At 37.9% G+C, this 1,153,433-nt stretch overlaps 4 protein-coding genes, 2 long non-coding RNA genes and 3 pseudogenes across 16 annotated transcripts; 6 read left to right on the top strand and 3 right to left on the bottom strand.

The window, feature by feature from the left end:
* Positions 1-79,151: 79,151 nt before the first annotated feature.
* On the top strand, positions 79,152-99,003 carry RAB32 (RAB32, member RAS oncogene family). Its single transcript, XM_019951891.3, has 3 exons — positions 79,152-79,654; positions 94,069-94,346; positions 98,500-99,003. Exons 1-3 carry the CDS (start codon positions 79,405-79,407, stop codon positions 98,644-98,646), a joined length of 675 nt encoding a protein of 224 aa, XP_019807450.1. The 5' UTR covers positions 79,152-79,404; the 3' UTR covers positions 98,647-99,003.
* An 8,002-nt stretch (positions 99,004-107,005) lies between these two features.
* On the bottom strand, positions 107,006-111,643 carry LOC141276039 (uncharacterized). Its single transcript, XR_012324903.1, has 3 exons — positions 110,756-111,643; positions 107,873-107,942; positions 107,006-107,105 (listed from the first exon to the last, which is right to left on the bottom strand). It is a non-coding gene; the product is annotated as an uncharacterized lncRNA (long non-coding RNA).
* Positions 111,644-112,449: 806 nt separating this feature from the next.
* Positions 112,450-300,614, top strand: ADGB (androglobin). The gene is made up of 37 exons (XM_073789314.1): positions 112,450-112,488; positions 113,253-113,365; positions 161,574-161,730; positions 166,377-166,469; positions 170,055-170,126; positions 172,078-172,287; positions 182,972-183,111; positions 185,977-186,063; positions 197,513-197,760; positions 201,825-201,959; positions 205,768-205,862; positions 211,382-211,556; positions 214,434-214,524; positions 219,211-219,340; positions 226,065-226,098; positions 226,971-227,154; positions 228,348-228,411; positions 232,096-232,198; positions 234,577-234,718; positions 236,058-236,172; positions 238,280-238,447; positions 245,512-245,647; positions 246,266-246,403; positions 248,126-248,219; positions 252,732-252,866; positions 253,417-253,570; positions 259,386-259,573; positions 265,953-266,137; positions 273,936-274,132; positions 276,203-276,314; positions 285,212-285,384; positions 289,875-290,051; positions 290,785-290,887; positions 292,755-292,889; positions 298,367-298,457; positions 299,150-299,333; positions 300,221-300,614. Exons 1-37 carry the CDS (start codon positions 112,450-112,452, stop codon positions 300,404-300,406), a joined length of 4,983 nt encoding a protein of 1,660 aa, XP_073645415.1. The 3' UTR covers positions 300,407-300,614.
* Positions 148,920-153,662, top strand: LOC101323840 (copine-4 pseudogene; annotated as a pseudogene).
* Positions 286,270-287,994, top strand: LOC109552778 (calcium-independent phospholipase A2-gamma-like; annotated as a pseudogene).
* Positions 300,615-338,990: 38,376 nt separating the features above from the next.
* On the bottom strand, positions 338,991-696,462 carry LOC117314511 (uncharacterized). The gene is made up of 10 exons (XR_012324902.1): positions 696,323-696,462; positions 669,201-669,318; positions 663,335-663,388; positions 608,905-608,967; positions 469,857-469,959; positions 456,176-456,456; positions 438,040-438,149; positions 378,672-378,866; positions 357,440-357,533; positions 338,991-339,105 (listed from the first exon to the last, which is right to left on the bottom strand). It is a non-coding gene; the product is annotated as an uncharacterized lncRNA (long non-coding RNA).
* STXBP5 (syntaxin binding protein 5) lies at positions 696,212-861,978 on the top strand. 11 transcript variants are annotated; one of them, XR_002179675.3, is made up of 29 exons: positions 696,212-696,514; positions 697,721-697,818; positions 723,141-723,222; positions 726,354-726,454; positions 745,355-745,489; positions 747,293-747,356; positions 751,306-751,389; positions 758,956-759,079; positions 768,925-769,003; positions 784,673-784,827; positions 786,025-786,097; positions 787,429-787,576; positions 787,747-787,814; positions 788,079-788,119; positions 788,945-789,165; positions 789,654-789,832; positions 794,848-794,973; positions 797,342-797,493; positions 798,576-798,659; positions 807,182-807,247; positions 811,705-811,764; positions 811,867-811,914; positions 828,253-828,303; positions 833,639-833,878; positions 836,787-837,156; positions 837,464-837,629; positions 848,531-848,642; positions 851,123-851,218; positions 856,582-856,717. XR_002179675.3 is itself a non-coding variant. In XM_019951508.3 (29 exons), the coding sequence occupies exons 1-29, from the start codon at positions 696,359-696,361 to the stop codon at positions 858,613-858,615; spliced, it is 3,546 nt and encodes a 1,181-aa protein (XP_019807067.1). In that variant the 5' UTR covers positions 696,212-696,358; the 3' UTR covers positions 858,616-861,978. The 11 variants fall into 11 exon arrangements, 10 of the variants coding, with proteins under 10 accessions (XP_019807067.1, XP_019807068.1, XP_019807069.1 ...); XM_019951508.3 differs by lacking the exon at positions 851,123-851,218 and adding an exon at positions 858,574-861,978 and having other exon boundaries at positions 856,582-856,802; XM_019951509.3 differs by lacking the exons at positions 811,867-811,914; positions 851,123-851,218 and adding an exon at positions 858,574-861,978 and having other exon boundaries at positions 856,582-856,802.
* A 53,300-nt stretch (positions 861,979-915,278) lies between these two features.
* SAMD5 (sterile alpha motif domain containing 5) lies at positions 915,279-916,120 on the top strand. Its single transcript, XM_004317669.3, has one exon. It carries the CDS (start codon positions 915,437-915,439, stop codon positions 916,118-916,120), a length of 684 nt encoding a protein of 227 aa, XP_004317717.2. The 5' UTR covers positions 915,279-915,436.
* A 201,582-nt stretch (positions 916,121-1,117,702) lies between these two features.
* On the bottom strand, positions 1,117,703-1,119,138 carry LOC117314450 (anaphase-promoting complex subunit 13 pseudogene; annotated as a pseudogene).
* Between the last annotated feature and the right edge of the window lie 34,295 nt (positions 1,119,139-1,153,433).

Genomic DNA, 1,153,433 nt, shown 5'->3' on the forward strand with positions numbered 1-1,153,433 from the left:
CATGCCGCGGAGTGGCTGGGCCCGTGAGCCATGGCCGCTGAGCCTGCGCATCCGGAGCCTGTGCTCTGCAACGCGAGAGGCCACAACAGTGAGAGGCCCGCGTACCACAAAAAAAAAAAAAAAAAAAGAAGTGCATCTGATATTCTAGAAAAGGAGATAAAATGGAATCATATAAAATACTCAAAAGACAAAAGGCAGAAAAAGAGTAGAGGACAAAAATAAAAGCAAAGAACAAGAGCAACAAATAGAAAACTGTAACAAATATGGTAGATATTAATCCAACTATATTAATAACCACTTTGAATGTCAATTGTCTAAATGCACCAATTAAAAGAGAGATTGTCAGCATGGATCAAGAAACATGACCCAACTGTAACCGAAAGTGGGGTCTGGCTGCTCACTGCTCAAAAGCCAGTAAAGAGGCAAAGTTGGTGAAAAGGAAAGTTTGCTTTGCTTTGGATGCCGGCAACCAGTAGTACTACTCCTCCCACCACCGCAACAATCAGGGGGCAAGAGCTTTTACAGACCGAGGGCAGGGGCTACATACAGAAACAGCACAGTCAGCTCTGACAGTCATCTTGAAATTGGTCATCTTGATTGTTTTAAGTACATTTAATCTTCAGTTCCAGGGTTGGTTTGTTCCCATTTATTTAAGGCCAATTCTCGGAATTGTGGCAGCTTATGTGATGGCTACAGTCTGGTCATCATATAGTTAACTTCTTCCACCTGGCGGGGGTTTCAGTATTTAAAAAACAGCTCACAGGATATAGCTCAGAATATTACCTATAGCTTAATCTCCAAAATATACAAGCAGCTCATGCAGCTCAATATCAAAAAAAACAAACAACCCAATCCAAAAATGGGCAGAAAACCTGAATAGACATTTCTCCAAAGAAGATATACAGATTGCAGACAAACACATGAAAGGCTGTTCAGCATCACTTATTATTAGAGAAATGAAAATCAAAACTACAATGAGGTATCACCTCACACTGGTCAGAATGGCCATCACCAAAAAGTCTACAAACAATAAATGCTGGAGAGAATGTAGAGAAAAGGGAACCCTCTTGCACTGTTGGTGGGAATGTAAATTGATACAGCCACTATGGAGAACAGTATGGAGGTTCCTTAAGAAATTAAAAATAGAACTACCATACGACCCAGCAATCCCACTACTGGGCATATGCCCTGAGAAAACCATAACTCAAAAAGAGTCATGTACCACAATGTTCATTGCAGCTCTATTTACAATAGCCAGGACACGGAAGCAACATAAATGTCCATCGGCAGATGCATGGATAAAGAAGATGTGGCACATACATACAATGGAATATTACTCAGCCATAAAAAGAAATGAAATTGAGTTATTTGTAGCCAGGTGGATGGACCTAGAGAGCTGGGACGAAGTGAGAGAGTGGCATGGACATATACACACTACCAAACGTAAAATAGATCGCTAGTGGAAAGCAGCTGCATAGCACAGGGAGATCAGCTCGGTGCTTTGTGACCACCTAGAGGGGTGGGATAGGGAGGGTGGGAGGGAGACGCAAGAGGGAGGAGATATGGGGATATATGTATATGTATAGCTGATTCACTTTGTTATACAGCAGAAACTAACACACCAGTGTAAAGCAATTATACTCCAATAAAGATGTTAAAACAAAAAGAAAAAATATTATCTATAGCCCTTGAGAAGGAACTAAAGGTCCTTGACTATGTTTAATGACTAAACTATTAATATTTGGTCTCCTTTGAATGTTTTCCTTTGTTTCTGCATTTTCTTACTTCTCTAATTAAACTTATCCTTTGGCTAAAGTTTGTCCACAGACAAAAGGCAGGCAAAGGACATGGAAGACAAGGACCATAGGATCCTGCTCCGTTTCACAACTGTACGTTATCTATAAGAAAACTACTTTAAATATAAAGACACATGTAGATTAAAAGTAGATGGATGGAGAAAAATATACCATGCTTGAACAGTAACCAAAGGAAATCAGGAGTAGCTATATTAATTTCAGACAGAGCAGACCTCAAGGGCAGGAGAGTTGTCAGGGCTAAAAAAGGGCATTATATAATTGTAAGAAGGTCAGTTATCCAAGAAGACATGACAATCTTTAATGTGGATGCACCTAACAACAGATCATCACACTACATGAATAAAAAACTGATAAAACTTTAAAGAGAAACAGATGAATCCATTATCATAGTTGGAGACTTCAATACCCATCTATCAGAAATGGACAGATCCGGTAGGCAGAAAATCATTAAGAAATTAACGAATTCAACAACACCATCAATCAACTGGATATAATTGACATCTATAGACAACCTCATCCAACAAAAGCAGAATACACATTCTTTGCCAGCTCACATAGAACATTCATCAAGATGGACCAAATTCTGAGCCATAAAGCAAACCTTAAATTTTTTAAAAGAATAGAAACCATACAGTTCCTGCTGTCAGACCACAATGGAATTAAACTAGAAATCAACAGAAAAATAACTGGAAAAATACCAAAACATATGGAAGTTAAACAACACAATTCTAAATAACACACAGGTCAAAGGAGAAATCTCAAGAGAAATTAAAAATATTTTGAACTATATGAAAATGAAAGCAACAAATTACCAAAGTGTGTGGGATGAAGAAAAACAGTCCTTAGAGGGAAATTTATAGCACTGAATGCATATATCAGAAAAGAAGAAAGATCCAAAATCCCCCTTAGGAAGCTAAAAATATGAAGAGCAAATAAATCCCAAAGTAAGTAGAAGAAAATAAATAATAAGAATTAGAGCAGAAATCAATGAAATAAAACAGAAAATTAACAGAGAAAATCAGCAAAACCAAAAGCTTGTTCTTTAAAAAGATCAATCAAATTGATAAGCCTCTACTCAGGCCAACTAAGAAAAAAAAAAGAGAGAGGAAACAAATTACAAATATCATAAATAAAAGAGGGGACATCATTACAGATCACATGGAAATTAAAAAGACTAATAACAGAATTCTATGAACAACTCTATGCCCACAAACTCGGTAATTTAGGTGAAATGGACCAATTCCTTCAAAGGCACAATCTACCAAAACTCACACAGGAAGGAATAGATAAAATACTCTCAGTGAAATCAGAATAGAGGGAAACTTTCTTAACTTGATTTTTGAAAAATCTACAAAAAACCTACAGCTCATATACTTAATAGTGGGAAACTTGAAGTTTTGCCACTAAAATCAGGTACAGGGCAAGGAGATCTTTTCTCACCAATCCTTTTCAACAGTGTACTGGAAATCCTTGCTAATACAATATGGCAAGAACAGGAAATGAAAGGTATACAAATTGGTAAGGAAGATACAAAACTGTCTTTGCAGATGAAGTGATCAGCGGTTTCTGGGTCACAGAGGAAGGATGAACAGGTGGAGCACAGAGGATTTTTCAGGAGAGTGGAAGCGCTCTGTATCATAATATAATGATGGATACATGTCATTATACATTCGTCCAAACCCAAAGAATGTAAAATATAACAACAAGAGTGAACACTAAGGTAAACTACGAGTTTTAGGTCATTGTATGTTGATGTAGGTTGTAACAAATGTCCCAGTCTGGTGAGGATATTGGTAACGGGAGAGGCCGTGCATGGGTGGCGGCAGGGAGTATGTGGGAAATCTCTGTACTTTCATCTCAATTTTGCTGTGAACCTAAAACTGCTCTAAAACCTCAAATCTTAAGAAAAAGTTATTGTTAATTGTGTAAGGAGAGATAATGGTATTGTGAATACGAAAGTTAAAAATATCTGTATTAGAGATGTACATTGAAATACCAACAAAATGACATAATATTTAGAACATACATTTAAAATAATTCAAAAATAAAATAGAAAAAAGAAATGATAAGATGCAAGTACAGAAAATTCTGATAACTATTGAATATGAATGATGAGTAATGGGCGATTATTATACCACTCTCCATACTTCCATGTTACATTTTATCTAATGTTACATTTTTAACCACAAGATAATGGTATACAATAAAAACAGAGCCCAGAGTTACAGATCTCCCTGAAGGTTACCAATTTCATCCAGATCTATTTATCTTTTAAGAATTATTCTACATATCAATTATACTGATATATTACTATATATTCTACGTATGAGACCATGCCATCTACCCTGTTTTGTACTCTGCTTTTTCAGCTATCTTGGGAACTTGCTTAACATTACATATAGAGCTATATATCATGCTTCTTAATGTCTGCCTATGATTTTATCTCACAATTTTAAGGAATGTTGTTTTATCCATTCATATGCATAATAGAGAAAATGACTTCGGGGTTAAAAAAAAATCAGTGGAAACATTTTATTCCCACTCTCTCATGGTGCATGCCTGACCGAGACAGCAGAAAAGAGGGCTTTTAGCCAGAAGGCCATCACTAATGGGAAAGCTGGCACATTTTCATCCCTTCCTGGTCTTTGCTCACCCATACAGAACATCGAATGCCACATGTATATGGGTATGCCTGGGTATCTGATAAAACATGATTTTTCTTCTAAAAATGAATGAAACAACATTACCCAGTAAGAAGATGGGAAAAATATTTTCAGAGGAGAAAATATGTTTTTTCTGAGGTGAAAAGGATATAACTCTAAATTAAAGATTCGTTTAAAAGAATTTGTATTATTCAGAAAATTGTAGATATGAAATAACTTTCAGAATGAAATGCAAATTTTTCAGAGGTTTGAAGCCAAAATAAGAAAGATAAAGCTATTATTCTAGTTTAACTTCCTCTTTCCTTCTATGTTCTTCTAAGGTAACAATAATCATTGCTTAAATATTTTTAAATACTAAATTATGAAATATGAGACATTGTAATTGTTAAGATTATTTTCTAGAAAGAAGGCTAAACATTTAACTGTAAGGGCAATTTGTATTCTATAGTTTGAATATATTTACATTCAAATAGTTTGAATATATTTACATTCAATCAGGAAAATGATTAAATGACACCCAGGAATTCAACCAGAAATAATACATTATGAAAAATTTTGTTTTACTATTTCCTAGCAGACTGTTATATGGGGTAATAAAATTGACCTCACTATAAAGCAAAGAAAAGGAAATTTTACTTTTTCTATTAAGAGCCATATATAATGTTCCTTGTGATCCCATACCCACACACATAAAAATCAGAAAAAAATTCTATATATCTCATATTTTTCTACTATTTACATAGCAATTTAACAAGAATTATGTGAAGTAGAAAAATATAAAAATTTAATATTTGTATAACTCTTAACCATTTTCTCTTCCCAATAAATCTCACTCCCCCAAAGAATAAAAAGTGCTTTGTGATCTTTATAGTGACATAATAATCACAGCTGAATCCATAACAGAATTTAACATTAGTATTGCCTTTTTTTTATCATTTAAATACTTCCTGACTTGCTTCTGGAAGCCCTTGCCACTCCAGGGCACAGGTCCTTAGGGCATTATTTCTGTTTTTGTTTATTGTCTCTATCTGATTTTATTACTCAAACACCTAAAATAGAATAATGAAATTGTTTAGACAGGAGGCACCTCAAGATGTCCAAAATAAACTCTTTCATCATGGTACTACTACTAATTACCATTTATTGAACAACTATTTAGTACCAGGCACTGTGCTGAGAACTTTTCCTATATTGCATCATTTAATGTGATAGGTACACTGTAATTATCTCCAATTAATGGTAAGGAGAGAGTGGTTCATAAATGTTAATTATTCTGTTTAAGCTCACTGTAGGAACTAGTTAATTTTGTCTGCTCAGTATCCATTTGCATTTCTTCTCATACCTCAGTTTTCCTTTAGGGAACCTACATGTCATCTGTCATCCCTGCTCTCAGTCAATGTAATTGAGTTGAGGCTGATTCTGACCCCTGCCTCCAGGGACAGAAATCTGCCCAAGGCTAGGCAAACTAGAAAGATTTATTAATTCAAGAGTTGACTCCTGTCCTAAATTGGACCAGTTGAGTAAATCCCAGGGCGCATGATGGTGCTTTGGGAAAAGAGGTGCCCTCACTCTGGGGAGGTTGCTGAACTAGTAAGGTGTAAACCTGGAGCTCATGGTGACCCTCTTGCCACAATACAGGGAAAAGTCAAAAGCAGTAAGACAAATTCCTAATGAGATGGATCATGCCTGAAGTCTGAGTTACTCCTGGATTTGGGGTTATATAAATGAACAAATTCTACCCTCAGAATGGGAGAAAATATTTGCAAATGAAGCAACAGATAAGGGATTAATCCCCCAAATATACAAACAGCTCATGCAACTCAATACCAAAAAAACAAACAACCCAATCAAAAAATGGGCAGAACACCTAAACAGACATTTCTCCAAAGAAGATATACAGATGGCCAACAAACACATGAAAGGATGCTCAACATCACTAATCATTAGAGAGATGCAAATCAAAACTACAGTGAGGTATCACCTCACACTGGTCAGAATGGCCATTATCAAAAAGTCTACAAATAATAAATGCTGGAGAGGATGTGGAGAAAAGGGAACCCTCTTGCACTGTTGGTGGGAATGTAAACTGATACAGCCACTATGGAGAACAGTATGGAGGTTCCTTAAGAAACTAAAAATAGAATTACCATATGATCCAGCAAACCCACTACTGGGCATATGCCCTGAGAAAACCATAATTCAAAAAGATACATGCACCCCAATGTTCACTGCAGCACGGTTTACAATAGCCAGATCATGGAAGCAACCTAAATGTCCATAGACAGATGAATGGATAAAGAAGATGTGGTACATATATACAATGGAATATTACTCAGCCATAAAAAGGCATGAAATTGGGTCATTTGTAGAGACATGGATGGACATAGAGACTGTCATACAGAGTGAAGTAAGTCAGAAAGAGAAAAACAAACCTTGTACATTAACGCATATATGTGGAATCTAGAAAAAATGGTACAGATGAACCAGTTTACAAGGCAGAAATAGAGACACAGATGTAGAGAACAAACATATGGACACCAAGTGGGGGCAGTGAGTAGAATTGGGAGATTGGGGCTGACATATATACACTACTATATATAAAATAGGTAACTAATGAGAACCTACTGTATAGCACTGGGAACTCTACTCAGTGCTCTATAGTGACCAAAATGGGAAGGAAATCCAAAAAAGAGGGGATATATGTATACATATAGCTGATTCACTTCACTGTACAGCAGAAACTAACACAACATTTTAAAGCAACTATACCCCAATAAAAAATAATAATTAATAATAATAAATTAATGAACACTTTTTTTTAAGTGTGTTTGTGTGGTTCTGTCCTTTGGAATTAGTGATGAATGATGCAATCACTAAGCTGATACATGGCAGAGCCAGAAATTGAACCCAGGTTTCCCATTCTAAACCCTTCACAACACAGTACTGGGATTTGATTTAATCTGTCATTACCTCTAAAGAACTGGAACAAACTGGAACGTGATTTAGCCACAGAAGGTGACCTAGAATCAGACCTGAAGTCAAAGATTTAGACGGAATTAATTTAGTAAGGACATGCCACCAAGGGAAACTAATAAGGGAAGGGGACGCCAGAGCAGAAAAGGAGAAGAAGCCAAGAAAGGGTGACGTTTCTGGCAAAGCCCCAGCCTCAAACCTGATTTCTGAGAGGCTCTGAAGTGTCAATTACACTGTGTTTTGTCCTACCTTGGGCAGGGGACTGGGCTTCTGGATTAGGTTCCAGTCGGCCACTGACAAATAGGTTACCCTGGGTGGAGGGAACACATATTCCCAGGTACTTCCCCTCTCTGAACATATTGGAGACAGAGCTCCAGGAACCCAAGGGCCATTCTCTGAAGGACTACTATAGGAAGTAACTCCGAATTAGAGGACTCTTTCCCGGTTCTCTGCAATGATCAGCTTCTCTGGAGTAGGATCCTAGTTAAGTCAAAACTACAGGAAGGTCTCAGTAAGGCAGTGTGAAATTGAGGTACGACTTGTTTCCTTGTCTTCTTGTAACATTCCCTAATCCATGGACAGAAACATCTCCAAGTCTATGACTTTCTCATATTTATTTTGGTGCCAGAGACCACTTCCCCATCCACAAAGCTGCAACCCCACCAAATACCCTTAACTTTACTCAGCATGAATTTTCTCACATTTACAGTGGGGAAAACAATAGAGCCCATAACAATATATTGCATTAAAATTACATGATGAAATGCATTGTTACAAAACCTAGTACTGAGCTATTTGCATGTTGTAGAAAATACAGGCTGAATTGAGTCCTTGCAAAATTCCTATATAGAAGCCCTAATCCCCAGCATTTCAGAATGTGACTTTACTTGGAGATAGAACTTTTAAAGAGGTAATTTAGTTAAAATGAAGCCCTTAAGGTGAGCCTTAATCGAATCCAACTCGTGTCCTTATAAGAGAGGAAATTTGGACACAAAAAAAGACACCAGAAATGCTGGTGCACAGAAGAAAGACCATGTGAGGACACAGTACAAAGGCAGCCATCTGCAAGCCAAGAAGAGAGACCTCAGAAGAAACCTAACCTGCCAACACCCTGACCTTGGACTTCTAGCTTCCAATAAGGTGAGAAAATAAATTTCTGTTGTTTAAGCCATCCAGTCTATGCTATTTTCTCATGGAAGCCCTGGCAAACTAATATACATGCATATAAAGACTGTCCCTTCCTTAGTTTCTCATTCCAGTAATCCATCATTCCTGTGTATGCATGAGTAGAAGGCGGTATCAGGAAAAAAAAGTGTGTCCTCCTCACAGTGTTTGGGCCTACCAAGTTGAGCATTTCAAAAACAAACCCTAGAAGAGAATGGAATAGGTTTTCCAGAAAGAAATATTAAATAGACTCATATTCCATATTCTTTGACACTGTAATATCAGCATGAAGGAAATTATTCTCAAGGCTACAGCCCAGAGACCACAGTAATGTAAGCATGAGGATCAGATGGAATAAAACCAGGGCCCAACAGGGAGGTCAGCTCGGTGCTTTGTGACCACCTAGAGGGGTAGGATAGGGAGGGTGGGAGGGAGACGCCAAGGGAGGAGATATGGGGATATATGTATATGTACAGCTGATTCACTTTGTTATACAGCAGCAACTAACACACCATTGTAAAGCAATTATACTCCAATAAAGATGTTAAAAAAAAAAAACCAGGGCCCAGAGTCCAAGTGCATTTATGTTTTCAGAGCCTTAGTAAATGATGGGATGGAGTAAAGGTGAGATCTCCCTTTGGTCTCTTGGGTCTAATTTTGGTTCACCAGCTCTACAAAAGCAACTCAGGAACACTAGGTACTTAATAGAAGCTAAACAATCTCTCCACATCTTGTCTATGATTCTGAAAAATGAATCTAGAAAATCAAAGCCATAAATCTCTTTATAGCTGCCTTCCAAAGGAAACAATTTCTGAAATGATTTTGATTGGAATAGTAAGTCCAACAAATAAATCCAGAGATGCAATAAAGCCTTTCAAGATGGAAATAAAAAATGAGTTAAAATACTAGAGCAGAGGAAGCAGAAATATACGCTCCTCTTTTTGAAATCCTGCTCAATGTTCCTGCAGTGAAGAGAACGCCTGGTAGTATACAAAAAGCCTCTTTATGTACATGATCCCATTTGAACCTCACAGTAACACAGGATAAATAGAAAAAATAACTTAAGATCAGAGAACTCACCAAGTATTTTGCCTGAGATCAAAACAAAAAGTGAAGAGGAAAAAAATCAAATTTTATAGAATTTCTTATATTTAGGAATTTGATGCAACATTTAGAAAGATAAAGGTAAATTAGGTTCAGGTCAATAAAGAAGACGATTTAATGCACTCTTCTATCAAAAATATTGTCATTGTTCAATGGAACTTTAAGTTATATTCTTCATAATTCATGGACAATAATTAAATACAAGAAGCCAAAAGCAGGAATGGAATCAGGTTTCCTAAATATTGGTCACTCTATATAATAGTCCGAGATAAAGAGCTGGAGCCAGTGTTTTAGATCCACAAGTGATCTAGTTTTGTACTCTCTTAGGAGACATAGAAAGATAAATTCTCCCAGCAGTTCTTTCTTGCCATCGTTCAGCCAGGAAAATCCAGCTATCTACACGTAGATGAGGGTCTATGTGAGTTGGAGACTAGTGAGGAGACAGAAGCCATATCAACTGTGAGGTCTTTGGCTGTGTCAACTTGGCTGGGCTACAATCACCAGTTATTCAATCAAATACTAACCTAGGTGTGGCTGTGAATATATTTTGGAGATGTGATTAAAGTCTATAATCAGTTGACTTTGAGTAACAGAGAATAAATCTGGGTAGACCTGTTTCAATATGTAGAAAGGCTTTAAGAGCAGAGCTGAGGCTTCCTTGGCAAAGAAGAAATCCTGCCTGTGGATAGCACTTTCAGCCCATGGAAAAGTGTTCCTGCCTGCCATTACAACATGCCCTGTGGATTTCAAATTTGCCCAGTCAGCATCCACATTCATGTAAACCAATTCCTTGTTTTATATATATATATATATATATATATATATATATATATATATAGTATCTCCTACTATTTCTTCTTTTTTGGTTGAACCTTGAGTCATATACCAGTTATTTGAACAGTAAAAAGTTAAAACAAATAATTAACTAGATTAAAAGTTATTAAATAGGAAACTGAAAGGGTAAAAAGAGAACTCTGAAATATGAACTTGCAAACGAAGGAACAGTTACCGCCTCTCGTGCTCAGGGCACAAAGGACAGAGAGAAGCTGGAATTATGACACTTTAGCAACTTAGAGGAGAGAGCCTGTGGCCTGGCTCTGAGGAGGTGAGGCTACCTGACGTGCTTGTGTCTTTGAGTAGACACGGTAAGGTGGGTCCAGAGAATGGAGGAAAACTACACTGGTACAGCTGCTCCTTTAGGACGGCACTGCTACTGCCAGAATGAAGAATCAACGTGAGGGTGATGCTCAGGGGAAGCACCTGCAGACAAGTAGGAAGCAAGCGAGAGGGGTGCGTCTGTTCTTTCTCCTGCAGCTTTCCAGGCTCATTCAAGTGCCTTCTAGCGTTGGAAACTAACAAGGATTGAGTTGGCAGAGCAAATTTGTGGTTTGCAGCTAATGCAAACTTTCAGAAAGATAAAGATGAATTAGATTCAGGTTGATTACAGTCCTATCAATCAAGAAGACCTGATTTAATACACTACTCTGTCCCAGAGGGAGGTTTGGCACTGAGAGAAAATGGCTTAATAACTGGAACAGGGTTTTCATATTGCTCAGAATATATATATATATGAAAAGGTGTATTCTCCCAAAGAAGAACGAGCCAAGCATATGGGTGGGCATACCTGTAGCATACCACTTTTTAAGTCTTCTATTCTATTAAATACAGCTAAATCGAAATTAACTTGTTGAGGAGGGGAATATTCCCCCCTACTCTTCTTGAGTTCTTGTGACTGGAAATAAAATCAACACAAGACATTAACAGGAGAAAGAGAAACAAATTTTAATTCATATACACAGAGGCCTCATGGAAATGGGACCTAAAAAGCAGCCAAAGGAGTCAGCTTTTATACTTTTTAGACAAAGAAACAGTACATTTGTAAGAAATTGACAGGATAAAGAAACTTAGGCTTTGGGTGCTTAACTAGTGAAAAAACTGAACAGAGTTTGGGCTTGGGGTAGTAAATTAAAGAAGTAATAAGTTTAAATTCTAAATCTTCTTCACCCCCAATTCCCTATTTCTGGCAAAAAGGATGTCCTTCTACCTCTAGATGCAGGGAGTGTACCTTTCATACAGGAGATTTATTTCCTGCTTTCAGAGAGACAGAGGGGAAGGTCAAAATGTCCCTCTCACATTGGCCATTTATTAGTACCTTTAAATTCAAAACCATCCATATGCCATTGAGGCATACTTTGTGGCGGCCTCCCCTGGGCCCCAACAATCTACTGCCATATTTCATTCTTTAAAAAACCAGCCATTTAAATCATGTTCTACTTAAAACCTCACTTCATATACAAGACTTGGTAAACTGATTTTCACCCTATCAGACCACTTAAAAGTCAACAATAATCACACTGATTGCCAGAACACTTTTAAAAATACTCAACCAAACTAATTATACTCTTTAAATTAGGTCAGAAGTGGGGACAGAGTAGGAGTAAAAACTATCTACTTACGAGTTATGCAAAATCCCTACTGTGAGTAAAAGAGTGCTAGTAGGAATTGAAAGTAACATGATAAAGTGGTGGATATTAGAAAGTAAGAAGTGATAAGACTTGGAGACCAGCTCGCATAGAGAACGAGGTAAAGAGGAAAATCTGGATCACCCTGATGTTGTTTTGTTTTGTTTTGAGCAAAACTAGGCAAAAAGCAGTAACAAAAAATCAACAGGTCATTGAGTCTGGTTCACAGATGATCGTGCAGAAAAGCTCCCACATGCCTTCTGCTCTCACCTTAGAAAACAGCCTGATTTCTTGAAAATGCCTCATGGTTTCATGTACCTATGACTTTTCACAAGTTCTGACTTCTTTCTAGAATGCCTTTCTTTCCTTATCTTTCCATGAACAACTTATTTAAACTTCCAGTCTTATTCAAACTTCTTCTTCTCAGTAACATCTCCTCTGTCTCAGGGCTGCAACACTGCACAGCTCCAGGGAGATAATTCACAAGTGCTTCATATAAATAATGTCCCTTGGAGTTGTGTAAATTGACAGCCTTCCTCTGACATTCCCAGGCAAAGTCTGGGTAGGACGTGCTGCCTGTCTCTCTATCTATATATCATCTATCTAACATCTAATCTATCTATCTATCTATCTATTGATATCTATCTTCTATCTATCATTATTAGTTCCCTAGGGCTGCTATAACAAAATACCACAAACTGAGTGACCTAAACAACAGAAATTTATTTTCTCACAGTCTTGGAGGTTAGAAGACAAAGATCAAGGTCCTGTCAGGGTTGGTTTCTAGTGAGTCCTCTCTTCCTAGCTAGTAGATGGCCACCTTCTTCCTCTATTCTCACAAGCCCTCTTTTCTGTGCACTCATGGGGAGAGAGAGAGATCTCTGGTGTTCCTTCCTCTTCTTATAAGAACACAAGCCCTATTGGATTAGGTCTCTGCCCTTGTGACCTCATTGAACCTTAATTGTCTCCCTGAAGAAACTATCTCCAAATACAGAAACATCAGAAGTTGGGGCTTCAATATATGGATTTTGGAGGAACACCAATCATTTCATAACGCTATCTATATTGGAGCCCTTACTACTTCACATTTATATTCTCATGTCTGTATGTCTTATGTCTCATTCTCATACCCACTGAGCCTGATTTCCTTAAGGTAAAAGATCATATCCTATATATCCTTGTTGTCCATTAAAAACGGCCACAAATACTTTGACATTTCTATTGGGAGATGGGATTTATTTTCCCTCTTTTTGAATTTTGACAGGATCTGCAACTATTTGGACCAATATGTTAGAGAAGAAGCAGCATTGTTTCAGTTTCCAGATCTAGGCCTTAAGAAACTAGCAGCTTCCACTTCCTATCTTTTATAACAATTGCTTTTAGATCCAAGCCCCCATAATGCAAGAAATCCCAAGTAATACCACGAAGGAAACTACATGGTGAGAAGTCAAGGCTGACTACAGTCTCAGCTGACAGCCAGCACCAACTTGCCAGCCATGTAAGTGCATCAACTTGTAAGTGACTCCTCCAGCTCTAATGATACTATGTAGAAGAGAGACATATTGCCCTAGAATATCCTGGTCAAATTACACATTTGTTAGTAAAATATATGATCACCGTTTTAAGCCACTAAGTTTCTGGCTGGCTTGCTACCAATAGATTACCCTCTGCCCTTTGTGCTCCTGTTCTCTGCGCTTAGCACAGGGTCTGAAGCATTCTTAAGTTAACACTTAATATATAAAGAAATAATGGAGGGCTTCCCTGGTGGCGCAGTGGTTAAGAATCCTCCTGCCGGGCTTCCGGGAACACGGCGGAAGAGTAAGACGCGGAGATCACCTTCCGCCCCACAGATACACCAGAAATACATCTACACGTGGAACAACTCCTACAGAACACCTACTGAACGCTGGCAGAAGACCTCAGACCTCCCAAAAGGTAAGAAATCCCCCACGTACCTGGGTAGGGCAAAAGAAAAAAGGAAAAACAGAGACAAAAGAATAGGGACGGGACCTGCACCAGTGGGACGGAGCTGTGAAGGAGGAAAGGTGTCCACACACTAGGAAGGCCTTTCACGGGCGGAGACTGCTGGTGACAGAGGGGGAAAGCTTCGGAGCCGTGTAGGAGAGCACAGAAACAGGGGTGCGGAGGGCAAAGCGGAGAGATTCCCGCACAGAGGATCTGGGCTGACCGGCACTCACCAGCCCGAGAGGCTTGTCTGCTCACCCGCCGGGGGCGGGCGGGGCTGCGAGCCGAGGCTTGGGCTTCGGAGCGCCGGGAGAGGACTAGGGTTGGTGGCGTGAACACGTCCTGCAGGGGGTTAGTGCGCCACGGCTGGCCGGGAGGGAGTCCGGGGAAAAGTCTGGACCTGCCGAAGAGGCAAGAGACTTTTTCTTCCCTCTTTGTTTCCTGGTGCGCGAGGAGAGGGGATTAAGAGCGCTGCTTAAAGGAGCTCCAGAGACGGGCGTGAGCCGCGGCTAAAAGCGCAGACCCCAGAGACGGGCGGGAGACGCTAAGGCTGCTGCTGCCGCCACCAAGAAGCCTGTGTGCGAGCACAGGTTACTATCCACACCCCCCTTCTGGGGAGCATGTGCAGCCCGCCACTGCCAGGGTCCCGGGATCCAGGGACAACTCACCCGGGAGAACGCATGGCGCCTCAGGCTGGTGCAATGTCACGCCGGCCTCTGCCGCCGCAGGCCCGCCCCGCACTCCGCGCCCCTCCCTCCCCCCCCCCCCCCCCCCGGCCTGAGTGAGCCAGAGCCCCCGAAGCAGCGGCTCCTTTAACTCCGTCCTGTCTGCGCGAAGAACAGACGCCCTCCGGCGACCTACACGGAGAGGCGGGGCCAAATCCAAAGCTGAGCCCCGGGAGCTCTGAGAACAAAGAGAAAGGGAAATCTCTCCCAGCAGCCTCAGAAGCAGCGAATTAAAGCTCCACAATCAACTTGATGTACCTGCATCTGTGGAATACCTGAATAGACAACCAATCATCCCAAATTGAGGAGGTGGACTTTGAGAGCAAGATTTATGATTTTTTCCCGTTTTCCTCTTTTTGTGAGTGTGTATGTCTATGCTTCTGTGTGAGATTTTGTCTGTATAGCTTTGCTTCCACCATTTGTCCTAGGGTTCTATCCGCCCGTTTTCTTTTTTTTTTAATTTTTTTTGCTTTTTTCTCTTAATAATTACTTTTTTATTTTAATAACTTTATTATATTTTATCTTACTTTATTTTACTTTATCTTCTTTCCTTTTTTTCCTTCCTTCCCTCCTTCCTTCCTCCCTCCCTCCTTCCCTCCTTCCTTCCTTCTTTTCTTTCTTCCTTCCTTCCTTTCTTTCTTTCTTTCTACTTCTAGTAATTCTTTCTACTTTTTCTCCCTTTTATTCTGAGCCATGTGGATGACAGGCTCTTGGTGCTGCAGCCAGGAGTCAGTGCTGTGCCTCTGAGGTGGGAGAGCCAACTTCAGGACACTTGTCCACAAGAGACCTCCCAGCTCCACATAATATCAAACGGTGAAAATCTCCCAGAGATCTCCATCTCAACACCAGCACCCAGCTTCACTCAACGACCAGCAAGCTACAGTGCTGGACATCCTATGCCAAACAACTAGCAAGACAGGAACACAACCCCACCCATTAGCAGAGAGGCTGCCTAAAATAATAATAAGTCCACAGACACCCCAAAATACACCACCAGACGTGGACCTGCCCACCAGAAAGACAAGATCCAGCCTCATCCACCAGAACACAGGCACTAGTCCCCTCGACCAGGAAGCCTACACAGCACACTGAAACAACCTTAGCCACTAGGGACAGACACCAAAAACAACGGGCACTACGAACCTGCAGCCTGCAAAAAGGAGACCCCAAACACAGTAAGATAAGCAAAAATGAGAATACAGAAAAACACACAGCAGATGAAGGAGCAAGATAAAAACCCACCAGACCTAACAAATGAAGAGGAAATAGGCAGTCTACCAGAAAAAGAATTCAGATTAATGATAGTAAAGATGATCCAAAATCTTGGAAATAGAATAGAGAAAATGCAAGAAACATTTAACAAGGACCTGGAAGAACTAAAGATGAAACAAACAACGATGGACAACACAATAAATGAAATTAAAAATACTCTAGATGGGATCAATAGCAGAGTAACAGAGGCAGAAGAACAGATAAGTGACCTGGAAGATAAACTAGTGGAAATAACTACTACAGAGCAGAGTAAAGAAAAAAGAATGAAAAGAACTGAGGACAGTCTCAGAGACCTCTGGGACAACATTAAATGCACCAACGTTCGAATTATGGGGGTTCCAGAAGAAGAAGAGAAAAAGAAAGGGACTGAGAAAATATTTGAAGAGATTATAGTTGAAAACTTCCCTAATATGGGAAAGGAAATAGTTAATCAAGTCCAGGAAGCACAGAGAGTCCCATACAGGATAAATCCAAAGAGAAATACTCCAAGCCACATATTAATCAAACTGTCAAAAATTAAATACAAAGAAAACATATTAAAAGCAGCAAGGGAAAAACAACAAATAACACACAAGGGAATCCCCATAAGGTTAACTGCTGATCTTTCAGCAGAAACTCTGCAAGCCAGAAGGGACTGGCAGGACATACTTAAAGTGATGCAGGAGAAAAACCTACAACCAACAACCAAGATTACTCTACCCAACAGAGATCTCATTCAGATTTGATGGAGAAATTAAAACCTTTACAGACAAGCAAAAGCTGAGAGAGTTCAGCACCACCAAACCAGCTTTACAACAACTGCTAAAGGAACTTCTCTAGGCAAGAAACACAAGAGAAGGAAAAGACAATAACGAACCCAAAACAATTATGAAAATGGGAAGAGGAACATACATATCGATAATTACCTTAAATGTAAATGGACTAAATGCTCCCACCAAAAGACACAGATTGGCTGAATGGATACAAAAACAAGACACATATATTTGCTGTCTACAAGAGACCCACGTCAGAACTAGAGACACATACAGACTGAAAGTAAGGGGAAGGAAACAGATATTACATGCAAATGGAAACCAAAAGAAAGCTGGAGTAGCAATTTTCATATCAAACAAAATAGACTTTAAAATAAAGACTATTAGAAGAGACAAAGAAGGAAACTACATACTGATCAAGGGATCGATCCAAGAAGATATAAGAATTGTAAATATTTATGCACCCAACATAAGAGCACCTCAATACATAAGGCAAATACTAACAGCCATAAAAGGGGAAATCGACAGTAACACATTCATGGTAGGGGACTTTAACACCCCACTTTCACCAATGGACAGATCATCCAAAATGAAAATAAATAAGGAAACACAAGCTTTAAATGATACATTAAACAAGATGGACTTAATTGATATTTATAGGACTTTCCATCCAAAAACAACAGAATATACTTTCTTCTCAAGTGCTCCTGGAACATTCTCCAGGATAGATCATATCTTGAGTCACAAATCAAGCCTTGGTAAATTTAAGAAAATTGAAATTGTATCAAGTATCTTTTCTGACCACAACACTATGAGACTAGGTATCAATTACAAGAAAATATCTGTAAAAAATACAAACACATGGAGGGTAAACAATACACTACTTAATAACAAAGCGATCACTGAAGAAATCAAAGAGGAAATTAAAAAATACCTAGATAAATGACAATGGAGACACGAGGACCCAAAATCTATGGGATGCAGCAAAAGCAGTTCTAAGAGGGAAGTTTATAGCAATACAATCCTACCTTAAGAAACAGGAAACATCTCGAATAAACAACCTAACCTTGCACCTAAAGCAATTAGAAAAAGAAGAACAAAAGAACCCCAAAGTTAGGAGAAGGAAAGAAATCATAAGAATCAGATCAGAAATAAATGAAAAAGAAATGAAGGAAACAATAGCAAAGATCAATAAAACTAAAAGCTGGTTCTTTGAGAAGAAAAACAAAATTGATAAAACATTAGCCAGACTCATCAAGAAAAAAAGGGAGAAGACTCAATTCAATAGAATTAGAAATGAAAAAGGAGATGTAACAACTGACACTGCAGAAATACAAAAGATCATGAGAGATTACTACAAGCAACTCTATGCCAATAAAATGGACAACCTGAAAGAAATGGACAAATTCTTAGAAATGCACAACCTGCCAAGACTGAATCAGGAAGAAATAGAAAGTATGAACAGACCAATCACAAGCACTGAAATTGAAACTGTGATTAAAAATCTTCCAACAGGGGCTTCCCTGGTGGCACAGTGGTTGAGAGTCCGCCTGCCGATGCAGGGGACGCGGGTTCGTGCCCCGGTCTGGGAGGATCCCACGTGCCGCGGAGCCTGCGCATCCGGAGCCTGTGCTCCGCAGCGGGAGAGGCCACAGCAGTGAGAGGCCCGTGTACCGCAAAAAAAAAAAAAAAAAAAAAATCTTCCAACAAACAAAAGCCCAGGACCAAATGGCTTCACAGGCGAATTCTATCAAACATTTAGAGAAGAGCTAACACCTATCCTTCTCAAACTCTTCTAAAATATAGCAGAGGGAGGAACACTCCCAAACTCATTCTACGAGGCCACCATCACCCTGACACCAAAACCAGACAAGGATGTCACAAAGAAAGAAAACTACAGGCCAATATCACTGATGAACATAGATGCAGAAATCCTCAACAAAATACTAGCAAACAGAATCCAACAGCACATTAAATGGATCATACACCATGATCAAGTGGGGTTTATTCCAGGAATGCAAGGATTCTTCAATATACGCAAATCAATCAACGTGATACACCATATTAACAAATTGAAGGAGAAAAACCATATGATCATCTCTATAGATGCAGAGAAAGCTTTTGACAAAATTCAACACCCATTTATGATAAAAACCCTGCAGAAAGTAGGCATAGAGGGAACTTTCCTCAACATAATAAAGGCCATATATGACAAACATCATCCTCAATGGTAAAAAACTGAAAGCATTTCCACTAAGATCAGGAACAAGACAAGGTTGCCCACTCTCACCACTCTTATTCAACATAGTTTTGGAAGTTTTAGCCACAGCAATCAGAGAAGAAAAGGAAATAAAAGGAATCCAAATCAGAAAGGAAGAAGTAAAGATGTCACTGTTTGCAGATGACATGATACTATACATAGAGAATCCTAAAGATGCTACCAGAAAACTACTAGAGCTAATCAATGAATTTGGTAAAGTAGCAGGATATAAAATTAATGCACAGAAATCTCTGGCATTCCTATACACTAATGATGAAAAATCTGAAAGTGAAATCAAGAAAACACTCCCATTTACCATTGCAACAAAAAGGATAAAATACCTAGGAATAAACCTACCTAAGAAGACAAAAGGCCTGTATGCAGAAAATTATAAGACACTGATGAAAGAAATTAAGGATGATATAAATAGATGGAGAGACATACCATGTTCTTGGATTGGAAGAATCAACATTGTGAAAATGAGTCTACTACCCAAAGCAATCTACAGATTCAATGCAATCCCTATCAAACTACCACTGGCATTTTTCACAGAAATAGAACAAAAAATTTCACAATTTGTATGGAAACACAAAAGACCCCAAATAGCCAAAGCAATCTTGAGAACGAAAAACGGAGCTGGAGGAATCAGGCTCCCGGACTTCAGACTATACTGCAAAGCTACAGTAATCAAGACAGTATGATACTGGCACATAAACAGAAAGATCAATGGAACAGGATAGAAAGCCCAGAGATAAACCTGCACACATATGGTCACCTTATCTTTGATAAAGGAGGCAGGAATGTACAGTGGAGAAAGGAGAGCCTCTTCAATAAGTGGTGCTGGGAAAACTGGACAGGTACATGTAAATGTATGAGATTAAATCACTCCCTAACACCATACACAAAAATAAGCTCAAAATGGATTAAAGACCTAAATGTAAGGCCAGACACTATCCAACTCTTAGAGGAAAACATAGGCAGAACACTCTATGACATACATCACAGCACTATCCTTTTTGACCCACCTCCTAGAGAAATGGAAATAAAAACAAAAATAAACAAATGGGACCTAATGAAACTTCAAAGCTTTTGCACAGCAAAGGAAACCATAAACAAGACCAAAAGACAACCCTCAGAATGGGAGAAAATATTTGCAAATGAAGCAACTGACAAAGGGTTAATCTCCAAAATTTATAAGCAGCTCATGCAGCTCAATAACAAAAAAACAAACAACCCAATCCAAAAATGGGCAGAAGACCTAAATAGACATTTCTCCAAAGAAGATATACAGACTGCCAACAAACACATGAAAGAGTGCTCAACATCATTAATCATTAGAGAAATGCAAATCAAAACTACAATGAGATATCATCTCACACCAGTCAGAATGGCCATCATCAAAAAATCTAGAAGTGATAAATGCTGGAGAGGGTGTGGAGAAAAGGGAACCCTCTTGCACTGTTGGTGGGAATGTAAATTGATACAGCCATTGTGGAGAACAGTATGGAGTTTCCTTAAAAAACTACAAATAGAACTACCATATGACCCAGCAATCCCACTACTGGGCATATACCCTGAGAAAACCATAATTCAAAAAGAGTCATGTACCAAAATGTTCATTGCAGCTCTATTTACAATAGCCCAGAGATGGAAACAACCTAAGTGTCCATCATCGGATGAATGGATAAAGAAGATGTGGCACATATATACAATGGAATATTACTCAGCCATAAAAAGAAACGAAATTGAGCTATTTGTAATGAGGTGGATAGACCTAGAGTCTGTCATACAGAGTGAATTAAGTCAGAAAGAGAAAGACAAATCCCGTATGTTAACACATATATATGGAATTTAAGAAAAAAAAATGTCATGAAGAACCTAGGGATAAGACAGGAATAAAGACACAGACGTAGTAGAGAATGGACTTGAGGATATGGGGAGGGGGAAGGGTAAGCTGTGACAAAGCGAGAGAGAGGCATGGAAATATATACACTACCAAACATAAGGAAGATAGCTAGTGGGAAGGAGCCGCATAGCACAGGGAGGTCAGCTCGGTGCTTTGTGACCGCCTGAAGGGGTGGGATAGGGTGGGTGGGAGAGAGGGAGATGCAAGAGGGAGGAGATATGGGAACATATGTATATGTATAACTGATTCACTTCTATAAAGCAATAAGTTACACACCATTTTAAAGCAATTATACTCCAATAAAGATGTAAAAAAAAAAAAAAAAAAAGAATCCTCCTGCCAATGCAGGGGACAGGGGTTCGAACCCTGTTCCAGGAAGATCCCACATGCCATGGAGCACCTAAGCCCATGCGCCACAACTACTGATCCTGCACTCTAGAGCCCTCAAGCCACTACTACTGAGCTGGTGTGCCACATCTATTGAAGCCTGTGCACCTAGAGCCCGTGCTCCACAACAAGAGAAGCCACCACAGTGAGGAGCCTGTGCACTGCAACAAAGAGTAGCCACCGCTCGCCGCAACTACAGAAAGCCCACGCACAGCAACGAAGACGCAACGCAGCCAGAAGTAAAAATAAATAAATTTAAAAAAAGAAAAAGAAAGAAAGAATGGATATGCAGGGTCCCAGGCAAGATGAAATGAATGTTAAAGACATGCTTGATGTATAGTTTTGCAGGCCTGAACTTCTTTCCAGGTGGGAAATAAGACACATATATCATTACACATAGATAAGAACAAGTGACACAAAAATTAAACCAACAAAGTGTCACAGTGTACTAAAAAAGAAAAACAAGATGTTTGAGAAGTGTATCCTATAGGAATCTTTATTTTGCAAGCAATAGAATACCTGACTCAAACTAGCTCAAATGATATAGAAAATTTATTGAATAATATTGATGTAAAATCTTGGAAAAGGGTAGGCTTCTAGTCAGTCATGGTCTAGTGGCTCAACAATGTCACTCAAGACCTAGTTTCTCCCCAAGTTTCTCTTGACTTCTTCTGGTGTGTCTGTTTAAGCCTAAGTCTGCATTCCTTGTAGTTATAAAATGGCAGCATCAGAATGTGGAGGAATTATATGCTTTCTTTCTATTTTCCAAGAGAAAAAGAGATCTCTACCAAAGAGTAATGAAGCTACTTTCCCAGAAACCCCCAACAAGCATCTGCTAGCATCGCAGACATATACCTATTCATCAGTCAATCTCTATGGCCAAAGGGATTGAGTGTGCTGGTTGGTTTAAGTCAGTCAGGAGGCACTCCTGGCGGAGGACTATGAACTCCGTGAGGGAGGAGTGAGTATTTCAGCAAAATAAGGATACTATTGCCAATATAAGAGAGGATGGGTGCTGGATAGTCAAAATCCCCAAGTACCTATTTATGGATGTGATATTTGAGACAGACTTTGAAGAATAGGTGTGTATGCAGGAGGGGGTTTGCTGGTGAGGGGGCAACATAACCAGAGCTCAGTATCAGGAAGATACAATGAATATGAAGGAAACATCAAATGGTCTAGATTTATAGGAAGAACAAAGGGATGTTTAACTTGGGCAGCATGACTCATAGGAGGTTTATTTGTGGCTTTTTTAGATATCCTTGAGCTCCTTACAATGATGTAAAAAATACTGGGTTTATAGATACATGGGTATCCTCCTGGGAAAAAGTCCACAGATTGTTAAAGGTGTTAGTAACAAAGAACAAAACAAAACAAAAAGCAGCAGTGACTAGAACAGAGTATGGAAAAAAAATGTGGGGTGCTAATGTTGAAGTTCTTAATTGCCTGGCAGGGTACAGTGTTTATACTTAATTGAAAGGCTAGCACAGGTCCTTTAGAAAGCAGATTAGGAGAATACACTGATTTGGATGGAAGATAATAAATTCAACATTAGGTATATTGATTTTAAGATAATGGTAGGACAGTGTCTAAACAGGAAATTGGAATGTGGAACTGAAGCCCAGGATAACCATTGAGGTTGAAGACACACTTGTGGAACTTTAGAAACAGAAAACAACATAACTATTGACATGTAGCTACTATCAAAACAACAGATTCCACCACATTCTTTTATTGTAGCTCATGTTATTTTTCCAGTGTGCAATTCTCGAGCTCTCGGCTAAACTTAAGTTCTTTCATCTAATGAGGGCAGTGTGCAGAGAAATGAAATTGGCTTAGCAGAATTCATTTTGCATTAGCAGTGTTTCCTTCATAAAAATTCAAGTTTAATTCCATGCTGCTTTAAAAAATGATACAGTGTCAGTGAGGCAATGTTTCTCCCATGGGATTCTTAGCTCCCCAACATGCAAACTGTGTCCTGATAATACCTATTAATTTTATGAGATGTATGGTTTAGTAAATGCCTTTTTAAACCTATTAGGAAAAAGTAGATTTTATTTTGGGAAAAAAACCCTGCAGATTTGGCATTCCGTGTTTTCTTTCTAATTTGTGGTTAAATAAGATTTAAATTCTATTCAATCATTGCTAAGTAGTTTTGTGCAGTAATAAATCCTTCAACTGGATAGGCCATGATGCAGAGAAACCACTAGCACAGGTTAGAGTTGGAGGAAAAAGGAGTAGTATCATATACTATTCGGTGATATTTAATTGCAGTCATTCAGGTGAAACTGGATATAATTGGTAGGTAATAAGCAGACTTGTTATTAGGCATTTAGGATTTGTCTTTCAATAGTAATGAGCCTAAGTAAGTAATTTCAGAGTATTCACTAATGAATACTTATGTATTATTGAGTATTTGCAGAATGACATATGACTTGGAAGGAAAAGGAGAAGTAGCAGTGTACTGAATAAATAAAATACGCTAAATAGAACAAATAAAAAACAAAAATTGTAAAAGTTATCTTCATTAAGCACTATTTGAATATTATCCCAATGCCCAAATTTCATTAGCCCCATTCTTCACTTTTATATATCCTTATAATATTATATTTTATCCTTACAATAGAAAAAGGACTTAAAAAGCTGTGGTGCATATAAGATATTATAATCCTAATATGCATTGCCTTCCAGGAATGTCTGTGAAACCCCATTTACTTTTTTGCAGAGTCCAGATTAGCTCCCATTCTGTTGATATTCTAAATTATAGTATTTAAGATTCATCTTTACCTTTACTAGCATCTACCTTCTAATGAAAATCTTTTTATAGAAGGATTCTTTAGTGGTTTTATAAAGCTATTATCTCTCAATTCTTTCTTTCTCTCATGTTGTTTTTCATTTAGACAGTCATAGAAGGGCAGCAGTGCTTTGAACCATGGCTTGCAATATGTGTCTTTTGTATAGCAATCTTACAACAAGAAGACTATAGCAAGCAAAATGACATCAAGAACATTTATCAAATTGCGGTATTATTCACTTGGACTTAGGGAGACAGCTGCCCAAATAAGTATAGTAGAATATTTAGGGTGTTGTATGAGGCTGTGGCTAGCCTCGTAAGAATTGACTGCATCTTACACAAGAGATTCTGTGTCTCCAGGAAAGCTACATTAGTTTAGAGCACACTTGGCTTCAGTCAATATTGGTTTAAACACTGGTTTTTTGCATCTCTAGACACAGCCACAAATGTGGAAGCTAGCTTAAGCTGCATTTCTAGAGTTTTAGAAAACCAAGTCTACCACTATTAGCCACAGATGGCATGTGCCAAGATCAGATAATGACAAAAGAAAGAGGTTTTATACAGAATAAATAAACAGACTTTCAAAAATCCGTTTATAACTAAGCTTAAAAACTACTGACAGGGATTTCCATCAGTAAGCTAGCTTTTGTTTTGTGATGTGTAGGTTCCTTAGAATAATGATTTCTAAATGTCTACCTACAGACCCATTTTTTTTCCCACAGCATTTCCATTAGTCTGTAGTAAAATAAATCAAATACAGGCAGATGTAGGGGTTTTTGTTTATGTTTTTTATCATGTTTTTTAATGACAAAAATTGGCAACCAGACACCCTCTTCTATTTTATTTGAAATTGTACATTTTATTTGAAATTGTATCCTCTTCTATTTTATTATAGAATCTTAGTGTCTGGAACCTGCTTAGTGTAGAGATCCCTACTAAGCCTTTTTTTCTTTTGGCCGCACCATGTGGCTTGTGGGATCTTAGTTCCCCGACCAAGGATCAGAACCCGTGCCCCTGCAGTGGAAGCGCGGAGTCTTAATCACAGGACCGCCAGGGAAGTCCCGCTGCCAAGCCTTTTGAGATCAGCTGGTCTCCTTGCTCCTTGCTGAAGGGCAGCCCCTTTTCAGTGTGTGTTCTCATGCAAACACCCTGTGATCTTACAGAATCTTGCAAACAATGGGAGCGACCCTCCCTCTAGGCATTACACCCGAAATTCTAGCATGGGCCATCAGAAGGGTGGCTTGACATCAAGGGTAGCAGACCAAGGTGGAAGTTAACCTTGGCCAGAAAGATGGGTAAGAGAAGAAATCTACCTCTGTCCTCACGCAAGGACAAAATTATCTTCTTATCACTTAATCCTTACATCCCATTTACAGAAAAACATAATAATAAGATTCAGAAGGCTCCTGTGGTTTGTTTATGGTCTCATAGCTAGTGGCAGACCCGGAATTCACAAATCAAAAATCTCTGACTTTTCTGAGTTCCAAATGACTTCAGTTTTTAAGAAAAGGAACTGTTTGGGGAAGGTTTGGGGTTTATCTGCCAAGGCATACAGATTGCAAAGAATTCAAGTGTATTTTATGGGGATTACAAGGACAAGGTACCTGACAATATAAATATTGTTTGTGAAATATGATCCTAACATGTAATTTCATGAAACGATCCTTGGTTTACCTACGCCCTGAAATGTTTTGCATTTATTTGCAGCTTGTTATTCTGCTAGAGATAAACACAGTCTAGTTTCTCTACTTAGTTCCACATGATTAACTGACTCCTCCACTTCACAGCCATTTTTTAATTAAAGGATATGCCTGCTCCCTTTGGGCTATGCTTCTCAACACTGAGAAAAGTCATCTAAGTGAATCAAGGCCAGATTATACTGCATAACCAAGAGCTCTGTGATAGCACATTTTTCTAAGGATATTGTGTTTGGCAATTTTGTAGCCAGCAGACCTGTGCTGACTTTTCTAAAAGAGAGGAGGCAGACAGCTTGTAAATTTATATGAAAAAGAAAACGGTTGGGAACACAGGGATTAGGTGGAATATCTTAAAGACATCCCTTCACCCTTCAAAATAACATCAGCGCCGTGAAACAGAGTATTGTGTGAACCATACCTGTCAAGAGGCTTAAACCTGAAAACTGATTTAGAATAAGATTTTGATCTATTCATTTGATTTCCCATTGTTTTCTTCAATACCTTTGGCTTTCTTTCTCTTGCAAAACATTCCAGGCATTATTAATTCATGTTTTTAAGGTCTCTAGATTGTTATTACACTGTGGGCCATTACACCTCAAATCCGAATAGGCCTTTGCAGACACCATTGTTATTCTCAACAAAACTTGTCTGTCTAGATTTTATATTGGCTGCAGATACCTACAAAGATTAGCTTTAAGAATAAGCCCTTTTATTTAGATTTATACCTCTGTCTTGTGCACTTCTTTTATTTCATCTTCCCTAGGAGAACTTTTAAAGAGGAACAAGTACAATATATATGCTACTGAGCCCCAGTGAGTTCACCCATCCGGAGATTGTAGATTTGACGTTTTCTTTTGATTTTGAATCTGGAAGCTAGAAAGAGGGTAGTCATGTGGATGGTGTGGGAAGCAGTGTGGGGAAGTGGCTGTTACAGGGGCCAATGCTGACCTCAGTTAGGATTAGTTCATTTATCTCAATGGAAAAACGTTGAATATTTGGAGAAATAAGAACCTTGAATACAGAGCTCTTAATACTGTCTAACTGCGCAAATTATTCTTTCTGGGGATAAAAAAAATAATGACACATTCTAAGGAGAGTTGATGATTGTGATGCAAAATCCTAAATAACCAAAATGCTCTACAGTTTCATTGCTATGTCCCCAGAGGGTCCTAAGAGCACGAGGGCTTCAGAAGGACCAAGCGGAAAAAGAGCTGTATATTTGAGGAAAATTGGGGATCCCAGCTGCCCTCACTTGGGAAGTAAATATTGTAATAAGATAACTATAAGCTATTTTGTGATTCAGGCTCAGCTACCCTGGTCCCTGCTTTCCACAGCTCCTTGCTTCTAGACCCAGCCTCAGGCCTCCTGATTCCTGGGCCAGTCCTAGAAGAGGAAGGGCAGGAACAAGAACTCCCATCGTCCCTGTTTACTGGGATGAGAAATTGAGTCAGTCTTCAGTGTTGAGCTCTGAGGTCCTGACACAACTGTTGAAGTCCCATGTCTTCCTGAGTTTCTATGGCTGCCTCTCAATCAAAACAAAGATCTGGACTCCTGGGAGGAATGCAGTGTTCCTGTCTTCGCATCTGGTCCAGGGTCTGGGTCTATTGCCTTGAGGTCTACTCTGTACATTGCCCAGCTATCCTGCCTGATGATCTAGTGTCTGTGGCATTAATAAATATTTTGTATGGAGACACTTCGGGCCATGCAAATGTCTCATTCTTCAGCCCGATTTAGCATTTAGCCCACAAGAGATTCAGTATTTATTGAATTAATTATTACTATAATAGGTACAAGTGGTGGTTTTTCAAGTTATATCACCTTTTTCTGTATTTATTATTTGGTATTCCTTTGTAAAGAATACTTTTTCTTATCCCTATTTATGTATATATTCATTTACATTCATTCAACAGTTTATTACCCATCAGTATGGTTATTTATTTTGATGCTCAAATTTTCCCAAATTTGGACAATGGGAGCTCCTTCAGGAATACATGAGACCAATAAGGAAGCTGGTGTTAGGTATTGTCATTTTTTTTCTTTTACAAGTGAGTTTCTACCATTGATTATTTTGGGGCAAGGTTCAGGAGTCTGTACTTTTAACAAGAGTCCTAAGTGATTTTATTCAGGTCACACTTTAAGAAAAACTGATATATGTTTCCATGTCCTTGATTTCAAGTTTAAAGAGAGAATTTCATTCTCCAATGTCACTGTTAGAGTACTTTTTTGCGCGTTAGAAACACTAAATGAATTATGTGTTTTAAAAGGAGCTGAGATGCAATCTTAATTACCTAGTCACCTTCCTGGGATGCAAATTAACACAGCATTATTTTTTTTTTTACTCTATAATGTATGCCACTTAAATACTTTTTTACATTCTCCCAGAGAGCACTTTATTGTCTATGCACTTCGCATCTGAATCTAAAATGAAAATTCCTGTCTCTAAGAAATATGAACATACTGATACTCTTGATTTATAAGAAGTAATAGGCAACCTTCTAGGACTGCAGGATTGTTAAAGCCTGACCACAAATCCAATGGGCTCTACAACTATTGATACCTAGAAAACAATTATAAATAACCTACGCTCATGTCCTATGTACAGGACTAGAAAAATGGCAAACATGTTCTTGCTATAATGGCACATTTTTCTTTTCCAAGTGCTCAGAGTCATATGAATAGATTATATTCTTTTCTGCACAGCTGGATTTCTTTATATCCTCTGTAACTGAATAATCCTATGAAGAAAGTAAAGAATTCTTTCCATTTCTCAGATCATTTGTTGAATTAAAAACTGACAGAATTGTGAAGGTTACATATAAATTCCATATTCTTTTTGTCCATGAAGATGTGCAGTGGTTGCATCTGAAGAGAAATAATAAGAAAACAAAATGACCTGTTTATTGTCTGTGATCTCTACAAGTATGAGCACATCAGCTGAGATGATGAATCTGAACTCCGTCCCGGGGAGGAGGGGCGGGGGGGTGCCTTCACTTTGGATAGAGAGTAGGGTCTTCAGTCACGTGGTCCACCCTGGGCCTGATCAGCCAGGCACTCATATTATTGCCATGCTACTTAAGTGGCTGACGTAAGTGAGGTCAAGGGTTTAACCCACGACTTTAAAACCCAATTTCTCTCCTTCACACATAGCCAGACTCACTGAATCCATCACATTTCTTTCACATCTGATGCCAGCGGTTGTCTGCTCTACTTAACTTCTAGGCCTTTGTATCTTGTCATTATATTTAACACCCTCTAGTCTTTTCTCGAGCCTCCTCTTTCCTGCATTCTGGCATTTGCACATTGAAGTTTATAACAGAACCCCACCAGGGCTCTGAATAAATGGGCCATACTTTTAAAGTATGATGCACATTTGGTAGGAAGCGTCTGAACCACACTTCTCCTACACTGACTTACAAAAATGAAAGAAAGGACATTGTCACAGATGAAATCTGTGAATCAATCTCTCTCTCTCTCTCTCTCCTACTTAGAAAGAAAAAAAGGGGTGGGGTGAGGGAGACCAATATAGTGAGAGGAAGAATTTTCTTAAGTATATCACAATAGAAAAAGTGGAAATGAACCATTTATACCCCAGTAACAGCTGCTCCAAAAGAGTTGGTATATCTATATCATTTCCCGAATAATAACAAAAATATTGACTACTTGCACAATATTGATAGGATTTTTTTTTTTTTTTTTTTTTTTTTGTAGTACGCGGGGCTCTCACCGTTGTGGCCTCTCCCATTGCGGAGCACAGGTTCCGGACGCGTAGGCTCAGCGGCCATGGCTTACGGGCCCAGCCGCTCCGCAGCACGTGGGATCTTCCCGGACCGGCGCACGAACCCGCGTCCCCTGCGTCGGCAGGCGGACTCTCAACCACTGCGCCACCAGGGAAGCCCTTGATAGGATTTTTAATGTCAAGCAACACCAGTGCAGAGTGAAATCCAGAGGTAAGCAGCTATTGGTCAACCAAGATTACCCTCTGGGTGGTCCATTCTCCCAAAGACTCCTCTTCATTAGTAGCTATGGTTTCAGAGTACAGTTATTCCTGAAATTCTCTGCCTGTGCAAATACATGTTTATCCTCAACCATAGGTTTATTCAGTAAAGTGTTGTGTATGTTGCCGAAACTCGGCCTCTGTTCACCGGTGCTAAATAGAAATGCGGAGATAGAGTTTTGGGTGAAGTAGCGAAGAGAAGCTTTTATTGCTCAGGCAAAGGGGGCCACAGTGGGTAATGCCCTCAAGACTGTGTGACCCACGCTGGAAGGGGGAAGTGAAGAGTCTTATAGTGTTCAAGGAGCAGCGCATGATCAGCTCGTGGACATTCTTCTGATTGGTTGGTTGTGAGGTGATTGGGAGTCAGCATCACCAACCTTCTGGTTCCAACCGGTCTGGGGTCTACATGCTTGTGGGCAGCATGCAGTTAACTTCTTCCACCTAGAGGGGGTTTCAGGATCTGCAGAACAGCTCAAAGGACATGGCTCAGAATATTATCTACAGTCCTTGAGGAAGAACTAAAAGTCCTTGACTTTGTTTAATGACTAAAGTATTATTACTTTGTCTTGCTTGACTGTTTTCCTCTCTTTCTGCATGTTCTCACTTCTCTGATAAAATTTATTCTTTGACTACAGCTTTTCTAGAGACGAAAGGCAGGTGGAGGACATGGGTGGAGGTCTGTTCTGGGAAGGCCTTATAGGGTCCTGCTCGGTGACATGTACACATGATTACTGTGTTTAATCAATGTTCACAAAAGTAGCAGAATTTGGCTCCAAGTAGCAGTATTGTTCTCAAGAGAGGAATGTGCTCTTAAGACAGTTCATTAAGAACAATGCAGTCCAAGTACTCTTTCAGACTTGAGTCCACCTATTCACCCATGACAACCAGCTAAGCTGGTAGTCAAGGAAGAAAAGAGAAAGAGTCTAGGCTATAAGAGTCTTAACTCTGCTAACTTGTTTTTCACAGCCTGGGCTATGCCACTGGCATTCCTCAGAGGAATTAGCAATGTAATTGCCACTTAATTACAGGGCTCTATCATAGATCAATTTTTACTTTAGAGAATTATGCTGGGAAATGTGCCTTTGGAGTCTTATTTCACTCTACACATCTAGGAAGTTTCTCTCTGCTATCTCAAAGTAAATACTTCATAGGAAAGATAGACTCAGGCTGTTTGACAACATCAGAAAAGCCAGAGCTGTCTAGATGCCCTTAAAATGATGTCTCTAGAAATGGAAACATTCACAGAACAATGGGGCTGGGAGAAATTTATAGGAAGCTGCTCACCATGAAAGGGAGGAGAGGAAAGTCTTAATGCCCGAATTCTATGAACAAGGAAGGAAAGACAGGCATGTTTTCTTGGGGAAAGGGAGGAGAGGTGTCAGTTCCTTACCTCCTCCCACTTCAGATCCCAGATTGTACTATTATCCAGAATGCATCTGAATCAACTCAGGGACAATGTCTCATAGTAGATTTGGACAAGATTTCCTTAATGAAAGGAAGTGTAGTTAAAGCCAGCCTCACCACATACTTGTTCTGTAACCTTGGGCAAATTTCAGAACATTCCTCATCTGTAAAATGGGAATAATACTAGTATTCAGTTACAACATAAAAGTTTGTTGTAAGAATGAAAGGAAAGAATGTGCATGAAGCTTAGAGTCTCCCTCAGGCTCTTACCTTTTTGGCTGATATTGTTTAGTAGAAATAAACATAAATTAACTTGTCTTAATGACCTGTTTTGGCTTAGTATTATAACTATCAATTATATTACTGAACTATAATTGTCATTCTTTTGCTCCTTTTCAACAGTAATTTCTGCTAGCAGTTTGACTTTTTTTTAATTAGTCCTCTTTCTGCTGATTTGTTTAGGAAATCAGAATTGTGAATTGATAAAATTTGATTTTAACTTGACAATTCACCTTACAGAGCAAAGCCAGGCTTCTGGTACATGTGTGGAAGGACAATTAACATTAACATTGAGGAAATTAACATTTATTGAATGCCCTCAACAACCACTACATGTCTACATGGTAGATGGTAAAATTTTCATTCATAGAGAAAAAATCGTAGACTCAGGGAGGAAAGATAACATTTTTAATATATTGATGATTGTCTAAACTTTTCAAAGATATAAAAATGTCACAGATCACCTCATAAAAATAGTCGTAAGTATTGTATTTGTTGACTGAGAAAATAACTGAGAATAAATGCGTAGCATATAAATTACAATTGGAACAAAATTAAAATGAAAGCAGGTTGTTTATTTTTATTCAGCTTATAAATTATCATATGTAGATTAGTCCACATCTTGGCTTTTGCAGCAACTCTACGGACCTCTAGGATTTCTTAACAGTTTAAAGAACCACACACTGTATAACCCCTTTTGATTATGTAATATGCTGCACAGCAGTTTTGCAGGCAGAAGAACTCAGATTTCCCAAAAGGCAAGAAACCCCCCTCGTACCTGGATAGGGCAAAAGAAAAACCAGAGACAAAAGAATAGGGACGAGACCTGCACCTCTGGGAGGGATCTGGAGGAAAAGTTTCCACACACTAGGGAGGACACTTCACTGGCGGAGAAAGGGGGGTGGGTGGGGGAGGGAAGCTTCGGAGCCACGGAGGAGAGCACAGCAACTGGGGTGCAGAGGGCAAAGCGGAGAGATTCCTGCAGAGAGGATCGGTGCCGACCAGCACTCACCAGCCCGAGAGGCTTGTCTGCTCACCCGCCGGGGCGGGCGGGGCTGGGAGCTGAGGCTCGGGCTTCGGAGGTCAGATCCCAGGGAGAGGACTGGGGTTGGCTGCGTGAGCACAGCCTGAAGGGGGCTAGTGCGCCACAGCTAGCCTAGAGGGAGTCTGGAAAAAAGTCTGGACCTGCTGAAGAGGCAAGAGACCATTGTTTCGGGGTGCACGAGGAGAGGCGATTCAGAGCACCTCCTAAACGAGCTCCACAGACAGGCGTGAGCTGTGGTTATCAGCGCGGACCCCAGAGACGGGCATGAGACGCTAAGGCCGCTGCTGCCGCCACCAAGAAGCCTGTGTGCGAGCACAGGTCACTATCCACACCTCCCCTCCCGGGAGTCTGTGCAGCCTGCCACTGCCAGGGTCCCGGGATCCAGGGACAACTTCCCCGGGAGAACGCACGGCGCGCCTCAGGCTGGTGCAACGTCACGCTGCCTCTGCCGCCGCAGGCTCGCCCCACATCCGTGCCCCTCCCTCCCCCCCCCCCCCCCCCCCCCCCCCCCCCCCCCCCCCCCCCCCCCGCCTGAGTGAGCCGGAGCCTCCGAAGCAGCTGCTTCTTTAACCCCGTCCTGTCTGAGCGAAGAACAGATGCCCTCCGGCGACCTACACGCAGAGGTGGGGCCAAATCCAAAGCTGAACCCTGGGAGCTGTGCGAACAAAGAAGAGAAAGGGAAATCTCTCCCAGCAGCCTCAGAAGCAGCGGATTAAGTCTCCACAATCAACCTGATGTACCCTGCATCTGCGGAATACATGAATAGACAATGAATCATCCCAAAATCGAGGGGGTGGACTTTGGGAGCAACTGTAGACTTGGGAGTGGATTTCTGTAACTAATTTGTTTCTGCTTTTAAGTTTATCTTAGTTTAGTATTTAGAGTTTATTATCATTGGTAGATTTGTTTATTGATTTGGTTGCTCTCTTCCTCCTTTTTTTTAATATATAGATATATACATTTTTTTTCCTTTTTCTCTTTTTGTGAGTGTGTATGTGTATGCTTCTTTGTGTGATTTTCTCTGTATAGCTTTGCTTTTACCATTTGTCCTAGGGTTATGTCTGTCCGCTTTTTGTTTTCTGTTTTTTTTAAGTATAGTTTCTAGCGCTTGTTATCATTGGTGGATTTGTTTTTTGGTTCGGTTGCACCCTTCTTTCTTTCTCTTATTATTACTTTTTAATTTTTTATTTTAATAATTTTTTTATTTTAATAACTTTTATATATTTATTTTCTTTCTTTCTTTCTTTCTTTCTTTCTTTCTTTCTTTCTTTCTTTCTTTCTTTCTTTCTTTCTTCTTTTCCTCCCTTTTCTTCTGAGCTGTGTGGCTGACAGCATCTTGGTGCTCCAGCTGACTGTGAGGCCTGTGCCTCTGAGGTGGGGGAGCCAAGTTCAGGACATGGGTCCACCAGAGACCTCCCAGCTCCACATAATATCAAATGGCAAAAGCTCTCCTAGAGACCTCCATCTCACTGCTAAGACCAAGTTCCACTCAACGACCAGCAAGCTACAGAGCTGGACACCCTATGCCAAACAACTAACAAGACAGGAACACAACCCCACCCATTAGCAGAGAGGCTACCTAAAATCATAATAAAGCCACAGACACCCCAAAACATGCCACCAGACACAGTCCTGCCCACCAGAAAGACAAGATCCAGCCTCGTCCACCAGAACACAGACACTAGTCCCCTCTACCAGGAAGCTACACAACCCACTGAAGCAACCCTAGCCACTGGGGGCAGACACCAAAAACAACGGGAACTATGAACCTGCAGCCAGTGAAAAAGAGACCCTCAAACACAGTAAGTTAAGCAAAATGAGAAGACACAGAAACACACAGCAGATGAAGGAGCAAGGTAAAAACCCACCAGACCAAAGAAATGAAGAAGGAATAGGCAGTCTAGCTGAAAAAGAATTCAGAGTAATGGTAGTAAAGATGATCCAAAATCCTGGAAATAGAATGGACAAAATATAAGAAATGTTTAACAAGGACTTAGAAGAACTAAAGAGCAAACAAACAATGATGAACAACACAATAAATGAAATTAAAAATTCTCTACAAGGAATCAATAGCAGAATAACTGAGGCAGAAGAACAGATAAGTGACCTGGAAGATAAAATAGTGGAAATAACTACTGCAGAGCATAATAAAGAAAAAAGAATGAAAAGAATTGAGGACAGTCTTAGAAACCTCTGGGACAACATTAAACACACCAACATTCTAATTATAAGGGTTCCAAAAGAAGAAGAGAATAAGAAAGGGACTGAGAAAATATTTGAAGAGATTATAGTTGAAAACTTCCCTAATATGGGAAAAGAAATAGTCAGTTAAGTCCAGGAAGCACAGAGAGTCCCATACAGGATAAATCCAAGGAGAAATACTCCAAGCCACATATTAATCAAACTATCAAAAATTAAATACAAAAAAAAATATTAAAAGCAGAAAGGGAAAAACAACAAATAACACACAAGGGAATCCCCATAAGGTTAAGAGCTGATCTTTCAGCAGAAACTCTGCAAGCCAGAAGGGACTGGCAGGACATATTTAAAGTGATGAAAAAGAAAAACCTGCAACCAAGATTACTCTGCCCAGCAAGGACCTCATTCAGATTCAACAGAGAAATTAAAAACTTTACAGACAAGGAAAAGCTAAGAGAATTCAGCACCACCAAACCAGCTTTACAACAACTGCTAAAGGAACTTCTCTAGGCAGGAAATACAAGGGAAGGAAAACACCTACAATAACAAACCCAAAACAACTAAGACAAAGGTAATAGGAACACACATATCAATAACTACCTTAACTGTAAATGAATTAAATGCTACAACCAAAAGACATAGACTGGCTGAATGGATACAAAAACAAGACCAGTATATATGCTGTCTACAAGAGACCCACTTCAGACTTACAGACACATACAGACTGAAAGTGAGAGGATGGAAAAAGATATTCCATACAAATGGAAACCAAAAGAAAGCTGGAGTAGCAATACTCATATCAGACAAAATGGACTTTAAAATAAAGACTATTACAAGAGACAAAGAAGGACACTACATAATGATCAAGGGATCAATCCAAGAAGAAGATATAACAATCGTAAATATTTATGCACCCAACATAGGAGCACCTCAATATATAAGCCAATGCTAACAGCCATAAAAGGGAAAATTGACAGTAACACAATCACAGTAGGGAACTTTAACACCCCACTTTCACCAATGGACACATCAACAAAAATGAAAATACATAAGGAAACACAAGCTTTAAATGATACATTAAACAAGATGGACTTAATTGATATTTATAAGACATTCCATCCAAAAACAACACAATACACTTTCTTCTCAAGTGTTCATGGAACATTCTCCAGGATAGATCATACCTTGGGTCACAAATCAAGCCTTGGTAAATTTAAGAAAATTGAAATCATATCAAGTATATTTTCTACCTGCAATGCTATGAGACTAGGTATGAATTATAGGAAAAAATCTGTAAAAAATACAAACATATGGAGGGTAAACAATACACTACTTAATAACCAAGAGATCACTGAAGAAATCAAAGAGGGAATAAAAAAATACCTAGAAAGAAAGGACAATGAAAACACGATGAACCAAAACCTATGGGATTCAGCGAAAGAAGTTATAAGAGGGAAGTTTATAGCAATACAATCCTACCTCAGGAAACAAGAAACATCTCAAATAAACAACCTAACCTTACACCTAAAGCAATTAGAGAAAGAAGAACAAAAACACCCCAAAGTTAGCAGAAGGAAAGTAATCATAAAGATCAAATCAGAAATAAAAGAAATGAAGGATATGATAGCAAAGATCAGTAAAGCTAAAAGCTGGTTCTTTGAGAAGATAACTAAAATTGATAAACTATTAGCCAGGCTCATCAAGAAAAAAAAGAAGACTCAAATCAATAGAATTGAACTGAAAAAGGTGTAGTAACAACTGACACCACAGAAATACAAAGGATAATGAGAGATTACTACAAGCAACTATATGCCAATAAAATGGGACAACCTGGAAGAAATGGACAAATTCTTAGAAAAGCACAAACTTTCGAGACTGAACCAGGAAGAAATAAAAAATATGAACAGACCAATCACAAGCACTGAAATTGATACTGATTAAAAATCTTCCAACAAACAAAAGCCCAGGACCAGATGGCTTCACAGGCAAATTCTATCAAACATTTAGAGAAGAGTTAACACTTATCCTTTTCAAACTCTTCCAAAATATAGCAGAGGGAGGAACACTCCCAAACTCATTCTATGAGGCTACCATCACCCTGACACCAAAACCAGACAAAGATGTCACAAAGAAAGAAAACTATAGGCCAATATCACTGATGAACATAGACGCAAAAATCTTCAACAAAATGCTAGCAAACAGAATCCAGCAGCACATTAAAAGGATTGTACACCATGATCAAGTGGGGTTTATCCCAGGAATGCAAGGAGTCTTCAATATATGCAAATCAATCAATGTGATACACCATATTAACAAATTGAAGGAGAAAAACCATATGATCATTTCAATAGATGCAGAGAAAGCTTTGGACAAAATTCAACACCCATTTATGATAAAAACCCTCTAGAAAGTAGGCATAGAGGGAACTTATCTCAACATAGTAAAGACCATATATGACAAACCCACAGCCAACATCATTCTCAATTGTGAAAAACTGAAACCATTTCCACTAAGATCAGGAATAAGACAAGGTTGCCTACTTTCACCACTATTATTCAACATAGTTTTGGAAGATTTAGCCACAGCAATCAGAGAAGAAAAGGAAATAAAAGGAATCCAAGTCAGAAAAGAAGAAGTAAAACTGTCACTGTTTGAAGATGACATGATAATATACATAGAGAATCTTAAAGATGCTACCAGAAAACTACTAGAGCTAATCAGTGCATTTGGTAAAGTAGCAGGATACAAAATTAATGCACAGAAATCTCTGGAATTCCTATACACTAGTGATGAAAAATCTGAAAGAGAAATTAAGGATACACTCCCATTTACCATAGCAACAAAAAGAATATAATACCTAGGAATGAACCTACCTAAGGAGACAAAAGACCTGTATGCAGAAAACTATAAGACACTGATGAAAGAAATTAAAGATGATACAAACAGATGGAGAGATATACCATGTTCTTGGATTGAAAGAATCAACATTGTGAAAATGACTGTACTACCCAAAGCAATCTACAGATTCAATGCAATCCCTATCAAACTACCACTGGCATTTTTCACAGAAATAGAACAAAAAATTTCACAATTTGTATGGAAACACAAAAGACTCCGAATAGCCAAAGCAATCTTGAGAAAGAAAAATGGAGCTGGAGGAATCAGGCTCCTGGACTTCAGACTATACTACAAATTTATAGTAATCAAGGCAGTATGGTACTGGCACAAAAACAGAAATATAGATCAATGGAACAGGAGAGAAAGCCCAGAGATAAGCTCATGCACATATTACCTTTTCTTTGATAAAGGAGGCAAGAATATATAATGGAGAAAAGACAGCCCCTTCAATAAGTGGTGCTGGGAAAACTGGACAGCTACATGTAAAAGGATGAAGTTAGAGCACTCTCTAACACCATAAACAAAAATAAACTCAAAATGGATTAAAGACCTAAATGTAAAGCCAGACACTATAAAACTCTTAGAGGAAAACATAGGCAGAATAGTCTATGACATAAATCGCAGCAAGATCCTTTTGACCCACCTCTTAGAGGAATGGAAATAAAAACAAAAATAAACAAATGGGACCTAATGAAACTTAAAGCTTTTGCACAGCAATGGAAACCATAAGCAAGACGAAAAGACAGCCCTCAGAATGGGAGAAAATATTTGCAAATGAAGCAACTGACAAAGGATTAATCTCCAAAATTTACAATCAGTACATGCAGCTCAATACCAAAAAAACAAACAACCCAATCCAAAAATGGGCAGAAGACCTAAACAGACATTTCTCTAAAGAAGGCATACAGATTGCCAACACACACATGAAAGGATGCTCAACGTCACTAATCATTAGAGAAATGTAAGTCAAAACTGTAATGAGGTATCACCTCATACCAGTAAGAATGGTCATCATCAAAAATTCTAGAAACAATAAATGCTGGAGAGGGTGTGGAGAAAAGGGAACCCTCTTACCCTGTTGGTGGGAATGTAAATTGATACAGCCACTACGGAGAACAGTATGGAGGTTCCTTAAAAAACTAAAAATAGAACTAACATACGACACAGCAATCCCACTACTGGGCATATACCCTGAGAAAACCATAATTCAAAGAGTCATGTACCACAATGTTCATTGCAGTTCTATTTACAACAGCCAGGACATGGAAGCAACCTAAGTGTCCATCAACAGATGAATGGATATAGAAGATGTGGCACTTATATATAATGGAGTATTACTCAGCCATAAGAAGAAATGAAATTGAGTTATCTGTAGTGAGGTGGATGGACATAGATTCTGTCATACAGAGTGAAATAAGTCAGAAAGAGAAAAACAAATACCGTATGCTAACATATATATATGGAATCTAAAAAAAAAAAAATGGTTCTGAAAAACCTAGGGGAACGACAGGAATAAAAACGTAGATGTAGAGAATGGACTTGAGGACACAGGGAGGAGGAAGGGTAAGCTGGGATGAAGTGAGAGACATATATACTACCAAATGTACAATAGATAGCTAGTGAGAAGCAGCTGCATAGCACAGGGAGATCAGCTCGGTGCTTTGTGACCATGTAGAGGATTGGGATAAGGAGAGTGGGAGGGAGATGCAAGAGGGAGGAGATATGGGGATATATGTATATGTATAGCTGATTCACTTAGTTATAAAGCAGAAACTAACACACCATTGTAAAACAATTATACTCCAATAAAAATGTTTTTAAAAATAGACTATTTTTAGAACAGTTTTAGACTCACTGAAAAATTGGGAAGATTGTACACAAAGTTCTCATGTACCTCATACCCAGTTTTCTCTATTTTTAACATCTTACATTTGTATGGAACATTTATTACAATTAATGAACCAATATTCACACATAATTATTAACTAAAGTCCGTACTTTATTCAGATTTCCTTATTTTTTACCTAATGTCCTTTTTCTGTTCCAGGATACTACGTTACTTTTAGTCATCCTGTCTCTACTTAATTTTTTTAATACACAGAATATATTTGTAGTAATTTATTTTAGTGTCCTTGTCTGCTAATTCTATCATATGCTTCAGCTCTTGGTAGATTTTTATTAATTTGTTAAATGCATACATTACCCTATGAAACAGGTTACTATTATTATTCCCATAGGCATAGGGACATCAAGTAACTTGCCCAAAGGCATACCACAATAAGTGATGGAGCCATGACATGAACCCAGGCAGTCTGGCTCCATAGAAGTGAATACAGACCAAAAATCTGTTAGTTCAAATCATCTTAAATTTCTTAATGAGTCTCTGAGATTTCAGTTCTCATCATTCAGAGCTTCAGAATTCTTGGGCCTCTATAAAGAAATGGAGAAAAATGAGCCCTTGGCCATGGTATCTGACATTTAAAGCAGTCTGGGGTCTTGTATGAGCCTGACATTCTGCTGTGTGATTTCTGCCTCTGGTCTTACCTGTCAAGTGAGAGGAATGGACTAGTTTGTGAAAAATGTTACATCCAGCTATAACCTTTGGTAGCCAATGGTAAGATGAAATGCAATTCTCTTGTTTTGGGCACTTTCAGGCAAGATCAGCTCAGGCTACTTAGAGACTTGTGTTGGTCTTCGTCCCTAAAGAATTTTGAACAAATTGTTGAATTTATCTTAGCTCAGTTTGTTTGTTTATAACATGAGGTAACCATAGGACCTACTTTACTTGGTTGTTGTAAGAACGAAAGCAAATACAGATAAAATGGCTAACATGCTAGTTTCCTTTTGTCCATCATCTTTATACATGGAGTAGTCAAAAGACAGACCTCTTCTAATCCTCCACATCCTAAGACTTCATCAAAACAAGATCCAAACTGGTAGAAATTTCTCTAAAAAAAAGTGTCATAATAAAACCATAGGAAGTTCAGTGCTGCAGTCTTCAGGAACCACAGGTCTACAAGTGGCTCATTAATTTATATGCCAAGGACCTTCTACAGTATCCAGAGTCAAAATAAAGTACTAACAGAAATATCCCATTTAAATACATTAGTCTCCTTGGCCTTCATTCTGTTTATTGGAAATCCCTTCAGGTGTGCTTCCTTCCAGGGCTATCCCTGAAAACTCCTTTAGGTTATAGGAGCTACCCTATAACTATGGTGCAAACGGTCCTAGGCAAGGTTAAATTTTTGATTAGTTACATATTAGTACAACCGTGTCAATATATTACTACCCACCATAGGGAAGTGGTTTTGACAGATGCAGGAAGTAGAGTAGGGAGGGAATTTAGGGCATTTGAGGACACCAGCAGAGGTCAGGCTCCTCAGTCTCTGGGGACTCCAGATGTTACATCCCCAAAGTCCTCCCCACATCTTTATTATAGGTGTGGGAGGAGTCTGCATCTTTGGAAATTTCTTCAGAATTCTTGACCATGAATTCTGAAGGTTGCTGCCTTGATACATCTGCTTCATATGAAAAACATGGATTCTGTTATAACTTAAGTTATCTGATATTCATCATTTGAAATAAAACTATTGCTTTTGTTTTAATATCTGGCTGATAGAGGTAGGATTTTCTTCAAAGGCTTGTAACAGAAGAATAGATCTTTTTGACTTTGCCCTGATGCTGAGATGGCAGCCCTACCCCCATCTTCTCTGGAAACCGATTTGAACGCATACAGATGAGTTGGCTGAGCACTACAGAAAGTTAGGTCATACCTGATACATTTCTTTCCCTCTGGGATGTCAAAAGAAAGGAATTTCAAAAGATGAATCCGTTGTAAACAAAACTACTCCCCAAGAATTTGAGAGAAGAAAAATCTTGCTTTTTACTATCAAAGAACGCTGATGTTACTTTAAGAACATATATGTGAACTTACTATACAAAGGTTAGTGATTGTAATTTTGCAGTATAAATTGTTTAATTTTGTTCAATAATCAGGATTAGGAGAGGAGAAAAAGAAGAATGTGGGGACCAAGGGAAGTCCATATAATGAAACTAGGTATTCACTTCCATTCAGAATCAAAATTGTTAAAGTTACTACTGTGTCATTTCTTCACCCTACATAAAGCAGCAATAGAATAGCCCATCTTCTTGAAATAATCAGGCTCTGCATGCATTAGTACATATAGATTTCAAATAGCAATCAGATTTATTGAAGTTATAATTATGTTCCAGCAGCGATTGTATAACATTTGAAGAAGAGCTACTGGTTTAAATGACAGGCAGAATGTGGAAGGGAAAGAATCAATCTAACACTGGAATTTTGCACCTAATTCATCAGAAGTAACATTTTCATAAGAAAAGGTAATGAAAATTGTAGCAGAGAAAATAGGTAGCATGAAACATTATCATTTTAAAGCCTTTTCACAGTTGCACATAAAAAAAGAAAAAGAAAAAAATTGGGGGGCAGAGCAGATGGCTTGATGCACACTACCAATGATTTGTGTACACACAGTTTAAAATGACAGTCTTTATTGTCCCCTGAACATTGCTTCTGATGACAGAAGCAAAGTCAGCAGGCTTAAAAATATGCAGACGTGTTAATATAATTTTATAAATGGAGATTGCACTTCATCTGTTAGAAAAAACTCAAGGTCATTCCTTACCATATGTCATAAAGATACTGGCTTTACTGATAGATGAAAAATACAATCTGGAAAGAGCTATGAGACATCAGCCACCGACTTCTAAAATAGATGTATAAAAGAAGGAAGTACTGAGGGACATTTATCTTTAAAAAAAATATTCCGGCTACCATTAGAATGAATCAGCCCCAGCAAACTCCTTTCAATTTGGAATGACAAAAACAGAAAAATAAAATAAAATACAGTTTAAAAACTTAGAAAACAAAACCAAAAAAGCATATAGCACAAGATAGCTTGCAGAGTAAGTGCCTGATTTCTTTAAAGAAATAATTCAATAGAAGATTTTGAGAGTACTTAGAGGGAAATCCAGGTATAAAACTGAAGTAAGAACTTTTTTTTAAATTAATAAGACTGAAACTATGCTGAAAAAAAGTTAATCCAAGTCTGCCTATAAATTGGAAGCACTCTTTTGGCAGGGGTGTTGAGTGGGGAAGAGGGGTCAAAGTGAAGGATATAAAGGTGTGAGTATGTAAAATTCCAAATAGGGAATATAAAACGTATTCCGTAAAGATATGAGTAACCCCAAATTACATTTTTCTTCCATATTGTGTTCAGTTAAAAGAAAGAACCAGAGAATTCTAGAATAAAAGGGAAAAAGAGAAAAGAAAGCTGGGGAGAGAAAGAAAAACAGGGAAGAGAAAAGACAGTAGATTTTCACATGTGGATGAATAGTGGACTGCTGTTGGACACCGAAGAAGCTGAAGTCATATCATAGATGGTGCTGGAATATCAAAACACAGTATGTCCTTTACCTGGTTACCAAATGGGGCAATTGGAAAATAAATGACAGAACTTTTTCACACCTTGCCTATTCTCATTCCCATCCAGTATATGTCCACAGCTAACAAGAGCACCTAGGTGTTTTAAGTGTAAGAGCTAAGAACTCCTGGGCTGTGCTGCAACCTGCAAAGCTGGAATGGATTTAGGCTTGGGGCCCCAGAACCCAAGCGAAAAATAACGCATATGCAATCTGGATGTCTCCCTCCTTCAGATAATGCTGCAGAGATAGAGTCAGGGATGGGCTCTGGGAATCCATGAGCCTCTTAAAATTGCGTGCAAATTTTTGCTTTGCATTCTTCATATGCATTTTTCTAAAAAGGGAGAGCATGCTTGCATCAGTTTTTCACAAAGCTCAATCAAAACAAAAATGTTAAGAACGACTGTGGTGTAAAACAAACTGAACTTTGTACACAGAGCAGGGGAGAAGGTAAGGCGATGGCTGTGCACAGACTATAATGCTAAATTTATTAACTGCCTACCTATGTCAGGTGCTGTTACAATCCTATATTTATTCCTCAATTTGTAAATGATAAAAGTGAGGTGTGAGATAAATAAAAAGAAGGAAAAAAAAGAAAAAAAAAAGCTATGTCAAATGTCACACAACTGGTTGATTCTCCAGATTCTCAATTTAGCCTCCATTGTAATTGTTGATGTCCCACAGGGCTTTTCCCTAAAGCCTGTCTTATTTCCCAACTTCTTTGAGCATTCTCTTCCTCCAATTGCTATGGGTATGTTAATACTTACCAAATCTATATGTTGAGGATACAACTTCCTCTGAAGCTCCAGGCCAGTAAATACAACTGCATGTGAGACTTCTTCTCTTGTCAGAGAACCTCAAAGTCTGTCTGCTTTTCATCCATAATGAGATCATTTTCCTCTAATCTTCCCTTTCAAAGCATCTGGAATCATCATTATCAACTATCTAATGGCACAGACAGAAAAATTTTAAATAGAACTAAAAAATAGAACTATTAAAATTAGAACTACCTTTGATTCCTTATTGTATCTTAACACACAATCCATACACTTATCCTGTTTCTTTGGCTTCCTATATGTTTTTCTAGTTCTGTAAAAGTGCCATTGGAATCTTGATAGGGATTACATTGAAACTATAGATGGCTTTGGGTAGTATGGACATTTTAACAATATTAATTTTTCTGATCCATGAACAGAGTATTTCTTTACACTTATTTGTGTCTTCTTTAATTTCTTTCATTAATTTCTTATAGTTTTCAGCATACAGTTCTTTCACCTCCTTGGTTAAATTTATTGCTAAGTATTTTATTGTTTTTGATACTATCATAAAAGGGGTCATTATTTCTTTTCCAGACAGTTCTTTGTTAGTGTATAGAAACACTACTAATTTTTGTATATTGATTTTTGTATCCTGCGACTTTACTGAACTAGTTGATTAGATCCAACAGTGTTTTGGTGGAGTCTTTTGGGGTTTCTATATATAAGATCACGTCATCTGAAAATACAGACAGAATGCCTTTAATTTTTTTCTTACCTAATTGCTCTGACTAGAATTTCTACTACTATGTTGAGTAGGACTGGGGAGGGTACCCCCTTGTCTTGTTTCTGATCTGAAAGAAAATCTTTCAGCCTTTCACCACCGAGTACAATGTTAGCTGTGTGTTGTCATATATGGCCTTAATTACGTTGAAGTACGTTCCTTCTTATATCCAATTTGTTGACAATATGTATCATGAATGATGTTGAATTTTGTCAAATGCCATTTCTGCATCTATTGAGGTGATAATAAGATTTTTATCTCTCATACTAGTAATGTGATTTATCACATGTATTGATTTGCTTATGTCGAAACATCATTGAATCCCAGGGATAAATCCCACTTGATCATGATGTAAGATCCTTTTAATGTGCTGTTTAATTTGGTTTACTAGTATTTTGTTGAGAATTTTTGCATCTATATTCTTCAGGGATATTGGCCTATAGCTTTCTTTCCTTGTAGTGCTTTTTTTGTGGCTTTTATATCAGGATAATGCTGGCCTTGTAAAATGTATTTGGGGGGTATTTCCTCTTCTTTAACATTTGGAACAGTTTGAGAAAGAAAGGCATTAATTAATCTTTAAATGTTTGGTAAAATTCATCAGTGAAACCATTTGGTCCTGGGTTTTCCTTTGTTGGGAACTTTCGATTAGTCATTAAATCTTCTTATTCATTATTAGTCTGTTCAGATGTTCTACTTCTTCATGATTCTGTCTTGGTAGGCTGTGTGTTTCTAGTTATTTACCCATTTTTTTCTAGGTTTTCCAATTTGTTGTTGTATAATTCTTCATAGTAGTCTCCTCTAATCCTTCAAATTTCTGTGGTATCAGTTATAATGTCTCTTCTTTCATTTAAAATTATATTTATTTAGGTTCTTTCCCTTTTTTTTTCTTGGTGAGTCTAGCTAAAGGTTTGTCATTTTTGTGTTTGGGCTATGCAGCTCCCTGGGTGCTCTGGTTAGGCTACCTCATTGAGCTGGACTGGTGGCTGTGCTCAACAGTAGACAAGACTTCAAATTTGCTTCCCTGCCAAACACAGAGCCAAAGAACAGGCTCTACAAGTCAGTACAGCTCAGAATCAGGCAGAACTACCCACTGGACTCCTTGGTCAGACAGGGCCACAAGCTTGGCTCTGCAGAGCCACTGGCTGGGACCTCTACTAGGGCACAACTGAGAGGAGGAATGTAGCCTGCCAAGATCTGAGTGTTGGTTGCTGTAACCCACTCCCCCACTTCTGCAGCTGAATCTAATCACCAGTGGTCAAGTCCCACCAATTCCTCCTGTGATCCCTGTGAGACAAGACTCCAGTGGACCTCCCATGTAGTGTTCCTCAATACTGGGCGATCTGGATGTACACCTTGGGCTCTCATTTTCCCACTAGAGAAACCTTAGGCCCAAGGAGGCCCTCTTGGTACAGCTCTTGCTGGCCTGGAGGGAGCGGCAATCTGGTTAGAGCGTAGCCATTCCTCTTACCCTTCTAATGCAGTCCTTCTAAGTCTCTGTGATCCAGGGGGTTGCTTCAGCCACACTCCCATGTTCTGGGATTTTTACATGGTGTCTTGCTCTATGAATAGTTGCTAGTTGGTCTTCTTGTGAAAGGGAACTGAAGTCAGAGGTGCCTATGTCACCATTCTAATGACCTACTTATATCTCTTATTCAAATTTGATCACATGATCTCTTCCATATGTATCCTTGGCCTGATGAGCCTTCTGGAGATTACCATTTCCCATAGGATAGCATCCAAATTTTCTGTTTCCAAGGTCCTTCATAATCTAGTTCTTGCTCCAGACTTATCTTATATAACTCTCCAAATTGCAATTTAAACTCTAGTCTCAGTGAAGTATTTGCATTTTCTTGAATGATCCATGCTCAATCTCATACTTTTGCTGTTTCCTCCACCAGTAACCCTTACACTGCTCTTTCCTCTGACTAACTCCTACAAATGCTTCAGATATGGGCTTTAGTCATATGTTCAAGGATGATTTTCTGGCCCCTCTGGAATGAGTTGGATGTTTCTATTGTGTGCTCACATAATACCCTGTGCTTCCTCCATCACAGCACTTATATAATGGTCTTATTCTCCCACTAGGCAGTAACATCATTGAGCAGCAAAGCTATGTCTGTCTTGGTCATTCTTGTATTCTCAATGCTAACAAAGTATCTAGCAAATATTAGGTACCCCATTAATCCTGTTGAATGAATAAATCTAAATTGACCCTGCAAATGGATCCCCTTTACACCATCCTGACTGATGCTAATCTGGTTAGGGTTGCCAGATAAAACACAGTTTACCCAGTTAACATTGAATTTCAGATAAACAATAAAAAACTTTAGTATAAATGTGTCCTATGCAATATTTGGGACATGCTTATACTAAAAAATATTTGGTGTTTTATTTGAAATTCAAAGTTAACTGGGTGACCAGTACTTATATTTGCTAAATATGGCTACCCCATTAACTTTGGCATCTCTCTGGTCCTTTGTTAGGGACTTTGAAGGTCTTTTATTTCATACTAATAAGGCATTTCTTACAGGCTTCAAAGGTACCTGTGTTTGTCAATAAACCTCATCATGAACTTCCTGTACTGGCTGAGGTTCTTCCCCTGACTCATCTTTACCTTTATTACTGACCCAACTTCTGGGTTTCCTCTTAGCTCACAGGGCCCACTTGCTTTTCCACTACTGGCCATGGCCTGATGTCTGCACCCTGATGATGTTTGGTCATTCACTCGTGTCTAGTATTAAACAGTTAGTAAGTCCATTGTCCTAGACTCTGCTTCTACTATACCCATCCTGGAGAATTATGGCTAAACATAGAGATGAGAGCTCACAGAACTCCTTGTTACATTTGAGGATAGTTCTAATTGTTAGGGAATCAGTCTTTGTATTGAACTGAAACTGTCTTCCTTGAAGATTTCACCTATTTGAGTTTCAGTAGAAGTTTGCTTCTTGAGTGTAGAAAATGTCTTATTCACTTTGGTATCTCCAGCATCTATGACAGTGACTGACACATAGAAGTTTCTCATAAATGTCTGCTGAATAAAAATGAATATTATTGCTTTTGGAGCTACACTGTGTAAAGTGAATCTCTTATCTACAGTCAGTTTTTCAAATATGTGAACAATGTTATAGAGGTCTACATCAATCTTGTCTGTTATAGACTAGGCAATCCCAGTTTCTTAAATCATTTTTCATTTGAGAAGCAGTGTACCTGGCATAGAAAAAGCACATGATAAATGTTTGTCTATTAAGAATTTATCCATATTTAATTTACAAGGGCAAATACTGATGATGTGAGAATTTAATGTTAGATATAGCTTTACATGATGTAAACAATACTATTGGGTTTACATTAAAAAAATAATGGTCAAAGTGATCATTGTATCCCCTAAAAATGAATACTATGCCAACCTTTCAGTGAAAAGGGGACTTAACAGAATATATATTGCCTAGACCTTTTGAAAATGTATGTGTGTGTACATATGGCCAAGTATGCACATAATTTGAGATTTTTAAATTTTGAAATACCGTACTGTAATTTTTGTGCTATATTTTGTAAAAACCTTTAACAATTCTCCAATCTTATTACTTGTCAATTCCTATGCTTACATAAATTGTCTAAATATAATTGACATCAACTTTTAATATGTTATAGGATAGAGTAACCCAGGATTTTTTCAATGAAACACATTTTTCCATTTTTATTGCAATAATTAGCAAAGGGAATGATTGTTCCATCCATTGCAAAGAGATATAGAGAGAACAAAATAAAGGAGGAGAAACCAATAATTCAATCTAGAAGAAAAATCATACTAGAAAATGGTAAGGGACATATTTAGGTGCTAGTTACACCTTAATTATGTTATTAAAAGGGGGTAATTTTCAACGTTTCTTCAAAGTTGCATATCGTCCTTCAGCTCGCCTACTAAACTGAAAGCTACATTTGATCATTTTAAGCAAGGATAAAAACTAAGATTTTTTTTATTATTAAAAAAATATTTTTAAAATCAAAACTATTGCAACTTGTGCACAAATACGTGCAACTTAACCTGCCTTTACTTAGACCCTGCACTAGCTTCTAAGATGGCATTTTGACTCTACTTTCTCTATTTACATTTGAATTAGGTTGTGTAATAGCCTGTCATCTCTATGGTCTAAGCACTATGAGTGGGGTAGGAGTTGGAAGAATCTTACTCTACATTAAAATTTGCACGTGGCCACACTTCCAAATCATGGCTAGATTAGTTGCTGCAGAAAGTTTGCACATAATTAAATGGATGGGAAATAAAGGGGATTCCTCTCAGCAAGATTCCCTAAAGGAGGTGTGTCTTAAACATTAAAACAGGGAAAAGTGATGAAGAAAGTCAGTTGTATCTTGTCCTTAATCAAGGGGTTCTCCATTAAAAACAACAGCTGCTGAGTCTTGTTTCAGAAAGTATATATACGTGTGTGTGTGTGTGTGTGTGTGTGTGTATTTATACAGAAAGAGAGAAGGAGAGGGAGGTTTTATAAGCTACCATGTTGGTTTCAACCCATATGATAGAGTAACACTGAGATTCTGCAGTACATAAAATTGTTTTTGTTTTTGTTTTTGTCTGTCCAGGATGCTATAACAAAGTGCCATAGACTGGGTGGCTTATAAACAACAGAAATCTACTTCTCACAGTTTAGTTCTGGAGGCTGGGAAGTCCAAGACCAAGGGGTTGGCAGATTCAGTGTCTGTTGAGATCCTTCTTCCTGGTTCTGAGATGTCCATCTTTTCCACGTGTCCTCACACAGTAGACATGGATGAGAGAGCTCTCTGGGGTCTCTTTTATGAGGGCACTAATCCCATCCGTGGAGGTTCTGCCCTCATGACCTAATGGCTTCCCAAAGCCCTCTCCTACCAATACATCACATTGGGGGCAAGGATTTCAATATATGAATTGTGGTGAGGGGCACAAATATTCAGCTCATAACAGTTTTATCCCCAACAAACACCACGACAGCCACTGTGTGTCAGAATGTTGGGATTCCCTGTGTTCTAACTGCAGATCACGTGTTTATCTTCCCTAAGGAAGTAAGCAGTGGTCTTCCCCTCTCCATCACCCTCACATCACCTCTTCTCCACTTGCTATCCATTTTCCTAAATAGCAGATTTGAAGGGAATCCCTGGAGTAGGTTAAAATACGTTGCCAGAGGAAATAATGTCTCTGTTTTAAAAGAAAAAGCAAGAAAAAGAAGATTCTGCTGGCTCCATGATACGCCTTCTGCCAAGCTGCTGTTTAGAAGACAGATCTATTGCCACCTCCAAGCTTTTCTGGGAGACTGCTGTGGAAGAAAACCCTCTGTACTGAAGCTTTTTCTCTTCTAGAGATACATCATGTGAAGAGTGGTCACTCTCCCGTAAGACAAAAAGATGAGGGCCCACGCCAGAACACTCATGAGGAGAGACATTCAGAGGCCAGTAAGATAGAAGGCCTGTGCCATTTGTCACAAATGATGGTGAGATTTAAATTGCCTTCCTTCTTACCTGCCTCTCTGCTGTCAGAAGCCAGGGAGCCTGAAATACTTGAGGTTTTCTTTATTTGAATTGTAACATTTGTTCAAACTGTATCCCTAAACCCCTGACTGAGCTACTAAAAATAACGACTCCTAAGACAAATAATGAGTAATACTCTGAACAGAGCTATGGGAGAGGGAGGAGAACGTTTGCAGCTGAGATCTGAAGAAGAATCAGTGAGGGTTAGAGAGCACAAACGACTTCAGAGCCGATGTAAGAAACACTCTGCTGTCCAACTGTCTCCCATTTTGTCTATTCCCACCGACAAAATGAACAAGCTTCAAACATTTGAAGATATTGAAGCGATTCTCTGAGAGTTGCCCTTGGATGGCTTAAAATTAAGAAAGAGTCATGTGAAATGATTCTTAAAGTAGAAGAATAATATCCAGGGGAATTGTACGAGACCACATAGATTAAACCACAGTTGATCTTGTAAACAGGAAAAACGTGTTAATTGCAAAAGGTTTAGTTCCCATTTGAACAGTTTGATGAGGTCAGTACCTTAGCAAACAAAGAAAAAAGTTTGCCCTGGGACTTCGTTTCACACCTTCTGAGAAGCAGGAGCCGTCTAAATATTCCCCAGCCTAGGTTCTCCCGAGCACAAAGCTGTGAAACGAAGCCCTCAGCTTTTCGTCACATTGGGACAGTTGAAAAACTATCGTATCTCCCTTATGTTCATTGTGGGTAATTCTAAATTAAACTCTAAACAAAGAACGCTAACCATCACTAATCAGGCATAACCCAAATCAATTAAAATAGACGGGATTATTTTGGCAGTTGGCATGATTTATGAAGAGCCTGAAGCTGGAGGTGCTTTGGTGTCAACTGGTAAAATCTAGGGGAACTAATTCAGATGATATTGTATTAAATGATGTTTGGAGTTAATGTACTTCAGATGATTTTGCAAATTAAACTCATAAAGTTAATTCTCATAAAGCTAATTTAATTTTCATAGTTCAGGAAAAAAACAGCCATTTTCATCAAAGTGAATAACATTTACTTTGAGGGCAGTTGTCTTTGGATTTTAAAACAGAAAAATACCTCCAGCCCTCACTCCATAAATCCATTGAGATCTATCCTTAACACCTTCCAACAAAAAATCTACTCCAATGATTGTGGCAGCCATCCCAGAACATTCCTCAAGGATTTATTATTTATCTTTAAATTGTATTAAGATTTAAATTTGATAAAATTGTAGGAACTTTTCTCTGCCCTCCACTTCAAATGATACTACATGAAAAACCTGTCCAACATTGTTGTTATTACTATTCTTAGACAGGGAGAGACCCAGATTTCCCCAAACACTAAAGATTGATTTTTAAATCAACGATCTGCTGGTAAGGGGTGGATGGGATGCTCTTTTCTCAAAACATCAAGTGAGGATTTCAAAGAACATCACAGAATAATAAATCACTGACAGAATTTGATAACCTCATCCAAGTCTAATCACCTTTACAGCCTCATTTCAACAGTAGAATTAGGGTCACAAATAGGTTCAGGAAGCATTATGTAAAAAGTTAAGTTTGGGGAAATGACTATTTTCTACCCAGTCCACATTGACCTTCTCAGGAATTCTGGTAAATAGAGAGGGAAGGGGTTAACTCTGACCCCATCTAGTACACTTGTCCAAAGCAATGATATTAAATCCTGTTTAATGGTGAATCAGTGAGAATTTTCCCCCCTAAAGCTCTCCCTAGATTATAGCCCATGAGGTAAAAGTTGTCTTGTTTCACCCGATCTCCAGACCACATTGAGATTTAGAGTCTGCTCCAAACAGAGTTAGATCTGTGGTGGGAGACAAGGACAAATTTAAAAGGTCAAGAGGTTATCAAAATATATCCAGATATTCTGGCAAGAAAATGCGGATCTCCAGGGCAGATCTCAGGGAGTAGGAACCCTGAGACATGCCATTGGCTTCTTAGAGAACTGGATCTTCAGGGGAAAGAATAGGTTAGTTTTTTACAAATTACAATAAAGTCAGAATCTATGATCCATTGTGCCAAAATGGATCAGGTCAAAAAAAAAAAAAAATCAGGTGGAGAGAAATGGAAATTCCAGTCTCTAATTTCAGCAGCTCTTTAGAAGTGGCTAACAAATTTATTTTACTTAACAAACATCTTTAAGCACCTGAGTTGTGTACTGTGGTAAAATCAGTTCTACAGTTAGGCAGAGAAGCAGAGGGAGAGAGGGCATGAAATAATAATTTAATTCTATCAATCTATATCAAGTGCCTTCTTAGGGAGATGCTGGGATAAATACTCTACTTGTGACCTGAGCCCCCTGGGTATGAAATGATTTCCCTACTCATAGAAACACAGGAAGTGAACAGGTCCTGTCCTCGTGTCCTTCCTATCTGCAGTGAGGGAAGAAAAAGGAGTGTCTGCAAAGCTGTAGAAAGATTTTTTGTTGAGAAATCATGCTTGCTGGTGTTTTATACTTCTACAGATATGAGGGAAAAGCTTGTGCCTTTGTAGCTCAAATAAGGCAATCGGAAATTATAATTGGATGCTACCATGGAAGCCCAGATCCTACCGCGGGGGCTATAAATAGAAGTGACGAGAACACCCTCTCCCTGCTGGAACTACTAGTGGGCTTCCCTGTGAGGTTTGGCTAGAGACTGGGAACATAGCAACAGCTTTATCCAAGGCAGCTCCACCCACCCTGAGGTGTCGAAGCACATGTGCGCTTTGAAGAATCTCCCCCGTGGCAGGGGGCTGACAGCATTGCCAGGGCCTGCTGTGGAGTATTTAGCATCATAGTTAGTGGGAAATAAAGAGAATGTATAGGTCTTTGGTTTTTCTTTTAATGTCCTGCCATTCCTGTCTCATCGAGATCCTAAAGAACCTAAGAACGTCTCACACAGGCAGCTTACAAGATTGAAGCACCTTCTTGGATTAGAGGTTTACAAAAAATGAACGACAGTCCTTGTCCTTAAAGCACTCTCTGCTGGGACAAGACTCATAAACGTCTAAAAATGAGGCCAGGTACACATGAGTTGAAAAGCTAGTAATAATAATAATAATACAAAGCCAAATCTGGTCATTGTTGCAAAAACAAAAAAGGAAAAAAGAAAAAGAAACACACTATTTGGAAAAAGAGAGAAGGGAGAGATTACTTCTAAGACATTCGAGGAACAATTAATGATCACTGTTTTGAAATTAAAAGTTTCTTCAATATCCAGATATTACCAAGAGATGCACAAAAACTAGGGATGAAGTTCTAAGAGGGAAATAAAAGCAAGTAAAATAGATAGGTAATTATAGCATACCGAATAACTGAGTAAGCCAGTCTACCAGTCAATGCTTTAGTTCTGTCATCTATAAACCCAACATAAGATGAAAATCAATCTGGGAATAATCGCTTCCTTCCTAGTTAATGGAGAATCTTATGAGGATGACTGAAGTGATCCCAATATGATGTTTTATGCTCTTCAACAGAAAAAGCAATGAAAAGGCATTATATTATTGTAAACAGGTGCTTAGCAACATAAAAAATTATGGTCTACTACCTAGTCTGTGTTTCTGAGATAGGAAAAGAGGTTATTCTGATGTATCATGTTTCATATGAACAGGTTTGCATTATGTGATATTCTAGGATCTTTAGAAGTTTAAAACACACTTTATAGAAGACATCGTATTTAAGGCTATTGTCTTAATTTCAACAAAGTTATGAGAAGATATTTCACTATCAGAGGACATTAGGTTGGGTGCTGGAGGCACAACAATAATGAAAATATTTCTTATCCTCAAGAAGCCAAGAGAGATGAGGTAAAGTCACAAGCCAGTTAATGCCCTGAGTTTCTGTAATAGACACACGTACAAACGAATATGATGACAGAGGAGAAAAAGCAACTACATGGATCATAGGATTCAGAAAAGAGTTTACCAAGAAGACTGTCTTGGAACTGGATCTTACAGACAGAGTTTGGGATAGACAGGTTATGGGGCAAGGGCAGACCAAGCGTATAAAAGTACATGTAAAAGTTCAGAGCTATCAAAGACACAGAAAGGTAAAACAGTCCATGTGGCTGGCGCTTAGGTGGAGGTCAGTCGGGTAGTAGTGGCTAAATAAGAGACCAGTGGTCTAAAGGTGGAACATTTGACAGGACAAATGGCCCTGGCTTTTCAATACATCAGGGTCAAGAAAAGAAAGGACTGGCCTGCATCTAAAAAAAAAATCAAGGGACAAAACACCAGATCTTGGAATGGATTTGGCTTTGAAAAAACAATTGTATAAACTCTTGAAGGACAATTGAGCAAATTTGATTATGAACTGGGTATTAGATGCAAAGAATCTACTTTTGGTTATGTTTAAAGATATTCTTTTTTTTTTAAAAGGTTTATCCTGAAATATTTGGGGGTGGAACATCATGCTGCCTGTAGTTCACTTGAAAATACTTAAGCATGTAAAAATAAAGTAACATGTCAAAAAAAAAAAAAGATACCAGTGGTCTGACTGCATGAATACTCTTTTTATTTAAATTAGTCCTTTCAGGGCACCCAAGTTATTTATTTATTTTCTGAGAGTATCTGCATATGGAGCCTTTTTATCCAGGATTTCTCAACTGCTCTTGCCTTTATGATAGACTGAAACGGTCCTACATATTTCACTCTCTAAGAATCAAAATGCACGCATTTATCCCCCTTGTACGTAGTTCACCTGCCTGCATAGTGTATCCACATGCCTAATTTCGAGGTGATTAATTTAAGTCAAGGGTTAGAAATCACTGACTCCTAATTACCTGTACCACTTCCCAGGGACTTTGTAACTCATATCACAACAGGCTCTTTGTTTAACAGTTTAGCTAATATGAGAAACTAGTCACAGCAAAGAGATGGGATACTTCATCTTTAGATTTGAATGTTTACACTTAATTTTGATAGAACAGAATGTTACTGAGGTCACAGGGCATCTGAGTCTCTCTGCTCCTGAGCTGTCAATGGCACCCTTATCTGGTATTCGCTGGCTCGCAAATGCAGTCCCCAAAGGGACTTTATGTCAACATACTTGTAAATTAACAAATTATAGAATTCCAGGACTGAAGATAATTCGGTAAATATTTATTGAGTGCACACTATTTTCCAGGCACTGCTCTGGGAGATGCAGATACAGCAGTGAGCCAAACGAAGTCCTAGCTTTCAAAGGCTCACATTCTAGATAGAAGAGGCTGCCAAGATGTACAGACAGACATAAAACAGGGAGGGGGAATACCGAGTGATGAAGGTATACGCTCTTTTGTATTAAAGATAAGGGAAGGCCTGCTCAGTAAGATGATGCTTTAGGGACCATCTGAAGTGTGGGAATATGCCGAGCAGCAAGAACTAAGGTCATGTGCTATGGGTTGTTTAAAGGCTTGAGAGGAGGAGCAAGGAGGCTGACTCGACTGGAGCAACGTCAGAGAGGGGGCGGGTGCTGGAGGGGATATCGGAGCTACAGCAGGACCCAGGTCATAGAGAGCCTTGTGGGTTTCGTTAAGGACTTTGGATTTTGCACTAAGTGAGACGAGGGGCCACTGGAGAGTCCTGAGCAGAGAAAAGGCATGATCTGATTTATGTTTCCAAATGATTGCCCTGGCTAGTATGGTAAGTAAAGACTATGGGGCTGCCGCACTATTTCAGGGACATTTGGGTGGCTTTGTCTAGGGTGGTTGTGGTTGTGACGTGAAGGAGAGGAAAGATGGCTGGATCGTGGATCTTTGTTAAAGTCACCAGAACTTGAAGGCAGGGCTCTCGTCTGCTTTATTCTCTTCTGTATCTGCAGCTTCCAGAACAGTAACGGATACATGGCAGGTAAATGTTAGTAAATATTTTTAAAACATTGAGTGAAGGTAATGACTGGAGGATCATATGCGGGGAGTGAGAGAGGAAGGGAGTCGAGGATGGCTCCAGGATTTGGGGCCTGAACAACAGAAAAATGGGGATGACACTTGCTGAGACGGTCAAACATTTTGGAAGAACAAATTGTGGTGGGAATTGAGAGTTTGGTTTTGGCCATGGCAGTAGGTGGGTGGATATAAAAGAGTGGAGTTCAGAGCACATGTCAGGCGTGAACATTTGAGAGTCAACAAAATACAGACAATATATAAAACCATAAGACTGGATGATGTTACCTAGGGGGTCGTGTAGGTAAAGAAGAAAACCGGGATCCCTGAGGAACACCACCATATCATGGTTATTGAGGGTGATGGAGAATCATAAAAGTCTGAGAGAATGACTGAAGAGAGAGGAGGGGAACAAGAGAGAGATGCCCCAGTAGGAAGAGATGAGAGTGTGTCAGTGAGGAAAGCTCTTTTGCTGTGCAAACGCAGAGAGAGGGCCAATGAGATGAGAACGCAGAGCTTCCCAGTAGACTAATTACGGGAAGATCACTGTTATCCTTACAACAGAGAATAAGAGAAGTACAAGTGGAAGAACTAAGGATAGACTGCTTTTGTAATTTTTTTTCTAAAATTGGGGGAACAAAAGGAAAGAAAGAAGGTGGTAGCTGGAGGAGGGTGTGGGGTGGAAGGAATGGTCCAGTAGTAAGGAAAAACCTGATGATCGAAGGACGCGCTAGATAAAATTCAAGGTCAGCTAAGGTAATATATCATGAGTAATACAAATTAAACATTGAAGTAATAATCTTTTGAATCTCATAATCTTTTTCTACTTACTTATGTTCTTACTCAGCAAAATTGACTTCAAATACATTTGAAGATTTGTTGCCTCCAGCAATACCCCTAATTCGAAAGTGTGTTCTTTATTCCTGTCCTGCCCCTAGAGAATGGACTTGAGGACACAGGGAGGGGAAAGCTGGGACAAAGTGAGAGAGTGGCATGGACATATATATACTACCAAATGTAAAATAGATAGCTAGTGGGAAGCAGCCACATAGCACAGGGAAATCAGCTCGGTGCTTTGTGACCGCCTAGAGGGGTGGGATAGGGAGGGTGGAAGGGAGACGTAAGAGGGAGGGGATATGGGGATATATATATATGTATGGCTGATTCACTTTGTTATACAGCAGCAACTAACACACCATTGTAAAGCAATTATACTCCAATAAAGATGTGAAAAAAACAGTGTGTTCTTGCCTGTGTGACATAAAACAAACAGCATTATCATGTCCTTCTTCTCCTTCTTCTCTCTCTTTCCTCCCTCTTCCTCTTCATTCATAGGTAGGGCAGGTCAAAAGTGAGTAATCCAGCTGAGTTCATTTAATGAGGATATTGCTCACCAATCTTTTGCTCATTCCTGTTTCAGCGCTTGTGCATTTCTGGATAAGCTGCCCCCTTGGCTGGGGAAATGACCTCTTCTCTTGACCTCCGCCTCCAGGTCCTTTCACTCCAAGAGGCAGAGGAGGCTCTCCTTTGTTACTACTCCTTGACAGGAAGAAACCTCATAATTATCAGCCAGAATCGAAAGCTGGGGTGGTGTCTAAACTGTTACAGAGTTTTACAGAAGTTAGTATGAAGGATGAATTATTTAAAGCCAAGTAAATTGCTAGAAAAATTTTAAAATTCATGCTATTATTATTTATGAAACATGGTCAGCAGAGATACCTAAGCATATTAATTGGGATGGCTCTATAAAATAAACTTATCATGCAAAAAAGGCAATAAACCTTAGCATATTTGGGAAATTAAAATCTAATGAGAAAGCATCTTCAATTTAATTCATTTCATTGAACTTTACTTTGCACAAGACACCATGAGGGGTTGTGTGAAATATATAATTGAATAAGAAATAGTTCCCACCATTGAAAAAGAATTAAAAAAACAAAACAAGTATATAATTATCTACAGCAACCTGCAACACACACACACACAGACACAAACGGACCACAAATTAGTTATTCTCTTAAACATATCAAGCGTTTTCATATCTAGTATTTCTGCACAGTCATCACAACTCCCTAGTCACCCTTTCTCCAACTCTCTGTCTTTGGAACGCTACTCATCCTTCCAAACTCAGCTTCCTGGAGACCTTTGGATCTCTACATTAAGAATTAACATTTTCTCCCCCCTTTTTGCAACTGTTTATCATTTTCCTGCTAATAAGTACATGTCTGTTCACCCCATCAGACTGTGAATACCTTGAAGACAGTCATGATGTTTTATTCTTCTGTGATTCCCCTCAGTGTCTAGCCCAGTGCCTTGCTCATAATTAGAATGCAATATATTTTGGTGAACTAAATTATTTCATTGATCATCAGCCTGAGAAAGCTTAATCAAGACAAGAAGCCTAAATAATTGCTGGAGTCCTGATAACATTGGCTAGAATTTATTAGACTTAGTCTATACCAGCAACTATGTTAAGAGCTACATATACAGTATGTCTAATCCTTACTTTAATCCTTTTAAGACCCCTTGGAGATGTATTTTATTAAGCTTCTTCTAAAGATGGGAAAAATGAGGGTAGTAAAAATTACCTAACATGATCAAGATCCCACATATGCAAGGGGAAGATCTGAATATGACCTAGGTCTAAATCAATCTGGACTTGAATCTAGTTTTATCTGACTCGAAGTCTGCTTTACCCACGATTCAAGTTGCCTGTCATTGTGAGAGACAGCAGGAGCTCGTCATCTATTGAGCACCTACACTGTCAGGCATTGAGCAATGGCTCAATCTCTTTTACTTCATTAGATGTTCACAAAACTTCTAGAGGATAAACTCAAAGAAGTTTAAAGAGTGTAAGTAAAGTGTTCAAGATTGCTAGAAGTGGCAGAGCTGAGGCTTCTATCCTAGGCTAACTAGGGCACTTTAATGATAAACCTTTAGACATTAAGGCTGAGGCCTTTCCCACCTCCCTTCCCATAATAGCTCAAGGCTTCCCTTCTCTGGATGTGAAACAGGAGGAATGGGGGCAGGGCACAACCTTTAAAAGAATGACAGCGCGATAGAACCTGACAAAAACTTGTTAGAACCAACTAGGTCCAAGATAGCAGAAGATTCGACTTCCGGTAGACCTTGAGCCTCATCATATGCTCATTGTAATACATTAGCATATGCTAAACGACACACCCACCAGCGCCATGACAGCTCTGAGGCCAACCACAAAAGGTCAAAAAGTGGGCAGTGGCCCAGTTCCTGGAAATCCCCCCACTTCCCAAAATAGTTGGAATAATCCTCTCACTCACTGGCCTGTGAAGTTACCCAGCCCACAAAAACTAACCACCCCATATTTCAGGGCCTCTCGCCTTCTGAAATGGCCCACACTCTGTCTGTGGAGTGTGTTTCTCTCTAAATAAATCCACTTCTTGCCTATCACTTTGTCTCTCACTGAACTCTGTGAGGAGATATCAAGAACCTGAGCTTCATCAAGTCCTGAGACCAGGTGTGTGATCTCAGTTAAAAGACCATGGGTTCAAGTCCCAATCTGCGTTGCACGGTTTCAGATGCAGGGGAAGAAAGGGTTTTGTCAATAACAATGTGTTTTGGAGGGTTTTCCCCTCATGACGAATCAATTTTCTGACACCAGCTGGGTGCCCTATAATTTAACTCAATCCTGACACTATCCACCAGGAGATAGCATCAAATCCCACAGGTTAAGGGCTCAGTCCCACAAGACTGCCCCAAAACCCAACTTCAGATGCCAATCAAAAGCCCAGATTGTCACCTGGGCTTCTGACTGATTGTCTAGTTCCAACAACTCCCTCCTCGGCTTCAATTAATTTGTGAGAGCAGCTCACAGAACCCAGCGAAACATTTTACCTACTAGATTACTGGTTTATTATAAAAAGATACAACTCGGGAACAGCCAGATGGAAGAGATGCATAGGGCAAGGCATGGGGGAAAAGGCAGGGCTTCTGTGCTCTCTCTGGGCTCAACACTCTCCCCAAGTGTCCACATGTTCACCAACCCCGAAGGTCTCCCAACCCTGTGCTTTTGGGTATTTATGGAGGCTTCATTACATAGACATAATTGATTAAATCATTGGCCATTGGTGATTGAGCTCAGTCTCCAGCATCTCTCTCTCCCAAGAGGCCAGAGCTGGAACGGAAAGTTCCAACCCTCTAATCCCCTGGTTGGCTCCCCTGGCAACCAGCCTTCAACCTTAGGCATTTTTTTTTTTTTTTTTTTTTTGCGGTACGCGGGCCTGTCACTGTTGTGGCCTCTCCCGTTGCGGAGCACAGGCTCCGGACGCGCAGGCTCAGCGGCCATGGCTCACGGGCCCAGCCTTTCCATGGCATGTGGGATCCTCCTGGACTGCGGCACGAACCCGCGTCCCCTGCACTGGCAGGCGGACTCTCAACCACTGCGCCACCAGGGAAGCCCAACCTTAGGCATTTTTAAAAGCCACCTCACTAATATAACAATGGACACTTTTACTGCTCTTATCACTTAAGAAATTCCAAACGTTTTGGGATCTCTGTGCCGGAAACTGGGGAGAAGAACAAATGTACATTTCTTATTATAAATCTCAATATCACAGGAAGCCTGTCTCCCGGGGACTTCCAGGCACTCAGTGGGGGAGCTTTTGGTGAATTCAACCTAGAGGATGTTTTCCCTCTTGAGTTACACAACTCTACTTCCTCCCTACCCCAAGTCATAAAGAAACTGAAACTTTCTCCCCTCTGTTCTTTCCCCAAAATTTCCACCTCTCTCTAAACTGGTCTCCTGCTCATAGATATTTTTTCCTTTTTGCTGGTTTTTCAAATTGTACTCTTGCAAGATTTTTCCAGTCAAGTTTCCAGATTCTGCCCTACCCATTGTATGTTTTTCTTTACAGGGGACAAGTGGGGAAACTGGCGTGCGCAGGGGGCATGAGTCAGAGTGAGGAATCATTGCCTTCAATCGACACAGGGAATGCTGTAATTTCCAATAGTGACCCTAAGAGTAGAATGTGGGGACTGATTTTGACCCCTCAGATCAGGAAAAGTTGCATGGAGGAGTAAAAATTTGATCAGGACAATAAAAAAGGAGTGTGATTTCAAACTGGGTGACAGGCAGAACATGCCTAAAGGGTAGAGCGAGCCTGAAGTGGTGAGATTATACAGGGAGAGGAATAGGGATGAGTCACTATTTGCTAGTTGTGAAGGCTGATGGCAGAAGGAACATGAGTAAAGGCTAAGAGAGAAGTGAGCTGATTGATACTGAAGAGGAAAGAGCACTGAGAGCCTAAATGCTCCTGTTTGAGAAGATAATATTTGCACTCTCTCTGCTTTCCAAACAAGGAATTAAACACGTGTTTCACTCCATAACAATCCCTAGCATTGCAAGTGGGTGTTTAAAGAACATGAATACTTATGTAGCTTATAGTCATTTACTGGGCCAAATTATGAAGTCATACATTGACAGAGAATCACACTCAGGCTAAGGAAGCTCCACATTTTAAAAATAATTCTTAAGCTGAAAAATAATTGAGATATTTAAATATTAAGACACAGTCAAATCAGAAGTTTAGAACAAGTTCATTCCAGGAGTCCACAGCTCAAACCTTGAATAAATGAGCTGCCCAGTGACCTTCCAGCCGGCTACATTTTCAGAAATCCTATTGCTTGTCATTTATATGAAAGATGCCCTTCTTTAAACCTATTCTTTATCATTCACTTTGTTTCTGCTTCAGAAACAGTTCGCGCTTATTTGTTTTTTAATTTTTAATGATTTTCTTCTTCAAGTTCGATAGGATTCACTTGAATCAACATTGCAGAAAACCCATAAAGTGAGGGTGTTTCTGTATCTTGCAACCATTCAGACAACACTTGTCTGCATTGAAGGCTTAGCAGCATTTTTCACAAGTTTTGCCTCACACAAAGAATATTATCTTTTCTTTCCTCTTGATCTGCTCTGTAGTTCTCTATATTTTAGTTCATTTTTTTTCCCATGGTGACTCAGAAATAATATTCGACACTCTCTGTTCCATGGCTTCCTATCATTCCTTCCTTTCTATTGCAGGATTTCTATCACTTTTCTGATAGTTCTGTGGGTGAAGTACCTCCCTCTGAAGAACTACAAGCCCTTCTATCAGAGTACTTGGTTTAATTACCTCCTATGTAATTTTATGGTGAAATGTCTCTTTGATTCACTAGGCTGTGAGTCTCCTGAGAGCAGGAACTGATCTTTTATTTTTATGTCCTCTAGAACAATGGCTGTCACATAAGAGGTGTTCAATAAACACTAATTAATATTCATGAATCTGGAGTGAAAGGACTTCGATTGAGTTGTCTCCCTGACATTTACTCCCCTTGTGATATGGACGAAGCATTTCCCTTTTTCAACTTGTTTCCTCACAGTCTCTTGTAGTTGTTTTAATTGAGATGAAGCCATGTAAAGTGCTTTACATAACTGTAAAGTATGTATGCATGCATGTCACTGTGTTAACTCTAGGTTTAGTATTGAAATAGTACACGGAATAGTGCAAACCAGTGGTTCTCAACCCAGGGTGAATTTGCCTTCATGGGGACACTTGGCAACGTCTGGAGGGATATTTGGTTCTCACATCTGGGTGAGGGAGGGGTATTGCCTACTGGCATCTAGTGATTAGGGACCAGGGTTGCTGCTAAATATCATATAATGCACTGAAAATCCCCACAATAAAGAATTATCAGGTATAAATTGTCAATAGGGCCAAATTTGAGAAACCCTGGTTCAAACTTGAAAACATATCATAGGTAAAACACTTTTCTTAATATATCTGTCGCTAGACAATTGTCTGAGTTTTAGCTTTTGTATACATAAATAGGGCTCATCAAATTAATGTATTTATAACTATTGGTATAACTCCCTACCTTTTATAATACAAATGTGTTTGCTTACTCTCTGTTTAGTCTTCTAGAAACAGTAATCTACACATGGGAGAAACTTCTGATTTCCTCTTTTTTTAGGCACACAGTGGGCTTATACTTTCCTAACCCCCTTATGTGTAGACAGGCCTTCCTGACTAGTTTTAAACAAAGCCTTGTGAATAGAAGTTACATGTGCCCCTTCAGAGCCGAAGCATTTAATAGCTGATGCAAGACTACCCTGTTCTCTTCTGCTCTGATTTGATGAAGATGGAAGCAGCCTGGATTCCAGAGCCTCACATGGTAGACAGCTGCCTAGAAACTCACCCAGATCCATAGCAGGTTTTATATGAGCAAAAATAAACCTTTTCTATGTTAAGCCACCACCATTTGAGGCTTGTTTGTTAAAGAAATTTAACTTAGAGTCACTTGACCACTACACTAATGAAAATGAGAACAATGTTGGTTGCTTCGAGCACTTTATACTCAACTGGAACAATTACTGGAATAGAAGTTGACCTCAATAAATATTTTAATGCATAATTGTTGGAAGAAAGGAAAAGAAAATCATTGACCCAGTATCTTGCTTTTCAGAGTACCTTTGTCCAATTATGACAACTGTGCTGGTTCTGGACTCATGGTTTTGTTTTCAAAGGTCAGAGTCTAGAAATTTTGACTAAGGTATTTTGTGATATGTAATCCTTCAACCACTAACACATATTTTAATAATGTGTAGCAAATCTTGAAAGCCCCTTGATATCCTCACTGACTCAAAATGCCATAAATGCAGACACTGGACAACACACTGCTGAGACTTCATGGTCTTTTGCTGCAAGGAAACTCCTAGGTTAATTAGTTATGAGTGCCAGGATGGTTTTCTGTCACTGTTCAGCCGGACTGAATTTGCAAAGCTTGCCCTCTTGCGGCCAAGCAGTTCCAATTGTTATGGATGACAGAGGATTGTTTACTTGCCCCTTTAAGCTGCTAACTGATGAGGGCAGGAGTCTGCAGTACTGCATAGTGAGGAGTAGGGACTCTGGAATCAGATGTCTGGGACCTACCACCTCTTACCTGTGTCGTTTAGGGCCCATACTCTCATCTGTAAAATGTGGACAGTAAAAGTACCAATATTACAGAGCTATCCAGCTCAACAGGTGTTACAGGTTTTAAAATAATATTTGCCAGAGAACGAATGTTCAAGTAAAGTGAACTTACGTTATCTACAGTGACTTTGAACTAGTATTTGCAGTTTCCTCAAAGTGCTATGTACATTAACTAGACAAGCAATTGCTACCTAGTGCAATTGCAAAGGGGCACCATGCTTTACCAACTGAATATTTCAAAAAGTATTCGAAACAGTTAAAATAGTTTACAAACATGACATAACCTGTGTTGAAATGTGCCTTTCAAGCCATATCTTTGTTACAAAATTCTCTGTCAAACCATGAAGACATTCCCATGAAGACATGAGAATGCAAGATTTGTATATTCACATCTTCTCAAATGAATTGTTCAGAGAAAAGAGGCATTTGTTAAATTTTTTTTCTCCTCTCTTTTCCATTTCCTTTTAAAATTTCCAGGCAATTGAATAAACATTGGAATGACTAATTTGGACATGAAAATCATAGTGCAGATAAAAAAAGCAGATAAATTGGTTCAAAAATGGCCTTTGGTGGATTCCAAGAGGATATTCAATTCAATATAAGAATCAGTCATAAAGTTGATGACTGTGCATTTCCTGGCGATCATGTCAACTAACTTTCTTAAGAAATAGTTAAAAGTGCATCCTGGCCCCAAAGAACTGTAGGGCTCTCAAAGAGTCTGGAATGTAAAATACCATCTCCTACAAACTGAGAAGAGATTATAATTGCATTTGGCTCTATGATCTCATGAATATTAGATTATCCTGCACGATGTAGAAACAGAAGGCAATAAAGAGAATTGTCCAAACTGGCTAGAATTTCATTTATATTTTGCCAAGCTGTTCTACGTTAGCCATTGAAAATTATATGAAATGAACATGGAATTAAAATTATAATTGTTACATAGTAATACATAACCTATGGAAAAATATTGCAAAATTTGATTGCCTGATACACCTAAAATATTTAACACATTTATAATTACTTAAAATTATATTAATAATAAGGGCACCTTGTGCTTTTGTTCTTAATCATATTATATTACTATAGACATTTAAGAAAAATGAGAGGTTGCTAATCTAAACAGAAGTGCACACAAAAAACACACTTACACATGCAAAGCAAAGAACTTGGCAAGCAGGGAACACAGTACTAGGTATTCAATAGCTTCTTAAAGTAAGATTTATTTTTAGCATACTTTGTACATTTATAAAATGTACTGCATATTTATGAATATTATCTATATATCACTTTGTGCAGAAAGCAAGACATATATTTTTAACTCCATTTAAAACTGAGAAAATGGAGATTTAGAGGTTGTGATCTTTTGAGATCACATAAGAAATGGTGGAGCCAAAAATTCCTCTAAATCCTATGCTCTTTATTTATTAAAAGATCACAAATTTTGTCAATGGATAAAGCTAGAATGTGAGCCCAGGTCTTGGAATAGGGTCTGGTGGTCATTCAATATTCACTCATCAAATTTTTTTTATTGAAGTATAGTTGATTTACAATGTTCTGTTTCTTGTGTACAGCAAATATATTGTTATATAAATATATTCCTTTTCATATCCTTTTCCATTATGGTTTATCACAGGATATTGAATACAGTTCCCCATGCTGTACAGTGGGATCTTGTTGTTTATCTATTTTATGTATAGTAGTTTGATTCTGTTAATTCCAAACTCTTAATTTATCACTCCTCTACCCCCTTTTCCCTTTGGAAAGCATAACTTTGTTCTCTATGTTTGTGAGTCTGTTTCTGCTTTGTAAATAAGTTCATTTGTACCATATTTTAGATTCCACATATAACTGATATCATATGGTGCTTGTCTTTCTCTTTCTGACTTAATTCACTTAGTATGATAATCTCAGGGTCCATCCATGTTGCTGCAAATGGCATTATTTCATTCTTTTTTATGGCTGAGTAGTATTCCATTGTGTGTGTATATATATATATATATATATATATATATCACATCTTGTTTATCCATTCATCTGTCAATGGACATTTAGGTTGCTTCCATGTCTTGGCTATTGTAAATTGTGCTGCTATGAACATTGGGGTGTATGTATCTTTTCAAATTAGAGTTTTCTCCAGATTTATGCCCAGGAGAGGGATTGATGAATCATATGGCAACTCTATGTTTAGATTTTTAAGGAACTGTTTTCCATAGTGGCTGGACCAATTTACATTCCCACCAACAGTGCAGGAGGGTTCCCTTTCCTCCACACCCTCTTCAGTGTTTATTATTTGTAGACTTTTTGATGATGGCCATTCTGACTGGTGTGAAGTGATACCTCATTGTAGTTTTGATCTGCATTTCTCTCATAATTATCGATATTGAACATCTTTTCACGTGCCTATTGGCCATCTGTATGTCTTCTTTGGAGAAATGTCCATTTAGGTATTCTGCCCATTTCTTGATTGTATTGTTTTTGTTGTTGTTATTTTATTTATTTATTTTTTTTGCGGTACGCGGGCCTCTCACTGTTGTGGCCTCTCCTGTTGCGGGGGACAGGCTCCGGAAGCGCAGGGTCAGCGGCCATGGCTCACGGGCCTAGCCGCTCCGCGGCATGTGGGATCTTCCCGGACCACGGCATGAACCCGTGTCCCCTGCATCAGCAGGCGGACTCTGAACCACTGCGCCACCAGGGAAGCCCCTGTTGTTGTTATTATTGAGTTGTATGAGCTGTTTGTATATGTTGGAAATTAAGCCCTTGTGGGTCACATCATTTGCAAATATTTTCTCCCATTCCGTAGGTCGTCTTTTCGTTTTGCTTGTGGTTTCCTTTACTGTGCAAAATCTTGCAAGTTGGATTAGATCCTATTTATTTATTTTTGCCTTTATTTCTATTGCCTTGGGAGATGGACCCAAAGAAAACATTTCTATGATTTATGTCAGAGAATGTTTGCTTACATTTTCTTCTAGGAGTTTTATCTTATGTCTTATATTTAACTCTTTAAGCCTGTTTTGAGTTTATTTTTGTGCATGATGTGAGGGAGTGTTCTAACTTCATTGATTTACATGTGGCTGTTCAGATTTCCCAACAACACTTGCAGAAGAGACTTTTTCTCTATTGTATATTCCTGCCTCCTTTATTGAAGATTAATTGACCATAGGTGTGTGGGTTTATTTCTGGGCACTTTATTCTGTCCCATTGACCCATATCACTCATCAATTTTTTAATGAGTACCTGCTACATAGATACTGAGTGTTGATGCTCTTATAGTGAAGAAGACCAAGACCCGGCTTAGCCTTCATAATGCAGAGTGAGACACAGAGTTCTTAATGTACATGTAATGCAGACTAGCATAGTACAGGGTGCTATAGCAAGGAAAAAATGGGCATCCATCCTAAGAAGTAGAAAGAGCAGATGATAAGCTGAGAACTGAAGACTTTTAGGTCCTAGAAAAGGAATAGAGGGGAAAGGGGAAATTCAGAGCAAATGCCCCGAGATAAAAGAAAGCATGGCATCGTAGGAAACAGAATGAATTTCAGTAATGAGTGATAGTGATAGTATGAGTGGGAGTAGGGTTGTTGACAAGCAAGAAGTGCCATCTTACAAAGTTTATGCTTCAAATTGAGTTTTATGTGGAGCCATTGATGGTTTTTAAACAGGGTTGAGACATGACTGACTTGATTTGAATTTTAGAAGTATCATTCTGTTCTGATTAAACATGGCAAATTAAAACACATGTGTTTCTCTCTATTTCCTCCTAAAATCCCAGTAACATGACAACAGATGAATTTTAAAAGCTTAAAAACCCAAAAGATCAAATAGATGGAGAAAGGAGACAACAGGAAATGAGAAATGACTACAAAGATTTCGGAGGTGGAAAGCATACAAAGAGTGGTAACTGACATAACACAGATGAGAACGCAGAAATCTAGGCACTTGCAAGGGAAGGGCCTATAAGGAACAACATAATTCATAGTGCAAACCTGGAAAAACTCAGGAACTGGAGATAAAGATTTCCTTGAGGACAATGGTAGAACTCTAAGGTAGACTCTGAACAGTTAAAGTTAGCTTGATGTCACTTAAGTTCAATTCTTTAGTACAGGATGCTATTTCTCTAATAGCTCCTTTAATGGGATGATCTCTGCAATCCTGTACAGCAGGTTATTACCCATCCCCATGCCTATAGAATGCATAAGGCTTATAATCAGGAGAAATTATACTGGAAAGGATACTATGCATGATGTAATAAATGAGGGGTGTCATCCTGAAAAGAGGGAGAGTGGGTGCATATCTCCAGGCTGAACATGGAGACTTCCTTTCTCTCTAACTAGCAACCAGGCTTATATTTCCCAGAAAGGAGACTGGAAAATTAACCTCTGGAAAGCTTGAGCAGACAAAGAGAGAGGCTCTACAGATACTGACATGGAAAGAGGCAATAAAATAGCTGGGCCTCCCATCAAATAATCCTACAGTGAACCCCACCAGTCAATAATCCCTACTCACGTTCACAGAATTCCATTTAATGACAGTGTCTCACTCTTAAATCAATGAAGTATTATTAGACATTTAAATATTGCCTCCAATATGTAAGACAGAGACATAATAAAGAGGAAAAAGAACTCCAAGAGAAATTTAGAAAGCAGAACAAAAATTTTTAAAAGAGAGGGAGAGAAAGAGAAAGAAAACAAGCCAGTCAAAAAGAGGGGATATATGCATACGTGTTGCTGATTCACTTTGCTATACAGTAGAAACTAACACAATACTGTAAAGCGACTATACTCCAATAAAAATTGTTTTAAAAAGCCAATCAATTTTTCAGGTAGTTATGAGAATTTTATCTGTTTGTTTAAAAAGAAAATAGTACTTTTATAAAATGGAACAAAAAGCAAAGAAGAGTTCTTGGAAATAAAATATATGATTGCAAAAATAAGAGAAATCAAGAGAAAATCATTCAGAAAAAAGAGCCTTCCCCAAAAATGAAATATAGTGTTAAGTGTGATAAATTAGATTATATTTTCAGAAAATATTTCTTCCTTTTCCCCCATAGAGTAGAGCATATTTTCCCACTCCACTGATGTTGGGCTAGGACTACAAGACCAAAAGAGTGTGTATAGAAGTGAGTGTGTTGTTTCCAAACCACAGTCTTAAGAGGCACATGAGTTTCTCTTTGCTTTATTGAACATCTGTCATTTGAGAAGTCACTGGTCTAAGGAAGATATGAAGTACATGGAGCAGATGACCCTGATCTGCCAAGTCCAGCTGACTCTGGTCAAACCTTATGGAGCCCCAGCCAACTATGGACTAATGAACAAGAAAATGAATGCTTGTTTTTGCATAACACTGAGCTCTAGAGAAGTTTGTTATGCAACATTATTGTAGTAATAACTAATGTAAAATAAAAATCAAAAGAAACAAAAAACATTCCATCCCAGATTTTAAATGACCAGATAATAGAAGTTTCACAATGAGAGAAAAAGAAGTTAAAGAGGGAGAATTTAGAAAAGAAATAATACAAGAAAATTTCCCAGAACTGAGTGACAAAAATTTGCATATTGAAAGGGTCCAGTGATTACAAAAGGATCTACCCCAAGGCAAATCTTATGAAATTTCAGAATATCGAGAATAAAGAGGAGAATAAAACTTTCCATACAAAATAAATAGGTTACATATGAAAACATGTTGATCAGAATGGCATTGGACTTGATAAAGCAATGCCAAAATTAAGAATTCAATAAGCAAATGCCTTTGAAATTAAAATTGAGAGAGTAAAAATTCTAATATAGACTCATATAACTATTCAAACATTAAATCAAATGTAAGGGTACAGTAATAGCATTTTTAGGCATGTAAGGGCTTAAATATTTATTTTCAAAGCAACTTTTCTCAGAAAGTTATTAAAGAATATGCTCCAGTTAAGATGAGGTAGACTTGGGATCCAAGATGTCAGAGCTCCAACATATAGGAGAAGTGAAGAAAAAAATCCAGAATAACAGCAAAGGAAAGTTCCAGAACAGCTGTGCAGCCAGTCTAAAAACTCTCAGTCCAAGTTAGAGTAAAGCTCCAGGATGAATATCTTCATGGAAAATCATGGAGCTAATAGTTTACCTGATACTATTGTATGAGAGATTTTACAGGTCTTTTTGAGAGTTTGGAGGAGATATCAAAATAAGGACATAGAACATAAAGAAAAAAAATTAAATGAGACATTATAAGTCACAGGAAGAAACCAAGATCCTTTTGAAAGGACTGGGGTTTCCTTGAGTATATTTGCACACATAATATTTTTTACTTCATATTTGAATTATGCACAACACATGACTTAGTTTGAATTTCTTCAAAGCTAACCTAAAGATAATGTTTCAAGTGTGAGTAGTTTATTCGGAAAGTAAAGGAGACACTGGCAAGGGAAAGGGGAGGTGAGAGGAAAGGAAAGAAAGTAAAGGAGACACTGGCAAGGGAAAGGGGAGGTGAGAGGAAAGGAAAGAAAGTAAAGGAGACACTGGCAAGGGAAAGAGGAGGTGAGAGGAAAGGAAAGAAAGTAAAGGAGACACTGGCAAGGGAAAGGGGAGGTGAGAGGAAAGGAAAGAAGCTCACAAAACAAGGGAAACCAAAAAGTAACTGCAAACTGTCTTCTGCACCCCATAAGGCTTCATACCATCAAAATAACTTTAAAACCTACTTTTTTCACTCAACATTATACTTTTGAAGATTCCTCCATGTATTCATGTTTCATTTATTTTATCTCTTGTGAGTTATCCCACTATGTAAATACATGAATCATAGCTTATTTATGTATTCTTTTTGTTGCTTCTATTTTTTCCATATTACAATAATGCATTGTACATGACTTCTTGTGAACATTTATAAAAGGTCGAGTTTTGTTTTGTTTTCCGTTTTTGTTTTTAGCATAGATATTGAATTATTAGGTGTGATGGTTAATTTTATGAGTCAACTTGCCTAGGCTACAGTACCCAGATATTCGTCAAACATGTCTGGATGCTGCTTTGAAGGTATTTTTTAGATGAGATAAGCATTTAAATCAGTAGCCTTTGAGTAAAGCAGGTTACCCTCCATAATGTAGTTGGGCCTCATTTAAACAGTTAAAAGCCTTAAGAAAAAGACTGACCTCCCCTGAGGAAGAGGGAATTCCATCAGCAGACTGCCTTCAGACTTAAGCTGCAGCGTCACCTCTTCCCTAGGTCTCCATCCTGCCAGCCTTCCTTACACATTTTGGACTTGCCAACCTCTATAAACGCGAAGTAAGGCAATTTCTTAAAATTAAAGAATCCCTCTCTCTCTCTCTTTATATTTATAGTGTATATGAGTCATAATTGCTCCACATCTTTGCCAACAATTGGTATTGTAAGCACTTTTTAATTTTAGTCAATCTAGAAAGTGTGAAAAGATTTCACATTGATTTATGGTTTAAATTATCATTTCCCTGGTGACTAATGAGGCTGGTCATATTTGCATATGTTTGTTGGCTATTTGAATCCTCTTTTGTGAAATATCTTTTCAAGTCTTTTTCTCTCTTTCCTCTGTTTTGTCATATGTGTTTTCATAATAAGTTTTATAAATTATATGTTTCAAAATTGAGCTTTTTAAAATTTTATAGCACATATATTTCCCTATTCTGTTAACTTACCTTGTACTCTCCTATTGGCTTTTTTTTAAAATAAATTTATTTATTTATTTTTATTTTTGGCTGCGTTGGGTCTTTTTTGCTGCACGCGGGCTTTTCTCTAGTTGCAGTGAGCAGGGGCTGCTCTTTGTTGCGGTGTGTGGGCTTCTCATTGGGTGGCTTCTCTTGTTGCAGAGCACGGGCTCTAGGCATGCAGGCTTCAGTAGTTGTGGCACGCGGGCTCAGTAGTTGTGGGTTGCGGGCTCTAGAGCGCAGGCTTAGCAGTTGTGGCCCACGGGCTTAGTTGCTCCGCGACATGTGGGATCTTCCCAGACCAGGGCTCAAACCCTTGTCCCCTGCATTGGCAGGCGGATTCTTAACCACTGTGCCACCAGGGAAGCCCTCCTATTGGCTTTTTTAAGGACAATTTTCTAAGTTTTATGTAGTTTTAGCATATTTTCCTTTGTCATGACAGTTTTTGTGACTGCTTTAAAAATCCTAACTTATTCTAAAATCATAAAGATATTTTCCTATGTCATGTTCTATAACAGTGCTGTCTGAAATAGAACTTCCATATGATCCAGAAATCCCACTTCTGGGTATATTTCCAAAGGAAATGAAAACAGGATATCACAGAGATACCTGCATTCCCATATTTAGCGCAGTGTTATTCAAATAGCCACAATGTGAAAACAACCTAAGTGTCCATCAGGGGATGAATGGATAAAGAAGATGTGGCATATATATACAACAGAATATTATTCAGCCATGAGAAAGAAGGAAATCCTATCATTTGTGACAACATGGATGGACCTTGAGGGCATTATGCTAAGTGAAATGAGTCAGAGACCAAGAAAGACTGCGTGGTGTTACCTATATGTGGAATCTAAAAAGGCCAAACTCATAAAAACAGAATATAATGATGCTTGCCAGGGGCTGAGGGTGGAGGAAATGGGGAGATGTCAAGATGGACAAGTTCTGGGGATCTAATTGTAAGGTCGGATCTTAACAAACGGCACCACGAAACAGAGGAAAGCTTCAAGTGAGCTTTATTAGGGAGCGCTCCCGGGCGAGGTTCACTGGTCCGAGAGAAAGGGGCCAGAGAAGTCGCGCCCGGGCGAGGGTTGGGCAAGATTTTATAGGGGAAGAAGGGAAAGGGGTGTGGTGAATCTGGGAGGGCGCAGGGTATTCCTTATTTGGTGGTCTTTTCGGGTATCCTGGGGGACCGTTAGTCCCGCCCCTCGAAAGGCGGGAAGGCTGGGCCGGGTTCAAAGTCCCCAGGTCAGTTCCTGGAACTGGGTGGTCCAGATTGTCTCCAGGGCAGTTTCTGGAACTGGGTGGTCCGGAGAATTTCGGTCTGATGCAACCTGTGAATCTGATTGTGTTCCCCTGCCTCGGGCCAGTTGGCCTTACACTAATGTACAGCATGGTGACTATAATTAACAATACTGTATTATATATTTGCAAGTTGCTGAGAGTAAATCAGATGTTCTCACCACAAAAAAGAAATGGTAATTAAGGGATGTGATGGAGGTGTTAGTTAAGGCAATGGTGGTAATCATTATGCAGTGTATATAAGGGTATCAAATCAGCTCAGTATACACCTTAAACTTACACAATGTTATATGTCAATTTTATCTCAATAAAGCTGGAAGAAAATAAAGAAATTTCTGCAATGATAGAATGTGCGTTAACCAATACAGTAGCCACTAGGCCACATGTGGCTATTAAGCACTTAAAATATAGCTGGTGAGACTAAGGAAATACTTGTAATTTTTTATTTAATTTTATTTAATTTAAATTGAAATTTACATGTGGCCAGTGGCTGCCATACTGGATAGAAATCATTCAGTTATGTTCTCAGACTATAATAGGATTAAACTAGAAATCAGTAACAGAAAAATAGTTGGGAAATCCCAAAATATTTGGAAATTAATATACTTCTAAATAATACATGGGTCAAAGAAGAAATATCAAGATACATTTTTAAATATTTTGAACTAAATAAAAGAAAAACACAATTTATCAAACTGTAGGATGCAGTGAAAGCAGTGCTTAGAGGTAAATGTACAGGATTAAATTCATATGTTTGAATAGAAGGAAGATCTAAAACCTAATCTACCTTAGCAAACTAGATACAGTAAATTAAGCCTAAAGCTAGAAGAAAAATAATAAAAACTAGAGCAGAAATCAATGAAATTAAAAATAGGAAGTCAATAGAGAAAAATGAATAAAACCAAAAGCTAGTTCCTTGGGGAAAAAAAATCAGCAAAATCCATACATCTATCCTCACTAACCAAGGAAAAAATAAACAAACGACTGATACAATAAGTGAAAGAGGAATCATTGCTACAGAACCCATAAAAAGAACAATAAAGGAATACTATGAACAATTCTATGGCCACGGATTTGCTGATTTAGGTGAAATGTTCCTTAACAGACCCAAACTAGCAAAACTCACATAAGGTGAATTAGATAACCTGACTATCCACGTATCTATTAGGGAAATGAATCGATAGTTAATAAACTTCCAAAAGGTAAAGCACTAGATCCATAGTTTCACTGGTAAATTCTACTAAATATTTAAGGAAGAAATAATACCAAGCCTCCACAATCTCCTACAGAAAATTGAAGCAGAGGGACAGTTTCTATCCCATTCTATAAGTCCAGAATTATCCTAATATGCATTCCTGATAAACTGATATAAATAATTGAACAGATAAATAAATGGGAGAAAAGACAAATCTACCATGCAGAAGAATTCCAAATAATTTATGTCGTGATTCTGCCCTCAGGGAGGTGGAGCACATCTCCCCACTCCTTAAGTGCTGGTTATTCACAGCAATTTCATTCCAAAGAGAACAATATGGAAAGGGAGGTGAGTGGCTGGGGGCAAGCCTTTGCAGAGAAGAAATCTGAAAAACATTACCTCAGCCAAGTGATCAAGATTAACATCAACAGTGGTAAGTCGTGATACAATGTACCCTTGACCTATGAGATTGGCAGTGGACCTTTGTGGTCTTCCTATCCCCAAAACACATAACTCAAAATTTAGTCATGAAGAACACATCAGATGGTGCCAATTAAGGCACATTCTACAAAATATAGCTGACACTTAACATCAGTGGGGGTGGGCCGCCAACCCTCCTCACAGTGGAAAGTCCAAGTATAACTTATGGTCGGCCTTCTGCATCCACCATTCCAATTAACTGCAAATCATGTAGTGCTGCAGTATTTGCCACTGAAAAAAAATCTGCGTGTAAGTGGACCTGCACAGTTCAAACCCCTGTTGTTCGAAGGTCAACTGTACCTAGCCAGTTCTCCTCAAAATCGTTAAGGCCATCAGAAACACGGAAAGTCTAAGAAGCTGTCACAGCCAAAAGGAGCCTAAGGAGACATGTTCACTAAATGTAATGTGGTATCCTAATGAGATCCTGGAACAGAAAAAGGCATTAAGTCAAAACGAAGGGTATCTGAATAAAATATAGACTTTAGTTAATTGTATCAATATCAGTTCATTAATTGTGACAAATGTACCATAATAATGTAAGATATTAGCAACAGGGGAAAGCAGGTGAGGTATATAGGAACTCTCTGTACTATCTTTGAACTTTTCTATAAATCTAATACTATTCTGAAATGAAAAGTTTATTAAAAAAAACTTAATGGGGGGACTTCCCTGGTGGTGCAGTGGTTAAGAATCCTCCTGCCAATGCAGGGGATAAGGGTTCCATCCCTGGTCTGGGAAGATCCCACATGCTGCGGAGCAACTAAGCAGGTGCGCCACAACTACTGAGCCCATGTGCTGCAACTACTGAAGCCCACGCGCCTAGAGCCCATGCTCCACAAGAGAAGTCACTGCAATAAGAAGCCTGCACACTGCAACGAAGACCCAACGCAGCAAACACACACACACAAAAAAACTTAATGCGGATATGTTGAAAACTTCCCCTCAAAAGCTGGGTTGCCTACTCTCTCCAATTTTATTCAAAATTTTATTGGCAGTCCTAGCCAGTGAAATAAAATACGAAAAACAAGATGTATAAGGGTTGAAAAGTAAGAAAAAAACAATATGTTTCTACACATAGAAAATGCAATTCTATAAAATTTTAGAATGATCAGGGTCATTGAATCTAAACTCATTCTACACAAATCAACTTTATTTTTATTTTTATAAACCAACTACACACAATTCAAGACCTCGTCATATGATGGAAAGGTGTTAAGACTTACATAAATGATAGCTATACCATGTCAATATTTTTGAAGGCTCGATGTTTTCAATTTTCCTCAAATTGATCTACAGACTCAATGCAACTCCAACACAAGTACCAGCAGGTGTGTTTGTGAACATTGAGATGCTGATTCTAAGATGTATATGGAAATGCAAAGAAACAAGAATGGCTATAACAAATTTGAAAAAGAATTACAGAATGAGAGGTTTGATTTGCCAGAAAAGAAGGCTTATAATAAAGCTACAGTAATTAAGGCAGTTAAGAATTGGTGAAAGCACAGACACATAGACTAATGGAAGAGAAGAGAGCGTAGAAACAAACCCAATCTTATATAAGCGCTCAAACTAAGACTAAGGTGGCACTGCAGAGGAATGAGAAAGGGTGGTCTTTTCAATAAACAGTCCTGGGACCATTGGTTATCCACATGGTAAACAAATGCAACTTGGCACCTACTTTCAATATTTCCTTTAGGGTAGGCCTGCTGATTGGTGTAGCTTTTATTCTTCATTCAATGATTACTCATTAAATGGCATTTTCCTATTTTACTCATAAAATTTATAACTATCTGAAATAATTTTATTCATTTAATTGCTCTTTAATTACCTATCTTGTTTCCAGTACAGTATAAGGCCCTTGAGAGGAAGAATCTTCTCTATTCTGCTCATATCATTGTACTTGGAGTATCTAGAACATTTCCTGGCACCATCAGAAGCTTTTTAATAAATAAATGAATGTGTAAGTCTGCCAGGGAAATTCAGAGTGAAAAGAGCAGGTAATCCCTTGATCCGGCACTTGAATGAAGAGGAGTTTAGTTGGGAGAGCCTGGGGCGGGGTCAAGGGTTGAAATATATTCCAGATGGAGAGTATAGCATGCACAGAATGTGAATAAATGTGAGAGGGTATCACAGGGTGACTTTCTAAATGGGCCATCCCTATAGGCAGTAAATGGACATGTTTGTTTAGAACAGTTTTATTTATTCAGTCACAAGTCTCAGATTACTTGTATTATTTTCCCTTCATTTTATGTATGAAAAACAACTTGTTTCCCCACGAAAATAGCTCAGGATCCTAAGACTTATTCATTCTACCCACCCAACCCTCAACTTTTTCCAATCTAGGGCTGCACAAGCAGACGCTGCTCTGCTTACTTACATTACTTGGCATTATTTAAATCAATAGTTCTTTAAGTCAAGTGTGTGTGCCATGCTCACCTAGGTTTTTTGTTTTTTTGTTTTTGTTTTTTGTCGTTGTTGTCTAATACAGCTTTCCAGGCTCTCCTTTTGATAAAAGATTAAAAGAGAATGTCTGGGTAGGTTAGATAGCTAGCTCCCCAGGTGTCTTAGCTCTGGCTGATATAACAAAGTACCATCAGCTGAGCGGCTTAAACAACAATTTATTTCTCACAGTTCTGAAATTGGAGAAGTCCAAGATCAAGCAGCCAGCTTCAGTGTCTGGTGAGACCCACTTCCTGGTTCATAGGCCACTGTCTTCTTGCTGTGTCCTCTTTTCCAAGGGCACTAATCTCATTCATGAGAGCTCTACCTTCATGACCTCTGAAAGGCCCACTTCTTAATCCTGTCATATTGGGGGCTGGGATTTAAACATTCAAATTTGGGGGACAGAAACATTCAGTCCATAACATCAAGTGAGTCAGATACAAAGCAAATGTGGGAACTACTGAATTCTAATCTAAACCCTTACTGATCAAAGTGTGGTCCACTCACAGCATTCACATCACCTGGGAACTTATCTGAAATTCTAAATCTCAGCCTCCAGGCCCCATACACTTAATCTGCACTTTTACAAGATCCTAGATGATTCATATGAACTTTTAATTTTGAGAAGTAAGTACTGATCCAAACCACTGTGCACCTAAACCTGCAGCATTAGCATCACCTAGGAACTTGTTTGAAATGCAAATTATCTGGCTCCACCCCAGATCTACTGAATCAGAACCTCTCTGGATATGGGCCTACTGTGCAATCTGTTGTAACAAACCCTTAACACTCAAGTTTGAGAACCACCAGATCCAAGCCGTTATCCTTCCTTTAGCTGGGACCATTTCTACTTTTAAATCATTTACCACATGTGATTTTTAGCACCACAATTCTATTTTTAATGCCAGTGGAAACCTAGGAGGGTTAAAGAAAAAAAATAAAAGCCATAAAAATTTATGGTAATACGTATGTATGGGACAATATGCTGCACTTTTGGCAGTAATTGGAAGATTTCCTCTTTCCCCAAGCTGGAGATGTACTGGATGGGCTCTAGCTGAGTGAGCATAAAAGCCATAAGCTATTTGGCCATAAAACGTCCTTAGAGACATATCCAGGATTTTTCAGTAGCTATTCTATTGAAGGTTTTCCTCCCACATTGACTTCTAAATTTTAAAACTTCTTCACTTCTGAAAAAACATTTTTCAATGATTGTCAGAGTGAGGACAGGGTGAGCAGCCACCTGAGTTTATTTAAGGAAGCTACCAGAGGCTATCAACTCCAGGTGTTTCTAAACCTTATGCAGGGCAGCCCTCCATTTTATAAACACGGCAGGAAACGTAAGCCTTCCTATCTTTCTTCTTTTAAATAAAAGTCCTCAATACTGTATTTCAGTCCATTCCTAGGATCTGTCTCAGAGTCTCTACCACCGGAACACTTAAAAAGGCTCTTGTGGTTTGCTGAGGAAGTAAAACAAGATCGTTTCGGAGACCTTGTGTCTTCTTCCTCAGACTCACTCGTTCGTTTATACAAAAGCGTTTTCAGTCCTTTGTCGAGTTCAGAGTCATCCGTCCACTCTTTTTACTTCTAAAGTGGGCCGCTGGAGATCAAAGACAATGATCTCCAGGTGTTAAACGCCCTCATGGCCGAACCAGGGAAGGAGGCTGATTCCCAGGCCCGCGCCTTCCAGGCTGGGGTCGGCCCCCTGGACAACCACCTACCACCCATCCGCGCTCTGCCCCGGGGGCGTTCACCGCCGGCCTCGGAGGCCTGACCTTGAACCGCCTGGGCTCACCGCGGCTCTGGGAACGCTAGCCGTCGGCCCCGGGTTCTCGGCTCCCCCGCGGCCAGCAGGGGGCGGCCGAGCTCAGCGCCGTCCCGAGCAGGGGACGCCCGGGGAGAGGAAGTGCCCCGAGTTCTGGGCCGGCCCGCCGGGAGCGCAGGCAGCAGCGTGCAGAGGCCTCCTCACCCCGGTCTCTCTAGCCACGCCAGCCCCCGGCCCTTCCCCCGCCCCGCGCGGGCTGCGAGCGGCGGCGGGTTCCGGGTCCTGTGACCTGTCAGGCGCTGCGGCAGCGCGGCGGGGAGAGCAGCCGGCCTCGGGGAAGTTTCGACGGCCGGCGGGGGCTCCCAGGGCGTCGCGGGGAGGGCGCGGCCGGGCGGGGGCCCCGGCGCGTAGCCCTAGCTTGCCGAGAGCGGCCGGCCGGCTGAGCGAGACCTGGGCGCTCATGGCGGGCGGCGGAGCTGGGGACCCGGGCCGGGGGGCGGCCGCCGCCACGGTGCCCGAGACCCGCGAGCACCTCTTCAAGGTGCTGGTCATCGGCGAACTTGGCGTGGGCAAGACCAGCATCATCAAGCGCTACGTCCACCAGCTCTTCTCCCAGCACTACCGGGCCACCATCGGGGTGGACTTCGCTCTCAAGGTCCTCAACTGGGACAGCAGGACGCTGGTGCGCCTGCAGCTGTGGGACATCGCGGGTAAGTGTGTGGCCCGAGCCGCGGACGCGCGGGGACCCCACGGCGGGCAAGAGGCGCCCGCCGGGTTTCCAGCCGTCGGGAGCTTGGGGCCGCTAGCCTGCTTTCGGTCTCCTTTCTTCTTTCTCTGTCCTCTGCCCGAACTCGCCTGCCCGTGTCAGTTTAGAAGAAAGGTACCAAACTACTTAGAAAGATGGAAAGGGATGTGGTCGGGTGGACTCCAGGGGAATCAGGACAGTGGAACAGGCAGTAGTAGTCGAAGAATTTAAAAGCAGGACAAGGTAAATAAATGCATAAATGAGTAACCCTGGTTAGATGCCTCAGCTCAGTGTGTGGAGAGCTGTCTTATTTTTAAGAGGTGGAGGAGAGGCCCTGTGCTCTGGCGCTCTCACCTGACCAGAGGTGAGAAAGCCATGGGGGCTTTTCCCGAAGTTTTAACTCTGAATCTTTTTTTTTAAGTTTATTTTTTAAAATTTTTTTAACATCTTTATTGGAGTATAATTGCTTTACAATGGTGTGTTAGTTTCTGCTGTAGAACAAAGTGAATCAGCTATACATATACATATGTCCCCATATCTCTTCCCTCTTGCGTCTCCCTCCCACCCTCCCTATCCCACCCCTCTAGGTGGTCACAAAGCACTGAGCTGATCTCCCTGTGCTATGCGGCTGCTTCCCACTAGCTATCTATTTTACGTTTGGTAGTGTATATATGTCCATGCCACTCTCTTACTTTGTCTCAGCTTACCCTTCCCCCTCCCCGTGTCCTCAAGTCCATTCTCTAGTAGGTCTGTGTCTTTATTCCCGTCTTATCCCCAGGTTTAACTCTGAATCTTGACAAGGAAGAGCGAAGGGAGGGGGCTGGCTCCTCTCATTTGCTTTAACGTCTCACAGGTGAGAACTGAGGTTCAGCGTGGTTGAACGACTTACCCAAAGTGATGCTCCTGGTTAGTGACACAACCAAGACTAGAAACCAGGTTCCTTTTCGGAAGGTTTTTCACCACCCACCTTGGGTCTGAGACACTTCCTTGTGAGCGAAACCCCATTCTTCATATAACGTGCTCTCATCCCTGGGGCAGGCCACCCAGGCGAAGATTTGGGAAAGTTTCTCTTGAAAGATATGTTCCTCTTCCCTCCCTAAACCAGCACCTAGCCCCACGCCTACCTCCCCAACCGCAATATATTATTTCCCTGGCATTTGCTCTCAGTTGTCATTTGGGAGCGTAATATCCCTGCTTGAGGGGTACATACCCTCCTTGCTCTAATGTATGAAAACTTGAACTCTGACTGGTGTGGTGGGTGGGATGTGCACATTGAAAAAGACGTTAACTTTGGGAAAATTTAAATATGGAAGTGGTACCAAGAGTTACCCTGTTCAGTCATCATCCATGTTAAGGTCAGTCTGCATTAGAGCATTCGGATGGGAGCATATGTTCAGGGCTGGAGAGACAGTCCTTCATCCTCCGCTTGCATAACAGAAGCCTGTAGGTGTGGGCACCCAACTGGTAGCAGAGTCAGGGACACAGGTCTGTCTGCTGGGTAGTGCTCTTGTCATCAACAGCTTATTACATACGAGAAGGTATTGAAGAATTATAACTTACATACTCATTTATTTAAGAACAGGCTTCTCTACTTCGGATATGAGAATAAATAGATGTATGTCACCTCAGAGAAAGGGGCATAATCAGCCTTGGGCTCAGCTCTTTGTTGTTATTTTTGTTGGTTACAGAAAACCAAAAGTTCGTTTGAAAAGTCATCTTTTGAAGCCAGAGGCTTCTTTCGAAACACTTCCTGCTTTTTCATAGAGCACTTATGAATAATAGTATTGCTTCTCGGCAAAGTCATGGATTCTAAAGGTTGCCTTACCATGTGATAGTCATTCTGTAGGAATCTTCAGTGTAGCCGTGAATTTCCATGAAGATGATTTTAAATCCCTGCCTCGGAGGATTGTTGACTTTGCCTTATTCTTCATGTAAAATAATGTGGTATTTAGCGATTAAATTATGCTTGGGTCCTACTGCAGGTAAATAAAAGATTTTTACGGCACAGTTGTGTTTTTAAGCTTCGAGGAAAAAAGCTTATATTTGGAGACTTGGGAAAGCAAAAGCATGAGTAGGAGTTTTCTTCCTGGGTATCGTCTCTTTTTTCATCCTTCTTGAAGAGATCTATTTTGCCAGAAAGGGGACATAGTCAGTCTTTACCAGACTCTGGTATATAGAGGCCTAGATGGAATATCCTTGCACGTTTGCCTAAATCCAAAGCTTGAGCTTTTCCAGGAAGGAAAGCAGACCTTTAAGATCTCCAAAAGGGATTCCATCCAGCAAGTACACACCAGCAATTATCAAGATTAGAGGTAAACTTATGAGATAGTTGGAAATTATTAGGCTCATCTTTTAAATAAGGTTTTCAGTGTTAATATGTAAGGAAACTAAGAGCAGAAATATTGTGGCTTTAACTTAAGGTTTAGGGAGCTACATCATTAACTAGGTTTGGTTTGAATATTTGAGCTACTAGTGAATCCTAGCTCATACCATTTGAATTAAGTAGTAATGGTGTAATGAAGGCAAATTGAAGGTCACTCCAAAAAGTTCCCCATGGCTAAACATATTTGCCTTATGTAGTAACAAAGTTGAATCATATTTAATTCTCAAAGGAGGGAAATAGTCCTTGATGGCAAAATAGTAGGTGGAGCTGGCCACTTGATATGACTAACTTGAGGTGTGGTGTTATTACTATGTAGCTTTTTTGCTGTTGCTTTAGAGATGGGAAAGGTGCTAAAGAAATTATGTCAAGTCTCTATACTTGAAAGCTTTGGCAAGTGTGAGAGGCAGGAGTTATCCAAATGTTTTCTGTAAATGTGGCCAGTTTAAGCTAAACTCTTCAAATTGAGAATCGTAGTGACTCTTGGGTACAGGCCTTACAAATCCTTATTACATCAAATGAATGTAGCTTTAAAATATAGATGCAATTTAATATAAGTTTTGTGTTAGGCAATTGCTGTCTTTTACTTCGTATCTGCTTTAAGACTGCTGCTCAATACATACTGAAATAAACTAAAATAGTGAAGTCTTTGATAAGATTTTAAAGAGAGGTTACCTAATACATACTGAATTAGGATGCAGCATCTGACCTTCCTTTTAACATGTATTATAGATGAATTAGTATTTGGCCCACTACTTATTATAAGCCTATTAGCAACTGTAGAATTTTCCAGGTAGGTTGAATGGCTGGTCTAGGCTAAATCTCTCTTTTTTCTTAAGTTTGTCCATTTAGATCTAATCTAATATAATTCACTCTTCATGTATTCACTGTTTTTGTAGAGGAGGCAGAATTTTATCTCTGTCCTCCTAGAGCTTTCAGCTGGGCCTGAGAATTAATGTAAGACAGATTAATAGCAGAAATTTATTTAATATAAGCTTTACATGACACAGGAGCCTTTATAAGGAAAGGAACACCCCAAAAAGTTCAACCTAGTATAAATGCTTTTATACTAGGTTGAACAAAGAGAGGCAATTGTAGGAAAATAACCAAACTCTATGGGAGGCTAAAGGAAGATAAGAGTTATTTTAACAAGATCTGTTTCTATAGAATTCTCTCAGCTTGACTCCCCATCTCTGGTGATGAGAACGTTTTCTTCCTTCTGGTATAGGGAGGACATCATTCACATGGGAGTTTTATCTCCCCATTTAAGGAAGAAGAAGGGGAGATTAGAGCACCCTTCGTGCACTTGCTGTTTTTCAAGTGCCTTTAGTTCAAATAATTCTTATGCCAAAGTGGCATTTTGGGGGGTGGGCTATTCTGCCACCCTTCACTTTTAAGGATCAAAATTTCTTTATAAATATCTGAGTAATACACCTTTGGGCCAATGAACAAATCAGGAACAACGTATTCTGAATTCATGTAAATATTGTTTACCAAAGCGTAAAATGCATGCTTGGGAGACGTTATAAATTATATAAAGCATAGTTAGATTCACTTCTGTTTTTTGATTCACATCTGAAAATAGAATGTTGATCGTGTCTTTCTTGTTCTCTCTTGCATATCGCCAATTACTATATCTAGTGATCTCTTCTTGTCTTCTTTGATAACCCTCCAACTCTTCATGAGCAAGAGTCTGGAATATTATCTCTGATGCTTTCTTGACCTTCAGAGTATCTGTCAGTCAGGGAGTATTAATATTCAATTTTTTTTTCCTAAATACGAAGAAGTGGTGCTTTGAGGAATTAGTCTCTGTTATTTGTAGTCTCTGTCTTAGTACTACAGTAACTGTCTTAGGGCTTATTGGGGGCCGATTGCTTAATGACTCATTTAAAGGAATTAAAGAAAATCTTTATTACATCTGACCCGTACAATCTTGCCATCTTCAGCCTTATTCTGGCTCAATTTCTGTGCTGAATTACAAGCAAAGCCTACTGTCCCATTTTACATCTTCAAATCTTCCTCAGTTCGTGAGTCCTGACACAACTTTGGGTGCCCCAGTATGGACTGTGCTTTCACAATTGCCCAGGCAGCAGGAGTTTCAACATAACAACATATTTGTGTTATCGCACATGAAAATTCCCCTGATAATGATATGCCTGTTGCCTTTCCTCCTTTTGAGTATGTTACCATTCTTAGTTGCCTCAATTAGTCCAAGTAAGCTAAAAGGTGCTGAGGTTAGAGGTAGAGACAGCCAAGTGCTGATAAGAAGTACTTGGCTCCCAGCCATTTGCCTAATCATTCTATTGTTTGAGCTGGATTATAGGCTTTCAGAGACCCCATGGTGTAAATGCAGGGAGGTTTGGTAAATTGACCAAGAAAACACAGGTAATCCACGGCACGGCACCGTACAGAGACAGGACTCATGTCTCTGTCAAATAGCACAGTGGATTTTTGGTTCACTGGATTCAAAACAGTAGCATTAACTGTTCTCTAAATTTGCAAATGTTCTGGTCATCCCTATTTTAGAGCATATGACTCATATTTGAATAATTACCATCTCTTTATGTCATCAACCCAGAATTTCCAGTTCTTATACTTAATTATGAAGCATACTGCTTCCAAAGCAGACACTTTTTGATTGGCTGCATCACTTTTTTTTGTACATTTTGAAAGACTGTTTCCAAACTGTGGACTTCTCTGAAGTTAACAAAGCTCTTTTATTGGTATATGGTTGCAGAGCACACCCTGGAAAAGCAAGGTAACAATTACAGATATTTGTCAGGTCTACTCTGATCTCATGGATTGAGCCTGAATGCCATGCGTTATTCCAGGGCTGCAATGTTATTTTCAGATATATTTTAGGAGAAATTTGATCCATCATGTATATGTTATCCTGACCTTCCAACTTTCTTAAACTTTTGATATATAAATTTTAATGATTTTTATTCCCTTTAAAATTGTACTCAAGATTTTGTTTTTATCAAAATAAAAAAGTGTGATGAGACCAACACATCAGGAGACAATTGCCATTGAAAGAAATAGTTTGTTACTCATAGTTTCCAAGAGGAGGGACCATGCCACACTATGCAGGACCGTGTAGGGAAGCACCAGCGTTATTCAGGAGGCAGAAGGAGCTCGGAGAAAGCAAAGCAAGGGCTGGAACCTTTACTGTGGTTTTTGCAGGAAGGAAAGGACAAGGCAGTGTAGGCAGGCTGAGCAAGCTTAGGATTGGATAGTTTGAGAGACTGAGTTTGTTCTGGGCTATAGGGATGGTCCCTAGTTGTCTAGTACCTGGTCGTGGGGTGATTCAGGGCAGGAGGATAATGTCCTGGACTGCAGGAGCCTGGAAAAAGAAAGCAGGTAGAGGATAAGGACTCAGGATTGGTTGGTTTGCATATCGAAGACATGCTCTCAGCAAGTTGTTTGCTCTCTCTAAGAACTAGCTAACCCTAAGAGGGGCAGTCCCTCCGCTGGTCCGCAAGGCCCCAAGATGTCAAAGCATCCTAAAATGTAGAAAATAAAAAACCTGATTAATACATATTTCTAAGCACTTATTAAAATAGATTGAGAGATGAGAGAAAGTATTCTTCCAAAGAAGAAAACTTTGAAGGCCTTTGACTTGGAGGCCAAGAATAGCGTATCCTCAAAATAGTGAGGATTTCACATTTAATCAACACTTAAGTAATAGAGAGTGGGCTAAGTTGACAAGTTTAAGTTGTATTATGGTTGTAGAGATCTTCTCTTGGACAGTGAAAAAAGTGCTGACATATGTGGGGAGATTTCTGAAGGGTGAGACAAAAGATCAAGAAAAAGTTGCTTTAGAATTCTACTCAATTATATTTTCAAAAGAGCGTTTTGCACTTTTTGCAGTCGATGCTAGAAACATATGATTTCTTCACTCTTATTCTGAGAGAGACAAACCACATAAAAATAAATGGATGGCAGGGCTTTAGTTTAAGCCTCTCTGTTGGTCTTTCTCATTGACAGATGGTCTTACATTCTCTTCTTCCCCATTCTTTTCACTCACTTCTACCCAGATATTTTCCTTAAGCATCTCCCGTAGTGATTTTTGATTGCTTTGAAGTTAAGCTAAATATATTGGGGTTTTTAGTGTGATTATATGGGACCTCCTCCGTCAGACTCATCTGAGGTGCTTAAAATGCAGATTCCCTAGCATCAGCTGTAAGCAGAATTGCCTTCGTCTGTCAAACATCCCCAAACATCATGGTTTAACAAGAGAGAAGTCTCTCACCTACTTAGTCTGTAGTTGAGCAGTCCATGGCTGGTGAACAGAACCATTCATTCTTCCTGGACCAAAGCTGACATTTCACCACTCAGCTATTCCCTGGCCATATTCGTTGTCTTTGTGGTCCAGTCAAACGCACATGCCTTGCTGCAAGGGCAGCTAGAAAACCAGGGCTTTTTCTGTTTGTTTTTAAATTGGACACATTGCTTTCCCAAATAAAATTCTGTGAAGGGATATTGGAGAGGCAACTAGCAATCCTCCATGCTTACCAAGTCAGAATTCCTAGAGGTAGGGCCTGGAAATGTGTAATTTGCCAAGCACCATGGGTAGTCTGATTTATACCGAAGTTGAGAACAGTTGTTCTGTCTTGGCTCTGCTGCATGCTGCCAACAGACTTACCCTCCCACTGCGCTCCACGGAGCAAGCCTGCTGTTCCCCGGGCTCCTTCACACTCACCTTCCCTGACCCTTAAGTTCCTGTCTGTTTCATGTCACCTGCTCCTTATTTGTGTGGCTCTCAAGAGGTGATGTAAGGAGACAAGAGAAATTACAGGACAGAGGTGGTACATGTCTTGCTCTCATTTAATGCTTAAGAAAGGAAAAAGCCAATACCTCAAACTTCTAAAACTATTATGACTTTGGATACAAACCAAAAAGATATTTTGATTTTTTTTCCTTCCTTTAAATTGATTAAAGTCAGGTGTTATTTTCATAGTCACCACAGAAGATGTAACTAGTTGAATAAAAACAGACCTTACACTGTGACCTAAATACCACAGAAGGCTGCTCATTTCAAATTAGCAAAAAGAAAAATCCAGACTCTGAACTGGCGTGTATTTGGGAATAGGTAATTTTGAAGACTACTTAGTGATACTGCTACCATCTCAAAAGGAGTTTGTGTTCCTTTTAGTTTAGGTATTTAAAAATGTTTTCTTTATTCAGTTTTGTTACTCTTTTGCTTGACAGAATGTGGTATGAGCAAAAATGGTGCTTTGTACATGATTTAAATGGCAGCTTTGCCTCTTCCCCTGTAAAGCTTATTTTTCCAAGTGGAAATATATTTCCAAACGTAAGGATAGAATCCCAGAGTTAGGAAATTTTGGTATTTGATCCTCTCACATAATAACAGTTAACATTTATTAAAAGCTGTTTTATAGCCACTGTCATTCGGTTTACTTTTATTCTCATTGATACTTATGATAATCTGGAGAAATGAGAATGATTCTCAGTTTACAGTTGAGTAAACTGAGACTCAGGAAGATTAAGGGCTTTTTCTGAGGTCTGTACACCTGTAACTTGCAGAGTTAGGGCAAGGATCCAGAGATTTTTCGTTCCAAAGGTTTCATGGTCATGTTATATTATCTCCCTCTCATCTACACATGATAAAAAGGAAAACCAGACAAATGAATGGAATTGTGTAAAATCATGTGACTCCCTTTACCTTCTTCGTGGTACAATATTAAAATATGAAATTCAGTACATATCAAATCCAAACTCATATGGTGCTAATTTGATGCATTAGCTTTTAGACTTGTTCTATCTGTGGAGAATACAGCCACTTGTTGTATGGAAAATTGCATAAGCCAGTGGGGGGGAAATGGGCAACTAGCAATATGGTCTCTTTTTAGTTACATTGTTTCATTGGTCAGTATTATGGTAGTTCTTTAATGTAAGAAAGTGTTTTTTTTCCTAACAATACCTATAGTTTTAGCATGTTAACTATTTAAGTGTAATGCTGGGGCACGTTTATAAGGGCTTTATAAAGTAGTAGTATAATGAGTCATTAACTAGGTGCCCTAAAAAATAACAAAAACCTGTGTGACTACAAATTGTAACCTCTTACATATAAAACCCGAGACCCATTATGACATCACATTATTACCTGTATCAAGCTGTAAACATTTTTAGTGGATAGATAATTATCCTTCTAGAACCAATGACTGGACTTAAATTAAATTTTGACTGGGTCTTGATCTATTACCCACCACCCACACAAGCTTGTTAGAAGCGCTTCATCTCTGAAATGCACGCTGAATTTTAAGGAGTTGTTTTTAAAGGACTTTATATGCACTGACTAGAAACTATGCATTTTCTCCCAATCACCTTGAGCAAGAATATGTAGCTCAATAATTCTTAGTGGGTGGGAAAACATAAGCATTTGTACTTGAAAAGCTAAGCACTAATTGTCCTGTTGCTCAGATTTATTTTTCATTGTGTAATTTATATTTTGAGTTTCAAATAACATTAAGAGACATTTAGATTATTTATCAAATGGGGGCATGAACATAAAATATTGAGACAAACGTTTAAAAAAATAAAACCAGGGATTAAAATCATAAGAGAAAGCATCTCTGGCATGTGTTTCTGATAGTTCAAAACGCAGTACTTTCCTTTTCAAATCAGAGAGGAAATATTTCCCTTTTGAAAATTTGCATGCGCTATAAAGAGATAAGGTACACTGTTTTGTGGGTTTTTTTCCCTTGATTGGAATATGTATTCCTGGAAATGTATTAAATTATCTCAACTGCTTTTCAAAGCCATTAGTGTTGGATACTCCAAATACTAGATAAGCATTTTAATCCTTTTGCCAGCATATATACCTTACAGGTCATCCATTTCAGTATGTACAAAGTCGTGCATTTTTAAATGTCTTCGAGCCTAGATGACTAGCACTGTGCTCTTTTTTTCCCTTTCTCATTGCCAAGATATCTAGCTATAGTCAGGGTTCCTTCTTCTAGAGAAGGAAGTAACACATCCTTTTAAAGGATAACGCATTTCAGAGCCATTTGGAATATTCAGGCAATGTGTCCACAGCAGTATGGATGAAAAACCCTGTCCCTAGAATCAGCATAACTAATGCAGTCAGCAGTGGGGCACTTCCTTATCTGCTGTGGTAAAGCACTAGGGGACATAGAGCAAGGCTGTAACTTTTGTAGCAGGGCTGTGCTGTCCTTAAGGAAGGTCACTCCCAGGCTTATCGTACCTTGAATCTATTTGGAAACACAGGGCCAGGTGGAGCAATATATACTCCAGAAAATACTTGGGTAACAGATCAGACAGTACACTTGATAACAAGTCAACCTAAGAAATTTGAGTAATGTCATCTCCCTGGGATTTTATTTTCTCATCTATAAAATAAGAGAGGTTGGACTAGATGATCTGGAGTGTCATCGTCCAGTTACAATATTGTCCGTTACAGTGTTTTGTCGGGAAAGCGTAACCCGTTCCTGTAAGAGAAGATTACAGCTCTGGTCACAGAAGGTGGTGTTGCTTAGCATTCTCCCCACCCTGTCTGAACTACTTCTGCAGACCTAGTGAGAGGGAGGTCTCCCACGTTCTGCTGAGTTTCCATATTGCTATACGCTTTAACTCTATACACACACGCCATGAAACAAGACACGTACAGCTGTCTTTACATTTAATAACTCTAGACTTTCCCTTCTACCCAGTCCGCTCCCGTCACAGGGCACAATCCAGGAGCATTCAGCATGGCAGAAATCTCCTGCTTTTATATATGTATTTCCGGAAAGTAGAATCCTAGAATAATAAAGATTTCTCAGGCTAAACTTAAAATGGTTGATTGGCTGCCCCCTCAGAGTATTTTTTTATTTTCTTTTCTAAAATTAGAAAAAAAAATCTAAGAGTCTATGGAATTCTAATGCAATTCTAGTTTGGATGTGAAAGTCTTTCCCATTAGTTTGATCCTTAGCTCTTCTTTGAACCTAGGAAGGGCTGACTTCTGATGTGCTGTGAAAGGGGAAGTAGGAGAATTCACGTTTCTCCTGGGGATGACTCAGAGCTACTGGGAAACTGCCTCGAGCAGTTAACATGGCTTTGACTAGGCTGGCCACCCCCATGGGCGTGCAACCTGAAAGTCACAGCATGGAAATAAAGTTTATGAAGATACTGTATTTCCATGATGAGTTAGCATTTGAATGGCATTTCTTGATAATGTATCTTTCAAGAAAGACTCACTTACCTCAATGAATAACATCCCCTTGTTTGATACCATAATATGCTCTTTGTATCCCTGATTATACCCAACACATCATGGTATCATTTTGTCTGTTTCCTCAAATAGACTGTGAGATCCTGAAGGTCATATTCACTGTTTCATTATTTTCATCAGTGTCTAGCACAGTGCCTGGTACGTAGGAGGAACCTAATACATACTTTTTAGTTGAGATCAGATCTAGATAGAAGAGAGAAAAATATATTTGGGAGTTGTACCAGCCAAGATAGACTAGGTTATGTTGGGGGGTCAACAACATTAAAATGATGATTTCTCGTGCTTTTTACTTGTCCACAGTGGGGAACAGAGGTGGGAGGGGTGGTGAGGAACGTGAGGAGGATTTTTCATTGGAGCCACTTGAAGACCCAGGCTAACAGAGGCCCTACCATCTCAAAATTGGGGTTCAGCCTTGCTGCTGCAGGACAAGTGATTCTGCTGGAAAGGAACACTTCTGTTCACATTTCATCGGCCAGGATTAGCCCACGGACACAACTGATTTAGTGGGGGCAGAACAGTGTGCTCCTCCGTGTGTTTAGAAGTGGAGGAGGATGGAATATTCATGAACAGCAGTTTTGTTTTCCACTGGAATCCTTTGTTTTAGACAATAATACAGGAATAGCTAAAATTACCCAAAGATACAGGATGCAACTCATACTCTAGTAGCAAAGTTTACTTTGCTTCCCAGTTTAACAACTGAAAGAGCTTAGCAAATCTGTGCATTTAAACCTTTAAAACAGCATAGTTAAGTCTAGGTTTCACCTTGTTAGGTTTCTGGAGAAAAACCTTTAATTTTATGTTAAGATTATTATTTTAAATGAATTCATCTTATCTTCTCCACTCCCTACTTAATTTTTTACTTGTTTTTACCAGTTCGAGAATATTTCGGAAGCATTAATGGATTACTGTTGAATTTTAAAAAAGAGATTATGAACTCAGTAGAATAGGAAATATATTTTATTATTCTTTTGGAGAATAAGCTAAGTGCATGGACTTGGCCTTGTGATGCTAGGTCATGATCCCCATTGCTTTCTAGATTTGGTGATTGCAGAATCTTTAGAAAATCATTTTAGCATTAAATTTATAATATAGAAACCTAAAACATCAGAAGTGAGAGCTGGGTGGGACTTTGATGACCCCTAAAGATCTCTAAAGACAATTGGCTGATTTAGGCAGAGAAAGTTATTTCCTGGGGTAACTTGACTGTTGGGTGCTTGCTATTCGATTCTCTAGTACAGTTGTGCTTTCCTCAAGTTCATTTTCCTCTGCAAGCTGTTTTCACCACTACAAGGCACAACACATAACTAGCTAATAGTTTAAGGCTTTGCTGTGTGTAATCAGCACGATTTACAAAAGGATACTCAGGCTTTCATCGTGCAATACATTTATTGAGCACTTAATGATAATTCTTAGCTAATAGTTATTCAGTGTTTACTATGACGTGGCTTTTTACACTCTGAACTTGAAGTATAACCTACATGCAGATACCTTAAGTGTATACCTTCATGAATTTTTATATACCACTTCCAGTTCAAGGTATAGACTGTTCCGAACCCCCTAGAACAGAAATCATTAAATTTTTTCTGTAAACTTCCTGATAGCAATTGTTCTAGGTTTTGTGAGCCATTTAGTCTCTGTTGCAACTATGCAACTCTGCCATTATAGAGTGAAAACAGGCATATAATACATGAACGGATGAGGATGGCTATTCTCTAGAATTTTATTTAGCTGGATTTGGCATGAGCTATAGTTTGCCTAAATATATCCAGGCAGGCATTTTACATTTAACCCTTCCTGTAACCAGATGAGGTAGGTATTATTTTTTATAACTTTATGGTTGTATAGTTAACATACAATACACTGTACAATTTTATAAGTTTTGACATATGTATACCCTTTTGAAACATCACTGTAATCAAGATTGCAAATATTTTCATCACCTGAAAGCTATTTGCTCTAATAGGCCTTTTGTAATCCATCCTCCTGCCTTGCCCAAGGCAATCATTGATCTGCTTTCTCTTACTGCATCACTATAGTTTCTGATTTTTTAGCATTTGATATAAAGGGACTGATAGTATTAGCTATTCTCTCCTTGGTCTGGCTTTTTTGACTCAGCATAATTGTTTTGAGATTCATCCATGCTGTTACTTGTATCCATAGTTCCTTTCCTTTCTATTGTTGAGTTGTATTCCATTGTATGGATATACCATAGTCTATTCATTAGCATGTAAATAGACATTTGGGTTGCTTCCAGTTTGGGGCTATTAAAAATACAGCTGCTGTGAGCATTCATGAACATGCCTTTTTATAGACGTGTGTTTTCATTTTGTTTGCGAATACCTGGGAATGGAATGGGTTTGTTGTATGGTAGGTATATGTTTACATTTTTAAGAAAGTATCAAATTGTTTCCCAACGTGGTTGTACTATTTTAAAGTATTAGTCTTACCAGCAGTATATGAGAGCTCCAGTTGTTCCACATCTTCACCAACACTTGGTATAGTCAGACTTTTTAATTATAGCCATTGTTGTGGGAATAAAGGATCAGCTCATTGTGGTTTAAATTTGCGTTTCCCCAATGGTTAATAATTTTGAGCATAATTTCTTATGCTTATTTATCATCATATAAATTCTTCAGTAAACTGTTCCAATCTTTTGCTTACTTTATTAAATTTTTTTAATCTTACTTTGGAGTTTTGAGAGCTCTTTATATTCTGAGTACAAATTTTTTTAATCAGATATAGGATCTGTATTTTTTTTTTCTCCCAGTTTGTGCCTTTACTTTTCATTTGCTTAACAGTGTAATTGGCACTGTTTTGATTTGTCACATATGGTGATGTTAGAAAGCACACCCTCTGCTGCTGAGGGAGCTTCGAATCCTGGCTCTGAAACCTAAGGAAATGGATATTCTAAGCCACAAGGTCCTCCTCAAAAATGCCTTACCACATACATTTCTGGTTTTCTTATGTTTTAATAAGAAAGTTAATATGAATACAGACTTGAATATGCTTTAACATGGTTGGTAAAAAGAAATATTTGAAGGGATTTATAGGTGATTCTATGAACAAAACAAAAACAAAAGCCACTAGAGCTTAATAGCTCTTTATAACTTCTGGATTTCTGTACGTTTACTAGTTTGGCACCCCACCCTCTATTCTAAATTAAAGGGGAAAACCGTAAGATAGTGGGTTTGCATGTCTGCCTTCTTAGAGGAGAGCAGTCTTGCATTTTGAATCGAAAGCGGGTTTGGCTGGAGATGTGAAGGAAAGAGGAGTTAAGAACATGAGTTCCTTTATCTCATGTTCAGTCCTAATCTTTTTGACTAGCATTTTACCCACCACACTTATCTCCTTCCTGCAAGTCTTATTTTCTTCTATTCTTGTCTCTTCCCTCCACTCCCAACTTTCTTTTTTCCTTTAGTACCTCTCTTCTCTTAGACCAAGAAGAGTGGAGGGGGAAATGATGGACTCTGTAGCTTTACGAACTGTCATCTCGGTGTTTATGGAGAATGTGGGGTACATGCACAGAACATAAAACTGGGTAACTGTGTACTCGGACCACATGATCAGCCGCTTCTGCTTTGTGGTTCGTGGTTCTGTGTGTATGTCCTCAATCCTACCAGTTTATGGTGCTGTGGAATGACAGATATGTGTTTATAGCATTATTCTTAGGGTCAAAAGGATTATAACTAAATATCGCCTCTGTCCGAAGTATAAGTTTTTAATCTCTTATTATACTTATTTCTAGGACAGGAACGGTTTGGCAACATGACCCGAGTATATTACAAAGAAGCTGTTGGTGCTTTCGTTGTCTTTGATATATCGAGAGGTTCCACGTTTGAAGCCGTTTTAAAATGGAAAAGTGATCTGGATAGTAAAGTCCATCTTCCAAACGGCAACCCTATTCCTGCTGTCCTCTTAGCTAACAAATGTGACCAGAAAAAAGACAGTGGCCAGAATACTCCCGAGATGGACCAGTTTTGCAAAGAACATGGCTTCACTGGATGGTTTGAAACCTCTGCAAAGGTGAGGTCTGCTGTGCGTTTGTTATCTGCTCTGCTGTGCGTTTGTTATCTGCTCTGCTGTTAATTCGTAAATCTGACCTGTAACTTGCAAGTATTTAGATGGATTTACCTGAGTGGTTTTTGGAAACCTAGTAAAAGGTGCAGCGTAGCATGGATATGTTATAGCTTCTTTCACTCAGCAGCAGGAATGCTTTCAGAATTGGCTAGTGGAGAGGTGAACAGAAGGGCAGATTTTACATTAAAATAAAAATGACTATTATTAGAGCAAAGAACAAATGACATTTTCTATGAGTTTGAGTCCTTAAATGAAGTACTTTTCATGTACCTGGAATTTGTGGGGTATGAGGTATATTGTCAAGCACAACTATTTTTGAGTTTTATAGAAGGCTTAGTAAAACTTAGGGACATAGTTGTTCCTAGTGAAGATGTAAGTCATGTGCAGGACTAACAGACATTGAAAAGGTCAGAGAGAAGATGTATTCAGATGATGTTTGAAGAGTTTTAGATCAAATGTGTAGGAAAATTTGAACAAGAGGAAATTATCAACATTTGTGACATACTTCTTCATGAATAGTAGAGTGAGAATTTTTTCTTTCAGCCATTATGGGAAGCTGGATAAAATGTTTTTTGAAGAAAAACAAAAACACGTTGGCTGTTGAAAATCTTAACAGTCTAAATATACACGAAAGCAAAGGTGACAATACCAAGCACAAAATATTGTGCTGGAGCGGGCTTATGTGCACTGGAAGTTTCACTTTAGAGGTCCAATAACAATCAGACACGAGAGGGTGATGAATTATTAGCAAAATTCTGTGATGGCAAACTCAAAACCATGAATTTGATATAATCTTAACACAGTTCCAGCTTTTAGTATGCCTTCTGTGAATTTCTTGTATATATCAAAAAACGTGCATTGTTTTTTCAAATGACCTACTTACTTATTACCAGGTTACTTTTAGCTTTACCAGAAACCCATCCTAAAAGTGGAAGATTATTTGCTGCCACTGGTGATCAGAATAATGAAAGCAAAGCTATGGGAGACTACACAAAAAGTGCTCTGAAAATATTGTGATGGTGGGGTCATTGGAAAAAATAGTGTCTGCTGAAGACAGAAGTGTTTACTCCTAAGCTAAAGGCTATTTGTTTAAACAAATATATTCTAGTATCTTAAAATTTAGTTTCATAAATAAAAAGTAGTAGTGGAAGAGAGATGAAGACCAGAGTTGCTGCATGAGCACTTAGCCAAACAGGAAGGAAGAGATTGCAGAAGGCAAGGCTTTTTATAGAGACACTTGTTTTGGAAGCCATGCCCTCTGTCTGCTCTCTGCACCTGTGGGGATTTGCTTTACTTCCCAGCTTTGTTAGAAAAAAATTAGTGGTATGCGTAAGTGTTTATTAGAGCGTGAGATTTGGTGGAGAAGATGAATATATTACAGATAAAATTTCCTCTTCTGGTTTTATTTGAATTAATCATTCAGGTAATAAATCTAAATTTCTCCCCAGAGTCTAGAAGGAAGATTCATAAACAATAGTATCATGTGGCCTGTCACCTGAGACTGTATAAGTCATCAGCTTCATGATATCTATGGACAGGGTTACATGTGGAGGTGAAAAGAAAAACATTCATATGTTCTGTGCCTTCCTACGAATATATTAGAACCAGCTACTGCAAAATTTCCTTAGTGGTAAACCAGGAGTATTTCAAGAGAGTAACAGTAATATAAAATTTTTGTTAAAAATTTTAGTCAAGGCTTAAAGTACTGCCCAAGTGTCACTAATACCTATGCTTCTGAGCTGGCCAGCAGCTAACTTCAAATCTGATTTCTGCTAGAATACCAGTGATCTGAATTCTGATACAAACACAGCCAAAAGGCAAGTTTGAATTCATGAGCTTCACCTTTTCACCTTTATGGAAAATAATGGATTTCCAATATGAGAATGTGTGACTAATTACAATGTGGGACTTTCTGTTCCTCATCAATAACCATTAAATGCAGTAAGAGAAGATTATAATTATTTGGTATAATGGGGATGGTGGGGACTGAGGGACATTTGGGCATTTAAAGATCAATACTTTAATTAAAGTTAATGCTTATCTTGGGAGTGGAGGTAAAAAAAAGTTTGTGTTGGTGCTAGAAAAGATACCTGAATAAATAGCAGAGGTCTTGCAGAGTTCTCACTGTCTGAGAAATAAGGGAGAAGGCTAGAATGAACCTCGTGGTATCGGATTGGAATTGGAAAAGTCCATATATATGTATATATATACACACACACATATGTAAATTCTGTATTGTGTATATGTGTGTGCATACACACACATGTACACATACGTATATGTGTAAACAGCTAAACACAGAAGCAGATACCAATATGTGTATGGATACATACATATTTACTAGGTGTGTCTGCTGAAGAGGATTAGAAGCAATGACAGCACAGAACCAGTGAGCTTTGCAAGTCCTTAGAATTTGGTTTTTAAATACTGTTATCCAATAAAAAGGACTGAGTCTCCCTGGAGAAATGACTGATTTCAGGACTATTAGGACAAGGACAGTAAAGATGTGCCTGAGATATTTTGTCGTGCCGGAAGCTAAGGAAACGCTCACCAAGTGACGGAGATGCGTCAAAAAGACCCAGGAGCCTGCTTATAGGAGCTCCAAAACCTAAGACAATTGGAGCAACAAAATAAATAATTATTGTAATGGACTTAATACACAGAATAAAATAATAATCCATGATATGAAAAAAACAAATGAATAAATGGGAGAGAAGAGAAAGCTCTTCCTAACAGTAGAATTCCAAATCATAAATGGAGAAGGAATGATGGAAATAGACAGTCACCATTAAACACAACAGTAATAATTGTTCTAGGGAAAAATTAATTGATACCAAAATGAGTAAGGAAAGGTATGGTGAAAAACAGGATATTTACATATTTGTACTGAGGACAAAGTGAAAAATAGTAGCTCTTCAGTGGAGAAGCCTGGCAGACATGACTTCAAGCAAGTATGCCTCCTCATACACTGAAGAGGGCACATCATGTATGTCTTATTCCTGCCAACAATGTGTGACTTGAATTTAATGATAAGGAAACATCAGACAGATCCAAACTGAGGGATAGTCTCTGGCCAGGACTCTCCAAGAGTGTCAAGGTCATGAAAGGCAAGGAGACTGAGGACCTGTTCCAGATTCAAGGAGACCAAGGGGACAGATCGCGAAATACAGCTGCTCACCTGCATCAGAAACAGGACAGTGAGACAGCTGATGAAATTCGAACAAGGTTGATAGAGTAATGCTGGCACAGTACTGTCATCTAATTTCTTGATTTTGATATACTCTGGTTACCTAAGATGTTAATGTCTGAGGAATATGGGTGAAGAATATATAGGAATTTTTACTACTTTTACAACGTTTCTGTAAATCTGAAATTATTTTAAAAGGAAAAGTTAAATACTTTTAAAAAGAAGCACAGTTTTTGCTATATGTCACATATCATATATTGAATGACAGCTTATGAATCAGTCACACAAATGTTGTGATAGCTGGTGATTCCTTAGAGCATCCTTAACGGGCATCACACCCACAACATTGTTTTTATCTCTGTGCTTTCACTTATGTGGCTGGCAACTTGCAGCAGGATGAAGACTCATTTACCTTGGAGATAGTTCATTGGACCTCAGTGGCAAAAGTTTAAAACATTAAAAAACAGAACATAAGGGCTTCCCTGGTGGCGCAGTGGTTGAGAGTCCGCCTGCCGATGCAGGGGACACGGGTTCGTGCCCCGGTCCGGGAAGATCCCACATGCCGTGTAGCGGCTAGGCCCGTGAGCCATGGCCGCTGAGCCTGCGCGTCCGGAGCCTGTGCTCCGCAACGGGAGAGGCCACAGCAGTGAGAGGCCCGCGTACCACACACACACACACACAAAAACAGAACATCAGAAAGAGTGTGATCCTTTGTAAAAAGAAGAGTGTCTCAGTCACATTACTCAGTAACATTGAACTCTTAGCAAACACTTCAGTATTGGAGCAGGAGATGGAGCTGGCGTACTTATAATGCCCCCTCTGACCAACTTTCCTAGTTCCTGGTAATACTCTAATGCTTTCCTCTAAGAATATTGATCGTGAGAATTGATCCTGGTTGTTTCTGCACTACAGGATAACATAAACATAGATGAAGCATCCCGGTTCCTAGTGGAGAACATTCTTGCCAACCACCAAAGCTTCCCTAATGAAGAAAACGACGGCAGAATTAAACTGGATGAGGAGACCGTGAAAAAAGAGAACAAATCCCAGTGTTGCTGACTCAGCGTCTGCTTCTCTCCTGCGGATGCTCGGTTGGAAGCAAATTCCTGAGACGGGATCATGGATGGTGGATATGCTGCTCTGTGAATCTTCAGGGCTGTGCCTTAAAATAACAAGGATGGCACCCCTGGGAGCCTGTGATGAAAGGGGACACTGGTGAAGGAGTCCCGCCAGTGGCTCTGCCCCTTCACTTGTGAACACTTAGGCTTCTGTTGTTGTTGCCATCATATTCAGGATAATGTTTATGTTCTTTTTAACATCTTTTAAAATGACAGTTCTTCAGGATTTGTTAAGACTTGGAAGTTGTGGCTTTCAGTGTGAACACTGGGCTGGTAATAAACTTTCCCTGCCGCCTCACTGTAGTTTCATGCGTCTGTATTTTTGTCTCCTGTATCCTATCCTCAAGTTCGAGGGAGGCTTTTAGACCCTTTTAGCCACAGAAAGCTGGAAGTTTCTGTTTAGCAATTTATTTTTCTAGTCAAAACTTTGGTACTTCATGTAAAATTGTTATCCTTAAATATTGTGATTTAACTAGTCCTGGCTAGTGTGACGTGGTTATTCCCCTTAAATACATTAAAATCCCCTTCCTAATGACTCAGGAAGCACTCACACCACAGTGGTACTCTGATCTGGTTGGTACCAGTTGGAAACAATATAAATGAACATCTCTTCTTTTCTCTCCCTAGTCCCTTCTCTCCTTTCTTCTTCCTGTGTGTTTGTTTATAACTAAGAGCCTGATAGATATTACTGTTGCAGTTGTAACCAGCCTTTTCAAATCTGTAATAATAATGGTTAAGGAGAGAATTTATTTCAAAACATATACAATTAAATCGAAGTTTCTATAGTAGGCATTGTGAAAGAAATTAGGTCATGTGTGGTTTTATACAAAGTTTTGAACATTTAAAGTATAGTACGTGAGAAACAAAGCAGGCTCACAATATTTGTATTGTCATTTAACCCAATTAAGGAAAAGAATAAATATTTTGACTGCAACTTTTGTTTTGAATTCATGTAGTTCTAGAAAGGTAATATGGGCATACTTTTCTGCCTTAGAAAAATATGTGTCTGTTCACTTTTGCCTTTTATTTTTAAGGGGGTTAATGATATCATGTGAAAGGTCCAACTTATCCCTTTCAAAGGAAATTTAAAAGTATCTGTGACATACCAAAGACAATGCAAAATGAGGTCTTGTACATTAAGTATGAACTTGGATAGGAAACATCTGTACATTTATTGAGCAGGGGAAAAAAAGACTAGAAATCCTATTTAAAAAAAAAAGACTAGCAAATTGCATTTGCTCTCACAGGTGAACTCTGAGAATAAGTAGTAACTATCATGGGCTATAAAATGTAGCTTGCCCTTCTCATGTTAAACCTGAGCCTTGGCTAGGAATCAGATGTGTTTGTGTTTATATATTTAAGTAAATCAACTCTTTAACCTCTTTGGACACGTATTCTCTGTAGAATCAGATTTTCCTGAGGCCAAGGAATAGAAAGCAGACCCTGATTTAAGTAATACTAATTTAATTAATACAACCCTCTTAAGTTTTTAAAAATCATGCATTAAATCTTGCTTTCTAGGAAACATATGTGTCATACTTTAAATTTTTTTCTAGTCTAGGTACAAAGTAGGTACAACTTTTTAACCTTTTTTAAATTCCAGAGTCCAATAGTGTAAGTATTATGAAATATCTGTGCCAAAACCAAAATGTTAGAAATATAAAGCTTATTCTAGGTAGTCATTGAAAGATAGAATGTTCTTTTTTCATACACTGAGTTTTATTTTTTACAGGAAATTCATCATGTTTACATTGATTGAGCAGTGGATTCAGAATCAGTAGTATTGCACTTTCTTTGCCCATCTTTACCATATTTGTTCTCTTCTCTTAGAATAATTTTAAGGATTGACAGCACCTTAAATAATTTTTTTCTATAAACACTCAGGGTTCTGTATGTCAGTGTGAGGTAGTGTATTCTATTTATTATTTCCTACACTTTAGAAGTAAAACTGAGTAACTGTTTTGCTTTACTCCTAAATTCTCACTATAATTTATTTTTGCAACTTGAACATGAAACTTGAAGTGAGGGTGTTGGGGAAGGACAAGTTCTTCTCTACCCTTTCTAGGTTCTTCTGGCTGGACTAAGAATTAAGTTGACATGAAACAGATTAACAGGAGAAAATCAAATTTAATTGCATACATACAGGGCCGCAAAAGAAAAATGAGACCCAAGGACAGGTTGGGCAATTGAGGCTTATCTACCATCTGAGAGAAAGAGAAGGGGGTAGGGGTTTGTGACTTCAAAGGGGAGGAAAGCAATTCACTCGAAGATGGAAAATGTTTGGTAAACAAGTATTTGCTCTGCCATGCAGGGACAGTGGGACACAAAGAGGAATCTGGTCTTCAGGCTCTGCTGAGTGCCCCACCACACCTGGCCCATGTTCTTTGTAGCTATCTCGGGTGCAGAAATAAGCAGCAGGCCCTTTGTCTAAATTCTTTTAGTCAGTTAAGGGGGAGGTAAAAAAGACTTCCTGAGTCTCGGGTTTCTTAAAAATAATCAGCCTAACGTCATCCTCATGCCAAAGAGATATATTTTGGGGGTCGCAAATTTTGCTCCCCTACAAGGGTAAGCTACATAAATGATTAAAGGAAAGAAGAGAATACTTTGATATTCCTTATTCACTTAATTGCTGAATAAAAACTCCTCAGCCTCACTTCACACTTAAATAGTTTTCTGGGAATGGAGCTTAGAAATCTGCTTTAAAAAAAATCTGGTGATGTCCATTTTGAAAACCCTGTGGAGTGGGTAGCAATAGTTAAAGTGTTATTTAGTTTGAAATCTATGTTTTTACATAAATCATGAACATGCTTAAAATAGAGCATTTTCATTTCCATTTATAAATCAGTGTTGTTCAAAAGTCTGAACTCCTTAAACAGTGGACCCACAGAATAAACTCACTTTCGTCCACTGCAGAAAATGGAGACCTAAGGGTTCTGACAGGCTGGACTAACCTACAGGTAGTGAAGCCATTTGGAAAAAGGAAGTCATAATCTCTGTGTCATATCTTTATTACACTGTTCTCCAAAATGATACAATCTGTAAATTAATAAGTGTGAAAACAAGAAATAAAACTACAAAAACTTTAGTATGTATGAAAAAATTTTGGTGTTGGGCTAAGAAAATCTTTAAATCCTCAAATGCTTAAAGCCAAAGAGGAAAACATAGATACATTTGGTTATATCAGTATATCTTGTATAGCAAGATGATATAAGTAAAATTATTACAAATTACAGCAAAGAAAATATTTGTAATTCATTCAGTTGGGGGAGGATTAATAAGTCAAATAATAAAAATAAGCACTCTATAAGACAATGAGTAAAAATGAGCAAATAATGTAAAACCAGCACTTACAGAAGAGGCAATTCATGTGTCAAATCTTAGTATCCAGGAAAATTCACCAAAAATGTATGAGTTTGATTATATCTCTGATTTGGATGAACATATAGGAAAATAGATATTCATAATCTGCTGTTAACTAGATCTGTCTTGATAAATACCTCTGAGTTTTCCCTCACGAGTTGCTGTTCACTTTACACTTTTAGTCCACATCTTGCCTAGAAGTGGAACTGCTGTTGATGGGGAAATAGAATTAAGAACACAACCTCCTCCCAACCCAGAAAACCTCCCCACAAAGTTAGACCAGAATGAAAGCACTTATTATTGAATAAGCATGAAACCAGAACGTGATCGTCACAGGCAATATGCTAAGAGATTGTAAAAACAGGAAGAAGTCTTACCCTTTCATATAGCCCAGCAGATCCGACCCGTTCCATGCGTGTTCTCAAGGTACACAATAACTAGTCCTCAGATAAGAGGGCTTATCAGCCCCATTTTTCACACATAGGGAATCTTCAATTCACTTAATAACTGGGGTGACCATTTGCATTAGCTAACTGAGTTTATCCAAAGGAAAAATAAACCTCTTATGTCTTTATGGCAGGAGGAAGTTTTACAAGTTGGCATGAGGCTTCCACCAAAGTTAGGCTTCCCCCTCCCACAGAAACTGGGAGACAGGACCCTGTCTTCCTTGACGATCACATTTCAAAGAGATTGCTCCTAGGCCCTTGAGCAAGCTGATGAGAGACATTTAGCTTTAAAAATGATTTACATACATTCCAAAGAGACAGAGAAAGAACTTACAAGTTTTCAAGTGTAAATACTCTCAGAAAAAAGGTAGAGCACAGGCAGGGAGAGTCTCTTCCCTTATTTTCCACAGGGAGAATCAAGCCTCTTAATACTTTTAATTTGCATTTGCCCTTAATTTGCATTTGCCCTTACTATCAACTCTGGGTAAACATTTGCTTCTGTGTACAAAGGAGAATATGGAGGAGCTTGTTCACTGCAGCATTGATTGGATAGACATGCAAAAACGTTAATCTGAATGTTTATCTGTAGTGGAAAAATGAAATGGACGATTGAATATCCATTCTAGGAGATACTGTGCAGCAGTATAGCAACAGTTATATAAAAATATGTATTAAGAATTTAAAGACTTTGTACAGCTAAATACCAAGTTCCTGATTATAATTGCCTCAGGGAAAAGCTAGACCTGTGGATATTGGTCAAGGCTGACTTGAGCTGTTTAGATAATGTTTACAGTTTTACGGTACAGTTCATTTTACATTGGTCAGTATGTTCCCTACACTACCACTGAAATGAAGAGGAACATTTCCATTTAAAACGTAATACTTAAAAAAATAAAAGCTGCTTTGAATGATCTTTAATGTTTACTACATTTAATAACATCACTTATAATTTGGCTCTTCTTGGATCTTGCATATATTAGTTTACTTGCTAAGTCAGTTAACTTTCCTAAGATTAATAGCTGGACTTATTCAGCTCAGAGTTTAAAATGTACATCTCCATTCGCATGGGGTGAATTTTTGCTGCTCACTCTTGCCAGTCTTCAAGAATAAACAATTGTGCAATTTAAAGAACAGGATTTATCCACATGTGAAATCATATGAACTACCCATTTCTTTTCCAAAACTGGATTTTGTTTTGAAATTTGAGTATAGAAAACCACTATTCTTTTTATTTCTGATTCTCCAAGTTTTGTGTGTATGGTGGGATGAGGAGGTAGGAATGTAGATGATATAGGTTAGAGTTACATATAAAATACTGCTAGAGGGCTTCCCTGGTGGCGCAGTGGTTGAGAGTCCGCCTGCCGATTCAGGGGACACGGGTTCGTGCCCGGCCCGGGAAGATCCCACATGCCGTGGAGCGGCTAGGCCTGTGAGCCATGGCCGCTGAGCCTGCGCATCCGGAGCCTGTGCTCCGCAACGGGAGAGGCCACAACAGTGAGAGGCCCGTGTACTGCAAAAAAAAAAAAAAAAATACTGCTAGAACTACATACATATTAGTAAATCAATCTATTGCCTCTGAAAAGTCATCTGAGTACCATCTGGCATTGTCCTACTAGTCCATTAGCATTTCCCAAATCAAACTAATTATCTTTCAATCTTCTTCCCACTGCCAAACCTGCTCTAGAGGTTGAAGTGTTTATATATTACGAATTTTATGTTCACTCTAAGTTAACATGTGATGCTGTCTTTTAGTAGTATGATTATTTTGTTGATCTTTGTGAACCATGCTAAATTTATACCTGCCATTTCCCTCCCTTTAAGAAAACTTTGCTTTTGAGTATTTAGTATAGCTTTAGTCATACTGTTAAATTGTGATTTGAGAGCCTACAGAACTTTAAAGAAATACAGTAATTGCTTTAAGTGAAGTCATAATAACATGGGTTGAACCTGGCTTCAATTTCAATTCAATGAAATGCTTTGCTGTCTGTGGTTTAGAGATGAAATTCTGAGGATTTCTTTTATTCATTACAAACTGAGATACTCTCCAAATTTTTTTCTCTTATGGAAATTTAGTACTGTAAAGTACTGTAGTACTTTCGAGCCAGTTTGCCTCAGAATGATTATAATAGCTGGGAGTAGAATCTAATTTTTGTAGTATAACACCTTTAAAAATTGAATATATACTCTAGGTATTTTTTGTTGTACTACTTGAGCATATTTCTATTCAATTCTGTTTAACAAGGTGATTAATGATAAATTCATTGCCTGTTGCAATTGATGTGTAATATGTATAATAGTTGTCTCTTCAAAGAAAGGAATTATGATTAAAATAGGAACTGATGACAGGATAGATAAATGAGCCCTTCCTTAAATACATATAAAGCTAAGCATATTATATTCTAAAATAATGGTCACTGTTAACCAAAAATCAACTTATATTCAAAAATTTAAAGACCCATCTCAGTATAACATGAAGACTGATTGGTAAATCAATGTTAACTTGAAAATATTATGTTCCTATGATTTTACTTTATATATTATAATATTTCAATGTTTTGTCACCATACACTTTAATTTACCTATAAAGGGAACATGAAATGAACACTTCACTCTGTAGCAGACTTTCACATGACTCAATGAAGGACCCCAAAGAAGAATTTACTTCCTGTAAATTTTAAGATAGTTCTAGGATGAACCAACCTAAGCTGAATCAAGAGTATATGAAACCCACTCCTGTACCCAGCTCTTTAACTCATTGTTATTTAAGACTATCCTGAATTGTGGGTGCCAGACAGAATCTGATGTGATAACTAAGACTTTACTCAAATCAATGGTCATGCGCAGGCATGTGCTACCATTGGAATGTCAGCACCAAAATCCTTACTTACAGTTCAAAGGAGACAACTAAAAGTTTTCTGCTCTCTTTAATTCCCCATGTAATATATTAAATCAACAGGTAAAGAAGGGGAGCGATATTTATTTTCTTCTTAAGGATCTGGACAAGCTTCCAAATGGCTACTTCAAGTAGTGATATTTTTGGAACTGCATATTATGAAAGAGTTTGTCTTTTAACCTTTACTAAATGACATATTTGTAAGTACATTTTTGAAGCCTTCTTGTTCCTTTAAAACCAAGGTTAATGGTGAACTTGAAAGAGAAAATGAAATAGGTCTGTCACATGGAATTACCTACGAGCTTCTGCACCCACTCAGTCTGCTTATATAGAGAAGAAATTTAGCCAAATCCTGCTAGGTCCTTAAATGTAATTTTTCTTTCTGTTCCCAGGCCCCATGTTTTAAATAAAATATCCAATATGCCATAGTTTGTTAACTCTGTTCTAACATTAGTTTTATAAGTCACTTTAAAAAGTTGTAGTTCATTATTTCTAAAGCAGCATTAGTTTACAGGAAATTAATGTTAACTCTTTAAAGAATAAGTCTGAAATAAAAATGAGGCATTATACGTTGAATTCAAAATCATTGTCCTATTTAATAACCATGATCGCTTGCTTCTGAAAAAGCATTTTGATGTATACCAAGATAATTTGGCATTTTTAAGAAAAATCACATTGTTAACTATGTCAGAACTTTATAACCAGATCAGAATTTATACAAAGATATCAGAAAAAAAAAAAGATAGGAAGGAAACAGCAGTGAAAATTTTACCAAGGAACAGCTATATAACCAACCATATTTCCAAGATTTATTTTTTAAACCAGAGATGCATCAGAATTAGGAACTTAGGGCAGATGCACCCTGTTATTAATTGAATTAGGTCCCCCACAAAAGAAATGTTGAAGTCCTAACCCCCAGCACCTCAGAATGTGACCTTATTTGGAAATAGTATGGTTACAGATGTAATTAGTTCAGATGAGGTGCTGGCATAGGGTGGCCTCCCAATACAATATAACTGGTATCCTCATAAGAAGATGGCCACATAAAGACATAGACAGGGAGAATGCCATGTGAAGACAGAGAATTGGAGTTCCTTGACAGCTACAAGTAAAGGAACACCACAGATTGCCAGCAAACCACCAGAAACTAGAAAGAATCAGGGAAGGATTCTTCTACAGGTTTTGGAGGGAGCATGGCACTGCTGAAACTTTGATTTTGGACTTCCAGCCTCCAGAACTATAGACAATAAATTTCTGTTGTTTAAAGCTACCCAACTTGGGATACTTTGTTACAGTAGCCCTAGGAAATGAATACACACTCCAATACCACATCTACTTACATTATTGGTCAGAGAAAGCTCAGAATATTTTTTGAACCCAAGAACGTTGCTGTTAGTAGCAGAAGGGCTTCTCAGTTGCAGACTTCTGATCATTGTAGGGTTGTTTAATCTACTACTTAGTATTCATAACAATAAGTTATTCTTTAAGAGCTTCATTTAAGTTTTATTTGTTTGATTCCATTTAGAACAAGCTTCCTTCAAGAAAAAGTTCATTTTGAGAAATCTTCAAATCTTCTTAAGATAAAATTTAAAAAAAAAGATGTTAATTTTGCTCCATGTAGAATTGAGATGACAAAAACTCCAAAATCATGTACAATGACATCTTTGATAGATAATCTTGAAGCCAGATATAATAAAGAATCTAAATAATAATAAGAAAAATAAGTCTTAGAGAAAAACCAAGTGTTCAAAACATGTTTTTTCCATTAATCAAATTTCAAAACAAAAGACTTGGCTAGAATGTTGTAATGAGGCAATTTTCTAGTTTTGAGTGTGTAGAAACTAAGAATTTAAATAACAATGTCATTGAAAAGAGTGCTGTGGTCTTCCAACCATTTTCAATAATTGAAGAGGAGAATTTTTTAGATTTTCACAAATTATGAATTGTAGTAAAAATTCCTTTTAGAAGACATTAGTGTAAAAGGTTTTTTTCCTGAATTACATTCTGGTGTGCAAAAAACAAATTTTTTTTTAATGTTAGTGGTATTAAGTGTTCTCCTGAATCTTATTCTGAAAGTATCTTATTTCATGATATAGCGTCAATGAAATATCATCACCACCATAAGTCAAGTCTTCAAGTCCAGAAATTGTGGGGGAAATAAATGCATATTTTAGTTTTTGTTTGAAAGGAAAAAAAGCAACATCACCATCATCGGTAACCTATACTGGAAGAGCAGACCAAAAAAGAAAAAAGAAAGTTCAGTTTGTTTAGTTGAAGTGAACATCAATTTTGTATGATGGATTACATATAGTAGAGTAGACAGGAACTATCTAGCTGCTGGTGATACTGACAAACTATTTCTCTACATTATAATGTTAAACTTCTAAAATTTGATTACTAAAACATTTTTAATAATAAAATTGTGACCATTAAATTTTTGATGCAATTTTATATTTAATTCTACATACCAACATTTCCTTCTGTGATGATAAAGACTTGGGTTATTCAATATTCTGCTGAAGTAAGTATACTGTATACCTTGAAATTTTAAAAAAAAATGATATTAGCATGAGAATAGCCAGATAGATCACAGGGTTAGAAAGTCCAAAACTGGGTCTAAAAGCATTTGGAAATGTAGTATATGAAGGGATGTTATTTCATATCAGCAAAGATAATTTGATTATTGATAAAATGTGTTGAGATAACTGAGTGGTCATTTAGGGGAAATGTTGGCTGCCTAGCTCTAATTTTTTATCCAAATTAATTTCAGATAGATTAATAATTTAAATGAAAAAAATTACTAAGATAAAACATGAGATTTTTTTAAAGTCTTGAAATTGGGGAAGTCTTTTTAAGTATGACTCAAAATCTGATACTTTCAACCACACAAAAATAAATAAATACATTGCCAAAACTCATCATAAATAAACTCAAAAGATGATCCTGGAAAAGTATTTTATGTTATAGTTAAACTGCTATTATCCTTGATTTTTAAAGAACTCCTCCTACAAGTCAAAAAGACCAGAAAAGGAGCAATGAATAAGCAGAAACAACTAATTGAAGAGGAAATACAAATGACCATTAAACAGATGAAACGATGCTGAAACACACTCGCAAAGATGCAAATCCAAAACTACACTAAGATACCATTTTTCATCTATTAGATTGGCCAAAGAAATATTTACTAAAATTACTAGGGTGTGACAAAACAGCATCTCATATTGCTGAAGAGAATGAAAGGTGGCAAAATGTATATAAAGGACAAATGGACAATACCTATCAAAATTACAAATGCCATTTTACGTTGAATTTCCCATAGCCATTTATCCTACAGATATTCTTGGAAATTTGTAAATTTAGTTCATGTTGCAAGGATATTCATTGCAGCAATGTTAATAAAAGCAAAAAACTGGAAATCGTGGATTAGAAAAAGAATGCTGTGGTGGTATTGCTTTCACAATCAGATAAAAACATTGATATACAAAAGGTATGAGTCCTTTATATGGGAACATAACAATTTCATAAGTTATTCAAAAGTACTTTGAAAATTAAGTGCTAAAGCAACTCCAGTCTATTCTGAATGGTAGAAATAAAACCTTTCTTAGGCACTGTACATCCTTGATTTAGCAGTGAGGGATCAGTTATTGTCATGGTGGTTGTTATGTGCCAGCTCTTAACTCTGGCTCTTAAGGCTCTGTGGAAGCAGAAGATAAAAGCTAAGGTAGAGTTTTAAACTTCGTGGTTTAGTATTGAAGGCAAACCTCTTGGCAAAGACTGGGCTATTTTGTGGCTCCAGGACTTTAAGGAAATCTCTGTCCAGTCATTAGCTAACTACTAACCTAACGGAATAGATATTTCAGCGGTCACACATGACAAAAGATACATACTTTCCAAAATTAGTTCAGAAAAATCATTAAACAAACAACAACGACAATAATCAGCAACATCAACAAACCTAGCTGGGGGACTGGAAGGGAGAGAAATTGATTTCCAGAGTTTCCCCATCATAAGATTCACAGTGCTCAGTTTTCAACGAAAAAATTACAATGCATGCAAAGAAACAAAAAAAGTATCTCAGAGAAAACTCAGACATTGGACTATCTAAACAAAACCTCTAAATTAGCTATTTTAAACATGTTCAAAGAGCTGAAGGAAACCATGAATAAAGAACTAAAGGAAAGGATGAGACTGATGGCTCATGAAATAGAGAATATAAATAAAGAAGTTACAAAAAGGAACCAAATAGAAATTCTGGAATTGAAAAGTACAATAAGTGATATGAAAAATTCATTAGAAGGTCTCAACAGCAGGTCAGATTTGAGCAAGCAGAAGAAAGAATCAGTGAACTTCACAATTGAAATTACCAAGTCCCAGAAAAAGAAAGAAAAAAGAATGAAGAAAAGTGAACAGAACCTCAGAGACCTGTGGAACATCATAAAATGTACTGACAATCATAAGAGAGGTCCCAGAAGGAGACTAGACAGAAAAGGGCAAAAAAGAATATTTGAAGAAATAATGGTCCAAACTTCCCAAATTTGTTGACAAACATTTATCTGTAGAGCTCAATGAACTCTAAGTAGAATAAACTCAAACTCCATACCTAGACACATCATAATCAAACTGTCCAAAGCCAAAAACAAAGAGAATCTTGAAAGCAGCAAGAGAGAAATGATACATCATGTGTAAGAGATGCTCAATAAGATAAACAGTGGTTTCTTATTAGAAACTATGGAGACCAGAAGGCAATGGGATGACATGTTCAAACTTTCAACTGAGAAATCTATATCTGACCAAACTATCCTTTGAAAATGAAGGTGACGTTAACACTTTCCCAGATCAACAAAAACTATGAGAGTTTGTCACTAGCAGACCTCTCCCGGAACAACTGCTAAAGTTATGTTTGTTGGAGTCATTCAGGCTGAAATAAAAAGACATTACACAGTAATTCAAATCCACATGAAGAAATAAAGAACACCGATAGAGATAACTAACTACCTAGGTAAATATAAAAGACAGTATAAATGTGTTTTTGTTTGTAATTCATTTTTTCTACCTGACTTAAAAGACAATTGCATAAATCAATAATTATAAATCTGTGATAACAGGCACACAATGGATAAAGATGTGATTTCTGATAACAGCATGAAGGTGGAGGATGGAGATACACAGGAACAATGTTTTTATATATTATTGAAATTAAGTTGACATTGTTCTAAACTAAAGGAGAAATACAAAATCTTACTACAAGAGACTGATTTAGTAATCAAACAAATGCCAAAAAAGAAAAGTGTAGGACCAGAGGGCTTTACTGATAAATTCTACCAAGTACATAAAGAAGAATTAATGCCTACCTTTCACTAACTCTTTCAAAAAACAGAAAGAGGGGACTTCCCTGGCGGTCCAGTGTTTAGACCTGTCGGTCCAGGGTTAAGACTCTGCGCTCCCAATGCAGGGGGCTCGGGTTCGATTCCTGGTCAGGGAACTAAGATCCTTCATGATGCACAGTACAGCCAAAAAAAAAAAAAAAAAAAGGCATACACGTCTCAGCCAATAAATAAATAAATAAAACATCATGATATTAAAAAAAAAAAAAACAGAGAAAGACAGAACACTTCCTAACTCATTCTATGAGACCAGTATTACCCCAATGCCAATGGCAGGAAAAAGCATCACAGGAAGTGAAAACTACAGACCAATCTCCCTTGTGAGTATAGATGCAAAAATCTTCAAAAAATTCTAGCAAACTAATTCCAGCAGCATTAAAAATAATTATATACCATTACAAGTGGAATTTTTCTCAGGAATGCAAGATTGGTCCAACCTGCAAAAATAATCAAAGTAACATCATATTAATAGAATAAAGGAAAGAAAACACATGACCATTTCAATATATGCAGAAAAAGCATATGACAAAATCCAATACTATTTCTTGATGAAAACACACAACAAACTAGGAATAGAAGGGAACTTTCTCAAAATGATAAAAGCCAACTATTGAAAACCCACAGCAAACATCATGATTAATGATGAAAAACTAAAAGCTTTCAGGAACAAGATAAGTATGTCTGCTTTTGCCACTTCATTCAACATTGTACTGGAGGTTCTAGCCAGGGAAATTAGTCAAAAAAAAAAAAAAAGAATTAAAAGACATCTAGATTGGAAAGTAAGAGATAAAATTATCTCTATTTGGAGAAAACATGATATTATATACAGAAAACCCTAAAGAATTCACTAAAACAATAGTAGCTTTAGTTTTAAATAAACTAGCTCTGCAAAGTGTCAGTGTTCAAGATCAGTGTACAATATACAAAAATTAGTTATATTTCTATACCACAGCAATGAGCAATCTGAAAATGAAATTAACAAAGCAGTTCCCTTCACAATACATCAAAAAGAATAAAATACTTAGGAATAAATTTAATCAAGGAAATATAAGATTTGTACACTAAAAACCACAAAATATTATTTTAAAAAATGAAAGATCTAAATAAATAGAAAGACATCCTGTGTTCATGGACTGAAAGACTTAATATTGTTAAAATGACAGTAACCCCCCAAAATTATCTACGGATTAAATGCAAGCCCTGTGAAATGTCCAATTGCCTTTTTTGCAGAAAAGGATAAGCTGATCCTAAAATTCATATGGAAGTGCAAGAGACATCTGATCCTAAAATTCATATGGAAATGCAAAAGACATCAAATAGCCAAAACAATCTTGAAGGAGAAAAAAGTGGGAGGGCTTACACCTTCTGATTTCAAAACTCACTCCACAGCTACAGCAATCAAGACAGTCATAGGGTCAGTACAGAGTCATAGAGTAGGTGCTGTGTCATATAATAAGTTCCTCTACACTACACACATAACAGTTCGGTGGACTTTTTAAAATTGAATTTCCCAATAAGAGGTAAATGTTAATGAAAGGGAAGACACTAAATCTTTAATTTAGATTTATCATTTATAACTTTGTTTATTGAGTTTGCTCATACATGAACATACCTGCTCTGACACTTGAACTGCTCATCTTTGTGAAAAAGAAAAGGAAATTATGTTTGTGCAATTTGCAGAGCCCAGTATTAAGCTGCAAGTATGACATTGTAGCTTCTCTCTGTTGCTATGGGCAAGTTACTTGAATGACTTCAACAGATTCTTAAACTGAACAGAAATTGCTTCCCACTCAGTTATAATTTTACCATGCAGAGGCTAGAAATCGGGAATAAATAATGAAGGAGGTCATCCAGGTTCACATTTAATGCTCTGTGTGGGATGTAGCTGTTGGAGAGGGGAAACATAGCCTAGTGGTAGAGAGATCTTTCTTTACGATCTGAAAGAAATTCTGGCAGCTCTGACTTTACTTTCATGAAAGTAAATGGGAAAGGAAAACCTGTATGAAGGAACAAATATGGTTGCTAAAATTGTGCTTTTAAGGTTGTACCTTACAGAAAGAAGTAAACAATCTCCAATTTTAAAAAAAGCATAGAATGTGGACTATAGGTTGATTAGGAATGTGGCATTATTTGCCATATAACATTATTGAGATAAAGATTGAAGAAATGGAAGGCATAAGAAATGTTCTTCCTCAAAACACTGTTTATGTAATCCATAGCTTGATTTATTGACAAGAGGTTTGGTGGATTAAAGATGGCCACCATTTCTTTGTAATGCTTTCCTTTGAGAAGTAGAGTTTATTTTCCCTCATCCTGAATCTAGTCTCATCCTGTGACTGCTTAAGTAATAGATAATGGCAGAAGTGACACTGTGCCAGTTCTAGGCTTAGCCTTTTAGAGCACTGACCGGCAGATTTTGCTTCTGTCCTCTGGGAACACTCACTCTTCAAACTCTGCCTTCTAGAGCCCAGCTGCCATCGGTGAAAAGCCCAAGCCACCTGAGGGTCCATGTGAGGTGCTGCGGTCAACATGCCCAGCTGAGCTCCCAGCCTTCAGCCAGCATCAACCAACAGCCATGTGAGTGCGTCATCTTAGATGTTCCAGCCCAATAGAGCCACCCAGTAGCTGTGGCCCCAATAGTGACAGCTCTGGCCTAGAACTACCTGGGCGATCCCAATTAACATGCAGAACGGTGAGGAGTAATCAAAATGGTTGTTTTAAGCTGTGAAATTTTGGCTGGTTTGTTATGTAGCCAAACATCAAAACAATCATCTTGCATAATGATGTGTGTTAAAAGTTAGGTGTCACAGATGGCAGAATGAACAGAAAATTAGTAAATTTGACCTGTATCAACGATTATGTCTACAATCTCTCCTCAGAACTTCTCCAGGGGAGTTTTAGCAACTCAAAAGACTGCTTTCAGACCTGATCCCTTTTCTAGAACTAAATTTACCTCCCACTGGGTTCTAGGCAAAAAGTGTGTGAAAAATCTGTAAGTACCTATAATTTATTGAAAGTGCTATCTTTTCTTTAAACTTCAAGCATGGAGACAAAGCTTTTACTTAGAATGTCCTTAGTAAGAGTGTTCGTTTGTTTGTTTTGAATAAGATGAAAACATAAGAATGTTCAAAAGTTTTTACATTGAACCTTTATGATGTCACTGATATATTTTTAAAATTAGATTAAAACAAAACAAAACAAAAGAAAACCACCCCAAAAGACAATAAACCCAGCAGCCCTAAAAGAAAAATTTAGGTTCGGTACACTATGAATAGAAATTCCTATATGTTGAATTAATTTTTGAATTTGGTTTCTGAGTCTTTTGTAAATAATAGGTCAGAATGAATTAGTGGAATAAAATCGCATTGGCGATTTCCTTTTAGATTAATGGATTTTACCTCAGATCCCAGTGTTGAGTTAAATGTAAACATGTGTTTCTGCGGATTGACAGCACACATTTTTCAATACATACAGTCCACTGAGAAACACAGTGCTCTCAGAGTTCAACCTGTCTTCTGGGAATGGTTTTGAGGAAACACCTAATTTTGAGCAAGTTACCAACGCACTCTCCCCTCAATATCTGAATCAGTAAAAAAAAAAAAAAAAAGAATGATAACCATCCCTGCCCAATTTATCTGGAAGGACTGTTCTTCAAAATCAAGTGATAATATATGATGAACATACTTAAGGAGAAGGCTTTTTTTTAAACTAAAATCATTTTGTTGTTGTTCTTGATCATTTTGCTTCCAGTAATTTCATTTTTTTTCTTTCAATTCTGGAAACTATTTTAATACACTTTTCTGAGGTCCAAAGCTGTTCATGTTTTAGATTGTGGTGTTTTTGCCTGCTTTGCTTATATGGGTCTCTGAAGTTAACTGATATTTAACTGGAACATAAACTGTGGCAGAAATATTGGGGAGAGAAGAGAAAAACAATCATATTTAGAGAAAATAAAAACTAAGGTGACAAATTCAAGCATTCAAACTTCTAACAAAATCTCCTTTCTTTCTATCTCATTTCAACCCACCGAGGACCTGTACACACCTTTACTCCGCTGTCTCCATTTCCTTGTATGTTTCTCCGGGAACTTTACACATAGGGGATTCCATGGTAAATACTGTTGTATCTTGCTTCATTCACTAAACCTAAAGTTTTTATTATTTATTTATTATTATTATATAATTATTATATAATAATTATATATTTATTTATCTATTTATCTATTTATTTATATATTTGTCGTTCATTCCTTTTTACTCCTGAATGGCATTACCGAATACATCACATTTCGTTTATTCTCCTGTTGATGGACATTTAGCTTATTTCCAATTTTTGCTGTCATGAGTAGAGCTGCTATGAACTTTCTTGTAAAAATCTTTGTGTGACTATGTGTTTTCATTTCTCTTAGGTAAACATCTAAGACTGGAATTTCTGGATATCCCGGTAGGTGTGTGTTTAACTTCATAAGGAACTGCCAAACAGTTTTCCAGAGTCATTTCCCATCATTAGTGACTAAGAGTTGGAGTTGCTTGGCATCGTCTCAACATTTAATATTTGTACTGAGTAGTTTTTGCTTCATAACAAATCTCTACATAACTCATAAAATAACACCAATCTGAGCCAACTCACTGGAACTTGACGGCTTAGGACAGCCTCACTTGTGTGTTTGGTGATTACCTCATCATCAGCTGGGATGACAGGCATGACTTGGCTTTGTGTGTTTCAGAGGCTAGCCAGAACTCATCCACATGGCTTGCTGGTTAAAGTCAGCAGATTAAAGCAAGCTCCATTCCACTTCCACTTTCTGATCCTCTGCTTGGTTCATGTTTGTTAATGTCCTAGTAGCCAAAGACAGTCATGTGGCCAAGAACACATTTAAGGCATGGGGAAATGGATTCCACCTTTAATAGAAAGAACTGAAAAATCACATTGGAAAGGAGTACTACTGCAGGGATAGGAAGTATTTGAGGCCTTTTAGCAATCTACCTTTTAGCAGTCTTTGATCACAAAGAATTTATAGTCTTTTCACATGAAAAAATATAATCCTGTCATTCCAGAACCCCCAAAGTTTCATTTCAATGATGGCATCAGTCTCAGAATCAAGAATATAGTTATCTAAATCAGATCCAAATGCAGATGAGGTTCCAAGAACTATAGTCATCAAGCGTTCGTCTGGGAAACAGAGCTAGCATGAGTGTTAGTGGAATAAGGGATTCATTGTAGGAATTAGATCTTACACAAAAGTGAAAATATGGAGTAAATGGAAGGGTTGGGATCAGAAAAAGAGTCATTCATGAGTCTACCTAGAGTACTGGTGCAGGTAGACAAGTTAGAGCTTGCAGGGAAGTCTGAGAAACTAAACATCCACTGCAGTAGGACCAAGAAAAGGAAGTTCATGGCAAGCTCTATGGGAACTTGTTGTCTTCGTGTAGCTACCAATTTTGTGGGTCCAGAGCCAAGCATGGTAGACCTGGGGTTGCTGTTGATCACCCTGGAAGTTGAGTTGGACAACCTTGTAAAATGAGGTCATGCCATAACTCAGTGAATACATCTGCACCAGTCTGGCACTAAATCTGACACCAGCAAACTTTTGAGAGTAATGTCTACTGCTTTATTTATATAAATTATACAAAAGTTTCTCTTTGGGCCAAATCTAAAACAGAAAAGGAAATTCTAGGAAATATAGTCTTCAGCTTAACCAGGTTGACATAGAAAAATACAGTATACTGTTATTGGTTTTATTTTTTTTATTTTAGCATTGTACTAGGTATGTGTATACTCATTATATCTCATTGGGTTTCAATTTACACAACCCTAATGACTGTGCTTATTGGCCATTAATATTCCTTATTTTGTGGTCGTCTATGTTTTGTGTGAATTTTTATTAAGTTTTTTGTCTTTTTATTATTGAATTTTAGCAAATCTTTATATAGTCTAAATACAAATCCTTTGTTGTATAAATACATTGCAATGCTTTGATCCCATCGAGGTTTGCCTTCTAATTTTCTTAGTAATGACTATTTTTGAAAAGAAGTTTTTACTTTTAAGGAAGTTCAGTTTATTAAACTTTTTATTACGTTTAATGATTTCTGTGTTCTAAGAAATCATTGAACACCTGAAGTTTGCAAAGATATTATCCAGTATTTTCTTTAAGGAGACTTTTAGATTGAATTTTTATGTTTAGATCTATATCCCATCTTGAGTTAATTTCTGTATATGGAGTGAGGTATTGGTCAAGCTTCTTTTTTTTTTTCATGTAGACAGCCAGTTCTTCTGGTACTATATATTGAAAACCATATATAATTTCTTTGTCCACATTAAATTTCATTGGTGCCTTTATAAAAATAAAATTACCACACTTCATTGTGTATCTATTTCTGGACTTCCTGTTTTTACTAATCCATTCTTCTATTCCATATCAATAATTATTATGACTTTATAGTAATTCTTAAAATAATACAAATCTTGCAAATTTTTTCTATTTAAATATTTTAAAAAATTATTCTGGGTCGTTGGCAATTCTTTATAAATAGTACCAGACTGTCAATTTATGCCAAAAAATAACCTGCTTGAATTTTGGTTGGAAATGTGTTGAATCTATAGAATTGGGGGGAAATTGACATTTTTACAATATTGAGTCTTCTAATATGTGAACATGATGTACTTTTTTTTTTTTGATTCACATTTAAAAAGAATTTTTATTGGAGTATAATTGCTTTACAATGTTGTGTTAGTTTCTGCTGTATAACGAAGTGAATCAGCTCTTTGTATACATATATCCCCTCCCTCTTGGACCTCTCTCCCACATCCCCCATCCCACTCATCTAGGTCATCCCAGAGCACCTCATTTATTTAGTCTTCCTTAATTTTAGCAATAAGATTTTCCGGTAGAAGCCTTATACAGCTTTTCTTATATTTATTACCAAGAATTTTTCTTGCTGGCATGATAAGTGACATTGTTTTTAAATTCTCACCCCCATCCCAGACTATTGTCAATAGGACAGCCAAATTATTATTATTAAAAATAAAATTAGATGTCACTCTTCATATCATAACCAACAAATGCCTTCTTCTATTAAGCATAACAGACACCACAATCATTTTAATAGCCTAAAAGTTCAGCTTGTCTCACCTCCTACCATTATTCCCCTGTTCCCTCTCCAGCAACCACACTGTTTCTCCACATGCCGCCCTCGTCAGAGGCTTCATTGTTGCTTCCTTTGTCTGCGGCAGCCGACCCCAAATATATGCATGGCTTCTTCCTTCACTGTCTTCAGGCCTCTCCTCACATGTCACCATGTCTTCTGACTCCTGACCACTTTATGTGGAATAAACCTGACTCAGCCCCTCAGTACCACCCCATCCAACTTACCTGGGCAACCTTACATTTTCATTTGTCCAAGCTGGATGCCCCAGCTTATGCCTGCTGACCTGACTTCCCATCTAGTTTTCAACTCCTTTTATTCTAAAAAGCGTCCCAATTTGAAAAATAAATGACTTATCACCCTATCCTTATCTTGATTCACTTTTCTTCATAGCACTTATCAATTATGTGCCATATTGTACATTTGCATGTTTGTTTTCTAGCTCCCCCAAAGGGACTGTAAATTCCATGTGACAGAGTCTTTATTTTTATTGTTGACTGTTTTATCACCAACACGTAGAATATCACCCAACTTAATTTGTTGTGTTAAGTAAATGATTAATAAGTATACTAGCTGAATGACTTTGGGAGCTGTTTGAACTTCCGTTTTTTCCTCTTTCTGTAAAATGAAGTCCTAGATTAAATGAGGCCGTTAAGGCCATTCCAGCTCTAAAATACAATAATTGCTTGTGAAACCTCATTCCTTTTTGATACAAGTTTCATTTAAGTCAACAGTGTAGAGGAAGAACACTAGAGCAATAATTTTCATAAGCTAGAGTAATCCTCCAAAGCAATAAAAGACATCGTCCTAAAGTAGAATTTCATTTAAGCAGCATGGATTGATTTCAAAATATTTACCTGGGTGACAACTTGCAGGAAGACTCAAGCATAAATCCTTATTAATTATTTTCTGACCTAATTGAGTTTTTCCATACGTTCCTGTAATATTTAAAAATATTTTTATGGGATAGATAAAGTTATTTATGGAATTCATCTTATGATAAAGACCCCCCCCCCCCGCAATTTCTATCTCCAGCCCAGACCTGTCACCTGAATTCCAGACTCATTTATCCAAATGCCTGTGAACTCTCTACTTGCATTTCTAATAGGCATCTCGAACTGAACACATTCAAACCTGAACTCCTAATTTTCTCCCTGAACTTTCTGCTCTCAAAGTCTTTCTCACTTCAGTGGATGGCAGTTCTGTCTTTACAATTGCTCAGGCTAAAATCCTTGCTGTCACCCTTGATTCCTCTTTTATCTTACACTCTATCAGAAGATCTTTTAGCTATTCCTTCAAATGCACCAAGGATCAGACCGGTTCTCACCCTCCTATACTTTTGCCCTAGTGTAGCCAATACTGCATTTCTCTGAATTACTGCAGTAGCATTTTAACTAGTTTTCCCTAGCTTCTGCCCTACTCATCCCTCGATACCCACCCATGTGTATTTTCAATAAAGCACCCTGAAAGATCATTTTAAAGCCTAAACCAGATTATGTCACTTCTCTGCCCCAAATCCTCTAATTGCTTCCACCTGACTCAGAATAAATGCCATGTTCCTAATAGGAGCCAGTAGGATCTGCCACCCTGCTGCCTCTCTGACTTCATCTTCTCTACTTTTCTTCTTGTTCTATTGGTTCTAGTCACAGAGGCAGAGAACACACCACATAACCTCCTACCTCAAAAAATTACTTGCTATTGACCTTGCTTAGAATACGCATCCCCTCAGAGGTCTGCATGGCCTGATGTCTTATACACTTTAGGTCTCTCCTCAAATGTCACATTACCAGAGTGGTCATTCCTGTGCCCTCAATATAATATAGCAACTTCCTCCCTAGTTCACACATTTCCTATTTCTCTTACCCTACTTCCTTTTTTCTGCTTAATAGTTAGCCCCACTTGACATACTGGAACAACATGATATATTTTGTGTCTGTTTGTTTTCTCTCCCTGTCTCCTAGAATGTAAGTTCATGAGGTATACAGCATTGTTTCAGTAAAGCTAACTTACTTTAAATGAGTTATCTTTAAATTAATGCACATTAACCACTTCCCTGGTGGTCCGGTGGTTAAGACTCTGTACTTTCACTGCAGGGAAAGTGGGTTTGATCCCTGGTTAGGGAACGAAGATTCCATATGCCATGCAGCATATGGGATCTTATTATGGGATCATACTTAAATTAAAAAAAAATTTTTTTTAAACTTGTTTATGAAGCTGAGAATATGCACAAATGCAAACAGTGTAAAATGCCCAGTCACACTTGTAAGCATCATCCTCCAATTGAGCAACACACGCTTGAAGTCTAGGGGGACGGCAAGGTTGGATGTCAATCCTTCTGAGCTCTCAGAGGAGAGGAAAGGGGTGGCAGAATCAAAGGTGTTTTGATGCTTTCCCACTTTTTCCAGTGCACTGATCACTTTTGCTGTTTTAGCTCTGCAAACAACCCAGAAAGTGTAGACCTTACATTACCTTCTAGCTGTTTAGAGTTCTCCAGTGCAGCATCCTACTCAAGACCTTCCCCACCAAAGTGTTCATTACTCCTGGAAGTGCTGGTGTCTATGTTAGCACAGAAGAGGATCTGGAACTTCATCTAGTTCAGCCTACAATTTTCTAGGTGAGGAAACTGGAGCTCAGGGAGGTGAAATGACTTATCGGAAAGCACTCAGAGGTGGCCTCAGAGTCCAAGCCTCCAGTTCCCCATTCCTGTTCATCTATACTGCACTGTATTTTATCAGCCTGTTATTCACACTGATTAAATATAGGAAATTACCTAAAAGTTCAACAGTAGGACAATGGTTACGTATATTCATATGATGCCTTACTACACAGCTATTAAAAATCATCATGTAGAAAATCATTAAATGACATGGGAAGTACTGGCAGCATAGCTAAGTGCAAAAAAGTTAAATAACATAAGCTCAATTATATAAAATAGTTGTGTAAATGATGAGAAGGCTCTACACATCAAAAAATTATCAGTGGTTACTTCTGGAAGATGGGACTAGAGATTTTTTAAACTTGTTTTTACACTTTCATAACTCCAAAATCAAAACATTTAAGAGTCCATTTTGAACTTTTCCCCTGCATTTCACTTCCAATGAACTTTAAGGTCTACATTTTTAAGCACTGGAATATATTTATATGTGCTAACTTTTTTTGTATAAATAGCATGTGTAAGATATATGTGAGGTATATATGTGTGGAAAATTCAACAAGCTTCATGGATGTATAGAATTACTAGCAATTAAGTCAAAAGAGAGAATGGCTTGTAACTATCTTAACCAGGTTTATAAGGTAAAGGTTTTGGGGGGAGAATAATATACCTTATTATAATCATGAAGCCTTACTATTTTCTTTTTAATTCTCATGTTTAAAAATTATACTTCATTATTATACAAAATTATTTTCTTACCCTCCAAAATGTTTTTAAAATTATTTAAAGCCCTTATAAATCATCATAACACAAAATTCTGTTAGTCTCTTCTTCGCAACTGCAGCTTTTGCCAAGTCATTTGAGAACTTTTATGTAGACAAATAGTGCTGCTTCTTAGGAGAAGGACCATACTTAGTTTTGTTTTGCTTTGTTTTTGTTTTTCAAAACATATGCATCTCAACCAATCTTGACAACAATCAGTTTATAACCATTGTTCAGATAAGTAAAATGACTTCAGAGTCTAAATAGCTTGCCAAACATCATACCTCTAGCATGGGATGGAGCTAAGTCGGAGCCCAAGTCTACATGTCTATAAACTCATGTAATGCTGTTTATACAGAATATTTTATTTTTATTAAAGTATAGTTGATTTATAATATTACATTAGCTTCAGGTGTACAGCATAGTGATCGCTATTTTTGCAGATTATACTCCATTATAAATTATTGCAAGATAATAGCTATAATTCCCTGTGCTCTACAATGTATCCTTGTTGCTTATCTGTTTCATACATAGTAGTTTGTATCTGTTAATCTCATACCTCTAATTTGTCCCTTCTCCCTTCCCTCTCCACTTTGGTAACCACAAGTTTGATTTCTATATCTGTGAGTCTGTTTCTGTTTTGCATATACATTCATTCATATTATTTTTTAGATTCCACATATAAGTGATATCATACAGTATTTGTCTTTCTCTGACTTATTTCACTAAGCATAAGTGAAATAAGGTTCATCCTCATTGCTGCAAATGGCAGAATTTCATTGTTTTTCATGGATGAGTTTTATATATATATATATATATATATATATATATATATATATATATATGTCACATCTTCTTAATCCAGTTGTCTATACAGAATATTTTACATTAATGTGGTGGCATTTCTTCACACAAGTGATCAAATGGGGAAGTTTATCCTAATCTTTCACTCTTCTTAGGCCCCTCAAAATGCCGTCTCCCACTCTCCAGAACTTCTTACTGTAGTATGTCACCAGGGGCTGCTCCATGATGCAGATCTGAATCGTCACCCCACCCCCATCACCTCAGCTAGATACTTGTTTCCAATAAAACATCCCCTTGGATAACCTTACTCAGGGCTGCCTTAGTGCTTGATTCACATATTTTCTATAGAATTCATTGCATTGTCTTATAAATATCAGTACTAGTTTTTGTTTGCCCCACAAGATTATGAGCTCTTCAGGGGCAGAAACCAAATCTTATTCATCTATTTAGAAATCCCCAGTGCAGAAAATGAAACCTCCAGGTAAACTAAACCTCCAAATAAACACAATTAGTTTCAAGTTACAAAAGAGACAAATCATTATTACCCAAAGTGTATGATCCAGCATAAGACAAGGAAAAATTCACAATGTCTTGTGCTGATAAGAAACATAGCAAATAAAAGAATAAATATATCCCATTAGGAGCAAAAACAAAATTAAATCAACTGAAATCATCCTAGATATGACATAGATGATAAATTTAATAGATAACATCATTAAAACAGTTGTTATAACTATATTTAATATTCTTAAGGTGGCAATAGCCATCCAGTTTCTCAGTCTTTCTAATTACTCTTTCCTGACCCTCCCATAGGCCTGAGATACATCTGTTTGTGCATTCTCTTCTGCTAATATCCTGTCCTAGTTTACCACGGGTCAGTGTTGAGCAGTTGCACTTCAGTTCCACATCAGGGCTGCCAGTGTGCTCCACCTCTCGCCAGCAAGGGGCTTCTCAACACCTGTTGGTCAGCCGTGAAGTTCCCTTTCAAGATCTTCCTTTAAACCGTGATTTTAATCAATTTTGTTATGATGTCCCTGGGTGTAGATGTCTCCATGTTTTTTGCGCTTGGTTAGGGTTTATTGAATTTCTGAGATTTATAGCTTTAACAAAATTTGGAAAAATTTCAATCATTATTTTTGCATCTGTTTTCTTGTGGATCTTCTCCTAATCCCCAGGCCTGTCCTCCTTGCCCATTTATTCAGGGACTCCAGCTACATGTGTATTAGTCTATTTAAAGTTGTTCCACAGCTCCCTGATGTCCTATTCTTTTTTGGTTTTTTCCTCTGTGTTTCACGTTGGATTGTTTCTGTTGCTGTGTCTTCAAATTAACTAATCTGTTCTTCTGCAATGCCTAATCTGCCATTCATCCCATCCAGTGTATCTTTTCGACATAGACATCATATGTGTAGTTTTAGGTGTTCTTAAGAGGAACTTAACATATTTAATCTTTCTTCCAGCTTCTTGAACATATGGCATGCTGTGATAACAGCTATTTTAACGTCCTGTCTGCTAATTCTATCATCCATGTTTTATTCTGAGTCATTTTCAATTGGTTCATTTCTTTTCTCCTTTTAATGGGACATATTTTCCTGCTTCTTTTTTTTATGCTTGGTAAGTTTTATTGGATACCAGTCTTTTTGAATTGTACCTGTTGGATACTAGTTATTTTTGTACTCCTATAAATATTCTTAAATTTGTTCAGGGAAGCTGTTAACCTACTTGGAAACAGTTTGATCACTTCAGGTCCTGCTTTTAAGTTTCGTTAGATGGGAACAATGAGGAGTTTTGTTTAGGGTGAAATTTTCACCACTACGGACGGGGCAAAACTCCATATTCTGTCTCCTGTGAATTCTGAGGTTTTTCCCGTCATGCTGGTGAGAACAGGCCCCATGTGAGCTTATGCCCCTTCTAACCCTTTCACGTGGTTCTTTCCATGGCCTCAGGGCATTACCACCTGTGCTTGTGCAGATCAGTGCTCTGACAAACGCTGAGGGCCTACCCTCTGAGTATCTCCTCTTTGTGCTTCTCTCTCCTCCACATACTCTGCTCTGAGAACTTCAGCCTCCTAGCCCCCCTGGATTCCACTTCCATTTCCCTAAACCGGGGACACCATCAGGCTCTGCCTGGGCTCACTTGCCCTGTGTCAAGCCCTCATAGGAGGCTGAGACAATTATAAAGTCCATCAGTTTTTTTGGTTTGTTTAATTGAAGTATAGTTTATTTACAATATTATATAAATTACAGGTATGCAATATAATGATTCACAATTTTTAAAGTTTATACTCCATTTATAGCTATTATAAAATATTGGCTATATTCCCTGTGTTGCACAATATATCCATGTAGCTTATTTTATACATAGTAGTTTGTACCTGTTAATCCTCTACCTCTATATGGCCCCTCCCCACTTCCCTCTCCCCACTGGTAACCACTAATTTGTTCTCTATATCTGTGAGTCTGTTTCTTTTTAGTTATATTCACTAATTTGTTGTATATTTTAGATTCCACATATGAGTGATATCAGAGTATCTTTCTTTCTCTGACTGACTTATCTCATGTAGCATAATACACTCCAAGTCGATTCATGTTGCTGCAAATGGCAAAATTTCATCCTTTTTATGGCTGAATAGTATTCCAGACACACACACACACACACACACACACACACACACACACTCTAAATATTCTTTATCCATTCATCTGTTGATGGACACTTAGGTTGTTTCCATATCTTGGCAATTGTAAATAATGCTGCTATGAACATTGGAGTGCATGTATCTTTTTGAATTAATGTTTTTGTTTTTTTCAGATATATACCCAGGAGTGGAATTGCTGGGTTATATGGTAGTTCTATTTTTAGTTTTCTGAGAACATTCCATACTGTTTTGCACAGTGGCTGCAACAATTTACATTCCCACCAACAGTGTAGGAGGGTTCCCTTTTCTCCACATCGTCACCAACCCTTGTTATTTCTGTTCTTTTTGATTGTAACCATTCTGACAGGTGTGAGGTGATATCTCATTGTGATTTTTATTTGCATTTCCCTGATGACTAGCAATGTTGAGCATCTTTTCAGGTGCCTGCTGGCCATCTGCATGTCCTCTTTAGAAAATGTCTATTTTATTTTATTTTATTTATCTTGCCGCATCACATGGCTTGCAGGATCTTAGTTCCCCGACCAGGGATCGAAACTGCACCTTCAGCAGTGAAAGCGTGGAATCCTAACCACTGGACCACCAGGGAATTCCCTATTCATATTTAATTGGGTTGTTTGTTTTTTGATATTGAGTTTTGTGAGCTGTTTATATATTTTGGGTATTAACCCCTTATTGATCATGTCATTTCCAAGTATTTTCTGCCATTCAGTAGGTTGTCTTTTCATTTTGTTGATGGTTTCCTTTGCTGTGCAAAAGCTTTTAAGTTTAATTAGGTCCCATTTGTTTATTTTTGCTTTTATTTCCTTTGCTGTAGAATAAACATCCAAAAAATATTGCTATGATTTATGTCGAAGAGTGTTCTGCCTATGTTTTCCTCTAGAAATTTTATGGTTTCCACTCTTATGTTTAGGTCTTTATACATTTTGAGTTTATTTTTGTATATGGTGTTAGAGAATGTCCTAATTTCATTCTTTTACATGTAGCTGTCCAGTTTTCCCAACACCACTTATTGAAGAGACTGTCTTTTCTCCATTGTATATTTTTGCCTCCTTTGTCCGTAAGTGCATGAGTTTATTTCTGAAAAGCTCACCTTTGTTTGTTTTTCATCTCTGGGATCACTGATTTCATTGCCTGAAAGCCAATGTCTTCATATATTTTATTCATTTTATCAGCTATTGTGCGTGAGAAGGTAAATTCACTCCCTGTTGTTTCATTTTGTTTGGAAGCTGAAGGCTTACCAAGTCTCATTTTAGAGTCTGCTTCCTGCAGTCAAACCTGCTATTAACTGTTCTAGGCTAGTTCCCAGGAAACAGACTCTCACACTCTGAGATTTGTGTACACGATGTTTATTAGTGAGTGTTCTCAGTGGTATCTCTAAGAGGCTAAGGCAAGAGGGACTGGGCAGCAGAAGTTAAACTGCAATGCTGTTGTGAAAGAGGTCTCTGCCAATAATGAGGGAGCTCAAAAGGCAAAAGGATCTTTCAGAGTTGTCCCAATTATATCCCTTTCCTTACATATACACCACCGAGGTGCAGGAAGCTCTCAGGGAGAAGACATAACCTTGTGTTGAGTGAGGAGCTTTCTCTGGTAGGGAAGTGAGTATCTCTGTCCAGGCTGAGTACCACCACATCCAGTGCCTTGGTGACTGCAACCTTGCACAAATGCACATCAGTTTGTGTCCTGATGAAGTGTTTTATTACAGTCAGGCAAACTTGTTTCTTATTTAAACAGCTTATCGAAATGGAAAGTATTTTTCAGCTAGTATCAGGAAAATATCTTTTCCTTATTTTCCCACTTTTTATGCATCTCTCTTCAGAATTTCCTTTCAAAGACAATTAAGACTGTAAGTTAAGGTCTGCCCAGCATAACGAGGCTTTCTCTGGCAGGGACAGGGAGGTTTCATATCTGCCGGATCCAAATCCTCGATAACTAGAGGGCTCTGAAGAGACTGAACATTAAGGGACAAAACTGAATCTAAGTTGCAATTTATAATAAATTTTTCTAGGACCGATAGGAAACATTTTTCTGTACTCCTTCTGTTTGAAGGAGGCAATGTAGCATAGAACTTGAGAGCGTACACAGGTAGAAAGTTTCAGTGATGCAAGATGAATAAGCTCTCGAGATCTACTGTACAACATTGTGCTTACAATTACCAACACTATATTGTGCTCTTAAAAATGTATTAGAAGGGTAGGTCCTGTATTAAGTGTTCTTACCACAATAAATAAAATAAAAATCATAAAATAAAATAAAATAAGTGTGCACTCTGAAGCCAGATGGCTGACACTTACGTTCTGGCTCTACCCCCTCTGTGCTTTGGACTTTGGGCAAGGTGCTATGCTTTGTAAAGCTCATGTTCCTTCTCTACAAAATGGGCTAATTATAACCCCGGACAGGGTTGCCACCACTGAGGCAGTCAGAAGCAGAATAATGTGGTTATAAAGAGTGTGGATCTGCCACCAGACCACATGGGCCTGAATGCTGCCTGATACTTACTAATTTAATTTAACCTCTGTTTTCTTATTTAAAAAAGAGCGATTGTAATCATAGCACATTCCTAGGGTGTTTATGGGGATTAAGTGAGTTATTACAGAAAAAGCATTTAGTAGTGCCAAGCAGATAGTAAGTGCTCAATAAATGTCAGTTCTGATTACAAGATGTTGAGGAGGTTTGCAAAGGTTGATGTGAATTTGGTGAAGAAAAGTAGAACAGGTCCTGCTTTAAGTGCCCTTACAGTTTAGTAAATGGGAAGGTCCAGGGTCTAAGTAATGATAAAAATAAGGTGGAACATTATCAGAATTTTTAAAAATGAACAAATAAAGCTCTGTGGAAAAAAAAGGAGAAGGATATTAATTTCTAGTGAAAAGTGGCAATTGAAAGACGGAACTTGTAAAGGCAGTTAACCTGAACCATAAGCAGAGCAGGCAGAATTTACGCTTCCTCATTTATTTGGTTAAAAGTAGGCAACTTCATAATTGACCTAACTGCAAAAAGGGGGCTGGGCAGCACCATCCGTGTAATTTCCCGAGGCTGTGGGACCAAGTGTCTAAAGCTGCCCAGAGCTATGGCTTTAAGAATCTGAAACACTGCCCCTCTCCCTGCCCTACCTCCTACTCAACTCCAGTCATCTAGGGCTCCCAAGGTGGGTAGAGAAGTGGTTACCAAAACTCACTTCCCCATGCAGTCCAAAGAGAGAGCCCCTGGCGATTCTGTTTCTGCTGGCATGAGGAAGTAAGTATTTCTCACCACTTCCCTATGGAGCCGGGGTTACTGTTGTCTGAAGTCATAACTCTTCGTCAAAACGTTAAGTACAGACTAAAGAAAGGCTCCACTCTGTGTAGCGCTAATGAAATACAAGCCCTGTTTCTCAGCCTTTGAAAGTGGTTAAACAGCAAGAGAACTTGGACATCCCTAAGGTGAGCGGCAGGGCAGTCATCTGAATTTGCTGTGCTCAGGAGCATCTCCGTAAGATTACAGCCTGGATGTTAGTCTGGAGGATTGCAGAGGCAAAGGCCGTGGAGGCAGGCTACTCTTGCCGTGCCACTGGCCCTGTGTCAGACAAGTCCCTTTACCCCGCTGCACTTCAGTTTTTTTACCTGTGAAATAAGGAAAGTATTAGCTGTCGTTATTTGAGTGCTGATAATGTTCTAGACACAACATTTCAGGTAAGCAGTAGTATTCTTTCCTTTTCGCAAATGAAGAAAATGGAATTCAGAGAGTTTAAATGACTTACCCAGGGTTACTCAATAAGAGTCAGTATTTAATTTTCAGGTCTGTCTCTAAAGCATGTGCTCTAAGGAGCTAGCAGCCCTCCCTAAGCCTGGCATGTCATAGGAACTCAATAAATCACAGCTATTATTAACATTTCAAAATGACATTGACCATAATTACCACCTGCACATAAGAATATGGATTTAAAAAAAGATATAGGGCCTATTTCCCTTTTTGCACTGGCACGTACAAATGCAATCTTATGGTTTATAGAGGAATATATTTGCCTCTTAGAATCGTGACCAGAGTTTGGCTTCAGAAAAAAAGAGAAATTCCATTTCTGCATGCTGCATGCATAATGTAATAATGGAGAAAAACACTGGACGAGGAATTAATAAGCACTTCATACTTTAAAAACAAATTTTTATTATCTCATTATATGCTGATACCAACTCCCTTAATTTATTTTTATCCTAATTTAACAGATAAGAAAACAGTCTCTGAGTGGAGTAGTAATATGTCTGGTTGAAACCTGTGCTTCTGTTTTTAATGCCTCTTGTCCAAACTCTACCACTAAGTAGCCAAGCAGCTTCTGGCAAGGCGTTTCTCTTCTCTTTGTCTGGGGTTCTTTGTCTGTAAAATACGTGTGGGCTGTAGATCACCTGATTTCCAAGACATTTCTTCTCTAATGGCCTTGGCACCTTTCAACCATTAACTGTGGCTTCAGGGATGGCCTCTTGTTCAAGAGGAAACTCACCCGTCCATGGGTTGGTTGCTTAAAATTGTGCTATGTTTACCCAATAGTCTTTGTGTATGCAACGCTTATGGCATTGCATTGATGACTCTGATTAGATTTAGTATTAAATAATGTTTTCTTGAAGTTTGATCCTTTACTTTCATTCAGGAGAGCTCTCTGGAAATCTCAATCCTGGGATAAATGAGGCAGAGTTCTCAAGGTGTCTTTACTTTCTTCACACTTACAGCTATTTGTAGGGCATTTCTTCAGTCATAACATTAACACTGCTGATTTACAAGTTATTTATCTTGCATATAGAATACAGAGAAGTTGCTCTCTGATTGTCATCTATGTAACACCCAATAATAAGATTGGGATAGTCTGACAAGGGAAAAGCTACGCTGAGCAGAGTGGTCTAGGCATTCATTCCTCAGGGCAGTTGAAAGATTTGCTTTGCAGGAAGCTGCTTCTCCCTTGTAGAGTTGGGCCACTGAACAGTTCCAAGAACAGAGGGAATGTCTTTATTTAAAGATGGTTAATTATCTCTAGGCTAATGGAAGAGACCACCTGGTGATAGGGGTTCTAAACCTCAGGCCTGTGCACGGTTAAATCTCTCTGAAGTGAGGTTGTATTGGGCCGGAGCAATATTTGGTTTTATTTTAATGCACTTAAAATTCTTCCCAGTCTAAGCATTTCTCAGCTTCATTTATTCATGTTATCTGCCTGCTCCTCAAAGTCATTTTGAAATAGAGGCCCCTACTTTCTGTGCTTTCATTATGTTCTAAATATTTTACATACATCTTATTTATCCTCAAGATAGAATTGTGTTAGCTATTAGCATCTCCTGTTTACAAATGAGTAAACTGAGGCTCAAAAGGAAGGACTTGCCCAAGGCAAGATAACTTATAGATACCATCAGGATTGGCTGACCATTAAGCTAGAGGCTTAATGGGTCTTGTTTTGCTTGGATTCGTGTCATCTGGCTCCAGTGCCTTCTCAAGTGAGCTTATCAAGGGCCGCTCCATTCCATGACCTGGATTTATTCTTTCATGTGAACAACCTAAACCCACAACTTATTTAAACACAGACACCATGATTAGCGATACTTAAGCCACTGAGGGTGTCATGGTCTTGCCTTTGCTACAGGGATCCCCCTGCACCCACCGTATTCACTACTGAACCCACGATTTTCAAGCCATTGGCAAATTACTGTGTCTATAATAGTCTCTTTAATTATTACTAAAGGAACTCGTTCAGCAGAGAGAAGACCTGGGGAAAGGGGACTTGCATAGTACACGTCTTCAAATCCAAAAGAGAGTCGATATATGTCCATGGTTCCGAAGGGCAAAGCCTGGCAGTCAACCTGATAGAAAAACTCCAGTTTATCAGAACTGCCCATCAATCGTACGGACAAATCCATGCCAGGGGAGCCTTCCTCCCCGGACACTCAACCCCTAGGTTACCACCCGCCTGTGGAGCGCCCGAGCTCGCATCCCCACTGCGACCTAAAGCCACCTCCCCGAGAGCCTCCCCTGCTAAAGCCCTGCCAGCACCTGCCCCACGGCTGCAGGAAGCTCACGGCCGTCTCCTGGCAACCGCAGACGCGGAGCCAGGGTCGCAGAGCCGGCTCCTAGCTCAGAGCTCAGCCGCTGCCTGGGTCCGCCTCTGCCATGAGCACCAAACAAACCAGAAAGAAAGAGGTGCATCCTATCAGCTCGGCGCACGGATCGGATAAATCTAAAGAGTAAGGGACCTCTGCCTGCCCATCCCACCCCTGGCCTGACCCCTGGCCTGACCCCTCGTCCTGGCGCTGCTTCCTGTAGCGAACCATGCCAGGACGCGAGTTCAGATGGCCTCTTGGGAGCTTCTTTCCCTTCTGTGGTAACCCAGACTCGGGAGGTTCTTGCCCTCATTCTTCCTCCATGCCTGCCTCGATCCACCTCCTCCCAGGTTTCCCTATTTCAGCTGCTCGGCAGCTGCACTCTGGCTGCCATCCATGAACCTCCCACCCCTTCCTGCCCCTCCTCTCCTTCAGAGTCCACCCAGGCACTTGGAAAGGCTGCTGCTTCCTTGCCAAAGAGGCGAGGCTCAAAGTCAGGACCACATCTGCATGGCCCCAGTACTAGCAAAAAGAGACAGAGACAGAGAGAACTTTCAGCTCAGTGATGATTGCCTAGTTTGTATCTGCCCCAGTCCAACAACTAAAGACTTTTAGTCAGATTATATCAGACATAAAATGGTTTTTAAAAGTTAAAACTATATAAATATGTAATTCACGTTACTAATGTTTACTCCAAGAAAGTGTACAGACTTTAGCTCATGGAATCTACATGATGCCTCTCTACCTGGGGTGGGGTTTGTCGTGTCTGTGTATGTACCTCTTTATTACTTTTTTCCCCCTCTAAAAATACCTAGTTATTAATAACACAGATTTGGGGCTATTATTTGAACTTACAGATTTCTAAAATGTATCCCAGCTATTAGAGAGTGCCAGCTGCTAAACCTAACTTCGTGGGGTCGTTCGCGTTTTCCCACTGTGCCTGTGAGGGGTGGACAGGCAATGCTATTTAGTTGGGTTTTTCGATTTCGGTACTCCGTGGGGTCGTTCGCGTTTTCCCACTGTGCCTGTGAGGGGTGGACAGGCAATGCTATTTAGTTGGGTTTTTCGATTTCGGTACTCCGTGGGGTCGTTCGTGTTTTCCCACTGTGCCTGTGAGGGGTGGACAGGAAATGCTATTTAGTTGGGTTTTTCGATTTCGCTGGCCTAATTCTTCATCTCCTTCTTTACCTCGAGAACCCCACATTGAACTTCTGTTCACCGATGCCTAGTATTTAAACTCTTTCCCTCCCTGAACTCCTCTCCCGCACTTATTCCTATGTCTGTGAGTCTCTCTTCCTAGTTCTGTTTTCTCTCATAAGCAGGCTTCCAGCTTCCTGGCAGATAATCCATTCATTTTTATTAGTAACTTAAATTGCAGATACTATATTACCTACGTAAGTGATTTTTAACAGAATTGCTCTCCTGCTACGTACCAGTGTGGGGCAGGTCATTTCAGTATTTTCTAGTTGCTTCCATTCTTATAGGTCCAAGTTCTACAAGACCCTACAGGATCAAGGTCTTTCCCCTTTTCCCCTATTCCTTTTCTGACTTTACCTCCCCCTTGTTCATGTACTGTCCTCCTTTTCACATCCTGGAGCACCCCAGGCTTGTTCCTACCTCAGGGCCTTTGCTTTGCTATTTCCTCTGCTAGAAAGTCATTTCCATATGGTTTTCTCCCTCATCTCCTTTAGGTATTTAGCTCAATGCCATTTTCTCATGTCAGCTTCTTTGGCCAACTGGTTTAAAATTGCTATCCCCACTTTCCTGCCAAAACCAGAAACTCCCCATTTTTCTTTTGCTGCTTTATTTTTTGTCATTAATTGCTTTGCTCATTAACATACTATATATTTTGCTTTAAAAATTATGTTTATGCATATGTCACCTTAATAAAATGTAAGTTCCATGAAGGCAAGAATTTTTCCTTTTCTATTTTATACACTGTTGAGTCCTTAGTCATGTTTGGGTCATATGTAGTAGGCACTCAAAAATGTTTATGTAATGAATAAGTGAATGACAGTGATGAAATAAAAGACTATAACAGGGTTGCAATACACCAAAAAAAGAAAAGCAAACTTAGTAATGGTTATAATTAATGTACATCAAAGGCTCACAACTCTTAAGGAGCTTTGATTTTAAAGAGTTTATATCCTGAAAGAGATGAGATTGTTAACGCTCATTTAAAAAAAAAACAAAAAAAACTGATCAAACCAGATACCATAAAACACAGTACCTGGCCTGGTTTTGTGGTGATTTTATCACATGATAGAGATAAGATCCCTGCTGATAAGATGTTAACCCTTTCCTTACTGGGACGTCCCATTTCTTTTTGAGATGATGTTATTTCTAACAGGTTTTTTTTCCCAGAAAATGTCTGAATTGAATTATATCAATAAAAGTACATGTATATATTTATGAAAATACAAGAGTAAGGGCAAATAGTTATACAATATCTAGGCTTTGCTAGAAACTAGCTATTGAGTATTAAACATCAAATCATTAGGTTCTGCTGTAGCATTATATGATAGAATGTGAAGTCCACTGTAAATCATGTTTATCCTCTAAGTTTTACTGAAGAACTAATTATAGATATCAGGCTAAGTCATAGATTTAGGTGTCACCTAGCCTGGGGCCCAGGGATCAAAGTCTAGCAAGGCTCCAGTGTAATTGTCATTTGAAATATACTGGGGACATTTAGAGTAAGTTTTTATATGTCATTATTTTACCACACCTTGTGGTTATACATCCAATAAATGCAACTAACCCTACATAGTCCTGAGTACAGAAATGAGAGAAAAAGTATTCGGAGCCTTGAAAATGGCTGTCCCATAAAACCTTATTCTCCTACAGCTGCCATCTGTAGCATATCTCTTGTATTCCCTAAACTTATGTGTCAAATTGGGTACAGGACCCGGTCTGGCTTTTGCCTAGTCTGGTGGCTGGCACATAATAGCCACTCACGATTTGTTTATTAAATGAGTTCATAGTTTAGTTACCTAGCTTGGTTTTCATTCCTTCTAAATTTGATTGAAGCCTGGTTCTCCCCCCTTTTCTGATTTGATCCACTGTTGGCAAAATTCAAAAACTGAGATGTTTCAACTGAGAAAGCAGAACCATCTATGTCCAGCTGTGACCAAATTCATAAGTAAATATGAATTCTAAGTAAATACTTAGAATAAGTATGCCAGGTAACTGAGCTGACAGTTTTTACATTAGATTAAGGTATTTCTATTTTATGTATTCTGTATTTCTCTGTATCAGCAAGAATGAAATCTCTGATATAGGGTTCACCCTTGCACCATTTTTTGTGACATTAGATATGTCATTTTTTAATTTTGACATTCAGTTTTTTCTTCTTTGAATGAAGGACCATCTACTTAAAATTGTTGCCATTCCAACATTCCCTGTCCTCCCTTCTCTACTTTATTTTTTCCTCCAGCTCCAAACTATCATGATTCTTTCAGCATTTTTTTTAACTCTGCTAGATCCATAAGTGAGAGAATTTTGTTACAGTAAAGTGTTCAAAACTTAGATTTAACTTATTGTTCTAATTGGGGGTGTCATCTTTTTAAAATTTCATCTTTGAGAACAATATTTTTTATTGTCATAGCAACTGTCACAAATTATATCTTTCATTATTAGTACCTAATGATAATTAGAAATTACAAACCAATTTAAATTAATCAATTTGAAAACTAATGTGTACTGCAAAGATACCATGGAAGGATTTGTAGTGACAGCAAGACAAAAATTTGATCTTCTTTGACGTACTGAATATAAGTCTTGGTGTAGATGATAGACAACTTAAAAGAGGGAAGAGAAGGCATGCAATTTAAGTATTAAGAGTTATTAGTAGTGTTAATGCTTACACTTGAAATGCTAAAATATTTGAAACTTGAATGGGAAGTTTGAGATAGGAATACAATTTGGTGTTTATAGTCACAAAGTTTTGTTCCACTTCCAATAGCACATTAAAATCAAGATCAAACAGATAATTTGAACTAATAAGAATTATGCAACCTTCTAGATTCTTAGAGATGATGAAATATCATTAGACCTCTTTTTAAAAAATATATTTTATTGAAGTATAGTTGATTTACAATGTTGTGTTACTTTCTGCTGTACAGCATAGTGATTCAGTTATACGTGTATATATATATATATATATATATATATATATATACGTTCTATTTCATATTCTTTTTCATTATGATTTATCACAGGATATTGAATATAGTTAGACCACTTTTCAAAACAGAATGAAATATATTTCATAAAGCTCAAGTTAATCTATACTTACTGAAGTGTACATTTAAATTTCATAGAATTCTCAAAAAACATCAACATATTTGTCTATACAAAACTTTGAAAACAAGACTATTACAAGAGTGGAATCATGATTAATACTATGAAAGCAACATAAAATAGAATATATATCTTACTGAGGATTAAATTAAGTGAATTCTTGGTTATACCAGGTCAAAGAAAGAGCTGCTTCAATGAAACCATGCAACAGTGGTTAATAGAAAATAGATAATCTATTCCTCTACCAACAGAAATCAAAAAGGAAAAAAATGTGTGTGCGCACGAGAGAGAGAGAGAGAGAGAGAGAGAGAGAGAGAGAAGGGAGATGCCTTTTGTAGCTCTAGGTATAGTCCTTATAGCTCCATAGAAAAAGGCAGAGAGGGAAGAGGAGAAGCGGGGCAGGATACAACCCAGGGTTCACACAGAGTTTTGTGATTTACGCAGGTCACCTCTGAGAACCTCAACAACTAAGGTCATAAGTACTCACAATTTAAAAGGTGATCTCTGGTGACAAAAACTTCCCTAGAGGAAAGCCAAGTCTTTATGTTCATTTCCCAATGATTCACTGAGCGCTTCTCATGCCCAAGTCACTGGTTGGCTTGGGAGAATAAGGAATTGCAAAACGGGGTACAAGTCCAGGGATTTGTAATCTAGGGGAGAAAAACTAAGATTCAAATAGAAATAACTAGGAAATATACAGTAATGTCAAATTTGTCAGGGAGAACTTGTTGGAAATAATGGAAGGAACCATGTATTGGCATAGGGTTAGATTAGAGAAATCATGACATTTCTAAAATGATGGTTATGTGAGTTAGAGGATAAGAGGGTCACTTCCAACTGGAGCTGGTCTTTCATCATCCCCCTCTAACAGCCACTCTCCAACGTCGAAAGGCACAGCTAGTGAGATGGCTAGGGCAGGTGATGGAGGTGTTTGAGGCACAGAAAGTCATCCAGGTTGGCTGGAGAAGAGGGATTTCATATGAATGTACTGGCACAAAGAGCATCAGAGGTGAGTTCGCAGCACGTGAGAAGGACAGATTAAGGAATTTGAACTCTGTGTGATGGGGAAACATAGACTGTTTTCAATGTCAAAATGATGATATATGAGTTACAATTTAACAATTGTCTGAATGGAATTCATGCTGAATTAAGAATCAGGGTAGCAAGAAATGAGTGATGATAATGGGAGATAATGGGGGGATGCTTGCTTCTGGGAGCTCTCCATGAGAGTGAGGAACTTTTTTAAAGAAGGGTGAGTGGGTACAGAGCAGACCTGTAAGATGATTGTGGTCAAAGACCACAAAGCCAAGTTACTGACCTTCAGTGGCAGTGGTGATGGTGTCCAGGTGATGCTGCCACCATGTCTGAAAAGGGAAGGGAAAAAAGTGTAAATGAAATTCAATGACAAATTTCTGAGGGCCTTCCCTTGCTTATTTTTGCCTTTTCTTCAGGGCTTGGCACGATGTGTGTTTAATAAGGGTGTGTGTACTTTGAGTTAAAATAGAAACCTGGTGTGGCAGCTTGGCCATAAAACCCTCTGTCTCAGAACCAGAGAGAGACTATGAGACCCAGAGGGAAGAGGCCCTGTCAATCATCCCCAGGACACCAGGCAACACTCAGCACGGATTAGGGCATCATATAAATGTCTATTGCATATTTCTTAAATATAAAAATCTCAGCCAAAAAGCCCTGCTCAATGAGGCTAGGAATAACCTGTTAGTCTTAGTGGGATCTGTCACTAGTTCTTCCTTTGAAATAATCTTAATCTGAACATTTGTTTAATAATTTGTTAAAACTTGACATGGGTTAACAATTATTTCTGGCAATGAAAAAAATTTTTTTAATCAACCAATTTTTATTTTGTTTCCTTTTGGAGGAGAAATGGTTCCTCCTCAGTTTACTCTGTAGCATTATTAGAGGAGTAGAAGATGTTAGATTAAAAAGATTTAAATTTACAAACTCACAGAATTCGTACTTCAGCGTTACCTAAAAATAAAATCAAACTTATACTTTGAAACTCACAGCATTGTTGCTAGTGCTTCAAATGAGCAAAGTAATATTGCCTCAATCAAAAGTGGTTATTTAAAAATATTTTAGTTGGCTTTACTATTATTTTGACATTTCCAGGTCACAGATTATTGAAATTAAGGGATTAAATAATCTATAAACTGATTAGGCTACTTAATGTGAAATAAAAATGACTAAAATGACTAAATCCAAGATGTTAAAAATATACCTTTGATATGATTTGTATAATTTGATATAATTTGTATAATATGAAGTATTGGATAGAAATATTCCTAATCTTTCTTACTTTGACCCTTGACAAAGAAGACATGCATATGTTGTCAGAAGAAGTATTCAACTAGGTGCTTTGAAATTTTATTACATTCTTTCGTAGGGTAGGTTCAGGCTAATTAATTCCAAGGTCTAGGGCTATAGGCATGCTGATTTGTATGGCTGAATTAACATATGGTACATTTTAAAAGTAGACTTTATATATAAAGTATATATATATACACACACATATATATATATATACACACACACACACATATGTATAAAGTATATATATAAATATATAAAGTATATATAATATATATATTTATATTTTTGCTGGTGCCAAATGAATACCATAGTCTAAAGATTTTGTGATTATTTTTATTCCATCCTCTGACATGATGGGCATCAGAATTACATATATTACTTCAGTTGAAGTCCTCAAAATGTCAATGTGCCCTTTCTGCTCCCATTTCTTCACCTTTCAGTCTTCAATTCAGGGAAGAAATATGTCTAGTTTAGTTATAAATTAATAAAAAAGGCTACTACAGGTCATCAAACCTTGTGGATACACAGGCAAAAGGAGAGGAAGCAGGAAGAACTGTGGCCTGTTTGGCCTGCTTTCATCCCAGGTATGAGCCAGAAACACCGTGAGAGTTTAACCAGGTGAGGTCATGGTCAAAGGTGAAGCCTGTGCTGTACAATCTGCTAACAGAGCTCTTTCCACATACTATTGTAACGAATTAATTAGAAATTAGAGACAAAGCCACATGTTTGCTCCACCTTGGATCAAAGTCTAGGAGGGATTTGTGATCAGTTTGCTCCATAGACAAAGAACAAGTTTAGGAAGAAAATAGTTGGAGTTGTATAAAAAGAAGAAAAAAAAAGTTTAATTGGAGCTTGTGCATGTACTCACCCAGGGTGCTGAGGACCTGTTGTTTCTTTCATGGATTTTGGTTAAAGTCATTAAGGACATTATCTCATGTATTTGCACATCATGTTTTGTCCTTGCTCTTTAAAATATCAGCTTTGCTGCTGGACAGTGTTACATCCCGGTAAAAGGCAGAAGCTTCAGATACTAGGGGCCTGTGTTCATTGGGATCAGAACAGCAGAAGAAGCCCCCTCCTATTCTGCTCTCTCCCTTTGTTCCTCCATCTCTCAAGAGGGCTCAGGGGAACATGTGTCACTCCAGCTAAATCTATCCTCTCTTATCCTTTCCTGGAGTTCTCCTTTCCTTCTGACCTGCCCCTGCTTTGTTTTCTTTCTTCTACCCCCCAAATTAAGTCATTCTCTGATGGTCTTGCTTCACTCCCCTCTCCTTTATCCCTTTTGATTCTCTAAAACAATGATGATTAAAGATGACTGAATTAGCACCCGTGGTCCTTACCATGTAATTGAGCTCAAGTTCAAGGGGACAAATCCACTTGGATGTACTCTCCTACTCCAAGTTAAATATGTCCAAGATGGAGGTCATCATTTTCTCTTCCAAATGTGTAGATTTCCCATGTTTATTTTAGAGAATCTTACTACCATCTTCCCTGCCACGTTGAGTGTCAAGCAGTTATCTTTGACCTTCACCCTCCTTTGTCTGTTATGTCCAGTTGGTTTCCATGTTCTTTTGCTTTTCCCTTCAAATTGCTTCTCTACCCTGGCTCAGTGTTCATTTCATAATGATTTGACTTACATACGTCATGAAATGATTACCATAATAAATTTAGTGAACATCTGTCACCTCATGTAGATAAGACATTAAAGAATTAGAAAAAAAAATTTCTTCCTTGTGATAAGAACTCTTAGGATTTAATCTTTTAACAACTTTCATATACCGAGTTGACCAAAAAGTTTGTTCAGGTTTTTCCGTAACATCTTATAGAAAACCCTGAATGAACTTTCTGGTCAACCCAATATAATGTACAGCAGCGTTAATCATATTTATTATGCTGTACCTTACATCTCTAGTACTTATTTATCTTATAACTGGAAGTTTGTAACTTTTGGCTACCTTCATCCAGTTCCACCTCTCCACCCCCACCTATGGTAATAACAAATCTGATCTCTTTTTCTGTGTGTTTGGTTTGTTTGATTTTGAAGTATAATTAACCTGCAACATGCTGTTAGTTGCTGGTACACAGAGTAGTGATTCGATATTTCTATACACTTCAAAATGATCACCATGATGAAGATGTTACATAATTATTGACTATACTCCCCACACTGTACATTTCATACCTGTGACTCATTTATTTTGTAATTGAAAGTTTGTACCTCTTAATCTCCCTCACCTATTTATGTTCGTATTCACACAAGCACAGTATATTAAAAAAATAGATAAATGTTGAACTTTTAAAGTTAAATGCCTAATTAAATAATTTTCATCAAACCAAGAGAGTAAAGGTTGGCATAACAATCTGACTTTAACTATTTTTAATTTTTACATTTTTTAGAGGTTGCAATTTATTTCTTCACGTATTTAATATTTCTGAAGAATATGGCTCAGAATGCCCCTAATGCAAATTAAGTCAATTGTGTATTCTGATTCCTTCAGGGTATTAGCTGATGCTACTTCATAAGGCATGCTGATTACACACTGCATAAATAAACTACCTCCCACTATGAATAGATCATGTCTTTACCCTGAGCAGCATGCTCAAAGAGAATAATAGCAAAATTCCAGACCCTCACTTTATTGAAATTTTAACATCCTCGCAGGGGAAGTAATCTAATTAAAGCATATATAGGAGTGTGTATGGCCTGTGTGTAAATAAGATTCTGCTTCTTTTAAAACTTTTTCTTAGAAGTGTCTAATGATTTTGTGCCAGCTAAAGTTTTCTTTGGTTTTCAGCTCTTATATATATTTTTCTGTTGTATTATATAATCTTGTTAACTGACCTAAGAATTTTTAAAAAATCATTCTGTCATCTTTGCTAGGTATGTGATTAACAAGTGCTTTTAAGTTTTAAAAAGTTATTTCATTAGTGTTTTATTAATAACCAGATTATAAAATATATAGTAATGCAAATATGAACTACTTTTATTACATATAAAGACAATTTTGACTTTTTCCCAAGTCCAAATTATACACGGTTTAATTTACCAGGAATAGGTACACATGAAAGACAGACAAAATACATTTTGTTGAATATGACTTGGCGGTCAAATATATCACAGAATCTAGATTTAATTTAACTATGTATTATGACTCTAGGAACAGATAATACTGCTATCACAATGTGATGTTTGGATTTTCCTAAATTTGCCTTTTAAAATCCCCAGCTTTTCTTTTTCTTTCTTTCTTTTTTAATTTTTTAAACTTTTTATTTTTTTTGCGGTACGCGGGCCTCTTACTGCTGTGGCCTCTCCCGTTGTGGAGCACAGGCTCAGGACGCACAGGCTCAGCGGCCATGGCTCATGGGCCCAGCTGCTCCGTGGCACGTGGGATCCTCCCGGACTGGGGCACGAACCCGCGTCCCCTGCATTAGCAGGCGGACTCTCAACCACTGCACCACCAGGGAAGCCTTCTTTTTCTTTCTTTTTAAAAAACAGGTTTATTGATGTACATTTGACATACAATAAATTGCACATATTTAAAGAATGCATTCTGATAAGTTTTGATGTACATCCACACACATGAAAGCATCAACACAATCAAGATAATGAACAGATCTACCGTTCAAAAAAGTTTCCTTGCCTTCCTTCTGTCTTTCCCTGACCCCAGTTCCCAGGCAATCACTGTTTTATTTTCTGTCACTATAGATTAGTTTACATTTACTAGAGTTTTATATAAATGGAATAATAAACTTCCTTTTGTATGGCTTCTTTCACTCATAATTATTTTGATATTCATCCATGTTGTTGCCAATAATTAGTGTAGAATTAGTATTATTTCTTCCTTAAATAGTTAGTAGACTTTACCAGTGAAGCCATTTGGGTCTGGAGTTTTCTTTGTAGGAAAATATTTAATGCTAAGTTCACTTTATTAATAGACACAGACAAGGGTATTCAATATCTCTAGTCCAATCTACCTCCTCTTTACCAAGGATTCTTAGTTTGTATTCTTCAGGGAACTGATCCATTTCATCTGAGTTATCAAATATATGGACATAGAGTTGTTTGTAATATTTCTTTATTATCTTTTTAATGTCTATGGGATCAGTAGTGATGTCTCTTTTTCCATTCTGATTGGTAGTTTGTATCTTCTCTCACACATTCCTGATCAATCTGACTATAGTTTGATCAGTCAAAGAACTGGCTTTTTGATTTATTGATTTTTCTCTATCATTTTTATGTTTTCTATTTCTATTAACCTGCTCTAATTTTTTATTAATTTACATTAGAGTTAACTTGCTCTCTTCTTCCTAGTTACTTAGGATGGAAACTGAGTACATTGTTCTGAGACTTTGATTCTTTTCTAATGTAGACATTTTGTGCTATAAACTTCCCCTATCTATTGCTTTAGTGGCATCCTATACATTTTAATGTGTTATATTATCATTTTTATTCAATTCAGATACGTTTATAACTTCTTTTTTTAATTTCTTCTTTGACACATTGGTTAATCATAAATATTTTATCTAGATTCCAATTATCTTCAAATTCTCCAGGTGTTTTGGTTAGAGATTTCTAGTGTAATTTCCATTGGTCAGGTAACATATCTTGTATGACTTGAATTCTTTCAAATTTATTGAGACTTGTTTGATGTCTCAGATTATAGTATGACTTGGCAAATAAAATGTATGTTCTGGAAAAGAATGTTCATCTGGAGCATGAGGGGCAGAGCCTCAGGTGCTCCAGCATCATCACAAGTTGTGGCAGAGATAGGGGAGGATGGGGGAAACGGCTGCTTCTCCTGGGCACTAGGGAATGCAGCTAGACCTGGATCCAAAGCAGGCTCTCCATATCGACCAGGCTCAGAAGACAACGTCTGGCAAGAGGACCGAGCAGATGCAGAAGGCCAGCCACCCTGTACCTTTGGATTGGAGAATTTATTTAACACATTTACATCTAAGCCGTGTGGCTGACAGGGTCTTGGTGCTCCGGCTGGGTGTCAGGCCTTAGCCTCTGAGCTGGGAGAGCCGAGTTCAGGACACTGGACCACCAGAGACCTCGCAGCCCCACGTAATAACAACTGGGGAGAACTCTCCCAGAGATCTCCGTCTCAACGCTAAGACCCAGCTCCACTCAATGACCAGCAAGCTACAGTGCTGGACACCCCATTCCAAAAAACTAGTAACACAGGAACACAACACCACCCATGAGCAGAGAGGCTGCCTAAAATCATAATGAGTTCACAGACACCCCCAAACACACCACCAGACGTAGTCCTGCCCACCAGAAAGACAAGATCCAGCTTCATCAACCAAAACACAGGAACCAGTGCCCTCCACCAGGAAGCCTGCACAACCCACTGAACCAACCTTACCCAGGGGGGGCAGACACCAAATACAATGGGAACTAGCCTGTGAAAAGGAGACCCCAAACACAGTAAGTAAAGCAAAATGAGAAGACAGAGAAATACACAGCAGATGAAGGAGCAAGGTAAAAACCCACCACACCAAACAAATGAAGAGGAAATAGGCAGTCTACCTGAAAAAGAATACAGACTAATGATAGTAAAGATGATCATTCTAAATCTTGGAAATAGAATGGAGAAAATACAAGAAACATTTGACAAGGACCTAGAAGAACTGAAGAGCAAACAAATAATGATGAACAAAACAATAAATGAAATTAAAAATTCTCTGAAAGGAATCAATAGCAGAATAATAGAGGCAGAAGAATGGATACCTGACCTGGAACATAAAATAGTGAAAATAACTACAGCAGAGCAGAATAAAGAAAAAAGAATGAAAAGAATTGAGGACAGTCTCAGAGATGTGTCTGGGACAACATTAAACGCACCAACATTCTAATTATAGGGGTCCCAAAAGAAGAAGAGAAAAAGAAAGAGACTGAGAAAATATTTGAAGAGATTATAGTTGAAAACGTCCATAATATGGGAAAGGAAATAGTCAATCAAATCTAGGAAGTGCAGAGAGTCCCATACAGGATAAATCCAAGGAGAAACACACCAAGACATATATTAATCAAACTATCAAAAATTAAATACAAAGAAAAAATATTAACAGCAGCAAGGGAAAAGCAACAAATAACATACAAGGAAATCCCATAAGGTTAACAGCTGATCTTTCAGCAGAAACTCTGCAAGCCAGTAGGGACTGGCAGGCCATATTTAAAGTGATGAAGGAGAAAAACCTACAACCAAGATTACTCTACCCAGCAAGGATCGCATTCAGATTTGATGGAGAAATTAAAACCTTTACAGACAAGCAAAAGCTGAGAGAGTTCAGCACCACCAAACCAGCTTTACAACAAATGCTAAAGGAACTTCTCTAGGCAAGAAACACAAGAGAAGGAAAAGACCTACAATAACAAACCCAAAACAATTAAGAAAATGGTACTAGGAACATACATATAATAATTACCTTAAATGTAAATGGATTAAATGCTTCAACCAAAAGACATAGACTGGCTGAATGGATACAAAAACAAGACCAGTATATATGCTGCCTACAAGAGACCCACTTCGGACCTAGGGACACATACAGACTGAAAGTGAGGGGATGGAAAAAGATATTCCATGCAAATGGAAACCAAAAGAAAGCTGGAGTAGCAATTCTCATATCAGATAAAATAGACTTTAAAATAAAGACAATTACAAGAGACAAAGAAGGACACTACATAATGATCAAGGGATAAATCCAAGGAGAAGATAGAACCATTGTAAATATTTATGCACCCAACATAGGAGCACCTCAATACATAAGGCAAATGCTAACAACCATAAAAGGGGAAATCAACAGTAACACAATCACAGTAGGGGGCTTTAACACCCCACTTTCACCAATAAAAAAGAAAACACAAGCTTTAAATGACACATTAAACAAGATAGACTTAATTGATATTTATAGGACATTCCATCCAAAAACAATGGAATACAGTTTCTTCTCAAGTGGTCATGGAACATTCTCCAGGATAGATCATATTTTGGGTCACAAGTCAAGTCTTGGTAAACTTAAGAAAATTGAAATCGTATCAAGTATTTTTTCTGACCACAACGCTATGAGACTAGATATCAATTACAGGAAAAAAATCTGTGAAAAATACAAACACATGGTGGTTAAACAATACACTACTAAATAAGCAAGAGATCACTGAAGAAATCAAAGAGGAAATCAGAAAATACCTAGAAACAAATGACAATGAAAACACAGAGACCCAAAACCTGTGGGACACAGCAAAAGCAGTTCTGAGAGGGAAGTTTATAGCAATTCAATCTTACCTCAAGCAACAAGAAACATCTCAAATAAACAACCTAACCTTATACCTAAAGCAATTAGAGAAAGAAGAACAAAAAAAAAACCCCAAAGTTAGCAGAAGGAAAGAAATCATAAAGATCAGATCAGAAATAAATGAAAATGAAATGAAGGAAATGATAGCAAAGATCAGTAAAACTAAAAGCTGTTTCTTTGAGAAGATAAACACAATTGATAAACCATTAGCCAGACTCATCAAGAAAAAAGGGAGAAGACAAATCAGCAGAATTAGAAATGAAAACAGAGAAGTAATAACTGACACTGCAGAAATACAAAGAGTCATGAGAGATTACTACAAGCAGCTATAAGCCAATACAATGGACAACCTGGAAGAAATGGACAAATTCTTAGAAAAGCACAACCTTCTGAGACTGAACCAGGAAGAAATAGAAAATATAAACAGACCAATTACAAGCACTGAAATTGAAACTGTGATTAAAAATCTTCCAACAGAAACCCAGGACCAGATGGCTTCACAGGTGAACTCTATCAAACATTTAGAGAAGAGTTAACACTTATCCTTCTCAAAGTCTTCCAAAATATAGCAGAGGGAGGACACTCCCAAACTCATTCTACGAGGCCACCATTACCCTGATACCAAAACCAGACAAAGATGTCACAAAAAAAGAAAACCACATGCCAATATCACTGATGAATATAGATGCAAAAATCTACAACAAAATACTAGCAAACAAAATCCAACAGGACATTAAAAGGATCAGACACTGTGATCAACTGGGGTTTATCCCAGGAATGCAAGGATTCTTCAATATACACAAATCAATCAATGTGATACACCATATTAACAAGTGGAAGGATAAAAACCATATGATAACCTCAATAGATGCAGGAAAGCTTTTGACAAAATTCAACACCCATTTATGATAAAAACCCTCCAGAAATTAGGCATAGCAGGAACTTAACCTCAACATAATAAAGGCCATATATGACAAGCTCACAGCCAGCGTCATTCTCAATGGTGATAAACTGAAACCATTTCCACTAAGATCAGGAACAAGACAAGGTTGCCCACTCTCACCACTATTATTCAACATAGTTTTGGAAGTTTTAGGCACAGCTATCAGAGAAGAAAAAGAAATAAAAGGAATCCAAATCGGAAAAGAAGTAGTAAAGCTGTCACTATTTGCAGATGACATGATACTATACATAGAGAGTTCTAAAGATGCTACCAGAAAACTACTAGAGCTAATCAATGTATTTGGTAAAGTAGCAGGATACAAAATTAATGCACAGAAATCTCTGGCATTCCTATACACCAATGATGAAAAATCTGAAAGAGAAATTAAGGATACACTCCCAGTTACCATTGTAACAAAAAGGATAAAATACCTAGGAATAAACCTACCTAAGGAGACAAAAGACCTGTATGCAGAAAACTATAAGACACTGATGAAAGAAATTAAAGCTGATACAAACAGATGGAGAGATATACCATATTCTTGGATTGGAAGAATCAATGTTGCGAAAATGACTCTACTACCCAAAGCAATCTACAGATTCAATGCAATCCGTATCAAACTACCAATGCATTTTTCACAGAACTAGAACAAAAAAATTCACAATTTCTATGGAAATACAAGACCGCGAATAGTCAAAGCAATCTTGAGAAAGAAAAACGGAGTTGGAGGAATCAGACTCCCTGACTTCAGACTATACTACAAAGCTACAGTAATCAAGACAGTATGGTACTGGCACAAAAACAGGAAGATAGATCAATGGAACAGGATAGGAAGCCCAGAGATAAACCCACGCACATATGGTCACCTTATCTTTGATAAAGGAGGCAAGAATATACAATGGAAAAAGAAAGCTTCTTCAATAATTGGTGCTGGGAAGACTGGACAGCTACATGTAAAAGAATGATATTAGAACACTTCCTAACACCATACACAAAAATAAACTCAAAATGGATTAAGGAGCTAAATGTAAAGCCAGTCACTATAGAACTCTTAGAGGAAAGCCTAGGCAGAACACTCTATCACAGCAAGATCCTTTTTGACCCACCTCCTAGCGAAATGGAAATAAAAACTAAAATAAACAAATGGGACCTAGTGAAACTTAAAATCTTTTGCACAGCAAAGGAAACCATAAAGAAGACAAAATACAACCCTCAGAATGGGAGAAAATATTTGTCAGTGAAGCAAATGACAAAGGATTAATTCCAAAGTATATAAACAGCTCATGCAGCTCAATATCAGAAAAACAAACAACCCAATCCAAAAATGGGCAGAAGACCTAAATAGATATTTCTCCAAAGAAGATATACAGATTGCCAACAAACACATGAAAGGATGCTCAACATCACTAATCATTAGAGAATGATTGCAAATCAAATGCAGTCATTTTATGCAAATCAAAACTACTATGATGTATCACCTCACACCAGTAAGAATGGCCATCATCAAAAAATTTAGAAACAATTATTGCTGGAGAGAGTGTGGAGAAAAGGGAACCCTCTTGCCCTGTTGATGGGAATGTAAATTGATACAGCCACTATGGAGAACAGTATGGAGGTTCCTTAAAAAACTAAAAATAGAACTACCATATGACCCAGCAATCCCACTACTGGGCATATACCATAATTCAAAAAGAGTCATGTACCTCAGTGTTCATTGCAGCACTATTTACAATAGTCAGGACATGGAAGCAAGCTAAGTGTCCATCGACAGATGAATGGATAAAGAAGATGTGGCACATATCTACAGTGGAATATTACTCAGCCATAAAAAGAAACAAAATTGAGTTATTTGTCGTGAGGTCGATGGACCTTGAATCTCATACAGAGTGAAGTAAGTCAGAAAGAGAAAAACAAATACTGTATGCTAATACATATATATGGAATCTAAAAAAAGAAAAAAAAATAGTTCTGAAAAACGTAGAGCCAGCACAGGAATAAAGAGGCAGATGTAGAGAATGGACCTGTGGACACGGGAAGTGGGATGGGTAAGCTGGGATGAAGTGAGAGAGTGGCATTGACATATATACACTACCAAATATAAAATAGATAGCTAGTGAGAAGCAGCTGCATAGCACAAGATCAGCTTGGTGCTTTGTTACCACCTAGAAGGTTGGGATATGGAGGGTGGGAGGGAGACACAATAGGGAGGGGATATGGGGATATATGTATACATATAGCTGATTCACTTTGTTATACAGCACAACCAAACACAGCATTGTAAAGCACTTATACTCCAATAAAGATGTTAAAAGAAAAAAAAAAGAATGTTCATCTGTTGTGATGAAGTGTTCTGTAAATGTCAATTAAAGCAATTTTGATGGACAGTATTCAATATTTTATATCTTCTACAGCCCTGATTGATTCTACAAGCTGACTTATTTTTGGTCAGCTTGTTCTATCAGGTATTATGAATGCTATCTGTATCTTCTATTATATTTATGAATTTACCTATTGATTCTTATAGGTCTGTTTTTGATTCATGTATTAACAGAAGTTTAGAATTGTTATTTCATCTCAATGGATTTTCTTTTTTATCATTATGAAATTTAAAATTTTAATCCCTGATAGTATTGTTTGTTCTGGAATCTACTTTTCAAAACATTTGTTTTTGTTAATGTTAACATGATAAACATTTTTACATCTTTTTATTATTTGTTTATATATATAAAATATTTCTTATAGATAGCATATAGTTGGATTTGCTTTTTATCTAATCTTACAACCTGTCCCTTTTAATTCGGGTATTTAGACTACTCACATTTAATGTGATTACTAATATTGCTAAATTGAAATCTGTTATCTTGCTATTTGTTTTCTCTTTGCTCTATCCTTTGTGTTCCTTTTTTTTCTTCTTCCACAATATTTTGGATATTTTTAAAATTTCTATTTATCTCCTTTGTTGGCTTCTTTTGGTGGTCACTATAAACTCTTTACTGTTTATAGTACACATTTTTAACTTATCCTCTACCTTCTTTTGATATTGTATCAATCAAGTCACATTTAATATAAAAAATTGTAATAATGTATGCATTCACCTCCAAACTTTAAGCCTTTGTTTTCATACATTTCACTTTTATATATGTTATAAACCTTATACTGCATTATTTGTGTAAGTAATTTCATTACAAAAATATTTAAATAGTAGGATAACTTGTATATTTAGCCATGTAGTCACTACTACTGATTTTCTTTTTTCTTTGTATAGATCCATATTTCTATCTAGTATCATTTTTCTTCTGCTTAAAGGCCTTCTTTTATTTTTTATTGTGGTGAATTTTTCTGCTGATGAATGCTTTTAGTTTTTTTATGTCAGAAAAAAATAGTGTTTATATCACTTTCATTTAAAAGAATATTTTCACTAGGTGTAGAATTCTAACTTGGCAGATTTTTTTTTTTTTAGTCTTTTAAAGATGTTGCCTATTCACTTACATTGTTTTTAAATGAGAAATTTGCTGGTTTCCTTTTCTTTGTTCCTCTGCATGTAATATGTCTTTTTTTTCCTCTGGCTCTTAAGGTTTCTTTTATTACCACTACTTTTGAGCCATTTGCTTATGTTGTACCTTGGCATGATTTTCTTTATGTTTCTTGAGTTTAGGGTTAATTGAAATTCTTGAATTTGTGGGTTTATAGTTTGCATCAAAAATTTAAAAATTTTGATCATAGCTTCTTCAAATATTTTTTCCTGTCTCCCATCCTTCCTTTAATAAGAACAATAATTATTAGACTGTTAAAAGTTTTCCCAGAGTTCACTGATACCTTGCTCATTTTCCATTTGTGTGTGTGTGTGTGTGTTTCATTTTGGATCACTTCTATTGCTGTCTCTTCAAGTTCACTAATCTTATTCAATCTCTAATTTACCACTAAAACCCTTCTTATGTATTTTTTGTCAGACATTTTAGTTTTCATTTAAGGTATTTCAATCATTTTTTAAAATCTCATGTGCATGAGATTTATAAGACCAAAGAAAAAAGTACCCAAAAGAATTGGAAGACTTACATAGGGCCAGGACTAGTCCTATTTTTATCAGCTTGAAAAGCCAAAGCTAGCAGAAAAAAAGAAATAATAAAGATTACAGCCAAGATAAACATAACAGAGAATAGAAAAATAATAGATAAAATAAAAACTCAAAAGTTGGTTCTTTGAAGAGGTCAACAAAATTGACAAACCTTTAGCTACATGGACTAAGAAACAAAAGAGAGAAGACTTAAAATCAGAAATGAAAATGGGGACATTATGACCAATTCTACACAAATAAAAAGAATTATAAGAGTTCTATGAACAAGTGTATGCCAACAAATTAGATAATTTAGATGAAGTGGACAAATTTCTAGAAACACAAAATTTACTAGACTAAGTCACGAAGAAATAGAAAATCTGAATAGGCTATAACTAGTAAGGAAATTGAATCAGTAATCAAGTATCTCTCAACAACAAAAAATGTCTGGACCTGATGGCTGCATTGGTGAATTCTATCAAACATTTAAAGAGCTAATACCAATACTTCTCAAACTTTTACCAAAAATTGAAGAGGAGGGAATATTTTCTAGCTCACTCTATGAGGCCAGCATTACCCTGATTCTAAAGCCAGATAAAATTACTACAAGAAAAGAAAACTACAGATCAATATCTCTTAAAAACGCTGATACAAAATCATCAACAAAATCGTATCAAACAAAATTCAGCTACATAGTAAAACAATTATACACTATGGCCAAGTGGGATTTATTCCTGGAAATCAAGGATGGCTCAATCCGTAAAAATCAATAAATGTAATACACCATATAAACAGAATGAAGGAAAAAAACCACATAATTATCTCAACTGATACAGAAAAAGATTTTGACAAAATTTAACATCCTTTCATGATAAAAAAAAATACTCAACAAACAGGGATAGAAGGAAACTACCTCAACATAATAAAGCCATATATGAAAAATCCACAGAGGGGCTTCCCTGGTGGTGCAGTGGTTGAGAGTCTGGCTGCCGATGCAGGGGACACGGGTTCATGCCCTGGTCCGGGAAAAACCCACATGCCGTGGAGTGGCTGGGCCCATGAGCCATGGCTGTTGAGCCTGCACGTCCGGAGCCTGTGCTCCGCAACGGGAGAGGCCACAACAGTGAGAGGCCCGCGTACCGAAAAAAAAAAAAAAAAAAAAAAAAACCCACAGAGAATATCATACTCAATGGTGAAAGACAAAGTATTTGTTCTAAGATTAGAAACAAAACAAGAATGCTCGCTTTTATTATTTCTATTCAACACAGTACTGGGAAATCTAGCCAGAGCAACTAGGGAAGAAACAGAGATAAAAGGCATACAAATTTTGAAGGAAGGAGTAAAAGTATCTGTTTGCAGATGATATGATTTTATATGTAGAAAAATCTAAGTATTGGAGCCGGCAGCGCGCGGGCGGCAGGGCGCGTGGGTTTCGACAGACGGTGGAAGCTCTCAGCGAAGCCGCGGTCCCCGGCTGCCTGGGTAGCGATCCGCTTCCTCCCTCCCGCTCCGCCCCTCTCTCCGGCATCCCCACGTCTCTCCCCAAGTGACTGAGGGCCAAGCGGCCCTGCCCTCGCCGCCCGGGTTGGGGTCCGTGTCCCCGCACAGCGTCTCTCCCCTCCGCGGTCGCTGAGCTGCCCCCGGAGCCCAAGAAGAGGGCGGCACGACCCCCTAGGCCGACCGCGGGCCTGCCCACCACCGCGTCGTTCTGGTTGGACCCCGCCGGCTGAAGGCCAGTCTGCCCTCAGGTCCCTGCGCCAGAATGAAGAAGATGAGCAACATTTATGAGTCAGCTGCCAATACACTGGGAATCTTTAACAGCCACCAAAGTTGAGCTGCATGTGGCACGCAAAGGCACTTCCGACAGAGATGCCCTTTCCAAACCAGACGCCTGTGTCATCCTCAAGATGCAGTCCCATGGGCAGTGGTTCGAGGTTGACAGAACAGAGGTGATTCGCACCTGCATCAACCCAGTGTATTCAAAACTGTTTATGGTGGACGTTTATTTTGAGGAGGTGCAGCACCTGTGGTCTGAGGTCCACGACATCAGCAGCAACCACGATGGGCCGAAGAAGGCTGACTTCCTGGGTGGCATGGAATGCACCCTTGGCCAGATTGTTTCCCAGAGAAAGCTGTCCAAATGCTTGTTGAAGCACGGGAACATGGCAGGGAAATCCTCCATCATGATGATTGCTGAGGAATTATCTGGTAATCATGACTACATTGAACTTGCCTTCAACTCACGGAAATTGGATGACCAGGATTTTTTCAGTAAGTCTGACCCATTTCTGGAAAATTTTCGAATGAATGATGATTCAACTCCACAGCTTGTGCACCGAACTGAGGTTGTGATGAATAACTTAAGCCCAGCCTGGAAATCATTCAAAGTATCAGTAAATTGTCCATGCAGTGGAGATCCCGACCGCCGACTGACATGCATAGTATGGGACTGGGACTCCCATGGCAGACATGACTTCATTGGAGAATTCACCTCAACATTCAAGTAGATGAGAAGAGTGATGGAAGGAAAACAGGTGCAGTAGGAGTGCATCAACCCCAAGTACAAAGCCAAGAAGAAGAATTATAAGAACTCAGGCATTGTGATTTTGAATCAGTGCAAGACCCACAAGATGCATTCTTTCTTGGACTACATCATGGGTGGCTGCCTAATCCAGTTTACAGTAGCTATAGATTTCACAGCCTCGAATGGGTACCCCAGGAACAGCTGTTCCCTGCCCTACATCCACCCCTGCCAGCCCAATGAGTACCTGAAGGCCTTGGAGGCTGTGGGAGAGATTTGCCAAGACTATGATAGCAACAAAATGTTCCCAGCCTTTGGGTTTGGTGCCAGGATACTGCCAGAGTACAGGGTATCTCATGACTTCGCAATCAACTTTAATGAAGACAACCCAGAATGGGCAGGGATTCAAGGAGTTGTGGAAGCCTACCAGAGCTGCCTTCCCAAACTCTAGCTCTAGGGCCCCACCAACAGTGCTCCCATCATGCAGAAGGTCGCCAAGTCAGCATCAGAGGAGACCAGCACCAAGGAGGCATCACAATACTTCATCCTGCTGATCCCGACCGACGGGGTCATCACAGACATGGCCGACACGCGGGAGGACATTGTCCACGCCTCCCACCTCTCCATGTCGGTCATCATCGTGGGAGTGGGCAATGCAGACTTCAGCGACATGCAGATGCTGGACAGAGACGACGGGATTCTGAGGTCACCCAAGGGAGAGCCCGTCCTTCGTGACATCGTCCAGTTCGTGCCCTTCAGGAACTTCAAACACACATCTCCAGCTGCCCTGGCAAAGAGCGTGTTGGCTGAAGTCCCAAACCAAGTCGTGGGCTATTACAATGGCAAAGGGATGAAGCCAAAATGTTCATCAGAAATGTATGACTCTTCCCGGACACTGGCTCCATGAACTCTACACACTTTTACAGAGTCCTCAAATACTATTCCTGCTGATATTTAATACTTCTATTATCCTGTACTTAAAAAAAAAACACAGGTACACACTTAAAAATAGCACATTTTGGTGATTTTTAACTAACAATTTTTTTTGCATGTGTAGCCCTGAGGCCTGGATCTGCTAAGCCCTTGTATTGTTAAAGACGTTTTACAAAGAAACACAGATAATTATAACTTACTCTTTAAATTACAGCATGTCACCTTGAAATAAAGTGTTATCTGTATCTGTTTTTTATACAGGTTTGTTGAAATTTTGCTAAATTTCTTATTATCTTTACACTGTAAAGCATTTTGAAACATTTCTTGAACGTTGATCGCCAAAGCATATTTGGTTTTATCTGCTACAGGATGAGAGACTTTTTAAAATGGCAGATGCATGGACTGTATTTTACATGTTTTAAAGAAAAAGAAACTCCAAAAATCTAAATATTCTGTAAAAAACTGTTAGAACTAATAAATGAATTCATCAAAGCAGGATACAAAGTCAACACACAAAAAATCAATTGTATTTCTATACACAAACAATGAACAATCTGAAAAGTAAATTACAAAAACAATTCCATTTACATTAGCATCAAGAAAAATAAAATACTTATGAACTAACTTAATCAAGGAGGTGAAAGACTTGTAAAGTGAAAACTACAAAACATTGCTGAAAGAAATTAAAGACATAAATGGAAACACATCCCATGTTCATGGATTGGAAGACCATTTTAATGTCATTACTACCCAAAGCAGTCTACAGATTCAATGCAATCTTTATCAAAATCTCAATGAATTTTTTACAGAAATAGAAAAACACATCCTAAAACTTATAGGTTTTTATTATTTTATTATTATTTAAAAATTATTGATTTTTAAAATTCTACCTTCTAAATCATTAGTCCTCTTCAGGTTTATTCAGTCTACTCTTTCAACATTTGAAGTTTCCATTACTAAAATTTTCCAATGTCTCTTTTTTATATTGGTCTTATTTTTTTGTTTTCTTGTTTGACATCTTCCTGTTCTCATTGCAAAGAAGAAATTTTATTCCTTTATCTTTTTGGTAATTCTAAATATACTCATTTTAAACACCTTTTAAGTTTGCTACATTATTTCTCTTTCCTTGGGTGTGATTTCTTTCTTTTGCTATATTTACTGACTGTCCTTTCAGTTTTAAGTTTCTTTTTTTGCTTTGTAATGTTAGTTCTTTAGTTCATATTTTAAACTCATGCATGCCATTTTCTGCCATGAGGTTTGGATGGCTTTTAGGATGATTCCCTCCCTACCCATTCTGACATCCAGTAGGGATGCTCTAGTGAAAAGGACAGGATAGTTGTTACATTATTGAAATACTTCCTATCAGTTGGCAAGTAGCTGCTTTTCCGAACTCCCTGAAGAATATTTCTCTCCCATTGAACGCTGACTCCTTTTTGAGAACCCCAGGACCTATCCACAATTCAGTTACTAAATGGTTAAAAACCAGCTCAGGCGTCTAGCACTCTGTTCCAATACAAGAGCAAAGTCCTTTCTGATTGGTGGGTGCATTTTTATATCACCCCTGCTTCCACTCAAGTCTTAACATGGGGAGGTTGGAGGCTTTTCTCCCATGCAGGAAGTGCTATCCCTGATACCACATCCATGGTGGTAGAGGGCCACCCCCATCCCCATTTTTTCCCATTTGGCCAGCCGATTTCCTCATGGAATCATAGGAAAGTGGCATATTGCCTCTGACACCATAAACTATAAGGGGAGTTATTCCAGCCTTAGTTCAGTGCTAGGAGTTCATGAATACTCTAGCCACTTGCTCACTCATAAAGCCTATTTCTGGTCTCCTGACATTTGCAGGGTGAATTCAGCTTCTTTTCCAAAATAGACTTTTAAGCTTGCTCAATTCCAATTCCCAGTACCTGCTTGTGGGTTACACTATTCCAGCCCCCAATCCACCACTACAGGTTTAGTCTATTGACTTTTTTAAACTGAGATATAATTGACATATTGTTTCAGGAATGTACCATTATGATTTGATATTTGTATATGTTTTGAACGATCACCACAATAAGTCTAGTTAACATCTGTCACCATATGTAGTTGCACATTTTTTTCTTTGTGATGTGAATTTTAGCAACTTTACTCTTTTAACAACTTTCAAAGATACAAGTGTATTATTAACTACAGTCACTATGCTGTATTTTACATCCTCGTGACATTTATTTTTTAACTGGAAGTTGGTACCTTTTGACCATTGTCACCCATTTTGCCCAGCCCTCACCTCCTGCCTTTGGTAACCACCCACTTACATTTTTCAGTGGCTTCCAATCATGATCAATTCGTTTTAGTAATGAAAAGTGTATATATATAATTATTTTAACACCTGTGTATCTGTTGCTTACATTATGCATCATTTTCACGTCAGACTATTCTGTTTGACTTTGCCCGCTGTTATAAATTTGCTTCTTTTACGCTTCCTCTCTTTTCCCCTGGAGTACCTTTATATTTTATATTTCTACTCTGGAAATCAGCCCCTTGCCTGGCTTTCTGGAATTTTTCTTCCCTCTAAACATCGGTTTCCTCTGGAATATAATTTGGCATTTGGAATATACATATTTTATATTTTCAACATTCCTCACTGATTTTATTAAATTTTTTTGAAATAACTTTCCACAAATATGTTTTGTTTATAAATTGCTAGCCTCTCCTAAATGCATCAGCGACACTTCACTTATCTCAATAGCATATTTAGACCTACTATGTGGAAGAGAGCATTTAGCCATGTAGCAGAGAATATACTTATCTTCAAAATCTTTTATACAACTTGTAATTTTAATGAATTAAATCATTTACTAGTACTTGGGTATATTGCTATACAAATAGAGTAACTCTGTATACTCCTGAGTTTTTTCAGGGGATGGTTTGATTTCTTTGCATGTTTGAATTTTCTAAATGTTCAGCATTTATTTCCCAATATTACCAGTTCCTAAATCTTCAAAAGTCCTGGGTTACCTTTGTGTTTAAAGATCATCTTGTTTTCAGAATTGATGAAATCAGGAATAATGTGATATGAATATTTTAAAGGATCCTGACTATGCTAGAAGAGTAGGTACATTCTGGCAATGAAATTCAAAGAGATACTGTGCTGAGAGCTTCAAAAGCAGCAGTTGTACATGGTCATTTGAAGTTTACAGTATATTTGACATTGGACTGTATTTGACTCTTGCTTGTACTGTGTGTGTAGCACAATAGGGGAGCTACTGAGCTGGTGTAAGATACCTCTAATGAGATTCTTTTTAAGTGATCTTCAGTATAGATGGAAACAAATTTGACATGTTACAAGGAAAGTAGACCAATTAGTAATAAGGCTTAACAGTTTGAGGGAGTCAGAATATACTTACACTTGACAGAATGAAGAGGAAAGCAAAACAGTCTCAACAGAGCCCTTATTTTTTAAGAAATTAAATCTTCCTTTTACAAAACAGCCTTTAAGATTTTTGAGCTTCCTGAATGAGGTAATTTTATCATGGTTTTGATGGATACAAAATCACTAATTTCTTTTTATCTGTAAGGTTGTACCAACACTCAATAAAACAGAGGTACTATAATACACTAAGTTATGCCTTGATTTTTAAAATTAATACTATGAAAAATTGCCCTTTTTCCCTGAAAACTGTTCTAGTCTTCCTTCGCTTACATGTTACTTAGGACCACCCCTTTACGATGTATATATTATCAGACTTTCTTTTCCAGCAAGATGGTGGATCACAATTTTTAAAAATAACAATAATACCTAGAAACACCTACATAAAGAAATAAAAATGTTCAGGATCCAGAAATAAGGATGGAACTGAAAGTCAGAATGGCATGGCTCTGAGGTGAAGCTGCTGCATTGCCTTATCAGTTGATGAAAGTGGACTCTTGTTTTATCACATATAAGGCAAGATCTTGAGCCCAAATGAGTAAATGGATTGCTCCCACATTAGATGAAGGCATGGCTTTTCACGAGTTTAATTCTCGGTAAAAAGGTGAATGAGAAAAATCCACCCAAGCACAGAGAGATTGATAAGAAAGCTAGCGTTTCTCTGGCTGGTGTCTGGCTGAAAAAAAAAGATTTTTCCCTTGAGAAATGGAAACCCTTGGACTGAGACTTACATTAGTTTGACGTCTGATTTTAAAGTACCTGTAAGTTTCTGGATGGCTTATTCATTTGGGGTCTGTGAAAGAAGAAAACTCAATACTGCATGCAAAGAACATTCTTTCAACACAGGATTGTCTTGGAGGAAGGGGATTGGAGGGAAAGAAAACCCTTATCCTAATGAGGATAAATTCATTATAAATGTGTCCTAAAACACAAGAATATAGAAAAGATAGGCAGAAGTTACAACAAACAAGAGAATCAGGTGTCACAAATTTGATAATAGAAAAATGATCTTTATGTAATTTACCATGTATATGTTTATAATAATTAGAGATATAAAGGAAGAAATCCAAACCCTAAGAAAAGAATTACACTCTATGTTAGTCAATGTTAGTAATCAATGCTAGCTGCAATAACAAAGTAGCAAATAGGAAGTACTCAATGCTAGCTTCAGTATCAAACAATCCCCAAATCTCAGTGACCTTACACAACAAAAGATATTTCTCATTCATACCAGAGTGTGATCAGGAGTTTAGTGGTGCCTTTGCATGTGCTACATAAGGATGCTTGGCACCTTCCATCTTGTGGTATTACCATTTTCTAAGTCTTCTCATAAGGACTGAGCCATACATCAAGCAGGAAGAGAGTAAGAAGTATCTCAGGAAATGTTTTAGGAGCATAAAGGTGGGATACAACACACTCCCCACATGCTATTTTCCAAAACACCATCACAAAATACCAGCCAACCTGCAAAGGAGTATGGGAAACATAGGAAATGGAAAACAGGACTGGTGAACATCTGGTCAATCTCTACCTAAATATAAAAATTTGAAACAGTTCTAATTAGAAATTGTAGAAATATAAAGACATATATTCTTCTATTTCATGTAAATAGGTAGATGACAGAGAAATATATAGATTGCCCATGTTGTCCAGGCACTGTTCTAGTTGGTGGAGATAGAGGGAGTGAAGAAAAACCCAGTGTTCCTGTCACTGGAGAACTTACAAACCCTATGTTTGGAAACATACAATAAGCACATAAATGATTAGTGAGAGAATTGTCAAGTGCTATTAAAGATGAAAAGATGCACAGAGGTGAGGGTTGCTATATTAGGTAGGGTGTTCAGGAAAGTCCCTCCCAAACTTGACCTTAGAAGATGAAATTTGCAGAGACCTTAACCTTCTTGTTGCTAAGTTCAATATTTATTTGTTAATAATTCATCTTGTTTGATCTGTTAGGAGCATTTGGATCTGTTGCTCATTCTCTCATTTTTTAAAAACTCGCTTTACTTGGCTTCCAGGGCGTCACCCTCTACTGTGTTTTTCCTACCTCACTGTTTCTTATTGCTGCTGTAAGAAAACACCACAAACTCAGTTATTTAAAACAGTACAAGTGTATTATTTTGCAAGTCTGGAGGTCAGAAATCCAAAGTGGGTCTCACTGAGCTAACAAGTGTCAGCAGGGCTGCATTCCTTTCTGGAGGTTCAAGGAGAGAATCCCATTTCTTTGCCCTTTCCAACCTCTTGAAGCTGCCCACCTTCCTCAGCTTGTGGTCTCCTTCCTCTGTCTTCAGAATCAGAAGTTTTGCATTTTTCTGTCTAGTCTTCAGGAGTCACATCTCCCTCAGACATCTTCTGTCTCCTTCTTCCAGTTTTGAGGACCCTTATGATTCCACTGAACCTACCCAGATAATCTGGGATAATCTCCCCACCTCAAGGTACTTAACTTAAGGATATCTACAAACTCTCTTTTACCATGGAAGGTAACATATCCACTGGTTCTGGGGATAAGGATATGGACATATGGACATATTTGAGGGACCATTATTCTATCTACCACACTCACTGACTGCTTTTCTCAGTTTTTTGGGTTTTTTCTTCTCTTTTAATATGGAGTACTAGGGCAGATATGTAGCTGTACTGATTAATAGAATATTGAAATGTTTTTATATTGATTTGTGAGTAGCCTTAACAATAACCTCACCAATAACCCTGATCCCCAGTCTTTTCTGATTCTTGCCCTGGGTCCCTGACCCACCCTGAGGACCTTACATCCCCGACCCTACTACTTAGTAAAGAATAAATGTCTGGTGGAGCTGGTGGCTTTGAAGACCCTGATCCAGGATCATGGACAGCATCTATTTAGACCAGTCAATGCTTATTCCTTCCCCGTTGTTAGGCATTTTGAATAGCACCCGTGGGACTGCCTCTTCTTTATGTATGATCATTTTCTTGGTGATTTCACCAAATCTTAAGAGTTTAGATATCATTGAAATGCTAACGACTCTCAAATTTTCACTTTCAGTCTATTTCTTTCTTCCAAACGTCAGAATTCTATATCTAACTACCTATTTAATATCTCCATGAATGTATGATAAACATCTAAAGCAACTCATTCAAAAGTGAAATGTTGCTTTATTGCCTACCTCAGTTTTGTCCCATGCCATAATCTTCTGTCTTTCAGGCAATATCAACTCAATATCTACTTGTTCTGCCTTTAAAATATACACAAGGGACTATTTCTTGCCTCCTCTACTGTTACCAACCTGGTCCAAACCACCGCCAGCTCTCACCTATTGTATCAATGCCTTCTGAGTTGTCGCCCTTGTCTTTTCTGACCATAGCAACAAAAGTGATTATAAAATTTCAGTTATGTCATGTTATATCCCTGCTCAAAACCCTCCTTTGGTTTCCTGTCTTACTCAGACTAAAGACCCATGTGCTTCCCTTTTTCAGATCACCTTTATTATCTTTTCCCCTCCTGTTACCTCTCTGAAATCATCTCTTTTTAACCCCCTCTTCAGCCTCACTGATCTCATTATTATTCTTCAAATAAGTTAGGATGCTCTTTGCATCTGGAATACTATTCCTTGTTTGTGGAACATTCTTCCCACATGTATCCACATAGCTTGATCCTTTATTTTCTTTCACTATTTACTTAAATAGAACCCTATTATAGACACTTTCCATTAACTACTGTATTAAAAATTGTGCAACTTAACTCTTCAGGTCCCCTTTCCTCTTTTATATTTCCCTTTAGCATTTTTCACTTTATAATATACCATTTATTTTACTCAATTTATGCTGTTTATTTTGTGTCTCCACTGCTAGAGTATGAACTCAATAAGGGTAGAGATTTTAGTCTGGTTTGTTCACTGCTTATCCCGGGGTCTAGAGCAGGCTTCCAGCCTCACAAGTAGCTAAAAACTTGAATAATTAAGAAGATGCCTTTTTTAGATTTTACAATTCATAAAAATGTAGAAAAAGCAAAAGAGGTTTAGAGATAGGAAAACACCAATATACTCACAGTGAGAGTATAAAGTAAGTCCAGCTTTTCTGCAGAAAATTACTCAAAATATATCACAGACTTTAAACCTGCATATATTTTGATTCAGTAAGTCTCCTTATTAAAATCTATCCTAAGGAAATAATAATGTATGCAAAGATTTGGCAACAAGGATAGCCATCACAGTCTTGTTTATAATTGTGAAAATTTTTTTAAATCAAACCCCTCAAATTTCCAAATATAGAAACTTAGTTAAATGAAAGACAATATATCATACAATGGAAGATTATGCAATCATTCAATTAGTATTTAAACACTTATTGGCATGGGAACTATCAACTATCAATGTACTGATAAGTGGGAAAAAGCAATCTGTAAAAGAGAATATGATGAATGATGTCATTTTTGAGGAAAGATGTATATCCTTGTACAGTGATCTGAGAGGATGGATAATTTTTAACAGTGTGGTTTCTAGAATGAGGTGAGTATGCCTTTCTTATTTATCTCACTTGTATTTTTTAATTTTCTTTTAAAATGATGATCATGTAGCACTTTTATATTTGGGAACATCCAAATTATATTTTCACTGATCTTCAAAAAGCAATCACTATTATACATGTAAAGGATTTTCATTGGGTATGGTTTGTATATAAATATTCCCCTTCGTGGCATCTTCTGTGTTTATGATGAATGTCCTGCCTTAATAAGTAGGGGCTAATGCTCAAAATTTGCTTACAGAATAATCTCTGGGGTATTTCTGTCTTTAGAACCTTAACATGTGGAAGGTGTCCATCCACTGTATTGAAAAATATGTTTAACATGATTGCTAACCAGATAATTAAATTTACATCATGAAATTAATCCAGTATTTTACCTCAGAGATCTGAATGAAAACCACCTCCCCGCTCTGTCTCTAGTCAGTTCCCTTTTGGCAGTAATGTGCAACCCAGTGAACAGAAGAAGGGGAAGTTTCCAATCTGGCCAGAATGGAGCGAGGCAGACATAAATGCTGAGAAGTGGGATGCAGGCAAAGGTGCAAAAGAAAAGGACAAAACAGGGAAAGGCCCTGTACTTGTAAGTAGACTTGACTATGACTAGATTTCATTTTGGTGTTTAATCGTATAATGGAATAGGATTTGTTAACGTGTGCACGTGCTCCCTCTTCTCCACAGCCTCCACTCAAAAGATAAATTTTGTCTTTGTCCGCCATGCCTCCCCCCATCCTACCTTGTCTTTCCAAGCCTTAGTCCTGAGCTTTGGTGAATCACATTTGAGTAAATGGGAGGAGAGAAATGACCAAAGAGTCATAATGAAAGAAAGGGAAAACTGATAGAACAGGCTAGCAAGTGGATTTTGAACAGAATTGGGAACCAGACATTTAGAGATAGTGGTTTAGAAAATGAGAACCCCCCACAAAACTGTGAGCTGTTATTTGGAGATTACAGGCAAGATAAATCTTTAAGAGATGTTACTATAAGAATTGAATCCTTCTTAATATCTGCACCCCAAGATATTTGGGTAAAAATCTAGGTTACTCTTCATTTACCTGTAGCTTTTAAACATGTTGTGTCCCTGAGATTGGAGCTGAGAATGGGGTTCCTACATTTTCCAGTTATATTATTTTAGGTTCTTTTGCTTACTTAAAAATGTCTTTCTTCTAAAAACTTCTTTATAGAAGGTACCGGTCTAGGTTGCATTTTAAATATAACCCATTTATTTGGTACAGTAATTCATTCAACAAAAGTACTTTTAAAACACAATACACGCAGAGGGAGGGGATATGGAGATATAGGTATACGTATAGCTGATTCACTCTGTTATACAGCAGAAACTAACACACCATTGTAAAGTAATTATACTTCAAAAAAGATATTAAAAAAGAAAACGCAATACAATTTTCAAAACACAAACAAAATTACCATAATGGCTAGGTTGAACTCTAGTGTTTTTATTTGCATAAAGCACTCTGAAATGGTACTTATTAGCATTTACATTTTGTTCACAAAATGCAGTCACCAACTGCATGATTCATATCAGTAATTTGTTTACAAAAGATGCTCAATAATTATAACTAATTGCTGACACTGTTACTATTTGAACAATTTCAAATAACAATATGTGAGGGAATGCATTCTTTGTACCATGCCTAAGGTGATTATGAACTTTTAGATGCAAAGGACTTTTGAACTCTCTGGGTTCAAAATAAAATGGTCATATTCTACATATTTTATAGAAATTCAGATCTTATGGGGATTGTCTGTGAATTTTCATCAGCAAGATAGATTGTGTAGATCCTCAGTTGAGCAGCTGAGCTCTGGAAAAGATCCAGAGATGAGTCACTCCAAATTGTGAAGGATCAACAGGGAAGGGAAAAGCAGAAGTACCTGAAAACTTTGAAATAAGAAATAGCATATAAAACAACATTTTAAGGACCTTAGAATACAAACGTATCTTTATTAGATGACTATGAAAAATTCTTACAGATCTCTGGAAGGTCAGGTATCAAATTCTTGAACTTAATGTTATTGAAACAAGGGCAAGTCTGTTGGAAGAACATTTATTGGAGGAAAACCATTGAGACTGGAGCAGTAATAAGTGTGCTGGTCAAATGGACAGTTGATGTCCATTTCATTTGGGGTCAACATATAGGACTATTGCTGGCTGCTGTATAAAACTGCATGATTTGGGAAGCACTAGCCCTACTCCTGCTGTGAACAGGGGCTAGTCCAATAAGGGGTGACACTTCAGAGCCTTAACTAACACCCCATTCTGCCACCACAGCTTTCACAAGGTAGGAGAGCACAGCTCAAGTCCTGGTTGTTACGACGGTGCAGAGTGATGCCATCTGGGATAGAACCTTGCTGTCCACCCCCGGTTCTGTTCCACAACCTCAGCATTCATGGCTCAGGAAGCAATAGTTTCCCCACTGGAGTGAGTCATGGACCCTCCAAGCACTGTGACTGCATTTCTATGATATGGTGGCACATTAGCTCTGAGCCATGATTTGCAGCATCCATATTTTACCAGGATAAATTGCCTTAAGCATGTAACCATGGCAGTTATCCTTGGAATTTTACAAAGGCCACTTCTTTAGATGTGGGGCTAGTGATCAGGAAATCAGCCGCAGATGCCCAACCCTCCCCTATAAGTCCAGCATTATGTCTCACTTCCTCAGCAAGAAAAGGATATGATGGGTGAACCAAATTAAGAAGTATACGATAAAGTACTGTAAGGTGGATGTAAGAAATATACCTAAAGCAAAATGACATGGAAAGATTAGCATTCACAATATGAGGGGCTCAAATCCTGGAGAAAAGGGAATCACAATGGGATGAGCCCCACTATTTTTTTTCCTCAAAGACATTTATTAATTCAAGGCATGGAAATTAGAAAGCAAGCACAGAGTAGTGGCCTGGGGCTTATGTCAGTTTTTCTGAGCTGAAGGGAAGGAGGATATTGTCTGGGACTGCGAAAGCAGCCAGAACTTGAACCCAAATCTCAGAGGTAACTACAGAGAAGTGATCTGTAAATTTTGCATACAATTTTATTTTGAGACATTTGTCTACCTCCTAAGCTGTGAGTGTGAAGCTTTTGCTGCTGAGCAAATGAGTAAAAAGCAGCAGCCTGGAAGCTTAATAATTGAGAAAAGATTTCAAGATGATAGGAAGAGAATGGGATTCAATGTACACCAAGTGAAGGGACCTTGCTAAACACTCCAGACTTTTAGTTAGTGCCTCAACATGGCTACAGAATTCCACATTGAGTAAGAACAAACCAAAATCACACCAGTCCTGCCAAATCCTAAGACCCAGTGTTGATTAGGTCAAATTCATCTTGTGCTCTACCTGTCAAAAGGCAATAAAATCCTCCTCTCTGGATGAAGACATCATCATTTAGAACGTGTATAAATTTTTATATCCAGCATATATCATACAATCAAAATTTACCAGACATGAGGAGAAACAGAACCAAGTGACTAAAAATCAAGAGGAAAAATCAGATAATAGAAACAGATCCAAAGGAGACTCTTTTGGAATTGTCAGATAGGGGACTTTAAAATTACTAAATTAATATTTGCAGGGATAAAAGCAATGTGAGAGAAACCCAGAAGTCTAGTACAGCTCCTGAAAAAACATCAGTTTGTCTTTTAAGGACTCATTCTTCTATCATTTTGACTAGATGTTAGGGTGCCTTTATCGTCATTTGAATTATTCCAGTATCTTAAATTTGACAATAAACCACATGCTCCAGACATACATAGACACTTGTTATGTTTAAAGCTCAGACAATGCCCTAAACATGTAACCTATTTCTCAAGCCACACCAGCATTAGGGTAAACATATAATTATGATGAAAATCACAAAACAGTGTATTTTCCCCTGTGCCTATTAACTGAGGTGAAATTTGATTACGTTTCTTTTTCCCATACAGATAGTTTATGTTCCTTTAGCATTTCGTTTGTAATCCTAGAAATTGTCATGTTATTTCTTGTAAAGATCCTCCCATCCCCTACCATTTTATGAGCTATGAGAATTTTTACATAGCAGCTACCTGAAGTCTCTCTGACTTGCTAGACTGCTTGCATATGGATATCATTCTTTCTCCAGAACTCACTAATTGACCCATAGTTGGGGCTCAAACATTAAAGAATGAATTGCATTCTTGAGCATTTATCCCAGAAAAATGGAAATTCACATTCACGCAAAAACCGGTAACCTATACACAAATGTTCATAGCAGCTTTATTAGTAATAGCCTCAAACTGGAAACAGCCCAGATGGAATTCGATGGGCAGGTGGTAAACAAACAAATATCCATAGCATGAAATATTACTCAGCAATAAACAACAAACCATTGATACATGCAACAACTTGAATGGATTGAATCTCCAGGGAATTAGGCAGAGAGAGAAATAAAGCCAATCCAAAGGGTTATAGACTATATGGTGGGTTCCATTCATAAAGCATTACTGAAATGACAAAATTATAAACGTCAAGACTAGCGACTGCCAAGTGGTAGGGATTAAGCACAGACTGGGGAGTTGGAAGGTGGGTGTGGCTATAAAAGGGCATAAGAAGGATCCTTGTGCTGATGGAAATGTTCTGTATATCTTGGCTGTGTCAGTGTCAATATCCTGGTTGTGTTCTATAGTTTTGCAAGATGGTACTGCTGAAGAAATTGGGTAGAGAACATAGGAACTCTCTGTATTATTTCATGCAATGGCTTATGAATCATGATTATCTCAAAATAACAAGTTTAATTAAAAGAATAAATGAAAGTCAGATCAAAGGTACAGATTTCATTTACATATCATCTTTTTTATGATTCTAACTGAAAAATAAGTAAATACTTTTCAATCTTCTCTGCTCAGATTAAAAAAAAACATTTTCAGTGGAAAATATGGCCGTATCTGGCCCATCCAAAATTGTTTCCCCATCATACCTAATTCACATTCCCAAGCCACTCATGCTTGTTTGGATTGCTTCCTCTGCAATCAAACTGCTACTCATAATCAAGGTTTCATTAATTAAATACAGTATTGCTAACTTCAGTATTCTCCAAGTACTGCATGAACTCGCTCTGAGAACAAACACACAAATTACTCTAAAAATGCTTATTTATTGATCAGATCAATGCACGTATTCATTTTTATTAGATAGAGTTGTTTTTGTTTTAATAAAACTATATGGAGAAAATACTTAATACATTTTTTTATATAGCATTTTTTTGAAGACCCTGAAGGAAAGATTGAATTACCACCATCATTGAAAATTTATTCCTGGAAACGTCCACAGGATTTTTTAATTAATCAGGTAAGAGATATTTTTACTATTATAATATGTATTAACTATGAGATATAATATCCTAGTTATGAAAATTTGCATTTTAAAAGCTGTTTAGGGTAATTTTTTCTTGGTATTTAGTAAGAAAAAGTAATTACTTTTTGGACTTTAAATTAGAAATAAATATTTATCGATATAGTTTATACTGGTTTCCAAGAGAATAATGAAATTTTGTTCAGGGTCTCAAGTTTCCTTCTTCTCTTCATGATGTCAAATTTTAACCTAAAATGTTGCAAAAAGTTATTCCTTAATTTCTGACAGACTTTCTCCTTTCTGCTTCTTACATGGTGTAGGTCTGTTTACTCTAGTGTTAATAAGCATTTATTTTCAAGCCCAAGAGATCTGCACTTGAATCTCTCTATTCCAGGAATTCTTGAATCATTTTCCAAGCGCCACTTTGATTTCTGAACCCCATGTGAATCACACTGACATGGACATCACCCAAGAAAACTTCATTTTAAATAGCACTTACGTACATTAAACTTTAGACCTACTGGTCTATCTTCCTAATTAATAGCTATGTTAGTTTGAATACATTTGGTATTTATAAGGGTTTAATTATCACTAATGCCTTTTTTCCCTTCTTGAATCTCCCATTTTCATTTAATGCATAGAAAGCCAGTAGACTAAATTAGTTATTTAATGCTAGTCAAAAGGTTATAAAGAAGCTGATTCTTCTGTAATCATGGAATTCACTGCATCTCTGTTTCTATGCCTAGTGATTTTATTCCTAAGAGTTTTAGCTTTTAGAAGCATTGTTACTAATGCAGAAAATACAATTTATCTGTCATGCTTTTCAATTATTATTAGTTAAGAAAGTCAGAAATCCTAAATCCTAAATATTTATTAAAATTAGAAAATAAAAAGGTACATCTTTGTCCATCAGAGTATTTATTCAATGCCTATCTGAAAGACATTTTAAATAAAATAAATCAAATTTACAAAAACCATACCTTTAAATTACTTATAACGTTAGGTAACATTGAAATGAAGAATGCAAATTCTGTGAGGTTAATATAATGGACTTAATATTTATGTATTATTAATAACACTCAGGTTCTACTCAGTATAAGTGCAGAGTTTATATTCCATGCAAATGAAGGATATGAATTCCATGAAGTGAGTGTTGTAAGTTTGAATAAGTAGGAAAGTTTTATACCTTTTACTCTTTTAGCATACCTTAGTTCTGGAAGATACACTTATACTAAAAATAAATTGATTCATTGTTGTTAATGACACTTGCACCTGTATTTATCGAAATGCTGCCATTCATCTCCTTACCTCTCCTCTCCCTCTGCACTGACTCCTTCTCTTGATCCATCATGCTGAAGTGTGAACCAGAACAGCCCAAACTGAAAGTCTAGCTAAGCAGGAAAGTTTAGGAATAGTGCTTGTCAAGTTTTAGTGTATGAGACCACAGTGATAAATACATTTTACATTGAGATTCATTAAATATGGACATATATAGGGCTTCCCTGGTGGTGCAGTGGTTGAGAGTTCACCTGCCGATGTAGGGGACGCGGGTTCGTGCCCCAGTCCGGGAGGATCCCGCATGCTGCGGAGCGGCTGGGCCCGTGGGCCATGGCCGCTGGCCTGCGCGTCCGGAGCCTGTGCTCTGCAACGGGAGAGGCCACAACAGTGAGAGGCCCGTGTACCACAAAAAAAAAAAATATATATATATATATGGACATATATAAAGTTTAGACAAAAATGTTACAAAACAATAATGACCTTTCTATATGAAATTTACTCTATTTCATTATAGTCCATATATATAAAGATATATATATATATATATATATATTCCTGACACATCTTATAGATATATCTATGTGTGTATATATATATAGTCCTGACCCATTAAATGATTTCATGATTCACTAAATACTTGCAACCCACAATTTAAAGAGCACTAGAAACATACCTCAGAACACTAAGTAAAATATGAAGTCAAAGGACATGATTTAAGTCAAAGAGAAGCTAACTTACTAAAAAACTTAAAAACCTAAATTTAAGATATCAGAGTCAACATGGACCATTCCAACCAAGGGGGTTCACAAGCCCTAAGAGCAGAGTGAATAATCAGATTGGTTTATTTCTGAGAACCAGATATTGGTGGCCTAGGTCCTTCAATATTGATTATATTAAACAGATGTAAGATGTCTAAAACTTTGTCTTGCCCCAGGTATAGGTGTAGGGGATAAAGATGCTAAAATACCATTGCAGAGACCTCTGTCTTAATATTTGTTGTCTTTTAGAAACTTTCAGTTCCTCCTTTTCATTTGTCAGCAGATGACTATTGTCTAACCCGTCAAACCTTAGACATCTAATACATATTTAATCTATAGTCAATTTTAATGCATTTGGTACATACTGAAAGGTATAGGCATTTTAGAAGTGTTGCATCACAATCAGACAAACCAGAATAATATATATATATAAACATAAAGTTATATATATGTAATTTTATAAATTATATAAATTATGAACATAAGAGTCAATTCAGGACTTCAAGGTAGTTTTAGGTAAATTTTTCTCAGACATATAAAAATATTTTATTGAGTTTTCAAGATGCTAGTAATACAGATGATTGAGAGTAATTGATGGCGTTAGTTTCTACAAAAATCTAGTTTGGGGGCTTCCCTGGTGGCGCAGTGGTTGAGAGTCCGCCTGCCCATTCAGGGGACACGGGTTCGTGCCCCGGTCTGGAAGGATCCCACTTGCCGCGGAGCGGCTGGGCACGTGAGCCATGGCCGCTGAGCCTGCGCATCCGGAGCCTGTGCTCCGCAACGGGAGAGGCCACAACAGTGACAGGCCCGCGTACCACAAAAGAAAAAAAAAAATCTAGTTTGCTAATCAAAGCAACTTTCATTTTATTTTGATATGTTAAATATATAAGGTTGTTATTAATTGTAACTAATTTTAAAAACTGTTACAAGTCATATTTTGGTCTAAATATAAAAGGTGGTCTAAATATAAAAGCAAACTTAGATATATACCAATTAATTAATGACCACCATATTAACTTTAAAAGACATAGCAATATTTAAAGTTGAGCAAGATTTTAATAAGCTGTTTCAGCTAATATTTTTTATCCAAGATGAAGACATTTTTCTAGCTACCAGATGTTAACTAAACTTCAGGTTTAACTTGAGTGGTTAATTTAAATTTCAAATCAAGTTTTAAACTTTCAGTTTGTGAGTTTATGCATGCTAAATTTATCTGCATATATCTTACAACATTTTATTATATTTTAAAATACTGTATTTTATAGGTATTACATTATTAAATTAATGTCACCTACAGCTCTAACAGGGTTATCTTACGGAATAATATGCTTATTTTTTTATTTCTTCTAATTCCTCCGGTTGTGAGAAATGAAATCGAGTTTGGCCTGTTTGCAGCACATGAAACTATTTCATTAAGCTACATTTCCTTTACTTTTCCTAAATAGTAATCTCTCTCTCTCTCTCTCTCTCTCTCTCTCTCTCTCTCTCTCTCTCTCTCTCTCTCTCTCTCTCTCTCTATATATATATATATATATATATATTTCAGGCTCCAGTGGTTGTGAAAAACGAAATCCTGTTTGACTTGTTTTCAGCAAATGAGCATTTACTCTGCAGTGAGGTAAGTAGGGGAGTATCAACCTAAGAAAAGCCTGGCTGCAGAATGCCTTTGGGACCCGCCCTTAAGCAATTCCCAGTCAGTCAGTTTCATTGCTGTCTTGCTCACCTTTAAGTTCTGGTATAACTGAATATTTCATAAGCCAGACACTCAAAGAGGAAGAGAAGGCTCTTTAATTGAGTAGAGAGAGAACAGGTGGGGAAGATGTTAATATTAGCACTGCTTATGCCCCTGTTCTCCCGCCCATGGACCAGGGTAGCCCAGTACACACCATCTAGGCATTTCTCCTCCGGATCCATGTGCCTAGCAATTGACATAAAGTTGTTGCCAGTCTGGCCCTACATCATGTCCAAGAGTAAGGTGTTCGGTGTTGTTTGGCTTGCTAATGTGGAGAAATCAGGGGGTGCAGCTCAAATGCAACACCTCATTGAAACAAACCAGATTTTCAGTGCAGCAGTCTTACAGCACGTGGGAACACACCTCCCCACTCTCCACCCGGGGTTCTATCCATCAGAAGCAGACCTGTTCCACTCCCCTAAGGTAGTTACATCAGAAACAGGCTTTTTGATTATTTTCTCCTAAGGTCCAGTCAGAGGAGTGGGGCATAGTCATTATCCATTTAAACATTTTGTCTTTCTGATCTTTAACATCTTGACCAATATTAAAATCAAAATATGTTTTCTTCAGCCAGGTTGTACTGATTAGTATAAAATTATCTCTGAATTGTTTTATGTTTTATGGTTTAGTCTAAAATACGCTTATTTTATGAATTCTAAACCTACATAGACTTTAGCATATCATTTTTCAAGGGAAGTGTAAAATATTTATGTATTGAAATATAGTTGATTTACAATGTTGTCTTAATTTCTGTGGTACAGCAAAGTGATTCAGATGTATATATATATATATATATATATTCTTTTTTATCTTCTTTTCCATTATGGTTTATCCCAGGATATTGAATATAGCTCCCTGTGCTCTACAGTAGGACCTTGTTGTTCATCCATTCTGTATATAATAGTTTGCATCTGCTAAGCCCAAACTCCTACTCCATCCTTCCCACATCCCCCTCCCCCTTGGCAACCACAAGTCTGTTCTCCATGCCTGTGAGCCTGTTTCTGTTTCGCAGATAGGTTCGTTTGGGTCATATTTTGGATTCCACAAAGGAAGTATAAAATAATTCGGTAGTAAAATCTCCAGGTATACAGGAGGATATCTGATTTGTCTTTTTCAACTTCACCAAACTTTAAGAAATTTTCTAGATAACCAAATTAAGGAAAACATAAATCTTATGATGTTAGTCTCAAGTATTTAATCTCCTTACAAACCAGGCAGTAAAACATACTCTGAAGTTCAACTCTCCACTGTTCCTTGCTGCCTGTTGAAAACCCTGCAGTTGGGAGCTTTACTTGGAGCACTTCTGCACCTGCAGATCAACACATGAATATGAGACTCAGAGTAAAGTGTGTGTGTAATTTTAATTCTTTCCCATGTCTCGTTGCTTGTCTAATTGGTTTTATAGACTTAAAGGGATCATTTCCTTCTCAAACTTCTCAACATTTACAGAAGAGTAGCTCAATCCTTTATATAATGTTAATTCCAAAATAAAATCATCATTGCTCTCAGAAACATTGTCTCCCTCTCTCCTCCCTCCTTTTCTGTCACACACATGCACGCAACTAATATGGAGGTCAATGTCAAATCACTGACGTTTACTCTGGAAGACAGCTCTTAGCTAAGACTTTTTAGTTTGTATTATGACTATATTTTTTGAAAATAAAAGCAAGATCTAGGACTGTTCTGTAGGTCAGAAATCAAAATGTGGGATATACTACATGTAGAATCTAACATTACCACTGAAAGTAGATTTTCAGCTGTTCTCCCCACCCCCTTTCAAATTACAGTGCCAACAACTGAAAAATAACTAATGAACTCTACTGGCTTTTATCTCTAGCTGATGAGATGGATTATCAGCGAAATCTACGCCATGTGGAAGATATTCAATGGGGGTGCTTTGAACAATTATATTAAAGGGACTGCAGGGGAACCTCCTCTTCTGGTCTGGAAGCCCTGGGAACACATTTACTCTCTGTGCAAGGCTGTGAAGGGTCACATTCCCTTGTTCAATAGCTATGGAAAGTATGTTGTGAAACTTTACTGGATGGTAAGTTTGTGTTCACATGCATTAAAAATTTGTGTGTCTCTCATATTGAAATATAGTTTTCTTACATGCCGATAATGAAGCTAGTGGAAGATGAGGCAGTTCACGAAGGCTATCCGCTGAGTACCTACTGGGGGGATGTCCTGCATATGTAATTTGAGATTAAAAACAACACAGTTGTATCCCCTGTGATGCCAGTCCCCTGTGCTTTTTAAACTGATGCTGCGAGGACCATGGAGGGGTGGCCCTCTGCTGCCTCACCCGTCCCAGGTAGGCGGGCTGGGTAGGCAGGTGGACGCACAGGGCTCTCCCCTCTTTGATGTGGCATCGGGGTCATGGACAGGAGAGAGAGCTTGAGCTTGAGCGTGGTCCAGTCCTCTCTTGGTATATGCTACTGACAGGCCTGATCCGATCCGTTTTTTGTCCTGAACTTGAGATGTGTTTTAGTGTTAGCAAATCTCACTCTGACACAGGAAGTATTTTACCTCTGCCTGAAAAGAAGCAAATGGGATAGTAAGAAGCACAAATAGAAAATTCAAAACCTCTTAGTTAATACGGCAAAGTAGACCCGCACCACATTTAGCAATGCTAGGTTACATGAAACACCTTTGGGTTCTTAATGGTGGAATGAATGTTCTTTTCTAAAGGCCCAGAGTCACAGGCAGACCCAGCCACATGATTTGCAGAGCGTTTTGTTCAAAAATTGTTAAGGATTTCAAGACAGTGATATCAGCACTTTAAACAAAGCATGAGGTCCTTCTGAGTGTGGGCCTCCATGTGACTGCACAGGTCACATACCCATGAAGTTGGTCCTGGTCACGGAGAAAGAATCTTTGAACATTTGAGGGCATGAGGAAAGGGGATCGTTCCATTCTGTATTTCTAAGAACATGACTTTTTCCTTAATGAGCCGGAGCCATCTGTCTTCCTGGGATGGGGACTGTTGAAAGGCCAATGCTTAGGAATTAATAGGATCACCTCAGTGGGAAGGTAAAGAAGGTAATCTTAGCCTCTGATACCCAAAATAGGAGTTTTGTTGTTTTTGATAGTCACAGAAAGACCTTGAAAGTCAAAACGTTGTTAGGAGAGAACATAACTTCCAAATTTCCTTTATCTTCTCTGTTTACCAGTCAGGAGGCAGGTTTGGCCGAGTAGACTTTAGAGTATTAAGTGTGTTCGGAGGAGTGACAGGGAGGATATGGCATTAAGAGCGTGGGTACACAGAGGACAGTGTCAGGTTGCAGAAGGAAAGTAAACGCGGGAGGAGTGACGAGGTCGGATGCCTGGGTGTTTGGCTCCACTTCTGCACATTTGCCTAAACTTGAGGTGGGACGAAGTTCAAAATTATTAAGACTTTTAAAACAGCATAAGCAGAACATTAAACCAACCCTGTTAGTTTCTCCCCCATCACCCTCCTCTCTCTCTGCTTCCTGACATCCTTCCTTCTTTTCCAATTTCCTCCTGGATAGGGGTCGACGTTTATTAACACTCTATTCCATTTTACAAAGAATATGTGATTTATTTCTCTTTAACTGTACTGCTTCCTCGGAAACCCAAACCTACCTAGATTCAGATTTTTTTTTTAATGTATTTAGTCTAATTTGGAAATGTCAGTCTGCTGCCGTCATTTAACCTGTGATAGTGTAGTCCTTGAGCGAAGAGGTCTGGGAGTCAGAAAGACTGAACCTCATGTCCAGTGGCTTCTTCTGGTTCCTCTTTGGTCTCACCTGAGGAATGGCCTGTGAGGGATGCTGCTAGACTGCTGAGCACTGAGTGATTCAACTGATTCCGTATGAATTATTTTGCAGGCCACTTGCTGGCACTCATCACTGAAGTGCATGGTCGTATTCATGCTCACTGAGACTTGACAGAAAGCTTTGCTGGCCCTCTGAATTTCTAGAGCCACTCGTAGGGCCACATGGGCCTCTCAGGGTTCCTTGCACGCAAAGGCAAAGGGACCTCCTCTCTCAAGAGAACAGGCATGTAATATATCATGGTACAAATACAGGTGACAATAAAATGTGGTAATTACGTAAAAGAACGTAGCAAAGGTCCTGACAAATAGTAGACTCTCAGCACTATTAGTTTCCTTCCCTCTTTTCCTGTGTTCTTTCCTTCCTTCTCTCTCTCCCCACTGCTGCCTCCAGTTGTGGAAGCCAAAGAGATGGGTTGTTCTTCCTCCTGCCCCTTGGTAGAGCCAGGGGAAAAGCACATGATCGGCTTCCCAGACGCTCTCTTGCCCAATAGTGGTTCTTAAGTCAAGATGCAAAAATAGAGGGGATGCACAGTGATCATAGGCAACGCTCTGCCTGATTCTCCTGAAATACGACTTTGCTGTGGTTCCTTTGCCCAAACTTGCTTAGTTCTTCTGGTATCCCATCAAACGTGTACATCCTTTATATACTTCTTAAATTGCCTATATCTTGCCTACTTATAAAACAGGTTATTTAAAGTTTTGTTATGGGATTGTAAGTGTTCTTTTATATGTTGTAGGTAATAATATATGTGAATATAAAGGAAGCATTTTTTAAATTGGTCTTTTAGCTATGTGTCTTCCACCCAACTGAGACTTGTAATTTTTATGTAGTCAATTATGTCATTGTTTTTCTTTACAGAGTCTAGGAATTTTTATCATTTAAAGTAAGATACTGTTTCAAGAAAACAAAAAATATTTCCCCTTAGTTTTATTTTAATGTCTGGATCTTTTGTTTTATCTACTGTGAGAAATGAAGAACTGGTTTATTTTTTATTCCAAAACCTCAGCCAGTTGCCCCAGCATTACATAGTGAATCTTCTACCTTTTACCCACTGATTTTAAAAACCATTTTTATCATAAACTAATTTCCAATTTGACTGTGTTTGGTTTTGGATTCTATTTTCTTTCACTATCTTCCTTATCCTATTCAGATACCATATTGCTTTAATTATTATGAATTTATAGTTTGTTTTGGTTTTTTAGAATAAAATCCACCTAATACTCTTATTTCAATGTTTTCTTGGTATATATGTTTTTTGAGTAAACATTTTTTCTAATATTTATCTTTGAACACATAATTATTTATCCCTTATTCTATATATAAAAGGTATGTTTTGTGAGTAAACATTTTTTCTAGTATTTATCTTTGAACACATATTTATAATTATCCCTTATTCTATATATAAAAGGTATGTTTTTTGAGTAAACATTTTTTCTAGTATTTATCTTTGAACACATATTTATAATTATTTATCCCTTATTCTCTATATAAAAGGGTTAGTCCTCATCATTGTTTGTTTGTTTTTTTTAATACAGTTTCCCCTCTCTTGAGTATTTTATTTTGATTCATCTTTCATTCAGATGGAGTATGCATTCCAAAGTTTTATTCACTTAGAATATACATGTGATTTATTTGGGGTAACTTAATATTGAGGTCTATTTTCCTTTATGTATGATTCTTATGTGAATGATACTTTGGTTACATATGGAATACATAGATAACAACCTTTCTGTTTTAGAATGCCCGAGTATCTCCTGGGTTTAGTGTTTCAGACACTCATTCTGAGCCTTTACTCTCCACCCTATCTGAAACCGTGACACTCTCTCCCCTGTCTCTGCTTCATTTTTCTCTATAGCACTGAGTATGAAGCATCCAGCATCCCATCCGCTTAGTGTATTCATTAGTATATGGAAATATATATAAGAAGCTATTACCTTATAGATGTTTTCTTTTTCCAGGTCTTTTGTCCAAATATATATTTCTTGTTTTCACAGTTGGTCCAATCTGCAGTTCTTTTTGTAAAGTAAATACACACAAGCCAAATTACAACACTGTCCTGCTGCTCCTCCTCTCCTTTGATCCATTCTTCAAAATTGGGACTGTAGTCCTAGAAGGCTATAGAAGAGCACTGATAGCAATGATAATAAATAGATAGACAGATGCAATTGTTAAATGGACCAAAACAAGAACTTTGCTGTTTCAGAGGCTGTGTTCATGTGATAGATATGGCTACCTGGTTTTCTGGCTGGTAGAAATCTGTTCTCTCTGGGCTAGGAGCAGACATTTCTGCCTCTCTCTCCCTAATTCCCAGATGGTGGGGCTGAGTCAACACCTCTTTGCAGATGAGGTGTAATAAAGTATTAGAGTAAATTATTTCCGACAAGATAAAATATATTGCTACTTTCTTTTCTTGTCCCTTTCCAGACACACAATTTAATTTTTGATTTTTTTCCTCTTCCAATTCTAATTCACTATTTACATGTATATCCTTTGGTTTTCACTGCAAATATTTAAGAAAGGTGTTCATAAGAATATTCTTTGTTACCCTCTACTGCTTGATTCAGGATAATGTACTGGAGGTACATCCTGTACCCTACATCTATTTTCCTTCCACTGTCCCATCTTGTACACCTTAAGGCATACACCTCACTGTTTGTTTTCTTCCATTTATTGATACCGTCTCATTTGTTTCTTATTGGACATTGATTTTTTCCTTCTCTGCCTTATTACATATATTCTCCTCCTTTCCTGTTGTCTCTTGAAGCAATCACCTTAGTCATTTCTTCAAAGTAAACCAACCAATGAGAGCCTCTAGGCATGACATTTAAAGTTCAGATTTTTACACCAGCATACTGTTTCTTCTGTAAAAGTTTTTCCATTTTTTCCAGTTTGGATTGTAAGTAAATAGCCTCAAGTTTCTTGGACATCAATCAAAAATTTATTGGGTAGCATAAAAAACAGTATTATAAAACAGAGAAGTTTTCTCTCTTCCTTCACCTGGCAGTGATAACACTGCTACTGGGCCACATGTGGTCTCCTCAGGTGCTTTTCAGTGTCAGCATTCCTTGGGATCCTTGAAAGAAGCAGTTAAGTTATTGCTCTCCACCTCAGATACGTACTGCTCTTGGCAGCCTTTCTCTGAGTGCTTTCATGTATCTCTGAATAAACAGAGAAACTCACACGTTGAGACCAATACTTTTCCCCTGTTGCCCTCTGTCTATCCATATAAAAAACATATTATCTTTTATTTCTGATTAACCTTTGTTAATTAACTTATTAAGTGCTTAACCCTTTAAGCACTATATTATCGTAGAATTCAGAGTTCTCAAACTGTGGGGTGCAGAACACACCAGCATCAACATCACCTATCATGTTTCCCATATACCCCCCACCCCACGGTCTCTGGGCAGAGCCTGCAGTCAGCATTTGAAACAAACTCTCTCCCACCCAGTGACCTGCCATGACAAATTATTTTTCCATCCTTCAATTACATTTTTCCAAAATGGAAATATTTTTGTTCTCAGTTCATTATTATTAACATTATATATGCTTTTATTAAAAAAAACAAACATTATTAAAATGTTTAAATTAGCCAGTGGAAGTTCCCTATGACTCTACCTACCCAATCATAGTAAATGATTTCTGTATATCCTCCTAAACTTTTTTTTACAAATATATTTAAACCTACTATATATAATCTATACCGACAGTAAGATCATATAGTACTCATCATTCTGTATTTTTTTTCCTAACCACGGACATTTTTATGCTAATATTGATTGATCTACCTTGCACTCCATTGTTTAAAGATGACAATAACTATAGTTGACCTTTGAATAACATAGGTTTGAACTGCTCAGGTCGACTTATAAGTGTATTTTTTTCAATAAATACAGCACTATGGTTATGATCTGCCCTTGGTTCAATCCTCAGATAAGGAGGGTCAACTATGGGACCTGAGTATCCCCAGATTTTGGTATATGTGGCTGATTCTGGAACCAGTCCCCCACAGATACCAAGAGATGACTCAATACGTATTTTGCTAATTTCATATTGACAGACATTTAAGTTATGACCAGTGTTTTACCAATACAAACAATGCTCTAAAATAGCGTCTTCATGTATATGTTTTTTCCCATTTGTGTGACTTTTCTCAGCTTTCTACATGTGTAATTTTTCTGTCAATATATATGCAAATTCTTAATTTTGATAAGTATATCCAAGTTACTTGTGTATTTTGTGTGTAATTTATATTTGATACAATTGGGTCTTGTCCGCAATTTTGTCTACTCTGTTACTTCTGTTACATTTTATACATTTCCTTTTTCTGTCCTCTTATTCATTTCCTGAACATTCTGTAGGATTCCATTTTGTTTATCTCTGGTGTTTTTTTTTTTTTAACTATAGTTATTTACAATATTGTATTAGTTTCAGGTGTATAGCAAAGTGATTCAGTTATATATGTATATATATATTTTTTTCAGATTCTTTTCCATTATAGGTATGGAAGATGTTGAATATAGTTCCCTGTGCTACACAGTAAATCATTGTTTTTTATCTATTTTATATATAGTAGTGTGTATCTGTTAATCTCATCCTCCTAATTTATCCCTCCCCCTGTTCCTCTTTGATAACCATAAATTTGTTTTCTATGTCTGTATGTTTCTGTTTTGTAAATAGATTCATTTGTATTATTTTTGAGATTCCACATATAAGTGATCTCATATAATATTGGTCTTTCTCTGTCTGACTTACTTCATGTAGTATGATAATCTCTAGGTCTATCCATGTTGCTGCAAATGGCATTATTTCATTTTTTATGGCTGATTAATATTCCATGTATATATGTACCACATTTTCTTTATCCATTCATCTGTTGATGGACATTTAGGTTGCTTCCCTGTCTTGGCTATTGTAAATAATGCTGCTATGAACATTGGAGTGCATGTATTATATCTTTTAGAATTAGTATCCCTAGTGTTTTTGAGTATATCTCTTTGTATAAATTTTTTTGTAGTGGTGGCTCTAGGGATTAAAATATACATGCATAGCTTATCACAGTCCACTAATATCAACATTTTACCTCTTAAATTGGAATATAACTGCTACCTTTTAGGCCCCTTTACACCCCTCCCTCTTTAGTATCATTGTCTTAAATGTTTCTTGAACACATATTGAGAGCCTCATGAAAAATTTTGCTTTTAAATGTCAAAAATAATTTTAAAAGCTCAAGAGGAAGCTAATACTCTATCATTTAACAATGTGCTTACTCTTTCCTTTGCTCTTTCTTTATTCCTAATGTTCCATTTTTTTTTCTTTTTTTGCCTTTGAAGAATTTCCTTATGCCTCTCTTTTTGAGCCAGTCTCCTGGTGACAAATTATTTTATCTTTCCTTTACCTAAAAATATTTTTGTTTCACTTTTATTCCTAAAGAATATTTTCACTCAGTACAGAATTCAGGGTTGACAGTTTATTTCTTTCCGCATCATGTGCTACTTTCTTCTGGCCTCTGTGGTTTCTGGGGAGCAATCTGCTGTTCTCCTATAGGTAATGTGTCTTTTCTCATTGGCTGCTTTTAGGCTTTTTTCTTTGTCTTGTTTTTTAGGATTTTGAATTTAACATGTGTAGATTTCTGGGTGTAGATTTCTTTGGAATTATCCTGTTTTGGGTATTCTGAGCTCCATAAATCTGTAAGATTATGTTTTATGATAAATTTGGGAAGTTTTCAGCCATTATTCCTTCAAACCTACTTCAGCCTTACATTCTTTGTCCCTCTTTTTTTTTTGGACTCCAATGACATGAATATATATATATTTGCATTGTCTTACAGGCCCCTGAGGCTCATATTATTTTTTCAATCTATATCTCCCTTATTGCTCATAATTTCTATTGATATAACTTGCAGTTCACTAATTTCTGTCATTTGCATTCTGCTATTAAGGGGTTTGTTTGTTTATTGTTTAATTTTAAATTCAAAATTACTATTTTTTCCTCTTTCATATTTTCTATTTCTTTGCCGAGATTTTCTATTTTTCATTTGTTTCAAGAGTGTCCATAATTACTTGTTGGAGCATTTTTATAATAGCATATTTACAGTTCCTACCTAAAAATTACAACCTCTCTGTTATCTTGATTTTGTGGTCTGTAGATTGTATTTTCTCATTGAAGTTGAGATGTTCCTGGGTTTTGGTATGATGAGAAATTTTGGACAGTTTCCTGGACATTATTTGTGTTATGTCTTATGACTGTGGTTTCTAATTAAAATTTCTATTTTAGCAAGTAGTCAGCCTGTTTAGTTTTGGAATGCACACCCTGGATCACTTTTGTGGGCTTTGTTTCAAATCTCAATTTAGTTTGTAACACCTGTATAGTGCTATTCTGTTACCCAGAGGATAGGACTCCATCCCACAATCTCCTTATCACCACCTGAGGAGGGGGAAGTGTGCTTCATTACTGCCTGGGTAGGGTGTGGAAATAAGAGTTCCTCCAATAGGTTCTACCAGGCCAGGCACCTCCTCTTTACTGCAGGAGGAGGATGGAAGTCAGTTCTTCCCACTGACTCTTCTGGGGAGAGAAACTGCTTTGTTTACTTCAGAGCAAGTGCAGAAGTCAGAGCTCTACCCTGAGTGGGAAGGTACCACCTATTACTGCAGTAGAAGTAGGGAAGCGAAGTCAGAATTCCATAGCATTCATATAATTATGACCATTCAGGTTTTTGCTGAAATCTCTGTCCACTGATTGCTCTTTTCTTGATCTTTTGTAATTGTGATTTGAAATTGTGATTTATATTATTTATAAAACAATTTTTTTGTTTTCCTTTCAGGGTGGTCATAGGAGGAAGAGGGTATAAATATATGTAGCCATTTAGTTATTGTGACCTGGAATTGAAGTACGGAAAATAATAAAATTTGAACATGACTGTATTCTAAAGTATCTTTTATTAACCTATGTTTATCTTAACAAAAAGGTATCTTTCTTTACAAGCATTCTATAATTAAACATTGTGATGGTCTTTTAAAATTATGTGGCACTAACACAGTAAACTCAGTAAAAATGTCCAATATACATCATTTACATGCAGTGACAAAAAAATACCAAATGCAATAATAATTCAATGCCCTATGATGAGGTTTCAAAAATTATTTGTGTTTATATATACATAACATTTCATTTACTCATAAATTTAAAGGAGACAACTAACCAATGTATTAATATCAGTGAAAATTATTATAACCTTAGTCAAATTATGTTTTAGATATGTAATGTTGAACATTCATCCTTGTGTATTTTTATGTAACAGCTTTATTGAGATACAATCCACGTACCATACAATTCACCCATGTAAAGTATACAGTTCAACAGTGTTTAGCAATCAAAGCATTCTGTATTGAAATATGTAATCACTGATCAGCTGGAAGCAGATGATACTTGTTAAACTGGTATAACAAAGTTCTTATGGCTACTTAAAACTTTTCCTTTGTAGGAATCCAGATAGCCCCTTTGAAATTTTTTTTCTGAAAATCAAAGTGTAAGAAGGGAGCTACTATTGCTATTTTTTACTGTGGTAAATTATACATAACATTTTAAGCATTATAAATGTACAATTTAGAGACAGTACGTATTTTTACAATGCTGTGCAATCATCACCACTATTTATTTCCACATTTTCATCATCCCAAATAGAAATTCTGCATCCATTAAACAATATTTTCTCATTCCCCTCTCCTCCAGGCTCTGGTGGCCTCTGTTATACTTTCTGTCTCTATAAATTAGATATTTCCTGGTACTTCATGTAAGAGGAATCATACAATATTTGTCTTTTTGTATCTGGCTTATTTCACTGTGTATTCTTTTGGGTCGTTTCACTTAAAATTAGAAGAGAGAGTAGCTAAACACCTGTGACTTTAAACCTGTCTTGCCCTACATCATCCATAAGGAAATAAAGAAAAAGTCATATAACCACTAAATAAGGCAGTATGAGTTCAGTTACAGGTGTCATAAAAAGAAAGCATTTTTCACCCTATTGTTCCTATCTACCTGGGAAAATTATACTGTTCCTTGAATCTTGAGTTCAAATGTCACCTTCTTGTGAGGACATCCCCCAAGCAAAACTAGTCACACTTTCCTTTCTGGTCCTAGAGCATTTTAAACATATTACATTTTATATTTGCCTATATGCCTTCCCTCACTAGTCTGTAAGCAATTCAATGGTATAGATATAAGCCATGTGTTACAGATCTTTGGGTTCACAATGCTTGCGTCACTGCTGAAATATTTCTTGGGGGAAGAAATGAATTCAAACTAAAATTTCACATGTAAAACCAAAGTTTAAAAAAATATTTGAGTTCACAATCATTAATTTTATCATTTACCTCAAGCTTTTAATAATGAAATAATATGTATACAGGTAAGTATATAATGATTTTATTAAATAAATTATTAATTAGCTTTATGTTAAAAAATAGATCTTTAAACAGGAGTAGGAGTAATATGGTAATTGGAAGTATAAGATCATTGAGGATATAAGGATAAAAAATAATTACTAAAGTTACATTTGCAGAATTTGCATTATGACTGTATTAAGTTATTTAATCATGTCCAAACTTTCCATGATTGTGTGGTATTTTGGTTTTGCTATTTGAAACGCTTCAATTTACTGCATTATGTAGGATGGGGCACCCTAGAATGTGCTAAAAGACCTCATAAATAATCATACTATTGATATAGATATAGGCATGCTATAATTACATTAAACAAAATAATAAGGTAAAACGCTCAGAGTAGTATTGAATACCAGTATGTCAGTCATTAGATGTAAAATGCTAAAATAAAATTATAAAACAGTAAATAATAATGTCAGCAGTGTACAATAATGTATGAGAAAAAATAGTGTTAATCACTGATAATATATTCCTTTCTTCTCATCTTTAGGGTTGCTGGAGAAAGATAACTATTGATGACTTTCTGCCTTTTGATGAAGAAAACAATCTATTGCTTCCAGCTACAACCTATGAATTTGAACTTTGGCCAATGCTTTTGTCTAAAGCTATCATTAAGCTGGCAAATGTGGAGTAAGTAGAATAAAAAATTATCGCTCACTTGTATAAAAACGAACAGGCAAACAACAGCAATGACAACTATACTTCTGTATCGCATAGCTTTATTTTTCAAAAACTCAATTTTAAGAAGCCTTTTCTCCAAACAATGTAAACTTCCTAATATAGAAATAAATATGCCAAAGCCACTGATTTGAAATATTGCATTAGCCCACAATAAGACAAAATTCCTCCAAGAAAAATACTAAAAACTTATTCTACATCCAGTGTTTCCTTATAATGAACGGAAAGTCAGTCATGGAAAATTAATCTTCAGCTTAATGAGAGAAAGAAGTTGTTTTGTAGGGGAAACTATTGGTTCATGTAAATACTGAATAATGTACACTGGAATCCAGTTAAAGTTTTAGGCTCTGTACATGCAGCAATCATTTACTAATCTTGAAGCCCTGAACTCTTCTGAAGGATGTCAGTGTGCTCCTCATACTTTTGGTAACATTGTTCCTTTTTATACATTCAGGATGAAAACTACTCATGTTTCCTTCAATATTCTTGTGAAATCTGCTTGTGTCTTATATACCTGCATGACTTGTAAACTGCAGACATGTATGGGACATGTCTGCTATGTTTATTCTCTTAGCTTCCACTTGTAGAGACCTGTGGTCCTTCCGTTCTGGCCTGAATGATGCAAAAAATCTTTGATGCCTGACTTGCAAATGCATGGCAGCTGTGTGTCTCTGCTCAGTGGGAGAATTCTCACACACAGTGCACCAGCTTGAATTTGACACCCTTCCCCCTCCTGCAGTGTGTCACCGCTGCTCCTTTAAGAGGCCACTCCAGCCATTTGCTCAAAGCTCAGCCCCCTCCCCTTCTATTATTACACATAGCACTGTCAGTCAGTAGCCTGGTCTGATTTTTTGTGGATTTTCATTTAGCTCAGCTTCCTTTTTCTCTCCCAAAGCCACACAACGAAAACAACCCCTCCTACTGCCATCCTTTTCATCTCTCTTTTCTCTTACCAACCCTCAATTTTCTATTGGAAATTTGTTTTACCCAGCTTGCAACACTTAATTGCAATCATTTTTAAAAGCTCAGCTCAGATCATTTTAGGTAGCTGAATACTACCAAGTGTTCAAAATAGTGACAACTATGTTTGTTTATTTTTGAAAGAAAATAATGTTCCTAATTCTCAGACCTAACTTGAAGTTCTGAGAATTAGAGCCGCAAGGCCAGTGAAGCAGTAAATGTGTGACCTGGATAATTGGAGTAGCATTTTATCTTTCTTAAAGCTACAGTTCAGTAGAATTTTGTAGCAACTTGAGTAATAGAATTATTGTTATTTTTGAAAAATAAACAAATCCAACTTGAAAATAAAGGACCAGACTTAATGTAAGACATTTCTTAGGCTTACCAGTGGAAATCACTACATGGTCCAATTTATATTCGTCCAAAAGTTTTTCTCAGATTTTATAGTAGATAGTAAATATTTTATGGGAGTTTTAGCTTTCTACATTAAAAAATTAATATTTAGTAGTTATTTAAATACCACTAGGAAATATGCAAAGGAAAAAGAGTTACTTTTATGGGGTTTGCACCGTCACATCCTGAATATTAATATGATTATTCAAAGAGGAGTTTAGACTGTGAATTATCCCACTAGATATTAGTTATCTTTGAGATATATAGACATATCACAATTTATAATCTGTAAACTAGAAGCCAGTGTAAATTTTTAAATGATGGAGCATGTGACTAAGATAGTAAGATTTCTTTCTGAAGAAAAAGACATGTATGCCGGTCAATACCATCAGTCATCACCGTTGGCATAAGGTGGACTGAAGCTCTGATTCCTGAGCAAAACATAGATATGGCATTTGTGTGTGTTAATGAAAATAGACTAATCACTTCAGAAAAAAAATTTTTAACAAAAGGATTAAAATGAGAAGAGCAATATTTGATCAATCACGGCCTCATTTGACTTTATGCTATGGTGGCAGATCCACTCTTTTGTACAGGATAGAATGGATGTTTCTGGTTCTCTGAAATTATCTAAGGATTTTATTAAAGATGTCTGATGCCCATCTTGTCCTGCCATGTGTGAGACTGACTTAATACACAGCCTCATAGGAATCTTAGAATAATTACCGAAACTAGAAAGATGAAGGACACTGCCCTATTTTTAAAAGACCATGATAATATATTGAATATATAGAATAGATTATATATCATCTATATATATTTCCCGATATATAATATGTATGGATATGTTTATGACGTTATGCTTTATATATATGACATTTTAAAATAAAGCTTATGGGCTTCCCTGGAGGCGCAAAGGTTAAGAATCCGCCTGCCAATGCAGGGAACATGGGTTCGAGCCCTGGTCCGGGAAGATCCCACATGCCGCAGAGCAATTAAGCCCGTGCCACAGCTACTGAGCCTGCACTCCAGAACCAGCGAGCCACAACTACTGAAGCCCGCGCACCTAGAGCCCGAGCTCCGCAACAAAAGAAGCCACCGCATTGAGAAGCCCGAGCACCGCAACGAAGAGTAGCCCCCACTCGCCTCAACTAGAGAAAGCCCGCTCGCAGCAACGAAGACCCAACACAGACATAAATAAAATAAAAGAAATACATTTATAAAATAAAGTTTGTAAGCATGTTTTGTAATAGATATGAAATTTTATCTTTGGATCTATTTAAGTGCCTTATCAAAACAAGTCATCTGACTGTTGGAAAAGTATATTCTTGTGCTCTAATGTATAACCAGTAGGACCCCTACATTTATTATTATATCACTGCTTATTAGAGATTCCTGTTTTTTATAGACCTCTCTCTGTTTTCAAATGTTATTGACCATACTATTGTGTATTTGCTTTTTTAGCATCCATGTAGCGGAGAGGAGAGAACTGGGAGAGTTCACAGTGATTCACGCACTCACAGGATGGTTACCAGAAGTCATTTCTCTCCAGTACGTTTGACCATTAAGTACTCATATATTTTTTTCTCTCTTCCCCAGTAAGGTTTCTTTAACTAAAATATTCTTAGTCTTTAAGAAAATTTTAAAAATTGTCACATTTTACAAAATGTTTGGAGAATAACATGTTATAGTATTATAAAAAATTCCTTGAGAATACCAGGATAAATTCTGTTTCCTTATATATAGTAAATTTAATCCTTAAATATCTGAATTACAAATATTAAAACAATGTTAATTATTTATTATGATAAAATATTTACAGGTGTCCCTTTCTACTTATACACTTATTCAATACAGAAAAGTACAAGCGACTTTTAATTAGCTACCCATACTAGGGAATGAATAATATTAAAATGCCTATTAGGCCTTAAGCACTTTAATATATTATTCTAATTAACACCCACAGTCCTGAAAAGATTATCTTATTTAATTATCCATATGACCCTATCAGCTAGGTGTTATATGTCATTAGAAATGAGAAAACTGAAGCTCAGAGTGGTTGAATTCCCTAAAGCTGTGTACATTGTACCTGGAGGTAATATTTGAATGTAAATCTTTCTGGGTCCAAAGCCCACAGTCTTTCTCTCATATGATTCTAGATATATAGATATTGTTTGTCTATGTTCAAAGAGAGAGGATTTAATTTAATACTTACTTAAAATTTCACAAATATTTTTTGTTTCATGAATAAATGTTATAGCCACATAATTTGATCATATTACCATTGATACTGGAAATTAATCAGGTTAAGTACATAAAAAAATAATTAGATCAATAGATCTGAACATGCCATCAATCCAGATGCTGAGTTTTATAAGATCAAATCCACAGTACAGTTATCAATTTGGATCATCTCTGATCTTTGGTGTTAGAAAGCTACCATTCCCAGTGTCCAGGTTAAAGGAGACTGAAGACAAGTCCTAGTGACTTGGATTCTACCACCTAAAGCGTCCTTTCAGCAGGATAAACTAGCCATTGTTTAGTTCAAAGAAAATATATTTGCAGGGAAAAAAATGGGAGGGTAGACAAACTCCTCTAAGGACCACTTTCCTGAAAGAGAGCTGATTTTGCTTTTTACCTTTGGGAAAGGTCCAGATAGCACCCTTTTAGATCGTCTCATGGAAAATCCTTTTCTGATATCTAAGAGAAGAGGATATTTATTGACATGATATGGTCAATGTTAGTGGAGAGAAATAAAGAGAGAATGGGGTTTATAAGTATGGACTTTTCTAAATTTTTATCTTCAGTGTTGATGGAATGCTTAAAATTTTGCCTTAATTTTCCCTGCAATAAATATACCAGAGACATGAAAACATCAGAAGTCTATCAGAGGGTGGTAAAGAAACAGGAGATCAAAATGATTTGTGACTAGAAAAGTAGTAAATTAAAAATTGGGAATTGTCTCTTGCTAGAATCATACAGTGAAATCATACATGAAAACTGAAAACACTATTCATATACTTTCATGATTATAAGACCAGTTTATTTCTTTTGTTTTAAAGACTTTTTTTTTTTTTTTTGATATAGACCATTTTTTAAAGTCTTTAGTGAATTTGTTACAATATTGCTTCTGTTTTGGTTTTCTGGCCATGAGGCATGTGGGATCTTAGCTCCCCAATCCCGCACCCCCTGCATTGGAAGGTGAAGTCTTAACCACTGGACCACCAGAGAAGTCCCAAGACCAGTTTAATAATTAAATTAAATGAAAATTTTGAAGGATTTTAGATGCTCAATTTGCATCAATTTATGGTTGCTTATAAAATGTCTATGAAAATGATATAAGGGGAAAAAGCTTGAGCTTTGGTGTCAGAACTATATAGCTAAACTTACATTCTTATAATTCCAATTTCAAGCTGTGTGAATTTTGCAAGTAATATAACATTTTGGGGCCCTAGTTTTTTCATATGTAAAATGCAGGTAAAAACGACCTGTCTTATAGGGTTGTTCTCAGGATTGAGTAGGTCAGAGTGTCAGAAAAAATAACTGATGTATGGTAGAGACATAATTAGTGCAAGTTTCTTTCCCTCTAATGAGTATCACTGTATTATTTAATATTATATAGATATATGTATGGTAGTTAATAATCAACCTTTGGAAACAGAGAAAAGTCTAAAAAAATGAGACTGACTCAGATGTTCAAGTTTATCATTTTACTTCTAAATGTACCCAGAAAGTAAAAGATATATACTCTCTTTGATTTATGTCATGATTTGTAGGATTTTTTGTTATGAACATTCTGCTACACTATGCATGTAATTTAAAATTACAATTACACTATAAAATCACAGTGTTAACTCATGTGTATATAAGTGTATAATTTTAAATGAAAAGAATGTCATGGAACAGTATAATAGTGATTGTCAAGAAATGTTTAATTTGAAATCACCATCTGCCAAGGATGCAGGTGGAGGTCACGTATGGCATCATGGAGAAAGTTCTGACTTGATCTGAGCCTTTACCATTGACTGGGTTTGATTTGAGGGGACAGAAGGAAAGGGACAGGGAAAGCAGGAGAACAACATGATCAAAGCCATGGCATGTTCAGAAGTGGGATGTCTCTCTTCCTACAAAGGATTCGATTGTGCAGAGACAGCCCCTGAGGGGCTTCGCCTGTCATGGTCATGGTTTTACAGAGGTCCAGGAGAATTAGAGTACTCAAGTTTCATACTTGTGTTCACTACTGACTTTTTCCATATGAAAATCAATTAGGGTGAAAAGTGTTTTGTGGCATCTTCAACAGACAGCCTTTCCCTTCCCTCTCCCATAGAAGTACCAAAGGGAGACATTGCTCTATTTGCAACTGTTGACCTGCCTCTTATGTTTTCCTACAGTTAGCACTGTTTTATCATTTGGAAAAAAAAAAACCACCTTCTAACTCTCCGTATTATACTAGAAATACAGAGTGGCTATTAGAAGTCTGACAATTTCAAATGAAGAGATGATGCTTTTCTCCACAAATTTCTCTGATCTTGGTGTAATTCATTTGTGAATAGAGCACTCCACCACCCCATATTTAAGCCTAACTGTCCAACATGTTGTATAGTCTCATCCTTTGGTGTATGAATATTTCTTTTTCACAGCATAACATTTTTTACATTGTAGGTGGGAAAAAACACAGGGGTTTTGGATTCAGAAAGATCTATTTTAATCCTGATTCTGTCATTTGGTAGTCTATCATTTGTGACTGCATAAAATTTATAACCTCTTAAACTTCAATTAGGATTGTACTACCTATGTTGCAGAGCTGTTATGGGATTAAATGCAAAAATGAAAACTGTCTTGGCAACCACTAGCTGGCCACCCACATCTTCATTCTGTTTCTCAAATGTGCTAAACTCATTTCCCTTAGGGTCTTTACATGAACTGTTCTTTGTTTATGCCTGGAATGATCGTCCATCAGATATTTACTTGGTTGGATATGTCATAACATTTAGATATCACCAAGCTTAACTATCAGCTCCTCAGATAGGCCTTCTCAACTATCCCATCTAAATTATTTCTTTCCCGAATGACTCCATATCCCATTGTTTATTATTTTGTTTTCATCTTGAAAGTTATAGCTGCCTGTTATCTTCTCTCTCTCTCTCTCTCTCTCTCTCTCTCTCTCTCTCTCTCTCAGTTGTATCCATCCACTGGGATGGTAAGATGCATGAGAATAGGGACCCTTTTTGTCTTTCTCAATGTTGAGACTTCTGTGCTTAGAGAAATGACACTGAATGGCCATTACACAGTATGTTCTCAATAAATGTTCGTTGATAGAGTAATTTCAAAAATATTTTAAAAGGCTAAACTAGAAGTTTGTAAAAGATTCTTTGGGAATCCAGGACAGGAATGTATAGCTTAATTTCCCTAGAAAGTAATGCTTAAACTGACCTCAAAGGATTAGTTGAAATTAGTGCAGCTTATTGAGGTAGGAAAGCCAACTCAGAGAAGAAGGAATAGCCTGAAACTACAAGGGAGCAGGGTGTAGTCCCAGAAAGGCACATTGTCCTGCAGGACTAGATTATGTGCTGGGTTCTGGAGGATGGATGGGTATGGGGTGGAGAGGTATGCTGGAACCAAATAGAGAAAGTTAAGAAATCTTCACAACAGAATGTCACTGAGGGATTTTAGACAGGAGGATGATCTTATCAGACTTGTGATTTTGGAGGATGGCTCAGGACTGGAGCAGGGGAACTGGTTTGTGCAGTACTGCAGAAGTCTTTGCCAAGGGCTTCTACAGAGAAAGTGGTGATAGGAATGGAGAAAGGAGATTAATCCTTTGTCAGTTGCTTTGTTTGCAAATATTTTCTCCCATTCTGAGGGTTATCTTTTTGTCTTGTTTATGGTTTCCTTTGCTGTGCAAATCTTTTAAGTTTCATTAGGTCCCATTTGCTTATTTTTGTTTTTATTTCCATTACTCTAGGAGGTGGGTCAAAAAGGATCTTGCTGTGAATTATGTCATAGAGTGTTCTGCCTACGTTTTCCTCTAAGAGTTTTACAGTGTCTGGCCTTATATTTAGGTCTTTAATCCATTTTGAGTTTATTTTTGTATATGGCGTTAGGAAGGGTTATAATTTCATTCTTTTACATGTAGCTGTCCAGTTTCCCCAGCACCACTTATTGAAGAGGCTGTCTTTTCTCCACTGTACATTCTTGCCTCCTTTGTCAAAGATATGGTGACCATATGTGCGTGGGTTTATCTCTGGGCTTTCTATACTGTTCCACTGATCTGTATTTCTGTTGTTGTGCCAGTACAACACTGTCTTGATTACTGTAGCTTTATAGTATAGTCTGATGTCAGGGAGCCTGATTCCTCCAGCTGCATTTTTCTTTCTCAAGATTGCTTTGGCTATTCGGGGTCTTTTCTCCAAAACATACAAGCAGTTCATGCGGCTTAATATCAAAAAAACAAACAAATCCAAAAATGTGTGGAAGACCTACATGGACATTTCTCCAAAGTAGACATACAGATTGCCAACAAACACATGAAAAGATGCTCAACATCACTAAACATTAGAGAAATGCAAATCAAAACCACAATGAGGTATCACCTCACACCAGGCAGAATGGCCATCATCAAAAAATCTACAAACAGTTAATGCTGGAGAGGGTGTGGAGAAAAGGGAACCCTCTTGCACTGTTGGCGGGAATGTAAATTGATACAGCCACTATGGAAAACAGTATGGAGGTTCCTTAAAAAACTAAAAATAGAACTATCATATGACCCAGCAATCCCACTACTGGGCATATACCCTGAGAAAACCATAATCCAAAAAGATACGTGTACCACAATATTCATTGCAGCACTATTTACAATAGTCAGGATTGGAAGCAACCTAAATGTCCATCAACAGATGAATGGATAAAGATGTAGCACATATATACAATGGAATATTACTCAGCCATAAAAAGGAATGAAATTGAGTTATTGTAATAAAGTGGATGGACCTGCAGTCTGTCATACAGAGTGAAGTAAGTCAGAGAGAGAATAACAAATACTGTATGCCAACACATATATATGGAATCTAAAAAAAAACCGGTACTGATGAACCTAGTGGCAGGGCAGGACTAATGATACAGATCTAGAGAACGGACTTGAGGATGTGGGGGGGAAGGGGAAGCTAGGGAGAAGTGAGAGTAGCATCGACATATATACACTACCAAATGTAAAATAGATAGCCAGTGGGAAGCTGCCCCATAGCACAGGGAGATAAGCCCTGTGCTTTGTGACCACCTAGAGGGGTGGGTTAGGGAAGGTGGGAGGGAGGCTTAAGAGGGAGGGGATATGGGGATATATGCACATGTATAGCTGATTCACTTTGTTATACAGCAGAAACTAACACAACATTGTAAAGCAATTATACTCCAATAAAGATATTTTAAAAAAACAAAAGAATGGAGAAAGTGTTGTCAATTGCAGTAGGAGGAGGTAGGATCTAAGGGACGTACTTTTTATTTGATGAGAGTTTCATGGAGAGAGACTTGGTCATTCTCAGTTTTCTAACTTGATTGAAAACTAGAAGATGGTGGCAGGATATTTTAATTGATTGATTTGTTTGTTTTTGATTTCTTTTCTATAAATTTATTTTATTTTTGGCTGCATTGGGTCTTCCTTGCGCTGCGCAGGCCTCTCATTGCAGTGGCTTCTCTTGTTGTGGAGCACAGGCTCTAGGCACGTGGGCTTCAGTAGTTGTGGCAGGGGGGCTCAGTAGTTGTGGCTTGCAGGCTCTAGAGCGCAGGCTCAGGAGTTGTGGTGCATGGGCTTAGTTGCTCCATGGCATGTGGGTCTTCCTGCACTAGGGCTTGAACCCATGTCCCCTGCATTGGCAGGCGGATTCTTAACCACTGCACCACCAGAGAAGTCCGAGTTGTTTGTTTTTGGATAGATGTCTATTAGGTGGTTGTACACAACCTCTTCTCTTCTGGAGAGAGGTTTGAGCTGGAGCTAATGATTTGAGGGTTACATAAAAGTACAGGTGAACCTAAAATATGGTTGTGCTTATTAACTCACTGAGGAAAGGCTATAGGCTATCAAGAGCATATTGAGGAGAACTCTGGGGAAGCAGCCCTAATTGGTCAGCAGTGAGCAGAGGAAAGGGAGTGTTCAAAGGAGTCTGCAAGTGATTTCTATAATAATAGAAACTAGAAAAGAATGATGTTGTAGAAGCCTCAGGAAAGAGTTTAGAGAATGTAAAAATATTGTTAAATTCCACAGAGAAGTAACATAGAGATCATTTATCTAAATGATAATATATAGGAAAGTGCCTGGCACTTAACAGATGCTCAAATACATATTCTTTCCGTGTCATGTGTGTGACATGCCTCTCTCCCCTCCCAGACTGAGTGAGCCTTGAGACTAGGGCCATATGTTTGGTCTCTTTGTTTATTTTGGTTTCTTTGTTTCTTTGCTTGTTTATTTATTTTTATTGAGATGTAATTGACATATAACAATATATTAGTTTCAGGTGTACAACATAATAATTCAATATTTGTATATATTGAGAAATGGTCAACACAAATCTAGTTAACACCCAGCACCACACATGGCTATCATTTTCTTTCTTGTGATGAGAACTTTTAAGACCTACTCTCTTAGCAACTTTCAAATATACAGTACAGTATTGTTAACTACAGTCACCATGCTGTGCATTACCACCCCATGACTCATTTATTGTATAACTGGAAATTTGTACCTTTTGAACACCTTCACCATTTTGCCCAAATCCTACCCCTTGCCTCTGGCAACCACTAATCTGTTCTCTATATCAGTGAGTTCATTTTTGTTTGTTTTGCTGTTTGTTTTTAGATTCTGTATATAAGTGAGATCATACAATATGTGTCTTTCTCTGTCTGACTTATTTCACTTAGTATAATGTCCTCAAAGTCCATCCACATTGTTGCAAATGGCAAGATTTCCTTCATTTTTTTTATGTCTGAACAATATTTCATTGTGTATATGAATACCACACTTTCTTTATTCATTCATCCATCCGTAGATACATATGTTGATTCTATGTCTTAGCTATTGTAAATAATACTGCAGTGAACATGGGAGTGCATCTGTTTTTTTGAGTTAGTGTTTTCATTTCCTATGGATAAATACCCAGAAGTGGAATTGTGGGATTATACAATAGTTTTATTTTTAATTTTTTGAAGAAACTTCATACTGGCTGCACCAATTTACATTCCCACCAACAGTGAATGAAAGTGCCCTTTTCTCCACATCCTTGCCAACACTTGTCATTTCTTGTCTTTCTGATGATAGCCATTACAACAGGTGTGAGGTGATAACTCATTGTGGTTTTGATTTACATTTACCTGATGATTAGTGATGTTTAGCACGTTTCATTGTACCTGTTGGCCATCTGTATATGTTCTTTGGAAATATGTCTATTCAGATCCTCTGCCCATTTATTAATTGGATAGTCATTTTATTGGGTTAAATTAGTTCTTTTTATATTTTGATATTAACCCTTTATTAGCTATATAATTTGCAAATATTTTCTTCCATTCAGTAGGATGTCTCTTCATTTTGTTGTAGGTTTGTTTTGTTTTTTTGCAGAAGCTTTTTAGTTTGATATAGTCCACCTGTTTATTTTTACTTTTGTTGTCTTTGCTTTTGGTGTCAAGTCCAAAAAATTATCACCAAGACTGATGTCAAGGAGCTTAACATCTATGCTTTCTTCTAGGAGTTTTATGGTTTCAGGTCTCACTTGTAAGCCTTTAATCCATTTGGAGTTAATTTTTGTGTATAGTATAACATAACGGTCAAGTTTTATTCTTTTGCATGTGACTGTCCAGTTTTCTCAGCACCATTTATTGAAGAGAATGTACTTTTCCCCATTATATTCTTGGCTCCTTTGTCATAAATTAATTGACCATATATGCATGGGTTTATTTCTGGCTTCTCTATTCTATTCCATTGATCTATGTGTCTGCTTTTATGCCAATATCATCCTCTTTTGACTACTATGGCTTTGTATTACAGTTTGAAATCAGGAAGTGTGATGCCTCCAGCTTTGTTCTTCTTTCTCAAGATTACTTTGGCTAATCAGGATATTTTGTGGTTCCATACAAATTTTAGGATTGTTTATTCTACTTCTGTGAAAAATGTCATTGGAATTTTGATAGGGATTGCATTGAATATGTAGATTGCTTTTGGTAGTATGGACATCTTAACAATATTAATTCTTCCAATCCATAAGCCATGTATATCTTTCATTTATTTATGTCTTCTTTAATTTCTCTCATTAATATCATAGTTTTCAGTGTACAGGTCTTTCACCTCCTTGGTTAAGTTTATTCCTAGGTCTTTTTGCTGCACTTATATATGAGATTGTTTTCCTAATTTCTCTTTTAGATCATTATTAGTGTATAGAATGCAAAAGATTTTTGTATATTGATTTTGTATCCTACAACTGTACTGAATTTGTTTATTCTAACAGCTTTTGGGTGGAGTTTCTTAAGGTTTTCTATATATATAATATTATGTCATCTGTAAATATGACTCTTTTACTTCTTCCTTTCTGATTTAAAAGCCTTTTATTACCTTTTCTTGCCTTATTGCTCTGGCTAGACTTCCAATACTGTGCTGAATAAAAGTGGTGAGAGTGGCTATCCTTATCTTGTTCCTGATCTTAGAGAAAAGCTTTCAGCTTTTCACCATTAAGTATGATGTTAGCTGTGGGCATGTCATATATGTCTTTTATTATATTGAGGTGTGTTCCCTCTAACCCCATTTTGTTGAGCATTTTTTATCATAAATGGATGTTGAATTTGTCAAATGGTTTTCTGCATCTATTGAGATGACCGTATGATTTTTATCCTTCATTTTTTTTACTGTGATGTATTACACTGATTGATTTATGCATGTTGAATCATTCTTGCACCCCAGGAATAAATCTCACTTGATCATGGTGTATGATCCTTTTAATGTATTGTTGAATTGTTTGCTAACATTCTGTTGTGAATTTTTTGTGTCTATGTTCATCAAGGATTTTGATCTGTAGTTCTCTTTTCTTGTGATATCCTTGTCTGATTTTGATATCAGGGTAATGCTGGCCTCGTTAAATGAGTTTAGACATTTTCCCCTGTCTTCTATTTTTTGAAAGAATTTGAGAAGTATTGGTATTAATTCTTCTTTAAATGTTTGGTAGAATTCACCAGTGAAGCTCTCTGATTCTGGACTTTTCATTGTTGGGAAGTTTTTGATTACTAGTAATCAGTCCATTCAGATTTTCTATTTCTTTGTCTTGGTAAATCATATGTTTCTAGGAATTTATCCATTTCTTTTAGGTTGTCCAGTTTGTTTTGTATATTTGTTTATAGTAGTCTCTTATGATCCTTTGTATTTTGTAGTATTAATTACAATGTGTCTGTTTCATTTCTGATTTTCTTTATTTGAGTATTCTCTCTTTTTTTTGTTGGTGAGTCTAAAGGTTTGTCAATTTTGTTTATCTTTTCAAAAAACCAGTTCTTAATTTCTTTGATCTTTTCTACTGTCTTTTTAGTCTCATTTATTTCCACTCTGATATTTGTTATTACCTTCCTTCTACTAACTTTAGGCTTCATTTGTTCTTTTTTTTCTATTTCTTTTAGGTGTAAAGTTAGGTAGTTTATTTGAGATCATATTTCTTAATGTAGACATGTATTGCTACGAACTCTCACAGAACTACTTCTTAGAACTATCTTTGCTTTGTTGTATTTGTTGTCGTTGTATCTGTTGTATTTTTGTTGTGTTGTACTTCCATTTTTATTTATCGCAAAGCATTTTTTAAATTTCTTCTTTGACCCATTGGTTGGTCACTAGCATATAGTTTAATCTACACATAGCTGTGAATTTCCCAGTTTTCTTCTTGTAATTAATTTCTAGTTTCATACAGTTGTGGTTGGAAAAGATGCATGGTATGATTTCAGTCTTCTTGAACTCATTAAGAGTTGTTTTGTGACTTAACACATGATCTGTCCTGGAGAATGTTCCATGTACATTTGAGAAAAATGTTGCTATTGGGTGGAATGTTCTATATGTTCTAAGTCCATCCTATTTGATGTGTCATTCAAGGCCAATGTTTTCTTTTTTTTTTTTTTTGGCCATGCCACGTGACATGTGGGATCTTAGTTCCCTGACCAGGGATCAAACTCACTCCCCCCGCAGTGGAAGCACGAAGTATTAACCACTGGGCTGCCAGGGAAGTCCCAAGGCCAATGTTTTCTCATTGATTTTCTGTCTGGATGATCTATTCATTGGTGAAAGTGGGATATTAAAGTCTCCTACTGGGTGCTCTTCGATGGGTGAGTCCTGGGATGGGTGAGTCCGTGACAGCCCTTTATGAACTCTTTCTGAGTTTGCTATAGTCTTGTGGGCCTCATGGATGCAAGCCCTGCTGGCTTTCAAAACTAAATGTTTTGGGAGCTTGTCTCTGATCTGCAGGTCTTAAAAGTTGGGGTGCCATTATGTGGGGTTCAAACCCTTCACTCTTCAGGGAAAAGCTTAGGGATGTGAGCTCCCTCCAAACTGTGTGTGCCCACACTGTGTGAGGTTTATGGCAAGACTGTGTCTCAGCCTCTCCTAGCCATTTCACTATGTTTTTTTTTCTCATTTGCCAGATATGAAGGAATTCCTCACCTAATTTTTTTTATTATTTTCAGAGGAAATTGTTCTGTATGTAGCTGTAGATTTGTTGTGTCCATAGGAAGAGGTGAGTTCAGAATCTTCCTACATCACCATCTTTAATTGGAACTCTGTGTTTGGTCTCCTTGCATCAGCAAAGCCCACCACAGAGGAGGCACTCAATCAAAGCTTGTTGAATAAATAAGCACATAATGGTGTTTTTAACTAACATGTGAAGAAACTATTGTAATTGGTTTTTTGAAGTAGCAAGTTAATTTTTTTCTGTCAGCAATTCTTGATGTGGAATAAAAAGCTTAATTTGGAAATTAATGTTGTTTTTTACCTAAGCCCAGGATATACGGACAAAGTTTGGGAGCTCTTGAGAGAAATATTGCCCGAGTTTAAGCTGTCAGATGAGTCCAGCTCTGAAAGCAAAATAACAGACACAGATGCCAAATTAAAAGAACAAGGAAAAGACATGAAGGATGGGAAAGAAGTGAAAGATGGCAAAGAAATGAAAGATGGCAAGGAATTCAAACCTGAAGTTTCAGCAACAACACTAAAATTACCTGAGAAAAGTGACAGAGTTTTAAAGGGTAAGACATTCTATATCATGATGTTATTCAATATGGGTATTATATATAAACACTTTATAGTTTAGTCATTGCTTAATTTAATGATTATTTATTGTCATTATATTTATATAAGTGTTGTGAAAACAGTCATGTAATTAAGGTCCTTTCTAAGATATTAGAACTTGCAATGGTGTTTACCATATGTTAATTATTCTACTATATTTTGCTCTCCTTAAAAATCAAAGGCAATTATATATTTTGATGATACTCAATTAATATATTTATTAATATAGAAAAACACATTAAGTTTTCAATTTCCCTTAAACACATCTTTCTTATATGTTATATGTAGAGTGGAAAGGACCAGAACACCAAAGGAGAAAAGTTGTCCTGTTTTCCTTTTCAGGAAGTGTGAAATAGACACAGCTTAGATTATGATTTGCAGGTTATCGTAAGGTGAAAGGTAAAATCTGGAAAAAAATTTTTTGAGTTATTTTACAGAGTGTAGGAGCATTTCTTCTTAAGTGGGAAATATATTTAATCATTATTTTATGTTTTCTAAAATATTTCATATAGTCATACATATGAACAATAATGCTTGTATAGTAGAGTTAAATATACTAGAAGATACTCAGCTTTTTTATGTACTGTGATAGCATCTATAATGATCTTTCAAATGTTTATGTTTTATAAGATATTGATATTTTGTCCTTAACTAGATCTTATCAACCAGCATTTCTAACCATATACTGCCCAGAAATAATTACTGTAAATGTTCCTCAAAAATATACAAAAAAATTGTGTGTGTGATATCTGCCTATCATCAGTGCCATTTAAAATGATCTAATGTGCATTAGTTTATAAAAGAAAGCAAAAAAAAAGCCAGTTTAAATTCGTTTTACCCAGTGTATCCTAAATTAATTTGAACCTGGAATCCCTTTCTCATGTATCACAAGTTAACTTCTGTCTATCCATCCCTCCATTTAACAATCCATTCAATATACTACTTGCTGAGAATATCGGTAAGTGTTCCAGGAATTAGTGATAACTTGATGAACAAAATCAGGTGTGGAACTCACTTCCTAGAACTAAGGTTTAGTGAGTGGGACTAACATTAATTTTAAAAATCATAAATACATACCAATACATGAGTCTTGAAGGGAAATACAGGAAACTTTAGGAGTTCATATGAAAGACCTAGTCTGGGGCATCAAAGAAGAATTCCCTAAGGAATTTTGAGCTGTGTTTGCAAAGATGATAGGGATATCTGGAGGAAGATTAAGGACTGAGAAGGGAAGAGCATTCTAGGTAGAGGAGACAGCAGATATAAATATTATGAAGAAGTAGCAGGAATGACAATGATTTGGAAGACCTGGTAGAAGATATGTTTAGCTGGAGGAGAGGATGTGTGGAATAAAGTGGCTTAAGAAGAGCCTGGAGAAGTAGATAGGAGACAATCATGTCAAATCCTCCAGGTCATGTTAAGATGATTGATCTTTACCAAGGAGCAATTGACGGCTAATGAAGAGTTTAGGGTTGAGTCATGATCTATTTCACATTTTCAAAAGGATATTCTCGTTCTCTGAGAAGAAAATAACTTGGTGTGCACATGGGGGTGGAGAGTCAGTGACATGAGTGGACATAGAAAAAACAATTTGGAGACCTTTGCATCAGCTCAGAAAAAACAATTTGGAGACCTTTGCATCAGCTCAGTTCAGAGACAATAGTAGCTTGGCGTAGGGTAATAGGACAGTCATAGTGGAGAGGCAGATAAAGTAAATGATTGAGAGATATTTAAAACGTAAAAAATGGCAGAATGTGGCAAAGATGATGTGTAAAATTCTGACTTCCAAAACTGGATAGATGGTAGTACCTTTTATTGAGAGGGGTAATGCCAAAAGAGGAACGGCTTTATGAGGAGAGATCACAGAATGACTCAGAACATACTGAATTTGACGTGCCTTTAAGAAATCAAGTGTACTTTCATGTCAGGAGTTCCAGGCTGGTGATATACTTTTGGGAATCATTGACAAATGCGTGCCAAATTAAACAATGAATGATATTCCCAAGGAGATGGCGTAAAGTGAGAAGACTAAGAAGCTTAAGACTCAGCCTTAAAGAAGCTAAATATCTGAGAACTGGGTACCAAATAATGAGCTGGCAAAAGAGGTTAAAGGATGACCAGAGAAACAGGAAGACCAGCAGAGCATGTTGCTACTGAAGTCAAAGGAAAAGAGTGTTTTAAGAATCAGGGAGATTGTGTCAAGTAGTGTTGAGAGTTGAAATATGAGGAGAATTCAAGTTTCTCTGCTGGATTTTGTGATATGGAGGTCACTGGGCACTGGTAAGTGATGAGAGTGGAAGACATGTTGGAGAGGTTAAGAAATAAGTGGGAAGTAAGATAATTTATAAACACCCCTGTTAGGAGTTTGTCTGTGAAGAACAGGAGAGCGACAAAGTGGAAGCTGACAGGGAATGTAGGGGACCCGTGAAAGATATTTAAATTTTTACCTGATGAAGAAGTATTTTTAAGTGATTGGGAAGATGCAGTTGAGATGACAGCCATAGTGTAAGTTTCCAGAGAGCCCAGGTGAAGGGATTGGACCAAACCAGGGAGCAAAGTCTCCTCCATCCTAATGGGTGGGCACAGGGCATGGGAGAGGACAGATGCACATTCAGTGGATGAATGGGTTTGATAGGGAGAAGCTGAGGGTTTCTGACAAAAGGCTTCTATTCTCTACAAGCTAAGAGTGAAGTGGAGGTGGAGATGAAGGTTCTCGTTGTTATTTAAAATAGATGTGGCAGAAGCTTGCAGAACTAGAGGAAGGCCATGTCCAGTAGGACTCAGCTGCTACTTTTATTCAGAGGGGTTGGCCAGATGGTTGAAATGACGTGACAGAGGAGCAACAGATTTACTCATGGTATTGGCAAAACCACATTTTGGTAAACACTTTTGCATACTTTCCAAATTTCTATGTGAAAAGTGTGCTTTTCTATTTATAATTTTTATTATATATATATATTATATTTTTTAAATTATGAATTCTGAATAGGCATTTAAAGGCTTTTAAAAGCCCATTTTAAAATCATATATGAAGTCATATATTATTACCTATAATTAGTTTTAAGGCAAATATTTATAGAAAAGCCACAAAATAAAATTCTGATGTTTTTTGTACTTGTTTCCCAATAAAATATCTCATCCTACACTTAAAGTTATAGTTATCTTTGCCTTTGTATCTAACATAGATGTTAAATCTACTATAAAAGCTATGAGATAGATTTACTTTAGAAGCTAAGGAGCAGTACAAGTTGTTAATGTTATAGTTTTCATTTATGCAAATTTTAAAAAAAACAAACAACCTGATCAATGGTGATTACAAGTTTAGCAAATGATGAAAGAATGAATGGCAGAAATTTGAAATTTCTGTTTTAGAATTGGAAGGGATTTATTAGGAAATAAAAAAGCTTAGGGGTAAGTTGAAGGAGAACATGTTTCATAGAAATGTAAATGTGAATGGAAATTCAAATGATGGACGGTTCTGGGTACTGGGTTTTACTACACACAACATGTGGACAATCAGATGTTGGTTTGTGGACGTTGGTTCGTAGCCAGTTTCCACCAGAAGATATTCTGGAGGCAGAAAGCTATGTTTCTTGAAATGCAAGCCCCAAGTAAAGAAGATCTAAGAGGGCTCCACATTTAGGACTCAACTTTAAGCACTTTGCTGGTTTTTCTTTTTTCTTTTTTAAATGAGAAAATCAGCCTGACATCATGATTTTATATGAATAAATTATATTCAACTGATCATCTACATTTAACATAAAATTATGTGTAGTCAATAATAAATAGTGCTGCATGTCTTTCACAATACATGTCAATTTTCAACGTTTTGCTTTATTTTGATGTTACTAATTTGAGGTGAGTAGTACTTGGGGAAATTTATGGCTATTGTTTTACATTTAAATAAGTTAAATACTACTACTATTTAACTTTCTTTTCAACACAATGACTTAATAAGCGACATACACTGAGGTTTTGTAGTTAAAAGATTTATTACCTTTTTTTAATATGTTGGAGAAAGCCGATGCAAAAGACCTTGGAAAGAAGAGGAGTAAAGATGGAGAGAAGGAAAAAGAAAAGGAAAAATCCAAATGGTCTCTTCATGGTTCAAGGCCCTCATCAGACGTACAATATTCTCTACAGTCTCTGTCAGATTGTAAGTTCTCAGTCTCCTAGAATAGTAATTATTGCACTTATTTCCTAAAATGCTGGAAAACACTGGAGCATAGAAATGTCTTTCCTGTTTAGACATGTCTAAATAAGCTTTTCAAGGTTGCCCATAATTGTTAGGCCCTCAGGATGGTTATGCATAACAGAGCAAGATCCTACATATGAGACAGTGTTATCCAAGTTCTTATGGTACAACAGTCACAGAAGTGTTTACATGAAGGAGGATACATAATACTAATAAAAATATATAGTATATGTTAGTACACATATTTTTATTATAAAATATATAAATATAATAAATATATATTAATATGTATTAATATATGTCCTCTGTGTAAATTTTATATATATGTTGATATATAAAATATATATTTTAAACTTTATAGTCCTAACATTGGATCATCTGTCTTGGTGCTTCCAGAGTGTATATCATAATTCTCAGTTCATCCTTCTTTACATGAAAACATGTCCATTTACCTCCAGCACTATGCTTTATCTAGTTGTTTTTCTTTTTTTGTTTTGTCTTCTTTCTTAATACATTACTGTGTTTTTTCGTGAGAGCATTTTCATAGTTCTGGCTTTGTATTTTTACAGAAACATGTCTGGTGGTTTGGTAGAGAAAATACAAACACTAGTCATTATATTTTTAATTTTATACAAAAACTTGTTTTCTTATAGTGATGCCTTAAGCAATCTTTGTTGATACTGGATGACATAACAGTCCCAAAGTTACTGATAATTATTCATGTTTGTGAAAATGGCTAAACCTTTCTTTGAGTTTCTTTCTTTGTGAAAATGATGGTAACAATGCCTCTTTTTCTACCAAACTCATAGTTAAGTCAACCTCTAGATACAGAATGTGGTTCAAAGTTTGGGCTGTGGAGTAAAATTGCCTGGGTTCAGATCTCTGCTGCATGAAAAATATGTTAGAGAAGGAAAAAATTTCGCTCTACTCTCTCCAGGTTCTTCTAGCTGGTGTAAGAATTAAATTGACATGAGACAGATTAACAGAAGAAAAAGAATAATAATTATGTATGTATGAGGCCTCATAAGAAAAATGAAACCCAAGGACAAGTTAGGCAATTGAGGCTTATCTACCATCTGAGAGAAAGAAAAGGGGGTCGGGGGTTTGTGACTTCAAAAGGGAGGAAGGCAATTCACCTGGAGATTGAAAAGCAAATGTTTGGTAAACACATGTTGGCTCTACCATGCAGAGGCAGTGGGACACAGAGAGGACTCTTGTCTCTAGGCCCTGCCCTACCACACTTAGCCCATATTCTTTGTAGGTGTCTCTGGTGGTAGTGCTCTTCCTGGACCAGGCCCTTTATCTGAATTCTTTTAGGCAGTTAAGGGGGAGGTAAAAAGAAAGAATTCCTGAGTACTCTGTTCTTAAAAAAAAAAAAAAAAAAGCCCAAAATAATCCTCATGACAGAGAGACACATTTTAAGGTGACAAATTTTGCTCCCCTACATATACAAAATTTACTTTTTAAATGTAAAAACATATTTTTACAAGTTGGGCATAGTTCACATCTTAATCCATTTTAGAGTGATCCAGGGTTAACATCTAATTTATATATTGCGGTTCTAAAGATATTATTCTTCAATAAACATATTATCTAGTGCAGTGAAATGTAAGTGCGTGAATTTTTTTTTAACATCTTTATTGGAGTATAATTGCTTTACAATGGTGCGTTAGTTTCTGCTTTATAACAAAGTGAATCAGGTATACATATACATATGTTCCCATATCTCTTCCCTCTTGCGTCTCCCTCCCTCCCACCCTCCCTATCCCACCCCTCTAGGTGGTCACAAAGCACCGAGCCGACCTCCCTGTGCTATGTGGCTGCTTCCCACTAGCTATCTATTTTACGTTTGGTAGTGTATATATGTCCATGCCACTCTCTCACTTTGTCACAGCTTACCCTTCCCCCTCCCCGTGTCCTCAAGTCCATTCTCTAGTAGGTCTGTGTCTTTATTCCCGTCTTGCCCCTAGGTTCTTCATGACCTTTATTTTTTTTTTCCTTAGATTCCATATATATGTGTTAGCAAACGGTATTTGTCTTTCTCTTTCTGACTTACTTCACTCTGTATGACAGACTCTAGGTCCATCCACCTCATTACAAATAACTCAATTTTATTTCTTTTTATGGCTGAGTAATATTCCATAGTATATATGTGCCACATCTTCTTTATCCATTCATCTGTCGATGGACACTTAGGTTGCTTCCATGTCCTGGCTATTGTAAATAGAGCTGCAATGAACATATTGGTACATGACTCTTTTTGAATTATGGTTTTCTCAGGGTATATGCCCAGTAGTGGGATTGCTGGGTCGGATGGTAGTTCTATTTTTAGTTTTTTAAGGAAACTCCATACTGTTCTCCACGGTGGCTGTATCAATTTACATTCCCATCAACAGTGCAAAGGGTTCCCTTTTCTCCACACCCTCTCCAGCATTTATTGTTTGTAGATTTTTTGATGATGGCCATTCTGACCAGTGTGAGATGATATCTCATTGTAGTTTTGATTTGCATTTCTCTACTGATTAATGATGTTGAGCATTCTTTCATGTGTTTGTTGGCAATCTGTATATCTTCTTTGGAGAAATGTCTATTGAGGTCTTCTGCCCATTTTTGGATTGGGTTGTTTGTTTTTTTCATATTGAGCTGCATGAGCTGCTTGTAAATTCTGGAGATTAATCCTTTGTCAGTTGCTTCATTTGCAAATATCTTCTCCCATTCTGAGGGTTGTCTTTTGGTCTTGTTTATGGTTTCCTTTGCTGTGCAAAAGCTTTGAAGTTTCATTAGGTCCCATTTGTTTATTTTTGTTTTTATTTCCATTTCTCTGGGAGGTGGGTCAAAAAGGTTCTTGCTGTGATTTATGTCATAGAGTGTTCTGCCTATGTTTTCCTCTGAGAGTTTGATAGTGTCTGCCCTTATATTTAGGTCTTTAATCCATTTTGAGCTTATTTTTGTGTATGGTGTTAGGGAGTGTTCTAATTTCATACTTTTACATGTACCTGTCCAGTTTTCCCAGCACCACTTATTGAAGAGGCTGTCTTTTCTCCACTGTATATTCTTGCCTCCTTTGTCAAAGATAAGGTGACCATATGTGCGTGGGTTTATCTCTGGGCTTTCTATCCTGTTCCATTGATCTATATTTCTGCTTTTGTTAAGTGTGTGAATTTTAAAGGAATAAATCAAAACCTTTTAATTAAAAATAAAAACAATAGAGGAAAATAAATTCTATTATTTTGGCCAGAATCTTTAAAGAACAAAAGCATCATGAATCAAATGGGGTAATTTCAGGGGTATTAAGGAACACATGAATAAATATTGATGTTCAGGAGCAAATCTACAGGCATTAAACATTCCAAACTAAGTTACCTTCTTAGTTTCCATTCTTCATGGGAGGATTAATTTATTTATGTTTTCTTTCTACTTGAAATGACACAGAAACTCTCAGAATTCCTTAAATTCAAAATAAAGATTCTATGAAAGCTAAGTTACATTGACAGATAGCTAGAGTGAGTTTATGTAATAAGTGTTTTACAATGAAGTAAAATGATTTCTTAATGAATTATATGGTACTATTGTGAAGGTAAAACTGATAAGACATTCTATAAAATAGATGTACATTTGAGATTTAACATTTATTATATGCATGCAGAGTTATTTACCTATATTTCATCAGCAAAGATAAGTTCATTAAGGAATTTGAACAGTCTACTAAGACCTGCCAGTTCCATTTTGTCTAGAATTTCCATGACGCAGTATGTGTTTGGTTTTACAGGTTCTTCAGCAATACAGTCCCCTCAGGTAGTTGTATATGCTACCTTTACACCTCTCTATTTGTTTGAAAAGAATATCTTTTTATTAGAGAAGATGGTAAGTACTCAAGGCCAAGAAATTCAGTATAATTTATGGTGTGTGTGTGTGTGTGTGTGTGTGTGTGTTGTAGTAAAAGGTATATCAGAATTTAATCAAAATTTCATTCCTGAATTTCAGTCCTGTTATCTCTATAATTAGGCACTTAGGTACAGGGACCTGGAACATCCAAAATTTTCTTAGATGACTGCAATAGTTTTAACTACAAAAAAAAAAAAAACAAGGATGTAGTCTCATAGATTTTTATCAATTCCTTTCATTGTAAACAAAAGGCATCAAATTATGTATTTCAGTGAGAAGTGTGTAAGCCATTCCTAAGTAATAAATCATCTTTCTATAAACAGGTCATACATATTTTCTTAACCTAAGACAACTTAAATAAATGCATATTGAGGGCTAGAAAACCACTGCTATGAGCTCCTTGTATCTTAAAGTAATACACACAAAAATGTTAACTGCTTTTTTCTTATAAATCTAACAACTTATAGAAAACTTAGAAAATATGGACAAAGATAATAAAATTAAGCTATTCATAGTATAAACACCTAGTCATAGACACTATTAACATTTTGGCGTATACACTTTGACTGTTTTTCTTGTCTGCATATTTTCTATGTGTACATGTGTATAAACGTTTTTACTCAGGGGAATTCTATTTTACTTTCTGTTTAGAAACCAGCTTTTTCACTTGACACTGTATCATTAACATTTTCCCATGATGTGAAATATTTGACAACATAATATTTAACAGTTACATGGGATGCATTGGTTTGCCATAATTTTTTAAGTTATCTTTGGTTCTGGGACATAAAAATTATTTTTCTCCTTCCCTTTTAAAGAGTAAAGCCAGATTACTCTTCAGTCTACTTAGAAAACAGCCTATTGTATTTGTATTGATTCCTAACACTTTGGGGAACTTTTAGACATCCAACACTTTATTGCTAGAATTTTATATGTTCTGAAATCACTACATCAAAGTATGAGAAGACATACTTCCTCCCTCCCTTTCTTCCTCCCTCCCTTCCTCCCTCCCTCCCTCCCTTCCTTCCTCCCTCCCTCCCTTCCTTCCCTGCTTCCTCCCTCCCTCATTTCCTTCCTTCCTTCCTCCCTCCGTTTCACCCTCTCTCTCTCCCGCCCTCCCTCCCTCCCTTCCTACCTCCCACCCTTGCTCCCTTCCTCCATCCCTCCCTTCCTTCCCTCCTCCTTCCCTCCCTTCCTTCCTTCCCTCCTTCCTCCCTTCATCCCTCCGTGCCTTCCTTCCCTCCTTCCTCCCTCACTTCCTCCCTCCCTCCCTCCCTCCCTCCCATCCTCCCTCCCTCCCTCTCTTCCTCCGTCCCTCCTTCCCTCCTTTCCTCCCTCCCTTCCTCCCTTCCTCCCTCCCTTCCTTCCCTCCTTTCTCCCTCCCGTCCTTCCTCCCTCCCTCCCTCCCTTCCTTCCTCCCTCCCTTCCTTCCCTCCTTCCTCCCTTCCTTCCCCCTTCCTCCCTCCCTGCCTTCCACCATCCCTCCCTTCCTTCCTCCCTTCCTTCCTTCCTCCATTCCTCCCTCCCTTCCTTCCTTCCCTCCTTCCTCCCTCCCTTCCTTCCTTCCCTCCTTCCTCCCTCCCTTCCTTCCTTCCCTCCTTCCTCCCTCCCTTCCTTCCTCCCTCCCTCCCTCCCTTCCCTCCTCCCTCCCTCCCTCCCTCCCTTCCTTCCTCCCTCCTTTCCTCCCTCCCTTCCTTTGTCCCTCCCTTCCTTCCTCCCTCCCTCCCTCCTTCCTCTTCCTCCTTTTCCTCCTCCTTCTTTCTTTTTAGATAGGAAGCATTCCTTCCTGTGAAAATCTGTAATATAACAAGGGTAATATTGTCAAGACAACAGAACATAATGTGCCATTATGAATGTAGAGAAAGGGGCAGTGTCTCTGTTTTTATTTCAAAGTTATTTACCTTTAGCCATGGTTAAATCCTAGTGTGCTTCCCAGGCTTCTGAGTCTTCCGAGTTAGGATTTCAGCTGCCTGTGTCAGCCCTGATTTTTTTTTAATCTCCTTACCCAGCCTTGGCCTAGGTGTTGTCTTAGATATTCCAGTAGTCTAACACCATAGACTACAAAAGAACATGAGCCATGCTTTATGGAGTGTCCTGGCCTCACGTATGGGAAGTACTTAAACACTTCTTAAAACTGAAAAATATAAAGATAGAATTTACATCTTCATTACACAAAGAAGGTGCAAAATAATCCACTTGAACTTTTTGCTGTGCTACTGAAAAATTAACCTGTAAACACAAAATTTTTAATTGAAAAAACAAAGAAACTCTCATGTTTATTCATTAATTCAACAGATGTTTATTGTTTATTAATTGAATTACCCCACATGTCCTAAACAATGAGCTGGGATCTGAGGACACCATGATGAACATGATTAATAAGGACGCTCCCCACAAAGTTTAGAGTCAATGAGAAAGGCAGATGAGCAACAGCAGTAATAAAGTTAGAAGACTCTCATGATAGAGAGTGCCTGGAACATGGTAGATGTAGCATTAAAATAAAAGTTGAATGAGTGACCAAATAAATGAATTAATGAAGGAGTGGATAAATGAGTATTGGACACATAGCAGAAACACATCTTTCTCTCCAGTGGGTGACTAGGGAAGTCTTCCTAAAGGGGGAAAAAAAATGTTTAAGCAGTGGCTTTAAGATGTTAGCCTGGAAAATAGGAAAAAGTGTGCTTGAAGCAGAGGGAAGCTTATGTGGGAAAGTCTGAAGGTGAAGGAGAACCCACTGGGTTCGAGGGACTACTAGAGGTTGAACAGATTGCAAAGGGAGAAGTGTTAGAGGCAGCTTGAGATGTGGGAGGGAGCCAGGATGTGCAGAGTGTTATAAATCCTCCTTTTGGGGGTTGAAATGACTTAAAGGGCCCAGAGTTTCAGAAATGAGCCCAGTGTCTATAACAGTAATGAAATGAACTTCAAGGCTGTAATGAATTGACTACAGCGTTACAGTCTCCTGCTGATTCTTTTACATTATTTATCAGGATGAACACATTCTCCTGGTAAAAATCAGAATGTAAAGATGATATAATATTTTCAAGCTGAATCTACAGAAAACAAGTTCTGTTCTCGTGGAATTTTGTTAAATGGAGTACATTGCAAAAAATTCTAACCCCAAAGACAATGAGACCAGGCTGTAAAAATAAAGTCAATACTTTTATTTAAAGAATTGCTAAAGAATGCAAGAATAAAAGAAAAAAAAACTTGGGAAGAAACAAAGTGTTAAGAATTACCCCACATTTTCCCCATCCTCTTTCTCCTGGATCTTCTAAGTGGTTTTAGTTTTATTTAAATGGGTGAGCTGGGAGTTCTAAAAAAGCCTCTCCTATCTACTCAAAATCCTACTTTTAGAATGTCTGAGGTGGGATGGGGTAAGGGAGTGAAAGGGTTTTATGGACAAGGAAACTTCTAGTTTGTCGTACATAATGAATTATTCAAAAATATTTCTTGAAGGCCTATTCAGTATTTCACTAGAATGTTTCACTATTCTAAATTTCTCTCTGTCCCTAATTCTAATCTAAGGAAATTTGTGCCCCTTGAACAAAGTTTCTCAATATCAAACTATAACTATTATTAATAGCATTACTTTATGTCATTCAGAAGTATTGTGTAGTATGTTGGAAATAAAACGAAGTAAGAGAAACTGGCTTACATACCTTACATCAAGCTAGTACTTTTGTGGATTATTCAAACAATACAATAGGTGAAAATACCATACTTAATTATTTGACACAATATCTTACATTTTCTAAATGCCTTAAATAGTTTTATTTTCTGATGCTCTGCAGCTCAAAAAAGAAAGCAAACAGACTACAATTGTGATTGCAATTGTAAGAAGGAGTTGAGATGTGTAGACCAAATTTTTGAACGGTAAACTATCTGGGAATTATTCAACTTATAAATACTACTTTGGATATTATTTAAATGTAAATTTTACAGTAATGTATTTTTATTACTATACCGAGACATTAACCTATTGAATAACAGCAGTGTATTCTTCCATAAATTCTTATTGGAAAGGGTTCCTTTCAGGTGTTGGGAAACTTCTAAAATTTGACAGAGTTAAAGTTTAGCCTTTATAGCATCTATACAAAAAAGGTTTAGCCTTTATAGCATCTATGAAAAAAAATTTTAAGCCACTCTAAGGCATAATTCCAGGGGTTTCTGAATTTTTCAGTGAATTGTTAACATTCACAGATGGGATAAAGGGGATGTGGCATTTTCCTCTCCTTTAAATTAGGCCTTTTTTTAAAAAAAAACACAAAAACATTGAAGTGCTTTCCTCTTTATTTCACATACTTATAATGCTTTTAAGTGGCTCTACTGGACTTAATAATGCACTGATTAACTCTTTCTTACAATTATTAATTATTACCATCATAATTAATCTCTGGATTCAGGAAGAACTATTCTAGCTCAGGGATACCCCTGCCTATTTTGTGCCTCAACTATAGATTGAGCTACAGTTTGAGCTACAGAAAAACAGCCCCAACAGCAAGGCATGTTGTAGCTGAGGCAATAATTTCGAATAGGCTAAAAGGTGGGTTTCTGATCCCAATTTAAATGACTGCTTTATAAATTTACATTTTCAAACATTGGTATTTGCATAGAAATCAATGATGCAAAATCACTAGGAAGAAAAATAGTTACTGGCAAAACTGACTTTAAGGTAGTTAATATTTTATTTTACTTTAAATGTTTCAACATTTAGACCGTGAACATGAGAATCCGACTACAGTGTACATTACTTTAACTTTCACATACTTTTTGATTACTTATGGCATATTTCAGCCATCAGTCAGTAACTGAATTTCTACTTAAATCTTATCCTGAATTGTTCCAAAGCCAAGTGGCTTCAGGAGATCTGAACCGTCAAATATGGAAAGCATCTGCCTGGGAAACGACTTGATCTGGCAGGACATAGGGCAGCCTCTACCCTCTGTCCTTCTGTGAATGCCTCCATTGTCAGGCGTGATCATGAGGATTTCGTGTGGGCGGAGCCTGAGGACACTGTAGACAAGGCAACCGCTTACCCTCATGGACCTGACGCCTAAAGGCAGTGGGTTTTTTTGAACACTATGTAGCAATTGCTGGTGCTTAAAAAACAAACTAACAAAGACTTTACATGTTAAGGACTGCATCAAAGCTTTAACCTATAAAAATAGTAGTTGATTAATTTTGGACCAAAACTGATATACTAAGACTTCTGCAATCTCATAGAATCTTAAACTCTTAGAACTGAGAAGTGGCTTCTGGTTCTAGTCTCTCATTTTGTAAATAAGGAAAGGGGGCCCCAGATAACTTAAAAGATGGAAAGAAATACAAAGAGTAATAGTGCTTATGTTAAGGGATGTAGAAATACGGGTGGTTATTTTTTTTCTTATTATCACTATGTCTCTCTAGTGGTGATAGTATTTTTATAATGACAAAAAGTATTATCTTAAGTGCATGAAGCAAATACAAGAATCCTTTTAAATCTGCCTTCTACCTTTTAGGCTGATTCTGCTGAGAAGCTTAGGGAATATGGGCTTTCCCATACCTGTAGCCATCCTGTGCTGGTGACAAGAACTAGGTCTTGCCCCCTTATAGCACCACCAAAACTACCTCCTATACCTCCGTGGAAACTCCTTCGTCAAAAAAAGGAAACTGTTATAACAGATGAAGCTCAAGGTATGAATAAATCTTATTAACATTTCTCTCTGTGAAGTTCTAATAGTTTCATTTGTAATGAGATACACATCAAGGCAAACAACTCAACGTTACAGTTAAAACCTTCATTTAATTTTATGTCCGAATTTTATGTCTTTAAAGGATTAATTCTGCACATCTCAGACGCCAAGCAGTTTGGTTTTCATGTCTAAACTGGCCAGATATATAAAGGCCATTCTTTGGGTGATGGCATTGTGATTATAACTGTGATAAAAAAGTGGTTTGTAGTAAATAACATAGAAGGTTAAATAGCATATACGTTAGACCACTGGTGTGAATTTCTGACATGGGCATCATTCTATAGTGCCCTGTAGGACATAATCTTTGAATTGACTGATTTCTGTTTGAAACTCCTATAGGAATAGGACTTTTACCCTGGGCTGGTTCCTGTGTCAGTGTTGTCATGTAGCCACAGTGAATGGCAGTAGTGCTCAGAAATACACAGGTTCACACAGGTTGAGAATGGGGCAGGGAGACTGTTCCCACCTTGTTCTTATTCTCACCTTTTATTTCTAAATTCCTCATAATCCATGTCTAATTCTTCGCTCCTTCAATCATTTTCTTGACAAGTCTTCATTTTTACTCCTTTTTCCATGAGCACCACGTTTGAATGGAAGAGAGACCAAGATGGCGAGAGAAGAAATGAGCGAGACCATAAATGAAAAATCAGAAGGAGAGGGGATTAGAAAAGAAAAATAATTAAAAAATTATGGCTTAGAGGAATAATTTAATTTGTTTATATTAATTCAACATAAACATATGGCCTTTCCGTAGCTAGTTTATACTTGCGATTTTTAATGAAGGGTGATAGAGAATTGTGGTGCTATGGTCTACATATGTGTATGTGTGTATATATATTTCCCATTCCGAAAAGTTTAAATTATCTTTGTTCAAAAACAGCTTTTTTTGTTATCTTTTTTGTGTTCATTTCCTTGCTTTCGCATTTTCTTCCTTTGTCTTTTCCAATACCTCAGTATCTTCTAATTGTATCCATCCAGTAACAGGTCATCCCATTCTAGAAGTTATTGCATTAGGGTTCACAGGCCTGTCCTTGAATGAACAATGAAGACAAAGCCATGATGAACATACCTAGTGCCAGTTTACTAAAGGCATCCCCGAGAAGCATATAAATAAGCTTTAAGTGGCTGGGCTCATGAACCACGGCTTGTACCCTTATTGATGGTGCTTGCTGTGGCTTCTGCTACCAATTCAAGTGTTGCTGATCCTTCAGTGCAGGGGAGAGGAACCATATCTCAGTCACAGGGTAATACGTAAGTCTCGTTGGTACTCAGGATCCTAAAACCGCATTAGCCACAGAGATTGGAGTATTCACCTGTTCCTTGCCTCCTACTTCCAACCATAATTTACACGTTTTTAAGATATAAATAACAACTGTTAACCATGTAATTTTCCTCACATTTGCTTTCTGCCTACGTTTAAACAACCAGTACAGCTGGTGGCAAAGATTTTCTAGCACAACATGTTTTATCCTGGCCAGAAAAGAACAAAGATTAAAGAAATACCTGGTTTAGATACACAGGAGAAATGGTCAGTTCATCTTTTTTTTTTTATTAGGCTTGTCTGCCTCTCTCCCTCCTGCTTGATTATTTCAGTTACTTCCTTACATTCCTTGAGTTTCTGCAACAGGCTGCTTGTGCCACCAAAGTGCCAACTGTTGCTTTGGATTCTAAGAACTTTCCAGTTTCCTCCCTCCCTCCTTCCCTTCCCTCCTTCCTTCCTATCTTCTTCTGTCTTTCCAACCAAAGATCAGCATTCACATGATGCTTGAAAGAAAATCTTTTACTACTGAATGCTATATTTTAGTTAAATGCATAGAGCCACACAACCGTTCTTCATTCAGAACATCAGGAATAGCTGAATGAAAGGAAAAATATTGAACATTCAGCTACTTCCTGATTTTGATATTGACTGTTGTGTAATTCTGTGTAATTTGATAGCTCCATTGTAAGCTGGGAAAGAAAACCTACGGATTGATGGGATTCCATAACCGCAGTGTCCTGCTTTGAGGCTCACCACATCATTGTCTTTCTTCTCTCTATTGGATTTAATATTTAAAGTGAAATTAAGAGGAAACACAGAGAGAGAGAGAGAGAGATCAATATAGAGGTTATCACAGAACAAGCACAGAGAAGTCATGTGCACTGTGTCATAGTCTCACTTCTCTTCGTCCTGTGGTCATCCTTTCTACTGCTATAGGAGCTTATTTAAAATAATTATACCTAATGTTTAATTTCAATGTTCACCGTGTTAGTGCATGGGTTGTGTGCTATATCCATTGAGAATTTACATCTGTGTCAGCTTCAGATGTCTTTAGGAATACCCACAACATTTTTCTTGACTACTGCTTTCTTTTCTACTCATGACCTTTACTTTGTTACATTTTCTGTTCTTCCACTATCTCCATGTATTAGTCCACATTTTTTTCATGTCTTGAGCAATTGTGTTGTAGAGGTTAACTAAAAGAACACATTTTTAGCAAAAGACTTTTATAGAAAGTCTTTTGTGTATGTGAAATAGCAGCAAATGCCAAGTAATAACTCTAGAAGACATTGCTGACTTTCTCCCTTGAGACTTCATTGTTTCACGTTGTAAATCTGGAAAGCAACTGAGAAGTAGACTAAAGAAATCTCATATTGGTAGGATCTATAAAGTCCTTTTTAATACAAAACTTTATGTATCGTAGTACATTTCTATTTAACTCTATTGAAGTTTGCTGGGTAAATAGTTAATCTAATCAGTACTGCATTAAATGTCAAATTTTACATATAATCTTGGAAAATTTTAAAAAAGTACATCACACTACCTTTTTCTTTTTAGAATTAGTAGTAAAGAAGCCTGACCAGTTTCTTGAGATTTCAAGTCCGTTTCTGAATTATAGAATGACTCCATTTACAATCCCAACAGAAACGTAAGTATAGAACATTCTTTCCCATGAATTCATCTTGTTAACAGATGAAGCATTTTGTGATTTGTGCAGTTAAAAATGTATCCCTTGGTGACAAATGTATGAAAGTTTGTGTCAATGCACTGATCATAGGAAAATAAAATTTTTAGGTACTATTTCACAGTAATAAACAGTTAAGATACATTTTGAATTGGTCGAAATGAGGCCTAAATATGTCTGGCTTTACAGTTTTGGCTTCTGTTTCAGGACAACACAGTATTTTGTTATACTTTAAAAATTAGCACTGGGGAATGTTTCTGGTTATTACCTGATAATTAAATCACAAGATCAAATGATTGTCATAAAAACCTGGGAGATGAAGTCTGTCACTCTTAGAGGAGAAAAAAAGAGCTAACTAAATACAACAGCAAAGACAATGAAGAAGAAAAAGGAGGAAGGGGAGGAAGAATCCAAATTTACTAATATTTGAATGTGACAATAGGGGTAGAAATAAAAATTATCATCCTGGGTCTAACATTTTTAATGAGTTCACAGTGGTGAAAAGGAAGTCCACAGATAGCAATAATGAGAAGGAATAGTGGGTGATACGATTATTACCACTAAAAGTGTGGTGATTTGTTATGAAGCAATTGACAACTAACACATGAATATATACATAATCAAGGATTATCAAAACTATTCTTTAAATTTGTGCAGTTAAATGTACTTCAATAATCCCTCAAAGTTGTAAAATATAAAAATAAATACTAGTATTTAAAATGGTTAAAAAAAAATAGGGATTCTAGAACCAAGGAATGTAATGACTGAAATTTTAGAATTCAGTGGATGTGTTTAATCACAGATAAGATACAGCAAAAAAAAGACAATTAGCAAAGTGGAAAATAGGTCAAAAGATAATATCCAGACTGAAGTATGGTGACCAAAAAAAAAAAAATGAGGAAAAGTATAATAAAAGACATGTAAGAAAAGTTGAAAAAGACCAACATACTTGCAAGTGGGTCTCAGAAGTAGAGGAGAGTTTGGGGATAATCATGAAATAAAAATATAATGGCCAAAATTATCCCAAAAGTTAAGAAAAATCAAGTCAAGATTCAGCAAGTTCTGAAAAAAAGTCAAGTAATGTAAAAGCGGAGAAAACTGCAGCTAGATAATCATAGTAAAACCATAGACAAACATAATACAATAATATATAGATATAAAGCAAAAGAAATACTGCAAAAAAATCAGCATGGATAAATGTCACACACAAACATATTAGACCAAAGAAATCTGGTATAAAAAGTATATAGTTTAATTATTCTATTAATATAGATTTTAAAAAGAAAAGAAAAAGCAACATATGGTGTTGGAAGTCTTGATAGTGGTTACCTGTGGCGAGGAGTGCTAGCTGTGATTGGGAAGCACGTCTGGCAGGGTTTGTGGAGTGCTGGTAATATTAGTATCTCTTGATCTGAATCTGAATATCTCTTGATCTGATATGGCCATATTTACTTGGTGATTTTTCAGCAAGTTTTACATTTATGATGTGTGTACTTTTTTGAATTTTTTTTAAACTTTACTAGAACATCATTAAAATTTTTGAATGGCTTATAGGTCACAAATATAATGACAATTAGATGTGTTTCATCCTCCTCTTGGATATATTAAAATCCACGATAAGAATATAAGCTGATGGGGCTTCCCTGGTGGTGCAGTGGTTGAGAATCTGCCTGCTAATGCAGGGGACACGGGTTCGAGCCCTGGTCTGGGAGGATCCCACATGCCGTGGAGCAACTAGGCCCGTGAGCCACAACTGCTTAGCCTGCGCGTCTGGAGCCTGTGCTTCGCAGCAAGAAAGGCTGCAATAGTGAGAGGCCCACGCACCACGATGTAGAGTGGCCCCCGCTTGCCACAACTAGAGAAAGCCCTCGCACAGAAACGAAGACCCAACACAGCAAAAATAAATAAATTAATTAATAAACTCCTACCCACAACATCTTAAAAAAAAAAAAAGAATATAAGCTGATGAATAAAAGCAATCAAAATTTAGATCAGAATTCTGTTCATTGTACTGTCCTACTTTTAGAGCTTCTTTACATCATATCCTGTTAATTTAAATTTTATGGACTCTAGTTAAGTTGAAAATATTAGAAACATTATTCAAATGTTTTAACTTAAGGCTCCTGCAGTTCTATGCATCAACGATTAAACACTGAAAAGTGGGTGAAGAGGGACCCCCTAGGCAGCACTGGTAGACAAACACGGCATTTAGCCATGTCAAGCTTTACAAACAGAAGAAACAATTTGCTGCTTCTTTGGTTTTAAAAATTTGTTCTGTTATGTATTTGCAAATCTAGTTTTCCTCAAACTTTCATTTTAACTTATAAAAAATCTTATTTTATACATAAATTATTAATTTCTATAAAAGTTTTAAATAAATTTAGTTAGCTGAATTTAAACATTTTAAATTGCATTTACAACCGTACTATATATTATTTTTGCTTTAAGTAATTCTTGAAAAGCCAAAAATCATCATAAATAAAATCTTGCCAATTATATAAATCATCATTAAAAGTTCAAATAATCAAAATGTTTTTTGGTAACCTTGGTTTTTCCTATGTACACTACTGGTTTTTACAAACCAAAATTTTCTTATACCTATAACTTAATTATAAACCTAAAATTAAATATAAAGCTACACATTGTATAGCCTAATTTGTTGGATTATGTAACATGCTACACTTCTTTCACCTGTTACAAATACAAAATACCACATGAAGACAGAATTTTCTTAAACTTAACATAAAAATACTAATGCTTTATACTTTTTCCAATTAATTTTATAGTTAGTGTTATCCACTAAGATGATGATTTTACCATATTCCAAATAACTTCTGATTATCTCTTAGCTTACTGAGATTGCATATTACTCAAATATTTTGCGGATTGTATGAACCAGAGCTGCATACCACCAGGACAAATTTTCTCAGGATTCAAACTGTCACACGCAGGCTTCTAGAATCCCTATGCCAAGAGAGACCACAAATGCGTTGGTTTCATAACCTGAACTTCCGACATTGACTCTCTTACTTAATTTTCGTATGCTTTCTTTCAGCGTTTTTACCTAATTAAGTTGCATGAAATTCTTTAACCCAGGTCTAGGTGACTTCAACACTTGATTGGATTCAATCAAGTGATTGGATTCAGTGAACTAATCTATCCACTGCTTGAACCTGTTATGAATTCCCTAGTATATCCATTTTATCTGGCAGAGCCCAAAGCAAAAATATGTGAATGGCATTTCCTTGCACCTGACTGCTGGACAGAGTTCTCAGGTCAGCATAAGAGCAAGCCGGTTTTTTGGCCAGCCTTGGAGAATGAGTGCTACACAATTGCCTTTCCTTGGAACACTATCACTGTAGTAACAACATGCCCGGTTTGCCCAGTCCTGGCTCCTGGCCTTGTTTTAGAGAATCAGAGCCTCACAGATATGTTTGTGCTACCCTCTAGTGGCAGTTTCAGAGACACTTAGCTTGAGGTGAACCAAGTTTTACAGAACACGAGCAAGGAAAAATCCAAAAGTATGGGAAGTTCTGTATACATGAAATTTAATACTATCTTTGAAAGACCTAATATATTTGTACTATAACAAATATCTTTTTATTGTACCCATAAACTTCTAGCTGTGGCAACACTGATTTGGGGTCATGTCAGCAATAACTTGAAAGAAAATACTGTACGCTTGGGTAGCTAGTATAAATATCACAGTTGTAAACGTAAGGGCTCAACATGCATCATTAAATTTTTGACTCTAAGCCCTATTTCACTGCTACATTACTCTGATACTTAATTAAATCACTTCTAAATGCCAGGTTCCTATGTGTTCTGATCATCAACATTCAAAGATGGCCACCATAGCTTTAAAATAAATAGCGTTCCAGAAAAGTTTTACACCATTGCAGTGACTGATAGAGAATATTGCTCCAGTAGTATATATAGCAATTAAATATTTTTTAACATGAAGCAAAAGAAATTACTGGTTGTAAAGTAATGAGAATGATAAAATGAAAAAAATCAGAACTTCCTATTGTTGACCAAACATCACTATGCAACGGAATATTATTCAGTCATTCAAAAAGAAGGAAATCTTGCCATTTTGTGACAACATAGATGGACCCTGAGGACATCTCAAGTGAAATAAGTCATACAGAGAAAGACAAATACCATATGATCCCACTTATACTTGGAATCTAAAAAAGACAGACAAGCAAACATACTCACAGATACAGAGTACAGGAGAACAGACTGATGACTGCCAGAGGCAAGGCATGGGGGTGGATGAAATGGGTGATGGGGGTCAAAAAGTACAAACTTCCAGTGGTAAAATAAGTAAGTCCTGGGGCTATAATGTGTAGCATGGTGACTATAGTTAATAATACTGGGTTGTATATTTGAAAGTTACTAAGAGAGTGGACATTAAACGTTCTCATCACAAGGAAAAAAAATTGTAACTGTGTGTGGTGACCTACGTTAACTAGAATAGTGGTGATCATTTTGCCATATATACAAATATTGACTCATTATGTTGTATACCTGAAACTAATATAATTTTATATGTCAAGTATATCTCAGTAAAAGCTGCAGTTATTTATTAGTAGCTTTAAACAAGAGATTAAGATAACAGAAGTTTTTTTCTTTTTTTTCCATTAGTCATTTTGTACGAACTTTGATTAAGAAAGGGGTGCTTCCAGGATCTGGTTTATCTTCCCTTACTGAAAATGATGAAACTACAACCGTTAGCCAGACAGACTTAAGTCAATTGACAAGAACTATGTCTCAGGTAACTATGTTACTCTTATTATTAGCCTGATTCTTAACTATAAAAAAATTTTTTCTTAAATTGTGAAATATATTATACATAAATGCATTTGAGCAGAATAAAGAATACTGAAACTAAACTTCTTACGTACCCATCTTCTAGATTAGAAAGTGGAATATTCACCTCTCATAGATGTCTCCTGTGTTCTCTTTTTTTGGGGAGTGTGCACTGCATGGCATGTGGGATCTTAGTTCCCCAACCAGGGATTGAACCCGTGCCCCCTGCAGTGGAAGCACAGTCTTAAACACTGGACCACCAGGGAAGTTCCACATGTGTCTCTTCTGAATTGTATCTCCTATCTGCCATACAAGGTCTGGTATTTGTCAACTGCACGCTCTTCTAATTTTGTCAGTTATGTACACGTTTATGAACAATATATAGCTTGGTTTCATTGTCATCCTCATTTTATTTTTGTGGGCTCTTGTATTAATTCTTCTGGGATTTCTTAATGTTGCTTATGAGATTTGTCTCTTTTGCCACATGTTACAGTTCATTTATTTCACTGGTCAAAGGTATTTAATACATAACTAGTCTACCATTTAAAAACATCTTTCACAGTGTTAATGGCTACATTCATTGCTTTTTGTTTCTTGCTATTGCAAGCAGTGGTACCATGACTCATCTTGACTGTCCCTGTACAAACACGCAAGAGTTTCTGTAGTTCCAGGGTTTGTGAACTTTTATGTGTTATGTCTCCCTTTGTCAATTTTCTAAAACACATGATGAATACAATTTATCTCTTTCTGCATATGAGCTGAGTATTGGCAACAGGGAACAGTGGAAAGCAGAACAGCTGTCTGGGTTAGCACCGTGTGAACATACAACTTCACGATTTGGTGGTTGAAGGTATACTAAAGGATAGCTCCCAGATAGTTGGGCAGTTCAGGTTACAAGAGTGTCTGTAGACAGGAAGATGTGACCACATGGAATCTGACAATGGGCCTAATAACTGCTGTAACTTCAAGCATATGTGACATTTTGGATTTTGCAACAACTCTAATATAACGTAAAATATTGTGATTTTTTTCATGGATAAAGTCACAGTTATTGCCAATAACACTGTAGCTACTCACCTGCATTGATAAATTGAAAACTGAAGAAAACTGAATGCTGAACTTCAGCTAAAGATGAAAATAATCTTTCAAGCAGCCATGTTCATGGATTCCTAAAATCTAAACATGGGCCCCAGTGGATACTAGCCTAGGAAGCTCTGTTCTAGGATATGAATCTGGGAGCATCACTGATGGGTAATAGGACATTCACCTTTTAACCTTACAATAAAATGCACTGGATGAGAATTTTCTCTGCACCACATTCTGGCCAACCCGTATATTGTCTGATGTTTCAACTTCTGTCAGTGTGGTAGGTGGGAAAGGGTTTTAATGCATAATATATTTGCATGTTCAAAAATAAAATTATAAGGCACACATCAAGAATTCTTGTTTCCATGTAAGTACTTCTCCCACTTTCACTGCTTTGCCCTCTGTAGGACACTTTCAGGGTGTCTTTATGTAAATATAAAGAAACACACAATATTCCACCTTTTTCTACTCAAAACTTAATGAAATTTTTTAAAGTTTTTACTTAGTAAATACTGGAGATAATTTCACTATGCCTAAAGAGCGTCTTTATTCTTAAAGTCACATACTCTTTCATTATGTGAATGAACCAGAGTTGATTTCTACCAACCTCTATAAATGGTATAAGATACATTGGAGGGCAGAGAATCACATGCAGGTAAACACATTTTTTAGAATTAGTTGAAAAGGAGAGACTAACAGATGAGAAATCTTGCAAGAAGAATGAATAGACTTAAACATTGTTAAACTTTTTTTCTTAATTTCAAAGTATTGTATGCAATAGTATTAAAGAGTCAAAAGTTACCAAAAAGATAATCATAAAATAACCAACCTGTATTACCCCTCCTCATTCTTTAGCCTTCCTCCCCAGAGTCAGTCACTTTTATTTAAGCGTTTCTTCTGCTATGTGTCTCCATATTTCTAAGTAGCAGAGGCTTTATGAAGGCAGAGATCTTGATCTTTTATCATATACTGTTTCTCCCTCAGCACCTGCAAAGATGCCTAGCACATTACAGACACTGTTACGTATTTGTTGAATGGCTGAATTCCGTTCTTTCTCCATCTATCAATGAAACATTATCTCTCGACCTCTTGCTATAGAAGATAAGGATTTAGCACTCCTGTATTCGCTTACCATCCCATACCTCCACTTTCCTCTGTCTTCAAGATTTTTTCATTTCACAAGTTTTTGTCCAATCAGTACTCTAGCTGTGAGGCTGGATACCAGAGCAGACCCCGTTGAGATTTCGTGAGCTGTTACGTAATGCTTCTCACCTAATAGGGATGAAACTGTTGGGGAAGCTAAGAGTTCTACGAGCCGTAAGAGCTGGAGCCCTAACGGTGGAAATGAAGGGCTCTGCATTGTGGCTTGATTGGCAGGATCTCTGACTGAGATGCCACTGCCTCCTGGGAGTCTCAATGCCCCCTGTATATTTCCCAGGCCTCTCACAGGTCTGGCTCCTGGCTCGTAACTGGGACTGGCTGCATAACTTGTGGAATGAAAATGCAGGGCCCCTTGTTCAACAGTTATTAAGAATGTCAAGAGAGTGACAGCAGAGCATTAAAACAAACACAGGGCCCTTCTGAGCCCAGCGCCCTGAGTGATCACACACTCATGAAGCCGGCCCTGCTCTTGATCTTGCCTTCGACACACAATCTGGCTGATAGACCGCAGGCATTAGTGACGTGTGCCATTTCAGGCCGAAGCACTTAATGAGTCTGCACGTGGCTTTGCAGCTCTCTGCTTCTCCCACAACCATCAGGAAACTGCGTATCCCAGTGGCAAGGCTACATGGTACAAGTTTCTAGATCCCTACATCACAACTGGGAAAGGAATCCCTTGAAAAGGAGCCCCCCAAAATAGGCTGAATATGAGGGAGAAGTTAACCCTATGTGTTAAGCCATTGAAATTTCAGGATTGGTTTGTTATCTCAGACTAGCCCAGCCTAATATAGTTCATGTTTTTAAACAGCAAAATTACCCTACCTTTGCCCTTAAGATAGATACAAATATTAGGGACAATAGGCCTGTTTTTAGACCTTCCTTAGGAATTAATATTTAGTGCAAGTCAGGCATTAATTATTTACCTGTTTCCTTTTCCACCTTCATCATTACTTCAAGCTGTAATAGAAGGATGGTAATAAAGAAAAGTATTCTTCCGTTAAAAAATATTCTAGCTGTGGAAGGATTTTTATTGGAGAGACAAATTTCTTTTCTTACACAACTTTTTGTACAAACCAATTACTTCATTTTTTTTCTATGACACATTAGGAAGCCTTCCCAAACACTCTTTTTTAAGAAAAAGGAACACCATTGAACAAATACCTTTAAACCCCATTTACCACACAAACACATCAGATTACCAATGCCACCTGTTTTCCTGGAGATATCACCCTCTGGAATCCTTTGCTCTCTTGCGCTTGTTCCAGCTGATGGAAACTTGCACCTGTCATCATTGGACTTTCTTTTCTCTCTCTCCTCTGATGGATTTTCTGATTCTTGGAAACGATGCTCTCCTGCTACTTGATACCCTCATTTAGGTGGTGCACATCTTCTAGTACTCCCTGAGAAAAACTGCGTGGGAAGTGAAAATGATGAGGGGTTCGTATGCCTGCAGATGTCTGTATTCCACCCCCTCCCCTGGTTTATATTTTGGCGTGTTGTAGGATTACAGTGTAGATGTTCTTTCTTTCAGAATTTTAACTCTGTTCCTTAACTTTTGTCTTTTACCTTCAACCATTGCTCTTAAGAATACAGATAACATTTTGATTCTTGATCTGTTCTGTATGACTCTTGTTTTTCCCCTCTGGGAATGTTTTAAGACATTCCTTCCATTCTTGAAATAAGAAAAATTTACAGTGATTGGCCACGTAAATGAGTCTGTTTACATGAACTGTGCTAGGTACTCCATGAGCCCGTTCAACCTGGATACTCAAGTTTTTCAGTTCTGCAGAATTTTCTTATACTTCTTCCACAAGAATTTCCTTTTCTGAGAACAGTAATATTGAATACATTCACATTGCTGTGCCACTAACCTCCAGAAATCATTTCATCTTACAAAACTAAAACTTTATACCCATTAAATCATTCTGCATTGCTGCCCCTTTTCAGCCCCTTAAAACCACCATTCTACTTTTTGTCTCTAGGATTCTGATTACTCTAGGTACTTCATATAAGTGAAATCATACAGTATTTGTATTTTTGTGGCTGGCTTACTTCACTTAGTAAAATGTCCTCATCCATGTTCATGTGTCCATGTTCATCCATGTTGTACCATGTGTCATAATTTCTTTCCTTTAAGGCTGAATAATATTCCATTGTGCATATACATATACCACCTTTTGTTTATCCATACATCCATCAATGGATACTTGGTGAATAATGCTGCTATGAACATGCGTGTATAAATGTTTCTTTGAGATGCTGCCTTCAGTTCTTTTGGGTATATACTCAGATGTGGAATTGTTGGATCATACGTTAATTCTATTTTTAGCTTTTTCAGGAACCACCATACTGTTTTCCATAGCAACTGCACCATTTTATATTCCCACAGAAAGTACAAAAAGGTTCCAATTTCTCTACATCCTCACCACATAACAGTAACAATAACACTTGTCATTTTCTGTTTTTTTTTCTTTTTTCTTTAACAGTAGTCATCCCAGTGGCTGTGAGAGGGTGGTATCTCATTGCAGTTTTGATCTGTATTCCCCTAAGGATGAGTGATGTGGAGGACGTTTTCCATGTGCTTGTTGGCCATTTGTATATTTTCTTTGGACAAATGTCTATTCAAGTCCTTTACCCATTTTTAAATTGGGTTTGTTTATTTTATATTGTTTTTGTAGAAGTTCTTCATATATTCTTGATGTTAACCCTTTACTAGACATATGAGTTGCAAATAATTTCTCTCATTCCATAGGTTGCATTTTCACTCTGTTGATTATGTCCTTTGAATGACAGAAGATTATTTATGTAGCCCTATTTATTTTTACTTTTGCGGTCTGTGTTTTTATTGTCATATCTAAGAAACCAATGTCAAATCCAATGTCGAGAAGATTTTTACCTATGTTTTCTCTGAAAAGTTTTTTAGTTTTCGTCTCTGAGTCTTTTGTATCAACTTTACATCCAAACTTTCTATTGAATTTATTTCACTTTCCTATTTTTAGTTTCCAAGAACTGTCTCTTGTTCTTTATTGTATTTTTATAGTTTATTTGATAAATGAATATCTTAACTTTCTGATATTACTAACTTAAAAATTTCTCCCTATATTATCATTTCTGATTCCTATGACTCTCCCTACCCACACCCATTAGTTTCTTTCTTTTGTATGAGACTCTTTCCTCAATTATCTAGCAATTCTTTGTTGTACACATATATTTAAGGAAGTTATGAAATTAAAGAGCTGCTGATTAGAAGAAGCTTTATGGCATGGATAGAGCTTGTCAACTGGAAGCTTTAATTTGAGATAATTGGGGGTAAATGAGCTTCATTTGGGGTGGGACTAGCTCCAAATATCAGATTCCCTGAGGATTTTCCCTGGCTCTGTTCAGTGTCTCAGGTTAAGGGTCCTCTAATCTCCCTGCTGGGGTGGAATGTGGTCATAAGGATTGTTATATCCTTATCCACCAGAGTTATTAAAGCTGAGCAGCACAGGGTTCCTGAGAGTCTCAAAGTTCAGCATGTGGATGTTCACTTAATTCCTCTCCTCTCTGTGTAGTAAACTTTCTTGCTTCCCACAGTATCTGTGAACCCAGATCTGGAGACTTTTCATTTAATTTCTCTACTTGAAGCAACTTCCAGTGTCCTATTTAAGCAGAAGAAGGATAGATGCTAAACCAGAAGGGATTAGGGAGAAGTGGGGATTTGTCTGTTCCTTATATAGACATTCAACCCATCCCTGTATTTCAACCTGTATCTCATTCTGTCCTTCCCAGATGCCCGCTAATTGTTTCTGGGGTCCTAAGGTGTGGAAGGGCTTGCTTCTCACCAGCACTTAGTGTTCAGTTTTGTCTACTCTGTTGTCTTCTCCATACACTTTACATCATCCAAAATATCACCCATCAGTCTGTATAAATTTATACCATTTTATCTTTTATACTTATTTTAATTGTGTCCCAGAGATAACAGAGTTATACATGTGAAGCTTATTTTCCCTGTTAAAAATTTGAGAAAACATTTTTATAATTTGAAATAATCCTTAGGTTCCATACACTAATTATCAATCATAATCTCATTTTACTCAATTTGTATTAATTGTAGGTGCCTCATACCAACTAGTATATCTACTCGGGGATATTACTGTTTTTATTTAACTTTTATTATAAGATTCAAAGGTTTAATACACTCATGTCACTAACTTAAACTCTCAGCCAAATTCTGTATTTTAATGTCACAAACTTAAACTCTCAGCCAAATTCATATCTTTTGAATTTTAAGGTTAAAAACAAATTTCATTTTCCTGTAGGTTTTAGTAAGTATTTGTAGAAATCTATTTCTTCAGTGTTTAAAAGACTGTATTAACTCTTTTAAAAACTGTGGTGCTTTAGAGAGCTGTAATGTTTTGTCGAATTTATAAATGGTTTCTTAGCGTGTTCCTTTCATCTCACAGGGTAATGCTGCTTCACAAGCTATACTCAGAAAAGGTAAATTAATAATCTTCTCGTGACTTTTTTTCACAGACATCAAAGCACAAAGGGGTCTCTGCTTCTTGACAGCTTTTTGCTCTCCCTCCTCCTGGCTCTCAACAGCCTCCCTCCAGTGCTTCCTCTGATGTGTTGAGTCTAATCTGCTCTGGGCTAGAAAAATCAGATAATCTCACTTGTTAAATTCAAGCTTAAAGTCAAAATAAAAGACTGTCTGATTAAAGTCCCATGAGTAAAGTTCTTGTGTCTTAATGCATGCATGTTATGATCAAAGCACTGAAACCACTGCAAATTCCTCAGATCCTAAATAAAGACTTGACCAAGGCTAAAATCCAAAAAAGTGTTATGTGGCGTGTGTGTCTATAACATTTTGGTTCAAGAAAAGTGTATGAGAACTTCATGCCATTTCTTGATAAAACATAAAATAAGATTACGGAATCACTGACTGCAGGGCTTACAGAAATACATCAATCACAATAGATCTTTCAAGTTTTTGCTTCTCCTTCTGTTGTCTGCGTCAGCCCCTCTTACATGAATATGTCTGTTTACAGCAGATTTTAAATACATAAACCAGCTAACTTCTGTTATAACTTTAATCTCTAAAGAATGTGTGCACAAATTTATGAAAGTGATTTCAAAATTTCTGGACACCCTGCATGTAAGTTCTGATTAAATTCTCCTGAGGGTATGAAAATGGGTCTTTGTATGGACCTCTACAAATTTGAGGCCTGCATGTGAATCATTATCTCAGTAAATATTTTCTCAAAAATAGATTTTGATATGTGAGCTCTCCTCTACAATTTTTCATATCTTAATAATTTAATATTTAACAATTAGGTATGTTTGACATGGCTGTCTTCTGCTGTACACAGATGAACTACCAGACTATGGATTGAATGATGCAGCCCATCCAGCTGAAGGAATCAGTCTGGAAAGAGATTTGGTCAGCCAGACAACAGCAACACAGGAAAAATCGAAGGAGGAACTTGCAACAGTAAATAATGGTGTTTCTAAAGAAATATGGTTAGATTTTGAAGACTTCTGTGTGTGCTTTCAGTAAGTATACATTTTTGTGTGCATTTACTACAGTGGGTATATAAGCTATTCATTTTTAGCTTTCATTTAAAAGAGTTAAGCCAATATTAGTCTGGTGTTGATATAATATCAAACAAAACTATTAGAAGGATATTTACAATAGCCAGGTCATGGAAGCAACCTAAATGCCCATCGACAGACAAATGGATAAAGAAGATGTGGTACATATATACAATGGAGTATTACTCAGCCATAAAAAGGAACAAAATTGGGTCATTTGTAGAGACGTGGATGGACCTAGAGACTGTCATACAGAGTGAAGTAAGTCAGAAAGAGAAAAACAAATATCATATATTAATGCATATATGTGGAACCTAGAAAAATGGTACAGATGAACTGGTTTGCAAGACAGAAATAGAGACACAGATGTAGAGAACAAACGTGTGGACACCAAGGGGGGATAGTGGGGGGGTGGGGGGATGAATTGGGAGATTGGGATTGACATGTATACACTAATATGTATAAAATAGATAACTAATAAGAAAAAACAATATTAGAAGCAAATATGGATGAGTTGATTGTCCACATGAAACATGAATAGCCAAACCAGTCTCAGGCCAGTTTCAGCTTATCCTCAAAGACTTACTTGTTTATTAAGATGAAGGCAGTTTATCCACTGAAGGAGATCATTTTTGTCCCTTTCAGACAACTAATTCAATACAGTTATTATTTTTTCTCAGCTTTATTGAGATGCAATTGACAAATTAAATTGTAAGTATTTAAAGTGTACATGGTGATGAATTGATACACATATATATTGTGAAAGATCCCCCCCATCAAGTTAACTAACATATCTATCACCTCATATATTTATTTTTTTATTGTGTGTGAGAACATTTACGTTCTATTCTCTTAGCAAATTTTAATTATACAATATAGTGTTATCAATGATAGTTTCCATGTTATACATTAGATCTTCAGACCTTATTCATCTTATAACTGAAAGTTTGTGCCCTTTTTACCAATCTCTCCCTATTTTCCTCACCTCCAGCCCCTGGCAACCACTTTTTTCCTTTCTGAGTTGTTATTATTTTTTTAACTTTCATCTGTCTTTACCTGTTTTGCCTATAATTATTTGCTTCTGAGAAACTTAGCATGTAGTACTGTTTTGTTGCATATGATGACAATAACCTGTTATAAATAATGTTTTTCAGGAATATATATATTTTCCACAAGCCAAGTTCATATTGCCTTAACTTTCAAAAATCAGAATTCAAGGTAAATAGATAATGATCTCTTTTCTTTCCCTTCTTAAATTTTTAATGGAATCATGCTAGTGAAAAACACTTTCAAATTTATCAAGCATTTCTAAACTTCTAACATAATTATATTTAAAAATTTAAGGGACTTCCCTGGTGGTCCAGTGGTTAAGACTTCGCTTTCCAATGCAGGGGGTGCGGGTTTGATCCCTGGTTGGGGAGCTAAGATCCCACATACCTTGCGGCCAAAAAAACAAAACATAAAACAGAAGCAATATTGTAACAAATTCAATAAAGACTTTAAAAAATGGTCCACATCAAAAAAAAAATCTTAAATAAAAAATATTTAATTCTTAGGGTCTTCTACTAATCTCTGATATAGACAATAAGCAAAATTCTTCTACCTCATATCCCCAGGTGTGATCCATCTGATTGTGTTGCACTGGTTCAATGCTGAGCCGCATTATTATATAAATTCACATAAAGGAAGTTTTGACTTATGAATAAATGAAGGAAAAGCACAAGTAAATTCACTACATTTGATTTCAATTAGTGTTTACTGACTTGCGTGCAATTCCTAAAATATAAGCACATTTTCACTAACATTTCTGTTATTTTTGTCCACGTTCTTCCCTCTGTCTGGAGTTCATTCTTCTTCATCCTTATTGCCTTCATCTGGCTAACACCTAGAAGTCCTTCAGAACAGCATGGATGTCCTTGACCCTGTGAGACCTCCTTCCCTGCCTGTAGAGTCTGGGTCAAGTACCCTGACTCCATGCACTCTGTATGACTGTCCCCACCCAGACACTTCCCTCCCTCCATCCTAACTGCATGGTCACTTCTCTGTGCCCCTCTACCTACCCACCCACTTTCTGTCAGCATCTTAAGGACAACTCTGTCCTTTTCTTTACTTTTGAAGTACAGGTCCTGGTATGAAGTAGGAAATTGGTAAAAAAAAAAAAAAAATTGTTGAATGAATTAACGAACAAATGTCACATTGAGTGGAATTTTGTGGAAAACTATGAAACATATCCTGGGAAACTAAATTGCGCTGAAACTTGCATGTCTCTTGTATGGGGCCCTGCAAGCCCCCAGCGATACTTCCCCAACATCTCCATGAGCTGCATGCAGAGCTGGAGGGGGAAGTAGGAGGCTTGGTGATGACTTCTCCCTTTGCACTTGTACTAAATGAAAATGCAGGCAGAGAAAACCGTTTGTGCATCCCTCAAGAGGTGCTCTGTAGCTGGTTGCCTGCTCTGAAAGTAAGAATCAGGTCTGTAGTAGTGACTGGGGTGGGGTTTGCAGGGGTGGCAGAATGGGTGACCAGGTTCTGAAGTCTATCTATAAAATCACCCAGAGGAATGCTTTGATTTTACGAATTTTACAAAAAACAAAACAAAACAAAACAAGCCTGTTAATTGGGAATAGCAGAACCCAGAGTACAGTATGAGAATAATATACCGTTTACAGTTAACTTAGGAATGTTGTCATATTCAAAATATTGGCAATATTTAAATGATAGTCATTTATAGGTGCTGACTCTGTTCCTAGCCCTGACCTAGGTTCTTTATTACATCAACTCCTCATAGCAAACTCAATGAAAGGACAATTATTATTATCAATTTTCAGGTTAGGAAACTGAGGCAGACCAAGTTTGGGTAAAATGCCCAAGATCACCAAATTAGTAAGTGGCGCAAGCATCACGAGAACTGCGTTTATCCGATGTAAAACCTGCGCCTTTCTCACTAGCACACCTTTGGAGGAAGCAGATGAGTGGCTCTGGAGCTAGACTGCCGGGTTTTGAATCTAGATTGCATCTGAGGTGGGACTCTGAGCAAGCTATTTAAGTTCTCTTTGCCTCAGTTTTCTTATTTATTCAATGGCAGTGACAGACCAACATCATAGAGTTGAGAAATAAATGAGAGAACATGTGTAAAACACTTAGAAGAATGCCTAATACTTAGTAAGTGAAAATAAATGCTGGCTGTCGTTGTTATTACTAAGAGCAGTTAGCATATGAGTTTGTTATACATCACCACCCTAACATATATGTGCATGTGTGTTCGGAAAATGGCCAACTGTTCTTTGTTCCGATCCTATTTTTATGAAGTGATGGTAAAAGGAGAATTTTATTTTCCTTTTAAAGTCCCAGCTTAGCAAAATAAAATGACGGCATCCATTATGAGTCCCTTCATTCCCCTGAATTTTTTTTTTAACATCAGTGGTCTGAGAAAATGATGACTTTTTCTTAGAGGATGTTTTTGGTACCCAAACTTAATGGCCTTTAATCTGGATTGTTCGTGGTCTGAGGCCGGACAGTCCTGATGTTAGTGGCCACAGGCGCTACCAGCTGAGCTGGAGACACAGAGCCTGAGGCCTGTCTGCCGCACATCCCTTAGCTGTCCCCTGGGAGATGTCATGGGGGTTGGCAAGGGGCTCACAAAGGTGTCTGGTCCCTGCACCAGAGCAGAGCCCCTGAATGTGGCCTCGGGGGCCATCTCACCCTCAAATTCTCAGGCTCTTTAAAATGACAACAAATGATCTCTAGGCAGAATCCCCTCCTCAGCCACACAGGCTGCGCTGGCAAATGCAGGGCCCTTCATAGTTTTAGATAGTGTTTGAAACAACTGCCTCTATCACCAACATGTGGCAGCCAAAAGAAAACAAATGAAATAAAGTCTAATGCTAACTATTGGAAGACATTGAGCGAAGCGATCATCTTAATTAGTTACATTGTACCAAGCATTTCTAGAAATCTTGTTATATTTGATTAATAAGGATTTCTTTTTTCACAGTATTGCTAGAGATTTTTCTTTTGTATTGCAACTTGTGATTTAAATATTATTGTTCAATAGTATAGAAAGCTTTTAAAGTATAATGACAAATTAACACATTTACAATATACCATCAGTCAAAATTATGCTGAAGCACTGGGAAACTGCAATGCAGTAATAGCCCAATAATTGTGATCAGTATTGGAGTCAGGTAGATAGACAGACCTACTTTTGAATCTCAGCTTTTCTACTTGCAAGTACTGTGACCTTCGGCAATTTACTTACCCTCTCTGTGTTTCAGTTTCTCCGTCCATAATTATGGATATTAACGGTACCCACATAAGATGGATTAAAATCATATTCATGTAATCCTTATGTGGCTGTCCACTAAAGGACATTCCAGTTGTGCTCAGTGCTTTCTTGCATGCCCAAAACAAAAATCCAGTTTGGTTCATTAGCGTACAATGGGTATATTTCTGAAGATCTTGTAGAAAGAAGGAATAGAGGGTTTATATCAAAAACCACCAAGTAGCATACATTTCCATTCTCTGCCAAAGTTACTCCATGGACTGTTTGCTTATTAAGGACCTATCCTCTGAGTACTGCTCAGCTCTGGGCTCAATCTCTTCGTCTATTTGTCATTTCTGGAATAAGCATATCCCTTTTCTTTACTCACGGGGAAGAGCTTTGGCTCTCTCTGATATGGTGGCCAGTCTCACACAGGCCCTGCAGACCCAGCTTCCGTGGACTGCTGCCAACATTCACCAGTGTGATTTTCTCCCTATCATTAAACCTGTAAAGTACTTATCATGGTGTCTAGAACACAGTAAATTCTCTATAAATGTTAGATATTGTACTTTTAATAGAAGTGGAAAATACAGCATTAACAGGCTGATATGAAATACAATGATTGGTCTCATTTCTTGCAGTTCTCAGATGAACGTGTGTCCTACTATCTATTTGTGGACAGTCTAAAGCCCATTGAACTACTGATTTGCTTTTCTGCATTGGTACGCTGGGGAGAATCTGGAGGTAAGAAGGCTATGAGAAAATTACTGTCTGAGATCCCAACTCACTTTCTGTTCAGGGAAAATGTATAATGTGTGAAGGAACTTATTCCCTCTCCAGACCTCCTAAGATCTTCCTACTCCTCTGACATCAAGGATTATACTCACTCTTGCCACCTGTCCCTCTCTGTGTTGTGGTCTTATGGTCACCTCTTGAGCACACCTGGTCCCTCTGTTTTGCTTTCTACCTATACAAGTCATCATTCTTTTTTTTTTTTTTTAAGATTTTTTGATATGGACCATTTTTAAAGTCTGTATTGAATTTGTTACAATATTGCTTCTGTTTTATGTTTTGAGTTTTTGGCTGCAAGGCATGTGGGATCTTAGCTCCCCGACCAGGGGTGAAACCTGTATCCCCTGCACTGGAAGGCAGAGTCTTAACCACTGGACTGCCAGGGAAGTCCCACATGTTATCATTCTTGATTCTTTCAAAATCTATTGAAAATCATGAACTCTTTCTTCTTTGATTTGACAATTCCAAAGATCTTTTCCTCCATCCCACCTTGGCCCCCTAATTTCATGGTTATATTTTAGACGTTATTATACCAATAACTGTATTATCCTAATCAAATTTCAAGTCCTCTGACCCCCACCCCTGAATCTCCAGTTCGCTCTCTCTAGAACTCCCACCCCTACAGGTCTTGGACTGAACTGGGATCTCCATCCCTCAACCTTACCACTTCTTCTGTGTCCACTCTCCCCACATCTTTATTTCTCTTATTCCCAACGTAGTTTCCATGGTCCATGATTGTATTTATATCCTCACATGTGCCCTCAACACAAGTGCTCTTCTTACCCTCTCATCTCACACTCCTGGCAAAATCCTAATATTGGTTGAAGGTATCTCTGGGCCTAACCTGGGGTTTCATCAGAACAGCTGAGTGTAACTGGAGAAAATAAAAATCCTACTACCTAGCCCCACTTTAAATTGAGGACCACAAATCTCAAAGCAAAGCCCCTAAGCACTGCCAACATTTCCTGAGTTCATTCATTCTCCCAGCTCTCATTCTCATGAGTGACTATTTCAAACCTTCAAATCTCTCTCTCTCTCTCTGCCTTCAAATCTCCAACTCCCACTCTCATCCTTCCTCATTTTCAGCTGATGACCTTGCTGCTGTCTTCACTGAAGAGATAGAAGAAATTGGAAATGACCCACTCATCTTCTCATAATGAACTCTCCCAAGCTCTTGTCACCCTTCCCTCCTGTTCTAACAGATGGACTGTTCCTTCTCTTCTCTAAGGCTAGCTTCCTGCAAACACATGCACATATGCACAAAACAGCAGTCTTTGTTTGGCTTATTTTACTAAAGCATTTATATTTAACTCAAGTTAGCAGTACCTCACACTGTACAGGTACAAATATTTGCTGAATGCTTAGTATTGAATTTTTTGCCCACTCTGAGGGCACAGACTATGATTTTCCATCAGGATGTACCCAATGTTTTGAATGGTGTCAGATGTGCAGCAAGTGGACAATAAATACTTGTTGAATAAACTTTCCAGACTTCAGTGGCGTGAGCTTAGTATGTCCACTTCACCAGCAGCTCCTAAGCCACACCACGTCCTAGAACATTGAAGCTCTAAATGCGTAGAGGTATCTCAGGCCACGGGTGGCCTTGCGTCCCTAGCTGGAGTGTTATCTGGAAACAGGGTAAGTCTTCTGCTCTCAGCTGCTGATGAAGAGGAGTCATTATTTTCTATCAATTTCAAGATAAAAAAATTATTAATTAAAGTTTAATTAGATAAAATTTTAAATTTATAAAAATTAAATAAAATTTTTAATTAATTTAAAATTTTGGTAATTATTTTTCTACACAAAGCTAAGGATCAAAGCTCAAAACTTAAATAAACAGTGGCATCTTTTGCCCTTGCTTTGCCACTATCTTAGGAAAATCTCTCATTTTCCCAGATGTGGTATTTTTCCTCCTTTAAAATTGTATCTAGTGGGATATTGTTATTACTGCCCTACATAAGAAAAGCAGTGGTACACTACAGTGAAATACCCCTATCTGTCCTCTCTTTCCTAACTTTGTCATTCTTGGTTTCTTCAGCTGAGGGGATGGCTATGAGGAGAAAAGTAGGCTAGGGAGGGAAGAAGGTCTTGATTCCTCTTGAGTATTATTTCCAGTAATTATTTACTCAGGTAGTTTCTAATGTTTTATGAACGTCTTCAGAATAGATCTAATTCTTGGTTGTTGTTGTTAATATTATTGTTATTATCATATTATTAATGTCATTATTGGTAAAAAGCAATACCAGTGAAAGCCAACTATACTCTCACAGTCAAATTTCTGTATATATATATATATATATGTTTTTTTCTTCTTTTAAATTTTCCTAAAGCTTTAACAAAGAACAGCCCTCCCATACAGCCTGGACTACTTACAGTTGAGAGAGTTTCTTGGAAATCTCTGAGGCCACGTGATCTTGTTGTGACAATTCACACGTATGCTACCAAGGCTACAGTGGTTCGCCTGCCTGTTGGGTATGGAGTGACTTCATTTTTCCCATACTAAGAATTATTTGAAGACTTGTAAACTTTTGACTACTAAATAATGAAACAATATGGAATCTAATATGTTGCTTCCTGAAGCAATTTCATAAAGCAGAGGTCTATCATCATGACTCTTGAGAAAAATAATTCTGTGAACAAATAAAGTGAAGAAATGCTGTACCTTTTGGAAGATTCATAATTGTTAAAGAATCTGGTGGTTTCTTTAGTAAAGAATACAGTTTAAACTTGTTTAACTCAGCATTTCCTAAAATTAATTTATTAAAAGATTTTTTTGTTTTATTGTAAAATTTATTAAATTCCTTAATAAGAACCATGATTTTATTTAAAAACAGATTGAGAAACAGCATTTTCCCCTACAAATCTGTAGTTTTACCTGTAGTTTGTTTTTAATTTTACCTGTAGTTCTATTTTGAGTTAAGATAAAATTGGTTAAGCACATCACATTTTTCATTTTAAAGAAAATATGTATAATTGAAAAGTTTTCATGATTTTGATAAATAAAATTCAAAATATTACCTCATATTTCAGATGAAATAAATAATTTTGCTGAATTTCCCAAGATCAATCATGATAATTCTATGTGATCAACGAAAAGCTATGGCTCTTGTACAAAAGCAAAGCCCAAGCAACAAAATGAAGTGCTAGGATAATCTGTGGCAAGCATCCAATATTTCTAGAAAAATAATGAATTTTAAAACTTCTATATTTTCACATCTTCCCTAAAAACTCTGGTATGGAGAGATTCTCCCAGAAATCATTATTCTGTCTGAGTGTTCATCCATCAGGACAACCAAGGATGGGGAACTGATAAAGAATCTAGTATTTTTATCTGCTTTTCCCCCGACAGAGCCTAAGCTATAGACAGGTGGGTTTTGGACATGCTCTCAGTATTCTCCCTGATGCCGCAACCTTGGTAGGAGAGACACAATTAACACACATGAAATTATGCATTTGTGAGAAACTGACTATGAAAGCTACAGAGCACTAGGCCAACATGAATTATTACTGTTGTTAGGGGGAAAATCCAGACGAGTGTTTCGCAATGTGTCCGCAGCTTATGGGAGATGTCTCCAACACGTGCAAGTTTGTCATTTACTGTAATCGTTTTTTGTCCAGCATAATCAGTGAGATATAGATTCCATGATCTCAGAGGGTTCTTTCAAAGTGAAAAATTCATCAGTCTTTACCTCATCTGTGTTACAAAATTCAGCCCTTAATAATGTTTGACTTATTTGAGCACAAAGTATCATCAAGAAGCTAACAGAGGCAAGGACTACAACAAAGGAAACCCTCGGTCCTCTCTCTTTAGGAGACACATGCTGCTCTTCACCGCGTACTCCCCCGTGGGGCACTCCATACACATCTGCAGCATGGTGACCTTTGTCGTCGGGGATGAAGATGTCGTGCTACCCAACTTTGAACTGGTAAATCTTTGAGCAACTGTGATTTTTTTTGTGCCTTATTTTCAAAGATTTTGAACTAAATCATATCACTATTTTGTTTTCAACTTACCGATTTTTTACTTTTTTTTTTTACATCTTTATTGGAGTATAATTGCTTTACAATGGTGTGTTAGTTTCTGCTTTATAACAAAGTGAATCAGTTATACATATACATATGTCCCCATATCTCTTCCCTCTTGCGTCTCCCTCCCTCCCACCCTCCCTATCCCACACCTCTAGGTGGTCACAAAGCACCGAGTTGATCTCCCTGTGCTATGCGGCTGCTTCCCACTAGCTATATCACACCTTCTTTATCCATTCATCTGTTGATGGACACTGAGGTTGCTTGGCTATGGTAAATAGTGCTGCTATGAACCTTGGGGTGCATGTATCAAACTTAAATGCTTTTGCACAGCAAAGGAAACGATCAACAAAATGAAAAGACAACCTATGGACTGGGAGATAATATCTGCAAATGATACGACTGCCAAGGGGTTAATTTCCAAAATATACAAACAGCTCATACAACTCAATGTCAAAAAAACAAACAACCCAATCAAAAAATGGGCAGAAGACCTAAATAGACATTTCTCTAAAGAAGACATACAGATGGCCAACAGGCACATAAAAAGATGCTCAACACTGCTAATTATTAGAGAAATGGAAGGCAAAACCACAATGAGGTATCACCTCACACCAGTCAGAATGGGCATCATCAAAAAGCTTACAAATAATAAATGCTGGAGAGGGTGTGGAGAAAAGGGAACCCTCCTACACTGTTGGTGGGAATGTAAATTGGTGCAGCCACTATGGAGAACAGTACGGAGGTTCCATAAAAAACTAAAAATAGAGCTACCATATGACCCAGCAATCCCACTCCTGGATATATACCCTGCACATTTATTCAAAAAGGCACGAAAAGACACGTGCACCCTGATGTTCATAGCAACACCATTTACAATAGCCAAGACATGGAAGCAGTTTGTTTCCTTCTTCAGGTGATTTAACTCCCTAGGTGTTTAGTTATTTTAGTCTGTGAACTCATATTTCCCTGGCGTTACCAACTCCTCCATCTTATAAAAATTACTGGGGCTTACATCCAGGCCCCAGTATTCTTCAGTTCTAATGAAGAAGCAAAGGGGATATAGACTGGCCCAAGAACAGAGAGACTCAAGCTCCTCAAAGCCATACATGATCATTCCCAAAACTACCATTTAACCAGACAAGTTTTCTGGTCATGGTTTTATCTCAGGGAGAAACACCGTTAAGAAGAGAATTTCCCTAGGCTTCGGGGAGGTTGGGAGAAGGTCAGCAAGAAGTAAATGTGTTAAGGTGGCAAGTCAGTTTCATCTGTTCTCAACAGTTTCTCACCCCATTTTCATACCATTCCTCAAAATTTCTGCAGGGAACCGTGGAGCAATGATTGCACCATGGTGCCCCTAGGAAAGAGGCAAAAACAGACTTTACAACGTTTTCCTCCTACTTGACCCTCGTCGTGCTTCCTTCAAGCACCCTCTGCTGTGAGTAAGTTCTCCACCAGCCACCAACTACCCACCACACACAAGTCAAGATAATCTGCAAACACCTCAGTGTTTTCTCCATTTAAAAGAATAAGTTCCTTCCTGACATCCCTATCTCCTTGTTTTTATCGCTTCTTCAGAGTTTATAGCAGAAGGGAGCCAGCAGCCCACGCTAGTTTACCCTCTTGTATTTTTTATTTTATTGCTCTCTCCCTGAACACTTCTCTGCCCTTCAGTCGTCGAACTCCACACAGCTGTCAGACTAATTCCTAGACACTCTTCAGAACAAAGGCTGGATATTCATACTGTGGGGAAATTTCCCCTGGCCCCCAAAGTGAGGTAGGTGTTGTTTCCATGCGTTCCTACTAGAGCAGGAATCATGTTCCTTGTTTTATATCCCTCAGACCATAGCACCTAGCAAAATGCTTTGATCAAGTAAGTCCTCCATATAACTATTGAGTTAGTCATATAACAGATGTTTAATATATTAACAGAAATTAAATTGTTGTAAACCTAGTTACACCTAAATAAGCAAAAGGGAGGCTGACCGCTATGCTTTGTCTTCACAGGAGAGCTACCGATTTACAGAGCGGGCTTTAACAATTTTGAAAGCTGTTGGACATGGCATCGCTAATTTCGAAGATAAGGCTAAACTTTCTGCAGCCCTGAAGGATCTACAAACAGCTCACTACCCTATTCCCCTCCAGGATAAAAAACTAACTGCACAGCACTTCCGGGTAAGCGTGTTCAGGCTGTAATGTTCCTAGAAGAGTATGTTCTGTTTGTAATAATGTTTCACATATTCGATGACCCCCAAAATCAGCCGAGAAAATGTTCTGGATGAAGACAGTTTATTTGGGAAGTGACGTCAGCAAGCAGAATCGAGAGAGTAGGAAGAATGAAATGAGAAAGAGGAGAATATTCATGAAAGGACGTGGTAATTATTGCTGTGGGCTACTGGGGCTCAATGCTCCACAGGGAATCCTGATAAACTGTGTAGGACATCCCTTAGAAAGGTCCCCCTAGAGGATGAGGCGATTGTAACGTTTATCCACTGATAGATGGGTGCTCTCAGGGGTATGTATTTCCTCACACTTTCTTGGGGTTGAGTAGCATCCTGGCTTTACTGAAAGCCTTGAGGGAGTGAAGCAAAACGCCTTTGTGGTACCCCCTGTACACTACTGACATTTTGAGCCAGATGATTTTTGCTGTGGTCCTGACCTGTCAGTGGCAGCATGGCTTGCCTGCATCCTCTAAATACCAGTTGTCACAACTAAAAATGATTTCAGACATTGTCAAGGGTCCCCTGGGGAGCAGTGTTGCTAGAGTTGGAAATTAAAATACAGGACACCCCGTTAAAATTTGTTTTACTAAAGACTTAATTTTTAGAGTAGTTTCAGGTTCATTGCAAAATTGGGCAGAAGGTATGGAGAGTTCCCACTTATCCCCTGACGCCACACGTGCCTTCCCCATTATTTATCAACACCCCCCATGAGTGGTACGTTTGTTACAATTGATGAACCTACATTGATACATCAGTCACTCAAAGTCCACAGTTTACACTAGAGTTTACTCTTGGTGTACATTCTGTGGGTCTGGACAAATGTATAATAACATGTATCCATCATTGTAGTATCATATATAATAGTTTCACTGCCCTAAAAATCCTGTGTGTTCTGCCTAGTCATCTCTCCCCTCCCCCAAGCCCTGGCACCCATTGATCTTTTTTATTGTCTCCATAGTTTTGCCTTTTCCAGAATGTCATAAAGTATGTAGTCTTTCCAAATTAGCTTCTTTGACTTAGAAATACACATTTAAGTTCCCTCCATGTCTTTTCATGACTTCATAGGTCACTTCATTTTCATGCTGAATAATATTCCATTGTCTGGATGTACCACGGTTTATTTATTTATTCACTTACTGAAAGACATCTTAGTTGCTTCCAAGTTTTGGCAATTATGAATGAAGTGGCTATAAACATCTGTGTGCAAGTTTTTGTGAAGGCATATGTTTTCAGCTCATTTGGGTAAATACAAACGAGTGTAATTGCTGGATCATGTGATACGAGTATGTTTAGTTTTATAAAAATTATCAAACTGTCTTCGAAAGTGGCTGTACCATTTTCATTCCCACCAAAATGAATGAGAATTTCTGTTGCTCTATATCCTAGTCAGGATTTGATGTTGTCCTTGTTCCAGATTTGGGCCTTTCTAATAGGTGTGTAGTGGTATCTCATTTTAATTTGCATTTCCCTGATGACATACGATATGGAACATCTTTTGATATGCTTATTTGCCACCTGGATATCTTCTTTGGTGAGGTGTCTGTTAAAGTCTTTGGCCCATTTTTAATCAGGTTGTTTGTTTCCTTATCATTGAGTTTTAAGTATTCCTTTGCAAATATTTTCTCCCAGTCTATGACTTGTTTTCTCATTCTCTTGACATTTTCCTTACAGAGCAGAAGTTTTTAATTTTAGTGAAGTCGGCTTATCGATTCTTTCTCTCATGGGTCCTGGCTTTAGTGTTATATCCATAAAGCCATTGCCATACCCCGGTCATCTAGATTTTCTCCTATGTTATCTTCTAGGAATTTTATACTTTTGCATTTTGCATTTCAGTCTACTGTCCGTTTTGAGTTAATGTTTGTGAAGGGTGCAAGGTCTCTGTCTAGAGTCATTTCACCCAATTAAATTTTAGTTTCATATAAACAAACAGTATGTGCAATATATAGCACATACTTATGTTAAAAATTACACTAAAAATTTATTTTCCCTGTTATTCCACTTTAACTGGGTATAAGGTGTTGTTGGGGATAGATAATTAAAAACAGAATCTCCTTCAAACCAGGAAGACCTCCACGAAGGTAGAAGAAACAGAAGATTGTTGAATAAGCGTTAAACCAGAATGTGATACCCGTCAAGGGCAATCTGCTAAAGAGATAGCAAAGAGCCAAAGAAACCTTACCCTTTTGTATAGCCCAGCAGATATTGCCCACTACCTACATGTTCTCAAGATAAATGATAATTACTCCCTTAAGTAAAGGGATTTGATAGCACCATTTGTTACACACAGTGAATCCTAAATTCACCTGCTATTTGGAGTGACCATTTGCATTACCTAACTGGGTTTATCCAAAAGAAACATAAACTTCTCATGCCTTTATGGCAGGAGGTATTTTTCCAAGTTGGTGGGAGCCTCCCACCAAGGTTAGGTTCCTCCCCTTCCACAGAAACTGGGGGATTGGGGTGCTATCTTCCTTGATGATTGCATTTCAAAGAGATGACTTCCAGGTCCTTGAGAAAGATATTCCTGGATCTTAAAGCTGGCAAGATAGCTATTTAGCCTTTAAAAATATTTACATATATTTCAAAGAAGGAGAGAGAGAGAGAACTTAAAATTATAAGTTTTCTAAAGTGAATGCTCTAAGAAAAGAGAGGGGAAGAGTCTCTTCCCTTATTTTCCATAAGGAGAATTGTCTTGTTTTGTTTAAACTGGTATTTGCCCTTACAGTTTCTTGTATCTTATCTGTCAACCCTACCTGGGACACAAATCACTCCCAGTTGAAAATCACTCACCTCGGGCATGAGCAATCTCCAAAAATCTGCCATGACTTACCTCTTTAACTAGTCTGATTGGTCCTTAAGTTAATTCTGTCCATCCAGTCCTCAAGGTGGTGGCTCTAGATGGCTCTTGGTGGTAGTCATAAGCTCTAAAAATAAATAAATAATCAAATTATCATATAACAAGAAAGCTGTAGTATCCACTGCTACAGCTGGCCCTAAGGCCAGAATTGGTAGTCAACATCTCTCCTCTACCACCTATTCTAGATTTCCCTTTCTTCCAGCCGCTCTAGTTGCTTGCCTGGTTGGTGCCCCAGACCTTCAATCTTGATGGGTACAGACCTTGATTGCCATATTCTCATCAGGCTGAGATTGTTGTAATTAAGCATTCACTGTGGAAGCACCAAGAAGTGTCCCAGCAAATCCAGACATAATTCTTCTTGTCCCCATTATGTAGCAGAAACCTAGCCCCTCATGACAATGAGGATGAATTCTCCCACCACTCCATTATATTAGTTTCTTTTTTCCTGCTTGTCCACCAGGATGAGGATCTCAAAGCAACTAGGAATATATCAGAGTTTAGGTTTATTGTAAATCATACTGTGTTCCCTGGTGAAAATATTTCCTGCTATCCACCCCCAGGAATTAGGTCCTCCAGTACAGAAAGTCCCTGTTGTGGGGACAGAGAACACTAATTATTGAAAGTGGATCACTGGAAATGATGGTGAGAGAGGCCACTCCTACTTCTAATTTTTGAACCTCAGGCCAGTATATTATAGCTATTACAGTCATAGTACTGTGTATTGATCTTTGGTTTTATACAAATATTCTGTATTCTGGAGGATACTGCCTCAGTTTTGCAGGATGTCATCACCAGGCTGGCTTCTTAGCTGAGCCTTTTATATGCCTTTCCAATCTGCCAGGAATTTTATCAATCCTTTCTATGGTATATGTTAGGACCAGTGAGTCTCAAACATTCCCCAGTGATTAAATGTTCACTGTATTACTTGATCCTTGGTCCAAGGGGAATGTTAGGCTGGATCCATGTCTCTGTAACCCCTAAGATAACAATGCTGGCAGAGGCACCAAATACAGGGAAAACAAACTCATATTTTAGGTAAGTCTCAATTCTAGTAAGGATGAATCACCGCCCACCCCTCCTTGACAGAAGTCCACTGATATCAACTTGTCATGAAGTAACTGTACACCCCGGAGGATGATACCATATTAAATAATGAGTCAGTTTTTGCGACCGACAGTTGAGACAGCTAAGCCTGGGTGAAAGAGAGCCCATACTGTTGGGCCCATTCGTCATCACCATCTCTGCTATGAAGATTACTTTTGTATAGGCCTTTTGATGCTAGCCCAGATCTAATATGTAAGGGGTCTTTGTGCATGTATCACTTACACAAAAGGGAGCTATTTTGGTAATGAAACGTCTCCATTTTATACTTGTATATTACACAGTTACGTGACATTTTCCAGAGAGCCATGCTCCATAAATCGATTCCAAATTTGTCTACTGTAAACAATTCTAGACAGATGAGGTGCATCATACTATAAAGATCCCATAGATGAGGACTCTCTCAGTAGTAAATAACATTTGTGCATTTGCTGGGAGGTGTTTCAGTGGCATGTTTACAACAGAATTGGACCAGGTGATCTTTCTTTCTTGGGATGCTCAAGTTTCCTGCAGATGCCGCTCTTGCATTGGATCCCACTCAAAGCTGATGGTCTTCAGAGTCACTCAATGAATGCACTGAAATAATACTCCCCAAAGCAGAATATTCTACTGCCCAAATGCAGAGAGGACCAGCAAGCACTGGCCTCTTTCTTAGTTATGTCTTAGCCTTTACCTTAGAGAGGATGTCCCAGCATGCCTAGCCTTCTGGACTCCTAAAATCTCCACCGATGTGGTAAGTCCATGAATCTCTGTAAGATTTATTCCCCACTCTCTAGCATGCATGTGTCTTAATGAAGGATTAAGAGTACTGGCCGCTTACTGCCCACGGTTCTGAGTTCACCGTTGTCACCCATATTCACGTGTAGACCAGACTCAAGCACTACCAAATGTCAGTATCACCAAAGACTCTGAACACTAATTTGTAACAGAGGGTATGAGGATTAACATTATCATGATTTTTTCAAAAAAATTTTACCTTAGGTGTTGAACTATTTAGGGCATTTTATTAGGCATGTCACGAGGACACATCTAGCTTATTTAAGCCACAACGAGAAGCTGGATGTGCTGATTTGTTATAACAATACAGGGACATCTTCTGGACACATAAGAACAGGAATGACTCAGTGAGGAACTTTGAAGAGGGAAAAGAAGGCCCTCAGAACTTGTCTTCTCCATTTTTTCTCTTTATAAACATGTTTTCTCTCCTCTTAAGTTCACATCATGGAAAACACGGCTCCTGAATTTTATATTGTTTTCTCATACAAGGCCAGTTTAGAATATCTTGATCCTGGTGTCAAATTACTGGCCAAAGCACAGGGAACTCAATACTCTGTAATGACTTATATGGGAAAAGAATCTAAAACAGAGTGGCCATATGTATATGTATAACTGATTCACTTTGCTGTACACCTGAAACTAATACAACATTGTAAATCAACTATACTCCAATAAAAATTAAAAAAAAAAAATATTGGCCGAAGTGACGAAGATTTGCTCAGCTTGGGTTAGATGCTTGCTCGCAGGCTTGTCCACCATTGCTAGCTGATGGGGCAGGTACAGATACAGACTGTGGGACTAGGTCCCTGTTTCTATACATATGAAGAGAGGTGAGGAGTTGTCAGAAAATGTAGACTAAGCAGGAAATGCAATAGTCATATGCCTTTGCAGAGCACTGTATTTCACCAATTCTAAGACGAACATTGCTTTTCCCCTTTAATATCAGAATGAAATCAGAGTGTCTTATCATTGGTGGTTCCTTACAATCATTGCTGGCCAGGTGACCTCCAGAATTCTCTGCACACACATGGACATGGACTTGTTCATAAGAATTCATATCGTCTCCGTTTCAAAAGAAATATGTTTGACAAAAGCCTAATCCTTAGGGGAAGAGAATTAAATGGCATGGTAGAGCCTCTCGAAGAAATGTGAAGGGAAAGGGGTTCTCCTCACACCAGAATGACTCCCCCATGGCTCAGGAAAAGAGAGAGAGGGAGAGGTATGACTGGCTGAAAGTCACCACAAACAGTGCCCCAGGAGCGCTACCTAATTCACCAAGCACTTTACTCCCTGTGAACATGTAAATAGCTACAAGTAAGCAAGCAGAAATGTGCAGTGGCTGGTTGTTATTCCCAGTGGTATGACTGGATATATGGAATCCATCAGCATTTCAGGATAAAAGCCATGAAAAAAAAACTTGGAAGAAGGGATATGTGTTCTGGATGCGGTCTAAAAACCTTCCAGGGGTCCTCTTTGGTGAGATCAAGAACAACTCAGCATCAGCACTTCCTGAATGAGGGTTGGTGGCTTGAGAAAAACCCCAGGAAGAAAAGGAGAACACTCTTCAGGCAGCGGTGCATTTTCAAAGCCTTTGACAACACGAAGGACAAAACTGCACAGAAAAACACACGTTTAAAAAAACAAACAAACAAACAAAACACACGTTTAGGGTTTACAAAAAGTGATTTACAAGAGTAGGAGTTTGAGTATGAATAAGTTTTCAGAATACTTAACCAATTTATGTAGTTTATTTTTTCATGTACGTTTAAGTGTGATACATGATGAAAAAGTTATGCCTAAATAAATTTAAAAGAGCTTTTTCAATAGGAAGTAAATACTCGTAAGTGACACGAAAGTGATTAAAAACTTTGAGTGGCATATTTTCTTTCTTGAAGCACAGGAACTAATAGTGTGTCTTATAATGGGTGGCATCTTGGGATAAAAGAAATCTGGTATTTAACTTGCTTAGGCATAAGAACCTTATTTTTTATCTTACACTATATCTCCTCAATCCATTTAATGTTATATTTTAATTGAATGTACATTATAAACATTGTTGTGGTGATTAAAGCTTATTAAGTTAAAATTAGTCAAATGATAAATAATTTTCATCTTTTACCAGATGAGGGAGTCTGCAAAGAGTCTTCTGCTAGATGGTGTGTATATCTGAGAAATACATAGTTTTTATTTTTAGAGTATCTCTAGTTTTTTAGAGCCTCTCTGGCCAGGTAAGGGTATTTTCTTGATTTAAAAAATATACTAGTGCATTTTATCTTTTTCAGGTTTTTCATATTTCTTTATGGCATTTAATGAAAAAAGCTCAAATAGCAAAACCTCTTCCCAACCTCAAATTTGCATTCCGTGCTATGGTTTTGGACTTGGACTTACTTGATTCTTCTTTGGAAGAGGCTTCTTTAGGTACTGATTAATTTTAGATATTTTTGGAATTCCTAGCCTTATATGGGCTAAATAATTTGAGAAAAGTATACTCAAAATTTTTGTGGAGTAGGTAGAATGGGTCTATATTAACAGTTGTAGAGTTCAGGCTATGCCCTGAGAAGCTCAAAAGGTTCCAAAGATCTGACGTGTGTCCCCTGTCCCACATACATCCAGGGCAGCCCAGAATTTCCCAGTTTTATTTGTTCCTGACCTTAAAGAGCATGACAATCACTATATATACAGTAGCACTGGAGTAATTCAGGGAAGATTCTCTGATCTAAGTAACCCTCATTTCCTCCTCTTCCGATGTTCTATTCCCACCATTTTAACATTTTCTTTCAATTTTAAAGAACCTTCATGCTACTTTCACATAGGAATCAACACTAGTTCACTAAAGTGTCAATATTTAGTGTTTCCCTTCTCCAGAATGTTTATATTCTAAAAAAGAACCACCTGCAGAAGGCAATGTTAAATATAACAACAAATCTATCGTTGTGGCACTTTATACATTAGAGGGCTTTAATAGTTAAAGGCAGTGAAAATTGGGGTAGAGATTAGACATAACTTTCAGTCCAAAGTTTGTTTTTCTCTTTCCAGCGGAATGCTTAGATGTTAAATGTAATGTGCCAAAAAGTGACAAAGAGTATTCTCCTGAGGAAGTAGCAGCAGCAATTAAAATTCAAGCCATGTGGAGAGGGACGTACGTCAGATTACTTATGAAAGCTAGAACACCAGGTATACTCTTTCAATCATTTATAAAATGAACTTGCATAAATAAGGATGAATATTTGTTTACGTGCTAACAAAAAGCATTTTAGAGTCATTCTACTTTACGGCTCAGCTAATTCTTTTTAATTCTATCAATATTGAATTTCCTTGAGTTCAGGATGCATGTCAGTACACTCATGCTTTTTTGTTCCTGGCACAGACTGAGCACACAACAAATACTGGCTGAAAGAACGAATGAATGAATGAATGATCAGCTGTATTTTCCCAATCTATCATGCGTTCTTTAAAAAACAGGAAACTGGCCTTTTTCTCCATCCATCCCCTTTGCCTAGCAGAATGCTTTAGCAGTCAATTTCAGCTAAGTCATAGACAGTTTTTACATTTCTAGACCATTTTTCAAAGAATCGAATGAATGAATGAGTGAATGAATGAATGAATTTAATGAAGAAGCTTCCACATATGCCTGTGGTGACATACATTTAGAAGGCATAAAATGCTTTTAAAGTATATTATTATATTTATTAAATCAAATATATTTATGCATATGAAGTAAACTTTCGTGAGGTCTATTTTAACAGCTCAAAATAATACATGCAGAGGCAAAAAAATTATATTCAATTATTTTCATTCTGCAATTTTTGTTAACGCTTTTAGAGAAAAAGCCTTGCCTCCAATAGAATTCTTTGAGTATTTTGAGACATTTTGTTGTAAACATATCTCTGAAACATTTAATGAGAAATATCAAAATGTTCATCTAAGCAGTAAAAACTATAGATACACAAGTGTAAAAAGAAACAAACTATATTGCATAGTTTTGTGGTAGAAAAATATTGCTGTCGCTTGATTTTTATATTTTTTTCTATCAGAAAAAAACTAATTATAAATTCATCCAATTAAATATGTGGTAACATACACATGTTGTCCATATATGCTGTAAAAGTTATATTCACACAATGATTGTTTTCTCTTTATAAAGACAAAAATGAGCAGCTTAATAATATTTCAACAGCATTTGCATTCTTTCACTCAACACATTTATTGAATAATTTTTGTGTGCACAGAACTGTTCTAGATTCTGGCCTTATAGAAAGAAATCAGTAAAACTGACAAGGTTTCTGCTCTGATGAATCTTGTGTTGTAGTGGTCACAGGCATATAGCAGAAAGTAAATATATTAAGATACTGATTTCAGATATGAGTAAGTACTGTGAAGAAATTAGGATAATTAGAAAAAAAGTCAGTTTCTGACATGTTAAATTCGAGGCACTTATTATGGATTTGCATTTTTCTTGCCAAATCACCTCTTAAGCCATTCGTGGATTATGCTTTAGATTAAGCTTCAGTGAGATCCTATTAGCCATTGTTTTTTAGAAAAATTGGATGGATTATTTTTTCTGACACAAGAGCTTTCATAAGGTTTTTTTTGGTGTGATAAATGATCTCTCATTGTAAATGCTTTGATGAGTATCTTCAATTAGATCAAAGAGCATTTTATAATTTTTAAACTAAAGATGAAGGGAAACAGTATATAATTGTGAGCAGAGCTCTTGACTAGAGGTTCATAGCTTTATGTTTTAAACATGGTTTACTGCTAGTAAAGCTTCAGACTTTGGATATTACCTTACTGGTGAGTTTCAACTCCCTCACCTGTAAATGGAGGGCTTAGAACAAAATGATTTTTCAGGCACCTTACAGCCTTGATATTGCTATTTTTTATTGTTATTTTTAGGCACAAAGGAAAATACCAGTGTTGCAGATACTCTTCAGAAAGTTTGGGCTGTACTGGAACAAAATATAGAACAGTATGCGATTTCTCTCTTAAGGTAAAGCAGTGTAATGATGTTTCTTATTGTAACCTTTCTTATTGTTTCTTACAGTGACCTAATGATGTACCTTTCTTAAGGTAAAGCAGTGTAATGATCTTACTATAAGTTCCAGTTCAAATGCTACTATATTTGTTGAGTTTTTCCTAATCATCGCAGCTAGAAACATACCATTGCTTCTGAACTTCCACACTTCCTACTTTTTGTTTGTCTTCATTGCACTTATCTAATACCCTAAGCATAAAACCTCTGAGAAGCAAAACAGAGTTTTTTTGAAGTCTTTTGGTGCTAAAGAGATAAAAGTTAGAGTTTAGTACCTGCTAGGGGAGAGGATTCCAGTAAACAATGAAAGTTGTCAGCTGAAATCCCTGGAGGACAACATTCTAGAAACAGGGACAAGTGTGAAGTAGATTGAGCCTTAGGAAAACTGCATTTTAACCACAAACCATGTTCAAAGCAGGATAATCTGAAAAAACTGAGAGAAAATCATATATATATATATATATAAAAGAAGCAGACCACTTGGTGATGTAGGAGCTAGCAGTCCAAATCTCTAAAGGTAAGTATTATGGAAATGGCCAAGAAAATAAAGGTTAAAGAAAGAGAAAATAAATTAAAAGTCTAGATTAATAAAACACAGTTAAATGGAAATTACATAAATAAGATTTTTAACAACTGAAATTTAAAACTTTTTAATTAGTTAACAGCAGATCAGGAAGAATAGAGGAAGAGATTAGTGAAATGGGAGATAGGTCAATAGAAAAATAGTGGAAAATAAGGAAAGAGCTAAGGGACATGGGGAACATGCTTAGAAAGTCTAATATTTGTATCATTATAGTCCCAGAATGTAAAAAGATAATAGCTGATAAATTTCCAGAACTGATAAAATACATCAACCCATATTTTCAAGAGACTCTGCATGCACACTCCATGCAGGAAGGACACGAAGAGAACCAGACTCATCGTAGTCAAATTGCTGAAAACCAAAGGCCAAAAGAAAAACCTTCAAAGTAACCAGAGAAATAAGACACACTATTTTCAAAGGACAATCACACTAAGAGCCATATGTACGAGTAAATTCTTAACCTTAGCAATGCAAAATGCAGAAGTTGGGTAATAAGCTTTAAAGAGTTCTAAGGTTCTAGCATTATTGCAGAAATGGTAAAAGTAATAATCTAGATGAAACACTGGTAGGGCAAGGATACATAATACATTCGCTAGCAATATGCTAATGGATCCACAAGTGAATTTAAGAAATAAGATTAATCTTATACATTCCAGAGAACAGAAAAAAAGAGGAGACATTTACCAACCATAACCTTGATTTAAAAAACTCAACAAGGACAGTAAAAAAAAAGTGAAATTGCAAACCAAATGCCCTCGTGAAATCAGATGAAAAAATGTAATAAAATATTAGCAAATCAAACTCAGAATTATATTAAAAGAATAATACCTTATAACCAAGTGGCTCTCCCAATCTAAGACGTGTAATAGTGGTTTAACATTAGGAAATTCATCAATTTGGCACATTAACAGGGAAAAGGCACAAATCACTCGGTTCTCTGGCTAGGTTCAGAAAAAAACATTTGAAAAAATTTAACAAAAATTCAAAAATTTAAAATTTTTTAGCAAACTAGGATTAGAGAAGACTTTCCTTAATATGTTATGGTATCTACTATTTTTAAGCAATTACTACAAACATGATTAGTGGTGAAATTTTGAAAGCTTTCTCTTGAGTTTGAGAATGAGACAAAGACACCTGACCAAACACTTCTATTCAAGATAGTCCTGGAATTTTGTGAAGGGTAAAAAGGCAATAAAGCAAAATAAAAGTCACTAGAGTTTGAAGGGAAGAAATAAAACTACTGTTTACAGGCAACATGGTTATATATGTAGAAAATGCCAGAAAACCTACATGAATTTATTAGAATTAATGAGAAAATTAAAGAAAAGTTTCTGGATACAAGGTCAAAATGAAATAACGATTGGACTTATATCTATAAGCAAGAGACAAACAGAAAATTATGCATGTAAACATATAAACCTAAAGTTAATGAAAAGAATTTCATGATGAGCCAAATGTCAAAATTTTTAATTTGGAAAAAATCCAGATTTGTATTTTCCCAACCCTGAGAGTGAGTACCTCACTCACCTCACCCAAGTCCTGACCTGTGGATACTGCTACCACCTGATAATTCAGCTTGATAAAACTTTTGCTCCAGAAGCCTCTTTTCTAAAACGGGTACTCTTCTGCCTAAGACCCCAATTGTTTGGACAGACACAGAGAGCACGAAGAACCTCCTTCTCCAAACTGCTTCAACATTGTGAGGAAGATTTCTGTCCCAGAAATTACACCTAATTTTCATGCAGATGGAGTGCTATAATCATGTGTTGCCCTATTAGGGACTCAGGTCAGTTCACTATGGAGGTGTATTTGAAACACAGGCATAACTCCTTCAGGGAGCTGGCGTTCCTCTCCATGTGTTCCTTCTACCATAGCCAAGAGCATTTCCCAGAAAGAAACTCAGCGAATATCCAATGCAGATATTGGCCATGCTCTTTCAATAGTTTGAGTTGCACACCCCAATCTATTGAATGGATGAAACTCACAAGTCTCACCCATCTTTAAACTTAAATGTCAGGAGCATCCAAAGCTACCTCCTCATCCTAGAAGGCATTAATTACACGGTCAAAAGCACATCTTTTAGTATAAGACCTAATGCTAACCCCACTTCTACTAATTATCAGATGTGTGACCTGGGGTAAGTTTCTTATCCTCTCTGAACATAAAATTAAGTTTTTTTCACCTGTAATATAAAGATAATAATATCTACTTCATTCCTTTATAAAGCTGAAAAGATAAATTAAGGTAATCCTGGAAAATTATTTAGCACAATGCTACAGATTGAGCCATTACACAACATTAGCTATTATAAATATTGCTATTATTAGTAGTAGTACATGAGTAACTTTGAGGTCCTTGAGCCTAGCCTTGCATTCTCAGACCTGTAGGGGCACAACTTCAACAGCTGACTTTGGGCAAGGCTCAGTTTTCCAATATAACTTTCTCTCTGTCTTAGGATGCAAAGTTAAAACTAAATCTTTTGATTATGTCAGGGATATCTCTCTATGGGTCATTTAAGATATTCCACATGGTACATCAGGATTTTGATGGTCCTATACTCATTAGAATTTCCTGAGGTATATGAAAAATAGTAGAACGTGTAATGGAAACAGTGACAGTCTGGAAAGCCTTTAAATTGCACCCTTCTCTTAGAATTGTGGTGGGACCCACGATTGCACTCAGTTCCCTATGTGGCCTGCTCAGTTCCTGTACTGGCTCAGCCAGCTCCTGCATTTAGACTCAGACAGCCCCCATATGATTGACAGGGGTGCTCTGCATTGACTGACCATCACCTCATACTTCCTAGTGAGGGTGATCAGGTTATTTATCAACCAAACTGGGACACTTTGACAGGGAACGAGGGAGCACTATTAATAATTATGCCAGGGATATGAGCCTAAACCAGGACTGCCCCAGAAGAATCAGAATATATAATTGCCCTGGTCTTTGTTCTTGTCATTATTTTGAAAAGCTTTTAAAAATCCTTCCGAATATAAACCTGTCATTTTCCTCCCACCACCAAAGACCAGTGATCAAATGGAGCATGTGAATCCTATCCTCTGTGAGGATCTCTATGGCTCTGCTTCCCCGTGACAGTACAGTTGAGCCATCCACCTTCTGGAAGCCAAGAGCACCTCTAGCTCTGTCTAGACCTCTAACAGAGAACCATTCCTATGGCCTTTATAGCTTCTGTCCCAGCTAATACCCAAGACATTGTATAAAAGACCTGAGATTCCTGGTGCTACTGAGGCTGGGTCCGGTTCCTGGCAGAGTGGGAGGTACAGGACCTGGAGGATCTCTCTCATCACTTCCATCGTGTTCTGGAATATGCCACAGGCTTCCAGGGGTCAAAAATGGAGAAACCTCAGTTGCACCAGGAATCATGTAGAAGGAAAACTCTGGCACTCTCCCCTTGTTTGTGGCCTCTATTTTCAGGGGTTTTTTTAGTCTTTTTTTCCAAATCCATTCCTCACTTTAAACTCCATTCTAGTATTGAGTCTCCAGTCAACCCCAGACCTTCAGTGGCTTCCACCCAGTTTTATTGCTAGTTTGCCTGCTGCTAGTTTCATCACCCTTATAGGTTGAACTTTCGTGCTGATTTCCCATCTATAAATTTCAGTTACTCTTTAGATCATGAATTAGGTTCTCTCTTGACTAAGAACTTCAAATAACTTCGGGCACCTTTGATAGACATCATGGTTAATCTGGAATGGGCTCTCCTGCTTTGGTGCCGTGCACCACGAGCCCCCATTTGATGAAGGACTCAATCTAGCCAACAATGTCCTACGATATTTTATGCTGTTTTTTTGCCTATTTCTTTTTTGTAAATAGAATTTATTTTAAAAGTTGTTTTGCCATTGGTACTTAAATTATTTTTACATTTTTAGACTAATGTTTAAAAGTAAGTGCAAGTCTATGGAATCTTATCCATGCTATCAAGATGAAGAAACTAAGACTGCTTTTGCTGACTACACTGTGACTTACGCAGACCAGCCACCAAATACTTGGTTTATAGTATTCAGGTGAGGCTATCATATTGGCAAGTAATATCACTCTTAAGTGGCGTGAAATATTCATATATACAGAGCTTTCTTTATGAATCTTTATGCTAGTAGTAAAAGTATTAATATGAACGTTTAAGTTGCTTTCAGAAGTTAGTTAAAATTTCTTCCATATCTGCTACGCATAAATGAGATATTACAGAAATTTTTATTCATGTTTCTTTAAACAAAATATGAAGACTATGAAGTGTTAATTGTTAGATCTTTTTATGAGTATGGTAAACATAATAAAATAAATTGAGACGCTTTCCGTATATAAATAAATTTACTCATTTCGAAGCAACAGCCTATTAGGTAAGAGTCACAAACTACTTATAAATGGGATTTCTTAAAAGGTGTGCATTTGCATGACAAAATAGTGTATCAATAAGAATTTTAAAGGAAAACAGTATGCATGCTTTTAAGTTATTTGCAACTTTAAACTTATGATTTTATTTCTTAGCATCAAACCTAATTTCAAACTTTCTTTATGATTCATGTCAAGGGAAAGTTCATGCTTTTGTAATTACAGAGAAACATTTTTGGTTCCTCAAGATATGACTTTGGTTCCCAAAGTATATACTACACTTCCAGTCTGTATGCTCCACGTTGTTAATAATGACACAATGGAACAAGTGCCAAAGGTATTCCAAAAAGTGGTGCCTTATCTTTATACTAAGAATAAGGTAGGTGTAAAATTTATTCTCCTCATATGATAGAATAGCAGTGAGAAGTCAGCACCCTGAGAGGTTCCAACAGAAGGTAGAACAGATGTGTTTTCAATCTACATAACAGAGGAATAGGGTCCTGGTCTTTCTCCATGGAAGTCCCATGTATTTGACAGCAAAAGGTAATTAATGCGAGTGCTAGAACATTCACCTTTTAGCCCTCCTTCTTATCTTTTATCCAAAGAAAATATGACAAAAGGAAAAGTTAGAAATTCTCATTATTAAAATCATAAAATCATACAAACCCTTAAAATGAAAATGGAGGTAAAGAGCACATTTATTCCTATCCCTAAACCAAACCAAACCAAAGCAGCAGGTTTTCTCAGTTTCCCAGTGGGTTTTTTATTCTATTCCTAAACATGTCAGAAGATTGTGATTACACAGCCACTCACCATCCCAGCAGCCCCAGTCTTTTCCAGGGCTACCCAGATTCCTTCAAGAATAGACACTCTTGGCACATTACTCCTGCTGAATACAGACCCTGATGGTTGATGTCCACGCAAATCATGTTACTTCTCTATTTACCTGAACCTCATTTTTGTGTTTCCAGTCATTCCTTCTAAGAGGGAAGCACGATAAAAGCTAGTGTATACCTGCACTGTAAATCAGATCTCCTGTAGCTCTGATGTTCCATTCTCTAGCTGTATGGCTTTGAACCTCTTTATTTTTCTCTTCGAGCTGTGGTTGTGACTGACTTCTATGGTTCTATGCATTATTTTGTATAAATTTAGACATATCTACCTGATGAATACTGGTTTATAGGAATAAAAGATATAGAATATCATTCCTTAAAAGAACTCGATAATTCTTTTGAGTTAAGAATTTTTAAAAATAAGACTTTATTTTTTAGAGTCAGCAAAATTGAGAGGAAAGTACAGAGATAGCCCTTATACCCTCTTCTCCCCCACATGCACAGCCTTCCTCATTATCAACATCCCCTACCAGAGTGGTGCATTTGTTACAGTTGCTCATTTTACATTGACACATCATCATCACACAAAGTCCATAGTTTACATTATGGTTCGCTGTTTGTACCTGTGTTGTACCTTCTATGGGTTTAGACAAATGTAAAATGACATGCATCCATTATTATGAGATCATGCAGAGTATTTTTACTGCTCTAATAATCCTCTGTGTTCCACTTATTTATCCACCCACCCCAAGCCCTGCCAACCACTGATCCTCTTACTATCTCCATAGTTTGTTTTTTTGTCTTTTCCAAAATGTCATAAAGTTGGAATCATATAGTACATAAGAAAACTTTTCAGATTGGCTTCCTTCACTTTAAAACTTGCATTTAAGCTTTCTTCGTGTCTTTTAATGGCTAATAGCTCATTTATTTTTAACGCTGAATAATATTTCATGTCTGGATATACCACCGTTTATTTATCCATTCACCTACTGTAGAACACCTTGGCTGCTTCCAAGTTTTGGCAATCATGAACAAAGTGTGCATGTTTTTGTATGGACATAAGTTTTTAACTCCTTTGGGTAAATAACAAGAAGCATAATTTCTGGATCATATATAGTGAGAAACCGCCAAACTGTTTAGTTTTGTAAGAAACCACCAAACTGGCCTCCAAAATGTCTGTAACGTTTTTCATTCCTGCAGCAATATATGAGAGCTCCCATTGCTCCATACCCTCCTCAGCATCTGGTGTTGTCAGTGTTCTGGATTTTGGCCATTTTAATACCTGTGTAGTGTTATTTCATTGTTGTTTTAGTTTCTCTGATGTCATATGATGTGGAGCATCTTTTCGTATGCTTATTTGCCATCTATATTTCTTCTTTGATGAGGTGTCTGTTAAAATATTTGGCCCATTTTTAAATCAGGTTGTTAGTTTTCTTATTATTGAGTTTTAAAAGTTTTCGTACATTTTGGAAACAGTCCTTTATCATATGTGTCTTTTGCAAATATTTTTTCCCAGTCTATGGCTTGTCTTCTCATTTTCTTGACATGTTCTTTGACAGAGCAAAAGTTTTTAATTTTAATAAAGTCCAGCTTCATTAAAATTCATGGATCCAGTTTCGTGGACCATGCCTTTTTTGTTGGATCTGGAAAGTCATTGCCATACCCAAGAGATTCCTAGGCTTTCTCTTATGTTACCCTCTAAGAGTTTTATAGTTTTGTATTTTACATTTTGGTCTGTAATCCGTTTGGAGTTAATTTTTGTGAAGGGTGAGGGTCTGTGTCTAGATTCTCTTTTTTGCTTTGGGTGTCCAGTTTTTCCAGTACCATTTGTTGAAAAGACTGTTTTTGATCCATTGTATTGCCTTTGCTCTTTTGTCAAAGATCCGTTCACTATATTTATGTGGGTCTATTTCTGGGTCTATTCTATTCCACTGATCTGTGTCTGTTACTTTGTCAAAATGACACTGTCTTAATGATGGCAGCTTTATAGCGAGTCTTAAAGTCGATTAGTTTCAGTTCTCCAACTTTGTTTTTCTCTTTCAGTATTGTGTTGGTTATTCTTGGTCTTCTCCATATAAACCTTACAACCAGTTTGTTGGTATCCGTAAAATAGCATGCTGAGATTTTGATTGAGATTGCATTAAATCTATAGATCAAGTTGGAAATAACTGAAATATTCACAGTGTTGATTCTTCCTATCCATGAACATAGAATATCTCTTCATTTTTTTAGTTCTCCTTTGACTTTGTTCATCAGAGTTTTATAATTTTTTTCATACACATTTTGTACATATTTTGTTAGATTTATATCTAAGTATTTCAGTTTTGTGGATGCTAATGTAATTTGTTTTTAATTTCAAATTCTACTTGTTCACTGTTAAACTAGTTTAGAGATTTTAGGATTTTAGGAAACTTTTTAAAAACCAGGGCAATTAAATTTTTCATGAAATCATTTAATCCATTTATATCTATACATAGAGGTGTGTGGCTGTGTATAACTATTGTTAAAACTTTATATTTTACTAATGAGTTTTTATACTATTTCATTATAATTTAAAAACTCATCTTTTATTAAAAGCTTATCATTTTTTTCTATTTTGCATGAGATACAAATTTTCTCAATAATGCAGTCTGATTTTACTAAATTTGAAGATATTATCAAATTGTAAACTGGACTTAAATCATTTTTAGTTTGTATTAAATTTTGCACATTTACTTCACATTTACATTTTATTAGAAAATCTGATAGACAATATTTTTGTGTGCAGTTATGTATATTTGGAGTTATATACTTAAATGTAATTTTTAAAAACTCAAAGCCTGTGCACCAATATGTTATTTTTCTAATTGCTTTGAAAGAGTATTTATATTTCAATTAAAAATAGAAGAATTTGCCAATAAAAGACAATTTCTGTACATCAAACAGGTACTCAAAAACTGAATTTATTTGACCCTAATATAATTTGACCCTCCATACAACTCCCTTCTGCACTATATTTATTCTCCCTTATGTCCTAGTAAATAGCAATTTATTAAAAATTATAGCTTGGGAAATTTATTGATAAACCTTTCCTCTCTCCAGCAGAATATCTTGGGTTAAACCAAACACTATAAGAGATAACTAGTTCTTTGTTAACAAACTTGTCTTCAGACCAGGAACAATTGATGGGTTATTTTTATAATGTCTGTTTGTCAAGTTTGGCCTAGATTTCCTTTTGAATATAAAAATTTATTTCATCTGTGATTGGAAATCAAAAGTCCCAAAGATCCATATGAAAAAGATGATATCATTCAAAGGGAGACTCTATCAAGATCATAGATGTCATTAAATTCTAGAGATGAGCTCTTTACTTCACTAGATAAGTATACTAATATTAATATATTAGCCACTGATACTTAATTTTTGTAGCGATCTTTAAGGATATTTAGTTGAACCACATAAGAATCTGATTCTTGTTTATATCTAGCATATAAACAAGAATCTGATTCTTGTTTATATCTAGCATATAAATTTTGGGTTTGGTTTGGGTTTTGTTTAGTAACCCCAGTGAAGACTTCCCTTTCTAGACTAAACTTGAATTTGGAGGGTAGCTTTAAATGACACATTTTGAGTCAGTATGCAGAAAAACACTCTATCTCCATTTAACTATTATTTCTAAACTGTAAATTTAGGATTGCAACAAGCATAGCCATTCCCTCTGTCAAATACCTCCTTCTTCTAACCTCTCACTGTGGGTCTTTTTAGAATAAAATAGAATGAGGAGGAGAATATAGAGCTGTATGAATACAAGAATAGCTTCAGTCATCCTTCTTGTGGTATGGTTTTCCTTTCGTCACAATTCTTGATCTTTGAACATTTCTCCAAATTATCTAAGTCTCCTCTAAAATGTAGTTCCCAGAACTAAATGCAGCCTCTAAAGGGAATTCCAACCCATCTGAAGGAGGATCATTACTCCATTGTTTTGTAGCCCATGACTGCATTCGCATTTTGGCACTTGCCAGGCATTTGACACATATGTAGCCTATTTTAGGTCAACTTTTTCTAACATATGTCCACAGAACTAGTGTCTAAGGTTAAAAAAAAATAAAAACACCTGGTTACACAGTTAATCCTTTAGAATTGTTTGACATATATTTTTTCATAATTTTTCAAAGACCATAACCTGTGATTTGAAATACTTATCTATGAGGTTTCTCAGTACTCAGTACTCGATTATGTTACTCTTCTATTACAGAGTCTTGAGGTCGGTTTAGAGTCACCAGGTCCTCTCAAAATCCTATCACTGGTTTAGCTTTAGACTTTCACTTACCAATATCTATCCTACCATTTTATAAACTTTTATTCCTCTCAAAACTGTTCTCTGAGTCTAGACAAACACAAAATCAGAGTCATGTAATTTTATTTTGCTTCTTTAATAGATTACTACCACAAGCCCAAATAATAACAAAAACAGCAATAAATCTGCACTTTCCTGATAAAAACACTTTAGCATACATGATTTATCTTCCTTTTCTTCTTGCCCCAAACGTAATGTCAAAGGTCCTTATGGGTGTTGCAATTCTGATCTTATTACAGGTTTTGGAATTTTGGTTAACATTCCTAGGTGTTTTTTGCAATGTTATGAATTCATTCTGTCTTGTGTATTTCTAATTTTTGTTCCTAAAAATCTAGACACATTGGAGAGCTTCCTCTGCATCAGAGAGCAACTGGAATACAAATCTATATTCTTCTGTCTTGTTAGAAATGTATGGAATTATAAACTCAGAATTACTTTGAACTTTTGTCTGTTAGCACTTTCCCAGGTTCCTTAACTGCTTCTTTTCTCCAACCTAAAGAGCTCATCTCCAGGCTCACATCTGGGTTCCATGGAACCAGATCTGCTGCTAATTTGATAGCTTTACCTGCTAATGGTCATCCTAAGGGCACTACATTTCCATAAACTCTTCTGCCTTTTTCATCTCATATTTAGAAAGATGATACTGAGAAGACAGGGAAATCAAGTAGGAAGCTATTGGGCTAATCCAGGATGATATAATGATAAAAATCTGCCTTAGGAAGCATTAGGAGAATTAGCAGGAAATGTAGTAATCATCTACCACAGTTAAGCACTTTTTTTTTTATAGCTAGGGAACCATACAAACAAAAGTGTTGGAGTTTTCCATTTTCTCCAAAAACATGTAAGATAGCAATTTTTGAGAGGGATTTCAAAACATGCTAGTGATTTGTTGATTATCAATAGATTTTAGGATCTTTATGTATATTAAGATAATAAAGACTTTTAATACTGTGAAATCATCTATTGTACCTTTCAGAGACTAGTGACAATGTCACTTACTTCTGTGTAATTCTTTTTTCCTGTAGAAAGGATATACATTCGTGGCTGAAGCATATACTGGTGATGTGTATGTAACATCCTCACGATGGAAAATGCGCCTCATTGGTTCTTATCATCCACTCCCATGTCTGTCTCGAGATCCTCCATGTAATACCTTTACCATAAAGGAAATCAGAGATTACTACATACCCAATGATAAGAAAATTGTATTCAGGTATGTGACAGAAAGGAAATGCATTCCTTTGAAAATATTAATAATTTTTGTATTAAAAATTGACTTTAAATTTAAATATTTTATTTTAAATATTAATATTACCAAAATCAATAAATTTTCTGTAAAATCCTGGGTGAATTTTGAACTTCACTTTTATACTCTTTTGGAAACAACATAGAGAGTAATGTGATTATATAAATGTTATATAAAATCAAGCCTATGTTGCACATAATGGTTTCTTAGTCCTCATCGTATTTGACTTTCATTGAACATCCTAACACTCTTTCCTCTTTTTACTCTCTCCTCGTTCTGTTCCATCTCTAACTCTTCTCTTGTGTAGGTTTCTCCTTATCTGCCAACTCATCCTTCTTTTCATACATATTTATATATTCTCCATAAATAGTCTCATCATGGACTCCACTCTCTTTCATTAATCAGCCCTTCTGATTCTCATTCCCTCATACCTCTCATCTCTATGCCCTCCTCTTTATTCTCAATGTCCTCCACTACTTCAGGGCCTCATTATATTTTGTCTATAAAAATGCTGTGTCCATGTCTCCATTATATTCACTCTTCATTTTTAACTATTTCTCTGTCTCTCTCACCTTATTCATTTACATATCCATCCTTTACTACCAGAGTAGTTATCTAACAAACACATTTAAAGATGTGATTTCCCGTCTTTAAAATTTTGGACAAATTTCCATTGGCTGTAAAGTAAAATCCAAACCACAAACACTCCTGCCCAGCCTCCCAACACACTGTGCACTCTCTTGATGGAGCTATGGACCAACTCCTGACATATTTGTGATGTGATTTTATCTTGCCCATGCCTTTCCTCTTATCTTGTTATATTCTGTCTCCATTTTTCCACCTAGCAAAATTTATCACTTTTAAGGATCAGTTTCAAGAGTCAAATCTTTTATACCCAAACCTCCAAATATAACTAGTTAGTCCTGGTCGTGTTTCTATAGTCTTTGGTTCTTTCTAAGAATGTGACATATCAAATTTTATCTGGTTAATTTCACATCCGCCTCCATGAGAATTAACATTTATTGGAGGCAGGAACCATGTCTTATCAATACAGGACGTATTGATATATGCCTGACACGTAGTTGGCCTTCATTAAATATTGTTAAATGTTCATTAAATGAGTTGTTAGAATACTTGTCTTCTCTTTTCATATATTTTTTCTATGCAGAAAGTTTGGCAAATATGTTATTAAGGAAATAAAAATCACACATAACCTAGAAACTATCATTGTTAGTATTCTATTGTATTTTCTTAGAATGTTTTTTCTATTCACAGTTTAACATTATTAAAATCATAACATAATTAAAGTTTTATAATCTGACTTTTTACTTAACATTATAGTGTTAACATTTCCCAGTACCATTAAGACATTTTGTGAACTCTTTTTCATGATTATCTAATAATTATTCATATGAATATACAAGTTTTTTGGTTATTGGTTATTCCCTGTTGTTACAAATTTCCTTTTCTACTTTTTCTATACTATTAATAGAGATATGATGGGCATATTTTATTGTAAATATTAAAGAAAATTTCTGATTATTGTCTAAAGATTTATTGTTTTAAGGAGATTAAATATTTTAAAGAAACCATACATATTGGTAAATTGGTTTTCAAAAGTAAAACCCAAGTCTTTTTGACAGTATAGGCACAAATAATAATTCATTGTATTCTGGCTGATTTTTCTCTATAATTAATATTTATTTGCTCCTTAAAACCTTTTTCCCTTTAACAAACATGCTCACATTTTTTGCAAAGAAAGATAATCAACAACAAAACTAAATTACAGAACAATATATACAGTATATCCCAAGTATATTTTCTTTTTTTTTCCTAATATCTTTATTGGAGTATAATTGCTTTACAATGGTGTGTTAGTTTCTGCTTTATAACAAAGTGAATCAGTTACATATATATGTTCCCATATCTCTTCCCTCTTGCGTCTCCCTCCCTCCCACCCTCCTTATGCCACCCCTCTAGGTGGTCACAAAGCACTGAGCAGACCTCCCTGTGCTATGCGGCTGCTTCCCACTAGCTATTTTACATTTGGTAGTGTATATATGTCCATGCCATTCTCTCACTTTGTCACAGCTTACCCTTCCCCCTCCCCATATCCTCAAGTCCATTCTCTAGTAGGTCTGTGTCTTTATTCCCGTCTTGCCCCTAGGTTCTTCATGACATTTTTTTTCTTAGATTCCATATATATGTGTTAGTATACGGTATTTGTTTTTTTCTTTCTGACTTACTTCACTCTGTATGACAGACTCTACGTCCATCTACTGCACTACAAATAACTCAATTTCATTTCTTTTTATGGCTGAGTAATATTCCATTGTATATATGTGCCACATCTTCTTTATCCACTCATCTGTTGATGGACACTTAGGTTGCTTCCATGTCTGGCTATTGTAAATAGAGCTGCAATGAACATTTTGGTACATGACTATTTTTGAATTATGGTTTTCTCAGGGTATATGCCCAGTAGTGGGATTGCTGGGTCATATGGTAGTTCTATTTTTAGTTTTTTAAGGAAACTCCATACTGTTCTCCATAGTGGCTGTATCAATTTACATTCCCACCAACAGTGCAAGAGGGTTCCCTTTTTTCCACACCCTCTCCAGCATTTATTGTTTCTAGATTTTTTGATGATGGCCATTCTGAGCGGTGTGAGATGATATCTCATTGTAGTTTTGATTTGCATTTCTCTAATGATTAATGATGTTGAGCATTCTTTCATGTGTTTGTTGGCAATCTGTATATCTTCTTTGGAGAAGTGTCTATTGAGGTCTTCTGCCCATTTTTGGATTGGGTTGTTTGTTTTTTTTGATATTGAGCTGCATGAGCTGCTTGTAAATTTTGGAGATTAATCCTTTGTCAGTTGCTTCATTTGCAAATATTTTCTCCCATTCTGAGGGTTGTCTTTTGGTCTTGTTTATGGTTTCCTTTGCTGTGCAAAAGCTTTGAAGTTTCATTAGGTCCCATTTGTTTATTTTTGTTTTTATTTCCATTTCTCTAGGAGGTGGGTCAAAAAGGATCTTGCTGTGATTTATGTCATAGCGTGTTCTGCCTATGTTTTCCTCTAAGAGTTTGATAGTGTCTGGCCTTACATTTAGGTCTTTAATCCATTTTGAGTTTATCTTTGTGTATGGTGTTCCAAGTATATTTTCTTATGTTTATAGTTGTTTATATATTTTATATACAGGTAAAATTTTAGAGAAAATACTAAACAAAAGCACATAAACTGAGGGCAATAAAAGGGTTGAAGAATTCTCTTTTTAATCTATCTGCTTCTTGTAATATATTTGCATACTGCCTATTAGAAGAAAGCAAAAAAAAAGGAGAGAAGGAAGGAAATGTGCCAGTAACTAAAAATAACAATTGTGATAAAGTATTTTAACTACTATGATAGGAAACCATTGTATCACACAGCAGGGCCAGTATTAGACTCAGTGATATTGAACCCAATACCTAAGTTAGTCACAGCAGCTGGTCCTAAATCTGTCAGGATGAGTTGAGAGGAAGGTGAGGAGAGAACTGCTTGACTAGCACATGTAAAAATTCAGAAATTAGAGAGAATATGACCTTTTCAGTATGATCTTTGTTTTGTTTGCAAAATGGGGTTCTAGGGTGCTAGAGCAAGAAGTAAGATCCAGAGGTTGGCAGGGCCCTTTCCTGAAGGGCCTCAAGGCAAGAAGAGATTCAGATTTTACCATAGAGGCACTGAGATGCTTTGGAGGATTTTAAGCAAAATGGCATTAATAGACTGTGTTAAAACATTATGTCTGCAACTATGAATTGAAAAAGTACTCTAAATATAATTTCTAAGAACAGAAAAAATGTTAGAACCTTATTGTTATGAAATTATATGTAATCATAAAAGGTACAAAACATGAAAAAAAAGGAAAAAAAGCTCACTCGGAAGACTGCAGTGTGTTGTATGGATGAAGGGAAACATAACTGGAGACAGGGAAACCAGCCATGCAGAAGTTGCAGAATAACCCAGGTGTGTGATCATGGCAAGTGAAATAAGTCAGTGTATTTGTTTACCAAGGCTGCCATAACAAAGGCCCACAAACTGGCAACGTAGGTAGCTTACGCAACAGAAATCCTGACTGCCACAAGTCTGAGATCAAAGTGCCAGCTGGACTGATTCCTACTGAGGGCTGAGAGGGAGAAGATACTCCATGCTTTCTGCTAGCTTCTAGGGGGTTCTAGTCATTGGCATTCTTTGACTCATAGATTTATCACCCTGGTCTTTCTGTTCCTCTTCACGCACCATTCTCCCTGTGTCTCTCTGTCTCCAAACTTCCCCTTTTCATAAGGACCTCATTTTAACTTGATTATCTCTGGGAGATAATCTCTCTAAGAATGGTGACATTGTGAGGGGCCGGGGGTTAGGACTCCAGCATGTTTTTGAGGGGGACACAATTTAACCCATAACAGGCAGTGACAATGAATCTAGAGGAACGAGAAAGGATTTTAAGGTAACAAGGAAGTAAAATTGAGAGCGTTGGTTGATTGGGGTTTGACTTGGGGAACTGTTGGACAGTAAGTGTCATTTACTTAGAGGTTACAGGAAGAGAACCCCATTGGCTGGTTGGGCAACAGAAAGACAATAAATTCTTTTTTTCTTTTTCTTTTTTTAAAATTTTTTTGGCTGCACTGAGCCTTCCTTGCTGCGTGCGGGCTTTCTCTATTTGCGGTGAGCGGGGGCTACTCTTCGTTCCAGTGTGCGGGCTTCTCATTGAGGTGGCTTCTCTTGTTGCAGAGCACAGGCTCTAGGCACACAGGCTTCAGTAGTTGCAGCACATAAGCTCAGTAGTTGCAGCAAGAGGACCCTAGAGTGCGCAGGCTTCAGTAGTTGTGGCTCACGGGCGCTAGAGCGCAGGCTCAGTAGTTGTGGTGCACGGGCTTAGCTGCTCTGTGGCATGTGGGATCTTCCCGGACCAGGGATCGAACCCGTGTCCCCTGCATTGGCAGGCGGATTCTTAACCACTGTGCCACCAAGGAAGTCCTAAGTCATTTTTAGGTGTTAAACATGGTAGGCCAGTGAAATGTCCAAGGGATACTGCATAGGGGAGTCGGGCTGGAGACACAGATTTGGAACTCATTATGCTGTTTCTGCCCATGAAGTGCCCAGGAAAGTTTGTACAAAGAGAGTCAGATCCAGGACAGAATATTAAGATTCTCTGATATGTATCAGTGAATGTCAGTGTGAGAGAAGTCTAAAAGTAGCACCTCTGAAATAGGAGGTACAAAAGTTATTATGCTCATGGAGAAAAGTTTTTGAAGAAAGAGAAAATGAGGGTTGATTCGACTTTGTCAGATTCTCCTAACAGTTCAGGAAGATGAGAACTGAGGTTTCTATAGGGTGGTGACAAGGTGCTTGACACCATGGCAAGAGCAAGTTTAGCACCTTGGTTGGGGGCAGAGTGGAGCGCTGTGAGCGAGTGGGAGGTGATGAGCCAAGGACAGTGGAAGTTGACAACTCTCCTTAGATTGTTAGCTGGGGAATAAAATAGAGCCGAGACTGGTCAACAGGGTTGATGGAAGATTTTTTTTTTTGGTTTGTTTTTTGTTTTGTTTTGATCTGTCTTTCAGTGGGTGAGAACTGCACAGGTACAAAAGCCAATATCAAGGAGAAATAAAGTGGGGAAATTTAAGATAAGGAAGAGAGAAGATAGAAAAGCAAGTTTCTAGAGAAATTGAAAGTTTTTATAGGGTCCTGAACATTTGCAAAGATTCACCTAAAGTAGGAAAGAACCTCAACAAAACAAGAAACCTCTTAGACTGCATTAAGGGAGGAGTTGGGAAGGAATTAGACTGCACATTTCCAGTCTTTTTTGTAAGAGGTTCCCAACCGGCTTGGTTAAAGGGTGAGAGCACAAGCGACAGGTACTACTTCTGACTTCTCTGTATTTTTGTGAAAGAAAATACTGTTAACAGTATTTAACAAACGCTGTTAACAGTGAGGTTTTGAAAGCTACTGCTGGTTGTGCTTTTTGTCCCACTAGAGAGGAGGGCGTAATGGAAAGGTTTGATGTGGCAGTAGTTTGCAGTCTATCAAGTTTTATAAGTGAGTGCTTATTATATCTAAATAAAACGTTACATTTCCTGTTTGGGATATGATGATAATAAACATCCGATATTTAACTTCATTTTACCACAGCATACTGGGATCTTTTGCCGAAGTCTATAATAGCACTAATATTTCCAGGATTTTAACTGACTTTATAAAGTGGTTTTACTTGTAGATTATCATATCAGCAAATGATACAGTTTCTTTTAGCTATTTGAAGGAAAGACCAGCATACTTGTTTATAAAAGTGAATGTTTTTCTTTATAGGTATTCAGTTAAAGTTGCATTACCACATCCTGTTACAATACAGGTACGCACATCCAAACCAGATGCATTCATCAAGCTACAGGTCCTAGAAAATGAAGAAGTTATCGTGAGCTCCACTGGGAAGGGCCAAGTTATCATTCCAGCAATTAACCTCTTGGGGAATGAGAAAGCCTTGAGCTCCCAGTGTAAGTGTGGCTTTTAGAATTGGTTATTTAGATTCATAAACAGATATTTATGTTTATGTAACTGATTTTCTAAATGTTTTAAGATAAAATAGCAAGTAAACATTTAATTGCTAAAATTTGATATAATGGGAAATATTTTTTAAAAACTATTGCTTTTGTGTGCCAAATTAGTCTCTGAAGATCAATAGATTTGTTATAACTGTGCTTTAAAAATTATTACCTGAACCTTCTTAGACTTCTGAATAAGAAATAGATTTTTATTACTTTGAAAACATTTTTTACTTTTATTCCCAATTAATTATTTTTAGAAAATATTCTACTTATTAAAATTAACAGAAACTTTGAAGTTATTACTTGCAATGTAATAGTCACAGGAGCTTTTTTTTTTTTTAATGGCGGTATAATTGCTTTACAATGGTGTGTTCGTTTCTGCTTTATAAAAAAGTGAATCAGTTATACATATACATATGTTCCCATATCTCTTCCCTCTTGCGTCTCCCTCCCTCCCACCCCCCCATCCCACCCCTCCAGGCGGTCACAAAGCACCGAGCTGATCTCCCTGTGCTATGCGGCTGCTTCCCACTAGCTATCTACCTTACGTTTGGTAGTGTATATATGTCCAGGCTTCTCTCTTGCTTTGTCACAGCTCACCCTTCCCGCCCCCCATATCCTCAAGTCCATTCTCTAGTAGGTCTGTGTCCTTAGTCCTGTCTTACCCCTAGGTTCTTCATGACATTTTTTTTTTCTTAAATTCCATATATATGTGTTAGCATACGGTATTTGTCTTTCTCTTTCTGACTTACTTCACTCTGTATGACAGACTCTAGGTCTATCCACCTCATTACAAATAGCTCAATTTCATTTATTTTTATGGCTGAGTAATATTCCATTGTATATATGTGCCACATCTTCTTTATCCATTCATCCGATGATGGGCACTTAGGTTGTTTCCATCTCCGGGCTATTGTAAATAGAGCTGCAATGAACACTTTGGTACATGACTCTTTTTGAATTATGGTTTTCTCAGGGTATATGCCCAGTAGTGGGATTGCTGGATCATATGGTAGTTCTATTTGTAGTTTTTTAAGGAACCTCCATACCGTTCTCCATAGTGGCTGTATCAATGTACATTCCCACCAACAGTGCAAGAGTGTTCCCTTTTCTCGACACCCTCTCCAGCATTTATTGTTTCTAGATTTTTTGATGATGGCCATTCTGACTGGTGTGAGATGATATCTCATTGTAGTTTTGATTTGCATTTCTCTAATGATTAATGATGTTGAGCATTCTTTCATGTGTTTGTTGGCAGTCTGTATATCTTCTTTGAAGAAATGTCTATTTAGGTCTTCTGCCCATTTTTGGATTGGGTTGTTTGTTTTTTTGTTATTGAGCTGCATGAGCTGCTTGTAAATTTTGGAAATTAATCCTTTGTCAGTTGCTTCATTTGCAAATATTTTCTCCCATTCTGAGGGTTGTCTTTTGGTCTTGTTTATGGTTTCCTTTGCTGTGCAAAGGCTTTGAAGTTTCATTAGGTCCCATTTGTTTATTTTTGTTTTTATTTCCATTTCTCTGGGAGGTGGGTCAAAAAGGATCTTGCTGTGATTTATGTCATAGAGTATTCTGCCTATGTTTTCCTCTAAGAGTTTGATACTTTCTGGCCTTACATTTAGGTCTTTAATCCATTTTGAGCTTAGTTTTGTGTATGGTGTTAGGGAATGATCCAATCTCATACTTTTACATGTACCTGTCCAGTTTTCCCAGCACCACTTATTGAAGAGGCTGTCCTTTCTCCACTGTACATTCCTGCCTCTTTTATCAAAGATAAGGTGACCATATGTACATGGGTTTATCTCTGGGCTTTCTATCCTGTTCCATTGATCTATCTTTCTGTTTTTGTGCCAGTACCACAATGTCTTGATTACTGTAGCTTTGTAGTATAGTCTGAAGTCAGGGAGCCGGATTCCTCCAGCTCCGTTTTTCGTTCTCAAGATTGCTTTGGCTATTCGGGGTCTTTTGTGTTTCCACACAAATTGTGAAATTTTTTTTTTAGTTCTGTGAAAAATGCCAGTGGTAGTTTGATAGGGATTGCATCGAATGTAGAGGTTGCTTTGGGTAATAGAGTCATTTTCACAATGTTGATTCTTCCAATCCAAGAACATGGTGTATCTCTCCACCTATTTGTATCATCTTTAATTTCTTTCATCAGTGTCTTATAATTTTCTGCATACAGGTCTTTTGTCTCCTTAGGTAGGTTTATACCTAGATATTTTATTCTTTTCATTGCAATGGTAAATGGGAGTGTTTTCTTGATTTCACTTTCAGATTTTTCATCATTAGTGTATAGGAATGCCAGAGATTTCTGTGTATTAATTTTGTAACCAAATTCATTTTAGCTGTAGTAGTTTTCTTGTCACATCTTTAGGATTCTCTATGTATAGTATCATATGTCATCTGCAAACAGTGACAGCTTTACTTCTTCTTTCTGATTTGGATTCCTTTTATTTCCTTTTCTTCTCTGATTGCTGTGGCTAAAACTTCCAATACTATGTTGAATAAGAGTGGTGAGAGTGGGCAACCTTGTCTTGTTCCTGATCTTAGTGGAAATGCTTTCAGTTTTTCACCATTGAGGATGATGTTGGCTGTGGGTTTGTCATATATGGCCTTTATTATGTTGAGGAAAGTTCCCTCTATGCCTACTTTCTGCAGGGTTTTTATCATAAATGGGTGTTGAATTTTGTCAAAAGCTTTCTCTGCATCTATTGAGATGATCATATGGTTTTTCTCCTTCAATTTGTTAATATGGTTTATCACATTGATTGATTTGCGTATATTGAAGAATCCTTGCATTCCTGGAATAAACCCCACTTGATCATGGTGTATGATCCTTTTAATGTGCTCTTGGATTCTGTTTGCTAGTATTTTGTTGAGGATTTTTGCATCTATGTTCATCAGTGATATTGGCCTGTAGTTTTCTTTCTTTGTGACATCCTTGTCTGGTTTTGATATGAAGGTGATGGTGGCCTCGTAGAATGAATTTGGGAGTGTTCCTCCCTCTGCTATATTTTGGAAGAGTTTGAGAAGGATAGGTGTTAGCTCTTCTCTAAATGTTTGATAGAATTCGCCTGTGAAGCCATCTGGTCCTGGGCTTTTGTTTGTTGGAAGATTTTTAATCACAGTTTCAATTTCAATGCTTGTGATTGGTCTGTTCATATTTCCTATTTCTTCCTGATTCAGTCTTGGCAGGTTGTGCATTTCTAAGAATTTGTCCATTTCTTCCAGGTTGTCCATTTTATTGGCATAGAGTTGCTTGTAGTAACCTGTCATGATCTTTTGTATTTCTGCAGTGTCAGTTGTTACTTCTCCTTTTTCATTTCTAATTCTATTGATTTGAGTCTTCTCCCTTTTTTTCTTGATGAGTCTGGCTACACAGGAGCTTTAATAAACAAATTATTTCTGAAATAATGGACAACAGTGATACTCTGAGATATATTCAGTTTTTTGTTTTTTGTTTTTATGGTACATGGGCCTCTCACTGTTGTGGCCTCTCCCGTTGCGGAGCACAGGCTCCAGACACGCAGGCTCAGTGGCCATGGCTCACGGGCACAGCCACTCTGCAGCATGTGGGATCTTCCCTGCCCAGGGCACGAACCCGTGTCCCCTGCATCGGCAGGTGGACTCTTAAACACTGTGCCACCAGGGAAGCCCTATTCAGTTATTTTAAGAACTTGATTCTGAGTATAAAAATAACACATGTCCAATGTAGAAAATTTGAAAAATAGAAAATTTGAACAATGCAACAAGAAATCCCTTGTAATCATGCAGAAAAAATACTGTTAGTATTTTAGCTTTTATGCCTCCATTGTCTATTTTTGCATTCTCATTTTAAACAAAACTATGATTTTACCAATTTTGGTAACGGGTATTTCTTCTTAAAAGTCTAACTTTTTATTTGGCATTGGTTGGGAATCTCCAAACCTATGTTAAATAAGAGTGATGATGATATACTTCCTTTTCTTAAATAGAAAGGCTTATAACATTTAAGTATTATGTTTGTTGTTGACTTCTAATAATTGCCCTTTTTAACATTTAAGAAAGTTTTTCTACTTCAGCTTAGAATTTTAATATGGGATGGGTTTGGAACTTTATTAATTACTTTATTGTTTTTTATAGAAATCATCAAATGATATCCCTTTGAATTTCATAAATTAATTTTTAATTTGGAATCATTCTTGAAATAAAATGTATTTGTCTATAATATTTTAATAAATTCCTATGTTTAGAATATACTGTTTTATTTAGTTTGTTAGATCATATTTTCTCTTTAACTTTTAACATTTATAATATTTTTACAATTTCCAAATAACTCTTTTGGCTAGTCTTTTCTTGTTAACATCTTAATTAATTTTTTGGAGTTAGAAAGTGTGGCTGTATATTTTCTATTTTGAGGATTGCGTAGATGTTTTTACTGTGGTGTAATTCAAATCAGTTTTGGTTAGTGTTACACTTAGGTTTATAAAGAACACATGCTCTATTTTGAAGGTAAATAATTTGATGTCTAAATACACACACACACACTCTCTGTACACTTATATATGTACATATATATATAAAATAAAACTTGGTAGCTGAAATATCTAAAAATTTAAATTGTCATTTACGTTTCATCTTATTGGCTTGTAAATTTCTGAAAAAGTAAAAATCTATCTCTAATATTTTTCATTTTACATATTTCTATATTACATTGCTAGTTGCATAAAGTTCTACATTTGCTTTATATTTATTGATATGTTGTATTTTTAAAATGAATGTAAAGCAGTCTTTTTTCAACTTTAATAGATTGTCTGACATTAACACTTGTTCTTCCATTTGTTATCATTTGCATGTTCATTTTGGTTCATACATTTAGTTTTTCAACCTTTCTGTTATAAATGGGTATTTTTTTCCACTCAATCAAAGACTCTAGTCTCTGAAATAGAGTAATATAATCCATTTACATTTTTCTCTCTTTTTTTTTTTTTTTAGAAGATGTTGGGGGTAGGAGTTTTTTGCTGTGTTGGGTCTTCGTTTCTGTGCAAGGGCTTTCTCTAGTTGTGGCAAGCGGAGGCCATTCTTCATCGCAGTGCACGGGCCTCTATCGCGGCCTCTCTTGTTGTGGAGCACAGGCTCCAGACGCGCAGGCTCAGTAGTTGTGGCTCACAGGCCTAGTTGCTCTGTGGCATATGGGATCCTCCCAGACCAGGGCTCGAACCCATGTCCCCTGCATTAGCAGGCAGATTCTCAACAACTGCGCCACCAGGGAAGCCCCTCCATTTACATTTATTTTGATAAATATGCTTTTTCTGAATTCTGTCATCATGTTTTGTTTTAAAATTTTATATCTTCTAGCTGACCTTTACCTAACTATTTGGTGGCTGGTACTCTTCCTGATCTCTCATTTTTCCCAATATTGTTTATGCTGATTATCTCAAGTATATAAGCAAATTACTAAAAAGAACTGTCTTTTACCTATTTTCTGTCTAATATTGATACTTTTCCTTTTTTTCCTTTCTAAAATAAATGCAAACAAGGCAGGGCTCTTTTTCTTCTCTCTTATTGACCCTGGAAACAGTGTTTGAGTTGTCATTGCAGCCCAAGGATATTCCTTTTCAATATGAAATAAGAATTTGGAGGAGCGGAGAATTGAGTCCATTTAGGACTAAGAATACACATAAATTTTATCATTTGATAGCTATATTCATTTACTAGGGCTGCTGTAGCAATTTACCACACACTGGGTGGCTTGAAACAACAAAGATGTATTCTCTCACAGTTCTGGAAGGCAGAAGTCCAAAATCAAGGTGTTATCAGAGCCATATCTCCATCAAAGCCTCTATGAGAGAATCCTTCCTTGCCTCTTCTAACCATTGTTGGCTCCTGGCATTTCTTGGCTTGTGAGAGCATATCTGTGCCAATGTCTGCCCCTGTCTTCACATGACTTTCATTCTGTGTATCTGTGTCTTCTCCTTTTCTCTTTTAAGGATGCTCATCATAGGATCTAGGGTCCTCTTTAATCCAGGTTGATCTCATGGTGGAATCCTTACCTTAATTATAGCTGCAAACACCCTTTTGTCAAATGAGGTTACATACTGAGGTTCTAGGTGGACATATGTCTTTGGGGGGGGGGTCACTATTCCACCCACTACAGCATTGTACCATAGGTCACTTAGCCTCTGTTCAGTTTTTTTTCTTTATTCTTTGCTTCCATTTAGATCATCTCTATTGCTTTTTTTCAAGTTTACTAATCTTTTCTTCTAAATTTGACAATGTTTAAGTCCATCCAGGAATGTCTCATTTCAGTTATAGTCAACTCTAGAATTTCTTATTTTTTATATAGTTCATTTCTCTGTTAATATTCACCATTTGTTCTTTCATTATGTCAACCTTTTCCCTTAAATCCTTAAACACATTTTTAATCACTATTTTAAAGTCCTTGTTTGCTAAGTCCAACATCTGTGTCAGCTCTAAGGGTATTTCTATTGACTTTTTTCTGTTGGTTACATTGTGCACTGTCCATTGTATTTGCTACGTTACCAAGACTCTAGATTATGCTGTCTTCATCAAAAGAGTGTTGAATTTTGTTCTGGCAGACAGTTTACTGACAGTTTAGCTTAATCCTATCAAAACTTTGTTCTAAGCTTTCTTAAGTCAGGTCTAGAGTTTCCATTACTCCAGGGCTAGGGTAGCTCTAAAGAATACCCCTTCTTGAGTTTCAGCTGAATGCTCTGTGTTTTCATTAAATTTTCTTCATTTTGGCAGAACTCCAATGTCTCTCAACTCAACACTGCAACCTTCAGAATCTCCATTAAACTCACAATCTTCCAGTAATGTCTACCAGGCATCGTTAGGTATTTGTACAAACGAAGTTTAAAATTCAGCTAAAGACTCAAGTAGACCCCTATGCATATTTGTGAGTTCCTTTGCTGCTCCGATGCCTGCTTTCTGGTACCCTGCCTCACAAATTCTAATTGTCTCAGGAGCCTCAAATTCCAATCTTTGCTTCCTAAATCTGACAACACAGCTGTTCACTGTTTGAACTCTATTTCCCTGTGCCATGGGTGAGAAGATCTTCACGGGCAGAAATGTGGGAAAGTGGAGAGATCATCTTGAATATTGCCCTTCTCTCAAGGATCACAGTCCTGGGCTGTCTATTGTCCTCCGGCTTAAAGCAGTTGTTTTATGCATTTTGTCCAAATTTATCATTTTTATGGTATAAAAATAAATCCAATGCCCATTATTCTGTCATGGCTGGAATCCAAATTTCCCTGTGTGCTTCACTTATGTTTCCTCAATACATGTTTGATGAATTAATTAACATCCAGCACATATCTATTTGTATCCCTTCCAATGGTATTTATATTATCTGTTAATTAAGAAATAATGATTGTAAAAATTAAAAATTACAGTAACATACACACACATAGTATTAAACACTGAAGAAGTCAGAGTGTGTGGTATTAGCTTATTGTCATTAGAGCGGCACAGAATGAATGAGAAATTGTTGAATTGTTGTATAATCTTTTATCAATCAGTGGTGGCTCAGAATATGCATTGCTCTATGCAAGTCATATACCATTACACTAAGTTTCTTTAAGACCAGAATATTTTCAAGAAGCCAGTGATGTTGGTTTTTATCTCATTAAAACAAAACAAATTGACCTGTCCCTTTGAGTGTTCTATAAGGATATAACTAAATAACACAGTCAGTAATAACTATGCATTCCACATATCTTAACTTAATCCTAATATTTCTCATATTCAGCTAGCAAGCAAGTTCTTTCAACTCATGCTTCATTCAAGAAAGAGCAAGAATTTTACGTTAAGAAGAAATCTGTCCCAGGAGGTCATAAATCCTATAAAAGACCTGGAAGTGCAATAGTAGACACTGGTCAGCCTATTTTGGATGAGGAAACTATCTCTGTACCCACTATAGAAGAAAATGCTAGCACACCACAGCAGGTAATTTACATTTAAAAGAACTATTTAATGGTACTGCTCATAAAGATTTAACGTAACTTGCAACAATTATTTTCCTAAAAATTGTTCATGTATAATACTTTTTATAAGTAGTGCCACTAGTGTATAACCAGAATTGAAGAATTATTGAAAATTTTCTCTGTGCCAAGATTTTAAAATATGTGGCAAATTTAATTTTTACACTAACCCTATAATGTAGATGTTATTATCTTACATTATATATGAGTTAGTGGTTATGAGACTTTGGAAAAGTTCATATATTAAGAAAAACATACTTGCATGTGCCTTAAATTGAAGAAATAAAGGACAATGCATATAATTTAAGGCAGCAAAAGAAAACATGATTTATCCATTGAAAACCAAGAAAATAAATTAACTAATTAAAAGAAATAAAAACAAAATGCCAAAAATAAATCCTAATATGGCAGTAATTAAAATAAATGCAAATGGATTATTAATCAATTAGAAGGATAAAATTTTAACGTTAGATAAAAAATAAGATCCAACTGTAAGTAGTCTAAAGGTGACACTTTTAAACAAAATAGCACAGAAAGTTTAAACTTCAACCAAAAGAGAGCTGTGATATTTTAATATCTCAATACATAGGATTCATGGGGGATATTATATAAAAATAAAAGGAAAAATAAAGCAGTATGACCATAACTGACATATAGGCACCTCACTGCCTAGACTCAATAAATAAAAAGCAAAACTATTAGAGCTGTAGAGAAAAATAAGTTAACAATTGAGTTGAATATTTTAACACATATCTTTCAGAAACAAGTAGATCAAGCTGAAACACAATATATTTGATCATTAGGATATGAAGTATTAAGTAGAAGCTTAATCTTTTAGATATCTATATAGAACACTCCACCTAATAAAAGAGAATATACTTTTTCATAGAACACACAGGAAGCCTCAATAAAAACCAAACTATACTGTGTAAATGTTATCTGAACATAATGCAACAGTAATTAGTAATTAACTGCTTAAAATCCCATAAATGTGAAAACACAGTGAAATATACTAAATAATTCTTTAGTTTAAAAAAATCATTAAAAAAGAAACTATTAAATACAAAGGACTCCATAAAAATAAAAAACTACAAATCAAAATTTGTAAGCCACATCTAAAGTAGCATTCAGTGGAATGTTGACTTTCAAATTAATTCGTCAGAAAGTATGAATGATTAAACAAATGAACTAAGCTATTAAAACAAAAGGTTAGAAAAAGAGTAAAAGAATAACTCAAAAATAAGAAAAAGTTTTAATAAAAATGAGAGTAGAAATTAATGAAATAGGGAATAAAATTTAGGAAAATTAATAAAACCTATGCTTTCTTATGATTAATAAAGTAAACATGCTTCTTGTAAGACTAATCAAGTAAGAAAAAAAGAAAGAAAATATAAATAAATCAAATACAGAACAAAAAATTAGGATAGAGGTATAAATGCAAACAACAGGTTTTAAAAAAAGTTTAAGTATTATATACAACTCTATACTAGCAATTTAAAACTGACAAAAATTGTTTCAAATGTAAAATTCCTGGAGTTGGGGGAGGAATGGCATACCTGCTCCAGTAAAAAAAAAGAAAATATAAAATAATAAGAATAAATAAGAATAATAAAACTGAAATGATAATCAAAGTTTTACCTTTCCAAAAAGCTATAGGCCTAACTGCTTTACAGGATAGATCTAACAGACTTTTGAGGAGTAAATTGTTCTAGAAAACAGAAAAAAAATACAAACCTTCCAATCCTTTCTAAGAGATTAATATAATTCTGATTCCAAAACTGATAAGTAGCAAAAGTAAAATAAGTAAATTTCATTTATAAACATGAATGCAAAAGTTATAAATACTAGAATATATGATGGTAAGTATTTGTGGGGTTGTGAGGATAAACTTTTATAGACTGTGGTATTATAGAATTTTGGAGAACATCTGACAGTATCTAATTAAAGTATTATTATATGATCCAGAAAATATGCATTTATTATGTGCCTAAAATCCTATGTTTATTTTTATTGTTTATTGCATTTTATTTCCTAGGTATACAAGTATATTATACAGTGTTTGGTGTTGTATAACAGTTGGCCTCTCACTGAAAGTCAACTGATGTTTGTTCAAGCACAAAAAGACTTAGAGAAAAATGATAACAAAGGTATGTCACCCTAAATGTTATTCATGTGTTTTATATCTTCTAGAAATATTTAACAATAAATTTATCATGTAATTATTAAAACCTTATTGCTTACAATTTGTACTTTAATCCAGTGGCATTTCCTGTTCTGTTAATTGATTACATGTTTCAAAATCTTGCTGTTTGGTTTATAAAAACCAAAAATATATGATTGTTTAGGGCTAGTTTAAACAAATCTGTCCAGTTAGTAAAGATTACTAGATGATTATCTAACAAAGGTACAGGAAACTTTTCTAGTTATAAAATTATGTTTGTCCAAGTTTTGGGGAAAGTATAACTTTAAAGATAAGTTTTTAAAAATATTTAAAAGAAGGAGAATCTCCTACTGAAAGAAGATTCAGGTTTATTTTTTAAAATGTAAACTACTCTTAATATTCCTGAGAAGGAAATGATAGTTTGATGCTTTAGACTAAAAAAAAAATTTGAAATAGCCTCTACTCCTAAGCACTATATCACATTATGCAGTATAATAATTAAATCTGAAGGAATGAGTATTTTCAATGTATATTCTTTTCAAATTTTAAGCAAGATTGCCTAATCATAAAAATTAACATATGTACATTATTTTTAAAATAAAACTATACAATACAAAAGAGCATACTACAACACCAAAAGCTGGTGAGGATACAGAGCAACAGGAATTCTCATACATTGATAGCGGGAATACAAAATGGTACAGCCAAGTTGGAAGACAAGTTTCAAGGTTTCTTTTCTTTTAATTAATTTGTATTGGAGTATAGTTGATTTACAATGTTGTGTTAGTTTCTGCTGTACAGCAAAGTGAATGTTATACATATACATATATCCACTCTTTTTTAGATTCTATTCCCATATAGGTCATTACAGAGTTTTGAGTAGAGTTCCCTGTGCTATCCAGTAGGTAGGTCTTTGTTGATGATCTATTTTATCTATACTAGTGTGTATATGTTAATTCCCAACCCTCAATTTACCCCACCCCCACCCCCTTTCCCCTTTGGTAACCATAAGTTTGCTTTCTATATCTGTGACTCTATTTCTATTTTGCAAATAGGTTCATTTGTATCATTTTTTTAGATTCCACATATAAGCAATATCATATGATCTTTGTCTGACTTACTTCACTCAGTATGACAATATCTAGGTCCATCCATGTCACTGCAAATGGCATTATTTCATTCTTTTTTATGGTTGAGTAATATTCCATTGAATATATGTGCCACATCTTCTTTAACCATTCATCTGTCGATGGACATTTAAGTTGCTTCCATGACCTGGCTATTGTAAATAGTGCTGCAGTGAACAATGAGGTGCATGGTTTCTTATGAAACTAAAAATGCATTTACTGTTGTGAAATAAAATTCACATTGTATGGCATGACAAGAAATATGTGAACATAAAAAATGTTCTCTGCCCTTTGGTCTCCTCTTTCCCCTCTACTGTGCATTGTGCATCTGCATTATACATCTACCAAACCTCCCCCATCAGCAGAAATACCTTCTCAACCATAAAAAGCAACATTCTCCTGGCATCAACAAGACAACTCCTAAAGGATAACATTCCTTCTTGATCTTGTAAGGGGACAAGATGACACTTAGATCTGGATTGTGTAAACTGTCAATAATTCATCATTTAATGTACAGCCCTCTGTCTCAAAAACCTTATATAACTATGCCTTGACTTCTAATGGGTGGAACAGTTTTCAGAGCTTTCTGAAATGCTGTTCCTGGGTTATAATCCTCAATTTGACTCGAAAAACTTTTCCATTTCTTTCTTAGATCAACTAATTAATTTTTCATTGACACTATGTAACCAGTAACTGTGCTCTTTAGTATTTACACAAAAGAGTTGAAAACTGAATTCTGGTTTAAGATGGTGACACAGGATGCTCCTGAATTTACCTCCTCCCATAGAAACAGATACACAGCTGATTACCTCCTACACATCAGGCAAATGGAAAAACTCACACCAAAACGTATCGTAAAGGTTGAGATATACTCTCGCCATAAACCCCACACCCAGCATAGTGACATACAATTGGAAGGGAACTCACAACACCCAAAGCAAAGGGTTTGGACCGAACGTCTAGTGCTCCAGCTATTAAAATTTCCACATGAGTGACTGGCACCCAAAACACCTAGCTCTAAAGGCCAATGGGGTTTTGTCCACCAAGACCCATAAGACTATATAGCAAATAGTTCTTAGTAGGCTTCCAAGGATGCTCTGGCCTCCAGGGCTCAGTGCAGAGACAGCAGACAGAACTGCCCATCTCCCAGTTTTTCCCTGAAAGGTCTATTTGCATACTTTAAAAGCTACTGCCTGAAGGTCTGGCTTCTAATCCAATATATTTTTTTAATGTTTGTACTACCCACAGACATGTGTACATTCAATGTCGTCTCTATCAAAATTACAGTGGCATTTTTCACAGAAAAAGTAAAATCCTAAAATTTGTATATAATTACAAACTAGAAGAAAACATAGGGGATAAAATCCTTGACATCAGTCTTAATGATAATTTTTTGGTATCGATACCAAAAGTATAAGCAACAAAAGCAAAAATAAACAAGTAGGACTACATCAAACTAAAAAGCTTCTGCACAGCAAAGGAAACCATCAATAAAATTAAAAGCAAGTTATGGAATGGGAAAAAATATTTGCAAACCATATATCTGATAAAAGGTTAATATCCAATATATATAAAGAATTCATACAATTCAATATCAAAAGGAGAAACAATCCAATTAAAAAATGGGCAGAGGACCTGAATAGACATTTTTCCAAGGAATACATACGGATGGCCAACAGACACACAAAAAGATGCTCAACATCACTAAACATAAGGGAAATGTAATTCAGAACCACAATGAGATTTTACCTCACATTTGTTAGGATGGCTATTATCAAAAAGATAAGAGGTAGCAGGTACTGGCGAGAATATGGAGAATGGGGAACACTTTGTACACTGTTAGTAGAAATGTATATTGGTGCAGCCATTACGGATGGAGGATGAAGTTTCCTCAAAAAATTAAAACTATAACTGCCATATGATCTAGCAAATCCACTTCTGGGTATATATCCTAAGGAAATGAAAACATTATCTCCAAGAGATATCTGCACCTACATGTTCATTGCAGCATTATTTACAATAGCCAAGACATGCAAACAGCCCAAGTGTCCACTGATTGATGAATGGGTAAAGAAATTGTGGTAGGTATGCACAATGGAGTATTATTCAGCCATAAAAAGAAGAAAAACCTGTCTTTCACAACAACATGAATGAAGCTTGAGGACATTACGATAAGAGAAAATAAGTCAGACAGAGAAGACAAATGCTGTATGATCTCACTTACATGTGGAATCTGAAATAATGGAACTCATAGAAACATTGAACAGATTGGTGGCTGCCAGAGAGGTGGCTGCGGGACATAGAAATTGAGTAAAAGTGCTCAAAAGGCACAAACTTCCATTTACATGATAAATAAGTCCTGGGAATGTAATGTACGTTTCTCAAGTTCAAATTGTCCGACACAGATGGATTTTCAGTAACGGAACACGGTAGTATAATTTATGAACTAGAGTAATGTAAAATGTAGATCTTGATTATGGTACAAAATTAATAATATGAATTAAGTTTTTAAAAGGAAGTTAACATTAAGTGGAGAAATACAGTAGAGTGGCTAACTACTGTACATTCCACTACCTGAAACTGGGTTATCACCTGCAAAATTAGAATAACTCCTATATTATATAATAACTCCTCTATTTCAAAGTTGTTTGGAAGATTCAAGATAATATATATAAAGTTCCTAGAACCTAGTAGCACTTCAGAAAACGGCTTTATCATTATTGTGTATTCCAACTAGAAAATAAGTCTTTAGGAATAATTATATGTCTTTTTTGACATCACATTTGACAAGTTTATGTGTGAATGATCAGCTGCTAAAATTAAATGACACCTTGTGTCACCTAATACATTTTTTGCTGAAAGTAGAAAAGCAATTCAGGATTGAATTGTATTTAAAATGAACCAGGAAAATTATCTATTTGAAAGAATATGTTTCAATCTGTTTGAAAGTTAAGTGGCTTTTGAATTCAGAATAATCCTTCTCTAATTTCATGTTTATAAATATGTTTTTTTAGTTAGCCAATTTGTTTAAATTAAAACATATCAATATGCCCACTTCCACTTGTCAATTATATTTACAACTCATAACCTACAAACTTTAACCTTAAGAGTGTGATATATTTTAGAGAAATTAAGTTATTAATGTCTTAAAATTATTCACTTAGCTTGCTTTTCAATTTAAAATATATCAAACATAAATTGGTCAAGTGTTTTTTTATTTGTACATTGATGACCCAATTTAAAATTTTATGTAGATTAAATGGAAATGTTGCCCTATTTACTGATTTAATTTATATGAGAAATAAAATATATAATTTTTTAAAATATATAATTTAATTTTTTACAAAATTTTACATCTTTATAACTCATGATAAAATATAAGGCCTGAAACATTTATTATGAGAAATAAAATATATAATTTTTAAAATATATAATTTAATTTTTTTCAAAATTTTACATCTTTATAACTCATGATAAAATATAAGGCCTGAAACGTGGTACAACCTAGGCTATTTCTATTATAAAATTTTAGGAAGTTTGGCCTCTGGTTAACATGAAGCAACAGTGCCACCTTTAGTATATTTCAATACTTAAGTTTCAGTAAAAATTGCTTACTTTCACTTAAGAAAATAGAAAATGGAGAATCTTGAGCAGGTAATACTTAGTGATATCATCTGCCTTTATACATAATTAGCGGTCTTGTTATTTTGAGTCCTTTTGTTTATATTGCTGGCCTGCATACTTGAAGTTCTAATCTATTCGAATTAAACTTTATCATTCTCAAAAGTGTTTGGTTTCAAGTCCCACTGCTAACTTTGTTAGCAGGATTATAACATTATTTCCTGAACTCTAATAAATATTATATTATTGCTTTTTCTTAGGCACAATACATGCATGGTGTATCCAGTTCAGAGTATTTGAAGAAACCAAGCATTGTAGATACTATATATATTTACTATATATATTTATATATTCATATATACATGGCGTTTCTGTTTACATTTACCAAGTGTGATTGTAGTTGGTAAATGTATACTTTGTTGTAAACAAGTTTTCTAGTTGAGAAATTATATTAATGTTCAAATCCCAACCACTTTTAGTTTCTGGATATATAAATCTAAGCACTGAATTTTAATCATAAAATCAAAATTATATTTCTGTAATTCTCCTAATTACATGACTATGCAAAGCGGGGTCACATTTTTCACAATTTTGACCTACTAGGATATTTATTCTTGCATCTTACTGACACATATGCTCCCAACACATACAGATTCCCTATAAAGCTTTATATATTAAACTTAGGCAATCTGATAATGAATACATACTATGAGTTCAGCCCTACACTAGGTGAAATTAGGAATTTAAAATGAAGTATGTAACGATATCCTCACCTTTGTTGAACTTGTAATTCCTGGAAGAAAAAGTTACCATATTGTAAGCCATTAAATAATATGGAAATTATTTTACTGTATATATTAATAATGTAAAGAAAGAGGATGGTATACACCTGCTGTGTGCCTCACACTCTAGTAAATGTTCACATATGTAAACTTGAATATTAGAGTATGTTAATTTGAGTGGAATCAAACATGCCTAAATGTATGACTCAAACACTAAGAATTATGGGTAGTGAGAAAAAGAAAGCACCAGAAATACCTAATGGAGCAGCTTGAGATTCCATTTCATCTGACATCTGTTAACATCTTAAAAACCTGGGGTGTATGATACTAGGTAAGATCCTATTTTAAATGTTTTTTATTGATTTTTTTTAAAGCCTGTGGCACAGTCTTAGGTTTCAAGTTTTATGAATACAATAAACCTGCCAAAGTTAACCTACAGTGGCTGATCCAGGATTCACTTCTAAGTCTTTTGATTATTTGACCAAAGGATTTTCCCTAGCACAACACTTCTCAGCAGGCTGGGATTGTTGGCAGAAAGGCAAGCTGCCCCCTTGTAAAATCACGGTGCTTACAGTCCACTTGCGGTTGTGCAGTTGCTCTGTGCCCACTTTGAAAGCAGCCAATAACTGGCACCAAGTGAAATAAGATCTGGATTCTTCGCAATTACTGTTTTACTTTGCTGATGGGGTGACTTACAAGACTCCGATTTTGAAAGGGACTGACATGTCCTTTGAACTGTTACTTGAATGCTGATTCAATTTATCAGTTGGGAGAGTCTGAGTAAATTACATAAACTCTCTGAACCTACCCTGCTGGGATTCTTTGAGAATTAAAAGAGAAAGAACATCGTAGGGATTCAACAAATATCATTTGCTCTCCCAATACTTGGGTATTTGTTAGAAAAAATAATAGAACATAAAGCGAAATCCTTCATATTGGGAAAAGGTAATTATACCCTCCTAAATGTAAACCCGTGTTTCTCTAAGTGCAGTCCTTGGACCAGCAGCCTCAGAACTACCTGGGTACTTGTTACAAAGCAAATTTCGGGGCTCCGCCTCATACCTTCCAAATCAGAAACTTTGGGGGGTGGGGTCCAGAAATCTGTTTCTTAACAAGCCCTTCAGGTGGTTCTGACACAGGCTAAAGTGTGAAAACCACTCTTGTAAAGGAACCTTCAGCTTCACTGAACTCTAATTCACTGGTATTCTTCCCTTCCGCCCATCCCCTTGCAACATTTGCTTCCAAGTAAAGGGAAAACTGTATACATTTCTTAAAGCAGTGTTTCTCTAAGTATGAATCAGAACCACCTGAGATAGTTTTTAAAGCTGTACATTCCTGGGCCCCATATCAAACTCTAAGGGGTTGGACTCTCTGGGGTTTGGGCTTCAAGACCTACATTTTCCAGACTCCCTAGTGATTCATACATTCATCAAATTTGTGAACTGCTGCTTTACAGTAAGCATAGCATAACTGGTAACACAGTTGTCTGGCTGCACAAGATAAAAAGAATGAATTCTTCTACTCCAGTTTTTATGAGGTACTATTATGTAGCATTGGCCACAGATAGATCTCTAAACTGTAGTTAACTCCTGATTTTGCTGGCATTGAGATCTCTGGGACCTGGATTTAAGTGAGGTGGTAGCTGTGGCCACTGAGACTGGTCGAAGCCCAGTCACCTCATATTGGGCAAGATGAAGAGCTGGTACTGCACCATCTCTATATAACAGAGACAGCATGAGGAGCCTCTGCAGGGAAGCGGTGCTGAAATAAATGGGCTTCCATTTCTGTGCAAATAGTGTTTCTTCAACCTCAAAGTTTTTGGTTAACAAAGGATATCAAAGAACCAAAGAGAAAATATGTCCTTTGCAGCCTCTCTACATTCTATCCTGGGTTTCTGATAAAAGGTGATTTTACTGTGTGGCTTCCTATAAAAATCTTTGTCTTCTTTTCTTCTTTCTTTTTCTCTTGATTCAGTTTCTATGGCTCATCATTTCTACCCTTGTGCCTCATTCTTACTCTTAACCTTATTTTCATTCTGTGGTCTCATTATTTTCACTTTTCTGCTCACAAGTTAAATCAGTCCACTTTTTTCTTTGCCTACTCATCACACTCAAGAGCTGAGCTGTTTAGTATGGAATCTCACATACTCCACAGAGTTTTTTGATATTTCATGCTCTTATGACAAGGTCTCCAGGCAGCTGTGAGAGACCTAGCCTATGTGAGTTCTCCGTTCTCTCAGGACTCTGCCCCAGGCAAACAGCATGCAGAGATAACTCAGAAGCTTCAAATAAGAAGAGAAATCCAGGAGGACACCAATGGAAATAGCAGGAAAAAGGACTCCAAAAATTTACTCCTCCATAAAAACAATGAAAAAACTGGCAGAGATGATCAGAATCAACTTTTCAGAATTCTGGAAATTAACAAAGGCTTTATTCAAGAAAAACAGCCATATCTCTTTAAGAACAGTAAGCTTTATGACATTTTTACTTGCCCCAGTCCCATCCCCTGGTCTCCAGCCAGCAGTAACCTTAAAAACTAACAGCCTGTATTCCTGGTACAGGAAAATGGAACTGAATCTCTTTCAAAGCCTCATTCCCAGAAAAACAAAAACTGAAAAAATTTGTCACTGACAAACTTGCCCTATGAGAAATACTGAAGGAAATCGTTCAGGCTGAAATCAAAGGACACTATGCAGTAACTTGTATCCACATGAAGAAATAAAGTGCACCATAAGGGAAATTTAAAAATACTTAGAGATGAATGAAAAACAACTAACAACATACCAAAACTTATGAGATACAATGAAAGCAGTACTAAGAGGGAACTTTATAGCTATAAATTCTTACATTTAAAATGAACAAAGATCTCAAATCAATAACTTAATATTCCACCTTAAAAAACTAGAAAACTGGAAAAGAAAGAAAAGAAGTAAACCCAAAGTAGGCAGAAAGAAGGGAATAATAAATATTAAAGCAGAGAATAATCAATTCAATATTGTACTGGAGATACTAGCCAAGGCAATTAGGCAAGAAAATGAACGGAGAGCATCCAGATCAGAAACAAATTAGATAGTAATGATCATTATATAACGTTATGAATAAACCAAAACCATGATTTATACATTTCAATGAGAAGTTTATAGTATGTGAATTATTTCTCAATTGTATAAAAGAGAGTCACACAGATCTTTATAAAAGGGCTGTCTGCTTGTTTGCTCACCTGCTTGTTTAAAAAAAGAAAAAAAATCCAAATGCCTTAGACTAACCATTTTTCTGACTTCTTCCCTTTTTCCTACATGACATGATTTTATTATTATATCATGACTCACTGGTTTCCTTTTTTTGTTTTTCTAGCACATGGAGAGAAACATGAGGAATTAATTACCTTTGGAAGTCCAGATTCCCACACTATTAGTGAGGGACAAAAATCTTTAGGAACTTCCAAAACAACAAGGAAAGGCAAAGAAAAGTCTTCTGAGAAAGAAAAGATAGCCAAAGAAAAACAAGTGCCTCGCGTTGAGCCTCAGGTGGGTGTGATGCTTTTTTTATTGGAGTCATTTAATAAACTTAGATTCATTGGGTCCCTATTTTCCCATATCTTTTGAGTAAAACCTGAAAAATTCCATCTCCCTGTTTCCAGCAATCATCTAGATACCTTAAAGACATTCCTTGGGCACCTTCTGTAAGCAGTCTTCCTTAGTTTAGTGTCAAAAAGTGTTAATTGAGCTTTTAATATGTAAGACACTGTTTTGGGGACTTGGGTTTCTAATATTAATATTATAAAGTCCCTACCTTCAAGGAACTCACAGTCTAATGGAGGAGACTGAAAGTAAAGAGAGAGTTGTAATGTTAGATATGGTATGCACAGGGTAGAAAGGATAGGTACCTATTTCAGCCTCTGCCTAGAGGAGTCCTGAACTGAATCAGTGAGCAAAGACATTCAGAGGCAAAAATCCAACACAATTTGGTTTTTGAGCCACTAAGGTATGGGGTATGAGGCTGGAAGGGTAAGTAAGGGTCAGGTGGAGGGGAGCCTTTTAGAAAGCCTGGTTAGAAAGCTGAGACTCTATCTACAAGCCAGAGGTCCTGAGTCCAAATTTTTTCAGGACCAGATAGGTAATCCCAATGATTAAGGGTAAGGAAGAGTATGTGGGTGGCAAGTTTGAGGAGTGCAAGCAGAGTCCTAAAGATACTCAAATTCAAGTTATTTTAAAACACTGAACTCAAAACAAATTACCTGTGAGGACAAAATCTTCCTATCATTTGTGATCACAGCTTAGGCTACACAGGGCTGGGAGGTGGGACTTTGAGAAGTGTACTGACTTTAAGAAGTGTACTGACATGATCAGATTTACATTTCAGATACCTTGGTGACTTTTAAGGGTATGAAATTAAAGGGGAAAAGATAAGAGATGGGAAAACCACCAGAAAGCACTGCAATAGTCCAGACAAAAGAGTACAAGCTGTACCAGATACAGGTCAGAGGAAGGAAGAAGAGGACAAATGAGGTTCTTCTAGTTTCTACTAAACAAAGTACAGCTAACTCTCTTTCTCATCCCACTGAAGGTGTACAAACTTTAGTGTAGGTGGTTAAATTGGTGGATACATTCCCAAATTAAAGTATGATTCAGTCCAAAGAACAGGAAGAGGCAGTTAAAAACTGAGCAGACTATTAGCAAAGACAAAAACGGAGAGAAGAAAAAGCGTTTATCTCTTCAACAAGACAAGATTGCCAGGATGAGTACTGATGACAGAACCTGGGCATTTATTCAAGCATTAAGAACAACTGAGCCAAAGCTCTGCATTAATAGGGTTGAACAACTGACTTTTCATCTTCAAGAATTTCCTGAGGGAAAAGGAGTGGCTGCCAATGAAAGAATTATTCCATATTTATTATGACTGAGACAAATTAAGGATGGCATTCTTCAGGCTGCAGTTAGAGAAATTCTGGCCTTAATTTGGTTGCATGAATCCAGTGAAGAAAGAGGAACCCTAATTCGCACAACTGATGATGGAAGAACAAGGGGTGTGGTTGCTTTTTAGACATTGCGGAAATCAGGTGAACTCACTCAGAAGCCAGTTCACCAGCCCTCTGACTGCATTTGTGGTGGAAGTACAGGTGCCATATTAGCTTTCATGTTGGGGCTGTTTCATATGCCCTTGGATGAATGTGAGGAACTTTATCGAAAATTAGGATGAGATGTGTTTTCACAAAATATCATTGTTAGAACAGTCAAAATGAGTTGGAGCCCTGCATTTTACGACAAACTTGGGGAAATATTTTTAAGGATAGAATGGGATACACACCAATGACAGAAACAGCAAGAAATCCCAGAAGTCCTAAGGTAGCTGCAGTAATTACCATGGTAAACAGAGGGAAAGTGCCAACAACTTTTGTTTTCTGAAACTATGGTCATTTTCCTGGAATCAACTCTTACCAGTTGGGAGGCTGTCAGTATAAGATGTGGAAGGCCACTAGAGCCATATCTGCTGCTCCAGGCTACTTTGCAAAGTGTGCATTTGGAAAATGATCTTCATCACAATGGAGATTTGCTTCCGAATAACCCCTCAGCATTAGCAATGCATGAGTGTAAATGTCTTTGGCCAGACATACCATTAGAGTGCCTATGACATTGGACATCATGAAAGTGATGTGAGAAACACGGTGACATACACAAGCTTGAACTGTCTAAAGTTATCAACAGTGCTACAGATAGAGAAGAAACCCATATAATACTTGATGATCTATTATATTACTTCCTGACACCTATTTTTAGATTCAGTCTTGCCATGCGTAAAATCTTTACCTCTAGATGAAAGTTAAAATGAAAAGCTGGATAAGCTGCAGGTAAAAGAGTTGAAGTACATAGAAAGAAATGAAGAAAAAAAATTAAAAACTTGCAAAAATATTGTCAAGAAAAAAGTTCTTCAGAAAACTAATGATTGGATGAAACTAAAAACTGACATGTGTGAAAGCCTCTGTTCTTTTCAAAATTTTGAAGAATGTATGCATATTCTCCAAAATGAAAGCCTGCTCAGAAGATCCACCAAATTTAGTAAGGAATTGTGGGATTCAGTTTGAGTTAACTTTCAAATACTCAAGAATTCTAGGGAATCCTGAAAGAGACAATGTTTAGAATATCTTGTGAAGCACAAAAGGTATGTTTGGTTACAGAATTCAAATGGGAATTGGGTTTTTATGACATTAAAAATGAACTAAGCTTTAGGAACCTTAATATTGTGCTAGTTGGTTTTAGTAGCTATTAGTATTATATTGTTTGATGTTTGAAAGTTTAACATATGGGCCAAACAGGAAACCAAAAACTATAATAATATACTTTGTAGTTTTGCTTTAGTCACCAGAATCATGTTGAATTTATTTGATCCTTTATTTTATTTCATGTGGAAAAGCTAATTTCTTCTTAAATTTATATTACTTATGTTCTCACTAGCTACATTCTACAGTCCAAATACTGCCTTTTAGTGTAATATCATCTAAACAAATGCAGACAAATGGAACGCTCTCTGTCAAATTACAATTACGTTTGAAATATGAAAGAGCCAGATAAAATTTTCTATTCAAAATGTGTTTCTTTCAACATTGTTTTGCTCAAAAACATAGGTGAAGTTCCAGTCAACCACTTTTTTCCCCTTGAAACTTCAAGATAATGCTGTGTGTTAACTTTTCTAGATGTAACTCCAGTTTATAAAATCAATTATTTGAATTTTCTGAGAAAATAGTCCTATCATTAACAACAACAAAACCATTCAAGTTTAAAGCAAATAAGCTAAATTCAGTCCATAAATTCTTATAGACATGTGGCCTTCCCTTAGTTCTTCATAGTGCTCCCTTCCCTAATCAAAACTTGATCCCAGAGAAGTTTCTGAAAAACTCACTTATCAAGCAATATAAAAGGTGGTAAAAGCTTATGTACTGTGTTTTAGAAGGAAGAAATAAAAGAATATCCAATTGTGAGATTTAAATTTTCATCAGAATATTAAGGGAATATTGCAGAAAGCTAGGAGGTCTTTTGATAACCTTAAAACCAAACTACACGTGAAAACTTTATTCAGTGGCCCCCCAATCTCCACTTCCCCATCTGCGTTATGTAATATGGATTACTGACATTGTCTCAGTCTTATGTAAAATGCTAGTAACTCATCAGACTCAAGCTCGTCTCCTTAACAGATTGCTACCAATAAGCCTCACTTATCTAGACATTTTCAAGTCCTATGTCAACCTGCTCCCAGCCTAAGGTCCGTGAAAGTGATCCTACAAGACAGCAAAATGTTAACTTTCCTAATGAATATATATCAAGTATATCCAGGCTTGGAAATGATCAACTATTCTTGCCCTCATTCTTGTAAAGAGATGGTATGAGTGAGCCTAAGTGCAATTTAGAATTATTTTTATTTACAGTTTTTAGGTGAAATTTGCATAGAGTGATATGCAACAATCTTAAATGTGCAATTCAGTGAGTTTTGACAAGTGAATTCACCATGTAACCCACATCTCTATCAAGGTTTAGATTATAGATCATTTCCATAAGCTTAGAAATTCCCTTAAAACCTCTTTGCAGTGGATTCTGTCATCCCCATACCTCTCCCCCAGGCAAATTTTGCCTGTTCTGGAATTTCATACAAATGATTCATACAAGAAGTACTCTTTTGTGCTCAACTTCTTTATTTCTGTATAATGTCTGTCTGTGGAATTCAACCACACTGTGGTATGCATTAATAGTTTATTACTTTTTAATGTTAAGTAGTAGTCCATGTATGAACATACTACAATTTGTTTATCTATTCATCAGTTGACAGATATTTATATTGTTTCCCCTTTTTAGGCTAATAAGAATGAGGCTATAATAAATATTCTTTTCAAATCTTTTTGTGAATATATGTTTTCCTTTCTCTTGGCTTAAATACTTAAGTGAAATTATGGGTCACAGGGTAAAATCTAGATCCTTTTGAAAGGAGGAAAGCATCTGACCCCAAGGTTTTTACTTTACTTTGCCAGATACCCACTGCTCACCCTCAACAAGAAGACCCAAATAAACCCTACTGGATTTTGAGGTTGGTCACTGAATACAATGAAGCAGACTTTTTTGAAGTGAAAAAAGATACAGAACGAGCAGATGAAATCCGAGCCATGAAGCAGGCCTGGGAGATGACTGAACCAGGAAGATCGATCAAGGTTACCTGAGTTTGAAAAGTTGTCCTTTTACCTTTCATTCCTTGGGCGTGGTCTGAAGCAAGAGCCATATTGGTGAAACAACATAGTCTTTCCTTTAGGAAGTATCTGGAATTTTGTCAGGCATCAACTAACTAAATATTAAGACCACATTTGAACACATAGTGAAATGTTATTATCCGGATACCCAGATGACTTCCAAAAGCAAGGCACATAATGGTGCCACTTATGGCCCAAACTGTAGGTAGCCTTGTCCTTTCACATCATCTGGGATTAACACTCTGTCCTTAACACTCCCAACTAAGAAAGCATAAAAATGTTTAATATGTGCTTTCATGTGCTTAGATAGAGAAAAATCATGTGCTGCCCTTGTGGAATACACATACCTCATGATTCCTCCTCTCTATATTTTAGATAAGAATCATTGCCATAGTGAAACATTATTATTTATATGTGCTTCATGTCCCCAACTCAGGGTTATTGAGGCAGATGAAAAAGGTTCAAGAGCACCTGGATCTAAGCTAGCATGCACAGCGTATGAGTTTTAGGACTTCTTCATTAGTTCTCACAAATCACTGTCAAGATCATGGATGGTTCAGAATTGGAGTTTTTCTTTGGTAATTCATAAGAGCCGGTCTGGTTCAGACTGCCGTATTCATTCACATTTTCCTGTGTCTTTTGAGTACTGTTGAGATGGTGTTGCCTGTAATGTGTGTTGATAATGTCTGTCCTTTAGGCTGCCCAGGCGCGTCTCCATTATCTCAGCCGGTTCATTAAGAAAACACCTGATGCTGAGTGTGTGCCTATGTCTGAAAGCCAAACCAAAGAAGGGGAAGAAGGTCAGTGAACCCTACCCCAGCTGCCCCAAGCACGGAGCTGTTACTTGCACCTCTTCAAAGCTAGTCAGCAACTCATGCTTGGTAAAAAGAAAAATTTCAGAATCTATTTCATTATAGGATTGTAAAGTTATAGACAGGTTTGTAAGAAAATAGATTCTCAAGCATTTTCTTTTTACCAAGCAGGTGTTCACTTTGTCCCCAAGTAGATATAATCTTCCCCATTTAAGAAAAGATGAAACCAGAAATAAGATGAAAAAAAGATGAAACCCTCATTAGAAGGTAGCAGTATGTGAACTTGAAGGCAGGCTCACAACTATAAATCTGGCACCTTTCTAATCGCAATAGCAATAAACAATAGCAATAAGAATCAAAGTAAGAAAGCTAACTACTTTCAGTGAACAATTTGCCATGGGCCTGGAGCTATAAAATACTAATTATTTCATCCAATACTCACATCAACTCACTGATATAAATATTATTTCCAACTTGCCAGTAAGGACCCAGGCCCAGAGTAATTTGCTAAATTCACAAGCTACCCAGGGACAGAGGCAGCATGCAGACAGAGCTCTCCATCACCCCAGGGCTCTTCCCACAAACACTTGGCTATACCTCCATCTATCACCATGCTGAGTTGTCCAGGGAGGCTGAAGACATTCACATCCCAAATCGTGCTTTTCCACTTTTACATCTTCAGGAGTATAACTCAATAATTGTTATAAAAGTAATGTCCCTTAACATTTCATGTGAAGGGGACAAAAAATAAATATCACCCCAATCCTGTTATTCTGGGATGGGCACTGCTCAAAGTGCTTTATGTTTATTATCTCACTTTAACCTACAGCAACTATGAGGTAGACCTTACTATTTCCATTTTGTAGATTTAGAGACCAAAGCTCAGATGGTCACCTTATTCTTCCTATGCCATACATCTAAAAAGTGACCAAGTTGGGATTTGAAATATTTCTAACCCCTAAAGTACTCACTCCTCTAATTGGTAGAGTTTAATGTAATGTTAGGAATATAAAGGTGAATAGAATATAAAGGTGAATAGAATACAGTTCTTTTTCTTTAGGCTCTAGATTTTATTATTAATTTTTTAAATGTTGTGCTAATTTGTATGTAAAAGGAAATTTATTGCACTGGACACGTTAAAAATGTCAAAGAAGATTTTATTTATGACTATTGCAATAGGGGAGAGATTGAACTCAACTCTGAAAACAACAGAAACAAGTGAGGATTTATAACTAACTAGCAGGGAGTGGATGAAAAATTACTTACAGGAATTTGGTTAGGTATCAAACGTCAGGGAAGAGAAATTTGATTAAATATCAAGTGTGGAGGAAGAGGAGTTTAATTGGATATCAAGAGTAGGGGGATTCTTGATAAACTAGTTTGGCAGGATTCCTGGCTAAAACTGGGATTCATCACAAGTCAAGGACAAGGCCTAGTGGAGAACAGAGCTCAGAGAAGGCTGACCTTATCATGTAACATACAGGCAAAAAAGGTACAAATCTTAATTGCACAGCTTGATGTATTTTCATATGTGTGTATATTCAGGAGCCACCCCATTTAGATCAAGATAAAAAACCCTTAATACACCCCAATAGTCCTCTTCATTCTCTTTCCCAGCCTTTTCCTTCCTGAAAGTAACTATTTGATCTCTATGACCATGAATTAATTTTTCCTGTTTCTGAGCTTTACGTATTTATGTATTCTATGTCTCGCTATTTTTGTATGTGATTTCATAGAATGCAAGTTTTTTCGGTAATGCATATATCATATTTAGTAGAAACACCTTCAAGTGCCATAAAAGAGTCAGATACAAAGAATTCCATGAGTTTAGATAACAGAGAGACTGTACTATCAGGGAGTATGCTGTGGAAGAAGTGGCAGACAAACAAGGGCTTCAAGGATCTGGCAAAATCAACAAGTAGTGAAAGTGAAGGATCATCCCCCACAGGGAAGGAAGAGCGTGAGCAGAGCATGCAGAAGGAAAATATCAGTAAGTATTGCCTTTATTGGTAGGATAAACACATATCTTAAAATAAAAATTCTGGAAAAGATAGTTAAGCACATGATGGCTAGGGTTAAACATAGAAAAATATGTGTACAGGTCTTCATTTTGATTATCAGAGTTGGTAATCTGCTCAAGGACCTGATTACTAAATACTTAACCTAAAGATAAAAGTGGGAAATTTATTTTTAAATTTTTAAGTAGCAGTTATATTTTCACATAGTTTTAAGTAGCAGTTATATTTTCACAGTTTTCTGTGTCTACGAATACTAAAAATGCACAGATCGCATATACAGTTGTCACTAAAAACAGTTTGATCTATAGTATACTACATCTTTTATAACAAATTTTAAATATTTGGTTTCTAAAATGTTCTAAAATCTCTATTCTAACACAAAGTTTTCCATTATATATATATATATATATATATATATACACACACACACACACCACATCTTCTTTATCCATTCATCTGTTGATGGACACCTCGGTTGCTTCCATATTTTGGCTATTGTAAATATTGCTGCTGTGAACATGTGCATATTGGGGTGCATGAATCTTTTTGAAATAGTGTTTTCATTTTCTTCAGATATATATGCAGGAGTGGAATTGCTGGATCATATGGTAGCTCTATTTTTAGTTTTTCAAGGAACCTCCAGACTGTTTTCCACAGTGGCTTCACCAACTCACATTCCCACCAGCAGTGTACAAGGGTTCCCTTTTCTCCACATCCTTGCCAACATTTGTTATTTGTAGTCTTTTTGATGATAGTCATTCAACAGGTGTGAGGTGATACCTACCTCATTGTGGTTTTGATTTGCATTTCTCTGATGATTAGCATATTGAGCATCTTTTCATGTGCCTGTTGGTCATCTGTATGTCTTCTTTGGAAAAATGTCTATTCAGGTCTTCTGTACATTTTAATCAGGTTGTTTGGTTGTTTTTTTTATATTGGGTCGTATGAGCAGTTTATATATTTTAGATATTAACCCATTATTGGGGTGCATTTTGGGGTAATAAGGAGGGGTCAGGAAACAGAGAAGAAAGATAAGAGTGAGCAGGGGTGGAAGACCTAGAGGCCAAAGCAGCCTGTCCTCAAGCAAAAAATGCTTCAAAGCATTCTTAAGTATGTTTTATTACAATTTTATTTTAATATATTTTAATTTTATATTTTAATATTTTATTAGTTTTATTTAATATATTTTATTTTTATTTTAATATAACCTAAGTATGTTTTATTACAATTTTATTTTAATACATTACAATTTTATTTTAATTTTTTGCTGTCCTCAAGCAAAAAATGCTTCCAAGCATTCTTAAGTATGTTTTATTACAATTTTATTTCAATATATGATAAGTTGAATTACACACCATCAACAGAAATTTACTCCCCCTCCCACCAAGAAGAGGTGTGCTATTGTATGGTTCTAGTACATCCTATGGCACTGAAACACTGCCATGTACCCCACGTACTGTTGCTCTAGAAGGAATCCTGCTTGAAAATCATGGGTCCGGCTATCTAGCTGTTCTCTGGAACTTTGTGTGTTGCTCTCACCTCTGCTGTTGGTGCACCACAGATTGGCCCTCACTCCTGAGGAAGCATCGCCCATAGGAGATTACAGTCCTTGTGAGAGATTTACATGCTCTGGCCTCTACATTTATATACATATATACATATATGTATATTTATGTACTCATTTATTTGTGACTCCCAAAATGCTACCTTATTCTTGCTACTTTCTATTTTCATATATAGTAGGTAACTTAGAACAACCTCCTTCATAATGCCAGAGGACATGTAAATAATATCATTATGGATTTCACTCTTATGCATTCTTTCTCAACACCAAGCCATCATCGAGGTCAAGAGTTCAAACTTTGCTTTTTCAACTTCCCTTTTATTTCTGGAGGCCTCTGGAAAGTGCCTCTTCCAACGGTTGGAGGTGATCTTTGTCTTTAGTCCCAATCTTTTCCCCAGGCTTCACAATCAATCAAACAAACTATTCTTCACCATTTCTTTTAAACAGCTATTTTCTTACAATCTATGATGAAAGAAGTTTTCTGCCGATTCTGTTGCAAACTGAAACTTTTATAAAATATAATAAAATGACCCAGTGATGACCAATTGCTGTAAAAATATCTCTAAATGCATACTCTCACTTTCAGAGCTTATCCCACAGAGTACCAGTTGGCAGACGGATGATGCGTGCACACACACACATGCATGCATGGGCACACACTTGGAGTTGCACTGTTCTAGAGGTCCAAGATCATACTACACTTACACCCTATTCTGATACAACAATTTTATAAGTGAAAATGAAGATTAACCTTCTCTTCCCCTTTCATACCCTCCCTGTTTAAATACGTATTATTTGGCAGGATGCAAGAGAACACAAATATCCAATTAATCAAAAACATTTTCTTTCCAGTCAGAGTCAGCGGAGTTGGTGTCTTTCAGAAACAATTCAAGTTTGAAATGCCAAAAATATATGCAACAAAAGTAGATAGGTTCATAAGAAAAACAAATGAACTTTAGAAATCTAAGATCACAGAGCAACCATGATGAAAAAAGAAAAGTTATTAACCACTGGTTTCTAGAAGAGTCATATTGTATATAAGATGCAATATTTCAGGAATGTTTTATTTAATGTTATAAAGTGAAAAACATGACTGAATTTATGTTTCAATAATGGTGCAGAGTTAGGGTTTGTCCTACTATATTCTTTATTTCTCAAGGGTATCATGCCTATAAAAGCATGATATTTTTGAAAAAATAGTTTTGAAAAATTTGATGTTACTGTTTTTTACATTTTTAAAGTTTTACATTAGATTATATTTCTATGAATAATCCCTTTTAACAAGTTGTTATAAATTAAACACTTTACAATATTCCTGGAGACTATTCCAACCACACGTGAAAAGCAAGATTAAACAGCCAGTGGGAGGGCAGGATTTTTTGCATGGCAGAGTGAAGACTTGACATATCCTCTCCCCAAAAGCAATGATAAATGGGAAAAGATTAAGAAACATTTCAAAATTCTGAGGGTGTACAACTAAATGAAAAATATTTATTAAACAAAAAAATAAATTAACTTAGTTGGATAAATTTCTTGTTACTTCGGTAAGAAATAACCACAAATTTAGTGACTTAACACAAACTTCTTGCAGTTCTAGAGGGCAGAAATTCTAAAGTTAAGCTGTTGGCAGGGCAGCATTCCTCCTGGAGGCCCTTGGAGGGGATCGGTTTCCATTTTCAGCTTCTAGGGCCATTGACTCTGGCTTACGGCTCCTTCCTTATATTCAAGGCCAGCAGCAGAGCATCTTCAAATCCCTCTGTCTCTCTTTCCTTCCCCCTCTCTCTCTTTCCTCTATGACCATCACTTCATCTCCTTCTTGGATTCTATCTTTTCTACATTCCTCTCTTTCCCTTACAAGGGTTTAGTCCAGCTGACTAATACAGCATTATCGTCCCATCTTGAGATCCTTAATTGCATCTGCAAAGTCCTTGTATGGTAGCATATTCATAGGCTTCAGAGGTTAGAACATGGATATCCTCGGAGGTCCATTAGTCTGTCTACCACAGTTAGCCTACCAACTATTGCATATTAACGTGGGGTTCCCTCATCAGCCCCAAGGTCTGTAGCGTGGTAGCCAGGAGAACCAGCAGTCTTGCTGCCAATGCTAAAAAGGATTTACCTGATTTGAGGCTCCATGGAAAAGTTCTATGCCCATGGATATTGTTGCAAGGAATAGTGAACTTGGTGGCAAACAATTGGAATAGCCAACATCACAGCTGCTTGAGACTGTGACACTGGTCAGGAAAAGCAAAAAGTAAGCCAAAAATTAAATAAAGAGATCTGTGTAACAAAGCAGATATAGTGATTTCAACCTTCAGGAACATAGGATGTCCACTTTATCCATACATCCATATCAGAAAGGAAGAAATAAAACTGTGTTGTCAGACAAATTGATCCTGTATATTGAAAATCCTAAGAAATCATGGGAAAAGAACCAAGAATATCATCTAGAACTAACAAGTGAGTTTGGTGAGGTCACATGATAGAAGATTAATATATTTTTATTTCTACATTTCAATGAGCAATCAAAAAATGAAATTAAGAAGACAATTTCATTCACAATAGCATCAATAATAAATATATGGAACTAAATTTAACAAAAGTGCAAGGCCTGTATACTGAAAATTACAAAACATTTCTGAAGGAAATTTTGAAAGATCTAAATAAAGACAGAGGCAGTCCATGCTTTGGGGCTAGAAGACTCAATATAGTAAGATATTAATTCTCCCTAAATTGATCTATAAATTCAGTGTATCTGAATTTAGATACTGAATTTAGATAGATCAAATTTATAGTGATCTATAAATTTCTATCAAAATCCTAGTAGACATTTTACAGAATTTGACAAGCTGATCCCAAAACTTATATGAAAATGCAAATACCCAGAATGACCAAAATAATTTTCATAAAGAACCAAGAGGAAGGATTTTACCTTCATGATTTCAGAATTTATTATGAAGCTAACAATAATCAAAACACTATGATTTGACAGTTTCTTAAAAAGTTAATTTTTTGATTCCTACTTGCATGAAATATCCAGGAAAGGCAAATCTACAGAGACAGAAAGCCTGGGGCTTGTGGTGGGAATGCAGAGTGACTTTAAGAGGGCACAAAAGAATTTATTTGGATAACTGAAATGTTTTGAAACAGGGTTTTGGTGCTGGTTGCATAACTCTGTAAATTTACTAAAACATATTGAATTATACTTTTAAAATTGGTAATTTTTATGGTATGTAAATTACACTTCAATAATTTTTTAAAAAGAGAGACTAAATGGGCTGGAAAGGCTGAATGGTTAATATCTTAGTCTCTAAAATTTCTTTCTTAAAACTATTCTTGTGGGTTCTTGAGTCCGTGGGGTAAAAATCTCCTGATATTTGATTTTCAGCGTTCACCTGTTATATATTGCCTACTCTACTGGACTAAAACTTTCTTGAGGATAGGATACTGTGTCTGAAAACATTTTTATATCCCACCCCCATAGTGCTTCGCATAGCTTTCACGGATATACCAAGCTCTTTAAATATTAGTTTATTTAACTTGTTTATAATGAAATTTTGTAACAAAATATGACCTTTTTAGGTCTCTGCTTTCATTTAACTGTAATTAGAGTAATTTTGTTACTCTTCTTATAGAGCATATTTATCTTTTTCTATATTCATTTTGTCATCTCCTTCATTTAACTGTAAGTATAGTTACACCAGCTAGAGGATAAACATAAAATATAATTATGTTTCAATAAAGTCATTAAACCACATTAAAATCGTATTAAACAAGGCAAGTCCAAAATATTGTCAATTTAAACAAGATATACAATCGTTTAGTTAGTCATTATTGATTCTTTCTTGAAAGCCTAGGACTTTTTTTTTTTTTTTTTTACAACAGGGCCTCGTTCACGATCCCCAACTATTTTGGAAATGCCTCCCCAACTTATTCGAAAAAAACTAGAATGTGTAGACTTAAGTCAATATGTACGGTAAGTTTTAATAAACATGGTTAATGCACATATCTGTGTTCATAGAATTTTGGATAGATTGTCAATAGGCAGTTGCTAAACAACAGAAAATTTGAAATTAAATGCTTAATATATTTTAAGTGTATTTGAATTTTTAGAAGTACAGAATTTATATATTAAATTTAACAAATGTTTTATTAAGTCAGTTATAAAAGCATTTAAATGTTTTCTGTAAAGATTTAATTTGTAGCCTAGTTAAGGTGAGTTGAGCTGCAGAAAAATCCCATCATACCTGCTGCTATTATTTAATTAGATTGAATTTTCTTAAGAACTAAACAATAGGATTAATAGAGATAGTTACTCAAGCACATTTATCAATTTGAAAACATTTTCAAATCTACTTAGCTTCATAAATTAAAAAGAAAACACCTACAAAATATTCTCATAGCTTCGCACACCAATTCCACAAACACCTCTTCAAATAGTACATCTAATTTTGCTGGTATTTTCCTAAAATAATTTCCTAAAATATTAGTGACTTAATAAATGGAGCCTAGCCCATGTAAAAATAATGATTTATTCTTTCTGTTCCTGATATTTGATTTGATTCAGACCACCACCCTACTGATATGATTTTAAATTATTTGAGTGCTAAAGTTCATGCTAGAGTTCCCAAATGACTTATGTATCTCTTTTGATGTTTTTATATCAAGAAAAACAAATACTGATCCTCTGCTGCAAACGGATGAGCTGAATCAGCAGCAAGCAATGCAAAAGGCAGAGGAGGTCCATCAGTTTCGACAATATAGGACCAGACTCCTTAGCATTCGTGATATTGAGCAAGAAGAAAGGCTTAAAGTAAAGGGGCGAGTTCTGGAGATGTACGGGGAGATGCGGGTGAGTCTAAAAGGGCATATACTTGGATCACAATTGACAAATTCTTCTGTAATATTAAAAAGGTGTCATAGAATCATATTGTAACCAGGTAGAAAGAAGTCTTGAAAACATTTAGTTCCCAACTTCTCAGAAAATTGGCAAATTAATTATACACATCTATTTTACTCACTCCCTAAAATCCCTCTAAAATACACTATTGAAAATTTATCCACAAAATGGGAAGAATGGAAGCAGAGACAATAGCAAAATATTTGTGAAGTCGGAAAGTAGCTGAAGGAAGATTGCATTAACAGGCTTGAAGTAGCCAAATCCTAAGCTGGCAGTAGAAAAACTCTTAAGAGTCAACCCAGTTTGCTACACAGAATGCCCCAAAGGCTCAGAAATCGCTGGCACCAGCCACGTTAAGAAGTGAAGCTGAAGTAAGTGAGAGGAAGAAAAAAGATACCACCTAAAGTTCTTCAAGTACAAATCAGATATATTTTGTCAGGGTTAGAATACGTATGGGGAACTAGTAATTTACTGAGCACAGTTACTGTGAGAGACACACCGGCTGCATATTTTATACAGATTAGGCCTGAATTCATTTAAAGCAGATAGTTGCTTTGTCAAAATCCCTGCTCATTTCTTTCTTCACCTTTCTCTTTATTTTTCTCCTGACTCTTTTATTTACCATTCTGTAAAATCTCATGTGCCCTTTGATATCTCATGTTTTATGCACTAAGAAACATTTGCGACCATAACCTAATTTTCATCTTTCTTCAATAATTTCCTACATGATTCTGTTGGCCTGAGGAAAGGGAGTGCAGTTTTTTATGGAACCATAAGGCTCTATCAGTCGATCATATTTGCTTGGGTTTTTTGTTTATTTGTTTGTTTGTTTGGATTAGGACTCCTTAGATGAAGCCCGGCAGAAGATCTTCAATATCCGGGAACAGTACAGAAAAAAGTTACTGGAAGCTGAGCGGCAAAGATTGGAGTCTCAGGCTGCGGAGGAAGCCGCGATCCGGCTAGAGCCAGAAAAGAAGGTCCCGGCTCCAGACACAAAAAAAAAACAGAAAGGAAAGAAAAAGTGACCAGGACATGCCCAATACTCCCTTTCCTCCAAAGAGGGAAAACCTACTTTTAATTATCTATAACTTTGCCTTTTGACGAGAATAAGGTATTAATTAGGCCAAATGAAAATAGACGTTTTCCCACCTTAGAAGTACTTTCTGTGTTTTGACGTTAACTTATTGGTTGTTCCCAGAGAGCTATGATTTGAGTATAAAATTTCAATAAAAATAGTCTCAAAATATTTGGAATGTAATAAAATGTAAGTGTCTCACTCTGAATTGCTTCATTTTTAGTTAGTGCCAGAACAGGATCATAAGTGAACCAATAGGATTGCCTTTGAAAAATTCAACAATGAGAAAAATAGCTATTGCTCTTTCATCTCTAACTTTAAAGACTTTAATATATTAAAAAATATGTTTCAAAATCATTAAATAGGGTAGAGATGATGCTCTGTATGAGTTTAGATTCAAGGATGAAAAACACACTCAAAAAAAAAAACTTCCAAAAATAAATAAAACTTAAAAACAAATTTTAATAAAAAGTATGCTTCAGACAGCCACCCCCACCTCTGCAGGAGACCTTCCAACTCTAGCAGCAAAAACAGAAAGAGGCTGGTCTCTGATGACATTATGGAGCTGCCATACTGACCCTGTGCTGCTCATTTCTGGAGTTCTCACTATATGAGATAAACAAAAGAACAAATTTATTTCAGGAAAACTAAGAAGGAAAGAATGGCAGTGGATTTGCTGCCTGCTCAGGTGGCACTGTGTGGATGAAAGGCTCTTGGTGCTCCAGCCAGGAGTCAGTGCTGTGCCTCTGAGGTGGGAGAGGCAACATCAGGACACTGGTCCACAAGAGACCTCCCAGCTCCACGTAATATCAAATGGCGAAAATCTCCCAGAGATCTCCATCTCAACACCAACACCCAGCTTCACTCAACGACCAGCAAGCTACAGTGCTGGACACCCTATGCCAAACAACTAGCAAGACAGGAACACAACCCCACCCATTAGCAGAGAGGCTGCCTAAAATCATAATAAGGCCACAGACACCCCAAAACACACCACCAGATGTGGACCTGCCCACCAGAAAGACAAGATCCAGCCTCATCCACCAGAACACAGGCACTAGTCCCCTCCACCAGGAAGCCTACACAACCCACTGAACCAACATTAGCCACTGGGGACAGACACCAAAAACAACGGGAACTATGAACCTGCAGCCTGCAAAATGGAGACCCCAAAAAAAGGAAGATAAGCAAAATGAGAAGACACAAAACTACACAGCAGATGAAGGAGGAAGATAAAAACCCACCAGACCTAACAAATGAAGAGGAAATAGGCAGTCTACCTGAAACAGAATTCAGAATAATGATAGTAAAGATGATCCAAAATCTTGGAAATAGAATAGACAAAATGCAAGAAACATTTAACAAGGACCTAGAAGAACTAAAGATGAAACAAGCAATGATGAACAACACAATAAATGAAATTAAAAATACTCTAGATGGGATCAATGGCAGAATAACTGAGGCAGAAGAACGGATAAGTGACCTGGAAGATAAAATAGTGGAAATAACTACTGCAGAGCAGAGTAAAGAAAAAAGAATGAAAAGAACTGAGGACAGTCTCAGAGACCTCTGGGACAACATTAAACGCACACAACATTCGAATTATACGGGTTCCAGAAGAAGAAGAGAAAAAGAAAGGGACTGAGAAAATATTTGAAGAGATTATAGTTGAAAACTTCCCTAATATGGGAAAGGAGATAGTCAATCAAGTCCAGGAAGCACAGAGAATCCCATACAGGATAAATCCAAGGAGAAACACGCCAAGACACATATTAATCAAACTGTCAAAAATTAAATTCACAGAAAACATATTAAAAGCAGCAAGGGAAAAACAACAAATAACACATAAGGGAATCCCCATAAGGTTAACAGCTGCTCTTTCAGCAGAAACTCTGCAAGCCAGAAGGGACTGTCGGGACCTATTTAAAGTGATGAAGGAGAAAAACCTACAACCAAGATTACTCTATCCAGCAAGGATCTGATTCAGATTTGATGGAGAAATTAAAACCTTTACAGACAAGCAAAAGCTGAGAGAATTCAGCACCACCAAACCAGCTTTACAACAAATGCTAAAGGATCTTCTCTAGGCAAGAAACACAAGAGAAGGAAAAGACCTATAGTAACACACCCAAAACAATTAAGAAAATGGGAATAGGAACATACTTATCGATAATTACCTTAAATGTAAATGGATTAAATGCTCCCACCAAAAGACACAGACTGGCTGAATGGATTCAAAAACAAGACCCATATATATGCTGTCTATAAGAGACCCACTTCAGACCTATGGACACATACAGACTGAAAGTAAGGGGATGGAAAAAGATACTCCATGCAAATGGAAACCAAAAGAAAGCTGGAGTAGCAATTCTCATATCAGACAAAATAGACTTTAAAATAAAGACTATCAGAAGAGACAAAGAAGACACTACATAATGATCAAGGGATCAATCCAAGAAGAAGATACAACAATTGTAAATATTTATGCACCCAACACAGGAGCACCTCAATAAAAAAGGCAAATACAGCCATAAAAGGGGAAATCGACAGTAACACATTCATAGTAGGGGACTTTAACACCTCACTTTCACCAATAGACAGATCATCCAAAATGAAAATAAATAAGGAAACACAAGCTTTAAATGATACATTAAACAAGATGGACTTAATTGATATTTATAGGACATTCCATCAAAAAACAACAGAATACACATTTTTCTCAAGTGCTCATGGAACATTCTCCAGGATAGATCATATCTTGGGTCACAAATCAAGGCTTCGTAAATTTAAGAAAACTGAAATTGTATCAAGTATCTTTTCTGACCACAATGCTATGAGACCAGATATCAATTACAGGAAAAGATCTGTAAAACATACAAACACATGGAGGCTAAACAATACACTACTTAATAACGAAGTGATCACTGAAGAAATCGAAGAGGAAATCAAAAAATACCTAGAAACAAATGACAATGGAGACACGACGACCCAAAACGTATGGGAAGCAGCAAAAGCAGTTCTAAGAGGGAAGTTTATAGCAATACAATCCTACCTTAAGAAACAGGAAACATCTCGAACAAACAACCTAAACTTGTACCTAAAGCAATTAGAGAAAGAACAAAAAAAACCCAAAGTTAGCAGAAGGAAAGAAATCATAAAGATCAGATCAGAAATAAATGAAAAAGAAATGAAGGAAACAATAGCAAAGATCAATAAAACTAAAAGTAGGTTCTTTGAAAAGATAAACAAAATTGATAAACCATTAGCCAGACTCATCAAGAAAAAAAGGGAGAAGACTCAAATCAATAGAATTAGAAATGAAAAAGGAGAAGTAACAAATGACACTGCAGAAATACAAAAGATCATGACAGGTTACTACAAGCAACTCTATGCCAATAAAATGGACAACCTGGAAGAAATGGACAAATTCTTAGAAATGCACAATCTGCCAAGACTGAATCAGGAAGAAATAGAAAATATGAACAGACCAATCACAAGGACTGAAACTGAAAAAAATCTTCCAACAAACAAAAGCCCAGAAACAGATGGCTTCACAGGCGAATTCTATCAAACATTTGTAGAAGAGCTAAAACCTATCCTTCTCAAACTCTTCCAAAATGTAACAGAGGGAGGAACACTCCCAAACTCATTCTACGAGGCCACCATCACCCTGATACCAAAACCAGACAAGGATTTCACAAAGAAAGAAAACTACAGGCCAATATCACTGATGAACATAGATGCAAAAATCCTCAACAAAATACTAGCAAACAGAATCCAACAGCACATTAAAAGGATCATACATCATGATCAAGTGGGGTTTATTCCAGGATTGCAAGGATTCTTCAATATACGCAAATCAATCAATGTGATACACCATATTAACAAATTGAAGGAGAAAAACCATGTGGTCATCTCAATAGATGCAGAGAAAGCTTTCAACAAAATTCAACACCCATTTATGATAAAAACCCTCCAGAAAGTAGGCAAAGAGGGAACTTTCTTCAACATAATAAAGGCCATATATGACAAACCCACAGCCAACATCATCCTCAATGGTGAAAAACTGAAAACATTTCCACTAAGATCAGAAACAAGACAAGGGTGCCCACTCTCACCACTCTTATTCAACATAGTTTTGGCAGTTTTAGCCACAGCAATCAGAGAAGAAAAGGTAAAAGGAATCCAAATCAGAAAGAAGAAGTAAAGCTGTCACTGTTTGCAAATGACATGATACTATGCACAGAGAATCCTAACAATGCTACCAAAAAACTACTAGAGCTAATCAGTGAATTTGGTAAAGTAGCAGGATACAAAATTAATGCACAGAAATCTCTGGCATTCCTATACACTAATAACGAAAAATCTGAAAGAGAAATCAAGAAAACACTCCCATTTACCACTGCAACAAAAAGAATAAAATATCTAGGTATAAACCTACCAAAGGAGACAAAAGACCTGTATGCAGAAAATTATAAGACACTAATGAAAGAAATTAAAGATGATACAAATAGATGGAGAGATATACCATGTTCTTGGATTGGAAGAATCAACATTGTGAAAATGACTCTACTACCCAAAGCAATCTAGATATTCAACGCAATCCCTATCAAACTACCACTGGCAGTTTTCACAGAACTAGAACAAAAAATTTCACAATTTGTGTGGAAACACAAAAGACCCCGAATAGCCAAAGCAATCTTGAGAATGAAAAATGGAGCTGGAGGAATCAGGCTCCCTGACTTCAGAGTATACTACAAAGCTACAGTAATCAAGACAGTATGGTACTGGCACAAAAACAGAAAGATAGATCAATGGAACAGGATAGAAAGCTCAGAGATAAACCCACGCACATATGGTCACCTTATCTTTGATAAAGGAGGCAGGAATGTACAGTGGAGAAAGGACAGCCTCTTCAGTAAGTGGTCCTGGGAAAACTGGACAGGTACATGTAAAAGTATGAGATTAGATCACTCCCTAACACCGTACACAATAGTAAACTCAAAATGGATTAAAGACCTAAATGTAAGGCCAGAAACTATCAAACTCCTAGAGGAAAATTTAGGCAGAACAGTCTATGACATAAATCACAGCAAGGTCCTTTTTGACCCACCTCCTAGAGAAATGGAAATAAAAACAAAAATAAACAAATGGGACCTAATGAAACTTCAAAGCTTTTGCACAACAAAGGAAACCATAAGCAAGGCGAAAAGACAACCCTCAGAATGGGATAAAATATTTGCAAATGAAGCAACTGACAAAGGATTAACCTCCAAAATTTACAAGCAGCTCATGCAGCTCAATAACAAAAATACAAACAACCCAATCCAAAAATGGGCAGAAGACCTAAACAGACATTTCTCCAAGAAGATATACAGACTGCCAACATACACATGGAAGAATGCTCAACGTCATTAATCATTAGAGAAATGCAAATCAAAACTACAATGAGATATCATCTCACACCAGTCAAAATGGCCATCATCAAAAAATCTAGAAACAATAAATGCTGGAGAGGGTGTCGAGAAAAGGGAACACTCTTGCACTGCTGGTGGGAATGTGAATTGGTACAGCCACTATGGAGAACAGTATGGAGGTTCCTCAAAAAACTACAAATAGAACTACCGTATGACCTATCAATCCCACTACTGGGCATATACCCTGAGAAAACCATAATTCAAAAAGAGTCATGTACCAAAATGTTCACTGCAGCTCTATTTACAATAGCAAGGAGATGGAAACAACCTAAGTGTCCATCATCGGATGAATGGATAAAGAAGATGTGGCACATATATACAATGAAATATTACTCAGCCATAAAAAGAAGCAAAATTGAGCTATTTGTAATGAGGTGGATGGACCTAGAGTCTATCATACACAGTGATGTTAGTCAGAAAGAGAAAGAGAAATACCGTATGCTAACACATATATATGGAATTTAAGAAAAAAAAATGTCATGAAGAACCTAGGGGTAAGAGGGGAATAAAGACACAGACCTACTAGAGAATGGACTTGAGGATATGGGGAGGGGGAAGGGTAAGCTGTGACAAAGTGAGAGTGGCATGGACATACATACACTACCAAACTTAAAATAGATAGCTAGTGGGAAGCAGCCGCATAGCACAGGGAGATCAGCTCGGTGCTTTGTGACCACCTAGAGGGGTGGGATAGGGAGCGTGGGAGGAAGGGAGATGCAAGAGGGAAGAGATATGGGAACATATGTATATGTATAACTGAATCACTTTGCTATAAAGCAGAAACTAACACACCTTTGTAAAGCAATTATACTCCAATAAAGTTGTAAGAAAAAATAAAAACTTTAGGTACCAAAAAAAAAAGTAGTCCTGTCTTTTGAGCAGTAATTAAAAAAAAAGTATGCTTCAGACTTCTGCCTTTCTTTTTCAAAGAAGAATGCCAACAAACTCCCTTCATTGGGCAAGAACTTTTGTAGGTTAAGCACACACTCAAAGTGCTAAAAGTTAAAATCCTAAGAATGAGTCAGAGCAACCCAGGCATAGAGAATGTGATCACACACATCCTTTGTTATGTGTACCAGCATTGAAGTTTTTGTAACATAGAGCATGTTCTTGTATGCTAGTTTAAAAGAAAAAAATACAGTGAGTGCCTTAACTGAGACACATGGTAGGAAACTGCCCCCCAAGCACACTTCCGATTCATGACTTTCTCAGGTGAAGATTCCACTAGTATTTCTGAACCAGTCAAAGCTGTTCCACTTTGATAGATCACTTTTTTCATTTATTTAAATTCTTTATTATTAAAATTTTAATTCTTTATACATATGTATGTGTAAATCTACTTATTTAAATATGCAAACACATGCATTTTTCCTCTATTACTCTTTGCCTGCACTTCCTTCACAACCCTCTGATCTACCAGCCCCTCCCAAATAATCCATGAGAACAACCTAGTGTGGATGTTACCACACTTTTCACTTATCTCATGTCATTATACATCAATATTTATATTATACCATGGCTTGTTTTACAAACTGATATTTTATTATACATACTTCACTTTATTTTGATTTTTCACACCATACAATACAAAATCTAGTCAAAAGTGATTTATTATTTTTTAACTGCTGTGCAACATTCCATAGTATAAATATACCATAATTTAACCAGCTAATTACTTTGCTTTTAGATTTTTACTATACAAGCTATCCACATGAAAATGTGTGTGTATGTGTGTGTATCAGGACATTCAAGTACAGTTGACCCTCAAACAACACAGGTTTGAACAGTGCAGGTCCACTTACACATGAATATTTTTCAATAAATATATTGGAAAAATTTCTTGGAGACTTGCACCAATTTGAAAACCTCACAGATGAATTATATAGTCTAGAAATATAAAAAAAATTAAGAAAAAGTCAGATATGTCATGAATGCATAAAATACATGTAGACACTACTCTGTGTTATCATTTACTACCATGATGTCACAAATCCATTATAAAAAGTTAAAATTTATCAAAATAAACACTTGAAGATCATACCTGGTGCCTTTGGCAGTCAAGAGAAATATAAACAAACATAAAAAGGTAGTATTAAATCATAACTGAATAAAATTATCTGTAGTATTAGTTTGGCCAAAAAGTTCCTTCCAGTTTTTCGTAACATCTTCCGGAAAAACCCGAAGGAACTTTTTGGCCAACCCAATACTTACTGTAATAATTTTGTAGCCACTTCCAAAAAAAAGCAATTTTGTTGCTTTTGCAGTGAGCTCAAGTGTTGTATCTGCTTAAAATGCCATGTGATGCTAATCATCTCCATGTGAACAGTAGTCTCTCCAGTAAAATGCATATGGCAGTAAAAAATGATCTCTCATGGAATTTGAGTATTTTTCACTGCATTCAGCGCAATACTGTAAACCCTGAATAACATCAGGGGACCCATACAAAGTGTCACTAGTGATGCTGAAAGTGCTCCCAAGAAACAGAGAAAAGTCCTGATGTTACAAGAAAAAGTTGAATTGCTTGATAATGTACCATAGATTGGGGTCTGCAGCTGCAACTGCCCAACATTTCAAGATAAATGAATCCAGAATAAGGACAATTGTAAAAAAAAAAAAATGAAATTTGTGAAGCCATTACTGCAGCTATGCCAGAAGGTGGGAAAACTTTGCAGTTTTTGAGAAATACCTTTTTATTTTGTATTGACAAGGTAGCTTTTCTGTGGGTGCAGGATTGCTCTAAGAAAGGCATACCTATACACTCTAATATGATTCAAGAAAAAGCAAAATCATTATATGACAACTTAAAGCAAAAGGAAGATGAAGGATCTAAAGCTGGAAATTTAATGCCAGCAAAGGATGGTTTGATAATTTTAGAAAGAGGTTTGGCTTAACAAATGTCAAGATAACAGGAGAGCAGCTTCTCCTGACCTAGAGGCAGCAGACAAGTTCCCAAAAGCCATTAAATAAATGAACAGAAAGGATATCTGCCTGAACAGTTTTTAATGCAGACAAAAGTACCTATTCTAGGGGAAAAAAAATACCACAAAGGACATTTATTAGCAAGATAGAGAAGTGAGCACCAGGCTTTAAAGCAGGAAGGGATAGGATAACGCTACCGTTCTGTGCAAATGCAGTTGGGTTTATCAGGACTGCCCTATATAAAGCTGCTAACCCCCAAGCCTTGAAGCGAAAAGATAAACACCAGCTGCCAGTCTTGGTTGTATCACAAGAAGGCCTGGACACTGGAACCCCTTCTTCTGGATTGGTCAGTCAGGAAGTACCTTGCCAGTAAGTGACTGCATTTTAAAGTTCTTTTGATATTGGACAATGACCCTGGCCACCCAGAACCCCATGAGTTCAACATCGAAGGTGTTCAAGTGGTCTACTTGCCCCCAGGCACAACAGCTCTAATGCAGCCTCTAGATCAAGGGGTCATAATGTAACAGAGGAAGAACAGAACTAACACCCTGCTGAAACTGCCTCCCTCATTCTTTAGCCTATATATTCTATTACTTTAGTCCTGCATGTCAAGAGTTAAACATTAGAGAAACACTGCTTGTGCCCAAATAGTTCAGTAAGTTTCCCGAAGAAAGTTCCCATCCCGCGGTCCAGCATTAGTTATGGCTATTACTTGTTGTCGATAAGGTTTCAGCCTAGAAACCTTGCAAATAAGCAGATATAAGAATGGTAAAGTAAAAATAACTGCTAACAACTTGAAGTTTTTGCAGGAGCCTTGTGATCCGGCCTACATGAGCAAGCAGAAGCACAAAGAAATGTCATGCTTCCCTTGAAGGCCAGGCATCTCCAAAAAGTCTGCAATCTGCCTTTACCCTTTAATCGTGAGCCCTCCCATTTCCCCTTTTCCCTTAGCATAAAAGAAGCCTGAATCTACTCCAAGTTAAGATGGTTCTTTAGGACATTATTCCACCACCTTCTCGGTTTCCTGGCTTTCTGAATACAGTCTCTAGTCCTTGCCCCAGCACCTCGTCTCTCAACTTATTTGCCTGTCGTGATGTGAGCAGTACAAGCTTGGACTCGGTAACGATAAGGAATTTAAAGGCTTATTACACACAGGACTCTATGGAAAGGATTATTAATGCTATGGAAGAGAACTCCAATAGAGAGAACATCATGAAAGTCTGTAAAAATTACACCATTGAATATGCCATCGTTGTTACAGAAGAAAGCTGTGAAAGCCAGAAGGCCCAATACAATAAATTCCTACTGGAGAAAACTGTGTCCAGATGTTGTGCGTGACTTCACAGGATTTACGACAGAGCCAATCAAGGAAATCATGAGAGAGATTGTGAATATGGCCAAAAAAAATGCGGTGGGGTGGGGTGAAGTGTTTCAAGATAAGGATCTTGGAGAAATTCAAAAGCTAACAGATACCACACCAGAGGAGTTCACAGAAGACAACTCGGTGGAGATGAGTGCTTCCAAACCAGTGCCAGATGAGGAGGAAGAAGACACAGAGGAAGCAGTGCCAGAAAACAGATTGACATTAGACAATCTGGCAGAAGGGCTCCAGTTATTCAAAACTGCTTCTGACTTATTTTACAACACAGACCTTTCTATGATACAGGCACTGAAACTAAAGCAAACGGTAGAAGAAGGCTTGGAACCATACAGAAACTTTTAGAGAAATGAAAAAGCAAAAAAGTCAGACAGAAATTAGAATGTATTTCTGTAAAGTTAGACCTAATGTGCTTGCCCCGCCTCCTCCCCTTCCACCTCGTCCAGCGGTGCCGCCTTTGAGACAGCGAGACCAACCCCTCCTCTTCCTCCTCAGCCTACTCAACGTGAAGACGATAAGGATGAAGACCTTTATGATGATCCACTTCCACTTAATGGATGGTACATAATCATCATGCCTTACACTTTTTTTTTTTTTTTTTGCGGTACGCGGGCCTCTCACTGCTGTGGCCTCTCCCGTTGCGGAGCACAGGCTCCGGACGCGCAGGCTCAGCGGCCATGGCTCACGGGCCCAGCCGCTCCGTGGCATGTGGGATCCTCCCAGACAGGGGCATGAACCCGCGTCCGCTGCATCGGCAGGCAGACTCTCAACCACTGCGCCACCAAGGAAGCCCTCTTATACTTTTTAACCTTTTAACTTTTTTTAAACCTTTTAACTTTTTAACCTATTGCTTTTCTGAGCTTTTCTATTTTTCTATTTCTGATTTTTCAAAGGTCTAAAATTAAAAAAAAATTTTACTATACAACATTTTTCTTCTGATTAATACACACTTCTCTGGTATGTTCTTATTTTCTATCTGAATGTTATTTGCTTCACTTTCATCTCATTACCTTTAATAACTTATATAGAGTTAGACAGATTTTACTCACTATTCTTTTTTAAGCTTCTTATGGTGGTCTTTATTTTTCTTTTCAAACAACTTCACTGCTTTGTCTATTATAACTATACATGTCCACTTTAGAAAAGACTTAAAGCATAACAAGTATAAAAGAAGGGAGAAAAAAATCATCTGAAATCCTGCCACTCAGATAAACTACTGACATTCTGCTGATCATCTTCCTAGATATATTTGTGTGCATATATACACACAGAGATGTCCAGTTTTATACATATTAAACCATACTATACATGTTTTTTAAGAGTCATGTTGAAAGTTCTTTAACATTTTATGTCAACAGAATTTTTTTAAAATACATCAAACTATTTTCCTTCCTTCCTCATGTTTAACAGCTTACTGAGGTATAACTGACATAAACTGCACATACTTAAAGAGCACAAGTTGTAATAGGTTTTGATGTAATAATAAACATATCCATCATTCACAAAACGTTTCTTCCTTTTTGTTATGCTTCCCTTTTGCTCATCCCTGCAACCACTGTTCTTTCTGTTACGATAGATTAGTTTGCATTTTCTAGTTTTTTTATATAAGTAGAATCATACTATATGTACTCTTTTTGTCTGGCTTCTTTCACTTAGCATAATTATTTTGAAATTTATCCACGTTGTTTTATGTACCTATTAGTTCATTTCCTTTTATTGTTCGGTAGTATCCTATTATATGCTTATAAAACGATTTGTTTATCCATTCACCTATTGATGGACATTTTAGGCCGTTTTCAGTTTTTGGCAATTACAAATGAAGCCATTGTAAACATTCGCGCTTAAATCTTTGTATGCACATATGCTTGTATTTTTCTTGGTGAATACTCGGAGTGGAATGACTGGGTCATGTCATATGCATATGATTATTTTGTTTAACTTTTTACCTGTATTCCAAAGCAGTGGGATAATTTTATATTCCCAAAAGTTACAGTTCTCCCACATGTCCACCAACACTTGGTATGGTCAATCTTTTTCATTTTCGCTGTCTAACAGGTTTGTAGTGGTATCTCTTATGGTTTTAATTTGTATTTCTCTAGTGACTAATAACATTGAGCATCTTTTCATGTGCTTATTTTCCATTCACATAACTCTTTTGGTGATGTGTCTGATCAAATACCTTGCTTATTTTTCATCAACCTGTTTTCTTATTATTGACTTTTTAGAGTTCTGTATATATTCAGGATACAAGCCCTTTGTTGGACAGATGATTTGCAAATATTTTCTCCCAGTCTATGGCTTGTCCTTTTATTCTTCTGATAGAATAAATAAAAACTTTTTAATTTTGATGAAGCCCAATTATCAGCTTTTTATGGATTATGCCTCTGTGTCACACCTAAGGAATATTTGTGTCATCCAAGGTCATAAATATTTTCTCTTACGTTTTCTTCTAGAACTTTCACACTTCAAGTTTTATATTAAGGTATATGATCCACTTTGAGTTAATCTTTACATATGGTTAAGGTAAAACTGCATTTGGTTAAGGTCTAAAGTTAATATGTAAACATGAACTTATGTTGGATAGTAAAATTAAAGGTGGTTTTCCTTGTTTTGATTTTTTTCTTTTAGAATATTATAATGCTAACTTTTTAATGAACATACCATTATAAAAAGGAAATGCTATGGGGTCAAGATGTGTTCCTAAGCTGAGCCCTAACCTAATCCACTGAAATGCTCACTTGATAAATGCAGCTGATACAGTAGGGACATCAGCTGCCTCTCAGAGAGAGTGAGTTAGATAACCTGAAACGTATCTGGAAACAGTGACATACTGTCTTATTGGTGGAAGACAGTTCTCCATGGGTTTCCCATATTTCTGAATATATTGTGAGCAGAGGAACTAAACTACCTTTGTTCTAGACTTTTTTTTTTTTTTTTGATTTATAACAACAGGAATTTATTTCTCAGTTCTGAAGTCTGGGAAGTCCAAGTTTAAGGTGCTAGGAGATTTGGTTTCTGGTGAGGGCCTGCTTTCTGGTTCACAGAGAGCTGTCTTCTTGCTGTGTCTGCACTTGGTGAAAGAGACCTAGACTATCTTTTTAAGGATGTTTGTACTGAGAACAGCCCTGGGAAATAGAGAATATTTCCCTTCAGAGGACAGAAGGTTTGTTTGCTTTCCAGCAAAATAATGTTTCCCTCTGGCACAGAGGTTTAGCAGATTTGCTTGTATCTCACTATAAAATATGGGTGTTGGATTTTCTAAATTTGGGATTCCTCAGCTGTGACACAAACCCACCAAGTGCATAGCACATATCTGTGCCTTCTGCCGCCCCCATGGAACTTGGGGGCCAGGGTAACGGACATGAGCTTGAAGCTCATCAGCTTGCCATGCCATGAGTAGCAAAGTCTTTTGTGCCTGACCCAAGAGTCCTGTATATTCTTCTAGGCCACCTTGATAATTTTCAAGTAGGGTAAAGTCTCAGGCCCTTCATAGCTCTTGACACTTACCTCTACTCTTTAGGCTTGAATACAGATCCCCTAAGAGCATATCTGAGTCAGTTTACTGTCAGTGATTCTATCCCACTATTTTTAAAAAGATTTGTTTTTATGAACTATTAGGAGAAGTTTCCTATGTATGATCGATAGTATAGAATAACTTTCCCAACTTTATAGATGGAGGACTCCCTCCCCTATTGTAATCATCAACTATGGCCTTTTATCTAGCTATAATGCTCTATCTCAGAGATAAGCTTGGCTTATGAAGGTTTTTTTGTTTTGATTTGGTTTGTTTTTTGCCACTACACCTCTGTTGCCTAACTCTCTGTAAACCTTGGTTTTCAAGGTAGAACTCTCATGTTTAGATATTTTATTTTGCTGCTACAATACTCTGGTCCCCCACCATTGTGCATTGTTGATGGGGATGTAAATTGGGGCAGCCACTATGGAAAACATTGTGGAGGTTCTGTAAAAAATTAAAAATTGAACTACCACATGACCCAGTAATTCCACTTCTAGGTATATATCCAAAAAAAAAAAAGACAAAATCACAATCTCAAAGAGATATTTGCACCCCCTTGTTCATTGCAGCATTATTCATAATATCCAAGATATGGAAACAACCTAAGTGTTCAGCGACAGATGGATAGATAAAGGACAGATATATAGATAAAAGGACATTTAAAGAAAATAAAAAATATATATACACATGTATATTTCAGCCATTAAAAAAAAGGAAATTCTACCATTTGTGAAAACATGAACCTAGAGGACATTACGGTAATTGAAATAAGCCAGACATGGTAAGACAAATACTGTATAATCTTACTTATATGTGGAATCTAAAACAGTCAAACTCGTAGAAGCAGAAATTAAAGCTGTGGTTACCAGGGACTGGGAGGCAAAGGAAATGGGGAGGTGTTGATCAAAAGGATATGAACTTTTAATTATAAGATGAATATGTTCTGGGGAATCTAATGTACAGCATGGTGACTACAGTTAATAATATTGTATTGTATACTTGAAATTTACTAAGAGAGTAGACCTTAAGTGTTTTCACCACAAACCAAAAAAAAAAAAAAAAAGGTAACCACGTGAGGTGATGGATACATTAATTAAGTTGATTATCATTAAGTTGGTTATCATTTCACTATACATATATGTGTACATATATATAATCATCAAAAGGACAGGGAGGGCTTCCCTGGTGGCGCAGTGGTTGAGAGTCCACCTGCCGATGCAGGGGACACGGGTTCGTGCCCCGGTCCGGGAAGATCCCACATGCCGCGGAGCTGCTGGGCCCGTGAGCCATGGCCGCTGATCCTGCGCGTCCGGAGCCTGTGCTCCGCAACGGGAGAGACCACAACAGTGAGAGGCCCGCGTACCACAAAAGAAAAAAAAAAAAAAAAAAAGAGCACAGGGAGATAAAAGTACACTACTGTAATGTTCTTACATAATACACAAAGTGTTAGAATATTATTTGAATGAAGGCTCCAACAAGTTCACGAAGTATATTGTTAACTTTAAAACTTTAAGCAAAAAATAAAACAAAGGAAATAAGCTATTATTGAAATGAAATAATAAAAATAATTCAATTTACCCAAAAGTAGGTTAGAAAAGAGAGAAAAATAACAAAGAAAAACTGGTAAGGAGAGAAAATAGATAACAAAATGGTAGATTCAACAAAGTATTTCTACTAAATAAAAAATAAATATAGAGTGCAATCTTTAAAATAAAGGAAAAATAAAATCAAAATATTTTGTAATAAGGTACTATGAATATTGATGTATAAATGCTTGGAGTGACTATCCTAGAAATACGTGGTACATGAAACACTAGTTACGATGTTCATACCTATACGTGAAGTCACTGAAAATGCAACATGTACAACTTCAGACTGATATACAGGTGGTGTGTAATTGTCACTCAAATATTTGGAATGAGGTTGCCATTGGTGATACATTTTCCTAAACAGTGAACAACACTTTTCAGAGATCACAGTGTTTAGTCTGCCCTTACAGTACACAATGGTTGCATTCCTGAAATATTCAGTGAACTTTAAACCATGCAAGAGACACTTTGGTTTTATTTATCTTACAAAGTTAGGTTCTTGGTTCACCAACTTGCTTTTAGACTACATGAATGTTGGGCCATTCAAATCATTTATAGGAGGAAAGATAATTCTTTGTTCCATGTAACTTTAAAAAATTGAGGGATGTCTAACATAGTTTGGTTTCAACCAATAAATAGCAGTAGTTCTCTCCTATTATTGGGACAACCTGAAATGCCCCCCACCATATATTTCCTAAATATTCCCTAAAGGTGGCATTTTCCCCACTCAGATCCTCCTCATGTAGAAAAATAGTAAAGACTGCTGGGACGGTGAAGATAGTAATGTCTGTGGATCACAGTTAACAAATAACTCTCTTAGAATACATAGCCATATAAATATTCTCCGTAGTGTGGAGTTAACCAGGGTAGAGCTATAAAGCATATCATCATTCCTACGATCCTTAGGCTGTTGTCTTTGACAAAGTATATGGCTTACCATTCAGTTTCTTTCTCCTTTGTTTCTTACCATCTACCTATTTACAACACCCCCAAGTACTTCAAGGTCAACCCCTCCTTTCTCAGAACCGCTTGTGAAAGCAGAGAAAACAGTTTTCCTCTTCTGCAGTCACAGGCTTGCCTCTGAGTCAATAGTAATAATCCCCAGGGTGCAATTCCGGTGATAATGAAACATCATTATCAGAGCAATGTAATTCCTCAGTGTCTCCAACACCTCCTCTGAAGAATAGCATTGTGGCTTTTCCGTTTGCAAAATCAAAGCATCCATTAAAGTACTTTTTGAAATGTAACCAGGGACAGTCTTCATTTAAGGGGATCAGAAAATTGCTAACAACTTCAATAGACTTTTAACTGGCTTCTAGAAATCAAGTTTCCAAAAACATAAAACATTGACTTCTAGTCTCGAGCCCCCTGTTAATATAAACTATTGGCACATATTGGATATATTCTGCATGTGAAATGTTGCATATATTCTGATATGTTAACTGATATTTACCTTGTGTCTCTGTCTCATTCAAAAGAAGCTCTTGCATCCACTGATTCTTGAAAATGGGAAAATAGAGGGAGAAGTGGCAAGAAGAGCCACACAGTAATGGACTGCACCCCAGAGAAGAAACACTGTGCTGCCACCCTCGACCCCTGGCTTGGGTCATATCCCAGGTGGGATTATTTATACCATATTAATTAAAATTTTCAATGACCTTCGCAGAACAGTTCTGAAATTAACATTATGAAAGAACTTTGTTTCAAGCTGTTGTTACAACATTTTTTGTCTAATCAATTATAAAACAGATTTTATTCAGCCTAATTTAGATAAAATAGTTTCCAACCACAGGTGTGTTTTCATGTAAGAGCTTCATTACATACTGAAGGCTTTGCAAGCGCTTGGAACTTTAGGCTAAACATCCCTGTTTTTGGTATGAGCACAGATGGCGGTACCACCACACAGTACGATTTGTTTTTGAAATGAACCTATATAATAAATCACTCTACTATATATATATATATATATATATATATATATATATATATATACACACACACATAGAGAGAGACAGAGAGAGTATGGTATATATATATACGTGTGTGTGTGTGTGTGTGTGTGTGTGTATATATATATATTCAATCTATAACTTTAGACAATTCTAACTTATTCAAATAAGCCCAACACTTCTAATACATTTTGTAATTATAAAAATTCACTAATCTGTAAATCACTTCCCCATCTGCTATATAATATAATGACACTTTTTAATTTCAATGTTTATCAAACTGTTGATTCAGAATCACCAATTCAGATAGCATATGGATGTCTCTTTCATTCCACTGTAGGTGGTTGATATATTTTGACAGATACAAAGAAAACATAAAAAATGATGTTTGCTTTAGTGGAAACTATTCCAAATTAATATGTTACATAGTAAAGACTTATCAGTTAATATAAAAATGGTTAAATAATATAAATCATGATTATAGCTCATGGGTGAAATTGGGCTAAGTCGGTTATCATCTTTATAACATTTTATGAATTTGAGAAAAAATTTACATGCCGTTTTCACCAAGAATATTAAACTTGTACAAATGGCCAAAATTATATTAGATACAACCTCATCATTGACTATTCCACTGATTAATAATATAATACGAAATTGTTCTTATGTGTTTTTTTTCTCACGGACCTTTGAGGTTTTCATGTATTTCTCCACAAACTCAGCCAATTTTTAATTCAGTTGCTTCTGAAGTAGCATGTGCCCAAAGTCTGCATATTCTACAATAAGATGTGTGGAAAACAACCTTTGGCAAATAATATAAAAGGCTGTATAAGGACCTTCCTTTCCATAGCAAATCATTTGAAGTCATTAAAGTTACACTCTATGAAAACAAATTTGTCCTCCTTAAAAAGACTGAGTTGGACATCTTTTGAATATTTAACTCTTTCTAACCCTATATTTTTAAGATTCTGTATTTTGAAAAAAAGGAATGGCATCTAAATACAAAATACTGTATGGTGTCAGAGCTCTGGGCCAGCTGTTATTAAAGAAGGAAGTAAGGGCAAAGAGATTTAACTGTAAGATGTTCAGCTGAGAAGTAGAAGTGGAGACTCTTTCTGCAGTAGAACTATCACATGGGAGGGTAAAGAACTGGGGCGTGTACAGATCCATTGGCAGGAGCTAATACATTCATCCAAATGTTGCACTTGAAAATGTCAACATGATTTTTTTTTTTCATCAAACAGATCTCTTTATTTTCATAAAAGCATTAAACAGATTCAAAAACAATGAGAAGAAAAATAAGAGGGTTTCAATTAGAGAGAAAAACAGAGTGCTGATTCAAATACACAGCTTGGTGGGCTTTGGCGTTATTGCAAATCTGGTGGGATAATTAATTGGAGGGTGTTTCATCTCTAGGCAGCTCTCAGTAGAACTCGGCATCTATCTCAGTGTGCACAGCCGTCTTGTTCAACTAGCTAAGGACAGCACATGAAGAAAACTGCATGTGATTTACACTGCCAAGGGAATTTGGAAGATCAGTATACTTATTCAAATTGGAATTTAGCCCAGACTCTATTTTTGTCAAAGGAAAAAAAGAAAAGAAAACAAGTTTAAGCATTTTAATAAAGGACAAGAACACTGGTTCATTGGGGATATGGCTCAAGTTCTCCAGGCTCTAAAATTTACATTTCATTCTGCATAAAGGTTCAAGTGGTGCTCTTGATATACCAGTATCTTTTTTATTTAAATAAGCAGTTGCTTATCTTGTTGGGTTTTTTAAAAAATATCTGTTTGATAGAACCTGGCTTACAGTCTTGCCCTTGCTCTACCTCACTAAGCAGACCTCTAAAATCTGGAAAGGATGCCAGAGACAACCAAGGAGATAACTGGAGTGTCGTAAGAAGGTGAACTGGTTTTGGACGCCAAGGGGTGGAGGGAGAGTACAGAAGCAAGGCTATCCTCCTTCTCCCCACACAACAAGGAAGATTACCCAGACCCCTTGTTCTCTGATCACCAAACTAGCAAAAGAAGGCAATCAAGGTAGGTTCATTTTCTCCCAGTTAGAATGGGAATCCTTCTGACAACATCAGGTAAGCTGACACCACAGGCGAGAATGATCAAATGGGAGCCCCACCACAAACAAGCAGCTAGAGAAAGCATTATACTCCTTGCCAGGCCTGTAACTCCCCTTTTTCACTGAGATACTGAGGCAGGCCAAGGGATCTGACAGGAGGAACCCAGCTAGCTGGTACCTGGTTGAGGAAGCATCTTTGCTCCCAGGGGCCCAAGATTCTCTAGGGCATAATCCCTAGGGTAGCTGAAACTATATTGACAAAGGAGGAATTACTCTACCCAATATTAAGGTTAACTATCTAGCTACTATAATCAAAACAATGTAATATTGGTAGCATGATAGACAGTAGATCAATGGAATGGAATAGAGAACCCAGAAATAGACCCACACAAGTATGCTTAACTAATTTTTTTCTTTTTTTTTTTTGCGGTACGCGGGCCTCTCACTGCTGTGGCGTCTCCCGTTGCGGAGCACAGGCTCCGGACACGCAGGCTCAGCGGTCATGGCTCACGGGCCCAGCTGCTCCGCAGCATGTGGGATCTTCCCGGGCCGGGGCACAAACCCACGAACCCGTGTCCCCTGCAAAGGCAGGTGGACTCTCAACCACTGTGCCAGCAGGGAAGCCCTGCTTAACTAATTTTTGACCAAGATGCAAAACGCTTTCAATGGAAGAAAGATAGCCTTACAACAAACGGTGCCAGAGCAACTGCACATCCGTAGGCAACAAAAAGGAGGAGGAGAAGAAGAGGAGGAGAAAGACAAGAAAAAAAGAAAAGAAAAAGATAAATGAACCTCAGCCTAAAACTCTTGCCTCAAACAAATTTTAACTCAAAATGGATAACAGATTTAAATTGGAAACATAAAACTATAAAACTTTTAGAAAAAACATAAAATAAACTCCTTGGGATCTTTGGCAAAGAATTCTTATATCTGACATCAAAATCACAATGCATAAAAGGGAAAAACTGGTAAATTGGGCCTAATCAAAATGAAAGACTTTCTCCTCCAAGCATCATATGAAGAGATGAAAGGTCAAACTATACACTGGGAGAAAATATCTACAAACCACATATCTGACAAAGAACTAGTATTTAAAGTATGTAAATAAGTCTCAAAACTCAACAGTAGAAATTAGAAAATGGGCAAATGACATGAAGAGACATCACCGAAGAGGACAAAGAGATGGCAAATAAACACAACAAAAGTTGTTCAACATCATTAACGATCAGGGAGATGCAAATTAAAACCACAATAAGATATCACTTCATAGTTTCAGAATGGTTAAAATAAAAAATATTGACGACACCAAATGCTGGTGAGGATAAGAAGAAACTAGATCACTCACGTATTGCTGGTGGTAATATAAAATGGTACAGCCACTTTGGCAAACAATTTGGCCGTTCCTCGAAAATGCTAAGCATACAACTGTCATATAATCCAGCACTTGAACCCTTGGGCACTTATCCTAGGAAATGAAAACTTGTATTCACCCAAAAACTTACATGAATGTTCACAGTAGCTTTATTCACAATAGCCAAAAATTGGAGTCAGACCAAATGTACTTCAACAGGTGAGTGATTAAACAAATAAATGCTGCTAGACATACACCTTGGTTATACTATTCAGGAATAAAAAGGAACAAATAACACACAACAACTTGGATAAATTTCCAAGGAATGATATTAAATGAAAAAAGACAATCCCCAAAATTACATACTGTATGATTCCATTTATATAACACTGTAGGAAAGACAACATTTTAGAAATGGAGGACAAATTCATGGTTGACAGGATTTGGAGAGGGGAGCTTGGTTTCATTTTAAAATGGCAACACCAGGTACCCTTACGGTGTTGAAAGTGCCTAGCATCCTGGCTGTGGTAGTGGAAACACAGATCTACACAGAAGATAAAATTGTATAGAACTAAATACACACACGGAGAGTTGAGTACAAGTAAAACTATAGAAATCTGAATAAGGTCGGTGGATTGTATGAGGGTCAATATCCTAAATGGGACATTACATTACAGCAGAAGACTACATCCTTGAGGGCTTTGGGGTGTGCGGCTTGTTTAGAGTGGTCCTGACTAGCTCTGATCTTCTTGCTTTGTTTCTGTGCATGAACAGGGTGGGTAGACAGGCACCAGGCTGACACCAGTAGTGTGTGCCGCTCTCACGAGCAGTGAGCAGTGCAATGCCCAAGCAGGAGCTTGATACCTGGGGTGGTGATGTTGATACAAGATGATCATGATAAGGAACCAGCTGAAATGGGAAGATTTGCTTACAGGCTATTTTCAGTCCAATACCTATGTTCCAAACTCCAAGGATTTGAAATGAATCCTCAGTTATTTGAAATCAGTATATTAATCCTAGCTTTCCAAGAGGAAGTGAAATTGCTTCACTAGTGTTCCTTTCCAAGTGACTTTTCCCATCTGTTGTACTTTAATTTGGCTGGAATTTCATGTGTTAAAACACACAGTGGAGACAAGTCAATTATGAGATAACTTGATGCCACATTTAAAGCTCTGTTGAAGTGTGAAATGATTCCCAAGCCTCAGATACAAGGCTGAATAATACAGCACCCAGAATAACTGCTAATCTGTGACGACCTAAAACTAAGGAAGGCTAAGGGGAAGAAAGTTTGATGTTGCAAACTGATTTACTTCAATTCCCCACAAAATTAGACTTCCTTATGTAAATTTTCTAATGAATGAAACAGGGGGAAAAAGCTACATCTTTATAAATCTGCAGTGATTCAAAGTCCTTCCCTCAGCTCTCTCAATAGTCTTCCCCTTTTAATTTTCACCTTCCATCCATTCTCCTCCTCACAGTTGCTCGGGGACAATATTTGATTATATTTTAAGGGAAAGAAGACTTCTTTGCTCTTCGAGTACTTCATACATAGACCACACTCTACCAAAGGATGTTGTCACTGGGTAGATACTTGAAGTCTAGTATTATTTTGCTTTCCCTTAACCCTCAAAGTTTGCTATCACATTTCCAGGAGCTTCCCAGCTTCCCCCAGCACCAATCTTCAGTGTCCCCAATGGCAGGTAGGTAGAAACCATGGACTCAGGGTTTCTACATTAAAGTGTTCTCATTACCAAGTCTCTTCTCCCTCAAAAATGAAAACAGAAAGCAACAAGATAGAAGCAAGAATTGATAAATAGTGAGTATTTATACCTTATGTGAAAACAATATCTATTCCATTTGTTATTTAAAATTATAGTGCTCCAAATGTATAGGTGAAATAGGTAAAGATGAAAAAAAATATTTTTAAATTATTGTACTCAAAATGAAAAAACATGCTTTACTCAGGAGTCCAAAACTGGAGACGCATCTCTATCAGGCAGTAGCAGCAGGGTGGAAATGCAACCAGTACTAGACCCAGGAATCCATAGTTGGTTCCTATAAGCATTCAAATTTATTCAAATTTATACATTTATTCAAAATTTTCAGGAAAGAACAGTCATATGTGGTATAGGAAAATCAATTCCAAAAGTTTAGCACACCTTATAGATTTTAATTTTTTTTAAAAAAGTTAATACATGTTCATTTTTAAATAAATTTGAACAATATAGATATATGTATACCTGTATACATATATACAGCTGCAATGTGTAGTCTATCTACTATGTCTGACAATTAATTTCTTTATTTAATTATAACCTCCCTGTGAAGTAGAATAATTATCATCCTGGATATTCAGGTTTAAAAAAAACAGTAAGGCTAAGGAGGAGATTATGTTACCGAAAGTTTTACAGTAAATTATAAAGCAGGGATGCGATCTTTTGCATCGTGTCTCAGGATCTTAAAACTAGTAACTAGTATGCGACATAAGCCCAGACATAATCATGATTCACAGTGTCATTCCTGATCATTTTTGCCAAAAGGAGGTCATAACTTATAAAGTATTCAGCAACTTTTTTTCACTCACCAATCATAGAAAACCTCGCACATCATTATGCATAAACGTCTTTAATACATTCATTCCTTGTTAACAACTTTTATCCATAACCGAAACTGTGCCACTAAGTGTAAAGTCATTAAATTGCAAAGAAAAATAGAGTTGCCATATGATCTAGCAATCCCATTCCTGGGCTAATACCCAGACAAAACTCTAATTCAAAAAGATACATGCACTCCTATGTTCATAGCAGCACTATTCACAACAGCCAAGACATGGAAACAACCATGTCCAGTGACAGATGAATGGATAAAGAGATGTGGTACATATATATATAATGGAACATTACTCAGCCATTTAATGAAATGACACCACTTGCAGCAAGATGGATGGAACTAGAGATTATCATACTAAGTGAAGTAAGTCAGAAAGAGAAAGACAAATACCATATGATATCACTTACATGTGGAATCTACGACACAAATGAACATATCTACGAAAACAAAAACAGACTTACAGATATAGAGAACAGACTTGTGGTTGCCAAGGGGGAAGGGGGTGGGGAGGAAAGGAATGGGAGGCTGGGATTAGCAGATGCAAACTATTATATATAGTATGGATAAACAACAAGGTCCTACTGTATAGCACAGGGAACTATATTCAATATCCTGTGATAAACCATAATGGAAAAGAATATGAAAAGAATATAATATATATATGCATATAACTGTCACTTTGCTGTACAGCAGAAATTAAACACAATGCCATAAATCAACTATATTTCAATAAGAGTTTTTTAAAAATTCAAAAGAAATATGTATACTAATTTTAATGAGAAAAATTATGATTCCTTTCAACCTAACCTAAGATACCAAAACTATTTTCACAGAGAAAAACAGATTGACAATAAAACCAAGTTTATATTAGCAATAAAAAAGTTTGAGAGGACACAAAATCAGCTTTTCATAAATGAAGAAAACATAATAATGTCATGAAAGTTTACTGTGAGAAGGAACATATAGTGAACAGTGAGGCAGAAGAGAGGTGCAAGGAAGGCAGTCTAAGGAAGACACAGAGAGGTTACGTAATCAACTTTCAGCCAGGCATTCCATATCGCATGTTAAGTAAACTACCTTAAAGGACTGCAGAATCTTTATTTCCCTCTTCCTCTTCCGTCCTCTTTTATCACACCTATCCTCTGGTCCACGATTAAAGTTTTTCTCACTTGTCTTTCTATAACATTTACTTTGTCAATTTTTTTTTTTTTTTTTTTTTTTTGCGGTACGCGGGCCTCTCACTGTTGTGGCCTCTCCCGTTGCGGAGCACAGGCCCCGGATGCGCAGGCTCAGCGGCCATGGCTCACGGGCCCAGCTGCTCCGCGGCATGTGGGATCTTCCCGAACCCGTGTCCCCTGCTCCGCGGCATGTGGGATCTTCCCGAACCCGTGTCCCTTGCATCGGCAGGTAGACTCTCAACCACTGTGCCACCAGGGAAGCCCTACTTTGTCAATTTTTGAGCCATTTGGGCACTCGTGGTTAACTTATAATTCAAAGTAGACTTGAAAGTAAAGGCTAAACACAAGAGTAGGTCAAAACATTTGGAAATAGGAATGCATGTGCATAAAAGCCAAAGTCATAGAAGTTGCTACTCTTTTATCCCTCTTGCTCTGTGTGCCTACAGAAAGGAAGATGTCCTGGGATTAGACAAATCTGACAACAATTCAAATGTGTCCTGCGTATGTATCTCCTCTGCACAGAAATTATTGTGTTGACTAAATTTTGAGCGTGTCCTTGTCTAAAATGATAAAGTCAAAATATTCTTTAGATTATGTTTCTTTTGTAGGTTTTTAGGTGAAAGCATTGTTATAAAAAAAAATAGTCACCCAAAAAGTGGTAATAATTTTCAAAAAGCATTATGGTGAAAAGTCAGTAATTGAACAATCATTTTGTGAAGTAAATCTATAGTTTTGGCAGCTTACAGAATTGTATATGACTAAATTCTGAATTGTTTAACTAGTCCCCATTAATGAATATTTCAGTTAGCACTTATTTCATACTATTACAGACAGTGTTGAAATGAGCATTCTTAAACTTAGTTCTTTCAGGATCTGTATAAGTATTCTTCTAATGTAGATTCCCTGACATGGAATTGCTGAATCGTAAGACAGACATATATAAAATTTTAACACGTCACATCAAATTACTTTCCACAAGGTTTAAGGTAATTTACATTCCCGCCAACAGTATGTGAACCTAATATCTATTTCTCTATAACTTTACTGGTACTGGAAATTATCAATTTTAACAAATTCTGTAGTTCTGATGGGTAAAATTTTTCACTAATTCGTAGTCAGTATAAGCATCATTATCAATTTGATTACCACTTCTATAAATATTCTGCAAGTGTCTTTTCTCCATTTTATTGTTTTGTTTTTGTTGTTGTTATCCATTTATTGGAGCTTACTTATACATTAGGGACATTAACATTTTGTTACTTACATTTCAGTTTGTTTAGATTTGACTTTGTCTATTGTATTCCTTAATACACAATAATTTCAACATATTTTGTAGTTAAATTTGTCATTTTTTTCCCTTTATGGCAGCTGAATTCCTTATCTTGCTTAAATAGGTTTCATACACCATTAGTTTATCACAAACAGTAGCCAAAATTTTTCTACCATGGTTACAATATGTAATTTATGTTAGCTCTATCTAAAAATTGTTTTATTAAGGTATGTGTGATAGACTTCATTAGTGCCCAACAATATCTGATTCTTCTCTCTTGTCTAGGCAACCAGGAAAACGGTACTTCCCAGCCTTCAGGCCGGTAAGAAGCGCTTTATGACTCACTGTGACAAATGGATGTGAGTCGATGTGATGTATGTCACTTCCATGCTGGAATAGAAAACTGGCACTCTGTGATTTCACATCCTTTGCTTCCCTTTTGGTAGCAAGTGTGGAAGCCATGTATTGAAATATCAGAGCCATAAGACCCAAGCAGCTTGGGTCTATGAGTCGTGTGTGGAAGAAGATAGTTATAGAGATTCACCTGACCTGCAGTGCATTTTGCATGAGCAAGAAATAAACACTTTGTGTTAATCACTGAGACTTTATGGGTGTGTTTTACTACTGTTATATTACTAACATAAGCTCAACGTATCATGACTAACAGAATATGATACAATGCGACTCCAAAATGAACAGATGATAGAAGATTCATAGATAGGTAGATAGATAGATAGATAGATGATAGATAGAATTTTCCTCCAAATTAAGAGATAGTTAAACCCAAATCAATATATCACAAATGTAATGTTGAACAAAAGAATGAAGATATAACAGAATGAATATTAAGTGATTTCATTAATATAAAGTTTGAAAACAAAACTAAACTACAGTGTTAGAACAGTGGTTACCTTTAGGAAGGGGAGAGTTTGTCAGGGGACAAGAGAAGAGATTGTAAGATGATAGTATTAATATATTTTTGACATAAGTGATGGTTACATGAGTGTTATCCTATGTTCAGCATGGTTTTAAAACTGGATTTATATGGCATCTTTATTAAATATTCCACAAAATGATTTTTTCACTCGGATGCTGTATGTATGCCAATACACATACATTTAGATTTAGTTCATCCAAAGTTTTGTTCTCAAAAATTTTAAAATATTTTATGGCTTTTTGCAGACTTAAGTATTATAGACCAAGTAAAATGCACTTTCCAAGTTTTTTTCTTCACTACGGTCTTTCATATTATGGAAAAAAATGGCACAACTATAGGACAAAATTGCTCTCTTTTCCTTAAAACAGAAGCACAAACACACTTGTATTTCTGTCACTATTGTTCCTGATATAGTCTCACTCACCCATATTAATTATCATTTTAATCAACTGACTTCCTTTTCCTAAAGAAACCCAGGGGCTATATAACTGAAGATTATCTGTCACACATCAACATTTTAACAAACTAAAAAAACTCATGAATACACACAGCTCAACTTTTCCTGACATACTTAAACAGTTTTTCTATACTTGCTGCATTGTCTAGAATTATTTCCCCTGGGCTGACTTTTTCTTGTAGTAATAAATATTATACAGCCTTCAATAACTATTTCAGTAAGAGACCACAGTTGTAAACTTTCTCAGTCCATTTATCACCTCTGGAAGAGTCTGACCACAAAGGGAACTCTGAGTAGACAGTTAAATTCCTGTATCATTTTAAAGATCACTGACTTTTGGCATCCATTTTTGCTCATAGGTGGCTTGGCTCAGGTACTGGTTGTGTTACTATATTTTTCTTCCCATCATGCATCTTGGACAAGTCACAGCCCTTGACAGTGAACTGGCTCATTTCTCAGTCTCCTTCCATTGGAGGGAGAACACTACCTTAGCTCCCAACTGTACACCCTGACCCTGGCTCTGGTTCTTTCCTGTCTGTGGAGTGGGTTTGGTCTCCATCACTCTACAGAAGTCAAATGCCTATTTCTGTTCCTGGAAGCTGATACATGCATAGATTCAGCTCTAGTTTCTACTGTGTGTTTCTGTTCTTTTATTTTCCCAAAAAGAATTTAAAATTTGAGTGGGCCACAACCTTCTTATTAAAAAAAAAAACAAAACCTTTATCTGTCATTTTCTAATTATTTTTTCCTGGGAGGGATAGTGGGGGGTGTCTGGGGGGTGCAGTGGAATTTAGCTTAATGCAGCTAAAAAGTAAATGTTAAACACCATCTTGACTAGAAAATACCCAGAAGCTTATGACTAAGAACTTCCCACAGTGCCAGAAATAAATTCACGCTAAGCGAATAGATACTTCATTTTGTGAAGCTAAAATTCCAACACCATCCCAGAACCTACACCAGAGCTCTCCTGACAGCGTTAGATTCAAACTCGCTTTCCTGCCATGTTGTTTTCCCCTTTCAGACTTTTGTAGGGTTTGATTACCTGAGATGGACAGTTAACAACGGTAGCTTACTAAAGATTGTTGAGTTTTCTTTTTATAAACAAAAAACTGCTAATTGGTATAAGGTTCTACAGCTAATTTTGCAGCTTATTTGGAAAATGTTCATAAATTACACATTTCACCCCGTATATTTTGCAAGTAGTTGAAGTTTTAGGGCACAAATAAAAAACATTCTTCTTTGCCCTTCTTGAATACTGAAGTAATTTGGGAAAAGAGACAAGAATCATGAGAGCAGTTTATTGAAGAGAGGACTGAATTGGAATCATAGATTGATCTATATCTGCAATCAAATTACCTAAAACATCGAATCCCCACTGAGCTTGCCAAACCCAAGTCTCAGATACCCCCCTGCCATGGAAGAGTGTGTCCTGGTAATCATAGAATTGGCTGCAGAGTCTGTGGGCATCTTGAAGACAGGACACACACTGACCTTGACACACTTACCTCTGATGAGAAAGCCCAGCCTTGACTGAGGTACCCACACTCCACTCCTTCTCTCAAACTCACCAACCAGCTCAGTCCATCTTCCCCAAGGGAAGAGAATACAGTGGGTGGGGAGAAAGGGGGTGGAAGGAAAGAAATCTAGGTTGAGTGTCCTCAGAAGCAGATCCTGAGGCAGAATTTGAGTACAAACAATTAATGCTTCCCGGAAAATGATGGAAGGAAACACTGGCAGTGGAGTGAGAAAGTGAGACCTAACAGGGAAGGAAGCCAATGTAGGGCATCAGTGGGCAGGTTACTCCTGTGGACGTGGGGGCTCCATCCCACTGGGGACCCTGAGATACTGAGTAGAGCACGTCTTCAAGTTGTCCCACCCACGAGCACAAGCAGCTGAGGTCATCCCATCAACCCTTTCCGTCATTAGAGGAGAGCTCTGCTGGAGGCGATAACTCCTCAGTCGTTCTTGGGTACCCCATTCAGGTAAGCAGGCTCCTGGGACCAGAGGAAGCCCTCAGGTGCAGAAAAAAAGCAGTAGTATTGACACTGATGGGAACAGGAGGTCTTACGGGGATGTGGGTGGGGTACTGACGGTTTCGTCCATGCACAAGCAGCTCCCCCTGGTAATTCTCAAAAGGTGAACTTCCTACTTAAGGGGCCGTGACAGTGCAACAAGATCATAGGTACGACTCACAATTTCTGTGGGTCAGAAATTTGGGAGCAATTTCTCTGGGCGATTCCAGCTCAGGCTGCCTCACGAGGTTGCAGTCAAGATGTCGGTTCGGGCTGCAGCACGTGAAGGCTTGACTCGGGATGGAGGAGCCATGTTCAGGGCGGCTCGCTCAGGTGGCTGTTGTCAGGTAGTTTAGATCCTTGCCACGTGGACCTCTCTGGAGGGTTGTGTGAGTGTCCTCACAATATAGAAGCGGGTTTCCCCGAGCAAGTGATCCAAGGAAGAAAAAGAAGGCAAGCAGGAAGCCACAATGCCTACTTATGACCTTATCTTGGAATTCTCACATCATCACTTCTTTTTATTCTATTTTCTAGAAACAAGTCAATAAGTCCAGCCCACTCCCAAGGGTAAGGGAATTAGGTTCCACTTCTCAAAGGGAGGAGTATACAAGAGTTTATAGATATATTTTTAAACTGCAAGAGGCCCCAAGCATCCCTATACTCTAAAGTGAGGTGCTAGACCTCACTTGCAACTTTTATAAGAGATTACAATGGAAAGGTCCAGAGAAAATATTTGGAGCTTGTTGTTATGTTCCATAAGTCCTCCCAACATGGGAAAAGGGATGAACGCCCCTGTGTTTTAAGCCCAAGTGAAAAGAGTTTTATGGAGACTTTTAGGAGAGCTTGACACGTGTGTCCTGGAATATAAAATCTAAATTCTGAGATACAAAAGGGACCTCGGACTTTCACAAGTGTTATAACAAAACTAAGGCACTATAATTTTGCAGATATACGACATTCTATAGTTGCCAAAGTCTGGTGTCTACTTTAGAACAGAAAACTTTCTCATGCTCACAGATGATGTCTAGGTGTTACGATACTTAGTTTCTATTCCAATTGCTTTCTTATACTTCAGGTGTGACTTTGGCTAACCTTCCCCTATTGTACCAGCCACTCAGGATTATAGTTACTGTAATAAAAACTGAAAAAAAATCTATTAAAGCTACTTGAATGTACTATTAAAAATAAGAGGTTGTTCTTAAAAAAAAAAAAAAATCTGAGCTATGCTTGAAAAGACTAAAGCCAGAGGCAGTGTGCATAAGCCCCAGGGAGCAGAACGAGGGGCTCAAGCCTCAATCAGAGCTAGCTTCCCCTCCCTGAAGCAGGGCAAAGTACTCAACTGCGACTCCAGGGACAGAGCCGGAAGGCACAGCTGACTGCCAGATGACAGGTGACAGGCATTTCCCATTTCTAGGGAGTTCCGGTCAAGGTCTCCAGAGGGAGGATCTCCAAAGACTCCCAAACATCCCCCAAGAGAGCTTCAAACATCTAGTGGTGGCCAGAGGTCACCAGACTAGATGACAACTGTACCAGCTTCTAACCCTTCACCCCTAGCCCCATTGATCTATCTCCAATCTCAGTGGACTCTAAATGACAGCAACTAGCAAGTGAGAGGGCTCCCAGGCTCTCACTCGCCCCTCTGGTCTCCCAGGCCTGGGTGAGGCCCAAACTGGTGGAAGGAAGATGCTTTAAGTTGTCCGAATGTTCAGAGTTTGTATTATACCGTGGACTGGAACTATGTCATGATTAGACTGGACAAGGCTCTTGAATGCCAAACCAGGGAATGTTTGTTAGTGTCCAAGACCTCACCAAAGCCCCCCCCGCCCGCCACACCCCAGGATAGAAGAACTTTTTCCTTCCACTTTTACCTAAAAGTTTCCACATTCACCTAAAAACTCCGTTGCATTAAATAAATCAGTTGTATTTGGAATGTTAGCTGGGAGAGAACCGATTCCTTAGAGTTATGAAGCAGATCATTCTGAACTGACTCATAAAGACACATTGCTTTGCCCCAATCATTAAGAGAAACTCTATGTTATTAATTCTAGTTTGACTATGGAGAAGCTGAAAATGAGAAAGGAAATAGTCTTGGTTGTGTAGGAAAATTGGTCAGCTGCCAGCCCGGAGATACAGTTCCGGAGGGCCAAGCTCATCCTACCAGAGACCGATTTTCCTTCTTAAAAAATTGGCTCTTCGCAGCCATGCAACTGCCCCACCCTTCACTGCCTGAATTTCAGCCATTTACAATCCCACTGAATTTTAATTCCATCCTTCACTTTTCTGTCGGTTCCCCGATTGCTTGCACTCACTTGAGAAGCCAAGTCCACTCCCACATATATGGGAAATTAGAAACTTTCCAGAACAGGTCTGAGAAAGATACTGCTCCTGGTCTCAAGAAGGCCACTGTCTAGTTCAGGTGGGAGACTGGACTTGCCTAGCCTCCCCGAATGTGTATTCTTGCCCCTGCAAGAATCCCATCTCTTTGATGGGTTTGTGTACTGCCCCCCAAACACCCCTTGGTCCTGTGTTTCCACCACCCCGAGCACCCCAAGTTCCATGTGCTCTGTGGGCTCAGCAAGGGCTTCTGGCCGACTGACTCCCTGAAATGCAGGCAGCAGCATCCTCATCTTTTGTTAATCAGTTATGAGACATCAAATTCTTCCCCTGTCTCCCACTGTGTCCTGGTCCTGTCCTACTGCCCTTACCCTCCAAGGGGAAAGGGAGGATTTTACCAGACCAGGACCAACAGTAAACACTTTTGGGCTTTTTCCCTTCAGCGTTAGCTACCTGACCCATCTCTTTAAGCCCGTCTTTGCAGCCTTCCACACCTGGTTTTGGGACTGCCTTTATTGTACGGTCTACTATCAATATAATTCATTAATCACAGCATTTTAGCATATTGGTCATAAAGTCGGCCCTTCTCAGACGTCATTCATTCATCCATTCACTCATTCATTCATCAAACGCTTCTGAGTTCCTATTTTGTATAAGGTCATGTCCTACAAGCTGGGAAGTTAAGGCTGGGGCAGTGGCTCCAAGCCTTAGCTGGTCCTTGTAGTCAGTTGAGGATCTTAAAACAAAACTACAGATGCCCTGGCTCCACTCCCCAGAGATTCTGATTCAAGTATTCCAGGGTCTGAGCATCAGTGATTTTTAAAAGCTCCCTGGGTGATTCTAAAGTACAGCCAGGACTGAGAACCGTGAGAAAACAAGAGCATAAATAACGTGGACCAAAATTAAATGGCAAGGATTCCGTAAAAGATCCAGATGGTACTCTGGGGACCCACGTCCTTCCCTGAAGGAACACTGTCGGTCCCGCGATCTCTGCTCAACCCAGCCACACTTTAGCCACAGCTCGAGCGAGAGATGTGTCACATCCATCGCAAGCTGAGCAAAGGGAAGATGACAGTATCATTAACTTTTTCTCAGCTGAACAATAGCGATGCCACCTTCCTCTAGTGAAAGTGCACGGTGGTATGGGAAATTTTGTACTGCTAGGCCCACCCAAGTTCTGGGGTCATAAAACTAAAAGACGATTTAGAGGCAAGACTGAATACCTCTGATATTCTTATGGCCAGGTGAGGGCAACAGCTTACACTTCTAGGGAGATCACTGCGATCGACAGAAGTGACAAGCAGTTTGTCGCGATTGGAGAAAAGGGAAAGAAAGATATGAAGCGGAGTTAAAGGCAAGAGAAGAAATGGGACCTAATGAAACTTAAAAGCTTTTGCACAGCAAAGGAAACCATAAACAAGACCAAAAGACAACCCTCAGAATGGGAGAAAATACGTGCAAATGAAGCAACTGACAAAGGATTAATCTCCAAAACATACAAGCAATTCATGCAGCTCAATATCAAAAAAACAAACAACCCAATCCAAAAATGGGCAGAAGACCTCAATAGACATTTCTCCAAAGAAGATATACAGACTGCCAACAAACACATGAAAAGATGCTCAACATCACTAACCATTAGAGAAATGCAAATCAAAACTACAATGAGATATCATCTCACACCGGTCAGAATGGCCATCATCAAAAAATCTAGAAACAATAAATGCTGGAGAGGGTGTGGAAAAAAGGGAACACTCTTGCACTGTTGGTGGGAATGTAAATTGATACAACCACTATGGAGAACAGTATGGAGGTGCCTTAAAAAACTAAAAATAGAACTACCATATGACCCAGCAATCCCACTACTGGGCATATACCCTGAGAAAACCATAATTCAAAAAGAGTCATGTACCAAGATGTTCATTGCTGCTCTATTTACAATAGCCAGGACATGGAAGCAACCTAAGTGTCCATCAACAGATGAATGGATAAAGAAGATGTGGCACATATATACAATGGAATATTACTCAGCCATAAAAAGAAATGAAATTGAGTTATTTCTAGTGAGGTGGATGGACCTAGAGTCTGTCATACAGAGTGAAGTAAGTCAGAAACAGAAAAACAAATACTGGATGCTAACACATATATATGGAATCTAAGAAAAAAAAAAAGGTCATGAAGAACCTAGGGGCAAGACGGGAATAAAGACACAGACCTACTAGAGAATGGACTTGAGGATATGAGGAGGGGGAAAGGTAAGCTGGGACAAAGTGAGAGAGTGGCATGGACATATATACACTACCAAACATAAAATAGATAGCTAGTGGGAAGCAGCCGCATAGCATAGGGAGATCAGCTCGGTGCTTTGTGACCACCTAGAGGGGTGGGATAGGGAGGGTGGGAGGGAGACGCAAGAGGGAAGAGATATGGGAACATATGTATATGTATAACTGATTAATTTTTTTATAGGGCAGAAACTAACACACCATTGTAAAGCAATTATACTCCAATAAAGATGTTACAAAAAAAAAATAAAAAGAGTCATGTACCACAGTGTTCACTGCAGCTGTATTTACAATAGCCAGGACATGGAAGCAACCTAAGTGTCCATCAACAGAGGAATGGATAAAGAAGATGTGGCACATATATACAATGGAATATTACTCAGCTATAAAAAGGAATGAAACTGAGTTATCTGTAGTGAGGTGGATGGACCTAGAGACTGTCATACAGAGTGAAGTAAGTCAGAAAGAGAAAAACAAATACCGTATGCTAACACATATATATGGAATCTAACGGGAAAAAATGGTTCTGAAGAACCTAGGGGCAGGACAGGAATAAAGACGCAGACATAGAGAATGGACTTGAGGACACAGGGAGGGGAAGTGTAAGCTGGGACGAAGTGAGAGAGTGGCATGGACATATATACACTACCAAACGTAAAATAGATAGCTAGTGGGAAGCAGCCGCATAGCACAGGGAGATCAGCTCGGTGCTTTGTGACGACCTAGAGGGGTGGAATAGGGAGGGTGGGAGAGAGGGAGACGCAAGAGGGAAGAGATATGGGAACATGTGTATATGTATAGCTGATTCACTTTGTTATAAAGCAGAAACTAACACACCACTGTAAAGCAATTATACTCTAATAAAGATGTTAAAAAAAAAAAAAGGCAAGAGAAGGCTGTAATCTCGCCCCCTCAGGTTCCCCCAGACACTAAGAAATCCTGCCTGACCCATTCTCTGCTCTGTCAGAGGGAGGCCTGGCCCGTCCATCCCTCAGTGTACAGGCTTAAGGCAAGAACCCGAGCCACATGGGGAAACTACTGAGAATGACCCCTTCCTCCCACGGAAGCTGTCTACTGACAAATGCTCCAGTGGATGCTTTGTGCTGCGGGGTGAAGGTTCATTGCTTCTCTTTCTCTGCAGAAAATTCCCTTCTCGTGCACAGTGAGAAAATACTAAAGGTGGAGAAAGCCTGGGGCAAGGAGATGTCAGCGAGAGAGCCGTTTTCCTGTCTGTCCATCAGGTGGCGCCTCCGACAAAGCGCGGGCAGGAGGCAGCCCCGGGATGATTACGCAACGCCGAGAGCGCACGGTCAGGCCGGGTGACCACCCCGCCTGCCGGTGCTGACAGTCCGGAGAGAGAGGCGCATTTGGGGCCCAAGCCTCCCATTTCCCCAGAGGGGAGATGGGCTCTCAGGACTCTTCCTCCTTCCCGTGAAACCCTGGAAACGGCTCAGTAGCTCTTCTTGTTGACTGGGTGCTGCGTACAGATGTCAGCTGCCTGTGAACCGGTGACGCTAGCTCAGTGCTCCTGTTTGTTTTCCAAAGAGGGCTGTCCTGATTTTTCTTTTCTTTTCTTTTTTTTTTTTTTAGACCAAACGATAATAGTTATAATAGGCACCTTTCCCTGAGCAGCTCCTATGTGCCCTCACCGTGCACTGTGCAGCAATTTCCTGCTCTGCGTTTTCTATCCCCTCATCCTGCAGCCAGGGGTCCGACCAGCGCCTTACTTCATGCCTTGCTGCTGCGTTAAATACAGCTTGTTTTTAAAACGGCGAGAGGGAGGAAGGAAATATATCCCTTCCCAAATGTACTGATCAGGGAGCTTGAGTTTCGAGAAGGAACAGGAAACTGAATAGCGTTTGATTTCCCTCTTTTGAAATCGGCTGCATCTTGCTGCTATCTTACCATTTAAGGTGTGTGTGTGTTTGTGTGTGTGTTTGTATGCGTGTATTTTGTTTTTAACTTCCCTCCGATGTGTCCACTATCTTTTCTGATACCGTATTCTAAAGAAAGGTACTGGTTAAAAGGGAGAGAAAGGTATTGTGTAGTTCCTTCTGGTCGGGAACTAGAACTAACTTTTTGACCTCTTTCCTTTCTTAATTATGTCATAAAGGAAAACCATGAAATTACTTTTAAAAGAAAAATACGTAAGAGGTCAAAACTAAGCTTACTTTGTTGAAAACATGTTAATTGTAGAAAATTTGGAAAATATAGATCTAGAAATAAAGGGAATAAAATTCACCCATAATCACTTAACCTAGAGATAAATGCTGTCATTTAATTTAATATGTGAACTAATGACCTTTTTTCCTAACGTTGTATATGCTATCCTACAAAGCATTATGACATTAAACGTAACTGTTAAAAATCTATTGTTTTCCTCATTTAATATATTGTGATCATTTTAATATGTGCATAATATTCTTTATCATATATAAATATAGCACAATATATTCAGTTAATCCCATAGGGATCAACATTAAAGCTATTTCCATTTTTATAATAGTACATATCACTGGGATAATAATCTTTATATACATTTGTATTTCCTTAGGAAAAATCCTAGAAGAGAAATTGAAGGTCAGTGGATATTTTAAGATACTCAGTTAGTGTGTTTGCAAATGCCCTTCTGGAAACGTGGTGCCAATTTGTATTTTCACCATTATGAGCCAACACGGGTGTCGCTCCTTTTTGTATGCTTTGCCAGTTTTACAGGTTACAGGTAGTATATCATTGTTTTTCTAATTTGTATTCCTCTGCCACTTTCTTTTGAACTTCTCAGATTTCCTTTAAGGACCTTTCCAACAGGCTTAGATTCTGATGGAAGCAATAAAAGATAAGAATGTGTAGCAGCCAAAGAAACAAGGAACATGCAGTGGGAGACACTGGCATTTAAGACATCTGAGACTTGAGGGAACAATGACCTTGAATGCTTTTATAGAGCCTCAGGACACTTAGTGGGAAAGATTCACAGCCAAGAAAATCAGAGAGGGATTGTGCCTGGGGATACAGGTTGGGATAATTCTTAAATTTGATTATTCAACTTTAATAACTAAAAACCCACTGTGGTCAGAAAGACTAAACACAAGAATTCTGGTGATTTTTGCTTCTAAGCTGCCTCACAATAAGGCAAGATTGTAGCAGTGGGGAAAGCGATGACCTTTGAGAAGTCTTTCTGCACCTTGAGACTCAGATTTTATAACTGGTTTGTACACCCAGGTATACTCGTGTCATCTTGTGGTGTGCATAGCTGGGTGTGCATGTCTTCATAGATCTCATCCCTCCTTATTTTAACTGAGTGTGAAAGAGACAGGAGCCCGTGCTAGGAAAGAGAGGGACAATTAAGAAATAGCTCTGCTTTGGGGAAGCAAGCTAATTTACTGAACCACTGATTTACACTGAAAAACAATTTGCCCAAAACAATTTGCCAAATGCCCAATTTGCAAAATTTGGGGGAATGTTTAAAAAGTTTTAGTTTCATCATCGTCCTGTGCTTTCCCTTGCCCCGTCTCAGAGGTTTGCCCAGGCTCCTTTGTTAGAGAGGCAGGGTCAAGTTCAGAGGCAGGAGCGAGGAGAGGCAGAGGTAGCGGCAGGAACTATACTAAAACTTATAAACAAAACCCTCATGAGTCAGGAAATTGGTCATTCATGAAGTTAATTTTAGTAAACTGGCTTTCAACAAATTGGCCCAGAGCCCTGCTTTAGCACCTTCTTCTGGAAATAACTCCTTTTCCTTCTCCAGTCCAAAGCTGTACTTCACCTAGACCTTCAGATTGTGCCATTCCTAAGTAAAACACCAACACTCACCACTTGCTATGGGACTTAAAGATTTAACTGTTAGCTGCCTAAATGTTAACGTGGAATCCTAGAGGATCTTTAATAATATTTAATAACACATTCAAAGTCCACAAGATGATGGTGATTTGGAAATAACTTCTCTCACCTATTCCAACCTGCCCTCTAGCTCCGTCCATGGTCATAGGGCATTCGTGAGCCCCATTTTTGGATAGAGAACACCCCCAATCTTCGACCTGCATACCCTTTCCCGCAGCCCCTTTACAGCCTTTCAAAAACAAATGAGTAAATAGCAATCACAGCTGTCTCCACTTACCTCTGCCCCTGGGTGAGTTACTAGGTGTTTGATCCACTGCTGGACAGAGGCCTTTGAAAGCTGGGAGATTGGCACAGAAGGCGGGTCCCTTGAAGTGATCTGGCCTATAGAGCAGAGACAGAGGAATAAGCAGATATTTTGCACTAAGATGAGCTTCCTGCCAGTTTTCTCATGAATTTTTCCTAAAATAGAAGTGCATCTACTTTTCAGCCTGATTACATTTTAAAAGCCCTCTTCTACCATCATAGCTTGATAGATGCTAGACTCTACGGAAGATTAAAGATGACAGGGATGGTGAGTAGGGTGAATCTCAGATAAAAGCTGTCCCCACACACATTGGGGCATAGCAAATATTGGTTACACCCACATTTTTGCAGTGCAACATTATGGTCTCCGTTTGGGAAATGTAAAGTTGGTTAAAGTTACAGTGTTCAGAGGCATAAAAATATATGTGTAAAAACTTCAATAAAAAGTGTTATGTGTAGGGTGCGAAAATGGTCATGAACTTGATTGGGATGCCAAGGATGTTGGCAGACGTGGCAGAAGAAGCAAGTGAGTTGCGTGCCAAAATGATTAAGGAAGATGGAAGAGTGAACTGAAAAAGTGTCAAGGGTGCATTAATGTATGGACTGAAGTGTAAGAGGAGATATAATTGACTAATGGATGCAGGACACTTTCATCTGTCATGTTGGAAATCTAGCAGGTGCCTATTTAAAGTCAACCCTATAGCATTCTAGAGCTGGGGATAATTTATCTGCAGGTTCAAACCAGATTTGCTCTGGACCAAGCATGAAAACATAGTAAATATGTAGCCTTTTATAGAATCTTATCGCTCTAGATACAGGTATAGGTAGATATTTGTGAATTGAGGCAGATCATAACATAATAAAGAGTAAACTATTTGTGTTTTTTCTTTTTTGATCCTCATTCTGCCCAACAGAGGGACCAATTTCATACTTTACAAAAGGCAGTGTCACCTCAGATCTATGAACCATTTTATTTCAAACACAACTTACTATGACAATTCTGTCTACTGCTTGGTTGGGAAAAGGCCTTTCCATATCTCACTCACTGCAGAACAATCCGATTTTCTTATAATATCCATCTGGTCTTTATATCTATCTCTTGAAATCTTAGGGCTGTTAGAATTAGATCAGAAATAATCCATGTAGAATGGAGCTGAGATTCATGTCACTGACAACTAGAAAGAGAGAGAGAAGCTAATAGCATCACAGGGACAGAATGGACTCCCTTACAGATCTCTGGAAGTCTAGCACCTTATGTTTCCTGAACCATTCACTGCAAGGCTAACTCTGAGGTCCTGGATGGCAGTCACCTTCAGCCTGAGCAGCAGGGCTCCTGACCATCTCTGATATAGGCCACGTGGCTAGTCTCTCTTTGGAATCACCAGAATAGCTGGATTGGTTACACTGTGTCATTTCAGAACACCCACCTCAACCCTCACCCTGTTTATTTATTGACACTAGGGATTCTTTTTTTATTATTTAAATTTTTTATTCAATTTATTTAAACTGAAAAAAAAAATTCACCCATTTGTCTCACTTCCCACCCTTCACTTTTGGCAACCACCAGTCTGTCCTCTGTATCTATGACCTTTGGTGTCTTTGCGTTTTTCTGTTTGTTTACTGTTTTAGATTCTACACATAAGAGAGATCATACAGTATTTGCCTTCGGCTGACTTATTTCACTTAGCATAATATAATACACTCTAGATCCATCCATGTTGCCCCAAATGGCAAGATTTACTTTTTAATGGTTGAATAATATTCCATTGTGAATATATATATATATATATATATATATCCCATATCTTCTTTATCCACTCATTTATCGATGAACACTCAGGTAGCTTCCATGTCTTGGAAGCAATGAACATGGGGGTACATATATCTTTTTAAGTTAGTGTTTTCATTTTCTTTAGGTAAATACCGAAAAGTGGAATTCGCGGATCTTATTGGAGTTCTATATATTTTTAATTTTTTGAGGATTCTCACTAATGTTTTCCATAGTGGCTGCACTAGTATGCATTCCCACCTATAATGCACAAGGGTTTCTTCTTCTCTACAACCTCTCCAACACTTGTCATTTCTTGTCTTTTTGATAACAGCCATTCTAACAGGTGTGAGGTGATATCCCATGGTGGTTTTGATTTGTATTTCTCTGATGATTAGTGATGTTGAGAATCCTTTTATGTACCCATTGGCCATCTGTATGTCTTCTTTGGACAAATGTCTATTCAGATCTTCTGCCCATTTTTTTTAAATCAGATTGTTTGGCATTTTTTTGCTATTGAACTGTGTAAGGGTTTTTGTTTTGTTTTGTTTTTTAATATATTTGGGATATTAGTCCTAAATAGATATATGATTCACAATAATTTTCTCCCATTCATTAGCTGCCTTTTCATTTTGTTAATGGTTTCCTTTACTGTGCAGAAGCTCTTTAGTTTGATGTACTTCCACTTGTTTATTTTTGCTTTTGTTGTTTTTGCTTTTGCTGTTAGATTCAAAAAATCATCACCAAGACCTGTGTCTAAGAGTTTACAACCTATGTTTTCTTCTAGAAGTTTTATGGTTTCAGGTCTTACATTCAAGTCTTTAATCCATTTTGAGTAAATTTTTCTGTATGGTATAAAATACTGGTTCAGTTTCATTCTATTGCATGTGACTGTCCATTCTTCCCAACACCATTTATTGAAGAGACTGTCCTTTCCCCACTGTATATTCTTGTAATTTGTCATAAAATAATTGACCATATATGCATGGATTTATTTCTGGTCTCTCTATTCTGTTCCACTGATCCATGTATCTGTTTTTATGCCAGTACAATACTGTTTATAGTTACTATAGCTTTATAATATAGTTTGAAATCAGGGAGTGTGATGCCACCAGTTTTGTTCATCTTTCTCAAGATTGCCTTGGCTATTCAGGATCTTCTGTGGTTCCATAAAATTTTTAGGATTGTTTGTTCTAATTCTGTGAAAAACACCATTGGAATTTTGATAGGAATTGCACTGAATCTGTCGATTTCCTTGGCTAGTATGGACATTTCAACAATATTAATTCTTCTAATCCATGAGCATGGAATCCTTCCATTTATTTGTGTCTTCTTCAATTTCTTTCATAAATGTTTTGTAGTTTTCAATATACAGGTCTTTTACCTCTTTGGTTAAAGTTATTCTTAGGTATTTTATCTTTTTAATGCAATTGTAAATGGGATTGCTTTCTTAACTTTTCTGATAGTTTGTAATTGGTGTATAGAAACACAACAGATTTTTGTCTATTGATTTTGTATCCTATAACTTTACTGAATTTGCTTATTAATTCTAATAGTTTATTGATGGAGTCTTTAGAGTTTTCTATATATAATATCATGTCATCTGCAAATAGTGACAGTTTAACTTCTTCCTTTCCAATTTAGATGATTTTTCTTTTTCTTGCCTAATTGCTCTGGCTAGGATTTCCAATACTATGTTGAATAAAAGTGGTGGGAGTAGACATCCTTGTCTTGTTCCTGATCTTAGAGGAAAAGCTTTCAGATTTTCACCATTGAGTATAATGTTAGCTATGGGCTTGTCATATATGGCTTTTATTATGTTGAGGTATGCTCTCTCTATACTCATTTTGTTGAGAGTTTTTATCATAAATAGATATTGAATTTTGTCAAAAGCTTTTTCTGCATCTTTTGAGATGATCATATATTTTTATCCTTCATTTTGTTAATGTGGTGTGTCACACTGACTGATTTGTGGATTTTGAACTATCCTTGCATCCCCAGAATAAATCTCACTTGGTCATGGTGTATGATCCTTTTACTGTATTGTTGAATTCTCTTTGTTAACATTTTGTTGAGGAATTTTACATCTATGTTCATCAGGAATATTGAACTGTAATTTTCTTTTTATGTGATATCTTTGGTTGGTATCAGGGTAATGCTGGCCTCGTAAAATGAGTTTGGAAGTTCTCCTTCCTATTTTATTTTTTGGAAGAGTTTGAGAAGAATTGTTATTAATTCTTCTTTGAATGTTTGGTAGAACTCACCAGTGAAGCCATTCTGTCCTGGACTTTTGTTTGTTAGGAGGTTTGTTTGCTTGTTTTTTTTCTTTTCTTTTTTTTTTTTTTTTTTTGCGGTACGTGGGCCTCTCACTGTTATGGCCTCTCCTGTTGTGGAGCACAGGCTCCGGATGCGCAGGCTCAGCGGCCATGGCTCACGGGCCCAGCCGCTTCGCAGCATGTGGGATCTTCTCGAACTGAGGCATGAACCCGTGTCCCCTGCATCGGCAGGTGGACTCTCAACCACTGCGCCACCAGGGAAGCCCTGTTTGTTTTTAATTTTTAATTTTATTTTTGGCTGTGTTGGGTGTTCATTGCTGTGTGTGGGCTTTCTCTAGTTGCGGCAAGCAGGGGCTACTCTTCGTTGCAATGTGCGGGCTTCTCATTGAGGTGGCTTCTCTTGTTGCAGGGCATGGGCTCTAGGCACACGGGCTCAGTAGTTGTGGCATGCAGACCCTAGAGCATGCAGGCTTCAGCAGTTGTGGTGCATGGGCTCAGTAGCTGTGGCTTGCAGGCTGTAGAGCACAGGCTCAGTATTTGTGGCACATGGGCTTAGTTGCTCCGGGGCATGTGGGATCTTCATGGACCAGGGATCAAACCTGTGTCTCCTGCATTGGCAAGTAGATTCTTAACCGCTGTGCCACCAGGGAAGTCCCTGTTGGGAGGTTTTTAATTACTGATTCAATCTCCTTACTAGTCATCATTCTGTTCAGATTTTCTATTTCATCATTATTCAGTCTTGGTAGCTTGTAGATTTCTAGGAAATTATCCATTTCTTCTAGGTTGTTTAATTTGTTGGAGTATAACTGTTCATAGCAGTCTCTTATGATCCTCTGTATTTTTCTGTGGTATCAGTTGTAATATCTTAATATCTCCTCTCTCATTTCTGATTTCTCAGGAATTTTTTTTAATAAATCTTTTTATTCTGGTTAGAAATAAAGCTTAAAAATGGCTGGGAATGGTGACATGTTGCTTTAAGCTCACACTTAGCTCTAGAGGTGGGTAACAGAACTTTGTCTAGAAGCAGACTTCCATACAGGAAAAACAGCTCACTTGAGGGAGGAGGAGAAGCTAGAGGTATCAAACACATTCAGCACTTGGACCAGGGCCTTTATAGTCTATGGCCAAACACCTTACACTTTCTAGGAATTCAATATAAGTATTAAACCCAAAACTACTAAAACTGGAATTATTTAACATTAATAATTTGAGTCTTTAAATTTTTGGTTTGTGAAGGACTGCATCAGTCTGTATCTGCAAATCAAGTGTTTTTCTTTCAAATCAGGTGCCAATGTTTCCCATGGCACATGCCAGCCCTCCAGCAAGAGTTATGAGTTATGTGTCGAAACAAGAAGGATCATCTCATTATAGAATTATGGCATCATTGAGTAGGAAGGGAGATTCAAGTTCCTCTAGTGCAGTCTCCAAGCTGATACAGGAATTCTCTTTACAACATCTCTATCAGGTGGCCATCAAGTCTCAAACCTGTGTATTCATCCAGACCTGGGCTGTCCAAAACCTCAAGAAAAGCTATTATGCTCTCAATAGCCTCAATTGGAGGAAAAGTTTTTGTTATTTTGAATCAAAATATACCTTTGTATAACTTTGACTGCTTCGCCTCTAGCAACTCAGAAAACAGTGTGCTCCCTTCGACGACATTGTCAAGTCAATCATAAAATAAAAAGAACACTGGAGTAAGTTTCCAGAGTCCCAGATTTGCTCCTTAGCTCTGCTGCAAATCAAATGTGAAACCTGTGCTTAAATTCAATTACCCTTTTACTCGATTTATTTTTTTTCCTTCTTGGTAAGTTTCTTTTTTACAGATCTGCATCTGTACATTTCAAGTGGAAAAATTTTTTAGCAAATTAAAATATTTTATTTAAAATTGAGACATAGGTTTAACTTTTACTTTCGTATTATGAAAATTTTCAAACATGTACACGAGTTGATTTGTAATAGAATAATGAATGCCCTTGTAATCAATACCCAGCTGTAAATATACCAAGTTGTGATCAATCTTATTTCATCTTTATCCTCACCCACTTTCCCTCTTTCCTGGATTTGTATCGAAGCAAATCCCAGGTATCATATAAAACTATCCATAATGATTCACAATTTCTCTAAAATACAAGGACTGTGACTTTGTAACAACAAATAATTCCTAAATATCTTAAACTATACAGGCATTGCTCACATTTCTCCAACATGTGCATCCTCTCTCTCTCTCTGTCTCTCTCTGTCTCTCTCTCTCTCTCTTTCTGCTTGTTTGAATCAGGATGCAAATGAGAGCCTATCATTGCAGTTGGTTAAGTCTCTTTTAATCTACAGATTCCCCTGCCCATCTAACTTTTATTTTTTCCTTAGAATTTTATTTCTTAAATAAAATAGGTTATATGTAATTAGTGTACAAATGATAGCTTTGTGAATTTGTGCTCTTATATTTGTTTCTTTTTTTTCACCAGTGTATCTTTTTAGTAATGTAGAAGTGGAGTTTCTCGGTCAAAGGGTAAATGCATATGTAACTTATCAGAATATTGTCAAATATTGCAGTATTGCAAAATAGTGTCTCCATAGGTCTCATACCACTTTGCATTCCCACCATTCCTGAAAGGCATTAGTGATTTTGGAGGCTGCTAAAGCTCTAAAATTATAGAATAAGTATTTGATGAGACCTCCCATGTTTCCATGAGCCTTCTCCTTTCCAGGCTAAATTTATTCTAGTTCTTGCACATTTGATAAATAGACCTGATGGGTCCTCGGCCATTAATAAAATTCTTAAACAGAAGTGGATTAAGACACCTTGACAAGTACCAAGACACTTCCTTCCAGGATGACATTGGCTGGGCAACTTGAACTTATCAAAATGCCCATCTATCATTTCTCCACTCTGCTTTTATGAGATTGTATCCAATGCACAAAAAATTAAAATTCACTTGTTATCTGTGTCTTTCCCCTCAAAGTGTAGTATATGAACTAAGATAGTGACCTCTACACTCAGGCTCCTTGAGCTTGTATCTTGTCTCCATCAACTGTGTTCTACTGGATCAGTTATTTAAACCTCTCTGCCTCTGTTTTATTGTTTGCTATATGGGGTTTTTTAAAGTACCTGTTGTGATGATTACAAAAGATAATACACGTAAGGGATTTAAAACAGCATCCAGCAAGTAGTAAGTCTTCCCAAAATGTTGGTTCTTAAAGAAAAGCTACTAATCTGATAACAAGGTCCAAAAAAATTAGCATAATTTAGCAAGAATTATTGTTATTGAATGTGCCCTGGAGGATTTTTCCTGGAATTTACACATGCTTATCTCTAGTCTCTGAAAACCATCTCTAGTCTCTGGAAATTTTATCAGTTAGGGTTAAGTTCAGCTGCATAAGAGATACTCCAAAATAACATAATCAAATAGAAGTGGGGTTTTTTTTCCTGAAATAGAAGAAATCTAGAGGTAAACAGCTCAGAGTTAGGTACAATGGCTCCATGGAGCCATCAGGGATCCAGGCTTCAGCATATAACTTAGACTCTAAAAGGGCTTCATTACAGGATGGCAGTAGTCCGAACAGCAAAGAGACAAAAGGACCACTCTTCCCAGCTAAGTGATCTCAGTCAACCCGGAAGTCACATTAATACCAGATCTTATATTTCACACTAGCACATTAATAACTGGCTGTTATAATTCATTGGTCAGAATATAGTCACATGGCCCTAGCAAGCTGTAAGACAGGCTGAGACGTGTATGCTTTTTTTTTGGCCGTGCCATGCATTATGAGGGATCTTAGTTCCCCAACCAAAGATCAAACCCATGCCCCCTGCAGTGGAAGTGTTGAGTCTTAACCACTGGACCACCAGGGAAGTCCTTGTGTATGCCTTTCATGGCATGCATTACCCCCAGATGAAATCAGAGTTCCATTAACAAGGAAGAAAAGGAGACTAGCTGTTGGGGTGATCAACTAGGTGTCTCTGTCACAATATTTTTGCATCTTTTGACACCTCTCTTATTCTCCATGTTTCATTATGATTATCCACAGTGATGCTGGGATCACATCAGCACCTTATTATAAGAACCTGGGATAAACCTTCTCCAAACTGCAGAACCAATGAAAGAAATGTGGTGACCCTAGCATTACAATAGGTGCTAAAGTTATGAAGATGAATAAAGTAGGGACACACTTCAGTCTTTTTGGAAAACACTTCCCCTTATAGGTCTGTAAAAATTGGTCTTCTTTATGCCCTGGTCCTTCCTTTTTCTAATCAAAATCCTAAAAGTAGACAGTAGGCCTTCTCCTGCTGCACTAGTTTCTTTTGAGCGGTCTTTACTTTTTAAAGCCTCCAGTCATGGAACTGTACCTATTTTTCTCTGATAATTAAAAATCTGTATACTATATTATTCTCTATATTTTCCTCTTAGTTTATTTTGAACACTAAGATAACAGGGTTACTTTTTCCCACATTCTTCACCATTTCACTTTATCTTGCGTTTCTTCCCAGTCACTCAAACTTAAGCCCATGATGGTACATTTCTTTTACTTTTTTCTGCCTGCTGAAAGTTGAGCCTCGTGACAAAGTCAGTTAACAATTCCTCAGAAGATCTGCGTTCATCAGAAAGAATCTTTCTCCCAATATTAAGATGATCACATTTTAAAATTCAGCCTTGAACATGGTTCTGTCACACCGTCTACACTTATAAACAACAGGGGAAAAACCACCACCGTGTGCATGGGGTAAAGAAATCAGACCAAGTGATCATTATGTGATAACGTATTAATAATAGATGGTATAATGAACCAAAAATGAGCTTGGCAAAACTCCCAGTTACTTTTCATCAAATAATTTCTATGATCTGCTTTGCCTGTGAAAAGTAGAACGAACACATTATCCCACATTTATCTGGGGGTGGAGTTGCTGGCACAAATCCAAAGACTGGAACAGTAACTCTGTGCTTGGCTTTACACCTTTCCAAGGTCCTTGCCCTCTAGAATGTATGTTTCTGTGGGAAGGAGCCCGAAAGCCTGATTATGCTTCATAGACTGGACCCCCATGTCCCTGAGTTTCCCAGCAAACATGCATGGGAGCCCCTCTGAGAGCTGTAGAAGTTCAGCTCCTGGGAAGAGCAGATGAGTTCCTGGTTTCCAGTTAGACGGTATGGAATGAGTACACAGACAAACTGCATGAGAACAGGTGGTGTATTTCCTGGCTACATTATCCTGTGCCATCCTGAGGTGGACCAGGGGAAGGAGCTGACCTTCAGAGGTCCAAGCTTGGCATGAGGCACAGTCAATATATGGGAGAGAAATCACACAGTTACAAAAGGGAAACCCGGGGCTTGTTCCTCACTCCACATCCTGCCCTCTACTGCACAGTGGGGCATGGCACCCGCTCAGGTTGGACCAGTCATCAGGCACTCTAAAGAGTTACAGCATGTGTCCCTAAATCTTCTGAAAATGAATCTATGTGTGAAATGAAATAACACAGCACCGGTCATGGCGAGCATAGAAGAACCATGACTGGAGTTTCATGAGTATTCTGGTCTGGATATCAGAAACACGGAATTGCCTACAACACCCCCAGAAGGAAGGATCATTTTTTTCTCTGCCTCACTCTGGAACTGGGACATCTCAGCTCATCTTCTCTAGCCCCTGCACTAGGATTTGTACCATCAGCTCCCGTGGCTCTCAGACCTTCAGACTCAGACCAAATTACACCACTGGTATAAGCCTAGGTATTGCTTACAGATAGACAGAAGATCATGGGACTTCTTAACCTCCGTAATCATGTGAGCCAGTTCCTCATAAGAAATTAATTAATTAATTAATATATATTAAAGAGAACTAGCCCTCCCCCACTTACTGCCCATATGACCTCGGCAATTCACCTGATCTCTCTGAGCCTTAGTTTCCTCACTGATAAAATAAAGAAGTTAGATGATCTCAAAGCTTTTCCCACTTTTCAAACCTATGAGTTCTGAATGCTAAGGTCCTTGGACTCTCCCAAGTTCTTTAGAGTCACCCCTATAACTCCTTGCAAACAAGTATTAGCACAATTATAACCATTAGCGTTTCTATAATTTACATGCAATTCAAGTAAGTCAAGCACACTGGGCTTGGTGCCACTTACTGTAACCTATTGTCACCTATTACAGTTGTCTCTGTCCATAAAGTTTCTGCCTTTCTCTCTAAAATCGACAACACCATGTATTTCAGAGCCACAGGGTAACAACCTGGATTTGAGAATGGAAGTGTTCTGGAAGTCAGCCAAGCAAGACTTGGATACTAGTTCAGCTCTGAAATTGTCTACGTGCCTTTGGTTTCATCACTTAGGTCTTGTGTGCTTCATTCTTATCAGCTGAAAGTGGACATAGCAAAACCTTCACTACCTACCTCACAGGATTGCTGTGAAGTGCTGAATCCTAGAAGCTGACCTACCAGACCAGACCTACACTCAATCACCTTCCACCAGGCACCACTGCCATAAGTTCACCCCAGACCAGAAAACCCCCTCATTCTTGTTAGGGAGGGCTGATATTACTGAAGGGTTAGAAATCCTATTCTTATCCCAGCTTACCTTTGCAGCTTAATCTCTTGCTTACTCTTAAGACACACTCTCTAGCCTTATATCTAGGAGATATATATATATATATATATATATATATATATCCTAGCCTAGCACATAGTAGAAATTGCAAATTCGTAGTTTTATTATAACAGTGATCATGTTTAGCATTTTCACACCTTTGTTTATGTCATTTCTCCTCCTGAGTATCTTTTTCTTCAAAGCATAATTATACAGCAAAATCCAAACTTTTGTAGAAAAAAGTGAATGTTCTGACCTCTCGTGTTTACATATCTCTGATAAGCAGTTTCCACATGTACGTTTACTGTGGTAAGTTTTGCACATTATATTTTTTTTTTACTATGCATATGTTCCTGGAGGTCACCAGACTGTGTCTGATATATTTTTAAATAGAGTCCCAATGCCAGCTAGCCTACAACACTTCGCATAGGGAACTCAATAAATACTGAATACATAATTAATAAAGAGTTAATGAAAACAGACCCGTGAGCCCAGAAATCATTTCTTGGCTGTGTAGCTTGCTTGATTTTGCCTTGCCATTTGGCTTAAGAAGGGCAGAAAGGGTATTTTCAGACTTGCCTAAAGTGGGAGTCGCTATGTACCTGATGTCATTAAACCCGTAGCCCTGTCTGCCCCAGAGTCCATTCCATTTCTGAGCATGTCTGTTGGGCTGAAAGCAAAAATCTTTGTAATAGGAATAGACATTTTAATAGCCCCTGGGGAAATAAAAGCACTTCTTGAAGGTTATTTTTTTCTGAATAAAAGTAGTCTATGCATAGAACAGCTAGAAAATATGTAGTAATTAGAAAAAAATATATTATTCTGTGCCCCTGAAATCATAATACTGCTAAGTGATATTTATTGGATTTTCATCATATGCTGCATCATCAGAGGCACTGTCTCACTTCAGCTTCACGATAACTATATTGTAGAAATCATTATTATTTGCATTTTACAAATAAGGAACTCGTGATAGAGAGATGGCAAGTCAGTTGTTCAAGGTTACACAACTAGGAAGTGATGGAATAGATAACTACTTGGTCACAACCAGAGCTCTCTACCCGGACATAAACATTTGAAGAATTTCAAAACAAGACGACTTCCCTATTCTGAGACTCTTAACCTTTGGTCTCCAAGGTATCAGAATATGAAAATGGATAGGAGCTTTCATGGTCACGGTGCAGCCTCCATTCAATTAGCCTTGAACTTAGAGGCTTCTCTTTCTCTCTTCCTCTCTCTGTCTCTCTCTCTCTTTGATTTTCTTTGGGAAAAAAAACTGAAAGGAAACTTGGTTTCCAATGGTTTTCATCAGTGGTCGTTACAGGGCTTTCCCAATGCTCAGGAAAAACAGGTCCTTGTGACCTTTTGCCAGGGATTCTCTGTGCATGACTCAGGCATCAGCAGCAGTCAAAGCCCAAGCACAAGGATGCCTATTGGCAGGTTGCACTGCCCCAGGGTGGAGCGGGGGCTCCTGGCTTGCCTGTACCTCTCTGCCAAATGCTTGAGGTGCAAGGTCCTTCATAGCACTTTCCTCCTCCAATATAGGCACCAAGAAGCCCATCAGTAGAGCCTCCCACCCAACAAAGGAAGTTGAGAGGCAGCAGCTAATCAAGCCAGGTGCCGGAGAGCAGAGAGGGAGAGAGGACTGAGGTGGGAGAGGGAGCACGTGGGGTGCGATACTACAGGGAGCCAGCCCCCTCCCCCCACTCGTAGTGCACTCTGTTATGAACAGGACGTACAGATGGGAATTTCTGTCAATGAAAAGGCCACACACATGGCACAGCAAACCTAACTAGACGCTGAATCTTCCGCAAAAGGACCTCAGTGTGACTGAGTGACCTTTAAACCATCACACCATGACAAACTGCTCCAATCTGGTTCAATCACCTAGCTTTCCCTAATGAGTGGAAAGTTGAATGCACTGTGTCTATTCTCCAAACAGCCCTGCAGGATCACTTTTATTACAACTGTTTCTTTTCTACTTTTACCTGACAGCTTCATCTGTTACTTAGCCATAAGTGATGCAGACTTTTGTGCATTTCATGCATTTTATAGATATTGGCATCGTTGGGCATTGTTTTGTTTATGCCTCTCTCCAGCATTTTTTTTCACTCCCTTTCTTAGGCAGATACTTCTTTCTTCTAATAACACAGGTGAGACACACAATATTGATCTGACTGCAACACAGAACCCTCCTGAAATACTGAGAGCCAATGACCTCGTACTGCACCATACAGTAAAAGTTAGGATAGCCTTAGCAAAAGGAGTCAGTCAAGTGTTTTATAAGACAGGAAACTATAAAAAGAGTGTTCTTCAGATTCTTCTCTCACTATAATCCATTCAGGTCATATTTTATTGGGGCTTATTACCAAGTTAGAGAGTGATAAGTGTGGAAACTGTGGAAATGTCTTATGGCCAAATTGATGTTGCTTCGAAACCCTAGTGACTCACGCTGCAGAACACTACACATTATCCATTAAGGTGCCTTTCTCGGACTTTTGTCAGCAGGGCCTTTTACAAGCTCATTCTAGGTTCAAGTTCAGCCACAAGCTCACTGGGAGAGTGGGTGTGATCTCTGCTGTAAAAGGTACTGCAAGTCACTAGATTTTTTTCAGAATTAAGGAAAAGACACCACAAACTGCACATTATCCTTCATCGACTTTACTCAATTAAATACCTTGAGTTATAAGATACATTTAAATGTTCCTAAATGTTTAAGACATTTACAGTACTCTCTTTCTCTCTCTCTTTTAAACCCAATGATTCGCCTCCACTTTTTTAAACTTCAAATAAGAATATGCCTTGTCAATGTCATCATACCCATGAACATGTTAGATTTCATTATTCTACATCTGAAAAAGAATAAATAAATCCCAGTGGGTCATTAAATTTTGTAAGGTTCCCAAACCTATAACAGATAAAGTCATACCCTACTTCAAAGAGTGTCACCAAAGCAAGTTAAAACAAGGATTCTCCGTTTATGTATAGTCCTGAAGGTTAAATCTATATCTTATCTAATTTATGAAATCAAAATAGAGCATTAAATAAACAAACTTTCAGGTCACTGTCATATAAATGATAGTTTTATAATTCTTCTTATTATTTTTTGTCAGAATCAACGATGGAAGATTTTTGCAATGTAAGTGAATAAGAGTAGGGATTTTCAAAATAAAGCATTAAATATTTATTGGCTGTGTACAAAGTACTTCTTAGTCAGGTGATGCCATCTTGCAGAGAGCTGAATATTTTCCAGGTTTGCTGGCAACATGTTTTAGAGAAGGGGAGAGAAATCAGCAGATCTCTGACTTTTCTTGGGACTAGACTCAACAGATTTTTAAACCAGGTACATTCAGCTACTTAGGTACATGGAAACTGCTCTCAAGCTTTACTGAATTGCTGGTTCATACACAGGAACTAAATTAGGTCTATAATTTCAGATGCCCTTTTTTAATGACTCATTTTTCTGTCAATAAAATTGACAACAGAGACCAGTACAGTTCCTTTGCCCACCTCTGAGCTGCCCTGTTGAGTCACGTGACACAGTCAAATGTTGCCAGATATAGGCTGTCACTTTCTACTGGCGTTTTCATGGAAATAAGATTAGAAAAATGGAGCCTGCACATGCCCAGGGAGGTTTTCAGCAGACATGAGGGATGGCATCAATCATTCACCAGAAGGTCTGAGATTTTCATTGATAGTGCAGACCTTATTTGTGTAACTAAAGTATGTTCTTTTTCTGGTAAAAGTCATCTCCTTTGGTGGGGGCTTCTTTACTGACCTCAGAACCCCCTAAAAGATTCAAATAGCTTATCTTCCTTCCCTTCCTGAGACTAGAGAATTTCTAAAATGAAATAGGGAAGTTAGGTTTAACTATGAGTTGAAGTCACATAAAGAATTTGCAAAATGTGCTCATCACAAGGGAAAAACTCTAATGATCCTTTTTTTTTTTCACAGTACGCGGCCCTCTCACTGTTGTGGCCTCTCCCATTGCGGAGCACAGGCTCCAGACGCATAGGCTCAGCGGCCATGGTTCACGGGCCCAGCTGCTCCGCGGCATGTGGGATCTTCCCAGACCAGGGCACGAACCCGTGTCCCCTGCATCGGCAGGCGGACTCTCAACCACTGCGCCATCAGGGAAGCCCTAATGATCCTCTTATAATCATTTTCAAAGGAAAAAATGGATAACCCTCAGCTTTATTCTGACATTTTCCCCCATTGATGCCAATCAAGTCATTTATTGGCTAATGTAACCAGATAGACTGTACTCATGAATATTTTGACACTTAAAGACAGATAACAAAGGAACAAATATATAAGCTTGCCAAAGAATATAGAGACATGCTGAATAAAAGCCACCTTGGTGTTAATACACTCCTCCACTTTAAGAAAAGTGAAGAGGCCCAGAGAAAACTATGAGAGTTGAAGTGTAAATGTGACAATTTATATAAGATGTAAATTATTAATACATTTTAAGCTTTGTTAAAATTTTTAAATTTTTAATTAATGTAATTAAAAATTAAATTAAAATATAGAAGTTAAGAATACTTTTAAAAATGATGCTGGCTGTTCAAGAAAAGAAATAAAATAAGAAAAATAAAATACTGAGGTAACATTTTGCCTGAGTAAATTGGCAATGATTTTTTTTTTACTTTAATATCATGCTCATTAACCAGAGCATGGGAAAACTGGCAATTCTCATTCTTTGTTGTTATGTATGTAAGTTGGTAGAAATCCTATAAAGAACAATTTAGCTATATCCATCAAAATTACAGATGCACCCTACTGTTTTACCCAGAAAGTTCCAACTTTAGGAATTAATTCTACTGATATACTCTCACTCATGCAAAATGTCTTTGAGCAAAGATACTAATTGAAGCCCTGCTGGAAATAAAAATAACAAAAATTGGAAGCAACTTAAATGTGCATCAGTAGAGGGTAATTAAATATATATCTTTAACATAAATATGGACAATGAAATGTTATATGGCATCTAAGACAGATAAGGCAGACAATTATGTAAAAGTTCATATGGTACAAATGTAATTACATAACCAAAATGCAGAATAATGTGCAATATATAATTCTATTTGTGCATATATGCTTATCAGTGTACAGATTAACTCTAGAGGTATACATAAGAAACCAACAAAAGTGGCTATATGGGAATAAAAATCGGGAAACTTTTTAATTTATATCATGCACAAGTGTTACCAAGAGGGAGGATAAAAAAGAACAGAAAAGGAAAGAAAAAAAAGAAAAAAGATAATAAAATAATTCAAGAGAGAAAGAAATAACAAAATTAATTCTCTGTGTACAATTTAACATGGTTAATAAAGTGCTTACTACGTGAAAAGCAATAGGTCTATATTGGTAATTATTCTCTCCATTTTTACAGGATTTTAGAGTTTGAAAGCATTTTCCCAGAGTTGATGCCAAGAGATCTATATTGCAAAACTTGGACCCATGCTGACTCATTGCCTAATAGTAAGGAAGTCGTTTTTATCTTTTTATACTTTTATATCTGACTCTTTGTACAATGATTATAAGACTTTTACCTTCTTTTCAAATCAAATGTAATGCCAAAAAATAAATCACAGAACTGAAAATTTTTTTAGCAAACATGCACCACAGTTCTAAAAATTGTTTCCTTAGGACCCTTAGAGGAGTAGAATATTTTCATGTTAATCCTTTCATTTCAAAGAATTATTTTCCTAAACCATTTCTTTGTCTTGTGTTTTCTCTGATTTTCATTCACATATTTTAGCTACTTCTGTTCTCACTTGAGTTTTTGTTGACAGACTTCAAAAATAGCATTTACTGGGCTTCCCTGGTGGCGCAGTGGTTGAGAGTCCACCTGCCGATGCAGGGTACGTGGGTTCGTGCCCTGGTCCAGGAAGATCCCACATGCCGCGGAGTGGCTGGGCCCGCGGGCCATGGCCGCTGAGCCTGTGCATCCAGAGCCTGTGTTCCGCAACGGGAGAGACCACAACAGTGAGAGGCCCACGTACCACAAAAAAATATATATAGCATTTATTTAGCTCCTTTTGCCAGTGCAGTGAGTTACTTAACTTTTTAACCATGGACAGTCTAATCCATGTAACTACAGTGTGCCTGCCTAGCCACTCCTTGGGTTCCCTGGAGATACTCTGTCTCCTTATAATCTCACCCTATTTTCCTTTCAGATTCCCACCAAGCCAGGTTCTCATTCAGACTGTTAGTTCTGCTAAGGCTAGGAGCACTGTCAGCTCTAATTAGATTCTATTCCTCACTACAAGCCTACTGTGGAATGTGCTTCCATAATAAAATTTAGTCTGAAATAGACTGTGTGCTAAAGGTCAACCTAAGATAGCCTTTGGCTTCCCCCTAGATTCTAAATTGATTTTCTAGTTCATGAATCTCCTCTTTTATATTTGTTTGCTGGATGGCATGACCTTAGTGGAAAAGAGTTCTGATAATCCACCCATCTAGCGCCATTGTTTCTGGTGGCTTTACTTGGGATGGGCTGGATTCTGGGAGTCTAATATCCTTGCTGCCCTAAAATCAGGTAATCTAGGTCATTGTATCTCCTTGTCAGAGCCTCCTCTGATACCTTTTCCCTTAATCATTTATGCAGACCCTTTCCCTTTGGTTAACATAGAGTTCTACTCTTGGGTTTGTCATTGACACACGTCTGTAACACTGGCATCACAGGGGAATGGGGCAGCTCTTCAGGATATTGATTTGCAAGAGAAAACTAGGATCCCAGTGAGTTCTCGGAGATTATAGTAGAAGTGACTCTCAATTAACAGGCTTTTAAGTACCTATTATGTAGACTCAAATAGCATATAATGTAGTTGGGGAGATAAGTCATGGACTCATGATTACGCTAGGGAAAGCAGTAAATGCCATGTGCCAAATAAATGGTACATATATTAAAGTATCATGGGAGCCCATAATCAGATAGCAACCACCTCCAGCTGGGATAAGCTTGGAAGACTTTTTGGACAATTTCGATTGAGTTTTCAAAGATAGGAAGCATTTACGCCATTGAAGTGAAGAGATACTACTGAAGGAGGAAAAGGCATAAATCAAAAACAAAGTATAAAATAGGTTTGGGATGCACTGAGCACACACAATGGCTGGAATGGAGGTGTCTCGCGTATGGAGGTCAGAAGGCTTGTCATACTCAGAGATCCCTTCTTTAGGAAACTGCCCAGCCCATAGCCTTCTGCTCAGGGAAGAAGCCCCAGCACCATGCCCCGCCCCCCCGCCCCGCCTTTATGTCTTAATTGCATGGATGGGCAATCACTGGTGAAACTGGACTTGGGCAAGTGACTCAGAAGCAGCCAAATCAATTAGCACAGTGATGTCCTGAAATGATAGTCTCTGTCCAGAAGAGATGAGAGTGCTTAGCTGAGTTATGTATACCAGCTGCCTTTGGATTTTTTTTTTTTTTTTTTTCGGTACACGGGCCTCTCACTGTTGTGGCCTCTCCTGTCGCGGAGCACAGGCTCCGGATGCACAGGCTCAGCAGCCATGGCTCACGGGCCCAGCCACTCTGCGGCATGTGGGATCCTCCCGGACCGGGGCATGAACCCGTGTCCCCTGCATCGGCAGGTGGACTCCCAACCACTGTGCCACCAGGGAAGCCCTGCCTTTGGAATTTGAAGACTGATCATATGATAGCAAAGGGAAACAAAGATGACATGACAGAGGGACCATACAGGATGATGACCCTTCAGCCACTCTTCTTATATCTTTTTTTTTACATGTTTTAAATTGAGATATAGTTGATGTACACTCTCCTTATATCTTGAGTTTCTCTTTGCATCTACAAGGAGTATCCCAGGGCATCCATATTTGAGATGGGGAGGTTAAGGATTATGGGGCAAGGCCCTGGCCTTAACCATGGCCTTGGAATTTGCAGAAAGATCCATAATGCCTCAATTCCCCCACCCCTATGGCTGAAGAAAATGTGAAAGTGGGCTAACATGAGGGGAAGATGGAGGTAGGATGGAAGCTTTGCTGTCTTTCAACATATGAAGCTTCTTTCCAAGTTTACAAATTGCAGGATTTAATCTGTTCATAACTAGCATTACCTGGAGGTAGACATATCTCCATTTTCATTCAGAGAGAGAGTACAACCCCCAAATCTGGAACCTGAGTGCTTGGAATTGAACCCCACCCTCCCCAGTATCAGCTATATAACCTAGGGCAAGTTATTTTTTTTCTCTGTACCTCAGTTTCCACATCTGAAAACAATAAGGAGGAGGATAATAATCATATCTGCCTTATAAGGTTGTTATAAGAATTAAATAAAGTGCATGGCACATAGTAGGAACTATATAAACACTGTTATATAAACTTAGCATATTTTTATTTCCAAAGATTCTATATAAGTTCAGTGGGTACTGTATGTCCCCCAGTGTAGGCCCCTATGGACTTAGGTAAAACACTTAGGATCATTTTCATAATGAATAAATGATATGATGGTATAAAGAGTCCTGTTTGGGTACCATGCTAGCATAATATAACAAAAAGATAAATTAAAAAACAGGGTTCTAGAATTTCTTTCTTCCCACAATACTGAGCAGCAGGGAGAGAAAACTATGGGACTTTGTGTGGAGAATAGGAGGCCCATACAGGGACACAGTTCCAGGTCATCACAGCACCCACTGCATCTTCTCTGTGTGCCCATACCTAAGGTTGTGCCATGCAGCATGTTTGAATTGAGGAGAACATTGCAGGGGGCTCCATGCTTTCTTTGCAAGGAGAATACAAGGGCCAGCAATACAGAGATTACATCAGTGAGGCATTTTTAAAATCACTTGCTATTTGAAATTCTCTGAAACAAAACAAGAAGAAAAAACAACAGCAATACCTAAAATGCGTGCCTCAGCAAACTGACAATCACTGACCTGGCACTGACTCTGTCCGGGTAATGGGAGACCGCAACGGGACGCCTGGAGCCCTGCAGCTCTGAGATGGAGAGAAGGTTCTTTCACAGCAACTCTGGAGAGAAAGAGAACGAGAGAGCAGAAGACAGCGATCAGCAGATTTCCGATGATGGCTGCGAGAGACAAGATCTCAAATGCACCGGATTTTAATGCCAATCTGCTTTCCAGTCTCATCTAACACACTTGAGTCTCACATAGGTCTGTCTTTCTTTTCAGGCTCCCAGGGGGAATCGTTTCTGCCTTTAGATCCCTTTTAGCCTTCTTTTGTTCCCACACACCTAAGGTCTAGCAAAAGCCTTACTTCTTGAGCATTTGTCCCAGGTGTGCTCTCAAAACATCCATTGTCTCGATCTTAACATCACAGACCAAAGCAAGATCTTTATTTCCTTGAATCTGCTCTATTTTAAAAACCTCCTTCCTCTTCTGGTTTCAATTGTCCACAGTCTATTCAAAACACTTGAAAAGACTTCATCTTCCCAAGCATCACTTTATCACAATATTGCCTTTTCTTAGAATCCTATAGTTGCTCTTTATTGCTTCCTGAATCCCATTAATATCTAAGACTAGGGGCTTCACTGCCTTCCAACTGCTGGACCTCCCATCCTCTCACATTTTATTCCAACCCTGACTGCCATGTTTTCTATTACTTTCCCATTCTGCTGCCAGCAGAGAGTTTTTTATCCTCCTCTCATTCCTCATCACACATGTGACATCTTCCCTTTGAACACAACTGTCCTACTCTTTGCCCAACCATGTCTTGAAAAATCTTCAATATGATGGCTTTCACTCAAAACTTATAGTTTTCCCAAACAGTAAATAATTTTTCTTCTTTCTTCCTCAATTCCTGAATATTCCACCATTGTAAACACAGAGGAGGATGAAGACAATGATGATGGTAACTTTGATGAAAAAAATAATAACAGCTTGTGTATGGCTAGAATTTTGCAGTTTGCATAGCAATTTCACACAAATCTTATATTGTTGCTGTTCCTGTTATTATTATTTAGTTAGCAGAAACTATCCAAAACTCTTTTCTTCCTCACATCTCTCTATATTTCACACAGTGCTTCATATACATGGAGTAAAAGGAAGCTAGAAGGATAGACTGAGTTTTTATTGCATAGTTTTAGAAAATAATTTCCCCATGATTCCTCCTGTTTTCTCACTTTGCAAGCTGGGATGATAAATAATTTGCCACTCTCTTCCCTCTACCAGGGGAGCTTTGAGGATTAAGGGTAGAATTATGAAAATGACTCATTTTACAAAGTGACCAAGAGAAGAAGTGGAATTCAAGAGAATCATGGCCCAAAGGGTCACGATTTGGGAATCATGCCCCACCCGGCATATTCCTTCTGCCTCTTTCCTATATCCATTCCAGCTTTAAGAGTATGAAGTAGGCACAGCAAAGAAAAGCTATCCCAGAACTCCTGAGCTTTTATCCTAAAAATCAAGACACACACTGGCCATGAGTTAAGCTGGCCAGTAGATTTAGCAGAAATATATATTTCTGCCATAGTATCTAATTTTGGCATAGTATCTAATTAACTGTGCACATAATTCAGACCCCTGAGGCAACTTCCAAATAAATGTTCGTCATTTCCACAGGCATTAACACCTATTACTTTGCGGAGAAAAGCTCCAAGAAAAGATAATCTTGGTTTTGCATCGCTAAAGCAGCACTCTGAAATAAAATATTTGCTCTATTTCGGTATTTATTGAGAAATGTTTATATTCTGGGTATCTTTTTTCTAAACTACTGATTTCTTCCTCTTAATTTTGCAAAGTATTTAACATGCAACACCGTGGGATGCCCCTTTTGGAGAACAGAACAACCTTGCAGAGCGGCCAATTAGTGCCACTCGGGGCATTTTTACAGCACTCGACCTTTTTTTGTGCTTTATGCTTTTTCAGAAGCTACTTTTTATTTTAGGGCAATGAAACTAGACCCAAGGTATATTTAGACAACCATAATGAGGGTTTATCACAACTGGGGGAAAGTGAAGAAATGTAGAGGAAAAAGGAGGGAAAAGGTAACCAACACAAAACGAGCACAGACACGGCACCTGATGTGATGCTAGGTATTTTAGTTATTTACACGGTTAACATTTTATTTTGAAAATTTTGAAAGAATAGTCCAATAAACACATATAATCTTCACTTATATTCATTGATTGCTAACATTTTGCCCGATTTGCATGCCATATCTGCACCATATATATATATATATATATAGAGAGAGAGAGAGAGAGAGAGAGAGAGAGAGAGAGAGAAAGATATATATGTATATATATAGGACATATATATGTTTTATATAATACATATATATGTAGAGAGACATATATTTATGAGAGAGAGAGAGAGAAACACATGTACACATACACATATTACCTGTGTGCATATATATGGCACATTTTAAAGTAAGTTGTACATAACACTTCACCTCTAAATACTTCAGCATGCAACTCTCAAAAAACAAGGATGCTCTTCCACAAAATCTCTGTATCATTATCACACTCTTTGACCATATTAAGTTTGATCTCTTGGATATGTGTCAATTTTAAGATCACTTGTAATTTCTCAATTGTAAAGATACATTTTTCCTTACAATTCAAATGTAATATGGGGGGGAGGGCAGTGCTACTTTGAGAATATCACTTTCTTCAACAATGTTTCATCTGTTTTAAGCATCAATTGATGACCCTGAATTATAAAAATATGATTCCAATTTTACCAATGAAGAAACCAGGTTTTACCTTCTTTTTATTAACTAGCTAACATGTAGCTGAGCCAGCCTTCAGACCTACCCAGGGCTATAGATTCATAATCAGCTGCCCTCTGGGGTCATGCTGCCTCGTTAAGATCTTGGTAAAATTGGCCCCAATTCCTATAACACAGTTCAGAGAAAACGCATTGCCTTTTTTAAGATTCCTGTAACTTCTTCCAGGACTTACACTGTCAGGGATACTCCAGCCTCCTGGCCCTGATGAATCAGAGCTTCCTGTTCCATGCTAACCCAAAAGCTGAGCCCAGTTTTAGTTTCTTTCCTTGATTTCTATATTAAAAGAGCTTCTGAGTGGGTAGTAGACTTTCGTGAAGAGATGTTAAAGGAAAAGATTTACTTTGCCTCTTCACCAAAAATCTAGAACTGAATATTAGACATTTCTATTCTAAAAGTCATTTGTCTCATCTCCATGTCCCTAGCCTCACCCACCCCAGCTTCTCAGTATTCTTCTTGATGTGAACACAAAGATTAACTTCCTCTCATATTTTTATGGAGAATAATTCAGCACTCCCCAAGCCCTTATAGTAAACTCCGCTGTTCCTGCTTCCCTATGCGTATCCAGACTCAAAGATTTAAATTACACCTGATCAAAATGTGATCAAGCATTGAGCTTCCAATTCTCTCTCAGTCATTCTGAGGGGGACTGCAGGAGGTAGAAAGAGTGGAATTCTTGTTACACGGTATCTTAGGAAAATCAACCAATTAGCCTAAGGCCTTAAAATAAAGTCAGAGCCTAGTTTATATGCCTTTGAGTTTCCATGGAGATAAAACATTAATTGGAATGGGCCACTGTGAGGATGGTAAGAGGTTGACAGTCTCAGTAAAAATGATACAAGTGTTGGGTTTCATATTTACAGTAACTGGTTTGGGGCTATACATGGAGTTACTCTTTCCCACAGAAGAAAGTGGCCCTTACATGCATAAAAAGAATAAGAGAAAGGGGAATTTTCATAGAGATATAAAAGAGTAAATATAGATACTTGGGAAGCAATACCAAGCTAAATGAGTTATCTTCTGCCTTTCAAAGAATCAAGACAGGATCTAGTAAGAAGAGAGAAGCACCAAATGTCCCCAAGCCAGATGGAAACCTCCACCGTGTCCTGCTAACATATGAGAAAAGAAAGATATTCAAGATTGTAGGAGAATTAGCAATAGTCGTCTTAATTTTGTAAATATTTTTAGAATGCTTTATGAGATTAATCATTTTTTAAGCAGGTTTTTTTGTTTGTTTGCTTGTTTAACCACAAAGACTATAATACAGGAAAAAATACCAGAACTTTAGGCAAATTCTATGCATGTTTTATACTTTGTACACACATCTATGGAGACCTTTGTGGGTGTTAAATATGAATACGTTTTATTCAAATGATATTGCCAAAGTGTTCCCCCAAACAGGACCTGTTCCCAAAACAACCAACTTTCCCAAAGCAGCCACTTACTGCAGGCTTTTCTTTTATACTGTCCAACCTTGGGTCATCAGTCTGTGAAGCATCCAGTTCATTTCACAGACAACCTTTTACTGCTTTGAACTTGAGAGCACAATGTCAATGTCTATATTCTGTTTTGGAGTGGAAGAGACTACAAAAGATTTTGCAATAGGTTACCCCATCAGCTTGTCACAGGAGAACAAACACAACTTGCGGCAAGGGACAAGGTCCCTGGTTCTGTCTGCACAGCTCTGAGAGATGCCACTTGGCGATGACTTCGCTTTGCTTCTCAGCAGCCTGTCCATACCCACTACCCACCTCCTCTCCCCTCCCAGTTCTCATATCTCTTTTTTGTCAACCATTGGCTGCTTCCTAGCTTTTTTTGTGTGTGTGTGTGTGGTACGCGGGCCTCTCACTGTTGTGGCCTCTCCCGCTGTGGAGCACAGGCTCCGGACGCGCAGGCTCAGCGGCCATGGCTCACGGGCCAAGCCGCTCCGCGGCACGTGGGATCTTCCCGGACTGGGGCACAAACCCGTGTCCCCTGCATTGGCAGGCGGACTCTCAACCACTGAGCCACCAGGGAAGCCCTGCTTCCTAGCTTTGAAAGAGTTTTCTGCTCTGCGGTCAGGCCTGTGCCAGAGTTAATAAAGGTTTCACCACTGCTGTGCCTCTCTGTTCACACCATCTCAGGAGAAATAACTCAGACAACAACTGTTCCGAAGAGGAAAAGAAGAAAAGCCAAAGAGAATTAAACTAAACGTAAGGCACTTGTCTTTTGAAGATCTCCTCTCCTTTGCCAGGATCAGGATGAACTATTTCTTCCCACAGCACCCCTCCTCTTCTAATCATTGTTATCATCTCCTGTGGACAGACCTGCCTCGTTTTTATCTATGTCTAGCTTCCAGAAACCATGTGGACTACAAAGAAATAGCAGAAAGAGCGTAGTGACAAAGTCCAATCTCATCCAGAGGGATGACTTTGAAAGACTGAAGAGAAGATGTAAGAAAGTGTCAGGAGTTTTTTTGAAGAGGAACTTCAGAAAAGGAAGTAAGAATAGGCAAAAGTGGCATAAAGCTGGGGAGATGCTGTTTGCTGCTCTTAACTAATTGAAATGGTTCCAGGGAGTCACAGGCAAGCCATTTTATGGTTCTTAAGGAAGGTTCTATTTTTTTTCTAGGAGTAGAAAATAAAACAAATTATAAAAATTTTTCAAAAAAGTTCAAAGGAATCCATTAGCCTGATAAAAAGATCCAACCTCTTTTATATATTTAATTATCAAATTATAATTGCTCTGAAATAATAAACAGTAGTTCACAATTTTTTAATGCTTGGTATAAGCTAGGCATTATTTAAGTGACTTGTATGGATTACTCCCATTTTATAGACGAGGAAACTAAAACTTAAACAAAACAATTTGCTCAAGTTTCCAAACTTGCATTAGTAAGTGGTGAAACTGTACAAACTACCGCAATTACTCAAGACTCCATACTTTGAAGCGGGATTAGCCAATATAGGAAAATGCCAAAAGGAAGATTCAGGACCACGGAGGATCAAGACTTACACAGTCTTAATATTACCTATGGCTCTACCAGATCCTCAAAAATCAACTTCTGGTAAATTTCGTCATAACTACTTTTAGGCAATTCAAATAAAAATGTCCAAAAAAAAAGACATCAAGGGCTTCCCTGGTGGCGCAGTGGTTGAGAGTCCGCCTGCTGATGCAGGGAACGCGGGTTCGTGCCCCGGTCCTGGAAGATCCCACATACCACGGAGTGGCTGGGCCAGTGAGCCATGGCCGCTGAGCCTGCGCGTCCGGAGCCTGTGCTCTGCAACGGGAGAGGCCACAACAGTGAGAGGCCCGCATACTGCAAAAACAAAACAAAACAAAACAAAAAAAAACATCGAGAAAGGGAAGGAGAGTTTTACCAGTCCTAGGAAGCCAGAAAGCTAGCCAGCTATTCTCCCATAGCTGTGAATGCACTTGGCCAAAAGAGATTCACCTGCGAGGTGGAAGAGGGGTGGACAGAGGGGCCAGGGGTAGCAGGAATAACTAAAGGTTGTTTGCTAGAGAGAGAGCACTACAGACTTGCCAGATGGTGAAAATGCTCACTTTGAGGAGGTCCCATTTGAATGAGGTAAAAAGAGAAGTAGGAGCTCTAAGGACAGCAAAGCAAAGCTGCCTCTGTCTCCCTAGAGAAAAGGACATGGGGAACCCCTTGGTGCTGCCCATAGGTAGTAGCAAAAAATCTCTGCCATTATAACTGGAGCATTTCAGTAGAAATGCATATGGGCTCTTAAGTGTTTCCAGATCCCTGCTTCATTTAAGCCTTCTAGGGTAAGTAAACACCAGCAACACTTTCCAGTCAAATTGGCAAACATTCTACCTTTCTGTTTGTTGACTGTCAACAGTTTGTCTTCGATATTTCTGATGGATCAGTGTTGAGAAATGGGACCTTGGAGAATCAAGGCCTTTCGCCTTGCATTAATTCCTCTGCCTGATCAATAAGAGAAATAACAGTGCACTGCTCAGAACCCTGCTGCAGATAAATTAGATAATGTCTACAGAGGATAATGAAGATTAAAATGGTGCACGTACCATTGTCATGAATAATGAACACATTAGCTATACATTGTTATCCCAAACATACATTTTAAAGCTTATCGACTACAAAACCGGTGACATTTTAGTAGATGTTGGTTCAATTTAAAAGGAGGCCCTTTTGAAAAATGATCGACTATATTCAATAAGACTTTTAAATAATTTTCATATTTCTATTAACTGTTTATTTAGGATCACATTATACATGGTCACTCATTATCACTAGGCCATTCTGAGCTTTTCACAAAAGGATTTCAAATAGGACCAGGGTTTTTTGGGTCAACCTAGCCAGTAATGACTCTTTCTTCTTTTTTTTTTTTTAAACATCTTTATTGGAGTATAATTGCTTTACAATGGTGTGTTAGTTTCTGCCCTATAAAAAAGTGAATCAGTTATACATATACATATTTTCCCATATCTCTTCCCTCTTGCATGTCCCTCCCTCCCACCCTCCCTATCCCACCCCTCCAGGCAGTCACAAAGCACCGAGCTGATCTCCCTGTGCTATGCGGCTGCTTCCCACTAGCTATCTATTTTACGTTTGGTAGTGTATATATGGCCATGCCACTCTCTCACTTTGTCACAGCTTACCCTTCCCCTTCCCCATATCCTCAAGTCCGTGCTCTAGTAGGTCTGTGTCTTTATTCCTGTTACCCCTAGGTTCTTCATGACTTTTTTTTTTTCTTAGATTCCATATATATGTGTTAGCATCCAGTATTTGTTTTTCTCTTTCTGACTTACTTCACTCTGTATGACAGACTCTAGGTCCATCCACCTCACTGCAAATAACTCAACTTCGTTTCTTTTTATGGCTGAGTAATATTCCATTGTATATATGTGCCACATCTTCTTTATCCATTCATCTGTTGATGGACACTTAGGTTGCTTCCATGTCCTGGCTATTGTAAATAGAGCTGCAATGAACATCTTGGTACATGACTCTTTTTGAATTATGGTTTTCTCAGGGTATATGCCCAGTAGTGGGATTGCTGGGTCGGATGGTAGTTCTATTTGTAGTTTTTTAAGGAACCTCCATAATGTTCTCCATAGTGGCTGTATCAATTTACATTCCCACCAACAGTGCAAGAGGGTTCGCTTTTCTCCACACCCTCTCCAGCATTTATTGCTTCTGGATTTTTTGATGATGGCCATTCTGACTGGTGTGAGATGATATCTCATTGTAGTTTTGATCTGCATTTCTCTAATGATTAGTGATGTTGAGCATCCTTTCATGTGCTTGTTGGCAATCTGTATATCTTCTTTGGAGAAATGTCTATTTAGGTCTTCTGCCCATTTTTGGATTGGGTTGTTTGTTTTTTTGTTATTGAGCTGCATGAGCTGCTTGTATGTTTTGGAGATTAATCCTTTGTCAGTTGCTTCATTTGCAAATATTTTCTCCCATTCTGAGGGTTGTCTTTTCGTCTTGTTTATGGTTTCCTTTGTTGTGCAAAAGCTTTTAAGTTTCATTAGGTCCCATTTGTTTACTTCTGTTTTTATTTCCATATCTCTAGGAGGTGTGACCCCTTCTTCTTAAAATTTTTTTCAGAAAATTGGAAAGCATTATTAAGAAAAAGATAAATAAACCCTATCTATGAAGTTCTACCCACTCTTTGGACCTTGCAAGTCCTCCTGCCACTGCCATTTACCCAGCCACTGGCATGACCCACCTGATATGCTTCTCCCAGCTAAGCCTCACCAGCTGCTTGCCCCTCCATTTAACTGCCTAACCCACCCCAATTTAAATGCCTGGATCCATGATGAATCTCTTAAATTTTGCTTTGTGGTTATGTGATCAATCAGTCAATCTATGCTAGTGAATTCTAGAGTAACTAATACATAAGTAACAGCTTGCAACTTTTACCTGGGACCTCATCACATGATGGTTGTTCCTAAATCTCTGTGTACATAACAGAGGTTGCTGGAGATGTAACTACCTCGGTACGTACTGACTCTGTGACCCGCTCAGTCCTCACTACTCCAGAGCATCCTCCGCGCTCACCTCCCTTCAGGCTTCTTCGGCTCTTTATTTATTGTGCGAACTGTAAATCTGTTATGGCATGTCCCTTGGCACTTACACTGGACGAGCTTCTTGACTAGAACAAATTTTAAACTAATGTGCTCTCTCTGGCCACTAGTTGGGAATTTTATCATTCTGAGAGACAGAGCCACAGACACAGAGCCAGAAACAGACGCTCCAGTGACTCATTTCTGAACAAAATCCTAAAATAAGCAAGCTTTCCAAATGTGCATAAAATTTCAACTGCATCTGTACGTCCTGCTTATCTCTGGTACAAGGAAGCTTATTTAAATTGCCTCCAGAACTTGCCCCTACCCTCCAATAATATGGACAGTGCCAGTGCAGGGTGGCAGGGCAGGGGTCCTTGCGGAGAAGGAGAGAGAATGTTTCAGAGGGCAAACTGGAGAATCCACCCCTTAGGCCCTGCTGCTTACCGTTTGCAAATGCAGGGCTGAGTCTGGGGCATCAGAGGGGAAGGTGGGGGAATTAGGTGGCAATTATTTACACGGGATTCATGGTGGAGCAAAAATCCTTTCCTAAAGAAAGTCTTTAGATGAAAAGGATAATTTTGGGAAGGAAGTTTTTTCATCCACAGTGTTAGATGAGCTTATTTAAGCAGAAATTCTTAACCTGGGCTCTATGGAACCCCTAAAAATTCCTGAGGGTATTCTGTAATTCGATGCAGAATGATGTGGTATGTGTATTGCATGAGAATAATTCAAGACTACAACTCTTAAATATTTTCAGCCTCAAAGAATAATTCATGACCTCAAAACATTTATAAAATTGAATTATAAACTGTAAACTTAAAAGACCCAAAGAGAGACATTCTGAATTACTGTATGGAAATATTGTACCTAGGCAGTGATTTATTCAGGTATGGTAAATGATGACCAAAGTAAGTGAAAGATACTATTTACTTATCATTATTATTTTTTTATATCACCTTTTTGTATGCACAAGCCCAGTGAAAGTGGGATGCTTCATGGAGGACAGAGAGAAAACAATAGGATTAACAATGCTCTGAGATCCAGGGATTCATGTAAACCTTCTAAGCTTCTTATTTCAACTCTAAGATAAGAATTCGATCTGATGACATTTCAAGTGAACTTTCAACTCTGAACTTCTATAGCAAAGCCTTTATCCATGCTATAATTTAAATATTTGTTCTCAAAGGTACAATCAATACAAAACAAAATTTTAAAATAAAAACAAATACACAAGGAAAAATACGTAAATTTTGTGTTCTTTTAAAACCTGTCCCAAAATTAAGACACTTCCTTGTCAGAAACCACACTGGAATATCTACAGAATTTGTCCAAAAGCACAACTTTCTTATGATTTGGTGACAGTCATTGAAAAAAGAATTGTAGTTTGCGGGACTGCCTAATTTGTTGATAACTAAACACTAGCAGTTATTCTTAAACTTCAGCCTGCATCAGATTCACCTCAAGGGCTGATTGAAATAGATTTCTGGGTACCACCCCCAAAATTTCTGGTTCACTGTGTGGGTGTGGAGCCTGAGAACTCGCCTTTCTAACATGTTCCTGGATGATGCTGAAGCTCTTGCACCAAGAACGACAGTCTACCCTGCAGCTGCATCCACCCTGCACTACCCTCCACCCTGCACTACCCTCCACCCTGCACTACCCTGCACCCTGCACAGCCCTCCACCCTGCACTACCCTCCACCCTGCACTACCCTCCACCCTGCACTACCCTCCACCCTGCACAGCCCTCCACCCTGCACTACCCTCCACCCTGCACTACCCTCCACCCTGCACAACCCTCCACCCTGCACTACCCTCCACCCTGCACAACCCTCCACCCTGCACTACCCTCCCCCCTGCACAACCCTCCCCCTGCACTACCCTCCCCCCTGCACTACCCTCCCCCCTGCAGCTGCATCCACCCTGCAGCTGCATCCACCCTGCACTACCCTCCACCCTGCACAACAATCCACCCTGCACTACCCTCCACCCTGCACTACCCTCCCCCCTGCACAACCCTCCCCCTGCACTACCCTCCCCCCTGCACTACCCTCCCCCCTGCACTACCCTCCACCCTGCAGCTGCATCCACCCTGCAGCTGCATCCACCCTGCACTACCCTCCACCCTACACAGCCCTCCACCCTGCACAACAATCCATGCTGCACTACCTCTGCAACAGAAGGTTGTCTGAGCCAAGGAACATCCCATTTGATTGTCACAGAGGAAACAGACGTGTCTTGTTTTTTATCTCTGAGAGCAGACAGATAATGTTTAGAAATTCCTAACTCTCTCATGAAACCTTGCTCCCGACATCCACATATAGACTCATTCTCTGGTAACTCAGTAAGTTTCACTGACTTATTCTGACTTCTGGGTGGCAACAGCTCTAATCTCTCAGATTTCCCCAAAGAGAAAAAAAGAGCCATGTGCACATTTAAAAGAAAGGAAGAATGGAAGGAAGGAAGGAAGGAAGGGGAGAGAGAGAAAGAAAAAGAGAGAAAGAAAGAAAGAGAGAGAGAAAGAAAGAGAGAGAGAAAGGGGGAGAGAGAGAGAGAGAGAGAGAGAAAGGGAGAAAGGAAGGAAGGAAGGAAGGAAGGAAGGAAGGAAGGAAGGAAGGAAGGAAGGAAGAAAGAAAGAAAGAAAGAAAAGACAGGGTTATACCACTCACTGAGCCTTAGGTCTTAACCAGGCAATTGGATGCCTTGTCTTAGGAGGCATGAAATGAGTAGAGTCCATGCCTCCAGGGAATACTGAGAAGTAGACAACACATGCTTGGGTCATATCTGTGCCACTTATTCATTACAACTCATTTAAAATAAATTGGGATTTTTTTGGTTGTTGTCCTGAGCCTGAACTTAATATTTTCTTAATGTCTGTTATCTACTTCCGCCAAAAGTGCTACTTCTTCTGGGGAGGAACCGGAAGTACAGCAGATGAGCAAGGGAGACTAAAGACCGGACAGAGCCCGGGTCCTGCTACATCTTTGCTATGTGACCTTTCTGAGCTCCCATTTCCTGGTGGGTAAAGTGGAAACTACTTATATTGCCACGAGTGTTGGAGAAAAATGTGCAGTTTCTTTTCCTTTCAGTTCCCTATAGGTAGATCTTCATTCACCATGTGCTTTCAAAGGTCCAAATACACATCAGAACTATTTGGATGACACTAACACGTAATATGTCAACTTTCAGAGATTATATAAACTCCACTATCTTACATACCTGTAAGTGACAACCATGATAATTTATATTCTTAGACACAATGCTAAAAGTCTTAATAAAACACCTGCTAAATTTTCAATCCATAAGTATGGCTATATCACCCACCCAATTATCCTGTTGAGCCTACGATGTGTAAGGCATTAGGCTGGGCCCTACGGTGCAGGGGTCCCCTGACCAAGACCATCAGCATCACCTGGGAACTTATTAAAAAGGTGGATTCTTGGGTCGCACGCTACAACTACTGAATCAAAAACTCTGGAATGGGGCCCAGCAATCTGTGTTTTAACAAGCCCTCCAAGTAATTTTGATGTTTGCTAAAGTTTGAGAATCACTGCCATAGGAGATTCAAGAAAGTATCAAACAATCTGATTGTAATGCATGGGAGATTAGACAAGAGTTCAAATAGCAACCGCACAGAGCAGTATGCAGCAACTGTGTAAGTGTGACAGAGCTTGGGAGTTCCATGGAGGGAAAGAGCACTTCACACTGGAGCATTAATAGAGGCTTCACGGAGAGGGTGTAGTAGAGTGAGGACTACAGAATCTTAAAATGCAGAGCAATGCGGAAGGCAAGACAAACTGCAGAAACAGCCTGAAAAAAGCTTTGGAGGGAGGTTAATGATTAATTCAGAGAAGCTCTTGTGATGAACCAGGTGAAGCAAAAAGTTGCTACATTATGGAGAATTTGGAACACTGTGCTAGAAATGTACTCCCAAAGCAGTGGGAAACCATTGCAGGTTTTTGAGGAGGAAAGTTACTCAAGCTGACCTGTGTTTCAGAAAAAAAGCTCTTCGAGTGACGTGAGGGATTTGGCATAGAAGAGTTTAGAGGCAGATAATGATGTGTTATAGCCCTTTCGTGAGGGACTCTGAATTCTAATTTAAGATCCCCAATGTTGTTTAAAAACCACTGCATTAGAATAAAGACTGTTTTGTTTAAATGAGAAATGCTGCCATCTGATCACATTTTGATCCACACCATGCATTGTTTCATAGCTCTAACTCATTCGATTAATTTAATAAATGCTCATTTGAATGCTTTTTCTGTGCTACAAAACAAATGAAATTCAGTAGTATGGTGTTTCTTTTCCCAAACCTTCTTGTTAAGCAAAAGGATGCTTTCAAGTCAGGGATCTTGTGCTTGTGCATCATCCTAGCTTCCTCTTTTCTGGGAAGATGACACAGCCTTTGTTGTTTATCAGCACATCCAGCATGTCTGTCGGTCCCTTCCACTTTTCACAAGATGGGTCCTGTTCAGAACTTCCCTACTGGGTACAGCAATCGTGTCTCTCAGGAAGTTCAGTCCACACATCACTGGCAGGTCAACCAAGACCTCGCCTCTTCTTTGCTAAAACTGACCCGCTCCAACTCCCAGAAGTCATCCTTCAGCAGGGAAATATCTATGTGACCTGGTAGAACCAATCAACTCAGTGGAACTTGATGGACGGGTAGGACTTGGTGGGCACAGGGGAGGGAACACAGGTGTTTGAAACACACTGGAAATTGCATTTTTTGTTTGTTTTTTAACCTGTTTTTTAACCTGCCGTAATGTTCAGTGTTTAGGTACTGATGACCCTGTTTTTAAATCTCAGCCAAACTACTTATTGTGAGATCTCCTGGGTTTCTTGTTTTCTCTCAGTTTATTCATATTCAAAATGGAAAAATCCTTGGAGCTGTAGTGAGATAGGATGGTTAGCACAGGAACTATTATTATCATTTTTGAATTGTTGCAAGCAAATTGAAGTTTGAAAAAAAGTATCACTCTTGATCATTAAATTAGTTAATAATAGAGAAGACACATATCAGCTGTTATAATTCAGTGATGTATATTTTATTCTAGATATTTAAAAGGAGAATAGGGTGTATGTTGTTCAGGTAATACAAAGGAGAAAGGCTTTAAGTCTCTAGTCAAGGAGCTGAGGCACAGAATTCTTCTTAAACAGCAATACACACTAACTTTAGTTTTTATTGCTTATGTTTCCAGTATAGGGAATATAACACACCAAATTATGCAGAAAGTAGATTTTAGTTTACTCCTGTAAAATGAATGAGAAGCATAATTTGGCTCTAAAAATAAAGTTTTTAAATTGCTTTCAAATTAAATTTTACTCTAGAATCAGAGTACTTTAACCAACACTGGTTAAAGTTGTCACTGGGCTGTGGTGACAACTATTCCATTTCATGTTGAAAGAGTTAGAGCATCCAAAGAGAAGGAAGTAGCTTAAATTCACATATCAAATGAGTGAAATCTCACAGAAGAACTAAAACTGATTCTTGAGGTAGAGGGAGAGATGATAGGCAGGGCACAGAGGATTCTGAGGGCAGTGAGAATACTCTATATGATATTATAATGATGGATACATGTCATTCTACATTTGTCCAAACCCACAGAAGGTACAGCACCAAGAGTGAACCCTAAGGGTGAACTATGGACTTTAGATAATTATGATGTGTCAGTGTATTTTTATCCTTGTTAAAAAATTGTACTATTCTGGTGAATGCTTTTGATAATGGAGGAGGCTATGCATGTGTGAGGGGCGAGGGTATCTGGAAAATCTCTGTACCTTCTTCTCAATTTTATTGCAAACCTAAAACTTCTCTCAAAAAATAAAATTTGAAAAGAAACTGACTCTCTCTTTCCTTAGGATGGAGCTCGGGCTGACTGGGCCATAGGGATCCCTGAGGGTGGAGCACAGACTTCCAGGAAATTCAATCACAGAAGGGAAAAGAGCAGAGAATTCTACGGAAGTCAAAGCCTGTTGAAATAACCAAGATGAGATTTTAGAATTATTCACTGAAGTAAGCATATGAATGTTCATACTAATCAGTAAGTTCCAACACAGTATATTTCCAGCACATTGTGGGATAGGAAAGGATGAGAACCACAGAGAAGTACTCACCGTGTACTCAAAAGTGAGAAATATATTATCACCCTCTAGTGTATAAAACCACAAATCTATGGTATAAAACCCCCCTCTACTGTATAAAACATAATGGATCACAGCAGAATATCAAAGACATTTAAAAGATCTAGAGTGATTCCAGGCCCTTGAGACTAGACAACAACCCGATATGAACTCATATTAGACTAAAACATGTCTCATTAGAAGCAGGGGTGACCTATCATGGAATCAGAGAAAAGGGAGTCAATATTTAAAGCAAATACTGAAAAGGCAAGAGTGGGATTGGAGACCATAATACTTGAGGAGCATGAATACATATGGCTGTGTAACGTTCACGACAATCATCAGTGGTGAGGTAAAAACTGAGAAGACCTACAGCTAGATTGATCAAAGGTTGAGATTCAGCTGGGCAGGTAAAATGGGAGGACAGGCAAGCAAGGACATTAAAAGAAAGTGACTAAAGTGATTTACAATGGGGTCTAAGTTGGATGAGAGAGCAGTAAAAGTAGGAGGAGTTGATGGACAAAAAGCCAGGAATCGTGGAGGGACTCAAGAGTGATGATGCTGGAAAAACAGAACCCTATGGGTTTTGTTTTGTTTTTTTTTTTTTTTTGCTTACGGTACGCGGGCCGCTCACTGTTGTGGCCTCTCCCGCTGCGGAGCACAGGCTCCGGACGCGCAGGCTCAGCGGCCATGGCTCACGGGCCCAGCCGCTCCGCGGGCATGCAGGATCCTCCCGGACCAGGGCACAAACCCGTGTCCCCTGCACTGGCAGGCGGACTCCCAACCACTGTGCCACCAGGGAAGCCCAGAACCCTATGGTTTGAGAAGCATAGGGCCCTGTGATCGGAGAAGGGTCTTGCTGAGTATGGGATCATAAGAATGAGGCGCTGAACTGAGGAAAGTTGAAAGTTATTGGATCTGGAAAGATGAAAAATTCAAGAGGCCAGGGTGTTGCATGAGGAATCCATGTGAACAGGAAAAGTAACCCACAATGGAGAATAAGGCTGTAAGCTAGGTGCTTCCAAGAATGAGAGGGAGACCGAGAAATTTGGTAAAGGAGTGAGATAAGGAGAGATGGGGATTTAGTTGGATGTTCCAAGTCACCAAAGAGCAAGGATTTTTACATGATAGAGAAGGACTCATGCCTGAAATTAGCCTTGAGAATGAGGAGTACACTACCCAAGTTACTGGAGCTGGGGAATTGGGCCACCTCCATTTGGGGGCAAAAAGGTCCTCAGGGAGAGTCAAACACCAGCTAAGGCAAGGTTGTGCAGGGAATGTTCAGTGGAGGGGCTGAGGGCAAGGGGAATTGTGGATATAGGATAAGAGTGGACACAGAAGAAAAGTGGGAGAGGGAGGGGAGAAGAGAAAAGTTGGGTATGTAATAGGAAGAAAAGCACAGAAGCGTTTGGGGATGAAAAGATGGGAGAAGACAGAGGAAAAGGAGCTTACACTTTGGACAGTCACAGAAGTAGCAGGGGCAGGAGGCAATTTTTACATCCAATCCCCAGTGAATGGGAGGAGATACTGTCAAGGAGGGATGGGGAAAGCCTCCACGGAAGGAGTAAATCATGACCTGTGTTGATAGGACTTTTAGGGAATTGGAGAGGTTGGGCTAGCTTTGTCCCAAAAGAGACATAAAAGGTGGGGTGGAGTGGGGAGAGTTAAACTGGGGCAAGATACTTTTGCTACTGTCTGCCCTTAAATAACCCTGAGCACAAAGACAAGGTAGCTGAATGCCTCCATCAAAGAAAGCTTAACCCACTCTCCGTTTCCTCCTGGGTTTCACTATGCTCAGCACATTTCCTCATAGGAGTACACTACGAGCCACTTGGGTATAAACAATACAGATCACAGAGTAGTGCAAGCAGCAAAAGAAGGAGGGAGTCTTACAGTATGTCCACAATGGTGTAAATGTTTTACAGTTGATCTACCAGGGGGTCAGTGTATTGAATCCAGGGGAAAAAAAATATAGTATGTTGTTGTAGCTCCCCATAAACCTATAAAGCAGCACCTCTTCATGTAGTCTGCGTTCTTTGGAAAAGATAGTGGTTCTCTTCATATGTGCTTCTGTTCCTCTCCTTAAAGCAATATCTTACAAACAGCAGACTTTCTGAGAAGAGATAAGAGGATTTGGGGTTGTCCCAAATGCAGTCTGTGCAGACTCTTATCTGCTCTTATCTGCTCAGATTATCTGGCCTTCATTAACTATTAAATGCTAACCTTTCCTATTCAACAAGAGGAGACTAATTTTCACAGCCTGATGAGAGAGATGTGGAGGTCCCTCAAGGCCACGTCTTTCACATTTCTGCCTTCTGGAAGATACGCCCCCAAAAAGTTTATTAAACACTACTAACCATTCTCATGACTGTATCTGCCATTCTCTTAACCTGGAGCTAGCTGGCTGAATTTGATGTTCTCTGCATCTGGAGCAACTGTGTCTACGGTGCTCAGGGAAGAGGGTGGAAACGGTCCTCGTAGCTACTCTGGCCCTTTGGCCGGCCCGGTTTGGTAAAGCCCTTCTGGATAACTCTCACTTTGCCCTGGGGGTGGCCGGGGGTCCTGAGCTGTGACTCAGTCCATTTTCTTTGGCATTTCACTTCTTTTCAGTTGTGTGTTTTCCTCTCCTAAGTCTTTGGACATGTAACATTTACAATTCCTGAAGCAAAATTAGATGACATCATCCGGAGAGTTAGATCTTTAGAAAAGTGTCAGTAAAGTGTTCCTTTACTTTCTAGTAATCTGCTTATAATTTTAATTTTTGCAGATTACATTCTGAGACCCAGGGCTGACTTAATAATTTGTTGTCCCTTCAGACCGATGGTTTAAAAATATTTGTTCAATATGTACTAAGGAGAGGAGTTATATGTTCTGTGGGGTGAGGCTGATTGCAGGGGTGCTCCAGCTGTGCTGAGCTGATCTGAGTAATTCAGTTCTCATCCCAGATGAGCTTAACACTCCACAAATGTCTCCTTGCCCTTACCTGACCCACCATCCTCAGAATCAGGTTAGAGACTTTTTTATTGTAACGTGAGCATGAGTCTTGGAAGTCTTTATTCTCATCCCCAGAGTCTTATCAAAGTAATTCTTGCAACTCCTTTCCCCTAGAGGAATTCTGGTAAATATGATTCCTTCTTATTCCCATTGATGTCTCTGCACCCAGTGCCCTTTACCTCTCTTCATATATGGATGAGCTGTCTCATCCCTGGACTCAGCCTAGCTAATAACTAAGGTCCCAAAATATACATAAATGTACAACTTTGATGCTATAGCAGTGACAGAATACCAAGGGAATACTGTTATATGTGACAAAGTTTTGGCCAAGATTGGAAACCAAACTAACAGAGATTTTAATAACTTTTTAATGTTTCTTTGTCATTTAATTTTTTAATGCTTAATTCCAATTTTGGAGGAATTCTGAAAATTTGCCAGACAATTAACTGAGAGGGATGTTTTTGACAAAGTGTATTTTGATTTCAGCAAAACATTGGGCAAAGTTTTTGCTGTATTGTTAGATGAGATGGTTAAGGCTAGGTATAAACAAAAATATAATATATGGGTAATTTTTAAAATTTTTATTTTGGAAAATTTCATGCATATGCAAAAAATACAAGATGGTAGAATAAGCCACTAAGTACCTGTCACTTAACTTCAACCATTTTCATCCCATAACTAATTTTGTTTCATCAGTTCCAGAACCTTCCCCACTATCACCAAGATGAAAAAACACCTGAAAAAGCTGAGAAAATAGATTAACCAAATAAGTCAGACAGAGAAAGACAAATATATATCACTTACTTGTGGAATCTAAAAAAGTGATACAAATGAACTTATTTACAAAACAGAAACAGACTCACAGACATAGAAAACAATCTTATGGTTACCAAAGGGGAAGAGGGAGAAGGATAAATTAGGAGTATTGGATTAACAGATACACACTACTATATATAAAATAGATAAACAACAAGGACCTACTGTACAGCACAGGGAACTATATTCAATATCTTGTAATAACCTATAATGGAAAAGAATCTGAAAAAGAGTTTATATATATATATCTAAATCACTTTGCTGTACACCTGAAACTAACACAGCGTTGTAAATCAACTATACTTCAATTAAAAATATTTTTAAAGCTGAGAAAATATATTTGATATTAACAAGATAAAATACTAGCAGTGTAAACAGAAATTTCTCCCTTTGAGAATTTTTAAATGTGTGTCATTTAATTTAATTGATTTTAATTTTAAGGATAAAGAAAAAGTTTTAAAGAAATTTGGGAGAAAAAGCTGAGTGTGATAGCTCAATATAAACCAATTCCTGGAGAAAACTGCCAAACAAGTGGACACCATCTCAGCTGAGACAAAAAGTGGTTTCCAGATCAACTAGACGATCATGAACTCTTGTCTTATGGGCCCCCACTGAGATACTGTCTTTAACTCTGAACACCACATGTTAAGAAAGATAATGTACAAGTAAACCACATCCTGGAGAGCTACAGAAAAGGTATCCAAAAATCATAGGGGGAGCAGGTAAAGAAACTAGGCATGTCTCATTTCAATTAAAAATAATTAAGAAGTTAAAAGACAAGAAAACTGCCTTCAGTCACTGAATCAGTGTCTATGGAAAAAGGACTAGTTTTGCCATTTAAAGATATGCTGAGTATCTCGTGACACTTTGCAGGCTTCTGTTGGTTTCATTTGGTGACAAATTTTAGACTCTTTCATGTCCTTTACTTCAGTATAAGCTTAATACCAGGCATACTAAATACCATCTTTCAGATGCTTACCGTTCTCCAAATTACGAACAGATCAGATCTAAATTTGAAAAATTCAGTCAATATTGGGCACGGGAATGAAAAATTTAAACATCACTAGTATCTGATATCATAGGATTCTGTTAAGGTGGGATGAGAATTATTTTTAATAAGAATAAAAAGGAATAGATCCTGGAGACATTGCTCCACAAGTCAAACTTTCCAGAAAAGGATAGGCTATTAAGGAAGGGAGAAGGGAAGTGTGGTTCTTAACAACCACATTATCATGTCCAGAGCCTCGCACAGAGCTTGACAGATGTGTTCCATAAATGCTTGTTGAACAGACATGCACAGGGCAATACACTGCATAAGGGAAAGATGCTGAGAAGACCCCGTAAAAGAAGACCCCCTGCTATTTTACTCCCATCCTCTCCAACGTCTGCAAGTGTCTGGAAGTTCAACTTTGGAACTCATCCCTTCACCTTTTGAATATGATCACAATCAAAATGCAAGTGCTTCTGGAACAAGTCATCACCCAGGCACAAAGTGGTTGCACAGTATGTAAGAAGGATGGGCTCAGAGTCTGCCCAGTTTGGGTTTAATTCCCACCTCTGCCCCTTAGCAGTTGTGTGGCACTGGACAAATCTCTTAATTTCTTTGCACTTCTTTTTTTATATGCAAAAAGCTGGATTTTTAAAAGGATTAACAATAGGCAGTGTTTAACTGTCACACATGCTGAAGTTAAGGCAGCTGTTGTTAGTACTATCTCTTATCCGAAAATTTTGAGAGAGAAAGAAAAGAAAGACCCTGAGGAAAGCAGGACCCAGGGAGGGGGCAGGAAGGCAGGACAACCAGAAGAGGAGGGAAAAGAAGCCGCTTCAGTTTGGGGCTGGGGCCAACAATAGCCTTTGTGGAGGTCCCACCCCTGAGGCAGGTCACTCCACTTCCCTCCTGTGTTACCCGAGTCATTTCGTTATATGGCCACCCCTGCCCCCCCCCAATTGCTTCCCTTCTCCATACATAACATTTGGTATAACCACACTTATGGCAGAATCTCCCATGCTAAAATTGTGTATATACCTTTAAATCAGTACTGATTCTTTAAATAATGAGGGTTTCTTCCGATGAGATATAAGGGAGTCAATGAGATAAGAGAACCAAAAAAAACAAAAAGTCAAAGAAAAAGGCCAAGATAGAACAGGACATATTTAACATCTATCATTTTTTAGAACAGAAAGTATAAAATGTGATTTCTAGATCTTACTGTGAGGTGAAACCAGATTCTTCAGGACAACTGAATGGTTTTCAAGCAGTCAGTGAATTAACTTCAGAAATTGTAACTATTCTTTTGAAAACAGAAGGAAAAAAAAACTTTAAAGGACAGCAAGAAGGGTATAAAATGTTCCAAACACTTTTCTATTATTGCTGTTAAATATCGAAATGGGGAATCAAAAAGGTTATCAAATCTCAGAAAGACTTCAGACTAGAATTGACTCTCACCTGTGTGGACGTGGGCTGGAACTTGGTCAGCAGAGGAGTTCCCAGGTCCCCTTGATGACCAGCCTGGTGACACTCTGAGGGTAGTGAAACCAGTGATCTTCAAGCGCTTTCCAAAGAGTAATGAGACTCATAATGTTTAAGCAGCTCCGATTTGCTTCGTCCCACTCACTGTGGGCAAGCTGATCTGGGGTCCGCCTGGGGGAGGGAAAACAAGAGCTGTGTAATGGGACGTCCACAGGGGGATGCAGCAACACCAGGCGAGCAGCCTACTTCAACACTACCCTGGTTGGACTGCTCCAGCCGTGGGCGAAAGAAACCCCTCCTAGGAGGCAGGGCAGGCTGTAGGCAGTGCCGGTGTGGTGGCTGTGCTGCCTGTTCCCGATGCCAAATGGCTGGTGGTGTGAGCGCTGCGTCTCCTACCCTGCGGGCAAGGGGAGTACTCAGCCCACGTGATAACTCTGCAGCATCTCTGCTCTGAGCATGCGCTGTTGGGCTGGGATGCGTTTCCTCTATACATTGACCATGAATCTAATACTCAAACCATCTGATATGGCTGGACAAAGGTCAATTCCTCTGTACTCTGGTAGGCACACAGTTACTTTATTTTCCTCATTCCTCCCGTTCAAGAACTCTGCAAGAACCCAGGTGGAGCATCACCAGATTGGTAACTGAAGTTACGGGTCCATGTGCTGTTATAATATTCGATTTTATTTATAAGGTCTAATTTAAATACGAAAATGTGGAATATCAGATGAGGTCACATATTAATATTTTATTTCTTGGATTTATGACAAGAATATAGTCTGTAGGGAAAAGTACCAATTATTTTTTACAAAAAAAAAATCCTGAGGTATTTCTAGGCTCTGTCCCTAATAACACTCCTTCTTTCTGAGCCTGTCACAGTTCCTCCTCCCTAACCTCCAAAAGAGACCCATCTGATCAGCTACTGGGTTTAGCGGGTAAAAATATCTAGCCCAGGGCTAGGCTGGGTTCCCACCTAAATCCACCAATTACCGGCTCTGGCACATTGGGCAATCTCCTGGTGTGCTGGATTTTTCACTGTCAAACAGGATTTCTATCAGTGTTGTGGAAAAAGAACCTAACCTAGCACTTGGAAACCTATTTCTTGGCCTGCCAGGCATAGGTCTGTCTCTGGCTCTTTGCTTTTTGCCGCGCACATTTGCAAACCTTGCTCTCTTTTCTCCAAGTTTCAACAGAAGTGTCATGTTCTCATGAGGCCTTCCCTGGCAACCTTCTGTAAAACTGTAACACTCCCCACCCTCGGCATTCTCTCTCTTCTCTGCTTTATTTATCTCCTTAGTTCTTATCGTCCTCTAACAAACAGAATGTTTCACTTACTTATTGTCTATAATCCTGACTAGAATGGAAGCCCTTTGAAGGTAGGGAGCTTTGTCAGTTCTTGCCTGGTTTGATCGCTTGCATTATCCATAGTGCAGACAACACACAGAGCACTTTATAATATTTGCTGAATGAGTGAATGGAAGGGTACCTGTAAGCTAGTCTTACTATTAGCGCCCTTTTTTCACTCATTGCCAAAAGCTCTGATGCGGCTACCCTTCTGCATTCCCTGCCTGTCTAATAGCTACAAAACACTTTCTTCTCCTGCTGAGTGATGAGAGGGTGTTAGTTAATCATGCTCATGTAATGTTTGGCAGAAACCCCATTTTACCATGGACTCTCACACTCCCGGGAATGAGAACCTATGTCCTTGGTCATGTCTGCAGCAGGAAGAAGTCAGTTCACCTTCTTGTGCATATTGAGATACAACAAGTAGGAGCAGGCATTGCGTATATGTATGTATCTCAGGCAACTGATCCAGTAGAGCATTAATATTGCTTATAGAAGTATGCATGTAGCTAGGCTACAAGGCTGTGATGCCAGTTAACTGAGAGAAAGTAAAAGGCTTGATCAACTGAGCTTTGAACGTGGGCAGACTGTGAACAATGTGATTGGATTACATTGTGCAGAATGGTGGCTGCAGCAACAACTGGTCACAGGACGGTGTCATGTATAAAACGCTGTGAGTCCTGGAGTCCGTTATCAGCTTTGTCACTGACTGGCATAACTTTTGAGACGTCTGCCTGAGCTGGGGTCAGTAGCGAATGCATCTCTACTGATTCACCACAGTGCCCATCTCCATGAGCACGGTGCCGTCCCTAAGGTGTATCCTGGCACGCTGGACCATGACACTGTGTATGTAGCGGACACATTATGATTTGGATGAACAACTTGGAAAGGTAGGAAGAAAATCTTTACTCCAAGCAATATCGGCTTGGCATTTAAAAAATGTTTGTTGTAGAGATAATTTGGGAAATGTAGTGGTTGGGCTCTCCACGAGATGGCACTCATCGTCTTCCTTACCTTTTATTTACAGTTTTGGACATATTCTTACAGAACAGGTATGTATATATATGTGTGTGTACATATGCACATATATGCATGAATATGTGTATATATACATACATGCACACATTTATTCACATATGCATATATGTGTGTATTTATCTAACGTTTCGTAATTTACCTAGATCATTCACATTCTTGACAAAAGTGTCATTTACTTTGGCCCCTTGGGGCCACTGGGACAGGGCACTTGTGGCGGGTATAGACAGGAAATCACTGCCTTTGTCCTCTTTATTTCCACTCCATGCTCTGCTTATGCCAAAGGATGAAAATGCAAAGCTGGCTTTGAGCCTAGGAATCTATGAACAGCAGGCAAGGACGAAGCACAAAACCATCTAGACAGAGAATAAACAAGAATGTAATGAGATAAGCTATTTATAGAGAGGCTACTATTAGGTTGTTAGGGGACTGAGCAGGCTGGTAATTTGAAAAGCTGGACACTTTTTAGAAAAAACATTGAGGTTCCCTTCCCCACAGGAAGAACCTTGCTCTTGTTAGCATCTGAGGCCCAAGAGGAACTGTTTTTTCCTTTGTTGGTAAGTTCCAATATGAATTAAAATAAGACTCTTTTTACTTGAAGTTCTCCCACTAACCATTGCAGTCCCGTGCTCTAGTTAGAATGCTCCACCAGCGACAGACTCCCCTGTGGATTTTGAGGTCAGAGACTCACAATTACAGTCAGTGGGAGAATTAACTAGGGCTTTGGATTGCTATGAAATAATTTTGTTTTCATTACATTAGCACTACGAGGGGGAAAAGATCAGGAATTCAGAATCTATAGAAAAGCGTATCAAATCATCTCTGGGGGAAATACAAGTTTCTCAGCAACAGTGACATCAACACACATCAGCACACTGGAAATTCAACTCAAATTGACCTTGTGGGCACTCAAACCAAGTGGCCACTTGGGAGACAGAGGTGGAAAAGGCACTTATACCACTGTCTCATGCCACCTGGCTTAAATAATGCAGCCAGTCCCTTCTGCCTTTTCAGGAGCCTCTTCCCCACTAGGAGGAAGTTCTGCCCTTTCTAGTTACATGCATTAGTTTTCCTCTGTGTAAATCCCTAACATCATGGCTTATATTTGTAAAGCGCTTTGTTAATTTCAAAATACTTTGAAATCTAAGAATCTTCTTCATGCTTTTCAACCACAATGGTATGGAGATCAATATGTTCATCCTAATTTTACAGATAAGAATCCTGAATAGGGGAGGTGACTTGTCTAAGGTCACAAACTAGACAGAATCAAGGTCTAAAATGGAAAGAACTTGGTCCCCAGACCCATAGCCCACTCTGCCTTTTGCCTGATCATGTAAAAGCCTAAAATTGACACCTCATAGGAACTAACGGCTCCATTTTCTTCCCTTGCACATGCAGGAGTAGTGTAAATTAAAGCTGTCTTCCCAGGGCATATTTTACACGTGATGCTTTCCAGCCTTAAATATGATCTGCTATAACCTCCTCGAGGATAGAGCCATGACCTCAGAGAAAAGATACAGTATATTAAGTTTCTCCCAGTCCTAAAACTGGATTTTCATTAAGGCCACTGCCTGATTCTTTTTTAGTACTGCCTCAGGCATACTGGAGTGAGCTTATTTTCCTGGTTAGCAAGGACATCATTCAAAAGACAATTTGAATGTGGTCATTTAGGAGGTTTTTTTTTCCAAAGCTACTGTTTGGATAACCTGCAGGGAAATCTTTAAAATACCCTGAAAATAAATGCCATTCCTAATCTGGTAGACACACAACACATATATATAGAACAGCAGATAATTCTGAGTGCATGTGTGTGTCTGTGTGTGTCTTTGTGTGTGTGTCTGTGTATGTTTGGAGGAAGAGGTGAAGGGTCCGTTGGGAAATAGCCTAGAAACTCTTATTAATTCATAAGCCAATAAGTCAATTACCTATTTTCCATCCCTTCTGCAGTAGATTTAAGGAGTTTGAGGATATAGAGACAGACCAAGAAAAAAATCTAGAAGTCTGAGGTATAAATACTATTCAAAGAAACCTTTGAATTTGCCTTCTTCAGGTATTTGGTTCTGAGACACCCAGAAATGCTTGAGACATGTCAGACCATCAAGACATGGCTAACTCGACTCCATCAAGTTGCTTTCCACTTGCTGTGTGGGCAACCAAAATGTCACTGTGCACACACACGTGTGCGTAGATATACAAAAGCATCTCTCCCATTCTCATTCTTTGCACGTTTTCTCTGTCACATGTATGTTTAAGAGTATTTTTCTATTTGCATTTTTGTTGCTTCTTCTTTTTGAAAGGCCAATGGAAAAGGGTTTAAAGGCAGCAGATTGCATAAAAAATCAATTTCACCAAATTGGTTTCAGTTTCCGTGTACGTGTACTTACGTGCATGCACACACACACACAAACACACACGCATATTTACACACGTGAACTTCTTCCATCCCCCCTGTAGTAATCTAAATAATTAATAGCTGCTTTCTCTTAGGTCCTTTGAAAGAAGCATTCTTAGGCATTAGAATCGCCACCATTCTTCTGCCAAAATGCAACGAATTCCTCTTCAATGCTGTGACCTTGTTGATTTTGCTCACTGCCAAATTTCACATCATGAAGAAAAACAGCTTGATATTAGAGTGATTAAATTTCAGGGAGAGCTGACAGAATGGTGTTCTTCAAAACTAAACTCTGCCAGTTTTGATGTCTCTAATTTATCCCAACAACCGTTTAGGTCTAAATGCCTCAATTTTTTTTTTTTTTTTTTTTTTTTGCGGTACACGGGCCTCTCACTGTTGTGGCCTCTCCCGTTGTGGAGCACAGGCTCCGGACGCGCAGGCTCAGCGGCCATGGTTCACGGGCCAGCCGCTCCGTGGCATGTGGGATCTTCCCGGACCGGGGCACGAACCCGCGTCCCCTGCATCGACAGGCGGACTCCCCAACCACTGCGCCACCAGGGAAGCCCTCTAAATGCCTCAGTTTTAATCACATTAACGGTATATTACAAAGAGACTGAACACCCAAAGAACTCCAGTTGCAAAATGAACTTGGCTCTTCCACATCCTCTCTGTTTGTAATGGTCAAATAGCTGCTAGCAAAGGTCATTTGCTGGAGCCAACCCTTTGGTAACTTCTCTCTGACTCCCTCTGCTTAGCCAGAGGCCTGGACCTGGGCATTTGCCCAGATACCAGAGGGGAAGTAAACACACCTACCACCCACCCAAGCAATAGCAAATGTACTGAGCTCCTAGTGTCGGCACTTAGCTCATCTCGAGTAGTCACATTTTTCTTGCATTTGACTGGTGCTACAGAGAATTAGCTGTATGAACCTAACCGACATCAATTCATACCAAGCCAGAGCCCAGGTCTGAATGGCATCATGCTCTAACCAGAGAGGCAACAGCAGTGCCCCCAAGAAACTGTGTGCTCCGGCTGCCCCTCCTGGGTCCGGCGAGATGTTAATGTATTAGGCCGTCAATGGGGTCAATGTGGAGATTTGTTCATACCGAGCCTGAGCCCTTGCCAATGTGCCAATTCCTTTGGTACTATATTCGCATAAAGCTTCAAAAAAGCTGAATATTTAATGCAGATATTTTATTTGAAACCAAGTGCTTCCATTCTCCAGCGTCTACTTTCTGTCACCAGCCTACATCCTAGGAAATAGAATAAACATTTTTTGGCCCTGCACAAGGTATTTTAGAAATAAAGCAATGTCTGTCTGTAGGGGGAGGTGAATGCTGAAACTAAATAGCTACAGTGGTCTGCGGAGCAAACATAAATAAATGTACAGACTCTTAAGACCTTAGCACAGAGAATACAATCATGAGCTGTTCTGACAAGTCCAAAAAATGTCTCTGTCTCTCCTCTTTCCTATGATTTGGCACCTCCTTTACCCCATACTGATTTGGTCCTCATTTCCCTTGCAACAAAATTTACCTTACAAACATATCATATGATATTCTTTCCACAATGACTATTTCTAGCACATCTTCCTTCTTCCTAAATGATTTACAACTTTTTCTTTCCTACACTTTATTATTCCTCCTGAAAAACCAAAATCAAAAACAAAAATTTGACCAGAATAGAATATTGAATTTTCCCAGTTATCCAGGGAATGAAGACGAAGATGGTCATGGAGTTCTCTGCGGACAGCCACCTCTACTATACAAGATGAATACTCCCAGAGCTCCTTTCAGCTTGAAGTCCTCGTCTCTAAGTCTGTCTCATAACTGGATTGTTAATAACTGTTCCTCCCACATTTCCAGGTCCCTGTGGGTTGACGGGCTCCTTCCTACTGCTTCCAGTCTCTGAGTTTTCCCACATGCTCAGCTACAGCTGAAAGCCAGGCGACTTCGAAGGGGAGATGCTGAATTCAGGCAACAGAATTGGGAGGAAGAAGGCCCATATCATTCTTGACACTTAAATCACACTTTATTTTTTAACATTTAAATTCTATCCAACGTTTCCTGGCTAGGCATTCCGTTCCATTTCAAGTGCTAAGCTCTTTCTCAAAGATAAATTCTAGATACCTTATTCTCATCATCTTCACAAGGGTAAATGTTTCTGGTTGTAAAAGGGGCCATTTGAATAAAACATGTGTCTCCTTAGGTAAAACATATGTCCTCCCTATGGACTGCACAGCAGGGTGCTATGTCCTTCTGCTTTTTTCTCTCCTCTGGAGGAGTCATATTCTTTTGTTGGAAACCATGATTTTTTGAGAAATTAAAGCTGATCGAACTGTTCTCCTGATTATTAAGTGATCAGTACCCCAGATTTTCTGATTTTTTTCATTCACCAATACATAAATGAAATAACTTTCCTATAGTTTCATAGATACGTATGTGAAGATCATGCACACTCACTGAATGTGTTTAAATCAACCTTCATGTTGAGAAATCTCTCATTCCATCTCTGATGGAAGTGCCACGGTATTTCCATTAGAGCAGAGCAGTCCACCAACACCATGATGAACTCTTTGTCCTCTAGTTAGAAAAGACTGCTGACATTTGCACAGCATTCTACCTTTATCAAGGGCTTTCACACCCATGCTGGCATTTACAAGTTTGATATTATTAATATTTATACTTTATGGATGAGGACACCAAACATTCCCAGGTAGACACCTACCGATTGCTCAAGTCACATGACTTTACATTCAAGTAGACCTTGCTCTAGCTTGGGATCCATACAGACCTCATTCGAAACAGGTAGCTATGTCCACACTTTCTTAGTTGGAGTGCCCTGAGAGAGGAGTCCTAATGGATGAGAAGCAGCAACAGCACAATCTGACTTCACAACTGGCCAAGCATACACGTGTGCTTAGAAGTAAGTTTTGATTAAATGGTGCTATAATGATTGGCCCCCAAGTCTCTAACATTTATGATGATGAATCCTACACTGTGGTACACTAGTCTTTAAATTTTAAATTGAGTTTGGGTAAAAGCAGTTACCATTCTTATTAAATTATTTTTGACAAAAACATTTTATAAACAAACAAGCATCTAAATAAATACTTGTTTTAACTTCTAATTTATGAATCATTTAAGAAATGCACACAATTCATGGCAATTTTTCCCCCTCTAGATGACTTTTATCTATACTTTTACATCTTCAAGAAATTTTTCAATAATTTATAACCACATTTTATTAAGTTGCTTTGCTGCTAGAGCCAACATAAATGTGTATGTGATTTATCGTCACAATATTTTCTTTCTTTCTTTACCCATATGAGGTCTGGTTTCCCAAGAGGACTGTTCTACCATAAGTGGATAGTCTGATAATTCTATTGAAGTATACAAAAATATTAATATTTTTTCTAAAATAAAAAATAAATGTATTGAAGGCAGTTTTCAATGTACAGTTTGTTAGAGGTACACACAAGTGGTTTGTGCTCATTCTGAGAGGAGACCCAAAATATGGCCACCTGACTTGAAAAATAAATAAAAACTCCCACTGCTCTAAGGGGCCCCAATGCAGAAAGAAGTTTATATTCAATGCATTCAGCTAGTCAACAGCATATCATTAATAGAAACATTCTTTGTATAGAGCCATCAAAATAGTCCCATCGGCACAGGGTTGTGGGCATTAGAGCATCACCTGGATGAGCCACAGAAAGATGACACCCCACACAGACCAGGGAGAGAAGGATGGCCGGGGCAGAACCGCAAAGAAAGTGGGATGCGGCCTAAGCATTGCTCACTTCCCTCCCCTGCCACCCCTCCCATGAATACTCAGGGGTCCTGCATCCACATGCCACCCATGCCCACCTCCTAAACATCATCCCGTTTCTGCTCTGATTCTCATCTCTCCTTTAGATGGTAGTCCTGGAGGCAACTGCTCTCAATTTTCTGACTCCTTAGAAAACAGTCTATGCGATGAAGCCCTCCAAGGGGTTCATGATTGATCATGGGGTCAACTGATCCTTTGCCCCTGATCACAGACTCCCCATGAAATGCAGCGCTTTAGCCCAAAGTCTTAGCCCAAAGTGCTGACAGGGGTAGAGAGTTTTTGACTGATAACCTTGGTATCTGTGGTGTAGCAAGAAAGCTCTAAAAAAATCTGGAGGTCTGGGTTCAAGACCTAGCTTACCATCAAGCAACTTTCCTCACTTTAGATCTAAAAGTCACTTGACCTGCCTGTGCCTTCATGTTTCCAGCTAAGAAATGAAGATTTAAAGGTTGTTTTGTGAGACAAAAAAGCAGACTGTCCATCATCTGTATAATTGCCAGCATTACAGGAGTTTAAAATCATTTTTGCAGCTCTCGTACATTTATTGTGCGTGCCATAAATCAGCCACACTAGTATTGCTTTCATATATCAATGATATCAAATGTCCAAAGCAAATCAGAATAAATTAATTTTCACCTTTTTTTCTATTTCTTTCAAAAACAAAGATTCATATATAACTACTACTGTCAAATGTATGTTTTGCCCTTACAGTTGGTCCTTGTTAAAGGACTAGGAAAATGCAGATGCATGCGAAGAGGAGTTTCTGTGTCCTGTGTCTCCCCACCCGCGTTGGTAGCCAGGGGCAGATGCAATGCACGGTGGATGCGGCAAAAGTGGATGCGGCAAAGCTCGCCCGCCAGGCAGCAGAGAGTTCCCCTGCGAGCTCTGCTGGCTCCCAGGCCTGTTTCTTCCCCAGCTGTGCAGTTCAAAACTGCTGACTCATGTTCTTGCTCCAAGCCTAATGACCATGAACACACTCTGATTTTCTTCTTCAGGCACATTTTCTTGGTAACCAGGCGGATGATGTGCTAATGCAAATTGGCAGACTTGAACTGAAACTACAAAAACTGGATCTGCCACGTGGAAGAACAAAGGACAAAAGAGATTTCAAGGCTGCCCTTTTGCATTGGGTTTCCATTTCTGTTGCAATGGCACACAGTAAGTGCTCAACAAAGATGGGGTATTGAGGGAAGGCCTATGGTGACCACTGGGATTTTAAAACATGATGAGCAGTCATTCTTTTTATTTAAAATAAATTTCCTTTGAGTCCTTTTAGTAACCTTGCTTTCAGAGACTCTCTGCTAATTTTTCTTTTTGTGTGGAGTAGCTCTGGGTCAGCAGCCTCTACTGAATTCAGTGAGGTAGAAAATTCAAAATTCGCCTTTTCTCAAAATCCATCTTGGCCACAACCTGGCCGCATCTTGCTTCTGAGTCATCCAGCAAAGGTTCATTGGAGGTCACCCTAGTTCCGTGGACTGATTTGGAGCTTTAATGTATAGCTGTTGAAATAAGGTTTAATCTCTTCTTGTCAGCTGGCTGTATGATACAATAATATTGCCCTGTGTTGCTGCACAAGTGATTAAAGTACAAGAGCACAGCAAGTTCTGCTTTTCTACAGCCGTCTCACAGGAAAGCACAGAAGATTCTGCAGAAAGAACGAGCCTCCTGCAACATACAGATATTCCCAGAAAGACAATTCCGAATCCAGTTTATTAGTGCCTGCGTTTTCATTGCACTGCTGAGTAGAATGCCAGGGCTGTGGGCTCCTGCTTTATTAAGGTTCTCTTCTATCAGACTGAGACTCACCTATTTTCTGACCATGGACTTGGAATTTACTGTAAAGTGAGTGAACTGATGTGAACCAATCGAAATTCTGCAAGCAAATTCAGCTCAGATTTGCAGTTGTTGTTTCTATTCTGAAATGAGCTTTTTCTTTATTATCCAGGAACTTGTCAGTTTGGTGGGTCAGGGTGAGTCTATTTTAAGATGTTAAAATTAGTAATAAATAGTACATAAATCATCTTAGGTAATTTTATTTAGTAAATAAATCACCTTAGGTAATTTCATGCCTAAAGCCAAACCTCCCGTTGATGAAAAGATGTTTGGTTTCAACTGGAAAGGTCACGGTCTCCGTTACTCTGCTAAGCTGATTTTAAAAGTGATATGGCGATAAGCATAGAAAACGGTGGAGAAATTCCTTACAAAGCAAAATGAAGATGAGGACTTTTTCATCACAAAGGAGTAAGATTCAAAGCAAAGTCCTACAGAAGAGGTCATTTTAAGATACAGAGAATTAAAGGCTGGCTAAATGGGTTTAAGTTTTTTATTAACAGCTTATAAATGGTTGTTTTCTTAATCAGTTAAGCACCTAGAACAATCTTGAGGTGGTTATTACTACTCTATAATGAAAATACTAGAAATGAGAATTTTATTTTCTCTTCTGTACTGTAGAATGCCAAATCTTAATGTCATCCAAACAACTAAATGCCAACTTTATCTTTTGAAGTGATTCAGAGCCAACCGTCTAGCCATAAACCTATACTGTTTATAAGGATGGTCGTCAGATTAGTCCCAGAGCTCTCACTGGATAAAGATCCAGGAGGAAGCAGCCACAATCACTCCCAGTCCCCAGGGCTGTCACTCAGTGGCACTGCGGGCAGTATCTGAAGGCCAATCACCATGAACTTGGAGTGTTCCGAGCACCATCCACAAGGAGTGTCCAGAGTGAAAGCATCCAGACTGGAAGTTGAAACGAAGTTGTATTAGAGTTACCATCTCCACTATACAGATGAAAAAGCGAGCAAATCGGTAACTCCTCCACATTCCAACAACCAGCTGAACTAGAATCCATCTTTTCTGCCCCTGTGCCTTAAGTTGGATATCCATCAGACCATGCCACTTCTTTTGAGGAAGGGAAAAGAAGAGATAGAAAACTGGATAAACAAGCACAAAAGCTGAATTTTGAGGTTAAAGAGAAAGCCAAGTTGACACAATAGGAGTAATTTTCCAATGATCTGTTGTTTGAAGATTGAGGAGTTCTTCCAGGGAAGAACCAAGAAATGAATTCCATTTAAAAAGTAATGTTTGACTCAGAGCAAGGATATTGAACAAAATTCTGAAAAGTTGATCCCGACATGTATTTCCTTCTTCTGGGTTAGGAAAGGAATTAAATTCCTTATTCTTCCCCACTAAATGAAAGGCTAATTCAGTCCTTCACAAGTGTGTTCTCATATCCCAAGTGGTTGAACAGCAACAGCTGATTAACACGGAAATGGTCAAACACCATGTGTTTCATAAAACAAAAAAATGACTAATAAAAGAAAAATGTCTTGGATTGAGATTTTGCTTGTTTTCAGACAGAATATGTGAGAAAAGAAAGAATAATAAAGGCCAAGATTAGGAAAATATGGAAAAGATGGCAACAAGAGAGGACAGGGCAGACCTAGCCTTGGCCTAGCAGCACTGACCTCTCTGATCTTGCCCTTGACAATGGTCACCTTGAGATTCTCTGTGCCCAAGTCCAGTGAATATATTGTTCCCTGGAAGCTCTTGTTCCCATTAGAGTATTGGAGCTGTGGCCCAGCCCCATTCAGGAACCCCCAACCCAAGCCCAAGTTTTAAAAAAATGTAGAAATGTAACAACTGAAACTGCCCACTAGGTAAGGGTTACTAAAATTAACTCTGGGCAACTGACCAAGATGTGGGAAAGAGCAAGTACTTATTGAGCATTTTATTGAGCAAGTACTGTATGTCAGTTATCATACCAGAAACTCTACCTGTTTTCTCACTGAATGTTAAGAAGCATGTAAGATCTGGAACTATCCCCATTTTACTAGAAACTGAGAATCAGGGAGGTTCAGTTTCTTCCTCAAGATCATACAGTTATAAGTGAAATGACTGGGATTCATTTCCAGGTGGGTTTTAATTTCCAACGAATAAAGACACAAATAGAATTTCAGCACATATAATACTGTATGCAAATATTTCAAAATGCATGATGATTAACTAACATCTTTGTTATGAAATTGTAACGGATTATCACAGGACAGAACTTAATAAGGCAAAATTTTCCATTAATATATCTGTAATTTTAAGTACAGTGAAATATCAACAAGTAATTATTCATGAGCAGAGTCAGGGAAGAGGAACACATCAGAATCACTTGAACAACCTGTTCAAGCATGTCTCCCATGCCTCTCCCCTCCCCAGCCCACTTTACTTCTCTTGGTCAATGTTATTGGGATAATGTGTTCTTATTTCTTAGAAATGCTGGGACAAGAAAGATGTGACACCACTTTGTAAATGTCCACACAAGCAAATGTTTCTATGCTTCTTCATTATCCTTTATACTTCAAGTAAAGAAATTTCTGGATGAACACATTCTCAAGTTTTTTAGGTCATTATATGTTTTGGTAGTTAATTTATATCACATACAATTTTACATGTAACCAATATTCTCACAAAATACGAATATTTACATCTCTCATTTGCTTCACTGACATAGTCTGCATGTACACATATACTAACAGCATCATTGATGTCCTGATTAGATCAAAAATAGAGAAAATCAGTTCAACAGAAAATATCAAAATTCCTAAAGATAGTACGGGAAGTGATTTCAATGGATCTGGCTACTATCATCATCTATTCACTAATTTATTCATCTATTTACTACCAAGTACCTGCAACATGCCAAGTGGTTGGCTTTTACCAGCTAAAGTAGAATTTACCCCCTTATTGAGATAATAATCATTTACTTATGTTGGAGAAACCTCTTTCAGAACAAGGATGCATTAAATGATACTGAAGATGTTCTGAAATATTAGAGTAACTGTTGTTTTACTCTTGAGTGACTCTGTTTATTGGACATAAAGCATTCATGCTTTTCAGGTGACACTTTCCAGATGTCAGCAATTAGTAATAATTATTAATAATTATTTAAGTCACTATCACTTATCTTGCTATGTAGGCTGAAATTTGAATGATATTGGGTTGTTTAAACTCTGATGAAAACATGGACCAAGCATAAATGGTCCTTATGTTTGGAGTCTAAATGGGCCCTTTAGACTCCAAACACCTTAGTGGTGCTTTTTTGGGGAATTCATAGTAAAACTCATCTGTAGGTGAATCTATACCAGTAGCCTGCACTATACTACCCAGGACACCAGAAGAATGAGAAGGCACCTGGGAATGGGGATCTTAAGGCCTGCATCCAAATCTCAGTTTGCAAGTTTTGGAACCATAAAGAAGTCACTCATCTCTCTAAGTTACAGCTACTTCATCTGTAGAGAAAACAATGGCTTTGCCCATATCATTGGGATATTATAAAGATCAAATAATCTAGGGTTTGTGAAAATGTTGCAGAAACAGTAAAATGCTATATTAATATAAAATATTAATTTTGTGAAAATGCTTTAGGAACATTAAAATGAAATATTAATATAAAGTATTAGTTTTGCTATTAGACCTTAAAATTTTATTTTTGATTTTATAATCATATTTAGGTTTATTTAATATAATCTCCTTGCTCATTATAAACAATCTACAAGATTCAGAGAGGAAGTAATCTTGTATAAAGGCAAGAACTCAAGGCTGGAATTGGCTGAAATTGAATCTCAGTTAGAGAATTTATTGGCCAAGATCCCTTGGCCATGTTGCTTCTCTGAACCTGTTACTTCATCCATAAAGCATACATAACAATACCTACTTATGTTAAAGGATAGAATGCAAAGCCTGTGGTTCAGTTGCTTACTACATAGATTCAATTAATGAGAATTGCTTGTAATACTACAAAGTTATAATAGTCTTTGTTCTCTTCACTAACCATAGTTATGAATGCCCATATGACTCAAGGATTGTATCATATTCTTCTAGTTTTGTGGTCTCTTTATTTTGCTTTTCTCATCCCCTTCCAGAAGCAGAGGATTTGCAACTACCATAACTGTTAGGTGATTAACAAGTTAGTGTTACAGTTATTTTTTGTGCTAGAGTTTATATGCCACTGAGATATCTGAACAGTGAGTCTGGTTTGAAAGATAAAGCAAGGAGAGGGTCACGCATGGTGGGAGACATGTTCTTGTCAAGGTGACTCTTATCAAGGTTACAGCCATACTTTTTTGTATTTTCTTTTTCTTGAAATATTTTGAAAATATTATCCCACCTGGAAGAATCTGGTAATTGGTAAAAGGAAGGCCTGTCTGAGAAACAAAACACTGCTGCAAAGAATCTGACTTAGTATCATGACTTTTAATCATTTTTAATATAGAATTTTATAGCTCATCAAGGGGTAAGCCAGTCTATCATAAGAAGTTGTCTTTTTGTTCATTTTAGAAATGTCCCTGCTGTTATTGTGTGTATGCTTTTGAAAACTCAACACAGTTTAAATGAAAGAGGGCTGATGCTCTGTTCTCTTTCTCCTCCTCCTGTCCAAGTTCATTGTCTTTTCCCTAAAAGTCTCTCTCACAGTTTTACCAATTCCTTCCTGCAACCCATATTAATGAATGTCATAGCTTAGAACAATCATATTTTCATATTAAATTTATAGTTCAGCTAATGTGATGGGATGATCTGCATGCCAGAGTCTCTTAGTTTCTTTTCCTTTCCTTTACGCAACTGCAGACTGGAACCAAATGCTCAGTCAAATATCTTTCTTATGTAACTAACTGGAGGTGAGTGTTTTCCGGTTGCTCTTTTCTCTCTCACCATTATTCTCTGTCTCCCTCTGTATTTATAGAACCAGCTTTAATTATAATTTACCAGGGTGCTGAGGGCACATCAGTGATTCTCCAGATGGCTCAAACCAACCCATGAGAGTACATTTCATTTCACATTTGATCTTAGAATAGCCAACATGTTCCTAGCAAGCACTGACTAAGCAGTTGACCTGTCTATTTGCAGTTAGTTTCCATTTACCTGCCTTCTGATCACAAATACTAATATTCCTTGATATTATGGGCCCCCTGCACATCTCTCTATATTTTCCCCTTTTAGATTTTCCTTTATGCTTAAGTTGTGGATCAACAGGAGGGAAGCCTTCAGTTTAATATATATATATATATATATATATATTTCATTATCTAAACAAGCTTTTCTTTCCAACATATGTTACCACTTCTGTAATGAAGGTCTTAAAGTTAATGTCAAAGAGTGTTGGGTATTTATTCTAAAAGCATTTCTGAGAAAGTGAAAAGCATATCTATAAATAAATGAAGAGAAAAGAAAGATGGGGAAGAGAAAGGTATTATGTTTTACATGTTCTTCCATTTCCTCTGAACAAATTCCCTGCTGAAGTGTTTAAAATAGTTATATAATACCAATTAGACTACTGTAACCAAGAACTCATCCCATCAGTACAGATTCTGCATTTCTTTAATTCCAAAATAATAGCAAGTAAGTGCTCCAGAATGATCCTAAGAAAATAAGGCAGTGATGGTAAAGTGTTTATTAGAAATGGTAATTTGTGTATATATACATATATGTGTACATATATATTATATGTATACATTGTAGGGAGCAGTATAGGATAAAAGATTCTCATCCCATTGCCTTTTCTGGTCTAAAACCAACTAAATAAAACAGAATAATATATTATTATAGGTGAAAATATTCTTTCTAAGTTTATTTGAACTCTCAAATTTTTTTTATTAGGCCAAATTAGAACTATGGAAATGGAAATACTATGATAATTCTAACAGAATTTAAGAATGTTAGGATATTTATGTTCACTTGTAAGTAAACATAAAAGTTTTAGTTTTCAATACTATTCTGAGTATTCATGGTAATTCTACTCTACCATTTACTCACTTAGTTTTTCACCTGACTGCCTCCTGTGTCCAGCACTATGAATGTGTCTTGGGGGTAGGAGTAGGTAAGAGGAAAATTAAAGGAATGTTGAGAAAATTTCAGAGAGAGAGTATCAAATGAATGGGGAAATGAAGCAACCTGCTTCATATGGTGATTATCTTAGTTACTTCCTGGCATAAGAAGAGGGTCACAGTTGATGTAGATGGGGAAACAGAATGTAGATGGCTTTCTATGCCATACTCTGGAACTTGGATTTTTGTCCCTTTTCGGTAGGTAAATGGGAAAAATGATATAATTTGAGTGGATGAGTATCACATATTATTGAATTTCCTTAGATATTCACAACAGCTGCAATGTGAAGGGTGTCATGAGAGGGTGTGAAACTACACAGACAAATACATATTAGGAGACCATAGCCATAGTCAAAGATGAGAAGGGCCTGAATTAAGACTAGAAAAGTAGTCATTTAAAAAGGTATAATTTACAAGACTTAGGGATGATTAAATACCAGAATTGAAAGAAAGATACAAGTCTAGGGTGACTCGGCTTTTTGGCTTGAACAGCTTGGTGAATTTCCAAAATGAGGACTGCAGGAGGAAAAGTAGGTTTGTGGAAGATGATGAGGTCAGTTTGGGACATGTTGTGAAACACGTCTCAGAGGCAGATAGTTGAGACTCATAAGTCTTAAGCTCAGGAAGGAGAAGCCTAAGATGGATAAAAAGATTTGTTTGTCAGATTTGAGAGTCATCAGCATAGGTGACTATTGAAACCCAGAGAGTTACAGCTTGCCCAGAGAGCCTCACTGGATGAAAAGGTCCCAATAGCAGAGCCCTGGAGAACACAAATACTTAAACCATTATTAGAAGAAGAGAAATTAAAAAAGAAAGATTTTTTAAATAGGAAAGAGGACTACGAGAAGAGAGTCATGATTCAGAAGGGAAGGGAAAAAACAATTTCAAAATTAAATAAGATGAGGACTGAATGATAACACTGTCTTTGCCCATAATTACGTCATTGGTAACTTTGCCAGGTCTAATTAGTATAGTAGATTGCAGAGGCTATGACCAGTAAAATTTAATATGCACCAATTTTATCAACAGATCAAGTCATCACTTCTAAAAATTATACAGAAATAAGTTATTCAAAAGAATAGTTCATTTAAAAATGAAAAAGTGTTTGCATATGCAACATTAAAAATTGATTTAGAAATTACATTTTCTAGAAGAATATGCCTTCACTTTAAAAAAAGTTCTGATTAATTATATTTTGGGAATATGAAGCCCCACCTTTGGCCATCATGGATCAACTGATGCAGGACTAGTTCTCCTGCTGTACACAACTAGAAAGCTAAACAAAATATATAAAATAATGTTTTCAGACATTGGACAGTAGGCAACATAAGGCAGTGTCTCTAAGGGAAGGAAAACAAGAAAAAGGTAAGTCCTGTGATGACCTAGGCTTTCTGGCAATGGCAGAGGCAGAGGCAGGAAGATGAATCCTAATCAGAGAAGATTTGTAGAAGTTGAGGTGTTTGGAGTGGCAGGACAGAATAATGGAGAGAAGGGAGTACACATAGCACGAGCTCGAGAAAACTGCACAGGGCTATCCTTGAGACTTTGGTGTACTACAAAATTGTCCATGCCTAGGGACACTTTGCAAGGTTACAAGATAACTACCAGGGAACTATAAAGTCAACAACTACTGGAGCTTGCACAGAACTGGACTACATTTAAGTTCCAACCAATCAGAGTGAAGAGACTTCAATGCATACTCTGAATATTCAGTAGAGATCAGAGAAAGGCCATGACATAGAATAAGGCCTAACCTCACTGGACAGTAAAAGATGCTCTAGACCAGCCCAAACTAAGCTTAAAAACAAACATTGAAAAGATCTAGCCAATTCCCAAGTAAGTAGATTTCTGACCAAAACAAACTCAATACTCTTTAAAGGAAGACAATAAAATCCAGAGTGTCAACAATTAAACATTCAAAATGTCCAGCATCTGATTAAAAAATTACTAGATATGCAAAGAAGCAGGGAAACATGACCCATAACTATAAGAAAAATCAATCAATAGAAATAGGCCCAGAAATTACTGAGGCAATGGGATCAGTAGACAAGGTCTTCAACGGTTTTATAAATACATTCAAGGATTTAAAGGATGAACAAAATGAGAAGAGAAATTGAAACTATTAAAACAATCAAATGGAATTTCTTGCATTGAAAAATGCAATAACTGAAATTAAAAATTCACTGGATGAACTTAAAATCAGATTAGATACTGCAGAAGATCACTGAACTTAAAAGCAGAACAATAGTTAGACTTTAAATAGAAACACATTGAGATTTATACCAGTAACTTTGATACTTCAGACGAAATGAAATTCCTTGAGAAACCTAAACTGCCAAAGCTGACATAAGAAAATCCAAATTGCTCTGTCGATTAAAAAAATTAAAGAAACTGAAATCTCAATTTAAAACCTTCTCACAAAAACAAACAAAAAAATGTAGGTATGGATGGCTTCACAAAATTTTACCCAATCGTACATATGTTCTTTAATAAAACAGAATACGCAACACTTCTCAACAATTACAAGACAGTAAGAATCATTTCAACACAGACTTACACCAGTTCTTAAGAAGAGGAGATCTTGGGAATTCCCTGGTGGTCCAGTGGTTAGGACTCTGTGCTTCCACTGTAGGGGGCACGGGTTGATCCCTGGTCAGGAACTAAGATCCTGCATGCTCCGTGGTGTGGCAGGGGTGGGGCGCAGGGGTGGAAGAAGAAGAGATCTTTTCTGGATATTATGATGAGGAATAGCACTACAGAGAACCTGAGAGTTAAACCTATATTTAAAGGATTTCAATAGGTGGGGGAAGAGTCATTCTAACTTGGAGGAATGACATAATATGATATGAAGCAAGGAAGCATATGTGCGTGGAACAGTTAGTACAATATGACGATATCATTTGGGTTCATTTCAGAGACTTTTAGGGCTGGGCTTAAAACATAGATGATGTCATAACCATGGACCCACTTCAGTTCCAAGTGAGAGAGTTTGGATTTTATTCCATAAGTATTTGCTAAGTCAATGAAAGTTTCTGAGCATGAGAGTGGCACAAATAGAAAGTCTGAAATCTTGATCTCATAAAAGCTATTTGGACTGGAGGGAAGAAAGTTCAGTGACAGAGAAAATAGAAAAATCCTGCAATAGCTTGGTATGGTTCTTTGGGAGTGGAAAGAAAGACACAGTGCCCAGAGGAACCTCAGGGTAGATTCAATGGACAGTAGCCACAAAACTAATCACATTTTCTAAATATTAAGATTAAAAATATGTAAGCTACTGCAGACCATACTTTCTAAGCTCAAACAGAACCTCAAATGGGGTGGAATTTTACTAGTAAAACCTTAACTATATGAGAAGATAAATATTATTTCCATTTATGTTATGTTCTTGGTCTTGGATATATAAGTTCAATTTATGCCAAGCTTCATGAAAATTATATTTTAGGGAAGAGTCATGAAGCTCTCTCCCACAATTTTTAAACATGAAGCTAGTTTCAAGTAAATTTATAATGGGAAGCAACTGACTTATATACACTGTACGTTCACCAGATTTTAATTGATTCTAGGGAGTCTGATGATTTGAAAATGATCAAGGCTGATTAAGTCAGATATATTTGATGTCATCCCTAGTTTTATTTTTTTTGCTCTCAACATGGAATTTGACTAATGCATTTTTCTCTCCTCAATTAACCAAAGTTCATGTACACAAATCTCTGAGGTAGCTTCTAATCCCCTGTGTTTCTCTAGTGAACGTTGTCTAGGGACTAAGGCAGACAAGAATTTGATATGTTGTGATTTAGCAGCAGTAAATAAACCACAGTAGAGAAAGCAGCAATTAACATTGTGAATCTGTTAATACCACAATTGATATAAAAGAATTTTTATGACAACCAGTCTGGAGAAAAACTCGCTATTTCCATGCTAGTTTTCTTCAAACAAAAATCAAAACAAACAAAAAGTACTTAATAAATAAATCGTTAAGACATGCAGGACTTTTTGAATATTTTAAGAGTTTGTTCGTTTGGCTGAATATAGAGAACATTCACTCGCCCATTTTTCCATTTATTCACCAAGCATAGGTTGAACATTGCTCTCTCTTGGACACTGCAGTGGTCTGAAGTGAGTGAGATCCAGAGTCCGCCACAAAGGGAAGAACAACATGTACTCATATGACTCCAAAAAATTACTATAGGCAACACTACAAGCAAAAGCTTCCCTTAAAACATTTCTCTTTGCTTGCAAACAATGGTTCTCAAACATCGTGGAAACGAAAGACTGCAGAAAATCCTAAAGATTCTGTTTTACTATTCACATCAAGCCTTATAAATTTTAAATATTTTCCCTGCCTGGTGCAAACGTCCTCTCCTTAAGAATTAATATTGCACAAAGCTAGTGAGCATTTACTGTCTGACAGATAAGATTGTGGTAAGACCTGCCCCTTCCCCGGAAAAATTCACAGTTAATGGTTGGACACCTCCTATTTGCATTGGAGCCCTTGGAAGCCAAGTGGGGAGGGTTATGAAAGCACCAGATGCTTAGCCTGAGGCAGGAGAGGGAATGGCCAATGGACATCCCACAAGGAGTTCTCAGTGCGGAGAGGGAGGTAGACATGTCACACAGGATTATACTGTCGCGTGGCACGTGTTCTAAGAGAGATGTGTGCGTGAGTCAAAGAAGGTTCACAGGAAGGCTGAATGACTTTACCAGGGTGGGGAGTGAGGTCAGAGAAAAGACATGTCTGAGGAGACAGCGCCTAAAGAACAGGTGGATCACCAGGCAGCAAAGGGGTTATAGTTGATTTCCAAAGTGTTCAAAAGGGTAAAATGCTCCAAGCATTTTAAACAAGGAATAAAACATTTTATTTTACTATTAAAGATAAAATATTTCAAGAAATTATCCAAATAACTGATAACAGACTCTTTTCTGCCATGAGTTTGAATTGATAACAGACCACCCACAAGGCACCAAGAGTAATGAGAAATGGGGGGAGAGGACCTCTCTGCAGGAGAGAGCAATTAATGAGCTCCTGTCAGGCAGTACTGTTTTTTGCTTACATCTTTTCATTGAGTTTTCAAAACAACGCTGTCTGGTATTTTGCCCATTTACAGATGAGAAAACAGAGAGAAGATCTGTCATCAGTAAGAGGTAAATCTAAAATCTGAATCCAGAGAAGTTTGTTTCCAAAGTTCATGCTCTTTATTAGAGGGCACTGTTTGCTTCATTCACCCTGAACTTTTCACTCGAACCTCTTCAGGAAATACAAATATGAAAGTTCCATCAAGGACCTAAAAGAGCTTCCTGTACCAATGCCCAGCAAACCCTTGCTCAGTGTTGGACAGTGGAACATTGGGAGGAAAGAGTCAGGGGATTACCAAGTCTCTCTTCCTCCTGCATTCTCTTGGTCTTGGTAAGAGTTGGAGCAAGGTGTTCCTTTTGCTGCTGTATGTCTTCAGCTCTGGAGATCTGGATAAGAGTCAGAGGACCAGGGAGGACAAAGGAAAAGGGGCTACTTAGGACTCGGGTATGCATAAGGCTTTAAGAGAAAGGGAAAAAGATCCTGGGGTTTCTATATTGCCCAACTGAGTTCTCTAGGGCAGAAGGTAAAGAAAGTCTCAAAGCAAAAGCCCCAGGTAGGAGAAAGTCTGAATTTACTGGTATTAGCACCTAAGCACAATTGTAGTTGGCTGGATAAAGCACAGGTCTCGTAGAGCTGAGGGTTCCATGGTGTACATCATCAGAGGGAGGGACTGTTGCAGCAGCAGAGACACATGCAGCCAGTCTTCCCAATCCTTCCTAGCATCCTAACGAGAACTAGAATAATGGAAAGTTCAGGTCTTTGGAAAGGAGACCTACCCAGCTGGAACATCAGAAGGGAGAAGGAAAAGTGTGCATCGGAACCAGTACTGAGCAGAGATCCAAAGAAGTGGTAAATGTCAAGGAAATTCATGAGAGTGATGCCCATCTGCCCATCCCTAGGTTAAGGGTAGATTGTTTTCATTCCCTCTGATCTGGGCTCTTACTCTCCTTTCTCCAGCATTCTCCTCCCTCTCCTCTTAACCAGGACCAGGATTCTGCTCTGAAGTCTTCAACAGCTTCTTTTTGCTTACAGAATGAGCCAGGCTCTACAATGTGGCACATTCAGTATGCGCTACAGTGTGGCACAACTTCTTTTTCCTAACTGGTCTTCTACTCTGACTACAGGAACTCTCTACCACATTAAATTTGTATGTGTCCCATTCCTAAACAGTTTTTCTCCTATCCCACCTTCATGTTTTTCTCTCTGTATTACCTCTATGCAAATGCTTCTCTTTTATTTCCCACTCTCTTTTTCTCTCTGAACCTTATTCACAGTATGGAGCACACAAAAGTTGTCCCATGGAACCTGCAGTGGGGTTACACATTATGCCTTATCTCCTTTATATTTTGTAAACTCTCGAAGGCCAATAAAATATCCATATAACCCATTATTCCAGGGCATAATTCCTTGTACATAGTAGGCAGTTAATATATAACTCATAAATGAAAATATTAGAAAGAAATAATGACTAGATTAACTAAGTGAGCTGAAAGGGTCATTTGCCAGCATCTAGTCCAATGCCTTCCTTTTAGCGATGAGAAACTGAATCCCAAGGAAGTTAATAATCTCGATCTGCACAATAACTAGCTGAGCCACAGCCAGGACCAAGAGTAATAGCTAACCTCATTTGATTACCTACCACGTATCAGGCTCAGCTATAAGACTTTACCTGTTTTAACTTTTTCAAACTTTTAACAATAATATGAGGTACTTAATAGCTCATTTCATAGGAAAATAGAGTCACACAAATATTGAGTAATACATGCCAATCAAATAGCTTTGTAAATAGCAGAATAAAGATTTGACCACACAGACTTATTCCATAGTACTGGTATTTAACCATGACTCCACTCAATTGAACCTCTGTTAATCTAGCCCCCATTCTTCTATGCCATTCCATCTCCATTTGTTAGCTCAGTAGGGCATAAAGATATTGCCTGACCCAGGTTCTTGCTATAAAATGAAAGGCTTGGAAAAATCACACCCATATAGGCATTCACTGGTATCACTGATAAAGCTAATTAAAACATGAGGTTGGACGAGGGGTAAGAGTAAGATGCGGAGATCATCTTCCTCCCCACAGATACATCAGAAATACATCTACACGTGGAACAACTCCTACAGAACACCTACTGAACGCTGGCTGAAGACCTCAGACCTCCCCAAAGGTAAGAAACTCCCCACGTACCTGGGTAGGGCAAAAGAAAAAAGAATAAACAGAGATAAAAGGATAGGGACGGGACCTGCACCAGTGGGAGGGAACTGTGAAGGAGGAAAGGTTTCCACACACTAGGAAGCCCCGTTGCGGGCGGGGACTGCGGGTGGCGGAGGGGGAAAGCTTCGGAGCCTCGGAGAAGAGCACAGCAACAGGGGTGCGGAGGGCAAAGCGGAGAGATTCCCGCACAGAGGATCAGGGCCGACCGGCACTCACCAGCCCGAGAGGCTTGTCTGCTCCCCCGCCGGGGCGGGCAGGGCTGGGAGCTGAGGCTCGGGCTTCGGGCTTCGGTAGGATCCCAGAGGGAGGACTGGGGTTGGAGGCATGAACACAGTCTGAAGGGGTTAGTGCACCACGGCTAGCCGAGAGGGAACCCGGGAAAAGGTCTGGACCTGCCGAAGAGGCAAGCGACTTTCTCTTCCCTCTTTGTTTCCTGGTGCGCGAGGAGAGGGGTTTAAGAGCACTGCTTAAAGGAGCTCCAGAGACAGGCGTGAGCCGCGGCTAAAAGGGCGGACCCCAGAGATGGGCATGAGACACTAAGGCTACTGCTGCCGCCACCAAGGGGCCTGTGTGCGAGCACAGGTCACTATCCACACCCCTCTTCCGGGGAGCCTGTGCAGCCCGCCACTGCCAGGGTCCCGGGATCCAGGGACAACTCCCCCGGAAGAACGCACGGCGCGCCTCAGGCTGGTGCAATGTCACGCCGGCCTCTGCCGCCGCAGGCCCGCCCCGCACTCCGTACCCCTCCCTCCCCCCCGGCCTGAGTGAGCCAGAGCCCCCGAATCAGCGGCTCCTTTAACCCCGTCCTGTCTGAGTGAAGAACAGACGCCCTCCGCTGACCTACACACAGAGGCGGGGCCCAATCCAAAGCTGAGCCCCGGAGCTGTGCGAACAAAGAAGAGAAAGGGAAATCCCTCCCAGCAGCCTCAGAAGCAGCGGATTAAAGCTCCACAATCAACTTGATGTACCCTGCATCTGTGGAATACATGAAGAGACAACAAATCATCCCAAATTAGGGAGGTGGACTTTGAGAGCAAGATTTATGATTTTATCCCCTTTTCCTCTTTTTGTGAGTGTATGTGTATGCTTCTGTGTCAGAGTTTATATAGCTCTGTTTCCACCATTTGTCCTAGGGTTCTATCCGTCCATTTTTTTGTTTTTCTTTTTCTTTTCTTTAAAAGAATTTTTTTCTTAATAATTATTTTTTAATTTTAATAACTTTATTTTATTTTATCTTTATTTTATTTTATCTTCTTTCTTTCTTTCCTTCCTTCCCTCCTTCCTTCCTTCCTTTCTTCCTCCCTCCCTCCCTCCTTTCTTTTCTTTCTTTCCTTCCTTCCTTCTTTCTTTCTTTCTCTTTCTTTCATATTCTCCCATTTATTCTGAGCCGTGTGGATGAAAGGCTCTTGGTGCTGCAGCCAGGAGTCAGTGCTGTGCCTCTGAGGTGAGAGAGCCAACTTCAGTACACTGGTCCACAAGAGACCTCCCAGCTCCACATAATATCAAATGGTGAAAATCTCCCAGAGATCTCCATTTCAACACCAGCACCCAGCTTCACTCAACGACCAGCAAGCTACAGTGCTGGACATCCTATGCCAAACAACTAGCAAGACAGAAACACAACCCCACCCATTAGCAGAGAGGCTGCCTAAAATCATAATAAGTCCACAGACACCCCAAAACACACCACCAGACGTGGACCTGCCCACCAGAAAGACAAGATCCAGCCTCATCCACCAGAACACAGGCACTAGTCCCCTCCACCAGGAAGCCTACACAACCCAATGAACCAACCTTAGCCACTGGGGACAGACACCAAAAACAACGGGAACTACGAACCTGCAACCTGCAAAAACGAGACCCCAAACACAGTAAGATAAGCAAAATGAGAAGACAGAAAAACACACAGCAGATGAAGGAACAAGACGAAAACCCACCAGACCTAACAAATGAAGAGGAAATAGGCAGTCTACCTGAAAAAGAATTCAGAATAATGATAGTAAAGATGATCCAAAATCTTGGAAATAGAATGGGAAAAAATGCAAGAAACATTTAACAAGGACCTAGAAGAACTAAAGATGAAACAAGCAACGATGAACAACACAATAAATGAAATTAAAAATACTCTAGATGGGATCAATAGCAGAATAACTGAGGCAGGAGAACAGATAAGTGACCTGGAAGATAAAACAGTGGAAATAACTACGGCAGAGCAGAATAAAGAAAAAAGAATGAAAAAAACTGAGGACAGTCTCAGAGACCTCTGGGACAACATTAAACACACCAACATTCGAATTATAGGGGTTCCAGAAGAAGAAGAGAAAAAGAAAGGGACTGAGAAAATATTTGAAGAGATTATAGCTGGAAACTTTCCTAATATGGGAAAGGAAATAGTTACTCAAGTCCAGGAAGCACAGAGAGTCCCATACAGGATAAATCCAAGGAGAAATACACCAAGACAAATATTAATCAACCTGTCAAAAATTAAATACAAACAAAACGTATTAAAAGCAGCAAGGGAAAAACAACAAATAACACACAAGGGACTCCCCATAAGGTTAACAGCTGATCTTTCAGCAGAAACTCTGCAAGCCAGAAGGGACTGGCAGGACATATTGAAAGTGATGAAGGAGAAAAACCTGCAACCAAGGTTACTCTACCAAGCAAGGATCTCATTCAGATTTGATGGAGAAATTAAAACCTTCACAGACAAGCGAAAGCTGAGAGAGTTCAGCACCACCAAACCAGCTTTACAACAAATGCGAAAGGAAGTTCTCTAGGCAAGAAACACAAGAGAAGGAAAAGACCTACAATAACGAACCCAAAACAATTAAGAAAATGGGAGTAGGAATATACATATCGATAATTACCTTAAATGTAAATGGACTAAGTGCTCCCACCAAAAGACACAGATTGGCTGAATGGATACAAAAACAAGACCCATATATACGCTGTCTACAAGAGACCCACTTCAGACCTAGAGACACATACAGACTGAAAGTAAGGGGATGGAAAAAGATATTCCATGCAAATGGAAACCAAAAGAAAGCTGGAGTAGCAATTCTTGTATCAGACAAAACAGACTTAAAATAAAGACTATTATAAGAGACAAAGAAAGACACTACATATGATCAAGGGATAGATCCAAGAAGAAGATATAACAATTGTAAATATTTATCCACCCAACACAGGAGCACCTCAAAACATAAGGCAAACACTAACAGCCATAAAAGGGGAAATTGACAGTAACACATTCATAGTAGGGGACTTTAACACCCCACTTTCACCAATGGACAGATCATCCAAAATGAAAATAAATAAGGAAACACAAGCTTTAAATGATACATTAGACAAGATGGACTTAATTGATATTTATACGACATTCCATCCAAAAACAACAGAATATACATTTTTCTCATGTGCTCATGGAACATTCTCCAAGATAGATCATATCTTGGATCACAAATCAAGCCTTGGTAAATTTAAGAAAACTGAAATTGTACCAAGTATCTTTTCCAACCACAACGTTATGAGACTAGATATCAATAACAGGAAAAGATCTGTAAAAAATACAAACACATGGAGGCTAAACAATACACTACTTAATAACGAAGTGATCACTGAAGAAATCAAAGAGGAAATCAAAAAATACCTAGAAACAAATGACAATGGAGACACGACGACCGAAAACCTATGGGATGCAGCAAAAGCAGTTCTAAGAGGGAAGTTTATAGCAATACAACCCTATCTTAAGAAACAGGAAACATCTCTAACGAACAACTTAACCTTGTACTTAAAGCAATTAGAGAAAAAAGAATAAAAAAAACCCCAAAGTTAGCAGAAGAAAAGAAATCATAAAGATCAGATCAGAAATAAATGAAAAAGAAATGAAGGAAACGATAGCAAAGATCAATAAAACTAAAACCTGGCTCTTTGAGAAAATAAACAAAATTGATAAACCATTAGCCAGACTCATCAAGAAGAACAGGGAGAAGACTCAAATCAATAGAATTAGAAATGAAAAAGGAGAAGTAACAACTGACACTGCAGAAATACAAAATATCATGAGAGATTACTACAAGCAACTCTATACCAAAAAAATGGACAACCTGGAAGAAATGGACAAATTCTTAGAAATGCACAACTTGCCAAGACTGAATCAGGAAGAAATAGAAAATATGAACAGACCAATCACAAGCACTGAAACTGAAACTGATTAAAAATCTTCCAACAAACAAAAGCCCAGGACCAGATGGCTTCACAGGCGAACTCCATCAAACATTTAGAGAAGAGCTAAAACCTATCCTTCTCAAACTCTTCCAAAATATAACAGAGGGAGGAACACTCCCAAACCCATTCTATGAGGCCACAATCACTGTGATACCAAAATCAGACAAGGATTTCACAAAGAAAGAAAACTACAGGCCAATATCACTGATGAACATAGATGCAAAAATCCTCAACAAAATACTAGCAAACAGAATCCAACAGCACATTAGAAGGATCATACACCATGATCAAGTGGGGTTTATTCCAGGAATGCAAGGATTCTTCAGTATACTCAAATCAAATAACGTGAAACACCATATTAACAATTGAAGGAGAAAAACCATATGATCATCTCTATAGATGCAGAGAAAGCTTTCGACAAAATTCAACACCCATTTATGATAAAAACCCTCCAGAAAGTAGGCATAGAGGGAAATTTCCTCAACAAAATAAAGGCCATATATGACAAACCCACAGCCAACATCGTCCTCAATGGTGAAAAACTGAAAGCATTTCCACTAAGATCAGGAACACGACAAGGTTGCCCACTCTCACCACTCTTATTCAACATAGTATTGGAAGTTTTAGCCACAGCAATCAGAGAACAAAAGGAAATAAAAGGAATCCAAATCGGAAAAGAAGAAGTAAAGCTGTCACTGTTTGTAGATGACATGATACTATACATAGAGAATCCTAAAGATGCTACCAGAAAACTACTAGAGCTAATCAATGAATTTGGTAAAGTAGCAGGATACAAAATTAATGCACAGAAATCTCTGGCATTCCTATACACTAATGATGAAAAATCTGAAAGTGAAATCAAGAAAATACTCCCATTTACTATTGCAACAAAAAGAATAAAATACCTAGGAATAAACCTACCTAAGGAGACAAAAGACCTGTATGCAAAAAATTGTAAGACACTGATGAAAGAAATTAAAGATGATACAAATAGAAGGAGAGATATACCATGTTCTTGCATTGGAAGAATCAACATTGTGAAAATGACTCTATTACCCAAAGCAACCTATACATTCGATGCCATCCCTATCAAACTACCACTGGTATTTTTCACAGAACTAGAACAAAAGCTTTCACAATTTGTGTGGGAACACAAAAGACCCCAAATAGCCAAAGCAATCTTAAGAACGAAAAACGGAGGTGGAGGAATCAGGCTCCCTGAATTCAGACTATACTACAAAACTACAGTAATCAAGACAGTATGGTACTAGCACAAAAACAGAAAAATAGATCAATGGAACAGGATAGAAAGCCCAGAGATAACCCCATGCACATATGATCACCTTATCTTTGATAAAGGAGGCAGGAATGTACAGTGGAGAAAGGACAGCCTCTTCAATAAGTGGTGCTGGGAAAACTGGACAGGTACATGTAAAAGTATGAGATTAGATCACTCCCTAACACCATACACAAAAATAAGCTCAAAATGGATTAACGACCAGAAACGATCAAAATATCAAACTCTGAGAGGAAAACATAGGCAGAACACTCTATGACATAAATCACAGCACGATCCTTTTTGACCCACTTCCTAGAGAAATGGAAATAAAAACAAAAATAAACAAATGGGACCTAATGAAGCTTCAAAGCTTTTGCACAGCAAAGGAAACCATAAACAAGACCAAAAGACAACCCTCAGAATGGGAGAAAATATTTTCAAATGAAGCAACTGACAAAGGATTAATCTCCAAAATATACAAGTAGCTCATGCAGCTCAATAACAAAAAAACAAACAACCCAATCCAAAAATGGGCAGAAGACCTCAATAGACATTTCTCCAAAGAAGATATACAGACTGCCAACAAACACATGAAAGAATGCTCAACATCATTAATCATTAGAGAAATGCAAATCAAAACTACAATGAGATATCATCTCACACCAGTCAAAATGGCCATCATCAGAAAATCTACAAACAACAAATACTGGAGAGGGTGTGGAGAAAAGAGAACACTCTTGCAGTGCTGGTGGGAATGTGAATTGGTATAGCCACTATAGAGAACAGTATGGAGGTTCCTTAAAAACTACAAATAGAACTACCATATGACCCAGGAATCCCACTACTGGGCATATACCCTGAGAAAACCATAATTCAAAAAGAGTCATGTACCAAAATGTTCATTGAAGCTCTATTTACAATAGCCCGGAGATGGAAACAACCTAAGTGTCCATCATCTGCTGAATGGATAAAGAAGATGTGGCACATATATACAATTGAATATTACTCAGCCATAAAAATAAACGAAATTGAGCTATTTGTAATGAGGTAGATGGACCTAGAGTCTGTCATACAGAGTGAAGTAAGTCAGAAAGAGAAAGACAAATACTGTATGCTAACACATATATATGGAATTTAAGAAAAAAAAATGTCATGAAGAACCTAGGGGTAAGAGAGGAATAAAGACACAGACCTACTAGAGCATGGACTTGAGGATGTGGGGAGGGGGAAGGGTAAGCTGTGACAAAGCGAGAGAGTGGCATGGACATATATACACTACCAAACGTAAAATAGATAGCTAGTGGGAAGCAGCTGCATAGCACAGGGAGATCAGCTCGGTGGTTTGTGACCGCCTGGAGGGGTGGGATAAGGAGGGTGGGAGGGAGGGAGACGCAAGAGGGAAGAGATATAGGAACATATATATATGTATAACTGATTCACTTTGTTATAAAGCAGAAACTAACACACCATTGTAAAGCAGTTATACTCAAATAAAGATGTAAAAACAAACAAACAAAAAAACATGAGGTTAGTTCAATCTAACAAGTAATGTGATTCCAGGTGAGAAATGAAGTATAGACCTTACTTAACAGATTCAGTCTTTTAGTCTCTGCTATTTAGTCTTCCTCACAGTAGGTGATACACAGATGCATCCTTTGCCAGGACATGACCTGTGCTATTTTATTGTTATCTACATGAAAGGGAAAACAAATTATACTATATTGGTAGTGCCTGTGGAGGTGGTGGGGGTTATGTTTTTGTTGTTGATGATAATGGTGGTGGTAACAATATCTCCATTCCAAATTTTCTCTGTGTATGAGTATGGTTATTTTCTAGAGCTTCAGAAACTAAAGCCTGTCTCAAGAAAGACAATTTTGAATTATTTTATGCTTATGTTTCCCTGCTAATTAGATTGCAGTTTATAATTTATTATAGTGTTCCTTTTTCTCATTTACTGTATTTTTTTGTGAGCTATTTCCATATTAGAATTTTGAAACTTTCTCAAGGAAATATAAACCTTGCCTTTCTGTTAATTATAAGAGCAACTGTGACCACAAGATAATTCTGGAAAGGCAATTAAGCAGTGTTTCAATTTTCTCCAGATTTGTACATTTGTAGTTAAAATCCGCAAGTCTTGGAAGTTATCCTATCCAGACCCCAACTCATTGGGAAAATCCTCCTCACAGCGTCTTCTTTAGATGGCACCCTCTGCTATCCCAGTGCAGCTCGAGATTCTCTAAAAATACAAACTTGCTCCTGTTTCTCCACTTACAGCCCTTCTGTGTTTTCCCGTCCACCATCCTTAACCTGGCTTACCTCTTCATGCTTGGACCCTTTCTACCCTCCAGCTGCATCTTGCACCACCTCAGGTCTTAGCAATCAACACACCACCATGCTGTAATTTTTGCAAGAAAATCTAGAGAAAAAAATCCAATATTTCCTCCTCATGACCATCCCTCAAATATTTAACTGCAGCTATTGGGTATTACCAAGTTTTCTATTTTCCAGGTTAATTTCTCTGAGTCTGGCCATTCTTCAATAATTATGACCTAATTTGTCCATGTCATATGATTGCACAGTCATTATATAAATTATCCTCAAAAACTGATAGAAAGTACAGGAGGTTCCTCAGACTTTCTCTTTCTTTTTCTTTTTTAAGTTTTCTAACAGGGAAAATGTCTGTTCTGGGATCATATATGTGATTTCAAGGCTTAATACACTTTCAAAAAGGATTATAAGAATATTTTTGGATGAAAAAGAGCTAACATGGATTCACCAAGAATATGTAAATCTGATTAAACTGAATCCAATATTTTGATATGGTCTGTTCTGTTCAGAGAACAATGAACTTTTACTTTCCTTATTCTGGGCACTAAGTTTTATTTATTCAAAACTAAATTTCATAAGCCTTTTCATCATCCACATCCACTCAATTTGCACTGGCCAAGTAAAATCTTACATTAATTTTCATTACTTTAAAGTTCCCCAAATTCGTACCTTGCATTTATTGTTTTAAACATAGATGTGGTAATACATATTCATTTCTGTTGCATCACATCTCATTAATTTTAACTCATTATTTTACCCTATTGAGGTGTTCATCTTTTGAAATCCCATGTTTATATCATTCAAAATTTGAATGAGTTGGCTGTCTTTGTCATCATTCAAGTTATGGATAAAAAAGGTAAAAAACATATACTTAGCAGGTACCTGGAAACCTTGGGCCCAGGAGCCAATTCTTGCTAGGGACACAGGGCCGGGCAGCCACGGGAAGCTAAGGATACAGCATTACATTTAGTCTTCATGCCTCCATAGGCTCCTCTTGGCTGTGACAATTTTGCATACTTCCCTCACTTTTGATGACCTGGACGATGTTGAGGAGTACTGCCCTGTTCTACAGCCTCATAGTCTTCGGCTTCAGTTGGCAGAAAGGAAAAGAGACAGTGGAGCAGCCACTTCAGATTCATAAAAACCACAGCTTAGAGCTGTGTGGGTGACAGGGTCTTGGTGCTCTGGCCGGCTGTCAGACCGGAGCCTGTGACGTGGGAGAACCAAGTTCAGGACATTGGTCCACCAGAGACCTCCCAGCCCTACATAATATCAATCTGCGAGAGCTCTCCCAGAGACCTCCATATCAACCCTAACACCCAGCTCCACACAACGACCAGCAAGCTCCAGTGCTGGACACCCTATGCCAAACAATTAGCAAGACAGGAACAAAACCCCACCCATTAGCAGAGAGGCTGCCTAAAATCATAATAAGTCCACAGACACCCCAAAACACACCACCGGACGTGGACCTGCCCACCAGAAAGACAAGATCCATCCTCATACACCAGAACACAGGCACCAGTCCCCTCTGCCAGAAAGCCTGCACAACCTACTGAACCAACCTCACCTACTGGGGGCAGACACCAAAAACAACGGGAGCTACAAACCTGCAGTCTGTGAAAAGGAGACCCCCAAACACAGTAAGTTAAGCAAAATAAGAAGACAGAGAAATATGCAGCAGATGAAGGAGCAAAGTAAAAAGAACAAACAAATGAAGAGGATTTAGGCAGTCTACCTGAAAAAGAACTCAGAGTAATGAGAGTAAAGCTGATCCAAAATCTTGGAAATAGAATACAGAAAATGCAAGAAACATTTAACAAGGAACTAGAAGAACTAAAGAGCAAACAAACAAGGCTGAACAACACAATAAATGAAATTTAATTTTCGCTAAAAGGAATCAATAGCAGAATAACTGAGGCAGAAGAATGGATAAGTGACCTGGAAGATAAAATAGTGGAAATAACTACCATAGAGCAAAATAAAGAAAAAAGAATAAAAAGAATCGAGAACAGTCTCAGAGACCTCTGGGACATTAAACACACGAACATTTGAATTATAGGGGTCCCAGAAGAAGAGGAGAAAAAGAAATGGACTAAGAAAATATTTGAAGAGATTATAGTTGAAAACGTCCCTAATATGGGAAAGGAAACAGTCAATCAAGTCCAGGAAGTGCAGAGAGTCCCATACAGGATAAATCCAAGGAGAAACACTCCAAGAAATATATTAATCAAAGTATAAAAATTAAATACAAAGAAAAAATATTAAAAGCAGCAAGGGAAAGCAACAAATAACATACAAGGGAATTCCCATAAGGTTAATGGCTGATCTTTCTGCAGAAATTCTGCAAGCCAGAAGGGAGTAGCAGGACATATTTAAAGTGATGAAAGGGAAAAAATTGAAATCAAGATTACTCTACCCACCAAGGACCTCATTCAGATGCAATGGAGAAATTAAAACATTTACAGACAAGCAAAAGCTAAGAGAATTCAGCATCACCAAAGCAGCTTTACAACAAATGCTAAAGAAACTTCTCTAGGCAGGAAACACAAGAGAAGGAAAAACCTACAATAACAAACAAAAAACAATTAAGAAAATGGGAATAGGAACATACATATCGATGATTACCTTAAATGTAAATGGATTAAAAGCTCCAACCAAAAGCACAGACTGGCTGAATGGATACAAAAACAAGACCTGTATATATACTGTCTATAAGAGACCGACTTCAGACATAGGGACACATACAGACTGAAAATGAGGGGATGGAAAAAGATATTCCATGCAAATGGAAATCAAAAGAAAGCTGGAGTGGCAATTCTCATAACAGACAAAATAGACTTTAAAATAAAGACTCTAACAAGAGACAAGGACACTACACAATGATCAACGGATCAATCCAAGAAGAAGATATAACAATTGTAAATATTTATGCACCCAACATAGGAGCACCTCAATACATAAGGCAAATGCTAAAAAGAGGAAATCAACAGTAACACAATTAGAGTAGGGAACTTTAAAACCCCACTTTCACCAATGGAAAGATCATCCAAAATGAAAATAAATAAGGAAACACAAGCTTTACACAACACATTAAACAAGATAAACTTAACTGATATTTATAGGACATTCCATCCAAAAACAAAAGAATACACTTTCTTCTCAAGTGCTCATGGAACATTCTCCAGGATAGATCATATCTTGGGTCACAAATCAAGGCTTTGTAAATTTAAGAAAATTGAAATTGTATCAATTATCTTTCCCGACCACAACACTATGAGACTAGATATCAATTACAGGAAAAAATCTGTAAAAACTACAAACACATGTAGGGTAAACAATACATCACAGAAGAAATCAAAGAGGAAATCAAAAAATACCTGGAAACAAATGACAATGAAAACATGACGACCCAAAACCTATGGGATGCAGCAAAAGCAGTTCTAAGAGGGAAGCTTATAGCAATGCAATCCTACCTCAAGAAACAAGAAACATCTCAAATAAACAACGTAATTTTACACCTAAAGCAATTAGAGAAAGAAGAACAAAAAACCCAAAAGTTAGCAGAAGGAAAGAAATCATAAAGATCAGATCAGAAATAAATGAAAAAGAAATGAAGGAAACAATAGCAAAGATCAATAAAACTAAAAGCTGGTTCTTTGCGAAGATAAACAAAATTGATAAACCATTACCCAGACTCATCAAGAAGAAAAGGGAGAAGACTGAAATCAACAGAATTAGAAACGAAAACAGAGAAGTAACAACTGACACTGCAGAAATACAAAGGATCATGAGAGATTACTACAAGCAACTACATGTCAATACAATGGACAACCTGGGAGAAATGGAAAACTTCTTAAAAAGCACAACCTTCTGAGACTGAACCAAGAAGAAATAGAAAATATAAACAGACCAATCACAAGCACTGAAATTAAAACAGTGATTAAAAATCTTCCAATAAACAAAAGCCCAGGACCACATGGATTCACAGGCAAATTCTATCAAACATTTAGAGAAGAGCTAACACCTATCCTTCTCAAACTCTTCCAAAATATAAGAGGGAGGAACACTCCTAAACTCATTCTACGAGGCCACCATCACCCTGATACCAAAGCCAGACAAAAATGTCACAAAAAAAGAAAACTACAGACCAATATCACTGATGAACACAGATGCAAATATCCTCAACAAAATACTAGCAAACAGAATCCAACAGCACATTAAAAGGATCATACAATGATCAAGTGGGGTTTGTCCCAGGAATGCAAGGATTCTTCAATATACGCAAATCAATCAATGTGATACACCATATTAACAAATTGAAGGAGAAAAACCATATGGTAACCTCAATAGATGCAGAAAAAGCTTTTGACAGAATTCAACACCCATTATGATAAAAACCCTCCAGAAAGTAGGCATAGAGGGGAACTTACCTCAACATAATAAAGGCCATATATGACAAACCCACAGCCAACATCGTTCTCAATGGTGAAAAGCTGAAACCTTTTCCATTAAGATCAGGAACACGACAAGGTTGCTCACTCTCACCACTATTATTCAACATAGTTTTGGAAGTTTTGCCACAACAGTCAGAGAAGAAAAAGAAATAAAAGGAATCCAAATCAGAAAAGAAGAAGTAAAGCTGTCACTGTTTGCAGATGACATGATACTATACATAGAGAATTCTAAAGATGCTACCAAAAAGCTACTAGAGCTAATCAATGAATTTGGTAAAGTAGCAGGATACAAAATTAATGTACAGAAATCTCTTGCATTCCTATACGTTAGTGATGAAAAATCTGAAAGAGAATTTAAGGACACACCCCCATTTACCATTGCAATAAAAAGAATAAAACACCTAAGAATAAACCTACCTAAGGAGACAAAAGACCTGTATGCAAAAAACTGTAAGACACTGATGAAAGAAATTAAAGATGATACAAACAGATAGAGAGATATACCATGTTCTTGGATTGGAAGAATCAACATTGCGTAAATGACCATACTACCCAAAGCAATCCACAGATTCAATGTAATCCCTATCAAACTACGAATGCATTTTTCACAGAACTAGAACAAAAATTTCACAATTTGTATGGAAACACAAAAAACCCCGAATAGCCAAAGCAATCTTGAGAAAGAAAAATGAAGTTGAAGGAATCAGGCTCCCTGACTTCAGACTATACTACAAAGCTACAGTAATCAAGACACTATGGTACTGGCACAAAAACAAAACTATAGATGAATGGAACAGGATAGAAAGCCCAGAGATATACCCATGCACATATGATCACCTTATCTTTGATAAAGGAAGCAAGAATATACAGTGGAGAAAAGACAGCCTCTTCAAAAAATGGGTGCTGGGATAACTGGACAGCTACATGTAAAAGAATGAAATTAGAACACTCCCTAACACCATACACAAAAATAAACTCAAAATGGATTAAATACCTAAATGTAATGCCATACACTCTAAAACTCTTAGAGGAAAACATAGGCAGAACAGTCTATGATGTAAATCACAGCAAGATCCTTTTTGACCCACCTCCTAGTGAAATGGAAATAAAAACAAAAATAAGCAAATGGGGCCTAATGAAACTTAAAAGCTTTTGTACAGCAAAGGAAACCATAAACTAGGTGAAAAGACAACCCTCAGAATGGGAGAAAATATTTGCAAATGAAGCAACTGATAAAGGATTAATCTCCAAAATATACAAGTAGCTCATGCACCTCAATATCAAAAAAAACCCACCCAATCCAAAAATGGGCAGAAGACCTAAATACATTTCTCCAAAGAAGATATACACATTGCTAACAAACACATGAAAGGATGTTCAACATCACTCATCATTAGAGAAATGCAAATCAAATTACAATGAGGTATCACCTCACATGGGTCAGAATGGCCATCATCAAAAAATCTATGAATAATAAATGCTGGAGAGGGTGTGGAGAAAAGGGAACCCTCCTACACTGTTGGTGGAAATGTACACTGATACAGCCACTATGGAGAACAGGATGGAGGCTCCTTAAAAGACTAGAAATAGAACTACCATATGACCCAGCAATTCCACTACTGGGCATATACCCTGAGAAAACCATAAATCAAAAAGAGTCATGTACCACAATGTTCATTGCAGCTCTATTTACAATAGCCAGGACATGGAAGCAACCTAAGTGTCCGTCAACAGACGAATGGAAAAAGAAGACGTGGCACATATATACAACTGAATATTACTCAGCCATAAAATGAAGCGAAATTGTTATTTGTCATGAGGTGTATGTACCCAGAGTCTGTCATGCAGAGTGAAGTAAGTCAGAAAGAAAAAAACAAATACCACATGCTAACACATATATATGAAATCTAAAAAAAACCAAAATGGTTCTGAAGAACCTAGGGGCAGGACAGGAATAAAGCAGCAGACGTAGAGAATGGACTTAAGGGGAGGGGGAAGGGTAAGCTGGGACGAAGTGAGACAGTGGCATTAACATATATACACTACCAAATGTATAACAGCTAGTGGGAAGCTGCACATAGCACAGGGAGATCAGCTCAGTGCTTTGTGACCACCTAGAGGGGTGGGATAGGGAGGGTGGGAGGGAGGCGCGAGAGGGAGGGGATACAGCGTTATAAATATACGTATAGCTGATTAGCTTTGTTATACAGCAGAAACTAACATAATAATGTAAAGCAATTATACTCCAATAAAGATGTTAAGAAAACAACAACACATAGTTTGAGGGCAGCTGATATAAAGTCATATTTCATTATCTCATTCATGAAGAAATTTAGAGGCTGTAACAAATATTCTGTAGTCAAGAGTATCAAATCACATTACATATTCTTGGTGAATCCATGTTAGCTCTTTGTGATCCAAAAATATCCTTATAATGCTTTCTGAAAGTGTAATAAGCATTGAAATCACATATATAACCCCAGAACAGACATTTTCCCTGTTAGAAAAGTTAAAAAAGAGAAAGGAAGAAAAAGTCTGAGGAACCTCCTCTACTTTCTATCAGTTTTTGAAGATAATTTATATAATGACTCTGCAATCATATCAGCAACTTCTTCATTACGAGAGAAATATGATGTAATCATCTCCTTACCCAGATTGTTATTTGATATTTTTCTTAACCACAGTGACTCTGGTCTTCCTAATGTGAAAATTATTCCTCTTAGTAGAGAAGATGGAAGTAAAACAGGAATTAGATATCTAAAGTCTAAATTGGTTCTAATGTAAGTTTACCCATATTTTCTCAAATCACACTAAATGAGAGCTGAAGAATCAAAATTATTGTTCAAAAAAAACATTATTTTTCTAAGTCAGTCCCCTCCAGCAGAATTTCAGAAAGCCATACCCTGTCTTCCATCAGCTCCAAATTCCCCCAAAGTCATTAAAGAAGGCCCTGAGTTTTCCATGAGCTTCTGAATGTGTGGATGGATGAATTCCTTGATTTTGCGTGGGCAAGGGTGATCCTTTATCAGGGCCATTCCTGCTTTCATGTCGTTCCTTCTCCTCTGTTGCCCCTATTCATGATGCCCCAGTCCCTGCGTGCACCCCAAAGCCTTCTGCTCCCCTGCCACGGGCTGCGGGTTCACAGCCCAGGTCACCATGCTTTCTCCTGCTCCTGATACGGGCTACTCTAATGTCACTTGCTGCTTCCTTGCCTTGTCTCCTTGACACAAACAAGTCACTTTGCTCAAGTGGAGGAACGCCTTTCACTCACAACAAGCTGTGCGTGAGTGTGCTGTGACTTCCTCCTCTTTCTGAGGTTCTAACATAAATCTCTGCAAGTGAAGGTGATGACAATCTGAGTATTATACACCCAGGCATACTCCAAACTCTCCCTCCCTTTTGACAGAGACTCATTTTTTTTTTTTTTTTTTTTTTTGGCAGCACTCTCCTGGATCTAAACTCTCTACTGCATTGGGCCCAGGATGATCCAAGATAATCTCCCTACCTCAAGGTCACCTGGTTACCAAACTTAATTCTATCTGCAAATTTAATTCCCTTGCCACGTAACTTACGAGGCCACTCCACCTGCTATCCAGTGGACCACATCTATCGATAGGAAATACCCATGCCTTGCTTGCTCTGACAAACAGAGTGCTGGCTGATACCTGTGCAGACACATTAATGCAGTACCACAGGCCACTTCAGCTTTCTTGGACATGACCAGGAAGTAAGCTCTATCAACATTCAACTTGAAGGAATACATTTCTGAGTGGTCCTCTCCACAGCACCCAACTTGGAGTGCTATTATATCTCTCCTTCTTCCTCTTGGAAATAATGACCTTGTAGATGGTCTCTCCAATCTCTGACCCTTTCTTATGATTCTTGGCCACGGCTGGTGAGTCCAAGTCACAAAACCATTTCTGTAACATTTTCTGTGTAAATCCTGCATAAGGAGATCTATCTTAAGACTGTTTCAGTATTTAAAATTTATTTTATTGGCACCTTGGTAGAAATTTTATTTTTAATACCCTGTTACATGGTCTCTTCAACTGTTTAGTATTATAAATGATTCTGCAGTGGATGTTCTTGTACTTACATAATTTCATAAATATTCAAGATGTTAGATAAGTCTAAGAAGTGGAATTAATGGCTAAAGGGTCCTCATTTTGACTTTTAATGGATATTGCTAAATTGATGTTTATATTGCTTTATATTCCTACATACAGGTATATACTAATTTACACTTCTAGAAGCAGACAATTGAGGCAGACTGTTTTTCCACACTACTACCAACAGGACATGATGTATACCTTTCATGCTTTGTCTATTGCATTGATGATAAAATTTTTTTTATTGCATTTCTCTTCTGATTAGAAATGGATATGCTATGATTGTGAGCTATTTGCAATCATAGGTGTTTCCTATGTGTTTTTATGTTTTAGAATGTAGAATGTTCTGAATCCAAGTAGCATGAAGCCAAAGTGTGGGTGCAACTAATATTGAGAATCTTCCCGAGGGAAAGAATTAGGGATGTGAGGCAACAAGATTCAGTAACCAGAGCCGTGAAGCCCCAGACTCTGCTGACACTTCCTGATCCTTAGAGATTTTACTTTGACCATTTACAGCTTGAAGAGTGACAATCATGAAGCTCTTATGACTTTAGTGCTGTCTCTTTCTCTCTTAGTGGAGGATACAGAAGCAGAGGCTCCATTCAAGAAATGTAGAAGTCTCTCTTTGATTGGGGCTCAATTTGACAAAGGGAGAGTTAATATTACACAATCCTGAATTAAGAAGGAATATTCTTAAGAATGCTGACATATAAGCAATGCTTAAAATGTGCAGAAACTCCTAATTACAAGTTTGTTATATTTAAGTGTCCAAAACGGATGAGAAAGATATACTAATAGTTTAGCCTGTTTTCAATCTAAAAACATTAAGGAGTCTATAAATATCAAACTAATATTGACGCCTTCATACAAAACCTTAAACTTTGTGTTCTTTCTCGAGTTGGATAAAATGACTATATAATGCTCTCTGTTATTTCAGATGAACATTGACATTCAGTGCCCTTTCGTGTGGGATCTTACACAATTCAAGTTCTATACTGAGCATATAATTTATGTCCAATGACATGTCTCTTGAACTGGTGAAGGAAAAAGAAAAGACATCTTCAATTCCTTCCCCGTGAAAAATATAGGGCTAGGAAATGAGAATGTAGACTTCAGGTATTTTGATCTATTTAGAGAATCCTCAGTTCTGAATAATCCAAATAAATGAAGTTTTGTGACAGTATTTAATGGTGATTAAATGTTGGATCAAGAAATAGCCCAAGGATAGAATAATTTACCACGTTTGAATAAAACTTTTATTTTAAAGGCTCTTCCCCAACCAGCATAACCACTTTGCTCAGATGATCTTTCCCACCCTCTTATTGGATGAGCACTGCCTTCAAAATAGTACAGGTCACAGGTCGTCCTCACTTTGACTGGTAGCGCAGGGCCATAGAAATGACCATGCAAGCTGAGACTACACAAAGTGATCCTAATAATCGGTGGGAAAAATTACAATTGTTCCATGACTTTTAAAAACGTTTGTCAGAACTGTAAAAACTCTCTTACCATAGTTCATAAATGTATAGTCAAATGTAAAAGAGAATAAAAGTAATATTTACTTAATACATTGTAATTTAAAATATCAGAAACCTTGACGTTGTTAAGATCACCTTCACTAAGTTTTCACTAAGTTCCTCTGGCTGCCCATCCTTAGTTGCTCAAACAGGCCAGTGTAAACATTCCCCACATCCAGCTATTTCTTCTATAGCTCCATTTATGTTCATTCAATATGCTATCCCTTGTCTCTTTGTAGCATTTTCATCTTTCTGTTCATTATCCATTTGTGTAAAATGTCATGTGGGTCTATCACTGGGACATAAGGAAGCAGCACAACTACAGGCTTTGCTGTCTGTTATGTGAACTGAATAACAGATGTGCAGTGATCAATCTGACAAATTTTGAAAGAAGTGACATGATTGGTTACTGATCACGACAGGCATCTGTTATTGACATAGTGATTGTGGACTGAAGAGCAAGCAGGAAGTTTGCACTGATGTACTTGCTCAGTTAACATGCCATGGTAACTGAACTTCATGTACAAGGGAACTGTGCAAAGCAAGGACTGACTTGAAATGTTGTATTTATTTCTTTATTCCTAAGGTCTGTCTTTTGTTAGCAATCAAAAGGCTCCTTTTTCTAAGTGTAGTTTAAGAAAATGGGAGGAAAAAAGTGAACAAAATACTAAGATCTGATGAAAGATCATTCCTATGTACATCTCTACATTTTACTTTATTTATCAGATGACTTACATAATATTGACTATGCCAGGCATTTTCTAAAAGCTTTACAAACATCATCCCTTTTAGCCATCTGAACAATAATGAGGTAGTTACTATTATTTTCCTTCTCTTAAAAATGAGAAAATAGGAAAAAAGAAGATAAGTGATATGCCTAAGACTACACAGCTTGTCAATGGCAGAGCAAGATTCAAACCTAAGCAGTCTGGCTTTGGAGGCTGTGTTTTCAACCACTGAACAATGCTGCCTCGTGTCATCAGCCTGTGTTGCTAATTCTGCAAAGTAACACATTATCAGGTCATTGCTCTTCCCAGTAGAGTTAGGCCTTTCTCATTTATTGTTGTAGTTTATGACTATAAATACAAAATTCAGTACATAAAGCTGACATTATTTACAACAGAGATTACTAAGGCTCCACAGAGCTTAGGGGAGACATTGTGCCGTTTTTTTTTTAGAGGAGCCATGAGTGCAAAGGGAATGATTTGGAAGAAAGGGGATGTAGCTGGTGACATCTCAGAAATCAACTAGATCAGAAGGTCAGAAGGTTGAAGTTCTGATCATGAATTTCTACATGATGTAGGAAGAAACACCAGGGATCATGGAATGAATAAATTACTTAATCCATTTCTACCCAGATTACAAGGGTCTCCTTAGGGAAATATTCAAGCCAACTTTACTGAAATTTAAATGGCATAGATTTTACTTTGCTTGGCAAACAACCATCCACCTCTCCAACCACTAAGCCTGAAAATTATAAAAGTAAATTTTAATGAACCTGACAAACATTGAGAAGAAAAATAACTCTATAAAGTAAGCACAACTGATACAGCACTGCAAGTTCAAAAATATTATCCCACTTCCCTCGTTTAATGTCTGTTCGGAGAATACTAGTAATCAGATAACTTAATCTGCTTCATTGGCATTGTGGTTAAAGATTAAAGTGGCTGTTTATTTTTAAATCTTTTTGTGTTTCATTGCCACTTCCTGAATGTCTGCTTGGTGCCTAGCAACTGCCAACCATCCAATTTTCAGTGCTACCCTTTTCTCTCTTTGGCAAATAAAAAGAAAAAACCAAAAGCTTATGCAGGTTGTTACTAAAAATAACTTATTTCATAAAACAATATAAATGACCTAGAATAAGCCATTCATGAATACAAGGTCACGGTAAAAAGCACAAGTACAGTAGAGGGTCTATGTCTCATGGACTTTTTCTTTCCAGTTTCCAAGTCCAGTTCCACTAGTTGTGAGAATATTTTTATTATCTATACAATAGATCTTCAGGTCCTGAGTGATTTCACCTAAAAGGAGGAAGAAAGGAGAGGATCCATACTGAAGAAAAATTAGCAAACTTGTGTGCAGGTATGGGGGAGCACAGTGAAAAGCATATGAACTGGAGAGAAGAGACAGGCTTATGTCCCAGGCAAGGGAACTAATCACTGAAGACAGCAGTTTCCCTTAAGAAGAGAGAATCGAGCTATATGATCTCTAAATTCACTTTAGGCTCAAAATTTGAGTAATACTACAAAAGTACTTTAATTATTTCAAGGTCATCCAATAAATTGTAACGTTCATTAGTTCATGCCACTCAGTGCTGATACGCCTCCATTGGCTTCCCACCTCTCTTAGAATAAAATCCAAATTCTTTACCATGGCCTAAAGCCCTGAGTGATCTCTCTCGCCCCAACCTCTTCTCCATTCACACCACCATCTGTTCACATGCCTGTTTCAGTTACTCACACTTGCTAAGCTATGTCTGTCACAAGACTTTTGCCCTTCCTTTTCCTTAAACATCCTATGATCCACATCCAAGCTTATCAAGACTGCCACCTCCTTGTCCTTCTCTAAGCCCAAATGTTACCTTCTCCTTTTCATAGTGGCTTTCCTTGTCCAGCTGACCTAAAGGAGATTTCTTCCCCAGTTAATCTCTATCATCTACCTTGTTTTAACTTTCTCTATAGTACTTAACACAACTTGCAATGATCTTATTCATTCGCTTGCTCTTTATCTACTTTCTCTGTACAAGAACATGAACTATGGGAGGACAGGGATCTTACCCATCTTATTGCCCCATGTATCCTCTGGAACAGTGCCTGGCAAAGAGCAGGCACTAAGTAAGTATTTTGAGAATAAATTAATGATCATATATAATTTACTGATGCACCACCAATGCCAAAGCACAATGCTAAATATGCTCTTTTTTAAAAAAAAAAAAGTGAAAGCAGGTTTATTTAGAGAAGTACACATTCCATAGATAGAATCAGTCCATCTCAGAAGGCAAGAGTGGCCTCCAGGTGCAGGGGTGGTTAGTATGTATGGGCTGGGTAATTTCATAGGCTAATAAGTGGGAGGATTATTCCAACTATTTGGGGGAAGGGGCGGGGATTTCCAGCAACTGGGCCACTGCCACTTTTTGGCCTTCTATGGTCGGCCTTGGAACTGCCATGGAGCCTGTGGGTGTGTCATTTAGCATGTGCTAATGTAGCACAATGAGTGTATAATGAGGCTCAATATGTAAAAGAGTGACCTTGATCACCTTCTTATAAAGGTGTCAGCATGAATTATTATGTGTTCTGTATTTATACAGAATGAATTTATTAATCATTAATATTTATTAATAATGAACTATTTTTAATAAATATTCATTATTTATAATTATTAATAAAGTATTTATTAATAAATAAATGTGATGTTTATTATTTATTAATAAACTCCCATAGTTTATGCTCTTGTACAGAAGAAAGTAGATAAAGAACAAGTGAATGAATAAGATCATTGCAAGTTGTGTTAAGTACTATATAGTTAAAACAAGGTAGATTTATTAATTATTTATTATGTGTTCTGTATTTATTTAAAGTAGCACTAAAGTATAGTGCTAGTTTCCTAGCACTGCTATAACAAACTACCATAAATGTGTTGGGTTAAAACACCACAGTTATTACGTTATAGGTCTGGGGGTCAGAAGTCTAACATGAGTCTCATGGGGCTGAAATCAAGGTATTGGCAGGGCTGCATCCATTCTGAAGATTCTAAAGAATAATCTATTACCTTACCCTTTCCAGCTTGCAGAGGCTGCCTGCATTCCTTGACTCATGGCCCCTTCCAGCTTCAAAGCCATCAATGGCCAGTTGAGTCTTTACCATGCTAATTCACTCTGACACTGATTCTCCTGCCTCCTTTTATCACTTACAGGGAACCCTGCGATTCTATTAGGCCTACTTGGATAATTCCAGAATAATTCATCTAAAAATCCTTAAGTTAATCACACTGCAAAGTCCCTTTTGCCACGTAACGTGATAGATTTACAGGTTCCTGGAATTAGGACACTGACATCTTCGGGGGGCTATTATTCTGCCTGCCACCTTGTCATTTGGCCTGAATCTGGAAACAAATCACCCTTGTCTTTGGTAATCCTGTGGAAACCTCTTATCTTTCAAACATGTGCTACACGGTTGCATTCTGGAGAGGAATTCCCCATAAATAATTGTATCTCTCATTTTCCCACCTCTGGGTGTGTGGCCTGAGGGAGTAACACTAACTTTGCACAAACTGAGCAAAGGGTTTAGACTGCCACCTCCTATGCATATAAACAGCCTAAAAATTAGCTGACTTAGCAGATGATGACATCTCTGGGCAGTCTAAAAATCCATTTCTGTTGCTGGCAGAAGATAATTACAAGAAGAGAAAACACATTCCATTCTTATCACCAAAATAAGAAAGACAACACCACTGTATATTGTAAGAAGATAAAATTCAGTGAGAGTCAAGCAAATTGCATCATTATTAGAAGGATCTACCCTAAGCCTGGGAGATGGGGAGAGAGGAGCAGGACGATGGGCTCCAGAATCGGCGCTGACGAAGGCGATTCTCCTCATTTGCCTAGGGTAAGTCAGCCTGTACAGTTAAGCGAACCCAGGGGCCTAACACATTAACTTGCCATTGATATATTCTATCTGCCTTGGCACAGCTAGTGTTTCTGGCATTATTTATGCAGGCAGTCTTGCTACATTTGCACAGCATGTGGCACTGTTCATAGCAGGCTCCTGATTATTGTCAATGAATAATGCCCCAGAAGCTCTTAACCCTTTGTGCTTATGCCTAATAACTAAACCAGCAATAGCTGCTTCTCTGTGTTCTGATTAAAATTACAGCACAGCCGGGCTTCCCTGGTGGCGCAGTGGTTGAGAGTCCGCCTGCCAATGCAGGGGACATGGGTTCGTGCCCTGGTCCGGGAAGATCCCACATGCTGCGGAGCGGCTGGGCCCGTGAGCCACGGTCGCTGAGCCTGTGCATCCGGAGCCTGTGCTCCGCAACGGGAGAGGCCACAGCAGTGAGAGGCCTGCGTACCGGAAAAAAAAAAAAAAAAATTACAGCACACCCACAAATAAACTACCAGCGGCAGGATCCTTTTGGCATCAGTGACCACCACTGCCAAGTTACAAGTTCATATTTTTCCCTGTTATACTATAAACAGTGGTCACTGCTAAGACTTTTTTAAAAGGTGATGAAACCTAAACATGGATATCAGAATTTTCTGAAATCACATATGGCTTGAATTACCCAGGCCAAAATATGTATCAGGCCTTGCTTGGGAATTTACCCATGAGGGATGTGGAGAATAACCGCAGAGAGGTGGAAATTCCTACACAGTCATTCTTCTAAATTATTAAAAACTGCATGGAAATTTATCTTCTAACATTCAGAGACTTCCTTCTGCCAGCCCACCTTGTCAGAGAGCTTCAGAAGAGGCCTGTGGACCCCAAAATTTGCCCTTCATGGCTCAGTCTGATAAAGAGAAAAATCCCTCAGAGATTTCCCCTTTACCTCTTCCCAAAGGCCACGTAGAAACACTTTTCCAAATTTATAGGAAAACTGGTTCTCCTTTGGCTAAAATACCATGAGGGTAATCTCTACGCCTGATGCCTCGTTTAAGTGTCTCTAACGAATATATTCCAAATTCGTGCAAGAAGCAAGCATTCAGAAAGACATATTAACCTCTTTTATGAGATCACTAAAGGCACTGCTTAATTTATGACTCATGACTTATGAAGACAGTACAAAGTGCCACAGACACTAGAGAGGGAGGTAGAGCCAGGGCCCTGGACAGAGTGGTCCTGTTTGTCAACTGTAGTGATGAGGGACGTCGCCACTAAAGGGCTCAGGACTGCCCACACCTCTCCTGGACTTTCTCTGGCCTCCTCATATGACAAGGGCATGTTAGTTTCCTGAGATGCCAAAACAGATGACCACAACCTGGGTGATTTTAAACACCAGACATTTATTCTCTCACAGTTCTAGAGGCCAGAAGTCCAAATTCAAGGTGTCACAGGGCCGTGCTCCCTCTGAAAGCTCTAGAAGCAGTTCCTTCCTTGTCTCCCTTAGTTTCTGGTGGCTCCAGGCATTCCTTGGCTTATGGCTGGATAACGTCAGTCTCTGTCTCCATCTTAACATGGACTTCTTCCTTGTGTGCCTCTGTATCCAAATCTCCCTCTCCTTTCAGTTGTGAAGTCACCAGTCTGATGACTGCATCGAGACCCTTAACTAATTACATCTGTGAAAACCCTATTTCCAAATAAGGCTGCATTGTGAGGTTCCAGGTGGACAATCTATTCCAGAGTCTGGCTCCTCTGCCTGGGTTAGGCTACTGTGAGAAGAATTTGCATTCTCCTGGCTCCCAAATATTCCTTATCCTGCAGCCGCCCTGGTCCTCTGGTCCTCGCAGGAGGTGCGCCTCTCCTGCTCTGAGGCCCTGCTCTGTCCCAGGCTTTCTCCCAAAGGAATTCCCCAACCGAGCTGGCTCCATTCCATCCCCCGCCTTCTCTGGGGAGACAAGATGGGCCTCTGTCTCCGAGGTTCTCTTCTTCCCCCTGGAAGACTTTGCAATCTGCCACTCAGCACTCAGGCAACCTGAAGGAACGCAACTTTATTTAAAATACACTTTTCTTTTTCTGTATAAAGGTGATGCAGCCCTGTTATGAGATTATTTTTTAAAAAAAATAATCAGAATATTAAAAAGAGAAAAATCGTCACTGATATCACCCATAGAGACAACCACTTACTGTTTAGATGAATCCCCAACAATCTTTCTCTATGAGATATGTTACACTTTTTTAAAGAGTTAGGACAAGACTGCATGTTTTGTTTCCCACCCCTTTGAATCTCAGATGCCCAGAACTGAATGAACTCATAAATTTAATTTTATGATATAATAAACACCTATGAAAACAACACTCAAGTATTAGAATTTCTTTTCAGCTTGCTCTTTTCACATTACCTGTCCTAATTATTTCCTCATGTCATTAATAATCTCTAAAACACAATTTTAATGGCTGCTTATTATTTCATGTTATATGTGCGCTGCAATTAATTTAAATCATCCTACATTATGGACATAGAGACCAAGCCCAATTTTAATAAAATAATAATAAAGCAATGTATAACTTTATTTATAAATCTTGAATATCTCTGATGTTACATCAAAATACATTTCTTAATCAAAAGATAAAGATGTTTTGAAGTTTTTGATACATAAAACTAAACCTCTAGCTTATAACAATTTATAATTTCACCATCTGGTTCATTACTCTCTTCAAACACTATTAACTGTGTCAACTTTGACTAACTCAAAAGACAATGTTATAGCATTCTCATTTGCATTTCTTTGATTACTAGGGAAGTTAGAGATTCTTATCATATATTTATGAATCATTATACTTCTTTTGTAATGGCCTCTTCAAATTCTTTACCTGTTTTTTCTATTTATCTTTTCAATAACTCACCTGTTCATTCAACAAATTTTTATTGTGTGTCAACTACGTGCCAGACAGTTGGCTGGATCGAGGGAAGAGAATGTTGGGGGCGAGCGTGGGGATGAATGTGTGTGTTGGTTTCTGCCTTCATGGAAAATTATGTTCATTTTCTCATAAATTTATAAGATCTCTTTATGTATTAAGGCCATTAACACTTTGTCATGTGTCACTAACATTTTTACTAATTCATCATTTTCACATATGGTAAGTATTATATTATGGAAGTTCGTGAGAGATTATTTGTAACTGGGGAGGGAGAGGAAGGAAGGAGTTTATTTTTTGAAAGAACGTTCTCACCAAAAATGTCTAGCTATTATTCTTCTCATTCTCTTGTGTTTTCACTCTTCATGTAATTTTTCCATTTGGACTTTATTTTGATATATGACATGAGGTTTTAGAACCTCATTCTTTTCCAAATGGTAATTAATTATCCCAGTATCATGTTTTAATGATCTGCCATTTTCTCATTATTTAGAAGTTCATGTTTATCATACATAATATTTTATAAACATCCAATCTGTTTCTAAGTTTTCTGTTCCATTCCATTGTTCTGTCTATTCTTAGGCCAAGGTCACAGTGTGCATTATTCAAGCTTTATAACATGTTTAGTATAGGACAGTGCAAATTATAGCATTTTTACAAAATTTAAAACTCTCTTCTTTTTCCTCATCCAGGATAGCTTTATTACAAACACCAAAGAACAAGAACCTCCCATGGAGACTTTGGAATTGTCATAATTTCCCTTTAGACTGTAAACTATATAAAGTTTCATTCACCTTTATTCTCAGTTGCTAAGTAATTCTTCCTAATTATCTTTTACTCCACAGTCCCTTAATATACCTGACCCTAATGCCCCATCTCACAGGACCACACTAAACAGAACTGTCAACGCAGGTCATCTATTTAAAACTCGGTCTCATAGACCAGGAGAGTTGTAGGACCAAAGGAAAGTTGCTTAGACATTAAAAGGAAAAAAGACAGTTTCAAATGCAAATTGAATTAGCAATGTAAGTTTATAAATCAAGAAAAATAAAAATTCAGTTAACCTTTCCTTTGTATTGATTTATATAGTACAAGTATTTTGAAAATGAAAGTATTTTAGATATTTTATGATTATTAAAAGATTTGTTGGCTAGCCTGGTCCAATAAAGCATTGCTCTAGAGAACAGACCAAAATAGAAATTCCCTAACATTCTTATTTATAATAAACTCTAAGAGCTGCACTGGGTTCAGATAGCCATCTGCCAGAGCTTTTCCCTAAGAACACCTATGCAAGCTTTAGTTCTTTCTGAACCTTCTACTTGTCCCACATTGTTCTTGTCCCTGGCTGTTTGACCTGCAACATTTGTGTGTATACAAGGAAGATGATATACATGCTTACAAAAGTACAAGTTTTAGTACAGCATCACAAGCAAATGTATGTATTGTTTCCATGAGTTTTGGAAAAAGAAATTAAACAATGAACTCGCTTACATTTTCCAGAGAAAGTTCTGGAAAATCAGCAGATACCAAACTATTTATTTTCTATAAAACTTGATAAAACTGAATAATTAGGGTGCTACATTTATTCAGGTATAAGCGATAACAGCTTGCTTAAAACTTTTTCAGTCCATTCCAAATAACACAACTCATTCACCCTTTTCTCTCTAGGCACCTAAAAATAGGTCAAATTTCTTATTCAAAAGTCCAAAGAAACTTACCTATATATGTTGTTATGCTCTATTCAAGAACTGGGTTGAAGCAAACCAGGTACCTCTTGGATAAAGCATTCAAACTAATTCCAATGGAAAATAAAGGGCCACATAATTCTGCTGTGAGATACAGGATGAAGGACCAGCCATGAAAAGAGGCAAACACTCACTCACAAGCCCTTCTATGTGACGTGTATGGTTTCATATGTATTGATCTCAACCTTACTCCTTCTTTTTTTTTTCCTTTGGACATCTTTATTGGAGTATAATTACTTCACAATGTTGTGTTAGTTTCTGCTGTATCACAAAGTGAATCGGCTATACGTATACGTGTATCCCCATATCCCCTCCCTCTTGCGTCTCCCTCCCTCCCCTCCCACCCTATCCCACCCCTCTAGGTGGTCACGAAGCACTGAGCTGATCTCCCTGTGCGATGCAGCTGCTTCCCACTAGCTAGCTATTTTACATTTTCAACCTTACTCCCTCTTAAGTGGTTAGTTTCTCAATCCCAGCACCTCCGCCCCTCTGGTGTTGAGCATGAAACTCAGACTTTGAAAGGTGCACTGAAAGTGCTGAAAGACTACCCCCAGTTTCTTTATATACTTCCTTGGCAGCTCTTACGTAGCACCAGGAAACAGTCCCATCTCAGAAAAATCATCACTAGGGATTCTTCCAGGGGTCTCAGGACTTGAACATGCCCCTCATGTGTTGTTGAGGGGTGCTTTGCAAACAGTGTCGCTGAAAATATCTGTGTAAGAACTGAAGTTCTTACTCACCCACAGAATCACAGCGTTCAAGACCAAAAAAGCTGCCTCAACCATGCAGGCATCAGACTGAGGCTATAAACATGCAATGGTCACTGGACCCTTAATTCCAAGTAGGTCCTCTTCACAATTCCCTTTTCCACAACTTTTGAAATGTCTTATTTTTCCCAATTTCAAGTGACAATCACTCTATAACTAGCTATAATTTAATTTATATGTAAATTAATATTTTCGTTTATGTTTCAATTGAGGCTGAAAAAAGTCACTATGTCTGGTTTATTGAAAGCTAAAAGATTGAGTCTTCTTATGTAAACTAAAGATAGAATTCTAAATTATATTTATACTTTACAATTTAGTAAGCTGATTATATTAAACTGGACTTGTGACATTTTCTAAAATGTCTGGAGTTTTCTTACTCAGCACATTTTTAGTTCACATTTCTTATTAAGAGCTCGTGAACTTATTGTATCACATTTTCTTTTTTCTGATCCCACGCTGAAGTCATAGTCATCACATATTTCTTGGCAATTTCAGGAGTTATCTGCTCCTTTCAAGACAGGCTTGTTGAATGCAAACTTTACCTGGACTTCATGGAATCACTTATTTCTTGTGATATTTCTGTAATATCACACCAGAGGAATGAGAATGTTCTATGACAAAGATCTAGGGAAATAAAATGTTCTATGACAAAGATCTAGTAAAAGTTCTTACTTTCCCAAGATCTTTGTCACAGAACATTCTCATTCCTCTGGTGTGATATTACAGTAGAAGTTGACAAAACTTCAGTGACATAGAGACTCCAACGTACAGGGTCATGCAATTAAAATTATGTATAACACTGACTAATTAAACAAATGCTCAGGAACACATAATTTAGTATTCTTTTTATGCACTGACAATTCAAAATAGATGACTTGAGTTTAATGTGACTTATAAGCAGTTAAGGTTTTTAAAACTTTTAAAATAAATAAAAATATACCCAGAAATTTAGATAGGTCTTATAAACAATAATAACTAGCATTTATACAGTTTTTGATGTGCCAAACACTTTATCGGTCCATTTAATCTTTACAACAACTCGAAGTTAGATACACTCGGCCCTCGGTATTTGCAGAATCAGTGGAGATGGAGGACTGACAGTGCTGCCATTTTATTACAAGGGATTTGAGTATTCGCTGATTTGGGTATCCGCGGAGAATCCTGGAACTAATCCCCTGCAGATACCAAAAGACAACTTTACTATTATCATCACTTTCACAGATGAAGCAGCTAAGGTACAGGAAGGTGAAGTAACTTGCCCAAAGTCACATAACTCCAGAGGCAGAGTCCAGATCCTGACTCCAAACTCATGTTTTTAACCGGAATGCAATACTACCCTTAAAACTTATTCCCAGGCAGTTTCCATTCAAGTATTACCCAAGAGCCTGACCTTGCTAAAAGTCTATTATCAGATGAGTTATGACTAATTCACATAGCTACGCAGGATGGAATCCACAGTCTTGCAATAACATCCAAAGCTCCATCTTGGCCCGAAAATAACTGCCATGCAGAGGTCCTAAGCTACAAATGCAGGATTTAGCATATAAAACTATAAGAGGCCCAAGTAAATTTGAATTTTAGGTAAACACAACTTTTTTAACATAGGTATTTTCAGGCCTCTGATATGGTTTTCTGTTCCTATATCCCCCTCTTCCCCAGCCAACCAGCTGCCCTGTGATAGCAACTCCTCCAGCCCAGTGCCTAAGCCATGTGACTTAACGGACTGAATTATAGGACAGCCCCCTGTCCAAAAGGTTTAATCCATCTCTTTATATTTCAACTGAAGCCTGAGTCGCAGAAGGTAGGGTATTTGGATGCCAAAGCATCAGCAAAAATTGTCACAAATTCTGAAATGTCATTCTCACTCTCACCATTCTCCTGGTCCCCAGTTCTCAGTGCAGTGAAACATTCAGCACTTCACATTGAGAAGAATGTGTTTCTGACTCTATCACTTTCTGGATATTCAGTTTCAGTCATAAAACGTAAAGAGCAAATGGACATGGTCTTTGGACATTTGAGGACAGAATGTGGTCCTGGATGCTATGTATCTGAGAGTCTTTGGCCTGGGGATCAGGCCAAAATGCATGATTTCATGTAAAATTAACTACCGGGTGAGCTTCTCATTACTGAGTTCACAGTGGCCTTGAAAAATATTGTCCCTCAAGGTATGCCAAGTCAAAATCATGCAAAGTGCTATTTAATTGATGCATTGAACTTAAAGGCAGCCAACTCCATCATATTAGCCCTGTGTTGGTCACATCAGCAACTGCTCAACAAATAACTTGTTGACTGATTGACTGAAGGGATATTGGAAAGGTACTGGGTGACTTTCTGCTGTATGACAAGATGTCCTTAGCAAGGATGAACCCAGCAGGGCAACAGAAAGCAATTGTGGAAGCTGCTGAAAATTATTCATGAGAGCCAAAAAAGAAGAGAAACACATTATCTGCATTCTATGCTGGTTGTATAAGCACTGGAAATGGAGTTATCACAGCAGCAAGGACAGAGAAAATTGCACAGGATTGAGAGGAGGCTTGGATTTTGGTCCTCTGCCAATAACCCTATTGGAGGCCACGGACAAGTTCATTTACATTCTCTCTGAAGTTCAGTTAAACATTTTCTAAGGTCACTTCTATTCTTTAATTTTATAATTTTTCTTCTGACTCAGGTTTATATGTATTTAAGCATCAAGAAATTTCAGCTTTCTGTCTCTTCTCAAGTATTGATTTGCTGCTTTCATTCCTCAACTTTCTAAGCAGATCCCATACTTGAAAAATGTCAATTTCTTATGAATATCCCTACTTCTAAGCAAGTTCAGCTAGCTAGATTAATCAGTATAGACCTAGAGCTGTCATACAATCAATCCTTCTTATAGGCATTCATTCTTTTAGTTCAGTGAATGCTGAAATTCTAGTCAATAAATATTTAATATTTATTAAGAACCGCCTACATGTTATGCACTGAACCAGGTACTGGTGAGAAGGTCTATTCTCTCAAAGAGCTTATAGTCTTGGTAGAGAAATAGAAACGTAAACAGAATTTCATCAAATTGTGGTACATTCTGTAACAGAAGTGTTTACAAAGAGCCGTGGTAGGCTAGAGGGAAGGTGACCATCTCCTATCTGAATCAATCAGAGAACTTGTTCACAGAGCAGGGACAATTTGAGCTGAACCTTGAAAGATGAGGTTGTCAGACAGAAGAGCTAAAAGAGGCATTCCAGGCAGAAAACACAAGATTATTCTGCAATGATTCACACAACTGATAAAGGCTTGAGGGGAAAGGGAGCTGGAGAAGCCAAAGAGGCCACGTTGATAGCTAAAAAGTCTCAGAATGAAGAGAGAAATGAAGAATCAAAGTAAAAAAAATCATAAAAATATATTAAGATAAGTATGTATGTTTGTAGGGCAAAGCTTGAGGGGAGATTAAGAATATGAACCCCTGCTTTAGAGAAAATCTCACTAATCAACACAGAGAACAGGATCTTTTACAAGCCGGTCTTTAGAGCAAGACATTTGGTTGTAGCATCAACCAATGATTCTGTATTGAGTTTCTCATTTTGCATAACAGTGGGTCTTCACAAGGCTTACTTATTGACCCCCAAACTAAAGCTACCCTTCCTTCCCCAGCAAGTACTCTCCATCATGTGACCCCATCAATTACACCTTGTAAGTGCATCGTCTATTACCTGTTTATTTGCTTTGGACATGAAAAAATATGGTTCCTTCCACAGACGCTATCATTTGTGCTTGTGTTTCTCTTCTCGAGTAAAGAATTAATCACTTGTATGCTCCAAACCTGGCAGTGCCTAGAGCAGTGTTTGGCATATCAAAGCCAAAAATCCCATATTAACATCTTGGAGCACGAACCACATTTTCTCCTTATATGCACTAACCATCACAACATCTCAATTACCCAGGGGCCTCGTGATCCTTTGATAAATAGCGGCAAAATTTATTTCTTATTTGTATTACTCTTTGTATTTTAAAAATCCCTGAAGGATACGGCTCCTAAATCCTAATGAAACCTGTTTCCCCTCTCGACTAGAATGAGTTAAGGTGCTGGAATAGACACAGATGGGGAAAAAAAGATATAATTAGGAATCAGCAGAACAGTGGCTTTCCTACTTGCATTGCATGGTTCCTTTCATTGAGTATAATGTATGAGCTTCAGTATAATATGTAATATGGTCATCAATTTTAATTTTGCCAGTCTTTCATTTGACTATTGCTGCCATTCCCATCTGAATCTTCAAAGGGCACTGTCAGGATGATTATCACAGCCACCAGATCTTTCTCCTATAATATCACTGAATCTGATCAACTTATTTTCTTTGCAACTTGGCATCACAGGTAGAAAGCTATTGCACTCACTCTGATAATCATCTTTCTCCAAAAGCACAAATTTTAAAAGCAGTGATTACAGACTGCATATTCTGTATGTAACACATTTAATATAATAATTAATAATATGAATACAACCCATTTTAGACAGATTCTATTCCACATTGAAATGGCTATAGCACATGGGATTGAATACCCCTGCCTCTATTCAGTTAAAGCAGAGTTTACATCTCAATTGAGGACATAAGAAAAGAAAGCTTTCTCAAACTTGGCCATTTCACCAAAAAGATCTCTCTGATATTTAAATGTTTCACCTTAAAATAACTGTCCCAAGTGCATATGAAAGCCAAGAGTCTCCTTCTTTCCTCTAATGTTGTGTTTTGCACATTTTTACTGTACACAAGCCAAGTTTATGGAGAAATCAGTAGTTAGTGCTAGAATTCATGAAAAAAATGTTATTCCAGTAGGTGTTTTAGTTCAAGGGAGATGCTTTGAACACAAGTTTATATGGGCAGATTTGCTGAATTACCAACTTCAGCGGATGTTTATAGTCTCAGAGCTCACCTGAAATTCCCCAGGAAGTAAAAGGCAAGGCATTTTTTTATTAGGTTGGTAGTTATTTCCTTTTCTCTAAAATCTGAAGAAATTCACTTAGTGTCTGATTATTACTTTATCATCTGATGGATGTGCTTGCCCTGGGATAATAAAATATACAAGTGTCTTCCCCAGTTATACGAATGAAGTTATGAAGGAAAACTACGCAAACTGTGAGTTCTTGGTTTCCTACAGTAAAGTCAAAGCTTAATAGACAAAATTTCTATTTTGGCATCCTTGGTGGCTTAAATCCATGTCACTCATTATTTTCAAATTATTGTTTGAATTATTGTTGAATTACTGCTTTCTCATGTAATTAATAAAGGCTCCCATAAAATAAACATACATATTTGCATTATCTGTGCCTCTGAGATGAATTTATTATTGGAATTTACTGCATTTAATGGCAGTACAAAATCATCACCTAAATTCATAGTTTTGTGAATATAACTGACAATATATGCTATACAGTTCAATTCTTTTTAAACACTTTCAGACTCACACAGATGCATACACCATGAGATTATAAATAATGGCATTTTGCATGGTAGGCAATTACTTTCTGAATAATCTGTGTCCATTAATATTCTCATAAGTTATTGTGTTTACAAATAAATGAAGACTAGCGTAATTGCAATACTCACAACAATGAGTTAACAGCATGGGTCCCCAACTGACAGGTAAGACAGTAAGAAAGAATACTTATTCTTATTCACCACTGTACCCAATGCCTAGAACAGTGCCTGAATTTAAAAAACATTTGTTTTAAAAAATGAATAAATAAATCCTCTATAAATATTAAGTGGAAAATAATTTTCTCCTTTTGAAACTCTTTTGTAGTAAAGCGATGTAGGGGAGGATATATTTTGGTTTAAAAGAAAACAAATTTGACTTACATATATTTGACACAGAAACAGTAGCCAGGTGGGCAGGATTTTAAGGTGAATATTTCCCCTTTACAGGAGAATCTATAATTACCTAAATGTTGAAAAATCACAGCGATTTACAGTTGCTGGAAAACCTTACATGCAGCAAGTTGTGGTAACCAAGGAGACCAGTGTGGATGGGCTGTCACAAAGGGCAGAGTGAATTCAGGTAAGCACAGTGAACTCAAACTGTCTTTGGAACATGTGTCTGAGGGTGACACACTTACCTGCTCATATCTAAGGACCGCAGTCATCTCTCTGGTTGAAGACACTTGGTCTAACATATCAGCTTGTGGAGAAAAGCATGCAATGTGCCTGGTTCATGGGAAAACATAGTTTTCCATGAAGTGTTAATTCTTGGCCAGCTCTGCACCAGATGCGTTGTATGGTAACACCCCCATTTTCTCTCTTATGCTGAAAATGTCTGAGTTCTACAACTTTCCTTTTGTGTGTGATGAGTATGAAAACAGGGTGATGGAAACATGTGACACATTCATTCTAACAAAACAACTTCCTAGCTAAGTAACTCTTGACATAAAACAAGGAATTTGAATTTTCTATTTATCCTGCTCACCCTCAGCCTGGCCTAAGTCCAAAAGTCTAAGTGAGGTTGACTCTTTTGGTCCAGGGTAACTCTCCAATCCCCAGCCCCTAATCTTTTCTCAGACCTGCTCCAAGGTTGTTACTGGAGGTTTTACTGTGCTAATAAGAACTTCTGGATGGATAGGGTCCACCTTTCAGATTTTTTAATGAAATCAGAAGATGTCTGCTCGTGGACTCAAAAACTTTTGTTTCATAACTGCTACAGAATCCCACTATATCTTGGAACCTAAAGATAGGTGTATGGGGAAAAAAGGAAGATAATGATAAAAAGGAATATTAAAGTGGGAAAAAAAGTCAGAGAGTTCACACTTCAGGGGTTTTTCCATCCTCCCAGCTATTTTTACTTGCTAACTCTGCCATCTCTTTACAGATGTTGTCTGGCTCTCTGCCAGGGCGATTTACACCATGCTGGTCACACTGTCAACTCTGGCTCCACTTTCCCTTCCCCGTACTGCCAGAAAGGTGTCACTGGAAAAAGCTGAAATACTGTATGTGAAAGTCAAAAATGAAAGAACTAAGTGGGACATCTAGCCTAGGGGAGGGAAGGCTAAAGAGAAGGCGTGTAATGGTATTCAGACAGGTACAAGGTGCCTGCTGTCTCTGTGGAACTATGTCTTCAATTAAGAATGAACTAAACAGAAACCTGAAGATGTCACCAATTGGAGGGACTTTAGAATTTATCCGGCCCAACATCCTCACTTTAAAGTAAAGACATTTATGGTTGAGATATAACCCTTAGAGGCTAAAAAACTGAACTTGACAATCCACATCTATCTTGCAAAGGAGACTGATGTACTGAGGGCATGGTCAGACTAATACTTTATAAGTGTGTTTTCTATTATGCAGGATGATTTCAGGTGGTACAAAGGCAGAAGTGTATCTTAATAGTTATGTATTTACTTCTCCCATATATACTTTAAAAAATAGAATCAGCACGGCAATTCAGTAATATATAAATTTCCTGTAAGTGAAAATAAACAGACAAAGAGAAATTGTTCTCTGGGAAATGTGGCCTAGTATTTGTCCTTGATCTTCACTCCACCATCCCTGCCACCTCCTTAGTGTTGGAATGGGGCTCAGGTGGAGGAAACTGGAGCTTCTTTGAGAGACCAACAATAAGGAAGATTTTCCTAACATCAGAGGTCTTTATTTTTACGGGAAATTGGGTTACTCACTGAGGTTATGGGAATTCCTCTAGATGTATCCCTGGAAATGATTAAATCCAGCCGTCCTTGAAACTATGAGACACTTGATGAAGTCTTCACATGTTTCGATCCGTAAGTGTCTGTTATTATTGAGAAAATGTGAAAAGTGATAATACGGCCAAAAAGTAACAATACATTTAATATCTAACATGTATCATGCGGCAGACAAATGAGGTGTTAAAACCTCATATTAGATAATCCTAATTTCCTATCACAATTTTGGGGGCTGGTAGCAGTAAAATAGGAAAGAAATAGACTGAGAAAAAAATCTTGGTTTGGGAAAGAGATTTTCATCATTATTATTTCTATAAACTATATGGACTAACATTCCCCCTAAATCAATCCAAGTGTTAAATGACTATTTCAACATTGAGCTTCAGCCTCTGTAGTTAAAATGGGTGAAGAATAGGTGCACCAGAGTTAGGTCTTGTTTCTTTTACCAAAGCTAAGCTTGATCTAGATACAGCCTGTTGTGGCACTTATGAAGACGTGGTCCTATAAGAAAGTCAGTTCAACTGACTGCTTCCTACTGCTGAGCTTGGAAAGGAATCTGGTAGTAGCTTTGGACCACTCCATTTTAGGGTAGCTGAATGTCTGTACCACATTCTCCAACTGATCTTCCGTGCAATGGTGTCATTGTACCTAAGATTCCTGCTCATGAATTCTCTACTCACTCAAGTTAAAGGAATCAATACTGAAAGAAAAATAGCATTTGGTTGTTGATTTTCATAAATGACTCCAGGACTTTGAGTTTTGCAGGCCTGAGAGATTTGTGACAAACTCAGGAGATCTCCAGCTACTCTCAGAATATGATCAGAATCCAAAAGTTTCTGCTTAGTCACTTCTCAAGAACAGCAGTCGCCTTCTAAGATTTATTCCAAGTCTCCTGGCAGAGGATACACTGCTATGCTTTTTTTAAATTAGTTTTAGGCCACTAAATATAATTTATACCAACGCTCTCAGGCGAATTACTCCTGGAAAACTTTCCCGTTACCAAGACAATGTGTCAACTGACTTCTAGAGTAATAACACAATTGACCTGTCAAAATACACCCTGAATCTATAGAAAATATGTTATGCTATTAATGATTTATATTTAACTGACTTTCCCATTACTAGCTACCCCCCTCTTTATTAATGTGAGACATAGGACAACTCAGGATCCTATGAAGTTAAAAAAGGCCTTTATTTACATCTTTTGAGAAGGGATGCCAGGGGTTTCTTCTAAGATCAAAACTTTCAGTAGAGTTAGCATAACAGATTCTTGGATATGCAGTGGAAAAAATTATAAGTGAAAATAAGGATTCCGGAGTTAACCTATAGCAACAAATTACACACACACACACACACACACACACACACACACACACACAAACACATATGTTTATTATTAGGCAAAAGTCATCAATAAAATTTTGTGATCATGCAAATTATAAAGACAAAACCAGAGACATGGTTAAGTACATACTTTTCTCATTTTTCTTTGTACAATAGTCTCTAATTTGCAACAATAGTAATAAGTCAGGCTCATCGGTTTTCTTACCAAAATAATAAACATTGATTGAACTGAAGAATTTTCTGTTTATGACTCGCTGTGCCTGCTTTTAAGCATTTTGAAAAGCAACATGCTTTTTGCAAAGTCATCATTTGATCCAGACGTTATACGGATTCTCTAGGTTAGATCATCTAGCCATGTAATTGAAACTTGTTTTACTTTACGATTCAGCTCATCATATTTCTTTTCTACTATCTTTGATTTCTTTGACTTGATGCCAGTTGACATAATTATCAACACTGACTTCAACTGTGTATATGGATTTTTTCTGTTGGGATCTCACCTCCATACAAATCCTAAATACTGGAACGCCCCAGTATTTAATCCTTTGATTCTGTGGCTTTAAGCACCTACTCTGCACTGTTGACTGGCAGATTTTTATGTCCAGCCCAGCCCTCTCCCTTGAAACACAGACCTATGTGCAATTGCCCACTTCACATCTCTGCCTAGGCATGCATTAGGCATCACAAACTTAATATGACTAAAACAAATGGCCAATCTTCATCGTCCTGCTCTGCCCAATGTCTTCTCCATCTCAGTTCATAGCAACTCCACCCTTCCAAAGTCTTTGCCCCAAATCAGTGGCTTCATCTTTGAATTCTCTCTTTCTTTCACACCCCACGTTCAAACCATAAGCAAATCCTATTCATTCTACCTTCAAAATAGTTTCAGAACCTGGGAACTTTTCACCACAAATACTGCTACCAAGCTAGTTCAAGCCTCCATTACCTCTTGCTTGGATTTTTGGGATAGTCTCCTGTATGGTTCTTCCTTTAATCCTTATGTCTTGTAGTTTATTCTCACTATACAATAGCCAGACTGATCCTTTTGTAAGTCATACCATGCTCTTCTCTGCCTCAAATGCTCTAATGGTTTTCCATGTCATTCGAAGTAATAGCCAAAATCCCGATGGAACCTACAGGGTTATCCCCATCCTCCTGCCCCCAACAGTTCTGACCTATTTCCTTCTACTCTCACTCTTGCTGGAATCCAGGTATCTGGGTTGTGAAGAAAGAGGACAGAGGAATGAACCATAATGATAGACAAAGAGTTTAGATTCCATGGAGGGTTTTTTTTCCCCCAGCAAGGCTTCTGCATGGCTCATTTATGATGACAGGGAGAAGTCTGGTTATAAAGAAAGCAGCACAGCTCCTGGCCATAGCAACTGTGCACTCGTCGCGTCCTCCCAGGACAAAGGTTGGGTCTCTTTCGTCTTTTGCATTGTGAATGCTAATGCAGTACCTAATATATAGCAAGAAGATTAAAAATATTTGATATGTGATAAATTGCTAGAGAACACATAGCTCTTTCAATAATTTTGGCAAATAGTCTTTTGGAAAATATCATGAAGGGTATCTTTAACAGTTAACGGTATGCCATACCCGATATCGATTACTTTCATGCTAGTTAGGGACGGGTTCACCAACATGACAACACCCCTAACACTGTTAGCCTACCAGTTCCTAGGTTCCCCTGTTGATGATCAAGACACAAAATGCCAAGTTGTGTGAGTAGTTGAGAGGCCCATTTCTAGGCTTGACTTTAAGGGCTTCTGAATGAGGAACTTTTTCATCATGGCCCTCATTCGTGCAGAACCTATTCTCTATGTCTTTGAATTTATAAGGAGTTTCTTGGTCAAACTTTCTAAGCCTGAATATCTATATCTTATCAGTAAAATTTCCCAGAATTTGTTTGCTGTATCCTACTGACCCAAAAGAGAACTCCTTTTCTACATATTAAAAACATCATTTGCATGAATAACTGTTCCTTTAATTTCTGGGACATGAAGTTCTGCAGGCTTACTGACTAGAAACTTCTCCTGAGGCATTTCAAATGTTGAACTGAGAAGCACATTAGGGAGCTTCAGCATGAAATTTCATATCCAATATGATCCAGCATCAAGTCGCCTAAGAATTAATAGTAATGGAATAGTATTTGGAAAGGTGATGCAGTTCTGAAGTAGCATAAGCATCTATACTTTTATCAGAGTATAAAAGTCTCTATAAATGTCAACCTTCAACCATGACTGAATGGTAATGGTCAATGGGACATCTACAATATTTCAACAGTTTCAGAAAATGTCTCAGTCCTAGTTCAAGTGTGGACTGGATGTAAAGATTTTATGATGACACATATTTAGGCCCTAAAGACTGAAGGAACATATGTTTTGTTTTCCTTATTTTTCACATGCTACTAATTTATTTTCCTCCAGGTCAAATAAATGAACAACCGAAATCAAAATGACTAATCAAACTTTTCAAAAAGCCTTCAAAGTAGCCAGTTTTATCAGTGTTTATCCATAGCATTATCCCCTCTGTTTCTAATACTTTTCCACCTTGTTCAGAGAATTCCTACTTATTCTTCAAGGATTACTTCAGGTGTCAATCACCCTCCCACCTCCTCTGAGGAACCCGTCCCTTCCCCACTCACCACCACAACCTTCACTAGGGAATCGTTTTCTCTTTCCCCTCTGATCTTACAGCAACTCTCGTATTTATTCTGTCCATATCTTTCCAACTAGACTGTGATCATCTGGATGCCAGAGACCATTTTTTCTAACCTTCAAATCCTCAGTGCAAAGCAAATAAAGTGTTAAACAACACTTGGGATTTTAAGGAATGGAAGCAACCAACATCGTAATGTCTTTAAATCAGTTAAACAAAGCTTCCCTTTTATAGACTCTATGCTCTGCAGTCTTGAATCTCAAATATCACTGTGACCTAAGCAACAGTCAGAATGTCTCTGCCAGTGAGCATGTCATGCTCAGTGTGCATTTTCTGGCATCTGGGCTGATCTTCTTGACCAGAATTCACTTCATGTGGATTGAGGACAGCATTTATAGGAGAAGCTGCCCTATCAACTTCAGTAACAAAGAACATTGATCTTTCCTAAAAGTGGGATCACACCACCTATTCTCACACAGATTCCCTCTAGCAGAATCCCATCCTCCTTGAGACGTGCTGGACTGTAGAGAACAGAAAGGGTCATCCGTAGCTCTTTCCCACCCAATTTTCTGTAACAAAATTACCTTAAACCAACTTATCCTGTAGTCCCTGCTGTCCTCAAACCAAAGCAACTCTCAAGGTGACAGAAGACTTGATCCACCACCATGCTCCCGGCACACAGAAACTCTAGACTATTTCTTTACATAAGCATTGACCACAAAAGGACAAACCAAGTAAAAGGATGGCACTGACTTGAAAAGGAGAGAAAATTAGTTTAACTGGTACAGACACTAACTTCACTACTCTCAAGAGCATTATTTCCTTTCAACGAATAAATATGTGCAGCAACATGCTTTCTTGACTTGTTATTCCTGCTCCATCTGAAGCACTTGGAAAAGGCAGGCAAATATTTTGGCGCTGGGAGGGAGCGGCAGCAGTGGCTTTAAAAGTCCTAGAGCAAGTAGGTGTGCAGGAGACAAAGAGGGTGTCTTTGGGCCACGTTTCAAAGTACAGTTTCATTTTGTTGATGTGGCTGTTGTTTTATGTTGTAATTCTATTAGAAATGCTGGGAAGGGGAATACTGGATTTTTCTGGGGTCCTCACATGCTAATAATCATTCACCACTGACACTTGAACAATTTAATGCATTGGAAAATAAATCTGTGTTTCAAATCCTCTACACTGTGGAACTTTGTGTTCCCAGCTTGTTCTATTTTTGCCGTTGGACCATTTCATTTTGAAGACACACTTGCGGAAGATGACAGCATTAATTTAGCTAACAATATTCACTTTGTTTTCATTAGTTGTTTTGTAGTTTTATATTTAGATGATTGATCTGATAAATGTATAATACCCAGAGGGTGCCTCTGTTTGTATTAATAACAGCATCTCATTCACACTTCATCAATGATAGAACAGCTCAGCTTCACTGTCAAAGGAGTATGAATCAGAAATGTTCATGAGAGGCGGAATACTTTTAATGCAGATGGAAATTACAGGGAGGGTGGGATGAGGTGGGTAGGGAGGAAAAGTATAATCTGAAGTACAAGACACTGTGTAGGGGCAGCAGACATGGGTTCTCTAAACAGCTGACTTGGGCAAGTCAATTAAACCATCTAAACCTCAGTATTTTCCTCTTCAAAATGGGTATGGGCAAGTTACACTAGAAAAAATTCATGATTCTATAATTGTATACTTATATACGTTGAGTTTATAATTGTATCAACACTATTAATTGAGTGATGATGACCCTTGTGATCCCCTAACAGAAAACTTTAGAAAGAAGAAATGATGGTGTAAATAATTTTTGGAAGTCAATAAATTATAATAACCATTTATTGGATGCTTATGTGACAGGCATTATGCTTTCTTATGCATGTTATATTATTTTATCACCACTACCATATTGTTCTATGAGTACTTCATCCTTATCTTAAAAATTTTAAAATCTAGCCTCAAAGGGTTTATGTAACCTGCCCAGTCACATAGCTAGAACCAAAATTCATATCCAGAACTCTCAGACTTCTAAGCCTGAGCATTTAACTATATCACCTCTGAGTTAACTTCTATAGCAGCCATATTTATGAAGTTTCATCTTCCAAGTGTACACTGCAATTACAAGTGTCCATATCTGTGTCACAGAAATGCACACCATTTCGTTGAGTCCATAATATAGAGATATGTTCTACTACACCACATTACACAATTGGTAGAGCAGGGGGAGATAAAGGTAGCCTTAGAAATAAATGCTTTGGAAAACATTCTAAGAAAGAAACAATAAGTACTTGAATTTATTTTATTATTTGTTTATGTATGTTGTCTCAGAATGTCTACATCCAGGAAAATGCATGTGTACTTCCATTATTATCCTCAACACATTAGATGAAATCATCTTTACATGCGTATTTCCCTCACTAGACTTAATATTTCTGAAAATAAGAGCCCAAGCCTTATTTATCTTTAAATTCCCAGCATGTAACCCAATGTTATACAAATATAGAACAGTAAACATCAGCTATACATAATTTAATGAATAAGCATTTCCCCAAAACCAATTTATCCTGAAAATTTCCCGTGCTACCCCTTCCTTTGTGTATCTCTGAAAGAAGAAAAAAAGTAAAAAAGAAATGTCTAATTCTACTAGAGTAGAAAAGAGAAAGCAGAAAAAGAAACTGAATATTTAAAACATGGTTAGGCATCCATGGGAAGGAGAAAATAGTGCTATCAGAATGAGACTAAACCTTACCAAAAGGAAGGTAGTCTGAAAACTATTTTTTTAAATGTGTATGTTCCTTACCTGATATAATTTATAGGAAAAACTTTAATAGTGTTTTCTACAAGATGGTTTATAATGACTTCAAGTACTTATCAACTCTACCAAAAGGGAGTTTGAAAAGTGGGCCATTAAGATCCAGATGACCGATGGGGAACTGAACCCATTAGCAGCTGAGGGAGCATGGCCTTAGAAGACACCAACAAAGCAATTTGGTCTTAAAATATGATGTGAAAACTTAAAGGTGTGAAAAGAGACCAGAAGTAAGAGCTCTGCTGTCATAGTAGGATCTCTGTCCTTGGTCATCTTGGGGGCAGGTAGCCTATCTTGCTCTCATTCTCCCCATCCTCCTTATTTATCAGTATCCTAGAGTAAATAATATCCCAGCACAATTAAGTATATGGAAAATGAATCTATAGTCACCCCAGGTTAGATTTCTCATATATTTAGAGAACATGTCTACATCAGTGGCCATGAGTCATATCAAACAAATGACCATTTCTCCTTAACCATGCTCCTAAAATTATGTACAAAAATAGCTACTTAAATCTCCGCTGAGTCCTTCTATTGTCTTTGAATGCTGATTCAGAAGGACTATTTGGTGTTTAAAAACTTCAATGCCTTCTTTTCTAGTCTTTTTCTTATTGTTTTGCATGGGAGAATAGAGAAATCAAAGTCATACTGCCAGGGACTCACATTAGCATAAATATTTCTTTTTTCTATGCAATTTAAAGGTGAACTTTATGATGAAGAAAAAAGAATGCAATCAGTCGTCTTTTGCACAATGGGAATAATCCTGTGTAATCAATAATAATTTTGCATAAAAGTATTTAATTTTAAGTGATCGTGATAACATTAAGTGGTACCATCTTTGTATTTCTCCTGCTTTCATTAAATTGCTCCTTTAGGTGTGTCACTACACAGACAGGAGTACATTGATAGGTACCTGAGCTTGTAGAAATCAATGAAAAAAACGCATTGTGGTTCTTTCTAGTTTCTCCCTGCCCTAGATCCTCTCTCCTCCCTTTGCTGCCTTTCTCTGTGCCCCAGGAGACTGATCCCTACCTACTGCATCAGCCAGGATCCCTTCCAGCTGTTCCCCGCAGGGGCAGCCAACGGGAGGCACTCCTCACAAGAGATTGAAGGAGAAGGGGGAGTAAGAAGGTTGGGAAAATGTTTCCGTCTCCCTCTCTGCTCTGAGTGGTGCCCCCCCCCCATAACCCCAGCTCCTGCCTGGTAGCCCCTCCTCATTTCTCAAGCTCTCTCTGATTCCAGAAATACCACCGTCTCCCCATTTCCCTTTAGACCAGGGTGTGGTATTGGCTTCCTGCTGTTGCTTGTCTCGGTGTCTAATCCCCTTTCTGTTCTCTGACCCAGTAAGCCAGTCCTGCATTAAACTCTCTTTATTGGAGTGGATTCTGTTTCCAACTAGGCCTTGACTGATCAAACTGTGAACTTGAAAGTAGATCAACTTAAACTTTTCCCATTCCAATCCCTTAACTCTGTTGAAATATCTATGAAAATAATGCCCCTTCTCTTTGTGTAATTGAGACTGGGATGAACCAGTTCAACAGTAACGTAGCCAGAAGGGATCTTTAATCCTGGTAATCAGGGAGCATACTGATGTTCGCAAATTTTTACACTGGACAACCGCTTCTCCTTGCCCCCGCTCTGGAGTCACCATTCTTGCCAACAGCAATGGGACATCATATGCCCTTTTACTGCAATGAGAACAGAGAAGGACAGAGCAACACTCGGAGGTCAGAGAGCAGTGCTGGAGTGATAACACCTTGGAATCTGAGACAAAACAAAAACTCAATAACATTGATCACGTCTGGATTGAAATTTTTTACATTTTGTTCATCAGGGATTTTTTGCGTTAACTGAATGGTTAACATATTGCATGTTTGAATTATTTATCTTGGTTAATGAGGTTTTTTGGCACCCCCTCATATTTTATACCCAAGATGAGTGCCTCACTCTCCTCTCCCTACTCCAGGCCTTTTTGGAAAGAGTCAGAAAATGAAAAGCTGTCTCAAATTGAAAGACAGCCAAGGCTAGATTATGGTACTGTTATTAAAGATGCAAACTTAGAATTCAGACACACTTAAGTTTGAATTTTTCCCCTACCACTTACTAGTTGTGACCTTGGACAAGTTTCTTAAACTCTCTTAGCCTCAATTTCCTCATTGCAAGATGAAGATAATAATGTAGATTAGTAAACCCTAATCTGCATTGCAACATCCCAAAAGTTCTTGGAACTAAATGATTGTTTGTACCTTCGGCACAAACTAATTTGCAGCAAATTCTTACTGAGCTGAGGTAAGGAAATTCATAGTCTTTATTTACCCCACAGATAAAGCAATTATTTATGGGGTGCTGCCTCAGATCCCACTGGGGGTGACACAAACTAAATATATGTTATATGTACCATTTAGCCTGTCTGAAATCTAAAAGTTCTGAATTCAAAAACTTAGATAAGCCTAAGGGTTTTGGATAACGTCTATGAACCTGTAATGGCTCTTTGTGGGGATTCAATGAGATGCTGCATGAGAGGACCATCACAGAGTGGGTCCTCTCATGAGTGGGTCCTCTCACCTGGTGACACTCACTGGAAAACAGGCTTTCCCAGAATCCTAGAAACTCAGAAGCAGAGATTCCATTCCAGGCCCAGACACTGCTTGCTCCCTGGTGGAAGATGAGACCTTGCAGACACTGAGCTGGATTATAGAGGCAAATAGGTTATATAAGTCCTTCCAGAAAATGATGTAAACCCTGGATATTAAAGGGCAGTGTCATGGCAAGAATGAAGATGTATCCTCTTTGTGTGGACAGTGCCTCAGGCAGCTATAGGCTCCTGTTAGTTTTGGGGGGAAGCCAAGGAAGCTATGCTGACATATGCTGTGTCTGCTCCTATCCTGTGAGGCCACCTCCCTTCTGATTAGGTTTGCATCCCTGGCTAATTAAATTAGGAACTTAATCTAACCGTGCAGTAGTGCAGTATGTGCGTTGGGAGTGGGTCTCTTCCTAACAGTTGCAACCTGGCTGAAGCGCTGCAGTGCTCAATAAATATTGCTTATTAATGTCATCTTAATCATGATTGTTTCCTAACTGGTAGCAGGCATTTTTCAAAATTGAAGCTTTCTTAGAAATCAGTTGATTTACAGCATAATCTTTGAGCAATTGCAGATGCAGAGACTAAAATTTCACTGTAATTTTGACTAAAAGCTTGATTGAAGAAAGTGAAAACGTCATCCCAGCCTGGGGTGGGATGGGAACTATATCAGCAGAACATAAATGATGAAGCGACATCTAGACTGGACCATAACGGAGACAATTCCTTTAATGGTACATGACTAAGGATTTTACCAATTTCCAATAAGAATCAGAAGTTAATTTCAAAGCCTGAATTATATTCTTCAGAGTTACTTATTTTTAATTATTCTTAAATTAACTTGCAAGAACAGTACAGAGTTTTTATTTCACAGGATAGGTTTAGTCATTCTCATTTTTTTTTTTTTGCCTACACATTGTCTTCAGAGTTTTAGATGATTAATCTTATTGGGGACCCCATCTGTAACTTCAATCAGAATTCTGGTGCTCAGAATGGGCAAAGCAGATTAGAGCCACTCTCAATGGTAGCCTTGTATCTGGGGGAATCACCTGTGAAGATGACCCAATAAATGGATACAAACACCCCTCAGACTTGCTGATGTTAAGGAGGAGTTTGTGTACTTACCAGGATCATCTGACAAGATGGGCAATGGGGTAAAACACTTGACTCACTCTGCCTCAGTTTCATTTATAAAATTAGGGAGTTGCACTAGAATATTTTTTCAAATTTTTTCTTTCTGCAGAACTCTTTCCTTATATTATTTTTTTAAGTAGGAAGCCCAAAATATGACATAAAAATAGAGGCATACTGTTTGAAGCAGGAGTTGAGGTGCCAAGTCAAAACTTAAATACTAACGATTTTCATATGTATTTGCCTGGGGTTTTTACATTTGGTCTTCTGTATAATTCTTTAGGATGGTGGTTCAGATGTCATTATGTCATTCCTCTTCTGTGCAAGCAGGAAGCACATCAAGAGTTAAGTAACTTGTTCATAACCACACAAGTGACACCATGACTTGAACTCAGGTCTCCTAATTTAGAATAAATATGCAGAGGTCATTTGCAATAACTTCCCTTAGCCATCAGAAAGTCTCAATTCTAGTCATTGTCATTTCTCTGTTACTAGTTCCTAGTTCTAACTAGATAAATACCTGGTGGATGCTCTAGAGGTCTGACTGTCACCTTCCTTAAAGCAGTTCACCTGGCATTTCCAGGTAGTGTGGTCAATGTTGTTACCTGTAGAAATGCAGCCTAGCTTATTCTGGAGCATCAATCTACAGTTAGAGAACTTCTAGTTCTGGTATGTTTGACAGTCCGTAAGGGGAAGCTTTGAGCACCTAATCCTATTAAGCATATTGTGTTTTATAGATGTGGGGGAGTTGGAGGGGAGGGAAAGAAATAGAAAAAAAAAAACACAATTAGGTAGTGCATCTTATTTGTAATTTGCTATTTTCTTTACTCTCAGTTCATCTCTTGGAGCTGAATCAACAATCTGTCTCCTTCCAAACAAGTTTATTTAGTCAGCATAACCAGTGCCTTGTATAATAACCAGACATTGTGCCTTGTATAATAAATTCTCTGCTCAAAATGATCCTAATAATGCAGTCTTTTCAGCTTTGAGGGAGGAAAATTAGCCTTAGTTAGAAAAGGCATTTCTATAATTCACTTTCAATCATTTCAGTGTCAGTAACCACATATATGTACATAAATCAATTTTGGATCAGACCTTAAGTTGGATCATTGGGAAAGAATATCAGGACAATGAAATAACAGAATAAACAGAACCACAGCCCATATGGTATAACTCTTTCACTTCTCTCTTCTCTACTTTTTGAACCCAGCGTTTTTCCCTATCAATGAATACTAAAATAGCATTATTAAAAGAGATTATTGACCTAACCATCCAAACTAATGGCCCTTTCTTCAGTTCTTGCTTCCTGTCTTTGAATTCCACATAGCATCTGACTCTAGTAATCATCTTCTCCTTAAAATGCTCTCCTTCTTTGAGTTTGTGGATATGAAGCTATTACATTTTTCACCTTTCTGAAAGTCCTGAGTTTTTCTTCACTTGCTCCCAATGTTAAGTTTTTTCTTCTTTTTCTCTTTATTTACCTTCTACTTCAGATGTCACATCTAGTTTCCAGCTTCAAATATCATTATAGGGAAGACCTCCAAATACTAATAATTGTAAATTTCCTAGTGGAAAGAAATGAAACAATGGGAAGAAGAGACACAGGCAGTGACTAATCCACATACTGCTAGTCACTCACTGGAAAGAGAATCCATGTGGTTCCTGGAAAAGGGATAGACTAGACTTACAATTTATGAGCTGTTCAAATTTTTACCCTTGTTTATAAAGCTAATAGTGATCCCCTTCTGCTTTTGGAGTTTGGGCAAGTTTCCTCTTTACATAAACTTTGCCTCTTTGTTTCTCCTTACTAATACATAGTTATGGGATTTTGAATATTGACTCATTTCTTTCATGTCATGCTACATTGAAACAGACCATGCACAAAGCAAACTTAAGCAAGAGAACTTACAAAAACTGAATATGAACCCATATGAAAAATGTTAAAATGAAATTGTTTTGGTAGTTTTATGGATATCCTTCCCAAATCTTTACTTGCATAAAGATTTTTCTTTTTATATAAATTGAAACATCCATGGTAATTTTAAGGGAGAGAGTACTGAAAGGAACATAGGTCCTTGAGTCAAGTCACAGGTTCATATAGAGGTTTCACAACTTTCTAGTTCAACTTCAATTTCTTTATTTCTGAAACAGAATTATTACAAATGCCTGTTATGATTCTTGGGAGGATTAAAGGTAATGATGTAAAATGCCTATAACATAGTAGATTCTTATAAATAGTAGTTACTCTTATAGTATACCACCTCCATAGTGGAGAAGGAGGACCAGGAGGCTAAAATAAATCTAAATGAAATGAAGGAAATCAGACTGTGATTCAACTAAAATCAAGAAGTCAAGTTGAAAACAGATCAAGATATCCTGAACTATACTTTTATTCAGTATTCATAACAAGTATAATTACAACTATTATTTAAGTTTTCTTATTTGTGTAATAAGGGAAAGAGCTAAACAATATGGCAACATCCAATACAGTTAAAAGCTCTGGTATATGTGACAAGAAAAGTTAAGAATTTAAGGGCTGCCTGGGTGGTTTGTTGCTCTGTGCAAGGTTGTCAAATAGGTTTTTGTATACTTGCATTATTGGATTATTTGATTTCAGACTTATGGTGTATGCTATTAGCCTATGAAATATTGAAAAGAATTTAAAGGCTGGATGAGCAAAGGATGGTCAACAGAACCTGACCAATGAACCTATCTTATCAAGTTTAGATGCAGGAAGGGAGGGGTCAGGTGCTCTCTATCTGCCATCCCTGGTAGTCTGTGGGTATTAGATTGCATTTGCATAGCGGTATAGGTAGGTTATTTTTTTTTTCAAATGTCTCTGAAACAAACTTTGATATAAATGCTTTGTGCCCCAACAAGCCTTAGTAGACTCAGATCTTCATGCAGTGAAAAGATGTTTCCCCTGCTTCAGAAATCAATCACTGCAAACAGCAGAGGGAACTTAAACTGCCTCAGATTGGTGTCAAGTTTAAAGAAAAGAGAAAAAAATACCTTGCTCCATGAGGATGAACAGCAAAATCCTAGCAACTGACCTTTGACTGAGTGGTTATAGGAAAATGCTCTATTTGCTCCCCTGAGCCAATTGAATCACAACGCTCATTGTACCCTGGAAAAATATCAACTTCAGCTAGAAAAAAATGGAATAACTAAACAGAATGTTTGATCAATTAATGGCTTCCTTTTAACCACATCTTTAGCAGGATAGGCCTAAAAGAGTAGGCCTATGACAAGAGCTACAAAACAGCTAACCTATCTTAGATTGTTCCTAGAAGGTCTTGGGTACATCTCCTAGAAAGTGAACAAAGAAATCATGACACTATTTAATCAGTTTTCAATTACCCAGAAGTTGGTAATCTTATTTGTGGATGGTTCATATCTCTATTCTCCTTCTGCTCTCTCTGGCTGAATGCCTTTTGGCTATTACAGTGTCCATGTGCACTTCCATGACAGAGGGGCAGGGAGAGATGTCAGCAAGCGTACAAACTGAGAGACCCATAAAAGTGAGAGAAGAGCAAGCACTGTGGCTAAATGAGGCTTATGTATTAACTGCAGATCTAAAAATTCCATGCTTTTCCTAAAATCATACTATGATGTCCTACCAGCTCAGAGCTTTATATTACCAGCATTCAATAAATATTAGTATAAAGAAAGTACAGAACAGTGATAAGAGTCCAGGGCATAGAGTTGGGTTACCTGTGTTCACATCCCATCTCTAAACTTAAAGTTGAATGACTTACTTACTTGACGTCTCTGTGCCTTAGTTTCCTTATTTGAAAAATAGCAACGTGATAGATTGCATTGTTATCAAAATATGGGTTGAAGGGGCAAAGTCTGGAGATGAGAATGTACCAAGGGAGAGAGATTAATTAAATTTCTGCCATTTTCACAGCTCCCAATGAACAGTAACAAGGGCAGCTATCTGTGGTGGAAAAAACATATACACTTTCCCAAACAGAAAGTCCACAGACCATGTGACATTCTTCCCAAGCACCCTTTCACTGATGTGATTAGTTCACCATGAAGAAGGTGAATCCATAATTGATGTATATGCTCCTTGGGAGGAAATAAACAACAAGTTGGTCAACAGAAGCATCAAAGAAGAAATTTGAAAATACCTTGAGACAAATGAAAATGAAAAAATAACTTTCCAAAACCTATGGAAAGCAACAAAAGCAGTTCTAAGAGGAAAGCTCATAGCAATATAGGCCTACCTCAAGAAAAAAGAAAAATCTTAGATAAACAATCTAACTTTACACCTAAATAACTAGAAAAAGAAGGATAAGCAAAGCCCGAAGTTAGTAGAAGGAAGAAAATAATAAGGATCCAAGATGAAACAGAGAGTAAAACAAACAAACAAAAAACAATAAAAATGATCAATGAACATAAGAGCTGGTTCACTGAACAGATAAAGAAAATTGATAAACCTTTAGCAAGACTCATCAGGGAAGAGTTTTGGCCAAATAAATAAAATCAGAAATGAATAAGGAGAAATATAACTGATATCACAGAAATACGAAGAATCATGAGACTACTGGGAACAAATATATAGCAATTAATTGGACAACCTAAAAGAAACAGATAAATTCCTAGAAACCTATAATCTTCCAAGACCAATTACTAGTAAGGAGATTGAATCAGTAACCAAAAAAGTCTCAACAAACAAAAGTCCAGGACTAAATGGCTTTACTGGTGAATTCTACCAAACATTCAAAGAAGAATTAATAACAATCTTCTCAAACTTTTCCAAAATAGAAAAGGAAGGAGCACTTCCAAATTCATTTTACGATGTCAGCATTACCCTGATACCAATCAGACAAAGACATCACAAAGAAAGAAAATGATAGGCCAATATTCCTCATGAACATAGATGCAAAAATCCTCAACAAAATACTAGCAAACTGACTCCAACAATACATTAAAAGATCATACACTATGACCAAGTGGGGTTTATTCTGGGGATGCTAGGATGGTACAACATCTACAAATCAGTCAATGTGATAACACCACATTAACAAAATGAAGGATAAAAATTACATAATCATCTCAAAAGATGCAGAAAAAACATTAGACAAAATTCAATATCTTCTTATGATAAAAACTCTCAACAAAATGGGCCTAGAGAGTACATACCTCAACATATTAATGGTCACATAAGACAAGCCCACAGCTAACATCATACTTAATAGTGAAAAGCTGAAAAGCTTTTCCTCTAATATCGAGAACAAGACAAGTATGCCCACTCCCACCACTTTTATTCAACACAGTATTGGGAGTGTTAGACACAGCAATCTTACAAGAAAAATAAGTAAAAGTAATCCAAATTGGAAAGGAAGAATAAAACTGTCACTGTTTTCAGAATACCTGATTCTATACAGAGAAACCTAAAGATGGCACCAAAAAATGTTAGGACTAATAAATTAATTCAGTAAATTTGCAGGATACAAAATTAATGTACAGAAATCTGTAGTATTTCTATATACTAAAAATGAACTACCAAAAAGAGAAACTAGGAAAATAATCTGATTTACAATTTCATCAAAAAGTATAAAATATCTAGGAATAAATTTAACCAAGAGGTGAAAGATCTATATTCTGAAAACTATAATACACTGATGAAAGAAACTGAAGGCAACACAAACAACTGAAATGATATCTTGTGCTCTTGGATTGGAAGAATTAATATTGTTAAAGTACCCATATTACTCAAAGCAATCTACAGACTAAATGTAATCCCTATCAAAATACCCATGGCATTTTTCACAGAACTAGAATAAAGAATCCTAAAATTTATATGGACCACAAAAGACCACAGATAGCCAAAGAAGCCTTGAGAAAGAAGAACAAGGCTAGAGGTATCATGCACCCTGATTTCAAACTATACTACAAAAGCTATAGTAATCAAACAGTATGGTACTGGTACATAAACAGACATGTAGATCAATGGAACAGAATAGAGCCAAGAAGTATACCTAAACTTATATGGTCAATTAACCTATGACAAAGGAGAAAAGAACATACAACAGAGAAAAGACAGTCTCTTCAATAAACGATGTTGGGAAAACTGGACAGCTACAATCAAAAGAATGAAACTAGACCATTTTCTTACACTGTATATAAGAATAAATTCAAAATTGACTAAAGACTTAAATGTAGGATGTAAAACCATAAAAATCCTAGAAGAAAACATGGGCAGTACGCTCTCTGACATTGGTCTTTGCAATATTTTTTGGATCTGTCTCCTCAGACAAGGGAAACAGAAGCAAAAATGAACAAAGAACTACATTGAAATAAAAAGGTTTTGCACACTGAAAGAAACCATCAACAAAATGAAAAGATAGCCTACTGAATGGGGGAATATTTACAAATGATATGTTTGATAAGGGATTAATATCCAAAATATATAAAAACTCATACAACTCGACATCAAAAAAACCAAACAGTCCAATTTAAAACTGGGCAGAGGACCTGAATAGACATTTTTCCAAAGAAGACACACAGATGGCCAACAGGCACGTGAAAAGATGCCCAACATCACTAATCATGAAGGAAATGCAAATCAAAACCACAAAGAGATATCATCTCACACCTATTAAGGTGGCTACTATCAAAAAGACAAGAAATAACAAGTGTTCGCAAGTATGTGGAGAAAAATGAACCTTAGTGCACTGTTGGTGGGAATGTAAATTGATACAGTCACTCTAGAATCGGTATGAAGTTTCCTCAAGAAATTAAAAATAGAACTACTAAATGATCCAGCAATTCCACTTTTGGGTATTTATTCAAAGAAATGAAAGCACTAATTCAAAAATATATATACTCTCCAATGTTCATAGCAGCATTATGTAAAATAGCCAAGATATGGAAACAACTTGTGCCCACTGCTAGATGAATAAATAAAGAAGATACGGTATATTCATACACTGGAATATTACTCATAAAAAGAATGAAGTCTTGCCATTTGCAACAACATGGGTGGACCCAGAGAGTATTATGCTGAGTCAAATAAATCAGACAGAGAAAGACAAATGATCTATGTTACCACTTATACGTAGAAGCCTAAAACAAACAAACAAACAAACAAAAAACTAATGATCAAATGTAACAAAACAGAAGCTGACTTAATAGATATAGAGAACAAGCTGGTGGTTGCCAGAGGGCAAGAGGATGCGGAAAATGGGAGAAATAAGTGAATGGGGATTATGAGGTACAAACTTCCAGTTATAAAATAAATAAGTCACAGCCATGTAATGTACAGCATAGGAAATACAGTCAATAATATTGTAATAACAATAATATTTTAATAACTTTGTATGGCAACAGATGGTAAGTAGACTCACTGTGGTGATCATTTTGTAATGTATAAAATTATTGAATCAATATGTTGTCATACATCTGAAACTAACATAATATTGTAAGTCCATTACATGTCAATTAAAAAAACACACATAAAGAAAGCAGGAAGAAATTAATAAAAATAAAGAATAAGACGGTGAATTACAAATAGAAAAACCATAGATTTAACTAGTAAACATAAGGATGAAGAATGTGAGAATGATAACGTGACTCACCATATTCTGAGGTTCTCTTGAAAAAGGTCTGAAATATTCTTCCTCCTCAAATCTCCAAGATTTTCCTCTATCCCATTTTTATAAAACATCAAATTTTGCTTAGAAATAATACAACATGCTCCTAAAATGTATTCTTATTTCTAAAATGGATAAAGCACTATCTCTTAGAATTCAGCTCAGCCAAATTAATGTCAGCAGACTCATACTAGATAAAGAGGACTGGCAGTCAAACTGGAGGAGGTCACTGTTCTCCTGTAGCTCATCTAGCAGGGAAGACAGACCTATACAGAGAAATGCAGTTTTAGGGTAGTCAGCATGTGGTAATGGAGTTAAATAAACAATAATAATAATTCATTGCTTTTTTTTTTCCCTATTGCAGAAGGACAAGTTACTCTGCTCAAGACAATTTATCGTACAACAAGCTTTAGCAGGGAAAAACAAAAATTGAAGTGATGTGATTTGAGTGACAGTTGTGTATTAATATTCTAAAACCTATGACAAATCGTTTAATCTCCTTGTGCCTCAGCTCCCTCATCTAAGAAACCAGGAGAATGACTGTACTCACAGTACTGAGCTCACAGCGTGCAAGGTTCAAATGAGATAACGTTCCTGAAAACCCTTTTAAATGTGCTATGTGCAAAAGTTATTTTCATTGACGCCATTAGCATCAAAGTGTAAATGATTGTGAATTTCACACTTTTCTTCCACTTGCTCTTGAAAACCATCTTCAGTCACCACTTTTTGAAGTCAAGACTTTCTTAAATGAATAGTGTACAAAGGATCCTGATTCACAAATTTAATGGTTGCACTCCTTCATCTTAAAGCCATAGTCATACCCCAAATTAGCTAAGATCAGTGTGTGGTCCAGAGTGTAGAGTTCTTTGTAGCCTAAATATTGAGACTCTTTAGGATATGTTGTGTTTACTCTTTTAGACTCTATTCATTATTTAGACATTCTTATTAATCATGTAATTACAATGTAATTATAATTACAAAACAACAGAAGTTCTCCAAACTGACCTCAGGTTAACAGATTCTGCTTACCCACAGCTCTCTGCTACAGGATGAACGCTCACACGAATACACCTTTTGAATGTTGACATTCTGTTCCTATCTTTGAGTGATATGCTTACTATGAGTTGATGTCTCTTCCCAAACTCTTTAGGTGGATTTTACTGGTAACTATAAGTATGTAATTAAATTTACTATTAAATAAACTAAAAATGTTAAGTGGGAGAAATTGAATTGTTTCCATCAATTTGAGGTTGAATGGTTTAGAAAGATTCAGAAATAGGCAAAAATTCACTATCAAATGAGTTGCAGACAAGACAATTATATAAGTTTAAGGGGAAAGAAGATAAAAAATCTAAAGGGATTCTGACACTGGTATTGTGTCAGAAGTATCTAACTTCTTATTCTACTTTCAAGAATATGGAAATTTAGGGTCATACCTTATGATTAATGTAATAAAATAAATCAGAACTTTTATCAATGGGCACAAAGAATAGAGTATAAATGGTCAAAGAATAGGCCTGAGCGCTATCTCAAAAGATTGTTGAATGAATGTACACTTCATGTCTTAAAATTTAACATTTTTAATGTATATAGGAGTCATTTTTATGATGCTTTGTTTTGACTTTTTAAAATAAACTGACCAAGTATGCATTATTAAAATATTAATATTACTTTGGGGACTTCCCTGGTGGCGCAGTCGCTGGGAGTCCGCCTGCCAGTGCAGGGGACATGGGTTTGAGCCCTGGTCCAGGAAGATCCCACATGCGGAGCAACTAAGTCCGTGCGCCACAACTACTGAGCCTGCATGCCACAACTACTGAAGCCTGCATGCCTAGAACCCATGCTCCGCAACAGGAGAAGCCACTGCAATGAGAAGCCTGTGCACTGCAACGAAGAGTAGCCCCCGCTCACCGCAACTAGAGAAAGCCTGTGCACAGCAATGAAGACCCAATGCAGACAAAAATAAATTAATTAATTTTAAAAATTAAAAAACTATTAGTTTGTAAACTGAAATTATTTCAAAATGAGAACATATAAGAACATACATGATTATTTTAAAATTCCATTAAATGAATAAATATGAACTAATTCCCAATTCAGTCTCAGGTAAAATAATAGACTCTGTAAGGAACAGAAAGACAAATAAAGCTAAGCACCCACTTTCAAGGCTCTGAAAACTCACAGACTTCTTACATGTGGGAAAGCTCTCAGATACCTATGTACCCACTGTAGAACTGAAAACAGAGAAGAACAAAGAGCATTTCTGTCTACTACTCAACTCTGTAAGGGTTAAAATTGCAACCTGCTGCAGTCCTGACCAGCAGTGCACTCTGAGAGGAAATTAAGGTAACAGTATGAGGCACTCTGTGCTTTGGACAAGCAGCCCCCTTACATAGATGTATATCTCTGGAAGGATTTTTTTTTTTTTTTTTTTTTTTTTTTTTTGTGGTACGCAAGCCTCTCACCGTTGTGGCCTCTCCCGTTGCGGAGCACAGGCTCCGGACGTGCAGGCTCAGCGGCCATGGCTCACTGGCCCAGCCGCTCTGCGGCATGTGGGATCCTCCTGGACCGGGGCACAAACCCATGTCCCCTGCATCGGCAGGCGGACTCTCAACCACTGCACCACCAGGGAAGCCCTCTGGAAGGATTTTAATGAACCCAGATTCTTGCATCTTCTCCTACATAGAAAAGCACTAGGATCATTAACCTGAGATATCTCTTCTTGACTAGCAGTAATCTTTCACCAAGATATATACTTGAGAACACAGGTTCTCTAGCCAAAAAATCACATATAAACTGGCTTCTCCCCTCTTCAGAACAACTTCCTCAGAGCTACTAAGTGACTGTCTCCCAGGCTCTAGTCCTCAGTAAGGCCCTGAATAAAATTTAACTCACAACTCTTGCATTTTTCCTTCAGTCAATACCCTTCAAGTTGTGCAGATCACAACTGGCATAACCATTTAGAGTGGTTATAATGTGGTCAAAATGAAATGCACCCTTGGTTTTGGTGAACCAATCAGACCCAAGCACTGAAATAGCTGATGTTTTACAGTCCGTTTTCTATGTCAGCCACGTTAACTACTTTTATTGATAGGAATTGTCACTACATTCCTACTACCATCTAGGTAGAGACTAGTAGAAAATACAATGATTAACAAGATCTCTGAATTATTTGCAAAGTGCAATGGAAGGTCTTTGAAGGATTTTAAGGCTAATGACATGATCCAATTTACATTTTAAACCCTCTCAGATTAGAAGAAGGAAGGGTTAGAATGGAGAGAAAAAAGAAAACCAGAAATGATGTTAATATGTTCTGTTATCTCCAGGTTTCTGAAATTGTTTTATCATGTTTAAGGTGTGGTGAGCACATCTCAACTTCCTTATCTCAGATTCTAAGCTCCTTGATATCAGTAATCACAAATCTCACTGCTTGAAAACATACGTCTAGAATTTTTTCGAATTATCTTTATTTATAAGTTTGTCCTAGGGGCTTCCCTGGTGGCCCAGTGGTTGAGAGTCTGCCTGCCGATGCAGGGGACACAGGTTCATGCCCCGGTCTGGGAAGATCCCACATGCCGCGGAGCGGCTGGGCCCGTGAGCCACGGCCGCTGAGCCTGCGCGTCCGGAGCCTGTGCTCCGCAATGGGAGAGAGGCCACAACAGTGAGAGGCCCGTGTACCGCAAAAAAAAAAAAAAAAAAAAGTTTGTCCTGAAATTCCTATACACAGTAAAGAATGTGGCAGAAATTCTAATAAGTTGGCTTCCAAATGGCATCTCGCCACCTCTTGCACCCAGAAGCAACATAAGTCCTTCCTCACTTTGGCTCAGAATATATGGCCACTGCACTCAGGGAACCTAACACACAACAAGTTTAGCTCATCACATATTTTGAAAACTACTTTCTCAGCTAACTTTTGAAAATGTGAGAAGACGAAAAAAATGATGTCAGTTCTTTATCATTTTCAGCTATTTCCCTAAAACTAGATACATTTGCTCTTTTTTTTTTTTTTTTTTTTTTTTTTGGGCTCATCAGCCAATTTTCAAGGCAATTTGAGTTCACTTTTTGTGAAAGAGTCTTCAGGAAAATATTCTATCAAGGGCTTTGGGACAATCAAGATAAATGACACTCCTACATTTTGCTCATACTAATCACCCCTTTATGAATCGGCCCAAAAGCATGAATTCCTCTCTCCCAGGCTGCTCTTTATACAATCCTAATGCTGCTGCCTTCTGAGTCCTCTCTGCTTCATGCATTATCACTTCATTCTCTGTCCTGTTCCGCTACTAAGCTGCATCTCCCCCTAAGATTCTATTCTCAGAGTGGTTCTGCTTGGGATTTTGGCTACTAGAGATTAAAATTTTGAAAGAATGAAATAACTGATCTTTTAGGTAACCCTCCTCACTGTCATCTCCCAGAGGTTGATATTTTTCTATTTCTTCACTTAAAATTTAGATAATCTGTAAAAAACTATATACAATGGATTTGGGGGAATTTGAGTCTACCCATCGGAACACCTTCTGTTTGTTGTCAATATTTTTTTTTCCTTTTCTTTTTAATTTTTTTTATTGGAGTATAATTGCTTTACAATGTTGTGTTAGTTTCTGCTGTACAATTAAGTCAGTCAGCTATATGTATACATATATCTCCTCCCTCTTTGGTCCTCCCTCCCAACCCCTCTTCCCAGCCATCTAGGTCATCACAGAGCACCGAGCTGAGCTTCCTGTGTTTTACAGCATGTTCCCACTAGCTATCTATTTTATTCACTGTAGTGTATATATGTCATTCCTAATCTCCCAATTTGTCCCACCCTCTCTCCTTCCCACCCTGTGTCCACATGTCCGTTCTCTATGTCTGTGTCTCTACTCCTGCCCTGCAAATAGGTTCATCTGTACCATTTTATTAGATTCCACATATACGCATTAATATACAATATTTGTTTTTCTTTTTCTGGCTTACTTCACTCTGTATGACAGACTCTGGGTCCATCCACCTCACTACAAATAACTCAATTTCGTTTCTTTCTATCGCTGAGTAATATTCCATTGTATATATATACCACATCTTCTTTATTCATTCATCTGTCATTGGACATTTAGGTTGTTTCCATGTCCTGTCTATTGTAAATAGTGCTGCAATGAACATTGGGGTACATGTGTCCTTTTGAATTATGGTTTTCTCAGGGTATATGCCCAAGAGTGGGATTTCTAGGTCATATGGTAGTTCTATTTTTAGTTTTTTGAGGAACCTCCACACTGTTCTCCACAGTGACTGTATCAATTTATATTCTTACCAACAGTGCAAGAGGGTTCCCTTTTCTCCACACCCTCTCCAGCATTTATAGTTTGTACATTTTTTGATAATGGCCATTCTGACCAGTGTGAGGTGATACGTCATTGTAGTTTTGATTTGCATTTCTCTAATAATTAGTGAAGTTGAGCATCCTTTCATGTGCCCCTTGGCCATTTGTATGTTCTCCTTGGAGAGATGTCTATTTAGGCCTTCCACCATTTTTGGATTGGGTTGTTTGTTTCTTTGATATTGAGCTCCATGAGCTGTTTGTATATTTTGGAGATTAATCCTTTGGCTGTTGCTTCATTTGCAAATATTTTCTCCCATCCTGAGGGTTGTCTTTTTGTCTTGTTTATGGTTTCCTTTGCTGTTCAAAAGCTGTTAAGTTTAATTAGGTCATGTTTGTTTATTTTGTCTTTATTTTCATTAATCTAGGAGGTGGGTCAGAAAAGATCTTGCTGTGGTTTATGTCAAAGAGTGTTTCTCCTATGTTTTCCTCTAAGAGTTTTATAGTGTCCAGTCTTAATTTAGGTCTTTAATCCATTTTGAATGTATTTCTGTGTATGGTGTTAAGGAGTGTTCTAATTTCATTCTTTTACATGTAGCTGTCCAGTTTTCCCAGCACCACATATTGAAGAGGCTGTCTTTTCTCCACTGAATGTTCTTGCCTCCTTTGTGTATTTTTGCCTCCTTTGTCATAAATTAGGTGACCATATGTGCGTGGGTTTATCTCTGGGCTTTCTATCCTGTGCCATTGATCAATATTTTCCAAAACTCACACAGAGTTGTGAAAGAAAGGAAATATTAGACTGCAATTACTGCATGGTGAAACTATCAAAGAATACGTTTTTAAACTTTCTCTAAACTAGGCTGGAATTAGGAAGAAATCACAAATGAGATTAAACATTTTGATTGATAACTCAATGTGAGTGATATGTGGGAAAAATACTAGGTTGGGAGCCGAGCTTTGGTTTTTCCACCTTTTTGTAGCTGTTAGAACTTAAGATAATGAGGGTTTGTTGTAAAAATATATATGGAAAAAAGGACTAAGGGAATCTTTGCTAACCCAGTAACAGATATATTCTGGATCTCAAAGGAGAAGAATAGAGTTTGAGAATTAGAAGATGGTTTAAGATCCAAAGTCATTTTACTACCAACATTAACTTGTTCTTTAGTTAGACAATCTCTTGCCAATATTGTAACTCAGCTCCTCTCTCTAGCTCTACTGCTAGATATCTTTTAGTTTCTGCTTACTCAGGATACCTGTACTTTGAACTTGAATGTATTCACAATCTCTACATACTCAGTTTCTCTTGACCCCTGCCAGCTTATCATCTCTGATACCTGACTTCTGTATCTTTTCCAGTATCAGCCTTCATCACCAACTGGAACACCCTTTGTATTTCGCACTCAAATTCTCCAAGGAAGAGAATCTGATTAAGTGTTCTTTAGTCATCATTTTGTTTGGGTAGAGTTCTCATGCCAGATTTCTCATGGGCTGCTACTAGCCGATAGATAGATCCATAATACAGATGTCTGTTTCCCAGCCCTGACCTAATCAGCTGCTGCTGGTGGGACACAATCATGTGGTAATTTTCTGTGCTGTTATTCGTGAAGACATCTATCAGTACCTAGTGCTATACATGGGGGACTAGACTTCCTCTCCAGTGAACTTGGTTTCATCCAGGTTCCATTTCCATACCTATAACAGGAAAAGTTGGATGACATGTCCATCAAAGTCCTTTCAAATTCTAAGGTACTATGAGTGCACCTTTTGTATTTGTCCTCATTCTTTCTTTCTTTAGAAAAACAAATTTTTTTAGTTACTACTGTGACGTTAGGTATTATTCTAGATGTTGAAGAAACAGCAGTGACTGAGGTAGACCAAGTGTATAACAAGATTCTGGCAGTAAGAAAACTTTACCCCAGATGGTACCAATTAAGTGGTTTTAATGAAGGAGCTGCTTAGATATGTTAAGAAATGTTTCAGAACAAGATAAGGAGAGTTGAGGCACCCCAAGGCCAGCAAGAGTGAGAAGCTGCCACCACATCTAAAGTTGGATGGGCGAGCAGGACATAATGGTAAACCAATGAGACTTTGAGACATGGAGGAAGAGATGCCTGGAAGAAACTATAGTACAAGGGATACAGGTGCTGCCCAAAGACAAGGAAATTGCAGGAAAAGGCTCCTCAATCTCTCTCTCTTCTCACCCTCTAGTTTACCAGGGCTTTCCATTGGCCAAATCCAACTGAAAGTATGAGAGCAAACAATTTAAGGTGATATAGTCTTCAGTCTCTGAAAGCACACTGCAGCTCCAAGAAAATGGGAAATGGATAGGAGGGGATCAAATGGAAAATAATTGGGGCATAAATCTTACAATCAAGTGGAGTAAACAGATTAAAAACTTAAACTAAAATAAATACAGGGGCTTCCCTGGTGGCGCAGTGGTTGAGAGTCCGCTTGCCGATGCAGGGGACACGGGTTCGTGCCCCGGTTCAGGAGGATTCCACATGCCGCGGAGTGGCTGGGCCCATGAGCCATGGCCGCTGAGCCTGTGCGTCTGGAGCCTGTGCTCCGCAACGGGAGGGGCCACAACAGTGAGAGGCCCGTGTACCGCAAAAAAAAAATAAAATAAAATAAAGTAAAATAAATACAAAATAAAACAATAAAATTTGATCTTAAAAAAGGAACAAAGGAGGTAAAAGAAGACAGAAAGTGATTTTCAAGGAGGAAGGGATTATTTTAGAATAATGGAAAAAATAGTACATGTTGACAATTTTTGTCATTTTAATAAGTGTACTTGCCTTGGACTTTTTTATTTTGGAATATCTGATATGTGAAAGGAATGTATGTGACATATACAAGTTATGAACATAAAAGAAGAGCAAAAACCCATGAACAACCACCAATTAAAAAAGAAAATATCCAAACCACTGACACTTCTTTGTTCTCCATCATCCTTTTCTCCTTTCTCATTCTTCATCAATAAAACTCAGTAACCTGAGTTTGTGAGTTTATTACTAAATTCCATTCCATTATGGTTTACTACAGGATACTGAATATAGTTTCCTATGCTATAGAGTAGGACCTTGTTGTTTATCCATTCTATATATAATAGTTTGCATCTGCTAACCCCAAACTCCCAATCCAACCCTCCCCTTCCTCTCCTCTCCCTTGGCAACCGTAAGTCTGTTCTCTATGTCTGTGGGTCTGTTTCTTTCATAGATAAGTTCATTTGTGTCATATTTTAGATTCCACATATAGGTGATATCCTATGGTATTTGCCTTTCTCTTTCTGACTTACTTGGAGTAGTATGATAATCTCTAGGTCCATCCAGGTAGCTGCAAATGGCATTATTTCATTTTTTATGGCTGAGTAATATTCCATTGTGTGTGTATGTATGTATGTGTGTGTATATATATATATATATATACCACATCTTCTTTACCCATTCATCTGCCGATGGACATTTAGGTTGTTTCCATGTCTTGGCTGTTGTAAATAGTGCTGCTATGAACATAGGGATGTATGTATCTATTCGAATTACAGTTTTGTCTGGATATATGCCGAGGAATGGGATTGCTGCATCATATGGCAACACTATTTTTAGTTTTTTGAGGAATCTCCATACTCTTCTCCGTAGTGGCTGCACCAATTTATATTCCCACTAACAGTGTAGGAGGGTTTCCTTTTCTCCACAACCTCTCCAGTTTAATCACACTTTTTTTTTTTTTTTTTTTTTTGCAGTACACGGGCCTCTCACTGTTGTGGCCTCTCCCATTGCGAAGCACAGGCTCCAGACGCACAGGCTCAGTGGCCATGGCTCACGGGCCCAGCTGCTCCGCAGCATGTGGGATCTTCCCGGACCGGGGCACGAACCCATGTGCCCTGCATTGGCAGGCAGACTCTCAACCATTGCGCCCTAATCACACTCTTTTTTTTTTTTTTTTTTTGCGGTACGCGGGCCTCTCACCGCTGTGGCCTCTCCCATCGCGGAGCACAGGCTCCGGACGCGCAGGCCCAGCGGCCATGGCCCACGGGCCCAGCCGCTCCGCGGCATGCGGGATCCTCCCGGACCGGGGCACGAACCCGCGTCCCCTGCATCGGCAGGCGGACTCCCAACCACTGCGCCACCAGAGAAGCCCCTAATCACACTTTTTAATACATGTTAGTTTTGCTTATTTTTTGAAATTTATAAAATTGAAATCTTAAATTCATTCTTTTCACTCTTGTTTTTACTGCTTAATAATACTTTTTAATTCACCCTTGGTGATACACATTGTTGTAGTTCAACTTCACTGTTGAAAAGATATTTCATTACACAAATATTGTATAATTTGTTCATTCATTTTCCTAAGGACATTTTGTTATTGCCAATTTGTTGGTTATGATACTGGTGCAAATATTCTTCTATCTCTTTTTTGGATACATAAACAACTATTTCTTTGTGGTATATAATGCATACAGGAATAGAACTGGTGTATTATGGACAAGGTGCATGTTAAGCTTTATAACATAGTACCAACTTGTTTTTCCTACTGGTTGTATCTTTGTACACTCTCACCAGCAGCGTTCAAGAGTTTCCCTTGATTCACGTACTCTCTGTCATTATGCTATGGGTTAAATGTTTGTATCTCCCCAAAAATTCATATGTTGAAATCCTAGTCCCCAAAGTGATGCTTACAAGCAGCCCTGAGTTATGATTCTAGACAACATCACCATGATAAGCATATGAGATGGAACACTTGGCCTAACAGTTACTAAGACTTACTAGAAGGTCATTATAATACAAACAGCATAATATTAATACAAAAATAGACAAATTGACCTACAGACCAGGATGGCTGTAAGACAGACTCGTATCTCAGAATTTACTGCATAATAAAGGTGGTACCACAAGTCAGACTGTTTAGTGAACGATGATAGGAAAGCTGCTCATTATGGAAAAAAATCCATACCTATTATCACCTACAAGAATGGAATCCACGTATATTAAAGAAATAAGCCAAAAGAAACCAAGGCAGAAGATAATGTGCCCTAGGGTTAGGGAAGAACTTAAAATTCCAAAAGCATCATTAATAGTTTTAATCACATCAAATTAAGAATTTCTGTGAATCAAGTTAACATAAAGCTGTTGCAGAGAGATGATATTTGCCAGAGGAATAAAACCACAGGAAATGATTATCTAAATATACAAGAAACTCATGCATATGAAAAAAGCATAAGAATCTCAAATTTTAAAAATGAGTAAAGGATATCTGAGCCAATTCAGAGCCAAAGAAACCCAATATATGATAGGGGCCGAAAATCATTGGTAATCAGAGGAACGCACTTTAAAACAAAACAGAGATAACAGTTTAGACCCATCATACTCTAAATACAGAGGGCTGAGTGAAAAAAATAAGGAACCCAATACTATCTATGTAAATTACAACTCATGAAATAATTCATGGCTTACACTAATACTTTAGAAAAGAAGAATATAAACCAAATATACATTGGGGAATTGAGAGTGAGGAGTGGACCAGAGGCCTCGCAAAGAGCAATGATCACCAGATGCCCAGAACTGCAGAGGATTACTAAGGAACCTTTGGCTCATTAACCAAAGCAAAACCATAGCGCACAGGTGAAATCATACGACGTCATCTTAAATTCCCAATTCCATCATGGGAGTCCTACCCACAGGACACCCAGCTCAGAAGTCCACCATCAGCTAAGCTCTTTGCTTCCCTGGGACTATCTTGTTCCCCAACAGTCCTAATCATCCTTCTGTAGGCTGAGGATAAAATGACTCTTTATCTAGTTTTCCAAATATTTATATTTCTATGGTAATATAGCACTGGAATAAAAAAGTGATTTTTTTTTTTTTTTTTTTTGTGGTACGCGGGCCTCTCACTGTTGTGGCCTCTCCCGTTGCGGGGCACAGGCTCCGGACGCGCAGGCTCAGCAGCCATGGCTCACGGGCCCAGCCGCTCCGCGGCATGTGGGATCTTCCCGGACCGGGGCACGAACCCGTGTCCCCTGCATCAGCAGGTGGACTCCCAACCACTGCGCCACCAGGGAAGCCCTGTTGTTTTTTTAATAATTGAAATTTTAACCAAAACTTTTTTCTCTCATTTTCTTGTATCTTTTTATTCCCACCCATTCATTCAGTAGAAGTCATTGCCTCAGGGAAGGGATAATATGGCAGAGAAAATCTTTTTGGTGTTAAAAGCATCACTATGAAGTATGTAACCCCCAAGCCATAAAACATTATCTCTGGAAAACCAGATGAAGAGCCAGGCCAGCTTGTCCTCAGACTACATAAAAGTGGTCATGACTGCGGGGAACAAGAGCAGCCACGGCAGAATCCAAGTTAAATGATGGTGGGTTCCTAAGCTCTGTTTCCTACAGAACGGTCTCTGCAGACGGAACTGGGAATCCCAGATCAGACAGAACTGGGCCCCTAGCCCCAGGGGAGTGCCTGGAACCAGCAAGATTCCTGTGTCCTGTCCCTCAGCCCGGCTCCCCAGCATGGCACCAGGACAGGCCTGAGGCCACGTAACAGAGTATCTTGCAATAATGCAGGAAGAGCTTTGCGCCTGAGAGCAGAGCAGAGACAGCTGCTCTGAAAGTCATTTGTAAGATCGTAGTAGATGCACCAGGGGCCCAAAGTCAAAATGGGAATAGAGACCCCTCCTTTGAGTCTATGTAGATGAAGAATGATTTCAAGGAAAGGTCTTCTCCATCCCTCAAGTCTCTGCCTTCGCTCTTAGACATCACCCCACAGAAAGGAAGAGGCACTCCACTAAACACATGGGCTCTCAATGTGGGACTATCTCGCTCCCCAGCAGACATTTGGCAATACCTGGAGACATGTTTTGCTGTCACAAGTGGGGGGTGCTGCTGGAATCTGATAGGCAGAGGTCAGAGATGCTGCTGAACATTCTACAGTGCACAAAATGGCACCCCCCAAACAAAGAATCACCCAGCCCCAAATGTCAGCAAGGTCAAGGTTGAGAAACACTTCCCTAAACTGAGATTAGGTTTTGACGACCTGGCACAATAAGAGATTTATAATTTTAACATAAATGCTCATTTGTTTTAAATAAAGAAAATTACACCTAGTTCGTGGGTTGAAATGTGGAACCACTTGCTTACACTCAGGAATATATCCTTTCTCTAATATAAAATAATCAACAATTATCAGTTTTGCATTTAATGAAAAGGTTTTGCGGGGGGAAGAAAAGTTGAAGTAGCTTTAAAGTAAGACAAAGCACCTCACTCACAAGGAGGAAAAAGAATTGGTGACATGAGGACAGATGCTGGAAGCTTACGACAATACCTGAAGCAAATGAGAGAAGCAAAGGGGGGGTAGCGGGTGGGGAGTGGGGTGGGGTGTTAGGGTTAGGGGAGAAGAAAAGTACGTGCAGGGAAGTCATCCCTGGCTGGAGGAACATTCAGAGGGGAACAAGTGGCTCCTAACTTAGGACGATGAGGACCATGAGCATTTTTCAGAGAGGTGAGGTGGGTTTTCTTCCAGACTCTCCAGCAGAAGTTTACTAAGAAGGTAGCCTGAGAACCTCAGATCACTAACATCCCAAGAAGTATATCAGCAAAGGGAAAAATTGAAAGGGCTTTCAAAAATAGCATAGGTGAGGGCTTCCCTGGTGGTGCAGTGGTTGAGAGTCCGCCTGCTGATGCAGGGGACACGGGTTCGTGCCCCGGTCCGGGAAGATCCCACATGCCGCAGAGTGGCTGGGCCCGTGAGCCATGGCCGCTGAGCCTGCGCGTCCAGAGCCTGTGCTCCGCAACGGGAGAGGCCACAGCAGTGATAGGCCCATGTACCGCATAAAAAAAAAAAAAGCGTAGGTGAAAGCAAAAGCCAGAAACGATGAAGAGAGGAAAAGGGGGAAAAGAGAAGAAAAGAAGGAAGGGAGAGGAGAGAGGTACAGGGGAAGGGAGGGAGAGAGAGAGATCTAGAAACAATTGCAATGAGTAATAAAGTAAACCAGTCTTATGTTAATGACATGCCAAAGTGTTCCATTTTTATGCAAAAGCAAATAACTGTGAAGTATCCCCAACATAAACACTGATTAAAAGAGATTAAATGTCTCGGGATGAAATGTCATAATATTACACAGTGTCAGTTTGTGGTGTTCTCAAAATGTTAATGACCTCCAGCTTCAGCTGCTTCCATTACCAGCTATCTCAAGGGAGAACAGCCTCAGCTGCAGGGTTGCCAGGAGGAGCTCAGAGCCTCGTCCCATCTCCTCCCCATTAACAGATAAAATTTCACTGAAAATGATTCGGTGACATTTGGCCATAATTCAGAAGGGACCACATTTTTTAAAAAGAATTTTTCTTTTATCAGAAAGTACTTGAGTTTATCTTACCATTTCAATAATGCTCCAGACCTCATTCAGTCAGTCTTCAGTACTCTTTGGAATAACAGTTTTCTATTCTCTAACAGTGACATTTCCCCAGCAATGGTAGCATCTGCAGAAAATTTAGGAAGTGAGAGTTCATCATTTTACAAACTAATTCTGGAAAAAAGCGTGGGTCAGGATGAATTTATCACTATTTCACCAGGACTGATCCCAGAATTCTTCATAAAGTGTTAGTGTACTCTGAGTGGCCACGCCCCCTCATTTACTTTAATAAAAATCATTAGTACTTCCGGTCTCCACAATTATTTTTGCCTCCAAGCCAAATAAAATAGGCTAACACCCTGTGGTCACTTTATGAATTAGTCATTCTCTCCCACCTATTCTACTGACCCAGTTTCTCTCACACAGCCAGGACACGTGCCATCTAACTGGCTACACTTTTGAACGCATGAACCTCAATGGGTATGTATCTGTTGCCTAGTAATATCTACGCTTTCTGCAGTACATAAGTGCATTCAGACATTTATGGTTGGTGCAATTCTGCATTTATTCAACAAATGCTCATTGAGTTTTTATTAAGCACAAGCTCTCTAATTAGTCCCTTCTCTCAATAAATTTCTTAACATCTGGAGTGGGGTCAGGGGTGACAGAAAGAACAATATGGGGCAAGATAGATATGTGCCACTTCTAGGGTCCAGTTACAGTGCTCAGTAACTAACACAAGGAAGTCTTTTAGCTGGAGACTTCAGGAGAAACCTCAGCGCAGGTGGGTTATACAAAATGGACCTCGTAAATTTTGACAGAATGTTGACTGAGATGAACTGAATAAAACATTCTATCTGCCCTGTCTGAATACAGTAGCCTATAGCCACATATGGCTATTTAAATTAAAGTTAAGTAAACTGAAATAAAATTTAAATTTCAGTCACACTAGCTTCAAGTGCTCAATAACCACATGTGGCTAGTGGTGACCATAGTGGACAGTGTAGAAGAATATTTCCATCACTGCAAAAAAATTCATCGGACAGCTCTGTTCTAAGTCGAAGAAACGGGATAATTACGAGAAACCACAAGTGTTTTATGGATGTCCGGAGACCAGCAAACACCCCCCATTTGCTGGTGAATATCCTTGTGAACGTGCTCCTTCCTATGCTCCATCACAACCATCACTCCATTGCAAGGTAGAAAGTCATCCACACAAGAAAACTACAAAATTCATAAATACAAGCAAACTACAAGCTCCCTTTTGAATCTGTTTAAAGGATTGACCAGGATTGGGGATCACAGACAGTTCTTGATCCCTTTCCACCATGAAAGCACAACCAATGTCCTACTCAGTTATTTTGGCCAGTCATTCCCAAGTATGAATTAATGGGGGCTTACTGTATTCTGTGTTGATGATTCATCACCATAGGCCAGTGAAGCAGAGTAAGTATCAGAAGCAGTGAACATTACTGGTTGGAACAGTAAAGTGGATGGGGCTTAGATCTACTCACAGGAAGGGAAAATAAGGCTTTTGATGAGAAAAGACAATACCCGGTAGTATAGGCATTCTTTCCACCCCTGCAATCTTTCCACTGCTGATGTTTCCTGTCATTTTTACATGAGGACCCAACCTTTACCTTACACTATCTTGGGCATTTTATGTAACTTAACTCAGGCAATTTTCAGATGTCAGTCTCTACAGGATGTGCTGTGTATTTTAAAGAAATTTTACAATATATTTCCATTCACAGCATTTTAAGATGTAGGCTTCTATGACATGTGATAAAGAGAAATCCCTTCCCTGGTGGGAGGTGATCAAGATACCCTCTTCAGGTTCTAATAGTGAATGACCATATTTAAAAGGTGTGCACGTTCTGTGAACGTTAAAAAAAAAAAAAAAAAAAAAAAAGACTGAAAGCTGAGATCCTAAAGGTCAAAAGTAGAGAATGGAGAGAACGTAAAAATTTTATTCTATTTTTTCCATAATCAGAAAATAAAGTTTTATGTAAGTCCCTTTGATTTGCTAAATAAACATATTTGTGGATAGGAAATTCAAGAGACCTTTGGCATTTGAAGAAATCGACTGTCTCAGTATTCAACTGTATCAATCATACAATGACACTTGGTTTTCACCAAGCCACAAGGGGTCCGGATCACCTGGCAAAGATGAAGTGAAAATGTACACTGTGAACAATAACAGGCTACTTGATCATGAGGATCCCATGCATTATCCCAGAGCAGACTAGCTTTGTCGAAGCCACAAGGACTTCAATACTCTCCTGGTGAGAAGACCTTTCCATTCTATAAATTCATTCTTTTAAAAAAAAGTGATCTTACCCTAAACCTGTGGACTTTAAACCTTCTTTTTAAAGTAGACAGATGTCCAATATGGAAATCAGACAGAAGATCCTATAGGTGGTAGGGGGAAACAGGGCCCTTTGAGTTTTCTCTTTCTATTCCCTACATAATTCCAGAGATGCCAGTGAGCAAGGTTTGAAAACCACTATATCAAATTATTTCCATCACTGGCTGCCAAGTATGACACCCCCTGGAGTTGTACAGCATAGCAGGCCTGCCCAAAATGCCAGAAACAGCAATTAATTATAAGAACTAGGATGTTTTTGTATCTTCCAGAGTCTCCTATAAAAATGCAAATGTTCCTGGGGAGAAAGATCTTAAGCAATCATGGGGAATTATTTTATCAATTCAATTTGCAGCTTGGAAACTTCGGTGACAGCAAAGCCCTGTAGGATTGGGCACAGATAAAGGAACTGAAACAGATGTAACCAAGGAAAAATGTCTTTATTTCCTGAGGTTGTACAGGACCCACCTAACAGGCTATTGATCGTTTTTAAATAAAGAAAATTATAAAATGGCCAACATTTGAATGTATCTTCATTGCCAGATACTTTTCCAAGTCTCAATCTATGTTTTAGCTCATTTTATGTATTCCTTTATACATTAGCTCATATATGTATGCCTTACAACAACATGATGAAAGTACAATTTTATACCCATATTACAGATGAGGCAACTGAGGCACAGAAGAGTTAAGGTCACACAGCTAATAAGAGGCAGAGCCAAAATTCAAATCTGCACAGTCTGACTCTAGGGCCTGTGATAACCTCGCACAATGGTTAATCTTCCAGAGGTGCACAATTATTTCAGTTCACCCCAGCACTTCTAAAGGGTGGCCCCCTCTGAACTTTAACTCTCTGACCTCTGTGATTCTCTTGATTTTGGCTAATTACCCCAGAGAAAACAAGAAGGATGAATTTCCAGCAAGCTATGAGCTTATTGAGATGGGAATTATCTTCTAGTTTTGCACCCAATCTAACCAGTTGAATAACGATTTCACTCAATTGAGGCCTGGTGTATTCAGGTCTGCCATGCACTGCAGCAAGTGTTGTGATGCTCAGCTCAGGAAAATGACACATATAGAGTTTGACTGAATATCACCTTCTAGAGCTGAACTGTGAAAACTGGTGACCCTAGGAGTTTGGCCTTTGCCCATATCATTAAAGCATCCATATTTTCTTCTAGGAGTTTCATGGTTTCAAGTCTTATGTTCAAGCATTTAATCCATGTTGAGTTGATTTTTGTGAGTGATGTAAGATAAAAGTTCAATGACACTCTTTTGAACATGGCTATCCAGTTTTCCCAGCACTGTTTATTAAAGAGAGTATCCTTTCCCCATATTCTTGGCTCCTTTGCTGAAAATTAACTGGCCATATAGGTATCAGTTTATTTCTGGGCTCTTTATTCTACCCCATTGATCTATGTCTGTGTCTTTATGCCAATACCATACTGTTTTGAGTACTACAGCTTTGTAATACAGTTTGGAATCAGGAAGTGTGATGCCTCCAGCTTTATCCTTTTTCCAGATTGCACTGGTTATTTGGGATCTTTTGTGGTTCCATACACATTTTAGGATTTTCTTTTCTAATTCTGTGATAAATGCCATTGGAATTTTGACAGGGATAGCATTGTATCTGTAGATCATTTTGGGTAGTCTGGATATTTTAACAATATTAATTCTTCCAATCCATGAACACAGAATATCTCCACTTATCTGTGTCCTCTTCAATTTCTTTCGTCCATGTCTTATTGTTTTCAGTATACCTCCTTGGTTAAATTTATTACTAAGTATTTTATTCTTTTTGATGCTATTTTAAATGAGATTGTTTTCTTAATTTTTATTTCTGAAACTCTTTTGCTGGTGTACTATATAGCACAGGGAACTATATTCAATATCCTGTGATAAGCCATAACAGAAAAGAATATGAAAGAGTGTATATATAGGTATAACTGAATCACTTTGCTGTACAGCAGAAATTAACACAACGTTGGGAATCAACTATACTTCAATAAAATAAAATTTTTTAAAATGCAACTAATTTTTGTATACTGATTTTGTATCCTTCAACTTTACTAAAATCATTTCTTAGTTTTAACATTATTTTTGGTGGAGAGAAGACTCAATATTTTAAAGATAATTTTCCCCCAACTAACATAGATTCAGTGTAATCCAATCAAATGCTCATCAGGCTTTTTTTTTTTTTTTTTAAATTGACAATCTGATTATAAAATTTATGTAGACTAGAGAAAACAATTTGGGAAAAGATAACAAAGTTGGAGGACATACTCCATTGATTTCAAGATTTACTTTACTACCTTAGCAACCAAAACAGCATGATACAGTGTACAAATAGACATTCAGGTCGATGGAAGCAAACAGAGAATTTAGATATAAACTCACACTTATATGGTCAATTGATTTCAACAATGGCACCAAGGTAATTCAGTTGGGAAACAATACTCTTTTCAACAAATGGTACTTGAACAATTGAACATCCAAGGTCAAAACAAAATAAATGTACTCCACCTTTACTTCACCCCATATATAAAATATAACTAAAAGTACATTATACACCTACAAATTTAGAGCTAATACGACAAAACTTCTAGGAGGAAATATAGAAGAAAATCTTTGTGATCTTGAATAAGGCCAAATTTCTTAAATAGGACACGAAAAACACCCCCAAAACTGATAAATTAAACTTCATTTAAAAAATTTGCTTTTCAAAGACATTTTTAAGAAAATTAAAAAGCAATCCAAAGACTAGAAGAAAATATTTGTAAAACATAGATCTATTAAAAGACTTGTGTCCGTAATATATAAAGAACTCTTACAACTTAATAAAGAAAACGCTTTTTAAAATGAGTAAGAGATTTGAATAGCTCAACCAAGAAGATATATAGATAAATAAGCACAAGAAAAGACGTGCAATGTGATTAACCATTAGCAAATGCAACTTAAAAACACAGTGAGATACTACACACCCTAGAGAACTGCCAAAATTACCAAGTGTCTGAAAGAATGTGAGGCAACTCAAACTCTCATACATTATACATGGGAACACACTTTAGAAAACAGTTATACTCTTATATACTTTTATACTCTTATAAAGATAGATATACACTACTCTATGACCCAGTAATTTCTCTTTTATATATTCACCCAAAGAAAAGAAAGCATATGTCCACACAAAGATGTGATTCAAATGCTCATAGCAACTTCCTTTATAATAGCTCAAAATGTAAATAATCTAAATATCCCTCAACTGATGCAAGGATAAACAAAATGTGATTATTATCCTAAAGGAGAACACAATAAAAAAGGAACAAGGTATAGATGTATGCAACAATATGGAATATTCTCAAAAGTATGACATTAAGAAATACAAAGAGGGGCTTCCCTGGTGGCACAGTGGTTGAGAGTCTGCCTGCCGATGCAGGGGACACGGGTTCGTGCCCCGGTCCGGGAAGATCCCACATGCCGCGGAGCGGCTGGGCCCGTGAGCCATGGCCGCTGAGCCTGAGCGTCTGGAGCCTGTGCTCCACAACGGGAGAGGCCACAACAGTGAGAAGCCCGCGTACCGCAAAAAAAAGAAAAAAAAAGAAATAAGAAAGACTATACACTCTATGAATTCATTTTTTAGTAAATTCTAGAAAAAGCAAAATTGTAATGATACTAAGAAAATCAGTGGTTGCCTGGGACCAGAAGGTTAGGAAAGGGACAGCTTCCTGCAAAAGGACAGCTGGAAATTTTGGTGTGATAGAAATGTTCTGTATAATGACTTGGTGGGTTGTGAAACTGTATAAAATTGTCAAAATTCATCAAATTGGAAACGAGCTTCGTGAATTTTATTGTATGTAAGTCAATGAAGCTGACCGAAAAATGAAAGGAAGAAGATCTATCAAGGAGTTATATACTTTCCAGAAATAGAAAATAAGAAATGGAGAAAAATTAAATGTCTTTAATGAAAAAGAGAGATACTTTCAAAGATATTGTGTTTTGTATAATGGTGTGTGTATTAGTCAGGGTTCCAGAGAAGCAGAATGAACAGTGGGTATAGAGTAAGAAAGATAAATAGATTTATTTTAAGGAACTGGGTCACGGAATTGTGGAGACTGGCAAGTCCAAAATCTGCAGGGTGGGCCAGAAGAATGGAACCCAGAGAAGAGCTGCAGTTCAAATCTGAAGGCACTCTGCTGGCAGAATTCCATCTTCTAGTGAAGTTAGTTGTTTTCTATTAAGGCCTCCAATTGATTGGATGAGGCCTACCCTCATTATGAAGGGTAATACACTTTACTCAATATCTACTCGTTTAAATCTTATCTCCATTAAAAAATACCTTCACAGAAACATTTATTTATTTATTTAACATCTTTATTGGAGTATAATTGCTTTACAATGATGTGTTAGTTTCTGCTTTATAACAAAGTGAATCAGCTATATATATATCCCAATATCTCCTCCCTCTTGTGTCTCCTTCCCACCCTCCCTATCCCACCCCTCTAGGTGGTCACAAAGCACCGAGCTGATCTCCCTGTGCTACGTGGCTGCTTCCCACTAGCTATCTATTTTACATTTGGTAGTGTATATATGTCAATGCTACTCTCTCACTTCATCCCAGCTTACCCTTCCCATTCCCAGTGTTCTCAAGTCCACTCTCTACGTCTGTATCTTTATTCCTGTCCTGCCCCTAGGTTCGTTAGAACCTTTTTTTTTTTTTTAGATTCCATATATATGTGTTAGTCTACGGTATTTGTTTCTATCTTTCTGACTTATTTCACTCTGTATGACAGACTCTAGGTCCATCCACCTCACTACAAATAACTCAATTTTGTTTCTTTTTATGGCTAAGTAATATTCCATTGTATATATGTGCCACATCTTCTTTATCCACTCATCTGTCAATGGACACTTAGGTTGCTTCCATGTCCTGGCTATTGTAAATAGAGCTGCAATGAACATTGTGGTACATGACTCTTTTTGAATTATGGTTTTCTCAGGGCATAATCCCAGTAGTGGGATTGCTGGGTCATATGGAAGTTCTATTTTTAGTTTTTTAAGGAACCTCCATACTGTTCTCCATAGTGGCTGTATCAATTTACATTCCCGCCAACAGTGCAAGAGGGTTCCCTTTTCTCCCCACCCTCTCCAGCATTTGTTTCTAGATTTTTTGGAGCTACATAGAAAGAGTCATTTAGTTAGGTACCATTAGCATTTGCCCTTATGGAGAAAGATGGAAGAAACTGCTTAGGTATTACCTTTGCCCTCCCACTAGCTGACCGTGGAGACAGCAAGCTCAGCATCGTGGGTCTCCATCTATAAAATTAGTATAATATCTACTTCACACAAGTGTTAGGGGAAAGATATATTAATAAGCATCTAAGCAATTGGAGATTTGCATCAAATATATTGCTACCCATGCCTTTGTGCTATGCACTCCAAAGCCCATCAGCAAGGCCTACTTATGATATAGTCCCATTGCCCTTCATCCCAGGCCCAACTCCAGTCTCCAACTTCCTTTTTCGCCTGCCAAGGAGGACTTTGTACTCCCACTTCAAAAAGTGCTTCCAGACAGACAAGAGGCAAAAGGAACCAGGTGCCTTCCACTCCTTCAACACCATCTCTTAAAGGTGAATGATGTCTAAGAAATCTCAGAAAGCCTTAGCACAATGGTTCACATGTAGACAAAGATTTCTCTTTCCTGATGGATTTACACAAGAATCTGTTCCAAAGCAGAATATTGACAGCCAACTGGAAATGAGCGTGGAGCCAAATGTTAACAATATCTGGCCCACCCTGCAGATTTTGGACTTGCCAGTCTCCACAATCCCGTGAGCCAATTCCTTAAAATAAATCTATTTCTCTTTCTCACTCTATACCCACTATTCGTTCTGTTTCTCTGGAACCCTGACTAATACACACATCATTATATAAAACAAAATATCTTTGAAAGCATCTCTTTTTTTCATTGAAGACATTTAATTTTTCTCCATTTCTTATTGTTATTATGTTAACAATATCAGTGATAATCTATTACCTGTTTTAGTGAGTCCTTGTTCAAGGCCATAAACATTGCCATTTAATCCTTACACCAACTCAGCAAGGTAGATAATTTTTAGTCCTACTTTACAGATAAAAAATTAGAGTTACCATATGATCCAGCAATCCCACCCCTGGGCATATATCCGGGAAAGATGAAAACTCTAATTTGGAAAGATACAAGCACCCCAATATTCACTGCAGCACTATTTACAATAGCCAAGATATGGAAGCAACCTAAGTGTTCATCGACAGATGAATGGATAAAGAAGATGTGGCACATTTATACAATGGAATACTACTCAGCCATAAAAAGAATGAAATAAGGCCAATTTGCAGCAACATGGATGGACCTAGAGATTATCATACTAAGTGAAGTAAGTCAGATTGAGAAAGACAAATATCATATGATACCCCTTATATGTGGAATCTAAAAAAATGATACAAATGAACTTAATTACAAAACAGAAATAGACTCAAAACAAATAGAAACAAATTTCTGGTTACCAAAGGGGAAAGCAGGGGAGGGAGGAATAAATTAGGAATTTGAGATTAACAGATATACACTACTATGTATAAAATAAATAAACAACAAAGACCTACTGTATAGCACAGGAAACTATATTCAATATCTTGTAATATAACCTATAATGGAAAAGAATCTGAAAAAGAATATATATGTGTGTGTGTGTGTGTGTGTGTGTGTATGTAAAACTGAATCACTGCTGTACACCTGAAACTAACACAACACTGTAAATCAACTATACTTCAATTAAAAAAAGAAATTAATTAGAACTCAAAGAAGTTAAATAATTTGGTTACAGCTGTTAGAATCAGGATTTGAACCAATGTGAAGGAAATGGACCCTAAAAATTTATTCATCCTTTAGGACATTGCACACAGAATAAAAGGGTTAATACAAACTTCTCAAAATTGCCACTGGGAACCAGCTGTACAATAGGAAGAAGAGAGAAGCTGTAAATTCTTCATCCTGAGGCCACAAGCCCATGTCAAGGCCCTTAGTGGAGAGGACTGAAGGGAAGGCAGAAAGGGTGCATGCACTGAGATACAGGGGTATCTGCTCTTCCCTCCTGGCACCCCAACTCCCAGAAGACTTATACTTGACAAACTGCTTTCATTTCCTGCCCCACCCTTCCAACTTAATACCATTATTAATAGGCACATCTTTCATGCAAAGCTTTCTTTTGGAAATGGATGGGAAGTAGGTAGGTGGGTGAGGCAGCAAGGAGAAAACACACTAAGAAGAAAAGGTGGTAGGTGGGTGGATGAAGGTCACTGGGAAAAAAAGAAACCAGAAATATATTCATCCTTGCTTGGAAAATATGACTAAGTAAAATAAGTGTGATCATTTGAGGTAGTCAGTCAGTCTGACCTTTATAAAAAGAGCTCGATGATTTTACTTTTCTCCCACTCCAAGTCATTTTAAAGCAATCCATAAGGTTTCACTCCTATCAGAGGGTAGTGATTTGCTGTTGTAGAGCTGTTATCTACAAAAAAGAGTTTCAGATGGGTCAGCTCATACTTTCCCACTTTCTTTAAAGTATAGGGGTGATGGACTCCAAAGAAAAATCAAGTGCTTATTCTTGTGTGACTCTTCTTGGATATAGCATAAACAGACAAGCCAGGGGAAAACATCTTAAGGCAAAACTTGATAGGAACAGAATAACCTGCTTCATCTTTTTTGACCGTCTCAGCATTTTATTTCCTGATGAACTCCAGGGCTAAAGGGTAGAGAGATGCCACAGTGGGCTAGACGGGGCAGTAGGCCAAAGTAACTCCTCAGCAGTGACCCAGATTGAGTGAAGAAAGGGTGGGCAATCTCACTTCCTCATGGAATGAGAAGATTCTTTCAAGCAGCATAAGAAAAAATGACCAGTTATGAGGGAAAAAAGAAAAAAATGGAAGTGGATAGCTGTTCATCTTAAAAGGTTTTCAAGTCTGATGACAGGATTTTTTTGGTATTCACCAGGTGCAAAGTTTTAGGAGATTCCAGCTCATTAATGCAGAACCTTAAGGCTCGTCCTGAAGGAACCCATATTAGTTTCCTAGGGCTGCTAAAACAAAGTAACACAAACTGGGTGGCTTAAAACGTCAGAAACGTATTGCCTCACAGTCTGGAGGCCAGAAGTCTGAATCAAGCTGTCATCAGAACCGTGCTCCCTCTGAAGCCGGTGGGGGAAAATCCTTCCTTGTTTCTTCCTAGATTCTGGAAGAAGCCATCAATCCTTAGCATCCCTCACCTGTAGCTGCCTCAGTCCAGTCTCTACCTCTGTCATCACATGGTGTTCTCCCTGTGTGTTTCTGACATCACATGGCATTTTCCTCTTTTTATAAAGACAGCAATCATGTTGGATTGGGGCTCACCCTAATGACCTCATCTTAACTCAGTTACATCAACAAAGAACTCATTTCCAAACCAAGTCACACTCCCTGGGGGTTAAGCTTCAGCATACCTTTCTGGGGAACTCCAGCTGTTCATGTCCACATCTTACATGCATTCATTCACTCTCCAAGTACAAAACACCTGTGCTATGCCTGCTGACCCCTCCAGAAGCAGCTCCACAGAAGCAGGGTAGGTGTGGAGTGGGAGGTAGATAGGGGTGTTCAGGACAGAGAGGCTGGATAAAATTCCAGCAGGGGTGGCAAGAGTCAGGTAAGTGACAGAATGAAACCGAGAAACGTTCGCAATTTTGTGTAACACCTTACTAGAGTACAAAAAAGAAAAGAGAGTAAGTTCAAGTGTCACGTCCCCAGTAGGGACCAATGAGATGAGGTCTGTAAAACACAGCAGAATGATCACTTTCTCTCACATTTAGTGCCAAAGTATAAGTTTTAAGGCAAGTTTACAACATATTCTATCAGGATTACAATTTTTCTATTAAAATTAAGTTGTGCATATATACTCATGAAATCTTTTCCAAAATTTTTAAACATTGTATTTCAGAATAACTGGGCCAGGAAAGTAAGTTACCTAAATAAAGGCACTAAACTATTTGAAAATAGATCTTTTTGGTTTTTTTCAAAGATATATATTCATTAAAATTAGCTTAATACATATTGTCTCAGGAATATGACACGCTCAAGTGATGCAGATTCTACTTCCACTTCAAATATATGTAGAAATGCTTGGTAAATATAACATTTTTTAAATAAAAAACTAATCTTAAAGGAAATGCTAAGTTCAGAAATTAAAGACTAAATATAAGTGTTGGTGCCTCTGCCCCTGGGAGGAAAAGAGTCCACCAGACCCCAATATGGATCTTGACAGCAAAAGGTTAGGTTTTCAACACCTAGTTTTATTCAGAGATATGAGAGCTGGAAATAAAGCACTTAAATAAAGCCAGGACCCTGATAGAGCCATCTTTTCCACGAAAAAGGTGTCTACAAGTAACAAGGAAGCCTGTAGTCTGTTCAAAACACTGGATAGGGAAAAGTTGTTTTCCAAGAGAAATTAAAATTGCATACCTAATGAGGTGTGAGATCTAAATGTGCACTACCCAACTGGCACGAACACGCAAGCTGGGAAACGAGCTCTAAAAAGAAAAGCACATGGAAACTAGTGTTTCTCACAGAAGTAAATGGACAAACAACAAAAAGATACAGGTACTTTATAAAGAATCCAGATCGCATACGACTTCCACAGATAAGTAAGTGTGAACATGAGCTAAACCTAAGAAATTTTAAATCATTAAAGAAAATAAATCACTATGAGAAAGTCAGCAAATAAAAGAGGATAATCAGCATGCTATTTAAAACTTTCAAATAGTATAAGAAGACTCCAAAATAAGTGTAAGTAGTAAAAAAAAAAAAAATAAGACTATGAAATAAAGCACTAAGAAAATTAATGACACTGTTTTAAAAGGCAGATTAGTAAAAGAATCAATCATCTTTCTAGAAATTAAAAAGACATTGTTACTAAAATCTAAAATGCAGAGAATGAGTAAAACAGTACATGAAAAATAGTTTGGAAAAAATTACCCAGAGCTGTAAAAAAAAAAAAAATTGTGAATACAAGGTTAAAACATAAAGAGAATAAATTGAGAAAGTCCAACATACTTCCAAGAGGAGTTTCAGAAAGAATAAAAGAGAAAATGGTGGCAACAGAGAAGTTTAAGAATAATAGTGGAGGATTTTCCAGAACAGAAATTCAGTCCACAATTTAAGCAAATAAAGTTAATTCTGAGCAGGAATAAAAAATAAATTTGCACTGAGTCACATCAGGATGAAATTTCATAATACAATATCAAAGAGAAAAATCTTAAGAGCAACTTGGAGAAACAGAGATTACCTATAAAAGAATAACAATTAAAAGGATTGTAGAATCCCGTCAGCAAAAATAGAGGCCAGAAGACAATGAAAAAACGTTAGTCTATAATTTTATACAAGCTAAGTAATTATTCAAATATAAGTTTTCAGACAAAAATAGAGAAGCAAAAGACAAAACAAAAACAAAACATGATAAATGGAAGAGATAAACTAAGATCATCAAAATGAATCCAAATCAGTAATTACAAGAAATATAAAATATTAATCTCAAATGTAAGAAAGCAGAAATTCTAGGATAGGATTAAAAATAAAAATTATTTGCTATTTACACAAAACATACTTAATACTCAAATATATAGAAGTATTACATTTAATAAATAGGAAAAGATAAACCAAGACAATACCAAAGGAATAAAACCGGTGGTAGCAATATTAATATCAGGCAATAGAAATTTTAGGCAAGATTCATGTTAGAGATCAAGAAAATCATTACTTTTAATGACATAGGGACAGTTCCTCAGGAAGATGATCCAGAATGTACCTCATAATATTGCTTTAAAATACAGGACAAAAATGGATAGAAATTCATAAAGAAATATCCCTGATAATGGTGAATAAAATACTCTCAAATACAATTCATATAAGAATAAAACTTTTATAGATGTGAAACCTAGTTAAGGTCTAAGACAAATTATCTCCAGTCTTCTTAGTTACATGACACATAAGCCTATGAAACCACAGTTTAAAAAATCTTGCTCTGTCACAGATGATAAATTTTTAAATAATGAAGTTTAAATATAGTTAAGCTTCTTATGTTAAACAACTTTTTAAAAAGCAATAATCCTTTTTGACATAGTGCCTTTGTGTGTATAAAAAAACTTTCATAAACATCGATGCTCAGAAAAAGTAGGTCACAAAGTCACACAGAATATTAATAACTAAGAATAAGCCTAGGGCTCTTAACTGTAAAAAACAGTGCTCTTTACATGTTGCCAAACTGCCTCTCAAGCATCTTAAAGGATTCGATGGAAAATATAACCATTGATCCATTTATTTCATCCAGTATTTATTGGTGTGTATACTGTCTAAAAAGTGCTTATGATGATGAATCAGATACACACAGACCATGCACAGTACCTTAAACACTGATTTCCCAGTCTTCCCATTTGTGGGTTTCCTCCATCTTTCTCACTGCTCCCTCTTGGTCCCCATTGTAGGCTACTCTTTCCCTGCCCAACCTTTACCTCATCTCCAGGATTCCACTCTGCCATGTTGCATTCTAGGTTTTCTGTACCCTCTGACTGGGCCATCTCATCATTACATTTCCCTCAAATATCAAGCACTGGTTAAGCTAATGACTCTCAAACACATAACTCCAGTCTAGATCTCTGTTTTAAACCCAAGGACAGATATCCATTTCATACTGGACACCCCTATCTACATACACTCACTAGTTACTCAACTTCCTCATCAGCTGAGGGGTTACTAAAGTAGATTTTGTGGCTCTGCTTCTTGGATCTCTACAAATTTATTCTCATTTCCTATTCTTTCCCCAATACTGCCTTGTCTAAACTTCATCAACACCACTAAAGGCACTGCCCTTAAAAATGGACTTGTCACCGTCAGAGCAAAAGGTTGACCTTAGCTACTAGTTTACTAGAACATACAAGTTACTACATATAAACTTCTTTGCCTTACCTACTGTCCTCTCCCAGTTCCTCACTATTACACCCATTGGCTTTCGTTCCCTCCTGACTCCTGTTGCAGAAGAAGAGCTTCTTTTGCTTACAGAGATAGTCTAGTAAGGCCGATGGGGGTGTCAGCAAGATACTCCTCACAACTTCAAGTTTGCATGCTGAGAATGAAACTGGGAGAAGTGTAATGAATGAGATTAGCCATATGTACAAGAAATGTCCCTTAGTAATGAGTGGCTAAAGTGTTTCAGGAACATCCAGGCTCAGCGCCCTCAGCGTCCTCAGAAAATCATTAGCTTATCCAGGCTTGCAGTTAATCAACCGAATCATAAAGACATGAGATTTGGAGACAGGCAGGTAGTTTAAATTCCAGCTAAACTACTTCTACTGTAATTTTGTTCAACCTATTTAACTTTTCTATGCCTCAGTTTTCTCATATATAAAATAAGGTTAGTGGTATTTCACATAATTATGAAGATTAGCTGAGTGAATTTATACATAGCCTGTACACAGTATGTGCCAATAAGGAGTTATGGAGACTGGAATTATAGCTGTAGAAATAGTATTAATTGTGGTAGAAATTCTTTGCCATTTTTTGTTTTCATGTGTAAGTAAGAATTAGCATGAAGCATAAAAAAGATGTCAAAGGGCAGTTATGACCTGTACTGTAAAGCTGTCCCTAACAGGTCTAGGTCTAAATGAGCTAGTTCTCTTTCTCTCCTTTCTTCTTTTTAAATTACATGCCAATGACTCATTTATTTTATAACTGGAAGTTTGTACCTTTGACCTTCTTAGCTCATTCTGCCCACCCCCCACCTCTGGCAACCAACCACCAATCTGTTCTTTGTATCTATGAGTTTGGTTTTTGTTTGTTTTGTTTATTTGTCTTTTATATTCCACATATGTGTGAGATCATATGGTGTTTGTTTTTCTCTGTCTGACTTATTTCACTTAGTATAATGCCCTCAAGTTCCATCTATGTTGTCACAAATGGCAAGAGTCCATTCTTTTCTATGTTGAATAGTATTCCATTGTATAGATATACCACAACTTCTTTATCTGCTCATCCATCAATGGACACTTAGGTTGTTTCCATTAGCCAGTTCCCCTGATACATACATTCTTACATTTTTCTTTCAGCTACCATAACTCAATAGCCATTAAAATCATCCAATTAACTATTTTTATTCTGATTCTGTGCTCATCAACTAACCTGCTGTTTGTAACTTGACTTCCTAGGTAACCTTCTTATCTAGAGAAAATACACTGAATATCCCACAGAAATAGTCCAGTCCTTGTGACATGTATATGTTCTATTATAAAACATTGGCATTCTGGATTTCCCTCTGTTTCTTGTGAGTTGATTTGGTAGAGTTCATCCCTGAGAGACTGGTTATCTGTGAGCAAATTGACATCGTGACATAAGAAATCCCTGGAGACAGGTATCCCTTGGAGATACTGCAGGTTTTGTTCCAGACCACCACAAAAAAGCAAATATCACAATAAAGCAAGTCACATGAATTTTTTGGTTTCCCAATGCATAGAAAAGTTATGTTTACACTATACTGCAGCTTAAGTGTGCAACAGCACTATGTCTTAAAAAATACACATAATTAAAAAAATATTTCATTGCTAAAAAATTTAACCATCATCTGAGAACATATAATAATGCAAAAGTTTGAAATATTGCAGAATTACCAAAATGTGACACCAACACACGAAATGAGCAAGTGCTGTTGGAAAAATGGCACCGATACACTTGCTTGATGTAGGGTTGCCACAAACCTTCAATTTTTAAAAAAAAAAACACAGTACCTGTGAAGTGCAGTAAAGCAAAGTGCAATAAAACAAGCTACACCTGTATTTGGTCTTTGCCCTCCCCTCTCTGTTTCCTGGCACACAGCTCCGAAAACCCTATGAATCTCTGAAATGATGTGTCTTTTTGTATGTTAATGAGATGACTAGCGGCTGGGGGCCTCTGGAGCGACCCTAGGAATGGAGAGATGGTTGCCAGGGGAATCAACCAAGTGATTAGAAGGTTGAAATTTTCAACCCCACCTGCTGACCTCCTGGGAGAGAGAGAGAGGCTGGAAATTGAGTTCAATCGCCAATGGCCAATGATTTAATCAAACATGCCTATGTATTAAAGTCTCTGTAAAAATCCTAACCAATGGGTTCGGAGAACTTTTCCGTTGGTGAACACACAGAGATGCTGGGAGGATGGTGCTCTCAGAGAGGGCATGGAAGCTCTGTACCCCTTCCCCCATTCCTGGCCCTATGCATCTTTTCTTGTATCTGGTTGTTCCTAAATTGTATCCTTTTATAATAAACTGGTAATCTGGTAAATAAACTGTTTTCCTGAGTTCTGTGAGTCATTCTAGCAAATTATGGAACCCAAGGAGTTCCATGTGGGAACCTCCATATATACCGAGTCTGTTAAGAGTCCAGGTGACAAGCTGGACTTGTGATTGGCATCTGAAGTGGTAGAGGAGGCCGAGGCAGTCTTGTGGGACTGAGCCCATAACTTGCAGGATCTGACACTAACTCCAGGTAGATATTCTCAGAACTGAATTGAATTTTAAGTCACCTAGCTGGTGTCAGGAGTATTAGTCAGTGTGGAAAAAATACAAAACAAAAAACCAAAACACACACAAATAACCCTATACAGACCTAATCAAAGTTCTCCCTCTAAATGGACGATAATCTGACCATAACTTAACCTTACTGAAGTGATGCGCAAAGTGTCTGACCAGCGTTACTCATGGCAAACCCATGTCCTCATCTTTCACTTTCAATGAAATTCCCCCTTAGTCTTGGGATACCATCCCCATTTAGTTTCTTCCAAGATTTTCTCCCTTTTCTTTTGTGAAATTGTTCTTTCTGTTTCCTCCATCTTCCCACGAACATATCTAAGTTTCCTCTATTCTAGATATTCTCTCATTTACTAGTTTTTTTCTCAAACTGCTATTTTTTTAATTTAGATTTTAAGCAAATCTTCTTTAAAAAGTAATTTAAGATAAATATGGCTGATTAAACACACACTGACACAACACCCTCTCTCCTCAAAATATATAAAATTATAAAAATATTTTTTAAAGTAAAAGTAGCTACTTGAGCTCCATAGCCAAAAACAGAAAACTTCAGGTGCCATAAACAAAGGAATATTCCACGGAGGTAAGAAAAAGATAAAACAAAAATCTCATGAAAGCTGGGACCACATATGGGCTATGAGGTTTGGGGCACTGACTGAAACAGAAGGCCTGGGAACTAAGTCTTGCACTGCACAAATGGTAGGAGGCTGAAACCTACATGAAGATCAAACCCCAGGGAGAAAAATGGGGCAACAATTAGAAAATATAAGAAGCACTCCAATGCTTTAAATGACAATTGATAGACATATAAGTAAGAAAGTCTCTCTCTGAAAAAACAAATATGAAAGGAATTTTTTAAAAAATATGTTTAAACTTTTCAAAGACAGATTATCACTTATGAAATAAAATAGACAATAAAATTATTTCTATACTAATAACCAAATAAATAAAATGTAGTAACCAAACTTTTCCCTTCCTCTGAGCACCTCATAGTCTACATAGTCCCCATCAAGAATTCTGGTTCAGAAAAACATAATGGACAAGCCTTCAAGAGACAGAGAATCCCACTCTTATATTAGCTGTTCCAGAGATATAAAAAATAATAAAAATCATTAAACTTGTTTTACTAGGCCAATGAGCCCAGATATTAAAACTCTCAGGTCATGAGAGTTGGCCAAATTTTACTTATGAAATATACATTAATAGCCAAAAAAAAAAATATTTGCAGTTCAAACCCAATAGGTTATAATAAAAATATGCTCACAAACATGTGCTTTTTATCCTTCCTTGGAAAACAAGAGTGACTAAGCAGTAAGAAAAATTGATCAACAAAATTTAGCCTATCAACAGATTAAGGGAGAAAAGTCATCTTACCACCTAAATATATTTTTAGAGCTCAATATCACTGATGAACATAGATGCAAAATTCCTCAACAAAATACTAACAAACAGAATCCAACAGCACATTAAAAGGATTATACACCATGATCAAGTGGGGTTCATCCCAGGAATGCAAGGATTCTTCAATATACGCAAATCAATGTGATACACCATATTAACAAACTGAAGGAGAAAAACCATATGATCATCTCAATATATGAAGAAAAACCTTTCGACAAAATTCAACACCCATTTATGATAAAAACCCTGCAGAAAGCAGGCATAGAGGGAACTTATCTCAACATAATAAAGGCCATATATGACAAACCCACAGCCAACATCATTCTCAACGGTGAGAAACTGAAAACATTTCCACTAAGATCAGGAACAAGACAAGGTGGCCCACTCTCACCACTATTATTCAACATAGTTTTGGAAGTTTTAGCCACAGCAATCAGAGAAGAAAAAGAAATAAAAGGAATCCAAATCGGAAAAGAAGAAGTAAAGCTGTCACTGTTTGCAGATGACATGATACTATACATAGAGAATCCTAAAGACCATAAAACTACCAGAAAACTACTAGAGCTAATCAATGAATTTGGCAAAGTATCAGGATACAAAATGAATGCACAGAAATCTCTGGCATTCCTATACACTAATGATGAAAAATCTGAAAGAGAAATTAAGGAAACACTCCCATTTACCACTGCAACAAAAAGAATAAAATACCTAGGAATAAATCTACCTAAGGAGACAAAAGGCCGTATGCAGAAAACTATAAGACACTGATGAAAGAAATTAAAGAGGATACAAATAGATGGAGAGATATACTATGTTCTTGGATTGGAAGAATCAACATTGTGAAAATGACTCTACTACCCAAAGCAATCTACAGATTCAATACAATCCCTATCAAACTACCACTGGCATTTTTCACAGAACTATAACAAAAAATTTCACAATTTGTGGGCTTCCCTGGTGGCACAGTGGTTGAGAGTCCGCCTGCCGATGCGGGGGACACGGGTTCGTGCCCTGGTCTGGGAGAATCCCACATGCCACAGAGCGGCTGGGCCCGTGAGCCATGGCCGCTGAGCCTGCGCGTCCGGAGCCTGTGCTCCACAGTGGGAGAGGCCACAACAGTGAGAGGCCCGCGTACCGCCAAAAAAAAAAAAAAAAAAAAAAATTCACAACTTGTATGGAAACACAAAAGACCCCGAATAGCCAAACCAATCTTGAGAAAGAAAAACAGAGCTGAAGGAATCAGGCTCCTAGACTTCAGATTAACTACAAAGCTACAGTAATCAAGACAGTATGGTACTGGCACAAAAACAGAAATACAGATCAATGGAACAGGATAGAAAGCCCAGAGATAAACCCACGCACATATGGTCACCTTATCTTTGATAAAGGAGGCAAGAAGGGAGAAAAGACAGCCTCTTCAATAAGTGGTGCTGGGAAAACTGGATAGCTACATGTAAAAGAATGCAATTAGAACACCCCCTAACACCATACACAAAAATTAACTCAAAATGGATTAAAGACCTAAATGTAAGGCCAGACACTATCAAACTCTTAGAGGAAAACATAGGCAGAACACTCTATGACATAAATCACAAGATCCTTTTTGACCCACCTCCTAGAGAAATGGAAATAAAAACAAAAATAAATAAATGGGACCTAATGAAACTTAAAAGTTTTTGCACAGCAAAGGAAACCATAAACAAGATGAAAAGACAACCCTCAGAATGGGAGAAAATATTTGCTAATGAAGCAACTGACAAAGAACTGATCTCCAAAATTTACAAGCAGTTCATGCAGCTCAATATCAAAAAGAACAAACAACCCAATCCAAAAATGGGTAGAAGATCTAAATAGACTTTTCTCCAAGGAAGATATACAGATTGACAACAAACACATGAAAGAATGCTCAACATCACTAATCATTAGAGAAATGCAAATCAAAACTACACTGAGATATCATCTCACACCAGTCAGAATGGCAATCATCAAAAAATCTACAAACAATAAATGCTGGAGAGGATGTGGTGAAAAGGGAAACCTCTTGCACTGTGGGTGGGAATGTAAATTGATACAGCCACTATGGAGAACAGTATGGAGTTTCCTTAAAAAACTAAAAATAGAACTACCATCCGACCCAGCAATCCCACTACTGGGCATATACCCTGAGAAAACCATAATTCAAAAAGAGTCATGTACCACAATTTTCATTGCAGCTCTATTTACAATAGCCAGGACATGGAAGCAACCTACGTGTGCATCGACAGATGAGTGGATAAAGAAGATGTGGCACACATATACAATGGAATATTACTTAGCCATAAAAAGAAACAAAATTGAGTTATTTGTAGTGAGGTGGATGGACCTAGAGTCTGTCATACAGAGTGAAGTCAGAAAGAGAAAAACAAATACCGTATGCTAACACATATATATGGAATCTAACGGAAAAAAATGGTTCTGAAGAACCTAGGGGCAGGACAGGAATAAAGACGCAAACATAAAGAATGGAATTGAGGATACGGGGAAGGGGAAGGGTAAGCTGAGACGAAGTGAGAGAGTGGCATGGACTTATATACACTTCCAAATGTAAAAGAGATAGCTAGTGGGAAACAGCTGCATAGCACAGGGAGATCAGCTGGGTGCTCTGTGACCACCTAGAGGGGTGGGATAGGGAGGGTGGGAGGGAGATGCAAGAGAGAGGAGATATGGGGACATATGTATATGTTTAGCTGATTCACTTTGTTATAAAGCGGAAACTAACACCATTGTAAAACAATTATACTCCAATAAAGATGTTAAAAAAAAAAAAGCCCAAAAGCATATGCTAAAACTCAATATTCATTTCTGGTTTTAAAAAAGCTGTTAAATTATAATTAGAAGAAAACTGTCTTAACTTGAGAAAATATATTTACAAATATCTTTATAGCAAACATTATGCTTAAAGAAGTTGTGAAAACATTCCCTTTAAAGTCAACCATAACAAAACAAAAGACTGCATTATCACTTCTGCTATGCAGTATTGTACTGGATGTTCAAGTCAATTCAATAATACAGTAAAAAAGATATAAAATAGAAAGACTGAAGTGTCAGAAATAAATCCCCCCCCCATTTCTTTCAGGTTGCATGATGACCTACATAGAAATTCAACCTAAGTACATTAGATGATCAGATTTTACAAAATGTGTAAGAGCATTCAGCAAGCTTGCTGAATATATAAAAGATATACAAATGCTAGAATGCTGCTTGGGTCATGATCACAAATGGATGAGGTCACTGTGTGAGGGAAAAGAGCATCACCGATGGACACCCATTCGTCTGCTTCCTTTTTCCTCCGTATGCTGAGATTGATCATCTAGCTGTCCCAAAATTTATATCTGTGCAGAGGAAACAGGAGAGATTATCACTGGCCTTCACTGTAAGCTGCATGTTCCAAAAGAGTCTCATCAGATCAACACAAGAAGCACTGGCCGTAACCCAACTAATAAATGACATCCTGCTTCCTGTTTATTCCTTTGGGAATGCCCAAACCAAAATTTGGTTGCGGGGTGGTGGAGGTTGTTTTTTGTTTGAGGGTTTTTCGTTTGTTCATTTTTGCTTCATTAATATAGTTCTAGAGCATCAAACTATCACCTTGAATGCTTATGCACACTAACTTGCTTTTGTGCATTCTCAAAATGCATTTTTGTTCATGTTGTTTCCTCAATTAGGAATGATTTCTCCTTTCCCCAATCAAAAGTTTATTCTTCATAAAAAATCTGCTCAAATGCATTCTCTTATGAAGCTTCCAGATACTTCCCAGTTAGCGTCACCCCTATGTTTATACGTGTCTGTTTCTATGTCTGTTTATGCATCACTGTGGGGCATCAAGCATTGCACAGGGAAGTAGCCTAACGATATCTGTGCACTACTTTAAAGTTGATCCTAGTGCTGTCCAATAGCATCTTCTCCAATAAATGGAAATGTTATATATCAGCATTCTCCAGAACTGAAGCCACCATCTGGATATGGCTAATAAGCACTTGAAATGTGGCTGTTATGACTGAAGAAATGAGTTTAAAATTTTATTTTATTTTAATAAGTTCAAATGTAAATCGTGGAACTTGAAAAGCTTTCTGTGACAGATAATGAAAATTATGTAGACTAATATGACATACTATTTGCCTTAGCTGACAAATAACTGAAATCAAACTCCTTTCCAACTTTAGTTATCATCTTACTTGCTGCTCTTTATAGATGGTCTCTGCAGTTGGAATGGACTTCATTAAGAAGAGAAAATTTAGTGCTGGTTTTAAAGGAATAGTAACCCTTCAACAGTCAGTGTTAGAAATATTCCAGGCATGAGAAATGGGGATCACAGAAGTATGGAGGTGAAACTGTCTTTTACTGGAAAAAATTAGTTTACTTGAGGACAGATTGTGGAAGGTATAGGCTAAGACTCGTACTTTCTCTTGAAGATTATATCCCATCTACCTACCTCTAATATCCTACTCAAGGATATAGTTCCAGTATTTTGTCTGTTTCTCTCCAGTATCATCAATTATTCCCTCTATGTTTATTTATGGATTCCCAGTACAACATAATGAAGCTGTTATTTCTCCCATCAAAAAAGGGGGGAAAATGGCACTTCTTTTGGTTCCTTTTCCCCAGCAGTGTTCATCTTGTTTCACCTCGTTTATCTCTTCCATTTCTCTATGATCCAGCATTTGACTGATGTTCATCAACTGATTGGCAGTATTTGACACAAGTTGTTTAGAGTGGATATTAGTATCTTTAGTCAGGATTCAGGATTCAACAACACTCAAGGAGACACAGGCTACGGGCTTCTGGGACACCATCCTATCTTGCTTTTCCTCCAATCTATCTGGCAGCTCCTTCTCAGTCTCCATTATAAATAACAGTCAACTCATCCAGAGAGGTTAATAATTTATCAAAAGACCACAATTAATAATTGAAAGACCTGGACACCAAACTCCATTGTATCTGACGTCTAAGCCAGTGCTGATTACAGTAATGTTAAACACTTTTATAGGCTGTGGACAGAGAAGGTCCCAGAAAGAGTTATTTCCCACTTGACTGTGCCCCAGGGAAGGGAAAACACAGAGATTAGAGAAAGACTGCTTCTTAGACATAGTTGCTTCATCTAAAAACTCTCATTTGATGTACTCATGCACTGTGTGAGATTTCCTAGATCACCAAATTAATAATAGCATGTGGTCCATCCTGGAACACAAAAACTTTACAATTATGGTCACTAGCAACTGATGTAGTCCACAGCTTCAGAAAGAAAAAGCCAGGGAGGGGGTGGATTAATTTAATTCATAAAATTAATTTAATCAGGTAAATGCATACTTGTACTATGGAATCATTATGTTCTCGTGGTTGTTTCTTCCTGGGCATAAACAGAGTCACAATTACCATATGAATTACTGCACGAGAATCTAATCCTAATAACTTGTATTTGTTTAGTGTTGTTTGCTTTGCAAAATCTTTATATTTATTACCTCACTTAATGTAAGTGGAAATGGACTAAATTGATAAGAAGTACAATATTTGCAGCTTGCTTGAAAATCAGAAAAATTTTAATTAATGTAGTGTATTGGCTCCACACCTGCGCCCTACAACCTGCCAAATGATTGCCCTCCAGGTGCACTTCAAGGTGTTGATCATTAATCTGTGTAGTCTAAGAATCTCAGAGTCTGATGACCTTATGGATGTTTTTTTTCCTATACACTGGTGAAAACTTCTAGAATTGAATATAGTGAATTATAAAACAGTGTTTCTTCTGTAAAGGTAGTAGAACTCTGAAATCTTTCTCTTCTGGTCCAAACCACACAAATAAGCTAGCAGTCTAGGGCATTAGGCAAAGTCCATCTGTTTAGTCAGGCATTTATCCAAAAGGAGAAAAAGATTTTATTTTCTCTTGCATGGATTTTTTTTTAATTTAAATATACCTAGTAAAGGAAACTGAAACTGAGCCATGACGGCTATACTTGAATGTGCTGAGAATAATACCTCTTCTCAGTATTTTATTCCTAAATCTTCTCATACTCCACCTAACCACCTTCACGTAACCAAATATTTATATTTGCCACTAGATATTGAAATTAATATGTTCACATTATTTCTCTCAAGATTTTACAGTGAAGGGGCAAGTTTTCTGTTAGATCCTTTAGCTCTGCGCTCATAGTTACCTGTTCAACAAATGCCTTCCCCACTGTACTGTAAGCTCCAAGAGTGCCAGGGCTGATCTGCTCCCCACTGTACACTGGCATCCAGGATGGTACCTTGACAAATAACAGTTTCTTTTCGCACAAGAAGTTTGCTCATTACTCAATATTGAATGTACAGTTAAGTCAATCCTTCTGTCAAAAACATTCTAAATGTGTAAATACGAAATGCCACAACTTAGATTCTTCAGATTTCCAATTCTGATTTCCTGACTGATATGAAGATGGAGTGCAAAGCAGCGTATCACAGTACCAAGTCTCACTCATGACTTGAAAAGTCTGAATGCGTGATGTGTTGTGTGATCCAACCGTGATGGAAAATGAGGATGGATTCACCTTAAATGGAGAGCAGTATTTACCTACAATAACAAGCAGGGCATGGGCAGTATTTTTTCGGAAGTAGAGTTGTTATAAATTTGAAACAACAACAATGTAAGTCATCACTAGATGCCAACCAAAAAATCAGAGGGCACAAAACCTCTAATACAGCAACATGGTGTGTACAACTGAGGCAGATAAACTCTACTTGTACTGAAAGCTCACCCCCATCTCTGCACAGGGAAACTGACAATACAGGAAGGAATGGAAGGAAAGCGAAAGGAAGGGAGAAAGAGAGAAAAGGAGGGAGGGAAGGAGGAAGATAAAGAAGGAGGAAGATAGTGAGGGAGGGAGGCCACTTAAAACAAATTTACCTTAGATTCTTCTTGCATTGACTAGAACATAATGACTAATGCATTTCACAAAAGAATGCACTTTTTGCCAACACAAATGCTTAGCTGACAATAACATGTAGAATTAGCTCAGACCTATCTTGTAAATGCAATAAGATTCAGTTATATCCAAAGGGCAAATATGAAGGATTCGGGAACTGTTGTCCAGCAGTTCATTAGCATGGGAGACCTAAATGGCTCTTGGGAAGGAACCTACCCTCAGGCTAAAGACGAGCAGCAATTTCATATACAGCATCTAACTAATATTCAGATGTGTCCTCAGCCCCAGAGCCCATGAACCTGCCCCAAGTCTACTATAAACGGCTGTGACTAAACTAAAATCACTTTAGAACAGCTTTTGACTTCCTTCCAGCTGCAGCTTTGGAATCCACAAATAATGGAAGCTACAGTTTTGGCAACAGCAAGAGGCATATTTGCAGAAGTTTTCCAGAACCATCTCCACCATCATGGTACCAACACTCGAGCAAGAGACTGCTCTTGAATATTCTGACGCCACCTACAGGATTCTCTGGAGGGGAACTGAAGGTTCTACAAGAGTAGGGGAAGGTGAAATCAGAGAAACACTGACTCTATAATTGTACACCTCTTAACTCTTAACCTGTGTGATCTGGTGAAAAACAAAATGCACACACTCTTGAAACAAATAAACAATTTTAAAGCTTCCAAAAGGCCAATGCAAAAATATTCTTATTTATATGTTAAATGTTTCTGGTTTTCATCTTCTGAGTCAGTGCCAAGAGAAAATCATGCACATATCACATAGGACTATAAAATGAACCACAAATAAGACTTGTCAGACAGCAAGTGGTTCAGCTATGGACTAGCTTCACACATTACCTCTCTAACATACACAGCAGCTGCACTGCAAAGAGCATGTTCTGACTGAAATCTTAAATAAGTGGAAAATGATAAAATCACAACTAGGATTAACTCAATAAACAGTCTCAGTCTTCAGTATATTAAAAAAAATACACTAGTAAACTCGTTATATCATGAATGCCCAAGACTTTCATATAATTTTTTGGATGGATTTATTATTCCAGACTAGAAAAGTCAAGACTAAGATAAGCTCCAGAATATTATACATTTGGTTTACATAAATAGAAGTATCTCAAAACTCAAGCCTAATACCTGATAAAAGGATAATGGAGTTGAAGAGCTGATCTTCCTATACTGGATCTCTGAGTTGCTCAAATTCACTCTCCAAGTTTGTGTAGACCATACATTAGTAACTTCAGAAAACTCAGAATTCAACTAATCTCATGCAGACACAGCATACTAGAAGGCCCCAACAAATGTTTTAAAAGTCTAATTGTTTCTTTCAAGCCTTTTTCCATTGATTTCAGTAAGTTAAGTAACATTACCAGAATCTGGCTTTGAAATTAGACAGATTTGAGCTTGGTTTCCAGTTCTACCAATTACTAACTGTAGTCCTTAGAAAAGTTATCAGCCTCTTTGAGCAAGGTGACTGACCTTGTAATGATGACTACTAATGCCCCACAGAGTTTTATAAAGATAAAGGAAATAATGTGTGTATCACATCTAGCACAGTACCTGGTACACAATACACACATAACTGGTAGACATTACTGTTACTTCAATTTATGCTATTACATCGAGTACTTTTACTGTTGCTATTACTTAATAGCACTACTACTATTATGACTATTACTACTACTACTAAGGGACAAAGGATGAGCACTGGAAACTCTGGATGTGAGAGCAATAAGTAGAGTTCATTTGCTTTCAACTCTGGAAATCCAAGAATAAAAGTGATGACTGTAAAATTTCTGGATATTAAATCATCCCTAATAAATTTTTCTCTATAGAGAGGATTATGGAATTAACATTAGCTTGGCATGCTTGCAGAATAATTAATTAAAACACAGAGGGAATCCCCTCTCTTTAGCCATCTTATACTTTGGAAAGCCCACCCCAAATATGCTGGAATACAAGAACAGCTTCAAATAACACTGGATATCTTTTTAGGATTTTAAGTATCTAGTGATTGGCAATCAGAAATGACAAAATAAAATAAACATACCAACGGTATTTTTTTAAGCAGAGGGCATATTGAGGAAGCCCACAGAATGTTGCAGATACTTAGGCTTGTACTAAGGAGACCGCTAGTGACATGCAAGACAAGGTCTCTAATGACAAGGAACTTACAACATATTATTACAGATAAAGCAAGGGTAACCACCCAAATCATCGCAGCTTGTAAAGGCTACAGGTTAGCTAAAGATGTGATCGGTGAAGAGTGAAACAGTCACTTAACATTTCATGAAAGTGGTCAGAGATGCTTGAACTGAGCCCTGAGACAGGTAGCAGAGGGCAAAAGTAAGAGTTTTCAGGCAAGAGCTTTATCATAAACCAAGGCATGGAAAAAAGACTGAGGTTTATATATTTGCAGGAACACTGGGATCACTGGTTTGCAAAGCATTTTGCCAAGTGGTGAGACCTAAAATTGTATATAAATCAGCAAGCTGGTAACTTGAGAAAATCTGTTTAGGGCAAATTAGTCTATATCAGAATGCCACGTGATTTGTGGATGGTAAAGACCGCAGACAAGAAAAATTTGTAAGAGGCCGTAATAATCCATAAAGACTGTAATAACGAGGACAGAGGGTTTGGGCGGGGTGATTGCAGAGGAATAAAAGGGAAGAAGCAATATGAGAAAGAGTCTAAGGGAAGATGGGCAGGACTATTAACTGACTGGATATGGGGATATGTGTCTAATGAGGAAAAAAAGTGAGTCCAAGGTTAAGCCTGCATGCTTGAAAAGAACCATGAGACCCAACAGACATGGAGTCCAGATAAAAATTATACCAGACGGGTTGAGATAAGACTGTGCCTGTGAGGCGGAGCTGTAGATTTGGGCACCACCAGCCTTGAGGCGTGTGGGACCCATCAGAGCAGAAGGCATCCAGAGAGTTGGAGGACAAGGACTTGATCTTGGAGATGCTCATAACCAGAAGACAATAAGTGACAGGAGCCAATGGTGAGGGGACTTTAGGAAGTAGGGGAAGTGTCTTTAAGAATTTCTCAGAAACCATCGCTATGAAACAAGCTCTACATGTCTTCTGAATTACATATATGATGATAATGGTAAGTTGGGATTTAAGCAAAAAATTTTTATAATGTGTCCCTATGTTCCAGACACAGTCTAGGCAATGGGGACAGAGATAAAGCCAATGAATTGGAAATGAGGACCTCAGTCTCTGCCTCCTACCCATTCAGAGCCACTGATGCTCAGCGACCACCCAGCCTCACTCAGTTCCAGAGAGAATCCAGACCAATGCAATTAGGATCAGGAAGGCAAGACCCAGAATCAACCTTGCTACAGGAAAACTGATACCTGATATTTCAAAGCTGGTACCTAGATATATCCACAGTGAGTACTTTCCCCCCGTCTCCAAAGTTTATCCCCATTTTATACTTTGATCGTAACCAAAACTGTTCCCCCTGAGGACAATGCAACTTGGATTACTCCTGAACTTCTCTGAACTCAACCTCGCAAGAAAGGAGTCATCACCACTAAATTAGGCCCATCCTTTTCTAGATTCCTTAACTTCCCTACATATAGCCACTCAGAGGAATTTTTAACGGATACTATTTTAAGAGGGATCTGAGAGTGGTAAAATTATGCTAAAATGTCTCCAATTTCACATATATCTCAAGAAAAATATTCACTAACAATCTCAAAACAATCTTCACCCTTTCAATGAAAAGGGTAGCCTCAGCTTTAACTTTCTAATTGAAAACTGAGCAAGGCAGAAGGAGTCTCCACCTCTAGGGAGGTCCCCAGACATCGGAGTCAGTGAACTCCCAGCAAGACAGCCCTACTAGAATTACATTTGTCCTCCAGCGGTGGTTTGTTTCTGTTTATCAGGGCTTACAGTCTTCTGCCCCTTAGTAGTAATTGCTCTTTTTTGGTTCCGTGTACTCTTTTACAAAACTGAAATTGGAAAAGAAATGTATAAGAAGACATCCAAAAAGACAAAAGAAAAAAGAAAACTTAAATAGTCCCACAGCATCAAAAACAAAACAAGAAAAATTCTTTGCCTAGATGTAGTCAGGATTTAGCCTTGCATTAAGAGCCAAGATATTCCCTCAAGCTGCAAATCAGAATGCAAAATTCACATTCCATTTACTTAATCAGCCGCTTATAATATTACAACAGCAATGAATCTAGTTTCCAAAGACTAAGGAAGTAAGATATAAGGGCAATGACTTACAGTTACAGTTTTGTCTACAAATCATTGATTTATTCACTAAGTGGGTTTCTTTCTTCTGATTTTTAGACCTAGTCTGGATTCAAAAGAGATTCCGTTCAATAAATATTTGTGCAGTACTAGATACGTGAAGATGAAAAAGGCTCCATAGCCCTAACCTCCAGGAGTTCTAATTATGAAGTAGTTCAAAATCTTATCTAATCAGGGACCAAGGTTGGCAGGAATTGAGACTGAAACAGCAGAGAGGAATGTCGGGGTCAAGGATGTGAACTCTATTCTGTGTGCTTGGAGGAAGGGGTAGACATCGAACTATTTTAAGCTGGAGCGTAATGCGAACCAATCTGCATTTTAGATCGCTATGGTGATGATGGGCTGGAGGGAGGCCAGTTGGGAGCAGGGAGAATGAGAGGGCCCAGAACTGCAGCCACAGCAGTGGCAAAACAAAAACAGGGCTGCTCGGAGGACCAAGCCAAGGGAAAGCAATAGAGCTACACTGAAATGGCTGGTCTGTCCATCATTCAGACGATGAGTAGAATCTGATTGGATCTGGGTTGAAAGGAGAGAGAGGAATCTATCTCCTCTGAGAGTTCTGTCATGCTGCCCACCACATTCCCAACATTGAGAGTCCTGTAGGAGGGAGGCAAACATCTTGCTGCTTCCTTATCGGGCCAGCTATATATTCTAAATTCTAATGGCCGCAAGTGTTCTTCAAGGTGAACTGGGATGATCCAGTCTGATCTTCACGTTTGTTATTGTTGAATTTACTCTCACTTTTTCTTCACCATGCCTGATGCAATGGAAATGACACAAAGCTAGGGAAGTCTGGTGGTCTTGGGATTTTAATACTGTTTTTTTTGATAATGAGCAATGTGACCTTGGGCAAATCACTTACCTTCTCTAAATCCCATATTGTCTATAGTTGGGGATTACCTCAGCTATAAATAAAATCCCTTCTAGACACATCTCTTATTCATGCCAAGTAATTCTGTTCTAGTCTATCCACCAGTTACTAGTATACAAAGAAAATACTGATTAACCCCCAAAGCAGTTCAGATAGGTTATATACTAGGAGACTTCTTGGAAAGAAAAGTCCCTGAAGCACAACAAAAAAGAAACCATAGACTTCTCTGAATTAAAACAAAGACATCAAGAAAGCAAGACAAGTCAATGGGATTTGATTGCTGGAAAAGTGCTGATTGTGAATTAGATATCTAAGTTCTTTAAGAAAATCACCCAATGAGTTTAACTGTCTGGGACTGAAAACTAAGAAGAGGTGTGTGCCACTCCTGAACCAGTAAATCTCTATTCCCTAGTTGCTGAGTTAACTTCTAATTCTCACTGGCCATCTTGCAAATGGATTATTTTTTAGTGAAATAAAAAATTGCTCTTTATTTTTTCAGTTGTTTTTGCTGTTGTTGTTTTTGTCTAGTAGCCTTCTCTCCCTGTGAGAACAGCATCTCCCCAATCTTTCAGGGACCTGCCTCATCAGCCACTCTAGGTTCATGGTCTGGGAGCCTCTGTCTTACTCTGTAATCTTGACTCCCTTGTTACGGCAATTTGACCGTTCTTTGGGTTTCTGACCTAACCTGACCACTGCTCTTCTTTAAGATTTTTTCCTGTGGAACCGAGAGGTAGAATCCTTTCCTTCCTGATGCTAAAACTGGAAAGATACAGCCTTCAAGCTGTCAGTGGGAGAAGATGTTCTGCTGAGAAAAAAAAAAAAAGGGATGAGAGATGGAAAGAAAAAGGGTTCAAACGTCAGTACTTAAGACCCCTGGAATTGCTCCTTGCCTTGTCAAAATTTCTTCTTTTGATTCTTAAGCCTAGATTTCCTGCCAAAACTAGTTCAAGTTGGATTTCTATATCTTGCAACCAAAGAGGTTCTGACTGATGTAGTAATTTTCACCGTAAGGAAGAAATATGGAAAGGAATGGTTTAGATCACGTAATGATCATGACTGGAAAAATAATTTAAGTGCTCAAATACTAGTGGCATATTAGTGATATCATCTTTAAGTATGTTGAACAATTATATATATATATATATATCCTCTTTACAGTACTTGCTGAGCCAAACAAACACAAAAGTGGTCCTTGCCAATAAACAATTATAATTTATAAGGTTTTGGTTTTGTTGTTATTGTTGTCACCAAAATGCAAAAAGGTCTGAGTCATTTGCAAGAACTTTGTGAATTTCCTTTTTAGATGCTGTTGATCTTCAGTAAAATAGGTAGGAAAGAAAAATCCATGAGATGCGTAAAGCTGGATGCCTACATAGATTATAGCCTCGCAGGACATTGTTAGGGACAATGTGGCACAGGACATGTACCTACCCATCATTGAAGGCCATCTGGACCAAGCCAAGGGAAAGCAATAGAGCTACACTGAAATGGCTGGTCTGTCCATCATTCAAGTTGATTCTGGGAACAAAAGAAATTAAAATCATTTTCCACCTAAGGAAAAAATAGGCTCAAACAGCTGGGAAAAAAAGATAAGGGGAATAAAAATGAAAATAACTACAAATCACTTTTCATGAGAGTCACTTGCTAAACTTGAACAGCTGGGCCTTAAAAGGCTTGGGACATATTCAACAAACGAGTGTTAATTCATTACGTTCTCACTTCTGCTCTGTGGTAAACCAGTTTGACAAAGATCATCTTCACAAATTGTTTTATTATCAGATCAAGTATGTAAATTGAGGGAAAGTGAGTTCCCAAGAAGATAGGAAAGATAAAAGAAAAATTGTCTTAAGAAAAGTGGAAAAACAGATTCACGGACAAAGAACTTTAAAGCAAGATTCTTAATCTTTTTGTTCCATAGATCCCTTTGGCAATTCTGTGAATCCTATGGGCCCCTTCTCTGTCTCAATAAAGAGTATCACCATTTCCCCAATTTTCTAAGTCAAATATTCAGAATCCCTTATTTCCCTTAACCACAAACTCAAACATAAGCTGTCAACAAATTCTGTTAGCTCTACCTGCCCCCCTCCAATGCTTTCACCCTAGTCAAACTTACCTGATCTAAGTTACTACAAAGTCCTACTAACTATACTGCATCTACCCAACCCCTGTCCCATACTCCAAACTATATATGGCAGAAAAAAACTATTCTTTAAAACTTCTGATCATGTTAGCTCATTCCCTGCATAAAACACCCCAGTGACTTCACAGTTTAATTTGAATAAAACCAAAATATCTTACTATGGTCTACAAGACCCTACATGATCTGAACTCTGAACCAATGATATAATAATGAAGGCTAACATTTGTTGAGGACTTATATATCCCAAGCCCTGGTCTAATTGTTTTTTATGTCTTGTTTTACATCTTTCAGTAATTCCATGAGTTGTGTATTCTTATTTACACCTACTTTAAAGACCTACTTTAAGAACTCAAGGCACAGATAAGTTAGGTAATTTGTGCAAAGCCAAATAAATAATAAATGCCAGGTCTGTTATTTAAACCGAGGCACTAGAGGCTAGGTTCAAAAAAAGAGTCCTGAGTCTGGATTCTTCAACACTATAATACCATTTTACTTCTCACCTCCTCCCCTTCCCCTGCCTCTCCTAACACTGTGCTCCAACCCTGCGTCTTTCTGTTCTTTGAATATACTGAGCTAGTTCCCACACTCAAGGATTTGCATATGCTGTTCCCTTCTCTGGAATATTCCTCCCTCAGATCTCCATGTGGTTGACTCTTCATTACTCAGGACTCAGCTTATTACAGGTACTGAGAGTGGCTTATCCAAATCTAGCCCCTCTTTTGTCCCTAATTAATTAGTTGTTTAACCTTCTTTGGTCATTCTTATACTTAAGAAAAATGACCCAAACTCAAGTTCCAGGGGCTGACTCTTAATAAAAAAAAAAAAAAAAAAAAAAAGCTAAGTCTTAGGCTCTAGGCCAGTCATAGGAATTGCATTTCCTATGCAGGTGACACAATTTTGGCCAATAAGATGTAATGTGTAGTCTGCTGGGAACAGAGAGCTTCTTGCTGATAAAAAATAGACTTAAGGGAAGAAACAGTCCCTTTTTACTTAAAGACTTTGCCTAAGGTGTGTGAGGATGGAATGCCTAGAAGTGATGCAACCATCTCGCAAGCAAGACAGAAGGTATAGTCCACATACTGAGACAGAGAGGCATGTAAGAACTGATGTTCGCTTACACCCACTGGCCTCTGACTAACTAATCCTAGAGCCCTGCTACCTGAAGACATCTTTTTTATGTAAGATAACAATGTCTTCTATTCTTTAAACTATTTCATGTTCAGTTTTATGTCACTCATAGCTGAAAGCATTCTGGCTGATCCACAGTTAGTCACCTCTCCAGAGAGGACTTCCCAGACCATCTTACAAAAGTTATTCTCCCCCAGTCACTCTCTATCACATTCCCATGTTTATTTTTCTTCATAGTACCTAACATCTGAAAGTATCTTCTTTATTTACCATTTGCCTTCTTCCCTCAACTGTAAATTCCCCAAGAAAAAGAACTACCTCCACTTTTGTCCATTGCTAAATCTCTATTTCACAGAATATTGTCACACTCTTTCTCTTAAAATCTATGTGACTCCAGAAAAATGTGTTAATATCTCTGTGTCTTAGTTGGATTATAAAGATCAAATTCATTAATTCATGGAAAGTGCTTTTAAAAGGGCCTGACACACAGTTAATGCTCAATAGCTTAGTTACTATTATTGCTATTCTTATATAGGCACTAAATAAATATTAGTTGAATGACTGAGAATACAAAAAACTGAGTCACAAAGATGTGATGCATTCACCCTCTCACTTGGAACATGATGATAGGAGGACTTGTCTTTCTCAAAAGAAACAGATTTTTAAGAGGAGAAGTGGAGTAGGGCTAAAGGTCAAGAACATTAACCTCTGCATAGAAATCTTCATTTCCTGAAGAGAGAACACTGAGTAGCAATAAAAATAATGGTGGCCATTTTTGGAGCACCCATCATGGTGCAGGAATTAGACGTGAATAAGACAGGTGAGGTTCCTGTCTTTATCAGCAGTGAAAGAGACTTCAACCATCCATGAATAGACCACACATTTTATTTGGCTAAAAGCCAACTATGTAACAGGTGCTTGAATATCATTAATGAAATTTAATCTCTAAAACAACAAGGAAACAATGGGAGGAAATGACCACTTCGGACCTAGTTCTGACAACAAGAGTTGATTGGTAAAGTCAAAGTAAAGTGAACTTTAAAATAAAGTGACCATGTTATCCTGAATTTTATTTTTTCCAAGGACAGCATCAATTGTACACTCCATGTGAATGTCTTCAAAATGTTTAGAGAAAAGATATACATTATTCATGGCATGAGACTCCTAAAGAGATTATGACTCAAAAGTGTTATGATGTTCTCAAAAATGCAATTTTGAGTGCAATTGAAAATGATAAAATAAGGAGAAAAGTAGAAAGAAAAATGTAGCTACAGATATTTTTAAAAGAAAAAAGTACAGTTGAAAAGTATCCATATCTATCTTACTCTCCATCTTGATAAATGCAGTGCCAATGTAGCAAATAGTCAAAAAGTATTGTCAAATGAATGAATAAATGAATGAACAAATGAACATTGAATATGAGAGTGGTAGGGCCAGATAGACTCATATCAGAAAGATTAAGGTCTCAAATGAGCTGAGATTTGAGAAAAAATTAAAATACCAAAGTAACTTATGGTTTTATTTGGAACAAGAGAAGGCCATAAGTTTGAGCTAACGATATAATAATGATACATTTTTCAACCTCCAAAACTCAGACTAAACACTATTAGGGAGAAATTGAACCCCAAAAAGACTTTCTTGGTCAACACCTAAATGAATGTATATCTCCTGATAATGATGAATTTCAAACCACATTATGAAAATAATTTGCAATTGAGATCTCTGGGTACTAAGAGCAGTATTAGAAGATTAGGACTAGATGAAAGAGCCCAAATAGTGAATTTCAAAATTTGAAGAGAGGTGAGCTGTGGCTGATTCCTGCTGCATTCTGAGTGACTGATCAAGAAAGCAAATACTACCACATTTCCTCCTTGGATACCACTATTAACCTTATAGACCACTCTTAATCCTGGTAGATCATCTGGGCTTACACAAGAGGGTTTATATTGCTCATGATTTGATCAGAATGTTTTTCAGACAGTCTGGAATAATAAGGTTCAGATACTAGTTTAATTTGGTGAATTAGTCACTGGCGACGGTGATGTACCCTTATATCCTAGCAGTCAGTTGACTCCCCTGGTCACCTCAGCCAATGACTATAACACCATTCCCCCACCTACATCTTATATCTCTGTCCTGGTTTATTTTTCTCTCCCAAACGCTTATCACTCTTTAAGGTACTTTATATTATTTATCTCATATATTTTCTGTCTTCTCCACTTAAATTTAAGTTCCCTGAGGATAAGTATTTTAATCCATTGTATTCACTACTTTATGCTCAGTATCGAGCAGGAGGCCCTGACTGAGTGTTCAGTGAATATTTTCTTAACTGAATGAATAAATGAATGACCCTTGAAATATTGTGTCTTAAGTATAAAAATGAAGAAGGATATAGGCCCACTGAGTATTTTTGAGGGGGGCGTCAACTGAAGAACTTCCAAGCATGTCACACAAAGAATGGAAAAATAAAATGAATATTTTTAGCCTAGGGGAGAGGAGACAGGAAGGAGAGGGAAGAGAAGGATGGAAGTTGGTTTGACTGGTAGAAAGCTTCAAGTATCTCAGGACTCTATTATGAAAAGGGATTATCCTATTCTGTTTTTATTTCTAAATGCTCAACTGGTATAAATAAATGATTGTTACAGGCAGATTTCAACTCTATTTTACATAGTCCAAGCTTTCCAGTGATGTCCCAGTTGCCACTGAGGGGGCACACTTCTCCTTCTTGAAGGTTTGAAATGAATGAAAACTTCATGGGGATGATGGTCAGACTAGAGAATCTTAAGATTGTGACAGACTATGATACGTTTATTCTGTGAATGAAATCATACAGCTTCCTTGTACTGAATGTATCATTTGGACAAATGGACACAGAGAATATATTTACAAATAAGCATAGGAATTAAACTCAATAGTTTGCAAATATAAACCTGATTTAGTAATCTTCCCAGCTTTCTGAATCAGTTGAAAAAGTTTTAAGACCTATAAATGCTCCACTATATGAAAAAAATTCCCAATTTCTCTCTTAATTTTTTGATACTAATCTTCCGTGCCCCCTCCTTCCTCTCCTTTGTTCTCACCATACACACACACACCACACACACACACTCTCTCTCTCTCAAATTTTAATCACTATAAAGATTACTGACTCATATTTCTAGAATTCCCTCAATCTTTTCCCAGATTTAACTTAAAAACAGAGGCTAAATGGTGCTGCTGGAACATCTCCTCTTGATATACAAAAAGAATTTTGCAGATTTGAAAAAGAGTAGTACCCTAACTTCCTTTCAAAAGCTGAAATTCCATGCTACCACCCTTTCTGTCAATAGAAAAAGACCCACATGTGTCCTGAAGTAAACTCTTGTGTCTCAAGGGAGGAGACCAAAAGATTCTTTACATCTTCCCACAGGACCAAGTATAATGCCTCAATTAAGTAACTGGTACTCAAAATAAATGTCGACTGTCAAATACATAGTTTTCTGAAAACCTGGCAGAAGGTGCTTTAAAAGAATTTGTCTCTATCCTAGCTTCCTCACTTTTGAAGGTTCCAAAGGACTTTTATAAAGGGAGATAAAAGATAATTTAAATAAACCAATATATTAATAATCATGCTTCGAATGGATCTCATAGGATTAGAACTGTCCTACTTCATTTAGATTGCTTTTAATAGATGTGACTTTTCTAATTTTCTTGATTACAGTTTCATAGGTAACACATTCATCAGCTGTAGTCATCTTTTTCCGTTCAGATCTAGATAAAATTGGACTAATTCCCACTCCACGTCCTATTGAAAGTTTAATGCAAGCCTTAAGAAGAAGGTAAGGTGGGGAATGTGTGTTTGGGATGAGGAGGGTAGGTTCTCATGCTACCTCCAAACTCATCTGCCTCCAAACTCTTACTTCTGCTAGATTAGCTCAGTGTGTGGTTCATCTCACAGTCTCCACAAACTGCCAAGTTCTACACAATACCTTCCATGTGAGTAATTCAGCCCCTTTATCTCCACCAAAAAGCAAGAAGGAAACAAACAAAAAGAAGTGTTGAGATATCCTTTTATGTAAAGCAGACTTCACAGAAGTTTTTAGAACAGAGGGAGTTTATATCATGAGAACACACACACATACCTCAAAACTGAATATTAGACATCTCTCTTCTTCAAATGTCCCTTTCCACTAAGTGGGTCCCAGCTCCTAAAAAGTTCTATAGGTCTCCCCTCCTTGTTTTCCATCACCTACAAATTCCTTCTTACTTCTTAAACAGAGCAGTATGGCAATGTTAACATTTTTTAGAAATTCAGCAAAAAAATATTAATCATCTTTGATATTTCCTTTTCTTGCATCCCCTATATCTAAACTGTCCCCAAATCTATTTTTGTTCTTCAGAAGTCATTCCAAATGAACTTCTTTTCTTTCCTGCTATCTGTTCTCTAGTCCAAACCCACAAAGCCACCACAGCTTTCTATCTGCCCTCCTACATTTTACTACCAGACCAAACACATGAAAATATATTTGCTGATATTCCATTCTTACTTTAAAACGTGCTGGCAATTCCTAACTTCCCACCCAAGGTGTAAAAGGCCTCTTATACCTAGACCAGCTCTGTATTTTTCCAAGTTAATTTCCTAACACAGACCTCACAACTCACACGAAGTATCACCACTGCCTGTACCATCTTGCCTTCATTCTTGACGTATTCACATCCTATGGCACTTCCCTATCTCTCCTTTGTTTACTCAAATCCTACCCATGTCTGAAGATCCCCCTCCCAATCCCATTCCCATTTTACAGATTTCAAGCCTAAACTTCCTTCTCACTTTATCATACAATTGTTCAGATAGCAACACACAGTTAAGAAACCAACTTTTCAAGTATTTTTGTTTATTTTCTTGTATGTCTGTTTCCTAAATTTGACTTGAATTCATAGGAATAGGGAAGACTCTATTTTATGTGTTATTGTGTCCTATCACAGAGTCAAGGCTAAGTCTGGACATACAAAAATGATTTTGGTTTATTGAACCAGATAACAGCTAAGAACTTAGGCTGGGAATGGCCACCACTTACTCGTTGTGAGCTATCAAGGCAAATTTTAAAACTACTCTAGGGTTATGTTTGTAAATGTGAGTGATGGGGTCACCATGAAGATTAAGTGATATAAGGCATATAAAGCATTGAGCATAATGTCTTTGGCATTTTAGCCTGACCATTTTTAAGGATCAAGTGGAAAGAGCATTTGAAGTCATCTACTCCAACACCTCCATTTCACAAATAAGAATATTAAGTTCCAGAGAGATTAATTAAACTGAAAGACTAGATCCTTCTAGGAGAAACAGTTGGTGACTTTCCCGAGGTACTATTGGCTTGGGGCTGACAAATGACCCAAACTCCTGACTCTTAGCCCATTGCTCTTTCTGCAACATTCCAGTGCCACCAGAAGTAATTTGGAAGTTGAGAAACCTTCAAGTGATTGACAAAAATTCTACAGCAGAGGTTGTACTTGGTGTATTATGAAAGATTCTAGAGAATGGCTTTTAAGATGGCTTTAGATCATTCTGAAAACAAATTAATTTAAAAATCAATAAAGAATTAAAAGATGTTATCTGTAATTCTAAACAGTAAGAGGACAAGATTGAATCACTTTTCTCCCTTAGAATAAAACAAAATGGATTTTAATATTTATCCTCTCAATGTTCTTATACCTCCAAAATACCATCGTAAGTTTTAAAAGTATGTGTGTATGTGTGTTCATGCTCTAACAAACCAACACAAGTGTGTGCACATGTGCTTGTTGAGTGGGGAAGAGAAATCTACATCACCTGTTGGATTGGTTTCTACACTGACATCCTGACTCTTGATAACTCCAGAACTGAAGAGGCTCCACAAAGAAACTGGGTAAATCCAGGCAGAATGTCCTCTAATTGACATTCTGTCTGGAGCTCCCTGCAGCTCACCTCTTATCTAGAAGAATTTCAGAGACAGTGGGTGACTTCAAGAGGCTATCAGCGTGCCACTTCTCCTATGGCACAATCTGTAATGGTTAAGTCCCACCAGTCAGTGCATGGTGGGGGTTTGCTGTCTACATCCAGCTGTATCACCCATGTCATCTTGGGCCAGTCCTCTTTTTCCCCACGTACACACATGCCTCCTCACACACACATATACATGCACATACCTAGAAACCTTAGGGATATCCACTTCGCCTGTAGAAACCGCACACAAGTTGCTAGAGAAGAGTCTCACTGGGAGACTGACTCACTTCTTGGGAATTCCAGAGGATTAGAAACAAAACAAAGCCTGTATCTTCTATGCTCAGACCTCAAAGGAAATTTTAGAAACCAACTAGCATTTACCAAATATTTTCTATGTTCCATCTACTCTTCTAGGGAATCTAGCATGGACAATAATGTTTACTTCTGTCATATTAACAACTCTATGTCCATCTGCTACCATGGGACCCAGTAGATGCTCAAAAAATACTTGGCAAATGAATTCCAAATGAACTTGTCCAAAGTCCCACAGTGAATGGCAAAACCAGAAATCAAACTAAGACAGGGCTGTCTCCAAAGAACATAGTCTTAAGCCACTAAATTATACCACATAAATCCTACACTATACGTCCCATGGGAGTCTATAACCTTCTTGTTATGGACTGAATATTCGTGTCCCCTGCTCAAAGAAATATATTGTACCATAACCTCCCAGTTGGCTATATTTGGAGATGGGGCCCCCAAGCATTTAATTAAGGTTAAATGAGCTCAGAAGGATGGGGCCCTGATGCAATGGGATTAGTGTCCTTAAAGAAAAGATCTCAGAGAGCTCTCTCTCTCTCCCTGCATGCATGCACTGAGGAAAGGCCACATGAGGACATAGCAAGAAAGCAGCCATCTGAAAGTCAGAAAGAGAATCTTCACCAGAAACCAGATCAGCTGAAACCTTGATCTTGGACTTCTAGTCTCTAGAACTGTGAGAAAATAAATTTGTCGTTTAACCATCCAGTCTGGAGCATTTTATTTTAGCACCCTCAGTAGACTAATACACTTCTGATATCTAAAATTCTCCAGCTCTAAGCTTTATGTGACTCTTATGTCCTGATTTATTCTTGTGCACAACAGAGTGTATGCCACAAGGAAAACAAATGTATGTCATATGAAAAATATAGGAAACAAAAGACCATCCCCCATATTAATACGTAACTGTGTACAGAACCCCAGCATATTCAAAGAAAAGAAAACTATGTTTTTTTTCTGTCAAGCTCTACTCATACCGCCTCTCACCCCCCACCCCAGCTGAAACTTTAAAGGGAAGGAGAGGCGGGTAGATTGTGACAAGATATTCCGTGTTATTATACATTCAAAATAGTTATTAAAAACATATTGATGGAGGAACGATTCATAATTTGGGTAAGAGTAAGCTAAATATCAAAGTAGCAAAATCTTTTTACCCCAAGCATTCTTCTTGATTTCTACTTTTTTACATAGCAGACAGCAGAATCTACAAAGAAATATTTATAACCACAGAGCAGAGTGTGGAGTTGAACCAGAGCCCAGAGCCCTGTGACAATCCTGCAGCCTCCCTCTCTGGAACTTAGGAACCTTGGACAGCTCCAGAATCCATCCAGGACTCCTGAGCAGTACCCACAGCTGCTCTAACGGCCAGAGTAGGAAAACATGATGAGGTCAGATTCCTCTGAGAGCCTTTCAGAATGGCCTCCACTTCAGTAAAAATATTTGAAGGTCATATATAATAATTCGGCACTCTTGTGGAAAGATTGCTTGTGGTCTGCTGGTGTGAGCCACTGCACAGCTTGTTCCATGGATATTAGACTCCAAATTCTTCACCACAATGTCCCCAAGGCCTTATTTACAGTAGAAACTCAGTAAATTATACTTTCCTGCATCAATAACACAATACTAATTAGACAAACATAGACAAGAAACCTGTACTTGCCTAGAAAACTGTTCTTAGTATTGAAGAACATGACGGTCTGAAATTAGGATCTAACTGAAATGTTTCATCAGGCAGACCTAGTTTTGCTATAAAAAAAAAAGGCTACCTCCCACATATATCTGAAACTTATTTATTCCTCCCCCAAATTGCTGGCTGGCCATAATAGAGTCATCACTGTAATAGAGAATGGATCTTGCTCAAAGACATCCTCCTGAAGCATATTCACTAAATGGTCACAAGACTGTGGAATGTTAGAGATGCAGACTCAGTTCAACTCTTTCATTTCAGAGATGAGAAAACTGAAGTCCAGAGAGTTCAAATAATTTACCAAAAGTCACCCAGGTAAGTGCATCCTGTTTTTCCAATAATTTCTTATTTTCATACAACTCTATCGCTGCCTGCCTCCTCTCTCTTCTCTGGCCTTAGCCCCAGTTGTAGACTACAAAGGAGGTGACATACCCAGCCAGCTATCTTCCTGTGGGCAGATACTCACCGGAAAACGGGCACTTGGTGCCTTGGCAGAGAAATGCTAAAGCAGGAGCAGAGAAGTGGCCACCATCTGGACAGTGTGATGCTTGGTGCCAAATGGGCCCCAGCCATGGGGAAGGAGGAGAAAGGAAGGGTGTCACCCGACTGCACACATTTATTTTCACTTACAGGGGATTTGTTAGTAACCATGCTGTTTGAGAGGAAGCTGTTGTAGGTGGTTCTGAAGGCTGACAAATGTGTAGGCAAGGATGAAACAAGGTGAGGGGTAGCCAAACAATTTGCAAATGATTTGTGAGCCACAAATCATCGGTGGTATCTGATTCTCTGTACGAATGAAGGGATGCATTTTTGAAGGGTAAAACAATGTGTATGCATTTCCCTACTGATTCCCCTCTGCCTTTTTAGAAAGGTAGTAAGCACAAGAATTTCTCTCACAGTACCTAGAAAATAAAATCTTTTATGTAACATAACCCATCAACTTTTCTCTCTTCTTCCTAAATTTTAATCATTTTAACATTTTCCTATGCTACAGCCCTGTGTCCCACCTGTGAAAACCACCCTGATATACATAATGGTTTTCAGTGGTCAATTAGTAGCATCAAAGTTACTGCAGGGATGAGCAGAAAAAAGAATGAAAAGAATTGAGTACAGTCGCAGAGAACTCTGGGACAACATTAAATGCACCAACATTCAAATTCTAGGTGTCCCAGAAGAAGAAGAGAAAAAGAAAGGGATTGAGAAAATATTTGCAGAGATTATAGTTGAAAACTTCCCTAATATGGGAAAGGAAATAGTTAATCAAGTCCAGGAAGCACAGAGAGTTCCATATAAGGAGAAACATGCCAAGAAACATATCAATCAAACTATCGAAAATTAAATACAAAGAAAAAATATTAAAAGCAGCAAGAGAAAAACAACAAATAACACAAAAGGGAATCCCCATAAGGTTAACAGTTGATCTTTCAGCAGAAACTCTGCAAGCCAGAAGGGAGTGGCAGGACATATTTAAAGTGATGAAGGAGGAAAACCTACAACCAAGATTACTCTACCCAGCAAGGATCTCATTCAGATTTGATGGAGAAATTAAAACCTTTAAAAACAAGCAAAAGCTGACAGAATTCAGCAACACCAAACCAGCTTTACAACAAATGCTAAAGGATCTTCTCTAGGCAAGAAACACAAGAGAAGGAAAAGACCTACAAAAACAAGCCCAAAACAATTAAGAAAATTGTAATAGGAACATACATATCAATAATTACCTTAAATGCAAATGGATTAAATGCTCCAACCAAAAGACATAGACTGGCTGAATGGATACAAAAACAAGACCCGTATATACGCTGTCTACAAGAGACCCACTTCAGACCTAGGGACACATACAGACTGAAAGTGATGGGATGGAAAAAGATATTCCATGCAAATGGAAATCAAAAGAATGCTGGAGTAGCAATTCTCATATCAGACAAAATGGACGTTAAAATAAAGACTATTACAAGAGATAAAGAAGGACACTACATAATGATCAACGGATCGATCCAAGAAGAAGATATAACAATTGTAAATATTTATGCACCCAACATAGGAGCACCTCAGTACATAAGGCAAATACTAACAGCCATAAAAGGGGAAATCGACAGTAACACAATCATAGTAGGGGGCTTTAACACCGCACTTTCACCAAAGGACAGATCATCCAAAATGAAAATAAATAAGGAAACACAAGCTTTAAATGATACATTAAACAAGATGGACTTAATTGATATTTATAGGACATTCCATATAAAAACAACAGAATACACATTCTTCTCAAGTGCTCATGGAACATTCTCCACGATAGACCATATCTTGGGTCACAAATCAAACCTTGGTAAATTTAAGAAAATTGAAATTGTATCAAGTATCTTTTCCGACCACAACGCTATGAGACTAGATATCAATTACAGGAAAAAATCTGTAAAAACTACAAACACATGTAGGGTAAACAATACACTACTTAATAACCAACGGATCACTGAAGAAATCAAAGAGGAAATCAAAAAATACCTGGAAACAAATGACAATGAAAACATGACGACCCAGAACCTATGGGATGCAGCAAAACCAGTTCTAAGAGGGAAGCTTATAGCAATGCAATCCTACCTCAAGAAACAAGAAACATCTCAAATAAACAACCTAATTTTACACCTAAAGCAATTAGAGAAAGAAGAACACAAAACCCCCAAAAGTTAGCAGAAGGAAAGAAATCATAAAGATCAGATCAGAAATAAATGAAAAAGAAATGAAGGAAATGATAGCAAAGATCAATAAGACTAAAAGCTGGCTCTTTGAGAAGATAAACAAAATTGATAAACCATTAGCCAGACTCATCAAGAAAAAAAGGGAGAAGACTCAAATCAGTAGAATTAGAAATGAAAAAGGAGAAGCAAAAACTGACACTGCAGAAATACAAAGGATCATTAGAGATTACTACAAGCAACTCTATGCCAATAAAATGGACAACATGGAAGAAAGGGACACATTCTTAGAAATGGAGAACCTTCCGACACTGAACCAGGAAGAAATAGAAAATATGAACTGACCGATCACAAGCACTGAAATTGAAACTGTGATTAAAAATCTTTCAATAAAAAAAAGCCCAAGACCAGAAGGCTTCACAGGTGAATTCTAACGAACATTTACAGAAGAGCTAACACTTATCCTTCTCAAACTCTTCCAAACTATAGCAGAGGGAGGATCACTACCAAACTCATTCTATGAGGCCACCATCACCCTGATACCAAAACCAGACAAAGAGGTCACAACGAAAGAAAACTACAGACCAATATCACTGATGAACATAGATGCAAAAATCCTCAACAAAATACTAGCAAACAGAATACCACAGCACATTGAAAGGATCATACACCATGATCAAGTGGTGTTTATCCCTGGAAAGCAAGGATTCATCAGTATACACAAATCAATTGATGTGATACACCATATTAACAAACTGAAGGAGAAAAGCCTTATGATCATCTCAACAGATGCAGAGAAAGCTTTTGACAAAATTCAACACTCATTTATGATAAAAACCCTCCAGAAAGTAGGCATAGAGGGAACTTTCCTCAACATAATAAAGGCCATATATGACAAACCCATAGCCAACATCGTCCTCAATGGTGAAAAACTGAAACCATTTCCACTAAGATCAGGAACAAGACAAGGTTGCCCACTCTCACTACCATTATTCAACATAGTTTTGGAAGTTTTAGCCACAGCAATCAGAGAAGAAAAATAAAAGGAATCCAAATCAGAAAAGAAGAAGTAAAGCTGTCACTCTTTGCAGATGACATGATACTATACATAGATGCTACCAGAAAACTACTAGAGCTAATCAATGAATTTGGTAAAGTATCAGGATACAAAATTCATGCACAGAAATCTCTGGCATTCCTATACACTAATGATGAAAAATCTGAAAGTGAAATTAAGATTTACCACTGCAACAAAAAGAATAAAATATCTAGGAATAAACCTACCTAAGGAGACAAAAGACCTGTATGCAGAAAATTATAAGACACTGATGAAAGAAATTAAAGATGATATAAATAGATGGAGAGATGTACCATGTTCTTGGATTGGAAGAATCAACATTGTGAAAATGACTCTACTACCCAAAGCAATCTACAGATTCAATGCAATCCCTATCAAACTACCACTGGCATTTTTCACAGAGCTAGAACAAAAAATTTCACAATTTGTATGGAAACACAAAACACCCCGAATAGCCAAAGCAATCTTGAGAAAGAAAAATGGAGCTGGAGGAATCAGGCTCCCTGACATCAGACTATACTACAAAGCCACAGTAATCAAGACAATTTGGTACTGGCACAAAAACAGAAATACAGACCAGTGGAACAGGATAGAAAGCCCAGAGATAAACCCACGCACATATGATCACCTTACCTTTGATAAAGGAAGCAAGAATATACAGTGGAGAAAAGACAGCCTCCTCAATAAGTGGTGCTGGGAAAACTGGACAGGCACATGTAAATGTATGAAATTAGAATACTCTCTAACACCATACACAAAAATAAACTCAAAATGGATTAAAGACCTAAATGTAATGCCAGACAGTACCAAACTCTTAGAGGAAAACATAGGCAGAACACTCTATGACATAAATCACAGAAAGATCCTTTTTGACCCACCTCCTAGAGAAATGGAAATAAAAACAAAAATAAACAAATGGGACCTAATGAAACTTAAAAGCTTTTGCACAGCAAAGGAAACCATAAACAAGACCAAAAGACAACCCTCAGAATGGGAGAAAATATTTGCAAATGTAGCAACTGACAAAGGATTAATCTCCAAAATGTACAAGCAGCTCATGAAGCTCAACATCAAAAGAATAAACAACCCAATCCAAAAATGGGCAGAAGACCTAAATAGACATTTCTCCAAAGAAGATATACAGATCGCCAACAAATACATGAAAGAATGCTCAACATCATTAATCATTAGAGAAATGCAAATCAAAACTACAGTGAGATAGCATCTCACTCTGCTCAGAATGGCCATCATCAAAAAATCTACAAACAATAAATGCTGGAGAGGGTGTGGAGAAAAGGGAACCCTCTTGCACTGTGGGTGGGAATGTAAATTGATACAGCCACTATGGAGAACAGTATGGAGGTTCCTTAAAAAATTAAAAATAGAACTACCATATGACCCAGCAATCCCATATTGGGCATATACCCTGAGAAAATCATAATTCAAAAAGATTCATGTACCAAAATGTTCATTGCTGCTCTATTTACAATAGCCAGGACATGGAAGCAACTTAAGTGTCCATCAACAGATGAATGGATAAAGAAGATGTGGCACATTATACAGTGGAATATACTCAGCCATAAAAAGGAACGAAATTAAGCGATTTGTAATGAGGTAGATGGACCTAGAGTCTGTCATACAGAGTGAAGTAAGTCAGAAAGAGAAAGACAAATACCGTATGCTAACACATATATATGGAATTGAAGGAAAAAAACATGTCATGAAGAACCTAGGGGTAAGACGGGAATAAAGACACAGACCTACTAGAGAATGGACTTGAGGATGTGGGGAGGGGGAAGGGTAAGCTGGGACTAAGTGAGAGAGTGGCATCAACATATATACACTACCAAACGTAAAATAGATAGCTAGTGGGAAGCAGCCGCATAGCACAGGGAGATCAGCTCGGTGCTTTGTGACCACCTAGAGGGGTGGGATAGGGAGGGTGGGAGGGAGGGAGACGCAAGAGGGAAGAGATACAGGAACATATGTATATGTATAACTGATTCATTTTGTTATAAAGCAGAAACTAACACACCACTGTAAAGCAATTATACTCCAATAAAGATGTTAAAAAAAAAAGTTACTGCAGAGGTTTTCCTTTAGCAATCTTGGTTTCCTATGTACACACCGCTTTTGGCAATAATTTTCAAGTAATGTGTATCTTAATTATCGTAGTCCATGTTAATTATGAAGATAGTTGGGTGAATTACACCACATTGAGAGCATGGGTTCATTAAAGTGTTTTCCCCACATTAAGAATCATATTTAATTTTCAATCATATATCCACAATACATCATCTCCATTTTTTGGCATTCTAGAGTTTGCAGAGCACATTCGCATACATGGTACCATGTTAATTTCAACGGTAATAATCTGATGTTAGCAATTATCCCTGCTTTATAGAAATACTAAAAAGCTTAACAGACAGAACTCAGCCCCTGAGAAGCATTGTGGCGTGAGGATCCAGAACTCACACTGGAATCACATGTACCCATATTTGGATCTCAAAACCTCCTGTGGCCCAGGACAATTTAGTGACTATCTCCAAGTTTCAATGGTAGCAAATCCTGCCTCTAAGACTCATGTGCATTCAAATAAGGTAATAATAGGAAGATCCTTGGTGCTGGAGGCACCTGTCTATTTCTTTTCCCTTCTCAACTAACTCCAGGTCTCATGCTTTTCTATTATACAATGATACCTTCCCTTTTCCTCTTTTTTTTTGATGTCTTTATGATCAGTGAGACACTTTCTGAGATATTTGTATATGATTAGGAGAACAAAACCTTTAACCATGGAACACAGCCAGGAGGAATAACAGAGATAAGAAAAAAATATTATGCTTCAAACTTGAACTTATCAGCCCAATCAACACTATTATTAATGGAATAAAATTGGGATTAGACATAAATTTTTAATGTATATCTATCTCCCAAACTTAATATGGTCATTTTCCTTTTATTTTTTTAAAGGTCTTTAATCCATCACCATAAATAACCAGAAGTTAATGTTTCTTTTTTGTTTTACAGTGATTTAAATTCATATTTAGTAAAAAGTAGGCCATTCATAACCAAAATGCTGAAGTGTAATAAACTTCTTCTGCAATGATTTTTATTATATTTGTTGCTGCAGTAATATGCAATCTAATGACGAAGCCAAAAAAGAAAAACAAATGCATTTGGTGCAGCTGATCCATTCAAAGTCTGTTCAAGCTAGAATGATGGCCTCAAGGCAAAATCCTCAGTACTTAGAGTATCCTTTAGCTTCATCAGGATTCAACCTTTGTGAACTAAAATCTGATGACTTTAGTAGTTAATTTTTCAGTCAAGGAGAAGGCACTGCATCCCTGCTAATAGGAATCCATTTGTTATAGTGTGTCTCTCTTTGAATACAACCAAGGGTGGATGAGCACCTAATTTCATTACTCTGCAGCAGACCATAAATTCTACTCACAAACTGTAGGCAGAAAGATTTCCTCCTCATTAGGAAAGGGATGCTTCTGCCCGCTCTTCATGTTTCCTTCCATACAGAGGGTGCTACGTTAATGCAACTCTCCTAGGCTCTCTTCTCCACTTCATTCCTCCCTTTCAAGGAAGTAGGAATAATTCAGTCCTATTAATCTTGAAGGGCAAATTTGGAAAGCATAGTCCAGGCCTACTCCTCCCATTTTTTCTTCAAGAAATGACAGTCTCGGGGCTTCCCTGGTGGCGCAGTGGTTGAGAGTCCGCCTGCTGATGCAGCGGACATGGGTTCGTGCCCCGGTCCGGGAGGATCCCACGTGCCGCAGAGTGGCTGGGCCCGTGAGCCATGGCTGCTGAGCCTGTGCGTCCGGAGACTGTGCTCCGCAACGGGAGACGCCACAGCAGTGAGAGGCCCGCGTACCGCAAAAAAAAAAAAAAAAGAAAGAAAAAGAAATGACAGTCTCCAGTAGCCTGTAATCTGGTAACCCAAGGCACCAGGTACACAGGATACTGTTTCATAGCTCTGAAAAGCATGTGATGCATCTTGATAGAATTACCAAAAGCTGGCAATTAACCATGAAATTGTAACTTTTTAACCAAAGTTTACATTGATCTTTATGGCTATAATAGAGTTAATATCTAACTTTTGAAGGGATAGAAATACTCAATATTTAATATGTCTTCTTATATATTTCATTCATTGAATAAAGCCTACTACTCCAACTCTAAAATGACAGAAAAGAAACCACTAATTAAACCATATTTAATTTTTAAAGCATATTCACAATCTAATCTAGTTGCCCATGTCAAATATAATTTTCTATATTTTACAATTTATATTTATTTTTTATATAAATACATACATTTATGTAATTTATATTATATAATTAGATTTGATATGATATATAGAGAAATATACATATATGTAAAGAGAAAGAGATAAAAATTTGGTCTATTAAAGTTTAATTTCCAAACTCATGAATAGGGATACTTTTTTCCTATTCTAACTGCCCAGGTAATGTTTAGTATAGGATGAGAGAATTTAAAAATCAACTATAAGAAATGTGGTTTATCAGTCATCATTTAGGAATTTTTGAAAATATGTATCAGGATAAACTTCCAAATAAATATTTACAAATCAAAGGAATTAAGCCACTTGAGAAACCATTTCACCCTCCTCATGCCTAATGATACCCCAAATATCCCAGGCACGTGGGTATTAAGAAGTACATTAAGTCCAGGAAATGAGGTTATGAAAGAACAGGCCAGAAATGTTCTCTTGTGTTCTTCACGGGTGGCAGGTGGTTATTTCCCTTCCTAGCCCTGGAATGTCATCCTAAAACCAGGTTGTCTGGGAAGCCTCTGCAAAACTGCCTCAGCCTTAGGCCGCTAGGCTCTGTCCAGCCTGCTCTTCTCCAGATCAAGTAAGCTCTGCACACTTGTTTAACTTTTCCTCACAACCTCACTTTCCCTAACCTTTCAGGATCTTTTAGGACATGTGTGATACTTCATTTACGTTTCCTCAATGTCCCTTCAGAATTCCAATTCAAAGCTCCATTTAATTTGACAGCCTTTCCCCCATTTATGCCAAAAATGTGCAACTTCACATCAGCCAGAAAGAAGGAAAATCAAGGTCTCTCCGTTACTTTGGGAATATGTACAGTTATGAGGTATATCGTGTTAATAAAGAACACAATAAAGGGGTGATTAGCATATATCTGAACACATTGCAAAGAAATTAAGGAAAATGCCATTAATTCAGACCTTATTTTGTCAGCAACTTTTGTTGGTTTATATCCTAACATAAATTTACCTTTATGCTATTTACATATACACTTTAAAGCCTATTGACAGGTTCAGGAGGAATGTTTACATCAAAGTAATTGAGGAAATTAGGTGCTTTAGGTATCATTAAGAGACTACAAAGATTTGTCTACTTTTACTTGGTGCATGTTTTAAGTGACTGTAGTCCATATGTTGTATAATGCCTGCTATATGGCTTTCCTAAATATATTTGTATAGTTAGGTTATATTTTCTATGAATATTATTTCAGAATAAAAAGGTAGTCATCAAAATATTTGCTATAAAATAGGGCCTGAGGATTGATCTAGTTGAGACCCACTGCCCTACAGGGCTAGACCCCAAGATCTCTCAGCCTTCATTTCCCACCAGTCTTCTGACTCAGCCCAGACCTTCTGCTTTCCTTGCTGCTTCTCAGACACATCATTTCTGTTTCTGCCTCAGGACACTGGCACTTGTTATGCCATTGCCTAGAACACTTTTCCCAAGTTATCCACCTGGTTCACCCCCTTCATTTGGGTCTCTGCACAAAGGTTACCTTATCAGAAAGGCTATCAATGACCTTCTTATAAAACAGTTCTATCAACTCACACACTTTGACAATCCGCAAACCATATCCCCTTACTCTTCCTGTTATGAACGGAATGTTTGAGTCCCCTCAAATTTACACATTGAAGCACTAACCCCCAGTGTGGCTGTATTTGGAGACGGGGCCTCTAAGGAAGGAAGTATGATAAAATGAGGTCATAGGTGTGGGGACTGGATCTGACAGGAGTAGTGTCCCTATAAGAAGAGATACCAGAGAGCCCCCTCTCTTTCTGTGCAGGCACAGAAGAAAGGCCATGTAAACACACAGCGATACGGTGACCGCCTACAAGCCAAAAGAGGAATGAAACCACCCTTGCTAGCACTTTGATCTTGGACATCTCTGCCTTCAGAACTGTGAGAAATAAATCTGTTCTTTAAGCCACCAGTCTATGGCATTTTATTACGGCAGCCTGAACAGACAAATACACCATCCTACATTCATGAAGGTAAATGAAGGCAACGAAGAAAAATGTGTCTTCAAATATGCTAATAAAATATACCTTCATTACACTTATCATGACCTATCATTGCGTTTCTGCCTTTGGTGTGTCTCCCATCTAGAAAGGAAAGAACGTTAAGAACAAGGCCTTTGTCTTGTTCATCACTGAATCCACAATAGTGTAGGTATTTGCTGGACAAAGAAATGTTAAGGAATGAATTTTAAAGTAATATTAATTCTATTGTCTGTGATTTTATTATCTCTTCCTCTAGTTTGTCTGAAATGGCAAGATCTTTCCAAAACAAAAGTCAGAAAAAAATGCATTCTATGCCTTTTCTGGCTTGTAGTGATGAGACACAGCAAGAATATGAAACCTATTTCTCTGGTGTCCAAAACAGAGCATGCCATCACCACCTGTGATATTAAAGTGAGGAAGAAACAAGGCAAAAAAAGAGCAAAAGGAAAGCATGGACATTTCATAAGCAAACAGGGCAGCCATTGCAATCTAAATTTATATTGATAATGATATACTATGCTAGATAGCATGAGAAATAAGAAGACAAAAATATACCATTTCTTGTTATTTTGGAGGGACGAGCAGTTACATTTGCTCTTACAGTTGTCAAATGTGTTCTTCTCGTATTATGTGGTTCCATAATGACCACCAGAAACTGGGGGCTGACAGTTCTATTGATAGACTTGAGCAACACACTGCAGGCTGTCATGTTTCTCATTTACATCTTAGACTCTAATCTGTTTTTCTTTCCTTCATGAAATCAATTCTGTAGCAATTAAATAACCAGCACACAAGGCCTTTTAATATCCCAAGTCTTTATCTCTATATAGCTCAGGAAAGGAAAGGTAATTAGAATTGACGTACTATAGCTGGTGAAGGGAGACAAGTTAGACAAATCAGTACTTCATCATTACTCTAAGAAGGTATCACTATATCTGCTTCATTCTTGATTCAATCCTCCTCGGTAACATAATGTTGAGCCTTTTATTTGATCCCTGGAGGACACAGACTCTAAAATGGGTATCATTATCTGGGATTTTGCTTCATTTTCTGTGAATTTAAGGCATCACCGAAATAGAGTTTGTTTTTAGCTGTGGGATGATACCATCACATGCACACAGCGCTGGATGAAGTAGGCTTTGAAAGATATGAAAAGGCTCAAGGAAAATGGTTTTTCCAAATTCTCATCCATTTGAGTGTTCTGAGCTGAGCCCTGCAGGTTGAGAATTTCTTGCCTAAGCAATTTAAGGAAAAAATGGCAAATTTTATTGGTCTTTCTCTTTAAAAATTTTGTTTACTACTTCATACCCATAGCTTGCATATATGACGGCAATTATGCCAGGGTCTAAAAAACATGGAATTTAGCTTCAAAAGATCCAATTCCTGTTTTGCCTCTTACTAGCTACTACTAGTCATTAAAATCCCTGACCCTTGATTTCCCCATTTGTATAATGGGAATAAAAAGACCAGTCTTTGACTATAAGATGCACATTTTTTCCATGTTAGTAACTGAAACTGAGATGCATCTTACAATGTATGGTTGCTTTCAATAATCCACGTTAGTGTTTTGGACCAACCTATTGCTTAGGGCCACCCTGGATTCCAGAAATAATAGGGCTGAGCCACTGCTAAGCTGAGGACATGGTCGTGATCCTGTCACCACCTCCTCAGCTCATCTCTCTGGCTGTATTCACACTGTCCCTTTGTTCCAACCCCTCTCTCTGCTGAACCCAAGTTTGGAAGCCTCTAGACTGAAAACTCAGGGATTTAATGTGGGGCAAGCATAGCACAGAGCCAGGTAGATTTCCTTGATTTTTTCCTAGTTCTATTACCTGTTATGATAATGCCCCTATTACAGACACTTCAAGTCAAAAGTCATGGAGAGAATACTCGGTGAACTCGTCTGGGACTCAGGGAAAGACTCAAAGTACATTTACAATAAGCCTAAAATAAAATTTCTAGGTGATTAAAAAACACTTTGTCATGGTCAAGTAGCACAATTTTTTGCTTTCACAGTGGTACATATTAAAAAGGACTTTTATAATCTATGGTATGTTAGATTCAATGAAACAGCACCAACAGCAGGGTTAGATGAGAAAATACAGGTAGAAGTGCTTTGTAATGGCAAAAAACATTTTACAAATGAAAAAATATGATAATAAGATTTGGTCAGGAATCGGCTGAAGATAAGGAAGACCACTCTAGGTATTTTAAGCAGAAAGGAATTTGTCAAGGTTCCTACAAAATCATTGGGAGGGCAGAAGAGGAGGCTCTAGACTGTGCCTTTGAGAACGACTCTCAGAACAATACTCTTAACACTGGACAATCAAAACATTTGCTGCCTCTGCAACAGTCAGAATGCTGGGAAATCAGGATGTCACCTCTGCAACTGGTAGCTCCAAAAATATTGTCTTAAATACAATCCAGAGATTAGGAGACTACCCTGGAATTGTTCACTCCAGAGCCAGCCACATACCAAATAAACAGATGCCTCGTATCCCATGACCTGCTTCTCCACAGATACAAAACTAATGACAAGTAACAGGGACCTGTGTTAACACACTCGCAGAAACACCCACTGATTCTGTGACCATGCTTGACAGCAAGAAACAGGAGAAGCAACAGAAAGACAACCTCAGATTTGCTTCTTCCCCCTTGTATTTCCTGGTAGTAAGTCTAACTAGTGAAACCTAAATCATACCTAGAACCTTGGCTGAAAATAAGTTTAAAATGTAGTTTTTAGTTCTCCAGCATCTGAATAGAAGGTGTATGAGGGTGAGGAAGGAATAAATGTAAAGGGACAATTCAGAGGATGTAGGGAGTAGTGGAAGACTATGTCTCCCTCCCACCCTTAAGATGAGAAGAGTTACCAATAATAGTCATTAAAATCCATCCAATAACTGAGATGTAAAAAATCAAAATGACTTAAATTCCAAAAAGTGACAACCCTTCTCAGGAGAAAAGTGATCATTGGTTGTTTTAATTCTGGCAGAGCAGTGAGAGGAGGAATCCACATCGATGGGGTAAGGAGAAACCTGCCAAATTCAAACAAACTGTTAACAGCCACATGTGAGCTAACACAACGGACTGGAATCTTGGGGAACTCCAGTCACAGAGCAAATCTACACTCACTTTCCAAAACTTACCCAGGAGCTTCACTGATGGATAGGGTGGCATATCAAAGCCTGGGGATAGGAAAAGAGGGTTGGAAGAAATCCCTCTGTTGCACTCCAGTCCTGCTGGCTCCTAGTTCAACCAGAAGCCCACTACAGGCTATTAGTCAGGAGCACTAAGAGTAATCTCTCCAAGGCACTCCAGAGCTTTACCAAGTGCATTCCAGAGGCCCTTCAAAGTCTGGAGGCAGAGCATCAGAGTGGAGAGATTTCCAAAGGAACATAAAGCTAGGTGTGGAACTACAGAGGAAAAAAGATTCCCCACTGATTTATAAGTCCTAAGAGAATACATGGAAAATTTAGAGAAATGCTCAGTCTAGAGTTTAAAGTTTATCTGTCTAGGGTAGTACATAAGTGACAGTGGCAAGGTATGTTTTAAAATTTTATATACAACATATATATAATAGAAACATGCATCATGGTAACCATCAATTGGTAGAGGTCTACATTGCATATGGATTCAGAAAACATTATTCCTAGGTGGATATTTGGTACAGGGGCTTTACAAGAGGCTTTAAAGTCACTCTAGAATCAACATGGGGAAAAATAGACTCATACAGCCCAGCAACAACTTGCTAAGGCATTCTGAACACCAAGCTCCACCACCAGCATCCACTCCAGTATCTGAATGTGATATTTACTCAATAATCATCTATCGAGACACTACTAGGTGCAAAGCAGAGTGTGAGATACTTCCAAAACATCATGCAAAAAGGAACAGAGTATTTGTTGTTCTGGCTCAAGGAAATTACTCTGCCTCTTAATATACTATGATTGAGAATTCCACACTCTAGGAAAAAACAATGAAGTGAATAATATTGTGTTCACCCAACACTATCTAGAAAAGTTTCCTCAATGATCTTTTCTCAGAGCCAAGAGGAAAATATCTCAATATGGTGCCTTCTACTGGATGTCTCCTTGGGTGTTTCAAGTGGGTAAAAATAAGTCAACCATTAGTAATATGCCATGATCATTAGCACCTCTGTGCCTCTTCAAATACCATTTCTACTGCCTTTCTGGGTGAGGGCCCTCCTCTTGGTTTGCAGACAGCTGCCTTCTCACTGTTACCTTATATGGTGGAAAGAGAAATGGTATTTCTCTTCACTGCCTTCACTGCCTTATAAGGGCACTAATCCCATCCTGGGAGCACCATGCTCATGACCTCACCTTAACCTAATGACATCCCAAAGGCCCCACCTCCAAGTACCATCACACTGGAGTTTAGGGCTTTTACATCCTAATTTGGGGGGATATGAACATTCAGTCCATAGCATACAGGAAACATACTTATTAGTTGTGGGGACCAAGAAGGAGTCTAGGAAGCCAAAGAAGCTTGGGAATGTAGTAAGATCATGACTGATGCTGTTCACAGCCACAGAAAAGCAGTTCTGGGAAGAAAATGAAACGTTCAACCTTCTAGCTGTTGCATTTTTTCATTTCTATGTGAAACATCCATGTGCTAATATCTTGCAGGCGGCTAGAAATAATGTTCTAAAATTCAGGTGACAGGACTATATTGGAGATACAGTTTTGAATGACTGAGTCGGCGACACGAGCGTAGGTGAGAACTTTGTGCTCAAGGTTGGAACCTAAGGAACGTTTATGGGGCAAGGCAAGTAAAGTTGCCAATGAAAGGGACTGAGGAGTGATTGGAATAAGAAATAACCAGAACAAAATGGTGGCATAGAAACCACGAGAAAAAGGTGCCAAGTGCTGCAGAATAATCAAGACCAATAAAGACTGAGAAGTGTTTACTGCATTGGCTACTAGATGGTATCAAAAGAATGTCACCACCCTCCTCCCAGGGTCTAGGAAGTAGGGAAGTACAGAGAGAAAGAAGAGGCTTGTCAGAGAATTATTCTATAATCGTTAAAAAGACTGATGGTTCTAATGGTTCTGGCTTTAAATCACGGCTCAGTCCTTTGTTTTCGACCTGACCAAATTAACTTTTCTAGATAGCAGTTTCCCATCTGTAAAATGGAAATTACACTAATTACATAATGAAGCATTCATAAAATGATAGATAGTAAAGTGCTTAATACATAGAAAATATTTAATAATCAATATAAATTATTATTTGTGGCTTTATAAGAAGACAGGATTATACCTACTGGTGGGCACAAGATGAAGAGAAAAACATTGTTTATTGTTTGTTTGTTTTTTGGCTGCGTTAGGTCTTCGTTGCTGTGCACAGGCTTTCTCTAGTTGCAGTAAGCGGGCGCTACTCTTCGTTGTGGCCCGCGGGTTTCTCATTGTGGTGGCTTCTCTTGTAATGAAGCACAGGCTCTAGGGCGCTCAGGCTTCAGTAGTTGTGGCATGCAGGCTCAGTAGTTGTGGCACACGGGCTTAGCTGCTCTGCAGCATGTGGGATCTTCCCAGACCAAGGATTGAACCTGTGTCCCCTGCATTAGCAGGCAGTTTCTTAACCACTGTGCCACCAGGGAAGTCCCAAAACATTGGCTTTAATTTTGGAAATTGAGCATGTTTATAGACTACAGACGATGTTTGTAGAAATAGAGCTTGTAATTGATCAAATACAGTCCTGGAGGATGTAAACGAATGAAATACAAGATATAGATGACAAATTAGAATTGACTTTTAACGAATTAAGTCTACAAGTGTGTACATATGAGAGGGATATGGGGCGGCAGTAGAATCAAAAAGAGAAAAAGGATAATGGAAGATGAGGGAGTTCTCATCTAGTTAGTAAAATTATGGGGAAAGTCAGGTTAACACTTCCCAAGGGACCAATCTATAGGAGGTATTAAAATGTCACTGGAGAAAATTATTTTTACCTTAACTTCTCTCAAAGGGAGTCTGCAGTATTCTATATGACAGGGAGGCAAATTTGACTGCTCCTTGAGGTGGGAAAAGTTAGACAACCTTCCTACAGCCAGCAAGGCTCATGCATAAGTGATCACAACAGAAGATGACTAAACTACTTTCTAAGAAGAGAGGCTCTGATGACCTGCAGAGCAGCTGCTCTGCCAAGTGGGGTGTGCAAGTCTGAGTCCATAGGGAATTGCGTGGAAAAACAGAGGAAAGCTGAGCTAGACATGAGCCCCTCCCTCCCTCTTCTTTAACCACTGTCTAAACAACACTGGTTTGAAAGCCTCCAAGTCATCAGCCTGCATGGGGTGCTCAAATCTTGACCTCTGTTAGGAATGGAAATTATCTAGTGAGGATCCAGGTGATAGGGACGAGGTTAGGGTATTTGAAGAGAGTGGTGGAAGTGATGACAGATTCTGTGAGAAATGTGAAGCCAATAGGTAGGGAAGATAGAAACCGTGCAAGAGGCTGATAGAATGAGAGAAAGAGGAAAGATCAAGTGACTAGAATTCTCTAGGAGGTCATCTATACTTCCCTACCTTTTCTTTTATGTCTTCCATTTTGCCAATTCTTTCTGCTGACTTTCTTTGAAACTCTGCCTTTCTTCCTTCCCTCTCTCTCCCCTCCCCACTCTGCCTCACCTTTGGCCTTTATCTTAGCTCAATAGGCCCCTGGTAGCACTGCTTCACTGAGCTCTGTAGGTGAACGCTGGCTTACCTGATCTTATTGGCGGGATCGTATGCTTCTCGTTAAGGTGGGGAAAAAGGGGATGGTATATAAATCCCAATTTCTATGACCAAAAAATGGAGTCTAAGGTATTCAGCTATGCTTCCCTTTCCACACATACACAAATTTTCTCTTATATTTTGCTTCAGAGAACTACAGTCAGTCCCTCTTGTAAACTTTATCATAGCCCCTTCAATCCATCCAGTACAAAAGGATTCAAACAGATTGCTTTAAATATGCATATTCAGGGCTTCCCTGGTGGCACAGTGGTTGAGAGTCCGCCTGCCAACGCAGGGAACACGGGTTCATGCCCCGGTCTGGGAAGATCCCACATGCCGCGGAGCGGCTGGGCCCGTGAGCCATGGCCGCTGAGCCTGCGCATCCGGAGCCGGTGCTCCGCAAAGGGAGAGGCCGCAACAGTGAGAGGCCCGCGTACCGCAAAAATAAATAAATAAATAAATAAATAAATAAATAAATAAATAAATAAATAAATATGCATATTCAAGCCAGAGTATTAACTTCAAAATAAGACATTTCCCAGGAATAATGACTGTTGTAGTTAATGACCTGTAGACAGTTTGGTCCATCAACTCCTCCCAGCTGGTTAATACTCCCTGAGGAACTGCCCGGTGTCTCTATCATTATTAACTAATCAGTCCAGCTTTCCTGGATGCTTCTGTGTTTCTGTGACATCACACCTCCAAAAGCTGTGTTTGGTTATCCACTAACCAAATACTGTTTAATTTCTGCTCCCTCTAGACCAGTACTGAGTGATGTTCTAGTTTACTTTCACATATTAACTCCAGGAAAAAAAATGGAATAAAACTACATCTTAAAATGCAACTTCCTACACAATGCAGGCTTTCTAAGGTAACTATCTACTAGCTCTGGGATACTAAATAAGTTAATTAATCTCTTTTGAGCTTCATCGCCTCATATCTAAACTGAGGATAATAATAGCAGCTGCTATCATAGGAATCTCCTAGGAATTAAAAGACAAAGCAGCGAAAGCATATTGGACAGTGTATGATAAATAATTAAGTATTCAGTAAGTGGTAACTGTTGTTTATTATTTTCTTTGCTACAAAAGCAGAGGACACGTGGCATGGATATAGAAAATTCTGCACCATTTACACCTCAATCTCAATAATGTGGGCTCTTTTTTAAAAAAAAAATCTCAAAGAGATTTATACAGCACTCATGGCTTCTTAGTTCTGAGTGGGAATATAGAAGGAAAGGAAGGAAAATCAGGACAGATTTCTTTTCTCACACAATAATTCATTGAATGTATTGAATAAAAGTGCTTAGCCAGCTGTGAGTTTTATGGCCTCTATTACAATAATGATACTAAAAGTGATGGCATTCCATTTGATTATGACCTTTAAAAACTTGCTATTATGTATTATCCCATGTTGTTATCCAAACCACATTTGGACATAAGTAGGTAAGATATTATCACCCCATTTAACAGGAAAAGGAAAGAGAAACCAAGACTTGACTTAACATAAGCTCGGCCTTCAGTGATTAAGGCTCGTTCAGCACTGTCTCATGACCTTGTGCTCATTTCACTTCTATAAGTGGTCCACAAGCCACCCAGAGCTTCCCAGAAAAGCAAGCCAGTGGGAACTCTCTGAACTCCCAGCCCCATCTGCATACTAAAATGCACTGAAAGTGAAGGACAAAAGAAAACAGAGTGAGGATGTACAAAACTTTATACCAAACAATTGCTCTTTTCTTCTTCATCAAAAGCCATCGAATGTGGCCACTGGAAGTGGTAAGTGACCCACAAGAGAAATCGTGTGGTCAGGTCAGGGTTCTGATGTTCCTTCAGACACCAATGTGTGCACTCAGACCAAAGAATTAAAACTGCCTGGGGTTGAGTTTGAGGTTGCAAGCCCAGTGGGAAGGGTGGCAGCAAGGAAGCTGGCTGGCTGGGTGCCTCTGTGCCAGCTCAAGGCAGAGCTTCCACCGATCGGTCCCACTGAGGCAAACATGGCCCCAAGGTTGGAACGCAGCCTTGGGAATAACAGTGCCCTTTGGAGTTGGAGAGTTGTCATCTCTGCAGATCCTCCCCATATCCCTCTTCTGTCTTTTATGCCATCTCACTTTGCCTCCCTAAAATCAGGTAGAAGAAATAACAGCCTAGAAACTGAAAAGTAAGATCAAACATGCCTCATTGAAAGTGATCTGTTATGTGAACCATTATAAGTCAATGGTCTGAACATTTTTTTTAATTTTCAAAATCTTATTATGCCCTTTAATAGGGTTCTTTTGTGGATAAAAATGATTCAGTGCTTTTATTTTTATTTTTTCAGTGCTTTTAAGTACAAGATCCTTGCTGCTTATAAATGCTAGCTGGAATCACACAAAGGTAGGAAATTATGAATGTGAAAATGTGAAAGTAATAGACTTCTGATGGAACCACAGAGCTGTATATTTTTTTAAATCCTAGGAACAAAAATATACAGCTCCCTGTTATAAATAAAATCACAATTATTCTCCTTTAGATTATCATTTCAACATTTTTAAACCAATATATTGAAGGAAAACATATTATAAAAATTTTCTATGTGTTAATAACTTAAAATAGTGGCATTATTAGTTTCACTGAAATGTTTGAATATAGCCTTTTATTTAGAATTTACTCCATATCTAAATATCAGGTAGGGTCACAGAAGAATTATTTAATAGCAACAGACTTGATTCCCATTTCAGTTTCTACATGAAACTCCTGACAACTTGAAATTATCAGTATAATTGAAATGGGAAAATGAGGTTCGGTCCCAATAATGGCAGGAGAATCGTGCCGCATGAAATTTCAAAAAGTAAAAAACATATAATATATTACTGTAAATCTCTAGAAAATTCGGATCTAACTAACTTGCTTTAGAAAGAAAGGAAACCTCAGGAAGATGTGCTGCCATGAGGACTTCCGTATTGCTTATCAAAGTAACTTCATAGTTAGCCTTGCCGTGCTAAACTTGCCCTTCACTGAGAAACACCTGCCCAGGAATAAGTCTATTTCCGACAAAGCTGATGCAGCTGTTTGATGTGCAGAGGCACTCATAAGGATTCCAGAAGCAGGAGTACTGTTTATGCAGTATACTGGCAGAAAGGAACATTTCATTTAGATGCTCAGATCACATAATGAGATTTACCAAAAGCAATGGTGGCACCAGAAACTGTCAAGATCAAAACAAAGCAATGTGGAGTTCATTTTACATCAAGGCAAGCCACCACCGCACAGCAAGAGGCCCATAAAAACAGACCAGTTATACATAGGAACATACGAATTTCCATGATGGGTCAGTCTTATGGTGCATCAAACTCAGCCTTTTCCGTCTAATAATATGTCGACTGATAATCCATGTGAGAAAACAGTTTGCTTCTCTATAATTAAGAGAAAAAGATTGTGTATTCACTACTCTAACAGTGGCTTTATTCAACTGGCACGGGACCTGTATTTTTTGTTTTGTTTTTTTTTCATCAGAGCATAGCCAGAGAAATGATATTAGAGGAATGTGTGGTCTGGTCCACACAACAGTGATGAAAATAAGCCACAGCTGTTCCGGATTTTGGCCCTATTCAACTGAATTGACCATCTTCCTTTGGAGCACAGCACCAACTATCTCTCTGGGGCATGAAATTTAGTACCTTTAGCCTACTTCTTTTTTTGAATTACTGAATTTTATTTTATTTATTTATTTTTTATACAGCAGGTTCTTATTAGCTATCTATTTTATACATATTAGTGTATATATGACAATCCCAATCTCCCAGTTCATCCCACCACCATCCCCCTCCCCGCCCCTTTCCCCTTAGTGTCCATACGTTTGTTCTCTACATCTGTGTCTCTATTTCTGCCTTGCCAACTGATTCAATACCATTAACCTGCTTTTTTAAAAAAAAAAAAATCATTAAACTCCAAGTTCCCTATATAACACTATGGATTGCACAGAATTTATATTCCAGGCTTAGATGAAGAAACAGGCATTTCTCCCTGTTGAAGATGAAAGGAGTGCATCTTTTCTCTCTATGGCACTATAGCAGTCACAAGAGTTGCTTTTCCTGGCAACTGTGAGAAGATGCAGAACTGTGAGAAGATGCCAACTTGTGGGCCAACCTTTGTGAAGTTAGTCCTGCTTATTCCTAATCCATGCCGGGAAGCCCCTGAAACAAAGAGATGGAAGCTTTCTAAATGGAGACTGTGTCCTGACTAGCAGAAAGCACGCTGGCAGAGTCAAAGGGCAGATGCTGCATCTTATCTGCTCTCTGCTCTCTAAAGGAGTGACTTACCATTTATGTGAGACACCGATTAACTCCCTACCCAGAAGTGTAAGTGAACCAGAACTGCAAAAACATAGAGACACATTGTTTAGTGGACATTTGAAGACATTAACCTTTACAAAAAGGAAAAAAAAAACAAAGAAGAAAGGAAGAAAAGCTTTCTTCACTGTTAAAGGCCTGGAAAATTGTCAGAGGAATTTACTCTTGGCAAGTTAGTCACTTTGAAAAGAGAGTCTTTTCTCAAATTAGGCTAAATACCACCTCTCTGGGGCCATTTATACTTCATCTTCACCATGACTAAGGCCATGACTTTGATTCTGGCTGTGAAAATTTTGCGTAAAATCTAATGCAGAAGATATGAATGGGCACAACAGTATGGGATTTATACTAAAGTTTATTAATGCCTTGAACAAAAACTCTGGACCCACGCAGGGAGAGAAAGTCCCACTTGGCCAATTATTTGTAATAAGAAGGAAGTAATAAGAAGAAAGGCCAGAAGGATGGGAAGAATGGGAGAGAGAGCAAGTCAAAAGAGCAATATCCCCAAATCTAGAATAAATACTAGAAGAAATAAGAACAAAATCAAAAGTAAAGATAATTTTAATTCAAAAACTTTATACCAAAGAGTCACATTCAACAATTGCCTTTATTCATCTTAGTCAGCCCCAGGCCTTTCTCACCTGAAGCTCCTTGAAGATTTAAGCCTTAGTACTTAAGGCATCCTAGGGTATGTAATGAGAGGATTAATTTTTCTCCCAGCATTTGGAATACTAGTTACATATCACCCGTGGGAGAACCAAGAAAATAGTGACTCAAGTAATTCTCTCTCTCTCTCCTCTCTCTCTCTCTCTCTCTCCCTCTCTCCCTCACCTTTATTACAATCAACCTAAACCTAAATAAGCCACACTTTCTCTCAATGCCATGACTTGGAATCCCCTCTATCCCTATCCCTCCTCCCCTTTAAGGTTTCATCTCCTGGAACCTTTCCTTACCCCTCCCAGGCTGTTTTAGGTGTGTTCTTGCACCTACCGTAGTGCCCTCTCCTTACTTCTATTTTTAGCACTCATCATTACATTGTCATGAACTGTGTAGTGTCTCTTTCTCCCCTTCCTTGAGTTCAGGAAAAGCAGCTTAGTTTTGCAATTCCCAATGACTAATTTGGTTCTCAAATAAGAGGTGTCTATTAAGTGTCTACTGTCTGAGTTAAAACAATTTTATCTATACCATCAGTCTAAACACATGTTAATGGAAGCAAAAACTATAATCTTGTTTAATATTCCAAATATTTAATTATCTTTATAATCTGTCAAAATGGCTGTCAAATTCTATTCTGCAGAATCTCGGGATTCCTTGGAAGGATCTGTGGTCTTCTACACGTATTTGATAAGTAAATATTGAATAAATGAATGACTGAACAAATGAACAAATGAATTAAATATATAGAAGGATATGTGAAAATTAGTAGATTGGATCCTAGGTATTTCAAATCCTTTTTTATTTTATTTTTTTATTTTTATTTTTTTGCGGTACACGGGCCTCTCACTGTTGTAGCCTATCCCATTTCGGAGCACAGGCTCCGGACACGCAGCCTCAACGGCCATGGCTCACGGGCCCAGCTACTCTGCGGCATGTGGGATCTTCCCAGACCAGGGCACGAACCCGTGTTCCCTGCATCAGCAGCCGGACTCTCAACCAGTGCGCCACCAGGGAAGCCCAAGAATCCTTTTTAAAAAGAATAAACAAATAAAACATCTTTGCTTCATATTTTTGGTAGTTTAATTGCTTTGTATTTTTTAATTACAAATTTATAATTTTTATAAACATTTTTATCTTATAAGACTTTAAGGTCCTTTTATCTTGGACCATGTCATGGATTATTTGATATCCCCAGAATTCTAAGCACAAGGATCCTCAGAGAACAAGTGCTTGATAAATTCATTAATAGCAGCAGTAAATGGAAATGAATATAAATTATTGTTTATAAATGATATATTGAATTGCTTTACATGTTAAGAGTATTTTGCATCTAATCTATTCTCAAATAATACTTGCTATTTTGATCATCACAACTCACACCACATCTAGAAAATACAGTAAGTTAATTATGATACGGAATTTTTAAATTATGTTTCCAATGCATTGTACTTTCTAAAATTCTCCAGTTATTTTTTTTAAATAAAGGGGGTAAAAATGACATAAAAAGTAATGAGAAAATAATAAGGAAGGCAAAATGGCCTACAGTGGGCAACACTTCAAATGTCAGGTTAAGGAAATTTTTCTTAATTTGATAGGAAGTGAGGGAGCTTTTTAAAAAGCTTTTAAACAAAGTTTTGCATAAAATATATGCTTACATTCAAGAGAACCAGGAAAGTTCATAAAAGAACTACATTTCACCTAAAATCCTTAAGAATATCAGTTGGCTCTACAGAAATCATGTCACAGCTTCATCGTTGGGAACACAGATCTGGAACCAGGCCATCTGAGTTCAGGTCCCAGCAAACCATCTTACTAGCTAGGTAACCGTGGGAAGTCACATAAACTCGGTGCCACTGTAGTTTTCCCATCTCTAAGATGGAGGTAGAAATAAAACCTGTCTCATAGGATTATTGTGAAAATTAACTGAGGTAATACATGTAAAACACCTACCAGTGACTAGCACAGAATAAATGCATGTAAATGTTAGTAATTAATGTAGCTGTAGGGACTGATATCTGAAAACTATTTTTATATCAAATAGAGGATTAAATTCAGAGGAAATGAAGATTTCATCGTAGGAGTTTCACTGTTACTTTTCCCCAAATGTTCATTTCTCACTTCCTGTCCCCTGAAAGGCTGTCTCTTCTATGCGCCAGGAAAACTTGAGAGAATGAAAATTGGAATGGAAAGTTTTATTTAATGAATTCCAACCAAAAATTATTTACAAGCATTCAGAAAGAGAAGAAATATGGGAAATCAAAAACAAAAGAACAAAAATCAAAATAGAAGAGCTGCCCACGGGACTGGAAGGTTCTGCATAAAAAGAGAAATCTATCAAAGTCCACCTCCCTTCTGTTGAACCCTCCCCGTGTGTGCTCTTGGGCCAGCATCCATATACAGAGCATCCGTCTGGAAGTGTGCACTTCACAACCCAGCACCGAGACCAGATGGCACAGCATGGAGACTTCATTCCTGAGTGCAAATGATTTTGTAAATCAGAAGACAAAACCTTCCGAGTGAACACGGTTTCCTAACAGGATTACACAAACCCGGGGATGTGACCCACAGGTTAAAAAAGTCTCCAAAAAGCTGCTGCCTCAGTGCGCCCACTATATGGATGGTCTTATTCGCAGAAACCACCAGAGAATCATTAGAGATGATAGTTCTAGATTAAGGAAGAGAATGTAGGGCTTCCCTGGTGGCGCAGTGGTTGAGAGTCCGCCTGCCCATGCAGGGGATGTGGGTTCGTGCCCCGGTCCGGGAAGATCTCACATGCCGCGGAGCGGCTGGGCCCGTGAGCCATGGCCGCTGAGCCTGCGCATCCGGAGCCTGTGCTCCTCGACGGGAGAGGCCACACAGTGAGAGGCCCAAGTACCGCAAAAAAAAAAAAAAGAAAGAAAGAATGTAGCCAGGAAATGGAGAGCACATATAGAAATGGTGATGGCATAGCATCTGACCCCATGCTGCAAAGCCCTGGATGAAGGAATTCTTTCATTAAGAAAATATTTACTGAGAGTTTATCATATGGCACACAGTTTATCTAGGTAGCAAGCAGAGGTAAACAGACAACCTCTGCATTCACTGCACCTACATTCTATATGAGGGAAGATACAATCCCAAGGCAAATAAGTAAATTATCATATATCACATGAGGAAAAATCTGAAGATTAAGGGGAAATGAAAAACATAGTACCACCACGTTGGAAGATAGTCTGGTGGTTTCTTACAAAACTAAACGTACCCTTATCATACGATCCAGAAGTCATGCTCCTTGGTATTTATCCAAAGGAGTTGCGAACTTATACCCACACAAAACCCAGCACATGGATGTTCACAGCACCTTTAGTCATAATTGAGAAAATTGGTAAGCAACCAAGATGTCGTTTAGTAAACAGATAAGTAAACCGTAGTTCATCCAGACAATGGAATATTATCCAGCACTAAAAAAAAATAAGCTCTCAAGCCATGAAAAAACAGGGAGGAAATTTAATGCATATTGCTAAGTGAAAGATGATAATTTGAAAAAGCTACATACTGTATGATTCCAACTACATGACATTCTAGAAAAGGCAAACCTATGGAGACAGTAAAAAATATCAGTAGTTGCCAGGGATTGGAGGAGAAGGAATTAATAGGTGGAGTGAATGAACGTGAACTATAGATTTGGGGTAATTATGATGTGCCAGTGTAGGTTCAACAATTGTTAACAAATGTACCAGTCTGGTGGAGGATGTTGATAATGGGGGAGGTGAGGTATGAGTGGGGGTTAGGGGTTTATGGGAAATCTCTGTACCTTCTTCTTCATTTTGCTGTGAGCATAAAACTGCTTTTAAAAATTGTCTTTAAGAAAGATTAAGGGGCTTCCCTGGTGGCACAGTGGTTGAGAATCTGCCTACCAATGCAGGGGACACAGGTTCAAGCCCTGGTCCGGGAAGATCCCACGTGCCACAGAGCAACTAAGCCCATGTGCCACAACTACTGAGCCCACGCTCTAGGGCCCGCGAGCCACAACTACTGAGCCCGCACGCCTAGAGCCCGTGCTCTGCAACAAGAGAAGCTACCGCAATGAGAAGCCCACGCACCACAACGAAGAGTAGCCCCCGCTCGCCACAACTAGAGAAAGCCCACACGCAGCAGCAAAGACCCAATGCAGCCAAGTATAAAAATAAATTAAATAAATTTATTTTAAAAAAGAAGAATCTTATTTTAAAAAAAAAGATTAAGGGGGGCTGTAAATGTAGAAATCACCAATGCATCCTCAGTCATCAGTGTATACAGCTGAGACCACCTGGGGTTCATAAAGCTACAGCAAAGAGAAGGTTCCAGTAAGGAGGAAGGGAAATCAGGAGAGTGTGCATCTCAAAGCTGAGCAAAAAGTTTTTTGAGGAGAGATCATGTGTTATTCACATCTGCGCCAGAGTGGCTGGCCAGGTACACAGTATTCCATGTTTACTGGATGACTCGATTTATTACTTTCACAAACCCAATCCAAATCATAAGCTTCTTCAAAATCCCCTTGCCCACCAAACACTAAAAGGCTTGGAATACAGTTTTAATTAATGGTAGTTGGAACACCTTTTGGGCATCCCAAATCTATAGCCCAAAAAAAGGGCAAAAGTTTAGACTTCTAAGAGTTTAAACATCCAAATCAGGACACGTATCAATACTATCTACTTTAGTGATCTGTTCGCTACATTCTGTCCTGACTTTTCTTGAATAGCTATAATAATCAAGCTAATTGAGTATTTACTACATACCATGCACTCTGATATGCACTTTATAAGGATTTTTTCATTTAACCTCACTCCCCCAAACATGAGTTTGAAATTACTCTTATCCACATTTTACAGATAATATTGAAATAAAGAGGACATAATTTAGATGCAATCAAAAAGCTACTAACAAATGGAACCGCAGTTCTAACCCAGGGAGTCAGGTTCCAGGAATACTACTAAAAGCACTACTTGAAAACAACCTTAGTCAAGAAGGTATAGGAAAGAAAGTATCTGAGGGAGCCTAGTGCTCAAAAAGAAATAAAATATAGCCCCAATCAATCAATCAACTCCTCGAAAAGCTTTGCACCTAAACATAATGGATCATGTCAGTAAGTGGAATATAGGTGACTGTATTAGCTGTAAAATCCTCTCTACATCTTAAACGAAATGATACTGTGTACACATTAGAAACTTGTTGAGCTAAGAAGGCAAATGTCTTAATTGATAAAATGTTAAGAAATATTGCAGTTAACGGGGAATCTCCTTACCGGTTTTTGTAGCGGCTGAATCAATTTACATTCCCACCAACAATGTATGAGGGTTCCCTTTTCTCCATGTCCTCTCCAACACTTGTCATTTCTTGCTTTTTTTGATAACAGCCATTCTAAGGGGCATGATGTAGTATCTCATTGTGCTTTTGATTTGCATTTCCCCTAATAATTAGTGATGTTGAACATCTTTTCACATGCCTGTTGGCCACCTGTATGTCTTCTGTGGAAAAACTGTCTATTTGGATCCTCTGCTCATTTTTTAATCAGGTTGTTTGTTTTTGTGTTGTTGTGGAGTTGTATGAGTTCTTTAAAGGGGACAGCAGCAGGTTCAAAGACAGCATTCTTACTTGGGATGTTGCTGGCAGACAGGTAGACACTGGCACAGAAGCCAAGTCAAAGCAGGTCAGGTGCTTATACGGGCTGGCCTGGAGCCTCCACTGTTGGAACCATCACTATGCCCAACACACACCTGGTAACGGAACACTGTGTCACAGGCAGGGAGAAATCCAAGAAGAGAGAAATAGGGCACACATGCTGCACGAACTTCAGTTGCCCAAAACTTTGAAAGACAATGCTTGTAAACGGGAAGTGAACAAGTGTACTCAGGAAACCAGATCAATGAGAGATAAACTACTGTAAAGTCTTTCTGTATTTTAACCATCTGTGACAGGAGAAACCGGTGTAGGCAATGTTTTCTTAACAGGAGAACCAGCTTGCCCCAGGGAGACATCCAGAGAAATGTTCCATTTGAACCAGTATGTTCTGTCCTAATTAAAAGATGTTTCCAGCAAATCTCTTTACCTTACTTCTCATGTAAATAATAAAACCCAGGAGAACTGCCTGTTTTCTTCCTCTTTTCAAGCAAAGACTACTTGTAACTGCTAAGCCTGTCTCCTTTTAACTGTCAAATAGAATTAAGTTTTATTTAGCACCTTATAGCATACAAACCACTTTCACAGACGTTGGGATGTTTCCTCCCAATAACGTCAGAAGTTATTTCTAGTTCCACTTTCTAGTTAAAAAACTGGCATCCTAGTTCATCTAACTTGGACCAGGACTCAGAGCAAACTTCACTCTGATGAAGATAACCCTCTACCTCTTGGATAACTCTGGTCAAGTAAAAATCATCATAATTTAAAATTTTGAGCCAGTTTTTTTGTCAATATAGGAAAATCAGCTGATTAAATAGTTCTCTCCACAGGTTAAGCATAGCTATATAGGAACCTCCATGAAGCAAATCATGAAGAAGACACAAAAGAAAGATTGGAGATAAAACCTGACAAACCTACAAAGAACCAGGGCAGAAAAAAAACAAATTGGGAGCTAAGAAACACAGGAACAAACCTTCTCAACATGAATTTGATTTGGCAGGGGGCCTCTGACCCTTTCAGATCCAATCTCTAAAGCTTTGCTTTGTATTTTTCCACTTTACTGCCTGCTCACTACTGGCCCATCTGAGTGAGTCCCTGGTGCTTGATTTTAGTGATTTACCTAAAACTGGCAATAAAAGGTGTTTACATGCTATGTCGTTTAGAATATAAGGAACAGTCGATTATGAGAATTACTAGAGAAGAGAGTTCTGATTGCTGGAGCAGAAAGGTGAGGAATCCCTGTAGAGAGCTGCCATTTGCAACCACCCAGGCCAATGGAGCACAATTTGAGGTGAGAAAAGGGGTGGGGGAGTGTTACCATGAACCTCTTGAAAAAAGTAGCACTTGCTTTGAGTTGTCAGTGAAAAATCATGAGTGATTTTTACCACAATAAAACAACTCAAAATTGGAATAAACCTGCACAAATTCCAAGTTACATCCATGAAACAGAATCAGACCATAACTTTTCCAGAGAGAACTAAAGAATACACAACTGGACTTTCAAGGCTTAAAATTCCATCAGTACTTTGAAAATGTAGCAGAACCTACTGAACCTCAGAGAGACAGCTGGGGCAGGGCGGAGCCAGGGAGCTGCCATGATTAATTCTTTAGTAAGTAGAGAATTCTACCTGAGGTCATGCTGAATGTTAAACAATGAATTCATGTTCACAGAAAAATGTGGCAAAAGTTAGCAATGGTAGATGAATTAGGGACTTTTTTAAAAGTTGGATATATGTGTCTCAATATAATCACTATTTAGAAGGTAAATGCTGATATCAATAAGATTTCAAAATCACAATGCAATACTTAAGTCAAGAGCTGACAGGTCTATGAGTTGTTCAAAATAAACCATTATCTAATTTGAAAACAAGCTATGGAAACGGAAATAAAAATACTAATAGAAACATCATACTTTTGTTCTTAAAATGCAATTTTCCTAATAATTTTGAAAATTTTTCATCAGAAAATAACTAACTACTACAGAAGTGAAGCAGTCAGAAGTCCGTGGGCCCAGCTTCTTTATACTTGGCAGGAATCCCACCTATGTTCCCTCCAAGACTCCTTTAACCCTCATCTTGGCAGCTATCTAATTGTTTGAATTATTTCTTTTTTTAAAAAGATATATATCCCTGCTTTGCTTGGAACACTCTCAGTAGCTAAGGGCAGGAGTCATATTTTCCAAAGGATCTAGCAAAGTAATATAAATGCGGGTCTTTGTTTGAAAAATGGGTTGACTAGTAGATCTAATTGCCTTTTTGGTTTTTATAAACCACAAGAAAATGAAATTCAGATTATAAAGGAAGCAGAAGCTTTTGGATTTAGGTTGAAACATTCCTAAATCAAGATGATGTTTTTTTATCCCAAATCTGCGTATCAGAATGACATTCTGATCTATGACCTATAATTAGAGATACTTGGAGAAACCAAAGTATGCTATGACTGCTTTTGCCATTCTTACTCATTTTCCCTAAAATATATTAAACTAATTTTCTAATTTATCATGATGGTTATTGAGATCAGCATGATTTGTAACAGTTTCAAAGGTTCGAGTGTGTTAGGATCACAGTTCATTTACTTTTCAAGCATTTATTGAGCCCCTGTTCCCTGTGTGGAAGCCTTGAGAGAACTACTATCTGCATAGCAGTTCAGAGTTTGCAAAACCCTTCTCCACACATTTTCTCTTTTGACCCTCAGGGCAACCCTGAAAGGTAGGTAGGGCAGGTATCATCGGTGACCTTTTACAGGGTAGAGAAATAAAAAGAACCTATAAACAACGGAATGAGTATCCAAATCTAAGTCATCAGAACTTTTCCCATTTCATCTCTGGAAGTTTCATTTTTAAATAAATCCTTAGGATTCCAGGTGACTGAGTTCTAATAATTCTAGGAATTTAAGATTTTAGTGTTATTACATCACAAATGTTTTGATTTGATATTCAACAGCAACATTACCACTTAATGACAGCTCACTTAGTACTTCTCAGGCCTTTTGTACAGCTGTTTGACAACACCGCTTCATCACTTTCCCTGAGCTGTCAAACATCCTGCCAACCTGTCTCTTGCCATGTACATGCATGAATGGTTGAATAGAGTCTGTGTACAAAAGCAGCTAAATAATGAAACGTGGCATACACAGAAGGCCAAAGATAACCAAACCAAAGTAGACTGCATTGTTTGCAGACTGGTGACTCTGTTAATTTTAGTAGTTTTCCAACATAAATGTACAATGTAAAGGTCATTATGAATGGGAATCACAGTCAGCAATCCCAGGTCACTCGACAAACTGGTCTGTTTGCATTCCTCAAAAATGATAGCTACATGAATGTTCTGAGTCTAGGGTGGAGTCAGTGTCTGAAAGATGGACAAGAAGGAGATTGACATGACAGAACATGTGAAGCTGGAGTGGATATTAACCCCCCAAATTCTAGTTTTCTTTTAGTGTCCTAGAACTAAAGGATAATGGTTGTTGGTTCACTCCTAGATACACAACATGCAAGTTCTTCCTTGCATGGTCCTCTCAAAGGCTCAAGAAACGCGGGATTCCTTCAGTGGGCTTTGGATTTCAATTACAGCACGAAACTGTGACAGGTTTAGAACTATTATTTTTAATATTATATGACTCCTATTAAAAATGATGATTAATCATCCCATCTTCCTTGCTAGGGATTACTTTTCAATGTTAACAGTTTCTACATACATTTTTATTTTAAGGTATCTAGCAAGTATTTGACACTTCTGATTTTCCCTTGCCATCCTCCAAATAGCACAGTTTGACTATATCAGATATGTAATATATTCAAAAGCATCTAATATGTTTTACTTGCAGGAGCTTACCACAATACTACAATATTTTTCTCTATGTTTTTTATCTTTTGACTTCCATTTAGGGTAGGCTCATTTATTGCTGAAGCAGCAAGTCAGCTCCTAGCTCCACTGAAAATAAAATTAACATGGCACTTTACTAAGACAGTGAATCATTAAAATGCGCTGCCATGAAGACAAACTCAATAGCGCTTATATTAAGTAAACAGCCAAATTGCATAAAACACCTGTAATACCAAAAACATGTTAAGCTCAGTTTTCTCCACCAAGGCTCAGGAGGTGAGGGCTGATATACTTTGGACACTCAGGAAGCTGAACACTTTAGCAGATCAATGACCAGAAGAGGAGTTGCCCCATAACTACACAAGCACAGGCTTGATGGCATGAAGCCAGTGAGCAAACTGGGAGGACTGGCGGGACCTGAGTGTACTTAAGGTCATCCTCCCTCTGAACTCTCATAATTATTCACCTTCACTCTCTTATGGCACATCGGCTTTCCACCTCCCACTGGAGTGACTGGTAAACACATTTTGGTCTCTTACTAGATATTAGGAGCCTTCAAAGCAGGACCCATGAATGATTCATGTCTGCATCCCCAAACCAAGCCCAATGTTTTGCCCCAGTATGCGATCAGTAGATACTTCTTAGCCAATTGAAGCCTAACATAAAGGTCTTGAATCTCCTCCTCCAGGGCCTCTCCTGGGTGCTCATTTTGTCTATGGGGAGTGGGAAGAATGGAGTGTCTCTGGAGTGCTACGCCATTTGCAAGAACCCTTTTTAATGGAAGACACACTACCGTTAGATAAAGGTAAGCTGGGTCTACCTTTGTCCATTCTCGACTTCCCCTTTCTCTCATGAGGAGAGAGTCAGGATAACAAGTTATCTTCTCCTGAGATCTGAGTTACTCTCTAACATCAAGAAAGCCAAGGCCGAGGCGTCCCAGGGTTTCCGGGAACTCCACCTGCAGCCCGGGAGGGCTAAGAAGGGTCAGACCCGCTTTCCTACCACCCTCTACAGGGTCCTCACAGCTCAGAAGACCGACTGAGAAACCCCATCATAGATCTAGGGGAAGATGGCGGTAGAGTAGGATGCGGAGATCACCATCCTCCCCACAGATACATCAGAAATACATCTACACGTGGAACAATTCCTACAGAACACCTATTGAACGTTGGCAGAAGACCTCAGACCTCCCAAAAGTCTGAGCCGTGTGGATGAAAGGCTCTTGGTGCTGCAGCCAGGAGTCAGTGCTGTGGCTCTGAGGTGGGAGAGCCAACTTCAGGATACTGGTCCACAAGAGACCTCGCAGCTCCACGTATTATCAAACAGCAAAAATCTCCCAGAGATCGCCATCTCAACACCAACACCCACCTTCACTCAACGACCAGCAAGCTACAGTGCTGGACACCCTATGCCAAACAACTAGCAAGACAGAAACACAACCCCACCCATTAGCAGAGAGGCTGCCTAAAATCGTAAGTCCACAGACACCCCAAAACACACCACCAGACGTGGACCTGCCACCAGAAAGACAAGATCCAGCCTCATCCACCAGAACACAGGCACTAGTCCCCTCCACCAGGAAGCCTACGCAACCCACTGAACTAACTTTAACCACTGGGGACAGACACCAAAAACAACGGGAACTACGAATCTGCAGCCTGCAAAAAGGAGACCCCAAACACAGTAAGATAAGCAAAATAAGAAGACAGAGAAACACACAGCAGATGAAGGAGCAAGATAAAAACGCACCAGACCTAACAAATGAAGAGGAAATAGGCAGCCTACCTGAAAAACAATTCAGAATAATGATAGTAAAATGATCCAAAATCTTGGAAATAGAATAGACAAAATGCAACAAACATTTAACAAGGTCCTAGAAGAATTACAGAGGAAACAAGCAACGATGACTAACACAATAAATGAAATTAAAAATACTCTAGAAGGCATCAATAGCAGAATAACTGAGGCAGAAGAACAGATAAGTGACCTGGAAGATAAAATAGTGGAAATAACTACTGCAGAGCAGAATAAAGAAAAAAGAAAGAAAAGAACTGAGGACAGTCTCAGAGACCTCTGGGACAACAAAAATGCACAAACATTCAAATTATAGGGGTCCCAGAAGAAGAAGAGAAAAAGAAAGTGACTGAGAAAATATTTGAAGAGATTATAGTTGAAAACTTCCCTAATATGGGAAAGGAAACAGTTAATCAAGTCCAGGAAGCACAGAGAGTCCCATACAGGATAAATCCAGGAGAAAAATGCCAAGACAAATATTAATCAACCTGTCAAAAATTAAATACAAAGAAAACGTATTAAAAGCAGCAAGGGAAAAACAACAAATAACACACAAGGGAATCCCCATAAGGTTAAGAGCTAATCTTTCAGCAGAAACTCTGTAAGCCAGAAGGGACTGGCAGGACATATTGAAAGTGATGAAGGAGAAAACCCTACAACCAAGATTACTCTACCCAGCAAGGATCTCATTCAGATTTGATGGAGAAATTAAAACCTTTACAGACAAGCAAAAGCTGAGAGTTCAGCACCACCAAAACAGCTTTACAGCAAATGCTAAAGGATCTTCTCTAGGCAAGAAACACAAGAGAAGGAAAAGACCGACAATAACGAACCCAAAACAATTAAGAAAATGGGAATAGGAACATACATATCGATAATTACCTTCAATGTAAATGGATTAAATGCTCCCACCACAAGACACAGACTGGCTGAATGGATACAAAAACAAGACCCATATATATATGTCTACAAGAGACCCACTTCAGACCTAGTGACACATACAGATTGAAAGTGAGAGGATGGAAAAAGATATTCAATGCACGGCTTCCCTGGTGGTACAGTGGTTGAGAGTCCGCCTGCCAATGCAGGGAACACAGGTTCGTGCCTCGATCCGGGAAGATACCACATGCCACAGAGCGCTGGGCCTGTGAGCCATGGCCACTAAGCAGCGCATCCGGAGCCTGTGCTCCACAATGGGAGAAGCCACAACAGTGAGAGGCTCGCATACCACAAAAAAAATAAAAAAAAAAAAAAGATATTCCATGCAACTGGAAACCAAAAGTAAGCTGGAGTAGCAATTCTCATATCAGAAAACATAGACTTTAAAGACTATTAAAAGAGACAAAGAAGGACACTACATAATGATCAAAGGATTGATCTAAGAAGAAGATATAACAATTGTAAATATTTATGCACCCAACATAGGAGCACCTCAATACATAAGGAACATACTAACAGCCATAAAAGGGGAAATCGACAGTAACACATTCATAGTAGGGGGCTTTAACACCCCACTTTCACCCATGGACAGATCATCCAAAATGAAAATAAATAAGGAAACACAAGCTTTAAATGATACATTAAACAAGATGGACTTAATTGATATTCATAGGACATTCCATACAAAAACAATAGAATACACATTTTTCTCAAGTGCTCATGGAACATTCTCCAGGATAGATCATATCTTAGGTCACAAATCAAGCCTTGGTAAATTTAAGAAAATTGAAATTGTATCAAGTATCTTTTCCGACCACAATGCTATGAGACTAGATATCAATTACAGGAAAAGATCTGTAAAAAGTACAAACACATGGAGGCTAAACAATACACTACCTAATAACAAAGTGATCACTGAAGAAATCAAAGAGAACATTAAAAAATACCTAGAAACAAATGACAATGGAGACATGATGACCCAAAACCTATGGGATGCAGCTAAAGCAGTTCTAAGAGGGAAGTTTATAGCAATACAATCCTACCTTAAGAAACAGGAAACATCTCCAATAAACAACCTAACACTGCACCTAAAGCAATTAGAGAAAGAAGAACAAAAAAACCCCAAAGTTAGCAGAAGGAAAGAAATCATAAAAATCAGATCAGAAATAAATGAAAAAGAAATGAAGGAAACGACAGCAAAGATCAATAAAACTAAAAGCTGGTTCTTTGAGAAGATAAACAAAATTGATAAACCATTAGCCAGACTCATCAAGAAAAAAAGGGAGAAGACTCAAATCAATAGAATTAGAAATTAAAAAGAAGAAGTAACAAATGACACTGCAGAAATACAAAAGATCATGAGAGATTACTACAAGCAACTCTATGCCAATAAAATGGACAACCTGGGAGAAATGGACAAATTCTTAGAAATGCACAACCTGCCAAGACTGAATCAGGAAGAAATAGAAAATATGAACAGACCAATCACAATCACTGAAATTGAAACTGTGATTAAAAATCTTCCAACAAACAAAAGCCCAGGACCAGATGGCTTCACAGGTGAATTCTATCAAACATTTAGAGAAGACCTAACACCTATCCTTCTCAAACTCTTCCAAAATACAGCAGAGGGAGGAACACTCCCAAACTCATTCTACGAGGTCACCATCACCTTGATACCAAAACCAGACAAGGGTGTCACAAAGAAAGAAAACTACAGACCAATATCACTGATGAACATAGATGCAAAAATCCTCAACAAAATACTAGCAAACAGAATACCACAGCACATTAAAAGGATCATACACCACCATCAAGTGGAGTTTATTCCAGGAAAGCAAGGATTCTTCAATATACACACATCAATCAACGTGATACACCATATTAACAAAGTGAAGGAGAAAAACCATATGATCATCTCTATAGATGCAGAGAAAGCTTTTGACAAAATTCAACACCCATTTATGATAAAAACCCTGCAGAAAGTAGGCATAGAGGGAAATTTCCTCAACATAATAAAGGTCATATATGACAAACCCACAGCCAACATCGTCCTCAATGGTGAAAAACTGAAAGCTTTACCACTAAGATCAGGAACAAGACAAGGTTGCTCTTATTCAACATAGTTTTGGAAGTTTTAGCCACAGCAATCAGAGAAGAAAAGGAAATAAAAGGAATCCAAATCGGAAAAGAAGAAGTAAAGCTGTCACTGTTTGCAGATGACATGATACTATACATAGAGAATCCTAATGATGCTACCAGAAAACTACTAGAGCTAATCAATGAACTTGGTAAAGTATACTTTACTTTGGTAAAGTATACTTGGTAAAGTATACTTTACTTGGTAAAGTATCAGGATACAAAATGAATGCACAGAAATCTCTAGCATTCCTATACACTAATGATGAAAAATCTGAAAGTGAAATCAAGAAAACACTCCCATTTACCATTGCAACAAAAAGAATAAAATATATAGGAATAAACCTACCTAAGGAGACAAAAGACCTGTATGCAGAAAATTATAAGACACTGATAAAAGAAATTAAAGATGATATAAATAGATGGAGAGATGTGCCATGTTCTTGGATTGGAAGAATCAACATTGTGAAAATGACTCTACTACCCATAGCAATCTACAGATTCAATGCAATCCCTATCAAACTACCACTGGCATTTTTCACAGAACTAGAAGAAAAATCTCACAATTTGTATGGAAACACAAAAGACCCCAAATAGCCAAAGCAATCTTGAGAACGAAAAATGGAGCTGGAGGAATCCGGCTCCCTGACATCAGACTATACTACAATGCTACAGTAATCAAGACAGTATGGTACTGGCACAAAAACAGAAAGATAGATCAATGGAACAGGATAGACAACCCAGAGATAAACCCACGCACATATGGTCAGCTTATCTTTGATAAAGGAGGCAGGAATGTACAGTGGAGAAAGGACAACCTCTTCAATAAGTGGTGCTGGGAAAACTGGACAGGTACATGTAAAAGTATGAGATTGGATCACTCCCTAACACCATACACAAAAATAAGCTCAAAATGGATTAAAGACCTAAATGTAAGTCCAGAAACTATCAAACTCTTAGAGGAAAACATAGGCAGAACACTCTATGACATAAATCACAGCAAGATCCTTTTTGACCCACCTCCTAGAGAAATGGAAATAAAAACAAAAATAAACAAATGGGACCTAATGAAGCTTCAAAGCTTTTGCACAGCAAAGGAAACCATAAACAAGACCAAAAGACAACCTTCAGAATGGGAGAAAATATTTGCAAATGAAGCAACTGACAAAGGATTAATCTCCAAAATGTACAAGTAGCTCATGAAGCTCAACATCAAAAGAATAAACAACCCAATCCAAAAATGGGCAGAAGACCTAAATAGACATTTTTCTGAAGATATACAGACTGCCAACAAACACATGAAAGAATGCTCAACATCATTAATCATTAGAGAAATGCAAATCAAAACTACAATGAGATATCATCTCACACCAGTCAGAATGGCCATCATCAAAAAATCTAGAAACAATAAATGCTGGAGAGGGTATGGAGAAAAGGGAACACTCTTGCACTGCTGGTGGGAATGTGAATTGGTACAGCCACTATGGAGAACAGTAAGGAGGTTCCTCAAAAAACTACAAATAGAACTACCATATGATCCAGCAATCCCACTACTGGGCATATACCCTGAGAAAACCATAATTCAAAAAGAGTCATGTACCAAAATGTTCATTGCAGCTCTATTTACAATCGTCCGGAGATGGAAACAACCTATGTGTCCATCATCAGATGAATGGATAAAGAAGATGTGGCACATATATACAATGGAATATTACTCAGCCATAAAAAGAAACGAAATTGAGCTATTTGTAATGAGGTGGATGGACCTAGAGTCTGTCATACAGAGTGAAGTAAGTCAGAAAGAGAAAGACAAATACCGTATGCTAACACATATATATGGAATTTAAGACAAAAAAAAATGTCATGAAGAACCTACGGGTAAGACAGGAATAAAGACACAGACCTACTAGAGAATGGACTTGAGGATATGGGGAGGGGGAAGGGTAAGCTGGGACAAAGTGAGAGAGTGGCATGGACATATATACACTACCAAACATAAAACAGGTAGCTAGTGGGAAGCATCCGCATAGCACAGGGAGATCAACTCGGTGCTTTGTGACCACCTAGAGGGGTGGGATAGGGAGGGTGGGAGGGAGGGAGACGCAAGAGGGAAGAGATATGGGAACATATATATATGTATAACTGATTCACTTTGTTATAAAGCAGAAACTAACACACCACTGTAAAGCAATTATATTCCAATAAAGATGTAAAAAATAAAGAAAGCCAGGAACACTGAGTGAACAAAGAAAGATGCTTACATGTTTCCCAGAAGACTTAAATTATTAGTAGTGACTTAGACAATATTAAGTGCAGAGCTCATTTCATTTCTATTATGAATCTACTGAAAAGAGTTTCATATTTTATCCATGTTGTTTCCTCATAATCATAGACACAGAGGGCCAAATTCTGGGCTTTAATGCACACTCACAGTTGCTATTAAATTAATCAGGAGCTGTGTTCATGCATTTAACAAATGCATTTGCTACCATGGAATATTTGTTGACCTGATTCTACATTTCTACATGTCTTAAATCTTATTCAAGGAGTACAAATGGTTCCAATATTTTTTAAAAAAAAATACAAAGAAAGGGAAACTAAAAACCTAAGCCCATGGTCAAGTATTTTAAAAACAAATTTATAGCTCAGTCACAGACTAAACTGGATATCTCTTTTGTTTTGTATTCTCCTTAGATCCTAGGTAATGTTCCTTAAATAATCCCGTTAAGAACACAAGACTTGCTGAGTCTTCTAGAAAAACTCACTCTAGTTAGTAATAGCAAGCACTTCTTCCGCCACACATCTATTTGATAGATATTGTTCATCAGCCTTTTCGGCTGAACGGTTCACTTAGAATCTTTCTCATCACTTTACTCCAAGAAACCACTATTTAAAAGTTTATCTTGGATTTAAAACAAAACCCATTTTCCAACTTTGATCAAGACCAGTTCACAGACTTTTTTTGAATCAGAAACACTTGTGGAAATTCAAGAAAATTATGAACCCTCTACCCAGAAAAATGTACATAGGCAAAAACTATTTTCCTACTATTTCAGGTAGTTTTTGGTACTCCCAAAGTTTATCTATTAATCTTCTTGACTAATCTATCCATTGACTCATGGGAATAACTTCTACTCTAGATCAGCATTTTCAGAGAAAATTCAGGAAATATTAGAAAGTCTGCATCATGACAACAGTACTTGATTTCTCACTTTTGTCCTCAAATTCCTCTTCCCCTTCCCTCTTCCTCCTCACCCCCAAATAAATATATTTGCCTCAACATCTAAGATTACAGCAGTTTCTTTCTCTCTAAGTGGTGAGTAGCCAAAGAATGAGTCAAGTTTTTCAAAAGTGGGTAGGCGTATCTTAGGCTTGATATTCTCTGAGGCACCTCCCTCAGAGTGTCATCAGGCGTGGAGAAAACTATGTGGGTGGACAACACAGCACGTTTGTGACCTTAGGCTAACAATTGTAAATGACCAGGTAAATACCTCTCATGTATATCAAAGATCTTATTTTTCATTGTTGTTGTTTAAAATGCTATTTAACTTTGTTTCTTTCAAAATGCAAAGTGAGTGTTATCCTAGATTCAGATTTATCATTTAAAAGTATCACAAGTGCACTAAGAAAATTCAACTGTTTCCATCTTGAGACTTTCGTAAGACCTCGGACCTTGTCCTTGATACAGAGGTGCTAATTAATACACTAGTAATTTACAGGCTAAAAAGCAAGCTGAGAGTCTATAGACAAGCAGTTTGTATTAGTGTTATACTATTAGAGTGTAAACTCTGCCCAAGTGGTTCAATCAAATATTAGTGCTAATTTCTAGACCATATTGTTTCATCTCTATTAACTTTCACATGGCATGCAATACTAAGTTTTTAGGTTCATATTTTAAAATCTCAACACTGTTGTTCATGAGGTGTCCTAGAAAATATTCAGCCATCAATTATATATTCTAGTTTCCTTTTTTTGTTGTTGTTATTTTTCTTTCTCCTTCCTCATTCCCATTCTTTTTTTTTGAAAATTCTCTGTTCTTAGAAGATTATCTCTTTTTTCATATGGCTTTTCACCAAAGCAATACAAATGATACTGTGATAGGACGAAATTCACAATAATTACTGAGATTTCTCTCTGATCCCCAATAAGTTTCCTGTGGCCTCTTCTACCCCTTGAAAATGCTCTTCCACCCTAGTCTCTCACAGGGCATCCCTTTGCCACAAAGAAAGAAGGACACAAAAGAATCCAGAGTTTCTGAAACCCAAAGATGTTTTAAAATAAATTAGTTTCTAGATAGGTTTTTAAACAATCCAAATGGAGAACACAGTCTTGAAAGCCAAAGTATACGTGATCTGAAAGAGTTTTTTTTCATATTTCCTTTCTTCTTTTTTCTTTTTTTGAGAGTGAGAAAGGAGGGTTTATTGAATTATAAATATTTGGCTTTGAAAATCCAGGAACAAAAACTAAATTACCAGGCTAAAGGCTATACAATAGAGTTGAAAACAAAGTAGAAAAGTTTAAGAGCCATTTCCCAGTCCAAAATGAGATAAAATTGGGAGGACATAGCATAACGATAGACATACAGACTAATGGAGTAGAATGAAGGGTCCAGAAATAAACCCATACAATTGATGGCCAATTGATATTTGACGAGGGTGCCAATTCCATTAGAAAAAACAAAAAACTGTCTCTTCAAGAAATGATGCAAGGACAAATAAATTTTCACTTGCAAAAGAATAAAGTTGGATCTCTACTTCATACCATATACAAGTTGAATTGGATCAATGACTAAATACAAAAGCTAAAATAACACAACATGTAAAAGAAAACAGAGGTGTAAATCTTACGACCTTGGATTTGGCAAAATATTCTTAGATATGATACCAGAAGTACAAGCAACAACAACAAAAATAGATAAACTGAACTCCATCAAAATTAAAAGAACATTTGTGCATCAAAGGACATTATCAAGAAAGTGAAAAAACAACCAACAGAATGGGAGAATATATTTTAAATCATATATCTGATAAGGATTTGATATCCAGAATGTATCTTTTAAACTACTAAAACTCAACCAGAAAGAAGATAAACAACTCAGTTAAAAAATGGGCAAAGGACTAAAGTCAACATTTCTCCAAAGAAGGTATACAAATGACCAATAATCACATGAAAAGATTTTCAACATCTTTAGTCATTAAGGAAATGAAATCAAAGCTACAAAGGGTTATCACTTTATATCTACTAGGATGGCTATAATGAAAAATAAAACGGGGAGTTCCCTGGTGGTCTAGGAGTTAGGATTCAGTGCTTTCACTGCCGCGGCCCGGGTTCAGTCCATGGTCAGGGAACTGAGATCCCGCAAGCCTCGCAGCATGGCCAAAATAAAAAATAATTTAAAAATTAAAAAAAATAAAACATAAAACAAGTGTCAGCGAGGATGCAGAGATATCAAAACCATCATACACTGGTGAAGCTTCTGTGAAAAACAGTTTGGCAGTTCCTCAAAAAGCTAAACATAGAGTTATAGTTACCGTAAAACCCACCAATTCCACTCATAGGTATATGAATTGAAAATAGAGACTCAAACAGATACTTGTTTGCCCATATTCATTGCAGCACTATTCACAGTAGCCAAAAGGTGGAAACAATGCAAATGTGCGTCAATAGAAGAATGGATAAATGAAATGTGGTATATATGGACAATGAAATATTATTCAGGAATAAAAATGGATGAAGTTCTGTTACATGCTACAACATGGATGAACCTTGAAAACATTATGCTTAGTGAAATAAGCCAGACACAAAGGGATAAATATTGTTTGATTCCACTTATACAAAATATCAAGAATAGGCAAATTCATAGGGACAGAAAGTAGACCAGGAAAGTTGCCAGGAACTGGGGGAAGGGAGCCAGGGCTTAACTGGGACTCAATTCCAACTTGACCCTTGACAACTGGGACTCAGACCCGGTACCCTGACTCTGCAGAGAGGAAGGCACTGGGTGGGAGGACCAGGGGAAACATGGGCTACCTTTCTAAAAAGGCTGCTGTTCCTCTCTTCTTTCCCCAATTCAGAGAAGTTCTCCCTACCTTCATGTCTGCGCCATCCAGGAAAAATATCACATCAAAGGAAACCCTTCAGGAAAATAGTGCTTCTAGCTGAAGAAAGTGAGAACTTCACTCAATAGCCAGGTTCCTCATATGACACTAAAGCCGGGGGCAGAAGATGATTACACAACTATGCACTGCCTCATGCGTGAGTACACATGTGGAGAAAACAGATCCTGGACAGGTAGCCCAATGCCATTTTCTTGATAAAATAATGATTAGAATGGGTTAAAGGTGAGTGCTCTTTGCAGGGTGAAAAACAATTCACATGGAGTTAAATGTGGAGAAATAAAATTCTGTGAAAATCAAACATTTTCTTTTCATCATTTTGCTGATTGCCCTACAACCTCTTACCCATTGAATCTCTTGGCAACTTGTTCCCTCAGTGGACAGACAGAGCTGAGAACATGAGTCAACTGGGTTTATAAATAGATTTTGGAACTCTAGCAAAAACAATAGTTTTGAAAGCCAAGGTGTTCTTGATTTGCAAGGATCAAGCTTCTATTCTTAAAAAAAAAAAAAAAAAAAAGAATAAGTTTCTTAAGTGCCAAAAGCTTGGCTTCAAACATAAAGAGCCCAAATCCTGAAGGACCCATAAACAGAGATTGAAAGGAGAGCTGCCTCTTCAGTTTTTCCAACCTCCCAGAGGGAAAAGATTTCTGGGCTAGTGGAGGAGAATATTCAGAAATGGAGAGGAAAGAAATTGTCAGCTAACTCTTGCACAGTTCTCTGAGAAAGAGGGCCACGCCCTCCCAGCCCCCGTACAAGAGCTGAGCCTAGGATGTGAAAACAACAGAAAAGCCCGTTAAATTTGTTGGCATCCCAGGACAGAGAAGAAGATACATGCCTCCCTGCCCAAAGTATAGCCTGGAGAGGCTTCAGACTTCATGAAGGAGAATGGCACCACAACAGTCAAATGGCCTCTGCTGACTAAGCCATCTAGACAAATGAGCCTACAAGCAGGCTGGCACAGTCATGGGCACCTAGAATGTTTAAGGAAAACAGGTCCAGAGCCCTGAGAGAGGAAGTAGGTAAGGTTGAGAGTGGGTCTTGCAGTTTGAGAGAGGCAACTTCAGAGCACTTGAACCTGGAATTCAGGAACTGTAAATATCAGGAGCAGATGCCAAAAACCAACAAGGACCATACGACATGGGCCAAGGTAGACAGAGCATGCTCGTGGAGCAGACGCCCCCTCTTCTCCAGTGCTGTAGTCCTACTGTAAACCTCCTGGAACTTAAACACAATCCAGTAAGGAGAAGCAAGAAAAACCCTCACTCAACTGAGTATATGATCAGAATAGTCACTACTTTCACCAAGTTTGCCTGATGGGAACAAATCTCGTTTTCTGCTACCTAATGGAAATGGCAGTTCATGAAAAGAACTCAAATTTTATGAAAAAGTTAAGTAACAAATTTGAACTTGTATTTCACAAATTCAGGTTTTTTGCCTGTGAAATTTCCACCAACTACATGTGATTTCAAATCCCAATTATATTTCGGTCCTGGGCTTACTCTCAGATTATTTTGTTCAGCATTTTGTATATTCCCACACTTGTAATTATACTCGTCATCTCTTGGCTTTACTTCCACAAATATTCCTCTAAACATAACCATCTTGTGGTGATTTCACTCATTAAACTTTATGATATTGCTCCAAACTAAGAGTTCTCCAATGCTTTGCAATTGGGGGTTAGAATTTTTTTGAGTAAAGATGCTGCAAGATATCTGAACAAATATGCTTTGTGGATAAGCAAAACAGAGGGCAAGGGAACAGCTGGACTACTCTTCCCCAGGCAAACTTAAGGAGAGGAGTAACCATGTTTCTTTTTTTGTTATTTTTTAAACCTTGCTGTAGTGCTTAGCACAATAAAATTGTACATTATACATGCTCAATTAATAGCTATGTGTGGAATTGGACTGAAAGAAATAGAATTTAAATAAATTGATACAAATATGGCCTTTCACTGTTTTCTGTACTTTGTCATACAGATAGTACTTGCAGATAATTTACCTTCCCCAAGCTCATCAGATGAGTAAATGGCTAAGTCCAGAAATGTGGGGAGATAAGCTTGAATAAATGTTCATCATAACCGTGTGTTGCAGGGGGGGCCTTGCTTGACTCATAATAATCTGTAAATGTCTTCTATATTCTAACTGTAGGATATGTTCTTTGCTCAGGCCTTGATCCCCTCAATTCTTGCTGAGTCTCCTGAGATGTTGTTAACCCTCAGGCATGGTCGTTGTAGAAGGTAAAAAGAACACAGCCTTTGGAACCCCTGTGTTCAAGTCCTGCTTCACTACTAGGATGACCTCCAGAAAGTTACTCAAACTCTTCGAGCTTTGGGTTCATTATTTATAAAGCAGGAATAATATTACCACCTCATTAGGTTGCTGTAGATATCAAACTAGATAAAAAAAATTTTAATGCTTAGTGCTTTCATCTGTAAAGTGCACAGCAGGGAAGACATTCAGGAGCTGGGAGCTGTTGAAGATATTATTATGGAAGAATACAAGGATTAGGTGCTGTTCTTTGAAAGTCTCAGGGATGAAGGTTTTCCTAGTCTACCCTTTCCTGAATATTTGTTGTGAAACAAAGGCAATTTTTTCCTCCATATATATTGTATTATATTTTTTATTTATATATATATACATATATATATATATATATATACACACACATACTATATACTATAGCTAAAAGTGATGGATTCATATTCCAAATAATTATCTAGGTATCGCCAATGTTATTCAGAAATCATTATTCATCGTATCATCACCAGGCAAAGTCATTCATCCGGCACACCTCGGTCTGGCCCTGTGTGCCATGCAAACAGATGGATCCCTGTCCTCCAGTGGCTTCAAATGAAAACTGCTCAACACCATACTATTGCACACACAAACAGCTGAATAAACAGTGAATGAAGAAAACAATTTAAAACCTAAATAAGTAGAAAGCACATTTAGCCACGTGTTAGCAACATTCAGCAAAGGGAGATAATCTTCTAAAAAGGTCACCTTATAGGACACAAAACATCTTAATGTCCCCTTAGCTGGTTAAGAAAATATACAAGGAACAAAACGTGTGGTTTGACTCTACTGAATTCCCTTTAATCCTTATATTTCAGTTCCGAATACATTATGGGCATTCAAGAAACAGAAAGAAATATTAAAGAGTCAGGCATACTGCTATATCGCTAATCATTTGGGAATGCATATTGGTTTTTGTATCTTTTTTCTGCGAAAATGTTGAAAACTATGTAAAGCATCATACCAATATAAGACATTATTATTATTATTATTTCATGAAATTCCACAATCTATATGCACATGCCAGGGGCTAAGAATCTTTTTACAATCCAGAAACAACCATAGATGCTATTATTGCCTGCTTCTTTGCATACAGATCTCAGAGGTTGGCCTCATTTCTTAAATGTGGCAGCTACATAACGGCAAAGAATCTGTATAAAAAGTGAAACTTATTCAGTCTTCCAGATGTTCCTGTTACATGACACCAAACAATGGAGTGATTGACTGATTAACTGAACCTCCCATTTGTATCTGAATTTTGGGCATTGTATATCACAGATTTAAATTTAATCTAATAGTTGTAACATCAGCATTGCCATGAATTTGAACTTGTCCATATATACTGAAATAGTAGTATGCGTCGACGTCACCATCTGGTTAGATGCTTGTTGAGAGCACAAAGATCACGATCTACTGAAAAGCTGCGTTATTCTTATTTTCTGAATAAATTGGTATGTCTCTTTTGGTTCATATCTTCACCATTTATCAGGCAATCCAAACAGAAACTGATTCATCTTAGTCACCTTTCTCCCACATGCCCTGTAGTAGTTTGGGGTTCCATTTTACGATTCTGTACACATTGTCCTATTTTTAAGATCTCATGATCAGACCTTGCTTTGGGTTTGTAGCACTTAAAAGTACAGACTCTGCAGTCAGACCAACGGGTTCAAACCTGATTCCACCACCTATTTTCTATGGAGCCTGTATAATTTTTTCATCTATAAAATGTGGTTAATAATAGGACCTACCTCTTAGCACTGTCTTAAGTAGTTAATATGTGTCAACCCCTTAGAATGTACCCAGCACAAAGTAAATACCACGCAAGTATTAGCCTTCAAATTCTCCTCTTTTGTTTTCATCCTCCTCCCAAATTCAGTTATCTTTCCAAAATAAATCCGATCATGCTTTCCAGCTTGGAAACCTGTGAAGGCTCCTTCTGTCTATAAATAACGCCATTCAAGCCTTTCACCTCTTTGCCTGACAGTAACATTCCAGCCTCTTCCAGCACACTCCCTGTGCTGCAGCCACAGCAGACTTTGCCATACTTTACATACCCATGTATTTCTGGCCTCCTAGCTTTGCTCACATTATTTCCTTTAATTAAAATATGCTATCTTATTCTTTACTTAGTTCTAGTCTATGCCTCCTTCAAGACCCAGATCAAATGGCAAGTTCTTCATGAAATCTTCCCTGAAACAACCTAAGCAGAAAGAATCATTCACATGGGATTTTCCTCATACACTAGCGTAGGACTCAACACATTATAAGTTATTATCATTACTTGCTTATGAAAATGTTTTCACCCTTAGGTTTTTGTTCCTTGAAGACAAAGACCATGTCTTAATGGTCTTTGTATCTGCATAGTCTAACATAGTTCCTGACAAATTCTAGGAGCGGAATAAGTGAGTGGGCATTTGTTGAGTGAAAAATAATCTCTCATCAGAAACTTCACTTCTCTCTTTCACAAGATTCAAGTTGAATTCTAATTCCTCAGAAAAACCCTTCCCATCTGCCTCAGCTCAAATGACTTCCCCCACTTTGAACTTCTCCACTATTTATTCTGTCATTCATCTGACATGTATAATACACTGCAGTGAGATTTCAATTTCTTTTTTTCATGTATCTGTAACTCAGATGTCAGCTAGAGCCTCTCTACGCATTAAGATCTATCTAAGTGTGTTTCAAACCCCATTCCCGCCAGTCTTTGACACACCACAAGATTCTAGTGAATTTCTGGGGGGCTTTGATGTTCATAGTCATCTCTGGCTCTGAACCCGTTCTTGGGTGCCCTTAGTTCAGTGTGTGGATCATCTTTCTCTCCTGTACTTGCTATTCCTATTCTACCCTTGGTCAATCCAGAGGTAGAAGTCAGCCCCTTTCCCTGATGTCTGTAAGATGAAACCACCCAATGATAAGCAGATAAACCCTACTCATATAAGATTTTGCGTAGATGACAGATTTAAGCAAAAGTTTGAAATTTATATCACAATTAGAGAAATATCTAGTTGGTTGCTGTTTGACACCATACTCATTCAGAAATGTATGTGTGTGTGTGTATAAATATTCAACAGTCATTACTGAATCACTGGGGAGACCGAGCAGGGGTCTACATCACAACAATCCAACAAAGGCCACACAATTAATATTAAAACCTGGGGATTCATATTGCGGGTTTCCCTGGCCATTTGACTCCAGGTAGCACTTCACTTCATTGGTTTCTCTCTTTCTCCTTTCATCTACCCACTTCTGTCACCCTCAATTCCTCCCCCATCCTTCTGGCACATCTTCAAGAAACTCTAATTTTTTTCATTCTGTTTGATAGAACAATTCAATTCCCTTTAGTCCTCATTCTCAAAGTCTGCATCAGGCTACATCTGCATATGCAAATCCATCAAGATGCTCCACCAAAAAAATGGTTCATCATATTGATGGAGTTTATTCTCCTTAGAAAACTTGTGTTTTAACCCAAGATTTGTTTTTCCTCCTTATATATGTATGCTTTATTCTGCTAGTCCTTGAGGACTGAGTTAACCTATACTACACTTTGATCCCTCAAAATATAATATCTTTAAAATCGTTCCTTCAACCATTCAATAAATATTTACTGAGCAGTTGCTATGTACAAGGTATTATAAAGTAAGCAATCACCACTCTTACCCTCAAGATGCTCCTAAGAGGAGGGAGTGCACACATGAACAAAGGATAAGAACGCACTGTGGAAAGCGGTGTGAGACTGACACGCGGACTCGCTTCTGTAGGTGCCAGAAAGGTAAGCCTCCTCACAGTTCTCAACTTTGCCTCCACGCCAACATTTCTGAAGCCTTTCTAGTCTCCAAACAAGATCAGTAACTCTCTACAGCAGAGATTCTTACTCTCTGTGGGAGAACTCCCATTTCCCCTTGAAGAATGGAGCAGAATAGAAGTGGGGTGGAATGTGGGGTTTTCAAAAAGACCTGTAAACATCAGTGATTCTGATAAACCTGCTCAGGGAGTGTGCCCTTTGAGAATCACTGGTGTAAAATTTTAAAGATACAATTAAATTAGAGCTCAATTTTTCAAAAAGGCATTCATTCCATAAAATGAAGTACACTGGACATATTTGTCTAAGTGCCAGCAACTAGTTAATGTAACTGCATAACAATCCCTGTGCCATTTGCTTAACTCACTAGCAGAAAGGCATAAATAACTAACTGCAGGTCTGTTTGTAATGGCAGTATAATGAGGTCTCCGGGGCCCTGAGCTGAAAATGACGAGATTTCTCTTTGAGAATATCCTTTAGTGGCTGTGAATTGGGTTTGCTTTATGCAATGCTCAGAAGGAGAAGAAAAAAGATCACTTATAGCGATTTTTTTTTCCCAAGTGGGCCTACAGTCTCAGCTATTTTTAGATCATTGTTCTAAATCCCAAATACTGTCTTATTATGCTTTTTCAAATAGAACAAGGCGTATGTTGAAATTTATTTGTTAAATCTTTTCTCAAAAATCACCAGCAATAAGCATATATTCTCCAGAAAACAATTTGCTTTCAGATTGAAATCACCTGATAAAACCGTCCAGCTCAGTGAAGCAGAAGTTTGTTTCCTTTTAGATCATGCAGATCAATGCAGAGATGAGAGAGGTAATCACAATTCAGACCCAGACTACCTTCTGACCGTTAAAAGAGGAAACAAGATACAAATAGAAAAGAAGAGGAAATTTTTCTTTGAAAGAATCTGGCAGATCTTATGCAACTCAAGGATGCTTATCTGATGACCACTCAGGCCCTCTGCTTGGGTTTCTAACCAGTTACCTACATGTGCTGAAGAAGAACAAGCACCAAGTTAAATTTCTTAGAACATATATTTATTGACAGTTACTAATTTACACATGCTCTTTATCATATAGCCAAAAGGAATACTTACATTTTATTACAAATATTAATAACTGCTTTAAAGTATGCAGCCCCCTGGGCTACATTATACATGGATACTGAAGTGAAGAATTGAAACAATTTTCTGAGCAGCCTAGACCACTAAAGGACTTTTATCTGCTATACCCAGCAGAAAGGAGAAGGACAAAAATGGGCGGGGGGATTGTTATCTTGCTGTTCCCTCTGCCTGGAAAGTTCTTCCTTCCAGAAATATGCATGAGTCGCTTCCTCAAATCTTTTCCCACATGTCACCTTCTCAGTGAGGCCTTCCCCAGTAAGGGAAATGGTAATCCTCCCCTGCCTCCACTCTAGGAGCCTTCCATGATTTGCTTCTCTCCATAGCTCTTACAACTTCTAAGAAGCTGAAAAATGTACTTATTTATTTTGTTTGTTGTCTGTTTCTGTCCAATAGAGTGTAAGCTCCAGAAAGGCAGAGATTTCAGTTTCTTTCATTTTTCTGCTTTACCTGCAGGACCCCAGTTCATTATAGGTTCAAAAATTATGTGAAGAATAAGTAAGTGTGCACCAAATGTAAAATTGAAAGCTAGTGGGAAGCAGCCACATAGCACAGGGAGAACAGCTCAGTGCTTTGTGACCACCTAGAAGGATAGGATAGGGAGGGTGGGAAGGAGATGCAAGAGGGAGGAGATATGGGGATATATGTATATGTGTAGCTGATTCACTTTGTGATACGGCAGAAACTAACACACCCTTGTAAAGCAATTATACTCCAATAAAGATGTTAAAAAAAAAAAGTAAGTGTACAAACTGAATGATGGGTGCTCCTTAATAGACAGAGGTCTGTCACTGTGAGGCCTGGTAGGGCTCAATTCTATGGACTTTTTCTGACTCCCTTCTGCACCCAAAAGTTTAACTACCCCATGTCTAATTACCCTTATCCATTAATTCCTATGAACTGCCCTACAGAGCACCTACCTTGACACTATACATGCTAATGCAGTAGATGAGGTTTTCAGAGAAAGTTGGCAGAGTGAAACTATCACAGATTCTCCCTCACTACCGCTAAAAAATTTATAAACTTTACGTAAAACAGGATGTAAAAAAGTAAATCAGTAGCCATCAAACATAAGAAGAGACACAGATTTCTGCTTACTTTGTGAAAAGGCTAAGCTAAAAAGGAGAGAGGGTGAAAGAGGTTATTCCAGGAACTAGTATGGTGACTAATAGTGAATGAAAAAGAGAGAGAAGGCAAAATCATATGCATATAAAGAATACTCACAACGCAGGAAGACAATAGTTGTAGAAAGTCCAAAGAAAAGAAATGTAAAAATCTACAAGTGTCTCCTCAGAATCAGAAAGAAATCTCCAGAGCTCACTATTTTGTGCCTTGTTTTTTTCAGGCTGAGAACAAAGCTGCAGAGAGAAGCCAGGCTATTCAGTGACCTAGGGCTAATTATATCCAACAAAATATATGTATCTGGCAAAACAGAAGACCAGAAACAAAGAAAATATGAACAGAGAGACATAAAGAAGCTCCTCTGAAGGTGCAAGAAGCCCAGGGTGAAGAAGCCACAAAGAACCCCAGGTAGTGCCACCTTTTCCCAGCAGAACAGGAGGTTGGAGGTCCAGCCTCAAGTCTCGCCGTATTTCTGGTAGGAGGAATATTTGGGAAGAAGGAGGTAAAGGAGAAGGTGCAGCTTGTTGCTATGCAAAGATCAGTGTCCACGATCCACCCTAAGTTGGGTACCCCCCCCCCGGCCTTGGACATGTCATCACAAGGTTGTAGTAAACTCCGGGCAGAGCTTTAAATCAAACTGGGGAGTGAAAGCAGAGACCAGGTTCACAAAACATACCTTTCCACGACCCAAATGTGCTGTCCCCCTTTCCCCTGTCTCTCCCAAAACAGAAAATGAACAAAACACATTACACAGGCCCCATGACACCCTCTAAAACATATAAACAGGTTTCAGATATGATGGGAAATAAGATATCTGAGAAAGCGGAAGGTCTTGTAATACTAATGACAGCTAACATTTATTGCTTACTGTGAGGCAGGCACTAGGCACTTTATATGTATTAACCCACTGAACCCAACAACAGCCCAATAAGATAGGTACTATTATTGGTACACAATTCATATTCAAAAATTCCGGAGCCAAATATGTCTTGAAATTTGTCTTTTTGTCAATAAGGGAATAAGGTATAAGTGCCCTATAAGACATAAAATTCACAGATCTTAGAGAAGCACATTGTATTCAAACATGTAAATATTTTGCAGTGAAATATATGAATAGTCACACTAAGTTGGAAAAATAAATTGTGCAAATAGCTCATATCAATTCAAATCAGGCCAAGTTTTGCCACCCAAATGAGTTTGAGTCAAACCTATGAAAAATAGGGTTTTCAGAGCATTTTGGATTTTTGATTCGTGGGCTTGCGGTCGTAGCCTCTGCACAGATGAGGAAACTAAAACAGAGCAAGGTTCAGATCTTCAGTTCTCACAGGTCAAACAGGTAGAAAGTAATGGAATCTAGATACCAAAGCAGATTCCAGAGTCTAAAACTTCAACTCCCAATTGACAGAGTTACCAGTGTGCATTCATTCACTCAGCAAATATTTATTAAGCAACTAAAACTATAAATTACAGGAACCAGAGACATACCAATGAACAAGATAGACACAGTTCCCCCTCATGGTGCCCACAGTTTAGTGAGGACAATAAACAAATATGTAGTGTGCCCAGTGGTGGAAAGTGCTAAGGGTTCCCCAGTGATTACATTGCAGACCTAATCCTTCTTTGCCCCTGATATAATTATCAGTAACCCACTTTCCCTTTGGCAATAGGGATGAGACATCATGGCCTGTCACTTCAGCGCCTTGGAGGACCTAAAATGGCCAGGGGGCATTCTCTCTAATTTAGTAAAACCTAGTAGAAGGATCCATCCCTTAGCCAACCGGACTCCCAACTTACCAAGACCAAGGCTGCAAAAACGAGAACCAGAAATTCTAGATTATTAGATATAATAAAAAGAAGGGTCACTCACTGCTCCACTTCTTGGTCCCCAGATTGTATATTCTGGCTATGGGGTAATGGTACAAACATTATGAATATGAAGTATATGCTACTTTCTGTAGGACAGCACTGAAACATCACAGAGCATTGTCTTCAGGCTGAACTCATAACTCAGCATTTAGCAGGCCCTTTCACTGTTCAGTCAAGCTGTTTTTAAACCATGAGGAAGTGGGAAGACCCCATGATTGAATTCCATGGGCCTGAGCTCATTGCCATACTTCTTTCACTATGAAATGAGTTTCTTGGTTGAAGACGATGTGGTAAGGAACACAATGGTATTTTGTGGGTCCCTCAATGGTAGATGGTCGTGCCGACATAAGAAATGTGGGAAGGGAAGGCAAATCTGTAACCAGAATGTGAATCCTGTAAGGATAGCTTCCCCCACCAAAATGGTAGGAAACCAACATATTCAACTTCCCATTGAATGGTTAACTGGTCCCCCCTAGGAATCGAGCCATATTGGGGACCAAGTGTCAGTCTGTGCTGTATATAGGATGGACACTCAGCAAAGCAGTAGTCAGATTAGCGTTGGTAAGGGAGAGCCTGTGTTTTTTAGCCTATGCATCACTTCCATCCCTGATGCCATACCCACTTTGTCAATGAGTCTTTTGAGCAAGCATCATGGTGGCTGGTAAAAAAGGGTGACATCTATAGTACAGGTCATCTTGCCACCTTATTACTAAGAGAATAAGCATTTATCTTCCCTAGACTTTCTTGTCATCACCCTTCCAATCCTTTCTTTCTAAGACCTTGATCGGTCATCTATCTTGTTAGCAAGCCCATGACCCAATGCAGATCCATACTTCAGGCCACCTTTCTTTCTGAGGAGAGCAGACCACCATATGTACTGTTGAAAGTTCTATCCATTAGGAAGCTCCCCTTCAGCTCTGACCATAGACACTTTTAAGTAGGTCTGTAAAAATATTTTAGCTCTCCTCTACCAGCTGGTGCCTGTTTACACCAACATGTAAACCAGACTTTCAATTTTTCCTCTTCTGCTAATTGGTCATAGGCAACACCCCATGAGGCCGTATATATGAGCTGAAGGAAAGGTGGGGGAAGATGATGATACCATGTGAATCTGAGCAACCTTTTAATCAGATCTACTTATGCCCTCTGGAACTGCTCAAACCCAGATCCATTTTTAAGTAATGATGGATTGCTGCCATGCAATTTATGATATGGTAGGTCAGAAAACACCCAGACCATGATAAGTTTCTCAGGTCTTATTGCTACTTGGTATCTCATGGTCAGTATTCCATCTTTTTGAGGCTCCTACATCAAAACAGGAACTGGTTCTCACAGAGAGAATTTCAACAGCGTAAAAGGTGATGACCTTAAAATCCTCTGGTGTGAGAGCCAATCCACAGTGATCCTCCTGTTGATGCTTACTGAAGGCCATATACACATCAACAATCACTAGGTCCAAATGGTAAGGCAGCTTCCACCACAGCTTGAACTTTCTATAGAGCTCTCCTTAGGTCTCCACTCAAAAACAGCAGTCTTACGAGCAAGCCAGTAAATGAATCAGAGTAACATACTGAAAGGTAGTACATAGTGCCTCTAAATCCAAAGAGTCCCACCAAAAATTATTTTGTTGTCTGCAGTTCAAGGTCTAATAATTTGCCTTTCACTTTAGAAGGAGTATCCGGTTAGACTCCATACCACTGGAATTCTAGCAACATGCAGATCCTTGAATTTTCACAGGGTTTATCTTCCACCCACAGACATGCTAAGGTGTTTATGTCATTTGCTATTTTTTGCTCACCAGATCTGATTATCAGAATGTCATCAATGTAATTGGTTCATGTAATGTTCTATGGGACATCAAGATGATCAAAGTGCCTCTAGTACATTACAACAGAAAGTAAATGAGTTAACACAGTCCATTAGAAGTATACTCTAGGCCTTCCCATAGAAATTTAAATTGCTTCTGCTTTTACTATTGGATATAGGAATTTTTTCTGATAGGTCTGTAGCTGCAAACCAAGGGCAGGAACTGTGCTGATTTGCTCCAGGAAATAGGCCGCATCTGAATAGCAACTACAAAGGCATCACTATTGAAGCTTATGACAACCCACTGTCATTCTTCAAGATCCATCCAGCTTTTGGACCAACCACACAAGTAAGTGGAAATGTGGCCCTAGTCTCCACAATTACTCCAAAGGAGATGGCACTGCTCTTGGTACGCTATTTTGGCCTGGTGAGGGTAGTTGGAGTGGGGAGGAAAACTAAGTTAAATAATATGATGAAAATGCAATCAGCCAAATTTGAAATAAGAAAAATTCTACAAGACTAATGACCCAGTTTCTTCACCAAATATCATGAAAAGTAGGGAGAAGAAACTGTTACAGATAAAAGAGGCATGAGATATATCAACTAAGTACAAGTACGGAATTCATTTAGGTACTGATTCAAACAAATCACTGAAAAAGCCAGTTTTTTTATACAATTAAGGAAATTCAAACATGGACTGTGTAATAGATCATTTTAAAGAATTATTGTTAATTGTTTACATGTGATAAAGACATGATGCTACATTAAAAAGAAGAAGTATTTACCTATTGGAGGTATATAGTCAAGATGATGTGATGCCTGGGATCTTTTAGAAATCTCCAAGGGATGGGGGGAAAGTGTTAATGTGGTTAGGCAAAATAATAGAAGCAAAGTATTGATATTTGTTGAACCTAGAGGATGAGTGCATGGGGTTCATTATCACCATTCTATTTCTATAAGTGTTTGAAACTTTTTCAAGATAGTAACTTGTTAAAAAATGACTCCATCTATCTATCCTCCATTAAGTCCCTACACTGACTGGTAGGTCACAATGGCATACTGGGTACTTATTGACCAGCCTCAACCCAGGGTCAGTATTTTATAACATATGAATGGTCTGAAAAATCTCCTCTTCCCAATGTACAGTCACCCTATAAATGGCCTGTGGGAAATGCTTAGAGAAAGATTTTACAGTATACACTGGTGACTATGTTACTTCCCATAAGATACTTCTTACAGGAACCCAGCTTCCCTTCAGTCATCCCACCACCTGGCCTCTGCCTAACCAGGATCTCATTATTCCCATTAAAATTGGGATCCCAATTCAATGGTGGTGATTCCAACCAACATTTCCAGGTTATGGAGCAGAAATCAGCAAACTTTTTCTGTAAAGGGACAGAGAGTGAATAGTTAGAGCTGTGAGAGCCAGTCTGCCATGACTACCCATCTGGTAGCACAAAAGTCCCATTAACAAATAGGCATGGCGGTGTTCCAATAAAGCTTTATTTACGGACACTGATATTTGAATTTTATATAATTTTTATGTAACATAAAATATTATTTTTTTCAACCATTTAGAAATATAAAAATCATTCTCAGTTTGCATACCATACAAAAACAGGTAGTGGGCCTCAAGCCAAAAGTTGCCAATCCCTAGTCTAAACCCTTAGAATTCATCCTCTTACGTACTCCTTAGAGTCCAGCACATCTAAAATAAGTGAAAAGCACTTGCAGTTCCTTTGATCTATTTACTGTCTCCCCCTGGAAGTGAATTTACAGTTCTCCCCTGTGCCATGCTGTGATTTAACTCTACTTTTGAGCATAGAGGCCTTCTGGGTGCTAGAAGGATAGGCATTCCCCAGCAAGGCCACTGCCTCAGGGAGTATCATTGAAAGGTCTCAGTGAAAGAAAAGGGTGATTTCATGCAAGAGGGGAGGAGGTACTATCTGCAGTAGCAAAGGAGGCTCAGGGTGATTTGGAGGTTCAACTTGTGCCTGCACAAATATCCTTTTCTGAAATCTCAGAAGATCCTTCCTTCCCAATCAATGTTCTAACCTTAGCACAAGAGACTTTCAAAGGTTGCATACTTGGGCTTCCCTGGTGGCACAGTAGTTGAGAGTCCGCCTGCCGATGCAGGGGACACGGGTTCGTGCCCCAGTCCGGGAAGATCCCACATGCCGCGGAGCAGCTGGGCCCGTGAGCCATGGCCGCTGAGCCTGCGCTCTGCAACGGGAGAGGCCACAACAGTGAGAGGCCCGCGAACCGCAAAAAAAAAGGTTGCATACTTAACTAGAGTTGTAATTCTGCAACTGAGCAATTTGATTTTAGGTCTGATCCTTATTCATGACTCCTCTGCAGCTACAGGCAATTAGGGATTCCCTTAAGGCCTCTAAAGGTCCTTTATGGACCTTTCTGGTTCTCCATTTTTGCCTTGAATTGAAGGTAAAGCAATATACTTGTTTTTACACAGGCTCTCTGGCACAGACAGAAGCAGGTTATGTTCCCTGCAATGTCTGTCATCATCATTGTCATAATATCAGGGAGTACAACAGCCTGATGATCTTCCAAACCCTTGCCCTCAATGGCTCTCCATCTTATATCACTGTGAGAATAACTGGAGTGATCATTAATGATCACAGCATGTCACCTATGCTTGCGTCCTGTGTACATCATTAATGTGTTCATCATTAATGAACACAGCATGTCACCTATTGCTTGCGTCCTGTGTACCCAGGCATGGAGGTCATCCATGAATTTGCTTACTATATTAGCAACCCAGTCTGAGAATTCTATCACTAGGGCCATTCCTGATCCTACAGACTATATCAGTCAGGATCCTGGCAGGCAACATGGTTCACCCCAGATATTTCACATGAAGAGACTTGAATAAAGGAACTACTTAGAAAGGTAGTCAGGGTTAAGGGAACAACAAGATCTGGTGAGAAACCTGGAGAAACGAGCAGTGGCTTACTATTACTGCCCTCAGGACTGGAAAGGAGAGGAGAGTGTCTGGTGAGAGTTGGAGCTGGAGAGGAGTGGCCACCTTCAGAGACTGTCCTCACAAGCAGTGCAGAGGGAGAAAGCAAGAAAAAAATACCCACTTCTCCCACTCCCACCACCATCTGATTTCCTGCAAGCCTAAATATCCATTGGCCTAATGCAGCTGGAAACCAGCCAGCCAGGGCACCCAGATGATGCAGAGACCAGAGGTCAGCATCCCGGGGTACAGAAAGAGGCAGAGCCCAGAGTGGATCTGGGGCAGGTATGCAGAGATGCCAACAAATGGAATAAACAGTACATACAGGTGGCCTTCTTTTAAGGATAAGGAAACGTGAGCACAGTTACTTGCTCAAGGTCACATACGGAGTGGCAAAGCTAGAATTCAAACTTAGGAAGACCTTCAAAGGGATCTTCATACAGAACTTAAACTCTCAGCAACTGCACTATACAACCTCAGACAGATAGTACCAAACACTGGGGAATTTAAGAATGAGAACTCACCATTGTCTTGAAAAAAAGGAAATGTTTTTTTCAAAAAAGAAAAATATGACATGACTAGAGAATTCATGACAAAGGGATTAGTAGTGAGCAATAAATAAATGTATGGGAAATGGTTACGGAGGAAAATGCTATGAATATTATCAATTTAACAAAGTAATACCAAAAAAACGTGGAGTTAGTGGCAGAAGATTGATTAAGGATCCTAATATCTTCATCTTTTCTTTGTGGGCAATCAACAGTGACAAAGTTGATGAGTAAGAAACAAAATTATTTTCTGTTTTTGAGTATAAATACAATCATATTTTTCAAGCCTTGTATATCTCTTTTTATTTTTGTCCCCCTAGTTTACCAAGGGTCAAAAAAGGTGAGTTAATGTTACCATCACTATATTTCTGTCCATTTGTGAACACTTCTGTCCATTTCTGTCCAAATGTGTTTGTTACACTTCCTGTTTTTCATGCTCAATATATCCTGATGTTGGAGTAAAGTAAAATTCAAAGAAAATGTGAGCATTAAGAAAAGTATTTTTATCTGCAATGTTTATAAGGAAGTTCAGCATTCCAGAGAACTAGGTTTCTTAAATAAAGAATGTAGCCAATATTTAAAGGATTAAACATAAAGCTATAGTTTATCCGTTCATTATTCCCATTGGTGGTAAAAGGCCATTTTCCCTCACATGACTTTCCTGAAAGAATTGCTGCACAGAAGACCTAAACAGACACTTCTCCAAAGAAGATATACAGACTGCCAACAAACACATGAAAGAATGCTCAACATCACTAATAACTAGAGAAATGCAAATCAGAACTACAGTGAGGTATCACCTCACACCAGTCAGAATGGCCATCATCAAAAAATCTACAAACAATAAATGCTGGAGAGGGTGTGGAGAAAAGGGAAGACTCCTGCACTGTTGGTGGGAATGTAAATTGATACAACCACTATGGAGAACAGTATGGAGGTTCCTTAAAAAACTACAAATAGAACTACCATATGACCCAGCAATCCCACTACTGGGCATATACCCTCAGAAAACCATAATTCAAAAAGAGTCATGTACCACAATGTTCATTGCAGCTCTATTTACAATAGCCCGGAGATGGAAACAACCTAAGTGCCCATCATCAGATGAATGGATAAAGAAGATGTGGCACATATATATAATGGAATATTACTCAGCCATAAAAAGAAATGAAACTGAGTTATTTGTAGTGAGGTGGATGGACCTAGAGTCTGTCATACAGAGTGAAGTAAGTCAGAAAGAGAAAAACAAATACCATATGCTAACACATATATATATAATCTAAAAAAGAAAAGGTTCTGAAGAACCTGGGGGCAGGACAGGAATAAAGATGCAGACATAGAGAATGGACTTGAGGACACGGGGAAGGGGAAGGGGAAGCTGGGAAGAAGTGAGAGAGCGGCATGGACATATACACACTACCAAATGTAAAATAGATAGCTAGTGGGAAGCAGCCGCATAGCACAGGGAGATCAGCTCAGTGCTTTGTGACCACCTAGAGGGGTGTGATAGGGAGGGTGGGAGGGAGACACAAGAGGGAGGAGATATGGGGATATATGTATGTGTATACCTGATTTACTTTGTTATAAAGCAGAAACTAACACACCATTGTAAAGCAATTTTACTCCAATAAAGATGTTAAAATAAATAAATAAAAATTTTAAAAGAACTTTCATTAAAAAAAAAAGAAGAATTGCAGCATATCTTCAGATGTCAGAGATAACACTCCTCTCCCCTGGAGTCAGCAACTTTTACAGGAAACGGTCTCGAGGCTTTATTTCTGGAGGAGACTCAAGAATTCTTGTTTTGTTTTGTTTTGCTTTTTGGTTTTGTGAGGATGTGTGCATGTGGCTTATTTCTGATGGAAGGTTTCTTTCCTCGGATGGTGCTGGCCATCCGAGGAAAACCATCTCACTGTGGTGGCCTGGTCAAGCATCACTTTTGGTTTTTCATTTTGGTATTTATTGCATAGAGTTTAAAATAGTCACACCCACTTCTGGATTTTTACTCTTCATATTATTCTTAAAGTACACTTCCTTGTCTCTTTTAACACTTTTATCTTCATGAGCTGATGTTCATGTCAAAACTTCACCTTTTTTTGATTAGCATTTACTTCCTATTTCTTTGTGTGCTTTTTTAACCTTTGTGAATTACTTTCTTTTGAATGTGTCCTTTCTTTAGAGCACTTAGTTTGATTTTTCATCCAACCTGAAAACAAATTTGTGACTGCTGACTTTATACTATTTACATGTATTGATGTAATAGATAAATTTGGTCTTAATTTTGTCATGGTATTTTCTACTTTCTAATTATGTTTCCTTTGCTTTCTTTGGTTCTTGTCTGTGGTACATGCTTAATGGTGAAAAAGTAGAAGCATTATCACTAAAATCAGGAGCAAGAGAAGTATCCCAACACCACCACTACTATTTAATTTTATGTAACATTATTTCCTGGAGATAACTAGTCAATGTAGTGAGGGAAGAGCAAGAAATAAAAGCTAAATATATAAGACAGAGGAGGAAATTTTTTCAATATTTTCAGATAGCATTATAAAAAATCCTGGAAAATCCAAGAGAACCAACTGAAATAGATTAGAAACAATTAGAGAACTTAATAATGTGCCTAGTTACAAAATCAACGTACAATAGATCCATTGTTTGTCTAAAGGCAAAGAAAAAAGGAGAATATATAATAAGAGAAAGGATGCTAGTAATAACAGCAATCAAAAAGAGAAAATAACTAGGAATCAATTAACAAGAACTACAGAAGACCTATATAAGAAAAACAATAAAATGCTACTGAGGAACATAAAAAAGACTTAAATTCATCAAAATACAGCTCTTATTCTTGGATGGAAGGTGCATTATTGTAAAAATATCAATTATCCCTAAATTGATCTAAAAATTCCATGCAAATTTAAATTCAATTAAAAGTTTTTGAAACTTTATAAAATAATATTAAAATTAATTATAAAATATTAAAGTTAAAATTAAATGTAAACATTCCAGAAAATTCTTACAAACTAGCCCATTAAAACGCATTATAGAGCTTTAATGCTAAGTTAATTGGGTACTGTTTTACAAATAGAGCATAACACAGAATTCAGTAAAAGACCCAAGTACATGGCGAATAGTACATATAAAAAGGTTACATTTCTAATCAATAAATGGAATTGGTACAATTTGAAAATTTGTCTTTTGGAAAATAATTAAAAGCTGGACCCCAACATTTATGCTCTATTACATCCAAATAGTTCAAAACCTTAAAAAAATTTAACAGCAAAAAAAAAAAAATGAAGCTGCATTTTTGCCATAAAGGAAATTTGTATTATAATTTCCTTTTCTAATCTTTGGGTAGGTTAAAAGTAAATTTTTAAAGTTTCCAGATAAATTTTTAAAGCTATCTTTCCTATTTCTAATCTGATTACAATAGGTTTAGAGATTCTAGTCTCTGTGATATCAATTTTTTAAACTTTGTAGAGATTCCTTTATACTATGTCTTGATTCACAGTCAGTTTTTGTGAATGTTCAATGTACATTCAATGAAAGGACTGTATGTTCTTTAAAACTGGGTGCAAAATTGTATGTATGTATGCCTACAGTCATGTATATGAATCAACCTTGTCAACTGTGTTGTTCAGATTTTTTAATCCTCATTAATTTTTGTCATGCTTTGTTTCCAACTGAGGTTATGTATAAATAATCTAGTATAATTGTACATTTGTCAATATTCCCTTTTATTAATTTATTTTTTATATGAAATGTTTATAGCAGCTTCATTTATAATAGCCCAAATCTGGAAACAACTCAAATGTTCATCAACAGACAAATATACTGTGGTACAGCCATCAATGATATACCAATCAGCAGTAAACAATAACAAACTATTGATATTAAAAAATAAAATCGAATGACTCTCAAAAACATGTTGAGCAAAAATATATATAAACAAGAGAATAAATACTGTATAATCCCATTTATATAAAATTCAAGATTAGGAAAACAATCTATCGCGATAGAAATCAAAACAGTAGTTGCCTACAGGGTGAGGAGAGTAGGAATTGACTGGAAGGGAGCACACGGGGGACTTTGGGGAGTAATGGACATGTTCTGTATCTTGACTGGGATGTTGGTTATAAGAGTCTCTACATTGGTCCAAACTCAGCATCTCCTTTTCAATCAATTTGTACTTTACGTTGCCCAAGGCTATGTTGTTAGATATATACAGGTTTGTAATTCTACCTTCTTGGTGGAATGTTCATTTTTTTATCATTTTGAGTCATTCTCTTTAACTATTAATTGATTTGCCTTAAATTCTGTGTGTTTTTTTCTGGTATTATTGCAATACCAGCTTTCTTTAAGGTTGGCAGTTTCATGATTTATCTCTTTTTATATAGTTCTGTTTCAGGTATATCTCATAAACAGCAAATAGCTGACCTTTAAAAAATTCATTCTAGTAAACTCCATATTTTAACAGAAGACTATGGTCTATTTGAATGTATTATAAATACCAATGTATTTGAACTTACATGTATCATTTTATTTTGTGTTTTCTATTTATCACCCTTTTTTCCTTGTTTTTTATCTTCTTTCCTGCCTTCCATTGCATGTGTAATATTTTTAGTTCCTTATTTTTCTTGTTACTATAGAAGCTATGAACCATCTTTATCTTAATTGCTAACCATTAAATTTTATTGTGCATACTTATACATTTTTTAAACAAAATCAACAATTATTTAGTGTTTCCATTTTTCTTCTTGACTATTCCTTGGTTACCCAAAGAAAACCAAAGCATTCACCATAATCTTTTTAAGTTTTAGTTTTATTCTTTTTAAAAATAGTTATTTTTATATTAAATAGTTAAGTCAATGAACATATTTTCATCAGTTTCCATGCTCATTGTTTTCTATTGCCCATGCATAACTTCTGGGTTCACTTTTCTTTAACATACAAACTTTTGCTAATTTTTTGTTGGGTCATTGGCAGAATAAACCCTCTTAGTCTTTGCATGTCTGAAATGTTTGTATTTGATCCTCCCTCACCCACCAGAGGCGAGAGCCTAGTTGTGTTTCTCCACATTGAACTGAGTGCATTTGGCTGCCTATACGCCACAGGAGATTAATCCCCACTGGGAACAGGAGAGCAGTTGGCCTGTGCTTCCACCCTGCCCCCACTTTAGTTTGTGCCAATTCTGCTGGATGGCGATATCCATCTTGTTTATAAGTCCAGCTATGTGTCTTTGCTTTCCCCTCTTATGTATTATCTTTCACTGCAGTGCGTTTGGTGAAGAGGGGGTGTTTGAAATGGATTCACTCTTTCCCCCATTTCAAACTCTTGTTTTTCCTAAAAAGTTATTTATTCTGAAGTTTTTATTTGTTTGTTAGACTATAAATTCTGAATAGGCTGAGAAAATCAAACATTTCTCTTCTGACATTGACACCATTTTTTTCCCCAGTAAACTCTCATTATGGTAATCAATAATTAGTCTATTAATATCATTATGGTAATTAATAAATAATGTATTGTGTAAATCAAGCTTGTTATCCTTTTTTTATTATTAAACTCAAGTTCAGTCAAGGTTTATGGAAGTTTAGACAGTGAGCTATTTAATTCTGACTAGGATTAGAGAAGGTTTTACAGATTAAGGGACGTTCGATCTGTGTCCTAATAGATGAATAGGAGTTTGTCATACTAACGAATGATGTGAAGGCTCAAAGCAAAAACCAGGGGTCACAAACTGGCCCACAGAGACAATTTGTCTTGCAAAATGGTTTCAAAACGTGAGCCAATAATTTGTTTTGTTTTGTTTTGTTAACATACCAAAAGAATTTCTTTATTGCAGCGCATCTTAATGTCTTAATATGTCAATATGCTTGTCAATCTCCCAGGGAGAGGGAAGCGTAGAGTACGTAGCCCTTCCCAAAGTCTTTTGATCATCAAGTCCTTGTTTTGTGACACACCTTGTAGGACTAGTGTTCCATGGAATCTACTTTGGGAAACACTTATCTAGGCACAGGCCCTTGAAAACCTTCATGAACAAGAGACTTCAGTAAAAATTAGGATTTCTAGTATCTGATAGGGAAAAACAGTAAAAGTTTTGGCAAAAGGGGCCCAGCCCTCCAGCCCTCCCATAGGGCTGGAGCTGAGTAGTTCTGCCTCTTTTTAATAGGGGTCATCATCATCTTCCACCTGGTTGTGGTCTCTTCTTTGTATCACCTGTTTGTGATATAAGGCTTGTGTGAGGCCCCTGCCAAAAGTCTTGGCGACTTCAAAGGTGCACAATACATTTAGAAAAGATATGAAAATGGGAGAGTGATATGATACGATCTTTGTTTTCATAAAGCAACTCTGGAAATGAAGGGCCCTGGGTGGGCAGGGAGCAGAGGGGATGATTTGAAAGCAGAGAAAACAATTAGGAGGCTATTGCAATAGTTGAGGAGAAAGATGACAAAGTGCAAACCTAATCAGTAACAGCAGGACTGCAGAGGGGGGCACAGAATCAGAGAATTTTTAGAAGCAGAATCAAAAAGACTTGGAAATGGATTGAATGCCAGTTGTGAGGGAAAATGTGTCAAAGACAATTCAAATGTTTCTAGCTTTGGGGACTCTGTGTTGCTATCAACTAAGACGTGGAACTCGAAAGTAAAGGTTTTGGTGAAAAAATAGTTGTGGGTTTTTTGGTGACCTCTTTGGATCAGAGACTGGATCTTAGTTATCTTTGTGTCCCCATCTTGTAACACATCCCCTGAAAGGGATTCAATAAATAAATGTTGAATTGAACTCAATTAAGCTTATTGATTCTTAGTTGTTTGTGGGAAGGTCATCCAGGTGGAAATGTCCAGAAGTCAATGTGTCATTTTAGAGCTCAAGAGAAAGGTTAAAGCTGAAAATAAATCTGAGTGTTGTCAGCATCTTTACTTTCTTGACTGATTTCCAAGTTGTATTTTATTAAGGCATACTTATTGATAGTCTATCTTGGTTAAAAAATTATGATTTTGTTTATGATGGCACATGTGCTTAATATATTGTAATAATGAGATACTGATATTTTTCACCATCTCTTCTCCTGGGCCTTTAGCAGTATATATAGACCATGAGGAAATTTTTTTCACCAAAAGATATTTCTGATAGACTCTAAAATGACAACAAATTTGACTTTTTATAGAGTCATCAGACAATGTGAAAGGAATTTAAGTGGTTCAAGTACATATAAATCAACTCTAACTTGACTAAAGTTTCAAGTTGAAAATAACTTCAGGAAAAAAACAAACAATCAGAATGATGTAAGCATTCATGCTCGGGTTTTGGTACCACCACCACCACCAAAAGAATGATATAAGCAATGTTCTAAACAAACATTGATAGTTCACTCAAAGGTAGTGTCTACATAATATACATTTTTAAAATCAAGTAGTCATTGTTTAAATTGTTGAGTTAGTTTTTAGCTTACATTTACTATGTTCATGTAAAAAAGAAATATGGTATCCACTGTTAAGTATGCCATGCACATCCTCTTCTGGGTTTATCCTTTGTTTTACCCTTGAAAGCACGTAAGTAGGTTTTAAAAAAATGGAAAAGGGTACACAGTTTTTTCACAGTTTCCTGTGGTCTTCATCTTCTTTCACAGTTTACTGTGGTACTTGGTGATTCAGCACTTAAAAGACCTCCTGGGATGCAGATCTCATAACTCTACCATGTTCCCTGCCTGGAGACACAATAGTGTTGTCACCTTGGTGACCACTCCAGAGGAGGTGAGCGCTACCCAGAGTAGAGCACAAAAACACTTAGGATGACATAGAAGAGAAGCTGGAATTCAAAAAGGAGTGTTCTCTTCTATTTCCTATCTTTTTCCCTCCTTTTACGTTTCATTGACAAAACTAAAGAACACCAAAAAAAAAAGTGGAATATGATTTCCCCATGCACCTGTCACCCAGCTACAAAACCCTTCAACTCAAGGCTCTGCTTCTTTCATCTATTCACCATCTGCTTCTTCCCTTCCCCACAACAATGGGAGTATTTCAAGGCAACTATTTGCTATGATATTATTTCATTCATAAATATTTCAGTACACATCTAAAAATGATGAGCTCTTTTTTAAACATAATCAAAACGTCGTTATTTTCTTGCCCCCCAAAGAAAGTAATATTCTCTAATGTCATCAAATATCCAGACTGTGTTTGAATTTCTCTTATCATGTGTTTGTTTTTACCACTGGGTTCATTTGGAAATGGATCCAAACAGGATGCACAGGTCTTGCATTTGTTTGATAGGTTCTTTATCTCTTTTAATTGATGAATTCCTCCTCCCTCATTTTTCTACTGGCAATTCATTTATTAAAGAAACCAGATCATTTATTCCTAAGATTTGCTGACTGCCTTTCTATCACGTCATTTGACATGTTCCTGTAGATTGTAGTTAGATGTAGAAGCATGATTTAATTCAGTTTCAAATTTTTGGTAGAGTGTCTGTAGACGTACATCATACTCAGTTGTCCCTCTTTTAGTGACATCAGTGGCCATCAATAATCAAATCAATGCCTAGATCCACTGTTTCATGAGAGGTTTAGAATATGATGATATTTTATCATTCCTCTGTCATCTGTTAGCTGACAAACTTCTATGGACAGAAATCTTTCTTCATTGACTCTATAGTTATCCTGAAGACAGCTCATACAGGAAATACAAGTAAATGCTTCATTCTTTCCTCTTATTTACAAGTTTTCAGAATAATCTGGTTCCCTAGTATCCAACAAAGTTTAAAAGTGTTGAGTTTTTCAATATCATTTTGTACTCATGGATTTTAATGTTTATTTCAATAATTGCCCATTAATTTTTAAATTGTCCAATCTTTGACTAAGAGGAGAGAAGTTTGGTTTTTTTTGTTTTGACACAACTCCACTAGTCTTTTGATTTCCTTACTCTTTGGTATAACAAGATAGATACCTAGTATATTTCCTGCTCTAAACCAAAAGCCAGACATTTCTCCAAGGTACCCTGTCTTTTTTTAATCAGTATATTACATTTAGAGAACAGAGTTTGGGCATATTCTGATTTTTAGTGCTATAAAGTGTAAGAAATATCAGCTACAGGTGCTGTATTTTGGGTCCTTGAGCCTTCCTCACACCATAGGTCACTTACACCTGCCATTCCCTGTGTCTGGAACACTATTCTCTCCCCTCTTCACCTACGTACTCCCCCAATCATCTTTCATATTTCAACTCAAACCTCACTATCCAGGCTTTTCCAACTTCATGACATAATCAATTTCCCCTTCTATATGCTCTCAAAGACCATTTGTCCTTCAATATACTGAGCATTCTTGATAGCACTATTTGATGTGTACCTAATTTCCAGGCTAGAGTGTAAGAGACATGAGGGCAGGAACCATATTAATTTTTGTTCATCATGTGTCTTCTTGAGTGCCAAGCCAATGTCTGATGTAAACTAACACTCTGTAGTGTGTTGATTAGGGTCCCCCCCCCAAATTCATGTCTGCATGGAGTCTCAGATTGACCTTATTTGGAAATAAGGTCTTCACAGTTGTACCTAGTTAAGATGAAGTCACAGGGGTGAGAGTCAGCGCTAAATCCAATGATTCCTGTCCCCATACAAAGAGGAGAGGATGCACAGACACAGGAAATAAGGCCATGGAAGACGTGAAGACAGGGACAGAGATTGCAGTGGTGCAGCTACAGGCCAAATAAGGCTGAGGATGGCTGGGAACCACCAGAAGCTGTAAGAGGCAAGGAAGGATTCTTCTCTAGAGACTTCAGAGAGAGAATGGCCCTGCTGACAGCTTGATTTCAGACTACTAGCCTGCAGTACTGTGAAAAAATAAATGTCTGTTGTTTCAAGCCACCCAATTTCTCATACTTTGTTACAGCATCCCTACGAAACGAATACAATTGATATTATAGTTTAAAACTGCATTAGGAAGTGTGATTGCTTTAAAAATAAGTATGTCATAGGGTGTAATTAATCTGATTAATACCATCACCACAAATTTGGTATCCCAGGTACAAAGGTAATGGCTCCTGTCCTCCTTTCCCATAAAGGGACCCGCTCATCCCATGAGCTTCACCTGCTCATCATGTCTGAGAGCTCTTAAGGCTTGGTGATGACTGATGGATAAGATCATCACTAGAGTATATACTGTTGTATAGCAATTTCCACTTGGGAAAGATGGGGTGAATGGGAGGGCTGTTTCTGAAGCTACTAGGGAAGCAGAAGAGTTACAAACAAAAGAGCCAAATGCAAAGAAAACATGAAACTTTAAAACAAAATTTTGCAAAACCTTGGTCACATGGAATTACTATCAGTCTTCCAGTTTGAGAATGAGTGTCATTTTAATGAGACCAAGATATCTTTAGTCACCAATCTCTGTTTCGATATATGTCAACACTCTCTACAGCTATACTCACCTAGTTTCTTAGTCAAGAAAATTATATTCCCTTCCTTGAATTCTTTCTCTCTTTCATTGCACCACAACTTCTCACTAAGTCATTACACAAAAACATTCCTGCAGGCTTCCCTGGTGGCGCAGTGGTTGTGAGTCCGCCTGCCGATGCAGGGGACACGGGTTCGTGCCCCGGTCCAGGAAGATCCCACATGCCGCGGAGCGGCTGGGCCCGTGAGCCATGGCCGCTGAGCCTGCGCGTCCGGAGCCTGTGCTCCACAGCGGGAGAGGCCCCGACAGTGAGAGGCCCGCGTACTGAAAAAAAAAAAAAAAAAAAATTCCTGCTCCTCAGCCATTATTCAAAATACCCTAAACAGTAAATCACTTTAATCAATGAAGAATTTAGTTTCTGAGTTCTATCAAGCAAATAAAACCAAAACAACCTCTCCTAAAGTGCTACAAAATATAGGCAAGATACCATTTAACCTAGAAACTATGTATGACAACTATAAAGTTTCATTATGGTTTGAAATTAATACCTCACTTAGTAAGCGCAAAAGAGTGAATTATATACATACTTCTCTTTATTTCAAAGAGATTTCAGACTAAGCGTTTTCTAAGTGAATGGTCACCAAAGATCCCACACCTCTAGAATTCTCCCTACTTGATATCATACTTGGCTTGATTGAGAGATTAGGTGCATGTGTTAGAAACACTACTCAATTTGAAATCTTAAGACCTCAATTTCAGCCCTGGCTCTGCTACTTCCAAGCTGTGCAAAATTGGACATGTCACTTAAACATGATTAAAGGAGAGGGGAAAGTTATATAAGAAAGTATTCAGTTGGCACTTAATAAGAACAGACATCGCATATCATTAGATCTAGAGTTTTTAACGATTAGGGGCAAAGGGCTGTGGCATGAAGGAGAACCAGGCTCCAATTCTGATCATGCCACTCACCAGCTCTGGCTGAACCCATTTGCGGGGTTCTGATTAAAAAATTCCGAAGGCTTTAGGCTTTTTGTTTCTTTCAAATTCTGTCAGTGTTCCAGACACTTGTGATATTTGCATAAAAGAAACAAATAAAACAAATGATAGAAAACTGTCTTATCAAAAATATTTTTATAATATCCATTGTGGAGTTATAATTTTACTAAGGATGACACATGAAATGAAAAATTTTTAAAAATCATCTATTTTTAGTTTTTCCTTACACATAAAATAATATAAAAATATGCATTAGACTGGCAGGTCTGTCTTTTGGCAGTCAAAGTCACAGCACCAGAAAAGTATAACTATAAAAATCACTCAAAAACTATTTTGCCATGTAGTGTGGCAGGTAACTAATGACTGCTTTAATGTGAGAATTATTTTAGTACCCAGTTATGCGAATGCAGACATTTGTTCAAGAGAAGGTTAAGCCTCTAAGAGGTAATGGCTAATAACCCCTGAGAATATTCTTTATTCTCAACAAAGGAGGTGTAAGCTTTTTTCTTGAGTACTCTAGAACTATGTACTGCTTTATTTTAAAAAGTATTAATAAAATTCAGAAAAAAATATGTACTTAATTTTTTAATTCCAATACACAAAAGTATAAATTAAAATATGAATACCCCACATTATCTACTCTCTTTTGATTTTGTCCTTCATGTTTCCTTTACGTGTGTGTGTGTGTGTGTGTGTGTGTGTGTATGGGTACATGTTTATGTATAGGGAAACAGACATGGAGGGAAAGAAACCTTCTTCAAACTTTATTGCCAATGCTATCAAATCCTAAAATAGAGATTTTATAACCGCTAAAGATGGATCTTTATAGATGTGGGAATCTTCTGAATTAGGATTTTTTCACCCTCCTCTCACATAGGGTCTAACCGAACCAACTGTCTTATGGTGAGATCTTTAAGTTGTTCAAATTGGAATCATGGATATTTATAGCCCAGTGTTGTCGAATTGGATACTTCACAGTGCTAGAAGCTAAAACCAAAAGAGGGCATCAACAGACAAACCTTGAAATTTTTTCAGAGTTCAGTTTAAATATTTACCTCAAATAGATAAGGTAAGCTTCCAAAGGTTGCCAGTTTTTAAGAGTCTTCTCATCTAATAAATGGCAAGAAGCCTGATGGGTGTGTTGACCTCCTCAGGGAGATGAAGGGATGCCTCCTCTCCGTAGAGAGGAATGCTCTCTGAGAAGAGATGCTCATGCATTTTGGTACATTGTTTTCAGTCCTAATTGAAACTAGAAAATGCAGGCAAGTGTGATAATGAAAATAACAAGATCAGGGGAGTGTAGAAATCAGCTAACTTTTTCCCTACACATAATCCATAAAAACAAACTAGCTTGAGTTTGGGGTGTGATTTCTGGGTTACATGTGGGAAGTGATGTCTTATAGCAGAAACCATGAAACCAACAAGGGAATATCCTTCCCCTCCCTGGCATCCAAGGCATGAGGCAAGAATGCTGCTTGAGACTAAGCCCAACAAAACTGACCCAACAGCAAAAACGCAGGAGTGGGGTTGAGAGTGATGATCCTTTCAAATTAAACCTAGTCGTGAGTATTCCATGAGTCTATATCTGAGAATCTAGCAATGATGCCTACTTTATAGAAGCATTCAATAAATGGTCATTGGTGCAGTTGCTGTTGTTAATGCTTTGCTTTTAACTCTAAATAAAGGGCATCATTGTGCCACTTCCATCATGGAGAGCAGTGCTTCTTTGTTAATGGCTGCAAAAATCACTGGCAGTTGAGCAAATCTTTTCCTTGCCATCGGAAATGTTAAAAGTGACCTCTAAAGATAGGAGCATATAGATTTGTATCTCTGTGCACTAGACTGTAAATCCCTTAAGGAATTTTTATGCCTCTAGTCTCAGTGACTAACACAATGCAAAACATATAATATGACCTCAATAATGCTGCCATATAGGGTAGTGGTTAAAGAGCACAAACTCTGGAACCAGGCGGTTTGGGTAAGTATTCTGGTTCTCCCACTTATTAGCTGTGTAATCTCGGGCAAATTACTTAACCTCTCTTTGCTTTCAGTATCCTCACCTGTAAAGTGAGGATGATAATAGTTCTCAGGGATACCATGAGAATTTTTAATAAATTACATGTATAAATTTCTCAGAATAGTGCCTATCACCTTGGGATGCTATATATTTGCTGTTGTTATGGTTATGATGATGGTAATAATTATGATGCATGCCCCCCAGGACTAACCTTAGAAATACCTTACAGCATAAGATCATACTCTCTGCCACATCTCTTGGTGCCTACTGTTCCTCTAAGAAACTTAGACGGGGGCTTCCCTGGTGGCGCAGTGGTTGAGAGTCCGCCTGCCGATGCAGGGGACACGGGTTCGTGCCCCGGTCCGGGAGGATCCCACATGCCGCGGAGCAGCTGGGCCCGTGAGCCATGGCCGCTGAGCCTGCACGTCTGGAGCCTGTGCTCCGCAACGGGAGAGGCCAGAACAGTGAGAGGCCCGCGTACCGCAAAAAAAAAAAAAAAAAAAGAAACTTAGACGGTTTCCCTTTTCATATCCAATAATACATTGTGATGACACCTACTAAGTAGAATACCTTACCTGATTGCAGTTTAAAAAAAAAAAAAACCTGATGCCAAAGAAGCTGCCAAGTGCCTCTGCTACAGTTTCAACACAAAATCAAGTCTTTTCTTGCTGTTTTGTAAGCATCATCTGAAAATGGTCAGAACGGTAGCACGTGTGCTATATTTAAGAAAATAACATTCTCTAAATCATTGGGTAAATTATATTTACTAGTGGCACTAATAGGGTTTTTTGGTATCAAATTAGAGTATTCAGGAGTAAATAAGGCACAATAAACCTATTCTCTCTAAACATCAATAAATAATGCTTTTAATTCGCTTGATGACTGGATTTGGCAGGAGAATAATTGTGTCATGAAACTGACACTCCAAAAAAAAAATCATTATGCCAATAAAAACAAGTAAGAATAAGCCAATAACTGAGCCGCAGAAAGAAAAAAATAAGCCAGGAAGTAGTTTCTGCCGCGAGATGAGAAGCCAAGCTCCTGCCAACGGCCTCAGTGTGAACAGGAGCAATCCTCTCTTGCAAATCGCCATCATTGCAGCTGAATGATATTATCTCCACCTGTGCAACAATTCTTTCCACCAATGGTTTCCATAAGCAGTGTGAAAACTGCATCTAACATCTCCTTAGTAAACAGTGCTAGCGGATAAGATCACACGTCAAACGGAGTGTGTGCTACATTCATTTACCATGAGACCAGGATCATCGACTCACGTTTGGATTCTAACCTGGCCTGATGTTGTCATTCTAAAATGCTGAAGGAACAGCAGCTCTCTCCTCTGAAAGGTGACAATTGTTGCTAATTTCAGTTAACAAATTTCAGATAAAGCATCCCTTTTTTTTCCTTTTTCGTTTCCTGGAATCTATAATGAGAGCATCGCAGGTCATGGGAGAAGAGTAGGAAGAGGCCCCGCCCTGGCAGAGCAGAAGGAGGCTGGTTGGTGGAGACGGGGAGACCTGTTCAGATAGTGAGCTTTGCCTTCCACACACTGACTTACAGGAGAAAATTCACCTCCCTCTCCCAGCCTCAATTTCCTCAACAGCAAAAAGTGAATAATAAAATCTCTCAGGGTTGTTCGCACAATTTAACAAAATATATAAGCATCTAGCACACAGTATAAACACAATGAATAATAGGTACTATTATTAAAATTATCTTGCAAAATGACTCTTGGCCTGTGACATGTAACAGAGACCTCCTTTGTATAAAAGGATTGAAGTCAAGCTGGAGTAGCTCTTGGAAGAGGAAATCGTCTGGAGTCTAGAGATGAGCAGGACACCATGGCCTTTACAGGGAGGAGGGATACCTCGACTGCAGTCTCTCTCTCACCCGTTACTCAAAATATTGCAAGAGGAAATGATTACAACAACGTTGTGGCTGTGGAGTCTTCCGGGGAGGCTTACCAACGGGCTCTTCTTACTGCAAACTTCCTGACAGCTCTCCAGCCACCACCATAGTGCTTGCAAACTCTGTGTATGATTCCTTTAAACACAGAGAATGTTATGAGCCTAGAGCAATCGTGTGCCTCCAATGTGAGCACCTAGGCTTATTCATAGACTTGGATGCAAGGAGAAGAAGGACGTTTCTCATTTCCTTTCCAGATTGTTATTGTTACAGTAGCTGTGCCCACCCTCTGACACTGAGGCATAGAATTAATAATTCACAAACAATTTGAGAGAAAAAAACCTTTATCTCACATGCCTCTCAAGTTCAAAAACTAAAAGAGAAATGTAGGGGTATGCAGTTAGAAGCAAAGAACTCTAATTGAAACATGAGCCACACTCACAACACATTCTTCAGATGAAGAAGCGCAATAATGGGCTCAGTTCTCTGCCCCTCCCTTCCGCCCCAATACTACCCAGGAGGACAGAGTTTAGCACTGCCTCGGGCAGAGAGGAAAATGCAAGAGAAAGGACTGTTTTTCTCTCTTTTACTATCTCTCTTGGTTCATCTCCAAGGGAAAGTTAGCTTCCAGTGGCAGACAGTGAATGAGGCTGCAGAGAGGTTTTATTTCACCTGTTTAAATTAGGCTGAATAAAACTCCTACCAGAAAACCTCCTGGCAATGGATCTACAGCTAAGAGATTGGCAGATCTATCTCCATTCACAGCCAAGCACCTACCCTCCTTCCCCATCCCTCCCCTCTCCTAATGAATGCCCAGGAAATACCTGGGGAAAGGGCTGGGAGATGCCACACAGCTGACTCAAATTTATTTGTTTCAATCAACTCTACGCAAAAACAAACTCATCAAGAAACATGCACTAACCACATCTATAACATACTAGGTCTCACCGCTTTATTCACGCTTTCCCTGACAACACAGATCCTCATCACCAGGAGATACAGTTGGTATCAAATAATTTAGCATGTTGCAATCTTGGCTATGTGCTTCAGTGGAGTAGTTGAGAGCATAGGGTCTGAGCACAGGCAACAAAAGGAAAAATAGATGAATTGGACTTCACCAAAATTAAAAATGTTTGTGCATCAAAGGACATTACCAACACAGTGAAAGGTACCCTTCAGAATGAGGAAAAATATTTGCAAACTACATATCTGATAAAGGATTAATATCCAGGATCTATAAAGAACTCTTACAACTCAATAACAACAGAACAACCCTCTTTAAAAATGGGCAAAAGACTTGAATAGACACTTCTCCAAAGAAGATTTACAAATGGCCAATAAGCACATGAAAATATCCTCAACATCACTAATCATTAGAGAAATGCAAATCAAAGCCATAATAAGATACCAAGAGGATGGCTATTAGGAAAACAACGTTGGCAAGAATTTGGATAAATTGGAGCCCTTGTGCGCTGCTGGCAGAAATGTAAAATAGAGTAGCCACTATGGAAGACAGTATGGAGGTTCAAAAAATTACACATAGAATTACCACAGATTCCACTTCTAGTATATACCCCAAAGAATTGAAAGCAGGAACTCAAAACAAATATTTGAACCCTCATGTTCACAGCAGCATTATTCACAATAGCCAAAAGATGGAAGCAACACAAGGATCCATTAATGGTTGAATGGATTTAAAAAATGTGGCATATACATACAATGGAATATTATTCAATCTTAAAAAGGAAGGATATTCTGACACATGCTACCACATGGATGAAACTTGAAGATATTTTGCTAAATGAAATAATCTAGACACAAAAGAATGTGTATGATTCCACCCAAATGAGGTACCTAGAATAGCCACACTCATGGAGACAGGAAAAAAGAACAGTGATGACCAGAGTCTGGGAGAGGGAGGAATGGAGAGTTATGATTTAATGGGCGTGAAGTTTCAGTTTAGGAACATGAATAAGTTTTGGAGACGAATGGTGGTGATGGCTGTACAAAATGTGGACACACTAAATGCCACTGAACTGTACACTTTTAAACGGTTAAAAACTAAATTTTACAACATGCATATTTTATAATAAAAATAGAAAAATTAAGAAAAATACAGCATAAGGACTGGAGTCAAAGTGCCATGATTGACACCCTAGCTACTCCACACTAGCTGTGGGGCAAATAATTTAGCCTGTCTGGGGGCTTCCAGGAAGATGGCGTAAGAGTAAGACGCGGAGATCACCTTCCTCCCCACAGATACACCACGAATACATCTACACGTGGAACAACTCCTACAGAACACCTACTGAAAGCCGGCAGAAGACCTCAGACCTCCCAAAAGGCAAGAAACCCCCCACGTACCTGGTGCGCGAGGAGAGGGGATTGAGGGCGCTGCTTAAAGGAGCTCCAGAGACGGGCGCGAGCCGCGGCTAAAAGCACGGACCCCCAGAAACGGGCAAGAGACGCTAAGGCTGCTGCTGCCGCCACCAAGAAGCCTGTGTGCGAGCACAGGTCACTATCGACAACCCGCTTCCGGGGAGCCTGTGAAGCCCGCCACTGCCAGGGTCCTGGGATCCAGGGACTACTCAACCAGGAGAACGCACGGCGCGCCCCACGCTGGTGCAACGTCTCGCCGGCGCAACGTCACGCCGGCGTAACGTCACGCGCGAGCAACGTCACGCCGGCCTCTGCCGCCGCAGGCCCGCCCCGCACTCCGTGCCCCTCCCTCCCACCGGCCTGAGTGAGCCACAGACCCCGAATCAGCAGCTCCTTTAACCCCGTCCTGTCTGAGCGAAGAACACACGCCCTCCGGCGACCTACAAGCAGAGGCAGGGCCAAATCCAAAGCTGAGCCCGTGGGAGCTGTGAGAACAAATAAGAGAAAGGGAAATCCCTCCCAGCAGCCTCAGAAGCAGCGGATTAAAGCTCCACAATCAACTTGATGTACCCTGCACCTGTGGAATACCTGAATAGACAACCAATCATCCCAAATCGAGGAGGGGGACTTTGAGAGCAAGATTTATGATTTTTTCCCCTTTTACTTTTTTTGTGAGTGTGTATGTGTATGCTTCTATGTGAGATTTTGTCTCTATAGCTCTGCTTCCACCATTTGTCCTAGGGCTCTATCCGTCCTTTTTTTTTCTTTTTGTTTTTTCTTTCTCTTAATAATTATTTTTTTATTTTAATAACTTTATTATATTTTATCTTACTATATTTTATTTTACTATATCTTCTTTCTTTTTTTCCTTCCTTTCCTCCTTCCTCCCTCCCTCCCTCCCTTCATTCTTCCTTCCTTCCTTCCTTCTTTCCTTCCTTCCTTCCTTCCTTCTTCTACTAATTCTTTCTTTCTACCTTTTCTCCCTTTTATTCTGAGCCGAGTGGATAAAAGGCTCTTGGTGCTGCAGCCAGGACTCACCAACTTCAGGACACTAGTCCACAAGAGACCTCCCAGCTCCACATAATATCAAACGGCGAAAATCTCCCAGAGATCTCCATCTCAACACCAGCACCCAGCTTCACTCAACGACCAGCAAGCTACAGTGCTGAACATCCTATGCCAAAAACCAAGCAAGACAGCAAAACAACCCCACCCATTAGCAGAGAGGCTACCTAAAATAATAATGTCCACAGACACCCCAAAACACACCACCAGACATGGACCTGTCCACCAGAAAGACAAGAAACAGCCTCATCCACCAGAACACAGGAACTAGTCCCCTCCACCAGGAAGCCTACACAACCCACTGAAACATCCTTAGCCACTGGGGACAGACACCAAAAACAACGGGAACTACGAACCTGCAGGCTGTGAAAAGGAGACCCCAAACACAGTAAGATAAGCAAAATGAGAAGACAGAAAAACACACAGCACATGAAGGAGCAAGATAAAAACCCACCAGACCTAACAAATGAAGAGGAAATAGGCAGCCTACCTGAAAAACAATTCAGAATAATGATAGTAAAATGATCCAAAATCTTGGAAATAGAATAGACAAAATGCAAGAAACATTTAACAAGGACCTAGAAGAACTAAAGATGAAACAAACAATGATGAACAACACAATAAATGACATGAAAAATACTCTAGATGGGATCAATAGCAGAATAACTGAGGCAGAAGGACGGATGAGTGAGCTGGAAGATAAATAGTGGAAATAACTACTGCAGAGCAGAATAAAGAAAAAAGAATGAAAAGAACTGAGGACAATCTCAGAGACCTCTGGGACAACATTAAATGCACTAACATTCGAATTATAGGGGTCCCAAAAGAAGAAGAGAAAAAGAAAGGGACTATGAAAATATTTGAAGAGATTATAGTTGAAAACTTGCCTAATATGGGAAAGGAAATAATTAAACAAGTCCAGGAAGCACAGAGAGTCCCATACAGGATAAATCCAGGAGAAATACACCAAGACACATATTAATCAAACTGTCAAAAATTAAATACAAAGAAAACGTATTAAAAGCAGCAAGGGAAAAACAACAAATTACACACAAGGGAATCCCCATAAGGTTAACCGCTGCTCTTTCAGCAGAAACTCTGCAAGCCAGAAGAGACTGGCAGGACATATTGAAAGTGATGAAGGAGAAAACCCTGCAACCAAGATTACTCTACCCAGCAAGGATCTCATTCAGATTTGATGGAGAAATTAAAACCTTTACAGACAAGCAAAAGCTGAGAGAGTTCAGCACCACCAAACCAGCTCTACAACAACTGCTAAAGGAACTTCTCTAGGCAAGAAACACAAGAGAAGGAAAAGACCTACAATAACGAACCCAAAGCAATTAAGAAAATGGGAATACAAACATACATATTGATAATTACCTTCAATGTAAATGGACTAAATGCTCCCACCAAAAGACACAGATTGGCCAAATGGACACAAAAACAAGACCCATATATTTGCTGTCTACAAGAGACCCACTTCAGACCTAGAGACACATACACACTGAAAGTAAGGGGAGGTAAAAACATATTTCATGCAATGGAAACCAAAAGAAAGCTGGAGTAGCAATACTCATATCAGACAAAGTAGACTTTAAAATAAAGACTATTAGAAGAGACAAAAAAGGACACTACATAACGATCAAGGGATCGATCCAAGAAGAAGACATAACAATTGTAACTATTTATTCACCCAACATAGGAGCACCTCAGTACATAAGGCAAATACTAACAGCCATAAAAGGGGAAATCGACAGTAACACATTCATAGTAGGGGACTTTAACACCCCACTTTCACCAATGAACAGATCATCCAAAATGAAAATAAATAAGGAAACACAAGCTGTAAATGATACATTAAACAAGATGGACTTAATTGATATTCATAGGACATTCCATACAAAAACAACAGAATACACATTTTTCTGAAGTGCTCATGGAACATTCTCCAGGATAGATCATATCCTGGGTCACAAATCAAGCCTTGGTAAATTTAAGAAAATTGAAATTGTATCAAGTATCTTTTCCGACCACAATGCTATGAGACTAGATATCAATTACAGGAAAAGATCTGTAAAAAATACAAACACATGGAGGCTAAACAATACACTACTTAATAACGAAGTGATCACTGAAGAAATCAAAGACGAAATCAAAAAACACCTAGAAACAAATGACAATGGAGACACGAGGACCCAAAATCTATGGGATGCAGCAAAAGCAGTTCTAAGAGGGAAGTTTATAGCAATACAATCCTACCTTAAGAAACAGGAAACATCTCCAATAAACAACCTAACCTTGCACCTAAAGCAATTGGAGAGAGAAGAACAAAAATATCCCAAAGTTAGCAGAAGGAAAGAAATCATAAAAATCAGATCAGAAATAAATGAAAAAGAAATGAAGGAAACGACAGCAAAGATCAATAAAACTAAAAGCTGGTTCTTTGAGAAGATAAACAAAATTGATAAACCATTAGCCAGACTCATCAAGACAAAAAGGGAGAAGATTCAAATCAATAGAATTAGAAATGAAAAAGGAGAAGTCACAACTGACACTGCAGAAATACAAAAGATCATGAGAGATTACTACAAGCAACTCTATACCAATAAAATGGACAACCTGGGAGAAATGGACAAATTCTTAAAAATGCACAACGTGCCAAGACTGAACCAGGAAGAAACAGAAAACATGAACAGACCAATAACAAGCACTGAAATTGAAACTGTGATTAAAAATCTTCCAACAAACAAAAGCCCAGGACCAGATGGCTTCACAGGTGAATTCTATCAAACATTTAGAGAAGACCTAACACCTATCCTTCTCAAACTCTTCCAAAATATAGCAGAGGGAGGAACACTCCCAAACACATTCTACGAGGCCACCATCACCCTGATACCAAAACCAGAGAAGGATGTCACAAAGAAGGAAAACTACAGGCCAATATCACTGATGAACATAGATGCAAAATTCCTCAACAAAATACTAGCAAACAGAATCCAACAGCACATTAAAAGGATCATACACCACGATCAAGTGGGGTTTATTCCAGGAATGCAAGGATTCTTCAATATACGCAAATCATTCAACGTGGCACACCATATTAACAAATTGAAGGAGAAAAACCATATGATCATCTCAATAGATGCAGAGAAAGCTTTTGACAAAATTCAACACCAATTTATGATAAAAACCCTGCAGAAAGTAGGCATAGAGGGAACTTACCTCAACATAATAAAGGCCATATATGACAAACCCACAGCCAACATCGTCCTCAATGGTGAAAAACTAAAAGCATTACCACTAAGATCAGGAACAAGACAAGGTTGCTCTTATTCAACATAGTTTTGGAAGTTTTAGCCACAGCAATCAGAGAAGAAAAGGAAATAAAAGGAATCCAAATCAGAAAAGAAGAAGTAAAGCTGTCACTGTTTGCAGATGACATGATATTATACATAGAGAATCCTAATGATGCTACCAGAAAACTACTAGAGCTAATCAATGAACTTGGTAAAGTATCAGGATACAAAATTAATGCACAGAAATTTCTAGCATTCCTATACACTAATGATGAAAAATCTGAAAGTAATATTAAGAAAACACTCCCATTTACCATTGCAACATAAAAAATAAAATATCTAGGAATAAACCTACCTAAGGAGACAAAAGACCTGTATGCAGAAAATTATAAGACACTGATAAAAGAAATTAAAGTTGATACAAATAGATGGAGAGATATACCATGTTCTTGGATTGGAAGAATCAACATTGTGAAAATGACTCTACTACCCAAAGCAATCTACAGGTTCAATGCAATCCCTATCAAACTACCACTGGCATTTTTCACAGAACTAGAAGAAAAATTTCACAATTTGTATGGAAACACAAAAGACCCCGAATAGCCAAAGCAATTCTGAGAACGAAAAACGGAGCTGGAGGAATCAGGCTCCCTGACATGAGACTATAATACAAAGCTACAGTAATCAAGACAGTATGGTACTGGCACAAAAACAGAACTATAGATGAATGGAACAGGATAGAAAGCCCAGAGATAAACCCACACACATATGGTCACCTTATCTTTGATAAAGGAGGCAGGAATGTACAGTGGAGAAAGGACAGCCTCTTCAATAAGTGGTGCTGGGAAAACTGGACAGGTGCATGTAAAAGTATGAGATTGGATCACTCCCTAACACCATACACAAAAATAAACTCAAAATGGATTAAAGACCTAAATGTAAGGCCAGACACTATCAAACTCTTAGAGGAAAACGTAGGCAGAATACTCTATGACATAAATCACAGCAAGATCCTTTTTGACCCACCTCCTAGAGAAATGGAAATAAAAACAAAAATAAACAAATGGAACCTAATGAAACTTCAATGCTTTTGCACAGCAAAGGAAACCATAAACAAGACCAAAAGACAACCCTCAGAATGAGAGAAAATATTTGCAAATGAAGCAACTGACAAAGGATTAATCTCCAAAATTTATAAGCAGCTCATGCAGCTTAATAACAAAAAAACAAACAACCCAATCCAAAAATGGGCAGAAGACCTAAATAGACATTTCTCCAAAGAAGATATACAGACTGCCAACAAACACATGAAAGAATGCTCAACATCACTAATCATTAGAGAAATGCAAATCAAAACTACAATGAGATATCATCTCACACCAGTCAGAATGGCCATCATCAAAAAATCTAGAAACAATGAATGCTGGAGAGGGTGTGGTGAAAAGGGAACCCTCTTGCACTGTTGGTGGGAATGTAAATTGATACAGCCACTGTGGAGAACATTATGGAGGTTCCTTAAAAAACTACAAAGAGAACTACCATATGACCCAGCAATCCCACTACTGGGCATATACCCTGAGCAAACCATAATTCAAAAAGAGTCATGTACCAAAATGTTCATTGCAGCTCTGTTTACAATAGCCCGGGATGGAAACAACCTAAATGTCCATCATCGGATGAATGGATAAAGAAGATATAGCACATATATACAATGGAATATTACTCAGCCATAAAAAGAAACGCAATTGAGCTATTTGTAATGAGGTGGATAGACCTAGAGTCTGTCATACAGAGTGAAGTAAGTCAGAAAGAGAGAGACAAATACCGTATGCTAACACATATATATGGAATTGAAGGAAAAAAACATGTCATGAAGAACCTAGGGGTAAGACAGGAATAAAGACACAGACTTACTAGAGAATGGACTTGAGGACTTCGGGAGGGGGAAGGGTAAGCTGTGACAAAGTGAGAGAGTGGCATGGACATATATACACTACCAAACGTAAAATAGATAGCTAGTGGAAAGCAGCAACATAGCACAGGGAGATCAGCTCGGTGGTTTGTGACCACCTAGAGGGGTGGGATAGGGAGGGTGGGAGGGAGACGCAAGAGGGCAGAGATATGGGAACATATGTATATATATAACTGATTCATTTTGTTGTAAAGCAGAAACTAACATACCATTGCAAAGCAATTATATCCCAATAAAGATGTTAAGAAAATTAGCCTGTGACTCAATTCTCTCTTCTGTAAAATGGGATAATCAGAGTGCCTAAGTCATAAGGTTATTGTGAAGTCTGTGGCAGATGAGAAAAAAAGAAAATCCTGGCACATAATGAGTGCACAAAACATGTTAGCTCTTGTTATTGTTTCTTTGGTATATGTGCTAAAAACTCCTTGATGCCATGGACAAATATTTCTTCCTTTTCTGCATCCCCCATAGAGCATGTTATATATACTATTAAATACTTATTGACTGATTTATGTATTTATAGACAAAGATGAACCTATTGACTCTCTATCAGTGGTTGTTTTTCCAACAGAATATAAATTAATATTGATCCATTCATTTTCTTGAATAAGCCTCTTTGAATCAAAGATATTTATTTACAGACAGCTGGCTAAAGCTGGGGTATTATCTTGAAAAGGACATAATGCACATGTTCCAAGGCCAAGGGAATCATGAGGTCTTCCCCCTCGCTATTATGTTATTCTAACCAACCTATAGAACCAGCCACAGAGTACAAAACCACGTAATTGTTTGGGACACCACCATCTAAAGAAAGATTCAAAGTACGTTAAATAGATGGTAAAAACCCTGAGCCCCAGAAGCTGGTACCTTCTTAAATCTTTCCACATCACTGACAAGAGATTGAGGTTTGAAGGACATTCAGACCACTATTAATAAACTCTGGCCCAGGTGAGGTTTAAGACCCCTATTAAATGTTTTTTTCTCATTATAACAGTTTAATTAATTAGACTGATTTCTCTTTTTTTTGTAATAACATTGATATACAGTATTATGTATGTCACAGGAATACAGAACCATTTTCAGGGATAACTGAAGACCCCTATTAAATTTAAAGGTAAGTGTATCCGAGGATGCTGTTGGTCTCAAGTTGATGGCAGGAACAGGGCATTTGCTAATTCTCTCCATTTCAAACAAAACTATTTTAAAATAAAAGCTTCTTCTCCCCCACCCCAAAATGCTATAATAAAATATTAACATCCATTCTCATAAATAACAGGTGATTTCTGAAATGTACACCATTTTCACAAGCATTTCCTAAGGTGGGTTTTTCAAAACCATGGCTGATGCTGGTTTCTAAAGTGATCTTCTATCGGACTGACAAATTCATTTAACGGTTTATTTCTCCAGCAGCTTGAGTGACTATTTCCCCTAGATATCTTTTGCAGAGCCCATACCCTAAAGCTTCATAATTCCATTAAATCAGTGCACAGCTGGGCAATTCTTTCTTTGCTCACATTATAGTGATCCCTGGGGAATTTATGTAAATCTGCGGAAATTCATTTTCAAGTCTGTACTCTGAAAAGGAGGATGCATCCTCATAAGCAAGCTAAAAGCAACATGTTGGAGAGCTAAACTAAACGTTCCATCAGGAAAACAAAACCATTTGCTTTCATGTATAGGCTTTACCTAAATGCCACCAAAATTATAAGACAAAAGATTTTTATGGGGCTTCCCTGGTGGCGCAGGGGTTGAGAGTCCGCCTGCTGATGCAGGGGACACGGGTTCGTGCCCCGGTCTGGGAAGATCCCACATGCTACGGAGAGGCTGGGCCCATGAGTCATGGCCACTGAGCCTGCGTGTCCGGAGCCTGTGCTCCGCAACGGGAGAGGCCGCAACAACAATGAGAGGCCCGCGTACCGCAAAAAAAAAAAAAAAAAAAAAAAAAAAAATTTATGTAGTCCAAATAGATACCAAGGAAAGTGTAGCTGAGCAACTATTGCAGGGCACAGCCTCCTTTCTGGTACCACCACTTAATTTCACTTTGGGCGATGCTATGGGAATGGGTTCAGCCTTAGAATTCATGGGCCCTCAGGAAAGACTTCTCATACAAGGGTAAAAAGACATGAACTCCCCTAGTCCTTCAAAGAGCACCAAAGTCAACCGCAAGAAACCCTGATAAGACCAGAGAGTCTGAAAATCAAAGGACAGATATTGTGAGCTGGAAAGAGGACAGGCCTTATTTACAGTTAGACTTACCTGCATTCCAATCCTTTATTAGCTGAGTAAATCACCTAGACTTCAGGGTCTCAGTTTCTTCCTCTGTACATTAGGGATAATAATTCTTTACAGTTATAAATTTTTAATGAGTTAAACTATGTAAAGCGCTTAACCCAATACCTAGAACATGACTGATGCCCAAATGCCCTCACCTGGACCAAAAGATAAGGTCTGAAAAGATCTAGGCTACAGAAATGAGGAATTCCGCCACTTAAATGTTTTGGGTCCTCAAATAGCTATGGTGCCTTCCCATCTTAGTAGATCTGCCCACCTTTCCTACTGCTGGGAAAGTAAGGCTAAGGGACCATGGGAACATTGACTCAATGTTCACATGTTCACATTGTTCACATTGTTCACATTGACTCAATGTACCACATGCCTCTCTTCTTAAGCCATTCCAACATTTACTCTTTTGAGCATAGACCTTCTCATATCTGAAAACTCCAGACTCTGTTATCTCCATCACTGGCCAATTTCTCACATCCCTAACTAACAATATCCCTCATTGCTTTCTTACATATCAACCACAGTCTCTCAGCCTCATGTGTCTTTTTGTCTTTTGTCTCAACTGCTGCTGCATTAACCATTAACCAGCTCTCCATGAGTTTGGAATGATTTGATTCAGGCAGAACCTGGCAATGCCTTACTTGAAGGCCATGCCACGTGCCTCTCATCAACTTAGGACTTTCTTATTGACACTGAGGTGTGAGTGGTCTTGCTTAGTATCCACAGATGCATTCTGGAGTTTCAGGGAAGTCCCAGCCCAGCAGAGCAAACCTTTAACCAACGGCTGACAAGAAAAATAGATAAATACTTCCCCTTTCTCCTCAACTATCTATAGTCCTGAGATGTCCTTTCACAGGACAGTCCAATGACAGGAAGCAGGCTTAATTAGTGCTACTAGTTCAGCAACACACCTTCCAATTAGCTTTCCCTCCTTCCCTACCTTGGTTCCTTTATACTCATTCTTGCCTCCCTTCAGAAAAACAGTAGCATAAATTCTTGTATCAGGCTCTGCTTTCTGGGATACTCAGGCTAAAACACCTGCCCCTGCTGAGGGGACATGACCTGTACCTGTACCAGGTAACTCTCCCCATTTTGCAGGGGAAGATTGAACAGGGATGAACATCTAACACAAAGGCTGCCAATCTACTGCCTAAGCCAGTAAGCAAGACTCTAGACCTTGTCTGAAAAGATGAGCTACACAAACTGAATTCCTCTCTAGGGAACGGGAAATACAAAATAATAGGTGAAGCTAATTAGCAGACTGTGTCATAAAGAGAGAAGGTAGCAGGGCAGCCATGAGGGTCTAATCGATCCATTCAGCAGGGGAGGGAGGAGGAATTGTATTCATTTATTTGTCATTGTAACCCAGTACCTGGTACAGGGCCTACCACATAGTAGGAGCTTAATATACTTTTTGCTAAATGACAAATAAAACTTTACTCCCACTTTTCTCCTTGAGTTTAACTCCTCTGCACCCAATCCTTTCCTGCAGTCAGGACAAGAATCATCTAGCATTTTCTCAACCGCATCGACACTAGTATCTTCCACTCCCTGTAGCGCACAATAAACCACACCTTAAACCTTGCCATATCTCTTAACTGCTTCCCCTTCAGAAGCCTCTTGAAATGCCTCTCCCTGACCATCACATGTTCTATTCTGTCATCTCACTTCTGGCATGCTCTTTTCCCTCATTGTTCTTCCTTCATCACGGTCCTTCATTCCTTTTCTGGCCTTCCTTATTTCATGCCTCTCTACCCAGTCAGCAGCCCGTGGTTAATTATTATAATAAATACTTCTATTCCTGCATTTAACTAATCCTTTTATAGTACACATAAAGGCATAAATGTGCCAGTTCCAACATTAACAGACCACACTGTCTGTTTTCCCCATTCTGTTCCTGATCTAACAAGCACAGCTAGAAAATACCACATCTAACTTCAGCTGGACCTTCCATACAAATGAAATTATAACTTTTTTCTTGCATCCCATGATCTTGCTCATACCACTTTAATAATTTCTCCTTCTGTAGCTCATACCTGGTAAGTGGCAAGACCTCAAGTCTTTTTCATGATTCTCTATGCGTTCATAAATGGAGAGTTGTTTCAAGTTCCTTCCCAATGGACTCAGGGACACCCTGCAAATCAGAGGATGTAGCTAGATGCTAGGCATCCACCTAACTCCATCCAGTAGTATATTCAAGCCTCAGCTAAGACCCAGCCAAGACTCCTGGTTGAGTAATTCAGTGACCTTCCCCACTCACTGTGTTACAAACTTTTTATACATGTTTAACCTTAAAAATAACTCCACAAGGCTCTCATTATCTCAGTTTCCATATGAGGAAACTAAGATCCAAAGAAGGTTGAGTAAATTTCCATAGGCCACAAAGTTCAAAAGTGGCAGAGTTAGTATGAAACCCAAGCTTTCTTATCCCAAACGATGCTCTACTACTTTATAGTAGTCTTTCAAGACTACTATAAAGATACTTAGCAACTTGTTTTTATTCTCAATGACGTCAAAATAATACTAAGCCTTCAGGATTATATCCTTGGATAACCGACAGTATCACTGTTATTGTTACAAACATGTTGCTTCCTTCTTTCTCCATCAACCCCTTCTTAGATGCTACCAATACTTATGAAATCTCTCAGACAATAGCTTTCCTTTCCAGCTCCTAGTCATTATTTTAATTCAGCCCTTTGCCATTATCTTTGATCAATTGGAAAAAAAAAGTGGGCTTCTAATCTGTATTCTCTCATCTCGGTATCTTCTTAACTCAATTCATATTATTCATAATTGCTATCTTTCTCCAACAGTTTTCATCACATCATTTTCTCTTCTACCAGAAAAGTTAATAACTTTTCCTTTTTTGATAAATGTAACATTAAGTGACTCCCCTCCTTCATCAATCCGTCAACCTTAAACTCAGTTTCATCTTTTATGCTATTTTTCACTAGAATTTCACCCTCAAGCCTTATCCTTAAAACACAATGTATGGACTTCCAACTCGAAGAACACTACTTTGTGTTATTTGTTCAACAAGTCTATACTCCTAAAACTATCGAAATGACCAAAGAAAAAATTTTTAAGGGTAAAATATGTATCAGTGTTCGAAAATATTGAGTTTTCCCTTAAAAGTTGGAAAATTTGACAATTTTTATAAACTATGGTCCATGCCAGACCAGATAAAGGGAAACAATGACCACAATTCAAATCAACCGACAGAAGGGTGGAAAAAGTAGTATGTCCAGATAATTTGGATAAGACACAAAGGCTAAAATATATCTGGTTATTGGATAGACTATAGCCCACAATCTTGAAAATATTCTTCTGGATCCAGAAGAAAGTAAGGAAAAACCTCAGGGATATACTATCAGAGAGAGAGAAAGAGCACCATGAGTTGAAGCTGGAGAGGAGAGGAGCAAGAAAAAATAAAATCTGGGGTTACTATGAGGGAAATGCTGGTACTGCGATACTAAGCCTGACTCAGGGTTGGGTGAACAGAATCTAAAAGTCCAACATTAGAATGAGACCCTTGATGCTGAACAAAATGGATGGACCTAGGTCAGTAGCAACCAGGGAATCCAGGCAAACCAAACTCAATCGTCCTTAGAGGAACGTATTTCGATTATAACCCCAAGGATTTCCATAGATTATGAAGTCATCATAAAAACTGAGTAAACCCACAAGGAGAATGTTTACCACAGCAATGAATAAGCAGAAAAAATATACAACATATTTAAAACCGCCCCCATAACTTCAAATTGTAGAATTACCATCTATAAATGGGATGAAGTGAGAATGTAGCATTGACATATATACCCTTCCAAATGTAAAATGGATGGCTAGTGGGAAGCTGCTGCATAGCACGGGGAGATCAGCTCAGGGCTTTGTGACCACCTAGAGGGGTGGGATAGGGAGGGTGGGAGGGAGATGCAAGAGGGAGGGCATATGGGGATATATGTATACATATAGCTGATTCACTTTGTTGTACAGCAGAAACTAACACAACATTGTGAAGCAATTATACTCCAATAAAGATATTAAAAAAGATAAAATATGAAATAATTCTAAATAAAATACTGAAAGAAATAATAAATTCAAAAAAGGAAACAGCCAAGATGAAATTATTTTTAAAAGATCAAGCTACTGTTAAAAATACAGTTTTTAGAATGAAAACATAATCATTGCAATTATAAAGTTTCTCTATAAGTAAACTAACAACTTAGATAAAGCTGAAGACAGAATTAGGAAATTAAAAGATTACCCTAAAGGAAGTACACAGAATGAAGCAGACAGAGAAAAGAAAATGCAATATATGAAATTAAAAGATAAATAGACTTGAAGAACTGAATGAGAAGTTCTCATAAAGTAGTAATAGAAAGAATGGAGGAGAGGAAATATTCAAAGACATAATGTTTGAGAATTTTTCAGAACTGATGGAAGATTCTGAAAGATATATGAAAGATATCCATACCTACACATATTGTAGTAAAAGTTCAGAACACCACAGCTTAAGAGATCTAAAAAAGTCATTTCTTCTGCAAAGAAATGATAACTATCTAAAGGCAGGCTTTCAATAGCCACAGTAAAAGCCAGTAGCCATAGAATTATGTCTTCAAGAAATTATTTCAAGAAAATAACTCTCAACCTACTATTTTGTATCCATCAAAATTTCTTCAGGATTGAGAGTGAATTAAACATATTTCAAGCATTTTTAGATGAACAAACTCTGAGAGAAAAACAGTATACTTTCATAAGAAATTTCTGAAAGATACACTTCTGAAAAAAAAAAAATCCCAGAAAGAAGATCTAAGAAGAAAGGTGAGCAGAAATTGGTAAACATATAGATAAATCTATATAAACTGTGTCTTATAAAATAATAAATAAAATGTCTAATTTGGGAAGTTAAATGATAGAACTTAAAGAGTAATAATAGCATGGAAGTCAGAAGAGATGATTGGAATAATTGTTCCAGAACCCTTGTATTGTTCAGAAAGGGGAGGGTATAAATGGTTGATTAAATTTAGTCATTGTTAAGTTAGTGGACACCCCCTTAAAATGTCAAAATTATAAAAGAAAGTAAGTTAGAATATATCATTTCTAATCAGTAGAGTAAGATAATTGGATAATAAAACAAGCAAATTTGAAAGAAAGAAAAAAGGAAAGAAAGAAAAAAAGAAAGAGGGAGAGGGAGGGAGGAAGAAGCATACAAAAAAACAAACAGAAAGTATAAATGAAGATCATAGAAATAAGTAAATATATATCACTAATCACAGTACTTATGTATTGATATATAGACCAAACTTGCCAGTTAAAGACAGAAATTTTAAGGCTAAACGTAAAAATTCTACATTAGACACACCTAAAATATAAAGAGAAAATTGTTGAAAGATATGTCCAACAAATAATAGCCCAGAGAAAGCTGGGGAGAGCTATATTAATAATATAAAAAGAGTCTTTAAGATAAAAAAAATTATTAGGAAGAACAAGTGATACTACCTAAAGTTTCAAATTACAGTAAGATTTAACAACTAGGTATGTAATATGGTCCTATCTCAAATTACACAATGCAAAACATTCAAGAACTCCAGAGAAAAATTGATAATCATCATGATAATATAAGAATGAAACACACCTTTTTCAATTATTGATAGTTCAAGCAGAAAAAAGTCTATAAAAATATGAATATTTTGGACTACCAAACTTGATTTAATGAAGACAGATAGATAGATAGATAGATTTCTTCTCAAGCACACAATACATTTATCAAAATTGAATACATTAATCCATAAAGCAAGACTCATCTTACATACAATGTATATGTGTGTGAATATATATATATATGTTCTACATTATACAGAGAGAATATAAATAGTCTGTGTGGCGTGTGTTTTTGTGTACTTGTATATATATTGCATTCTCTAGCCACAAAGCAGTTAAATCAGAAATCATTATTTAAAGAGATGAATTTTTAACATCTTCTCATGAAAAATTTCTAACACATGCAAGAGTAAATGAAGTAGTATATGTTGAATGCTCATGTATCCTTCATCTAGCTTCAATGATTATTCAACTCGTAGTCAATCTTTTATCATCCATACATCCACTCCCATCTGAATTTTTCTGAAGAAAATTCATCCATAAATATTTGTAACTCTATAAAGGAAGGACTTTTTTCTTTAACAGTATGATAATACCATTATATATATTTAAAAATATATAAAATTCCTCAAATATCCAGTCAGTGTTCATATTTCCTTGATTATCTTATACGTTTTCTTAGTTTGTTCAAGTCAGGATCCAAATAAGGATCATACATTGCATTCAATAGATAAATCTGTTAAGTCTCAAGTGGGTATATTATTAAGACCCCATATGATTGAAATTCTAAAACCACACTTCCAAATAACTCATAGACCACAGAAGAAATGATAATGGAACACTGAAAATACTTGTAACTGAACAAAGAGCAAAATACCAACGTAGTGTTACTTTGAAAAGCAATGAAAGCAGTAATTTGAGGAAAACTTTACACTTTAGTGCTTATATTAGAACAAACTGTGGAAATTAATGATTTAAACATCCAACTTAAGAAATTGGGTAGGGGGTAGAATGATAGACTATAAACAGAAAACAGAAGGAAGAAATTTAAAGCAAGAAGGGACTACTGAAGTAGGAAACTAAAATATAACACGGGATCAATGTGATGGAATACATAGCTCCAATTCTTTGACACTCATCCCATTGATAGGAGGGGTCTATTTCCCCTCCCCTTAAATCTTTGTTGTGCAACGACTCTGACCAAGAGTATGGCAGAAGGGATGCTTTGCCAGCTCTACGTCTAGCCTTTAAGAGGACATGCAATTTCCACTTCCCATAGAACATTCTTAGCATTCCAAGCTGCAATGTAAGAAGTATAAATACTCCATTGGAGAGGCCATGTGGAGCAGCCCTGTGATACATGGATAGAGGGAGAAACCTGGCTGAGCTCAGCCCTCTGGTTCTCCTTGCCAAGGCATCAGGCGTTTGAGTGAAGCGATCTTGGACTCTCCAGACCAGACCAAGAACCAATAATACCACCAGGTAAACCCAGTCAATACCATGTGACGCAAGAGAATGAGCCAGGAAAACTATCCCTGAATTCCTGACCCACAAATCATGAGATAATAAAATGGTGGTTGTTATAAGCCAATAAATTTTCAAGGTTGTTACACAGCAAAAGATAATGAGAGTAATAATGCCAAAAGTTGGTTCTTTGAAAAGACTAATAAAATTTGTCTCTAATCTCTAGTGATATTTGCCAAGGGAAAAAAAGACATAAAACATTTTTTTTTAATTAAGGAAAAAAAGGGCTTGGATGCTAACTAGACTTATTGTGGTGATCATTTTGCAATATATACAAATATTGAATCATTATGTTGTACACAAGAAAGTAATATAATGTTATATGTCAATTATACCTCAACTGAAAAAAAAAGGACTACATATCAGACTATATATCGAAGAGGAAACTCTGGATTAAAGCCATCAGGCAGGATGGGGACAATCTGATGCGGTAGAACAAGCAGTTGTTTGAGGTTTGGATTCTTCCACTAATTAACTTTGGGAAAGTTATTTAAATCTATCAGACCTCAGTTTGATAAAAATGAACTAACTAAAGCTCTTTCTATAGTTATAATTCTTTGACATTGTGATTTTTCATATGTTTAGTCTCTGCTATTTATAGGGGCTGTACTTAAGAAATAGTGAATTCAGGGCAAGGAACAAAGTAGAGTTCAGAAGGTAACCAATACTACTTGTTCTCTTTGCTTAAACTGGGGAAAATAATTTGGAGACTAACCTGCCTTTTTTTTTTTTTTTTACAAACTTTCACTATGTCTATTCAAGATCTTTTTGGGCCAATAAAGTCAATAAATATCTGTTGAATTAAATTCACACCAACACACAAAAAGGTTATTTCCCAGAATAAAAGAAATATCACATTAGCTAGTCTGATAGACATAGCCTACGATGAAAGAATTAGTTTTTATCCTTATATATTCTATACAAACACTGTATACTAAATTCTGGTTTTATAAAGATTTTTCAAGACTTTGAGAGTCCTACAAATGGCTCATGCTACAAATATGATGTGAAGCTCAGTTGCATTTAAGTGCTTATCGAAAACATGGCCACCATTTCTACTTTGCTCTACATTTTCAGCAGTAACTTAAAAGTTCTGTAAGACTTAACAATTTATTTGTGTCTTTCTGTTGGTTTTTAACATGGAATTTAGTTAATGATGTTTGGTAGCATGATAAATTTCTGCTGATATTTTGGAATGATTTTGAACCTTATGGATGGAGGGGGTGGAAGGGCCATAGTTCCATCAAAATGTTCTAGCTTGTTACCTTAGAGGAAATAAAAAGCTCTATCATGTTTCCACCTTAGTTTCTGGTGAGGAAGTTTATCAGTTTAAATGCCTTTTTAAATTTCAAAATACTTGTATCTCAATTCTAAAATTTAGTGTACAAAAAAAAAAAAGCTAGACCAATTGACATAATGAACAGGTTATAGGCTGCAATGGAAAGATTAGGCCATCCTAAGAAAGATATCACCAGGGTTTTTGAAATTTCATTTTAAATTAGCAAAGCCATTTCCCATATTCAGTTGTTTTCTAATGAGGATAAATATTTGCATGGTAAAATTAAGAAACAGTTATGATTTAATGTATGCAGTATAAACATAAGAAGCATCATACTCACAAATAGATACAGATGACTCTTACTCTGAACATATAAAGACATCTTTAAATAGATATAGCTATATAATATTGACATATTTATGTAAGAGTTCTTTACATTCGTACTACAATTAAGATTAGGACATCAACCTTGACGTTTACCCGTTACTATTTCAAAAAATAAAATGAAAAAACCCTAGCCACATGCTTTTTTATTTCCAAGTGTCTTCTTTATCTTTCTGAGCTAGTTCATCTACTACAAGGCATTAATAATTTATTTCTTTCCAAGTTATTTTTAGGGTGCTTTAGCTTTATTAAGCTGTCTACCAAATGCTAAAACATTAAATAATGAGTTTTCTCTTCTATGCCTACCCCATAGATAGGAGATTTCTTGCTTCAAACCTCAGTGCACACATGTAAACACAATTACTCAAAACAAAGCAACAAGTGAGAAGGAGGATTAAAATAAGAACTCAGACATTCTAACTCACAATCCAGCATTCAACCCCCTAGAACTTGCTGTTTTCCTTTGTCCTCTTTGCTGTGAACCAAGATACTTGTTCTTTAGCAGGGTGTTTCTGCTGCAAATCCAGTTGCTACTGCATTATGCAATGAAGTCAGAAGCCTGAGCTTGTGACATCAATATAGGTTGCTATGGTAACTCTTTCCATAAGTATTACAGGTTCATTGTAGGCTCAAAAAAGAGGACTTCAGCAGAGTAGCAAAATAGCTGGCATTATTCAGCCTAAATTACAACAGTAATTGATGCAAAAAATGTCTTATACTAGCTATAGTAAATGCAGATTTTTATATTTATGTCGTTATTGAAAGTCATTTTCTATTTTTTTGAAAGAAATGAAAATTCTTCAATAGAAGTAGCATTGCCACTGACCTTCTGATATAACAGATCTACATGATCCAAGCAGAAGAGAGTCACACTGTAATATAGTTAATTATTCCCCACATTGTGTCATTCCAGAAGTCAAGTAATGTTATACATTATCTGTTATGAATACATTCATAATAGCATGATTCCAATCCAGTTTTCTCATTACAGGCATTATAAAAAGGTCCCACAGAGCTGTTTGTATGAAAGCAATTTTAGATGACAAGTTTTCCCAATGAGCGTGCCTATTTTTACCCAAACAATAGAAAAGATCACCTTTTTATTGCACATGTTCATCCTTATTTCCCTGAATATTTTTGCTAATGCCTCAGTTTTAACGGTTAAGTCCATCTCCCTGTGTAGGAGACATTTGGAAATATTCTTTATCCATTACATTCTTTCAACCTGAATTTGAAGCTTGTGGCTGACAATTACAAAGCCTGAATTCCGTTCTTCCATAGCTCCTTTTTTTTTTTTTTAATCATCTACCATCATCAACATGAGGATGTTAGTTCAATTCTGCAACCATGCTCAGGCTAGCCACTAGGGTTACAATGTGGCGGACATTAGGTATAAGAAGCATAAGACATACATGTCATGCGTGTAATAGCAGCAACAACACTAACAATATTTACTGAGTACCTGCCATGTGCCAGACACTATGGTAAGCACTTTACATCCATTATCTCATTTAATCCTCACAACAATACAGGGAGAGAGGGAAGTACTTTTATCCCCATTTTCTGCATCGGAGAACTGAAGCTCAGAGGGGTAAAGTCACTTGCCTGAAGTTGCAGAGGTAGCTAGGGAACACAGCTGGCATTTGAACTTAGATCTGACTCCAAATATTTATCTTTTGACAGAAATTAAGGAAAATTTCTTGTTACTGTGTTAAAATTTAAAATTGCATCACAATCCTATTGATAAAGAACTCCTTCACATACACTTCACTGAAGCATAAAGGCAATGATAGTCTTCAGGTTGACTTCATAAACACTTTTGATGACTGACTTTCCTGTTTTTGTAACACTCAGCAGTTCAGAAAGTGTTTGCATGAAGATATTTTTATTCCCTTAGGTTATAAATGAAAATATCTCTCAAAAATATTGGTCTATAACTTTTCTTAGACAGTTGCATTGATATTCTCATACACTCCAAGCTACTGGACTATCTTCAGCTCAGATAAATATATTAATAATGTGTATAGTGTGGCGCAGTTTACAAATCATACTAAACATTCACCTGTTCAGCACATTTTCACTGAGCCACTATTATGAGTCAGGCACTGTGCAAACTGTTAGATATGAAACTACAATAAAAAACTGAAATGGTCTCCAAATTAAGGAAGCATATAGTCTAAAATGGGAGTCATTGATCAAATAACAACATAATAAATGTAAAACTGGAACTGTGTCCAGACAGTAGAAAATAAGAAAGGCTGAAAATAAACAATCTAAGCAATTCAACCCTGAATGATACAAAGAGAACAGAAGAAACACAAAGAAGCAGAAGGAAGAAAATAATAAAAAGAAAAGGAAAACCTGAGGAAATGTAATGCAACATATGATGGGAACATCAACACAGCCAACTTCGTTCTTTGAAAAGACAAATAAAATTGACAAACCTCTGGCAAGGGTGATCAAGAAAACAGAGGCAAGGCAAAAGTAAACACCTTTTGAAATGACAAAGGGAACACAATTAGAGATACAACAGAGATTAAAAAGGAGATAAGATGCAATGAACTTTATGTTAATACATTTGAAAGGATAGATAAAAGGAACAAACAAAATTGATCAAGAAGAAACAGAAACTTAAATAGGCCTAGACACACCAAAGAAATTGAATTAGAAATATAAAAACTTCCCAGATCAAAAGCGTGGATGGTGTCACAGGTAATTCTACCAAAATTTAAGAATGGATAATTCCAGTCTTACAAACTCTTCTAAATAATTTTTAAAAGCAGGAACTATCCAAATAAATTATTTTATGAGTCTAGTATAATTTGATTAAAACAAAAAGCTAAAAGAACAGTATGAGAAAAGAAAAATAAAGAATATCTCCCATGAACATAAATACAAAAATCCTAAATAAAGTATAAAATCCAGCAAGTGTAATAAAATACTGTATCCCTCTTTTCTTCCAAATGCAACCATTATTCAGCATTTTTAATCTATTATTCTCCACTTCTTATTTTACATCTTAGTAATAATACTGAACTGTGGCATTTCCATGGACATACCTTACATTTCTCACCTCTGTGCCTTTCCTGATAATAAGTCCTCTACCTTGACCGCCATTCCTCGTTTAGCTAGATAACTTACTTAATCTTGAAAAAATCACCTCATCCCTCTCTCCTTCTGGCCAGAACTTTTTCTTATGATTTACCATATAGTACAAAGTATTTTAATGGGTGTCTTTCCCACAAAGAACCATATGGTTACAGATTATGTCTTTTTCATCTTCTAACCCTTGGCTATTAATATGTGCCTGGAATGGCACTAAATCTTCTAAATCAACTTCATGTAGTTTGCATTTCGACCACATAGTCAGTCTGATGAACTAATACAATGACCTTCATTTAGATCTTCAATATCACTTATATTTACCTCCAGTACTCAGAATGTAACCTTATTTGGAAGTAGGGTCTTTACAGAGGTAATCAAGTTAAAACAAGGTCATTAGGATGGGCCCTAATTCAATATAACTGTTGGCCTTTTACCAAAAGGGAATTTGGACAGAGAGACATCTGCAGAGGGAAGACTATATGAAGGAAGAATGCTATGTAAAGATAAAGGCAGAGATTAAGGTGATATGTCTACAAGGCAAGGAATGTCAAAAATTGTCACAAATCACCAAAACCTAGGAGAGAAGCCTGAAACATAGTCTACTCGACAGCCCTCAGAAGGAACCAACCCTATTGACCCCTTGATCGTAAATGTTTACCCTCCAGAACTGTGAGACAATAAATTCCTCTTGTTTAAGCTAAGCCACCCACTTTGTGGTACTTTGTTACAGCCCTAGGAAAATAATAAGTATCTTCAAGAAATCTTAGAATAAATCTAAGCTTCTTGCTAATGAATAAGGCAATTCCCAACACTTTCTTTCATTGGGTACCATATTGATAGAGCCAGTTCATGATAAAAATAGCTAGATCGAAATTTCACCTGTGTTTTTATAGCCTCACAGGGAAAATTTGCAAATAAATTTGTACAACCTAACACGTTGCCACCATTTGCTAAAAGAAGGTTAATATTTTTTCTGGAGAGAATGCTTTCCTTTCTTCCAGGAAACAGACATCTGATTCCTAAATGATCATTAAAATTTTTTTATTCTAGGCATCTAAGACACATCTAAATACTCAGAATGGATTGTTTACCCATCAGTACATAGTTAAATTCACATTAAAACAGTCTCAAATAACAAAAAAGTGTTTTATTTTAACAACAATTAATAATTCATCTAATGTCTAACTTTAAGGGGTCTGATGGGAAGCATGGTGGAAGATTCTTATTGAGGTTTTGGAAGAAGACAAAAACATGACATGAATCATAGTTAGGAATCTATATTAATAGCCACATTACCAAAGAACATACAGAGCTAAAACATTAAACATTTGCTATGTTCCTGTCGAACACTGCAGTTCCCTTTAGGGAAAAAGGCATAAATAAATGTGTCCCTCTGAACTTACTTTTTCCAGATGGGTGGAACTTGAGGGATGCTCTGAGCCAGCAGAATGGTCACTCCCATGCACCTTCAGGGGGAAACGTATGGCTTTTAGTAGAATCTAACAGAGTCACTGATCCTGTTCCTGGACTTGATATGATTTCCTTCCTTTCTCCCCCCTTTCTTCCACTGTCCTTCCTTCCTTTTTAGTATAAATGTGCTTTTCTATTAAAGCAATGCATGTTTGAAGTTTTAAAGAAGCCCCATTGTTTTGTGCACAGAACTGTCAAAATGAAGGAGCATTTTGAAGCAGGCATCCTGTTTCTTATTTTCTCAGTTCTGAGTATGAATTTAGCAGCATAATATATTGGTTGGGTACATGTTTCAGAGTCAAATAGCCCTTGTCAAACTGACAAGATCTCTTATTAGCTGTATACAACTTTAGGAGTAGTATTTAGCCATCCTGTGCTTCCACACCAGTAATTAAGGATGAAAATTGTACTGCCATCACGTGGTCTGAGAACCAAAAAAAGATGGTACCTGAAGAGCACATAACATAGGGACAACCACCTGGTGAATACTTAATAAATGTAAGCTAATAATTATGCTTATAAAGAAAGAAAACACCAATTATATGACATTCTGGAAAAGTCAAAACTATAGCAATGGTAAAAAGATCAATGGTTTCCAGGGGTTTGAGGCAGGGAGGGCCTTAGGTGAGGTTTGAACACATTAAGCACCTTTTTAAGACGGTATAACTGGAGGGGGTAAGGGAAGATGGCGGAAGAGTAAGACGCGGAGATCACCTTCCTCTCCACAGATACACCAGAAATACATCTACACGTGGAACAACTCCTGCAGAACACCTACTGAAGGCTGGCAGAAGACCTCAGACCTCCCAAAAGGCAAGAAACTCCCCACGTACCTGGGTAGGGCAAAAGTAAAAAAGAATAAACAGAGACAAAAGAATAGGGACGGCACCTGCACCAGTGGGAGGGAGCTGTGAAGGAGGAAAAGTTTCCACACACTAGGAAGCCCCTTCGCGGGCGGAGACTGCGGGAGGCGGAGGGGGGAGCTTCGAAGCCGCGGAGGAGTGCACAGCAACGGGTGCGGAGGGCAAAGCGGGGAGATTCCCGCACAGAGGATCGGTGCCGACCGGCACTCACCAGCCCGAGAGGCTTGTCTGCTCACCCGCCGGGACGGGCGGGGCTGCGAGCTGAGGCTCTGAGGCTAGGGTTTCGGTTTCGGACGGAGCGCAGGGAGAGGACTGGGGTTGGCGGCTTGAACATAGCCTGAAGGGGTTAGTGCACCACAGCTAGCCGGGAGGGAGTCCGGGGAAAAGCCTGCACCTGCCGAAGAAGCAAGAGACTTTTTCTTCCCTCTTTGTTTCCTGGTGCGTGAGGAGAGGGGTTTAAGAACGCTGCTTAAAGGAACTCCAGAGACGGGCGCGAGCCGCGGCTGAAAGCGCGGACCCCAGAGACGGGCGCGAGCCGCGGCTGAAAGCGCGGACCCCAGAGACGGGCGCGAGCCGCGGCTGAAAGCGCGGACCCCAGAGACGGGCGCGAGCCGCGGCTGAAAGCGCGGACCCCAGAGACGGGCGCGAGCCGCGGCTGAAAGCGCGGACCCCAGAGACGGGCGCGAGCCGCGGCTGAGGGCGCTGACTCCAGAGACGGGCGCAAGCCGCGGCTGGAGGCGCGGACCCCAAGGCGGGCGGGAGACGTTGGGGCTGCTGCTGCCGCCACCAAGGGGCCTGTGTGCGAGCGCAGGTCGCTCTCCACTCCCCTCTTCCGCGGAGCCTGTGCAGCCCGCCACTGCCGGGTTCCCGGGATCCGGGGACGACTTCCCCGGGAGAGCGCACGGCAGGCCTCGGGCTGGTGCAGAGTCACGCCGGACTTTGCCGCCGCAGGCCCGCCCCGCATTCCGTGCCCCTCCCTCCCCGCCGCCGGCCTCCGTACGCCAGAACCCCCGAATCAGCGGCTCCTTTAACCCCGTCCTGTCTGAGCAAAAAACAGACGCCCTCCAGCGACCTACACGCAGAGGCAGGGCCAAATCCAAAGCTGAGCCCCTGTGAGCTGTGAGAACAAAGAAGAGAAAGGGAAATCTCTCCCAGCAGCCTCAGAAGCAGCGGATTAAAGCTCCACAATCAACTTGATGTACCCTGCATCTGTGGAATACATGAATAGACAGCCAATCATCCCAAATTAAGGAGGTGGACTTTGGGAGCAAGATCTATGATTTTTCTCCCTATTCCTCTTTTTGTGAATGTGTATGTGTATGCTTCTGTGTGAGATCTTGTCTGTATAGTCTTGCTTCCACCATTTGTCCTAGGTTCTATCCGTCCATGGTTTTTTCTTAAAATTTTTTTTCTTAATAATCAATTTTAATTTTAAGAACGTTATTATACTTTACCTTCGTCCTTTCTTTCTTTCTTTCTTTCCTTCCTTCCTTCCCTCCTTTAGACAACGAATCATCCCAAATTGAGGAGGTGGTCTCTGACAGCAAGATTTATGATTTTTCCCCCTTTACCTCTTTTTGTGAGGGTGTATGTGTACGCTTCTGTGTAAGACTTTGTCTGTATAGCTTTGCTTCCAACATTTGTCCTAAGGTTCTATCCGTCCCTTTTTTTTTTTTTTCTAATTAAGAATTTTTTAATCCAATAACTTTATTATACTCTATTTTATTTTTACTGTATCTTCTTTCTGTTTTCCCTTCTTTCCCTCCTTCCTTCCTTCCTCCCTCCCTCCTTTCGTTCCTTCTTGCCTTCTTTCCTTCCTTGCTTCTTTCTTTCTTCCTTCCTTCCTTCCTTCCTTCCCTCCTTCCTTCCCTCCTTTAGACAACGAATCATCCCAAATTGAGGAGGTGGTCTCTGACAGCAAGATTTATGATTTTTCCCCCTTTACCTCTTTTTGTGAGGGTGTATGTGTACGCTTCTGTGTAAGACTTTGTCTGTACAGCTTTGCTTCCAACATTTGTCCTAAGGTTCTATCCGTCCTTTTTTTTTTTTCTAATTAAGAATTTTTTAATTCAATAACTTTATTATACTTTATTTTATTTTTACTGTATCTTCTTTCTTTTTGTTTTTCCTTCTTTCCCTCCTTCCTTCCTCCCTCCCTCCCTCCCTCCTTTCGTTCCTTCTTGCCTTCTTTCCTTCTTTGCTTCTTTCTTTCTTTCTTCCTTCCTTCCTTCCTTCCTTCCTTCCTTCCTTCCTTCCCTCCTTCCTTCCCTCCTTTCCTTCTTTCTTTCCTCATACGTCTACTAATTCCCTCTACTTTTTCTCCCTTTTATTCTGAGCCGTGTGGATGAAAGGCTCTTGGTGCTCCAGCCAGGAGGCAGGGCTCTGCCTCTGAGGTAGGAGAGCCAACTTCAAGACACTGGTTCACAAGAGACCTCCCAGCTCCAGATAATATCAAACGGCGAAAATCTCCCAGAGACCTCCATCTTAACACCAGCACCCAGCTTCACTCAACGACCAGCAAGCCACAGTGCTGGACAACCTGTGCCAAACAACTAGCAAAACAGGAACACAACCCCACCCATTAGCAGAGAGGCTGCCTAAAATCATAATAAGGCCACAGACACCCCAAAACACACCACCAGACGTGAACCTGCCCACTAGAGAGACAAGATCCAGCCTCTTCCACCACAACACAGGCACTAGTCCCCTCCACCAGGAAGCCTACACAACCCACTGAACCAACCTTAGCCACTGGAGACAGACATCAAAAACAGGAGGAACTACGAACCTGCAGCCTGCAAAAAGGAGACCCCAAACACAGTAAGATAAGCAAAATGAGAAAACAGAAAAACACACAGCAGATAAAGGAGCAAGATAAAAATGCACCAGACCTAACAAATGAAGAGGAAATAGGCAGTCTACCTGAAAAAGAATTCAGAATAATGATAGTAAGGTTGATCCGAAATCTTGGAGATAGAATGGACAATAGAATGGACAAAATGCAAGAATCAGTTAACAAGGACCTAGAAGAACTAAAGATGAAACAAGCAACGATGAACAACACAATAAATGAAATTAAAAATACTCTAGATGGGATCAATAGCAGAATAACTGAGGCAGAAGAACGGATAAGTGACCTGGAAGATAAAATAGTGGAAATAACTACTGCAGAGCAGAATAAAGAAAAAAGAATGAAAAGAACTGAGGACAGTCTCAGAGACCTCTGGGACAACATTAAACGCACCAACATTCGAATTATAGGGGTTCCAGAAGAAGAAGAGAAAAAGAAAGGGACTGAGAAAATATTTGAAGAGATTATAGTTGAAAACTTCCCTAATATGGGAAAGGAAATAGTTAATCAAGTCCAGGAAGCACAGAGAGTCCCATACAGGATAAATACAAGGAGAAATACGCCAAGACACATATTAATCAAACTGTCAAAAATTAAATACAAAGAAAGCATATTAAAAGCAGCAAGGGAAAAACAACAAATAACACATAAGGGAATCCCCATAAGGTTAACAGCTGATCTTTCAACAGAAACCCTACAAGCCAGAAGGGAGTGGCAGGACATACTGAAAGTGATGAAGGAGAAAAACCTGCAACCAAGACTACTCTACCCAGCAAGGATCTCATTCAGATTTGATGGAGAAATTAAAACCTTTACAGACAAGCAAAAGCTGAGAGAGTTCAGCACCACCAAACCAGCTTTACAACAAATGCTAAAGGATCTTCTCTAGGCAAGAAACACAAGAGAAGGAAAAGACCTATAATAACGAACCCAAAACAATATGGAAAATGGGAATAGGAACATACATATCGATAATTACCTTAAATGTAAATGGACTAAATGCTCCCACCAAAAGACACAGATTAGCTGAATGGATACAAAAACAAGACCCTTACATATGCTCTCTAAAAGAGACCCACTTCAGACCTAGAGACACATACAGACTAAAAGTAAGGGGATGGAAAAAGATATTCCATGCAAATGGAAACCAAAAGAAAGCTGGAGTAGCAATTCTCATATCAGACAAAATAGAATTTAAAATAAGGACTATTAAAAGAGACAAAGAAGGACACTACATAATGATCAAGGGATCGATCCAAGAAGAAGATATAACAATTGTAAATATTTATGCACCCAACATAGGAGCACCTCAATACATAAGGCAAATACTAACAGCCATAAAAGGGGAAATTGACAGTAACACATTCATAGTAGGGGACTTAAACACCCCACTTTCACCCATGGACAGATCATCCAAAATGAAAATAAATAAGGAAACACAAGCTTTAAATGATACATTAAACAAGATGGACTTAATTGATATTTATAGGACACTCCATCCAAAAACAACAGAATACACATTTTTCTCAAGTGCTCACGGAACATTCTCCAGGATAGATCATATCTTGGGTCACAAATCAAGCCTTGGCAAATTTAAGAAAATTGAAATTGTATCAAGTATCTTTTCTGACCACAACGCCATGAGACTAGATATCAATTACAGGAAAAGATCTGTAAAAAATACAAACACATGGAGGCTAAACAATACACTACTTAATAATGAAGTGATCACTGAAGAAATCAAAGAGGATATCAAAAAATACCTAGAAACAAATGACAATGGAGACACAACGACCCAAAACCTGTGGGATGCAGCAAAAGCAGTTCTAAGGGGGAAGTTTATAGCAATACAAGCCCACCTTAAGAAGCAGGAAACATCTAGAATAAACAACCTAACCTTGCACCTCAAGCAATTAGAGAAAGAAGAACAAAAAAACCCCAAAGCTAGCAGAAGGAAAGAAATCATAAAAATCAGATCAGAAATAAATGAAAAAGAAATGAAGGAAACAATAGCAAAGATCAATGAAACTAAAAGCTGGTTCTTTGAGAAGATAAACAAAATTGATAAACCACTAGCCAGACTTATCAAGAAAAAAAGGGAGAAGACTCAAATCAATAGAATTAGAAATGAAAAAGGAGAGGTAACAACTGACACTGCAGAAATAAAAGAGATCATGAGAGATTACTACAAGCAACTCTATGCCAATAAAATGGACAATCTGGAAGAAATGGACAAATTCTTAGAAATGCACAACCTGCCAAGACTGAATCAGGAAGAAATAGAAAATATGAACAGACCAATCACAAGCACTGAAATTGAAACTGTGATTAAAAATCTTCCAACAAAGAAAAGCCCAGGACCAGATGGCTTCACAGGCGAATTCTATCAAACATTTAGAGAAGAGCTAACACCTATCCTTCTCAAACTCTTCCAAAATATAGCAGAGGGAGGAACACTCCCAAACTCATTCTACGAGGCCACCATCACCTTGATACCAAAACCAGGCAAGGATGTCACAAAGAAAGAAAACTACAGACCAATATCACTGATGAACATAGATGCAAAAATCCTCAACAAAATACTAGCAAACAGAATCCAACAGCACATTAAAAGGATCATACACCATGATCAGGTGGGGTTTGTTCCAGGAATGCAAGGATTCTTCAATATACGCAAATCTATCAATGTGATAAACCATATTAACAAACTGAAGGAGAAAAACCATATGATCATCTCAATAGATGCAGAGAAAGCTTTTGACAAAATTCAACACCCATTTATGATAAAAACCCTGCAGAAAGTAGGCATAGAGGGAACTTTCCTCAACATAATAAAGGCCATATACGACAAGCCCACAGCCAACATCATCCTCAATGGTGAAAAACTGAAAGCATTTCCACTAAGATCAGGAACAAGACAAGGGTGCCCACTCTCACCCCTCTTATTCAACATAGTTTTGGAAGTTTTAGCCACAGCAATCAGAGAAGAGAAGGAAATAAAAGGAATCCAAATCGGAAAAGAAGAAGTAAAGCTGTCACTGTTTGCAGATGACATGATCCTATACATAGAGAATCCTAAAGATGCTACCAGAAAACTACTAGAGCTAATCAATGAATTTGGAAAAGTAGCAGGATACAAAATTAATGCACAGAAATCTCTGGCATTCCTATATACTAATGATGAAAAATCTGAAAGTGAAATCAAGAAAACACTCCCATTTACCATTGCAACAAAAAGAATAAAATATCTAGGAATAAACCTACCTAAGGAGACAAAAGACCTGTATGCAGAAAACTATAAGACACTGATGAAAGAAATTAAAGATGATACAAATAGATGGAGACATATACCATGTTCTTGGATTGGAAGAATCAACATTGTGAAAATGACTCTACTACCCAAAGCAATCTATAGATTCAATGCAATCCCTATCAAACTACCACTGGCATTTTTCACAGAACTAGAACAAAAAATTTCGCAATTTGTATGGAAACACAAAAGACCCCGAATAGCCAAAGCAATCTTGAGAACAAAAAAAGGAACTGGAGGAATCAGGCTCCCTGACTTCAGACTATACTACAAAGCTACAGTTATCAAGACAGTATGGTACTGGCACAAAAACAGAAAGATAGATCAATGGAACAGGATAGAAAGCCCAGAGATAAACCCATGCACATATGGACACCTTATCTTTGATAAAGGTGGCAGGAATGTACAGTGGAAAAAGGACAGCCTCTTCAATAAATGGTGCTGGGAAAACTGGACAGGTACATGTAAAAGAATGAAATTAGAACACTCCCTAACACCATACACAAAAATAAGCTCAAAATGGATTAAAGACCTAAATATAAGGCCAGAAACTATCAAACTATTAGAGGAAAACATAGGCAGAACACTCTATGACATAAATCACAGCAAGATTCTTTCTGACCCACCCCCTAGAGTAATGGAAATAAAAACAAAAATAAACAAATGGGACCTAATGAAACTTCAAAGCTTTTGCACAGCAAAGGAAACCATAAACAAGACCAAAAGACAACCCTCAGAACGGGAGAAAATATTTGCAAATGAAGCAACTGACAAAGGATTAATCTCCAAAATTTACAAGCAGCTCATGCAGCTCAACAACAAAAAAACAAACAACCCAATCCAAAAATGGGCAGAAGACCTAAATAGACATTTCTCCAAAGAAGATATACAGACTGCCAACAAACACATGAAAGAATGCTCAACATCATTAATCATTAGAGAAATGCAAATCAAAACTACAATGAGATATCATCTCACACCAGTCAGAATGGCCATCATCAATAAATCTAGAAACAATAAATGCTGGAGAGGGTGTGGAGAAAAGGGAACCCTCTTGCACTGCTGGTGGGAATGTGAATTGGTTCAGCCACTATGGAGAACAGTATGGAGGTTCCTTAAAAAACTACAAATAGAACTACCATATGACCCAGCAATCCCACTACTGGGCATATACCCTGAGAAAACCGAAATTCAAAAAGAGTCATGTACCAAAATGTTCATCGCAGCTCTATTTACAATAGCCCGGAGATGGAAACAACCTAAGTGCCCATCATCGGATGAATGGATAAAGAAGATGTGGCACATATATACAATGGAATATTACTCAGCCATAAAAAGAAACGAAATTGAGCTATTTGTAATGAGGTGGATAGACCTAGAGTCTGTCATACACAGTGAAGTAAGTCAGAAAGAAAAAGACAAATACAGTATGCTAACACATATATATGGAATTTAAGAAAAAAAAAATGTCATGAAGAACCTAGGGGTAAGGCAGGAATAAAGACGCAGACCTCCTATAGAACGGACTTGAGGTTATGGGGAGGGGGAAGGGTGAGCTGTGACGGGGCGAGAGAGAGTCATGGACATATACACACTAACAAACGTAGTAAGGTAGATAGCTAGTGGGAAGCAGCCGCATGGCACAGGGATATTGGCTCGGTGCTCTGTGACAGCCTGGAGGGGTGGGATGGGGAGGGGGGGGGGAGACGCAGGAGGGAAGAGATATGGGAACATATGTATATGTATAGCTGATTCACTTTGTTATAAAGCAGAAACTAACACACCATTGTAAAGTAATTATACCCCAATAAAGATGTTAAAAAAAAAAAAAAAAAGACGGTATAACTATCTGTATGATACTATAATGGCAGATATATGATAGCACACATTTGTCGAAATGAATAGAACTTTATAACATAATGAGTGAACCTTACTGTATGCAAATTAAAAAAAAAACCTATTTGGAGGTCAGGGTATTCCTGGATGGAATGCAGAATGTGATAAAACTAATTATATCATGAATGTATGAAATAAATATAACCATTACAAATGTATGAAGCAAACTCACTGCAGGGGCTGGGGGGAAAAGAAGACCTAAGTAAGTCTGGAAATGAATGAAGTCTAAAAGACTCTAGGCAAAATAAACTGTTACATAAGCACTGTGTGTTGGTAAAGTTGATTCTCATGAGGATATCAGTAATTTTGATACTGCTGTACATATATACTGGAATTGAACAATTAAGTAATTAGATGCTGGATGTTGGAAGCCAGGTTTCTCACTGTAGCTGTGGGAGATTACAGATAAGAAAGAGGAGGAGGCCAGAATGAGCCATGTGGTAATAGATGAGCGTTGGAGACATCAGTATGAACGCATGTTTAGCTTGGTATAGATACAGATGATTACATATAGAAATAATTATAGAAATATGTACATACATGGGTTAGTATATACACATATAACCCCTTGCTCTGTCAGTAGAGAGGGCCTAGAAATAATGACACCCCAGCAGCAACAAGCACACCTATCATTCAGATCTTGTTTTCTAATACCATATTCCAATTTTAAAACATCAGGGCTTCTTGGAGAAAGGCTGATTCTAGGACTGAGACAAAAAATATATACGATGATCCTAGAGCATCTTGTAGTGCCAGAAAGTAAAAAAATGCTTTTTAATAAATAATGGAGTATGCAAAGGGACATAGCAGACAACTGAAAAAGTCCCCAATTGTCAGGCTGGAAAATTTTATCAACAAAATAAGTGGCATTGGCTTATAATCCAAAACAAAAAATAAATCTATAAGTCCATACTGATATAGATAATTGAAAAAATAAATAAATATCAATCAATAAATAAGGAAGAATAGACAAATCTCCCACACAGAAAAATTCCAAATAATTAGTGTCAATACTCTGCCCTCGAGGAGGTGAAGCATAAATTCCCACACGTTGGATGTGAGCTGTTCATAGTGACTTCCTTCCAAAAAGTACAGTATAGAAAAGGGGGAGAAAGAGCAACTTTATAGAAAAGAAACCTGGCACACTAACTCAGCCAAGTGACCAAGGTCAACATGGACAGTAATAAGTCATGTTGATAGTACGTACCCTTGACATGACGTGATGAAAATGGCACTTTACCTTTTTAGTCTTCTTCCCAAAAACCCACAACCCCAGTCTAATCATAGAGAGAACACATCAGGCAACTCCCAATTGAGGAGCATTTTACAAAATACTTGACCAGTACTTTTCAAAACTGTCAAAAGTCACCAAAAACAGGGTAAGTTTGATAAACTATCACAGCCAAGAGGAGCCTAAGGACACATGAGGACTAAATATAATGTGATACCCTGGAGGGGATCCCCAAAGAAGAAAAGGACATTAGGTGAAAACTAAGGAAATTAGAATAAATTACAGACTACAGTTAAAATAACATATCGATATTGATTCAAAATTGCAAAAAATAGGGCTTCCCTGGTGGCGCAGTGGTTGAGAGTCTGCCTGCTGATGCAGGGGACGTGGGTTCGTGCCCCCGTCCGGGAGGATATATGGGAACTTTGTAGTGACTTAATCTGTTTTAAAATTTAGAATTTGTTTTAAAAAAGAAAAAAATTAAAGACAATTATATTGAACCTAAAAACAAAAACATTAACCAGTATTACTAAGTATTATTTTTTTTAATTCGGTAGACAATTAGTACAGGAGATACCTAGCAACTACTAGGACTTATAAACTTGAATGGTTTAATCATTACTCCAACTAATCCTGATCTAATTATTATACTTGATTCAATTCACGTTGAATCTCTTCTCAAAGTGAGACCCTCCTTAAAGTTCATCTGTTATGTTCAGAACCTTTACCACCCACTTTAATTTGCCTACAAGGAAATCTTACAGATGTCAGTGGCTTTTATACTCAATCTGCAGTTCCTAATACTCTACTCCATTTTTCAGCACTCCTTGATTTATAGCTCAAAGGACAATTTGCCCTTTTTAATCCAGTGAAAAACTATTTAAAAAGCAAGAGGTTAGTCACAAATTACATTAACTTACTAGTAACACAAATCCACACATGATGGTTTTTCCCAATGTAAATTAGGTTTCACATCACTTATGTCTCCTGTGTTTAGTTCTTGGCCTTCTGAAGTCAGAGTTTACATATTTAGTTTTTTTCTCAAGTAATTCCTCATCTAACAAACTTCACCACCCACAGTAGATTTTATGTGGTACTATTTGCTTTTAAAAATGTGAAAGTGCAAAAAAACCAGTAACTTAATAGTTTTCTATATGCTCCCAGGAAGTTGTTCCTTCCCTCCCTACTGTAACACAGAAATGTACCTCTCTGAATTGAAGTTTTTTGTGACGCCTATGCTTTGGGGGGGCTTGAAAGTGACTATGAACAGAGAGATGAAAAGTAACAGTAGAGACAGGAAGTTGAGCTCCGCCATCATACAGTTTTTGAAGGAGCTGTTTGCATATGGTTATTCATCCCATTTCTCTCTCCTCTGCACACTCTAGATTATACTCCATAATCTCCCTATCAGTGTTCTCAGGTCTTGCACATGTAGAACCTGATATGAGTATAAGATAAGCATAACTTAGAATTTTATGATTCTTCACAAGGTCCTAAAACACCTAGAGACAATGGCCCTTGACTTAGATGGGGCAGGTAGAAACGTAGATGAAAAGAGAGAGACTGAGAAATTTCACCACTTCTCAAGTGCTCAAAACCAGCTCATCTATTCCCAAGCCCAGTGGACCTTCCCCCCCACACGCTGTGTACATACCACTCGGAGCCAACTTGAACCTACATCTGGAGAATATTTTACTCAGTGTGAGTATCCCCTTTCTTCCCTCTTGGTAAAGTATAAAGTGATGTGGTAAGTTGGTGATCAGCTCAGTGCTCCTACCTTGTTTACTGGAAAGAAAAAGACTTCCTCTGGTGACTGGTAAAGGGAACCAGCCTTGTGTCCAGATTGAAACTCTAACTTGAAAATTCCTCCCAACCATAGAGAATATTTGCAAACGAAGCAACTGACAAAGGATTAATCTCCAAAATTTACAAGCAGCTCATGCAGCTCAATATCAAAAAAACAAACAACTCAATCCAAAAATGGGCAGAAGGTCTAAATATACTTTTCTTAAAGGAAGATATACAGATTGCCAACACACACATGAAAGGATGCTCAACATCACTAATCATTAGAGAAATGCAAATCAAAACTACAATGAGGTATCACCTCACATGGGTCAGAATGGCCATCATCAAAAAATCTACAAACAACAAATGCTGGAGAGGGTGTGGAGAAAAGGGAACCCTCTTGCACTGTTGGTGGGAACGTAAATTGATACAGCCACTATGGAGAGCAGTATGGAGGTTCCTTAAAAAACTAAAAATAGAACTATCATACGACCCAGCAATCCCACTACTGGGCATATACCCTGAGAAAACCATAATTCAAAAAGAGTCATGTACCAATATGTTCACTGCAGCTGTATTTACAAGAGCCAGGACATGGATGCAACCTAAGTGTCCATCAACAGAGGAATGGATAAAGAAGATGTGGCACATATATACAATGGAATATTACTTAGCCATAAAAAGAAACGAAATTGAGTTATTTCTAGTGAGGTGGATGGACCTAGAGTCTGTCATACACAATGAAGTAAGTCAGAAAGAGAAAAACAAATACTGTATGCTAACACATATATATGGAATCCAGAAAAAAAAAAAAAGGTTCTAAAGAACCTAGGGGCAGGACAGGAATAAAGACACAGATGTAGAGAATGGACTTGAGGACACGGGGAGGGGGAAGGGTAACATGGGACGAAGTGAGAGAGTGGCATGGACACATATACACTACCAAATGTAAAACAGATAGCTAGTGGGAAGCAGGGGCATAGCACAGGGAGATCAGCTTGGTGCTTTGTGACCATGTAGAGGGGTGGGATAGAGAGGGTGGGAGGGAGATGCAAGAGGGAGGGGATATGGGGATATATGTATACATAGAACTGATTCACTTCGCTATATAGCAGAAACTAACACAGTATTGCAAAACAATTATACTTCAGTAAAGATGTTAAAAAAAAAGAAAATTCCTCCCAACCAAAATTCCAGCCTGCCCAAATTTCTATACAGTGTGGCTTCTGAGTGAAATGGAAAAAGCAAGTGGAGCCAATTTATATACCCTATACTTTAACATATTTGGTAATTCACAAGCCTTAGAAAGCCTTATGCAGCTGAAAGCTTGGTGTCTATGGTTGAGTTTGTGTGTGAGTGTTGGGTTGATTTGCCTTTTTATGCACCTGAAAGTCAGTTACAAAAGGAAGATAAGCTATTTTGTGAAATTCAAACTCTTTCAACCATAGTACTTGTGACAACTGCTACTGCATGTTTTATCAAATGACATGTGGACTTAAATTGAGATAACACATTTTTAAGCTACTGGGACTCTTTGAAATTAAATGTACATGCAAGGTTATACACATTGGAGATGCTAGATCCCCACAGAACCATGAGATAACATGGTATAGAAGACAACATAGCTATTTGCACCTTGCCTCACCTCCAATTCTGGAAGCTGGCTTAATTCCATAACCAATCCTGACTGCGTCTGGTCAAAGGTATCTTGTTCTGTTCCACAGAAGCCCTGTGAATCTGACTTGTCCCTGGTCATCTTCATTCTGTAGTACCCAAGGGAGGCCAGATTATTTTACAGTCAAACCTCAGAAATGCGCCTGCCCCACAGCAAAGCAAGCAATCCATTTAACACCTTAACTTTTCCAACCAGACCAGACCTAACCTAAAATTAACCCTTCCATACAAAGTGACCCAAATCTGGTGTCTGAATACAGGCCTTTTAAAAGACTTGTCCAAGGGAAGGCATAAGACTAACTACTCCGGTGTACTCACAATCCTTCTTTCTTCTGCTACCACCCCCCTGCCCAGATCCCACTTCTGTGATGATTCTGGATTAGCCTACTGAGTGCAGGATTCAAAAATAGAGGCTCAGGTTCTCATAAAAATGTTCTGCAACTTTAGGTCAAAATCACATTATTAATTGTGGTATTTTGCTCAGTTCCCAGCCAGGGTAATTTTATTCAGTTCACCAAAGTATGCCTTTGCAGTTTCAACTGAACTCCTTTTTTTCCTCGTTATTAAACAGAATAGCCAAAAAACTATAGGTCTGCTAGTTTTCACCCTACAAATAGATATATTTTTCGGTAGGTGAAGTGATGCCCTACTTATTCCCTTTCCCTGCCACAGATCTGAGTCTTGTACTAACCGCTTTGACTCTCCAGGGCCTGCAAAATTGTCAGTGCCTTTCAGTCTAATCCCTTTAAACTTTAAAAATTATTATTCTTCTGACATATTGTTTTTTTATGTCATGCTATTTTTCAGAGAAGTGGTTAGGAATGAACAAGTGATTATAGAAATGAGCAAGTCTCTCCAAAAAGAGGAAACATAAAAAATAAAGGTGACACTGAGAAGCAGAATCTCTTTTTTTTAAGCTCCAAGCTAAAGCATACTGCCCATCCCACTGTGAAGGAATGCTAAGTAAAACTCAGTTTCCTTTTTTTTTTTTAAGATTATATCATGTGTACTAAGTTTATAGAAAAACAGCGTCTGCTTTTATGGAGCCTGAGAGTCCTTGCTTTATCACAGGAAGAAATCTGCAGACTGTCAGGTTCTAAACAGCTGTGGGTTCATTCATTGGTCAGAAGGCAGCATGATGACAATGGGCCAGGGGTGTCAGGCTCTGAGGAGTAGTACGAGTAAACAACACTTCCTAACATCTAGTAATGAATAAGGTTCTACTTAGTCTTTCCCCCAAAATAACCCCTTGTCACTTTTCCCATTCACCTAATACTCCCCTATATAAATCCTAGTTATTGTAATTTTACTTGTTATAAATATGCTCAGGAGTAGACCTGGTGTTAGAGAATCAATCATCTCTCTACTCATTGGTGTCTTTATAAAATTTTAGACTAGTAGAAATCCAGTAAACTAATACATGACAGAGTCAGATCTACTACAAATGGCTGTTGCTGAACAGAAGCAAGGGCATTACCTTGACATTCAGTGATAGAACTTTAGCAAATGGCAGTTCTTAGAAAAGAGTTTAAGTGGGAGTGAATTTTGAAGGCCTCTATAAGAAGAGGAAATTTTGCAAACATCATATGTATAATTGTTCTTGCATCACCCAAAAATTTAAGGTATGTAGACTTGAGCTCACAAAAAAAAGTAAATAATAGATGTTCTCTTAGTCAACAGTTAACAAATGTTTATTGAGTACCTACTACATGCCAGGAAATTTCTAGGCACTGAGGATGCAATGGAAACAAGGCAATGTCCCTATTCTCAATATAAGCTTTTATATTCAGAAGAAGAAAGAAAGAGGGTAAACATGTAAATAGACACGATCGTTTCAGGAGATAGTAAGGGCTATGAAGAAGATAAAGTATAACTGGGAGTTACTGATGAGATGGCATTTGAATTGAGACGTGTTGAAGTCATGCATATCTGACCATGTCTTTATAAACGTGGTTCTGAGATTGGCTTTCCCAATTTGAAATGGGTGTTTCTGAATAAAGGCCTTACCTCCATATCTCTCTCCACGTACCTTTTTTTTTTTTTCCCTATCTTTTTTCCTGTGTCTCCCAATCTAACCTTCCTCTCTTTCTACCTTTATGCCTACAGGTCACTCTCCTTTTTCTTCTCTCTCCCCTTCCCCTTTTCCCTTATATCTTCCATTTTGCTTTCTTCCTACCTCTTCCCCCCAAGCTCATTGCTTCCTCTCGGCAATGTTTTCCTTAGCTTCTTAAAAAACGTGCCTGCCTGGCCCACTGGGGCCACCTGAATTTCTGTTCTAACACTTTCCTTCTTGCTTTCCTTACCGTAGAGCAAAACTCTTTGTATTTCTTGAGGAATTTAACAAATATAGTCTTACATTTGCTTCTCTAAAGTAGTTATGTCCTTCTTAACTTACTTTAGCCTTTGAGTTCTCTCTCTGTGCCCCTTACTAGGAAAAAAAATTGAGATATGCAGTGTTATGCCAGGTCAATAATACATAAATATTTGAAAATTTTTGAGTGTTTTGATTCTCCTGAATTTTAAACGTAAATTTTAAAACACAGTGCTATATTTTATATTTGGAGGAAGTATGTGCTCCAATTTTATGCTTTTAACTGCAATCTCATTGATGTGTTTCAATGATTTTCTCTACAATTAAAGTATGCAATTATCTATACTTATTATGAAAGTCATCTTAATAGAACTTTTATTAAAACGGGGAAGGCTTAATGTACCATAATAAGACACACTGAAAATATTTATTTTCAGCTACAGCCTCATAAAAATTGTACGTTTCCTTAGAAAGGAACTCTGTACAGAATTATTTTGTGTTAATTCTACTAAAATGGAAGTACCTTTTACAAATTAATACATACATAAAGTAACACATTCTGGTAGGTAATTTCTAATTTTTGTTGTAATTTTCTTGAATGAAACTATAAGTTTGAAACTATTTACAAAGTCAATAAATGACTTAAATAAGACTGGGTAAAAATAAGAAAGAATAAGGACATAAACATTTAAACAATGTCAAACAGGACTCACTGTAAAGATATTTCACCCCAGTACATTCTCATTTCAGAAATATGGTAAATACTGGGACTTCCCTGGTGGTCCAGTGGTTAGGTCTTGGCCCTTTCACTGCCAGGGCCCAGGTTATATCCTTGGTCGGGGAACTAAGATTCTGCAAGCGGTGCGGCATGGCCAAAAACTAAACTAAAATAAATTAGAAAATTTTAAAAATTAAAAGAAATGTGGTAAATACTGCATGTTTATCTGGTAAAATATACAGTATTAAGACACAACCTCAAACTGATGAAACTCCTGTATGTTTAGAAGATTCTACCACCGCAGACAGTATTCCCCGGCCAATAACCCTCCCTCGACATGCTCACACAGTGTCCCATCTAGCTGCCAGCTTTGGCCTAAGGAGGTTATAGTTTGGCCCCACAGCTTAAACAGGAAATTTTTTTCTCAAAAGGGAGTACACCTTTATCTTCTGAATTTAAGGATAGGCAGGCCCATCTTCCAGAAAGCAAAATATTCCAAAGAGGAAACTCTAGGTGTAAGGGGACCACAGTGAAACAAGAGCGCCAGTAGAGTCTGAGGGCTGTGGCAGAAATCTGGGGCAAAATGTTTGCAAAATTTCCTCTTCTTATAGAGGCCTTCAAATCTGGGGCATTGGCCCATCCTTTCACTCCACACCAGGACTTCAACGGGTAATTCTAGGACAGACAGAAGTGTTAAACAAAAGAGATTTTCAGCATGTTCTCAAGTGAAAAAACCTACTAAGTCATTTCCACTTCACTCTTCTGACGTAATTACTCTGTGCCTTCATTTCCGCAGTTTGAAAATGGGAACTGGATAAATCTCATAGTGTTGTTGTGGGGATTGAATTAGTTAATTCAGTTAAAACCCTTAGAATCAGGCCTAAAACATATTTATCATTCAGTTAATGACAGCTATTGTCCTTGCTGCCACTGCTGCTGTTGTTATGGTAGTTAATAGTACCAAATGCAGAGATGGTACTAATTATGTGGTTGTGGGACTTAAAAGAATCTGTAAATCTGAAACATATATGTAACCTAGATGCTAGAAACATCCATGTTTACCATCTGTTTCTAAGATCCTTGTCAGATATACTTCATCATTAAACTCATCTTTCTAACTACCTAGAAAGAAAGTTTTATAAGTCTAGTTTTATTTAATATATTTTAGGCAACTATGCTTGAAAATGCTTTAAGGAATAGAGAAAACAAATTCAAATTATGCTCCTAGTTTTCAGGGAAACAACCAACATAAGACACCATTAACATCTGCGGGAGAGTTATTCGGAAACTATGGGATTTACCATGTAAAACAGATAAGGAGGACTTTGCCTATCTTGGTAAATTGTTTCCAAAATGGCTGATTTAATATCCTTCTCTGCACCATGGGGAGTTCCCTCCTATGATGACTCTGCATCTGGCCATGTGACTTGCTTTGGCTGAAAGAATAATAGCAAATGTGGTGCAAGCAACAGAGTGAAAGGTGGTTGTATTAGTCAAGGTTCTCAAGAAAAGAAGAACCAGTAACACTCCCTAACATCATACACAAAAATAAACTCAAAATGGATTAAAGACCTAAATGTAAGGCCAGACACTACCAAACTCTTAGAGGAAAACATAGGCAGAACACTCTGTGACATAAATCAAAGCAAGATCCTTTTTGACCCACTTCCTAGAGAAAAGGAAATAAAAACAAAAATAAACAAATGGGACCTAATGAAACTTCAATGCTTTTGCACAGCAAAGGAAATCATAAACAAGACGAAAAGACAACCCTCAGAATGGGAGAAAATATTTGCAAATAAAGCAACTGACAAAGGGTTAATCTCCAAAATCTACGAGCATCTCATGCAGCTCAATAACAAAAAACCAAACAACCCAATCCAAAAATGGGCAGAAGACCTAAATAGACATTTCTCCAAAGAAGATATACAGATTGCCAACAAACACATGAAAGAATGCTCAACATCACTAATCATTAGAGAAATGCAAATCAAAACTACAATGAGATATCATCTCACACCGGTCAGAATGGCCATCATCAAAAAATCTACAAACCACAAATGCTGGAGAGGGTGTGGAGAAAAGGGAACCCTCTTGCCCTGTTGGTGGGAATGTAAATTGATATAGCCACTATGGAGAACAGTATAGAGGTTCCTTAAAAAACTAAAAATAGAACTACCACAGGACCCAGCAATCCCACTACTGGGCATATACCCTGAGAAAACCATAATTCAAAAAGAGTCATGTACCACAATGTTCACTGCAGCTGTATTTACAATAGCCAGGACACGGAAGCAACCTAAGCGTCCATCATCTGATGAATGGATAAAGAAGATGTGGCACATATATACAATGGAATATTACTCAGCCATAAAAAGAAACGAAATTGAGTTATTTGTAGTGAGGTCGATGGACCTGGAGTCTGTCATACAGAGTGAAGTAAGTCAGAAAGAGAAAAACAAATACCGTATGCTAACACATATATATGGAATCTAAAAAAAAACGGTCATGAAGAACCTAGAGGCAAGATGGGAATAAAGAAACAGACCTACTAGAGAATGGACTTGAGGATATGGGGAGGGGGAAGGGTAAGCTGGGACAAAGTGAGAAAATGGCATGGACATATATACACTACCAAATGTAAAATAGATAGCTAGTGGGAAGCATCCGCATAGCACAGGGAGATCAGCTCGGTGCTTTGTGACCACCTAGAGGGGTGGGATAGGGAGGGTGGGAGAGAGGGAGACGCAAGAGGGAAGAGATATGGGAACATATGTATATGTATAGCTGATTCACTTTCTTATAAGGCAGAAACTAACACACCATTGTAAAGCAATTATACTCCAATAAAGAGATTAAAAAAATTTTACAATGACTTTAATATATAAATTGGCCAGGTTTCTGGAAATTGCAAGAGAATTTTTAAAATAATAAATAAATAAATAAGTTTTAAAAGTTCATTAAAGAATATCAATAAACTCTAGTATATTAAGAAAGTATAGAAATTAAGAGTAACAAACAAAGAAAAAGAGTGAAAATGAAATCTACAAAACTTGCAACAATAGAAGAAATCAGTCTAATATATAATATGTGTACCTGTATATCAGTCCTAAAAGAGGAAGTGACTTTGGTAAAGATCTAGTTGATCTTTACCTCAAATTAGAGAATCAAAGCAAAACTGTGGAAGGTCATCAGTAAACATCTGACACTGATGTAAATGTAATTGTAAATTCAGTTAAAATGTTCCATATTGAAGGTAACCTTATTTGATTTTTGTTGATAATATAATAAATACAAATTTTGGAAGAAAAAAGAAACAGTAGACTTTTATATTATATAAAATATTAATATTATATTATTATGCTAAAATATATTAATATTATATTAATGCATATAGGTTTATAATTTAATATATTAAATATACTATAATGATAACATTTATAATACAATAATATATTATTTGAATGTATAAAACCTATTGGTTCTGTTTCTTTTTTGAACACTAATACAAGCATCTTTCACTCCTCTGCTTGCATCACCTTTCTCTCTCACTCTCTCTCTCTATAAATATATATATAAAGAGAGAGAGAGATAGAGAGAGGGAAAGAGAGATTTATTTATTCTAAGGAATTGGCTCAGGTGATTATGGAGGCTGAGACATTTCATGATCTGCCACATGAAAACTAGATACCCAGAAGTGCTGGTGGTACAAGTTCCAGTCCAAGTACAGAAGACTGATGTCCTAGCTTGAAACCAGTCAGGCAAAGAGAGCAAATGCCCTCTTACTCACCCACCTTTTTTTCTAGTCAGGCCTCCAAGGAATTGGATGAGGCCCATCCACACTGGAGAGGGTAATCTTCTTTATTCAAACTAACAATTCAAAGGTCAGTTCCATCTCAAACACCCTCACAGACATACCCAGAATAATGTTTAACCAAATATCTGGGCACCTGTGGCCCCATCAAGTGGACACATAAAGCTAGCCATCAGTGTTCATCAGCGGGCTTCCCCTCTTTTGCTGCTGGACTCTTCCTCCATCATGTAAACAAGTTCAGGTGAGCCAGCCGGAGGCTGTGGGACCACATTGCAGAGAGAGACTGCAAGTCCACCTGTCTCAGCTGAGGTCCCAAATGCATGATTGAATTCCACCTCCACCAGCCAGACCACACAGGCCCACAGAAATATGAGAAACAATAATTGAGGTTTAAACCATTAGGTTTTGAAACAGTTTTTTATATAACAAAAGCAAACCGATTTGCTAACTGAACACAATTTTAAAAGCTGATGTCACAGTTAAAACCAAGACCATATTCTAATCTGTGCTTAATAAATTTCAGTCTAAGACAGAAAATTCTACTCTGTACCTGTTGCTTGGATACAGAGCATGTGAAATATGTAAAACTATTTTGGTTTTTTGTTATTAGCATCAAAGGATTTATACAAACTTTTAAAATAACAGATCAAACTTTTAAAAATCATAGTTGAGTAGACACAAATGTAAAATGAATCCCAAGGTCAACTTACAAAAAATGACAAGAAGCAAATTAAATTTTATGTGAGTATAAAAAAATACTGGAGATACCACTTCATTTCTAAAATAATGACATAAACATTAACTTCAATATCAAATAGTAAAAGTTTTTGTAATATAATTCACATTCTATAAAATTCATTAAGGTGTACAATTCAGTAGATTCTAAAATACTTAGAGTTGTGCACAAATACCAGAATATTTCGTCACCCCAAAAAGAAACCCTGTACCTGTTAGTAGTCACTGCCCTCTTCTCCCCCCGCTAGTCCCTGGCAACAACTAATCTACTTTCTGCTTCTATAGATTTGCATATTTTGGACAGTTTCTTACTACTATGAATAATACTGCTATAAATATTTGTGTACAACTTTTTGCATGAACATATGTTTTCAATTCTCTTAGATATACACCTAGGAGTGAAAATGCTGGGTCATATGTTAACAGTATGTTCAACATTTTGAAGAACTTCCAAACTGTTTTCCACAGTGGCTGCACTATTTTTTATTCCAGTCAGGAATGTACAAGGGTTCCTATTTCTCCCGATCCTTAACATTTGTTATTTTTCCTTTTTATTTTTATTTTTTTATTATAACCATCCTAGTTGATGTGAAATGATTTTGGTTTTGATTTTCATTCTCCTGTAACTAATGATGTTGAACATCATTTACATGCTAATTTTCCAACTGCGAATCTTCATTAGAGAAATATCTGTTCAAATCATTTGCCCATATTTTAGGGTATTTTTCTTCTTCTTTTTGAGTTGCAAGAATTCCTTATATATACCAGATACAATGTTCTTATCAGATATATGATGTGTGAATGTTTTATTCCATACTGTGGGTCATTTTTTCATTTTCTTGATGTTCTTTGAAGCACAAAAATTTTTAATGTTGATAAAGTCCAATTTGTCTATTTTTCTTGTGTTGCTCATGCTTCTTGTGTTATATTTTTAAAACTATTGCTTAAACTAAGATCATGAATATTTACTCCTATGTTTTCTTCTAAGAGTTCTATCACTTCAGCTCTTACTTATAGGTTTTATCCATTTTGAGTTAATATTTGTATTGATAGATAGGGTGAGGAAGGGTCCAACCTTATTCTTTTGTATATGAATATGCAGATGTCCCAGCATCATATGTTGAAAACACTATTCTTTCCCCCACTGAATTGTCTTGGCATGGTTGTCAAGTCAATTGACTATAGATGTGTGGGTTTACCTCTAGACTCTCAGGTTAAAATGTTATGTGATCTATGTGTCTATCCTTATGCAAGTACCGCACTGCCTTGATTACTGTAGCTTTGTAGTAAATTTTAAAATCAGGAAGTGTGAGTCTTCCAACACTGTTTTACTCTTTCAAGATTGTTTTGGCTTTTCTGGGTCCCTCACATGTTCTTGTGAATTTTAGGATTAGCTTGTGCCTTACTGCAGAAAGGGGAGTTGGAATTTTGATAGGGATTGCATTGTCTGTAGATCACTCTGGGGAGTACTGTGACCTTAACAACAGTAAGTCTTCCCACCATGAGCAACGTATGCCTTTTTATTTATTAGGTCTTCTTTAATTTCTTTCAACAATGTTTTGTGGTTTTCAGTGTACAAGTCCTGTGCTTCTTTTGATAAATTTATTCATAAGTATTTTATTCTTCCTGATGGAATAGTAAATAGAATTGCTTTCTTAATTTCATTTTGGGATTTTTTTATTGCTAGTGTACAAAAATACAATTAAATTTTGTACAGTCATCTTGTATTGTGCAACTTCACTAAACTCTTGTTTTGCTCTAATACGCTGTGTGTTTGTGTGTGTGTACACTTAGTGTTTTATGTGATACATATTATCATATATATATGATATTGTCATCTGCAAACAGAGATACTTTTACTTCTTTCTTTCCAATCAGGATGCCTTTTGTTTCTTTTTCCTGCTTAGCTGCCCTGGCTCATACCTCCAGTACAATGCTGAATAGAAGGGATGAGAGGGTACATCCTTGTCTTGTTCTTTATCTTACAGGGAAAGCATTCAGTCTTTCACCGTAACTATGATATTAGCTGTAGGGTTTTGTAGATGCCCTTAATTAGGTTGAGGAAGTTCCCTTCAATTCCTAGTTTGTTGAACGTTTGATGCTGAAATAGTGTAGGATTGTGTCAGATGTTTGTTTTGTCAAATGTTTGTCTTGAATTTTTGTCTATTGAGATAATAATTTTTTCTTTATTCCCTTAATATGGCTATTACAATGATTTTCATATGTTGAAACAACCTTGCATTCTTGGGATAAATCTCACATGGCCATGGTGTTCACTTTTTATACGTTTTGGATTAATTTGCAGGTATTTTGTTGAAGATGATGGTATATTTATTCCTAAAGGATATTGGTCTGTAGTTTCCTTTTCTGTGATGTTTTATCTGGTTTTGGTATCAGTGTAATACTGGCCTCATAGAATGAGTTGGGAAGTGTTCTCTCCTCTTCTTTTTTTTTTGGAGGGTGGGAGCTATGTGAATAATTGGTATAAATAATTTTTTAAATGTTCAGTAGAATTCACCAGTTTGCTTAGTGATATTCCTGAGCTAATTCTGTAAAGTCTCTGTTCTTTGTCATGTGTGGCCACTGAAATCTTCTTCAGTTAGCTTAAGAATCAGCTAATGATAAGTAATTTTTTTTAAATTCCTGAAACCAATAAATCTCGCATTCTTTATTGAGGAGCTTTGTACGCATGTTAAAGTAATCTCCAGTACTCAGTTTACAACTCTGTCTTAGCTTCCACTTCCTGCTCAGCTGCTTCAAGGTCAGCCAGAGGTGAGAGCTAAGGGCCTTCTCAGGTTCCTTCTGAGAATGCACACAGCACTACACATGTGCATGAACTTTTAGATTCCCAGGAACATGTCCAAACTTTCCAAAGCCCCTATGGACACCTCATTGCTCGGCCTTTTCTTTTCAAGCTGTTTTGGTTAATCTGTTGTCTGTGCCAACTGTTAACTATCACTTTAGGCATTATGGTTTTGAAACATTTGCCTGTAAATGTTTTTCATAAATGCCCCTTGGGGAGAGGCTTTTAGTACTGGGCAACCTTGAGTCAGATCAAATAAAGACAAGCTTTTCCAGTTGGAAAACCATCTAACAGACCAAATAATATCAATTCTTTGCGAATGCAGCTTTGAAAGAGCCCCAGCTCTGTTCTACTTCCTCAAGTATTGGGAATGCAGGCTCTTTTTTTTCAAGGCCACTGCTGAGTTGGGGAGTGGGAGTTTGGAGTTGCTATCCTTACCAATATTTGGTAGTTTTTCTTGAATAAATACTTCCTGGCTTGCTTCCTTTGGTTAATTTCCAGAGTTCTGGAACAAAAAAAAATGATCCTATTTTGCCAGTCTGTTGATGTTGCTGTTGTTGCTTTTACGGAAGGATACATTTTTGGATGCCAGTTTCACTACGCATCTCCATTAATAGTAAATTAACCTCATCAAAATTGAACTAATATGATACAGTCAGTTCACCAGTATTGACCAGTAATCTTATGACAACTCAATCTTGCATACTAACAGAGGGAAAAATATACTATAATTAATTAATTAATTAACTAAAATAAATAAAAATATGCTAGTGCAAATCAGGTATTTCAACCATGAAACATGGCTGCATATAGTGACACAGGAATATCTTCTGCAAATATGAAGAACAATTAAGTATAAGCATACTTGTGTAAGAGAAACACTATTCAATGGCAGCTCCAGGATCTAAAAGAATAACTCAGAATTTTTAAAATTAGGACTAGAAATTATAAGATGCAGCTAAGAAATTAAGAGTAAATTCTATTTGTAGAGTTAACTCATCAAAATGAAAGCAAAGGCTCTTTATTAAAAACAGCCTGCATAAGAATAGTAAACTCACTTTGTACTTAAACTCTCATCAAGGATGATTGATGACAGAAGAAAAAACTAAGAAGGAACATATTTTTGTGACCATACTTTTATTTGCTGACACTACAGAAAACCAAATCTCTACTACACAAAGAATGAGTTCATAATGGAAAAACACCGAAGCATCTAAACTTGACTGTACACTGTACTAAGGCAAAAACAAACTCAGAAAATGCTCTACGTGAAAACAAAGTTGATTTGCTGTTGATTGTATTGGTAATTTTGCATTTTCTTTCAGCTAGAGGTTTATTTTAAAATTCAATCTCCCCTGACTGAAATGAGGTTTTTAAAAATCGTGTATTTCATATTTGTCCTCACAGCAGTCAATGAGGTAGATGAGATAAACAGAACTATTCTGGGAGACACAGAATTCTAAAGTAAATGATAAAGTGTGCCTTAAAGTGACATGCAGTGCTTTGTGACCACCTAGAGGGGTGGGATAGGGAGGGTGGGAGGGAGACGCAAGAGGGAGGAGTTATGGGGATATATGTATATGTAGAGCTGATTCACTTTGTTATAAAGCAGAAACTACCACACCATTGTAAAGCAATTATACTCCAATACAGATGTTTAAAAAAAAAAATGAAATGGACTAAGTGCTCTTTCAGTTGGATCATTCAGTATTTAAAAGACCACTTTAATCTGATACCTTTTGGGGCACAGACAACAAAAACAGTTAGTTAATGATTGTGCATCATTATAAGGGGCAATTTAGAAGTGTATACAGAGCCAAACCCTACCTACAAAGTCATCACAAACCCCTAGGTTAACTAAGAGGACTGCCATTGTCCTTCAAATTACACCACATGGCTTTAAAAAGCTAACATCCTTCTAAGAGTTTGCCTGTCTCTCAGGATAGTGGATTAATCCCTAATCTCACTTACCTGACTTCCCATTGCAATTACAGTCACTTCTACAATGTGAACAATTTATCATCCACTATTAGTTTTATGTGTTTTAACACTGTGTTTTTATGTAGATAATATGCTCCAGGCGTTCTTAAATTTCTCTATCACCCTCTCCTCTCCTATCCTCTCTTCTTTTATTCACGGGGTCTCCTTATTCCATTCCATCCCATTCTTTCCTGGGCAACAAGTGCCTCAGTGCTTCCCTCTACTAGAGCAATTCATTCAAACAGTTTTGAAACCCTAAAATCTTGCCTAATTAATTGAAAGAAACATTTCAACTTTACAGTGGTTCTGTCCTGTCTAAATATAATTTTGAGACTTTCTCCTGTTTCATTCCTCATTTTCAAAAACTCACTGTCCAGTCTTATGTCTGTAGAGGGTTGCCTATTTTACTGTCCCCATTCCTCATTATCTAGTCACTGAAATATGGATTCTACCTCAACTATGCCACTGAAACAATTCAGAAAAATGGTACAGATGAACTTATTTGCAAAGTGGAAACAGAGACACAGATGTAGAGAACAAACATATGGATACTAAGGGGGGAAGGGGGTGGGCGGGATGAATTGGGAGATGGGATTGACATGTATACACTACTATGTATAAAATAGATAACTAATGAGAACCTACTGTATGCAGAGAACTCTACTCAATGCTCTGTGGTGACCTAAATGGGAAGGAAATCCAAAAAAGAGGGGATATATGCGTATGCAGAGTTGATTCACTTTGCTGTACAGCAGAAACTAACACAACATTGTAAAGCAATTAGACTCCAATAAAAATTAATTTTTAAAAATTCCACCTCTAGAGATTTTGATTAAGTAGGTCTATAGTGGGACTCAAGAATTTGCATCTCTAACAAGTTCCCAGGTGATGCTAGTACTGCTTGTCCAAGGAAAGTACTTTAAGAACCACTGGTTTAAATCACTGACCCAGGTTTCCTACTATGTGCAGCCAAACACATTTTAATGGATAAAGCGACGCACTCCATTGTCAAAACCAGAATCTTGTGTCTCACTCCAAACTCTCTTCTTTTCTCCACATGTATAATCTATCCTGAAATGTTATTCATTCTACCTTCTACATATTTGTATGCTTTTTCCATAGGGAACATCATTTCTTAGTTTAAGGCACCGTCATCTCTCCCTTGGATTACTGCAACACTCCAACTAGCCTTCTACTCCCACTCTCTCCCCTTTTAGCAAGCAGTTCACTGCCATCAGGGGAAGATTTCAGAAATGCAAATTTTGTCATTTCTCCTTTGCTTAAAACTTCACAGAGGCTCCCCGGCCTTCTAGTACCTTGAGCAGCACTCCTCGGTCCCACATATTGCAGACCCATTCCTGGTCGCTCTGCATCTTACACTTGCCTACAACAGCTTTAGGTTTCCAGAATGTCTCTACTTCAGAATGTCTTGAGTTCACTGTGCTCCTGGCTCCTCTGTGCCTTTCATATACTCTTCTGTTCTCTTCCACCCTAGCCCTTCTCCTTTACTTGCATGGACCTTACTTATCTCAAACTAAAGGCTCTGTTTAGATATTTCTTCCTCAAAGGATTCTTCCCTGATCTCCCAAGTGTGGGTCTGAGACACCTCCCTCGAGCTCTCACAACACTCTTTGCTTCCCTTCCAACTGCATGTCTTTTATTGCCTCGTAATGACCTCTCTCCTCATCCGTACACTTGGGGGGATCAGGGACCATGTCTACCTCATCCGCCTTATGAATCCCTCACATAATGCTTAGGACCACATTGCCATTATCCTCTCGTCATCTTCATCATCATCTTCATCATCTCACCTTCCTCCTCCTCATCTAACAGACACTAAACTAAAGGTCTTACATATTTAATGTTCTAACTACCGTATCTTGCCCATAAGGAAAATTAGGTCCAAAGAGATGAGGTAATTCACCCCAGGGGGCAGTTAGCAATGAAAGGGCAGGATTTGAACCCAAAGCGAGTCTAACCCTAGAGCTCACTCTCCATTCCTTCTTCTTCTGCTAACAGTACAAGGACCCCTGATTTTCCTCCAAGAAACCACCCCCTCTCCACCGGTTCCCCACCTTCCCTTGCCTGAAATTCCACTTCTTCTATTACCAGCCATCCCTCCCACCCCCGGCAGCACACCTGTGCCACACATCCAGTGGCCTGCGGGAAGAGGCTTAATTGCAGTTTGCCAGAGGGGTGCAAAGCCTGTCACTGGTCCCATTCCCAGTTCACCCAGGTATCTCTTTACCACTCTGTGGGGAATGACTGCCCAGTGACCCTTTTCACTACACAGGTAAGGCTGGGCGTATATTGGAAACAAAGTGCTATTCTTTCAAAAATTTATGTAGTATGCCCCAATCCAAATTCTGAAAACACTAGGTTCTAAGAGGAAAAATAAGTGTCAATGGACTCTTTAGGTTTGATAAATTAATAAAGCTAATAGAACAAAAAGAAAAATTATTCTGAAATACAAAAATGAAAAATCCAACTGTTTATAAAGCCCATCTCCAGGCCTCTCCTGACACTTGCACACTCCTCTGTTGCTATCCTGTCTGTCTCTGTGGCATATGACAAATTCTGTGAACTCTTGAGCACAAGGACTGTTTTTCATCCCTGGATGCCCATCATCGACAACAGTTCCTGACATAATACTAGTGGTCAAAAAGAATGCGAAAGCAGTTGTGCATATAACCCAATGCTTCCATCAAAGTCTCTTCCCTCTCAGCAAGATAGCTGAAAAAGAAATTTGGTTGAATAATTTTGAATTTGAGCTTTAAATTTGTCTGACCAGAGGCGAGTGTTAGTATCTGAGAATTAAAATGGAAAGTTAAGTTGTCCTCTCTTCTGTCATCTCCCATCCTCTGAGGCAGAGAGATTTACATAACTGTCACTGTCACCCTGCCCATATTCCATCCAAATTTCACTTTGCTGCCACGCATGGCCCCTCTGACCCTGAAGTAGCACTCTCTTACGCCTTAATCAACTTCCTTCACTCTGGGGCAGCCTATATACAGCCTCTCATTTTCTACACAGGCAGGCATCTTGATACCATTCAGTATTCTCTAGTGACAAGGCCACGCAAGATAGAGCAGAGGGAAGGGCAAGGTGAAGGACAGACCCCGGGGCCTTCCTGCCATCACTCCTCTCTTTCCTTAGCCAGGCAGTGGCTGCCCTGGAGAAACAGTGCACAGATGTCTGGCAGCCTACTGGAGCAATCTATTCTTGACACTGAAGAATTTTTTTTCTAGTCAGCACTGTGATAATGTAATGAGTAGACTCAGAGCCTCAAAATTAAAGTTTCCTGAGAAAAGAACATCCTGAAGATTGTTTGACCTGTATCACTGAAATTCGTTTTGATGCGTGGTGACTCAATCCTCTTTGTTCATTGCAAACATAAACAGGGCTGATTTTTAAGGGTGTGCCTGGTTAAACATATGGTAGACACCCTCTTTATTAAGACCACCTGGTTAGAAGCTGCGGTTTATTTTGTGGAGAGTGTTTAGTTTTCACACAGAATAGAAATTGAGAAAGAGGTAGTTAAATGATATTGACAGATGTCAGATCATGAGTGTCCTTCTATATCCTTCATTTTTACTACAAAGGACATTATTAGGACACTTGGCAAAACTTTGAATGGGGTCTGAAGATTAGAGGGAGGTGATGTATCATTGTTAATGTCTGATATTGATGGTTGTATTACCGTCATCTTGGGCACCTACCATATGCAAAGAACTGTGAGGTACAGAAAAAAAGGACAAGAATTGTCCCAGGTTAATTACAGTGTAACAGGAAAGATATCAGGTGCATGTAAAAGACGGGACCTCAGACACTCCTGAGAGAAACTTTTGTATAGTTTTTTGAACCAGGGTTTCTCTATGGTCCATTAGAATCTTTCTTCAGCTATTTTTACATCTTGATTCTGATATTTTGTCCTATTTTAAGGGACTTACAGAGTTTGGTTTGTTAGGTTGGGAAAGAAAATCTTATGTACTATTGTGTTTTAGTGGTACATTCCACAAAGCTTAACAGTTCTTCCTTTATTTACCTTGTTTTTCTAGAGAAATGTATGGAATTAAAACAGACTAAAGGACCAGGCTGTATAACACTATTTCAGGAACCTCAAACTTAAAGCCAAGGTACATGAACTCCAACCCTCACTCTATTAATAAACTACTTGCTGTGCAAATTTTGGAAAATATTGACCTGTCTCCCTCAGGAGGTTGTCCTGAGGAGCATATTAGATGATTTGTAAAAGTAAGTTGACAACCATTGTAAAGTAATTATACTCCAATAAAGATGTTAAAAAAAAAAAGTAGGTTGACAAAATATAATATGCAGTATAAAAATAGGGTGTCATATTTAAAGAAGTTACTAAAATAAGATAAACACAAAGACTGTGTGAAAAAGAACACGTGAGACTACTTGTTGCTAGAATTACCTATTTTCTCTGCATACTTTTAAAGACCTTTGGAGTAGGGAAGACTTTCTGAATCTTAAGTGCTTGTCTGAGAAGTCTAAAGAGGTAGAAGTCCTCTTCTACTATGTGATATTTAAATTACATCTATAAGTAAATTTAACCCAATAGGTGCTAGACTGTATTTTTGGTTATTTGGCGTAAAGGTCCAAATCAAAAATTGAAGTTCAAACTCTTCTCTCTGGATAATTTGATCCATTATTCCTTAGAACTATTTAGAAATAAGGCATGACATAACCAAAAGACCAACTGACTATGACTAATATCATCAGTGTGGGGAGCCTAATTGCATAATTTGGGCTCAAAGTGGATATGAGGAAGTGGACCCCATTTTCTCCTGTGCACAGAGCTTAGTTCATACCCCAGGCTTTCACAGTACTGAAGGCACTCACAAGAGAATAAGATTCTTACCCAAATGTCTAGGACTTTGTTCCTGCAGCATAGCATAACCACCTAAGCCTTACATCTAATCATTATTTCCTTTTATCTCAAACAGTAACCCTTACATTTATTAGCAGAAAACCACCGTATAACACCCTTTATTCTACATTGCTATTTTTTTTTTTACTGTGATGCTTATATTCTCAGTACTACTTATGTACCATATTTTCACAAAATTAAAAAGGGTTAAAAACTTTTTTTTTTTTTTTTTTGGTCTAAATATCAAAGATCAGTTCATTCAGGTAGTACAAAGTAGATGAGTTTTCTAAAAGAAGATTTCTTTTCTTTCATATGTTCTCTGCAGGCTGGCCAAGAAAATGTATAAATACTCCACCAAGTCACATCTTGTTACGAGTCATTTGATTACTGGTAGCTGACATGTAGAGCAATGAAAATGCAGTTTTAAAAACTTAAATGCTGAGCTGGTCGCACTCAGACACCAGGCAAATATAAATACGAATCCTGTGATTTTATCATAAGGAGGCTACTTGTCTTATTTATTTCCAGCTTCCAGCACAGTGTCTGATCATAGTAACCACTCAGTAAATATTTGTTTTACATGATCTGGTAAAATAGAAACAGCCAGAGAAAATAGCTAGATCTGAATATGGACTGTGGTAAGTTTTCTTCTTTGCTATGCTTTTCCTTTCTTTTCTAGAAGCCAAAAGTGTTTTCTATACAGGTAATTCACACCAGCAATTCCCTTACAGCAAATTTTCAAGCAACTGTAAGTCTCCTTAAAAGGTTACATAGAGAAAGTCACTGTTCACAGTGGTTAGAAAGCATTCTAATGAGACAGACTGCAGCTTTTTGTAAAGGATATGAAGTAACCTGAGCCCTGCACAATAGGCTCTTACCCCAGACCACCCTGTATAGAACTGCTCTTACAACACGATTTGCAGGGGGAACAATCACCAAGGAAGAATAAATTAAACATGCAACCATTTTTCAAAGTGAGTTATTTTATATTCTAATAGTTTTTATATGAGACACTTTCTAATTAATCTCAAACTCTTCAACATAAGCAATGAAAAATAAATCCTTAAATTTCTTTTCTCTAGGCAAAATGTAAAACTGAGGCTAAGAATCTATACTGATTGTGGGTCTGGTTCATCCAATGACACTGCAAATTCTTTAACTTTCTTCCCATCTCCCTACAAAGTATTATAAACCAAGAAGAATTTTCAACTTAAACATCATTATAAATTTAGGGGATGTGGTAGACACAAATGGCAAATCTGTATTAAAATGAAAATATAGACACAAGGTCTAGAAACATTGTTTGTCTGTTTTTAATTTGTTTAAGTGGATGTGCTCTATGTCGTGAGGCCAGGAACGAAACAAGGTTATCATGTTACCGTCAGAACCTGGAGAAGTTAGAAGCCTTTGTCCAGACAGGTATGGACACAAACCACCCAGAGGAAGACTTTTCCAAGCTTTGAATATGCCGGTGCAAGAAGAAAAGAGTACAAAAAACAACTAAGATAAAAAGATCAAAGATGGTGGGTCTGAGAGACAGTAATACGAGGTGGGCGTGAGAGAGAATGAGGAAGTAGAGGAGGAAAATCAAAGATAAATATGTCTATTCCAACGTACTTGAAGACTTTTAAGAATGTTTATATACACAATGGAATATTACTCAGCCATAAAAAAGAATGAAATAATGCCACTTGCAGCAACATGGATGGACCTAGAGATTGTCATACTGAGTGAAGTCAGACAGAGAAAGAGAAATATCGTATGATATCACTTATATGCGGAATCTAAAAAGAAATGATACAAATGAATGTATTTACAAAACAGAAACAGACTCACAGACTTAGAGAATGAATTTATGGTTATGGGGGCGTAAGGGTGGAGGGAAAGGATAGTTAGGGAGTTTGGGATGGACATGTACACACTGCTATATTTTAAAAGGATAAACAACAAGGACCTACCGTATAGCACAGGGAACTCTGTGCAATGTTATGTGGCAGCCTGGATGGAAGGGGAGTCTGGAGGGAGAATGGATACATATATATGTGTAGTTGAGTCGCTTTGCTGTGCACCCGAAACTATCACAACGTTGTTAATTGGTTATACTCCAATATAAAATAAAAAGTTTAAAAAAAAGTGTTTTAAGCTAGGATGAAGTGAGGGAGTGGCATGGACATATATACACTACCAAATGTAAAATAGATAGCTAGTGGGAAGCAGCCACATAGCACAGGGAGATCAGCTCAGTGCTTTGTGACCACCTAGAGGGGTGGGACAGGGAGGGTGGGAGGGAGACGCAAGAGGGAGGAGATATGGGGATATATGTATATGTATAGCTGATTCACTTTGTTATAAAGCAGAAACTAACACACCATTGTAAAGCAATTATACTCCAATAAAGATGTTTAAAAAAAAAATAAAATAAATGTGATGGTAAGAACTCCAAAAAAAAAAGAACGTTTAGATACTTTGACATGGTAATTTTACTTCTAGGCGTATAGAATAGAGGAATAGTGTGAACTTTGAATAACGCATAAGAGTAATTTATGTTGGAAAAATACTGGAAACAATCTTGTGCAAAAATAGGAAAATATTAAGTAAATTATGAAGCACTAATAAGATGTTTAATCTTGGATAGAGTATTTCAATGACATGAGAAATTATTATGGCAGAATGTTAAAAAGAAAGAATAAAATTGTAACTAGAGTATAATGTCAACTTTGAAAATAAAAAAGAAAGAAAGCTTGAAGTAAATATTTTTAAATGGTAAAAAAAAAAAAAAAATTATAAACATGTCCATTCCAAAGAGAAATTCCTGGGACCAAAGACAATGATCCCACCTACTACATGGCCAGCAGTGGCTTAAAACCCTTCTTAGCATATTTGAATTCGTAAGACTTTATCTTCTCATGACTCTTTGTCCCTAGCCCCTGCACCTACTCATGCTGTTTATTTCACCCCATGTCAACCTAATCTGGAAACCTCAGTATCAAGCAATTTTTTTTTTTTTTTTGCGGTACGCAGGCCTCTCACTGCTGTGGCCTCTCCCATTGCGGAGCTCAGGCTCCGGACACACAGGCTCAGCAGCCATGGCTCATGGGCCCAGCCGCTCCATGGCATGTGGGATCCTCCCAGACCGGGGCATGAACCCGTGTCCCCTGTGTCAGCAGGCGGACTCTCAACCACTGTGCCACAAGGGAAGCCCCTTCATCACTTTAACTATGTCCTGCCAGTCCCTTCTGGCTTGCAGAGTTTCTGCTGAAAGATCAGCTGTTAACCTTATGGGGATTCCCTTGTTTGTTATTTGTTGTTTTTCTCTTGCTGCTTTTAATATTTTCTCTTTGTGTTTAATTTTGATAGTGTGATTAATATGTGTCTTGGCGTGTTTCTCCTTTGATTTATCCTGTATGGGACTCTCTGTGCTTCCTGGACTTGATTGACTATTTCCTTTCCCATATTAGGGAAGTTTTCAACTATAATCTCTTCAAATATTTTCACAGTCCCTTTCTTTTTCTCTTCTTCTTCTGGGACCCCTATAATTCGAATGTTGGTGCATTTAATGTTGTCCCAGAGGTCTCTGAGACTGTCCTCAGTTCTTTTCATTCTTTTTTCTTTATTCTGCTCTGCAGTAGTTATTTCCACTATTTTATCTTCCAGGTCACTTATACGTTCTTCTGCCTCAGTTATTCTGCTATTGATTCCTTCTAGAGTGTTTTTCATTTCATTTATTGTGTTGTTCATCACTGTTTGTTTGCTCTTTAGTTCTTCTAGGTCCTTGTTAAATGTTTCTTGTATTTTCTCTATTCTATTTCCAAGATTTTGGATCATCTTTACTTTCATTATTTTGAATTCTTTTCAGGTAGACTGCCTATTTCCTCTTCATTTGTTAGGTCTGGTGGGTTTTTACCTTGCTCCTTCATCTGCTGTGTGTTTTTCTGTCTTCTCATTTTGCTTAACTTACTGTGTTTGGGGTCTCCTTTTCACAGCCTGCAGGTTCGTAGTTCCCGTTGTTTTTGGTGTCTGTCCCCAGTGGCTAATGTTGGTTCAGTGGGTTGTGTAGGCTTCCTGGTGGAGGGTACTGGTGCCTGTGTTCTGGTGGATGAGGCTGGATCTTGTCTTTCTGGTGGGCATGTCCACGTCTGGTGGTGTGTTTTGGGGTGTCTGTGGCCTTATTATGATTATAGGCAGGCTCTCTGCTAATGGATGGGGTTGTGTTCCTGTCTTGCTAGTTGTTTGGCATAGGGTGTCCAGCACTGTAGCTTGCTGGTCGTTGAGTGAAGCCAGATCTTGGTGTTGATATGGGGATCTATGGGAGATTCTCGCCATTTGATATTACATGGAGCTGGGAGGTCTCTTGTGGACCAGTGTCCTGAACTTGGCTCTCCCACCTCAGAGGCACAGCCCGGATGCCTGGCTGGAGCACCAAGAGCCTTACATCCACACAGTTCAGAATAAAAGGGAGAAAAGAAAGGAAGGAAAGAAGGAAGGAAGGGAGGGAGGGAGGGAGGGAGGGAGGAAAGAAAGAAAAAGAAAAAGGAGGGAGGGAGGGAGGAAGGAAAGAAGATAAAATAAAGTAAAATAATATAACGTTATTAAAATAAATAATAATTAAGAAAAAAAATTCTTAAAGTAGAAAAAAAATGTACAGACAGAACCCTAGGACAAATGGTAAAAGCAAAGCTATACAGACAAAATCACACACAGCAGCATACACATACACACTCACACAAAGAGAAAAAGGGAAATATATAGATAGATAAATAGATAGATAGATAGATAGATATCTTTCCTCCCGAAGTCCACCTCCTCAATTTGGGATGATTCGTTGTCTATTCAGGTATTCCACAGATGCAGGTAAATCAAGTTGATTGTGGAGATTTAATCCGCTGTTCCTGAGGCTGCTAGGAGAGATTTCTGTTTCTCTTCTTTGTTTGCACAGCTCCTGGGGTTTAGTTTTGGATTTGGACCCGCCTCTGTCTGTAGGTCGCCTGAGGGCGTCTGTTCTTCGCTCAGACAGGATGGGGTTAAAGGAGCCGCTGATTGGGGGCTCTGGCCCACTCCGGCCGGGGGGGAGGGAGGGGCACGGAGTGCGGGGCGGGCCTGCGGCGGCAGAGGCCGGCGTGACGTTGCTCCAGCCTGAGGCGCGCCGTGCGTTCTCCTGGGGAAGTTGTCCCTGGATCCCGGGACCCTGGCAGTGGCGGGCTGCACAGGCTCCCCGGAAGGGGGGTGTGGATAGTAACCTGTGCTCGCACACAGGCTTCTTGGTGGCGGCAGCAGCAGCCTTAGCGTCTCATGCCCGCCTCTGGGGTCCGCGCTTTTAGCCGCGGCTCACGACGGTCTCTGGAGCTCCTTTAAGCAGCGCTCTTAATCCCCTCTCCGCGCGCACCAGGACACAGAGAGTTAAGAAAAAGTCTCTTGCCTCTTCGGCAGCTCCAGACTTTTTTCCGGACTCCCTCCCGGCTAGCCGTGGCGCACTAACCCCCTGCAGGCTGTGTTCATGCCGCCAGGCCTCTCCCTGCGCTCCGAAGCCCGGGCCTCAGCTCGCAGCCCCGCCCGCCCCGGCGGGTGAGCAGACAAGCCTCTCGGGCTGGTTGAGTGCCGGTCAGCACCGATTCTCTGTGCAGGAATCTCGCCACTCTGCCCTCCGCACCCCTGTGGCTGTGCTGTCCTCCGCGGCTCCGAAGCTTTCCCCTCCGCCCCCCGCAGTCTCCCCGCCCACGAAGGGGCTTCCTAGTGTGTGGAAGCCTTTCCTCCTTCCCAGCTCCCTCCCACTGGTGCAGGTCCCGTCCGTATTCTTTTGTTTCTGTTTTTTCTTTTGCCCTACCTGGGTACGTGAGGAGTTTCTTGCCTTTTGGGAAGCCTGAGGTCTTCTGCCAGCGTTCAGTAGGTGTTCTGTAGGAGTTGTTCCACATGTAATTGTATTTCTGATGTATTTGTGGAGAGGAAGGTCATCTCCGCGTCTTACTCTTCCGCCATCTTGAAGCTTCTTCCGGGTTTTATAATTTACACGTCTTCATACGATTATTAGATATTTTAAGTACAAATTCTACATACATCTAGATATATCTTTATACCAGAGAAGAGCCTCTAATTGTAAACCCAGTGACCATGAAAATTATAAGAATGAAACAGCCCTTCTATTTTCTCCTTAAGAGTTGAATAAATCAAATTCTCTTCCCATTTGCTGTGATTCAGAGTATTTGTAGTTTCTAGGGTAAATGTATGGAGTTAGTGAAATGCCACTAGAAATTTTAAGACTCATAATACATAAAAAAGACATTTTTAGCAAGACAAATATTAGAATAATACTGTATCTTTTTATTAAATGTATTCATCAATTTTTATAGAAAGAACAGTCAAAATTTTAAACTCAGGTTTGGTTTTTTTAAAAAATGCTGTAGGGCTTATTTGTGTTTTTCTCAATACAGTTCATAGTGTTTATTTATAATATATACCACATTATAAAATATTCCATATAACTTTTATAAGGATCAGTTTTACAGTAAAATGTCTGTAATATATTAAATGTGCTTTTCAAATAATTTTGACTATAATAAAACATTTGAGCAAAACTCTGCTAAGCGTATCTTATCAGAATCCACTTTCTATGTCTGACCTTAAATTACTTTGAAATAAAGAGTAACACAGCTACACACCTGAGGAGTCCAATGAAAGAGAAGCACAGGTTTTACAAAAAAGCTTAAGAGGTTGAGGGAAAGGGTTAACTTAGGTTAGGGAAGTTAAGGAAAATCTATCTGAGGGAGTAACTAGTTCTGCCTGGAAGAAGAGAAAGTTTTAGCAGGTGAAGCACTGGAGGAGGAATGTTCTAGGCAGAGAAAGGAGTGTATGCAAAAGGCTTCCAATACAAAAGAGCTCCATGCACCTGAGGTACTGAAAATGGCTGGGTAGCAGCAGCCTGTGGGGATGATGGGAGATTGAGGCCAGCAAGATTGACAGTGGTCAGAGCCCACCTGGTCTTATATGTTTTTTATTGAGATAATTGGCACAGCCTGAATGGGGCTTCAACATAAGAGGGTAGTGATGTTAACTTCCTGGTTTTGATGGTTACATTTTGGTTACATAACACAATGCCCTTATTTGTAGGAAATATACACTAAAGTACTCAGGATTAATAAAGCATCATTTGGGCAATTCACGCTCAAATATTTCAGGGAAGAAAAAAGTTCTTTGTGTGGTACTTGCAACTTTTTAGTAAGCTTGAAATTGTTTCTAATAACGAAAAAAGAAACAAAATTTGAGAGTGAAATTTCCTTTCTCCTACCGTTTAAGAGATTTCCATTCCATTTTTGTGGTTTGCTTTTTTTAACAACAACAAACATGTGAATGGAATAATTTTGCAGTATTCAAGGAAATATAACTTGTGGGGCAATTTGTCTTCCTTATTAGATACAGATTCATGTAATATGTTTCCTGTATACTCAGAAATGAGATATTAGGAAGCAGGTGTTTTTTTTAACACCTTTATTGGAGTATAATTGCTTTACAATGGTGTGTTAGTTTCTGCTTTATAACAAATTGAATCAGCTACACATATACATATATCCCCATATGTCCTCCCTCTTGCATCTCCCTCCCACCTTCCCTATCCCACCCCTCTAGGTGGTCACAAAGCACCGAGCTGATCTCCCTGTGCTATGTGGCTGGGAAGCAGTTATTTTTAATCTAGCACTCTAACTGGTCTTTCTATAGACAGATACACTACTCTGTGTAGACAGGTGGTTTGGAACAGAGAGAGGGAAAAACAGGTTCCACCTGGGTTATCTACCGGTAGAGCACCTTTCTTTGACCCTTCAAAGTTCAGTCTTCGGGCTTCCCTGGTAGCGCAGTGGTTGAGAGTCCGCCTGCCCATGCAGGCGATACGGGTTCCTGCCCCGGTCCGGGAAGATCCCACATGCCGCACAGCGGCTAGGCCCGTGAGCCATGGCCGCTGAGCCTGCGCTCCGCAACGGGAGAGGCCACAACAGTGAGAAGCCCACGTACCACAAAAAAAAAAAAAAAAAAGTTCAGTCTTCCCCCAGGCTCTAGGACAGGAAAGACACTATCAGGCCTGCTCTGAACATTTGAGGAACGAATGGAGGCCTACATACCAAAGGTTGGAATATGTTTAAATTATAAACCAAGCTAATAAACTATCAAATAAAATATATTTTATCTTTCTTGACAGTATACCTTCATAGACATCTAGAAGGTGCATTTAGAATTTATAAATAAAAATTTGAATTCCATCTTAGAATTCCTCCCTAGAATACATAGTTCAAGGAAGAATGACCCACACCCATTCTCTTCCCACATCAGGGTCCCGCCCACATGCAAAGGCTGTTCCTCACACGTATGTGGACATCTCCACAGAGAGCTACTCCCTCTACCCCTCTACCACCACCCCTTGGGTCTAGGAATAAACTATAGGAATTCCTCCAGTATCTCAGTGATTCTCTTGGGATTTCCATTACATGATTTTTTTATAACATTCCAGGACTTTTGATAAATATATACATTCACGTCTAATATTAGCTAAACATTATATGTTTACTAAACATCTATAGTTTTGTTTACATAGGTTCTTCTTCTTTTCTTTTCATGTAATATAAATAATAACTTGTATAGCTCTTCAGCATGTTTTGTTGCTTAAGAATAAGGCTTGAAGATCTATCCAACTTTACCTCTGATTTTGCCCTAAAAAATCATAGAGATCATTATGTACATCAGATTGAATGTACAATGGCCAGACCATGTAAATGGAACTCCGTCACACAATCTATAGCAACCAGCTCAGGAAATCAAACTATTAGCTAGAGTAACCAGCCCAGAAAGCCAGCCTGCTGACTGTAAGTCAGACTTGTAGGAACTAGCAACTGACCCAGGAAGTTAAACAATAATCCCTAAAACAGTTAGCCCACATGGCCAGGACTTGATTAATAACTGACAGCTTCCCTAACTTTTGTCCTGACTTCCAACTTAGGGCCAATTGGGGGGCATATATGCACCCCTAACCAATCACACAGGATTTCCCACTTCTACTTAGCCCACCTACAGCTTTCCTATACCAACAGCCTTCAATCACAGCACACCTGAAGCCTTTCCTTTTATTTTGTATAAAGCTTTCTGGCTCCTCTGCCTGTCTTTGCGTCTCTGCCAAACACAAGTAATAGTGGCTGACTCTTTTCCTACAACAAGCTCAGAATAAATAACCTTTGCTTGTTCTCATTTGGTTACTCTTTGTTTATTTCCACATGTAGCAGGCAGTGATAGATTTCATGCTTAATATCGTTTATTGTAATGAAGCAGTTGGCAAATTTAACTCTAACATATGTTTGGTTAATATTTATTTATTTTTAATTTACTGAATTAAGTAAATAATTTAACAAATAACTATTTATTATTTTATCATTAAAATCTCAGTTGGACTTGTGTCCTTTATAGAACTAGCTGTGGCTTTAGTAAAAAATGGAATTTAGACTGCTTAAAAAATATATTCACAAGGCTTTATTCATTTCCACAGTTAGAAATAAAAGCAAACTGTTCAACAGTAATTTATGCAGTGAATGATAGATTCCTTGAGCTCTGCACATAAGGATGAGTCATCACCAGGGTGTTTTATATACTGAAAAACAATGCTCATACCTATAAAGACTTTTTACATAATTCACTTAAAAAGATGTTAAATCTGAATATATAATTGATTTTATTGTTGCAAAAGCATTTGGTAAGTGGAAGAAAACAGCATGACACTTAGAGCAGTAGAATTCTAACTCATCATAGGTTGAAAATTGACATGAGTCCCCAGATATCTTCTTAGTCCCTATAGTAAACTGTTTACGAGGTCTGTGACATGAAGTTATTATAAAATTCAAACCATGAATCAGAAGAAATAATTCTGAAGACAGATAAAGTAACTGATAAATTCTAATTCCAGTATTTTCTGTTCTCCGCAAATAGTAGCAAAGCCATTTCCAAATTGCAGCCATCTCTTCCTCTCCCCTTCACTGGGTACAAATCTTCCTCCAGTCTTCCAACTCACTCCCAAAGTCATTTCTTCAACTTTTTCTTCTTCCATTTTCCCAGGAATTTCTCAAGTTGTAGATGTGAGGTTCTCCCTCAGAATCATCAGAAGGCACCTGTAAAAATGCAGTTTCCTGGGCCCCGCCCCAGACCTTCTGAGGGGCCAGAGGAATGTGCATTTTCACAAGCTCTCCAGGTGATTCTATTGCACATCTGGAGTTGAGAATTACTGTTTAAAACAATTGTCTACCTCAGAAATCTCATCAAATCTCTTGGATTCACAGATGGTTTAATATGATAATGACAGCATAATATATATTTTTAACCTTAGTTTCTTTTTTGAAATTGAACTGGTTTCTCTAACTTCTGATACGATATATTTACTAGATAACTTACTGTCAATCCACAACTCAGGAAAAATAAAACCAAATTTGTCATATTTCCTTCAAAAGAATCTCCTGCCCTTCCTTCTATCAGTCTCTTAGTTACCAACTATTTAAACATGTAAAAATAAGAGTCACTAATCATGTAGCTTCTTCTTTCATTAAGTGTCTGACTATAGGCAAATTTGATCTTTAAGTCAATTACTATTACCTGAGCACCTACTATGTGCTAGGAAGCGGTGATATAAAGATGAATCAGGGGCTTCCCTGGTGGCACAGTGGTTGAGAGTCCACCTGCCGATGCAGGGGACACGGGTTTGTGCCCCGGTCCGGGAAGATCCCACATGCCGCGGAGTGGCTGGGCCCTTGAGCCATGGCCGCTGAGCCTGCTCGTCCGGAGCCTGTGCTCCGCAACGGAAGAGGCCACAACAGTGAGAGGCCCGCGTACCGCAAAAAAAAAAAAAAAAAAAAAAAGATGAATCAGACCTGATCCTTGCCTTGAGATACTTACAGTCTAAGTAGCATGACAGTCCAATAAATAAATAATCCTCTGTGCTAAGTGCTATGGTATGAACATGTCAAAAGTGCTAAGAATACATAGATAGTGAACCAGTTAATGATTCCTATGGGGACTGTGAAAGGTACAAAGAGGAGGCAACATTTAAGCTGGCGTTATCTGAAAGATAAGTAGCTCACCAGTCAGAGAGCAAGGAAAGGACATTCAAAGGAAAAAAACAGGACCAAGAACATGGGGATATAAAAGCAGGTTGGATAGAATAGTTCTTTTCCTGGTACATGATGTGGAGTGACTGTGGTATAGCCATAAAGGTGGGCTATGCCCAAGTTATAGAGTATCTTGTGTGACATGCCCAATAGTTTGGGTTCATTCTATAGGCATTGAGAGTCACCAAAGGGCTCTGTTTTCTTTTTTTCTTTTTAATTATTATATTTAAGAAAAATGTAGACGTAGGAATTTAAAAGTCAAATTTTAATGGTTCTGATGAAACTAGGGGCAGGACAAGAATAAAGACGCAGACGTAGAGAATGGACTTGAAGACACAGGGAGAGGGAAGGGTAAGCTGGGACAAAGTGAGAGAGTGGCATGGACATATATACACTACCAAATGTAAAATAGATAGCTAGTGGGAAGCAGCCGCAGTGCTTTGTGACAACCTAGACGGGTGGGATAGGGAGGGTGGGAGGGAGACCCAAGAGGGAGGGGATATGGGGATATGTGTATACGTAGAGCTGATTCACTTTGTTATACAGCAGAAACTAACAACATTGTAAAGCAATTATACTCCAATAAAGATATTATTTTTTTAAAAAGTCAAATTTTATTACAAGGCTTAAAATAAAATCAGTATGTTTTCTATTTCATCCCTTTCCATCCCCAAGTCCTGCTCTCCTCAGGCAGCCACTTTCCTTACTTAGAGTTACTCCTAGTATTTGCCTCCATATTTCAAAATAATACGGACCATTGAAGAAATTTCATTGTGAAATCAACAAATATCTGTATCATTGAGTCTTTTCTTTTGGCTGATCTCTTCTACAAAGAGGAATTCTCTGGTCTCCTACCCAAGAGAGGCAGTGGGATCAGGCTTCACTATTAGTCACACAGATTCTGACTCATCCATCATATGTTCTACTTACTTGACTTTTCCCTAGATGGCAGTTTCTGACGCTTAACATGTCCAGTAGACTTCCTTTGATCTGAAATTATGTCAACTATTTGCTATCAAAGAAATTATTACATTAATTTCAGCTTTATACTTTGAAGATTATAAGTCACCTAAACTGTATGTAGCAACTGGACCTAGTTTCTATGAGACAGATGAGGAAAGTGAATACAGCTATAGTAAGGGTAAAGGTTGGGAAATGCTGAAGTCTTCTAATGTAGAAGTCAGTAATCTATGGTGCATGGGCCAAATCTGCTTCACCACCCATTTTCCTACAGCCCACGAGCTAAGAATGCTTTATATTTTGTAAGTAGATTAAAAAGCTCCAAAGATGGGGGAGACCTTCAAGATGGCAGAGCAGTAAGAATTGGAGATCACCTTCCTCCCCACAAATACATCAGAAATACATCTACACGTGGAACAACTCCTACAGAACACCTACTGAACGCTGGCAGAAGACCTCAGACCTCCCCAAAGGCAAGAAACTCCCCACATACCTGGGTAGGGCAAAAGAAAAAAGAATAAACAGAAACAAAAGAATAGGGACGGGACCTGCACCAGTGGGAGGGAGCTGGGAAGGAGGAAAGGTTTACACACACTAGGAAGCCCCTTCGCGGGCGGAGACGAGGGTGGCGGAGGGGGGAGCTTCGAAGCCACGGAGGAGAACGCAGCCACAGGGGTGCGGAGGGCAAAGCAGAGAGATTCCCACGCAGAGAGATTCCCACGCAGAGTATCGGTGCCGACCGGCACTCACCAGCCCGAGAGGCTTGTCTGCTCACCCGCCGGGGCGGGCATGGGCTGGGAGCTGAGGCTCGGGCTTCAGTCGGATAGCAGGGAGAGGACTGGGGTTGGCTGCAAGAGCACAGCCTGAAGAAGTTAGTGCACCACGGCTGGCGGGAGGGAGTCCGGAAAAAGTCTGGACCTGCCGAAGAGTCAAGAGACCATTGTTTCGGGGTGAGCAAGGAGAGGGGATTCAGAGCACCGCCTAAATGAGCTCCAGAGATGGGCGTGAGCCGTGACTATCAGCGCGGACCCCAGAGATGGGCCTGAGACGCTAAGGCTGCTGCTGCAGCCACCAAGAAGCCTGTGTGCAAGCACAGGTCACTATCCACACTGCCCCACCTGGGAGCCTGTGCAGCCCGCCACTGCCAGGGTCCCGCGATCCAGGGACAACTTCCCCAGGAGAACGCACGGCGCGCCTCAGGCTGGTGCAACGGCATGCTGGCCTCTGCAGCCACAGGCTCACCCTGCATCCGTACCCCTCCCTCCTCTGGCCTGAGTGAGACAGAGCGCCGAATCAGCTGCTCCTTTAATCCCATCCTGTCTAGTTGAAGAACAGATGCCCTCAGGCGACCTACACGCAGAGGCGGGTCCAAATCCAAAGCTTAACCCCAGGAGATGTGCGAACAAAGAAAAGAAGGGCAATCTCTCCCAGAAGCCTCAGGAGCAGCAGATTAAATCTCCACAATCAACTTGATGTACGCTGCACCTGTGGAATACCTGAATCGATAACGAATCATCCCAAAGTCGAGGCGGTGGACTTTCGGAGCTACTGTAGACTTGGGGTTTGCTTTCTGCACCTAATGTTTTTCTGGTTTTATGTTTATCTTAGTTTAGTATTTAGAGTCTATTATCATTGGTAGATTTGTCTATTGATTTGGTTGCTCTCTTCCTTTTTTTTCTCTTTATATATAGATATATATATTTTTTCTTTTTATATATAGATTTTTTTTCCTTTTTCACTTTCTGTGATCCGCTTTTCACTTTCTGTGATCTGCTTTTCACTTTCTGTGATTTTCACTTTCTGTGTCCGCTTTTTTCTTGTTTTTTTTTTAGCATAGTTTTTAGCACTTGATATCATTGGCGGATTTGTTTTTTGGTTTGGTTGGTCTCTTCTTTCTTTCTTTCTTTCTTATTTTTATTACTTTTTAATATTTTTTATTTTTAATACTTTTTTTAATTTAATAATTTTATTTATTTATCTATTTTTTTTCTTTCTTTTTCCTCCCTTTTCTTCTGAGCCATGTGGCCGACAGGTTCTTCGTGCTCCGGCCGGGTGTGAGGTCTGTGCCTCTGAGGTAGGAGAGCTGAGTTAAGGACATTGGTCCACCAGAGATCTCCTGGCTCCATGTAATATAAAACGGTGAAAGCTCTCCCAGAGATCTCCATCTCAACGCTAAGATCCAGCTCCACTCAACAACCAGCAAGCTACAGTGCTGGACACCCTATTCCAAACAAGTAGAAAGACAGAAACACAACCCCACCCATTAGCAGAGACGCTGCCTAATATCATAATAATGTCACAGATCCCAAAACACACGAACGGATGCGGTCCTGCCCCCCAGAAAGAAAAGATCCAGCCTCAACCACCAGAACACAAGCACCACTACCCTGTACAAGGAAACCTACACACCCCACTGAACCAACCTTAGCCACTGGGGGCAGGCTCCAAAAACAACGGGAAATAAGAACCTGCAGCCTGCAAAAAGGAGACTCCAAACACAGTAAGTGAAACAAAATAAGAAGACAGAGAAACACACAGCAGATGAAGGAGCAAGGTAAAAACACACCAGACCAAACAAATGAAGAGGAAATAGGCAGTCCACCGGAAAAAGAATTCAGAATAATGATAGTAAAGACTATCCAAAATCATGGAAATAGAATGGAGAAATACAAGAAACTTTTAACAAGGACCTAGAAGAACAAAAGAGCAAACAAACAATGATGAACAACATAATAAATTAAATTAACAATTCTCTAGAAGGAATCAATAGCAGAATAAATGAGGCAGAAGAACACATAAGTGATCTAGAAGATAAAATAGTGGAGATAACTACTACAGAGCAGGATAAAGAAAAAACAATGAAAAGAATTGAGGACAGTCTCAGAGAGCACTGGGACAACATTAAACTCACCAACATTCAAATTATACGGGTCCCAGAAGAAGAAGAGAAAAAGAAAGGGACTGAAAAATATTTGAAGAGATTATACTTTAAAACTTCCCTAATATGGGAAAAGGAAATCATCAATTAACTACAGGAGAGTCCCATACAGGATAAATCAAAGGAGAAACATGGCAAGAAATATTAATCAAACTATCAAAAACTAAATACAAAGAAAAAATATTAAAAGCAGCAGGGAAAAACAACAAATAACATACAAGGGAATCCCCATAAGGTTAACAGCCAATCTTTCAGTAGAAACTTTGCAAGCCAGAAGGGAGTGGCAGGACATATTTAAAGTGATAAAAGAGAAAAACCTACAACGAAGATTACTCTATCCAGCACGGATCTCATTCATAGTCAACAGAGAAATGAAAACCTTTACAGACAAGTGAAAGTTAAGAGAATTCAGCACCATCAAACCAGCTTTACAACAAATGCTAAAGGAACTTCTCTAGGCAGGAAACACAAGAGAAGGAAAGACCTACAATAACAAATCCAAAACAATTAAGAAAATGGTAATAGGAACATACATATCAATAATTACCTTAAATGTAAATGGATTAAATGCTCCAACCAAAGACATAGACTGGCTGAATGGATACAAAAACAAGACCCATATATATGCTGTCTACAAGAGACCCACTTCAGACCTAGGGACACATACAGACTGAAAGTGAGGGGATGGAAAAAGATATTCCATGCAAATGGAAATCAAAAGAAAGCTGGAGTAGCAATTTTCATGTCAGAAAAAATAGACTTTAAAATAAAGGCTATTACAAGAGACAAAGAAGGACACTACATAATGATCAAGGGGTTGATCCAAGAAGAAGATATAACAATTGTAAATATTTATGCACCCAACATAGGAGCACCTCAATACACAGGGCAAAAGTTAACAGCTATAAAAGGGGAAATCAAGAGTAACACAATCATAGTAGGGAACTTTAACACCCCACTTTCACCAATGGACAGATCATCCATAATGAAAATAAATAAGGAAACACAAGCTTTAAATGATACATTAAACAAGATGGACTTAATTGATATTTTCAGGACATTCCATCCAAAAACAATGGAATACACTTTCTTCTCAAGTGCTCATGGAACATTCTTCAGGATAGATCATATCTTGGGTCACAAATGAAGACTTGGTAAATTTACAAAAACTGAAATCGTATCAAGTATCTTTTCCGACCACAACGCTATGAGACTAGATATCAATTACAGGTAAAAATCTGTAAAAAATACAAACACATGGAGGCTAAACAATACACTACTAAATAACCAAGAGACCACTGAAGAACTCAAAAAGGAAATCAAAAATACCTAGAAACAAGTGACAATGAAAACACGATGATCTAAAACCTATGGGATGCAGGAAAAGCAGTTCTAAGAGGGAAGTTTATAGCAATACAATCCTACCTCAAGAAACAAAAAGCATCTCAAATAAACAACCTAACCTTACACCTAAAGCAATTAGAGAAAGAAGAACAAAAATACCCCAAAGTTAGCAGAAGGAAAGAAATCATAAAGATCAGATCAGAAATTATGAAAAAGAAATGAAGGAAACAATAGCAAAGATCAATAAAACTAACAGCTGGTTCTTTGAGAAGATAAACAAAATTGATAAACCATTAGCCAGACTCATCAAGAAAAAAAAGAAGACTCAAATCAATACAATTAGAAATGAAAAGGGAGTAGTAACAACTGACACTGCAGAAATACAAAGGATCATGAGAGATTACTACAAGCAACTATATGCCAATAAAATGGACAACCTGGAAGAAATGGGCAAACACTTAGAAAAGCACAACCTTCCGACACTGAACCAGGAAGAAATAGAAAATATAAACAGACCAATCACAAGCACTGAAATTGAAACTGTGATTAAAAATCTTCCAACAAACAAAAGCCCAGGACCAGATGGCTTCACAGGTGAATTCTATCATTTACAGAAGAGCTAACACCTATCCTTCTCAAACACTTCCAAAATATGGCAGAGTGATGAACACTCCCAAACTCATTCTACGAGGCCACCATCACACTGATACCAAAACCAGACAAAGATGCTGCAAGGAAAATAAAACTACAGGCCAATATCACTGATGAACATAGATGCAAAAATCCTCAACAAAATACTAGCAAACAGAATCCAACAGCACATTAAAAGGATCATACAACATGATCAAGTGGGGTTTATCCCAAGAATGCAAGGATTCTTCAATATATGCAAATCAATCAATGTGATACACCATATTAACAAATTGAAGGATAAAAACCATATGATCATCTCAGTAGATGCAGAAAAAGGTTTTGACAGAATTCAACACCCATTTACGATAAAAACCCTCCAGGAAGTAGGCACAGAGGGAACTTACCTCCACATAATAAAGGCCATATATGACAAACCCACAACCAACATCATTCTCAATGATAAAAAACTGAGACCATTTCCTCTAAGATCAGGAACAAGCAAAGGTTGCCCACTCTCACCACTCTTATTCAACATAGTTTTGGACGTTTTAACCAGTGCAATCAGAGAACAAAAGGAAATAAAAGGAATCCAAATCGGAAAAGAAGAAGTAAAGCTGTCACTGTTTGCAGATGACATGATACTATACATAGAGAATCCTAAAGATGCTACCAAAAAACTACTAGAGCTAATCAATGAATTTGGTAAAGTAGCAGGATACAAAATTAATGCACAGAAATCTCTTACATTCCTATACACTAATGATGAAAAATCTGAAAGAGAAATTAAGGAAACACTCCCATTTACCATTGCAACAAAAAGAATAAAATACCTAAGAATAAACCTACCTAAGGAGACAAAAGACCTGTATGCAGAAAACTATAAGACACTGATGAAAGAAATTAAAGATGATACAAACAGACGGAGTGATACACCATGTTCTTGGAATCGAAGAATCAACATTGTGAAAATGACTATACTACCCAAAGCAATCTACAGGTTCAGTGCAATCCCTATCACACTACCAATAGCATTTTTCACAGAACTAGAACAAAAAAAATTCACAATTTGTATGGAAACACAAAAGACCCCAAATAGCCATAACAACCTTGAGAAAGAAAAACAGAGCTGGAGGAATCAGGCTCCCTGACATCAGACTATACTACAAAGTTACAGTAATCAAGACAGTATGGTACTGGCACAAAAACAGAAATATAGATCAATGGAACAGGATAGAAAGCCCAAAGATAAACCCATGCACATATGGTCACCTTATCTTTGATAAAGGAGGCAAGAATATACAATGGAGAAAAACAGCCTCTTCAATAAGTGGTGCTGGGAAAACTGGACAGCTAAATGTAAAAGAGTGAAATTAGAACACTCCCTAACACCAAACACAAAAATAAACTCAAAGTGGATTAAAGACCTGAATAAGGCCAGACACTGTATAACTCTTAGAGGAGACCATAGGCAGAACACTCTGTGACATAAATCACAGCAAGATCCTTTTTGACCCACCTCCTAGAGAAATGGAAATAAAAACAAAAATAAACAAATGGGACCTAATGAAACTTAAAGGCTTTTGTACAGGAAAGGAAACCATAAAAAAGACGAGAAGACAACCCTCAGAATGGGAGAAAATATTTGCAAATGAAGCAACTGAGAAAGGCTTAATCTCCAAAATTTACAAGCATCTCATGCAGCTCAATATCAAAACAACAAACAACCCGATACAAAAATGGGCAGAAGACCTAAATAGACATTTCTCCAAAGAAGATATACAGATCGCCAACAAAGACCTGAAAGGATGCTCAATATCACTAATCATTAGAGAAATGCAAATGAAAACTACAGTGAGGCATCACCTCATACCAGTCAACATGGCCATCATCAAAGTATCTACAAACAATCAATGCTGGAGAGGGTGTGGAGAAAAGGGAACCCTCTTGCACTGTTGGTGGAAATGTAAATTGATACAGCCACTATGGAGAACAGTATGGAGGTGCCTTAAAAAACAAAAAATATAACTACCTAGCAATCCCACTACTGGGCATATACCCTGAGAAAACCATAATTCAAAAGAGTCATGTACTGCAATGTTCACTGCAGCTGTATTTACAAGAGCCAGGACATGGAAGCAATCTGTGTCCATCAACAGATGAATGGATAAAGAAGATGTAGCACATATATACAATGGAATATTACTCAGCCATAAAAAGAAACGAAATTGAGTTATTTGGAGTGAGGTGAATGGACCTAGAGTCTGTCATACAGAGTGAAGTAAGTCAGAAAGAGAAAAACAAATACCGTATGCTAACACGTATGTATGGAATCTAAAAGAAAAAGAATGGTTCTGAAGAACCTAGGGGCAGGACAGGAATAAAGACGCAGACATAGAGAATGGAGTTGCGGACACGAGGAGGGGGAAGTGTAAGCTGGGATGAAGTGAGAGAGTGGCATGGACATATATGTACTACCAAATGTAAAATCAATAGCTAGTGGGAAGCAGCTGCATAGCACAGGGAGATCAGCACGGTGCTTTGTGACCACCTAGAGGGGTGGGAGAAGCAGGGTGGGAGAAGGAGGGTGGGAGGGAGACGCAATAGGGAGGAGGTATGGGGATATATGTATATGTATGGCTGATTCACTTTGTTATAAAGCAGAAACTAACACACCATTGTAGAACAATTATACTCCAATAAAGATGTAAAAAAATTTTAAAGATTTCAAAGTAAAAAAAAAAAAAATCCAAAGATGAATACTATTTCATGATGCACAAAAATTATATGAACTTCTAATTTTAGTATTCATAAAGTTTTATTAGAATATTACAGAATTCAATTCTTACATATTGTCTATGGCTGCTTTCATGTTACAACTCTGTAACTGAGTAGTTGTGACAAAAACTGCATGGCTTACAAAGCCTAAAGTATTTACTATCTGACACTCTTTACAGAGAAAAGTTTACTGACCCTTGTTCTAGAAGAATTAGTTGTGGCAATGCAAAGAGCACTAGGTATGAGGACTAAATGCAGGTAGTCTGGGTAAAGAAAATAGATCAGTAGTAGACAAACTGGGAGGAAAGGTTTCTGCCTCAAGTTTTTTCTACAGTTCTTTCTAATAGTCATCATTCTTCTGGTTAATATTAGGTCATGGAGCATTATCCCCGAGCAAATTTCAATCATTAATATTTCTCCATGGAACTTTCCATTTCAGCTTCCCCTCTCACTCTCTCCTACATCATTATTGTCTATACCACTTACCAATATATCTTTAATTATCTGCATACTTACACGCACATGACCTGTTCCTCCAATTAACTGTAAGCTCCTAGCGTTTGTTTTTTTTTAAAAAAAGGGAGACTACTTTACCCTCTTTTGTTTTCTTATATTTCTAAGACCTAGAATGAGATGCTTATCCATGATGCTCATGAATGTTGAAGGTGATAATAATCTCCTGGGCATTTTTTGCACTTTGTTCTCAGGGAAAAGAAAATAAATCCTACAAAAAATATATTTCCAATTCTAAGAATTCCAACAAGATAGACTTCGATGGAGCTGAACCTTTTAGATGAATAGCACAGTCTGGCAGTTTGGAAAGTACCCAATAGAACATGTGTTCTTTGGTCGAACAGTTGATGAAAAGAGACCTTTAGATCTCTCTTGATTTCCTTTCTTTGGGACTCCACCCCGTCGTCCAACACACACACACACACACACACACACACACACACACACCCTTCAATCATTCCATCCTGCTGTATTCAAAATCAGAAAGAAAACTTCTTGACAGTGAAATAAAAGTAGAAGAGCTTTGAAATAAGCATGTGCTAAGAGGTAGAGCAAAAAGAAAACAAAATCCAAAAATACTTCAGGCCAATGTAGCTTGTGTCTCTGAATTTCACCCAGGATTCGGAGGAAAGAGTGAACTGCAGTTTTCATTTAATTCAATAAGACTCCCATTTGGCAGGGTTAACCTTTTCCCTCTTGTGTCTTCATTGTGACTTAGTTGATACAAATTGCTTTCATTAGGGCATTAATGGGCTTCTGGCTGTGGTCTCAAATGGAACCTGTTGCAGTGGTTCAGTACACAAGTAGTCAGGATGCTGTTAACTGTGGTTTAACATTAGGAAGCAGGCTTATAAATGATTGTTGAAAGGTTCTATGTGAATGGAAATTTTGGAACCTTAAGAGATCTAAACAGAATCACAGATTACACACGTTTCTGGACTAAGATGAAATCACTGACGACATTCTCAAACCTTATTCAGTGACATCATCTGTATAGTTTATGAAGGAAGCCTTGGTATATTTGACGCTAATACATTTCTCTAATGTGACCAAGTAAGAGTCAAGTTGGAAGAAAGGGAAACAAAGCGTGTAACATGGGCTGAAGGATTTGCCAAACAGAATGCAACGGAATGCCAAAGGCTCTGAGACAGACTTTAAGGAATGATAGGACGGGAAAAACAAACTGGCAATTTTTCAGAAAGAATAATAAAGATTAAACCGTTGGACTTCCCTGGTGGTGCAGTGGTTAAGAATCCGCCTGCCAATGCAGGGGACACGGGTTCGAGCCCTGGTCCGAGAAGATTCCACATGCTGCGGAGCGGCTGGGCCCGTGCACCACAACTACTGAGCCTGTGCTCTAGAGCCTGCGATCCACAACTACTGAGCCCGTGTGCCTAGAGCCTTGCTCCGCAACAAGAAAAGCCACTGTATTGAGAAGCCCGCGCACCGCAACAAAGAGTAGACCCTGCTCACCGCAACTAGAGAAAGCCCGTGCACAGCAATGAAGACCCAATGCAGCCAAAAATAAATAAATACATTTATAAAAAAAAAATTAAACTGTCATTATCTCTATCCCCACAATGCCATCCAGCTGATGATGCAGAGATACCAGGCTGCTTTGGAGACAGTTTTCCCAGCTTGACTCAGAAACACAGAGGACAACATATATCCAAGATGTTTGGTACTTTGCTACTAAGTTTGGAACTCAAATGTGAGGAAATATTTCTTCAGTAATTTCAGTAATCCCATTCAAACCACAAAATAGAACAATGGACCCATTGAGCATCCTCCATCTCCATAATAACTGAATATCCCTCATTGTTTGAACCGTGTCTAGGCCGTAAATTGCAATAATGAAGCTGAGAACATGGAATGTAGTAGGCGCTTGGTAACTATCTGTAGAACGAATGTATGGGTGGACTACTAGCTAAATAACAGGAGGTCTGGGTGTATGGCTGCACAAATCCCGCCAGTGCAGATAAAACAAAGCATAAAGGAGTTTGTATGTATCATATAAAGGCAAACATTTTAAAGACTAGGTCCAAAGCAGATTTGCTTATAGAATGCTATGTGGGAGAGTTCTTGGTGAACACATTTCTAATTGTGATAAAAATAGCAGCAGCACATTAAATACATTTGTTTATTTATTATCCAGCAGACATTACCAAATTAGTGTCTGTTCTTGTCGTTACTGTTTGATAGATCCTGTTTATTAAAGAATCAATGATTTCATCCTTGGAGAGAGAGGGGTTTGTGATATTGCTATGGAATCTTTCTGCTATTCATTTGGGTAACATTTTGATCTTCTCTGGAATAGTACACATTGATCATGGCATGAAAATATTTTTTTGTCATCTTGTGTGAATAGTACCTAGAATTTGGAAAATATGCTATTCCACATGAAAGTTGAGGAACTTGCTTGAGGGCACATAGAAAATTAGGGACGGGACAGAATTATGTGTCCCAAGATTTAATCTGACCCTAAATTCTTTTGCTCAGAATAATGCTCTGTATTAATCCTTTAATTCCTAGGAACACATGCCCTTCTAACCGAAAAGCCGCCTTTCTGAAATTTCCTTTTGTAAGCTCCAATAACTATTTTGTTTCCACTACTCCTTGAAAACAATGTTTTTGTTTCAAGTGTCACAAAATCAAATGTCTACAGGGGCCAGGCAGGTAAAATACACAAATGAAGTGATGAGACAAGTGGTAAGTGACACTGAGCCCCAGTTTCTGGGGGAGGTAGATGATGGGACTGCGAGAAACTGGAGATAAAAGCCCAATGTTGAGGATCCAACTTTCTGAGAGAGGGCAGAAATTCACATTTGTGTATAAGGCTTTTAAATTTCATTGTGTTTATTTTGGTAACTAATTAAAATGTAAAACACTGTCCAGGCCAAAACCACAGGCCAAACTAAGCATGTCTATGGGCTGCATCTAGTGAGAGGGACAGCTCACTTCCTTTTTATACTGCCAGATTGAGCTGCTGGGGGTATTTCGCTCTGTTTAGATTGGCTTTTAATTTATCATCAATCAATCACATTGAAGAAAGTACAGGAATGTCTTCAGTAATGCCAACATAGATGGAATTGTACAGCCTCCCAGGATGGCTACTCAGCAGGACAACACATCTGAAGTTGAGAGGTAGTATTGTCTGCTAGTTAAGTACATAAACTCTGTTGCCAGGTTGCCTGGGATCTTTCACTTACCAGCCACGTAACCTTGGGCAACAGATGTAATTTCTTCCTGGCTCAGTTTCTCATCTGCAAGATGAAGATAATGACAGTTATCATGACAGTTACATGAATACACACACATACACACACGATACTTAAAATCTAAGTTAGTGCTATCTAATTATTTGCTATTACTTATTAATCACAAATCATAGCATTGTTGAAGAGTAACAAACGTTTACATGTTTATGTCACATTAGACAGCCACTGACTCCACAAGTGGCCTCAGAAAACTTTCTTCCTCAGACAGAACAGGTGCAAGAATCAGGCTGCTATGGTATAAATTCCCACTATTTTGTCTTTAACACCAAACGCCATCACTTCTTGGAAATGTCATAACTGCATATTTCAATGAGAGGAATATATAAACAAATTTTCAAAACACTAAAAATACTAGCAGTTAATAATATGTTAAGCTATCTTTTCATTTTTCCCTTCTTTGGAGATGATCCATTTTAAGTCAGGGATATTCTGTTCCAGAGTTGAAAGGCAGAAAAACTAAAGGAACTTTATTTTCCTCTTTTATAGGTTTTTGAAGCATGAAACTTATTGACAGATGCTTGAGGTAGATATAAATTACCATGCTATTTCATCCAAGACTGTTTTCACATTCTGGAGGTTTTAATTTTTTTAAAGGGTACCCCCAATTTTTTTGAATGTCTAGAAATAGAGAAAACAGCAGGTCACATGTCATCTTATCTATGTTACTGAAATAATCATATGTTTGTGATAGTAAATGATGACACAAAATTCATTTTCTGCGGCACAAGCATATTTACCCACCAATGAAAATTCAAGATATACTGCCCATTAAAGATTCCATAACTTTGTTTTTTATTTCCTGTACTCCTATAAATAAATGTAAATTGTCAGGCCCATGTTCTTTCATTCTACCAAATCCTTTCTTCCCAAGGCAGGAGAAGAGAATGGTGAACTCTCAAAAATAATGCTGGTTGAATTTATTAAAGTTGAGAACATCTCCTTCCACTCTGATCTCATCAAGTGCTGCTAGACAGTGGCCTTATGCTTATGTGAAACCCAACCCAGGAGCCAAGAAAAGCAGAAGTGTAGAAGCACTGACTCACATAAGATGGGAAGGCACATTAGAAATAACAGACTCCACACACCACCTCACCCTCCATTTAACAATGAAGTACCAATGCCCAAAGCGGGATGTGGTGTACAAATGTACAACTGGATATCCAGGGGCCAGAAGCCAAACCTAATATTGCCAATTGATTAAAATATCTTTTCTATCCTGAACTGTGTCTACAAGCTTCTAGAAGTGTATTAAAATTGGAGATGCATAACTTACAACATTAACTGGTTTTCCTCTCATAACTATTTCAAAATGCTCAGTTCTTCTCAACTATGATGGGTGATGCACCAGCATACAAATCACCTGAGGTCTATGGAAACTACAGATTCCCAAGCTCATTCCAGACCTAATGGACGGGGAGGAGATTTAGAATTTGGCCAAATGCAGTTTCAGTATACAACTCAGGGGATTGTTATAAAAAATAAAGTTTGAGAACCACTGACGTCTAGGATCTGTGATGTACATTAATACAGGTGGAATTATTGGAATAGGGAAAAACATTCCTATTTAATTTACTCACAAATTGACAAACTTTAAAATCTCAAACTTGAGTGGTTAAACTGCTTTAAGGAATAGTTGCTTTATAAATTCTAAATGTGCTCTCGTGTATGTGTACTTAGTGATTTTTCATAGTCACTTTCTCATCTGGTTTTGAATCTCGGGGAATGACCCAACATGACTCTTACTCAACAGTCAATGAAAGCATTTAGCATATATAAGGTTAAGGAGTTGTACTTTGCTGCAGTTAAAACAGATGTGCAGCTAGAATTTCATCTTGTGTTTCTGAAAGGAGACTGTACGTGCAGGGTCAGGGCATCTCAAACCCAAACAATGGCAGTAGGAACTATCATCTGAAGATGATGCTTTTGTGGCACACTATTTTCTTGATTTATTCCTTAAGGTAAAAGAACTACCATAATTAAAATGAAACATTAATATAGGTTAGAGTTTAAATTGTATATCAAATTTAGAAACATGACAACTTTTAAAACGCATTAAACCAGGAAATGGCATTTCAAATATAGAAGATCCACAGACAAATGTTTAGAATTTGAACTTAAATTTGGCTCTCTTCCTTGCCCTGCAGCCACTATTTCCTATCAGCATCATTCAGAATAAACCTGGCACTCTATGTACCATGTGGGTGAATTGAGGCTTTTTTTGAGATTCTATTTTAAGACCAAAAATATTTTTGTTTTAAGTTATTGGTAAATCCCCATGGATGCATGCTTAATATTTCATGACAAAGGAGCTATTTCTCCTTGTTTTCTGAAAATGAATATAATATTACATCATTTTTGCATTCTTATTGTGGTAAAATATCTCTGCTTATTACATTTCCAGTATGCATAATTCATTTTTATTATTGCCACATTAAACTGGAGCTGTTTTCTCGATGACAGCTATTCCTTTTAGACAACTAGAAACCAGCACTCTTCTACCCATGATTTTACATCTTATAGGAAATGAATGTATTTAGAACAATATTCAAAATTAATTTAACAATAGTCTAGAAAGATTAAGAAAGTTAAAATTATCCTTCTGAATTGTCACAAATTCATTGAAGATAATGAACATCTATAAAGTAGGGTGCATTATGCACCATTTTCATTACATTTTCCATGCATTTGTTTTACATTGGCATATAAAGCTAGAGCCATCTGTAATATTATCACACATTTTATTCACAATTATATTAGGACATAGGTTGAGTTTCAAAGATTGCTTTCTGCAAATATTTGTGCAAAGATCTTAAATAAACTAGGTAGGGCTGGATAAATGTTTCCCAAATTTGTACTAGATTGGTTCTATAATGACTCAGAAAAATATTAGTATGCTTATATCTAAAATTTTATTGGGAAATGAGGGGCAGAGAAATTCCATCTGATTGGCTGACATTTAGAAGAATTAAGACCAATAATCAACCACTTCCCAGGAGACAAATGCAAGGATCCAGATCCTTCCATATCTGGAGTGTTATATGAATGCAAATCTATGACTTGCTGTGAAACTCTACACCTGGGACCACATTTCTGCACCTGGTCAGCCTCACACTTCTTTCTTTTTTTTTAATTATTTATTTATTTTTTTTTTGGTTGTGTTGGGTCTTCGTTGCTGCATGCGGGCTTTCTCTGGTTGCAGCGAGCGGGGGCTACTCTTCATTGCCGTAAGCAGGTTCCTCATTACCATGGCTTCTCTTGTTGCGGAGCACGGGCTCTAGGTGCACGGGGCTCAGTAGTTGTGGCACACGGGCTCAGTAGTTGTGGCTCGCGGGATCTAGAGCACAGGCTCAGTAGTTGTGGCGCACGGGCTTCGTTGCTCCGTGGCATGTGGGATCTTCCCGGACCAGGGCTCAAACCTATGTCCCCTGCATTGGCAGGCAGATTCTTAACCACTGCGCCACCAGGGAAGCTCTCAGCTTCACACTTCTAATCAGTAATCTCTCCAAAGTTCATTCCGGGTCAGTTGTGCTAAATTCTTTACAATCCCATTAGCCTGTATAATTATGAAATCTCATTTTGCAGATGAGAAAACTAAGAGTCTGTGCCCTTAATAACTGTAGCATATAATTGGAAACATCTTTTTTTCTTTTCCTTTTTTGTAAATATTTTTGTTTCTTATCCTTTTACATTTGGTTGCAATTCCTTTTCTTTTACTAAAAATATTACCTAGGTGAATATACATAATACATGCTACCATATTGCACATAAATAGTGTAATATGTCCTAGGTTCCAAATGTAGATATTTGTACCTTTCTGAAAATGGGAAGCATCCTTTTTTACGTAAACGAAACTAGTGACTAGTAGTGTAATATCTTTGGACTGAGAAGTCATTCCAGTCAATCCTAGCCAGTATTCTTCTATTGCAGAACATTAATAAGGCCTTGTTGGCTATAAACACTTAACATTTTCAAAGCGGACAACTGATTATTACAACTCCAAGGTAAGCAGGAAAGAAATTATGGTCTTTACTTCAGAGATGACATAACTGAAAGGAGGGGAACTCCAGTCAACCGACCTACCCAAGATTATATAGTTAAATAATGGCAGAGTTTTGTCTAGAACCTTGGCCTTCTGATGACTCATTCAATGTTTTTCTAGTAGAATGTCTTTCAAATAACACTTAACTTTCTGATTATTCAGTCTTTATAGCTCACAACTTTTATGAATTTGATAATTTTTTCAGAAATAAATAACTATATGTGGAATACAAAATTGAGCTGAAAACAAAACGATATGGAGATATAAAGCAAAGATGTAATAAATTCCAAGCATATCACAAACAATAAAAAATATTTTCTGGAACATTGGATTTGAATTCTCAAAAAATTTATTCTCCTCTCTGAATACCTACTTTCTCTGCTTATCCATTATCCCTGTTTTTCTAAGTTCTGTCTGTAGTTTTGTGTCTATTTCCTTTTTCCTTTCTAAGGTCCTAAATTTTCATATTTTACAAGTCTAGCAGCCATATTAACCAGCCATAGTTTTGTCTCAATTCAAATTTTCAGTAGATATAACAAATATACTCAGCCCTGTCTTTGGGTATGTTTCAATCAAATATGATAAATAGGGTGAAGACTCATATATAAATAAAACCACTGAAGCCCACCAAGTCAGGATAGAGGGCCAGGCAAACACCCAAAGCATGTCCACCGTTAATAAACACTTGTAGAACATTATCCTAATTGCCACAATAAAGGAAACACATGGTGCTATGGATGAACATGGAACACATGCTTAAACTAGACCATAAAGCATCAAGGAAAGTTCCTAGAGGAGGTGATATATGAGGTGAGATTTGAAGGATGAATGGCTAATAAGAGTTCAGGAAAGACAATGAAGTAGTGTGTTTAAAGCAATGGAATCAACATGTACAAAAATAAGAGGTATCAAAGAGTTTGACATGTTAAGGGAACTGTAGGTATTGCAATATGAATAAAGCAGAAGCTTAGAAGGGGAGAATAACAAGAGGTAAATCTGGAGAGTTCTATAGGGACCAGATTACAGAATGTTAACCAGGCTCACTAAGGGCTGCGATTTTACCCTAGAAACAATAATACTCCTTTAAGGAATTATAGGATTACCTTTTAAAGGAATAATAACCCTTTAAGGAATTTTAAGAATAGTTATGATATGGAAATTCTAATAATAATGTTAACAATAGCTAACTTGTTTTGAGTCCTGCTGTATCTCAGGAACCATGCTAAATGCTTGGCATCTAGCCAACATTAGTTCTCATAAAAACTCCAAAAGGTAGATACCATGAGTATCCATACTTTTCAGATGAGATCATTGAGCTAGTCAGTAATAAAACCATAGCCAAGAATAAATTTGAGGGGAACAAGATTAGAGACAGAAAAAACAGTTATTGGTTTGTTGCATCAATCCCAGCCTGAGATGACTGGGACTTCGTCTAAAGCAACAGACAAGAGCATGGAGAGGAAGCGTTGGAGAGGCAAGCGATAAAGGCGTCAGAACCAAGATGTTCAGATTCGATATGGGCGAAAGGGAAAGGAAGTAGCCAGGAGTAACACCACGTGCAATGGAGAGGTCATCTGGGATGATAATAATGCCAGAAATGAGAAGTAAATTTGAAGAGAAATATGTTAGACTTGAGACATCTCTGAGATACAAAAGTAGAAATATCTAGTGAGCAGTTGAATATACAAGTAGGGGACTCAGGAGAGGCACCAAAAAAAAGGTAATTGCTCAAATAATTGTAAGGTAGTTCTCACTCACATGAAATTCTAGAGCAGGTATTTCAGGCTGGTGGGTGGCTCTCCCTCATGAATTATTCAGTGGCCCAGGCTGATAGTAGCTGTTCCAGGTTCAACATGTGGTTTCTCTAGTCTCTGTGCTTGGAGAAAAGAGTGGAAGTTTGAGGCCAGAGAAGTCCTCTTAAGCAAGTGAGGAGGAAGTTGCATATGTAACTTTTAATCATATTCCCCATGCTAGAACCACTATATGTCCACACCTATTACAATAGGGCTAGGAAATGTGATCCCTAGCTTAGTTGACACAAAGCAGTCAAAATTCTACAATTATGGAAGAAGCAATAGCTATAGAAGAGTAGCTGGAGAGTTTAGAGCCTTGGAAGTGAATTAGATTACCTAGGAAGAATGTTTAAATTGAGAGGAAAAGAAGGCCAAGAATGGGATGGACATATTAATAGTCTTTTTCAGTCTATGTGAGGGCCATCAGGGAGATTTCCTTGTCTTTTTGTAAATCTTGAGTCACATTTCTTACCTTGCCCCCCTGCTTTTTTAGCATCTGATAACCTAACTCTTGATTATCTATTTCATAACATAAAATACTACGGTAAGAAATGACCCCATTTCCAGTTACAATGCCAGGTTTATCACCCTCGCCGCCAAAAGTATACTGTAGTCTCAACCTTCTGCTTTATCTTCAGAGAAGGTCAGCTAAAGCCATTGAAAGCATTTTATAAAAATTTTGTATAACAGGTAATTTGTAGGACAATTAATATATTAGCTAAACGAGGTTTAAAGGGGTTTGAAGGGGATGAATGATGGTCAAACGCTAATAAGATAAAATTTCACAGGAATACATACAATACAGTTTCAAAAAACTAAGTTCATAAGAAAAGAGGTATCAGACCTTGCTTGACAACAGTTAACATAAAGACCTCAAGTTTTATTTGATCACAAGATCAATATGCAGGAACGCTGTGATACAGCTGCTAAAAATGTAAAGCAATTTAAGGCTTTATTAGTAGGTTTGGCACACACAACAAAAAACGTTGGTACACAAAACATTTTACACTGAACAGTTGGGAGCGCCATGCTAGCATTTACAATGTATAGTCACCTTGAATTCTTCCTCTCCCTTTTGCTTACACTCAATTAATATCAGGTCCCATCTATTCTAGTTTTTAGATATTTTGTGACCCTTGTAATATTGAATTGGAATTGGAGATGTGAGTATGAACTCATTTATATATATACACATACATTCATGCCCATAATATGTATACCATATAATTTTACAGAAAGAGGTATAAACACATGTATCAGTGTGTCTGTACATTTCTTAGATCTGTCAAATGGATGGGCCTATAAGTAAAGACACCACAAGAGCAATGATCACATCTAACACCCAGATTTTTGTCTCTAAATACCATTTTCCACTGAAAGGAACTAGGGATCCTGAGAGAAATGAGCCCAGGGTGGGGCAGGGAAACCATAAAATGAGTCTGGAACTTTCTGTTGTACCAGAAAGTAAGAAAGTGCTAAGATAGGGACATGTCAAAAAAGACAGGGGATCCAGCTTAATGAATACTAAAGAGAGTGGATGAAAGTTTGATGAGCAAGAAGATATTTACACAGTTTCAGCATAATCACCACAGGTTACTTACTAATTACAAAGAGAAAAAATAATAACTTTATAGTAAGTTAACCTAACAAACACAAATTTATTAAAGTTATCAAGGCTAATGTTACTCATAACAAGACAAAATGATATGATATGCTTCCTGATATGATACCCTGAGAAGGACACAACATCACTTCTATGCTGTTACACTCAAAAATACAAAACCTGAAGCTAATTGTAAGGAAACATCAAAGAAACCCAAACTGAAGGATATTCTGCAAACTTATTGGCTTTACTTTTCAAAAACATTAAGATCATGAAAGAAAAAGAAAGGCTGAGGAACTGTTTTGGATGAAAGGAAATGAAAGAAACATGACAACACAACGTGTGATCCTGGATTGTAACCTGGACAAGAAAAAAAAAACTATATATTATTCAAACAAGTTGTGAACTTTGAACAAAAACTATGAATTAGATATAACATTGTACGAATGTTACACTTCCTGACTTTGATAGAGGTACTTTGGTTATGTAAGAGACAGTCCTTAGGAAACACATATTAAAGTATTTGTGCATAAAAAGAAGATATAGAGAGAGGGAAAGAACAAATGCTAAAGTAAATAGGGCAAAATGTTCAGAATTGTTGAATCTGGGTAGAGGATATAATAGAGTTCTTTGTAATAGATTTTGTAACTTTTATGTAAGTAAGGAATTATCTCAAAATTAGAAGCTGAAAAGATAAACTTCTGAATCTGACCAAATAATTAGCAATAGGTCATTTCCCGAATCTGGTAAATACTTCCAATGCAATCTAGGAGGTTCAATCTGCTATATACAAAGAAAAAAATGGAAAAGTGTATAAAGTCTTTGGTTTACATTACCCCTGTTTTTCAATATGTCTTATTAAACATAACCTGTACCCGGGAAATCATATCGTCGTCCAGCAATCATCAGGTAGTCAGCTTTCAACAACGGAATTTCAAAAACTAAGAAAAATATAAAACTAGATCTAAAAGACTATGTTTTAGGATACTAAATGTGACCTCAAATAATCTAAAAATATGCCACAGGTGTCACATTTGGGCATTTTCATCCTTAGGATATATCTGCCAGAGCTAACATTGAATGCTAAAAAGAGAATTCTTAGCAGAGCGCTCTAGCCTCAGAGTTATAATTCAACTTCACTAGTCACTAGATGAATTTTAAAAGATACCACTTATATATTTAGTATATTTGTATTCCTAACAAGAACCCTATAAATAAAATACTATTACCCCAGTTTTACAAATAAACTAAAGCAAAGAGATGTTGAGTAATTTTCCGAAGTTCACACAGCCTGTAAGAACATGAGCTGAGACTCAAGCCCCATAGTGCCACCAAAGAGAGTGCCTTTTCTCCTTTCTCGTCTCTACTGCTATGTGACTGACATAAAGACTCTAACACACATATTCTAAGAGAGAATTTGCTCAGGTGTGGTAAGTAGAAGAAATTCTATATAGAGTCAGTGTAGCTATCCTCTCACCGAGGAGTGTCCAAAAATGTTATTCATACTGGCAAAAATACATATGAAAAAACCTAAATGTCCAATAATAGAAATTGGTCAAATGAATCGCGGTAGATAACATTTTCAGAGAACGCTAATGATCATAAGAAAACAAATGCCATAAAATGATCATTAAAAAAGAGAAGAATACAAAACTATTTAGACAGTATGATTCACGTATATATACCTATAGAATAGATTTAGTATATATATGTGTGTATATATACATATATAGGAAAAAGCCTAGAAGGAAAGAAATGTTTATCACTGAGTATTGCAGGTTACTTAGGTTTACATTTGTATACCTTATCTTTATTTTCAAAGCTTTCGAATAGTAGTCTCCATTATTTCTATAATTTAAAAAAGCCAATCAACAGCAGTAAAAAGATTCGATGTAGCTTTTGAAAAGATAAGAAGAAAAATAATAGACAAGTAAACCTAAGAAAGCTGGGAGACTGGGTCTACATTCATCAAATAGGCCAGGAAGTGAAACGAGAGAGTCCCAACCAGTTGTAGGCTCTGTAAGGAAGAGATCTGGTGAGTCACTGACCAAAAGGGCTAGTAAATAGTATGGGAGAATTGTCAGTCTCACAAATACCCTCACATAGGTTTCCAATGACGACACCGGTGCCATCTTCTAAGTAAGGGATAGCAAAAAAGAGTCAAGAGACGTGTAGTGTATCTAGTGTTTATAAAAACATTCAGAGAACAAAATCAAAAGTAATAAGTCTTTGAATTCAGAAATTAAAAAGAAATGAAAATAGAGCACTGAAACGATTCTGTACAATACTGTAATGATGGATATGTGGCATTTTGCATTTGTCAAAACCCATGGAATGTACCACATCAAGAGTTAACCTTTAATGTAAATTATGGACTCCGGGGCATAATGATGTGTCAGTATAAGTTCATCAATTGTGACAAATGTACCACTCTCATGTTGATAATGGAAGAAGCTGTGCATGTGTGGAGACAGAGAATATATGGGAACGCTCTGTACTTTCCACTTAATTGTACTGTGAACCTAAAGCTAGTCTAAAAAATAAAGTTTCTTAAGTAAAAACTAAAATGAAAAAGAAATAAAAATGGAATTTTCTTATAAAATCTAACACAGTTCTCTAATCATTCCAACTTTAAGCTATGAAATCACTGAAGGAGATTTAATTGGATTGATTTAACTTGGATTGATTTAATCCAGTTGGATTTAATCGAACTTAAATGTTAATATGTGCCTCTATATTTTATGCCTACATTCCCTAAGAAGTAGAATTATTTTTTAGGTGAGTGTGCACATGTGTGGGCATGTATGTGGACTCATAGATGATAGAACTAGCTACTAGAGATAAAAACAATTAAAGGCAAGTTCTTGCCCTTTAAGAGAGTGGATAGTCTAGCAGAGAGGCAGACATGCAGTCAGGGCCACCTCTGCTGACATACATGCTGTGCACTGCATGTACTCCAGGGGGTCATCCACATAGCTGACTAGGAAATGACTGTTATAACTTGGAATTGCTTGGCGGTCCTATAAAAAGTTACAGAACAAAAAGAAGGGTGGGCCATGGGGGCCTACATGAGTAAGCACCCAGTTTCTTGGGGGCAGTGATGGAGGCTTCATAGACCAGGTGATGTAGAACTTGAGACTAACAGGATGAAAAGATGGACCGCACGTTCCAAGCATGAGCAAAAGCAGAACTGGGGAAGAGAAGATAGTGTTCCATGCGCCTGTAAAGTAAAATGCAAGGTGAGTAGTGACAAAAGATATAATGGTGAATTAGGCAGGGACCAGAGGGTTAGGATATAGAAAGTGAATATTTTATACTAAAGGCAGGGAGTGAAGAGACATGAGGAGATATGAACAAGGACATGACAAGATTCGATTTTCATTCTAGAAAAATAATCTTTGGGCAGCAAGGAGGTGTTCCACACTAAAGACAGGAAGCCAGTGAACTCAATACAGCAATAATCTAAGGGAAAATAATGAGGATCCAAACTGGGGTGAGTGGTGCAATGGGGAGGAGAGGAGGAAAGAGACCAAGAGCTACTGAGAAGGTAGAATCCTGGGAGCTGGCATCTAACTGAACATGGTGGTGAAAGAGAAGACAAACTCACAAATGACTGCCCAGGCCACCTGGCTTGGTCACTGGATGGATAATGATAGTCTTTTCTGAGGGGGAGAACATAAGAAAGGGATCATGTTCCAGGGGAGAAATGAGCATGCTGAATTAGGAGTGCCTGTGTGGCATCCACATAGAAATGTGCTGATGACTGCTGGATATTTGGATCATTTTCCTTTCACTGAAATAGAAGAATCAGTGCCTTCAGGATCTATAGCTCCTCTCTGTTTGCTATGTGGACACACATGAGAGGACCACACAACCTGTCAGCTCAGAGACGACCTTCACCCTGGGAGCAGGGAAAGAATGATGCTAGACTTGAACCAAGGTAAACAGTTTCCTCTCTTCTAAGGCATCATTCTTCTTCTGCCTGGGCTGCTGTTCTAGAGAATGCTGGCAGGATACAGCGTGTGTTTTCTCTCTGATCAGGAGGGTGCCTAGCTAGTGTCTTCATACAAGAAAATGACAAAAATGAAGCTGAGTGTACACACAGTGAGTATTTAAAAACATCCAGTTCAGAAGAAACAAATAAACCACTAGCTATTTTGCTAGATTAGCACCAAAAAAACACATTTATTATTAATAATATCACTGAATGAAGCCCTCTGGTAGGCATTCCATAAAAATCATTAAACACTGTCCATCATCCAAGAGATTCTAGAGAACAAAACTTCAAATATAAAAATGGCACACAGAAACTCAGCTTTAAAATGATTGAACATGAACAAATACATAAATATCAAAGTGTGTAGTTTGAGGAATGGGGAGCTCAGAGATCTGTACTTGGAGGCAAAATAAAATATAGAGAAACAGACGCCTCCCTTTCAAACTACTAGGACATTGAGGACACAAAACTTTAGCTGTGTGTAGAATGATGAGTTTGGACTTCTGGGAATAGGAAAACTTTCCACATAAAAGAAACAGCCTAGAATAGTTTGTAGGAAGAGGTGGGATAATCTGATAAAAGGAGAACTGTGTCAGTTTTCTTGGGGAGAGCTAATCTGTTGGATCTCTGAGGTAGAGAGTAGGGAATCATAGTTGCAACTTTCAATGGGGAGTCGTTTTGATTAATGTTACTGATATAATGCCTGCACTTATTACTTAATAATAGTAATTGCTAAATTGAACTATGTAAGTTATGAGTACATATAAAATTCACCCCATATTGTGGCTTATTAGATAGAAGTAAACTTCGAATTACATCATAGTTTTCTTATGCATTCTTTCCAGGGTTAATTTGAGTGCTGTTACTTCTATTGTTATAGGTTTCCAGTTTTCAAGTATAATGACAATGTGCTTAAAAGTGAATATTTTAGCAATTAAAAATATATTTCTATTTTAGGTGAGAGAAATAAGCTGCATGACAAGAGGAACTCTTGAACAACAAAGAAATTATTGTCATCCAAATATCCTTAGTGATTAAAAAATAAAAAGAAACTGAAAAGAATTCAGAACATGTTCAGTACTACAATATTTCTGCCACAAAATATTGGTATGATGAGCATGTTTATAACTGCAACCAAACAACCTTCACCACTGGTAACTATAGGGATAGAACAGCTTTTGCAAACTATAGCTTGTTAACAGAAATTTACCAGGCTAGAATTCTTTTATTCCTTATAAACATTAATGATAATATTTATTTTAAAAAAACACCCAAATAAAGGCAGTGATTTATCTTTTTAAATTTACAAGTCAGAAAGACAACACATGGGGCTTCTCTGGTGGCACAGTGGTTAAGAATCCACCTGCCAATGCAGGGGACACGGGTTCGAGCCCTGGTCCGGGAAGATCCCATATGCCGTGGAGCAACTAAGCCTGTGCGCCACAACTACTGAGCCCACATGCTGCAACTACTGAAGCCCGCGTGCCTAGAGCCCGTGCTCTGCAACAAGAGAAGCCACTGCACTGAGAAGCCTGTGCACTGCAACGAACAGTAGCCCCCACTCACTGCAACTAGAGACAGCCCGCGTGTAGTAACAAAGACCCAATGCACCAAAAAATAAAAGAAAAGTAAATTTATTAAAAAAAAAAAAAAAAAAAGGACAACACGCAACTGTCATTTAGAATTGAATACTTTTTTTTTTTTTTTTTTTGCGGTACGCGGGCCTCTCACTGTTGTGGCCTCTCCCGTTGCGGAGCACAGGCTCCGGACGCGCAAGCTCAGCGGCCATGGCTCACGGGCGCAGCCGCTCCGCGGCATGTGGGATCTTCCCGGACCGGGGCACGAACCCGCATCCCCTGCATCAGCAGGTGGATTCTCAACCACTGCACCACCAGGGAAGCCCAGAATTGAATACATTTTTAAATCTTCATCAAGCTGATCTGAGAGGGATTCACTTCTCACTCCAGTGTATGCCAAAAACTGAGAACAATAATAGCAATAACAAAACAATTTCTACTGAGCACGTACTATATGTAAGGCATTGTTCTAAACGTGTTCCATGTGCTGAGTAATCTAAACCCCAAAATCCCTGTGAGGAAGTACCTTACATGATGGGAAAAGTTAGCACTATCTACAGTTTTAGGCCCTGAAACATTCTCATAAAGATTAGTTAATGTGTTCTGAGTATTAACAGGGAACAGGATACAGTATAAAAATTTCAACTCCTGAATTAAGATACTCACAAAGAAATTTAAGGATGTACTATAGGAAAGAAATAGTAATTGGACTTTAAAGAAGATTTTTAATGAGGAGAAGAAAATTTGGCGGATGAAGAATGTGGAAATTTTAGAGCTGAGTCAGATTTGGCCCAGAAGAAGAATTCACAAGAAAAAGGATATTGAAAGGAATGGAGAAAATCTGGTAGAGGATAGAGACTCATCTTTAAAATAAAGCCAAAGCATAATCCGGGTTCTGTTGCTGTGTTTTTTGTTTTGGGGGGTTATTTGTCATTCTATAACTTGAGCTATTCACAAAGGCAGTGTGGGTAGAAAAAAGGGTTCTAGACAGAGGGTCCAAAAAACTGAGTTTTCACCTTTACTCTGTCATTTATGACATTTATGGCTGTGTGACATTTTACAAGTAATTCTTCTCTGAGCTCTATTTCCTCACTCGTAAAATAGGGGCAATGAGAGGTAAGTATTGTTGTGAATATTAAATAGATAATATCCTTTTAAAAGTGTAAAATGCTATACAGATGAAAGATATCATTTGCATTAGTTTCAGGTTCAGTCACTGAACATTATTCTTCCTTTTCTTGATGTTTTTTCTTGCTGGCATAACAAAGTATCTTGGCATCAGCTTAGAATTCAACTATGCTAAGCTTTTGAAATTCTTAAGTAGAAAGGCAGTTAGATGACAGAAAGGGAAAGTGTTTCTGAGCCTGGAGCAGGACTGAATTCCTGAGCCCACATTTCAACAACCCCTATACTCAGGTTAACAAGCCCCAAGTTAATAGAATTGTTCAGCCAACCCAGTCCATTGCTCATCAGGGAATCTATCCTTTGTGGACAGCTCCGGGCAAGGGATAAGCCTGATCTTGGAATCAGACACAACGGAACAACAGATAATACAAATGACCAACTGAACAAGACTATATTGTGGTAAGAGATAGTCTATTTTCTGATCACAGTATATATATCTTGGAGAAGTTTAGGTTAACGGAACGTTACTGTATATATCGTAGGTCTAACCCTCTTCCTCACCACCCTGTCCTGATGAACTCAGCTGTAACAGTGTCCGGAGGTTTGGTATTACACAACAGCGAGTAGGGGAAGGAGAGGCGGCCAGTCTGTGCCTCAGAGTTAGGGTGGTGGTGGCTGGAATCAGTGGAAAAATATCATACTTTGTGCCCAAGGGAGTGCCTTACCCCAGAGCCAGAGGCAATGGCAGAAAATCATGTAATGTATCCACTGGGGCAGAACAAAAGCCTGAGCCAAGATCTGGAGTAAAACAGGACAGAAGAACTGAGCCAATGAGGCAGGAAACCAGCCCAACAGAATTATGATTTGCTGTGCTGACATTCAGTGTAGATTCACTAAAGGAAGGTACAATTAAAGAGTGTATAACTAGAGTGAGTATAATACATACATGTATATTTATTATTATTGTTGTTTTCACTTGGTTTTTTTTTTCTAACATTTTGAATAAACACCTCCATACATAAAACATTTCAAGACATAATTAATTATGGATTATTGATTATGGGGACACCAGCATCAGGCACCATCACAGCAACATCACTCTGACCACCAGCTGTGATGCTGAACCTTAGGATTGTGACAGTCTTTTGAGTTTTCTAGTTGTTTGGATTGTGAGCAATCAAGAGTCTATGCAACATTTTCCAACTTACCGATTTAGAAAATTCATGAATCACAAAAAGTAAATAAAAAGTCAGTGCCAACAAAGGAAAATCACAAAGGCACAGACAGTAAAATATTAGGAGGAATGACATTTATTCCAGTAGCTGCGTAGAAAATCAACTAACAGTTTGGACAAGTGAATTGAAGTGAAATACAATGAAAACCTGGGAAAAAGATAACTGACTCCTGGAGAATGGTTAATTAAACCTGGGAGGAAAGACAAAGTCAAGGTGAATGATCAGAATATTTGCTATAGATGCTGCTTAAAACTTTGATTTCGAATCTTGAAATTTTCACTGATGAGGTGTAATATACCCCTAAATTCTAATCATGTCCACAGGTTATAAATAGATATAAAAACTTGACGAAATGTTTTAAAACAACATATAACGTGATAGTTTTGAAAAATGGAATGGGAGACAGAAATTGAAACATGGAGAAAAAAAATAATGCTCATTTGTCATAAATTCTGAAATTTATACCTACTATTCCTTTCCTTAGGTAAAGGTCAAGGGGGATAGTAAAACCTAGAGAGGTGGATGGCTTAAATTCTTCAGGGAAGCATAGGTTCAGACGTGTTATGTGGAGGAGCTGGGGTCTCATATAAAAACTACTGCACTGTGCAATGTCATCTAACATTGATAATGTATGTCAGAGTGTCTTGGTCTCTTAACAAAAAGGATTGTGGGATGTTATGTGATTTTATGTTGCTGACAGCAGCCCTTGCCTTACCTTGAATCCATGACTTTAGATAATCTGGATGTCAACATGTTTTCCCGAAAGGGAGAAAAAAAAAACTGTGACACTTTTCAAAGTATGTAGGAGAAAACCAAGGTGAATGTGGATAACTAACTCTTGGGATTTTTATGATAAAATTTAAAATAAAATTGATGACTTCTTTCTAGAGTTTATAAAAACTTACGCCAAAATAATAATAATAGTAATAATAATAATAATACAAGGATGTTGAATATAATGAAATATGGTACGATAAGAAAAATGAGGTATTTAGGACTTCTGCCCATTTTTGGATTGGGTTTTTTTTTTTTTTTTTTTTATTGAGCTGCATGAGCTGCTTGTAAATTTTGGAGATTAATCCTTTGTCAGTTGCTTCATTTGCAAATATTTTCTCCCATTCTGAGGATTGTCTTTTGGTCTTGTTTATGTTCCTTTGCTGTGCAAAAGCTTTTAAGTTTCATTAGGTCCCATTTGTTTATTTTTGTTTTTACTTCCATTTCTCTAGGAGGTGGGTCAAAAAGGATCTTGCTGTGATTTATGTCATAGAGTGTTCTGCCTGTTTTCCTCTAAGAGTTTGATAGTGTCTGGCCTTACATTTAGGTCTTTAATCCATTTTGAGTTTATTTTTGTGCATGGTGTTAGGGAGTGTTCTAATTTCATACTTTTACATGTACCTGTCCAGGTTTCCCAGCACCACTTACTGAAGAGGCTGTCTTTTCTCCATTGTATATTCTTGCCTCCTTTATCAAAGATAAGGTGACATATGTGCATGGGTTTATCTCTGGGCTTTCTATCCTGTTCCATTGATCTATATTTCTGTTTTTGTGCCAGTACCATACTGTCTTGATTACTGTAGCTTTTTAGTATAGTCTGAAGTCAGGGAGGCTGATTCCTCCAGCTCCATTTTTCTTTCTCAAGATTGCTTTGGCTATTCGGGGTCCTTTGTGTTACCATACAAACTGTGAAATTTTTGGTTCTAGTTCTGTGAAAAATGCCAGTGGTAGTTTGATAGGGATTGCATTGAATCTGTAGATTGCTTTGGGTAGTAGAGTCATTTTCACAATGTTGATTCTTCCAATCCAAGAACATGGTACATCTCTCCATCTATTTATATCATCTTTAATTTCTTTCATCAGTGTCTTATAATTTTCTGCATACAGGTCTTTTGTCTCCTTAGGTAGGTTTATTCCTATATATTTTATTCTTTTTGTTGCAATGGTAAATGGGAGTGTTTTCTTAATTTCACTTTCAGATTTTTCATCATTAGTGTATAGGAATGCCAGAGATTTCTGTGCATTAATTTTGCATCCTGCTACTTTACCAAATTCATTGATTAGCTCTAGCAGTTTTCTGGTAGCATCTTTAGGATTCTCTATGTATAGTATCATGTCATCTACAAACAGTTCTCCAAAGAAGATATACAGATTGCCAACAAACACATGAAAGAATGCTCAACAGCATTAATCATTAGAGAAATGCAAATCAAAACTACAGTGAGGTATCATCTCACACCAGTCAGAATGGCCATCATCAAAAACTCTAGAAACAATAAATGCTGAAGAGGATGTGGAGAAAAGGGAACCCTCCTGCACTGTTGGTGGGAATGTAAATTGATACAGCCACTATGGAGAACAGTATGGAGGTTCCCTAAAAAACTAAAAATAGAATTACCATATGATCCAGCAATCCCACTACTGGGCATATACCCTGAGAAAACCATAATTCAAAAAGAGTCATGTACCAAAATGTTCATTGCAGCTCCATTTACAATAGCCAGGACATGGAAGCAACCTAAGTGTCCATCAACAGATGAATGGATAAAGAAGATGTGGCACATATATACAATGGAATATTACTCAGCCATAAAAAGAAATGAAATTGAGTTATTTGTAGTGAGGTGGATGGACCTAGAGTCTGTCATACAGAGTGAAGTAAGTCAGAAAAAGAAAGACAAATACCGTATGCTAACACATATATATGGAATCTAAGGAAAAAAAAAAAAGGTTATGAAGAACCTAGAGGTAAGACGGGAATAAAGACACAGACCTACTACAGAATGGACTTGTGGATATGGGGAGGGGGAAGGGTAAGCTGGGACGAAGTGAGAGAGTGGCATGGACATATATATACACTACCAAACATAAGGTAGATAGCTAGTGGGAAGCAGCCGCATAGCACAGGGATATCAGCTTGGGGCTTTGTGACTGCCTGGAGGGGTGGGATGGGGAGGGTGGGAGGGAGGGAGATGCAAGAGGGAAGAGATATGGGAACATATGTATATGTATAACTGATTCACTTTGTTATGAAGCAGAAACTAACACACCATTGTAAAGCAATCATACTCCAATAAAGATGTTAAAAGAAAAAATAAGGTATATGGATGAGCAAGTGGGTATGTTAATTAGCTTGATGACAGTAAAAAAAAAAAAAAAGAAAATGAGGTATTAATCAACATGATTTTTCTCTCACTCATTGTCTGCCCCTCTAACCACCCTCCTGCTTTTAGGCTCAGATGTGGATTCCTGTTTGGTCCATTGGGAGATTGTGAAAAATTTGCTGGCTATCAAACAAGACATCTTAATTTTTAAACTTAAATTTTAAAAAGCAGATTTAAGAGGCAGACAAAAGTGATGAGGGGAAGAAAAAGGAATTCTGTCTGTTCTTTCTGCCCTCCCCATACAGAGATGAGAAGGGTAGGAAGGAAGGGTTGAAGAGTTAGGCGTAAGCCTGGGGAGCCCTACTCCTCCCACATCCTCAGATGGAGTGCAGAGTTGGGCAAGGGCACCACACAAACATAACCATCTTCTCAAGTATCTTCTTTCTCCTTTCACTCCCTTTAAGTTTGATGATCCACAAGTGGAGAACCTGTGCCTTCTTGAATCTGAGCAGAACCCTGCAGGGCCCCTCCAAGTACAAAGGTCCCTCCGTGTCCCCTACCTCTTGTTTGTAGAAAAGCTGAGGTATCCCAGGCTTCCCCTGAGTCACAAAAGAGCAGGCTCAAGCAGTTAATGATTAGGACAATACAGTCACAGAATCTTAAATTCCTGTCTGATGCACATTCCTGAGTTGTTTTACAGATACTATAACTGCCACTAGAGGGAAAAAGCTAACTGCATGATGACCAGGCTACAGCTATGACATAAGCTGCTCCCTCTTGAGCAGCACTGAATCTATGGCTAGCACAATTCCAAGAAATGGCTTCAAGAGAATGGGATTAACACTATTGCTCATAATAATCTGCATCTTTGTGGGCATCAAAATAACTGTGGCTTGTTCTGACCATATATGTAAGCGGGCAACTAAAGCTGTCAGCAGAGAGATGCTGCAGACCCATGTCGACATCTTCCACTCTAAGAATATGGTGCCCTATGTCAGCATGAAGAAGTTACAGAAGATGAACCTTCACCCCTAATCCCATAGAAATGGAATCATGTCTGACAGTGGGGATTTATAAACAGCTCTTTGCAGGAAGCAGCTCTTTGCAGGAGGCCCTTTGCCTTGTCACTTTAGTAAAGCTATATCTTAGCTAATTTTTAAAAAAAATATATTTATTTATTTATATTTTGACTGTGTTGGGTCTTCGTTGCTGTGCGTAGTCTTTGTCTGGTTGTGGCGAGCGGGGGCTACTCTTCGTTGTGGCTTCAGTAGTTGTGGCTCACGGGCTTAGGTGCTCCATGGCAATGTGGGATCTTCCTGGACCAGAGATCAAACCCATGTCCCCTGCATTGGCAGGCAAGTTCTTAACCACTGTGCCACCAGGGAAGTCCCTATCTTAACATTTACATGAGATGCCCCCATGCTTAACTTACCTCTGGCCCAAGCACACCTTTCAAATATTTTGCTCACACAATGCCTCGCATAACCTGTTGATCCTTTTCTTAGATTAAAGAAGTAGAAATGAAGAATAAGTGATTAACAGATCTTTTCCCCAGCTTCCCCTTCAGTAATCTGGAGAGCAGACTGTGTGAACAAGATAGAATCTAAAAAAAGATCACAAGAAGTCAATCAGCTTGCACACAATGGGAGATGGTGAGAATCTGACCCCCTAACTTAATGATTTACTAAGATTATTTCCCTTTTCCCTTTAAAAACTTTCATGGCTGAGCAGAATCTTCAGAGTTGGTTCTGGGACATGAGTCTGCCTTCTCCCCAGGTTGCTGGCCTCCTGAATAAAGCAATCTTTTCCTTTTCCAACCAACACTGGCTTCTCGAGTATTGGCTTTCGAACGGCGAGCAGCTGAACCTGAGTTCAGTAGCATTCTGTTCTAGGTGAGGTCCAGGGAAACTGTAAGCTCCCCAGAAAAGAAAGCACCCACCCCCATCTGGTTGGTGAATCCAGTAAAGTAAAAAGATAGCAGGATAAAAATAAATTAAAAAAAGAAATATTCTCAGCTATTATGAAAAAAAAACAACAAAAAAAAAGATAGCAGGACAGTAGGCATGAGAAGGCTGAAGAAAGGTCCCCTGGTTTGAGTCTCACAACTGGACAAAGGGAGTTCATATTAGATGGGCACTCCCCCCTGGAAATCTGTTGAGTCCATGGTTACAACTCAGCAGACTGTCATCTGCAGGGAGTAGAGTTGGCCTCCTAGGACCATCTCTTTCCCCTTTGAAGGACTGTGATTTTTTTCCTGTGCTGAAGACCTGGCAAGTCAAACCAAGGCTGAGAAGTTGACACTTCTCTTTCTCCACTAGGGCAGCATTGAGAGAGGGGGACAAAAAAGCAAACACCTTGGAATGACTGAGTTTACAAGCTTATGGTTGAAAAAGCCCTTAGTTTACCTGATGTGACAAGACTAATTTTCTACATCAGGTTCAAAAAAATGGAGGGTGGGCTTCAAGTCAGGAAATAATTTTAGCATTTGAAGATGAAGAAAGTTTCACTTCCTTGTACACTGTGAACTTTGTGCCTGCTGCTATTATAATCATGCTTTAAATAAGCTCTTTTGGGGATCTCTGTCCGTTTCCCAAATATCCTCCTGGATAATTATTTGGCTGCCATCAAAGCAGCAATCTGAGTTGTATGGCAGCCAAGAAAATCTCAGATCCTACGAGTGCTAATTGGACATAACAATTCATGCTCAGGGGCATCAGGCAAAATGGACTTTACTCTGCCAGAATTGTTTTGGCTTCCATTTTTTGGTTAGCCTCAATCTCTCATTCAAAGTTTTCTGACCCCTGAAGCTACTTTCCTGGCAAATAGCACCCAATTCTCCACCCAGGTATAAGAAATGCTCATTCCACTGGATCTGGAGAGGCCAAGGCTTCCTATGGGAGAACATGAGGGTTTGCAGCTGGGCAGAGTTTTGTGCTTCTCTGAAACTTGATCACTTTAGAATTAATAAGAGCAAGTGCGAGAATTAATTCACAAGGAACTAGAAGTCATAAACATTAGACAATAATATTCTGGCATATGATCTTTCTATTTAAAAAATACTATAAATATAAATCACAGCTTGTAAATCAAGTTACTGAGAAACAAATGGGTCAGTGATATAACTCTAGATTTAACTGATTAAAATTTGCAAACTTTTAGTTCTTAAATTACAAAATGGAGGCCCAAATAATCACCTCTGCCTGATCTCTGTAGTAGATGTTTTGGTAATGAAGGAATGTTTGGGAAAAAAGGAAATTAGTTAGATTGAATCTTCAAACAACTCTTGAAGATTTCAACTTTTTTCCTCTATATACAAAGTTTGAAACAGAGAAAATGACCTGAAGAGAACACTACATCGGTCATTTAGAACTCTGAATAAGTCAAAGTTCTTTGATTTGAAACATACTTATATTTTTCCTGCAAGAGATTAGTGTGCAATGTACTAACAAACAAAACTTACATTTCTATTACCTTTTTCTTTTTTCTTTTTTTTGGTTTTGGCTTGTTGGCATTTACTATTTTATTTGATCTCTATAGCATGTCTTATCTTTTCCCCATTTCACAAAGGGACATTCATAACCTGAGGGGTTAAGTGATGTGCTAAAGGGTTATTTGGCTTTTATAGGAGAAACCAGAAGGAACTCCTGCCTTTCGGCCCAGAGCCCATTTATTCATTCTATCTCAGTCAACTGTTCTATGCCCCAGGGGCACAGGAGAGATGAAAACAAAGTCCCTTACAAATAAATGGATAGTGTGTCAGGTAATGGGCTTGGCTCTGCCAGGACTGTTTTGGCTTCTATTTTGGGGTGAGCCCCACTCCCTCATTCCAAATTCTATGACCCCTAAAGCTACTTTTCAGGTGAATAGCACCCCAATTCTCCACTCAGGTGTAAGAAACACTCATTCCATTATATCTGGAGATGCCAAGGCTTTCTGTGGGAGAAGATGAGGGTTTACAGCTAGATAGAGTTTTGTGCTACTCTAAAACTTGATCACTTTAGAATTAGTAAGAGAAAATATTAGAATTAATTCACAAGGAACTAGAAGTCCCTTACAAAAAGGTGGAAAAATAAGACAGGGTAAGGGGTCTGGAGTGCAGATGGGAAGTACCGGGGTGGTGCGTGCGTGCGTGCGTGTGTGTGTGTGTGTGTGTGTGTGTGTGTGTGTGTGTTTGGGAGGGAGGGAGGGGGTAAAATGTGGAAATGGATCACACAAATATCTGGGGAAAGAGAAATATTGGCCAGAGGTCAGAGGTTGGCTAAATTCAGCCCACTACCTGTCTATGTAAATAAAGTTTTATTGGAACACAGCCACACTCTGAGGTTAATTGTCTATGGCGGCTTTTGTGCTATATTGGCAGTGTTGAGTCATTGTGACTGAAGCTGTATGTGATCCGTAGAACTGAAAATATTTACTCTCTGGCCCATTAAAGAAAACATTTGCTGACTCCTGGTTTATGCAGAAGGAATAACAAAGGCAAAGCCCTAAGGCACAAGTGCGCCTGTTGTGTTCAAGGAATAGCAAGAAAGCAAGTGTGGCTAAGGTGAGTGAACCCGTGGAGCCTGAGAGGAGATAAGGATGAAGAGAGTGGGACAGGACCCTGCAGGGCCTTTACAGGACACTGTATAGAACTTTGACCTTTACTCAGAGTGAGACAGGAAACCACTGGAGGAGGCTGAGTACAGAACAGACATAACCAGACTTACATTTTAAATTGATCACTCTTTTTAGAATAGATGAGAGGGGGTTAGTTTGGTATATACTGTAATAATCCAGAAGAAAAATTATTCAGGCCTGGACTAAAACATGAAGGTGGAAGTTGTGAGAATTTGTCAAATTCTTAATATATGAATATCTTGAAAAGATAGTGCTGATGAGATTTCCTGGTAAACTTGAAATAGAGATATATGGGGTGTGTGTGTGTGTGTGTGTGTGTGTGTGGCGGGGGAGGCTTGGGAAGTAGGTGGTCCCAGTTTACTTTTATGGGCCTGCACATCTGGGAGGACAGTGACCATGAACAGATGAAAGGAAGATTGTTGGGGGTGTAAGGTATAGCTTGTGGTTGGAAGTGAAGAATTCAGCTTGGACAGTAAAATTGTAGATGCCTTTTGGATAACCAAGTGGAGATGTCAAAGAGGCATATATGAATCACATCCGGAGTTCAGGGGAAAGGTTTGAAACAGGCATACAAATTTGGGAGTCATCAACGTTTAGATAACATTGAAGTCACAAGAACAGAATAAGATCACCTAGAGAGTTAGCTACAGATGTCACAGAGAATGACTTTAATAGCTACCATTTAATTTCAATGCATGTGACAGGTTTTGAGCTAGGAACTTTATACTTTTTGTCTCTCATCTTACAACCCTCTACTTGGGTTGTATTTTACACATGAGGAAATGAACACTTAAGTGACTAGTCTGACACTACCTAGTTAGTGACAGAATCCAGGTATGCCTGCCTCAGTGGTAGAGCCCTCTCTTCTCTGCCAGGACATAAGGAATAGAAATACAAGAGTGAGCATCAGCTCTGCGTATCTGAATAGTTAAAAGAAGCAGCAGAGCTTCCCAAGTAGGTTACCCATTAACACGACATTATCACCAGATGGGTACCTCTGCTCTAAGTTTCAACTGTAGTGAGACGCTTCTTTAAGGAAACCACTAGGCTGGTGAACTGTGATAATGCTATCATGGAACTTCCTTCTCAATTTCCTGAATTTAACAAACTCTCTCATCATGAATAAGCAGAACATTTCTCATTTAAGAGCAGATTAAGAGGTGGACACTGCAGAGGAATTTATGCATCGATGTCATGCACTGCATTGTAGGCAAACTACAGGTTACTAAGGTTAGATGCTGTTACAGGATGCTGGACAAATCCTTGATTAAGTCAGAGGAAACAAACCTTGTGACTGAAAACTGCATATGAATCATTTGAAACAGCACAGAGACAGAGAATATTACTAGCAATAGATGTGACCCAAGATTTTACTAAAATCCTTATAGTGTTGCTTTCATCCTCACAAAGTAAAAGTTTCTTGTTTCACTGATAGTCTCAGACTTGATCTTGTTTCCACTGGCCTCTCAAAAGTGCAGTCATTCAACCTGCTAAAAAAATGTGGAGCAAAGAAAAGCCTGTTATCCTCCTTCCCTGTCTTCCTACAGGCCTGGGCTGAAAGGAGTCATCACTTATTTTATGCCTACAAAAATCAAAAGAGGCTCATCTCTCCACGTTGAAGGGTAAATAGGAACTAACCTGTGTGCATAAGTGAGAACTTCCACTTACCCCAGTAAGGGAGCCACACCTTGGGGTTACACCCTAGTTACAGTTATGAGGAAACCAAGGAAGGGAAGTTGCGTTTGGGGCCTGCTGAACAAGATTAAGTCTTGGTGGAAATATTTAGGTCACGCTGGTCTGGACAAAACGTAGTGGGAGTAGTTGGAGGTTTTGGATGAATAATAGAGAAGTGAGTGATTCCAGTGTCTTTCCTCCTCCACCTTCATGTTTCCCAACCCCAGGTGCTGCTTCCATGGTAGCCCATCCTCTGGAGCAAGGTACCATGACGAGGAGTACATACCCAAAGGGAGAGCGTTATTAGTATGGAGACTTTGAAATGATATAAGGTAATAATCCTCAGGAGAATCAAAAGATGCTTTTGACATTGATGCTTGTTGCTCCTTTTAGGGATTTTGCTTCTTTATCAGTGTATTGCCATCTTATTGAGTGCCACAAGCAAGTTGGGTCATGTTTGTATTTCCCACAACACCCAGCAAAGTAGCTGTCACCCAGTGGGCACAGCAAATGTTTGCGGAATGGAATACTAATCATCACCCTGCTGGCAGGTACACATAAGCAGCAGGATTCAGATTCCTGATCCTCTGTTTTTGAAACTGTACTAGTACAGCACACTTCTGTTTCACTCTTACTTTATAGACTTTAGACATTTTGTGTCCCCAACATCATGATTATTATCTCTCTGGATGTATTTATGAGCCAGGAACAAATAGAACTAAACCACTCAAGTGTACCTAGTCACATTTCTTGTCCCTTCCCTGTGAAGAGTATTCTTTGTGCTTCTGGGCTCTTCACTCTTTTTTTTTTCTTTTTCCTGATTAACTGAGAATATTAGCTGAGTGTCAGAGAGAGGGGATTGAGGCTGCTACACAAGAAAGTATATAGAGAAGAAAATGTCAAGAGGTTTGAGGAGGGGGAATTCAGAGATAGTGAGTAAGCTATCCAGCAAAGGCTGGGCTTTCTAAGGAGAGAGGGATCTGGGGTATTGGAAAAACTGCCATGAGGTGGGGAAGAGTTGGGGGGGGGGTTATAAATAGGTGAAGAGAATTCTGGGGCAGTCGTCCTAAGTATTTCATCATCCTTCAAAGGTTATCTTAAGAATCATTCAAGAAAGATCTAAATGGTTCCCCAAGGCTTTGGGAGCTAGGGGTGTGTGTGTGTGTGTGTGTGTGTGTGTGAGAGAGAGAGAGAGAGAGAGAGAGTTATTGTGCTGAGAATTAAAAGGCTCAGTTTTATTTGGGGTACAGTTAATACCTTGTATACTGACTTTAGTAGCATTTTGGTTTACTAACATGTTAGTAGGTTATTTAACAGAGATTTTTCATTAAAAATTGCATGCCTGAAGGAACTTAGTTTGTGTCATTGGTCATAGAACCAGGAACAGGACAGTGGCCACTGGAGGTAGAATTGTGACCACAGGTGTATGAAAATAGAATAACAGGGTAATATAAAAAGAGCAGATGACAAGGAGGCCAGAGGTTACCTAAAAGTTGAACTTGTTTGACCCAGAGTTGAGGGAAGCAGATACTACAACTACAGATTTGTAGGCACATGGTTGTTGGACTAAGTGTGTGGTGTTTATTAAAAACACAGTCAAGGAGTCCATTCTGAGTTTAAAGCTAGACACCTGGTCCTATTTTGAGGAGCTCCATCTCTTGTATTGAGACTACGCTTACCCATCTTCTATATACATCCTCCCACACTTAGTAAGTATCCCTTGCATATTTTCATTGTTGGTATTATTCTCTTGACTCTTGATGGGTCCTTGGAGAGAGGGTTGCTCCCACTCTCCTTATGTTAAGGTTTCTGCTTTGATTCCTTGTGATTTCTCAGGTCTTTAGGATTAACCAGAGAGAAAGGAGAGTTGGCATCTAAGAGTTCTACAGCCAGATGGCTGAGGCATGTGACACAGCTGTGTCTAGCCTCAGCGCCAGAGACGGAAGGCCCTGTCCTATCAGCCAACCGCAACTGACACCATCTCACTGGGCTGCCGTGTCAAGTGATTCTCTCTGAGGGAAAGAGGGTTCAGTTCTCTGTTAGCATGCTTGCACTTGACTATTGACCTGTGTGCTGAGTAGCGTTTAATTTTTTTTTTTAAATTGTGGCCTGACAATTCCCTCAGAATCACACTTGGTGTGCTTGACCTCCCCTAAGGAATACTTTTCAGAAGTATTATCATATACAATTTATTCTCTTTTGTGTGTGTATGTTGGGCGGGGCATATTTGGAGACAGGGGACAGCTGGGGTGGAGAAGAAGGGAGCACTGGGGTTGGGGGTAAAACAAAATATTAACTTTAACAGATTTTCAAAGCTTATTCAGTTTCCACAGTATACTAAATGTATATTATACAGTGTATATTCAATATTATACACAGTATAATTAAATTTGTACTTCATTAATTGCATAAAGTACAAACTTTGTCATTAGCTCTTAGTCCACAAATCAAATATAAGAAGTCATTTACAACAAGATTTAAATCCTAAAATAAGATACTGAAATTAAAAATTGTGGGAGCGTTATTCCTCACCTCAAATATGGTCCCCGTTGTAGGAATATTGTTCCCATTGTAGAAAGAGAATTTGAAATATTTGAGAATTTACTGAGGAAATCCTGATTTCCCAGTTTCTAAGTTTTAAGAATCTGACAGTATTTTTCACTTATATTACTGAATGCCTCATATCTTACGCTTAAATGCTCATTTGGTTCAATTTGTTTTGTTTTGCACTTCTGGAATTTTCTCTTCCCTTTAATTTATTGACTTTTGCTAGGCATTTTTGTATTTAGTTTAATGATACTCTTACAAATAATATTAAATAGTGATAGAGGTAATCTATGGAATAATGAAGGCTCATTAACATCTGCCTAATCAATTTTTCTAAAAGGCTAGAGCTTGACAAAGAAGATCACAACGTAGTGAATCCTGTTTTTTCGCAGACAAGGCTTGTTTATTTAGCTGATAATATTTGTCGAGTCCACTCAGGTACGAATGGTAACTGGAGATTATCCAGGAGTCATAAATGTGGAAATTACATTGTAACGTCACTCTTCTAAATGCTCAGGCCAAAAATGGGGGCATCATCCTTGCCTCTTCTCTTTCTCTGATACCCACCCTCCTGTCAGCAAATCCTCTTGGCTCTACCATTAAAATATAGTCCAGAGTCTGACCCTTTCTCACCACATACCATTCCACTCTAAGCCACCATTTCCTTGCTGGATCACTGCAGTAGCCTCCTAACTGTAGGGAGAATTGTGAGTATAAGGTAAAAATGACAGTGAAAGAAGGCTACAATATCTCTACACTCCTTTACATTTTGGGCAGGTCGGGGCTAAATTTCTGGCAGAATATTTGATTGCAAGAACAAGCAACCTATTCAAACTCATTTACACAAAGAAGGAAAGAAAGTGTTGCCAGATTTCACAAGTAATAAAGACTGGGAACTGGAAAGTCAGGAATGGAGACTTTTCTCTCTACCTCACTAGACTCACTTCTCTGTGTGTAGTTTGTGTGTCTGGTCTGTTCTCCTGGGTTCCATAGACGTCTGCGCACTCTCAGCTTTAATCCCAGCTCTGCATGATTTTCTAGTTGAAACTGATTAGCATCTTTATGACTCAATGCCAGATTCCCAGAAGAAGATGATCTCCCGGGTTGGCTTATTTCAGGTGTTTGCCTTTGATCCAATCAGTTTAGACCAAGACATATGGTCACTGGATCAAAACACAGTTGCCCAGTTCCAGCATTTCAGCAGGGCCTAGGGGACCCGTTCAGAAAACGGGTCATGAACTAGGCAAACTAACATCTCTACTGCAATTTACGGATAATTTAAATTCAATATTCTGTTAAATGCTGTAGTGAATCAATTATTGTCATGCATACATCCTTTGGGACTCAATAAATGAAAATTAAGTTGATATAAATGAATGCTAGCAGGTGAGGTACAGTTGGTCTACCTTGCAGAAAGCTTTCGCCAATAACATAATTTCTTTTAAAAATATTTATTTTTAGTTTCTACTTTATTCCTCTCAGTCAGCATCCATCTGCCCCTGTGAGACCAATAACAGAGCCTTTGTTAGCCTGGGAGCCTTTAAACAAAATAATGAAGATCGGCAGATCGTTATGGGAATGTTATGGATTCTTAGTCTTTGGCCTTTCATACCAAATAATTTAGTGAGCTGCCTTTTTGTGTGTCAATTTTCTTTTGCATTTTAATTTTCATTGTATTAACTAACTATTGTTTAGAGCTGTCCTGACTCAGCTAAATGTAATATAGCTATTTATAACTTGTCAGTGGTATATATTATTATGCCATCATCTCCTGGTCCATTCTTCAAAATGCTCGGGCCAAAAATGGGGGCATCATCCTTGCCTCTTTCCTTTCTCTGATACCCACCCTCCTGTCAGCAAATCCTCTTGGCTCTACCATTAAAATATAGTCCAGAGTCTGACCCTTTCTCACCACATACCATTCCACTCTAAGCCACCATTTCCTTGCTGGATCACTGCAGTAGCCTCCTAACTGTAGGAAGAATTGTGAGTATAAGATAAAAATGACAGTGAAAGAAGGCTCCAATATCAGGTAAGAAAGCAGGTAAGAAAGAATTCCATTTGGGAGAATGTCACTTACCCAAAGGCAGAAATCTATTAAATTGTTTTGAATCAGCACACTGATTCACTCATGAAAACAAAACAAAAATAAATAATAAAATTTTGTTGAGAGATTACTATGGGTAAATACTATGGGTATGCTATGTGCTAAATTTTAAAAGGAATAATACAAATTATTGAATTTTTAGTCATTTTATTTTAGACTTTAAATTCCTAATTAATTTTAATTCTAAATTAAAATCCTAATTTAAAAGTCAATTGATCAATTTAAACTGACAAGAAAAATCATGAGTTTGAGGATCCATTATTTTATCTTTGCCATCATAAAGGTAGATATTTGGGAGCATTGTTTTTCCTTTTTTACCTAACAGAATTCTGGATATGTCTCTGAGCTAGGAGAAGATAGACGGCAAGTTCACAAAGCTAACATACAGTAGCAGATACGCTCCATATTCATCTTAAATTCTACGTTTCCTCTATGAACCAAAGTTTTGGGAATGCCACGATGAGTTCATAATCTGATGAGAGGGATGAGGTATGAAAATCAAAACAAAATTCCACAAGTCAAAAAGGCGGGACTGGCTTATATTGCTGATCTGGTGAAGTTCCTTTCACCCCAAGGACACTGATAGTAGTTTTTCCATTCTACTATGTGTAACTAATGTAATGCAAACTTTACATTTTTCCCTAGTTTATCCTCCAAAACCCTAGGAAGCAGGTAGTATTAATCTTATTTTTCACATGAGGAATCTGACCCTTAGGAACAGTAAGGAATTTGCCCGAGGTTGCCCACATTACCACGGTCTGGATCGAAATCCATGTCTGGCAGACAACAAAGCCTAGGATTTTTCCACTCTACCACAAGGCCTTTCAGCAAGAAATTGTCCCTTCTCCAAAGGGTTTCATAATCCAATGATGACAAATCATCCAACAGATTTATTTTCAAACTAGATGAAAAGGTGGATCATAATCTTCTGCGGGGAAGTGATCTCTCTGTTTTGCAATTTACCCCTATGGAGGCATTTGTATTTTTAAAAAGCTCCCCAGGTAATTATGATCACCTCCCAGCTGCCTTCCAATGCTCTTCTCCCTCCTCTTCACCTGGTCTCCTCCTCCTCACCTGGACTGAACTATGGTGAATTCACCATCGCGGGGCTTTTTCCGGCCAATTAATTTACCCTCTGCATTCCTCTTGCGTGATGCCATCAACGAGCTCATCACATCTATTCACAATTACTAATTTACATGAGGTTTGCCACCTTTTGACTAGGGAGCTTGTTGAAAGAGTTGCATTTTGCGTCTTCAGTACGTAGCACAATGTCTCACACTCAATAAAATGTGTTTCAGAGGACTAAACTGGTAAACAAAAATCCCAGAGCCACTTGGAAATAGCCTGAGAAAAATCTTCAAATCTGGTTTATCGCTCGTTACACCTAGTGAATTAACTTTGTAATTCAGTAAAAATTAAAACACAAAACAATTTTCTAAGTTCCACGCGTAAGCCATCGCCCTTTGATGCGGAAGCTCCACAGACAACTACGTTTGCCGAAATCCCTGAGGCCCAGTCGTGGTTGGTTTGCTGACGGTTCTTGAAAGCCTGTCACATCAACCAATACTGTGACGAAAATTTCCCTGCGCAGGGCAGTAGGCGGCCAATCACAAAGTAGAGGGCGGGCACTTCTGATTTGGCTTCAGAAAACCTTCAGTAGCTCAGAGCCCTCAGGGCTAGGGAGTTAGTAGCCTAGGAGAGTATCCTTCCTCTCCAGCCCCTCCCCACGAATTAGAGTTAGTCTTTATGCGCTTGCATACTTCTTTACGTCTTCCTTAGTTTCTACATCCTTCCTAATCAAGTACCTCTGCTTCCCATCCACCTTTCCTCGTTGAACTCACTCTCGGGAAAGGGTACCCGCATCATTAATCTCTCCTCCTTTTCAAACTTGAGACAGATATTTGTCTCTAAGCATCCAAGTGGGATTGTGACAGTGAAGCAGTGGAAAGGTTTGAGCGAAAACTTCATTCTTCCCTCCTTTCCCCTTGCAAGAGTGGAGAAGCTACTGGGGATTACTTAGTGGATAATCAGCATTACCGGGCGGATTGAAGGTCTGAGTGTCCGCGCTGTGTTTACTTCCACCCCCGCTCCCGCTCGCATCTCCACCCACGCTTGCGTGCGGACTGAATCCAGGGCTGGCGTGTCACTGGTCGGGGCAAACACCCAGCCCTGGAGCCGTTTCCCTTTGGCATCCTCTTCCCATTCTAGCAGCTACCTGCCATTGGCCATGCTTTCATCCTACCAACAGTAACAGCTACAGGAAAGAATTCATTTTTCCCCTTCTAGGTTCATCTTTCCTGGTACCCTTTCTAAGTCTGTCATCCCCTTGCCACAGACATAACCGTTGTCTAGACGCTGTTTTTCAAAATCAAAATCCAAATCAATCCAAAACAAAGCCCATCAATAAAGCAACAACAATAATATTGCAGCCAGCAGCCGGGAGTGTGTGCCTCATTAAAGGGTGAGAATATAAACCCCCGCTTCAATGACCGATTTTGAAATAAAGGATTCCTGCTGCTTGTTAGTCATCAACATTTTTACTCTCCCAGCTGCAGGAAAAGCAGCTGCATCCTCTGGCAAGGCGATTGAGATGGGAGAAATTTAGCCACGGTCTGGGATTTTCGCAGAGGATAATTTAAGTCCCAGCTCCACTCCGGTGGCTGAGGAGGGGGTGGGTACGAGCGGTGCGCATGCTCAGCAGCCCGGCTCCGCCGAGGCCCAGCTGCCGCCACCGCCGCGGCCGGTGCTGTAACCGAGGCTGTCGCTGCTGCTCCGAGCGGGCGTTGGTGCCGTGTGCCGAGGCGCCCTGTCAGGCGAGAGGGAGCGGCCGGGCGGGAGCGCGGGCGGCGGCGGAGCCTGAGGTGGGCAGCCGGGGCTCTGAAGGAGCGAGGGCGGGCTGAGCCAGCCTCGGAGGAGCGAAGCGGAGAGCTCTGGGACCCACCCCGGGCGCCCTGCGTGCCATGGCCGGCGGGCAGAGGCGCTGAACGGCCGGGAGGCCGAGCGGCGGCGGCGGCGGCGGACGGAGAACCGGCGATCCCCGGGAGGAGGAGAAGCAGGAGCGGGAGGAAGCGCCGAGGGACTGCGGGGCCCGGGTGGGCGGCGGGGCCGCGGGCCATGGACTCGGCGGCGGCGGGGGTGAGCCGGGGCGGCGGCGCGGCGCAGAGTCAGCCCGCCGCCAGGTGAGGCTAGGCGGAGCGGGCTCGGGGCGCCGCTGCCACTGCTGTGCCGCCGGGCCGCGGAGCGAGTCGGCGGCAGCGGCGGCGGCTCAAGTGGCGCCGCAGCAGCCGCGGCGAGCAGCGGCGGCCTCGGAGGAAGAGAGGTCGGCGCCCGGGGTTCTGGCGGCCGCGGTTCTCCCGTCGCAGTATATCCTGCTCGGATTATCTTTTGCTTCTCCCCAGCTGCCTCCTTCCCCTCACACTGACACTCTGTCCCACACCTCCGCGTCCTCGGTCGAAGCTGCCCTCGGCCCGGGCTGGTTTCCCCCCGCCTGGGGACGCCCCTTACCTCTCCTCCCGGGCTGCGGGGGACCCCGCCGAGACCATGAGGAAATTCAACATCAGGAAGGTGCTGGACGGCCTGACCGCCGGCTCGTCTTCGGCCTCGCAGCAGCAGCAGCTGCAGCAGCAGCACCCGCCTGGGAACCGGGAGCCCGAGATCCAGGAAACGCTCCAGTCCGAGCACTTTCAGCTGTGCAAGGTGAACGGAGCGCGCAGACCCGCGAAAATCGGGGTCGTTTTAGGGGCAACTCAGGCTTTACACACGAGTCGAGGGATAGAACGCCAATAATAATCATACCTCGAATAAAGGTCTCGCTCCTCTAGCACACTTTGCTTGGTGGGCTGTTTTGGAGATTGACATCATCTTACTCCTTTTCGTTGATTTTCACGTGCGGCAGTCATTTCAAGGTTGCTTCTAACGTATTATACTGACCTTACTCTTATGGCTTTTATTTTCAAGCATTTTAATACATAATTCACTGACTTCGAAGTTTCCTTTGGGAACAGTGTCTAATGAATGTTGTTTATCAAAAAGCCAAACGTGTTCAACTAGATATTTGCTCATCACTTTTCCCTTAAAATGTGGTAGGAGGCTTAAAATATGAAATCATAGGGTCTTTCTATCATTTTGTTTGGTGAAAAAGTTAGAGCTGTGATTTTTGCCTATTAATGGCACGACAGTTGCCATAGCGGTCTGTATGTAATTCAGAAAGAATGATGCAGCGAATTAATTCACCAGCTGCTCAATGAGAAATACAAACTTGTGTTGGTATTAATACCAGGCATTCATAAGTCAGAGTTTCTTAAAAGTGTGTGCATACTTTTTTGCCCCAGTGTCCTAAAATTATTAAGGATTTAATAGCAAAATGCAAAAATATATGCTGTGTTTATTTTCATTCTGTTACAGTTGCAAAATGATGAGATAGATGTTTGCTAATTGCTTTACTGAATCCTTAATTAGAGTAATTATGACAGCATTTCCTTAGAAGTACTTGTATTTAGCATCCAAATAAAGTAATGATGAAGTTAGCACACTTGAAAAAAAGCATGAATTGCATTTTTAAATGAATATACAGAATTTTTGACCACTGCAAACTTCAGTAATTTGTTCTCAGACATAATAGTATAGAATATTAAATTTTCTTCTAAAGCCTACCACTATGATGGAAAAGCAGAAATTAAGGTGTAACACTGGGATAGTGTTTTTGTTTTTTTGGTTTCAGATTCTATGTGCATAGGTTTTTGTTTGATGTAGACTTCATAGTTTTTTTTTTTATAGCAGTGCATGTATATGTGTTTTGCATCAATTATAATTGCTTCTCGGTTCTAATACCTCTATTGACTTTTCTGTTTTAAAACTTTGCTTTCTGCCTTGGTTGCTGTGATGTCACTTGCCCATCCCTAGACTGTTCGCCATGGATTTCCCTATCAACCCTCAGCCTTGGCCTTTGATCCTGTACAGAAGATCCTGGCAGTGGGAACTCAGACTGGTGCTTTAAGGCTGTATCCTTTCATTTAATTTAATTTTATTTTTTAACTTTTACTGTATTCTCCCCAGTCCTTCTGTATTGCTGATTAGTTGCTTTTCCTGTTTAATGCCAAAGAAAAGGTATGATCAGGTATTATGTGAAATCATGTGGTTGTATCTCTCCCCATGATTATACTTGCATGCAGGTTGTATGTTGCTGTGATGTTTCTTAGCTCAATTTATAGTAGCTAAACACGTATCCACATAGAGTTCTAAAGTTTTGCTATAATAATTACTGTCTTTGCAAGGAAGTAGAAGTTTCTAAGGGGAAATATATCTGCTTATACTAGTGGTCTATTGAATGGACTATGTAGAGGATGAGGTTTAAAGACAATAGCACAAGGCACATTTTATTTGCTTTTTTAAAAATATTGTGCATGGTAGATGTTGAAATTATGACTTATTTATTCTAATGAATTAGAGGTTGAATTTGAATTTGTTTCTGACTTGTCCATCTAGAAAAATCATTAGAAAACAAATACAAGTTTTATATAAATAGTTATGAATTATTGCTATTTCTAAAAGTTTTAGAGCATTTTGTTAGTATAATGCAAATGGAGAAGTGTACTGTCTTGATAGTTTTCCCTTTGATGGTCTACGTTTGTTATGTATATGTAAATACTGTTAGGTTAGCTGTACTCTTAAGTATTAGTATAGAGGATTATTTTTCTTGGTTATGCATGAACTGTAATTGTTTTGTCATAGCATTTTTTTCCAAATACCTACTCATTCTTCAAGATAATTTTTTGAGTCTGAACAATGGAGAATACTTCACAATTCCTCTCAAACTATTTAACTTGAAATAAAATTGTGTTTACTTTTACTATGATATTTACCCATATTAACCTAAATGCCCTTAATTTTAAACTTAAACATAAAATTTTAAAAAGAAAATGCTTTGTTCATCCATCAGTAGGATATCTGCTTCCTACATATTATTGAAGTAACATGTTGGTAATAAATAGACGAAAACACTAGATGATAAGAAACACGGAGGAGCAGGAAACTTTACTCCCCACGTGTTAGATTTATCTGCTCCTGAGAAGGAGGAGGGGAGCCTGCATTTGAGTTAAACATGTGTCTTACCTTTTTTTATAATCTTTTAAAATCTTCATTTCAAAGTAGTGCTATACGTGGTATCAGGGTATTTTATTTGTGATTAGTGTGCTATGTTCAAAATGCTTATAAAAGTTTTCACTGAATTGTGTTACTAAGTGAAGTCTTATCATTCATAGTAAATACCAGTAGTGCACTCATACCTGTAAAAATGGTAAAATCTGACCAAGCTAGATCTGAATCTGTGAATTTCTAAGACAGTATATCTAAATAGTTCTTACCCAAATATCTAGATAGTTGACACTAAAATATTTTTTACTTTAATTGTATAGATATTTTTATTCCGGTATCCAGTGATCAATACCTTCTAGTTTAGGGCTCCTATTTTAGTCTTGTGAAGACAGGAATAAAATTAATTTTGGTAGTGTGGGTGCTAAGTGTTCAGCAAAACCCCGTGTAGTGACAAAGTAGTGTGGTATTGGATCCAGATGGACTGTTTAGAATGAAAAGCCAATTTTTTTTTTGTTCACAGCAAAAGAGTATCACCTCTGGACTAAAAGGGGGAAAAAAAGTTGAATTAAATCAACTATTTTTAGATTATTTTGGTTTTCTTTTAAGTGGGTTCAATTTTTACTATTTTCCCAGTTGAGACCCAGTGTGGTCTCAATTTTCTTACAGTACATAACTTTTTTCTTTTAACAGCCCGTCTGCTCCTTTTATAACTTAATATAATCATGAGTACCACAAGCAAGGCTGATTTTATAAAATCAAATGTTTTTCTTAGACAAGACTTTTTACCCCTACTGCATTTGAGGAATTAGCATATTACACAAAGGGAGAAGTTAAAATTAAAATGTTAGTCCTAATGCTAACTGTCAAATGAAAAGGATCAAGTGTACGAAATCATCACTTATATGTCTTTTGCTTTTATACATTTTTTATAGTTAAATACTGTATGAAAAGTGAATCTGTAATTTACAGTTACACTCTAAATTTTTTTAGAACCTCTCTTATTGTACTTACAGTGAAGTTAGGAAAACAGTTTACCAAATACATTTTTATTTTACCTTTTTATGAGATTTATATGAACATTCCATAGTGATAAATTGGTTTGCCTACCAGTAATACCACTAGTCATTCCTTCTGTTAGGTTTAAGTAGGAGATAAGCTTATGAGCTTTATTATGGCTTTGATTTGTAGAAAATCTAAAGTAAAATAGAAATCTTTTTTTATTTTAAAGTAAAATAAAAATCTTTATCTAAAATAAGACTAAGATCTTTTTAGTTTTACATAATTTCCAAATACGTGGCTTAAAATTTGTTAATTTCTCTGTTCTTTGTTTTGAAAGCTAGACAACTATGGTTTATTTCAAAGCTCCATATTGGTTTAATGTGCAGACTTAATAATAAGTCTCTTCTCTTGCCCTAGTTCTTTTATATTTTTCACTGTTGCATTTGGCTTCTTACAATCCTTCTCTTTATTTTCTTCTCATATTAGACTCTTGTAGTCTGTCATACATTTGTTCTAAAAGATGTCTTCAGAGCAGAAATATACTTGTAAATAAAGTCTTCTTTCATCTAACTGTCGAGCAGAGTAGGAGGTTTTCAAAAGTGGGACTGGGTTATTAGAATTTGAATTGCATGTCTAATTTAACGAATAGAATGTCTTCCTAAATGTTGGAGGACTATACTAAGTTATCTATTTTGAGGTTAGAAAAAAAATGATGAAGAATTTACATCTGATATCTAATGTTTGTAGACAAGAATTGTGAAAATCTGAATCCTTAAACAGTATCTAACAAATGATGAAGCAAGATAAATTTAATGTATTTCCTGCATTAACGTATAGCAAATGGCTGATGTCATTATAAACATGCCTTATGTTCAACCTTTTTGGCTTCTGGAGTGAATATGAGGTTGGAATGAACTTACTGATAGGAAGCAGGGAAGCATAATTTTATATGCCAAGTTGTACAGTAGTGATTTAATTATCTTAATTCTCCTCCTTTTGCCATGTAGAAATAGGTACAGTTTGGTTCTTCTGAGTAATCTAAGCATCAGAACTATTGAGATAAAGTAATCATCTATCCCCATAAGGAATAAGTAAAGGGGAGAAAAAAGGTTCTAAGTGAAGAATGAAGGCATTTCTAGTAATTCTGCTGTTGTCCTTATCTGGACTCCTGGTTTACTAGTATAATTTTGAATTGCTTCATAGTCTGTTGTAACTATGGGCTACCCTGATCTTATTTTAAGGTATTTTCGTCTAAACACAACAAGGTTGTTTTATGTATGAGTATTTCAAGGACTGTGCCAAAAAATGGACTTTCAAATTTACTTAATCTTTGTAAAAAATTGAGTTTTTAAGTATCACAATTATCAAAGGATCTCATTTATTGTCTTCCTGACTTGTGGAAAATATAGTAGGCAGTCTCTGCTTTGATAAGGCATGGGCTTGTCTTTTAAATTGCAGTGTAATTTTGCTGAATGCAGGCTTACAAAATGATTTCTGTACATTGGAGTTCATTTAACAAGCACTTGTTAAGAGTTAACATTCGATTATGAATTGTGGCCTTATTTCTTGTTCGTGTCTTGCCACTAAAGAATTATGTGTCCTTGAGTTAGTTTTTTCTTACTTTTAAAATGAAGGTGCTGTATTAGATGATTTCTTCGAGAAACAACTTTGTGATTCTAAGTAGCTATATATTGTTCTAGGTGAGTATGCAAAAGAAATGAAAATATGATTCTTATGTTCAAGGACTAGAACTAGATAAACATAATTGAAATAAGAGTTATTTAGGGTCTACTCACATAACACAAAGTCAGATTACAGGGAAGTTTATTGCGTTTAATGACACTTCTGCACATTAGTAGATGAGGCTTGAGAATGGCAGGGAAGGAGGAGTCGGAAAATTATTCTCGGCTAACAGTGTGGGCAAAAGTAGAGAAAAGGGATCATGGTAGTTTAGTGGAATACTAGAGACTGCTTGGAATTGTGATCCTAATTGAGTTGGAGGGAGAAATAAGGAACCAGTAGGTGGAAAACCTTGAGTGCTAGCCTGAGTTATCTGGGTGTTATTCAGTAAGGAATCATTGTAGGAATCATTATATAAGGAGATATGCTCTCAGGAAGACCTTGTGATTTTTAGGATGGTTAATAATGCAGTGGTGTCATGGATGAAAAGAATAGAACCAAGGGAACCTTAATATGTAACTAAATCCATATGGGTAGTAAAGTGGATCCAAAGCAGGGGTAGTAGAATGGGAGCTGGAGAAGGACTTGATGACTTCTTTGTATCAGATCTTAGAGGGAGCAACTAAAGGTGGTGATAAAGTTTTCAAATACAGCACCGAGGCAATTACAAGACAGAAATGGAAAACTTGGTACAGAGTGTGGCAGAGTGATGTGGAGTTTGGATTTATGTAATCTTTTACTTTTATCCTATTGCCATTTCGAGAAGGTAGCCTAGACTGATTCTAGCTTGAGAATTTGATACGCTTTTACATTTGATTTCCTTTGGGTTGGTCCTCGGTGATTTCCTGGATTTTGTTATTGAATCGAAATAATTTAAAGTCACTGTTAGCTGTTTGGCTTTGTCCATTTATCCTTGGTCAGTGTCTCTCAGTAGTGCTAGTATTTGGGGCTGGATAATTCTGTGGGTTTGCCCAGCACATTGCAGGCTATTTAATATCCCTGGCTCCCACTTACTAAATGCCAGGGTTACCTCTGCTGTTAGTGTGGTAACCCACATGCCCTCTCACACTTCCAGGGGCTCCTGGTTGAGAGCAACTACACTTTGTCCTAGTTCTTCACCAGTTAAGTAGGAATAATAACCCAACTAGTTCATGAAGTGAGCGTCAGGATTAAATGCAATAATGTGTATGTTTTTAGGACCATGCAAGGACTGTTTTGGTGACTATTCAATATGATATTATTATAAATATGAGAGTTTTTCTATGGTTTTAATGTTCAGTTCTTTCATTCATTTATTTCAGCGAATACTTGCTGAGAAGCAGCTAGCTGCCAGGCTCTGTGTAGGAAGGCCTTAATTTCATTATTTTTGTAGCTGATGTAGTCAGTCTTCGAAGGAAAAGGTCTTAAAGTACTGTTTTTGTCTTCTTTAAAATGGTTGTGTTCTTTTCAACCACAAGTTTTAAGGATTGCTATTTAGATGTGATAAGATAATATGTGAAAGTTTGTTTCACATAGTAGGTGATAAATGATTGTGAAAGTTTGTTTCACATAGTAGGTGATAAATGATTGTTTAATGGCTTTGTACTATAAGGTAGCTAGCATTGCAATGTTTGACTTGCTGCTTATTAATTTTATTTTATTGTAATTAACAAAACTGGAAAAAAGGTTTGGAAACAGATTTTTGTTCAAAGTAGTTAAAAATGAAACAGTTCAGCTAGAATTTAGCCCAATTTTTGTTACTCTTCTACCCCGCCATCCTTTTTGTTCATAGAAGAACTCTAGTCATTTGAAATTCTAGCCGTAGAGGAAAAACAAGGACTTTGAAATACTTCTACTTCTCAACTCTTAGCTCCTCACTGAAGAGGACTTTGTATAAAAGGAAGAATGAGTACTGTGTCAGCTGTAGGTTATGATTCTCAGTGTGGATTACTGCAGCAAGGAGAATAGGCACATTTACTTTAGAAACTACCAGAAAAGGTGTCTGCCTGGAAGCAGTTATTTTGCAATGAATTTCCTGTGGAGGGAAACAAGGTATGATAGAATCTAAATGGGATTGAGAAGGGATATGTTAATTACTGGGGAATCAAGTCTGTGCTTGGTAAGCCTTTTTACTTTAAGTAAAATGGGTTTTTATTTCTGCTAGGTATTCTCTTTGTTTTCCATTTGTTTTTTAGTATAATTTGCTTTTAAAAATATAACTTGACTTTGCCATCCTGACAGAAAAAGGTAAAGGAATGTTCGAAGAATTCCCTTATTAAAAGCTTGTGTTCTAGTCTTCAGACTAATTTTGGATAAGCCAACTAAAATCTCTAGGCTTTAGTTTCCTTTTCTGTAAAATGAGGAAATTGGGATCTGTGATTTCTAAGAGTCCTTCCGGCTCTAGGATCTTGAATTTTTTTCTGTGGAGGATTTGGGAATGCTCTGGACCATCTCTGTCTAGAGTTGTCTTCTGATTGGTTGTTCTGAGTATCTGTTAAAGCGGGTGAAGTGTTGGACTCAATCCCATTGTGGGTCCCTTTACTTTGTACCCATTGCCTGCATTCATAATAAGTCAGCAGATACACAGTTGTAAACTTTTATTTACAAAAGGGAGGAGGAAAAAGCATGTGAGATACACTTTTTTCGTTGATGAAACAGCAGCTCACATTGAATACTAGGATGGTGGGTTGTTGCTTTTCCTTTGTTTAATCGGTAGGGCCTCATTAATGACATAGGAAACTTGGGCCATTTTCAAATATTATTTACAAAGTTTACTTTTCCTTTATTGGGTGTTAATGGTCAGGATGTAAATTAAAATGAGATTGCTTAAAAATAATACTGGGTTCCTAATCATATGATTTTATTAATTTTTATGTAAGAAATTTAATAGAGACTAATTTCATCGACTTGCCAGCATGTAATTTGAGTAATTGTATAGTAAGTTGGAAAAGTAATAACTAGCACTGTGCATGTAAGTAAGTGGACTATAGGGGTGATTATCACTAAATAAAAGATAAGCTTTGGGTGTCACTTTTTGACTTTAACTTCATGCATTGGAAGTGACACCTTGTTTACAGAAGGAAATTAATAATCAGAGTGTCAACGCTGTGATTGATAATGCTTGAATGAGAATATCCGGTCCTGATTTGGTGCTATCATCATCGGAAGGTATATTCAGTACCTTGGGATTGCAGATTAATGAAATGTATTTGGTTTGAACTAAACAGATGTCTGTTTAAGAATATAGCAGAATGACAAAGAGAAAAGGATGTTTTACTATATACTACCTTTATATTTGAATGCCTTTTATTAAACATAATATAGTACTATAAAACTTCCTAGGAAGCAAAACAAAGTGACTGTTGACTTGATTTTTGTAAAATAAACTAAGAGTTCATAAACTATAATCATAAAAGACTACCAAAAGGTATTTGATACATCTCCCTTCCCTTAGTCACATGTGATGTAAATCATTCTAAGGAGGAAATATCAATAGTACCTTTGGATTTAATTACTCAAACTTCTTCCTGTGAAGATGTTGAGGCTTCTATATAATAGGTCTTCTTTAATTTAAACCTATTTCTAATATTTATTTGCAACACCAAAGAAGAAAGACAAGTTAGTTGTCTTCCACATATTGTTATTACAATTTTTAACATTTTTGAAAAATTTAAATAACAGTCATCTACTTGCAGATTTAGCAGTCCCAATTGCTTTAATCTCTCATTCTTTTGTATTTCATTTTAAAGAAATTTTGGATATTAGCTCTCTTTTATGTGTAACTTTTGTTTTTATTTTTGGGCTTGGGTGGAAGGAGGGGAAGGGGAAAGAATCATTGACACTTTATTCCTTACTACTCAGTGTTCCACAATGGGCCATGTGTTTAGTGATTCCTTAAGTCTAGAACAGCGTTCCCCAACCTTTTTGGCCCCAGGGACCGGTTTCATGGAAGACAGATTTTCCACGGAAGACAGATTTTCCACGGATGGGGGAGGGGGGATGGTTCAGGCGATAACGCGAGCAATGGGGAGCAGTGGGGAGCTGCAGGTGAAGCTTCCCTGGCTCGCCTGCCGCTCACCTCCTGCTGTGCGGCCTGGTTCCTAACAGGAACCCTAATGTGTTGGGGACCCCTGGTATAGAATACATTTTTCCCTGTTAAAGTAATCCTTTAAAGCCCAGTGCCTTTCTCTTTGTGATGTATTTTTGGTTTTAATTCCATCCCTTTTTCCACCCATGTAGCAATCTTTTTCTTAATTCAGCGTTTAAAATCTAAATTTCTACATTACCATCCTTTATTTGTAATATCACATAGTCATTAAATGGCTAAAACTAGTCCTTTTGGAAATTATAGCTATAATATTGAGGTATTTTTATTTTAAAATAGACTGTCAGAAATGTTAAAGCATATGAGAAGATGCAGTAGAGTCCAAAGCAGTGCAGATCAGAATCGGGCAGTATCCTCTGCCTTATAAAGAGGCCAGAAATTAGACAGTGGTCAATATACAATTATACAATCAAAACAGAAAGAACATACAGATTCTTAAATGATTAGCTTAATATCTTCTCTACTAAAGATCATATAAAAGATGAGTGTGTGTGTGCATACAAATGAAGTAATGAAGGTCTAAATCTATAATTCAGGAGTCTGCAAACTTTTTCTGTAAAGTGCTAGATAGTAAATATTTTGGCTTTATTGTCTCTGACCCAGCTACTCAACACTGCCAGTGTAGCGCAAAAGCAGCCATAGACAATATGTGAAGGACGGAGTGTAGATATTTCAATATAACTTTATTTATAAAATCAGGCAGTGGACTAGATTCAGCCCACAAGCTGAAGTTTGCCATCCCTTCTTTAGTTTATTAGGCTTCCTTGCTTTTAAATTGGAGAGGAATACTCAGGAAGGAATTACTACTGACATTTTTATAGTTAAGTTTCATAAATTACACTCGCATATCCGTTTAATCTTTTAGTCATAAATAGAAAACTATTTTAAAGAATCAATGATATATGGTACTGCTATATACCAAATTAAATTATTTTCTTAAGTATTTTTTGATCCTATGAAAGATGCATTATTTTTCTGGTGAATTATAATTAGTATGATAAGATGACTTATCAGGCATTGTTTGGGGACAATTCAGTGATCAGTTCTATTATTGAAGTATTGTTTGAGCCCTTTACTTCCTAATTTTAATTTAAAATATATTGGCATTTGTAGCTTTTTCCTAATATTTTCATTAATATTATATAGAGCTATGTAGAAACATTTAGATACTTTTAAAAATAACAGTGAATGTAAATATTTTATTAAAATATTGTGATTTCTTATATGTCTGCAAATTTTGATTAAAAATAAATCATTTACACTGTGGGAGAAAATAACCTGAAAAAATGTATTAACAACAATAACAAAAAAAAACTCATAAAGCTCTTAGAAGCAAATTTAGGTGCATGGTTACCTTCTTTAAGAGTCAGATATGTTGCATGTCCCTTCTTGGAATGAACATACATGGGACAAACTGAAAACATTATATCCGCCATGAAAAATTTTTATAGTTGCTCACTGTTTACATCATTTTTCATTAGCAGTAAATATAAATTTTATTCAGTAAATAAGGCTAATTTCTACTTAGTTTCATTTCTCCAACTGGTGTTAATCCTTTTGGAAGTTGTTATATAAGACAAATGAAATGATGACATACTGAGCATATTTCTTTCTATTTACTGGTGCTATGATTTAAAAATGAGCCTTGATCTAGAGTAACATTCCCTTAAACTGGGAGTGAATACAAAGGTTTTTACCTAAAAACAATAGCTAATACTTTTGGTTTTAGTACAGTCTTCGTTTGGAAGTTAGGGTTTGCTAAACACAGGATGTTAATTGGAAAAATAATATAGACTTAGAGATTATATGGTAATTATTGTTAAATAATGTTTTGTTTTATGGTTTTTGGTTGTGTTTCCCTTTCAGTAAGGGCTCTCTGGAACTTCTGAAGCTTTTCCTGGTGAGGTTGTCTGTTGAAGAGAGATTAATCCTACCCTTTCTTGAAAGTACATAATCTTTTCTTGTAATAGCAGCACCTCTGCTTTTTCACAGCAGTACTCTGCCAAAAGTGACTATAAATCTAGTGGCATCAACTATTGCAGTACTTTCTGCCAAATTGCTTTCCTTTTGTGTATTTTTTCCTTTTTGTCTTTTGAAAAGGAGGAAAAGTATTGAAACAGATTTTCCATCTATGCAGTCTTTGTACTGTATTTTTCATAATGTGTTTTATTTTTCTTTTAAAATTCACTTGGCCATACTTAAGAACTTAGCCATTAAGCATCTGAGAATGGATGCTGGGATAAAAGATTGTTATATGATATGTGAGAATGTATGTTCCTTTTTGTTTCTTTAACCCAGGCCATGATTATTTATGACTATATTTCATAGACGACTGAGCAAATGGCTCATTTGAAAGTATATTTATGTATCAAACGCCATTCTGAAGAATTGCCTGTGATAATAAATATAATTCATTTTGACCCCTTTATAGACAGTCCTAACTCCAAAGCAGTAAATAATAAGGATGAATATTTTTGAACCACTCTATTCAAAAATAATAAAAAATTCTTATTCAGAATAATAGTGGAAGATGTAACTAGAGGCCTATTTCAACCCAGTTAATGCTATAATTATATTTTAGTGTAGATGCTGCAATTACTTTGTTTTGATGTTTCACTCACATGAAAAGAAAGCAGTTGACTGACAATTTTTCAAATACCATTTGACATTTACTGTAAAATATTACAATTGTGTTGGATTAAGGAAGTTTTAAATGTTGACCTATGCATCTTTCATGGTTAATTTTAGCATTTCGTTAAATTTTTACTGTAGAAATAGTGCACATTATAGTTTTGCTTAAATAGCAGACTAGCAGGATGTTAGAATTGTGAGTGAGCAGTAAAAATTATGTCCACCCTTATAATCATGAGAATGTGGCTAGCTTCATTTCTTAACATATTAATTTTTTGGCAGACTTTACTTTTTAGAGCAGTTTTGGCCTCACAGCAAAATTGAGCAGTAAGTACAGAGATTTCCCATATACCCCTGTTGCCACTCGGCACAGACTCCCCCATTATTAGCATCCCCCACTAGAGTGGTACATTTGTTACAGTTGATGAACCTACGTTAACACATCATCACCCAAAGTCCATAGTTTATGTTAGGGTTCATTCTTGGTGTTGTACATACTGTGGGTTTTGACAGATGTATAATGACATGTATCCACCATTGTATTATCGTATAGAACAGTTTCACTGCCCTAAAAATTTTCTGTGCTCTACCTTTTCATCCCTCCCTTTCCCCTACCTCTTGGTAACCGGTGATCCTTTTACTGTCTCCATAATTTTGCCTTTTTCAGAATGTTACATATTTGGAATCATACAGTAAGTAGCTTTTTCAGATTGTCTTCCACTTAGTAATATGCATTTAAGTTTCCTATGTTTTTTCATAGTTGATAGCTCATTTGTTTTTAGTGCTATATAATATTCCATTGTCTGATGTACCACAGTTTGTTTATCCATTCACCTGCTGAAGGACATCTTTAGTTGCTTCCAAGTTTGGGCAATTTTGAAAAAGTGGCTCTGCATATCCATGCACAGGTTTATGTGTGGATATACATTTTCATTTCCTTTGGGTAGATACCAAGGAGTGTGACTACTGTATTGTATGAGTATGTTTAGTTTTGTAAGAAACTGCCAAACTGTCTTCCAAAGATAGCTGTACCATTTTGTATTCCCACCAACAATGAACAAGAGCTCTTTTGCTGCACGTCATCGTCGTCATTTGGTGTTGTCAGTTCTGGATTTTGGTTCTGGATTTTGGCTCTTCTAATAGGTTTGTAGTGGTATCTCCTTATTCTAATATGCATTTCCCCAATGACGTATGTGGGGCATCTTTTCATATGCTTATTTGCCATCTGTGTATCTTCTTTGGTGAGGTGTCTGTTAAGGTCTTTGGCTCATGTTTAATTGGGTTGTTTGTTTTGTTATTGTTGAATTTTAAGAGTTCTCTGTGTATTTTGGATAATGGTAGTTTATCAGATGTGTCTTTTGCAAATATTTTCTTCAGGTCTGTGGTTTATCTTGTCATTCTCTTGATACTGCATTTCACAGAGCAGAAGATTTTGATCAAGTCCAGTTTACCATTTTTTCTTTCATGGATGGTGCCTTTGGTGTTGTATCTAAAAAGTCATTGCCATACACAAGGTCATCTAGGTTTTCTCCTACGTTATAGGAGTTTTATAGTTTGGAGTTTTACATTTAGGTCTACCATCCATTTTGAGTTAATTTTTGTGAAGGATGTAAGGTCTGTGTCGGATTCATTTTTGGTGGTACGGGGAGGGGAAGCACTGTTAGGTCGTAGTCTTTGAGGAAGCCTGTGCTTCTGGACTGTGAACTACACAGGCACTCCTCAGTTCCCCTCTCCTCCCACTTCCCTCAGAGGAGTTAGGATGGCTAGAGTGGGTTGAAGTTGTATATTTCCCTTCCTTCAGGTCAGTTAGGCTCTGATAAGCCCCCCAGCAGTTTAGGCTCTCGTTAGTTTCTCCAGCGGGCAGACCTTGTTATGAACAGAACGCTCCAGTGTATTTAAAAATGGTTGCTTTTCCCTTTCCCCCTCCTGGAAGTGGGAGGGGATTTTTGTCAGATAGTCACTGTGAGAACCTGGTAGAGCCCATGGAGGTAAAACTCACTAATGTATGGGGATCCCTACCATGACTGGGTCCTCCTGGAGTTTCTAACAGACTTGTCTACTTTAGGCCTTCAGCAGTTCATCAAGTACAGTTTAGGTTTTCCTACCCCAGCACTGATTCCTGCAGAGGTGTCTGCTGGTTGGTTTGTTTCAGTAAGTTGTGATTTTCTGTATTGGCCTATCTGCGTCTGCAATTTTAGGGCAGCCATTTGCCCTGTGACCTCACTTGTCTTATGAATCTAAGAAGAGTTGTTGATTTTTAGTGTGAACAGCTTTTTATTTATTGTTAGGACAGAATGACAACTTCCAAATTTCTTATGTGCTGGATGACAAATAGGAAGTCTGTATTAATTTTTATAGGTGAAAAACACATGATCTTCAAAAAGAGGTTTTTAAATTGATGTTTGTCAAGCAGATGAAACTATAGAGTTGGGGTACTGTACTATGAAAGTGAAAATAATTGCTGTTTGACAAAGGCTTTGTATTGCAAATACATTCATAGGTCATAAAATACAAAATGAGATGTTCTTCACTATCTTAAACTTTGGTAAAGACTTAAGTTCTTGTTTTGAGCATATTCCTATCAAGTTGATTAGAACTAGTTCAGATGGAAGTAGCAAATTTTTAGAAGTTTGGAAAGTAAGACCTGCGATGAGATATTAAGGGGATTCATAATAATTTTTCAGACTTTCTTTCTTCAAACAGAATAATTTAATTATTCATATATATATACACAATATGTGTGTATGTATATCAGTATATGAATTTTGTGGAAGATAATGTTTAGTTATACTTTAGCCCACAAGGTTTTGCAATTGTTCTGAACCATGGCTATATACGTTAGAATGATTTGTGGAGCTGAAAAAAAAAAAAAAAAACAGTGCCCAAACATGTGTTTGGATTTCTTCTCTAGATATTCTGATTCAGTGAGTCTGGCATGGGGTTTGACATCTGTAATGTTTTTTTATCTTAAATGTCCATGGATGCTTATAATGTAGAGCCAGAATTGAGAAGTACTGGTTAAATGTTTGGTAGACAGGGTAGTAGTATTCTTAGTGAGGCAAATGATAGATGAGAATCATGTTCAGTACAGTGTGTGTGTGTAGAAAGGATGTCATTTTAAAGCAATCATAACATCTTGAGATTTGTGGTATAACCAACCATAAGGAGATAAGCTGACACTTTGCTCTATCATTGCCTTTGGAGACAGAGCTGTGAAGCTGTACAAAATATTTATGAAGATGGAAAGGAACTGGAATTCCGGGTTTGAATTATTCCTCTTCCTAGCAGTGTATCGCTGGATATGAGAACCAGCAATAAAAAAAAAAAAAGACCATGGAGTCTAATTATGAGGTTGAAAAGTCTAGTCTCAAGCTTGCAGGTGATCCTCACACTGATGAGACGAAGGAGGCAGGCGAAGCACTTCACAGAAGAGAGCTCTGCAGCACACATAGGTTGTCTTAGTTATCACAGATCAGGATATGTATTTCCATTTTTTCTCTGGCTATCTGCTACTTTCAGAAATTTTATTTTTTTTAATAGGTTGTATTATCTTGACCAGGATAAATGTATGATGTACTGCCCCTTTTATTTGTTGCCCCCCATTTATTCCTCATGACAGTATAGAATAACAAAGAAATGAAAGCTTTCACGTGCTAATTGATTTGTTGTTTATGTTCAGGGTAAATGGTAGAGTTGGTCTGATGCTAAAGTTCACCCTCTTTTTGTTTTAAGGATGCTTTCATCAATATTCTTTGACCACACTATGGTGGTATTTAGATTTTAACTTCGTTATTGAAAAATAATCACATAATGGTTCAAGACTTAGGCCATTAAAAATAAAAATCATCCACTGACCTTTTATTCACAGAAAAGTAAGCCAATTCAGAGTAGACACCTTGAAGGCTTACTAGACTACTTAAAGAGTTATGAATTACCCTGTTTGCTAAAAGTCTAAGAATGTACTAAAAGAAGTGGTAACAGAAGTTAGTGGAAATCTTCAGGGTTTCTGATAGATTAAAATTGTGCTCTTGGGTTTAGTATTTTTACTGTGGCAGGAAGGAACAATTTACCCTTAAAAGTCTTTCTTGGTTTGTTAGCAGAATATCTGCTCAAAGAAAGTTATTTCACAGAATATTACATAATTAAACATGGGATAATTTATTAGTCACTTACGAGTTCATGAAAAATACAGCTTTCCATATTCTTATTTTTAAACTTTGCAGGATATAAGTGTATCTTCAGAAACTGCACAGGATATCAAAGTTCTCCAGTTCTTTTCCATTTTATAGGTACTCCAATCTTCTCTTTCTAGGTTGGAAAATTGAAGATGTCACTTCTGTAGATGTTGGAATAATGCCAGTACTTTCTTTGCCTTTTTCCTTGGTGACAGGAATTAATGAACAGATTCTCTGAGAAGGTACATAATCTTAAAAATCTTAACAGTTTCCCAAGTATATACCACTCTTGATATTACCACATTCTTCATAAAAGTAGAGGTTGTCAAATATGTGTGTAATCAGTGGTAGTGGCAGCAGTGAAACTTGCCTAGGAGTTGTACTTTCAGAACTTATCACTGGCTGGGGTCCCATTGCCTGATTCTTTTACTATATTTTATTCTACTAGTCACAGGTGATGCCTGTTGAAGGAAACAAGGAAGTACCAACAGAATTCAATATAATTATATAAAAAGGAAGAAGGAAAACAAAAGAACAGCATGGACATAGAATACTGTAAGACAGGCTAAAGCCCAAATGAACTGACGATCGTGAAAGTAATTGGAAAGTGTTTTCTCTTTTCAAGCTAAATTCTTGTCTACAAAAATGAGCACCATTTGGGAGTATCTGTGCACCTATCTGTGCTCTCTTGCTTTTATATTTCCATTACTAGAGTTTAAGACTTTTGAGGATAGGGACTACGATTTATATCCCCAATGCATATTAAAGTTCTCAATTAAGAGAAATGAGTGGGTTAAGCAGACATGGTTAAGGAATATTCTGTTGCTTGCTCTCTTTACCTTTTAAGAGCTACAAGATGGGAAATGTGGAGACAAAGTAGAGTCTTTAGTATAAGAAGCTCTGCTTTGTTTCTTCTTTTATTTGTGTTATTATTGCCATCCAAATGGTAATTTTTTTCCTGGTAGGCTATAGGGTCTGAAGCGTTTGTGCGATAAGATTTTACAGTGGTATATTTAGGTATGGGTCTTATTTCATTTATCATTCTGGGTACTTCCATCTGAAGACACATTATTATTATTATTTTTTTAGAAGCTAAGTAAAATACATTTTTGACCTGTTACTTCTTTGATAACATTTTTTTTCTCTTATTCGATGTTACCTTTCCTAAAAGTCTTTTATAGTGCATTTTTTTCTTATATTTTCCAAGTTTTTTTTACCTTTTGGCTGTACTTTTTTTTTTAGCAGGTTCTTAAAACAAAGTTATAGCGGACATGTATGTTCAGCTTACTATCTTGAACCAAAGCATCTTTTCCCTACTTTTTTTTTTTTTTTTTTTTTTTTTTTGCGGTACGCGGGCCTCTCACTGTTGCAGCCTCTCCCATCGCGGAGCACAGGCTCCGGACGCACAGGCTCAGCGGCCATGGCTCACGGGCCCAGCGGCATGTGGGATCTTCCCGGACCGGGGCACGAACCCTTGTCCCCTGCATCGGCAGGCGGACTCTGAACCACTGCGCCACCAGGGAAGCCCAATAAATTGTTTTTTATATTGGAATTACCTGAAAATTTTTTAGATGTATATTTTAAGGATTAATGTGTATTTTACACTATTAGATGGAGCATAAATGATCATGATTTATAAAGGAAAAGACATATTTTTCTTGGGATTTTTCTTACGTGTTTCTAAAACCATACTATTTCTTTATATGATTGAGGTCTTCATTTGTTTAAGAGAACACTGCGTTTTCATTGTTTCTTACCTGTTGAATACTTCCTGTGTTCAAATCTTGAATGAAATTAAAATGTTTAAAAATTGGGTGCAGGACAGAAAGAAAAAAGCTCAATTGCAAAAATATTTAGTCTTATTTTGCCCTCTTACTATGCTGCATTTCATTTAGATTGCTAAATAGTTATATTCATTTGTTGCTTATAAAAGATATTTTTAAATCTCAGATAAAAGGGATTTTTAAATTATATTTAAGAATATAATGTTTTAACTTGTTTCATTAGTAACTACAATCATTTTTGCTTTAAATTCAGTCTTATTTTTGGCTATTTTCATTCATTCAAGCTGATTCTTTTTTAAGATACGTTTTATTGAAATATTTGAATATACCATAAAATTCACCCTTTTACAGTGCACAGTTCAGTGGTTTTCATTATATTCAGAGTTATGCAATCATCAGCCCTTTTTAATTTCAGAGCGTTTTCATTACCACAGTAAGAAACCTTATACCTATTAGCAGTCCGTCCCCATCACCCTCTCTACCCAATCCTTCACAGCCACATATCTACTTTCTTTTTCTATAGATTTTATTTAGGACATTTCATATAAATGTAGTCATATAATGTGTAGTCTTTTATGATTGGCTTCTTTTACTTAGCGTGATATTTTCAAGGTTTATCCATATTGTAGTGTGTATTATTTCTTTTTATGGCTGAATATTCCATTGTATAAGTCTACTACATATTATTTATCCAGTGATCAGTTGATGGACATTTGGATTTTCCTCTTTTTTGGCTATTATGAATAATGCTGCTGTGAACATTTGTGTAGAAGTTTTGTGTATGTATGTTTTCATTTCTCTTATTTTTATCCATAGCAGTGGAATTGCTGAGTCATATGTTAACTCTGAGTATATAATAGAGGAATTACCGCTCTATTTTCCAAAGTGACTGCACCATTTTACATTCCTCCCAGCAATAATTGAGGGTTCTAATTTCTCCACATCCTCACCAAACCTTGCTGTTGTCTTTACTACAGCCATACAAGAGGGTGTGAAGTGATATTTCATTATGGTTTTGATTTGCATTTCCCTAATTACTAATGATGTTGAGCATCTTTTCATATATACTTTGGCTATTTGCATATCTTTTGAGAAATGTCTATTCATTTTTCTTTCCCCATTTTTAAATTGGGTGGTCTTTTTGTTCAGTTGTTAAAGCTCTTTATATATTTTGGATATTAAATCCTTATAAGATATGATTCACAAATATTTTCTCCCATTCCGTGGATTGTCTTTTCACTTTCTTGATGGTGTCCTTTGAGGCACAAATGCTTTTAATTTTGGTGAAGTCCAATTTATCTTTTTTTTTTTCCTTTGTGGCTTGTGCTTTTGGTCTTATATCTAAGAAACCATGACTTTATCTGAGGTCACAATGATTAACTCGTATGTTTTCCTCTAAGAGTCTTATAGTTTTAGCTCTTACATTTAGATCTCTGTTCCATTTTGAGCTAGCATTTGTATATAGTGTGAGATAGGGATCCAAATTCATTCTTTTTCATGTGGATATCCATTTGTCCCAGTACCATTTGTTGAAAAGATTATTCTTTCTCCATTAATGTGTCTTGACATCCTTGTCAGAGTCAATTGATCATAAATATTTGTTTCTGGACTCTTAGATCATTCCATTGATCTATATATCTACCCTATATGCTAATACCCTATATGCTATATATCTACCCTATATGCTAATACCACACTGTCTTGATTACTCTAACATTGTAGTAAGTTTTGAAATTGGGGAATTGTGAGTCTTCCAACTTTTTTCTTTGTCAAGATTATTTTGCTGTTCTGGGTTCCTTGCATTTCCATGTGAATTTTAGGATCAGCTTGTCAGTTTCTGCAAACAGCTGGGATTCTGATATTGTGTTAATTTTGTAGGTCAGTTTGAATACTGCCATCTTCACAATTATTATGTCTTCTGTTTCATGAGTATGGGATGTCTTTCCATTTACTTAGATCTTGTTTCAACAATGTTTTGTAGTTTTCAGTGCACAAGTCTTGCACTTCTTTGGATAAATTTATTCCAAAGTATTTTATTCTTTGTGACATTCTTATAAATGGAATTATTTTCTTAATTCCACTTCAGATTGTTTATTGCCAGTGTGTAGAAGTACAGTTGATTTTTGTATATTGATCTTATGTTGTGCAACCTTGCTGACCTCATTTATTCATTCTAATAGTTTTTTATTGAATTTTTTAGTTTATTGTAAATTTTCAGATTTTAAATTTTCCATCTACAAGATCGTGTAGTGATAGTTTTACTTTATTTCTTCCTTTGCAACATGGACACTTTGTATTTCTTTTTCTTGCCTGTTTTCCCTGGCTAGAACGTCCTGTATAATAATGTTGAGTAGAAATGGTAGAAGTGGACATCCTGTCTTTTTCCTGAGCTTAGCACAAAAGCATCCAGTCTTTCAGCATTAGTATAATAATGTTAACTGTGGGTTTTTCATATATGGCCTTTGTCAAGTTGAGGAAGTTCCTTTCTCCTTGAGTGCTTTAACGTGGAAGGGCATTGGATTTTGTCAAAGGCTTTTTCTATTGGGATGATCATGTGGTTTTCTTCCTTTATTTTACTAATACAGTGTTTTGATTCTGTTTTTTGAAGACAGGGTTGTTTACTCATTTTAGTATCTTATTTAACTTTACTAAGAACTGTTCCTCTCACATGGCTATAGTCTCTAAAATGTTTGTTGGCTCATCATTTTACACATGATGATATTTGTAAGGAGACTATTCTAATTCTAGTTGAAATTTTGAGATGCAGAACTCCAGATTTTGAGAAAGAAAACTCCAGCTTTTTGCTTATTCTGCTTGTCCATAGTGCTTCATTATTAAAATAGGTGTTTATTACCATGAACAAACATGAAGAATGAACCTAGAAAAAAATTTTTGATTGGTTTATTGTTTATGCCTAATTGGTTTTATGGTGTTTACTTTCTACTAAAAGTTACATTTGGTCTAGTTTTATTGTTTTAGACAAGTCTGACTTTAGTGATACTGATTTTAAGTATTTCCTCATTGTTAATTCTCCAGTTTTAAAATGACTTAAAATAAGTCAGGAAGTGACATTTACATGTGAAAATTGGCTGTTTGGGCAGTGAGGTTTGATTTGTGTGTGTCTCTGCCTATCTGTGTATGCTCTGGTGTTAGACTGTTTGGGTTCAAACCCCAGCATCCTTACTAACTAGCTGTATGGCTTTGGCTAATTTATTTAACCTTGTTGTACATAGTTTCCTAATTTGTCAAAACTGAGCTTATAATAGAGGGTACTCCTTCTGAGGTAATACATGTATAGTGCTTGACACATTAAGTGTTCAACAAGTCTTAACTACTACGATGATGATGATGTACTTAAAAGCCTCCAAATTCCTCTTTTCTCTCTCCCTTTCCAACCAAATATATATGTATATATAATAACCATTTAGACAGTTGGATGAATGCTTATTTTGATTTTTAATTTGTGGTACAGTATTATAAAATAAAAGATTTTACTGGATCTAGTCTTTGTTTCTGCTTATCTGTCATTACATATGTCTTCCTGATTATTCTTCATTAACTGGTAGGTTTATTATGTTATTTTTTTCCTCAAATATTTCTTTTTCCCCTATTGCTTGGCATTACTAAGTATTAACAGTTTTATTAAAAAATGCAGGACATTTGGTCCTGTCTAAAACACTCATAAGACATTTGGTCCATGCCAAAAGTTTCTTTAAATTTAGTCCTATCCAAAATGCCCATGAGCATATTTGGTCTATGCAAAATGGTTTTGGACAGGACCCAATATCAAGAACCTTTTGGTGTGGACCAAATGTCTTATGGTTGTTTTAGACGGGGCTGAATGCCTGCTCACCCTGAGGATCATGTCTGAACTCAAAGATCATGTCTGTATTCAACGACTCTGCTCCCAACCAAACAGCCTTGCCTTCTGCAGCTCCTCTTCAGGAGTTCTTATGGTGCTTATCTGGACAAAAACCATGAGTGTAGCTGTGCAGGAAGTCTCTGGCCTGTGTCCTGCTGGTTTACTCCAGAAACAAAGAGGACTGGTTGGTTAGGTAGACATCAAAGCTCTTGATAGGTGAGCAGTAGAAAAATTGAGACTAAAGGTATCTAAGATAGGAAGATTGCAACATTTTTAAAAGGATACATTGGAGTTCAGAATTAGAAAGTAAGATAAACTGACACCAAGAAATATTCAGTGTAGCCTATAATTTGGATTTGCCTTACAGTGGATTAAAAGGGCAGATGTCAGATCAATAAGTGACTATTTCTACATATAAAAAATATCTTTGCAGATTATTTATATGTAATCTTTCCTTTTGGTTTTTCTTCATTTTCATTTCAGATGCTTTGTTTTCTCATGTAGTTTTGAACATAGCCACAATAAATGTGAATTTTCCAAGAAGACCTTTGTTGTAGTGAGTGACCATTTTTTAATAAAACTGTTAATACTTAGTAATGCCAAATATTAGGAGAACCATATATGCAATAATCATTATAGGTAGGAAAGGATATGAATATTTGCATCTATGACATGGTCTTTTGTGATCTAATATATTGAGTTGACATTCTTACATTACGATTTGTTCACTGTAAGATAACTTTAATTCTTGTTAAAGTAGTGAATACATTGTGTTAAATAACGATAATAGCCACCATCTGGTTAGTCTGCAGTTTTAATTCTCACCACCATTCTGCAAGCTAGACTAGATAGCATTTTATAGAGAAATCTGAGTGGTGTAATAATTCTTCACAGATCCCAGCAACTAATTACGGAGCTGGCATTGTCTTGAAAGTAGGTGTCTTAATTCTCGCTGTGCCTCAGATGTTCCTGTGGCACCTAAACAATAACAGTGGACACAACAACAACAACAAAATACCCACTCAAGCTTCTTCTCCAGCAATTTGGGTTTAGTAAATCTGCAGTAGAGCCAGAATTCTGATACCACCAGGATTGAGAACTACTTGCTCTGAAACTTGTGTTCTTTCCACACTAATATCTCTTGATTATATATAAGCAATATCCATTACTTAAAATTTAATTTTAAACTTTGTTATTATGAAGTAATGATTTGTTATAAAATTTTTCCCCATAGGGCTTTTTTAGTGTTAGGACCCTTCAGGGTTGGTTGCAGCACAGTACTACCCTTTCCAAAGGAAAAGGGAAATAAATCAGTAGTAACCTTGGGGAAAAAAAAAAAAAAAAAAACACTTCTCTAAGCCTCAGAATTATCATCTGTGAAATATGGATAACAAACTTTTATTTATTTATTTATTTTTGTCTGTGCCATGCGGCTTGTGAGATCTCAGTTCCACGACCAGAGATTGAATCCAGGCCCCAGCAGAGAAAGCCCAGAATCCTAACCACTAGACCACCAGGGAACTCCTGGGATAACAAACTTTTAAAGTTACTGTGAGGATTTAAGAAACGGTGGCTAAAACTTAGTAGATACTCAGTAAGTGGTTCTTATTTTTAAGAAAATATATTTATCATCTTAGCTAGAAGTAAAATGACTATATTAATACTAATGTCATAAAAAGTATAATTTTGTCTAGAATAGTGTCACACACAGAGTAAGAGTAAAACCTTTCTTGATCTCCATATAACTGACTTCCTGGATTTACAGACACTTTTTTTTTTAATCTATTTAGTTTTTCATATTTTATTTACTTATTTGGTTGCACCGGGTCTTAGTTGTGGCAGGCGTGCTCCTTAGTTGCGGCATGCATATGGGATCTAATTCCCTGACCAGGGATTGAACCCGGGCTCCCTGCATTGGGAGCTCAGAGTCTGAACCACTGTGTCACCAGGGAGGTCGCTACAGACACTTTTCATTCTCTGTGAATAAATATTGATAGATGCCCACAGCATACTGAAGTTTCAAGACCAGTAGGCTATTTTCCAGGAGGCCCAAATTAGTAAAGGTGTTTGCATATTCTTTACTTACCATGAATCTGTTTTGTGTATTCACAAATCTGTTTGTGCCTTTTATGTTTGATATTATCAAGAAATTCACTTTAATAATATATAATAATGATGAAATGTGAATGCAAATAGTGCTTTTAAAAATACAAAAATCCAAAATAGATACTTTGGAAAGACTTCATGAAGGTTAATCAGTTAAAATTTCCTGTCTGATGCAATATGGATGAGAAAGCAGTAGATGACTGGAAAAGAAATAGTAAGACTCTGTGCGAATGTTGCACTTAGTTTGCATTTCCCGTATCTTTAGAATGCCATTTAAAAAAGTAAACTGCAAATCTTATACCCGGGTAGTTCCAGCTATGTTTTATTTAAGAAAAACAATTCTGAACCCTAAGTAATAGATCCACACTTAAAGAAAATAATCTTTGGTGAATATCACAAGATTAGCAGAATTGTGTATGTTTTATGAAAAAATAGGTAAATAGAATTTTTAATCCTCTACAGTAGCTTTTTTTTTTTTTTTTTTTTTTTTGAGGTACGCGGGCCTCTCACTGTTGTGGCCTCTCTCCCATTGCGGAGCACAGGCTCCGGACGCGCAGGCCCAGTGGCCATGGCTCACGGGCCCAGCTGCTCCGCAGCATGTGGGATCTTCCCGGACCAGGGCACGAACCGGTGTCTCCCGCTTCGGCAGGCGGACTCTCAACCACTGCGCCACCAGGGAAACCCGGTAGCTTACATTTTTAATTAACTTAGTTAATCCTGATATGGTCAGATAAGAGAAATTTTACTCCGTTTATATAAGGTGGGAATATAGAATATGCTAATTGGTGCCAGAAAGAATTTTAACTGGAAAGATTAGAATTACTTAGAAATTAGTAATTTCTTAGACTTACTTAGATATTAGAAATACTGGCTAAAAGGTGAAGGTCTTTGCTGTCATCTGACAAAAGAAATGGATGAACAGAAATGTAGACCTATCTTTGACCTGTCAGGGTGTGAGGTAGCACTACCAAGTGCCAATAGTAGCAATTTCAAATTTAGCTTCATGTAGTTGCATTTGGGCAATTGATGTAGCAAAAATACTACTACTGATATTAATAATAGTAATAAAAATTTTGAAGTATTTAAAGAGTAGGGTACTATAGGCTAAACATGTTCAATTAGTCTACTAGTTTATAAAATAATAGAAGAGTTAATTGCTAGTAATAAAATAAAAACCATTGAAAATAAATATCACCTAGAAAGACTTCTAGAAATCAAAGGAAAAAATATATATATAGAAAATAGGAATTTAACCTTTTGGTACAATTATTTTTAATTAAGAAGAACCATAGACCTGTTACTTGCTGGGTAAAAATATGAATGAGCACAATAATGAAATTCTTTTACACTTATTATTTTGCTGTCTGCTTTGTACCAGTTGTCATTGAAATACCTGTCTATATATATTGTGGCTACCTATACATTCACATTTATTGCATTTTGTTTGTTATGCATTTTTACTGATATATCTTCTCTGTATATATTGGCTAGGAATTCATTTAAAATCATCTTCTATCGTGTTTTTTGGTTAATAGTATTCACTAAAACAGAGTGGGCAAAATTCACTTTCATAATATTGCATGTATGGTACAGAATGTCATTTGTTAGTAAATTCATTATGCTTTGATACTTGCCACATACCCCAGTTTTCATTAATATCTATGTATTTCTTTTTCGTTATGTAATATGTTTTTCATGATTTTTCTTTATCTTTCTAGAACTTATTGTATCTTCCTCCATATAAATCGTACACAATATATATATAAAAAAAGAAGAACCATAGGGCATGTACTAACAGAATATAGAAATAGTCTGTTCACTTGAATGTGACTTTGTATAAAGAGGGCTATAATTTTATTAAATCCCATCAAATTTTACTTTTAGATTTAACTTTTTATTTTCAGTTAATATTAACTAGTGAAAATATTAGTGTAGCAGTGTGTTAAAATGGCTAACTTATCTCAAGTTTATGAAGGTAAAAAGCGTATAACAATACCTGGCATGTAGTAAGTTCTGTAAGTGTTTGGAGTTTTTTGGTTTTGTTTTTTTACTCAGCATAACTTACCAATTAAGAGTATAGACTCTGGAGCTAGAATGCTTATTCAAATTCAATTTCTGCTATACTTTCTAGTTGTATGACTTGGGACAAGTTAATTTCTCTGTGCTTCAGTTTTCTTATCTGTTTATATGGGGAAAATTACATATTCTTTATGGTTGTGAGGATGAAATGAATTAATTATATGACAAGTTTACTATAATGCTTAACATATAGAAAATGCTGTACGTTTCCTGTTATATGCAAATTAATGGATATTTACGTATTAATCTGTGTTCAAGCGTATTGTAAAACATTGATACATTCATTGGTGATATAACCTGTCACAATTACAAACATAGTTATGTGGTTCTTCATTATATTTTTAGCTTACACTGTTTAAAAATGACACTACAGGAATGAAAGATGCCAGTAAGAAGATTGTACCTAAAAGCAATATTCTAAAATGACATTTGTCTACTTTTCAGATTTGTTTCTTGACTTCAGCAAAATTGGAAGCACTACAGATCAACTCCCTTTTCTCTTCTTTTTACTTTAAGGGAAAGAAAAAGACTTGGGCCAGAGTAAAATATATCAAATACACGTAGCTTGGTTCTGTATATTGCTATTTTTAATTGTTTTTTTCTAGAAGGGACAGTTGTCTTATTTCTGTTAGACCTGAAATCTCTGAAAATTCTGATTATCAACAGGAACTAGCTGATTAGATTGCTGTGTAATCACCTAACTCTAAATCTCAACCTTAGTAAATAGCCTGTATCAGGTCATTGAAATATTTGAGTCTATTATATAACTTATCAATTGCTATAAAAAAGCTCACACATACCATAAACTCCTTAATGAAATTAATGACAGCTTTGGTCGTCCAGGAGTAGAATGTTATTGCCAGCATGACAGTGGAGCTGCAGTAATCCAGCTCCAGTTCCTGATTAATGAGGTTAGTGAATTGCTTTAATCTCACCAGCTTATGTATGAAATAGGGCCACATACCATCTTTCAGAATCCTTGCATGCAATTATATTTAAATATTTGAACAAAAATGAATTTCTTGTAGGTCAGAGCTAATAGTAATTCACTTTAAGGCATCATCACAGACAGTTACATAAATAATGTAAGATGTTTCTCAAAACAGTATTGAAAATAGAATGGCATAAGGTAGATCTTTTTGGTACAGTGTGCTGCATTTAAATTTTATTTCAAGAATATTGAAAGTTATGTAACATATAAAAATCTACATTAAAGTTTTTTCAAAGATTGACCTTATTATAAATAACAAATTGTATTTCTCCAGTGGGTTGTTTTGAAATACATCCAGGAAACCAAAGTCCATTAGAAACTGGTTATTGTCCAAAGTTCTTGTTGTGTCACTTATTGGTTGAAGTAATTGATGCCTTTCTTTCTGATAGAGTGTAAAGTTTGGAAAGAGCTAGAGATACATCATTTTATTAGCAGAGTAAACAATGTGTTTGCATGTCTTAAAAAAGTATGAGCAGCTCTGACAGTAGATGTTTACTGCAAGTAGTGACAGGCAGGAGAAGCTAGAAGGAAAAAAGCTAGAAGGAAAAGCTAGAAGCTAGAAAAGCTAGAAGAAAAATTACTCTAGGAAAGATTCTGCTATACTTAGATGTGAGGATAATTTGTGGGCATTCTTTTTGCCCCTAAGTCCTTGGGTTTCATGGAATAAATTTCTAGATGTATATGAGAGAAAAAAAAATAGTTGATACTTTCGGCTTTTGATAAATCTTTTCTTCATATCAGAGGATTTAAGAGAGGCAGTATTGATGTAAAGAGTTAAAGAGGGTAATATAAAAATTTTAGTAAAACTGATCCAAATGATATGCAATCGTGTAGGTTTTTCAGGGTCAGAGGAAGTGTTTAAAAACTTCAGTATTCTGTGTAGAGCTGAATAATAGACATCGTAAAATGTTAAAATACACATAAAAATATCACAGTGTAGAAAGTTGTTGAATCCATATGTGAGATTATTTTTCCTTTTTTTAAAAAAAAATTTTATTATGAAATAATTAGACTGGCAATTAGTTTCAGAATAGAGAGGTCCTATGTACCCTTCCCCCATTTCCCCCAATAGTAACTTTTATGTAACAATAGTAAAATATTAAACCAAGAGAAAGACATCAATACAATACTCTTAACTAGACTACAGACCTTATTTACATTTCACCACCAGTTTCTACATGCACTCATTGTGTGTATGTGTGCATAGTTTCATGCAGTTTTATTCCCTGCATACATTTCGTGTAATGACCAGCAGGAACAAGATTACAGATCGGTCCCATCACCGTGAAGTCATGCCCTCAGGCTATCCCTTTATAATTAATTGCACCCCCTCCTGCTCTCAGTCCCTAAGCCCTGGCAACCACTAACCTATTCTCCATCTTTATACTTGTGTTGAGATTATTTTTTTTTAAGCAGTATGAGCCAATGTAAATAACACATTGCAAATAGATACTTATATGCCTAAATTTTAGAAATCTTAACTAGTTGATGCTCTCATTATTCATAACATAAGCTGCTTTTCTACAGAATTTATCATAAAGTTCTTTGCTATGACTGTTATTTTACATGCTTAAATGTTACATTTTTAAGTACTTAAAAATGACAGTTTTTAAAAAATGCTTAGCAGAATATGAATATTTACATGGTGATGGCTGTGGGAATCTGACAACTGGGAGTAGCTGTTTGCTTTCAGTTTTGGAAAAGCACATGTAGGTAAGTGAGCCACCGCAGGCAGTCAGCTATGATTGCCATTTTGGCCCCACATCTTCTCTTCTTCCTTGAAATACAAAGATGGGGCAAACACCTTGAGAAAGAAGATGACCTGGTCTGAAACTGCTGGAAGTAAGAATGAAGAGTACAAAGCTTTGATACTCTGAATCCTTTTAGTTTCTCTGCTTCAAAGTGATAGAGATAAGAGGATGCTTTCTAGTGAAAGGAAGGGTATGTGGGCTTCCTATATTTCTGTTTTCCAATAGTCATGTTGTAGCAATAGGAGTTACACAGTAGAGGAGCCCTCATAGAATTTCAAATTGGAAAGCACTTGGAGAGATCATTTAATGTAAATCTTGTCTTCAGAGCTATTTTAGATAAATTATATAAATATAAAAGATATTTTCTCTTAGATAAATGAGAAACTCTCCTATTTTAAAAGAGGGAAATTTTAAGATTTCTCATAATAACCTAAAGGACTGGAATTGCAAATCTTTTTTTGAAATTAAAGTTCTTCGTGTTGCGTCTTTTGTCTTATTCTCTCAGTGCAGGTAAGGAGTATCTTCCTCTTTTGAGGAAAAACATTCATATGTCTTAATAAATCAGCCTTAGCCTATAGATTCTTAATCCTATTCATACACCAGAATCACCTCTGGAGATTTTTAAAAATACACCTGCAATGGTCCTTGCTCTGAAATTTCTGGTTTGTCAGGTCTGGGGTGAGACTGAGCCCCCTGCATGATTCTCAAATACTGCCAAGGGTTTTCTTCTCCAGACTTAATAGTATTTAATAGTATCAGCTGTTTTAACTTTCTAAATGAGTCAGATTTTTCAGCCCTTTGGACACTGAAATTATACAGTGCTGAATGCTATTTTTGTTTTCCATATCATTCTAGTAGTAGAATTATGATCCAAGCAGAGTACATTCATAAGGATTCATAAGGATTTGTCTTAAGGCAAATAAAATGGGAAGGTTACTTCATATCATATAGTCAAGGAAGGATGAACTATAGGGACCAAGTAACTTATAGTCTGACTTCTAATTTTACATAGCTAGTTATCAACTATAACTATATCCAACTAGATCCTAGTACACTTTTAGTTTATAAGGTTAAATTATACTTTAAATTGTTGAAGTTGAAACAATTTTTATACATACGTATACACATGATACACTCTTTTACATCTGCTGTTTAGAATTTGGGTGAGGCAAATGTTTCTCAGAACTAAATCTACTGGCAGAGAGTTTTGAAATTTGGGAAGATTTTTTTGGTAGCTCTTTAGTAGCATTAATGTGTGTAAATGTATTCTATATAAAATATATTACACTTTATTTTTAAGGGAGCTCTTGTGAGTGCCTTGGCTGATGACACCTTACATTTATGGAATTTACGTCAAAAGAGACCTGCCATACTACATTCACTTAAATTTTGCAGAGAAAGGTAAGAATTTTCTCAGTTATTTTATATATATATATGTTATTTGCTATTCTTTTTTGAAATTTTCCTTTGAATTTTATTCTTTAATTTCATTTTTCTGTGATGGATTTTATGCACAATCTAAAAACTAATTCAAAAACTTCAAAGCATGTACGATAAAAATCAAGTTTCCTTCCTTTCCAGACCCATCTTCCTCTCCAGAGGCACCCACATAAATTTCTTTTGTGTCCTTCTAGAAATACTTACAGTCTGTATACATAAGCAGAAATCTCTCCATATAGCTATTTTATTTGCATAAAAGGGAAGGCATTACATATTCTTTCTGTAACTTGTGTTCACTTAGCAATATATCTGATAGGTCGTTTCATATTGGTATATTTAAATCTTCTTTAGTCATTTTCATAACTGCATGATATTTCATTGTATCGAAGTGCCATATTTTATTCAGTCAGACTTCATCAATTGACTGGATGTTTGATATATCCAGGACTGGATTTGATATAAGTGGACACATATCATTTTCAGCCTGCTGTTCATTATGCTCTGTGATGTTACATATATTTCTTTGTCCACTTATGCAAGTATATCTGTAAGATAGATTTGTAGACGTGGAACGACTTGATCAAAGAAATCTCTCACATGACCTGAGTTTTGTGCTTTGATTGGAAAGGCCATTTTCACTCCAATTTTATTAAACGTTCTCCCATATTTCATAGTGCTCTTATAGCTGCATTTTTATGCTTAAACTTTGATTCATATGGAACTAACTTTGGCATGAACTATGAGTAAGGAATATAGTCCCCCCCTCCCCCATTGCTTATGAGATATATTTTTGATGTGTGTTTGTGTGTTAAGGTTAAGAAGTCTAGCTAGTATCTAAATGCAGTGGAGTTAGTGTCAGGCCTTGCCTGGGGGAAGGCAGGCATTAGACTACCCAATCCATGTCCAAGGATCAGGCCATGTCCCTGTTTTGATAAATATCAATCCATTCAGGTTGTATAAACTGATCAGTCTGTTTGTGAGCCTGGGCTTCTGCCCACAGTGGCTTTCTAAAGTAGGCAAGCTGAAGAGGCTGCTGGGAATATAGCAATCCAGACTTTTCTGGCCAACGTCAGGGCATGTCTACATTGTATGCCAGGCCAGAGCTGGCAGGGGGTCAGTAGCAGAGTTTGCTATTGGGCTACATCTTGTCTGGGAAGATAAATCATCTAAGTGGCTTGGAATCATGGTTCTACTTCTAGGAGAAGTAGAAGGAGGGGTTAATGGAAGGAGGGAGGGATGAGATAGGGGAGGAAAAGCAAGCAAAAAGTCAAGGTTCATTCTTTTCTGCCTGATGGGAGTAAGGCTATCTCAACTTGCTGGGCAGAGTTTCTTTGTCTGTTTGCCAGTGGGATCTCAAGGGGAGCCCTCCATCAGCCTCAAATGCCATAGGGCTGGTGGAAATAGTGGTGGGCATCTTAGTCCCAGTACCTATCTTCTTGCCGTCAGTCTCATACTGGAAATGGAAGTGTAGATCTAGCAGAGTTGTTGTCAACCTGGTGCATTTTTACCCGCCAGAGGGCATTTGACAATGTCTGGAGACATTTTTTTATACAGTTGGGAGTTGGGGGTGGGCGAGCAGTGCTAATGGCATCTAGTAGATAAAAACAGGGCTACTGTCAAATATGTTACAAATCGCAAGACAGCCCCCCATTCCGTAACAAAGAATTGTCTGGTCCAAAATATCAAGTGTCAAAGTTAAGAAAACCTGTGCTCTAGCACATCAGAGTGATGTCATTTGATTGGTGTAGTGCTGTAGAAGTTCTCTTAAACCACCATCCACTGAAGGGTTTCTTCCAGGATGTAGAATTCTAGTAGAAGAATATTCTCCAGTGGCGTGCCCATATTCCTCATTGAGACACAGGAATGTGGCACTATGTGGTCCAAGTTCACAAACATACACTGCAGGTCATCATGGTAATCTTCAGGAAGGATCATACCTCAAGGAGTTCCAGAGTGGTCAGTCCCATGATTGTCTGGTACATAGTAAGTCTCCTCTAGAGTACCCCTAAGGATGGTCTCCAAGAAATTCTGATAAATGTGGATAAGGAACAGTAAGCTAGTCTCTAAGGTACCTGTAGGCCCATATCTTGACAAACAGAAGGCACCTTTGTGTGAAATACAAAAAAGTAGCCCTTCTTGGTGGATGCAGCTTCAGAGTCCACCACTCCCCTCCTTGGTTGGGTGCTGTTATTCAGGCCACAGCCTGTACAATTGTATGAGGTGATCCTAAAAGTTACAAATGAACTGAACTGATGGAGTTCCCAGTTTTGAGTTCTGTAATACACTTTACCCACCTCACCAGCAGAAACTAGTTGATTCTGTTCAAAGTTGAGCTCCTCCTCGGCCTTTATTAGGACCACAAGAAACAAGAAACTGTAGCATGAGTAACTTGGTCCTTGAATATCTTCTCTGGATGAAATCCTCTAGGATGGCTACAAACCTGTATGGCAGCTTTTGTACTTGCATGCTAAGAAATGGGCCTGACGCCTCACGGATGAACCTTGTTGTATTCTCTCAAGACTAAAGTTCAGATTTCCTCAAATGGCAAGAAGGAGAGAGGTGGCATTTGGGCGGAGCCTACTTTTCCTCAGCACCTGGTTACAGGTTGGGAGGGGAAGGCATAGTAGAGGCTTTCCTCCAGCTCTAGCAACCTGCCTATGGTGGCAAGGCTTATTCTGCCCCTCACCCTGAGCTCTCTGTCATTCACGACTTTTCCTAATGCCCTGTAATCAGTACTCTGATGGAAGCCTTCTGTTGGAGCAGCTGCCCCAGGCAGGGGAGGGATAGAAGCCTGTCACTTCCTGCCCATCCTTCCATCTCTCTCATTTGTAGAAATCCATTCTTTTCTTTACACAGCTGCCTTGCATGCAGTTTTTATATCTGTATCAGGATAGTCTGGTGTTACGCTGTGGTAACAGAATACTCAAAATCTGAAAGACTTAAAAGAGCAACAGTTTATTTTTACTTATGCTGTATGTTCTTTGTGGATTTGCTGGAACTCTCTTCCTTTTCATTATCAGTTTTATTCCAGAATCCTGGCTGAGGAACAGCCAGTCTTTACAATATTACCAGTCACTGAAGCAGACAGAAAAAGAATATGGTGAAGCATGTTTTGGCTCTTAAAGCTTCTGCCTGGAAGTGATACTATCTCTTCCACTCTCATTTCTTGGCCCAGAGCAAGTCCCATGGCCATCCCTAGTTTTACTCATCTAACCAAGAAGGAAAAGAGCTAGAATCTTTGTGAATACTTGTAATAACTACCACACAGCTTATTTTTATTGTTGACATTGAAGTACAATAAGCAGTAGCCTAGTTAGTTTTCCCCTCATTCCACAGTGGATTTGGGCTAACTTAATAGTTAAGTTACTCTATTTCATTTTTATGCTATTTGCATTTTTATTTCCGAAACTAGGAAAGGGAGGAGAAATATGAAAATTTTATAAGCCAGTTTTATTACATTCTGAACAAGTGTTAAATAATTCAGAGATTTTATTGTAATATTGTCTTATTTTAATAACTAGTTAAATTCTCTTATTTTAGTAGAAATTCACATAAATAGAAATTGTAATGATTTAAACTGTATTTTTTCATAATGTAGATTTTTTTCTGGTTTTAAAAAAATTGTGCTATAATATACGTAACATAAAGTTTACTCTCTTAACCATTTTTAAGTGCACGGTTCAGTAGTGTCCACACTGTTATGCAACCATGTGATACGGATATTTTGACAGAATTTCACTTTTATGGTATTTAAGAAAAAAATATAGAAATTGTAGTCTCAGGTCTTGGTTTAACTACATGAATTTAGACGTTACTTCACTGCTTTGTGTGTTGGTTTTGGTAGAAACTGTGAATTTGACACGTAAAATTCTATCTGGCAGTTGCCTTATCAGAATATGTTCCATTTAGCTTCTATGTTTTTTTTTTTCCTTTAGAGGAAGTTTAATTGGAGGAAGTTGTGGGTTTAAAAGCAACTACAACTGTCAGCTAGTCTTTCTTCATCACCTTGAATTAGCATGACCAATATTCTTATCCATGTTAAATTTTTGCATAACAGTTTTTAAATAAGAATAAACTATATATCTGGGCTTTCCTATTTAGGACTTACTATTCCCTAAGTGAAATTTCAGAAGATAGAATCTTTTCTCCATAAATATATTAGACCCCTGAATTGCTGAGTCTGTATATTGAAACCAATACATTTCTTTTAAAGGTATGTTTTCTTTTACTCTAACACTCTGAGTTACAGTGTATTTACTCTGACTTAAGCTTTTTCATTTGATGATAGATACATCTATTGGTTTAGGGAATAAAATAAGCATGCATGTATTCTAAACTAATGGTTAGGAAAATACAGTATTATATGGATTAATAATCCATTAATAATCAAAATTTCATCTTAATAATTATCAATGGAGCATCAGTGTCCAAAGTCCTCTAAAGGGGAAAAAGAAAACCTGATAAAAGGAGTAATCCATTCAGATAACAACAGAGCAGTTGGGAGAGTTGGTTCTTATAAGGTACTTCAGGAACTGAGTGCTGCCGTAGCATCAGATTTTCTTAGTAGCATAGATAAAATAATGTAGAAACAAAAACTTAATTTGTCGCATTATATTCTTATTATGATACTAACCTAAATACTGTGTTTTGCATATTTGTGAGGCTTACAATTTGCTTAGTCTGCACAAGAACAGGGCGTCGCTGTAAAAGAGAATTTAGCTAGATATCGGCCCTCAAAAAGTCTACACAGGTCTTCCAACGCTTTTGAATTAATTCATTCACGTATTTAACAAGAAAAAAATCATAATCTTGGAACAGATTCTACACCTAGAATTACAGTTTTTGTGGTAATGGCAAAATATTTTTCTTTGAAAGCAGGTTAATGAAAAGTATACAAGCATTAGAAATGAGAACGATTTGGTGAGAGGAAATTCAGGACTGGAACAAAGGAATGGAATGATATCCAGGCTTGTTAGGGAGGCAGGCAGAGGGGTCTACTACTCCAGACTAATTCTAATCCACAGAAAATAGTTGCTTGTTGATATGGAAATGATGAGTCACCTTGGAAATTTTAAGTGTAGAGAACCACATACTGAGACAAAATTTAAAAAGGAAACAAACATTCTCAGGGTTCAGAGAAAAAACTTTTGATTTGATGGCCTTGAGACTGTGAAAGTCAGGAAATGTTGGATAACTTCCTAGAGTAAATTAATAACTAAGAAATCCTGATAAGGGAATTAGAGACAGTCAAAGAGACTGGCCTAGTTGCACAAGGGCTTTATAATGTACTCAGGTATAAAAAGATATGGAAGGAGGAGATACCTGTAACAAATACCTACAGATGTAGAAATCACTTTGGAATTGGGCAGTGAGCAGAGGAAACATGATAGAGAGACCTAAATTGTTTTGACAGGCTGTTTGCAGGACTCTGGACTTGGAGACTGCTGCCAGAGAGAGCTCAGAAGGAAGAGAGGAACATGATTTTGGAAACTGGAGGAAGTTCCTTGTTATATAGTGGCAGGAAGCTTAAAAGAAGTGTCTCTTGCACAATGTATACGTGTTAACTTGTATATTTAGCTGAGGAGATTTCCAAGGAAAGGCTTGGAGGTGTGATCTGACTTTTTCTTGCTGCTTTATAGTAAAATACAAGAGGAGAGAAATAAATTGATGGAAGAATCATTAAATGAACCAGGACTTGATGATTTGGGAAATTCTTACCCTGATCTATATGGCAAAAGGGAGATTGCTTCTGAAAGTGTGGCATAGGGAAAACCAAGAGGGTGTGGCTGAACAACTTTTCACTAAAAATCTTCTATAGACCAAAAGGTCAAAGTATTTAATCACATAAAGGGCTCTTTTAAGATATTGAGAATCTTACAGATCTTCTACAGAAGATCTACAGATCTTCTCAACCAGATAGCCTGTAGGAAGTTTGAGTATCATCCCTCAGGCCTCTCAGCAGCAGCCTAGATAGAGAAGGTGTTATCTCCAAAAGATTTGTGGGTGTGACTTTTGCTAATGCAGAAGACCCAGTGAAATGTGTTCAAGACCCACAAGTTTCTTGAGAAAGTTGTACAGCAGAAACGTTGCCACCTGGGACTTAAAGAAACAGAGTACAATGTGAAAGGAGGCTGCATCCGGAATCAGGCCCATAAAAGTACTCAGCTGTAAACAGTTGCTGTCTTTCATGAAAAAGGATGATTAGCAGGGCAGAACTGAGAGCCACAGAGGCTTGAAGCTAATTAAGACAAATCCAACATTTGCCCACCTGGATTTCAAAACTGTTATGGAGTCCTTTTTACCTTCCACTTTTTTTCATTTTGAACAGGAATTTCTACAATTGTCATCCTATGCCTGTCCAACCATTGAATGCTTGGAGTGTTGGGGGCAGATAATCTGTCTCTTCAGTTTCATAGGTCCACGGATGGAGTGGAATTTTGCCCAAGATCTATCTATACTGAATGGTAACACGCAGGACCCTCATCTGCAACAAATTTAGATGATGAGATTTGGAATTTTTGAGCTGAGATTTTGAGATTTTGGACTTGAATTAATGTTGTGATTGGTTGAGACTTTGGGAATATTGAGATGGGTGAATGGAGGGATTGAATCTTTGGAGGGTAAAGGGAAGACTATTAGAGGCAGAATTCTAAGATGATCCCTAAGAGTCCTACCCCCCTGGTAAACACACATCTTCTCCTAAGTATTCAATTCTAATCAAGGTACTGCTGTGGAGGGTATTTGGGATTTGAGATCCCAAATCAGTTGACCTTCATAGAGGGAATGTATCTAATTGGCTTTAGACTTGGATTATCTGACTTAAAATGGCAGCAAGTACATGGAATTGCCCTGCCTGGTTTGGCTTATCTCTGGAATTCAGTATGGTTTAAGTGTCTCCCAAAGTATGAATATACAGGTAACTTGGGTAAGATACAGGCACCCTAATGAACATCTAACTAATATTAGGGGAAGTGGACTGAAGAGTGCATGGTAGGTAGATAAACAACCAATGTCCACTGTACTTTTCACTGCCTTCAAAATGAAGTTGAAACTTAAATATTTAGCATTCCCTAAAAGATCTTGCAAGATCTGTGACTCTTCTTTTTAGTCACCATAATTTTATTTCACTATATTTCTCCCTCTCTTTATGATTATAGTCCAGCCACCCTGGCTTTTCAGTTTTTTAATGAACTATCCTCTCTCCTGCTTATTTGTATGAGCTGATCTCCCTGCTCAGAAGACACTTAGGATTCTCTTTCCATGGCTGGCTAATGCCTGTTCATCTTTGAAGTCTTGTCATTTCCTTTACAGGTTTTTCTGTAAGTTCCCAAGACTAGGTTTTGTATTACCCCACAGTATGGTGTTCTTTCCCTAAAATAGCACATACCATTCTTACTCTTATTGCCTTGGTTTCTTGATTATCTTCTCGATTATAAAATAAATGGTAAGTATTTTCCTTATTTTATTCTCAGCAGCAGTCTCAATGCCTGACATCTAGTAAATGCTCAATAAAAAATGTTTGATTGGTACCACATTGCCGTTGCAGAAACAGAGGGGAATCTCTTTTTTCTAGAAGGCATGATCCTCCACAGACTGTGTTAATTACCTGGGAGATAGGTTCTAAGAAGGAGAGGCTTCAAACAGAAAAAACAACAAGAGTATTTGCTCCAACTAACTTTATATATAATCTTTATTCCTCTCACTAATCCAAAACTGGCTAGGTTGTTTGATTACCCTTGGAGTGCTATTTGGTCTTTGGCTCATAGCAGAGCTTTTAAATTTTTTCTTTTTTTGTAAAAAGAGTGAGATGGGAGAATAGAGCTTTGAGCAGTGTATTTCTTTTTCCTAAATCAGCATACCTGTGAGGTACAGCAGACTTCCATCTGTAATAATTTGGCAGGGATTTTCAAAATGAAAGTGAAAATTTTATTTTTCATTTTCCTGCCTTACCGTATTAGCAAGAATTTCCAGAACAGTGTTCAATGATATTGTTGATAGCAAGTATCTTTTTCTTTGTAATAATTTTAATAATACTGCTTCTAGGGTTTTACTGTTAAGCATAATATAGGATGTAGATTTAAGATAGAATTTTCCCCCCTATGAGTTGGTGGTCAATTATGGAAGTTAAATTTTAATTGAATGCCTTTATAACATCTTTTTAGATTATCATGTGATTTTTCACTTCCCTTTTCCATATTGATTTAATCTATGACATTAATAGATTTCCTAACACTAAGCATTCTTGTATGCCTGTGAAATTTTTTGAATAAAGTTGAAAATTATTTTATATTGTTAAAAATGATTGTTAATATATTCTTCAGGGTTTTTACTTCTGTTCGTGAGATTGACAATAACAGGAAAATGTTATATTCCAATTTTGGTATCAGGGCATCCTTCCCTCATTAAAGAATTGAGTAACCTTTCTGTCTTCCTTCCTGTTCTAGGTCAGAGAAATTAATAGAGGAATTATCTATTTTCTGAATATTTTCAGAGTATACTTAAACTTTTTAGGGCTAGAAATTTTTTTGTACATACTTTAAATATATTCAGTTTCATTTATGGTTATTGATCCTTTTTGTTTTCCTCTTGAATAAATTTCATGATTCAGAGTATGATGAATTTCATTAAGATGAGAGGCTTATATCCCACTGTATTCTTGTGTACTTAAATTTACTTCTGTATTTTCTATATTCCCTTTCTCACTTTGTATTAACATATTTCTAATATGATTTATCAGAAGTTGTTCTGTTTCACTGTCTTCCAAATGAAGTAGTTTGTGGATTTATTAATTTTATTCTTACCTCTTATTGATACCTAACTTGTTGATTTTTATCTATCCTTCTCTTTAGTCTAACTTAAAGTTAAAATTTATTTATTGTAATTTGCTTAAAAATAAAAATACTTTAGAGCAATGGGGTGAATATGATAGAGACAGTGATAAGATAAAGGCAGAAGATGGAGATTTCAGCCCAAGAATTGCAGGGATCTTTTGGGTGGAGAAGACGAGAGAAAACAGAACAATGGGGAGAGAAGTAGTGATCAAAGGCACAAGTGAAGAAAGTTTTGTGGAGCTAAAATATCTTTAGGTTGAAAGGTCTAACTTCTGACATAACCAATAAAATTAGAAATACCTTTTTGAGCTATATTCTAACATTGTCAGCTATGAAAGAACTCAAAAACTATAACATTTATCTGACACTAAGCCCCCCGCAATACTCATTCTTTCAGACTTTGTTAGGAAGCTGTAAAGTTAGATGTGTCTTAGAAGTGTAAGAGTAACTGCTAAGATAGAAAATATATAATATTAAAACCATTAGAGAAGGAAATGAAGAAAATAAATAAGGGTCAGGAAAAGAGATAAAATGATAGAAAGAAAAAGGATGTTGAAATAAGGTTAAAAACTTTGTTCAACTATATCAGTAATGAAAATCATTGTAAATATACTAAAATCATCTACTGAGATTTTGAGATTGGATTAAAAAACAACAAAATACATCTATTAAACTGTTTATAAAAGATATACATAAAGCATAATTACACAAAGTTTGAAAGTAAATGGAAGGAAAAGGGAAAAAAAGCACAGATCGTGCAACAAAGGTTACAGTGTTCCTAGAAATAACACTAGCAAAAATGTATACGATCTGTGTGGAGAAAGTATTAAAGCTTTATTGAAGGAATAAAAGAAGATTTAAACAAATGGAGAGCTTCAGAGGAAGGAATACTCAAGTTTTAAAATGTCACTCCTCTCCAAATCTATAAATTCCGTAGTATTTCAATCTAAATTTTAACACCATTGTTCATTGAACTTAATAAGCTGATCTAAAATTCATTTGGAAATAAGCTGATCTAAAATTCATTTGGAAAAAAGAAAGGCTCAGAGCAACCAGGACAGTTTTGAAAAAGATGATGGGGCTTATTTTATTAAATATCAAAAATTATTATAAAGGTATAGAAATTAAAATGGTACAGTGATTACAAGAGAAAGAGAAATGAATGAAAACACAATAAATGGACTCCAGAAACACATATATGAATAGAGCGAGATCACACACACTTGATATATGACAGAGGTGGCATTACAAACAAAAAGAATGCAATAAACAAAAGATGCTGTGACAACTCTTATCTAAATAAGGAAAAGTGGTCCCTACCTCATAAGTAAATTGCAAGCCAGTTAAAGACTTAAATGCGAAATGAACACAGAAAAATTAAAACTTGTAAGAAAGTGACACAGGGAATATCTGTAAGACCTGAGCCAGGTGTGCTTAAATAGCATACGAAAAAACTCACAAGCTAAAAAGGAAAGGATTAAAAGTTCTGTACAACAAGCACACTTACCATAAAGTTAAAAGACAAACCCCATCCACCAGGTGCTGATGCATAAGAACACAAGATTCAGAATAATTTGTACAGTACTCTTTTTAAAAACAATGACTCCCTCCCCACCCCAAATTTATGTTGTCTTATGTGTATTTAATGAACACGGAGAAAAAATATGGAAGAATATGTTGTTCCAGGCTGTTAATATGACTTATGGAAAGAGTAAATTTTAAAGGAGACAAACATAATAAAAACTAATAAAAAATGACTGAGATAGTAAGTTTGCATAAATGTACAAATAGGGTAATATTTATGTGTGTGTGTATATATATACACAGAGAGAGAGAGAAACTTCTTTAATAATAAAGCCATAGACTGGAAGATATATAGAGTATACCTATCCAAACAGTAAAGAGCAATCTAATATAGAAATGGAAAAAAAGTATAGCTAACAGTTGCTGATGAGTACCAGATTGCTTTTGTTTATCATAGCATTTGTTATATAAAAACACTCTCATCTTCATTCCTCAAGATAATATCATTGAAAACAGAACTTAAAGAAACCCCCCATACAACAAGGAACAGTTTGTTTGGTTTTTTTTTCAGATGTTATTTATTATTTCTGTAGTTGACATATACTGTTTTCCTATTTGATATTTACTGTTTTACTTACTGATACTCAGTTTTTTTGATAGCCATTGATGATGTTACAGTAAGGTCTCATTTCACAAGGAAGGTTAATACCATGATTTATTTGGCATATTTCCAAAAGTTCTTAAATGTTTTGTAAAAATTGAGATGTAATTGATAAAGCATATAGTAAATCAATACAAATGTAAAATGACCTTTGAAAATCTCTGAAGCTTATTTTTTGAAATATTTATTACATTGTACTGCTGTGTTATAGATGTGATGAAGATTTTTCTAAAGTAGCTGTGACAGTTTATCAGAAGAGATATGTGGGACTACAAATAAAAAGGAAATCCTTTGAACAGATTTATAAATTGCTTTCACCTGACTGCTGTTTTAATATATTTCCATGTTCATTGATGCAAACTTAAATTTTCATCTAATAACAGTGTAAGGTACAATTAATTTAAGAAAAGTATCTAATATTTGCTTTTTTATTTTCTTTTGCATTAGTTCACTTGATAAACATTGATTAGGATTCTGGTTCATGCAAATACTGTCATCAATTCCAGAAAGATATGGAAGTTATAATTGTCTAAGGTAGATGAAATGACGAATTACAATGCAATGGAAAACGTGATATAAATGTAGTGAAATTTCCTTATGAAATTTTGAAGATTGACCAGAAAAAGGACATATCACCATGTTTGTGAAATTTTAGATAAAGCATTGCAAAGGAGCCCATATGAACAGATTTATAGAGTTAGTAGTAATTTCCTACACTGACGAAGGGGAAAGGGAATTTCCATTATGTTCAGATGTACTAAGTCATAAAGCAGTCTCACGTGTTTTGGGAACTGTATCTTGTTAGACATTGTTAGGTGTCTAACAATGATAGGATAATTTTGGAAACAAGGACAAGGTCTACTTCTTGAAAAGCGTTTTATGCGATTATAAGAAAGTTATTCTTAACCTTTTTCCAACTTTAAAACATTAAATGAATAATGTTGTCTGAACAAGATACATTATAAGTGGGTATTTTTTTGGTTCCTATAAACTGTCATAGATAAGTAGCAGATATGGTATATTTCTTTGCTGGGTTCAACACAGGAACAGAAAGCACTGTAGATATTTTTAGCATAAAGGGATTTAATTCAAGGATATAGCTGTTTATAAAATGTTTGGAAGTGTGCTAGAACTATTGAGTTTTAGAACTTAATATTCCTGCCATACAACTGCGTCTCACCATGTGCATCTAAGGAGTAGATCTGGGAATGCTGTATCTGGTCCCCACTGCTATGTCTTAGTGCCTCTTACCTCTCAGGTTTTCATGAACATTCTTGTCAGCGGAAACAGCAGGAAGATGGTCTCTGCCTCACTTTTGCTTATAAATCTTAAGCACATTCAGTTAGTAGAAACTTAATTTCATCTAGAATTCCAGTTGTAGGAGTGTCTGGTAAATGTAGGTTTTAGCTTTCTAGCATCTGCAGTACAAGAAGGCATGTAGGAAGATATGGGAGAGGCTGCTGAATATCAGTTGACCAAATCCAGCACACTTTACATCTATAACCCCCTCTCTCAGACATGTGTACCACAGTGTGTCACTAAATATTGCTTCAGAAGCATTATGGTAGAAGGTAGGAAGCCATTAGAGTTTCAAGTAAGATAATGGTGTGTGTGACCTTTCTTGGCTTTGAAAGATAACTGGATAGGGATGGTGGGAGGGAGATGCAAGCTGGGATGGCATATGGAGATATATGTATACATATAGCTGATTCACTTTTTTGTACAGCAGAAACTAACACAACATTGTAAAGCAATTATGCTCCAATAAAGATGTTTTAAAAAAAAGGAATATCTGATTGTTAATTAACGTAATAAATCCTCACAAATTTTTATAGTTCATTTGTCCATTTAACAAATATTTATTGAGTACTTATTAGGTGCAAGATAGTGTGATTTTGCTGAAACTATAAAAATGATGACATATTTCCTGTCATGTCGGGCTGATCAATGGTGGTATAGGCACGTAGAAGAGCTTATTGGTTCATATTTCTTTCTATGGATTAAACTGTAAAGTTGTAATCATCTGTGTATTATGCCCTTGCTTATGGATGATTAATTTCAACATAGGAGGCTGTGCATGTTCTTTTGCTAAAGAAAATTGGTGATAGTAAATCTTCCTAATATGGAGCTTGTTGACTACATAGTATTTGAAAAACTGCTGCTAAGGATAGTGAATAGGATATACGTATCACTCCCTAAAACTTAGCATGTTATACATTTTTTTAAAGTCCTTCAAGCAAGTATAAAAATTATTGTGTTCCCAGTAACGCTTTGAGTAGGATAAGTATATCTGTGTCTAAGTCCAGTATAGGGATTCAGAATGCAGCTCCATTTAGTGACACACTGAGGAATGCAACGTTATCATCTGTGTATTTCTGTTATATTGGTTTCAGTCACCCCCTTTTTTTGGCTTAACTTGTCCATTTTAAAGTACCTTATCAGTCTCAATTTAATATGCCATTCTTATATAACCTTATTAGTGTTCACGGAGTTTTAATGTTTTCCATGTGATCTCAACTATATGTATTATAAATTATTTTTGGTATAACCTTCTGCCTTAATAATGTCAGCACATAAGCTTAAATTAACTTGGTCTCCTGGTATCAGTAAAAACTGAAGTCACTGGCATTTATTATAATCTTTATCACATTAAAATAAAAATTAATCTTTATAATAAAAGTGCGTGAAAAACAATAGTCATGAATTTGGGGTTTTTTTGTTTTTTAATTTATTTATTTATGTATTTATTTTTGGCTGCATTGGGTCTTCGTTGCTGCACGCGGGCTTTCTCTAGTTGTGGTGAGCGGGGGCTACTCTTCACTGCGGTGCGCAGGCTTCTCATTGCGGTGGCTTCTCTTGTTGCGGGGCACGGGCTCTAGGCACGCGGGCTTCAGTAGTTGTGGCTCACGGGCTTAGTCGCTCCGCGGCATGTGGGGTCTCCCCGGACCAGGGATCGAACCCGTGTCCCCTGCATTGGCAGGCGGATTCTTAACCACTGCACCACCAGGGAAGTCCATGAATTTGTTTTTAATCTAAGGTAATGTTTTAGCTTCATGATACATGCACTTGCATTCCTAAAAAGTTTTCCTGCGGTCTTCCCCCTTCCCTCCCCGCCCCGCCGGTACGCGGGCCTCTCACTGTTGTGGCTTCTCCCGTTGTGGAGCACAGGCTCTGGACGCGCAGGCTCAGCGGCCATGGCTCACCGGCCCAGCTGCTCCGCAGCACGTGGGATCTTCCCTGACCGGGGCACGAACCCGTGTCCCCTGCATCGGCTGGCAGACTTTCAACCACTGCGCCACCAGGGAAGCCCTGTTTCATGACTACTTTTACTGAAAAATATTAGATTTCTATCATGCATCACTTTCTTAGATTCATTAAATAACAAATCTCTCTATATGTATATGTATACGTATCAGACATGTACATAATATATGTATATAGTTTTTAATTTGTGTATATAGTTTTAAGTCTGCTAATATACGTTATTCCTTTTAAATAATCAATTAATATAATAGTTTCATCAATTTAATTATTACATAAAAGCTTACTTAGTTATATATTCTCAATTTTCAACAGAGGAGGCTAAGATTCTTATTTTGTAAACAAGGAAGTAGGGTCATGTTTATATAACAGATTGAAAAGACACTCTTAATTATAATAAGTAAAGTCTAGTTTGTGTTAACCACCAGTTTTGTGTTTTGGTAACTGACTGATTAAATTGCCCCAAATTTAGAATCTTGCAGTTCTTGGTAGGGCATGTTGATTGACTTGCTTTTTTTAGTAATATGTTTTGGGGGACCACATTTTCTTATTGGCCTTTCCCTAAATCACTGGCATGGTATTATTTTATTTGATTGCAGCATGGAATTTTATTTTTCTCACTATTCCTAATCCAACCTGTTCATTACCCATTAAAATTTTCTAGTTAAGGGCTTCCCTGGTGGCGCAGTGGTTGAGAGTCCGCCTGCTGATGCGGGGGACACGGGTTCATGCCTCGGTCCGGGAAGATCCCACATGCCGCAGAGCGGCTGGGCCCGTGAGCCATGGCCGATGAGCCTGCGCGTCCGGAGCCTGTGCCCCGCAATGGGAGAGGCCACAACAGTGAGAGGCCTGCGTACCGCCAACAAAACAAAACAAAACAAAACAACAACAAAAAAATTTGCTAGTTAATAAATTATCAAGTTAATTGTGATAAAAACTATTTGACTTTCCCCCTTCTTGGTTGACTCAAATAATGATGGTAATAATGTAACAGTAATTTTTCAATTTGGTGGTGCATTGTACAAATACACTCCTATGATTCGTATTTTTTTTTAAAGTGTACAAGACTCATTCTAGGGACAGTATTAAAGTCTTCGTGTCAGATCAGTAAGTAAACAGTTTAAGTTCCTGCTTAATATGTTAAATATCAAATAGGATAAAGATTAAAACATAAAGTTGCTTAAAATTTCCCAGCAATGTAAGTTGGTTTTATAGTTGACTGGGGAAAAAATCTTAACTATGGCAGCTCATATTGAAAAAGTGAGCCTAGGGAAAAGTTCTAGATATTTTTCTGAACAGTAAAAAATTTATTCTTCATTTCTTTAAATATTTGAGAAACAGCTGCAGTATGGTATTGCTGTGCTAGGAACAGAAAATATTGTATGAGATATCCAAAATGTCTGCCCTTAAGGAGATAAGTTCAAACTTTGTAAACACATTATTTAAATAATTTTGTTAGTATTAAAATCAAAGATGGATCATGTAATTGTATTAAGCCAGTAACTACTGTTTTTTGAAGAATAATGGGAAATTGCAAAATAGCAGAACAGGTCAGGAAGTTGGATAATTCTGATTTTTTAAAATCAAACTGTCATTATTTTGACTTATTTATATTGAAATTATTTTTGAATTTTCAGAATATTTGAGCTGTATTCATGTTTTAGTTTAAGGCACATTTCAAATGAAATATTTGAGTTTTGTTTGTTTTAATATTTATTTATTTGGTTGCTCTGGGTTTTAGTTGTGGCAGGCAGGCTCCTTAGTTGCGGCTCGCCAGCTCCTTAGTTGTGACATTCGAACTCTTAGTTGCGGCACGCGTGTGGGAGCTAGTTCCCTGACCAGGGATCGAACCCCTGTCCCTTGCATTGGAAGACGGATTCTTAACCACTGGACCACCAGGGAAGTACCAGAAATAGTTGTTTTTATGATATTTATTGCATTGTTCATTTTGTATCTGGCATGCTATTATTGTATCTTATTTTCTTCATGTCATTAAAATTTGCCCTATAACTTCTAATTGGTAGAGTATCACTTAGTTTTTTATAATAATTAGCTAACATTTATTGAGCACTTACCTGTGTCAGGCCCCATTTTGAGCATCTACCATGCTTTGTCTTATTTGATCCTCAGGTGAACACTAAGGTAGATGTGCTTTACCACTTGGAAACTGAGGCTCTGAGAGACTGAATGGTTTACCGAAGGCCACATGCTAGTGAGTGACAGAGCTGAAATTGAATCCAGGCAGTTTAACTCCAGAGCTTGTGCCTATGTATTAATCAGAGTCACAGTCTTATTTTTCATAATTCCTAAAGCCACAAATCTCTGAAAACAAAACATTTTAAAATAGCTTAATTTAGGTATAATTGACATATAATAAACTGTACATATTTAAAGTAATAAGCCATGTGATAAGTTTTGACACATACACTCATGAAACTGTCACCAAACTGTCAATCAAGATAATGAACCTACCCATCACCCCAAAATGTTTCCTTGTGGTAATCTCTCCCCTCTTCTGTTACTGGCCTCTACCCTCACAATCCAGGCAACCATTGATTTGCTTTCTGTTACAGTAGCTTAGTTTGCATTTTCTACTGCATATAAATTGTATGTGGAATGATAAAATATGTCTTTTTTGTCTGGCTTTTGCTCATCTTAAGGATTTTGAGATTCATTGGTGTTGCATGTATGCATGTTGTATGTTGTATGCATGTCCTTATTTACTGCTGAATAATATTCTAAGTATATAACACAAGTTTTTCATCCATTTACCTGGTGAAGGACATTTGGGTTATTTCCAGTTTGGGTCTGTTGCAAAGCTGCTATGAACATTTGTGTACAGGTCTTGTGTAGACATATGCTTTCCTTCTTTTGGGTAAATACCTAGGAATGGGATGGGTGGATCATATGGTAGGTGTAACTTTTTAAGAAACCTCCAGTGACTATAGGTAATAACACTGTGTTATGTATTTGAACTTTGCTAAGAGAGTAGATCTTAAATGTCCTCGTCACAGGAAGAAGAAAATTCTTACTATACCTGTGGCTATGGATGTTAACTTGACTTACTGTGGTGATCATTACGTAATACATACATATATTGAATTATGTTGTACGACTGAAACTAAAGTTATAGGACAATTATATCTCAAGTAAAAGAAACTGCCAAAAATTATACCTCAGAAATAATCAGTGTGTTTACAAGGTGCTACCACCATATTAGGTAATATGTAAATACTTATTATGTACCTTGGTAAAATGTGGAAAATTCTGAATTCTGAAACCTATATGGCCCTAAAGTTTTCATAAAGGTACTGTGGACTTACTGCCTTGTGAAGTAATAAGGTACTATAAGATGTTTTTTTGATTCAGTAGTCATTTCTTTGTTAAATTTACATAAACCCTTTGGAAAGATGACATGCTATCATATAAAACACTCAACAAAGAATATAGATGATGAACCTTAAGTAATTATCTGAATGAACATTAACTCTAGGAATTAGTGAGCCCATGAGTTGCATGTATTTATTTGAAGTGTTTTCATCTTGAAAATTCTCTGTAATGAAATTATGTTAATGGGAATAGCAAATGTTCTGTATGCTGTATCTTGCCTAATGACTGCTGTCAGTTTGAGGGTTCAGCAGTGATTATCATCATTGTGTATTATTGAAAGGACTATTCCATTAAAATTTTAAATAGTATATTTTGAGAGACACAATAGGTAGTCTGAAAAAAATGAGCATTATATGGTTTCATAACATACTATCTTTATTTGTCTTTCCTAAAAATAAGTTCTACAAAAAGGACAAGGTATTTTCCATTCTTAACCTTGTTATCAACTGAGCTTATATAGAAAATGTTAGATATTGTTGGAATGATTATAAAGTTTAATACATGCATGTAAATTATTATAATGTATCAATGAAGGACTTTTATATCATCAGGACTTAGAAGGAGATAGTTTTGAGTATATTCCAGTATCAGTGTCTAAGCCTAAGTACAGAGGATCTTAGCCCTTCCAAAGGCTTACAAGTTAGTGAGGAAGGTAGACTCTCTTACAAGGCAAGCCTGATAGAGATACAAAAGTGTTGAGGTATCAATTTGAGTGAAGGTGGCATTTTAACTAAATCTTGAACAGGAGAAGAACATGAGGAGGAGGAGCATTTTGCATAGAGGGAGTAGTCAGCACAGGTACCAAGATGGATTCGTGTGGTTAATAACTTCTGAGAAATACGGTAGTACCTAGGGATGATGTGTTAGACTCACTTTGTGGCTTTAAAAGTTACATTTGTCATACGTCTGAAGTAACACAGTGAACGACATAGCCAGATTTGAAACACATACTAATGTCAAAACTCATCTTCTTTCTATCAGGTTATGCTGTCTATTTACTGTAAGGACTTATATTTGACATTAAAGTTGAATTAGCATAATTGAATATTAACTACAGTGAGTTGATAAATCTGATGGTTGTATCTTTTTTTGCTTTTCCTAAATTGTATATGTCATTATTAACCCTCTAATACAGCTAATAAAGTTTACCAGATATTTTTCTGATTTCCTTTTTGGATATATTTTCTCTTGCAGGGTTACGTTTTGCCATCTGCCTTTCCAGAGTAAGTGGCTCTATGTGGGCACTGAACGAGGTAATATACATATTGTCAATGTGGAGTCCTTCACACTCTCAGGCTACGTCATTATGTGGAATAAAGCCATTGAACTGTGAGTTTGAGCAAATATTCCATATCTGAAACTATCAGTACCATATATGATAATATTATGTAATAGCTAATTAGTAAATATAGAATTAAATTTTTAATATTAAATACAGATTTATCAGCCTTTTGCAAGTATTGCCCCATTGGCAGTTTGAAAATTTAAATGCTTTACATATATCTGTATAGATACATATACGTATTATATATAAATATGTTCACATATATATAAGCTATAGCACAAGTTTAATAAAACCATTATTCTTTTTAGGTGAAAAACATTCCAGATTTTTTTCTGTTCATTTATCATCTAATTATTTTTCTTTCAAATGCTTTGTCATGCCCCACTAAATTGATTTCATGACCCACTAACAAGTTGCCACCAATGTTTAGAAAACACTGATCTAAACCACTACTTGCTATGTTTTAGTAATTACCAAATATAATGTAAATGTTTATAGTGTAACATTGCAGAATTAATTTGACAGTTAATTTTCCTTAGTTTTGATATGGTAATGATTGCTTTTATTTAACAGTAATGACAACAAAAACTGTGTTGTGCTATAGGGCCCTAAGGATCTTTAGTGCTAACTTTTCACTGTCTTAGAATCTTATCTCTTTCTCTTATTTTTTTCATATATTATTTAGATATAAAAATCAGAATTTAAGGATATTGGCAAGGTTCATTTTCACCATTTCTTCTTGTTTTTAAACAAATAGTTCCATATTGTTGCATTCCACAGAATTTGACATAAGGATAAATTTGTGGCATATCTCCTTAAGTAATGTGTTGTTGCAGCTGTAATGGTGTATTAAGTTTGGTTTTCCTTCCTTTATCAGGAACATTGTTATTTCTCAGTCCCTTGGAACAAGGTTTTCTAGGTCTGTTCTTTGAGTTGATCACAACATATAGCGGGGAGGCCTGGTGCAGGTGTCTGTATGGTTTCACAAGTGGCTCTCAATGAAGTGGAGTGGTCTCTCAACTCTTAGAGTTTATGAATGGGTTATTTCTTCTGCTTATTTCTACTCTATAGACATCAGTTCAGCTACATTCTTATCTGTATGACTTCTTTTTTCTCTGAGCAAATATTGGTGGCATTATTTCGTTGATTTTTTAAAAGCCATAATGGAATTTTTCTTATTTTTGGTATGAAGTGTGTAACTAGATGAGATGCCTCAACTGGAGGCTAGAATTGAGTAAAATAAAGATAGCAATATTTTAGATGCTGCTTTATTTTATTTTATTTTTTTATTTTTTTGCTGCTTTATTTTAAAATATTAACTTTGAGAATTCTACCATGAGAATAAATTTTCTGTGCTAAAGTACAAAATTGAAGATTCTTTCCTATACAGAAAGTGCACATAATTTTTTTTTTTTTTTTTTGCGGTACACGGGCCTCTCACTGTTGTGGCCTCTCCCATTGTGGAGCACAGGCTCCGGACACACAGGCTCAGCGGCCATGGCTCATGGGCCCAGCTGCTCCGCGGCATGTGGGATCTTCCCGAACCAGAGCACGAACCCATGTCCCCTGCATTGGCAGGCGGACTCTCAACCGCTGTGCCACCAGGGAAGCCCAAGTGTACATAATTTAAAATTTTTGTGACATATCAATGTGAGAGTCACTATTCTTCGTGATTCCTATTTTGATCCATATTGAGAACTATATATCTGTTACTGATCACTTGCTGAAATGTTTTCAACCTTTGTAAATATATCTTTATTTTCCATTCATTATTCTTATTGTAATGAGTATGTAATAGTATTGCAATTTTTACTTGAGAAAAAACATCTTAACGTTTTTTCTTTTAGGTCATCTAAATCTCACCCAGGACCTGTCGTCCATATAAGTGATAATCCAATGGATGAAGGAAAGGTAGATTTTTTTAAATATATATATTTATTACTTAAATGCATGAATTTTGTATTTTTTAAATATGCAAACCATTCCAGAACTACACTTACTCTGCAAAGTTGAGATTGATAACAAAGGTTGTATATCATATATACTTAATTGCTTATTTATGCATTATGAAGAACAAGTGAAAATTAAAATATTTACATTTTAAAGAAGAAATCTCTAAAACAAGTAAAATTTAATAAATACAGTTAAAGGTTGTTAACTTGTTTTTGGCTTATTTAGAATAATTCCCCTTATTTTTTGATAATCCTGACAAAAACCATTTTCTTTTGGTCTTGAATTCTTTTTTACACTAGTTAAACAATTTTTATAGCACTTATCACATAACATCTTATGTTGGAGTTGTCTCTGTATCTCTCTCCCCTAAATTTTTCTCCATAAATAGCTCAGATCAATAGAGACTTTTTAAAAATAATACTTAATTTTTTTATACTTGAAACCAGTTTCATGCAGTCATTACCTAGCTATTGTTAATTTAGGTTCATTAGTACTCTGAATAATAATAAAATTTTATTTTCCATGAATCTCTACTTCCTAATTCAAACCAATCTCTCAGTAGTTCTATTTAATGATATTTTTTCTACTTACAAAATTTCATGAAAATTAGTCTACATCAGTACCAGAAAGTTAATCACTATCAGAAATCAGTGAAATGAAAGTTCTGGATTTTGTGAAGTTTATTCGGGTTTTTCCTTTTCTCAGTTAGTGAGAGTGGTAGAGCCTATATGTTGTGTTAACACTGTTCTGTTAATACTGGGAAAACAAAAGGATAGCGGTACTGTTCAGAGCTAGACTATATCATACAATTGTATGGTTTGAGAGAAACTACATGAAGCAAGTTACAGTAACCTATATCTTCACTTTACTTACTTATTTTTGGTATAAGATAATTGTCTAAAAGCCAATCTTTGGGTGGGAGACCTGGTGGAAGAATTGAAAACTTCCCTTTCTTCTACGTTGAATTAGTCAGTAAGTCATTTCAGTCCTTCCATTGCAGTGTCTTTTCTATTCAATCTCCTTATGACCGCTGCAGTTCAAGGCATTCCAACCCATTCTTGAGTCATTTCCAGATCAATCTTCCTAGAGTGTCATTTTAATCTTATTGCTTTCCTGTTCAAAAGCTTTCAGTGGTTCTGCAGTATCTAACAGAAGTATCTAACAAGCAAAACAAATGCTTCCTTAAATCATAGCCCTAGGTTTCATTGTCTTTGAGAACATCTTTACCTGAATGCTATGCTGAAGCAAATAGTTATTGTTGCCCAAATGTGAGCTGCTCTTTACTATCTCCATCCCTTATTTATATAAGTCCCTCTGTTTGGAATTCTTTCCCACTGTTCTTTCTCTGCTGAATTCCTACTCACATCTTGAGGCTCAGATTAAATACATATCTTTCATGATACCTTTCCTGATAATCCTAACATAAAATGCTTTCTCTCACTTCCAAATTTATTAGCACCTTAATTGTGCAATTTTCTATTTATAAATACCACATCCTTCAGTTAGTTCTTCTATTTTTTAATATTTAGGAGATTGTAGGGATTAAAGTTTAACTTATTGGCACAGATTTCTAACATTCTTAGGAAGATACAGCTGGCTAGAGAGGTTAAAGTTTACTTTAACCCTCTTATGCTATTAAGATCTGGATGGGTAAAATTTTTTTTTTTAAGTTACATTGCTACTAAGTGGCAGATCTAAGGCTTAAGAGCTTAAGTTACCTGTGTCCTAAGCAATCCAGTATTGTTTGTACTATATATCAATTCTTAAGTTTTATATTTTTCCATCTCTTTCCTTATTCCTGAAGTTCCTCTCTTACTTCCCCCATCAGAAAATGCCATATACATGTCCAAGATATTTAGAAGGACTAGAAAAAGGTAAAGGAAACAAATACCAGTTTTGTTTTTTTTTTCCAGAAAGAGTATGTATTTCAGATTGCCGAAGAAAGAAGAGTTTATGTTAGGAAAATTAAGTGTACTTCCTACCAAGGTGGGAAAATCTATTTTGTTAGTTTCAATGACTCGTTCTTCCAAATGTCCCCGTAGTCTGAAATCCACTAAGTTGCAATTTAGTTAAAGTTACTGGGTCTGCCCCCAAATTTGTTCATATCTCCAGATCATATGAACAGTTATTGGCTAGCTACCAATCATTCATGTATTTATTAAACAAATATTTATTGAATAGCTACTATGCATTAGGCAGTATATTAGATACTAGAGACATATAGATGAAAATGCATTTACTTGTGTAAGAGAAGAAGCATCTCCGTCTGTCCAGAGGAATTGAGTAGGCTTACCCAAGGAAGCAACACTAAATGCTTAAAAGTGAATAAAAAGTGAATAAAAGTGAATTAAAAAGGGAGAAGGTTTCAAGCAGGGGGAATACTGAGATTTGGAAAATGCCAGTGCAGGAGGTGGTAAACAGTAGAGAGTTTGTGAGGCAAGAACATGCATTTCATTCCGGAACTTATTCATTCACAAAAAATGTATTCATTCACAAAAAAAGTACCTACAACATATCAGGCTCTCTGTCTTATGTTAGAGGTATAGTAGTAAACAAGGTAAAACCAGTTCTTGCTTAAATAGACCAGTGTTTCAGTTTGCAAGAGAATTCAGATAAGGAAAAAGACATCATTTTATTGTCTAGTGACCCTTCAGGTTAAAAAATGTACAGGTTGCTGTTGGAGCACATAGGAAGGACATTGGCTTACATTTAGTAGGTCAAGGAAGACTTTCAGGAAGAAGTGATAGCTAAAATGACATGAAGGATTAGTAGGATTAGTCCAGCAAAAAGGATGACATTTGAATGGAGTGGCCCAGTTAGGGTGACAGCATGGGCAAAGGCGTAAAGGTAAGAGAGAGCATGACCTGAAAGATATAATGGAATGTATTGGGTAAGAGGAATGTGGAAAAGGATGAAGCTGGGGAGGTGAGCAGAGGCCAGACCATGATGTATCTTGTAGGTCAGATTATTCAGTTTGGACTTGATCTAAAAATAATGGTAAGGCATTAAAAAGTTTTAAACAAAAAGCTACATTACATGATCAGATTTGCATTTTAGAACTATCACCCTAGCTGCAATATGGAATGGGTTAAAAAAAAGGGCCAAGACTGGAGAGTCAGAGAGACCAGAGACTAGAGAAGAGATTTTTGTATCTTGAACCAAGAGAGAGACATTGGAGGTGGAGGAAAGTAAATTAGAGAGAGATTAGAGTGTACTTTTTAAATTACTTGATGATTTTACCTGGTAGGGGAGAGACTAGAGTTAATGATGACTCCAAGGTTTTTGCCTGAGCGACTTAATGAATATTAAAAAAAAAAAGAATGCTGAGAGAGACACTGCAATAGGGAATACCAGAAAAGGAAGATAGGGAAGAAAATAATGAATTCACTTTGGACACATTTATTTTGAGGTTCTTGTGGAATAAATATGTGAACATGTGGCCACTGGAATTATAAGTCTGAATCTCATGAGAGAGGTCCAGGCTAGATATAATTTGGAACTAATCAATATATAGATGAGTAAATGAGATTGCCTGATAATGTGTTGAATTAGCAAAGTCTGTAAACTTTAAAGCACATGAAAATGTTAATTTTTATTGGTGACTTATATTAATTAATGAAAATATACCCTCTGGACTTCAAAATGGTACTGTTTTCATTTTCAATAATCAGTTGTATGATATATGTTGAATCCCTAATGATCAAAGGCATATAAATATGCAATGCAGTATTCCCATATGTCATCCATGAGATTAGTAATTAGCAATGCAGATGTTTAATTATATTATAATTTCATACCTTAAGCATATGAATGATAATAATTATCTTTATTTATTTATTATCAGCAAATAAATGTTTCATATGATTCATGTCATTCCTAGGTAATGTGGCATTTTCTTTTATTACAGCTTTTGATTGGCTTTGAATCTGGAACAGTAGTGTTATGGGACCTCAAGTCAAAGAAAGCAGACTACAGATACACCTACGATGAGGTAGTAACATTATCTTTGCTAACCAAAAGCTGTTGTCATTTCTCTAGGTCAGAACGGCTTCTCTAAGAACTTAATTCGTGATTCTTTTAGGCAACCTTTTTAATTGCAATAACACATAGTTTTTGCATATATATGAAATAATATATTAAAATAGGTCAAAAGATAGAAAAAAAAAATCTCTGCAACTCCTATCATTTGGCCATCCGGTTCCCTTACCTCACATCGCAATGTTAGTTTCTCATGTATTCTTCCAGAGATATTTTCTGCATTTACAAACAAATTAATAAAGTATGCTATTTTAAAATTTTATACAAGTGATAGTATGCTGTAAATATTTATAGTTTGCTTGCTTTAGGATCCAAATAAAGACTGTGATTGATCGATTTTTGTCTTTTTTTGCCCTCAGACTTCCTATAAATTGGATGGTTTACTGAGGCATGATCATATTTAGTTTCATTTTTAGCAGGACTATTTCATAGATGATGCTGATGTTCTTCTACCAGGTTGAATATTAGTGTCTGTTTGTGATATTAGCAGCCAGTGATGTTCAAGGCCTAGATCTGTTAGTGCGTAGTTGTTGCAAAATAGGGAAGTTCTAATTTTATAATTCCTTCTCTATTATGTGGGACACTTCAGTAAAGAGAAACTTCTTGTCTACTCTTTTGGTTATATAGTAGGACAGTTCAGATAGGAAAGGCAGGATAAATGCTTGATTCTTTCTTTTTATTTCAGTATTTACTCTAAAGGGGTTGTTCTCTAGTAATCTTAATGATGGGTAATTTGTTCTTGTTTTCTGTTTCACTATGTACTCAAAGATTTAAACGTATTTCATATGCTTCAGTACACTGAAGTTATTATCCTTATTGATTTTCAAATTGTCCCATCTTTGGTCAGTGAATCTCTTCCAGTTGTTTCCCGAGTCCTCTGGTGATAATACTCTTAGATAGCTTCCTTGCCATCTGTTATAACAAAGTATACCTATTAATCTTGTATATTTCTGTCCCAAATTTATAATATCTTTTTCCATGAAACTGGCTTCTTTCAGTGTGAAATGCTATCTAGTGACCCTAATTTGGGTACCAGGAGTGTTCACAATTTCCAATTCAGTGAATAGATCTAGGAACTGTGTAAGTGGTTTTGTTTGCTTGTTTTTGAGAAATATGTCATGTGTTCATATCGATGCTTTCAGTTACTCAAGCAGACTACCTTGAGCAACTGTAGCAATACTTGGAATACTTTGTAAATGTCTGCGTATTATCTTTTAAGCTTGACTAAAAGAATTTCCTTTGCTTTCATAGCTGTATACTTTTTGTATTTAAAGCTTTTTAGTTAATAAGTATTCTGTGGTTCACCAATCAAGATCTTGAAACTATTTTAAAAGAATATTTTTAATAAAGAGTTCTTGTCATTTCTCTGGAAGATTTGGCCTGTAGAGCTGTTTCCTATGTCAAAATGAAAGCACATTTGAAAAACTGACTTTTTTTTGTTGTGCTTTTGTCATTTAAATAGTTATCTTGGCTTTAGCCACTATGGAGTCACAGGGAATTTACCATCTCACCTTAAATATACTGGAAAAATACATGAAAGAACAGTTTTTAGAAATTAGCAGGTAGTGTAGAACCGGGATTCCTTAGAGAGGGGAAACAAGGTGAGCCCTTCAATTGCCTTAGCTTATGACCTGGAGAGATCTTCCAGGTCTCAGCCCATGAAGGGGGAAGGGGGGAACCTAATTTAATAAGCCCAACAGTCTCCCTGAGTTGAGGAGGCAGAGTTGGGAAATTGGGGAAGATATCCATAGCTTATAAGACAAGGTAACAGAGAGTAGAGAACTGCCTAGAGATAGTTTTAAAAGTTCGCAAGGAGCCCTTCACCCTGCGTCTTCAGCTGAATACTGATTACTGCATGGGTGTGAGGCTTGGAAAAGATCCACTGGAAAGGAGTAGGTAGAACAATTCTCATAGCACACAGAGGACTGAGAGTAGTTCACATTCCCAGCAGAATGGAGAAAGCTTGTAGTAGACAGGGCATCAGGAAGAGTGCTCAGAAAGGTACTGCCTCAGTAGTGGGGCCAAACTAGCCCTGCATTACAGGCTGTCTCAGCTAGCCTAACAGAGCTTAAAAGCAAGCCTTAAAAAGTCTAAGCTGTTTCCAAGCAGTATTTTTAACTGCATCCCAGAAAAAAGGCTCAAAAATCTTTAAAAGAGTATAACAACCCATCATAAATTTCACAATGATTAAGCATCCAGATAAAAATCTATGAGGCATGCAAAGAAGCAGGAAATATAATGCAAAAGGAGAATAAAATACAGTCAATAGAAACAGACTCAGAAATGATACTGATGGTATAATTAGTAGACAAGGATACTAAAACAAATATTGAACAGACTCCATATGCTCTAAAAGGTAAATGAAAGCATGAAAATGTTGAGGAAAGGCATGCAAGACTTCAAAAACACAAGTGTAACTTCTAGAGATGAAAAATGTCTAAGATGAAAAATTTTCTCTGGATGGGTTTACCAGAAGATTTGATATTGCAGAAGAAAAGCTTGATTAACTTGAAGACACATAGCAATAGAAATTACTCAATATGAAAGATGAGCAAAGAATGAGCAGAACATCAGTGAACTGTGGTACAACTTCAAGAAGACTAATATATGTGTAGTAGGAGTCTCAGAAGGGAGCATGTGGACAGAAAACATATTTGAAGAACTAATGACCCAAAGTTTCCCAAATTTGATGAAGACTTTAAACCCTATAAACTTCTAGAATATACAGATATCTTAGAAGTTCAATGAACTCCAAGCAGAAGAAACATGAAGAAAACTACACAAAAGCATGTCATATTTCAGTTGCTTAAAAGTAGAACCTGGGCTTCCCTGGTAGCGCAGTGGTTGAGAGTCCGCCTGTTGATGCAGGGGACACAGGTTCGTGCCCCGGTCCGGGAGGATCCCACATGCCGTGGAGCGGCTGGGCCCGTGAGCCATGGCCGCTGAACCTGCGCATCCGGAGCCTGTGCTCCGCAACGGGAGAGGCCACAACAGTGAGAGGCCCGCCTACCGCAAAAAAAAAAAAAAAGAAAAAAAGTCTGCATATAAGTGGACCTGCATGATTCAAACCCGTGTTGTTCAAGAGTCAACTACACAATATACATATACTTACACTATACTTACATAGTATATACATTACTGTAGCATAAAGTTTACTATACTATATATACATTATTGACATTTATGTTTACATATATATATATATACTTGGGTAGCACATATGTAGTATTACAAGTAATGGTATTAGACTATTAGGAAAAAAGAAATCTTTTATCAAGTTGTATTTGTACTTTAAACATTGCAGAAATAATGGGAAAAGTTGTGCATGTTTGTTGTATTTAAAAGTTCACATTTGGCTATTTCTTTTTGTAGGGTATTTTCTGTTACTTGTTTCTCTCTGTTATCCAAAATATTATGAGCTATTGGTCCCTGTAATTAGCTAGTATTTATTTTTGGAATGCTTAATAATTTAATATCTTAAAAATAAAAGGTACTCTTAAAGATGTATATTGTTTTCTTTAGCAAAGTAGAAATATTAGTTCTCTTTATATAATATATATACTTATGTATATGTTACACATTTTTATATATAAGATTAGAATGTTTTTATTTATAAGTTCCAGATAACACTGTAAACCTCTCTTGTACTTCTTTTATCACTTTAAAAAAATATATTTAAGTAGCTTTGTGTATAGCTTCTTAACATTACTTATATTTTACAGAAATAATTTCATCTGTTAAGGCGACTAAGAAGTTGCTTATTTTAACTTTTTTTAAACAAATAAATATATTTATTTATTCATTTATGGCTGCTTTGGGTGTTCATTGCTGTGTGCGGGCTTTCTCTAGTTGCAATGAGCAGGGGCTATTCTTTGTTGCGGTGCGCGGGCTTCTCATTGCAGTGGCTTCTCTTGTTGCGGAGAACAGGCTCTAGGTGTGCAGGCTTCAGTAGTTGTGGCATGCAGGCTCAGTAGTTGTGGCTCACAGGCTCTAGAGTGCAGGCTCAGTAGTTGTGGTGCATGGGCTTAGTTGCTTCACAGCGTGTGGGATCTTCCTGGACCAGGGATTGAACTCATGTCCCCTGCATTGGCAGGTGGATTCTTAACCACTGCACCATGGACTTCTGGGAAGTCCAAGAAATTGCTTATTCTAAGATTGAGTTTTTGGAATGTCATGTGTATGTTTTGGAATAAGTTTATTACTATTTTAAGATTTTATTTAGAATTTTGTTAGAGATACTTTGACCCTAAAACATTGTATTAAATATTGGCATTTAAAAATACAACTGAGGGACTTCCCTGGTGGCACGGTGGTTAAGAATCTGCCTGCCAATGCAGGGAACACGGGTTAGAGCCCTGGTCTGGGAAGATCCCACATGCTGCGGAGCAACTAAGCCCATGTGCCACATCTACTGAGCCTGAGCTCTAGAGCCTGTGAGCCACAATTATTAAGCCCCACATGCCACAGCTACTGAAGCCCGTGTGCCTATAGCCCATGCTCCACAACAAAGAGAAGCCATCGCAATGAGAAGCCCATGCACCTCAACAAAGAGTAGCCCCCTGTTGCCGCAACTAGAGAGAAAGCCCATGTGCAGCAACAAAGACCCAACGCAGCCAAAATAAAAATAAATAAATAAATTTATAAAATAAATAAAAATACAGTTGATTCTCTTTGTCTATCATCATTTAAATTTTAAAATGTGATCCATAAACATTAAATTATTTTATTTAACTTAAATGTATAAGCATATGAGGAACCCAAATAAATGGACATTGAATGATGATACTAAATGATGACTTGGTATGTAAGTAAAACTCTTAACTTCCAGTTACATGGTTTTTGGGCTGCACTTGGCAGTTCAAGACATTCTAGTAGGATAGCTTTTAGCTTCTGTTGACCATTAAGAACAAGAAGTGTATCAACTTGAATAAAAAAGAAGTAATTTAAAGAGAACGTAGGAGAGTGACTTTTTAAATTTTTTATAAACAAAATTTAAATAATATCAGAACAAAAAATTGAAGGGTAGCAAACTTTGGTCATATAAAAATATTTTTCATGAACATTAGGGTGCATGTATCTTTTCAAATTAATGTTTTTGTTTTTTTTGGATATATACCCAGGAGTGGAATTGCTGGATCATATGGTAACTCTATTTTAGGTTTTTGAGAAACCTCCATACTGTTTTTCACAGTGGCTGCACCAATTTACATTCCCAATGACAGTGTATGAAGGTTCCCTTTTCTCCACATCCTCGCCAACATTTGTTATTTGTGTTCTTTTGATGATAGCCATTCTGACAGGTGTGAGGTGATATCTCATTGTAGTTTTGATTTGCGTTTCCTTGATGATTAACCATGTTGAGCATCTTTTCATGTGCCTGTTGGCCATCTCCATTTCCTCTATGGAAGAATGTCTATTGAGTTCTTCTGCCCATTTTGTAATCAGGTTGTTTGTTTCTTTGATGTTGAGTTGTATGAGCTGTTTAAATATGTGGGATATTAATCCCTTACCAGTCATATCATTTGCAGATATTTTTCTCGCGTTCAGTAGGTTGTCTTTTTATTTTGTCGATGGTTTCCTTTGCTGTAGAAAAACCTTAAGTTGAATTAGGTCCCATTTGTTTATTTTTGCTATTATTTCCTTTACTTTAGGAGACGGATCCAAACAAAATATTGCTGCAGTTTATGTTGAAGAGTATTATGACTATGTTTTCCTCGAGGAGTTTTATAGTAGCCAGTCTTTCATCTAGATCTTTAATCCATTTTGAATTTATTTTTGTATATGGTGTTGGAGAATGTTCTAATTTCATTCTTTTATTGGGTTGGCCAAACCATACGTGTAGCTGTCCAGTTTTCCCAGCATCAGTTACTGAAGAGACTGTCTTTTCTCCATTGTACATTCTTGCCTCCTTTTTCACAGATTAATCGACCATAAGTGCATGGATTTAATTCTAGGCTCTCTATCCAGTTTCATTGAGCTATGTGTCTATTTTGTGCCAGTACCATACTGTTTTGATGACTGTAGCTTTGTAGTATAATCTGAAGTCAGGGAATATGATTCCTCCAGCTCTGTTCTTCTTAAGATCATTTTGGCTATTCAAGGTCTTCTGTGTTTCCATATAAATTTTAAAATTATTTGTTCTAGTTCTATGAAAAATGCCATTGGTATTTTGATAAGGATTGCATTGAATCTGTAGATTGCCTTGGTAGTATGATCATTTTAACAATATTGATTCCTCCAATTCAAGAACACAGTATATCTTTTTATTTGTGTCATCTTCAATTTCTTTCATCAGCATCTTATAGTATTCATAATACAGATGTTTTGCCTCCTTAGGTAGGTTTATTCATGGGTATTTTATTCTTTTTGATATAATGGTAAATGGGATTGTTTCCTTAGAAGATATATGCACCCCAGTGTTCATAGCAATTGCCAAGATATGGAAGCAACCAAAGTGCCCATCAAGAGATGAATGGATAAAGAAAATATGGTGTATATATTACAATGGAATACTACTCAGCCATAAAAAAAGAATGGAATTTTGTCATTTGCAGCAACATGGATAGACTTTGAGGGCATTATGCTAAGTGAAATGAGTCAGACAGAGAAAGACAAATACTGTATGATATCACTTATATGTGGAATCTAAAAGATACAGCAAACTAGTGAATATAACAAATAAGAAGCAGACTCACAGATAATAGAGAACAAACTTCTGGTTACCAGTGGGGAGGTTGGGGAGGGGCAATCTAGGGGTCAGGGAATGGGAGGCATAAACTGTTGGGTGTAAGATAGGCTGAAGGATGTATTGTATAACGTTGTACAACACAGGGAATATAGCCAATATCTTGTAATAACTGAATGGAAAGTAACCTTTAAAAATTTTATAAAAATTTTAATTTTTTAAAAAATATAAATAAATTTTAAATAAATAAATTTAAAACTTAAAAAATATTTTTCAGATAGTTTTTAAGTGGCTCAGACATATAAAATAAATTTCAGATTTTAAAAGTCACCTTAATAATTACTGTGAGAAATGGGTAACCTGTCTTAAAGCTCAGTCTGAGGTATTTTTAATTGACCTTAATTCCAAATGTACATTTTTGTCTAAAAATTCTAAAATTTTAGTTAATTTCTAAAATTTGTTCTCATCTGTCAATGCAACTAGTTTTTCCAATGGAATATTGATTATAATTGCTTGGTAATTTATGTTTAGTTATTGTTTATTGTAAGAATACATTTTGTTTTCCTGAACTTGTCAATAATACGTATATCACTATCATATTATCCTTACGCTCACTTAAGGAGTAAATAAAGTAAAAAATCATTAAAATAGTGTCAGAACCAAATTAAATCTCATAATGACAGGAGGACTGAGTTATGGGAATTTAAGATTAACATTATTGACGTTAGCTTGGGAAATAAGAAAAAGTTTAAAATGAAAAATGAATTATGAATAACTTGGTGTTTAAATAAAATTTTGTTTTTAAAAATGGAATTCTTTACCCCTCTTCTATAGGCTATCCACTCTGTTGCTTGGCATCATGAAGGAAAACAATTTATTTGCAGTCATTCAGATGGCACTTTGACTATATGGAATGTGAGATCCCCTGCTAAGCCTGTACAGACGATAACTCCACATGGTAAGAATGTATCCCTTTTAAACACCACCTAAATTGTGATGGACAGTAAACTGTTTTGAGTTTGCATTTGGATTTGTTTGTTTGTTTTTGATGATAAGGATGGGTTTTCTTTCATTCTGAATTTTAAATATTTATACATATAGAAATAATTTGTAACAACCAGGTAAATAAAATCTCAAATAACTATGTTTGCGGTTGAAATTGCAAATATGAGCTTTGAGAAAATGAAGTTACATAATCTTCTGAGTATTCTTTTCTCCAGTAGTCCAAAAAGTAGATAATTTTGTGAGTGATATAGGACTTACTTTAAACAGTTGTCATCTTAAAGTTATCAATTGCAAGTTGCTAATGTATATATAATATGTACTGAAACACTTGGAACTCTAAGAAGGTAATTTTATACATTAAAGTATTGTTTTCAGAGTCCCCAGAATGACCCCAAGTTTGATTCACTAGGAAGACTCATAGGACTCAGCAAAAGGATGCAAAGCAAAATCAGTACGGGGAAAAGGCACATGGGGTGAAGTCTGGAGGAAGCCAGGTTGAAGCTTCCAACAGTCTTCTCCCAGTGGAGTCACACAGGACATGCTTAATTCCTCTAGCAATGAGTTATTACCACATGTGTGAAACATTATCTACCAGCGAAGCTCACCTGAGCCCAGAAGTCCATAGTTTGTATTGATGTCAGTCCACAGGTACCCTCTGCTTTAGCATGTACCAAAATTTTAGATGCTCAGAAGGAAAGCAGAGATTGGTCATAAACCATATTGTTTGTATAGATAATATAGCATAGTGTGCCACCCTTATCAGTCTTGGAATGGTGGAAGCTGTCTTGAAAGCCAAGTTACCAGTTGCCAACCAAGAGAGCTACTCTTACAAGCTGACCTTTCTAGGGATAGCGGTCTCAAGCCTGCTTTGTTAACTTTTTTTCTGTACAAGTAATATATACAGAACCTCCATGAAGGTTTTATTAGGGTGCTTATGAACATATTATGAAGACCTTGTTTGAATTTTGGATGAGGCCTAGGAATTTGTATTTCTTTATTAATCTGCATTCTCCCAATTCTACCCTAAGAGGTTCCTAACCAACAAATTTAGGGAAATAAAAAGGAACTGTTTTTTAAATTGGTAGCATACTAAAAGAGTACTTTTGTAGTTATTGCTAATGTTTCATTGTTTGCTTTCAAATATGAATGCCCACTTTTTTTAAAAAAAATTGGTACATTCTGAATTATTACAATGTAGAAAATAAACAGTCAAATTAAAAACTTATCTTTCTGTAGCAGTATGCATTTTTAGACTTGTTTGTTTTCTGGTAAAAATAATCATTCTTTTAGCCACATATTGTAATATATTTTACCACTGCTTTTTGGTAGCAGTCATCTTCTGGAAAAGCACTTATTTTAAATTTGCTACAGGTCTATTTATGTGTGCCTCCAGAAGATAGCCCTTTTGATAGTAGGTTCCAGTTTTCCCTAATATATTTTTGTTCTTCTTTCTGTTAGTGCCTAAGTCCCTAATCTTTGTGGTACTCCTGAGTATTCCCATACATTTTAGCATCTCCCAACCCCACTGGAACCTAGGAATTCAGAAAACCAAAACAGTAGATGAGTAGTTTCAAGACCTTTAATTTCAAATCCAGAAGGAAATAAAAATAATATTGAAGATGGTAGAAATATGTAATATTGGTTTTTAAGTTTATCTAAATTTTTATCTGTTTTTGTAAGTCTAGTACAAAGAGGTTTTTTTCTTTCAGACCATTTGAGAGTAAGTTTTCAACATATTGCCCAATCATCCCAAAATATTTCAGTATTTGTTTCTTACAAAGACATTCTCCTATATCACCAAGTTTTGCCATTTATCAAAAGGGTCTATATGCAGGATAGATTTAGTTGTCATGTTTCTTTAGTCTCATTCAAACTGGAACTGTTCTTGAGCCTTTTCTTGACTTTCCTAACTGATAAATTTTGAACATTACAGGTCAGTTTTTTTATAGAATGTGCCTCCATTTGGTTTTGTCTGATGTTTTTTCATGTTTAGATTCATGTTGTACATTTTCAGCAGGAATATCCCAAAAGGATTGATGTGTTCTTTTTGCAGCCTCAGGTGGAGCTTATGTTTGATTTGTCCTAGTGATGTCTCATACTCTGATCCCTTGATTAAGCTTCTGTCTACTAGGTCTCTCCATTATAACGTTATTTTTTCCTTTTGAAGTTAATAAATGTTTTTGATTTTTTCTTGTAATCAATAAGTGTTTTGATTTGGAGGAAATATTTGAGACTGTAAACATACCGTTCCTCATCAAATTTTTACCCCCTGGTTTTAGCATCTGTTGTTGTTTCTTGGATGGATCACTTATTGGTTGCCAAATGGTGATTTTCTATTTAATCTTGATACTTTTTTTATACTAAAATCTTAAGACCTTGAGAGCAGACTTTTAGAAGTAGCATAAATAGATTTCTACAGGGTTTTTAATATCTTAGCAAAAAAGGGTAACTAGTTAAAATTACTTTTTTCAAACAAGACAAAGAGTATTTGATATAATATGTTTTTTTCAAAATTAGAATCCAAACAAAATGTAAAAGTACATTTTTTTCTGTGGCAGATGTTAGGAAGTTGGATGGCGTTTGTTGGCACAGTATAGCAGCCTAAAAATGTAGATCATCAGAAGTACTGTTTCTTTATAAAATATGAATTATTTTCAGCAACAGTAATGTGGTAGATACCTGCCAAAGTTAAATTTATGCTGATAGTTGAGTTCAGTGGCAAAGCTAAGTGCATTTTTATACATTAAAGCACAAAAATGTGTTTTTCATACAGTAACAAGGTATCACATATTCCATATATACATATACCATATTTGTGGTATGCAGTTTTTGGTATACTAAATATCTGCTTTGATGGATTGAAATTTAGGGCTTTTTTTCATTACTATCTTGTGTTGTGGATTTGATGGATTGAAATTTAGGGGTTTTTTTCATTACTATCTTGTGTTGTGGTCTCTTGTTCTTACTTTCTAACAGTTACGGTAAATCTTGGGTTTTTTTCATATCTAAACCATGTAAGGTAGTGGTTAAGTATATCTTATTCTTAAAAAAAATTAATAAGCTTGATAATTGATTAGAACTGATTGTACTTTTATTTATTCATTCAACAAATATTGGTTCTACTATGTGATAGGCACCATTCTACACCTTAGAACAAATAAGCAAAATGTAAGTGAAAGTACCTGGAAACTGACATGCTATATACATATGCGATTATAGTAAATATAAATTTGGATATCTTATTTACTTGGTAGGATAGGACCAAAAGATTTTTAGATTAGTTTTCCCCAAAATGTATTTCACGATACTAATTTTTCCTATGTTAATGAGTTATTTGGTGAAAAATATGTTATGATCAAAGAAGTTTTAGAAATGCTGAATTAAAGTTGAACATTTTCTTCACTACAAGACTTCTTAATCTTTAACGTACACTATGAATTTCTAAGAGGGAAGGTACGTATACACATGTATATATACATATATACGATTGACCCTTGAAAAGCGCAGGGTGTTGAGGTGCTCGCTACTGCCTAGTAGAAAATCTGCATATGACCTAAAGTCAACCCTTGGTGTCTGTGGTTCTACATCTGTAGTAGTCTAGTATTTACTACTGAGAAAAATTTGCACATAAGTGGGCCCATGCACCTCAAACCCATGTTGTTCAAGGATCAACTGTATATTTATTATTTATGTTGGTTTATATATTAATTTATTTTATGTACCTTTTCCCAAACTTATTTGACTTTAGCACCTTTTGTTCACAGAGCATCTTGTGGTTGTCTAGGGTTCCGTGGAATACACTTTGAGAAATGACGGCCTGGTGCTTGAATTATAATTTAATTATAAGACAGTTCCCCAGATTTGGTAGCTATGTTCAGTTTACCCTCCGATGGCATCATTCATTGCTAAAGCTGTTTGTTAGTGGACTCTTATTCTGAGGGGCATAGCAGTTATCTAGATAATGATGATAAAATGGCCAAGAAAGGAGAATAATTTGAATTCATTTAAGGTAATTTTCTGATATAAAGTTGTATAATTTTATGCATATCAAGATGGTTGATAGTCATATTTTTTCAGAAAGTCTCTATTTGGGTATCTGAAATTACTCGACAGATGATTTTTGACCAAAACAAACAAAAAGTGATATCTCCCTTTAATCTAGTTTTTATGAATATCAAAGAACATTTCCCTGGCAGTCAGACAATCTGGAATGTAATTCTAGCTCTGCTGTCTGTGAAATACTTTGTAGAGATAATTACTGTTTTCTGGGACTTCATTTCAGCGTATGTAAAATGAAAGGATTGAGCAAGGTGATTTTTAAGGTGTAAAGTTTTATGATTGTGTGGAAATTAAGCAGGATTTGTACCATCTATTGACTCTGCAAAGTCATTTCATCTTGGTGGGCTATAAGTTCTGTATGTCTGTATGGTAAGCCTAGTGGGTAAGCCCTCCTTCCCTCTCTCTCTCTTTTGGCTTGTTTCTCTCCTATGGCAGATAGGCTTTCATTTTTTAGGAGGGAAGAACTTTGGTAGTCCTGGCATGGCTCAGGTACTTACCCTGAAGCAGTCATCATGGTTAAGTGATTTGCTGACCCAGGGCCCCAGAGGATCTCCCATGTAACCCTGGGTATGTGCGTGTGATGTGTTGCAGCGTGAGATTTTTCTGCTATTGTCAGGTTCACCAAAGTCAGATTATTCTCAGAGGAAATGGAGATGGTAGATAGTCAAAATCAATAGGTATCCATTATAGGAAATGACATTTTAAGATTTAGTTCGTGGAGCTTATTCATCAGTACAATCAATCCATTTACCAAAGAATAACCCAGGATTAGAGAACTTTTATTCTGTTAAACGTTGCTGAAGGAAAGATAAATTCAAACTTCACATAAGTAAAGCTAACTTAATGTAATATTTTAAGGATGTGACATATTAAAAATTTCTATTAATCTACTTTTAAGATTTACCTGAAGCATAATACATTCAATAAATAACAAATCCATACAGCAGTTCTTTAATGTAGTCCATTACAGAGTTTTCCCTAGTTTTTATATTTGAGTTTTATAAGATAGCAAAGAGCAGAGCAAGGTTATTTTAGTCAGAAGGTGCAAAGACATAATCAAAAGCAGAGTATTCTTGGAAAACTGTTAATAGTTTAATATGACCAATGTTTAAAATTCCTTTGGGCAAGTAGCAGGAAACTAAGACAGAACTGCATACAGAGGCAAAAATATACCTTGTAGTATGCTAAAGAGTTTGGACTTCATGATGGAGACCTAGGAAATGATTTTATAGTGAGAAACATAAAATTTATATTTGGAAATACTGCTTTGATGGCATTGCATCAGATGAGCTGGGAGCAGAAGAGGGAGGTCAATTAGGAAGCTGTTGTTAACAGTAAATAATGAAGATGTCAATTGTGACTGCTATTGAGAAGAAATGGACATACATAATGAAATTCTGGAATTAGAATCAATAGGACTTTGTTGATTGTGGCTGGGTAATTTTGGGGGATGGGAAGCAGGGCATAATAAGAGACAAGAAGAAATCACATGTGACATGGAGGTTTATGTGATTTATTAAGTCGAGTTTTATATTTAACCAGATCTTTTCAATGATTTATCAAAGTAGTTCACAGTTAGTTGAAAGAGTAAGCACACATTTTTCTACGGAGGTGGCGTAGCAGTTAAGAAGTGAAATGACACTTAATGGTGAAATCCAGTGATGCTCTAAATGTCGTTCAGCTATATGTGCTTTATAAAATCTTAACTAGTGCCTTATTACTTGATTTGATTTAGAAAATGGTTAGTCTAGGATTACAGATGAATAAACCTTTCAGGAATATAAGCAATAATCAGTGGCATAATTTTAAAAATCTGAGTTGAAAAAAGATCAGAGTATGCAGATCAAAAGGACTCACTAATTTCCAAGCAAGATTAATGAAAAATCACTATAAAAACTGTAACACTTTTAATTTATAGAGATAATGAAACTACTCTCTTAGCATCCTTGTATGCATCCTTGCATCCATGCATTTTGTCCAAACTTTTATAAAAAAAGTTTATTTATAAAGAAGTAAAAATCAGACCGGCTTTAAACTTTAAGTTTAAATGCTGGACACAGTAGAGCAATACCAAGAGGCTATTGAGCAAGACAAACCTTAAGAATTTTGTACCTGGTCAGGTTTCATGTATCTGGTCTTCTTCAGAGCAAACATTTAAATTCCTGACTGAAAGGTCATATATCTCTGAACAGATTGAAATAGAGGTTGAAATTCTTACTTTGTTCCTTGTACAGCATGAGGGACTAGCTTTCAGATTTCAGCCTCCTTTTTTCCATACCTTTCTGATTACCCCAATTCTCTCTCCCACCTCAAGAAACCAGTCTTCTCCCCTGGCAGTCCTTTCCTGTCCCTTGATCTGGTGTTCTACTTAACTCTATCACTAGTCACTTGTTGGTTCTTGTAAGTTAGGATGCCAGAGGTTCAAGAGTCCATTGCATCATCATTTTCTGCATAAAGAGGTGAAGAGATGTTTCCCTAGGATCTTAAGGCAGGATTAGATGTTCTAATAGCAGTTGAATGGTGTGTATTTATAAAAATTTAGTGTAATAAAAGTGCCATTTCATGTCAGTGGGGAAAGCTCTGATGGTTCAGTAATAAGGCTGGCAGGTGCATACCTGTATCACAACTCGTCACATTGTACACTTTAAATACTTGCACTGTATTGTCTGGCAATTATAGCTCAATAGAACTACACAAATAGTGCTGAAATTATTAAAGAAAAAATACCTTCCCTATATCAAAATATACTTCAGAAAATAAATGTAGTAAATGTAACTATAAAGCAATTACAAGAAAAAGCAAAAAAAAAAAAAAATTGTAATGATATTTGTGTGGGGAAGAACTTCCTAACCATGAAACCAAAGAGACGGTGACAAAAAAGAATGATAGTTTTTTTTCATACACATACACATATGATGATACGGGATCGTAGCGTACCAGCCTCTTCTCCCTAAACGTTCCCCGACATTAGCAGCCCAGTCCCCTTTCTTGCCCCACCAGGTAAGCTATGTCAAAAATCTTACAGGTGTTCTTCCAAAATATATGCATTCTAAAATCGTATGTATTTACACACACATATACAAACATATGAGATTTTTTGGTCATTGTTTTACAAAAATAGAACTATATTAGTATTTTTTGCATCTCACTTTTCTTAATCCACTGTACTTGAGGAAAATCTCTCCATGTCATCTGGCACAGCCCTAATTCCTTCATTTCAATGTTAGTGTATCAGCCAATTGTTTGTCTCACAATTTTTCACACTTTATTCAGCCATGCCAAATTGATGGGCGTTAACTTTATTTTCAGTTTCTGATCACTACAGATTGTGCTGCCTTTACCTTTCTGTAGGTATTCAATAGGAATTTGTCCTTTTGTTTCTGTGGAATAAATGCTTATGAGTAGAATTGCTACTCCTTGAAATTTACTAGTTTTACATATTTCTATTTTTCATAAATGTTCTCAAACTGCTTTTCAAGAAGACTGTATCCTTCGCATTTTTACCAGCCATGTATAAGTACCTCTCTTCCATTGTTCCTGCCAGCAGTGGTACTATAGCTCATTTTACTTTCTTTTTTTGTTAACTTCCTGTTGGCCCAGAGTCTTAGAGTTGGCCAGAGATGAATGACTGGGGCCTTTTCCTTTCCTAGGTCTTTCCTGGGCATGCACACTGCTTTGCACATGTATACAGCCTTTTAGATTCCTAGAGTATGTCCAGTTCTTCAGGATTTTTAAAAAATTCCTGTCCAGGATCTTATTTGCCTCAACTAAAACCACAGCCTTAGAGAGCTGTGATATTGCCAGCAGATTGCTATTATTTCTGTGATGCCCTGAAGGTAGGGCTTTTTGTCTCCTGAGCTGATGTCTGTTCTGTCAAATGAAATTGCCACAATGCCTTGGGAGTAGAGTTTTTCAGGGAGCTGCAGATTGGGACAAAGTACTGATTGCCTTCTAGGGAATCTGGTTTTAATGGAACTGCAGATAAACTTCAGTCCTCTCTGTTGGTTGATGATGCTGTTGCCTTTTCATGGTACTGGGCCACTGAGCTGGGGAACAAGGGGAATAGGAATAGCCCTTGTCAAAGCATCCCAGTCCCCCTTGTCTTACCAAGGTTTGGTCATTTCCATTGAGTAGATTATGTTAACGCTCATTTTGTGGCTTCAGTTAATTTGCAGAGTTTATGGTAAGTGAGCGAGTTCAAGGAGGTCACACTTTGTCATTCTGGAAGTCAGTCTCCTTTTTTAGTTTTGTTAGCTGTTCATAGGAATTGAGTCCACCATGTGAACTTTAAGGTCATTTTGTCCAAATTTAAGAAAAGCTGTTGGAATTCTAATTACATTAAATTTGTAAGTTAATTTTGGAAGAATTGCCATTTTAGGATTTTAAGTTTTCTTAAATAGAAACATGATTAAGACTGATAGACTTATTTAATCAATCACAAGTGACACTAGGGATAGTATTTGCAACATATGGATACAATGTTAATGACCTTTGAATATTAAGTTTATTTTTAAATATAAAGAAGATAACATACAAGCACGGGTAAAAGATATAAGTTATTTTTAAAAGAAGAAATACAGATGATCATAAAGCCTAAGAATTTTCCATTAGGGGTTAAATCAATACAAATTAAAATGAGATACCCTTTCCACTTACCAAATCAGAAAAAAAAAGAGCACTGTTCAGGAAGCGTGTGGCAAAATACCCTCCTACACTTTCTTCTTCCTTTCTGGAATACAGTTCTACCTAAGTATCTCTTTTCTAGAAATTAATCCTAAAGAAAAATAATTAATTTATTCACTGATTAAATAGTTACTGAGTGTCCACTCTGTGCCAAACAATGTTTGTCACCATGGACGTATCAACAGAAAACACACACTTAAAAACCTTTGCTTTCATGGAATTTACGTTCTTGTTGGTGAGGCAAACAACAAACAAAAGAAAATACAAACTTCATTAGAATGAGCTAGTTACTATGGGGGATAAAGCTGGGAAAGAGGATAAGAAGTGTTGGGATAGTGGTGTGTGTTTGGGATCTTCACAAATAGTATAATAATGGTGAGACTGATTAATCCCTAAGAAATGGGAATAATATGTTTTATTTTCTTTAATTTTTCTGAGTTGTTAATACAATGAACATGTAAAAATAGATAATAGAAATCAACCTTTTTAAAAATAATCAAAATTCTTTGACAGTATGAGTTTCTGACACATTTTATAGGGGTTGGTTTATTTTAGCAATCTTCTGGACATTGCAATGGATGGCTTTTACTTTAAGAGAGTAAATGTAAATGAGTAAGAGAGTAAATGTAAATGTAAATTTATGCTAATGAATTTATTAGCATAGGGATTTAATTTTGCAGCCTGTCACTTTGGGTGAAAATATGACTTAGATTTATTTTTCTCAAATAAGCTGTTTTAAAACTTGAATTCATTGAGCAAATTGAGACCCTATTTTGCTTATCTTCAATTAAGAACATTGGAAAGACTGAATTTCTCTTACTAGAATTTTATCACATAAATGTTGTTGACAAGTTATTTTATTTACTTTTTAGCACTGAATTTCAAGCAGTAAATTGATCATTTAAAATATCTTATTTTGTATTAAATACTTCTTTCAAGACCACTTTAAAATGTTTCATGGTGGATTTCATTATATTTCATTTTATAAACTGTCAATGTATAAGAATTTAGAGTAACTTAGAATTTTAGAATTTAATGCAGGAAAATATATTTTAGGAAAACAGTTAAAGGATGGGAAGAAGCCAGAACCATGCAAGCCTATCCTCAAGGTGGAATTCAAAACGACTAGACCTGGGTAAGATTTTACTTCACTGACAGTATTCATTGTATATAATTACTGAAGTAGCACTGACGGCTCTCTTATCATTTATTTTTGAAAGCCTACTTTAGAATGGTCTAACCCAGTCATAAATTTTATGCTTTCTTTATTTAGCAAGATAACTAAAATGGATAATTTTAAGATAAAATATTTCATTGTGTTCTCTCTGTCTTTAGTAATTTCACAATATATCTTGGAAAGTTTGAATTATTTTTCTTGTCCAACTTTATATGTTCTATTAGCTTAGTCTTCTGTAGCAGTAGTGTTTATTCACTAGTAAATTGTGGAATAAGCAATGAAGAAAAAAGATTTAAAATTTAACCTGTTTATACAATATATGTTCATTATGAAAGTTATAAGTATTCTTCAAAAATTAAATCTTATTTTAAGAATATTTGGCAATTCCAATAATAAATACAGCTTAATATCAAAAGAAGATCATCAGTAGTATTTGAAGAGACTGATTTACACTGTGAATTAGGTATAAGATTTATATGGTTTTTACGATGTACATATCTTACATATGTTTTTTGTATATACCAAATGTTATATTTAAAAATATAATAAAGGAAAAATTTTTTTAAGGTTTCTTTGAAAATTCCACATCTCTTTAACCTCTAAAGGAGCCCCTTTATTTATGTTCTAGTTTCCTAGGAAAGGTGTATGGTTTTATTTACTAGAGCTATGTTGTAAGAGAGTGAATTTATGTAGTGTATATAGTGCAGTGGTTCTCAGATTATGGTCCCTGGGCCAGCAGCCTTAGATGAGAACTTGTTAGAAATGCAAGTTCTCAGAACTCACCCCAGACCCACTGAATCAGAAACTCTGCCTGTGGGTGAAGCCCAGCAATCTGTTTTTACTAGACCTGCAGGAGATTCTGATGCACACTAAAGTTTAGAACCACTGGCACATTTTTTTATATACCAGCTTATAACCACTGGTTATTATAACTGGCTTACTTCCCTTTTCAATCTGTTCTTTTCTCAATCTAATTCAACTCAGCCTTTTTCTCATTCGAAGAAAAGATAGTAGGCTGAAGAATCTTAAGATTGCTGTTATTTTTCCTTGATCCCCTTTAGCCTTCCTCTGGGACCCAGAAGATATATTGTGTTCAGACAAAAGATTGACTGAACTCCAAGAGGAATAGCATCTGTTTAATTGATTGTGGCATCCCTCACTGTGTGACCTTTGGCACAGTTATTTGACTTCTTTGTGCTTTAGTTTCCTCATTAATGACATAGATGTGATAATAGGTCAAAAGGTTGTTGTAATGAATTAAGTGAGATAATCATGTATTCAAAACATTTCACACAGTGCCTGGTACATAATGAACTTGCTATAAACGGTTGCCCTTATTTTTATTGGGAAACCTCCAACCACCAATTGCCTTTTATTTGCTGTAGTTGTTCTATGGCAAATGTATGTGAATAGGAAAGCATAGCAGCGAAACGGTGTGGGGTGGGGAACCAGAAGAAAAAACCCTATGTTTATAATACAACATAAAATGAACTGTCTAAACATTTAAACTGACAGTGCTAACTGTCTTCTGAATTATCTAATCATTTTAACAACTGTTGGTTGGCAACAAAGGCAGAAGTACAGGGAGGATTTTTTTTTTCCTCTCTGTGTTCTACCTATTCCCGTTTTCACTCCTATATACTGGTAATATTTATAAGTTCCTGGTTTCTTCAGGATGGCAGTGATGTTTTTCCTTTCCTAGGATCAGAAATGAAAGAAGTCTGGCTCTTTTGTATGCATTTGTAGGCACTGTTAAATAGATCCATAGGCTAACCCTCTGGTAACAGTCTTCTCCAGCTTCCTAATTTCTTTTTTCACCTGGGATAAGATTTTCAGTGAATTAAATGAGCTCTCTTTTTCCTCACTACATGACTCGTTTCCTTGAGATATCGCCCCAGAATTCTAGCACATAGCCAACATTGGGAGCTACTGGAACACCCCTCCCATCGAGAGCAGAATCACCCTCCAGTAAGCAAGCTAGGCAGCTCTCAACCTTTCCTGTTCCTAGCAAGTGTCTGGGGCAGGTGCCGGCAGAATGTGTTCTATCAGTTCATGTTGGCAAATTACCAGATTTTATTAGAAGGGCCATCCTTCCCTGCTCAGAATCTTCCACATTTTCTTCTCTTTACCTAGAAATAATTCAAGGCCGAAGGATTCCCTCTCACCCATTATAGTTCAGCATAGATGTCACTACTTTTAAGGATGTCTTGGCCATGTGGACTAGATTGTGTCCCCTAGTAATATACTCTCAAAGCATGCTGTATTTTTCCTTTCTAAAACTTATACTTGTCATTAATAATGAAATTATTTGTTTAATGCATGCCTTTCCCATTAAATATTCAGACTGATGAAAGCGTGAGACATAGCTCTCTCACTTCTAATTGTCCTAGCAGAGTGTTATTGAACGTAAGGAAGAAGAAGATAGGCTGGTGTATAGAAAAGCACAGCCATGAAGACTTAGCTGTTTTCTGTTAATGATAAACTAGCTGTTACTGTTAATGTTAAAGGTAAACTGACAAAAAATGGAATCAAGATGTTGTGTAACTTTTATTTTCTAATAAAGTATATATTACACCAGGGGAGACAAGATTTTTCCCTTACATAGGGAACAGTGACAATTTAGTTAATATTACATTTTAATAGCACTTTTATTAAAGATATGCAGGTATTCTTTATATGGCCAGTTCTTAATAAAGAGTCAAAAGTTAAATGTTAAGTCAATTCTGTTGAAGCTGTTTTTCGTAAAATCTAACGTGACTCAGGTGTGAAGTCCTGCAGCCGTTGATGCTGGAGCAAAGTGATTAGAGCCTGAGCTCTTGAGCCGCACCACCTGGGTCTGAAATCGGCCTCAGCTGTCCACTCAGGTGCCACCTTCGGCAAATCAACTAAGCTTTCTGTGCTTGCTCCTTCTCTATAAGGTGGGAATGAGAGTAGTATCTACCTCAGAGTTGTTACGAAGATTCAACGATTTATATAAAGCAGCAGGTTGAAGGGAAGCCTCTCTGTTAGGGAACCTAAAAGTGAATATGATCACAGCTAAATATGGCAGTTTAGTTACATTTGGAGAAGCACAGCTGAGAGGTTAATTTACTCCCTTTCTTTATAACACATGCTATGACAAGCCTTTTGCGTACAGGACCAGAGAGTAGATATTTTAGGCTTTACAAGCCATATGGGTCTCTTGCAGTTATTCGGCTCTGCTCCTATAGCCCCAAAGCAGCTGTAGACAGCTCTTACATGAATGAATGCAGCTGTGTTACAATAAAACTTTATTTACGGACTTGGAAATTTGAATTTCATGTAATTTTCAGGTATCATTATTTCGGGTGATTTTTTTAACTATTTAAAAACGTAAAATCCATTCTTACTTTGCAGGCCATACAAGAACAGGCAGTGGACCATAGTTTGATGACCCTTGATAGGCACACACATACATATGCATGATGTAGTTAAGTTAATCTTTAAGGAAAAGTTGGGCTTTTGTGTTTGTTTTCCACTGACATTACCCCACTCCCACCCCTGGTGCCAGAATTCGTTTTCAAGTAGTTGAGTAGATGTGGTGATTTCTTTAATTTTATATGTGGGCTAAAAGCTGTAGGTAGATTACCTATGTAATATTAAAAAACAGATTACAGTAAAAACTCAGGGTACATTCATGATATTCATGAAAATATCTAAAGATCTATTTCAATAATCCTCACAAACTTGCTACCCTTGAGTTTCCCCCACTGCTACCAGTGTTGTGTTTCTGATGAGAGAATCCTAACTCTCAGAAGCCCCCAAACTCCCCTGTGCACAGTTATTTCTCCAGAACACGGGCTCACTTTCTCTGATTTTTATCTTTCTCGACTGTAGATTGTTCTTAAATAACTATATCTGTTAACACTTGTGCTGCCAAAGTGCTTTACGCATATTTATTTAATCTTAGCAACAACCGCATGAGGCAGGTATTATCTCACAGATGAGGAAACTGAAGAAGAAAGGTTGAGTAACTTGCCCAAAGTCATACAGCTCATAAGCCGAAGAGCCCAGATTTAATCAAGTCTGTACTCTTACCTGTACTCTACTACTACCTGCTCTCTGTTCACATTAACCACCAGTCCCCAAGATTACACTCATACCTGCAGATCTCCCAGCAATAATTGCTCTGCTAAACTATTGCTGAAACTGCAGATGAAGAAACTCACCTTCAGTTCATTTACAGATATGTCACTCAATGAGAACAATGTTTTGGGATCACAGGTTTGGTAATAGTCTTTACATCAATAAGTATGTTTGTATATTCTCATTCATGGAGCCTCTGCTTTTCTCTGAACTCTTGCCACCAAAGTATTGTTCAGCAAATGTTCCATCTGCTAATCCATCTCTCTCATCCATCTCAATTCTTGCTAAGCCATAGCAGCAAGAAGAGAAACCACATTCAGAATCACAAGTTGTTTCCTTTTGTCTTAGCAATTCTTATATTCTTAGTTGAGATAAAAATAGCATCTTATATCTTGAACTCAAGACCCTTACTTAGATGGCTTGGCTTTCAAGCACCAAGAAGAAAAGAATTAGTAGATAAAGTGAACATCCATTATTTGCCAGGTACTCTGCTCTGCAATTGGAATGCATTATCTCTCATAATTCTCATAACAGCACTATGACTTGGGTACTTTTATTGTCTCCTTTTAGGATTATAGATAATGAGTCATGGAGAGCTTAAGTAACTTGCCTCATGAAGTAACAGAGCTGGAATTTGAGCCCAGGTTAACTCCAGAGCTGGAGCTCTTAATCAATGTACTAGGCAGTATCACAAATAGCCGGGGTTAGGGTGGGATTCACAAGTCACTCAGTTCACCAAGAACTGTATTCTCTTTTATATTTGCTAGTTTATCAGGCCATCTTTTTAAAGTTAATATTAAATCATACTCAATACAAGTACTCACACTAATGTGAGATGAGAGATCTGGATAACTTAATGCAAGTAACCCTAGCTACTCAGGACTAGAGAGTTGCACAGATTGCTTCCAGGCTGCATATTTAATTCTAATTTGGTGATTCCCACGTTTGATTTTATGGTATCCCTTTGTGGTCATGGCACTTGGTCTTATACTCACTGTTTAGGAAAAATCCACAAGCAGATTTACATTTAATTGTACCTAATGAGAAAAGACCTCTTTGAGTCCATGGACTCTTAAAATTTCACATGCATCATCAGATAACCTTCCTTGTTTTCATGTTACTTTTACCATGTTGGTCAGCACGTTTCAACCTCAAATCGGCTAATTCTCATTGTATCACTATCTTCAGAGACATTCTTATGACCCACCACAGATTTATCTGTATTATATTCATTCTCTCAAAAGGTGAACATTTTCTCCCAGTCTTACTCTTCAAACCTTGTACCTAACTGGGATAAATTATTGTTCACTTTCTTGATTTTAAGATGACATTTGACGTACAGTGCCTTAACGAACACTATTATTGTATAATCCTGTGTAGCTAGAAAAGTGAGACTACTAGATTGATAGCTGTCTTCTGACATCAGAATACTTCATTTAGTAGCTATATAAGTATATGCTCAAGATTGGGTGTTCTGTCCGTGGCTTCTATCAATTTAAAGTACTAAGATTCCTCTATTTTTAAGCTTCTCTTATATTAGGTGTTTTTTTTTTAATTTTTGTTTTTATTTTTTTATAAGCAGGTTCTTATTAGTTATCAATTTTATACATATTAGTGTATATATATATTGATAATTCATTACTGCTAAAATATAATTGATATCACATATTTAATTAAGTCTACTGATAAACAAATCCATTTTTGTTTCATTAGCAAGTTTTACTTGTTAACTTTGTTTGAAAGTAAACATGTATCAAGCCATTGAAATATATTTAACCAGTAGTGGTTACTAGAATGGAGGTGATGTTTCCTGAGTGTAAGACAAAGAAGCACATATAGAATGGTTCCCTGACAGCTCAGAACCCTTTAGCACCAAGGCTCCCAGCACTGGTATTTTATCCTGAAAGACACTAAAATAAAGATGTAGAAAGGAAGACTAGTAGACTCTGAACAGGGGGAGAAAAAAGGAAACCCAGGATATCACGTTCTTGAAGTGTTTGTAGGAGAGAGTAAGTAAGCATTGTACACTTCTGTAGAAAGATGGATTTGAATGATAACAGAAGAAAAATTAGGAGATATATATTGTAGGAAGGATTAATTTGTAAGGGTACTTTACTAGCATCATTTCAAACATGAGCCAGGATATAGGGACATTAAATTTAAGAAAGAAAAAGAAATGGGTGGATTCACAATAGAAAATACTCATTTAGAACATGTATTTAGTGAATTCACCAGTGTATATAAGTAGCAGTTATATGTCATCAAGAAGAGTAAGATGCAGATTTTAATTTTTACCTTAAATTAGGGAAGACCTCCATATGAGTAATGGCAGAAAAGAAAGAGCCTTTGGAATAGGAGACACTGAAAATGAAACAATTTTTAAATTATTTTTTACATTATTATTTTTTTAACATCTTTATTGGAGTATAATTGCTTTACAGTGGTGTGTTAGTTTCTGCTTTATAACAAAGTGAATCAGCTATACATATACATATATCCCCATATCTCTTCCCTCTTGCATCTCCCTCCCTCCCACCCTCCCTATCCCACCCCTCTAGGTGGACACAAAGCACCGAGCTGATCTCCCTGTGCGATGCAGCTGCTTCCCACTAGCCATCTATTTTAAATTTGGTAGTGTATATATGTTCATGCCACTCTCTCACTTTGTCCTAGCTTCCCCTTCCCCTTCCCCGTGTCCTCAAGTCCATTCTCTATGTCTGCATCTTTATTCCTGTCCTGCCCCTAGGTTCTTCAGAACCATTTTTCTTTTTTTCTTAGATTCCATATATATGTGTTAGCATACGGTATTTGTTTTTCTCTTTCTGACTTACTTCACTCTGTATGACAGACTCTCGGTCCATCCACCTCACCACAAATAATTCAATTTCGTTTCTTTTTATGGCCAAGTAATATTACATTGTATATATGTGCCACATCTTCTTTATCCATTCATCTGTCGATGGACACTTAGGTTGCTTCCATGTCCTGGCTATTGCAAATAGAGCTGCAGTGAACCTTGTGGTACATGACTGAAAATGAAATAATTTTAGAAGAAAGTTTTAGAGTGGATTTCTCATGTTGAACCCAAAGTGTACACATAGAGAAGATAACTTTCTTAAATATTGAAAGTATTGTCATATGATTATATGATCCATTCTTCTGGAAAAGTTTTTTGGCCACAGAACCAATGATCTTAGGATTAAGATTAGGTTTTAGGTCCTGAAATGGAACATTGAAGTAGATGACAAGAATAAAAAGTGTGGTAGAGGGGAGTGTGCAGGCTAAAGGATGCAGTGAAGCCAGGGAAATTAAATGATGGAAAACAAGAATTCTTGGCCCGTGCTGCAGTGACCAGCACGTATTAAGCGCTCAGTAAAATGCTTGTCAAATGGATGAATCATAATAATATCGTGACTTGATTTGTATAGTTTTTCTTGAGTGGCCTAAGAAGCAGAAAAAATTTCAGCATAAGCTACATTTTAACAGTACTTTAATACAAAGTGTAATGACCAATACGGAAATGACATTAAAAATTGGCAAACTATTTTCATGGTATTTCATATGAAAAATGCACCTTTTAAAAAGTTTGAGTAGTCGTAAATACTGTTGTAATTCCACTATTCTAAAATAATGTTTTTCATTTGTTCATTTTCCCTAAGTCTTTTTTCAAATACATATACATTTTCACTTAATTATATTCTTAGAGCATATTCAGTTTGGTATTTTTTTTTCTACTTAGTATGTCTAAAGTATTATAGTTTTTATCAATTTTTTAAATTATTTTCAAGGGCTGTGTAGTTCACTCAGTCATACCTCCCTTTTCTGAACATTTAGCTTTAATATTATAATCAGGTTTATAATATAATTAATACAGTAGTGAGTGTATTTCTCTTGACATTACAGAGAATTCAACAGAAGATTTTTACTATTTTACGATTACAGTAAATTTCCAGTGGTGAAATTTTGAAGATAAAATATTTTTATAAATCTTGACAAATTGCCACATTGCTTTTTGAAAGTATACTCTAAAGAACTGAGTATAAAATTAATAGTTTCATCCATCTCATCAGTGTGGGATGACTTTTTTTGTTTTATTAATTCACTACCTTAAAAATCAGCATTTATGCTTTAGATTTATCTTAAATTCTCTAACCATAATTTGAACTCCTAAATGACTGCTGTTAATGGAAAGGCAGCCTGCTGTCATAATTGGGGTTGAAGTTAAATTTGTTTGTATCTGCAGGCAAAGCAGCAGTGATTCATAGAAACTTTCTAATTTAATTTTTTGTAAGCAGTTGTCCAGCTAAGCTTTTATGTTTTGACGGGGACCAGAAATTATTTATATGCTTTTCTATAGTTTTGAATATGTATTATTTATTTAAATGTACAGCTTTATTTCAAACCTAATTGTTTTCAAAATTGTTGCTTATTTGTTATGGCTATTCAGATATCCCCTTCTTATACTGCCTCTAGTTGATTCATTCTACTTTACCTACTACTGAAGCTCATTCTGAGCTTTCCTTCAGTTTCTTCTTTTAGAGCCATGCCTCCTCCATCTCTAACTTGGTTCTCTGGTGCATCCTTAAAGCTTTATGGATTGTTCAAGCTAATGTAAGGGTATATTTTCCATCATTATACATCCTAATCTACATTTTGTCCCATCCCTAAAATGCTTACACTTGAGATCTATACATAGACTAAATATCTTAGTGATAGTTCACTGATTATTCTAGTACTTTTACTTAGATGTTTATTATATATATTGATATCAGCTTATATAAATTAGATTATATTTTTCTAGAGGACGAGAATCAAATCCATGTAAGGCTTTTTCTGCAATAAATGACTTTTAAATGTTCTTTTATAAACAAGCTTTGAAATCATACTTGTAACACTGTGAACCCTCATATATGGTCCATTTAATCAAAAATTAATTCCATATGGCAAAGATTACATTAAAAAGTTTAGATTTCTTTTTGAGAAAAAAGAAAGTCTAATTGTTACATAGTTAAATTCTCCTATGTGTATTGATTCTAGAAAGAACCAGAGTAATACACTAATATGAATTGCTGCTATATCCTTATAAATCTTATGCATCCTAACCAATCCGTATATAAAAACTGTAACAGATTGAAATACCAAAGCATAAGTTTTGTGGAATTTGTATGGTTAGGATAAGTCTTCTAAGCTCTGTATCTTTATCTCATTAATTTACCATGTTGATGCTTACTGTTTGTTTTGCTTTCTAGTTTAACTTCACACTACACTTGATGCTCTGTCCTGCAAAGCACAGGTAGAGAAAAGTTATGTTGCCATAGACATGGCAACTTCATCATACTAGCTTTTGTTATGATCATCAGCCGTTTGGTCTACAAGAGAGTACTGTAATTCTTCTAAAGTTATTAAGGTTCATGAAATATTCAGTTCATAGGAGCACTTAAGCAAATTTCTGCATCCAAGTTAGGGAAGGTGTTCTGAGATCTTTTTTCCCTTTCATAATTAATCATTATGGTCCATTTATGACCAATTAATTCCATATGGTAAAGACTGCCTTAAAAAGTTTAGATTCATGAATTCTTCTTCTGCCCTTATCTCCAAATCTGTGGCTTGTAAGCCAGTCATTTAAGTGAGGATTTCACATGTTAGAGGACCAATGCTAAATAACTCTTAAAAATTCTTAAATAATTAAGGAAGACATTAAAATTTGTCTAGTATGAAGAGAAATCATAGGACTTTGATAAATATCACTATACTGAATGGTCAAAAGTTGATAACTTGGAAAAGAATGCTACTTTATTTCTTTGCGTTGTACAAATAGAATCCCCTTTAACAAACTCAAGCCCACTATTAATACCTTTATTAATTATAATACCTTTATTAATTATAATACCCTTTTATATAATTATATAATCTCTTAATAATTATAATAACCAATTAATTGTTATAACCTTTATTAAAATGAAAACCTGTCATAGCATATTTTCTTTTGTGTGGGCTTAATTTTTAGGTGTATACAAACAGTCCACAAACTAATCTAAAGACCCTTTACACTTTTAATTATGGAAAATTCCAAAGAATTTTTATTTATGTGGGTTTTATCTATTGATAATTACCAATTAGAAATAAAGATTAGAATTTTTAAAATATATATTACTTCACATGAAAATAATAAAAAAACCCTTTGCATGTTAACATAAAAATATATTTTAAAATAACTTTAAAATTCCAAAAAGAATGAGTGGAATTGTTTTATTTTGGAAAATACTGATTCAGTGAATCAGTCATATCTTCTAGTGTTGATGCATTTTATTATGTAATATATATTTTTAATTGTTAATATTATCACTGATCTCATCAGGAAAGTCTTTAAGTATTGGGAAGCTGTGAAGCTCAGCATGACAGATAAAAGTTTTCCAGACTCTTGATATTTTTACCTGAAAGCCTAGATTTTATCATTGTAACCAAATAATCTCAATTGTTTTTCTTAAAATAACAGACTCATTTGATTCATTTTTGAGAAAACAACTGTTACCCAAACCTAACTAATGATAGTTCGTCAGTCATCCTTTAAGCAAAAATAATAGCAATTCAGTTCATAACTCAAACAGTAGTACAAGTGCTTTTCTAGAAATAACTGTCCAGTATACAGAAGCAGTGCTTTATGTATACCTCCCATTTTCTCAGCACAGTATTAAAAAGACATTTCTTTACATGCTACTAATAGAACCCCTTTTAATAAACTTAAGCCCAAGGGTCAAGATGAAAAATTTAGAATTAGTCATTTTACTGCTTCATCAAGGACATTTTAAAGTGAGAGAAAAACACCTCTTTAACGTGTGGCAATAAAAAATACAAATAACTAGTGCTGTTTGGTGCCACTGCTTTGATTCATGCTGAGATGCCAGGAGTTTTATTCACCTACTGTTACTTTTGTGCCATCAGTGCAAATATCAACATAGTAAAAAGGTGAGCGATGTCTTAATATCACAATGAAAAAGGTTTTGTTTTACCCTTAGTGATTTTTTTGGAAAAGGTCCTGGGAACCCCTAGCAGTCACAGACCACACTCTGAGCATCACTGTTGTGTGTTATATGGGTATTTAGAGGAGTTATCCAAAGGGAAATATTTTGAGGTTGCATATTTTTGATACCTTAAAGGATATGTATTAAGTCCAATTACTCTTAACAATTTAACATAACAAAAATAATAAAACATTTAACATAAAATTATATTAAAATCTTATATTTTATGCAAATACTGTAATATACAAATCCACTTTACCAAAGCTGTATTATCATTGCTAAATTGGTCAGTAAATGAACAGGAACTTGTTTAAATATGTTATGTTTCTTTATTTTTACCCCAAGCTCATATCTTTTTATCTGAATTAGCAAAAGGGTCTTAGGGTTAGTCACTAGTGAAACATGGTCTGGAGGTGGCTCCCCTAGTTCCAGAGGGTCCTCTTAAAATTGGCAAAGGTACAGATCTGAACAAGAAAGATACTGGAGTATCGTCATCATCGTACTAGTAAAATACTCACTTCATTATCATAGTGATTGATTCTTATGGTACCCAGGTGTTTCTCTGTTCACTCAAATAGTACTGTGATGAAAACTTCTCATAACTAAGCAGTAAACTTGTTCTTGGGATCAGTCTGTCTACCCAGCCAGGCCCAGCCAAAGAGTTCTGTGTTTACTGACTGAACTCCATAGAGTGTGAGGGGTGTGGGGCCTTGTAGTGAGACCCTTAATGACACTAAGTCAAGGCTAAGTCAAGTAGTACCGATCACTAGGAGGCTCAACTTCCCGTGCTCCACTACTCAAGGTGTGATGCATGAATGGTTCCAGTCTGCTAACTGGTCTGAGTGCAGAGGTAAAATACCATACTGTGTCCTGAAGGAGCTCACAATACAAATGGAAAGTAGATAAACACTGACAATTCAGTGTGGAAATGTTGAGAAGAGGGTGCTTAGGAACACAGGAAGGGTACCCAACTCAGGGCGGGAGGATGAGTCAGGAAAGGTTTTTTGTAGAAGATGATGAATGATTGGACTGAGTTTTAAAGGAGGAACCAAAAAAATGAGGGGGAAGTACATCTCAGGCAATGAAGAACTAAATGCGATTGTAATTATATAAGCTGCAGGTTATTAGGGTGAGAACTAAAGAAATTGTGAAGATGAAATAGAGGAGACAGATTCTTGAGATCCTAACGGTGTAACAGGATATGTTTGCAAGATTTGGGGGTCATGTTATCCATTACCACGTATTGCTTTACTCACTGTGTTGCAACCATGCTGACCTTTTAGTTCCTCAGATATTCCAAGCTCATTCTTGACTTGAGGGCTTTGCAGTGGTTATTCCTGCAGCCTGGAATGTATATCCTTCTCCCCCAACCCCAAGATTTTGAATGGCTGGCTCCCCTTCATTCTGGTTCCAGTTCATCTGTCATTACTTTAGGGGCCTTTCCTGACTGCTCTATTTTACAGTAACCCCTCTAGCCCCTCCCTTACATTCAGCACATCACTCAACTTTGTTTTATTTTCTTCACAGTACTTGTCACAATGTGTTTACTGTCTGTCTAGACTAGGCATGAGAGCACCATTTTATTCTCAGGCGTACAGGTGCTCAAAAACTATTTGAGTGAATAAATGGGTAGCATTATGGAACTGAGTTGAGCAAGTTCGTTATACAAGTGGCTTTTTGGGTAGAAAAGATAAAGAACGTTTCACGTGGAAACACAGCTTCAGCCAAAGCTGTTATCAAGGCCAGCCAATGAGGTTGATCAGAATCAGGAAGCATATATGCTTTCTTAAGTGTCTAGTCTCTTAAAAACTACAATCAAAATTATAAAAAGTTCAAACTAACACCTTCCTAACCTAGATGCCTTCAAAAGTTAAAGTCTTGTATAACACCCAACAACATCATTAAAGAAATTCTTCTTAAATTCCTCTTAAAGTAATGGAATAAAACTTAATTCACATATTACCTAGAAATAATCTAGATCCCTAGAACTTTTAATATAATTCCAAATGCCAACAAAACCTTTGAATTTTTACAATTTTCACCATCTAGGATTAAAATATTTAATTTTATTTTATCATTGTATTTAAGACAGGTTTTTTTTCTTGTAAACTATTTCATTAATATTTATGCCTCAAGATTTGGGGCATTACAATGAAAAAAATACATAGCCTGTGGGATTTGTAAGTCAGGTGATTCCTGCCTGGCAAACTGCACATAATATAAGATTTTTTAAAAACAGTACATAAAATAAGAAAAAAATATATATATATGCATTTATTGCTGAATTATGGAAACCTTTATTATTATGAAAAAGAATATTACTGTGGTATTCCTTTCAAACTATTTATCCATTTATTTTTATCCATGTTTTTTTCACTATATTTTTTTCTCCTAAATTTAGAAAAGAAGTACAGGCCATTTACAAGGCCACTGAACAAATACATAGTTGCCTTTTGAGGACAAACCTACCTAAATGCCATGGTGTTATTTAATACGTTAAAAGTTTGTCCAATAAGCTGATCACTTACCTGGCAATACCTACTTGGTATCTCCATGGAAATTTTATTCTGTAGTGTAACTCAGCATCTTCCTGTTCATGGTTCTTACATTAATAATACTTGTGTTTTTTTTTTAAGTTGGCTATATGTAAAACCAAACTTGTCAGACTATTCTTGAAATACTACATATAAAATACCTGTCCCAGGCCTCTCACTCTATAAGAGTATAAGTTGTTAGACTCTTCACCCTTCTTCTTAGTATTTTATATTCAGTTGTATGTTATATTTCAAAATACAGATGAGAAGAGATATATTCTGTTTATTCATTATATGTGATGAAAAGTAGAAGAAAATTAAATATACTTTCCTGACCACAGTCAATAATCACAGTAAGCCAGGAGATTAGAGCAATGAATATATGGCTATACAGTTCTATTCAGGACAAAGTTTTAAGCTCTGGTTACTGTCACTTAGCTGAAAAACTAAGATTACCCAAAACAGTTTAGCGCTGAAAAATCTAAACGTTAGTAAGCTAGACAGTGGTTAACGTAACATACATTTCTGTTCATTCATTCATTTACCAACGAGGCACTGTTTTGGATACAGCAGTGAACAAAGTGGACAAAAACCCTTGCCCTCATGGAGGTTACATTTTCATGAGGAAAACAATAAGCAAAATAAATTAGCTCAATGGGTGATAATGATTATTTGATGATAATGACGATAATACTAGGTAATTCTTACTAAGGGTGGTCTGTGTGCCAGGCACTGGCGCCAGTGTTTTGCAAATATTAATTCAATAATTGTCTGAAAATAGATATCACTCTATCTCCATGTTATAGATGCAGAAGCTAGGCATAGAGATTAAGCACCTTATCCAAGGTCATACAGAAAGTAAAGCCAGAGCTGAGATTTAAACAGACAGTTTAGTTCCAGAACTAGCACTTTTAACTGTTACATATTATTACATACTGCTTGTACTAAGTGTGAGAGGAGGGAGATAGCTACACTGGACTTAGAGTAAGCATTATGAAACTACCTAAAAAAATTGTAAATGAAGAGATTTAAGAAACTCATGCATGGAACATTTTAAGTCATCTATATAATGCACCATAAACAACTTCCCCACCAACCAATGGGAAGGTACATGTGGCAGATCAAGAGCTAATTTCCTTAGAATGCAAAGAACTCTTACAAACCAATTAGAAAAGAGTTACTAATCCAATAAAACATGGACAAAAAACATGAACAGGCAGGTGAAAGATAAAGAAATACACACAGACCAAAACAGAGGAAAGGATATTTAGGGTTTTTTCTTTTTTGCATATTTAAATATATTTAAAAATAGATCTAGATAAATCATTAAATTTAATAATGACTAATAGGGAGACAAGAGTTATAGGGCTAATTAGAAGTGTCAAAAAGGCAGCTGATAGATGTGCATGGAAGTTGTAGTTTGAGAGCATACCAGCCAAGGTTCTAGGAGACAATTAAGCCCTACAGAAAATGGTTTGAGCGACCATTTTTCTCAAGGGTGATTTGTAGCTAGTACATTGTTGATGCATCAATGAGAAGTTAATTCATTACATACAATGGATGCCTTAGGGTATTAGCATTCTCTCTTAGAATTTCTGTTGAGAAGGTCTGGTTATTAGGATTGGAAATAATGACAGTACCTTTAAGAGACTTATCAGGAGAAACCCAGAGAGAATATTTTGAAAATTGTATGAAAAGGGTAAAGGGAAAAAAATTAGGGACCAAAGGGGAGGTTATGAGAGTCAAATGTGGTCAGTGTTCATTCTTACTGTAGGTGAATTTTCAGGAACTCACCTGGGTCTTACCTAACGCAATTTAAAAAGCTACATGTGAGTATTCAATTAAATGATGCGTAAAAATGTTAAAATTTAAGATTTTATTATTTCACTAAAAAACAATTTATGATACAGCAACAAAATAGACTCCACTATGCTATTTGTAATCCTGACTATGTATTTTATTTCTAGGGAACCTTTTATTATTTTATCAGGAGGTTTGTCATACGATACTGTAGGAAGAAGACCTTGCTTAACAGTTATGCATGGGAAAAGTACTGCAGTGCTAGAAATGGACTATTCAATTGTTGATTTCCTGACGCTGTGTGAAACCCCATACCCAAATGGTAAGCTTTGTGTCTTTAAAGTTCATTCGCTATAGATATGTTATTCAGAACAAAGACCTATTTGTTATCTAAGTAGTTTCCTTATCCTGTTGTGCCAGTTCTTCCATGGGAGAGATGCTGCCTTCATAACTTTGTAAATTTTATTTGAGAAGTAAATTTTGTTTTTAAACTGTATCTGTTTAATATTACATATTAGTAGTAAGTGCCTTTGAAGAATAAACAAAACTGTCCACATTAAGAAACATTTAAAAATCCTCTAAATTACTAATGTATTAGTTACAGTTCTCAAAAAAAACAGAACCAATAGGAGATTTTAGAGAGAAAAAGAGAGCAAGAATACGAATTTATTTTAAAGGAATTGTGAAAACTTACTGCAGACTGAAAATTCAGGAAAGAGTTTGATTTGCAGTCTTGAGTGTGAATTCTGAAGGCTGGAAACTCAAGCACGTTTCTGAGTTGCCATCTTGAGGCAAATTGCATTTTTCCGAACACCTCCTGTCTTTGCTCTTCAGGCCTTCAACTGATTGGATGAGACCCACCCACATTATCTAGGATAATCTGCTTTACTCAGAATCTACTAATTTAAATGTTAGTCACATCTAAAAAATACCTTCACAGCAACATCTAGACTGGTGTTTGACCAGACAGCTGGGCACCACAGTAAAGACAAGTTAACACATGAAATTAACCATTACAACTGGCATGTTATTATTTCAAGAGGAATTTATCTGGATCTTTTTTTACTTTATTTGAAGCTAATTGAGATATAAATATGTAATGCATTTCATAATTAACATGCACATAGAAAATACCCAAGAAAGAGATTATAATATTATAGTAGTACTCTAGTGGGTTCCTGTGAGATCCAGTATGAGTTGTTCTTATGCGTATTAAGATTTAAATTTGGGGTTTGTTGTTCATGTCCTGCCTTGGACTTTGCAATACCATGGAAGGTACTGTGAGCTTCTTGTCTAATTCATCTTTACAGAATAACTAATTTTTTATGGGGTGTTATATAGATTTATCTCATTTAAAACATACTGCCCTTGCATTGTATGAAGTATAATATCAGAATGTTAAATACTTGAGAGAATGGAACAAAATAAAATAAAAACTAAGCAAGAAATGTTTGTTATCTCATTTGCTGTGCTCTTGCATATTTAAAACTACTGTTAATGCATTGTTTTCCTATTCCAGATTTTCAAGAACCATATGCTGTGGTTGTTCTACTAGAAAAGGATTTAGTACTTATAGACCTTGCACAAAATGGGTAAGAAATAAAATTTGGTGAGCAATTACTTTAGTGTGTGGTGAAAAAAAGAGTCTTTTTAGCATAGGATTGGCTGTTTCATTTCTTTGAAAATGCTACATTTATATCCATAACCTGGACCTCTGTTTAGAACTACAGATAAACATTTCTCATTACCTGCCAAATTCCTCTGTTATGTTACTCATAGAAATTTCTTGTTTAAGTCAAGATTTGTTGAATTTCTGAAATTTCATATGATTCAACTTAATACTTGGATACTCTGGGGGCACACAAAATCAGATATGTCCAAAATTCATCCCCATCACAGCTTTCCTCCAGAATAACTCTTGTAGTCTCTCCACCCATATTCACTTTCTGTTGCCGTGTGTCATGAACATTGTCAGGTAATTTTACATGCAACCCCAATCTTGTTACTCTTTTCTTTAAACCACTATAGTTCTCTATTGGTTTTTTGTGTAAAAACAGTTTCTCAGCCTGCTACTCTACACTGACGGAATTAAGGGTACATTTCCAACCTGGTGCCTGTTCGCTAGAAAAACTGAATGGTGTATTAAACAAACACCACACTTCCATGTCTTTTCTTATGTAGCTCCCAACAGCTGAAGCATTCCACTTGCTTCACTGCCATCAAAAATCCACATAACTTTCAAAGGCAGCCTCTTCAAGCTTTTCTTATTCTCTCTTAACCACATATATCATATCTGATCTATAGATTCTCACCATAGCTCCTTTGCAACTTTTTGTGGTATTTCCCATATTCTTCTTGTTCGTAGATGATAGTATGTTAACTTATAAATTTTTTGAATGGAAGAACATTGTATTACTTATTTGTATTTCTTGAGAGATAATCATTAAATATGGTTTTAAACGAGTTTACCCATTCAGTATTTCAGTGTTTCTCAACTGGGGGCAATTTTGCCCCGCAAGAGACATTTGGCAATGTCTGTGTAGACATCTTCTCTTGTGGGGAGGGGTGCTACTGGCATCTAGTGGTAGAGGACAGGGATCCTGCAAAACATCCACAATGCACGGGACAGTCCCCATAATAAATTATCTGATCCAAAATGGGAATAGTACTGAGATAGGGAAACCCTAAAGTGTAAGTGAACAGTATTATTTACCTTACTTTAAGGCATTCCTAAATTCACATCAACTTAGTGTATGCTACCTGTAATAATGAATTTTTTTTTCTTCTTGAAAATAACAAGACCATGTGGAACAAAGGATACTTATTATTAAATAAGTTTAAATATTTTTTTAAGTTTTCATTGTTGTATTAATCATAGGTAATAATTCATTAAGTTAATATTTTTCTTTTCCTGTTGTTAAAGGTATCCTATATTTGAAAATCCCTACCCTTTGAGTATACATGAATCCCCTGTTACATGTTGCGAATATTTTGCTGATTGTCCTGTGGACCTTATTCCTGCACTTTATTCTGTTGGAGCTAGACAGAAACGTCAAGGTTACAGCAAAAAGGTACTGAACATGTTACATTTCAGTATTTTATATTTATCACCTTGGAGTGGTTGATAATGATACCTTTTCTAGAGAAATTAAAATCCTTTTTGAACATGAAATATGTTGTGTGCTCTTGTCATAGATGTATTATGATGTAAATTGCTTTATACAGTAATCTTTTCTTATAGGAATGGCCCATTAATGGAGGCAATTGGGGCTTGGGTGCTCAAAGCTACTCAGAAATAATTATTACAGGGTAAGTAAAAGTCCATTTTCACCTAATGAATCAATAATAACTAAATATGATTAAGACTACATGAAAATTAATTGGGCAGGTAGTGCTTGCAGTAACATAATAAGAAATAAGTTATTGTATAGAACCTGCCAGTCTACCCTAAATTTTACCTTTTTCCTCATTTTGGTGACTGTCTTTTTAAGTAACAATATATTTAACTTAAAAGAGAGAAATAATGTAATTTTTTTTTCTTCAACACATTCTTAACTCATTTGCTTTTCATAGGCACGCTGACGGGTCAGTTAAGTTCTGGGATGCTTCTGCGAGTAAGTATTCTGAATCGTGTTTGTTACATGCTCTACAATCATTGCTTTTATATAGCCTGTTTTGTAATGATTGCATAACCAACATTTAATTTGAAATTTAGAGACTATAAATTTAATACCTGACTTATCAAGTATATGAGTTTAGAATTTATAATAAAGACATTTTAAGGATGTTAATTAGTAAGTCAAGAATAATTTTCAGCAGAAATACCCAAGTCCTTTCTTCAAACCTTCTCTTCCTAACTCAGAGATAGGAAAAGTGCGCATATGTTTCAAATCAACAGAAATCTGCTGAATAATTTTAATGCCTGATTCTAAACTTATCTTTGCAAAATATATATGGTCGCTACATTAGCAAAAAAGGAAAGAATGCTTTGAATGAATAATGTTTGCAATTAGAATCCAGTTAACTGAGGGTATATTATGTTTCACCATGTAGAAGTGTTAGATAATATTGGTACCTTTCAGAGAGAAAATATGTAGAAAATAAATCTGCAAAGCAAAATATGTGCCTTACTGTTTTTATTATATTTATGCAATTGTTTTTTACAAAATCTTTTTGTTACTCTTTTGTTTTCAGATAATTTAAATTCATCGTAATGGTGTTTTTTTTTTTCTTTTTAATGAATACAATGAGTACATCTTTTTTGGTCAGTGAGTACAGTGAATGCATTATGTAAAAGAATAGTAGAGAAATGTAGACCTAGGAATAAAACTGTGGTTCAAAAAATATAGTCTATCTTCCTTACGTGATATGACTGATTAAATATTACCTGATATTTGTTCCTTTTATATTAAGATATCATATTTTATCTTTTTTTTTAGTAAATCTACAAGTATTATATAAATTAAAGACATCTAAAGTATTTGAAAAGTCAAGAAATAAAGATGACAAGCCAAACACAGACATTGTAGATGAAGATCCGTATGCCATTCAGATCATCTCCTGGTGTCCAGAAAGTCGGATGTTGTGCATAGCTGGAGTTTCAGCTCATGTCATTATTTATAGATTCAGCAAACAAGAAGTGATTACAGAAGTCATTCCGGTAGTAGTCTCTTAATTAGTTTCAATGTCAGATGCCTGACATCTTAAAGTTTTAGTATTATTTAGGAGGTTCTTTGCAGTCACTTTTAAAACACCTCAGTATTTACATTGCCATCTATCTTCTGTGACAGAAAGTCATATTTCTTTGTATATCTTCTTACTGAACATTTAAATCTTATATATATTCTGTTTCATTTAAGGAAAGATAATGTAAGTATGAGCATACTCTAATTTAGTATTAACAGGAGTGCCGTAAATTCTAAAATCATAATGCATGTGTGCATGTACTTGCACACATACACATGATCATTTTTAAAAAGCTGAGTCAGGAACCTTTTTTCCTTTGCTAAATCCTTACCTTTAGAAATCTCACTAAAGTTTTCCTTTGAAAGTGTTCTTTCCACTGTAGTGTACGTGTGTGTATGGATAAACTGTAATAAAATGAACAGTAATTATTAGGAGAGGGTAAACTTTTTACTTTTACAACAGATGCTTGAAGTTCGATTGTTATATGAGATAAGTGATGTGGAATCTCCAGAGGGTGAACAGGCACCACCTTTGCCAACACCAGTTGGGAGTGCCAATCCTCAGCCCGTTCTTCCTCAGTCTCATCCTTCTACCAGTAGCAGTTCATCTGATGGGCTTCGTGATAACGTCCCTTGTTTGAAGTAAGTTATCTAAAAATACAGGTGTTTTGGAAGTTATCTTTTAATTTAGATAAATTGTAAACATTCGTAAAGTGAAGTAACATCTTCCTGTGATGGAGTACAATGACATAACCACATCTCTTTTTGTGTTTCGCCGTGGTTAATTCAACTCTTTTTTTCTGTGGCACCAAGAGAAATATGATTGCATTCCATGATTTTATCCTTAAAGTACTAAGATTTGATCTCTAAACATACTGGTAGATGAGCATGGATCTTTCCTCTATATAGAGCTTCGTCTTCTAAATCCGTCATTGTTTTTTAGTCTGGATTTATATGTGGATCAAATGTATATTTAGGCTGCTTTCTTCCACTCTGAAAATTCTGTTTTTTCAGTCTTTAGAGATTCAGTTGTTGGGTAATCATTTTCTTGTCTTTTTCTGAATCTTCTCTAGCATCACAGTATCGTTATTTAAATGCCTTTATTGTGGAAATCCAGATTTGAATACATTTTGCTTTTTTACAGGAATAAATTGGACAAGGTTTAGTTTTCCTTTTTTTCTGTCCAATTTATATTATTGAGTGGTTAAATTTTGTTAAGCATATGTGCCTTAAATATGGCACAGAAAGAAAAGAGGAAAGAGTCAAAATCATTGAAGGAGTTCATGAAGACTTATTAAAAGTATTACATTTACAGAGAAGTCGGTTAGGGCAGTGACTGAAAACTGATCGTGGAAAACGTCAGAGATTCAGTACAAGAGTGGGAGACAGAAACCAGGCTGTAGTAGGTTCAAGCTGGGGCCGGCGGCGAGAAAGACAGTTTGCATTTGTTAACAGAACCGGGATTTATGCTGTTTTGGTTTTAGATCTGCTAGAATCTTTTATTGGTGAATAGTTCAGCAGTTCCTGTGGAGAATATCCGTGTAATCAAAACTGCATTCACCCCAGAGATGAGGCAGATTGGTTTATGTGACAATCACTTGTGATATAAATCTATAGAAAAGTAGAGTTTGTTTTTTTTTAAATCTGCTTTATATGTTTACATGAATTTGAGGTTGTGTGTTCTGTGCCAGTGGTTCTCAAACGGGGATGACTTTGCTCCTCAGAGTGTGCTTGGCAATGTCTGCAGATATTATTTGTCACAACGGGAAGAAAGGGTGCTACTGGCATCTAGTGTGTAGAGGCCAGGGATGATGCAAAACATCCTACGGTGCGCAAGACAGTGCCCCATGACAAAGAATGACCTGGTTCAGAATGTCAGTAACGCCAAGGATGAGAGACTGATCTGACCTAACGAATATAAGCATTGAGGTTAAGCACCTATCAGTACATTCTCAGAAAGGTCTCAAGTTTCTCCTCCCTCTCTCCCCCCCTCCCCCTCCCCCTCCCCCTTCCTTTCTCTCTCAGGTATATATACACACACCTCCTTTCTGCTACAGTCTGGCATATGTTTAGATAGAATGAGACTTGGTAATAAAAGAATTCTACATCTTTCCCTTTTGTTACTTATTCTGTACTACTTTACTTTAAACTTAAATTTGTAAAATTTTTGTTAATGTCATTTCTTCTGATTTTAATGTGTATTTCTCCTGCTTTTTGTCAATTTAATTTTTATAAGCATATAAAGTACAGTTTGAGGTTTATTTTGGTAACGTATTTCTGGTAACAAGTTTGAGATTTTTGTCTAAAATCCACACATTCACTAGTGACTTTTTAAAATCCTAGGCAATTTGAGTTATATTTCTTTTTTTTAACCATTTTAATAGTTTTCAGGTTAATGCAGTTATTTATTAACTTCATATTGTTTTAGTCCACAATCTCAAAAGCCAATTTTTAAAAGTCATAAATATAGCTAAATTGATGTGAAAATAACTAATACTTAGATTTTTTTGTTTGTTTTTATACAAAATGTTTTTGTACATAATTGGGTTGGGGAGTTGTTTTTTTTTTTTTCCTATTGAAGTCTAGTTGATTTACAATGTTGTGTTAATTTCTGCTGTATGGCAAAATGATTCAGTTATACATACATATATATATATATATTCTTTTTTTAATATGTTTTTCCATTATGGTTTATCATAGGATATTGAATATAGTTCCCTGTACTATACAGTAGGACCCTGTTGTTTATCCACTCTATATAGAAGAGCTTACATCTGCTAACCGCAGCCTCCCACTCCATCCCTCCCTGTACAGTAATTGTTTTTCTGAAGAAACATTTTAAAAGCAGCTATTCAATTTACTTCTTTTACCAATAAACTTTTGGTTTTATTTAAGTATTTTAGTTGTGCTTTTGCAGGGTGTTAGTCCAAACCTACAAATTATTTTGAAACTACAAAGCCTCCAGACATTATTTTGACATTTAAAATATATTTGTACAAATTACAGAGCTTTTTATGAAAGTTCAACCTTTATCTTTAAAAAGTAAACAAATTAATTTGTATATATTAAAAATATTAAATGGTAACTTGCATATAACCATTGTAGACATTAAACGTAACGCCCACCCAACCCCCATTTTGTATTTTTAAAATCTAACATATTTCATCATTTCTTGATTCGGTTTCTAATTTTATACCAATTGGGGATTTTTCAGCAAGTTTGACTTATTTTTGCTTTGGAACTTTTTTGTTCCTTCAAACTAAGTAAAATAAGAATTCCATGACTTCTGTGTGTCTTCATCACTTACATCTTAAATGTGCCCGTATATGCACTTCTAAAATTATCCCTGAATGCCTGTTTCTGCTCTTAAGAATCTAATCTAATGTGCACATTAAGTATGCCAGAGGGAGGGTAGACACTTCCTTGAACCTTATCTAATTCATACAGGGAGAAAATAGCACACTCAGACTCTACAGGCTGTGCTTATATCAACAGAAGCTGTCTCTGGTGGAGGTGAAATGCTACTCAGTCTTTATTTTTGTCTTTCAAGAGGGATGGCTGTAGCCAAGCGTGGGTGTTTCCCTGAGGGAAATCAAAACTTCTGCATCAGCCAGTGTACTGTTCTGAGTGTATTAACTGGAAGACTTTGCACAGGCAGATGTGACCGCAACTCAGTTTGTTTTAGGGATACCCTCGGTGATTCACGTTTACTCTGAAATTTGGACAACATCCTGTTTTCTTACCTAGAGTGAGTCTAGCAAGTAGGACAGCAAAAAGTCTGGTGTCATGGTGTTCTTCACTAGAAGCACCAAGTAAATGATCCAAAGGGTTCTCTGAGTTTAGTGTCAGGAGATTGAACATCGAATAGACTTCCTGCTGTCCTTCCTTTATACACTCACTCCGGAGCAGAAGCCCCAAGAATTGTTGGAGTAACCAGGCTTTATATGTGTTTTGCAAGAACAATTACTGGAGAGAGTCTTTGCAATCAAAAACGTTCTCACTTTAAAGTAAAAGTAGATTTTTTTTAATAGTAAAAGTAGTCACAAATAAATTGCTCACATTTAAAAAAAATTTTATCTTCCAAAATCACTTGAAGTTTGCAAATATGACAAGGTATTATATCTAAGTAACTTTATTCCTTAGAAAGTCTCACATTTATAAACCACCCCCCCTTCACTCCCTCTAACATGCTTATAACAAATTTAACCAGTATAAGTTTTGTATGAACTCACTCAGTACAAGTGAGTATAACTGTTTGCTGAATAGTTCACTTGAAGATCCTACCTCAAAGTTAACCACTTCTTACTCTAAAACTGCCTCTTCATCTTGACATCTTTTATCTTTCTTTTTTTCTTTTTTGGAACTTAAAATCACTGTCTTCTTTTTCTCCCCTCCTCTATCTCTAATCAGCCTCCAGCTCATTCATTCATTCAGTAAATATTGAGTACTGCCTCTGCTGGAATATTAAAAGTAACTGCAAGGTGTCTACCTTAATGGAATTTACGAGCCCTTTTGAGAACTTACTTCATGTGTTTGAAATCTACCTTATTATTTCGCATCACAAGGATCACAGGAACTTCCGCATGGGTCTCATTGTACTTCGTCTTGCATGCCTCTACGGTTAATCTTTCCAAAGTATTTCTTATAAATCTTCACTGGCTTTTAATACTTTAATAATGAAAATATATTACTTTTGTATAATCTGACCATTGGCAAAACTCTTTCATAGGCACTCATAGTGCTGTCATACTGTGATTAGGTAATATTATTCCCACTTCTAGACAGGAAGACGACTAGTAAGTGGCAGAACCAAGACTCAAACTCAAGCCTTTTTGAGAGCCCTGAGTTCTTTCTACCAACATCAAACCTTTGCAGCTGGACCTCAAAGACCCTGGAAAGTCTGGCCCTGGCCTGTCTCGCTATAGTGACTTTTTTTTACTGTTACTACACACACCTTCCACTGTGACCAAACTTAGACACTTGTTAATTTTTGACTATGGGTTTTCCTACTTCTTTATCTTGTTGGCATATTTTTTGCAAAAGCAATTTTTTTAACACTATGCAGCAGTTATTACGGGAAGAGTCTACAATCAAAACTACTACGAACTCAAAGTCAAAAAAGATTTTTTTTTAATAGTAAAAGTGGTTATACAAACAAAAATAAATTGCGCACATTTTTTATACTTTTTCCTTAACTCCTTATGTTTTGGGCCAGTTTTCATTTAGTTATACCATACCTTTTTCAAGTTTTAAGCCTACTTTTCTAACTTGGATTTTTTTCTCTAACTTGATTTTTTTCCTCCTAATACCTAAGTCGTTGCTTCTCTTCATTCTTCTCCCCATCCTTCCCTATTCTTCTTTCATCCCTCTCTACCCACTCCTCCCCTTCTCCCCCTTCCCTTCTCCCCTCCCTCCCCAGTTTATATGTGGAACTTACATATAATTTCTTATTTTTGTGATTTATCTAGGTGTTTCATCTCCAACTAGACTAAATGATTATAGAGGACAGGATTCTGATTGTGACATTTTTTTATATTTTACAATTTTATATATAAAGTTATTTTTTATATAGTTACGTATGCGTGACTTTATAATTACATAGGCTAATAAGATAATTGAAGATGGGTTAACAGGTAACATGCTTTCCTTTCTTACAGAGTTAAAAATTCTCCACTTAAGCAGTCTCCAGGTTATCAGACAGAATTAGTTATTCAGTTGGTATGGGTGAGTGGAGAACCACCGCAACAAATAACCAGTCTGGCAGTTAATTCTTCCTATGGATTGTGAGTATAATTTCTGTGTTTCTCCGTCTCTTCATCGTATTCCATGCATTTTTATATTTTTAAAAACGGAATGATCTTTATTATAGTATCACTTAAAAAGATGTTGTATAACTTTAATTTCAGACCAAACTCAGTGTTTATTTGGAACATAGTTCTGTTTTGAATAATTTACTCTGGATATGCTTATACTGCTTCCTGATTTAAAGTTAAATATCTTATGGACCAGTGAATCTATCCTGTCCTGGAAGTACTCTGAGAAATAATTTCCTTGTTAATGTTTGGTATAATGAAGGTCTAACAACATCAACCCAGAAGACTATGTTCTAAATTGATTCTATAAATGTTGAAGCATAGCTGTATAATTTGTTCTTTCTCCTTCCATAGTTAACTTGTGTAAATTGTAAAGGCATAGTAATAGTTAAGTAAACTATTCATCTATACTACAGGTGTATTTTTATTTATCAATTCATGCCTTCAAGTATATAGTGTTAGTAGTACATACTTTCCATTATAATAGGATAGATTGATTTATTTTTTAATAAATAAATTTATTTATTTATTTATTTTTGGCTGTGTTGGGTCTTTTTTTTTTTTTAACATCTTTATTGGAGTATAACTGCTTTGCAATGGTGTGTAATTTCTGCTGTATAACAAAGTGAATCAGCTAAACATATACATATATCCCCATTTCTCTTCCCTCTCACATCCCCCTCCCACCCTCCCTATCCCACCCCTCTAGGTGGTCACAAAGCACCGAGCTGATCTCCCTGTGCTATGCGGCTGCTTCCCACTAGCTATCTCTTTTACATTTGGTAGTGTATATATATCTATGTCACCCTCTCACTTCGTCCCAGCTTCCCCTTCCCCCTCCCCGTGTCCTCAAGTCCATTCTCTACGTCTGCGTCTGTATTCCTGTCCTGCCCCTAGGTTCTTCAGAACCATTCTTTTTCTTTTTTTTTTAGATTCCATATATACGTGTTAGCATACAGTATTTGTTTTTCTCTTGTTGACTTACTTCACTCTGTATGACAGTCTCTAGGTCCATCCACCTCACACCAAATAACTCAATTTCGTTTCTTTTTATGGCTGAGTAATATTCCATTGTATATATGTGACACATCTTCTTTATCCATTCATCTGTCAATGGACACTTAGGTTGCTCCCATGTCCTGGCTGTTGTAAATAGTAAAAATCAACATTGTGCTACAAGAGAAACCACATGCTAACTGTTCAGTCTAGAGCTATTTATTATGTGTAGGTCACTGTCTCCTTCCCTTGATTCTAGCCCTAGGGACTCATTCATCTTTCTTCTTCCTCCTTATAGCTACTACCACCTACTCTATCTCTTGCAGTTGTGCACCCAGCTAAGACTGGCTGTAGTCTGAGATAGTATTCTCTAATGTCTTTTATTTGGGCCCCACCATGTAAGAACACAAACGTTCCCCTTTTTAATATTTTACTGCCCACAGCCATAAGAGAAACAGGGAATAAGAAAAGGAACCAATAGGATGTTTCAAAGGAAATTGCAAATCAGTTGATCACAGTCCCCATTGGGCTCACAGATGTATTTTGTTTAGCCTTTTTTGTGTATTTTTTAAATTTGAACTAGTTGCCAAGACTATTTAATGTGAAAATCCATATTTAGAGCTTTAATTGAAAACTTTGATTATCTGGCCCATGTCTCCATTTCTGTTCGGCAGTAGTCAGGAGGAACTGGGTTGAAGCTTCCCCTCTTTAGGTGGGCTGTCCACTCTCCAGTTCACTACAGTCCTTAGTTGGCCCGTTTACTTACTTATATAGCCCCTCTATATATTTTAGCTTTCGATTCCTGGCTTAAGGGATCTTAAAAGAATAAAATTCCTTTATTCATAGTTGCTTTGTTCATAGTTGGTTTGTACTTCCCGACTCATAATTGAGAAGGTATTTGGAATAGTCCAAAGGGAGGCCCCCAAGATTTATGCTTTCTACTTGTTATTCTTGACTATAGGGATTACCAAAACTTTTCCAAAGGTATAATCCCCTACTTCCCTAGTGCAAGGGAATGTCTTCCCCTGAGGCATTCAAAATACCCCTAAGTCCGAAAACTAGACGTCATATTGCCTAGTGTGGAGATTTATGTCCCTGGTTGAGTTCCAACTCCTATGCCAAATTTATTCTATATTAATTTGTAATCATTAATATCTACAGAAAATCTGCACAGTTCCATCAGAAGGCGTATGTAACCTGTATTTGCATGGCTGTAATAGTGTTTTGTTTCAAAAGGAATTTTCTTAAAGACCCATCATGATTTTTTAGCCCTGTAGACTGCAGTATGTTTTCTTGTAGCTGTTTATCTGTGCTAAAATATTTGCTCTTTCCCTATTCCTAGGGTAGTTTTTGGCAATTGTAGTGGCATTGCAATGGTCGACTACCTCCAGAAAGCAGTACTCCTCAACCTGGGCACTATTGAATTATGCGGCTCCAGTGATCCTTATCGGAGAGAACCCCGATCTCCTCGTAAATCTCGACAGCCTTCAGGAGGTAAGAAGAAAAAAGTCCTGAGCTTTAGGATTTCCATAAATGCTGAGTTACTTCTGTGAATATAAGTATTTCCATTGGGTAGATAGCTTGTCTGATTTCATCTGTTTGTATAAAATGTATCAGCCTGCCTTTTTGTTTTGTGTTGTTATTAGCTTATGCTTTTGTTTTTAATATTCTAGGATTTTATTTAACATTGGGAAAGAACCACAGTTTCAGACTTCTTTAGCTAAATTATAATGACAGGAAAATTCATCCCATTATTACAGAACAAAAGTTAATTTCACAGTTCTGTCCCTTTTATTGCGAGACGAACAGTTTATTGTTTTGACTATTTAATTCAAAGGAATCATTTCCCATGTGAAAAAAAAATGTAGATGCAAAAGTGAATTTGAACTCTATGAAATACAGCGTTCTCTGATAGCTTTGATTCAGTGCAAGCCCAGATCCATTAAGAATTCTCTCCGTAGCATTCTTTTGTGTTTGCTAGGTAATTAGTCTTATTTTAAATGTTTTAATACTAATTCCTCATGGAACACATGTATAGTTAGCTGTTTATAATAGTACTCCTCACCTTTTTTTTTTCCAAACCTCATGGCACACACAGAAAATGGCATTGGATCTCTGGCATATAGGGATATATTAATGAGGCCTCTAGCAGTAACTGGCCTCTGGGCTCCAGACTCCCCAGGACCTGCCCAGCTGGACCAGGGATTGAGGGGAACTGCATCTGGGGCAGACTTAACCTAACCCATTTGCAGAATGCCATCGGGAAGCTCTGATCTATACTTCCTAACTCAATCTCTCTGAATTAAAATTCTTTCTGAGATTCATTTCTCAGTTGCTTTCAGGACATTATTAGCTGATACTAAATACTTCTCATAATTCATGAGAGAAGAAAAGAAAAAGGTGATGGGATGTAGACCTTACTATCATTTTGGTGATAGTTGAATATTTTTTTCTGTTTTTGTTTGTGTGATCATTTTGTCATGTGTTATCTTCAGCAGAAATCGTTGTCCCAACCATACCATTCTAGTATCTTTGTCTCCTTTTTTTTTCCTTCTGCTTTTCATTGCTTCACTAAGGTATGCTGATTGTGACTTCTTGCATGTGCGGCGTTTCTAGCTTATATTCTGAATCTGTGAAAAAACTCCGTTCTTCTTTTTTAAGTAAGTTATTTATTCCATGTCGGTAAAGTCATGACAGTGTATTTTGTCTGTAAAATTATTTTTTCTCAGTTATTTTTAGAAGAGCCTATTAAAGCATCCTATATCTAAAATAATATACTCACTATTTAAATTCATCTCATAATATGTATATGAAAACAGCTGTTGAAATGTTTGTGTCACAATCCAGTTTCTTTATAAAGCGAAGGAACTAACATTTAGTGTCAGAAAGTTAAACATTGTCTTGATAGAGGAGTAGTAAAAGTTTTATTACTCCTGAAATTAATTAATTTCTTTTCTTGTTGGTACCTCATCATAGTTTACATAAAATTACTGGAAATTAAATACCTAAATTCATCCAAGGATAGAGATCAGTTCTACCGTGTGATTTTAAATTTTTTTTCTTGAATTCCATTGCATGCTACTTTATTCTGTAGTAAAGCTTACAATATTATTCATTTTATTATTTGCTTCATCTTGTATTGAAGAGTTACATGTTTAGGCACAAGAGAACTACTTGAGTTTTCATCATCGGTTTAAGATATTTACTTATGGTTGTTATGCTCACTTGAACAATATTTAGGATTATGTTTTAAATAAAAATTAAAAGAATGTTATTTTAAAACACACTTTAACATTTTAAGAATATTTGTGCCTTCTAAAATATTTATATTTCAAATAAAATCAAATGTAGAATAATTGGTACTAAAATTCTTTAATTGCATTGATACAAAAATGATATTTTTGCTAAAGTGTATATTTTATAATACGTTCTTGAAGTGTAGCCCAAGTACCATGAAATTGTCCTTCTATCTTTTGTAATAGATGAGTATGGATGGAGAGATTTGTTTTTTTTCTACTAATAGGTGCTAATATATTTTCATAAAGAATAAGATGGCACTCAAATTATTTTATAAGATAAAATGTTACTGTTTAAGTTTATATATTTTATAGCTGTATAAAATATCTACAGTATTTTCATAATAAAAATTATGAAACTGTCACAGGGACAGGTAGTGATAAAGTATTTCAACTACGTATATATATATATATATGCTGATAGTCTTAATTCTGTTAAGAGTGAAACGTGATAATATACGTCTTGGTTTGTTGGCCACTTTTTCACTCAGTGAAGGACACAAAAAGGAAATTTCTATTCTGAATATAATATCTAATGATGTGAAAGTAATAGACACATGAGAAAAAGTGCTTACTTAGGCTTGGAAATAGATAAATATAGAATTTAATAAAGAAGGAAATTAGATGCACAAAGCTGTATCTAGACTTTAGGAAAGATATTTTCAAAAGTTATAGAGAGGAGGCTCTAAAAATGAAGTTTTGGGCTCTACAATTGCAGTTACTGTCAAGTCGTCAATATTTTCGATAAGACAGTAAAAGAGAAATAGCCCAGTAATACTAGTTGAAATTTCTGTCTTTGTGTTTCTTATAAGAAATGAAAGAGACTATATAAGAAATAAGGGATACAGTCAAGGATGGATAAAAATGTTGCATAGACCAGTAAGTACTGTGTTGAATTAAGGCTGAATTCCCCAAAATGAGAAATACAGCAAAATGTTTGGTTACAGTGAAAATATAGTTAAGGAAGGATTAGGATACCACTTTAAGGATGATTTGCAATGATAGTTGAAAAATAGAGTATAGAACTAAATCACTTTGTTTCTCAACTCTCCATTAAGAATGATTTTTCTCTCTGGAAATTATTAAAAATAATAAAGAGAAATTAAAGTTTAAGCCACATTTTGCAAATAAGGCAAACCAAGCAATAATGAAAAGATATCAAGAGAATTTGTAAAGAAAATTTGTAAATGGTACCCCCAATTGATGAAGGTCAAATATTTTACAAATCAGTAAATTTGATTTACAAGTCAGTCAGAGTTCTAGGATGATTTGCTGAGTAGTTGATGCCTTACATGCATATTGAAAATAGAGATAATAATAGAAGTCAGCAGGAATTCACTAGAAGTAAGTTGTTCCAAAATCAGCATTACTTTTTTAATCTGGTAGCTACATTGATAGTTCATGACAGCCTGTTGACATAATATTTCCTGAAGTTAATTGGGTATTTGATAAAGAATTCCATGATACTTTTGTGAACCAGACAGGTGGAAGTGACCTAAATACCTAGTTCAATTTGATGGTTGCAAGATTAAATCAGGAGTCAGCAAACTACAGTCTGCGGGCCAAATCTGGCCCATGGCCCACTGCCTGTTTTTGAAGTACAGTTTTATTAGAGCAGCACCATGCTGATTCGCTTAGGTGTTATCTATGGCTGCTTTTGTGCTTCAACGTTAGAGCTGAGTAGTTGTGACAAATTGGCCCCAAAACCCAATCTGGACCTTCACAGAAAACATTTGCCAACTCCTGGATTAAAGCATGGTACCTAGTGGGTCGGTTTGTGGCCTGATACTAATTTGATGTAGTGTGCCTCAGTTAGTGGATACGTAATACTGGATAACATATGATTATGCTTTGTTGAACATTTTAAGTAGTTAATTAAACTTCCTGTCTAAACAACTGAAAGAGAAGGTGTGCTTATTTTTGCTGTTTAAAGGATAACTAATACATTTGATGGCAGAATAAAAACCCCAAAGGTAATTATAGGTAGAAATCATAAGCTTAAACCAGGGAAATGAAGTTTATCAGCAATAAATGTTAAGTCCTGTGTTTAGATTATAAAGATACTTACATGTATACAGAACAAAAAACTGGCTCAGGCAGTTCATGTGAACATGCTTGGAGGTTTCGTTGTTAGTTTAGGCAGATTTGTGTTAAATCTCAGCCCTCTTTTTATGTGTGTTATATTAGAGAAGATGCTACTGTGAGGCTCAGAGTCCTCAAAATGGGGGTGATCACCTCATAAAGTTAGTGTAGTTATTAAGTGAAAGGGCATATGTAATGTGCCTCATCTTGTGACTGGAATATTGTTGGCGTTCAAGTGGTTGTTCTGTTACCACAACTTAAGGTATGCCAATAATATGACATAACTGCTGAATGTACTAGTGTGAGAGATACAGAAGATTTTAAGTTATCCATTTATATTGTATTTCTTCCTCTTTTTAAAGCAGGCTATAGAGAAAACAATTTGGGGCCCAAATGCACTCAAGAACTTATGGCCAGTAAAATATCTATTACAATGACAATGAAATTGACTGTCTCTAGACGTAATTAAGTGTTTGTCACTGAATAAGATACCTGAAACACTCAGTGCCTCAGTTTCTTCTTCTGTAAAATGAGGATAATGCTGTCTACCTCATTCGCTTCAGTGAGAGTTAAATGTGTCAAGAACTTTGTAATTGTCGTTTATTACCAGCTAGCTAATTGGGTTGGGATACATTTGGGCAAAACCTAGATAACTGTATTGCTAGGAATATTGCTTGAAGGGATTCTGGCAGCAACAGAGAAAATGGATTAGATTATATGCTATGAAATCCTTTCATATATATTCATTCAGTTATTCAACAAATATTTATTGAGCACCTACTATGTGCTATGCACTGTTACAGGTAATAAAACAGACAAAAATCTCTGTCCTCATAGAACTCACATTATACTGGAAAAGACAGAAGTTTTAAAAGATAGCTAATGTACAGTAAGTTGCATAATAGTGCCAAAGGGAAAAATAATTAAATGAAGGGCATTTGAAATATCAGTGACAAGGGTGTTACATTCTAAATAAAATATCTTGAGCAAAGATTTAAAGGAGACAGCTGTTTTCCGTGACGATGTCTGTAGAGAGAACATTTCAAGCAGAGAAGAGCAAGTACAGTGGCTCAGAAGCAGTGTAACTGGTGAGTTCAAGGTTACAGTGAACGGTAAGTGTGGCTGAAGTAGGGAGAGTAAGGGAGATGGGGAAGTACGTGGAAGGAGAGGAAATAAAGTCAGAGAGGATACACCATAGCCACATAATATATACCACAGTCATATACCATAGGATCATATACATCAACCAGTCACGTGGAGCTGGACTTCGGCTTTTACCCTAAGTCAGACAGAAGGCACGGAAGGGGTTTTTAGCTCACTCAGTAATTTAATATCTAAATTAAATTATCACTATCACACTCTTTAATTTAGCTTCTTAAATGTTTCTTCCTAGGCTATTTTAAGAATGGGAATTATATCTCATACTACATTTTTATAGAGTTTAATAGCAGTTGACAAAATACCAAAGGCTTTAAATTTCAAAATTTACTTAGTACCAGGCTCATTGTAATACTGGACTATATAATCACTACTATTTATTTATTTACTTAATTGAGGTATGATTGACATGTAATGTTATATTAGTCTCAGGTATACAATATGATGATTTGATATTTGTATACAGTGCAGAATGATTGCCACGGTAAGTCTAGTTAACAACCGTCACCTTACGTAGTTTAAAAAAATTTTTTTCTTGTGATAAGAACTTTTAAGATCTACTCTCTTAGCAACTTTGAAATATGCAATACAGTGTTATTAACTGTGGTCATCATGGTATTCATTACATCTGCATAGCTTATTTATTTTATAACTGGATGTTTCTACCTTTTGACCCCCTTCACCCATTTCTCCTCCCATCCCCTGCCACCTCTGGCAACCATCCATCTTTTTAGATTCCACATATAAGTGAAATTATATGGTATTTGTCTTTCTCTGCCTGACTTACTTCATTGAGCATAATGCCCTCAAGGTCCATCCACATTGTCACAAATGACAAAATTTCATTCATTTTTATGACTGAATAATATTCCATTGTATATGTATAACTCATTTTTTCGTCCGTGCATCCACCAGTGGACACTTAGATTGTTTCTATATATCACTACTGTTTAAACACCTGCTATCTTAGTGTTTTATCAAGAAAAAGTTTATTTATATATACAGATATTTTGTCAGAGATTAATAAATGCATACGTGTAATTACATATGTCATCTTAGAACTGTAAAGACTAGTTTTATTATTTTTTTTCCAAAATCTTTAGTGTGATGAAAGTTGAAAAAAAAAGAAAAAAACTACTTGTTGTCATTCAAAAGCTTCCTATCCAATGAAGACAAATAATATATAGTTCAAAATAGAAAACACTCCTCATAAACCCAATTCAGTACTCAGTGTTCTCTAAATGTTACTGTAAGAGCTTTCTTAGGGACTGTAGAGGTTGTGACGTCATGAATTTTACCAGAGGAATAGAAAAGCAGATACTAGTCATATGTGCACATATGTCGATATCAGACCCGACAACTTCTGAGGCCTAGTCATGCAGCCTCTTGTCTGTTGCCCAGCTATCCCAAGCTCCTGGTGTGTGTTTATTTGTAATTTTTAAATACTTTGGAAGAATTCTTTTCATTTCTATCTCCAAGCAAATTAATTTCCATATTGTTTACTTGGCATTTTGCCATGTCTGATAGTTTTTGTCTATAGCGTAAAATACCTTGCTAGGATTTCTCCTAAGAATTGAGGCCATCCTACAAGATAGATTAGTTTTATATGATTCATATATATCTGAGAAAAGAAAGTGTTTCTTCAGAGCTCTTTTGAAAATGTGATAGTATACTTTTTAAGAGTTATAGCCCCAGAAGAAAAGTAATGTGCAGTACAGGCATACATCTGAGATATTGCAGGTTCAGTTCCAGACCACCACATTAAAGCAAATGTGGCAATAGAGCGAGTCACATGTATTTTTTGGTTTTCCAGTGCATATAAAAGTTATGTTTACACTATACTGTAGTCTGTTAAGTGTGCAGTAGCATTATGTCTAAAAAAACACAATGTACAGACCTTGATTTTAAAATACTTCATTGCTAAAAAATCTAACAAACCATTATCTGAGCTTTTAGCAGGTCATAACCTTTCTGCTGGTGGAGGGTCTTGCCTCAGTGTCAAAGGCTGCTGATTGGTCAGGGCAGTGGCTGCCGAAGGCTGGGGTGGGTATGGTAACTTCTTAAAATAAGACAACAGTGACGTGTGCTGCATCGATTGGCTCTTCCTGTCACGATTTTACTCACAATCGAACCCTCTCAAACCCTGCCGCTATTTTATCAACTAACTTTAGGTAATATTCTAAATCCTTTGTTCTCATTTCAACAATCTTCCCAGCATCTTCACCAGGGGTAGATTTCATCTCAAGAAACCAGTTTCTTTGTTCATCCATAAGAAGCAGCTCCTCGTCTGTTAAAGTTTTATCCTGAGATTGTAGCAATTCGGTCCCATCTTCGGACTCCCTTTCTAATTCTAGTTCTCGTGCTGTTTCCACCACATCTGCAGTTACCTCCACTAAAGTCTTGAACTTCTCAAAGTCAAACATGAGGGTTGGAATCAGCTTCTTCCAAATTCCTGTTAATGTTGGTATTTCAACCTCTTCCCATGAAATCACAAATGTTCTTAATGGTATCTAGAATGGTGAATCCTTTCCATATGGTTTTCAATTGACTTTGCTCAGATCCATCAGAGGAATCGCTATCTATGGCAGCTATAGCCTTACAACATGACAGAAATATATGTAAAATGTATATATATATATAGTATATATTTTTAAAATATATAATATTATTTAAGAAATATAATAAAATGTGAAAGTTGAAATTACTCCTTGATCCATGAGCTGCAGAACGGATGTTGTGTTGGCAGCCATGAAAGCAACATTAATCTCATAGTACATTTCCATCAGAGCTTTTGGGTAACCAGGTACATTGTCAATAAGCAGTAATATTTTGAAAGGAATCTTTTTTTCTGAACAGTAGCTCTCAACAGTGGGCTTAAAAGATTTCATAAGCCATGTTATAAACAGAAGTATTGTCATTCAGGCTTTGTTGTTCCATGTATAGAGCATAGGCAGAGTAGATTTAACATAATTCTTAAGGTTCCTAGGATTCTTCAGAATGGTAAATGAGCATTGGCTTCAATTTCAAGTCACCAGCTGCATAACCCCTAACAAGAGAGTCATCCTGTCCTTTGCAGCTTTGAAGCCAGGCATTAACTTCTCCTCTCTAGCTATGCACGTCCTAGATGGCATCTTCCAACAGAAGGCTGTTTCAGTTACATTGAAAATCTATTGTCTGGTATAGCCACCCTCATTAATTATCTTACTGGATCTTCTGGATAACTTGCTGCAGCTTCTACATCAGCCCTTGCTGCTTCACTCTGCCCTTTTATGTTATGGAGAGGGCTTCTTTCCTTAAACGTCATGAACCAACCTCTGCCAGCTTCAAACTTTTCTGCAGCTTCCCCACCTCTCTCAGTCTTCATAGAAATGAAGAGAGTTAGGGCCTTCCTCTGGATTAGGTTTTGGATTAAGGGAATGTGGTGGCTGATTTGATCTTCTATCCAAACCACTGAAACTTTCTCCATATCAACATTAAGGCTGTTTCACTTTATCATGCATGTGTTCACTGGCGTAGCACGTCTAACTTCCTTCAAGAACTTTTCCTTTGCAGTCACAACTTGGCTAACTATTTGGCTCAAGAGGCCTAGCTTTGAGCCTCTCTGGGCTTTTGACATGCCTTCCTCACCAAGCTTAATTATTTCTCATTTTGGATTTAAAGAGAAAGGGGAGCGACTGACTGACTCTTCCTTTTACTTGAACACTTAGAGGTCACTGTAGGGTTATCAACTGATCTACTTTCAATATTATGTCTTAGGGAATAGGGAGGCCTTAGGAGAGGGAGAGGAATGGGGGAAGGGCGGGTCAGTGGAGCAGTCAGAACACACACACTTATCAACTGAGTTTGCTATCTTACATGAGCGTGGTTCATGGTGCCCCAAAACAATTAAAATAGTAACATCAGAGATCACCGATCACAGATCACCATAACAAATGTAATATTTCAGACTTTTTTATTATTATTATGAGAATTACTGAGATGTGACATAGAGACGCGAAGTGAGTAAATGCTGTTGAAAACAATGGTGCTGTAGGCTTTCTCAGTGCAGGGTTGCCACAGCCTTCAATTTGTAAAAAAATGCAATACAAGCAAAGTGAAAAGTGCAGTAAAAACAAGGTATGCTTGTATTTTAAATATTGCAAACTTGGAAGCACACAATATTTTAATTATTATTCAGTGATATTTAAGGGAGGTACTTGAGATATACTTAGGGGAAACCACTTTGGGGTTTGAGTTGAGAGTCCTTATGATGTAAAAGTCACCAAATTTATTACCAAATATTTATTCTCCTTCAAGTGAAATCCAATAAGAAGTATGTACGTCATATGCCCTCAAATTGCCGACTTTAAACAAAATCCTGTGTTATATCTAACGTCCCTGAAAAATAGCAAATTATCTCTTTTGGAAATTGTTTCTTATTTGTTTAACTGATGACTGCTGTGTTAGTTTGAGGTGTTTTAATATCAGAATACTCCTATATTCTGATCTCAAAACTAATGAGCATAGTATCAATGCCAGCGTAGTCTGCTAACCTGCTGGGTTTTTTTTTTTTTAATGGGCTGTCATTAAATACATACTGTAAATAGGAGGTAAAACTGCACTTACATAAACTCGTGGTGTGATTTGGTTTTGGTTTTGTTTTTTAGCAGGTCTGTGCGATATTAGTGAAGGGACTGTAGCTCCAGAAGATCGCTGCAAATCTCCAACTTCTGGTAATTTGCTTTTTATTTTATTAATAATTATAATTCTACAAAAAATACAGCTTGTCAAATTTGTACAGATAAACGTTTAAAACACACCTACAGGGAACTTCTGTGTCACATATTTATTCTTAAAATCATAACTATTCTTTGCATTCTCATTAAGTGAAAAGAAATGCATTAGATAAAAATCTACAGCTACTACCTGTTAAGAGTCGTGTAACTGTTTACTTAGCTTCTAATATTTACACTTTTTTTGGGAAAATGTATTTTACATCTTACCATTGGATCGAAGGTTTCGTCATCTACAGTTTTTGTCTTTGCTGTCAGCATGCCTGGAGTCATCTGGTAGAATAGTGCTCTAATCCATGAATAATGTTCACCTAAATGTTATGAAAGATTTTTAACACTTATCTAATGGTGACTGTGGACAGTTAGAATAATTGTAGACTAGTTACATTTGATTTTGATCAACGTAATATGAGATATAATTTTATAGCTGTATTAAAGCATTTGTCCTTTCTTATCCGTATATTAGTCTTATGTAACCTATGTATGTATTAATATTTCAGAGTAACATTACTTTTTGAGTCCCCGTACAATTAAGAGGATCCTGAATTCACTATTTTTTTTAGTGGATTGAAATTTTGCTAAAATTTAATAAGGTTAACTTCATAATTTTAACTGACAGATTTATTAAATCATTCTGGCTGGGAATTTTCATCAGCTTTCTACTGGAAAGATTGTTCTTAACAGAAAGTAACACTGTTCTTAGATTTTGATCCTTGCGTAGGTAGTTCTACATCAGAAATAATTTTAAGAATGGGGAAAATTGAGAGGTGCATTTTACTTTACTCCCTCATATTTCAGTTTACCATTCTGTTAGATCTAGGACCAATAGAACTTTTGTGAGGTTTTCTTTTTAAAATTACATTTTCCTGATATTGCTCAAGTTAATCATTTCTTTTCTTAAAATATATGCACCTTCTGGTTTTCTTAATATTCAAATTTCATATTTAAGTACACTCATTACACCAATAAAACATATGGAATACAGGAATCACTCATATCATTAGCACCTAATATTAAGCCTGAACGTTGGTAGAATAACATTGAACAAGTAATATGGAGCAATACGTACTTCCCATCTCACAGGACTAGAGTTATTTCTGAATATGATTTAGAATTATAATATCTCTTAATTATTAGTGTTCTTCCTCCAACCATATACAGTACTGTTCTGATGTTCTCACCTTCCCTAAAGGCCATATGAATGCACTTGTCAATATGTTAAGACTATAGGCCACATTTGATAACTTGGACATGTGATATATTGTCTTTCAATATATTAAATGACTATCAAATGTGTTTTAACAAGATTCAGCCCAAATAAATTAATACTCCTTTTCACCCTAAGTCAGACTTTCAATAGGTGTATATTTCTAGCAATTTGGGATAACCCAACGAGAGGTAATTGTAGATAAATATGTAAGTGCACTTCAGTATAATTATTCAATAGATAAATATGAAAAATGCATACTGGTAAAAACCCTCCAGGTTCTCTCTTGTACCAGAGAAACTCAGACATCATTCAACATTTTCAAATATACTGTGCTCTTTGGTTCACATGACAAGAAAATATAGTTTTAACGTGCAGAAATATGTATGACACCAGGCATCCTTTTAGGTGAATTTTAAATACAAAGTAAAAATTGTGACCTCAGAAATCATTGATAAATCACAAATTCTCATCTTTAGATATAACCTCTTAGTTTATTTAGTCTTTGATTATGCTCTGAAAGAGCGAAGAGTTATCTGAAGAGTTATATTCATTCATGCATATCAGAAAAGACTGCTTTTACAAAAAACAGACCACACTTTGGTAGACAACAGTTGTACCTAAAACATGTTTCATGTACCGGGAGATGGATGTCAGTCATGCATAAGTACTCAGAACTACCATAGAAACTAAAATAAAGCTCTGGAAATAGTTGCTAGAAAACAATGTTTGTGTTTATGAGAGAAGAAATGTATAAAAAGTGGGTTGGGAGTTCAACTGAATTCCTAATACATACTAAGAAGAGGACCTCTATTATAAAAATGAAAAGTAACCATATGCCCTTTATCAAAACCAATATGTTCATTTGAAATAATACGTATAATTGAAGAGAAACTTTTCTGAAAAGCTTTTAAAGCCCGTAATCAAGATTTGTGATCTGAACAGTTGAGGCAACTGATATCAAAACTCTATTCAAAAATCATCCTGAGAAAATCCAAGTTATGAATAGAGTTTTCCCTTTCCATTTATCTTTAAATAAACCAACAATCTCTCTGAAATAGAAAATTAATTCTGCCATCCTGAATTAACATAGAAAATTATTTCTGCCATCTTCATTTGATCTTTATTTCCAAGAACTCAGATTGCTTCACTGAGCACTTCTCTAATGTTGGGATATATTTTAGTGCTGCTTCCAAAGTTTATGTGTGTGTGTATGTATGTATGTCTGTATGTATGGATATGGGTATATACATTTCAAATTGAAGAAAACCCAAGGCCACATACCATGAGATGGTGCCCTCAGGAGTTTCTGTGTACCCTAGAAAAAAACAAAAGCTGTGTGTATTTTCTGTGTTTATTTAATCTAAATTTTAAAATATATTCAAGTAGGAAATGCTAAAAACATTTTTGGAACTTCTTCATGAGCTGTCACAGAAGTTATGACAACTGGTAGTAGGCATTTTCAGTTCAGGGAAAAATATATCTGCTTCTTTTATTCACATTTAGGGCTTATGTTGCCTATTTTTATGTTAGAAATACTGGGCATTTTTATAATTTATATTCGTGTTCAGATATGCTATCTTGCTATTAGTCTGATATGAAATATATCAAATAAAACAAGTGTTAATAAATATTTGTGCATCCATGTGGTTATGTAGTATCAGAGATGAATAATATTTTAAAGTATATGTAATATCTTCTCATAACCATTATCTTCTTTAAATCTGAATTATATTATGGGAAAAAGGAGTGTACCCTATTTCTATTCCTGAAAATGTTGCTGAGCTCAGTGTTACTTATGTCATATTTTTTGATATAGGATTTATGAGGATCTATAAATGCTATTTAGCAAAAATAACATAGTTTTAAAAGAGCAATTTTTATAAGACTGTTTTAGAAGTAATCGGATCCTGCCAATGTTGACAGGCTTTACTTGGTCTGAGAAGAGACTTCAAGGATGTTTTCCACCTGGCCACAGAAAGAAAGTACGATTTTGTGGGGGAAGGTCAAATTTTGACCTTATTTGTGAAGGCTCAGTAGTTTCACTGTGATAAAAAAAGGAATCAGCATAGAAAAACCATTTTATTTACTTCCAGTTATGTTCTAGATAGTCACTTCTAGCAGAAAAGCTATATTCGTTCAGCAAATGTTTACTTAGAGATTCCTACATGAAGAGCACTCCACTGAGTCCAAAAGAGATGCAAATATCAATCACATAGAGTCCCAGCTTCTCAGTTCAGTTCAGTGGGAAAGGTCAGGTGTATGTAAACTTAAAATATAAGGCGTTAAGTGATTAACATAAGAGAAGTAACAGGTGAACTTTTACAGGAATTCAAAGAAGGGGAGGTGATTTATAGCTGGAGAGATGGTGAAAATTTTAATGGGTGAGATATCATTTGAAATGTGTTACAAAGATAGGTAGTTTGACTCTAATAATAAAGTCAACTAGAATACTACTTAGGATTCCCTTTATAATAAAAAGTTTGTGTTAGAAATGAAAGAAATACAATGAAAATTAGGAACATCTTTTTAAGGAAAAAGTACTAAAATCTTAATTATAAAAATATTAGATAAACGTATTGAAAGTCACAGTTGAAATAAAATATTTCTTACCTCATTAAATTTAAGTAAATATTTGAACATATCTAAAATTATAAGTATCATCCTCAGTATTTTAAAGACCTCTATGGTACTAGTAGAATTTATATATGATTTTAAAGTTTGTATCTAGAAAGCTAACTCTAAAATAAACTTTACCAGTATAGTACTTAAACAGGACTCTAAGTGCTACTAGATAAACCTTATTCGGTTAACTAATATCAAGAATTTTTATGTTTTCTTTCAGAAACAGATAACTTCTTATATTTTTCTTTATCTGTTCTCTAACTTATAATATATACCAAGATTTTGCCAAATGGTTGTAACTTATGGAAAAACTATTATACATTAGGGTTAATATTTATACATACTAGAGATTGGTCAACGAAAGATAATGCACTACTGATTGCTGTTCTTACTGTAATATTATAAGAATTATTATTAACTATATACATGATATTTTCTTCTGGCCAGTAGTATGGGAACTTGTTTTAAGGGTTACCAGATTACTTTGTTTGTACTTTTCCCTGTGACAACTCAGCGTTTGTGACTGACTATGTGCCTGTTCCTTCCATTGTCTTCATTTGTGTAGGTCCTTCATCACCACACAATTCAGATGATCAACAAAAAGTGAATAATTTTATAGAAAAGGGTATAGTATCTTTATTTTACAGTATTTTCTTTTAATTACATTTAATTCATGTAGTTTACTTTGAATAGATTTTGACATTTTGTATCAAAATATTATTTTCAGTGAAGATCAAAAGCAGAAAGTTTTCCAAGATGGTAGCCAGTGATATAGGTAGGAAATAGACATTTCTATTTTGTTTCTAATCCTTGCTATTTGCAATGCTAACTCAATACCAGAAAATTATCTAATGCATTGCATTTTGTATATATTAATTTGTTATTCCTATGCTAAACAATCATCTCCTGGGCTGTGTTTCTTCTAAACTCATTGGGGCAATAATTATTAAAAATCAGTTAAACTGGGGTTGCAGTTCTTCCTCTGACTTAACAGTGAGAATTGTTCTATTAATTTTTATTTTTGCTTTATTTTAAAATAAAGCAGGGTTCAATTTATGCCATATGTAGTACAGTTTTATACTCCAAAGTTTTGAAATTTTTTTCTTTATAGTTTTACTTGTATTTTTTCCTACCTGTCTTCTATCCTCACATTATCCAGACTCCAGATTTCAAGGAAGTGGTTCTTTAAAATATTGACTTGTAGTCCGTAATCTGTACTACCCTTGGGTTAAATGGGAATTTTCTACCACTCCTTCCCCCCAAGTAAAAATGAGTGCTACTTTGAAATTAATTACTCAGTCCAAGATTTTCAGAGTTTCAAACCGGGGGATAAAATATATAATTAAACTTTAGGGACATAATCAAACTAGGGTTTTTTAGTCATAAAAATTTGAATTTTGTCTGAGGATTTTTGTGTGTGTGTGTGTGTGTGTGTGGTACGCGGGCCTCTCACTGTTGTGGCCTCTCTCGTTGTGGAGCACAAGCTCCGGACGCACAGGCTCAGCGGCCATGGCCCACGGGCGTAGCCGCTCCGCGGCATGTGGGATCCTCCTGGACCGGGGCACGAACCCGTGTCCCCTGCATCGGCAGGCGGACTCCCAACCACTGCGCCACCAGGGAAGCCCTGTCTGAAGATTTTTACAAGCCTGAGAAACACCATTTTACTAAAAGAGAATACGTTTAATCTTTGATGTAAATCCAAAAATTTATTACACTGTTAACATATTACTTATTTCCCCCAAAACTCCCACAATTCATTGAATTGTCTTAAATTAGATGAATTTCTAGGCAGCTGGAATAGATTTACATTTTTTCAACTGATAAAGTTTAATATGTGGTAAATTTCTAAAATTCTTAGAAGTAGCATCCATATTGTTTGCATGTTGTAAATTGAACCCTGTTTAGTCATATTAACATTGGCAGACTTTTAGCACCTCTGGTCATTTTCTGAATAACGCGGTTTATTCTTGGGTAAAGGGCTCTTCATTTATGGAGTATCAATTATTTATCTGTCTGTATTTGTGGTACTTTAGTGAATCATTTGGTAACATTTAAATCACTTTCATTATCTACGAGCACTACTGCATACTTCTTTTTCAACCAATTTCCTTTTTAGTATATACTATCTTAATAGTACTTTAGAGGTTCTTTTACTGTCATGTAATGTAAAAAGTTAGAAGGGACTTTTCTATGTATAATTTATCAAAGAACTTGTAGAATTTAATTACCTAGGAATTTTACCTTGCATGAAAGTTACTTTGTACATAATTAAATTTTTCAAATAATTTATCTATTTGATTTTCGATCCTGGGGTTATGTTTGCTTTGTTAAATGTTTTGACTCACTTTCCTTTTTTTTCTGGGTTATGAATAGAATATGAAACATGGAATATCTGAGTGTGATTATTTGAAAGACTTTAATAAATTTCTTAGGACTGAGAACATTATTGGAAGGATAGTTCTTTGGTAACATAAAAAAGAAAGCAAGAATGTTACCAGCAAGTGTTTTTGTCATGCCACTTTCTGTAGTTATATTTTTGGGGAAACATTAACTTTTTTCAACTTTTCAAACTTATGTTAGCTATACAGTTATAAATAATTATTTTTCATCTCCAGAAACCACTTTTATATCTCCTATTTTATATATAATTTTAATTGTTTTCAGTTGGAATCTTTCAGTATTTTTTTTGAAGTATAATTGACTTAACAATATTATAATAGGTTCAGGTGTACAACATAGTGATTCAGTATTTTTATACATTACCTACCATACAAAGTTATAGTATTTGTGACTGTATTCCCTGTGCTATACATTACATCCCTGTGACTGACTTACTTTATAACTGGTAGTTTTTTAATTCCAACATATATCCCAAAGTATATAGAAGGCAAGCTTACTTCTCAATTTTTTCTTCATTCAGATGGAGACTATGCCATTTTAGATAGTAAAGTTTTTTCAGTTTAAAAAAAAAAACAGTTTATCTCCCTACATTAGTGTCTAGTTTCGTAGTAAGACTTAGCATAAAATATGCTACTGAAAAACACATAAAATGTCAATGAAACATTGGGAAAAAATTCATAAAATCTCCTAAAGACCTCTCTCTTTTTCTGTCAATACTTAAAGCTTAATAGTATCAAATGTGCTAGGACTCCTTGAGCGTTCTGACCTCACTACGTTCCCTATCATCCAATCCCATACTTGCTCTAAAGGATCCTGAACCTCATAAAATTATCACCTTGTTCTTCTTCAATCTACAGACATTTATTGCTTTAGCTTAGGCAGTTATGCTGTGGCCTAATAAGGGAAGGCATAAGAATTAAGCCTCGAACCTCCAAGATCATCACTGGTGAAAGAACGACCTTATGTGGAAGGCTGACAGAATGTATTGGCTCTGAAGTTTTGTCCCTAAGTTTCACTTACACTTTGAAAGTAACTGCTGCTTGTGTCATATCAGAGAGGATGGGGCCAGGGGGTGTACAGGATGTCATTCTCACTTTAACAGTCTGACCCAACCGTGGAAAATCAACTGTTTTTTGCTGCCTGACAGGACAGCTGAAATAGCTGAGACAGTAACAATTTTTTAAAAATATACTTAACAATTACAATTTTCCTAGCACACTGTAGCAACCATTTATAAATATTTTTTTCTTATTTAATCCACTCAGTAACCTCAGTTAGCTACTTACTGTTATTTCCCTGTTTCACAGATGAGGACACTAAGAGTTAAAGAGTATGTAGAGTATCTATTGGTTACACAGCTAGCAAATGTCAGAGCCGTGATTTATACTGAGCTTGTCCAACTCCACTGTTTGTCCTCTTCAACAATATCCTGTATTACCTCTTAAGAAGATTTACTGAAGGCTGTAAGGATTCAAAAACAAATCTGTTGTGTGATTTGAAACTAGATAATCTGGCTCTGACCCTGTTCTATCTACATGGTAACCTGGAAAAAAGGTGGCTCATGTTAAATTCTGTCCAGGCACTAGGTCATGGGGGCCATCATGGTACCCATCACGCAAATATAATATGCAGTGCCTGGAAGTCTACCTTCCTCAAAGAGCAGACTCAAGTGAAAGTAAATAGAGTGGACAGTAGGGTGCCCGAACCCATCTACCCAAAGCCTGGCTTCATTGTTTGTTTCCTGACCAACAGCTAACTCAGGTAAACGATACTGACAATGACTTCATTGTTCGTGCATAAGAATAGCAGCCTAAAAAGACATAACTTTAGTCTTGTGAATTTAACAGTAAAAATATAGCATAGTATAATGCAACTGCAGCATCCCTATGCATTTAATACACATAGAGTGATTTGTTTTGCCTGTTCATACCTTATGAATAATTTTTGTTAGTAAAATCTTAATGGCCAACATTTCCAAAATCAATAACTTTCCTGTAGTTAGTTAGCAATTTCTGTAAATCATTTAGAAAATAAGATTGCTTATCAATTTTTTATTTGTTCATTATTTATATTTTATAAAATTTCAGAAATATATAAAGCTTTTTATTATTCTAAGTTTATATAAAAATAGTCCTAAAATATGTATCTTTGTTAAAGTATTAAACAAATTTTTCATGATATGAATAAAATATGGTCCAGATGTTAGCATTGTTTGGTAGATCTTGAAATTACACGATTAAACTTCTCTAAAGATCATTCTATTTCATTATGAGTCTATTTCAGTCTGAAAGTAGATTTCTAGCTGGATTCTATAGTCTACAACCCTGCCCATGCCCCATTTTATTACTAATTTTCATATAGAAGGAATGATTACATGAAACTGTGAGGGGGAAATAATACTGGAGATGAAAGAATAAAGATTCAAAAGTATGGTGACTTAATTAGTGCTGTGCCAAAACAAACAGAATAATAGCTCTATTTTTTCTTAATTGGGGTGTAGTTGCTTTACAGTGCTGTGCTAGCTTCTGCTGCACAGCGAAGTGAATCAGCCATACGTATATATGTATCCCCTCTTTTCTGGATTTCCTTCCCATTTAGGTCATCAGAGAGCATTAAGTAGAGTTCCCTGTGCTATACAGCAGTTCTCATTAGTTATGTTTTATACATAGTAGTGTATATATGTCAATCCCAATCTCCCAATTCATCCCATCCCAGTAGCTCTATTTAATGGACACCTCCTAAGTTCTAGATATTATACTAGATATTTGTCGTATGATATTTATTAATATAGGAAAGATAATACCTCCAGGGCCCTTTTTATGTCTCAAATTTTTGAATTAGCAGTTACTTGGGGAACAATTAATTTTCTTTCTTAGCAAAAACTGAAGTAATTTTTGAAGTCTACTTAAATGAAGATAATGTCCAAGTGCTGTTTTCATGAGTTCTCCTATACATGAGTCCCAATAATCCCTTTTTCATATTAAAGTGTTCTAACAGACTTAAATCTGTTCTGAACCATTATATTCTAAATCACTAACTTATTAAATCCTACAGTTTTAAAGCAGCTCAAGCCCCTTTATTTTTCAAGAAAAAAAATTGAGCCTATCCAAAGAAATATCCCATGATCATGACTTAGTCAAGATCAGAATCCCGGTCTGTTCACTATACACTGTAGCATGTCACTGCTCTCATAGTGTATGGTCTCTTCTTGTGCTGTCTTCCCAACTCTTTTATATTTACAATTCGAAAAATAAGTTCTCAGAGGTTTATTTGGAGTTCGCCATATGAATTTGAAAAGGTTTGTATGAAATTAAATAGAATTTTAAGTTTTAAAATTATTCTAATTCATTATAAAACAAATTAGTACTGATATTTCTAGTTTATATTCCCCAATATTCAACCCAAAATGTGGCTGCTACATCTATAGAAGTTCATCTTTACATTTAATCCACAATGTGGCTACTGAAAGAACAGAAGCTCATCTTGAAAGAGAAGATGAGTCAAGTGTGCAGTAATACCGTTTTTACAGGTAACTTTAATATTTTCCACTTTGAAAAAAGCGTATTACTTTTTTTTTTATATCTTAATTGGAGTATAATTGCTTTACCATGGTGTGTTAGTTTCTGCTTTATAACAAACTGAATAAGTTCTACATATATATATGTTCCCATATCTCTTCCCTCTTCTGTCTCCCTCCCTCCCACCCTCCCTATCCCACCCCTCTAGGTGGTCACAAAGCACCTAACTGATCTCCCTGTGCTATGTGGCTGCTTCCCACTAGCTATCTACTTTACGTTTGGTAGTGTATATATGTCCATGCCTCTCTCTCGCTTTGTCACAGCTTACCCTTCCCCCTCCCCATATCCTCAAGTCCATTCTGTAGTAGGTCTGTGTCTTTATTCCTGTCTTACCCCTAGGTTCTTCATGACATTTATTTTTTCTTAAATTCCATATATATGCGTTAGCATACGGTAATTGTCTTTCTCTTTCTGACTTACTTCACTCTGTATGACAGACTCTAGATCTATCCACCTCATTACAAATAGCTCAATTTGATTTCTTTTTATGGCTGAGTAATATTCCATTGTATATATGTGCACATCTTCTTTATCCATTCATCCGATGATGGACACTTAGGTTGTTTCCATCTCTGCAATAAACATTTGGGTACATGAGTCTTTTTGAATTATGGTTTTCTCAGGGTATATATGCCCAGTAGTGAGATTGCTGTGTCATATGGTAGTTCTATTTGTAGTTTTTTAAGGAACCTCCATACTGTTCTCCACAGTGGCTGTATCAATTTACATTCCCACCAACAGTGCAAGAGGGTTCCCTTTTCTCCACACCCTCTCCAGCATTTATTGTTTGTAGATTTTTTGATGATGGCCATTCTGACTGGTGTGAGATGATATCTCATTGTAGTTTTGATTTGCATTTCTCTAATGATTAGTGATGTTGAGCATTCTTTCATATGTTTGTTGGCAGTCTGTATATCTTCTTTGGAGAAATGTCTGTTTAGGTCTTCTGCCCATTTTTGGATTGGGTTGTTTGTTTTTTTGTTATTGAGCTGCATGAGCTGCTTATAAATTTTGGAGATTAATCCTTTGTCAGTTGCTTCATTTGAAAATATTTTCTCCCATTCTGAGGGTTGTCTTTTCATCTTGTTTATGGTTTCCTTTGCTGTGCAAAAGCTTTGAAGTTTCATTAGGTCCCATTTGTTTGTTTTTGTTTTTATTTCCATTTCTCTAGGAGGTGGGTCAAAAAAGATCTTGCTGTGATTTATGTCATAGAGTGCTCTGCCTAGGTTTTCCTCTAAGAGTTTGATAGTGTCTGGCCTTACATTTAGGTCTTTAATCCATTTTGAGTTTATTTTTGTGTATGGTGTTAAGGAGTGATCTAATCTCATACTTCTACAAGTACCTGTCCAGTTTTCCCAGCACCACTTTTTTTTTTTTAACATCTTTATTGGGGTATAATTGCTTTATAATGGTGTGTTAGTTTCTGCTTTATAACAAAGTGAATCAGTTATACATATACATATGTTCCCGTATCTCTTCCCTCTTGCGTCTCCCTCCCTCCACCCTCCCTATCACACCCCTCCAGGCAGTCACAAAGCACCGAGCTGATCTCCCTGCCCAGCACCACTTATTGAAGAGGCTGTCCTTTCTCCACTGTACATTCCTGCCTCCTTTATCAAAGATAAGGTGACCATATGTGCGTGGGTTTATCTCTGGACTTTCTATCCTGTTCCATTTATCTATATTTCTGTTTTTGTGCCAGTACCATACTGTGTTGATTACTGTAGCTTTGTAGTATAGTCTGAAGTCAGGGAGCCTGATTCCTCCAGCTCCGTTTTTCGTTCTCAAGATTGCTTTGGCTGTTCGGGGTCTTTTGTGTTTCCATACATGTGTGAAATTTTTTGTTCTAGTTCTGTGAAAAATAGCAGTGGTAGTTTCATAGGGATTGCATTGAATCTGTGGATTGCTTTGGGTAGTACAGTCATTTTCACAATATTGATTCTTCCAATCCAAGAACATGGTATATCTCTCCATCTATTTGTATCATCTTTAATTTCTTTCATCATTGTCTTGTAATTTTCTGCATACAGGTCTTTTGTCTCCTTAGGTAGGTTTATTCCTAGATATTTTATTCATTTTGTTGCAGTGGTAAATGGGAGTGTTTTCTTGATTTCACTTTCAGATTTTTCATCATTAGTGTATAGGAATGCCAGAGATTTCTGTGCATTAATTTTGTATCCTGCTACTTTACCAAATTCATTGATTAGTAGTTTTCTAGTAGCATCTTTAGGATTTTCTATGTATAGTATCACGTCATCTGCAAATAGTGACAGCTTTACTTCTTCTTTTCCGATTTGGATTCCTTTTATTTCCTTTTCTTCTCTGATTGCTGTGGCTAAAACTTCCAAAACTATGTTGAATAAAAGTGGTGAGAGTGGGCAACCTTGTCTTGTTCCTGATCTTAGTGGAAATGCTTTCAGTTTTTCACCATTGAGGACGATGTTAGCTGTGGGTTTGTCATATATGGCCTTTATTATGTTTAGGAAAGTTCCCTCTGTGCCTACTTTCTGCAGGATTTTTATCATAAATGGGTGTTAAATATTGTCAAAAGCTTTCTCTGCATCTATTGAGATGATCATATGGTTTTTCTTCTTCAATTTGTTAATATGGTTTATCACATTGATTGATTTGCATATATTAAAGAATCCTTGCATTACTGGAATAAACCCCACTTGATCATGGTGTATGAGCCTTTTAATGTGCTGTTGGATTCTGTTTGCTAGTATTTTGTTGAGGATTTTTGCATCTATGTTCATCAGTGATATTGGCCTGTAGTTTTCTTTCTTTGTGACATCCTTGTCTGGTTTTGGTATCAAGGTGATGGTGGCCTCGTAGAATGAGTTTGGGAGTGTTCCTCCCTCTGCTATATTTTGGAAGAGTTTGAGAAGGATAGGTGTTAGCTCTTCTGTAAATTTTTGATAGAATTCGCATGTGAAGCCATCTGGTCCTGGGCCTTTGTTTGTTGGAAGATTTTTAATTGCAGTTTCAATTTCAGTGCTTGTGATTGGTCTGTTCATATTTTCTATTTCTTCCTGATTCAGTCTTGGCAGGTTGTGCATTTCTAAGAATTTGTCCATTTCTTCTAAGTTGTCCATTTTATTGGCATAGAGTTGCTTGTAGTAATCTCTCATGATCTTTTGTATTTCTGCAGTGTCAGTTGTTACTTCCCCTTTTTCATTTCTAATTCTATTGATTTGAGTCTTCTCCCTTTTTTTCTTGATGAGTCTGGCTAATGGTTTATCAATTTTGTTTATCTTCTCAAAGAACCAGCTTTTAGTTTTATTGATTTTTGCTATCGTTTCCTTCATTTCTTTTTCATTTATTTCTGATCTGATCTTTATGATTTCTTTCCTTCTTCTAACTTTGGGGGTTTTTTTGTTCTTCTTTCTCTAATTGCTTTAAGTGCAAGGTTAGGTTGTTTATTCAAGATGTTTCCTGTTTCTTAAGATAGGATTGTATTGCTATAAACTTCCCTCTGAGAACTGCTTTAGCTGCATCCCATAGGTTTTGGGTCATCATGTCTCCATTGTCATTTGTTTCTAGGTATTTTTTGATTTTCTCTTTGATTTCTTCAGTGATCACTTCGTTATTAAGTAGTGTATTGTTTAGCCTCCATGTGTTTGTATTTTTTACAGATCTTTTCCTGTAATTGATATCTAGTCTCATAGCGTTGTGGTCGGAAAAGATACTTGATACAATTTCAATTTTCTTAAATTTACGAAGCCTTGATTTGTGACCCAAGATATGGTCTATCCTGGAGAATGTTCCATGAGCACTTGAGAAAAAGGTGTATTCCATTGTTTTTGGGTGGAATGTCCTATGAATATCAATTAAGTCCATCTTGTTTAATGTATCATTTAAAGCTTGTGTTTCCTATTTATTTTCATTTTGGATGATCTGTCCATTGGTGAAAGTGGGGTGTTAAGGTCCCCTACTATGATATGTTACTGTCGATTTCCCCTTTTATGGCTGTTAGTATTTGCCTTATGTATTGAGGTGCTCCTATGTTGGGTGCATAAATATTTACAATTGTTATAGCTTCTTCTTGGATCGATCCCTTGATCATTATGTAGTGTCCATCTGTGTCTCTTCTAATAGTCTTTATTTTAAAGTCTATTTTGTCTGATATGAGAATTGCTACTCCAGCTTTCTTTTGGTTTCCATTTGCATGAAATATCGTTTTCCATCCCCTTACTTTCAGTCTGTATGTGTCTCTAGGTCTGAAGTGGGTCTCTTGTAGACAGCGTATATATGGGTCTTGTTTTTGTATCCATTCAGCCAATCTGTGTCTTTTGGTGGGAGCACTTAGTCCATTTACATTGAAGGTAATTATCGATATGTATATTCCTATTCCCATTTTCTTAATTGTTTTGGGTTCGTTATTGTAGGTCTTTTCCTTCTCTTGTGTTTCTTGCCTAGAGAAGATCCTTTAGCAGTTGTTGTAAAATTGGTTTGGCGGTGCTGAACTCTCTCAGCTTTTGCTTGTCTGTAAAGATTTTAATTTCTCCATCAAATCTTAATGAGATCCTTGCTGGGTAGAGTAATCTTGGTTGCAGGTTTTTCTCCTTCATCACTTTCAATATGTCCTGCCAGTCCCTTCTGGCTTGCAGAGTTTCTGCTGAAAGATCAGTGGTTAACCTTATGGGGATTCCCTTGTGTGTTAATTGTTGTTTTTCCCTTGCTGCTTTTAATATGTTTTCTTTGTATTTAATTTTTGACAGTTTGATTAATATGTGTCTTGGTGTATTTCTCCTTGGATTTATCCTGTATGGGACTCTCTGTGCATCCTGGACTTGATTAACTATTTCCTTTCCCATATTAGGGAAGTTTTCAACTATAATCTCTTCAAATATTTTTCAGTCCCTTTCTTTTTCTCTTCTTCTTCTGGAACCCCTATAATTCGAATGTTGGTGTGTTTAATGTTGTCCCAGAGGTCTCTGAGACTGTCCTCAGTTCTTTTCATTCTTTTGAGAAAAGCGTGTTACTTACTCTTAATTGTCAAGAATGAAATTTCAGACAGGTATTTTAAAACCATTATACAAGTAGGGATTCCTCTAAATGAATTCTTTTTTCTTTTTCAGGATGACTAAAATCCGAAGAGTATGGCATATTGTGTACTCAAACTCTAATTCTATTTCTTAGTGTATTTTCTGTCAAATTTCATAATAAAATCTGCTCAGCAAAGTCTGTTCGTTTTATTACCAGTACTTACTGTGTGTGCGTCTCTCTATAGAATCATCTTTTTCTTACATTAGAAGGATATGCAGTGATCTTTCTAGAAATAACTTGCTGTTTGCTTCCTAACATAAAGAAAATTAGTCCAAATTAAAGTTACGTTACTGAAATAGTTTTTCGTCAACTATCGTTTGAACAGAACTATTCATGTGGCAATTTATTTTCTGTCATTACTTATTGTATTTATTTGCTAGAGTTGCCATCTGAAAATACTGCAAACTGGGTCACTTAAATAATAGAAATTTACTTTCTCTAGAATAGTTCTAGAGGCTAGAAGTCCAAGATCAAGGCATTGACAGGTTTTTTTTTCTTTCTGAGGCCTCTCTCCTTGGTTTACAGGTGGTTGCCTTCTTTCTGTGTCCTCACATCGTCTGTTCTTCTAGGCACGTGCACCCCTAGTGTGTCTGTGTATCCAGATTTCTTCTTCTTACATGTACCAATCAGATTGGATGAGCACCCACACTTAGTGACCTCATTTCAACTTAATCGCCTCTTTAAAGGTCCTATCTCCAAATAGGTCGTATTCTGAGTTAGTAAGGGTTAAGGCTTCCACGTATGAATTCGGGGGGAATAATTCAGCACGCAGCACTTATTATGTTACGTTTATGTACTACCTTCTATAGGAAATGCTTTGAGATGTTTTTGATTATGGTGATATCCTAGACGTTAAGTTTTATGAGTTTGTGGAAAGTATGTAGAGACAGGAAAAATAATGAAGACAAAAGCTCTAGGAGTTCAAGAATTAAGAGAACTTGTAATAGCCAGATCTTTACCAGACAGGTATTAGTATCTTTTTAAAGTTTCTCCTTCATCTTAGGTAATGGATAAGTGTTTGTATTTCCAAAAGTTGTCCTTTTGATTAATAAGCCTATATTTAATTTGTCCCCTTTTTCTTTCTTTTTCACTTCATGAAGAAATTCAGCTTCTTTCTAAAAATTCTAACAGTTTTTGTTTATTTTCATTCATTGCCATGTTTATTGAACATACACATTAAGTGCTAGACACATGCATAGATACAGTAATTTGCAAAATAAATTCTGTTCCCAAATTCATAGAATTTATATTCTAGGATGGGAGGTAGAAACTGACATTATTAGTTCAAATGACTATTAAAATAGTGTGTGATAGGAGAGTTTCTACTTCTTGGTCCCACTTTCCCCCCCTTGGATTGCTTGCTCTATCCTACAAGCTGATTTTTAGTCTTTTTTTTTTAATTATTCTGATTGCTTTTATTTAATATGCATACATTTCGACATTATCCATGAAAAGAGTTGCATTGTATCTCTGCAGGTGAGAAAAGTGATATTGTCACTTTATTCTAACTATTGAACCGCTCTCGATGTAAACAAAGATCCGTTTGCTTTTTTGGCATCTTCTTCATACTGTCATAATAAGAAGTCATTTCACCTTTTATTGTTGGTACATTAATATAAAAGTCATAGTTCTGTTTTCTTTTAAAAAACCTTCCTTAGAAGAATAAGATGTGGAACACAGTGGGTAGAAAAGGTAAAGGAAAATTTCAAAGCATCTGTTTAATTTCAGAGAAGTGGTAAGAATCTCTATAATTGAGAAACTTTTCTTTGCGAAGAACTAAAAAGCATCAACCGTGAGGGAACTGTCATGTATGGTATAATGGCCCATGCAGTCCCCTTGCCTTAAGATTTACTTCTCTTGAACATCATGCATCTTTCCTTGGTGTTGAAACTACCATTGCAGACATGATTGTTGTGATTAAGTGTAACTTCATTATTCTTTACAATCAGACGCAGCTCTTTACTGCTTATTCAGCGAGCCAGCTTGATATTCTCATTCTGGTTTATAAGAAGAGAGAGCAAACACTCAGGTTAACAGCCTGCTAAGATCCATCTTTGACTCCAGTTTTCTTCAGACTGAAGAAACTTCTTTACTGTCATTCCCATTGTTTCTGCTGTGGACAAAGGCATAGAGAAAGAGAGCTATTTTATAGTTTCTAGTGACAGAGGATTTCAAAGCAAGGAAGATACTGGGTACCAGGGCAAGAGTTGCAGAATACACAGATAAAGAAGAGAAAAACAGGCAATTTGCCTTCCAAGAACTCATTCAGATCATATGTTTTCAGTTTGAAAACCTCAGTGGAAGCTGAGTAACTTCAAAGCATGAGCAGAAGTTTCTTTTTCAGTGTGATGAAATCAGGTGACAAGGTAATTGTGTTGCAAGTGCTTCTGAGACTCCTGAGAAGTAAAAATATGAGCTTCAGAAAATACTAGATAAAGTCTGCAACTGCTTCCTCACAAAATTACAACCAGAGTACAGTTTATAAGCCAGGAGGACTAACTAGAGGTTCTCCAGAAGTGGATCTGCCTCTCCTGGACCTGCCACCAAGGAGGTTGATTAAACAGACCTGAAAACAAGGATATTCCTCTGAAGTAGTCACAAAAACTGAAAGAAACATTTAGCCTAAATTTCAACTTTAGACCTTGGGTTTGGAACTTAGCCTCTCACAGAAGACAACAGTAAAACTAGTCAAAATACATGAGGCTCTTATTGCCAGGCATTGAGCAGTCCAGGACTGTCATCCTCAAGAGAAAGAAAAAACATGAGGTGAAACACAGTTCTCTGCCAGAGAATACTTTTCCTGTTGCAGTGCAGAGTGATTAGAACCCAAGTGGAGTTGCAGTCTCATTAAGCTAAGGAGGAGGAAGTTGGAGTTCTGGGCTTCTAAAGTGACTGGAATTTGTGAGGGAGGGCACTAGAGAAGAAGGAACTGCTTCAAGGGGGATTCCTAGAATCCCTGTGGAGATTCAATGCCGGTCCTTGCCTTAGGGCTGGGCCACATATGAGCTGGTCAAGACTTCAGTAGGCCTACTTAACAACCACCTGCTGTGAGGCTGAGAGCTGGCCAGTGATATCAGATGTCATGCGATGCTGGGAGTAGAAGTAGTGAGACCTTGCTGAGCACCTCATTCATTCTGTTTATATCCCAGCAAGGCCACTCTTGAAGAGTAAGGATCAGTTCTTAGCATAAGAGCCATACCCTAGAACAAAGTTCTAACTGAAATAGACCCACCCTAACAAAGAATAAAACCAAGCTTGTTATCCACCAGTAATTTAACTGCATGGCAGAACAAAACTCAACACCAGTTAAGGTTGATGGTATAATCCAGGCTCCCTTCAACATATTATCTACTATTCAGTCAAAACATATGTCCACATTCAATCAAAAGTTCCTAGACAAGTGAAATAAAAATTCAAAATCATGAGAAAATATGACCCATAATTAAGAATTTAAAAAATCAGTAGAAACAGACTATAAGATGACCTAGATGTTGAAATTAGCAGCCAAGAGTTTTAAAGCAACTGCTATAATATTATATGTTCAGGTACTGAAATGGGAACATGGTCATAGTGAGTGAACAGATGGAGAATATCAGCAGAGAAAATTAAAACTTTATAACAAAGTGAAATACTAGTACTGAAGAGTTCAGTATCTGAAACTATATGATCAGTTCATCAGATGGGTTTAGTATCACTAGGTGGAGACTACAGAAGAAAGGGCTATGGAACCTGAAGGCATAAATATAAATTACACAGGAAATGCCAAGGAATTAAATCTTTTCCCCCCTCCACCGCTTCCCCATAAAAATATCTTATGAATTACTCAGGTTTATTTCACTTCTTATGTTTAGATATAGAACTTAGTTTTTGAAATGAACTTAAAAAGAGGTTGAGCTTATAGTTGTGCATGCCATTCTATATTTATATCCTAAAAGTTTTTTTCCATTTTCTTGTTTTAGTTAATTGGAATATTACCATAGAATTAGAATAAAGAAATATTGGGTTGTTTACAAGTATATTAATAGCTCATCTGTGTAACATTTTACAGTTTATGAAAAAGTCATTTTATTTGTTTATTATTCATAAATAATAACGTTTATCAAATCCACACTGTGTGTAAGGTATTATGCCTAATGTTTTGCTTATGTCATCTTATATAATCTTCACAACTATGAAATTGTCATTAATATCTATTCCCATTTTACAGATGAGGAAATTTAAGGTTTAGAGAGGCAAAGTGATTGGCCTAAGGTCACACACCTAGTAGTTGGTTGAATTAGATATAAACTCATATTTGGTCTGATTCCAAATCCAGTCCTAACCACCGTACTTTACACTTCCACATTTTACAAACTAGATGTTGAAGCTTCTTCAAGAAATGTTCGCTGTGGACTTACTGTATCTACGTACTGGGTTTGATGAATTAGTCTTGTTCCCTATCCTGAAGTTGCTTTTAGTCTAGGGACGTTGATGCTCTCTGTGGTCCACATAGCAGCAGCAGCAGCATCTCCTGGGAGCCTGTTAGAAGTGCAAGAATCTGATTTCACAAGATACCCAGGTGACTGGTGTGCACATTCAAGATTTATAAGCACTTGATTAAGTTTCAGAATAACTTAATCAAATCAGAGTAGCGGGGTCTAGAGAGGCATCCACATCATCTGATTCTGAAAGAGTATCTTTAGACTGTACCTGACTGATTTTTCTCCTTCAGATATTGTATAGATATTATTTATCAGTCTACGTACATTGTACCTTTGATATTTGGTGAAAACCTCTGAATTCTTTCAAAAGTTTAATATTGCATTTTAAAAAACATTTTGAGAGGGGTATAGTATCTTCTAGGTTTAAGAGAATTGGATATTAAATACAGGAGCAGCCATTTATGTGAGATCAACCAACCATAGATTTGGCTATTTTAGTTTTCTATTACTTTTTGTCTTTTAACTGAGATTGATTAAGTCTGTGTGAAAATGGGATAAGACTGATTCATATATTTGACCCATTGTTGTTATTTTTTAAAGGATGCTAATTAGATTAATGAAGCTTAGAAATAAATACTTGATTTCCCCCTGTCCCTTCCCAGTTTGCCTAATGCCTCTTTCCTAACACTGGATTTGTCATTTTTTTAGATGTGGAAGTTATGTACTATGACTGGATTTCTCTTTGCTTACATGGCGCCCTTATGGACTAGCAGGGTCTGTTCTTTAAATATCTCCTAACAGTCCAAAATTTAACCCAATATACACATTCATGTATTAACAAACAAATGCTTTTTCAAAATTTCACATAGGAAGCACTATTCTGTTACGCATGCACTGCCACTAACATAATAGATATAGTTAAACACCTCCTAACTTTAAATCACTTCCTAGATTTAGGCAATAACTGATTTTCAGGATGGAAAGTGAATTTCAGTAGTTTTTTACCTAGGCTTTTGTATTATTCTAATCCAAAATAGAAGTATCTGGAGTTTATATTTTTGTAAATACTCTAATTTTAGACTGAGCATGACTTTGGTTTTTTGTTTTTTACTAAAATGTAAATTGAGTTGACATATATGAAGAAATGGATGAGCCAAATATTTTTGTGAAGTAATCAAATACTTCAATTTGATTGTAGATAAAGGATGTCCTATATTCAAGAGATTAAGTTAAAAAAGAATGAGCCTAATAGCTGTGAAGACGAGGAGCTGGAAAGATTTTATTGTATCACATACCCAAATTCAGTCTTATGCCTCTATTGTCCTTATCTGCAACACCTTCTTTCTGAGAAATGATTTTGCTTCCTTAGAAAAGCCTAACCCTTTCCTGTGAGCCTAAGAAATAATTAACAGTTAGAATTTAAAAGGCTTTCTTGAAGTGAGAGCTTCAAGCACTCAAAGGTGTTACAATCAAGTAAGTACAAACTTTTTAAAAAGTTGAAAATAAGATTTACTTTCCACCCATAACATTATTAATCATATCTTAATTATCTTAGCATCTAGACTTAGTAAGAAAAATATTCACTCCTATCTTGAAGACCAGTTGGTATGAATAAGCATGAATCAGATATTCTTCAGAACTTTAAAAATGCATTTTATTTTTCAGCAAAAATGTCAAGGAAGTTAAGCTTGCCTACTGACCTAAAGCCTGACTTAGGTAAGTAAAATAAATAAATGAAAATACATAGTAGTTAAACTCTCTTTAATGGGAAGACAAGGAAATCAGGAGATTTAAAATGACCATAGACTAGATTTTCATTGAAAATCAAGTTTAAAATGACTGTTTAAGGATTAATAGCCTTCAGGATGCTCTCTGTAGATTGTAAAGGATAATTATAATATAACTTTAAGCAAATCAAAATAATATATTTCCTCAGCCCTCTCATACTTTATCTAAACAAAATTTAGTGTAAGATTAAAATGTGATTTTGGATTAATTTCTATTAACCGTCTGAAAACTTATTTTGAACTTTATTATTTATAAACTTATTTTATGAGAATTTAATATTTTCAAAATAAATGACTAGTTTTCTGTATTACAGTGAATCTCATACCAAGAATCATTACGACTTTTTGACGGTAATAAGGTGGAAAATATATCTTTTTCTGTAGCACTCTCTATGCAACCTATCCATTAGGAAAGCAGAGTGAATATATTCACACATTCCTTCTGCTTTATATCCAGCTCCAAAACAGCTCCCTGATATCCCAGGATAGGGACAAATGACATTTCGATAAAGACAAAAATAAGATTCCATGTAGTAAATATAAAGCAGGATTTCCATTTTAATTTTAAAATTTCTATTGCCTTTAAGTGGATAAGAAGTATGACTGCATACGGATGATTTCACGCATGTTTGTCTTAGAAACAACTAGATTTTCTCCTTTTTATTTGCTCACCCACCTCATCTTCTCACTGTTAATTCTCTAGATTCCTTGACTATCTTCTTATGCATAATACAGACTTAGGTATTGGTCCATTTCACCTTACTGATTTTAGCATTTCCAAATCATAGTCTTATCTCAGTTATACTGATAGCATGTTATTATGAGTGAGTAGGCATAATATCTTCCACTGTCATCAGTGAAAGGTTCCATTCCTGAACATAGGAAGAACAGTTTAGTAGAACCCTGTAATACCCCTGCTGTTAAGGGAACCAGAAATAAATTCTAGAATGTTGGTTAACGTATGTTTTGAGAAGAGCATAGTTCCCTTCACTATAAAAATGAAAGATGCCATTTGAACCCACATGTATCTGAGGCTACCATTAAGCATTTTTTTCCCCAACAAGAGGATCCAGAGTTTTCATCAGACTCTCAAAGATGCCCATGATTTTAGTAACACTGAATACTACTACTTAAAATGGTTTTGTGTCTTTTATTACCTAAACATCTGTTGAGAAAACACATGTAGAAGTACTTTTTAAATTAGTAAAAATAGGATGTCAATTACTTTTTAAAAGAATATTCACACTTATGAATTATTTAAGTAATTTAATCAAAGTGTGTGCTCTGTGCTTTTATAGATCATCTTTATTCAGTTTATCTTTTACTTGTGTGCCCGTGTATCTCAATGCCCTAAGCTAATTATAACTTTGATTAATATATATGTTGAAACAATACCCATGTTGCCTCAATAATTTTCCCTTAAGTCATTGTGCTACTGAACTATTTTTTGATAGAGATTCTTAGCTGGTAAATCTTTTACATTGTCCAGAGAGTCAACGGGGAAAAACAACTATTATCCATAGGCTCAAACTGCCAGATGTTGCTAAAGTAGCTGAGCTGTTGGACTTTTCCTGCAGCTATGGAAGCTTCTGTGAATAGAATTCACTTTTGTTTATAGGGGAATTATGCAACATTGTACTTTCACCATAGCTTCACCCTAGATTCCATGGCCCACAACTCAGGAATCATGGGCGATATTGTTAGACTGCTGATGTCACTTTTCAAGTGTCAAGAACAGGAGGCAAAATATCAAACTGTTATGTATCTTTATGTGAGTAAGTATTTTGTCCTAATTTTTACCCTGACCAAATTTACCTCTTGGCATTATGTTTTGATTGGGGGATATAAAATTTTGTTGCATAAGGCTCTATGTGACAGGAGAGTGTGATATACACAGGTGGAATGTTCTAGGCATCCAGAGAATAACAGGAAAGCAATGATTTTATGACATGGTTGTATCACTAGAGCTGGATGGAGGCATTAATGACAATTTTTTTCTGAGTTTAGATCGGCCAGAAAGACCACATGTTCCAGTTTTGTTTTTTTTTAATCTAAACACTGAACTTTAATGCTCAATAATAATTAAAACACTCCACTCGTATGATATTGGTGATATGACTAATCCCATGTTTATCTGGAGTTGCCTAACAGATGTTTTAGACTTGAACATGGGCACAAATCCAAACTCTTCCATTAACTAGCTTTCTCAGTCATTTAACCTGTCTGAGCCTCTACTTCATTATTTGTTAAATTATGGTGATAATACTTTTCAGGGTTATTATATAGATTCAATAAAATGATAAATGTAAAGTTTATGATAGTATGAAGCACATGGTAGGCCCTACTTAGTGGTAGCTATTTCATTTCTGCTCTTATTAGTAGAATGAAAATGAAAATTTCTATTCCATTTGTTAAGCTTGCCCAATTTCTTATATTTAAGCCACAAAGACCCACAACATCTAACTTGAGAGCAGTCAGTGGTAGTTACAATTCGTGAACTGCTGAAGATTCTAACTTGTTTTCAAACAGTTCTACACAGATAAAATAAGCAACCTAATTCTCTAAGTTCAGAGTTGATTCTGATTCAGTTCATTTTCCCATATGGATCTAGCCATAGGAGTTTCTCTGGCAATCTAATTTTTATAGAGAAGTCATATAATAAAAACACAGTTGTAGTTTATGAATTTTATATAGTTAAATTAGTCTATTAAATTAAAATAATGTTTACTTGGCCTGTGAATTAACATTTGAAGTATAGATTGTTGTGAATCACCTATTGTAATTTTAATAGATAACAGTAAAGGTTTTCATACAGCTTAATTTATATTGAAATTTATAATATTAAATTTTCTTGTATCACTGATTTTCATTTTTATCACTAGGTCACAACTGATAATATAGGTGAATATGTCTGTTCATCTTGTTATGTGTATGTCTTATCAAAGTAACAAATATTTTTATCATTGGAAAATAAATTTTAAATTTCTGTTTTTTTACTAAAATAACTTTGGGAACATAAAGAGTTAACATTTGGAATCAATATCATATTACAAGCTCATCCAGTAATGAGCTGTTGCTTATAGAAAGTTGTTTTATTTACATTAAGTAGTTCTTTTCTACTGTGTCATAATCTGTAACAGGAAGCACAATCTCAGGCAAAAGAAAAGCATTTTTAGAAACTATAGTTAGAAATAACCCATGCTGTTGTCATAACTAGTGGCTTTATTGTTTTCAGAGGCTAACTGTAATCAAAATTATGTTGTATATAATTATTGTTTGGGAGAATTTTTTTTAACCTATGAATCTAAATTTGATTACAAGAAGCTTTTGGGGGGTATAAGTAGGATTCAATTATGCCTTTTTTATTCAGTAAAATACAACTTAGAAGACTTGAACGTGTTTTTCATTTTTCACAACATTATGAAGTCATTTCTTTCACAATAGCATTGGAAACATGTGATTGAGGAATGATTTATTAGATGTGAATAGCAGAAACTACTAGAAATTTTAATATATCCCAGTGGTGTAGCAGAAACACATTGCTTCAGATACTTCGAACTGTAGGTCTGTCTTCAGCAAGTATGTGTTGAATACCTTCATATGCAAGGCACTATGCCAAATTCTGCAGGGCATCAAAAGGAGAGAGCCCTTGTTCTCAAGAAATTTACAGTCACATTAGAACAAGGCCTAAGACAAGTCAGTAACTACAGAACAAATGTACTATTCATGCCAGGGGGGAGATAAAAAGCTATCAAGATTCAAAAGAGAAAAACTGTGTATGGCTTTAGGAATCAGGATAAACTTCATGAGGATGACAGTACTTGAGATGGAGAATAAACACCATCTAGATAGGTAGAGAAAAGGCAAGGGCACGAATCAGAAAGAAAATCACAAGCAAAAAAGTAGGTAAGCTCCAGGTATGTTTGGAGAACATTGAATGGCTCGGTTTATTTCCCACAGTGAACTGAAGCAGGGCAGCACTCTGGCAGATAGGGCCGGGAGGGTAGGTTGAGATATTTTGTGGAGTCTTAAAAACCTAGTAAGAGTATAAGAGGAACTGTTGCGGATTTTTAAGATAGAGGTGATAGAATTAAAACTGTACCTTGTAAATTTTAGTTGAGTTTTGATAGAACAGTGACAGAGTGAAGGTGGGGAGATCTCTTGGGAATTGTAGTCTAGATGAATGGTGATAAAGGCCTGAACATAGGGTGATGGAAGTTGATTAGTAGTGGAAAGAAGGAAACAGAAACATTAGAATAGCGTAGGACTTGGCATCCCATCAGAGACATGTAAGTAAAGTGAAAGGGAAGAACCGAAATTGGGACTTATTTCAAGTATTGTTTTCCTAGGAGAACAGAGGTGTCATTAATATAAATAGTGCCATTAGAAGAATTTAGAGCCTTGGAGAAATGATGTATTTTGATTTTGCCTAGTGAGACATAATAGGAAAAAATTTTTTATAAGCGTTTGGAAATGCATTCCAAGAGAAAAGAGGCCAGGGCTTGAAACAGACTTGAGATTGGCCACAGAGAAGGTAGCTGAAGACAAGAGAGGGTTTATTAGTATAATTTACAAGTATCCCTGTCATTACAGACAGAGCCGGGGTAAAGGGAATATACCTGGCATCAAATTAAGTATGAGCCAGATACCAGTTGTACAGTTTAATGAAAAACGCCTTAGATGAACGTTAGTTACAGTTAAAATCACATTTAAAAAAAAATTAAGCTAAATTTTTATGGATTAAGGCTTTCATATGGACAGATTTGAAGGAAAAAAGTCCATCATACAATAAATTTGAAGGTAACATCAGAGTACTTATAAAAGCATTTTTTTTTAATGTAGAAAATTGAAAATACCCACTTTCCTGATTCTATCTACTCATGAATTATATTACCAAAGGAAGAAACAGCACCATGAGAAAGGGTAGTAAGGGCTAAGATTGGAAAAGCAGCCAGGATACTAACAGAGAGCTGCACCAGAACCACAGAGATCATTACATCCAAAAACTCACTGAGCTCACTGGGATGACCTCAGCTCAGTTCTGAGAAGTGTGGATTTGTCCCTCTGTGTTTCAAACACAAGCAAAGGAAAAAATTGTTAGCATAAAAGTAAATTGTTTTTCTTTTCAATTAAAAGAAACTTAAAATTAAATATGCTGTAGATTTTATCTTTTTGCAGATTAACTATTTGGCAAAACTTATACCAAGCAAAAAACATGATATTTTATAACTTGAGCAATCTCACAACGTTTTAAATCGTTTCAGATGTAAAAGATAATTCCTTCAGCCGATCACGGAGTTCAAGTGTAACCAGCATTGATAAAGAATCCCGAGAAGCAATCTCTGCTCTTCATTTCTGTGAAACTTTTACTCGAAAGGCAGATTCAGCCCCCTCCCCATGCTTGTGGGTTGGTACTACATTGGGAACAGTGCTTGTCATTGCACTGAACCTTCCCCCAGGAGGAGAGCAAAGACTTCTTCAGCCAGTAATTGTGTCTCCAAGTGGTATGTATGCTCTGGTGCTATACTTCTTTTGAAGGTTTGCTTTAGTATAATTTAATAGAAGCCTTTGCTTTTCATTTTTGAATCAATCTAAGTCTAAATGGGGATAGTTATAGTCTTATGTTTTTAATTGAAGGAATACATGGAATAAGATTCCAGAATATCATTTACTTATACAGCCATTCAGGTTTTATATTTTTTTAATCCTAGAATCATGTCTAAAATGATTACTACAAAAGAAAATGAGAAAAACAAACAAACAAAAAAAAACACTTGTTCTACTGCATTCTAGGATACCTCAGAATAGTATGTTCTATAAGCAAAAGGATGGTACATATTTAGAGAAAAAACAGAAAAGTGTATTTTTAAACATTATACACTTGGCTATTTTTAATCTCTATGTGTGAAGTCTTAAAATACATTAATTTTCTTCTTTGAAGAATTAGAAAAGGTGATTTAATAAAAAAATATTAAGAAGAAAAAATCTACAGTCTTCCTATATTGAAAATGAGATTGAATTTTATCACATGTATGTGGAATCTGATAGGTCTTGAAATAATTGAGAATTCTGGTTTCCGTTACTAATCTATGCTGATCTAGATAGAAAAAAACAAAAACATGGTTTTGCTTACTAGTGTATTTCTTGTTTATATAGTACATTTTAACAATACTTAGAATTTAGAATTAAAATGTAATTATGATTTCTAGTTCTACCATTTCTGAACTACCTTTACATTAAAGGAACAGTTTGATTTATTCATTCAGCTCAGTAATTTACTATATACTACATACCTAGTTGTTAGAAAAAGTTACATAATGATGAATTTCTTAACAATCTCATTTCTTATTAGTAAACAAGTATATGTATTGGAAAAAAAACCTAGAAAGATGAAAATCAAAATGTTGATAGTAATTATCACTGAATAGTGGGATTGGGGGTAATTTTTATTCTTTTTACTGATATGTGGTTTCTAAATTTTCTACAACAGACAGTTTGTGATAAGAAAATGTTTCCAATAAATAAAAAAGAGAGAGGGATTAAATATAAATAATCTACTATTAACTATATTAAAAAATACTTAAAATTTTTCCAACTGGCAATAAAGTCAAATTAGCTGTAAATCTACTTTGATATGAAATAATTTTCATGTGTAAGAAAGAACCTTTGGGTTTCTTTTCAACGTTGGAATCTTTGAGGTTTGTTTTTAATAGGATGCCTATTTTAAAATATAACAATGACATTTATATTATATTATCTCTATTGGAACTATGAGGAGAAGAGAGGTGTTTTCCAAGCAGGTGGGTTTCCATGCCTAAGAGCCTGAAATGGTCTATTTTGTCCCCAACTGTTTTTTGTTGTGGTTTTTTTTTTTTTTTTGCCTTCAAGAGGAGAACTCAACAATTACCACTACCCTGCTGGAAAACATACTATAATCCTGCCAACTATAGGACAAGCATATATTTAAATATTGGTACATTTTTAGAAAATCTACTTACTGGAATTACTATATCTCATATATGTTCATATGGACTATAAACCATTCCCAAATTAGCAAACCGTTTAAAATAATTAAATTGTCTACTTTCCAAACCTGGACAATAGACTAATGCCAGATGTAGCAAATGAATTGCAGGATGCCCAGTTAAATTTGGACTTTAGATAGCATATTTTTTAATATAAATATGTCCCATCTTTCTCTTTGGAAAAATAATGCAGAATTTGGGACACACTTATACTAAAAAAAGTATTGATTGTATATCTGAAATTCAGATTTAACTGGGCATCCTTTATTTTATCTGGCTACCCTGCAATAGACAAAATATATAAATGTGAAGAGGAAAGGAAAATTTTGTCTTCTAAGAAAAATTTTGACAGAACACTGGGATCTCTTCCTCTTAGAAACAAAAGAATACAATATATGGATAATTTTTTGCAAACTATAAAATATAAGTATAAAGTAATAAAATATGAAAAAAATCCTCTAAAATAAAAACTGAAATGCTAAATCGGTTCTATACCCTCCCTTCTATTGCTTTCCAAATCCTTGATAGTATCATTTAGCTTACTTAGAAATGAGCATATATCATATTTACCTATTCAAGGATATGGACGAAAGGGAGTCCCATTAATTAAAGTAAATCAAGAAATATAACTACTAATTTAAGACTGTAAGTTGACCAAAGCAATGTCTGGAGTGTATTTGACCTTTACTGGTAAATAGTTTTTTTGAAGTAATGTTTAGAAATATGTGGAAACTTTTTTTTCTCATTGACCCTGTAGATCAGTTCTGTCCATTAAAAATGCAGTGTGAGCCACATATAGTATTCTAAATTTTCTAGTAGCTGTTTTTAAAAAAGTAAAAAAATTTAAAAAGTGAAATTAATTTTAGTAACATATTTCATTTAGCCCAGTCTATCCAAAATACTATCATTTTAGCATGTAATCAGTATTTTTATATTATTGTGGTATTTTCTTATAATTTTTTCTTTGTACTAAGCCTTCAAATCCAGCATGTATTTCACTCTTACAACATGCCACAATTTGGACCAGCCACACTTCAAGTGGCTAGTGGCTGCCATATTGGACCGTGCAGCTCTAGATGCCATCTGCTTACTCTCATACTCAATGGTAGTACACTTGCCAGGTATGAGGCCTAGTTCCACACATCCTAGCGTTTATCTGTTTGGTAGCAATTATAGTAGCACTTATTTATTTGGTAGCACTTACTGATATCTTTTTCCAGATTCAAATATCATGCTTGAAGTTTGAATCCTATCAGTGAGCCAGTGTACAATTTCGGTTCAGTATACATTCTACATATTTTTGAGTGTCTAGTATGTGTCAGAGTTGGAATAAACATATTTACTGTGGGATTAAAATATTTTTTATTTACTAAAATTACAATTTTAGGTACTATATTGAGGTTAAAAGGGGCAGTCCTGAGAATGGCATTCCTGGATTCCACAGGCTGCTTAATGCCACCCGCATATGAATCCTGGAAAGAACACAATGTTCCTGAAGAGAAGGATGAAAAGGAGAAATTGAAAAAACGAAGACCTGTCTCTGTATCTCCCTCCTCTTCTCAGGAAATTAGTGAAAACCAGTATGCAGTGATATGTTCTGAAAAGCAAGCAAAAGTAATCTCACTGCCAACTCAGAACTGTGCTTATAAGCAAAACATTACAGAGACCTCATTTGTTCTTCGTGGAGATATTGTATCATTGAGTAACAGTATCTGCCTTGCCTGCTTCTGTGCCAATGGACACATTATGACTTTTAGGTAAGAGTTAGATTTTTTCTTTTTTTAAACACAGATATAACATTTCCTCCCTCAACACATAATGTTGCAGAATTATATTCAGTTTGAAAGAAAGGCTTTTATTTGTTTACAGTCTTATACACTGAGAATTTATTTTCATTCAGTTCATAGTGAACAAGTATGTGAGGAAAACAAATCAGTTTTATCTCCCACTCAGGTGCACTAAATCATAAGGTTTATAAGTTCCCTGCTATTTTTACCTCCTCTAGTATTTGTTCAAGACTAAAACCTACCTGTTTATTAACAAGTTTTTAATTTTTTTCTCAAGTTTGCCAAGTTTAAGACCTCTATTGGATGTGTATTACTTGCCCCTTACCAATATGCGGATAGCCAGAACGTTCTGCTTCACCAACAATGGACAAGCATTATATCTTGTTTCACCTACAGAAATCCAGAGACTCACTTACAGTCAAGAGACCTGTGAAAATCTTCAGGTAAATAACAATAATATTACTATAATTTCTTCAGAGGTGAAATATTTTCTAAGGTCCCTTATATTGTCCATCCCTTATACTCACAGCAGTGAACAAATAGGCCTACATGAGAAAACTCAAAGCCTTTCTTGAGAGTTTGAGAGCACATGTTTTGAGATTGGTGATAAAGTGTCTTCATCAAACTCTTGTTATAAGAGGGACTCCATCTCCTTGATCCATATTTTTTCTCTCCAGTGATGTCAAAGAAATACAAAATACTACATACATTTTATACCCACTCTCCACATAGAATAAGTATCTATTATACAGAAACAAAAAAATCCTTTTTAAAGACCTACATTAATGTGAAGATAATTGTATCTCTTTTAGAGTAAATGTGTCATTCCTTCTCATACTCTGTAGTCATGAGGATGTATATGCATTATAAGAAAAAATAAGATTTGATAGGTTTCCTCTGAATATTTTTGTTCATCTATTTGTGAGAGATTACAAATTCTTTAAATACAAAACTATATCTTTTTTAAATATCGAGTGCTTTATTTGCTTGCATATATATTAGAAATTACCGGTTTAGCGTCAACTTTTAAAATAAAAGTGCTCTTAAAATGTTGTAGCTAAAATGTTAATCGATGTTTGATATTTAGAGGAAACCGTTATTTAAGGGAACTTCATAATGAAAGCTTTTGCAATTTATCAGCCGTATTTTCCTGGTTTATAAAATTGAATTTGTGGCTTATTTTTAGAACATGAGCTTTAGAGTCAAGAAGACTGAATTTAAGTCCTAGCCATGCTAGTTACACAATTATGTGACGTTAGACAGGTTTCTGTGTCTGAGCTTCATTATCTTTAAAATGAGGATAGAAGTAACATCTAATGTCATAGGGCCTGATGTAAATTAAAGGAGATAATACACGTAAAGTGCTTATTATTAGCACAGTGCTTAGTACTGAATATATGTTCAGTGTCAGATGTTGTGTTATTTCAGTAAGGTAGACTATACTAGAAACATACTCTTAAATGATATCATTATAAATCTTGAGAGTGAAACAAAATTACATATCTGATATATTAAATTCCCATTTACATTTGGGTGGATGTGTTTTTTTAAAGATTCCTAAATTTCTGAATTAAAATTATGCTTTTTATGGGAAAGGTAAAATTTTCTTTAGTGTTTTCTTTCATTAGTAAAATGTTACTCTATTAAGAAATAATATGGACAATTGAATATATTCTTAATTCATTTCAGTCTGAAATGTGGTCTTAATTCAACTACTCAAAATTCTAAACTTCATCACTTTTCTGGAATCAATTTATTCTATCCTTGGATCAGTGTTTTATTATTTTAGTAAAAATCAATAGCAGCTACAGCAACTTTACCTATTTATGTTTAAATGAACTGGTCACTTAATAGTACACTCAATTTATGTTGATAACTATCTGCTATATGCCTTCATGATATGGTAAGTGAGAAATGAACTCTGTTCAAGGACCTTGTGATAGAATGTTTTCTTTGGGCAATATTGGCATTTTATTTACCTCTGTATTTTCAGTGCCTAAAAATAATGCCTTGTTAAAAACCTGTTGACTAACGAACTCTGTGGTTTCCAGAGAACCCTATTACATTGTGCATTTATTTAACTTTAACCAAAAAAAAATTAGGAAGATATTTATAAACATTAATGGAATTTTTAGCCAAGATGGAATAATAGGAACCAGATTAACCCTCCTGCCTGAAACAACAAAGCATACACAAACATGAAATAATAGTTTTCAAGATCCTAGACATCAGGCAGTGAAATGAAAGTAATCCCTGAGAGACAGGAAGCAAAAGAGGTGCCCCAGCATTCATGCCTTGATAGAGTTTCCAGAACGTTGCAGAGAGAACACTAGAGATCTACAAAGGGTGCAAGAGTACTCCGTAGAGTTCTGTTCAGCATATACGTGTGGATAAACTCTCTGTCCAGAGAAAGAACCATCTGAAAGGAATAGAGGATTAGAGGGAAACACGCCTTTTCCCAACAGCCAGATGGGAAAAACTTATAATTCATTTATGAGTGTTTTAGTTTCCTAAGGCTGCTGTAACAAATCACCACAAACTTGGTGTCCAAAAACAACATAAATTTATTCTCTTACACTTCTGAAAATTAGAGGTCTGAAATAAGTTTCACTAAGCCAAAATCTAGAGAAGAATCTGTTCTTTGCCTCTTCCCTCTTCTTGTAGCTGCCAGCATCCCTTGGCTAGGGGCCGCATTACTCCACTCTCTGCCTCCGAGGTCACATTGCCACCTCCTCTTGTGTGTGTCCAATCTCCCTCTGCCTCTCTTTTTAAAAAGACACTTGTAATTGGATTTAGGACTCATCCAGATGATTCAAGATAATTTGCTCGTGGCAAAATACTTCATTACATCTACACAGACCCTTTTTTCCTTACAAGGTAACATTTATAGTTTCCAGGGATTAGGACCTGATGCCTTTAGATGACCATTTTTCAGCAGACTTCAATGGGAAATTGGGTAAAGTACTCAGGAAGGTCTTGGCTCATTAGGGAGGAATACTTAGCCTTAAACTGAGCACTGTTCCAGAGTTGCCTAACAAATCATGAAAGCAAGACCCAAAAGGGTCAGGATGTTTCCTAGTATCCCAGAATGAAGCTCAAGATGACTCACAGTAAATTAAAAATATTCAACACCCAACAAAATAAAAATCATAATGTCTGGCATCCTGTCAAATGACCAAGCATGCAAAAAGATAGGGCAGCATGACCCATAATGAGAAGACTAATCAATCAATAGAAACCAAGTCATAACTGACACAGACACTAAAATTAGGGCAGAAAGACATTAAAGCAATTATAACTATTTCATGTGTTTAAAAAGTTAAGTAGGAATATAGAAGATATAGAGGCCAAAGTTGAACTTCTAGAGATGAAAATCCACAGTGTTAGAGTTGAAAAATATACTGGATGGAATTAACAACAGATTAGACATTACAGAAGAAAAGATTAGGTAACTTGAAAGCACAGCAATAGAAAAAAACAATTGAGCATTTATACTTGGAAAATTTATAACACTGAAACACCTATATTATAAAACAGTATATTAGAAAAGTTCTCATCAAACCAGTGACTTCAGCTTCTACCTTAAGAAACAGAAAAAGAAGAGCAAGTTAAACCCAAAGTAAACAGAAGAAAGAAAATAGTAAATATCCAAGTGGAAATCAATGAAATAGAAAACAGGGAAGCAATAGAAAAACATCAATGAAACCAAAAGCTTGAGCTATAAAACCAGTAAAATTGGTCTCAAGCCAGACTGATTATGAAGAGAGAAGTGACTTACCAATATCAAGAATGAGAGAAGTGACTACTGTAGATTCTACAAATGTTAAAATGGATAATAAGGAAATATTATGAACAACTTTAGGCCAATAAATTTAAAAACCTGGATGAAATGGGCAAATTCCTTGTGAGACACATATTACCAAAGCTCACTCAAGAAAAAATAAATAACCCGAAGAGTACTATAGGGAAATTGAAGTTAGAAACCTTGGACAAAGAAAATTCCGGGCCCATGTGGCTTCACTGGTGAATTCTATCAACATTTCAGGAAGAAATAGTACCAGTTCTATACAAAACTCTTCCAAAAATTAAAGTGGGGAAATGCTTCCCAACTTGTTAATGGTAGGTTCATAGAATATGGTACCAAAACCAGACAAAGATTTTAAAGTAAAGAAAATTGCTTATAGACCAATATACTTCACAAATATAGATGTTAAAATTCTAAAGGAAATTTTAGCAAATTGAATCCAGCGGTATATCAGAAGGATAATTCTGGTCATGATAATTCATCATGACCAAGTAGGATTTATCCCGGGAACATGGAGTTGACTTCACATTTGTAAATCGGTCCATGGAATTCACCATATTAGTAAACTAAAAAAATAGGAAGCAGTTGACAAAATCTAACATCCATTCCTGATTTAAAAATAGTCAAACAAGGAATAAGTGGGAACTTAAAGGGCATCTAGGGAAAATCTACACCTAACGTAATACTCACTGTTGAGATACTGAATTCTTTTTTCCTTAAAATCGGAAGCTAGAAAGGGATGTTCGCTCTCAACACTTCTATTCAGTGTTGTATTTAAGGTTCTAGCCAGTGCATTCAGGCAAGAAAAAGAAAGAAAAGTCATCTCGATCGGAAGGGAAAAAATAGCCTGTTGTTATTCACAGGTGACACGATCATCTATGTAGGAAATCCAATGAAATCTACTTCTAAACACTACTAGAATTTGACAAGGATGCAGGGTATGAGATCAATATGGGGAAGAAATTTATTTCTTTACTAGCAATGGACATTTGGAAATGAAAATTTTTAAAACACCACTTATAATAGGAACGAAAAATATGAAATACTTTGGAATAAATCTGACAAAAAATATGAATGACTTCTACATTGAAATTCACAAAATATTGAAAGAAACTGTTAATAACCTGAATAAATTGAAATATGTTCTTGGGTCACAAAACTCAATATTAGGATATTGATTCTCCCAAAATTGACCTATAGATTCAAGGCAATCCAAAACAAAATCCAAGTGGGATTTTTTTTTTTTTGTAGGAATTGACAAGTTTACTTGAAAATTCATGGAAATGTATGGGAGTAGGCAGAATAGCAGAAAAACTCAAAAAAGAATAAAGTTGAAGGGCTAATACTACCTGATTTTAAGAACTGTTATAAAGCTACAGTGATCAAAAGAGCATGATATTGGCATCAAATTAGATAAATAAATCAATGGAACAGAGTAGAGAGTCTAGAAGTAAACCCACACATACCTGGACAACTGATTATTTTTGTTTCTTGAAGTATAGTTGATGTATAATATTATGTAAGTTATAAGTGTACAATATAGTGAGTCACAATTTTTAAAGGTTATATTCCACTTATAGTTATTATAAAATATTAGCTATATTCTGTGTGTTGTACAGTATATCCTTTTAGCTTATTTTATACGTTATAGTTTGTACCTCTTAATCCCCTATCCCTATGTTGCCCCTGTCCCCTTCCATCTCCCCACTGGTAACCACTGGTTTGCTCTCTATATCTGTGAGTCTGCTTTTTTGTTATATTCACTAGTATGTTGTATTTTTTAGATTCCACATATAAATGATATCATACAGTATTTGTCTTTGCCTGACTTATTTCACTTAGCATAATGCCTTCCAGGTCCATCCATGTTGCTGCAAATGGCAAAATTCCATTCTTTTTTATGGCTGAGTAGTATTCCTGTGTGTGTGTGTGTGTGTGTGTGTGTGTGTGTGTGTGTGTGTGTGTGTTGCATCTTCTTTATCCATTCATCTGTTGATGGACACTGAGGTTGCTTCCATATCTTGGCTGTTGTAAATAATGCTGCTGTGCATGTATCTTTTCAAATTAGTGTTTTTTATTTTTATAAAAAACATATGTAATATGTAACCAGGAGTGGAATTACTGGGTCATATGATAGGTCTATTTTTAGTTTTTTGAGAAACCTCCATACTGCTTTCCACCATGGCTGTACCAATTTACATTCCCACCAGCATTCCTAGTGTACAGGAGCTCCTTTTTCTCCACATGGGCAACTGATTTTGACAAAGACAATGCAATGGAGAAAGAATTGCCTTTTCAACAAATTATGCCAGAAAATTGGATGTTAAAATGCAAAAAAAAAAAAAATGAGATTTGATCCATGCCTCTCACTATATACAAAAATTGATGGATCAAAATGGATCATAGACCTACAGGTAAATCCTAATACTGTAACACTTCTAGAGGGAACCTGAGAGAAGATCTTTGTTAACTTGAGTTGGGCAAAGATTTCTTAGCTATGACACCATAAAAGAACAAATTGATAATTTCAACATCAACAAAATTTAAAACTTCTGCTCTTCAAAAGACACTTAAGAAATAAAAAGATAATCCATAGACTGGAAGAAAATCTTGGCAATGTGTCTGATAAAGGATCTGTATCTAGAATATGTAAAGGACTCTTAAAGCTCAATAGAAAGAAGACAGACAACTCAGTAAAAACATGGGCAAAATATTTGGACAAATGCTTCACCATGAAGAGATGCTTGACATCATTAGTCATTAGAGAACTGCAAAGTAAAACCACAATGAGATATTGTTAAACACTTACTAGAAAGGCTAAAATTAAAAAGAATACCATGCTAAGTTTTGACAAGGATGTAGAGAATCTAGAACTCTAATACACTTCTGATAGGAATGAAAAAACAAAAACAATACAACCACTTTGGAAAACAGCTTAGCTGTTTTGTAAAAAGTCAAACATCAATGAACGAAAGACATAGTCATTCTACTCCTAGTTTTTTAACCCAAGAGAGAAGTAAATTTATATTCATAGCTGTTTTATTTGTACTAGTCAGAAACTGGAAGTTACCCAAGTGTCCATCAACAGATGAATGCATGATCAAATTATAGTATATCCATACAGTAGAATACAACTCAGCAATAAAAAAGAGTGAAATGTTGGTAACATTCAGTATCATGGATGAATCTCAGAACAGTTATGCTGAGTGAAATAAGCCAAGCAAAGAAGTGTACACATTGTATGATTCTATTTACATAAAACTAAAGAAAATACAAATTAATCTGTGGTGAGAGAAAGCAGATTGGCAGTTACTTAGAGATAGGAGGTCGAGAAGGGGGTTGAGAGAAGGTCTTACAGAGAGGCACAAGGAAATGCAAGTGATGGATATTCACTTTCTTGATGGTGGTCGTGATTTTACGGGCATATGTGTATGTCAAAACTTGGCAATTTTTACACTTTAAGTATATGCAGTTTATTATGTCAATTACCTCAATAAAACTATTTTTAAAAATTAATGGATTTCAGGACTTTTTATTAGCATTAAAGTGCAGTTAGTCAAAAGTATATGTTTATGGATCGAAATACTTAAATTTCTTTCTACAGCATTATTCTAACCATATCTTGAGTGAAAACACAAGGAAAATTTACAAGTTGTCTTTCAAATTGATGACTTAATTTATCTGTGAAACTTAAATAAAACTTACCATAATCATAAAGAGGTGGAACATACCGATTAATTCAGTTTAAACAATTAAGTTAATAACTGTTCTAAGCACCTCAAGATTGTAACTTATAAACAAAACTCCATGTGTTCACTGTAAAAAATCGATGACAGTTGAACTGTTTAGGTTCTCTTGAATATATTATGCAGCAATACTGAAATTTATTACTGTGCTTATCTTGGAAGATATTTATGTAGTCTCAATATTCTTATAACAGAGAGTTTTCTTAATCAAAGTTATTAAAATCAGTGATTATTTGATGTAATAAAAAGAGTTTAGTTATTATAAATAATACTGCTGTGAATATTGGTGTTTTCATTTTCTTCAGATATATACTGAAGAAAGTGGAATTTTGGATCATACGGTAGTTCTGTTTTTAGTTTTTTGAAGAACTTCCATACTGTTTTCCATAGTGGCTGCACCAATTCACATTCCCATCAAGAGTGCACTATGGTTTCCTCTCCTCCACACCCTTACCATCATTCGTTATTTATAGGCTTTTTGATGATAGCCATTCTGACAGCAACCAAGATATGGAAGCAACCGAAGTGTCCCATCAGCAGGTGAATGGATAAAGAAGATGTGATAGATAGATAGATAGATAGATACATGCATACATACATACACACATACATACACACACACACATACAATGGAGTACTACTTAAACATAAAAAAGAATGAAATTTTTCCAGTTGCAACAACACATATGGACCTGGAGGGTATTGTGCTAAGTGAAACAAGTCAGACAGAGAAAAATATACTGTACATTATCACTTATGTGTGGAATCTAAAAAATAAAACAAATGAATGAATATAACAAAACAGAAACAGACTCACAGATAGAGAAAACAAACTAGTGGTTACCGGTGGGGAGAGGGAAGAAGGGAGGGACAATATAGGGGTAAGGGATTAAGAGGTACAAACAACTATGTATAAAATAAATAAGCTCTAAGGATATATTGTACAGTACAGAGAATATAGCCAATATTTTGTAATAACTTTAAATGGAGTATAATCTATACAAATATTTAACCACTCTGTTGTACATCTGAAACTAATATTATAAATCAACTGTACTTCAATTTAAGAAAAAAGAGTAGTGACAAACAAAGCACTTACATTGACTCATTCATGAAATTAGTCCTATATTTTACCACTTAAGCTTATAAACACAAATGACAAATGAAATCCAACTGTCTAACATCAAACAAGTATACTTGTTTCTATATATTCATATTTTAGAGTAGTTTAAAAGTTCCAGACATCGTTTCAGAGATACAGTTTCCCATTACTAGATGTAGAGAAATCTCAGATAGTACAAATCTATTTCGATTTCACCAACATGTATTAGTCATTAAAGTTAAGTGTTCTAAAGCATAAATTTATCATAATTAAAATCCTTATTTAGATACAAGTGAAAAAATACCTATAGATACTATTTTATATTCTTGAAATATGTACGTTTTTAACATCAATACTTCTCCCCAAATTCTAATACTAACTGCAGACAGTGCAGACTCATTAAGAAATACCTAATTTTTTTTTTTACATCTTTATTGGAGTATAATTGCTTTACAATGGTGTGTTAGTTTCTGCTTTATAACAAAGTGAATCAGTTATACATATACATATGTTCCCATATCTCTTCCCTCTTGCATCTCCCTCCCTCCCACCCTCCCTATCACACCCCTCCAGGCGGTCACAAAGCTCCGAGCTGATCTCCCTGTGCTATGCGGCACTTCCTTCAAAGATATCTATTCACAATGTTAATCTAATGATAAATGACTTGCATATTTTCTAATTTGTTTCATCCCTATGTGAAAGGAGATTTTTCTATTTAGTGTATACATCATTGAGTGTCTGATCTTGGAATTGTATGTTATCTTCAGTTTATTAAAGATAATCTTCATTATCTTTAATCCTGGTAACATTCCCGAGAGGTAAGTATTTTTATCACTTCTTTATAAAGTTGAGGAAGCCAGTTCCCTGGGAGACTGATTTGCCTAAGCTTCCTCTGCAAGTAAAAGTCAGAGGTGAGAGTCAAACCCAGGTCCACGTGGTTCCAAAGTTTATACTCATTCCAGTACACTGTAGTGATTCTTGATTTATAACTGTAATCTTTGGATTTTTAAATTTCTTAACTTTACATTTGTAAGATTGCAAGCTCATTAAACACCAAATAAATTAAGAGCTGTAAACCATAATTCTAAAGTGAGGTAAATTTCAAAAAACATTTTTATGCTGTGACTCTCTCTCTCTCTCTATATATATATGTCATATTACTCTTGATTTAGCATAAAAGACACTCAAATGGTAGCTATTTGCCATTTGTTTTATCAATTTAATAGATACAGTTTAAATTAGAATCTGTGAAGTACAGTATAAAAAAGATTGGAAATATGCCTAAAATCATCTTCTTTATATAGGCTAATATAAATTTGAATTAAATAATAGGTATTAGTATATTCTATGGTGGGTTTTAGCAAGTTTGATTTATTGACTTCAGGAGGTTTTTCGTTCTACTTTTACTCCACTTTATAGAAATCCAGAGGAAGAGAATGAAAATGTAAAGCCTTTAATCCACTTCAACATTATAAATGAAACTCTGTGTTGTATAGTGTTAATATATATTTCCTTTCATTTATAATCTGGTTGGAGAGACAGCATTAATATGGATAATACTGAGAATTCCCTCATGGTTCAACGGTTAAGACTCCGTTCTCTCACTGCCGTGGGCCCGGGTTCAATCCCTGGTTGGGGAACTAAGATCCCACAAGCTGCGCGGTGCGGCCAAAAATATATATATGTGTACAGATATACCTAAATGTAAAATCTTTGGACATCCTTTATTAACTTTCTTAGCCCAGCCCTAAGGAAGAAACTCTAAAAAATACATACTTTAGCTCCAACTGTAATAATGTAATATCAGAATACAACAGAACTATCTGGAACCAGTGGTGTACTTGTCCTTTGTATCATAGCTACTTCTCTTTAATGGGCAGAAATGCAATCCCAAAGCCTCACTATACTTTTATTTTGCTTCTAAAGCTTCCCAAAACTGCCTTGCAAATAATATTGCTACCATCCTTTTTTTTTTTAATAGAAACTCCTCTTCCCTCTTTATGTCTCATCTACAAAGTCAGTAAGATGTCAGCAATTTTTCTTGTCTCCTGACTTACTTTTACCATTTCTGTGCTCTGAAAAATATTGACAAAAATTTCAGAAAACTCTGACAATATAAAAAGAAGCCTTTCCATCTCCCTGCCAGATTTCCAAAATTCCAGGTTTATGTTGGCATAATTCTCTTCCCAGCATTTGTTTATGAAAAAAGAAGTATGTATGTCTTTCTAAACTACTAATTTTCTGACTCAGCTATTTTGGATAATTCCAAGACTGTGTATCGTCATTACACTGGACTTTTCAACTTGCTAATAGATTTTCTTCTTTCTAATTTAAGAAGACCTAGTTATTAATCCAGTTACCAATTCCTGATAAGAGTTATATGAACACTTTGTCATTAAGATTGGAATCTCCTTACAATTTAAGCAGGAATATCATCTTTGCTTAAAATGTGAAAAAAGTAATCTAGCCAAAGTAGCAAGCAGCAAGTTATTCTTAGTCAAGTTAGTCTTAATAACTTACTGTTTGACCAAGTCAGAATGTTCTAGATCTGATCATTTGAAGTGTACTCATTGTTTGTGAACCTCAACAGGTAATGTAAGTTTGAGTTAAAGAGTTTACAGTGATGGTTTTGTGAATTATAGTTTAGTGTCCCTGAAGCTTTAACAATTACAATTTGTTTTGATTTTAAAGGAAATGTTGGGTGAACTCTTCACTCCTGTAGAAACACCTGAAGCACCAAACAGGGGATTCTTTAAAGGCTTGTTTGGAGGTGGTGCACAATCTCTTGATAGAGAAGAACTATGTAAGTTGATTTATTTAATTTGGATAATATGTCTATAAAACAGAAACATCCAAGCCATATAAATTTTTCTTACATGTATAAATTATGTTCACCTTTTTCCTCTCTGTCACAACAATTGATAGACCCAAGTTTTTGCAAAATACATAAAATTATATTCTGCCATATTCTAACTCAAGTCAGGGGAATAGTTTACTCTGGAAACCAAAATCGGAATGGCTTCAGGTCACTAAAAAGGAATATTCACAGCTTTAAATGAATAATTTTTAAAATATTTTTGACTTTCATTAAATATGATCTACATTATTTTAATTCTGTAATTGACTTTAGTTGATGACCTTAACTTTGAAAACGTTTTTACTTAAACATTTATTTTATCTTACAAAACTTCCAGAACTAGTCTCATTGCACTTAGAAGGTTATTTAAAATATAAAATCTGGTTCATCTACTACCTTCCATAGAATTGGCACAAATCAGAAATTGGTCCTTGAATGAACTAATGAATCAATGAATGTCTGACCTTTCTTTCAAATAGGAGCTCTTAGCTATCCTTGAATTTTTATTTTCTTTTATTCTTTATTTTTTGCTAGAATATTTTAGAATTTCCCTTTTCTGTTTGGTTGACTAGAAAGACTGTAAGATTAAATACCAGCAAGTAAGTGTGTAGTGCAAGTTCATTTTAAAAACTTACCCAAATGATTGTTCAGTCATCTGGGTAATGAGGATTGGTCAGTTTTAATTCATTTAAAAAATGAAGACTGTTCTTCAAGTCACGGGGGGACGGATATTTTAGAATAACATTCTTACTGAGGTTAATAGACAAAGTTATACAAAATTCAAACATATATACATTTTTTACTTCTCGAAAACATCGAAGAGCTAACAGTATAGTGGAGACGGTATCCGTGGGGAAAGGTGGTGAGCGTGGCAACCTGAGGCCACTTTTACCCTGGAGTACTTTGCTAATCTAAAGCAGCAAGCTGAGATTCTAAACTGTGTTAGGACTAGCAAGGTAGGCTCCCAGAATTGGCTAAGATGGGAACCCTGATAAATAACTCTTTCTCTTTGCAAAGACCCCAAAGGGCCACAGCTTAAGAGTAAAGGTGAACTGGAAGTAAATCAGCACATACAGACACACAGACTTTCAGCTCAGCCTGAGATGATCTGAGTGGCCCGGAAAACTTTCAACTTCAATTAAGATTTTTTCAAACTGCTAAAGTCCCCAGCAACTGGCAGATTCCAATGAAAATGTTCTCTAAAGAAAGATAACATATTCAGAGTCCTCATATCATTTTTAGAAATAGTTTTTCAAATATGTAGTCAGGTAATCTGGAATACTAGGAATCAACACCATGATCAATAAAACAGAAAAAGCCAAAGCAGAATCACAGGTACTTCAAATATTGGAGTCATCAGACACAGACTATAAAATAATTATTCATATTATGTTCAAGAGGATAAGTATCAATACCGTGCCTGAACATTTTATCAGGTAACTGAAAGCTATACAATCAATACAACAAATGTGTAAAAGACTAAAATGAAATTCTAGAAATGAAAGATTCAGAAACCAAGATTAAAAGCTTAGTGGATGAATTTAACCACAAATTAGACACAACTGAAGAAAGAATTACATAACTTAAACGTACGTCAAAATAAAACATCCAGAATGTAGCACAGAGAAACAAAAAGATGTAAGATACATAGGAGAAGATAAAGGAAATAGAAGTTGCAGTGAGAGGGGCTAACATATGTTAGACCTTCTCAAGAAGCAGATAGGAAAGAATGTGAAGAAGAATCAATATGTAAAGAGATACAGCTGGGAATTTTTCAGAATTGATAGAATACAGCACTTCACACATAAGAAGCCAATTAATTCCAAGAGGGATATTTTTTAAAAATCCACAACTAGATAGGTCACATGAAAATAATGTGCATCAAAAACAAAGAAAAACTTTCAAGTGGCTAGAGAAAAATGATAGGTACCTTTTAGCAAGTTATGGACTGAGTTCTCAACAGCCAAGTAATAGGATGATCTTCTATCATCCTATTATCAGAAGATAGTACTTAATCTAGAACTATATACTGAAAAGAAAATATTCTTCAAGAACGAGAGAGTTTTAGACAAGTGAACAAATAAGCCTCACTATCACACTAAAGGGAATGCTAAAGGATGTACTTCAAATAGAGGGAAAATAATCCTGATGGAATGTCAGAAATATAGGAGACAATGCTTTGGAAAGAAAGTAATAAATACATGCATAATTATAATTACTGAAATCTTTATAAACTGTAAAGCAAAGTCTTGTGGTATGTGTATACACATATAAATAAACAATGTGATCCAAAATATTGCATAAAATCAAGGAAATTAGAAAGGATAAATGGATTTGAGGTGATCTGAGATCCCTGCATTTTTTGAGAGACTTGTAAAAAGATCTATTAGCATTAATAAGTTAAGGATTCTTGTTGTCATTTCTAGGGTGACCTCTGTAACCTAGAAAAGTAGTACATAACTTGATGAATAGCAGGAAGATCACAGTCCTTCCAAAAGGAGGGAAGAAAGAACACAAAACAGGTGAGATAACTAGAAAACACATGAAGGATGGTAGATTTACTTAAATATAAATAACCGTAGTAAATGTAGGTAGAATAAATATTCTAGTTAAAAGATAGAGACTATCAGACTAAATTTTAAAAGAAGGATAAGTCTATTGCTCACAGAAGACACATTTAAAATATAAGAGATAAATACTACCAAATGTAAAATAGATAGCTAGTGGGAAGCAGCTGCATAGCACAGGGAGATCAGCTCCTTGCTTTGTGACCACCTAGAGGGGTGGGATAGGGAGGGTGGGACGGAGACGCAAGAGGGAGGAGATATGAGGATATATGTATATGTATAGCTGATACACTTTGTTATAAAGCAGAAACTAACACACCGTTGTAAAGCAATTATACTCCAATAAAGATGTTAAAAAAATTTTTTTAATAAAAAATAAAATATAAGAGCACAGAAAGATTGAAATTTTAAAAGGTAGAAAAGCACAAACGCAAATGAATCGTCTGCCTGGTACAACTATGTTAATATCAGAAAGAGTGAACATTAAGGCATTATTAAGTATACCTAATATTTTGACTTCAGTATATATAAAAAACAAATATGGACATAACTGCTAGAAGAGACAATTTCTCAATCATAGTGGGGACTTCTAAAATATATCCATTGATTGAGATATAACAGCAGATAAAAAATAGGTTGCAAGGGTACAGAAGATATTAACAACACAATGAAGGAACTTAAACCTAAAGAACATTGCAGAATATACATTTTCAAACACATACAGAATGTTCATAAAATGTATTCTATTGATATTTGTAGGGAAATTATAGATGAATACTGAAGTATTTTGGAGTAAAATATCAATTTCTATAATAAATTTTTAAGTATTCCATTCAAAAATTATATATATACAGACATAGTCAAATGGCAAAAAAAATAAAATGTTATCTATTACCAAAATTAGGTCATGGATATATGGGTGTTTATTATACAATTCTTTTTACTTTCCTATATGTTTGAAACTTACATTATAAAAAGTTAGGGTGTTTTTTTAAGTTTACATTATGTTAGATGATTTTTTTAAAAAATCAACAGATTCCAATGGATTGGAATTAAGAATGTGTGATCTAATCACAATGCAGATGATATATCAAGACCAAGTTTGCATTGTTCCAGGAATTCAAAGCTGATTTATTATTTTTTAAAAAGTTAATTGGTAGTTCACCACATTAACAGATTAAAGAGAAAAATCATACCACCACCACAATAAATGCAAAAGAGATGTGTTAAAATTCAGTATCCATTCATGATAAAAATTCCTAGAAAGTAATTTGATAAATTATAGCTACAAATGCTACAACATTTAACTATCAAAACTCTATAGCAAATATCACACTTAGTACAGGAACATTAAAAAATATTTTAAATTTTTCCTTTGACATAAGGTATGAGATATAATTCTGTTACCACATATATTCAACAATGTATTAAAGTCCCTAGAGACTTTAAAAGGGAACTAAAAAGAAATAAAAGGTACAATAATAGGATAGGGAGAACAAAATAATCACTTGTGAATGTTTGATATGATGACATATTTAGAAAGCCTAAAATATCTGTAGCTAAATCATTAGAAATAATAGTTTAGTAAACTGACTAGATATAATCAGCATATAAAAATAAAATTCATTCATATCATATTAACAGTAAAAAATGAAATTTTAAAAATTGCTCTTTGTATTAGTTTTCCATTGCTGCTATAACAAATTACCACAAACTTAGTGACTTGAAACAACAGAAATTCTATTATCTTACAGTTTTATAAGTTAGAAATCAACATGGGTCTCACTAGTGTGTTACCAGGACTGTGTTCCTTGTTGGAGGCTTTAGGAGAGAATGGTTTCCTTGCCTTTTTCAGCTTCTAGAGGCCATCCACATTCCATACCTGGTGATGCCTTCCTTAATCTTCAAAGCTAGCAACTTTTTTGCATCTCTCTGTTTTTCTGAAGCCACATTTCTCTGCCCACAGCTGGGGAAAGCTCTTTGCTTTTAAGAACACATGTGATTATACATTGGGTTTACCTGTATAATTAGTCTACCTTTAGGTCTTTAACTTAATCACATCTGCAGAGTCCCTTTTCCCACGAAGGTAACATATTCACAGGTTCCAGGAATTAGAGTGTCGTCATCTTTGGGGGTTTGGGGGGGCATTATTCTACCTACCACAAGAGTATCAAAAAAAATCAAATACCTAGAAATAAGTCTTAACAGAAGATGTTCAGGGACCTCCATGGGGAAGGTAGAAAATTATCGAACTTCGTTGAGAGAAGTTAATGACCCAAATAAATGAAGAGGTATACCATGTTCGTGTGGTAGAAGATGCAATAAGAACATCCCTTCTCTCAAAACTGATATATGCATGTACACAAATAAACATTTAATGAAGTCCTTATCAACACCCCCCCAAATTTTGTAACTGATTCTAAATTTTATATAGGAATTCAAAGGGTCTCACTACTTCTATTAACATTATACTAGAGGCTTTAACCAGGACAATTAGGCAAGAAAAGTAAATACAGGCATGCAGGTTTGGAATGGAAGAAGTAAAATTACCTCTCTTCACAGATGACATAACCCTGCATATAGCAGATCTTAAGGAAACCACACACACACAAAAAAAAACATTCTAGGGAGTTCCCTGGTGGTCCAGTGGTTAGGGCTTGGCACTTTCACTCCTGTAGCCCCAAATTCAATACCTGGTCAGGAAACTAAGATCCCACAAACTGCACTGCGTGGCCAAAAAATTTTTTAAATTAAAAAATTTTTTAAAACACATTCTAGCCAATAAACAAGTTCAGCAAGATTTTATACAAGATCCATATAAAGAATCGATTGCATTTCTGTACACTAGAATGAACAAACCAAAAATTAAATTAAGCAAACAATTTCATTTATAATAGCATCAAAAAGAAAAAATACTAAAACATATACTAAACATATGGAAAACATATACTAAAACATATACTAAAAACTTCGAACATCATTTAAAGAAATTAAGACATAAATAAATGGATTAATATCTTACATTCATGGATTGGAATATTTAATATTGCTAAGATGGCAGTACTCCTCAGGTTGATCTATACATTCAATGCTGTCCTTGTCAAAGTCCAAGCTGGTTTTTTGAAGAAAGAAACAAGCTGTTCCTAAGATTCATATGGAAATGGAAAGGATCCAAAATAGCCACACACACACAATTTTTTCTGAAAAGAAGAAAGAAGATACAGAACTCACACATTTTGATTTCCAAAGCTGCTACAAAGCTGTAATCATCAAGAGGGTGTGGTACTGGCATTAGGGTAGATACATAGACATGGAATAGAATTGAGAGTCCAGAAGTAAGCCCATACATGTATGGTCAATTGATTTTCTACAAGGATACCAAGAAACTTCAATGGTGAAAGAGTGGTCTTTTTGACAGATGGTGTTGGGACAATGGATATCCACATGCAAAAGAATGGATTGGACCCCGACCTCACACCATACACAAAAATTAACTCAGAGTGGATCAAAGACCTCAGTGTAAGAGCTAAAACTATAAAACTCTTAGAAGAAAACCTAAGTATAAATCTTTGTGACCTTAGATTAGGCAATGGTTTCTCAGATATGACACCTAAATCATAAGCAACCAAAGAAAAAAATAGGTAAATTGGATTTCATCAGAATTAAAAGTCAAAAAAGATAGTCTGATATCTCATAAGAGTCTAATATCGAGTATTAAAAAATTCTTACAACTCAACAATAAAAAAACAAATAGCCCAATTTTTAAATGGGCAAAAGGTTTGAATAGACTCTTCTCCAAAGAAAAGATACAAATGGCCAATAAACACACAAAAAGATGCTCAATATAATTTGTCATTAGAGAAATGCAAATCAAAACCACAATGAAATACCACTTCACATTGACTAGGACAGTTGTAATCAAAAAGATGTACAGTAACAAATCTTCTCAAGGATATGGAGAAATCAAAACCCTCACAAGTTGCTGGTGGAAATGTAAAATAATGTAACCTCTTTGGAAGACTCTGGCAGTTCCTCAAGAAGTTAAACATAAAATTATATGACCCAGCAGTTCCACTACTAAGTATATACCCAAGCGAATTGAAAACACATGTTCACACAAAAACTTGTACAAGTGTTCATAGCAGCATTATTCATAGTAGCCAAAAAGTGAAAACAACTCAAATGTCCATCAACTGATGAACAGATAAACAAAATGTCATATATCCATATCCATACAATGGAATATTATTCAGTTATTAAAAAGGATGAAGTACTGATACATGCTACAATATGGTTGAATCTTGACAGTAAGTGAAAGAAGCCAGACACAAGCCCACGCAGTGTGTGAATCATTTGTATGCAATGTTCAGAACAGGAAAATTTATGGAGACAGAGAGTGGATTATTGATTGCCAAGGACTGAGAAGTGGAGGAAATGGAAAGTGACAGCTAATAATCATGGGTTTGTTTGGGTGTTTTGTTTTGTGCTTGAGTAAAATGCTCGAGAATTAGTGATGGTAGTTGTACAACCTTCTGAATAAACTAAAATTTACTGAATGGTTCAAGGCCAAATTTTATGATATGAGTTACATTTCTAAAAGAAATGTATGCTGAAGAAAGAGGGAATCTGACATCAGTCTTAAACGTATTTTAAGACTTTTGCAGTTATCTAGGTGTTAGGTGATGAGGGTCTAGGTTATAAAGGGAAAGGAAGCAATGAATTCCTGAGATCTTTTGAAAGAAGAAGTTGATCTATTTGGTAAGTGACAAGATAAATGGATAGAAAGAAAGGGATGTGGTTATCTACAACTTTTGGAGACTGAAAAGAAATACTGAATAAATTCTACATTTTCCTTCTAAGCCTAAGCATAGTATTTCAAGTAAGAAAAAGTGTGGTATAAATAAACTAAAATAAATATGTATATTTAAATCTATGTCTTTGAATTTAAATATTTTTAAGTTAATTTATCTTTAATTTTTTGGACACTTAAGAGTGATTTTTTTACTGTTATTAAAGTGGTATCAGTATACCCATTATTCATTTCAACAAATAATTACCAGTCACTTTTTTGCTCAAGTTCTATTATATGAACTAGTATAGAATAGAATATTTATTAATGTACGTTGTGTTTTTGTATGTTTGAAAAGTATCTACAAATTATTAAAACAATCATAACTAAAAAGTAATAATTATATAGTAAAATAAATACTTCAATTATATTGTCAATCAAGTTTGTTTTAATGCTATCAGGTAGTAGGATTTTATTAGTAAAAAATTTTCATTTTCTGGGTTACTCTTTCATTTATCAAATCGTTCAGTTGGAGAATCATCCTCGGGAAAGGCTTCAAGAAGTCTTGCTCAGCATATCCCTGGCCCTGGTGGCATCGAAGGCGTGAAAGGAGCAGCATCTGGAGTTGTTGGTGAATTAGCACGAGCCAGGTTGGCACTAGATGAAAGAGGGCAGAAACTGAGTGACCTGGAAGAAAGAACTGCAGCTATGTTATCCAGTGCAGATTCATTTTCTAAACATGCTCACGAGGTATGTCTGTCAAATATTTAAGCCAAAAAGCCTAGGTAAAGCAAGTATGAAAACTACTGTATTTTTATAGCTGTTGTATTTCTTCACATGAATTTTCATGTATCCTCAGTATGGTTGCAAATTCCTAATTTTTGCCGCCAGCGGGAACCATTACAAGAATATGTCTCAGTAGCCTTTGGTCTCTTACTGTAGTTTATAAATTTTGAAGGTACCTGCTCACCTTCAGCCTTTTTGTAAACAAAGCCAGTGGCTTTGCAAACAGTTTCTTAGGGGTTACAGTAACAACAACAAAGCTAATTTTCCTAAATGCCCAGATTCTACTACAAACTTCTCCTAGAGAAGGAAATAATTTGCCTCTTGATCTTTAGGTAGAGTTAAGTAACTGAAATTGGCCAATGTTTTTATTCAATGAAACAATACTGAATCTGTCTGTAGACCAGCTCACACAGAGGAGTAATGTGCATTTTTGCAACGAATTCATCTTGATGAACTAGGAAGTTGTGGTGGAGCTTAAAAACAGATGCTCTAAAGTAGGGGATCCCTAACTGGCCTTCTTACAAATACACTTTGTTAGCCAGAATAGTACCCTTGGAAAACTGAATTTAAAAGCCGTCAGGTGGAATACACGTTCTTCATTTCGACACAGAGTTCTGCCACTCCTTGATGCTTTATACTGGGCTACTTCACACATTTAGTTCCTAACCTAGCTCTCAAAGGCATTTTGAGTGTATTATCTGAAGAAGCCATATTAAGGTTATTTTTATATTTGAGTACCCACTCTGTCAGTAATAGCTCTTCTTTAAACTTTTCAGTCAAAAGTCATCTCCTCCTTGCTCAATAATGTTGACAACTAGAATGTATGAGAGGTAACTTGACTTGGGAGAGAATTGTCCAGGCTTTCAGAGAGATTCAGAGATCTTTCGTGAGTCCATGTACTAGGCCAACACACCTCAGATACAGGCTAGTGCCTTAAATCTAGGTCAGGCCTTTTGTTGGCATAACGGTGCCCCTGACTGTGATCTCTAAGGCATATAACAGTTCAGTTAACCTCAGATATATCTACAGTCAAAATATTTAGCAAAGAGCTCAATCCCTAGCTGTTCGCTCTTCCCTTCTACCAGACGTTCCTGAACCATATGTGAGAGTCTAAGGAAGACAGTACGTTGAGGTGGTTAAGATCATGGGTTCTTGAATTAGACTCCATGGGTTCAAATCCCAGTTTCACCATTGTGTTACTGCAGTTAACCCCTATAAGCCTCAGTTTCTTCATTGGTAAAATAGGGAGACTTTAATAATGCCTAACAGATAGAGTTGTTGTGAGGACCAAGTGAAATCATGTAGAGAAAGTATGTTATACAGTGCCTGGCCCAGAGTTAAGTGCTCAGTAAACTGTAGATGGCAGCAGTAGTAATTTCAGCCTTTCATTCTCCAGGTTCTTTAAGTATTATTTTTAATTCACTTTAGAGAACTGAAAGTTACCTTATTTTTTAAGTTATTAGCTTAGGTCACCAAAGAATGCACTGAGCCAAAATTTACTTATGTCTTGTCTTTAGGAAATGTGAGGACCTTCCAGGCTTGTTCTTCATAGTTACATTCCTTTTTCCTTGAAACGGAACAGTTCCTGCTTCCTGCTTTCCATATAAATACTAAATATAAAAATGAGAGGATGTTTCAGAATGATATCATGTTTTAGAAAAGTATAGCAACCAGTTGTAAGTGTTGTTGTTCTGGCATTTTTAAAATGTGTTTTTTTGTGTTTTCTCCACTTTAGATGATGTTGAAATACAAAGATAAGAAGTGGTACCAGTTCTGACAACCAGAAATCCAACTAAGTCCAACTTTAGCCAGAAGGAAAAAGAATTTTCCTATTTTATTTTATTGATTTCACTTTAGGAAAGTTAACATTAAAGAGATGTTCATCACTGGATACTGCTCTTTCCTCGCACAATCATGCACTGTTTGACCTCAGTCATGCAGCTTTAACTGAGGAGTGTTCACACACACTCAACGTGGAGTATATGCTGTGGACCAGCTATGAGTTGACAGTTTGGGAACTAGGATGGTCACATGTTACAAATGAAGAAACAGGGATGTTGAGGGGACATAGCAGGGACTTTTCCTGGGTCAGTCCTGTATAAAACTTTCACATGCCGAAAGATTCTGTGCTGTCATTATCTGCCATCGTTGTTTGACCTCTTTGAGGGAGAGGCAATAAGTCAGAAGTCCTGAAGCTGAAACAGTTATATTTGTGTCACTGACTGACTTATAAATGGCTGTCTTGGACTTTCCCTCCCTTCAACTGACTGGTCATCAGTATCATTAGTGAAAAAGAAACAAACTGTTTATTACCATATCTTTAGACAGATAAGCTGAATGGTGGGCTTTAAATAATAAAAACATACACATAGTTGACTTGTGTATGGGCTACTCTTGGATTCTTGTTATTGTATACTTGTGTTTAGTCCATATTTTGTCAAAAGCAAAACAAGGCGATACATCACTTTTCATTGAAAAGAAAAGTGTAGAGCATGACTGAACTGCTCATCATTCTGGGAGTTTCCATGTAATGGCTATGCAGTGTGGAAAGTGAGAAAAACCTCCATTGTGGTGAGGAGAATACTTCAATGTCCCTTGTCCTTGTTCTCATTAATTCAGCTAAACGTGGATTTGACCAAAATAGTTACTGGTTAAATTTGTAGAAATGTTGAAATTGGCTAAGTTTTTAATTTTGCTTGAATTTTTATAAAATGTTTAACCTAATGTACCTTTGCATTACTTAATTAAAATTGCTTAAAAAAATGTTTCATTATTTCAGTAAAATGTTCAGCTCCCTTTTTAATATGCCCTTTACTTGCTAACAGTTCCAGTACACTCAGGTGATGAGCCAATTAAATCTTAGTGCACATGCTGTCGCATGGAAAAAATCACAAGCATCCTTTGTCAATAATTATCTATGTAAGAGTCTAGTCTGATGACGTACAAAGTATTTTCTGTAGAAATATACTATAAAACTGTTCATGTCCTTTCAAGGTTTTAAAAAGCCAAAAGGAAAGGAAAATATGTGCATTTTGGTAACTAAATTATTCCTGTATTGGAGTATAAAGCAGATGAGACCATCAGTGGACAATAAATGATTGGTCCCTAGAATAGCACACAGACAGAAAAGAGATGACGGGGTAGATCTGAAGTAGGTAAGCTCATTCTGCAGGCTCATCTGAGATTATTACTGATTGTTCTTAAAGCAACAAAGGACGAATAATATAGAAGATTATACGTAGTATTAATGAAATTTAAATATTTTCTTCTATAAAAAATAGTTTAAAACAGTTTTCTTTTGTCATTAAGGGATAATCAGCACAAATTGATAGCAAACATGATGGTTGTTTTTCTATTCCATATGATCATTAAAGATATATTGTAGAACACCTTAATTTCACAGTCTGTTATGCATTTTTCCTCTTTCCTCTTTTCATTAATAAAGCTCTTATGTTTACATTTTATAACATGCACTATGGGATATGAAAGTTTACATTAAAATTTACTTTAAATATCATTAGGGAGGGATTAAATATATGTGATGGAGATAACTGATCAAGCCAAAAGAAATATTTTAAAAATAGTCATTCTCAAAAGTTTTTGACTTTGTATAAAGTACCTATGAGTAACATTTCTGTTAGTTAATGTCAGCTATATGATGAACATGTAGCAGTTTACAAATTGTTTAATTTGTATCATATATTATCTAATAAACCCATTGTTCCATGATATGTCACAGGAAGTATTAAGCCGTTTTTTAAAGGTACAGTTTTGTGAATGTCACCAATAAAATCAGTAGTTAACGGATTTGAAGTTGAGAAGCACTAAGTAAAGTAATATACTGGTTGATTCCCCATTCATGTGTAAGGGCATATTAGCTCCAATTATTTAATTTGCTGTGTTATTTCGTGTTAATTGTATATCAACTTAATTTTTATATCAACTGTCATTTTTCCTGTTGTATATAAAATGAACCAATCTTGTAATTATTTTCAAATAGAGAAGTTAGATACATTTACCTGAGATGGGTTTTATAAGAAAATCTTAAATCAATATTTCAAGTTATTTTATTTCATTTTTAAATTAATCTACAAATTATGCACAGCAAACTAGAAACTCACTTAGGATTAGAAAGCTTGAAGTATTTTTGAAAATAGGAAATAAGCTTCTCAGAGTTATACTTGATTCAGTCTGTAGATAAGAGACAGTCTGCAGTAATAAACTAACCCAGGGAATTTATTGTAATTTGAGAGGTAACATCTCTTATTTTTTTTCTAACGCAAAAAGTTGCAGTCACCAGCAAGCCAAGATTTCAGGAAAACAAACCAAAAATTTAAAAAAGTCAAAATAGAAAATATTAGAAAAGTGAAAGATTTTTGTGTGCTTCCTCCGTATCTTCAAACATTATTCTTTGTTGCCTGTGTCCTTGACTCTCAAATCATTGAAGTATTCACTGATTAGCAGTTTGTCAGTAGGAAGTGGTTTCCCTATATGTACCACATATCTGGTTCATTTTACTCTTCAAACTAAAATCCATATGTATTTGCTTAGAACGTTATTTGAAACCTTATATTCTGACCACTTCTGTATATTACAACATTTGAAGTTTTCAATTATCTTAATTCCCTTGGTTTGCATTTCAATTGTACAAGGTGTTTCCAAAAATGGTTATGGATATAACTGAGCTATTACTAACTTCTTAATTTGATTTTTTTATGGATGGGAAAAAGTGCTGCTAATTGTCTATGTTATTATGTGTACTGTATTACAATTTAAGTACAGTACTTTAAAGAAAGAAGCATTTTCTTTTGCTTAGAACTTTTTAATTGTAGGTTTCTCTGAAGTTATTTCATGTAGATATGTGTTTTAAACAAGTCTGAAAGTGTTACATACTTTTAGGTTACAGGGGGTGGTGAGAAAACAGCAGAGGAAAGAAAAAACATGTGAAAGATACCATGGACTTCAAAGTTTTACCCTGAGTTCTGTATTCCATATATGTTTTGCTTAAGGCATTTTTTCATGTGACATTAGAAAAGCTATATCCAAAGGTAAATTTTTTGTGGCAAAGATTTATTTTACATTTTAACTTTTGGGATTTTGTTTATTTGTTTTTCCAAAATAAAGAGCACTGAACTTCAAACTTGAATTTTTTCTGCAATTTTTTATGTAATGAAAACTTTTTATTATCATTTAATTCACATTTCTCCGTTCAAATCAAGTGATACGTATGTATAAAACATACCAAAATTGTGAATATGCTGCTAGCTGCACCTTAAATGATCATAGTTTTAAAACCTTCAATAAGGTTTTATATAGTTTTGAAGGAAAAAAAAATAGTAAAATCATTTGCTGTTTGTTTCAGCGTTCTAGGTCTTAAATTATTGCAACACTTTCAGATTTGTTTTAAGATCATACAGTAACGTGTTATATTTATACATACTGCTAGAGAATATACTTTTAGTTTTAAAATGGAATTTTTATAAATGTACTCTTTAATTTTAAAAATGGTGAACTTGTTAAGTTTAAGTCAAAGTACTTAAAAAGTATGTATATTATCCATACAAAAAGTTATGTTTTACGCTTATAATAAGAAATATTGGTATCTCATATCGAGATACAATTAATTTTAAAGAATCATACATCATTCAAAAGTCTTCACACATGACAGGAAAGATATCATTACTATGGTTTAAAAGAAACCCTCTATTGAGCATTTTCAAATATTAATTTTATTTTGGGGAAAATGCCCACAACAATAATTACAAGATCTTTCTCAATAGCTGCAGCTTGCTGTTGGATGCCTACCTTAATTATTGTTTTAAAATATATATATATTTAAAATAGTTTTCCAGATATTTTCTTCTACCTTTTTTAAAAATAAATTTCCAAAAATGAAAACAGAGTTTATGTATTTTTGTCAATGACGGTTTTTATTTTGTAGTTTATAGAATTTGTTCCTTATCAGTTTGATACTTGATCAAATATTCCTAGACTTTTTAATCTGTATTTACTTTGAAAAAGAGCACTTCTCTATCTTAAGTGTCCTCCTTTTTTTCTTTTCCCTTTTAGGGTGTTTGTTCTCTTGAACTGAAATTTATGCCCCAAAATTATTTTTTTTTCATTTGAAAATGAATGTGAAGATAACTGTTTACAGCTTTTGTTAATTATACTTTTCATCACTCTGATCAATTTCTTGTAAAGTGCTATGGGGATGATTTTTCCTGTGACTCTTAATGATCTTACTGTTACCACAGAAGTTTTAAAGCTTCTGTGGACAGAAAATAGTTGTAACAACCCCGACAAAAATCAAAGGGGAAACTTTCGCTTACCTTTCTCAGCTGAATTAAATGGTTTTAATAACTTCCCAATTATCAGGGTTATAACATTGCTTTCTTCAGTTGCTCACACAGTCTTAAATTATTAGGCACAATTCCTTTACAAATTGAGTACAGTAGTCCAGGGCTATGTGTAATTAAATTGCTCTTTTCATCGCACTCTTTGCATCAGAAAAATCGTGACTGTGTTCTGCCAATATTTTGCAATGAGGCTTATAGTTTAAAATTTTATACTGTATGAGTTGTAAATAAATCAGTATTAATTTATTGTAGGTTGTTTGGCTCAGGCATTTAAAATGGATATAGGCTAATGACAATGGAATCCTATTTATTTGGGAGTTTGGGGGTTTTTTTATACTTTTGCAATGTGTTTTGTGTTGTTTAAATTTTCTTCAACTGAGGACAACGTAAGGAGGTGGAAACATTTAACATATCAATAGAGAGCAACGCAAAGAGGGTAAATCATGTTTTAAATTAAAAAAAATTTTTTGTGTAAATAAATGGTACTGTGATACTTTAGGTGTGACCTCTGCTTAACGTGGTAGTTAGAACCAGAAAAACATTTTGCTTTCGAGTTATACTATTGGTTCATTGTAAATGCAACACCAAAACCAATATTAAAAAGAGCAAGATCAAGTTTTTCTAACATTGTCCACTTCAGGGGCAAAGCATGGTTGGTATAGAGCTCAAGCTTGTGTACACCTCAAACTGTACATGCAGGTAGTTTTCAGTTGCTGCACTTTTTTTTTTTTTAATCTTGCTCAGTCCAGTAACTATCTCAAAGGTGATTGCTGGAATATGCATTTTAAATATGATTTAAAAACCCATCTCTGTGTACTGTTTCATTTAAAACAAAAAAGCACTATTGCAAACACTAAAAACGTGTTAAACTTTGTAGTTATTTTGCATTCCTGTACTTTACAACTGTCATCACAGCAAAAGGTTTAAATTAGGTAATGAAATATTTTTGTAAATAAATACCGTTAAGCTGGTATTTTAAAATAATGTATTATAAATTAATGTTTCTGGAAAATGTTCATATATATGTATATGAATGTCTCTTTATGCTGAAGGGCTCTGATTGGGCAAAATAAAATATTCTAATCTCTCCTGAAACTAAATAAGCCCTTTTTTCTGGGAAATTTGTTTTAATGTTTTTCTCTGAATTGTGGAATTAATCCAGTAGTTCAACCTCAGCAAATAATAGATAAAATAGATTTCTACATGTGCAAAGGGAAAGTCAAGCTAATCAGGTAATTCAAGTAAAACAAACTGTACTTTTCTTAACGATCTGGACTTTTTGGTGAAAGTTACCTGCTCCTACATTGAGTGGGAAGTACAGTAAAGGGTGAGGGTCCAGACAGTAGGCACCAGCTGTAGATGAAGACATCTTGGCCTTGGGTGTGTATGGAAATCCACAGCATCTTGTTAAAATGCTGATTTGGATTCCAGGTGTCTCAGGTGGGGCCTGATTTTGCGTCTCCGATAGGCTCCCAAGTAATTACAGATGCCACTAGCCTATGGAACATACTTGGAGTAGCAAGGTTGTAGATAATTTCCATAAATGGCCTTTTGCTAGTTGATATTATCAGTATCGGTGTCCAACTACTTGTGCCAAAAATGAACACCACATTAATGAATATAGAATAATGTAGCTCAAAGGGGACCACACGTCCTTATCATTGTTTCCATTGCATTTCAGAATAAAGACTATGGTAATTCTCATTAAATTGAAGCTTTATTTGATTTTGAAATCTGTATCATCTTAACTGCCCACAAGGTGGCAGTCATGTGTCACCTTATTGTCAGCCTTTAACAAGAGGCGTTTACAGTATGGTGTAACAAGGGAAAACTGCAGACTTTGCAAAGGTTAATTTTTATGATTGATACTTTTCATCCAGAAAATCATTAAAGTCTTAGATACGGAACTGACAAAATATCTAAGTTATTTGTTGTAAAGTGATGTAGATCTTTTGGTAGTGATCTGCTATATTATCAAAAATAGTATTTTTCCAGAAAATATAGGCATAAAGTGATAAAGTTTTAAAAAGTAGAGAGACTGTCTTCATGTATCTCTGTTCATGGCTTTTTAAAGAACCTTAATTTAGGGTGTGTCCTGTTTAAATGGTACAGTGCTGTCCACTGTTTTAGACAGAAATATATTTGTCATTGTAACTCTTCATAGGTGTTTATAAGACGATTCTGATTTTCTTCCATTACTTTAAAAGATAATGTGATTGCGCTGTCATAAAACTTTTTTTAGTTTTTGTACAAATGTGATCTTTTAAAGAAGAAAAGATTTCTCAAAGTCATTTTACTTTTTCAAATTTTAATTTACATCAATACTCTAGTATGTATTCACTCAAAACTTATGGAAATATTCTGACCTTTAGTTTTGGTCACATTATCCAATTGTACACTATTTTAAAAAACAAAACCCCATAGTTTTTCATAACTGCTTCTAGAAAGAACATAACATTAAGCTACACATTTAATTAATAAAAACAGTTTCAGGTAATACAGAATATGTTGTTACTAGCAAAGTCTAGAAGTCTGAGAGCTTCATTTAAATATCAAACTCAAGTCCTTAATTTACTTATCTGTTGCAGATTTCTGTCATCCATGGAAGACCTAAGGTACAGCTCTCAACAGGTACCCTGACGCAAGGTTAACCGACAGTGTTACTATTTCACAGTGTGTGTGTGTGTGTGTGTGTATGTGTGTGTCTGCTCCCAAGCAGAAGACCCCTTTGTGCATCTCTCCCTAATTGGGTTTTATCTCCGAATGTTTCTCTCACCCTCCCTCCCTCTCTGTTTCTCTTTCTGTCTTTCTTCCCTCTCCCTATCCCCAATGCCTCTCACTCCAAATCTCTTTACTCTTTAGTAATGTTTATTTTAACCCAGCACAGTTCTTTGCCAATTTTGGGCAGAAATACTATAATTTCTTAATGTTTCTCAGGGTCTCCCCCTAAATATTGGGTGAATTTGTAAATAATTTTTAAAAGCAATAATGTCATCCCAACTCATTGTGACCTCCAGACCTGCAAAATCTCAGCAGATAAAGTAAAAACAGTTTAGCACACAGAAGATCTGTGCTGAGGCAGAGATTTTTAAAACGTAAACGCTGGAGGGGTGTGAGGTGACAGAACGTGCAGGCAACGCTCAGTGCTGGCCCACCCGCTTCCCTAGGGTGGTTAACCAGATGATGACTTTGCTTTCGAGATCAAAGATTCCAAGAAACCATTAGCATCACATGGGTGTAAAAGCCAGAAAACTACATTTCAGAAAATGTAACCTCCCTGTCCCTTTAACAGTAATGTGACTACAGGTACCGTTAGTCTAAGCAGTGGTTCTCAAACTTGAGAATCAGAATCTCCTGGAAACCTTGGTAAAACGCAGATTGCTGGGCCACACCCCCAGAGTTTCATATTCAGTAAGTCTGGAGTAATAAGAATTCGTATTTTCAACAAGTTCCCGGGTGATGCTGATCCTACTGATCTGCAGACCACACTTTGAGAACCCTGATCTAGAGCAGTGCCCTAGAGCCAGTTTCCCATTTATATCACAGATATTTTGGATGTTTCCTTTACTATCCTTTAATGAAATTCATAGATAATATATTTTCTTATATATGTAATTTTTAAAAATTGACCTAATAACCTAATACACTAAACATATGAAATGTGATTTATAATTTTAAAACTTTTTTAGTATGTAAATCTTAAGGTTATACACTAGAAGAACTACAAAAAAAAAAAAGGCCCCACGAATTTCCAAAACACTCCCCAGTAGGGTGGTCCCTTTTTCTGGCCTCCCTCCCCTTCTAGAACTCACTCCCACCCTCTACCATGGGAACCACTGGCCTAGAGAATTCCTGAGGGGCTGTCAAAAATACGTTCCTAAAAGCTCTGCCATGATGTAGATAAGAAAGTAGAGAAGTCTAGGCTACCTAAATGCTGGTTTGGATTTTTAGTGTATTTGCACTAATTCCTCTTATAAGTTCACTTTCTCTTTTACATTTAATCCATGCTTTTGAACTAGTTGGAGTGGATGAGTGAGCCCGGACTTACCTTTGTAAATTTGTGCCCAAAGCTCACAAATCTTAATGTTTGGTGTGGTGCTTCTAACAAAAACTCCTCATGATAAGACAGAGCAGTGAATCCATTTATAAGATTTCATTACATAACTTTTCTAATGGTTAGTCTGTTGGAAATTTATTTACTCCTCCTGATATCACCAAAACTCAATGAGTGATTATTGGTTAAATGTTAGGCAAGTGGATTTGCCTCTCATTTCATTCCGAGTTTAGCAAAAGTGGGCATTATATGTAGCGCCTTTCAAATGCCTAGCATGTTGGCCTGCGTATGAAGGCCAGTTTTCCATCCCTAAGTTTGGTACTAGTTATGCCAGTGAACTTTCCAAGTTACTCAGCCTCTATTTGCCTGTTTCCTCATGTATAAAACTAGGCTCTAAATATTGGCCTTACCTACCTCACAGAGTACTTGTTGGGATATAATAAAATAACCTCTGAAAATGGTTAGAAAACAAAATTACTACACAAACACAAGGCTTTATGACCTTAAAAATAGTAGTCCCTTAGAAGCTCTGTGAATCAGAAATATATGTGAACAGGAAAGAACAAGTAGCAAATCTAGTACCAGGATCAGCAAATCAGGTAATATTAAAACTGCTATAATCAGGATAAAAACAAATTGATACATGGTCTTTAATAAAGTAATTAATGGAGAATCAATGAATTAAAACATGTTTGAATTTAATAAGCATCTTTAGTTCAACTGAATTTCATCTTTGTGGTGTGGGACCCCAGGGAGCCAATCCAGGATGCATTTATCACCAACTATCATCAAGATATAAGATCTGATTAAAATTAATATGTAGTTGCCTTTCACAATAGAACAACCAGAATCCCAGTGCCTGGCAATTTTTTGGTAATAATTATGTTCAAATTTATAAACGTAATTCTTTTTCTCCCTGGTGTAGAGAATAAATACATTGAGGGGGTTTAGTCATAGCAGAGTTAACATATTTTCACAGAGCATTTATAAAATACCTCTATAAATAAAAATAAAAATTGTCTGAAATTAGGATGTTGCCTTCCTGTCCTTTTACAGAGCAGATTACCTTTCAAAGACTTAGTTTCCATTTAGCTGGTAAGAGAGAGACTGGATCAGGCCAAGGTCCAAGTCCTTGTTTGCTGTTTACCAACAATGTGACCACACCTTACTTAACCTCTTTTAAACGCTTACTTCCCTCAGATATTAAATAAGAATGAAAGCAGTACCAGTTTATAAGATTGTCATAATATAATGTAACAGCAGAGGGACCTCGCTGTTAGGGCACCCTCTGCTCTGCAGCCTTAGAGACATAGTGTACAGATGAGCAGGGGCTCTGGAGGGAGAAACTGAAGGTGTCCAAAAGAAAGATGCTACGTAAATCTGAAGAAAAAATTAAAGAAAATGTCTACATTGTTGTAAAACGTGCTATACTAACGCTCAGTGCATTTCCAAAAGAGCTGAGTTTAAACTGAGTCCTCATTCTGGATATTTCATACATATCGTGCAGCTTACATTCATTAAAATAAGTGAGTATGTATTTACTCACGTTTTCGTTCAACAAATACTTGAGCATATAATATATACCAAGCAACACATTCAACCATCGACGTATGAAGATGGTTAATTAGACAGAGCTCCTGATCTCAAAGACAAAGACTTGGAAGTAGCTGGTAAAATGCTCCAGCAAATATCATGAACACTCTCTGAATGAGGAGAAAGTTTGAAAAAATTCAACAAAAAATACGAGATATAAAGAACCAAAACTGACAAAGGACTAAAAAGTATAATACCAAAAAAACCTCATTGAATGGAATGAACTGAAGAATTGTAATAACAAAGGAAAAAATCAGGGAAGTTGAACATAGGTCAAGAGAAATAATCCACTGAGAACAATAGAGAGAAAAGAGATTGAAAGGAAAGATCAGAGCCTTGGTGACCAGAGATCACAGTCAGCGTAATCAGTGCTTTGATAACAGTAAGGCCAAACTCTGAGGAGAGGTACCGACTTGGTCTTAGAAGGGAAGGTAGTGCTTCCCCAAAGGGAGAGGGGAATGAAGAGAATCCAAAGGATGAACAGAACTGGGCTAAGCAAAAACTGATGTGTCATAACGTCATTCCAAACATTTAGGGTCAATTTGGGAAATGCAAGCAGTTCTGAGTGACCAGGATATATGGAAGGAGGGAAATGCCAAAAGTTGAGCCTGTGGAGGACAGATGGTGAATTTGGACTTAGCCTGAGAGGAATGTGAAGACACTGGGGAGTTTTAAGCTGGAAAGTAAAGAGAGTAGGTAAGTGGGTTAGAAAGATGGCCACAGCCCCAGGCACAGACACAGTCATTCACTGGATTCAATACGGGAGGAAGTAAACTCCATGCTGGCTTCAGTATGAAAGTTCAGCCTGTTTAGGAACAAAAATGCTCTGTGGCTTTCACTGAGTGGGTAGAAAAGTAGAAAGAGAGTGCCTCCCCCTCTAACAACTAGAAGAAGCCAGGTAAGCTGCTGGCCAAAATCATGACTTGTCTTCAACCCATCAGAGACCTAAATCACAAGGTCGCCACATGACAACAGAGCAAGTCTCCATCATCACCAGGATTCCCTTCCCCCCGGCCCCGGCCCACCTTGGCAGTCCCTTCCCCTGTATCCCCAAAACTCACAATCCTTAGCAGACGTCCCTGCTCTCCAAAGGGTACATGTCCTCCACATTGTTGCCCTCACTGTGCCCTCATGACTCTTCTCACTGTCACCCTCCAAGTAGAAGCTACACTTCCCCCCTCATATTCCAAGTCCCTAAGGGCCTAGAAGTGGGGCAGCGATCGGGCTTGCTCTCCTTACTTCCTTGAAAATAAGAAACAATTAGACGAGAACTCCCTCCTTGTCCTACCACAAAATGTACCAGCCTTCTTGCAACTCACTCATACCGAGTCCCTTCTGTCCCAATAGGAGCATTCAGGCTCTAATGGGACCGCCCTCCCCACTTATACACCGGATTCTATCTCTTCCACCTGCTCAAGGATTTGCCTCCAATTTTCCCCTCTCTTCTGCATCAATTTCTCTCTCTCTTCTGAATCATGATCATCAGCACATAAACGTACTCCAGTATCTCCCATATTTAAAGCAGACACTCCCTTGACCCCCAAGTCACGCCTCTCCAGTTACATCACCATTTCACAGCAAAGTGATCAAAGTTATCTGAAATCACAGCTTTCAAAGTTCATTTCCTTTTAACTCTCCCCAGTCAAGCTTCTCTCAGTTTCATTCTCCTAAACCTGCTCTTGTCAGGTTCAGCTGTGACTTCCATGTCATCAGACCTCACGGGGATTCTGCTCTAAGCAGCATTTGATGTACTTTCTTCTCTTGGATTCTAAAGCACTGGCCTCTCCTCGTTGTCTTTCTTCTACAGGGAATGCTTTCCTGCCTTTTCCTTTGTAAGTTTCTTCTTCTCTACTAAACGGTAGGATGCCTTCTCCGTTCCGTTTGGTCTCCTGGCTTTGAATATCATGACTCTGAAATTTATATCTTCAGCCAAGATCTTTCCATGAACATTACAAAATTAACATATTCAGAACAGAACTTTTATGTTTTGGAACTAGACAGAAGTGGTTGCACAGCCTTGTGGATGTACTAAATGTCACTAAATTGTTGACTTTAAAATAGTTACTTTTATGTTATGTAAATTTGACCTCAAAAAAAAAAAAAAACTAAAAACCCAGAACTTTTGATTTTCTTCTGCACCAAAATTTAGTCCTCCCCTAGTATTCCCCATCTCAATAAACAGCACAGTTACCTTCCTCAATTTCCCACTTTCCCTTACATCCAAATCACGAGCAAGTGCCGTCACACCTACCTCCAAAGTTTCTCTCCAGCCTGTCTATGTCTGTCCATCTCCACTGTGGCCACCTTCACCCAAGCCTCTACCATCCATCCCTACAACTCTGATTGGCCTCCCTGCCTCTCTACAGTTTGTGCTCCACACAGCAATCAACGTGATATTTTTTAAATGTAAATCAAACTATATTACTCCCTGTTTCAAGCATCTAATGGATTCCCATAATACTTAAAATAAAAACCAAACTCCTTACTAAGGCTTATAAGACTCTCCATGGTCTGACCCCCTGCTACTACTTCTCTGCTCTGAACTCTAACCACTTTGTTCTTCACTTACTATGCTTGAGTCACTTTGGTCTTCTTTCTTTTCCTTGAAAATGCCAAGTTTATTTCTACTTCATTTGTTAATCTGTTCATCTTTGCTTCATTTGTTAACTTGTTTGTCTTTTTTCCTCCTCTTAGACGGTAAATAAGTGTCTTAGTCCGTTCATGCTGTTATAACAAAATATCACAGACAGGGTGGCTTAGCAACAACAGAAATTTATTTCTCACCATTCCGGAGGCTGGGAAGTCCAAGATCAAGCTGCCAGCACGGTCACATTCTCATAAAGACCCTCTTCTGGGTTGCAGATTGCCTACTTCTCACTGTGTCCTCACATGACAGATGCAGCTAGAGAGCATTGTGGGGTCTCTTTCATAAAAACACTAATCCCATCATGGGGCTCCACCCTCACGACTAATCACCTCCCAAAGGCCCCACCTCCAAACATCATCACCTTGAGCATTAGGATTTCGGCATATGAATTTGGGGGAACACAGACATTCAAACCATAGCAGTAAACTCTAGAAGCAGGGAACTTATTGGTCTTGTTTAGTCCCATATTGCGAGTAACTAAAAAGTCCCACATAGTAGGTGCTAAATAAATGTGTTAAATAAATGAAAAAAGGTTTTCTCCTCTAGCTTTGTTCTTCACAATATCTTTACAGTCTCACAGCACTATAAGATAACAAAGCTCTACGCCCTATTTCAGACTAAAAACATAATTTCCAAAGCAATTTGAATTAAATACAAAATAATAAACAGAGAAACAGAAATAAGTATATTGAAAGAAAATTTTAAACATGTGTACAATTGTGGGGTGATTGATATTTTCCAAAGCAACAAAGGAAATCAAGGCCATTAAAGAATAGACAGACGTATTTATCTCTACACACACACAAAATTATTATACAGCAAAAGACGAAACAAAGTCAAATTTTTTAAAATGTATAGAAAGAATAATTTTCAATACATATGACAAGATTAAAAGTGATGTTTCTATTATCCCAGAGGCTCCTATTAATTAAGAAAATGATGAACAACCCCAAACAAGCAGATATATGAATAGGCATCTCATAGAAGAGGTGAATCAGGTGGCCAATAACCATGTAAGAAATGCTCATCTTCACCTATACTCATGAAAATATAAAAGAGGCAATGAGTTGCCAGTTTTTACCTGTCAAATTGACACAACTTTTTTTGTTTTTGTTTTTGTTTTTGCGGTACGCGGGCCTCTCACTGTTGTGGCCTCTCCCGTTGCGGAGCACAGGCTCCAGACGCGCAGGCTCAGCGGCCATGGCTCACGGGCCCAGCCGCTCCACGGCATGTGGGATCTTCCCGGACCGGGGCACGAACCTGTGTCCCCTGCATTGGCAGGCGGACTCTCAACCACTGCGCCACCAGGGAAGCCCTGACACAACTTTTAAAGAACAGCTAGATCCAGGCCAGGAAAGATTCAGGAGCAAGTAGTCAGTTCATTGCCTGTGAGATTTGTGGCTGATTTGTACCTTCTCTCCTTGTGTCTGGGCTGGCCTTCAGTGACTTGCTTGACAAATAGAATACAGAAGAAGTGACTGAAAGGAATTGTAAATGCTGGGTTATAAAAAGACCTGCAGCTTCCACTTGAACCCTGAGGCTGCCATGTTAGCAAGACCTCTATTTTGGAGATGACATGAAGAGGCCCTGAGAATACGTGGAGAGAGAGAGATGTCTGGCCAGCCCCCAGCTGTGTAGCCCCAGCTATGCAAGTCATCCCAGCTGTGGGTCCAGACACATGAGGAGCAAAAACCAAATCAACCCCTCTGGATGACACTCAATTTGCAGACTCATGAGTAAAGTAATTGATTGGTGGTGTTCTTAGCCACTAGGATTTGAAGTGGTTTGTGATACAGCAATGGACAACCAAAACAGGAATGAATTGCTACTACCATTCAGTAAAGTAACCTGGTAACACAACTAAAATAAAAATATAATCCCCTTCAAACCAGAAATACCACTCCTTGTTCATATATTGTGTGTACTTGCTAGATTCCAAGCGTCTTATGAAAGATGCAGTGGAAAGAGAAAAGGAGTGAGAATCAGAAACAAAATGGTTTTTTTCTCAATCACCGTAGCCGGGCACTTATGGCCATCCCAGATCGCCACTCGTGGACTTAATTTTTTCAGCTGTCCAATAAGCTGATGACAAGGTCTGATGACCTTTTCTAGTGTTTCATTTCTAACATTTAAAGAAAAAAAATCCAATAGTCAAATTTATAAATTTAGAAAATTTTTATAAATTTGTATTTCTTTGGGGGACGAGAAGAATTCTTAAATTCTTTACCCAGCCTCCTAAAGCTAAATATTATCTTAACTGAATGTACTTCAGGTACATTTAGGCACCAAAACCATTTCTTTAGTACTCAACGATAATGAAAAGGATTTCACAAGGTCCAGATAACGAATGAAGACAAATGTTTCTATAATCCTCTTTCCATAAAAGTACACAAACTTGGGCTTCCCTGGTGGCGCAGTAGTTGAGATTCCGCCTGCCGATGCAGGGGACACGGGTTCGTGCCCCGGTCCGGGAAGAGGCCGCAACAGTGAGAGGCCCGCGTATTGCAAAAAAAAAAAAAAAAAAAAAAGTACACAATCTTCATTTATCTTCAGGGATGACATCTGTTCCTTTAAAAATATTTCCTTTATTAGTTGCACTTCAGTGTCTGTGCCTCTTCCCGATTCTTACATCTATTATAGACTGTCGAGCCCTCAAATCTCTCAGCTGAGACTCAGATCTGCTGACTCCCTGCAGGCCTCCTGCTGACCGATGGGCTTCTTTCTCATGGAGCTGCCAAAAGAGCAAAATGCACAAATTGTACTTTGCCCCTATTATGACTCTGGTCCAATAGAATTCTTTTCAACTACCATATTTCACTTCTGCTTCTGCTCACTGAAATGCATGATTTATTTTATAATTAATAGGGTGTTTCTAAATGAATATAAAGTATAATTGATTCAAGCTAACTTTTGAGTTTTTTTGTCTTGTTTTTAACTCATGCAACATCTTTCTTGACACAGGTTTCTAGGTATCATTCATCTGCCAAAAAGAGCCAATGTCTCAGACTAGATACCTCTGAGATGGTTAGTTTTAAGTGTTAACTTGACTGGGCCGTAGGATGCCCAGATATTTGGTCAAACATTATGCTGGATGTATCAGTGAGGGGGATTCTACATGAGATTAACACTTCAATTGGCAGACTCAATAAAGCAGATTGCCTGTCCCTAAGTGTGTGGGATCTTCCAGCCCACTGACAGCCAGAATAAAACCAAAAGACTGAGGCTAAGCGGAAATTTCAGACCCTGACTCTTTGAGCCGGGCGTGTTTGCAGTTGAGGGTGAGTGCAGCTTAGGCTCACACTGGGACTAAAACCACACATTTAGTATTGAATAGGGACTACTTTTAAGGAAAGGAAAATTCCTTGGAGTCCAGGATTATCCCTTAGAGTGTAAACTTTTGCTTACTTACATTTGGCCCCAATGCCTAGAATTGTGTTAAAATACACAGTCATCTCCTAACACATCCCTAAGCCACCCCCCTCCCCCCTTAACCTCCCCAGCACCTTCCTTGACTGTCCCTCCTGCTCGCCACGCACTTCGCACTTTTCCCCTTCCAAGGCCACAGCTCAAATGCTTTTCCTGTATGAACCCGTCTTCCCGGCCCATCCACCCACAGTAAATTCCCTCCACTTCTGGGTAGTAAGTTTTTCTTTTTTACATCAGCAATCGCCAGAGGGGAGTTTAGGGGCCGCTTCTGGCACCTGGAGCCCACCCACCCCAAATCCCCCCTACCCAACCCCGCTCCCACCCCTTCCCGCGAAGGCGCTTCTGCGGGAGCAGGCGGCGCCTGCGCAGTGGCCGCTCTGCCCCTGCCTCGGCGCCCCGCGGAGGCTGCTCCCGGCCGGTCACGGGCTGCGAGGGCATCCCTGCCCACTCCCAGCCCGCCCCCGGGCTGATCCTCTAGCCGGGGAGTCTCTCATCTCTCACTTTACCATTGCCTTGGGAAACCTCTCGGGCTCCCCGTGACACGTCGCCAGTCCCCGAAGGCAGAGAGCCTTCACTCTGGATCAGACAGATGTTTTGCCATCCACGTGCCCTTCAGAGCCTTCTTTGGTCCCACGACTACTGAGACTTTAATTTCTCTTCCATCGGGATTTCCAAAACCCCAAACCAAAGGTCAGACCGAAGTTTGGTCCCTCGGTCTCTGTCTCTCGCCACTGACTTAAAAAGCACTTCTATAACTTTAATTTTTACTTCGTAATTAAAGGAATTTAAAATAACCAACACGGGTCAATCCAGTGTGTGTGTATACATACGGCGTACACGTAGACGGAAATGTAAATGTATGCCAGTAGCCAAGAGTTTAGTGTGTTGATTATTCCTATTAACAGTAGACAGAATATGGTCCTTTTTTTTTTTTTTTTTGAGTTGAATTGGATTTGCTTAACTTCTGAACTTACTTCCCATCATCCTTCTTGACACAAATATTACCCATTTTGTTCCTGGGCTAGACATTGTATCCAGCCGTTAGACTGAAGTTGTGTATTCTTCTGTTTTCTTTTCTGCTTTATTATCAAGCTTTGGTGTCTTCAGATTTTAGATCTCTCTTTGTTTTGTAATTATCTCCAAATCAGTTTCATTATTTGCAGAATGTCTCAAAACCTAAAAAGCCCTCTGTGTTCAGCACTCTGAACTTGTTCCCTAAAACTTACCAAAGAAGGTGGACAACAGAAACATCCAGGAAGTTCTTTGTTTTTCTTTACCCTCATTCCACTTGACTGTGTCAGAGATAGGATGAAGAAGGACAGCAGATCTCATTCATAAAAACGAGGTGAAAATTCAGAGACTGCGAGTTCTGGCTCTGGCTTTGACGTTCACATATTTACAACCACAGGGAAATTATTTAAGCTTTTTCTCTAGTGTATGACACACTTGTCAAATCATGTAGGATTTATGATAAATGTCACGTGTGATATATGATAGATGTTGAAAACTAAACATGGGCTTATCTGTTGGGCAGGATAGAACAATTAGCAAATTCATTTATTACAACAGTAGTTTCCAAATTCTAAAGATGAACAGAATCACATTTTTGACCTCTAAAAAATGCAGATATTTGAGGTCCATCCCAAACTGGCTGCATCTGTTTTTTAAGGAGATCTCCTGATGTAGAGGCAGGCAGGAAGACTCCCTACAGTTGCAGGACAGGCTTGAGAACTGCTCCTGCAGTGAACACTTACCATCCATCTTTCAGAGAAATTAGTTCAAGCTTTTGTCATCCTGCCTAGTTTATCAGTAACTAATGAAAGATGACCATGTTTGAATAATTGCAGACATGCCAAATTCGGAACCCATGCTGCTCACAGCAAGATCCAGGCTGTCAGTATGCTCACGTACATTTCTCTGGAACTAGACATGGAAATTTTACTTTAACCAATTAATGATTAGTCTTTATTTAAAATGAAACTATAAATAAGTGGAAAGAGGAGGACGGGGTCAGTGCTTTCCATTGTATAAGTTTCTATTGTATATTTCAAAGCCTCAAAATAATTGGATGAAGTGAAATCTAGGCAAATTATTACACCACCTAAAAGGAGAACCTTTAAAGAAGAATCTCAGATGTGGAAGTGTGCCTTTGGATACTAGGACACAAAGAAGACTGTTCAGCAAATTCACCACTTCTTAAATAACTTTGTGCCAGAAAAAAAAAAAAAAAAAAATCACCACCACCCCCCACCCCCGCAAGCAAACATTTTCCCCCCCAGAGAAGTATTCTTAAATTTTTTTCTCCAGAAAAGTAGCCCCGGGGGCTTCCCTGGTGGCGCAGTGGTTGAGAGGCGCATCCCCGCCTGCCGATGCAGGGGACACGGGTTCGTGCCCCGGTCCGGGAAGATACCACATGCCGCGGAGCGGCTGGGCCCGTGAGCCATGGCCGCTGAGCCTGCGCGTCCGGAGCCTGTGCTCCGCAACTGGAGAGGCCACAGCAGTGAGACGCCCGCGTACTGCAAAAAACAAACAAAACAAAACAAAGCAAAAATTAACCCTCCCCCCAATCCTGCTTTTTTGTATACTCTTTTTTCTGCCATTTCAAAATAATACTGAGTTAGTGGCTTAAAGGGCATCAGGATTTTAATCTTTTCTGATACAACAGAATCTTGGACTGTAAAGCATATTTATAATAGGCAATGTTAGCTGGGTCAAATTTCTCAATCCTTCTAATCCCCCTTCCCAAATCAACAGTTTATCTTGCAGAAACTGTGTGCCTCTAATAATTATGTCAGTTAAAACTGGGACTTCAATCTATCTCTTGGTTTATGGACAAAACAGTTTCTTACAGTCAAAGGAATCTTAATGCAGTGTTTCTTTGGGTTCTGTTTTACAGGTTATCTCCTAAACATCCCTAGAAGTCACCCCTTCATCTCCTTTCCCAAAGTACCTTCTTTGCTTCAGAGACCCCACCTGGTATATGACAACAGCTTTCTAATATCTCGCTTTTTTCTCTAGGCCATCCTGTATATAATAGTTAAAGTGATCTACTATCTTCTATGCAAATCTAGCTGGGCTAATCCCTCCTTAAAAACAAACTCCCCAATCTCCACAGCAAAGATTTTCAATAGGTTTTATGTCCCAACACACCTAAGGAAAATCATGTTCCTTGCTATTACACTGGCACATTTTCACAATGATAATAGCCAGAATGCTGTGCCCCAAGTCCCCACCTACACCAAGACAGAGCAAGTAGGATTTGAAAAGCTCCACCTCACCTCAAGAACTCTGAACAGGATCCCTGTAATTCCATCTAGTACTAATTATCCTCTACTCTTCCTTGTAGCCCCTGAACAAGTGTAAATGCACTTTTGGCATTGACAAGAAATTCCCTGGTAAAGGGCAGGTCCTTCCGCATCTCTGTGCCTCAGTTCTTGAAGGGCATTCTGTTCCATGGAACACCCTGTGGGGCTACGTAGTCAACAGCGTCGAGCACAGTCTGCGTGCCATCCCTGGACCAGTGCTCAATCCACAGCTCTCCTTTCCTGTCTCCCATGGGACTGATTTAGCCCCAGAGTTCTAACAGATTTCAGACTCCATGGACAGAGACGGGGCTTGCTGCTCTCTGGGGCTTTGTAGGAACAGTGACTTGGCTTTGAAGCTGGGAACCTCGCCCATAGCGCTTCTTCAAGGTCGACAGAATAATTCAGGACGGGGTCAGAAGATTTATTTTGCGATCCAGAAAGGGTGCTGGTGGAGCTAGCTGAGGGCGAACCTGGAAGAAGAACTTAGAGACTTTATTTGGAAATTCTTCCATTTGCACCAACTTGCCATTAAGATAATGGATTTAAAAATAACATAAAATACTAAAATGAAAAATGATAGACAAATACAGCAAAGAATAAAGAAGATAACATGGTGTATACATAACATAAACTAGTTTACATATGTCTATATGTAAGAGATAATATCAACCAATATCCTTAAGCTGATTTAAGTAGCTTAAAGTTACCAATAACTGCTCTGAGGAATAGAGGCTACCAAGTTGGGAGGACATTTTCAGGGGAGAGTTTGTTTAGTCTGGAAAGTGTGTCCTTCTTGTTTTTTTGTTTTTCTGTTGTTGGTTTCTTATTTAGGGTCCCTACTAAGTATCTCATTTTTCTTGGCAGAGTGACAATCTAAATCTATCTAAAATTGAAATATGTAGTTTAGAAAGGGAATAACTGTATTTTATTGATATTTTCATAATCTTGTTTCTTACCTTTTTAGAAAGAAATATTTTTTTTTACTGTTAAGTTTTTTCCTTTCAGTTTTGTTGAGATGTAATTGACATACAGCACTGTATAAGTTTAAGGTATACAGCATAATGATTTGACTCACATGCATCATAAAGTGATTATCACAGTAAGTTTAGTGAACATTCATCCTCTCATACAGATACAGAATTAAAGAAATAGAAAAATTTTTCCTTATGTTGAGAACTCTTAGGATTTATGCTCTTAACAACTCTCATATGTAACAAACAACAGTGTCAATTGTATTTATCATGTTATACATCGCATCCCTAGTGCTCATCTATCTTATAACTGGAGTTTGAATCTATCGACTTCCTTCATCCAATTCCCCCTCCCCTCACACACACACCGCACCCCCCACCCGCCTCTGGTAACCACAAATCTGATCTCTTTTTCTATGATTTTGATGGTTTGTTTGTTTTTGAAGTATAATTGACCTACAACACTGTGTTAGTTCCTGTTACACAACATAGTGATTTGATATTTCTATACATTTCAAAATGATCACCACAATAACTCCATGTCATTTCCCTACTGATAACTATTAGGAAAACAGCAAGTCAAAGTACATATGGAGAGACCACTGCTGAGTCTGTTTGTTTGTTTGTTTGTTTGTTTTTTGAGAGACTGATCCAGAAGACTCGTCTTCCAGAACCATGCAGCTCATGATAATATACAAACCTGGTTCTGTAAACAGAGCGAAGAACAGAGCCAGGGCCACACTGCAGTCATCAGTTTTACTGGCTTCTGAGAAGATATAAGCTTCAACGGAAGATTTTCCCAGTTTAGAAGCCGTGGGAATCATGCCTTCTTCCTCGGACTTCGGAATAGCCTCTTTCCAAGCTCATCTCCGTAGAGGCTACATAAAGACGTCCACAAGAGAAATGGCAGCTGCAGCAGGTTCTATGGGAGCGTGCAGCCAGGAAATAAGGTCAGTTTTAGGAGGAGCCTCTTAATAGAATTAGCATTAAACCAGTAAACTATTCATTTCATTTAAGGTTGTGGATTCAAAGGTGAGAAAACAAGAAAAGATCACTAGCGATCAGAGAACATTTGTCCCATCCACCTGTGGAATCCGTGGACCTGGAGAAATGGACGATGAGAAATCTGCACACACACCTCCCCTTTTCAACAAGTGACTCGTGTATCCCTTCCAGGTGCTGCTACATATCCATGTCCACACCTGGACTGATGTCATAAAGCATCTGAGACAATAGTCTCCAAAATGGGGCATCTACTCCCCGGGAAATGTGCATGACGGAAGAAGGAGGGGCAAGAAGAGAATATTAGGTAAGTCATTTGTATTTGCTTTTATCATTTCCATTTTTGTGATATTTGTAAATTTAAAAATAAAACTATCCTTTCACATAGTGTTGGGTGCTCAAAAGCTCTTTACTTGATAAAGATGAGTGGTAACAAAGATTAGAGCTATGGACTCTAAGGACATTCAAGTTAATAATATGCATTTGCAGTTTCAGAAACCTGACCACATTCAACTCATTTATGGAATTGGACTCCCCAACTCTGGGGGTCCCTGGGCTGTCTGTGCCCTCCACACGAACCCCTAGGAGCCCCTTCTCCCACTGAGATGCATCCAGTGCACAGCAGATGAGGCCCGAAGGATCAGAAACTGCTCTGAAGCTCTGACACAGATTCATGGTTTCAGGATCATTAAGAGATCATTAGAAAGGAGGGATTGCGGGTTTAAATTAGAAGGACACTGACAGACTTATAATTAATAGAAATGAAAATTGGTAATTAAAATTATATCTTATTTCTCCCTGGTGTGACCTCTATTTGCTACTTGGTTTAGTAAAAATAAAACTTTTTGATAGAATTTGTCAACCCCAAACAAATGTTAAGAAAGTAGAAAAACATTTTAAAAGCTTCACTTTCTAAGGATGACAAACTACCTCACTCAGAGCTCATGTTTAAATTAGATTGTGTCTTGATTTAAAAATATATGTTTTTTAACTTTTTTGTTGTCAATTGTTATGGGCTGAATTGTGTCCACTCAAAATCCATATGTTGACGTCCTAATACCTCAGAATGTGACCTTTTTTGGAGATGGCTCTTTAAAGAGGTAACTGAGGTTAAATACTGTCATTGGGGTGAACCCTAATCCAGTCTGAGTGGCGTCCTTACAAGAAGAGGAGGTTAGGGCATAGATAAGTACAGAGAGAAGATCATGGGAAAACACAGAGGAAGATGACCACCTACAAGCCAAGGAGAGAGGTCTGGCATAGATCCTTCCTTCATGGCCCTCAGAGGAAACCAACCCTGTTGACACCTTGATCTCAGACTTCTAGCCTTCAAAAATGTGAGAAAATAAATTTTTGTTGTGTAAGCCACCTAGTCAATTTAGGAATACCCAGTAAATTTTAGGGACAATAATTTCACCTCTTACTGAATTAACTTTCAGAACTATCAGAATTCAATGGTCCATAGATTAATTCTGTCTGTAAAATTTTGTCTCTACTATCAGCAATTAACATACAACTTAAGATAGACTATTGAACATGTTAATAAATATGGAACATGTTGTTTGTTGAAAATTTTTATTCATCAAATTATCATCTGTGGTTCCAATAGTGTACATCTTATCATAAATTTCATCTTCCTCTTAAAAATGATTCAGAATAATCTCTTTTTGCTCCAGTGAAAAACATTCAAATATGAAAGGAAACTGCACACTATATATGCTGTATACTCCAAAGTAAAGCATTCTTCAAGAGGTCTGAGGGCTTTGACATATACATTCAGCACTTTAGATGTAAATTCACTGATGAAATGAACTTTAAATAGTTCCTCATGACTACAAATATAACTTTTGAAATATGAAGTTATTAATTGCCCTCCACCACCTCTTGGAATCATAGAAGCTTTCCAAAAGTAGGTACAGATCGCAATGAATTGTTGATGATGTCCACCATGAATGCACTGAGGAGGATATCTTCATAAGGGGGAAACACACAGTACATGTGTTTGAACCACACTCGTTGTCTCCTGTTATGTGCTGCATACTGATGGCTGAGCTTACATAGATGTTTCACTGTGACTCATGCTGTCACAACCAACAGAAAAACCAGCACAAGAGCACTTGTTACAGACGTCAGGAATGACAAGTCCATTGTGCATAAGTCATATTCTAAAACCATCAAGGGTCAACTTGATGCCTTGATGAAGACTGAAATTAATTGGGTCACATAATCAGACATCCAGGCCTGGTATATACCACAGAGGTTGAATTAACCCAGTGGTTCCAGCTCCAAGATGCCATGATTTCCTTGGCTTTCTTCAGCCCCATGTATTGACTTCATTCCAGAGGTGGGAGCCAGATGACAGCAGCATCTCCCGGGCTCACATCTATTCACAAGCACACCCAGGGGCTTCAATAGGCTCTCTTCAGAAGAGTGAGGAAGAACTTTCCTAGCCCTAGAAAGCACTTCATCACATCTCATTGGGTCATGCCCATCCCTGACCTAAACACAGTGATGGGGAACGGACCATTCTTAGACTAATTAGTTCCATCCCAAAGGATGGAGTCAGCCTTCCCTGAGGAAACTGAATGTATGAGATGTAGTGAAAAGTCCAAGACAGTTGAGGCCCTGTTAAGAAGGAAGAAATAGGGAATTCCCTGTGGTCCTGTGGTTAAGACTCGGAGCTTTCACTGCTGGGGCCTTGGTTCAATCCCTGGTCAGGGAATTAAGATCCCGCAAGCAGTGTAGTGCAGCCAAAAAAAAGAAAAAAAAAGAAATAGAGGAATGTTGTAGGATTGGCCAATACTCTACACCACATGAGATTCCTTCTTTATAGAGGCAGCCCAGATTGGTAGTTAAGAGCTCCACCTTTGGAGCTATACTGACTGGGTTATATCTCAACTCCTCTACTTACTAGCTCTATGACCTTTGGCAAGTCACTTAAACTGTGTATAGCTCAGTTTCCCATTTGTAAAATGAAAAGTAACAATAATGATGCTTCTTATAGGATTATTGGAGGACTACATTAGTTAATATGCATGAAGTACTTAGAATAGAACTCAGCACATAATAAGCAATTGGTTTCCAAGATACAAAGTTCAAAATAAAGTTCAAATGTAATGACGTTCTTTTAAAAAACCAAACCCGTGAAAACACTTATGTCATCCAGGGATCACCAAAAGAGTTACTATTCAACTAATATTCTTGAAGAAATACTTAACTCCAAGTAAACTCATTTTCCCATCCAGTCATCTTATGAGTTGTGATTAGAAAAGGACAATCACGTGAACAGAGCTGTAAAGACACCATTATAAAAATGATACAATTACCAGGAACCCTATAATGACAGTCTCCCAAACAGAAGTATTGGGACAAAGACCATAGTGTTACTCAGTTATGCCTTCTTGGGGACTGCCCCTGATTGCCTCTAGCTGCAATTCCTGCCAGACTAGGTAGTAAGAAGGGTAGGCGTTGTCAGAAAGATACCAACTGTCTCCACTGCATCTAACAACAGCGTCCTTAAATTGGGCAGTGGCAATTTTTTTAAAAGGAAGGGAACACTTTGTTTCTAATATAAGACCCTACATAAAATGCCCAACGCGTGAAACAAATATGAATGAGTTTTTTTCTGGTAAAATGAGGAGTGGGGGATTGCAGAGTACTTCTAACCATGTAACCCTGCACAGGGCCAGAGAAGTGGATCTAAAACATTTAGATAAACACAAACAAACCCCACAGCATCTTAATCCAGATGAACAAATTATTATTATTATTATTTTGCACAGGCTCTGGACGCGCAGACTCAGCAGCCATGGCTCACGGGCCTAGCCGCTTCGCGGCATATGGGATCTTCCCGGACCGGGGCACGAACCTGTGTCCCCCGCATTGGCAGGCGGACTCTCAACCACTGCGCCACCAGGGAAGCCCCAAACAAGTTATTTTCATTAAGGTTTAGAGTTGTGTCTTGTGTGTGGTATGCTGGTATAATTTTGCTACGTTAGCCTACTGCTTTCCTGCTGTGTGCTTGAAATGTGAATGCTACTAAAAGTTGGGTGAGGGTTCTTATGAAGGCCTAAACTGTTTTCAAGTTGCTTTGGGGGGTGGTGAAGTCTGATGTCACAGGAGCTAGAGACTTCCTTGAAAGAGTCATAAAGGGTCAGGGACCAGGAGTGAAAGGACCACAGTTGGGATAGGGAAAATTCAGTGATTGCATTTACCACACCAGGCAGAGTAAACTCACAATTCCAATCTAACTTATCATTAAAGTGACCCATAATTTATTGCAAAATTGAGCACGCTTCTGAGACTGATAGGAGTTCAATTGCTAATTGCTCCAGGAAACAGGTGCAACTTGTGGATACCCTATCCATCACCACGCCCTGCCCCAAGCACACCCTCATATGTACCCACATCTCTTCATGACTCTCTTGATCTTTTCACTCGATCTGAACACCTTTGCATCCTCTTATGTCAATACTGAAATTGGACTCTGTACCACTAGAATGCTTTCTTTTCTGTAGTTAATAGTATGGTCAATTATCGAGAGTTGTCTGAATGAATCATGGACCAAAAGCCTTTCTCTCAATAATAAAAAAGCTGGTCAAGCAATATATTCAATGATAGCTGTAAAAAGCTTCGTAAAATGAAGACATTCTGAGGTCAAGTAGAATTTGTGTTCTCCAGAATAAGCACGTGGAAATCTCTGCAATCAGGTTCAGGCCTTCAGAGAAGGGAGACTAAGATGTTGGACCATATATTAAACTCATTAAATTATACCCAAGCCTCTTTGGTTCACTTATTTAGTTATATAATAAGTGTAATTTGGGGTGGGGGGATGCCTTTGATATTGCTTTCATGAGAAATTTTCAATTCTTTTCCCCAAACAACAACAAAAGTCCATTTCTTGAGAATTTTTATTTTATTTACTCTATTGTTCACTGCCTAAAATCTCAGGTTTACATGGTGGAGCAAAACCCCCATAGTTTCCAGAACTTTGGGTTTCAAGTTGTAGTGTTCTTTTTTGCCATACTTATGAGGAAATATAATCTAATTATTTTAGCTGGGGTAAGTTGCGAATTACATCATAAAATTAAGGATTCCCTAACTTTGATAAGACTTAAATTTTACAATGGATTTTTGCATGTGTTATTTCAATTTTTACAACAAGCCCATAATACAGGTCACTTTTATGTCATTTTAGGGCTGAGAAAAATGAAGCTCTAATGGACTGAGCGGCTTGCCCCAGATTACATGGTCTGCAAATGTCAGAGCTAGACTTGCACCCAATGGATTTGTATCCACTTCACTCTCACAACACCACCATGGCCTCCTAACACTCAAGATAAATGACAACACCTGAATTCTGAAGGAGCGGATGCACTTAGACTCAATAAATGGAAGTCCCCCCTAATGTCTGGATTAGGCTCAAACTACAAACTATTATCCTCTCCCTAACTCTTCTGTCTCTTCTTTCCTTTGAATTATATCATTTTCTCTGGCATTTTCTTGACTACTTACTCCACAGCAGTATAAAGGAGTCCCATCTGGATGTCATCAGTTTGGGAAATTTCAGCCTACAATGCATATCTTCTAGCTTGGGGAAGCCCTCATAGACAATTAAACAAGTTCAAAAATAAAATCTATTTAGAGAGAAAACTCCTTTCACTATATAACCCTTTCCTCTGCAACACTTTTTCTAAAGGAACTTAGCACATTCAAAGTTCCTTGCATAAAAGTTCCTTTTGATTGTCTATTTTTCTCCAAAACAAAGGACACAGTGCAATGATACAGTGGCTCTTAAGCAATACATGAATTCAGTCAGTCTGTGGTATTATTAATCTTGATAGTTTAGTGTATTTCAAACAGATCATCTGCATCAGAATAACCTGGAAATTTGCTTAAAGTGCAATTCTTGGGATCAATTCAAGATTAACAAGTCAAAATATCTGGCAGAGGAGCTGTGGAATCTGCATTTTAAACATAGACCCAGGGAGTGGCCTGGTGGTATAGTGGTTAGGATTCTGGGCTTTCCCTGCCATGGCCTAGGTTCAGTCTCTGGTTGGGGAAGTGAGATCCCGCAAGCCGTGCTGCATGGCCAAAAAACCCCCAAAAAAACAACAAAAAATAGACCTGAGTGATTCTCTGGTCAAAGTCTGAGAACAGCTAAGGAGCCAAGGCCATGCAGGTACAAGGTGCAGCCACCACAGACTTCTCCTAGAGCTTGGAAATCATGGCACCGAGACTCAGACCTTCTGAGGAAGGTGACTGGGATGTTGGACCATGCATTAAACTCATTACAGCTGGTGAGCCTCAATGGGATTCTAGTTCAAATCCAATAGGCAGATGAGGAAACTGAAGTCCACAGAGGATAAGTAATTAAGGAAAAGTTTTTTCCAATATTATTCACAGTGCCAAACAAAACAACGATTCAAGTGTCTGTTGTTTGTTTTTTTTTTTTCCTTCGTTTTGCGGTACGCGGACCTCTCACTGTTGTAGCCTCTCCCGTTGCGGAGCACAGGCTCCAGACGCACAGGCTCAGCGGCCATGGCTCACGGGCCCAGCCGCTCCGCGGCATGTGGGATCTTCCCGGACCGGGGCACGAACCCGTGTCCCCTGCATCGGCAGGCGGATTCTCAAGCACTGCACCACCAAGGAAGCCCATGTGGCTGCTGTTTTTAAATGTCTGTGGGTCCTCGGCACTCCTCCCAGGCAGTCTCCCGCCACATCTCGTATTATATATACTTGTATCTTACAAGTGTTGAGTTTAGATGCAGATGATTAGTTGACATAATTTTGTATTCTATAGATATTTAGTCAAACATTTGTTAAAATTTATTAATTTGATTCAGCAGTTTTCCTTCAAGATATGAAATCTCTCCTTTTAAAATCACAAACATTTCATGGTACCATGAAAAGGTTATAGGCCCCAGGTACTGTGCTTATGGTGTCCAATGGATTAAAGAGCCCTGGCATCCTGTATGACCTTGCAGACCAGCCGTTTACTACAGTGTAACTGACTGGCAGGCTGCGTCTTACAGACCAGTTCTCAAATTTTCAGTTTCAGAAATGGCTTAATCAGTTCACGTAAAAGTGATCAGGCCAATGATACTGACAAGAGATGGAGTGGTAAACCAGAAACACGATGGGATAATTGACAATGAAAAACACAATAATCAATCATTTCCAATGTTCATGTCATCATTGTGGCATATAATCATCTCTGGAGGGAAAATGACTTAAGTAACTTAAGTATGGGAGTCAGACTATGAGTCATTCGTATACATCTGAGACTGAAGCAGGTTTGTCTCTTTGGTTACCTTCCTCTACTAAGGAGTATCTGGCTATATTGGTCATCTAGGATAACACTTGCCAACATTTTACTTGGTAATTCTGGGCTGTATAATGAGTGTACGGTTAGTTGTATACAAACCTAAAAACCTCTTTTCCAAAGTGGGTACACAACTTTGCATTTCTCTCAGTATTGTATGACAGTTCCAGTTATTCCAAATCCTTGTCTGCCCTTGCTATTGTCAGTCTTTTAAAAAATTATAGCCATTCTAGTAGGTGTATGACAGAATCTCATTTTTATTTTAATTTGCATGTCACTAATGAGATTATCTTTTCGTGTGCTTATCTGCCATTTGTATCTCTCCTATTGTGAACTCAAATCTTTTGGTCATATTTGCCCAGTATTTTGTGGTATTCAACAAGCACATTCTGTAGTTTTGCTATATCTATTCCTAAATTTTTCTTTTTTGATTTTTGGAGCTATTGTAAATGGTACTTTAAAAAAAGTTTTCAGTACATTTCTACTATGTAGAAAGATGATTCAGTTATGTGTGTTGACCTGGTATCTTATCCTGTGACTTCCCATATGAGTACTAGAAATGTTTTTGTACATTCCTTGAGATTTTTATTGTGGACAATCATGCCTTGTGCAAATAGGGACAGTTTTATTTCTTATTTTTCAATCGGTATGCTACCTTCCTATATCTGTCTGTCTGTCTGTCTATCTATCTATCTATATCTAATCTGTCTTGCCTTATTGTACTGGCTAAGACTTCCAGTACTATGGTCAATAGGAATGGTAAGAGTGGCCATCCCTGCCTTGCTTTTGATTACTTTATTTTTTCAGTTTATAATTTCACCTTGGTCCTTCTTTATATCTTCTATTTCCTTGCTGAGGTTATTTTGCCATTTGTTTCCAGAATGTTCACAATAGCTGGTTGGGATATTTGTTTAGTAGCTGCTTTCAAGTCTTCCTCAGATCCTTCCAACATCTGTGTCACGTGAGCATTGACATCTGTTGATTTTCCTTCCCTGTGAAAGTTGAAATTGTCTTGCTTCTTCACATATTGAACAATTTTAGGTTGTGTCCTGGATATTTTTAATATTATGTTCCAAGATTCTATGTCTCATTTAAATCCTGTGGAGAATGTTGACATTTTTGTGTCAGTAGGCAGTTGACCTGGTTACTTTCAGGCCTCAGGGTCCAACCTGCTTTCTGTGGATGGGTTCTAATGTCAGCTCTATTGTCAAAGTCTTTACAGTTCTATTCACATTATCCCATTTGTATGCCGCCTGATTGTTATTTGGAGACATGAGCATGATTGAATGAAGTGAAGAAAAAGAAACGGGTGTTTCTGTACTCTTTCTGCTCCTTGAGGCAGAAGTAGAAGTTTTCTTCTGAAGACGTGCTATCTGGTCCTCAGTTCCTAATTCTGGGTTTCATGCTGCATTGCCTTCAGGCTGGAAGATACCAGAGGAAAAACGGTGAATGAACTGCTTTTTTGGTGGTACCTAGAATTCTGGTCTTCTTCTCCAATTTGCCTAGTACTATTTACTTTTCAGAGTCCTCAAATAGATTTTCCATGCATTTCCTCAGTTTTTGTAGTTGCATTTAGCAGAGGAGAGAGAGTGGCAGGTACTTATTCCATTTTGCCTGGAACTGGAATCCTCTTTGCCTTTCTACATCCATTGACTTTTTTAACAGCTTTATTGATATATAAGTTGCATACCATAAAATTCACCAATTTAAAGTGTACAATTCAACGATTTTTTGTATATTTGCAGAGTTGTGTAACCACCACCACAATCAATTTTAGAATAGTTTCATCATCCCCCAAAGAAATCCCATATCCATTAGTAGTAATTTATCCCATGTCCTCAATCTTTCCAGGCCTAGTCCCAGGCAATCTACATTCTTCTTCTATAAATTTTCCTATTCTGAATATTTCATATAAATGTAATCATTCAATATAGTCTTTTGTTATTGGCTTCTTTCATTATCATAATATTTTCAAGAGTCATCCATGTTGTAGCATATATTGGTACATCATTTTTTTATTGCTGGGTAATTTTCTATTGTAGGGATATAAGCCCTTTTATTTATGCTCTCATCACTTCATGGATATTTAGGTTGTTTCTACTTATTCGTTATTGCAAATAATGCTGCTATGAGCATTCCTGTACAGCTTTTCAGGTAAACATATATTTTAATTTCTTTTGGGTATATACCTATGAGTGGAACTGCTGGATCATATGGTACTGCTATGTTAATATTTTGAAAAACTCCCAAACTCATTTCCAAAGCAAGTGCATTATTTTACAATCTCATTAGCATTGTGTAAGTGTGCCAGTTTCTCCACGTCCTCACCAACACTTGTTAGCATCTACCTTTTAAAAAAATTGTAGCCATGGTTTTGGGTATAAAGTTGTATATTGTAAAGTTGTATATCAATAACAAAGTTGTTGTTTTTATTCTCATTTCCCTGATGGCCAGTGGTTTCTTTTGTTGAGGATATTTTCATGTCATCATACACCTTAAGAAATTTCTGTTCAAATCTTTTGCTCATGGTCACTTGTCTTTTTATTATTGTGAGCATTCTTTATATATTCTAGATACAAATTCTTTATCAGATAAGTGATTAGCAATTTCTTCCCCATTCTATAGGTTGTATTTTCATTTTTTTGGTGTCCTTTGAAGCACAAAAAATTTTAGTTTTGATGAACTTACCTATTTTTTCTTCAGTTGCTTGTACTTTTAATGTCATATCTAAGAAAACATTACCTAACCCAAGGTCATGAAGCACTTACATCTATGTTTCATTCTAAGACTATAAAGTTTTAGCTCGGGCTTCCCTGGTGGCACAGTGGTTGAGAATCTGCCTGCTAATGCAGGGGACACGGGTTCGAGCCCTGGTCTGGGAGGATCCCACATGCCGCGGAGCAACTAGTCCCGTGAGCCACAACTACTGAGCCTGCGCATCTGGAGCCTGTCCTCCACAACAAGAGAGGCCATGATAGTGAGAGGCCCGCGTACTGTGATGAAGAGTGGCCTCCGCTTGCCACAACTAGAGAAAGCCCTCGCACAGAAACGAAGACCCAACACAGCAAAAATAAATAAATTAATTAATAAACTCCTACCCCCAACATCTTAAAAAAAAAAAAGTTTTAGCTCTTACATTGAGGTCTTTGAACCATTTTGAGTTAATTTTTGTATATGTTATAAAGTAGGAGTCCAATTTTATTGATTTGCATATGATATCCAGTTGTTGCAGCACTATTTGTTGAAAAGATTATTTCCCCCCATTGAATGGTATTGGCATCCTTGCCAAAGATCAGTTGACTGTAAATGTGAGGGTTTATTTCTGTACTCTCAATTCTGTTCCATTGATCTATTCTATCCTTCTGTGTCCATCCTTATGCTAGTACCACCCTGTCTTTATTACTGTAACTTTGTAATAAGTTTTGAAATCGGGAAATGAGAGTTCTCCAATGTTGTTCTTTTTCAATACTTTTTGGTCTATTTTAGGTCCCTTGAATTTACACACAAATTTTAGGATCATCTTGTTAATTTTTGCAAAAAAAGCCAGCCATAATTTTGTTTGCATTGAATCCATAGATCGATTTAGGGAATATTACCACTTTAACAGCATTAAGTCTTCTGAACAAAGAACTTGGGATGTCTTTCCACTTATTTAGGTCTTCTTTAATTTCTTTAAGCAATGTTTTATAGTTTTTCAGAGTTTTATAGTTTTTCATTTCTTTTGTTAAATTTATTCCTAAGTATTTTTTTATGCTATTGTAAACGGGACTTTTCTTCTTACTTTCATTTTTGCATGGTTCCATTGAATTTTAACTTCAAGCACTATATTTTTAATTCTTGAAAGTCCTGTTTCTATATATTGTTTTCATATTGATCTAATCATTCATGCTTTAATATCTTTTTTTAACATAATAAAAGATCAGATCTGGAACCATCAGATACAGAACTTATTCTGTATCTGATTATTTCAATATCTGAAGTCACTTCAAGTATGTTTTTCTCACTTGTTTTCTTCTATGTCTCTCCTGTGGAGATTTCTTTCCTCCTTTGATTAGTTCCTCGGAACTTTAATTGCACCAATGATGTAAGGCTTGGTTTGAAAGTGTTCAGAGAGCGTGTGGTTTGCTTCTGCTACATCCTTGGGGACATTGCCCACCCTTGATCACTTGGAAATAAATTTTACCACACAGGAAGTATGTGTCCTTACACCACACCTACCTGAATATTAGGAATCTTCTGGGGGAACCTGTGTTTCCTCTGACACTCAGAGTCAAATCTGAGATAAGTTTGCTAGCTCTCTCCCTTCAAATGGTGACGGTCTTCTATTTTATCCTATTACTGAGGTTAACATCCTTTATAAGTTCTAGCTTTATGTGACCAAAAAGTATTGGAAAAGACTTGTCCAAATCCCCACTCTGCTCAAAGCTCCAGATTTTGTATGTGGCTCTGTAAATCCCAAGTTCTTGGCCCCCAGGGATTGGCAAATACCATGGACAAACACCCAATTCCAGCACTTACATGCCACTCTAAATTCACACTTTATCATTTTTGCCCTTCTTAATATTTGTACTTTTCTGCCAGCTCAACCATGCATTATAAAATACTTAAAACTATACGGCAATTTTCCTTTCTTCTGAACATTTAGTCTGCAATATTGCCTGCAATGGAATTTAATTAATGTCTTTTTAATTCCACTCCAGTTAAGGTAGGGAATTTGATTCTGGCTCTAGCCGCATGACCTTTGGTTAGTCTTTCATTCTCTCTGCGCCTCCATCTATGAAAAATGAAGAGGTTGGGCTAAATTATCTTTACGGGACGCTTTCAGCTGTAAATGTCCGTGACTCTTAGATGCAAAAATTCCTAATTGTACAGGAACTTCAATAGTTATTAATCACATTCAAGGAGTTATTTTACATCAGCAGGGATGAGATTTTTCTACTCAAAAGTATAGTTTTTCTCTGACCTGAGTGGCTCATTCCTTTTCTCTCCGATAGTGGGAGTTCTTCTTATATTGGGGCCTGCACACCTGATTGATTACTGTTGTAATTCCACTTTAACATATTAGAAGAGTAAAACAAAATACACCAAAGTAAAAAATTGGTTTTTCTCTTCCCTTGGAAGAGAAAAACCAATTTTTTTCTTTTCTTTTTAATAGTACCCATAAGAGGTAAAATAACAATGTTTTATCCTTGAAAGTAAGACATTCCATAACTACTGTTCATGCCGTTAAAATTTTTTTAAGATATGGTTTGGATTTCTTTAAAAGTGTTGGCCCTAGAAATTCCCCTAAAATTTCAGATAACATTCAGAGATAACTATGTATTTAGCAGCTTCATCACTTTCAAAGCCCTTCAGAAAAAAAAACCCCATAAATCGGCAGCAGGCATGGAAAAGGAAAAATCTTCTTGAAGCAAACTGTTTACTACTAAAAACCCATGAATCACAGAGAACAAGATAAACCAAAAGTGAGTTTTCCTTCTGACATCTGAAGTTGCAGGAGCACCTCTGTGGCCTTGAGGAGATGAAATGCACTGAGACAGTACAAAATACATTATTCAGTTGCTACATAATGTGATTTAAATAGTTTTTCCTTCCATTATCCTCGGCTCGTGGGCACTTAAGTTGAGGCAGATTTATGAGTATTTCATAATTAACAAGTATTCTTCTCCGGCAAAGAAAGCAGCCTAATTTGGGGGGAGGGGGGAGTGTTTCTGCTGTCCCCACTGAGCTTCTCCATCAACACCTTTGCTTCCCTCCAGTCTGTGACTCCATTAACTTTAAAAGCAAATTAGAATCTAGTCTCTTTAACTGTACTTACTTCATTCAAATCAAAAGGCATTTAATTAGTTTGCTTCTAGGATATATTAGTGCAATAACAGCATCTGGTATAAACAGTATAACAGGATGGTCTAAGACGACGTGGGTTCAGAAACAGACTTTGAACCTGAATTATGGTCAATGCCTAAAGGACATTCCAGACAAAGTCTATGAGTCTAAGCTACATTCGTAAGACTGTCACCCATTTATAAAGCCTTAAGAGACCCATTTGGCCATGTTTGGCGTGGTAATGGGTCAGTCCCGTGACAAAAATAAAAGTTTGGAAGTTCTCTTCTCCAAGGTGGTTTTGGCAGAGCCTGTTTATTTTCAGCTAATATGAGGAGCTCCTGAAGGAAGTGATTTATCTACTTTTCCTACCCTGCTTCCAATTTGCCCACGCCTGGTACTCCAGGCCCCAAGGTCCCCTTGTTGTGCTGGCAGGGACACACCTGCAAAGTGTGAGAATGAGATGGAGAGAGCTTCTGACTGTCGTGATGTTGCTGTGCTCTGTTCCCACACCTCGTGGTCACTTGGGAGGAAGCCCATGGGCATTTCTTAAATTCCATTTCTCTTTGCCCAGCTTTAGAAAGCATGATATACATCCTGCTGTGTGTTTCACGGGACGGGTTTAGTGATACAGAAACCAAGAAAAGAAAGTATTTCCAGAGAAGGGAGTGGATAACTACACTGAATGCTGCTGAGAGAACAGAGAAGAGCCCTTTGGATGTGACAACATGGATGAAGTCATTGGTGACCTTTCAAGAGGGTAGAGGGGAAAAACATTTGACTGGTATGAGCTAAGGAGAGATGGACAGTGGAGCCTACGTGTAGAGATAACTCTGGTAATTCTTCTGTAAAGAATAACAGGAACTAGTGATGTACCCAGAGAGGATCGCGGGGGTCAAGGAAGTGCTCCTAAGAAGGGAAATATCAGAGACATTTGTGTGCAGATGAGGACAATCCAGTGGATATTAACAATGTATTTCCTTTGCTAGGAACTTAACCTAAGAATGTAATCAGAAATGTGAACAAAGAGGAATGTACAAAAATGTTCATTTTATGTCTATTTAAATTAGTGAAAAAAATTGTATAAGTACATATAAAAGTGGGAAAGAAATGTGACAAAATGTCAACAGCAGTTATCCATGGTTGATGAAATTATGAATAAGTACTATTTTCTCCTTCATTGCCTATTTTCTAAATTTTCAACGTGAGAACATATTTCTCTTAAAATAAGTTTAAGAAAAACATTTTCTTCTTAAACACGTGAATGTGTCAAAAGCCCCATTAGATATGTGCAGATACTATTCCTCATGATAACGTCTCCTAAACACAGTCTGATTAAGGAAAAGGAAATTCTTATGTGTGGAAGAAAGCACAGAATACCTAGAAAAGACATATGTTTATAAGAATTTCAAATGTTTTTATATTCTCCATTTTAAGACGAGAATATTTATTTCCAAACCTAACATATAATTTTAAAGATGGAAAAATAAAACTTGCAGGTAATATTTATTTTTACAAAAAGGGAACTGCTTACCTTCTACTAGACCTGCAAGCATTCCATATGAATACACAATTCAATCAAATGGATTTATATGCATTTACAAAAATTGCATTAAGTGTATAAATTGTGGTCAAATAAAATGTCTCTTGGTAAGTTAAGTGTGTAAACCAAATGTTTAAGAAATACTTCTGTTGGGGCTTCCCTGGTGGCGCAGTGGTTGAGAGTCCGCCTGCCGATGCAGGGGACACGGGTTCGTGCCCCGGTCCGGGAAGCTCCCACATGCCACGGAGCGGCTGGGCCCGTGAGCCATGGCCGCTGAGCCTGCGTGTCCGGAACCTGTGCTCCGTAACGGGAGAGGCTACGACAGTGAGAGGCCCGCGTACCGCAAAAAAAAAAAAAAAAAAAAAAAAAATACTTCTGTTAATATCTTAAGTGTAATAATTCTACCATGTGCAGGTTGTCCAGCTTAAAACTCATAATTAGAATCTAGTTAAGCAGATGACGAAACAGATGCCTAGAATACCAATGTGTAATTTATCCTGGTATATAATTAATTTATGATACACTCTGCTTTGAAAATTTTGAAATAAGCCCATATATATTTCAAAAAGTCATTTCTATTGTAAGTGGTTTCACAAACAACACAATTTTATATTTAATTTAATTTTCATTATTATCTTCTGGTGCAACTGTTTTTTTCCCTGAAATATTAAAGAAGAAAGACGTTATATTAGGTATATAATTTACAACAACAGCAGGATCTGCTACTTCATTTTTTATAAGGTATTATTTATTTTCTTGTATTTTAAAAAATTCACAAGACATTGAATTCATTAGTGAAATATTTTTCCTGTCTTCAAAGCATTGACTTTATTTTTGAAATTCTGGTTATGTCCAAATTTATAACATGTATCCTTTATTTTTATGAGCATCAATTTCAAGTATGATAGCTAAAAACCAAACAAATATCTTTATAATGTAAAACAAAATCTGAAACATTTCAAAAGACTGCTATAAAGAAATAACACAACAGACTGTGACCTTATTAATACTGCTTGACTACCAAGCACCCGGAAGGTCTCACTGAACTTTAAGCTCCTTCTTATATCTTTAATAATAATCACAATCATTTTTTGAATGTTAGGAGGTTCACTGTGGCTCCACAGAAATGCTGATGGTACATGGAAAGGCCATTTATCTCCATCGTTACTACATTTCTTTCTTTCTGTGATGTCTCTAGTTTTTACTTTATTTTGACATTTCTTTTGATTTTGACACTGTCCATTGGTTTGCTCTGTGCATCTCAACCTCTTTCTTCAGTTATGGAAGACCTACCCTTGGCAAGATTTTATGCCATTGTTTTTTACACAGATGCCTTTGGAAAGTTTTAAAAATCAGATTATTTCAGGTACTTTGATAATTTTTGATCAAGGATCGATTATATGTTAATGAAATGCAGTGAAAAGAACATACCATTTTGAACTGTGAGACATGGGGTTGATAATCCTTTGTCTGTCGCTTAATAGTTATGTGACTAGAAATAACCCACAGCCCTTCTGAGCTCTGGTTTCCACATCTTAAAGCGATAAAAATAGTTATTTCAAGGCTTATAGTGAATGAGGTACACAAAAGATAAAGTGCTTTGTACAGTGAAATACTAACGCTATTGTTATTTTAAGACTGTAATCGTTCTGACTTTGTCTTTCTTTACTCCTAGTTGTCTCCAAGACTTTCCACATCTATAATTGGATCTGCTATTTTCTCTTTGTTAAAATTAAAGTTTATGCTAAAACCTAAATGCAACCATGCTCTGGAGCCCACAAATTAGCACATTATTCTTTCCCAGTTTATCTATAGGGCACAGGCACGGTTCTAGGCAGAGGAGCGTGCAACGCGGCATGCTTAACTTTAAACAATGGAATGACAGAGATAAATTAGAAAACTGTTAGGAAGAGCTAGTAAGAATGAGACCAATTTTCATTTTATTTCAAAGTTCTTTGGGGCTGCTCTAATATTCTGCTACAAATCTGTAAACACAACAGACAATGAATGTTTCCAGATAAAATAATCCAAAGGAACAGGCCAAGAGAGCCAGATAACTTAGAGGATTTAGAAGTCCTAACAGCTAAGTGTCTTTGAATTCTACTATTGTACACGTTTCCAAATGATTGGAGTAATATACATTACTCCATTATGGGCATATAATGAAAGTATTCTCTTTACCAAGAAATTGCAGAAATTATGCAAGCTCTGTAACATAAGCTTGCTAGGTCTAGAAGTGCCTTATGGATTTTGAGTACACAAAACAGCCACTACCCTACCCCTAATCTCTGCTGTCATTGAACCTACAGTAAATATTATGTTAGATAATAATAAGTTCCAGGGAGAAAAATAAAATCAGGGTGGAGAGTAAACTGTGTGTGAGAGGGAGAATTTTTGTTTATTTATTTGCTTGTTTGTTTGGTACTTTAATTAGGGTGGCCAGAAAAAGTACACTTGAGAAAAGATGAAGGAGGTGGTGAGGGAGCAGACTGGGCAGATCAAGCGGGGAGTGTCTTCCAGATGGAGGGAGCAGCAAGTGTTAAAGTTCTGAGGTCAAGTGTGTTTGACTGGCACATTTGAGCATCGGCAAGATGAGGGTCCTGGAGTGGAGTAAGTAAGTGGGAAGGTTGCTGGAGCCGTACATGTATCCTGTAGGGCTTTACAGAACATCGTAAGGTCACTGGTTTCTCTTCTGAGAGAAAAGATGAACAAACATGGAGGGTACCAAGCAGAGGAGTGACATGGCCTGACTTAATCTGAACAGGATCACTCTGGCTGCTGTGTGGGAATAGACGGGAGGAGAGCAGGGGCCGAAGCAAGGGGAACAGTTAGAAGGCTATTGCAAGAAGTGATGAAAAGCCTGGACCAGGCTAGCGATTCTGAGATTACCTGAAAGTGTCATCACAATCATCCAAGATGGTGGACAGAGAGGGCAGTAGACATTCAATTCGGAAATGCCTATATTTATAATATAGGAAGAAGAAGAGGAATTCGCAGAGAAAACCAGACATACTCTCAGCGTTCCACGAGGTCTGAGTCTCTGCTAGATTTCTAAAGCAGGAAGAAGGACCAAGAAGTTATTATATGCTCATGAGGCAGCAAGGCAAGAATATCTGCTCTTATCACTTATGTTCAGTATTGTACTAGATACCCTACCCAGAGTAATAACACTAGAAAAAGAAACAAAAGACATACCATTTAGAAAAGAAAAAACTTTTTTTATTCTCAGATAACATGACCATTTATGTAAAAAATCCAAGGGAAGCTACCACACACACACACACACACACACACACAGATTACTAGAACTAATATGTGAGTTTAGCAAGGTTACAGGATACAAGATCAATATAAAAAATAGTCATATTTCTTTATAATATTAATGAATGATTAGAAACTGAAATTTTAAAAAACATCTACAATAACAATGCAAATATGAAATATTTAGATAAAATTTTACAAAAATTTGCAAAAGACCTGTACATTGAGAACTACAAAGACAGTGACAATGAAGAGTTTTTAAAAATAGAAATAAATGGAGAGATACACCCTGCTCATAAATTTAGACTCAATATTTGTAAAATGTCAAATTTTCCCAAGTTAATCTATACATTCAAGGAAATACAGCTGGCTTTAGGAGGAGGAGGAATAGAAACTGATAAACTCATTCTAGCATTTCAACGGAACTACAAGGACCTAGAATAACCATAACAACTTTGAAAAAGAAGAACGAAATTGGGGGATTTATACTACCTGAATTCAAGACTTGCTGTAAAGCAACAGTAAAGGCAGTTTGGTACTGGCATAGATATAGATATATAAGTCAATGGAATAGAATAGATAGTTCAGAAATAGATTCACACGTAATTGACCAATTGGTTTTCTTTTTTGGTTTTTTTTTTTTTTGCGGTACGCGGGCCTCTCACTCTTGTGGCCTCTCCCGTTGCGGAGCACAGGCTCCGGACGTGCAGGCTCAGCGGCCAAGGCTCACGGGCCCAGCCGCTCTGCGGCATGTGGGATCTTCCCGGACAGCGGCACAAACCCGTGTCCCCTGCATCGGCAGGCGGACTCTCAACCACTGTGCCACCAGGGAAGCCCTCTTTTTCTTTTTAATATAAACATATCTTTATTTGCCCTCAATATTATTTTTATTGAGTTATAACTGACATACAACATTATATCAGTTTCAGATGTACAACATGATGATTCAATATTTGTACGTATTATGAAATGATCACTACAATACATCTAGTTAACATCCACAGCATACATAGTTGCAGAACATTTTCTTTTGTTGAGAACATTTAAGACGTGCCCTCTTAGCAACTTGTAAATATGCAATATGCAAATATGCAATACATATGCAATATAAATATGCATATGTAAATATGCAGTATTATCAACTATGGTTGTCATGCTATACATTACATCCCCTAGATTTATTTACTTATTTTATAACTGGAAGTTTGTACCTTTTGACCCCCTTTGCCCACTCCCCTGCCTCTCATCTCTGACAACCACTAATCGGTTCTCTGTATGAATGAGCTTGTTGGTTTTCGTATTTGTTCTTAGTTTTCACATATAAGTAAGATCGTATGGTATTTGTCTTTCTCTCTCTGACTTACTTTGCATAATGCCCTCTAGGTGCCCAACTGATTTTCAACAAAGATGCCATGGAGAAAGGATAATCTTTTCAATAAATGGTATTGGCAAAGCTGATTATTTATATATAAAAATGATGAACTTTGACCTTTACCTCAGACCACATACAAAAATTAACTTGAAATGGATCATAGATCCAAGTGTAAAAGTGACAACGACAAAACTTCTAGAAGAAAATGGAGGAGAAAACCTTAATGACCTTACATTTTGCAAAAATTTCTTAAAGAAAACACAGAAAGTATGAACCCTGAAAGAACAAGTTGATAAACTGGACATAATTTAAGGATTTTGTCCTTCAAAAGACAATGTGAAGAAAATGAAAAGGCAAACCACATACTGAGAGAAATTATTTGCAAAGCATATATCTGATAAAAAAAATCTATGCAAATTCATAAAGAACCCTTGCTACTCAATATTAAAACAACTTTGATAACATAAAACAGGCAAAAAGTTGACACTTCACCAAAGATAAAATTACCAGATATAAATACAAGAAAAGATGGTCAATGTCATTAGTTATTAGAGAAATGCAAATTAAAGCCGCAGTGAGATATCACTGCATATAAAATTGAATCGCTAAAATGAAAGGAACTGACTGACAAACGTTGTAGAACATGAGTAGCAAATCAGGCTCTCCTCCATCACCAGTGGGATATAAAGGTATATGGTCACTTTAGAAGGCAGTTCCTTATGGTCGCTATATGACCCAGCAATCCCCTTCCAGGTATTTATCCAAAAAGAAATGAAAGCATAGCATCAATCCACACAGAGATTTGTGCTCAAATGTTCACCGCAGCAATATTCATGAAAACCAGCAACTGGAAAGAACCCAAAACGTCCATCAATCGTTAAATGGACAAATGGAGGTACATTCTTAATGATAAAGTACTACTCAATAATAAAAAGGCACTAATTACAGGTTCACACCACATGGCTGAATCTCAACACATTTTGCTAAGTGAAAGAAGTCACACACAGAAGACCACATAGCTTGAATTCCATTCATAAGAAATTTTACTAAAGGCAGAATCCATGATACAAAACACATCAGTGGTTGCCTGGAGCTGGGATAGGAGTAGGGATTGACTGCAAAGGGGAAAGAGGAACTTCTGGGGGTGAGAGAAATGTTCTGTATCTTTTTTTTTTTGCGGTACGCGGGCCTCTCACTGTTGTGGCCTCTCCTATTGCAGAGCACAGGCTCCAGACACGCAGGCTCAGTGGCCATGGCTCACGGGCCCAGCCGCTCCGCGGCATGTGGGATCTTCCTGGACCGGGGCACGAACCCGCGTCCCTTGAATTGGCAGGCAGACTCTCTACTACTGCGCCACCAGGGAAGCACCGCTCTGTGTATTTTTTTAAAAAGGCACAACCCTGCGTCTTTCTACCACACACTAACATTGACACCATTTGCTTCAAAGAAATCTACCCTTACCTAGAAATTCCTTAAGGAACTAGGAGATACATAGACATAAGTCCCTGTAAAGATACATAATTTATCATTTTGTTCTTACTTATCATCTAGTATTTTCTTCATGGAATTTCCATTTTAATGGACACCCTAGGTATTTTGTCAAAAAAATTTAAACACTTTTTTTCCATTAATCTCACAGAACTTCTTGGAGAACATAGTTCTAAAGATCTTCTATTTCGATGTCTTCAGAAAAAGTCTACTTTTGCTTTTATATTTTATAAATCTTTCATGGTGACTTTTGTAAATTATTCCCACCTTCCTTCTACCAATCCAAAGCATAATCTTTCAGAATTTTCTGGAAAAAAATATTTGCCTTAAGTCATTTTCCATTATTTCTAAGTATAGAATTAAATTAATGCAATAAAATTTAAAGAAGAAACTCTTCCATTCATGTAGCTTTTATACTCATTTCTTTTATTTCCTTTGTACCTGAAATTTATGTCTTTTTGTGCTCACAGTGACTTGTAAATCGTCTTTTCCCATCTACACCACTGAACTCAGGCCCTGGAAAAAGGGTTTTGAGTCCTGATTTCCTTTCCTGCAGCATTTTCAGGGCGGTAGGTTATGCTAAGGTAATTTCAATTAGAATGTAAATTGGGTAATCTGGAATTCTATCAAGTATAGTCATTCTTTCCTCTTCTCTCTAATATCAAGTTTAGTACTTCTTTCACTAGCACAATAACTGATGCTCATCATTATACCCCCAAGGTACCACGCTGTCCTCTGAATCAAGAAGGTTTCCAGTATAGTTTTATTAGGTGTACTCATCCTTTAAAAATGTATAATCTTATGTAATAAAGTTTTTTGTTAGTCAGATTATTTGATTAACTAACTCAATTCTTTCTTTGCTTTATGCAGGATAACAGAAAAGACTGTCAAACTTCTAAGTTTGTTTGTTGGATTGTTTCAGGTTTCCATTTCCTATGTGTAAATCCTCTCTTGCATTGTATTCTGGGTTTTTTTTCTAAGTCAAGGTTTGGTTAAAGTGAATCCTTTGCCAGCTCTGCACATGCACTGGAGCAGCTCCATGCTGCTGAAGGATAGTATACAATCCTGCTGACTGGCCTCATTCAGTTTATGACCATAAGCTGCAAATACGACCCCAGGGTTACCGGCATCCCTGCTATATGTCTCTAGTCGATTCAGTCTCCCACTCCCTAGGATGGCTGTTTCTACACCACCTCATACCTGCATGGCTTCCTCCTCTTTCTCATCAGATGACCTTGCCTTCGGTCATCAATCAGAACAGAACTTCCACATCCTCCCATCCCCACATCTACTCATCTATCTGTGTCTGTCCCCACAGACTTGCTCTCCCACCTGTTAGAAACAAAACGAACCAGCTGGGCTCCTACCCGAGGCCAGAGCCTCCACGCATGCCCCCATTCCATCCCCTCCCAGCCGCACAGGGGCTCTGTTCCTGCATCACCTGTTCCCCCCTCTTCCTGGATCCTTCCCTTCTGCAGCCCCACATACAGAAATTTCTCTTGTTACTAAAAAAAGACCTTCCTTTACTTCTCTAGCCCTCACCCCATTTTTCTGATCCCTTATGGCTACACTCCCTGTACTGTCACCTCCACTTTCTCCCCTCAGTCTCTCTTGAGCCCACCCCTGGGCTGAGACTGTTCTGGGCAAGGCCAAAAACCGACCTCCTTGCTCTCGATCCAAAGTCAGTGTGGATCCCTCGGCAGCAATGGACGCAGTTGCTCGTTGCCTTCTTGGAGTGGCTTTATTCACAGGTCCCGTCCCCACCTCACGGCCTGATCCTTTTGCTTCTCTCCTGTGCTTCTTCAGAGTGCCTTCCAGATGCTCCACATCGCGGTGCCCTAAATTTTCATCGCTTGCCTGCTTTAATCTAATCTCACTTCATCCTGTGACTTTAAATACCAACTACATGCTGAAATGGCCAAGTTTATACTTCTGCCCTACTGTTCTCCCCTAGCTGCAGACACCCCTTGACGACTCCACTTAGATAACTTTTAGGCGTCTGAAACTTGATATGTCCGAATGGGGACTCTTGCTTCCTTTCTATCCCCACTCCCCAAATCACTCCTGTCTCTCCATTATAATAGAATATGGCGACCCCGTCCCTCAGTTGCTCATGCCAAACATTTAGGAGTCAACCTTGGTTTCTCTCTTTTTCACAGTCCACACCCAGCAAGCTCTACTAGTGTAATGGCATTCTTTGGGGATACGGCAGGGTTGAGTTCCAGACCACCACAATAAAGCGAATATCAAAATAAAGGGAGTCACACGAATTTGGGGGTTTCCCAGTGCATATAACAGTTTTGTTTACACTACACTGTAGTCTGTTAAGTGTGCAATAGCATTATGCTTTAAAGACAATGTACATATCTTAATTAAAAGATAACGCTGTTGGAGAAATGGTACTGATAGACTTACTCAGAGCAGGGTTGCCACAGACCTTCAATTTGTAAAAAACGCAGTATCTGTGAAACTCAATAAACAAGACGAAGCACAATAAAGCGAGGTATGCCTGTATCAGACATTCTGAATGCTTCTCACCACGTTTGCCACTATAGGTGCCAAGTCCAAGGCCTTGCTAGACCTACTAAGGTAGCTTTCTAAGTGGTCTCACTGCTTGTATGCTTGGTCCCTGTGGTCTCTCCTCCATGAAGCAGCCAGAATAGTCCTGTTAAATTACAAATGAGCTCACGTTCCCCTGCCAGGAATCTGAAGAGATGGTTTTCTATCACACTTGGAACAAGCTCCAACGCCCTCAGGGTGATTCGGCCCTGCCCCCCTCTCCGATTCCAATTGTTCCAACTCTCCCTCACTCTACTTTTCTCCACAGCACAGGCCTTCTTACTTCTCCCCAAATGCACCACGCTTGGTGCTGCCTCAGTACCTTTGCATTTGCTGTTCCCTCTACCCAGAACATTCCTTCCCCCAGGTATTTCATGACATTTATTCTTCCTTCTAGACTTTATTTTTCTTAATATTTTTTATCTTCATCTGAAATGATACAGTTATTTATTTAAGCCCTAGGAGGAAAGAAACTGTCTCTCTTGGGCACTGCTGTATCTCCACTCTTAGAACAGTACTTGAAACATGACAGGCACTCAATAAATATTAAATGACAAAGAACTCATCAGTGACATACGCTATTTTCCAATGTTTTGGTTCTGTTTCCACCCTATTAACGCAATAGCCATTGATCATATTCTTTATATAGATATTTGTTTCACAGTTCTAGTTCTAGCCATCTGCAACTCCGGCCTCTACATAATCTCTCTGATCTCTGTCATTGGCAATCTCACCTCCTGTTCTAATTACGGTAGGCCACCTTGTGCCCATCTACAGGGTTGCAAGCCATCCCACAGAACAGCGTGAAGTTTGCATCGCCTATATATTTGTTTAACTTGTTATTACGAAAATTTGAAAACAGGTACAATAGTAAAGAAAATAATATAATGAACCCTATTTAATATAACCCAGCTTCAATAATTAACTCAAGGTTAGGCTTGTTTCGTGTATTACAACCTCTTACTTCTCCAAATTACTCTGGAGCAAATCCCAGGCATTATATATTTCACCTGCAAAAATTACATCTCTATGGAATTGCTACATTAAAAAAAAAAAAGAAAGAAAACACACATAACTACAATATTGGTATCACCCCCCCCAAATGATCAGTTTCTTAATATCAACAAATATTTAGTCAGTATTTACATTTTTCTCATTTTCTTATAACAGTATTTAACAATGTCTGTTCAAATCAGGTTCCAGGAAAAGTCCATATTTTAAAATTGTTTGATCTGCCTTTTGTTTCTCTTGTCAAAGTCTCTGTCTCCCAATTCCTCTCCACACCCACACCCTGACTTTGCCATTTTTGTTCAAGAAAAATGGTGCTTTTTTTGTACTCTCCTTTAGTCTGGATTTTGCTGATTGCATCTCCCACATGTTCATCTGTTGTATTCCCTATAAATTGGTAGTTGCTCATAGAACTTTGTTCAGAGTCAGGTTCAATATAACTGCTGGCAAGACTTCTTCATAGGTAGTGTCTACTTCCAATGGAAGTAATAATAATGTCTGGATGTCTCTCTTTTAGTGATGCTGTCAGCCACTGACATACTACTAAGATCAGCAGTTATCAAGCTTTTTGCCTTATGAGTACATTACACTCAAAAATTATTGAGGATCCCGCAGAGCTTTTGCTTTTGTGGATTTTATCTACTGGTATTTACTATATTAAAAATTAAAACTGAGAAAACTTTAAAATATTTATTTGTTTAAAATAACAATAATAAAACATTATATGTTAACATAAATAGCATATTTTATGGGAGAAACTATATTTTCCAAAATAAAAAATTCACAAGAAGAAGAGCATTGTTTTACATTTTTACAAATCTCTTTACCGTCTGGTTTGATGGAATAGAAGAGCACTGGATTTCTCTTTCTGCTTCTGTATTCAATCTGTCGCAATATGTTGCTTTAATTGAAGTGCATAAAAAATCCATCTTCACAAAGATGTGTTGTTAGACGTGGAAGAATTATTTTAATACCCTTTTCAGATAACTGTAGATATTCTCCTTGGACACTATACAGAACCTTGATGAATGGTAGTTTTCTAAAGGTTAGTTGTAGTGTGAAATCTAAAACCATGTCAGTGGACTTTTCCTATTCAATTAAGAATAGGTTTATCTTCCTATTTGAATGGATCTCTCACCAGGCATGATGTTGTGACAATATTTGGAAAATATACTGATATATGTAGAACTTCCAAATGTGGACATATTTCATTATTCAATATCAAAAAACCACATTTATTAATAACCATTGATTATTTTTTAAAAATCTGTAGGTGTTGGGAAGCTGTCAAGCTCATGGTGGCAAACTCAAGTTTTCCCAAATTCAGATTTTTATTGGAAAATTTGAATTTTACCACTGGCAACAGATACTGTCAGTTGTTTACTTGACGTGTCAGTGTCACTTCATTCATTTTCAGGACAATACCTGCCAATACCCAAATCTGAATAACCATAATTTTTCTGTCAATCATTCCTTGAAGTGAAAATTATGTTCTGTGGAAAAAGCAGTTAGTTCAGGGGCAACTCAATCACACAAGTGATTTTTAAGGAGATGACCACCAGAGGTCAGTAGTCAGCATAAAGGCTTTATGGGTATTTCTACCTTCTTTTAACATGAAAAAAAAATTTTTTTTTTTTTTGTAATCGGTCAAGATTTAATACAATTAATTACTTTTACTGCTTCATTAGGAAATTCTGAGGTGAAATTGCCTTGTTTTTGTCTTGCAGTGTGTGTTGGTAGAAATACAACAGCTGCTAGTAAGGTGGTTTGTGCCACAACCTTGACAGGTATTGAGGCCCCAGCAGTTTTGCCCACCATTACTTTTGTACCATTATTGTAAAAGTTAACACAGGGGAAAAGGCCAATAATGTCTTCATAGTTCCATGAATATAATATTGAACTTGTGGTCTCCCTAAAAGCTTCTTAGGGATTCCTATTTTGAAGTCTACTGGTAGATATATTACTTTAATAGGAGTCGCATTAGTGACATTTTAATTTTCATAGCTGGGATGCTTCTATGAAGAAATTTCTCCTCATCAATGATTTTGTTTCCTGAGTTACAAATCATATAGGAAAAGCAGGAAAAATGCTTGATTCATTCTCTTCAGGTACCCGTCTTTAAAATAATGAAGTGGTTCTCTAATATCCTCTAAAGGTTACCAAGTAGGGTCTTATTAAAATAACATAGGAACTTATGAGTTTAAACATATTTGATCAGTTTTCATTCATTACACTTATGATCCTAATTGATAATGCTCAAATTATTCCATCTTTGTCTGGTGGGAACTTGTTCAGGTTGGTGCCTGAGCCCTTTGGCATGTCTAGCAGTCTTTGATAGATACCTTGTCTTCTGCTATGACAACATTTTCCAGACTAATCTTGTTCATTTCCTTCCCCAAACCTGGAACCGGGCATTTTTTTAAGGAAATAGTTCCCTTTAGTGGGAAATAGTATTTGAGATCAGAATTTGGGTTCTAGAGGTCTCATTACTATTGGGTCAATCATTTTTTCTAAACCTTTTTGTAGACAAAGCTAAGAAAAGGGGTTTTTTTAAGATAAAATATATTATGAGTTCATATTATTTCAAATTAAAATTTAGGACTACGGAGTTTTATTTTTAACTCATTGATCTTACAACTCTAGTTCCTTTTCAATCGTGCTTTCAAAAATCTTGGATCTCAACACCACCAACAATTATTACTTGATTTATACCACATTATACATGTAACAATGTCTTCGTAACAATCCAAATACTATTAACAACAGTCTCATTAGTAAACAAATAGTTTACTATTTGTTGTTGTTGTTCTTTTTTCCTTAGGGTGATCCCATCGGGTTTGTATGGTCAAATTGCCCTTTTAAGTCCCTTAGATAGCTCCTCTCTGTGAGGTTATGCCACTACATGGCAAATAGGTTTCTTTGTTTTGTTTTATTTCTAATTTGGGGAGGTTGATTTTAAAATTTAATTTAATTTTATGATTATTTAAAACATTTTCATTGTTCCACAGCCAAATCTACAAAATATGTTTAAAAAAAAAAAATCTAGGTCCTAGCCCCATCTCTTCCACCCTATGCCATCTATCTCTTTTTGAATAATCATTTCTCAAATTGTAGGACATATATTCACACCTCCTCCTCCTTAAATTAAGTATAGAGTACTAAATGTAAGTATTGAATACTTTCCTCCATCTTGCTTTTTTTTTTTTCAAATAGTGGTATAGCCTGGAGCTCACTCCATGCTCATGTACAGAGGGAGTCCTCATTCCTTTTAACAGTTGCCAAGTACTTCACTGTGTCGTTTAACCATAGCTTATTCCATCAGTCCCTCATTGATGGGCATTTGGGCTGGTGCCAATATTTAGCTATTACAAAAAGAACTGTGATTAACAGTCTTATGCATACTTAAACAAGTTTTAAAAAATTTTTTGCTAGTATATCTTTGGGATAGATTCGCAGAAGTGGGAATGCGAAATTGAAGGATCAATGAACATGAAACTTGCTGGCTATCACCAAATCCCCCTCTATAGGTGTTATGCTGATTATTTGTTCATTTTTTCTCATCTCTCTACCCACCATTTCATCCTCCACTTTGAGATGCAGGTGCTGGGACTCAGCACTCCACCTTTCTGCTTTACCCTGCTAAGTTCTGGCAAAAGTGTGCTAGACGTAGGCTGCAAAGCAGGAAAAAGAATGAGGGACTTTCTGCTTTGTTCCCTCTTCCTGTCAGAGTCACCCCTGCAATGGCGTTTCATCCAGTAGGGACAGGTCACGGTTTCCAGTTTTCTACACTCTTAGAACCCTCCCTAAGATTTCAGCCCCAGCTAGTAAGCAGCCTTCCTTAGAAACCTTAGCTCTGCAGGGGGACCTCCTTGGAACTCCTGAGGTACCTCTACCAGCCAGATGGTATTCCTTCCTCAGAAGTCTGACCCCAGCTCCATGGGGTCCTTCCTCCTAACCAATCAGGTAGCACACATTTCTCAGAATTCTGGGTCCCCGCTCAGCAGGGCTCCTTCTTGAAGTTTTTATATTCTAATAATTCCAACCTCTTTCCTTTGTTCCCTCAATTTTTAAGGATAAATAGCTACTTCCTAAAGTTACTACATCTGGTATACTGCAGGGTTTACTTTTTGTCTTTTAGATTCAATACTTGGTTAAATTCTCTTTCAAATAAATAGATACTGTTTTATTTTTCTGAGTCTGAGCAACGCAGAGGTTGTACCATTTTGCCTTTTTATTCTCAATTTTGAGAATGTTTGTTTCTCTGCGGTCTTGCCAACTGAGTTTGTTGCTAAACTTTTGTTTTTTGCTAATCTGATAGGTAAGTGGTGGTCTCTCAGTATATTTTGAAAGTGAATTTCTTTTATCTTGAGGAAGGTAGAGAATGGTTTCAGATGAATATCCATTTGCATTTTTACTGGGAACTCTGGCCAATTTTCGTTTAGGTCTATTGCCTTTTTTCCTCTTCTATTTTGAGATGCTTTTTTTGGTATTAGCTTTTCCAATCCTTGATTGTCACATAAGTTCTAAATGTTTTCCCAGAGGGTGTCATTTGCCTTTTTTACTTTGCTAAGGGCAGTTTCAATTTTAATTTTATTTGTTTGCCATGCAAAGGCTTTTTATATTTATGTAATCAAAGGCATCAATCTTTTTTCCCATTGCTCCTAGAAGTGGATTCAAAATTAAGAAAGTCTTCCCTACTCCCAAGTTACCCATATTTTCTTTTAGTATGTATATCGTTTCACCTTTATCTTTAAATTGTTGATTCATCTGGAATTTATCCTGATGTACAGTATAAGGAATGTATCATTTATATTTTTTCTGGGCAGGACCCTGAAGACCCCGCTCTCCTCGCTCATGAAACCAGCAAGTCCTCGGAAGTCAGGACACATTGGCGGAGAGCATGCTGCCAAGACCATGGCCATGGTCCAAGCTGTGAGGGTCTGGGATCACTCGGACAAGACAGATGAACAACACCAAGAGTCTGAAATTTGGCTTTGGTGAAACTGATAGGCTGAAAAGTTTTAAAGATGTATTCAAAACATCTACTATTCCCGGGTTTGTCCAACACACTTCTAGGAACAGGGCTTTGCTGGTTTAAGAATCTGGTGCTGCACTCAGATAGGATGTTAACACACCCATAAATGAGGTCTGAGTTTGCATATGTATATCCAAAGTGACCTCAAAGGTCACAGACAGTCCACCTGCCTCTCTCTAAAGCTGGAAAAGGAACAAGGCCTAAGGTTTCCATAGGAGCCCCAATTACTGCAGATTTCCTATAAGTTAAGGGTTCAAGAGTTTTAGAGTGTATATTTCAATAGCAAATTTGAACCAAATAAGGAGGAAGAATGATTTGAAAACAAACACATAAAATTACTTTGTCTCAAAAGAGACCACCTACAACCTCTCACTCACGGGAGCCAAATAGATCTCAGGAAGTAACCTCACCAAACCATTTGTCCTAACACCTGAATGGAAATGAACTGTTAGATGGGAACAGCTAGTATGTGTTCAGTTTTGACACCTGGTCATAAATGGAATGATTTCATTTTTGTGATTAGGTAGATAACTTGCACTTGTCTGAAATAGTTTTTATCAATATCATTTCACTTGTATGAGATTATGTAACCTAACTTTCAGGTGGTAAGTTAACTTTGCTGATTTAGATTAAAAAAAAAAAAGGTACTCCTAAGAGCTGCCTATCATTTAACAAAATACTTCACCTACCATCTTTACTTTAGGAAACACTGAACTAATCAATCCTTTCCTTCTCTTCTTGAGTGAATTTTAAAATACAGCATGTTTCGGGCTTACCAGAGATAAGAGCATAGATTTATTATTTTTTTAATGGATCTCATTTTATTTTCTATCACTATTAGTCTCTTGCTTGGCTTTTTCTGTTAGTGATCTCCAGGTCTCTGACTTTTTTGAACTTTTTTTTTTTTTTTACCCTTTGTTCCTTCCTTAAAGAAAGAAAGGCCTGTTATAATAGAAATGAATAATCTAATGGAATCCTGCTGCTACTCCCTACTGCTTCGTGTCTCTCCTTCTTTCATATACGTGTTGTCACACACAAGTATAATGTATACAGCTCAGACATATTAACAGGTGCCCCCGCCCAGCCTGCCCCCAATTAAGTTGCCAACCCAACGTCTGACTCCCAGACACCAGAGAACACATTGCCTATTACATCACTCAAGTCCATTATTCTCCTTTCTCCCTATGGCATCCGCTCCTCCTAGATGCTTTTTAGCTCATAGTTTAAACAGAGGCAAGACATATTCTGCATTTTAAGATTAATATTATATATCCTTGACTTCTACAAGCCTAGACACAATGGGGACTGATGTTTAATAGATGTTAAGGGAAATTAATTTTTACACACCCTACATGCAAACAATTTATGCCAAAAAAAATGGTATGAAACCTTAAGTGGCACCTAGAAAATTTCAAAACAAATTGTTTTTCACTCTATATCCTTAGATCAGGTTACAGAGTCTGAGCAAAGTAGAAAAGCTGTCTTTTGAGATTTAGAATTTAAAACTTGAATATAATTATCATTAATTTATTACACTGAGTATCAACAGGCATTTTGCCATAGTTATTACTGTTACAGAACAGTTCTCAAAGAATGCCTACAAAGAAATGTTGTCTACCACCTATTTTCCCATTAATTTTCATCAGGCAAGGAGTCCTCTCTGCAAAAAAAATCTGGCTCCAAACATATTAAATAATAATCAGCATCATAAATGTTTTGAACATTTTTATAAAAAGAAAAAGATTCTAATAAAGCAATACCACTTGAAAATACTTGTAAAATTATAGGTACTCGACAATGTGTGTTGAGTAAATTAATTTGGTGTTCCAAGGCTGTGCCTAGAAGCATAATAGCCACTTGTTTTTTTAAAATACATTTCTGTCTGGATGTAAAATAGTTTAATTACACATTTTGGCTAGTGTAAAGATTCATGGAATTTGAATAATTAATTAAAGATAGAAGAAAATATCACCTTTGTAATCTTCTTAATTCATGAACTCACATACAAAAAACTATGGGTTTATTCTCTACATATTTAGAATGCTGAAATCTCTCCAGTTCCAATTAATGAAGGAAATCTCATCTCTTTTTGCTTCAGTGCCTGGCACTGAAATGCCTACTTAATAAACGTTTGATGAGTAAATGAATGTTTTTGACAGTAGCCAGGCGCTTACAGCAAAAAATGAGGTAATGCAGTGCATTGTGAAGAACATAGGAGGAAACAGATCTGGGTTCCTGTCCTAGATCTGTCACAAACTAGCGGTGTGACCTTAGGTAAGTAATTTGACCTTCCTGAGCTTCAACTTCCTTCATGTAAATATGGATGTTTGAGATGATCTTGAATGGCCTTCTAGCTCCAAAACACTACAGTTCTAAATCTTAAAACTGCCTGTTGTACTTTGGACTTTAGCCTTGTGTCTCTCCCTCCTGTTTAGCCTATAAAACTTTTGTATTTGCGATTATATGTAGTTGCCTCTGGAACTAAATCTATTAAGAGGTTCAGTATGCTAAGGCAAAGCAGAAGAAAGATAGTAGCCTTGAGGGCTCACAAATAAAAGACTTGAGCAAGTGTAGGAAATAAGAGAAGTAGAAGGGAAAAAGTGTCTCAGTAGTTCAGACTAGTGAAGTCTCCACATAGCAGGCTTTCTCTACAGCTAACAGTAAGTTTTATTTATGACTGATTAACAGCGATTGATTTATAAAAGCCTTCCCTTTCAAAGGGAGCACCAGGATGCTTTATTTCCTAATTGGATAGTGGCTTTGCACATAAATAAAGGGAGAATCCCAGCCACCGGTTGGGAAGACACTTTGACATGGCAGGTTTCTTCTTGTCTCTGCCCTGATTTACTGTATGACCTTGGACAAGTAGTTTATCTTCCCCCAAACAAGTTTCCGTAATTATAAAACGGAAATACAAATACTTGCTGCCGTCACTGGGGATTAATGATCAAGGTGAGTGTCTTCAAGCTCCCAGAGGGGAAAAAGCTGTATATAACTAAGCAAAGAACCCCTCGGTAACACTGTTGGACTTTTCACACAACTGGGGAAAGAAAAAAGCCACAGCACTAAAAATCCCTGCAGCTTTCAGTTTCACAGTCTAAACACAAAAAGCTCTCCCCTCTTACAACCAGACCAATTTTTCCTGCACGTTACCCAGCACACTCTGGAGACGAGGAAGTTTCCTGGCTGGAAGACAGGCGCTGAATTTATTCCTCCAGGGTCTGGCCCTTGCTCTATCGTGAACAGTGACATCTTTGGGGTGGGGTGGGTGGGCAAATTGGTGTTTCGGTGCCTCCATTTCTTCTTCTGTAAGATGCTGGATAATAATACGGCTTTCCATATATAAGGAGATATGTGTAAGTACCTGGCGTATGGTAAATTACAAATAAATAACCTGCTGTAACTTCTGTTCTTAGCAGCATAGTTCAAACTGCTGGAGTATTTTCCTCCTAAAAGTCAAAGGTCTTTATGAAACAGTGTCGGGGTACAAAGGTAAACCTGCTGTAAACATTTGTATTTTAAAAGGGGGTCGGGGAACTAATATAAAGCCTTGAAGCTCACTTCTTTGGCTGAGTAAGTTTGGGGGTAGGGGTGCTTGAACAACTCGTTAAAATTCGGCCGCGCGATCGCTAGGGGGCACTGTGAGCCTGCTTTGGCGAGAGAGAGACGGCGAGCTGCGCCGGGCGGAAGGGGCTTGGTGCTTTCAGCACCCAAGCGCGCGGGAGAAACGCAACCTAGCATTGCCGGCGACCCTAGGGCGAGCTCCGTCAGGCGTGACCCGGGCGACCCAGCGGGGGTGGGGGACGGGCTACATGCAGCCCCACAGCTCTTCGCGCTCGACTCCCCACGCTCACCAGACTCCTTCCTGGCAGATCCTTCCTGGCAACTGTTCTTAATGTGGTATCCGCGAGTCCGGAGGCTTGGGAACCCGGCCCACCCTCTCCCCCTGCCCCCAGCTATAGGCAATATTTTGGGTGCACCTAGGTGGGTTGTTTTGCCCGCCCAAAGGGCCAAAACTGTCATTTGATTCTTTAAGGGCTCTACGTCCCCAAAGGGGTTCAGCTCTTTTGATTTAGGAAAGAGGACCCCCTCCCTGCCCTGAAGGCTAAATGAGCAGGTCTGGAAACGACACTGACATCATCGTCGAGTCGGGGCTAGCGGCTGGCACGCCCCACGGCGACTCCAGGAAAAGTGTCCAGTTCAGGTCCTGAAATGGGTCAGGTGCGAAGTTGAAACGCCCTTCCGCGAAGAGTGGAGGCAGTGAACCTGCCCCACTGAGTACCTAGACCAAAATTCCCTTAGCCCCAAGAAGAGGTCAACACACTTAAGGAAACTCGGGCGAGGCACTCGGCGGTTCCACCTGCTCCTCGGGTCCCCGCCCCAGGCGCCTGTTCAGGCATTGGGCACGAAAGGGAAAATCGGTAGATGGTGTTCTTCCCTAGAGAGAAAGTGTGGCGGGCGGAGGTTGGTGCGTCTCCTCTAACGCGAGCTGGGTGCTGGTGTATCGATGTCCACGCGATCCCGGGGCGGGAGGCGTAAGCTCTGCTCCCCAGGCTCCTGGACTGAACGCCTCGAAGTGTCATCCCTGGGGGTAGAGCACCCGAAGAGGCAGGGCAGAGTGCTGGCGGGGGTGTGTGGGGGACCAGAAAGAAAGCACAGTGGAGACGAGGGTGAGAGAACCCGGCAGAAAGTCGCCGGGGTGGGGGGGGGGGGGGCGGGGTGGCAGGGAATGCGCCAGCCGAGGGGAAATTTCGTACAACCCGTCCCAAACTTTCAAAGACCCGGGGGCCTAGGAAGGGAGAGCCAGGCAGAAGTACCAGCCTCTTCCGCCGCCCAGAGTGCCCAGCTGCAGCGAGGAGGGGCCGCACGCAGCGCCGGCTGAAACGGGCGGTCCCCGCGTCGCGCCCACCCGCCGAGCCAAAGCGCCGCGGCCGGGCGCCGAGCGGCCGTTCCTGGGAGAAGCCAGAACGCCGGGCTCCGGCCTTGCGCGCAGGCTCCGAGCAAGGGGGATCCAACGCGGATCGGGAAAGGAGAAGGGAAACTTGACCTTCCAGCCTCTCCCAGCCTCTCCCAGCCTGGGGAAGTGCCCGTGGGCGACCGGCGAGCGCGCAGGCTGCAGCCAGAGAGGTTCGGGAAGAAGTGAGCGCAGAGATTTCCACGAGCTAGAGAAAGCGGATTAAAAACAAATGTGAAAAGCAATCCAAGGCATCCGCGGGAGCCCGGCAGTTTAGGAGACACCCCCTCTCCGCTAGGAGGACGACAGTGACTCGCACTAGCGAAGACGAGGCGCTCCTGGGCGGCCGCGGATCTGCGCCGAGGAGCTGCCTCCGCAGCGTGGGGCGCGCGTTTAGACGCCAACGGCGGCGGCCAGAAACTGAGATGCGGCGCGCAGCCCTAGGACGGTCCGGGCTGCGGAAAGTCCTGGGCGGCGCGAGGCGCCGCTGACCCCGCGCGGGTCCGAGGGGTGTGCCCGGGCCCCGCCCTCCTCCGCCCCCTCGCGCGCCCGCCGCGCGCCCCTCCCCTAGGCGCCGGCGGCGGCGGCGGCGGCGGCGGCGGAGAATCTAGGGGCGGCGCGGAGCGGCTCCCCCAGCCGCCAGTGCCTGCGAGCTCCAGGCTGCTTGGGGAATTCACTTTGCCGCTTTTCCGCTTCTCCCTCTTCAGGCTTCTGATGGCTTTCTATCTCCGGCCCTATCCTTTTCTTTAAAAGGAAAACTTCACTGAGATTTTTTTCTTTCCCTTTGGAGGAGAGGATTAAAAGTTCTCAGAACTGGTGTCGGCCGTGCCGCTCGGGCGCTGGGACGCCGTTTGCCGGCGGGGGTTCCAGTCCCACCATGTGCACCAACATAGTTTACGAGTGGCTGAAAGCGCTGCAGCTCCCGCAGTACGCGGAGTCCTTCGTGGATAACGGCTACGATGACCTGGAGGTGTGCAAGCAGATCGGGGACCCGGACCTGGACGCCATCGGGGTGCTGGCGCCCGCGCACCGGCGTCGCATCCTGGAGGCCGTGCGCCGGCTGCGGGAGCAGGACGCCGCCGCCGCCGGCCTCTACTTCACGCTGGAGCCGCAGCCGCCGCCCGCGCCACCCGGGCCGCCTTCGGTCGCCGTCCCCACTCGCCGCCGGGGGGAGCCTTGCGGCGGCCAGGCCCAGGCCCCCCGCGGGGACCCCCGCAGCCTGACGACCGCCCCTCGCGGCAGGGAGCTGGTGAGCTACCCGAAGCTGAAGCTGAAGATCATGATCAGGGATAAGCTCGTCCGCGACGGCATCCACCTGAGCAAGCCCCCGTACTCCCGCAAGGTAAGGAGGCGGCGTGGGCGCGCGGCGGGAGGGACGCGGCTCGGCCGCTCCTGCCCAGGCTTGGCAGCCCGCTTTTCCCAGGAAACGACGGGAGACGAGGAGGCTCTGGGTATTTGGGATTCTCTTCTGGTTTCTTTCTGTGTTCGCTTTTTATTCCTTGCTTCCCGGTGCCACCAACGGTTTATACGACAGGCTCCCTCACCCAGGTGTTACTTCTAAACTAGGACCAAGTGTCCGCGTAGGCTCGGTCAGGAACTGGGTGCGCGGTGCTTCTCCAGGAGCACAGGACAGTCATGATACCCTCCGTGGGAGTGTTTGGGTCTGAAGGTACCAGAAGACTGGTTAAAACCCACATTGTTCTCGACCTTTCTTTTTCTCACCTTTTTGAGACGCTCCCAAGGGAAATTGGCCGACCCTTTCCTTCAAAGAGTGAGAAATGATGCCCTGTTGCTCTCAATTCCATAAAGTCGAATCCCAGCTGCAAATTTGAAAAGTGAACGATTGACATGAACAGTCTAGGGGAAAAGTTAACAAAACACAAGTCAGTCCGCTTGGGATAAGTTCCTTCAGCTTAAGTGTAGGGAGGTAATGGGTGCTAAGGACATTGGTGGTAATGGGGTCACTGAGGGCGTGCTGCTGGGTCACCGGTTTGGTTGATTATTAATCCAGATGAGATGAAGCAGGTACAGCTGTGACTTCTAGAAAGCCTGAGTGGATTCTCATGTCGGAAAGGAGAGCACAGCACAAGGAAGTGAGATTTTCCATCACCAGTGAGGACTTCCCTGGGGAGAAGCTGGGAAAGTATGGCAGCCGATCTGTGAGGAAGGCTGAACTGTGGATTTGGGCCTTTAATAATTAACTACGGAAAGTCTTAATTTCTCACAAGAGCTCGGCCACCAGCTGAGTCTGTTCAGTTCAGGCTTCTGCAGCCATCCAGGTAGAGGGTCCTGACTTGAAAGGGAGAAGTAAACAGTATATGTAATCCTCAAGCTTGCCGGGAGTTGCCCAGGAAAAGGAGCACCTCAGCGGGAAAGTCAAGACATAGAGAGAAGCCCAGCGGAGAATGGTGGCAAGGATGCTGTAGCTGGAGGGGAGTAGACACAGCACCGCAGCAGAGACATGCGGGTAATCCAAATGTTGTGTGCGGATAATCCAAATGTTGTGTGCTTGTCTAGGGCACTTGCGTTGCTTTATAGTCCTAAGTTACGGTCATAACGTCTGGATTTAAGGAAGTTCAAGAGAAAACTTTGTACAATGTAGATAAAAATATCTAGGGTAGATGAGAATAGAAGGTTTAATATTATCCATAGGTTATCTTGTAAGACAGGCAACTGAGACAACCTGCTTAAGAGTATAAATTTGTTTTGTATGAGCTATATAAAGAGGGCAAGTCCGGAGGACAGTTTGCCTTAAGTTAAACACATGTTCCAGTTACCCACTCTGACTGTGTTTCTGCTATGTGCCCCAAACAGGGCGATGAAGGGGAGAACACAGTTTTCCCAGGCAGGTAGAGGTGGAGATACGTGTAGTGTGTATACAGTGACTCTGACATCAGTGTAAAATAAAGGCTCGTTCCTGGAGATGGCAGGTCAAAGGAGTTCAAGGCCAGTCAGACTTTTGTGATTACATCCTGGGAAGTGAGGTGGGCTTAGGCTGAGAGAGTGTGAGCTCCTGGGCACCTGGTGAGGGCAGAGGTCAAGTCCTGGCCAGAAAGGGATGCCGGGTACAAGTTCATATCACTAGGGCTTGCTGCTTCTTCAGAAGAGCTGGGTACGGGGCTGGGTGGGTAGAGGAGAGTGTGGGCTGCAGGTGGGGATGATGTAACGCATTTTGGTTCTGATGCTTAAAAAGGCCTCGATATCAAAGTCAGAAGCTGAAAAGGATAAGTGGAAGAGGGTTCTAAGGACATGAATGTCTGGGCATTGGCTTTGGACTGCGCATTCCTGCCTAGATCAGTGTGTGAGATGGTAGTGCATTTGAGTCAGTGCAATTTATCGAAGAAAATTTCGACTTACATTGTAGTACTATTTACTTTTGTAAATAATACTTTCTGTCAACTTCTATATAAATCCCATTACAATAATGTTTGATAGTAAAAATATACCCTCATTCACTTTCTACACATATGTAATTTCTCAAAGTGATGAAGAATGAAATGGGGCCAGAAGTGTTTGTGTACCTCCTTCATCGATGCTCCAAGTGGGGACCAAAAAAATGGAGCTGACGAATTTAAGTGTAAAAAAAATTCTGTCACTTCATGTATTTGTTACAAGAAAAACACACACTGAAATAGAAACTAAAATACAATTAATGTACCCCAAACTGAGCATGCACATGTACAGTGCCAGATCATGTTGCTTTTTCTGAATTTGTTGCCTACGTATGCATTGCTTCTTAAATTTTGGATTTTAAATGATCTAAGAAGTTGTTTTCTGCAACAGTGTTAGGACTCTTTTTTTAAAATTAATTAATTAATTAATTTTTGGCTGCATTGGGTCTTTGTTGCTGCACACGGGCTTTCTCTAGCTGCAGTGAGCAGGGGCTACTCTTCGTTGTGGTGCGCGGGCTTCTTATTGCAGTGGCTTCTCTTGTTGCGGAGCCCGGGCTCTAGGCACGCGGGCTTCAGTAGTTGTGTCTCACGGGCTCTAGAGCACAGGCTCAGTAGTTGTGGCGCACAAGTAGTTGTGGGCTTAGTTGCTCTGCGGCATGTGGGATCTTCCCGGACCACGGCTTGAACCCGTGTCCCCTGCATTGGCAGGCGGATTCTTAACCACTGCGCCACCAGGGAAGCCCAGGACTCTTCTTTAAAGTGTGATCCACTGTTTAATTTCTCCAGATTCCTTGGCTCTGTCAGGATCAGAACACAGTGTTCATTCTGTGCATTTGGAATTCTGCTTGTTAGAGAGGCCTCACGTCTCCTTTATAGTCTTTGCATGGCTGATCCTTGTAATTTTTTTGTACTTTGGTGAGAATATTAGATGGTTTGAAAGCGGATTTTATGTAGGGTGATCAAGGCAGGAATAGTGAATCTTTACAGGGGAAAGTAAGTTGAGGAATTTTCCCAGGAATTACTTGAAAGGACTGCAGGATTGTGGTATTTGCCCCAATAACAGTTAATGTTACCGGGAACTGTGCTGCAGTGCTGTGTTCATTGTCTTATCAACAGTTGCCACTTTCTTCTTTTAGGTGAGTTAAAATGTAAGAAAAGTAAGTTTCTCTCTGTAGCAAGGCAATCCAGCTTTGGAAAACCAGGAGCTTGGAAAGAGCGCTGCTTGAAATCTAAAAACATTGGATGAATCCCTCTTCTGCTCTGTCCTTAGCTTCTCCGACTGCTGTGATTTCTACCTTAATGAAGTGGGGATATGTTTTCACAAAGTAAGGATTAGGAAAAGCTTTGTGTTCATGTTCTCGATACTTTATCAAGCTTCTCTATGCTGAGGCTCTGCCAGGCTCCAGGTTACTGTGATTGGCAGGATGCAGAAGTCCTGCCTTCAAGGAACTTGGGATCTAGCGGGGAAGACATAAAATGGGATGAACAGCAATGATAAAGTATAGTGATTGCTTCCAACCTAGTTTGCGGGGAGGGGGATCATGGCAGATTTTCTAGAACTGGCCTTTGGTCTGAGAACTGAAGGATGGAGGGTTTAGCCTGAAGGAGAGGAGGGTCCTAAGGGAACAAGTGTTCTAGGTATAGAGAACAGTGTGTGCAAAGGGCCAGAAAGGGAAGAAGTGCAGCAGGGCACCGGGAATTTAAAGGAATTCAGTCTGGCTGGAGCACGGAATGCTTGGAAGAAGTGGCAAGAGATGGCGAGACAGGCAGGGGCTGGTCCTGGATGGCCTTGGAGTAATATGTAGGCGCTGGAGTGTATCTCGAGAGGGGAGCTATTGATGGATCCTGACCAGAGATAGAGGAAATGATTAGGACGAGGTTGCAGTGTCAGGAGAGATTTGCCGGCAGCCTGGACTGCGTGGCGACAGGCTGGGAGGCGCCGTGGAGGTAACTGAGGGGTAGAATTGCTGGGACTGGATGATTGTTTGGACGACAGGGATGAGGGGAGAGAGGTTGGGATGACGTGTAGATTTCTGATTTAGGATTGCGATGCCCTTTCCTGAGCAAGGGGCCCAGGAAAAGAGCAAGTTTGGAAACAGAGATGTTGCCTTCAGGTTTAAATATACTGTTGCCGGAGGCATATTTGAACATATTTGTCTAGTTGGCAGTTGGAAATACAGTTGTGGAGCAGAGGAGAGATGCTGGGACAAAAGATACAGATTTGGGAGTAGTCTGCACATTGAAGCCACAAATACGAGTGATCTGTAGAGGGAGAAGGGACCAGGACAGAACCTTGGGGAACACCAGGATTTGGGAGATGGGCAGAGGACGAAGAACCTTCGAGGGAGGCAGAAAGGGTGAGTCAGTGGAAGCAGTGACACTTCAAGGAGGAGGGACTGGTCAGGAGGTCAGAGACTGGTCAAGCAGGACGAGAACTAAATGTATCCATGCCATGGGAAGTAGCAGCCATGCCAGTGGGGACCTCTGAAATAGCAGGTTCAAGTGATGGACCAATGAGAGGACGTGGAAACAGGGAGCATAGACAACTTTTGTTTTTAAGATTTAATTTTTTTTAAAGAGCAGTTTTAGGTTCTCAGAAAAATTGAGAGGATGGTCCAGAGAGTTCCTATATACCCCTGTCCCACACATGCATAGTGTTCCTCGCTCCCACCAGAAGTGGGACATTTGTTACAATTGATGAACCTACCTTGATACATTATAATCACCTAAAGTTCATAGCTTACATCAGGCGGTCACTCTTGGTGGTGTGCATTCTTGACTTTGAACAAATGTATAATGAATGACATGTAGCCATCATTATGGTATCGTGCAGAGTATATTCATTGCCCTAAAAGTCCTCTGTGCTCTGCCCATTCATTCTTCTTTTCCCCCAGCTCCTGGCAAGCAATGATTTTTTGCTCTCTCCACGGTATTGCCTTTTCTAGAACGTCACATATTTGGAAAGGCTACATAGTATATAACTTTTTCAGATTGGTTTCTTTCACTTGGTGACAGGCATTTATGATTCCTTTGTGTCTTTTCATGGCTTGATAGCTTATTTGTTTTTAGCCCTGAGTAATAGTCCATTGTCTGGATGTACTATACGCAACTTTTTAATGAAGTCAGACTGAGAAAATAGACTAAAGCTATAGCTGGAGGAAGAAGGGAGAATTTGAGTCAAGGGAAGAGTTTTGTGAATTTGTATTTTTTTTTAAGGATGAGAGAAGCTACAGCATGTCTAAGTGTTGGTGGGAGGGAGCCAGAGAGAGGGAGCGGGTGAAGATGTGGGAGAAGGGAGACCACCCAAGAGATCAAGGAGGTGGGAGGGAATTGTGTCCAGAGCACTGGAAAAAAAAGGGGAACACACTTCCAGTGTGTGGGGGGATGCCTTCTCCATGACAGAGGGGCGGAGAGGAAGGGTGGATGAGGAGACTGGGAACTTTGTGGGGATGGCGTTGAAGAGCCCTCATTTCTCTGTCTGCTCACATGATACCAGTGAGGGGGGAGATGGAGAGATCAGAGGTTTACGGAGCGTATTGCGTTAATATACAAATACTAGGTATTATGCATCTGGTGTTTATAGCTATGCCTAAATGTAAACGTTACACAATAATGCTTGTAGGATATATATAGCTCTACGTGAATAGAAAGTACTCTCACCATTCCTATGTTTGCGCTGCAGGCTACAAGCTATGTGATGTTGTATTGCGTCCTGTAAGTTTGGCAGTGCTTGTGCCTGGGGGTTGTGGTAGATGTGGGTTGTATGGGACTGTAAAAGTATCCTGTTTTCTAGCAGACTTGGAAAAGCGGAAGGCAGGCTCTAGGGTAGATGGTGGACGGGGAAGGTGTACAGACTTCTTCACTGAAAAATATCTCCTTGCCACACACTACCAAGTAGAGCTGAGTTAATATAATGTTATTTTAAAAATGCTGTAGGAGTGTTAAGCTTCATTCACGCCTCAGTGTGAATTTAATTACCGTAAGTAATAAGACTCTCATGGTAACAGGGTTATTCATGGATTTTGGGGAGAGATGGCTTGGGATGGAGGTGTTTGGAGAGACAGGTGGCATGAGGGCTTCTGTTTTTTGGGGCCAGGGTGAAGGATATAGAAAGAATATTTAGAAAGGAAAGAGAGGTTGGCAGAGGACATGCTTACGTCCTTTGGAGTTGTGCCTTGGGTCCTGGCAGAAGCTGAAATGACAGTAAATATTCCTTCTCCCAAGAATGTCTCTGCCTTCATGGTGCTAATATCATTGTTTATTTTCAATCTGTTGTTTGACTGATTCATGTAGTACCATGGGAGACATGACAACTTCTACAAACTTATTTTAGAAAATGACTCTTATAACCAAGTTTGTGGATATTAGCAGGCATTGAGCAAACAACATTTGCCAGATGGGTGGCCTGGCTCCTGCCACCCCGTATCTGTCCTTGCTTAGACATTTCAGCCGCCATCATAGTGGTCATGTCTTGGCTGTGTACAGGAAAGCCTGTTGGCCCAGGTCTTACTCCTGATAATAGGGGGATTTGGTAATTAATCAGCAGTAAATTTTTAGTACCAGTGATACGCAGTCATTTCTGCAGGCCTGAGGATACAATAATGAAAATTATTTGTAAAAACTTCAAAAATTAGATTTTCAAAATTCGGTTGGAATGTTCAAAACTGTCACCTGGTAGTGAGAGATTGACATATATACTATTGATACTGTGTATAGAATAGATAACTAATGAGAACCTACTGTATAGCACAGGGACCTCTACTCAGTGCTCTGTGGTGATCTAAATGGGAAGGAAATCCAAAAAAGAGGGGAGATATATATATATATATGTATATATATATATGTGTGTATGTATAACTGACCCACTTTGCTGTACAGTAGAAACTAACACAACATTGTAAAGCAAATATACTGCAATGGAAATTTTTTTAAAAAGGAAGATTAAGGGCTTCCCTGGTGGCGCAGTGGTTGAGAGTCCGCCTGCCGATGCAGGGGACATGGGCTCGTGCCCCGGTCCGGGAAGATCCCACATGCCGCGGAGCGGCTGGGCCCGTGAGCCATGGCCGCTGAGCCTGCGCGTCTGGAGCCTGTGCTCCACGACAGGAGAGGCCACAGCAGTGAGAGGCCCGCGTACCGCAAAAAAAAAAAAAAAAAGGAAGCTAAAAAAGGAGCAAAAAAAAGAGAGAGGTTAAGCAACCTGCCCAAGGTCATACAACTTGCCCAAGGTCACACTCTTAACTACTGCCTCTGTGGATGGGAAGAAAAATACAGCTATTCCTTCTTGGTACGTATTATTATTTTCATATTTTTATTAAAATTAAAAAGGTCAAAAAAAAAAAGAAAGCTCTTTTCTCTGCACTGGCATCTCCAGTCTTAAAGAGGTCTCAGTTGTGCTCATTCTTCCTTCCTCACTCTTCAGTGAGGAAAAGATGCTCAGGGCAGGGTTAGCAGTACTAAGGGTGGGGCCTCATGAACCTTGTCTGCTCTTAGGTAGTTGTCTAATGCATGCCATGAAAAATAAGAAAGAAATTTTGATAAAAAGCACATTTTTTTCAGATTATGTAAGTAATTAGATTCTAGTTCACCAGAAATATGTTCTGAAATGAATTTTCTTGAAGTAAGGTAAGTCAGATGACACGGACTCAACCAACGCTGGTGCTTGAAATTAACAAGGGATATCCTAAGGTATTTGGAAGAACATTGCCCATGGTGAGGGAAAGTACACCCAGGACCATGATTGGTATAACTTTTCAAGGTTATAGTCTGTGTAGAGCTAGAAACAGCATCGAGTCCTTAGCTATAGCTAAGGCTTATTATACTATTGCTAACACTTGAGTTAAAAAGTTTTTAACAGTTATTTGCTAAGTTTTATGAAAAATGCTATTTCAGATCAACCGCTGATTTGGACTTGAGGACGCCTGGGAGAAGTAGGAAGCGAATCCTTGTTTTCAGTCAATATAAAAAGTATTAAGGGCAAATAATTGTGGATCATGCCAAAAGGCATTAAGCATACAATCCGTCTTACATAGAGACTAAGTGACATCTAATAGTTTAAAGAGATTTCATTACTGCTTCTAATTGAAATAAATGGTCTAATGAGCTCTTAAAACCTTACTGTTATGTTTCCATAAAGTTATAAATACAAACAAAATAAGACCTACTTCATTTGGAACATGTCCGAAAGATGAGGAAAACAATCAGCATTGTATTCTTTACCAAAATCCGAATTTTAAGATATTTTCCCTAGAGCATACCATAATTTTATAATAAGACTAGAAGTGTACCTGTTGTATTTGACACCTATATTTTTTTAACACCCTACCTCTATTTGACAAAGCTATTTTAAGTAAAAGTCATGGAATAATACACAGCAATTATTTTCTTGATTTCTTCTGTAGTTTTAAACAGTTAACAGTTAAAATAAGGAATATATTTCAGTTTTAAAGAATTCAAATTTAATAAAAACATTTCATCTATAAAATAAAATTTGCACTTAACCAAACTAACATATTGCACATTGCAGTTTGTACTCTGTTTCACTGTTTTGACTTTTCAACACATATAAAAACTCTAAGTGGTCATAAGAATAATGGAATTGAACTAACTCAAGTTTCACGTTTTTCTGTTTTGTTTTTACAAATCACAATGCTATCATTGTTTATTTTCAATCTACAGTTTAACTTATTCATGTAGTACCATGGGAGAGACATGACAACTTTTACAAACTTACTTTATTTATTTATTTTTAAGGTTTTTTTTTTTAATTAATTAATTTACTTTTGGCTGTGTTAGGTCTTTGTTGCTGCACCCGGGCTTTCTTTAGTTGCAGTGAGCGGTGGCTACTGTTTGTTGTGGTGTACCAGCTTCTCCTTGCGGTGGCTTCTCTTGTTGTGGAGCACGGGCTCTAGGCGCACGGGCTTCAGTAGTTGTGGCACATGGGCTCAGTAGTTATGGCTCGCGGGCTCTAGAGCACAGGCTCAGTAGTTGTGGTGCACAGGCTTAGTTGCTCCACGGCATGTGGAATCTTCCTGGACCAGGGATTGAACCCGTGTCCCCTGCATTGGCAGGCGGATTCTTAACCACTGCACCACCAGGGAAGTCCTACAAACTTATTTTGGAAAGGACTCTTAAAACAAAGTTCGTGGGTTGGTGCCAACCATATAACCAGGAGTTCTGTGAATTAACTCCCAGGTAGGACACAATGCCTATAAAAGGACAGGTAATAAAAGATGCTAATTTGGGCTTCCCTGGTGGCGCAGTGGTTGAGAGTCCGCCTGCCGATGGAGGGGACACGGGTTCGTGCCCTGGTCCAGGAGGATCCCACATGTCGCGGAGCGGCTGGGCCCGTGAACCATGGCCGCTGAGCCTGCGCATCCGGATGAAGATGCTAATTTGAAGCAAATGTAAATGCCATTGAAACTCGACAGTAACTGTGACAGCTAGAAGTTAGGCCAACAAAAGGTTTTTTTCAGGGAGAAGTGTTTTATCACTGACATTGTTTAGAGTTTCTATAGGTCTTGTTCATAATTTAAAATTTCATTTTGTTTTAAGGGCCCCTTTTTTGCCTGCCCTTTCTCTCTGCCCTGTCCTTGGAAGACATGAGGAAATGTGATCTTTTTAGTTTAAGAAACGTTATTTCTTCTGTAAAATAATGCCAGTATTTATCTCAAAAGGTTGTAGTGTGAATTAAATGGGATAATATTTATGAGGTTGTTTTGTAAATTCTAAAAGAACTTCACAAATTTGAAGGGCTCTTACTGATAGTGAATAAATCATTGTTTCTAATACAATTTTGAAAATATTTCTGATTGAAAAGTGAATAGACTGAATTGAGAAAATTTGGAGAACACTGAAGCAGACTGAGAAGAAATTTAAAATGGTCTGTTTTACAGTTTCTAACACTACAGTGTATTTCTTTAAAAATCACCTATGAATTAGAATTTCTGTCTTATACACATGCATAAATCTGGTATTGGATAAGAGTAAGGATAAGGCTAGTCCTATGTTGGCAGATATCATTTGAAAAGTGATTTTAATGCTAAGACATATTCCATCTTAGTTTAGCACCATAATTAATTTAACCATGTTCTTATTGGGTTGAAACCTCACCCATGTTATTATTGATTATTTACATTTCTTCATAATTTGAAAATGTCATGTTTGAGAAATAATATTTCATCATTCTTTGAATGACATTTCTTAGATTATTGATTTACATAATTTCATGTTTGTGGCTTTTATAATTATGTATTGCTTATTCACTGTACTTGCCTGTTTTTTCTGTTGGTCTTAGACCACTTCCAGTTGCTTGGCAAGAGCTCTTTATATATTAAGGAAAATAATCATTGTTGCATAGAGGTTGCAGAGATTTTTCAGAGTGTGGTTTACCTTAGATTTTAATGATTTATTTTTGGATGTCCAAAATTTTAAAACTCCTATGTATTCCACCTTATCAATAATTTTAGTTGTTTCTTCCGGACTGGAGGAATATAGAGGGTACAGACTTGGATAGAATTGAAGTTACATTCTTTTTTACCATTTACTTGGACAAATTATTTAATCTTTCTAAAACTCAGTTGTCTCATCTATAAATGGGTATAATATTACCTACTTCTTAAGGGTGTTGAATCAGAGAGACAGTATATGAAAAGTGCCTCAAAGAATAACTGACAGTAATTCCTCAAAACATCTGGCTAATCTTTGTTGTATAATACAAAATCTTGTGATTATAAAGTTATTCTCAATATGAAGACCTATCTTAAATTATTAGTTCATGTCCTTATGATTCTGTTGAGGCTAAATGTTCTTTCCATATTTCAGAAAGCTGTTTAAATAACAATAACGTACATAATTTGTTTGTTATAATGATTGAAAATATTTTACTCAATTTACCATTTGCCTTTTAGGTTTTCCTTTCTCTTTTTTTAAATTAATTTTTAATTGGAGAATGGTTGCTTTATACTGTTGTGTTAGCCTCCACTGCACAACAAAATGAATCAGCCATACACATACAGATATCCCCTCCCTTTTGGACTTCCCTCACATTTAGGTTACCACAGTGCATTAGGTAGAGCTCCCTGTGCTATACAGTATGTTCCCATCAGCTCTCTATTTTATACATAGTACCAATAATGTATATGTGTCTATCCTAGTCTCCCAATTCCTCCCACCGCATCCCTTTCCCCCTTGGTATCCATACATTTGTTCTCTAGGTCCGTGTCTCTATTTCTGCTTGCAAATAAGATCATCTGTACCATTTTTCTAGATTCCACATATATGCTTTATTATATGATATTTGCTTTTCTCTTTCTGATTTACTTCACTGTGTATGACACTCTCTAGGTCCACCCACGTCTCTACAAATGACCCAATTTCATTCCTTTTTATGGCTGAGTAATACTCCACTGTATATATGTACCACATCTTTATGCATTCATCTGTCGATGGACACTTAGGTTGCTTCCATGTCCTGGCTATTGTAAATAGTGCTGCAATGAACATCGTGGTACATGACTCTTTCTGAATTATGGTTTTCTCTGGGTATATGCCCAGTAGTGGGATTGCTGGGTCATATGGTAGTTCTATTTTTAGTTTTTTAAGGAACCTCCATTCTGTTCTCCATAGTGGCTGTATCAATTTACATTCCTCCCACAATACAAGAGGGTTCCCTTTTCTCCACACGCTCTCCAGCAATTATTGTTTGTAGATTTTTTGAGGATGGCCATTCTGACTGGTATGAGGTGACGACTCATTGTAGTTTTGATTTGAATTTCTGTAATAATTAGTGATGTCGAGCATCTTTTCATGTGTTTGTTAGCCATCTGTATGTCTTCTTTGGAGAAGATTGTTTGTTTTTTATGTATTGCACTGTATGAGCTGTTTGTATATTTTGGAGATTAATCCTTTGTCAGTTGCTTTGTCTGCAGATATTTTCTCCCATTCTGAGGGTTGTCTTTTCATTTTGTTTATGGTTTCCTTTGCTGTGCAAAAGCTTTTAAGTTTCATTAGGTCCCATTTGTTTATTTTTATTTTTATTTCCATTTCTCTAGGAGGTAGGTCAAAAAGGATCTTGCTGTGATTAATGTCAAAGAGTGTTCTGCCTATGTTTTCCTCTAAGAGTTTTATAGTGTCTGGCCTTAACATTTAGGTCTTTAATCCATTTTGAGTTTATTTTTGTGTCTGGTGTTAGGGAGTGCTCTAATTTCATTCTTTTACATGTAGCTGCCCAGTTTTCCCAGCACCACTTATTGAAGAGACTGTCTTTTCTCCCTTGTATATTTTTGCCTCCTTTGTCATTGCTTAGGTGACCACAGGTGCGTGGTATCTCTGGGCTTTCTATCCTGTACCACTGACCTATATTTCTGGTTTTGTGCCAGTACTATACTGTCTTGATTACTGTCGCTTTGTAGTATAGTATGAAGTCAGGGAGCCTGGTTCCTCCAGCTCCGTTTTTCTTTCTCAAGATTGCTTTGGGGACTTCCCTGGTGGCACAGTGGTTAAGAATCCACCTGTCAATGCAGGGGACACAGGTTTGATCCCTGGTCCGAGAAGGTCCCACATGCCGTGGAGCAACTAAGCACGTGCACCACAACTACTGAGCTTGTGCTCTAGAGCCTGCAAGCTACAACTACTGAGCCCGCGTGCCACAACTACTGAAGCCCGCATACCTAGAGCCTGTGCTGGGCAACAAGAGAAGGCACCACGATGAGAAGCCCACGCATTGCGACGAAGAGTAGCCCCCACTTGCCACAACTGGAGAAAGCCGGTGCTCAGTAATGAAGACCCAACGCAGCCATAAACAAATAATTTAATTAAAAAATTTAAACAATCTAAACTTACACCTAAAGCAACTAGAGAAAGAAGAACAAACAAAACCCAAAGTTAGTAAAAGGAAAGAAATAATAAAGATCAGAGCAGAAATAAATGAAATAGAAACAAAGAAAACAATAGCAAAGATCAATAAAACTAAAAGCTCGTTCTTTGAGAAGATAAACAAAATTGATAAACCTTTAGCCAGACTCATCAAGAAAAAAAGGGAGAGGACGCAAATCAATCAAAAAAAAAAAAAAAAGATTGCTTTGGCTATTCGGGGTCTTTTGTGTTTCCATACAAATTGTAAAATTTTTTGTTCTAGTTCTGTGAAAAATGCCATTGGTAATTTGATAGGGATTGTATTGAACCTTTTTTTTTTAATGGAGAAGTATAATCCATCTATTTTTGTGATTACTTTTATTCTTATAATAAATCCCTTCTTTAGTCCAGGATCAGTTAATATTTACCTACATCTCTAATTAATTTATTTGGTTTTAGGTTTACATTTAACTCTAATTCATCTGAAATTTATTTTGGGACATGATACAAGATGGAGTTCTGGGCTTCCCTGGTGGCGCAGTGGTTGAGAGTCCGCCTGCCGATGCAGGGGACACGGGTTCGTGCCCCGGTCCGGGAAGATCCCACATGCCGTGGAGCAGCTGGGCCCGTGAGCCATGGCCGCTGAGCCTGCGCGTCCGGAGCCTGTGCTCCGCAACGGGAGAGGCCACAACAGTGAGAGCCCCGCGTACCGCAAAAAAAAAAAAAAAAAAAAAGATGGAGTTCTAATGTTGTATGTAATCATACACAGGTGATAATTTTATCACCTACTTTACAGGAATTACAGCTTTTATTTCTGTGTTCTGGTCGTACTGCATTGGCTAGAATTTATGTAGCATTGTTAAATAATAGTGATAATTAGATGTTCTTGTCTTATTCCAAATTTTAATGGACATGCTACAAGTATTTTGTTATTATTCTGCCATCGGCTCTCAGCTTAAGATACTCTTCATGAGGGAGACGCAAGAGGGAAGAGATATGGGAACATATGTATATGTATAACTGATTCACTTTGTTATAAAGCAGAAACTAACACACCATTGTAAAGCAATTATACCCCAATAAAGATGTTAAAAAAAACAACCCCCCCCCCCGAAAAAAAGATACTCTTCATGATGTTGAAAAGCATCTTTGTTTTCCTAATTTTATAGGCATTTTTATTGGGAATGGATATTTGATTCTATTAAATACCTTTGTAGCAACTTAAAAATAATTGAAAGTCTTTTTCTTCCTGGGCCTAATGTTGTGATGTATTGCATGAACAAATTTCCTAACATGAAACCATCCTTAAGTGTTCTCTTTTGAAGCCACCTGAGTGTGAGAGGAGGAATTTTGTGATCTTACTCCCAGATTATTGTGACATTCTTTTACGTTACGTAGCTTTTCTTTCAGGAACGATGTTTGACATTTACCTTCAGTTTGGTAACTACTGTGGCAGTTGTTGTCATGATATTATTACAGTTGACTTCCTGCCAATAGCTTTTTGGAAGTTGCCGTCTCTGTCTAGACAAGCAAGAGAGGCAGCGACAGCAGTGAGATGTGGGGACCAGCCCCGCACCCTTCTTGCTCAAAAGACAACAGCCACATAGTTGTGGGTAACGATTGAATTTTCTGGTTTTGCAGACATTTTGTTTTTGAACCAGAGGGCAGAGACTCTGAGGGGGGTGAGGGGTTAACTTGAATCTTTATTGATTTTACTGTTTTCACAGCCAAAATGGGCTTTTTTTCCCCCCTAAGTATAGTTCGGGAAATTGCTCCCAGATTCTAGAATTATATTCTTTTCCTTCATCCTCCCACTCTCCCACTCCCCCCACCCCCTTGTACTCCCTCATCAACTAGTCTGCTCCCTTCCTGCCCTCACCCTACCCAAGGCCTGTTGGTGGACAATACAGATGGGGGTTGCTTGCCAGATGCCATGTTAAACTGAAAACCCTTACAAAAGAAATTGAAGTGACGTTCATTTTAATTTGAATGTTTGGCTTTGCGTAGAAACAGTAGCCCAATTGTAACAAAGATGAAGTTGGAAAACTCTGTAAGAAATATTGTTATAACAAATCCTTGATTTACATTTAAACATGTGTTGACAGGTCAAAAAGAATGACTTTTTTAAAAGGTCGTTGAAGCAAGGATTAAAGATGGGGTACAGAATGGTATGTTTCTGGAAGAAATACCTACCTCAGGTGCTGGATTCAGCTCAGTGTGTAGAAATGGATGCACCCAACGCTTCCCAAGCTGGCCATCAATCACGCAATAAATATATAGGCACTTTAAAGTAACCATATATCAATGCAGAATGGAACACTGCTGGATTAGGAGGTGCTCCTTTGGGAAACTCTTGATTGACAAAAGTAGTACTGCATTAAGTAGCAGCAATATTTTCATGGCCAGAAAGTAATAAAGCAGTAGATAATCTTTATGAAGAGGAAAATATGTTACATAAAAAACCGTTGAGCAATTCTTAGAACTTGCTAACTACAGGATCCAGTTAAGGTGAAAAATAGCTCTACCTAAATGTGAAAGAAAAAAACGATAATTCAGTGAATTGTTAATTGCATCCAAGTTCAGTGCTCTAGTCCCTGTCATTGATAAGGCATCTAAAGAAAAGAGGGGATTCGTTGCTATCTGGGATTGCCCGAACCCCCTGTATCTCTGGTTTGCACAGTAGGAGAAAAATTCAGGCTATGCATATTGCATCCATTATAGATTAGAGTGGAGCCAGAGGGTATGCAAAATAGTTTACTCTTTTGAGACCTACTTCATTACGGAGAGGTGGTGGAGAGATGGAGTTAGGTTGGTGACATTAACTTTGAGTTCTACTGTTGTGTCATTTTATTTTATTTTATTTATTTATTTATTTTGCGGTACGCGGGCCTCTCACTGTTGTGGCCTCTCCCGTTGCGGAGCACAGGCTCCGGACGCGCAGGCTCAGCGGCCATGGCCCACGGGCCCAGCCACTCCGTGGCATGTGGGATCTTCCCAGACCGGGGCACGAACCCGTGTCCCCTGCATTGGCAGGCAGACTCTCAACCACTGCGCCACCAGGAAAGCCCTCTATTTATTTTTAAATAAATTTATTTATTTCATCTATGTTTATTTTTGGCTGCACTGGGTCTTCATTGCAGTACGTGGGCTTCTCATTGCGGTGGCTGGCTTTTCTTGTTGCGGAGCGTGGGCTCTAGGAGCGTGGGCTTCAGTTGCTGTGGCTCTCAGGCTCTAGAGCGCAGGCTCAGTAGTTGTGGCTCATGGGCTTAGTTGCTCCGCGGCATGTGGAATCTTCCCGGACCAGGGCTCGAACCCGTGCCCCCTGCATTGGCAGGCGGACTCTTAACCACTGCGCCACCAGGGAAGCCCCTTGCTGTATCATTTTAAATCAGAGTTTTCACCGCCACTTCTTGGCACAGCAGTTTGGGCCATATGTTTATCTCTGTTAATATGGTTCCTTGTATTGATATACTTACCTTGAAAATGGGGATGAATTGAATCTTCTGATGGTTTATTAAAACATTGTGACAGTGACATGCTTGACCTGCTGAGGCATATTAGTCCTGCTCCCTGATAGGAAGCGTGATCTTCTTTGTTATCCCCAAGATTGCTGTTTGGGGATGCACATGCTAAATTATATTAAGAGTGATTTGTAGGGCAACGGGGAGAGGGATGGTGTTCTTTTGAAAGCAGGCAAATTGAAAAAGCAAGAGCTTCCTAGAGTAGGGAACTCACCCTGTAGTCTGAATACCTTTCACTGTGCTTTGATTTCATTCACTGTGAAATTTAGACTTATTCTTGATTCAACCTTATATGAATTATTTATGGCTACGTCTGATTTTCCTCTTCACATCAGGGGAGGACTTCTCTTCTTCCTCGAACCACCTCCCTTGTGCAGGATAATAATAGTGATAACAGTCTATGTTATTTGCTAAGAGTGCTTTATCACATTATTTCATTAAATCCTCATCACAGGTCTCTGAGGAAGATGCTATTTTTGCTATCCTTGTTTTATAGGTGGGAAAAATGAGGCATAGTTGTGGGGTAGGGAGTGGATATGTCCTAGAGATTTTTACTTTATTTTTAAAATTTACTCGCATACTAATAAGTGTAAATTTCATAGACTTACGGTAGAATGAATCCATATTTCGTGTTTGATTTAAGATAAGGAGAATTCCTTCATTCTTTCCACATGCATTACAAATACTGGTTGGCAAAAGGAGACTGGAAAGAAAGTCATATATAACTTAAATCACACCAGTTTGGTGACAAAAGCCCCTGTTAATCTTGAGCATTCACTGATGAAGTGAGTAGCCATCATTAACTGTGTATGATTGTTACTGTGGTACATACGCTGCAAAGCAAATATTGGTTTTCTTTGGTTCTGCTTTTCAGGAGTTTTTACTGAATTAATGTCTTTGCTAATAAATACATAACTTGTGATTTTAGTTTAAGATAAGTTCTTAAGATCGGGGCTTTTCTTCTTTTAGACAAAGTGGAGAATAGTATCGGAAGCAGGCATTTAATCAAATGATTCTTTTCTTTCTTGGGACACTTCTTGAAGTTAATTTGAGTTGCTTTCTTAGCCTCCAGCACAGTTTTTGAATATCCATAATGGCATATTTGGTGTTTGAGGTGGGATTTGGAAACAGTTGAAAGTCATTTTGGTAAACAAGTTAGTTAGTGGGGTAGTCCTATTTTAGTCCCAAATACCAAACAATCAAATAAAAAGTAAGACAAAACAGAAATGTGACTATCACGAGACAAGTCTGATTTTCTTAGAACTGTGCATTTTTCAGGAGAAACGATTTATTAATATCTTGATCATGTACATAGCTCTACTGTTTTAATAAGCATTGTCTCCCAACAAAAATTATTTTTAAAACATTTCTTATTTTAAAATTTTTTTTTAAATTTAATTTTATTGGGTTATAGTTGATTTACAATGTTGTGTTAGTTTCAGGTGTACAGCAAAGTGTTTCAGTTATACATGTATGTATATATTCATTCTTTTTTAGATTTTTTTCTCATATAGGTTATCACAGAATATTGAGTAGAGGTCCCTGTGCTATACAGTAGCTTTTTGTTGTTTTTTTCTTTTTTTGTTTTGCTGTACGCGGGCCTCTCACTGTTGTGGCCTCTCCCGTTGCGGAGCACAGGCTCCGGACACGCAGGCTCAGCGGCCATGGCTCACGGGCCCAGCTGCTCCGTGGCATGTGGGATCTTCCCGGACCGGGTCACGAACCCGTGTCCCCTGCATCGGCAGGCGGACTCTCAACCACTGCGCCACCAGGGAAGCCCTACAGTAGCTCTTCGTTAGTTATTTATCTTATATATAGTAGTGTGTGTATGTTCATCTCAAGCTCCTGATTTATCCCTGCCCCCACGTTTCCCCTTTGGTAACTCTAAGTTTGTTTTCGATATCTGTAAGTCTGCTTCTGTTTTGTAAATAAGTTCATTTGTATCTTTTTTTTAATAGATTCCACAAATGAGTGATATCATATACTATTTGTCTTTCTCTGTTTGACTTCATTTAGTATGATAATCTCTAGGTCCATCCATGTTGCTACAAATGACATTATTTCATTCCTTTTTATGGCTAATATTCCACTGTATATATGTGCCACATCTTTATTCATTCCTCTGTTGACGGACATTTAGGTTGCTTCCATGTCTTGGCTATTGTAAATAGTCCGAAAGGATACATGCACCCCAATGTTCATTGCAGCACTATTTACAAAAATTACTTTTAAAGGTACCTTTTTGGGTCATATGTAAGTCTTGATTTGTTTGCTTAAAAATATCTATTTAGTCATTTGTAATAAGTATCCCCTTTGCTTAGGTTCATGTGTTTTTTTTTTTTTTAATTATTTATTTATTTATTTATGACTGTGTTGGGTCTTCGTTTCTGTGCGAGGGCTTTCTCTAGTTGCGGCAAATGGGGGCCACTCTTCATCGCGGTGCGCAGGCCTCTCATTATCGCGGCCTCTCTTGTTGTGGAGCACGGGCTCCAGATGCGCAGGCTCAGTAGTTGTGGCTCATGGGCCTAGTTGCTCCGCGGCATGTGGGATCGTCCCAGACTAGGGTTCGAACCCGTGTCCCCTGCATTGGCAGGCAGATTCTCAACCACTGCGCCACCAGGGAAGCCCAAGTTCATGTGTTTTAATGGTCTTATTTTGCAATTGAAATTAAGAATAGATATTTGAAATTGAGTAGCAATTATAAACTTGGAGAAGCAGGCTGTCTTCTAGGCCTTAATTATAAAAGAGGGAATTAGCCTCTTCTGAAGAATTAGCTGACATATTATTCAATTCCAGTAAGACTCAGCCCATGTTACATCTGTGAACACTGTGTCTTAATGGGAATATTCCTAGGATACCTTCGTATCATTTGAGTCTGAAAAAAGACTCACATACTGAATATGAGGCTTAATTTTGTTGGAAAGAAGGAAAGGAAAGTTTCAAAATAATGAGAAAGCCTTTGGTTATACTGTAAAGTCCTATAGGATCATTAACTTGTTTTAAATAATATTTAACTCTAGAGTTCTGCTTTCATTTGCGGTGTAGAAAGCCACAGGAATACACTGGTCCCACATTAACCATGAGGAAAAGGTGGATAATGTACAGTATTGTGCCTATTTTTGGTCCCATCAGAGACCTGAGTTCTAAAGGTAGTCAGATGATCTAAATTCCAAGGGGAGAAGGGACACATCATTGTTTTGTCTTTAGCAGGGCCCGAGAAGGAGGGTTAGCAGCCATCAAAGCAGATGTGAAGACAACAAGTAAAATTTTTGTGAATTTTTAAACGCTAGTATGGGCTAACATGACAATTTTAAATTGTCAGGGACGCCAGATGCAAAGAGGATCTGTATCTATCAGTACTTACCACTTTTTACCGAAGGCCTTCAACTCAATACTCATGAGAAAGAATGAGTGGGGCAGGAAACCAGAGGAAACTTGTCAGTGGTGCAGGCATGTAGGTGATGACGAACTCTACCCCTCGGAGACAGGCACAAAATCCACCAGTGTCCCAGAACTTCTGTCATAGGACACAAAAGCTGTCATAGGCAGGGATGGGCAAGAAACCTGCCCAAACCTGGGTCCAGACAAAGTTTGGCACATTGTTGGAATAGTGATAGAAAATATACTGTCTCAGCCCTGCACTGATGCTGGATAAAGCCCATCAGCTGGGGAGGAGCAGGCTTGGATTCATGATCCACTGATCCACCAATGGTGCAAGGTAGAGACTGGCTGTCATTCATAGGGAGCAGAGGAAGGGATGCTGAGAAAGCCTCACTTCTGAAGCTCAGGTGCACAAGGTCTGTCAAAGACAGAGGCTGCAGCAGGAGAATAAAGAAAACTCCTTTGACCCCACCATGTATTGGTGTGGAACAGGAACTCTAAGAAAAACCCTCTGTTACCCCAGGTCTCACATTAAACATAAGGTGGCTGGAATCCACTGCTAGAAGAATTCATAGTTTTTGCTGTGCCAAAAGTTACTATAGCATCAACAGAACACACACTCACCTCAGTACTCTTAGATTAACTCAGGCACTGACAGTAATAGCCTGACAACAGAAGAGATACGCCCATTCCAGAAGTAAATTCATTTACGTCAGTCTCAGCTGCTTTTCTGTATACAGTGTTTTGTGTTTAATCAAAATCTGTAAGATATGCAGAATAAAAAGGGAAAAGAAAATTAACCTACCAAGAGAAAAAGCAGTCAGTAGAACCAGACCCAGGAATGACCAGGACGTTGCAACTATCAGATAGAAACTTAAAAAATGGCTATTAATTATAAAAAATGTACCATAGTAATGTAAGATGTTAAAAACGGGGAAGCGGGTATGGGGTTATATGGGGACTCTTTGTACTATCTTCTCCATTTTTCTGTAAATCTGAAACTTCTAAAAATAAAGTTTATGAAAAACTATATTGTTAAGGAATACATTTAAAATATATTATTAAGGAACTAAAAGTTCAAGCCAGAGACTGAGAGAAAGAATTTGCAAAGTGCCTGTCTGCTTAAAGAAAGAACTCTAACAACTCAGTAGTAAGAAAATCATTTCAACAGGAAAATGGACAAACATTTTGACCTTCACCAAACAAGATTTATGGATTGCAATTATGCACATGAAAAGATGCTCAACATCATTAGTCATTAGAGAAATGCAGATTAAAACCACAGTGAGATGCCATTAGAATGTCTAGAATTAAAAAGCCTGTCAAAACCAAGCGCTGTTTAGAATATAAAGCAAGTAGAACTCGCATACGTTTCTGTTGAGAATGCAGGATGGTCCAGCCTCTTTGGAAAACAGTTCGGCAGTCTCTTATGAAGGTGCGTGTAAGCTTACCATACAGCCAAGCAGCCCCACTCATAGCTCTCTACCCAAGAGACGTTAAACGTATGTCCATACAAAGACGTATGCATGAATATACATGGAAGCTTTACTTAAAATAGCCCCAAACTGGAAACAACCCAAATCTTCATCTACTTGTGAATGGATAAACAGATTGTCATATATCCATACTGTGAGATACTACCAAGCAAGAAAAAGGAACAAATTACTGATACTTGGCAATAACATAGATGAACCTCAGAAGACTTATGCAAGATGAAAGAAGCCAGACACAGAAGACTACATAGTGTACGATTCCATTTGTGTGATATTCTAGAAAAGACAAAACTATAGTGACAGAAAAAAGATCAGTGATTGCCGTGGGCTGGGCATGACTGCAAAAGGGCACGTGGAAAATTTTTGAGATGATGAAAATGTTATATATTTTATTGTGGTTGTGATTTCATGACTGTATACATCTGTCAAAACTCATTGAGCCGGACTTCCCTGGTGGCGCAGTGGTTGAGAGTCCGCCTGCCGATTCAGGGGACACGGGTTCGTGCCCCAGTCCGGGAAGATCCCACATGCCAGGGAGCGGCTGGGCCCGTGAGCCATGGCCGCTGAGCCTGCGCGTCCAGAGCCTGTGCTCCGCAATGGGAGAGGCCACGGCAGTGAGAGGCCTGTGTACCTCAAAAAAAAAAAAAAAAAAAAAAACCTCATTGAGCCAAATAGACAAAAAGGGTAAATTATTGTATGCAAATTATATTTCAACAAACTTGTCCAAAGACACTATTAAACCATAGACGAACATATAGTAAGTTCTCAGAAAATAATTTAAAATGTAATTTTAAGAACTTTTGGTACTTTCTGTCTACAATAATGCTGTGCTATGTGAGGGGTCTTGAACAAGTTACTTTACTTCTTGGGTCCTTATTTTCCTTATCTATAAAATGGGATAGCAGTCCTACATACCTTATATGAATTTTTTGTGAGCATTTGAATAATACTCATAAAGGACTTAGAAAAATTCCCAGAACATAGTAAATACTCAAATAATGTTATTTCTGTGCTGCTTTAGCTTCTGTGTATAATAGGAGACTGAAAACTTAGATGTCCATGTGTTGTGATAACCTGAAGTAAGGATTTAGAGAAACATTACTATCGTTAACTGAAAAAAATGGGCAACGTAAAAGTTGAGGGCTATGTTTTATTTGATGGACTTACTGAGGACTTAAACCCCGGATATAGCCTCTCAGATAGCTCTGAGGGACTGTTCTAAAGTGGTAAGAGCGGAGCCAGGATAGATAGGAGTTTTTGCCAAAAAAAAAAACACCCCCAAACCCACGTAGTCAGAACATCAAAAGATTACTGTTAACTAAAGAAAAAAGAGACATCTCAAGTTAATGAGTTTAATGCTTTTCTATGTATGGGAAGATGCAAGAGTCTGAGCTTACTGAAATTATTCCTTTGATGTGCACCTTAACTATGTAGGGCCAGTATCCTGTTTCTCTCCACCCTGAGTTCCCCTCAGGTGCACCATCAGGGGTGGCTGCAGTGGCTGACGATTTGATGGCTGCAACATCCTTTGTTTACTGAAGTGGCAGGTGACATTCTTTGTCCACACAGTTTTACTTCAAAATTGATGTTTGCTTGTGCTATTGCATAGACTCATTTCTGCATTCATTTGAAATTTTTTAACTGGACACTCTCTCTCTGTTAGACATTGTTTGTCTTGAAGAATAAGACTCAGTCTGTGTCCTCAAGAACGTACTGTGAAAACAGACCACTCAGTAGGGGATTACAATGCTTTGACTGGGATAAGTACTGAGTAGGCATGGGAGCCTGTTATGGGACTCTATGGAGTGGGTATCTGATCTGGAAAGCGGGGAGATTTTATGGAGGAGGTGATGATGTGGCTGACCCCTGATGCAAGCTGGTCATCAGTTGGCCTGTTTGGGAGTGGAAATACATTTTTAAAGGTCCATGGAACACTGATATAGAAGGAAAAGAAACTTAAAAAACAGAACTGGATCTGTATAAATAGTATCTGAACTTTTAGTAAAATCAGTTGATATCCAAAGTTTAGGTAGCTAGAGGTTACAAGGGATCAGATTCTAACTTTTCCCATTTGTGACATGGCATTGTTGTTAGTCACAATGGAAATGTCACATTAAACCACAACCATCAGATTCCTGAAGAGAGCAGTCAAGGTTTTTAAACTGAGGCGTGAACCATGGTGGTAGGTTCCTGCATGGGCAAAATCATCTGAAGCCTGTGTCTCAAAACCTGATGGCGAGAGAAACATCTGTCAGCCTGTGTTAGAGAAGCACTGTTGATTGTTAATGTCCCTGAATATGTTTTAGAAGGATCAGTCTGTTGATATGCTTTACCTACAGGTAGAAAAACACAACTAAGAAAGCCAGTATGCCATCTGAAAAGCTAGACGGTTTATGATACGATAAGCATCAATTTCTAAACCGATCTTAGGTTCCAGCAGGCAGGTACAGGTCCAACCTTTGGGCCGTTATCCTTGGATGTACCACAGAGACCATACCTGGCTGGCTTTTGTCATTTTGTTAGCCTCACCTACACACCACACTCTAGATGGCCTGCTAGAGATGAATTCCTGGGGCAGAGTCCAGGCATCATGAAGTGGGCTGTGGCAGTTCAGCTCATAAAAAGTAAAAATATTTGCAGAAGGAATGGGCAACAGTGTTTTGCAGAGAAAACATTGTAAACCTAGAAATTTGGGGGCCTAGATTTGGTGAGTTTCATATTTTTGTTTAGTTCTGTACCTTAGCATATTATTGATTATTGTTCATTAATATTTAAAAATTCATTGACGTTCAGCAGATATTTTTTGAACACCAAGAATGTGCAAAGTACTGTTAGGTGTTATGTGGGGCATTCAAAGGTAACTAAAGTATAAATTATGCTCTAATGGAATTTATAATCTAGAGGACAATCTATATGGATATATCTGTTTCTGTATTGATATCTATGTACACACACAAATACATCCACAAATCCGTACATAGTAAATATGTGTATATGTAAGTATACATAATATTTCAGTATGATATGAATGCCAAAATGAAATATAAACAGAATTTTGGGGGGTACCAAAGAGAAAGCTGTCCATTTTGATTGGAGGTTGGGAGGATCTTTGGAAAGTAAATGGTAGCTTTCACTAGGCAGAGCTACAGTGGGGACTAGGGACTGGAAACTGAGGGAAATAGACCATCCATTTTATAACTTGTCCATTTTATAAACTTTTGAATATTCAGCACCTTGCTACACAACATTTGTTGAATGAATGCATGCATGAAACATCATCACCCAAATTTCAGAGTAGAGAGGGGAATAATGTAAATTGGTGAGTGGTCCGCCATGGGTGGTGCTCAGCTACGGGCCAGTGTTTATACGGTATAGGGTGCAGCTTATTGAGCACTGGGCTGGTTTTTTTTGTTTATTTGTTTGTTTGTTTTGCGGTATGCGGGCCCCTCACTGTTGTGGCCTCTCCCGTTGCAGAGCACAGGCTCCAGACGCGCAGGCCCAGAGGCCATGGCTCACGGGCCCAGCCACTCCGCGGCATGTGGGATCTTCCTGGACCCGGGCACGAACCCACGTCCCCTGCATCGGCAGGTGGACTCTCAACCACTGCGCCACCAGGGAAGCCCTGGCTGGGTTTTTGAGGGACTTTGCTATAGTGCTAAGGAGTTCAGAATTTATTCCGCTACCTGGGACCTGTCAGATATGTTTGACCTGGAGAGTTACCTAAACTTATTTATTTTACAGACCTCCTTCATGCTTTCACCATTCTTTGTTTTCTTTCCTGTTATCTCCTCAGGAGTTCTGAATCTCTTTATCCACAAGCACCCAGTTTATTGGGCTCCACCCTACCCCCATCTTTGGGGCTTTGTTTTAAAAAACTATCTCCTACATTGCTCTAATGGTAATCAATTAATTTTCCTATTTTATTGGTGAAAAGCATGTAATTCAGGAACAAGGTATTCCTGCAGAGGTTGAACATGGATTTAATTGCTGACTGTATTAGTTTCCTGGGACCGCCATAACCAAATGCCACAGGCTGGGTAGTTTAAGCAACAGAAATTTATTTTCTCACAGTTCTGGAGGCTGGAAGTCCAAGATCAAGGTGTGGACAGGGCTGGTTTCATTCTGAGGACTCTCTCCTTGGCTTGCAGATGGCCATCTTCTCACTGGGTCCTCACATGGTCTCCTCTCTGTTTGTTGTCTGTGTCCTAATCTTCTAATCTCCTCTTCTTATAAGGACACCAGTCAGTCATATTGGATGAGGGCCCACCCATATGACCTTATTATACCGTAATTACCTCTTAAAGGCCCTATCTCCAATACAGTCACATTCTGGAATACGGGGGGTTAGGACTACAACACGTGAATTTTGGACGGGACACAGTTCAACCCATAACACTGACCTGAGAAGTTACATCCGTGCTCTACCACCTGACAGGATATCATACTGTTGGGGTTCAAGGCAATTTGTGTCACATGTGGTTGGGATCTAAGCTTGAATCTAAGTAAGTGGCTAGTTGCTCAGAAGCTGATGGAACTCGGTTGTTGCCTAGTGAAAGCAATCCCTTCCGAAGTGCTCAGTCTCTACCAAATCCATTGGCAGTCCATATTATAATAGTTTTAAGTAAGTTTGGACAGGATGAACATAAATCCAGAGCACAGTTGTACGACATTTACTAGAGCATCACCAACTAAGCAAGTGCTAAACAGTATAGTTGATGAGATGAGTCAAGTCAGGTGTACTGGACTCCATCATTTTTGATCTGTGTGACCTCAGGCAGATGGCTGAATCTTTCTCTGCCACTCTTTCCTTATCTATAAATCAAAGATAATGCTTCCTACCTCATAGGATTGTTCTGAAAGGTTAAAGGAGAAAATGTAGGTCAAGCATTTAGCACAGTGCTTGGTACATAGCACTCAGAAAGTTAACTAATCTAATATGTATTCAATGTTAGCTGCTGTTAAAGATGAAAATGGTGGATCTATTCATAGGCATGTTAGCAATAGAACTATAGCAAAATATTAGTCTTTGTAGCCATATTTATATAAATAGCAGAAATAATTTTTAATGTTTTATATATTTTAAAAATATCATAAATATTCTGATACCCTTATTAAATAAACGTACTTCTTATTCTTGTGTACACTATAGTATTATTGAAAAATAACTTTCCTTGGCCTTAATCCAACAATTTGAGGAATCCCAATTTAGATGTAACTTAGGTCGATTTATCTTCTAGAATTGAACATTGGATTCTGTTAATAGTATCAACTTTAATTGTCTTTGGGGTATAGATACAAATAAGTTATTTCTTTGTGTTGTTAAGATACACAAAACAATTGGACACCATTATCGTTTCATTACAGATAATGTCATAGGAAGCCTTCCAGGAGGTTTGCATAAAGGAAGGGTGGCACTCGTAGAAAATGCTGAATAAACTCATCAGTAATGATTTTCTTGGACCTTTTGTACTCTCTGCCTACTTCTTCCCACCTTGAGTAAAGCAGTTTATTATTAATGTTTTTCATACCACTTATTTTGCTAGTCCTATACTTGTTTTAGAACATTTTGAAATATCCAATAAAAATGAGTCAGGCACTTATAAATACTTTGTAATATATGGCTGTTTTGAATATTATCATAAAATAATTCTTTCAGAGGTTGCCCAGTTTATACAATACAAATGATAACTGAGATACTTAAGATTTGTATTGCGTGTTTAAAAGAATAAAGTTAGTGGGAAAGGTTTGTTAGTTTTAGAGATGGGTTGAAAGGACATTTAAAAATATTGTCAACAGTTGGGTTGCTTCAGCAACTTTTCTTTTGGTGACCTTTCTTTTTTCTTTAAAGTGGGTTTTAGTCTTTACTACATATGGTGACGGTACTTTTCTAATATTTAGGTTCTGCTTTAAAAAAAAAAACCAAAAAACAACAAGCAGAACTATCCAGCAAACATATTAAGAGGTTCTGCCACGGGAACGGAAATATTTGTGTTTGGGATTTCTCTTTAGTAATAATTAGCCTTCGCTTTTATACTATAAACAGATGCGACCTGGACAGGAAATACTTCAGTATTAGTGGAGGAATGTTTTCTGGCGATACGGTTAGTTACTACCATGTTGTAGCCACGTGTGTGCACACACGTGCACATTTTTCTTGTTGGCATTTACCTTGGAGCAGGGCCTGTGGGCAGTGTGCAGGAGGCAGGTGCAGACGGCTTTTTATGAGTGATAGGGCATGTCAGTTCTCATTTCCTTCTGCAGAGAAGTGTAAAGTGAAGCAGCCCATGGGGCCCTCTGGGGCCAGCCCACTGCTTCCTCTAGCTGGCATCCTGGAGACATGCCATCCAGCCCCTGCCGCCGCCTTCTCAACCACAGCTGGCTTGTAGTTTTTGTTTTTGCTTTGTTTTGTTTTTTAAATCTTTGTGGTGATTGTTGAAGATTGTGAAATTAATTTAATAAGCAGAACAGACTTTACAGAGGATTGGCTGTAAACGCTAAGAATCAGCAACTAAAAGGCAGAGAGCTGGGGTGCAGAGTGGCTTGGGGTGGAGTTAAGGAACTAGTGAGATGCATGGCCAGGCCACTATTTCCCAAACACTGGGAGAAAAGTCCTGGGTTCTGAGCCCTGGGCATTTTGCATCATCAGCCTTCTTTGCAATTTCTGTCATCGGGTGTCTTCATCTGTTATTCTTAGAACTACCAAATTGTGTTACAGAGATCCAGGTTAATCCAAGTTACCCTCTGAACTTGACCTACTTTCACTTAGAATTAGCCTTATTTGAAATTGTAAACTACTGTCATGACTATGGCACATTAAACAGTGTTCTGTTTATAAAACAGATGCCTTTTTTCCTACTGTAGATCCCTTCTGGCTCGAGAAATCTCTATAACAAAACCAGAATATGTATTTCAATTACCCCAGGACATTTAGACTTTCAAGGATTTAAAAATAATAGTTTTTTTTCCTTTTCAATTTTGGAGATCAAAGAGGTTCCTTAGGCTCTAAAACTCTCCATTAATTTTTGTTCTAATGTTTTAGAAAAAACACTTTAACCTTGTTTGCGTGAATAAAGTCCAGTCCACATGAAATCTACACTCGAGTCATAATAGTCAGTTATGATTATGTAAATTGTAGAAGTGAATTTGGCTCAGCATTTAAACTCTTCTGCCTGAAATTACAGTATTTAATTGTAATCTTAGATGATTAGCAGGATAATTGCTGTTTTCAGTCCTTTTTGTTCCGTAAGATGTGAAGGCAGGCCCGTGACTTATTTACTTCTTCAGCCCCAAGGCCGGACACCATGCCTAGTGCTTGGCAGGCACCCGCTCCATGGAATGTGCACCAGGAGGACGCTTGCCGCCATTTTCATCTTGCTCATTAATTTAAACAAACATAGCAGCCAACATTCATGTCAGAACTCTACTCTTCTGATACGGGTTGGCTTCCAATACAAGAGTTCAGCCCAAATCAACAGAAGCATTCTATGAGAATCAATTGGGTATTATGGAGTCACAATAAGGGGTATCACAGAGTTTATCTTTTTGTAAATTACGTGCTACACATCATTTATATCAGTAAAATGTATAATATATTTATGAATGTGTATGTATGTATACATTTTTCCCCCTGGGGAGCCGGTTATTAAATATTAACAGCACAACACTGAGGAGGCCTTATGACTAGAGTTACTTCTAAGATTTTGGATAGTCAAGGTTAACTTAAGTTCTTCTGAGCTGAGATTTTACACACCGGCCATGCAGCCTAGTCCCAGGAATGGTCAGGCCTTGGGCAGGGTACGAGTCCCGCAGCTCTGCCCGAGGCGGGGCAGGCAAGTTCAGAGCTCAGACTCCGACGTAGGGACCCAGGCCCACACATCCGTGGAACCCAGGGGTGGAGTCAGGTCTTTTGGAGATGAGGTTTATCAAATTGAGAGGACCCTTTTTAAGAAACAGAATACACAATTAGGTAAAAGGCCTGGGAAAAGCCCAGGTAAGGAGCCTCGAGGCTTCTCCTTCATGGTACACCTGCCTTTGATCAAGCAAAGGGAACATTTTAGAGAACAGGCAAAGCTTTCAGGCTGAGATCAGGAAGATAGACAACAGGATTGCAAGACAGGATACACAGGAAGCTCAGTGGTGGCAGAAGACAGTGAGAGACTTACTGCAAAGCCAGCAGAGTGAGTATCCTGTATTAGAGGATCAGGATCAATAGGGTGTGAGCATGTGGGGTGTGTGTGTGTGTGTGTGTGTGTGTGTGTGTGTGTGTGTAGGTGTAGAGAGAGAGAAGGAGGGAGTGAGAATGACTTATTTTAAGAAATTGGCTCATGTGATTGTGGGCGCTGGTGTGTCTAAATCTGCAGGGCAGGCTGGAGACTCAGGGAAGAATTGATGTTATGGTCTTGAGTCCAAAGTCAGTCTGAAGGCAGAATTTCTTCATTCTTGGGGGACTTCAGGCTTTTCTCTTAAGGCTTTCACCTGATTGGATGAGACCCGCCGACATTGTACAAGAAAAGCTGCTTTACTCTATTATCTACTGTTAAACACATCTAAGAAATATCTTCACAGCAACATCTAGACTGTTTCGGGGCACCATTGCCAAGCCACACTGACACAGAAAATTAACCATCACAAGCCCCAGTGCAAGTTCTCAACCTGGACCACAACAAGGGGTGGGGGAGGGCGGGTCACCTCCTGCCACAGTGTGGAGATGGCCTGCTACACCTAGAATGCAGCAGAATGACTACAAGTGGAATATGGGGGTCCAATCCCTGCTCTGCCATTGGCTACTTTAGTTTGGGGTCCTGAGGGAGGTGAGCCCTTTAGCCTTTCCAGCCTGCATTTTCTTCCATATTAAATGAAAGCATTTGTAGAGGCATGCCACGTCAGAAGTGAAAGGACTGGGGTTTTCAGTTTTTTTCTTCTTATAGTACTTTAAAAAAAATTTTAATTTATTTATTTTTGGCTGCGTTGGGTCTTCGTTGCTGCGCGCGGGCTTTCTCTAGTTGCGGCGAGCAGGGGCTGCTCTTCGTTGCAGTGTGCGGGCTTCTCACTGCAGTGGTTTCTCTTGCTGCAGAGCATGGGCTCTAGGCATGCAGGCTCCGTTGTTGTAGCTCGTGGGCTTCAGTAGTTGTGAAGCACGACCTTAGTTGCTCCATGGCATGTGGGATCTTGCCGGACCAGGGCTTGAACCCGTGTCCTCTGCATTGGCAGGTGGATTCTTAACCACTGTGCCACCAGGGAAGCCCTATGATGCCTTTTTTGAAGCAAAAATCTCATAAGGAATTCCCAAACAGAGTTAAAAGGAGCTTGTCTGAATGAACGGTTAGGGCAAGGACTAAGAGTCAGATAACAAACACACAGCAGGCTGGGTAATTCAGTGGTTTGAGAAACACTGATCCATGTCATTCTAACCCTACTTTCCCATCCCTGTTTTCTAAACCACTGAATCCACATCCCAAGCTTGTGGAATGACAAAATCAAGATTTGAAGTCACATTCCTTCTGGCTGCAAAATTATTTTCTCTGTTTGAAAGCTGTGTCATTCGGCCTGACTTGCATTGATTTGCTTAAACACATGTATACATTCTGACATCTAGAAACATTTTTATGGTTTCAAATGAGAACATCCTCTGTTCACTCCTCTGGAGACAGTTCTAGTGAGAGCAAGGTCAGAATGATAGAACTTAGTTGAACTTATCTAGAAGTGAGAAAATTTTAATTAAAAAATTTTTTTTGCCATTTGTTTTGCCATTTGTGTGTTTGATTTGCTTGGAGCCAAATCGTATATAATGACCAGAATATACAATATTGAGGTCTAAATAACCTGAGAAAGAACATCTAGTCCTAAAATTATGGAACTCTTGAGTGTTGAGAATTATGGACAATTTTTGAAAATACTTCAGCACTAAGGCATAATTTCTGTTGATGAACTTATAGTTGATAAGACAAGACAGAAATTTGTAAAATGTTAAATGCATAGCTTAAGGCAGCAAAGATGGGAAAGCAGGATGGCTGCTAAATGAACTAAGAGTTTAGAATAAGGAGAATGAATTCTTCAGGATGGGGTGATCTGGGGATTTATAACATAAAGGATGGAGTTTGAGTCAAGTTTAGATATGAGTCGGGAGGAGGAGAGGAGGCATTCCAGGAGAACGTAATAAAATATAAACTAAAAATAGAGCTACCATACGACCCAGCAATCCCACTACTGGGCATATACCCTGAGAAAACCATAATTCAAAAAGAGTCATGTACCACAATGTTCACTGCAGCTCTATTTACAATAGCCAGGACATGGAAGCAACCTAAGTGTCCATCATCGGATGAATGGATAAAGAAGATGTGGCACATATATACAATGGAATATTACTCAGCCATAAAAAGAAACGAAATTGAGTTATTTGTAGTGAGCTGGATGGACCTAGAGTCTGTCATACAGAGTGAAGTAAGCCAGAAAGAGAGAGACAAATACCGTATGCTAACACATATATATGGAATCTAAGAAAAAAATGTTATGAAGAACCTAGGGGTAAGATGGGAATAAAGACACAGACCTACTAGAGAATGGACTTGAGGACACGGGGAGGGGGAAGGGTAAGCTGTGACAAAGCGAGAGAGTGGCATGGACATATATACACTACCAAACGTAAAATAGATAGCTAGTGGGAAGCAGCCGCATAGCACAGGGAGATCAGCTTGGTGCTTTGTGACCACCTAGAGGGGTGGGATAGGGAGGGTGGGAGGGAGGGAGACGCAAGAGGGAAGAGATATGGGAACATATGTATATGTATAACTGAGTCGCTTTGTTATAAAGCAGAAACTAAAAAAAAAAAACTGGATTAATAAAGGGTAATAAGTATGAAAAAATATATATAAGTGAACACATATAAGCAATGGGCAAGGACTGTTCAAGGGAGAGCAAGATCCTCTTTTGAAAGGTAGTAGAAAAGTATATTCAAAAATAAGATACTCAAAGGAGATTAAGGCCCTTCAGATGCCAGTACACTGTGAATAGAAAATTATAGCGCATATAATTTATAAAAAGGCTTTCTGTGGTGGCACAACCTCATTGAAAGAGAATTGTTGGTCTTTCAGGGCTGTAACGTCTATTGTGGACATCAGGCAAATTAGTAGGAGTTAGTATATAGGAAATTTACTTTTAATAGAATGATTACACTGCATACTCATCCATGTGATGTAAATAGTAAATACTGTATCTGCATAGATACATACATTCATGTGAACTCCAGCATTTACGGAATATATTTAAGAGGGAGTTATTAGATCATTAGCTATTAAACTTACACTTAAAGTTATATTCATATTATCACCATCCCTCTCAGTGGCTTGGTGGCCGAGCCTGTGTTCCTTACTCATATGCACACAAATAACAGTGTTGTTGTTATTACCTTTTTGTAAATGTCCTGACACCCCCTGGTCATTTGTAGTAAGGGGATTGATGCTGATGTTGCCGGGTCTCTTGTAGCCCCCATCACATCCCATTGGGCGAGGGGGGCTATGGAAGTGATTTGGGAAGGGACGCACCATTTAATATCCTTTCGTGGATGGTAGATTCTATTTGATTTTTCTATTCTGTTTTTCTTTTTGCATATTATGGTTTGCTTTAGAAATGTAAAATCCTGAGTGCTTAAGAAACCATCCACATAGTTTTGCTCCGAAATCAACTCCCCCAGTTTGGCAGTGTAAAATGCTCTTACTTATTACTCTAGACAAAGCAAACGCTTTCAAAGTTATTTCTGAATAGCTGAAATTCTTTGGCAACTAAATAATTCTGAATACTAGCAGAAAATTTATGGATTTCAATTCGCGTTTGTAGCGTATCATAATTCCAGTTTTATATTCCATGCAGTTCAGTGTTCTGGATTTTTAATGGGGCCAGTGCAGTAATAATAAAAGTGATTCAAAATGCACCCAGTAATTACAGAGATTTGCTGTTGCCTTTGCATTAAAAATGATGATGATTTATGCTCGGTGAAATTGCGGTCTGTGGCTCTATTTAGGGTATTCTTGCTATTAAGCCGCTTATTAGTTATGGTCAGTGATTTAAAGCTTAAGAGCTGTATTAGAGGGCTGTAAAATTATTTACTCCTTAATAGATAACAGTAAATTTGAAACAGACTTTGGGTTAATTATAATCGTGTACATTAAAGGAATACGTGTTAGCCCTTTGTCTCTTCTTAGGTCTTTTGAAATTCATTTCAAGTAAATGGCAAAATGGGTGATTGGGTTAGAAGGCCTGGTATATTCACTTCTGCCTTCTGGTTTATAAGTGGTTAACACCTTTTCTGAATGTTCCGGAAAAATAATTTGACTTCTCATTGTGAGTCCTTCTGCCTGCTAAACAAATGCTAGTTTTCACTTTAAACTTGTCTTTGTTCCAGGTTGACATTGATTGCTTACATTAGGCTGAAAAGATCAGAGCGCTGGGCCCATCTTCTGAGGGGGGGGTGGGGGTAGTGGGGGATGGAGATGTGGTTAAGGTTAAGTGTACTTTTTGTTGTTGTTGTTACACTAGTTTTATTTTAAAAGTCTTGTTATTGCATAAATAAGTCTCCACAAGGTTAAGGATACTTTAAACTGGCATTGCAGGAAGGAGTTTGTCATTATTCCTATTATTAATAATTACATGTATATGTGTACATTTGCATGTATATGTGTGCTCCTCATTGTAGTTTTACGTTAAGACAGAAATTATCCAGTGTAAATATCAGATGTGTCGGAATGTGAGTGTCTTTTAACAGTAATTAAATTTGATATTCAAATTCCTGTGTTAATGTCCTTGTGTAATGCTTGGGTGTTACACTAAATCAAGAAAAAGTCTAAGAGAAAGAGATTCTGTCTAAACCTGTTAATAAATTAGATCCAAGGAGAAAATATATTTGTATTATTTAGGATAAGTGAATATTATTAAGCTGTGCTGTAATAAGAATATTACCCTCCCCTCCCAAATCTGAAAACCTTAACAGATACTTATTTCTGGCTCCAACAAAGTCCAGTGTACCTTGGTGGAGGCTCTCTTCCGTGCAGTGACTCAGAGATCCAGGCTCCCTCAACACGTGGCCTCTTCAGGGACAAGAGAACTTCAGATTGGTTCACGATATTTTTGAAGAGGTGACCTGGAAATGACTTCTGTTATTTCTACTTACATCCCATTTGCCAGAACTCCATCGTATTCCCAACATATTTGTAGAGGAGCCTGAAATGGTAGCCTTCCTTTGTGCCAAGGAAAAGGAAAGGGCATCAGGTGAACACACAGTGTTTCCTCTGCTGCAATATGTAAATACATCTGAACTCTGCATATAATCATGTGAATTTATAATTGGAAAAATGCCAGAAAGGCATGGCATCATTTAAGCAATTTCATCATCTCCCCTCTCTCCCCCACCCCATGTACTAAGAATTGACAAGAAAGACAGTTGGTTGTACCCAGTTTCCTGTCACTTTGTGCCATGGCACATTTTAGTTTATCCCAGCTGTTCTGCCTCTTTCCTTCCTTTAGAGCACTGTAGTTGGTGGCCCAGCACATGTTACACTGCAACCGGGCATGGTAAATGATACAGTGTTTGCCATTAGTCTGTCCCACATTGGGTCCTACTTTTCCATCACTGACCCTCCTCCCCCTTTTCTCCCAGACAATTCCCCTCGTTTCATTAGAATTAATGGTGCATATTCTGAAGGTGGGAAAGAGTCGTTATTTAGCTGTTTAACAATAGAACACTCAGCTGATAAATCTGGTTACGTGTTGTGTTAGTATTCTCTTGCTGCATGACAAATTCCTATCAACCTAATGGCTAAAAATAATACCCACTGGTTACCTCACAGTTCTGTAAGTCAACACTCTGGGCAAGTTGGCTGGGTTCTCTGCTCAGGGTCTTATAAGGCCAAAGTCAAGGTATCAGCCAGCTTGGGCTCTTATCTGGAGGATTTGGGGGAGAATCTGCTCCTAAGGTGGTAGGTTGTTGGGAGAATACAATTCCTTGCAGGAAATTCCCTGGCCGTCCAGTGGTCAGGACTCCACTCACAGCTGTAGATTCGAGGTTCCCAAATCTTTGCTGGCTGTTAGCGGTGGGCATCTGGATACTGACTGCATTCCTTTCTCCTATTTTTTTTTTTTTTTTTTTCTTTTTTGCGGTATGCGGGCCTCTCACTGTTGTGGCCTCTCCCGTTGTGGAGCACAGGCTCCGGACGCGCAGGCTCAGCGGCCATGGCTCACGGGCCCAGCTGCTCCGCGGCATGTGGGATCTTCCCGGACCGGGCCAGAACCTGTGTCCCCTGCATCGGCAGGCGGACTCTCAACCACTGCGCCACCAGGGAAGCCCTCCTTCTCCTGTTTTAAACCAGCAGTGGTGAGCCAAGTCCTTCTCATGCTCCCGATTTCTCTGTCTTCCTGTCTTCTAGCCAGAGAAGCACTATGCTTTTAAATGACTAGGATTAGATTAAGCCAACCTGAAGAATCTGCCTTTTGTCATACAGTGTAACCTAATCATGGGAGTGACATCGTGTATTCATGGGTTTCACCCTTACTCAAAGGGCAGGGACTTGGACAAAGGCAAGAGTCACTGGGGCCATTCTTAGAATTCTGCCTCTGGTATGTGTTTCTGCCCGGGACAGGTCAGAAAGGAATTTTTTGTTTAGCAGAACCTGTATTTTTGCCCAAATCCAGACTTGAAAGGTACAAAATCTTTCTACCACCAGAATTAAATTCAGGTAGGAGAAGAGGGGGTAACTGAGGGTGGTGAGGAGGGAGGATGAATTTTCTTTCAAAGGCTTCATGATGTATAGAAAATACTTAAAAAGCAACTTAATTTGGGTAATGGGGATATAAAATAGCTTACTTCATTTTTAAATTGTCTGTAATCATAAAAGTGCATTTAATAAATAAAACAAGAAAAATATAGTAATGGGCAATTAAAAGAGAGATTTAGTGGGGAATGGGAAGTGGAGGTAAAATCCATTCAAAGATCTCACTAGAGTAACAATAGCCTTAAAAGATAATGTTGCTGATCGTTACTAACAACTGGGTTGTGATTTTACATAAATAGCGTCATAATTTTCTCACATGATGCCTGCTCAGAGACCACCACTTAACAGATTGACATCCCACCTCTCACCATCAAACCACTGTTTTACTGTCCTTAAAGACCTACCCTAATTTGAAGTTATCTTGGTTATTTACATGTCCAATTGTTTATTCTCTGCACCCCCCACCCCCTCCCCAAAGCGTACACTCCATGAAGGGGGGACATTGCTGCCTTGCCCTTCGCTGTCAGCCCAGTGCCTAGAACTGTGCTGTGCACAGCATGGGCGCTCAGTAAAAACGGATTGAATGAATAAACGGATGGAATAGTTTGCCACGCTTTCATCATTGGCCTCTAAGGCAGATCAAATTAGGTAAAGGCTTGGAGGTTACAGTTTTCTCTCCCAAATAGGAACTCCCTTTATTTAAATGAGGCTCGTCTAACCTCTTCCCTCTTCCCTCTTGGTTGTTTCATCTGACAAAATTCTGATGGTTCTTAAGTTTGTACAAAGAACGTGCTATCTCTGGTCAGCAGGCTGGTAAATCAAATGCTCTAACTGTAACATGCTTCCTTTAATTTATTAACAAATTAAATTGAATTTTGTCTTTTCAGTGTAGTGCCTACCTCGCTATTTTAAATTGTTTCTTTGTTACATTAGGTTGTTAACTTTATAAAAGAAACAGATATTTTCTGTAAAATGTATGTACTTTTCAGGTAATTTGAACAGAAAATGATGACTAATGTTTTCTATCAACTCTGTCCTGGAATGGGAATACAGAGAATTGAAGCCTAGTCCCAGGGGTCTCATTAACTTCCTCAGCAGTCACTTCATTTGGGATTTGAACATCTGTAAAATGAAGGAATTCACAAAACAGGAAGTAGATGGTTTCTTATCCTTCCCCATGAGGTATCCCCCACGCTTTTTTTTTCTCATTGGAAAAAGATTTGCTTTCTTTGATTGAGACTTAATATTCCTACATTTTTTTTTTTTTTTTTTTGCGGTACGCGGGCCTCTCACTGTTGTGACCTCTCCCGTTGCGGAGCACAGGCTCTGGACGCGCAGGATCAGTGGCCATGGCTCACGGGCCTAGCCGCTCCGTGGCATGTGGGATCTTCCCGGACTGGGGCACAAACCCGTGTCCCCTGCATCGGCAGGCGGACTCTCAACCACTGTGCCACCAGGGAAGCCCAATATTCCTAAATATTGGTTGCCATGTGCCCAAAGAAAATTGGTGCTATGAAATAATTTTCACAGGATTCCTTAAAGTTAATTGTTCCTCCTACCCTTGGCTTTTCTCCCATGAAAATGAAAGTATAGAGTAATAGGCTGTATTACTGTATTCCAAATCACTCTTCCTACATTACCCCTCCCTGCAGGAGGATTATATATTCCAGCCCTTCGAACTAAGAATAGGCAGATGGCATGTTTTGGTCAATGAAAGGTGAGTAGAAGTGATGTGGACCTCTTCCAGGCAGAAGCTTTATAAAACTGTGCATAGTTCACAAATTTAATATTTTCCCTCAAGTCACAATGACTGGCTATGTTTTTTGTTTGTTTGTTTGTTTTGCGGTACATGGAGTGTACACTTTGGGGAGGGGCTAGGGGGTGCAGAGAATAAACAATTAGACATGTAAATAACCAAGATAACTTCAAATTAGGGTAGGTCTTTAAAGACAGTAAAACAGTGGTTTGATGGTGAGAGGTGGGATGTCAATCTGTTAAGTGGTAGTCTCTGAGTACTGTTGTGGCCTCTCTCATTGTGGAGCACAGGCTCCGGACGCGCAGGCTCAGTGGCCATGGCTCACGGGCCCAGCCGCTCTGCGGCATGTGGGATCTTCCCGGACCGGGGCACAAACCCGTGTCCCCTGCATCGGCAGGCGAACTCTCAACCACTGCGCCACCAGGGAAGCCCTGGCTATTTTTTTTGATGGAGACTGATTTGTCAGTTTTGGTCCTGGAGTGAAGAAAATGGCCCAGAGCCATAGCAGACCCACCTTGGATTTGTAGCATGAGTAAAAAATAAACCTTTGTTGTTGTAAGCCATTGAAATCGTGGGGTCATTTGTTACTGCGGCATAACTGGCCCATCCTGACTCATACACATGCCTGATGCTTGTGTACACCAGTTCAAATCATCTTAGCCTTGTTTCTTATTCCACCCACTGCTGAGTGAACACTTCTGCACAGGCTTAAACAGGTAGCACAGAAGTGTAGCCTAACGGCTCATTGACTCAAGCCTGCGCTTCTTGCTTTATAGCCAGGAGCTTCTTTGATTTTTTCATTCACTCCTATGGGAGCTGACTAGGCTCTCACCGTGTGTAAATACAAAGTGCAGAAAAATTGCCACCCACCAGGAAAACCTTGACAAGTGGGTAATAGAAGATGAGGTCTAAATGTTCCTCCTTTCTTCTTTCACATACCTGGTTCTGAGATGCATTTCCTAAGGCTCCCCTGAAGGTCTTACAGAATTGAACAGTACGTCACTGAGTGGCCAACTCCAGATGCATCCTTGTGTTGGCTTTCCCTTCTTTATTTCACTCTCCCTGGCCCCTACTTCTGCTTTCTGGGATCACATTCCCAAATAAACGACCTGCACCTAAGCTTTTGTCTCAGGCTCTGTTTGGCGGGGGAACCAGTCAGACCTTCATTTAATTGGACCAATCAGAACATTATCCACCACCAGAGTGAATTATTTAAGTAATTCAGTGGTGTAAAGGATTATACTATGCATTTACAGAAACTTGCAAAGCATAAACGCTTTGTTACTCAACCTGAAAATTATTGTTAGATTTGCTGATCCAAAAATAAGACTTTCCTCTTCCCCCCTACAGAGGTTAATTTCCTGTTATTAGTTCTCAGTCCATTCTGATGCCTTGACACAGATCTTAGTTGGGAGGAATCCATGTTTTTTTTTTTTTTTTTTTTTTTTTTTGAGGTTCAGTGATTTATTGAATGGCATATTGTTAGGCAGATGTTTATTTGTTTCATTTTTATTTACTTATTTTAAAAGCCAATACTCAGTTGAATATTTTGTTTTTTAACTGGTGTCATAGAGATCCTTGCATTAACCATAGAATGGATTAAATAAAGTGTGTAGGCAGATGTTTAAATGTTAATGTGGAGTTGAGGTTTTGGTGGAACTGTTGTTCTGTGGTAGCTTCGGGTTGCCAGTCCACTGACAGTGCCCAGTGCGATGTGTGTCTGCATCATGGGAATTACTGCCTTGTTTAGGAGCTGAATTGGCCGAGTTCCCACAGCATCTTGGCTCTGTTTCACCTTTGCCTCCGCATCAGACTATTCCCTAGGAATCTTAAAATCACAGCATGATAGAACCAGAGGGTATCTTAAGATCATCTAATCACACTCGTTATTTCCTAGGTCAGAAAACAAGCCCATAAAGGTTAAGAAGAATGACCCACTTTGGTGGCGGGGGAGGAGAGAAATTGAGGGGGATGCACTTCTGGTTGTTAAAAAGATACCGTTCTTTTTTTGACATAATTAAATTCTTGATTGTGATGCTCTTAAATGAACCATGAAATTATAAGTGCTTCCAATGCAAGTGTGATTTTTAACTAAGGCTTTTCTTCCCCCCAATCTGAATGTTAAGGTGGCAGATGCATAACTAATCTTAGCTGAATCTATATTAAGAAATCAGCAAGGTGTCTTTATTTAGCTTGCATGACCTGTGAATATAAGGTAGAGTCAAATAACATGATTTTGCACGTTATGTCCTAAAATAAAAACAACTCTGCCTTTAAAGTGATAGCAAAATGCAATTACGTGAGAGGTGGTTTTCCATTTGCTCTCAAAGGGAATGAGAAGCACAGAAGAAAATAACTGAAGAACTTGTTCCTAAACGTAATTTCAGCAGACGTTTATACCTATTTCAAATACTATTTTGTCTGAGGGACAAAAAGTCAGCTCTTGGGATTGCGTTCCATGTCATACAGAGCAAAGTCCTATCAACAGTAGGGAGCTTCTAAAATCTCTTGTTATCCTAGTTTTGAATTGTCTGAAAAATGCCCAGTCCACTGAGCTTCTCTGTTTTTGCCTGGAGATGTTTCCATGGATCTGTATTAGTTCCAGGAAATTTGGGTCCTTTCTATTATCTCTGGAACCAGGCATGTTTCCTGTAGAAACGACGCGGTATTATCTGTTTCTCTGTTTAACATCTTTGCCGCAGAGGGTCAGATTCCTGAAGGGGTAAACAGTGAAAAATTGTGAGGCTCAACTGTGGAAGATTGTGTGGAGAGGAAAGCAAGCTATTCTGATTTAAGTCATAAAAAATGTTGGCCTTTAGCTTCTTGGAATACTGCTGTATTCAGATGTATTGAAATACTTCTTGCCTGCCGTATGCTAACCGATGCAAGCCTGGGGTGACCACTCCGTGTTAGATTCAAGTCGGGATCCTGGGGTTTGACTTTCATTGGGTTAATCAACTTTTATTTTAATATATTTGAATTTCTTCAAGAACACGATCTTAGCTTCTGATGATTCCATTCCTCTGTGAAAGCGACTTCTAATCTGAGAAACCCAGACCCTTGAGGAATTAATATAGGAGTCTTGGAACCAAGTTCCCTGGTGGCCTACTGGTTAGGATTCTGGGCTTTCACAGCCGTGGAATCCCTGGTTCGATCCCCGGTTGGGGAACTGAGATCCCACAAGCTGCACGGTGTAGCCAAAATAAAAACAGTTGGAACCTACTTGGGTACTAACTATCCTCAGTGGATCTGTACATAAATAATGTTTCATATACATTTATTTGAAGGTATTCTTACATTCTTGATCACTTTTAAAGCAACAATTTTTCTCAAAGAGTGGTAGGAAAGTAAGAAGAATTTAATAGTGAAGTTACTCTCTTTTGTGCGTGTGTGTGTGTGTGTGTGTGTGGATGCGTGCACTCACACACACGCCTTTTGGCGGGGGGGTGTGACTTACGTTTTAAAACAATTAAAGGGGTCTTTATGCTTGAACAAGCTGAGAACGACTGCTATGGCAGTTATGTTCTATAGGGCATGCTTCACAAAGCTAAATGAAATTTTTCAAACTTAATGGCTAGACAGTGCTTAAAGCATACACACTATTCATGATTTATTCTAATAACATTCGTGGATGACTAACTTAATAATGTTGCCGCACATCCATTATGTTTTTGTTCTGAAAATGTGCCTAAGTATCTATGCCTCCTTAGGGGTGGGTTTATATCACTCGGTGATTGAATGAAGAAATAGAATTCCATGCCTTTTATGGGGTACGTGTTAGAAGAAACATCCAGTTATATAGGCTGACACTGTGCCAGATACTGTTCTAAACAGTCTTGCAGATGTTAACTCGTTTAATCCTCATAACAGCCCTCTGAAATGGTACCACTGTTGTTCTCATTTCAGATGGGAAACTGAAGCACAGAGCAGTTAGGTTAAGTAATGTGCCCAAGGCCACCCATCCAGAAAGTAGTAAACCTGGGGTTTCCTTCCAGAGTCTGAGCATGGGTCTCTAGCCCTGCACTGCTTCCCGCCAGGGGCTTTCACTTCTGTCCTGGCAGGAAGGGATGCACTGACTGCTGAGGATACCTGGAGGATAGGCTGGTTTGGTTTGAGGAGGTAGACCCAGGTGTCCTCCATTCCCCACCCCCAGCCCTCAATGTCTCTCTCTCTGTCTCTCTGTCTCTCTGTCTCTCTGTCTCTCTCTCTCTCTCTCTCTCTCTCTCTCTCTCACACACACACACACACACACACACACACACACACACACAAAGAGTCACTCTGGGCTCACTCTGGACACAGTGACATTAGGCTACCTTGAACTGTAACCGTGTGAAGGGCTGCGATTTGGGTTTTGCTCCCAAACCTTCTAGAAGTGTCACTTCATAACAGCAAGTGTGTGTGTGGTGAAGACCTTCAGTGTATGATGAAACTCAGTCCTATTTACATATTTTGCTGCTTCAGGTAACCCATTTACACGTCCTCAGAGTTTATTTGGACAAGGCCAGCATCTTGAGGATTATTCAGATGACTTCATAAGTACTGTTTCTTTCTTTCTTTTATTTTCTTTTATTTTTTTTTGTTTTTAGCTGCATTGGGTCTTCGTTGCTGTGTGCAGGCTTTCTCTAGTTGTGGCGAGCGGGGGCTACTCTTCCTTGCGGTACGCGGGCTTCTCATTGCGGTGGCTTCTCTTGTTGCAGAGCACGGGCTCTAGGCGCGTGGGCTTCAGTAGTTGTGGCACATGGGCTCAGTAGTTGTGGCTCGTGGGCTCTAGAGCGCAGGCTCAGTAGTTGTGGCACACTGGCTTAGTTTCTCGGTGGCATGTGGGATCTTCCTGGGCCAGGGATCAAACCCGTGTCCCCTGCATTGGCAGGTGGATTCTTAACCACTGCACCACCAGGGAAGCCCAGTACTGTTTCTTTAAAGCAATTAGCTGATGGTCCTTAAGACCCAGAATGATGGCATCAGAGCTTGTGGCTTTCTCGAGACATTTAAAAATGTCCCTCTTTTCCCCTGCCAAAACCAGAGAAGAGGTAGAGTAATGGAAAACAGCACAGATCCCCTGGGTAGTGCTTCACTCTGGCTGCCACTATACATGCAAATGGGCTTTCCAAGGAATTGCTAAAAAGGCTTATGACAGTTGTCTTGCTTCCCTGCCCATTCCAATTTGGCAGGTGAGGTTAAGGCCCAGTGGAGGCCACGCTTCAGTGTTCAGGGGTCTGGGACTGGATGCCAAGAGACCACAGGTTATTTTTGATCAGAATTGCCTAAGTCACATGAAAAGCTCTTGCTTTCGTCAAATCTGGCAAGCACTGTCCCTCCGAGAAGCGTTTCCCCCCCTAGCCAGCCCAGCTACCTTTGCAAACCCTCTCCCGACAGGAGGAAAGTCAACTCATCTTCATGGCAGGAAGGCTACAGACTTTCTGGTTTCATGGGGCTGAGGCAGGTGGGGAGCCAGGAGGGTAAATACAGAGCGATTGTTAGGAAGGAGTTATTTCAAAGGGAAGAATTATATTGCAGACTGATGAGTTGGTCTGAGATCTCCTGGTGCTGATTTTGTGGCCTGTACCATCTAGGAGTGGTTTAGACAGTGGTTCTCAAAGTGTGGTCCACAGATCCTTGGGGGTCCCAGGGGTCTTTGAGGTAATAATTATTTCATAACAATACTGTAACATTATTTGCCTTTTTCGCGTTGTGGACGTTTGCATTGGTAGCACAAAAGCCACAGTGGGTAAAAATGCTGGCACATTAGTGCCAGTCAAGGCAGTGGCATCAAACTGCGTTAGTGCTTATGGCGTTCATCACCTGCGCACATGCCAAAAAATAGCTGTTTTCCTTAAAATATCCTTGATGAAGCAGTAGAAATTAGTAAGTTGATTAAATTCTCAACCTTTGAGTACATTTTTATTTTGATATTCTGTATGACAAAATGAGAACTACTCACAAAGACTTCTGTTGCAAATGGAAGTGCATGTGAACCTTGTCTCCTCACTAACCACTTCTGCTGTTAAGTTACTAGCTCAACTAGCTGCTTTAGTCATGGAACAGCATTTTGCCTTAGAAGAACAACTGAGGAACAAATTGTGGTTACTTACTGGGTATTTGGCAGCTAAATTTCTTTCTTTTTTAATATGTATTTTATTTTATTTTTGCCCACGCTGCGTGGGATGTGGGATCTTAGTTCCCCAACCAGAGATTGAACCCACACCCACTGCATTGGAAGCCCAGAGTCTTAACCACTGGACTGCCAGGGAAGTCCCAGCACTTTACTTCTTGAAAGTGAGTAAAGTGAATCTAATATTTCAAGAAAAGTAATGGATAATATTTGTTAATGGTAAAATTTGAATATTCAAGTAAAAATTACATTAAAAAAAAAAAACTTGTGTCTGCCACAGCGAGCTTGACAGTTTCCCAAGACTTGAAGGCTTTTTTGATGAGCTGGGTGGTGATAGTAACAAATGTTACTTTTTTGATATTGAATGACGATATGTGTTAACATTTAGAAGATCTGCGTAGCTCAGGAACCTAATATTTTCCAAATGATTAATGCATGATGTTGCCAAATCACGTATAACAAGAGATCTGTTAATAGTAGAAGACAGACCAAAGATTTTCATGTAGTTGATGGAGTACAAAAAGTTCATTGATATGGTTTCAGATTTCACATGGTAACTGACTTAAGAATCTATATGTTGTCAAATTTTGGCATGGTAGCAAAAGAATATCTACAATTATCTATCTTAAAAAGCTGTTAAAATATTTTCCTTTTTCTAATGGCACAGATTTTCTTCATGTATTTCAACTAAGACAACATATTGTCACAGTTCAAGTGTGGAAGATATGAGAACTCAGTAGCCTATAAAACTAGCCATTAAAGAGATATGCAAAAATGTAAAACAATGTCATGCTTATTATTAATTTTGGGGGGAATAGATTTATTTTTAATAAAAATGTTATGTTAACATGATACATGTACTATTTTAATTTTTAAATGAATTAAATAAATATTTTAAACATTTCTCAGTTGCAGTTTCAAATAGGTAAATGTCGATAATAATAACCCATATAAACAAAAGCTCTTTGGAATCTTCAGTGTTTTTTAAAAATGCAGTTTGCTCCTGGAAACAAATGTTTGAGAACTGCTAATATAGAAACGGCCATGTTATCTAGCTGGAGGTTTCTGAGCTGTCAAAAGAGTCAAGAAAGGTTTCCAGGTTGGGAATAGTAACTATTTCATCATATATCTTTAAGTATATCAATGAAAATTATTTAAATATTTTCCTCTGTAAAATGAGAGCTTCATTAGAGTTCAGATATGCTTACATTGCACATTAAACTCACATTCTTCAATAACTGATATCAAAACAGAAAAATACTGGTGTTTACATTCAATTTTAACTTATTGGAAATAAAAATGTCATGTATATAGCGTGTTATTTGTAGAGAAATGCTTACAAATAGTCACTGTAACCTTCCCTCTGGTCTTGCAACTTAAAGCAAATCATAAATATTCAAGTAAATAAACTCATGGGCATCAAGCAAAATGAAAACAATCATCCCAACTGCTGATTATTTTCTTTCTTTTTTTAAACATCATAAGCCAATCTTTTTATTTATTTATTTTTTGGCTGAGTTTGGTCTTTGTTGCTGCGTGTGGGCTTTCTCTAGTTGCGGCGACGGGGGCTACTCTTCGTTGCGGAGCACGGGTTCTAGGCACGCGGGCTTCAGTAGTTGTGGCTCGCAGGCTCTAGAGCGCAGGGAGGCTCAGTAGTTGTGGCGCACGGGCTTAGTTGCTCCGCGGCATGTGGGATCCTCCCGTACCAGGACTCGAACCCATGTCCCCTGCATTGGCAGGCAGATTCCCAACCACTGTGCCCCCAGGGAAGCCCTGATTATTTTCTATTTTTGATGCTGTAGGAAATAGTTAAATCTCAGTCTGCATCTTAATATACATGGAGGGTGCATAAACACAGCATATAGTTTTTAATGTATTTTTTACAAATCATATAACAGTTTGCATCATTTATTTAATAGGACAAAATTAAAATGTTCTTATATATTATGAATGACATTAAATATATCTAAGTAAGCATTATGCGCAACATTTTGTATCCTGAATAAAAATAAAATACCTTTTGCCTAAAATCACATTTGCATGTATTGCTAAAAATGATGGAGTGATTAAAAATACTCCCAAGAGCATTTGAGAAATTAAGTATTTCTGTGAAAGGATTCCATATTAGTTTATGAGAGCTGCTGTACAAAGTACCACAAACTGAGTGGCTTCAAACAACAGACGTTTACTCTCTCACAGTTCTGGAGTCCGGAAATATGAAATCACAGTTTGTGGGGGGCCATGCTCCCTCTAAGGGCCCGAAGGGAGAATTCTCCCTTGCCCCTCCCAGTTTCTGGTGGTTCCTGGCATTACTGAGCTTGTAGCTGCATTACTCCGCTCTTGGCCTCTGTCTTCACATGGCCTTCTTCTCGGTGTGTGTCTGTGTCTTCTCCTCTTCTTAAAAGAACACCAGTGGCTGCATCTAGGGCCCACCCTAAATCCAGGATGATTTCATCTGCAGAGTTTAAACCATCTGCAAAGGCTGTATTTGCAAATTCACATTCTGAGGTTTCAGGTGGATGTGAATTTTGGAGGATGCTATTTAACTACTATACATTCACAGTCAAAAATGATGGGGGGAATTCCCTGGCAGTCCAGTGGTTAGGACTCTGCGTTTCCACTGAAGGACGCACAAAGTTCCATCCCTGGTCATGGAAGTCCCGCATGCTGCACGGACCAAAATAAATAAATAAAAACAAAAATGATGGGGAGTGCAGACATACTTTTACAAGGTTGGGCTTTGCCGTGGGACAGGACTGCTCTGCCACTGATTAGCTCTTTGACCCTCTCAGGGTATCTACACTTTAAAGCCTCAGATTCCCCATGCGTAAAACTGAGTCCATGATAGCCATCACGCTGGCTTGTGGTAAGAAGTAAAGGAGATTATGTTTAAATATACTGTGTCCTTAGCACAGTGCCCGGCACAGAAGAAGGTCGCTCAGTTACTGTTCGTAGCCGTTTACTGTTGGTGGGGTAGGCAGGTAGTAATAATTGTAATATGTACTATAAACCTACAGTTGATGGTAATTACATTAATGATAATTGTAATCAGAGTTAGCAGGGTAGTGTTAATGGTGGTTTCAAGCACCATTAGTACATAATAAAGGATGATTTTACTGTGAGTATGTAGATGAGAGAGAAGGAGACGGAGGGACAGAGAGGTGAGAAAGCCTTAAATGGGTAGCCAGGGAGCCTGGTTAGAGACAGATGATGCTATAGACTGAATGTCTATGTCTCAAAATTCATATGTTGAAACCTAATCCCCAATGTGATGGTATTTGGGGGTGGGGCCTTTGGGAGGTGATTAGATTATGAGAGTAAAGCCCTCAGGAAGGGATTGATGCCCTAATAAAAGAGACCTAAGAGCTCTCTTGCCCCTTCTTCCTTGTGAGAACCCAGTGAGAAGGTGGTGTCTGTGAACCAGGAAGACAGGCTCACCAGACACTGACCCTGTGGGCACCTTGACCTTGGACTTCCCAGCCTGCAGAAGTGTGAGAAATAATTCTGTTGTTTATAATCCAGCCCGTCTGTGGTATTCTGTTATAGCAGCCCAAACAGACCAAGCTAGTCATCAACGGCACTGTTTCATTCAAAGGCATATCAAATATGCCTTAAAGAGCTTTACTGGAAGACAGAACACTCATATACAACATACTGTAGCACTTATCATTATTTCTATTCTGGACTTGTATTGCGCATTTCCAGGCCCGTGTCTTGATCCCTATTTTGGGTAGTATTTGGAGACTTTGAAGCATAATACAGAAAAACTCTAAAAGCTCATTTCACTGTAATTCTATGCAGTCCAGCCCAGCTGAGTCTGCCCTCCTGCAGCTGTCAAACCGATTTCATGTCCCAGTTCAGGCCTCCCTTACCGCCTCTGGGCGCCTTAAAACTGTACCCTTGCTCCTCTCTCACCTCCCCTTCTGCAGATGACCTTGGCTAGGTCGTTCCTGAGAACTGCAAGTCCCTTGCACACGAGCTACCTCCCTCGCTCTCTCCTTCATCTCAAAGTGTGTTGACGTCCTTGCCCATCTGTTCTTCTTTCCCTCTGTTTCTGATGAGGAATTGCCTCTCTCCCCTCTAAGACTAATCCCTCCTCTGGGTATCTACCCTTGGCCCTAGTCATAATTATGGTCCATAATTATGCCTTTATTTTCTTGCATTTGGTCTCTCTCCATGGAATCCTTCCACTCCATCTGTAAACATGCTCAGAATCCCTCTTTGTTCTTAAAAGCACTGTCCCCTCCAGCTACTATTTTGCCTCCATAACAGTACTATTAAACTTCTTGAAAGTGTGGTGACCTAGCCCCAGTTTCATGTTGTGACCAGCTGTTAATTATTATAAAATTGTTGAAAGAAGAATTCAGAATTCCCAACAGTTAAACCCCTGATCATTTCTTCCTGGTAGAGATAAGACATGACCCAACTCTGGGCGGCGAGGAGGTCCCAGGCCTCTGAAGCCTGGTCTCTGGAGTTTGCTGCCACTTGCCTACCACAGCCCTCTGGGCTGCCCTCCGTGTGGGGGGAATTTAGCATATTCAGAATATGTCAAGGATGACTATAACAAAGTGGTTTTAAGAAATCGGAAATTTACACAGCTATTCAGTTGGAAAAATTATAAAATCGGTGAATGCCCTGAGGAGAGCATAAATAAAGACGCTTTTGTCTTTTAACCTCTGAATTTGTTCCTGAGAGTTTTCTGAATAATAAGGGGTAGGAGAATTTCCATCCTCTCCAGTATACATTCCATTTGCTTAAAACCTGCAGATTCAGTCCTGAGTGACGCTTAGAACTCTTGTGGGTCCAGAGAAGGTGGCGAGAAGCTGTTCAGTTTATTATAACCTGTTTAATTTGTTCCAGGAATTAGATAGTAAATCAGTACTTACCAAGTACACACCACAGATGGAGGCAGGATAGTTGTACAGAATGGTTTATAATGCGTCTGGGCATTTGTGTTTAAAGTCAGAAAAAGAAAATATACGTGGATCATACTGGAGCAGGCCAAACATTTTTCTATAGAATCCCTGGAAACCTACCCTGTAAAACCCCTGTAGAAAAAAGGACATATATGCCAGCTCATTGTGTAACGTAACATTGCATCCTCCAGCCTACTGGGGGCTGGGAGGCAGCCTCAGCCTTCCCAGCAGCTGAGAGGTGCCCCCGCCACCAGAGGCCTTTCGAGGAACTGAAAGATGACTGTGAAGATGCAGATGGGTTTAGTGAACATATTGCAATTTTATTCTCTGTTGTGTAGGCAAAGGAAACTATACTCCTATCTGACTTGCTAGACTAACACTTCTCAATAGCAACTTTGTTTACCGAGAAATTATATGTAAAAATTATACTGTGGACAGTTGAATCAATCAGCAGTAGAAGTGTGTGACATGCTATATATAATATTCCCAAGGCAGATAGAAAGAAGTGTAAAATGTGGTTTCTGCCTTTGGAGAAATTTACAGCTAAAATGAGGCTGTATTTACACCCGCCCACCTCCCCGGTCTCTTATCAAATTACCAACCTTCCTTGGTTCCATAACAATAAGTAGTGTGACATGGTTGAATGTTGAGAAAGTTATGTGTTAAAAAATCTTGTCTTATCACCAACCACCCAAAGGTTCAGATTTGTGTGCCTTGTGCCATCCAGGAGGAGAGAAGGCAGCATTTGCACCACTGTTCTTTATTAAGTCTTTCCTATGAGAGAGTCGTCCCCCTCCCTCCCCGCCCCCCGCAAGGGAATTGCATGGCCTGTTATTGTACAGTCACCAGTTTTATTTTTTTTGTCTCAGCCACCACATGTGGAGGATTTATTGGTTCTACATCTGCAATCGAGCTACATCCTTTAACCTAATATCACAATAGAGAAATAACCTCTAAATGGTTTAGCCTGCATATAACTCTGATTGCCTTTTAATTAGGGGGAAAATCACAAGCTGAAAAGAGCAACAGACTGGAAGCCAGTTAAAAATCAGAATAATCAACTGAGAAAAAAGAAAACGTAATCTCATAACATTTAATGTTTAACCACAGGATAATAGTTTCTTTATTCCTTAAATAACTTTTTCTGCACCCCTGCCCACCCCCTCTGTTTCTCAGATTGGAACTCTAACATAGATTAGAATTGCCAAGTATCTGTGAAATGAAAGACTGTCCCTGTACCCCTCCCATCCCCCATAAGAGCTTAGAGCAAATAAAACCGAGAAAGTCACAGTTCAGCCCAAGAATTAGGTTTGTATGGCCCTGATGTAGGACTATCTGAGAGTGGGCTCAAAGGCAGATTGGGGAAGAATTAGGCCAAACCAGAGTATAAACCTTTTAGTAATGTTTCCGTAGACATAGATAATAATTTGGCATATTACAAACCGCTGGCATTCAATTTTTACAAACTTTAAAAACAGGAAAACTTCAGGAGCATTAGTAGAACCAAAAATATAACTTGCTATTATTTATTGGTCCAGAGGTTGACTTTCATGAATTTTGAGAAAGGACCAGGTTTGAGGCAATTCCTTTCATGATTTGTTAAGTCAGCCTAGTCATATCCAAAGAAGGCTGTAAACACATATAAACAGATTGTTATTTTTCTTGGTGGAGTGAAGAAAGGGCTTTTTTCTTTGTAGGAGTATGCCGGATTATTTAGGGGGGAAAATGAAAGGAAAAAATGTGAGGTGGTAGGAGCAGCTCTGTGAAATGAGGCTGGACTGGCATTGCTTGTTTGCCCATAAGACGTATTTCTAGCAGTTATCTCCTTAAAGCTGGTCAGAGTTGTGAACATCTGTTCATTTCTATTCAGCTTGAGGACTGCGGTCTGTAAGGAAAAGGATCTGGGATGTCACAATGCATGCCAGGCGCCAGAGCTCCAAGGAGCCTTCCTAGCATGGAAATTACTCACGTTTCCTATGATCACGAAGCACCATGTGCTCAGCTAATTACTGTTCTCTGCGACTGCTGTCACATCTTGAAACTCTCCATGACCCAACTGTGGAAATCCTGTTTGCCTCCCACCCCCTCCCCCAAAGAATGAAAAGTAGCAAATTGCACGGCTGGGCTTGTTTAATGAATGCGATTTATTTTTGTTGAACCAAAGACACAAGAGGTTTCCGAGGCTGTTAGGTTGATGCTAGATTTGTGAATGACTTCGTGGTCCACATCTTTAGATAAGTTTAAGGTGGAGGGTGTCTGCCCGTTTACTAGATGATAGTCTGTACAAAGACGTTTTCTTTATTTCCACAGGTTCCTGGAATAAAATGACCTTTAACAGTAGACAAGGTCATCCTGCTGACTTCAGGCAGAGCCTATCAGGTGTGGTGCAGACATCTGAGAATCATTTTAATAAGAATGTCCTCAAGATGCTGCCTCCTTCCTTTGTGACCCCTTCAGAATTCAGCTGTAGTCTTCCTGAGGTCTTAGTAACCCTAATGCTGTAACCTGAGGCTCTTTCTGGTTTTTCAGATAGAAATAGCAAGTTAGCTTGTACTCTATAGCAAATACAATTTTTGTTGCAATGCTTTTTCATTCATTCATTCATTAGAGCATTAAAAACGAAACAGTTTTGCCTTCGTGATGTTAAGGTAACTTTGATCACTCCCCCCTCAAAAAAAAAAAAAAAACTTAGTTTGTCAAGACAGATTGAACATTACTTTTACATAGTTTATAACAGGAGTTTGGTTTTCATGGAGGCATTGATTGGCTTGGATATGGGTTTATCTGAGTGACTATGTGAATATATTAGTGAGTAGTAAGATATTATTCCTTGGTCTTACAGGGGCGAAAAAGGCCTGAAAGCAGCTTGATTTTCTGGAGAAAGAAACTTCCTGAGCATGGCTAGTAATACTTCCTATCCATTTAGATGCAACTGCCGGATGATATTACGCAAAGTAATGAATGGTGACATATTAGTTAACATGTTGCCATCGGCAGGTTTGAGCGGGTGAAGATGGCGTATGCTAAAACAATTATTATGCCCTAGAGAAATATGCAGAATTGTTTCTTAAAAGTCTTAATAATGCCTGCAATATGATTTTTTTTGCAAGAGATAAAACTGGGGGTACCACTGGAGAGATATAGACTAGAAAAACAAAACAAAACAAAAACAAAAGAGAGCAAAATTGATTCAACCATTTCCAGAAGCTTTTCCAGTTAAAAAACAACAACAAGAAAACGTTGAATCCAAGCAGCACAGCCTGCCTGTCATATCAAAAATCATAGGAGAGACCCAGGCATCCTCATTCTTCCTTTGCACTCTTTTTTTTGCCTTCTTCTCCTTTGTCCATTCTCGATCTGTCAAGGGATTCTAGACCCAGGGCATAACTATGACAGATGGGCAGGAAACTGTAATCTGTTGCTGTCTTTCAATTTTGGAGGAATCATGGTGACCACGAAGGGGTTAAAACCGTCAACACGGATCAGAGCTTGGAGATAATTAGTGTAATATCAATCTCAGAACACTGGTGCAGATGACCACACAATAGCAGATGAATTCAACTAGGTTACTGTTTGTAAGAAATGCTTCTTCATCTCTTTCCAGTTCATGCACAACTATGCTTTTTAAATGCCTATGTGTTAAAGTTATGTGCATACAAATCATGATCAAAGATGATTGTGAATCTTTTTTTATTTTGGAAGGTACATTTTGAATTAGCACTTGTACAGACAAGCTGGATAGATATGTACCCTCTGAGCATGAGCTAGGTAGCCTTTGAAGTGTTTAGCAGTATGTTGACTGTTACCTATGACTAAGGCTGCCAGAATGCAGAATTCAGTGATGTGATTTCGGGAAGGCAAACTATTACCAGATATACTTTTATTTATTTATTGCGTTTTAACTTTCCTTTTCTTATAAGAAACATGAAAGGAAAGAGATGTAGACATTTTTTTTTTAAACAAAACATAGGCTTGAGAAGAATAAAATACATTTTTCTCTTATTAGCTTCAAAGAGAAAATTGATAGATAAAAAGCAGAGACTGAAAGCTGGTTTTCAGAAGTCCATGTAGTAACCAGAAAGGGACAAGTATGACTTAAAAATTGGAGCAGGAATCCATGATGGACTAGGGGAAGAATGGGTAAAGGAGAACTTAAATAACCCCGATATGTTCAAATCCACAGGTCCCAATGGCTGGCATCCTAGAGTTCTTAATGAATTGGCCGAAGTCATCACAGAACCGCTAGATATCATTTTTGAGAACTCGTGGAGGACTGATGAGGTGCCTGAAGACTGGAAAAGGGCATATTTAGAGCCTTCTTTCAAAAAGGGAAATGGATGATGACCCTGGAAATACTCATCAGCCTAACTTTTTGCTTGGAAAAATTCTGGAATAATCAACTTAGTACACTGGGTAACGAACTTATAATAGCTAGACAAAAGGCAGTGAAATATCACACATAAAGAAGTACTGAGTTCATTTTTTAAAGACACACCATTGTGAGATACAGTCTTCTACATATTTTGGGATTCTGCCCTCGGTACTATGAATTCTTGCTGCAAATAAGTGAGGTTGGCTAAGGCATTTGGGTACTGACTAATTTTAAGTGGTAGTACAAGACAAAAAGATTTCTGGCAATAGCTAGAAATTACATCATTTCCAAATTAGCCTTTAAGTTGAGAATAGTCTTTTTTTTTTTTTTTTTTTTTTTTTTTTGCGGTACGCGGGCCTCTCACTGCTGTGGCCTCTCCCGTTGCGGAGCACAGGCTCCGGACGCGCAGGCCCAGTGGCCATGGCTCACGGGCCCAGCCGCTGCGCAGCATGTGGGATCCTCCCGGACCGGGGCACGAACCCGCATCCCCTGCATCGGCAGGTGGACCCCCAACCACTGCGCCACCAGGGAAGCCTGAGAATAGTCATTTTAATTTTGTATTTTAACATATTTTTTCGCTTTATATAGGACTGTTTTCATAGGTGAAGTATTTTATATAATTCTCTATAGAATAGTTTGGTGAAGGAATTCTTATTTTAAGGTGCTTTATATAGTTATTTCATATGTAGGTACAATGATAAAGGTGACAAATTCAGGAACATCTGCAAAGGAAGAAACTTTTTTCTAACTTCTCTTTTTAAGTTTCATCTGGCTGAATTTGAGTGTTAGGACATGTAAGAGTGTCTTACTCTGATGTACATGGAGCAAGGGCCAGCTGTGTGACTGGATGGCCAGTTTTCCTCAGCCCTGGACACTGCCATGGCCCAGATTCCCTCCCCAGATTCTGATTTCAGGCCTTTGGTGGGGGGGGGGGCAGAGAGGTGGGCCGTGGCAGTGGACATTAAGAGCCCTGTATAACCACAGCCAAAAAGGAGAGTAGAAGGAGGTGGGAGGAAGAAATTAAGATGAATCTGGAGTTCTTCTAATTCCTATTGTTTTTGCCTTTGGATGTTGGCAGTTTTCTTTTCTGCTTAGAAAATGCAATCATGTTGACCAGACCCCAAACTTAGTTAAAAGGAGATCATCAGAAGAGATCTAGACATGCAACAAGCTCCATGGTCAGACAGATTCTGAGAGCAGCTAGGCAGTACTGTATTCCAGAATCTTCCCTGCACTACTTACAAGTACAAAAGAGATTGAAGCTTACATCACATTGTAATGCTCAAGAGTAGGAACCCTCGGAGAAAATGAGGTAGATGTACATTCATTTCTTCCTGGTGCATATGGGAATGGGTAGGCAGTTAAGGTCTCCAAGGGCTATTTTAATCACAATACTGCTTTAAAAATCTAAGGTTGACATAGTTTAGCTACTTCTAGAGATTAATTTAGATACCGGGTAAAGTCAGTCTCATTCTTAAGTACAAATGCAAGGAAATTAAGCTCTAAAAGCATGTATACGTTGTCTTTTAAACTACATGTTTAAAAAAATACTGCTTGCAGTTTTGTAAGAATTATACGCCGATCAACCATTTTTTTTTTCCCAAGTGAGTCTTTATAATTTCCAAGTTAGGTTTTTTTTTTGGTTTTTGTTTTTTTTAAGGAGTGGGGGTCTCTATAGATTATAGATATAATTTATTGTGATAATAAATGGCTTCCTGTTCGAGACCTCATTTCCAGGTGCAGGATCTGTGGCAGATTTATTTCACAGATGTACATTTACATGCATTTGTTGAATTGTTGCTAGAGAGGACCCGATTTCTGAAAAATCTAGTATTTTCACTGTGGGCATTATGATGCAATCTACTGCAACCAAAAAGGGGGCTCTTTGGTCATTGCAAGTTTTATTTTCTATTTATATAATGTCTAGCTTCAATTATTTTGCCAAATTTAAATCTTCTCTTTGTGTTTGCTATTGGAATTTGAAAATAACAATCCTCTATCACAATGTAGAACGGTGAAATAGCCCATGGATTTTAAAGACTTCTTACCTAAAGCTAGAGGAAGAAAGCTTTAAAATAAGCAGAGAAATATTAAAGGAAGCCCATTAATTCTTTTGCATTAAATGAAGATGAGTTAAGAGTTAGAATATAAGACATAAGAGAAAGGAAGTAATCTTACCATGAATTATATCTGGAGATAATTAAGCTTAAGAAGAGTAATTTTTTCATAGTGTTTTTTTCTTTTATCTAATATTCATGATATCGTTAATTTTTTAAGGTAAAGGAAATAGCGGAGGGACAAATAAATATATTATGAAAACTAGAGGATTATCTTGATTTGTATTTCCTAGAACATCAAGAGAGGTTAATTACAGACTTTTACTTCATAATATTGAGGAAATGGGAGGATTATAGCCACACTTTCTTCATTTCATCTTAAAACAAAATTTTTAAGGTGAGGAAAGAAAGATTTTACGCACATATTCTTGGCATAGGGAATGCATGATTCTAAGGGCTCTTTCCTCACAAAGGAATTTACAGCAACATAGAATAGCTGTACTCAAGCAGTTTTTCAATCCAGAGAAATTTACAGCATCTTGGTGTTGTGAAATTAATAACAGAAACAATAAGCATTGAGTTTTTATTTTGGAGTTCCTCAGATCTGAGTTCAAATTCTAGAATCACGTTGATAGCTTTTTCCTGTCATGAATCTGTTAAGAACAAAGCTAAGAATGTAGCATGAGAAATGATCTTGAACAATTATTAAACTCATCAAAGCTTTTTATCCTTGTCCATAAAATGGGAAGAATACATACCCTCCCTTAGCTCTTAAGAGGCTTAAGAATTCTGCAACATACACCCACACAGTTCTTGGCTGGGTGTTGACACGTAGTAGGTGCGCAGTGCCTCGCTCCCTTCCCTTCTTTTTTTCCTCTTGTATGGAAGAGATTACCTTAAAACTGACTACAACACTCAAGAATAAATTGACTCAAGCACAAATTGTCCTTATTGATGCCTTAAACCCACTGAATAAGGCCCTTTGCTTTCTTTTAGGAAGGTTAAAGGAGAGCTACAGTGCCTGCCCATAGTAGGAGTCGAGTAAATGTTTATTGATCGAATGAAAAGAATGTGATTTTTAAAAACAATGAGCGAATAGCTAAGGCCAACATTTTTCAAGTCTGGGGAAATTGTCACATAGACACATATAAAGGTATTCTTTAAGTTGCCCCTTTTTAAAACCGCTTTAGATTTATAAATTTAGTGTGCAAATTAGGGACGGGCAGATATGCATTTCCTCTGATTTTATGACTGTGATTTACAAATTAAGAGTGCAAATGGGCATTCCCCCATAGCCTTTTCTGGGATAAATCCAGCCAAGACATGAAGCAGATGATGGTGGATGGCAAACTCTTTTCTATGCAAAGAGAAACCAGATGTGCAAGTGACTGGGATGCACCTGCCAGCAAACTGAGATAAGCCTGCCTGGAATGTCCTCTATGAAGAATCTGGGTGTTGTAAACAGGTCCTTTGCATGGGCATTGAACAGTAATAAAAAGGAAGGTTGAAGAAAATTAAATTCTTCGACAAAATGGTTCATTTTTACATGTAATATTTAATTACGTGTCAAAATATCATGTTCAGACAGGTGGAGGATTTCTGCATTTCAAAGTGAATAAGGAATAAAGAGTAGAAAAGTATATCCAGAGACATATGCAAGAAATGAGCAACAGCTACACCTCTAAAGTGGCCAGTTCACCATTCAGACCAAGGGCAGGGTGACAGAATTCTTAGAAGAGACCAGCTGGCATCTTATGCTTAGAATAAAATCATCAGAGATGCTGTCTTAAATTAAAGCAGATAAGTTGTGCAGAGCAAAGTGAATCAGCTAGGCTTTCTCTTCTAGAATTTTCAAATTTTATTCTTATTAGCAGTCTCAGTGGTCATCAATTAAGTATTCCTACATCAGATGTTTTATACTATCAGATTCTTTGATTAGAAAATCCTCTTCAGTTTTCTATTATTAATCTCTAAGGAGATAAAAATCTAATAATTTTCTACTCCATGATCACCATTTTAGATATTTCCATAAAAGGCAAAAAAAAGAGATAGAATGTAGTTCAGAAAATGGAACAACATAACTCTTTTTACTTATAAAAACAGTTATTTTGTTTTAAATTGTTTAAATTCCTGGAAATTAAGTTTTTAAAAAAATTTTTGTTGTTAAAATATAACTTTTAGAGGAAAATTGGAGGTTAAAGTCTACCTCAAGAACCTGGTGGTATTTTTTTTGACAATTTGACCAAACTTTCTTCCACTGGAACAAAAGGAAAGAAGTCGACTATTAAACATTGATTGAGATGAGAAATCCCTTTTATAGGTGTATTCCGTATCATGTCATTTGTCAGATGAATTTTCCCTTGTTATTCCAAAAATGAAGTACTGTGTTGAATTTCTTGAGGGCAAAGTAGGATATTGATTGGGGCAAATGTTAGAAATTCTGTTGTTCACTGAAGCTGTTGCCCTGGTTGCTAAACTCGACACTATCCTGAGATACTCTATGGGTTACAAAAGCATTATTCTTTGAAAAGTTCTGACCATACAAAAACGTGTGCATGGACTTGAAGAATCACCTTGTGTCCATCTAAGTAGTAGAGCAGAGATTCATTCTAAATGAAAGTTGCCATGTGGTTTTGTGCATGTAACTGCAATTGACACCTTTTTCCTTTCAGTTAGTTTTAAAAAGGGACTGTGTGAGAAGGCCCTTTGGAGAGCCGAATTGGAACAGCATTATGAACCCTGGACTGTGTGCTCGTGCAGCGCTGTAATTTGCAAATATATGTCCTCTGTTCAATAAACGTTACAGCTTTCACTGCGGTTTCCGCCTTGACTCTTTTGTGATCGTTTACATTTCGATGAATGGGACAGAGTATGTGCGTTATTTAAATGGACAATATATAAATGTTTATGGTACTGGAGCATTATGGTTAGCATGGGAAATCAGAGTGCGAACCCAGAAGAAAGGAGAAAGCCGGGCTCCCCACACTGCCTGCAAAATTCAAATAAATCCTTAATGATGTTTGCTTGGATGCTTTTGTGTGAGGGTTATTATACATGTATGTTGTGGCTTTCTCCCTTCTCCCCCCACCCCGCTTCTGACTGAAAAAATACTTCTGAGGGTGATAGCATGCGATTCCGTGCCAGTAATTGTGGCCCCCCGCAGTGGGAGGTGACGTCGTGGTGTATATTAGGTGGTAGGCGGGGTCATATGTGGAGTTTCTCCATATGGGATCCTGCTGTGGCTGCCAGAGTCCCTGAATCTCCACCCAAAGGTTGTTGTGATTCAATTATAGGTAAGCAGCATCTCAGGGGTCATGAGACCTAAAGATTTGAATCCCAGCCTTACTACTTTCTTCCTTCAGGACCTTGAGCAAATGGAATAATTCTTGTAAATGCTTAACACGATAATTAGCACATGATAAGCAGCCCCGAACATTAATTCAAAGAAGTTTTGTAATAGTGTTTTGGGTTCTGTATAAATGGCATCATGTGATATCTTTTGATGATGATGAATAGCTGTTTTTATTCACGCTGAATACAAAATGAAAGGAAAGTAAATTTAAAGCAAGGAAGATGTGGAGTAAATATTAGGAAGAAATAGCTACATTTTTGATTTTTAGAAATGAAAAGGGACCTGAGGATGTCCTAGATGGATTGAGAAATTGTGTAGTTAAGACACTAAGGAGCCTAGAGTGTGTGGCACACCCACCGTGACATTGGGCTGGTGATAGACAGTCAAGGTTATTCCCAGGTCCTCTAATCCCAGCTTTTTGTCTGATGTCAGATCCTAGAAAGTATACCTAAGATATGTGGCATCTTCAAAAAAAAGACCCATCTTTCTGTACTGTCCTAAATTTCAACTTAGATTCATGGTCTTCAAGACATAGCCTTAGAATACTTTTGTTCATAAACTAAAGCTCCAACCAGCCCCAGGGTTCTGCAGGGGCCAGCATTATGGTATGAAAACCTAATCTGTCAGCTCTAAAATCGTATGCTTCAAGACTTCGTTGATTTGTCAGCGAAAAAGTCAATAATAGAAGAGTCAGTAATATTGGTGAACAGCACTAAAATGTATTTTTAAAAAAGAAGGGCTTCCCTGGTGGCGCAGTGGTTGAGAGTCCGCCTGCCGATGCGGGGACGCAGGTTCGTGCCCCGGTCTTGGAGGATCCCACGTGCCGCGGAGCGGCTGGGCCCGTGAACCATGGCCGCTGAGCCTGCGCGTCCGGAGCCTGTGCTCCGCAATGGGAGAGGCCACAACAGTGAGAGGCCCGCAAAAAAGGAAAAAAGAAATAAAGAAATAAAGAAAATAAAATAAAAAAGGGAAAATGCGAGCATGCAGTAGAAATCCCGAGTAAGGAGCGGTTGATAAAGAGTAGGATGGTTTATATCATAAATAAAATCACTTGACCTAGGGCAGCCTTTAAAGTCTGTCAACTGAATCTGGAAAATGAATACCTTTTAGTCTCATTCCAGGTCATACGCTGTCCCACTGAGGACTTTTTTTTTTTTTTTTATATTTTTAACATCTTTATTGGTGTATAATTGCTTTACAATGGTGCGTTAGTTTCTGCTGTATAACAACGTGAATCAGCTATATGTACACATATATCCCCATATCCCCTCCCTCTTGAGCCTCCCTCCCACCCTCCCTATCCCACCCCTCACTGAGGACTTTTTAATTTAAAAGAGGAATCTTGAACAATTTTAAGTGAAAAACTTCCTTCCCTCCCTCCCCTACCCTAGAATTACTCTGAGGACAGAGTGCCTTCATGTAATTATGGACACTTTTTTGGCCCACCTTCTCTACTTTATTATATCCATGTACCGTTAACAGGATGTCTGTGGAATCTCATCTGTCTCTTGGTTGAAAAATGAGCACCAGTCATGAACTGTATATATTCCGTGTGCATTCTTTTATATCCGCTGAGCTCCATCAATTTAACTTCAACTTCATTTTGGAAATTAATCAATCTACAAAATAGCATTTGCAAAAATAGCCATTTTAAGTGAAGAATATACATTTAATTTCTTTCTAAATCCTGACTGATAAATCAGAAGCCCTGAATCCAATCCAGTCTTGGTTTTCTTGGTGAGTAGCTGTCTAACCACTTCTTTTTACCCCTTTGCAGCTCTCAAGTCTGTGAAAGTGTCCAGTGAACAGTGTTACCTAAACACACCCTGTGAAAGGTCTGGGAAACAGATGGTATCTGTGAATACCATCATGCCCTTTAGAAGAAAGTCACAGAGAGCCATGGTCTGGTTTTTTACTATGACCTCCCCAAGGCTGTGAGCATGTCTCTTTCGCCCCCAATAGAGTTGTTCCCGGCTTAGTACTTCCGTAGTTCTGGTATATTTTCTGACACATTGTGCGTGTTCAATAATATTGTTGAATGGATGAAGAACCAAGTGAACTTTCTCACGTGCCTAAGGAAACTGAACACTGAAGTTGTATCGGTTGGTTCTACCAGGGCATTTCCTGGTCTCAGGGAATTTGCAGGAACTCCATGCCCTTTGTGTTTGAAGGAGGGCATGCCTTTCACTCCAAGAAGTGGGAAACCAAATTTCTTTTTATCAGAAGTTCACCTTGGGGTGTAGTTTTGTTGTTATTCAAGTCCTCTGCCTTTCCTGTTTCCTTTTATATAAAACTATAAATGCAAATATTTTATAAAATAAAAATTTACATGCTCATTTAGTGTTTTTTTGGCTGAAATGTATTAAATATTATAATTTGTGAAGGCATCTGGAAGTATTAAAATGGTACACTATTTGAATTATGATTTTCTTTTGGCTGTATTTTCCTAATCTGAATTGTGAGAGGGATATCACCTATTCCTGCAATTAAAGCTTACAAAATATCAATCTATTCTTGCGATTAAAGCTAATCAAACTATGATAAATATACTTATCATATGCATGCTAGTGTATGGTGTGCTACTAGACAACATACAAAGATATTTTGATAACCTGTCCTACAAATAGTAACTTCCCTCTTTGTTGCATTTTGGACACACCGCCTTTTAGATATATTTAATATAAATATATGACCTATGGTTTTGTCCTTGGAAATAATTATTTCTTCCCTAAAGATTATGTTTACCTTCTACCATTAGAAAGGCAAAAAAAGAGTGGAGTATTTAAGAATAGTCATTCCACGAGTGATGTAAACAGGTGGGGGGAGGGATAGTTTGGGAGTCTGGGATTGACATGTACACACTGCTATTTTTAAAATAGATCACCAATAAGGACCTACTGTATAACACAGGACACTGTACTCAGTATTCTGTAATAACCTAAATGGGAAGAGAATTTGAAAAAGAATAGATATATGTATATGCATAACTAAATCACTTTGTTGTACACCTGAAACTAATGCAACATTGTTAATCAACTGTGCTCCAATTTAAAATAAAAATTAAAAGAACCCAGTCATTCCAGGGTTGTTCCGACTGGATTTGAATCCCAGAGAGCACTGAGAATTACAGTCACTTGATCTAGAAGGAAACTTGTGCCTCTACAGTGGTCACATGTCTTGTCTTTCTTCTGTTGTGCTGATATGTGTGGATCACGTGGAAGGAAGGGAAGAACGTTAAGGCTTTGGAATCACAAAGACCTGGATGCAAATCCCAGTTCCCCACACTGGGCTCAGTGACTGTAGGCAGGTTACTGAACTCTTTCAGGTCTGTTTTGCCATCTGAAACGTGAGGTTAATAAAACCCTCTCAAAGAGGTCTTGTGGAAATTGAACAAACTAACCTGTAGCCGATAGAAGGTCTTGTGTTGAAGGAACACGAGTCCTTACCACAGATCCGATGGGCAATATTGGCAGGTAGGAAGTAGAGACACAGGACACTGAAGAACAATTTGTGACTCATGAACTAAAATTGTATTCCAGGTCTGTTAGAAAAAAGCTTACCGCCTCGACTTGATTACAGACAACAACATTAAAACATAGAGTTGTCAACACTTTAAAGGATATTTAATATGGTACCCAGGACAGTTCAAAGCACTTTGCATGTATGTTCTCTTTTAATCTTCCCGACAACCCCATGAGGTAGATGTTATCATTATTTGCCCTCTACAGCTCAGGAAACTGAAGTAAAGACGGGTTTTTGATCATTTCCCTGAGGCCACACAGCCAGCAAGCAGGAAAACCGGAATTTGAATCTCAGCCGTGTAACTTTAAGTCTCTCCCCTTAACCTTTATTTACAGTTTATGGGACCAAATTATTATGAGACCAAACATAAGGGCCATAAATTAAGAAGTAGGAGAGGGCAGGAGGATGAGAGTAGGGTTTATCTTAAAAGAGGGAGTGCTTGAGGGGTCAGGAGACAAGGTGAAGAAGGTGTGAAATATATTGCAAGTCTTAGGTGCCACAAAGGGTAAGACCACTAGTAAGTGCCACTGAGAAAGAAGAAATGTTCAGCTGGTACACGATCCTGCTTTTCCATTAAGGTTTTTATTTTCAACTTATTGACAGAGCTGTCTTGGACTTAACTTCTACATAGATGTTTATGACATCACTCAGACATACATAACTATAAAAGTAAAGTTAAGCAAGTATGAGGTAATCCTTCAGCATTTTTCTAGGCAGACTCTTCTGAGTCACTTTTGCACTCGGGTCCATCCTCACAGTGTCATGGTCGGCAGGAAGATGGCTAGCGCAGCCTGTCTGAGAGCGCCTCTGTCATCTCTGGATTTCATCCAAACCCTTCTACGAGTTTAGATGCTCGTACTATCTTGATCTTACTTGACTGCAGAAGGTTTCCAGACAGCGTCTCATTCTTTTTTTCAAATGGTCATTAAGTGGTTTGTAAGCTGAAATGTGGGATTTCGGCTCTGCAGTTGTGCCACCAGGAATGGCATCCGCGTTTGCATACATGCACCTAGGGGCAACTGCATCGCTAGCCGCTGGTCAACATCAGCTGTAGCTCCCCCTCCATTGTTCTCAGCCCTGGTGTTGTTGAAATGTGACAAAGTGTGCATTCAAATCCACAAAATGTACTTGTGTGTTAAGTTATGAGGAAAATTAGACCACCTATCTCATTTTACTTTACGTTCCTCTACTTTGTTGATAATTATATATTAGTAATTTTGTCTGTAGCCATCTTAGACTCAATAAGAATTTCTTCTGACTTTTTTGTAGTTGAGCCCGTGCTAGTATTATTCTCCAGTGGCTCTCTGACATGATTTACCCCATAGTCACATAATGCATATTGGTAAATTTGGCTTACTGTATTCTGTATTTCATGGGGATCTCTGGCTCATGGAGAGTCTGTAAACAATGATTTAAATATTATTTTATAGAATTTAGCACCTTCCCCCATGGAATGATAATTTTTAGTTTAGTCCTTTAATAATGATGCCCCATTATAGAGTTAACCATCATAGCACCAATGTACCTGCCCACTGTTGGAAGCAGGAGTTTGTTCTCACTAATGCTTCAGGGTAAGAAATACTCTATACTTGTAGTTAGAATTCCAAGCGGCTATGGCTCACGGGACCAGCCGCTCCGCGGCATGTGGGATCTTCCCGGACCGGGGCACGAACCCGTGTCCCCTGCATCGGCAGGCAGACTCTCAGCCACTGCACCACCAGGGGAGACCCATAATTTACTATTTGACCTTTAAAAATTAGGACCTGTTAAAATATTTGAAGTTTCTAAATGTCTTCAGGAGCTCTTAGGCTTCCATTCCTTGTGCTCAGAGTATTATGGGTGGTGTGGCAGAAAGAGGGTGGGGCCTTGGGACCGGGAAGAAAGGAATACCAAACTCCCTACTGAGTGGCCTTGGTGAAAAAACACCAAGTGCTTTCACTGGTCAGAGCAAGGTATATACAAATTCCATTTAATTCTTATAATAACCCAATAAAGTAATTGCTGCTACTGCTCCATTTTACAGATGAGGAAACTAAGACTCAGAGTTTTTAAGTCCCTTAGGAAATTTATTTCACCTCTTTCATTCTCGGTGTCCTTAGATTTATAAAAGTGATTATTTGTGAGTGCTTAGCCATATCCTGAAAACACACTGCATATATCAGGTGCTTGAAATGGAAACTAATTTTATTACACTGGTTTTTAATTGCTATTTTCCTCCTCCATGCATGCCCTAAGGTGTAATAATTTGCCATTTGAAATCACCTTATACATTCTGAGAGGAAAAATAAGCATTTGGGAATTTTTTTTTTTTTTTTTTTTTTTTTTGCTGTACGCGGGCCTCTCACTGTTGTGGCCTCTCCCATTGCGGAGCACAGGCTCTGGACGCGCAGGCTCAGCGGCCATGGCTCACGGGCCCAGCCACTCCGCGGCATGTGGGATCCTCCCGGACCAGGACACGAACCTGTGTCCCCTGCAACGGCAGGCGGACTCTCAACCACTGCACCACCAGGGAAGCCCCATTTTGGAATTTTTGATCCCCCCAAATTGTTTTCTGTTACACATATTGATTTTTCATGTTTTGTCTTAAGTGATTGATAACCTTTATTTTTTTTAAACTTTTTATTTTATGTTGGAGTATAGTTGATTAGTAATGTTGTGTTTGTTTCAGGTATACAACAAAGTGATTCAGTTATACATATATATGTATCTATTCTTTTTCAAATTCTTTTCCCATTTAGGTTATTCCAGAGTATTGAGCAGAGTTCCCTGTGCTATACAGTAGGTCCTTGCTGGTTATACATTTTAAATATAGCAATGTGTACATGTCAATCCTTTTTTTTACTCAGAAAACCCAGTAGGCAGCTTCATACCAAGGTCCAAGCATTTCTAAATGCTTGTGAATATTCTCCATGATTCCTAAACTGAAGGAATTTGGTGACCAATTATTTTTTACTTGGACCTTTGGGTGACAAAACCTAATATCTTCTGTACTTTTAATGAACCAATGATCATCCAGTTAGATACATAACAAACTATAACTTCCAATAGTTCCTATCTTGATAAAATCCCAGTGTTAGCATTAGAAATATTCCCTTTAGAAAATTACTTCAATGCCCCAACAAAATACAAAACAGGGTAGTATTTATTATACGTATTAAGACAAAGAAGTCCTTCAAGAATTTGATAGATGTAAGTGATTAAGGCATAGTTTTAGGAAACATTAAAATCATTGCCTTAAGTTTTTGAGCCTGTCTTCTTTCCTTCCTTCTTTTTCTCTCTTTCTTTCTTGGAAGTGACAACGAAATGAACCAAATATATCTCTTTCAGCCCACAAGTCCTATTCATCTGCTTTTATTTTTCTATGCTTTAATCTCCTTCCAAGTACATTCAAAGAATAAGTAAATATATTTTCTGAAAATTTTGGCACATTTCCTAGGTTTTGGAGGGAGGAAAGTGTTGGTAAAAAAAGTGATTTTTGAATGAAAAATTAAATCTCTTTTTAGATTTAAAATCTCCAGAGACATCATTGATGTAAACCAAAATAGCTATTTGTAGTAAGGAAAATAGCTAGGTTGTATGTGATTTTGATGAATGAGTTTTAAAGAAAGCATGTAGCAACTAAATATATATATATATATATATATATATATATATATATATCTAGTGTTTAGTGTTTTTATAACACAAACCATAGTGTCATCTCAACCAATAATTGGAAAAGAATAAACCAATGAGGCCTGTATTCTGACATTGAGTATACTATTTAAAAAGTCCAGGGCTTCCCTGGTGGCGCAGTGGTTGAGAGTCCGCCTGGCGATGTGGGGGACACGGATTCGTGCCCTGGTCCAGGATGATCCCACATGCTGCGGAGCGACTAGGCCCGTGAGCCATGGCCGCTGAGCCTGTGTGTCTGGAGCCTGTGCTCCTCAACGGGAGAGGCCACAACAGTGAGAGGCCCGCGTACTGGAAAATAAATAAATAAATAAATAAAAATAAAATAAAAAGTCCAATCTATCAACATAATAGGTCTGTTAAATGCAATGTTAGGAATAAGGCAAAGCATTTGTGTCATACAGTGAGGAGAAGTTGGAAGACATTTACAAAGCGTACTTCATGGAGTTACATACAACTGACAGAATAAGGAAGGACAAAAAAGTGCTGTGAATTAAGTTTACTGCCCATCGGAAGAAGTTTACTGCCCTTCTGCTTTATAAGGTTTTTGAATCTTGCCTTTGGATTTTTTGACTCTAATTAATAGTTGCTTAAGGTTTAATCATTTTGATACTCTGCTGCTTAGTTGTGGTGTTAGTAGAATATTTAGGGTCTACTTATGTATAATTTACCTGGCTTCATAAACAGCAAATAATGTTCAGCAGCTAAAATGCTATGCCCATGTTCATTCCCACCTCCCAAAAGAAGAGTGACCTTAAGTTAGGAGGGTAATCTGCACTGGGTAATGCACCTCTCTGCTCACCTTGGAGATACTGAGGGAACTTTTAACTCACATCAGTTATTAAAAAACTGCATGAGAGGGACTTCTCTGTTGGTCCAGTGGTTAAGACTCCACATGTCCACTGCAGGGGGCATGGGTTTGATCCCTGGTTGGGGAACTAAGATCCTGTGTACTGCATGATGCAGCAAAAATCAAACAAATAAACAAAAACTGAATGAGTAAATATTTCTTCACAATAAAGGATGAGTTTATTTTTTGCGTGATTCAAAAATAATTCTGAGGCATTATCTAGTCACAGAAAAAAATTAAGCATGATTTTCCCCTTGATAGTAAAGGTTACAGTAGACATAGAGAGTGATAAATATTAATAGGTTGTAGCCCACATCCTGTAGTTAAAAATGCTTTCAAACATTTTGGAGTTAATGTCCATAGGAAAAACGTATGGCAGAGGTTGAAAGTCATTTGTGGGTAATAATCGTTCATATTTTATAGATAGCATCAAGAGTAATATCTGCAAAGTGAAAAAATCAAACCTATCCACACTTATTACAGATGATAAAACACAGTGCAAAGAAAAGAAAACACAAAAATCAGTGGAAAGAAAAGAGATGTGGGTTTGAATTCCTTTCTGCCACCTAAATCGATGTGGCCTTGGGCAAGTTACCTTACCTATGTCAGGATTATATGAACTGTTTGTGTAGTTCAATTCATATAGTAAGTGCCCAATAAATGTTAGTTAGCAGTTGTCATCAGAATTCATTTTCATATTTGACAACTATACTGTTAAGACTGTGTGATGAACCAAAGCCCATTTCCTAAACGATGCTGTTTGAGGAGGAATTATTGAGCAGTATGCCCACAGGTACCACATTGGGCTCTGAGGGGACCACAAGGAGGAATGAACAAAGGATTTACTGTGTATAGGAGGAGGTGCGTGTGCAGAGGATTCAAACTCTATCAAAACAAAATGGCACTAGTGCCAAGTAAATTCCTAGGACATGATGAGAAGTAAAGAGATGTGTATGATTTAGATGAACAGTCTTAACAGGTGGGTAGGATTTTGATTATTGGGGGCTTGGAAGAGGAGTGAAGTGGGGAGGGATTCCCAGATTGGGGAGCTGCATGAACAGAGGACTAAAGGGGTGAAAGTGTGTGGTGTCTGTGGAGGAAAGGATGTTGGCCAGTGGCTCTGGAGCCTAGGAACCTAGGGCAGATAGGTGAATAAGAGGAAGATACGTCTGTCATAGCTTGGAAGCAGGTCTCAGATCCTTAAATATTATACTAAGGGGACATGTTTTATTTTGTAGGCTGGGTCTTTTCAAGCTTTTCTTTCTTGAGGTGTACGGCTGGATGGCATTCACACGCACAATGTATTTTCATGCGACAAATATGTATTGATTCCTTACTCATGCCAGGCACCGTTCTAAGTGCTAGGGAAAACTAGACATAATCCTGCCATCATGGAGAGCGTGTTTCTAGAGAAATATAGGTGTGGGTCCTTTAGTGCCTATTCCTTTCGTCTTTAACTCAAGAAGGCATATTAGAATGCAAATCCATGATAATGTGGTTATGATAGGAAGAGCCTAGTGCATAAAATTGCTAATTATGCACGAACTGCTGCTTTGTATATACTTGTCAGCAGATTACTGGTACACTCAAAATCCATGCCAGCTCTTCTGAGCGTCTGACAACTGCCGCTCAGGAGGGAAGGGATGTGATCTGAGAAGAAACCAGAGGATGCTAATATTAAGGCTAGTCTTGACTTCCCTTGCAGTCCAGTGGTTAAGACTCCGCGCTTCCACTGCAGGGGGCACGGGTTCAATTCCTGGTCAGGGAACTAAGATCCTGCATGCTGCCTGGTGTGAAAAAACTAACAAACAAAAGGCTCGTCTTGTGAGCACCGTCATTCCATGAATTCACGGGCAGCCCTTCCCTGGGCTTCCCCTGAGACTTGCTCTTACTTGTTTGTCGGCACCACCTTTATACCACAGGCTAAAGGCGCAGCTGCTGACAGTGCAGATCCACCACCGGCCTTTTCGTCTCATTCAGTCTTACCTCTCTTCGTTTTATTTACGATGCTCATTTCTGTCATTACGTTTTTCTGGATCAGCAGTGTCAGGTAGCACCTCTGCAATGATGGCAGTGTTTTATTCGGCACCGTTCAATACGGTAGCCACTAGCCATACGTGACTGCTGAGTGTTTGGACTATGGCTCGTGCTACTGAGGAATGCAACTTTATTTTATTTTATTTTATTATTTATTTATTTTTGGCTGCGTTGGGTCTTCGTTGCTGCTCACGGGCTTTCTCTAGTTGCGGTGAGCAGGGGCTGCTCTTCGTTGTAGTGCGCGGACCTCTCATTGCCATGGTTTCTCTTGCTGCGGAGCACAGGCTCACGTGGGCTCAGTAGTTGTGGCGCACGGGCTCTAGAGCGCAGGTTCGGTAGTTGTGGCGCAGGGGCTTAAGTTGCTCCGCGGCATGTGGGATCTTCCAGGACCAGGGCTAGAACCCATGTCCCTGCATTGGCAGGCGGATTCTTAACCACTGCGCTGCCAGGGAAGCCCCAGGAATGCAACTTTAAATTAAAATTAATTTAATCAACTTACATTTAAATAGCCTTAGGTGGCTAGCAGTAACATATTAAACGGTGTAGATCTAGACGTTCATAAAAAATGTCCAATGCCATGTTCTACTTCCTTGACAATCATATATCTGGCAAATTTTTCTAGTTTTCAAGTACCTGGAATTCTTTTTTGCAGCCAATCTATGATTTTTTTTTTTTAATTTAAAATTCTCAACGAGATTGAGGAGCAGGAGAGTGACATTGCTGTTTGCTCTTTGTCTGCATGTGGTCCTCAGGCCATAGTAGCAGGCAGGAAAGAGATGCCAGCTCGGGGGTACAGCTCTACTGTGGCTTTTTATTTTAATCTACCTCTTGCCAGTCTCTAGCCAAGGAAAAGAATGGGTTTTTTTCTTCTCTTTTCTAAACAAGCTACCTCAGGGTAAGAATTGCAAGAGAGAAGAGGTAGGTCTGTTTCGACAAAAAGGTACCCTGCAAAATGATATGGTTCCTCTTCACTGGCTCCTGGTTTTTAAGGGATGTGGGGTGAAGGAGAGGGAGGGCTCACGTATGACCTGACAGGCAACTCCATGTGTGGTACCATTCATTCATGTAGGGCGCACAAGAGAAGAAATCCATTAGCAGGGCCAGGGAGGTGATGCGCTCCAGTTTGGACACGTTGAGTTCGAGGTCTTTGTGGTGGGATGTGCAGTTGGATGGGGGATGTATATCTGCACCTCTGGAGAGTGATCTGCACTGGAGATAAATGTCTGGGGGTCATTGGCATATGCTAATTAAAGCCACAGGAAAGATAAGATGGCCCAGACACAGTGTGTAGAGTGAGAAAAGGAAAGAATGAGAGACAGCACGTAGCCACAGCATCAGTATTTATGTGATGGATGAAGAATAGGAGCTTTGAATGAGGTAGGAGGAAACAACCAAGAGAAGACAGGCACCAAAGACAAAAGGAGAGACAGTTTCGAGAAAAAGAACATTTGACAGTGTCATGTGCTGTGGAAAGGTCCAGTTAAGGAGGGACTGAAAAGTAGCCATTAGATAAAGCCACATGACATGGAAAGTAGAGACACCGGTGAGAATAGGTGACACAGCTTTGAGGGATGGGTAGGAGGTGAGAAAACAAGGACAGCAAGTATGTTCCACTACTCAGAAAAAGTTTGGTTGTAATGGGGAGAGAGCTGGAATGGCTGTAGCTGAGGGAAAGTGAGATGGGTGGAGAGGTGTTTGGATTTGGTTTTGTTTAGTTCTAAAGGTAGGTTAGAGTTGGCTCAAGCTGAGGGGTCCATAGAGAGGGGTTGAAGGTGTGATACGAGAAAGGGAGTGAGCAGGTCATCCAGGGAGGGGGCTTATGAGAAGGGCAGATGGTTGGGGTCCAGGAACAGGTGGAGGGGGAGACATCAACCTTAGGCAGAGAGAGGGGTGACTTTCAGTCTAAGATGGAAAGGACCAGTGTGGCCACGGGTGAGTTAAGAGGCTCAGTAGATGGTGAGAAAGTCCTGTCTGAGCACTGGCTTTGCCAAAACTAGTTTTATGTCTAAGATTCTCTGTATCCCTAAAGTGACCTTTATATTTACCCTAATAGAAATATACTCATAAAGAATCCCCATCAGCTGTGCTTCTGAAGTTGGTCTAGGGTTTATGAAAGAGACGGGTTCACTGTCATCTGCAGGACTCAGCAACAAGCAGTCCTGAGGCTCTAAAATCAAGAGGAGCTCGGACTTCCCTGGTGGCGAAGTGGTTAAGAATCTGCCTGCCAGTGCAGGAGACACGGGTTCAAGCCCTGGTCCGGAAAGGTCCCACATGCCGCAGAGCAGCTAAGCCCTTGTGCCGTAACTACTGAGCCTGTGCTCTGGAGCCCGCGAGCCACAACTACTGAGCCTGCGAGCCACAACTACTGAAGCCCGCGTGCCTAGAGGCTGTGCTCCACAACAAAGAGAGAAGCCCGCGCACCGCAACAAAGAGTAGCCCCCGCTCGCCGCAACTAGAGAAAGCCCGCACGCAGCAACCAAGACCCAACGCAACCAAAAATAAATATCAAATAATAAATAAATTTAAAAAATATAAAATCAAGAGGAGCTCTGGGTATCCCCCTTGAGTAAGTTAAAAGCTGGAAGCGAGCACAGTAATTGTTTTGGGTTTTCCTCTCTGCAGTTTGTATTGCGAATGTGTGGTTTTAATTTTTAAAACTCTACCAAAACGCATCCTTGCGTTTCTAAGGTGCAGAGCCCTAAACGCTGTGAGCTATGCTTCGGATTGGATGAGCGCTGCAGCCAGAGGCCCAGCGTTAGAAGCACCTGTTTGTGTGAGGCAGGGGTCCGTGGTGCCTGCCTGCCTGGCTGCTTTGGTGCACAGCTGAAGCCGTCATTGCCTTCACAGGTGCTAGAAAACACAGTTGCTTCAGGCGGATGGGGTGGGCTGGGATCTGGGTGGCATCAGCTTCTGAGAGTCTTATTATGCAAAATGAAAATATGACTAAGCATTAAAATACTTAATGATTTCTTAAAATAACGTACCCTGTTCATTACATAAAAACTGTATGTAAAATATCCATATCTAGTTCTCAACATAAACATTTCATCACGTGACTATTTCTCCAGTATGCAACAGAGCAGCTGTTTCTCCAGATGCCACACCAGGGCTCTGGAGGGAATAGTTACTCAGTCCAGCACCACAGTTAGTTAGATATTGAAAGAAATACTACAAGATATGTCTGGTCTAATCAGTAAGCCTCAGTGAACCAAAATTTAAACACACAGCATGGAATTAATGCGAGAATTTGGGTTACATTCTGAACAAGGGAAATGTAATTGCTATGCTTCTGTGCTTATCACGTTGTAATTTTTATTATTTAAAACCTATTAAGGATCCATCACAAGGACCCCTCTTTGTTTTTCCTACAATCAGTTGTCGTTGTGGCAGCCGATTGTTTTGAGAGAGAAAGTATAACATTATTATTTATGAGAAAGAGCTGACATATACAATCCATATATTTAGCTGACTCTAACATTCCTGGGCCAGAGTATTAAATCATATGCACAGCTACTTGAAAGGTAGATCCAGAAGGTTATAGGTAGTTTTTATGCAGGAACCATCAGCCCTATACTGAAGTGAAAAACTACTCATGAAGTCGTCTGTAACCTATTGCCATTCTGCGAGCAGTGGTAAAATGAAGAGCAAGAGAAATTTATGGAAGGATTCCATTGCTCTAGAATGAGTTACCTGACAATTATGGAAAACAGCGGATTTTAAAAAACCCTGCAAAAATTGGCAAGTTACCCGGAAGAAGTTTATTAGAAAAAAACTAGTTGTTTTTTTTTTTTTTACAAATAAAAACTATGTCTCTGGACTATGCTTCTGTTTCTAAAATGTATAAAGATAAAATGTTCAATTGTACTGCCAAGTTAAAAAAAGTCCTTAAAATACTCTAACATACTCTGAAGCATATAGGATTTCAGTAAAAATTTATATAGTCTATCCCTGTAGGAAAAATACTGGAAGGTCAGATGGCAGTATGTAATATTTCTTATCTCTGATTGGTATGATGATAGGCATTGTTATGATTTTTCCTTTATTAATGAATATTCGCTCTTAGCATGTATTACTTCCATGATTACTAAAACACAACCCACCAAAAATAACCCCTAAGTGTTTCACACACTTTTATAGAGAGTTCATGAACACCATTCAGATGTTCTTGACTAAGACTTCCTTTTGTTTCTCAAAGAATTGTCATTTGTCTTTACATTATATTGGATTTATAACGGAATTCTTTAATCTTTAATCTCTGTAATTTGATACACTGCTCCTTTAACTCTTTGCCACTCATGTTCCTTATCCTAAGATACCAAAGACCACAGCACTGGTTTCAAGCAGGGCTCACTTAACCTGAAGTTGCCCAGAGCCCAAGTCTTCCACCTGCTTTTCCAGCCCAGCCAGAGCTGATCTGGCTTCACAGCTCCTGCTCTGGCCAGTTCCTGGCCCACACCCCTCTCCTTATTACTGGATAAGAAGCCCAGGGACCATGCCAGGCGGTGTGGGAACATAGCTTTGGATGACATTTGTTCCCCTGATTCTACACAGTGTCTTATCACTGATGAATTATTATATAAATTACAATTATATACATATTTTGTTAGTGTAACATACCTTCTTAGAGTAAGTAAATGAGGACACATATTTATTGTTAAGTGTTTCAAGCAACTAATTAGATTAGCTCTGTGAGTGCCTGGCAAAATGTAACTCGTGTGTTATCTTTGGCAGCATCAGTTATAAAACCCTTATTAGAAAATGTGACAGAAAGGAGAAAAAGAGCATGAGAGAAAATCGTTGACTTCACAAAAGTAGCTTGCTGGTAGAAATAGATGTAGCAAATCAATGGTTCTTTATATCATCAAGGATGTATAAATGTATGGTTATATTAAAAGTATTTGTGGGGGGACTTCCCTGGTGGCAGAGTGGTTAAGAATCCGCCTGCCAATGCAGGGGACATGGGTTCAATCCCTGGTCCGGGAAGATCCCACATGCCGCAGAGCAGCTAAGCCCGTGCGCCACAACTACTGAGCCTGTGCTCTAGAGCCCACGAGCCACAACTGTTGAGCCAGCACACCCTGGAGCCCGTGCTCCACAACAAGAGAAGCCACCGTAATGAGAAGCCTGCACACTGCTACGAAGAGTAGGCCCCGCTCGCCACAAGTAGAGAAAGCCTGCGCACAGCAACGAAGACCCAACGCCGCCAAAAAAAAAAAAGTATTTGTGGGGGGGATTCTAAAAATTGCACCCATCCACATTGACTCTATATGCTTTGCCGCCAACCTCTGATGCCCCAGCCACTTGAGTGAGCCTTTCTTATTTATGGGAGTTGTGTTGGTACACACAAAAGGTTGAGAACCATTGATAGTGATATAAGAATCTGGAGAATATCATGGCAACTAGATGAGGATCTGTTAATGGAGAGGGATGGAGGCCAGTGGAGGATTTTTAAACATTGACAGTTTCAGATGAAAAGTTACAGAGATAACTCCCAATGCAGCTGTAAATATTATGAGATGGAATGGAGGAAGGAAAGGATGAGGCTGATGGAGTTATAGCATGAACCCTTCTTCCAGTGATTGTTAAGTCAGAAAACATGCCCCCAAAGTCAATAATCAATCTCACCAAAGAGAATAAGATTTTGCTCTTAAAAACTGTGATGGGCTAACTGCTGCCTCTTATGAACTTTATGTACTAGGCAAGAACTATCAATGAGAAGGCAGCAAAGTGCTCCTGTTAGTAGGTGCATTAAGTCTCTCAGGCCACTAGGAATTCATTTAATAAATTACTACTCCAGCATAAGAGATCTCTCCTTAATAGCCTGAAAAAGTGTTCCAAAGGAGTAGCGATTTACTTCCTTCTTTTCAGGAGGAACAAACCCCATATACAGTATGAAGAACCTGCCATTTCTTTGTCATTTCAAGGATTCTTATTTTGGATCTTTAATTATGAATTTTGAAAGAACTTTGATTTTCTTAAGTCATAATGCCATCTCAGTTTGAGAGAGAAAATATATGCATATCTTCACACCGCGAATGCAGGAAAGAGCTAGCGAAAAGTGAAAATTCAGTGTTGACATAAATTCTGCAGAAAGGACCACAAAAAAGATGAGTTTTAATTTAAGTGAAATTTTCTTGGTGCCTCAGTTCTGAACAATGTGGTCATGACAAAAAGAAATGGGTCACATCAAAGAATGGGGTGGGAAATGAATATTAGCTCAGAGCTGAAATAGCAGTCATCCTTAAGGATGGCCATCACAAGGTGCCATGATTAATTAAGGTATCTGCCAGTCATATGGGCTTGCATCATTGCTTCGAAAAGGGCAGAAAGCCTGGGTATTTACATAGGGATCATACACTCATATTCAGAGTGCTGTCACCGCTTCTCCTGGCAGCCTGTGACTTGTTGGCAAAATGTCTTCAATTATGGGCAAGCTGCCTAGTCTCATATCATCACAAACCAATTTGTTAGGATGTGTGTATTTGGAAAGCTTTGGAAACAGAAATATTTAACTTATTTTAAAAGGGGGGGGAAATCCTTGTGTACGTATATTCAGAAACACCCAATCTTATGAAATTTCACTCATATATTTAATAAAAATGTTTATGCCTTTCACAAGGGAAACAAACTAGAGAAGAAATATCTGTGTTAATGTTGATGATAATAGCTCTTTGGGTGTTTACAGAGAGATTGCTGAGAGACTAGAATATTTCTGCCTGACCTCCACATTTAAACTAATCAACAATACCATGGTCTTTCTTAAATAAGTCCACATTGCCTAGACTTTTTTTTTTTTAATCATCATTTCCGGGGCTTCCCTGGTGGCGCAGTGGTTGGGAGTCCGCCTGCCGATGCAGGGGACACGGGTTCGTGCCCCGGTCCGGGAAGATCCCACATGCCGCGGCGCGGCTGGGCCCGTGAGCCATGGCCGCTGAGCCTGAGCGTCCGGAGCCTGTGCTCCGCTAACGGGAGAGAGGCCACAGCAGTGAGAGGCCCACGTACCGCAAAAAAACAAAAACAAAAACAAAATCATCATTTCCTCCATACTCTGTGAGAATAATGGGGGTTAAAGTATTAGCTATTATAATTTATATTGCAATAATATAAAGATGTAAATGATATAAAGATAAACATAAAGATACAGAGTATGGAAAAGCACCTATGGCAGCAAAAATAAAATAAAGGCCAATTAGTAAAAGAAAAGCCGAAATGAAGAAATACATTAGCATTCTTCCATTTTTCTTGCTTCTCATCTTTCTCTTTCCAATAGGCTGCAAGAAAAATGGTTATGGGAACTAACAAACAATTATTAGTACATAAATTATGTATTCCGTTGCTCCTTGTCTATGGTTTTACGTTATTTTAGGCTTTGAAGAAAATAGCTGCTGTTCTACAATGTTGATTGTAACGTGAATGCCAGCAAAACGAATGTTATTTTCCCATTAGATTTAGTTATGGAGTTTGAGTATTTATTTGTGTGTCCACTTGTTTACTTCTTGTCTTCCCCTCTAGATTGTAAGCTTCTAAAGGGCAAGGCTTATGTCTTTTTCATCACTGTATTCCCACTACCTGCAATAACTATTATAATTCTTGCTAAAAATATGTTTTTCAATGACTCTTGAAGACATGCTGCTCTGGAAAAGTATCATCCAGTATAATAAATCTAAAATCTTGTAAAATAAATAAATATAGACGGTTAAGAGATAGTCTACATTCATGTCGTAATGAATACACTAGCACAGCAACAGGGATGCACCTGCAGGCCACAGAATTTACCATGTGATTACTTTTTCTATTGCAGCTTTTTCAAGACTTGGTGGGACTTCTCCTCTTCTGAGTTTTCCCTTCTACAGTCTGACATAGTTTGCCCCTCCCAGCCTGCCAGAGTAAGGACTTATTTTGTTCCTTAAGCTCCTAGAAGGTAGCCCCTCTTCTCTGTTTCACCTTTGAGTTTCCAGGAACAGAGTTGAACTGTGAGGACTCATTTCCCTGAAGGATATTATACAACCTGGAAACTTTGCATGTTTGAAGCTTTGCATTTTGCAAAATGAATGAGGATCTGTTTCCACTTTTAAAGTTTAAACTTCTCTCTAGAGACTCTTACAATGGTAGGTACTTGCCATTACAGGATTTATAAAATGGAAGCAAAGAAATTAAGGTGAAACAAGCCATCATATGAGGCAATAGAAGGATGAGCAGCAAAGACCAGGGTGAAGTTGCTTTAAATTTCCCTCATTTATTCTTGAGAGAAATTATTATATGCTAATTAACAAATCTTTGTAGGAGTCTGAAACATCTAATTTGTTTTCAAGTATTTTAGATAAATATATGATGTGAATAATATTAACTGGTTTCAGACAATCATTTCAGTTCCCTGAATACAATTTGTTTTCTTACTCTGTGATGTGATTTTTGAAATAGATTTTAGAGGACTACTAAAAAAACATCGTTTACTTATCAAGATGATTTATACTTTTGTTACTTGTAAGGATCCCGTAACCTAGAAAAAGAGGTATGTGGGTTATTTTCCCCCATGCATCTTTATTTTTATTTTTTTTGCGGTACGCGGGCCTCTCACTGTTGTGGCCTCTCCCATTGCGGAGCACAGGCTCCGGATGCGCAGGCTCAGCGGCCATGGCTCACAGGCCCAGGCACTCCGCGGCATGTGGGATCTTCCCGGACCGGGGCACGAACCCGTGTACCCTGCATCGGCAGGCGGACTCTAAACCACTGCGCCACCAGGGAAGCCCCCCATGCATCTTTTTACGCACTTCAACTAATAAGGTGATTCATGGAGATATGGGCATGATTTTATCAGAGTTCTGGTGGTGACCATACCTCTTGTTTTATGCCTGTTGTCCTGGCATTAATATTAACAGTGCCCATTTCACTTTCAAAACTTTAGACAGTAACTTATGTGGTTAGTCAATCTATAAGGACTTTCAGAACAACCTCTTCATCCTTTAAACATTTCCCACTTTTCTCCACCTCTGCTTCTCAAACAACAAGCTTTCCTTTCTCACATATGCTACAGAGATAACTCTAGCATGGCCATTATACCATGAGGACATAAAGGATTGAGAGCTGGAGACAGATGACCTAGTTTGAGAGCCCGGCTTGACCATTTGCAGGCTGTGTGACCTTGGGCCAACTAGCCAGCCCCCCAAGCCCCAGTGTCCTCATTTGCACATGGGGTTGCAGTAGCACTTCATGGGGAGGCAGTTACAGGCCTAGACTCCGGTGCCCAGCTGCCTGAGTGTGAATCCCAGCTCTGCCACAACTTAAGGCTATGAGAGCGTTGAACAAGCTGACATATATACAAGTTCTTAAAATAAAGCCTGGCAAATGGAAAGTGCTGGGTAAATGTTGGCAATCGTTATTAGTGCTCTGAGAATTAAACATGGTATAAATGCAAGTGCCTAACACAGTCAGCACTCATTAAATGAGATCTAGTGGTATTACTGGATACTGACCTGGCATGTCTCTGGGTTTTCTCCCTCCTCGTCCCAGCAAAAATATTTTCATCATAGATATCCTAAATATGTGCGTTCATATGTGTGTATATGTGGACCCAGAATGAGGAACTCTGAGCAGATACGGCTTTGTATCCCCAAGCAGGCAGTTCAGTGCTGCTAAACTACAGTTAAAAAATCGAGTGAAATGCCAGCACATTTGGAGTAAGATGCAAATGTGAAATCCGCTTTGCTCTTAGAGGGTGTATAAAGGCTTTGCTAAATTAGAAATGCAGAGAAAGGAGGGTTTATTTGTCCTGTTTATTTGAAGTCAGAGCCAGAATTGTGATGCTTTAATAATGGTCCTAAATAGTTCTTTGGGTTTTTCCAGGAGAGAGAGATTGCATTTATCTTTTAAATGGCCCATAGCTATTTCCACGTAAGAACTGGGAGAAATTTTATTTCTTTAGCATTCTTCAAAGAAGGTGTAACTCCAGGGGAATACAAACTTCTTCAGTGAATGAAGTATCTCGTATCCCTCACGTACCTGGCATGAGACCCTGTACCCATCAGAAACTAGTGAGCGTTTGCTGAAGTGAAGGGGGTTGCACCCCACAGGAGGGTGTCAGCCACTGCTTGATTTCATTGTCTTTTTTTCGTTCCACTTCTTGTTTACCAGGAACAAAGTTCAGTAATAAGAAGTCTACTTGACCTCACTGAGTGACATTTGAATGCAAAGTTTTGAACGTTTCTTTGTGACCAGCTTACATTTTATAGCTTGCAATGAGGATCAGCGTTCTAGCAAAATTTAATTCAGTCATATATCTGGGTAATGGGTTGCTCCATTGAAATGGGGATATTTATTTGGTAGAAATAGGAGATTTTCACTAATTTGACTTACTGTGCTTAGAATAAGAATATAAGGATCACTGTGACATTTTTGGAAAATGACAAGCTGTGACAAGATAGAGCACCCACATTTACAGGTTCCGGAGCGTGAAACTCAGAATCCCTGAGCCACTGCTAAGAAGGGCTCCAGGGATATAGCCCCTGAGCAAGCAGCTCTTCTGTCTCCAAAGGTCTCCCCAGTTTCTCCCAGCCTCGGGGGAGGGCAACCATAGGGGAAAGCAGGTCAGATCAGTACTGGAAAACAGGAGAGTGTTGCTCTCTCTTCAGGCCCTGGAGTGCCTCACCTTCTGTATTCAAGGAGACGCCCAGCTATTTCCTAAACAAAGCCCTCCCTTGGCTGGTATGATTGTTCCACTCCCCCAGTGGCTTCGCTTAGCTCTTGTTTAAAAGGAGAATGTTTTCCTCTCACCACACAAATGAAGAGGCAGCTATAATAGGGTATAGTCAGTGCTAGGAAAGGGGTGAGCACAGGTTGCTGTGCAAACACAGGCGAGGCACCTATCAGGTGTTCAGGTAAGGCTCCTAGATGAAGAGGTGTGCAAGTTAAACTACCAGCACATCCAAAACCAGGACGTTGGTTCCTGATGATTTAAAGAATGAAGTCCAGATATTTAAAGTTCTATTCAATCCATTTTTCATCCACATTTCTTGACTTCTTTCTTACTCTGCCGCTTCTCAACCTTACACGCCCATCAACACTCTGGGTCCCATTGATATCTGCCTTCTGCTCTTCTCTGACTCATAAAGTCCTTGCCTCACTCAGGTCCAAGATCACTCATCTACATTCTTCTTACAATGAGTAGAGAAAACACAAGTTTTCTCTTTTGTTCTTTTCTCCAATAGAGTCCAAGCTCCTAGGAGACTGGGTCCGTGTGCTGATAATACCCAGCATGGTGGGTACTCAGTGATTTTGATGACTAAGAACTTCAGTTCATAGTCATGAACTAAAGCAGTGGGCAAGAGGTTTAACATTTCTGCACCTCAACCTGCTCATCTGCAAAACAGAGGTAAGAATGTCCATATTGCAGGGTTGCTTGAGGAGTGAGTGAGAGAACACATGTAAAATGCCCAGCCTGGTACCTGACATCGAGCAGGCCTTCATAGCTGGCTTTAACAGCTGTTCCCACTACTTGTTTTCTCATGCTGTATTCAGGATCTGAAACATCTATACAACATTGAGATCTTGAACCTCCTTCAAGCAGAGGTAGAATTAGGCTCTTGCAGTCAGATGAGACCTTTAATATCATGTGGTCTGGAGAGCTGATTCTTTAAAAATTATGAAGTCCCATTCTGGGATACTACAGAGGTAATTAAGGCTGTGTAGAGGGAAAAGAACTTGTGGTAGCGGGGAGTGACTTCACTAGATCACATCAGAACTTAGTGGCCAGGACTGAATTCCAGCACACATGCGTTTGCCCATTCTTTCACTCATTTTATTGAATATTGAGAGCCTATTCTGTATCATGCTGGAAAATATCTGAATTTGTAATGGCAAACGAAACAGACTTGGTTCCCTGTCTTAACAGTGCTTACAGTCTAGTTGAGAGGCAGACTATGTACAAATAAATATTCAAATAAATACATGATCAGTGCGTTGAAGCAAAAGGACAGGAGACTAAGGAGGAGGAGTGGGGGACCTACTTTATTTTTTTATTATTATTACGTTTTTACATATATATTTTTTATTTTTCAGATTATTTCCCATTACAGTTTATTACAAGATATTGAATATAGTTCCACGTGCTATACAGTAGGTCCTTGTTGTTTATCTATTTTACTTTATTTTTTAGTCCTAATCTTATTTTATTTTTTTATTATTATTTTTAAATTTTTATTTGTTTTTTTATACAGCAGGTTCTTATTAGTCATCCATTTTATCCACATCAGTGTATACATGTCAATCTCAATCTCCCAATTCACCCCACCACCCCCACCCCCCACCCCCTGCCACTTTCCCCCCTTGGTGTCAATACGTTTGTTCTCTACATCTGTGTCTCTATTTCTGCCCTGCAAACCGGTTCATCTGTACCATTTCTCTAGGTTCCACATATATGTGTTAATATATGATATTCGTTTTTCTCTTTCTGACTTACTTCACTCTGTATGACACTCTCTAGATCCATCCACGTCTCAACAAATGACGCAATTTCGTTCCTTTTTATGGCTGAGTAATAGTTCATTGTATATATGTACCACATCTTCTTTATCCATTAGTCTGTCGATGGGCATTTAGGTTGCTTCCATGACCTGGCTATTGTAAACAGTGCTGCAATGAACATTGGGGTGCATGTGTCTTTTTGATTTATGGTTTTCTCTGGGTACATGCCCAGTAGTGGGATTGCTGGATCATACGGTAATTCTATTTTTAGTTTTTTAAGGAACCTCCATACTGTTCTCCATAGTGACTGTATCAATTTACATTCCCACCAACAAAGAGGGTTCCCTTTTCTCCACACCCTCTCTCGCATTTGTTGTTTGTAGATTTTCTGATGATGCCCATTCTAACTGGTGTGAGGTGATACCTTATTGTAATTTTGATTTGCATTTCTCTAATAATTAGTGATAATTATAGAGCTTCTCATGTGCTTCTTAGCCATCTGTATGTCTTCTTTGGAGAAATGTCTATTTAGATCTTCTGCCCATTTTTGGATTGGGTTGTTTGTCTCCTTAATACTGAACTGCATGAGCTGTTTATATATTTTGGAAATTAATCCTTTGTCAGTTGCTTCGTTTGCAAATATTTTCTCCCATTCTGAAGGTTGTCTTTTCGTCTTGTTTATGGTTTCCTTTGCTGTGCAAAAGCTTTTAAGTTTCATTAGGTCCCATTTGTTTATTTGTGTTTTTATTTCCATTACTCTAGGAGGTGGATCAAAAGAGATCTTGCTGTGATTTATGTCAAAGAATGTTCTTCCTATGTTTTCCTCTAAGAGTTTTATAGTGTCCAGTCTTACATTTAGGTCTCTAATCCATTTTGAGTTTGTTTTTGTGTACGGTGTTAGGGAGTGCTCTAATTTCATTCTTTTACATGTAGCTGTCCAGTTTTCCCAGCACCACTTATTGAAGAGGCTGTCTTTTCTCCATTGTATATCCTTGCCTCCTTTGTCATAGATTAGTTGACCATAGGTGTGTGGGTTCATCTCTGGGCTTTCTATCCTGTTCCATTGATCTATATTTCTGTTTTTGTGCCAGTACCATATTGTCTTGATTACTGTAGCTTTGTAGTATAGTCTGAAGTGAGGGAGTCTGATTCCTCCATCTCCGATTTTTTCCCTCAAGACTGCTTTGCCTATTCGCAGTCTTTTGTGTTTCCATACAATTGTGAAATTTTTGGTTCTAGTTCTGTGAAAAATGCCATTGGTAGTTTGATAGGGATTGCATTGAATCTGTAGATTGCTTTGGGTAGTATAGCCATTTTCACAATATTAATTCTTCCAATCCAATACTATGGTATATCTCTCCATCTGTTTGTATTATCTTTAATTTCTTTCATCAGTGTCTTACAGTTTTCTGCCTACAGGTCTTTTGTCTCCCTAGGTAGGTTTATTCCTAGGTATTTTATTCTTCGTGTTGTAATGGTAAATGAGAATGTTTCCTTAATTTCTCTTTCAGATTTTTCATCATTAGTATATAGGAATACAAGAGATTTCTGTGTGTTAATTTTGTATTCTGCAACTTTACCAAATTCATTGATTAGCTCTAGCAGTTTTCTGGTGGCATCTTTAGGATTCTCTATGTATAGTATCATGTCATCTGCAAACAGTGACAGTTTTACTTCTTCTTTTCCAATTTGTATTCCTTTTATTTCTTTTTCTTCTCTCATTGCCGTGGCTAGGACTTCCAAAACTATGCTGAATAATAGTGGTGAGAGTGGACATCCTTGTCTTGTTCCTGATCTTAGAAGAAATGCTTTCAGGTTTCCACCATTGAGAATGATGTTTGCTGTGGGTTTGACATATATGGCTTTTATTATGTTGAGGTAGATTCCCTCTATGTCCACTTTCTGGAGAGTTTTTATCATAAATGGGTGTTGAATTTTGTCAAAAGCTTTTTCTGCCTCTATTGAGATGATCATATGGTTTTAATTCTTCAATTTGTTAATATGGTGTATCACATGGATTGATTTGCATATATTGGAAGAATCCTTACATCCCTGGGATAAATCCCACTTGATCATGGTGTATGACCTTTTAATGTGTTGTTGGATTCTGTTTGCTAGTATTTTGTTGAGGATTTTTGCATCTATATTCATCAGTGATATTGGTCTGTAATTTTCTTTTTTTGTAGTATCTTTGTCTGGTTTTGGTATCAGGGTGATAGTGGCCTCATAGAATGAGTTTGTGAGTGTTCCTTCCTCCGCAATTTCTTGGAAGAGTTTGAGAAGGATGGGTGTCAGCTCTTCTCTAAATATTTGATAGAACTCACCTGTGAAGCCATCTGGTCCTGGACTTTTGTTTGGTGGAAGATTTTTAATGACAGTTTCAATTTCATTACTTGTGATTGGTCTGTTCATATTTTCTGTTTCTTCCTGGTTCAGTCTTGGAAGGTTATACCTTTCTAAGAATTTGTCCATTTCTTCCAGGTTGTCCATTTTATTGGCATAGAGTTGCTTGTAGTAGTCTCTTAGGATGCTTTGTATTTCTGCGGTGTCTGTTGTAACTTCTCCTTTTCGATTTCTAATTTTATTGAATTGAGTCCTCTCCCTCTTTTTCTTGATGAGTCTGACTAATGGTTTATCAATTTTGTTTATCTTCTCAAAGAACCAGCTTTTAGTTTTATTCATCTTTGCTATTGTTTTCTTTGTTTCTATTTCATTTTTTTCTGCTCTGATCTTTATGATTTCTTTCCTTCTGCTAACTTTGGGTTTTGTTTGTTCTTCTTTCTCTAGTTCCTTTAGGTGTAAGATTAGATTGTTTATTTGAGGTGTTTCTTGTTTCTTGAGGTAGGCTTGTGTAGCTATACACTTCCCTCTTAGAACTGCTTTTGCTGCATCCCATAGGTTTTGGATCGTCGTGTTCATCGTCATTTGTCTCTAGGTATTTTCTGATTTCCTCTTCGATTTCTTCAGTGATCTCTTGGTTATTTAGTAACGTATTGTTTGGCCTCCATGTGTTTGTGTTTTTTACATTTTTTTTCCCTGTAATTCATTTCTAATCTCATAGTGTTGTGGTCAGAAAAGATGCTTGATATGATTTCAATTTTCTCAGATTTACTGAGGATTGATTTGTGACCCAAGATGTGATCTATCCTGGAGAATATTCCATGCACACTTGAGAGGAAAGTGTAATCTGCTCTTTTTGGATGGAATGTCCTATAAATATCAATTAAATCTATCTGGTCTATTGTGTCATTTAAATCTTCTGTTTCCTTATTTATTTTCATATTGGATGATCTGTCCATTGGTGAAAGTGAGGTGTTAAAGTCCCCTACTATGAATGTGTTACTGTCGATTTCCCCTTTTATGGCTGTTAGTATTTGCCTTATGTATTGAGGTGCTCCTATGTTGGGTGCATATGTATTTACAATTATTATATCTTCTTCTTGGATTGATCCCTTGATCATTATGTAGTGTCGTTCCTTGTCTCTTGTAACATTCTTTAAAGTCTATTTTATCTGATATGAGTATTGCTACTCTAGCTTTCTTTTGATTTCCATTTGCACGGAATAACTTTTTCCATCTCCTCACTTTCAGACTCTGTGTGTCCCTAGGTCTGATGTGGGTTTCTTGTAGACAGCATATATATGGGTCTTGTTTTTGTATCCATTCAAGCCTGTGCCTTTTGGTTGGAGCATTTAATCCATTCAAGTTTAAGGTAATTATTGATATGTATGTTCTTATGACCATTTTCTTAATTGTTTTGGGTTTGTTTCTGTAGGTCTTTTTCTTCTCTTGTGTTTCCCACTTAGAGAAGTTCCTTTAGCGTTTGTTGTAGAGCTGGTTTGGTGGTGCTGAATTCGCTTAGCTTTTGCTTGTCTGTAAAGCTTTTGATTTCTCCGTCAAATCTGAATGAGATCCTTGCCGGGTAGAGTAATCTTGGTTGTAGCTTCTTTGCTTTCATCACTTAAAGTATATCATGCCACTCCCTTCTGGCTTGTAGAGCTTATGCTGAGAAATCAGCTGTTAACCTCGTGGGAGTTCCCTTGTATATTATTTTTTGTTTTCCCCTGGTTGCTTTTAATAATTTTTCTTTGTCCTTAATTTTTGTCAATTTGATTACTATGTGTCTCGGCATGTTTCTCCTTGGGTTTATCCTGCCTGGGACTGTCTGCGCTTCCTAGACTTGGGTGGCTATTTCCTTTCCCATGTTAGGGAAGTTTTCATGTATAATCTTTTCAAATATTTTCTCTGGTCCTTTCTCTCTCTTCTCCTTCTGTGACCCCTATAATGCGGATGTTGTTGCATTTAATGTTGTCCCAGAGGTCTGTTAGGCTGTCTTCATTTCTTTTCATTCTTTTTTCTCTATTCTGTTCTACAGCAGTGAATTCCACCATTCTGTCTTCCAGGTCACTTCTCCGTTCTTCAGCCTCAGTTATTCTGCTATTGATTCCTTCTAGTGTATTTTTCCTTTCAGTTATTGTATTGTTCATCTCTGTTTTTTTGTTCTTTAATTCTTCTAGGTCTTTGTTAAACATTTCTTGCATCTTCTTGATCTTTGCCTCCATTCTTTTTCTGAGGTCCTGGGTCATCTTCACCATCATTATTCTGAATTCTTTTTCTGGAAGGTTGCCTGTCTCCACTTCATTTAGTTGTTTTTCTGAGGTTTTATCTTGTTGCTTCATCTGGTACGTAGCCCTCTGCCTTTTCATCTTGTCTATCTTTCTGTGAATGTGGTTTTAGTTCCACAGGCTGCAGGACTGTAGTTCTTCTTGCTTCTGCTGTGTGCCCTCTGGTGGATGAGGCTATCTAAGAAACCTGTGCAAGTTTCCTGATGGGAGGGACTAGTGATGGGTAGAGTTGGCTGTTGCTCTGGTGGGCAGAGCTCAGTAAAACTTCAATCTGCTTGACTGCTAATGGGTGGGGCTGGGTTCCCTTCCTGTTGGTTGTTTGGCCTGAGGCAACCCAACACTGGAGCCTACCTGGGCTCTTTGGTGGGGCTAATCACAGAGTCCGGGAGGGCTCACGCCAAGCAGCACTTCCCAGAACTTCTGCTGCCAGTGTCCTTGTCCTCACCATGAGCCAGGACCACCGCCCACCTCTGCAGGAGACCCTCCAACACTAGCAGGTAGTTCTGGTTCAGTCTTCCCTGGGGTCACTGCTCCTTCCTGTGGGTCCTGATGCACACACTACTTTTTGTGTGCCCTCCAAGAGTGGAGTCTCTGTTTCCCCCAGTCCTGTCAAAGTCCTGCAATCAAATCCCGCTAGCCTTCAAAGTCTGATTCTCTAGGTATTCCTCCTCCCATTGCCGGACCCCCAGGTTCAGAAGCCTGACGTGGGACTCAGAACCTTTGCTCCAGTGAGTGGACTTCTGTGGTATAAGTGTTCTCCAGTGTGTGACTCACCCACCCAGCAGTTATGGGGTTTGGTTTTATTGTGATTGAACCCCTCCTGCCGTCTCATTATGGCTTCTCCTTTGTCTTTGGATGTGGGGTATCTTTTTTGGTGAGTTCCAGTGTCTTCCTGTCGATGACTGTTCAGCAGTTAGTTGTGATTCTGGTGTTCTTGCAAGAGGGAGTGAGAGCAACTAAGCCCGTGCACCACGACTACTGAGCCTGCTCTCTAGAGCCGTTGAGCCACAACTACTGAGCCTGCGCTCTAGAGCCCATGAGCCTCAGCTACTGAAGCCCGTGCGCCTAGAGCCCGTGCTCCGCAACGAGAGAAGCCACTGCAATGAGAAGCCCGTGCACCACAACAAAGAGTAGTCCTGGCTCGCCGCAACTAGAGAAAGCCTGCACGCAGCAACAAAGACCCAACTCAGCCAAAAATAAATAAATACATTTATTAAAAAAAAAAAATCATCAACATCGGACTCCATTGTGCCTTTTCCCCCAAATCATTTGTTGTACGTAGTTTCCTGCTGCATGTCCTGAGGCTTAGAGAACATATCCATTGTAGGAGGTCTACTTAGTCTTTGTGTAAACTCGTCCCCATGAAAGTAAAATAAAAATCACCAGGAGCCAAAGAGGAAAGTGCAAACAAGAGCACTTCCATTTCCCAGCCTTAATTAATCCATTTGGTATTATCTGAGCACTTTGATCTTTTTTGTTCCCCTCTCTTGCTCATCTTTCTCTCATTTCTTTGCTTGTTAAGACTCAATCAGAGGTTATGTAAGAGCAGAAATAGGAGAATGCAGTAGTCTCTTTTCTTTTGATTAACAGCTCTTGTAAAAGGTTTTGGTGGCTGAGAAGATTGAAGGTAAAATAAGATTATAAGATTATAATGATGTTTACAGATAATGCCATCAACTTTAATTATTCCAAGTTCTGAGCATCAGAGATAATTGAGACTGAGTGTATTTTACAAGTTTTCATCTAATCCATTATGTTACAAGGGCAGGTATTGGTAAATAGCTGTTTACACTTTAAGGTATGTAATTAAACAGATTTCAGAGAGTTATTATGGCTGATTCTTTCCAATAGTGAAAGGAGAAAGATACTAGGCAGGAGTATGGAGCAGGGGGGAGTTCTGAGCTCATCCAAACTAGAGCCATATCATCAGAAAGAAAACTCTAAACACTCCTCACTAACAATCAGTTAATCAGAAATTGTCACCAACTGGCATGTCTCCGAATTCTGGCCATGTGAGGAAAATTGAGGTTCAACCTGGTGGTCTTCTGGTACTTCAAGAGCTCAAAGCATCTTCTGAAGAATTATAAAAAACTGAAGTACCTTTGGTGTTATTTTAAAATATTTGTGTATGCTTTCCTTAGAAGTTGGTGATGTGTGCACCTTGAAATGTGACTGTTCTATTACCGGAATATTTATTCAATTGAACATCCCTCCACCAGTCCCAACTGGAGAACAGAATTTAGTCTACTTGCCTGAAGCTACAGAAGAAAACCTTGGTAAAGCTATTAATTTAATTTTATGTGGTAGAATAATTTTCATAAACTGCCTTAGAACTTGCTCTACCTGTTAACACCACTGCATAATATGTCATTCTGAGACTGATCTAGCTCTGAGACTCACTGCTTCTTGAGCAGCCCCTTAAAAAGTCCCCACTATGTTTGAAATGCTTACACAGACTGTGAACTCTTTTTTTTTCATAGTAATGACAATAAGCATTACCATTTTAACACAGTGCAAAAAGCTTTATATGAAATAAATAACTTAATGCTCACATCAGCCTTATGAGGTAGAGCTATTATTTTTCCCATTTAATAGTTTGCAACTTAGAATAACATTCCCAGGAGTTAGTCAGTGGAGTCCAGCTCCTAACTCACGTCTTCAGCAGAGCCCTTATCCCCTTGCTCTTAGGCCTCCCTGAGAGTCAGTGTGCTGTGGGCTACGTGCCCCTCACTTCCTACCCCATCTCATAGTGTTTGCACTACTGTATTTAAAAAAAAATTTTATCGCCATATAGTTGATTTACAAGGTTGTGTTAGTTTCAGGTGTACGGCAAAGTGATTCATATATATATATATATATATATATATATATATATATATATACTTTTTTAGATTCTTTTACATTATAGGTTATTATAAGATATTGAATATAGTTCACTGTACTGTACAGTAGGTCCTTGTTGGTTATCTATGTTATATATAGTAGTATGTATATTTTAATCCCAAACTCCTAATTAATCCCTTTCCCACCTTTTCCCTTTGGTAACCATAGGTTTGTTTTCTATGTCTGTGAGTCTATTTCTGTTTTGTAATAAGTTCATTTGTATCCTTTTTTAAGATTCCACATATAAAAGATATCATATGATATTTGTCTTTCTCTCTCTTACTTCACTTAGTATAATAATCTCTAAGTCCATCCATGTTTCTGCAGATGGCATTATTTCATTCTTTTTTATGGCTGAGTAGTATTCCATCATATATATGTACCACATCTTCTTTATCCATTCATCTTTTGATGGACGTTTAATTGCTTCCATGTCTTGGCTATTATAAATCACTGGATCATATGGTAACTCTTATTTTTAGTTTTTTAAGGAACCTCCATACTGTTCTCCATAGTGGCTGCACCAATTTACATTCCCACCAACAGTGTAGGAGGTTTCCTCTTTCTCCACACCCTCTTCAGCATTTACCTAAATTTTAATTTGTAGGCAAATCATCTATACTCTTCATGCCTCTGTTTTCTTATCTGGAAAATAATGATAACAACTGTCCTTTATACAGCTCAGTGTTACTTTTTTATTATTATGACACAAATGAATGTGATATAGACTTATGCAGCTAGATTTCTCTGGCCAGGGGTATCGAAGGAAAATATATTTGGGATACATCCTGTTTACATGATGTGTTTAGCTGTAACGCGTTCTGTGTTTGCCAGGTTCCCAGTTAAGTAAGATACTCAAGGCCATGTGAAAGTAACTAAAATTTTTCTAGAAAACCAGATTATTTTAGTATTTCTTTTATCTTCATTACATTTTTCCTCCTAGCCAGGATTATGTATTTGTTTTTTTTTTTTTCTCTGTAGGTTTTTTTTTCTTAATGACTCCTCCTCTACTTTTTTTTTTTTAATTATTTATTTGTTTGCTTTTATTTTTGGCTGCATTGGGTCTTCGTTGCTGTGCACGGGCTTTCTCTAGTTGCAGCGAGAGGGGGCCACTCTTCGTCGCGGTACGCGGGCTTCTCATTGTCGTGGCTTCTCTTGTTTGCGGAGCATGGGCTCTAGGCGCGCAGGCCTCAGCAGTTGTGGCACGTGGGCTCACTAGTTGTGGCTCGCGGGCTCTTGAGCACAGGTTCAGAAGTTGTGGCACACGGACTTAGTTGCTCCACGGCATGTGGGATCTTCCCGGGCCAGGGCTTGAACCCGTGTCCCTCGCATTGGCAGGCAGATTCCCAACCACTGCGCCAGCAGGGAAGCCCTCCTCCTCTACTTTTGTCAAACAATGTCATAATGTAGATGGACTTTTTGGTTCATGACTGTGTCTTTATCTCAGTACATTCATTACTATAAACTTTCTTATAAAATATTCTCAAGTTGTTAAACTTAATATGATTTGAAAGAAATTGATTACAAAGTGTATCTCTGGTTGCCTATTTATTAAACTTACTAATGTTTAATTATGGCCATAATTGCTACTCTGGCAAAATTTTGGTTTGTGTGTATATGCAGGTGATAGTTGGAGACTAATATCCATTCTCTAAACACACATTTTCCAGAGAAACGGCATCATCTTTTGCTCTAAGAATGTCACTTGAAAAAATTCTATTTGAATAGTGAGTTATCAAACACTCTAGTGTATCTCTGTCCCCAATTATTAATAAGCTGCTACCCCAAAATTTGTTTTTTCCTCCTTACTTGACAAACATGACCATTTATTAATATTTGTACATTCCTGCTTTATCTGTTAGATAGGTGCTATGGAAGAAGGGTCTGCCTGCTTTTATTTCATCTTGAAAAATGTCATGTGAACGAATTATGCCAGCTGGTGGTGATCTTTCTTTAAATTTATTCAGAGCCTTATTTCTAGGAAATGGCATACTTTTTTGGTGCCACATGCTTCAAGTTTCAAACAGACACCATCTAAGGACGGTTCCCTTCCTGCCATAAGGGCTTATGGGGTTATGAGGGTGGGAGAAAGGGGGGAAGAGTGTTGACCCAGCTGAAAAATCACCCAGATTCTTGATGGTACTGAGCATCCTGGGATGCTGTTGTCCAGTTAGCCGTGAGTGTTTGAGAAGGATATTTATCATACAGATAGGTCTTCAGACAATCAGCAATTTCTCAACTGTAAGGTTGTTGATTTTTAGGATTAATTAGTAGGGTTATTAATCTAAACAATTAAATTCTCTCCTAAGAGTACAGCTGTCTGATTAATTAATCTGTTAATTAATCAGTGGTTTCTCCAGATGTCTGTTGAGATACTGTCCCTTGAGCACTGCTGGGATGTGCTTTCAGACCATGGGTTAATCCCTTTCACTTACTCAACTTTACAGTAAAAGGAGACTATTTATAACAGAGCTTGTTGTGGGTTTGCTATGAGCAAAAATCTATTTGTAATTATCTCAGGATATCCTTCTCACTCTCATATGTGACATACTTCTGTGTCATGAATTGATAACATTTGATAAAATCTTAATAGCTTTTCAGATGTATTTCCCCTTACTTTACTGGAAAGTGTATTTACAAAATTAAACATTCCTATTGAAAAGAGAAGAGTCATCACATTCTAAAACATGATTTATTTATTTCAGTAAAGCAAGGAAATTATACTGATATTTCTAGTCATCTAAATTTCATGACTTCTGCGAGAGCTACTGTTTTCTAAGGTTAAAATTTTTGTGGCAAACTGTACTTTCCTGAGTCTTGCTTTAAGCTCATGAGGGACTCCAGGTCCCAGGAATAGCCCTTCTGGGACAATACCTGGGAATCCCCAGGGAGTCATTGTCTAGTAGGTAAAGGAATGGCTTCCTCCTTCCTGCCTTTCTCCTCCAGGCGTGGCTGAACTGCTCTGTCCCTTTGTCATGCATCTACTGCAGAGATAGAACCACCCTTGTCCGCTGAAGGCCACCCAGCACCTCAGCTCTGCTTGGCCAGTCCTGCTGTGTAGCTGTCTCCTTCCTGGAGTTACATTACTTTGGCTCAATTATGCCAGGCTGTCCAGCGCAGCCTCACTGACCCACTGATGCAGTGGAGTCCATGAGGTGACAAAGCTGCAGGGTATTCTTTTTAAAAGTGGGAAAGAATGGTTCTCCCCTCTGTTTTTGTGGGACAGTATAATATAGCAAAAAACAACATCAGTTTTAGAATCAGAAAGACCTGGATTTGAACATATATTAAACAGAGGGTAATGATGATGATACTGACTTTACAGGGTAGCTCTGAGCTATTGAAAGGCTGAATGTAATCCAGGCTCCTCTTTGGAAACCCAGCCCTTGGAAGAACGTTCTGTACATCGGATGCATTCATTCATTCATTCCTCAGTCAGTACCTATGGTACTAAGTATGCATCCATTATGTGTCCAACATTGTGTTGATTTATGTCTTGAAGGTGTGTCCTAGGTGCATAAGGGTAGAGAAGAGGAGCAGAGGAAAGAAAAAGCCCTGGGCGGTAGTTGAGGCTGTGGACCCATCTGAAGTCACCAGCATGAATGTATGCAAATTAAAAAAAAAAAAGGCTGAGGATGGACCTGTGGAGAACAAGACATTTACAGGGAGAGCAGAAGAAGAGGGTCAGTAATGAACAGTAAGGAGGTGTGATGGCTGGAGTGGGAGGAGAAAAACGGGGGGTGAGAGCCACAGTGGGTGGTGTCACAGAAGACAAAGGAAGAGTTCCAAGGCGCAAGTGGGCATCTGGACAAATTCTAAGTGTCTCTTGGATTGGGCAAGTCCAAGATATTGGTGACCTTATGCAGTCCTGACAAAGAATGCCAAACTGTCATAGTTTTAGAAGTGAATAGGAAGGTAGAAATATAGATTTCTCCAAAGAAGCATGGCTGGGCTTCCCTGGTGGCGCCGTGGTTGAGAGTCCGCCTGCCGATGCAGGGGACACGGGTTCGTGCCCCGGTCCGCGAAGATCCCACATGCCGCGGAGCGGCTGCGCCCGTGAGCCATGGCCGCTGAGCCTGCGCGTCCGGAGCCTGTGCTCCGCGACGGGAGAGGTCACAACAGTGAGAGGCCCGCGTACCGCAAAAGAAAAAAAAAAAAAAAAAGCATGGCTTTGTAGGAAAGAAGGCAATAAAAGAGGCAAGAAGAGTTAAGACGGGTTTGTTTTTCGAGATGAAGGAGACTGAGCATGTTGTGATATGTTCCAGACAGTTTTGCTTGCCCAAAAAATGCAAAATTTGCAATGAAATAAGGTTTCTACAATGATAAAAATGGAACTTGATATATCACCTCCATTTTAATGATTAAAGTAAGATATAAATTCTAATCTAATATAGCTATAGCATTTGTCAGAGTTGGAGGGGAAATGCATTATTTTAAATCTTTTATTCTCTTTTTGGAGATTAAACCCGATATTTTGACTAGTGAAATACTTTGGGGGAAAAAGAACCAATCCAAACAGTTTTTCGTGAACATCTTGGATGCCTCAGCATTCAACTCAGATGTTTCCTTCCTGAGTTAGAATTAGAAGCAATGAGAACCAGACCCATTGTCAGGTCATATTTCAGTCAGTTCCTTGTCATAAGAGATTTGTGAAAAGAGCACATCTTTGCCTGACTACTTGGTAAAACTAAAGATCCCTCCACATCAAACTGATCCTGGGCTCTTTCTTTCAGTCATTACATGTTATTGGATGAGCCTGACCTGTGAGGCAGCAACAGCTGCTAAACTCAAAGTTTTGCTGGGGGGCTTCCCTGGTGGCGTTGAGAGTCCGCCTGCCGATGCAAGGGACACGGGTTCGTGCCCCGGTCCGGGAAGATCCCACATGCCATGGAGCAGCTGGGCCCATGAGCCATGGCCTCTGAGCCTGCGCGTCCGGAGCCTGTGCTCCGCAACGGGAGAGGCCACAACAGTGAGAGGGCCCGCGTACCGCAAAAAAAAAAAAAAAATTTTTGCTGGGGCTCAGGGAGAGCCTTAGAGCAGGAGCTCAGGGTTCTCCCCTTCCTTCTCCCCTGCCTGTCTTCCCCTGGAGTCTTTTATGTTTAGGAGGGAGAGTCACTCCTAGTAGCAGAGAGGGGAAGGAAAGTGACAAGCAGCTATGGACGCTCTTGGCAGTGTGGTCAGAGCTGCTACATATTCAGCCTCTGGGTCCTTGAGAAACTCCCTTAAAGTGGGAAGAGCTTGGGGGAAGGGCCCCTCCTGGATGCTCCGTGTAGCAGGGAATGGTAGTGATTTTTGCAGTGGTTCTCCCTGGTCCCTGCTCTTCCAGACAACTCTGCTTCAGGGAGTTTATGGAGGAGTCATCCTGTTTCTGCAGAAGAACTAACCGAGTGTCTGCAGATTGAGATGCCAAACTCTTCTTTCCTTACCTTTCTTCTTTTCTTTTCCTTCGTTTTCTTTTCTTTTCCCTCCCTCCCTCCCTTCCTTCCTTCCTTGGATTCAGACAAATTCTCTATCCCTTGATAGGTAAAAGAGGTAACTAAACAGGACTGAGAAATGACTAGCTCCCCTCCATCTGTTCCCTTTTGGGGAGTTTCATTTGCAATTTTTCCTCCTCACTTCTCCTCCCACCCCCCCATCCCAATCTAGCTCAAAGTGCCCCCTACCCTCTCGGGTTTATCTTTCTCTCTCTTTAATTTCAAAATTAGGTGAATAAACGCATCTATTCTTGGAGTACATTCCTTTCCCTCACTTTCTCTCTCCTCATTTAGAATCCTATGTTTTGACAGAATTTATCATGGGTTGTCACCCTTGATGATTAAAAAAGGCACTAATGAGATGAAGCTTGTCAAGACTTGATCACAGGGTCTCTATGTTCTGTCAGATGGTAATAGGACACCTTCAAGAGACTTGGAGAAAGTGGGAAGTGTGAGAAAAAATTATGGATTCTTGCGGTTGAGGGCAGAGGTGAGGCGAGGCAACACCAAATCCGAATTCCTTAAGGGAATGAAACAGCACGAGAGCAGTTCCGTTCTTGACTGTGTGACTAGTTCATTGAGCAATGGGGATTGAATGCTAAAACTTAGAACGAGCTATCCACAAGAGTAGACTTTTCAAAAATAGATGTGGGTTTTTCTTGCCGTGATTGGGATTTTGGACTCTGATGACTGTGCGACAAACATAAGGTGAAAGGCCAGCAGGTAGAGTAGCTTGTCATAGGTTTTACATGGAACTCACAAGATGACCCCAAGACAGACCAGACCGAGTTTATGTGCTTCTGCAATGGGATTTCTTGTGTGAGATCCGTCTTTTACTCTGGATCAGTGCAGCATAGCTAGCAAGTTGGCAGTGATTTATTAGGAAAGGGGTATCCAAAAATAAACAAATCATGAAATCCATCAGGTCTCTGCCACCTGAATTTATAGATTACAAGTTAATAAATTGCATACACACTGAACACCAACAATTAGAATTTTCTGCTGATCTGCATGCAACTATTTCCCTCGGATATTTGGAGAATCAGGTTACTTTTCTATCCAGAACAACTTCTCTAACTCATGTAAGAGTTTATTTTAGTTTAAGATTTGTATTTAACTGTAACTTGTGATTTGGTATTTTTTAGAAATACCATCGTGTGTGTGTGTCTGCTTAAAATTGTTTCAGAGACTTGAAACTTTAGAACATCTTGAGAGCACCCTCTTTTCAAACCTTCACAAATGAACACATATCCGCATTGCACGAACACAAGTGTACCTTGGATTACAATCCTCAGTCCTAGTCATGGATCGGAAAACTTGTTAAGAAGATATAAAGTAAGAAAAAAATTAAATAATTACATCAAAGCATGATTTTTCACGTTATATTACTGTTATTCTCATCCCATATGGCACAAAAGAATTAATCGTGGTCTGTTGGCCAACCCACAGACTTGACACAGCTAACTTCACTGTGTATGTGATGGTGCATTTCAGAATTTTCATGAAGAAGCAGATGTCAGAAGGGACGTGTGTGCTGGGAGTGTTCATATTTTATGAAAACGATCTTGGTCCATTGCCCCCTTCCCTTGAATTAGCGCTCAGTTATCCTTAAGGAAGGGGCTGAAGACTCAGCAGAGCTGGAGAGATAACCTCTAGCCCCGTTAGCACAGCAGCAGCTGCCTGAATGTGCTCACACCAAATTGCAGCAACTTGTTTCATTTCATGTGTGCTGTCTTACTCTGTAAAAGACAGAAATGTATTTTACATTTTTGAAATTTTTAGCACAGATTGAGAGCGCCATAACAGCCTGAAAACTGGTAAAATCTCTCACTTATGAAATATCTTTCATTCCCATTTGAGGTTGGATAGGCTGAAGACTTCATGCTCTTTTTTTTTTTGGCTATGAAAGTGCATCATTTTCAACATGACATTTTGAATTCAGAGCAGAACTTCTGGATTGGAAAGGATGGCAGTGCTGAGTCAGTGTCATTAATTCTGCAGTTTTTTATTATACTAACCTTTCTTTTTTTTTTTCATGGTACGCGGGCCTCTCCCTGTTGTGGCCTCTCCCGTCGTGGAGCACAGGCTCCGGACGCGCAGGTTCAGCGGCCATGGCTCACGGGACCAGCCGCTCTGCGGCATGTGGGATCCTCCCGGACCGGGGCACGAACCCGTGTCCCCTGCATCGGCAGGCGGACTCTCAACCCCTGCGCCACCAGGGAAGCCCCTATACTAACCTATTTTTAAAATTACATATGGAAATAGTATATTAGGTCATATTTCAGAAGTGTGCCTTTACTCTGTTTGAAGGGATCATTGTGGAAACATAGTCACAAAAATTTCTCACCACTATGGTGTAAGTATAGTTCCAGAATAAGGAAAATTGTTAGGTATTTAAAAATAGAATAGGGAAATATTTGGTCAGGAATACTGAAACAAAGGGTGTGGGATGGGAAAGATGGGGGACTCCGAAAGCGTACAATTCACTGGAACTAGTGTAAAAACAGCTACATTATTTCAAGTTGATAAGCATCAACTAGAATGGATGTAATGGAAGTACATTTTCTAAGTATGAAGCAAGTAACCATGCTGTAATTTTAAAGCCATGTAAAGGTAAAGATGAAATTGAAAAGATAAGACTTTAAGTTCAAGATTCGAATTCTTTAAAAAGCAAACTGATCTTACGTTTCTTCCTAAGGAATTGCATCAGATATGTTAACTGAAGTTATTTCTCGGTGATTACAACAGAAATTAAATTGAGTATTAGGGAGGAAGAGATCTCAGGTTATTAATAAAACAGTCTATTGTCAGCATATTTTAGACCCACTGATATAATATTACCCAAGCAAGTATAATATTTTTAGTGCTTTATACAATAATTTTTTTGTGTGTGGAGGTCTATATAGATGTTAATATGGGTTTATATTGACAAAATGAGAGATATAGTTTATCAGATTTCCAGTTTTAGTCTGTCTTTTTTATTAGAGTCAGGTATTCCCTGAGGCAGCCCTTACTTTCAAACTACAAGAATCAAAATCAAGAACTCCAGGCAGTACTTGCGCTCCCATGTTCATTGCAGCGTTATTCATAATAGCCAGGATGTGGAAACAACTTAAATGTCCATCGACAGTTGAATGGATAAACAAAACATGGTATGTGTTTTTGATGGAATATTATTCAACCTTAAAGAAGAAGGAACGCCTACAATATGTGATGACTTGGATGAACCTGGAGGACATTATGCTAAGTGAGAGAAGCCAGCCACAGCAGGACAAACACTGCATGATTGCACTTACATGACGTGACTTAAATAGTCAAACTCATAGAAGCAGAGAGTAGAATGGTGGTTCTGGAGCTGGAGGAAGGGGAAATGGGAGTTGCTATTCAAAGGATAGAAAGTTTCAGTTATGCAAGATGAATACGTTTTAGAGAGCTGCTGTACAACAGTGTAACTATAGTTAACAATACTGCCTTGTGCTCTTTAAAAAATTGTTGGGGCTTCCTTGGTGGCGCAGTGGTTGAGAGTCCGCCTGCCGATGCTGGGGACACGGGTTCGTGCCCCGGTCCGGGAAGATCCCACATGCCGCGGAGCGGCTGGGCCCGTGAGCCATGGCCGCTGAGCCTGCGCGTCTGGAGCCTGTGCTCCGCAACGGGAGAGGCCACAGCAGTGAGAGGCCCGCGAACTGCAAAAAAAAAAAAAAAAAAAAAAAAAAAAAAAAAAATTGTTAAAAAGGTAGGTCTCATGTTAAATGTTCCGACTGCAAGGAAAAAAAGAAAGATCTACTGGAAACAGTGTTTCAAGTGTGCTCCTGTTAGAAACTGACAATAGTAAGTCGATTGAGTTGGGGGAAGTTATGAGCAAGTGGCACCCTGTCTCAGAACCCCAGGGCCTGTGTCTTCCCTGCTGTCTGCTCTAGCTTTTTCAGTGTCCAGTGAGGGCAGGTGACTTGCTGTGTCACAGAACTAGTTCTCTGAAAAGCCAGGTTTCCCAATTTCGTGACCGATATCCACAAAGTTGGTGCACAAAGATTTCAGGTAAATTGACATTTTAGCATATCTTTGAATGGAGCAAACTCATTTGATACAAAAAACCACCTTTGCTGGGAGACACAGGTTTTTTTAGATTTTCCCGTATTTGTGCAGGAATTGAAAGCTGGGCAGGATGGACTTAGTTCCTGTGTGCGTCTAGCTTTCGTAGATACTATTCTCTAATACTTTTTCTAAAAGGCCTTCTGTGTTAGTTTATGGGGCCACATGTATATTTTTAGGCCTTACTTTTCCGTAGTGGCTGGATTAAAAGTACATAGTTTTAAATTTAATAACTCTGGCTTTTAATCTGGGATATAGGCTTAATATTATTAGAAAATAATGTTTTGTTTCTAACATGAAGACTGACAATTGGAGAAATTTTAGATTTAATGAAAGCACCAAAAGTGAGTTATGCCAGACTGACAAGATCGCTTTTTATGTAATATGTGCTAACTGTTGTTTTTTTAAAACTATATGATGCATAAATATTAGCATCTCAAACTTAAGGCTTGAGTTAGTGCTTAGATCAGTGAAAAACATCTCGTTTTTAATACTACGCTTAATTTTTCCTGCTATAAAGACGGGGCAGTTCTTGATGAATATAGTTTAAAAAGACAGCAAAAGTGTTCTGCATTTGGTATGAGACTGTGAGGAAATTACGCCCTTTTCCCTCCCACCATGTAAATCTGAGCCAGGAGATAGTTTCCCTATTAGGTTAAGTGCTATGTAATTACAAAGTCATTTTCAGGAGGGGGGAAACAGTTGGCAGATTTGGGGAGTTTTGAAGCACACAAGACTGTGCCAGCAGTGTTAGATGGGAATCCAATTTCAATTCTGGTTTTTGAGAAGGGAACTAGTGTTGGCTTATCTTTCCTTGAAGTACCACAGATCCTTTGCTCAGCTTGGTTGGAAGAATTCTTTTGATCCTCTGCCCCACTGGCTTAATTAAGCTTCAGCATCATGGAATTTGTGAACCAAGCCTGGCAAATTTACCAAATGAATTCACCTGGTTCGTAATTGCCTTACTGACAGCACCCCACGTACATCACCTAGAAACCTTCTTTCCACGAGTGCTGTTAGGAGAACTCCAGGCTGTACCTTGTTGGATAACTGGAGGATGGAGAGTAGGAAAGTTACTTAAAAAAAAGACAGTGGTGAACAAAAATATTTGTCATAAGAACTTCTGAAGCTCTAAGCTATGGCCGCTGATTTATATCTTGTGTGGGACAATCAGAGACTTGAGCACTAAAATATGGTCTGGTTGTGTTTCCACATCTAAGATTTCTCTGACACTATCTGGTATGTCACTTTTAGCTCTAGGTTAACGTTGTGCTCATGTTGCTGTTTTTAGCAGCATTTTTAATTTTATAAAATGTATTGGTAGGAATGGATGGTGAAGAATCTGTAAGTAATCTTTGTGGCTTTAGTTTTATTCCGGAAACCAAAGAATCATGTAAGATGCTTGAAATAAATTTAAATATTTTTCAAGTTTTTTTAATTTTTTAAATTAATTTATTTATTCATTTATTATTTTTGGCTGCGTTGAGTCTTCGTTGCTGCATGCAGGCTTTCTCTAGTTGCGGCGAGTGGGGGCTACTCTTCGTTGTGGTGCACGGGCTTCTCTCGGAGCATGGGCTGTAGGCGCACAGGCTTCAATAGTTGTGGCATGCTGGCTCAGTAGTTGTAGCTTGCAGGCTCTAGGGCGCAGGCTCAGTAGTTGTGGCACACAGGCTTAGTTGCTCTGTGGCATGTGGGATCTTCCTGGACCAGGGCTTGAACCCGTGTCCCCTGCATTGGCAGGCAGATTCTTAACCACTGTGCCACCAGGGAAGTCCCAAGTTTTTTTTAAATAAACAAAACAACTTACAGAAAATGTGGAGGATAGGAGGGATGTTTTAAAAAATATTAACCCATTAAAAAAATCTATTGAAATTCCATAAAAAGCAACCATTTACCTCTTTATGTTTTCTTCAATTCAACGGAATTTACACTCATTAGTTTTCAACATTTTGCAAATTTATCATGAAGTAATTCAAGATGGAGTGACCAGTTGAACCCAAAAGATAAACAAATTAACCATTAGGACTGTATCTGGTTCTGGGCAATATACTTTAAAAGGAGAAAAATTCCTCTTTTGAGCAGAAAACCCAGAATGGTAAAGGGAATAGAACTGTTTCCAATGAGGGACGTTTGAGGCACAAGAGTGTTTACCACGGAGAAGATTCTAGTTGGTGTCGGACTCTGTCGCCACGTAGTACGCACACAGCAAATATTTGCTGAATGCATGAGTACCAGGTTTCAAATGCTTGGGGATTGTCATGTGAAAGGAATTAGATAGGTTCTGTTTGGTCGCATAGATAGAATTAGGATCCATTCTACTCAGTAAAAGGGAGAACTTTCTACCTCCCAGCTGTGTAAAGGGGCACCGTCATCCTCTGGGTGAGTTTGCTGCTCAGTGCAGACTGGATGTCCCTTTAGTGTGGTTGCTGTGGAGAGATTTCACGAAGTGCATGGAAGATGGGGTCAGGGGACTTTGCTGGCTTTTTTTGACTCTGACATGCTGTAAAGTGATCTTTTTTGTTTGTTTGTTCTTCTTGGATTCCTACTCAGTTTCTTCATTCTGTTTTGGCAAACGTTGAGGTTTTACTAGTGCCCTCGGATTTATTGAAACAGAACAAAACAAAATAAAAAAGCCATGAGTGGGCTTCCCTGGTGGCGCAGTGGTTGGGAGTCCGCCTGCCGATGCAGGGGACACGGGTTCGTGCCCCGGTCCGGGAAGACCCCACATGCCGCGGAGCGGCTGGGCCCGTGAGCCATGGCCGCTGAGCCTGTGCGTCTGGAGCCTGTGCTCGGCAACGGGAGAGGCCACAACAGTGAGAGGCCCGCGTACCGCAAAAAAAAAAAAAAGCCATGAGTGAGATAAGGCAGGCCTGGGTGGCCCACACTGGGTCCTCTATACCCTGTATGTGTGGCAGGAAGAGCTGATGTTTCCACTTCATTTTAGTTTTTAGAATTGTTTTTATAAACTCAGGTGGAATTTTGAAATTCTTTTTGAAAGCAGAAAGCAATTATGTTTTAAAGGATGCTTGTTTTCTTGTATCAGGTAAACAAGAGCTACCTTTAAAAGTTATTATTTTTAAACTCCCTGATAAGGGTTTGACTGTGTCCTCCCTAAAATTCATTTGCTGAAGTCCTAACTCCTAGTACCTCTAAATGTGACCTTATTTGAAGGTGGGGTCTTTATAGAGGTAATCAAGTTAAAATGAGCTCATTAGGGTGGGTCCTAATCCAATATGACTGGTATCTTTATAAAAAGGGGAAATCTGGGCTTCCCTGGTGGCGCAGTGGTTGAGAGCCCGCCTGCCGATGCAGGGGACACGGGTTCGTGCCCCGGCCCGGGAGGACCCCGCGTGCCGCAGAGCGGCTGGGGCCGTGGGCCATGGCCGCTGGGCCTGCACGTCCGGAGCCTGTGCTCCGCGGCGGGAGAGGCCACAACAGTGAGAGGCCCGCGTACCACACACAAAAAAAAAAAAGTAAAAAAAAAAAAGAAGGGGGAAATCTGGAGATAGACACACAGGAGAACACCATGTGAACATGAAGACAGACATCTACAAGCCAAGGTGAAAAGGCTAGAATGGATCCTTTCCTCACTGGCTGCAAAAGGAACCAATCCTGTGAACACCTTGATCTTGGACTTCTAGCCTCCAGAACCGTGAGACGGTAAATCTGTTGTTGAAGCCATTCAGTTTGTGCTACTTTGTTATGGCAGCCCCAGCAAAACTAATGCACTCCCTTAAAGACATTATTTCACAACTCTACTGGATTGCCAACAGGAGAATATATTTGGTAGATCAGAGAAAACAGTTGCCTCATATAAAATATTTATTTTCCTCAAGTACGCCTGGATTTAATTTTTCTAACAGCCCAGTTTACGTTAACGCAACTCATTGTGACTTCTGTTGCTTTCATTAAACAGTCGGGAAAATAGCCACCAACAAAGCGTGAAGATCCCACATTATACTCGATGCTGTGCTCTGTAGACGATGCACATAATTTTCTCACTTATGAGATACTTTCCATGCTGGGCACACAGGTCTTGCTACACATCTTACATTATACGTGTTCAGGTTTCCATTTACATTTATATGTGACACGTATTTGGGCTGACTGATAAACACACAATGGAGGGAAGGAAGTAATTTACCTGAAGCATTTAGTCCATTGCAACTTTTATTATTCCTCGCTGATCCACCCCACTGGAGTAAAAAATAGGAGAAAAAAGTCCCGTTTCAACAGAGACTTTATTCAAGACATGACTGAGTCTGGTGCAGTGACTACGCTCCTGGGAGCAGTTGTGAAGCCAGGCGATGTTGCGTGTAAGCAGAGCCGCGGGGACATGATTCTCCCGCAGTCTCTCCCCACCACCATCTGTTGTGCAATATATCTCCTATAAAATCATATTCAGGGCTTCCCTGGTAGCACAGTGGTTAAGAATCCACCTGCCAATGCAGGGGACACAGGTTTGATCCCTGGTCTGGGAAGATCCCACATGCCGTGGAGCAACTAAGCCCATACGCCACAACTACTGAGCCTGCGCTCTAGAGCCCGTGAGCCACAACTACTGAGTCCGCATGCCACAGCTACTGAAGCTTGCCTGTCTAGAGCCCATGCTCCGCAGCAAGAGAATCCACCGCAATGAGAAGCCCGCGCAGGGCAACAAAGAGTAGCCCCCGCTCGCTGCAACTAGAAAAAGCCGGCGCGTGGCAACAAACACCCAATGCAGCCAAAAATAAAATAAATAAATAAATTTATAAAAAAACAAAACCAAAGCCCCCCCCCATAATAAAAAAAAAACGTATTCAAGCATGGAATTGAAATTTGTCTTATTACTAGTAGTTTCCTATGAGTGAGACACTTGCTGGACATGTCAAAGTAACAGCAGAATATCTTTGAAATTCAGATCACCTATTATTCCTTTAAATCTGACCTTCACACACTGTCCTGGAGCCGCAGTCTTATGAGATGGACCGAAGTCCCCGAGCCAGTTTTTCTCGGGAGGGTCTGGCCTCCATTTCCCTCATTGTTGCAACAGGTTTGATCAGGATTTGGGATTGGGCCCAGAGGGATGGTCTGGGATGGGTGTTCTACGGGGGAGAGACAGCGGCAGAAAGAACCAGTGGGGTCCATAAAAGCCAGAGGTCTTTGTAGGAAGTTAAACCTGGCCCTGGAGCGACCAGATGCACACTCTCAGATGGAAAGTGCAAGAGAGGAAGCTGAGAGAAGAGACTGAGAATTGATTAAAGTGGAAGCTGCTGCAAGGTACCCAGAGAGAGTGAGGGGCAACTGCCCTGCCCTCAGTGGGGTTTTCCACGATGGGAGAGAGAAGGGTGCGTTGGGCTCCTCTGAAGACTGGAATGGAGTCAGACAGTCCTCAACTTTTCTGCCGCCTAAATTCTTTATTTAGGAGGAAGAGAGACTCCCTGAAGTCACCTGGAGCGATGTTGTCTGGCTATACGGATCTATGGCAGGAATCTCACTCAGGTCGCCTAGACCCCTGGGAACAGTCGTACACATGTCATTTGGGAAAAGGATAGTTATCATCAGGGCTCTAAGACAGCTGGGACCTATGATTATCTTCCGGCCGCCCCAGCACACCAGGCTTTCAATAAACGTCTATTCCCCGTCTTGTTCAAATTCTTATTTAACAAATAAGCTTCCTTACTTAATAAATTCTAAAATTAAAAATAAATTGCGGGGGCCATTGACGTAGTTCACTTCTCTCTCTGATTCTGTTTTCCTTTATCTGCCTCAGCTTCTACCGCCACCACCCATTGCTGATCTATTCAGTCTCAAGTTCACGCTTGCACAAAGCAAGGGTGCTGTTGGTTTAGTTGGCTGGACTATGGCCTAGTTGCTTTCCAGCAGGCAGGGGGACTGCTCTTGGGTCAAGGGCCCACCTCTGGCCGTCACATGGCATAAGCGTGGTGACTTGTGGCAGAGGCTGTGGGTTTGTACCACCCTGCAGCCTGGCCACCCAAACACAAGCGGCCCAGTAAGCCGCAGTGTGCATCATTGCTAGACTAATTCAGTGCCTGTAAACATTGATTTTACTTCCATATCCTCTGATTAAAAAGTCCTTAATTTCATTACAGGGGCTTCCCTGGTGGCGCAGTGGTTGAGAGTCCGCCTGCCGATGCAGGGGACACGGGTTCGTGCCCCGGTCCGGGAAGATCCCACATGCCGCGGAGCGGCTGGGCCCGTGAGCCATGGCCACTGAGCCTGCGCGTCCGGAGCCTGTGCTCCGCAACGGGAGAGGCCACAATAGTGAGAGGCCCACGTACCGCAAAAAAAAAAAAAAAAAAAAAAAAAAAAGTCCTTAATTTCATTACAAATTTACACTTTCTTACTTGGCATGCAAATCCTTAGTAATTTGACCTTAAACTGCCTTCCTAACTTTCTTTTCCAACAGTATTCTGTTCTAACTTTCCCCACTATCTTGAATTGCTCTCTGAATTTCTTTCCCTATCAAGTTTTGCTCCTGAACCTCTTTTTTTGAGAAATGTGACAGGCACAATGCTAGACTTGGACTCAAAAAACTGCTAGAGAACAGAGGAAACTGCTGTGTGATATTGGATGGGTTACTGTCCTCTCTGGGCCGTTGTGCCAGTTACAGAATATACTAAGGTACCTCATGTTATGTAAGTTCCTTTCTTCCTCTTATACCCCCTGGAGGGCTGAGCCAGGGAGTGGACTCAGTCTTCTCTCTCTTTCTCTTTTCTAAAATCATTGCATTTAAAGTCTCAGGTTTTGTTTGAAAGTTGATTATGATTATATTTTACAGAGTCACTTGTTCTGTAGTCCGCGCCCCCTCTTCCTGCACCCCCTAGAGTGACTGTGCAGTGCAGAGGGAGAGTGTACAGACAGTGGGTCTCTGCCCTGTGAATCTGTAGCTTTGCTTCCCTGTTGAGCACCCTGAGCCTCTTAAATGCCTTCTTAGAGCCCCATGTGCTAAGAGACCAGTCGAACCCATGGTCACGGTCTAATACCTTTCTGGCCAGTTAGACATTTGGGCACTTACCTGTTCACTCATACAGGGATTTTTCTGTACACCTAACAGCTCTTCTCTTGCACTGGCACACCTGAGTCATTCATTTTCTCCTCCTGATACCCTGATATCACCAGACACAGTGCAGCGACCACCAGGCACATCACATGATGCCTCAGGGTTAATGAAACTTCTGGGAACTCAGTAGCCTGATATTTCATTAAATGTTTTTCAAATGAATCAACTAACACAAGAGAAGAAAAAAATGAATGCAAAGAAAGCAAAGAAAATTAGATTAAGTGAAAGAGGGGGAGATGGAAGGGATAAGGAAGACGAGGAGGGAGAGAAGTAAAGAAGGGGGAGAGATGGAGAGAGCAGAGGCACAGAAGGTGGTAGAAGAGGAAGGAGAGAGGGAAAGTTGAGAGAACTGGTCTTTGTCTAAATTGTACATTTTTCTCAACCAGTGCTGCACAGCTGCACCTCCCGTTCACATTCATCCACTAAGTGACTATTCGTTTGGCTTCCCTTCCTATCTTCTCTTGGCCATTGCTCTGCAGAATGGGGGCGTCACACCCCAGGAAGCAGATTGAAATATGTTTTTTAAAAAAGGCATGATCAGAAAAGGAGCTGCTAGTGTTGTCTTGGGGAGATCGAGAAGTGCTTGATGGAGGAGATGGCGTTGGGTGAGCCCAACAAGATCAGCAGAATTTGTTAGGCAAAGAAGGTGGCATCTGAGGTTGGGAGACCAGCCTGCAAAAAGATGAGCTGATAAAAACAAGGGCTGACACAGACAATACCACGGTCTCAGAATCTCAGAAACACTATGTTGAGTCAAAGAAGCCAGACACAAAGAGACATTCTTATGACCCCATTCTACAAAGATGAAGAACATGCAAAACTAATCTATGATTTTAGAAGCTGTAAAGTAATTACCTGGAATTGGAGGGTAATACCTGGGAAAAGGGGTACAAAAGGACTTTCTGTGATGTTGTAAAGTTGCTATGTGTTGATTTAGGTAGCGAGGAAACGGGAGCATACGTATGTAAAAATTCATCAAGGTGCACACAAGGTTTTTGCATTTCCCTATATATGAAATATACTGCAATTAAAAAAAAAGGCTAAGTAGAAGAAAGTTTACAGGTAGAACAGTACATTTAAAATACCAATACAAAGAAAGTCTGTTAAACAACTAGCCCGGATTTTACAATTTCTATTTCCAATTTTTACAAGCTTGTTGAAATTTAAAATTAGGCTGCATTAACACCGTGCAAATACGTCATAGCTCTGCTCTGAAGATTAGATTTAATAAATGGGTACCTTTAAATATTTATCAACTTAAAAATAGATCACTGATAATGTTTGTCTCATGCCTTTGGGGCACCTATTTTCTATGACTTCGGGAAAAGTACTCATTTTTATTTATATCAACAATTAATAAAATTGAAGAAAGTTGAGATTTTTATTTATTTGAGAGGCAAAGTCTCCATTATTTCATTCATGACTGTGAACTTGTGTATAAAAGCCCTCCAGAAAAGCTGAGGAAGTTCCCGTGCCTCCTATACTAGTGAAATTCAAATATTAATAAATGTTTAGTTCTTTGAAATGTGCCTGGGGTGTGTGTCAGTATAAACATACTTCCCTTAACAGAGTGATATGAAAATATTGGCTGCAAAGATTCATATTTTTTGTGAACTAAAAGTGTATGCATGAGTATTTTTTTAATAAATAAATTATATTAGGCACAGTTTGAAATATACCAAAGACATAAACAGGTTCTTCACTGTAACTCTGCTACTCTGGACCAGAGGTCATGACTTAATCTTGGCTTTTATGTTGGTAAGAGAAAATGCTGCAGAAGACCCAGGAGACTAAATAACCCAAAGCATTTCCCCTTTTACCTTGGCTATTAGGAAGTTCAGTTATAAATGCAGTGTTCATTTAAGTGCTTACGTCCTTTCAAGTACATGGTGACTTTTAATTTTTTTTTTCATTTCCAATTTTATATACTTCTTTTAAATGAGAATGGGGAAGATGTTATTTTTGAATGGTTTGAAAACATATCTCCCATTTTACTATGTCTTTGCAAAGAGTTCCAATTTCCTGGTTAGAGACATTCTCCTTAAGGATGAAGTAACTTAAAAAACATTGGTGAGCCCTGGGGGTGTACCAAAGAAACAAGGATTCATGCTTGGAAGAGATGAATCCTATTGGTAGACGCATGTTGCTTAAATGACTTGCTGAGAAATGGAATCCCAGCTACTAATACCTGCCGCCACGTGTAGCCTCGTGAAAAGTGAATGCATGAAAGCACAGGGTCTGGCATATAATAGATGCTCGATAAATTCTTCCCTCTAACCCTCTCTCCCTCCTTTCCTGGGGATACCGTGGCCACTGCCATCCCTCTATTAGCTACTCATACAGTAGCGTTTAGCTTTAATAGTTCTGTTCACTTACCGTATGGTAATTTCAGAAGATAAATTAGTTAAGAAGAGAGTGAGTGATATTTGGTTCAGATAGATTTTCTTCCTTGTTTTCAGTGTTAATAAATACATTCATGTTGGACACGGGAGGTTGAAGTTATGGGATAAACGTTTCTCATCTGTGAATTCCAATAATTGGGATCACGTGGATCTCTCTCTCTCTCTTCATCATAGGAGGGATATTGTGAACAGTCTTTTTCTGGGTGACTCTTACCTGGTGTGTGAGAAGATGCTGTTCTCTGAATGGGAGATTTGCATAGGGCTATGGTAACCCAAAAAGATATTAAGAAAAATTAATAGTATTTCTTGAAAAGCAAGGGAGAAACATGCAGGAAGCCCAGTAAAAGCAAGATCTCTTGTGTAGGCTGTGTGCTCAGCTCTGGCCGCCATGCCACTGGGCCCCAAAAGACTGAAAAAGATACCTGGGAAAAGCAACTTTTCAGATTCATTGTCCTTTGGAATTGGTTTGTGACTTATAAACTCGACTTAGAACATAATTATGTCATTTCCATCTTTGCAAATGCGACATACTCTCCAATCTAAGCTGCAGGGGTTGCTTTATGAAATGAAATTGCTTCATAGTGCTTTCAATGGAAATTGCTGCATCAGCTGCACAGTAGTGTCTATTCTGGAAGCTAATTGAAATTACTCTGGCAGACGCTGGAAACAAATGCTGGGTTACATTAGCTGATGGGGGTCACTTTCTCCAGCGGCACATGTAAAACTTGTCATACTGGCCTGGATTCTAGGAAAGTGCACAGACCTAGGAGAAAGGGAAGTTGGCCACTGTCTCCCATACAGTATATACTTCTGGTGGCATTCCAGCCCTGTCTGTGACAGGCACGTGCCTTGTACAATAATAATAACTACATCCCATGACTACCGCACAGGTTTGCTGACATAGATGGTTTCAAAGGCAAAATTTACTGGGCAAGTGAGTCATTTAATTTTTAATACTGATTTTGTCATTATATCCATATTTAGTCTTTTATTCACATTTATCGAATGCCAAATAATTTGGTTATTTATTGAGTACTTAATAATAATGGTTAAATTTTACTGAATGCTTAGAATATGCCAGAACACTCTACTTTTTACGTTTTAGCTCACTTAATCCTCACAATAGCCCTATAATCTCTGTTTTATGAGTGAGGAAGCTGTGATACAACTGAGGCAAAGAGGTTAAATATTTGATCACCATTTGCTGAGTGCCTTAAATGTGCTTGCACTGTGCTGGGTGTTAGGAACACACAGATCAATCAGATACAGCCTGAAGCACAAGGACATTAAAGCCTAGTTGGAGGGAGAACAAGAATAGAAAAACTGACCAGCCTGAAGATGGAGGACCGGCTAAAGATGCAGCCCCATGGAGGGACACCTGGAAGCACTTTAGACCAAATGATGGGGAAGGTGGGTATGGTTCTAAGAGAAAGGTGGGTCTAAAGGGAGCCTGGAGCACACACTGAGCAGCTGGACTTTGAAGCCAGTGGTTAAAATATCAGAGGTCAAAGTAAAGTGAGCTATCAGGAACTGAACAGACAGAGCAAGGTGAGGCCAGAAACTCAGGGAGACTGTCCGCCCCTGAAGCCATATGTGAGGAGACAGAGAGCACCTCTAATACACAGACTTCAGTGGGTAACCCATTATCTAGCAAGCCTGGAGAGCTTTGTTTCTGCTGAAGCTTTTGGCCAATGTGGGATGCATCCCTTGGGGTACGTGGCCACTTCATGAGTGCAGAAAAGACATTTAAAGAAACCATCCAAGCTTGTTCTCCTGAGCATCCCATTTCTTAGTAAGTCATTTGAGCGACACACGTCTGTCTCTTCCAAGTATTGTATTCATGTGGTACATTCCCACGGCACATCAATGCTTTTTAAGTTACTTCCTCTTTAAAAAGGAGAATGTGTCTCTAACTAGGAAGTTAGAACTCTTTGCAAAAACATAGTAAAATGGGAGCTATGCTTTCACACTGTTCAAAAATAACATCTTCCCCATTCTTATTTAAAAGAAATATATGAGGGCTTCCCTGGTGGCGCAGTGGTTGAGAGTCTGCCTGCCGATGCAGGGGACACGGGTTCGTGCCCCGGTCTGGGAAGATCCCACATGACACGGAGCGGCTGCGCCCGTGAGCCATGGCCGCTGAGCCTGCACGTCCGGAGCCTGTGCTCTGCAACAGGAGAGGCCACAACAGTGAGAGGCCCGCGTACCGCAAAAAAAAAAAAAAAAAAAAAAGAAATACATGAAATTGGAAAATAAAAATAATAGAAAGTCACTGTGTACTTGAAATGAATTAAATACGTAAGTGAACATTGCCTTTATATCTGAACTTCCTAGTAGCCAAGGTAAAAAGGGAAATGCACTGGATTATCTAGTTCCTATAACCTGACAGAAAAGAAGCACAATACCTTGATCTGGAGAGAAACTTTCCTGAGTTCTATATAAGCATTTCTCGATAAGTGTGGCAGATATGCTATTCCTAAGGAGATATTTATAAGCATTTCTCGATAAGTGTGGCAGATATGCTATTCCTAAGGAGATTTTTAAGTAAATTTGTGACTTCTAAAGTCACAAATTATATTGCAGTTGGCTGAAAAGTTCATTCGGAGTTTTCCGTAGAGGGAATTTTTGGCCTACCCAATACAAGAAGGGATGCTTGTTTTTTTGTCTCTAAATAAGTGAATCGGAGAGGAAATTGTACCGTTTCTGCTTCAGTGTGATTTCTAAGAGTGAGGGAGAATTGCCCCCTTCAGAAATTTTTGAAGAACAGAGCAGAAAGGAGAAAACTGTTCTCGGTATCAGGGGCCAGAGATAACTATTTACTTTATCTAAGTAAGCCTGCCCTTTCTCTTCTCAGTGCCCCACACTGTTCTCTTCCTCACAGATTCTCATCCCTTTTCACTCCTGGTTGCAGGAGTGTTTGGACCATAGTCATTGTTGTGCTATATCTAGAGAGGCCATTCGCATCTCAGCTAGGCAGCCTAGCAAGGGAGGGCGCCCTCTCGTGGTGATTACCCCAAAGACTGACACCCAGGCATTAGGGTACCAGGAGCCCCTGCAGGCTAGTGCCTGGTAGATTCCCTAGGGAAGGTCTGGTGGGGTTCTAGTAGACTGCGGAAGCTTCTGCTGCCGATCTTTTCTGGTCAGTGGCCTCGGGCTACATGATCACCCTTTCAGCTGTTTTGGATTCTGTATGAAGTACAATGTATTTCATCAAAACCGATTGACTGTTGATGCTTCCTCCTTGGAACCACGTGTTACCCTTGCTGGAAAGAGCCAGGGCACTGTGCTCTTCCTCGGTCCCGGGCCACCCTGTGGGTCTCATCCCTTTTCACTAGCTGTCCTGCGTCCGTCCTACCTGCTGTCTGCTCCACTTCAGCAAACTCGGAGCGCAACCCGCATGGCTAGCCTGCCCCTTTTCTTTCTCAGTGCCTCTTACTGCTCTCTTCCTCACAGGTTCTAGCCTCAGCCTTACCGCTGTAGGACCCCTTGGCCACCGACTTCGCCCACTTCCTACACAGCTCTGCTCTCAGAACCAAGGCCACAGTGCACAGTATTTGACGTGCGCTTTCATTCCTGTAACCTGAATACGAATCAGGGACAAAGCCTGGGTAGGAGTTCACGGTGGGGGCGTGGGGGGGGGCGGGGCGGGGGGAGGTAAGACACAGGCATAACTAATTCTGCCTCAAGGCCACAAGAGCACGTAAATCACATGCTGCAGGAGCCTGTAAATTACCGGGGGGAGAAAACACTTCCGGAAGGACCGGAGAGGCTTCCTGAAGGAGGCTGTGTTCCCTAAAGCAGCGAGCGCTTCTTCCCTCGGGTGCTGAGAATAGGATACAGGTGAGCCCAACAGCCATGGAAGGCTTGGCCGGCTTGGAGGTTACCAGCCAGATCAGTTTACCTCGGTGGACTGTACAGAAGTGGTCATTTCCCGTGTGTATCCTGATGTAAAGACGGTAAGAACACTTTCTTACAGAGGGGCTAGATTTGGACGTCGGGATTGTTGGTATGAGGGGCAGTTGCAAGGGAGACAAGGTTAGACGGAGGAAGTAGAGATAGTTCTGTGTTTTTCTGTGTTTGTGCATGTGACTGGGTTCTTGCGTGCGTAGCAATAGCCGATAAGGCTGAAAAGACGGATCAGTGCCGTTATCACACAGGGCCTTCTTCCACGCCTGGCTGCTGAGCTGGCGTTTTACTTTGAAGTTTGGGTTGTCGGTGAAGTTTATGCCTAGTGGAGGGTTATAATTGGAGCGAAGCTTCTTTGGTACTTATATACTTCTTGGGCTAGAAAGGGAAGAGAGGCTGGAGAAGTCCTAGGGGGAGTTTTTGAAGTTTCATCTGTAAGAAATAAGGGAGGGATGGAATCCTTCATTGTCAAAGGCACCAGGAACTTTTTCCTGTCTCTCTTCTCCGGAGACCATCCCCAAAGGAATATAGTTACTTGGCCCCAATCTCACATTCTTGGGCAGACAGTCTGGCCTAGTGTGATTAGCTGCTCGGGACGGTGAGATTACAGTGCACAAGCAGGGTAGCTGTGTGTGTGTGTGTGAAGGGCAGGGGGCAAGCCAGGGGGTTCCCTGTGAGCTGCCCAGGCTCCCCAAAACATGTCTACTCTTCTTATATTCTTATTGCTTACTTGGCTACTATCTTCCAATAACCCCTCACGCACAAATTGGATTCTGTGGTTATTTTTGGCCATGCCGGGAGGCTTGTGGGATCTTAGTTCCCTGATCAGGGATCGAACCCGGACCCTAGGCAGTGCAAGCATGGAGTCTTAACCACTGGACCACCAGGGAATTCCCACAATAGGATTCTTAATGGAGAATTAGCCACCTATGGCAAACTATTTTAATGTCAAAATCATTCTTCTAATACCAAAGGACTTTGACACAAAAATCATATGTCTATATTTTAGGTCGTATGCTATGCTTTTGAGCTGCATTGAGCAAACACTACACTAGCATTGTAAGAGGTGTTTGGCCTCCTCCCGCACTGAAACGTATACAGGAAGGAATAGGGAAGATGGTGTAATCTGATATTATCTTTGCTATTTCCATGATTTATTTTCCTGTTAGAACATTTTCATTGAAGAAGACAATATAACTCAGCAGATCCTTGTAACAGTTCTTCCTAAAAACAGTGTATATATTGGAAAAATAAGCATTTGCTCATCATATCCCTGACCTCATTTTGCCTAGTGTATCTGAAAACCTGTGACCTCAAAGGGCCATTGAGTTTAAGTAAGATTGCACACATTAGAGAAAGGAAGAATGGGTAAATGGTAGATGCCAATTTCAATGAGACTGAAATTTAACAGAGGGCATATACATTTGTTTTTTTATTGTGTTTATTTCCTGGGTAAATTTCTTTTACTTTGCAAATTTTTGTAATTCTGAAATCAAAGGAGAGAAAAGAATCTAAAAACCCCCAGTTAGGCTAACAAGGAACCTGAAAGTGAGTCCTGGCTGGGGCGTGCATACCCCCGCCCCTTCCCCAGGAATGTGGAGGTCCTCCAGTAACTAGGGCCTCGGGAACCATGGCTCATCTGCCTGGGGCACTGGTTTTACCTAACTTGAAGTAAAGAAAAACATTATTTTTATGTTAAAGCAAACAGAGGTAGATTATAGAGAGAATGCACAAAGAGCTTGTTTTTTTTTTTAATTAAACTTTTAAAAAATTAAAAACTGCCTGTTTAGGGTAGTCCTCCTTCAGCGTGGCATTTAGGCTGGGAGTTGTAGGGGAGGGGGGAGTTGGAGTGAAACTCAAATAGGGAGACGGAGAGAAATAGTTCTTTTATTTTAGACCAGGTATTCCATCGGGGTGGGTTTTACTGGGGTGCGGGGTGCACATGGAGAGTCCATGTGAGTATCAGCGTATATCCATGTGAATATCCCATGTCTGGGAAGGGCTCAGGGTCTCCCAGGGGGTTATGGAATCAATCCGATAATATTTTCTGGTTAATGTGGATGGATGTTCCCACTGTTTGGGCTTTTAGTCATCATGATAGATGCTGCTGCTTTCATCTTTTATGCTTTCCTAAGGTTAGAATCTCTCAGTATTGGGGCTAGAAGGGACTTGTGGCTTGTCTGGTCTAACTCTCACTCTACAGAATGTGGTCTGGCTGAAAGAGCTAAAATTATTAGGTGAGTTACTGAAATAATTCCGTTATTAAATCACTCAGTTATTTATTAGTTAATTTATTAGGGTAGGAATTTGGTTTTCCTAACTTCCAGTCTTATTTCTTTTGAGAAAATGAAAGTTTAGATATAGGGATATGTTAAGGCTTCTAACCAGTCTTAACTGATTTGAATTTCTTCAGTGCTACATTTCATACCTGGAGCCTTGTCCCAAACCTCAGGCAAACTGCAACCCACTCACAGTCGATTTTTAGGTAGCTTAGGATTTTTTCAGGGTTGTTAAAACAAAAACAAACAGGAATATATGGCATAGATCCTATGTGGCCCTCAAAGTCTAAAATGTTTACTCTCAGCTTCTTTACAGGAATAATTTTCAGACTCCCTAAGGCCCATATCCGACCATGGTAACTCCAAATCCAGTCCCAGCCTTGCTAACAGAACCCCACTTCAATCCCAGGCAGCAGGCTGCTTAGCTCCAGATAGTTGGGCACAAATGATCCAACCAGTCATGATGATTCTCTTCATATTTCTCAGCCTGTTTTGTTGTTAAAAGTAGCCATGTAACTTAGTTCTGACTTGTGAGACCTAAGTGGAAATCTTTTGACTGGGGGACTGGGAGTGGTTTGGGGAAAGCTTTTGCTTTTCTGATTTGACGGCCCCTGTTTTACTTCTTTGAATGTGATATGATGGCTGGTGTTACCATGAGGAAATGGCCAAGAAGACTGCAGGGTCGTTGGCCTTTACATTATTAAACCAAGAGCAGCAAACACCTATCTCAAGATGTGTGTAAGAAAATTAAATCCATGTTTACGTAAGCCACTGCAATGGTTTTGTCTGTTACTCGCTGTGAAATATCTTCCTACTGATAGGGGCATGATCCACTCCAAAAATTCCAATTGTTTCCAGTTTTGTTTTGTTTTGTTTTCCTAGCAAATAGTTTCTGGTCAATCAAGAGTTACTGGACTTTTTTTTGTTCTTTATTTTTATCCATAATTGCCCCACCTCCTTAGTACTTACCCTGATACAGATTTAGCCTTTGTAATTTGTGTTAATTTATGCATTTTAAATAAACTCTGTAACCTTGGAAAATTACTTACCCTTTCAGTTTCCAGATTTCTAAAATGGGAATAATAATAGTACCTAACATCATTAGGTCCTTTGGGGGCTTAAAAATTAATGCATGTAAAGCATTTAGCATAGTGTCTGGCACATGATTACGGCTCAGAAATGTGTATTGTTGCTGCTGTTGTTTTATTGTTGATTCCCCTGTTCCTTTTCCTCCTCTTTCTTTCTTTCTCTGGGTCTTAAACTTAAAAGGATAAACATTTTAAGTTATATATGGACCTGCACCCCTTTACTAATAGTACAAAGGCAATGGCCTTAGAACTACTCAGGAAATACTTAACCGAAGGAGGAGAAACTTAAACTTTTAAATTCAGGGTTGGAAATAGCCTGATGGTTTCTCATTGAATTTTAATTTTAATTTTTTTTTTTTTTTTTGCGGTATGCAGGCCTCTCACTGTTGTGGCCTCTCCCATTGCAGAGCACAGGCTCTGGACGTGCAGGCTTAGCGGCCATGGCTCACGGGCCCAGCCACTCCGAGGCATGTGGTATCCTCCCGGACCGGGGCACGAACCCGCGTCCCCTGCATCGGCGGGTGGACTCTCAACCACTGCGCCACCAGGGAAGCCCTTAATTTGAATTTTTGATATTGGACAGATTTGGAGTACAAAGACAGCAGAGGAAGCATTTCTTTTTCTTTCAGGTTTCAAATGTTACCTGGGTAAACTGGAAAAAGATATTTACAAAAGCACCTTATTACCAGCTGAAGGCCTCTGCTTATGTTTAGCACAGTTTGATTTTTAAAGGATCCAAGTGGTGTGTCACCTGAGTGATATACATTTTGTGTAGGATTTTTTTATCATACCAATTTATATTTCTCATAAAGTACCCTTGGGGTTTTGACAGGGAAGAGAATCTATTTAGTAAAATTAGGAACAGGGGAAAAAATGTGCCTCTTTTTAAAGTGATGCTTCAAAAGGAGGAATATTTCTGTTGCAATAAATTATTTTTTGATTTGCCTCTATATACCTCTTCCTGCTCCAAATCCCCATTCTGAATGGCATCATTAAACAGCGCCCGATGTGAATATTAATGTGAGTCAGGAGAAGTCTGCCAGCCACACACAATGCAGTCACATGTTGGCTTTACATAATTATGCTTCCCTTTTCCTGTGTTCTTCACGAGGCCCAGTCTAGATTTTGCTGTGCTGTCTAGTAAATCTGCCGTGAAAATTTCTTTGTATTTGGATGATAGCCTAAAGTATCGCCAGCCTTATACCTCCATGAAATTTGGCTCAAAAGGAACCAAGCTACTGGCAAAAACGAAATTTTACCAGAGTTTTAAAGACACTATTCACATTCCACTGATGTTTTCTTTCTTTCTTGTACAGCTATTCCTGCCACTAGATTATTGTTCTACACCTTTTTTTTTTTTTTTTTTTTTTTTTTTTGCGGTACGCTGGCGCCTCCCTGTTGTGGCCTCTCCCGTTGCGGAGCACAGGCTCCGGACGCGCAGGCTCAGCGGCCATGGCTCAGGGGCCCAGCCGCTCCGCTCTGCGGCACGTGGGATCTTCCCGGACCGGGGCACGAACCTGTGTCCCCTGCATCGGCAGGCGGACTCTCAGCCACTGCACCACCAGGGAAGCCCTGTTCTGTGCCTCTGATATGTGCAGAAAGGTTAATAATATCGGCCTCCATAGCTCAGTGCCTAGGATTTGTTCAGAATAGTTACTATTGAAGGAAAGCCTAGTAAATATTTTCAGTCTGTGAAAAGGTATAGTTCCTCGTGAATGAAATTATTATTGTGCACCAATAGATATTGCTGATAGATGTGCTTGTTGTTTGATTCCCCTAATGTTGGTGAAGTTTCTTTAATCTCATTACAAGCTTTTTGTAGGGGAAATAAGGCCCCAAATACAAGGAGATTATAAGAAAGCTTCTGGCTCCTTTAAATGACTTTATAACCTCTTGCTATGAATGATTTACAATCTAACATACTGAAATAACTTGAAAATTGTATTTATAAACCATTACTAATCATTTTGAAGGCTTTGTGGGATAAACGATAATTTCTGAAATTCTATGGTTTGGCAAGTATGGCCTAATGCCCATTGCAGTCTAGTATAAGAGGCTTTCTTAAGCAAACATATTTTGAGAATTAAAAAAAAAAAGAGTGGATCACCAGGACCCAATGTGGATTTGCTAAGATGATTTGCTCTGATGGTAGGATTGCGGGAGTGCTAGTGAGGAGAGGTCAGGACAGTCTATCTGAATTTCAAAAGGCATCTGTCAAAGGATCTCCTGATGTACTCATAGAAAATAGAGAAATTTGGTCTAAATCAATGGTTTTCAAAGATTCGTTGGAACACAAAGGATTTTTTTTTCAAACAAAAGATCATGAGGAAATATGGTATGCAAAAAAATAAAAAGGAAAGAAAAAAGAAAAGAGAAAGAGTCAGCTTAGGGAGAGGAGAGAGTACCGACCCTTTGCTCCTTTATTTCCTGCAGCCCCTGGACCTCATCATACTCTATGGAGAACAGATGGGAAGCCACTGGCATATAGAATAACATCTTTGGCTGGTTTCGTAATTGGTTGAAGGACCATACCCAAATAGTACTCATTATTAACTTGATGACATTCTGCAATACTCCTGTAATGGAATGTCACAGAGATTCATTCATCCTCTATTTCTCATGCTTCCCATTTTCTAAATTTCTTGGGTAGATCAAGACATTGGTGATGATCAAATTCCTGAATATGAAGCTAGAGGAAATATTAACATATTGGACAGCAAAATCAGACTCTAAAAAGCTCTCAAGAGGTAGAGTGATAGGAAATCCAATAGGATGAAATGCAATGGCATAGATGAAAAGCTCTGCATTTAGGTTATTAAAACCAGTCATATGCATACAAGACAGAGGATATAATTTAGCAGCAAGTATGAGAAAGGTTTGGGGGTTTCAGTCAATTTTAAAATAATTGGTAGTCAAAAGTAGTAAAAAGTTAATATCTGGGCCAGGGCAACACAGGATCTCACATTCACTGACTGTCAGAACCAATCTGAACTGTGGGGTTCAGTATCGTAATAATGATTGTTAAGTACTTGCTCTGTGTCAGACTTACTTTTACTTTACATGAACTGTGATCCCCAGATTCCTGACCATATAGCTTCTTCGTGTGTGTGTGGGGGTGGAGGGGGTTCATCAAGAAACTCCTCTCTGTGCCACCTCTCCTCACAGCCCAGAGGCAACGGAGGCGGCATCCAGACTGCCATTCTAGCCACCGGCAGTGATTGCTCTGAAAGATCCAGGTCCGACTCCCATCCATTGAAGAGTTTTTAATGAGTCATGATCCTTGGATTTTCTTAAGACAAAACTGACCTAGTTTTTCATTCATTCTTTACAAAGATGAATCAAAGAATCAGGGATGTTTCAGGCCATAGACTTGATATGTGTCCTGTGACAACAGACTGATTTTGACTGTTGGTTCACTTCTAATCTAGTCCTGAGTCATGAAATTTGAAAGTGTGTGTAAATGGCTAATGCTCTTTAAAAAATAACAATAAGCCTTAAAAATAATATTCTTTCCAAACTCATGCTGTGGAGAACATAAGATCAGTTCCACTATTTGTGCCTCATAGCAAATTTTAACAGGCTATTTAATTATAATTAAAATCTTATAATTAGTATAAATTCTCCCTTCCTCTCTCTTTTTTCACATTTTTCCCTTCTCACTGTCTTAACCTCTTTTCTCCTTTGTTCCTTCAACACATTAAGCATTTTCTATGCCACAGGTCCTGGAGAGCAAAAAGAATAAAGTGAGGTCAGTTAGTCAGTGTTCAGGTGTAACCCTTGGACTAAGAAGTAAGTTGAATGAAATGACAGATACACGGGCAGTTTTAGTTTTTGGTTACTCTCTTAAAAGAGACCATCTTACTCAATGCCTAAGGCTCAATGCAGTTTCTTCCAAAATGCACCAAATAGAGCATTTTTGAGGCCACGTACCTAGTTCTTTATTTTAAAACTGTAGTAATTATTGCAGATAAACTCTCGCCAGGGGTTATACTCTACTTGCTTTGAGAAGATAAAAAATTCCAGCTGGCCCCTCTTGCTCTCACTTCTCTTTGTAAGGTTTCCTGGCCTTCAGGCTGCAGTTTCTCATTCCCTCTGTCACTGGGGGGGGGGGGGGGCGGGATGGCCAATGACAGCGTTCGCTTTGCTGGTTGCTGAGTGGATCGGGAGTCACTGGGGACATCTGCTCACACTAGCTCAGTCTAGCATTTTGTGGAGATAGCTGTAGGAGGAATCTTATACCCACATGAGCCGACAACTGCTGTTTTTCCAAGTAAAGTACTGATATTGGTATGGAAATAATTTTCTCTGGAGGCCGATAAACAACAGCTTCTGGGCAAAGCATTTAACTTGATCTGGTAATTTGTATATAATTTTAACATTCCAGTTCATTTTTTTACAGCATTCCAGAAAGTTATGCTACTGCTGCTTTTTCTTATTCCTCCTCTTTTCCCTTTCCTTTTCCTTTCCTTCCTTTTGAGAATTTAAAAAGTTTTGGTGCAAACTTTGTTTTCCCCTTTATTTAAAAAGAGTATTATTGAGATATCATCTGCATACCATACAATTCGCCCATTTAAAGTATACAGTTCAGTGATTTTTAGTATATTCACAGAGTTGTGTAACCGGCACCACAGTCAATTTTAGGACACTTTTATTACCTCAAAAAATAAGCCCTGTATGTGTTGGCAGTCACTCCCCACTTACCCCCAACTCCTACCCAATGCCAGCCCTCAGCAGCTGCTAATCTGCTGTCTGTCTCTATAGATTTGCCTATTCTAGAATTTTAATATAAATGGAATCATATGTATGGTCTTTTATGATGGGCTTCTTTTATTTAGCATAATGTTTTCAAGGTCCATCCACACTGAAGCGTGAATCAGTATTTCATTCTTTTTTATGGGTGAATAATATTCCATTGTATAGATATACCATATTTCCATTCTCTCTTCTTGAGGCCTCAAAGTTTTTAGCTCATCTATTGGATTGTAAGTATTTTAAGGGCAGGGATTTTTTTTCCCCTACAAGGCTTGTTTTCTGCAACATATAATATAACACCTGCAATATAGTGCAAATTCAATAGTGTTGAATTGATGTTATAGAAGTATATGTGGAAAAAATGAGTTTGTTCTCTTAGCTTTGGCAGAGTGAAGGTTCTGAAGGAAAGATATGAAAGGGACAGTGAGAGAAATGATTTGACATAATAGATTGAATGAGTATGAAATTTGAAAAGGAGTAAAATAAAGAAGAGGGGCAAAGCACCTTAGTGGGACACAGAGGACTTTGGAAAGAAGGTTCAGAGAGCAGGAATAGCCAATCAGAGACACACATAGACACACAGAAGCAGTTTGAGTTAAGAGCCAAAATTTTAGAGTATTTATCACAGATTATGTTGAAAATTTTGGCAGAGACAACTGCCAAAATTTTGCTCTGTTTTGTTCGTTTAGTTTTATAGATATCATGAAGTTGTTGAAATTAGAATGGGAAACTAGTTCATTCATGAATAATTGACATTTTTGTGGCTTGTCACCGTCTTCATCATCGCCATCACCATCATGTCACTGCTATTGTCACACCACCATCAGCAGAAGCATCGTGAACGTTTATTGACTGCATATTGAAATGTTTTGAAAATGGCCGTTTCTTGGTGTTCAGGACTCTAGCCTAAAACATTTTACATGTGTTATTTTGTTAGTCTTCCTAACGATTCTATGAGGTAGGACCTATTAGTATCCCCAGTTTTACATATGAGAAAAGTGAGGTTGGAATTTGAATTAGATTTGACTACTGACTCTGATAGCCATACATACATTTTTTCTAAAGTAATTTGCAGTTGCAACTCGTAAACTTTCTTTTTTAAGTCTTTTTTTTAAAATTAATTAATTTTATTTTTGGCTGCATTGGGTCTTCGTTGCTGCGCGTGGGCTTTCTCTAGTTCCGACGAGCGGGGGCAACTCTTCGTTGCGGTGCGCAGGCTTCTCATTGCGGTGGTTTCTCTCGTCGCAGAGCACGGGCTCTAGGCACGCGGGCTTCAGTAGTTGTGGCATAGGGGCTCAGTAGTTGTTGCTTGCGGGCTCTAGAGTGCAGGCTCAGTACTTGTGACGCATGGGCTTAGTTCCTCCGCGGCACGTGGGATCTTCCTGGATCAGGGCTCGAACCCGTGTCCCCTGCGTTGGCAGGCAGTTTCTCAACCACTGCGCCACCAGGGAAGCCCCGTAGCTCCTAAACTTTTAATCCAATTTCTGCTTCAGTCCCTTTTGACTTGGTGATGATTTCATAGTTATGGTGGTTTGGATGACTGTTAGTAAATATTCACACCCCTCCTGTTCTCCCTGTGGATGGCACGTGCTTCCCACCCAGCTAATCTGGGCTTCTGTGACTGGCTTTCACCACTGGAACATTAAGGGACATGATATAAGCAGAGGCCTTAAATGTGCTTGCACTCTTTGGCTGGCTTTTCATGCTCTATTGATCCATCACAGAAAGAGGATGCCCGAATAGCCACTGCCCCTTCAGTCTAGGGCCTAAAATGAATATGTGTGGAGCAGACCTGAGCCAAGCTGCCTGGCACCAAGCCCAGCTGACCCTTAACCTGAAACCCACTCGGATCAACTTAAATACACAAATCTAAGAGCATGAGACTAAATGCTTGACACTGCAAACAGCCGGGTTGGGGTGGAAGGTTACACTGACCTACTGCAGCAGTTTTGACTATTATAATAGTATCTATTTGTTCTTTCATTTATTTAGTAATTAATTTCACCAGGGCTGATTTGATTGTCTACCTTGTGTCAGTCACTGTAGCAGGTGTTGGGCTTATAAAGATGCAGCCAGTAAAGTTTTTTTTGTGTGTGTGGTACGCGGGCCTCTAGCTGCTGTGGCCTCTCCCGTTGCGGAGCACAGCCTCCGGACGTACAGGCTCAGCGGCCATGGCTCACGGGCCCAGCCGCTCTGCGGCATGTGGGATCCTCCCGGACCGGGGCACGAACCCGCGTCCCCTGCATCGGCAGGCGGACTCTCAACCACTGCGCCACCAGGGAAGCCCCAGTAAAGTTTTTATTGTCTTGCATTTGGTGTTTATTTAGTCAGGAAAGATGATGTGTCCATACATTATTAGAAGACAGTATAAAAGCTGGTTAGTGCCCTAGCAGGTGGCTAAATCTATGCTCTGCGAGTTCCAAGAAGAGGATATTATGAATGGTTGGATGTATCCAGAAAGGCTAAGGGACTATGAGAATGCAAGGTAATATATGTAACAAGTAATAGGATTAAACTCTGCTGAACACCAAGAAATGTACATTTTCATGAGGTTGGTAATCATGTTTCTAGCAAACAGAGATAACACCCTCATCAAAAATTGAGAAATTAGATGTCGATCATCAAAAATTGAAAAAGTAGAATATCTCCCAAGAATTCATTTGTATGAGCACGTGATCAAGTGCATGAAACTGTAGAAATGAAACACAAAATCCCCTCATTTCGTTCTTTTTATGTCACCTGGCCTGGATCATAAAAAATAAGATACCTGTCATTGGATTCCTATATTTGTCACTTCTCACCAATTTTTTATTTTTTCTGTGGCCATTGCCTGGCATGTTGCTGCCTAGTGGTTATGCATTTAGGCTTTGGGGTCAGATAGACCTGGGTGAAGATCCAGCCGCTCTACACCAAGTAACCTTTATAAAGCGTCAGTCATGTGGCAGACCATTACCAAATGTTAACTACTATTATTCACAGTATGATCCAAACCCTTGATGAACGGCTCCTGAGACACAGGGGTCCCCTGCTGCTACCTAATGCTCAACAGACAAATTTTAAGTATACCTTTAATTTAGATGAAAGAAGGATTTAGAGAAATTTTTTTAAAAAAGACATCGTGTTGGGTGAATAGAGGAATGTGTGTTAGAATCACTCATCACAGAAAGTAATACTCCAGCCATGTGAGGACAGCAAGGCGAGAGAAGTGACAGCATCCGGCAGCAGGCTGAGATCTGGGTGCTGGAAAACCCACGGAGGACTGCTCACCTGGCACAGAGCTGCCCAAACGCCGGCCAGCCACCGTTCTCTGGGACCCGCCGAGACACTCGAGGCAGCGCGGCTCCATCTGCCAAGCCCCCATCCTGTTAAGCAGAGAGAAGATCCCTCCACAACAGGGGGAGTCCAGGTTTGGTGAAGAGTGCCCCCCATATTCAGCTCAGCGCCTAAGGTTCTCCATCAAACTTAACACTGAAGGAATAAACTCGTTTTAGCTCCAGATCCCTGGTGAACTTGCCTCATCATGAGCAAGTATGGCTTTATGTCTCTGAACCACAGCTTTTCCTCTCTGTAGAGCAGAGAGGATAATACCTACCTGTTTGTTGCCCTTGGGGTTGTTTCATGGCTGGAATGAAATATTGCATATAAATGGACAAACCCTCATGTCCCTGTTGGATGTAAGGGATGAAGGACTAGAAAGCTGTTGCCATCTTGGTACTTCCCAAAGATGCCCAGGTATGAACATCTCAGCAAAGCTTTTTTTTTTTTTTTTTTTTTTTAATCGACAGTCTTCTCTTAAAGAAAACATGCAGTTTAGCCGGCAAGGCTTAGCTGACGCTTGTATGCCTTTTCATTTTGAAAAAAGAAAAAGAAACCGTCTCATCAAAATTTTTAGCTTTTCTAAATACCCCCCTGTGCGACCAAAGGCTGTTCACCATGATGGGGACATGAGGACTAATGGGTTCATTCTTACTCTTTGGCACAGCAGCTGTTTCAGGAAAATGAATGGGGGACTGTCATCAGAGCACTTTCCTGTGTATGATTTACACGGCTTCTTTTTCATGGGCAAAGTCTGCTTTTTTTTTTTTTTCCACTTCAACAAGCTTAATACTTTTGTTCAGTAACAGCCATTATTAATTTCTCTCATGAACATATTTTAAATTCCTCACATGACAGTTTAGAGAAACTAATGAAAATTAGAGTGTGTTAGCATATCACATCCCAACAGAGACCTCCTCATACATTCAATTACACTTAGTGATGGTAACAGGACTACAGAGAAAAGCGTTACCATTTATACCTGCTTGCTCCTGTGCTCTCAATCTCTCTCTTTCCACCAAATATTTGGAAAAAATATAGCAGTAAGCAAAGGAAAAGTCAATTTTGATGCTATTTTAAAATACGGTTATTTCTGAAAATGCTTGTGCTCTTGATAAGAAACAGGATGGTTATAGCACATGTAACTTACTTATTTGTCAGTTAGGAACATTAGTCCATCTATCTACACTACTGAAAATTTTTCCTTTGTTCACCAAAGGCTTCAAAGGAATTAAATAAAGATTTTTTTTTCTGCCTAGATATATACTTTGGCAATTTGATTTTGTTTTAAAGTAGCATAATTACATTTTCTCCGTCCATTCTGTGAATCACAGCTACCTTGGGAATGCCTTTGAAAAGCTTGATTAGGAATGTAAGACACGGGAGACTGGTGTCTGAGGGTACTGATGCTCGCCCCGTCTCCTGAGCCCGGTTTGAAATTCAGCTCTGCCCAGCAGGGCCTGCCCTGAGCTGTGTGGTATCATTTTTAGAACTGTGGGCCTGAGTAACCGTGCGTGTGCCATGACCAGCAGATTGGCCAAGTCATCTTCGGGTAAATAGCGTGGGGCTCTCCATCCTTGATGCCAGACACTTTTATAGCCTGTTATGGGGTAAATTAAAGGCACAATTTATTCTTCATGAGTCTGTCAGCTTTGGGATTTTCTGTTTTAGATGGTGACCTTCTCTAATTCAGGGACAGTGCTGTTAAGTTTATTTTGTGTTACCTGTATGTGCATTTTGATTCAAATTTAATAATATACTCATTTACTAGCTAATGATTTGGTAGACTAGTGTTTTCAAACATGCTTATTAATTTGTTTGTTTCAGACCAAATACTTGCTGATTTTTCCCAGTAAGAAAGAACAGTTAGGGCACATATGTAGACATCAGTTGACCTGGATACGTTCTGTGAAGGCATTGTGCTGTGTATTCTGGTTCTAAAGATAGACAAGACAAAGTCAATTATTTAGGCTGTAAACTGCAAATACTTGGCAAATGAAAGTTATTCAGTTTCTAACCTTTTGTAAATTTTTATAGTCTTGGAATCCATGCCAGGAAGCCAGAGTTTCTAACTTTGACGTGGTTACAATTCTGATCTAAGTATAATACTGTAGTTAATATGAATTAGTAACAAAATACAAAAGCACAAGTAGGGCTTCCCTGGTGGCGCAGTGGTTGAGAGTCCACCTGCCGATGCAGGGGACACGGGCTCGTGCCCGGGTCCGGGAAGATCCCACATGCCGCGGAGTGGCTGGGCCTGTGAGCCATGGCTGCTGAGCCTGCGCGTCCGGAGCCTGTGCTCCGCAACGGGAGAGACCACAGCAGTGAGAGGCCCGTGTACCGCAAAAAAAAAAAAAAAAAAAAAGCACAAGTAATGAAATTTGTAATTTGAAAAATGCTGAACCTTATCCAGTACTTGATCTGTGAAAATATATGTATGTTCAAGGTGAGGATATTAAAGTTTTATTCTGTATAGCCAATGTATACATTTACTAGCGCGAATGGTATTTTCAATATGAGATGTCTCCAAGCTTCATGCGTAGCTCAAACCTATGCTCACGCTGGTCAGGAAGGATGGAGCTGCTGCTCTGGGGGCCCCTGAGGAGTGACGGCTCATCCTCAGCTCAGCGGGCTCCGTTACCAAAGTGTGGGTGCTGCATCCTCCCCACACCAAAGTTCTCTTTTGTTAGCCAGAAGGCCTGGAAGAAAAGCAGGAATAGAGAAGAGAATAGGCTTGCATTCCCTCAGAGCAGCTAGCTGCCTTTCTGACTCAGAAAGATTGAAAAACATGCTTATAAATGTTTCCTCTGCTTCTTTCTCTGGAAGGATTTTCATATGTTCCCTCTTAGAAGATCATAATAGTTATTCAGATTCATCAGTTTGAACATCCACTCTGTTTTGATTGGCTGCCCATTCCCTAAAAACTTCAGTGTAGGTTTTTTTAATAACCATGTAGAAACAAGGACAACTTCCAATTGAGACAGTTATTTATTGATTTATTTTTATTAGGAAAGGTTGCTTCTGATTATAAAGGGCAAAAATGTTGCAGGGTTTTTTTGTGAGGGTAAAGTTGGGGGAAAAGAGTAAGTTACTATTTGAATTATTCAGCTGAGGCTGTACACATTGCAGTTAAAAGGCTTAGAGGTAAGGGATTATGAGTGTAAAATTAAGCAGAGCTCTTCAAGACCTCGTCAAGTTCTAAGGAGGAATCGTAAAGTATGGTTAAAATGCTAAAATGTACTCACAAATTGAAGAAAGATACATTTTTGAACTTTACATCTACCCAGTAAACGAGGATTACTTTGTTCACCCCATTTAAAACAGGTTCAATGTGAAGTTTCCTTATGAAAAAAAGTAAAATTTTATGATGCTTTTGCCTTAATACCAAAATGGAAAAGCACCTAGAAAAGTTGCCAAGTCAATCGGCCACTGGCTTTGTCAGATTTTGCTTCAAAGCCATGACCTACAAAGTTAGACCTGGGGACTTTGTCTTCAAGAAGATCACTCAGATGCTTATCTTGTTGCTAAGCAGTTAAGTATTTTTTAATTTCATGTTAGCTTCCCTTGTTCTGCCCCCCTCAACTCCTCAAATATCCCTTTGAAGATTCACTGAACCCTTGTAGAAACTTTAAAATTGCATAATAGTAACTTCAGTTTCCTTAATCCTCTGTAAACCTACTTTAACATCCAGGAGACATTAATAATAGTTGGACAATGATGGATGGGCATTGCTTTGTAGAGTGGGGTGGGGATACAAGATCTGAGAAGTCTAGATTTTTAACCTGATCCCTGAATTCTTCTGCCTGTAACAGCTCGTTCAGTGCTCAGCTCTTGCAGCTGAAATATTTGATTCAAAGTTGGAGGTCCAAGATTGGAAGATTTCCCCCAAGAATTTCTTTTCCCAAGTCCTTCCATTAAAGGGGCTTCAACAACGCGTGATGCAGTCAGTCCTCTGCCCACTTGCTGGGGGGCTCTCTTTAGATGCTAGCTGATTCATTGGCCTCAGTGAAGTCAAAGAGCCCTCTTCACAGTGGGTGTGATGGAGCAAGTCACCCCCATTGGGAAGATGGACCTGTTGGACATAGTAAAATGCAGTGTTCAGGAGAGAGGCACAAGGAAGGGCACCTTTCAGAACTTCTGCATGTCAGGTTGCTCTCTCCAACTTGGTTATTGTCTTATGTGACTCTGACTCTCTTCCTCTCTCTGTCTTTTTAAGTTATTTGCTCAAAAATTTAATGGTTGGATGACTAGACTCTCATCATAAAATTTCAAAATGTCTATAAAGAGTGTGTGTTTTTAAATGATTCAGATCCTAAATTTTCAAGAGTTTTGTACGTGATTAGCATCCAGCTGTCTCAAACCCTGCTGTGAGCTTTCTTTGGTATTCTGCCCCACATGCCATTGCAAGACTTGTGTGGTTACATTTATAGTGTATGATGGGAGGCAAGCAATACAGAATCTATTCATTTTACCTATAAACGTGGAATAACTTAACTTTTAGAGTTTTGCAGTAAAATTCTTGTTTGCTTCATTGGAGTTTGATTTCATGATGTACTTACTAAAATTAATTTCCTCTTAATGCAGTTATAAAATGCTTAGAGGAAAAATAATATTCTTGGAATACTTGATTTTTTTTTTTTTTTTTGGCTGTGTTGCTGCGCGTGGGCTTTCTCTAGTTGCAGCAAGTGGGGGCTACTCTTTGTTGCTGCGCGCCGGCTTCTCATTGTCGTGGCTTCTCTTGTTGCGGAGCACGGGCTCTAGGTGCGCAGGCTTCAGTAGTTGTGGCGTGTGGCTCAGTAGTTATGGCTCGCAGCCTCAGTAGTTGTGGCACACAGGCTTAGTTGCTCCGCAGTATGTGGGATCTTCCTGGGCCAGGGATCAAACCTGTGTCCCCTGCATTGGCAGGCAGATTCTTAACCACTGTACCACCGGGGAAGCCCTAGAATACTTGATTTTTTTGTTACAGCAATGACAGTCTAACATGAAGATGTTTGATTTGTTTTCCTATTTTATTCTTCTGTTTTAATTCCTTCAGTCTGGAAATAACGAATTACACCTTTTGTTAAAACGTTCCCTTTTGTTTCCTGTAAAGTGAACAATGAGATTATTACACACAATGAGATTATTACACACACATCACACAATGTTTTTTCTTTTTCTTTGTAGGAAAATAATGAGCTAGATTATAGCTTACTGCAAAATGTATGTGGCACTTGTAATTATTTCTTAGTTAAAAAAATATCCATTTTCTTTTCAACTTTCATGCTTTAAAGATTTGATAAAAATTTTTAGCTTCCAGCTTTTCTCATTCTTATTCATTGTTGTTCTTGGTGCATTTAATTTCATATATCACAGGCTGTGAAAAAGGCCCTGAATAATATCCTTGGTAGAAATGTCAGTTCTCTGGGCCTCAGATTCCTTATCAGTAAAATGTACCCTAGATGATCCCAGAAATCTTCTGAAGCTCCAATTTATTTATTTATTTGTTGGTTTATTTTATTTTTTAATTAAAAGATAGCTGGTGTGCAAATATTATGTTAGTTTCAGGTATGCTACATAATGATTTGACGTTTTCGTACATTAGGAAATGATCACCATGATAATGTTTGATAGAATTCACCCATGAAACCGTCTGGTCCTAGACTTTTGTTTGTTGAGAGTTTTGTTTATTACTGATTCAGTTTCATTATTGGTAATTGGTCTGTTCATGTTCTCTATTCTTGTTTCAGTCTTGAAAGATCGTATGTTTCTAGGAGTTTATCCATTTCTTCTAGGTTGTCCATTTTATTGGCATGTAATTGTTCGTGGTAATCTTATTATCCTTTGTATTTCGGTGGTGTCAGTTGTAACTTCTGCTCTTTCATTTCTGATTTTATTGATTTGGGCCCTCTCTCTTTTTTTCCTGATGAGTTTGGCTAAAAGTTTATTAATTTTGTTTTTCTTTTCAATGAACCAACTCTTAGTTTCATTGATCTTTTCTATTGTTTTTTAGTCTCTATTTCATTTATTTCTGCTCTGATCTTTATGATATCTTTCCTTCTACTAACTTTGGGTTTTGTTTGTTCTTCTTTTTCTGGTTCCTTTAGGTGTAAGGTTAGGTTGTTTATTTGAGATTTTTGCTTTTTCCTGAGGTAGGCTTGTATCACTATAAGCTTTCATCTTAGAACTGCTTTTGCTGGGTCACATAAACTTTGAATCCTTATGTTTCCATTTTCATTTGTCTCCAGGGATTTTTTAATTTCCTTTTTGATTTCCTCAGTGACCCATTGGTTGTTTAGTAGCATATTGTTTAACCTCCGTGTGTTTTTTGCAGTTTTTTTTTCTTGTTGTTGATTTCTAGTCTCATATTATTATTTTTGGAAAAGATTCTTTTTTTTTTTTTTTTTTTTGCCGTACGTGAGCCTCTCACCATTGTGGCCTCTCCCGTTGCAAAGCACAGGCTCCGGACACGCAGGCTCAGCGGCCATGGCTCACGGGCCCAGCCGCTCTGTGGCATGTGGGATCTTCCCGGACCGGGGCACGAACCCATGTCCCCTGCATCGGCAGGCGGACTCTCAACCACTGTGCAACCAAGGAAGCCCTTGGAAAAGATTCTTGATATGATTTAAGTCTTCTTAAATTTACTAAGACTTCTTTTATTGCCTAGCATGCACTCTATCCTGGAGAATGTTCCATGTGCACTTGAAAAGAATGTGTATTCTGCTGCTGAACCTTCCGTTCAGATGACAGTATAATCATGGCAGCAATCAAGGTTAATAGGTCATTACAGTGACTGAATTATCCTGCTCATGCACTGCATTTTTGACACGTGACCTTTACATTCAAGCTGCAAGGTCCTCTTTTACATGTTCCCTGAAAGACATTCGTTCTTAGAGACATCTACCAGCATTTAGTGCTAGTGGTCATGTATCCCAACCTTTTCATTTTACAGATAAGGAAAACAAAACAGTGTTTTATTAAAACAACAATGTGAGAGCAAATAAACTGACTTTTTGTTGCTTTCTAATAGCTGTGGGACCCCAGTCTTACTATAAATAATCCCAAACCAAGGCTGCAAAACTTCAAAGCTAATTCTCTAAAATATTCGTACAGTCAAAGTCTTCCCACTGCCTCTGAGGCTGCCTTCTTGCTTATCTGGGTGGAGGGGCTCAGTGCGAATGTGAATGGGGTTGGTCCCAGTGGTTAGTTGGTTGCCATCTGCACCATTGTCACCCCAGAATAAAGTCACTGAAAAGAAACAGAAAATACATACCACTTAGGTGTGTCTCACTTTATGGAGATAATTATTACTTACCCAGATACAAGAAATTTAGCCAATAAACTTATCATGATGTAATAATTTTATTCTTTATTCTGGTGAGGAACACTTAGTTGTTTCATATCTGTTTCATGCTCTCTACTCTGATACTCTGTTTGATCCTGCAAATTCTCACGTCTACAGACATGTGAATAGTTACTTTATTTACCGTTCATCTTAAAAGATTGAGATGTTTAGTGCTTGCATTTTGCACATGCCAGAGATTTATATTTTAAATTTAATGCTCTGTGTCTAGTCCTCTGATAAACTTAAGAATGTATTAGAAGGAAAGAATTGCTTGGCCTAGAGAAATGAAGATGTGATGGGAGAAAGTCTGGCAGGAGATGAGAATGGAGGTGTGGGATCAAATTTCTGTTGTTCATCTTTTTTTCAAGACCTTCAAATTATACAAAATGAGTACAACTCTGAAAATTCATAAAGCTGGTTGTGGAAACAGTTTTCCATCTTTAGCAATATTTTTGCCTGTGGAGCTGACTTTCCTTCCAGGACTAGATCATTAGGTAGGACCTAGATCATTAGGTTGGGCAAGATATGGTGACCTTACCTCCTGTGTCCACAACTCAGACCTGCTGGAAATTTTGGTTGGATTCCAGAGATATCCCTAGTCTGATTGATCCTTCCAGCTGGGATGAAAAAAACTTCATCAAATCTTTCACCATCGTAACATTCCATTTTCCTACAATGTCAAAAGTATCATTCCATTTTATTTGGTGAGGTTTACCCAAGGCCTTTCCAGCTGAAGCATCTGAAGCAACATCTCCACCAAACATTCAACAACCTAAATTGCTTAAATAGTCATTTGTAGTGGGACTAGTGTGGGATTTCAGGATGACATCAGGTGATACAACGGCTATTATAACAAGGCTCTCCCTAAATTGAAAGCCAAATTTGGTTATGCATGCCGGGAGAAGGGTCTGCATGGGCTCATAGCTTTGAGAAAGGTATCCATAGTTTTCACAGATTCTCAAACAGCTGTTGTTGTTGTTTAAATGCCTTGAAAGGAAAAATACTGTAGCTAGACTAAAGAAAAGACCTCAGTTTTCATGAGGGGACAAATAAAAGTATATTGTTGCCTCTGTATAATTAACGATACCAGATACGTGGTAAACTGAGAAGTAGCCTGACGGTTCCTGGACCAAGAGCTCTGCCACAACCAGTGCCACAGTGAGTCACAGCCAATCTGTAAGTTTTGTTATATGGAAGCAGGAGAAATGGCAAATTCTGCCCATTGACCAAAGTATAGGAATGCGGAAAGAGAAGAATGTGATGACTTGTGCAGTGTTCATGGGTGAACCCTGTGTATTCAATAAAAATATCCATATGCTTCTATAATAGAAGATCATAGTTTTCTGTTTGGTAGTGACCAGCACATAAAAAGGTAAACCTCAGTGATTTAAACTGGGGCAACAGGGGCTGGAGGGAGGATTCACAACCAAGTGACCATAAAACACCTATATAAAAAGTATGAAATAGAGGCATTTTAAGTCACAGGTTCTCAGTGAAAGGTATTCAGTAAAATGACTGAACCAACAGGTGACATCATTATACTAGAAGAGTGTATGCAATGAGGCCTGAATAATAGCTTAATATTGTAATACCTTGAGAGCTCCTGAAAAGTATTTGTAAGTTGAGGAGACCATGTTTCATTCACTCGTTAATGCTTCTTTTAAAAATTAAGAATTTATTTTTATTTATTGTTAACTCAAATATATTCCACATATTTGATTTTTATATATGTTCTCTATTCTATATACACTATCTATTTTTCTCTATACTTGATATATTTTTCTAAATGTATTTTTCTATGGGCTTTAACATTCCATTCATTTTTTAAAGGAATTAAATATTTGCTTAACAATTAGATGTCCCTTCTACAGTCCTTTAAATCTTGTGGGTAGACTTTTTTCTTAATTATCTATGGCCATGGGGATGAGAGCAACTAAAACACACAGTAAAGAAGCTAATTCTATCCAACTGTGAGTAGTAGTTCTTTTCCTTCATTTGACTTTGATATAGTTTAAAGAAAAAAAGTGGACCATTTGTCTGATTTGAATTTTCTTTCTTTTACCCTGTGGTAACAATTAGAGGGAAGAGGATAAAATCTCCAACTGGAAAATCATCCCAAATTCATTAGACTTGTCACTTATTTACCAGTAAGAAGCAATTTTAAGTTGTGCTTTTCTGCTTGGGTAAAGTGTATAGTCTGAAGCATTTTGTTGCACAGAATGTGGTATATGTTTATGGAAGACTTTACTAGACACAAAGGAAGAAAGAAATGAGCCTCTGACAGGTTAGCAAGGGTTTGTTTGGGATCTTAACTTGCCTGGGGTTAACTAGTGTTGTAGGTCCAAAGTAACTGGGTTTAAATGTCACATATAATGACAAGTAGGAAAATCGGGACGATATTTGCATGTGAATGGGGATAAAGGTGACTGGTCGTTGATTCACTGGCGTGATGAATGTTTGCCCTTGGTGAAATGTTTTACCTTCCATGAAATTATAAACAATATTTCTTACTGACTGTAAAATGTAGATGCCAAGCCTAGAAGTGTATGCTTCTGAAATGCTGCTCCAATTAGAAAACTGTTTTTTTTAAACCCAGTCAGAGGAGGCAAGGAGACTTGGAGTTTTGCCCTTTTGAGGTTTAGATTTCCCTTAATGTCTATCTTTCTGTTTAGAAGTGAGAGAGGAACTGGGCAGTATATTCCAGGAATATATAGAATATGTCTGTTTAGAGGTCAGAGGACCAAGACATTTTACACACATTCCTTAGGAAATATTTTTAAAGTCTCTAGAAGAAATTAGATGTATTCTTACATTGTTTTATGTTATTAAAATTCCTCTCTCTATTGATCTAATGTGCTTTTTTATTTATAAAGTTAATATCTCTGTGGAAATAAACACAACTCTCAACTGTGAGACTGTAGGAACAAAGTCTCTTCAAGGCTTTAATAATTAGAGAGTCTCAGAACTTGGTCAAAAAATAGATATTTCTTTTTGTTTTGTAGAAACATTATCAAATACTTTCATTGATTGAAAAGATTGATTTTTTCAAGACCACTTTGCTTCATAGTGCTTTCATTTCATTATATTAAAGTAGAACATGATTTTATAGGGTTATGTTTGTAAATCATTTTATGTGCCTGTATATGTATGTGTGTATGTGTATCAACTGTTTTAAGCCAGTAATTCTCCAAATCATCACAGAGAAATAAGATTCATAGAAGCCCCTTGATTAACCTCTCGGTCAAACAATAAATTAGGATCAGGGTTAGAATTAGAGCTCACCAATGGCGCTGAATTTTGGGCCCGTTATTGAAACATGCTGATCGTAGTTTGATCTGCATAGAATCGTAGGTCAAGATACTCACAGACGGGTTTCTGTGTTCTGTGAAAAGACACAACAAAACCGAACATCAGAGACCGCCCGGGAAGCCCTCTTTGTGATGTGAAACACCACCAGCATCCAGGGGCTTTAGGAAGGAGATGCCCCAGTCAGAGGCTCTGTGGGACTGCTGGGCTAGAGCACCCCTCCTCCCACCCGCACAACGGGACGCCTCGCTGATTTGAAGAAATGCCACCAACAGCTGATGGCAAGTGCAAAGAGGGAAGACAATCCCCACTTGGGGGTCACTGAGCCTGACATCTTTCTTTCAAGAAATTGAGAAAAGGCCAGCTCCCCTGGGCTATGTGAGGTCAACACTCCAGACAGCACCACCTGTGGAAGCGGGTTTGGAAATTGTCTTTGAAAAAGCACTCTCCAACTTCATTTCTCTAAGCTCACGCAATCTGTTTTTAAAACAAAAGGAACATTGTCCCTTCCTCTGCTTGTGGTGATAATGCTGACCCGTGGGTTAGAATCATAGAATTTTTCTATAGCTGAATATGTTTATACATTTACAGCAGCTTAAACATGTATAGGCCATCTGGAGAAAGGGAAGGAGCCTGTTACATTGAAGTCCATTGTACTAGGTATAATCTTGCACATGTATGCTAACACTTTTCATCTCAGAGGATTTTCCATAATTTTGTACAGTGAGGGTCTTAAGCACAGATGGTCTTCAGCTGAGAAGCAGGTCAGGGATAAGAGCATAAGGATTAGTGGGGTCTGAGGAAAACTAAGGCCTATGTATCATCCAAGAAGAGTTGGTGTTACTTGGCTCTAGCTGATGGTTGCATAAAAGATAGCGATCCAGGGCTGTCAGATCTTAAGACTCTTAAGACTTGTTTTCATAAGAAAGTAAAGCTCACGTTTTTATTTGAGAATTTTCAGTCTTAATATTTTGAGCCCAGTGAAATGCATCTGTAGGCCAGAACTGGCGCTCGGTTCCTCAGTGCGCTGGGGTCATTGCCAATTGGCTCACTCCATGGCAAGCCCTGTGCCAAGTGTTTTATATCTGTGAGCTCCTTTATCTTTGCCACAATTTTGTGAAATAGGTATTATTATCCTGTTTTCCGGATAAGGATACTGAAGTTTGGTGTGGTTAGGTAACTCATGTAGAATTTAGTAGCTAGTATGTCAGAAGAAAAGGAGACCAGCCTCAAGCTCAGAGTTTGAGTTCGCAAATATTTATTGATATGTAATATCTTTCAGAGACTTGCTAAGCTCTAGGGATCCAATAAGAAATGAGACAAATGCAGAAGACTTATAGTTTATTTTAATTAAAATACAGCAGATGAAGGCAAGGGTAAGATACTTAAGGAGCACACAAGAGGAGAAGGATTCCAGGAGGTGATGCTCATCTGGGCCTTGAGGGGTGGGTAGGAGTTGATTAAGTGAAGAACATAGTGATGGGATTTATGGTGTTCTAGGCATAAGTAGGTAGGATTCCCAGAGGTGAGAAGATGGGGGACCGCCTATGAAGTGATAGATGTTTGATATAACTGGAGATAGCATTCAAGATAGGGATGAAAGATGGCAAGGAAAGATAAAGCTGGAGAGACAAAGCAGAGGGGGCAAAACAAAGAGTTTTATTTTTTCGAGCTTCATTAAGTTATGATTGACAAAGATGGTGTATACTTAGGTTGTACAATGTGATTTTTTTGAAGGTATACAACATGCTGATTGAATATATGTATACATTGTGAAATGATTACCACAGTCTAGTTAATTAACACATCTATGGGTGGTGAGAACACTTAAGATCGATCTACTCTCAGAAAATTTCAAGTATACTATACAGTATTATTCACTTTAATTACCATGCTGTACATTAGATCCCTAGAACTTATTCATCTTATTACTGAAAGTTTGTACCCTTTGGCCAATAGCTCCCCATTCCTCCCACACATTCTCTACCACCAGCCCCTGGCAACCAGTGTTCTACTCTCTGGTTCTATGAGTTTGACATTTTAGATTCTACATGTAAGTGAGATCCTACAATGTTTGTCTTTTTGAGTCTGACTTATTTCACTTAACATAATGTTTTCCAGGTTTATTTGTGTTGTTGCTAATAGCAGGATTTCCTTTTTTATGGCTGAATAATATTCTATTGTGTGTATGTATGGTGTGTGTACAGCATATCTTCTTTACCCATTCATCTGTTGATGGACATTTAGGTTGTTTCCATATCTTGGCTATTGTGAATAATGCTTCAGTGAACATGGGAGTGCAGATACCTCTTCAAGATACTGATTCATTTCCTTTGGATATATATCCAGAAATGGGATTGCTGGATGTTATGGTAGTTCTATTTTTAATTTTTTGAGGAACCTCCGTAATGTTTTCCACAGTAGCTGTACCAATTTACATTCCCACCAGCAGAACACGAATGTTCGCTTTTCTCCACATCCTTGCCAACCTTTGTTAGCTCTTATCTTTTCGGTAATAGTCATTCTAACAGGTGTGAGGTGATATCTGATGTGGCTTTGATTTGCATTTCCTTAATGATAAGTGATTTTTTTTTTCTTTCGCGGTATGCGGGCCTCTCACTGTTGTGGCCTCTCCTGTTGCGGAGCACAGGCTCCGGACGCGCAGGCTCAGTGGCCATGGCTCACGGGCCCAGCCGCCCCATGGCACGTGGGATCTTCCTGGACCAGGGCACGAACCCGTGTCCCCTGCATCGGCAGGCGGACTCTCAACCACTGCGCCACCAGGGAAGCCCGATAAGTGATTTTCACATACTTGTTGACCATTTGTATGTCTTCTTTGGAAAAATGTATATTCAGGTCCATGGCCCATTTAAAAAATCAGGTTATTTGGATTTTTGCTTTTGAGTTGTATGAGTTCCTTTTATATTTTGAATATTAACCTTGCCAGATATATGGTTTGCAAATATTTTCTCCCATTCCACAGGTTGCCTTTTCATTTTGTTGATGGTTTCCTTTGCTGTGCAGAAGCTTTTTAGTTTGATGTAGTCCCAGTTGCTTATGTTTGCTTTTGTTGCCTGTGCTTTTGAGATTGTATACAAAAAAATCATTGCCAAGACCAAAGCTAAGGAGCTTTTCCTCTATATTTTTTCTAAGAGTTTTATAGTTTTATACATGTAAATCTTTAATCCATTTCATGTTGATTTTACACAAAGAGTTTTAAACTAGGGGATGACTTGATAATTTGAGTTTTCAGATGATTACTGTGACTACAATGTGGAGAGAAGAGATTGAGGACATCAGTGAATATGGAGATGATCACAGAGATGGGGAGATCTTTCGGAAGGTAATTGGAGTAATCCAGGAGAGGGGATAGTGCCTTGAAGCAGAGTAGTGACGTGGAAATGCCATTAAAGTTTGCAAGAAACATTTAAGAGGTAGAATAAGTCAGAAATGGTGACTGAGTAGATAGATACAGGGGGTGAGAGAGAGAGAGGATAATCAAAGATGAAGTTAAGGGCTTCCCTGGTGGCGCAGTGGTTGAGAATCTGCCTGCTAATGCAGGGGACACGGGTTCGAGCCCTGGTCTGGGAGGATCCCACATGCCGCGGAGCAACTGGGCCCGTGAGCCGCAACTACCGAGCCTGCGCGTCTGGAGCCTGTGCTCCGCAATAAGAGAGGCCACGATAGTGAGAGACCCGTGCACCACGATGAAGAGTGGCCCCGCTTGCCACAACTAGAGAAAGCCCTCTTACAGTAACGAAGACCCAACACAACATAAATAAATAAATAAATAAATTTTAAAAAAGATGAAGTTAAGATTTCTGGTTTTGCGAATTGTGCAGATGGTAACACCATTTACAAAGATTCAGGGTTTGAAGGAACTGGCTTTGAGTGGGGTGGAAGATAAAGTGATCAGATTTGTGGAGGTTGAGTCCAGTGTGAAGTGCTAGTGGGACACTTAAGTGGAAATTTCTAGAAGTCACTCAGTGATATTGATCTCATGCTCTGGGGAGCAACCTTGGCTAGACGAATAGATTGTAAGTGTGTAGATGGCGACAGAAAGTATGGAAGAGGATGAGTTGGCCAAAGTAGGAAGTAGCATAATTTCTCTCAGAGTATTAGTTCCAGACACTGTGGGTTGCTGAAGGCACCCTCATCGGGGCTTCTGGATGAGGACATCCATCGCGATGCCACACTGAGCAGGGGAAACATCACTGCCATCATGCCGGATTCATCTCCCAAGAGAAAACTTAGGCGACTAGAGAATCATTGCTCCCCACATCCTCTTCCAAAAATGTATCCTTTGAGCTTTTTTTTTCTTTTTAAAAGAGCTGCATTTTTATTAAAATAAATCATTTGACTTATGATTATTAATTTTCATCGTATAAAAGAGAAATCGTTACAGAATGATATTGTAGCAAATTTTTTAAAAGTACCACTTTTTTTTCTTTTCATATATAATTTACAAAAAGAGAGGCCTAGATCTTAAGTGTAACATTTGGTGAGTTCTCACAATAGTATACACTAATGTAATCCCCACAGATCAAGATGAAGACCATTTTAACACCCCATAAAAATCCTCGTTAATAATAAATTCCCCATCCTCCCGTGAAGGCAACCACAAATATTTTATTCATGTTTTGATTGGACTAGCCTTTATTTTTATTGAATTGCAGGAGCTTTTGGACTAGTCATTTTTTGTCACTTTTTTTAAAATTAATTTTTACTGGAGTATAGTTGCTTTACAATGTTGTGTTCGTTTCTACTGTACAGCAGAGTGAATAGGCTATATTTGTACATCTATCCCCTCTTTTTTGGATTCCCTTCCTATTTAGGTCACCACAGAGCACTGAGTACAGTTCCCTGAGCTATACAGTAGGTTCTCATTAGTTTGTATCCTTTGAACTTATCTCAAACGTAATACCTCTACAATTTAAGTGACAGTGTTCACGTTCACTCAAACCCAGTATTCTGTAGGGACTCTTCAAGAGAGTAAGTAAATTGATCAAGGTTATGTTTCAGAATTTGAACCTAGGTCTCTGGGAGTTGATGTCACCCCATGTCAGCTGGTTAGCAGGATCCTGGTTAGTGGGGAACTTCCCTCTCTGATGCTACCTATCAGTTTTAGAGAAGGAGATGATAGATGCATCAGCGCACATCCCAGTCCACTGCCAAAAATGGAAGTTAAAGCGTCTGGTTGACCAAGATGCACCCCCTCACCATTGTCCTCCTTTCAGTTGATGTCCAAGACCTCCTAATTATTCCTCTGCCAGAAATATTCAACTCCGGGAGAGATGCAAGCAGCAGTCTCAACTTTGGCTCTGCAAAGTTGGAGATGATTTGTCTTAAATATCTCTGTTCAGGGAGAACAAGTAAATGTACATGTACTGTTCTCTTTTAGATGCATCTGCAAGTCAGTGAGAAAACAGAGAAAGTAACTCAAAGTAATTGGTCCAGAACTTTATTTGGAATTGTTAACTCGATCAAACATTTGCTATTAACTTGTATATTTAAATACTGGTTAAAAGTTCCTGACCAATGATGCTTCGCTCTATACATTTAATCACTATAAAAACCTGATAGGAAACACGATTTCTTACTTTTTCCTCCATACTAACATTCCATGAAGCTTTAGCTGTTTGAACTGATAAAAGCCATTGCCCTGCGAAGTAGAATTGATTGTGGAAGCACATTCACACAAGAGGATGTTTTTTAGATTACCTCTGTTGGATTCTGATTAGCAATGTTTATGTTCCATGTAACGTTTTCCGTATGCTGTTACTGTTTGAAAGTTTGGTCCCTGTATTTATTCTCATCATCAGCTGTGGAGGTCTAGACCCTATGCAGCAGCTTCAAACCAAATGTCTGAATATTCTGGCATCCTGACTGTCAGAACTGTTTATTTTAGTTGAGTTTAGTTTCATTTTTCATGCAAGGAGGGGTTAGGTGACGTTTGTGAATATAATCACAAGCTCCTGACGTCCTTTATCTTTATGCTGGGGCCATTTGGCCATATGCTTAGTTGACCTACAATATGAAAAATCTTGGCATTTTCCATAGCCCTAAAGATAAAGCTGAATATTCTGGAAAATTCGCACGAGGTGAATTATGCTGTGACACTTTCAAAGTAGCTTTATTAGTTTTGTAAAAGTGATGTGTGCTGAATGAATGAAAGCAACGTCAATTGATCAAAGTACAGCCAGGAGAAAAAAGTCACCTGAAATGTTACCACCTGGGCAAGAACATAGTTCAGTGATAATCTTTCCCAGATCTCTCTCTGTGAATGTATTGCCGTGTCTTTTAAATGATATTGATTGTTAAGAAGGCTAGAAGTGCATCTGGTATGTTGACTCATAGACAGTGGTGATGTGATTTATTGTCCACACCTGGACACTTGGGAAGGAAAGGGGGGATCTATTCATAATCAGGCTGGGATGACCTGGGCTGGACCTGGGTGTACCTGGACTGTCCCAGGCACCTTGAGCTAGGATTACTCTCCTCAGAGACCCTTTACTATGTGCATGTTTGTTCATTTATTACACATTTATTGAACATTTATTATATGCCATGCACTAATCAGTAAAGTAAATAAAACGCAGATTCTACCTTTTTGGACTCACCATCCAATAGCAGTTAAAATGCCACGTGGTGGGGACTGTAGTGGAAAGACACCTATCACGTTATGAGAACACACACGGACAGTCAGGGAAAGCTGAGGCTGAGCAATAGAAGGGCTGAGGTGAGTTTCAAAGGATTAGTGGAGTTGGCCTGACAAAGAAAGGAGCAAGGAACAGTCCCATTAAGGAAAGGCGATTTTTGCAAAGATCAGAGGAAAAAAAGTATATGAGACATTGGGAAAATGTAAAAGGCTTAGGATATTGACAACTTTTGGTGAAAAGAGGAAGTGGCTTAAGATGAGGTTGGCCATGAGGCAGAGACCTGATTATGAAGCATCTTGTAGGTCATGCTAGAGTGATTAGATTTTACCTTAAGGGCACTGGCATATTTTTAAGCAGGAAAGTCATCAGACTTGCACTTTAGAATGAAGGATTAAGATTTCATTCATGGGAAAGATTGAGATGTATCTGATGAAATTAAAGGGGGTTGAATCAACAGTGTTTGGGGCAAAGGAGAGGAGAGTGTCTTGGAGCCAAACTCAGGCACCAGGCTGGGTGGTAGGAACATTCACAGAAACGCAGAACACTGAAGGAGGAGCTGGTATGGGGGAAGGGGAAGAGGGTGTTCAGTCTGAGGCTCCGATAGGACATCTGTCTGTGTGATTTTGTCTGGTGATATCTGTCTGTGTGATTTTGGCTGGAACTCAGTAAAGAGATCTAGACTGGAGAGAGAGATTGAGGAATTGATAGCTTATAGGCACTGTTTGAAGCCATGGGAATTTGAGGCCAGTTTGATTTTTATTACTTATCATGAATTTCTATTAACTCTGGTTCAAGATTATTGAATTTGTAGTAGAGTAAAATAAATGGTAGCTAAAATGATGACATTTTGAAATTCATTCATCCCCACCCATTTTCATGAAAGAAACATTTGTCTGGGAGATATAAAATACCACCATTCAGAATTTATTGTCCAAAGGCATTGGCAAAGAGATTTTTGGACAAAAATCAAGTTTAGAAAAGTCACTATTCTTTCCATTTCATAAAACGGAGAGGTAATTAAAGCTGTCTAATTACAAATAGCAAGTGATCGCCGTCCAGACTGCATTGTGGGGACAGGGAGCCCCACGTGGGTCATGGAAATTTACAAACAAGCCTGACGCACTCTAGCCACCGCGACTTTCTCCATTGCTAATCTTTAACATATGATTTCCCCTCTGAGAGTTGCCATATGCTTGCTGGTATTCAACTTTTACATAAAGAACAAAATCAAACGAGGGAGAATGATCAGAGAATAAGGGAGCTATGAGTGACATTAGAGATTCTTTATTCAACTGCATCATATTTTAGAAGAGGATACAGAAGACCAGAGTGTTTCAGCGCCTTCCCCCACGTCACGCCTGTGCCCGCGGTCAGAGCGCTACATACGGCTCAGCCACTCCTGCAGCCTCCTTCCAGCCTAGGATTCTGCAGAAATGAATGATCAATGCATTTATTATTCAGTAATAACAACTTTTATTTTATTTATTTCTTTTTTGCCGTTTCAAAACCATTGCTGTCTCAAAAACTGATAAATAAAAGCATGTAGTAACTACATCTGAACTGGCCAAAATGTGGGAACAGAAAATGAAAGGAGACAAAGGAGCATTTCTTATGCAGCTGCTTTGTAGTTTTCTCCTTAAATGCAGATATGCAAAGTGCGTTATCTCTGTGGTTACAAGTCCTTTATTTAATTGCACTGAAAGCTGTTTGGTTTCATCCTAAGGTCCAAATATTGCCTTCCGTTTGATGAGTAAGTGTTTTATTTTTTTGTCAGTGTTTTTGAAACCATATCATAAACATTTTATGATAATTGCCATTTTTCTCTCAACCTAGCAAAACATAGAGATATAAGAGGAAACTAACTTAGAGATTACGATGTTCTCTGTTATTTTCTCCCATTAATTTTCTGCAATGCTATTGAACGAAAGCTCACCGAATGAGAGGGGTCTAGATGTTGGAGACACCATGGCCCAGTAGAAATAGTGGAGAAGCCAGGGACTGTTTGGCATGTGGCCTTCCGTGGCCTTCCGTGGCCTCTCATCTCTCTGATCCTGATTCACTCCCTCCTTCCTATGTGTGTCGTATGGCTCCTTGCAATTCTAACAGTCTTTTATCCTACAGTCAAGACCTAGGTTTTCGTTTCCCCACAATTTTTGATTCCTCACCCCTTTTCTTCTTCTGTCTAATGTGTCACTGAGTCCTGTCACTTTATCTGGTCAACATTAGTTCACTATTGATTATTTGCTTGCTGGGTGCCCGCCACTGTCTTAGATGCCTCTTTTGCTTGTCATCTCTTACATTCATTACACCCACCTCCCCTGAGAACTGAGGACACCCAATGTCAGTGACTTCCGTTTGCTTTCCTCCTGGAAATGAAGCGTTACCTTCCTAGTTCACAAATGAAATGCCCATGCTTAAAGTATACACCTACCGTCCGAGTAGCCCAAGATGTTGATGTTTTATTGTCTCGATTTCGTATGGGAAAATGAGAAACAAGTTGAACAAATTAGGACACGTTTATAATCCACCTATTTCCTAAAATGTACCAGATTTTGATCTAAATAAGAAGTAAAACAGTGTTAGAAATAACTACTTTCAGGTGTAATTAATTCGACTTCCCCTAAGCTCAAAATTTCCAGTAAGAAAATTATCTAAAGCTTGGTTCCATTATTCCTATTTTTGATTCCATTTTCATTTGATTGTTTCATTCACAAAATGGCAGCCAAAGACATTTAGGACAGTGGAAGTGTATGTCTTTGCTACACGTATCACGAATATAAAGTGTATACGTGTGGAGACTTCACACATCCGTATGCATGTTATCTATTGCGCTAGCAAGCAGTCCTCTTAATTACGCTTCATATATACTTTGTGCAACCAGGCATTGATCTTCCAAGTACCGTTGTCTGGTTCAAAGATTTGTAATTAGGCGGAAAGATCTGGTAAAACGAATTCTATGGAATTATTCAAATGCCCTGTGTGTATGAAATTGTTCATCTAGAATTATTTACCTGGAAAAAGGCACTTTTAAAGATGCGCTGAGCCTACTCTACAATTTCTATTCCTCTCCATTATTTACTGATATTTCATGCATTTCTTGGACGTTTGCAAATTGCAGGGCTTCTTTTCTCTTTTGATATGAAACTGCTTTGTGCTTTCCCGTGGGCCTGTTAATTGGTGAGCGCTTTATCCATGAGATCAAGAATCAGGGCTTCTTTATTAACCCATTGTGAGCTCTAAGATATTCCCAGGGGTGCAGAAAAGAGGAGGTGCCTTTGAGGCTTCATGCTCTTCCTGTTCTGTTACAACACCAGTCACAGCCTGAAGATGCAATCAGGAAAGGCAAGGATTTAATAAACAGTTGAGAATAGAATCCCCTGATACTGTGCATTCTGTAATGAGTCTTTTTGTCTTTTTTCCCCCTTTTTGGTTAGCATTTGCAATTCCTTTTACTTACGGGACCTTTCTCCTGCAGGATGAAACAATCCTGTTAGGGATTTTAAAATAAATAATTGAATTTTGCATTGCAGTTTTGGAAACCATGAAAAGAATGATGTTTATTTTTCTGGAGGGCATAGTCGTGGTCTGTAGGTGGTAGTCTGAAATGTCTTTGAATTTTCTCCCTTGAAAATGGAGAGACCAGTAGATTCCTTGTTCCTCTTTCACACATAAATACACCATCATCACATGCCTTCCTGTAGATGTGTGAATTTACCATCTAAGTAGTCTGAGAAATTATCTCTGCACAAAGAGTTCCCTCGGGGATTTACAAGGTTTAGAACTGGAGGAGGGAGGGGAAGCAGCCCACCAGTTTCCAGGACTCTTAGGGATTTAAATTCTCCATTGCTACATGGTTTATTTTTTTGACCAAAACACATGACACCCCTTTCTAGGACACAGCTACTGTTCCACGTTAGCATTTGCAGAGTATGTTTTTTCTTCCTTCTCATTAGCTTCTGCTTGCGGCTCCAGTTGCTGCTGTTCTGATATATAAGTGCCTGTGAGTAAGCAGTAAGTTCCAGCATGCAGGGAGGTTTTTTTCTCCATGATTCTTAACAGCTTTGACATCAGAATGATTTTCTGCCTGGCTGGTTTGACTATTTTTTTTCTCAAAAAAAAAAAAAATGTAAACAAAGTCCAAAAGCAGTCAGGAGACCTGAAAATATCTTTGCAACGCTTTAGAAATCTGCTTGTCGTCAGTTTGCCATCCGCCCTCCTCCCTGAGCCACTAGGATCTTCTTGGTCAGCCTGGACATTGGTGGCAGTCATATCGGTATCCTATAGACGAACCAGAATGACAAGCCCAAGTGCCACTCTTCACATACCTGTTTAGTCATCATTATAATGGACACCAGGCAATTTTACTTTCAGATGCTGAAATCCATTTCGCTCATTCCTTCTGCCTTTTCCTTGTCCTCCCCACATTTTTTCCTAAAGAGAGGTCGGAGCACTTTAAGGTTTCATTTCTCATGTAAATGGCTTGTGAAAAAAGGATAAAAATAACACATTGTGTGTCACATAGGCTTGTCTGGGCACAAAACTTCTGTTTGCCAAGGTATTTGCAAAGTGAAGGCAGTCTGGTGTGTGTAGAAATAGACTTCATATGTAAGCGTGAAAAGAACACTTGACTAGCCTTTAAGCAGCCTGTATGATAGGAGTGATTTTGTACTAACTGGCTATGTGACCAGGCATGTCGCTTAACTGGGCCTCACTTTTGTCATATGTACGGCTCTTCCAAACTGAAAATTTTAGTTATTTTTATTTATATAAAATTTCTCTTCTGAAACAGTAATTAAGCAACATATCCACTTTATCCTCTTATAAGCTCTTTCAGGTTCTCAAAACTTTAATATTACTGAATGGACAGGAAAACAAATCTCTACACAAAGATATTTAGAGAGACTATATTAATCAGAATTTGTGTAGCAAAATCAGCTCTCTCTGTACACATTTATAACCACCACAACAAATGCAAAAGAGCATTTATATAATTTATTAACTGCAGTATCTGCTTGATCCTCTAGAGTTGCCATGTCAGGTAAACAGAAGATGTCACAAACTCTCCACATCATACAACCAGTTAATTACTTTTTTTTTTTTTTTTTTTTTGCGGTACGCGGGCCTCTCCCTGTTGTGGCCTCTCCCGTTGCGGAGCACAGGCTCCGGACGCGCAGGCTCAGCGGCCATGGCTCACGGGCCCAGCCGCTCCGCGGCATGTGGGATCTTCCCGCACCGGGGCACGAACCCGCGTCCCCTGCATCGGCAGGCGGACTCTCAACCACTGCGCCACCAGGGAAGCCCCGGTTAATTACTTTTCATTGCACTTTTCTGGTACAAAGCTGTGCTAGTGATCAAAAAAGGTGTTAATCATAGAGTACAATGGCTATGACATTTAAAATCATGTAAATGCAAAACTCTTACAGGTTTTTAGAAAAAGTAGACTTCAACCCCCCCCAAAACATTAAATAAGACAAAAATATAACATTAGAAGCCATTACGACTAAGAAGTTGTAACAATTATGAATATTTATGTACCAAGTAACACAGAAAAACAGAAACCAATGGAATAAAATACAAACTCCAGAATAATCCAGTTACACATAAAAATTTAGTATAAAATAAAAGTATCTCAAACATGGAGATAAATATGGTCTTTTTATAATAAATGGTGTTGGGAAAATCGAATAGCCGTTTTGAAAAAAGGTAAAATTAGATCCATTTCTCATACCACACACAAAAGTAAACTCCAAATGCATCAGAGATTTTAAAATGAAAAGAGTATACATATACCAGAAAAAAAGGTCACTAAATCTCTCTAAAACCTGGGTATAGGGGAAGACTTTCGAGTAATTATTAAAAATTCTAACGCAACAGAACCAAAAAGATTAATTTGGCTACATAAAAAATAAGAACTTTTGTATGTCAAAAAGCAAACAAACGAAACATTCAAAAAGGAAGACGCTATACACAAAGAAGTTAAAGGACAAGTGATCACAGGGGGAAAATATTTTCAGAATGTATCACAGATAAAGGGCTGATACTCTAATTCATGATCATCTTTTAAAAATTAAGGGGAAATGAGCAAAAATCCTATAGAAAACGGGCAAATGACATGAAAAAACAATTCACAAAAGGAGAACATGTGAAAAAATGTTCAGATTCACTCACAATGGGAGAAATGCAAATTGAAAACAACACTAATCTATTTCTCATCCACCAGATTGGCAAACTTAGGTGTTTGATGATATATTCTTTTGGCAAGGCTATATAGAAACAAGACTCTCATATGCTGCTGATGGGAATAGAAAATGGCACAGTCTTTACAGAGGAGGATTTGGCAATATCTAAGAAAACTATATGTGTGTTTGCTTTTTGACTCAGCAATCTTACTTCTAGGAATTTACCCTGAAGATAAACCAACAATGTAAAAATATATATGCACAAGGTTGTTCATTGAAGCATTTGTTGTTATTGCAAAATATTGGAAACTACTTAGGTGTTCAAGCATAGAGATTGGTTGCATAAACTATAGTATATACACACTCTCTAGTATTATGCAACTATAAAAAAATTATGAGGACCTCTATAATGAAGTGATGAATGCCATTTACTATATATGAAAGAAGGAAAAATTAGAAAGCATACTTACCTGCTTATCTTTACTAGAAGATATACAAGAAGAAGTAACCAGGAAACAAAGAAGATGCTTACCTATAAGGGGTGAGTAGAGAATAGGGTGAAAAGGCTATGGAAGGAATGATCCTTCTCTGAGTATATCTTTTTATATATTTTTGACTTTTGAAAGCATGTTAATGTGTACAAATTCAAAAAATAAAATTAATAAAAATTGGAAACAAACTGAAAAAAATGAACTAATTTCGTAATGAGTATAACCCTACTCAAAGGAAAAGGAAGGAAGGAAGGACCCCCCCCGGACCTTTTTTTTTTTTTTTTTTTGGCGGCACGCGGGCCTCTCACTGTTGTGGCCTCTCCCGTTGTGTAGCACAGGCTCCGGACGCGCATGTTCAGTGACCATGGCTCACGGGCCCAGCCGCTCTGCGGCATGTGGGATCCTCCCGGACCGGGGCGCGAACCCATGTCTCCTGCATCGGCAGGCGGACTCTCAACCACTGCGCCACCAGGGAAGCCCCCCCCGGACCTTATGAACACAGAATTTGGCTATATATCCTCAGTCTTGGGAAGGGTAGAGTGGCAGTCATGAACAAATCCTCAACTCTATGTAGAAAGTCTGTTTATGTAATGAGCAAGAAATTTGCAAGTTATTTTAGATATAGGACTGAGAAAATAAGTAAATATGTTGATGTTGGGAATCTCACTGTGGAATATGGGAAGGGAGAAGACAAGAAAGAGCCCTCAAGAGGGTAATACTAGAACTGGCGGTATCTGGGTGAACAGCACATGGTTTAAAAGATATACATATTTTTATGTGTATGCATGTATACTTGTAACTGTATTTATGTATATATATAATTGTATGTGTATGTTTGCATCTGCATATATTTCTGAGCTCTTTTTGCTGAACATGTGAAGAAGGAAAGACACCCTGATAGCAGTGATCCTACCTAGCTCTATATCTTGGTCTCCAATACCATTCCCTACTAAAAGGAATCAGAGATCCATGAAGAAATTGCTGATTGCAGGATAGGGGTAGGATAGGTAAAAGGACTTGTATCTTATTATACCACAAAGGAAGAAGGTACTGGGGGAAAAAAGGATGGGACCATGCTGAAAGGACACAGAAACCGGCATGAAGAGACTTCTCCTGGCCAAACCTTAGACAATTTGAATGCTAAAATAATTAAGTGCAATCATGAATTAGAAATCATTAAAAATAATAGGAATTCATGAATCTGTGCCAGTAACTAAAAAGTAAAACCAATAATAAATGGGGGAGAAAGGCAGGCTGTGCTTCCAGTAGAATCCTGAGGGCTGACTGGTGAATGGGGAAGGCTGCAGAGCGTGCAGGAAACAGAAAAGTCATGGTAAGGAATGGATCAGGCAAAAATCATCACTTGATGCTACAGGTAGGGAGAAGTTTTGATGATGAGCAGGTGGATAATTTGGATGGTCTTAGTGTTTCCCCATATATTGCTTATTACTGGTGATAGAGAAACCCTATGATAATTTTACAGTCCAGAAATTGGGCAACACCTTGACCAGGTAATCAAAATTAACATCACCAGTGAGACGTTCTGTATCATCAGCTGTGACACTGAGGACACATCACCTGTGCGATATTCTGGCCTAGAATTATACCTGAATATAATCACAAGGAAAATGAGACAAACTGGAAATGAGGAATGTTCTATTAAAATAAATAATAAATGAGAGTGTGGGGAACTGCATTCTTCAAAAATGTCAATTCTGTAAAAGACGGTGAAAGTTATTATAAAAGATTATGTAAATGTTCTAGACTAAGGGCTATAGACACATGACAAGCAAAGGAAATACCTGACTGTAGGCCAGATCCTGTGCTGGAGGGTAGAAAAATGAGATAAAAGACGTATTTGAGACAACTGATAAAACTTGGAATACTAATTTGTAGACTAGAGAAAAATATTAATGTAAAATTTATTCAAGTCAGTAACTATACTGTGGCCGTGTAAGAGAATACCCTTATCTTTCGATGATAAAGGGCTTGATGTATGTAATTATGTTATAGATAAAGGGATATATAACCTACCTTCAAATGGCTCAGAAAAAAATGAGAAAGAGGGAGAGTGAATGATAAAGCAAATAGGGTAAAAATGCTAAAAAATAGGTGAATCTGGTCAAAGGGTCGATGGACATTCTTTTTTTATGTATTTTTGCTCTTTTTTTTAAGTTTAAAAATATTTCCAAATTAAAGGTCTTTAAAGATTTCTCACATACACCCAATGGGGGCTTCTACAGCTGTTAAGAGATGGCCCTTGTCACTTTGTTCAAAGGTGTCAAATAAACCTTTAAGATCAGACCTGTGGCCTCTGGGATCAGTCCAGAGCTTTCTCCAGAAGCCCTTCAAGGGACTCACCTGCTCAGAAACCTATCCACCTACCCAGCAGCCCAGTGATGATGGGCACATTTAATTAGTTTCCCTGAGATTGTGTTCCAGAGAATGTTAATAAGACGGTTTGAGGATTAATATTATTTCCTAGCCCTTTTTGTGAACTGCAGAGGATGTTGAGTCTACTTAAAGCCACCAAAACTGGTAGTGCCCAAGATGAAAGACCATAGTTAAATGTGGCATTGTCTCTCCTGAATCTTTCCAGAAAAACGATAGTTGATTTAGCAACTGGGACAACTCCTCTCCAAATGTAGAAAGCCTCAGTGAGAAAGTGAAAACAGTGGTTATTAAAGGACTTAGCACAGGTTTCTACCCATCTATGCACTTAAAATGATTTACTAGTTGAGATGGTATGAGAGGCATTAAAGAAATTACAGGGCCTGGTTTTCATGTCCTATTGGGAATAACGTGGGTTTTTGTCCAATTTCAAGGCAGAATGTGGGTGGAAGAGAGCATTCACTGAGCACAAGGAATGAAGGTAAGAATGTGGTAAAAGGTGAATGAAGATCATGTTTATTTTGTGAGGATTGATCTCGATCTTCCTTGATATGTAATAATGGTACTAGTAACAGCTAACGTTTATTGAGTGTTCTGGCGGACACATCCTAAACCCTCATGTGGATGAGCTAATTTGATCACTGTGTTCATTTTAGAGATGAGGAAGCAGACATAGAGATATAATTTACTCAATTAATGAGTGAGAATTACTCCAGAGTTACTAAAACGTTGACTCTGAGATTAAGGGCATTTAATACAGAATAAAAGAATGAGTTCAGAAGACACCTTCTCAGAGGCAAACTTTTGTACAGAAAACGTCAAGGATCGTGACTGTAACAGAATGGGCTGAAACATTTAGACCAGTGTGTTCCTAACAGCTTTAAAATTGGCAGGCGACAGTTGGTGTGCTGTGACTTGTTAATAGATTAATAGGTATTCTTTGGGGAGAAGAGTTTCCTAATCAAATAAGATTGGGAAACAGATCATGTTCTCAGAACAGTTAAAGAAATCACTTCCACATTATTGGTCCTGGGAACATGTCTGAGAAATTGTAGGTTTTTTCATCTCCCTGGTTCTGTGAATTTCTTTTTTAAAGACTGTTTTGCTGTTAGCAAAGCTTATCAATGATGACCTAGAAGATTCTCCCAAAAGATCGTGTAATCAGGAGAAGAGAAAAAATACAAAAGGATTTGTATTTGTATTTTTGCACGCTAGCTTGATTTCCTCCTGATCAGATGGGATGGTTTTAATGGTAGAGAAGTGGTTCATTAGAAAGATAAAGGACTCTTAGAGGTGATCAGGAAAAGAAGTAAGCACAATTTTCTCTGTGGTTCTCCCACAGTGTAATAGAATGAGTATATTCCATTTTTGCTTTTATTAAACAAATATAAGAGAAATAGCATCTAGAGTATAAGTAATAGGCTATAGCAAATAATTCTTTGGAAATATCTAGCAATAGGGTACATATTTATAGCATTAGGGTGTATTTCGCATTCCTCCCCCCAATGTTAGATCTTCGTAACTTGTAGTGGCTGAAATAGAACTAGAAAAAGCTATAGTAAATCTCCTGTAGGTCACTGCCCTATTGTGCCCGTAGAAAGAAAGCAGCTCTGTGGGGAGGGAGGAGAGATGGCCATGAAGTCCTAATAGGCCATTTCTGTCTTCTCCCTATGACCGCCCTCAATCATTTGGCAATCACGATGCTATTAGGAGTATCCTGACCGAAGACACTCATGGGCTTAGATTTGCCATTAGCAACATTGACAGGAAGCTTTGAGGTTGCTGCGCACCTGGTGGGTCTTGAGAGCCTTGAATTAGAAGTCTGCCTGTCCCTCTGACATGCGGAAATGGCCCAGCTCCTTCTGTGGAAGGATGCTCAGGCAAGAATTGGAGCTGTGCATGTGCAAATGTTTAAATGATCTCTTCTCCTATATCTCTTTCCATATTCTACAGTTTATTACATGCAAGTGCAGTAAGTCATGGTTGTTGTCTGTAACTGTGGTCGTGGTTTGTACTAAAGCTCAAGTTCAGCACATCCTGGAAACAGGATTTATAGAGTGATTTTCGGAACACCTCCCTTCCCCAGACCTTTGCCCTCTGGCCACCCTGCATCCCCACCGTGCTGAGCCAATGTTGGGTGAAACAGACATTTCCAAGGCTTAATATCCCAGCTGGGCCCTTTCGATTTCATGATCTGATAGGAATTGGGAAGTCAGGTCAAGGTTTCTTTGAGACATTGTTCGAAGATTGATCTCCCAAGCTTCATTAGATCACCCCTCCTATCTGGCACGGTACTCAATGAGGTCATGCACAGACTTGTCGCTAATATATAGCATCAGGAGGATATAAATCTCCAAATTGGCTAGTGCTAAAGTTCTGGATGGTAATTAGGCAGTTATATGTGTGTATATATTCCCTTTATCAGCAAAATTCCCAATCTTTCCCCCCACCCCAACCTGGGAAAAGAACAACATGAAAAAAAAAAAGCAGAATCTTAAGATTCCAAATAAGTGTTATCCTTAAAAGGCATTTATGTTTGAGACCTCACCTTCAGAGTTTTTACTGGAGAATATACTCTAAAAGTATAAAATCAAAAATGAAAGGGTTGTATTTCACTTGGAAGAAGGCAGTACATAAAACTACTTGGGAAAACACACCTGGTATCATGATAGATTAAAATTAGACATCATACTGTGATGGAAAAGTATCTTGTAAAATTTTTAAGGCAAGGGTTTCTCTAAAAGCTCTCATAAACATCTGAGAAGTGTGGGAGGACCACATGATCTTGGAAGACATTGTAAGTCATCATATTATTAATCACTCCCACAACTCATTATGTAGGAAACTGACTCGCTGGAAGGAACAGTGCTAAGGTTAACAAGGGTATCCTCATTCATTAGGAGGACCTTGCTCTGTTTTTTTTTCACTAAGATATCTTGCCAACAGTTTAAGTTCATGGTTTCTCCATTTCCCCCCATTTTTGTAGATTGATGAATGACCTTCCTTCATTCCTTTCCTTCTTCCGTTTTTTTTTTTTTTTTTTTTGGGTCACACGACATGTGGGATCTTAGTTCCCTGACCAGGGATTGAAACCATGCCCCCTGCAGTGGAAGCACAGCGTCTTAACCACTGGACTGCCAGGGAAGTCCCCTCCTTCCCATCTTTATATCTCACATCCTCACAAGAATAAGACACAGCTGCAAAGGGCAGATGAGGCATATAATACTCTGAAGCGAGAGCAGGACTAAGGGGGCTAGCCATGCTTCCTGGCTACGTGCTTACTGAGCAGTGTTTCTGTGATGTAATGCCCTGAGTTAAGTGAACGATGAAAGAAGTATAGTATTTTATGGACTTATTCACCTTTCTCAATTAAACAGCTCAGGTTCATCTCATTTGTAATTTATCAAACTTTGGACACACAGAACAAACGAGATTATAAGTACCTCGTTTCAGAGATGGATGCTCCAGGCAAGCCTTTGGGACACTGTAGTCCACTTGGTAATTAAGGACCTCATTCTAAACTAGTAGACTTGCTCTCTGGTTTATTTTGAAAATGGAAATGAATGAGGATGCAAAATCTTAGACACAGAGAAGCATGGCCAGTTTCCATTTTGATATGTAAGAACATTATTTGAATTAGTGAAGGACTTAAAAGTTAAATATGAAACTGAGGAACCTGGTCACTGAATTGTGCAGTAAATTGTATAATAAATGAGTCCTTTTTATAATATTGATCTCCTTCACCTTGTTGATGAATGCACGTCAGTGTATCAGGACCTGTCACTTCAGGCTCCCTACTGTAGATGAGAATATCCAGGATGCAAAGGCTTGGGTTAAATGTTACTGATGGAATATTTCCAGTTTGGGACTCATTCTATTGTCTTTGATTGTCCTAGAACAATAATTGCAGAGAATTCTACCCTTTTGTTACATCACTCTTTTGCACGCATTTAATCGTTTCAGTCTGTCAGATCTTTCCTAAACCATGTGCATAATTGGATACGTGTACTACAACAAAAGATCCACTTTGACACCTGCCATTTCGGAAAACAAGTGCAAGTAAAGAAACAAGGATATTATAATAGACAGATGTATTTATTTTGAAAAGTGTGATTTGTTTTTAATTATTAATATTTCACAGTATACTAGTAACTGTTTTATAAGATATTTTGTAAAAGCAACATCTGATAATGTGTCATTACCACATTATCATCCCTGTATGCAATTAAGGATCTAGTCAGAATGGGGGTTGACTTTCATTTTTAGTGAGAATTACCATGAAGCTAGAGAAAGATATGAATATGAGAATTCATAATAATATTGCATTTATGTTAAACTTTTCATCAGCAATTTGAAAACCTTTCATTGTTTCTACCACAGTGAAATCCTGAGACCTTAATACAAAAATCTCCAATGATAAAGAATTCTGTAATTGTTTCAGTCATCCATTTCTCTTGCGGAGCACAGGCTCCAGACGCGCAGGCTCAGCGGCCATGGCTCACGGGCCCAGCCGCTCCGCGGCATGTGGGATCCTCCCGGACCAGGGCACGAACCCGTGTCCCCTGCATCGGCAGGCAGACTCTCAACCACTGCGCCATCAGGGAAGCCCATGGAGTTCATTTTTTTAAGAACCTTGTATACTTTGTCTTTTGGAAGTTTGTAACAGAACATATTTTGAGTTCTAACAGATTGAGCTGTGAGAACAAAGCTGGGAAAGACTAGAATTCATCTTTTTGTTTGGGTAATGGTTAGGGAGATCTGAAGGAACATGGGTAAGTTTTCAGCAGTGACCGTCTCACTCTACTCCACTCAACAATTAAAACTTCCCCATTTAGTGTTCATCATCTTTGTTTAAATGTTCTGGTGCTGAGTTTCCTTGACAGACTTGAAATAGTGAGAAGAAAGATTTGGAAGGAAAGATTCTGCCTCTCCCCCACCACCCGAGACTAAAAAATCTGATTTTCCTTTAATTTGTACTCAGCAGTGTCAGCTCTGTCAGAGGAAAGGGCATCCCTGCTGACAGTAATCATTATAACTCCAGGAGACCAGCAAGATAAATATACTGTAAGCCATCTTCTGAGTGGGTCATACTTGTCCTGATACTTTTGAGGTCCAGGTACTTTGCAGAAAGATTTCCTCCATCAGACGAGTTTCTCACTCATGCCCAAAGACGTGCTTGTTTTTGATCTTTTCATAGACAGATATTAATATATTATACCTCAAAATATGCCAGTTGTTCTTATTTGAAGTACTCTTTTTTAAATGAAAAATTTATGCTAATATTCAGCAAATAGGATGTCCATAAATTAAAAGTGAATAAAAACACAAATCCAGAAACATTTAACACCAGATGTAAATTTAATTGGCATTTTGTTCTAATCTGTCATGATGGAACTGAATATTTGCAGAATTAATTGAGAATTTAATATATATTTGATATGTGTATCGAATTCAAAAGCATGCAGCATCTAGGTTTTTGGTTGTTTTTTTCACAATTAGAAAGCTATTCCTAAATCCTACAAAAGGTAAAATAAATAGCACCAAGCAGGCATATGCTGGTGGAATTAAATTATGTTGCTTTTCATTGCAGCTTTGAATAGTATTGTTTTTTTTCCTCTTTGTTCTCTGAGTTTGGTCTACTGTAACCTTTATAAAATTTACTTAGGTAGCAATTTCTTTATTGTGTCCCAAAATTGTAGAGAAGCAAGTGAGGAATCACTCAACCTTGTTCAGCTAGAACGGGCATTTGCACTGTTACTGTGGAACATGGTTCTGGTAATGAATATCTTCCCCTAAAAGAATGTTTTTATTGTATTTTCTACTGTATTGCCTTTATTGCATTTGGAGATAAAATTTAAGCAACTGAATCTACAAACATAGTCTAATGCCGTTTCTATGATCCTGCCAAGGTGCTTTCTTTTTCATTTTGCGTGGGTAGGTATCTTTCTATTTTATATACATCAGTCAGGTAAACCTTACGATGTATCATATAAATTAATGTTTTTAAAGCGTTGGAATAACATAGGGCAAAAAGGAGAGAAACATCAAAATGAAAAGTTGTATGTATTGGCATGGTATGATGATGAGTAAGTTTTGTTTTCCTTTTTTGAATTTTTTGGAACCTTATAAAAATTTACCATTGACAATGAAGTATTTTTATAATCAAAAGAGAGAAAAAAAAAAAGGACCTTGTTTTAGAAAGAATGGATGTCAGATCAGTGAAGATCAGGCTGCCGACAAGCGCTTGCAGAATTCCTACTGTGTACCTTTCACCAATCAACTCCATGGTCAGGATTCAAGCCTGATATAATTAGAGGGTGACTTCCCACTGCTTTTGGAATCTGCCCTTTCAACCAGCCATAAAAACCATTTCCACAGCTGGGGTCCCTGAAATGTCAACTGACATAAGTTTTGCCAAGATAATCCTTGATGTGATACCATCTTTCAGTGAAGATGTCTCTGATGTGAAAGTCTTCTTTCCAGAAACCAGTGAGATAGTTGTTATGTGGTTTTTTTTTTCTCCTGTGGAAGTCTTAGTGTTTTTAACCTCCTGTGTCGTTTCTGTTCTCTTAGGCTGCTGATGTAAGCAAAGATTAAAAAAGGATGGTCATTTTTCCCTGTTTAAAAATATCTTATTGCTCTCTTTGAGTGTACTTTTTTTTTTTTTTTTTTTGCGGTACGCGGGCCTCTCACTGCTGTGGCCTCTCCCGTTGCGGAGCGCAGGCTCCGGACGCGCAGGCTCAGTGGCCATGGCTCACGGGCCCAGCCGCTCCGCGGCATGTGGGATCTTCCCGGACCGGGGAACGAGCCCTCGTCCCCTGCATCGGCAGGCGAACTCCCAACCACTGCGCCACCAGGGAAGCCCTCTGAGTGTACTTTTTATTTTTGCTTTCAGTAAAAAATAATTCAATAAATTTGCCTTACTCTAACTTAAAACAAGGAGTTGCATAGGATGTGTTTGTACCAGCTCGTTGGGACATATACGTGTATTTTGAGACGAGGGCTTTAAAAAAATGTTTTCCAGCAAGTCCCCAAATGACTTCATCTATACTGTGTCCCTAAGAACAGGGCACATCCCCATTTCTGCTCTCCTGTCGGCTCTCACAAGCTCTGGGCCCTTGCTCCTTGTCTCCCTATCAGGGAGCTGGCTTCCCCTCCCGTGTGTGCCAGGCTGCTTTGCAAAGGAGGACTGAAATGCAGTCTCCCATGGTGGCCCCCAAAAGCTGTACCCTCCATCTGTGTCTGAAGTGGGCATAACCTTTCTTTTTGTGATCAGATTACAAGTGAAGTGATTTGGGAATAACAAGTCTCTTTTATTTGATTCAAAACGACCAATTTAGTAAATATAGTGAAATACAGGGAAGTCCTCATTACATAGCTCCTATAGACAAGGAATAAATCCCAAGCCAGAAAAACCCCTGTAAGATCCTCAAATAAGCATGGAGCCATTTACCAGGATGCTGTTGAGAACGTGTGCCCCAGCCTTCTTTTTCAGATTGATTCCCAGTTATATCTACCTCCGTTTCCCTTTGCCCTTCCCCTGTCCATCAAGTTTCACCACCAAATTACTGGCAGTTTTTACCCTTAAACCTTTGGTCATATTGATCTTTCTTGGAATAGTCTTTTCCCCCATCTTTCCCAGGTTCAGATGACATGTCATTTCACACATGAAGCCTTCTAGAGCCATCTGGCTAGCTATTACCCTCCTCATCGTGAGCTATCTGGATATTAACAATGTAATTGGTGTAGCCACTATGGAGAATAGTATGGAGGTTCCTTAAAAAAATAAAAATAGAGTTACCGTGTGATCCAGCAATCCTACTCCTGGGTACATATATGGAAAAGACAAAACTCTAATTCGAAAAGATACATGTACCCCAGTGTTCATAGCAGCACTATTTTACAATAGCCAAGACATTGGAAGCAACATAAATGTCCATCGACAGATGAATGGATAAAGAAGATGTGGTATATATATACAATGGCATATTGCTCATTCATAAAAAAAGAAATAATGCTATTTGCAGCAACATGGATGGACCTAGAGATTATCACACTAAATGAAGTAAGTCAGGGAAAGCCAAATATCACATGCTATCATGATAAATGATACAATGATATCACATGATATCATGATAAATGATACAAATGAACTTATTTATAAAACAGAAATAGACTCACAGAAATAGAAAACAAACTTACAGTTACCAAAGAGAAAAGTGCAGAGGAGGGATAAATTAGGAGTTTGGTATTAACAGATACACATCACTATGTATAAAATAGATAAACAACAAGGACTTACTGTATAGAACAGGGAACTATATTCAACAACTTGTAATAACCTGTAATGGAAAAGAATCTGAAAAAGTATTTTTATATATATACACATGTACATATATGTATGTATAACTGAATCACTTTGCTGTACACCTGCCACTAACACAACATTGCAAATCAACTAGACGCCAATTTTTAAAAAAAGCCTTTATTGAAGCGGTTGTGGACATATTTGTCATCTCTGTTACATTATTAGGGTTTTTAGAGAGTCAGACCTGTGTCTAACTCATCTTGTTTTCTCACAGTTTATTTTCTGTGAGAAAATAAACAGAGAAACTCTGTTTTCTCTCAGAGTTTTACACATATTAGGCACCAAGTAAAGGGTTATTGTTTAATTTGAATTCCCAATATTTATTTATTTTTATGGTGAAGTGTTGATTAGAGAAAGGAAGAGAGGCATTAAAAAGTAATTTGCAGGAATTGGTAATAATCACATCTAACAATTTGCATGGCGATTTGCATTTTTACGAAAAGGCGTTGGCACGTAGTAATAGGGAAGACTTAGTGGCAAAGCCTGGTCTGGAACATCTTTATGACAGAATCCAAAGGGGCTAAGAAATAGCTGAGAGTACTCAGTTTGGTCTTGTCTGCATCTTCTGTGTGTGTGCAAGGAAGGCTGTAGGTGCTTTGCATGCCCTGGGACCTACACCAACTCAGATTCCTGTCTGTTTTTATTATGATAATGCAAGAGCTACTTTCAACGCTCTTGGATGGGGAGAGGTGACTAGCAACTTTAACCAGTAGAATACAGTTGAGCTTTTCACACATCTTCTGGAATTACTCAAATTTTTCTTATTTCCTTCTCTCTTTCCTCTTCCCATTCTCCTTTTCCACAAAAAGACATTAAATATCATAGAAAAAAAAAAAGAAAAGGTAAAGATAAAACTGAAACTGAAATATTTAATTCTGGATTCTGTACTTCTTGTAATTTTTCTTTCTTACAAAAAACCAGAGTGGTAAAATTAAAATTTCAACTTAAACACGAAAGGATAAAAATATACTTACCATAAGCTTTTCTTTTTTGGTAGACTGGTTTGTAATATTTTAAATATTATATTATTTAGAAAATATGTCTAATTACAAATGGATGCAAAAATTTCTGCCCTAAGCAAAAATCTCAAACTTATACTAGAATGTATGAAGTATGATGTGAATTTCTGCCTTTATCCTACCCCAGTCTCACTCTCCTTTTCTCCTTTTGTTAAACATTTGTTGTACATTCTTGGAAACCTTTTCTTATGTACATATGTACATAAATAGATTACAAAGAAATTGCGTCATACTGTACATTATGTTTGGCAGTTTGGTTTTTTCACTTTCAATATAAGTTACACATTGGGAGATCTGTCCATGTCAATGCCTAAGGCTCTGCCATATATTTTTATGTCTTTCCCATAATGACTGTCACTTAGGTAATTTCCAAGATTTTTTTGTCAGTAAATAGTACTGTACATGTATCTTTTTTGCACATGCATGAATATACCTCTAGGACAGAGTTCTAGAAGTAGAATTTCTGGGTCAAGGTTTAAGCCATTAGCATGTAGATTTTCTGGCAAATTGTCCCCAGAATGGCTAAAACAAGTTGCTCACAGAAATAGCGTATGAGAACACATTTTCTCCATGTATCTTCCAAAATTGAGTGTTATTGACTTTTTTCTTAATATTTTCAACAAATTGGGCAACAAGTAGCTCATCACTTAATTTTTATTTCTCCTATTATCAGGTAAATTTAGCATCTTTTCATGTGTCCATCAGGTTGTTTATGAATTGTTTATTTTTTTTCTATTCCCATTTATCTTCTTGTTTATTCCAGCTCTAATACCACATTTTTGAAAGTACTGGAAATTTATAATATATTTTATATCTAGTAGAGCACGTCCCTGTTCAATTCCTTTTTCAGAATTTTCTTAGCTAATTTTGCACATTTATTTTTCCAGATAGATTTTTGAATCAACTGGACAAGTTCCATAAAAAATTCAATTGGGGATTTTGTTGCAGTCTGCACTGAATCTATAAATTAATTTTAGGAGAGTTTACCGGTTCACAATATTGAGTTTTCCAACCAGGAACATGGTTAACCTCTGCACTTACACGTTTTCATTTGCAGCTTTCTATAAAATGTATGGTGCAGCTCGTGTACATTTGCTATGTGTCTTATTGCTAGTATTTTATACTTTTTGTCACCATTGTGAATGGGAAATTTTCATATTATATGTTCTAATGATTATCAAAGATACATAAGAAAGCTGTTGGTTTTTGTTCATATTACTGTAGACACTTTCATTAGTTTTAGCAGATGTTCAGTGGATTTTCTTGGATTAATAAATTCTTTTTAATTATAAAATAATACCTGTTATGGTAAAATTTGCACAATCTAAATCCATAAAGTAAAAAGAGAAAATACTTCTCCATCACATTGTTAAATAAGTCAATAGCAAATAACATTAAAAAGCGTGTAATGAAAAAAATCAATCTCCTTATCAAACCCTTTCCACCCTCATCTGCCCTCCCCAGAAGCTGCTACTTAAGTAGTTAAGCAATTGTTGATGATTTTTTTTTTCTGGCACTGCTGTTTCTTGCTGTATCAACTTCTATAGATTTTCTAGGTGAAAGATTTACTTTCTTTTAACTCGTCTCCTTTGCTCCTTCATTTCCTCCCAAATAATGTATATCACATTAAAAAGAAAGCCAGTAACCACTATTTACATTATTAGAACTATTTACCATCTTTATTACTGGGCCAAGTAGTGTACCATGTTTGATTTTTGTTTTGGATTTTTTAAGGTAAGGGATAACTTTGCTTCTTCTCTTCCTACAATTTTGTCACTCGTGTCTTTTTTTGTATTATCTCATTGGCTAAAACTCTTGGAATAATGTTAAATAGTAACCACGATGTTGGTTATTCTTATCCTGTCCCTGACTCTTATGGAACTACCTTGAATGTTAACTAATGATTTAGAAATCTACATGAAAAACAGAATTAAAAGGAAAAAAATAAAAATCTTAAATATCAGTTCCTCAGTGATGGGATTGCAGGGAAGCTCACCCAAATCTAGGGCACTGTCAACAAGGGCAACATGAATGAAAGATGGGAGGTGAGGGGAGAATTTAATCTATGCAGGAACAGAATTTTAAAAGAAAATGGAGGTCAGTTTGCCAGAATAAAAAAGCATAATGGGGTCTCCAAATCTCTGGACAATGAATAAAAACTAATTATACTGTACAAGACCATTTTAAGCTCTGTAATTACTAGGAGAGGTTAACAGTAAGTTGAAATTTGTCTGTAATTACACTTGTTCAACAGTTGCATTAGTGACATAATGTTGTGCTGTAAATATAAACCGAGAAGTACTCTTGTATGTCATTTTTGGGTAGCAGAGAAAAAGGGGACAGTGGCTGTGATAAGTGGTCATTTTCTAAGTGCTCTGAATCCCCAGAGCTCCTTGAACAGAATTTGGTAGAAAATGCAAGACCATTTAAGCTTTTCGTAGGTAATGGAGATGGAGCACGTTGGAGGGTAGAGGATGGCTGCTGGTACCCAGGCTGCCTGTCATAGCAGCAGGTGCCTCTGGGAAGCTGTCATGCAGAGCCAATGCCAATCTGGGGCTCAGCAGTTCACACTCAGGCTGAAAATTCACCTGTTTCCACTGCCCCTTTCATACTCCCCAACACCGACCTGAAAGCCAAGATTAGTAGCACAAACACTATATGCCTAGCGCACACTGACATCAGGTTTTCCTCATTAAAGATCTGACTAATGATCTCTCAATCTGAGTCCTCAATGCATTCTGACCTGGGTTTTGGAGTGATATAGCAGGGCTCTGCACCCCGTGTGTATGACTGCCTTCCATTATTGAGTTGCACTACAGAGCCCTGGATAAAATCTCTTCCTGCTTGAAATATCTGCAGTGATTTCTGCTTTCCTGACCAACCTCCAGCAGATAGAGTGTCATTCTCTGATTTTTTAATGTCCTGGGGGATAGCTAGTTGGTGCTCGTGAAGGAGTTACCTGCCTTATTAAAACAAACAAACAAAAAAATAAACCCAAGATTTTAGCAAAAGAAGGAGAATCTAAAAGTGAGGAGGGACAGCTGGACAAAACAATTGCCTACTCTCTTCTTGCCCTTTCATCTTTCTTTTCAGGTCTCAAGTTACATTTCCTCCTCCATCACCATGCCTGCTTCATGCAATAATGTATTATCATCCTTTGAATCCAAGAATAGCATATGTGATAATATTAACCCTTGCCCAAGGCAGACATTAATAATTGATCACAGCAGTCTTGCCTGCTGATAGCAGATTAGGTCTACTTCTGGGTACAGTGATCTGGCCAGCCATGACGAACTGATGGAAATCCGTGTGAAAATAACCAATGTATTGGCCACAACTTTGACAAAAACCCCTCAAAGACATAAAAATCACAATGTTTATACAAAAACAATTATATTCAGAGAGTAATATGGGGATCATACATCAAACATTCTTTATCTCTTAGGTGTTATGGATAATCTCTCATTCTAACAAGGAGACTAAATGCTTTATTTATGACAAATGCGTGATTCCAGCCTATGTTCATGGGCTTCCTTTAAAATTATAACCACAAAAAAAAAAAAATTATAACCACAAGTTCTGAAATGTGAGGCACCCAACCTGATGGTGTTCCCCTCCTTCACTGCTGAGGTTGTCTTGCCAAGTGAGTACCTAATACACTTGCCAAGTGAGTACCTAATACACCCACACTATACAACGTGACAGCTTCCCCAACATACTTGGCACAGATATTCTAGAGATGGTTTTGCTGTATCTTTACCTTTACCTCAGTGAGATCATCTCAGTAGGAAGAAATCCTTCTTTGTTCTTTTTTATGAGTCACTTTAACTTATTCTGTGAGGGTTTTGTATGCATAAAAGTGGTCAGTTGGTTTGGTTTCTAGCTTCTGATTTATTTTGGTTCAGGCTTACGCAGGTTATATGTCATGAAGGTCTCACGCTTAAATTTGCTGCCTTTGATACAGTATTGTAGCCATTTATGTGTTTAATAATACCATTTAAATATAGATTTTAGGATATTTTTATACAAGGGGAAAACTGTAATACCCTCCCAGAATCCATTTAAAATACACTGACAGCGAGTTTCCGTTAATGTATTCCTGCAGTGAATCACTATAGTTCGAGGATAATGCATTGCATGAAACTTTTGGTCATTTTCATTAATAAAATGCCATGCAAAAGAAGTAAACTTCCTGTGCATTTTATTAGACACTTGTAAATATGTTGGAGAAGGCCAAGAATTTAGCTTTAAGATTCAATATATCAACGCCAAGGACAGTTACCTTTTAACTGTTTATTTTACAAGGAGTGCTGAAAGCATGTAGTGGGTTGCTTTTATGGTAATTGAAGTTTGTCACCTTTCACTCAGTTGCCTATTCGTCATGTTATCTCTTTGAAAAGTCACCTGAAAATGTGAAATTTACCCAGACAGGGATAAGTAGAGTATGCTGTGGATATTAACTCAAATATCATTTTTTCAACCCCTACAAGGTGCCAGGAACCGTTCTGGAAGCTGAATGCACAAACATCCATAAGGAACAGTCTCTGCCCTCACAAAATTCACAGTCCGACTTTGGACACCGAGATATTAGCAGTGAACACTGATCTTGTCATTCTTCGGCTGCAGGCTCACTTCCTCAGCTCCTTCAATGCTTGCTCAAAGGTTACCTACTCAGTGCAGCCTCCTTAGACCACCCTATGTTAATATCATTGCAATTTCCCTCCCAACTCTCAGCACCCCTTATTCTTCGGTCCTGGTTGATAGCACACATTAACAAAGTGTGTTATTAGTAAATAACATACTGTATTTTTTAATCTACCCGCCTTGTTTATTATCAGTTCCGACCCACTGAAAGTTGAGTTCCAAGAAGGCAGAGGTTTTAGTCTCATCTCTTTATTGATGAAACCCTGGATCCTATAAAGTGCTTGACTCATAAAAGGCACTCAAGAACATGAGTAGGGATGAATAATCCTAAGAGAGCTGGGAAAGGGATTTAAAGAGAAAGTAACATTTGAACTAGACCAAAGAAGGGATAGAAATTTCCAGGGGGGATACAGCCTTGCAGTAGAGGGATGACCATGAGGAAAAGCACAACATGCCTAGTAGGGAGCTGAGAGTGGCTGGGGGCGGCTAGAGAGCCAGGGTTAAGGGGGTAGAAAGGGATGCGGGATTGAGGAAGGTGGCAAGGAAGCAGGAAATGAAAGAAGTTGGGTCCAGATGGCGAAGGGCCTGATAATTAAAATTAGCGTATAGATGGGCTTGCTTTGCTAAATCAAAAGGAGGATTTTCTTTCTTAAAGAGAGTGGCTCTTTTCCTGATTTTTATGACTTTAGCTTATTTTTAAAAAATATTTATTTATTTTGGCTGTGTTGGGTCTTAGTTGCAGCATGGGGGATCTTCACTTGTGGCATGTGGGCTTCTTAGTTGCAGCATGCATGCAGGATCTAGTTCCCTGACCAGGGATCGAACCCGGGCCTCCTGCATTGGGAGCGCAGAGTCTTACCCACTGGACTACCAGGGAAGTCCCATGACTTTAGCTTATAAACCAAATCTTCAAAGCTACTAACCATGTCAACCTTTCGGTTCAGAAAGCTAGCTCCTCGTTTTTGTGATGGAGATCACATTAACAACACTGAACCTGTGCCGAGGTTTAGTAGCAGCAGGTGATGACAGGAAAGCAGTGTGACAGTGGACAGGCAACTGTGATTAGCTAGAGGCATTTCGGAGTCTGTGAGTGGGGCTGTGTCAAAGTGTGTGGGAGCAATGTAGGATGAATCTGACCCTCCCTGTGTTAGATCAGCTGAGGAACCTGGGGAAGGACTGGGTGTTGGAAGAGTTATCCTCTGGAATGGGGAGGCAGGTTCTGAGAATGTTGCAGAGCCAGCCCTGAAGCTGGTGAATAAGGAAGAGGAAGAGGAGAGAGTGGTGCCAGAGATGCCATGAACTTCCGTGAACTTCCACAGTCCGGTGAACTGGGAAAGCCATGATTGGAAGCAGCAGTGTGGGACAAGACAGTAGGATAGCAGGACTGTCCTGGCCCCTGGTCCTGAGGTTGGAGGAGGAGCTGTAGCACTAGGAAAATTTTGAGGATAAGTTCTTTTTTTTTTTGGCCATGCCACGTAGCTTGCGGGATCTCAGTTCCCCAACCAGGGACTGAACCCGCACCATGGCAGTGAAAACCCGGAATCCTGACCACCATGCCACCAGGGAACTCCCGAGCATAAGTTCTGAGCTTGAGGAAAACTAAGTTACATTTAACGTGAGAAAACAGAAGAAAATTTTGATTGATTCTGTGGTTAGTGTGTAACACAGAGAATGAGATTAAAGAAACCCGGAGAGGATGAAGTGCTCAGAGCGGCAGAGATGGGACGGGCAGCAGAAGAGTTCTGAGTCAGGATGACATCATGGCGGAGGCAGGGAGGGTGTCCAGTCATGGTAAATGGTCCAAGGAGAAGCCAGGGGCCGGGGGTCAGGCCACAGGGATGTCAGCACTCAGAGGCACTGCGAGGGCAGAGGAGCTGTGGGTCGTAGCTAGCAGGGAGTGTTGTAGATGGTCAGCTTATAGGTCCAACCAAAAAGGGAGCAAGTAAGCCACTTCCAGGCCTGGCTACTTCCTGGGAATTGAAGCACTCCTGGTTCATCCCCAGTGTCATCTTATATTACCCTGAAAATAGCTGCTCCATTTAGGGTTGCAGTTAACAGAGTTTATGCAGAAAAGATAAGGAACGGTACAATCTGTTCTCCTCCTACATCTTTGGTTAAGGGCATTTACTCCGCTGAAGGGTACGGGTGGGGGTAGGATAATGTGTAATTTATAGTAAATTATCCTGGATATTTATAGGATTTTACCCATCAGATTGTCTTCATGTTATTTTATATGTCTGACTTACAATTCTGAAGAAGGTAAGGCAATTCTTATCTTTCCATATGCACATCAAAGCGTACATATCCATTTATATTAAAATAACATTGATAGCATTTGGTGTCTTGTTACTATTAAAAAGAAAACAGTAGAATTTACAAAGAATAACAAAATTTATTAGTGCAAAGTACCACAGTCCTTCATTGTTATGCTGTTAGAGCATCTTCTTATTTTAAGGAATTTGCAATCATGTAAAATGTATTGAATTTGATAGGCTCCCACCATAAAACAGCCGAATGCTTCATAAAACCAACAAAGGGATTGCATTTTTTCTGCTTGGCAGATTAACTGCTGGTTTTGTTTCCTGCCAGATCACTCACTGTAACATGAGTAATAAATCAGGATGATTTTCTTCCTTTTTAACATTTTTATTTTTGTTCTTTTAAAGCGTATCAAAGCTCTCTTTTCTAGTGGACAGAAAGATCCAGGACCTAATCTGTATGTGTTCCTTGCCCTCATCAACAGTTTTATTCAAATTCAGACACTTAAAGATGGAATTGGCATAAGGATGCCCTGACTTGGAGAAAGAAACATAAAAGGGCAGTTTGAGAAATGGGAGTTTGTGAGAGGGGAACAGTTTGCATGGGTGTCTGAGCCTGTTTTCAAAAGACCTTCAATGAAGTAGACTTGACATACAATGAACTGAACATCTTTAAAGTGTACAGTTGTATAAGTTTTGACATAGTATATAATCATGAAACTATCACCACATTAAGATAGTGGACATATCCATCACCCCCAAAGTTTGTTGCTGCGTGTATCAATAGTTCATTGCTTTTTACTAATGAATATTATTCAGCAATACTGCGTATACTATTGTATGGCTGTATACACCACAATTATATGGGTATATAAACACCAAAATTTGCTTATCCATGCCCCTGTTGCTGGGCATTTGGATTGCTTGGTTATTACAAACTAAGCTGCTATGAACATTTAAGTACAGTTTTGTAAGACCTAATGCTTCCCTTCCTCTAGGAGTAGAATGGCTGGATCAAACAGTTTTCCAAAGTGATTTCCAAAGTGCTTGTGTCATTTTACATTCTCGCTGGTGCTGTTTGAGTTCAGTTGCTTCACATCCTAACCAGCACTTGATGTGGTCAGAACTTTTTAATTTTAGAGACTCAAAAAGGTTTGTAGTAGAATCTCATTAGAGTTTTGATTTGTATTTCCCTAATGGTTAATGATGTTGAGCATCTCTTCTTGTGTGTATTTGCATTTGTATATATTCTTTGGTGAACTGTCTGTTCAAATATCTTGTCCATTTTTAACTTGGGTTGTTTGTTTTCATGTCATTGAGTTTTGAGAGTTCTTTATGTATTTTGGGTTAAAGTCCTGTATCATATAGGTGATTTGCAATTATTTTTCCCAGTCTGCAGCTTATCTCTTCATCATTCACATAATAATGTATTTCTAAGAGCAGAGTTCTTTTCGGGGGGGGGCTTTATATCTATTGATATGTCTCCTACTAACTTATAAGTCATATGAGTACAGGGACTTTGTTTTGTTCAGATCTGTATTTCCAGCTTTTGAAACAAATTAGGCACTTAATACATCCTTGCTAAATGAATGAACTTTCTAATGGAACATTTTCATTTTACAGATGAGGTAATAGTTTAACCAGCGGACTCATGGAATGTGGATTCTAGTTTCTTTAATAGGTTGGTTAAAATGAAGATTTCAACTAATGTTAAATTGTTTTCTGAAATGTTTCAGTCTAATTTCTTGCCTTAGTAAGCACTGTGCATCAAATAATTATTCTTCTCTTGATGATCAGGTTTTGTTTTTTTGTTTCCTGTGTTAACTGAAGGTGAATTAGAACCAAATACGGCTGAGATTCACTTATGTGGAAAGTCAGTAGTACCCCTCCTCTCCATCCCCCAACACCAAATCCCCCATACCAGTGAGACAGAGGCTCATGAAGAAGATGACGTCAATTATGTAAAATTTACACTTCCTTTATACAACTGAGTAGAAATCTATTTATTGGTGCATTTGTTTCTGTTTGTGTCGGTTTATATACTTGATTCATTTTTCTATTAGACTTTATTCATTTGAAATTTTTTATATATTTGAGATGCTAATCCTTTATTTGTTTTATATCTTATGAATATTTTCTTTCAGTGAGTCCCTTGTTTTTTAATTTGTTTAACTCTATAGACCTTTATAATTCTCATATAGTGAAATGTCACAATCTTTTATAGTTTGTACTTTTTTAATTTGTTTAACTCTATAGACCTTGTTTTTTAATTTGTTTAACTCTATAGACCTTTATAATTCTCATATAGTGAGATGTCACAATCTTTTATAGTTTGTACTTTTTGTGCCAGTTTAAGAAATCTTTCCCAAGAAAGATCATAAATACATTTTTTACACTCTCTTCTAATAGTTTTAAAAATTTGTCTTTATTCCAGCTTATATATTTAATCTCTCAGAATTTTATTGTTTTGATTTAAAAATTTTAATAATATATATATTTTAACCCAACATATCCCAAGTATTATCATTTCAATATATAATCAATGTACAAAATAATAATAAAATAACAATTTTGACCCCCTTCATCCATTTCTCCCACCCCCTACTCCCTTCTCTGGCAACCACCAATCTGTTCTATGTATCTACAAACTTGGGGGGGGCTTTGTTTTTTAAATTCTATATGTAAGAGATCATACAGTATTTGTCTTTTTCTGTATGACTTATTTTACTTAGCGTAATGCCATGAAGGTCTATCTGTGTAGTAGCAAATGGCAAGGTTTCATTTATACACACACACACACACACACACACATACCACAGTTTCATTCATCCATTGATATACACTTAGATTATTTCCGTATCTTGGCTACTGTAAATAGTGCTTCAGTGAGCATGTGGGTGTGTATATCTATTCAAGTTAGTGTTTTTGTTTTCTTTGACTAAATGCCCAAAAGTGGAATTTCTGTATCATATGATAGCTCTATTTTTAATTTTTTGAGGAACCTCCATACTGTTTTCCATACTGGTTGCACCAGTTTACATTCCCACCAACAGAACACAAGTGTTCCCCTTTCTCTACATCCTTACTTGTTGTTTATTGTCTTTTTGATAATTGCCATTCTAACAGGTGTGAGGTGATATCTCATTGTGATTTTGACTTGCATTTACCTGTTGATTAATGATTTAAGCGTCTTTTCATTTACCTGTTGCCATCTATATGTCTTGTTTGGAAAATGTCTATTCAGATCTTCAGCCCATTTTTTAATTGGATTGTTTCTTGTTGTTGTTTGTTTTTTTTGCTATTGAGTTGTATGGGTTCTTTATGTATTTTGGGTATTAACCTCGTATCAGATACAGTAAGTCCCCTACATATGAACAGCTTCTGTTCTGAGAGTGCATTCGTAAGTCCAATTTGTTCGTAAGTCTACCAAAGTTAGCCTAGGTACCCAAGTAACACAATTGGCTGTACAGTATTGTACTGTAATAGGTTTATAATACCTTTCACACAAATAATACATAAAAAACAAACACAAAAAGTAAAGAAGACATTTTTAATCTTACAGTACAGTACCTTGAAAAGTACAGTAGCACAGAACAACAGCTGGCATACAGGGGCCGGCATCTAGTAAACAGGCAAGAAGAGCTACTGACTGGAGGAGGGAGAGGAGGTTTGAAAGGACTATTCTTCCTCTCTTGAATTGAACCTTTGAACCTTTGTCAAAAATCAATTGACCATATAACATGGGTCCATTTCTGGACTCTTCTGTTCTATTCCATTAATTTATTTGTCTGTCTTGATGCCAGTATCATATTACCTTGACCACTGTAGATTTATAATAAGATTTGAAATCAGGCAGTATAACTCCAACATTGTTCTCCTTTTTCAAAAGTTGCTTTGGATTTTCTAGGTCCTTTGCATTTCCATATGAGTTTTACTTGAGATTGCAGAGAATCTATAGATCAATTTGGGAAGAATTGGTATCTTAATACTGAGTCATCCAATTCATAACCATCTCTTCATTTATTTCAGTCTTCAGTAGTTTCTCTTAAAAATACTTTGTAATTTAAATTGTACAGGTCTTGCCCATTTTGTGTAAGATTCATCCCTTAGAATTTCATATTTTTGATATTGTCATAAATGTTATTTCTTCATTTCAATTTCCAGTTCAATCATTGCTAATATGTGGAAATATCATTGATTTTTATATATTGGTCTTGTATCTGCAAACTTGCTAAACTCATGTATTAGTTCTAGTAGACTTGTTATTATTCTGTAAGCTTTTACACATATATGAACATGTGGCCTGCAAATAATTTTTTCTTTCCAATCTGGATGTCTTTTATTTCTGTTGCGTATTGCACTGTCAGTAACTTCCATTACAGGGTTGAAGTATTTTGCTGGAGTCACTTCCTCTGAGATATCTTAATCCTTTTCATCACTTCTTTCCTCATTTAAATGGATAAATTTGCCTTCACTGAGTTGTTTTGGCTGCATATCTAGTCTCTCAAATGGTGACAGTGTCCACATTACCATGGTCAGTTATTTCTTTTTAAACTCCAATTATATTAAATTTTAATTTCACTTTCAATATTATCGCTCTTCTTATTTTTTCTTTAATTTTTCTCTTCTGTAATTTTTTTGTCTGTGCTTCCTCTAAGTTGACCCTTTGTTGGTTATTCATTTTTGTAAAACATCATGTGGGTTTATCACTGGGCTACAGGGAGGCAACACAACTACATTCTTTGCTGTCTGTGTGTGAACTGAATAACAGACGTGCAGTGACCAATCAGTGACAGACTTTGAAAAAAGTGACATGATTGGTCATTGGTCATGATGCACAACTGTTATTCACCTAGTGATCTGTGGACTAAAGAGCTACCAGCAAAGTTTGCGTTCCATGCAATTATAGTTAATAAACTGTGGTAACTGAAATTTGCATTATGCTGTTGGGTGACTGGTGAAATTCTGTATACCAGAACCCTGCAAAATGAGGACTACCATATTTATTGGTTATATGGACATACTCTTTTGTGAAGTATCTAATCATCTCTTTTGCCCTTTTTTAAATGATAAATTATCTTTTTCTTATTGAAAATATAAGAATTCTTTATATATTCTGGGAATTTGTATTTCTTTGGTTATATATTTCAGATATCTTCTCCAACTCTGTGATTTGCCTGTTCAGTACATTAAGGTATTTTTCAGTGTAATGTAGCTCAATTTATCAAATGTTTCCTTTATAGTTTGTTCTTTTTATGTTGTGTTTAAGAAATCTGCCAATTCCAAGGTCATAAAGGTATTTTCCTATGTTATCTTCTAAATGCTGTATTGTCACAATGCCTTTCATATTAGACTTATAATCGCATGGAATTATTTTTATGAGATAAAGTAGAGAACAAGATATGCATATGGATGTCCAGTTGGCCCAGCCTTAAAGAGGTCATCCTATTCCCTACTGCTGTGCAAAATCACCTTTGTTTTAAATCATGCCCATAGAAGTGTGAGTCTGTTTCTGGTCTATTATGTCTATTAGTATATGTGTCTCTTCTTCCACTGATTCCACACTATTTTACTTACGATAGCTTTCTAAGAAGTCTTGGCCCCTAGTACAATAACTTTTTCTTCACAATATTTTTGGCTATTTTGGGCCCCTTTTAATTCCATGTAAATATTGGAATCAGCTTGTTGATTTAATAAAAATAAACATACTGGAACTTTGATTGAGTTTGCATTGAATTTATAGATAAGTTCTGGAAAAATGACATCTATACTGTGTTTTATGTAGGTATGTATATATGTGCCTACACACACATGTACACACACATAGTTTTAAACCCCATTCTTTGTCTTTTCTTCTTTCAGTCTTGTCTCCTAATATTCCTGATAATTTTGTATTTAGTGGCAAATGTAGTGCAGAAGATGTAGAAATAATTTGAGGTTCTCAGTGATAGCTATCTTTATCCAAAGAGGGTACACTTTTCTTTGGGCAGGAGTTAAGCTAGATGGATCTCACCTTAATCCGAAGAAGGATTGAGTTGATTGGGAGTCTGATTTTAGCCTTGTGGATGCTGTCCTATTTCTGGTTCACCCCTGTTCTTAGGGTAGAACCTTTGTTGGGGGGAGGATTTCCCAACTGAACATCGGTGGGCCTCATCATCCTATTTTTGCCATTCCTGTTCTTTAAGACTGGTGGATGTTTTTTTGCAGCTTCTCAGTCCCTGATCAAGTGCCTTGAGAGGAAATCCAGGCCAGATACAGGCCACCTCTTGGAACTTCCCTCATCTCAGGGATTTTGCTCCTAAAGTCTTTACTGCTTTGGTAACTGCCCAGGCTTAAAAAAAATATGAGGGGATCCAGCTTTTCACATTGTTCCAAGGAGTCTACCGTCACCACAGGTAGAAATTCTGGCTACATTCTTTAAAGAGACACCTAATCGGAGACCTACTAGCTACAGCTTGTGAGGCCCCAGAAAGCTCTGCTGGCTGCCTGTCATACTGGTTGATCTGGAATTCTTTCTATGCTGATGACATGTTAAATAGCAGAAGTGTGCATTTCCCCGGAAGGTCTTCGGGTAGCCTTTCTTTGTGACATTCTCCTGGTTTGGCGTAGTAGGTTAGCCTTTGAATCGAAGAGGTGGAGTTCGTTGAGAGTCCTAGCAGGTTATCGTAAAATGAGGGTCAGCAGGAAAGAGGGGCAGCACAGAATCTCTGGGTCAATAAGGCCTCGTCGCATGAAGGCGGTGAATGAGAGAGGGCAAGCCTAGAACCAGGGCCTCAAAGGCAAGGTGTTTGGCCTGCAAAGTGCTGAAAGCTGAAGGCAAAATCTGTTTACCACACAGTGATTCGAAATTAGTTTGGTGCTGAAATGGAGTCAGCGCAGAATGGGCTTCAGACATGGCTCCAAAACATACAGGCTACTCACTTTGGAAAAAAATCTAATTAAGCTCTCTGAGTATATGTGTAGAATGGTGACAGTTCCTTACTTACTGCTAGTGGGAGGATTAAATGGGACAATGGATATAAAGCATAGGTGCTTATGCATGGTAGTTCTCTTTCCTTCCCCAGTCAAATTCAATGGAATCAAACAGGAAGCAAGCAAAGGGGTATTTTTTCCTAGATGGTCAGATGTCTTTGCAAGCATATCTATATGGTAACACATTTAACATGGCAGTAATGCAATTTTGGAAAGAGAGAAACTATTTTGGTGCTTTAGGAGATCAATCATTTACTGTCAAAAATAATTCTGTTTCTTGATGCTACAGGACTTTCTAGGAAATAGGACGATAGTGAATGACTTAATTTTCTGATGAAATGTAACTGTGGGATGGGATGTGGCAAATTCATAGTACGATGCTTATGAGATTAAATCCAAAATCTTTACATTTCCTTCATCTCTTAAAAAGCTATTCTGTTTGGAACATTAATGTGAAGAAGAGTGCTATCTTGGGGGAGGGGGATTTGAAAAACACCTCCTATTTCCTTGATAGTTACACTTTGGCCGAGATGTGCAAATTGGGGCTTATGGTAATTTTTTAGAGAAATTAAAAAATACCTCTTTGCTTACAAAAAGTCCCATGGCACAACAAAAAACAAGTGAATGTGTACTTTCAGTTGAAGCGTTGTTGAATACATATTAAAATATAAGTAAACATAATATATTCATGTCATAATAAATGAGATCATTTGATTATTAGGAAAATTAGGGGTATCTATCTTTTGAAATCTAAGTTATAGCTCTCCAAGCGTACAAATGAATATCTGCATGAAACTTAACCTTGTGGCATTTCTCTTGGTGCATTTATTGCTTTTTTTAATGAAAATCTTTAGTTATTTATTTAGCTATTTGTAAATTAATGCTGACCTATATCATACTTCATCTAAAGCACAAAGTTTAAAAAGGGAAAATGAATTACCACAATTATAAATAGTTCTTTCTGATGGGGGGGGTTATTTATTTATTTTTTGTAGAAACTTTTTCACATGAGCTTTTTGTGTGAAAAAATTAAAACTAATTTTGACCATTGATGAATAACGGTACTTTTTTCTATCTAACCCCAAATGACAATTATACACTTGTAAAATTATAAAGACTTTATAAGTGGATAAGCAGGTTTTTCTCATGGGCTTCCCAGCACATTCTGTCCCCTGTAGGAAGTCATCCACAGGAAGTCAGATTACTCCTAAAGCAATGTCCAGTGAGTGAAGAATCAGAATATAGAGGAATAGGCTCTAGAACTTTGATGTCCAGAGATCTCCTCTAGAGACACTCCTACCAATGGGCCAGTGTCGTTGTGTCATTAGTTTCTTGGTGCTAAAGATCTCTAGGGGTGTTTAAAGTGGTATTTATTTGTGTTAGTATTTAATGAAAAGTTTCTTTAAACATTTATGACTTCTTTAAATCCTGTTTCTAGAACAATGAAATATAGTGGAAATTTGGAATAAGACTTTGATCCAATTTTTTCATTCTTCCTCTTCCAGTCCATGTGGTTGGACAAAGCAGTTAACTTCTCTGAACTTTATGTTTCCTCTCTGAAAATGAGAGAATTGGTCTAGAATTCCAGATGGTGTCCAAGACTCCTCCCAGCTCTCAGGTTTCTATAATTAAAGACATATTTAAGACTTCCCTAGCAGAACTCAACCACTCTTTTTGTAATTATTTCTTGATTTTATGCAGTCACTAACTAATAGAGTTTCTCTTTGTCTCCAGCCTATAAACGTACACTCAACCCCTATTTTTTTTTTCAGCTGTTCAGATTTACTGAGAGAGTCTAGATTTGTTAGAATGAGGCTTGTATAGCACAGGGAACTCTTCTCAATACTCTGTAATGACCTCTATGAAAGAGAATCTAAGAAAAAGTGGATATATATATATATATATATATATATATATATATATATATATATGTATAACTGATCTACTTTGCTGTACAGCAGAAACTAACACAACATCTTTAAATCAACTCTACTCCAATAAAAATTTTAAAAATAAATAAATACAATGGCCATGAACCTTGCATTCTGTCCAAGGTCAGTTCTTCTGGAGCTCAGTTTAAAACAAACAAACAAACAAAAAGAATGAGGCTTGATTATAAAGTAATGAAAAAGTGTATTGCACAACCCCCAGTGTCTACACTGCTAAATACATGCTGGGTTTTAATGCAGTCACTCAGTAAGCCGCGTGTTTATTCTACCGAAGCTACCCTTACTCTTGCAAGTCCTCTTTTGGAGTTGCCTTTAGGCAGAAAGTCGCCCAAGCAACTCTCTCCTTGCTTGATGGAGTATGTCTCAGTTTTGACCCCAAAGGATATATTTTGGCTTGCTTGTTTGAGCCTCTTTTATTACTCTCACTTCTGAATGACAGCACTGTCCAGAAATCAAGGCCACTATCGTAGGAAGTTTTTCCACCTCATCTAAGCGTGTTTCTTGCAGATGTTAAGCACTACGTAAATCTTGCTAAAGAGAAGGTGCCGAAGGCTCTGAAAATAATTCAGAGGGAATTCAAAACAACTGCCTTTTGATCAGTTGCAGCTTCACTGGAATAAATATATTGTCTTCAAATACAAATAGGATGTATGTTACATATGTATAACTTATGTATATATATGTATGTGTATATATATATATATATATATATATATATATATATATATATATATATCACACACACACACACATGCACTCCCCTCCGACTGCATACCAGGTACTAAACCTCATGATTTACCCGTATAATGTCGCTTGAACCTTGTGCTCACTATTTGAGTGATTATTTGAAGGAGATGATAACTTATTGAAATAGGGAAATTTTAGCGTTCTCGTATAAAAAGGAACTTTCCATACTTTAGAGCCACACCTCATGTGTTTGTTCATTCATTGTTCATAAAATTCTCTAGATGAGAATAGCTATGGCTGTCTTTACTACGCTCTATTTCAACCCTGCACAACCCTTATAATAAGTAACCTCTTTGTGTTTTATATCTTAAATTCATTATGATGCATTTAAAGAGAAATTGTCTTCTTACTCTGGTCTCAATACAAGATACTGTTTACCATCACCCTTAGAATTCCCTGTAGGGTGAGTTTTCTCTTGTTTCAGGGCCTTCGTCTGTCTGTTACTGGAGTAACCGTTTATTTAGCAGTTTTTTAAAATAGAGAGAAGTCTGTCATGTGTGGAGTCTTACATTAGGCTAAACACCAAAAGGTCTTACACCTGCATAACTGTGATATGTTCTTAGTTATTAAGTGACATCTTCATTATGACACAAGTGATCTTTATACTCATTTGGATAAGTGTGAGCCCAAGACCATCCTTTCTAAACGGTAACTACATGTACCAAACCCTTTTAAGACATAATCAGCCAGGAACACAAGTGCTGGTCTTGTGGTCCCCAAGTGGAATCATTGAGTTTTTAGAGAAGCTGCTGTCTAGGTAGAATTTTTGGGGACTTTTGTGTTTCTGACCCACCAATAAATGTTGCTGCTGACAAATAATTAGAGTGACAGGTTAGGTTCACAAAAGTACTGCACAAATAATAATTATTTTAAAATGTATATATGGAGATCGCCCAGAATAACTGCTGTTTGCTTTAGCACAGAATCTCCAAAAGTTCAAACTATCATCGATTTGGGGAGAGGGTGAGGGGAAGACTGCAGAAAAACCTGTCGACACTTACAAAAGCTTCATTTGGTTTTCAATCAGTTGAAGGACTTTCCAGAAGATGGTACTTGTGAAATTGATCTCAATTAAAATCAGCCCAAGTGCGGCTCTCCCACAATAGCTCCGCGGGCCCTGGGAGTGGCGGCGTGCTATTCCGCTATCATAGCACCAGCACCTGTCTGGACTACCCTGGCACTCATCCTGTTTTTAATTTTCACCTCAGCCTTTTCTTCTAAGCAGTCTTTGACCTCCGTGGCACCCCTAACGAACTCCTTTCAGCGTCCGCGCCTCTCCAGGTCCGAGTTATAATGGAAATGCAGGGAGGAACAGTGGTGCGGGCCGTCTTTCACCTCTGACAGCAGGGCCGGCACGTGGCTCGTAGCTGTCAGGACACTGACACGCCTCTGCAGCAGGATAATTGGGTACTTGAGGAAGATTCATAAGGCAATATGCTGCAGAGCTCCGTGTCCTGCCCCCAGGGCAACAAGGGGCACCCAGGGGAAGAGAGAAAGAGAAGGCTTCAACCAGAGATTGAAATCTGGTCTTGATAAATAATAATCCATTTATAATAGGACAGGATGACGACTTTGGTTCTAAGAAGGCCACGATTCATGCAGCTTGGGGGATGATTTTTAAAGATTTCAAGAATGAACTTTATGGAAGGTGAATCAAAGCCAGGTTAGTGTGCAAGTCAGAAAGATGCGGAACATCCCATACAAGAGGAAGTGGGCAGCATCACGTGGAACAGGCCTTTTCATACCAGGAAGTTTGTTATTTTAATCAAAGCAAGCCGTCTGACAGCTCATTATTAAGAGACAACAAGAAGTGACTTTATTAATATAGCGTGGAGTTGGTTCCTCTGCAAATTAAAGTCCTTTGTTCACTTGTGACAGTTTGCTGAGGAGGCATCTGTTAAGGGATACCAAGCGGGATAACATTTTAAAAGTGTAATGTGATAACAATTAACCTATAATTCCTTTTTCTTATATTCCACCCTTTCAATTTTATTAGATAAATTTATCATGAAAGGTGACGAAGACAAAATCTTTCACATGATTTCCTTGTGAAGTGGCCCCTTGTGATTGGCATCATCTGTCACAACCTTATTGGCGTTTATTTCCCCCGATATTTATGATTTTGTTTATGGAATGTGACAGGTTGGTGGTTACTGTGCCTGCCTCGATTGTGAAAGGCCAGGAGTCTTCATTCAACATAATATTTTAGTGGGAAAAATAATAAGGCAGTTGATGTATTCAGTCAGCGTGTGTTGTGTTACCAAACAGGAGACAGAAATTTTAGGTAATATCATGTAATATCAGAGCTATGAAAAAAGATTTTTCCTTCTGTAGTGATATCCTGGGGATTCTGAAATCCTGAATCAGTAAGTAGTCAAGAAAAAGCATTTTGATTATAAGAGATTTATGTTTGACGATCTGGAAAATGATTTTGAAAGGCAGAAGTGAGCATCTGTAAATAACAGCCCATAATAGAAAAGTCTCACATCCACTTCAAAGTTCTGTCACAGTCTGGATTTTGAAGGCTACGTAACATCACTCTTCTGTCCTCGGTGTTTTCCCTCTTAAATTTTTACTGCCCTGGAAATCAGAGCGAATTTGACCCATGAAAGAAATATGAGGACTCTAGGCCTTTAAATAAGGAATGATGTTGCATTTGTCCTCCTTGGACAATGAACAGAAACTTCTGTGACTTGTTGAATTCACATTTTCTGGTTGGTTAGTTAAATATTATCAGAGATAAATTTTCTCTTGGGAATTTTTTTTTTTTTAAGAGATCAGCTTTAACTTTCTAGGATATTTTACCATAAAATTTCTAAAAATCAAAATGCCTGAGTTATTCTTAGATCAATAGTGCCTTGGTGATTGTTCCTTATCTTGGGTGATAATTTAGGTGTTTCCATAGTTTTGCGTCCTGATAGCTAGAGAATGCAGGGCAAGTGTAATAAGTGGATCAGGACATTAATAAGTAAATGATAACATATTGCCATTTAAAGGTCCTGCCAATAGAAACAAAGAATATAACTCAATTCTTTCAACTTGCATTATGTCTTTAAAAAAACCCTATGGATGTTCTTTCATTCACTTACTCGACCAGTATTTACTCAGAATCTCCTGTGTGCTAGGTATTGTGCTAGCTACTAGCCTACAAAGATGAATAAGACAGGGTCCTTGTCCCAGATGATTTAAGGCCAATAAGCACCACAAACTGTAATAAGGGCCAGGTGAGAAGTTTGCAGAGGGCACACCAGGTACATTAAGAAGAGGGGTACTATATAAATATTTACACACATATATACATATATATACTCAGACGTCTTATAATAATTCTTCTGTATATTATGCAGATAATCCAAAAGTGTTTAGAAGAATAGAGAAAATTTCTGCTTCCCATAATTAATCTCTTCCTTATTTTCCATATCATCTGACAATTATCAAATTAACACCTCCTAGTTGAGAGAAGCTAGGTAGAATTTTCTTCGTGACATGCCCATACACGACTCTGGTTTCGGATAAAGATGACTAGCTGGTGGACCTGTGGCGAGGCAGGCAGGCAGTTTGTGGGGTTCACTGAGGGACCTAGTTCTTTCTGAGCTCTCTAGCCTCACCTCTTCCCTCCTCCCCATGCTCCCAGGTTCCTCACGTGTATATGTGCCCCTTCCACCCTCTGAACTCATCTTTTTCTGCTCCTCCCTTCACGCTCCACTTTTGCTTTGTGTTCTGTTCTGCGCTGCTTAGTTACTACACACCCAATTCAACAAGTCAGCTTGCGCTAAGTTCTGAATGTCAAATGATGGCTCAGCCAGTCTGTCTCACCCTGCTTCACAAAGTAGCAGACATAGGAAATGACAGCATTTGTGCAGGCATCCTGAGGTGACACACAGGCACTTAGGGCCTGAGGCCGTCACCTGGGCTCCTGCCACCCTGGCCCCACCGGCCACCAGCAGCATGCAGGGATGATGAATCAGGTACATGGGTTACCATTTGCCCCATCTGAGCCCAGCATACACACTGGGACTTCAGATTTTCATCCCTCCCTATAACATGCTGGCATTTTATTAGGAACCTCCGGTGCCCAAATATAAAAAAGAGGGGTGTCCAGCTCGGTAGTTCAGATCTCTGGAATTTGCCCAGCCTGTGCTGAAAATCTGGCTCTGTTCCATGAGCGCAGTGACTGTGGGCTGTCTTTTCACTTTTTTGTATCTCAGCGCCCTACGCATGGGTTTTTGAGGGGTTTTTTTAAATTTTATTTTTTTATACAGCAGGTTCTTATTAGTTATCCATTTTATCCTCGTGGGGTTTTAAGGTGGATTGGATTCTATGAGTTAATGTGCATAATACAGTCAGTGTGGAATTTCCAGGCACTGCATGTTTCATTAAACAGTCTTGCCATTGTCGGTGGGTATTTTAGACAGTAACAAGGCCACTGGAAGAGAGATTGAATAAGAGAGAAAAATACTTTAAACCTCCTATCTCAAAGCAAATAACATGTGTGCAAAGATGGCAGACTAGAAGGACGTGCTCTCACTCCCTCTTGTGAGAACACCAGAATCACAGCTAGCTGCTGGACAGTCATCGACAGGAAGACACTGGAACTCACCAAAAAGATACCCCACATCCAAAGACAAAGGAGAAGCCACAATGAGATGGAAGGAGGGGCGTAATCACAGTAAAATCAAATCCCATAACTGCTGGGTGGGTGACTCACAGACTGGAGAACATTTATACCACAGAAGTCCACCCACTGGAGTGAAGGTTGTGAGCCCCATGTCAGGCTTACCAACCTGGGGGTCTGGAAACGGGAGGAGGAATTCCTAGAGAATCAGACTTTGAAGACTGGTGGGATTTGATTGCAGACTTAGACAGGATTGGGGGAAACAGAGACTCCACCCTTGGAGGGCACACACAAAGTAGTGTGTGCATCAGGACCCAGGGGAAGGAGCAGTGACCCCAGGGGAGACTGAACCAGACCTACCTGCTAGTATTGGAGGGTCTCCTGCAGAGGCGGGGGTGGCTGTGGCCCACCGTGGGGACAAGGGCACTGGCAGAAGAAGTTCTAGGAAGTACTCCTTGAAGTGAGCCCTCCCAGAGTCTGTGATTAGCTCCACCAGAGACCAGGTAGGCTCCAGTGTTTGGTTGCCTCAGGCCAAACAACCAACAGGAAGGGAACCCAGCCCCATCCATCAGCAGTCAAGCGGATTCCAATCAGGAAAGTTGCACAAGTCTCTTAGGTAGCTTCATCCACCAGAGGGCAGACAGCAGAAGCGAGAAGAACTACAATCCTGAAGCCTGTGGAAAAACCAATTTCACAGAAAGATAGACAAGATGAAAAGGCAGAGGGCTATGTACCAGATGAAGTAACAAGATAAAACCCCAGAAAAACAACTAAATGAAGTGGAGATAGGCAACCTTCCAGAAAAAGAATTCAGGATAATGATAGTGAAGATGATCCAGGACCTCAGAAAAAGAACGGAGGCAAAGATGGAGAAGATGCAAGAAATGTTTAGCAAAGACTAAGAAGAATTAAAGAACAAACAAACACAGATGAACAAAACAATAACTGGAATGAATACTACACTAGAATGAAACAATAGCAGAATGACTGAGGCAGAAGAACAGATAAGTGACTTGGAAGACAGAATGGTGGAATTCACTGCTGCGGAACAGAATAAAGAAAAAAGGATGAAATGAAGACAGCCTAAGAGACCTCTGGGACAACATTAAATGCAACAACATTTGCATTATAGGGGTCCCAGAAGGAGAAGAGAGAGAGAAAGGACCAGAGAAAATATTTGAAGAGATTATACTCAAAAATTTCATAACTTGGGAAAGGAAATAGCCACCCAAGTCAGGAAGTGCAGCGAGTCCCATACAGGATAAACCCAAGGAGAAACACGCTAAGACACATTTTAATCAAATTGGCAAAAATTAAGGACAAAGAAAAATTATTGAAAACAGCAAGGGGAAAATGACAAATAACATACAAGGGAACTCCCATAAGTTAACAGCTGATTTCTCAGCATAAGCTCTACAAGCCAGAAGAGAGTGGCATGATATACTTTAAGTGATGAAAGTGAAGAAGCTACAACCAAGATTACTCTACCCGGCAAGGATCTCATTCAGATTCGAGGGAGAAATCAAAAGCCTTACAGACAAGCAAAAGCTAAGCGAATTCAGCACCACCAAACCAGCTCTACAACAAATGCTAAAGGAACTTCTCTAAGTGGGAAACACAAGAGAAGAAAAGGACCTACAAAAACAAACCCAAAACAATTAAGAAAATGGTCATAGGAACATCCATATAGATAATTACCTTAAACGTGAATGGATTAAATGCTCCAACCAAAAGGCACAGGCTTGCTGAATGGATACAAAAACAAGACCCATATATATGCTGTCTACAAGAGACCCACTTCAGACCTAGGGACACATACAGACTGAAAGTGAGAAGATGGAAAAAGTTATTCCGTGCAAATGGAAATCAAAAGAAAGCTGGACTAGCAATACTCATATCAGATAAAATAGACTTTAAAATAAAGAATGTTACAAGAGACAAGGAAGGACATGACGTAATGATCAAGGGATCAATCCAAGAAGAAGATATAACAATTATAAATATATATGCACCCAACATAGGAACACCTCAATACATAAGGCACTGCTAACAGCTATAAAAGGGGAAATCAACAGTAACACAATAATAGTTGGGGACTTTAACACCTCACTTAGGCTAATGGACAGATCATCCAAAATGAAAGTAAATAAGGAAACAGAAGCTTTAAATGACACAATAGACCAGATAGATTTAATTGATATTTATAGGACATTCCATCCAAAAACAGCAGATTACACTTTCTTCTCAAGTACACATGGAACATTCTCCAGGATAGATCACATCCTGGGTCACAAATCAAGCCTCAGTAAATTTAAGAAAACTGAAATCATATCAGGCATCTTTTCTGACCACAACACTATGAGATTAGAAATGAATTACAGGGAAAAGAATGTAAAAAACACAAACACACAGAGGCTAAACAATACATTACTAAATAACCAAGAGATCACTGAGGAAATCAAAGGGGAAATAAAAAAAAATACCTAGAGACAGGGCTTCCCTGGTGGTGCAGTGGTTGAGAGTCCACCTGCCAATGCAGGGGACACGAGTTCGTGCCCTGGTCTGGGAAGATACCACAGGCCGCTGAGCGGCTGGGCCCATGAGTCATGGCCACTGAGCCTGCGCGTCCGGAGCCTGTGCTCCACAATGGGGGAGGCCACAACAGTGAGAAGCCCGTGTGCCGCAAAAAAGAAAAAAAAAAAACCCTAGAGACAAATAACAATGAAAATACGAAGATCCAAAACCTATGGGATGCAGCAAAAGCAGTTCTAAGAGGGAAGTTTATAACTATACAAACCTACCTCAAGAAACAAGAAACATCTCAAATAAACAATCTAACCTTACACCTAAAGGAACTAGAGAAAGAAGAACAAACAAAACCCAAAGTTAGCAGAAGGAAAGAAATCATAAATATCAGAGCAGAAATAAATGAAATAGAAACAAAGAAAACAATAGCAAAGATCAATAAAACTAAAAGCTGGTTCTTTGAGTAGATAAACAAAATTGATAAACCATTAGCCAGACTCATCAAGAAAAAGAGGGAGAGGACTCAATTCAATAAAGTTAGAAATGAAAAAAGAGAAGTTACAAAAGACACCACAGAAATACAAAGCATCCTAAAAGACTACTACAAGCAACTCTATGCCAATAAAATGGACAACCTGGAAGAAATGGACAAATTCTTAGAAAGGTATAACCTTCCAAGACTGAACCAGGAAGAAACAGAAAATATGAACAGACCAATCACAAGTAATGAAATTGAAACTGTGATTAAAAATCTTCCACCAAACAAAAGTCCAGGACCAGATGGATTCACAGGTGAATTCTATCAAATATTTAGAGAAGAGCTGACACCCATCCTTCTCAAACTCTTCCAAGAAATTGCGGAGGAAGGAACACTCGCAAACTCATTCTATGAGGCCACTATCACCCTAATACCAAAACCAGACAAAGATACTACAAAAAAAGAAAATTACAGACCAATATCACTGATGAATATAGATGCAAAAATCCTCAACAAAATACTAGCAAACAGAATCCAACAACACATTAAAAGGATCATACACTATGATCAAGTGGGATTTTTTCCAGAGATGCAAGGATTCTTCAATATACGCAAATCAATCAACGTGATACACCATGTTAACAAGTTGAAGAATAAAAACCATATGGTCATCTCAATAGATGCAGAAAAAGCTTTTTACAAAATTCAACAGCCATTTATGATAAAAACGCTCCAGAAAGTGGGCATAGAGGGAACCTACCTCAACATAATAAAGGCCATATATGACAGACCCACAGCAAACATCATTCTCAATGGTGAAAACCTGAAAGCATTTCCTCTAAGATCAGAAACAGGATAAGGATGTCCACTCTCACCACTATTATTCAACATAGTTTTGGAAGTCCTAGCCACGGCAATCAGAGAAGAAAATGAAATAAAAGGAGTACAAATTGGAAAAGAAGAAGTAAAACTGTCACTGTTTGCAGATGACATGATAGTATACTAGTATACATAGAGAATCCTAAAAATGCTACCAGAAAACCACTAGAGCTAATCAATGAATTTGGTAAAGTAGCAGGATACAAAAGTAATGCACAGAAATCTGTTGCATTCCTGTACACTAATGATGAAAAATCTGAAAGGGAAATTAAGGAAACACTCCCATTTACCATTACAACAAAAAGAATGAAATACCTAGGAATAAACCTACCTAGGGAGACAAAAGACCTGTATGCAGAAAATTATAAGACACTGATGAACGAAATTAAAGATGATACCCACAGATGGAGAGACATACCATGTTCTTGGATTGGAAGAATCAATATTGTGAAAATGACTATACTACCCAAAGCAATCTACAGATTCAGTGCAATCCCTATCAAATTACCAATGGCATTTTTTATGGAACTAGAAAAAAAATCTTAAAATTTGTATGTATACATAAAAGACCCTGAATAGCCAAAGCAGTCTTGAGGGAAAAAAACGGAGCTAGAGGAATCAGAGTCCCTGACTTCAGACTATACTACAAAGCTACAGTAATCAAGACAATATGGTACTGGCACAAAAACAGAAACATAGATCAATGGAACAAGATAGAAAGCCCAGAGATAAACACACACCTATGGTCAACTAATCTATGACAAATATACAATGGAGAAAATACAGTCTCTTCAATAAGTGGTGCTAGGAAAACTGGACAGCTACATGTAAAAGAATGAAATTAGAACACTCCCTAACACCATACACAAAAATAAACTCAAAATGGATTCAAGACCTAAATGTAAGACTGGACACTATAACATTCTGAGAGGAAAACATAGGAAGAACACTCTTTGACATAAATCACAGCAAGATCCTTTTTTGATCCACCTCCTAGAGTGCTGGAAATAAAAATAAATAAATGGGACCTAATGAAACTTGAAAGCTTTTGCACAGCAAAGGAAACCATAAACAAGATGAAAAGACAACCCTCAGAATGGGAGAAAATATTTGCAAATGAATCATCAGACAAAGGATTAATCTCCAAAATATATAAACAGCTCATGTACCTCAATATTAAAGAAACAAACAACCCAATCCAAAAATGGACAGATGACCTAAATAAACATTTCTCCGAAGAAGACATACAGATGGCCAAGAAGTATATGAAAAGCTGCTCAACATCACTAATTATTAGAGAAATACAAATCAAAACTACAATGAGGTGTCACCTCACACCAGTTAGAATGGACATCATTAGAAAATCTACAAACGACAAACGCTGGAGAGCGTGTGGAGAAAAGGGAACCCTCTTGCACTGTTGGTGGGAATGTACATTGATACAGCCACTATGGAGTACAGTATGGAGGTTCCTTAAAAAACTAATAATAGAATTACCATATGATATAGCAATCCCACTACTGGGCATGTACCTAGAGAAAACCATAATTCAAAGAGACGCATGCACCCTGATGTTCATTGCAGCACTATTTACAATAGCCAGGTCATGGAAGCAACCTAAATGCCCATTGACAGATGAATGGGTAATGAAGATGTGGTACATATATACAATGGAATATTACTCAGCCATAAAAAGGAACGAAATTGGGTCATTTGTTGAGACGTGGATGGATCTAGAGACTGTCATACACTGTGAAATTAATCAGAAAGGGAAAAAGAAATATCGTATATTAACGCATGTATGTGGAACCTAGATAAATGGTACAGATGAACGGGTTTGCAGGGCAGAAGTTGAGACACAGATGTAGAGAACAAATGTATGGACACCAAGGGGGGAAAGCTATGAGGGGGTGGGGATGGTGGTGTGATGAATTGGGCGATTGAGATTGACATGTATACACTGATGTGTGTAAAATTGATGACTAATAAGAACCTGCTGTAGAAAAAAAGTAAAATTCAAAAATTGAAATGAATCCTAAAAAGTAAATAAATAACATGTGTGCTTTCATACATCTATGCATAAATGAATGTATAAATACATATACATATACATATATACATACATACACAGTCATCCCTTGGTATCCACGGGGGATTGGTTCCAGGAGCCTCCAATTCCGCAGATGCTCAAGTCTTATATAAAATGGTATAGTATTTGTATACAACCTTCACACATCCTCCTGTGTACTTTAAATCATCTTGATTACTTAGAACACCTAATACAATGTAAATGCTATGTAAATAGTTGTAAATACAATGTAAATGCTATGTAAATAGTTGCCAGAGCGTGGCAAAGTAAAGTTTTGCTTTTTGGAACTTTCTGCGATTTTTTTTCCCCTGAATATTCGATTCACAGTTGCTTGAGTCCCTGGATGCAGAACCCCTGGATACCAAGGGCCAAGTGTATATAGCGTTTTCTGTACTTGGAAAGCACTGCTCTCCTTTCTCCTTTGTTCCCCGGTTAACTCGTTTATGTGTTTTCAAATTAGTTCCGATGTGATGTCCTCTAGGATGGTCCCTGCTCTTACTCCGTTTATATTTCAGTAGAGAGAGGCAGGCAGTAAACAGGTAAACAAATCAGATTATTGAGAATCATGATGTGATGGAGATTTCAAAGAATGCTGTATGGGATTCCTAGGAGGTAACTTGCTGGCGGACAACTGAAGGAGAGGGAGATGCCCACCCGCAGGGTCTTTCAGCCTAGGGGTCCTCAGCTGTGAGTGAGAGGTAGAACACAGTTCAGCATATTTAGGGGACAGAAAGGAGCTTAGTGCTGCTGGAGCCAGAGGAGCACGGGGAAGTGTTATTAGAGGAGGTTGGAGACTGAGGCCCATCCTTGTGAAGGATTTCCTGGTCCTCCCCGGCCCCTGGATGCTGGAGACCACGTACATCGGAACCTGATTACTAACAACCTTCCTGGTAGAATCTCAGCATCTCCTTTACCCAAAGGCAGAGGTAAACTAACTTTCCCACCCCATCCTCCAGCCACAGCTTCTTGTTGGTTGTGACTTTGCATCCTTCATCACCTTGTGTGATTCCTGGCACAAAGTAAGGGCTTGATAAATATTACCAGAATATTCACATGAATGAGCTGAATACTGGAGATACACGGGAAAATGAACTGTTGTTTTAAGAGGAGACTACACTTCGTCATGCAGAAAGTTTACCTTCTCTCTAAGAAGAGCCCTGCGGCTCCTTAGCCCCACCCACTTGTTCTGTGTTTCTTTTGGGAATTCTTGAATGCCATTTAGCATTGAATAAAATGTCTTTCCCCCCCCCCCTTGCTAATTATAATCATACAAGCAGTGAACTAAACAGTTGGGGGTGAAAGAAATTCTGATGATGTTATAAATGCAAATAGTTTTCACACCAGATTAATTTATTTAACTAAGAGTCCTGATCTTTAAGCCTTAAATGTTTGAGTGTGAAACGTTTTATTCACCGGGGAGATAGTCCACAGTGAAGCTGGTCTGAAGCTCATTCTTCTATCAGGAGCGATGTTAGGATGCATATCGTTTAGCTAGTTTTTAATGGGCAAGTTGTGAGTTCTTTAAAACATTTCAGGATGTGATTTACATGATTCAAGATTAGCAGGTCCGGGGAACTCTGGGGCTGTTTGAGGTTATAAGAAGCCAAGTCATACAAGGGTCTGAAAGGATGTTGGTGTTATCTGTGTGTTTGACTAATATTTGAATTAAATGTTTTATATTTCATCAAAGCAAGACTGAAATTCATTATTACTGCTGATATGCAGTACTAATTACAGGAAATAACCAGCCCTTCCATGTTCAGTGCCAAATGCTGATAGTTGAGTGATCTGTTCTCTAGAGGGGGAAATCATAGGTCTTAGATCTGGGAGAGAATTTAGTTCACTGTGTTTCAGCTATTTTAAGCTCAGACTCTCTTTTTTTTAAAAAAAAAAAAATCCGTTGCCTTTATTTTCTTCAACCTTCAATTTCTTTAGTTTGTATTATTAAAACAATAATTTTTATCCAAAGGTGAGATTATATTATAACGATAAATGTAATTTTTCAAACTACACATCTTCCCCAGTCAGTCCTGCATCCTGGTTGAGAATCACTGTGTTCTTCAGAGATGAGAAAACTGAGGCTTTGGTTAATTAGGTCTTAAGATTAAGCTTTATCATGGACCTTTTTAAGGTAAAGCAGGTACCTGGTTGGGGTTCCTTCCCCATGTGTCTTATATAAATGTTAGAGGAGTCTAGAAATTCAAATTCAGGTTTTTCAGATATTCAGGCATTCCTCCTGTCCTTATGATGTTCTAAAACCCCCGTGTTGGGTAGGTTTCCCCATGTGAGCTGGCATCACAGGTCCAAATTTCCCTCTGCATCTCAGGCCCTGTGCACATGTGTTTTACTTGTATAGCAGCAAACATCTGGACCTGAGTGGTCATTCTGCTACCCTGGGATGGTCTCTGGAAGTAACAGTATACATTAGAAAAATATATCACATTCTTTTAGAAAAGTTACTTGGTGTGAACTCTATGATCTCACAAAGTAGAGAGCAACTGGCGTATTTTATATTATTAGGAAGGATAATGGCAAATGTGATCTGCTGGTGGGAAATTGAAATCACAGATTAAATTACATTCCCGGCTAATAAATTCACTAGGAGAACAAACCAGAGCAAATGCCAGCAGAACACAGCCCTAAGACATTAAATAAAGATTATATGATTGAAAAGGAAGATCAATCAGGGTGGAAGCAAGAGTCTTGTTAATGTGCCTGGTTATCATTGTGTCTACCTGGTGGAAAAGGATTCTTGAATCTTACATATTCAGCTAAACAAAATGAGCTGGTTCCTTCCTGTAAACTTCACTGAAACTTGTTTCCGGGGCCCCTGCATGGGAAGGTAGAAGTGGGATAATAATAGCATTTACTGTTATAATAAACATTAAACCATTATTCAAGGCGTCTTGGACATTGATCTCAACATCCTCACTAAAGAGTAAGATAAAAGTAATTACATGCTTATAAGTGCTGTATATATTTGTAAGTGCTGATAAAGCATAATATGTGGTACTTTCAAAATTATATATGAGCATGTATATACACATTAGATAAGACACGTAATTATATGTGAGCATGTATATACACATTAGATAAGACACATAATTATATGGAAGATGTAAAATGTTTTTAAAACTGAATTATATGTATTAAAATAGAAGGGTTCATTTTATTTTGGTTTTGATCCCATGTTACTATCATAAATCTTTAGATAATCAAATCAAGGTGTCACTGGAAATGCTTACCAAAACCCAGTTGATCTCAACTGCATGCTGACTTCGAATAAAACAGAGCTTGAGAGGTAGAGAATAGAAAATTATTTAAAGGATGAATAGGGAGAAAATACATATAGGATTAAATGGAAGAAATCCATAGAGAAGTTTGTTTTTTCATTTGCTTCTAAATTATAACTAGACTTGAGGAATCTGGCTAAAGAATGGGAAATGGGAAGGGACCCCCAGGTAAGATTTAGTTTTGCAAAATTTTGAAACCATAGATGAGAAGCTGTGGAGCATTTGGGGAGGTTGGTGAGCATATGAGCATGATGGGAATACTAGATAAGAAGTGACATATGTTTGAACTGATTTATAGAGCAGAGACAATAGATATGTTTGGTGATAAAAGATTTTCTACAGAGTTAGGTATGAAGCATGCTAATGAAAATTATGGTGTGTGAAGGTTATTGCTGAGAGATAATAAGGTTAAAAATAAAAGAATTGGGACTTCCCTGGTGGGAACCGCAGTGGTTAAGAATCTGCCTGCCAGTGCAGTGGACACGGGTTTGAGCCCTGGTCCGGGAAGATCCCACATGCCGCAGAGCAACTAAGCCCATGTGCCACAACTACTGAGCCCGCGAGCCACAACTACTGAGCCCACGTGCCACAACTACTGAGCCCACGTGCCACAACTACTGAAGCCTGCACGCCTAGAGCCCGTGCTGCACAACAAGAGGAGCCACCACAATGAGAAGCCCGCGCACCACAAGGAAGAGTAGCCCCTGCTTGCCGCAACTAGTAAAAGCCCGTGTGCAGCAGTGAAGACCCAACACAGCCAAAACTTAGAATTAAAAAAAAAAAAAGAATTGGGAAGCTAGAGAATTTTGGAGTTCATGGACAGATGACAGAGGAAAATCCATCACTTTGTGGCCAGATGTTTAGTATTTAATATCACAAGTTCAGTTGGATGCAATCTCTCTTGCTGTAGATGTGGCGAGTGCTCTTAATTTTGTTTCTTCGTTTGGCCTCATTAATGTTGGACCAGTAGAGCCTCTGGCCTCCTTTGTTTTAAGGGTTTAGAAGCATTTTATAGTCTATTTGTGTGTGTGTGTGTATGTGTGTTTCCCAGAAAATCTACGTCTACATACAGACCTCCCTCTTTCCCATTTTGAATTCTAGGGAGCCTGTTTCCTTGGGCCAAGTAACCAGAAATTGAGGATAGGGAACTCAGAAAGGGAACTTTGGTCCTTTGAGTTTTGTTTTTCTACCCCTAGTGTGTTACAATAGCTTGTCTATTGATTCACTTGTACTTTGAATATTTAATCTTAGACTTGGCTTTGAAAGACCGCATTTCAATTATTTGAATTGTCTGTGGAGCTAAAACAGTACCCTACTGTTAAACATGTTAGTTAATGATGGAAGGTATTTCCGCACACAAACACACTTTAATCAAGCAAAACCTCAGAGCATGGAAGACCTTGGTTTACATATTGCCTGGTTATTCTGACCTTTTTTCATTTCTTTTATTTGGGGGATGTGATAAGCCAGAGATATGAGCTGCAAATTCCAAATCACAATCTCCTTTTTCTCCGCTAGAAACCACAAATCATAGCCAAGCAACTGTTTTAAGTGGTACAATTTAGAGATACTGTGGAAACATAAAAGGTGGTGCTTTTATAGTAGCTCAGAGGCATTGAAAGGAAAGCATTCTTCCACTGAGGCCAGGATCGTTAGCACATTACAAGGGAACATACCTGTCTTCATCGTGATGAGGCTGAAGTAGAAAGCATCACGTGGGCAGTGCTGGTGTAAAAGATGTAAATCCCCTCTGAAAGTTCAATACCTGAAAACATACCTATGTGTATATGGCTCTTCTACCTTATATTCAACTCTTCCGGAGCAGCTTAGTTTTAAAGTTTTACAAGAGGGATCATGAGAGAGCAGAGGCCCTTGCTTACGAAAAGAGACAGACAGAAACTCTGCACATTTAATTTTCTGAAAAAAAAAAAATCCCTACTACTAATTGTTTTCCAAACCCTTCTTATTTTATTAGGCACAACTCCATTAAATTATGTTCTTCACTCATCATCTCTTTAATGAAAAAATTAAATACTCATGTCAAGTAGAAATTGAAGCAAAGTAGATTGGATTACTCTAGTAATCCCGGAAGAGAAATTTAAATTCTATAGTTAATTTGTAGGCAGTTACAAGTTATATTTCCACTGCAAATCAGAACAATGAGCTGTGACAAGTTATGGGGACGTAGGGTGGGGAAGGTTGGAAAATATATTGTTTTCCTGTGTGATGATGGCCTTGGAAAAAAAGATAACTAGATCCCTTCAAGTTTGACAATAATAAGGATCAAAAGACATGAGGTCCATGAGGTAGCCAATGGAGAAGGAAGAAGGCTTTTGTTAAAAAAAATCGGGGGGAATGAAATAAAAATATCCAGTGGGGGGCTTCCCTGGTGGCACAGTGGTTGAGAGTCCGCCTGCCAGTGCAGGGGACATGGGTTCGAGCCCTGGTCTGGGAAGATCCCACATTCTGCGGAGCAACTAAGCCCATGCGCCACAACTACTGAGCCTGCACTCTAGAGCCCACGAGCCACAACTACTGAGCCCATGTGCCACAATTACTGAAGCCCGCACGCTTAGAGCCCGTGCACCGCAACGAAGAGTAGACCCTGCTTGCCTCAACTAAAGAAAACCCGTGTACAGCAATGAAGACCCAAAGCAGCCAAAAATAAATTAATTAAAAAAAAACTGTACTTAGTAAAAAAAAAAAAAAAAATCCAGTGGTCAGTGGTGCTTAAAGAGTGTGGTTGTCCACATTACCATAGGACCATAGATCAGTGCAATTGTCCGTGGACAAGAAACCAAAAGTATTGATACTTGGTTGACCTGCTGGTAGAGCTCGGGTCACCTCCCTGAATCACGTCACCAGTCTTGTTGAGATAGCACATCAGTTAAACGAAATTGTCATCCCTACAAGGCATCCAGCATAAGACACCACATTTTGTCACCACAAAGTGTGGCTGTGAGCACTGAGAGAGTGAGATGGGGATTGAGTAGTGATTTAGGAGAGGAAGATTGGAGCACTTGTGTATAAAGGATGTTCTAATTCTCCCCACTGGACTAGTAAGATTGAGGCAAACTTTTTAAGACAGAATAAGGAACCTGGAGTAGGAACCAGATTCCACTACTGCCCAATGAAATACGTTTTAATGTTCTGAATGTCCTTCTCATTTTTCTTCTTCTGTATAAAATCCATTCCCTCTGAAGGTGAACAAACATTTTATGTACTCTCCCCATAGAGAATACATAAATGTCCGCTGTGAATGCATATAGAACTAGTATAGCAATCTCTAAAATTAACTGTATACTTTATAGTGTCATATTTATACCTCTCCAAGAATTACTATCAACTTCTTTCTTTGCTATTATTAAAGGAATAATTTGCTAGAAATATCTTGACGCATCTGTCCATTTAAATAGTCACGCTACTTTAGGTCAGCATATTATTTTTAGATTTTTGAAGTGAAGTCTTTTTAAATGTACAAAACCTAACATTTCTGCTGTGTTTCTGAAAGATTAAAGAAAAATTCCATTAAGAAATAGTAGGAGAATTCAACCGTGTCTTCTCATGTGTTACTAGCATTTTGCATTCCAAATAGAAAATATGCCAAGGTGCATTGTGTATTAATCAATCAAAATGCAAAAGTAACAGCAAAATTCACCCTAACAACCAAGAATATTCCTCAGGGGAGCGTTCATTGAATTGCCTGGGTTTTGACATAGAGTAACCCAGCTGTCCAGCTATTGATTTGAGCATAATTATCTGCTGCTTAGTAATTATTTACATATGCATTGGAATTGTGTCACTGTACTTTTAAGTGGAATTAAGAGAAATAGTGACAGTGTATTATTGTTTGAGGGTAATGCTATAGTTTCCAAAGATAAGAGTCCATTGTTAGGCCTTTCAGTGGGCTGCATTTTTCACCAGATATAGTCCCACCCGAAGAAACCAGGAAAAGGGCTTCTGGACATCTGTTTCTGGATTTTATTTTTTACAGTTCTCAGTTGTGTATCATATTTCTTTATACACGTGAGCTTGAAGCCATTTCTTAGGCTTGAGTGTATTCAAATTCAATGTGTGTGTGTGTGTGTGTGTGTGTGTGTGTGTGTGTGTGCACCCACACTTTCTTGACAAATTTTGCATTAGAAGAAATTTTATTCTTTGGTAATGGTTGTGCCTTGGACCAAAGATGCTTACCTTTTGATAAATCTTTATGAAAGAAAGGGGAAAAAGGTATTCAAATAGATTGTCCCTAAACATACAGGCTAAAATCAGGGTTTCCGATGTAAGTAACTCATTGGGATGATGGTAAAAGATGCCTTCCTCTGATTCTTCATAGTCCTGTGGATAACTCCAGGGGTGGGACTGATATTTAGAGATCTACACTGTTCATCCTTGATGTTAAGATACGTGATCAAAAGGGAATTCCCTGGCGGTCCAGTGGTTAAGACTCCGTGCTTCCACTGCAGGGGGCATGGATTCGATCCCTGGTTGGGGAACTGAGATCCCGCATGCCGCCCGGCACAGCCAAAAAAAAAAAGGTATGTGATCAATCAACTTTTAATTTTGTGCAAATTAATTTCCCACATGATATGGACGCACATTTCCTTATTCATAAACTTCATTTAAAGCCAACTTCAGCCAGAAAGTTGTGGCTAACGTTGTGTCACTTGAGGAACAGAAGTTTACTCTAAAGACGTATTTCATATACGTAAGATGCTCAGAATGATCACTTACTGGTGCTTATACGGTGGTAAGGATATTGCAGACTTTTCCTGACCTGCTCCTAAGTGACTGAAAAACTTAGCAAGATGTGTCTTCAGCTAATTTTGATGTTTTTATATAGAATCAAACTTTCATAACAGTTGATGTTAGACTTCATTTTTATGACTTGAATAACTGAAATTTTCTGACTGTGCCATTTTGTTTAGGACTGTGTTTACAAAATTTGTAATAGCGACACATTGCTGAGGCAGTGAGCAAAATGTGTGAAATATGGAAATGAGCTTAAAAAAATAGAGAGAACACTGAACTGTTTTCGGAGGCTCCGAAACCCTTCCCACAGTTGGTCTTGAATAACAGGAAGAGAGATGAAGATTTCCTTCAGTCCAGCCTAATCTAAATATGAAACTCCCTCCACTTCCTTCTGACTCCACTTTATCTCTTTGCTCTTGTTTAGTGGAAATCCTTTCATTATCTAGTTAATGAAGACATTTTTTCAGCTTTTACCATTTATCTTTTGAACTTGTTTGCATTGGTGTTGTCCATCATTAATTGAAAGATCCTAGATTGCAGGGTCAAGTTCTCTTACATTCTGTTTCTAAGATGCTTATTACCATCCAATGCTAAGTAGATAATAAATTAAAGCTTTCAAGGTGTCTTTGCTTACATTTCCCATTATCCCTGGTGGAAAAATATTTTTCTACGTTGCCTCATCAGCTGATGCCCTTTCATACCTATGGTGAGGCTACGGATGGAGGGGGATGGGATACAGTATGGGGTAGGGTTGGGGCTGGAGAGGAGTTTAGGGTGGCAAATAGGAGCTTGCTCTCTGGAATCAGGCAGCCCCACAGGAATATTCACTTCACAACTTTCTTTCTGGCCTTGGACCTTCCAAGCCCAAATTTCTTCATCTGTAAAATGGGAATATAATACCTATGTTCTGGGCTGATTTGTGCCCCCCATACCCTAGAACGTGATGGTATTTGGAGACAGGGTGTTTACAGAGGTACTTAAGTTAAAACAAGGCACTAGGATGGACCCTAATTTAGTATGAATGGTGACCTTATAAGAAGGGGAAACTTAGACGCAGGCATGGGCAGAGGGAAGACGCTGTGAAGACACAGGGATAAGACACTCATCTGCCAGCCAAGGAGAAAGACCTGGAACAGATCCTTCCCTCCCAGTCCTCAGAAGGAACCAACCTGGACCCCAGACGTCTAGCCTCCAGAACTGTGAGGCAATTCATGCTGGACCACACCAATGCAAACAAGTTCAAAAGATAAATAGGACAGTTTCTGTCGTGTAAGCCATCCAGTCTGTACTACTTTGTTATGGCCCCTAGCAAACGAATACAAGCTCCTTCATGGTAGTGTCATTAGGTAAGATCCTATTTAAAGTGCCTGCCGTAGTGAGTGTTGTGTAATAGACGCTCAACAAATGGTAGTTTAATAAAATGGTCAGAGGTGACAAAAGAGAACAAAAGTGGAAACAGTTTTAGAAATATATTTGCACTCTCAAGGCCTTTATGGGCATGGAGGTAGATTTGGAAGAAAATACAAGAGAGTGTCTTTTTGTTTCAGTTAGGTCCCATGCAAACACATGAGCATTTATGGATTGACAGTATTCAGTTGTGTTTTCTTTTGCAGTTGTCCCTTTGGGATGATAAATGAGCCTCACAGGAGGCTTTACGATCTTGAACCGTAGAATTCAGAGGGTGCCTGCATGTTGAACGCTTGGTAAAAATATGGAAGTAGTGGTGGCCCAATCTATCTGGTTTCGTTGGATTGGTTTCACACTACATCGCTCTCTGGCAAAGAAGTATTGTGAGCCCAAATAATTTAAAAAATGGCCGGTGTTAAAAGATGCCTCCTGCTGTTCACTCGCGCTCCTCTCTGAATAACCAGCAGTTACTGTATTTATGTGGATCTGCGGCACATTGTTAAGCGTTAGTTAAACATTCTAAACATCAGTTCTACGTGCCAGATGTCAGTTCTGCAAGCCTTTCTGCTGTTAAGTTTTTTAAAAGTTCTTTTATTTGCAAGCTGTTTTTCAAGATGAATAAGTGTAAGATTCTTTTTTCTTATTTTGTACTTCCAAAGAGTAATTCCTTCTAATTTGAAGTTTAATAAAATTGTAAGTTAGAGTAATTGCTTCTAAAATGCCCGAGTTTCTCATAAGAATGTCAGGGTCGGCACATTTCTTAAGATATTAGAATTCTTCAACTGCTTTCCCTTTCAACTGCATTGATGTGGCATGTTTTATTAAACGCTAATGGGTCTTCCCAAGTCATAGCAGCAGTAGTTAGGGAAGGTCATTTCAGTGGCAAGCTTATATTTCATGAAACATCATTTCAGTGGCAAGGTTATATTTCATGAAACAGTCTCCCCCTTCACACACACCCGTACAATCTTAACTATAATCAAATAGATTCTCTAGAAGGCTAGTCAAGTTTCTTGTTTTGTTCTCTTTGGTTTGGTTTGAAGGTAATTTTGTGACGAAGGCTCTCCTCGCATAGAAATAAGACATTGGTCACCACTGAGGAAGGGGACGGACTCCACAGCAATCATCAGCTGGACCCCAGCTCTATTTTTTAAATTAATTTTTATTGGACTATAGTTGATTTACAATGTTGTGTTAGTTTCTGCTGTACAGCAAAGTGAATCAATTATACATACACATATATCCACCTTTTTAAGATTCCTTTCCAATATAGGTCATTACAGAGTTTTGAGTAGAGTTCCCTGTGCTATACAGTAGGTTCTTATTAGTTACCTATTTTATATATACTAGTGTGTATATGTCAATCCCAATCTCCCGATTTATCCCTCCCCGCCCTGCCTTTCCCCCTTGATAACCATAAGTTTGTTTTCTACATCTGTGACTCTCTTTCTGTTTTGTTAATAAGTTCATTTGTACCATTTTTTTAGATTCCACATCTAAACGATATCATATGATATTTGACTTACCTCACTCAGTATGACAATCTCTAGGTCCATCCATGTCACTGCAAATGGCGTTATTTTGTTCTTTTTTATGGCTGAGTAATATTCCATCATATATATGTACCACATCTTCTTTATCCATTCATCTGCTGATGGACATTTAGGTTGCTTCCATGTCCTGGCTATTGTAAATAGTGCTGCAATGAACATTGGGGTGCATGTACCTTTTCAAATTATGGTTTTCTCTGGATATATGCCCAGGAGTGGGATTGCTGGATCATATGGTAGCTCTATTTTTAGTTTTTTAAGGAACCTCCATACTGTTCTCCATAGTTGGACCCTAACTCTAGCTTGCGTACCATGACTCACAAAGGAAATATATAAGTGATAATAGCAAGTAGTCGTGCTTACAAGCAGTTGACACCCAGCAAAGTGGGAACAGTGGTAAGCCTATTTGACCACCTAGAAACTTCACAGAAGCTTCCAGGCTGTTCTCAGTTTCAGGAAGGGTGAATAGAAATTCTCCCTATGCTGGTTCTAGCTGCCGTCCTTTTTCCCTGGAGTACTTCACAGGCTTTGTATCTGGCCTCACTGTCTTGACTAATTCCTACTGCTCCTTCTCCTTTGTCTTTTTAAAGCTCAAATTGTATCCTGCCTCTTCTCTACTTACAACCCTCCAGTTGCACCTAATTGCTCTCTGGATAAAAGTTTAAATTTCTCAACAAGGTCTACGAAGTACTTTAAGCTCTGGCTTCTGCCTGCTTCCAAGTTCCGACAACCACCCTTCTGTGTCCTGCCTCTGGCCACACAGAACTACCTGCAGGTCCGGGCCTTCTCTTGCCTCTGGGCCTTTACATGTGATGTTCCTGCTGTGTACAAGCTCTCTCACTGCTCCCCATCTGCTCGACCTAAGCTTTGCTGCTCTGGGACTGAATTACACGTTCCTTCCGTGTGCTGTCCCACCCACCCCTAGAGCGGTGGGATAGGGAGGGTGGGAGGGAGACGCAAGAGGGAAGGGATATGAGGATATATGTGTACATATAGCTGATTCACTTTGTTATACAGCAGCAACTAACAACATTGTAAAGCAATTATACTCCAATAAAGATGTTAAAAGAAAAAGTACCTATTACTTGTCTTTCCCGCTAGATACTAAGTATTTGAGGGCAGGAACAGTGTCTTTTGCCTGTTATAGTGTCTAAAATGCATAAGAGGAAGTATGAAGAGAAATAGCTGTAGCAGGGAGGGAGGGAGGGAGGGAGACAGCAATGGAAAATGCTGGAAGTGGGAAATGGGGGTACAGGGAGAAGGGGGATGGCATTAGCAGTGAGCTTATTATTTAGTGTACCAGTTTTTTTTTCATTAAATCTTCCCAACAACTCTTTGAAGCAGGAATTGGTTTTTTTTTTTTTCTCAAAATTCCAACAGTTTACTTGGCAGAAAATTGACAAGCTAATTCTAAAGTTCATATGGAAATTCAAAGGATCTAAAATATACAAGAAAACCTTAAAGAAAAACAAAGTTGGAGGACTTAAACTACCAGATTTCAAAACTTACTATAATACAGTAGTAATCAAGACAGCATAGTTTTTGTGCATAGACAATTAGATCAGTGGAATAGAATCCAGACACAGACCCTCACCTATATAGTTCACTTGACTTATGACAAAGGCCCCACTGCAATTCAGTGGACAAAAGATGTTCTTTTCAATAAATTGTGCTGGGGCAATTGGATTTGGTTACAGAAAAAAAAAATGAACCACAATTCCTTCATCACACACCATACATAAAAACTAATTCAAGTTGGGTCATAGACCTAAATTTTAGAACTTAAAAAAAAAAAGCTTCTTTACAAAAAAAATGGAAAATATCTTCAGTACTTTGGGATAAGCAAAGATTTCTCAAACTGGACACACAAAAACACTAATCATAAAAGAAAAGGTTTATAAATTAGTGTTTATTAAAATTAAGAACTTCTATTTATCAAAAAATAACATAAGTATGAAAATGTTCCACAGACTGGGAGAAGATTTTGAAACACATGATATCTGACAGAGGACTTATATGCAAAATACATAAATAACTCCTAAAAATAAATAAGAAAAAGGGAGACAATGCAATTAAAAATGGGCAAAGAACCTGCACAGGTACTCCACAGAAAAAGATCTCAAAAGGGCCACTAAGTGTGATCAACATCATTAGTCATTGGAAAAATACAAATTAAAACCACAGAGAGATACCCCAATATGCCAAAATGGCTAAAATTAAAAAGACTGACTATACAAGTGTTGATGAATTTGGGGAGCTCATCTTATACATTGCTGCTGGGAGTATATTTTGATGTCACCACTCTGGAAAAAATGTTTCACAGGATGTGTTGTTATCTGTAATTACAGACAAGGAAGGTGGGCCTCAGAGGGTTCAGCCTGCTGTCAGAGGTCTCGCAGCTAATAAGCTGTGGGCCTGGGTTTTTTTGTTGTTTGTTTGTTTGTTTTGCGGTACGCGGGCCTCTCACTGCTGTGACCTCTCCCGTTGCGGAGCACAGGCTCCAGACGCGCAGGCTCAGCGGCCATGGCTCACGGGCCCAGCCGCTCCGTGGCATGTGGGATCTTCCCGGACCCGGGCACGAACCCGTGCCCCCTGTATCGGCAGGCTGACTCTGAACCACTGCGCCACCAGGGAAGCCCTGGGCCTGGGGTTTGAATGCAGATCTGCCTGATCTCCAGACCTGGGCTCCTCCTCTGACCCTGGGCTCCCTTCTACATTTCCCAGCCACGCATGGAGCAAATAGAGGAGCTGGCACTTGATCACCGTGCATATTTGCCACAGTCGAGATCAAGTCAGGCAGGTCTAATTCTCAGCTGCTGCTCATTACCCAAGACTTCCTGTGCTTTAGGCTGAAATAGAAATAAGCTCAAAGCAAACTCACTGGCCTGTTTTTGTTAATCACTAGAAATTAGTGACTGTAGCAGAGCTGATTCGTTTAACTGAAGGTATAGGAAATATTGCAGAAAGTAAAGAAAAGGCTAGGAATGCCAAATTAAATGTCTTGGGAAACGAGCAGTTTGCATTCTTCAAAGGGGTCATTGCCAAACGCATAATCAGATCGTGATGAATTCCAGCCGAATTATTAAGTCTGTGGTATCCAGAAACCAGGAAATATGGTTGTACTTTGAGTCCCTTGCATCATGGCGTGTCATGTGCATAAGTACACTTAATTAGCTGCTCTGATGACATCAGTTACAGTGTCATATGTCATGAATGGCTTATTGCTTGTGAATCAAAAGGCCTATTTAAACAAACATCAGGGGCTCACTCTGAGGCCTGTACCAACCATATTTTAAGCTGACATGACATATCTCTGGTTCCTTGGGGTAAAGAAACAAGCATTTTCACACAGAAATGCAAAAGAGATTAGTGGGGCAACAAGGACATTTTTTAGAAAAGTTCACTTACCTAAACACAGAGTGGAAACTGTAAGAATTTTTTAATACTAGTTATTAAAGTGCACAATCACATTCCATTGGCCATTTTTATCTAACTAAAGCACAATACTTATTCCACATCTTATGTCTTCTAAGTGTACTTTGATTCTGAATGGAAGATTTCCGCCAAGCAACTTAATTATATTTTGAAAGCAATTTTGGGGTGTTAACTTTACAAAGTCAACCTCCCACTTCTGCTCTAACACCCACACAGGCTAGCATCAAATAGATGAAGGAAAACAACTGATTAATTTTATCTGGGCATATTACTTGTGTCCTAGGTGTTGTTTTTTTTTTTAAGCATACAACCATAGATACTTTTATTAATTACCCTTTCCTTTGCTAGATTAAAAAAAAAATCAGAATAGTTTTATCTTTCAGAATATCATGTGATAGTAATCATTGGTTCACAGTTCCTTTTTTACCTTTTGGTCATTTATCATTTAGTCATTAATTCCAGTTGCCGTTCAGGTAGTTGTATTCTTTTTTCTTACACATATCATTGACACACTTAAATTCTTTCCCATTGTCTTGTGGCAGAGACTACTAGCTAACTACTAAAAGATTTTCTTCTCCTACTATGCACATTCCAGGCTTCCTTGCAGTTTCAGGAAACAACAACATTCTCTCCAGTGGAATGTTAAGCAGAAGTGACCTGTGCCATTCCAAATGTAACCTCTACAGAATGACCAGGAGTGGTCCTCCATATACTGTCTCTCTCCCAGTGCCCAGGCAACATTGGAAGCTATGTGTGTGGGATTTCAAAACTACCACCGCGGGCTTCCCTGGTGGCGCAGTGGTTGAGAGTCCGCCTGCCAATGCAGGAGACGTGGGTTCGTGCCCCGGTCCGGGAAGATCCCACATGCCGCAGAGCGGCTGGGCCCGTGAGCCATGGCCGCTGAGCCTGCACGTCCGGAGCCTGTGCTCCGCGACGGGAGAGGCCACACAGTGAGAGGCCCGCGTACCACAGAAAAAAAAACAAACTACCATCACTATGGGTCCAAAGGAGAGAAAAGATACTGTGCTCATTTAATCTCCTATAACCCAGTGTCCTAGGCTTTTCAACATGGGACATTAAAGGGATTCACATCCAACTTTCCTCATTTTACACATGAGAAACTAAGCCCAGAGACTAAAAGTAATTCACCTGAGATCTTCCAGCTCAGTGTTATTTCTACTCTACCCTACCCAGAGGGATGGAGTTGGAGCAGTTTGTTGGTTCCTATAGATAATCGTAACTCATTTTTACAAACTGTTTTTCAGACCATCAGGAATGCTAGGCATCTTTCTCAAAGTTAAGCTGTAAATTGATAGCAAAAATGAAACCAATGTTCAGACCTCCTGAATCATGACCCAGAGCTTATAACACCCAGGATGTTGCCTTTTTAAGAAAAAAAAAATCTGTCCATGAACAAGGAACCAGACATCAGTTTCCTATGGGGGAAACGTTCCCATGGAGGTATTATAAGGCCCAGTTGGTCCACTTCATTTCTTGTTCTTTAAAAGATTTCTGTGGTGCCACCGTTGTCCTCTTCAGGTGCAGGAAGTTCATTCAGTGGGATCGCAGCATCCTCACAAGACAGCTTGTCGTCTTACCAAGCATCATCAGTCAAATCCAAGATCCTTCCGTCTCTCCGTACCTCACTGTCCGTTCTCCTGCAGCTGTGATCTTGCCAGATCAGTACCCGGCCCAGCACAGCGCTTACGTGTTCTTATATGTTCATGGAGAAAACCTGGACATACAGACATGAAACAGTGGTTATCTTCTTGGTATGAGATACAGCGAAGGGGCAGTCTTTTACATTATCTTTTCTACACTGGTATATTTTGGCAGTTTTTAATGATAAGCTTTTATTTCTCTTATATTCAGCAAAAACACTAAAGATTCTCCCATTTCAAAATGAGAGAGTGAAGGGAGGAAAGAAGGAAAGGAAGAAGGAAGAAAAAGTAAGTCAACTGCTGAGGTTTTCAAGAAAAAGGAAAAATTATCCCTTCCTATTATTTGAATCTGTTACTCAGATGCATCTTCCAAACCAATGGACTTTTGACAAGTTCTTACCAGTTCCACTTCCCTTGTTCCAGTCTGTTCTCCATACATCTCTCCACTGTAGTTTAAAATGTAAACCAGAGAGTTCCCTGGTGGCCTAGTGGTTAGGATTCTGGGCTTTCACTGCCATAGCCTGGGTTCAGTCTCTGGTGGGGGAACTGAGATCCTGCAAGCCACGCGGCGCGTCCAAAAAAAAAAAAAAGTTAAAAAAAATGTAAACCATATTACATCGCTCCTTTACCTAAAACCTTCATGATTTCCAAGCACTTAGACCAAAATCCAAATTTCTCACTTTGACCTATAATGTTCTTTTATGATGCAGCCCGGCTAAATGTCTTTATCTCACTCATCTCTATAGTCTCATAGCCTAGTACAGTACCTGTCCCAAAATAAATGCTTGACAAATATTGGTGAATTAATTATAGAATGAATGAATGATGAAAGGCTATCCCTTCCAGAGAACCTGAAGTGTATGATTGATTGGGTTTCCTTCCAAACCTACAGCTGGTCTTTCCCATTGGTACTGATGACACTCCAAGAAGCATATTCATTTCCCAGGTTTTACGCCTATCTAGGTGAACGATTCTCATCTCTTATGGGTCCCTGAAGTCCAGCCAAGTTCTTTTCGGACACTGAGGTCAAGTGGCTGAGCTTATTTGAGACGGAGCAGCGATGAATGGATTCTGGCCGGGACTCAGAAGATCTGCCTTTCTGACTGGCTCGATGGCTTCCCAGTGTTTGCTCAAGAATCACTGACGGAATGTCCGTTCTCCTTCGCCTCCAGTCTGTCCTGGTTTACAAATCAAAAAACTCATGTTTTCCACAATGAATAAGAAAAGGGCAAAAGTCTTTTGAGAAGCCACCAACAAGATATTGGCATTGTTTCCTTTTCATTAACTATTCGAAAATAGGAGATCATAACTGTCATCTATATAATATCTGGAGTAAGAGAAAAAATGTCCCAGCTTCAAGATTCCACTTATAGTGCAGTTCACAAGAGAAATTCCCCCTTTTTGAAAAGTATTGGCTTTGATCCTATAAAAAAAATTACTCTCAAGAAGTAGATTACTTCTTGTCGTAGTACGTAAGTAGTATGAGATGAATTAATTTTTACAGTGACGGAAGTCAACACGTACAGGGCACCAGGGTATCATTTAGTGTGTTGGAAGAGGTAATTTTCTGAAAAGTGGTTTATTTATTGTCTACTGAGCTGAGCATTGAAGGGAAGACATCATGACTGGTGCCCACCCCCTCTCCCCACCCCACGCCGAGTGTGAATGGGGAAAGTCTAAATCAGGCCTTGCACGCAAAGCCTGGAGATGTCTCTGAAGGCTGCTTTACAGTAAAAGCAATTCTTTCCGTGGTTTTCTAGCCTGTTGAACTAAGCGCAAGAAAGTTAGGGGAATGAACAGGAAGGCTGCTAATATGTGTCCTTCGCAGATATCTCTGAATGGTTGTCTGTCTTTATCACCTCGTGAATCTTTATTTCAAGGGCAAGCAATTCCCACAACGTACAAATAGTAGAGCTCCGTTAGATGGAGCAAAGGCAAAGTAGGCCCAGAGATGTGGAGAAACTTTGAGGAATCGATGGTTGAACCAGGTTTAGTAGCAGCATTGTTGCTAGAAGGTGTGCCTTTCATGCAGAATTTATAGAAGCGGCCCTTTCTCTTGTTTTAAATACAAGGACAGATCGTTGGTTTAGCTGTATTGTAGAAAACATCCTAGAGGTCTGTTCATCTATAGGGGAAAGCTGGCGGTGAGTGTGGCATCTCCTTGCTTCTGACCTCTGTGCCTTCCTTTGTCTTTTGCACTTCCCAACACTCACATAGCTCAGAGGGCAAGTAGCCCTTACACAGTAGGGCAACTTCTGTGAGAAGAGCAGAAATAGTCATTGTAAAAGGGGGAGAGAGGAGGTTTAGAGCCAGCAGAGTCTCCTCACACTGTAAATCCTCTGTGGAAACAGCAAGCTGGCGTCCAGTGACCTGTATCTGATCAGCAGGTGTTCAGGGGGATCTTGCACTGGGGAGAGTCAGCATCATGTACTAGTTATAGGGAGGGGTCAGTGCTGTCAAGAGGATGCTCTGAGAGCTCTTCCAGGGGGTCAGAAAACTGACTTCCTGGGGAAAAGCCATATCACAGCCCAGAGCGGGAAGACAGGTGTCAGAACATCTGAGCTCCAAGGCAGTGCAAGCAAATCTCAAGGACACATTTTTCTTGCTGTTTGGGTTGTTTTTATTGGGCTGTGGCTTTTTCCCTGGAGCGCCCATCTTAAAGGTGGCGGTGCTGAGCCTAGAACATTGAGAAAATGATATATGGATACATTCTGTTGAAGACCTGTGGCTCTTGGACTCAGGAGAAACCAGGCTCAGCAGAAATTCTAGCCTCATCAACTCCTCTGTTGGGCACTTCATGGCTGCTGTGTTTTTGCTTAATGCATTTTTTAATGCTTGTGACGTCTTGAAGAATGACATCATGGCTATCGTTGAACCGCCTCCTATTAGCTAATACCATCCCCCCAGATTCCTGTACTTCACAAATTAACTCACCTTAGCAAGTGTCAGAGCTTCTTACAGTATCCACTATGGTACTTCTCATAGGAGAGCATGAACAGGAGAGCCGGCTGGATCTGGGAAAGTATCTTGGGGCAAGGGTGAAGGCAATTTCTTAATTTTTAAATTTTAGCTTAAACTAATTCTAATTTGCATTCCAATTCATGACCTAATGACATTTATTTTCAAAAAATAAGATTTTCTCCAAAAATATTTGAGGGAAATTAATGATCCAGGAAGATGTTCCACAGCTATCCTAGTGCCTGAACTCTCAGCGCACTTTGCATACCCCCTGGGGATACACCTACACCTGCCTGTCTGAGAAGGAAAGGTATGCAGATAATCCTTGTTGCCCTGGCTGGGCTGCATTTCCAACTTGTCCTGCCCAGATTTAGATAAAGAAATGCAGGATTACAATGAATGTGTAAATAAACGAGTGGTGAGTGGTCAATATAAAATCTGGAGTGCCTAGTCCCTCCCCATCTACTGACAGATGAAAGAGGGGAAGAAGGAGATCAGTGACTCCAAGGGAGACTTAAATCTTCCGCAGCAGCCCCCAACCATAGAGCCCCCACAGTCCATCCGAGCCTGTGTAGTGGCTATACCTGCACTGAGGAAGTCAATTTCCTCACAGAGAAGATGGGGAGGGAAGTAAAGATTAATGACATAGCATTTGTACAGCTTCCCAAACTGCTCAGTGGCAGCCTCTAAATAAACTGTGCTAACTATATATGAGAGTTTAAACTTCATAATGAAATCACTTTAAGCCAATTTTATCGAAAGGTCCATGCAATTGCACCATTTCCACAGTAGACTTTATATTCAAAAGCTCTTAGAGTTTAGCTTTGTTGGGGTGATTTCCAAAAGGTTATAATTTTTATATTCCACAAAGACATACATGTGAGTGTTTATGACGTTGTTCAAATACAGAAACTAATTACCATTAATGAGAAGTGTTACAAGCCATACATTTCTCTTAATTCAACTGTTCATTGAGAAAGAAAGGGGAAAAATGTTTGGTATTATTTCCTATGAATAGAGGAATGCAGGAAATTTATTCAAATTTATGCCAATATGCCTTTTTTTAAGCTCTTCTGTCTTTGGGATGCTCAGTAGGCTTCAATGATTATAAATGTGTTTATTTTCAGTTAAGAGTGTTTTAAAAATTAAAGATCAGCTATCACCCGTCGCAAGAAAACCTAACCTTGTCGATAGCAGTTTACGAATGAGCTCAAGGGTATTCAAGAATCTTTCTTCCAGAGGCCACTGTGTTAAGGAGTCACTGCACCCCCAGCCTATAGTCAATTTGTTTTTCTATTTTCAGAGAACAATTAGCGTTGTGTACTGATGCACCTTAACAGACACCATGAGGAGAGCACCAAACAAGGAGAGAACTATTTTCCCCTAAGGCTCTATTGGCCTAACTGTGAACTTGCCAATATTTCATGTCCTCTTCATCCATCCATGCCTTTGCACAGCAATTTCCTCTACTGAAATGCTTTTTCCATTCGTCCTCATGGCAAATTCTCACTTAATGTCTCTTATTTGATTTCCCTGGCACCTCCTCTAGGCAAAAATTACTCATTTCCCTGTATATGTAATACTTCTAATACACTTTGAAATATTTCTAATACAGTTTTATGTTATAATCCATTTTAGGTATTGGCTAACAGGCCTCTCCCCCAAGCAGGAACTTAATGAAGACAGACTTGTTTAGTCATCTTTTTTCTTGCTTTTTTATGTGCCTTGTTATTTTTGATCAAATGTCAGACATTGTGAGTTGAAGAACAAAAGAGACTGAAGTAAATAGTGTTAAGATCCAGAAATGAACACACTTCTTATTTTCTCAGGTCATCATTGTGTGTGGTTGGGCCAGTCCAGTCTGAGGTTGGGTTGGGTTTGGGCTTTGCTGTTGCTATAGTTAACCCTGAGTGCACCACGGACTTCAAACTCCTCCAGTGGTGGGCTGCTCTAATCTTGTGCTTAGAGTAGATCTTGCAGTGCTGAAGGATTTTTCTTAATGTCCCTGCGCCATCCTCAGATTGCAGCAGCTCATGCACAGCTGGGCCATTCTTGTCCTTCCCCCAGGAATAGACTGTGATTGCTTGTTACTAAGTGCTAGTCATGTGGTGGGGCCAGTAGAGTTGGGGGTGCGGGATGGGAATTGGATGCGTGGTGGGAGGGTTCCTCACTTCTCATGATCCATCCCCAATTTTAGGGAGGTCTTGTGAGCCTGAGCCTTGGGTAGAGGGCTTTCTCAGCATTACTGTCCCTCCATCCCCTCTCCTCATCACAGCAGCCAGACTCTGAGTGGGAGAGTTTTCTTCCCCTTTTCTAGCAGTTACAGATGTCTGCTTGGTATCAGTACAGGATTTGGGGCCCAAGTGAGTTCCCTGCCTGTCAACCCCGGGGAGCAGAGAGCTTTTGCTTCTATCCGTCCCGTAAAGTGTTGGATCTTTGACTCTGCCATGGGACAAGAGGATTTTGTGCCCTCATCCCCCACAGCAACTTAAAGCATTTGCTTCATATAAGAGATGATCTGGGGAAGTGCTGTCCCAAGTGGCAGCCGGTCACCTCCTGACACTTGTACCGCTGCCCTCATTCTTCTCCCCTGCCCTCAGTCGTGTTCAAGATCATCCTACTGTGACTTGTGAGATGGTACGGATCCTTCTCATGTCTGGGGTCCCCAGTCATTCTAAACTGTCATGCTAACTCACATGCTGTCTTTGAAAATTCATAAAATTCAAGCTTCTTTCTTCTTACCAGGTTTTCCCATACCTTGGGGCAGAACAGTTTGTGTGTCCCGTCTTTTCTTGGAGGAATTTGTCGTTCTTTGCCTGTGACTTCAGCTCTCTGATGGGCTCCAGAAAAGTTATGATTTTATAGATTATCTGCCTTTTTTTTTCACTGTTAAGGTGAGAGTAATTTTGGTGGCTTTTCTATCTCCCAAGTGGAAATGGAACTTCCCTGGTATGATCTCACAAGTGCCCCAGCAGCCAGCAGAACGTCGTGGTAGAAGAGACATTCCTTAAACTGTATGGAGATCTTTTTTTTTTTTTTCTCATTCAAAAAAATCCACATATCATATTGTGGGACATACCTCAACATTTCTGTTTAACATTTCTCCTCAATTCTTCCAGTGAAAGTGAAATAGTACAGAAAAATGCTTTTTATTCTTTAGGCTTGATTTTTTTTTGAAGCACTCATAAATTAAATAGCAACAGATTTCAGGCTTTACCCAATGACTATTAATCCTTCTGTCCTCATAGAGAAATGAGCTTGTCACAAATAAACACACTGGGTTATTTTTAAGTCAGATCTGAGCCAAACCTTTTCACTTGCTGCCTGAAAAAAAAAAATTCAGGTAAAATAACTATGACAGCTTGTAACAAAAGTACTATCTGACTGTCTTTTTTTGTCGATAATAAAAAAAGAAAATTCTTTTAAAATGTGCAGTGTTGGAAAAGTCACCTTATCCGTGCTGTACGTGGAACATGCTGACACGGCAAAGCCACGAGGCCGCTCATGGTCAGGCATCGGGGCTTCGCTTCTGCTTCTAGCACTAGGTAGTGATGGGGGAGGGGAGCAGCCTGTTTGCAGTGTTGAGAAAAATCAATTTTCATCTTCAAAAGATGAAACTACCAAGCAAGATATTGACTTAGAAATAAAGCATTTCTTAAAGACTTCCCATATCCTATAAATGTCAGTACCCAAACCTAAGAGTTCGGTGATTTAACGTTTATTGCTAATTTCAGACAAACATATATATAGCTCTGCCTCAAGAAAAGAACTAGTTAAAGCTAATTTTCTTGCAGAACATTTTGCTGCCTACATACAACTAGTGTCAGAACCCTCAAAATCAATCATCTTTTTTATTGATAGGCATAACGTTATCCCTTTCCATTTATTTTCCATTCTAAGGTTTTATTCTTCTTTGTCCCATAGATAAATTATTTCCAAACTTTTGTGATAAATTACATATAACTGGGTTTGACAGACCTTTAAAGGCAGCCTCTGCAATGTATGATAGCCATACTTGTCTAAACTTTAATCGGGTGCATGTGATTAATCAGTTGGGGAGATCTTCAGTTCTCTTCTGGCCTTGAAGGCTAACTAGTGTGGTGGCTGATATCCCACCATACAAAGCAGACGTCGATGCGGAAGGCGGCATCCTCACACACTGTGGGAATAAAGAACAGCACGCTCACAGGACCTGAGCCAGACCTACCTTTAGAAGGAGTACTTTGGAGAATCTGAAGAGTCTGTTGCCTCATTGCCTGCTTCCTGGAAGTCTTATGTTGAGTGGGTTTATCCTGATTTGAAGCATACACCTGGATGCTGTTTTAGGGAAAGGGAGAAGAGAGGCGGGAGGAAAAAAGGAAACCACGTGAAAGACTGAGATTGTTATTTTTTTTAAGAGAGACTTAGCATTACCTGAAAGGATTAATTAAACTATTAGATCCAACTAAGCTTTACACTGGATAAGAATATAAAATATTTTCTACTATTCACCTGTGGAGGGGGTGCTTATAAGGAAAACAGATCAGTTACAGGTGAAATAAAGGAATTTTCCCCTGCATATTAGTATTATATTATGAATTAAATCTATAACCCCAGTATACATTCTGGAGAAACTACTATTTGCCATAAACTGCCAGAAATAAAAGAAGTAAAATCTGGTTCCTGCCTTGAAAATGCTTTTCACCACTGAAAACATCCTGAAATGATCATTTGCTGCCCCTTAAGTACTGTCCACGCCTGCTTCTCCCACCTGTCCACCCATTTCTTCTACCTTGGTGAGTATCACCTCCGTGGGGAATACAGAGAATATTTTTGAATATTCACAATAACATTAACCACAGTTTTACATTTGTGCTTTCTTTGTGCCTAGACATCATGCATCCACCTGACAGGTATTATTTTATTGTTTGTGATAACCTGCAAAACTCCAGGTTTAAGAGTTTTTGAGATTTTATAGTTTAAACTCAGTAAGATCAAGTAACACTTTATTTTGGATGGGGGTTCAGAGCAAGCCTTTGTACGAGGCCTGTGTGGCTCCCAGGTCCGGGCCTCTGAACCTTGCAGAACTTCTTGACTTCGTCCGTCCGTCTGTCCGCTTTTATGGGCCGTGGTGGAGCAAGGACTTTGGAGTCTGACACCCAGGATTTGAATCCTGACTCTGCAGTCGGCCGGCAGAGCTTTCTTAGCTTGGGAACATTACTAGCCTCCTTTTGCCTAAGAGCCTTTGTCTGTGAAATGGGACACAGACAGCATGGGGTTGTCTTAAGGATTCCAAGGGATAAGCGTGGAGTGCTGAGAACAACGCCTGGCTTGACTCAATCGCTGTGCAGGCCCTCCATGGTATTGCTATGATGATGTCATATTTAGGATGAGGTTTAAAGCAGCCTTCGTTTTCCTGCCACCTCTTTGCACTTAGTTTTTGTTAATAGTCTCTTAATCGGTCTCAACACCAGCCTCACCTCTCTCCAAACTTTCCTTGACATAACGGCAAAGTAGCATTTGTGAAATACAGAATGGTTCATGTCACTCCCTTGTTCAAAACCTTTTAATTTTCAGGCTCGAATATGGAGTCCTTATTGCAGTAGCCAGTAGTACCCATAACTGTCTCCTGCCTACTTGCCCTCACGTGTATTTTGTTCCAACAAGAGGGAACCATTTCCATTCCCTAATCAGATCATGACTTTGTACAGGCTGTTGCCTCTGTCCAGAATGCCATTCCTTGACTAGTTTGCTTGGCAGATTCCTGAGCAACCCTCAAAGCCAGCATAATCATTGCCCCTTCCAGGAAGTCACCCCTGGACCCCTGCTCCCCACACCTCCCCCACCCAGCAAGCAGGTGCTCTTCCTAGCTGCTCTTATAATGTTTGGCGTGTGCCTCTGTCACAGCCCTCACCACATCATATTGAAACTAATTGTCTTTTTGGTCTTGTTTCCCCACTGAGAATAGTTATATGGTCTTATTCTACCAGATATTCCCAGGGTCCAGAGCGAAGCAGGCACTCAGTAAGTTATTAGTACATGAATGTGGAGAGTAAACCTGGTTCCTCCCAGGATGAGTTTTCAACAGTGGGACCACTAGAGACATTGGCACCTGGATCTCTTTTTTTTTTCCAGATCTGTCTACTGAAGGCTCACCAGAGCCAAAAGGTAAAATAAACAATACCCACATTTGCTACCTCAGCTAATAGAAAGAGTGCTTTGTATTTGTACCCAAAAGCATCAGACAAAAACAAAAAACTTGGAAAGATACCATCTTTCCATCCAGAGTAGCTAATAAGATTTTTTTTTTTTTTTTTTTTTTTTTTGGCCGTGATGCACGACCTTCAGAACTTCCCTGACCAGGGATCGAACCCATGCCCCATGCGTTGGATGGGCAGAGACTTAACCGCTGGACCACCGGGGAAGTCCAGATATTTCTTAAAACACTAAATGATCACATTCGAAGTATGATAGGGAACCAACTCATTATTTTGAAAACTGGTAAATAGAGGGAAAGAATCTAGCATTTCACCTGCCTTTTCTCTGTAAACTGCACCAGTGGGTAATCAACTAGTAGAGGAGGGGGATTGCCTCTTTATAAAAGTATTCCAATCAGCAAAGGAACATTAAATTTTAGAATTAGGGTACCACCATTATGCACCCCTAGTGGCTTAATAGATCTAGGTGTTGAGTATCAAGAGTGCTAATGTCACAAAAAGAGAGACAGCCAGTTGTCATGTGCCTCCCGATGGAAAAAATAAATAAGATACAACCTGTGTTCCACCCAAAGGAATTGAACCTGATTCTTTTTTTTAATTAATTAATTTATTTATTTATGGCTGTGTTGGGTCTTCGTTTCTGTGCGAGGGCTTTCTCTAGTTGCGGCAAGCTGGGGCCACTCTTCATCGCGGTGCACGGGCCTCTCGCTATCGCGGCCTCTCTTGTTGCGGAGCACAGGCTCCAGACGCGCAGGCTCAGTAATTGTGGCTCATGGGACCAGTTGCTCCGCAGCACGTGGGATCCTCCCAGACCAGGGCTCAAACCCGTGTCCCCTGCATTGGCAGGCAGACTCTCAACCACTGCGCCACCAGGGAACCCCCCCTGATTCTTGATCAAGCCTTGAGATCACACTACCCATTTGCAGCAAGTGCAGAATTGCACCACCAGTGTGCAAGCTGTGGAAAACCCTACAGGACAAATGACCCAGCTTTTTCAATAGAAATTGTAATGAAAAGAAGGATATGGCAGGTGAGGTGAGGGGTTGTAGATTAAAGGAGGTTTAGGAGCACATGAAATTTTTACAATAGGCAAGTCTAAACTGAAGTGTCTAGGAATTCTTCTTTGGTGATAAAAATAATAAAGACACACAAGGAAGTGATTTCTATGAAAGTCAAGATTGTGGCAACTTTTGTGGGACAGGGGACTGAGATATGGACAAGATTGGTGAGGCTTTTGAAGTGGCTGGCGGAGTTTCATTTCTTTAACTGGGTAACAGTTATCTTTGCTTCATAGTAAACTCATTAAGTGATACATTTGCTTTAGAGTAAATTTTACAATATTTTACAATAAATATGACAAAAAGTGTTCTTTTTAAAAGTGATTGTACAAGGCCTATGTTTCCCTTGACTGTTTTCAATACTATATGCCAGAAGACTGACCTTGAAAAATATTGAAAAGTGCCTCAGTGAAAGAATTCATTCATCTCACAGACTTACTTATTGATTGCCAACTATGTGCCAGGAGTTGTTCTAGATGCTGGAGAGTCAATGTTGAGCAATACAGACAAAATTCCTCTCTGTACAGATCTTGAAATCTAGTTAGGAAACAAAGAATAAACACAGGCATACTTTGGAGATATTGTGGGTACAGTTCCAGACCACCACAATAAAGCAAAGCACAGGAATTTTTTGGTTTCCCAGCGCATATAAAAGTTATGTTAACACTATACTGTAGGCTATTAAGTGTGCAATAGCATTACGTCTAAAAAAAACAATGTACATGCCTTCATTAAAAAATACTTTGCTAAGGGCTTCCCTGGTGGCGCAGTGGTTGAGAGTCCGCCTGCCAATGCAGGGGACACGGGTTTGTGCCCCGGTCCGGGAAGATCCCACATGCCGCGGAGCGGCTGGGCCCGTGAGCCATGGCCGCTGAGCCTGCGCGTATGGAGCCTGTGCTCCATAATGGGAGAGGCCACAACAGTGAGAGGCCCACGTAGCGCAAAAAAAAAAAAAAAAAAAAAAAAAAAAAACTTTGCTACAAAATGCTAACCATCATGTGACAATGCAGGGTTGCCACAAACTTTCAGTTTGTAAAAAAAACACAATATCTGCAAAGTGTGATAAAGTAAAGCACGATAAAATGAGGAACGCCTGTAAGATGAAATATATTTTAGGTAGTGATAAGTGCTCAGGAATAAAAACTAGGGCAAAAAAAAGCATTATCAGGAAGGGGGTCACAATTTTAGGCAGAATGGCCAGGGAAGGACTCACAGAGAAGCTGAGTTGGAATCAAAGGGAGTGAAATTGTGAACCACGTGGTTGGGGGAGAACGTTCCCAGCTGGAGCAGCAGCAGGGGCAGAGTCTCTGAGAGCTCATGCTTCTGGTGTGTTCCAGGAATAGCAAGGAAACTGGTGTGGCTGGAGCTGAGTGAATGAGAGGGAGAGAAATAGAGGAAGTCAGCAAAGGGCCTTGCAAGTGATGAGATACTGGAAGAGTTTGAACAGAGGCAGGAAATTCTCTGACTTAACATTTTAACAGGATCTCTTTGGTTGAGGTATTGAGAATAGACTAAAGAGGGACAAGAATTGAAGTAGGAAGAACAGTAAGGGGGCTTCTGCAGTAATCTGGGCAAGAAATGGAGGAGGCTTGGTCCAGTGAAGTGGGGGATTGATGCTTAGATTCTGGATAATTTTTTTTGAATTTTATTGTATTTATTTTTTATACAGCAGGTTCTTATTAGTCATCCATTTTATACACATCAGTGTATACATGTCAATCCCAATCTCCCAATTCATCACACACACACACACCCGCACTTTCCCCTTTGGTGTCCATATGTTTGTTCTCTACATCTGTGTCTCTATTTCTGCCCTGCAAACCGGTTCATCTGTATCATTTTTCTAGGTTCCACATATATGCGTTAATGTACAATATTTGTTTTTCACTTTCTGACTTACTTCACTCTGTATGACAGTCTCTAGGTCCATCCACGTCTCTACAGATGACCCAGTTTCGTTCCTTTTTATGGCTGAGTAATATTCCATTGTATATATGTACCACATCTTCATTACCCATTCATCTGTCGATGGGCATTTAGGTTGCTTCCATGACCTGGCTATTGTAAATAGTGCTGCAATGAACATCAGGCTGCAAGTGTCTTTTTGAATTATGGTTTTCTCAGGGTATATGCCCAGTAGTGGGATTGCTGGATCATATGGTAATTCTATTTTCAGTTTTTTAAGGTACCTCCATACTGTTCTCCATAGTGGCTATATCAATTTACATTCCCACCAACAGTGCAAGAAGGCTCCCTTTTCTCCACACCCTCTCCAGCATTTGTTGTTTGTAGATTTTCTGATGATGCCCATTCTAACTGGCGTGAGGTGATACCTCATTGTAGTTTTGATTTGCATTTCTCTAACTATTAGTGTGTTGCGCAGCTTTTCATGTGCCTCTTGGCCATCTGTAATGATTCTGGATATCTTTGAAGGTAGAGCCAAGTAGGAGAAATAAAGGACACCCCAAGGTTTGGACCCTGAACAGCTGCAAGGGTAGAGTTGCCTTTTCCTGAGGAGCAGTTTGGGGAGGAATATCAAGATTTCAGTTCGGGACATACTGCATTCGGGATGTCCAGCTTGTGGTTCAGGGGAGCGATCTGGGAGACATCAGCATGTAAATGAGATTAAAAGATAGGAGATGGGACAGACGACCTAGGCTAAGCATATATAGAAAGGGGACCAGGTCCAAGAACTGAGCCCTGAGACACTGCACTGTTAGATGAAACACAGCCCCAGAAAGGAGGCTGAGAAAGAAGAAAGCAGAGAAAACCAGGAATGTGGTGACCTGGACGCAGGGGAAGCGAGTTTTCAGGAGGGATGTGATCACGGTGGCAAGTACACTGGCACATAAATGAGATGAGTGCTCTGAATTGTCCGTTGGCACCAGCAATGTGCAGACCGTGGTAACTCTGATAAGAGCAGTTTAAAGGGAGGTGGTTGGGCAAGCCTGGGCAGATGGGCTTAAGAGAAAATAGAAGCAGCGAAACTGGAGATGATGAAAACACACAACGTTTTCAGGAAATTTCACTGGAAAGGAAAAGGAGAGACGTCGGGAGGTTTACTCTTCATGTACAGTGGTTTGGGTATTGGTGGCAGTTGGTTCCAGGACCCCCTAAATCGTGGATGCTCAAGTCCCTTCTGTAAAATGGCAGAGGACAGTCAGCCCTTCTGGATCCTCGGACGTGGAACCCGTGAATATGGAGGGTCGGCTCTGTGCTGTTTTATGAATTCAGATTGGTTTTTACAAAGTGTGTGTTGCTCTTTTAGAATTATAGTAACAGTGAAAATGCTAGGTAAAAATTGAGCCTCTACTATGTGGCAGGTACGGCTCTTCGAAACACTTACGTAACTCTTTCAATCCTCATAACCTGTATGAGAGAGGTTACTATTATTCCCCTTTTATAGGTGACAAACTGAAGCACAGAAAGAAGTAACTTGCCTGGCAACACACAGCTGGCAAGTGGAGAAAGCAGGTTGGAGTTCAGACATTTCACTCCAGTGCTCAAATGTTATACCATCTCATTTTAAGTCTTTGCTTAAAAATAATATTTTCATGATGACAGTGTTAGAGCTGCCACTGTCGATCAGAGGATGGAACACAGAAGGTCTCAGAAGGTTAATATTTGTAAAAATATTACTATACTCGTTATAAACTATTAACCCAGTGAGGGATGTTCGTGTGCAGCTGTGATGGGAAAAAAACCCTTCATTTTATTTTTAGCGGTTCTAGGTACTTTTGTCCTAAGCATCTTTGCTGTAGACAACTTTGCCACAAACATTTTTGCTGCATAACTAATTGCCATAAGGCAATTTCGCTGTAAAAGATACAATAATAAAAAATAAAAGAGGGACATTAAAAAGGGCGCAATGAAACATAAGATATGAATAACAAAATTAAAGAGGCAAAATAGAAAGTATTTAAATACGTTTAAGATGTGTGTAGATTCATGGCAATACTGTGTAAATAATTGATTTTATTTTGTGGGTTATACGTGAGCAGTTGTCTTCCAAGTCTTTCTTTCAGTGTTATGCTCTATCTATCTATGTTTGTTGATTCATCTCCTTGTTCAGCATTGCACTTTTTCTTTTTTTAAAAAAATTATTTTATTGAAGTATAGTTGATTTGCAATGTTGTGTAAATTTCTGCTGTACAGCAAAGTGATTCAGTTATACATATATATACATTCTTTTTCATATTCTTTTCCATTATGGTATATCCCAGGACACTGAATGTAGTTCCCAGTGCTATACAGTGGGACCTTGCTGTTTATCCATTCTATGTATAATAGTTTGCATCTGCTAACCTTACACTCCCACTCCATCCCTCCCCCACTTCCCTTCCCCTTTGGCAACTGCAAGTCTGTTATCTATGTCTGTGAGTCTGTTTCTGTTTTGTAGATAATCCATTTGTGTCATATTTTAGATTCCATGTATAAGTGATATCATATGGTATTTCTCTTTCTCTTTTTGACTTTACTTCACTTAGTATGATAATCTCTAGGTCCATCAATGTTGCTGCAAATGGCATTATTTAATTCTTTTTTATGGCTGAATAATATTCCACTGCATACATATACCACAGCTTTTTTGTCCATTCATCTGTTGATGGACATTTAGGTTGTTTCCATGTCTTGGCTACTGTGAATACAGCATTGCACTTTTTCTTTTTTGCTAAAATTTCTTCCTTTGTTAAGAGAGGTGTCAGTTTCTAAACACTGGGATGAATATTTGTAACTGAGCATTGTATTGCGTTATGAAAGCCCCTTCACTGTTGTTTGTATTCTTGACATATTGTCACACATCCTTTGATAGATGTTCCAAAGTCCTATGGGAAATGTGGGTTCAACTCTTTACCTTCCAAGCCCTCAGCCTCTTTCTCCTCCAGTGTAGTGTGTTTCAAAGTAAGAAACCAACGTTTGGGGCAAATGATCATCATCTGTCAGCTCAATAAAGCTATCAATAAGTTTGCTAGCTAGAAGAAAACAGTTGAAACCAAACTCTTAAACCAAAAAGTTTCCTTATGTCCAATTAGTTATGCAGGGAAAATGTTTTTGGCAAAGATGTTTATGGCAAATAAGCTTAGGGCAAAGATATTGGACACGATTTTTAGTGACATAGCAAAACCATGAGACGTTGGCAGTCAAACTTTGAAAATCTGTTTCTTTTATTCTCTAGTCTCTGTATTTTGTACCCTCTCTGCCACCCTAACCTCTTTCCATTGGTTAGTTGCCCAGTGAATAATCGATGTTTAGAATTATTTTTCAACACTTGACTCTTTTTTGCTCTTCCAGTCACTACAAAAATGTATCCTGAATGCACTACTTTTCCATGAATCATTCCTTCTTTCATTTATTGTTTTTGGCTCCAAGACTAAAGCAACCCATGGAATTTGGAGTGGCGAGTTGTCATTCATCCACTTTCTGTATTTGTGGAGCAAAGTGCTGTCAAAGATAAAGAATTATGTCAGTAGCATATTAAGAAGCAAGACCTATGTATGTTCATAAGTGCAAGTAAACATGTGGCAGCAAACAGATTGACAGCAGTATTTCTGAAATTTAGAAATTCTGAGGTTTGGAACCGGAAAACAAGGCTTGTGATGATGTGACAACCCACGCAAGCCCAGTGCTTTGTGGACTAATGAGATTTTTCAACGAAAATGCAAATTCATAAAATGTTAGTATTAAATGAAGAACTGATGAGAAGCAATTATTGGAATGCAGTGTACTTTAAAAGTGAATTGGATTTCAGAAAAAGGACGATCAGCCAGCATCCCTCATCTTGCTTTGTAATTGCAATTTCTAGGCCATCTGAACAATTGCGTGACCCTTGAGAAAAGAATTAGTGATTGCAATCACAGCCTTCTAATCAGGCGTCTTAAAAGGAGCAATACTTGAAAATCTTCCTTATACACAGGGCATGCCAACTGGTTTTGCACTTTCTCTCATATGTTACTGCTATGAGTTAGTGTTTTAGGTTTGCTAATAATTGTCTAATCTAATTAAATCAAATACAGAACTTGAAATAGGGGAGCTCAATAATGTCATCTATAGAAAAACAAAACCGTTGTCTAATTCCTGTTGCTTTATGAAGCTTGGATTCTTGCAGAAGGTCTATCGCAAACACAAAAACTGTCAGGGTGAGAGCTTGGTCTCCTCAAACAGTTAAAAATGATGAGGCAGGGATGTTGCATGTAATTCACTATGAAGAACGGGTATATTACTCGACTGAGCTCAGATTTATTTTTGGTGAAATGGGTCTTGTTTTCCCCGGTGCAATAATATGTTTTGCCAAGGTGTTTGTTTTTGAAATCTTGTTAGAGGGTATCTGGCTCTGACATCGATGCCCCATCTTTCCCTTCTCTGCTCCTAATCAGCTGTTCTGCAGCAGAATCGGGAGTCATTTATATGGATAAGCACCTGTTGTGGGAAGCAGTGTTTTAAATCAGATATAGAGAAAGAATTTAAGGGACGACTGATTTATTCGCTAAACGAAACACGGAGCTGGTTGTAATTTGTAATTTAGCAGAGGGTATTTTTCTTGAAACCTGCTAGGGCTTTGAACTCCTTCATTTAAGAAAGCCCTTAAGCATTCCTGGAAGCTTTTCTGTATTTCTTTAGTTGCCAGCTGATTCCATCTCATCATAGTTTGGTGTATCAGGCCGCCGATGTTTTGACGTGTCTAGGTTTTATTTCTTTTATAATGGAAGTGAGTTCAATGGAAATTGATAATATTTTTTGTTTAAATAGTTGAGTGAATCTACCATTTTCCTGCATTAACACTTAGCAGCTCGTAACAAAAGCACTAATGACACAATATAGAATTTGAAACGATGTCAATGATTAAATAGCCAAAGCCTTTTTTAAAAATGTATATGTTTTATAACAAGATTTTACTTGGGTCGTGTATTTGTGTGAGTCATCGTTCATTAAAATTGGTTTGTATCTTTTACCCTTTTCTGTTTTCCTAGAAGCACGAGTTTTGTGTATATCTTCGCAGAGAGTGCTCGTTTGCTGTGGTTTTGTGATTTGGAAATACAGCCCTGAAACAACTGGGCTGAGACCATGATTCTCATTTCACTTTGGGCCTTTCTCACATCAGTGGTCAGAATGATTTTTTAGTCACTCCAGTCATGTCTTGAATCCCAACTACGGTCTCAGGGGTTAAAAGTCAAGGGGTTATCCATTTAGCCATTGAATTCTCCAGGTAGAACTTTGATAGCCATTACAATTATTTTATTCTCTCCTCCCTTATCCAAGCATTGCTATAGTTAATGTTATGTCAGAATTTCCGTTATGATTCACGTTTTTCTGGGATTCAAAATGGAAATTCTTCAGGCAGAAAATGGGCACCATGGTTATTACAGGAAAGCTGTTGTAAAGCCAATTTTAAGGTGAGCTGCTGAGATTTTGTGGAGTTAAAAACACTTGGCCTGTCCCTACAGCTGGAAGAGGGCCATTTCTTCCCTTGGACAATGTTAATTATCAGCAGCTTGAGTTAGTATCTAGTTCCTTGAAATTTTAACTTATCCTTGTTCTACTTCCTCCTTCCAAACTGGATAGGACCAGGAATTAGGTAAGAATAGTCATTTCGATCTTAACTCATGTTTACAAACAAAATTTTGTTTTTTCTCTATGATATAAATTTTTCCTTATGACATAAAAACATTTGTATTGTGGAAGCTGGAGAACTTTAATAGGCACAGTGATTGCTTATTTGTGTCAGAGAGGGTTTGGCCATAAATCCATGCTTTCAGTGGTTTTAGTCCTTAGATGTTGCATTTCCTTGCAAAATTATTATTAAAGTTTTAGAAGAAAGGATGACTAAAGAAGGGGTAATATGTAAAGGAGTTTGTTTCAAGACAGTTTTCCAGTGGAATCTATTTTTTTCCTTTTTAGATTAACTGACCTTCCATTGACGAAAGACTCTTAAGACAAAGCAAAGAGTGGGTTCTGCCTTTCTGTGAAGCTGACTGCTTTATGTATCTTTGTGTTGAATATTAAGACTTAGAATACGAAAGTGTATATTGAATACTTAAATCCACATTTACAAAGCACGTGGTTGGCACTCAGTAAATGTTTTTTAACTGCATGAAAAACAAACTTAGTTAACTAAGAGTCTTTTGAGGTACAAGCACATAGGAAACACTGACTGTATGACTTCTGCCCGATATTGACTCCCTTAATTCCATCATGACTTGATATTGGCTGCCAAAATGATATATGTGCCTAATATGTTCTCACTAAACCACATAATTTTTGTTTTAAAAACCCAGCACAATAAGAGAGACAATTATATGAAAAGCACTTATCGACAAAGAGGGTAAAGTACAATAGAAGAGCTGGCTAAGCGTTTCTGAAATGAAAGCCTATTGTTTACTGAAAGATCCTACTCTTCTTTTACTGGTTTCAATTATTTCCAAGTTGACAACTTGTGATCAATACTCTGTTATTGGCCTGATAATTAAGCCTGTCTCTATGACTAGTAAATGCTGGGTACTAATTAACGTTTGTTTTGATTATTTGGTATTTAGTTGTCAAAGACAGCTATTATAATGGCACAGAATATTAGAAGAGAGTTTTTTTGTTGTAGCTTTTGATTGTTATCAGAAATAACTATTTTGTGTGTGTGCATGAAGGAATGCCTGATCTCTATTACTGCTCAGTGTAATACAACTGCAGTCGTCTAAGAACTCATCTAAAAGCCTAAGTATTTCTAATTAATTTTTTCTGTGCCCTCTCAGCTTCAAGGCAGAGAGAAAGGATCTCTAATCAAAGTGGAGATGGGGAGATTCCTAAATAAGAACTAAAAGTGCTAAGTATGGTTGATTGAAATATCACTGATTTAATTAAAATTAAGGGATAGTATGAAGTCTTAAAAGTTTCAGAGATTATATGATCTATTTTATAATTAAAAAATAAGTCTATGTATTCTTTTCCATTCAAGGGGGAGTTTCACTGGGGTTCCAAGGTATGCAGTTATCTGTAGAGATGTCTAATGGGTCAGCATTGTGGAACTGGGGTATTTCCTAGAAAGACCAGAGAGTCGATGTTTTCTTTTAGCCTGAAATTTTCTCATCTGTTTTCCGATGTTCAGAGAGGTACTACAATTATGTGGAAAGTGTATGGACTCTGGATTTAGACTTGGCTTCAAATCCTGACTGCAAAATCTGCGCCCTAGCAGTGTAATTTGGACATCATTTTGGGATCCGTTTCCTTACCTATAAAAATGTGACTGGTATTATTTCTCTAGTTCGGTAGATGTGAGGATTAAGTGAGATCATATATATTAAAGCCTGTATCATTCCAGGTTGTCCAGAGAAATAGAACCAATAGGAGATATATATACAGAGATTTATTATAAGGAATTGACTCACACAGTTATAGAGGCTGATCCCAAGTCCCACGATCCCCAGTCAGCAAACTGGAGACCCAGCAGAGCTGATGGTACAGTTCCAGCCTGAGTCCAGAGGCCTGGGAACCAGGAGAACCAGTGGTGAATATTCCAGTCCAAGTCTGAATCTGAAGGCAGGAGACTGATGTCCCAGCTTGAAGACTGTCCAGAAGAGAGAATTCTCTCTTAATCAGCCTTGCGGTTCTCTTCAGGCCTTCAGCAGACTGGATGAGGTCCACCCACATTAGGAAGGGCAATCTGCTTTACCCAGTCTACCGATTCAAATGTTAATGTCATCCAGAAAAACCTTCCCAGACTCACCCAGAGCAATGTTTAACCAAATATCAGGGTGCCCTGTGGCCCAGTCAAGTTGATACATAAAATTAACCATCACAAGGTTTTATCATAACCCTTGGCACACAGTTAAGAGAAGAGGCTCTGGAGGCAGACTGCATCCCTTCAAATCATGACTCTGCCACCCTTTAGTGGTATGACATCAGGCAAGTTATGTCACATTGAAGTGTCTCAGTTTCCTCATCAGTAAAACCAGGACAGTATTAGTCAGTGGTATGTAAGGTTTCTTATTCTTAGTATCATAATTATAATAAGTGCTGAATAAATCATGGTCATCTTATATACTTTAATTCACTCATTCAAGTTACTAACTGAAAATTTTACCACAAAGTTACATCCTTGATCTGAAGTGTTTGAAATGTCATAAATGAGAGGGAAAGTCTTGTTTTCTAGAATGACAGATTAATTTATACAATTTACATTCACTGAACAGCTACTATGCCCAGTGTAATTCAGGAGGGTTACATCACAGGGAAGCAAGGGATTAACATGGCTGTGTATCAACTGTTGACATATCCTTTCTTTTTTGTTGTTGTTGGTTTTTTTTTCTTGCGTTATGCGGGCCTCTCACTGTTGTGGCCTCTCCCGTTGCGGAGCACAGGCTCCGGACGCGCAGGCTCAGCGGCCATGGCTCACGGGCCCAGCCGCTCCGCGGCATGTGGGATCTTCCCGGACCGGGGCACGAACCCGTGTCCCCTGCATCGGCAGGCGGCCTCTCAACCACTGTGCCACCAGGGAAGCCCAGACATATCCTTTCTTGAGAGCACGTTTTGATGGGCTTGAGCATTGAGGACGATAGCTCACATGGCCGTTTCAAACAAAGAAACCACATTTTCCCCATGTTGACCAAGGGAAACCTAAAAATACTATATTTAAAAACTAATCTTTAAGTACATGTCTTAGTATTTAGTCCAAAAATTGGGTTTCTCTTTTGTGTCTCATTTTTCTTTCTTAACACATCATGTCCTGATTGAAGGTTCAAATTTTAGTCTGGTGCCTGTTCTTAAACTCACTAATTTCTTTTTTTTGGCTAAAGACATTAGTATTTATTCATATTAACTAAAAAAGACACAGTAGTCCTATTTTGGTTTTGAATTCCTCTCTATGAAATAGTAGTGTTATTAAAAATAAAAAGATGAATCAATACTTTAGTAAATATTTTAAAAAGAGAAGCTTGATCCCTGGTTAGATTAATTTTAGAATACATGTGTGTTTTATATAGCATATAATGCTATATTATTTATTATATGTGTGTTATAGTATATATTATGTGTGATAATATGTGCACACTTTTTTTTGGTCAGGGTCTTTTATATTTGACAGCATCTCCCTCCCATCCTTAGGCAGGCTGGACTTTCTGTTTTCCTCCTTCATTGTACTTTTCCGGTAGGATTTCACTGGCCAACACTTAATTAAAGTTCATTTCCTCTTTTTATGCTCCAGGTATTATTATGCCGCTCCCTTCAAGAAGTAATTTGCGTGCTGTTTATTGGAGCTGTGAATTTAATCATCTCGATCCCATGCTATTGCAGGATGACTGTAATAAGATGTATTGACTTTTCTTTGGCGCATATTTTTGCCACCATTGTGTGTTGTTTTGCTGGAATGCCGAAGGCAGTGTCTGTCTTATGGCACATCTAAGTGAAAGCAGCCCCTCCTTTAGGACAGTGATGAATTGGAAGTTTTAAAATAAAAGTAATCCTGGAAAGGAGGTTTAAATTACACACGATATAGAGGTTTGGAAAGGAAACAGATGGACTGGTGCTAGAGTCAGGCTTCTCTGCTCCTCAGTTGAAACAGAGTGGGATGAATAAACAACCAGAATTCTCCCAAACAACCTCTCCCGTAGTATACACATACGTATTTCAAATTTCACCTGTATTACATGTGTACCTAGGAACATATGTGTTTGTTTTACGCACAAGCCAGGATGCTGGCTATTTTGTAATCTAATCTCCAGAGAGGAAAAAAAAAATAGAGAAAGGAATGGTATAAGCTGAGAGGGATGGAGAAAGAGAGGATATGGTATGATAATGATAACAGCGGACACTTTTTGAGAATTTGTTACATGCTTTTTGTTCTCAACATGTTATATATATTAAGAGGTATGTAGTTATGAACATTTCCATAGCAGAGGGTGGAATAACGTCCATAAGGGCCTGAAAAATGCATCTAAAGCTCCATCTGAAGGTTTTACAAAGTCAGTGTCCACAAGGATCAAACAGGGTCCTGCAGGTGAGTGAAGCAGTCCCGGGATAAAAAACCCTAAACTGAGCACAGGGGCCTACCCCTGATTGTGGCATTGCCCAGAGGTGGTACAACCTCCAATTTAAAAAAAATTTTTTTAATTGAACTATAGTTGACTTACAATATTATATTAGTTTCAAGTGTACAACATAGTGATTTGGTATTTTTATAGATTATACTCCATATAAGGCTATTATAAAATATTGGCTATATTCCCTGTGCTGTACATTACACCCTTGTATCTTATTTATTTTATACCTAGCAGTTTGTACCTCTTAATCCCCTTCACCTATCTTGTTCCTCCCTCCACCCCTCCTACCACTGGTAACCACTAGTTTGTTCTTTGTCTCTGTGAGTCTTTTTCTGTTTTGTTATATTGTTAAAGAGAAGCCATTAATTAGGATATTGATACATGAAATATCTTGATTTGAAATTTCTGGAAATAATTGAAAATCTTCTGTTTCATATTCTGTGAACGGAGTACCACACCCACGCAGCCACCTGTGGGCAGGACTCAGCCTGTGGGCCCCTTGCTGCTTAAGCCTTCGGAGAATTACCGATGCAGCATCAGGCCTAGGAGAAAGCACAGCATGGCAAACTGACATCTTCAGTGGTTTCTTTTGTTGTTGTTGTTATTTTCGGTACGCGGGCCTCTCACTGCTGTGGCCTCTCCCGTTGCGGAGCACAGGCTCCGGATGCGCAGGCTCAGCGGCCATGGCTCACGGGCCCAGCCGCTCCGCGGCATGTGGGATCTTCCCGTACCGGGGCACGGCCCCGCATCCCCTGCATCGGCAGGCGGACTCTCAGCCACTGCGCCACCAGGGAAACCCCTTCAGTGGTTTCTTTGGGCGATCATTTGACTGTTTTAAAGATCTGCCTGTCCATGATAAAGTGTTTGGGGGAAAAGCATCATGGAAATCAAAACAGCCTAGTCAAACATGCATGAATCCAAAACCTCATTGATGCTGCTCTACTCAAACATTAGGTCCTAGTTTTTGGTGGTTTTTTTTTTGGCTTGGATTCCAGAGTTTCAGTTTCACACAGCCTAACCTTGGCATACTGCAACTTTCCCCTTCTGCAATTTAGACTTGTTTCAGAATGTTTTATTAGATGTACAGATGAAAGCAGGAAAAACTGGGTGATGTTTAATATGCTCATTTTTTTTCTAAGCACTTAATTGATTTTTTAAAACAAAATAAGCAGAAATTTATAAATAATAAGTAAGAGCAAATGAATTGCCTAATGTGGCTGTCACCTGTCTTTATAGGCATTTTAGCCTTGATTACTTTGTTTTTCAAAAAACACTCAAGGCTTACTCGATGTTAAGCTAACTCTCTGTCTCGAGGTTTCTCAGTTACCTGTCAGAGCAGTTGGGATCACTCTGAGAAGCCTGCCATTCATTACCTTAGATAAGGGCATGGCCTGGGCTTTAAAATGGACTGCGTTAAGTGTGTTGTTTGGTTTGAAAAATGGGAGATTTTTTTTCTCCAGGATACATTCAAGCATTCACCCTAAAGTGACAGCTCTGGTATTCTTTCTTGGCTTCTTCTTGAAGAAAGCAAGGGAATCTTGAGTTGGGTCAAAGTCCTGATTTTATAGTAAGACAAATAGATATTAGACCTCCTAGAGGCAAAGAGAGGGAACCCTACTTTTCAAACCAGAGGGTTTTTTTTTTTTTAACGTCTATGTTGGAGTATAATTGCTTTACAATGGTGTGTCAGTTTCTGCTTCATAACAAAGTGAATCAGTTATACATATACATATATCCCCATATCTCCTCCCTCTTGCGTCTCCCTCCCACCCTCCCTATCCCACGCCACTAGGTGGTCACAAAGCCCCAAGCTGATCTCCCTGTGCTATGCGGCTGCTTCCCACTAGCTATCTATTTTACATTTGGTAGTATATATAAGTCCATGCTACTCTCTCACTTCATCCCAGCTTACCCTTCTCCCTCCCCATGTCCTCAAGTCCATTCTCTACATCTGCGTCTTTATTCCTGTCCTGTCCCTAGGTTCTTCAGAACCATTTTTTTTTTTTTTAGATTCCATACATGTATGTTAGCATACGGTATTTGTTTTTCTCTTTCTTACTTACTTCACTCTGTATGACAGACTCTAGGTCCATCCAGCTCACTACAAATAACTCAATTTCGTTTCTTTTTATGGCTGAGTAATATTCCATTGTATATATGTGCCACATCTTCTTTATCCATTCATCAGTTGATGGACACTTAGGTTGCTTCCATGTCCTGGCTATTGTAAATAGTGCTGCAATGAACATTGTGGTATATGACTCTTTTTGAATTATGGTTTTCTCAGGGTATATGCCCAGTAGTGGGATTGTTCTATTTTCAGTTTTTTAAGGAACCTCCATACTGTTCTGCATAGTGGCTGTATCAATTTACATTCCCACCCACAGTGCAAGAGGGTTCCCTTTTCTCCACACCCTCTCCAGCCTTTATTGTTTGTAGATTTTTTGATGGATGGCCATTCTGACCGGTGTGAGGTGATACCTCATTGTACTTTTGATTTGCATTTCTCTAATGATTAGTGATCCAACCAGAGGTTTGAGAAACCTAAGCACAGGTACCCCAGGGGAAACGTGTTGCAGCGTTGGGGGTCTGCAGGATGCACAGAGCCCCTGGGTTGATGTGCCTGCCTCCTTCCTGGATCCTGTGACAGATGAGGCCCCTTTGGACCAGCCACCCTCTCCCAGGAAATTTGCATTCTCTGCTGCCCTAGGGATCTTTGATAAAGAAGCTTCAAAAGGCTTTGACTAAATAATTGTTCAAAATTTTCTTGAGTTTCACATTCGTTTGCAGGGGTCTAAGAGTTTGACTGAATTGCACAATGACTTCAATGTGTAACATACTGATTTTATTAGGACTAGTGTATTCTGAATTGTTTAAGTATATCTGTTTTCAAGATACGGTGGATGAGCGCTAACCTAGAAAAGCAAACAGAAATGGTATTTTTCTTTGGAGGGAGGTTTTAAATGACTTGTGTCTTTGCTATTAGTGATAAAGCTCACATGTGTTGCTGGCATGTAAGCCATGAGCCATTCCCAGGGGTCTGGGCAGTACACCGTGTCTGATTATAACCGCACAGAAGGGGAAATGGTTGAGTGAGAACCTTGAATATGTGGAAATCAGATATTTAGTGTGTGCCCAACGTGAGGGCAGTAAGTGCTTTACCATAAAACATGACTCCTCTGTGTGTGGATATGCATGCATCTTTGCTTCCTTCCTCATCTGTTATTTTACATTTTCAAAGCTCCTCGTGTCGGCATTTCTTTGAAGAGGTTTAGAAGTTTTTATGTTAGGTTCCTCAAAACTAGATGCTACACATGTCTATTTCCAGTATGTGTGTGTGTGTGTGTGTGTGTGTGTGTGTGTGTGTTTATGTAAGAAACAAATCAAGGACTTACTAATCACAGTTCACAACTTACATTAAAATACAAAGACTGACAACATAGTTTGAAAAATAAAACTTAAGGGAAGATTCCGGTCAGTAACCATTGGACTTTTTGTTTAATAGATGTCCTTTAAGAAAAAAAGAAAGGTGAGTTTTATCTAGGCAAAAAACACAATAGGGCTTCCTGGTGGCACGGTGGTTGAGAGTCCGCCTGCCGATGCAGGGGACACGGGTTCGTGCCCCGGTCCGGGAGGATCCCACTTGCGGCGGAGCGGCTGGGCCCGTGAGCCACGGCCGCTGAGCCTGTGCTCCGCGACAGGAGAGGCCACAACAGTGAGAGGCCCGCGTATCGCAAAAAAACCCCAATAACAACAAAAATACAGTTGGTTTCTTCTGGTCTGAGTGGACTTCTTCCCTGTTCATTCCTGAGCACGTTCACTCGTGTGTGTGTGTGTGTGTGTGTGTGTGTGTGTGTGTGTGTGTGTGTTTCCTTTCATCTAAGTGCAGTAGTCTGTTATAGGGCCCTAAGTCTAAGGTGTTTGTTGATTTGTAATTGTTGAATTTACACACACAACCAACAATAATTTTCATGTGACCTGCATACTTTAAGGAAACTGTCTTGGACTTTTCTGTCTGATGTACAAACCATGCAGTTTCTATGACATAGAAACTTATTATCTGATAAAAACAAACAAACACAAACCACACCAGGAAAACATTTCATTCGTTATTTTAGAGTTGGAATGGGCTTTGACTTTTCTTCTTACTGATTTATCTGAGAAAGCATTTAGATTGACTCTAAAGAAAGCTTTGGGCCTCTCCTGTTTAAGTGGGGGAAGGAAGAATGCTCTTTCTAGCAGGAGTTAATGAAGTTGGACATTTGGTCACTGGAATGTGACAAAGGCTTCCAGAAGATCAAGATAATGAGATTTCTTCCTGAATGCCTCTGCAGGTTTTTTTAAAGGACAGATGAACCACTAAAAATTATTTTGCCTCTTCAAGAAAAAAATTAAGTTCTTATTTATGATTTTCCTTAAAAAAGTGGAAGTCAAAAACAAAGCAGTTGAGTTTGACAAATTTGACTTGTTTTAAGTAGAGGATGTCAGTTTGTGTTCTATCTGTGAAAGTGCATTTGAAATAAATCTTAAAATGTGGAGAGACAAGAAAGCCATTTCTTTCTAAATTGCTATATTACTGTAAAACTGAATTTAAAGGGAATTTTGAAGAGCACCAGATATCACATTATTTTGACAATCCATCAATTTACAAAAGTAATCTGAGCACACACTTCAATTTATTAGAGATAATTGTTCTGGGAATGCTAACACCCAAGCTCAATAAGATCAATAATAAGTTTATACTTGAATTTGGGTTTACGGTTGAACTTTAATCCAGTCTATTTAGCTTATTCCTCAACTATTCACATCCTATAGATTGTTCTTATTAGATATATAGAACAGAAAATTTATCTTCTAAAGTTCAATAATTTTATTTGAAGCAAATGCATAAATTATAAGTGATATTCATTGCTTTTTAATCTTTTGACTTTTTTTTTTTTTTTTTTTTTGCGACACGCGGGCCTCTCACTGCCGTGGCCTCTCCCGTCACGGAGCACAGGCTCCGGACGCGCAGGCTCAGCGGCCGTGGCTCACGGGCCCAGCCGCTCCGCGGCATGTGGGATCCTCCCGGACCGGGGCACGAACCCGTGTCCCCTGCATCGGCAGGCGGTCTCTCAACCACTGCGCCACCAGGGAAGCCCCTTTTGACTATTTTAACATTATATTTTATGTATTTTTATCAGATGACAATTGCTTTCTCTTTAATTAACCCATCCTGCAATTAGTTCACACTGGGCCTTTTAGTTGTGACTCAGAGTCTCAACTTAGTAAATATTTGTTGATTCATAAACGATATGCGTGCCTGATTACTGGAGAAAAGCTGCCCCAAGATTTGAGAATTTAAAGAGGCTGTGGACTACATTTCTGACTGGTGTGGTTTATCATAAGGTGAACATTTTTTTAAATTAATTTTTATTGGAGTATGGTTGCTTTACAAGGTTGTGTTAGCCTCCACTGCACAACAAAATGAATCAGCCATGCACATACAGATATCCCCTCCCTTTTGGACTTCCCTTCCATTTATGTTACCACAGTGCATTAGGTAGAGTTCCCTGTACTATATAGTGTGTTCCCATCAGTTGTTTATTTTATACATAGTATCAATAATGTATATGTGTCAATCCTAGTCTCCCAATTCCTCCCACCCCATCCCTTTCCCCCCTTGGTATCCATACATTTGTTCTCTGTGTCTGTGTCTCTACTTCTGCCTTGCAAATAAGATCATCTATACCATTTTTCTAAATTCCATCCGTATGCATTATTATACAATATTTGCTTTTCTCTTTCTGATTTACTTCACTCTGTACGACACTCTCTAGGTCCATCCACGTCTCTACAAATGACCCAATTTCATTCCTTTTTAGCGTAAGGTGAAGTTTTATAAAAAGAGATTTCATAGTTCACTCTTGAAATGGCTGTCTGCATGGGATTCAAGTCTAATGCCTTTTCAGCTGTGCAACACTGATGATGAAAAATGGTTAGATTAAGTGAATCTTTACTGTTCCCCCAACCTTAGTCTCTAAATAGAGCTGTTTACCTATTTACTAGCTGTGCGACCTTAGGCAAGTTCCTTAACTTCTCTGAGCCTTGAGCATCTCATCTGTAAAAGGGGGATAATAACATTGTTATGATAATTAAGTAAACTGATATTTGTGAAGAAATTAGAACAGTTACTGACACAGAAGAAGTGCTAAATAAGTGTTTATTTAAGTGAAATCCCTATAAATATTTCTCAGGCAAATTTTTATACAGTTGACAAAAGTGCTTGTTATAAATTATAATGAGTAGAAAATTATCCTTGAGATAAAAAAAGGAAAGTAGGATTGCTAATGTGAAGAGAGAATTGATTTTAAATAGTTACACAAGATTCTGTGGGAAATTATATCAGCTGAAACAAATGACCCAATTCCTTCAACAACAACAAAAATTATAAAGAAAAAAAGATAGGAAAGAGGAAAGCTATAGATTAAAAGAGTCTAAGAGACATAACAATCACAAAGTATAAACTTTATTTGAATAAAGTTTGACTAAATCTAACTAAACTGCAACAAAAAATTGTAAAACATCAATTGTCTATTTAATAACATTAAGGAAATATTGTTACAATTTTAAGTGTGACAATTGTGGTTGTGTTTTTAAAAAAGAGTTCCTATCTTTTAGAGATACATACACAAATATTTACAGATGAAATTTACAGCAAATTTTACTCGAAATAACTGTGTATGTGTGTAGAAACACAGATGAAATAAGATTGTTCAAGTGTTGATAAACATTGAAATTGGGATGTAGCTAAGGTACATGAAGGTTCATTTTACTGTTCTTTCTAGTTTTATACATGTCTGAAATTTTCCATAATAAAAAATATTTTAAACAGAAGAAAAGAAAGGAAAAAGTCTTTAGTGGAAAGACTATTCTCTCAGTTATTACAGTTAATAATAATATCTGACATCTACAGAGTGTTGTAGATGAATTATCTCATTTAATCTTTAAGACAGCTCTGTAAGGTAAGTCTGATTATTATACTCATTTAGAAGGTAATAATGTGGACTCAGTCTGTGCTCTTAACCAACTTATCTTCCTGAGGAGATAGATGCCTAAATCAAACAGAATAGTTGTCCAGAGTGGATGAGTCAGGTAAGTACCACCCACAAAAGTGGTATTTAAACAAAGTGCTAGCTGTGTAGGGAGACTTCATGTTAATCACATCCACCTTGAATGTCACTGGTGACTTAGAAGATTAAGTTAATGGGGATGTAAATTGGTACAGCTACTATGGAAACAGTGCTGTGGTACAGTATGAAGATTCCTCAAAAAATTAAAAACAGAGCTACCATATGATCCAGCAATTCCATTTCTGGGTATTTATCCGAAGAAAACAAAAACACTAGTTCAAAAAGATACACGCACCCCTGTAAATTGTAGCTTTATATACGATGGCCAAGCTATGGAAACAACCAAAGTGTCCATTGATAGATGAATGGATAAAGAAATTTTGGGAGGCTTCCCTGGTGGCGCAGTGGTTGAGAGTCCGCCTGCCGATGCAGGGGACGCGGGTTCGTGCCGTAGTCCGGGAGGATCCCACGTGCCGCGGAGCGGCTGGACTCGTGAGCCATGGCCGCTGAGCCTGCGCGTCCGGAGCCTGTGCTCCGCAGGCGGAGAGGCCACAACAGTGAGAGGCCCGCGTACCGCAAAAACAAAACAACAAAAAAAAAGAAATTTTGGTATATATACAATGGAATACTGTTAAGCCATAAAAAGAAAATTGCCATTCTTGACACTATGGATGGACCTTGAAGGGATTATGCTAAGTGAAATAAGTCGGATGGAGAAAGACAAATACTGTATGACAGAATCTGAAAACAAGAATAGAAAACAAGCTCACAAATAGGGAGAAGAGATTGGTGGTTGCTAGATGCAGGGGGTGGAGGGTGGGCAGACTGGGTGAAGTGGGTCAAAAAGTACAAACTTCCAGTTATAAAATGAATAAGTCATAGGGATATAATGTACAGCATGGTGACTACAGTTAATAATACTGTATGTATTATGTATATTTTATTATGGAAAATATACTGTGTATGGTGACGAATGTTAACTAGACATATTGTGGTGATTTTGTAATATATACAAATATCAAGTCATTATGTTGTACACCTGCAACTAATATAATGTTATGTCAACTTTACCTCAATTTTTATTTTATTTTATTTTTAAATGACAAATGAGGTTTTTCTAAAAAGTTTTTTTTGATGTGGACCATTTTTAAAGTCTTTATTGAATTTGTTACAATATTGCTTCTGTTTTTATGTTTTGTTTATTTTTTTGGCTGCGAGGCATGTGGGATCTTAGCTCCCGGACCAGAGATCAAACCTGCACACCCTGCTTTGGAAGGTGAAGTCTTAACCCCTGGACCACTAGGGAAGTCCCTATACCTCAATTTTTAAAAAGTGAAAGGCTCACGTGTTAGCTCTGTGCCTTTGGACAAGTTACTTTCCTTATCTGAGCTTCAGTTTCCTCACCTATAAAAATTATTATTTTAGTACCTATTTCACTGGGATGTGTGATGATGAGTGATTTGAAAACTGTGAGAACTTCAAAGGGATTGGACAAAGAAACACACTTGTATTTGCATCCTCAGTGCTCGGCACAGAATGAGGGCTTAGAAATGTGTCCTTCCTGGCTGCCTTTCTCACTTCTGCCTGCCTCCCTCCTTTCTCAAGTTTGGTTAAAAATTAGAAGTGTTCTCCTGGGCCACCTGGATTCTCTCGGACCTCAGCTTTCTCAGTCTAGAGGATGGTTGTGATGAATGAGTTAAGCAGTGTAGGTAAAATCCCCTAGGACGTCTTTGCTCTGTTGTGTGCTGATTCCACACACACGTTAGATTATTTCTAAGGCCTTTGGTGGCTCAAGTGATGGGGTTTTGTAATATTCACTTTCTGTTTTGCTTTTGTGTACTTTGCCAACTAGAGTAATCCGTAGTCTGCAAATACTGAAACAGTCATGGTTGAAGGGGAAACGCAAGATGAGAAGGCAATATGAGGGAAGGCACAAATTTAGTTGAGTGAGGTAGAAAGATAGTGAATGCGCCAGGCAGATGTCTTTAGGAAAGTGTGATGGAAGGTCTTAGAAGGCTTGTAATGAACCCAAAGTGGGAAAAGATGGATTTTAGAAACTGGGAGTAGGTACTTAATATTTACAGTGGTAGCCTGGAATCAAGGTCTAGTATTGATATATTTTACTAAACATCTAGAACATAAAGCAGGGATTACTAGGAGGCGGCCTGGAACTCACCAAGAAAAAGGCGTCCAGAATCAGGCAAATTTCCTTTAAACTCTGGGGTTACCAGACTGGGTCATGGGGCTGCAGCAACCTATGGCTCTATCAGAATTTCAGTGTTCGTGTAGCATGCCCTCTCAGTTGAGCCACTTAGACAGCACGTACTAACATTCTTGAATACCATACCAAAAGAAAGGTCTGCTTTGCTCTGGGTACCAATGTTTTAGAGGGATGCTGACCATGAAGATGATGTAAAGTCTGGAAATTGTAAGTCATGAAGTAGTTGACTGGGTCAGAGATGTTTAGCTTGAAGAAAAGGATCCTGGTGGGACACATGAACACTGTCTTACAGCATTTGAATATGGGGAGAAAGAGAAGAGAGGAGTTTTTAAAGCTAATTCTGGGGAAATATTACCACAGGGATCTCATGGCAACAGTGAAGAGCATGACAGGGAGTCTACAGTGGTCCAGGCCAGAAGTGGCAAAGGCCTATCCGGAGGGGCTGACCATATACGTGGAGGGGAGGGATGCTGTGCAGGGGATAAAGGTAATGGCCTTGCTGACCAACAATCATGAAAGCTGGGGTTGAGGGGACATTCTTTTTGACTTTACCCAATTGAATATGACCCTTCCTCCTAAATCTTATACCACTCAAGTGGTAATTTTGCCTTGTATTAATGATGCTTTTTCAACTAATCTCATCATCTGTATTTATAAGCCATAGATAGGAACTTTGCATTATTCATCCTTGTATTCCTACAGCTACTGGGTTGATTGTCAGTAATAATTTAATTGAATCTTCTGTAAAACAACGTTAATATAGCTTAATGAGTTACATAAAAATGTTAACTCTGGTAGCATGTAGTTTTCATTATTTTAGTCTTAGACATGGTTGCCCTCTTACATTTTCCTTTTAAGACCATTTTCAGTTGTTTTCAAATAGCTGTTAAGTTTTCAAATGTATAGTTTTGCTTTTGCTTTTGTTTTTTTCTGAGAAGACAAAGGCCAGAGGAGAAATGCTTGGATTTTGGAAAATATTTCTCTCCATGGGCACAATTCTGGCCTCTTCTGACTTAATCACAGCAGACAAGTTTTTCTTCATATCTAGACAAAAACTCTTTACACTTTTAATGCCCCAATCATCAGGTTGAAGTTTCAGCCCAACTCAGCTGAATTTAACAAGTAATTACTTAGGAGTAATATATTCTCACCACAGTAGGTATTCAGAAAAGTGCAGATTTATCCCAATTATCAAGTCTTGTTATGAGGAGCCTTTGAGATGGAGTCCATCACACGTTGGGGAAAAAGGTGTGTGTTCATTGCTCAAGACCAGTCTCCTTGCACATGGGTAGTTGAGGAGGCGGGATTATTCAAGAGCACAGATAGTTTGGATTAGAACCAGATTCTACCACCGACCAGCCATGTGACCTTGGACAAATTACTTAAACTCTCGGAGTCTCAGTTTCCTCACCTGTACTATAGAAATAGTGCGTACTCCATATGGTTGTGATGATGGTTGAATGACTTATTATATATGAAACACAGCAGTGCCTGGGTAGTAAGTGCTACGTAGTTTATTTTATCATTATTATTCTCAAAACCTATCAGAAGTAAGGGCAGATGAAAACGGGAGGGAAGCAGTGAAAGAAAGGAGGGGAAAGAGATGACAGACAATATTATGCAGCTTTTCATCTCTATCAGGAGATGAAGTCCAAGGAGCATCAACAGATGATAATTCCCTGGAAAAACAAATCTCAAGAGTTTGTACAAACAGCCATTGATTCATTATTGTAACTTTCACATTTGCTGCATTCATCCAGGGACAGAACCAAGCTGGAGGGCCCAGACAATCAGTGGTTTGCTCTGGCAGTACAATTAAGTCAGTGGATGGCTACTAAGCTACTTTCCATGTACTGACTGTTGTTGATTTAAAGGCTAAGGGCCTTCTATCTGCCTCAGTTGCATTTTAGTTAATGGCATTTAACGATATTTTTATGCTAATAACCTCAACTTGCTGACATCCTGAGAGGTATCTCTTTGGCTTCTGTATTATAACTTGCTTTGATAACCAAGTTTTTGATAGCAAATTGTGCCTGTTAGTGAATAATTTTTATTAATAGAAACAATGCTATAAATGTGCAGAAGAATCTTGTTAGGGGTGAAGAACCTGAATGGCATATTATAAGTTCTTAGTGATAGAGGTTGAATGAGTAGGAGTATATTTCAGACAGTGTATACCAAACTGCTTAATTTAATAAGGCAAGTATAAAGTGTATGATAGCCACAAATGTCAAGGAAGGCAGGGGCAGCTTGAACTGTATTCAAAGGAATATATTGACTGAAAATAGAGGGAAAAGAGTTACAAGAGCATCTTGGCATGATGCTCATAATCATTTGCTGTGATTAATGTAAGGAAAGTTGTAATCCCCTAAATAGAAATGTGATTTTTCTGTCCTGTTACTAAATGTGTGTGTGTATCTGTGTGTTTATTGGTGTATATGTACAAACAGCAATTAAATCAGAATTTTCTCACATAAAACTTTATTGTCATCACTGTTCTTATTGTTGTCATTCAGGCTTTTGTTAAATTTATTCTTTTCTTTCCTCTTTCTTATTCCTGATCTGCTGCTTGCACTTCACATTTCTCACTACACAGAAACTGTTTCATTATATGGTATAAGATAAAATACATCAAGGTATTTGGCACATACGGGTGCTTTCCTGTTGGAGGAGACATAGAATTTTGTATTTCTCTTAGTCCGTTTGGGCTGCTATTACAAAATATTACAGACTGGCTGGCTTATAAGTAATAGAAATTAATTTCTCACTGTTCTGGAGGCTGGGAAGACCAAGATCAAGGTACTAGCAGATACAGTGTCTGGTGAGGACCCACTTTGTAGTTCATAGATGGCATCTTTCTTCTGTGTCCTCAACAGTGGGCAGGGGCAAGGGATCTTTCTGGGGTCTTTTTTTATAAGAGCATGCATCTCATTAATATGGACTCTACCCTTATGACCTAATCACTTCCCAAAGACCCCACCTCCTAATACCATCATTTTGGGGGTTAGGATTCAACCTATGATTTTAGGGCTGGGGGCATGAACATTCAGTCCATAGCAGTATTCAACAGAATTAATAGAAAACACAGTCTCTACCTGTTTAGAGTTTGAATGTGTTGAGTGGGTTTTTTCTTAAGCAAAATAATTGCTTGTTAGAGCTCAAAATATAAATATGAGGTAATGGTAGATCTTGAGTGCATATGCATAGATTGCATATGTGTTCTTTAAATAACAGAGCAATTCAGAATGAGCATTTTTGTTAAATAAATGCGAATAAAAGTCTAAATTTCTTAAAAACAACGTATATCATTTATTGGCTCCATATTCTCAGTTTGGGTTGTTATATTATCAATTTATCTGCCGACTTCTTTTCTTTTCTTTTCTTTTCTTTTCTTTTCTTTCCTTTTCTCCCTCTCTTTCCCTCCCTCCCCCCTTCTTTTCCAGTGATACACATCTCCTGACTTCCTTTCTCCCTCAGAGTAGAATTGCAATGACCCATTACTTCTCTGACTTCGTCTGCTATTATCTTTCCTCTGCTCACTTTGTTTCAGACCATGTTCTGACACTTCATTGTGGTCAAAATAACTGGGAAGGGGAGGGAGTTGTCAATACACAGATGGCCATTTTACCCTCCGGTCCCAGTTTATGACCAAGAAGGTCTGAGAATTTGCATTTCTGACAAAGTTTCAGGTGATACTGCTGGGCAAGGGACCATATAACTGCTCCAAATCACTGACCTCCTTTCTGTTCCTAGAACACAGCAGGCTTGTTCCCACCTCAGGGCCTTTGCACTTGCCGTTTCCTCTGCTTGGAAAGTTCTTTCCCTGATATTTTTCTTAAATGTTTTCTTAGATGTTGTTTTCTCATGAGAGCTTTTTGAGCCATTGGGCTTTAAGTTGCAACTCCCTCCCCCCACAATACTCCCTGCTT

This window comes from Tursiops truncatus, chromosome 12 (assembly GCF_011762595.2).
Source record: "Tursiops truncatus isolate mTurTru1 chromosome 12, mTurTru1.mat.Y, whole genome shotgun sequence".
Classification (NCBI taxonomy): domain Eukaryota; kingdom Metazoa; phylum Chordata; class Mammalia; order Artiodactyla; family Delphinidae; genus Tursiops; species Tursiops truncatus.

Bases quoted from the DNA above. Each gene is read 5' to 3' on its own strand.
- SAMD5 (XM_004317669.3), top strand. From the start codon at position 915,437: ATGTGCACCAACATAGTTTACGAGTGGCTGAAAGCGCTGCAGCTCCCG.
- RAB32 (XM_019951891.3), top strand. From the start codon at position 79,405: ATGGCGGGCGGCGGAGCTGGGGACCCGGGCCGGGGGGCGGCCGCCGCC. The intron at 79,655-94,068 runs GTAAGTGTGTGG...ACTTATTTCTAG, and splicing joins GCAGCTGTGGGACATCGCGG to GACAGGAACGGTTTGGCAAC. The intron at 94,347-98,499 runs GTGAGGTCTGCT...TCTGCACTACAG, and splicing joins GGTTTGAAACCTCTGCAAAG to GATAACATAAACATAGATGA.
- STXBP5 (XM_019951508.3), top strand. From the start codon at position 696,359: ATGAGGAAATTCAACATCAGGAAGGTGCTGGACGGCCTGACCGCCGGC. The intron at 788,120-788,944 runs GTAAGTATTCTG...CTTTTTTTTTAG, and splicing joins GTTCTGGGATGCTTCTGCGA to TAAATCTACAAGTATTATAT. The intron at 789,166-789,653 runs GTAGTAGTCTCT...CTTTTACAACAG, and splicing joins TGATTACAGAAGTCATTCCG to ATGCTTGAAGTTCGATTGTT.
- ADGB (XM_073789314.1), top strand. From the start codon at position 112,450: ATGTTTGTGCAATTTGCAGAGCCCAGTATTAAGCTGCAA. The intron at 186,064-197,512 runs GTACGTTTGACC...TTTTTACCTAAG, and splicing joins CCAGAAGTCATTTCTCTCCA to CCCAGGATATACGGACAAAG. The intron at 259,574-265,952 runs GTATGTGACAGA...TTTTCTTTATAG, and splicing joins GATAAGAAAATTGTATTCAG to GTATTCAGTTAAAGTTGCAT.